The following is a 1,153,433-nucleotide window of genomic DNA, read 5'->3' as shown; positions in this document are numbered from 1 at the left end:
GATGTCATCGCCGCTCACCATCTTGGTGGAGTCCTCAAAGTTTTGGAGGATGGTACATATGTCTGACATCCATGTCCACTCCTGAGGTCTTATGTGTGGAGTCTGAACTGAATACCGACGGCCTTGTTGATGCTGGTAGTCAACAACTGCCCTCTTCTGCTCACAATTCCTTCCCAACATCTGCAGTGTAGAGTTCCAATGCGTGGGGACATCACACAGCAGTCTGTGAGCCGGTAGCTGCAAACGCTGCTGAAGCACTGCAAGGGCGGCGGAAGCTGTAGCTGACTTTCTAAAATGGGCACACTGGTGGCGTACTTTAACAAGCAGATCTGGCAGCTCCGGGTAGGGTTTGAGAAACCGCTGAACCACGAGGTTAAGCACATGGGCCAGGCATGGTACGTGTGTGAGCTCGCCTCGCCTCAGAGCCGCCACCAGGTTCCGGCCATTGTCACACATGACCATGCCTGGCTGAAGATTCAGCGGTGTGAGCCACAGATCTGCCTGCTCTTTCAGAGCTGTCCACAACTCTTCAGCATTGTGGGTCTTTTCACCCAAGCATATTAGCTTCAGCACAGCCTGTTGCAGCTTGGCCGAGGCAGTGCTGCAGTGCTTCCAGCTTGTGACTGATGTGGTCATTTCGGAGATGGAGGCTGAAGAGGAGGAGGAGGCTAAGGAGGATGAGGTGCAGAAGCTGTAGACCGTGGGGGCAACGCTGATTGACCTAGGGCCCGCAATCCTTGGCGTCGGTAGGAAGTGTTCCGTCCCAAGGTCCGACTGGGTCCTGGCTTCCACTATGTTAACCCAGTGTGCCACCAGCGAGATGTACCGTCCCTGCCCACAAGCACTTGTGGATGATATGCATCTCCTGCTTTAACAGACACAAGAGAGGACAAATCTTGCCAAGTAGCTGAGTATGTCTTCTGAATAGCCAAAACTGCACGGTAGAAAGGCATGGGTTGTTTCTCTGGGTCTGGCAATTGGTTGCAGAGTGTCATGTCTTGAGTCGGTGTGAATTTTACATACATGATAGGTTCTGGTTTGCCAAGAGCAGGTGGTGGTATGATAGGCTTAAGGGTTAAATTAGATGGTGGTCTAGGTAGGCTTGGCAGCAACTTTTCTTCATCCACATCATTTTTAATTGGTACTGGTGTGATGGGAGTCACATGTGTTTGACAAGCATCTTTCATTGCCCTTGCAGTGTCAGTCTGTTTACTGACTAGACATATCTCGGTTAGATGGCAAGAAGGCTTAGAGGCCTCTTCTATCACTGTCTGTACTAGCTCCCTTGCACATGCTCTGACTGGGTATCCAAAGATACCGGAGCTAATTAAAGGAAGTGCTATAGTCTTAATGCCAGCAGTCTTGTTTGCAATGTCTAATGCTGCGTGTACAGTCTGGCACAAGAGCCGTGCACTATTATCTGGATAGGAAGGGTCATAGATGGGCCCCACTGCATGAATAATAGTGTTACAGGGTAAATCGCCTGATTCGGTAACTGTGACCATTGCTGGCTGGAAAGGACCATGTCGTCATACAATATTATCACTTTCCCTTTGAATACTGTCTCCCCCTGCCATGACAATATCTCTAGCCAGGCCACCCCTGTGCTGCAGGTGGCTATTGGTAGCATTCACTATAGCATCCACCCGCTGAGTGACCATGTTCCCTACACCCACAGAGATTAGTACCCCAGCCCCTGTCTGACACTGGGCAATCATTTTCTCAAAAATAGGATCCCAGTCCTCTGGGGGGCCCGACACAAAGCTGCCATTATCCACATGTTGATATGATGGGGCAACAGATGGAGCCCCTTCACCTGAATGAGGGACAGGTGATGTAAGAGCTGGGAACATTGGTGTCGGAGGTGGGGAAGATGCTGAGGTAGATTGCTGAGGTGGGGTGTAATATTGTCCTTGCATAGTCACAACCGGATATATAGAAACTGGTGGAGAAACTAATTGGGCATTAGGCTTTGGAATATTTGTCGTCTCATTGTTATCAGGCCTTCCGGGTGGAGTAAGATGGCCGCCACAGAAAGTACCTGTGGGTGGGACTTCCTTTGAGTCATGCATTCCAAAGGTGGGAGGGCACCTGGGTGGTGTGTCTGTCCAAGAGCAGTCAAGAGAAGGTGCTGTGGCTACAAAGTCAGTGGGGAGGGGGGATGGTCTATGAACTCCACAATGTAAACCATTGTCCCCAGAGTCTAAAGTTTGCACATCACTCCTAGAACATGTCCACCCCCTGAGGCCATTATAAGGTGGTGGCTCAACAGTTTTCAAAGCAACATTAAAAACATGGTTCTTAACATACATGTAATATACATCATCATTATCATCTGTTCTCTCTTCCTCTTCCCATCCCTCTTTTGCTATGTCATTTGCCATAGCCACAGATAATAAACCTGTTTCCTCTAGTTTACCCTTTTTTTTTTTTTTTTTTCTTTAAAGCTATTTTCCACAGCCCCCGCTGAAGTCTTCCCCTCCTATTCATTCCTACAATGTCCATTAACTGTTTAACCCTAGCAACATACTTAACCCCTTCCCTGTCAGCTACCAGTGTTTGAGCCGTATAGCTGTTATTCGACACCAACTTTCTTTGTGAACAGTCTCAAGAATTTATGCATGGCTGACGAACGTTGACACAATACAAACAGAAAGACGGACCAGACAAAGTGAATTCTTGTGTCAGTATGACTCAATGAAACAGAATAATCTCCTTATTAATAACCGCAGATACTAGCTGGCCAGCCTAGCTTCTGTTTCCTACCCTCGTGCGTTCTATCTTCCAAGAACAGGATTCTTTTTTAGGGAGCGATACAGAACTGCAAAACTTTCTTTTTTTTTTTTAAACCTTCCTCACATCATCCCCCCTACGTTCTCTCAAGAACAGGAGGTATATGGAAATGCAATGTGGGATTCCATCCAGGAGAATACTCCGTTCACAAGTCACACACGACAGCTCATCCACTAAATCAGTCTCAAACACAAACAAATTAGAATAAGCAAAGGTTACAGTGGATTGGAATGTGAGTGGGTTTCGATAACACCAGCAGGGTCACCCCTATCCCCACTTAAGGATTACCACAACAGACCGACTCGTGCCCTCTGCTAATCTATGAACGACTGGAAACACAAGCAAGTCTGTAATTACAGTGTAATTAACTAGAGTTACCGTGTAAGGGGGGTGATCAGGCCCATCCAGTCATCCACGATCCACAGCTGGACACCTTCATTCGGTCTGCCCTGGTGTGGTGCCCGTGTGGTGCCCCATGTTGGGCGTCAATTGTGGAAGTGAGGTTCAAAGGACCCCAACCCTTTGCTTATCCCTTGCCAAATTAAATTATTCAAGTGTATACGTGAAGCTTTGATATCGGACAGACAGAGTCAGATACTGAACTTCTCTTGAAGAGAAATGGCGCAGGAAAGATGTGTTTATTATTCCAGCATAACATATATATGTTCAGTATGGAGGAAAGTCCCAATAGGGTGTTGCCCTGAGGCAATTGAGCAATCACAGTGGTCTCTGGCCCATGGTATAGATAAGTCTCATTATCTTGTCCTATGGGGTTAAATGTTTCCTCCCCAGATATTCTCCTCATTCCTCAGGATATTCTCTTGGGAGGTGTCATGTTGAATCCTTTGTCTCGTCTCCTTCTTGTAAACAATTTGAAAGTCCACCTCTATAACCAGCTCCAACTAATCCTTTCAGGATATTTATATAGTGACACACGAGTACAGATATCTGATATATATATATCAAGGTTTTCATAATATATATTAAAGTGAGGGTATATATGACTAAATGATATCCAATATAACAGATATATGCAAAACAAGATTCATAACATATAACAGAATATAAGTATAGATATTTAGTATACATCAGAGTTTCATATAATGTTTTTTAGTAGATTTTAGAATCTTATCTTTAACACACTTATCCACGTCTCCGTGGTTAGGTGGACTTTACCGGTAACTGCATTGTTGAGAGCACGGCTAATGTTTTGGGACACGTGCTTGTGTAATGCGGGGACGGCACACCGGGAGAAATAGTGGTGGCTGGGGACCGAGTACCGAGGGTCGGCCGCCGCCATCAGGATGCGGAATGCTTCCGCCTCCACGAGCCTAAAAGGCAACATTTCGAGCACAAGCAGTCGTGAAATGTGAGAATTTAGCAGTGTGGCCTGTGGGGCGTTGGCTGCATTTTCGCGCTTGCATTCCAAGGACTGGGGTATGGACAACTGAACGCTGCGCTGGGACAAGGACATGGACTTGCTTCCTGATGCTGCTACTTGAGAGTGTGCAACGACAGGTGCAGGGCAGGAGGCATCTTCACATGCACTATGGACAGGGGATTGGCTTGCATGCACAACAGCGGAAGAAGCAATGGTGCCACCCGCAGACACTGTTCCTGGACCCTGGGGTTCGGCCCACAAAGTCGGGTGCTTTGCTGCCATGTGCCTGATCATGCTGGTGGCGGTCAGGCTGGTCGTTTTGTCACAACTGCTGATGCTGGCCTGGCAGGTGGTGCAAATGGCCTTTTTGGGGTTATCGGCAGAGTTTTTAAAAAACAACCAGACTCGGGAAGACCTAACAGTTGTACTGGCAACTTCCTTCGTGTTGGTGTTACGGGGAACGGTTGCCTGCCTTCTGTCTGCGGCCACCACACTGCTTCTTCCTGCCTGTTGGGGTGCTCTGCCTCCCTCCCCCTGTGTGCTGCTGTGCTCTCTCTGAATGTCCTCCTGCCAGGTTGGGTCAGTTACTATATCATCCACCACCTCGTCTTCCACTTCCGCACCCTGGTCCTCCTCCTGACTTTCTGGCAATTGTGTCTCATCATCGTCCATCTCTTGTGACACTTTCCCACCGTCGCCTTGGTGTGACCGTGGCTGCTCAAATACTGTATTTGGGCATCGCTACACGCGATCTCCTCTTGCCCCGCTTCAAATGGACAGGGCGAGAGGCCCGAATCTATAAATGGAAAAGTGAACAGCTCTTCAGAGTGTCCAAGTGTGGGATCAGTTGTCTCTGGGTACTCAGCATGGTGGGAGGAAGGAGGATCAGGGTGAGGAATATGCTGTCCAGACTCACGGCTACTGAGACTTGACCGTGTGGAAGACAGGGTGGTGGTGGTGGTGGCTAAGTGACTGGAAGCATTATCCGCTATCCAACCAACAACCTTTTGACACTGCTCTGGGTTCAATAGTGGTGTGCTGCGGTCCCCTAGTAATTGGGACAGGAAGGTCAGGCGAGAAGATGTGGGTGTTTGTTGTGGCACAATTTTGGCTTGCCCACGGCCTTGTCCTCGGCCTCTGCATGCACCATTACCATCACGTCCAGTTCCCCGTCCCTTGCCACGTGCCTTGCCCATTTTAAATGGAGGACAGTATCTTCCATGCTCACTACAAATGACTGAGTTTGGACTGAACTTATATGTGATCCGTGTGATGGAGAAAACAAAGTTTTAAATACCTGGCCTGTAGGTAAGTAGTTTGAACAGCAAACTGCTGTGAATTGCTTCACTGACACACTAAAGGAAATTTTTAATGGAGGCCAGAAATGGCAGTATTTTCTGACAACGTATATGTGATCCGTTTGACGGAGAAAACACAGTTTTTAATAGCCGAATTTCTAGAGCTCTAATATGGAAAGGACCTGGCTGTATTCTGCTGTGCCAACAAGCAAAAAAAAACCCGTGTTCTCTGGATTGCTTTTTAAGCAAATAATGAGGATTAAGATCCAAAGAAAAGTATTCCTGGCCCCTGAGACCTGGGCCTTTGTATAGAAATATCTAACAGCATCAGAAGGCAGAAATGGAATGGAGACTCTTGTGCTATATGTACTGCAGTCTGCTATAGACACCGTCTGCCTATACACCCTGCCTGCCTGATATCTCTGCAGATGAATTAGTCCTCAGAAGGACTGTTTGTTAAGATGGATATGTGTAATGTACGGTTTTTCTCCCTACACTACCTAATACACAATCAAATCTCTCCCTATCGCAGCAGCAGCTCTCCCTACACTGCCTGATTCCGAAGGGACTGTGACGAACATGGCGGCGCCAGGTCTGATATAGACCTGATGACACTGTGCGACCAGCCAATCACTGTAATGCCCACAACCAACATGGCTACTGCATTACAGTGCATGGCAGGCAATCCCTGCATGTTCATTGGCTCTCTAAAGAGCGCCAAACATGCAGGGAGGGGACCCGAGTTCCCCCCCGAGCAACCCGAAAATACTCGGCGAGCACTGAGCATCTCGAGCAGTGAGATGCTCGGGCGAGCACCGAGCAGTAGCGAGCATGCTCGCTCATCACTATTTACTACCTTATTTGGCCATGTGGTGTGTGACACATCATCAGACACATGCATACATTGCTGAAAAGACATGGGAACAGCATGGGGAAGACCCCTGGAAGCATCTCTGACTTCCAGGTCACTGTATAACAATGTGGTCATCAGACTTGATCCTATATTACTGCGGTAATAATACAGACATTTTTGTCAACGTGACAAATATTAAACTCCATTTAAAATGGGCAAGATGTGTGGCAAGGGACGGGGAAGTGGATGTTATGGTGATTGTGCACGCAGAGGCCGAGGCCGTGGGCAAGATGAAACTGTGCCTGCTGAGGGAGCACAACAAACACCCTCATCATGTCGAACTACCTTCCTGTCCCAATTTCTAGGGGGCCGCGGAACACCCCTATTGAAGCCAGAGCTGTGAGAAAAGGTTTTTGGTTGGATAGCAGATAATGCTTCCAGTCACTTTGCCACCACCACCCTGTCTTCCACATTTTTGTTCAAGATTATTGTAATTGTTTTTGCAATGTATACCCCTTTTTCACATCTAAAGCGCCATGGAATAAATGGCGAAAAAGTAACAATAATAATGTGGTCCAGTCTCATTAGCCGTGAGTCTGGACCACATTATTATTGTTACTTTTTCGCCATTTATTCCATGGCGCTTTAGATGTGAAAAAGGGGTATACATTGCAAAAACAATTACAATAATCTTGAACAAAAATGTGACAGTGACTGGTACAGGAGAGGAGAGGACCCTGCCAGCGAGGGCTCATAGTTTACAAGGGATGGATGAGGATACAGTAGGTGAGGACAAAGCTGATCGTGCAACGGTGTGGTGGAGCGAGGGTTCCGGCAGGTTGTACGCTTGTCGGAAGAGGTGGGTGTTCAGCTTCCTTTTAAAAGTTTCAACAGTAGGTGAGAGTCAGAAATGGTGGGGTAGAGAGTTCCAGAGTTGGGGGGATGCACGGGAGAAATCTTGTATGCTATTGTGGGAAGAGGAGATAAGAGGGTAGAGAAGGTGATCTTGTGAGGATCGGAGGTTGCGTGCAGGTAAGTACTGGGAGACTAGGTCACAGATGTATGGAGGAGACAGGTTGTGAATGGCTTTGCATGCCAAGGTTAGGGTTTTGAACTGGAGACAGTGAAGGGATTGACAGAGAGGAGAGGCCAGGGAATAGCGGGGGGATAGGTGGATTAGTCTGGCAACAGAGTTTAGGATATATTGGAGAAATGCGAGAGTGTGCACTAGTGTTTTTGTAGATTCGTGGTTGAGGAATGTGCGGATCCAGGAGATTTTTTTACTTAAGTCGGCATCTTCCTCACCCTCTTTCCTCCCACCATTCCGAGTGCCCTGAGACAACTGATCCCATACTTGGACTCTACGAAGAGCTGTTTTGTTCATATTTCCATTTATAGATTCTGGCCTCTCGCTCGGTCCGCACGGAAGTGGAAAGAGCTTGGATATGTGGTTTGAAGGAGAGATTAGAGTCCAGGGTTACCCCAAGAGCTGTTCACTTTTCCATTGATAGATTCGGGCCCCTCGGACGGCCAGTTTCAAGCAGGGCAACAGAAGATCGCATGTAGCGATTTGAGCAGCATTGGTCACCCGAAGGTGACTGTGGGAAACTGCAATTACTATTGAAAAGATGGTTGATGATGAGACACAATGGACAGAAAGTCAGGAGGAGGACCAGGGTGCGGAAGTGGAAGACGAAGCGGTGGACAATGAAGTCACTGATCCGACCTGGCAAGGGGACATGCAGAGCGAGGACAGCAGCATACAGGGGGAGGGAGGCGTAGCACCATAATAGGCAGGAACAAGCAGTGTGGTGGCCACAGACACAAGGCGGGCAACTGCTCCGCGGAACACCAACATGACGGAAGTTGCCAGTTCAACTGTTAGGTCTTTCCAAGTCTGGTTCTTTTTTAAAGACTGTTTAGATAACCCCAAAAAGGCCATTTGCAACATCTGCCAGGCCACCATCAGCAAGAGCACCAAAACTACCAGCCTGACCACCACCAGCATGCTCAGGCGCATGACAGCAAAGGACCTGACTAGCTGGGCCGAATGCCAAGGTCCAGAAACAGTGTCTGTGGGTGACACCACTGCCTCTTCCGCTGTTGTGCGTGCACTCCAATCCTTTTCCATGGTGCATGTGAAGATGCCTCCCACCCTGTACCTGTCATTGCAGACTTGCAACCATCACCGTCCACGTCTTGTCCCTTTGCAGCGTTCAGTTGTCCCTACCCCAGTCCCTGGAATGCAAGCGCAAGTATATAGCCAGTCGCTCACCCACCCACCCACAGGCTGCAATACTATACTGCCAAATTTTTGACAGCTGCTTGTGACTCGCCCCCTGAGCCGTGGGGCACTCGGATCCGGGCAATTAGGGAAACGGTGGGAGTAGTAGTGGCAACCCGGTTCCGTGGCTCAGGGTGGTCAGGCCAGTTTTAGTCCGTTATGTGCTGATGTTTATGTCCGACTACGCCACCCGTGGATTGCGGTTATTAGGAACCGCCGCTGCATGCAGACCGCTGGGGCTGATGAGGTGTGCAGCTAGGGTAGTGTGACTCCCCACGGGAAGAGTGCGGCCCCAGGGCAGTATAGTGGATGGTGGGAGTGATGGTAGTGAGAGTCCCAGTGCTGATAGTGCTGGAGGAGCAAGGAGCACACAGACAACAGGTTGCAGTCCAGGGTCTTTACTAAAACAGGTAAACTGACCCACAAACAGTCCCAGCTAGGAGGGGACCTGGATGTCTGAGAGCAACGGGGAAATTGGCCCTGGTCAGGGTGAGGGTGTAGGCCTACCGTGCTTTCTGCGCTCCTTCTGGCTATCTCCTCGTTATAGGGTAACTGCCCACGTTTCCGAGCTTTCCGTGTATTCTCGCCTGTATGGCCTGCGACGTGGGTTCCTTTCTGCTCCCAGCCTTGTACGGCTTTACTGGTCCCTTCGGTTGTGGCAGGGCCTCCAGGCTTCTTAGGCCAAGGAATATACAGTCCCCTGCGGACTGGTTATCTGCTGGAGGATGTAGAATCCTCCCAGCCTCAGACACCAAAGTCTGGTAAATTAAGTCCTTTATCTGCCAGGACAGGCTCTCTTCGCCTCTTGTCTCTGGCTTGTGGCTCTCGTCCTGCCACACTTCCTCTTAGGTGCAATACAACTGTCTGTCCCTGCTCTGCTCTGGGACACGTCTCATTGCTGAGACAGGCCATCAAGTTCTCCCTAACCCTGCCCCCAGCACCAGCTTTTCTGGGGCAGCCTGCTCCCCCTACTGGCCTGAGACAGGAGGCATTGCATGCTAATGTTCCCCTGACTAGAGAACCTCCCCCTTGCTCTCAGACACAGCTTTATTTACACTTGTGGCATCCAGGCCAGGGTGACACATTCCCCCCTAGTGAAATTTAGTACTCCGGGACTAAACAATAAACAAAGACAATATTCATAACAATAAAACATTAATAGACAGACGACGCACAAATTGAGTTCTTAAGGTCACAGTGTGGTCTGTGACCGGGTGTCCATATCACCAGCACAACGGGGAGCCTTAACCAGGTGGGAGTCTGTCCTACCCCAAGTCCTTCACAGTCTTAGTTCATTCCTGGGTTAGGCTCCGAACGCAGTCCATACAAGGTCCCGGTTATAAAAAGTCCATAACCTTTGAGTCCTTACGGTAGCTGCAAGAAACTGAAACACAGAATTACCAAACAAGCATGTAACTTGGCAAACAATTCAACATTTGGCAACAGGGTCATTTACAATTTTAGCGCGCTCTATATTCTCCAGCGAGCGGGTATCTGCCCCTTTGTGCTCCTGGTTGACCTACGTAGCCCACTGTCTGGTGGTGGACCAACCTGGCTTTCCCCACTAGCGTTAGGGGTACAGCTACCAGCTGGGTGTACAGGTAGGGCAGGCAGCTATCTGCGAGTCCTTTGGCTTACCGCAGGCATGGCAGGCTCACTGTCAGCAGAGGGTTGACTCTCCTGGGCTGCTGGTACAGGCTCTTCTGCCCTGGAACTGCTTGCTCCTCTTCACCTTCCGGCTCTGGTGTTGGTTGTTGCTGTGCCGGTTGCAGGAAATGCAGGACGGGTACCACTATGGCATCATTTATGCGAGTCCAGGACTGAGGGAACTCTCCGAGAACGGTGCTGATCATTTCTTCCTTGTCCTCTGCGGGTTCAAGGTCACTCTGATCCTCTTCTGCACTACGGAGTTGCTCGGGGCACCTTTTGAGGTGGTCTCTGGAGACGACACTAGTGGTTTCTCCTCCGTCCTTGGTGATTACGCACACCTTTGGGTTGTCGTGGTCAGACTGCAGTACGGTGTAGGGTTCCCTTTCCCACTGGTCGTCCAACTTATGTAGCTTTCTTTTTCGCTTTAGGACTTGCTCACCAGGTTCTAGGGGACCAGCAGGGGCGTGTTGATTGAAGAGTTTTTCTTGCCTCTCTCTCACCTGGGCCAGGCTCTTCTCCACACTCTCCTGTACCTTCTTGTACTGCAGTTGCCTTTCCGTATCCCAGTCCGCATCCGGGGAGGTGTCCTCAGGTATTAGGACTCCCATCTCCAGGTCTATGGGCAGCTTACCTGGTCTAGCTCGCATCAGGTAAGCCGGGGTGCAGTTTGTAGCATTCACCGGGATATTGTTGTATAGGTCTATTAGGTCCGGCAGTTTTTCTGGCCACAGGCTGCGTTCCTCCAGGGGCAACGTCTTCAGGAGATCAATGACCATATTGTTCATCTTCTCACACATCCCGTTGGTTTGTGGATGGTAAGGCGTTGTCCGAATCTTCTTACAGCCATAGAGGTTGCAGAACTCCTGGAAGATTTCAGCCTCGAACGCTGGACCCTGGTCTGTCAGGACCTGTTCCGGATACCCGTGTGGACGGCAGAAATATTGCTGGAGGGCTCTGGCCGCTGTTTGGGCTGTCAAGTCCTTTACCGGGACCACCACTAGAAAATGGGAATAGTGGTCCACGATTGTCAGGGCATAGATGTATCCAGACCGGCTTGGAGCCAATTTGACGTGGTCCAGAGCTACCAGCTCAAGAGGCTGCGTGGTGACGATGGGCCTCAAGGGTGTCTTCTGGCTGGTGCGGTCCTTCCTCCTCAGGTGACAAGAGCCACAATCTCTGCACCACTTTTCTACAGCTCCTCTCATGCCGACCCAAAAGAACCTTCCTCTTAGCAGGAACTCCAATTTCTTCCATCCGAAGTGTCCCGCTCTGTCATGGTAAGCCCCCAGGACCATGGCTGCATCCCGTCTTGGGACCACGACTTGCCAGGTCAGCTCGTGCGTCCGGTGGTTAACAATCCTTCTGCACAACTTGCCTTCGTAGAGGAACAGCTTGCTCTTCTCCTTCCATAGCTGCTTGGCTTCCTCTGGGGCATCTGGATCTAAGCGGGCGTCTTCCCGGGTCAGCAGATCTTTCACCAGGCGGACTGCAGGGTCACTATCTTGGGTCTCGGCCCAGCTGTGGTGAGGTAGGGGATTGATTATCACAGTGGTTAGATCCTCCTCCTTCACGCGGTGAGACGCGGGGAGTTCTACCTCCTCCAGCTCTTCTGGGTCTTCGTCACCTTCAGGTAAGTGAGGCATCCTTGATAGGGCGTCCGCGTTGGCATTGGTTTTGCCTGCCCGGTACTTGATCACGAAGTCATAGTTTGAGAGACGGGCCATCCACCGCTGTTCTAGGGCACCCAGTCTTGCATTGTCCAGGTGTGTCAACGGGTTGTTGTCCGTGTACACGGTGAACTTCGCGGAGGCCAGGTAATGCTTGAAGCGTTCCGTCACGGCCCATACCACCGCCAAGAATTCTAGCTTGAAGGAGCTGTAATTCTCCGGGTTCCTCTCGGTGGGCCTCAGCTTCCGGCTGGCGTACGCGATCACCCTTTCTCTGCCCTGTTGGTTTTGGGACAGTACGGCTCCCAGTCCCACATTACTGGCATCTGTGTGGAGAATGAAAGGCTGGCCATAATCAGGGTAGGCCAAGATCTCGTCCCCTGTGAGGGCCATCTTTAGCTGGCGGAAGGACTCCTCTTCCAGTTTATCCCACTTGAAGGGCGGCTTTTGGCTCCTGGACTTAGACTGTCCGATCAGGAGGTCCTGCATAGGAGCTGCCATCTTGGTGAACCCGGGGATGAACCTTCGGTAGTAGCCTACCAACCCGAGAAACTGTCTCACCTCTTTGATGTTCGAGGGTCTTGGCCAGCTCTTGATTGCCGTGACCTTGTCAGGGTCGGGGGCCACTCCTTCCCCGCTTACCACGTGCCCTAGGTACTGGACCTTTGGTTTCAACAGGTGACACTTCAATGGTTTCACCTTCAGGCCGTAGCCTGCCAGGGCTTCGAACACCTCGGCCAGGTGCTTTAGGTGGTCCTCGTAGGTCTTCGAATAGACGATCACGTCGTCCAGGTAAAGGAGAACCGTCTCGAAGTTTCGGTGCCCTAGACAGCATTCCATCAACCGCTGGAAGGTCCCTGGTGCGTTGCAGAGCCCGAAAGGCATACAGTTGAACTCACTCAGTCCCATCGGGGTGGTGAAGGCGGTCTTCTCCTTGTCAGCCTCTGCCACAGGAACCTGCCAGTACCCGCTAGTAAGGTCCAAAGTAGAAAAGAAGTTAGCTGATTTTAGTGCGGCTAAAGACTCCTCTATTCTAGGCAACGGGTATGCGTCTTTGTGGGTGATACGGTTGATTTGTCTATAGTCTACACACATTCTCATGGTGCCGTCTTTCTTTTTGACCAGAACCAAGGGGGCTGCCCAGGGGCTACAGCTGTCTCTAATGACCCCAGCTTCTTTCATCTCTCTTAGCATGCCCTTTGCGTTCTGATAATGTGCAGGGGGTACAGGTCTGTGCCTCTCTTTTATTGGTGGGTGGCTCCCTGTGGGGATGTGGTGTTCTATCCCTTTTACTCTGCCGAAGTCTAGCAGGTGCTTACTAAAGACTCTCTCGTACTCCTGTACCACCCGGTAGACTCCTTGTTTTTGGTGCAGGGGAGTGGAGTCAGCACCCACATTGAGTTTCTGGCACCAGTCCTCCTTTTGTTTCTGGGAGCCATTACCCTCCGCCTGAGGAGATGGAGGCAAGGGTTCCACGGCCCTGATAGCTTTGTGTTCGACAACAAACAGTTTGGCGAGTGTAGCGTACCTGGGTAAGTGTACCTCCCTCTCCCCAATGTTGAGGATGCGGACAGGCACCCTCCCATGACGGACATCAACCACCCCCCGGGCTGTCAAAATGGTGGGCCTGCTGTCTGAGTACACGGGTTCTACCATGGCTTGGTAGTCTCTACCTCTCAACCCGATTGCAGTCCGACACCAGATCATCATTTCACTTTTGGGAGGCATGGAAATGGGGAATGGGTCACTCAGTCTTACGCTACCGATCTCACCACCAGACAGTTCTACCTGCTGCCGTCTCATCAGGGCTTTTATCTCCTTGTTGAGGACTCTCTGTTGGCTGGAACTAGCATTCACCGCCACCTGTTGTAAGATTACAATTACCTCTGAAAGACAATTTTCAATTACGTTAGTACCCACAGTTATTTTAGGGTGACTTTCACGACGGTCAATGTCCACAATAATTACTCCCTGTGCCGGCAGTTCAACTTTACCAATTTTAATGGTCATCTCCTTGAACCCCATCTGCGGCACGGGTAAGCCATTACTAGCGATGATGCTCAAGTTACTGTCTGGATACCGTGTGATATCAGCATCAGTCCAATACTGCTTAAAAAGTACATAAGGGATAGTGGTTACTTGCGACCCAGTATCCAGCAAGGCGCTCATGGGGATACCGTCCAGCACCACGGGTAAAACCGGGCGCCCCCCAACGTACTTATCACGCCAATTATAAGGGCCTGGTGATCTTATGCCTGGGGGTTGGCCCTCTGCCCCAGGTTGGACCCGTTTAAATTACAGTACCTGGAAATGTGTCCGGGCTGGTTGCATCGACGGCAAATGGGCTGTCCATCCTCTGCGTAGCGGTCTGTGGGCCTCCCTCGGAACGACGGGATCCTCCTCTGTCGACGCCACGGGACATCCTCCGGACTTGAAGCCAGCTCGATGGGTCTTGACGGGTCCACTTGCAACGCCTGGACGGTCCTGGTCAACGCCGCGACACTCCTGGTCAGCTCCTGGACTTGGTGGTGCAGGTCTTTCGACGGGGCTTGGTTCAGGGCCTGTGCATCAGCCTCCACGGAGTCCATAGAGGAGGGCGCCGCCTCCTGGTGGTAGGTGAGAGCAGGGCACCGGGGGTTTATAGCGCCACTAGTTGCAGATTCACGGAGCACCCTTATGGCCCTGTCCTTAAATTGGGCAAAGGTCAGGTCGGGGTTCTGAAAGAACATGAGGCGCAGTTGGGCCCTGTGGGCGCTAGACAGCAGACCTTCTATGAATTGTTCTGTTAGCAGCTTATCCGTTTCCTGCACACTGCCAGGGTCAGTTTGTTGAATAGCCCTCAAGGCTTCCTGTAGATTTAGGGCATAGTCTCTGATGCTGTCCTGTGCCCGCTGCTTACATCCATAGAACCTCATTTTAATCTCAGCGGAGGTACGTGTGTCAAAGGTACCCCGCAGCCGGGCCAGAATACCCTTCACAGTCCTTTTCTCCTCAGTGGGCCATGATTTTACCTCCCTTTGGGCTGCGCCAGTTAACTGCCCTGTCAATATGCTGACCTTCTGTTCCTCTGTCAGGGGGTAAACGTGGAACAAACTGTATAGCCTTTCCTTGAAGTCAGTTAGGGCATGGGGCTCCCCTGAGTATTTGGGCAGCCAGGCCGCTCCAGGGATGTAGGGCAGGGAAAAGGGCATCAGCGCTGCTGCAGCTGCTTTGGTGGTAGTGGGGGCCTCTGTGTCCGACATCTTCCTCCCCCCTAGTCCAGCGTGGCCTACCTTCCAACGATCCTCTTCTGTAGGCCGCGGCTCCGCTGCTGCTGCTATGGACGAGGACCTGGCGTCGCGTCCTGATGACGTCAGCGTCGCTCTCTCTCCCTTCCAGGACCTTGCGCAGCGTCGGTGCGTGGGGCGGAGCTTCGGATCTCGCGCGGTTTTGACGTCCACGCCCCTCTTCTTCCCGCGCGGCGTCCTGGAGATGGCGTCCGATGGCGGGAAACAGCTGCAGATGGCGGGAAGACGGCAGAAGACGGCGGGAAAAGGTCCAAGATGGCGTCTGATGGCGGGAATCGGCTCCGGATGGCGGGAAACGACTCCGGACGGTGGGAAACTTCGCCACAGGTAAATTACAAAAGTCTTTTTCAGGCACGCAGTACCCGGTGGTTGCGGGCACGAAATCCTGCCGACTACGCCAAAGCTGACTCGCCCCCTGAGCCGTGGGGCACTCGGATCCGGGCAATTAGGGAAACGGTGGGAGTAGTAGTGGCAACCCGGTTCCGTGGCTCAGGGTGGTCAGGCCAGTGGTAGTCCGTTATGTGCTGATGTTTATGTCCGACTACGCCACCCGTGGATTGCGGTTATTAGGAACCGCCGCTGCATGCAGACCGCTGGGGCTGATGAGGTGTGCAGCTAGGGTAGTGTGACTCCCCACGGGAAGAGTGCGGCCCCAGGGCAGTATAGTGGATGGTGGGAGTGATGGTAGTGAGAGTCCCAGTGCTGATAGTGCTGGAGGAGCAAGGAGCACACAGACAACAGGTTGCAGTCCAGGGTCTTTACTAAAACAGGTAAACTGACCCACAAACAGTCCCAGCTAGGAGGGGACCTGGATGTCTGAGAGCAACGGGGAAATTGGCCCTGGTCAGGGTGAGGGTGTAGGCCTACCGTGCTTTCTGCGCTCCTTCTGGCTATCTCCTCGTTATAGGGTAACTGCCCACGTTTCCGAGCTTTCCGTGTATTCTCGCCTGTATGGCCTGCGACGTGGGTTCCTTTCTGCTCCCAGCCTTGTACGGCTTTACTGGTCCCTTCGGTTGTGGCAGGGCCTCCAGGCTTCTTAGGCCAAGGAATATACAGTCCCCTGCGGACTGGTTATCTGCTGGAGGATGTAGAATCCTCCCAGCCTCAGACACCAAAGTTTGGTAAATTAAGTCCTTTATCTGCCAGGACAGGCTCTCTTCGCCTCTTGTCTCTGGCTTGTGGCTCTCGTCCTGCCACACTTCCTCTTAGGTGCAATACAACTGTCTGTCCCTGCTCTGCTCTGGGACACGTCTCATTGCTGAGACAGGCCATCAAGTTCTCCCTAACCCTGCCCCCAGCACCAGCTTTTATAGGGGCAGCCTGCTCCCCCTACTGGCCTGAGACAGGAGGCATTGCATGCTAATGTTCCCCTGACTAGAGAACCTCCCCCTTGCTCTCAGACACAGCTTTATTTACACTTGTGGCATCCAGGCCAGGGTGACACACTTGCACTTGAAATATGGCCTTTTAGGCTCGTGAAGGTGGAAGCTTTCCAGCCGGGTATCCATACACGTCCCCAGCCACCATTATTTCTCCTGGTGTTGTCCCCGCCTTCCACCAGCACGGGTCCCAGAACTTTACCCGTGCCCTCCTCAGCGCACTTAGTGTGAAGGACCGCCTAACCACAAACACATGGACAAGTGAATGTGGCCAGGGATGGTACATCTCACTGACACATTTCACTGGGTTAATATTCTGGAAGCCGGGACCCAGTGGGACCTTGGGACGGAATGCGTACTCCCGACGCAGAGGATTGCAAGCCCTGGGTCAACCAGGGTTGCCCCCACATTCTACAGCTCCTGCACCACCTCCTCCTCTTCAGCCTCCATCTCCATCACTTGATTCATTTTTTTCAGGAGATATTCCAGATTATGTACTAAAACTTTGTGGGTGCCAATAACAATAAGCAGGACTGTATGCTTAGTTGACAAACCACACACCATTGCAGAGTTGTTGAAAGCTGTGTCAGAGAACCTGGTGGCGGCTCTGAAGCTAGGCAAGCTCACACGCGAGCCATTCCTGGCCCATGTGCTCAACTTAGTGGTTCAGCTGTTTCTCAAAACCTACCCAGGTCTGCCACAGCGACTTGTGAAAGTACGCTGCATGTGTGCCCATTTCAGAAAGTCAGCTACAGCTTTCACCGCTCTGGCAGGGCTTCAGCAGCTTTCAGATCACCGACTAGTGTGCGATGTGACCACGGATTGGAAATCAAAGTTGCAGATGTTTGGAATGATTTTGAGCAGCAGAGAGCAGTTGAGTACCAGCTTCAATACGCCCGTCGGCATTCAGGTCAGCCTCCGCACATAAGAGCTGATGAGTGGGCATGAATGTCTGACATCTGTGCCGTCCTCCAAAACTTTGAGGACTCCACCAAGATGGTGAGCGGCGATGACGCCATAATTAGCATCATCATCCCGCTTCTCTGTGTACTGGAACAATCGCTGCTCACAATTAAAGAGGAGGCATTGCAGGTGGAGCAAGGAGCTATACAGGGTTATGCTACTCAGCCCAGCCTCATCTCATCCCGACGCGGATTGGGTGATAATGAGGAGGAGGAAGAGAACATGGACAAAAGTCCTCTTGATGAGAACCGGGAAGTCTTGGCTGTTGGCAGTCTGGCACACAAGCCGACTTGGGCATTACAGAAAACTGGCACGGCACGAGAGAAGTCTTGTAGACAGAGGTGTGAGGTTCTGATTAAGGAGAATGTCAGTCTTAGATCAGTTGCAGAACGGAGGGCATGGGAGGGGTGATACACAGAAATGAGGGAAGAGATATAGGCCGGTGCAGAACTGTGGAGAGCTTGGTGGGTGAAAGAGATGAGTTTGTATTGTATTCTGTAGTGATTGTTTAACCTAACCAGTGCAATGACTCGCAAAGGGTAGAGGCTTCGGTGAAGCGGCTTAATAATAATAATTAGGGTTGAACGAGTATGTTCTGTCCGAGTATGCTCGGGCCGAGCTCCAAGTATTTACAGCTGCTCAGTGATATGGTTGAATCGCTCCCGGGTGCATGATTTGCAACTGTTTGACAGCTTTATTACTTGTGAGGAATGTGTAAGAAATAGACATTACTTCCATGTAATAAAACTGTCAAAACAGTCGCAAATCATGCACACGGGAGCGATTCAACCATATCACCGAGCAGCTATAAATACACGGAGCTCGGCCCGAGCATACTCGCCGAAAGGGTTAATAGAACATACTCGCTCAACACTAATAATCTTTTTATTTATATAGCGCCAACATATTCCACAGCGCTTTACAATTCAGACAATTTATAGACATTATGGGCACTGTCCCCATTGGGGCTCACAATCTACATACCCTATCAGTATGTCTTTGGAGTGTGGGAGAAAACCAGAGAACCCAGAGGAAACCCATGCAAACACAGGGAGAACATACAAGCTACTTGCAGATGTTGTCCTTGGTGGGATTTGAACCCAGAACCCCAGCGCTGCAAGGCTGCAGTGCTAACCACTGAGCCACCGTGCTGCCCTTTATAGAAATACGACTCTGGCTGCTACATTCAGAAAGGATTGGAGAAGAGAGTTTGTTTAGAGGGAAATTGATTAGAAGATAGCTGCAGTAATTAATCAGAGACACAGTAAGAGTTTTTACAGTATCAAAGGTGCGAAAAGGTTGAATTCTGGATATGTTTTTAAGGTGCAGGTGACATGTGTGGGAGTTATGGTGGCACCACCTAAAAGAAATTGCAAAGTCAGGTATAGGTAGGATAGTAAAAGTCAGATATAGGTAGGTTAGTAAAAGTCAGGTAAAGGAAAGGTAGGTTAGATGGCTACGTGCGGCCTCCTGTTGTGTATAGATGGCTACGTGCGGCCTCCTGCTGTGTATAGATGGCTACGTGCAGCCTCCTGCTGTGTATAGATGGCGCCGTGCGGCCTCCTGCTGTGTATAGATGGCGCCGTGTGGCCTCCTGCTGTGTATAGATGGCGCCGTGAGGCCCCCTGCTGTGTATAGATGGCTATGTGTGGCCCCCTGCTGTGTATAGATGGCTATGTGCGGCCTCCTGCTGTGTATAGATGGCATCGTGCGGCCTCCTGCTGTGTATAGATGGCGCCATGCAGCCTCCTGCTGTGTATATGGCTACGTCCGGCCTCCTGCTGTGTATAGATGGCTACGTGCGGCCTCCTGCTGTATATAGATCGCTACGTGCGGCCTCCTGCTGTGTATAGATGGCTACGTGCAGCCTCCTGCTGTGTATAGATGGCTACGTGCAGCCTCCTGCTGTGTATAGATGGCGCCGTGCAGCCCCCTGCTGTGTATAGATGGCTACGTGCGGCCTCCTGCTGTGTATAGATGGCTACGTGCAGCCTCCTGCTGTGTATAGATGGCGCCGTGCAGCCCCCTGCTGTGTATAGATGGCTACGTGCGGCCTCCTGCTGTGTATAGATGGCTACGTGCAGCCTCCTGTTGTGTATAGATGGCGCCGTGCAGCCCCCTGCTGTGTATAGATGGCTACGTGCGGCCTCCCGCTGTGTATAGATGGCTACGTGCTTCCTCCCGCTGTGTATAGATGGCTACGTGCTTCCTCCCGCTGTGTATAGATGGCTATGTGCGGCCCCCTGCTGTGTATAGATGGCTACGTGCTGCCTCCTGCTGTGTATAGATGGCTACGTCCGGCCTCTTGCTGTGTATAGATGGCTACGTGCGGCCTCCTGCTGTATATAGATGGCTACGTGCGGCCCCCTGCTGTGTATAGATGGCTACGTGCAGCCTCCTGCTGTGTATAGATGGCTACGTGCGGCCTCCTGCTGTGTATAGATGGCTATGTGCGGCCTCCTGCTGTGTATAGATGGCTACGTGCAGCCTCCTGCTGTGTATAGATGGCGCCGTGCAGCCCCCTGCTGTGTATAGATGGCTACGTGCGGCCTCCTGCTGTGTATAGATGACTACGTGCAGCCTCCTGTTGTGTATAGATGGCGCCGTGCAGCCCCCTGCTGTGTATAGATGGCTACGTGCGGCCTCCTGCTGAGTATAGATGGCTACGTGCGGCCTCCTGCTGAGTATAGATGGCTACGTGTGCTCAATATTAAGTCATCCAATGTTAGGCTGTGTGCCCACGATGCAGAAATGCTCCAGATTTTTTTTGAGCGTTTCTGCAGCTCCCTGGCAGAAAAAAAACGCATGCGGATTGTACATGCGGATTGTACATGCGGATTGTACGTGCGTTTTTCCTGCCAGGGACAAGCGGATGTGATGCGTTCTTCACATGCATTTTCGCATGCGGGTTGTCAAGCGTTTTCCAAGCGATTTTAGCATCACTTGGAAAAGTACTTGACAACTTGGTCACACTATATAAATACATGCAACCGGCAAGGATTTATATAGTGTGACCGAAAGAATGGTAAAAAATAAATATACTTACCTTCTGATGGCCTGCCGACGTCAGCGGTCGCGTGACCCGTCACATGACTAAATGACGTCACCACAGGTCCTTTAGTCTACCGCGAGCTGCCGGCGAGGCAGGACGCATCGGATAAAGACACTTGGAGCCATCAGAAGGTAAGTATAATATTTATTTTTTATTTTATTCTTTTTTTTACAGGTTCCATGGTACTCGGGTCCGGAGGAGAGTCTTCTGTTCTCCAAACCCGGGTACCATCCGCACATTGAAACGCATGGAATCCGCATGTACAGATGCAGTGATGCGGATACCATGCGTTCCAATGCAAGTCAATGGCGGCGAAAACACAGCTCTTCCGCAAAATAATTGGTAGTGCTGCGGATTTTTCCACAATGATACCAAGCGGAAACGCTTAAAAAACCCATAGTGGGCACACAGCCTAAAAAAAAATATTATAAATTATTATTATAATTAATATATTAATATTGTGCCAAATTAATTTCACGTGAACTATCACATGATCTATCACAGGTGATCATGTGACATGTGATACATCAGGTGTGCGTGTGTGTGTGTGTGTGTGTGTGGGGGGGGGCGCGCCTTCTAAACTGCCCGGGGCCCTTGCTACTCTTAATCCACCCCTGCACCCTCCACACTACTTATATGCACATGTAGCTCTTTCACGGACTGTTCCTCCATTACTGAGAAATCAGCTTTTAAATTGGTATGCAAATGAGGCTGAAGAGCTATGGTAGATCTGAAGCCTCTGAATGGTATAAGTATATACAGTACAGATAAATCCAGAGTCTTATCGGTGACATGTTCTTGCTGATCATAGTCATTCACTTTCCCTTCTCTCCTCTATTTAGCCCAGATCACCGTGATAACTTCTTCCATCCACGATGTGTCTCTGCAGAACTTAATGCACAGACGTCTTTGGATTATTATTTAACCGGCACTTTTCCCACTTTTTCCCACCTCTACACAAACTGCATAATGCTATAACCATCTCTAGTGCCCTGGAGAGTAATAATGCCCTCTCTGTTGCCCCACACAGTAATAGTACACCCCTCTTTGCCTTTATACAGTAATTGTGTCCAGCTCTCTGCCTCCATATACTAAAAGTCTCACGTCTGAGCTTCCACATGGTAAAAATGCCCCCATTGTGCTACTATATAGAAATATTAATCTTTCTAGGCACATTAAGGAATAGTTCCCACTCTGTGCCTCTATATAGTAATAATGCACCCCTCTGTGCCTCCATATAGTAATAATGCCCCCTCTCCCCTCTGTGCCTCCATGTAGTAATAGTGCCCCCTCCGTGTCTCCATATAGTAATAGTGCCCCTTCTATTCCTCCATATAGTGATAGTGCCCCTTCTATTCCTCCATATAGTGATAGTGCCTCTTCTGTGCCTATATGCAGTATGTCCATATACCAGGCATAGTGCTCCTCTGTAATTCTATATATTACTAGTGCCTCCATACAATTGTAATCCCCCCTTTACATCCTCCCATCCAGTGCCCTGGCAATAAAATAAAAATAAATGAAAACTCCCTTCTCCCACAACGAGTGGTGCTGTCCTTGTGCCGCAGTCTGTAGCTGCAGGCGGTGCGATGGAGTGATGTCATTGCGCTGGAGAAGCCTATAATTCAGGCATGTGCTGCGAGGACTGGCAGATGGTGGTGCAGGGGGCTGTATATAATGTATGGACAGACAGGTGGGAGGTATACAGACATGTAATATGTGCACCGCTCATTTAGACATAGACAACAGAATCAATTACATTTTATAATATATATTTGGGATAAGAAATTTTTACCCCAAGGAGGCGGAGGCTCGTAAAGTGCCTGCCGCACCCAGAGCACTTAAAGGGAAGTTGTCATGTCAGATAACGCTATCAACCTGTTTGGTTTTGAACCTGCAGGTCGTATTACAGGTAAGAGTGCTATCTATGAAAAACACTGTTAGCTTTCCTATGCAGAAAATTCACGAGCTTTTATCAGAGCGCTGACTGCTGTTATGTTCTGCAGCTTAGAACTAAAGAATAGGAGGGAAAAGCTGTCCCTGCACTGAGACTCAGCTAAACTCTACGCTGGGGTGGGTGCTCTATTCCTTGTGAATAGCCCCACCGAAACTCCTGCACTGAACTCAAACAAAGACCTGAAGGAAGGGGAAAAGGGGTCCCTAACAGATCTAAGGACTAGGAGAAAAAACAGGAGACCTCCTAATAGAAAAGTTAGTTGCAGAAACGAAGATTAAAGGGAACAAAACTGGTGGAACAAGAAGTCCCAGCATATCAATTGTCCAAAGCACAGAGAACTTAGCAAGGAAACTTAGCCAGAGCACAAGCGTAACAACACTGATGTCTAGCGGGGAATGGGAGACAGGTGCTGAGTAATAAAGAGTGAAGAGATCACGTGACCAAGACACCCAGCACCAGAGGAAAAGACTAGAAGCCAGCAAACCACAACAAGATGGCCGATAGTAAAACAATATAGATTCTAACACCTGCCTTTTTTATATTTTATACAGTGGACCTCACTACGGTTTCGAGGGGATCGCACCCAATATTCCACGGTGCGGCTATTATTTGTTTTCACATATTTTTCTCTATCTATCCAGATCATCCTAATTTCTAGTTTTCATCTTTATGTATCTCATTTTCTATGTTATCTATCTATGTCAGATCAATGTATTTATTATGGTTAATAAAAGGCTGTAAAAGTAAGTATAAGTAATGAAAAACAAATGGAGGGTCAATTTCTAACTAAATCACATGACTGTGTATAAAAAAAAGCATGTTAGAGAGGCAGAGCCTCCCAGAAGCAAAGATGGTCAGAGGTCACCGATCTGTGAACAACTGCGTCTAATAATTGTAGAATAATTTCAGGAAATTTTTCCTCAATGTGAAATTACAAAGACTTTGAATATCTTCCATCTACAGGCCATAAAATCATCAAAAAATTCTGGAAAAATCCATGTGCACAAAGAATGGGGCTGATGGTCAATATTGAATGCTCATGATGTACGGACCCTGAGAAGGCTCTGCATGATATCAAGACATGATTCAGTCATCCAAGTCACTGCATGGGCTCAAAAAAATTTCCAGAAATCATTGTCTGTGATCACAGTTCACCATGCGTTCCACAAATGTAAATGACAGCTCTATCATGCAAAGAAAAAGCAGAATATCAGCACAATCCAGAAACGCTGTAGTCTTCTCTGCACTCATTTATAATGGACTCAGGCGAAATAGAAAACTGTTCTGTGGTCAGAAAAATCAAAATGTGAAATTCGTTATGGAAACCACAGACGCTGTGCCCTCAGAGTGAGAGGGACCATTCAGCTTGTTATGGAGGAGACGGACCATCCAGCTTGTTATCAAGGAGAGGGACCATCCAGCTTGTTACGGAGGAGAGTAAACATCCAGCTTGTTATGGAGTTAAAGGATCATCCAGCTTGTTATGGAGAAGAGGGACCATCCAGCTTGTTATCATGGAGAGGGACTATCCAGCTTGTTATGGAGGAGAGGGACCATCCAGCTTGTTATGGAGGAGAGGGCATTTGCAGCTTGTTATGGAGGAGAGGGACCATCCAGCTTTTTATCAAGGGGAGGGACCTTTATCAAGGAGAGGGACCATCCAGCTTGTTACGGAGGAGAGTAAACATCCAGCTTGTTATGGAGTTAAAAGATCATCCAGCTTGTTATGGAGAAGAGGGACCATCCAGCTTGTTATCATGGAGAGGGACCATCCAGCTTGTTATGGAGGAGAGGGACCATCCAGCTTGTTATGGAGGAGAGGGCATTTGCAGCTTGTTATGGAGGAGAGGGACCATCCAGCTTTTTATCAAGGGGAGGGACCTTTATCAAGGAGAGGGACCATCCAGCTTGTTACGGAGGAGAGTAAACATCCAGCTTGTTATGGAGTTAAAGGATCATCCAGCTTGTTATGGAGAAGAGGGACCAGCCAGCTTGTTATCATGGAGAGGGACCATCCAGCTTGTTATGGAGGAGAGGGACCATCCAGCTTGTTATGGAGGAGAGGGCATTTGCAGCTTGCTATGGAGGAGAGGGACCATCCAGCTTTTTATCAACGGGAGGGACCTTTATCAAGGAGAGGGACCATCCAGCTTGTTATCGAGGAGAAAAAACATCCATCTTGTTATTGAAGAGAGGAACCATCCAGCTTGTTATGGAGGACATGAACCATCCAGCTTGCTGTGGACAAGAGAGACCATAAAGCTTGTTATGGAGGAGAGAGACCATAAAGATTGTTATGGAGTAGAGGAACCATCGAGCTTGATATGGAGGAGAGGAAACATCCAGCTTGATATGGAGGAGAGGAACCATCCAGCTTGATATGGAGGAGAGGAACCATACACCTTATCATGTAGGAGAGGGTCAATCCACCTTGTTATGGAGGAGAGGGACCATCCAGCTTGTTATTGGCACACAGTTCTTTATCTCTGATAGTATCTGGCTGCATTAATGCCTATTATAGGGACAGCACTCACATGAAATGCACCATCAATGCTGAGCCTTACGTGTAGAGATGTTATAACAACATCTGCTCCATCCAGACAACGTCTATTTCAGGGAAGACCTTGTATATGTTGACAGGACAATGGTAAACCACATCCTGCATCCATCACACACCACGGCTCTGCAGAAAAAGAGTCCTGGTGATGAACCGGCCACCTGCAGTCCAGACCTTTCACCAATAGAAAATATTGTGAGCATCATGAAACAAAAAATCCGACAAAGGAGGAGCAGTGAGAATCCGACATCAGACAAGAATGGGTCAACGTCCTTCCCTCAGAACTCCAGCGATTATGTACTCCCTTCCCCCAATGGGGGAAATCCCAAAGCAATTAGGACAACAGTAGAGAAAAACAGGAGCTAAATACCCCATAAGTAATAGCAACAACAAATATAATGCGCATAAAATATGTATTAACTTTATTAAACACTTAAAAAAAATAATAGAGTATCATGAAAAGTATACATGGTTGCTGGTGAAAAACACAAAAAAGTGTAACCACACTGGCAAAGTTCAGATGTCAATACAACAGAAGCAACTGAATAAATATATAACACATGAAACCACATGAGTGTATCAGTCATGTATGGTGACAATCACTGATACCAAAAAAATCCCATCTCAAATGAGTGGTAATAAGATGTTAGGCATAATAGATCCCAGGTGGGAAAAAGGCTCTGTCACAAGGCAAATGCCAGACAGTCCTCATGCTATGATAGCAGTAGTGTGTATAATGCCATACGAATAGCGTCACATGTAGGAGTATGTGCTGTCATGTGTCAAAAGGACACACATTCAGCTGAAATGTATTGCAGCGCACAGACCCTTCGGGTCCATGCACGGCGATACATGCTGCCAGCCAATCAGAGGCCAGACGCTGACGTCATGCGCTCCCGTCACTTGTACTCTGAAGTCAGCTGCCGGCTTCAGAAGAGGATGCCGCTCGGAGGGGGAGCGCAGGGCAGGGGAGTATTTATTTTTTTCTTTCTAAACCAGTGAGTACATGGTGACCATACTTCTACACAGGTGACTATGGGGAGTGCATTATACTATATGGAGGATATGGGCTTTGTATTATACTAAGATGGAGGACTATGGGCTGTGCATTATATTATATGAAGGATATGGGCTGTGATTTATACGAATACGGAGGACTATGGGGGTGCATCATATTATATGGAGGTGCAGTATACTATATGGAGGACAATGGGGAGTGCATTATACAATATGGAGGACTATGGGAGTGCATTATACTATATGGAGGACTATAGAGAGTGCATTATACTATATGGAGGACTATGGAGAGTGCACTATACTATATGGAGGACTATGGGGAGTGCATTATATAATATGGAGGACTATGGGGAGTGCATTATACTATACGGAGGACTAAGGGGAGTGTATTATACTATATGGAGGACTATGGAGTCCATTATTCTATATGAAGGACTATGGGGAAGAGCATTATACTATATGGAGGACTATGGGGTGCATTATACTACATGGAGGACTATAGAGAGTCCATTATACTATATGGAGGACTATGGAGAGTACATTATACTATATGGAGGACTATGAGGAGTGCATTATACTATATGGAGGACTATGGGCTGTGCATTATACTATATGGAGGACTATGGGGAGTGCATTATTCTATATGGAGGACTATGGGGAAGTGCATTATACTATAAGGAGGACTGTGGGCTGTTCATTATACTATATGGAGGACTATGGGCTGTGCATTATACTATATGGAGGACTATGGGGAGTGCATTTTTCTACATGGAGGTCTATGGGGAAGTGCATTTTACTATATGGAGGACTATGGGGAGTGCATTATTCTTTATGGAGGACTATGGGGAAGTGCATTATACTATATGGAGGTCTATGGGGAGTACATTATTCTATATGGAGGACTATGGGGAAGTGCTTTATACTATATGGAGGACTATGGGGATTGCATTATACTATATGGAGGACTACGGGGAGTGTATTATACTATATGGAGGACTATGGGGTGCATTATTCTATATGGAGGACTATGGGGAAGTGCTCTATACTATATGCAGGACTATGGGCTGTGCATTATACTATATGGAGGACTATGGAGAGTGCATTATACTATATGGAGGACTATGGGGAGTGCATTATTCTATATGGAGGACCATGGGGAAGTGCATTATACTATATGGAGGACTATAGAGAGTGCATTATACTATATAGAGGACTATGGGGTGCATTATTCTATCTGGAGGACTATGGGGAAGTGCATTATACCATATGGAGGACTATGGGGTGCATTATTCTATCAGGAGGACTATGGGGAAGTGCATTATACCATATGGAGGACTATGGGATGCATTATACTATACGGAGGACTATGGGATGCATTATACCATATGCAGGACTATGGATGCATTATACTATATGGAGGACTATGGGGGTGCATTATACCATACGGAGGACTAGGGGGAGAGCATCATACTATATGGAGGACTATGGGGAGTGCATTATTCTATATGAAGGACTATAGGGAGTGCAATATAATATATGGAGGACTATGGAGAGTGCATTATACTACATGGAGGACTATGGTGAGTGCATTATACTATATGGAGGACTATGGGGTGCATTATTCTATATGGAGAACTATGGGGAAGTGCATTATACTATATGAAGGACTATGGGCTGTGTAGTATACTATATGGAGGACTATGGAGACTGTATTATACTATATGGAGGACTATGGGGAGTGCATTATTCTATATGGAGGACTGTGGGAAGTGTATTATGCTATGTGGAGGACTATGGAGAGTGCACTATACTATATGGAGGACTATGGGGAGTGCATTATACTATATGGAGAACTATGGGCAGTGCATTATACCATATGGAGGACTATGGGATGCATTATACTATATGAAGGAGTATGGGGGTGCATTATACAATATAGAGGACTGTGGGGAGTGCATTATACTATATGGAGGACTATGGAGAGTGCATTATACTATATGGAGGACTTTGGAGAATGCATTATACTATATAGAGGATTATGGAGAGTGCATAATACTATATGGAGGACTATGGGGAGGGCATTATACTATAAGGAGGACTATGGGGTGCATTATTCTATATGGAGAACTATGGGTTGTGCATTATACTATATGGAGGACTATGAGTTGTGCATTATACTATATGGAGGACTATGGAGAGTGCATTGTACTATATTTGGGACTAAGGGGAGTGCATTATTCTATATGGAGGACTATGGGGTGCGTTATACTATGTAGTGGACTATGGAGAGTGCATTATACTATAAGGAGGACTATGGGGAGTGCATCATACTATATGGAGTACTATGGGGAGTGCATTATACCATATGAAGGACTATGAGATGTATTATACTATATGGAGGACTATGGGGTGCATTATTCTATATGGAGGACTATGGGGAAGTGCATTATACTATATGTAGGACTATGGGCTGTGCATTATACTATATGGAGGATTATGGAGAGTGTATTATACTATATGGAGGACTATGGGGAAGTGCATTATACTATATGGAGGACTATGGGGAGCGCATTATACTATATAGAGGACTATGGGGAGTGTATTATACTATATGGAGGACTATGGGCTGTGCATTTAACTTTATGGAGGACTATGGAGAGTGCATTATATTATATGGAAGACTATGGGGAGTTCATTATTCTTTATGGAGGACTATGGCGAAGTGCATTATACTATATGTAGGACTATGGAGAGTGCATTATACTATATGGAGGACTATGGGGAGTGCATTATACTATATGGAGGACTATGGGAAGTTCATTATACCATAAGGAGGACTATGGGATGCATTAAACCATATGGAGAACTATCGGATGCATTATACTATATGGAGGACTATGGGGGTCCATTATACAATATGGATGGCTATGGGGAGTGCATTATACTACATGGAGGACTATGGGAAGTGCATTATTCTATATGGAGGACTATGGGGAGTGCAATATACTATATGGAGGACTATGGGGTGCATTATACTAAATGAAGGACTATGGGCTGTGTATTATACTATATGGAGGACTATGGGAAGTGTATTATACTATATGGAGGACTACGGAGAGTGCACTATACTATATGAAGGACTATGGGGAGTGCATTATACTATATGAAGAACTATGGGGAGTGCATTATACCATAAGGAGGACTATGGGATGAATTATACCATATGAAGGACTATGGGGCTGCATTATACAATATAGAGGACTATGGGATGCATTATACTAAATGAGGACTATGGGGGTGCATTTTACAATATGGAGGACTGTGGGGAGTGCATTATACTATATGGAGGACTATGGGGAGTGCATTATTCTATATGGAGGACTATAGGGAGTGCATTATACTATATGGATGACTATGGGGAGTGATTTATACTATATGGAGGACTATGGGGAGTGCATTATACTATATGGAGGACTATGGGGAGTATATTATACTATATGGAGGACTATGGGGTGCATTATTCTATATGGAGGACTATGGGTTGTGCATTATACTATATGGAGGACTATGGAGAGTGCATTATACTATATTTTGGACTATGGGGAGTGCATTATTCTATATGAATGACTATGGGAAAGTGAATTATACTATATGGAGGACTATGGAGAGTGCATTATACGATATGGAGGACAATGGAGAGTGCATTATACTATATGGAGGACTATAGGGGTGCATTATACAATATGGAGGACTATGAAGAGTGCATTATACTATGTGGAGGACTATGGGGAGTGCATTATTCTATATGGAGGACTATGGAGAGTGCATTATACTACATGAAGGACTTTGGGGAGTGCATTATACCATATTGAGGACTATTGGATGCATTATACTACAAGGAGGACTATGGGGGTGCATTATTCAAAATGTTGGACTATGGGGAGTGCATTATACTATATGGAGGACTATGAGTTGTGCATTATACTATATGGAGGACTATGGAGAGTGCATTGTACTATATTTGGGACTATGGGGAGTGCATTATTCTATATGGAGGACTATGGGGTGCGTTATACTATGTAGTGGACTATGGAGAGTGCATTATACTATATGGAGGACTATGGGGAGTGCATCATACTATATGGAGTACTATGGGGAGTGCATTATACCATATGAAGGACTATGAGATGTATTATACTATATGGAGGACTATGGGGTGCATTATTCTATATGGAGGACTATGGGGAAGTGCATTATACTATATGTAGGACTATGGGCTGTGCATTATACTATATGGAGGATTATGGAGAGTGTATTATACTATATGGAGGACTATGGGGAAGTGCATTATACTATATGGAGGACTATGGGGAGCGCATTATACTATATAGAGGACTATGGGGAGTGTATTATACTATATGGAGGACTATGGGCTGTGCGTTTAACTTTATGGAGGACTATGGAGAGTGCATTATATTATATGGAAGACTATGGGGAGTTCATTATTCTTTATGGAGGACTATGGCGAAGTGCATTATACTATATGTAGGACTATGGAGAGTGCATTATACTATATGGAGGACTATGGGGAGTGCATTATACTATATGGAGGACTATGGGAAGTTCATTATACCATAAGGAGGACTATGGGATGCATTAAACCATATGGAGAACTATGGGATGCATTATACTATATGGAGGACTATGGGGGTCCATTATACAATATGGATGGCTATGGGGAGTGCATTATACTACATGGAGGACTATGGGAAGTGCATTATTCTATATGGAGGACTATGGGGAGTGCAATATACTATATGGAGGACTATGGGGTGCATTATACTAAATGAAGGACTATGGGCTGTGTATTATACTATATGGAGGACTATGGGAAGTGTATTATACTATATGGAGGACTACGGAGAGTGCACTATACTATATGAAGGACTATGGGGAGTGCATTATACTATATGAAGAACTATGGGGAGTGCATTATACCATAAGGAGGACTATGGGATGAATTATACCATATGAAGGACTATGGGGCTGCATTATACAATATAGAGGACTATGGGATGCATTATACTAAATGAGGACTATGGGGGTGCATTTTACAATATGGAGGACTGTGGGGAGTGCATTATACTATATGGAGGACGATGGGGAGTGCATTATTCTATATGGAGGACTATAGGGAGTGCATTATACTATATGGATGACTATGGGGAGTGATTTATACTATATGGAGGACTATGGGGAGTGCATTATACTATATGGAGGACTATGGGGAGTATATTATACTATATGGAGGACTATGGGGTGCATTATTCTATATGGAGGACTATGGGTTGTGCATTATACTATATGGAGGACTATGGAGAGTGCATTATACTATATTTTGGACTATGGGGAGTGCATTATTCTATATGAATGACTATGGGAAAGTGCATTATACTATATGGAGGACTATGGAGAGTGCATTATACGATATGGAGGACAATGGAGAGTGCATTATACTATATGGAGGACTATAGGGGTGCATTATACTATGTGGAGGACTATGAAGAGTGCATTATACTATGTGGAGGACTATGGGGAGTGCATTATTCTATATGGAGGACTATGGAGAGTGCATTATACTATATGGAGGACTATAGGGGTGCATTATACAATATGGAGGACTATGAAGAGTGCATTATACTATGTGGAGGACTATGGGGAGTGCATTATTCTATATGGAGGACTATGGAGAGTGCATTATACTACATGAAGGACTTTGGGGAGTGCATTATACCATATTGAGGACTATTGGATGCATTATACTACAAGGAGGACTATGGGGGTGCATTATTCAAAATGTTGGACTATGGGGAGTGCATTATACTATATGGAGGACTATGGGGAGTGCATTATTCTATATGGAGAACTATCGGGAGTGCATTATACTGTATGGAGTATAATGTGGAGTGCAGTATACTGTATGGAGGATTATGGGGAGTGCATTATACTGTATGGTGGACTATGAGGCACATTATACTATACGGAAGACTATGGGGAGTGAATTGTACTCTAAGATGGACTATGGGGCACATTATGCTATATGGAGGACTATGGGGAGTGCATTATACTGTAAGGAGGACTATGGGATGCATTATATTATATGGAGGACCATTGGGAGTGTATTATACTATATGAAGGACTATGCGGACTGCAGTATACTATATGGAAGACTATGGGGAGTGTATTTTACTATACAGAGGACTATGGTATGCATTATACCATATGGAGGACTATGGGATGCATTCTACTATATGGATGACTAAGGAATGCATTATATTATATGGAGGACTATGGGGAGTGGATTATGCTACATGGAGGACTATGGGATGCATTATACTATATGGAAAACTATGGGGATTGCATTATGCTATATGGAGGACTATGGGATGCATTATACTATATGGAAGACTATGGAATGGATAATATTATATGGAGGACTATGGGGAGTTCATTATACTGTATGGAGGACTATTGAGAGTGCATTATACTATATGAAGGACTGTGGGATGCATTATACAACATGGAGGACTATGGGATGCATTAAACTATATGGAGGACTATGGGGAGTGCATTATACTATATGGAGGAGTATGGGGAGAACATATACTATATGGAGGACTATGGTATTCATTATACTATATGGAGGACTATAGGGAGTGCATTATACTATATGGAGGACTATGGGATGCATTATGTTTTATGGAGGACTATGGGGAGTGCATTATTCTATATGGAGGAGTATGGGGAGAGCATATACTATATGGAGGACTATGGGATTTATTATACTATATGGAGGACTATAGGGAGTGCCTTATACTATATGGAGGACTATGGGATGCATTATGTTTTATGGAGGACTATGGAGAGTGCATTATACTACATGAAGGACTTTGGGGAGTGCATTATACCATATTGAGGACTATTGGATGCATTATACTACAAGGAGGACTATGGGGGTGCATTATTCAAAATGTTGGACTATGGGGAGTGCATTATACTATATGGAGGACTATGAGTTGTGCATTATACTATATGGAGGACTATGGAGAGTGCATTGTACTATATTTGGGACTATGGGGAGTGCATTATTCTATATGGAGGACTATGGGGTGCGTTATACTATGTAGTGGACTATGGAGAGTGCATTATACTATATGGAGGACTATGGGGAGTGCATCATACTATATGGAGTACTATGGGGAGTGCATTATACCATATGAAGGACTATGAGATGTATTATACTATATGGAGGACTATGGGGTGCATTATTCTATATGGAGGACTATGGGGAAGTGCATTATACTATATGTAGGACTATGGGCTGTGCATTATACTATATGGAGGATTATGGAGAGTGTATTATACTATATGGAGGACTATGGGGAAGTGCATTATACTATATGGAGGACTATGGGGAGCGCATTATACTATATAGAGGACTATGGGGAGTGTATTATACTATATGGAGGACTATGGGCTGTGCGTTTAACTTTATGGAGGACTATGGAGAGTGCATTATATTATATGGAAGACTATGGGGAGTTCATTATTCTTTATGGAGGACTATGGCGAAGTGCATTATACTATATGTAGGACTATGGAGAGTGCATTATACTATATGGAGGACTATGGGGAGTGCATTATACTATATGGAGGACTATGGGAAGTTCATTATACCATAAGGAGGACTATGGGATGCATTAAACCATATGGAGAACTATGGGATGCATTATACTATATGGAGGACTATGGGGGTCCATTATACAATATGGATGGCTATGGGGAGTGCATTATACTACATGGAGGACTATGGGAAGTGCATTATTCTATATGGAGGACTATGGGGAGTGCAATATACTATATGGAGGACTATGGGGTGCATTATACTAAATGAAGGACTATGGGCTGTGTATTATACTATATGGAGGACTATGGGAAGTGTATTATACTATATGGAGGACTACGGAGAGTGCACTATACTATATGAAGGACTATGGGGAGTGCATTATACTATATGAAGAACTATGGGGAGTGCATTATACCATAAGGAGGACTATGGGATGAATTATACCATATGAAGGACTATGGGGCTGCATTATACAATATAGAGGACTATGGGATGCATTATACTAAATGAGGACTATGGGGGTGCATTTTACAATATGGAGGACTGTGGGGAGTGCATTATACTATATGGAGGACGATGGGGAGTGCATTATTCTATATGGAGGACTATAGGGAGTGCATTATACTATATGGATGACTATGGGGAGTGATTTATACTATATGGAGGACTATGGGGAGTGCATTATACTATATGGAGGACTATGGGGAGTATATTATACTATATGGAGGACTATGGGGTGCATTATTCTATATGGAGGACTATGGGTTGTGCATTATACTATATGGAGGACTATGGAGAGTGCATTATACTATATTTTGGACTATGGGGAGTGCATTATTCTATATGAATGACTATGGGAAAGTGCATTATACTATATGGAGGACTATGGAGAGTGCATTATACGATATGGAGGACAATGGAGAGTGCATTATACTATATGGAGGACTATAGGGGTGCATTATACTATGTGGAGGACTATGAAGAGTGCATTATACTATGTGGAGGACTATGGGGAGTGCATTATTCTATATGGAGGACTATGGAGAGTGCATTATACTATATGGAGGACTATAGGGGTGCATTATACAATATGGAGGACTATGAAGAGTGCATTATACTATGTGGAGGACTATGGGGAGTGCATTATTCTATATGGAGGACTATGGAGAGTGCATTATACTACATGAAGGACTTTGGGGAGTGCATTATACCATATTGAGGACTATTGGATGCATTATACTACAAGGAGGACTATGGGGGTGCATTATTCAAAATGTTGGACTATGGGGAGTGCATTATACTATATGGAGGACTATGGGGAGTGCATTATTCTATATGGAGAACTATCGGGAGTGCATTATACTGTATGGAGTATAATGTGGAGTGCAGTATACTGTATGGAGGATTATGGGGAGTGCATTATACTGTATGGTGGACTATGAGGCACATTATACTATACGGAAGACTATGGGGAGTGAATTGTACTCTAAGATGGACTATGGGGCACATTATGCTATATGGAGGACTATGGGGAGTGCATTATACTGTAAGGAGGACTATGGGATGCATTATATTATATGGAGGACCATTGGGAGTGTATTATACTATATGAAGGACTATGCGGACTGCAGTATACTATATGGAAGACTATGGGGAGTGTATTTTACTATACAGAGGACTATGGTATGCATTATACCATATGGAGGACTATGGGATGCATTCTACTATATGGATGACTAAGGAATGCATTATATTATATGGAGGACTATGGGGAGTGGATTATGCTACATGGAGGACTATGGGATGCATTATACTATATGGAAAACTATGGGGATTGCATTATGCTATATGGAGGACTATGGGATGCATTATACTATATGGAAGACTATGGAATGGATAATATTATATGGAGGACTATGGGGAGTTCATTATACTGTATGGAGGACTATTGAGAGTGCATTATACTATATGAAGGACTGTGGGATGCATTATACAACATGGAGGACTATGGGATGCATTAAACTATATGGAGGACTATGGGGAGTGCATTATACTATATGGAGGAGTATGGGGAGAACATATACTATATGGAGGACTATGGTATTCATTATACTATATGGAGGACTATAGGGAGTGCATTATACTATATGGAGGACTATGGGATGCATTATGTTTTATGGAGGACTATGGGGAGTGCATTATTCTATATGGAGGAGTATGGGGAGAGCATATACTATATGGAGGACTATGGGATTTATTATACTATATGGAGGACTATAGGGAGTGCCTTATACTATATGGAGGACTATGGGATGCATTATGTTTTATGGAGGACTATGGGGAGTGCATTATACTATATGGAGGAGTATGGAGAGAGCATATACTATATGGAGGACTATGGGATTCATTATACTATATGGAGGACTATAGGGAGTGCATTATACTATATGGAGGACTATGGGATGCATTATGTTTTATGGAGGACTATGGGGAGTGCATTATTCTATATGGAGGAATATGGGGGTGCATAATACTATATGGAGGAATATGGCGAGTTTATTATACCATATTGTGGACTATGGGGAGTGCATTATACAATATAGTGGACTATGGGGAGTGCATTATACTATATGGAGGACTATGGGGAGTGAATTATACTATATGGAGGACTATGGGGGTCCATTATACTGTATGGAGGACTATGGCGAGAGCATTATACTATATGGAGGACTATGGAGAGTGCATTATACTATATGGAGGACTACGTGGAGTACATTATACTATATGGAGGACTATGGGGAGTGCATTGTACTGTATGGAGGAGTATTGGGAGTGCATTATATTATATGAACGGCTATTGGGCACATTATACTATATGGAGTACTGTGGTGAGTGCATCATACTGTATGGAGGACTATGGGGAGTGCATTATACCATATGGAGCACTATGGGGAGTGCATTGTACTATATAGAGGACTATGGGGAGTGTATTACACTATATGGAGGACTATGGGGTGCATTGTACTATATAGAGGACTATGGGATGCATTATACTATATGGAGGACTATGGGGAGTGCATTATACTGTATGGAGGACTATGAGGAGTGCATTATGCTATATGAAGGACTATGGGATGCGTTATACTATATGAAGGACTATGGGATGCATTATACTATATGGACGACTATGGGGAGTGCATTATACTATATGGAGGACTATGGGATGCATTAAACTATATAGAGGATTATGGGGAGTACATTATACTATATGGAGGACTATGGGATGCATTATGTTATATGGAGGACTATGGGGAGTGCATTATACTATATGGAGGACTATGGGATGCATTATATTATATGGAGGATCATGGGAAGTTCATTATATTATATGGAGGACTATGGGGAGTGCATTATACTATATGGAGGACTATGGGATGCATTATATTATATTGAGGACTATGGGGAGTGCGTTATACTTTATGTAGGACTATGGGATGCATTATTTTATATGGAGGACCATGGTAAGTTCATTATACTGTATGAAGGACTATGGGGAGTGCATTATACTATATGTAGGACTACGGGATGCATTATTTATATGAAGGACTATGAGGAGTGCATTTTACTATATGGAGGACTATGTGGTACATTATACTATATGGAGGACTATGGGGAGTGCATTATGCTATATAGAGGACTATGGGGAGTGAATTATACTGTATGGAGGACAATGTGGTGCATTATACTATATGGAGGACTATGAGGAGTGCATTATACTGTTTGGAGGACTATGTCATGTATTATACTATATGAAGGTCTATGTGGTGCATTATACTATATGGAGGACTATGGGGAGTGTATTATACTATATGGAGGACTATGGGGAGTGCAGTATGCTATATGGAAGACTATGGGGAGTGCATTATACTATATGGAGGACTATGGGGAGTGCATTATACTATATAGAGGACTGTGGGGAGTCTATTAAACTATACGGAGGACTATGGGATGCATTATACCATATGAAGGAATATGTGATGCATTCTATTATATGGAGGATTATGGGGAGTGCATTATACTGTATGGAGGAATATGTGGTGCATTATACTATATGGAGTACTATGGGGAGTGCATTATACTATATGGAGGACTATGGGGAGTGCATTATACCATATGGAGGACTATGGGATGCATTATGTTATATGGAGCACTATGAGGAGTGCATTTCACTATATGGAGGACTATGGGGGTGCATTACACTATATGGAGGACTATGGCGAGAGCATTATACTATATGGAGGACTATGGAGAGTGCATTATACTATATGGAGGACTATGGGGAATGCATTATACTATATGGAGGACTATGGGGAATGCATTATTCTGTATGGAGGACTATGGGGAGTACATTATATTATATGGAGGGCTATGGGGCACATTTTACTATATGGAGGACAAGGGGGAGTGCATTATACTGTATGGAGGACTATGGGGAGTGCATTATACTATATAGAGGACTATATGATGCATTATATTATATGAAGGACTATGGGGAGTGCATTATACAATATAAAACACTATGGGGAGTGCATTATACTATATGGAGGACTATGGGGAGTGTATTATACTATATGGAGGACTATGGGATGCATTGTACTATATAGAGGACTATGGGATGCATTATACTATATGGAGGATTATTGGGAGTGCATTATACTGTATGGAGGACTATGAGGAGTGCATTATACTATATGAAGGACTATGGGATGCATTGTACTATATGGAGGACTATGGGGATTGAATTATACTATATGGAGGACTATGAGGAGTGCATTATACTATAAGGAGGACTATATGAAGTGCACTATACTATATGGAGGACTACGGTATGTATTATACTGTATAGAGGACTATGGGGATTACATTATACTATATGGAGGACTATGGGATGCATTATGCTATATGGAGGACTATGGGGAGTGCATTATTCTATATGGAGGACTATGGGATGCATTATATTATATGGAGGACCATGGGGAGTTCATTATAATATATGGAGGACCATGGGGAGTGCATTATACTGTATGGAGGACTATGGGAAGCATAATATTATATGGAGGACTATGGGGAGTGCATTATACTATATGGAGGACTATGGGATGCATTATATTATATGGAGGACCATGGGGAGTTCATTATACTTTATGGAGGACTATGGGGAGTGCATTAAACTATATGTAGCAGTATGGGGAGTGTATTATACTATTTGGAGGACTATGGGATGCATTATTTTATATGAAGGACTATGAGGAGTGCAATATGCTATATGGATGAGTATGTGGTCCATTATACTATAATGAGGACTATGGGGAGTGCATTATGCTATATGGATGACTCTGGGGAGTGGATTATACTGTATGGAGGACTATGTGGTGCATTATACTATATGGAGGACTATGTGGTGCATTGTACTATATGAAGGACTATGGTGAGTTCATTATAGTATATGGAGGACTATGGGGAGTGCATTATACTATATGGAGGACTATGGGGAGTTCATTATACTGTATGGAGGACTATGTGGTGTATTATACTATATGGAGGACTATGTAGTGCATTATACTATATGGAGGACTATGGGGAGTGTATTATACTATATGAAAGACTATGGGGAATGCAGTATTGTATATGGAAGACTAAGTGGAGTGCATTATACTATATTGAGGACTATGGGGAGTGTATTATACTATATAGAGGACTGTGGGGAGTCAATTATACTATACGGAGGACTATGGGATGCATTATACTATGTGGAGGAATATGGGATGCATACTATTATATTAAGGACTATGGGGAGTGCATTATACTATATGGATAACTATTGGGAGTGCATTATACTGTATGGAGGACTATGTGGTGCATTATACTATAAGGAGTACTATGGGGAGTGCAATATACTATATGGAGGACTATGGGGAGTGCATTATACTGTATGGAGGACTATGTGGTGCATTATACTATAAGGAGGACTATGGGGAGTGCATTATACTATATGAAGGACTATAGGGAGTGCATTATACTATATGGAGGACTATGGGGAGTGGATTATACTGTATGGAGGACTTTGTGGTGCATTATACTATATGGAGGACTATGTGGTGCATTATACTATATGGAGGACTATGGGGAGTGTATTATACTATATGGAGGACTATGGGGAGCGCAGTATGCTATATGGAAGACTATGGGGAGAATATTATACTATATAGAGGACTGTGGGGAATCCATTATACTATATGGAGGACTACGGCATGCATTATATTATATGGAGGACTATGTGGAATGCATTATGCTATATGGAGGACTATGGGATGCATTATACTATATGGAGAACTATGGGGAGCATATTATACTATATGGAGGACTATGGGATGCATTATACTATATGGAGGAATGTGGGACGCATTCTATTTTATGGAGGACTATGGGAAGTGCATTATACTGTATGGAGTACTATGTGGTGCATTATCCTATATGGAAGACTATGGGGACAATATTATACTATATAGAGGACTGTGGGGAATCCATTATACTATATGGAGGACTACGGCATGCATTATATTATATGGAGGACTATGGGGAATGCATTATGCTATATGGAGGACTATGGGATGCATTATACTATATGGAGGACTATGGGGAGTGTATTATACTATATGGAGGATTATGGGATGCATTATACTATATAGAGGACTGTGGGGAGTCCATTATACTATATGGAGGACTATGGGATGCATTATATTATATGGAGGACTATGGGGGGGTGCATTATGCTATATGGAGAACTATGGGATGCATTATACTATATGGAGGACTATGGGGAGTGTATTATACTATATGGAGGAGTATGGGATGCATTATACCATATGGAGGACTATGGGGAGTGCATTATACTTTATGGAGGACTATGGGGAGTCCATTATACTATATGGAGGACTATGGGATGCATTATTATATGGAGGACTATGGGGAGTGCATTGTAATACACTGCTCAAAAAAATAAAGCAAACACTCAAATAACCCATCCTAGATCTGAAAGAATGAAATATTCTCATTGAATATTTTGTTCTGTACAAAGTTGAATGTGCTGACAACAAAATCACACAAAAATCATCAATGGAAATCAAATTTATTAAGCAATGGAGGCCTGGATTTGGAGTCACCCCCAAAATTAAAGTGGAAAAACACACTACAGGCTGATCCAACTTTGATGTAATGTCCTTAAAACAAGACAAAATGAGGCTCAGTATTGTGTGTGGCCTCCACGTGCCTGCATGACCTCCCTACAATGCCTGGGCATGCTCCTGATGAGGTTGCGGATGGTCTCCTGTGGGATCTCCTGCCAGACCTGGACTAAAGCATCCGCCAACTCCTGGACAGTCTGTGGTGCAACATGACGTTGGTGGATGGAGCGAGACATGATGTCCCAGATGTGCTCAATCAGATTCAGGTCTGGGGAACGGGCGGGACAGTCCATAACCTCAATGCCTTCATCTTGCAGGAACTGCTGACACACTCCAGCCACATGAGGTCTGGCATTGTCCTGCATTAGGAGGAACCCAGGGCCAACCACACCAGCATATGGTCTCACAAGGGGTCTGAGGATCTCATCTTGGTACCTAATGGCAGTCAGGCTACCTCTGGCGAGCACATGGAGGGCTGTGCGGCCCTCCAAAGAAATGCCACCCCACACCATTACTGACCCACTGCCAAACCGGTCATGCTGAAGGATGTTGCAGGCAGCAGATCGCTCTCCACGGCGTCTCCAGACTCTGTCACGTCTGTCACACGTGCTCAGTGTGAACCTGCTTTCATCTGTGAAGAGCACAGGGCGCCAGTGGCGACTTTGCCAATCCTGGTGTTCTAAGGCAAATGCCAAGCGTCCTGCACGGTGTTGGGCTGTGAGCACAACCCTCATCTGTGGACATCCGGCCCTCATTCCAACCTCATGGAGTCGGTTTCTAACCGTTTGTGCAGACACATGCAGATTTGTGGCCTGTTGGAGGTCATTTTGCAGGGCTCTGGCAGTGCTCCTCCTGTTCCTCCTAGCACAAAGGCGGAGGTAGCGGTCCTGCTGCTGGGTTGTTGCCCTCCTACGGCCCCCTCCATGTCTCCTGGTGTACTGGCCTGTCTCCTGGTAGCGCCTCCAGCCTCTGGACACTACGCTGACAGACACAGCAAGCCTTCTTGCCACAGCTCGCATTGATGTGCCATCCTGGATGAGCTGCACTACCTGAGCAACTTCTGTGGGTTGTAGAGTCCGTCTCTTGCTACCACGAATGTGAAAGCACAACCAACATTCAAAAGTGACCAAAACATCAGCCAGAAAGCATTGGTACTGAGATGTGGTCTGTGGTCCCCACCTGCAGAACCACTCCTTTATTGAGGGTGTCTTGATAATTGCCAATAATTTCCATCTATTGTCTATTCCATTTGCACAACAAAATATGAAATTAATTGTCAATCAGTGTTGCTTCCTAAGTGGACAGTTTGATTTCACAGAAGTTTGATTTACGTGGAGTTATATTCTGTTGTTTAAGTGTTCCCTTTATTTTTTGAGCAGTGTATATGGAGGACTATGGGGAGTGCATTATACTATATGGAGGACTATGGGATGCATTATATTATATGGAGGACTATGTGGAGTGCATTATACTATATGGAGGACTATGGGGAGTGTATTATACTATATAGAGGATTGTGGGGAGTCCATTATACTATATGGAGGACTATGGGATGCATTATACCATATGGAGGACTATGGGATGCATTATATTATATGGAGGACTATGGTTTGCATTATAGTATAGAGAGGACTATGGGGAGTGTATTATACTATGTGGAGGACTATGGAACGCATTATACTATATGGAGGACTATGGGGAAAGCTTTATACTATATGGAGGACTGTGTGGTGCATTATACTATATGGAGGACTATGGGGAGTGCATTATACTGTATGGAGGACTATGTTGTGCATTATATTAAATGGAGGACTATGGGGAGTGCATTATACTATATGGAGGACTATGGTGTTGTGGTGTTGCTATCAGAGTGTCAAGAGTGGGAGAAGAGGGTTGCATTGACAATCCAACACAATGGGCAGCAATTTGAACACATTTTATAAGTGGTCATAAAGTTACATTAAAACCAAGCACACCATTGTTTTTCTTATCAAATTCTCAATAAGTTTGATGTGTCACATGACCCTCTTTCCTTTGAAAAAAATAAAGTTGGATCCAAAATGGCCGACTTCAAAATAGCCGCCATGGTCACCACCCATCTGGAAAAGTTTTCCCCTCACATATACTAATGTGCCACAAACAGCAAGTTGATATTACCAACCATTCCCATTTAATTTAGGTGTATCCATGTAAATGGCCCACCCTGTATATAATCAGAATGGGGGGGTCCAAATCTTGCTCCGGGACCCATCAGCCTCGTTACGCCACTGGTTATATATTATACTAGCTATTGAACCCCTTCTACGCCCGGGTGGTGAGCATTTTTATTGGTATATTTCTGGCGCCATTTTTTTTTAAGACACTGTCTGCAAATTCGCATATACATTGTCTTCAATAAAATAGCGCCGGATAAGCGCCATTTTACTGAAGTAATGTACTACAATGTCAACACAGCAGTGCACACGTGCCAGCCAAAGGGATAATGGTGATGGGTGGTGCATGCGCACTGCTATGTTGACGTTGTAGTACATTACTTCAATAAAATGGCGCTGGAGTCAGCGTTTGCGCTTATCCGGCGCTATTTTATTGAAGACACTGTATATGCGAATTTGCAGACAGTGTCTTAAAAAAATGGTGCCGGATAGCATGGTATACGCATACACTGAGTCCGGGTCATTCTATTGAAGTATTGTACTACAAAATTAAAGGGAACCTGTCACCAGAAATAACACCGTTAACCTGCACATATGTGATTAATCTGCAGGTTAATAGCGTTATTATGTTGCCCGACGCCTGCACGTAGTCGAATGCAGCAGGGAGAAAATAAACCTTCCTGGTATATGATCCCCCAATCCTGGTCCACTTCTTGGTATATGCTCCACCCCATCCTTGTATATGTTCCCCCAATCCTTGTATATGCTCCCCCATACTGGTATAAGCTCCCCCCATACTGGTATATGCTCCCTCCATCCTGGTATATGCTCCCTCCATCCTGGTATATGCTCCCCCATCCTGGTATATGCTCTCCCCATCCTGGTATATGCTCCCCCATCCTAGTATATACCCCCCCATCCTGGTATATGCTCCCCCCATCCTGGTATATGCTCCCCCCATCCTGTTATATGCTCCCTCCATCCTGGTATATGCTCCCCCATCCTGGTATAACTTCCCCATCCTGGTATATGCTCCCCCCATCCTGGTATATGCTCCCTCCATCCTGGTATATGCTCCCTCCATCCTCGTATATGCTTCCCCTATCCTGGTATATGCTCCCCCAATCCTGGTATATGCTCCCCCAGTCCTCGCATATGCTCCCTCCATCCTGTTATATGCCCCCCATCCTGGTATGTGCTACACCCATCCTGGTATATGCTGCCTCAATCCTCGTATATATGCCACTCCACCCTGATATATGTCCCCCCATCCTGGTATATGCTTCCCTACCCTGGTATATGCTCCCCCAATTCTTGTATATGCTTCCTCCATCCTGGTATATGCTCCCCCATCCTGGTATATGCTTCCCTATCCTGGTATATGCCCCCCATCCTGTTATATGCTCCCTCCATCCTGGTATATGCCCCCATCCTGGTATATGCTCCCCCCATCCTGGTATATGCTCCCCCCATCCTGGTATATCCCCCCATCCTGGTATATGCTCCTCCCCATCCTGGTATATGCTCCCCCCATCCTGGTATATGCTCCCGCTATCCTGGCATGTGCTCCCCCCATCCTGGTATATGCTCCCCCATCCTGGTATATGCTCCCCCCCATCCTGGTATATGCCCCACATCCTGGTATATCCCCACATTCTGGTATATGCTCCCCGTTATATGCTCCCCCATCCTGGTATATGCTCCCCCATCCTGGTATATGCTCCCCCCATCCTGGTATATGCCCCCCATCCTGGTATATGCTCCCCCTCATCCTGGTATATGCTCCCCCCATCCTGGTATATGCTCCCCCCATCCTGGTATATGCCCCCTCCATCCTGGTATATGTCCCCCATCCTGGTATGTGCTCCCCCCATCCTGGTATATACCCCCCATCCTGGTATATGCTCCCCCCATCCTGGTATATGCTCCCCCTATCCTGTTATATGCTCCCACCATCCTGGTATATGCTCCCCCATCCTGGTATATACTTCCCCATCCTGGTATATGCTCCCCCCATACTGGTATATGCTCCCCCCATCCTGGTATATGCTCCCTCCATCCTGGTATATGCTCCCTCCATCCTCGTATATGGTTCCCCTATCCTGGTATATGCTCCCTCCATTCTGGTATATGCCCCCCCATTCTGGTATACACTCCATCCATCCTGGTATATGCTGCCTTAATCCTCGTATATGCCTCCCCACCCTGGTATATGCTCCCCATCCTGGTATATGCTTCCCTACCCTGGTATATGCTCCCCCAATTCTTGTATATGCTCCCTCCATCCTGGTATATGCCCCCCATCTTGTTATATGCTCCCTCCATCCTGGTATAATCTCCCCCCATCCTGGTATATGCTCCCCCATCCTGGTATATGCTCCCCCCATCCTGGTATATGCTACCCCTATCCTGGTATATCCCCCATCCTGGTATATGCTCCTCCCCATCCTGATATATGCTCCCCCCATACTGGTATATGTTCCCCCATCCTGGTATATGCTCCCCCCCATCCTGGTATATGCTCCCTCCATCCTCGTATATGGTTCCCCTATCCTGGTATATGCTCCCTATATTCTGGTATATGCCCCCCCATTCTGGTATACACTCCACCCATCCTGGTATATGCTGCCTCAATCCTCGTATATGCCTCCCCACCCTGGTATATGCCCCCCATCCTGGTATATGCTTCCCTACCCTGGTATATGCTCCCCAAATTCTTGTATATGCTCCCTCCATCCTGGTATATGCCCCCCATCTTGTTATATGCTCCCTCCATCCTGGTATATTCTCCCCCCATCCTGGTATATGCTCCCCCATCCTGGTATATGCTCCCCCCATCCTGGTATATGCTCCCCCTATCCTGGTATATCCCCTCATCCTGGTATATGCTCCTCCCCATCCTGGTATATGCTCCCCCCATACTGGTATATGTTCCCCCATCCTGGTATATGCTCCCCCCCATCCTGGTATATGATCCCCCAATCCTGGTCCCCTTCTTGGTATATGCTCCCCCCCATCCTTGTATATGTTCCCCCAATCCTCGTATATGCTCCCCCCATACTGGTATAAGCTCCCCCCATACTGGTATATGCTCCCTCCATCCTGGTATATGCTCCCTCCATCCTGGTATATGCTCCCCCATCTTGGTATATGCTCTCCCCATCCTGGTATATGCTCCCCCATCCTGGTATATACCCCCCCATCCTGGTATATGCTCCCCCCATCCTGGTATATGCTCCCCCCATCCTGTTATATGCTCCCTCCATCCTGGTATATGCTCCCCCATCCTGGTATATACTTCCCCATTCTGGTATATACTCCCCCCATCCTGGTATATACCCCCCCATCCTGGTATATGCTCCCCCCATCCTGGTATATGCTCCCCCCATCCTGTTATATGCTCCCTCCATCCTGGTATATGCTCCCCCATCCTGGTACATACTTCCCCATTCTGGTATATGCTCCCCCCATCCTGGTATATGCTCCCTCCATCCTGGTATATGCTCCCTCCATCCTCATATATGCTTCCCCTATCCTGGTATATGCTCCCCCAATCCTGGTATATGCTCCCCCCATCCTGGTATATGCTCCCCCCATCCTGGTATATGCCCCCTCCATCCTGGTATATGTCCCCCATCCTGGTATGTGCTCCCCCCATCCTGGTATATACCCCCCATCCTGGTACATGCTCCCCCCATCCTGGTATATGCTCCCCCTATCCTGTTATATGCTCCCACCATCCTGGTATATGCTCCCCCATCCTGGTATATACTTCCCCATCCTGGTATATGCTCCCCCCATACTGGTATATGCTCCCCCCATCCTGGTATATGCTCCCTCCATCCTGGTATATGCTCCCTCCATCCTCGTATATGGTTCCCCTATCCTGGTATATGCTCCCTCCATTCTGGTATATGCCCCCCCATTCTGGTATACACTCCATCCATCCTGGTATATGCTGCCTTAATCCTCGTATATGCCTCCCCACCCTGGTATATGTCTCCCATCCTGGTATATGCTTCCCTACCCTGGTATATGCTCCCCCAATTCTTGTATATGCTCCCTCCATCCTGGTATATGCCCCCCATCTTGTTATATGCTCCCTCCATCCTGGTATATTCTCCCCCCATCCTGGTATATGCTCCCCCATCCTGGTATATGCTCCCCCCATCCTGGTATATGCTCCCCCTATCCTGGTATATCCCCCCATCCTGGTATATGCTCCTCCCCATCCTGGTATATGCTCCCCCCATACTGGTATATGTTCCCCCATCCTGGTATATGCTCCCCCCCATCCTGGTATATGCTCCCTCCATCCTCGTATATGGTTCCCCTATCCTGGTATATGCTCCCTCCATTCTGGTATATGCCCCCCCATTCTGGTATACACTCCACCCATCCTGGTATATGCTGCCTCAATCCTCGTATATGCCTCCCCACCCTGGTATATGCCCCCCATCCTGGTATATGCTTCCCTACCCTGGTATATGCTCCCCCAATTCTTGTATATGCTCCCTCCATCCTGGTATATGCCCCCCATCTTGTTATATGCTCCCTCCATCCTGGTATATTCTCCCCCCATCCTGGTATATGCTCCCCCATCCTGGTATATGCTCCCCCCATCCTGGTATATGCTCCCCCTATCCTGGTATATCCCCTCATCCTGGTATATGCTCCTCCCCATCCTGGTATATGCTCCCCCCATACTGGTATATGTTCCCCCATCCTGGTATATGCTCCCCCCCATCCTGGTATATGATCCCCCAATCCTGGTCCCCTTCTTGGTATATGCACCCCCCCATCCTTGTATATGTTCCCCCAATCCTCGTATATGCTCCCCCCATACTGGTATAAGCTCCCCCCATACTGGTATATGCTCCCTCCATCCTGGTATATGCTCCCTCCATCCTGATATATGCTCCCCCATCTTGGTATATGCTCTCCCCATCCTGGTATATGCTCCCCCATCCTGGTATATACCCCCCCATCCTGGTATATGCTCCCCCCATCCTGGTATATGCTCCCCCCATCCTGTTATATGCTCCCTCCATCCTGGTATATGCTCCCCCATCCTGGTATATACTTCCCCATTCTGGTATATGCTCCCCCCATCCTAGTACATACCCCCCCATCCTGGTATATGCTCCCCCCATCCTGGTATATGCTCCCCCCATCCTGTTATATGCTCCCTCCATCCTGGTATATGCTCCCCCATCCTGGTATATACTTCCCCATTCTGGTATATGCTCCCCCCATCCTGGTATATACCCCACCATCCTGGTATATGATCCCCCCATCCTGGTATATGCTCCCCCCATCCTGTTATATGCTCCCTCCATCCTGGTATATGCTCCCCCATCCTGGTATATACTTCCCCTATCCTGGTATATGCTCCCCAATCCTGGTATATGCTCCCCCAATCCTCGTATATGCTCCCTCCATCCTGTTATATGCCCCCCCATCCTGGTATATGCTCCACCCATCCTGGTATATGCTGCCTCAATCCTCGTATATGCCCCCCCACCCTGGTATATGTCCCCCCATCCTGGTATATGCTTCCCTACCCTGGTATATGCTCACCCAATTCTTGTATATGCTCCCTCCATCCTGGTATATGCCCCCCCATCCTGGTATATGCTTCCCTATCCTGGTATATGCCCCCCCATCCTGTTATATGCTCCCTCCATCCTGGTATGTGTCCCCATCCTGGTATATGCTCCCACATCCTGGTATATGCTCCCCCCATCCTGGTATATGCTCCTCCCCATCCTGGTATATGCTCCCCCCATCCTGGTATATGCCCCCCATTCTGGTATATGCCCCCCATCCTGGTATGTGCTCCCCCCATCCTGGTATATGCTCCCTCCATCCTGGTATATGCTCCCTCCATCCTCGTATATGCTTCCCCTATCCTGGTATATGCTCCCCCAATCCTGGTATATGCTCACCCAATGCTAGTATATGCTCCCTCCATCCTGGTATATGCCCCCCCATTCTGGTATATGCTCCCCCCTATCCTGTTATATGCTCCCTCCATCCTGGTATATGCTCCCCCATCCTGGTATATACTTCCCCATCCTGGTATATGCTCCCCCCATCCTGGTATATGCTCCCCCCATCCTGGTATATGCTCCCTCCATCCTGATATATGCTCCCTCCATCCTCGTATATGCTTACCCTATACTGGTATATGCCCCCCATCCTGGTATATGCCCCCCATCCTGGTATATCCCCACATTCTGGTATATGCTCCCCCGTTACATGCTCCCCCATCCTGGTATATGCTCCCCCATCCTGGTATATGCTCCCCCATCCTGGTATATGCCCCCCATCCTGGTATATGTCCCCCATCCTGGTATGTGCTCCCCCCATCCTGGTATATACCCCACATCCTGGTATATGCTCCCCCCATCCTGGTATATGCTCCCCCTATCCTGTTATATGCTCCCACCATCCTGGTATATGCTCCCCCATCCTGGTATATACTTCCCCATCCTGGTATATGCTTCCCCCATCCTGGTATATGCTCCCCTCATCCTGGTATATGCTCCATCCATCCTGGTATATGCTCCCTCCATCCTCGTATATGCTCCCCTATCCTGGTATATGCCCCCTCCATTCTGGTATATGCCCCCCCATTCTGGTATACACTCCACCCATCCTGGTATATGCTGCCTCAATCCTCGTATATGCCTCCCCACCCTGGTATATGCCCCCCATCCTGGTATATGCTTCCCTACCCTGGTATATGCTACCCCAATTCTTGTATATGCTCCCTCCATCCTGGTATATACCCCCATCTTGTTATATGCTCCCTCCATCCTGGTATATTCTCCCCCCATCCTGGTATATGCTCCCCCATCCTGGTATATGCTCCCCCCATCCTGGTATATGCTCCCCCTATCCTGGTATATCCCCCCATCCTGGTATATGCTCCTCCCCATCCTGGTATATGCTCCCCCCATACTGGTATATGTTCCCCCATCCTGGTATATGCTCCCCCCCATCCTGGTATATGATCCCCCAATCCTGGTCCCCTTCTTGGTATATGCTCCCCCTCATCCTTGTATATGTTCCCCCAATCCTCGTATATGCTCCCCCCATACTGGTATAAGCTCCCCCCATACTGGTATATGCTCCCCCATCTTGCTATATGCTCTCCCCATCCTGGTATATGCTCCCCCATCCTGGTATATACCCCCCCATCCTGGTATATGCTCCCCCCATCCTGGTATATGCTCCCCCCATCCTGTTATATGCGCCCTCCATCCTGGTATATGCTCCCCCATCCTGGTATATACTTCCCCATTCTGGTATATGCTCCCCCCATCCTGTTATATGCTCCCTCCATCCTGGTATATGCTCCCTCCATCCTCATATATGCTTCCCCTATCCTGGTATATGCTCCCCCAATCCTGGTATATGCTCCCCCAATCCTCGTATATGCTCCCTCCATCCTGTTATATGCCCCCCCATCCTGGTATATGCTCAACCCATCCTGGTATATGCTGCCTCAATCCTCGTATATGCCCCCCCACCCTGGTATATGTCCCCCCATCCTGGTATATGCTTCCCTACCCTGGTATATGCTCACCCAATTCTTGTATATGCTCCCTCCATCCTGGTATATGCCCCCTATCCTGGTATATGCTTCCCTATCCTGGTATATGCCACCCCATCCTGTTATATGCTCCTTCCATCCTGGTATGTGCCCCCATCCTGGTATATGCTCCCCCATCCTGGTATATGCTCCCCCCATCCTGGTATATGCTCCTCCCTATCCTGGTATATGCTCCCCCCATCCTGGTATATGCTCCCGCTATCCTGGCATATGCTCCCCCCATCCTGGTATATGCTCCCCCATCCTGATATATGCTCCCCCCAATCCTGGTATATGCCCCCCATCCTGGTATATCCGCCCATTCTGGTATATGCTCCCCCATCCTGGTATATGCTCCCCCATCCTGGTATATGCTCCCCCCATCCTGGTATATGCCCACCATCCTGGTATATGCTCCCCCTCATCCTGGTATATGCTCCCCCCATCCTGGTATATGCTCTCCCCATCCTGGTATATGCCTCCCATCCTGATATATGCCCCTCATCCTGGTATGTGCTCCCCCCATCCTGGTATATACCCCCCATCCTGGTATATGCTCCCCCCATCCTGGTATATGCTCCCCCTATCCTGTTATATGCTCCCTCCATCCTGGTATATGCTCCCCCATCCTGGTATATACTTCCCCATCTTGGTATATGCTCCCCCCATCCTGGTATATGCTCCCCCCATCCTGGTATATGCTCCCTCCATACTGGTATATGCTCCCCCTATCCTGGTATATGCTCCCCCAATCCTGGTATATGCTCCTCCAATCCTCGTATATGCTCCCTCCATCCTGGTATATGCCCCCCCATCCTGGTATATGCTCCACCCATCCTGGTATATGCTGCCTCAATCCTCGTATATGCCCCTCCACCCTGGTATATGCCCCCCATCCTGGTATTTGCTTCCCTACCCTGGTATATGCTCCCCCAATTCTTGTATATGCTCCCTCCATCCTGGTATATGCCCCCCATCCTGTTATATACTCCCTCCATCCTGGTATATGCTCCCCCCATCCTGGTATATGCTCCCCCATCCTGGTATATGCTCCCCCCATCCTGGTATATGCTCCCCCTATCCTGGTATATCCCCCCATCCTGGTATATGCTCCTCCCCATCCTGGTATATGCTCCCCCATACTGGTATATGCTCCCCCATCCTGGTATATGCTCCCCCCATCCTGGTATATGCCCCCCATCCTGGTATATTCCCCCCATCCTGGTATATCCCCCCATCCTGGTATATGTTCCCCCCATCCTGGTATATGCTCCCCCATCCTGGTATATGCTCCCCCCATTCTCGTACATGCCCCTCCATCCTGGTATATGCTCCCCCTCATCCTGGTATATGCTCCCCCTACCCTGGTATATGCTCCCCCCTTCCTGGTATATGCCCCCCATCCTGGTATATGCCCCCATCCAGGTATGTGCTCCCCCCATCCTGGTATATGCTCCCCCCATCCTTATATATGTCACCCCCATCCTGGTATATTCTCCCCCCATCCTGGTATATGCTCCCCCCTATCCTGGTATATGTCACTCCCCGATCCTGGTATATGCTCCCCCCATCCTGGTATGTCGCCCCCTGATCCTTGTATATGCTCCCTCCCATCCTGGTATATGTCACCTCCGATCCTGGTATATCGTCCCCCCCATCCTGGTATATACTTCCCCTCATCCTGGTATATGCTCCACCCCATCCTAGTATATGTCAACCCCCAATCCTGGTATATGCTCCCCCCATCCTGGTATATGTCACCCCCCGATCGTGGTATGTGCTCCCCCCATCCTGGTATATGTCACCCCCGATCCTGGTATATGCTACCCCCATACTGATATATGCTCCCCCTCATTAGGTATATGCTCCCCCATCCTGGTATATGCTCCCCCTCATTCTGGTATATGCTCCCCCCATTCTGGTATATGCTCCCCCCAATCCTGGTATATGCTCCTCCCCATCCTGGTATATGCTCCCCGTCATCCTGGTATATGCTCTCCCCCATCCTGGTATATGCTCCCCTCCATCCTGGTATCTGTCACCGCCGAACCTGGTATATGCTCCCCCCCATCCTGGTATATGTCACCCCCCAATCCTGGTATATGCTCCCCGTCATCCTGGTATATGCTCCCCCTCATTCTGGTATATATGCTCCCCCCCATCCTGGTATATGTCACCCCCCGATCCTGGTATATGCTCCCCCTCATCCTGGCATATGCCGCCCCCCATCCTGGTATATGTCACCCCCGATCTTGGTATATGTCACCCCCTCATCCTGGTATATGCTCCCCCCATCCTGGTATATGTCACCCCCGATCCTGGTATATGCTCCCCCCCATCCTGGCATATGTCACCCCCCAATACTGGTATATGCTCCCCCTCATCCTGGTATATGCCCCCCCCCATCCTGGTATATGTCACCCCCGATCCTGGTATATGTCACCGCCTCATCCTGGTATGTGCTCCCCCTCCATCCTGGTATATGTCACCCCGGATCCTGGTATATGCTCCCCCTCATCCTGGTATATGCCCCCCCCATCCTGGTATATGTCACCCCCGATCCTGGTATATGTCACCCCCTCATCCTGGTATGTGCTCCCCCTCCATCCTGGTATATGTCACCCCGGATCCTGGTATGTGCTCCCCCTCATCCTGGTATATGTCACCCCCAATCCTGGTATATGCTCCCCCTCATCCTGGTATATGTCACCCCCAATCCTGGTATATGCTCCCCCTCATCCTGGTATATGCTCCCCCCATCCTGGTATATGCCGCCCCCCATCCTGGTATATGTCACCCCCGATCCTGGTATATGTCCCCCCCCCCCCCCGATCCTGCCTGTCCTGCTCATCCATCCACAAACACTCCTACTCACCCTTCCCCCGCAGCACATCGTCTGTGTTAAATATGTAAATAAAATGGCGCTGGAGTCAGTGTGTGCACATGCTGCGCTATTTGGCGCCATTTTGTTGAAGACACTGCGAATTTGTCTTCAACAAAATGGTGCTGGATATCGCGCTATGCGCTGGCTCCGGCACAGACTCCTCCTTAAGCCTCGCCGGAGACGTGGTCAGCGCCTATGCACATGGTGATCTCCGGCGACGCACTCTTCCTCCAGCCTCGTCCTCCCGGCGCAGACTATAGAGGCTTAGGACAGAAGGACACATCCCTGGATATATATATCTCATCTCTCCCAATTACATGGAGTCTATTAGGATCCCTGATCTATTATGTGTCGCCATCTGCACAGATCCAATGTCACACAAAAGGAAGCGACATTTTTAGCGAGTAAACAGCGCATTCCGTCCTGTGCTGATCTACAGCGCCATCTAGAGGCTGATCAGCGGCGCATCAGCTCAGCCTACTCGTTTTCATCTTCGCACCAGATGACGCGTTACCGGGATAAAATATGATTGGGTCCCAGTGAAAATACAAGACTGGGAGCCGGCTGCTCTGCTCCAATCGTCGCGCTTTGGAAGATACCAACTCTTTGTAGCCCTCAGGGGGAGCTGAGGAGAATAAATTGTTAGTGTTTGTAAAAGTGCAGATATTTAATGAACTGATAGGTAAAATAAAGATGCGGCTGCGATCAGTGACGGGACAGAGTAAGAGCGGCCGCTGCAGTTCCCCCCCCCGTGCTCAGATCAGTGGTAGACGCGACTCCATCTCCGCCTTCGGAAGCCGGAAGTTGCAGGCAGTGTTGTGAGAGAGGAGCAGAGAGACAGGTGGGTGATTGGTGCTGTGTGCGCTGCCCCCTGCTGGTCGCATCACCGCAGTGCAGGTTGTTATGGGCTGATCAGGGGCCCCTATGCCGCTCTCCATGGTGCGACCCCCACTGCTGTGTCTTGGGGTCTGTTACACCTGATATATAGGAGCTGAGTACAGGCGGCTGCTGGGGCCCCTGATACCATTACTATGTGACCCTTACACCTGATATATAAGGGCTGAGTACAGGCGGCTGCTGGGGCCACTGATACCATTACTATGTGGCCCTTACATCTGATATATAAGAGCTGAGTACAGGCGGCTGCTGGGGCCCCTGATACCATTACTATGTGGCCCTTACACCTGATATATAGGAGCTGAGTACAGGCGGCTGCTGGGGCCCCTGATACCATTACTATGTGGCCCTTACACCTGATATATAGGAGCTGAGTACAGGCGGCTGCTGGGGCCCCTGATACCATTACTATGTGGCCCTTACACCTGATATATAGGAGCTGAGTAAAGGTGGCTGCTGGGGCCCCTGATACCATTACTATGTGGCCCTTACACCTGATATATAGGAGCTGAGTACAGGCGGCTGCTGGGGCCCCTGATACCATTACTATGTGGCCCTTACACCTGATATATAGGAGCTGAGTACAGGCTGCTGCTGGGGCCCCTGATACCATTACTATGTGGCCCTTACACCTGATATATAGGAGCTGAGTACAGGCAGCTGCTGGGGCCCCTGATACCATTACTATGTGGCCCTTACACCTGATATATAGGAGCTGAGTACAGGCGGCTGCTGGGGCCCCTGATACCATTACTATGTGGCCCTTACACCTGATATATAGGAGCTGAGTAAAGGCGGCTGCTGGGGCCACTGATACCATTACTATGTGGCCCTTACACCTGATATATAGGAGCTGAGTACAGGCGGCTGCTGGGGCCCCTGATACCATTACTATGTGGCCCTTACACCTGATATATAGGAGCTGAGTACAGGCTGCTGCTGGGGCCCCTGATACCATTACTATGTGGCCCTTACACCTGATATATAGGAGCTGAGTACAGGCGGCTGCTGGGGCCCCTGATACCATTACTATGTGGCCCTTACACCTGATATATAGGAGCTGAGTACAGGCGGCTGCTGGGGCCCCTGATACCATTACTATGTGGCCCTTACACCTGATATATAGGAGCTGAGTACAGGCTGCTGCTGGGGCCCCTGATACCATTACTATGTGGCCCTTACACCTGATATATAGGAGCTGAGTACAGGCTGCTGCTGGGGCCCCTGATACCATTACTATGTGGCCCTTACACCTGATATATAGGAGCTGAGTACAGGCGGCTGCTGGGGCCCCTGATACCATTACTATGTGGCCCTTACACCTGATATATAGGAGCTGAGTACAGGCGGCTGCTGGGGCCCCTGATACCATTACTATGTGGCCCTTACACCTGATATATAGGAGCTGAGTAAAGGCGGCTGCTGGGGCCACTGATACCATTACTATGTGGCCCTTACACCTGATATATAGGGGCTGAGTACAGGCGGCTGCTGGGGCCCCTGATACCATTACTATGTGGCCCTTACACCTGATATATAGGAGCTGAGTACAGGCGGCTGCTGGGGCCCCTGATACCATTACTATGTGGCCCTTACACCTGATATATAGGAGCTGAGTAAAGGCGGCTACTGGGGCCCCTGATACCATTACTATGTGGCCCTTACACCTGATATATAGGGGCTGAGTACAGGCGGCTGCTGGGGCCCCTGATACCATTACTATGTGGCCCTTACACCTGATATATAAGGGCTGAGTACAGGCGGCTGCTGGGGCCCCTGATACCATTACTATGTGGCCCTTACACCTGATATTTAGGAGCTGAGTACAGGCGGCTGCCGGGGCCCCTGATACCATTACTATGTGGCCCTTACACCTGATATATAGGAGCTGGGTACAGGCGGCTGCTGGGGCCCCTGATACCATTACTATGTGGCCCTTACACCTGATATATAGGGGCTGAGTACAGGCGGCTGCTGGGGCCCCTGATACCATTACTATGTGGCCCTTACACCTGATATATAAGAGCTGAGTACAGGCGGCTGCTGGGGCCCCTGATACCATTACTATGTGGCCCTTACACCTGATATATAGGAGCTGAGTACAGGCGGCTGCTGGGGCCCCTGATACCATTACTATGTGGCCCTTACACCTGATATATAGGAGCTGAGTACAGGCGGCTGCTGGGGCCCCTGATACCATTACTATGTGGCCCTTACACCTGATATATAGGAGCTGAGTACAGGCGGCTGCTGGGGCCCCTGATACCATTACTATGTGGCCCTTACATCTGATATATAGGAGCTGAGTACAGGCGGCTGCTGGGGCCCCTGATACCATTACTATGTGGCCCTTACACCTGATATATAGGAGCTGAGGACAGGTGGCTGCCGGGGCCCCTGATACCATTACTATGTGGCCCTTACACCTGATATATAGGGGCTGAGTACAGGCGGCTGCTGGGGCCCCTGATACCATTACTATGTGGCCCTTACCCCTGATATATAAGGGCTGAGTACAGGCGGCTGCTGGGGCCCCTGATACCATTACTATGTGGCCCTTTCACCTGATATATAGGAGCTGAGTACAGGCGGCTGCTGGGGCCCCTAATACCATTACTATGTGGCCCTTACACCTGATATATAAGGGCTGAGTACAGGTGGCTGCTGGGGCCCCTGATACCATTACTATGTGGCCCTTACACCTGATATATAAGGGCTGAGTACAGGCGGCTGCTGGGGCCCCTGATACCATTACTATGTGGCCCTTACACCTGATATATAGGATCTGAGTACAGGCTGCTGCTGGGGCCCCTGATACCATTACTATGTGGCCCTTACACCTGATATATAGGAGCTGAGTACAAGCGGCTGCTGGGGCCCCTGATACCATTACTATGTGGCCCTTACACCTGATATATAGGAGCTGAGTACAGGCGGCTGCTGGGACCCCTGATACCATTACTATGTGGCCCTTACACCTGATATATAGGAGCTGAGTACAGGCGGCTGCCGGGGCCCCTGATACCATTACTATGTGGCCCTTACACCAGATATATAGGCGCTGAGTACAGGCAGCTGCTGGGGCCCCTGATACCATTACTATGTGGCCCTTGCATCTGATATATAAGGGCTGAGTACAGGCAGCTGCTGGGGCCCCTGATACCATTACTATGTGGCCCTTACACCTGATATATAGGAGCTGAGTACAGGTGGCTGCTGGGGCCCCTGATACCATTACTATGTGGCCCTTACACCTGATATATAGGAGCTGAGTACAGGCGGCTGCTGGGGCCCCTGATACCATTACTATGTGGCCCTTACACCTGATATATAGGAGCTGAGTACAGGCGGCTGCTGGGGCCCCTGATACCATTACTATGTGGCCCTTACATCTGATATATAGGAGCTGAATACAGGCGGCTGCTGGGGCCCCTGATACCATTACTATGTGGCCCTTACACCTGATATATAGGAGCTGAGTACAGGCAGCTGCTGGGGCCCCTGATACCTTTACTATGTGGCCCTTACACCAGATATATAGGAGCTGAGTACAGGCGGCTGCTGGGGCCCCTGATACCATTACTATGTGGCCCTTACACCTGATATATAGGAGCTGAGTACAGGCGGCTGCTGGGGCCCCTGATACCATTACTATGTGGCCCTTACACCTGATATATAGGAGCTGAATACAGGCGGCTGCTGCGGCCCTTGATACCATTACTATGTGGCCCTTACACCTGATATATAGGAGCTGAGTACAGGCGGCTGCTGGGGCCCCTGATACCATTACTATGTGGCCCTTACACCTGATATATAGGAGCTGAGTACAGGCAGCTGCTGGGGCCCCTGATACCATTACTATGTGGCCCTTGCATCTGATATATAAGGGCTGAGTACAGGCGGCTGCCGGGGCCCCTGATACCATTACTATGTGGCCCTTACACCTGATATATAGGAGCTGAGTACAGGTGGCTGCTGGGGCCCCTGATACCATTACTATGTGGCCCTTACACCTGATATATAGGAGCTGAGTACAGGCGGCTGCTGGGGCCCCTGATACCATTACTATGTGGCCCTTACACCTGATATATAGGAGCTGAGTACAGGCGGCTGCTGGGGCCCCTGATACCATTACTATGTGGCCCTTACATCTGATATATAGGAGCTGAATACAGGCGGCTGCTGGGGCCCCTGATACCATTACTATGTGGCCCTTACACCTGATATATAGGAGCTGAGTACAGGCAGCTGCTGGGGCCCCTGATACCTTTACTATGTGGCCCTTACACCAGATATATAGGAGCTGAGTACAGGCGGCTGCTGGGGCCCCTGATACCATTACTATGTGGCCCTTACACCTGATATATAGGAGCTGAGTACAGGCGGCTGCTGGGGCCCCTGATACCATTACTATGTGGCCCTTACACCTGATATATAGGAGCTGAATACAGGCGGCTGCTGCGGCCCTTGATACCATTACTATGTGGCCCTTACACCTGATATATAGGAGCTGAGTACAGGCGGCTGCTGGGGCCCCTGATACCATTACTATGTGGCCCTTACACCTGATATATAGGAGCTGAGTACAGGCAGCTGCTGGGGCCCCTGATACCATTACTATGTGGCCCTTACACCTGATATATAAGTGCTGAGTACAGGCAGATGCTGGGGCCCCTGATATCATTACTATGTGGCCTTTACACCTGATATATAGGAGCTGAGTAGAGGCGGCTGCTGGGGCCCCTGATACCATTACTATGTGGCCCTTACACCTGATATATAGGAGCTGAGTACAGGCGGCTGCTGGGGCCCCTGATACCATTACTATGTGGCCCTTACACCTGATATATAAGCTCTGCTGGGACTCTGTATCCCGCCTGCATTGCATAATGGGGCCCCTGAATACTCTGCACATAAGGGCCCATAGCTCTAATTATGTTGTTTGCAATAGTCGCCCTCCTGCCACCCTGTAATATCGGGTCCCTGCCTGGTGTGGCCCCTATGACTTAATGTCCCCCTGTAAGTGCAGTACACCAGTTATCAGTCTACACGGCCAGGGTCCGGGACCCCTGTTGTTTTTGTTCTGGCTTTGTAATATATGCTCATTATCAGGGCGCCCTCTTCTCAGACATCCATCTAATCATCCGTCTGTCTCATCCATATTTGCCATATGGAGGTTTCCAGAAATAGGGCAGAACCTACTGGACTTCTGTGAAAGTTGACGAATCTGTTGAGCGCGGCTGAAGCCTCCTGGGAGCCGAGGTAAAATCAGTGGCCGTGGTAAAATTGTGGAGCGGTGGGGTCTGAAAAAGGAATCATGACTATAAGGACAACGTTTGCACAAAGTGATTTCTTTAGAGCCCAACAGCCACTGTGTAAACCTGACAAAAATGCCCCCATCTATCCATCCATTCATCACTCTCATACTCTGTCTATGCAGGTATGTATCTCATCATTCTTCCTTACGGAGTTTCACATGGACCAGTCGGGGCTTTGGTGCGAACTCCCTCACAAAACTGGATTCGGTAGTGTGTGCTGACGAGGCCATAGGCTTAGTAGACTGCGCCTCCAGTAGGCGTACACACCTGATGCACGACAGAGGGCACATTCACTCTGTCTGGACCATTATAGTCTATGGCCACGTCAGATCATATGCCCGAATCCCGTTCAGGTGTAGGCTGCAGCAGGTGGCTGCTGCCTTCTGTGCCCCGCTCCTCCGCCACTGCCGTTCCCCCCAACACCCAGAGCCACAGTGTATATATATATATATATGTACACTACTCAAAAAAATAAAGGGAACACTTAACAGAACATAACTCCAAGTAAATCAAACTTCTGTGACATCAAACTGTCCACTTAGGAAGCAACACTGATTGACAATCAATTTCACACGCTGATGTGCAAATGGAATAGACAATAGATGGAAATTATTGGCAATTATCAAGACACCCTCAATAAAGGAGTGGTTCTGCAGGTGGGGACCACAGACCACATCTCAGTACCAATGCTTTCTGACTGATGTTTTGGTCACTTTTGAATGTTGGTTGTGCTTTCACACTCGTGGTAGTTTGAGATGGACTCTACAACCCACAGAAGTTGCTCAGGTAGTGCAGCTCATCCAGGATGGCACATCAATGCGAGCTGTAGAAAGAAGGTTTGCTGTGTCTGTCAGCGTAGTGTCCAGAGGCTGGAGGCGCTACCAGGAGACAGGCCAGTACACCAGGAGACGTGGAGGAAGCCGTAGGAGGGCAACAACCCAGCAGCAGGACCGCTACCTCCGCCTTTGTGCAAGGAGGAACAGGAGGAGCACTGCCAGAGCCCTGCAAAATGACCTCCAGCTGACCACAAATGTGGATGTGTCTGCACAAACGCTTAGAAACCCACTCCATAACGGTGGTATGAGGGCCCGACGTCCACAGATGGGGGTTGTGCTCACAGCCCAACACCTTGCAGGACTCTTGGCATTTGCCTTAGAACACCAGGATTGGCAAAGTGGCAACTGGCGCCCTGTGCTCTTCACAGATGAAATCAAGTTCACACTGAGCACATGTGACAGACGTGACAGAGTCTGGAGACGCCGTGGAGAGCGATCTGCTGCCTGCAACATCCTTCAGCATGACCGGTTTGGCAGTGGGTCAGTAATGGTGTGGGGTGGCATTTGTTTGGAGGGCCGCACAGCCCTCCATGTGCTCGCCAGAGGTAGCCTGACTGCCATTAGGTACCGAGATGAGATCCTCAGACCCCTTGTGAGACCATGTGCTGGTGCGGTTGGCCCTGGGTTCCTCCTAATGCAGGACAATGCCAGACCTCATGTGGCTGGAGTGTCAGCAGTTCCTGCAAGATGAAGGCATTGAGGTTATGGACTGGCCCACCCGTTCCCCAGACCTGAATCCGATTGAGCACATCTGGGACATCATGTCTCGCTCCATCCACCAACGTCACGTTGCACCACAGACTGTCCAGGAGTTGGCGGATGCTTTAGTCCAGGTCTGGCAGGAGATCCCACAGGAGACCATCCGCAACCTCATCAGGAGCATGCCCAGGCGTTGTAGGGAGGTCATACAGGCACGTGGAGGCCACACACAATACTCAGCCTCATCAGGAGCATGCCCAGGCGTTGTAGGGAGGTCATACAGGCACGTGGAGGCCACACACAATACTCAGCCTCATCAGGAGCATGCCCAGGCGTTGTAGGGAGGTCATACAGGCACGTGGAGGCCACACACAATACTGAGACTCATTTTGACTTGTTTTAAGGACATTACATCAAAGTTGGATCAGCCTGTAGTGTGTTTTTCCACTTTAATTTTGGGGGTGACTCCAAATCCAGGCCTCCATTGGTTAATAAATGTGATTTCCATTGATGATTTTTGTGTGATTTTGTTGTCAGCACATTCAACTTTGTACAGAACAAAGTATTCAATGAGAATATTTCATTCATTCAGATCTAGGATGGGTTATTTCAGTGTTCCTTTATTTTTTTGAGCAGTGTATATATAAATATACCAGGATGGGGGATATTAACAGAATTGGGAGACATTACCCCTATAACAGTGTAAGCAGCAGACCCCCTCCCCCTTAACAGGGCATAATGACCACATTTTTTGCTTCAATTTTTTTTCTATTTTCCTCCTCTAAAACCTAGGTACGTCTTATGGTCCGGTGCTTCTTATAGTCCGAAAAATACGGTATATGCATTCAGTATATATATACTATGGTAGATGGGCCCATTCAGTTGCACACAGAAGTAGCCACCGGAGCGCCGTCTCCTTAAGTCTCTCACTGGTTTATTTGAAGATGCTGCATAAGCCAGTGAGGAGTTAGCAAAAATAAATACGTGCTTTCTGACCTAAGGAAAAACAAAACATAACATACAGCCGTGTTGCTGTGGGGATCTGCCCGCTCAGGAGAACAACCATCCACTAGTTCAGCTTTTCCTTCTCAGGACACAAAGCGCTGGAGTTCCTCTCTCCAGCCCTACTGAACACTGAATGCCTTAGAAGGACTATATACATCCTAGTCCCCACCCTGGGGTGGAGATATGGTGAATGACCTCCCAAATGGTGAACAACCTCCCAACCCGCTCTATGGTCGTTCACAAAAACCCAGCCCTTAAAATGGCCGATTAATCCCTCTCAACACATAGTGTGCTGGTGGAAAACTTATGGGCTTCAAATCACTGAAGCTAACAGCCTCAGTGAAACATACCTCCCCTCCAGCACTTTGCCAGTGACTTTGTCACCATGTATATATAATCAGCATACTGTATATATATTATAAGCATACTGTATATATCCTTTTAAAAGCAGAAGTGTCAATAAATTATTTTTATCAGTTAACAAAATGCAGAGTAAAGTTTGATGGATGAACCAAGATCTCAGTAATAATAATTGTAATTTTTTTTTAATTAATAATAGGATAGAAGGGAGGGACAAAACCAGGAACAGAATCAGTAGGCAAACTCATAGTCAGGAGGACAGCCGGGGTCAGATACCAGGTGATCAGTAACCGCCACGTCTGCGAGCAGTATGAATACCGCGGAGCCTGGTGACAGAGGTGATACTGAGATTGTCCGGGCAGAGATGTAACAGTCAGAAGGCCACCGGTAGATGGTGAAGGTCCTTCTGTACAGCTCCAGCAGTGATGGTGGATCTGCTGGACTTCAGGGCGCTGGATGCGGAGGTTTACCGTCTTTTAGATGTCTCTAGGGGAACGGTGACAACACGCAAATACGCGAGCAGCCCTGGATAATCCACGCCGGCAGGATGATAAGATCCGGCGGAAGATGGAACCTATGAGAAGAGAAGGAAATATAATGTAAGTGATGGGACTCCATATGACATGATACTACTGTGCGGTCACTGTGGCCGGACGGAAGAGGAATCTCATCACACAGAGGTCAGGGATCATCGTCAGCCATCATACATGTGACAATCCCATCTCCGACAGATGACATCTGCTCCACATGAATTATTCTCACTGACGACATCACACAACATGGAGATGACTCTCACACTTACCTCGTCTCTTTTTCCCCTTTTTCCCATTTTCTGATTTTTCGTCATCAGCTGGAAATTCTGATCAAAAAGAAGAAAAAACAACAACTCACTAAAGACATATTGTTATGGGATCTGCTTCGTATCTCTCCTGTGTATAGTATATAGATTGTTCTAGTCCTGTCCCCTATAGTCCTGACAATCTGGTATTACACAATAGGGCAGAATAAGTCCTATATACCGGACATGACCTCATATGAGGGGCATTAGATGTGTCACTAATATGGAGCAGTGAGCGCCCTGTGTGCCGCCATGTGGTGCATCCCTAATGAGCGATATTCTACTATAGGAGACGATGTCTCATTATGATGGCGGAGGTTACTGAATGCAACAATGTATCACAGAATCCATGATAATACTGTACAAAGTTGCAGAAATGGAGACACTGTATGGGCCCATGGGCAAAGTAATTGGGTTCCTTGAAACATGGATAACATAGGAGACCCGTTAAAGAAAAACCATGTGGAAATATTTCACCCTTGATGACAACATTCACATTGTTTGTGCTATAGACATGTACATACCTGACAATGGGGACGAGGACGGCAAGCTGGTTATAGCATCGTCTCTAGCAGATTCAGGAGAAGATCCTTTCTGCCTGTTAGGAAGAAGAAAAATGTGTAAATCACAAGTAAATTCAGTATAAAAGGGATTGTCTCACTAGAAGAACCCCGACTATAAGGCCTAATAGGACATATGAAAGTCATAGTGGGGAAGTCTCCTGCTCAAAACGACCTTCTATGGAAACAACTAGCAACAATGGCCGGCATGTAATACTACATATCTCCTGCAGTGTGGGCAAAACTAACAATGCCTGACCGGCAGCAATTATGGGTTGTTATCTCCAGCGGATTCTGAAGCCAATAGCCAATGACCGCTGATCATGGGGCGGTGGATGCTGCATTCAATATTATGGTATTTATGTCCTATATTTGGTGTTGTGCACATATATTAGCCTGGAGCTCCCAATAATGACCCCATAATCTACTCACATTTCTGAGATGTTTCTGCTGGATGCCGGGGTACACTCTGGAGGAAACTTGATAGCGGTGGTACAGAGCTAAAAAATGACAAAAATAAGATATGAAATTCAATTTTTTACGTTTAGGGTATGTGCACACGATGCAGAAATGCTCAGGATTTTTTCCTGAGCGTTAAAGCATCTCTCTGGCAGGAAAAAATTCATGCGGATTGTACATGCGGTTTCCTGCCAGGGACATGCGGAAATGAAGCGGTCTTCACTTTCATTTCCGCATGCGGGTTGACAAGCACTTCCCAAGCGATTTTAGCATCACTTGGAAAGTGCTTGTCAACTTCACACTATATAAATCCATGCAGCCGGCATGGATTTATATAGTGTGTGATGTCAAAAAATAAAAAATAAATATATACTTTACCCTCTGATGGCCCCCGGTGTCCTGCTTCATCGGTCCCGGCTGCCGGCAGTGAAGACTGTAGGACCTTCCGACGTCAGCGTCACGTGACCCGTCACATGACTCTGACGTCAGCGAAGGTCCTTCATTCAACCGCGAAGTGCGCGGGAAGCCGGCAGGACGCAGCGCGGGCCGTCAGAAGGTGAGAATATATATATTTTTTATTTTATTCTTTTTTTTTTAATGGTACCTGGGTCTGGATGAGAGTCCTCTCATCCACACCCGGGTACCATCCGCACATTAGACCGCATGAAAAGCGCATCAACATATACAGTGATGCGGATTCCATGCGGTCTAATGCAAGTCAATGGCGGCAAAAGAGCAGCGTTTCCGCAAAATTAATTGACATGCTGCGGATTTTTGACCGCAGCGTTTACGCTGCGGAAAAATCCGCATCATGGGCACAGCACATGCGGATTTCCATTGGGGAACATTGCTGCCCTTCTACCATGCGTTTTTCATGCGTTTCCGCGACGTTTACGCAACTGCAAAAACGCCGCGGAAACGCATGAAAAACGCATCGTGTGAACTCAGCCTTAGAGGTCTTTTTATGTATTCTGGATTTATTGATCACTTACTTTAGAAAGCCTTTTAGAGGATGTTGTAAAATTTTGGAAGAAAAGGCTCTCATTATCCTCACTTGTGTCCTCCTCCTCTGAGACAATAGGCTTGTTTGTATCAGCGTGATCTACAAGACATAGGTAATGAAGTGTTATTGGCGGTTGTCAGTATAACACAGTCACCATTTATCACTACTATTAATGGGAACCGATTGTCACATATTATTGAAGACGAGACAAACAGCCGCTTAGTCTAGATGACGTCTTCTACTTACTGATAAATAAGCTGGTGTCCTCATCTGAAACAAGCCGAGGAATGTACTCCGGCTTCTGACTTAGAAGGTTTTCAAATTCTAAGTCACTCAGGAATGGATAACTCTTGATCTCAAATGCTCCTCCTGGAAAAAGAAAAACAAAAGTGATGCGGACATTGTTAGAGGCTGCTCCATATCTGAACAGTATTTCTTAATCTTAAGTAATGACAAAACCGAAGGAAACAAACTGAAAGTTATATTATGGAGAACTAGAAATAGGCAAGCAGATAGAGAAGTGCTGATCCTCATGGACAGGAGCGAAGAGTCCTCGTTGTAAAAAGTGAATATTAATACTAATAAAGTATATCAGTTACCTGTCCCAAGTCTTTGTGCAGGATTTGTTCTGAGCAGGTCATTAATAAGGTCCTGAGCATCGGGGGGAGGAGCGCGATCCCAATCCCAAATTATGTCTCCTGTTATATAGAAAATTACAGAAAATAAAACCTCTGTTTTGGACTGTAAGATAAAGTAGAGGAAATAACTAAATTCATGTAATCAGTCAAAGCAATGATCGGATTATTCTACTTACCAGTGACAATATTTTTATAGAGCTCAGATAGGGAATCCCCATGAAATGGTACATATCCCACCAGAAACTCATGCAGGATGATTCCCATTGACCACCAGTCGGCAGGTCTTCCATAGCCTTTCTTCAGAATGATTTCTGGGGCCATGTAAAGCGGGGTGCCACAGTCCTGGAAACCAACAGAAGGTAAAAATGAGAATTGATGAAATTATTATTATGACAAGTTCTCGACATAAAAACTCAATGACAGAAGATAAAATATCAGTTGAAAAGTTCTCTAGAAATGAAGAACGTAGAGAAGAGACAATAGTGTGATGAGATTTGTAAAGAACCATCTAAGTTCCTGTAAGTGATGCCAACCTCATGGTCCTGGAACTCTCTGGCGATGTCCTCCAATGATACCTTGTGGGTGTTGGTTTCTGGTATCATGACACCAACTTTTGAAATCCCAAAATCGGCGACTTTAATGTGTCCAGCCGGTGTAATCAGGAGGCTGTGAAAGAGAAGATGGTTTTAGGCTCACGGGCTGTGTGGTAATAAATGATAACTTTCCCCCCTTTATTAAACTATAGGGGGCACTTACTTCTCTGGCTTCAGGTCTCTATGCAACACACCATAGCTGTGCAGGTATTCCACAGCAAGTATCGCTTCTGCAAAGTACAGGCGGGCCAAGGGGACAGATAAAGGACCCCTGGTGCTTAGGAGGGTCCCACAGTCTCCACCTATAGAAGAAAGGAAATATGAGCGGTGAGGGGTTTATACAGCAGATCACCACGATGGATCATGAGAAGTGAGCGGAGACATTGGGGCAGGAGAGAATATATACAGATATAATGTATAGAGCACAGAATATTAGTCTGAGGTCATGGTGAGATGTCGTCCATGTCACTAATAAAGTGATGTCTCATCTCGTCTACAGCTGGCGATACTGACGTGCTCAGTGCGGACATACAGGGAGATCACACACATCAATGACTTTCCATAATATCTATAGTAAATGCTCTGCGGGGATGTAACCGTCCACGGGGACAAGTCCTAATGATATGAGCGCTGATAAGATGTCAGCAGACATGGGCTGAATATAATACATGTACATGTCCTACCTCCTACATACTCCATGACCATACACAGGTGAGATCTAGTAGGGAAGGAGCAGAGCATGGAGGTCACAAAGGGACAGTCAGCGAATGTCAGGATGTCCCTCTCCAGATAGGCCCCTTCCACATGTTTTGGAGTATCCAGGTCCCGCTTGGCAATTTTCTTTATAGCGAAGATATTCTGTGAGTCTTTATGGTGAACTAAGTGGACGGACCTGGAGAGAAGAAGAAACCATGGTTTATAGTGAATCCTTATTAACAGTCCTTCTATAGAAGTCATTATATGATCTTCTGTACTAATGTTTAATACCAGAAGTCCGACCATTACTAGAAATCCACATCTAGAAATACATTAAATAATACTACATAGATCATCTATGGGAGGGTCTACACAATGCCACGTCTGCCGGACCCTCACTCAGGTCACATTATCACCTGTGGGAGGTCTGCACAATGCCACATCTTCCACACCCTCACCCAGGCCACATTGTCACCTATGGAAGGTGTGCACAATGCTAGGTCTGCCAGACCCTCACCCAGGTCACATTATCACCTATGGGAAGTCTGCACAATGCCACGTCTGCCGGACCCTCACCCAGGTCACGTTATCACCTTTCACCTCAGATCATGTCCCTATGATAACACTGAATGGCAAAGCACAGAGGATGAAGCATTATCATAGGGAACCATGAGAAATGTGGCTTATGCTAACTGAAATCTCACCCAAAAGATCCGCTGCTGATCAGCTTAGATGTTTCGTAGTCGCTCATACGCGGCTTTCTCGCCGGGATCAATGATTCCATCAAGTCCTAGAAAAGAAGAAGAAGAAGAAATGATATTAAGATCTAGAAGCTGCTGGAGAAAATCTCCAGATGCAGAAACGTCTCCTCCTATATTATGTCCCAGCTGATGTCACTGATCCGATAGGTGAGCAGAAACCTGCTGACGGATTCCCTATAATATAAACGCTATTATCTAATGCAATAGTGTCATCTCCTCTAATAATAGAGGCGCCCCCTGGTTATATGGGGGATAATACTGGACGGGTCATTCACACCCCGTGATCTGGTGATACACAGACATCTACCTCTATAATACTTACACCGGCAGGTTCTTGGATCTCCGGGATCTCTAAGATTACACTGTCAGGATCCAACAGCTCAGTTGTTTCTAAAATAGCGATAAAATGATGAGGAAATAAAATGTATTAGAGGATATTAATCCTACAGACATAATACAGCAATATAATGGAGAAATGACTATTCTGTATGGAGGACTATGTGGGGCCATTATTCTTTATGGAGGACTATGTGGGGCCATTATATTGTATGGAGGACTATGTGGGGCCATTATTCTGTATGGAGGACTATGTTAGGCCTATTATTCTGTATGGTGGAATATGTGGGGCCCATTTTTCTGTATGGAGGACTATATGGGGCCCATTATTCTGTATGGAGGACTATGTGGGGCCCATTATACTGTATGGAGGACTATGTGGGGCCTATGATTCTCTATGGAGGACTTTGTGGGGCCCATAATACTTTATGGAGGACTATGTGGGCCCATAATACTGTATGGAGGACTATGTGGGGCCTATTATTCTCTATGAAGGACTATGTGGGGCCCTTTATACTCTACGGTGGACTATGTGGGGCCCATAATACTGTATGGAGGACTATGTGGGGCCCATTAATCTCTATGGAGGACTATGTGGGGCCCATTATTCTGTATGGAGGACTATGTGGGGCCCATTATTCTGTATGGAGGATTATGTGGGGTCAATTATCCTGTATGGAGGACTATGTGGGGCCATTATACTGTGTGGAGGACTGTGTGGGGCCATTATTCTGTATGGAGCACTATGTGGGGCCATTATTCCATAAGGAGGACTATGTGGGGCCATTATTCCTTATGGAGGACTATGTGGGGCCATTATATTGTATGGAGGACTATGTGGGGCCATTATTCTGTATGGAGGACTATGTGGGGTCCATTATTCTGTATGGAGGACTATGTGGGGCCCATTATTTCGTATGGAGGACTATGTGGTGCCCATTATACTGTATGGAGTACTATGTGGTGCCCATTATACTGTGTGCCGGACTATGTGGGGCCAATTATTCTGTATGGAGGGCTATCTGGGGCACGTTATTCTGTATGGATGACTTTGTGGGACCCATTATTCTGTATGGAGGACTATCTGGTGCCCATTATTCTGTGTGGAGGACTTTGTGGGGCCCATTATTCTGTTTGGAGGACTTTGTGGGGCCCATTATTCTGTGTGGAGGACTATGTGGGGCATTATTCTGTATGGAGGACTATGTGGGGCCCATTATTCTGCATGGAGCACTATGTGGGGCCCATTATTCTGCATAGCGGACTATGTGGGACCCATTATTCATTATGGAGGACTTTCTGGGACCCATTACTCGTTATGGAGGACTTTGTGGGACCCATTATACTGCATTCTGGTTGGCTCGTGACTTTTTCCAAGTTTTTCATTTTGGCTCTCTGTATGTTTGATTACAGAGTGGAAAGAGTAACTATGACATTATCCCCTGTTCTCTTTAATATCTGGATATTTCCGGTAGAAGGTTGTGTGATCGGCTCACCTGTAGTCAGATCGCTGCTCGGTCCCGGCTGACTCGTATTAGGGTCAGGGGTCTCTGGGGTCACATTTTGCTCGTCTTCGGTGTCGCCTTCTGGTGTCTCCTGATTGATAGAATATATAGAATTACCACGAGGAACCTTCCACTAAATCACCAAATCCACAAATCAGGAAGGACTAAACCCGCATTTACAGACGCACCAACTGTAACTATACAGATCAGCCGCCATCATGAGGACTTTTATCAGATAAAATGGATTAAGATAAGGTAACATTGCAAAAACATTAATATGGATAATAGAGGGAGACAGAGGCGGAAATACAGACTTCCCACCACTGAGCTGTGACTACATCAGCAGAATACAGACTGCCATCAGCAGAGACAGGCGGCCATATTACCTCCTGTGCTTGCCAGGGGCTGACAGGGAGGCCGATAAGATCTAACACCAGATCTTCTGATATCTGGCTGGTGATCTGGAGAAGATCAGAAAACAAGGACGTGTGATAGAGAAGATGATGGATCCTTACCGGGCGTTCCGATGAGCGGGCCGGACCTTCCAGTACACACAGGACTTTTTCGGCCAGTTCTTTAACAAAAGACAAATCTCTATATTGAGATCTTTTTTCAGCCTATAAAGAAGAAAAGAAACACAAATGAATAATCTCGAGATGAGAAAGATCACAATGAAGGCCGCCATTGTATCTGACATCTGCTCCTCTCTGCAGATACATTGACTACATATCTGGGGTCTTGTCCTGTTTTATATTGGAAGAAAGAAGAAGCTTCTATCCCACCGTTATTATCCATTATTGTGGAGAAGATTTGTGCGGAGCGTCCACCATTTACCTGCTGTGGAATGTCCTAATGTTCCATAGCGAGAAACTGCAAGTGCTCAGTCACTATGGAGCCAACAACGGCAGCCATGACCCTGTGTAGATTGTACACAGTGACTGTGAGCTCTGATGTCATAATGGCCGACCATCACTAGTGATGTCATCATGGAATCTTGTGATGGAATCTTATAGCGGCGGCTCTGCACAAATACATGCTGCCAAGCAATATTTAAAGTGTGTGGGGGCTCATGCTGTATATAGGGGGCTATGTGACGGCTCAGCTATTTATAGCGGGCTATGTGAGGGCTCATACTGTATATAGAGGGCTATGTGAGAGCTTGGCTGTATATAGAGGGCTATGTGAGGGCTCATACTCTAAATAGGATTCTGTGTGTGAGCTCATACTGTACATTGGTGCTATGTATGGGCTCTTCCTGTATAAAGGGTGCTGTGTGTGGGCTCTTACTGTATATAGGGTATGTGTGTGGGCTCTTTCTGTATGTAGGGGGATGCCAGCACACTTAATTCTGCTCAATATTAAGTGATACAGTTAATAATATAAAATATAATTCATATGTTAATATTGAGCAGAATTAATTTCAGCCTATTGATTCGGCCTACACAACAGTCACATTTCTCATTTGGCCCCTCAGTAATATTACTTTCCCACCCCTGCTCTATTATGTATAGCTCTCTGTTATGTGTAGTGCACCCGAGCACCTGCATGTTAATCGCGTGACTTATCACATGATCTATCAAAGGCAATCTTGTGCCATGTCATGTGATACATCGGGTGCTGGGGGCCCACGGCTCCTAAACTGCCCAGGGCCCTGGCTACTCTTAATCAGCCCCTGCTTCTATCCCACCATTATTATCCATTATTGAGAAGTGTTATGCGGAGCTTCCGCCACTTACCTGCTGTAGTAATGTCCTGATGTTCTGAGGTAAATCCGTCAGATACTCTGAGGTGAGATGACCTCGGTGGTATTTGGTAAGGCAGTCCCTTACAAGCTCCACCACCAGCCGGTGAGTGAAGCTGAGGACGCCATCGGGTGGTAGAAGCACAATCTCAGGGCGATTGGTGGTAAGAATCTCCCATAGAGCTTCTACTTGAAGATTGTCCAAAAGTAATTCAGCCATAGAAACTGCAAGTGCGATCAGTCACTATATATAATAGCGAGAAACTGCAAGTGCGCTCAGTCACTATGGGATAGCGAGAAACTGCAAGTGCGATCAGTCACTATAGAATAGCGAGAAACTGCAAGTGCGCTCAGTCACTATGAAGCCAACAAAGGCAGCCGTGAACCTGTGTACATTGTATATATAGTGACTGTGAGCTGTGATGTCATAATGCCCGACCATGACCTGTGATGTCATCATGGAATCTTGTGATGGAATCTTCAAGGAGTGGCTCTACACACATACATGCTGCCTAGCAATATGCTTTTTTGGCCGTCCTCTTTTATTTCCAAATACAACACAACCAGGATAAGGGAATGTTCACACGTTGCGTTTTTGCAGCATTTTTTTCCACAACAAAAACCAGGTTGTACTCAGGAAAAACACTGCATACAATCCACACTTATTTGCTGTGTTTTTGCAGTGTTTATACTTGTGGGTTTTTTTTTTCATTCATTTGAATGGGTGAAAAATGTTGCAAAACCCCTGAAAGAATTAACATCCTGCAAATTTAAAATAAAAAAAGGAAAAAAACGCAGCATGTGAATGAGACTTTAGAAATCTCATTCTCTAAGCTGGTACTGTAAAACGCAGTGTTTTAGCAGCAGAAAAATAACCCTGAAAAAACTGCCACTTGTGAACATTCCTCAAAGATATAATAGTCATATTATGGGAAATATTGTGTATATTTATTCCTCGCGTGTCTTTTTTTTACCAAATAACATTTACCTCATTGGTTGGAGAGTTTACTATTAACAACTGTGACAAATATTGAAGAATTAATGATAAGTGACCCAAGTGATCAATCATTTACGTCATTAATGGTGATGGGCGAGCACTAAAATGCTCGGGTGCTCGATGCTCGGGTCGAGCACATTGGAATACTCGGCTGCTCGACCCGAGCAATGAGCCCAATGTAAGTCTATGGGAAACTCGAGCATTTTTCAGGCAGCTCCCCCCGGCGGTCTGCAGAGGGCCTAAAAATTGCCCAAATCGATGGGAACAGTGCTCAAATGACATGGGAACAGCATGGGGAAGACCCCTGGAAGCATTTCTGACTCCCAGGTCACTGCTGTCAACAATGTTGTCAGAAGTATTTACGCCACTTTTACGGACTCACAATAAAATATACAAAAACGAAACCAAAATGGATTTTCCTGGGAAGTATGTTAAGGAACATCCTTCCAAGAGTTATAACTTGTATATAAGGGAAAATAAATAACCAAAAACAAAAATACTCCTCCACACCTTGGGCTATGTTCACACGTAGCGTTTTTGATGCGTTTTTGCACTTTTGCATTGCTTTCAACCAACACAAATGCATTCACCAGGAAATGTCATTTTAACATTTTACAACCTTATCTGGCCATGTGGTGTGTGACACATCATCAGACACATGCATACAGTGCTGAAAAGACATGGGAACAGCATGGAAGCATCTCTGACTCCCAGGTCACTGCCTAAAAGTGTGCCCATCATAAGAGATGCTTGGCGCATGCGAAGATGCCTCCCGCCATGGACCTGTCGTTACAGATTTGCAACAATCACCATCCACGTCCTTGTCCCTCCTCAGCGTTCAGTTCCTTGGAATGCAAGTGCAAGTATGCAGGCAGCCACCAACCTACCCTGCAATACTATACTGACAAATTTTTGACAGCTACTTGCACTTGAAATGTAGCCTTTTAGGCTCGTGGAGGCGGAAGCTTTTCATAACCTCATGTCGGCGGCGGCCGGGTGTCCATACTCTTTCCCCAGCCACCACTATATTTCCCGGTATCGCCTCTGCCTTCCACAAGCACGGGTCCCACAACATTACCCGTGCCCTCCCCAGTGCACTTACTGAGAAGGACCGCCTAACCACAAACACATGGACAGGTGAACGTGGCCAGGGACGGTACATAGCCAGTCCACAACTTTTTTTTGCTGACAGTTGTATTTAGTTCGGTGAAAGGACTGGCATAGAGGGAAACCGTATCTACCCTGGGTGTCATTTCTCCCAGGAAGTCCTGTAATTCAGCTTGTTGCAGAAGCAATGGCAGTCCGTCCAACATCAACTCGCACTTGTCGGTGGTGCTTTGACACACACACATCTTTCTTTTCGCATTTTATTTCTTGAATACAGAGTTGGACAATGGCCTGATCTGTAATGCTTTTTGAGAAATAACATGCATAAGCATGGCCGATCCACATTAAAAAAGCAGCCACAGAGTGTCCGGAAACCTTCCCCCACGATTTTATTAGCCAGGGCAGCTTTTCGGCAGGGTTGGACGGGCCCACCAGAGAACCGGAGACTACTCCGGCGGGCCCTGGCTTCTCCTTCTGGAGAGTTCATAGTGCCGAGGTGAGGCCATGATGATGATAGAGGCCACCATCTGCTTAGTTTTCTGTTACTTGGAATGCAAGTGCAAGTATGTAGCCATCCACCCACCCACAGGCCGCAACACTAAACTGCCAGATTTCTGGGCAGCTGCTTGCACTTGAAATATGGCTTTTTAAGCTCGTGGAGGCGGAAGCTGTCCACAATCTTATGGCGGCGGCGACTGGGTATCTATACTCGGTCCCCAGCCGCCATTATTTTTTCCGGTATTGTCTCCTCCTTCCACAAGCATGGGTCCCACAACATTACCCGTGCCCTCCCCAGTGGAAGGACTGCCTAACCACAAACACGTGGACAGGTGAATATGGCCAGAGACGGTACGGAGCCAGTCCACAACTTTTTTTGCTGAGAGTTGTATTTAGCTCGGTGAAAAGACTGGCATAGAGGGGAACATCATACTGTGTGTCGGGGAATGTACTGTGGGGGCATCATACTGTGTGGGGGAATGTACTGTGGGGACATCATACTGTGTGTGTGGGGGAATGTACTGTGGGGACACCATACTGTGTGTTGGGGGGAAATGTACTGTGGGGACATCATACTGTGTGGGGGGAATGTACTGTGGGGGCATCATACTGTGTGTGAAGGAATGTACTGTGGGGGCATCATACTGTGTGTGGGGGAATTATACAGTGTGTTGGAGGAATGTACTGTGGGGGCATCATACTGTGTATGTGTGGGAATGTACTGTGGGGCCATCATACTGTGTGTGGGGAGGAATGTACTGTGGGGAATCATACTGTCTGTGGGGGGAATGTACTGTGGGGACATCATACTGTGTGTGGGGGAATGTACTGTGGGGACATCATATTGTGTGTGGGGGGAATGTACTGTGGGGGTATCATACTGTGTGTGGGGGAATGTACTGTGGGGACATCATACTGTGTGTGGGGGAAATGTACTGTGGGAGCATCATACTGTGTGTGGGGGGGAATGTACTGTGGGGACATCATACTTTGGGGGGGATGTACTGTTTGGACATCATACTGAGTGTGGGGGAATTTACTGTGGGGGCATCATACTGTGTGTGAGAATTTACTGTGGGGACATCATGCTGTGTAGGGGCATTATATTGTGTGTGAGGGGGAATATACTGTGGGGGCATCATAATGTGTGTGTGGGAATGTACTGTGGGGGCATCATACTGTGTGTGGGGCGGAATGTACTGTGGGGGCATCATACTGTGTGTGTGGGGGGAATGTACTGTGGGGGCATCATACTGTGTGTGTGTGGGGGGAATGTACTGTGGGGACATCATACTGTGTGTGGAGGAATCTATTGTGGGGGCATCATACTGTGTGTGTGAGGGAATGTACTGTGGGGGCATCATACTGTGTGTGGGAAGGAATGTACTGTGGGGCCATCATACTGTGTGTGGGGGGGGGGGAAGTACTGTGAGGACATCATACTGTGTGTGGGGGGGAATGTACCTTGGGGACATCATACTGTGTGTGGGGGGAATGTACTGTGGGGGCATCATACTGTGTGTGGGGGGGAATGTGCTGTGGGAACATCATACTGTGTGTGGTGGAATGTACTGTGGGGACATCATACTGTGTGTGTGAAGAGCTGTTTATCATCGTACAATGATTGAATAATGGGAGCAGATGATTTATAAAAAGCACTGAATTATATGGTGTGGATTTGCTGCTACTGTGTCACCCCAGGCCTGGATGCCACAAACTTGTAAGGCTGTGTCTGAGAGCAGGAGGGAGGTTCTCTGGTCATGGACCATTAGCATGCAGCACCTCCTGTCCCAGGCCAGTAGGGGGAGCAGGCTGCCCCTATAAAAGCTGGTACTGAGGGCAGGGTTAGGGAGACCAGGACCCACTTCTGAAGCATCCAGAAGGGTTCCCAGAAGAGAGGGACAGGTCAGCGGCAGCTGAGGAGTCCAGGAGGCTAAGGAGGAACAGCAAGCCAGGGACAGAGGCGACGAGAGCCGGTCCTGGCTGAGAGAGAACAACATACCGGACACTGGGATCCGAGGCTGTCAGAATTGCAAGTCCTGCAGCAGATCATCTACTTGCGAGGGATTTTAGGTCCCTTGGCCTAAGAAGCCTGGAAGCTCCGCCACACAGAGGGACCAGTACAGCACAGACAAGCTATAGGTACCTAGGGCCCGAGTCGCAAGCCATACAGGCGTAGTACACGGCCAGCTCAGGGACGTGGGCTATCATACCACTAAAGGGGGAGATAGTCAGCAAGGGCAGAGAGAGAACGGTAGGCCTACCCACTCACCCTGACCAGTGGAGCTCGCCCGAATGCCCTCAGACACCCAGGTCCATTCCTCCCTGTACTCCTGGTGGGTCTGTGATAAGATCTGCAGTAAAAGACCCTGGACTGCATTATTGGACTCTGTGTGATTACTGCTGCGCCTGCACCATCACCCCCAGCATCCTATTACACTGCCCTGAGGCTACACTCCTCCCATGGGGAGTTGTACTATTCCCTGCTGCACCCCCAACACCAGCCTCAGCGGTCTGCCCCGCAGCGGCGGTCCTCCCTGACCGCAATCCACAGGTGGCGTAGTCGGACTTTCAAAACCTACAAATACACTGCCACAGCATTTGGTCTGACCACCCTGAGCCACGGGACCGGGTCGCCACTACTACTCCCAGCATTGCCCTGTTGTCTGGTTCCGAGAGCCCCACGGCCCAGGGGGCGAGTCACTACAAGTAAGGATAGACGATACAATAAGCTCTATCGTAACATGTAGCAGCGAGTCAGCGGAATGTATCAATTCTAATATTGAGCAGAATTGATTTCAGCCTGTTGATTTTTCCCTCCAGAACAGTGGAGGGCTCCTCGGGAAAATAAATTGGCCATCCCTGGTATAACGTAATACTAAAATCTCACATTTTATGAGAGAAAACTGTATTTTATAACGATGCTTCCGTACATAAATCGAGAGAACTTCTTTTCATCAGACGACCCCTTTATCACCTATCCAAGGTGATCGGTGGTGTCCAACAGCTTAGAGCGGCACTGATGGGCAGAATGCGGCACTTTTATCACTTTTGGAATTGGGCAGCGTTGCACATGCTCAGTCTGACCTCCATTCTTGCCCTTTGGGGCTGCAGAGCGCTCTGCTTTTTCCAACAGCTCCATTGAGAATGAATGGATCAGTGGTCGGGCATCCAACCAGACGCTCCATTTTGTAACAGGGATAGAAATAGATGAGAAGATGCACTTAAATGTTTGGCCGCAGCAAGAGTGCATCGAGTGCCTGTGCTTGGTTTGAACAGTCATTCTGTGCTGACAGAGTCCCTTTAAGGCCTCAAACCTATTAGATAATTGTCAGCCCTACATTGTTTCTGGGCAGACAGTTACACAAGATTATGTCCCATTTCATGAAGATTGGCCTTTTACACGCCTGTTTTAGTGAAGGATTAGCTGGAAAAACCTGCGGCGCTGTTAAGCCTCTCCCCAAGAAGCTCCGCAAGGCTTCAAAATTTTGCCGGTGCTGGTCAAGACTGGTGGACACATGGGAAAAGTCAAATTTTGGCAAAGTTGAACAATCTGCATTGTGTGTAATATTTTATGATACAATAAATGATTAGAAAAATGCAAGTTTTATTAATGAGAAAAAAACTGAACTTTGCAGAATTTGTTGGCGACATAGAAATATGTAAAAAATATAAAAGTGTAAAAAATTTTTTACAATTTTTGATGCTCACATTAAAAACTTGAGCAATTCCCCCAAAAATCATTAGAGCCATGAAATCAATACATATACAGATGAAACCAGAAGTTTCCATCCACTATATAAAGAGACACATCTGCATGTTTTTATCAATATCTGACATGAAATCAGAATAAACCTTTCCCGTTTTAGGTCAATTAGGATTACCATCATTTTTGATATTTTCCAAATGCCAGAATAATGAGAGAGAGAATGTTTTAAGGCATTTTTATTACTTACTGCAAAGTCTTAACATTATTCTAATCACTAATCAGTGTGTATATTTGTTCACTACACAATAGAATCCCATAATTTCTGCCTATTCACATCTTAGTATTATGTATGATCAGGTTAGAGTGTATGGCTGCTGAGCCCTAGCATTTATGGGCGCCTCCCCCTGACCTTGGCTGTTTCTGGCTCTTAGACCCTGCTGGCACGCACTGCCGTCATGTCCGTGACTGCACTGCCGGCCTGCGGGTCAAATGCCAGAAGCCGCAGAGTCACATGTATTGTGGCGGGCACAGAATGTCTCACGCCGTATACCAGCCAGAACACATACCGGAAAGTCAGGTGACACACTTTTTCTCTCCGGCTCGGTTCATGATTGGATTAGGCTCCCTATATAACATCTGGCGTTCCCCTCCCTGGCACGACCCCTGAGGAAGTGTTGATGAAACGCGCGTCGGGGTGGAGGGACGCGTGATTACCCTGCCTAGAAGCTGCCATTCTAACTAGGTATTTCTTTCTCATGATGTGTTGAGCTGTTTTGTCTATTTGTGGACAGTGCCACTATTACACTATAGTTATTCTATGGGACCGTACCCAGCCTCTTTTATGTACCCAGTCTCCCCTGATAGATATACTAACATTATTAACCGCTATATGCATTAGTTTCTTTGAGGCTGGAAACAATACGTTATCTTTATCTAAGCACTTTGCACTTTTTTGCTGGACAGTCGACTCTATATCATCATATGCACTGCCGCTTTACATTTTATAGGCGTATCTCAAACTCATCAGTGATAGTCTAGTGACCGTTATAATAGCATATGCATTTCTTTCTTTCTATTTTTGCCACATGAGCGGTTATTCAGATTGAAATCTTTTGTAGTGCATTTGTATAGTCACATTATTTCAGTAATGGGGTAATATATGGTTATTACTCTTGCTGCGCAGATATAGGGTACAGCATTTGTTTGTCCCTCACATTTGAGGCCCCTGGTATTTTAATTATTGTTATTTTATGTTCTAATAAAATTATATTGTTAATATTATTTGAAGTGTTCATGTTTTTGTTTATCCTACCAGGGTCCTGGTTATAGCAGAATCAATTTTTGATATATATAAAGTCAAAAGTTTACATACATTTCATTAGTATTTGGTACCATCACCCTTAAACTGAATGACTTGGGTCAAACTTTTGGGATATCCTTCCACAAACTTCTCACAATAGTTGGTCGGAATTTGGACCCATTCCTCCTGGCAAAACTGGGGTAACAGATCCAGGTTTGTAGGTCGCCTTGCTCGCAGCAAGAGTGCCCATAAATTTTCAATAGGATTGCAATCAGAGCTTTGTGATAGCCACGCCGAAACATTGACTTTGTTATTCTTAAGCCACTTTGTTCCCATTTTGTCAATATGCTTCGGGTCATTGTCCATTTGGAATACCCATTTCCGCCCAAGCTTTAACTTCCTGGCTGATGTCTTGAGATGTTGCTTCAGTATTGCCACATAATCTTCTTTTCTCATGGTGTCATCTATTTTGTGAAGTGAACCAGTCCCTCCTGCAGCAAATCAACCCCAGATCATGATGCTGCCACCCCCATGTTTCACAGTTGGGATGGTGTTCTTAGGCTTCCAAGCTTCTCCCTTTTTCCTCCAAACGTAGCGATGGTCATTATGCCAAAAAAGTTCAATTTTAGTTTCATCAGACCACAGACATGTCTCCAAAAATTAAGGTCTTTGTTCCTGTGTGCATTTGCAAACATTAATTTGGCTTTTTTATGTTTCTTTTGGAGTAATGGCTTCTTCCTGGCAGAGTGGCCTTTCAGCCCATGTTGATACAGTACTCGTTTCACTGTGGTTATTGACACAATCTTACCAGCTTCCGCCATCATCTTCACAAGGTCTCTTGCTTTTGTCCTTGGGTTGATATGCACGTGTCGGACCAAAGCACGTTCATCTCTGGGACACAGAACCCGTCTCCTTCCTGAGCGATAAGATGGCAGTACATTCCCATCTTGTTTGTACTTGCGTATAATTGTTTGTACAGATGACCGAGGCACCGTCAGGTATCTTGAAATTGTATCTAAGGATGAGCCAGACTTGTGCAAGTCCACAATTCTCTTCCTGATATCTTCGCTAATTTCTTTAGATTTTCCCATGATACTACAGAAAAAAAAACTATTAGAAGCTTCCAAACACATTACATCATCATATGGGCAGTCCAGAATTGTTTAAAGGCATAGTAATCTTAGTGTGTGTAAACTTTTGACTTTGCAGTAAGTAATAAAAATGACTTAAACATTCTCTCTCTCTCATTATTCTGGCATTTGGCAAATTTTAAAAATGATGGTAATCCTAATTGACCTAAAACGGGAAAGGTTTATTCTGATTTCATGTCAGATATTGAGAAAAACATGCAGATGTGTCTTTTTATATAGTGTATGGAAACTTCTGGTTTCAACTGTATGTGTGTGTATGTATGTATATATGTATATATTACACATACAGTTATGGCCGAAAGTGTTCACTCCCTTGAAATTGTTTCAGAAAATGAAGTATTTCTCCCAATTATTGCTGTTACACATGTTTTGCTATACACACTTTATTTTCTTTGTGTGTATTGCAACAACACAAAAAAGCAGAAAAAAAGGCAAATTGGACATAATTTCACACACAGCCCCAAAAATGGTCTGAACAAAATTGTTGGCACCCTCAACTTTAATATTTGGTTGCTCACCCTTTGGAATAAAATAACTGCAATCAATCGCTTCCTATAACCATCAACAAGCTTCTTACACCTCTCAGCTGGAATTTTGACCACTCTTCTTTTGTAAACTGCTCCATGTCTCTCATAGTTGCTGCTACTTCATACCTCTCCAGCGCTATGTTTCCATCCATTTCTGTGGGCTTCTTGAAGTATGTTTGGGGTCATTCTCCTGGAAGAACCATGACCTAGGACGCAAACCCAGCTTTCTGACACTGGGCACTACATTGCGACCCAAAATCCGTTGGTAATATTTTTCAACAATTTTGGTTCTCAAGTACTCAGACAGTTCTCTTCTCTTTCTGTACTCCATGCTTAGTGTGGCACACACAGACACAATGCAAAGATTGAGTCAACTTCTCCACTTTTTATCTGGTTTCAGGTGTGATTTTCATATTGCCCACACCTGTTACTTGCCACAGGTTAGTTTGAATGAGCATCACATGCTTGAAAGAAAGTTGTTCACCCACAATTTTGGAAAGGTGCTATCAATTTTGTCCGGCCCATTTTTGGGGTTTTGTATGAAATGATGTCCAATTTGCCTTTTTTCCTTTTGTTTGTTTTTTTCTTTTGTTCCAATACACACAAAGAATATTAAACATGTGTATAACAAAACATGTGTAATTGCAATAATTTTCTGGGAGAAATACTTCATTTTCTGGAACAATTTTAAGATTGCCAACACTTTCGGCCGTGGCCATATATAGTAGCTGAGTACAGGTGGCTGCTGGGGCCCCTGATACCATTACTATGTGGCCCTTACACCTGATATACAGTGGTGGCCAAAAGTATTGGCACCCCTGCAATTCTGTCAGATAATACTCAGTTTCTTCCTGAAAATGATTGCAATCACAAATTCTTTGGTATTATTATCTTCATTTAATTTTCTTGCAAAGAAAAAACACAAAAGAGAATGAAACAAAAATCAAATCAATGATCATTTCACACAAAACTCCAAAAATGGGCCAGACAAAAGTATTAGCACCTTCAGCCTAATACTTGGCTGCACAACCTTTAGCCAAAATAACTGCGAACAACCGCTTCCGGTAACCATCAATGAGTTTCTTACAATGCTCTGCTGGAATTGTAGACCATTCTTCTTTGGCAAGCTGCTCCAGGTCCCTGATATTTGAAGGGTGCCTTCTCCAAACTGCCATTTTGAGATCTCTGCACAGATGTTCCATGGGATTCAGGTCTGGACTCATTGCTGGCCACCTTAGAAGTCTCCAGTGCTTTCTCTCAAACCATTTTATAGTGCTTTTGGAAGTGTGTTTTGGGTCATTGTCCTGCTGGAAGACCCATGACCTATGAGGGAGACCCAGCTTTCTCACACTGGGCCCTACATTATGCTGCAAACTTTGTTGGTAGTCTTCAGACTTCATAATGCCATGCATACGGTCAAGCAGTCCAGTGCCAGAGGCAGCAAAGCAACCCCAAAACATCAGGGAACTTCCGCCATGTTTGACTGTAGGGACCATGTTCTTTTCTTTGAATGCCTCTTTTTTTTCCTGTGCACTCTATGTTGATGCTTTTTCCCAAAAACCTCTACTTTTGTCTCATCTGACCAGAGAACATTCTTCCAAAACGTTTTAGGCTTTCTCAGGTAAGTTTTGGCAAACTCCAGCCTGGCTTTTTTATGTCTCGGGGTAAGAAGTGGGGTCTTCCTGGGTATCCTACCATACAGTCCCTTTTCATTCAGACGCCGACGGATAGTACGGGTTGACACTGTTGTACCCTCGGACTGCAGGGCAGCTTGAACTTGTTTGGATGTTAGTCGAGGTTCTTTATCCACCATCCGCACAATCTTGCGTTGAAATCTCTTGTCAATTTTTCTTTTCCGTCCACATCTAGATAGGTTAGCCACAGTGCCATGGGCTTTAAACTTCTTGATGACACTGCGCACGGAAGACACAGGAACATTCAGGTCTTTGGGGATGGACTTGTAGCCTTGAGATTGCTCATGCTTCCTCACAATTTGGTTTCTCAAGTCCTCAGACAGCTCTTTTGTCTTCTTTCTTTTCTCCATGCTCAATGTGGTACACACAAGGACACAGGACAGAGGCTGAGTCAACTTTACTCTGTTAGAACCCTCCTGTTAGTTTTTGCTATCTTGTGTTTTGCGGTCACGTGACTAGCTGCCTATATATTCCAGCTCCGCCCTTCTGGCTTTGCTGGACTTCAGTGTTTTTTGCCTGTCTCTCTAGCCAGGTGCTTCGGTGCCTATCTCTGTCTAGTTTGCTTGGTCCTCTGGACCTCTAGTACTTTTTGTTCAGTTTGTATTTTTGCTCTGCAACAACTTCTGTTAGGAGGTGTCCATTTTTTGTCCCAGTCCTTAGTTCTTTTAGGGACCCCTCCCTTTATTCTATAGGTCTCTGTTCAGACTAGCCGAGGACGAAGGCGGGTCTGTTCACAAGGAACAGGCTGCCCGCTACATCGTAGGGATTCAGCTTAGTCTTACTGTAGGGACAGCTTTTCCCTTTCTTTCCTTAGTTTATGTTGCAGATCATAACATAATCCATGTTAACTGGCTGCAAGTGTGATTTAGTTATTGCCAATTGTATCCAATTTGGCTTTAGGACAATTCTTTTTGTGTTTTTTCATTGAAGACAAATTAAATGAAGATAATAAGACCAAAGAATTTGTGATTGCAATCATTTTCAGGAAGAAACTGAGTATTATCTGACAGAATTGCAGGGGTGCCAATACTTTTGGCCACCACTGTATAGGAGCTGAGTACAGGCAGCTGCCGGGGCCCCTGATACCATTACTATGTGGCCCTTACACCTGATATATAGGAGCTGAGTACAGGCGACTGCTGGGGCCCCTGATACCATTACTATGTGGCCCTTACACCTGATATATAGGAGCTGAGTACAGGCGGCTGCTGGGCCCTTGATACCATTACTATGTGGCCCTTACCCCTGATATATAGGAGCTGAGTACAGGCGGCTGCTGGGGCCCCTGATACCATTACTATGTGGCCCTTACCCCTGATATATAGGGGCTGAGTACAGGCGGCTGCTGGGGCCCCTGATACCATTACTATGTGGCCCTTACACCTGATATATAAGGGCTGAGTACAGGCGGCTGCTGGGCCCTTGATACCATTACTATGTGGCCCTTACACCTGATATATAGGAGCTGAGTACAGGCGGCTGCTGGGGCCCCTGATACCATTACTATGTGGCCCTTACCCCTGATATATAAGGGCTGAGTACAGGCGGCTGCTGGGGCCCCTGACACCATTACTATGTGGCCCTTACACCTGATATAAAAGGGCTGAGTACAGGCGGCTGCTGGGGGCCCTGATACCAGTACTATGTGGCCCTTACACCTGATATATAAGGGCTGAGTACAGGCGGCTGCTGGGGCCCCTGATACCATTGCTATGTGGCCCTTACACCTGATATATAAGGGCTGAGTACAGGCGGCTGCTGGGGCCCCTGATACCATTGCTATGTGGCCCTTACACCTGATATATAAGGGCTGAGTACAGGCGGCTGCTGGGGCCCCTGATACCATTACTGTGTGGCCCTTACACCTGATATATAAGGGCTGAGTACAGGCGGCTGCTGGGGCCCCTGATACCATTACTATGTGGCCCTTACACCTGATATATAGGAGCTGAGTACAGGCGGCTGCTGGGGCCCCTGATACCATTACTATGTGGCCCTTACACCTGATATATAGGAGCTGAGTACAGGCGGCTGCCGGGGCCCCTGATACCATTACACTGGTGCCTTGTTATTAGGTCAATTCCATTATAAAACATTGTATCCGTCATTGTTGAGCTCTGCTGGGACTGTGTATCCCGCCTGCATTGCATAATGGGGCCCCTGAATACTCTGCACATAAGGGCCCATAGCTCTAATTATGTTGTTTGCAATAGTCGCCCTCCTGCCACCCTGTAATATCGGGTCCCTGCCTGGTGTGGCCCCTATGACTTAATGTCCCCCTGTAAGTGCAGTACACCAGTTATCAGTCTACACGGCCAGGGTCCGGGACCCCTGTTGTTTTTGTTCTGGCTTTGTAATATATGTTCATTATCAGGGCGCCCTCTTCTCAGACATCCATCTAATCATCCGTCTGTCTCATCCATATTTGCCATATGGAGGTTTCCAGAAATAGGGCAGAACCTACTGGACTTCTGTGAAAGTTGACGAATCTGTTGAGCGCGGCTGAAGCCTCCTGGGAGCCGAGGTAAAATCAGTGGCCGTGGTAAAATTGTGGAGCGGTGGGGTCTGAAAAAGGAATCATGGCTATAAGGACAACGTTTGCACAAAGTGATTTCTTTCCTGCCCAACAGCCACTGTGTAAACCTGACAAAAATGCCCCCATCTATCCATCCATTCATCACTCTCATACTCTGTCTATGCAGGTATGTATCTCATCATTCTTCCTTACGGAGTTTCACATGGACCAGTCGGGGCTTTGGTCCGAACTCCCCCACAAAACTGGATTCGGTAGTGTGACGAGGCCATAGGCTTAGTAGACTGCGCCTCCAGTAGGCGTACACACCTGATGCACGACAGAGGGCACATTCACTCTGTCTGGACCATTATAGTCTATGGCCACGTCAGATCATATGCCCGAATCCCGTTCAGGTAAAGGCTGCAGCAGGTGGCTGCTGCCTTCTGTGCCCCTCTCCTCCGCCACTGCCATTCCCCCCAACACCCAGAGCCACAGTGTATGTATATATATATATATATATATATATATATATATATATATATATATATATACAGTACTCAAAAAAATAAACGGAACACTTAAACAACAGAATATAACTCCAAGTAAATCAAACTTCTGTGAAATCAAACTGTCCACTTAGGAAGCAACACTGATTGACAATCAATTTCACATGCTGCTGTGCAAATGGAATAGACAATAGATGGAAATTATTGGCAATTATCAAAACACTCTCAATAAAGGAGTGGTTCTGCAGGTTGGGACCACAGACCACATCTCAGTACCAATGCTTTCTGGCTGATGTTTTGGTCACTTTTGAATGTTAGTTGTGCTCTCACACTAGTGGTAGCTTGAGATGGACTCTACAACCCACAGAAGTTGCTCAAGTAGTGCAGCTCTTCCAGGATGGCACATCAATGCGTGCTGTGGAAAGAAGGTTTGCTGTGTCTGTCAGCGTAGTGTCCAGAGGCTGGAGGCGCTACCAAGAGACAGGCCAGTACACCAGGAGACGTGGAGGGAGCCGTAGGAGGGCAACAACCCAGCAGCAGGACCACTACCTCCGCCTTTGTGCAAGGAGGAACAGGAGGAGCACTGCCAGAGCCCTAAAAAATGACCTCCAGCTGACCAATGCGTGCTGTGGAAAGAAGGTTTGCTGTGTCTGTCAGCGTAGTGTCCAGAGGCTGGAGGCGCTACCAAGAGACAGGCCAGTACACCAGGAGACGTGGAGGGAGCCGTAGGAGTTCAACAACCCAGCAGCAGGACCACTACCTCCGCCTTTGTGCAAGGAGGAACAGGAGGAGCACTGCCAGAGCCCTAGAAAATGACCTCCAGCTGACCACAAATGTGGATGTGTCTGCACAAACGGTTAGAAACCCACTCCATAACGGTGGTATGAGGGCCCGACGTCCACAGATGGGGGTTGTGCTCACAGCCCAACACCGTGCAGGACGCTTTGCATTTGCCACAGAACACCAGGATTGGCAAAGTCGCCACTGGCACCCTGTGCTCTTCACAGATGAAAGCCGGTTCACACTGAGCACATGTGACAGACGTGACAGAGTCTGGAGACGCCGTGGAGAGCGATCTGCTGCCTGCAACATCCTTCAGCATGACCGGTTTGGCAGTGGGTCAGTAATGGTGTGGGGTGGCATTTCTTTGGAGGGCCGCACAGCCCTCCACGTGCTCGCCAGAGGTAGCCTGACTGCCATTAGGTACCGAGATGAGATCCTCAGACCCCTTGTGAGACCATGTGCTGGTGCGGTTGGCCCTGGGTTCCTCCTAATGCAGGACAATGCCAGACCTCATGTGGCTGGAGTGTGTCAGCAGTTCCTGCAAGATGAAGGCATTGAGGTTATGGACTGGCCCGCCCGTTCCCCAGACCTGAATCCGATTGAGCACATCTGGGATATCATGTCTCGCTCCATCCACCAACGTCACGTTGCACCACAGACTGTCCAGGAGTTGGCGGATGCTTTAGTCCAGGTCTGGGAGGAGATCCCACAGGAGACCATCCGCAACCTCAGGACATTACATCAAAGTTGAATGAGCCTGTAGTGTGTTTTTCCACTTTAATTTTGGGGGTGACTCCAAATCCAGGCCTCCATTGGTTAATAAATGTGATTTCCATTGATGATTTTTGTGTGATTTTGTTTTCAGCACATTCAGCTTTGTACAGAACACAGTATTCAATGAGAATATTTCATTCATTCAGATCTAGGATGTGTTATTTCAGTGTTCCCTTTATTTTTTTGAGCAGTGTATATATAAATATACCAGGATGGGGGATATTAACAGAATTGGGGGACATTACCCCTATAACAGTGTAAGCAGCAGACCCCCTCCCCCTTAACAGGGCATAATGACCACATTTTTTGCTTACATTTTTTTTCTATTTTCCTCCTCTAAAACCTAGGTACGTCTTATGGTCCGGTGCGTCTTATAGTCCGAAAAATACGGTATATGCATTCAGTATATATATACTACTAGCTATTGAACCCGTTCTACGCCCGGGTGGCGAGCATTTTTATTGGTATATGGTCTCCCATGCTGGTATGTGCTGCCCCCCTCCTTGTATTTGTGCTGCCCCCATCCTGTCCCCACCATACAATCCTGGTATGCGTGGTACCCCTCACCCCCAATCCTGGTATGCGTGGCACCCCTCACCCCCAATCCTGGTATGCGTGGCACCCCTCACCCCCAATCCTGGTATATGTGGCACCCCTCATCCCTATCCTGGTATGTGTGGCACCCCTCATCCCTATCCTGGTATGTATGGTACCCCTCATCCCTATCCTGGTATGTATGGTACCCCTCATCACTATCCTGGTGTGTATGGTATCCCTCATCCTGGTATGCATGGTACCCCATCCCTCATCCCGGTATGCATGGCACTCCATCCCTCATCCCCAATCCCGGTATGCGTGGCACCCCTCATCCCCAATCCCGGAATGTGTGGCACCCCTCATCCCCAATCCCGGCATGCGTGGCACCCCTCATCCCCAATCCCGGCATGCGTGGCACCCCTCATCCCCAATCCCGGCATGCGTGGCACCCCTCATCCCCAATCCTGGCATGCGTGGCATCCCTCATCCCCAATCCCGGCATGCGTGGCACCCCTCATCCTCAATCCTTGTATGTGTGGCACCCCTCATCCCCAATCCCGGTATGCGTGGCACCCCTCATCCCCAATCCCGGTATGCATGGTCCCCTCACCCCCCAATCCTGGTATGCGTGTTACCCCTCACCACCCAATCCTGGTATGCGTGGCACCCCTCACCCCCGCAATCCTGGTATGCGTGGCACCCCTCACCCCCCAAATCCGGGTATGCGTGGTACCCCTCACCGCCCAATCCTGGTATGTGTGGCACTCCTCACCCCCCAATCCTGGTATGTGTGGCACCCCTCACCGCCCAATGCTGGTATGCATGGTACCCCTCACCCCCAATCGTGGTATGTGTGTTATCCCTCACCCCCCAATCCTGGTATGCGTGGTACCCCTCACCCCACAATCCTGGTATGTGTGGTACCCCTCACCCCCAATCTTGGTATGTGTGTTACCCCTCACCCCCAATCTTGGTATGTGTGTTACCCCTCACCCCCAATCCTGGTATGTGTGGTACCCCTCACCCCCAATCCTGGTATGTGTGGTACCCCTCACCCCCCAATCCTGGTATGTGTGGTACCCCTCACCCCCCAGTCCTGATATATGCATGGTACCCCTCACCCCCCAGTCCTGATATATGCATGGTCCCCTCACCCCACAATCCTGTTATGTGTGGCCCCCTCATCCCTTTCACACTGTACACACATACACAAAAAAAAAAACAGTTATACTCACCTTTCTTCTCTGTACTCCAGCGCTGCTGCGTCCTCTTCTGCCAGAGGCCGGGGGAGGAGTGCGGCGCTGGAGCACCGCACTGTCCGGCGCCATTTTGCTGAAGACACACTGTAAATGTGTCTTCAGTAAAATGACGCCGGATAGCGCAATGCGCATGCGTCAATCTGATGCCTTCACTCCGCCCCCGGTCTCCAGCAAAGAGAGGCGCCGCAGCAACGCTCCTCCCGGTCAGGTAAATATGTAAGTATGGCGCCGGAGATCGCGGTATGCGTTCAGTGTCTACGCATCCCGCGATCTCCGGCGCCATACACCTCCTCTTACCTGTAATGGCTGGATGCCTGCTTCTCTCTGGAGCCAGGCTGCGCATCACGCATGCGCAGTTTATCGAATCTTCAGACAAAGACACGCATGCCGCCTTATATATACTATGGTAGATCGGCCCACTCAGTTGCACACAGAAGTAGCCACCGGAGCGCCGTCTCCTTAAGTCTCTCACTGGTTTATTTGTAGATGCTGCATAAGCCAGTGAGGAGTTAGCAAAAATAAATACGTGCTTTCTGACCTAAGGAAAAACAAAACATAACATACAGCCGTGTTGCTGTGGGGATCTGCCCGCTCAGGAGAACAACCATCCACTAGTTCAGCTTTTCCTTCTTAGGACACAAAGCGCTGGAGTTCCTCTCTACAGCCCTACTGAACACTGAATGCCTTAGAAGGACGACTATATACATCCTAGTCCCCACCCTGGGGTGGAGATATGGTGAATGACCTCCCAACCCGTTCTATGGTCGTTCACAAAAACCCAGCCCTTAAAATGGCCGATTAATCCCTCTCAACACATAGTATGCTGGTGTAAAACTTATGGGCTTCAAATCACTGAAGCTAATAGCCTCAGTGAAACATACCTCCCCTCCAGCACTTTGCCAGTGACTTTGTCACCATGTATATATAATCAGCATACTGTATATATATTATAAGCATACTCTATATATCCTTTTAAAAGCAGAAGTGTCAATAAATTATTTTTATCAGTTAACAAAATGCAGAGTAAAGTTTGATGGATGAACCAAGATCTCAGTAATAATAATTGTATTTTTTTTTTATTAATATTAGGATAGAAGGGAGGGACAAAACCAGGAACAGAATCAGTAGGCAAACTCATAGTCAGGAGGACAGCCGGGGTCAGATACCAGGTGATCAGTAACCGCCACGTCTGCGAGCAGTATGAATACCGCGGAGCCTGGTGACAGAGGTGATACTGAGATTGTCCCGGCAGAGATGTAACAGTCAGAAGGCCACCGGTAGATGGTGAAGGTCCTTCTGTACAGCTCCAGCAGTGATGGTGGATCTGCTGGACTTCAGGGCGCTGGATGCGGAGGTTTACCGTCTTTTAGATGTCTCTAGGGGAACGGTGACAACACGCAAATACGCGAGCGGCCCTGGATAATCCACGCCGGCAGGATGATAAGATCCGGCGGAAGATGGAACCTATGAGAAGAGAAGGAAATATAATGGAAGTGATGGGACTCCATATGACATGATACTACTGTGCGGTCACTGTGGCCGGACGCAGAGGAATCTCATCACACAGAGGTCAGGGATCATCGTCAGCCATCATACATGTGACAATCCCATCACCGACAGATGACATCTGCTCCACATGAATTATTCTCACTGACGACATCACACAACATGGAGATGACTCTCACACTTACCTCGTCTCTTTTTCCCCTTTTTCCCATTTTCTGATTTTTCGTTGTCAGCTGGAAATTCTGATCAGAAAGAAGAAAAAACAACAACTCACTAAAGACATATTGTTATGGGGTCTGCATTGTATCGCTCCTGTATATAGTACATAGATTGTTCTAGTCCTGTCCCCTATAGTCCTGACAATCTGGTATTACACAATAGGGCAGAATAAGTCCTATATACCGGACATGACCTCATATGAGGGGCATTAGATGTGTCACTAATATGGAGCAGTGAACGCCCTGTGTGCCGCCATATGGTGCATCCCTAATGAGCGATATTCTACTATAGGAGACGATATCTCATTATGATGGCGGAGGTTACTGGATGCAACAATGTATCACAGAATCCATGATAATACTGTACAAAATTACAGAAATGGAGACACAGTATGGGCCCATGGGCAAAGTAATTGGGTTCCTTGAAACATGGATAACATAGGAGACCCATTAAAGAAAAACTATGTGGAAATATTTCACCCTTGATGACAACATTCACATTGTTTGTGCTATAGACATGTACATACCTGACAATGGGGACGAGGACAGCAAGCTGGTTATAGCATCGTCTCTAGCAGATTCAGGAAAAGATCCTTTCTGCCTGTTAGGAAGAAGAAAAACGTGTAAATCACAAGTAAATTCAGTATAAATGGGATTGTCTCACTAGAAGAACCCCAACTATAAGGCTTAATAGGACATATGAAAGTCATAGTGGGGAAGTCTCCTGCTCAAAACTACCTTCTATGGAAACAACTAGCAACAATGGCCGGCATGTAATACTACATATCTCCTGCAGTGTGGGCAAAACTAACAATGCCTGACCGGCAGCAATTATGGGTTGTTATCTCCAGCGGATTCTGAAGCCAATAGCCAATGACCGCTGATCATGGGGCGGTGGATGCTGCATTCAATATTATGGTATTTATGTCCTATATTTGGTATTGTGCACATATATTAGCCTGGAGCTCCCAATAATGACCCCATAATCTACTCACATTTCTGAGATGTTTCTGCTGGATGCCGGGGTACACTCTGGAGGAAACTTGATAGCGGTGGTACAGAGCTAAAAAAGGACAAAAATAAGATATGAAATTCAATTTTTTACTTTTAGAGGTCTTTTTATGTATTCTGGATTTATTGATCACTTACTTTAGAAAGCCTTTTAGAGGATGTTGTAAAATTTTGGAAGAAAAGGCTCTCATTATCCTCACTTGTGTCCTTCTCCTCTGAGACAATAGGCTTGTTTGTATCAGCATGATCTACAAGACATAGGTAATGAAGTGTTATTAGCGGTTGTCAGTATAACACAGTCACCATTTATCACTACTATTAATGGGAACCGATTGTCACATATTATTGAAGACGAGACAAACAGCCGCTTAGTCTAGATGACGTCTTCTACTTACTGATAAATAAGCTGGTGTCCTCATCTGAAACAAGCCGAGGAATGTACTCCGGCTTCTGACTTAGAAGGTTTTCAAATTCTAAGTCACTCAGGAATGGATAACTCTTGATCTCAAATGCTCCTCCTGGAAAAAGAAAAACAAAAGTGATGCGGACATTGTTAGAGGCTGCTCCATATCTGAACAGTATATCTTAATCTTAAGTAATGACAAAACCGAAGGAAACAAACTGAAAGTTATATTATGGAGAACTAGAAATAGGCAAGCAGATAGAGAAGTACTGATCCTCATGGACAGGAGCGAAGAGTCCTCGTTGTAAAAAGTGAATATTAATACTAATAAAGTATATCAGTTACCTGTCCCAAGTCTTTGTGCAGGATTTGTTCTGAGCAGGTCATTAATAAGGTCCTGAGCATCGGGGGGAGGAGCGCGATCCCAATCCCAAATTATGTCTCCTGTTATATAGAAAATTACAGAAAATAAAACCTCTGTTTTGGACTGTAAGATAAAGTAGAGGAAATAACTAAATTCATGTAACCAGTCAAAGCAATGATCGGATTATTCTACTTACCAGTGACAATATTTTTATAGAGCTCAGATAGGGAATCCCCATGAAATGGTACATATCCCACCAGAAACTCATGCAGGATGATTCCCATTGACCACCAGTCGGCAGGTCTTCCATAGCCTTTCTTCAGAATGATTTCTGGGGCCATGTAAAGCGGGGTGCCACAGTCCTGGAAACCAACAGAAGGTAGAAATGAGAATCGATGAAATTATTATTATGACAAGTTCTCGACATAAAAACTCAATGACAGAAGATAAAATATCAGTTGAAAAGTTCTCTAGAAATGAAGAACGTAGAGAAGAGACAATAGTGTGATGAGATTTGTAAAGAACCATCTAAGTTCCTGTAAGTGATGCCAACCTCATGGTCCTGGAACTCTCTGGCGATGTCCTCCAATGATTCCTTGTGGGTGTTGGTTTCTGGTATCATGACACCAACTTTTGAAATCCCAAAATCGGCGACTTTAATGTGTCCAGCCGGTGTAATCAGGAGGCTGTGAAAGAGAAGATGGTTTTAGGCTCACGGGCTGTCTGGTAATAAATGATAACTTTCCCCCCTTTATTAAACTATAGGGGGCACTTACTTCTCTGGCTTCAGGTCTCTATGCAACACACCATAGCTGTGCAGGTATTCCACAGCAAGTATCGCTTCAGCAAAGTACAGGCGGGCCAAGGGGACAGATAAAGGACCCCTGGTGCTTAGGAGGGTCCCACAGTCTCCACCTATAGAAGAAAGGAAATATGAGCGGTGAGGGGTTTATACAGCAGATCACCACGATGGATCATGAGATGTGAGCGGAGACATTGGGGCAGGAGAGAATATATACAGATATAATGTATAGAGCACAGAATATTAGTCTGAGGTCATGGTGAGATGTCGTCCATGTCACTAATAAAGTGATGTCTCATCTCGTCTACAGCTGGCGATACTGACGTGCTCAGTGCGGACATACAGGGAGATCACACACATCAATGACTTTCCATAATATCTATAGTAAATGCTCTGCGGGGATGTAACCGTCCACGGGGACAAGTCCTAATGATATGAGCGCTGATAAGATGTCAGCAGACATGGGCTGAATATAATACATGTACATGTCCTACCTCCTACATACTCCATGACCATACACAGGTGAGATCTAGTAGGGAAGGAGCAGAGCATGGAGGTCACAAAGGGACAGTCAGCGAATGTCAGGATGTCCCTCTCCAGATAGGCCCCTTCCACATGTTTTGGAGTATCCAGGTCCCGCTTGGCAATTTTCTTCATAGCGAAGATCTTCTGTGAGTCTTTATGGTGAACTAAGTGGACGGACCTGGAGAGAAGAAGAAACCATGGTTTATAGTGAATCCTTATTAACAGTCCGTCTATAGAAGTCATTATATGATCTTCTGTTCTAATGTTTAATACCAGAAGTCCGACCATTACTAGAAATCCACATCTAGAAATACATGAGATAATACTACATAGACCATCTATGGGAGGGTCTGCACAATGCCACGTCTGCCAGACCCTCACCCAGGTCACATTATCACCTATGGGAAGTCTGCACAATGCCACGTCTGCCGGACCCTCACCCAGGTCACGTTATCACCTTTCACCTCAGATCATGTCCCTATGATAAGACTGAATGGCAAAGCACAGAGGATGAAGCATTATCATAGGGAACCCTGAGAAATGTGGCTTATGCTAACTGAAATCTCACCCAAAAGATCCGCTGCTGATCAGCTTAGATGTTTCGTAGTCGCTCATACGCGGCTTTCTCGCCGGGATCAATGATTCCATCAAGTCCTAGAAAAGAAGAAGAAGAAGAAATGATATTAAGATCTAGAAGCTGCTGGAGAAAATCTCCAGATGCAGAAACGTCTCCTCCTATATTATGTCCCAGCTGATGTCACTGATCCGATAGGTGAGCAGAAACCTGCTGACGGATTCCCTATAATATAAACGCTATTATCTAATGCAATAGTGTCATCTCCTCTAATAATAGAGGCGCCCCCTGGTTATATGGGGGATAATACTGGACGGGTCATTTACACCCCGTGATCTGGTGATACACAGACATCTCCCTCTATAATACTTACACCGGCAGGTTCTTGGATCTCCGGGATCTCTAAGATTACACTGTCAGGATCCAACAGCTCAGTTGTTTCTAAAATAGCGATAAAATGATGAGGAAATAAAATGTATTAGAGGATATTAATCCTACAGACATAATACAGCAATATAATGGAGAAATGACTATTCTGTATGGAGGACTATGTGGGGCCATTATTCTTTATGGAGGACTATGTGGGGCCATTATATTGTATGGAGGACTATGTGGGGCCATTATTCTGTATGGAGGACTATGTTAGGCCTATTATTCTGTATGGTGGAATATGTGGGGCCCATTATTCTGTATGGAGGACTATATGGGGCCCATTATTCTGTATGGAGGACTATGTGGGGCCCATTATACTGTATGGAGGACTATGTGGGGCCTATGATTCTCTATGGAGGACTTTGTGGGGCCCATAATACTTTATGGAGGACTATGTGGGCCCATAATACTGTATGGAGGACTATGTGGGGCCTATTATTCTCTATGAAGGACTATGTGGGGCCCTTTATACTCTACGGTGGACTATGTGGGGCCCATAATACTGTATGGAGGACTATGTGGGGCCCATTAATCTCTATGGAGGACTATGTGGGGCCCATTATTCTGTATGGAGGACTATGTGGGGCCCATTATTCTGTATGGAGGATTATGTGGGGTCAATTATCCTGTATGGAGGACTATGTGGGGCCATTATACTGTGTGGAGGACTGTGTGGGGCCATTATTCTGTATGGAGCACTATGTGGGGCCATTATTCCATAAGGAGGACTATGTGGGGCCATTATTCCTTATGGAGGACTATGTGGGGCCATTATATTGTATGGAGGACTATGTGGGGCCATTAATCTGTATGGAGGACTATGTGGGGCCTATTATTCTGTATGGTGGAATATGTGGGGTCCATTATTCTGTATGGAGGACTATGTGGGGCCCATTATTTCGTATGGAGGACTATGTGGTGCCCATTATACTGTATGAAGTACTATGTGGTGCCCATTATACTGTGTGCCGGACTATGTGGGGCCCATTATTCTGTATGGAGGGCTATCTGGGGCACGTTATTCTGTATGGATGACTTTGTGGGACCCATTATTCTGTATGGAGGACTATCTGGTGCCCATTATTCTGTGTGGAGGACTTTGTGGGGCCCATTATTCTGTTTGGAGGACTTGTGTGGCCCATTATTCTGTGTGGAGGACTATGTGGGGCATTATTCTGTATGGAGGACTATGTGGGGCCCATTATTCTGCATGGAGCACTATGTGGGGCCCATTATTCTGCATAGAGGACTATGTGGGACCCATTATTCATTATGGAGGACTTTGTGGGACCCATTATTCGTTATGGAGGACTTTGTGGGACCCATTATACTGCATTCTGGTTGGCTCGTGACTTTTTCCAAGTTTTTCATTTTGGCTCTCTGTATGTTTGATTACAGAGTGGAAAGAGTAACTATGACATTATCCCCTGTTCTCTATAATATCCGGATATCTCCTGTAGAAGGTTGTGTGATCGGCTCACCTGTAGTCAGATCGCTGCTCGGCCCCGGCTGACTCGTATTAGGGTCAGGGGTCTCTGGGGTCACATTTTGCTCGTCTTCGGTGTCGCCTTCTGGTGTCTCCTGATTGATAGAATATATAGAATTAACACGAGGAACCTTCCACTAAATCACCAAATCCACAAATCAGGAAGGACTAAACCCGCATTTACAGACGCACCAACTGTAACTATACAGATCAGGCGCCATCATGAGGACTTTTATCAGATAAAATGGATTAAGATGAGGTAACATTGCAAAAACATTAATATGGATAATAGAGGGAGACAGAGGCGGAAATACAGACTTCCCACCACTGAGCTGTGACTACATCAGCAGAATACAGACTGCCATCAGCAGAGACAGGCGGCCATATTACCTCCTGTGCTTGCCAGGAGCTGACAGGGAGGCCGATAAGATCTAACACCAGATCTTCTGATATCTGGCTGGTGATCTGGAGAAGATCAGAAAACAAGGACGTGTGATAGAGAAGATGATGGATCCTTACCGGGCGTTCCGATGAGCGGGCCGGACCTTCCAGTACACACAGGACTTTTTCGGCCAGTTCTTTAACAAAAGACAAATCTCCATATTGAGATCTTTTTTCAGCCTATAAAGAAGAAAAGAAACACAAATGAAAAATCTCGAGATGAGAAAGATCACAATGAAGGCCGCCATTGTATCTGACGTCTGCTCCTCTCTGCAGATACATTGACTACATATCTGGGGTCTTGTCCTGTTTTATATTGGAAGAAAGAAGAAGCTTCTATCCCACCATTATTATCCATTATTGTGGAGAAGATTTGTGCGGAGCGTCCACCATTTACCTGCTGTAGTAATGTACTAATGTTCCATAGCGAGAAACTGCAAGTGCTCAGTCACTATGGAGCCAACAACGGCAGCCATGACCCTGTGTAGATTGTACACAGTGACTGTGAGCTCTGATGTCATAATGGCCGACCATCACTAGTGATGTCATCATGGAATCTTGTGATGGAATCTTATAGCGGCGGCTCTGCACAAATACATGCTGCCAAGCAATATTTAAAGTGTGTGGGGGCTCATGCTGTATATAGGGGGCTATGTGAGGGCTCAGCTATTTATAGCGGGCTATGTGAGGGCTCATACTGTATATAGAGGGCTATGTGAGAGCTTGGCTGTATATAGTGAGCTATGTGAGGGCTCATACTCTAAATAGGATTCTGTGTGTGAGCTCATACTGTACATTGGTGCTATGTATGGGCTCTTACTGTATAAAGGATGCTGTGTGTGGGCTCTTACTGTATATAGGGTATGAGTGTGGGCTCTTTCTGTATGTAGGGGGATGCCAGCACACTTAATTCTGCTCAATATTAAGTGATACAGTTAATAATATAAAATATAATTCATATGTTAATATTGAGCAGAATTAATTTCAGCCTATTGATTCAGCCTACACAACAGTCACATTTCTCATGTGGCCCCTCAGTAATATTACTTTCCCACCCCTGCTCTATTATGTATAGCGCTCTGTTATGTGTAGTGCACCCGAGCACCTGCATGTTAATCGCGTGACTTATCACATGATCTATCAAAGGCAATTTTGTGACATGTCATGTGATACATCGGGTGCTGGGAGCCCACGGCTCCTAAACTGCCCAGGGCCCTGGCTACTCTTAATCAGCCCCTGCTTCTATCCCACCATTATTATCCATTATTGAGAAGTTTTATGCGGATCTTCCGCCACTTACCTGCTGTAGTAATGTCCTGATGTTCTGAGGTAAATCCGTCAGATACTCTGAGGTGAGATGACCTCGGTGGTATTTGGTCAGGCAGTCCCTTACAAGCTCCACCACCAGCCGGTGAGTGAAGCTGAGGACGCCATCGGGTGGTAGAAGCACAATCTCAGGGCGATTGGTGGTAAGAATCTCCCATAGAGCTTCTACTTGAAGATTGTCCAAAAGTAATTCAGCCATAGAAGCTGCAAGTGCGATCAGTCACTATATATAATAGCGAGAAACTGCAAGTGCGCTCAGTCACTATGGGATAGCGAGAAACTGCAAGTGCGATCAGTCACTATAGAATAGCGAGAAACTGCAAGTGCGCTCAGTCACTATGAAGCCAACAAAGGCAGCCGTGAACCTGTGTACATTGTATATATAGTGACTGTGAGCTGTGATGTCATAATGCCCGACCATGACCTGTGATGTCATCATGGAATCTTGTGATGGAATCTTCAAGGAATGGCTCTACACACATACTTGCTGCCTAGCAATATGCTTTTTTGGCCGTCCTCTTTTATTTCCAAATACAACACAACCAGGATAAGGGAATGTTCACACGTTGCGTTTTTGCAGCATTTTTTTCCACACCAAAAACCAGGTTGTACTCAGGAAAAACACTGCATACAATCCACACTTATTTGCTGTGTTTTTGCAGTGTTTATACTTGTGGGTTTTTTTTTTTCATTCATTTGAATGGGTGAAAAATGTTGCAAAACCCCTGAAAGAATTAACATCCTGCAAATTTAAAATAAAAAAAGGAAAAAAACGCAGCATGTGAATGAGACTTTAGAAATCTCATTCACTAAGCTGGTACTGTAAAACGCAGTGTTTTAGCAGCAGAAAAATAACCCTGAAAAAAATGCCACTTGTGAACATTCCTCAAAGATATAATAGTCATATTATGGGAAATATTGTGTATATTTATTCCTCGCGTGTCTTTTTTTACCAAATAACATTTACCTCATTGGTTGGAGAGTTTACTATTAACAACTGTGACAAATATTGAAGAATTAATGATGTGACCCAAGTGATCAATCATTTACGTCATTAATGGTGATGGGCGAGCACTAAAATGCTCGGGTGCTCGATGCTCGGGTCGAGCACATTGGAATACTCGGCTGCTCGACCCGAGCAATGAGCCCAATGTAAGTCTATGGGAAACTCGAGCATTTTTCAGGCGGCTCCCCCCGGCGGTCTGCAGAGGGCCTAAAAATTGCCCAAATCGATGGGAACAGTGCTCAAATGACATGGGAACAGCATGGGGAAGACCCCTGGAAGCATTTCTGACTCCCAGGTCACTGCTGTCAACAACGTTGTCAGAAATATTTATGCCACTTTTACGGACTCACAATAAAACATACAAAAACGAAACCAAAATGGATTTTCCTGGGAAGTATGTTAAGGAACATCCTTTCCAGGGTTCTGACTTGTATATAAGGGAAAATAAATAACCAAAAACAAAGATACTCCTCCACACCTTGGGCTATGTTCACACGTAGCGTTTTTGATGCGTTTTTGCACTTTTGCATTGCTTTCAACCAACACAAATGCATTCACCAGGAAATGTCATTTTAACATTTTACAACCTTATCTGGCCATGTGTTGTGTGACACGTCATCAGACACATGCATACAGTGCTGAAAAGACATGGGAACAGCATGGAAGCATCTCTGACTCCCAGGTCACTGCCTAAAAGTGTGCCCATCATAAGAGATGCTTGGCGCATGCGAAGATGCCTCCCGCCATGGACCTGTCGTTACAGACTTGCAACAATCACCGTCCACGTCCTTGTCCCTCCTCAGCGTTCAGTTCCTTGGAATGCAAGTGCAAGTATGCAGGCAGCCACCCACCTACCCACCGGCTGCAATACTATACTGACAAATTTTTGACAGCTACTTGCACTTGAAATGTAGCCTTTTAGGCTCGTGGAGGCAGAAGCTTTTCATAACCTCATGTCGGCGGCGGCCGGGTGTCCATACTCTTTCCCCAGCCACCACTATATTTCCCGGTATCGCCTCTGCCTTCCACAAGCACGGGTCCCACAACATTACCCGTGCCCTCCCCAGTGCACTTACTGAGAAGGACCGCCTAACCACAAACATGTGGACAGGTGAACGTGGCCAGGGACGGTACATAGCCAGTCCACAACTTTTTTTTTGCTGACAGTTGTATTTAGCTCGGTGAAAGGACTGGCATAGAGGGAAACCGTATCTAACCTGGGTGTCATTTCTCCCAGGAAGTCCTGTAATTCAGCTTGTTGCAGAAGCAATGGCAGTCCGTCCAACATCAACTCGCACTTGTCGGTGGTGCTTTGACACACACACATGTTTCTTTTCGCATTTTATTTCTTGAATACAGAGTTGGACAATGGCCTGATCTGTAATGCTTTTTGAGAAATAACATGCATAAGCATGGCCGATCCACATTAAAAAAGCAGCCACAGAGTGTCCGGAAACCTTCCCCCACAATTTTATTAGCCAGGGCAGCTTTTCGGCAGGGTTGGACGGGCCCACCAGAGAACCGGAGACTACTCCGGCGGGCCCTGGCTTCTCCTTCTGGAGAGTTCATAGTGCCGAGGTGAGGCCATGATGATGATAGAGGCCACCATCTGCTTAGTTTTCTGTTACTTGAAATGCAAGTGCAAGTATGCAGCCATCCACCCACCCACAGGCCGCAACACTAAACTGCCAGATTTCTGGGCAGCTGCTTGCACTTGAAATATGGCTTTTTAAGCTCGTGGAGGCGGAAGCTGTCCACAATCTTATGGCGGCGGCGACTGGGTATCTATACTCGGTCCCCAGCCGCCATTATTTTTTCCGGTATTGTCTCCTCCTTCCACAAGCATGGGTCCCACAACATTACCCGTGCCCTCCCCAGTGGAAGGACTGCCTAACCACAAACACGTGGACAGGTGAATGTGGCCAGAGACGGTACGGAGCCAGTCCACAACTTTTTTTGCTGAGAGTTGTATTTAGCTCGGTGAAAAGACTGGCGTAGAGGGGAACATCATACTGTGTGTGGGGGAATGTACTGTGGGGGCATCATACTGTGTGGGGGGAATGTACTGTGGGGACATCATACTGTGTGTGTGGGGGAATGTACTGTGGGGACACCATACTGTGTGTGGGGGGGAAATGTACTGTGGGGACATCATACTGTGTGGGGGGAATGTACTGTGGGGGCATCATACTGTGTGTTGGAGAAATGTACTGTGGGGGCATCATACTGTGTATGTGTGGGAATTTACTGTGGGGACATCATACTGTGTGTGGGGGAAATGTACTGTGGGAACATCATACTGTGTGTGGGGGGGAATGTACTGTGGGGACATCATACTTTGTGTGGGGGGGATGTACTGTGGGGGCATCATACTGTGTGTTGGAGAAATGTACTGTGGGGGCATCATACTGTGTATGTGTGGGAATTTACTGTGGGGGCATCAAACTGTGTGTGGGGAGGAATGTACTGTGGGGAATCATACTGTCTGTGGGGGGAATGTACTGTGGGGACATCATACTGTGTGTGGGGGAATGTACTGTGGGGACATCATATTGTGTGTGGGGGGAATGTACTGTGGGGGTATCATACTGTGTGTGGGGGAATGTACTGTGGGGACATCATACTGTGTGTGGGGGAAATGTACTGTGGGAGCATCATACTGTGTGTGGGGGGGAATGTACTGTGGGGACATCATACTTTGTGTGGGGGGGATGTACTGTGGGGGCATCATACTGTGTGTGGGGGAATTTACTGTGGGGGCATCATACTGTGTGTGAGAATTTACTGTGGGGACATCATGCTGTGTAGGGGCATTATATTGTGTGTGAGGGGGAATATACTGTGGGGGCATCATACTGTGTGTGTGGGAATGTACTGTGGGGGCATCATACTGTGTGTGGGGAGGAATGTACTGTGGGGGCATCATACTGTATGTGTGGGGGGAATGTACTGTGGGGACATCATACTGTGTGTGGAGAAATCTATTGTGGGGACATCATACTTTATGGGGAGGAATGTACTGTGGGGGCATCATACTGTGTGTGGGGAGGAATGTACTGTGGGGCCATCATACTGTGTGTGGGGGGGTGTACTGTGAGGACATCATACTGTGTGTGGGGGGGAATGTACTGTGGGGACATCATACTGTGTGTGGTGGAATGTACTGTGGGGACATCATACTTTGTCGGGGGAATGTACTGTGGGGGCATCATAATGTGTGTGTGAATAGCTGTTTATCATCGTACAATGATTGAATAACGGGAGCAGATGATTTATAAAAAGCACTGAATTATATGGTGTGGATTTGCTGCTACTGTGTCACCCCAGGCCTGGATGCCACAAACTTGTAAGGCTGTGTCTGAGAGCAGGAGGGAGGTTCTCTGGTCATGGACCATTAGCATGCAGCACCTCCTGTCCCAGGCCAGTAGGGGGAGCAGGCTGCCCCTATAAAAGCTGGTACTGAGGGCAGGGTTAGGGAAACCAGGACCCACTTCTGAAGCATCCAGAAGGGTTCCCAGAAGAGAGGGACAGGTCAGCGGCAGCTGAGGAGTCAAGGAGGCTAAGGAGGAACAGCAAGCCAGGGACAGAGGCGACGAGAGCTGGTCCTGGCTGAGAGAGAACAACATACCGGACACTGGGATCCGAGGCTGTCAGAATTGCAAGTCCTGCAGCAGATCATCTACTTGCGAGGGATTTTAGGTCCCTTGGCCTAAGAAGCCTGGAAGCTCCGCCACACAGAGGGACCGGTACAGCACAGAGAAGCTACAGGTACCTAAGGCCCGAGTCGCAATTCATAAAGGCGTAGTACACGGCCAGCTCAGGGACGTGGGCTATCATACCACTAAAGGGGGAGATAGTCAGCAAGGGCAGAGAGAGAACGGTAGGCCTACCCACTCACCCTGACCAGTGGAGCTCGCCCGAATGCCCTCAGACACCCAGGTCCATTCCTCCCTGTACTCCTGGTGGGTCTGTGCCCCGAGCAACTACAGAGTCCAAATGAAGATCAAGATGACCTTGAATCCGCAGAGGACAAGGAAGAGATGATCAGCACAGTTCTCGGAGAGTTCCCCCGGACCTGGACTCAGATAAATGGCGCAATACTGGTACCCGTCCTACACTTCCTTCAGCCTACCCAGCAGGAGCCTACCGGAGAGCAAGAAGAGCAAGTGACTCGCCCCCTGGGCCGTGGGGCACTCGGATCCGAGCAGTGGGGGAACGATGGGAGTAGTAGTGGCAACCCGGTTCCGTGGCTCAGGGTGGTCAGGCCAGTGGTAGTCCGTTATGTGCTGATGTTTATGTCTGACTATGCCACCCGTGGATTGCGGTTATTAGGAACCGCCGCTGCATGCAGACCGCTGGGGCTGATGAGGTGTGCAGCTAGGGTAGTGTGACTCCCCACGGGAAGAGTGCGGCCCCAGGGCAGTATAATGGATGTTGGGAGTGATGGTGGTGAGAGTCCCAGTACCGGTAGTGCTGGAGGCGCGAAGGAGCACACAGACAATAGGTTGCAGTCCAGGGTCTTTACTGAAACAGGTAAACTGACCCATAAACAGTCCCAGCTAGGAGGGGACCTGGATGTCTGAGAGCAACGGGGAAATTGGCCCTGGTCAGGGTGAGGGTGTAGGCCTACCGTGCTTTCTGCGCTCCTTCTGGCTATCTCCTCGTTATAGGGTAACAGCCCACGTTTCCGAGTTTTCCGTGTATTCTCGCCTGTATGGCCAGTGACGTGGGTTCCTTTCTGCTCCCAGCCTTGTACGGCTTTACTGGTCCCTTCGGTTGTGACAGGGCCTCCAGGCTTCTTAGGCCAAGGAATATACAGTCCCTTGCGGACTGGTTCTTTGCTGGAGGATGTGGAATCCTCCCAGCCTCAGACACCAAAGTCTGGTAAAGTCAGTCTCTTATCTGCCAAGACAGGCTTGCTTCGCCTCTTGTCTCTGGCTTGTGGCTCTCCTCCTGCCACACTTCCTCTTAGGTGCAGTGCAACTGTCTGTCCCTGTTCTGCTCTGGGACAAGTCTCAATGCTGAGACAGGCCATCCAGTTCTCCCTAACCCTGCCCCCAGCACCAGCTTTTATAGGGGCAGCCTGCTCCCCCTACTGGCCTTAGACAGGAGGCATTGCATGCTAATGTTCCCCTGACTAGAGAACCTCCCCCTTGCTCTCAGACACAGCTTTAATTACACTTGTGGCATCCATGCTAGGGTGACACATTCCCCCCTAGTGAAATTTAGTACTCCGGGACTAAACAATATACAAAGACAATATGCATACCATAAAACATTAGTATACAAGTGACGCACAGATTGAGTTCTTAAGGTCATAGTGTGGTCTGTGACCAGGTGTCCATATCACCAACACAACGGGGAGCCTTAACCAGGTGGGGGTCTGTCCTACCCCAAGTCCTTTACAGTCTTAGTTCATTCCTTGGTTAGGCTCCGAACGCAGTCCATACAAGGTCCTGGTTATAAAAAGTCCATAACCTGTGAGTCCTTAACCCACTGTCTGGTGGTGGACCAACCTGGCTTTCCCCACTAGCGTTAGGGTTACAGCTACCAGCTGGGTGTACAGGTAGGGCAGGCAGCTGTCTGCGGGTTCTTTGGCTTACCGCAGGCATGGCAGGCTCACTGTCAGCAGAGGGTTGACTCTCCTGGGCTGCTGGTACAGGCTCTTCTGCCTCTGGAACCGCTTGCTCCTCTTCACTTTCCGGCTCTGGTGTTGGTTGTTGCTGTGCCGGTTGCAGGAAATGCAGGACAGGTACCACTATGGCATCATTTATGCGAGTCCAGGACTGAGGGAACTCTCCGAGAACGGTGCTGATCATTTCTTCCTTGTCCTCTGCGGGTTCAAGGTCACTCTGATCCTCTTCTGCACTACGGAGTTGCTCGGGGCATCTTTTGAGGTGGTCTCTGGAGACAACACTAGTGGTTTCTCCTCCGTCCTTGGTGATTACGCACACCTTTGGGTTGTCGTGGTCAGACTGCAGTACGGTGTAGGGTTCCCTTTCCCACTGGTCGTCCAACTTATGTAGCCTTCTTTTTCGCTTTAGGACTTGCTCACCAGGTTCTAGGGGACCAGCAGGGGCGTGTTGATTGAAGAGTTTTTCTTGCCTCTCTCTCACCTGGGCCAGGCTCTTCTCCACACTCTCCTGTACCTTCTTGTACTGCAGTTGCCTTTCCGTATCCCAGTCCGCATCCGGGGAGGTGTCCTCAGGTATTAGGACTCCCATCTCCAGGTCTACGGGCAGCTTACCTGGTCTAGCTCGCATCAGGTAAGCCGGGGTGCAGTTTGTAGCATTCACCGGGATATTGTTGTATAGGTCTATTAGGTCCGGCAGTTTTTCTGGCCACAGGCTGCGTTCCTCCAGGGGCAACGTCTTCAGGAGATCAATGACTATATTGTTCATCTTCTCACACATCCCGTTGGTTTGTGGATGGTAAGGCGTTGTCCGAATCTTCTTACAGCCATAGAGGTTGCAGAACTCCTGGAAGATTTCAGCCTCGAACGCTGGACCCTGGTCTGTCAGGACCTGTTCCGGATACCCGTGTGGATGGCAGAAATATTGCTGGAAGGCTCTGGCCGCTGTTTGGGCTGTCAAGTCCTTTACCGGGACCACCACGAGAAAACGTGAATAGTGGTCCACGATTGTCAGGGCGTAGATGTACCCTGACCGGCTTGGAGCCAACTTGACGTGATCTAGAGCTACCAGCTCAAGAGGCTGCGTGGTGACGATGGGCCTCAAGGGTGTCTTCTGGCTGGTGCGGTCCTTCCTCCTTAGGTGACAAGGGCCACAGTCTCTGCACCACTTTTCTACAGCTCCTCTCATGCCGACCCAAAAGAACCTTCCTCTTAGCTGGAACTCCAGTTTCTTCCAACCGAAGTGTCCCGCTCTGTCATGGTAAGCTCCCAGGACCATAGCTGCATCCCGCCTTGGAACCACGACTTGCCAGGTCAGCTCATGCGTCCGGTGGTTGACAATCCTTCTGCACAACTTGCCTTCGTAGAGGAACAGCTTGCTCTTCTCTTTCCATAGCTGCTTGGCTTCCTCTGGGGCATCTGGATCTAGGCGGGCGTCTTCCCGGGTCAGCAGATCTTTCACCAGGCGGACTGCAGGGTCACTATCTTGGGTCTCGGCCCAGCTGTGGTGAGGTAGGGGATTGATCATCACGGTTGTTAGATCCTCCTCTTTCACGCGGTGGGAGTATTGAGCGACTCCATACCGGTGAAACGCGGGGAGTTCTACCTCCTCCAGCTCTTCTGGGTCTTCATCACCTTCAGGTAAGTGAGGCATCCTCGACAGGGCGTCTGTGTTGGCATTGGTTTTGCCGGCCCGGTACTTCATCACGAAGTCATAGTTGGAGAGACGGGCCATCCACCGCTGTTCTAGGGCACCCAGTCTTGCATTGTCCAGGTGTGTCAACGGGTTGTTGTCCGTGTACACGGTGAACTTTGCGGAGGCCAGGTAATGATTGAAGCATTCCGTCACGGCCCACACCACCGCCAAGAATTCTAGCTTGAAGGAGCTGTAATTCTCCGGGTTCCTCTCGGTGGGTCTCAGCTTCCGGCTGGCGTACGCGATCACCCTTTCTCTGCCCTGTTGGTTTTGGGACAGTACGGCTCCCAGTCCCACATTACTGGCGTCTGTGTGGAGGATAAAAGGCTGGCCATAATCAGGGTAGGCCAGGATCTCATTCCCCGTGAGGGCCATCTTCAACTGGCGGAAGGACTCCTCTTCCAGTTTATCCCACTTGAAGGGTGGCTTTTGACTCCTGGACTTAGACTGTCCGATCAGGAGGTCCTGCATAGGAGCTGCCATCTTGGTGAACCCGGGGATGAATCTTCGTTAGTAGCCTACCAACCCGAGAAACTGTCTCACCTCTTTGATGTTCGAGGGGCTTGGCCAGCTCTTGATTGCCGTGACCTTGTCAGGGTCGGGGGCCACTCCTTCCGCGCTTACCACGTGCCCTAGGTACTGGACCTTTGGTTTCAGCAGGTGACACTTCGATGGTTTCACCTTCAGGCCATAGCCTGCCAGGGCTTCGAACACCTCGGCCAGGTGCTTGAGATGGTCCTCGTAGGTCTTCGAATAGACGATCACGTCGTCCAGGTAAAGGAGGACCGTCTCGAAGTTTCGGTGCCCTAGACAGCATTCCATCAGCCGCTGGAAGGTCCCTGGTGCGTTGCAGAGCCCGAAAGGCATGCAGTTGAATTCGCTCAGTCCCATCGGGGTGGTGAAGGCGGTCTTCTCCTTGTCAGCCTCTGCCACAGGAACCTGCCAGTACCCGCTAGTAAGGTCCAAAGTAGAAAACAAGTTAGCTGATTTTAGTGCGGCTAAAGACTCTTCTATTCTAGGCAGCGGATATGCGTCTTTGTGGGTGATACGGTTGATTTGTCTATAGTCGACGCACATTCTCATGGTGCCGTCTTTCTTTTTCACCAGAACCAAGGGGGCTGCCCAGGGGCTACAGTTGTCTCTAATGACCCCAGCTTCTTTCATCTCTCTTAGCATGCCCTTTGCGTTCTGATAATGTGCAGGGGGTACAGGTCGGTGTCTTTCTTTTATTGGTGGGAGGCTCTCTGTGGGGATGTGGTGTTCTATCCCTTTTACTCTGCCGAAGTCTAGCGGGTGCTTACTAAAGACTCTCTCGTACTCCTGTACCACCCGGTAGACTCCTTGTTTTTGGTGCAGGGGAGTGGAGTCAGCACCCACGTGGAGTTTCTGGCACCAGTCCTCCTTTTGTTTCTGGGAGCCATTACCCTCCGCCTGTGGAGATGGAAGCAAGGGTTCCACGGCCCTGATAGCTTTGTGTTCGACAACAAACAGTTTGGCGAGTGTAGCGTATCTGGGTAAGTGTACTTCCCTCTCCCCAATGTTGAGGATGCGGACGGGCACCCTCCCATGACGGACATCAACCACCCCACGGGCTGTCAAAATGGTGGGCCTGCTGTCTGAGTACACGGGTTCTACCATGGCTTGGTAGTCTCTACCTCTCAACCCGATTGCAGTCCGACACCAGATCATCATTTCACTTTTGGGAGGCATGGAAATGGGGAATGGGTCACTCAGTCTTACGCTACCGATCTCACCACCAGACAGTTCTACCTGCTGCCGTCTCATCAGCGCTTTTATCTCCTTGTTGAGGACTCTCTGTTGGCTGGAACTAGCATTCACCGCCACCTGTTGTAGAATTACAATTACCTCTGAAAGACAATTTTCAATTACATTAGTACCCACAGTTATTTTAGGGTGACTTTCACGACGGTCAATGTCCACAATAATTACTCCCTGTGCCGGCTGTTCAACTTTACCAATTTTAATGGTCATCTCCTTGAACCCCATCTGCGGCACGGGTAAGCCATTACTGGCGATGATGCTCAAGTTACTGTCTGGATACCGTGTGATATCTGTCACTCTGTCTCTGTATACTGGAGGTAGGGAGCCTAAGCTGACCCTAAGCTGGGGCCCTGACTAATCCCTCAACCTGGAGGTACTGTTAAAGGTACAGAGGTCCAGGCCGCCAGCGTAACCCCTACCTCATGAGGATCCCTGCACCTAAGTAATCTAGTCCTGAGAAGGACCCCGATCACAACAAAAGAGGACAAGTAATAATATGCCCACACACAGTACTTAGACGAACGAGACAGTACAAGGGAAAAACCAAAACCACCTTGCATACAAAAACTACACAACTACAACAGAGGGAACTCCAACGGGAAAGGAGATAAATGATAAAGCGAGGAAGGGAAAAAACACTCCAAATACACTTATCTCAGAAACTCCAAATACAACGATCCGCTCTGTAAGTCTGTGTGAAATGCTTTCACCGACACTTCCCAAACAGACCAGCAGGCATATGAAGGAGTCTCATTACAGCAACATTGATTGCAGCTGGACGAGGCTGGACCTCGTCTAGCACAGAGAGAGAGAGAATTAACTCCCTCACTGCCGAAAACACCAAGCACCAAAAAGTCAGCTGCGAGAAGTCAGGCTGTGTAATCGTGACGATTTTCGTGGCGACACACCCGTGACAGTACCCCCCCTTCTACGAGGGGCCTCCGGACCCTCAGGGCCAGGTTTATCTGGGTGAGTCGTGTGGAAGGCCCGAACTAATCGGTCTGCGTTAATATCCGACGCAGGAACCCACATCCTCTCCTCAGGACCATACCCTTTCCAATGAACCAGGTACTGAAGGGACCGGCGATTAAAACGTGAATCGATGACCCTTGATACCTGGAACTCCAAGTTACCATTGACCACCACTGGAGGGGGAGGTAAAGGTGACGGTACCACCGGCGCCACATACCTCTTAAGCAACGATCTGTGGAACACGTTGTGAATTTTAAACGTAGGGGGGAGGTCAAGACGGAATGCCACCGGATTAATAATAGAACTGATTCTGTACGGCCCGATGAACCTGGGACCCAGTTTCCAGGAGGGAACCTTAAGTTTAATATTCCTGGTAGACAACCATACCCGATCGTTCACACTTAGGTCCGGACCAGACACTCTCCTCCTATCAGCCATACGTTTGTATCGGTTCCCCATAGTATTCAGATTCTTCAGCACCCCTCTCCATACTGAAGCGAGTGATGAGGAAAATCGTTCCTCCTCAGGAACCCCCGAAGAGCCCCCCCTACTGAAAGTACAAAACTGGGGGTGAAAACCATATGCCCCAAAAAACGGGGACTTACCAGTGGACTCGCTCCGCCTATTATTAAGAGCAAACTCTGCCAGAGGTAAGAAAGAAGCCCAGTCCTCCTGGTTCTCTGACACAAAACACCGGAGATATGTCTCCAAGCTCTGGTTCATACGTTCCGTCTGACCATTGGTCTGAGGGTGAAAAGCCGATGAAAATGACAAATGCATCCCCCGCCGTGCACAAAACGCCTTCCAGAACTTGGACACAAACTGAGACCCCCGATCAGACACCACATCGGAGGGTACCCCGTGAAGCCTCACAATCTCCCCAATGAACACCTGCGCAAGAGTTTTAGCATTAGGGAGAGCCGGAAGAGCGATAAAATGTGCCATCTTGCTGAACCTGTCCACTACAACGAGTATGACCGTTTTACCCGAAGACGGAGGGAGGTCCGTAATAAAGTCCATAGACAGATGAGTCCAAGGACGCTCCGGGATCTTCAAAGGTAAGAGGGCCCCAGACGGACGGGTATGTGAGGTCTTAGAGCGCGCACAAACCCCACAGGACGCGACAAAAGTTACCACCTCCTTATGTAAGTTAGGCCACCAAAACCGACGCGAGAGGAGATCCACAGTTGCTTTACTCCCCGGGTGTCCTGCCAAAACTGAGTTATGGTGTGCCTCGATCACCTTTTGTCGCAACTGATCTGGAACAAACAGTCTCCCTGGAGGTCCAACAGGGGCGTCCCCCTGAGCCTCCAATACCTCCTCCTCCAGCTCAGAGCATACTGCCGAAACCACCACCCCCTCCTGAAGGATAGGAATCGGGTCGTCCGTATTCCCGGCCCCAGGGAAACTACGAGATAAGGCATCCGCCTTTACATTTTTTGACCCAGGACGATATGTAACGACAAAATTAAACCTGGTAAAAAACAATGACCACCTAGCTTGTCTGGGATTCAGACGTTTCGCGGACTCCAGATATAGCAGGTTCTTGTGATCGGTGATGACGGTGACCGGATGGACTGCCCCCTCCAAAAAATGGCGCCACTCCTCAAAGGCTAACTTAATGGCCAAGAGTTCCCTATTGCCGACATCGTAATTCCTCTCAGCGGACGACAATTTTTTAGAGAAAAAGGCGCACGGATGCCACTTACCAGGGGACGAACCTTGTGACAATACTGCTCCCACCCCTACCTCGGAAGCGTCTACCTCTACAATGAATGGCTGTGACGCATCAGGTTGAATGAGTATGGGTGCCGAGGCAAAACATTTTTTCAAGGAGGAGAATGCTTGACAAGCCTTGTCAGACCACCTAGAAAAATCCGTCCCCTTTTTAGTCATGTCTGTGAGAGGCTTAACCATGGACGAGAAATTACGAATGAACTTCCGGTAATAATTAGCAAACCCCAGGAAACGTTGTAGTGCCTTAAGATTCTCTGGCTGATCCCACTCAAGAACTGCCCGCACTTTCCCAGGGTCCATACGAAAACCGGACGCTGAAACCAGGAAGCCTAAAAACTGGAGTTCCTGTACGGCGAACACACACTTTTCCCATTTGGCATACAGTTTATTATCCCGCAAGATCTGTAACACCTGCCTAACGTGCTCCTGATGAGACACCAGATCCGGCGAGTAAATTAAGATATCATCCAGATATATGACAACAAACTGTCCCACCAGGCGGCGAAAAATGTCATTAACAAAGTGTTGGAACACCGCCGGGGCATTAGTCAGACCGAATGGCATGACAAGGTTCTCATAATGCCCCTCCGGAGTGTTAAACGCCGTCTTCCACTCATCCCCCTCCTTCATCCTAATCAGATTGTACGCCCCCCTGAGATCCAACTTAGAGAACCATTTGGCGCCCACGATCTGATTAAAGAGATCGGGAATAAGTGGGAGTGGATACGGATCTCGGACCGTAATCCGATTAAGTTCACGGAAATCCAGGCAAGGGCGTAGGCCTCCATCTTTCTTCTTAACAAAGAAGAACCCTGCAGCCACCGGTGAAGATGAAGGTCTAATATGCCCCTTAGCCAGACTTTCTGAAATATAATCCTTCATGGCCTGCCTCTCAGGACCAGAAAGGTTATACAACCTAGCTTTAGGTAACTTGGCCTCAGGGAGCAGTTTTACAGAACAGTCATACTCGCGATGAGGAGGTAGTTCCTGACACCCTTTCTCCGAGAATACATCCTCAAAGTCCGCCAGAAATGGAGGTAAGACCCAAGGAGTAACCGCACCGATGACCGTGTTCATGCAGTTTATATTACAGAATTTACTCCATTGGCTTATCTCTCTGGTTTGCCAATTAATAACCGGGTTATGCTTAGTTAACCAAGGAAGGCCCAACACTATAGGAGCGGGAAGACCCTCCAACACGTAGCAAGACAACAGTTCTTTATGTATCGCCCCCACTTGAAGTTTTACGTCATGCACAGCTTGCAAAAAACTTCCCTGACCGAGAGGCCTGGCATCGATCGAGAATATGGGGATGGGTTTAGCCAACTCACTCAATCGCATACCTTGAACCCGGGCAAACCGAGCATCAACCAGATTAGCCCCGGCCCCACTATCCAGAAGAACAGATATCCTCTCAGTTCTCGTACCCACCACCACCTCCGCCGGTACGAGAAACTGAGACGAACCTAGGGACGAAATACCTATTCCCAGATTGCCGTCCACCACACAACCTGGGATCAACAGTTTTCCGACGACTCTTCACTCTGCAAGGGACGGGATGGACACCCCCCAATAAAATGTCCCTTTCTCGCGCAGAAGAAACACCTTCCTGTCTTATGGCACACCACCGGTCCCCTCCCCCGAAAAGATGTCCCTCCTAATTGCATAGGCTCCTCTGGACTGACCAGGGGAACCACCATATGAGGGGACCTTGTAGGAGGTGGAGTCATCACAGGGGGTCGAGTTATCCCGCACCTCTCCCGAAGCCGTCTGTCAACGCGAATAGCCAGGGCCATAGCGGCTTCCAGTGACGCGGGAGAGTCATACTGTGCCAACACATCCTGTAATTTGTCGGATAAACCTTGACAAAACTGGCTCCTAAGAGCCGGGTCATTCCACTGGGTGTCCGTGGCCCACCTACGGAACTCCGAACAGAATTCCTCCGCCGGACGATCTCCCTGCTGGATCCTACGTAACTTAGACTCAGCAAGGGAGATCCGATCTGGGTCATCATATACGAGTCCCAGAGCAGCGAAAAACCTATCCACTGACTGCAGAGCCGGGGAGCCCGGGGGAAGAGAGAACGCCCAAGATTGTGGGTCCCCTTGTAGGAGCGAGATGACAATTCCCACCCTTTGTTCTTCACTCCCCGATGACCGAGGCCGCAGCCGAAAGTACAATTTGCATGCCTCCCGGAAAACAAAAAACTTGTCCCGCCCCCCAGTGAACCTGTCAGGGAGAGCTACTTTAGGTTCTGGTCCGGCTTGCTCCAGAGGATGCAAAACCTTGGACCTAACGTCCGCCAGCTCCATGGACAAACTCTGCAACTGCCGAGCTAGACCGGCTACTGGATCCATGGTAGCTGGAGAAAAACTAAGTGGGTCGGTGAAAATGTCACGCTGTCTCTGTATACTGGAGGTAGGGAACCTAAGCTGACCCTAAGCTGGGGCCCTGACTAATCCCTCAACCTTGTCTCACCACCAGACAGTTCGACCTGCTGCCGTCTCATCAGCGCTTTTATCTCCTTGTTGAGGACTCTCTGTTGGCTGGAACTAGCATTCACCGCCACCTGTTGTAGAATTACAATTACCTCTGAAAGACAATTTTCAATTACATTAGTACCCACAGTTATTTTAGGGTGACTTTCACGACGGTCAATGTCCACAATAATTACTCCCTGTGCCGGCTGTTCAACTTTACCAATTTTAATGGTCATCTCCTTGAACCCCATCTGCGGCACGGGTAAGCCATTACTGGCGATGATGCTCAAGTTACTGTCTGGATACCGTGTGATATCTGTCACGCTGTCTCTGTATACTGGAGGTAGGGAGCCTAAGCTGACCCTAAGCTGGGGCCCTGACTAATCCCTCAACCTGGAGGTACTGTTAAAGGTACAGAGGTCCAGGCCGCCAGCGTAACCCCTACCTCCTGAGGATCCCTGCACCTAAGTAATCTAGTCCTGAGAAGGACCCCGATCACAACAAAAGAGGACAAGTAATAATATGCCCACACACAGTACTTAGACGAACGAGACAGTACAAGGGAAAAACCAAAACCACCTTGCATACAAAAACTACACAACTACAACAGAGGGAACTCCAACGGGAAAGGAGATAAATGATAAAGCGAGGAAGGGAAAAAACACTCCAAATACACTTATCTCAGAAACTCCAAATACAACGATCCGCTCTGTAAGTCTGTGTGAAATGCTTTCACCGACACTTCCCAAACAGACCAGCAGGCATATGAAGGAGTCTCATTACAGCAACATTGATTGCAGCTGGGCGAGGCTGGACCTCGTCTAGCACAGAGAGAGAGAGAATTAACTCCCTCACTGCCGAAAACACCAAGCACCAAAAAGTCAGCTGCGAGAAGTCAGGCTGTGTAATCGTGACGATCTTCGTGGCGACACACCCGTGACAATATCAGCATCAGTCCAATACTGCTTAAAAAGTACATAAGGGATAGTGGTTACTTGCGACCCAGTATCCAGCAAGGCGCTCATGGGGATACCGTCCAGCACCACGGGTAAAACCGGGCGCCCCCCAACGTACTTATCACGCCAATTATAAGGGCCTGGTGATCTTATGCCTGGGGGTTGGCCCTCTGCCCCAGGTTGGACCCGTTTAAATTACAGTACCTGGAAGTGTGTCCAGGCTGGTTGCATCGACGGCAAATGGGCTGTCCATCCTCTGCGTAGCGGTCTGTGGGCCTCCCTCGGAACGACGGGATCCTCCTCTGTCGACGCCACGGGACATCCTCCGGACTTGAAGCCAGCTCGATGGGTCTTGACGGGTCCACTTGTAACGCCTGGACGGTCCTGGTCAACGCCGCGACGCTCCTGGTCAGCTCCTGGACTTGGTGGTGCAGGTCTTTCGACGGGGCTTGGTTCAGGGCCTGTGCATCAGCCCCCACGGGGTCCATAGAGGAGGGCGCCGCCTCCTGGTGGTAGGTGAGAGCAGGGCGCCAGGGGTTTATAGCGCCACTGGTTGCAGATTCACGGAGCACCCTTATGGCCCTGTCCTTAAATTGGGCAAAGGTCAGGTCGGGGTTCTGAAAGAACATGAGGCGCAGTTGGGCCCTGTGGGCGCTAGACAGCAGACCTTCTATGAATTGTTCTGTTAGCAGCTTATCCGTTTCCTGCACACTGCCAGGGTCAGTTTGTTGAATAGCCCTCAGGGCTTCCTGCAGATTTAGGGCATAGTCTCTGATGCTGTCCTGTGCCCGCTGCTTACATCCATAGAACCTCATTTTAATCTCAGCAGAGGTACGTGTGTCAAAGGTACCCCACAGCCGGGCCAGAATACCCTTCACAGTCCTTTTCTCCTCAGTGGGCCATGATTTTACCTCCCTTTGGGCTGCGCCAGTTAACTGCCCTGTCAGTATGCTGACCTTCTGTTCCTCTGTCAGGGGGTAAACGTGGAACAAACTGTATAGCCTTTCCTTGAAGTCAGTTAGGGCATGGGGCTCCCCTGAGTACTTGGGCAGCCAGGCCGCTCCAGGGATGTAGGGCAGGGAAAATGGCATCACCGCTGCTGCAGCTGCGTTGGTGGTAGTGGGCGCCTCCGTGTCCGACATCTTCCTCCCCCCTAGTTAAGCGTGGCCTACCTTCCGACGATCCTCTTCTGTAGGCCGCGGCTCCGCTGCTGCTGCTATGGACGAGGACCTGGCGTCGCGTCCTGATGACGTCAGCGTCACTCTCTCTCCCTTCCAGGACCTTGTGCAGCGTCGGTGCGGTGGGCGGAGCTTCGGATCTCGCGCGGTTTTGACGTCCACGCCCCTCTTCTTCCCGCGCGGCGTCCTGAAGATGGCGTCCGATGGCGGGAAACAGCTGCGGATGGCGGGAAGACGGCAGAAGACGGCGGGAAACGGTCCAAGATGGCGTCTGATGGCGGGAATCGGCTCCGGATGGCGGGAAACGACTCCGGACGGCGGGAAACTTCGCCACAGGTAAGTTACAAAAGTCTTTTTCAGGCACGCAGTACCCGGTGGTTGTGGACACGAAATCCTGCCGACTACGCCAAAGCTGACTCGCCCCCTGGGCCGTGGGGCACTCGGATCCGGGCAGTGGGGGACCGATGGGAGTAGTAGTGGCAACCAGGTTCCGTGGCTCAGGGTGGTCAGGCCAGTGGTAGTCCATTATGTGCTGATATTTATGTCTGACTACGCCACCCGTGGATTGCGGTTATTAGGAACCGCCGCTGCATGCAGACCGCTGGGGCTGATGAGGTGTGCAGCTAGGGTAGTGTGACTCCCCACGGGAAGAGTGCGGCCCCAGGGCAGTATAATGGATGTTGGGAGTGATGGTGGTGAGAGTCCCAGTACCGGTAGTGCTGGAGGCGCGAAGGAGCACACAGACAATAGGTTGCAGTCCAGGGTCTTTACTGAAACAGGTAAACTGACCCATAAACAGTCCCAGCTAGGAGGTGACCTGGATGTCTGAGAGCAACGGGGAAATTGGCCCTGGTCAGGGTGAGGGTGTAGGCCTACCGTGCTTTCTGCGCTCCTTCTGGCTATCTCCTCGTTATAGGGTAACAGCCCACGTTTCCGAGCTTTCCGTGTATTCTCGCCTGTATGGCCTGCGACGTGGGTTCCTTTCTGCTCCCAGCCTTGTACGGCTTTACTGGTCCCTTCGGTTGTGGCAGGGCCTGCAGGCTTCTTAGGCCAAGTAATATACAGTCCATTGCGGACTGGTTCTTTGCTGGAGGATGTGGAATCCTCCCAGCCTCAGACATCAAAGTCTGGTAAAGTCAGTCTCTTATCTGCCAAGACAGGCTTGCTTCGCCTCTTGTCTCTGGCTTGTGGCTCTCCTCCTGCCACACTTCCTCTTAGGTGCAGTGCAACTGTCTGTCCCTGTTCTGCTCTGGGACAAGTCTCAATGCTGAGACAGGCCATCCAGTTCTCCCTAACCCTGCCCCCAGCACCAGCTTTTATAGGGGCAGCCTGCTCCCCCTACTGGCCTGAGACAGGAGGCATTGCATGCTAATGTTCCCCTGACTAGAGAACTTCCCCCTTGCTCTCAGACACAGCTTTAATTACACTTGTGGCATCCAGGCCAGGGTGACACACAAGCAGCCCCAGAGGCAGAAGAACCCATGCCAGCAGCCCAGGAGAGTCATCCCTCTGCTGACAGTGAGCCTGCCATGCCTGCGGTAAGCCAAAGAACCTGCGGACAGCTGCCTGCCCTACCTATGAACCTAGCTAGTAGCTGTACCCTCAATGGTAGTGGGGAAAGCCAGGTTGGTCCACCACCAGACAGTGGGTTAAGGAGATCAACCAGCAGCACTAGGGGACAAACACCAGCTCGCTGGAGGATATAAGTGCGAGATCTAAACGTACCATGTATATATTTAATATGTTTTTTACCTGTAACTAATAGTGTTTTCTCCAGTTTTTCTACATATATGGACTGACAGGTTATGAACTTTGGATAACCGAACTACCTTGTAAATAGTTGCACTTGGTGCCTCTTGCGAAGACGGCCACGGAAGAAAAACCTGTCTGGCGTGGCCCCGAGTGGTCCAAAGTAGTTTGCTTCGCCTTCAAGCCACGCCCAGGGCCAACGCTTGGGGTTTGCTTTGGACATGTCCCCGCACCGGTTAAGACTTCGCCTTACTGGGTGAAACGGACACCCGGTCACAGACCACGCTGTGACCTAAAGAACTCAATATGTGGTGTTGTTTGTTGTTTTCTTCTCTGTTGTGTTTATGTTATAATTTATACCCGGTATTCGTGTTTCTTGTTAGTCCCGGAGTACTAAACTTTACTAGGGGGGAATGTGTCACCCCAGGCCTGGATGCCACAAACTTGTAAGGCTGTGTCTGAGAGCAGGAGGGAGGTTCTCTGGTCATGGACCATTAGCCTGCAGCACCTCCTGTCCCAGGCCAGTAGGGGGGGCAGGCTGCCCCTATAAAAGCTGGTACTGAGGGCAGGGTTAGGGAGACCAGGACCCACTTCTGAAGCATCCAGAAGGGTTCCCAGAAGAGAGGGACAGGTCAACGGCAGCTGAGGAGTCCAGGAGGCTAAGGAGGAACAGCAAGCCAGGGACAGAGGCGACGAGAGTCGGTCCTGGCTGAGAGAGAACTACATACCGGACACTGGGATCCGAGGCTGTCAGGATTGCAAGTCCTGCAGCAGATCATCTACCTGCGAGGGATTTTAGGTCCCTTGGCCAAAGAAGCCTGGAAGCTCCGCCACACAGAGGGACCGGTACAGCACAGAGAAGCTATAGGTACCTAAGGCCCGAGTCGCAAGCCATACAGGCGTAGTACACGGCCAACTCAGGGACGTGGGCTATCATACCACTAAAGGGGGAGATAGTCAGCAAGGGCAGAGAGAGAACGGTAGGCCTACCCACTCACCCTGACCAGTGGAGCTCGCCCGAATGCCCTCAGACACCCAGGTCCATTCCTCCCTGTACTCCTGGTGGGTCTGTGATAAGATCTGCAGTAAAAGACCCTGGACTGCATTATTGGACTCTGTGTGATTACTGCTGCGCCTGCACCATCACCCCCAGCATCCTATTACACTGCTCTGAGGCTACACTCCTCCCGTGGGGAGTTGTACTATTCCCTGCTGCACCCCCAACACCAGCCTCAGCGGTCTGCCCCGCAGCGGCGGTCCTCCCTGACCGCAATCCACAGGTGGCGTAGTCGGACTTTCAAAACCTACAAATACACTGCCACAGCATTTGGTCTGACCACCCTGAGCCACGGGACCGGGTCGCCACTACTACTCCCAGCATTGCCCTGTTGTCTGGTTCCGAGAGCCCCACGGCCCAGGGGGCGAGTCACTACAAGTAAGGATAGACGATACAATAAGCTCTATCGTAATATGTAGCAGCGAGTCAGCGGAATGTATCAATTCTAATATTGAGCAGAATTGATTTCAGCCTGTTGATTTTTCCCTCCAGAACAGTGGAGGGCTCCTCGGGAAAATAAATTGGCCATCCCTGGTATAACGTAATACTAAAATCTCACATTTTATGAGAGAAAACTGTATTTTATAACGATGCTTCCGTGCATCAATCGAGAGAACTTCTTTTCATCAGACGACCCCTTTATCACCTATCCAAGGTGATCGGTGGTGTCCAACAGCTTAGAGCGGCACTGATGGGCAGAATGCGGCACTTTTATCACTTTTGGAATTGGGCAGCGGTGCACATGCTCAGTCTGACCTCCATTCTTGCCCTTTGGGGCTGCAGAGCGCTCTGCTTTTTCCAACAGCTCCATTGAGAATGAATGGATCAGTGGTCGGGCATCCAACCAGACGCTCCATTTTGTAACAGGGATAGAAATAGATGAGAAGATGCACTTAAATGTTTGGCCGCAGCAAGAGTGCATCGAGTGCCTGTGCTTGGTTTGAACAGTCATTCTGTGCTGACAGAGTCCCTTTAAGGCCTCAAACCTATTAAATAATTGTCAGCCCTACATTGTTTCTGGGCAGACAGTTACACAAGATTATGTCCCATTTCATGAAGATTGGCCTTTTACACGCCTGTTTTAGTGAAGGATTAGCTGGAAAAACCTGCGGCGCTGTTAAGCTTCTCCCCAAGAAGCTCCGCAAGGCTTCAAAATTTTGCCGGTGCTGGTCAAGACTGGTGGACACATGGGAAAAGTCAAATTTTGGCAAAGTTGAACAATCTGCATTGTGTGTAATATTTTATGATACAATAAATGATTAGAAAAATGCAAGTTTTATTAATGAGAAAAAAACTGAACTTTGCAGAATTTGTTGGCGACATAGAAATATGTAAAAAATATAAAAGTGTAAAAATTTTTTTACAATTTTTGATGCTTACATTAAAAACTTGAGCAATTCCCCAAAAAATCATTAGAGCCATGAAATCAATACATATACAGATGAAACCAGAAGTTTCCATCCACTATATAAAGAGACACATCTGCATGTTTTTATCAATATCTGACATGAAATCAGAATAAACCTTTCCCGTTTTAGGTCAATTAGGATTACCATCATTTTTAATATTTGCCAAATGCCAGAATAATGAGAGAGAGAATGTTTTAAGGCATTTTTATTACTTACTGCAAAGTCTTAACATTATTCTAATCACTAATCAGTGTGTATATTTGTTCACTACACAATAGAATCCCATAATTTCTGCCTATTCACACCTTAGTATTATGTATGATCAGGTTAGAGTGTATGGCTGCTGAGCGCTAGCATTTATGGGCGCCTCCCCCTGACCTTGGCTGTTTCTGGCTCTTAGACCCTGCTGGCACGCACTGCCGTCATGTCCGTGACTGCACTGCCGGCTTGCGGGTCAAATGCCAGAAGCCGCAGAGTCACATGTGGGGCGGGCACAGAATGTCTCTCGCCGTATACCAGCCAGAACACATACCGGAAAGTCAGGTGACACACTTTTTCTCTCCAGCACGGTTCATGATTGGATTAGGCTGCCTATATAACATCTGGCGTCCCCCTCCCTGGCACGACCCCTGAGGAAGTGTTGATGAAACGCGCGTCGGGGTGGAGCGACGCGTGCTTACCCTGCCTAGAAGCTGCCATTCTAACCAGGTATTTCTTTCTCATGATGTGTTGAGCTGTTTTGTCTATTTGTGGACAGTGCCACTATTACACTATAGTTATTCTATGGGACCGTACCCAGCCTCTTTTATGTACCCAGTCTCCCCTGATAGATATACTAACATTATTAACCGCTATATGCATTAGTTTCTTTGAGGCTGGAAACAATACGTTATATTTATCTAAGCACTTTTGCACTTTTTTTCTGGACAGTCGACTCTATATCATCATATGCACTGCCGCTTTACATTTTATAGGCGTATCTCAAACTCATCAGTGATAGTCTAGTGACCATTATAATAGCATATGCATTTCTTTCTTTCTATTTTTGCCACATGAGCGGTTATTCAGATTGAAATGTTTTGTAGTGCATTTGTATAGTCACATTATTTCAGTAATGGGGTAATATATGGTTATTACTCTTGCTGCGCAGATATAGGGTACAGCATTTGTTTGTCCCTCACATTTGAGGCCCCTGGTATTTTAATTATTGTTATTTTATGTTCTAATAAAATTATATTGTTAATATTATTTGAAGTGTTCATGTTTTTGTTTATCCTACCAGGGTCCTGGTTATAGCAGAATCAATTTTTGATATATATAAAGTCAAAAGTTTACATACATTTCATTAGTATTTGGTACCATCACCCTTAAACTGAATGACTTGATTCAAACTTTTGGGATATCCTTCCACAAGCTTCTCACAATAGTTGGTCGGAATTTGGACCCATTCCTCCTGGCAAAACTGGTGTAACAGATCCAGGTTTGTAGGTCGCCTTGCTCACAGCAAGAGTGCCCATAAATTTTCAATATGATTGCAATCAGAGCTTTGTGATGGCCACGCCAAAACATTGACTTTGTTATTCTTAAGCCACTTTGTTCCCATTTTGTCAGTATGCTTCGGGTCATTGTCCATTTGGAAGACCCATTTCCGCCCAAGCTTTAACTTCCTGGCTGACGTCTTGAGATGTTGCTTCAGTATTGCCACATAATCTTCTTTTCTCATGGTGTCATCTATTTTGTGAAGTGAACCAGTTCCTCCTGCAGCAAATCAACCCCAGATCATGATGCTGCCACCCCCATGTTTCACAGTTGGGATGGTGTTCTTAGGCTTCCAAGCTTCTCCCTTTTTCCTCCAAACGTAGCGATGGTCATTATGCCAAAAAAGTTCAATTTTAGTTTCATCAGACCACAGTCATGTCTCCAAAAATTAAGGTCTTTGTTCCTGTGTGCATTTGCAAACATTAATTTGGCTTTTTTATGTTTCTTTTGGAGTAATGGCTTCTTCCTGGCAGAGTGGCCTTTCAGACCATGTTGATACAGTACTCCTTTCACTGTGGTTATTGACACAATCTTACCAGCTTCCGCCATCATCTTCACAAGGTCTCTTGCTTTTGTCCTTGGGTTGATATGCACATGTTGGACCAAAGCACGTTCATCTCTGGGAAACAGAACCCGTCTCCTTCCTGAGCGATAAGATGGCAGTACATTCCCATCTTGTTTGTACTTGTGTATAATTGTTTGTACAGATGAACGAGGCACCGTCAGGTATCTTGAAATTGTATCTAAGGATGAGCCAGACAATTCTCTTCCTGATATCTTCGCTGATTTCTTTAGACTTTCCCATGATACTACAGAAATAAGCAGTGTGTTTCAGGTGTGCATTAAAATACATCTACACGTGTGTCTCTAATTAACTCAGATGTTGCCAAAAAAACTATTAGAAGCTTCCAAACACATTACATCATCATATGGGCAGTCCAGAATTGTTTAAAGGCATAGTAATCTTAGTGTGTGTAGACTTTTGACTTTGCAGTAAGTAATAAAAATGACTTAAACATTCTCTCTCATTATTCTGCCATTTGGCAAATCTTAAAAATTATGGTAATCCTAATTGACCTAAAACGGGAAATGTTTATTCTGATTTCATGTCAGATATTGAGAAAAACGTGCAGATGTGTCTTTTTATATAGTGTATGTAAACTTCTGGTTTCAACTGTGTGTGTGAGTGTGTATGTATATATGTATATATTACACATACAGTTATGGCCGAAAGTGTTCACTCCCTTGAAATTGTTTCAGAAAATTAAGTATTTCTCCCAATTATTGCAGTTACACATGTTTTGCTATACACACTTTATTTTCTTTGAGTGTATTGCAACAACACAAAAAAGCAGAAAAAAAGGCAAATTGGACATAATTTCACACACAGCCCCAAAAATGGTCTGGACAAAATTGTTGGCACCCTCTGTAGCGTCGGCGTCCCTGCCTCCTGCTAGGCAGGGACGCTGTTCCCCTCACCTCTCCGCTCCGTGCCCGGCGTCCTCCTCCCACTCTGCTGGCAGCGCGCGCTGCTTCCCGGCCACTGCGCTTAGGGCGCGCGCACTCCCCCCTCTCTTAAAGGGGCCGCGCGCGCCGTCCTAAGGAGTCCCCGGCCAATGGCCGGAGGACCTCACCATATATAAGGCACCTCCTCCAAAATGGAGGTGCCCGAGCATTGTTGTTGCAAAGCCTTCACTCTGCTTCAGCCCTCAGGTCCCGTTACCAGTTACCTGCCAGTCACCTGCCATATTCCTGCTTGATACCTGCCTGATATCCGCTTACCTGCTTGCAAGCCTGCGGTCCGACGGTCTGCCTTCCGACACCTGTCAGTCTGTCTATGGACCAGCCTGCCCGCTCACCTGGGAGCGCTCACCTGCTACCTGCCTGCTAGTCTACCTGGAGGCTCTGCCGTCACTTGCCGTGACCACCTGCCAGTCCAGAGACTCTTGCCCGCTCACCTGGGAGCGCTCACCTGCTACCTGCCTGCTAGCCTACCTGGAGGCTCTGCCGTCACTTGCCGTGACCACCTGCCAGTCCAGAGACTCTTGCCCGCTCACCTGGGAGCGCTCACCTGCTACCTGCCTGCTAGCCTAACTGGAGGCTCTGCCGTCACTTGCCGTGACCACCTGCCAGTCCAGAGACTCTTGCCCGCTCACCTGGGAGCGCTCACCTGCTACCTGCCTGCTAGCCTACCTGGAGGCTCTGCCGTCACTTGCCGTGACCACCTGCCTGTCCAGAGACTCTTGCCCGCTCACCTGGGAGCGCTCACCTGCTACCTGCCTGCTAGCCTACCTGGAGGCTCTGCCGTCACTTGCTGTGACCACCTGCCCGTCCAGAGACTCTTGCACGCTCACCTGGGAGCGTCCACCTGCTACCTGTCTGCTAGTCTACCCAGAGACTGTCCCTGTGACTACCTGCCCTTCTACCCAGAGACTGTCCCTGTCACTTGCCGTGACTACCTGCCCTTCTACCCAGAGACTGTCCCTGTCACTTGCCGTGACTACCTGCCCGTCTTCCCTGGGAGCCACCCGCTTCCTTACAAGGACCGCCCCCTTATATAGTTGCTCAGAGGTTCCGCCTCCCAGACCCGTTACAGTTTGCTCGGGCCATGGAACCCGGTGGCACCCAAGCTCCCTCGCTCTCGGACCTATGTCATGAACTGTCCCGTCAGATATCCCAACAGGAGTCCATCCTGAGTCATCTACGTAATGTCAACTCTCGCCTGGACACTCTGACTGCTCCATCAGCAACCACCACTAGTGTCATGACTCTCAGCCCGGCAGCGCCGCTGCCCATCAATACCATGGCATCCTGCCCCGGACCCCGGCTTTCTGCACCTCCACGCTTCGGAGGCGACCCCGCTCAAGCTCGGGGCTTCATAAACCAGTGCACCCTGCACTTTGAACTCCTGTCCCACCAGTTTATCTCCGACCGGGCCAAAGTAGCCTTCATCATGTCCCATCTCACGGGGGAGGCACTGGCTTGGCTAAATCCTCTATGAGAGAGAGGAGACCCCCTGGTGTCCAACCTGCCAGCCTTTCTCACGGCTTTCCGGAAAGTCTTCGACGAACCCAGACGGAAGACCTCATCCACATCATCTCTGCTATGCCTCCATCAAGGAAATCTCACCGTGGGCCAATATGCCATACGGTTCCGTACCCTTGCTTCGGAGCTGGCCTGGGATAACGACGCCCTGGTGTCTGTCTTTTGGGAGGGTCTGTCCGGCCGTATTAAAGATGAACTCGCCGGTCGGGACATACCTACCACTCTCGACGACTTAATAACTCTTGCCACCCGGATTGACATCCGGTTCCAGGAACGCGCCAAAGAGGTCACCCGTGAGAGGAGGTTTCCACGTCTAGCCTCTACCTTTCAGAAACCTGTCACTTCTCCCGCTACTCCCCAGGCGCACTCACCCGAGCCTATGCAGGTCGACCAGACCAAGATGGTCAAAACTCGTCAAGAGTTACGCCGTGCCGAGGGGAGCTGCTTCTACTGTGGCAGTGAGAAGCACCGGATCCGTTCCTGCCCGGAGAGGTCGGGAAACGCCTGTGTCTAGGATCGCTCAGAGAGGTCGTCCTAGACAAGAGTAAACCCTCTCCATCTCTGTTGCTGTCGGTCTCTATCATCTGCGGGGAGAACCGTTATTTTGAACTAGCCCAACTTGACTCTGGAGCTGCCAGAAATCTCATTTCTCAGTTTCTGGTAGAGAAATACTGCATTCCCACCAAACCTCTAGCTGTACCCTTATCTGTCGCTGCCGTGAATGGGGGCCTCTTACCACATCCCATCCAACTCATCACCGAATCCATAACCCTGCAGGTGGGAATGCTGCACTCTGAGAGCATCTTCTTTCATGTTCTACCTGGACTCTCTCACGCCCTCTTACTAGGCCTACCTTGGCTTCAGAGACATGCACCCGTGCTTGATTGGCAGACCGGAGAAGTCCTTCGCTGGGGACAGGACTGCCATAAGACTTGTTTAGTTCCCGTCCATCCTGTCCGTCCTTCTCCTACTCCAGCCAATCTACCTGGTCTTCCGGCTCCTTATTGGTCGTATGCGGACGTCTTTAATAAAAAGGAGGCAGAGACATTACCCCCTCATAGACCATACGACTGCCCAATCGACCTGATGCCCGGCGCTACTCCTCCCCGTGGGCGCATTTACCCTTTGTCCGCTGCTGATACCCGATCCATGTCAGAATATATTAAGGAGAATCTGGCCCGGGGATTCATCCGGAAATCTACTTTCCAGGCAGGAGCAGGTTTCTTCTTCGTCAAAAAGAAGGACGGCTCACGCTCACTCCGTCCCTGTATAGACTATAGAGGCCTTAACCAGATCACGGTGAAGAATAAATACCCCCTTCCGCTCATTCCGGAATTATTTGATCGTCTGAGGGGGTCTAGAATCTTCACCAAGCTGGACCTCTGTGGGCGTATAACCTGGTCCGTATCCGTCAGGGGAATGAATGGAAGACGGCATTCAACACCCGGGACAGCCACTATGAATACCTGGTAATGCCCTTCGGTCTCTGTAACGCTCCCGCCGTCTTTCAAGAGTTGGTCAATGACATCTTCCGGGACCTTCTCTACTCCTGCGTAGTGGTGTACCTGGACGACATCTTGCTCTTCTCTCCGGATCTCCCCACACACCGGAGGGATGTTCGTCAGGTTCTGCTCAGGCTCAGGCAGAACCACCTCTACGCTAAATATGAGAAGTGCCTCTTTGAGCAGACCTCGCTTCCGTTTTTGGGCTTCATAATTTCTCAGACCGGCCTACGAATGGATCCTGAGAAACTGTCTGCCATCGAGAAGTGGCCTCGACCAGAGGGGTTGAAGGCTATTCAGCGGTTCCTGGGCTTCGCCAACTACTACCGCCTCTTCATACCGCACTTCTCTTCCCGGACTGCCCCAATCTCTGCGCTCACCCGTAAGGGCACTAATCCCAGAGAATGGCCGCCCGAAGCTGAGGAAGCCTTTCTTTCCTTAAAACAGGCTTTCTCTTCCGCCCCGGTGCTGCATCGCCCGGACGGCAACAAACAATTCTTCCTGGAAGTTGACGCCTCCTCCTCTGGAGCCGGAGCGGTACTTACCCAAAAATCGTCTTCCGGGAGAATGGTAACTTGCGGCTTCTTCTCCAAACTCTTCTCCTCTTCCGAGCGCAACTATTCTATAGGAGACCGAGAGTTATTGGCCATCAAGCTGGCATTGGAGGAGTGGCGTTACCTGCTCGATGGGGGCTCTTCACCCGGTAATAATTTACACGGACCACAAGAACTTGACTTACCTCCAGAGTGCCCAGAGACTTAACCCGCGCCAAGCCCGGTGGTCCTTGTTTTTTGCTCGCTTTGATTTTGTTCTTCATTTTCGCCCGGCTGACAAAAACATCAAAGCTGACGCCTTGTCCCGATCCTTCCTGGTGTCTGATCTTGAGGAGGAACCTAAACACATCATCGATCCCGCCAGAGTAATGCAGGTGGCCCCCGTGAGTCTAAATCGTCTCCCTCCCGGAAAGACGTTCGTAATGGTACCTGATCGGGAGAGGATCCTACACTGGGGTCACTCGTCTAAGCTTGCTGGCCATGCCGGTCAGAAAAAGACCCTCCAGCTTATTACCCGGCACTACTGGTGGCCTACCCTGCACAAGGAATTAATAGACTTTGTTTCTGCCTGTGTGTCCTGCGCCCGCAACAAGGTTCCGAGACACCTGCCAGCCGGTCGCCTCCTTCCTCTTCCAGTACCTGCTGCCCCCTGGCAGCATATAGCTATGGACTTCATAACAGATCTCCCTGTCTCTGCCGGTTGTACGGTCATTTGGGTGGTCGCTGACCGCTTTTCCAAAATGGCTCATTTCATTCCCCTGCCAGGCCTCCCGTCTGCACCCGAGCTGGCTAAAGACTTTATCCGCCACATCTTCCGTCTCCATGGCCTGCCCCTCCACATCGTGTCGGATCGTGGGGTTCAGTTCACCTCACGCTTCTGGAGAGCCACATGTAAGCTGCTAGACGTCACCCTGGACTTCTCCTCCGCATACCACCCACAGTCCAATGGTCAAGTGGAGCGGATCAATCAGATCCTGACCAGTTACCTCCGGCACTTCGTTAATGCCCACCATTCAGACTGGGTGGATCTCCTGCCATGGGCCGAATTCTCTTACAATAATCACGAGAGCGAATCTTCCTCCAAATCCCCGTTTTTTGTAGTCTTCGGTCAGCATCCTCGGATCCCTTTTCCCGTCTCCACCTCGGTGGACAATCCGGCTGCGGAATCTCTCGTTAGCAAATTTTCCTCCATTTGGGAGAGTACCCGATCCGCACTCCTTCAGTCGTCCGAGCGGATGAAAAAACACGCTGACAAAAAACGCCTGGATCCTCCACAATTCCGTCCTGGAGATAAAGTCTGGCTCTCGTCCAAGTATGTCCGGCTCAAGATTCCTTCCTACAAGTTAGGGCCTCGGTTCATCGGCCCACTAGAAGTTATCAAACAAATCAACCCAGTGGCCTATGAATTGAAACTCCCGGCCAACTTGCGGATCCCTAACTCCTTCCATGTATCTCTCCTCAAACCCGTGGTACTTGACTCTTTTTCCAAGTCTACAGGTACGCCTCCTGCTCCGGTTTCCGCTGAAAACGAGTTTGAGGTAGAGAACATTCTGGCCACCAAAAGGGTAAGAGGAAAAACCTTTTTTCTGGTAGATTGGAAGGGGTTTTGTCCTGAGGAGAGAACGTGGGAGCCCCAGGAGAACATCCATGCCCCACTCATCCTTGATAAATTTCTGTCTGGCCTAAAAAAGGGGGGGCCTAAAGGGGGGGGTACTGTAGCGTCGGCTTCCCTGCCTCCTGCTAGGCAGGGACGCTGTTCCCCTCACCTCTCCGCTCCGTGCCCGGCGTCCTCCTCCCGCTCTGCTGGCAGCGCGCACTGCTTCCCGGCCACTGTGCTTAGGGCGCGCGCGCGCTCGCTCCCCCTCTCTTGAAGGGGCCGCGCGCGCCGTCCTAAGGAGTCCCCGGCCAATGGCCGGAGGACCTCACCATATATAAGGCACCTCCTACAAAATGGAGGTGCCCGAGCATTGTTGCTGCAAAGCCTTCACTCTGCTTCAGCCCTCAGGTCCCGTTACCAGTTACCTGCCAGTCACCTGCCAGATTCCTGCTTGATACCTGCCTGATATCCGCTTACCTGCTTGCAAGCCTGCGGTCCGACGGTCTGCCTTCCGACACCTGTCAGTCTGTCTATGGACCAGCCTGCCCACTCACCTGGGAGCGCTCACCTGCTACCTGCCTGCTAGTCTACCTGGAGGCTCTGCCGTCACTTGCCGTGACCACCTGCCAGTCCAGAGACTCTTGCCCGCTCACCTGGGAGCGCTCACCTGCTACCTGCCTGCTAGCCTACCTGGAGGCTCTGCCGTCACTTGCCGTGACCACCTGCCAGTCCAGAGACTCTTGCCCGCTCACCTGGGAGCGCTCACCTGCTACCTGCCTGCTAGCCTACCTGGAGGCTCTGCCGTCACTTGCCGTGACCACCTGCCAGTCCAGAGACTCTTGCCCGCTCACCTGGGAGCGCTCACCTGCTACCTGCCTGCTAGCCTACCTGGAGGCTCTGCCGTCACTTGCCGTGACCACCTGAGAGTCCAGAGACTCTTGCCCGCTCACCTGGGAGCGCTCATCTGCTACCTGCCTGCTAGCCTACCTGGAGGCTCTGCCGTCACTTGCCGTGACCAACTGCCAGTCCAGAGACTCTTGCCCGCTCACCTGGGAGCGCTCACCTGCTACCTGCCTGCTAGCCTACCTGGAGGCTCTGCCGTCGCTTGCTGTGACCACCTGCCCGTCCAGAGACTCTTGCCCGCTCACCTGGGAGCGTCCACCTGCTACCTGTCTGCTAGTCTACCCAGAGACTGTCCCTGTGACTACCTGCCCTTCTACCCAGAGACTGTCCCTGTCACTTGCCGTGACTACCTGCCCTTCTACCCAGAGACTGTCCCTGTCACTTGCCGTGACTACCTGCCCGTCTTCCCTGGGAGCCACCCGCTTCCTTACAAGGACCGCCCCCTTGTATAGCTGCTCAGAGGTTCCGCCTCCCAGACCCGTTACACGCTCAAATTTAATATTTGGTTGCTCACCCTTTGGAATAAAATAACTGCAATCAATCGCTTCCTATAACCATCAACAAGCTTCTTACACCTCTCAGCTGGAATTTTGACCACTCTTCTTTTGTAAACTGCTCCATGTCTCTCATAGTTGCTGCTACTTCATACCTCTCCAGCGCTATGTTTCCATCCATTTCTGCGGGCTTCTTGAAGTATGTTTGGGGTCATTCTCCGGGAAGAACCATGACCTAGGACGCAAACCCTGCTTTCTGACACTGGGCACTACATTGCGACCCAAAATCCTTTGGTAATCTTCAGATTTCATGATGCCTTGCACACAGTCAAGGCACCCAGTGCAAGAGGCAGCAAAACAACCACAAAACATCTTTGAACTTCCACCATATTTGACTGTAGGTAGTGTGTTCTTTTCTTTGTAGGCATTATTCCATTTTCAGTAAACAGTAGAATGATGTGCTTTACCAAAAAGCTCTTTCTTGGTCTCATCTGTCCAAAAGATGCGTTCCCAGAAGGATTTTGGCTTGCATACATTTTGGCACACTTTAGTGTAGCTTTTTATGTCTCTGTGTCAGCAGTGGGTTCTCTTGGGTCTCCTGCCATAGCGCTTATTTGCACTAACACTGATGCACCCTGAGCTTGCAGGACAACTTTGAATTTCTTTGGAACTTGATTGGCACTGCTTATCCATCATCCGGACTATCCTGCATTGCAACTTTTCATCAATTTTTCTCTTCCATCCACGTCCAGGGAGATTAGCTACAGTGCCATGACTTGTAAACTTCTTAATTATGTTGCGCACCGTGGACAAAGGGACATCAAGATCTCTGGAGATGGAATTGTAACTTTGAGATTGTTGATATTTTTCAACAATTTTGGTTCTCAAATACTCAGACAGTTCTCTTCTCTGTTCTCTGTTCTCTGTTCTCCATGCTTAGTGTGGCACACACAGACACAATGCAAAGATTGAGTCAACTTCTCCACTTTTTTTCTGGTTTCAGGTGTGATTTTCATATTGCCCACACCTGTTACTTGCCACAGGTTAGTTTGAATGAGCATCACATGCTTGAAACAAAGTTGTTCACCCACAATTTTGGAAAGGTGCTATCAATTTTGTCCGGCCCATTTTTGGGGTTTTGTATGAAATGATGTCCAATTTGCCTTTTTTCCTTTTGTTTGTTTTTTTCTTTTGTTCCAATGCACACAAAGAATATTAAACATGTGTATAACAAAACATGTGTAATTGCAATAATTTTCTGGGAGAAATACTTCATTTTCTGGAACAATTTCAAGATTGCCAACACTTTCGGCCGTGGCTGAATATAGGAGCTGCGTACAGGCGGCACCTGGGGCCCCTGATACCATTACTATGTGGCCCTTACACCTCATATATAGTAGCTGAGAACAGGCGGCTGCTGGGGCCCCTGATACCATTCCTATGTGGCCTTTACACCTGATATACAGTGGTGGCCAAAAGTATTGGCACCCCTGCAATTCTGTCAGATAATACTCAGTTTCTTCCTGAAAATGATTGCAATCACAAATTCTTTGGTATTATTATCTTCATTTAATTTTCTTGCAAAGAAAAAACACAAAAGAGAATGAAGCAAAAATCAAATCATTGATCATTTCACACAAAACTCCAAAAATGGGCCAGACAAAAGTATTGGCACCCTCAGCCTAATACTTGGTTGCAGAACCTTTAGCCAAAATAACTGCGAACAACCGCTTCCGGTAACCATCAATGAGTTTCTTACAATGCTCTGCTGGAATTGTAGACCATTCTTCTTTAGCAAACTGCTCCAGGTCGCTGATATTTGACGGGTGCCTTCTCCAAACTGCCATTTTGAGATCCCCTATGACTTAATGTCTCCCAGTAAGTGCAGTACACCAGTTATCAGTCTGCACGGCCAGGGTCCGGGACCCCTGTTGTTTTTGTACTGACTTTGTAATATATGCTCATTATCAGGGCGCCCTCTTCTCAGTCATCCATCTAATCATCCGTCTGTCTCATCCATATTTGCCATATGGAGGTTTCCAGAAATAGGGCAGAACCTACTGGACTTCTGTGAAAGTTGAAGAATCTGTTGAGCGCGGCTGAAGCCTCCTGGGAGCCGAGGTAAAATCAGTGGCCGTGGTAAAATTGTGGAGCGGTGGGGTCTGAAAAAGGATTCATGACTATAAGGACAACGTTTGCACAAAGTGATTTCTTTCCAGCCCAACAGCCACTGTGTAAACCTGACAAAAATGCCCCCATCTATCCATCCATTCATCACTCTCATACTCTGTCTATGCAGGTATGTATCTCATCATTCTTCCTTACGGAGTTTCACATTGACCAGTCAGGGCTTAGGTCCGAACTCCCCCACAAAACTGGATTCGGTAGTGTGCACTGACGAGGCCATAGGCTTAGTAGACTGCGCCTCCAGTAGGCGTACACACCTGATGCACGACAGAGGGCACATTCACTCTGTCTGGACCATTATAGTCTATGGCCACGTCAGATCATATGCCCGAATCCCGTTCAGGTAAAGGCTGCAGCCACCGCAGCCATGCTGCCTTCAGTGTCCCGCTCCTCCGCCACTGCCGTTCCCCCCACCACTCAGAGCCACAGTATATATATATATATATACACACTACTCAAAAAAAATAAGAGGAACACTTAAACAACAGAATAATAACTCCAATTAAATCAAACTTCTGTGAAATCAAACTGTCCACTTAGGAAGCAACACTGATTGACAATCAATTTCACATGCTGTTGTGCAAATGGAATAGACAATAGATGGAAATTATTGGCAATTATCAAAACACTCTCAATAAAGGAGTGGTTCTGCAGGTGGGGACCACAGACCACATCTCAGTACCAATGCTTTCTGGCTGATGTTTTGGTCACTTTTGAATGTTGTTTGTGCTTTCACACTCGTGGTAGCTTGAGATGGACTCTACAACCCACAGAAGTTGCTCAGGTAGTGCAGCTCATCCAGGATGGCACATCAATGTGAGCTGTGGCAAGAAGATTTGCTGTGTCTGTCAGCGTAGTGTCCAGAGACTGGAGGCGCTACCAGGAATCAGGCCAGTACACCAGGAGACGTGGAGGGGGCCGTAGGAGGGCAACAACCCAGCAGCAGGACCGCTACCTCCGTCTTTGTGCAGAGCCCTGCAAAATGACCTCCAGCAGACCACAAATGTGCATGTGTCTGCACAAACAGTTAGAAACCGACTCCATGAGGGTGGTATGAAGGCCCGACGTCCACAGATGGGGGTTGTGCTCACAGACCAACACCGTGCAGGACTCTTGACATTTGCCACAGAACACCAGGATTGGCAAAATCGCCACTGGCGCCCTGTGCTCTTCACAGATGAAAGCAGGTTCACACTGAGCACATGTGACAGACGCGACAGAGTCTGGAGACGCCATGGAGAATGATCTGCTGCCTGCAACATCCTTCAGCATGACCGGTTTGGCAGTGGGTCAGTAATGGTGTGGGGTGGCATGTCTTTGGAGGGCCGTGCAGCCCTCCATGTGCTCGCCAGAGGTAGCCTGACTGCCATTAGGTACCGAGATGAGAACCTCAGACCCCTTGTGAGACCATATACTGGTGCGGTTGGCCCTGGGTTCCTCCTAATGCAGGACAATGCCAGACCTCATGTGGCTGGAGTGTGTCAGCAGTTCCTGCAAGATGAGGGCATTGAAGTTATGGATTGGCCCACCCGTTCCCCAGACCTGAATCCGATTGAGCACATCTGGGACATCATGTCTCGCTCCATCCACCAACGTCACGTTGCACCACAGACTGTCCAGGAGTTGGCGGATGCTTTAGTCCAGGTCTGGCAGGAGATCCCACAGGAGACCATCCGCAACCTCATCAGGAGCATGCCCAGGCGTTGTAGGGAGGTCATACAGGCACGTGGAGGCCACGCACAATACTGAGCCTCATTTTGACTTGTTTTAAGGACATTATATCAAAGTTGGATCAGCCTGTAGTGTGTTTTTCCACTTTAATTTTGGGGGTGACTCCAAATCCAGGCCTCCATTGGTTAATAAATTTGATTTCCATTGATGATTTTTGTGTGATTTTGTTGTCAGCACATTCAACTTTGTACAGAACAAAGTATTCAATGAGAATATTTCATTCATTCAGATCTAGGATGGGTTATTTGAGTGTTCCCTTTATTTTTTGAGCAGTGTATATATAAATATACCAGGATAGGGGATATTAACAGAATTGGGGGACATTACCTCTATAACAGTGTCAGCAGCAGACTCCCTCCCCCTTAACAGGGCATAATGACCACATTTTTTGCTTCAATTTTTTTTCTATTTTCCTCCTCTAAAACCTAGGTACGTCTTATGGTCCGGTGCGTCTTATAGTCCGAAAAATAAGGTATATGCATTCAGTATATATATACTATGGTAGATCAGCCCACTCAGTTGCACACAGAAGTAGCCACCGGAGCGCCGTCTCCTTAAGTCTCTCACTGGTTTATTTGAAGATGCTGCATAAGCCAGTGAGGAGTTAGCAAAAATAAATACGTGCTTTCTGTCCTAAGGAAAAACAAAACATAACATACAGCCGTGTTGCTGTGGGGATCTGCCCGCTCAGGAGAACAACCATCCACTGGTTCAGCTTTTCCTTCTCAGGACACAAAGCGCTGGAGTTCCTCTCTACAGCCCTACTGAACACTGAATGCCTTAGAAGGCCGACTATATACATCCTAGTCCCCACCCTGGGGTGGAGATATGCTGAATGACCTCCCAACCCGCTCTATGGTCATTCACAAAAACCCAGCCCTTAAAATGGCCGATTAATCCCTCTCAACACATAGTGTGCAGGTGTAAAACTTATGGGCTTCAAATCACTGAAGCTAATAGTCTCAGTGAAACATACCTCCCCTCCAGCACTTTGCCAGTGACTTTGTCACCATGTATATATAATCAGCATACTGTATATATATTATAAGCATACTCTATATATCCTTTTAAAAGCAGAAGTGGTAATAAATTACTTTTATCAGTTAACAAAATGCAGAGTAAAGTTTGATGGATGAAAAAAAATGTCAGTAATAATAATTGTAATTTTTTTTATTAATAATAGGATAGAAGGGAGGGACAAAACCAGGAACAGAATCAGTAGGCAAACTCATAGTCAGGAGGACAGCCGGGGTCAGATACCAGGTGATCAGTAACCGCCACGTCTGCGAGCAGTATGAATACCGCGGAGCCTGGTGACAGAGGTGATACTGAGATTGTCCAGGCAGAGATGTAACAGTCAGAAGGCCACCGGTAGATGGTGAAGGTCCTTCTGTACAGCTCCAGCAGTGATGGTGGATCTGCTGGACTTCAGGGCGCAGGATGCGGAGGTTTACCGTCTTTTAGATGTCTCTAGGGGAACGGTGACAACACGCAAATACGCGAGCAGCCCTGGATAATCCACGCCGGCAGGATGATAAGATCCGGCGGAAGATGGAACCTATGAGAAGAGAAGGAAATATAATGTAAGTGATGGGACTCCATATGACATGATACTACTGTGCGGTCACTGTGGCCGGACGGCAGAGGAATCTCATCACACAGAGGTCAGGGATCATCGTCAGCCATCATACATGTGACAATCCCATCTCCGACAGATGACATCTGCTCCACATGAATTATTCTCACTGACGACATCACACAACATGGAGATGACTCTCACACTTACCTCGTCTCTTTTTCCCCTTTTTCCCATTTTCTGATTTTTCGTTGGCAGCTGGAAATTCTGATCAGAAAGAAGAAAAAACAACAACTCACTAAAGACATATTGTTATGGGATCTGCTTCGTATCTCTCCTGTATATAGTATATAGATTGTTCTAGTCCTGTCCCCTATAGTCCTGACAATCTGGTATTACACAATAGGGCAGAATAAGTCCTATATACCGGACATGACCTCATATGAGGGGCATTAGATGTGTCACTAATATGGAGCAGTGAGCGCCCTGTGTGCCGCCATGTGGTGCATCCCTAATGAGCGATATTCTACTATAGGAGACGATGTCTCATTATGATGACAGAGGTTACTAGATGCAACAATGTATCACAGAATCCATGATAATACTGTACAAAATTACAGAAATGGAGACACAGTATGGGCCCATGGGCAAAGTAATTGGGTTCCTTGAAACATAGATAACATAGGAGACCCATTAAAGAAAAACCATGTGGAAATATTTCACCCTTGATGACAACATTCACATTGTTTGTGCTATAGACATGTACATACCTGACAATGGGGACGAGGACGGCAAGCTGCTTATAGCATCGTCTCTAGCAGATTCAGGAAAAGATCCTTTCTGCCTGTTAGGAAGAAGAAAAACGTGTAAATCACAAGTAAATTCAGTATAAATGGGATTGTCTCACTAGAAGAACCCCGACTATAAGGCCTAATAGGACATATGAAAGTCATAGTGGGGAAGTCTCCTGCTCAAAACTACCTTCTATGGAAACAACTAGCAACAATGGCCGGCATGTAATACTACATATCTCCTGCAGTGTGGGCAAAACTAACAATGCCTGACCGGCAGCAATTATGGGCTGTTATCTCCAGCGGATTCTGAAGCCAATAGCCAATGACCGCTGATCATGGGGCGGTGGATGCTACATTCAATATTATGGTATTTATGTCCTATATTTGGTGTTGTGCTCATATATTAGCCTGGAGCTCCCAATAATGACCCCATAATCTACTCACATTTCTGAGATGTTTCTGCTGGATGCCGGGGTACACTCTGGAGGAAACTTGATAGGGGTGGTACAGAGCTAAATAAAGGACAAAAATAAGATTTGAAATTCAATTTTTTACTTTTAGAGGTCTTTTTATGTATTCTGGATTTATTGATCACTTACTTTAGAAAGCCTTTTAGAGGATGTTGTAAAATTTTGGAAGAAAAGGCTCTCATTATCCTCACTTGTGTCCTCCTCCTCTGAGACAATAGGCTTGTCTGTATCAACGTGATCTACAAGACATAGGTAATGAAGTGTTAATAGCGGTTGTCAGTATAACACAGTCACCATTTATCACTACTATTAATGGGAACCGATTGTCACATATTATGGAAGACGAGACAAACAGCCGCTTAGTCTAGATGACGTCTTCTACTTACTGATAAATAAGCTGGTGTCCTCATCTGACACAAGCCGAGGAATGTACTCCGGCTTCTGACTTAGAAGGTTTTCAAATTCTAAGTCACTCAGGAACGGATAACTCTTGATCTCAAATGCTCCTCCTGGAAAAAGAAAAACAAAAGTGATGCGGACATTGTTAGAGGCTGCTCCATATCTGAACAGTATATCTTAATCTTAAGTAATGACAAAACCGAAGGAAACAAACTGAAAGTTATATTATGGAGAACTAGAAATAGGCAAGCAGATAGAGAAGTGCTGATCCTCATGGACAGGAGCGATGGGTCCTCGTTGTAAAAAGTGAATATTAATACTAATACAGTATATCAGTTACCTGTCCCAAGTCTTTGTGCAGGATTTGTTCTGAGCAGGTCATTAATAAGCTCCTGAGCATCGGGGGGAGGAGCGCGATCCCAATCCAAAATGATGTCTCCTGTTATATAGAAAATTACAGAAAATGAAACCTCTGTTTTGGACTGTACGATAAAGTAGAGGAAATAACTAAATTCATGTAACCAGTCAAAGCAATGATCGGATTATTTTACTTACCAGTGACAATATTTTTATAGAGCTCAGATAGGGAATCCCCATGAAATGGTACATATCCCACCAGAAACTCATGCAGGATGATCCCCATTGACCACCAATCAGCAGGTCTTCCATAGCCTTTCTTCAGAATGATTTCTGGGGCCATGTAAAGCGGGGTGCCACAGTCCTGGAAACCAACAGAAGGTAAAAATGAGAATCGATGAAATTATTATTATGACAAGTTCTCGACATAAAATCGCAATGACAGAAGATAAAATATCAGTGGAAAAGTTCTCTAGAAATGAAGAACGTAGAGAAGAGACAATAGTGTGATGAGATTTGTAAAGAACAAGCTAAGATCCTGTAAGTGATGCCGACCTCATGGTCCTGGAACTCTCTGGCGATGTCCTCCAATGATTCCTTGTGGGTGTTGGTTTCTGGTATCATGACACCAACTTTTGAAATCCCAAAATCGGCGACTTTAATGTGTCCAGCCGGTGTAATCAGGAGGCTGTGAAAGAGAAGATGGTTTTAGTCTCACAGTCTGTGTGGTAATAAATGATAACTTTCCCCCCCTTTATTATACTACAGGGGGCACTTACTTCTCTGGCTTCAGGTCTCTATGCAACACACCATAGCTGTGCAGGTATTCCACAGCAAGTATCGCTTCTGCAAAGTACAGGCGGGCCAAGGGGACAGATAAAGGACCCCTGGTGCTTAGGAGGGTCCCACAGTCTCCACCTATAGAAGAAAGGAAATATGAGCGGTGAGGGGTTTATAAAGCAGATCACCACGATGGATCATGGGAAGTGAGCTGAGACATTGGGGCAGGAGAGAATATATACAGATATAATGTATAGAGCACAGAATATTAGTCTGAGGTCATGGTGAGATGTCGTCCATGTCACTAATAAAGTGATGTCTCATCTCGTCTACAGCTGGCGATACTGACGTGCTCAGTGCGGACATACAGGGAGATCACACACATCAATGACTTTCCATAATATCTATAGTAAATGCTCTGCGGGGATGTAACCGTCCACGGGGACAAGTCCTAATGATATGAGCGGTGATAAGATGTCAGCAGACATGGGCTGAATATAATACATGTACATGTCCTACCTCCTACATACTCCATGACCATACACAGGTGAGATCTAGTAGGGAAGGAGCAGAGCATGGAGGTCACAAAGGGACAGTCAGCGAATGTCAGGATGTCCCTCTCCAGATAGGCCCCTTCCACATGTTTTGGAGTATCCAGGTCCCGCTTGGCAATTTTCTTCATAGCGAAGATATTCTGTGAGTCTTTATGGTGAACTAAGTGGACAGACCTGGAGAGAAGAAGAAACCATGGTTTATAGTGAATCCTTATTAACAGTCCGTCTATAGAAGTCATTATATGATCTTCTGTTCTAATGTTTAATACCAGAAGTCCGACCATTACTAGAAATCCACATCTAGAAATACATGAAATAATACTACATAGATCATCTATGGGAGGGTCTGCACAATGCCACATCTTCCACACCCTCACCCAGGCCACATTGTCACCTATGGAAGGTGTGCACAATGCTAGGTCTGCCAGACCCTCACCCAGGTCACATTATCACCTATGGAAAGTCTGCACAATACCACGTATGCCGGACCCTCACCCAGGTCACGTTATCACCTTTCACCTCAGATCATGTCCCTATGATAACACTGAATGGCAAAGCACAGAGGATGAAGCATTATCATAGGGAACCCTGAGAAATGTGGCTTATGCTAACTGAAATCTCACCCAAAAGATCCGCTGCTGATCAGCTTAGATGTTTCGTAGTCGCTCATACGCGGCTTTCTCGCCGGGATCAATGATTCCATCAAGTCCTAGAAAAGAAGAAGAAGAAGAAATGATATTAAGATCTAGAAGCTGCTGGAGAAAATCTCCAGATGCAGAAACGTCTCCCCCTATATTATGTCCCAGCTGATGTCACTGATCCGATAGGTGAGCAGAAACCTGCTGACGGATTCCCTATAATATAAACGCTATTATCTAATGCAATAGTGTCATCTCCTCTAATAATAGAGGCGTCCCCTGGTTATATGGGGGATAATACTGGACGGGTCATTTACACCCCGTGATCTGGTGATACACAGACATCTACCTCTATAATACTTACACCGGCAGGTTCTTTCATCTCCGGGATCTCTAAGATTACACTGTCAGGATCCAACAGCTCAGTTGTTTCTAAAATAGTGATAAAATGATGAAGAAATAAAATGTATTAGAGGATATTAATCCTACAGACATAATACAGCAATATAATGGAGAAATGACTATTCTGTATGGAGGACGATGTGGGGCCATTATTCTTTATGGAGGACTATGTGGGGCCATTATTCTGTATGGAGGACTATGTTGGGCCTATTATTCTGTATGGTGGAATATGTGGGGCCCATTATTCTGTATGGAGGACTATGTGGGGCCCATTATACTGTATGGAGGACTATGTGGGGCCTGTGATTCTCTATGGAGGACTTTGTGGGGCCCATAATACTTTATGGAGGACTATGTGGGCCCATAATACTGTATGGAGGACTATGTGGTCCCTATTATTCTCTATGAAGGACTATGTGGGGCCCTTTATACTCTACGGTGGACTATGTGGGGCCCATAATACTGTATGGAGGACTATGTGGGGCCCATTAATCTCTATGGAGGACTATGTGTGGCCCATTATTCTGTATGGAGGACTATGTGGGGCCCATTATTCTGTATGGAGGATTATGTGGGGTCAATTATCCTGTATGGAGGACTATGTGGGGCCATTATACTGTGTGGAGGACTGTGTGGGGCCATTATTCTGTATGGAGCACTATGTGGGGCCATTATTCCATAAGGAGGACTATGTGGGGCCATTATTCTTTATGGAGGACAATGTGGGGCCATTATATTGTATGGAGGACTATGTGGGGCCATTATTCTGTATGGAGGACTATGTGGGACCTATTATTCTGTATGGTGGAATATGTGGGGTCCATTATTCTGTATGGAGGACTATGTGGGGCCCATTATTTCGTATGGAGGACTATGTGGTGCCCATTATACTGTATGGAGTAGTATGTGGTGCCCATTATACTGTGTGCCGGACTATGTGGGGCCCATTATTCTGCATGGAGGGCTATCTGGGGCACATTATTCTGTATGGATGACTTTGTGGGACCCATTATTCTGTATGGAGGACTATCTGGGGCCCATTATTCTGCATGGAGGACTTTGTGGGGCCGATTATTCTGTTTGGAGGACTTTGTGGGGCCCATTATTCTGTATGGAGGACTATGTGGTGCATTATTCTGTATGGAGGACTATGTGGGGCCCATTATTCTGTATGGAGGACTATGTGGGGCCCATTATTCTGCATGGAGCACTATGTGGGGCCCATTATTCTGCATGGAGCACTATGTGGGGCCCATTATTCTGCATGGAGGGCTATCTGGGGCACATTATTCTGTATGGATGACTTTGTGGGACCCATTATTCTGTATGGAGGACTATCTGGGGCCCATTATTCTGTATGGAGGACTTTGTGGGGCCGATTATTCTGTTTGGAGGACTTTGTGGGGCCCATTATTCTGTATGGAGGACTATGTGGGGCATTATTCTGTATGGAGGACTATGTGGGGCCCATTATTCTGTATGGAGGACTATGTGGGGCCCATTATTCTGCATGGAGGACTATGTGAGACCCATTATTCATTATGGAGGACTTTGTGGGACCCATTATACTGCATTCTGGTTGGCTCGTGACTTTTTCCAAGCTTTTCATTTTGGCTCTCTGTATGTTTGATTGCAGAGTGGAAAGAGTAACTATGACATTATCCCTTGTTCTCTATAATATCCGGATATTTCCGGTAGAAGGTTGTGTGATCGGCTCACCTGTAGTCAGATCGCTGCTCGGCCCCGGCTGACTCGTATTAGGGTCAGGGGTCTCTGGGGTCACATTTTGCTCGTCTTCGGTGTCGCCTTCTGGTGTCTCCTGATTGATAGAATATATAGAATTACCACGAGGAACCTTCCACTAAATCACCAAATCCACAAATCAGGAAGGACTAAACCCGCATTTAGAGACGCACCAACTGTAACTATACAGATCAGCCGCCATCATGAGGACTTTTATCAGATAAAATGGATTAAGATGAGGTAACATTGCAAAAACATTAATATGGATAATAGAGGGAGACAGAGGCGGAAATACAGACTTCCCACCACTGAGCTGTGACTACATCAGCAGAATACAGACTGCCATCAGCAGAGACAGGCGGCCATATTACCTCTTGTGCTTGCCAGGGGCTGACAGGGAGGCCGATAAGATCTAACACCAGATCTTCTGATATCTGGCTGGTGATCTGGAGAAGATCAGAAAACAAGGACGTGTGATAGAGAAGATGATGGATCCTTACCGGGCGTTCCGATGAGCGGGCCGGACCTTCCAGTACACACAGGACTTTTTCGGCCAGTTCTTTAACAAAAGACAAATCTCTATATTGAGATCTTTTTTCAGCCTATAAAGAAGAAAAGAAACACAAATGAATAATCTCGAGATGAGAAAGATCACAATGAAGGCGGCCATTGTATCTGACGTCTGCTCCTCTCTGCAGATACATTGACTACATATCTGGGGTCTTGTCCTGTTTTATATTGGGGGAAAGAAGAAGCTTCTATCCCACCGTTATTATCCATTATTGTGGAGAAGATTTGTGCGGAGCGTCCACCATTTACCTGCTGTGGAATGTCCTAATGTTCCATAGCGAGAAACTGCAAGTGCTCAGTCACTATGGAGCCAACAACGGCAGCCATGACCCTGTGTAGATTGTACACAGTGACTGTGAGCTCTGATGTCTTAATGGCCGACCATCACTAGTGATGTCATCATGGAATCTTGTGATGGAATCTTATAGCGGCGGCTCTGCACAAATACATGCTGCCAAGCAATATTTAAAGTGTGTGGGGGCTCATGCTGTATATAGGGGGCTATGTGAGGGCTCATGCTGTATATAGAGGGCTATGTGAGAGCTTGGCTGTATATAGTGAGCTATGTGAGGGCTCATGCTGTATATAGGGGGCTATGTGAGGGCTCAGCTATTTATAGCGGGCTATGTGAGGGCTCATACTGTATATAGAGGGCTATGTGAGAGCTAGGCTGTATATAGAGGGCTATGTGAGGGCTCATACTCTAAATAGGATTCTGTGTGTGAGCTCATACTGTACATTGGTGCTATGTATGGGCTCTTACTGTATAAAGGGTGCTGTGTGTGGGCTCTTACTGTATATAGGGTATGTGTGTGGGCTCTTTCTGTATGTAGGGGGATGCCAGCACACTTAATTCTGCTCAATATTAAGTGATACAGTTAATAATATAAACTATAATTAATATGTTAATATTGAGCAGAATTCATTTCAGCCTATTGCTTCAGCCTACACAACAGTCACATTTCTCATGTGGCCCCTCAGTAATATTACTTTCCCACCCCTGCTCTATTATGTATAGCGCTCTGTTATGTGTAGTGCACCCGAGCACCTGCATGTTAATCGCGTGACTTATCACATGATCTATCAAAGGGAATTATGTGCCATGTCATGTGATACATCGGGTGCTGGGGGCCCACGGCTCCTAAACTGCCCAGGGCCCTGGCTACTCTTAATACGTTCCTGCTTCTATCCCACCATTATTATCCATTATTGAGAAGTGTTATGCGGAGCTTCCGCCACTTACCTGCTGTAGTAATGTCCTGATGTTCTGAGGTAAATCCGTCAGATACTCTGAGGTGAGATGACCTCGGTGGTATTTGGTCAGGCAGTCTCTTACAAGCTCCATCACCAGCCGGTGAGTGAAGCTGAGGACGCCATCGGGTGGTTGAAGCACAATCTCAGGGCGATTGGTGGTAAGAATCTCCCATAGATCTTCTACTTGAAGATTGTCCAAAAGTAATTCAGCCATAGAAGCTGCAAGTGCGATCAGTCACTATATATAATAGCGAGAAACTGCAAGTGCGCTCAGTCACTATGGGATAGCGAGAAACTGCAAGTGCGATCAGTCACTATAGAATAGCGAGAAACTGCAAGTGCGCTCAGTCACTATGAAGCCAACAAAGGCAGCCGTGACCCTGTGTACATTGTATATATAGTGACTGTGAGCTGTGATGTCATAATGCCCGACCATGACCTGTGATGTCATCATGGAATCTTGTGATGGAATCTTCAAGGAGTGGCTCTACACACATACATGCTGCCGAGCAATATGCTTTTTTGGCCGTCCTCTTTTATTTCCAAATACAACACAACCAGGATAAGGGAATGTTCACACGTTGCGTTTTTGCAGCATTTTTTTCCACACCAAAAACCAGGTTGTACTCAGGAAAAACACTGCATACAATCCACACTTATTTGCTGTGTTTTTGCAGTGTTTATACTTGTGGGTTTTTTTTTCATTCATTTGAATGGGTGAAAAATGTTGCAAAACCCCTGAAAGAATTAACATCCTGCAAATTTAAAATAAAAAAAGGAAAAAAACGCAGCATGTGAATGAGACTTTAGAAATCTCATTCACTAAGCTGGTACTGTAAAACGCAGTGTTTTAGCAGCAGAAAAATAACCCTGAAAAAAATGCCACTTGTGAACATTCCTCAAAGATATAATAGTCATATTATGGGAAATATTGTGTATATTTATTCCTCGCGTGTCTTTTTTTACCCAATAACATTTACCTCATTGGTTGCAGAGTTTACTATTAACAACTGTGACAAATATTGAAGAATTAATGATGTGACCCAAGTGATCAATCATTTACGTCATTAATGGTGATGGGCGAGCACTAAAATGCTCGGGTGCTCGATGCTCGGGTCGAGCACATTGGAATACTCGGCTGCTCGACCCGAGCAATGAGCCCAATGTAAGTCTATGGGAAACTCGAGCATTTTTCAGGCGGCTCCCCCCGGCGGTCTGCAGAGGGCCTAAAAATTGCCCAAATCGATGGGAACAGTGCTCAAATGACATGGGAACAGCATGGGGAAGACCCCTGGAAGCATTTCTGACTCCCAGGTCACTGCTGTCAACAACGTTGTCAGAAGTATTTATGCCACTTTTACGGACTCACAATAAAACATACAAAAACGAAACCAAAATGGATTTTCCTGGGAAGTATGTTAAGGAACATCCTTTCCAGGGTTATAACTTGTATATAAGGGAAAATAAATAACCAAAAACAAAAATACTCCTCCACACCTTGGGCTATGTTCACACGTAGCGTTTTTGATGCGTTTTTGCACTTTTGCATTGCTTTCAACCAACACAAATGCATTCACCAGGAAATGTCATTTTAACATTTTACAATCTTATCTGGCCATGTGTTGTGTGACACGTCATCAGACACATGCATACAGTGCTGAAAAGACATGGGAACAGCATGGAAGCATCTCTGACTCCCAGGTCACTGCCTAAAAGTGTGCCCATCATAAGAGATGCTTGGCGCATGCGAAGATGCCTCCCGCCATGGACCTGTCGTTACAGACTTGCAACAATCACCATCCACGTCCTTGTCCCTCCTCAGCGTTCAGTTCCTTGGAATGCAAGTGCAAGTATGCAGGCAGCCACGGCTGCAATACTATACTGACAAATTTTTGACAGCTTCTTGCACTTGAAATGTAGCCTTTTAGGCTCGTGGAGGCGGAAGCTTTTCATAACCTCATGTCGGCGGCGGCCGGGTGTCCATACTCTTTCCCCAGCCACCACTATATTTCCCGGTATCGCCTCTGCCTTCCACAAGCACGGGTCCCACAACATTACCCGTGCCCTCCCCAGTGCACTTACTGAGAAGGACCGCCTAACCACAAACACATGGACAGGTGAACGTGGCCAGGGACGGTCCATAGCCAGTCCACAACTTTTTTTTGCTGACAGTTGTATTTAGCTCGGTGAAAGGACTGGCATAGAGGGAAACCGTATCTACCCTGGGTGTCATTTCTCCCAGGAAGTCCTGTAATTCAGCTTGTTGCAGAAGCAATGGCAGTCCGTCCAACATCAACTCGCACTTGTCGGTGGTGCTTTGACACACACACATCTTTCTTTTCGCATTTTATTTCTTGAATACAGAGTTGGACAATGGCCTGATCTGTAATGCTTTTTGAGAAATAACATGCATAAGCATGGCCGATCCACATTAAAAAAGCAGCCACAGAATGTCCGGAAACCTTCCCCCACAATTTTATTAGCCAGGGCAGCTTTTCGGCAGGGTTGGACGGGCCCACCAGAGAACCGGAGACTACTCCGGCGGGCCCTGGCTTCTCCTTCTGGAGAGTTCATAGTGCCGAGGTGAGGCCATGATGATGATAGAGGCCACCATCTGCTTAGTTTTCTGTTACTTGGAATGCAAGTGCAAGTATGCAGCCATCCACCCACCCACAGGCCGCAACACTAAACTGCCAGATTTCTGGGCAGCTGCTTGCACTTGAAATATGGCTTTTTAAGCTCGTGGAGGCGGAAGCTGTCCACAATCTTATGGCGGCGGCGACTGGGTATCTATACTCGGTCCCCAGCCGCCATTATTTTTTCCGGTATTGTCTCCTCCTTCCACAAGCATGGGTAGCACAACATTACCCGTGCCCTCCCCAGTGGAAGGACTGCCTAACCACAAACACGTGGACAGGTGAATATGGCCAGAGACGGTACGGAGCCAGTCCACAACTTTTTTTGCTGAGAGTTGTATTTAGCTCGGTGAAAAGACTGGCATAGAGGGGAACATCATACTGTGTGTGGGGGAATGTACTGTGGGGGCATCATACTGTGTGGGGGGAATGTACTGTGGGGACATCATACTGTGTGTGTGGGGGAATGTACTGTGGGGACTCCATACTGTGTGTTGGGGGGAAATGTACTGTGGGGACATCATACTGTGTGGGGGGAATGTACTGTGGGGGCATCATACTGTGTGTGAAGGAATGTACTGTGGGGGCATCATACTGTGTGTGGGGGAATTATACAGTGTGTTGGAGGAATGTACTGTGGGGGCATCATACTGTGTATGTGTGGGAATGTACTGTGGGGGCATCATACTGTGTGTGGGGAGGAATGTACTGTGGGGAATCATACTGTCTGTGGGGGGAATGTACTGCGGGGACATCATACTGTGTGTGGGTGAATGTACTGTGGGGACATCATATTGTGTGTGGGGGGAATGTACTGTGGGGGTATCATACTGTGTGTGGGGGAATGTACTGTGGGGACATCATACTGTGTGTGGGGGAAATGTACTGTGGGAGCATCATACTGTGTGTGTGGGGGAATGTACTGTGGGGACATCATACTTTGTGTGGGGGGGATGTACTGTTTGGACATCATACTGAGTGTGGGGGAATTTACTGTGGGGGCATCATACTGTGTGTGAGAATTTACTGTGGGGGCATCATACTGTGTGTGAGAATTTACTGTGGGGACATCATGCTGTGTAGGGGCATTATATTGTGTGTGAGGGGGAATATACTGTGGGGGCATCATACTGTGTGTGTGGGAATGTACTGTGGGGGCATCATACTGTGTGTGGGGAGGAATGTACTGTGGGGGCATCATACTGTGTGTGTGGGGGGAATGTACTGTGAGGGCATCATACTGTGTGTGTGTGGGGGGAATGTACTGTGGGGGCATCATACTGTGTGTGGGGAGGAATGTACTGTGGGGCCATCATACTGTGTGTGGGGGGATGTACTGTGAGGACATCATACTGTGTGTGGAGGAATGTACTGTGGGGGCATCATACTGTGTGTGTGAGGGAATGTACTGTGGGGGCATCATACTGTGTGTGGGGAAGAATGTACTGTGGGGCCATCATACTGTGTGTGGGGGGATGTACTGTGAGGACATCATACTGTGTGTGGAGGAATGTACTGTGGGGGCATCATACTGTGTGTGTGAGGGATTGTACTGTGGGGGCATCATACTGTGTGTGGGGAGGAATGTACTGTGGGGCCATCATACTGTGTGTGGGGGGGGGAGTACTGTGAGGACATCATACTGTGTGTGGGGGGAATGTACTGTGGGGACATCATACTGTGTGTGGGGGGAATGTACTGTGGGGGCATCATACTGTGTGTGGGGGGGAATGTGCTGTGGGGACATCATACTGTGTGTGTGGTGGAATGTACTGTGGGGACATCATACTTTGTCGGGGGAATGTACTGTGGGGGCATCATAATGTGTGTGTGAAGAGCTGTTTATCATCGTACAATGATTGAATAACGGGAGCAGATGATTTATAAAAAGCACTGAATTATATGGTGTGGATTTGCTGCTACTGTGTCACCCCAGGCCTGGATGCCACAAACTTGTAAGGCTGTGTCTGAGAGCAGGAGGGAGGTACTCTGGTCATGGACCATTAGCATGCAGCACCTCCTGTCCCAGGCCAGTAGGGGGAGCAGGCTGCCCCTATAAAAGCTGGTACTGAGGGCAGGGTTAGGGAGACCAGGACCCACTTCTGAAGCATCCAGAAGGGTTCCCAGAAGAGAGGGACAGGTCAGCGGCAGCTGAGGAGTCCAGGAGGCTAAGGAGGAACAGCAAGCCAGGGACAGAGGCGACGAGAGCTGGTCCTGGCTGAGAGAGAACAACATACCGGACACTGGGATCCGAGGCTGTCAGAATTGCAAGTCCTGCAGCAGATCATCTACTTGCGAGGGATTTTAGGTCCCTTGGCCTAAGAAGCCTGGAAGCTCCGCCACACAGAGGGACCGGTACAGCACAGACAAGCTATAGGTACCTAGGGCCCGAGTCGCAAGCCATACAGGCGTAGTACACGGCCAACTCAGGGACGTGGGCTATCATACCACTAAAGGGGGAGATAGTCAGCAAGGGCAGAGAGAGAACGGTAGGCCTACCCACTCACCCTGACCAGTGGAGCTCGCCCGAATGCCCTCAGACACCCAGGTCCATTCCTCCCTGTACTCCTGGTGGGTCTGTGATAAGATCTGCAGTAAAAGACCCTGGACTGCATTATTGGACTCTGTGTGATTACTGCTGCACCTGCACCATCACCCCCAGCATCCTATTACACTGCCCTGAGGCTACACTCCTCCCATGGGGAGTTGTACTATTCCCTGCTGCACCCCCAACACCAGCCTCAGCGGTCTGCCCCGCAGCGGCGGTCCTCCCTGACCGCAATCCACAGGTGGCGTAGTCGGACTTTCAAAACCTACAAATACACTGCCACAGCATTTGGTCTGACCACCCTGAGCCACGGGACCGGGTCGCCACTACTACTCCCAGCATTGCCCTGTTGTCCGGTTCCGAGAGCCCCACGGCCCAGGGGGCGAGTCACTACAAGTAAGGATAGACGATACAATAAGCTCTATCGTAACATGTAGCAGCGAGTCAGCGGAATGTATCAATTCTAATATTGAGCAGAATTGATTTCAGCCTGTTGATTTTTCCCTCCAGAACAGTGGAGGGCTCCTCGGGAAAATAAATTGGCCATCCCTGGTATAACGTAATACTAAAATCTCACAATTTATGAGAGAAAACTGTATTTTATAACGATGCTTCCGTACATAAATCAAGAGAACTTCTTTTCATCAGACGACCCCTTTATCACCTATCCAAGGTGATCGGTGGTGTCCAACAGCTTAGAGCGGCACTGATGGGCAGAATGCGGCACTTTTATCACTTTTGGAATTGGGCAGCGGTGCACATGCTCAGTCTGACCTCCATTCTTGCCCTTTGGGGCTGCAGAGCGCTCTGCTTTTTCCAACAGCTCCATTGAGAATGAATGGATCAGTGGTCGGGCATCCAACCAGACGCTCCATTTTGTAACAGGGATAGAAATAGATGAGAAGATGCACTTAACTGTTTGGCCGCAGCAAGAGTGCATCGATTGCCTGTGCTTGGTTTGAACAGTCATTCTGTGCTGACAGAGTCCCTTTAAGGCCTCAAACCTATTAGATAATTGTCAGCCCTACATTGTTTCTGGGCAGACAGTTACACAAGATTATGTCCCATTTCATGAAGATTGGCCTTTTACACGCCTGTTTTAGTGAAGGATTAGCTGGAAAAACCTGCGGCGCTGTTAAGCCTCTCCCCAAGAAGCTCCGCAAGGCTTCAAAATTTTGCCGGTACTGGTCAAGACTGGTGGACACATGGGAAAAGTCAAATTTTGGCAAAGTTGAACAATCTGCATTGTGTGTAATATTTTATGATACAATAAATGATTAGAAAAATGCAAGTTTTATTAATGAGAAAAAAACTGAACTTTGCAGAATTTGTTGGCGACATAGAAATATGTAAAAAATATAAAAGTGTAAAAAATTTTTTACAATTTTTGATGCTTACATTAAAAACTTGAGCAATTCCCCCAAAAATCATTAGAGCCATGAAATCAATACATATACAGATGAAACCAGAAGTTTCCATCCACTATATAAAGAGACACATCTGCATGTTTTTATCAATATCTGACATGAAATCAGAATAAACCTTTCCCGTTTTAGGTCAATTAGGATTACCATCATTTTTGATATTTTCCAAATGCCAGAATAATGAGAGAGAGAATGTTTTAAGGCATTTTTATTACTTACTGCAAAGTCTTAACATTATTCTAATCCCCAATCAGTCTGCATATTTGTTCACTACACAATAGAATCCCATAATTTCTGCCTATTCACATCTTAGTATTATGTATGATCAGGTTAGAGTGTATGGCTGCTGAGCGCTAGCATTTATGGGCGCCTCCCCCTGACCTTGGCTGTTTCTGGCTCTTAGACCCTGCTGGCACGCACTGCCGTCATGTCCGTGACTGCACTGCCGGCTTGCGGGTCAAATGCCAGAAGCCGCAGAGTCACATGTATTGGGGCGGGCACAGAATGTCTCACGCCGTATACCAGCCAGAACACATACCGGAAAGTCAGGTGACACACTTTTTCTCTCCGGCTCGGTTCATGATTGGATTAGGCTCCCTATATAACATCTGGCGTTCCCCTCCCTGGCACGACCCCTGAGGAAGTGTTGATGAAACGCGCGTCGGGGTGGAGGGACGCGTGATTACCCTGCCTAGAAGCTGCCATTCTAACCAGGTATTTCTTTCTCATGATGTGTTGAGCTGTTTTGTCTATTTGTGGACAGTGCCACTATTACACTATAGTTATTCTATGGGACCGTACCCAGCCTCTTTTATGTACCCAGTCTCCCCTGATAGATATACTAACATTATTAACTGCTATATGCATTAGTTTCTTTGAGGCTGGAAACAATACGTTATATTTATCTAAGCACTTTGCACTTTTTTTCTGGACAGTCGACTCTATATCATCATATGCACTGCCGCTTTACATTTTATAGGCGTATCTCAAACTCATCAGTGATAGTCTAGTGACCGTTATAATAGCATTTGCATTTCTTTCTTTCTATTTTTGCCACATGAGCTGTTATTCAGGTTGAAATGTTTTGCAATGCATTTGTATAGTCACATTATTTCAGTAATGGGGTAATATATGGTTATTACTCTTGCTGCGCAGATATAGAATCATAGAATCATAGAATGGTAGAGTTGGAAGGGACCTCCTGGGTCATCTGGTTCAACCCCCTGCTCAAAGCAGGATTCACTAGATCATCTCAGACAGATGTCTGTCCAGCCTCTGTTTGAAGACGTCCATTGAAGGGGAACTCACCACCTCTCGTGGCAGCCTGTTCCACTCATTAATCACCCTAACTGTCAAAAAGTTTTTTCTAATATCTAATCTGTGTCTCCTCCCATTTAGTTTCATCCCATTGCTTCTAGTCTTTCCTTGTGCAAATGAGAATAAAGATGATCCTTCTACAATGTGACAGCCTTGACATATTTGTAGACAGCTATTAAGTCTCCTCTCAGTCTTCTTTTTTGCAAGCTAAACATTCCCAAATCCTGCAACCGTTCCTCATAGGACATGGTTTGCAGACCAGTCACCATTCTGGTCGCTCTTCTCTGAACTTGCTCCAGTTTGTCTATGTCTTTTTTAAAATGTGGTGCCCAAAACTGTACACAGTATTCCAGATGAGGTCTGACCAAAGAGGAGTAAAGACCGATAATGACTTCACGTGATCTAGACTGTATGCTTCTGTTAATACATCCCAGAATTGTATTTGCCTTTTTTGCTGCTGCATCACACTGTTGACTCATGTTCAGTCTATGATCTATTAGTATACCTAAGTCTTTTTCACATGTACTGTTGCTTAGCTCTATTCCTCCCATTCTGTATATGCTTTTTTCATTTTTATTGCCCAGATGTAGTACTTTGCATTTTTCCCTGTTAAAAAACATTCTGTTGGTTGCTGCCCACTGCTCCAGTTTATTTAAGTCTTTTTGAATCCTCTCTCTCTCTTCTCTAGTATTAGCTATCCCTCCTAGCTTTGTGTCATCAGCAAATTTAATCAGTTTACCCTCAATTCCTTCAGGAATAGGGTACAGCATTTGTTTGTCCCTCACATTTGAGGCTCCTGGTATTTTAATTATTGTTATTTTATGTTCTAATAAAATTATATTGTTAATATTATTTGAAGTGTTCATGTTTTTGTTTATCCTACCAGGGTTCTGGTTATAGCAGAATCAATTTTTGATATATATAAAGTCAAAAGTTTACATACATTTCATTAGTATTTGGTACCATCACCCTTAAACTGAATGACTTGGGTCAAACTTTTGGGATATCCTTCCACAAGCTTCTCACAATAGTTGGTCGGAATTTGGACCCATTCCTCCTGGCAAAACTGGTGTAACAGATCCAGGTTTGTAGGTCGCCTTGCTCGCAGCAAGAGTGCCCATAAATTTTCAATAGGATTGCAATCAGAGCTTTGTGATGGCCACGCCAAAACATTGACTTTGTTATTCTTAAGCCACTTTGTTCCCATTTTGTCAATATGTGACACCCCAGGGGTCTGGTTGCCACAGTGATAGAGATATTACGTCTGAGAGCAGGTGGGAGGTCTCTTGGTCAGGAATCCTATGCATGCCACACCTCCTGCCCAGTCCTGGGAGGGGAAGGACTTCCCCTATATAAACCTGGGGCTGAGGCAGGGTTGGGGAGTTCAGAGGGAGAGTTCAGCCAGGAGGGCTGACAGGGAGCTGTGGCTCCGGCTGGGCCCAGCTCCTGGGCCATGCCAGAAGTAGAGACAGAGAAGAGAAGCAGCTATGGGAAGAAACAACAGGAGCTCTGTGGGAGCAGTGTTACAAGGAGTCAGGGGCTGGCAGCTGCAGAGCTCGCCCTGACTGAGAAGATTTCTTACCGGACCTGGAGTCCGAGGCTGTGGGGACTAACTCCTACCCAGCAGCAGAATCCGTCAGGCAGGGGATTTCAGGTCCTCTGGCCAAGAAACCCGAAGGCACGGTCACACGCATGGGACCAGCACCGCCGTCGTGGAGCGGAAGCTACTAGAAGGCCCCGAGTCACCGGCCATACGGGTGAGCACCACACGGTACACTCAGGGACGTGGGCTACTTATACCCGCCTCTAGCAAGGTAGCCAGAAGAGTACAGTTAGTTTGGGAGGCCTACAACTCCGCCTGGTCAGGGGAGATCCCATCTGCTCAAGGACTGACCAGGCCCCAATCGCTAGCCAGTACTCCGGGAGGGTCTATCTTTGTCTCCAGTAAAGACCCTGAACTACACCGTACCGTCTCCGAGTGGTTCCTGCTACCCCCATCATCCACGTCGGCTGCCCTGAGGCCATACCCCTCCCGTTGGGGGTTATACTATCACGCTGCACAATCCTACCACCGGCCTCAGCGGTCTGCCCTGCAGCAGCAGCTCCTTAGCTGTACTCAACGGGTGGCGTAGTCGTCCAACATCTACCGCTGATACAGCGCCACTTAGTCTGACTCCCTGGGCACGGACCGGGTCACCGCCACGAGACTACAACCCTCAACAGATCCGGCTCCGGGTAAGCTCCCGCGTGCGCAACGCTGCGCGACACCGGCCCAGGGGTGCGTCAACTTTTGGCGTAGTCGGCAGGATCTCGTGCCCGCAACCACCGGGTACTGCGTGCCTGAAAAAGACTGTTCAAACTTACCAGTGGTGAAGATTCCCGCCATCCGGCGCCATCTTCTGTCTTCTTCCCGCCATCCGCGAAGTTTTCCCGCCATCCGGCGCCATCTTCTGCCTTCTTCCCGCCATCCGTGGAGTTTTCCCGCCGTTGGACGCCATCTTGAAGACGCCGCGCGGGAAGAAGAGGGGCGTGGACTCCGAAAGCGCGCGAGAACTGAAGCCCCGCCTCACGTCCGGACGTTGCGTAAGGTCCTGGAAGGAGCCCAGCAGACGCCGACGTCACAGGAGCGCGACGGAAGGTCCTCAACCCTGACGATCCACTGCGGAGCCGCGGCCTACGGAAGAGGATCATCGCAAGGTAGGCCACGGTCCACTAGGGGGGAGAAGGATGTCGGATACGGAGGAGAGCTTCACCGCTTCAACCCCCGCCAGCGCCACCACTGTTGCGGTCATGCCTTTCACCATGCCCTATATCCCGGGGGCAGCCTGGCTACCCCAGTACTCAGGGGAGTCACATACCCTGCATGACTTTAGAGAAAAGCTGGATAGCCTCTTCCAGGTGTATCCCCTCACAGAGGAGCAAAACGTGAGCATCCTGGTGGCCCAATTAACTGGGGCAGCCCAAAGGGAGGTAAAGTCCTGGCCACCTGGGAGGAGGACTGTCGCAGAGATACTAACCCAGCTAACCGAGGAGGAGCTGCAGTACTACCAATACGAGGAAAGCCAAGAGGACCCGGACGGGTCTGAGGACTACCCTCAGGAGGGAGCACAAAGAGGACATAGCTACTGAAGGGAAGTAGCGTGAATAAAGAGCTGTAAATAGTTACCCGTAAGGGTACAAGGACTGCTGCTAATTAAAATATGGTCCCCGTTGGGATTAGTGAATTGTTCCCCATGTGCCCCTATCTTAAACCAGGCTGAGGACTGTGAGCAGCCATTCCTTATCCCCACTGGCCGAGGACTGAGAGCGGCCATATCCTGTAAATAATTATGTGTTTCTAGTAATTTATGGGAGTCTTTGGTGGATTTACCGGGAATCCTTTGTACATGGTTGGAGCGTAACCCAGGAATGGACTAAAGACTGTTAAGGACTCGGGGCAGGACAGACCCCTACCTGGTTACGTCTCCCTGTTTTGGTGAAATGGACACCTTGCTTTTCTTCAAAAACTGCACCCGGTTGCGGACACGCCGTGACCATCTTTATGTGTTTTTCTTATTGTATTATTATTGTTTATACCTTGTTATGTTTTTCTAAAAATATGTTTAGTCCCGGAGTACTAAATTTCACTAGGGGGGAATGTGACACCCCAGGGGTCTGGTTGCCACAGTGATAGAGATATTACGTCTGAGAGCAGGTGGGAGGTCTCTTGGTCAGGAATCCTATGCATGCCACACCTCCTGCCCAGTCCTGGGAGGGGAAGGACTTCCCCTATATAAACCTGGGGCTGAGGCAGGGTTGGGGAGTTCAGAGGGAGAGTTCAGCCAGGAGGGCTGACAGGGAGCTGTGGCTCCGGCTGGGCCCAGCTCCTGGGCCATGCCAGAAGAAGAGACAGAGAAGAGAAGCAGCTATGGGAAGAAACAACAGGAGCTCTGTGGGAGCAGTGTTACAAGGAGTCAGGGGCTGGCAGCTGCAGAGCTCGCCCTGACTGAGAAGATTTCTTACCGGACCCGGAGTCCGAGGCTGTGGGGACTAACTCCTACCCAGCAGCAGAATCCGTCAGGCAGGGGATTTCAGGTCCTCTGGCCAAGAAACCCGAAGGCACGGTCACACGCATGGGACCAGCACCGCCGTCGTGGAGCGGAAGCTACTAGAAGGCCCCGAGTCACCGGCCATACGGGTGAGCACCACACGGTACACTCAGGGACGTGGGCTACTTATACCCGCCTCTAGCAAGGTAGCCAGAAGAGTACAGTTAGTTTGGGAGGCCTACAACTCCGCCTGGTCAGGGGAGATCCCATCTGCTCAAGGACTGACCAGGCCCCAATCGCTAGCCAGTACTCCGGGAGGGTCTATCTTTGTCTCCAGTAAAGACCCTGAACTACACCGTACCGTCTCCGAGTGGTTCCTGCTACCCCCATCATCCACGTCGGCTGCCCTGAGGCCATACCCCTCCCGTTGGGGGTTATACTATCACGCTGCACAATCCTACCACCGGCCTCAGCGGTCTGCCCTGCAGCAGCAGCTCCTTAGCTGTACTCAACGGGTGGCATAGTCGTCCAACATCTACCGCTGATACAGCGCCACTTAGACTGACTCCCTGGGCACGGACCGGGTCACCGCCACGAGACTACAACCCTCAACAGATCCGGCTCCGGGTAAGCTCCCGCGTGCGCAACGCTGCGCGACACCGGCCCAGGGGTGCGTCAAATATGCTTCGGGTCATTGTCCATTTGGAATACCCATTTCCGCCCAAGCTTTAACTTCCTGGCTGATGTCTTGAGATGTTGCTTCAGTATTGCCACATAATCTTCTTTTCTCATGGTGTCATCTATTTAGTGAAGTGAACCAGTCCCTCCTGCAGCAAATCAACCCCAGATCATGATGCTGCCACCCCCATGTTTCACAGTTGGGATGGTGTTCTTTGGCTTCCAAGCTTCTCCCTTTTTCCTCCAAACGTAGCGATGGTCATTATGCCAAAAAAGTTCAATTTTAGTTTCATCAGACCACAGACATGTCTCCAAAAATTAAGGTCTTTGTTCCTGTGTGCATTTGCAAACATTAATTTGGCTTTTTTATGTTTCTTTTGGAGTAATGGCTTCTTCCTGGCAGAGTGGCCTTTCAGCCCATGTTAATACAGTACTCGTTTCACTGTGGTTATTGACACAATCTTACCAGCTTCCGCCATCATCTTCACAAGGTCTCTTGCTTTTGTCCTTGGGTTGATATGCACATGTCGGACCAAAGCACGTTCATCTCTGGGACACAGAACCCGTCTCCTTCCTGAGCGATAAGATGGCAGTACATTCCCATCTTGTTTGTACTTGCGTATAATTGTTTGTACAGATGAACGAGGCACCGTCAGGTATCTTGAAATTGTATCTAAGGATGAGTCAGACTTGTGCAAGTCCACAATTCTCTTCCTGATATCTTCGCTGATTTCTTTAGACTTTCCCATGATACTACAGAAATAAGCAGTGTGTTTCAGGTGTGCATTAAAATACATCTACACGTGTGTCTCTAATTAACTCAGATGTTGCCAAAAAAACTATTAGAAGCTTCCAAACACATTACATCATCATATGGGCAGTCCAGAATTGTTTAAAGGCATAGTAATCTTAGTGTGTGTAAACTTTTGACTTTGCAGTAAGTAATAAAAATGACTTAAACATTCTCTCTCTCTCTCATTATTCTGGCATTTGGCAAATTTTAAAAATTATGGTAATCCTAATTGACCTAAAACGGGAAAGGTTTATTCTGATTTCATGTCAGATATTGAGAAAAACATGCAGATGTGTCTTTTTATATAGTGTATGTAAACTTCTGGTTTCAACTGTGTGTGTGTGTGTATGTATATATGTATATATTACACATACAGTTATGGCCGAAAGTGTTCACTCCCTTGAAATTGTTTCAGAAAATGAAGTATTTCTCCCAATTATTGCAGTTACATCTGTTTTGCTATACACACTTTATTTTCTTTGTGTGTATTGCAACAACACAAAAAAAGCAGAAAAAAAGGCAAATTGGACATAATTTCACACACAGCCCCAAAAATGGTCTGAAGAAAATTGTTGGCACCCTCAACTTTAATATTTGGTTGCTCACCCTTTGGAATAAAATAACTGCAATCAATCGCTTCCTATAACCATCAACAAGCTTCTTACACCTCTCAGCTGGAATTTTGACCACTCTTCTTTTGTAAACTGCTCCATGTCTCTCATAGTTGCTGCTACTTCATACCTCTCCAGCGCTATGTTTCCATCCATTTCTGCGGGCTTCTTGAAGTATGTTTTGGGTCATTCTCCTGGAAGAACCATGACCTAGGACGCAAACCCAGCTTTCTGACACTGGGCACTACATTGCGACCCAAAATCCGTTGGTAATCTTCAGATTTCATGATGCCTTGCACACAGTCAAGGCACCCAGTGCATGAGGCAGCAAAACAACCACAAAACGTCTTTGAACTTACACCATATTTGACTGTAGGTAGTGTGTTCTTTTCTTTGTAGGCATTATTCCATTTTCCGTAAACAGTAGAATGATGTGCTTTACCAAAAAGCTCTGTCTTGGTCTCATCTGTCGAAAAGATGCGTTCCCAGAAGGATTTTGGCTTGCATACATTTTGGCACACTTCAGTGTAGCTTTTTATGTCTCTGTGTCAGCAGTGGGGTTCTCTTGGGTCTCCTGCCTTAGCGCTTATTTGCGCTAACACTGATGCACCCTGAGCTTGCAGGACAACTTTGAATTTCTTTGGAACTTGATTGGCACTGCTTATCCATCATCCGGACTATCCTGCGTTGCAACCTTTCATCAATTTTTCTCTTCCATCCACGTCCAGGGAGATTAGCTACAGTGCCATGACTTGTAAGCTTCTTAATTATGTTTCGCACCGTGGACAAAGGGACATCAAGATCTCTGGAGATGGAATTGTAACTTTGAGATTGTTGATATTTTTCAACAATTTTGGTTCTCAAGTACTCAGACAGTTCTCTTCTCTTTCTGTTCTCCATACTTAGTGTGGCACACACAGACACAATGCAAAGATTGAGTCAACTTCTCCACTTTTTATCTGGTTTCAGGTGTGATTTTCATATTGCTCACACCTGTTACTTGCCACAGGTTAGTTTGAATGAGCATCACATGCTTGAAACAAAGTTGTTCACCCACAATTTTGGAAAGGTGCTATCAATTTTGTCCTGCCCATTTTTGGGGTTTTGTATGAAATGATGTCCAATTTGCCTTTTTTCCTTTTGTTTGTTTTTTTCTTTTGTTCCAATACACACAAAGAATATTAAACATGTGTATAACAAAACATGTGTAATTGCAATAATTTTCTGGGAGAAATACTTCACTTTCTGGAACAATTTCAAGATTGCCAACACTTTCGGCCGTGGCCATATATAGTAGCTGAGTACAGGCGGCTGCTGGGGCCCCTGATACCATTACTATGTGGCCCTTACACCTGATATACAGTGGTGGCCAAAAGTATTGGCACCCCTGCAATTCTGTCAGATAATACTCAGTTTCTTCCTGAAAATGATTGCAATCACAAATTCTTTGGTATTATTATCTTCATTTTATTTTCTTGCAAAGAAAATACACAAAAGAGAATGAAACAAAAATCAAATCAATGATCATTTCACACAAAACTCCAAAAATGGGCCAGACAAAAGTATTGGCACCCTCAGTCTAATACTTGGTTGCACAACCTTTAGCCAAAATAACTGCGAACAACCGCTTCCGGTAACCATCAATGAGTTTCTTACAATGCTCTGCTGGAATTGTAGACCATTCTTCTTTGGCAAACTGCTCCAGGTCCCTGATATTTGAAGGGTGCCTTCTCCAAACTGCCATTTTGAGATCTCTCCACAGGTGTTCTATGGGATTCAGGTCTGGACTCATTGCTGGCCACCTTAGAAGTCTCCAGTGCTTTCTCTAAAACCATTTTATAGTGCTTTTGGAAGTGTGTTTTGGGTCATTGTCCTGCTGGAAGACCCATGACCTCTGAGGGAGACCCAGGTTTCTCACACTGGGCCCTACATTATGCTGCAAACTTTGTTGGTAGTCTTCAGACTTCATAATGCCATGCACACGGTCAATCAGTCCAGTGCCAGAGGCAGCAAAGCAACCCCAAAACATCAGGGAACCTCCGCCATGTTTGACTGTAGGGACCGTGTTCTTTTCTTTGAATGCCTCTTTTTTTTCCCTGTACACTCTATGTTGATGCTTTTTCCCAAAAAGCTCTACTTTTGTCTCATGTGACCAAAGAACATTCTTCCAAAACGTTTTAGGCTTTCTCAGGTAAGTTTTGGCAAACTCCAGCCTGGCTTTTTTATGTCTCGGGGTAAGAAGTGGGGTCTTCCTGGGTATCCTACCATACAGTCCCTTTTCATTCAGACGCCGACGGATAGTACGGGTTGACACTGTTGTACCCTCGGACTGCAGGGCAGCTTGAACTTGTTTGGATGTTAGTCGAGGTTCTTTATCCACCATCCGCACAATCTTGCGTTGAAATCTCTTGTCAATTTTTCTTTTCCGTCCACATCTAGATAGGTTAGCCACAGTGCCATGGGCTTTACACTTCTTGATGACACTGCGCACGGAAGACACAGGAACATTCAGGTCTTTGGAGATGGACTTGTAGCCTTGAGATTGCTCATGCTTCCTCACAATTTGGTTTCTCAAGTCCTCAGACAGTTCTTTTGTCTTCTTTCTTTTCTCCATGCTCAATGTGGTACACACAAGGACACAGGACAGAGGCTGAGTCAACTTTAATCTGTTAGAACCCTCCTGTTAGTTTTTGCTATCTTGTGTTTTGCGGTCACGTGACTAGCTGCCTATATATTCCAGCTCCGCCCTTCTGGCTTTGCTGGACTTCAGTGTTTTTTGCATGTCTCTCTAGCCAGGTGCTTCGGTGCCTATCTCTGTCTAGTTTGCTTGGTCCTCTGGACCTCTAGTACTTTTTGTTCAGTTTGTATTTTTGCTCTGCAACAACTTCTGTTAGGAGGATTCCATTTTTTGTCCCAGTCCTTAGCTCTTTTAGGGACCCCTCCCTTTATTCTATAGGTCTCTGTTCAGACTAGCCGAGGACGAAGGCGGGTCTGTTCACAAGGAACAGGCTGCCCGCTACATCGTAGGGATTCAGCTTAGTCTTACTGTAGGGACAGCTTTTCCCTTTCTTTCCTTAGTTTATGTTGCAGATCATAACATAATCCATGTTAACTGGCTGCAAGTGTGATTTAGTTATTGCCAATTGTATCCAATTTGGCTTTAGGACAATTCTTTTTGTGTTTTTTCATTGAAGACAAATTAAATGAAGATAATAAGACCAAAGAATTTGTGATTGCAATCATTTTCAGGAAGAAACTGAGTATTATCTGACAGAATTGCAGGGGTGCCAATACTTTTGGCCACCACTGTATAGGAGCTGAGTACAGGCGGCTGCTGGGGCCCCTGATACCATTACTATGTGGCCCTTACACCTGATATATAGGAGCTGAGTACAGGCGGCTGCCGGGGCCCCTGATACCATTACTATGTGGCCATTACACCTGATATATAGGAGCTGAGTACAGGCGGCTGCTGGGGCCCCTGATACCATTACTATGTGGCCCTTACACCTGATATATAAGGGCTGAGTACAGGCGGCTGCTGGGGCCCCTGATACCATTACTATGTGGCCCTTACATCTGATATATAGGAGCTGAGTACAGGCGGCTGCCGGGGCCCCTGATACCATTACTATGTGGCCCTTACACCTGATATATAGGAGCTGAGTACAGGCGGCTGCTGGGGCCCCTGATACCATTACTATGTGGCCCTTACACCTGATATATAAGGGCTGAGTACAGGCGGCTGCTGGGGCCCCTTATACCATTACTATGTGGCCCTTACACCTGATATATAGGAGCTGAGTACAGGCGGCTGCTGGGGCCCCTGATACCATTACTATGTGGCCCTTACACCTGATATATAGGAGCTGAGTACAGGCGGCTGCTGGGGCCCCTGATACCATTACTATGTGGCCCTTACACCTGATATATAGGAGCTGAGTACAGGCGGCTGCTGGGGCCCCTGATACCATTACTATGTGGCCCTTACACCTGATATATAGGAGCTGAGTACAGGCGGCTGCTGGGGCCCCTGATACCATTACTATGTGGCCCTTACACCTGATATATAGGAGCTGAGTACAGGCGGCTGCTGGGGCCCCTGATACCATTACTATGTGGCCCTTACACCTGATATATAAGCTCTGCTGGGACTCTGTATCCCGCCTGCATTGCATAATGGGGCCCTTGAATACGCTGCACATAAGGGCCCATAGCTCTAATTATGTTGTTTGCAATAGTCGCCCTCCTGCCACCCTGTAATATCGGGTCCCTGCCTGGTGTGCCCCCTATGACTTAATGTCCCCCTGTACGACAGAGGGCACATTCACTCTGTCTGGACCATTATAGTCTATGGCCACGTCAGATCATATGCCCGAATCCCGTTCAGGTAAAGGCTGCAGCCACCGCAGCCATGCTGCCTTCAGTGCCCCGCTCCTCCGCCACTGCCATTCCCCCCACCACCCAGAGCCACAGTATATATATATATATATATATATATATATATATATATATATATATACACTACTCAAAAAATAAAGGGAACCCTTAAACAACAGAATATAACTCCAAGTAAATCAAACTTCTGTGAAATCAAACTGTCCACTTAGGAAGCAACACTGATTGACGATCAATTTCACATGCTGTTGTGCAAATGGAATAGACAATAGATGGAAATTATTGGCAATTATCAAAACACTCTCAATAAAGGAGTGGTTCTGCAGGTGGGGACCACAGACAACATCTCAGTACCAATGCTTTCTGGCTGATGTTTTGGTCACTTTTGAATGTTGGTTGTGCTTTCACACTCGTGGTAGCTTGAGATGGACTCTACAACCCACAGAAGTTGCTCAGGTAGTGCAGCTCTTCCAGGATGGCACATCAATGCGAGCTGTGGAAAGAAGGTTTGCTGTGTCTGTCAGCGTAGTGTCCAGAGGCTGGAGGCACTACCAGGAGACAGGCCAGTACACCAGGAGACGTGGAGGGAGCCGTAAGAGGGCAACAACCCAGCAGCAGGACCGCTACCTCCGCCTTTGTGCAAGGAGGAACAGGAGGATCACTGCCAAAGCCCTGCAAAATGACCTCCAGCTGACCACAAATGTGGATGTGTCTGCAAAAACGGTTAGAAACCAACTCCATAAGGGTGGTATGAGGGCCCGACGTCCACAGATGGGGGTTGTACTCACAGCCCAACACCGTGCAGGACGCTTGGCATTTGCCACAGAACACCAGGATTGGCAAAGTGGCAACTGGCGCCCTGTGCTCTTCACAGATGAAAGCAGGTTCACACTGAGCACATGTGACAGACGTGGCAGAGTCTGGAGACACCGTGGAGAACGATCTGCTGCCTGCAACATCCTTCAGCATGACCGGTTTGGCAGTAGGTGAGTAATGGTGTGGGGTGGCATTTCTTTGGAGGGCCGCACAGCCCTCCATGTGCTCGCCAGAGGTAGCCTGACTGCCATTAAGTACTGAGATGAGATCCTCAGACCCCTTGTGAGACCATATGCTGGTGCGGTTGGCCCTGGGTTCCTCCTAATGCAGGACAATGCCAGACCTCATGTGGCTGGAGTGTGTCAGCAGTTCCTGCAAGATGAAGCCATTGAAGTTATGGACTGGCCCGCCCGTTCCCCAGACCTGAATCCGATTGAGCACATCTGGGACATCATGTCTTGCTCCCTGGGACCCGTTCAAGATCCGGAAGGGAGCGAAACGGCCATCGTCCTCTCTCTCACTCCCCCGCACACCCTTAGGGGTCTCCATCCTATGCCGCCAGACAACATGTACTGTTAGTACTAATAAAGGACATCTTCGGAACTTTTGTTGAGTGCTACCTTTATTTTTGCTTCTGCATTACTAGACTGTTTACTTGGACATGCACCACCATGTATCCGGGAGTTTCATTTCATTGAATGAGAGGTGTATTTAAAGCAGAGGTGGTGCCGGATTTCTTCTCTTTTATTGCTCATTTGACATGTCTTGCTCCATGCACCAATGTCACGTTGCACCACAGACTGTCCAGGAGTTGGCGGATGCTTTAGTCCAGGTCTGGCAGGAGATCCCACAGGAGACCATCTGCAACCTCATCAGGAGCATGCCCAGGCGTTGTAGGGAGGTCATGCAGGCACGTGGAGGCCACACACAATACTGAGCCTCATCAGGAGCATGCCCAGGCGTTGTAGGGAGGTCATACAAGCACGTGGAGGCCACACACAATACTCAGCCTCATCAGGAGCATGCCCAGGCGTTGTAGGGAGGTCATACAGGCACGTGGAGGCCACACACAATACTCAGCCTCATCAGGAGCATGCCCAGGCATTGTAGGGAGGTCATACAGGCACGTGGAGGCCACACACAATACTCAGCCTCATCAGGAGCATGCCCAGGCGTTGTAGGGTTGTCATACAGGCACGTGGAGGCCACACACAATACTCAGCATCATCAGGAGCATGCCCAGGCGTTGTAGGGAGGTCATACAGGCACGTGGAGGCCACACACAATACTCAGCCTCATCAGGAGCATGCCCAGGCGTTGTAGGGAGGTCATACAGGCACGTGGAGGCCACACACAATACTGAGACTCATTTTGACTTTTTTTAAGGATATTACATCAAAGTTGGATCAGCCTGTAGTGTGTTTTTCCACTTTAATTTTGGGGGTGACTCCAAATCCAGGCCTCCATTGGTTAATAAATTTGATTTCCATTGATGATTTTTGTGTGATTTTGTTGTCAGAACAAAGTATTCAATGAGAATATTTCATTCATTCAGATCTAGGATGTGTTATTTGATTGTTCCCTTTATTTTTTTGAGCAGTGTGTATATAAATATACCAGGATGGGGGATATTAACAGAATTGGGGGACATTACCCCTATAACAGTGTAAGCAGCAGACCCCCTCCCCCTTAACAGGGCATAATGACCACATTTTTTGCTTACATTTTTTTTCTATTTACCTACTCTAAAACCTAGGTACGTCTTATGGTCCGGTGCGTCTTATAGTCCGAAATATTCGGTATATGCATTCAATATATATATACTACTAGCTATTGAACCCGTTCTACGCCCGGGTGGACAGCATTTTTATTGGTATATGGTCTCCCATGCTGGTATGTGCTGCCCCCCTCCTTGTATTTGTGCTGTCCCCATCCTGTCCCCACCATCCAATCCTGGTATGCGTGGTACACCTCACCCCCAATCCTGGTATGCGTGGCACCCCTCACCCCCAATCCTGGTATGCGTGGCACCCCTCACGCCCTATCCTGGTATGCGTGGCACCCCTCATCCCCAATCCTGGTATACGTGGCACCCCTCATCCCTATCCTGGTATGCGTGGCACCCCTCATCCCTATCCTGGTATGTATGGTACCCCTCATCACTATCCTGGTGTGTATGGTATCCCTCATCCTGGTATGCATGGTACGCCATCCCTCATCCCGGTATGCATGGCACTCCATCCCTCATCCCCAATCCCGGTATGCGTGGCACCCCTCATCCTCAATCCCGGCATGCGTGGCACCCCTCATCCCCAATCCCGGCATGTGTGGCACCCCTCATCCCCAATCCCGGCATGCGTGGCACCCCTCATCCCCAATCCCGGCATGAGTTGCACCCCTCATCCCAATCCTTGTATGTGTGGCACCCCTCATCCCCAATCCCGGTATGCGTGGCACCCCTCATCCCCAATCCCGGTATACATGGCACCCCTCATCCCCAATCCCGGTATGTGTGGCACCCCTCATCCCCAATCCCGGTATGCGTGGCACCCCTCATCCCTAATCCCGGTATGCGTGGCACCCCTCACCACCAATCCCGGTATGCATGGCACCCCTCACCCCCCAATCCCGGTATGCGTGGCACCCCTCATCCCCAATCCCGGTATGCGTGGCACCCCTCATCCCCCAATACCAATATGCGTGGCAACCCTCATCCCCAATCCCAGTATGCGTGGCACCCCTCATCCCCAATCCCGGTATGCATGGCACCCCTCATCCCCAATCCCGGTATGCGTGGCACCCCTCACCCTCAATCCTGGTATGCATGGTCCCCTCACCCCCCAATCCTGGTATGCGTGTTACCCCTCACCCCCCAATTCTGTTATGCGTGTTACCCCTCACCCCCCAATCCTGGTATGCGTGGCACCCCTCACTCCCCAATCCTGGTATGCGTGGCACCCCTAACCCCCCAAATCCTGGTATGCGTGGTACCCCTCACCGCCCAATCCTGGTATGTGTGGCACTCCTCACCCCCCAATCCTGGTATGTGTGGCACCCCTCACCGCCCAATGTTGGTATGCGTGGTACCCCTCACCCCCAATCGTGGTATGTGTGTTACCCCTGACCCCCCAAATCCTAGTATGCGTGGTACACCTCACCCCACAATCCTGGTATGTGTGGTACCCCTCACCCCCAATCTTGGTATGCGTGGTACCCCTCACCCCCAATCCTGGTATGTGTGGTACCCCTCACCTCCCAATCCTGGTATATGTGGTACCCCTCACCCCCCAATCCTGATATATGCATGGTCCCCTCAACCCACAATCCTGTTATGTGTGGCCCCCTCATCCCTTTCACACTGTACACACATACAAAAAAAAAAACAGTTATACTCACCTTTCTTCTCTGTACTCCAGCACTGCTGCGTCCTCTTCTGCCGGAGGCCGAGGGAGAAGTGCGGCGCTGGAGCACCGCGCTGTCCGGCGCCATTTTTCTGAAGACACACTGTAAATGTGTCTTCAGTAAAATGGCGCCGGATAGCGCAATGCGCATGCGTCGATCTGACGCCTTCACTCCACCCCCGGTCTCCAGCGAAGAGAGGCGCTGCGACAACGCTCCTCCCGGTCAGGTAAGTATGTAAGTATGGCGCCGGAGATCGCGGTATGCGTTCAGTGTCTACGCATCCCGCGATCTCCGGCGCCATACACCTCCTCTTACCTGTAACGGCTGGATGCCTGCTTCTCTCTGGAGCCAGGCTGCGCATCACACATGCGCAGTCTATCGAAGCTTCAGACAGAGACACGCATGCCGCCTTATATATACTATGGTAGATCGGCCCACTCAGTTGCACACAGAAGTAGCCACCGGAGCACTGTCTCCTTAAGTCTCTCACTGGTTTATTTGAAGATGCTGCATAAGCCAGTGAAGAGTTAGCAAAAATAAATACGTGCTTTCTGACCTAAGGAAAAACAAAACATAACATACAGCCGTGTTGCTGTGGGGATCTGCCCGCTCAGGAGAACAACCATCCACTAGTTCAGCTTTTCCTTCTCAGGACACAAAGCGCTGGAGTTCCTCTCTACAGCCCTACTGAACACTGAATGCCTTAGAAGGCCGTCTATATATATCCTAGTCCTCACCCAGGGGTGGAGATATGATGAATGACCTCCCAACCCGTTCTATGGTCGTTCACAAAAACCCAGCCCTTAAAATGGCCGATTAATCCCTCTCAACACATAGTATGCTGGTGTAAAACTTATGGGTTTCAAATCACTGAAGCTAGTAGCCTCAGTGAAACATACCTCCCCTCCAGCACTTTGCCAGTGACTTTGTCACCATGTATATATAATCAGCATACTGTATATATATTATAAGCATACTGTATATATCCTTTTAAAAGCAGAAGTGTTAATAAATTATTTTTATCAGTTAACAAAATGCAGAGTAAAGTTTGATGGATGAACCAAGATCTCAGTAATAATAATTGTATTTTTTTTTTATTAATAATAGGATAGAAGGGAGGGACAAAACCAGGAACAGAATCAGTAGGCAAACTTATAATCAGGAAAACAGCCGGGGTCAGATACCAGGTGATCAGTAACCGCCACGTCTGCGAGCAGTATGAATACCGCGGAGCCTGGTGACAGAGGTGATACTGAGATTGTCCCGGCAGAGATGTAACAGTCAGAAGGCCACCGGTAGATGGTGAAGGTCCTTCTGTACAGCTCCAGCAGTGATGGTGGATCTGCTGGACTTCAGGGAGCTGGATGCGGAGGTTTACCGTCTTTTAGATGTCTCTAGGGGAACGGTGACAACACGCAAATACGCGAGCAGCCCTGGATAATCCACGCCGGCAGGATGATAGGATCCGGCGGAAGATGGAACCTATGAGAAGAGAAGGAAATATAATGTAAGTGATGGGACTCCATATGACATGATACTACTGTGCGGTCACTGTGGCCGGACGGCAGAGGAATCTCATCACACAGAGGTCAGGGATCATCGTCAGCCATCATACATGTGACAATCCCATCTCCGACAGATGACATCTGCTCCACATGAATTATTCTCACTGACGACATCACACAACATGGAGATGACTCTCACACTTACCTCGTCTCTTTTTCCCCTTTTTCCCATTTTCTGATTTTTCGTCATCAGCTTGAAATTCTGATCAGAAAAAAGAAAAAACAACAACTCACTAAAGACATATTGTTATGGGGTCTGCATTGTATCGCTCCTGTATATAGTATATAGATTGTTCTAGTCCTTTCCCCTATAGTCCTGATAATCTGGTATTACACAATAGGGCAGAATAAGTCCTATATACCGGACATGACCTAATATGAGGGGCATTAGATGTGTCACTAATATGGAGCAGTGAGCGCCCTGTGTGCCGCCATGTGGTGCATACCTAATGAGCGATATTCTACTATAGGAGACGATGTCTCATTATGATGACAGAGGTTACTGGATGCAACAATGTATCACAGAATCCATGATAATACTGTACAAAGTTACAGAAATGGAGACACAGTATGGGCCCATGGGCAAAGTAATTGGGATCCATGGAACATAGATAACATAGGAGACCTATTACAGAAAAACCATGTGGAAATATTTCACCGTTGATGATAACATTCACATTGTTTGTGCTATAGACATGTACATACCTGACAATGGGGACGAGGACGGCAAGCTGGTTATAGCATCGTCTCTAGCAGATTCAGGAGAAGATCCTTTCTGCCTGTTAGGAAGAAGAAAAACGTGTCAATCACAAGTAAATTCAGTATAAAAGGGATTGTCTCACTAGAAGAACCCCAACTATAAGGCCTAATAGGACATATGAAAGTCATAGTGGGGAAGTCTCCTGCTCAAAACTACCTTCTATGGAGCAGAGCGGAAAACAACTACCAATAATGGCCGGCATGTAATACTACATCTGTCCCACAATGTGGGCAATACTAACAATGCCTGACCGGCAGCAATTATGGGCTGTTATCTCCAGCGGATTCTGAAGCCAAAAGCGCAATGACCGCTGATCATGTGGCGGTGGATGCTGCATTCGATATGATGGTATTTATGTCCTATATTTGGTGTTGTGCACATATATTAGTCTGGAGCTCCCAGTAATGACTCCACAATCTACTTACATTTCTGAGATGTTTCTGCTGGATGCTGGGGTACACTCTGGAGGGGACTTGATAACGGTGGTACAGAGCTAAATAAGGACAAAAATAAGATATGAAATTCTATTTTTTACTTTTAGAGGTCTTTTTATGTATTCTGGATTTATTGATCACTTACTTTAGAAAGCCTTTTAGAGGATGTTGTAAAATTTTGGAAGAAAAGGCTCTCATTATCCTCACTTGTGTCCTCCTCCTCTGAGACAATAGGCTTGTCTGAATCAGCGTGATCTACAATACATAGGTAATGAAGTGTTATTAGTGGTTGTCAGTATAACACAGTCACCATTTATCACTACTATTAATGGGAACCGATTGTCACATATTATGGAAGATGAGACAAACAGCCGCTTAGTCTAGATGATGTCTTCTACTTACTGATAAATAAGCTGGTGTCCATATCTGACACCAGCCGAGGAATGTACTCTGGCTTCTGACTTAGAAGGTTTTCAAATTCTAAGTCACTCAGGAATGGATAACTCTTGATCTCAAATGCTCCTCCTGGAAAAAGAAAAACAAAAGTGATGCGGACATTGCTAGAGGCTGCTCCATATCTGAACAGTATATCTTAAGTAATGACAAAACCGAAGGAAACAAACTAAAAGTTATATTATGGAGAACTAGAAATAGGCAAGCAGATAGAGGAGTGCTGATCCTCATGGACAGGAGCGATGAGTCCTCGTTGTAAAAAGTGAATATTAATACTAATACAGTATATCAGTTACCTGTCCCAAGTCTTTGTGCAGGATTTGTTCTGAGCAGGTCATTAATGAGGTCCTGAGCATCGGGGGGAGGAGAGCGATCCCAATCCCAAATTATGTCTCCTGTTATATAGAAAATTACAGAAAATAAAACCTCTGTTTTGGACTGTAAGATAAAGTAGAGGAAATAAGTAAATTCATGTAACCAGTCAAAGCAATGATCGGATTATTCTACTTACCAGTGACAATATTTTTATAGAGCTCAGATAGGGAATCCCCATGAAATGGTACATATCCCACCAGAAACTCATGCAGGATGATCCCCATTGACCACCAGTCCGCAGGTCTTCCATAGCCTTTCTTCAGGATGATTTCTGGGGCCATGTAGAGCGGGGTGCCACAGTCCTGGAAACCAACAGAAGATAAAGATAAGAATCGATGAAATGATTATTATGACAAGTTCTCTACATAAAAAGCCAATGACAGAAGATAAAATATCAGTGGAAAAGTTCTCTAGAAATGAAGAACGTAGAGAAGAGACAATAGTGTGATGAGATTTGTAAAGAACCATCTAAGTTCCTGTAAGTGATGCCAACCTCATGGTCCTGGAACTCTCTGGCGATGTCCTCCAATGATTCCCTGTGGGTGTTGGTTTCTGGTATCATGACACCAACTTTTGAAATCCCAAAATCGGCGACTTTAATGTGTCCAGCCGGTGTAATCAGGAGGCTGTGAAAGAGAAGATGGTTTTAGTCTCACAGGCTGTGTGGTAATAAATAACTTCCCCCCTTTATTATACTACAGGGGGCACTTACTTCTCTGGTTTCAGGTCTCTATGCAACACACCATAGCTGTGCAGGTATTCCACAGCAAGTATCGCTTCTGCAAAATACAGACGGGCCAAGGGGACAGATAAAGGACCCCTGGTGCTTAGGAGGGTCCCACAGTCTCCACCTATAGAAGAAAGGAAATATGAGCGGTGAGGGGTTTATACAGCAGATCACCACGATGGATCATGAGAAGTGAGCGGAGACATTGGGGCAGGAGAGAATATATACAGATATAATGTATAGAGCACAGAATATTAGTCTGAGGTCATGGTGAGATGTCGTCCATGTCACTAATAGAGTGATGTCTCATCTCGTCTACAGCTGGCGATACTGACGTGCTCAGTGCGGACATACAGGGAGATCACACACATCAATGACTTTCCATAATATCTATAGTAAATGCTGTGCGGGGATGTAACCGTCCACGGGGACAAGTCCTAATGATATGAGCGGTGATAAGATGTCAGCAGACATGGGCTGAATATAATACATGTACATGTCCTACCTCCTACATACTCCATGACCATACACAGGTGAGATCTAGTAGGGAAGGAGCAGAGCATGGAGGTCACAAAGGGACAGTCAGCGAATGTCAGGATGTCCCTCTCCAGATAGGCCCCTTCCACATGTTTTGGAGTATCCAGGTCCCGCTTGGAAATTTTCTTCATAGCGAAGATCTTCTGTGAGTCTTTATGGTGAACTAAGTGGACGGACCTGGAGAGAAGAAGAAACCATGGTTTATAGTGAATCCTTATTAACAGTCCGTCTATAGAAGTCATTATATGATCTTCTGTTCTAATGTTTAATACCAGAAGTCCGACCATTACTAGAAATCCACATCTAGAAATACATTAAATAATACTACATAGACCATCTATGGGAGGGTCTGCACAATGCCACGTCTGCCAGACCCTCACCCAGGTCACATTATCATCTATGGGAAGTCTGCACAATGCCACGTCTGCCAGACCCTCACCCAGGTCACATTATTACCTGTGGGAAGTCTGCACAATGCCACGTCTGCCGGACACTCACTCAGGTCACATTATCACCTGTGGGAGGTCTGCACAATGCCAAGTCTGCCAGACCCTCACCCAGGTCACATTATCACCTGTGGGAGGTCTGCAAAATGCCACATCTTCCACACCCTCACCCAGGTCACATTGTCACCTATGGATGTCTGCACAATGCTACGCCTGCCATACCCTCACCTAGGTCACATTATCACCTATGGGAAGTCTGCACAATGCCACGTCTGCCGGACCCTCACCCAGGTCACATTATCACCTTTCACCTCAGATCATATCCCTATGATAACACTGAATGGCAGAGCACAGAGGCTGAAGCATTGTCATAGGGAACCCTGAGAAATGTGGCTTATGCCAACTGAAATCTCACCCAAAAGATCCGCTGCTGATCAGCTTAGATGTTTCGTAGTCGCTCATACGCGGCTTTCTCGCCGGGATCAATGATTCCATCAAGTCCTAGAAAAGAAGAAGAAGAAGAAATGATATTAAGATCTAGAAGCTGCTGGAGAAAATCTCCAGATGCAGAAACGTCTCCTCCTATATTATGTCCCAGCTGATGTCACTGATCCGATAGGTGAGCAGAAACCTGCTGACGGATTCCCTATAATATAAACGCTATTATCTAATGCAATAGTGTCATCTCCTCTAATAATAGAGGCGTCCCCTGGTTATATGGGGGATAATACTGGACGGGTCATTTACACCCCGTGATCTGGTGATACACAGACATCTACCTCTATAATACTTACACCGGCAGGTTCTTGGATCTCCGGGATCTCTAAGATTACACTGTCAGGATCCAACAGCTCAGTTGTTTCTAAAATAGTGATAAAATGATGAAGAAATAAAATGTATTAGAGGATATTAATCCTACAGACATAATACAGCAATATAATGGAGAAATGACTATTCTGTATGGAGGACTATGTGGGGCCATTATACTGTATGGAGGACTATGTGGTGCCCATTATTCTGTATGGAGGGCTATGTGGGGCCATTATACTGTATGGAGGACTATGTGGTGCCCATTATTCTGTATGGAGGGCTATGTGGGGCCCCTTATTCTGTATGGAGGACTATGTGGGGACCATTATTCTGTATGGAGGACTATGTGGGGCCATTATTTTGTATGGCGGACTATGTGGGGCCCATTATACTGTATGGAGGACTATGTGGGGCCCATTATTCTGTATGGAGGGCTATGTGGTGCCCATTATTCTGTATGGAGGGCTATGTGGGGCCCATTATACTGTATGGAGGACTATGTGGGGCCAATTATACTGTATAGAGGACTATGTGGGGCCCATTATTCTGAATGGAGGGCTATGTGGTGCCCATTATACTGTATGGAGGGCTATGTGGGGCCCATTATTCTGTATGGAGGACTATGTGGGGCCCATTATACTGTATGGAGGACTATGTGGGGCCCATTATTCTGTATGGAGGACTATGTGGGGCCATTATTCTGTATGGAGGACTATGTGGGGCCCATTATACTGTATGGAGGACTATGTGGGGCCCATTATTCTGTATGGAGGGCTATGTAGTGCCCATTATTCTGTATGGAGGGCTATGTGGGGCCCATTATACTGTATGGAGGACTATGTGGGGCCAATTATACTGTATAGAGGACTATGTGGGGCCCATTATTCTGAATGGAGGGCTATGTGGTGTTCATTATACTGTATGGAGGGCTATGTGGGGCCCATTATTCTGTATGGAGGACTATGTGGGGCCCATTATACTGTATGGAGGACTATGTGGGGCCCGTTATACTGTATAGAGGACTATGTGGGGCCCATTATTCTGAATGGAGGGCTATGTGGTGCCCATTATACTGTATGGAGGGCTATGTGGGGCCCATTATTCTGTATGGAGCACTATGTTGAGCCCATTATTCTGTATGGAGGGCTATGTGGTGCCCATAGTACTGTATGGAGGGCTATGTGGGGCCCATTATTCTGTATGAAGGACTATGTGGGGCCCATTATACTGTATTGAGGACTATGTGGGACCCATTATAATGCAAGGAGGACGGACTATGTGGTCCCATTATACTGTATGGAGGACTATGTGGGGCCCATTATACTGTATGGAAGACTATGTGGGGCCATTATACTGTATAGAAGACTATGTGGTCCCATTATACTGTATGGAGGACTATGTGGGGCCATTATACTGTATGGAGCACTATGTGGAGCCCATTATTCTGTATGGAGGACTATGTGGTGCCCATTATACTGTATAGAGGACTATGTGGGGCCCATTATTCTGTATGGAGGACTATGTGGGGCCCATTATTCCGTATGGAGGACTATGTGGGCCCATTATTCTTTATGGAGGACTATGTGGGGCCATTATTCTGCATGGAGGACTATGTGTTACCCATTATACTGTATGGAGGACTATGTGAGGCCTATTATTCTCTATGGAGGACTATGTGGGGCCCATAATACTTTATGGAGGACTATGTCGGCCCATAATATTGTATGGAGGACTATGTGGGGCCTATTATTCTCTATGAAGGACTATGTGGGGCCCTTTATACTGTATGGTGGACTATGTGGGGCCCATAATACTGTATGGAGGACTATGTGGAGCCCATTATTCTCTATGGAGGACTATGTGGGGCCCATTATACTGTATGGAGGACTATCTGGGGCCTATTATTCTCTATGGAGGACTATGTGGGGCCCTTTATACTCTACGGTGGACGATGTGGGGCCCATAATACTGTATGGAGGACTATGGGGGGCCCATTATTCTCTATGGAGGACTATGTGGGGCTCATTATTCTGTATGGAGGACTATGTGGGGCCCATTATTCTGTATGGAGGATTATGTGGGGTCAATTATCCTGTATGGAAGACTATGTGGGGCCATTATATTGTGTGGAGGACTGTGTGGGGCCATTATTCTGTATGCAGCACTATGTGGGGCCATTATTCCGTAAGGAGGACTGTGTGGGGCCATTATTCTTTATGGAGTACTATGTGGGGCCATTATTCTTTATGGAGTACTATGTGGGGCCATTATATTGTATGGAGGACTATGTGGGGCCATCATTCTGTATGGAGGACTATGTGAGGCCTATTATTCTGTACGGTGGAATATGTGGGGTCCATTATTCTGTATGGAGGACTATGTGGGGCCCATTATTCCATATGGAGGACTATGTGGTGCCCATTATACTGTATGGAGTACTATGTGGTGCCCATTATACTGTGTGCCGGACTATGTGGGGCCCATTATTCTGCATGGAGGGCTATCTGTGGCACATTATTCTATATGGATGACTTTGTGGGACCCATTATTCTGTATGGAGGACTATCTGGGGCCCATTATTCTGCATGGAGGACTTTGTGGGGCCAATTATTCTGTTTGGAGGACTTTGTGGGGCCCATTATTCTGTATGGAGGACTATGTGGGGCATTATTCTGCATGGAGGACTATGTGGGGCCCATTATTCTGTATGGAGGACTATGTGGGGCCCATTATTCTGCATGGAGCACTATGTGGGGCCAATTATTCTGCATGGATCACTATGTGGGGCCTATTATTCTGCATGGAGGGCTATCTTGGGCGCATTATTCTGTATGGATGACTTTGTGGGACCCATTATTCTGTATGGAGGACTATCTGGGGCCCATTATTCTGTATGGAGGACTTTGTGGGGCCGATTATTCTGTTTGGAGGACTTTGTGGGGCCCATTATTCTGTATGGAGGACTATGTGGGGCATTATTCTGCATGGAGGACTATGTGGGGCCCATTATTCTGTATGGAGGACTATGTGGGGCCCATTATTCTGCATGGAGCACTATGTGGGGCCCATTATTCTGCATGGAGGACTATGTGGGACCCATTATTCATTATGGAGGACTTTGTGGTACCCAGTATACTGATTGGCTCGTGACTTTTTCCAAGTTTTTCATTTTGGCTCTCTGTATGTTTGATTAGAGAGTGGAAAGAGTAAATGTGAAATGATCCCCTGTTCTCTATAATATCCGGATTTTTCCTGTAGAAGGTTGTGTGATCGGCTCACCTGTAGTCAGATCGCTGCTCGGTCCCGGCTGACTCGTATTAGGGTCAGGGGTTTCTGGGGTCACATTTTGCTCATCTTCGGTGTCGCCTTCTGGTGTCTCCTGATTGACAGAATATATAGAATTAACACGATGAACCTTCCACTAAATCACCAAATCCACAAATCAGGAAGGACTGAACCTGCATTTACAGACACACCAACTGTAACTATACAGATCAAACGCCATCATGAGGACTTTTCTCAGATAAAATGGATTAAGATGAGGTAACATTGCAAAAACATTAATATGGATAATAGAGGGAGACAGAGGCGGAAATACAGACTTCCCACCACTGAGCTGTGACTACATCAGCAGAATACAGACTGCCATCAGCAGAGACAGGCGGCCATATTACCTCCTGTGCTTGCCAGGAGCTGACAGGGAGGCCGATAAGATCTAACACCAGATCTTCTGATATCTGGCTGGTGATCTGGAGAAGATCAGAAAACAAGGACGTGTGATAGAGAAGATGATGGATCCTTACCGGGCGTTCCGATGAGCGGGCCGGACCTTCCAGTACACACAGGACTTTTTCGGCCAGTTCTTTAACAAAAGACAAATCTCTATATTGAGATCTTTTTTCAGCCTAAAAAGAAGAAAAGAAACACAAATGAAAAATCTCGAGATGAGAAAGATCACAATGAAGGCGGCCATTGTATCTGACGTCTGCTCCTCTCTGCAGATACATTGACTACATATCTGGGGTCTTGTCCTGTCTTATATTGGAAGAAAGAAGAAGCTTCTATCCCACCGTTATTATTCATTATTGTGGAGAAGATTTGTGCGGAGCGTCCACCATTTACCTGCTGTAGTAATGTCCTGATGTTCCATAGCGAGAAACTGCAAGTGCTCAGTCACTATGGAGCCAACAACGGCAGCCATGACCCTGTGTAGATTGTACACAGTGACTGTGAGCTCTGATGTCATAATGGCCGACCATCACTAGTGATGTCATCATGGAATCTTGTGATGGAATCTTATAGCGGCTGCTCTGCACAAATACATGCTGCCAAGCAATATTTAAAGTGTGTGGGGGCTCATGCTGTATATAGGGGGCTATGTGAGGGCTCAGCTATTTATAGCGGGCTATGTGAGGGCTCATACTGTATATAGAGGGCTATGTGAGAGCTAGGCTGTATATAGTGAGCTATGTGAGGGCTCATACTCTAAATAGGATTCTGTGTGTGAGCTCATACTGTACATTGGTGCTATGTATGGGCTCTTACTGTATAAAGGGTGCTGTGTGTGGGCTCTTACTGTATATAGGGTATGTGTGTGGGCTCTTACTGTATGTAGGGGGATGCCAGCACACTTAATTCTGCTCAATAATAAGTGATACAGTTAATAATATAAAATATAATTAATATGTTAATATTGAGCAGAATTAATTTCAGCCTATTGATTCGGCCTACACAACAGTCACATTTCTCATGTGGCCCCTCAGTAATATTACTTTCCCACCCCTGCTCTATTATGTATAGCGCTCTGTTATGTGTAGTGCACCCGAGCACCTGCATGTTAATTGAATGACTTATCACATGATCTATCAAAGGGAATTATGTGCCATGTCATGTGATACATCGGGTGCTGGGGGCCCACGGCTCCTAAACTGCCCAGGGCCCTGGCTACTCTTAATCAGCCCCTGCTTCTATCCCACCATTATTATCCATTATTGAGAAGTTTTATGCGGAACGTCCACCACTTACCTGCTGTAGTAATGTCCTGATGTTCTGAGGTAAATCCGTCAGATACTCTGAGGTGAGATGACCTCGGTGGTATTTGGTCAGGCAGTCCCTTACAAGCTCCACCACCAGCCGGTGAGTGAAGCTGAGGACGCCATCGGGTGGTTGAAGCACAATCTCAGGGCGATTGGTGGTAAGAATCTCCCATAGAGCTTCTACTTGAAGATTGTCCAAAAGTAATTCAGCCATAGAAGCTGCAAGTGCGATCAGTCACTATATATAATAGCGAGAAACTGCAAGTGCGCTCAGTCACTATGGAATAGCGAGAAACTGCAAGTGCGATCAGTCACTATAGAATAGCGAGAAACTGCAAGTGCGCTCAGTCACTATGAAGCCAGCAAAGGCAGCCGCGACCCTGTGTACATTGTATATATAGTGACTGTGAGCTGTGATGTCATAATGCCCGACCATGACCTGTGATGTCATCATGGAATCTTGTGATGGAATCTTCAAGGAGTGGCTCTACACACATACTTGCTGCCTAGCAATATGCTTTTTTGGCCGTACTGTTTTATTTCCAAATACAACACAACCAGGATAAGGGAATGTTCACACGTTGCGTTTTTGCAGCACTTTTTTCCACACCAAAAACCAGGTTGTACTCAGGAAAAACACTGCATACAATCCACACTTATTTGCTGTGTTTTTGCAGTGTTTATACTTGTGTTGTTTTTTTTTCATTCATTTGAATGGGTGAAAAATGCTGCAAAACCCCTGAAAGAATTAACATCCTGCAAATTTAAAATAAAAAAAGGAAAAAAACGCAGCATGTGAATGAGACTTTAGAAATCTCATTCACTAAGCTGGTACTGTAAAACGCAATGTTTTAGCAGCAGAAAAATAACCCTGAAAAAAATGCCACTTGTGAACATTCCCCAAAGATATAATAGTCATATTATGGGAAATATTGTGTATATTTATTCCTCGCGTGTCTTTTTTTTACCAAATAACATTTACCTCATTGGTTGGAGAGTTTACTATTAACAACTGTGACAAATATTGAAGAATTAATGATAAGTGACCCAAGTGATCAATCATTTACGTCATTAATGGTGATGAGCGAGCACTAAAATGCTCGGGTGCTCGTTGCTCGGGTCGAGCACATTGGAATACTCGGGTGCTCGACCCGAGTAACGAGCCCATTGTAAGTCTATGGGAAGCTCGAGCATTTTTCAGGCGGCTCTCCCCGGCGGTCTACAGAGGGCCTAAAAATTGCCCAAATCGATGGGAATAATGCTCAAACGACATGGTAACAGCATGGGGAAGACCCCTGGAAGCATCTATGACTCCCAGATCACTGCTGTCAACAACGTGGTCAGAGGTATTACGCCACTTTTACAGACTCACAATAAAACTTACAAAAACGAAACCAAAATGGATTTTCCTGGGAAATATGTTAAGGAACATCCTTTCCAGGGTAATGACTTGTATATAAGGCAAAATAAATAACCAAAAACAAAAATTCTCCTCCACACCTTGGGCTATGTTCACTCGTAGCGTTTTTGATGCGTTTTTACACTTTTGCATTGCTTTTAACCAACACAAATGCATTCACCTGGGAATGTCATTTTAACATTTTACAACATTATCTGGCCATGTGTTGTGTGACACATCATCAGACACATGCATACAGTGCTGAAAAGACGTGGGAACAGCATGGGGAAGACCTCTGGAAGCATCTCTGACTCCCAGGTCACTGCCTAAAAGTGTGCCCATCATAAGAGATGCTTGGCACATGCGAAGATGCCTCCTGCCATGCACCTGTCGTTGCAGACTTGCAACAATCACCGTCCACGTCCTTGTCCCACTGCAGCGTTCACTTGTCCCTTCTCCATTCCTTGGAATGCAAGCGCAAGTATGCAGGTAGCCACCCACCTACCCACCCACAGGCTGCAATACTATACTGCCAAATTTTTGACAGCTGTTTGCACTTGAAATGTAGCCTTTTAGGCTCGTGGAGGCGGAAGTTTTTCATAACCTCATGCCGGCGGCGGCTGGGTGTCCATACTCGGTCCCCAGCCGCCAATATATTTCCCAGTATCGCCTCTGCCTTCCACAAGCACGGGTCCCACAACATTACCCGTGCCCCCCCAGTGCACTTACTGGGAACGACCGCCTAACCAAACACATGTGGACAGGTGAATGTGGCCAGGGACGGTACGGAGCCAGTCCGCAACTTTTTTTTGCTGACAGTTGTATTTAGCTCGGTGAAAGGACTGGCATAGAGGGAAACCGTATCTACCCTGGGTGTCATTTCTCCCAGGAAGTCCTGTAATTGAGCTTGTTGCAGAAGCAATGGCAGCCCGTCCAACATCAACTCGCACTTGTCGGTGGTGCTTTGACACACACACATCTTTCTTTGCGCATTTAATTTCTTGAATACAGAGTTGGACAATGGCCTGATCTGTAATGCATTTTGAGAAATAACATGCATAAGCATGGCCGATCAACATTAAAAAAGCAGCCACAGAGTGTCCGGAAACCTTCCCCCACACTTTTATTAGCCAGGGCTGCTTTTCGGCAGGGTTGGACGGGCCCACCAGAGAGGGAAACCGTATCTACCCCGGCTGTCAGTTCTCCGTCACCAGGTTCCGCCCATTGTCACACACGACCATGCCTGGCTGTATGTTCAGCGGTGAGAGCCACAGATCAGGCTGCTGTGTTACAGCTTTCAACAACTCTGCAGCGCTGGGCGGTTTGTCACCTAAGCATTAAGCATGTTATCTTCAGCACAGCCTGTTGCCGCTTGGCCAAGGCAGTGCTGCAGTTCTGTCAGCTTGTGACTGATGTGGTCATTTCGGAGATGGAGGAGGAGGTGCATGAGCTGAACAATGTGATTACATTGAGGTTAAATTGCTTTTTATACTAAAGAAATATCCTATTGTTTTGTTTACGTTATTTTTTAAGACAAATGCGTTCACCGGGAAATGTCATTTTAACATTTTACAACCTTATCTGGCAATGTGGTGTGTGACACATCATCAGACACATCCTGTTTTATTTATGATGGAGGGACTCTGAAAGTCATAAAGCCTATTTTTATAGGGACATCAGATGGTCCTTACTATTCTTAAAAGGCCAGCAGTCTGCCCTAGCTATTGTTAGAGAGCCATCAGCCGGCTATGCTTTGTTGTTCCCATTATTAACAAGTGGGTCTCCTATACTGTTATTGCGTATCCAGGGCTGCTTTTCGGCAGGGTTGGACGGGCCCACCAGAGAACCGGAGACTCCTCCGGCGGGCCCTGGCTTCTCCTTCAGGAGAGTTCATAGTGCCGAGGTGAGGCCATGATGATGATAGAGGCCACCATCTTCTTAGTTTTCTGTTACTTGGAATGTAAGTGCAAGTATGCAGCCAGCCACCCACCCACCCACAGGTCGCAACACTAAACTGCCAGATTTGTGGGCAGCTGCTTGCACTTGAAATATGGGTTTTTAAGCTCATGGAGGCGGAAGCTGTCCACAATCTTATGGCGGTGGCGACTGGGTATCCATACTCGGTCCCCAGCCGCCATTATTTTTCCCGGTATCGTCTCCGCCTTCCACAAGCATGGGTCCCACAACATTACCCATGCCCTCCCCAGTGGAAGGACCGCCTAACCACAAACACGTGGACAGGTGAATGTGGCCAGGGACGGTATGGAGCCAGTCCACAACTTTTTTTGCTGAGAGTTGTATTTAGCTCAGTGAAAAGACTGGCATAGAGGGAAACCGTATCTACCCTGCATGTCATTTCTCCCAGGAAGTCCTCTAAAGCTGCTTGCACTTGAAATGTGGCCTGAATATTACTGCTGGTACTTTTCTGTGGGAATTTGCTTGCCTCCTACCAGCCTGGAATATTTCCAGTAAACTATGGTACGACGCCATGGTATTAGCACTGCTCCAGTACCAGTAGCGAAGCCTTCCCCAATTTCCTTCTCAGGAATTTTATTTGGTAGACTGAGTGGCTGCCCAAATACATTTTCTCACAAAGGAGCTGAAGATAGCGTGGCAGTAGGTGCAAGTTTCTCCAGCCTGTTAGATATTAGAGGGTGAATGGCAGCATTGGATCAGTGGTTAGCACTGAAGACTTGTAGCGCTGGGATCCTGGGTTTAAATCCCAGCAAGGTCAACATCTGCAAGGACTTTGTATGTTCTCCCCGTGTTTGCGTGTGTTTCCTCCTCAGTAAAAAAGCAGCCATAGAGTGTCCGGGAACCTTCCCACACACTTTTCTTAGGACTGCTTTTCGGCAGGGTTGGATGGTCCCAGCAGAGAATCCTCTGGTGTGCCTTGGCTTCTACCTCAGGAGAGTTCATGATAGCGCTAACTTTGCAGCTGCTATGGGGCTCTTGAGCAGGTGAGAAAGGTCAGAATCAAATCCTCTGGTGGGCGCAATGTTTTTCAATCTGAAACAGCTTATCAGTGGGAGTTGTATTTCACCACAGCCATATTCTTTAGCTCGGTGAAAGGACTGGCATAGAGTGAAACCGTATCTACCCCGGCTGTCAGTTCTCCGTCACCAGATTCCACCCATTGTCACACGCGACCATGCCTGGCTGTATGTTCAGCGGTGAGAGCCACAGATCAGGCTGCTGTGTTACAGCTTTCAACAACTCTGCAGAGCTGGGCGGTTTATCACCTAAGCATTAAGCATGTTATCTTCAGCACAGCCTGTTGCCGTTTGGCCAAGGCAGTGCTGCAGTGCTGTCAGCTTGTGACTGATGTGGTCATTTCGGAGATGGAGGAGGAGGTGCAGGAGCTGAACAATGTGATTACATTAAGGTTAAATTGGTGACGCTGCTTTTTATACTAAAGAAATATCCTATTGTTTTGTTTACGTTATTTTTTAAGACAAATGCATTCACTGGGAAATGTCATTTTAACATTTTACAACCTTATCTGGCAATGTGGTGTGTGACACATCATCAGACACATCCTGTTTTATTTATGATGGAGGGACTCTGAAAGTCATAAAGCCTATTTTTATAGGGACATCAGATGGCCCTCACTATTCTTAAAAGGTCAGCAGTCTGCCCTAGCTATTGTTAGACAGCCATCAGCCGGTTATGCTTTGTTGTTCCCATTATTAACAAGTGGGTCTCCTATACTGTTTTTGCGTATCCAGTGACTGCAAGGGCTGCCAAAAATTTGGACACAACCCAATACCCCTTTGAAGAGACATAGAGGAGGGTCTCAGTAAAAAAAATGTTCCCATTATAAAGGTGCAGGTCTCCTATAGTGGTAATGCCCATGCTGTGACTGCAAGGGCTGACCAATTTTAGGAAAAAGCCCACTAAGAATTTAAAGACACACAGAGCAGGGCCACAGTAACAAGGTACGACATGTTCCCATTAGAAAGGAGAGGGTCTGCTATACAGTTATAGGGTATGCAGTGAGTCCAACGGCTGAAAAATTTTAAGAAATACCCTACAAAGAATTTAAAGACACACAGAGCAGGGCCACAGTAACAAGGTACGAAATGTTCCCATTAGAAAGGAGAGGGTCTGCTATAAAGTTGTAGGGTATGCAGTGAGTCCAACGGCTGACCAATTTTAGGAAAAACCCCACTAAGAATTTAAAGACACACAGAGCAGGGCCACAGTAACAAGGTACGACATGATCCCATTAGAAAGGAGAGGGTTTGCTATACCGTTATAGGGTATGCAGTGAGTCCAACGGCTGACCAGTTTTAGGAAAAACCCCACTAAAAATTTAAAGACACACGGAGCAGGGCCACAGTAACAAGGTACGACATGTTCCCATTAGAAAGGAGAGGGTCTGCTATACAGTTATAAGGTATGCAGTGAGTCCAACGGCTGACCAATTTTAGGAAAAACCCCACTAAGAATTTAAAGACACACAGAGCAGGGCCACAGTAATGACAATTTCCCATTAGAAAGGAGAGAGTCTCCCATAGTGTTGGCCTATGCAGTGAATGCAAGAGCTGCCAAAAATTTGGAGGCACTTCAATGCCCCTTGGAAGAGACGTGGAGGAGGGCCTCATAAAAAATGTTCCCATTAGAAAGCAGCGGGCCTCCTATACTTGTAATGCCCATGCACTAAGTGTATGGGCTGACAAACATTTACCCCTGGGGGGTATACATGAACATACTGTATAAAAAAAATTTTTTACGGGCATCATAAACACCCTTTAAAAAAATTATGTGGGTGTTGCATCACGGACCACGTTCACCCTGGTGATATGGTGGTGGAGGATGAAGAGAAGGAGGAGGACAAGAGCAAATAGCCAAAATCAGTAAGTGTATACCCATGTGTGGGTGTAAAAAGGTGCATGGCAATACATCTCCCAAGAAAAGACACTGGATTGGAGTTTATGTTACGCTGCTATCATTTGGTGGTGATGAGAAGTCTGGCCCAATCCACCCCTTGTTCATTTTTATAAGAGTCAGCCTGTCAGCATTTTCAGTTGACAGGCAGATGCGCTTATCAGTTATAATTCCACCAGCGGCACTAAAAACCCGCTCTGATAAAACGCTGGCGACAGGGCAGGCCAGGCCAGGACCTCCAAGTCATAGAGAGCCAGTTCATTCCACGTATCCAGCTTGGATACCCAATAATTATAAGGCACAGAGGAATCACGGAGGACGTTGGTACGGTCGGCAAGGTACTCCCTCAGCATCTTCCCAAACTTTGCACTCCTTGTGATAGTACCCCGCGCTTCAGGGCCTGTGCGATGGGAGGGTCTGAGAAAACTCTCCCAGAACTTTGACAGTGTTCCGCTGCCTCTGCTGGATTGAAGTTGTGTCTCTCTCGCCTGTGCTCCTTGGTTGTCCAACAAAGTGTGCCCTCTGCCCCCAGCGTTTTCAGATGGGAATTTTCTTAATAGTTCCGCAACAAGGGCCTTCTGGTACTGCCCCATTTTTGTACACCTGTCTGCCTCAGGAATAACAGATATAAAGTTCTCCTTGTAGCGTGGGTCTAGAAGTGTCACCAACCAGTAATGACTGTCACCCAAAATTTTGAGAACGCGAGGGTCATGGGAAAGGCAGCGTAACATAAACTCAGCCATGCGTGCCAGACTACTAACAGGCAAGACTTCAGTGTCCTCACCAAGAGGATGACTGACCATGCTCTCCTCCTCCTCCTCTCTGTCCTCTGGCCATCCACGCTGAACAGACGGTATGACAGCTGTGCAGGTAGTACCATCTATAGTGCATGAAACTAGCTCCTGTCCTTCCTACTCCTCTTCCTCATTGTCACCCAATCTACGTTGGGATGAGATGAGGCTGGGCTGTGTGTAATCACCCTGTATGGTTCCTTGCTCCATCTCATCATGCTCTGCCTGCAATGCATCCTCTTTGATTGTGAGCAGAGAGCGTTTCAGAAGACAGAGAAGTGGGATGGTGACGCTAATTGTGATGTCACCGCCGCTCACCATCTTGGTGGAGTCCTCAAAGTTTTGGAGGATGGTACATATGTCTGACATCCATGTCCACTCCTGAGGTCTTATGTGTGGAGTCTGAACTGAATACTGACGGCCTTGTTGATGCTGGTAGTCAACAACTGCCCTCTTCTGCTCACAATTCCTTCCCAACATCTGCAGTGTAGAGTTCCAACGCGTGGGGACATCACACAGCAGTCTGTGAGCCGGTAGCTGCAAACGCTGCTGAAGCACTGCAAGGGCGGCGGAAGCTGTAGCTGACTTTCTAAAATGGGCACACTGGTGGCGTACTTTAACAAGCAGATCTGGCAGCTCCGGGTAGGATTTGAGAAACCGCTGAACCACGAGGTTAAGCACATGGGCCAGGCATGGTACGTGTGTGAGCTCGCCTCGCCTCAGAGCCGCCACCAGGTTCCGGCCATTGTCACACATGACCATGCCTGGCTGAAGATTCAGCGGTGTGAGCCACAGATCTGCCTGCTCTTTCAGAGCTGTCCACAACTCTTCAGCATTGTGGGTCTTTTCACCCAAGCATATTAGCTTCAGCACAGCCTGTTGCAGCTTGGCCGAGGCAGTGCTGCAGTGCTTCCAGCTTGTGACTGATGTGGTCATTTCGGAGATGGAGGCTGAAGAGGAGGAGGAGGCTAAGGAGGATGAGGTGCAGAAGCTGTAGACCGTGGGGGCAACGCTGATTGACCTAGGGCCCGCAATCCTTGGCGTCGGTAGGACGTGTTCCGTCCCAAGGTCCGACTGGGTCCTGGCTTCCACTATGTTAACCCAGTGTGCCACCAGCGAGATGTACCGTCCCTGCCCACAAGCACTTGTGGATGATATGCATCTCCTGCTTTAACAGACACAAGAGAGGACAAATCTTGCCAAGTAGCTGAGTATGTCTTCTGAATAGCCAAAACTGCACGGTAGAAAGGCATGGGTTGTTTCTCTGGGTCTGGCAATTGGTTGCAGAGTGTCATGGCTTGAGTCGGTGTGAATTTTACATACATGATAGGTTCTGGTTTGCCAAGAGCAGGTGGTGGTATGATAGGCTTAAGGGTTAAATTAGATGGTGGTCTAGGTAGGCTTGGCAGCAACTTTTCTTCATCCACATCATTTTTAATTGGTACTGGTGTGATGGGAGTCACATGTGTTTGACAAGCATCTTTCATTGCCCTTGCAGTGTCAGTCTGTTTACTGACTAGACATATCTCGGTTAGATGGCAAGAAGGCTTAGAGGCCTCTTCTATCACTGTCTGTACTAGCTCCCTTGCACATGCTCTGACTGGGTATCCAAAGATACCGGAGCTAATTAAAGGAAGTGCTATAGTCTTAATGCCAGCAGTCTTGTTTGCAATGTCTAATGCTGCGTGTACAGTCTGGCACAAGAGCCGTGCACTATTATCTGGATAGGAAGGGTCATAGATGGGCCCCACTGCATGAATAATAGTGTTACAGGGTAAATCGCCTGATTCGGTAACTGTGACCATTGCTGGCTGGAAAGGACCATGTCGTCATACAATATTATCACTTTCCCTTTGAATACTGTCTCCCCCTGCCATGACAATATTTCTAGCCAGGCCACCCCTGTGCTGCAGGTGGCTATTGGTAGCATTCACTATAGCATCCACCCGCTGAGTGACCATGTTCCCTACACCCACAGAGATTAGTACCCCAGCCCCTGTCTGACACTGGGCAATCATTTTCTCAAAAATAGGATCCCAGTCCTCTGGGGGGCCCGACACAAAGCTGCCATTATCCACATGTTGATATGATGGGGCAACAGATGGAGCCCCTTCACCTGAATGAGAGACAGGTGATGTAAGAGCTGGGAACATTGGTGTCGGAGGTGGGGAAGATGCTGAGGTAGATTGCTGAGGTGGGGTGTAATATTGTCCTTGCATAGTCACAACCGGATATATAGAAACTGGTGGAGAAACTAATTGGGCATTAGGCTTTGGAATATCTGTCGTCTCATTGTTATCAGGCCTTCCGGGTGGAGTAAGATGGCCGCCACAGAAAGTACCTGTGGGTGGGACTTCCTTTGAGTCATGCATTCCAAAGGTGGGAGGGCACCTGGGTGGTGTGTCTGTCCAAGAGCAGTCAAGAGAAGGCGCTGTGGCTACAAAGTCAGTGGGGAGGGGGGATGGTCTATGAACTCCACAATGTAAACCATTGTCCCCAGAGTCTAAAGTTTGCACATCACTCCTAGAACATGTCCACCCCCTGAGGCCATTATAAGGTGGTGGCTCAACAGTTTTCAAAGCAACATTAAAAACATGATTCTTAACATACATGTAATATACATCATCATTATCATCTGTTCTCTCTTCCTCTTCCCATCCCTCTTTTGCTATGTCATTTGCCATAGCCACAGATAATAAACCTGTTTCCTCTAGTTTACCCTTTTTTTTTTTTTTTTCTTTAAAGCTATTTTCCACAGCCCCCGCTGAAGTCTTCCCCTCCTATTCATTCCTACAATGTCCATTAACTGTTTAACCCTAGCAACATACTTAAACCCCTTCCCTGTCAGCTACCAGTGTTTGAGCCGTATAGCTGTTATTCGACACCAACTTTCTTTGTGAACAGTCTCAAGAATTTATGCATGGCTGACGAACGTTGACACAATACAAACAGAAAGACGGACCAGACAAAGTGAATTCTTGTGTCAGTATGACTCAATGAAACAGAATAATCTCCTTATTAATAACCGCAGATACTAGCTGGCCAGCCTAGCTTCTGTTTCCTACCCTCGTGCGTTCTATCTTCCAAGAACAGGATGTTTTTTTAGGGAGCGATACAGAACTGCAAAACTTTCTTTTTTTTTTTTAAACCTTCCTCACATCATCCCCCCTACGTTCTCTCAAGAACAGGAGGTATATGGAAATGCAATGTGGGATTCCATCCAGGAGAATACTCCGTTCACAAGTCACACACGACAGCTCATCCACTAAGTCAGTCTCAAACACAAACAAATTAGAATAAGCAAAGGTTACAGTGGATTGGAATGTGAGTGGGTTTCGATAACACCAGCAGGGTCACCCCTATCCCCACTTAAGGATTACCACAACAGACCGACTCGTGCCCTCTGCTAATCTATGAACGACTGGAAACACAAGCAAGTCTGTAATTACAGTGTAATTAACTAGAGTTACCGTGTAAGGGGGGTGATCAGGCCCATCCAGTCATCCACGATCCACAGCTGGACACCTTCATTCGGTCTGCCCTGGTGTGGTGCCCGTGTGGTGCCCCATGTTGGGCGCCAATTGTGGAAGTGAGGTTCAAAGGACCCCAACCCTTTGCTTATCCCTTGCCAAATTAAATTATTCAAGTGTATACGTGAAGCTTTGATATCGGACAGACAGAGTCAGATACTGAACTTCTCTTGAAGAGAAATGGCGCAGGAAAGATGTGTTTATTATTCCAGCATAACATATATATGTTCAGTATGGAGGAAAGTCCCAATAGGGTGTTGCCCTGAGGCAATTGAGCAATCACAGTGGTCTCTGGCCCATGGTATAGATAAGTCTCATTATCTTGTCCTATGGGGTTAAATGTTTCCTCCCCAGATATTCTCCTCATTCCTCAGGATATTCTCTTGGGAGGTGTCATGTTGAATCCTTTGTCTCGTCTCCTTCTTGTAAACAATTTGAAAGTCCACCTCTATAACCAGCTCCAACTAATCCTTTCAGGATATTTATATAGTGACACACGAGTACAGATATCTGATATATATATATATCAAGGTTTTCATAATATATATTAAAGTGAGGGTATATATGACTAAATGATATCCAATATAACAGATATATGCAAAACAAGATTCATAACATATAACAGAATATAAGTATAGATATTTAGTATACATCAGAGTTTCATATAATGTTTTCTAGTAGATTTTAGAATCTTATCTTTAACACACTTATCCACGTCTCCGTGGTTAGGTGGACTTTACCGGTAACTGCATTGTTGAGAGCACGGCTAATGTTTTGGGACACGTGCTTGTGTAATGCGGGGACGGCACACCGGGAGAAATAGTGGTGGCTGGGGACCGAGTACCGAGGGTCGGCCGCCGCCATCAGGATGCGGAATGCTTCCGCCTCCACGAGCCTAAAAGGCAACATTTCGAGCACAAGCAGTCGTGAAATGTGAGAATTTAGCAGTGTGGCCTGTGGGGCGTTGGCTGCATTTTCGCGCTTGCATTCCAAGGACTGGGGTATGGACAACTGAACGCTGCGCTGGGACAAGGACATGGACTTGCTTCCTGATGCTGCTACTTGAGAGTGTGCAACGACAGGTGCAGGGCAGGAGGCATCTTCACATGCACTATGGACAGGGGATTGGCTTGCATGCACAACAGCGGAAGAAGCAATGGTGCCACCCGCAGACACTGTTCCTGGACCCTGGGGTTCGGCCCACAAAGTCAGGTGCTTTGCTGCCATGTGCCTGATCATGCTGGTGGCGGTCAGGCTGGTCGTTTTGCCACAACTGCTGATGCTGGCCTGGCAGGTGGTGCAAATGGCCTTTTTGGGGTTATCGGCAGAGTCTTTAAAAAACAACCAGACTCGGGAAGACCTAACAGTTGTACTGGCAACTTCCTTCGTGTTGGTGTTACGGGGAACGGTTGCCTGCCTTCTGTCTGCGGCCACCACACTGCTTCTTCCTGCCTGTTGGGGTGCTCTGCCTCCCTCCCCCTGTGTGCTGCTGTGCTCTCTCTGAATGTCCTCCTGCCAGGTTGGGTCAGTTACTATATCATCCACCACCTCGTCTTCCACTTCCGCACCCTGGTCCTCCTCCTGACTTTCTGGCAATTGTGTCTCATCATCATCCATCTCTTGTGACACTTTCCCACCGTCGCCTTGGTGTGACCGTGGCTGCTCAAATACTGTATTTGGGCATCGCTACACGCGATCTCCTCTTGCCCCGCTTCAAATGAACAGGGCGAGAGGCCCGAATCTATAAATGGAAAAGTGAACAGCTCTTCAGAGTGTCCAAGTGTGGGATCAGTTGTCTCTGGGTACTCAGCATGGTGGGAGGAAGGAGGATCAGGGTGAGGAATATGCTGTCCAGACTCACGGCTACTGAGACTTGACCGTGTGGAAGACAGGGTGGTGGTGGTGGTGGCTAAGTGACTGGAAGCATTATCCGCTATCCAACCAACAACCTTTTGACACTGCTCTGGGTTCAATAGTGGTGTGCTGCGGTCCCCTAGTAATTGGGACAGGAAGGTCAGGCGAGAAGATGTGGGTGTTTGTTGTGGCACAATTTTGGCTTGCCCACGGCCTTGTCCTCGGCCTCTGCATGCACCATTACCATCACGTCCAGTTCCCCGTCCCTTGCCACGTGCCTTGCCCATTTTAAATGGAGGACAGTATCTTCCATGCTCACTACAAATGACTGAGTTTGGACTGAACTTATATGTGATCCGTGTGATGGAGAAAACAAAGTTTTAAATACCTGGCCTGTAGGTAAGTAGTTTGAACAGCAAACTGCTGTGAATTGCTTCACTGACACACTAAAGGAAATTTTTAATGGAGGCCAGAAATGGCAGTATTTTCTGACAACGTATATGTGATCCGTTTGACGGAGAAAACACAGTTTTTAATAGCCGAATTTCTAGAGCTCTAATATGGAAAGGACCTGGCTGTATTCTGCCGTGCCAACAAGCAAAAAAAACCCCGTGTTCTCTGGATTGCTTTTTAAGCAAATAATGAGGATTAAGATCCAAAGAAAAGTATTCCTGGCCCCTGAGACCTGGGCCTTTGTATAGAAATATCTAACAGCATCAGAAGGCAGAAATGGAATGGAGACTCTTGTGCTATATGTACTGCAGTCTGCTATATACACCGTCTGCCTATACACCCTGCCTGCCTGATATCTCTGCAGATGAATTAGTCCTCAGAAGGACTGTTTGTTAAGATGGATATGTGTAATGTACGGTTTTTCTCCCTACACTACCTAATACACAATCAAATCTCTCCCTATCGCAGCAGCAGCTCTCCCTACACTGCCTGATTCCGAAGGGACTGTGACGAACATGGCGGCGCCAGGTCTGATATAGACCTGATGACACTGTGCGACCAGCCAATCACTGTAATGCCCACAACCAACATGGCTACTGCATTACAGTGCATGGCAGGCAATCCCTGCATGTTCATTGGCTCTCTAAAGAGCGCCAAACATGCAGGGAGGGGACCCGAGTTCCCCCCCGAGCAACCCGAAAATACTCGGCGAGCACTGAGCATCTCGAGCAGTGAGATGCTCGGGCGAGCACCGAGCAGTAGCGAGCATGCTCGCTCATCACTATTTACTACCTTATTTGGCCATGTGGTGTGTGACACATCATCAGACACATGCATACATTGCTGAAAAGACATGGGAACAGCATGGGGAAGACCCCTGGAAGCATCTCTGACTTCCAGGTCACTGCCTAACACTGTGGTCATCAGACTTGATCCTATATTACTGCGGTAATAATACAGACATTTTTGTCAACGTGACAAATATTAAACTGTGTGGCAAGGGACGGGGAAGTGGATGTTATGGTGATTGTGCACGCAGAGGCCGAGGCCGTGGGCAAGATGAAACTGTGCCTGCTGAGGGAGCACAACAAACACCCTCATCATGTCGAACTACCTTCCTGTCCCAATTTCTAGGGGGCCGCGGAACACCACTATTGAAGCCAGAGCTGTGAGAAAAGGTTTTTGGTTGGATAGCAGATAATGCTTCCAGTCACTTTGCCACCACCACCCTGTCTTCCACATTTTTGTTCAAGATTATTGTAATTGTTTTTGCAATGTATACCCCTTTTTCACATCTAAAGCGCCATGGAATAAATGGCGAAAAAGTAACAATAATAATGTGGTCCAGTCTCATTAGCCGTGAGTCTGGACCACATTATTATTGTTACTTTTTCGCCATTTATTCCATGGCGCTTTAGATGTGAAAAAGGGGTATACATTGCAAAAACAATTACAATAATCTTGAACAAAAATGTGACAGTGACTGGTACAGGAGAGGAGAGGACCCTGCCAGCGAGGGCTCATAGTTTACAAGGGATGGATGAGGATACAGTAGGTGAGGACAAAGCTGATCGTGCAACGGTGTGGTGGAGCGAGGGTTCCTGCAGGTTGTACGCTTGTCGGAAGAGGTGGGTGTTCAGCTTCCTTTTAAAAGTTTCAACAGTAGGTGAGAGTCAGAAATGGTGGGGTAGAGAGTTCCAGAGTTGGGGGGATGCACGGGAGAAATCTTGTATGCTATTGTGGGAAGAGGAGATAAGAGGGTAGAGAAGGTGATCTTGTGAGGATCGGAGGTTGCGTGCAGGTAAGTACTGGGAGACTAGGTCACAGATGTATGGAGGAGACAGGTTGTGAATGGCTTTGCATGCCAAGGTTAGGGTTTTGAACTGGAGACAGTGAAGGGATTGACAGAGAGGAGAGGCCAGGGAATAGCGGGGGGATAGGTGGATTAGTCTGGCAACAGAGTTTAGGATATATTGGAGAAATGCGAGAGTGTTAGAAGGGAGGCCACAGAGCAGGAGGTTGCAGTCATCGAGACGGGAGATGATGAGGGCGTGCACTAGTGTTTTTGTAGATTCGTGGTTGAGGAATGTGCGGATCCAGGAGATTTTTTTTACTTAAGTCGGCATCTTCCTCACCCTCTTTCCTCCCACCATTCCGAGTGCCCTGAGACAACTGATCCCATACTTGGACTCTCCGAAGAGCTGTTTTGTTCATATTTCCATTTATAGATTCTGGCCTCTCGCTCGGTCCGCACGGAAGTGGAAAGAGCTTGGATATGTGGTTTGAAGGAGAGATTAGAGTCCAGGGTTACCCCAAGAGCTGTTCACTTTTCCATTGATAGATTCGGGCCCCTCGGACGGCCAGTTTCAAGCAGGGCAACAGAAGATCGCATGTAGCGATTTGAGCAGCATTGGTCACCCGAAGGTGACTGTGGGAAACTGCAATTACTGTTGAAAAGATGGTTGATGATTAGTGTTGAGCATTCCGATACTGAAATATCGGGTATCGGCCGATATTCACTGTATCGGAATTCCGATACTTAATTCCGATACTTTTATAATATCGAATACCGGAATCGGAAGTTCCCATAATGCCTGCGCTCTGCAGTGTCTGTGAAGGATGACAAGCTGGATGGCAGCGCTCAGCTGCGATCCAGCTTGTCATCAGAATGCCATCCCAGCGTGGGAGAATTCTCCTGATTGTTTAAAAGCCGGCGGGAGGTAAAAAGCCGCCGGCTTTTAAACAATCACACAGCCCCATACTGCTTCCCCGCAGCCTCCCACCCCGATCCTCCGCTCCCCTCGCCACCTCCAATCCCAATCGTAAATTAGGACCGGGCGGGGAGCGCAGCACCAAGGAGCGAAGGACCCGGGCGGGGAAGCCGGCAGTGAAAAGACTTCACCGCCGGCTTTCCCGTTCTGTGCTGCGCTTTCCCGCCAGTTATTTCAAATGAACAGCTGAGGTATCAGGTAATGCCGATCAGCTGTTCATTTGAAGTAGCCGCGGTGCCCTCAGAGGGTTCATGTGAGTTCATGCTTGACTGCATGAACTCACATGAACTTTCCCACGGCCGCACAGGTCAGCCTCACCTCCCAGACCCGTCATGATTAGTGTGTGCGGGGTGTGTGTGTGCGGGGTGTGTGTGTGTGCGGGGTGTGTGTGCGGGGTGTGTGTGTGCGGGGTGTGTGTGTGTGCGGGGTGTGTGTGCGGGGTGTCTGTGCGTGCAGGCAGACATAGGCCGATGTGACACTACTACTCCCGTGGACATGACCTCGGCTCATCTGGATGCCGTCACAGCCAGACACTGAGGAGTGGAAGTATGCCTGCGCTTCTCAGTGTCTGCGGGATGACAGGCTGGATGGCAGCGTTCTGCTGCGGTCCAGCCTGTCATCTCGATGTAGCAGAGCTGGAGCCGTCGTGGGAGCCATGGAAAGGTAAGGATGAGGTTGCTTTATTATTTTTCTTTTATTGCAGGAGATCGTTGGCTTCAGCTGGAATGGGCGTGATGGTAAGTATGGTTTAATTTAGAACAATAAAGAATTGTGTGTTTATTTCAATTAAAGGACTTTTTTCTGGGTGTTTGTGTTTTTTTTAAATACTTTACTAGAAATTCATGGTGGTCATGTCTAATATTGGCGTGACCCCATGAATTTCGGGCTTAGGGCCAGCTGATAATGCCAAGCTGGCCTTAACCCCTTTATTACCCAGTGAGCCACCGCACCAGGGCCCTGGATGAGTTGGGTACAGCGCCAGAAGATGGCGCTTCTATGAACGCGCCATTTTCCGGGGCGGCTGCGGACTGCAATTTGCAGCGGGTGGGGCCCAGAAAGCTTGGGCCTCCCTGCGCTGCAGATTCCAGCCCCCAGCTGCCTAGTTGTACCTGGCTGGACACAAAAATAGGGCGAAGCTCCACGTTTTTTTTTTTTTAATTCATGAAATTCATGGAATAATTAAGAAAAAAAGGGCTTCCCTATATTGTTGTGTCCGGCCAGGTACAAATAGGCAGCTGGTGGTTGGGGGCAGCCCGTTCCTGCCTGCTGTACCTGACTGGACACAAATATAGGGCGAAGCCCCACATCAATTTTTTTTAATTATTTCATGAATTTCCTGAAATGATTTAAAAAAAATTGACGTGGGGCTTCGCCCTATATTTGTGTCCAGCCAGGTACAGCAGGCAGGAACGGGCTGCCCCCAACCACCAGCTGCCTATTTGTACCTGGTTGGACACAACAATATAGGGAAGCCCTTTTTTTCTTAATTATTTCATGAATTTCATGAAATAATTAAAAAAAAAAAATACGTGAAGCTTCTCCCTATTTTTGTGTCCAGCCAGGTACAACTAGGCAGCTGGGGGATGGAATCTGCAGCGCAGGGAGGCCCAAGCTTTCTGCCCCCCCCGCTGAAAATTGCAGTCCGCAGCCACCCCGGAAAATGGCGCGTTCATAGAAGCTGGATGCTGTACCTGGCTGGCATACAAAAATATGGCGAAGCCCACGTCAAAAGTTTTGGGAAAAATTAATTAAAAAATAAATAATAATTTAGGGACTGCATCTTTATTAACTCCTCAAATGTCATTTAGTGTTAAAATAAAGGATTTATTTTAAAAAAAATTGACGTGGGGCTTCGCCCTATATTTGTGTCCAGCCAGGTACAGCAGGCAGGAACAGGCTGCCCCCAACCACCAGCTGCCTATTTGTACCTGGTTGGACACAACAATATAGGGAAGCCCTTTTTTTCTTAATTATTCCATGAATTTCATGAAATAATTAAAAAAAAAAATGCTTGGGGCTTCGCCCTATTTTTGTGCCCAGCCAGATACAACTATGCAGCTGGGGGCTGGAATCCGCAGCGCAGGGAGACCCAAGCTTTCTGGGCCACCCCCGCTGCAAATTGCAGTCCGCAGCCGCCCCAGAAAATGGCGCGTTCATTGAAGCGCCATCTTCTGGCGCTGTACCCAACTCATCCAGGGCCCTGGTGCGGTGGCTCACTGGGTAATAAAGGGGTTAAGGCCAGCTTGGTATTATCAGCTGGCCCTAAGCCCAAAATTCATGGGGTCACGCCAATATTAGACATGACCACCATGAATTTCTAGTAAAGTATTTAAAAAAACACAACACCCAGAAAAAAGTCCTTTAATTGAAATAAACACACAATTCTTTATTGTTCTAAATTAAACCATACTTACCATCACGCCCATTCCAGCTGAAGCCAACGATCTCCTGCAATAAAAGTAAAATAATAAAGCAACATCATCCTTACCTTTCCATGGCTCCCACGACAGCTTCAGCTCTGCTACATCGAGATGACAGGCTGGACCGCAGCAGAACGCTGCCATCCATCCTGTCATCCCGCAGACACTGAGAAGCGCAGGCATGCTTGTGCTCCTCAATGTCTGGCTGTGACGGCATAAAGATGAGCCGAGGTCATGTCCAATGAACTCAGCTCACCTCATGTACGTCACTGACAGCGTGGGAAAATTCTCCTGCACTCAGCACTTCAGCGTGAGAATTTTCCCACACTGTCAGTGACGTGCATGAGGTGAGCTGAGTTCATTGGACATGACCTCACCTCATGTATGTCACTGACAGCGTGGGAGAATTCTCACGCTGAAGCGCTGAGTGCAGGAGAACTTTCCCACGCTGTCAGTGACGTGCATGAGGTGAGCTGAGTTCATTGGACATGAACTCGGCTCATCTGGATGACGTCACAGAGAGACACTGAGGAGCGCAAGCATGCCTGCGCTTCTCAGTGTCTGCGGGATGACAGGCTGGATGGCAGCTTTCTGCTGCGGTCCAGCCTGTCATCTCGATGTAGCAGAGCTGGAGCTGTCCTGGGAACCATCGAAAGGTAAGGATGAGGTTGCTTTATTATTTTTCTTTTATTGCAGGAGATCGTTGGCTTCAGCTGGAATGGGCGTGATGGTAAGTATGGTTTAATTTAGAACAATAAAGAATTGTGTCTTTATTTCAATTAAAGGACTTTACTCTGGGTGTTTGTGTTTTCTTTTAACTTTGACTATGGGGTTAGTAATGGGGGTGTCTTATAGACGCCTCTCCATTACTAACCTGGGCTTGATGTCAGCTGGCATTATAAGCTGACATCAACCCCAACCCTATTACCCCCTGCCACCGCACCAGGGCAGCGTGGAAGAGCGAGGCTAAGTGCCAGAATTGGCGCATCCTATGGATGCGCCATTTCTGGGGCGGCTGACGGCTGGTGTTTCTAGCCTGGGAGGGGGCCAATATTCATGGCACCCTTCCTGGGCTATTAATATCAGCCCCCAGCTGTCTGCCTAGCCTGTGCTAGCTATTAAATTAGGGGGGACCCCACGTTATTTTTTTGGGGGGGTTCCCCCATTTTAATAGCTAGTAAAGGCTAGGTATTCAGCTGGGGGCTGATATTAGTAGCCTGGGAAGCTCCGTGGGTATTACCCCCTTCCCAGGCTTCAAACATTTGCCCCAGCTGTCTGCTTAACCTCCGCTAGAGCCTAAAATTAAGGGGAACCCCACGCCAATTTTTTTTTAAATAAATCCTTTATTTTAACACTAAATGACAAGTACAGTAATCAACACTGTCACTGTACTTCATATATATGTGACTGACATGTTTCTATCTATCTAATCTATGTGTGATTCTCTATTCTTTCTGTTCTAAATTGTCGGGTACAGATGCTGAATTGCCGGCCGGCTTTCTTAAAGAGACGGTGCATGAAAACACTATTATTTTTTTAAATAAATCCTTTACACTAAATGACAAGTACAGTAAGCAACACTGTCACTGTACTTCATATATATGTGACTGACATGTTTCTATCTATCTAATCTATGTGTGATTCTCTATTCTGTCTGTTATAAATTGTCGGGTACCGCTGCTGAATTGCCGGCCGGCTTTTTTAAAGAGACGGTGCACGAAAACACTAATATTTTTTTTAATAAATCCTTTACACTAAATGACAAGTACAGTAAGCAACACTGTCACTGTACTTCATATATATGTGACTGACATGTTTCTATCTATCTAATCTATGTGTGATGCTCTATTCTTTCTGTTGTAAATTGTCGGGTACCGGTGTATGCCGCTGATGAATTGCCGGCTTTTCATGTCATTCTACATTATTCTTAGTTGTTTTACTTCATGTAGAATTAACCTACAAGGAAAGAAAGGGTTTATTTTCATTCCGATATTTGTGTCCCATTGACTTGCATTGGTTTCCGGTATCGGAATCGGCGATATCCGATACTTTTTGGGTATCGGCCCGATCCAATCCGATACGATATTTCCTGATATCGGAAGGTATCGCTCAACACTATTGATGATAAGACACAATGGACAGAAAGTCAGGAGGAGGACCAGGGTGCGGAAGTGGAAGACGAAGCAGTGGACAATGAAGTCACTGATCCGACCTGGCAAGGGGACATGCAGAGCGAGGACAGCAGCATACAGGGGGAGGGAGGCGTAGCACCACAATAGGCAGGAACAAGCAGTGTGGTGGCCACAGACACAAGGCGGGCAACTGCTCCGCGGAACACCAACATGACGGAAGTTGCCAGTTCAACTGTTAGGTCTTTCCAAGTCTGGTTCTTTTTTAAAGACTGTTTAGATAACCCCAAAAAGGCCATTTGCAACATCTGCCAGGCCACCAAGAGCACCAAAACTACCAGCCTGACCACCACCAGCATGCTCAGGCGCATGACAGCAAAGAACCTGACTAGCTGGGCCGAATGCCAAGGTCCAGAAACAGTGTCTGTGGGTGACACCACTGCCTCTTCCGCTGTTGTGCGTGCACTCCAATCCTTTTCCATGGTGCATGTGAAGATGCCTCCCACCCTGTACCTGTCATTGCAGACTTGCAACCATCACCGTCCACGTCTTGTCCCTTTGCAGCGTTCAGTTGTCCCTACCCCAGTCCCTGGAATGCAAGCGCAAGTATATAGCCAGTCGCTCACCCACCCACCCACAGGCTGCAATACTATACTGCCAAATTTTTGACAGCTGCTTGTGACTCGCCCCCTGAGCCGTGGGGCACTCGGATCCGGGCAATTAGGGAAACGGTGGGAGTAGTAGTGGCAACCCGGTTCCGTGGCTCAGGGTGGTCAGGCCAGTGGTAGTCCGTTATGTGCTGATGTTTATGTCCGACTACGCCACCCGTGGATTGCGGTTATTAGGAACCGCCGCTGCATGCAGACCGCTGGGGCTGATGAGGTGTGCAGCTAGGGTAGTGTGACTCCCCACGGGAAGAGTGCGGCCCCAGGGCAGTATAGTGGATGGTGGGAGTGATGGTAGTGAGAGTCCCAGTGCTGATAGTGCTGGAGGAGCAAGGAGCACACAGACAACAGGTTGCAGTCCAGGGTCTTTACTAAAACAGGTAAACTGACCCACAAACAGTCCCAGCTAGGAGGGGACCTGGATGTCTGAGAGCAACGGGGAAATTGGCCCTGGTCAGGGTGAGGGTGTAGGCCTACCGTGCTTTCTGCGCTCCTTCTGGCTATCTCCTCGTTATAGGGTAACTGCCCACGTTTCCGAGCTTTCGGTGTATTCTCGCCTGTATGGCCTGCGACGTGGGTTCCTTTCTGCTCCCAGCCTTGTACGGCTTTACTGGTCCCTTCGGTTGTGGCAGGGCCTCCAGGCTTCTTAGGCCAAGGAATATACAGTCCCCTGCGGACTGGTTATCTGCTGGAGGATGTAGAATCCTCCCAGCCTCAGACACCAAAGTCTGGTAAATTAAGTCCTTTATCTGCCAAGACAGGCTCTCTTCGCCTCTTGTCTCTGGCTTGTGGCTCTCGTCCTGCCACACTTCCTCTTAGGTGCAATACAACTGTCTGTCCCTGCTCTGCTCTGGGACACGTCTCATTGCTGAGACAGGCCATCAATTTCTCCCTAACCCTGCCCCCAGCACCAGCTTTTCTGGGGCAGCCTGCTCCCCCTACTGGCCTGAGACAGGAGGCATTGCATGCTAATGTTCCCCTGACTAGAGAACCTCCCCCTTGCTCTCAGACACAGCTTTATTTACACTTGTGGCATCCAGGCCAGGGTGACACATTCCCCCCTAGTGAAATTTAGTACTCCGGGACTAAACAATAAACAAAGACAATATTCATAACAATAAAACATTAATAGACAGACGACGCACAAATTGAGTTCTTAAGGTCACAGTGTGGTCTGTGACCGGGTGTCCATATCACCAGCACAACGGGGAGCCATAACCAGGTGGGAGTCTGTCCTACCCCAAGTCCTTCACAGTCTTAGTTCATTCCTGGGCTAGGCTCCAAACGCAGTCCATACAAGGTCCCGGTTATAAAAAGTCCATAACCTTTGAGTCCTTACGGTAGCTGCAAGAAACTGAAACACAGAATTACCAAACAAGCATGTAACTTGGCAAACAATTCAACATTTGGCAACAGGGTCATTTACAATTTTAGCGCGCTCTATATTCTCCAGCGAGCGGGTATCTGCCCCTTTGTGCTCCTGGTTGACCTACGTAGCCCACTGTCTGGTGGTGGACCAACCTGGCTTTCCCCACTAGCGTTAGGGGTACAGCTACCAGCTGGGTGTACAGGTAGGGCAGGCAGCTATCTGCGAGTCCTTTGGCTTACCGCAGGCATGGCAGGCTCACTGTCAGCAGAGGGTTGACTCTCCTGGGCTGCTGGTACAGGCTCTTCTGCCCTGGAACTGCTTGCTCCTCTTCACCTTCCGGCTCTGGTAATGGTTGTTGCTGTGCCGGTTGCAGGAAATGCAGGACGGGTACCACTATGGCATCATTTATGCGAGTCCAGGACTGAGGGAACTCTCCGAGAACGGTGCTGATCATTTCTTCCTTGTCCTCTGCGGGTTCAAGGTCACTCTGATCCTCTTCTGCACTACGGAGTTGCTCGGGGCACCTTTTGAGGTGGTCTCTGGAGACGACACTAGTGGTTTCTCCTCCGTCCTTGGTGATTACGCACACCTTTGGGTTGTCGTGGTCAGACTGCAGTACGGTGTAGGGTTCCCTTTCCCACTGGTCGTCCAACTTATGTAGCCTTCTTTTTCGCTTTAGGACTTGCTCACTAGGTTCTAGGGGACCAGCAGGGGCGTGTTGATTGAAGAGTTTTTCTTGCCTCTCTCTCACCTGGGCCAGGCTCTTCTCCACACTCTCCTGTACCTTCTTGTACTGCAGTTGCCTTTCCGTATCCCAGTCCGCATCCGGGGAGGTGTCCTCAGGTATTAGGACTCCCATCTCCAGGTCTACGGGCAGCTTACCTGGTCTAGCTCGCATCAGGTAAGCCGGGGTGCAGTTTGTAGCATTCACCGGGATATTGTTGTATAGGTCTATTAGGTCCGGCAGTTTTTCTGGCCACAGGCTGCGTTCCTCCAGGGGCAACGTCTTCAGGAGATCAATGACCATATTGTTCATCTTCTCACACATCCCGTTGGTTTGTGGATGGTAAGGCGTTGTCCGAATCTTCTTACAGCCATAGAGGTTGCAGAACTCCTGGAAGATTTCAGCCTCGAACGCTGGACCCTGGTCTGTCAGGACCTGTTCCGGATACCCGTGTGGACGGCAGAAATATTGCTGGAAGGCTCTGGCCGGTGTTTGGGCTGTCAAGTCTTTTACCGGGACCACCACTAGAAAACGGGAATAGTGGTCCACGATTGTCAGGGCATAGATGTATCCAGACCGGCTTGGAGCCAATTTGACGTGGTCCAGAGCTACCAGCTCAAGAGGCTGCGTGGTGACGATGGGCCTCAAGGGTGTCTTCTGGCTGGTGCGGTCCTTCCTCCTCAGGTGACAAGGGCCACAATCTCTGCACCACTTTTCTACAGCTCCTCTCATGCCGACCCAAAAGAACCTTCCTCTTAGCAGGAACTCCAATTTCTTCCATCCGAAGTGTCCCGCTCTGTCATGGTAAGCCCCCAGGACCATGGCTGCATCCCGTCTTGGGACCACGACTTGCCAGGTCAGCTCGTGCGTCCGGTGGTTAACAATCCTTCTGCACAACTTGCCTTCGTAGAGGAACAGCTTGCTCTTCTCCTTCCATAGCTGCTTGGCTTCCTCTGGGGCATCTGGATCTAAGCGGGCGTCTTCCCGGGTCAGCAGATCTTTCACCAGGCGGACTGCAGGGTCACTATCTTGGGTCTCGGCCCAGCTGTGGTGAGGTAGGGGATTGATTATCACAGTGGTTAGATCCTCCTCCTTCACGCGGTGAGAGTATTGAGCGGCTCCATACCGGTGAAACGCGGGGAGTTCTACCTCCTCCAGCTCTTCTGGGTCTTCGTCACCTTCAGGTAAGTGAGGCATCCTTGATAGGGCGTCCGCGTTGGCATTGGTTTTGCCTGCCCGGTACTTGATCACGAAGTCATAGTTTGAGAGACGGGCCATCCACCGCTGTTCTAGGGCACCCAGTCTTGCATTGTCCAGGTGTGTCAACGGGTTGTTGTCCGTGTACACGGTGAACTTCGCGGAGGCCAGGTAATGCTTGAAGCGTTCCGTCACGGCCCATACCACCGCCAAGAATTCTAGCTTGAAGGAGCTGTAATTCTCCGGGTTCCTCTCGGTGGGCCTCAGCTTCCGGCTGGCGTACGCGATCACCCTTTCTCTGCCCTGTTGGTTTTGGGACAGTACAGCTCCCAGTCCCACATTACTGGCATCTGTGTGGAGAATGAAAGGCTGGCCATAATCAGGGTAGGCCAAGATCTCGTCCCCTGTGAGGGCCATCTTTAGCTGGCGGAAGGACTCCTCTTCCGGTTTATCCCACTTGAAGGGCGGCTTTTGGCTCCTGGACTTAGACTGTCCGATCAGGAGGTCCTGCATAGGAGCTGCCATCTTGGTGAACCCGGGGATGAACCTTCGGTAGTAGCCTACCAACCCGAGAAACTGTCTCACCTCTTTGATGTTCGAGGGTCTTGGCCAGCTCTTGATTGCCGTGACCTTGTCAGGGTCGGGGGCCACTCCTTCCGCGCTTACCACATGCCCTAGGTACTGGACCTTTGGTTTCAACAGGTGACACTTCAATGGTTTCACCTTCAGGCCGTAGCCTGCCAGGGCTTCGAACACCTCGGCCAGGTGCTTTAGGTGGTCCTCGTAGGTCTTCGAATAGACGATCACGTCGTCCAGGTAAAGGAGAACCGTCTCGAAGTTTCGGTGCCCTAGACAGCATTCCATCAACCGCTGGAAGGTCCCTGGTGCGTTGCAGAGCCCGAAAGGCATACAGTTGAACTCACTCAGTCCCATCGGGGTGGTGAAGGCGGTCTTCTCCTTGTCAGCCTCTGCCACAGGAACCTGCCAGTACCCGCTAGTAAGGTCCAAAGTAGAAAAGAAGTTAGCTGATTTTAGTGCGGCTAAAGACTCCTCTATTCTAGGCAACGGGTATGCGTCTTTGTGGGTGATTCGGTTGATTTGTCTATAGTCTACACACATTCTCATGGTGCCGTCTTTCTTTTTGACCAGAACCAAGGGGGCTGCCCAGGGGCTACAGCTGTCTCTAATGACCCCAGCTTCTTTCATCTCTCTTAGCATGCCCTTTGCGTTCTGATAATGTGCAGGGGGTACAGGTCTGTGCCTCTCTTTTATTGGTGGGTGGCTCCCTGTGGGGATGTGGTGTTCTATCCCTTTTACTCTGCCGAAGTCTAGCGGGTGCTTACTAAAGACTCTCTCGTGCTCCTGTACCACCCGGTAGACTCCTTGTTTTTGGTGCAGGGGAGTGGAGTCAGCACCCACATTGAGTTTCTGGCACCAGTCCTCCTTTTGTTTCTGGGAGCCATTACCCTCCGCCTGAGGAGATGGAGGCAAGGGTTCCACGGCCCTGATAGCTTTGTGTTCGACAACAAACAGTTTGGCGAGTGTAGTGTACCTGGGTAAGTGAACCTCCCTCTCCCCAATGTTGAGGATGCGGACGGGCACCCTCCCATGACGGACATCAACCACCCCCCGGGCTGTCAAAATGGTGGGCCTGCTGTCTGAGTACACGGGTTCTACCATGGCTTGGTAGTCTCTACCTCTCAACCCGATTGCAGTCCGACACCAGATCATCATTTCACTTTTGGGAGGCATGGAAATGGGGAATGGGTCACTCAGTCTTACGCTACCGATCTCACCACCAGACAGTTCTACCTGCTGCCGTCTCATCAGGGCTTTTATCTCCTTGTTGAGGACTCTCTGTTGGCTGGAACTAGCATTCACCGCCACCTGTTGTAAGATTACAATTACCTCTGAAAGACAATTTTCAATTACGTTAGTACCCACAGTTATTTTAGGGTGACTTTCACGACGGTCAATGTCCACAATAATTACTCCCTGTGCCGGCAGTTCAACTTTACCAATTTTAATGGTCATCTCCTTGAACCCCATCTGCGGCACGGGTAAGCCATTACTAGCGATGATGCTCAAGTTACTGTCTGGATACCGTGTGATATCAGCATCAGTCCAATACTGCTTAAAAAGTACATAAGGGATAGTGGTTACTTGCGACCCAGTATCCAGCAAGGCGCTCATGGGGATACCGTCCAGCACCACGGGTAAAACCGGGCGCCCCCCAACGTACTTATCACGCCAATTATAAGGGCCTGGTGATCTTATGCCTGGGGGTTGGCCCTCTGCCCCAGGTTGGACCCGTTTAAATTACAGTACCTGGAAATGTGTCCGGGCTGGTTGCATCGACGGCAAATGGGCTGTCCATCCTCTGCGTAGCGGTCTGTGGGCCTCCCTCGGAACGACGGGATCCTCCTCTGTCGACGCCACGGGACATCCTCCGGACTTGAAGCCAGCTCGATGGGTCTTGACGGGTCCACTTGCAACGCCTGGACGGTCCTGGTCAACGCCGCGACACTCCTGGTCAGCTCCTGGACTTGGTGGTGCAGGTCTTTCGACGGGGCTTGGTTCAGGGCCTGTGCATCAGCCTCCACGGAGTCCATAGAGGAGGGCGCCGCCTCCTGGTGGTAGGTGAGAGCAGGGCACCGGGGGTTTATAGCGCCACTAGTTGCAGATTCACGGAGCACCCTTATGGCCCTGTCCTTAAATTGGGCAAAGGTCAGGTCGGGGTTCTGAAAGAACATGAGGCGCAGTTGGGCCCTGTGGGTGCTAGACAGCAGACCTTCTATGAATTGTTCTGTTAGCAGCTTATCCGTTTCCTGCACACTGCCAGGGTCAGTTTGTTGAATAGCCCTCAAGGCTTCCTGCAGATTTAGGGCATAGTCTCTGATGCTGTCCTGTGCCCGCTGCTTACATCCATAGAACCTCATTTTAATCTCAGCGGAGGTACGTGTGTCAAAGGTACCCCGCAGCCGGGCCAGAATACCCTTCACAGTCCTTTTCTCCTCAGTGGGCCATGATTTTACCTCCCTTTGGGCTGCGCCAGTTAACTGCCCTGTCAATATGCTGACCTTCTGTTCCTCTGTCAGGGGGTAAACGTGGAACAAACTGTATAGCCTTTCCTTGAAGTCAGTTAGGGCATGGGGCTCCCCTGAGTATTTGGGCAGCCAGGCCGCTCCAGGGATGTAGGGCAGGGAAAAGGGCATCAGCGCTGCTGCAGCTGCTTTGGTGGTAGTGGGGGCCTCTGTGTCCGACATCTTCCTCCCCCCTAGTCAAGCGTGGCCTACCTTCCGACGATCCTCTTCTGTAGGCCGCGGCTCCGCTGCTGCTGCTATGGACGAGGACCTGGCGTCGCATCCTGGTGACGTCAGCGTCGCTCTCTCTCCCTTCCAGGACCTTGCGCAGCGTCGGTGCGTGGGGCGGAGCTTCGGATCTCGCGCGGTTTTGACGTCCACGCCCCTCTTCTTCCCGCGCGGCGTCCTGGAGATGGCGTCCGATGGCGGGAAACAGCTGCAGATGGCGGGAAGACGGCAGAAGACGGCGGGAAAAGGTCCAAGATGGCGTCTGATGGCGGGAATCGGCTCCGGATGGCGGGAAACGACTCCGGACGGTGGGAAACTTCGCCACAGGTAAATTACAAAAGTCTTTTTCAGGCACGCAGTACCCGGTGGTTGCGGGCACGAAATCCTGCCGACTACGCCAAAGCTGACTCGCCCCCTGAGCCGTGGGGCACTCGGATCCGGGCAATTAGGGAAACGGTGGGAGTAGTAGTGGCAACCCGGTTCCGTGGCTCAGGGTGGTCAGGCCAGTGGTAGTCCGTTATGTGCTGATGTTTATGTCCGACTACGCCACCCGTGGATTGCGGTTATTAGGAACCGCCGCTGCATGCAGACCGCTGGGGCTGATGAGGTGTGCAGCTAGGGTAGTGTGACTCCCCACGGGAAGAGTGCGGCCCCAGGGCAGTATAGTGGATGGTGGGAGTGATGGTAGTGAGAGTCCCAGTGCTGATAGTGCTGGAGGAGCAAGGAGCACACAGACAACAGGTTGCAGTCCAGGGTCTTTACTAAAACAGGTAAACTGACCCACAAACAGTCCCAGCTAGGAGGGGACCTGGATGTCTGAGAGCAACGGGGAAATTGGCCCTGGTCAGGGTGAGGGTGTAGGCCTACCGTGCTTTCTGCGCTCCTTCTGGCTATCTCCTCGTTATAGGGTAACTGCCCACGTTTCCGAGCTTTCGGTGTATTCTCGCCTGTATGGTCTGCGACGTGGGTTCCTTTCTGCTCCCAGCCTTGTACGGCTTTACTGGTCCCTTCGGTTGTGGCAGGGCCTCCAGGCTTCTTAGGCCAAGGAATATACAGTCCCCTGCGGACTGGTTATCTGCTGGAGGATGTAGAATCCTCCCAGCCTCAGACACCAAAGTTTGGTAAATTAAGTCCTTTATCTGCCAGGACAGGCTCTCTTCGCCTCTTGTCTCTGGCTTGTGGCTCTCGTCCTGCCACACTTCCTCTTAGGTGCAATACAACTGTCTGTCCCTGCTCTGCTCTGGGACACGTCTCATTGCTGAGACAGGCCATCAAGTTCTCCCTAACCCTGCCCCCAGCACCAGCTTTTATAGGGGCAGCCTGCTCCCCCTACTGGCCTGAGACAGGAGGCATTGCATGCTAATGTTCCCCTGACTAGAGAACCTCCCCCTTGCTCTCAGACACAGCTTTATTTACACTTGTGGCATCCAGGCCAGGGTGACACACTTGCACTTGAAATATGGCCTTTTAGGCTCGTGGAGGTGGAAGCTTTCCAGCCGGGTATCCATACACGTCCCCAGCCACCATTATTTCTCCTGGTGTTGTCCCCGCCTTCCACCAGCACGGGTCCCAGAACTTTACCCGTGCCCTCCTCAGCGCACTTAGTGTGAAGGACCGCCTAACCACAAACACATGGACAAGTGAATGTGGCCAGGGATGGTACATCTCACTGACACATTTCACTGGGTTAATATTCTGGAAGCCGGGACCCAGTGGGACCTTGGGACGGAATGCGTACTCCCGACGCAGAGGATTGCAAGCCCTGGGTCAACCAGGGTTGCCCCCACATTCTACAGCTCCTGCACCACCTCCTCCTCTTCAGCCTCCATCTCCATCACTTGATTCATTTCTTTCAGGAGATATTCCAGATTATGTACTAAAACTTTGTGGGTGCCAATAACAATAAGCAGGACTGTATGCTTAGTTGACAAACCACACACCATTGCAGAGTTGTTGAAAGCTGTGTCAGAGAACCTGGTGGCGGCTCTGAAGCTAGGCAAGCTCACACGCGAGCCATTCCTGGCCCATGTGCTCAACTTAGTGGTTCAGCTGTTTCTCAAAACCTACCCAGGTCTGCCACAGCGACTTGTGAAAGTACGCTGCATGTGTGCCCATTTCAGAAAGTCAGCTACAGCTTTCACCGCTCTGGCAGGGCTTCAGCAGCTTTCAGATCACCGACTAGTGTGCGATGTGACCACGGATTGGAAATCAAAGTTGCAGATGTTTGGAATGATTTTGAGCAGCAGAGAGCAGTTGAGTACCAGCTTCAATACGCCCGTCGGCATTCAGGTCAGCCTCCGCACATAAGAGCTGATGAGTGGGCATGAATGTCTGACATCTGTGCCGTCCTCCAAAACTTTCAGGACTCCACCAAGATGGTGAGCGGCGATGACGCCATAATTAGCATCATCATCCCGCTTCTCTGTGTACTGGAACAATCGCTGCTCACAATTAAAGAGGAGGCATTGCAGGTGGAGCAAGGAGCTATACAGGGTTATGCTACTCAGCCCAGCCTCATCTCATCCCGACGCGGATTGGGTGATAATGAGGAGGAGGAAGAGAACATGGACAAAAGTCCTCTTGATGAGAACAGGGAAGTCTTGGCTGTTGGCAGTCTGGCACACAAGCCGACTTGGGCATTACAGAAAACTGGCACGGCACGAGAGAAGTCTTGTAGACAGAGGTGTGAGGTTCTGATTAAGGAGAATGTCAGTCTTAGATCAGTTGCAGAACGGAGGGCATGGGAGGGGTGATACACAGAAATGAGGGAAGAGATATAGGCCGGTGCAGAACTGTGGAGAGCTTGGTGGGTGAAAGAGATGAGTTTGTATTGTATTCTGTAGTGATTGTTTAACCTAACCAGTGCAATGACTCGCAAAGGGTAGAGGCTTCGGTGAAGCGGCTTAATAATAATAATTAGGGTTGAGCGAGTATGTTCTGTCCGAGTATGCTCGGGCCGAGCTCCAAGTATTTACAGCTGCTCAGTGATATGGTTGAATCGCTCCCGGGTGCATGATTTGCAACTGTTTGACAGCTTTATTACTTGTGAGGAATGTGTAAGAAATAGACATTACTTCCATGTAATAAAACTGTCAAAACAGTCGCAAATCATGCACACGGGAGCAATTCAACCATATCACCGAGCAGCTATAAATACACGGAGCTCGGCCCGAGCATACTCGCCGAAAGGGTTAATAGAACATACTCGCTCAACACTAATAATAATCTTTTTATTTATATAGCGCCAACATATTCCACAGCGCTTTACAATTCAGACAATTTATAGACATTATGGGCACTGTCCCCATTGGGGCTCACAATCTACATACCCTATCAGTATGTCTTTGGAGTGTGGGAGAAAACCAGAGAACCCAGAGGAAACCCATGCAAACACAGGGAGAACATACAAACTACTTGCAGATGTTGTCCTTGGTGGGATTTGAACCCAGAACCCCAGCGCTGCAAGGCTGCAGTGCTAACCACTGAGCCACCGTGCTGCCCTTTATAGAAATACGACTCTGGCTGCTACATTCAGAAAGGATTGGAGAAGAGAGTTTGTTTAGAGGGAAATTGATTAGAAGATAGCTGCAGTAATTAATCAGAGACACAGTAAGAGTTTTTACAGTATCAAAGGTGCGAAAAGGTTGAATTCTGGATATGTTTTTAAGGTGCAGGTGACATGTGTGGGAGTTATGGTGGCACCACCTAAAAGAAATTGCAAAGTCAGGTATAGGTAGGATAGTAAAAGTCAGATATAGGTAGGTTAGTAAAAGTCAGGTAAAGGAAAGGTAGGTTAGATGGCTACGTGCGGCCTCCTGCTGTGTATAGATGGCTACGTGCGGCCTCCTGCTGTGTATAGATGGCTACGTGCAGCCTCCTGCTGTGTATAGATGGCGCCGTGCGGCCTCCTGCTGTGTATAGATGGCGCCGTGTGGCCTCCTGCTGTGTATAGATGGCGCCGTGAGGCCTCCTGCTGTGTATAGATGGCTATGTGTGGCCCCCTGCTGTGTATAGATGGCTATGTGCGGCCTCCTGCTGTGTATAGATGGCATCGTGCGGCCTCCTGCTGTGTATAGATGGCGCCATGCAGCCTCCTGCTGTGTATATGGCTACGTCCGGCCTCCTGCTGTGTATAGATGGCTACGTGCGGCCTCCTGCTGTATATAGATGGCTACGTGCGGCCTCCTGCTGTGTATAGATGGCTACGTGCAGCCTCCTGCTGTGTATAGATGGCTACGTGCGGCCTCCTGCTGTGTATAGATGGCTACGTGCAGCCTCCTGCTGTGTATAGATGGCGCCGTGCAGCCCCCTGCTGTGTATAGATGGCTACGTGCGGCCTCCTGCTGTGTATAGATGGCTACGTGCAGCCTCCTGCTGTGTATAGATGGCGCCGTGCAGCCCCTGCTGTGTATAGATGGCGCCGTGCGGCCTCCTGCTGTGTATAGGTGGCGCCGTGTGGCCTCCTGCTGTGTATAGATGGCTATGTGCGGCCTCCTGCTGTGTATAGATGGCATCGTGCGGCCTCCTGCTGTGTATAGATGGCGCCATGCAGCCTCCTGCTGTGTATATGGCTACGTCCGGCCTCCTGCTGTGTATAGATGGCTACGTGCGGCCTCCTGCTGTATATAGATGGCTACGTGCGGCCTCCTGCTGTGTATAGATGGCTACGTGCAGCCTCCTGCTGTGTATAGATGGCTACGTGCGGCCTCCTGCTGTGTATAGATGGCTACGTGCAGCCTCCTGCTGTGTATAGATGGCGCCGTGCAGCCCCCTGCTGTGTATAGATGGCTACGTGCGGCCTCCTGCTGTGTATAGATGGCTACGTGCAGCCTCCTGCTGTGTATAGATGGCGCCGTGCAGCCCCTGCTGTGTATAGATGGCTACGTGCGGCCTTCTGCTGTGTATAGATGGCTACGTGCAGCCTCCTGTTGTGTATAGATGGCGCCGTGCAGCCCCCTGCTGTGTATAGATGGCTACGTGCGGCCTCCCGCTGTGTATAGATGGCTACGTGCTTCCTCCCGCTGTGTATAGATGGCTACGTGCTTCCTCCCGCTGTGTATAGATGGCTATGTGCGGCCCCCTGCTGTGTATAGATGGCTACGTGCGGCCTCCTGCTGTGTATAGATGACTACGTGCTGCCTCCTGCTGTGTATAGATGGCTACGTCCGGCCTCCTGCTGTGTATAGATGGCTACGTGCGGCCTCCTGCTGTATATAGATGGCTACGTGCGGCCTCCTGCTGTGTATAGATGGCTACGTGCAGCCTCCTGCTGTGTATAGATGGCTACGTGCGGCCTCCTGCTGTGTATAGATGGCTACGTGCAGCCTCCTGCTGTGCATAGATGGCTACGTGCGGCCTCCTGCTGTGTATAGATGGCTACGTGCAGCCTCCTGCTGTGTATAGATGGCGCCGTGCAGCCCCCTGCTGTGTATAGATGGCTACGTGCGGCCTCCTGCTGTGTATAGATGACTACGTGCAGCCTCCTGTTGTGTATAGATGGCTCCGTGCAGCCCCCTGCTGTGTATAGATGGCTACGTGCGGCCTCCTGCTGAGTATAGATGGCTACGTGCGGCCTCCTGCTGAGTATAGATGGCTACGTGTGCTCAATATTAAGTCATCCAATGTTAGGCTGTGTGCCCACGATGCAGAAATGCTCCAGATTTTTTTTGAGCGTTTCTGCATCTCCCTGGCAGAAAAAACGCATGTGGATTGTACATGCGGATTGTACATGCGGATTGTACGTGCGTTTTTCCTGCCAGGGACAAGCGGATGTGATGCGTTCTTCACATGCATTTTCGCATGCGGGTTGTCAAGCGTTTTCCAAGCGATTTTAGCATCACTTGGAAAAGTACTTGACAACTTGGTCACACTATATAAATACATGCAACCGGCAAGGATTTATATAGTGTGACCGAAAGAATGGTAAAAAATAAATATACTTACCTTCTGATGGCCTGCCGACGTCAGCGGTCGCGTGACCCGTCACATGACTAAATGACGTCACCACAGGTCCTTTAGTCTACCGCGAGCTGCCGGCGAGGCAGGACGCATCGGATAAAGACACCGGGGGCCATCAGAAGGTAAGTATAATATTTATTTTTTATTTTATTCTTTTTTTTACAGGTTCCATGGTACTCGGGTCCGGAGGAGAGTCTTCTGTTCTCCAAACCCGGGTACCATCCGCACATTGAAACGCATGGAATCCGCATGTACAGATGCAGTGATGCGGATACCATGCGTTCCAATGCAAGTCAATGGCGGCGAAAACGCAGCTCTTCCGCAAAATAATTGGTAGTGCTGCGGATTTTTCCACAATGATACCAAGCGGAAACGCTTAAAAAACCCATAGTGGGCACACAGCCTAAAAAAAAATATTATAAATTATTATTATAATTAATATATTAATATTGTGCCAAATTAATTTCACGTGAACTATCACATGATCTATCACAGGTGATCATGTGACATGTGATACATCAGGTGTGCGTGTGTGTGTGTGTGTGTGTGTGGGGGGGGGGCGCGCCTTCTAAACTGCCCGGGGCCCTTGCTACTCTTAATCCACCCCTGCACCCTCCACACTACTTATATGCACATGTAGCTCTTTCACGGACTGTTCCTCCATTACTGAGAAATCAGCTTTTAAATTGGTATGCAAATGAGGCTGAAGAGCTATGGTAGATCTGAAGCCTCTGAATGGTATAAGTATATACAGTACAGATAAATCCAGAGTCTTATCGGTGACATGTTCTTGCTGATCATAGTCATTCACTTTCCCTTCTCTCCTCTATTTAGCCCAGATCACCGTGATAACTTCTTCCATCCACGATGTGTCTCTGCAGAACTTAATGCACAGACGTCTTTGGATTATTATTTAACCGGCACTTTTCCCACTTTTTCCCACCTCTACACAAACTGCATAATGCTATAACCATCTCTAGTGCCCTGGAGAGTAATAATGCCCTCTCTGTTGCCCCACACAGTAATAGTACACCCCTCTTTGCCTTTATACAGTAATTGTGTCCAGCTCTCTGCCTCCATATACTAAAAGTCTCACGTCTGAGCTTCCACATGGTAAAAATGCCCCCATTGTGCTACTATATAGAAATATTAGGCACATTAAGGAATAGTTCCCACTCTGTGCCTCTATATAGTAATAATGCACCCCTCTGTGCCTCCATATAGTAATAATGCCCCCTCTCCCCTCTGTGCCTCCATGTAGTAATAGTGCCTCCTCTGTGTCTCCATATGGTAATAATGCCCCCCTATGTGTCCCCATATAGTAATAGTGCCCCCTCCGTGCCTCCATATAGTAATAGTGCCTCCTCTGTGTCTCCATATAGTAATAGTGCCTCCTCTGTGTCTCCATATAGTAATAGTGCCTCCTCTGTGTTTCCATATAGTAATAGTGCCCCCTCCGTGTCTCCATATAGAAATAATGCCCCCTCTGTGCCTCCATATAGTAATAGTGCCCCCTCTGTGTCTCCATATAGTAATAGTGCCCCCTCCGTGTCTCCATATAGAAATAATGCCCCCTCTGTGCCTCCATATAGTAATAATGCCCCCTCCGTGCCTCCATATAGTAATAGTGCCTCCTCTGTGTCTCCATATAGTAATGATACCCCCTCTGTGTCCCCATATAGTAATAGTGCCCCCTCCATGCTTCCATATAGAAATAGTGCCTCCTCTGTGTCTCCATATAGTAATAGTGCCTCCTCTGTGTTTCCATATAGTAATAGTGCCTCCTCTGTGTCTCCATATAGTAATAGTGCCCCCTCCGTGTCTCCATATAGAAATAATGCCCCCTCTGTGCCTCCATATAGTAATAGTGCCCAATCTGTGTCTCCATATAGTAACAGTGCCACCTCCGTGTCTCCATATAGAAATAATGCCCCCTCTGTGCTTCCATATAGTAATAATGCCCCCTCCGTGCCTCCATATAGTAATAGTGCCTCCTCTGTGTCTCCATATAGTAATAATGCCCCCTCTGTGTCCTCGTATAGTAATAGTGCCCCCTCCGTGCCTCCATATAGCAATAATGCCCCCTCTGTGTCTCCATATAGTAATAGTGCCTTCTCTGTGTCTCCATATAGTAATAGTGCCCCCTCCATGTCTCCATATAGAAATAATGCCCCCTCTATGCCTCCATAAAGTAATAGTGCCCCCCTCTGTGTCTCCATATAGTGATAGTGCCACTTCTATTCCTCCATATAGTAATAGTGCCCCCCTCTGTTTTTCCATATAGTGATAGTGCCCCCTCTGTGCTTCCATATAGTGATAGTGCCCCTTCTATTCCTCCATATAGTGATAGTGCCTCTTCTGTGCCTATATGCAGTATGTCCATATACCAGGCATAGTGCTCCTCTGTAATTCTATATATTACTAGTGCCTCCATACAATTGTAATCCCCCCTTTACATCCTCCCATCCAGTGCCCTGGCAATAAAATAAAAATAAATGAAAACTCCCTTCTCCCACAACGAGTGGTGCTGTCCTTGTGCCGCAGTCTGTAGCTGCAGGCGGTGCGATGGAGTGATGTCATTGCGCTGGAGAAGCCTATAATTCAGGCATGTGCTGCGAGGACTGGCAGATGGTGGTGCAGGGGGCTGTATATAATGTATGGACAGACAGGTGGGAGGTATACAGACATGTAATATGTGCACCGCTCATTTAGACATAGACAACAGAATCAATTACATTTTATAATATATATTTGGGATAAGAAATTTTTACCCCAAGGAGGCGGAGGCTCGTAAAGTGCCTGCCGCACCCAGAGCACTTAAAGGGAAGTTGTCATGTCAGATAACGCTATCAACCTGTTTGGTTTTGAACCTGCAGGTCGTATTACAGGTAAGAGTGCTATCTATGAAAAACACTGTTAGCTTTCCTATGCAGAAAATTCACGAGCTTTTATCAGAGCGCTGACTGCTGTTATGTTCTGCAGCTTAGAACTAAAGAATAGGAGGGAAAAGCTGTCCCTGCACTGAGACTCAGCTAAACTCTACGCTGGGGTGGGTGCTCTATTCCTTGTGAATAGCCCCACCGAAACTCCTGCACTGAACTCAAACAAAGACCTGAAGGAAGGGGAAAAGGGGTCCCTAACAGATCTAAGGACTAGGAGAAAAAACAGGAGACCTCCTAATAGAAAAGTTAGTTGCAGAAACGAAGATTAAAGGGAACAAAACTGGTGCAACAAGAAGTCCCAGCATATCAATTGTCCAAAGCACAGAGAACTTAGCAAGGAAACTTAGCCAGAGCACAAGCGTAACAACACTGATGTCTAGCGGGGAATGGGAGACAGGTGCTGAGTAATAAAGAGTGAAGAGATCACGTGACCAAGACACCCAGCACCAGAGGAAAAGACTAGAAGCCAGCAAACCACAACAAGATGGCCGATAGTAAAACAATATAGATTCTAACACCTGCCTTTTTTATATTTTATACAGTGGACCTCACTACGGTTTCGAGGGGATCGCACCCAATATTCCACGGTGCGGCTATTATTTGTTTTCACATATTTTTCTCTATCTATCCAGATCATCCTAATTTCTAGTTTTCATCTTTATGTATCTCATTTTCTATGTTATCTATCTATGTCAGATCAATGTATTTATTATGGTTAATAAAAGGCTGTAAAAGTAAGTATAAGTAATGAAAAACAAATGGAGGGTCAATTTCTAACTAAATCACATGACTGTGTATAAAAAAAAGCATGTTAGAGAGGCAGAGCCTCCCAGAAGCAAAGATGGTCAGAGGTCACCGATCTGTGAACAACTGCGTCTAATAATTGTAGAATAATTTCAGGAAATTTTTCCTCAATGTGAAATTACAAAGACTTTGAATATCTTCCATCTACAGGCCATAAAATCATCAAAAAATTCTGGAAAAATCCATGTGCACAAAGAATGGGGCTGATGGTCAATATTGAATGCTCATGATGTACGGACCCTGAGAAGGCTCTGCATGATATCAAGACATGATTCAGTCATCCAAGTCACTGCATGGGCTCAAAAAAATTTCCAGAAATCATTGTCTGTGATCACAGTTCACCATGCGTTCCACAAATGTAAATGACAGCTCTATCATGCAAAGAAAAAGCAGAATATCAGCACAATCCAGAAACGCTGTAGTCTTCTCTGCACTCATTTATAATGGACTCAGGCGAAATAGAAAACTGTTCTGTGGTCAGAAAAATCAAAATGTGAAATTCGTTATGGAAACCACAGACGCTGTGCCCTCAGAGTGAGAGGGACCATTCAGCTTGTTATGGAGGAGACGGACCATCCAGCTTGTTATCAAGGAGAGGGACCATCCAGCTTGTTACGGAGGAGAGTAAACATCCAGCTTGTTATGGAGTTAAAGGATCATCCAGCTTGTTATGGAGAAGAGGGACCATCCAGCTTGTTATCATGGAGAGGGACTATCCAGCTTGTTATGGAGGAGAGGGACCATCCAGCTTGTTATGGAGGAGAGGGCATTTGCAGCTTGTTATGGAGGAGAGGGACCATCCAGCTTTTCATCAAGGAGAGGGACCTTTATCAAGGAGAGGGACCATCCAGCTTGTTACGGAGGAGAGTAAACATCCAGCTTGTTATGGAGTTAAAAGATCATCCAGCTTGTTATGGAGAAGAGGGACCATCCAGCTTGTTATCATGGAGAGGGACCATCCAGCTTGTTATGGAGGAGAGGGACCATCCAGCTTGTTATGGAGGAGAGGGCATTTGCAGCTTGTTATGGAGGAGAGGGACCATCCAGCTTTTTATCAAGGGGAGGGACCTTTATCAAGGAGAGGGACCATCCAGCTTGTTACGGAGGAGAGTAAACATCCAGCTTGTTATGGAGTTAAAGGATCATCCAGCTTGTTATGGAGAAGAGGGACCAGCCAGCTTGTTATCATGGAGAGGGACTATCCAGCTTGTTATGGAGGAGAGGGACCATCCAGCTTGTTATGGAGGAGAGGGCATTTGCAGCTTGCTATGGAGGAGAGGGACCATCCAGCTTTTTATCAACGGGAGGGACCTTTATCAAGGAGAGGGACCATCCAGCTTGTTATCGAGGAGAAAAAACATCCATCTTGTTATTGAAGAGAGGAACCATCCAGCTTGTTATGGAGGACATGAACCATCCAGCTTGCTGTGGACGAGAGAGACCATAAAGCTTGTTATGGAGGAGAGAGACCATAAAGATTGTTATGGAGTAGAGGAACCATCGAGCTTGATATGGAGGAGAGGAAACATCCAGCTTGATATGGAGGAGAGGAACCATCCAGCTTGATATGGAGGAGAGGAACCATACACCTTATCATGTAGGAGAGGGTCAATCCACCTTGTTATGGAGGAGAGGGACCATCCAGCTTGTTATTGGCACACAGTTCTTTATCTCTGATAGTATCTGGCTGCATTAATGCCTATTATAGGGACAGCACTCACATGAAATGCACCATCAATGCTGAGCCTTACGTGTAGAGATGTTATAACAACATCTGCTCCATCCAGACAACGTCTATTTCAGGGAAGACCTTGTATATGTTGACAGGACAATGGTAAACCACATCCTGCATACATCACACACCACGGCTCTGCAGAAAAAGAGTCCTGGTGATGAACCGGCCACCTGCAGTCCAGACCTTTCACCAATAGAAAATATTGTGAGCATCATGAAACAAAAAATCCGACAAAGGAGGAGCAGTGAGAAGCCGACATCAGACAAGAATGGGTCAACGTTCTTCCCTCAGAACTCCAGCGATTATGTCCTCCCTTCCCCCAATGGGGGAAATCCCAAAGCAATTAGGACAACAGTAGAGAAAAACAGGAGCTAAATACCCCATAAGTAATAGCAACAACAAATATAATGCGCATAAAATATGTATTAACTTTATTAAACACTTAAAAAAAATAATAGAGTATCATGAAAAGTATACATGGTTGCTGGTGAAAAACACAAAAAAGTGTAACCACACTGGCAAAGTTCAGATGTCAATACAACAGAAGCAACTGAATAAATATATAACACATGAAACCACATGAGTGTATCAGTCATGTATGGTGACAATCACTGATACAAAAAAAATCCCATCTCAAATGAGTGGTAATAAGATGTTAGGCATAATAGATCCCAGGTGGGAAAAAGGCTCTGTCACAAGGCAAATGCCAGACAGTCCTCATGCTATGATAGCAGTAGTGTGTATAATGCCATACGAATAGCGTCACATGTAGGAGTATGTGCTGTCATGTGTCAAAAGGACACACATTCAGCTGAAGTGTATTGCAGCGCACAGACCCTTCGGGTCCATGCACGGCGATACATGCTGCCAGCCAATCAGAGGCCAGACGCTGACGTCATGCGCTCCCGTCACTTGTACTCTGAAGTCAGCTGCCGGCTTCAGAAGAGGATGCCGCTCGGAGGGGGAGCGCAGGGCAGGGGAGTATTTATTTTTTTCTTTCTAAACCAGTGAGTACATGGTGACCATACTTCTACACAGGTGACTATGGGGAGTGCATTATACTATATGGAGGATATGGGCTTTGTATTATACTAAGATGGAGGACTATGGGCTGTGCATTATATTATATGAAGGATATGGGCTGTGATTTATACGAATACGGAGGACTATGGGGGTGCATCATATTATATGGAGGTGCAGTATACTATATGGAGGACAATGGGGAGTGCATTATACAATATGGAGGACTATGGGAGTGCATTATACTATATGGAGGACTATAGAGAGTGCATTATACTATATGGAGGACTATGGAGAGTGCACTATACTATATGGAGGACTATGGGGAGTGCATTATATAATATGGAGGACTATGGGGAGTGCATTATACTATACGGAGGACTAAGGGGAGTGTATTATACTATATGGAGGACTATGGAGTCCATTATTTTATATGAAGGACTATGGGGAAGAGCATTATACTATATGGAGGACTATGGGGTGCATTATACTACATGGAGGACTATAGAGAGTCCATTATACTATATGGAGGACTATGGAGAGTACATTATACTATATGGAGGACTATGAGGAGTGCATTATACTATATGGAGGACTATGGGCTGTGCATTATACTATATGGAGGACTATGGGGAGTGCATTATTCTATATGGAGGACTATGGGGAAGTGCATTATACTATAAGGAGGACTGTGGGCTGTTCATTATACTATATGGAGGACTATGGGCTGTGCATTATACTATATGGAGGACTATGGGGAGTGCATTTTTCTACATGGAGGTCTATGGGGAAGTGCATTTTACTATATGGAGGACTATGGGGAGTGCATTATTCTTTATGGAGGACTATGGGGAAGTGCATTATACTATATGGAGGTCTATGGGGAGTACATTATTCTATATGGAGGACTATGGGGAAGTGCTTTATACTATATGGAGGACTATGGGGATTGCATTATACTATATGGAGGACTATGGGGAGTGTATTATACTATATGGAGGACTATGGGGTGCATTATTCTATATGGAGGACTATGGGGAAGTGCTCTATACTATATGCAGGACTATGGGCTGTGCATTATACTATATGGAGGACTATGGAGAGTGCATTATACTATATGGAGGACTATGGGGAGTGCATTATTCTATATGGAGGACCATGGGGAAGTGCATTATACTATATGGAGGACTATAGGGAGTGCATTATACTATATAGAGGACTATGGGGTGCATTATTCTATCTGGAGGACTATGGGGAAGTGCATTATACCATATGGAGGACTATGGGGTGCATTATTCTATCAGGAGGACTATGGGGAAGTGCATTATACCATATGGAGGACTATGGGATGCATTATACTATACGGAGGACTATGGGATGCATTATACCATATGCAGGACTATGGATGCATTATACTATATGGAGGACTATGGGGGTGCATTATACCATACGGAGGACTAGGGGGAGAGCATCATACTATATGGAGGACTATGGGGAGTGCATTATTCTATATGAAGGACTATAGGGAGTGCAATATAATATATGGAGGACTATGGAGAGTGCATTATACTACATGGAGGACTATGGTGAGTGCATTATACTATATGGAGGACTATGGGGTGCATTATTCTATATGGAGAACTATGGGGAAGTGCATTATACTATATGAAGGACTATGGGCTGTGTAGTATACTATATGGAGGACTATGGAGACTGTATTATACTATATGGAGGACTATGGGGAGTGCATTATTCTATATGGAGGACTGTGGGAAGTGTATTATGCTATGTGGAGGACTATGGAGAGTGCACTATACTATATGGAGGACTATGGGGAGTGCATTATACTATATGGAGAACTATGGGCAGTGCATTATACCATATGGAGGACTATGGGATGCATTATACTATATGAAGGAGTATGGGGGTGCATTATACAATATAGAGGACTGTGGGGAGTGCATTATACTATATGGAGGACTATGGAGAGTGCATTATACTATATGGAGGACTTTGGAGAATGCATTATACTATATAGAGGATTATGGAGAGTGCATAATACTATATGGAGGACTATGGGGAGGGCATTATACTATAAGGAGGACTATGGGGTGCATTATTCTATATGGAGAACTATGGGTTGTGCATTATACTATATGGAGGACTATGAGTTGTGCATTATACTATATGGAGGACTATGGAGAGTGCATTGTACTATATTTGGGACTATGGGGAGTGCATTATTCTATATGGAGGACTATGGGGTGCGTTATACTATGTAGTGGACTATGGAGAGTGCATTATACTATATGGAGGACTATGGGGAGTGCATCATACTATATGGAGTACTATGGGGAGTGCATTATACCATATGAAGGACTATGAGATGTATTATACTATATGGAGGACTATGGGGTGCATTATTCTATATGGAGGACTATGGGGAAGTGCATTATACTATATGTAGGACTATGGGCTGTGCATTATACTATATGGAGGACTATGGAGAGTGTATTATACTATATGGAGGACTATGGGGAAGTGCATTATACTATATGGAGGACTATGGGGAGCGCATTATACTATATAGAGGACTATGGGGAGTGTATTATACTATATGGAGGACTATGGGCTGTGCATTTAACTTTATGGAGGACTATGGAGAGTGCATTATATTATATGGAAGACTATGGGGAGTTCATTATTCTTTATGGAGGACTATGGCGAAGTGCATTATACTATATGTAGGACTATGGAGAGTGCATTATACTATATGGAGGACTATGGGGAGTGCATTATACTATATGGAGGACTATGGGAAGTTCATTATACCATAAGGAGGACTATGGGATGCATTAAACCATATGGAGAACTATGGGATGCATTATACTATATGGAGGACTATGGGGGTCCATTATACAATATGGATGGCTATGGGGAGTGCATTATACTACATGGAGGACTATGGGAAGTGCATTATTCTATATGGAGGACTATGGGGAGTGCAATATACTATATGGAGGACTATGGGGTGCATTATACTAAATGAAGGACTATGGGCTGTGTATTATACTATATGGAGGACTATGGGAAGTGTATTATACTATATGGAGGACTACGGAGAGTGCACTATACTATATGAAGGACTATGGGGAGTGCATTATACTATATGAAGAACTATGGGGAGTGCATTATACCATAAGGAGGACTATGGGATGAATTATACCATATGAAGGACTATGGGGCTGCATTATACAATATAGAGGACTATGGGATGCATTATACTAAATGAGGACTATGGGGGTGCATTTTACAATACGGAGGACTGTGGGGAGTGCATTATACTATATGGAGGACTATGGGGAGTGCATTATTCTATATGGAGGACTATAGGGAGTGCATTATACTATATGGATGACTATGGGGAGTGATTTATACTATATGGAGGACTATGGGGAGTGCATTATACTATATGGAGGACTATGGGGAGTATATTATACTATATGGAGGACTATGGGGAGTATATTATACTATATGGAGGACTATGGGGTGCATTATTCTATATGGAGGACTATGGGTTGTGCATTATACTATATGGAGGACTATGGAGAGTGCATTATACTATATTTTGGACTATGGGGAGTGCATTATTCTATATGAATGACTATGGGAAAGTGCATTATACTATATGGAGGACTATGGAGAGTGCAATATACGATATGGAGGACAATGGAGACGCATTATACTATATGGAGGACTATAGGGGTGCATTATACAATATGGAGGACTATGAAGAGTGCATTATACTATGTGGAGGACTATGGGGAGTGCATTATTCTATATGGAGGACTATGGAGAGTGCATTATACTACATGAAGGACTTTGGGGAGTGCATTATACCATATTGAGGACTATTGGATGCATTATACTACAAGGAGGACTATGGGGGTGCATTATTCAAAATGTTGGACTATGGGGAGTGCATTATACTATATGGAGGACTATGGGGAGTGCATTATTCTATATGGAGAACTATCGGGAGTGCATTATACTGTATGGAGTATAATGTGGAGTGCAGTATACTGTATGGAGGATTATGGGGAGTGCATTATACTGTATGGTGGACTATGAGGCACATTATACTATACGGAAGACTATGGGGAGTGAATTGTACTCTAAGATGGACTATGGGGCACATTATGCTATATGGAGGACTATGGGGAGTGCATTATACTATAAGGAGGACTATGGGATGCATTATATTATATGGAGGACCATTGGGAGTGTATTATACTATATGAAGGACTATGCGGACTGCAGTATACTATATGGAAGACTATGGGGAGTGTATTTTACTATACAGAGGACTATGGTATGCATTATACCATATGGAGGACTATGGGATGCATTCTACTATATGGATGACTAAGGAATGCATTATATTATATGGAGGACTATGGGGAGTGCATTATGCTACATGGAGGACTATGGGATGCATTATACTATATGGAAAACTATGGGGATTGCATTATGCTATATGGAGGACTATGGGATGCATTATACTATATGGAAGACTATGGAATGGATAATATTATATGGAGGACTATGGGGAGTTCATTATACTGTATGGAGGACTATTGAGAGTGCATTATACTATATGAAGGACTGTGGGATGCATTATACAACATGGAGGACTATGGGATGCATTAACACTAGGACTACTGGACTCGTGACCCCGCCTAGAACTACTGAAAGGAGTCATTTTGACTCCTTGCTTGTTTTCGTTTATTTTTAGAGTTTCATTTGTGGTTATTTATTAATAATTATATTTTTTGTAATGTATTATTATTGTGAGATCCAACAGTAATGCTTTTGATTGTTTTTTTTCTGCTTTTCTTATTTTTCTACAGAAAATAACAATAATTATAATAGACGTTTTTCAAACATTTTTTTTTATTCAAGTGCACACATATAAACAACAACTGAAGAACAAAAAGTAGAGAAAATGTAGGTGGAGGAGCATAAAAATGAAAATATGGCGCAGAATTCACCTTCTAAACATTTGGTGTTTCGCATTTTAGGCATTGCCTTTGATTTATGGCAGTACATTGCCCACACAAAGACTTACCACAAGTCTTACAATTTTCGACAGATCTATTTTTCTTGCACTTTTCTTTGATCTGGCAAAATTTTGTTTGAACCATCACTTCTGAGCATGTAGAAACTTGGGACGTGGAACCCTTTTCCCTATCTGTGACATAAGGACCACTCAACTCTCTCACAAGCGTTTGCAAAAATGCCTTGCGTGACATTTTTTGGTGGGTAATCTCCTTGAATATTATCCATGCATTTATACCCGCAAAGTCTAAGGCATTTTCAAATGCATGAACAGGCCATCTCCTTGTGCATGTTCGTGTGGTATATTTTCGTGCCATCTGATCCACTACATCTACTCCATATTTTGTTTCATTGTAAAACTTTACCGTTTCTGGAGTTTTTTTAGCGGAATCAGACGCAACAACAACATCTGGATGGACGGAACTCAAAATGACAACATTTTTGTTGGGCTTTCCTTGATATACTGTAAGTGTAAAATTGTCTTCATTTCTAAACACTTTAGTGTTGTACAATTCCTCTTTCATGGATTTTATTTCTTTAGGCACTTCTCGCCTTATCTTGTTCAGTGTTCCCACGATGGTTGTTCCTTTGCTTTTTAGCTGTTTAGCTAATTTTACTGAAGTAAAATAATTATCGGTTGTAACATTGCGACCTTTTTTCAAAAACGGGTCCAATAACTTCATTACCACATGGTCAGCTAAACGGTCCTCAGCACGGCGTGTGTCATCTTTGCCTAGATAAGGGAAGCCATTTGCCAGATATTTGCTCCTCTTATCAACAGCTAGCCAATATTTGTGGCCATATTTATCTGGTTTGGAAGGCATGTACTGCGTGAATGGACACCTAGTTTTGCTTGGGAAAAGTTGCTCATCCACCGTTATGTATGGGCCAGGTTTGTAACACGCAATACAATTTTCAATAAACCTGTCCCACACAGTAGAAAATAGAGCAAATGTGTCCGTTTGCAGTCTCTCCGATCGAGTAGATTTCTCATCAAATCTGAGAAACCTCATAATTTCAACAAAGCGGTCCCTAGACATTGTCGCTTTGCAAAACGGTATTCCCCAGTCATTACACCAAATACTGCTAATTGAGTGACGGTTCGTGCCAGATATTCCACGAGCATAGAATATCGCAATGAATGCATCTAGCTCCTCATCAGATAGAGTTTGTTCAGCATTACACAGTAATACAAGCAGGTAAAACACAAGGAAAATGTGAAAAGTTGACATGTAAATTGAACTACATCTATATGAACATCAGGGTAAATAAGACAGAGTGAAAAAATTATGCACAAAACTTTATAGCAACATTTAGTGACAAAAGGACCTCAAAATATAGTAGGGAGTCAAAATGACTCCCTTCAGTAGTTCTTGGTAAATTTTGAAAAAAACGCGCAAATTTTTCACCAAAATTATTTATTCTCACAAAATCTTTTTTCACATCATATTTGAGGAAAAGTCACCGAGTTTCAAGCCGGAATTCTGAAAAATGTAGTCACAGAAGAGAAATAAAAAACGAAAGGAGTCAAAATGACTCCATCAGTAGTTCTAGTGTTAAACTATATGGAGGACTATGGGGAGGGCATTATACTATATGGAGGAGTATGGGGAGAACATATACTATATGGAGGACTATGGTATTCATTATACTATATGGAGGACTATAGGGAGTGCATTATACTATATGGAGGACTATGGGATGCATTATGTTTTATGGAGGACTATGGGGAGTGCATTATTCTATATGGAGGAGTATGGGAAGAGCATATACTATATGGAGGACTATGGGATTTATTATACTATATGGAGGACTATAGGGAGTGCCTTATACTATATGGAGGACTATGGGATGCATTATGTTTTATGGAGGACTATGGGGAGTGCATTATACTATATGGAGGAGTATGGAGAGAGCATATACTATATGGAGGACTATGGGATTCATTATACTATATGGAGGACTATAGGGAGTGCATTATACTATATGGAGGACTATGGGATGCATTATGTTTTATGGAGGACTATGGGGAGTGCATTATTCTATATGGAGGAATATGGGGGTGCATAATACTATATGGAGGAATATGGGGAGTTTATTATACCATATTGTGGACTATGGGGAGTGCATTATACTATATAGTGGACTATGGGGAGTGCATTATACTATATGGAGGACTATGGGGAGTGAATTATACTATATGGAGGACTATGGGGGTCCATTATACTATATGGAGGACTATGGCGAGAGCATTATACTATATGGAGGACTATGGAGAGTGCATTATACTATATGGAGGACTACGGGGAGTACATTATACTATATGGAGGACTATGGGGAGTACATTGTACTGTATGGAGGAGTATTGGGAGTGCATTATATTATATGAACGGCTATTGGGCACATTATACTATATGGAGTACTGTGGTGAGTGCATCATACTGTATGGAGGACTATGGGGAGTGCATTATACCATATGGAGCACTATGGGGAGTGCATTGTACTATATAGAGGACTATGGGGAGTGTATTACACTATATGGAGGACTATGGGGTGCATTGTACTATATAGAGGACTATGGGATGCATTATACTATATGGAGGACTATGGGGAGTGCATTATACTGTATGGAGGACTATGAGGAGTGCATTATGCTATATGAAGGACTATGGGATGCGTTATACTATATGAAGGACTATGGGATGCATTATACTATATGGACGACTATGGGGAGTGCATTATACTATATGGAGGACTATGGGATGCATTAAACTATATAGAGGATTATGGGGAGTACATTATACTATATGGAGGACTATGGGATGCATTATGTTATATGGAGGACTATGGGGAGTGCATTATACTATATGGAGGACTATGGGATGCATTATATTATATGGAGGATCATGGGAAGTTCATTATACTGTATGAAGGACTATGGGGAGTGCATTATACTATATGTAGGACTACGGGATGCATTATTTTATATGAAGGACTATGAGGAGTGCATTTTACTATATGGAGGACTATGTGGTACATTATACTATATGGAGGACTATGGGGAGTGCATTATGCTATATAGAGGACTATGGGGAGTGAATTATACTGTATGGAGGACAATGTGGTGCATTATACTATATGGAGGACTATGAGGAGTGCATTATACTGTTTGGAGGACTATGTCATGTATTATACTATATGAAGGTCTATGTGGTGCATTATACTATATGAAGGACTATGGGGAGTGTATTATACTATATGGAGGACTATGGGGAGTGCAGTATGCTATATGGAAGACTATAGGGAGTGCATTATACTATATGGAGGACTATGGGGAGTGCATTATACTATATAGAGGACTGTGGGGAGTCTATTAAACTATACGGAGGACTATGGGATGCATTATACCATATGAAGGAATATGTGATGCATTCTATTATATGGAGGATTATGGGGAGTGCATTATACTGTATGGAGGAATATGTGGTGCATTATACTATATGGAGTACTATGGGGAGTGCATTATACTATATGGAGGACTATGGGGAGTGCATTATACCATATGGAGGACCATGGGATGCATTATGTTATATGGAGCACTATGAGGAGTGCATTTTACTATATGGAGGACTATGGGGGTGCATTACACTATATGGAGGACTATGGCGAGAGCATTATACTATATGGAGGACTATGGAGAGTGCATTATACTATATGGAGGACTATGGGGAATGCATTATACTATATGGAGGACTATGGGGAATGCATTATTCTGTATGGAGGACTATGGGGAGTACATTATGTTATATGGAGGGCTATGGGGCACATTATACTATATGGAGGACAAGGGGGAGTGCATTATACTGTATGGAGGACTATGGGGAGTGCATTATACTATATAGAGGACTATATGATGCATTATATTATATGAAGGACTATGGGGAGTGCATTATACAATATAAAACACTATGGGGAGTGCATTATACTATATGGAGGACTATGGGGAGTGTATTATACTATATGGAGGACTATGGGATGCATTGTACTATATAGAGGACTATGGGATGCATTATACTATATGGAGGATTATTGGGAGTGCATTATACTGTATGGAGGACTATGAGGAGTGCATTATACTATATGAAGGACTATGGGATGCATTGTACTATATGGAGGACTATGGGGATTGAATTATACTGTATGGAGGACTATGAGGAGTGCATTATACTATAAGGAGGACTATATGAAGTGCACTATACTATATGGAGGACTACGGTATGTATTATACTGTATAGAGGACTATGGGGATTACATTATACTATATGGAGGACTATGGGATGCATTATGCTATATGGAGGACTATGGGGAGTGCATTATTCTATATGGAGGACTATGGGATGCATTATATTATATGGAGGACCATGGGGAGTTCATTATAATATATGGAGGACCATGGGGAGTGCATTATACTGTATGGAGGACTATGGGAAGCATAATATTATATGGAGGACTATGGGGAGTGCATTATACTATATGGAGGACTATGGGATGCATTATATTATATGGAGGACCATGGGGAGTTCATTATACTTTATGGAGGACTATGGGGAGTGCATTAAACTATATGTAGCAGTATGGGGAGTGTATTATACTATTTGGAGGACTATGGGATGCATTATTTTATATGAAGGACTATGAGGAGTGCAATATGCTATATGGATGAGTATGTGGTCCATTATACCATAATGAGGACTATGGGGAGTGCATTATGCTATATGGATGACTCTGGGGAGTGGATTATACTGTATGGAGGACTATGTGGTGCATTATACTATATGGAGGACTATGTGGTGCATTGTACTATATGAAGGACTATGGTGAGTTCATTATAGTATATGGAGGACTATGGGGAGTGCATTATACTATATGGAGGACTATGGGGAGTTCATTATACTGTATGGAGGACTATGTGGTGTATTATACTATATGGAGGACTATGTAGTGCATTATACTATATGGAGGACTATGGGGAGTGTATTATACTATATGAAAGACTATGGGGAATGCAGTATTGTATATGGAAGACTAAGGGGAGTGCATTATACTATATTGAGGACTATGGGGAGTGTATTATACTATATAGAGGACTGTGGGGAGTCAATTATACTATACGGAGGACTATGGGATGCATTATACTATGTGGAGGAATATGGGATGCATACTATTATATTAAGGACTATGGGGAGTGCATTATACTATATGGATAACTATGGGGAGTGCATTATACTGTATGGAGGACTATGTGGTGCATTATACTATAAGGAGTACTATGGGGAGTGCAATATACTATATGGAGGACTATGGGGAGTGCATTATACTGTATGGAGGACTATATGGTGCATTATACTATAAGGAGGACTATGGGGAGTGCATTATACTATATGAATGACTATAGGGAGTGCATTATACTATATGGAGGACTATGGGGAGTGGATTATACTGTATGGAGGACTTTGTGGTGCATTATACTATATGGAGGACTATGTGGTGCATTATACTATATGGAGGACTATGGGGAGTGTATTATACTATATGGAGGACTATGGGGAGCGCAGTATGCTATATGGAAGACTATGGGGAGAATATTATACTATATAGAGGACTGTGGGGAATCCATTATACTATATGGAGGACTACGGCATGCATTATATTATATGGAGGACTATGTGGAATGCATTATGCTATATGGAGGACTATGGGATGCATTATACTATATGGAGAACTATGGGGAGCATATTATACTATATGGAGGACTATGGGATGCATTATACTATATGGAGGAATGTGGGACGCATTCTATTTTATGGAGGACTATGGGAAGTGCATTATACTGTATGGAGTACTATGTGGTGCATTATCCTATATGGAAGACTATGGGGAGAATATTATACTATATAGAGGACTGTGGGGAATCCATTATACTATATGGAGGACTACGGCATGCATTATATTATATGGAGGACTATGGGGAATGCATTATGCTATATGGAGGACTATGGGATGCATTATACTATATGGAGGACTATGGGGAGTGTATTATACTATATGGAGGATTATGGGATGCATTATACTATATAGAGGACTGTGGGGAGTCCATTATACTATATGGAGGACTATGGGATGCATTATGTTATATGGAGGACTATGGGGGGGTGCATTATGCTATATGGAGAACTTTGGGATGCATTATACTATATGGAGGACTATGGGGAGTGTATTATACTATATGGAGGAGTATGGGATGCATTATACCATATGGAGGACTATGGGGAGTGCATTATACTTTATGGAGGACTATGGGGAGTCCATTATACTATATGGAGGACTATGGGATGCATTATTATATGGAGGACTATGGGGAGTGCATTGTAATACACTGCTCCAAAAAATAAAGCAAACACTCAAATAACCCATCCTAGATCTGAAAGAATGAAATATTCTCATTGAATATTTTGTTCTGTACAAAGTTGAATGTGCTGACAACAAAATCACACAAAAATCATCAATGGAAATCAAATTTATTAAGCAATGGAGGCCTGGATTTGGAGTCACCACCAAAATTAAAGTGGAAAAACACACTACAGGCTGATCCAACTTTGATGTAATGTCCTTAAAACAAGACAAAATGATGCTCAGTATTGTGTGTGGCCTCCACGTGCCTGCATGACCTCCCTACAATGCCTGGGCACGCTCCTGATGAGGTTGCGGATGGTCTCCTGTGGGATCTCCTCCCAGACCTGGACTAAAGCATCCGCCAACTCCTGGACAGTCTGTGGTGCAACATGATGTTGGTGGATGGAGCGAGACATGATGTCCCAGATGTGCTCAATCAGATTCAGGTCTGGGGAACGGGCGGGACAGTCCATAACCTCAATGCCTTCATCTTGCAGGAACTGCTGACACACTCCAGCCACATGAGGTCTGGCATTGTCCTGCATTAGGAGGAACCCAGGGCCAACCACACCAGCATATGGTCTCACAAGGGGTCTGAGGATCTCATCTTGGTACCGAATGGCAGTCAGGCTACCTCTGGCGAGCACATGGAGGGCTGTGCGGCCCTCCAAAGAAATGCCACCCCACACCATTACTGACCCACTGCCAAACCGGTCATGCTGAAGGATGTTGCAGGCAGCAGATCGCTCTCCACGGCGTCTCCAGACTCTGTCACGTCTGTCACACGTGCTCAGTGTGAACCTGCTTTCATCTGTGAAGAGCACAGGGCGCCAGTGGCGACTTTGCCAATCCTGGTGTTCTAAGGCAAATGCCAAGCGTCCTGCACGGTGTTGGGCTGTGAGCACAACCCTCATCTGTGGACATCCGGCCCTCATTCCAACCTCATGGAGTCGGTTTCTAACCGTTTGTGCAGACACATGCAGATTTGTGGCCTGTTGGAGGTCATTTTGCAGGGCTCTGGCAGTGCTCCTCCTGTTCCTCCTAGCACAAAGGCGGAGGTAGCGGTCCTGCTGCTGGGTTGTTGCCCTCCTACGGCCCCCTCCATGTCTCCTGGTGTACTGGCCTGTCTCCTGGTAGCGCCTCCAGCCTCTGGACACTACGCTGACAGACACAGCAAGCCTTTTTGCCACAGCTCGCATTGATGTGCCATCCTGGATGAGCTGCACTACCTGAGCAACTTCTGTGGGTTGTAGAGTCCGTCTCTTGCTACCACGAATGTGAAAGCACAACCAACATTCAAAAGTGACCAAAACATCAGCCAGAAAGCATTGGTACTGAGATGTGGTCTGTGGTCCCCACCTGCAGAACCACTCCTTTATTGAGGGTGTCTTGATAATTGCCAATAATTTCCATCTATTGTCTATTCCATTTGCACAACAAAATATGAAATTAATTGTCAATCAGTGTTGCTTCCTAAGTGGACAGTTTGATTTCACAGAAGTTTGATTTACGTGGAGTTATATTCTGTTGTTTAAGTGTTCCCTTTATTTTTTGAGCAGTGTATATGGAGGACTATGGGGAGTGCATTATACTATATGGAGGACTATGGGATGCATTATATTATATGGAGGACTATGTGGAGTGCATTATACTATATGGAGGACTATGGGGAGTGTATTATACTATATAGAGGATTGTGGGGAGTCCATTATACTATATGGAGGACTATGGGATGCATTATACCATATGGAGGACTATGGGATGCATTATATTATATGGAGGACTATGGTTTGCATTATAGTATAGAGAGGACTATGGGGAGTGTATTATACTATGTGGAGGACTATGGAACGCATTATACTATATGGAGGACTATGGGGAAAGCTTTATACTATATGGAGGACTGTGTGGTGCATTATACTATATGGAGGACTATGGGGAGTGCATTATACTGTATGGAGGACTATGTTGTGCATTATATTAAATGGAGGACTATGGGGAGTGCATTATACTATATGGAGGACTATGGTGTTGTGGTGTTGCTATCAGAGTGTCAAGAGTGGGAGAAGAGGGTTGCATTGACAATCCAACACAATGGGCAGCAATTTGAACACATTTTATAAGTGGTCATAAAGTTACATTAAAACCAAGCACACCATTGTTTTTCTTATCAAATTCTCAATAAGTTTGATGTGTCACATGACCCTCTTTCCTTTGAAAAAAATAAAGTTGGATCCAAAATGGCCAACTTCAAAATAGCCGCCATGGTCACCACCCATCTGGAAAAGTTTTCCCCTCACATATACTAATGTGCCACAAACAGGAAGTTGATATTACCAACCATTCCCATTTAATTTAGGTGTATCCATGTAAATGGCCCACCCTGTATATAATCAGAATGGAGGGGTCCAAATCTTGCTCCGGGACCCATCAGCCTCGTTACGCCACTGGTTATATATTATACTAGCTATTGAACCCCTTCTACGCCCGGGTGGTGAGCATTTTTATTGGTATATTTCTGGCGCCATTTTTTTTTAAGACACTGTCTGCAAATTCGCATATACATTGTCTTCAATAAAATAGCGCCGGATAAGCGCCATTTTACTGAAGTAATGTACTACAACGTCAACACAGCAGTGCACACGTGCCAGCCAAAGGGATAATGGTGATGGGTGGTGCATGCGCACTGCTATGTTGACGTTGTAGTACATTACTTCAATAAAATGGCGCTGGAGTCAGCGTTTGCGCTTATCCGGCGCTATTTTATTGAAGACACTGTATATGCGAATTTGCAGACAGTGTCTTAAAAAAATGGTGCCGGATAGCATGGTATACGCATACACTGAGTCCGGGTCATTCTATTGAAGTATTGTACTACAAAATTAAAGGGAACCTGTCACCAGAAATAACACCGTTAACCTGCACATATGTGATTAATCTGCAGGTTAATAGCGTTATTATGTTGCCCGACGCCTGCACGTAGTCGAATGCAGCAGGGAGAAAATAAACCTTCCTGGTATATGATCCCCCAATCCTGGTCCCCTTCTTGGTATATCCTCCACCCCATCCTTGTATATGTTCCCCCAATCCTTGAATATGCTCCCCCCATACTGGTATAAGCTCCCCCCATACTGGTATATGCTCCCTCCATCCTGGTATATGCTCCCTCCATCCTGGTATATGTTCCCCCATCTTGGTATATGCTCTCCCCATCCTGGTATATGCTCCCCCATCCTAGTATATACCCCCCCCATCCTGGTATATGCTCCCCCCATCCTGGTATATGCTCCCTCCATCGTGGTATATGCTCCCTCCATCCTCGTATATGCTTCCCCTATCCTGGTATATGCTCCCCCAATCCTGGTATATGCTCCCCCAGTCCTCGCATATGCTCCCTCCATCCTGTTATATGCCCCCCATCCTGGTATGTGCTACACCCATCCTGGTATATGCTGCCTCAATCCTCGTATATATGCCCCCCCACCCTGGTATATGTCCCCCCATCCTGGTATATGCTTCCCTACCCTGGTATATGCTCCCCCAATTGTTGTATATGCTCCCTCCATCCTGGTATATGTTCCCCCATCCTGGTATATGCTTCCCTATCCTGGTATATGCCCCCCCATCCTGTTATATGCTCCCTCCATCCTGGTATATGCCCCCATCCTGGTATATGCTCCCCCCATCCTGGTATATGCTCCCCCCATCCTGGTATATCCCCCCATCCTGGTATATGCTCCTCCCCATCCTGGTATATGCTCCCCCCATCCTGGTATATGCTACCGCTATCCTGGCATGTGCTCCCCCATCCTGGTATATGCTCCCCCCCATCCTGGTATATGCCCCACATCCTGGTATATCCCCACATTCTGGTATATGCTCCCCGTTATATGCTCCCCCATCCTGGTATATGCTCCCCCCATCCTGGTATATGCCCACCATCCTGGTATATGCTCCCCCTCATCCTGGTATATGCTCCCCCCATCCTGGTATATGCTCCCCACATCCTGGTATATGCCCCCTCCATCCTGGTATATGTCCCCCATCCTGGTATGTGCTCCCCCCATCCTGGTATATACCCCCCATCCTGGTATATGCTCCCCGCATCCTGGTATATGCTCCCCCTATCCTGTTATATGCTCCCACCATCCTGGTATATGCTCCCCCATCCTGGTATATACTTCCCCATCCTGGTATATGCTCCCCCCATCCTGGTATATGCTCCCCCCATCCTGGTATATGCTCCCTCCATCCTCGTATATGTTTCCCCTATCCTGGTATATGCTCCCTCCATTCTGGTATATGCCCCCCCATTCTGGTATACACTCCACCCATCCTGGTATATGTTGCCTCAATCCTCGTATATGCATCCCCACCCTGGTATATGCCCCCCATCCTGGTATATGCTTCCCTACCCTGGTATATGCTCCCCCAATTCTTGTATATGCTCCCTCCATCCTGGTATATGCCCCCCATCTTGTTATATGCTCCCTCCATCCTGGTATATTCTCCCCCCATCCTGGTATATGCTCCCCCATCCTGGTATATGCTCCCCCCATCCTGGTATATGCTCCCCCTATCCTGGTATATCCCCCCATCCTGGTATATGCTCCTCCCCATCCTGGTATATGCTCCCCCCATACTGGTATATGTTCCCCCATCCTGGTATATGCTCCCCCCCATCCTGGTATATGATCCCCCAATCCTGGTCCCCTTCTTGGTATATGCTCCCCCCGATCCTTGTATATGTTCCCCCAATCCTCGTATATGCTCCCCCCATACTGGTATAAGCTCCCCCCAAACTGGTATATGCTCCCTCCATCCTGGTATATGCTCCCTCCATCCTGGTATATGCTCCCCCATCTTGGTATATGCTCTCCCCATCCTGGTATATGCTCACCCATCCTGGTATATAGCCCCCCATCCTGGTATATGCTCCCCCCATCCTGTTATATGCTCCCTCCATCCTGGTATATGCTCCCCCATCCTGGTATATACTTCCCCATTCTGGTATATGCTCCCCCCATCCTGGTATATACCCCCCCATCCTGGTATATGCTCCCCCCATCCTGGTATATGCTCCCCCCATTGTGTTATATGCTCCCTCCATCCTGGTATATGCTCCCCCATCCTGGTATATACTTCCCCATTCTGGTATATGCTCCCCCCATCCTGGTATATGCTCCCTCCATCCTGGTATATGCTCCCTCCATCCTCATATATGCTAACCCTATCCTGGTATATGCTCCCCCAATCCTGGTATATGCTCCCCCAATCCTCGTATATGCTCCCTCCATCCTGTTATATGCCCCCCCATCCTGGTATATGCTCCACCCATCCTGGTATATGCTGCCTCAATCCTCGTATATGCCCCCCCACCCTGGTATATGTCCCCCCATCCTGGTATATGCTTCCCTACCCTGGTATATGCTCACCCAATTCTTGTATATGCTCCCTCCATCCTGGTATATGCCCCCCCAACCTGGTATATGCTTCCCTATCCTGGTATATGCCCCCCCATCCTGTTATATGCTCCCTCCATCCTGGTATGTGTCCCCATCCTGGTATATGCTCCCCCATCCTGGTATATGCTCCCCCCATCCTGGTATATGCTCCTCCCCATCCTGGTATATGCTCCCCCCATCCTAGTATATGCCCCCCATTCTGGTATATGCCCCCCATCCTGGTATGTGCTCCCCCCATCCTGGTATATGCTCCCCCTATCCTGTTATATGCTCTCTCCATCCTGGTATATGCTCCCCCATCCTGGTATATACTTCCCCATCCTGGTATATGCTCCCCCCATCCTGGTATATGCTCCCTCCATCCTGGTATATGCTCCCTCCATCCTGGTATATGCTCCCTCCATCCTCGTATATACTTCCCCTATCCTGGTATATGCTCCCCCAATCCTGGTATATGCTCACCCAATGCTAGTATATGCTCCCTCCATCCTGGTATATGCCCCCCCATTCTGGTATATGCTCCCCCCTATCCTGTTATATGCTCCCTCCATCCTGGTATATGCTCCCCCATCCTGGTATATACTTCCCCATCCTGGTATATGCTCCCCCTATCCTGGTATATGCTCCCTCCATCCTGGTATATGCTCCCTCCATCCTGGTATATGCTCCCCCATCTTGGTATATGCTCTCCCCATACTGGTATATGCTCCCCCATCCTGGTATATACCCCCCCATCCTGGTATATGCTCCCCCCATCCTAGTATATGCTCCCCCCATCCTGTTATATGCTCCCTCCATCCTGGTATATGCTCCCCCATCCTGGTATATACTTCCCCATTCTGGTATATGCTCCCCCCATTATGGTATATTCCCCCCCATCCTGGTATATGCTCCCCCCATCCTGGTATATGCTCCCCCCATCCTGTTATATGCTCCCTCCATCCTGGTATATGCTCCCCCATCCTGGTATATACTTCCCCATTCTGGTATATGCTCCCCCCATCCTGGTATATGCTCCCTCCAAACTCATATATGCTTCCCCTATCCTGGTATATGCTCCCCCAATCCTGGTATATGCTCCCCATATCCTCGTATATGCTCCCTCCATCCTTTTATATGCCCCCCCATCCTGGTATATGCTCCACCCATCCTGATATATGCTGCCTCAATCCTCGTATATGCCCCCCCACCCTGGTATATGTCCCCCATCCTGGTATATGCTTCCCTACCCTGGTATATGCTCACCCAATTCTTGTATATGCTCCCTCCATCCTGGTATATGCCCCCCCATCCTGGTATATGCTTCCCTATCCTGGTATATGCCCCCCCATCCTGTTATATGCTCCCTCCATCCTGGTATGTGTCCCCATCCTGGTATATGCTCCCCCATCCTGGTATATGCTCCCCCCATCCTGGTATATGCTCCTCCCCATCCTGGTATATGCTCCCTCCATCCTGGTATATGCCCCCCATCCTGGTATGTGCTCCCCCCATCCTGGTATATGCTCCCCCTATCCTGTTATATGCTCTCTCCATCCTGGTATATACTTCCCCATCCTGGTATATGCTCCCCCCATCCTGGTATATGCTCCCTCCATCCTGGTATATGCTCCCTCCATCCTGGTATATGCTCCCTCCATCTTCGTATATGCTTCCCCTATCCTGGTATATGCTCCCCCAATCCTGGTATATGCTCACCCAATGCTAGTATATGCTCCCTCCATCCTGGTATATGCCCCCCCATTCTGGTATATGCTCCCCCTATCCTGTTATATGCTCCCTCCATCCTGGTATATGCTCCCCCATCCTGGTATATACTTCCCCATCCTGGTATATGCTCCCCCCATCCTGGTATATGCTCCCCCCATCCTGGTATATGCTCCCTCCATCCTGATATATGCTACCTCCATCCTCGTATATGCTTACCCTATACTGGTATATGCCCCCCATCCTGGTATATGCCCCCCATCCTGGTATATCCCCACATTCTGGTATATGCTCCCCCGTTATATGCTCCCCCATCCTGGTATATGCTCCCCCATCCTGGTATATGCTCCCCCCATCCTGGTATATGCCCCCCATCCTGGTATATGCTCCCCCTCATCCTGGTATATGCTCCCCCCATCCTGGTATATGCTCCCCCCATCCTGGTATATGCCCCCCATCCTGGTATATGTCCCCCATCCTGGTATGTGCTCCCCCCATCCTGGTATATACCCCCCATCCTGGTATATGCTCCCCCCATCCTGGTATATGCTCCCCCTATCCTGTTATATGCTCCCACCATCCTGGTATATGCTCCCCCATCCTGGTATATACTTCCCCATCCTGGTATATGCTCCCCCCATCCTTTTATATGCTCCCCCCATCCTGGTATATGCTCCCTCCATCCTGGTATATGCTCCCTCCATCCTCGTATATGCTCCCCTATCCTGGTATATGCTCCCTCCATTCTGGTATATGCCCCCCCATTCTGGTATACACTCCACCCATCCTGGTATATGCTGCCTCAATCCTCGTATATGCCTCCCCACCCTGGTATATGCCCCCCATCCTGGTATATGCTTCCCTACCCTGGTATATGCTCCCCCAATTCTTGTATATGCTCCCTCCATCCTGGTATATGCCCCCCATCTTGTTATATGCTCCCTCCATCCTGGTATATTCTCCCCCCATCCTGGTATATGCTCCCCCATCCTGGTATATGCTCCCCCCATCCTGGTATATGCTCCCCCTATCCTGGTATATCCCCCCATCCTGGTATATGCTCCTCCCCATCCTGGTATATGCTCCCCCCATACTGGTATATGTTCCCCCATCCTGGTATATGCTCCCCCCCATCCTGGTATATGATCCCCCAATCCTGGTCCCCTTCTTGGTATATGCTCCCCCCCATCCTTGTATATGTTCCCCCAATCCTCGTATATGCTCCCCCCATACTGGTATAAGCTCCTCCCATACTGGTATATGCTCCCTCCATCCTGGTATATGCTCCCTCCATCCTGGTATATGCTCCCCCATCTTGGTATATGCTCTCCCCATCCTGGTATATGCTCCCCCATCCTGGTATATACCCCCCCATCCTGGTATATGCTCCCCCCATCCTGTTATATGCTCCCTCCATCCTGGTATATGCTCCCCCATCCTGGTATATACTTCCCCATTCTGGTATATTCTCCCCCCATCCTGGTATATACCCCCCCATCCTGGTATATGCTCCCCCCATCCTGGTATATGCTCCCCCCATCCTGTTATATGCTCCCTCCATCCTGGTATATGCTCCCCCATCCTGGTATATACTTCCCCATTCTGGTATATGCTCCCCCCATCCTGGTATATGCTCCCTCCATCCTGGTATATGCTCCCTCCATCCTCATATATGCTACCCCTATCCTGGTATATGCTCCCCCAATCCTGGTATATGCTCCCCCAATCCTCGTATATGCTCCCTCCATCCTGTTATATGCCCCCCCATCCTGGTATATGCTCCACCCATCCTGGTATATGCTGCCTCAATCCTCGTATATGCCCCCCCACCCTGGTATATGTCCCCCCATCCTGGTATATGCTTCCCTACCCTGGTATATGCTCACCCAATTCTTGTATATGCTCCCTCCATCCTGGTATATGCCCCCCCAACCTGGTATATGCTTCCCTATCCTGGTATATGCCCCCCCATCCTGTTATATGCTCCCTCCATCCTGGTATGTGTCCCCATCCTGGTATATGCTCCCCCATCCTGGTATATGCTCCCCCCATCCTGGTATATGCTCCTCCCCATCCTGGTATATGCTCCCCCCATCCTGGTATATGCCCCCCATTCTGGTATATGCCCCCCATCCTGGTATGTGCTCCCCCCATCCTGGTATATGCTCCCCCTATCCTGTTATATGCTCTCTCCATCCTGGTATATGCTCCCCCACCCTGGTATATACTTCCCCATCCTGGTATATGCTCCCCCCATCCTGGTATATGCTCCCTCCATCCTGGTATATGCTCCCTCCATCCTCGTATATGCTTCCCCTATCCTGGTTTATGCTCCCCCAATCCTGGTATATGCTCACCCAATGCTAGTATATGTTCCCTCCATCCTGGTATATGCCCCCCCATTCTGGTATATGCTCCCCCCATCCTGTTATATGCTCCCTCCATCCTGGTATATGCTTCCCCATCCTGGTATATACTTCCCCATCCTGGTATATGCTCCCCCCATCCTGGTATATGCTCCCCCCATCCTGGTATATGCTCCCTCCATCCTGGTATATGCTCCCTCCATCCTGGTATATGCTCCCCCATCTTGGTATATGCTCTCCCCATCCTGGTATATGCTCCCCCATCCTGGTATATACCCCCCATCCTGGTATATGCTCCCCCCATCCTAGTATATGCTCCCCCCATCCTGTTATATGCTCCCTCCATCCTGGTATATGCTCCCCCATTCTGGTATATACTTCCCCATTCTGGTATATGCTCCCCCCATCCTGGTATATACCCCCCCATCCTGGTATATGCTCCCCCATCCTGGTATATGCTCCCCCCATCCTGTTATATGCTCCCTCCATCCTGGTATATGCTCCCCCATCCTGGTATATACTTCCCCATTCTGGTATATGCTCCCCCCATCCTGGTATATGCTCCCTCCATCCTGGTATATGCTCCCTCCATCCTCATATATGCTTCCCCTATCCTGGTATATGCTCGCCCAATCCTGGTATATGCTCCCCCAATCCTCGTATATGCTCCCTCCATCCTTTTATATGCCCCCCCATCCTGGTATATGCTCCACCCATCCTGGTATATGCTGCCTCAATCCTCGTATATGCCCCCCCACCCTGGTATATGTCCCCCATCCTTGTATATGCTTCCCTACCCTGGTATATGCTCACCCAATTCTTGTATATGCTCCCTCCATCCTGGTATATGCCCCCCCATCCTGGTATATGCTTCCCTATCCTGGTATATGCCCCCCCATCCTGTTATATGCTCCCTCCATCCTGGTATGTGTCCCCATCCTGGTATATGCTCCCCCATCCTGGTATATGCTCCCCCCATCCTGGTATATGCTCCTCCCCATCCTGGTATATGCTCCCTCCATCCTGGTATATGCCCCCCATCCTGGTATGTGCTCCCCCCATTCTGGTATATGCTCCCCCTATCCTGTTATATGCTCTCTCCATCCTGGTATATACTTCCCCATCCTGGTATATGCTCCCCCCATCCTGGTATATGCTCCCCCATCCTGGTATATGCTCCCCCCATCCTGGTATATGCTCCTCCCCATCCTGGTATATGCTCCCCTCATCCTGGTATATGCTCCCGCTATCCTGGCATATGCTCCCCCCATCCTGATATATGCTCCCCCATCCTGGTATATGCTCCCCCCCATCCTGGTATATGCCCCCCATCCTGGTATATCCCCCCATTCTGGTATATGCTGCCCCGGTATATGCTCCCCCATCCTGGTATATGCTCCCCCATCCTGGTATATGCTCCCCCCATCCTGGTATATGCCCACCATCCTGGTATATGCTCCCCCTCATCCTGGTATATGCTCCCCCCATCCTGGTATATGCTCTCCCCATCCTGGTATATGCCCCCCATCCTGATATATGCCCCTCATCCTGGTATGTGCTCCCCCCATCCTGGTATATACCCCCTATCCTGTTATATGCTCCCTCCATCCTGGTATATGCTCCCCCATCATGGTATATACTTCCCCATCCTGGTATATGCTCCCCCCATCCTGGTATATGCTCCCTCCATCCTGGTATATGCTCCCCCTATCCTGGTATATGCTCCCCCAATCCTGGTATATGCTCCTCCAATCCTCGTATATGCTCCCTCCATCCTGGTATATGCCCCCCCATCCTGGTATATGTTCCACCCATCCTGGTATATGCTGCCTCAATCCTCGTATATGCCCCTCCACCCTGGTATATGCCCCCCATCCTGGTATTTGCTTCCCTACCCTGGTATATGCTCCCCCAATTCTTGTATATGCTCCCTCCATCCTGGTATATGCCCCCCATCCTGTTATATACTGCCTCCATCCTGGTATATGCTCCCCCCATCCTGGTATATGCTCCCCCATCCTGGTATATGCTCCCCCTATCCTGGTATATGCTCCCCCTATCCTGGTATATCCCCCCATCCTGGTATATGCTCCTCCCCATCCTGGTATATGCTCCCCCCATACTGGTATATGCTCCCCCATCCTGGTATATGCTCCCCCCATCCTGGTATATGCCCCCCATCCTGGTATATGCCCCCCATCCTGGTATATCCCCCATCCTGGTATATGCTCCCCTCATCCTGGTATATGCTCCCCCATCCTGGTATATGCTCCCCCCATCCTGGTACATGCCCCTCCATCCTGGTATATGCTCCCCCTCATCCTGCTATATGCTCCCCCTAGCCTGGTATATGCTCCCCCCATCCTGGTATATGCCCCCCATCCTGGTATATGCCCACATCCAGGTATGTGCTCCCCCCATCCTGGTATATTCTCCCCCCATCCTGGTATATGCTCCCCCCTATCCTGGTATATGTCACTCCCCGATCCTGGTATATGCTCCCCCCATCCTGGTATGTCACCCCCTGATCCTTGTATATGCTCCCTCCCATCCTGGTATATGTCACCCCCGATCCTGGTATATCATCCCCCCCATCCTGGTATATACTTCCCCTCATCCTGGTATATGCTCCACCCCATCCTAGTATATGTCAACCCCCAATCCTGGTATATGCTCCCCCCATCCTGGTATATGTCACCCCCCGATCGTGGTATGTGCTCCCCCCATCCTGGTATATGTCACCCCCGATCCTGGTATATGCTACCCCCATACTGATATATGCTCCCCCTCATTAGGTATATGCTCCCCCATCCTGGTATATGCTCCCCCTCATTCTGGTTTATGCTCCCCCCATTCTGGTATATGCTCCCCCCATCCTGGTATATGCCCCCCCATCCTGGTATATGCTCCCCTTCATCCTGGTATATGCTTCCTCCATCCTTGTATATGCTCCCCCCCATCATGGAGAACAAGGAAGCACAAAAGAACTTCATGAAAACATGAAAATACAAAATCTTTATTGAAAAAAATCAAGAATAGAAAAAATGGAAAACACTCAGAGGCATAAAATTAAAAACAATGGAGGAGCATGGAGACGAGGAACAGGTTAAATGTACTGCCCTATGTAAATCAATTGCCTGAAGGCAAAATATGGCACTGCAAAAACAGGTCATAAAGAGGTAGCTCAAGTGTCTATCCAATTGAAAGGTCGCACAGTGAGAGACTTCTGTTCAATGCAGGTTCTAATATAGAAGCATTTTCCCAAAGTGGATGCAAGTATGACACTCAGTACATTAATAGAAATAAGTGTCATGAAAGACAATATAGTCAAAGTGACAACCAATCCAATATATAATATGAAAAGGTTCCATACTTACAGCCGCTGTGGTTGCGTCGCCGCACCTCGCTCCTGCTCTACCCCAGCATCCTGGTATATGCTCCCCCCATCCTGATATATGCTCCCCCTCATCCTGGTATATGCTCTCACCCATCCTGGTATATGCTCCCCGTCATCCTGGTATATGCTCTCCCCCATCCTGGTATATGCTCCCCTCCATCCTGGTATATGTCACCGCCGAACCTGGCATATGCTCCCCCCCATCCTGGTATATGTCACCCCCCAATCCTGGTATATGCTCCCCGTCATCCTGGTATATGCTCTCCCCCATCCTGGTATATGCTCCCCTCCATCCTGGTATATGTCACCCCCCAATCCTGGTATATGCTCCCCGTCATCCTGGTATATGCTCCCCCTCATTCTGGTATATGCTCCCCTCCATCCTGGTATATGTCACCCCCCAATCCTGGTATATGCTTCCCCTCATCCTGGTATATGCCGCCCCCCATCCTGGTATATGTCACCCCCGATCCTGGTATATGTCACCCCCCCCGATCCTGCCTGTCCTGCTCATCCATCCACAAACACTCCTACTCACCCTTCCCCCGCAGCACATCGTCTGTGTTAAATATGTAAATAAAATGGCGCTGGAGTCAGTGTGTGCACATACTGCGCTATTTGGCGCCATTTTGTTGAAGACACTGCGAATTTGTCTTCAACAAAATGGTGCTGGATATCGCGCTATGCGCTGGCTCCGGCACAGACTCCTCCTTAAGCCTCGCCGGAGACGTGGTCAGCGCCTATGCACATGGTGATCTCCGGCGACGCACTCTTCCTCCAGCCTCGTCCTCCCGGCGCAGACTATAGAGGCTTAGGACAGAAGGACACATCCCTGGATATATATATCTCATCTCTCCCAATTACATGGAGTCTATTAGGATCCCTGATCTATTATGTGTCGCCATCTGCACAGATCCAATGTCACACAAAAGGAAGCGACATTTTTAGCGAGTAAACAGCGCATTCCGTCCTGTGCTGATCTACAGCGCCATCTAGAGGCTGATCAGCGGCGCATCAGCTCAGCCTACTCGTTTTCATCTTCGCACCAGATGACGCGTTACCGGGATAAAATATGATTGGGTCCCAGTGAAAATACAAGACTGGGAGCCGGCTGCTCTGCTCCAATCGTCGCGCTTTGGAAGATACCAACTCTTTGTAGCCCTCAGGGGGAGCTGAGGAGAATAAATTGTTATTGTTTGTAAAAGTGCAGATATTTAATGAACTGATAGGTAAAATAAAGATGCGGCTGCGATCAGTGACGGGACAGAGTAAGAGCGGCCGCTGCAGTCCCCCCCCCCCAGTGCTCAGATCAGTGGTAGGCGCGACTCCTCCTCCGCATTCGGAAGCCGGAAGTTGCAGGCAGTGTTGTAAGAGAGGAGCAGAGAGACAGGTGGGTGATTGGTGCTGTGTGCGCTGCCCCCTGCTGGTCGCATCGCCGCAGTGCAGGTTGTTATGGGCTGATCAGGGGCCCCTATGCCGCTCTCCATGGTGCGACCCCCACTGCTGTGTCTTGGGGTCTGTTACACCTGATATATAGGAGCTGAGTACAGGCGGCTGCTGGGGCCCCTGATACCATTACTATGTGGCCCTTACACCTGATATATAGGAGCTGAGTACAGGCGGCTGCTGGGGCCCCTGATACCATTACTATGTGGCCCTTACACCTGATATATAGGAGCTGAGTACAGGCTGCTGCTGGGGCCCCTGATACCATTACTATGTGGCCCTTACACCTGATATATAAGGGCTGAGTACAGGCGGCTGCTGGGGCCCCTGATACCATTACTATGTGGCCCTTACACCTGATATATAGGAGCTGAGTACAGGCGGCTGCTGTGGCCCCTGATACCATTACTATGTGGCCCTTACACCTGATATATAGGAGCTGAGTACAGGCGGCTGCCGGGGCCCCTGATACCATTACTATGTGGCCCTTACACCTGATATATAGGAGCTGAGTACAGGCGGCTGCTGGGGCCCCTGATACCATTACTATGTGGCCCTTACACCTGATATATAAGGGCTGAGTACAGGTGGCTGCTGGGGCCCCTGATACCATTACTATTTGGCCCTTACACCTGATATATAAGGGCTGAGTACAGGCGGCTGCTGGGGCCCCTGATACCATTACTATGTGGCCCTTACACCTGATATATAGGAGCTGAGTACAGGCGGCTGCCGGGGCCCCTGATACCATTACTATGTGGCCCTTGCATCTGATATATAAGGGCTGAGTACAGGCAGCTGCTGGGGCCCCTGATACCATTACTATGTGGCCCTTACACCTGATATATAGGAGCTGAGTACAGGAAGCTGCTGGGGCCCCTGATACCATTACTATGTGGCCCTTACATCTGATATATAGGAGCTGAGTACAGGCGGCTGCTGTGGCCCCTGATACCATTACTATGTGGCCCTTACACCTGATATATAGGAGCTGAGTACAGGCAGCTGCTGGGGCCCCTGATACCATTACTATGTGGCCCTTACACCAGATATATAGGAGCTGAGTACAGGTGGTTGCTGGGGCCCCTGATACCATTACTATGTGGCCCTTACACCTGATATATAGGAGCTGAGTACAGGCGGCTGCTGGGGCCCCTGATACCATTACTATGTGGCCCTTACACCTGATATATAGGAGCTGAGTACAGGCGGCTGCTGGGGCCCCTGATACCATTACTATGTGGCCCTTATATCTGATATATAGGAGCTGAATACAGGCGGCTGCTGGGGCCCCTGATACCATTACTATGTGGCCCTTACACCTGATATATAGGAGCTGAGTACAGGCAGCTGCTGGGGCCCCTGATACCTGTACTATGTGGCCCTTACACCAGATATATAGGAGCTGAGTACAGGCGGCTGCTGGGGCCCCTGATACCATTACTATGTGGCCCTTACACCTGATATAAAGGAGCTGAGTACAGGCGGCTGCTGGGGCCCCTGATACCATTACTATGTGGCCCTTACACCAGATATATAGGCGCTGAGTACAGGCGGCTGCTGGGGCCCCTGATACCATTAATATGTGGCCCTTACACCTGATATATAAGAGCTGAGTACAGGCGGCTGCTGGGGCCCCTGATACCATTACTATGTGGCCCTTACACCTGATATATAGGAGCTGAGTACAGGCGGCTGCTGGGGCCCCTGATACCATTACTATGTGGCCCTTACACCTGATATATAGGAGCTGAGTACAGGCGGCTGCTGGGGCCCCTGATACCATTACTATGTGGCCCTTACACCTGATATATAGGAGCTGAGTACAGGCAGCTGCTGGGGCCCCTGATACCATTACTATGTGGCCCTTACACCTGATATATAAGGGCTGAGTACAGGCAGATGCTGGGGCCCCTGATATCATTACTATGTGGCCTTTACACCTGATATACAGGAGCTGAGTACAGGCGGCTGCTGGGGCCCCTGATACCATTACTATGTGGCCCTTACACCTGATATATAGGAGCTGAGTACAGGCGGCTGCTGGGGCCCCTGATACCATTACTATGTGGCCCTTACACCTGATATATAAGCTCTGCTGGGACTCTGTATCCCGCCTGCATTGCATAATGGGGCCCCTGAATACTCTGCACATAAGGGCCCATAGCTCTAATTATGTTGTTTGCAATAGTCGCCCTCCTGCCACCCTGTAATATCGGGTCCCTGCCTGGTGTGGCCCCTATGACTTAATGTCTCCCAGTAAGTGCAGCACACCAGTTATCAGTCTGCACGGCCAGGGTCCGGGACCCCTGTTGTTTTTGTACTGGCTTTGTAATATATGCTCATTATCAGGGCGCCCTCTTCTCAGACATCCATCTAATCATCCGTCTGTCTCATCCATATTTGCCATATGGAGGTTTCCAGAAATAGGGCAGAACCTACTGGACTTCTGTGAAAGTTGACGAATCTGTTGAGCGCGGCTGAAGCCTCCTGGGAGCCGAGGTAAAATCAGTGGCCGTGGTAAAATTGTGGAGCGGTGGGGTCTGAAAAAGGAATCATGACTATAAGGACAACGTTTGCACAAAGTGATTTCTTTCGAGCCCAACAGCCACTGTGTAAACCTGACAAAAATGCCCCCATCTATCCATCCATTCATCACTCTCATACTCTGTCTATGCAGGTATGTATCTCATCATTCTTCCTTACGGAGTTTCACATTGACCAGTCGGGGCTTTGGTGCGAACTCCCTCACAAAACTGGATTCGGTAGTGTGTGCTGACGAGGCCATAGGCTTAGTAGACTGCGCCTCCAGTAGGCGTACACACCTGATGCACGACAGAGGGCACATTCACTCTGTCTGGACCATTATAGTCTATGGCCACGTCAGATCATATGCCCGAATCCCATTCAGGTGTAGGCTGCAGCAGGTGGCTGCTGCCTTCTGTGCCCCGCTCCTCCGCCACTGCCGTTCCCCCCAACACCCAGAACCACAGTATATATATATATATATATATATATGTACACTACTCAAAAAAATAAAGGGAACACTTAAACTACAGAATATAACTCCAAGTAAATCAAACTTCCGTGACATCAAACTGTCCACTTAGGAAGCAACACTGATTGACAATCAATTTCACATGCTGTTGTGCAAATGGAATAGACAATAGATGGAAATTATTGGCAATTATCAAGACACCCTCAATAAAGGAGTGATTCTGCAGGTGGGGACCACAGACCACATCTCAGTACCAATGCTTTCTGACTGATGTTTTGGTCACTTTTGAATGTTGGTTGTGCTTTCACACTCGTGGTAGTTTGAGATGGACTCTACAACCCACAGAAGTTGCTCAGGTAGTGCAGCTCATCCAGGATGGCACATCAATGCGAGCTGTAGAAAGAAGGTTTGCTGTGTCTGTCAGCGTAGTGTCCAGAGGCTGGAGGCGCTACCAGGAGACAGGCCAGTACACCAGGAGACGTGGAGGGGGCCGTAGGAGGGCAACAGCCCAGCAGCAGGACAGCTACCTCCGCCTTTGTGCAAGGAGGAACAGGAGGAGCACTGCCAGAGCCCTGCAAAATGACCTCCAACTGACCACAAATGTGGATGTGTCTGCACAAACGCTTAGAAACCCACTCCATAACGGTGGTATGAGAGCCCGACGTCCACAGATGGGGGTTGTGCTCACAGCCCAACACCGTGCAGGACTCTTGGCATTTGCCACAGAACACCAGGATTGGCAAAGTGGCAACTGGCGCCCTGTGCTCTTCACAGATGAAATCAAGTTCACACTGAGCACATGTGACAGACGTGACAGAGTCTGGAGACGCCGTGGAGAGCGATCTGCTGCCTGCAACATCCTTCAGCATGACCGGTTTGGCAGTGGGTCAGTAATGGTGTGGGGTGGCATTTGTTTGGAGGGCCGCACAACCCTCCATGTGCTCGCCAGAGGTAGCCTGACTGCCATTAGGTACCGAGATGAGATCCTCAGACCCCTTGTGAGACCATGTGCTGGTGCGGTTGGCCCTGGGTTCCTCCTAATGCAGCACAATGCCAGACCTCATGTGGCTGGAGTGTGTCAGCAGTTCCTGCAAGATGAAGGCATTGAGGTTATGGACTGGCCCACCCGTTCCCCAGACCTGAATCCGATTGAGCACATCTGGGACATCATGTCTCGCTCCATCCACCAACGTCACGTTGCACCACAGACTGTCCAGGAGTTGGCGGATGCTTTAGTCCAGGTCTGGCAGGAGATCCCACAGGAGACCATCCGCAACCTCATCAGGAGTATGCCCAGGCGTTGTAGGGAGGTCATACAGGCACGTGGAGGCCACACACAATACTCAGCCTCATCAGGAGCATGCCCAGGCGTTGTAGGGAGGTTATACAGGCACGTGGAGGCCACACACAATACTCAGCCTCATCAGGAGCATGCCCAGGCGTTGTAGGGAGGTCATACAGGCACGTGGAGGCCACACACAATACTGAGACTCATTTTGACTTGTTTTAAGGACATTACATCAAAGTTGGATCAGCCTGTAGTGTGTTTTTCCACTTTAATTTTGTGGGTGACTCCAAATCCAGGCCTCCATTGGTTAATAAATGTGATTTCCATTGATGATTTTTGTGTGATTTTGTTGTCAGCACATTCAACTTTGTACAGAACAAAGTATTAAATGAGAATATTTCATTCATTCAGATCTAGGATGGGTTATTTCAGTGTTCCCTTTATTTTTTTGAGCAGTGTATATATAAATATACCAGGATGGGGGATATTAACAGAATTGGGGGACATTACCCCTATAACAGTGTAAGCAGCAGACCCCCTCCCCCTTAACAGGGCATAATGACCACATTTTTTGCTTCAATTTTTTTTCTATTTTCCTCCTCTAAAACCTAGGTACGTCTTATGGTCCGGTGCTTCTTATAGTCCGAAAAATACGGTATATGCATTCAGTATATATATACTATGGTAGATGGGCCCACTCAGTTGCACACAGAAGTAGCCACCGGAGCGCCGTCTCCTTAAGTCTCTCACTGGTTTATTTGAAGATGCTGCATAAGCCAGTGAGGAGTTAGCAAAAATAAATACGTGCTTTCTGACCTAAGGAAAAACAAAACATAACATACAGCCGTGTTGCTGTGGGGATCTGCCCGCTCAGGAGAACAACCATCCACTAGTTCAGCGCTTCCTTCTCAGGACACAAAGCGCTGGAGTTCCTCTCTCCAGCCCTACTGAACACTGAATGCCTTAGAAGGACTATATACATCCTAGTCCCCACCCTGGGGTGGAGATATGGTGAAAGACCTCCCAAATGGTGAACAACCTCCCAACCCGTTCTATGGTCGTTCACAAAAACCCAGCCCTTAAAATGGCCGATTAATCCCTCTCAACACATAGTGTGCTGGTGGAAAACTTATGGGCTTCAAATCACTGAAGCTAACAGCCTCAGTGAAACATACCTCCCCTCCAGCACTTTGCCAGTGACTTTGTCACCATGTATATATAATCAGCATACTGTATATATATTATAAGCATACTGTATATATCCTTTTAAAAGCAGAAGTGTCAATAAATTATTTTTATCAGTTAACAAAATGCAGAGTAAAGTTTGATGGATGAACCAAGATCTCAGTAATAATAATTGTAATTTTTTTTTAATTAATAATAGGATAGAAGGGAGGGACAAAACCAGGAACAGAATCAGTAGGCAAACTCATAGGAGGACAGCCGGGGTCAGATACCAGGTGATCAGTAACCGCCACGTCTGCGAGCAGTATGAATACCGCGGAGCCTGGTGACAGAGGTGATACTGAGATTGTCCGGGCAGAGATGTAACAGTCAGAAGGCCACCGGTAGATGGTGAAGGTCCTTCTGTACAGCTCCAGCAGTGATGGTGGATCTGCTGGACTTCAGGGCGCTGGATGCGGAGGTTTCCCGTCTTTTAGATGTCTCTAGGGGAACGGTGACAACACGCAAATACGCGAGCAGCCCTGGATAATCCACGCCGGCAGGATGATAAGATCCGGCGGAAGATGGAACCTATGAGAAGAGAAGGAAATATAATGTAAGTGATGGGACTCCATATGACATGATACTACTGTGCGGTCACGCAGAGGAATCTCATCACACAGAGGTCAGGGATCATCGTCAGCCATCATACATGTGACAATCCCATCTCCGACAGATGACATCTGCTCCACATGAATTATTCTCACTGACGACATCACACAACATGGAGATGACTCTCACACTTACCTCGTCTCTTTTTCCCCTTTTTCCCATTTTCTGATTTTTCGTCATCAGCTGGAAATTCTGATCAGAAAGAAGAAAAAACAACAACTCACTAAAGACATATTGTTATGGGGTCTGCATTGTATCGCTCCTGTATATAGTACATAGATTGTTCTAGTCCTGTCCCCTATAGTCCTGACAATCTGGTATTACACAATAGGGCAGAATAAGTCCTATATACCGGACATGACCTCATGTGAGGGGCATTAGATGTGTCACTAATATGGAGCAGTGAGCGCCCTGTGTGCCGCCATGTGGTGCATCCCTAATGAGCGATATTCTACTATAGGAGACGATATCTCATTATGATGACGGAGGTTACTGGATGCAACAATGTATCACAGAATCCATGATAATACTGTACAAAGTTGCAGAAATGGAGACACTGTATGGTCCCATGGGCAAAGTAATTGGGTTCCTTGAAACATGGATAACATAGGAGACCCGTTAAAGAAAAACCATGTGGAAATATTTCACCCTTGATGACAACATTCACATTGTTTGTGCTATAGACATGTACATACCTGACAATGGGGACGAGGACGGCAAGCTGCTTATAGCATCGTCTCTAGCAGATTCAGGAGAAGATCCTTTCTGCCTGTTAGGAAGAAGAAAAATGTGTAAATCACAAGTAAATTCAGTATAAAAGGGATTGTCTCACTAGAAGAACCCCGACTATAAGGCCTAATAGGACATATGAAAGTCATAGTGGGGAAGTCTCCTGCTCAAAACGACCTTCTATGGAAACAACTAGCAACAATGGCCGGCATGTAATACTACATATCTCCTGCAGTGTGGGCAAAACTAACAATGCCTGACCGGCAGCAATTATGGGTTGTTATCTCCAGCGGATTCTGAAGCCAATAGCCAATGACCGCTGATCATGGGGCGGTGGATGCTGCATTCAATATTATGGTATTTATGTCCTATATTTGGTGTTGTGCACATATATTAGCCTGGAGCTCCCAATAATGACCCCATAATCTACTCACATTTCTGAGATGTTTCTGCTGGATGCCGGGGTACACTCTGGAGGAAACTTGATAGCGGTGGTACAGAGCTAAAAAATGACAAAAATAAGATATGAAATTCAATTTTTTACGTTTAGGGTATGTGCACACGATGCAGAAATGCTCAGGATTTTTTCCTGAGCGTTTCTGCATCTCTCTGGCAGGAAAAAACGCATGCGGATTGTACATGCGGTTTCCTGCCAGGGACATGCGGAAATGAAGCGGTCTTCACTTTCATTTCCGCATGTGGGTTGACAAGCGCTTCCCAAGCGATTTTAGCATCACTTGGAAAGTGCTTGTCAACTTCACACTATATAAATCCATGCAGCCGGCATGGATTTATATAGTGTGTGATGTCAAAAAATAAATATATACTTTACCCTCTGATGGCCCCCGGTGTCCTGCTTCATCGGTCCCGGCTGCCGGCAGTGAAGACTGTAGGACCTTCCGACGTCAGCGTCACGTGACCCGTCACATGACTCTGACGTCAGCGAAGGTCCTTCATTCAACCGCGAAGTGCGCGGGAAGCCGGCAGGACGCAGCGCGGGCCGTCAGAAGGTGAGAATATATATATATATATATATTTTTTTTTAATGGTACCTGGGTCTGGATGAGAGCCCTCTCATCCACACCCGGGTACCATCCGCACATTAGACCGCATGAAAAGCGCATCAACATATACAGTGATGCGGATTCCATGCGGTCTAATGCAAGTCAATGGCGGCAAAAGAGCAGCGTTTCCGCAAAATTAATTGACATGCTGCGGATTTTTGACCGCAGCGTTTACGCTGCGGAAAAATCCGCATCATGGGCACAGCACATGCGGATTTCCATTGGGGAACATTGCTGCCCTTCTACCATGCGTTTTTCATGCGTTTCCGCGGCGTTTACGCAACTGCAAAAACGCCGCGGAAACGCATGAAAAACGCATCGTGTGAACTCAGCCTTAGAGGTCTTTTTATGTATTCTGGATTTATTGATCACTTACTTTAGAAAGCCTTTTAGAGGATGTTGTAAAATTTTGGAAGAAAAGGCTCTCATTATCCTCACTTGTGTCCTCCTCCTCTGAGACAATAGGCTTGTTTGTATCAGCGTGATCTACAAGACATAGGTAATGAAGTGTTATTAGCGGTTGTCAGTATAACACAGTCACCATTTATCTACTAACTACTATTAATGGGAACCGATTGTCACATATTATTGAAGACGAGACAAACAGCCGCTTAGTCTAGATGACATCTTCTACTTACTGATAAATAAGCTGGTGTCCTCATCTGAAACAAGCCGAGGAATGTACTCCGGCTTCTGACTTAGAAGGTTTTCAAATTCTAAGTCACTCAGGAATGGATAACTCTTGATCTCAAATGCTCCTCCTGGAAAAAGAAAAACAAAAGTGATGCGGACATTGTTAGAGGCTGCTCCATATCTGAACAGTATATCTTAATCTTAAGTAATGACAAAACCGAAGGAAACAAACTGAAAGTTATATTATGGAGAACTAGAAATAGGCAAGCAGATAGAGAAGTGCTGATCCTCATGGACAGGAGCGAAGAGTCCTCGTTGTAAAAAGTGAATATTAATACTAATAAAGTATATCAGTTACCTGTCCCAAGTCTTTGTGCAGGATTTGTTCTGAGCAGGTCATTAATAAGGTCCTGAGCATCGGGGGGAGGAGCGCGATCCCAATCCCAAATTATGTCTCCTGTTATATAGAAAATTACAGAAAATAAAACCTCTGTTTTGGACTGTAAGATAAAGTAGAGGAAATAACTAAATTCATGTAACCAGTCAAAGCAATGATCGGATTATTCTACTTACCAGTGACAATATTTTTATAGAGCTCAGATAGGGAATCCCCATGAAATGGTACATATCCCACCAGAAACTCATGCAGGATGATTCCCATTGACCACCAGTCGGCAGGTCTTCCATAGCCTTTCTTCAGAATGATTTCTGGGGCCATGTAAAGCGGGGTGCCACAGTCCTGGAAACCGACAGAAGGTAGAAATGAGAATCAATTAAATAATTATTATGGCAAGTTCTCGACATAAAAAGCCAATGACAGAAGATAAAATATCAGTTGAAAAGTTCTCTAGAAATGAAGAACGTAGAGAAGAGACAATAGTGTGATGAGATTTGTAAAGAACCATCTAAGTTCCTGTAAGTGATGCCGACCTCATGGTCCTGGAACTCTCTGGCGATGTCCTCCAATGATTCCTTGTGGGTGTTGGTTTCTGGTATCATGACACCAACTTTTGAAATCCCAAAATCGGCGACTTTAATGTGTCCAGCCGGTGTAATCAGGAGGCTGTGAAAGAGAAGATGGTTTTAGGCTCACGGGCTGTGTGGTAATAAATGATAACTTTCCCCCCTTTATTATACTATAGGGGGCACTTACTTCTCTGGCTTCAGGTCTCTATGCAACACACCATAGCTGTGCAGGTATTCTACAGCAAGTATCGCTTCTGCAAAGTACAGGCGGGCCAAGGGGACAGATAAAGGACCCCTGGTGCTTAGGAGGGTCCCACAGTCTCCACCTATAGAAGAAAGGAAATATGAACGGTGAGGGGTTTATACAGCAGATCACCATGATGGATCATGAGAAGTGAGCGGAGACATTGGGGCAGGAGAGAATATATACAGATATAATGTATAGAGCACAGAATATTAGTCTGAGGTCATGGTGAGATGTCGTCCATGTCACTAATAAAGTGATGTCTCATCTCGTCTACAGCTGGCGATACTGACGTGCTCAGTGTGGACATACAGGGAGATCACACACATCAATGACTTTCCATAATATCTATAGTAAATGCTCTGCGGGGATGTAACCGTCCACGGGGACAAGTCCTAATGATATGAGCGCTGATAAGATGTCAGCAGACATGGGCTGAATATAATACATGTACATGTCCTACCTCCTACATACTCCATGACCATACACAGGTGAGATCTAGTAGGGAAGGAGCAGAGCATGGAGGTCACAAAGGGACAGTCAGCGAATGTCAGGATGTCCCTCTCCAGATAGGCCGCTTCCACATGTTTTGGAGTATCCAGGTCCCGCTTGGCAATTTTCTTCATAGCGAAGATCTTCTGTGAGTCTTTATGGTGAACTAAGTGGACAGACCTGGAGAGAAGAAGAAACCATGGTTTATAGTGAATCCTTATTAACAGTCCGTCTATAGAAGTCATTATATGGTCTTCTGTTCTAATGTTTAATACCAGAAGTCCGACCATTACTAGAAATCCACATCTAGAAATACATGAAATAATACTACATAGATCATCTATGGGAGGGTCTACACAATGCCACGTCTGCCAGACCCTCACTCAGGTCACATTATCACCTATGAGAAGTCTGCACAATGCCACGTCTGCCAGACCCTCACCCAGGTCACATTATCACCTATGGGAAGTCTACACAATGCCACGTCTGCCAGACCCTCACCGAGGTCACATTATCACCTATGGGAAGTCTGCACAATGCCACGTCTGCCAGACCCTCACCCAGGTCACATTATCACCTATGGGAAGTCTGCACAATGCCACGTCTGCCAGACCCTCACCCAGGTCACATTATCATCTGTGGGAAGTCTGCACAATGCCACGTCTGCCGGACCCTCACCCAGGTCACATTATCACCTGTGGGAGGTCTGCACAATGCCACATCTTCCACACCCTCACCCAGACCACATTGTCACCTATGGAAGGTGTGCACAATGCTAGGTCTGCCAGACCCTCACCCAGGTCACATTATCACCTATGGGAAGTCTGGACAATGCCACGTCTGCCGGACCCTCACCCAGGTCACGTTATCACCTTTCACCTCAGATCATGTCCCTATGATAACACTGAATGGCAAAGCACAGAGGATGAAGCATTATCATAGGGAACCCTGAGAAATGTGGCTTATGCCAACTGAAATCTCACCCAAAAGATCCGCTGCTGATCAGCTTAGATGTTTCGTAGTCGCTCATACGCGGCTTTCTCGCCGGGATCAATGATTCCATCAAGTCCTAGAAAAGAAGAAGAAGAAGAAATGATATTAAGATCTAGAAGCTGCTGGAGAAAATCTCCAGATGCAGAAACGTCTCCCCCTATATTATGTCCCAGCTGATGTCACTGATCCGATAGGTGAGCAGAAACCTGCTGACGGATTCCCTATAATATAAACGCTATTATCTAATGCAATAGTTTCATCTCCTCTAATAATAGAGGCGCCCCCTGGTTATATGGGGGATAATACTGGACGGGTCATTCACACCCCATGATCTGGTGATACACAGACATCTCCCTCTATAATACTTACACCGGCAGGTTCTTGGATCTCCGGGATCTCTAAGATTACACTGTCAGGATCCAACAGCTCAGTTGTTTCTAAAATAGTGATAAAATTATGAAGAAATAAAATGTATTAGAGGATATTAATCCTACACAAATAATACAGCAATATAATGGAGAAATGACTATTCTGTATGGAGGACGATGTGGGGCCATTATTCTTTATGGAGGACTATGTGGGGCCATTATATTGTATGGAGGACTATGTGGGGCCATTATTCTGTATGGAGGACTATGTGGGGCCATTATATTGTATGGAGGACTATGTGGGGCCATTATTCTGTATGGAGGACTATGTGGGGCCTATTATTCTGTATGGTGGAATATGTGGGGCCCATTATTCTGTATGGAGGACTATATGGGGCCCATTATTCTGTATGGAGGACTATGTGGGGCCCATTATACTGTATGGAGGACTATGTTGGGCCTATTATTCTCTATGGAGGACTTTGTGGGACCCATAATACTTTATGGAGGACTATGTGGGCCCATAATACTGTATGGAGGACTATGTGGGGCCTATTATTCTCTATGAAGGACTATGTGGGGCCCTTTATACTCTACGGTGGACTATGTGGGGCCCATAATACTGTATGGAGGACTATGTGGGGCCCATTAATCTCTATGGAGGACTATGTGGGGCCCATTATTCTGTATGGAGGACTATGTGGGGCCCATTATTCTGTATGGAGGATTATGTGGGGTCAATTATCCTGTATGGAGGACTATGTGGGGCCATTATAGTGTGTGGAGGACTGTGTGGGGCCATTATTCTGTATGGAGCACTATGTGGGGCCATTATTTCATAAGGAGGACTATGTGGGGCCATTATTCTTTATGGAGGACTATGTGGGGCCTTTATATTGTATGGAGGACTATGTGGGGCCATTATTCTGTATGGAGGACTATGTGGGGCCTATTATTCTGTATAGTGGAATATGTGGGGTCCATTATTCTGTATGGAGGACTATATGGGGCCCATTATTCCGTATGGAGGACTATGTGGTGCCCATTATACTGTATGGAGTACTATGTGGTGCCCATTATACTGTGTGCCGGACTATGTGGGGCCCATTATTCTGTATGGAGGGCTATCTGGGGCATGTTATACTGTATGGATGACTTTGTGGGACCCATTATTCTGTATGGAGGACTATCTGGTGCCCATTATTCTGTGTGGAGGACTTTGTGGGGCCCATTATTCTGTTTGGAGGACTTTCTGGGGCCCATTATTCTGTATGGAGGACTATGTGGGGCATTATTCTGTATGGAGGACTATGTGGGGCATTATTCTGTATGGAGGACTATGTGGGGCCCAATATTCTGCATGGAGCACTATGTGGGGCCCATTATTCTGCATGGAGGACTATGTGGGACCCATTATTCATTATGGAGGACTTTGTGGGACCCATTATTCGTTATGGAGGACTTTGTGGGACCCATTATACTGCATTCTGGTTGGCTCGTGACTTTTTCCAAGTTTTTCATTTTGGCTCTCTGTATGTTTGATTAGAGAGTGGAAAGAGTAACTATGACATTATCCCCTGTTCTCTTTAATATTCGGATATCTCCTGTAGAAGGTTGTGTGATCGGCTCACCTGTAGTCAGATCGCTGCTCGGCCCCGGCTGACTCGTACTAGGGTCAGGGGTTTCTGGGGTCACATTTTGCTCGTCTTCGGTGTCGCCTTCTGGTGTCTCCTGATTGATAGAATATATAGAATTACCACGAGGAACCTTCCACTAAATCACCAAATCCACAAATCAGGAAGGACTAAACCCGCATTTACAGACGCACCAACTGTAACTATACAGATCAGCCGCCATCATGAGGACTTTTATCAGATAAAATGGATTAAGATGAGGTAGCATTGCAAAAACATTAATATGGATAATAGAGGGAGACAGAGGCGGAAATACAGACTTCCCACCACTGAGCTGTGACTACATCAGCAGAATACAGACTGCCATCAGCAGAGACAGGCGGCCATATTACCTCCTGTGCTTGCCAGGGGCTGACAGGGAGGCCGATAAGATCTAACACCAGATCTTCTGATATCTGGCTGGTGATCTGGAGAAGATCAGAAAACAAGGACGTGTGATAGAGAAGATGATGGATCCTTACCGGGCGTTCCGATGAGCGGGCCGGACCTTCCAGTACACACAGGACTTTTTCGGCCAGTTCTTTAACAAAAGACAAATCTCTATATTGAGATCTTTTTTCAGCCTATAAAGAAGAAAAGAAACACAAATGAAAAATCTCGAGATGAGAAAGATCACAATGGAGGCGGCCATTGTATCTGACATCTGCTCCTCTCTGCAGATACATTGACTACATATCTGGGGTCTTGTCCTGTTTTATATTGGAAGAAAGAAGAAGCTTCTATCCCACCGTTATTATCCATTATTGTGGAGAAGATTTGTGCGGAGCGTCCACCATTTACCTGCTGTAGTAATGTCCTGATGTTCCATAGCGAGAAACTGCAAGTGCTCAGTCACTATGGAGCCAACAACGGCAGCCATGACCCTGTGTAGATTGTACACAGTGACTGTGAGCTCTGATGTCATAATGGCCGACCATCACTAGTGATGTCATCATGGAATCTTGTGATGGAATCTTATAGCGGCTGCTCTGCACAAATACATGCTGCCAAGCAATATTTAAAGTGTGTGGGGGCTCATGCTGTATATAGTGAGCTATGTGAGGGCTCATGCTGTATATAGAGGGCTATGTGAGAGCTTGGCTGTATATAGTGAGCTATGTGAGGGCTCATACTGTATATAGAGGGCTATGTGAGAGCTTGGCTGTATATAGAGGGCTATGTGAGGGCTCATACTCTAAATAGGATTCTGTGTGTGAGCTCATACTGTACATTGGTGCTATGTATGCGCTCTTACTGTATAAAGGGTGCTGTGTGTGGGCTCTTACTGTATATAGGGTATGTGTGTGGGCTCTTTCTGTATGTAGGGGGATGCCAGCACACTTAATTCTGCTCAATAATAAGTGATACAGTTAATAATATAAAATATAATTCATATGTTAATATTGAGCAGAATTAATTTCAGCCTATTGATTCGGCCTACACAACAGTCACATCTCTCATGTGGCCCCTCAGTAATATTACTTTCCCACCCCTGCTCTATTATGTATAGTGCTCTGTTATGTGTAGTGCACCCGAGCACCTGCATGTTAATCGAATGACTTATCACATGATCTATCAAAGGCAATCTTGTGCCATGTCATGTGATACATCGGGTGCTGGGAGCTCACGGCTCCTAAACTGCCCAGGGCCCTGGCTACTCTTAATACGTTCCTGCTTCTATCCCACCATTATTATCCATTATTGAGAAGTTTTATGCGGAGCTTCCGCCACTTACCTGCTGTAGTAATGTCCTGATGTTCTGAGGTAAATCCGTCAGATACTCTGAGGTGAGATGACCTCGGTGGTATTTGGTCAGGCAGTCTCTTACAAGCTCCACCACCAGCCGGTGAGTGAAGCTGAGGACGCCATCGGGTGGTAGAAGCACAATTTCAGGGCGATTGGTGGTAAGAATCTCCCATAGAGCTTCTACTTGAAGATTGTCCAAAAGTAATTCAGCCATAGAAACTGCAAGTGCGATCAGTCACTATATATAATAGCGAGAAACTGCAAGTGCGCTCAGTCACTATGGGATAGCGAGAAACTGCAAGTGCGATCAGTCACTATAGAATAGCGAGAAACTGCAAGTGCGCTCAGTCACTATGAAGCCAACAAAGGCAGCCGTGAACCTGTGTACATTGTATATATAGTGACTGTGAGCTGTGATGTCATAATGCCCGACCATGACCTGTGATGTCATCATGGAATCTTGTGATGGAATCTTCAAGGAGTGGCTCTACACACATACATGCTGCCTAGCAATATGCTTTTTTGGCCGTCCTCTTTTATTTCCAAATACAACACAACCAGGATAAGGGAATGTTCACACGTTGCGTTTTTGCAGCATTTTTTTCCACACCAAAAACCAGGTTGTACTCCGGAAAAACACTGCATACAATCCACACTTATTTGCTGTGTTTTTGCAGTGTTTATACTTGTGGGTTGTTTTTTTTCATTCATTTGAATGGGTGAAAAATGTTGCAAAACCCCTGAAAGAATTAACATCCTGCAAATTTAAAATAAAAAAAGGAAAAATACACAGCATGTGAATGAGACTTTAGAAATCTCATTCTCTAAGCTGGTACTGTAAAACGCAGTGTTTTAGCAGCAGAAAAATAACCCTGAAAAAAAATGCCACTTGTGAACATTCCTCAAAGATATAATAGTCATATTATGGGAAATATTGTGTATATTTATTCCGCGCGTGTCTTTTTTTACCAAATAACATTTACCTCATTGGTTGGAGAGTTTACTATTAACAACTGTGACAAATATTGAAGAATTAATGATAAGTGCCCCAAGTGATCAATCATTTACGTCATTAATGGTGATGGGCGAGCACTAAAATGCTCGGGTGCTCGATGCTCGGGTCGAGCACATTGGAATACTCGGCTGCTCGACCCGAGCAATGAGCCCAATGTAAGTCTATGGGAAACTCGAGCATTTTTCAGGCGGCTCCCCCCGGCGGTCTGCAGAGGGCCTAAAAATTGCCCAAATCGATGGGAACAGTGCTCAAATGACATGGGAACAGCATGGGGAAGACCCCTGGAAGCATTTCTGACTCCCAGGTCACTGCTGTCAACAATGTTGTCAGAAGTATTTACGCCACTTTTACGGACTCACAATAAAATATACAAAAACGAAACCAAAATGGATTTTCCTGGGAAGTATGTTAAGGAACATCCTTTCCAGAGTTATAACTTGTATATAAGGGAAAATAAATAACCAAAAACAAAAATACTCCTCTACACCTTGGGCTATGTTCACACGTAGCGTTTTTGATGCGTTTTTGCACTTTTGCATTGCTTTCAACCAACACAAATGCATTCACCAGGTAATGTCATTTTAACATTTTACAACCTTATCTGGCCATGTGGTGTGTGACACATCATCAGACACATGCATACAGTGCTGAAAAGACATGGGAACAGCATGGAAGCATCTCTGACTCCCAGGTCACTGCCTAAAAGTGTGCCCATCATTAGAGATGCTTGGCGCATGCGAAGATGCCTCCCGCCATGGACCTGTCGTTACAGACTTGCAACAATCACCATCCACGTCCTTGTCCCTCCTCAGCGTTCAGTTCCTTGGAATGCAAGTGCAAGTATGCAGGCAGCCACCCACCTACCCACCGGCTGCAATACTATACTGACAAATTTTTGACAGCTACTTGCACTTGAAATGTAGCCTTTTAGGCTCGTGGAGGCGGAAGCTTTTCATAACCTCATGTCGGCGGCGGCCGGGTGTCCATACTCTTTCCCCAGCCACCACTATATTTCCCGGTATCGCCTCTGCCTTCCACAAGCACGGGTCCCACAACATTACCCGTGCTCTCCCCAGTGCACTTACTGGGAAGGACCGCCTAACCACAAACATGTGGACAGGTGAACATGGCCAGGGACGGTACATAGCCAGTCCACAACTTTTTTTTGCTGACAGTTGTATTTAGTTCGGTGAAAGGACTGGCATAGAGGGAAACCGTATCTACCCTGGGTGTCATTTCTCCCAGGAAGTCCTGTAATTCAGCTTGTTGCAGAAGCATTGGCAGTCCGTCCAACATCAACTCGCACTTGTCGGTGGTGCTTTAACACACACACATCTTTCTTTTCGCATTTTATTTCTTGAATACAGAGTTGGACAATGGCCTGATCTGTAATGCTTTTTGAGAAATAACATGCATAAGCATGGCCGATCCACATTAAAAAAGCAGCCACAGAGTGTCCGGAAACCTTCCCCCACAATTTTATTAGCCAGGGCAGCTTTTCGGCAGGGTTGGACGGGCCCACCAGAGAACCGGAGACTACTCCGACGGGCCCTGGCTTCTCCTTCTGGAGAGTTCATAGTGCCGAGGTGAGGCCATGATGATGATAGAGGCCACCATCTGCTTAGTTTTCTGTTACTTGGAATGCAAGTGCAAGTATGCAGCCATCCACCCACCCACAGGCCGCAACACTAAACTGCCAGATTTCTGGGCAGCTGCTTGCACTTGAAATATGGCTTTTTAAGCTCGTGGAGGCGGAAGCTGTCCACAATCTTATGGCGGCGGCGACTGGGTATCTATACTCGGTCCCCAGCCGCCATTATTTTTTCCGGTATTGTCTCCTCCTTCCACAAGCATGGGTCCCACAACATTACCCGTGCCCTCCCCAGTGGAAGGACTGCCTAACCACAAACACGTGGACAGGTGAATATGGCCAGAGACGGTACGGAGCCAGTCCACAACTTTTTTTGCTGAGAGTTGTATTTAGCTCAGTGAAAAGACTCGCATAGAGGGGAACATCATACTGTGTGTGGGGGAATGTACTGTGGGAGCATCATACTGTGTGGGGGGAATGTACTGTGGGGACATCATACTGTGTGTGTGGGGGAATGTACTCTGGGGACACCATACTGTGTGTTGGGGGGAAATGTACTGTGGGGACATCATACTGTGTGGGGGGAATGTACTGTGGGGGCATCATATTGTGTGTGAAGGAATGTACTGTGGGGGCATCATACTGTGTGTGGGGGAATTATACAGTATGTTGGAGGAATGTACTGTGGGGGCATCATACTGTGTATGTGTGGGAATGTACTGTGGGGGCATCATACTGTGTGTGGGGAGGAATGTACTGTGGGGAATCATACTGTCTGTGGGGGGAATGTACTGTGTGGACATCATACTGTGTGTGGGGGAATGTACTGTGGGGACATCATATTGTGTGTGGGGGGAATGTACTGTGGGGGTATCATACTGTGTGTGGGGGAATGTACTGTGGGGACATCATACTGTGTGTGGGGGAAATGTACTGTGGGAGCATCATACTGTGTGTGGGGGGAATGTACTGTGGGGACATCATACTTTGTGTGGGGGGGATGTACTGTTTGGACATCATACTGAGTGTGGGGGAATTTACTGTGGGGGCATCATACTGTGTGTGAGAATTTACTGTGGGGACCTCATGCTGTGTAGGGTCATTATATTGTGTGTGAGGGGGAATATACTGTGGGGGCATCATACTGTGTGTGTGGGAATGTACTGTGGGGGCATCATACTGTGTGTGGGGAGAAATGTACTGTGGGGGCATCATACTGTGTGTGTGGGGGGAATGTACTGTGGGAGCATCATACTGTGTGTGTGTGGGGGGAATGTACTGTGGGGACATCATACTGTGTGTGTGAGGGAATGTACTGTGGGGGCATCATACTGTGTGTGGGGAGGAATGTACTGTGGGGCCATCATACTGTGTGTGGGGGGATGTACTGTGAGGACATCATACTGTGTGTGGAGGAATGTACTGTGGGGGCATCATACTGTGTGTGTGAGGGAATGTACTGTGGGGGCATCATACTGTGTGTGGGGAGGAATGTACTGTGGGGCCATCATACTGTGTGTGTGGGGGGGGGGAGTACTGTGGGGCCATCATACTGTGTGTGTGGGGGGGGAAGTACTGTGAGGACATCATACTGTGTGTGGGGGGGAATGTACTGTGGGGACATCATACTGTGTGTGGGGGGGAATGTACTGTGGGGGCATCATACTGTGTGTGGGGGGGAATGTGCTGTGGGGACATCATACTGTGTGTGGTGAAATGTACTGTGGGGACATCATACTTTGTCGGGGGAATGTACTGTGGGGGCATCATAATGTGTGTGTGAAGAGCTGTTTATCATCGTACAATGATTGAATAACGGGAGCAGATGATTTATAAAAAGCACTGAATTATATGGTGTGGATTTGCTGCTACTGTGTCACCCCAGGCCTGGATGCCACAAACTTGTAAGGCTGTGTCTGAGAGCAGGAGGGAGGTTCTCTGGTCATGGACCATTAGCATGCAGCACCTCCTGTCCCAGGCCAGTAGGGGGAGCAGGCTGCCCCTATAAAAGCTGGTACTGAGGGCAGGGTTAGGGAGACCAGGACCCACTTCTGAAGCATCCAGAAGGGTTCCCAGGAGAGAGGGACAGGTCAGCGGCAGCTGAGGAGTCCAGGAGGCTAAGGAGGAACAGCAAGCCAGGGACAGAGGCGACGAGAGCTGGTCCTGGCTGAGAGAGAACAACATACCGGACACTGGGATCCGAGGCTGTCAGAATTGCAAGTCCTGCAGCAGATCATCTACTTGCGAGGGATTTTAGGTCCCTTGGCCTAAGAAGCCTGGAAGGTCCGCCACACAGAGGGACCAGTACAGCACAGACAAGCTATAGGTACCTAGGGCCCGAGTCGCAAGCCATACAGGCGTAGTACACGGCCAGCTCAGGGACGTGGGCTATCATACCACTAAAGGGGGAGATAGTCAGCAAGGGCAGAGAGAGAACGGTAGGCCTACCCACTCACCCTGACCAGTGGAGCTCGCCCGAATGCCCTCAGACACCCAGGTCCATTCCTCCCTGTACTCCTGGTGGGTCTGTGATAAGATCTGCAGTAAAAGACCCTGGACTGCATTATTGGACTCTGTGTGATTACTGCTGCGCCTGCACCATCACCCCCATCATCCTATTACACTGCCCTGAGGCTACACTCCTCCCATGGGGAGTTGTACTATTCCCTGCTGCACCCCCAACACCAGCCTCAGCGGTCTACCCCGCAGCGGCGGTCCTCCCTGACCGCAATCCACAGGTGGCGTAGTCGGACTTTCAAAACCTACAAATACACTGCCACAGCATTTGGTCTGACCACCCTGAGCCACGGGACCGGGTCGCCACTACTACTCCCAGCATTGCCCTGTTGTCTGGTTCCGAGAGCCCCACGGCCCAGGGGGCGAGTCACTACAAGTAAGGATAGACGATACAATAAGCTCTATCGTAATATGTAGCAGCGAGTCAGCGGAATGTATCAATTCTAATATTGAGCAGAATTGATTTCAGCCTGTTGATTTTTCCCTCCAGAACAGTGGAGGGCTCCTCGGGAAAATAAATTGGCCATCCCTGGTATAACGTAATACAAAAATCTCACATTTTATGAGAGAAAACTGTATTTTATAACGATGCTTCCGTACATAAATCGAGAGAACTTCTTTTCATCAGACGACCCCTTTATCACCTATCCAAGGTGATCGGTGGTGTCCAACAGCTTAGAGCGGCACTGATGGGCAGAATGTGGCACTTTTATCACTTTTGGAATTGGGCAGCGGTGCACATGCTCAGTCTGACCTCCATTCTTGCCCTTTGGGGCTGCAGAGCGCTCTGCTTTTTCCAACAGCTCCATTGAGAATGAATGGATCAGTGGTCGGGCATCCAACCAGACGCTCCATTTTGTAACAGGGATAGAAATAGATGAGAAGATGCACTTAACTGTTTGGCCGCAGCAAGAGTGCATCGAGTGCCTGTGCTTGGTTTGAACAGTCATTCTGTGCTGACAGAGTCCCTTTAAGGCCTCAAACCTATTAGATAATTGTCAGCCCTACATTGTTTCTGGGCAGACAGTTACACAAGATTATGTCCCATTTCATGAAGATTATCCTTTTACACGCCTGTTTTAGTGAAGGATTAGCTGGAAAAACCTGCGGCGCTGTTAAGCTTCTCCCCAAGAAGCTCCGCAAGGCTTCAAAATTTTGCCGGTACTGGTCAAGACTGGTGGACACATGGGAAAAGTCAAATTTTGGCAAAATTGAACAATCTGCATTGTGTGTAATATTTTATGATACAATAAATGATTAGAAAAATGCAAGTTTTATTAATGAGAAAAAAACTGAACTTTGCAGAATTTGTTGGCGACATAGAAATATGTAAAAAATATAAAAGTGTAAAAATTTTTTTACAATTTTTGATGCTTACATTAAAAACTTGAGCAATTCCCCCAAAAATCATTAGAGCCATGAAATCAATACATATACAGATGAAACCAGAAGTTTCCATCCACTATATAAAGAGACACATCTGCATGTTTTTATCAATATCTGACATGAAATCAGAATAAACCTTTCCCGTTTTAGGTCAATTAGGATTACCATCATTTTTGATATTTTCCAAATGCCAGAATAATGAGAGAGAGAGAATGTTTTAAGGCATTTTTATTACTTACTGCAAAGTCTTAACATTATTCTAATCACTAATCAGTGTGTATATTTGTTCACGACACAATAGAATCCCATAATTTCTGCCTATTCACATCTTAGTATTATGTATGATCAGGTTAGAGTGTATGGCTGCTGAGCGCTAGCATTTATGGGCGCCTCCCCCTGACCTTGGCTGTTTCTGGCTCTTAGACCCTTCTGGTACGCACTGCCGTCATGTCCGTGACTGCACTGCCGGCTTGCGGGTCAAATGCCAGAAGCCGCAGAGTCACATGTATTGGGGCGGGCACAGAATGTCTCACGCCGTATACCAGCCAGAACACATACCGGAAAGTCAGGTGACACACTTTTTCTCTCCGGCTCGGTTCATGATTGGATTAGGCTCCCTATATAACATCTGGCGTTCCCCTCCCTGGCACGACCCCTGAGGAAGTGTTGATGAAACGCGCATCGGGGTGGAGGGACGGGTGCTTACCCTGCCTAGAAGCTGCCATTCTAACCAGGTATTTCTTTCTCATGATGTGTTGAGCTGTTTTGTCTATTTGTGGACAGTGCCACTATTACACTATAGTTATTCTATGGGACCGTACCCAGCCTCTTTTATGTACCCAGTCTCCCCTGATAGATATACTAACATTATTAACCGCTATATGCATTAGTTTCTTTGAGGCTGGAAACAATACGTTATCTTTATCTAAGCACTTTGCACTTTTTTGCTGGACAGTCGACTCTATATCATCATATGCACTGCCGCTTTACATTTTATAGGCGTATCTCAAACTCATCAGTGATAGTCTAGTGACCGTTATAATAGCATATGCATTTCTTTCTTTCTATTTTTGCCACATGAGCGGTTATTCAGATTGAAATCTTTTGTAGTGCATTTGTATAGTCACATTATTTCAGTAATGGGGTAATATATGGTTATTACTCTTGCTGCGCAGATATAGGGTACAGCATTTGTTTGTCCCTCACATTTGAGGCCCCTGGTATTTTAATTATTGTTATTTTATGTTCTAATAAAATTATATTGTTAATATTATTTGAAGTGTTCATGTTTTTGTTTATCCTACCAGGGTTCTGGTTATAGCAGAATCAATTTTTGATATATATAAAGTCAAAAGTTTACATACATTTCATTAGTATTTGGTACCATCACCCTTAAACTGAATGACTTGGGTCAAACTTTTGGGATATCCTTCCACAAACTTCTCACAATAGTTGGTCGGAATTTGGACCCATTCCTCCTGGCAAAACTGGGGTAACAGATCCAGGTTTGTAGGTCGCCTTGCTCGCAGCAAGAGTGCCCATAAATTTTCAATAGGATTGCAATCAGAGCTTTGTGATAGCCACGCCGAAACATTGACTTTGTTATTCTTAAGCCACTTTGTTCCCATTTTGTCAATATGCTTCGGGTCATTGTCCATTTGGAATACCCATTTCCGCCCAAGCTTTAACTTCCTGGCTGATGTCTTGAGATGTTGCTTCAGTATTGCCACATAATCTTCTTTTCTCATGGTGTCATCTATTTTGTGAAGTGAACCAGTCCCTCCTGCAGCAAATCAACCCCAGATCATGATGCTGCCACCCCCATGTTTCACAGTTGGGATGGTGTTCTTAGGCTTCCAAGCTTCTCCCTTTTTCCTCCAAACGTAGCGATGGTCATTATGCCAAAAAAGTTCAATTTTAGTTTCATCAGACCACAGACATGTCTCCAAAAATTAAGGTCTTTGTTCCTGTGTGCATTTGCAAACATTAATTTGGATTTTTTATGTTTCTTTTGGAGTAATGGCTTCTTCCTGGCAGAGTGGCCTTTCAGCCCATGTTGATACAGTACTCGTTTCACTGTGGTTATTGACACAATCTTACCAGCTTCCGCCATCATCTTCACAAGGTCTCTTGCTTTTGTCCTTGGGTTGATATGCATGTGTCGGACCAAAGCACGTTCATCTCTGGGACACAGAACCCGTCTCCTTCCTGAGCGATAAGATGGCAGTACATTCCCATCTTGTTTGTACTTGCGTATAATTGTTTGTACAGATGACCGAGGCACCGTCAGGTATCTTGAAATTGTATCTAAGGATGAGCCAGACTTGTCCAAGTCCACAATTCTCTTCCTGATATCTTCGCTAATTTCTTTAGACTTTCCCATGATACTACAGAAAAAAAAACTATTAGAAGCTTCCAAACACATTACATCATCATATGGGCAGTCCAGAATTGTTTAAAGGCATAGTAATCTTAGTGTGTGTAAACTTTTGACTTTGCAGTAAGTAATAAAAATGACTTAAACATTCTCTCTCTCTCTCATTATTCTGGCATTTGGCAAATTTTAAAAATTATGGTAATCCTAATTGACCTAAAACGGGAAAGGTTTATTCTGATTTCATGTCAGATATTGAGAAAAACATGCAGATGTGTCTTTTTATATAGTGTATGGAAACTTCTGGTTTCAACTGTATGTGTGTGTATGTATGTATATATGTATATATTACACATACAGTTATGGCCGAAAGTGTTCACTCCCTTGAAATTGTTTCAGAAAATGAAGTATTTCTCCCAATTATTGCTGTTACACATGTTTTGCTATACACACTTTATTTTCTTTGTGTGTATTGCAACAACACAAAAAAGCAGAAAAAAAGGCAAATTGGACATAATTTCACACACAGCCCCAAAAATGGTCTGAACAAAATTGTTGGCACCCTCAACTTTAATATTTGGTTGCTCACCCTTTGGAATAAAATAACTGCAATCAATCGCTTCCTATAACCATCAACAAGCTTCTTACACCTCTCAGCTGGAATTTTGACCACTCTTCTTTTGTAAACTGCTCCATGTCTCTCATAGTTGCTGCTACTTCATACCTCTCCAGCGCTATGTTTCCATCCATTTCTGCGGGCTTCTTGAAGTATGTTTGGGGTCATTCTCCTGGAAGAACCATGACCTAGGACGCAAACCCAGCTTTCTGACACTGGGCACTACATTGCGACCCAAAATCCGTTGGTAATATTTTTCAACAATTTTGGTTCTCAAGTACTCAGACAGTTCTCTTCTCTTTCTGTACTCCATGCTTAGTGTGGCACACACAGACACAATGCAAAGATTGAGTCAACTTCTCCACTTTTTATCTGGTTTCAGGTGTGATTTTCATATTGCCCACACCTGTTACTTGCCACAGGTTAGTTTGAATGAGCATCACATGCTTGAAACAAAGTTGTTCACCCACAATTTTGGAAAGGTGCTATCAATTTTGTCCGGCCCATTTTTGGGGTTTTGTATGAAATGATGTCCAATTTGCCTTTTTTCCTTTTGTTTGTTTTTTTCTTTTGTTCCAATACACACAAAGAATATTAAACATGTGTATAACAAAACATGTGTAATTGCAATAATTTTCTGGGAGAAATACTTCATTTTCTGGAACAATTTTAAGATTGCCAACACTTTCGGCCGTGGCCATATATAGTAGCTGAGTACAGGTGGCTGCTGGGGCCCCTGATACCATTACTATGTGGCCCTTACACCTGATATACAGTGGTGGCCAAAAGTATTGGCACCCCTGCAATTCTGTCAGATAATACTCAGTTTCTTCCTGAAAATGATTGCAATCACAAATTCTTTGGTATTATTATCTTCATTTAATTTTCTTGCAAAGAAAAAACACAAAAGAGAATGAAACAAAATTCAAATCAATGATCATTTCACACAAAACTCCAAAAATGGGCCAGACAAAAGTATTGGCACCTTCAGCCTAATACTTGGCTGCACAACCTTTAGCCAAAATAACTGCGAACAACCGCTTCCGGTAACCATCAATGAGTTTCTTACAATGCTCTGCTGGAATTGTAGACCATTCTTCTTTGGCAAACTGCTCCAGGTCCCTGATATTTGAAGGGTGCCTTCTCCAAACTGCCATTTTGAGATCTCTGCACAGATGTTCCATGGGATTCAGGTCTGGACTCATTGCTGGCCACCTTAGAAGTCTCCAGTGCTTTCTCTCAAACCATTTTATAGTGCTTTTGGAAGTGTGTTTTGGGTCATTGTCCTGCTGGAAGACCCATGACCTATGAGGGAGACCCAGATTTCTCACACTGGGCCCTACATTATGCTGCAAACTTTGTTGGTAGTCTTCAGACTTCATAATGCCATGCATACGGTCAAGCAGTCCAGTGCCAGAGGCAGCAAAGCAACCCCAAAACATCAGGGAACTTCCGCCATGTTTGACTGTAGGGACCATGTTCTTTTCTTTGAATGCCTCTTTTTTTTCCTGTACACTCTATGTTGATGCTTTTTCCCAAAAACCTCTACTTTTGTCTCATCTGACCAGAGAACATTCTTCCAAAAGGTTTTAGGCTTTCTCAGGTAAGTTTTGGCAAACTCCAGCCTGGCTTTTTTATGTCTCGGGGTAAGAAGTGGGGTCTTCCTGGGTATCCTACCATACAGTCCCTTTTCATTCAGACGCCGACGGATAGTACGGGTTGACACTGTTGTACCCTCGGACTGCAGGGCAGCTTGAACTTCTTTGGATGTTAGTCGAGGTTCTTTATCCACCATCCGCACAATCTTGCGTTGAAATCTCTTGTCAATTTTTCTTTTCCGTCCACATCTAGATAGGTTAGCCACAGTGCCATGAGCTTTAAACTTCTTGATGACACTGCGCACGGAAGACACAGGAACATTCAGGTCTTTGGGGATGGACTTGTAGCCTTGAGATTGCTCATGCTTCCTCACAATTTGGTTTCTCAAGTCCTCAGACAGCTCTTTTGTCTTCTTTCTTTTCTCCATGCTCAATGTGGTACACACAAGGACACAGGACAGAGGCTGAGTCAACTTTACTCTGTTAGAACCCTCCTGTTAGTTTTTGCTATCTTGTGTTTTGCGGTCACGTGACTAGCTGCCTATATATTCCAGCTCCGCCCTTCTGGCTTTGCTGGACTTCAGCGTTTTTTGCCTGTCTCTCTAGCCAGGTGCTTCGGTGCCTATCTCTGTCTAGTTTGCTTGGTCCTCTGGACCTCTAGTACTTTTTGTTCAGTTTGTATTTTTGCTCTGCAACAACTTCTGTTAGGAGGTGTCCATTTTTTGTCCCAGTCCTTAGTTCTTTTAGGGACCCCTCCCTTTATTCTATAGGTCTCTGTTCAGACTAGCCGAGGACGAAGGCGGGTCTGTTCACAAGGAACAGGCTGCCCGCTACATCGTAGGGATTCAGCTTAGTCTTACTGTAGGGACAGCTTTTCCCTTTCTTTCCTTAGTTTATGTTGCAGATCATAACATAATCCATGTTAACTTGTTGCAAGTGTGATTTAGTTATTGCCAATTGTATCCAATTTGGCTTTAGGACAATTCTTTTTGTGTTTTTTCATTGAAGACAAATTAAATGAAGATAATAAGACCAAAGAATTTGTGATTGCAATCATTTTCAGGAAGAAACTGAGTATTATCTGACAGAATTGCAGGGGTGCCAATACTTTTGGCCACCACTGTATAGGAGCTGAGTACAAGCAGCTGCCGGGGCCCCTGATACCATTACTATGTGGCCCTTACACCTGATATATAGGAGCTGAGTACAGGCGGCTGCTGGGGCCCCTGATACCATTACTATGTGGCCCTTACACCTGATATATAGGAGCTGAGTACAGGCGGCTGCTGGGCCCTTGATACCATTACTATGTGGCCCTTACCCCTGATATATAGGAGCTGAGTACAGGCGGCTGCTGGGGCCCCTGATACCATTACTATGTGGCCCTTACCCCTGATATATAGGGGCTGAGTACAGGCGGCTGCTGGGGCCCCTGATACCATTACTATGTGGCCCTTACACCTGATATATAAGGGCTGAGTACAGGCGGCTGCTGGGCCCTTGATACCATTACTATGTGGCCCTTACACCTGATATATAGGAGCTGAGTACAGGCGGCTGCTGGGTCCCCTGATACCATTACTATGTGGCCCTTACCCCTGATATATAAGGGCTGAGTACAGGCGGCTGCTGGGGCCCCTGACACCATTACTATGTGGCCCTTACACCTGATATAAAAGGGCTGAGTACAGGCGGCTGCTGGGGGCCCTGATACCAGTACTATGTGGCCCTTACACCTGATATATAAGGGCTGAGTACAGGCGGCTGCTGGGGCCCCTGATACCATTGCTATGTGGCCCTTACACCTGATATATAAGGGCTGAGTACAGGCGGCTGCTGGGGCCCCTGATACCATTGCTATGTGGCCCTTACACCTGATATATAAGGGCTGAGTTCAGGCGGCTGCTGGGGCCCCTGATACCATTACTGTGTGGCCCTTACACCTGATATATAAGGGCTGAGTACAGGCGGCTGCTGGGGCCCCTGATACCATTACTATGTGGCCCTTACACCTGATATATAGGAGCTGAGTACAGGCGGCTGCTGGGGCCCCTGATACCATTACTATGTGGCCCTTACACCTGATATATAGGAGCTGAGTACAGGCGGCTGCCGGGGCCCCTGATACCATTACACTGGTGCCTTGTTATTAGGTCAATTCCATTATAAAACATTGTATCCGTCATTGTTGAGCTCTGCTGGGACTCTGTATCCCGCCTGCATTGCATAATGGGGCCCCTGAATACTCTGCACATAAGGGCCCATAGCTCTAATTATGTTGTTTGCAATAGTCGCCCTCCTGCCACCCTGTAATATCGGGTCCCTGCCTGGTGTGGCCCCTATGACTTAATGTCCCCCTGTAAGTGCAGTACACCAGTTATCAGTCTATACGGCCAGGGTCCGGGACCCCTGTTGTTTTTGTACTGGCTTTGTAATATATGCTCATTATCAGGGCGCCCTCTTCTCAGACATCCATCTAATCATCCGTCTGTCTCATCCATATTTGCCATATGGAGGTTTCCAGAAATAGGGCAGAACCTACTGGACTTCTGTGAAAGTTGACGAATCTGTTGAGCGCGGCTGAAGCCTCCTGGGAGCCGAGGTAAAATCAGTGGCCGTGGTAAAATTGTGGAGCGGTGGGGTCTGAAAAAGGAATCATGGCTATAAGGACAACGTTTGCACAAAGTTATTTCTTTCCTGCCCAACAGCCACTGTGTAAACCTGACAAAAATGCCCCCATCTATCCATCCATTCATCACTCTCATACTCTGTCTATGCAGGTATGTATCTCATCATTCTTCCTTACGGAGTTTCACATGGACCAGTCGGGGCTTTGGTCCGAACTCCCCCACAAAACTGGATTCGGTAGTGTGCACTGACGAGGCCATAGGCTTAGTAGACTGCGCCTCCAGTAGGCGTACACACCTGATGCACGACAGAGGGCACATTCACTCTGTCTGGACCATTATAGTCTATGGCCACGTCAGATCATATGCCCGAATCCCGTTCAGGTAAAGGCTGCAGCAGGTGGCTGCTGCCTTCTGTGCCCCTCTCCTCCGCCACTGCCATTCCCCCCAACACCCAGAGCCACAGTGTATGTGTATATATATATATATATATATATACACTACTCAAAAAAATAAAGGGAACACTTAAACAACAGAATATAACTCCAAGTAAATCAAACTTCTGTGAAATCAAACTGTCCACTTAGGAAGCAACACTGATTGACAATCAATTTCACATGCTGCTGTGCAAATGGAATAGACAATAGATGGAAATTATTGGCAATTATCAAAACACTCTCAATAAAGGAGTGGTTCTGCAGGTTGGGACCACAGACCACATCTCAGTACCAATGCTTTCTGGCTGATGTTTTGGTCACTTTTGAATGTTGGTTGTGCTCTCACACTAGTGGTAGCTTGAGATGGACTCTACAACCCACAGAAGTTGCTCAAGTAGTGCAGCTCTTCCAGGATGGCACATCAATGCGTGCTGTGGAAAGAAGGTTTGCTGTGTCTGTCAGCGTAGTGTCCAGAAGCTGGAGGCGCTACCAGGAGACAGGCCAGTGCACCAGGAGACGTGGAGGGGGCCGTAGGAGGGCAACAACCCAGCAGCAGGACCACTACCTCCGCCTTTGTGCAAGGAGGAACAGGAGGAGCACTGCCAGAGCCCTAAAAAATGACCTCCAGCTGACCACAAATGTGGATGTGTCTGCACAAACGGTTAGAAACCCACTCCATAACGGTGGTATGAGGGCCCGACGTCCACAGATGGGGGTTGTGCTCACAGCCCAACACCGTGCAGGACGCTTTGCATTTGCCACAGAACACCAGGATTGGCAAAGTCGCCACTGGCACCCTGTGCTCTTCACAGATGAAAGCCGGTTCACACTGAGCACATGTGACAGACGTGACAGAGTCTGGAGACGCCGTGGAGAGCGATCTGCTGCCTGCAACATCCTTCAGCATGAACGGTTTGGCAGTGGGTCAGTAATGGTGTGGGGTGGCATTTCTTTGGAGGGCCGCACAGCCCTCCACGTGCTCGCCAGAGGTAGCCTGACTGCCATTAGGTACCGAGATGAGATCCTCAGACCCCTTGTGAGACCATGTGCTGGTGCGGTTGGCCCTGGGTTCCTCCTAATGCAGGACAATGCCAGACCTCATGTGGCTGGAGTGTGTCAGCAGTTCCTGCAAGATGAAGGCATTGAGGTTATGGACTGGCCCGCCCGTTCCCCAGACCTGAATCCGATTGAGCACATCTGGGATATCATGTCTCGCTCCATCCACCAACGTCACGTTGCACCACAGACTGTCCAGGAGTTGGCGGATGCTTTAGTCCAGGTCTGGGAGGAGATCCCACAGGAGACCATCCGCAACCTCATCAGGAGCATGCCCAGGCATTGTAGGGAGGTCATACAGGCACGTGGAGGCCACACACAATACTGAGACTCATTTTGACTTGTTTTAAGGACATTACATCAAAGTTGAATGAGCCTGTAGTGTGTTTTTCCACTTTAATTTTGGGGGTGACTCCAAATCCAGGCCTCCATTGGTTAATAAATGTGATTTCCATTGATGATTTTTGTGTGATTTTGTTTTCAGCACATTCAGCTTTGTACAGAACACAGTATTCAATGAGAATATTTCATTCATTCAGATCTAGGATGTGTTATTTCAGTGTTCCCTTTATTTTTTTGAGCAGTGTATATATAAATATACCAGGATGGGGGATATTAACAGAATTGGGGGACATTACCCCTATAACAGTGTAAGCAGCAGACCCCCTCCCCCTTAACAGGGCATAATGACCACATTTTTTGCTTACATTTTTTTTCTATTTTCCTCCTCTAAAACCTAGGTACGTCTTATGGTCCAGTGCATCTTATAGTCCGAAAAATACGGTATATGCATTCAGCATATATATACTACTAGCTATTGAACCCGTTCTATGCCCGGGTGGCGAGCATTTTTATTGGTATATGGTCTCCCATGCTGGTATGTGCTGCCCCCCTCCTTGTATTTGTGCTGCCCCCATCCTGTCCCCACCATCCAATCCTGGTATGCGTGGTACCCCTCACCCCCAATCCTGGTATGCGTGGCACCCCTCACCCCCAATCCTGGTATGCGTGGCACCCCTCACCCCCAATCCTGGTATACGTGGCACCCCTCATCCCTATCCTGGTATGTGTGGCACCCCTCATCCCTATCCTGGTATGTATGGTACCCCTCATCCGTATCCTGGTATGTATGGTACCCCTCATCACTATCCTGGTGTGTATGGTATCCCTCATCCTGGTATGCATGGTACCCCATCCCTCATCCCGGTATGCATGGCACTCCATCCCTCATCCCCAATCCCGGTATGCGTGGCACCCCTCATCCCCAATCCCGGAATGTGTGGCACCCCTCATCCCCAATCCCGGCATGCGTGGCACCCCTCATCCCCAATCCCGGCATGCGTGGCACCCCTCATCCCCAATCCTGGCATGCGTGGCATCCCTCATCCCCAATCCCGGCATGCGTGGCACCCCTCATCCTCAATCCTTGTATGTGTGGCACCCCTCATCCCCAATCCCGGTATGCGTGGCACCCCTCATCCCCAATCCCGGTATGCATGGTCCCCTCACCCCCCAATCCTGGTATGCGTGTTACCCCTCACCACCCAATCCTGGTATGCGTGGCACCCCTCACCCCCGCAATCCTTGTCTGCGTGGCACCCCTCACCCCCCAAATCCTGGTATGCGTGGTACCCCTCACCGCCCAATCCTGGTATGTGTGGCACTCCTCACCCCCCAATCCTGGTATGTGTGGCACCCCTCACCGCCCAATGCTGGTATGCATGGTACCCCTCACCCCCAATCGTGGTATGTGTGTTATCCCTCACCCCCCAATCCTGGTATGTGTGGTACCCCTCACCCCACAATCCTGGTATGTGTGGTACCCCTCACCCCCAATCTTGGTATGTGTTTTACCCCTCACCCCCAATCTTGGTATGTGTGTTACCCCTCACCCCCAATCCTGGTATGTGTGGTACCCCTCACCCCCAATCCTGGTATGTGTGGTACCCCTCACCCCCCAATCCTGGTATGTGTGGTACCCCTCACCCCCCAGTCCTGATATATGCATGGTACCCCTCACCCCCCAGTCCTGATATATGCATGGTCCCCTCACCCCACAATCCTGTTATGTGTGGCCCCCTCATCCCTTTCACACTGTACACACATACACAAAAAAAAAAACAGTTATACTCACCTTTCTTCTCTGTACTCCAGCGCTGCTGCGTCCTCTTCTGCCAGAGGCCGGGGGAGGAGTGCGGCGCTGGAGCACCGCACTGTCCGGCGCCATTTTGCTGAAGACACACTGTAAATGTGTCTTCAGTAAAATGACGCCGGATAGCGCAATGCGCATGCGTCGATCTGACGCCTTCACTCCGCCCCCGGTCTCCAGCGAAGAGAGGCGCCGCAGCAACGCTCCTCCCGGTCAGGTAAGTATGTAAGTATGGCGCCGGAGATCGCGGTATGCGTTCAGTGTCTACGCATCCCGCGATCTCCGGCGCCATACACCTCCTCTTACCTGTAACGGCTGGATGCCTGCTTCTCTCTGGAGCCAGGCTGCGCATCACGCATGCGCAGTTTATCGAATCTTCAGACAAAGACACGCATGCCGCCTTATATATACTATGGTAGATCGGCCCACTCAGTTGCACACAGAAGTAGCCACCGGAGCGCCGTCTCCTTAAGTCTCTCACTGGTTTATTTGTAGATGCTGCATAAGCCAGTGAGGAGTTAGCAAAAATAAATACGTGCTTTCTGACCTAAGGAAAAACAAAACATAACATACAGCCGTGTTGCTGTGGGGATCTGCCCGCTCAGGAGAACAACCATCCACTAGTTCAGCTTTTCCTTCTCAGGACACAAAGCGCTGGAGTTCCTCTCTACAGCCCTACTGAACACTGAATGCCTTAGAAGGCCGACTATATACATCCTAGTCCCCACCCTGGGGTGGAGATATGGTGAATGACCTCCCAACCCGTTCTATGTTCGTTCACAAAAACCCAGCCCTTAAAATGGCCGATTAATCCCTCTCAACACATAGTATGCTGGTGTAAAACTTATGGGCTTCAAATCACTGAAGCTAATAGCCTCAGTGAAACATACCTCCCCTCCAGCACTTTGCCAGTGACTTTGTCACCATGTATATATAATCAGCATACTGTATATATATTATAAGCATACTCTATATATCCTTTTAAAAGCAGAAGTGTCAATAAATTATTTTTATCAGTTAACAAAATGCAGAGTAAAGTTTGATGGATGAACCAAGATCTCAGTAATAATAATTGTATTTTTTTTTTTATTAATATTAGGATAGAAGGGAGGGACAAAACCAGGAACAGAATCAGTAGGCAAACTCATAGTCAGGAGGACAGCCGGGGTCAGATACCAGGTGATCAGTAACCGCCACGTCTGCGAGCAGTATGAATACCGCGGAGCCTGGTGACAGAGGTGATACTGAGATTGTCCGGGCAGAGATGTAACAGTCAGAAGGCCACCGGTAGATGGTGAAGGTCCTTCTGTACAGCTCCAGCAGTGATGGTGGATCTGCTGGACTTCAGGGCGCTGGATGCGGAGGTTTACCGTCTTTTAGATGTCTCTAGGGGAACGGTGACAACACGCAAATACGCGAGCAGCCCTGGATAATCCACGCCGGCAGGATGATAAGATCCGGCGGAAGATGGAACCTATGAGAAGAGAAGGAAATATAATGTAAGTGATGGGACTCCATATGACATGATACTACTGTGCGGTCACTGTGGCCGGACGCAGAGGAATCTCATCACACAGAGGTCAGGGATCATCGTCAGCCATCATACATGTGACAATCCCATCTCCGACAGATGACATCTGCTCCACATGAATTATTCTCACTGGCGACATCACACAACATGGAGATGACTCTCACACTTACCTCGTCTCTTTTTCCCCTTTTTCCCATTTTCTGATTTTTCGTTGTCAGCTGGAAATTCTGATCAGAAAGAAGAAAAAACAACAACTCACTAAAGACATATTATTATGGGGTCTGCATTGTATCGCTCCTGTATATAGTACATAGATTGTTCTAGTCCTGTCCCCTATAGTCCTGACAATCTGGTATTACACAATAGGGCAGAATAAGTCCTATATACCGGACATGACCTCATATGAGGGGCATTAGATGTGTCACTAATATGGAGCAGTGAGCGCCCTGTGTGCCGCCATATGGTGCATCCCTAATGAGCGATATTCTACTATAGGAGACGATATCTCATTATGATGGCGGAGGTTACTGGATGCAACAATGTATCACAGAATCCATGATAATACTGTACAAAATTACAGAAATGGAGACACAGTATGGGCCCATGGGCAAAGTAATTGGGTTCCTTGAAACATGGATAACATAGGAGACCCATTAAAGAAAAACTATGTGGAAATATTTCACCCTTGATGACAACATTCACATTGTTTGTGCTATAGACATGTACATACCTGACAATGGGGACGAGGACGGCAAGCTGGTTATAGCATCGTCTCTAGCAGATTCAGGAAAAGATCCTTTCTGCCTGTTAGGAAGAAGAAAAACGTGTAAATCACAAGTAAATTCAGTATAAATGGGATTGTCTCACTAGAAGAACCCCAACTATAAGGCTTAATAGGACATATGAAAGTCATAGTGCGGAAGTCTCCTGCTCAAAACTACCTTCTATGGAAACAACTAGCAACAATGGCCGGCATGTAATACTACATATCTCCTGCAGTGTGGGCAAAACTAACAATGCCTGACCGGCAGCAATTATGGGTTGTTATCTCCAGCGGATTCTGAAGCCAATAGCCAATGACCGCTGATCATGGGGCGGTGGATGCTGCATTCAATATTATGGTATTTATGTCCTATATTTGGTATTGTGCACATATATTAGCCTGGAGCTCCCAATAATGACCCCATAATCTACTCACATTTCTGAGATGTTTCTGCTGGATGCCGGGGTACACTCTGGAGGAAACTTGATAGCGGTGGTACAGAGCTAAAAAAGGACAAAAATAAGATATGAAATTCAATTTTTTACTTTTAGAGGTCTTTTTATGTATTCTGGATTTATTGATCACTTACTTTAGAAAGCCTTTTAGAGGATGTTGTAAAATTTTGGAAGAAAAGGCTCTCATTATCCTCACTTGTGTCCTCCTCCTCTGAGACAATAGGCTTGTTTGTATCAGCGTGATCTACAAGACATAGGTAATGAAGTGTTATTAGCGGTTGTCAGTATAACACAGTCACCATTTATCACTACTATTAATGGGAACCGATTGTCACATATTATTGAAGACGAGACAAACAGCCGCTTAGTCTAGATGACGTCTTCTACTTACTGATAAATAAGCTGGTGTCCTCATCTGAAACAAGCCGAGGAATGTACTCCGGCTTCTGACTTAGAAGGTTTTCAAATTCTAAGTCACTCAGGAATGGATAACTCTTGATCTCAAATGCTCCTCCTGGAAAAAGAAAAACAAAAGTGATGCGGACATTGTTAGAGGCTGCTCCATATCTGAACAGTATATCTTAATCTTAAGTAATGACAAAACCGAAGGAAACAAACTGAAAGTTATATTATGGAGAACTAGAAATAGGCAAGCAGATAGAGAAGTGCTGATCCTCATGGACAGGAGCGAAGAGTCCTCGTTGTAAAAAGTGAATATTAATACTAATAAAGTATATCAGTTACCTGTCCCAAGTCTTTGTGCAGGATTTGTTCTGAGCAGGTCATTAATAAGGTCCTGAGCATCGGGGGGAGGAGCGCGATCCCAATCCCAAATTATGTCTCCTGTTATATAGAAAATTACAGAAAATAAAACCTCTGTTTTGGACTGTAAGATAAAGTAGAGGAAATAACTAAATTCGTGTAACCAGTCAAAGCAATGATCGGATTATTCTACTTACCAGTGACAATATTTTTATAGAGCTCAGATAGGGAATCCCCATGAAATGGTACATATCCCACCAGAAACTCATGCAGGATGATTCCCATTGACCACCAGTCGGCAGGTCTTCCATAGCCTTTCTTCAGAATGATTTCTGGGGCCATGTAAAGCGGGGTGCCACAGTCCTGGAAACCAACAGAAGGTAGAAATGAGAATCGATGAAATTATTATTATGACAAGTTCTCGACATAAAAACTCAATGACAGAAGATAAAATATCAGTTGAAAAGTTCTCTAGAAATGAAGAACGTAGAGAAGAGACAATAGTGTGATGAGATTTGTAAAGAACCATCTAAGTTCCTGTAAGTGATGCCAACCTCATGGTCCTGGAACTCTCTGGCGATGTCCTCCAATGATTCCTTGTGGGTGTTGGTTTCTGGTATCATGACACCAACTTTTGAAATCCCAAAATCGGCGACTTTAATGTGTCCAGCCGGTGTAATCAGGAGGCTGTGAAAGAGAAGATGGTTTTAGGCTCACGGGCTGTGTGGTAATAAATGATAACTTTCCCCCCTTTATTAAACTATAGGGGGCACTTACTTCTCTGGCTTCAGGTCTCTATGCAACACACCATAGCTGTGCAGGTATTCCACAGCAAGTATCGCTTCTGCAAAGTACAGGCGGGCCAAGGGGACAGATAAAGGACCCCTGGTGCTTAGGAGGGTCCCACAGTCTCCACCTATAGAAGAAAGGAAATATGAGCGGTGAGGGGTTTATACAGCAGATCACCATGATGGATCATGAGAAGTGAGCGGAGACATTGGGGCAGGAGAGAATATATACAGATATAATGTATAGAGCACAGAATATTAGTCTGAGGTCATGGTGAGATGTCGTCCATGTCACTAATAAAGTGATGTCTCATCTCGTCTACAGCTGGCGATACTGACGTGCTCAGTGCGGACATACAGGGAGATCACACACATCAATGACTTTCCATAATATCTATAGTAAATGCTCTGCGGGGATGTAACCGTCCACGGGGACAAGTCCTAATGATATGAGCGGTGATAAGATGTCAGCAGACATGGGCTGAATATAATACTTGTACATCTCCTACCTCCTACATACTCCATGACCATACACAGGTGAGATCTAGTAGGGAAGGAGCAGAGCATGGAGGTCACAAAGGGACAGTCAGCGAATGTCAGGATGTCCCTCTCCAGATAGGCCCCTTCCACATGTTTTGGAGTATCCAGGTCCCGCTTGGCAATTTTCTTCATAGCGAAGATCTTCTGTGAGTCTTTATGGTGAACTAAGTGGACGGACCTGGAGAGAAGAAGAAACCATGGTTTATAGTGAATCCTTATTAACAGTCCGTCTATAGAAGTCATTATATGATCTTCTGTACTAATGTTTAATACCAGAAGTCCGACCATTACTAGAAATCCACATCTAGAAATACATGAAATAATACTACATAGATCATCTATGGGAGGGTCTACACAATGCCACGTCTGCCGGACCCTCACTCAGGTCACATTATCACCTGTGGGAGGTCTGCACAATGCCACATCTTCCACACCCTCACCCAGGTCACATTGTCACCTATGGAAGGTGTGCACAATGCTAGGTCTGCCAGACCCTCACCCAGGTCACATTATCACCTATGGGAAGTCTGCACAATGCCACGTCTGCCGGACCCTCACCCAGGTCACGTTATCACCTTTCACCTCAGATCATGTCCCTATGATAACACTGAATGGCAAAGCACAGAGGATGAAGCATTATCATAGGGAACCCTGAGAAATGTGGCTTATGCTAACTGAAATCTCACCCAAAAGATCCGCTGCTGATCAGCTTAGATGTTTCGTAGTCGCTCATACGCGGCTTTCTCGCCGGGATCAATGATTCCATCAAGTCCTAGAAAAGAAGAAGAAGAAATGATATTAAGATCTAGAAGCTGCTGGAGAAAATCTCCAGATGCAGAAACGTCTCCTCCTATATTATGTCCCAGCTGATGTCACTGATCCGATAGGTGAGCAGAAACCTGCTGACGGATTCCCTATAATATAAACGCTATTATCTAATGCAATAGTGTCATCTCCTCTAATAATAGAGGCGCCCCCTGGTTATATGGGGGATAATACTGGACGGGTCATTCACACCCCGTGATCTGGTGATACACAGACATCTACCTCTATAATACTTACACCGGCAGGTTCTTGGATCTCCGGGATCTCTAAGATTACACTGTCAGGATCCAACAGCTCAGTTGTTTCTAAAATAGCGATAAAATGATGAGGAAATAAAATGTATTAGAGGATATTAATCCTACAGACATAATACAGCAATATAATGGAGAAATGACTATTCTGTATGGAGGACTATGTGGGGCCATTATTCTTTATGGAGGACTATGTGGGGCCATTATATTGTATGGAGGACTATGTGGGGCCATTATTCTGTATGGAGGACTATGTTAGTCCTATTATTCTGTATGGTGGAATATGTGGGGCCCATTATTCTGTATGGAGGACTATATGGGGCCCATTATTCTGTATGGAGGACTATGTGGGGCCCATTATACTGTATGGAGGACTATGTGGGGCCTATGATTCTCTATGGAGGACTTTGTGGGGCCCATAATACTTTATGGAGGACTATGTGGGCCCATAATACTGTATGGAGGACTATGTGGGGCCTATTATTCTCTATGAAGGACTATGTGGGGCCCTTTATACTCTACGGTGGACTATGTGGGGCCCATAATACTGTATGGAGGACTATGTGGGGCCCATTAATCTCTATGGAGGACTATGTGGGGCCCATTATTCTGTATGGAGGACTATGTGGGGCCCATTATTCTGTATGGAGGATTATGTGGGGTCAATTATCCTGTATGGAGGACTATGTGGGGCCATTATACTGTGTGGAGGACTGTGTGGGGCCATTATTCTGTATGGAGCACTATGTGGGGCCATTATTCCATAAGGAGGACTATGTGGGGCCATTATTCCTTATGGAGGACTATGTGGGGCCATTATATTGTATGGAGGACTATGTGGGGCCATTATTCTGTATGGAGGACTATGTGGGGCCTATTATTCTGTATGGTGGAATATGTGGGGTCCATTATTCTGTATGGAGGACTATGTGGGGCCCATTATTTCGTATGGAGGACTATGTGGTGCCCATTATACTGTATGGAGTACTATGTGGTGCCCATTATACTGTGTGCCGGACTATGTGGGGCCCATTATTCTGTATGGAGAGCTATCTGGGGCACGTTATTCTGTATGGATGACTTTGTGGGACCCATTATTCTGTATGGAGGACTATCTGGTGCCCATTATTCTGTGTGGAGGACTTTGTGGGGCCCATTATTCTGTTTGGAGGACTTTGTGGGGCCCATTGTTCTGTGTGGAGGACTATGTGGGGCATTATTCTGTATGGAGGACTATGTGGGGCCCATTATTCTGCATGGAGCACTATGTGGGGCCCATTATTCTGCATAGAGGACTATGTGGGACCCATTATTCATTATGGAGGACTTTGTGGGACCCATTATTCGTTATGGAGGACTTTGTGGGACCCATTATACTGCATTCTGGTTGGCTCGTGACTTTTTCCAAGTTTTTCATTTTGGCTCTCTGTATGTTTGATTACAGAGTGGAAAGAGTAACTATGACATTATCCCCTGTTCTCTTTAATATCTGGATATTTCCGGTAGAAGGTTGTGTGATCGGCTCACCTGTAGTCAGATCGCTGCTCGGCCCCGGCTGACTCGTATTAGGGTCAGGGGTTTCTGGGGTCACATTTTGCTCGTCTTCGGTGTCGCCTTCTGGTGTCTCCTGATTGATAGAATATATAGAATTACCACGAGGAACCTTCCACTAAATCACCAAATCCACAAATCAGGAAGGACTAAACCCGCATTTACAGACACACCAACTGTAACTATACAGATCAGCCGCCATCATGAGGACTTTTATCAGATAAAATGGATTAAGATGAGGTAACATTGCAAAAACATTAATATGGATAATAGAGGGAGACAGAGGCGGAAATACAGACTTCCCACCACTGAGCTGTGACTACATCTGCAGAATACAGACTGCCATCAGCAGAGACAGGCGGCCATATTACCTCCTGTGCTTGCCAGGAGCTGACAGGGAGGCCGATAAGATCTAACACCAGATCTTCTGATATCTGGCTGGTGATCTGGAGAAGATCAGAAAACAAGGACGTGTGATAGAGAAGATGATGGATCCTTACCGGGCGTTCCGATGAGCGGGCCGGACCTTCCAGTACACACAGGACTTTTTCGGCCAGTTCTTTAACAAAAGACAAATCTCTATATTGAGATCTTTTTTCAGCCTATAAAGAAGAAAAGAAACACAAATGAATAATCTCGAGATGAGAAAGATCACAATGAAGGCCGCCATTGTATCTGACGTCTGCTCCTCTCTGCAGATACATTGACTACATATCTGGGGTCTTGTCCTGTTTTATATTGGAAGAAAGAAGAAGCTTCTATCCCACCGTTATTATCCATTATTGTGGAGAAGATTTGTGCGGAGCGTCCACCATTTACCTGCTGTGGAATGTCCTAATGTTCCATAGCGAGAAACTGCAAGTGCTCAGTCACTATGGAGCCAACAACGGCAGCCATGACCCTGTGTAGATTGTACACAGTGACTGTGAGCTCTGATGTCATAATGGCCGACCATCACTAGTGATGTCATCATGGAATCTTGTGATGGAATCTTATAGAGGCTGCTCTGCACAAATACATGCTGCCAAGCAATATTTAAAGTGTGTGGGGGCTCATGCTGTATATAGGGGGCTATGTGAGGGCTCAGCTATTTATAGCGGGCTATGTGAGGGCTCATGCTGTATATAGAGGGCTATGTGAGAGCTTGGCTGTATATAGTGAGCTATGTGAGGGCTCATACTCTAAATAGGATTCTGTGTGTGAGCTCATACTGTACATTGGTGCTATGTATGGGCTCTTACTGTATAAAGGGTGCTGTGTGTGGGCTCTTACTGTATATAGGGTATGTGTGTGGGCTCTTTCTGTATGTAGAGGGATGCCAGCACACTTAATTCTGCTCAATATTAAGTGATACAGTTAATAATATAAAATATAATTCATATGTTAATATTGAGCAGAATTAATTTCAGCCTATTGATTCAGCCTACACAACAGTCACATTTCTCATGTGGCCCCTCAGTAATATTACTTTCCCACCCCTGCTCTATTATGTATAGCGATCTGTTATGTGTAGTGCACCCGAGCACCTGCATGTTAATCGCGTGACTTATCACATGATCTATCAAAGGCAATTTTGTGACATGTCATGTGATACATCGGGTGCTGGGAGCCCACGGCTCCTAAACTGCCCAGGGCCCTGGCTACTCTTAATCAGCCCCTGCTTCTATCCCACCATTATTATCCATTATTGAGAAGTGTTATGCGGAGCTTCCGCCACTTACCTGCTGTAGTAATGTCCTGATGTTCTGAGGTAAATCCGTCAGATACTCTGAGGTGAGATGACCTCGGTGGTATTTGGTCAGGCAGTCCCTTACAAGCTCCACCACCAGCCGGTGAGTGAAGCTGAGGACGCCATCGGGTGGTAGAAGCACAATCTCAGGGCGATTGGTGGTAAGAATCTCCCATAGAGCTTCTACTTGAAGATTGTCCAAAAGTAATTCAGCCATAGAAGCTGCAAGTGCGATCAGTCACTATATATAATAGCGAGAAACTGCAAGTGCGCTCAGTCACTATGGGATAGCGAGAAACTGCAAGTGCGATCAGTCACTATAGAATAGCGAGAAACTGCAAGTGCGCTCAGTCACTATGAAGCCAACAAAGGCAGCCGTGAACCTGTGTACATTGTATATATAGTGACTGTGAGCTGTGATGTCATAATGCCCGACCATGACCTGTGATGTCATCATGGAATCTTGTGATGGAATCTTCAAGGAATGGCTCTACACACATACTTGCTGCCTAGCAATATGCTTTTTTGGCCGTCCTCTTTTATTTCCAAATACAACACAACCAGGATAAGGGAATGTTCACACGTTGCATTTTTGCAGCATTTTTTTCCACACCAAAAACCAGGTTGTACTCAGGAAAAACACTGCATACAATCCACACTTATTTGCTGTGTTTTTGCAGTGTTTATACTTGTGGGTTTTTTTTTTTCATTCATTTGAATGGGTGAAAAATGTTGCAAAACCCCTGAAAGAATTAACATCCTGCAAATTTAAAATAAAAAAAGGAAAAAAACGCAGCATGTGAATGAGACTTTAGAAATCTCATTCACTAAGCTGGTACTGTAAAACGCAGTGTTTTAGCAGCAGAAAAATAACCCTGAAAAAAATGCCACTTGTGAACATTCCTCAAAGATATAATAGTCATATTATGGGAAATATTGTGTATATTTATTCCTCGCGTGTCTTTTTTTACCAAATAACATTTACCTCATTGGTTGGAGAGTTTACTATTAACAACTGTGACAAATATTGAAGAATTAATGATAAGTGACCCAAGTGATCAATCATTTACGTCATTAATGGTGATGGGCGAGCACTAAAATGCTCGGGTGCTCGATGCTCGGGTCGAGCACATTGGAATACTCGGCTGCTCGACCCGAGCAATGAGCCCAATGTAAGTCTATGGGAAACTCGAGCATTTTTCAGGCGGCTCCCCCCGGCGGTCTGCAGAGGGCCTAAAAATTGCCCAAATCGATGGGAACAGTGCTCAAATGACATGGGAACAGCATGGGGAAGACCCCTGGAAGCATTTCTGACTCCCAGGTCACTGCTGTCAACAACGTTGTCAGAAATATTTATGCCACTTTTACGGACTCACAATAAAACATACAAAAACGAAACCAAAATGGATTTTCCTGGGAAGTATGTTAAGGAACATCCTTTCCAGGGTTATGACTTGTATATAAGGGAAAATAAATAACCAAAAACAAAGATACTCCTCCACACCTTGGGCTATGTTCACACGTAGCGTTTTTGATGCGTTTTTGCACTTTTGCATTGCTTTCAACCAACACAAATGCATTCACCAGGAAATGTCATTTTAACATTTTACAACCTTATCTGGCCATGTGTTGTGTGACACGTCATCAGACACATGCATACAGTGCTGAAAAGACATGGGAACAGCATGGAAGCATCTCTGACTCCCAGGTCACTGCCTAAAAGTGTGCCCATCATAAGAGATGCTTGGCGCATGCGAAGATGCCTCCCGCCATGGACCTGTCGTTACAGACTTGCAACAATCACCATCCACGTCCTTGTCCCTTCTCAGCGTTCAGTTCCTTGGAATGCAAGTGCAAGTATGCAGGCAGCCACCAACCTACCCACCGGCTGCAATACTATACTGACATGTAGCCTTTTAGGCTCGTGGAGGCAGAAGCTTTTCATAACCTCATGTCGGCGGCGGCCGGGTGTCCATACTCTTTCCCCAGCCACCACTATATTTCCCGGTATCGCCTCTGCCTTCCACAAGCACGGGTCCCACAACATTACCCGTGCCCTCCCCAGTGCACTTACTGAGAAGGACCGCCTAACCACAAACATGTGGACAGGTGAACGTGGCCAGGGACAGTACATAGCCAGTCCACAACTTTTTTTTTGCTGACAGTTGTATTTAGCTCGGTGAAAGGACTGGCATAGAGGGAAACCGTATCTAACCTGGGTGTCATTTCTCCCAGGAAGTCCTGTAATTCAGCTTGTTGCAGAATCAATGGCAGTCCGTCCAACATCAACTCGCACTTGTCGGTGGTGCTTTGACACACACACATCTTTCTTTTCGCATTTTATTTCTTGAATACAGAGTTGGACAATGGCCTGATCTGTAATGCTTTTTGAGAAATAACATGCATAAGCATGGCCGATCCACATTAAAAAAGCAGCCACAGAGTGTCCGGAAACCTTCCCCCACAATTTTATTAGCCAGGGCAGCTTTTCGGCAGGGTTGGACGGGCCCACCAGAGAACCGGAGACTACTCCGGCGGGCCCTGGCTTCTCCTTCTGGAGAGTTCATAGTGCCGAGGTGAGGCCATGATGATGATAGAGGCCACCATCTGCTTAGTTTTCTGTTACTTGAAATGCAAGTGCAAGTATGCAGCCATCCACCCACCCACAGGCCGCAACACTAAACTGCCAGATTTCTGGGCAGCTGCTTGCACTTGAAATATGGCTTTTTAAGCTAGTGGAGGCGGAAGCTGTCCACAATCTTATGGCGGCGGCGACTGGGTATCTATACTCGGTCCCCAGCCGCCATTATTTTTTCCGGTATTGTCTCCGTCTTCCACAAGCATGGGTCCCACAACATTACCCGTGCCCTCCCCAGTGGAAGGACTGCCTAACCACAAACACGTGGACAGGTGAATGTGGCCAGAGACGGTACGGAGCCAGTCCACAACTTTTTTTGCTGAGAGTTGTATTTAGCTCGGTGAAAAGACTGGCGTAGAGGGGAACATCATACTGTGTGTGGGGGAATGTACTGTGGGGGCATCATACTGTGTGGGGGGAATGTACTGTGGGGACATCATACTGTGTGTGTGGGGGAATGTACTGTGGGGACACCATACTGTGTGTGGGGGGGAAATGTACTGTGGGGACATCATACTGTGTGGGGGGAATGTACTGTGGGGGCATCATACTGTGTGTTGGAGAAATGTACTGTGGGGGCATCATACTGTGTATGTGTGGGAATTTACTGTGGGGACATCATACTGTGTGTGGGGGAAATGTACTGTGGGAGCATCATACTGTGTGTGGGGGGGAATGTACTGTGGGGACATCATACTTTGTGTGGGGGGGATGTACTGTGGGGGCATCATACTGTGTGTTGGAGAAATGTACTGTGGGGGCATCATACTGTGTATGTGTGGGAATTTACTGTGGGGGCATCAAACTGTGTGTGGGGAGGAATGTACTGTGGGGAATCATACTGTCTGTGGGGGGAATGTACTGTGGGGACATCATACTGTGTGTGGGGGAATGTACTGTGGGGACATCATATTGTGTGTGGGGGGAATGTACTGTGGGGGTATCATACTGTGTGTGGGGGAATGTACTGTGGGGACATCATACTGTGTGTGGGTGAAATGTACTGTGGGAGCATCATACTGTGTGTGGGGGGGAATGTACTGTGGGGACATCATACTTTGTGTGGGGGGGATGTACTGTGGGGGCATCATACTGTGTGTGGGGGAATTTACTGTGGGGGCATCATACTGTGTGTGAGAATTTACTGTGGGGACATCATGCTGTGTAGGGGCATTATATTGTGTGTGAGGGGGAATATACTGTGGGGGCATCATACTGTGTGTGTGGGAATGTACTGTGGGGGCATCATACTGTGTGTGGGGAGGAATGTACTGTGGGGGCATCATACTGTATGTGTGGGGGGAATGTACTGTGGGGACATCATACTGTGTGTGGAGAAATCTATTGTGGGGACATCATACTTTATGGGGAGGAATGTACTGTGGGGGCATCATACTGTGTGTGGGGAGGAATGTACTGTGGGGCCATCATACTGTGTGTGGGGGGTGTACTGTGAGGACATCATACTGTGTGTGGGGGGGAATGTACTGTGGGGACATCATACTTTGTCGGGGGAATGTACTGTGGGGGCATCATAATGTGTGTGTGAATAGCTGTTTATCATCGTACAATGATTGAGTAACGGGAGCAGATGATTTATAAAAAGCACTGAATTATATGGTGTGGATTTGCTGCTACTGTGTCACCCCAGGCCTGGATGCCACAAACTTGTAAGGCTGTGTCTGAGAGCAGGAGGGAGGTTCTCTGGTCATGGACCATTAGCATGCAGCACCTCCTGTCCCAGGCCAGTAGGGGGAGCAGGCTGCCCCTATAAAAGCTGGTACTGAGGGCAGGGTTAGGGAAACCAGGACCCACTTCTGAAGCATCCAGAAGGGTTCCCAGAAGAGAGGGACAGGTCAGCGGCAGCTGAGGAGTCCAGGAGGCTAAGGAGGAACAGCAAGCCAGGGACAGAGGCGACGAGAGCTGGTCCTGGCTGAGAGAGAACAACATACCGGACACTGGGATCCGAGGCTGTCAGAATTGCAAGTCCTGCAGCAGATCATCTACTTGCGAGGGATTTTAGGTCCCTTGGCCTAAGAAGCCTGGAAGCTCCGCCACACAGAGGGACCGGTACAGCACAGAGAAGCTACAGGTACCTAAGGCCCGAGTCGCAAGTCATAAAGGCGTAGTACACGGCCAGCTCAGGGACGTGGGCTATCATACCACTAAAGGGGGAGATAGTCAGCAAGGGCAGAGAGAGAACGGTAGGCCTACCCACTCACCCTGACCAGTGGAGCTCGCCCGAATGCCCTCAGACACCCAGGTCCATTCCTCCCTGTACTCCTGGTGGGTCTGTGCCCCGAGCAACTACAGAGTCCAAATGAAGATCAAGATGACCTTGAATCCGCAGAGGACAAGGAAGAGATGATCAGCACAGTTCTCGGAGAGTTCCCCCGGACCTGGACTCAGATAAATGGCGCAATACTGGTACCCGTCCTACACTTCCTTCAGCCTACCCAGCAGGAGCCTACCGGAGAGCAAGAAGAGCAAGTGACTCGCCCCCTGGGCCGTGGGACACTCGGATCCGGGCAGTGGGGGAACGATGGGAGTAGTAGTGGCAACCCGGTTCCGTGGCTCAGGGTGGTCAGGCCAGTGGTAGTCCGTTATGTGCTGATGTTTATGTCTGACTATGCCACCCGTGGATTGCGGTTATTAGGAACCGCCGCTGCATGCAGACCGCTGGGGCTGATGAGGTGTGCAGCTAGGGTAGTGTGACTCCCCACGGGAAGAGTGCGGCCCCAGGGCAGTATAATGGATGTTGGGAGTGATGGTGGTGAGAGTCCCAGTACCGGTAGTGCTGGAGGCGCGAAGGAGCACACAGACAATAGGTTGCAGTCCAGGGTCTTTACTGAAACAGGTAAACTGACCCATAAACAGTCCCAGCTAGGAGGGGACCTGGATGTCTGAGAGCAACGGGGAAATTGGCCCTGGTCAGGGTGAGGGTGTAGGCCTACCGTGCTTTCTGCGCTCCTTCTGGCTATCTCCTCGTTATAGGGTAACAGCCCACGTTTCCGAGCTTTCCGTGTATTCTCGCCTGTATGGCCTGCGACGTGGGTTCCTTTCTGCTCCCAGCCTTGTACGGCTTTACTGGTCCCTTCGGTTGTGGCAGGGCCTCCAGGCTTCTTAGGCCAAGGAATATACAGTCCCTTGCGGACAGGTTCTTTGCTGGAGGATGTGGAATCCTCCCAGCCTCAGACACCAAAGTCTGGTAAAGTCAGTCTTTTATCTGCCAAGACAGGCTTGCTTCGCCTCTTGTCTCTGGCTTGTGGCTCTCCTCCTGCCACACTTCCTCTTAGGTGCAGTGCAACTGTCTGTCCCTGTTCTGCTCTGGGACAAGTCTCAATGCTGAGACAGGCCATCCAGTTCTCCCTAACCCTGCCCCCAGCACCAGCTTTTATAGGGGCAGCCTGCTCCCCCTACTGGCCTTAGACAGGAGGCATTGCATGCTAATGTTCCCCTGACTAGAGAACCTCCCCCTTGCTCTCAGACACAGCTTTAATTACACTTGTGGCATCCATGCTAGGGTGACACATTCCCCCCTAGTGAAATTTAGTACTCCGGGACTAAACAATATACAAAGACAATATGCATACCATAAAACATTAGTATACAAGTGACGCACAGATTGAGTTCTTAAGGTCACAGTGTGGTCTGTGACCAGGTGTCCATATCACCAACACAACGGGGAGCCTTAACCAGGTGGGGGTCTGTCCTACCCCAAGTCCTTTACAGTCTTAGTTCATTCCTTGGTTAGGCTCCGAACGCAGTCCATACAAGGTCCTGGTTATAAAAAGTCCATAACCTGTGAGTCCTTAACCCACTGTCTGGTGGTGGACCAACCTGGCTTTCCCCACTAGCGTTAGGGTTACAGCTACCAGCTGGGTGTACAGGTAGGGCAGGCAGCTGTCTGCGGGTTCTTTGGCTTACCGCAGGCATGGCAGGCTCACTGTCAGCAGAGGGTTGACTCTCCTGGGCTGCTGGTACAGGCTCTTCTGCCTCTGGAACCGCTTGCTCCTCTTCACTTTCCGGCTCTGGTGTTGGTTGTTGCTGTGCCGGTTGCAGGAAATGCAGGACAGGTACCACTATGGCATCATTTATGCGAGTCCAGGACTGAGGGAACTCTCCGAGAACGGTGCTGATCATTTCTTCCTTGTCCTCTGCGGGTTCAAGGTCACTCTGATCCTCTTCTGCACTACGGAGTTGCTCGGGGCATCTTTTGAGGTGGTCTCTGGAGACAACACTAGTGGTTTCTCCTCCGTCCTTGGTGATTACGCACACCTTTGGGTTGTCAGACTGCAGTACGGTGTAGGGTTCCCTTTCCCACTGGTCGTCCAACTTATGTAGCCTTCTTTTTCACTTTAGGACTTGCTCACCAGGTTCTAGGGGACCAGCAGGGGCGTGTTGATTGAAGAGTTTTTCTTGCCTCTCTCTCACCTGGGCCAGGCTCTTCTCCACACTCTCCTGTACCTTCTTGTACTGCAGTTGCCTTTCCGTATCCCAGTCCGCATCCGGGGAGGTGTCCTCAGGTATTAGGACTCCCATCTCCAGGTCTACGGGCAGCTTACCTGGTCTAGCTCGCATCAGGTAAGCCGGGGTGCAGTTTGTAGCATTCACCGGGATATTGTTGTATAGGTCTATTAGGTCCGGCAGTTTTTCTGGCCACAGGCTGCGTTCCTCCAGGGGCAACGTCTTCAGGAGATCAATGACTATATTGTTCATCTTCTCACACATCCCGTTGGTTTGTGGATGGTAAGGCGTTGTCCGAATCTTCTTACAGCCATAGAGGTTGCAGAACTCCTGGAAGATTTCAGCCTCGAACGCTGGACCCTGGTCTGTCAGGACCTGTTCCGGATACCCGTGTGGATGGCAGAAATATTGCTGGAAGGCTCTGGCCGCTGTTTGGGCTGTCAAGTCCTTTACCGGGACCACCACGAGAAAACGTGAATAGTGGTCCACGATTGTCAGGGCGTAGATGTACCCTGACCGGCTTGGAGCCAACTTGACGTGGTCTAGAGCTACCAGCTCAAGAGGCTGCGTGGTGACGATGGGCCTCAAGGGTGTCTTCTGGCTGGTGCGGTCCTTCCTCCTTAGGTGACAAGGGCCACAGTCTCTGCACCACTTTCTACAGCTCCTCTCATGCCGACCCAAAAGAACCTTCCTCTTAGCTGGAACTCCAGTTTCTTCCAACCGAAGTGTCCCGCTCTGTCATGGTAAGCTCCCAGGACCATAGCTGCATCCCGCCTTGGAACCACGACTTGCCAGGTCAGCTCATGCATCCGGTGGTTGACAATCCTTCTGCACAACTTGCCTTCGTAGAGGAACAGCTTGCTCTTCTCTTTCCATAGCTGCTTGGCTTCCTCTGGGGCATCTGGATCTAGGCGGGCGTCTTCCCGGGTCAGCAGATCTTTCACCAGGCGGACTGCAGGGTCACTATCTTGGGTCTCGGCCCAGCTGTGGTGAGGTAGGGGATTGATCATCACGGTTGTTAGATCCTCCTCTTTCACGCGGTGGGAGTATTGAGCGACTCCATACCGGTGAAACGCGGGGAGTTCTACCTCCTCCAGCTCTTCTGGGTCTTCGTCACCTTCAGGTAAGTGAGGCATCCTCGACAGGGCGTCTGCGTTGGCATTGGTTTTGCCGGCCCGGTACTTCATCACGAAGTCATAGTTGGAGAGACGGGCCATCCACCGCTGTTCTAGGGCACCCAGTCTTGCATTGTCCAGGTGTGTCAACGGGTTGTTGTCCGTGTACACGGTGAACTTTGCGGAGGCCAGGTAATGCTTGAAGCATTCCGTCACGGCCCACACCACCGCCAAGAATTCTAGCTTGAAGGAGCTGTAATTCTCCGGGTTCCTCTCGGTGGGTCTCAGCTTCCGGCTGGCGTACGCGATCACCCTTTCTCTGCCCTGTTGGTTTTGGGACAGTACGGCTCCCAGTCCCACATTACTGGCGTCTGTGTGGAGGATAAAAGGCTGGCCATAATCAGGGTAGGCCAGGATCTCATTCCCCGTGAGGGCCATCTTCAACTGGCGGAAGGACTCCTCTTCCAGTTTATCCCACTTGAAGGGTGGCTTTTGACTCCTGGACTTAGACTGTCCGATCAGGAGGTCCTGCATAGGAGCTGCCATCTTGGTGAACCCGGGGATGAATCTTCGTTAGTAGCCTACCAACCCGAGAAACTGTCTCACCTCTTTGATGTACGAGGGGCTTGGCCAGCTCTTGATTGCCGTGACCTTGTCAGGGTCGGGGGCCACTCCTTCCGCGCTTACCACGTGCCCTAGGTACTGGACCTTTGGTTTCAGCAGGTGACACTTCGATGGTTTCACCTTCAGGCCATAGCCTGCCAGGGCTTCGAACACCTCGGCCAGGTGCTTGAGATGGTCCTCGTAGGTCTTCGAATAGACGATCACGTCGTCCAGGTAAAGGAGGACCGTCTCGAAGTTTCGGTGCCCTAGACAGCATTCCATCAGCCGCTGGAAGGTCCCTGGTGCGTTGCAGAGCCCGAAAGGCATGCAGTTGAATTCGCTCAGTCCCATCGGGGTGGTGAAGGCGGTCTTCTCCTTGTCAGCCTCTGCCACAGGAACCTGCCAGTACCCGCTAGTAAGGTCCAAAGTAGAAAACAAGTTAGCTGATTTTAGTGCGGCTAAAGACTCTTCTATTCTAGGCAGCGGATATGCGTCTTTGTGGGTGATACGGTTGATTTGTCTATAGTCGACGCACATTCTCATGGTGCCGTCTTTCTTTTTCACCAGAACCAAGGGGGCTGCCCAGGGGCTACAGTTGTCTCTAATGACCCCAGCTTCTTTCATCTCTCTTAGCATGCCCTTTGCGTTCTGATAATGTGCAGGGGGTACAGGTCGGTGTCTTTCTTTTATTGGTGGGAGGCTCTCTGTGGGGATGTGGTGTTCTATCCCTTTTACTCTGCCGAAGTCTAGCGGGTGCTTACTAAAGACTCTCTCGTACTCCTGTACCACCCGGTAGACTCCTTGTTTTTGGTGCAGGGGAGTGGAGTCAGCACCCACGTGGAGTTTCTGGCACCAGTCCTCCTTTTGTTTCTGGGAGCCATTACCCTCCGCCTGTGGAGATGGAAGCAAGGGTTCCACGGCCCTGATAGCTTTGTGTTCGACAACAAACAGTTTGGCGAGTGTAGCGTATCTGGGTAAGTGTACTTCCCTCTCCCCAATGTTGAGGATGCGGACGGGCACCCTCCCATGACGGACATCAACCACCCCACGGGCTGTCAAAATGGTGGGCCTGCTGTCTGAGTACACGGGTTCTACCATGGCTTGGTAGTCTCTACCTCTCAACCCGATTGCAGTCCGACACCAGATCATCATTTCACTTTTGGGAGGCATGGAAATGGGGAATGGGTCACTCAGTCTTACGCTACCGATCTCACCACCAGACAGTTCTACCTGCTGCCGTCTCATCAGCGCTTTTATCTCCTTGTTGAGGACTCTCTGTTGGCTGGAACTAGCATTCACCGCCACCTGTTGTAGAATTACAATTACCTCTGAAAGACAATTTTCAATTACATTAGTACCCACAGTTATTTTAGGGTGACTTTCACGACGGTCAATGTCCACAATAATTACTCCCTGTGCCGGCTGTTCAACTTTACCAATTTTAATGGTCATCTCCTTGAACCCCATCTGCGGCACGGGTAAGCCATTACTGGCGATGATGCTCAAGTTACTGTCTGGATACCGTGTGATATCTGTCACTTTGTCTCTGTATACTGGAGGTAGGGAGCCTAAGCTGACCCTAAGCTGGGGCCCTGACTAATCCCTCAACCTGGAGGTACTGTTAAAGGTACAGAGGTCCAGGCCGCCAGCGTAACCCCTACCTCCTGAGGATCCCTGCACCTAAGTAATCTAGTCCTGAGAAGGACCCCGATCACAACAAAAGAGGACAAGTAATAATATGCCCACACACAGTACTTAGACGAACGAGACAGTACAAGGGAAAAACCAAAACCACCTTGCATACAAAAACTACACAACTACAACAGAGGGAACTCCAACGGGAAAGGAGATAAATGATAAAGCGAGGAAGGGAAAAAACACTCCAAATACACTTATCTCAGAAACTCCAAATACAACGATCCGCTCTGTAAGTCTGTGTGAAATGCTTTCACCGACACTTCCCAAACAGACCAGCAGGCATATGAAGGAGTCTCATTACAGCAACATTGATTGCAGCTGGGCGAGGCTGGACCTCGTCTAGCACAGAGAGAGAGAGAATTAACTCCCTCACTGCCGAAAACACCAAGCACCAAAAAGTCAGCTGCGAGAAGTCAGGCTGTGTAATCGTGACGATTTTCGTGGCGACACACCCGTGACAGTACCCCCCCTTCTACGAGGGGCCTCCGGACCCTCAGGGCCAGGTTTATCCGGGTGAGTCGTGTGGAAGGCCCGAACTAATCGGTCTGCGTTAATATCCGACGCAGGAACCCACATCCTCTCCTCAGGACCATACCCTTTCCAATGAACCAGGTACTGAAGGGACCGGCGATTAAAACGTGAATCGATGACCCTTGATACCTGGAACTCCAAGTTACCATTGACCACCACTGGAGGGGGAGGTAAAGGTGACGGTACCACCGGCGCCACATACCTCTTAAGCAACGATCTGTGGAACACGTTGTGAATTTTAAACGTAGGGGGGAGGTCAAGACGGAATGCCACCGGATTAATAATAGAACTGATTCTGTACGGCCCGATGAACCTGGGACCCAGTTTCCAGGAGGGAACCTTAAGTTTAATATTCCTGGTAGACAACCATACCCGATCGTTCACACTTAGGTCCGGACCAGACACTCTCCTCCTATCAGCCATACGTTTGTATCGGTTCCCCATAGTATTCAGATTCTTCAGCACCCCTCTCCATACTGAAGCGAGTGATGAGGAAAATCGTTCCTCCTCAGGAACCCCCGAAGAGCCCCCCCTACTGAAAGTACAAAACTGGGGGTGAAAACCATATGCCCCAAAAAACGGGGACTTACCAGTGGACTCGCTCCGCCTATTATTAAGAGCAAACTCTGCCAGAGGTAAGAAAGAAGCCCAGTCCTCCTGGTTCTCTGACACAAAACACCGGAGATATGTCTCCAAGCTCTGGTTCATACGTTCCGTCTGACCATTGGTCTGAGGGTGAAAAGCCGATGAAAATGACAAATGCATCCCCCGCCGTGCACAAAACGCCTTCCAGAACTTGGACACAAACTGAGACCCCCGATCAGACACCACATCGGAGGGTACCCCGTGAAGCCTCACAATCTCCCCAATGAACACCTGCGCAAGAGTTTTAGCATTAGGGAGAGCCGGAAGAGCGATAAAATGTGCCATCTTGCTGAACCTGTCCACTACAACGAGTATGACCGTTTTACCCGAAGACGGAGGGAGGTCCGTAATAAAGTCCATAGACAGATGAGTCCAAGGACGCTCCGGGATCTTCAAAGGTAAGAGGGCCCCAGACGGACGGGTATGTGAGGTCTTAGAGCGCGCACAAACCCCACAGGACGCGACAAAAGTTACCACCTCCTTATGTAAGTTAGGCCACCAAAACCGACGCGAGAGGAGATCCACAGTTGCTTTACTCCCCGGGTGTCCTGCCAAAACTGAGTTATGGTGTGCCTCGATCACCTTTTGTCGCAACTGATCTGGAACAAACAGTCTCCCTGGAGGTCCAACAGGGGCGTCCCCCTGAGCCTCCAATACCTCCTCCTCCAGCTCAGAGCATACTGCCGAAACCACCACCCCCTCCTGAAGGATAGGAATCGGGTCGTCCGTATTCCCGGCCCCAGGGAAACTACGAGATAAGGCATCCGCCTTTACATTTTTTGACCCAGGACGATATGTAACGACAAAATTAAACCTGGTAAAAAACAATGACCACCTAGCTTGTCTGGGATTCAGACGTTTCGCGGACTCCAGATATAGCAGGTTCTTGTGATCGGTGATGACGGTGACCGGATGGACTGCCCCCTCCAAAAAATGGCGCCACTCCTCAAAGGCTAACTTAATGGCCAAGAGTTCCCTATTGCCGACATCGTAATTCCTCTCAGCGGACGACAATTTTTTAGAGAAAAAGGCGCACGGATGCCACTTACCAGGGGACGAACCTTGTGACAATACTGCTCCCACCCCTACCTCAGAAGCGTCTACCTCTACAATGAATGGCTGTGACGCATCAGGTTGAATGAGTATGGGTGCCGAGGCAAAACATTTTTTCAAGGAGGAGAATGCTTGACAAGCCTTGTCAGACCACCTAGAAAAATCCGTCCCCTTTTTAGTCATGTCTGTGAGAGGCTTAACCATGGACGAGAAATTACGAATGAACTTCCGGTAATAATTAGCAAACCCCAGGAAACGTTGTAGTGCCTTAAGATTCTCTGGCCGATCCCACTCAAGAACTGCCCGCACTTTCCCAGGGTCCATACGAAAACCGGACGCTGAAACCAGGAAGCCTAAAAACTGGAGTTCCTGTACGGCGAACACACACTTTTCCCATTTGGCATACAGTTTATTATCCCGCAAGATCTGTAACACCTGCCTAACGTGCTCCTGATGAGACACCAGATCCGGCGAGTAAATTAAGATATCATCCAGATATATGACAACAAACTGTCCCACCAGGCGGCGAAAAATGTCATTAACAAAGTGTTGGAACACCGCCGGGGCATTAGTCAGACCGAATGGCATGACAAGGTTCTCATAATGCCCCTCCGGAGTGTTAAACGCCGTCTTCCACTCATCCCCCTCCTTCATCCTAATCAGATTGTACGCCCCCCTGAGATCCAACTTAGAGAACCATTTGGCGCCCACGATCTGATTAAAGAGATCGGGAATAAGTGGGAGTGGATACGGATCTCGGACCGTAATCCGATTAAGTTCACGGAAATCCAGGCAAGGGCGTAGGCCTCCATCTTTCTTCTTAACAAAGAAGAACCCCGCAGCCACCGGTGAAGATGAAGGTCTAATATGCCCCTTAGCCAGACTTTCTGAAATATAATCCTTCATGGCCTGCCTCTCAGGACCAGAAAGGTTATACAACCTAGCTTTAGGTAACTTGGCCTCAGGGAGCAGTTTTACAGAACAGTCATACTCGCGATGAGGAGGTAGTTCCTGACACCCTTTCTCCGAGAATACATCCTCAAAGTCCGCCAGAAATGGAGGTAAGACCCAAGGAGTAACCGCACCGATGACCGTGTTCATGCAGTTTATATTACAGAATTTACTCCATTGGCTTATCTCTCTGGTTTGCCAATTAATAACCGGGTTATGCTTAGTTAACCAAGGAAGGCCCAACACTATAGGAGCGGGAAGACCCTCCAACACGTAGCAAGACAACAGTTCTTTATGTATCGCCCCCACTTGAAGTTTTACGTCATGCACAGCTTGCAAAAAACTTCCCTGACCGAGAGGCCTGGCATCGATCGAGAATATGGGGATGGGTTTAGCCAACTCACTCAATCGCATACCTTGAACCCGGGCAAACCGAGCATCAACCAGATTAGCCCCGGCCCCACTATCCAGAAGAACAGATATCCTCTCAGTTCTCGTACCCACCACCACCTCCGCCGGTACGAGAAACTGAGACGAACCTAGGGACGAAATACCTATTCCCAGATTGCCGTCCACCACACAACCTGGGATCAACAGTTTTCCGACGACTCTTCACTCTGCAAGGGACGGGATGGACACCCCCCAATAAAATGTCCCTTTCTCCCGCAGAAGAAACACCTTCCTGTCTTATGGCACACCACCGGTCCCCTCCCCCGAAAAGATGTCCCTCCTAATTGCATAGGCTCCTCTGGACTGACCAGGGGAACCACCATATGAGGGGACCTTGTAGGAGGTGGAGTCATCACAGGGGGTCGAGTTATCCCGCACCTCTCCCGAAGCCGTCTGTCAACGCGAATAGCCAGGGCCATAGCGGCTTCCAGTGACGCGGGAGAGTCATACTGTGCCAACACATCCTGTAATTTGTCGGATAAACCTTGACAAAACTGGCTCCTAAGAGCCGGGTCATTCCACTGGGTGTCCGTGGCCCACCTACGGAACTCCGAACAGAATTCCTCCGCCGGACGATCTCCCTGCTGGATCCTACGTAACTTAGACTCAGCAAGGGAGATCCGATCTGGGTCATCATATACGAGTCCCAGAGCAGCGAAAAACCTATCCACTGACTGGAGAGCCGGGGAGCCCGGGGGAAGAGAGAACGCCCAAGATTGTGGGTCCCCTTGTAGGAGCGAGATGACAATTCCCACCCTTTGTTCTTCACTCCCCGATGACCGAGGCCGCAGCCGAAAGTACAATTTGCATGCCTCCCGGAAAACAAAAAACTTGTCCCGCCCCCCAGTGAACCTGTCAGGGAGAGCTACTTTAGGTTCTGGTCCGGCTTGCTCCAGAGGATGCAAAACCTTGGACCTAACGTCCGCCAGCTCCATGGACAAACTCTGCAACTGCCGAGCTAGACCGGCTACTGGATCCATGGTAGCTGGAGAAAAACTAAGTGGGTCGGTGAAAATGTCACGCTGTCTCTGTATACTGGAGGTAGGGAGCCTAAGCTGACCCTAAGCTGGGGCCCTGACTAATCCCTCAACCTTGTCTCACCACCAGACAGTTCGACCTGCTGCCGTCTCATCAGCGCTTTTATCTCCTTGTTGAGGACTCTCTGTTGGCTGGAACTAGCATTCACCGCCACCTGTTGTAGAATTACAATTACCTCTGAAAGACAATTTTCAATTACATTAGTACCCACAGTTATTTTAGGGTGACTTTCACGACGGTCAATGTCCACAATAATTACTCCCTGTGCCGGCTGTTCAACTTTACCAATTTTAATGGTCATCTCCTTGAACCCCATCTGCGGCACGGGTAAGCCATTACTGGCGATGATGCTCAAGTTACTGTCTGGATACCGTGTGATATCTGTCACGCTGTCTCTGTATACTGGAGGTAGGGAGCCTAAGCTGACCCTAAGCTGGGGCCCTGACTAATCCCTCAACCTGGAGGTACTGTTAAAGGTACAGAGGTCCAGGCCGCCAGCGTAACCCCTACCTCCTGAGGATCCCTGCACCTAAGTAATCTAGTCCTGAGAAGGACCCCGATCACAACAAAAGAGGACAAGTAATAATATGCCCACACACAGTACTTAGACGAACGAGACAGTACAAGGGAAAAACCAAAACCACCTTGCATACAAAAACTACACAACTACAACAGAGGGAACTCCAACGGGAAAGGAGATAAATGATAAAGCGAGGAAGGGAAAAAACACTCCAAATACACTTATCTCAGAAACTCCAAATACAACGATCCGCTCTGTAAGTCTGTGTGAAATGCTTTCACCGACACTTCCCAAACAGACCAGCAGGCATATGAAGGAGTCTCATTACAGCAACATTGATTGCAGCTGGGCGAGGCTGGACCTCGTCTAGCACAGAGAGAGAGAGAATTAACTCCCTCACTGCCGAAAACACCAAGCACCAAAAAGTCAGCTGCGAGAAGTCAGGCTGTGTAATCGTGACGATCTTCGTGGCGACACACCCGTGACAATATCAGCATCAGTCCAATACTGCTTAAAAAGTACATAAGGGATAGTGGTTACTTGCGACCCAGTATCCAGCAAGGCGCTCATGGGGATACCGTCCAGCACCACGGGTAAAACCGGGCGCCCCCCAACGTACTTATCACGCCAATTATAAGGGCCTGGTGATCTTATGCCTGGGGGTTGGCCCTCTGCCCCAGGTTGGACCCGTTTAAATTACAGTACCTGGAAGTGTGTCCAGGCTGGTTGCATCGACGGCAAATGGGCTGTCCATCCTCTGCGTAGCGGTCTGTGGGCCTCCCTCGGAACGACGGGATCCTCCTCTGTCGACGCCACGGGACATCCTCCGGACTTGAAGCCAGCTCGATGGGTCTTGACGGGTCCACTTGTAACGCCTGGACGGTCCTGGTCAACGCCGCGACGCTCCTGGTCAGCTCCTGGACTTGGTGGTGCAGGTCTTTCGACGGGGCTTGGTTCAGGGCCTGTGCATCAGCCCCCACGGGGTCCATAGAGGAGGGCGCCGCCTCCTGGTGGTAGGTGAGAGCAGGGCGCCAGGGGTTTATAGCGCCACTGGTTGCAGATTCACGGAGCACCCTTATGGCCCTGTCCTTAAATTGGGCAAAGGTCAGGTCGGGGTTCTGAAAGAACATGAGGCGCAGTTGGGCCCTGTGGGCGCTAGACAGCAGACCTTCTATGAATTGTTCTGTTAGCAGCTTATCCGTTTCCTGCACACTGCCAGGGTCAGTTTGTTGAATAGCCCTCAGGGCTTCCTGCAGATTTAGGGCATAGTCTCTGATGCTGTCCTGTGCCCGCTGCTTACATCCATAGAACCTCATTTTAATCTCAGCAGAGGTACGTGTGTCAAAGGTACCCCACAGCCGGGCCAGAATACCCTTCACAGTCCTTTTCTCCTCAGTGGGCCATGATTTTACCTCCCTTTGGGCTGCGCCAGTTAACTGCCCTGTCAGTATGCTGACCTTCTGTTCCTCTGTCAGGGGGTAAACGTGGAACAAACTGTATAGCCTTTCCTTGAAGTCAGTTAGGGCATGGGGCTCCCCTGAGTACTTGGGCAGCCAGGCCGCTCCAGGGATGTAGGGCAGGGAAAATGGCATCACCGCTGCTGCAGCTGCGTTGGTGGTAGTGGGCGCCTCCGTGTCCGACATCTTCCTCCCCCCTAGTTAAGCGTGGCCTACCTTCCGACGATCCTCTTCTGTAGGCCGCGGCTCCGCTGCTGCTGCTATGGACGAGGACCTGGCGTCGCGTCCTGATGACGTCAGCGTCACTCTCTCTCCCTTCCAGGACCTTGTGCAGCGTCGGTGCGGTGGGCGGAGCTTCGGATCTCGCGCGGTTTTGACGTCCACGCCCCTCTTCTTCCCGCGCGGCGTCCTGAAGATGGCGTCCGATGGCGGGAAACAGCTGCGGATGGCGGGAAGACGGCAGAAGACGGCGGGAAACGGTCCAAGATGGCGTCTGATGGCGGGAATCGGCTCCGGATGGCGGGAAACGACTCCGGACGGCGGGAAACTTCGCCACAGGTAAGTTACAAAAGTCTTTTTCAGGCACGCAGTACCCGGTGGTTGTGGACACGAAATCCTGCTGACTACGCCAAAGCTGACTCGCCCCCTGGGCCGTGGGGCACTCGGATCCGGGCAGTGGGGGACCGATGGGAGTAGTAGTGGCAACCAGGTTCCGTGGCTCAGGGTGGTCAGGCCAGTGGTAGTCCATTATGTGCTGATATTTATGTCCGACTACGCCACCCGTGGATTGCGGTTATTAGGAACCGCTGCTGCATGCAGACCGCTGGGGCTGATGAGGTGTGCAGCTAGGGTAGTGTGACTCCCTACGGGAAGAGTGCGGCCCCAGGGCAGTATAATGGATGTTGGGAGTGATGGTGGTGAGAGTCCCAGTACCGGTAGTGCTGGAGGCGCGAAGGAGCACACAGACAATAGGTTGCAGTCCAGGGTCTTTACTGAAACAGGTAAACTGACCCATAAACAGTCCCAGCTAGGAGGGGACCTGGATGTCTGAGAGCAACGGGGAAATTGGCCCTGGTCAGGGTGAGGGTGTAGGCCTACCGTGCTTTCTGCGCTCCTTCTGGCTATCTCCTCGTTATAGGGTAACAGCCCACGTTTCCGAGCTTTCTGTGTATTCTCGCCTGTATGGCCTGCGACGTCGGTTCCTTTCTGCTCCCAGCCTTGTACGGCTTTACTGGTCCCTTCGGTTGTGGCAGGGCCTCCAGGCTTCTTAGGCCAAGTAATATACAGTCCATTGCGGACTGGTTCTTTGCTGGAGGATGTGGAATCCTCCCAGCCTCAGACACCAAAGTCTGGTAAAGTCAGTCTCTTATCTGCCAAGACAGGCTTGCTTCGCCTCTTGTCTCTGGCTTGTGGCTCTCCTCCTGCCACACTTCCTCTTAGGTGCAGTGCAACTGTCTGTCCCTGTTCTGCTCTGGGACAAGTCTCAATGCTGAGACAGGCCATCCAGTTCTCCCTAACCCTGCCCCCAGCACCAGCTTTTATAGGGGCAGCCTGCTCCCCCTATTGGCCTGAGACAGGAGGCATTGCATGCTAATGTTCCCCTGACTAGAGAACTTCCCCCTTGCTCTCAGACACAGCTTTAATTACACTTGTGGCATCCAGGCCAGGGTGACACACAAGCAGCCCCAGAGGCAGAAGAACCCATGCCAGCAGCCCAGGAGAGTCATCCCTCTGCTGACAGTGAGCCTGCCATGCCTGCGGTAAGCCAAAGAACCTGCGGACAGCTGCCTGCCCTACCTATGAACCTAGCTAGTAGCTGTACCCTCAATGGTAGTGGGGAAAGCCAGGTTGGTCCACCACCAGACAGTGGGTTAAGGAGATCAACCAGCAGCACTAGGGGACAAACACCAGCTCGCTGGAGGATATAAGTGCGAGATCTAAACGTACCATGTATATATTTAATATGTTTTTTACCTGTAACTAATAGTGTTTTCTCCAGTTTTTCTACATATATGGACTGACAGGTTATGAACTTTGGATAACCGAACTACCTTGTAAATAGTTGCACTTGGTGCCTCTTGCGAATACGGCCACGGAAGAAAAACCTGTCTGGCGTGGCCCCGAGTGGTCCAAAGTAGTTTGCTTCGCCTTGCAGCCACGCCCAGGGCCAACGCTTGGGGTTTGCTTTGGACATGTCCCCGCACCGGTTAAGACTTCGCCTTACTGGGTGAAACGGACACCCGGTCACAGACCACGCTGTGACCTAAAGAACTCAATATGTGGTGTTGTTTGTTGTTTTCTTCTCTGTTGTGTTTATGTTATAATTTATACCCGGTATTCGTGTTTCTTGTTAGTCCCGGAGTACTAAACTTTACTAGGGGGGAATGTGTCACCCCAGGCCTGGATGCCACAAACTTGTAAGGCTGTGTCTGAGAGCAGGAGGGAGGTTCTCTGGTCATGGACCATTAGCCTGCAGCACCTCCTGTCCCAGGCCAGTAGGGGGGGCAGGCTGCCCCTATAAAAGCTGGTACTGAGGGCAGGGTTAGGGAGACCAGGACCCACTTCTGAAGCATCCAGAAGGGTTCCCAGAAGAGAGGGACAGGTCAACGGCAGCTGAGGAGTCCATGAGGCTAAGGAGGAACAGCAAGCCAGGGACAGAGGCGACGAGAGTCGGTCCTGGCTGAGAGAGAACTACATACCGGACACTGGGATCCGAGGCTGTCAGGATTGCAAGTCCTGCAGCAGATCATCTACCTGCGAGGGATTTTAGGTCCCTTGGCCAAAGAAGCCTGGAAGCTCCGCCACACAGAGGGACCGGTACAGCACAGAGAAGCTATAGGTACCTAAGGCCCGAGTCGCAAGCCATACAGGCGTAGTACACGGCCAACTCAGGGACGTGGGCTATCATACCACTAAAGGGGGAGATAGTCAGCAAGGGCAGAGAGAGAACGGTAGGCCTACCCACTCACCCTGACCAGTGGAGCTCGCCCGAATGCCCTCAGACACCCAGGTCCATTCCTCCCTGTACTCCTGGTGGGTCTGTGATAAGATCTGCAGTAAAAGACCCTGGACTGCATTATTGGACTCTGTGTGATTACTGCTGCGCCTGCACCATCACCCCCAGCATCCTATTACACTGCTCTGAGGCTACACTCCTCCCGAGGGGAGTTGTACTATTCCCTGCTGCACCCCCAACACCAGCCTCAGCGGTCTGCCCCGCAGCGGCGGTCCTCCCTGACCGCAATCCACAGGTGGCGTAGTCGGACTTTCAAAACCTACAAATACACTGCCACAGCATTTGGTCTGACCACCCTGAGCCACGGGACCGGGTCGCCACTACTACTCCCAGCATTGCCCTGTTGTCTGGTTCCGAGAGCCCCACGGCCCAGGGGGCGAGTCACTACAAGTATGGATAGACGATACAATAAGCTCTATCGTAATATGTAGCAGCGAGTCAGCGGAATGTATTAATTCTAATATTGAGCAGAATTGATTTCAGCCTGTTGATTTTTCCCTCCAGAACAGTGGAGGGCTCCTCGGGAAAATAAATTGGCCATCCCTGGTATAACGTAATACTAAAATCTCACATTTTATGAGAGAAAACTGTATTTTATAACGATGCTTCCGTACATAAATCGAGAGAACTTCTTTTCATCAGACGACCCCTTTATCACCTATCCAAGGTGATCGGTGGTGTCCAACAGCTTAGAGCGGCACTGATGGGCAGAATGTGGCACTTTTATCACTTTTGGAATTGGGCAGCGGTGCACATGCTCAGTCTGACCTCCATTCTTGCCCTTTGGGGCTGCAGAGCGCTCTGCTTTTTCCAACAGCTCCATTGAGAATGAATGGATCAGTGGTCGGGCATCCAACCAGACGCTCCATTTTGTAACAGGGATAGAAATAGATGAGAAGATGCACTTAAATGTTTGGCCGCAGCAAGAGTGCATCGAGTGCCTGTGCTTGGTTTGAACAGTCATTCTGTGCTGACAGAGTCCCTTTAAGGCCTCAAACCTATTAGATAATTGTCAGCCCTACATTGTTTCTGGGCAGACAGTTACACAAGATTATGTCCCATTTCATGAAGATTGGCCTTTTACACGCCTGTTTTAGTGAAGGATTAGCTGGAAAAACCTGCGGCGCTGTTAAGCCTCTCCCCAAGAAGCTCCGCAAGGCTTCAAAATTTTGCCGGTGCTGGTCAAGACTGGTGGACACATGGGAAAATTTTGGCAAAGTTGAACAATCTGCATTGTGTGTAATATTTTATGATACAATAAATGATTAGAAAAATGCAAGTTTTATTAATGAGAAAAAAACTGAACTTTGCAGAATTTGTTGGCAACATAGAAATATGTAAAAAATATAAAAGTGTAAAAATTTTTTTACAATTTTTGATGCTTACATTAAAAACTTGAGCAATTCCCCAAAAAATCATTAGAGCCATGAAATCAATACATATACAGATGAAACCAGAAGTTTCCATCCACTATATAAAGAGACACATCTGCATGTTTTTCTCAATATCTGACATGAAATCAGAATAAATCTTTCCCGTTTTAGGTCAATTAGGATTACCATCATTTTTGATATTTTCCAAATGCCAGAATAATGAGAGAGAGAGAATGTTTTAAGGCATTTTTATTACTTACTGCAAAGTCTTAACATTATTCTAATCACTAATCAGTGTGTATATTTGTTCACTACACAATAGAATCCCATAATTTCTGCCTATTCACATCTTAGTATTATGTATGATCAGGTTACAGTGTATGGCTGCTGAGCCCTAGCATTTATGGGCGCCTCCCCCTGACCTTGGCTGTTTCTGGCTCTTAGACCCTGCTGGCACGCACTGCCGTCATGTCCGTGACTGCACTGCCGGCTTGCGGGTCAAATGCCAGAAGCCGCAGAGTCACATGTGGGGCGGGCACAGAATGTCTCACGCCGTATACCAGCCAGAACACATACCGGAAAGTCAGGTGACACACTTTTTCTCTCCAGCACGGTTCATGATTGGATTAGGCTCCCTATATAACATCTGGCGTCCCCCTCCCTGGCACGACCCCTGAGGAAGTGTTGATGAAACGCGCGTCGGGGTGGAGCGACGCGTGCTTACCCTGCCTAGAAGCTGCCATTCTAACCAGGTATTTCTTTCTCATGATGTGTTGAGCTGTTTTGTCTATTTGTGGACAGTGCCACTATTACACTATAGTTATTCTATGGGACCGTACCCAGCTGCTTTTATGTACCCAGTCTCCCCTGATAGATATACTAACATTATTAACTGCTATATGCATTAGTTTCTTTGAGGCTGGGAACAATACGTTATATTTATCTAAGCACTTTTGCACTTTTTTTCTGGACAGTCGACTCTATATCATCATATGCACTGCCGCTTTACATTTTATAGGCGTATCTCAAACTCATCAGTGATAGTCTAGTGACCATTATAATAGCATATGCATTTCTTTCTTTCTATTTTTGCCACATGAGCGGTTATTCAGATTGAAATCTTTTGTAGTGCATTTGTATAGTCACATTATTTCAGTAATGGGGTAATATATGGTTATTACTCTTGCTGCGCAGATATAGGGTACAGCATTTGTTTGTCCCTCACATTTGAGGCCCCTGGTATTTTAATTATTGTTATTTTATGTTCTAATAAAATTATATTGTTAATATTATTTGAAGTGTTCATGTTTTTGTTTATCCTACCAGGGTTCTGGTTATAGCAGAATCAATTTTTGATATATATAAAGTCAAAAGTTTACATACATTTCATTAGTATTTGGTACCATCACCCTTAAACTGAATGACTTGGGTCAAACTTTTGGGATATCCTTCCACAAGCTTCTCACAATAGTTGGTCGGAATTTGGACCCATTCCTCCTGGCAAAACTGGTGTAACAGATCCAGGTTTGTAGGTCGCCTTGCTCACAGCAAGAGTGCCCATAAATTTTCAATATGATTGCAATCAGAGCTTTGTGATGGCCACGCCAAAACATTGACTTTGTTATTCTTAAGCCACTTTGTTCCCATTTTGTCAGTATGCTTCGGGTCATTGTCCATTTGGAAGACCCATTTCCGCCCAAGCTTTAACTTCCTGGCTGACGTCTTGAGATGTTGCTTCAGTATTGCCACATAATCTTCTTTTCTCATGGTGTCATCAATTTTGTGAAGTGAACCAGTTCCTCCTGCAGCAAATCAACCCCAGATCATGATGCTGCCACCCCCATGTTTCACAGTTGGGATGGTGTTCTTAGGCTTCCAAGCTTCTCCCTTTTTCCTCCAAACGTAGCGATGGTCATTATGCCAAAAAAGTTCAATTTTAGTTTCATCAGACCACAGTCATGTCTCCAAAAATTAAGGTCTTTGTTCCTGTGTGCATTTGCAAACATTAATTTGGCTTTTTTATGTTTCTTTTGGAGTAATGGCTTCTTCCTGGCAGAGTGGCCTTTCAGACCATGTTGATATAGTACTCCTTTCACTGTGGTTATTGACACAATCTTACCAGCTTCCGCCATCATCTTCACAAGGTCTCTTGCTTTTGTCCTTGGGTTGATATGCACATGTTGGACCAAAGCACGTTCATCTCTGGGAAACAGAACCCGTCTCCTTCCTGAGCGATAAGATGGCAGTACATTCCCATCTTGTTTGTACTTGTGTATAATTGTTTGTACAGATGACCGAGGCACCGTCAGGTATCTTGAAATTGTATCTAAGGATGAGCCAGACAATTCTCTTCCTGATATCTTCGCTGATTTCTTTAGACTTTCCCATGATACTACAGAAATAAGCAGTGTGTTTCAGGTGTGCATTAAAATACATCTACACGTGTGTCTCTAATTAACTCAGATGTTGCCAAAAAAACTATTAGAAGCTTCCAAACACATTACATCATCATATGGGCAGTCCAGAATTGTTTAAAGGCATAGTAATCTTAGTGTGTGTAGACTTTTGACTTTGCAGTAAGTAATAAAAATGACTTAAACATTCTCTCTCTCATTATTCTGCCATTTGGCAAATCTTAAAAATTATGGTAATCCTAATTGACCTAAAACGGGAAAGGTTTATTCTGATTTCATGTCAGATATTGAGAAAAACGTGCAGATGTGTCTTTTTATATAGTGTATGTAAACTTCTGGTTTCAACTGTGTGTGTGAGTGTGTATGTATATATGTATATATTACACATACAGTTATGGCCGAAAGTGTTCACTCCCTTGAAATTGTTTCAGAAAATGAAGTATTTCTCCCAATTATTGCAGTTACACATGTTTTGCTATACACACTTTATTTTCTTTGTGTGTATTGCAACAACACAAAAAAGCAGAAAAAAAGGCAAATTGGACATAATTTCACACACAGCCCCAAAAATGGTCTGGACAAAATTGTTGGCACCCTCTGTAGCGTCGGCGTCCCTGCCTCCTGCTAGGCAGGGACGCTGTTCCCCTCACCTCTCAGCTCCGTGCCCGGCGTCCTCCTCCCACTCTGCTGGCAGCGCGCGCTGCTTCCCGGCCACTGCGCTTAGGGCGCGCGCACTCCCACTCTCTTAAAGGGGCCGCGCGCGCCGTCCTAAGGAGTCCCCGGCCAATGGCCGGAGGACCTCACCATATATAAGGCACCTCCTCCAAAATGGAGGTGCCCGAGCATTGTTGTTGCAAAGCCTTCACTCTGCTTCAGCCCTCAGGTCCCGTTACCAGTTACCTGCCAGTCACCTGCCATATTCCTGCTTGATACCTGCCTGATATCCGCTTACCTGCTTGCAAGCCTGCGGTCCGACGGTCTGCCTTCCGACACCTGTCAGTCTGTCTATGGACCAGCCTGCCCGCTCACCTGGGAGCGCTCACCTGCTACCTGCCTGCTAGTCTACCTGGAGGCTCTGCCGTCACTTGCCGTGACCACCTGCCAGTCCAGAGACTCTTGCCCGCTCACCTGGGAGCGCTCACCTGCTACCTGCCTGCTAGCCTACCTGAAGGCTCTGCCGTCACTTGCCGTGACCACCTGCCAGTCCAGAGACTCTTGCCCGCTCACCTGGGAGCGCTCACCTGCTACCTGCCTGCTAGCCTACCTGGAGGCTCTGCCGTCACTTGCCGTGACCACCTGCCAGTCCAGAGACTCTTGCCCGCTCACCTGGGAGCGCTCACCTGCTACCTGCCTGCTAGCCTACCTGGAGGCTCTGCCGTCACTTGCCGTGACCACCTGCCTGTCCAGAGACTCTTGCCCGCTCACCTGGGAGCGCTCACCTGCTACCTGCCTGCTAGCCTACCTGGAGGCTCTGCCGTCACTTGCTGTGACCACCTGCCCGTCCAGAGACTCTTGCCCGCTCACCTGGGAGCGTCCACCTGCTACCTGTCTGCTAGTCTACCCAGAGACTGTCCCTGTGACTACCTGCCCTTCTACCCAGAGACTGTCCCTGTCACTTGCCGTGACTACCTGCCCTTCTACCCAGAGACTGTCCCTGTCACTTGCCGTGACTACCTGCCCGTCTTCCCTGGGAGCCACCCGCTTCCTTACAAGGACCGCCCCCTTGTATAGTTGCTCAGAGGTTCCGCCTCCCAGACCCGTTACAGTTTGCTCGGGCCATGGAACCCGGTGGCACCCAAGCTCCCTCGCTCTCGGACCTATGTCATGAACTGTCCCATCAGATATCCCAACAGGAGTCCATCCTGAGTCATCTACGTAATGTCAACTCTCGCCTGGACACTCTGACTGCTCCATCAGCAACCACCACTAGTGTCATGACTCTCAGCCCGGCAGCGCCGCTGCCCATCAATACCATGGCATCCTGCCCCGGACCCCGGCTTTCTGCACCTCCACGCTTCGGAGGCGACCCCGCTCAAGCTCGGGGCTTCATAAACCAGTGCACCCTGCACTTTGAACTCCTGTCCCACCAGTTTATCTCCGACCGGGCCAAAGTAGCCTTCATCATGTCCCATCTCACGGGGTAGGCACTGGCTTGGCTAAATCCTCTATGAGAGAGAGGAGACCCCCTGGTGTCCAACCTGCCAGCCTTTCTCACGGCTTTCCGGAAAGTCTTCGACGAACCCAGACGGAAGACCTCATCCACATCATCTCTGCTATGCCTCCATCAAGGAAATCTCACCGTGGGCCAATATGCCATACGGTTCCGTACCCTTGCTTCGGAGCTGGCCTGGGATAACGACGCCCTGGTGTCTGTCTTTTGGGAGGGTCTGTCCGGCCGTATTAAAGATGAACTTGCCGGTCGGGACATACCTACCACTCTCGACGACTTAATAACTCTTGCCACCCGGATTGACATCCGGTTCCAGGAACGCGCCAAAGAGGTCACCCGTGAGAGGAGGTTTCCACGTCTAGCCTCTACCTTTCAGAAACCTGTCACTTCTCCCGCTACTCCCCAGGCGCACTCACCCGAGCCTATGCAGGTCGACCAGACCAAGATGGTCAAAACTCGTCAAGAGTTACGCCGTGCCGAGGGGAGCTGCTTCTACTGTGGCAGTGAGAAGCACCGGATCCGTTCCTGCCCGGAGAGGTCGGGAAACGCCTGTGTCTAGGATCGCTCAGAGAGGTCGTCCTAGACAAGAGTAAACCCTCTCCATCTCTGTTGCTGTCGGTCTCTATCATCTGCGGGGAGAACCGTTATTTTGAACTAGCCCAACTTGACTCTGGATCTGCCAGAAATCTCATTTCTCAGTCTCTGGTAGAGAAATACCGCATTCCCACCAAACCTCTAGCTGTACCCTTATCTGTCGCTGCCGTGAATGGGGGCCTCTTACCACATCCCATCCAACTCATCACCGAATCCATAACCCTGCAGGTGGGAATGCTGCACTCTGAGAGCATCTTCATTCATGTTCTACCTGGACTCTCTCACGCCCTCTTACTAGGCCTACCTTGGCTTCAGAGACATGCACCCGTGCTTGATTGGCAGACCGGAGAAGTCCTTCGCTGGGGACAGGACTGCCATAAGACTTGTTTAGTTCCCGTCCATCCTGTCCGTCCTTCTCCTACTCCAGCCAATCTACCTGGTCTTCCGGCTCCTTATTGGTCGTATGCGGACGTCTTTAATAAAAAGGAGGCAGAGACATTACCCCCTCATAGACCATACGACTGCCCAATCGACCTGATGCCCGGCGCTACTCCTCCCCGTGGGCGCATTTACCCTTTGTCCGCTGCTGATACCCGATCCATGTCAGAATATATTAAGGAGAATCTGGCCCGGGGATTCATCCGGAAATCTACTTTCCAGGCAGGAGCAGGTTTCTTCTTCGTCAAAAAGAAGGACGGCTCACGCTCACTCCGTCCCTGTATAGACTATAGAGGCCTTAACCAGATCACGGTGAAGAATAAATACCCCCTTCCGCTCATTCCGGAATTATTTGATCGTCTGAGGGGGTCTAGAATCTTCACCAAGCTGGACCTCTGTGGGGCGTATAACCTGGTCCGTATCCGTCAGGGGGATGAATGGAAGACGGCATTCAACACCCGGGACAGCCACTATGAATACCTGGTAATGCCCTTCGGTCTCTGTAACGCTCCCGCCGTCTTTCAAGAGTTGGTCAATGACATCTTCCGGGACCTTCTCTACTCCTGCGTAGTGGTGTACCTGGACGACATCTTGCTCTTCTCTCCGGATCTCCCCACACACCGGAGGGATGTTCGTCAGGTTCTGCTCAGGCTCAGGCAGAACCACCTCTACGCTAAATATGAGAAGTGCCTCTTTGAGCAGACCTCGCTTCCGTTTTTGGGCTTCATAATTTCTCAGACCGGCCTACGAATGGATCCTGAGAAACTGTCTGCCATCGAGAAGTGGCCTCGACCAGAGGGGTTGAAGGCTATTCAGCGGTTCCTGGGCTTCGCCAACTACTACCGCCTCTTCATACCGCACTTCTCTTCCCGGACTGCCCCAATCTCTGCGCTCACCCGTAAGGGCACTAATCCCAGAGAATGGCCGCCCGAAGCTGAGGAAGCCTTTCTTTCCTTAAAACAGGCTTTCTCTTCCGCCCCGGTGCTGCATCGCCCGGACGGCAACAAACAATTCTTCCTGGAAGTTGACGCCTCCTCCTCTGGAGCCGGAGCGGTACTTACCCAAAAATCGTCTTCCGGGAGAATGGTAACTTGCGGCTTCTTCTCCAAACTCTTCTCCTCTTCCGAGCGCAACTATTCTATAGGAGACCGAGAGTTATTGGCCATCAAGCTGGCATTGGAGGAGTGGCGTTACCTGCTCGATGGGGGCTCTTCACCCGGTAATAATTTACACGGACCACAAGAACTTGACTTACCTCCAGAGTGCCCAGAGACTTAACCCGCGCCAAGCCCGGTGGTCCTTGTTTTTTGCTCGCTTTGATTTTGTTCTTCATTTTCGCCCGGCTGACAAAAACATCAAAGCTGACGCCTTGTCCCGATCCTTCCTGGTGTCTGATCTTGAGGAGGAACCTAAACACATCATCGATCCCGCCAGAGTAATGCAGGTGGCCCCCGTGAGTCTAAATCGTCTCCCTCCCGGAAAGACGTTCGTAATGGTACCTGATCGGGAGAGGATCCTACACTGGGGTCACTCGTCTAAGCTTGCTGGCCATGCCGGTCAGAAAAAGACCCTCCAGCTTATCACCCGGCACTACTGGTGGCCTACCCTGCACAAGGAATTAATAGACTTTGTTTCTGCCTGTGTGTCCTGCGCCCGCAACAAGGTTCCGAGACACCTGCCAGCCGGTCGCCTCCTTCCTCTTCCAGTACCTGCTGCCCCCTGGCAGCATATAGCTATGGACTTCATAACAGATCTCCCTGTCTCTGCCGGTTGTACGGTCATTTGGGTGGTCGCTGACCGCTTTTCCAAAATGGCTCATTTCATTCCCCTGCCAGGCCTCCCGTCTGCACCCGAGCTGGCTAAAGACTTTATCCGCCACATCTTCCGTCTCCATGGCCTGCCCCTCCACATCGTGTCGGATCGTGGGGTTCAGTTCACCTCACGCTTCTGGAGAGCCACATGTAAGCTGCTAGACGTCACCCTGGACTTCTCCTCCGCATACCACCCACAGTCCAATGGTCAAGTGGAGCGGATCAATCAGATCCTGACCAGTTACCTCCGGCACTTCGTTAATGCCCACCATTCAGACTGGGTGGATCTCCTGCCATGGGCCGAATTCTCTTACAATAATCACGAGAGCGAATCTTCCTCCAAATCCCCGTTTTTTGTAGTCTTCGGTCAGCATCCTCGGATCCCTTTTCCCGTCTCCACCTCGGTGGACAATCCGGCTGCGGAATCTCTCGTTAGCAAATTTTCCTCCATTTGGGAGAGTACCCGATCCGCACTCCTTCAGTCGTCCGAGCGGATGAAAAAACACGCTGACAAAAAACGCCTGGATCCTCCACAATTCCGTCCTGGAGATAAAGTCTGGCTCTCGTCCAAGTATGTCCGGCTCAAGATTCCTTCCTACAAGTTAGGGCCTCGGTTCATCGGCCCACTAGAAGTTATCAAACAAATCAACCCAGTGGCCTATGAATTGAAACTCCCGGCCAACTTGCGGATCCCTAACTCCTTCCATGTATCTCTCCTCAAACCCGTGGTACTTGACTCTTTTTCCAAGTCTACAGGTACGCCTCCTGCTCCGGTTTCCGCTGAAAACGAGTTTGAGGTAGAGAACATTCTGGCCACCAAAAGGGTAAGAGGAAAAACCTTTTTTCTGGTAGATTGGAAGGGGTTTGGTCCTGAGGAGAGAACGTGGGAGCCCCAGGAGAACATCCATGCCCCACTCATCCTTGATAAATTTCTGTCTGGCCTAAAAAAGGGGGGGCCTAAAGGGGGGGGGTACTGTAGCGTCGGCTTCCCTGCCTCCTGCTAGGCAGGGACGCTGTTCCCCTCACCTCTCCGCTCCGTGCCCGGCGTCCTCCTCCCGCTCTGCTGGCAGCGCGCACTGCTTCCCGGCCACTGTGCTTAGGGCCGGAGGACCTCACCATATATAAGGCACCTCCTACAAAATGGAGGTGCCCGAGCATTGTTGCTGCAAAGCCTTCACTCTGCTTCAGCCCTCAGGTCCCGTTACCAGTTACCTGCCAGTCACCTGCCAGATTCCTGCTTGATACCTGCCTGATATCCGCTTACCTGCTTGCAAGCCTGCGGTCCGACGGTCTGCCTTCCGACACCTGTCAGTCTGTCTATGGACCAGCCTGCCCACTCACCTGGGAGCGCTCACCTGCTACCTGCCTGCTAGTCTACCTGGAGGCTCTGCCGTCACTTGCCGTGACCACCTGCCAGTCCAGAGACTCTTGCCCGCTCACCTGGGAGCGCTCATCTGCTACCTGCCTGCTAGCCTACCTGGAGGCTCTGCCGTCACTTGCCGTGACCACCTGCCAGTCCAGAGACTCTTGCCCGCTCACCTGGGAGCGCTCACCTGCTACCTGCCTGCTAGCCTACCTGGAGGCTCTGCCGTCACTTGCCGTGACCACCTGCCAGTCCAGAGACTCTTGCCCGCTCACCTGGGAGCGCTCACCTGCTACCTGCCTGCTAGCCTACCTGGAGGCTCTGCCGTCACTTGCCGTGACCACCTGAGAGTCCAGAGACTCTTGCCCGCTCACCTGGGAGCGCTCATCTGCTACCTGCCTGCTAGCCTACCTGGAGGCTCTGCCGTCACTTGCCGTGACCAACTGCCAGTCCAGAGACTCTTGCCCGCTCACCTGGGAGCGCTCACCTGCTACCTGCCTGCTAGCCTACCTGGAGGCTCTGCCGTCGCTTGCTGTGACCACCTGCCCGTCCAGAGACTCTTGCCCGCTCACCTGGGAGCGTCCACCTGCTACCTGTCTGCTAGTCTACCCAGAGACTGTCCCTGTGACTACCTGCCCTTCTACCCAGAGACTGTCCCTGTCACTTGCCGTGACTACCTGCCCTTCTACCCAGAGACTGTCCCTGTCACTTGCCGTGACTACCTGCCCGTCTTCCCTGGGAGCCACCCGCTTCCTTACAAGGACCGCCCCCTTGTATAGCTGCTCAGAGGTTCCGCCTCCCAGACCCGTTACACGCTCAAATTTAATATTTGGTTGCTCACCCTTTGGAATAAAATAACTGCAATCAATCGCTTCCTATAACCATCAACAAGCTTCTTACACCTCTCAGCTGGAATTTTGACCACTCTTCTTTTGTAAACTGCTCCATGTCTCTCATAGTTGCTGCTACTTCATACCTCTCCAGCGCTATGTTTCCATCCATTTCTGCGGGCTTCTTGAAGTATGTTTGGGGTCATTCTCCGGGAAGAACCATGACCTAGGACGCAAACCCTGCTTTCTGACACTGGGCACTACATTGCGACCCAAAATCCTTTGGTAATCTTCAGATTTCATGATGCCTTGCACACAGTCAAGGCACCCAGTGCAAGAGGCAGCAAAACAACCACAAAACATCTTTGAACTTCCACCATATTTGACTGTAGGTAGTGTGTTCTTTTCTTTGTAGGCATTATTCCATTTTCAGTAAACAGTAGAATGATGTGCTTTACCAAAAAGCTCTGTCTTGGTCTCATCTGTCCAAAAGATGCGTTCCCAGAAGGATTTTGGCTTGCATACATTTTGGCACACTTTAGTGTAGCTTTTTATGTCTCTGTGTCAGCAGTGGGTTCTCTTGGGTCTCCTGCCATAGCGCTTATTTGCACTAACACTGATGCACCCTGAGCTTGCAGGACAACTTTGAATTTCTTTGGAACTTGATTGGCACTGCTTATCCATCATCCGGACTATCCTGCATTGCAACCTTTCATCAATTTTTCTCTTCCATCCACGTCCAGGGAGATTAGCTACAGTGCCATGACTTGTAAACTTCTTAATTATGTTGCGCACCGTGGACAAAGGGACATCAAGATCTCTGGAGATGGAATTGTAACTTTGAGATTGTTGATATTTTTCAACAATTTTGGTTCTCAAATACTCAGACAGTTCTCTTCTCTGTTCTCTGTTCTCTGTTCTCCATGCTTAGTGTGGCACACACAGACACAATGCAAAGATTGAGTCAACTTCTCCACTTTTTTTCTGGTTTCAGGTGTGATTTTCATATTGCCCACACCTGTTACTTGCCACAGGTTAGTTTGAATGAGCATCACATGCTTGAAACAAAGTTGTTCACCCACAATTTTGGAAAGGTGCTATCAATTTTGTCCGGCCCATTTTTGGGGTTTTGTATGAAATGATGTCCAATTTGCCTTTTTTCCTTTTGTTTGTTTTTTTCTTTTGTTCCAATGCACACAAAGAATATTAAACATGTGTATAACAAAACATGTGTAATTGCAATAATTTTCTGGGAGAAATACTTCATTTTCTGGAACAATTTCAAGATTGCCAACACTTTCGGCCGTGGCTGAATATAGGAGCTGCGTACAGGCGGCACCTGGGGCCCCTGATACCATTACTATGTGGCCCTTACACCTCATATATAGTAGCTGAGAACAGGCGGCTGCTGGGGCCCCTGATACCATTCCTATGTGGCCTTTACACCTGATATACAGTGGTGGCCAAAAGTATTGGCACCCCTGCAATTCTGTCAGATAATACTCAGTTTCTTCCTGAAAATGATTGCAATCACAAATTCTTTGGTATTATTATCTTCATTTAATTTTCTTGCAAAGAAAAAACACAAAAGAGAATGAAGCAAAAATCAAATCATTGATCATTTCACACAAAACTCCAAAAATGGGCCAGACAAAAGTATTGGCACCCTCAGCCTAATACTTGGTTGCAGAACCTTTAGCCAAAATAACTGCGAACAACCGCTTCCGGTAACCATCAATGAGTTTCTTACAATGCTCTGCTGGAATTGTAGACCATTCTTCTTTAGCAAACTGCTCCAGGTCGCTGATATTTGACGGGTGCCTTCTCCAAACTGCCATTTTGAGATCTCTCCACAGGTGTTCTATGGGATTCAGGTCTGGACTCATTGCTGGCCACCTTAGAAGTCTCCAGTGCTTTCTCTCAAACCATTTTATAGTGCTTTTGGAAGTGTGTTTTGGGTCATTGTCCTGCTGGAAGACCCATGACCTCTGAGGGAGACCCAGCTTTCTCACACTGGGCCCTACATTATGCTGCAAAATTTGTTGGTAGTCTTCAGACTTCATAATGCCATGCACACGGTCAAGCAGTTCAGTGCCAGAGGCAGAAAAGCAACCCCAAAACATCAGGGAACCTCCGCCATGTTTGACTGTAGGGACCGTGTTCTTTTCTTTGAATGCCTCTTTTTTTTCCCTGTACACTCTATGTTGATGCTTTTTCCCAAAAAGCTCTACTTTTGTCTCATCTGACCAGAGAACATTCTTCCAAAACATTTTAGGCTTTCTCAGGTAAGTTTTGGCAAACACCAACCTGCCTTTTTTATGTCTCTGGGTAAGAAGTGGGGTCTTCCTGGGTATCCTACCATACAGTCCCTTTTCATTCAGACGCCGACGGATAGTACGGGTTGACACTGTTGTACCCTCGGATTGCAGGGCAGCTTCAACTTGTTTGGATGTTAGTCGAGGTTCTTTATCCACCATCCACACAATCTTGCGTTGAAATCTCTTGTCAATTTTTCTTTTCCGTCCACATCTAGGGAGGTTAGCCACAGTGCCATGGGCTTTACACTTCTTGATGACACTGCGCACGGAAGACATAGCAACATTCAGGTCTTTGGAGGTGGACTTGTAGCCTTGAGATTGCTCATGCTTCCTCACAATTTGGTTTCTCAAGTCCTCAGACAGTTCTTTGGTCTTCTTTCTTTTCTCCATGCTCAATGTGGTACACACAAGGACACAGGACAGAGGCTGAGTCAACTTTAATCTGTTAGAACCCTCCTGTCAGTTTTTGCTATCTTGTGTTTTGCGGTCACATGACTAGCTGCCTATATATTCCAGCTCCGCCCTTCTGGCTTTGCTGGACTTCAGTGTTTTTTGCCTGTCTCTCTAGCCAGGTGCTTCGGTGCCTATCTCTGTCTAGTTTGCTTGGTCCTCTGGACCTCTAGTACTTTTTGTTCAGTTTGTATTTTTGCTCTGCAACAACTTCTGTTAGGAGGTGTCCATTTTTTGTCCCAGTCCTTAGTTCTTTTAGGGACCCCTCCCTTTATTCTATAGGTCTCTGTTCAGACTAGCCGAGGACGAAGGCGGGTCTGTTCACAAGGAACAGGCTGCCCGCTACATCGTAGGGATTCAGCTTAGTCTTACTGTAGGGACAGCATTTCCCTTTCTTTCCTTAGTTTATGTTGCAGATCATAACATAATCCATGTTAAATGGCTGCAAGTGTGATTTAGTTATTGCTAATTGTATCCAATTTGGCTTTAGGACAATTCTTTTTGTGTTTTTTCATTGAAGACAAATTAAATGAAGATAATAAGACCAAAGAATTTGTGATTGCAATCATTTTCAGGAAGAAACTGAGTATTATCTGACAGAATTGCAGGGGTGCCAATACTTTTGGCCACCACTGTATAGGAGCTGAGTACAGGCAGCTGCCGGGGCCCCTGATACCATTACTATGTGGCCCTTACACCTGATATATAGGAGCTGAGTACAGGCGGCTGCTGGGGCCCCTGATACCATTACTATGTGGCCCTTACACCTGATATATAGGAGCTGAGTACAGGCGGCTGCTGGGCCCTTGATACCATTACTATGTGGCCCTTACCCCTGATATATAGGGGCTGAGTACAGGCGGCTGCTGGGGCCCCTGATACCATTACTATGTGGCCCTTACACCTGATATATAGGGGCTGAGTACAGGCGGCTGCTGGGGCCCCTGATACCATTACTATGTGGCCCTTACACCTGATATATAGGAGCTGAGTACAGGCGGCTGCTGGGGCCCCTGATACCTTTACTATGTGGCCCTTACACCTGATATATAGGAGCTGAGTACAGGCGGCTGCTGGGGCCCCTGATTCCATTACTATGTGGCCCTTATGACGCGCCCCTGGGCCTACTTGGTGTAGCGTTGCGCACGCGGGGACTACCCGGAGCCGGGCCTGTTGGGGGTAGTAGTCTCGTGGCGGTGACCCGGTCCGTGCCCAGGGAGTCAAACTGTGTGGCAGAGTTTAGCAGTAGATGGTACGGTGTTCGACTACGCCACCCGTTGAATGCGGCTATGAGGCCGCCGCTGCAGGGCAGACCGCTGAGGCCGGTGGTACGATTGTGCAGCGTAGATGGTATAACCCCCAACGGGAGGGGTATGGCCTCAGGGCAGCCGACGTGGATGATGGGGGTAGCAGGAACCACTCAGAGACGATGCGGTGTAGTTCAGGGTCTTTACTGGTGATAAAGATAGACCCTCCCGGAGTACTGGCTAGCGATCGGGGCCTGGTCAGTCTTTGAGCAGATGGGATTTCCCCTGGCCAGGCGGAGTTGTAGGCCTCCCCAACTAATTGTACTCTTCTGGCTACCTTGCTAGAGGCGGGTAAAAGTAGCCCACATCCCTGAGTGTACCGTGTGGTGCTCACCCGTATGGCCGGTGACTCGGGGCCTTCTAGTGGCTTCCGCTCCACGACGGCGGTGCTGGTCCCACGCGTGTGACCGTGCCTTCGGGTTTCTTGGCCAGAGGACCTGAAATCCCCTGCCGGTCGGTTTCTGCTGCTGCGTAAGGATTAGTCCCCACAGCCTCGGACTCCGGGTCCGGTGGTAACTCTTCAATCATGGCGAGCTCTTCAGCTGCCAGCCCCTGATTCCTTGTAGCACTGCTCCCACTGAGCTCCTGATCTTTCTTTCCTATAGCTGCTCCTCTTCTTAACTAACTAACCCTGCCTCAGCCCCAGTTTTATATAGGGGAAGTTCTTCCCCTCCCAGGACTGGGCAGGAGGTGTGGCATGCACAGGATTCCTGACCAAGAGACCTCCCACCTGCTCTCAGACATAATATTGCTATTACTGTGGAAATCAGACCCCTGGGGTGCCACACTTACACCTGATATATAAGGGCTGAGTACAGGCGGCTGCTGGGCCCTTGATACTGACGCGCCCCCTGGGCCAGTGTTGTTGGGGATACCCGGAGCCGGATCAGATGGGGGTTGTAGTCTCCGAGTGGCTGTGACCCGGTCCGTGCCCAGGGTGTCAAGCTCAGTGTGTGGCAGTCCTTATGATGTTACTAAAGTTCTTTATGTCGACTACGCCACCCGTTGAATTGCGGTCACTACGGCCGCCGCTGCAGCAGGGTCCGCTGAGGCTGATGGTGTTTGTGCAGCCCAGGTAGAATAACCCCCAACGGGAGGGGTATAGCCTCAGGGGGTCAGGTGCAGAGGATGGTGGTTGTGGAGGTGCAGTGAGGATGGAAATGAGAGTCAGAGTCGGGCTGTGCAGTTCAGGGTTTGTTTACTTACTGCTGTTCTTGAACCGGTCACTCCGGCCTTGAGTGACCACCCGAGCCGTGCTGCGTCCACCAGGTCCTGGACTCGGCCAACCTCCAAGTAGTTCTGGAGCGTGGTTCTGAGCTCCCTTTCTGTCCTGTCCTCGTCTCTGGCCTTCCCCACCAGGGATCCACCTATGTCCGGCTCCCTCGGGCCTCTTGGTGGTAAACCCTTGTCTCTGGGTTCCCTGACCCTATGCGTGGTCTGCCTTCCGGGTGGATATAGTGGGTGGCCGTGGCAGATTCTGCCCACGGCCTCCGGTTCCTGGCTAAGGTGTGCTGTAGCCTCTGCCAGCTTGGGATCCGGTACCCTGTTGCCAACTCTTCACCCTTTGATTTAGTTTGGGCTCTCAGAGTTCCTTCTTTCTCCCCCTCTGGGTCTTTCTTTCTCCTCTCTCACTCTTGGCCTTGGGGCTGCTCTGCTCCTCTGCTTTCCTCCACTGCTCTGCAAAAGACTGACAGACTGACCAGCCTTCTGCAAAAGACTCCTCTGCAAAGACCCTGATCTAAGATGGTGCCCACCTTATATACTCCCTCTATGTGTGAGCTCAGGTGACCAGCACCCAATGAGCTCCTAGCTCTACCCAGACTGCTCCCCCTATCTGCCCCTACACTACTGGGATGTTCCACCCCCACTCCAGCCAGGAACGGACACTGTCGTACCTGCACATAAACTGGTGGGAGTACCGTCGGTCTGTTCCTCGGAAATGGGATGTGTGTAGTGCATGCAGCTAACCGAGCTCAGTTCCACACTCCATCCTTACCCGGGAGTGGAATATCACACCTCTGGCTGAGGTGCAATACCCCTGTAGCAGCCGAATCCTCAGGGTGCTACAATACCATTACTATGTGGCCCTTACACCTGATATATAGGAGCTGAGTACAGGCGGCTGCTGGGGCCCCTGATACCATTACTATGTGGCCCTTACCCCTGATATATAAGGGCTGAGTACAGGCGGCTGCTGGGGCCCCTGACACCATTACTATGTGGCCCTTACACCTGATATAAAAGGGCTGAGCACAGGCGGCTGCTGGGGGCCCTGATACCAGTACTATGTGGCCCTTACACCTGATATATAAGGGCTGAGTACAGGCGGCTGCTGGGGCACCTGATACCATTGCTATGTGGCCCTTACACCTGATATATAAGGGCTGAGTACAGGCGGCTGCTGGGGCCCCTGATACCATTGCTATGTGGCCCTTACACCTGATATATAAGGGCTGAGTACAGGCGGCTGCTGGGGCCCCTGATACCATTGCTATGTGGCCCTTACACCTGATATATAAGGGCTGAGTACAGGCGGCTGCTGGGGCCCCTGATACCATTACTGTGTGGCCCTTACACCTGATATATAAGGGCTGAGTACAGGCGGCTGCTGGGGCCCCTGATACCATTACTATGTGGCCCTTACACCTGATATATAGGAGCTGAGTACAGGCGGCTGCTGGGGCCCCTGATACCATTACTATGTGGCCCTTACACCTGATATATAGGAGCTGAGTACAGGCGGCTGCCGAGGCCCCTGATACCATTACACTGGTGCCTTGTTATTAGGTCAATTCCATTATAAAACATTGTATCCGTCATTGTTGAGCTCTGCTGGGACTCTGTATCCCGCCTGCATTGCATAATGGGGCCCCTGAATACTCTGCACATAAGGGCCCATAGCTCTAATTATGTTGTTTGCAATAGTCGCCCTCCTGCCACCCTGTAATATCGGGTCCCTGCCTGGTGTGCCCCCTATGACTTAATGTCCCCCTGTAAGTGCAGTACACCAGTTATCAGTCTGCACGGCCAGGGTCCGGGACCCCTGTTGTTTTTGTTCTGGCTTTGTAATATATGCTCATTATCAGGGCGCCCTCTTCTCAGACATCCATCTAATCATCCGTCTGTCTCATCCATATTTGCCATATGGAGGTTTCCAGAAATAGGGCAGAACCTACTGGACTTCTGTGAAAGTTGACGAATCTGTTGAGCGCGGCTGAAGCCTCCTGGGAGCCGAGGTGTAAATCAGTGGCCGTGGTAAAATTGTGGAGCGGTGGGGTCTGAAAAAGGAATCATGGCTATAAGGACAACGTTTGCACAAAGTGATTTCTTTCCTGCCCAACAGCCACTGTGTAAACCTGACAAAAATGCCCCCATCTATCCATCCATTCATCACTCTCATACTCTGTCTATGCAGGTATGTATCTCATCATTCTTCCTTACGGAGTTTCACATGGACCAGTCGGGGCTTTGGTCCGAACTCCCCCACAAAACTGGATTCGGTAGTGTGCACTGACGAGGTCATAGGCTTAGTAGACTGCGCCTCCAGTAGGCGTACACACCTGATGCACGACAGAGGGCACATTCACTCTGTCTGGACCATTATAGTCTATGGCCACGTCAGATCATATGCCCGAATCCCGTTCAGGTAAAGGCTGCAGCAGGTGGCTGCTGCCTTCTGTGCCCCTCTCCTCCGCCACTGCCGTTCCCCCCAACACCCAGAGCCACAGTGTATGTATGTATATATATATATATATATATATACACTACTCAAAAAAATAAAGGGAACACTTAAACAACAGAATATAACTCCAAGTAAATCAAACTTCTGTGAAATCAAACTGTCCACTTAGGAAGCAACACTGATTGACGATCAATTTCACATGCTGCTGTGCAAATGGAATAGACAATAGATGGAAATTATTGGCAATTATCAAAACACTCTCAATAAAGGAGTGGTTCTGCACAGACCACATCTCAGTACCAATGCTTTCTGGCTGATGTTTTGGTCACTTTTGAATGTTGGTTGTGCTTTCACACTAGTGGTAGCTTGAGATGGACTCTACAACCCACAGAAGTTGCTCAGGTAGTGCAGCTCATCCAGGATGGCACATCAATGCGAGCTGTGGAAAGAAGGTTTGCTGTGTCTGTCAGCGTAGTGTCCAGAGGCTGGAGGCGCTACCAGGAGACAGGCCAGTACACCAGGAGACGTGGAGGGGGCCGTAGGAGGGCAACAACCCAGCAGCAGGACCGCTACCTCCGCCTTTGTGCAAGGAGGAACAGGAGGAGCACTGCCAGAGCCCTGAAAAATGACCTCCAGCTGACCACAAATGTGGATGTGTCTGCACAAACGGTTAGAAACCCACTCCATAACGGTGGTATGAGGGCCCGACGTCCACAGATGGGGGTTGTGCTCACAGCCCAACACCGTGCAGGACGCTTTGCATTTGCCACAGAACACCAGGATTGGCAAAGTCGCCACTGGCGCCCTGTGCTCTTCACAGATGAAAGCCGGTTCACACTGAGCACATGTGACAGACGTGACAGAGTCTGGAGACGCCGTGGAGAGCGATCTGCTGCCTGCAACATCCTTCAGCATGACCGGTTTGGCAGTGGGTCAGTAATGGTGTGGGGTGGCATTTCTTTGGAGGGCCGCACAGCCCTCCACGTGCTCGCCAGAGGTAGCCTGACTGCCATTAGGTACCGAGATGAGATCCTCAGACCCCTTGTGAGACCATGTGCTGGTGCGGTTGGCCCTGGGTTCCTCCTAATGCAGGACAATGCCAGACCTCATGTGGCTGGAGTGTGTCAGCAGTTCCTGCAAGATGAAGGCATTGAGGTTATGGACTGGCCCGCCCGTACCCCAGACCTGAATCCGATTGAGCACATCTGGGATATCATGTCTCGCTCCATCCACCAACGTCACGTTGCACCACAGACTGTCCAGGAGTTGGCGGATGCTTTAGTCCAGGTCTGGGAGGAGATCCCACAGGAGACCATCCGCAACCTCATCAGGAGCATGCCCAGGCATTGTAGGGAGGTCATACAGGCACGTGGAGACCACACACAATACTGAGACTCATTTTGACTTGTTTTAAGGACATTACATCAAAGTTGAATGAGCCTGTAGTGTGTTTTTCCACTTTAATTTTGGGGGTGACTCCAAATCCAGGCCTCCATTGGTTAATAAATGTGATTTCCATTGATGATTTTTGTGTGATTTTGTTTTCAGCACATTCAGCTTTGTACAGAACACAGTATTCAATGAGAATATTTCATTCATTCAGATCTAGGATGTGTTATTTCAGTGTTCCCTTTATTTTTTTGAGCAGTGTATATATAAATATACCAGGATGGGGGATATTAACAGAATTGGGGGACATTACCCCTATAACAGTGTAAGCAGCAGACCCCCTCCCCCTTAACAGGGCATAATGACCACATTTTTTGCTTACATTTTTTTTCTATTTTCCTCCTCTAAAACCTAGGTACGTCTTATGGTCCGGTGCGTCTTATAGTCCGAAAAATACGGTATATGCATTCAGCATATATATACTACTAGCTATTGAACCCGTTCTACGCCCGGGTGGCGAGCATTTTTATTGGTATATGGTCTCCCATGCTGGTATGTGCTGCCCCCCTCCTTGTATTTGTGCTGCCCCCATCCTGTCCCCACCATCCAATCCTGGTATGCGTGGTACCCCTCACCCCCAATCCTGGTATGCGTGGCACCCCTCACCCCCAATCCTGGTATGCGTGGCACCCCTCACCCCCAATCCTGGTATACGTGGCACCCCTCATCACTATCCTGGTATGTGTGGCACCCCTCATCCCTATCCTGGTATGTATGGTACCCCTCATCCCTATCCTGGTATGTATGGTACCCCTCATCACTATCCTGGTGTGTATGGTATCCCTCATCCTGGTATGCATGGTACCCCATCCCTCATCCCGGTATGCATGGCACTCCATCCCTCATCCCCAATCCCGGTATGCGTGGCACCCCTCATCCCCAATCCCGGAATGTGTGGCACCCCTCATCCCCAATCCCGGCATGCGTGGCACCCCTCATCCCCAATCCCGGCATGCGTGGCACCCCTCATCCCCAATCCTGGCATGCGTGGCATCCCTCATCCCCAATCCCGGCATGCGTGGCACCCCTCATCCTCAATCCTTGTATGTGTGGCACCCCTCATCCCCAATCCCGGTATGCGTGGCACCCCTCATCCCCAATCCCGGTATGCATGGTCCCCTCACCCCCCAATCCTGGTATGCGTGTTACCCCTCACCACCCAATCCTGGTATGCGTGGCACCCCTCACCCCCGCAATCCTGGTATGCGTGGCACCCCTCACCCCCCAAATCCTGGTATGCGTGATACCCCTCACCGCCCAATCCTGGTATGTGTGGCACTCCTCACCCCCCAATCCTGGTATGTGTGGCACCCCTCACCGCCCAATGCTGGTATGCATGGTACCCCTCACCCCCAATCGTGGTATGTGTGTTATCCCTCACCCCCCAATCCTGGTATGCGTGGTACCCCTCACCCCACAATCCTGGTATGTGTGGTACCCCTCACCCCCAATTTTGGTATGTGTGTTACCCCTCACCCCCAATCTTGGTATGTGTGTTACCCCTCACCCCCAATCCTGGTATGTGTGGTACGCCTCACCCCCAATCCTGGTATGTGTGGTACCCCTCACCCCCCAATCCTGGTATGTGTGGTACCCCTCACCCCCCAGTCCTGATATATGCATGGTACCCCTCACCCCCCAGTCCTGATATATGCATGGTCCCCTCACCCCACAATCCTGTTATGTGTGGCCCCCTCATCCCTTTCACACTGTACACACATACACAAAAAAAAAACAGTTATACTCACCTTTCTTCTCTGTACTCCAGCGCTGCTGCGTCCTCTTCTGCCAGAGGCCGGGGGAGGAGTGCGGCGCTGGAGCACCGCACTGTCCGGCGCCATTTTGCTGAAGACACACTGTAAATGTGTCTTCAGTAAAATGACGCCGGATAGCGCAATGCGCATGCGTCGATCTGACGCCTTCACTCCGCCCCCGGTCTCCAGCGAAGAGAGGCGCCGCAGCAACGCTCCTCCCGGTCAGGTAAGTATGTAAGTATGGCGCCGGAGATCGCGGTATGCGTTCAGTGTCTACGCATCCCGCGATCTCCGGCGCCATACACCTCCTCTTACCTGTAACGGCTGGATGCCTGCTTCTCTCTGGAGCCAGGCTGCGCATCACGCATGCGCAGTTTATCGAATCTTCAGACAAAGACACGCATGCCGCCTTATATATACTATGGTAGATCGGCCCACTCAGTTGCACACAGAAGTAGCCACCGGAGCGCCGTCTCCTTAAGTCTCTCACTGGTTTATTTGTAGATGCTGCATAAGCCAGTGAGGAGATAGCAAAAATAAATACGTGCTTTCTGACCTAAGGAAAAACAAAACATAACATACAGCCGTGTTGCTGTGGGGATCTGCCCGCTCAGGAGAACAACCATCCACTAGTTTAGCTTCTCCTTCTCAGGACACAAAGCACTGGAGTTCCTCTCTACAGCCCTACTGAACACTCAATGCCTTAGAAGGCCGACTATATACATCCTAGTCCCCACCCTGGGGTGGAGATATAGTGAATGACCTCCCAACCCGTTCTATGGTCGTTCACAAAAACCCAGCCCTTAAAATGGCCGATTAATCCCTCTCAACACATAGTGTGCTGGTGTAAAACTTATGGGCTTCAAATCACTGAAGCTAATAGCCTCAGTGAAACATACCTCCCCTCCAGCACTTTGCCAGTGACTTTGTCACCATGTATATATAATCAGCATACTGTATATATATTATAAGCATACTCTATATATCCTTTTAAAAGCAGAAGTGTCAATAAATTATTTTTATCAGTTAACAAAATGCAGAGTAAAGTTTGATGGATGAACCAAGATCACAGTAATAATAATTGTATTTTTTTTTTATTAATATTAGGATAGAAGGGAGGGACAAAACCAGGAACAGAATCAGTAGGCAAATTCATAGTCAGGAGGACAGCCGGGGTCAGATACCAGGTGATCAGTAACCGCCACGTCTGCGAGCAGTATGAATACCGCGGAGCCTGGTGACAGAGGTGATACTGAGATTGTCCCGTCAGAGATGTAACAGTCAGAAGGCCACCGGTAGATGGTGAAGGTCCTTCTGTACAGCTCCAGCAGTGATGGTGGATCTGCTGGACTTCAGGGCGCTGGATGCGGAGGCTTACCGTCTTTTAGATGTCTCTAGGGGAACGGTGACAACACGCAAATACGCGAGCAGCCCTGGATAATCCACGCCGGCAGGATGATAAGATCCGGCAGAAGATGGAACCTATGAGAAGAGAAGGAAATATAATGTAAGTGATGGGACTCCATATGACATGATACTACTGTGCGGTCACTGTGGCCGGACGGCAGAGGAATCTCATCACACAGAGGTCAGGGATCATCGTCAGCCATCATACATGTGACAATCCCATCTCCGACAGATGACATCTGCTCCACATGAATTATTCTCACTGACGACATCACACAACATGGAGATGACTCTCACACTTACCTCGTCTCTTTTTCCCCTTTTTCCCATTTTCTGATTTTTCGTTGTCAGCTGGAAATTCTGATCAGAAAGAAGAAAAAACAACAACTCACTAAAGACATATTGTTATGGGGTCTGCATTGTATCGCTCCTGTATATAGTACATAGATTGTTCTAGTCCTGTCCCCTATAGTCCTGACAATCTGGTATTACACAATAGGGCAGAATAAGTCCTATATACCGGACATGACCTCATATGAGGGGCATTAGATGTGTCACTAATATGGAGCAGTGAACGCCCTGTGTGCCGCCATATGGTGCATCCCTAATGAGCGATATTCTACTATAGGAGACGATATCTCATTATGATGGCGGAGGTTACTGGATGCAACAATGTATCACAGAATCCATGATAATACTGTACAAAATTACAGAAATGGAGACACAGTATGGGCCATGGGCAAAGTAATTGGGTTCCTTGAAACATGGATAACATAGGAGACCCATTAAAGAAAAACCATGTGGAAATATTTCACCCTTGATGACAACATTCACATTGTTTGTGCTATAGACATGTACATACCTGACAATGGGGACGAGGACGGCAAGCTGGTTATAGCATCGTCTCTAGCAGATTCAGGAGAAGATCCTTTCTGCCTGTTAGGAAGAAGAAAAACGTGTAAATCACAAGTAAATTCAGTATAAATGGGATTGTCTCACTAGAAGAACCCCAACTATAAGGCTTAATAGGACATATGAAAGTCATAGTGGGGAAGTCTCCTGCTCAAAACTACCTTCTATGGAAACAACTAGCAACAATGGCCGGCATGTAATACTACATATCTCCTGCAGTGTGGGCAAAACTAACAATGCCTGACCGGCAGCAATTATGGGTTGTTATCTCCAGCGGATTCTGAAGCCAATAGCCAATGACCGCTAATCATGGGGCGGTGGATGCTGCATTCAATATTATGGTATTTATGTCCTATATTTGGTATTGTGCACATATATTAGCTTGGAGCTCCCAATAATGACCCCATAATCTACTCACATTTCTGAGATGTTTCTGCTGGATGCCGGGGTACACTCTGGAGGAAACTTGATAGCGGTGGTACAGAGCTAAAAAAGGACAAAAATAAGATATGAAATTCAATTTTTTACTTTTACAGGTCTTTTTATGTATTCTGGATTTATTGATCACTTACTTTAGAAAGCCTTTTAGAGGATGTTGCAAAATTTTGGAAGAAAAGGCTCTCATTATCCTCACTTGTGTCCTCCTCCTCTGAGACAATAGGCTTGTTTGTATCAGCGTGATCTACAAGACATAGGTAATGAAGTGTTATTAGCGGTTGTCAGTATAACACAGTCACCATTTATCACTACTATTAATGGGAACCGATTGTCACATATTATTGAAGACGAGACAAACAGCCGCTTAGTCTAGATGACGTCTTCTACTTACTGATAAATAAGCTGGTGTCCTCATCTGAAACAAGCCGAGGAATGTACTCCGGCTTCTGACTTAGAAGGTTTTCAAATTCTAAGTCACTCAAGAATGGATAACTCTTGATCTCAAATGCTCCTCCTGGAAAAAGAAAAACAAAAGTGATGCGGACATTGTTAGAGGCTGCTCCATATCTGAACAGTATATCTTAATCTTAAGTAATGACAAAACCGAAGGAAACAAACTGAAAGTTATATTATGGAGAACTAGAAATAGGCAAGCAGATAGAGAAGTGCTGATCCTCATGGACAGGAGCGAAGAGTCCTCGTTGTAAAAAGTGAATATTAATACTAATAAAGTATATCAGTTACCTGTCCCAAGTCTTTGTGCAGGATTTGTTCTGAGCAGGTCATTAATAAGGTCCTGAGCATCGGGGGGAGGAGCGCGATCCCAATCCCAAATTATGTCTCCTGTTATATAGAAAATTACAGAAAATAAAACCTCTGTTTTGGACTGTAAGATAAAGTAGAGGAAATAACTAAATTCATGTAGCCAGTCAAAGCAATGATCGGATTATTCTACTTACCAGTGACAATATTTTTATAGAGCTCAGATAGGGAATCCCCATGAAATGGTACATATCCCACCAGAAACTCATGCAGGATGATTCCCATTGACCACCAGTCGGCAGGTCTTCCATAGCCTTTCTTCAGAATGATTTCTGGGGCCATGTAAAGCGGGGTGCCACAGTCCTGGAAACCAACAGAAGGTAGAAATGAGAATCGATGAAATTATTATTATGACAAGTTCTCGACATAAAAACTCAATGACAGAAGATAAAATATCAGTTGAAAAGTTCTCTAGAAATGAAGAACGTAGAGAAGAGACAATAGTGTGATGAGATTTGTAAAGAACCATCTAAGTTCCTGTAAGTGATGCCAACCTCATGGTCCTGGAACTCTCTGGCGATGTCCTCCAATGATTCCTTGTGGGTGTTGGTTTCTGGTATCATGACACCAACTTTTGAAATCCCAAAATCGGCGACTTTAATGTGTCCAGCCGGTGTAATCAGGAGGCTGTGAAAGAGAAGATGGTTTTAGGCTCACGGGCTGTGTGGTAATAAATGATAACTTTCCCCCCTTTATTAAACTATAGGGGGCACTTACTTCTCTGGCTTCAGGTCTCTATGCAACACACCATAGCTGTGCAGGTATTCCACAGCAAGTATCGCTTCTGCAAAGTACAGGCGGGCCAAGGGGACAGATAAAGGACCCCTGGTGCTTAGGAGGGTCCCACAGTCTCCACCTATAGAAGAAAGGAAATATGAGCGGTGAGGGGTTTATACAGCAGATCACCACGATGGATCATGAGAAGTGAGCGGAGACATTGGGGCAGGAGAGAATATATACAGATATAATGTATAGAGCACAGAATATTAGTCTGAGGTCATGGTGAGATGTCGTCCATGTCACTAATAAAGTGATGTCTCATCTCGTCTACAGCTGGCGATACTGACGTGCTCAGTGCGGACATACAGGGAGATCACACACATCAATGACTTTCCATAATATCTATAGTAAATGCTGTGCGGGGATGTAACCGTCCACGGGGACAAGTCCTAATGATATGAGCGCTGATAAGATGTCAGCAGACATGGGCTGAATATAATACATGTACATGTTCTACCTCCTACATACTCCATGACCATACACAGGTGAGATCTAGTAGGGAAGGAGCAGAGCATGGAGGCCACAAAGGGACAGTCAGCGAATGTCAGGATGTCCCTCTCCAGATAGGCCCCTTCCACATGTTTTGGAGTATCCAGGTCCCGCTTGGCAATTTTCTTCATAGCGAAGATCTTCTGTGAGTCTTTATGGTGAACTAAGTGGACGGACCTGGAGAGAAGAAGAAACCATGGTTTATAGTGAATCCTTATTAACAGTCCTTCTATAGAAGTCATTATATGATCTTCTGTACTAATGTTTAATACCAGAAGTCCGACCATTACTAGAAATCCACATCTAGAAATACATTAAATAATACTACATAGATCATCTATGGGAGGGTCTACACAATACCACGTCTGCCGGACCCTCACTCAGGTCACATTATCACCTGTGGGAAATCTGCACAATGCCACGTCTGCCGGACCCTCACTCAGGTCACATTATCACCTGTGGGAGGTCTGCACAATGCCACATCTTCCACACCCTCACCCAGGTCACATTGTCACCTATGGATGTCTGCACAATGCTACGTCTGCCATACCCTCACCCAGGTCACATTATCACCTATGGGAAGTCTGCACAATTGCACGTCTGCGAGACCCTCACCCAGGTCACATTATTACCTGTGGGAAGTCTGCACAATGCCACGTCTGCCGGACCCTCACTCAGGTCACATTATCACCTGTGGGAGGTCTGCACAATGCCACATCTTCCACACCCTCACCCAGGTCACATTGTCACCTATGGATGTCTGCACAATGCTACGTCTGCCATACCCTCACCCAGGTCACATTATCACCTATGGGAAGTCTGCACAATGCCACGTCTGCCGAACCCTCACCCAGGTCACATTATCACCTTTCACCTCAGATCATGTTCCTATAATAACACTGAATGGCAAAGCACAGAGGATGAAGCATTATCATAGGGAACCCTGAGAAATGTGGCTTATGCCAACTGAAATCTCACCCAAAAGATCCGCTGCTGATCAGCTTAGATGTTTCGTAGTCGCTCATACGCGGCTTTCTCGCCGGGATCAATGATTCCATCAAGTCCTAGAAAAGAAGAAGAAGAAGAAATGATATTAAGATCTAGAAGCTGCTGGAGAAAATCTCCAGATGCAGAAACGTCTCCCCCTATATTATGTCCCAGCTGATGTCACTGATCCGATAGGTGAGCAGAAACCTGCTGACGGATTCCCTATAATATAAACGCTATTATCTAATGCAATAGTGTCATCTCCTCTAATAATAGAGGCGCCCCCTGGTTATATGGGGGATAATACTGGACGGGTCATTCACACCCCGTGATCTGGTGATACACAGACATCTACCTCTATAATACTTACACCGGCAGGTTCTTGGATCTCCGGGATCTCTAAGATTACACTGTCAGGATCCAACAGCTCAGTTGTTTCTAAAATAGTGATAAAATGATGAAGAAATAAAATGTATTAGAGGATATTAATCCTACACACATAATACAGCAATATAATGGAGAAATGACTATTCTGTATGGAGGACTATGTGGGGCCCATTATTCTGTATGTAGGACTATGTGGGGCCCATTATTCTGTATGGAGGACTATGTGGGGCCTATTATTCTCTATGGAGGACTTTGTGGGGCCCATAATACTTTATGGAGGACTATGTGGGCCCATAATACTGTATGGAAGACTATGTGGGGTCTATTATTCTCTATGAAGGACTATGTGGGGCTATTTATACTCTACGGTGGACTATGTGGGGCCCATTATTCTCTATGGAGGACTATGTGGGGCCCATTATTCTGTATGGAGGACTATGTGGGGCCCATTATTCTGTATGGAGGATTATGTGGGGTCAATTATCCTGTATGGAGGACTATGTGGGGCCATTATACTGTGTGGAGGACTGTGTGGGGTCATTATTCTGTATGGAGCACTATATGGGGCCATTATTCCGTAAGGAGGACTATGTGGGGCCATTATTCTTTATGGAGGACTATGTGGGGCCATTATATTGTATGGAGGACTATGTTGGGCCATTATTCTGTATGGAGGACTCTGTGGGGCCCATTATACTGTACGGTGGAATATGTGGGGTCCATTATTCTGTATGGAGGACTATGTGGGGCCCATTATTCCGTATGGAGGACTATGTGGGGCCCATTATACTGTAAGGAGTACTTTGTGGTGCCCATTACACTGTGTGCCGGACTATGTGGGGCCCATTATTCTGTATGAAGGGCTATCTGGGGCACATTATTCTGTATGGATGACTTTGTGGGACCCATTATTCTTTATGGAGGACTATCTGGGGCCCATTATTCTGTATGGAGGACTTTGTGGGGCCCATTATTCTGTTTGGAGGACTTTGTGGGGCCCATTATTCTGTATGGAGGACTATGTGGGGCATTATTCTGTATGGAGGACTATGTGGGGCCCATTATTCTGTATGGAGGACTATGTGGGCCCATTATTCTGTATGGAGGACTATGTGGGGCCCATTATTCTGTATGGAGGACTATGTGGGGCCCATTATTCTGCATGGAGCACTATGTGGGGCCCATTATTCTGCATGGAGGAATATGTGGGGCCATTATACTGTATGGAGGACTATGTGGGACCCATTATTCATTATGGAGGACCTTGTGGGACCCAGTATACTGGTTGGCTCGTGACTTTTTCCAAGTTTTTCATTTTGGCTCTCTGTATGTTTGAGTGGAAAGAGTAAATGTGAATTGATCCCCTGTTCTCTTTAATATCCGGATATTTCCTGTAGAAGGTTGTGTGATCGGCTCACCTGTAGTCAGATCGCTGCTCGGCCCCGGCTGACTCGTATTAGGGTCAGGGGTTTCTGGGGTCACATTTTGCTCGTCTTCGGTGTCGCCTTCTGGTGTCTCCTGATTGATAGAATATATAGAATTAACACGAGGAACCTTCCACTAAATCACCAAATCCACAAATCAGGAAGGACTGAACCTGCTTTTACAGATACAACAACTGTAACTATACAGATCAGACGCCATCATGAGGACTTTTCTCAGATAAAATGGATTAAGATGAGGTAACATTGCAAAAACATTAATATGGATAATAGAGGGAGACAGAGGCGGAAATACAGACTTCCCACCACTGAGCTGTGACTACATCAGCAGAATACAGACTGCCATCAGCAGAGACAGGCGGCCATATTACCTCCTGTGCTTGCCAGGAGCTGACAGGGAGGCCGATAAGATCTAACACCAGATCTTCTGATATCTGACTGGTGATCTGGAGAAGATCAGAAAACAAGGACGTGTGATAGAGAAGATGATGGATCCTTACCGGGCGTTCCGATGAGCGGGCCGGACCTTCCAGTACACACAGGACTTTTTCGGCCAGTTCTTTAACAAAAGACAAATCTCTATATTGAGATCTTTTTTCAGCCTATAAAGAAGAAAAGAAACACAAATGAATAATCTCGAGATGAGAAAGATCACAATGGAGGCGGCCATTGTATCTGACATCTGCTCCTCTCTGCAGATACATTGACTACATATCTGGGGTCTTGTCCTGTTTTATATTGGAAGAAAGAAGAAGCTTCTATCCCACCGTTATTATCCATTATTGTGGAGAAGATTTGTGCGGAGCGTCCACCATTTACCTGCTGTGGAATGTCCTGATGTTCCATAGCGAGAAACTGCAAGTGCTCAGTCACTATGGAGCCAACAACGGCAGCCATGACCCTGTGTAGATTGTACACAGTGACTGTGAGCTCTGATGTCATAATGGCCGACCATCACTAGTGATGTCATCATGGAATCTTGTGATGGAATCTTATAGCGGCGGCTCTGCACAAATACATGCTGCCAAGCAATATTTAAAGTGTGTGGGGGCTCATGCTGTATATAGGGGGCTATGTGAGGGCTCAGCTATTTATAGCGGGCTATGTGAGGGCTCATACTGTATATAGAGGGCTTTGTGAGGGCTCAGCTATTTATAGCGGGCTATGTGAGGGCTCATGCTGTATATAGGGGGCTATGTGAGGGCTCAGCTATTTATAGCGGGCTATGTGAGGGCTCATACTGTATATAGAGGGCTATGTGAGAGCTTGGCTGTATATAGTGAGCTATGTGAGGGCTCATACTCTAAATAGGATTCTGTTTGTGAGCTCATACTGTACATTGGGGCTATGTATAGGCTCTTACTGTATATAGGGGGACTGTGTGTGGGCTTTTACTGTATATAGGGGCTGTGCGTGGGCTCTAACTGTATGTAGAGGGCTATGTGCGGGCTCATACAGTATATAAAAGGCTGTGCTTGGGCTTATACAATATTTAAGGGGATGTCAATTCACTTAATTCTGCTCAATATTAAGTGAAACAGTTAATAATATAAAATATAATTCATATGTTAATATTGAGCAGAATTAATTTCAGCCTATTGGTTCAGCCTACACAACAGTCACATTTCTCATGTGGCCCCTCAGTAATATTACTTTCCCACCCCTGCTCTATTATGCATAGTGCTCTGTTATGTGTAGTGCACCCGAGCACCTGCATGTTAATCGCGTGACTTATCACATGATCTATCAAAGGCAATCTTGTGACATGTCATGTGATACATCGGGTGCTGGGAGCCCACGGCTCCTAAACTGCCCAGGGCCCTGGCTACTCTTAATCAGCCCCTGCTTCTATCCCACCATTATTAACCATTATTGAGAAGTTTTATGCGGAGCGTCCGCCACTTACCTGCTGTAGTAATGTCCTGATGTTCTGAGGTAAATCCGTCAGATACTCTGAGGTGAGATGACCTCGGTGGTATTTGGTCAGGCAGTCTCTTACAAGCTCCATCACCAGCCGGTGAGTGAAGCTGAGGACGCCATCGGGTGGTAGAAGCACAATCTCAGGGCGATTGGTGGTAAGAATCTCCCATAGAGCTTCTACTTGAAGATTGTCCAAAAGTAATTCAGCCATAGAAACTGCAAGTGCGATCAGTCACTATATATAATAGCGAGAAACTGCAAGTGCGCTCAGTCACTATGGGATAGCGAGAAACTGCAAGTGCGATCAGTCACTATAGAATAGCGAGAAACTGCAAGTGCTCTCAGTCACTATGAAGCCAACAAAGGCAGCCGTGACCCTGTGTACATTGTATATATAGTGACTGTGAGCCGTGATGTCATAATGGCCAACCATGACCTGTGATGTCATCATGGAATCTTGTGATGGAATCTTCAAGGGGTGGCTCTGCATAAATACATGCTGACTAACAATATGCTGTTTTGGCCGTCCTCTTTTATTTACAATTACAACACAACCAGGATAAGGGAATGTTCACACGTTTCATTTTTGCAGCATTTTTTTCTGCATCAAAAACCAGGTTGTACACAAGAAAAACACTGCTTATAATCCACACTTATTTGCTGTCTTTTTGCAGTGTTCATACTTGTGGGTTTTTGTTTATTCATTTGAATGGGTGAAAAATGCTGCAAAACCCCTGAAAGAATTAACATACTGCAAATTTTTAAGAAAACGCAAGAAAAAAATCGCAGCATGTGAATGAGACTTTAAAAATGTCATTCACCAAGCCGGTACTGTAAAAATCATGTGAAAAAACGCTACTTGTGAACAGTCCCCAAAGATATTACTCAGTGATATTATGGGAAATATTGTGTATATTTATTCCTCACGTGTCTTTTTTTTTACCATAGAACATTTAATTTACCTCATTGGTTGCAGAGATTACGACTAACAAATGTGACAAATATTGAAGAATTAATGATAAGTGACCCAAGTGATCAATCATTTACGTCATTAATGGTGATGGGCGAGCACTAAAATGCTCGGGTGCTCGATGCTCGGGTCGAGCACATTGGAATACTCGGCTGCTCGACCCGAGCAATGAGCCCAATGTAAGTCTATGGGAAACTCGAGCATTTTTCAGGCGGCTCCCCCCGGCGGTCTGCAGAGGGCCTAAAAATTGCCCAAATCGATGGGAACAGTGCTCAAATGACATGGGAACAGCATGGGGAAGACCCCTGGAAGCATTTCTGACTCCCAGGTCACTGCTGTCAACAACGTTGTCAAAAGTATTTACGCCACTTTTACGGACTCACAATAAAACATACAAAAACGAAACCAAAATGGATTTTCCTGGGAAGTATGTTAAGGAACATCCTTTCCAGGGTTATGACTTGTATATAAGGGAAAATAAATAACCAAAAACAAAGATACTCCTCCACACCTTGGGCTATGTTCACACGTAGCGTTTTTGATGCGTTTTTGCACTTTTGCATTGCTTTCAACCAACACAAATGCATTCACCAGGAAATGTCATTTTAACATTTTACAACCTTATCTGGCCATGTGGTGTGTGACACATCATCAGACACATGCATACAGTGCTGAAAAGACATGGGAACAGCATGGAAGCATCTCTGACTCCCAGGTCACTGCCTAAAAGTGTGCCCATCATAAGAGATGCTTGGCGCATGCGAAGATGCCTCCCGCCATGGACCTGTCGTTACAGACTTGCAACAATCACCGTCCACGTCCTTGTCCCTCCTCAGCGTTCAGTTCCTTGGAATGCAAGTGCAAGTATGCAGGCAGCCACCCACCTACCCACCGGCTGCAATACTATACTGACAAATTTTTGACAGCTACTTGCACTTGAAATGTAGCCTTTTAGGCTCGTGGAGGCGGAAGCTTTTCATAACCTCATGTCGGCGGCGGCCGGGTGTCCATACTCTTTCCCCAGCCACCACTATATTTCCCGGTATCGCCTCTGCCTTCCACAAGCACAGGTCCCACAACATTACCCGTGCCCTCCCCAGTGCACTTACTGAGAAGGAACGCCTAACCACAAACACATGGACAGGTGAACGTGGCCAGGGACGGTACATAGCCAGTCCACAACTTTTTTTTGCTGACAGTTGTATTTAGCTCGGTGAAAGGACTGGCATAGAGGGAAACCGTATCTACCCTGGGTGTCATTTCTCCCAGGAAGTCCTGTAATTCAGCTTGTTGCAGAAGCAATGGCAGTCCGTCCAACATCAACTCGCACTTGTCGGTGGTGCTTTGACACACACACATCTTTCTTTTCGCATTTTATTTCTTGAATACAGAGTTGGACAATGGCCTGATCTGTAATGCTTTTTGAGAAATAACATGCATAAGCATGGCCGATCCACATTAAAAAAGCAGCCACAGAGTGTCCGGAAACCTTCCCCCACAATTTTATTAGCCAGGGCAGCTTTTCGGCAGGGTTGGACGGGCCCACCAGAGAACCGGAGACTACTCCGGCGGGCCCTGGCTTCTCCTTCTGGAGAGTTCATAGTGCCGAGGTGAGGCCATGATGATGATAGAGGCCACCATCTGCTTAGTTTTCTGTTACTTGGAATGCAAGTGCAAGTATGCAGCCATCCACCCACCCACAGGCCGCAACACTAAACTGCCAGATTTCTGGGCAGCTGCTTGCACTTGAAATATGGCTTTTTAAGCTCGTGGAGGCGGAAGCTGTCCACAATCTTATGGCGGCGGCGACTGGGTATCTATACTCGGTCCCCAGCCGCCATTATTTTTTCCGGTATTGTCTCCTCCTTCCACAAGCATGGGTCCCACAACATTACCCGTGCCCTCCCCAGTGGAAGGACTGCCTAACCCCAAACACGTGGACAGGTGAATATGGCCAGAGACGGTACGGAGCCAGTCCACAACTTTTTTTGCTGAGAGTTGTATTTAGCTCGGTGAAAAGACTGGCATAGAGGGGAACATCATACTGTGTGTGGGGGAATGTACTGTGGGGGCATCATACTGTGTGGGGGGAATGTACTGTGGGGACATCATACTGTGTGTGTGGGGGAATGTACTGTGGGGACTCCATACTGTGTGTTGGGGGGAAATGTACTGTGGGGACATCATACTGTGTGGGGGGAATGTACTGTGGGGGCATCATACTGTGTGTGAAGGAATGTACTGTGGGGGCATCATACTGTGTGTGGGGGAATTATACAGTGTGTTGGAGGAATGTACTGTGGGGGCATCATACTGTGTATGTGTGGGAATGTACTGTGGGGGCATCATACTGTGTGTGGGGAGGAATGTACTGTGGGGAATCATACTGTCTGTGGGGGGAATGTACTGTGGGGACATCATACTGTGTGTGGGTGAATGTACTGTGGGGACATCATATTGTGTGTGGGGGGAATGTACTGTGGGGGTATCATACTGTGTGTGGGGGAATGTACTGTGGGGACATCATACTGTGTGTGGGGGAAATGTACTGTGGGAGCATCATACTGTGTGTGTGGGGGAATGTACTGTGGGGACATCATACTTTGTGTGGGGGGGATGTACTGTTTGGACATCATACTGAGTGTGGGGGAATTTACTGTGGGGGCATCATACTGTGTGTGAGAATTTACTGTGGGGACATCATGCTGTGTAGGGGCATTATATTGTGTGTGAGGGGGAATATACTGTGGGGGCATCATACTGTGTGTGTGGGAATGTACTGTGGGGGCATCATACTGTGTGTGGGGAGGAATGTACTGTGGGGGCATCATACTGTGTGTGTGGGGGGAATGTACTGTGAGGGCATCATACTGTGTGTGTGTGGGGGGAATGTACTGTGGGGGCATCATACTGTGTGTGGAGGAATCTATTGTGGGGACATCATACTTTATGGGGAGGAATGTACTGTGGGGACATCATACTGTGTGTGTGAGGGAATGTACTGTGGGGGCATCATACTGTGTGTGGGGAGGAATGTACTGTGGGGCCATCATACTGTGTGTGGGGGGATGTACTGTGAGGACATCATACTGTGTGTGGAGGAATGTACTGTGGGGGCATCATACTGTGTGTGTGAGGGAATGTACTGTGGGGGCATCATACTGTGTGTGGGGAAGAATGTACTGTGGGGCCATCATACTGTGTGTGGGGGGATGTACTGTGAGGACATCATACTGTGTGTGGAGGAATGTACTGTGGGGGCATCATACTGTGTGTGTGAGGGAATGTACTGTGGGGGCATCATACTGTGTGTGGGGAGGAATGTACTGTGGGGCCATCATACTGTGTGTGGGGGGGGAAGTACTGTGAGGACATCATACTGTGTGTGGGGGGAATGTACTGTGGGGACATCATACTGTGTGTGGGGGGAATGTACTGTGGGGGCATCATACTGTGTGTGGCGGGGAATGTGCTGTGGGGACATCATACTGTGTGTGGTGGAATGTACTGTGGGGACATCATACTTTGTCGGGGGAATGTACTGTGGGGGCATCATAATGTGTGTGTGAAGAGCTGTTTATCATCGTACAATGATTGAATAACGGGAGCAGATGATTTATAAAAAGCACTGAATTATATGGTGTGGATTTGCTGCTACTGTGTCACCCCAGGCCTGGATGCCACAAACTTGTAAGGCTGTGTCTGAGAGTCGGAGGGAGGTTCACTGGTCATGGACCATTAGCATGCAGCACCTCCTGTCCCAGGCCAGTAGGGGGAGCAGGCTGCCCCTATAAAAGCTGGTACTGAGGGCAGGGTTAGGGAGACCAGGACCCACTTCTGAAGCATCCAGAAGGGATCCCAGAAGAGAGGGACAGGTCAACGGCAGCTGAGGAGTCCAGGAGGCTAAGGAGGAACAGCAAGCCAGGGACAGAGGCGACGAGAGCTGGTCCTGGCTGAGAGAGAACAACATACCGGACACTGGGATCCGAGGCTGTCAGAATTGCAAGTCCTGCAGCAGATCATCTACTTGCGAGGGATTTTAGGTCCCTTGGCCTAAGAAGCCTGGAAGGTCCGCCACACAGAGGGACCAGTACAGCACAGACAAGCTATAGGTACCTAGGGCCCGAGTCGCAAGCCATACAGGCGTAGTACACGGCCAGCTCAGGGACGTGGGCTATCATACCACTAAAGGGGGAGATAGTCAGCAAGGGCAGAGAGAGAACGGTAGGCCTACCCACTCACCCTGACCAGTGGAGCTCGCCCGAATGCCCTCAGACACCCAGGTCCATTCCTCCCTGTACTCCTGGTGGGTCTGTGATAAGATCTGCAGTAAAAGACCCTGGACTGCATTATTGGACTCTGTGTGATTACTGCTGCGCCTGCACCATCACCCCCAGCATCCTATTACACTGCCCTGAGGCTACACTCCTCCCGTGGGGAGTTGTACTATTCCCTGCTGCACCCCCAACACCAGCCTCAGCGGTCTGCCCCGCAGCGGCGGTCCTTCCTGACCGCAATCCACAGGTGGCGTAGTCGGACTTTCAAAACCTACAAATACACTGCCACAGCATTTGGTCTGACCACCCTGAGCCACGGGACCGGGTCGCCACTACTACTCCCAGCATTGCCCTGTTGTCTGGTTCCGAGAGCCCCACGGCCCAGGGGGCGAGTCACTACAAGTAAGGATAGACGATACAATAAGCTCTATCGTAACATGTAGCAGCGAGTCAGCGGAATGTATCAATTCTAATATTGAGCAGAATTGATTTCAGCCTGTTGATTTTTCCCTCCAGAACAGTGGAGGGCTCCTCGGGAAAATAAATTGGCCATCCCTGGTATAACGTAATACTAAAATCTCACAATTTATGAGAGAAAACTGTATTTTATAACGATGCTTCCGTGCATCAATCGAGAGAACTTCTTTTCATCAGACGACCCCTTTATCACCTATCCAAGGTGATCGGTGGTGTCCAACAGCTTAGAGCGGCACTGATGGGCAGAATGCGCCACTTTTATCACTTTTGGAATTGGGCAGCGGTGCACATGCTCAGTCTGACCTCCATTCTTGCCCTTTGGGGCTGCAGAGCGCTCTGCTTTTTCCAACAGCTCCATTGAGAATGAATGGATCAGTGGTCGGGCATCCAACCAGACGCTCCATTTTGTAACAGGGATAGAAATAGATGAGAAGATGCACTTAAATGTTTGGCCGCAGCAAGAGTGCATCGAGTGCCTGTGCTTGGTTTGAACAGTCATTCTGTGCTGACAGAGTCCCTTTAAGGCCTCAAACCTATTAGATAATTGTCAGCCCTACATTGTTTCTGGGCAGACAGTTACACAAGATTATGTCCCATTTCATGAAGATTGGCCTTTTACACGCCTGTTTTAGTGAAGGATTAGCTGGAAAAACCTGCAGCGCTGTTAAGCCTCTCCCCAAGAAGCTCCGCAAGGCTTCAAAATTTTGCCGGTGCTGGTCAAGACTGGTGGACACATGGGAAAAGTCAAATTTTGGCAAAATTGAACAATCTGCATTGTGTGTAATATTTTATGATACAATAAATGATTAGAAAAATGCAAGTTTTATTAATGAGAAAAAAACTGAACTTTGCAGAATTTGTTGGCGACATAGAAATATGTAAAAAATATAAAAGTGTAAAAAATTTTTTAAAATTTTTAATGCTTACATTAAAAACTTGAGCAATTCCCCCAAAAATCATTAGAGCCATGAAATCAATACATATACAGATGAAACCAGAAGTTTCCATCCACTATATAAAGAGACACATCTGCATGTTTTTATCAATATCTGACATGAAATCAGAATAAATCTTTCCCGTTTTAGGATAATTAGGATTACCATCATTTTTGATATTTTCCAAATGCCAGAATAATGAGAGAGAGAATGTTTTAAGGCATTTTTATTACTTACTGCAAAGTCTTAACATTATTCTAATCCCCAATCAGTCTGCATATTTGTTCACTACACAATAGAATCCCATAATTTCTGCCTATTCACATCTTAGTATTATGTATGATCAGGTTAGAGTGTATGGCTGCTGAGCGCTAGCATTTATGGGCGCCTCCCCCTGACCTTGGCTGTTTCTGGCTCTTAGACCCTGCTGGCACGCACTGCCGTCATGTCCGTGACTGCACTGCCGGCTTGCGGGTCAAATGCCAGAAGCCGCAGAGTCACATGTATTGTGGCGGGCACAGAATGTCTCACGCCGTATACCAGCCAGAACACATACCGGAAAGTCAGGTGACACACTTTTTCTCTCCGGCTCGGTTCATGATTGGATTAGGCTCCCTATATAACATCTGGCGTTCCCCTCCCTGGCACGACCCCTGAGGAAGTGTTGATGAAACGCGCGTCGGGGTGGAGGGACGCGTGATTACCCTGCCTAGAAGCTGCCATTCTAACCAGGTATTTCTTTCTCATGATGTGTTGAGCTGTTTTGTCTATTTGTGGACAGTGCCACTATTACACTATAGTTATTCTATGGGACCGTACCCAGCCTCTTTTATGTACCCAGTCTCCCCTGATAGATATACTAACATTATTAACCGCTATATGCATTAGTTTCTTTGAGGCTGGAAACAATACGTTATCTTTATCTAAGCACTTTGCACTTTTTTGCTGGACAGTCGACTCTATATCATCATATGCACTGCCGCTTTACATTTTATAGGCGTATCTCAAACTCATCAGTGATAGTCTAGTGACCGTTATAATAGCATATGCATTTCTTTCTTTCTATTTTTGCCACATGAGCGGTTATTCAGATTGAAATCTTTTGTAGTGCATTTGTATAGTCACATTATTTCAGTAATGGGGTAATATATGGTTATTACTCTTGCTGCGCAGATATAGGGTACAGCATTTGTTTGTCCCTCACATTTGAGGCCCCTGCTATTTTAATTATTGTTATTTTATGTTCTAATAAAATTATATTGTTAATATTATTTGAAGTGTTCATGTTTTTGTTTATCCTACCAGGGTTCTGGTTATAGCAGAATCAATTTTTGATATATATAAAGTCAAAAGTTTACATACATTTCATTAGTATTTGGTACCATCACCCTTAAACTGAATGACTTGGGTCAAACTTTTGGGATATCCTTCCACAAACTTCTCACAATAGTTGGTCGGAATTTGGACCCATTCCTCCTGGCAAAACTGGGGTAACAGATCCAGGTTTGTAGTGCCCATAAATTTTCAATAGGATTGCCATCAGAGCTTTGTGATAGCCACACAGAAACATTGACTTTGTTATTCTTAAGCCACTTTGTTCCCATTTTGTCAATATGCTTCGGGTCATTGTCCATTTGGAATACCCATTTCCGCCCAAGCTTTAACTTCCTGGCTGATGTCTTGAGATGTTGCTTCAGTATTGCCACATAATCTTCTTTTCTCATGGTGTCATCTATTTTGTGAAGTGAACCAGTCCCTCCTGCAGCAAATCAACCCCAGATCATGATGCTGCCACCCCCATGTTTCACAGTTGGGATGGTGTTCTTAGGCTTCCAAGCTTCTCCCTTTTTCCTCCAAACGTAGCGATGGTCATTATGCCAAAAAAGTTCAATTTTAGTTTCATCAGACCACAGACATGTCTCCAAAAATTAAGGTCTTTGTTCCTGTGTGCATTTGCAAACATTAATTTGGCTTTTTTATGTTTCTTTTGGAGTAATGGCTTCTTCCTGGCAGAGTGGCCTTTCAGCCCATGTTGATACAGTACTCGTTTCACTGTGGTTATTGACACAATCTTACCAGCTTCCGCCATCATCTTCACAAGGTCTCTTGCTTTTGTCCTTGGGTTGATATGCACGTGTCGGACCAAAGCACGTTCATCTCTGGGACACAGAACCCGTCTCCTTCCTGAGCGATAAGATGGCAGTACATTCCCATCTTGTTTATACTTGCGTATAATTGTTTGTACAGATGAACGAGGCACCGTCAGGTATCTTGAAATTGTATCTAAGGATGAGCCAGACTTGTGCAAGTCCACAATTCTCTTCCTGATATCTTCGCTAATTTCTTTAGACTTTCCCATGATACTACAGAAAAAAAAACTATTAGAAGCTTCCAAACACATTACATCATCATATGGGCAGTCCAGAATTGTTTAAAGGCATAGTAATCTTAGTGTGTGTAAACTTTTGACTTTGCAGTAAGTAATAAAAATGACTTAAACATTCTCTCTCTCTCATTATTCTGGCATTTGGCAAATTTTAAAAATTATGGTAATCCTAATTGACCTAAAACGGGAAAGGTTTATTCTGATTTCATGTCAGATATTGAGAAAAACATGCAGATGTGTCTTTTTATATAGTGTATGGAAACTTCTGGTTTCAACTGTATGTGTGTGTGTGTATGTATATATGTATATATTACACATACAGTTATGGCCGAAAGTGTTCACTCCCTTGAAATTGTTTCAGAAAATGAAGTATTTCTCCCAATTATTGCTGTTACACATGTTTTGCTATACACACTTTATTTTCTTTGTGTGTATTGCAACAACACAAAAAAGCAGAAAAAAAGGCAAATTGGACATAATTTCACACACAGCCCCAAAAATGGTCTGAACAAAATTGTTGGCACCCTCAACTTTAATATTTGGTTGCTCACCCTTTGGAATAAAATAACTGCAATCAATCGCTTCCTATAACCATCAACAAGCTTCTTACACCTCTCAGCTGGAATTTTGACCACTCTTCTTTTGTAAACTGCTCCATGTCTCTCATAGTTGCTGCTACTTCATACCTCTCCAGCGCTATGTTTCCATCCATTTCTGCGGGCTTCTTGAAGTATGTTTGGGGTCATTCTCCTGGAAGAACCATGACCTAGGACGCAAACCCAGCTTTCTGACACTGGGCACTACATTGCGACCCAAAATCCGTTGGTAATATTTTTCAACAATTTTGGTTCTCAAGTACTCAGACAGTTCTCTTCTCTTTCTGTACTCCATGCTTAGTGTGGCACACACAGACACAATGCAAAGATTGAGTCAACTTCTCCACTTTTTATCTGGTTTCAGGTGTGATTTTCATATTGCCCACACCTGTTACTTGCCACAGGTTAGTTTGAATGAGCATCACATGCTTGAAACAAAGTTGTTCACCCACAATTTTGGAAAGGTGCTATCAATTTTGTCCGGCCCATTTTTGGGGTTTTGTATGAAATGATGTCCAATTTGCCTTTTTTCCTTTTGTTTGTTTTTTTCTTTTGTTCCAATACACACAAAGAATATTAAATATGTGTATAACAAAACATGTGTAATTGCAATAATTTTCTGGGAGAAATACTTCATTTTCTGGAACAATTTTAAGATTGCCAACACTTTCGGCCGTGGCCATATATAGTAGCTGAGTACAGGTGGCTGCTGGGGCCCCTGATACCATTACTATGTGGCCCTTACACCTGATATACAGTGGTGGCCAAAAGTATTGGCACCCCTGCAATTCTGTCAGATAATACTCAGTTTCTTCCTGAAAATGATTGCAATCACAAATTCTTTGGTATTATTATCTTCATTTAATTTTCTTGCAAAGAAAAAACACAAAAGAGAATGAAACAAAAATCAAATCAATGATCATTTCACACAAAACTCCAAAAATGGGCCAGACAAAAGTATTGGCACCTTCAGCCTAATACTTGGCTGCACAACCTTTAGCCAAAATAACTGCGAACAACCGCTTCCGGTAACCATCAATGAGTTTCTTACAATGCTCTGCTGGAATTGTAGACCATTCTTCTTTGGCAAACTGCTCCAGGTCCCTGATATTTGAAGGGTGCCTTCTCCAAACTGCAATTTTGAGGTCTCTGCACAGATGTTCCATGGGATTCAGGTCTGGACTCATTGCTGGCCACCTTAGAAGTCTCCAGTGCTTTCTCTCAAACCATTTTATAGTGCTTTTGGAAGTGTGTTTTGGGTCATTGTCCTGCTGGAAGACCCATGACCTATGAGGGAGACCCAGCTTTCTCACACTGGGCCCTACATTATGCTGCAAACTTTGTTGGTAGTCTTCAGACTTCATAATGCCATGCATACGGTCAAGCAGTCCAGTGCCAGAGGCAGCAAAGCAACCCCAAAACATCAGGGAACTTCCGCCATGTTTGACTGTAGGGACCATGTTCTTTTCTTTGAATGCCTCTTTTTTTTCCTGTACACTCTATGTTGATGCTTTTTCCCAAAAACCTCTACTTTTGTCTCATCTGACCAGAGAACATTCTTCCAAAACGTTTTAGGCTTTCTCAGGTAAGTTTTGGCAAACTCCAGCCTGGCTTTTTTATGTCTCGGGGTAAGAAGTGGGGTCTTCCTGGGTATCCTACCATACAGTCCCTTTTCATTCAGACGCCGACGGATAGTACGGGTTGACACTGTTGTACCCTCGGACTGCAGGGCAGCTTGAACTTGTTTGGATGTTAGTCGAGGTTCTTTATCCACCATCCGCACAATCTTGCGTTGAAATCTCTTGTCAATTTTTCTTTTCCGTCCACATCTAGATAGGTTAGCCACAGTGCCATGGGCTTTAAACTTCTTGATGACACTGCGCACGGAAGACACAGGAACATTCAGGTCTTTGGGGATGGACTTGTAGCCTTGAGATTGCTCATGCTTCCTCACAATTTGGTTTCTCAAGTCCTCAGACAGCTCTTTTGTCTTCTTTCTTTTCTCCATGCTCAATGTGGTACACACAAGGACACAGGACAGAGGCTGAGTCAACTTTACTCTGTTAGAACCCTCCTGTTAGTTTTTGCTATCTTGTGTTTTGCGGTCACGTGACTAGCTGCCTATATATTCCAGCTCCGCCCTTCTGGCTTTGCTGGACTTCAGTGTTTTTTGCCTGTCTCTCTAGCCAGGTGCTTCGGTGCCTATCTCTGTCTAGTTTGCTTGGTCCTCTGGACCTCTAGTACTTTTTGTTCAGTTTGTATTTTTGCTCTGCAACAACTTCTGTTAGGAGGTGTCCATTTTTTGTCCCAGTCCTTAGTTCTTTTAGGGACCCCTCCCTTTATTCTATAGGTCTCTGTTCAGACTAGCCGAGGACGAAGGCGGGTCTGTTCACAAGGAACAGGCTGCCCGCTACATCGTAGGGATTCAGCTTAGTCTTACTGTAGGGACAGCTTTTCCCTTTCTTTCCTTAGTTTATGTTGCAGATCATAACATAATCCATGTTAACTGGCTGCAAGTGTGATTTAGTTATTGCCAATTGTATCCAATTTGGCTTTAGGACAATTCTTTTTGTGTTTTTTCATTGAAGACAAATTAAATGAAGATAATAAGACCAAAGAATTTGTGATTGCAATCATTTTCAGGAAGAAACTGAGTATTATCTGACAGAATTGCAGGGGTGCCAATACTTTTGGCCACCACTGTATAGGAGCTGAGTACAGGCAGCTGCCGGGGCCCCTGATACCATTACTATGTGGCCCTTACACCTGATATATAGGAGCTGAGTACAGGCGGCTGCTGGGGCCCCTGATACCATTACTATGTGGCCCTTACACCTGATATATAGGAGCTGAGTACAGGCGGCTGCTGGGCCCTTGATACCATTACTATGTGGCCCTTACCCCTGATATATAGGAGCTGAGTACAGACGGCTGCTGGGGCCCCTGATACCATTACTATGTGGCCCTTACCCCTGATATATAGGGGCTGAGTACAGGCGGCTGCTGGGGCCCCTGATTCCATTACTATGTGGCCCTTATGACGCGCCCCTGGGCCTACTTGGTGTAGCGTTGCGCACGCGGGGACTACCCGGAGCCGGGCCTGTTGGGGGTAGTAGTCTCGTGGCGGTGACCCGGTCCGTGCCCAGGGAGTCAAACTGTGTGGCAGAGTTTAGCAGTAGATGGTACGGTGTTCGACTACGCCACCCGTTGAATGCGGCTATGAGGCCGCCGCTGCAGGGCAGACCGCTGAGGCCGGTGGTACGATTGTGCAGCGTAGATGGTATAACCCCCAACGGGAGGGGTATGGCCTCAGGGCAGCCGACGTGGATGATGGGGGTAGCAGGAACCACTCAGAGACGATGCGGTGTAGTTCAGGGTCTTTACTGGTGATAAAGATAGACCCTCCCGGAGTACTGGCTAGCGATCGGGGCCTGGTCAGTCTTTGAGCAGATGGGATTTCCCCTGGCCAGGCGGAGTTGTAGGCCTCCCCAACTAATTGTACTCTTCTGGCTACCTTGCTAGAGGCGGGTAAAAGTAGCCCACGTCCCTGAGTGTACCGTGTGGTGCTCACCCGTATGGCCGGTGACTCGGGGCCTTCTAGTGGCTTCCGCTCCACGACGGCGGTGCTGGTCCCACGCGTGTGACCGTGCCTTCGGGTTTCTTGGCCAGAGGACCTGAAATCCCCTGCCGGTCGGTTTCTGCTGCTGGGTAAGGATTAGTCCCCACAGCCTCGGACTCCGGGTCCGGTGGTAACTCTTCAATCATGGCGAGCTCTTCAGCTGCCAGCCCCTGATTCCTTGTAGCACTGCTCCCACTGAGCTCCTGATCTTTCTTTCCTATAGCTGCTCCTCTTCTTAACTAACTAACCCTGCCTCAGCCCCAGTTTTATATAGGGGAAGTTCTTCCCCTCCCAGGACTGGGCAGGAGGTGTGGCATGCACAGGATTCCTGACCAAGAGACCTCCCACCTGCTCTCAGACATAATATTGCTATTACTGTGGAAATCAGACCCCTGGGGTGCCACACTTACACCTGATATATAAGGGCTGAGTACAGGCGGCTGCTGGGCCCTTGATACTGACGCGCCCCCTGGGCCAGTGTTGTTGGGGATACCCGGAGCCGGATCAGATGGGGGTTGTAGTCTCCGAGTGGCTGTGACCCGGTCCGTGCCCAGGGTGTCAAGCTCAGTGTGTGGCAGTCCTTATGATGTTACTAAAGTTCTTTATGTCGACTACGCCACCCGTTGAATTGCGGTCACTACGGCCGCCGCTGCAGCAGGGTCCGCTGAGGCTGATGGTGTTTGTGCAGCCCAGGTAGAATAACCCCCAACGGGAGGGGTATAGCCTCAGGGGGTCAGGTGCAGAGGATGGTGGTTGTGGAGGTGCAGTGAGGATGGAAATGAGAGTCAGAGTCGGGCTGTGCAGTTCAGGGTTTGTTTACTTACTGCTGTTCTTGAACCGGTCACTCCGGCCTTGAGTGACCACCCGAGCCGTGCTGCGTCCACCAGGTCCTGGACTCGGCCAACCCCCAAGTAGTTCTGGAGCGTGGTTCTGAGCTCCCTTTCTGTCCTGTCCTCGTCTCTGGCCTTCCCCACCAGGGATCCACCTATGTCCGGCTCCCTCGGGCCTCTTGGTGGTAAACCCTTGTCTCTGGGTTCCCTGACCCTATGCGTGGTCTGCCTTCCGGGTGGATATAGTGGGTGGCCGTGGCAGATTCTGCCCACGGCCTCCGGTTCCTGGCTAAGGTGTGCTGTAGCCTCTGCCAGCTTGGGATCCGGTACCCTGTTGCCAACTCTTCACCCTTTGATTTAGTTTGGGCTCTCAGAGTTCCTTCTTTCTCCCCCTCTGGGTCTTTCTTTCTCCTCTCTCACTCTTGGCCTTGGGGCTGCTCTGCTCCTCTGCTTTCCTCCACTGCTCTGCAAAAGACTGACAGACTGACCAGCCTTCTGCAAAAGACTCCTCTGCAAAGACCCTGATCTAAGATGGTGCCCACCTTATATACTCCCTCTATGTGTGAGCTCAGGTGACCAGCACCCAATGAGCTCCTAGCTCTACCCAGACTGCTCCCCCTATCTGCCCCTACACTACTGGGATGTTCCACCCCCCTCCCACTCCAGCCAGGAACAGACACTGTCGTACCTGCACATAAACTGGTGGGAGTACCGTCGGTCTGTTCCTCGGAAATGGGATGTGTGTAGTGCATGCAGCTAACCGAGCTCAGTTCCACACTCCATCCTTACCCGGGAGTGGAATATCACACCTCTGGCTGAGGTGCAATACCCCTGTAGCAGCCGAATCCTCAGGGTGCTACATTCCCCCCTGGTAAATCACAGCACGTCCTCGGGCTGTAAGATACAAACATCCACAAACATACATTTTTTTTTTCATAACATAAACATATAAAACATATAAACATTATCAGCAGCATAAACTTTTCATATAAACATTCTTGTTTCTGGTTCCTCTGGTCACGGTGCAACTTGTGACCGGGTAAAGTGCGACAGTCTCTTGTAGTAAAAACAACAGTTTCCTATAAAACCAGTAGGGGGCGCTTTAGGAAGCGCAACTATATACAAGGGAAATATGGCCGCTCTCAGTCCTCGACCAGGTATTAGGGAGGATTGACCGCTCTCAGTCCTCGGTCAGTGGGAATAGGGACACACGGGGTTAACAGTTCAATTTGCTGGTCCCAACGGGGACTATATTTTAACTAGAACAGTTCTTGTACCCCGACGGGCAACTTTATACAGTCTCTTCACTACCGTACTCAACGACGGCGTCCTCCTGCTCTTTCTTTGTGGACAGTTTCAGTTTCAGACCCGTCCGGGTCCTCTTGCTCCTCCTCACACCGCAGCTCCTCCTCCGTCAGGCGATGCACATGGAGGGCGTAGGGTCCTTTGGCACACTTGTGCCGGGTGAAGGTGACCTCGTCCCCTAAATACAGGTCACGACCTCTGTGTCCCTCCGGTAGGTGGGACTCAACGTCTCTCCTGGTCACGAAGACGTCGCCTGGGGTGCGGTGATCCCTGATGAAACCCCACCCATGCTGCAGATTGAACTTTATCACAGTCCCGATGGTACGGGGACCATGCGCTGCACGGGGTTTTCTCCTGGTCCGGCTCTTCTGCTCCGCGCTCCTTATTTGGGCTTGTTGTTCCCGGACCCGCCTCTCTCTCCGCTCCCTCTCAAAGACCTCGAGCTGCTGGCGGCAGCACTCTGCACGCTCCGCTGCGGCTGCCCGAGTCTCCTGAGTGAACCCCATGAGGTCTTCTCCGGTGGGATCCCACTCAAACTGGGTCTCTTCTAGCGGGGGCGTGATCCTCTTTATGGGCTTTGGAGCCGGGATCAGGGGTTCGCACATGGCCCTTGCTTTTTGCAGCTCCAGCTGGATGTATTCCTGGGGCCATACGAAGGGCTGCCCATCCGGGCACGTATGCTGGGCGAACAGGTCCTCACCCAGGTGCGGCACTCTAGAGGTTGAGGGCGCGTTGATGGTAGCTGCGCCCGGGTCGACCAGGCCTTGCGACCAGGCTTGGGGCACCTTAAAGGCAAAGGGCACCGTAAGAACGGCGGCGCCCGTGGTTACTCGGCCCTGCGACCAGGCCGGGGGCTCCGCGGAGGTAGGGGGCGCTGTTGGTATTGCGGCGCCCGGGGGTACTAGGCCTTGCGACCAGGCCGGTGGTATTTCCTGCTTGGCCACGCTCGAGGTCGAGGCGTGTGACGTCACAGGGGTCGCGGCTTCCGTTTGAGGCCTAGTCGGCGGCGGTGACGATGCAGCGACGGGCACGGCAGGGGGAATTTCGGGCTCTGAGACGGGGAGCTGGGGCAGGCACGCGGTTTCCCAGCTCGGGGTAGTGACGTCCCCTTTACCTGCCTCCATTCGTTCGGCTCCCTTCTCGGCGCCGTCTCCGGCCTTCAGTCCTCCTGCGCCATCCTCAGAGGCGGTCTGTCTCCTCGTCTCGGGTGGCGTGCTCCGCTGACGAGTCTCGGTCTGCTGGGCCATCTCTCGGCTCCACTCCGCCAACGTCTCTCGTTGCACCCGGGCCAACCTCTGTGCGAGGCCCTCCAGCGCAGTCTGTGCACACTCCCGATCTCGGGGGAGCTGTGTTAGGATCTCCAGCAGGCCTTCTGGAGTGGCGACCTGCAACAGGCTCCTGACCACTGGGTCGGTGCTGCCTGGAGTGGCGGCCCGCATCAGGCTCCTGACCACTGGGTCGGTGCTGCCTGGCTCTCCCTCCATCTCCGGGTAGGCTCTCTCTGGACTCTCTTCCAGACGTCTTGTCTCCGGGTGCGCTCTCTCCAGACTTCTCCAGGCGACACCCATCTTTGCTCTCTTCTTCTGTCTCCGCCCACATCGAGGGTGGTCCCGGGGCAACTTGGTGATTGTCAGTTCCAGGGGCAGTTCTCTTACGCTGATGGACACTTCCAGCATCACAGTCTCTGTTGGTGGGCGCGGTTTCCGCTTTTGGCGCCATTCTTCGACCTGGCCCACGATGGGAGGTGGCCTTTTGCCACCCTCTGGCACGCCCATAATGGCGTCCGCTCTTCCAAGGCGGGAAATCTTCGGAAATGGCGGGAATCGTCTCCCAGTGGCGGGAAACTCCATGGATGGCGGGAAAAAGCTGCAAATGGCGGACAACCGGCGGGAAACGACCTGTGATGGGGCCCGATGGCGGGGACCCTCCGGAACCGGCGGGAGACTTCTTTTTAAGGTAACGATGTACTTTTCTTCAGGCACGCAGTACCCGGTTGTTGCGGGCACGTTATCCTGCCGACTACGCCAAAGTTGACGCGCCCCCTGGGCCAGTGTTGTTGGGGATACCCGGAGCCGGATCAGATGGGGGTTGTAGTCTCCGAGTGGCTGTGACCCGGTCCGTGCCCAGGGTGTCAAGCTCAGTGTGTGGCAGTCCTTATGATGTTACTAAAGTTCTTTATGTCGACTACGCCACCCGTTGAATTGCGGTCACTACGGCCGCCGCTGCAGCAGGGTCCGCTGAGGCTGATGGTGTTTGTGCAGCCCAGGTAGAATAACCCCCAACGGGAGGGGTATAGCCTCAGGGGGTCAGGTGCAGAGGATGGTGATTGTGGAGGTGCAGTGAGGATGGAAATGAGAGTCAGAGTCGGGCTGTGCAGTTCAGGGTTTGTTTACTTACTGCTGTTCTTGAACCGGTCACTCCGGCCTTGAGTGACCACCCGAGCCGTGCTGCGTCCACCAGGTCCTGGACTCGGCCAACCCCCAAGTAGTTCTGGAGCGTGGTTCTGAGCTCCCTTTCTGTCCTGTCCTCGTCTCTGGCCTTCCCCACCAGGGATCCACCTATGTCCGGCTCCCTCGGGCCTCTTGGTGGTAAACCCTTGTCTCTGGGTTCCCTGACCCTATGCGTGGTCTGCCTTCCGGGTGGATATAGTGGGTGGCCGTGGCAGATTCTGCCCACGGCCTCCGGTTCCTGGCTAAGGTGTGCTGTAGCCTCTGCCAGCTTGGGATCCGGTACCCTGTTGCCAACTCTTCACCCTTTGATTTAGTTTGGGCTCTCAGAGTTCCTTCTTTCTCCCCCTCTGGGTCTTTCTTTCTCCTCTCTCACTCTTGGCCTTGGGGCTGCTCTGCTCCTCTGCTTTCCTCCACTGCTCTGCAAAAGACTGACAGACTGACCAGCCTTCTGCAAAAGACTCCTCTGCAAAGACCCTGATCTAAGATGGTGCCCACCTTATATACTCCCTCTATGTGTGAGCTCAGGTGACCAGCACCCAATGAGCTCCTAGCTCTACCCAGACTGCTCCCCCTATCTGCCCCTACACTACTGGGATGTTCCACCCCCCTCCCACTCCAGCCAGGAACGGACACTGTCGTACCTGCACATAAACTGGTGGGAGTACCGTCGGTCTGTTCCTCGGAAATGGGATGTGTGTAGTGCATGCAGCTAACCGAGCTCAGTTCCACACTCCATCCTTACCCGGGAGTGGAATATCACACCTCTGGCTGAGGTGCAATACCCCTGTAGCAGCCGAATCCTCAGGGTGCTACAATACCATTACTATGTGGCCCTTACACCTGATATATAGGAGCTGAGTACAGGCGGCTGCTGGGGCCCCTGATACCATTACTATGTGGCCCTTACCCCTGATATATAAGGGCTGAATACAGGCGGCTGCTGGGGCCCCTGACACCATTACTATGTGGCCCTTACACCTGATATAAAAGGGCTGAGCACAGGCGGCTGCTGGGGGCCCTGATACCAGTACTATGTGGCCCTTACACCTGATATATAAGGGCTGAGTACAGGCGGCTGCTGGGGCCCCTGATACCATTGCTATGTGGCCCTTACACCTGATATATAAGGGCTGAGTACAGGCGGCTGCTGGGGCCCCTGATACCATTGCTATGTGGCCCTTACACCTGATATATAAGGGCTGAGTACAGGCGGCTGCTGGGGCCCCTGATACCATTGCTATGTGGCCCTTACACCTGATATATAAGGGCTGAGTACAGGCGGCTGCTGGGGCCCCTGATACCATTACTGTGTGGCCCTTACACCTGATATATAAGGGCTGAGTACAGGCGGCTGCTGGGGCCCCTGATACCATTACTATGTGGCCCTTACACTTGATATATAGGAGCTGAGTACAGGCGGCTGCTGGGGCCCCTGATACCATTACTATGTGGCCCTTACACCTGATATATAGGAGCTGAGTACAGGCGGCTGCCGGGGCCCCTGATACCATTACACTGGTGCCTTGTTATTAGGTCAATTCCATTATAAAACATTGTATCCGTCATTGTTGAGCTCTGCTGGGACTCTGTATCCCGCCTGCATTGCATAATGGGGCCCCTGAATACTCTGCACATAAGGGCCCATAGCTCTAATTATGTTGTTTGCAATAGTCGCCCTCCTGCCACCCTGTAATATCGGGTCCCTGCCTGGTGTGGCCCCTATGACTTAATGTCCCCCTGTAAGTGCAGTACACCAGTTATCAGTCTACACGGCCAGGGTCCGGGACCCCTGTTGTTTTTGTACTGACTTTGTAATATATGCTCATTATCAGGGCGCCCTCTTCTCAGTCATCCATCTAATCATCCGTCTGTCTCATCCATATTTGCCATATGGAGGTTTCCAGAAATAGGGCAGAACCTACTGGACTTCTGTGAAAGTTGACGAATCTGTTGAGCGCGGCTGAAGCCTCCTGGGAGCCGAGGTAAAATCAGTGGCCGTGGTAAAATTGTGGAGCGGTGGGGTCTGAAAAAGGAATCATGGCTATAAGGACAACGTTTGCACAAAGTGATTTCTTTCCTGCCCAACAGCCACTGTGTAAACCTGACAAAAATGCCCCCATCTATCCATCCATTCATCACTCTCATACTCTGTCTATGCAGGTATGTATCTCATCATTCTTCCTTACGGAGTTTCACATGGACCAGTCGGGGCTTTGGTCCGAACTCCCCCACAAAACTGGATTCTGTAGTGTGCACTGACGAGGTCATAGGCTTAGTAGACTGCGCCTCCAGTAGGCGTACACACCTGATGCACGACAGAGGGCACATTCACTCTGTCTGGACCATTATAGTCTATGGCCACGTCAGATCATATGCCCGAATCCCGTTCAGGTAAAGGCTGCAGCAGGTGGCTGCTGCCTTCTGTGCCCCTCTCCTCCGCCACTGCCGTTCCCCCCAACACCCAGAGCCACAGTGTATGTATATATATATATATATATATATATATATACACTACTCAAAAAAATAAAGGGAACACTTAAACAACAGAATATAACTCCAAGTAAATCAAACTTCTGTGAAATCAAACTGTCCACTTAGGAAGCAACACTGATTGACGATCAATTTCACATGCTGCTGTGCAAATGGAATAGACAATAGATGGAAATTATTGGCAATTATCAAAACACTCTCAATAAAGGAGTGGTTCTGCAGGTTGGGACCACAGACCACATCTCAGTACCAATGCTTTCTGGCTGATGTTTTGGTCACTTTTGAATGTTGGTTGTGCTTTCACACTAGTGGTAGCTTGAGATGGACTCTACAACCCACAGAAGTTGCTCAGGTAGTGCAGCTCATCCAGGATGGCACATCAATGCGAGCTGTGGAAAGAAGGTTTGCTGTGTCTGTCAGCGTAGTGTCCAGAGGCTGGAGGCGCTACCAGGAGACAGGCCAGTACACCAGGAGACGTGGAGGGGGCCGTAGGAGGGCAACAACCCAGCAGCAGGACCGCTACCTCCGCCTTTGTGCAAGGAGGAACAGGAGGAGCACTGCCAGAGCCCTGAAAAATGACCTCCAGCTGACCACAAATGTGGATGTGTCTGCACAAACGGTTAGAAACCCACTCCATAACGGTGGTATGAGGGCCCGACGTCCACAGATGGGGGTTGTGCTCACAGCCCAACACCGTGCAGGACGCTTTGCATTTGCCACAGAACACCAGGATTGGCAAAGTCGCCACTGGCGCCCTGTGCTCTTCACAGATGAAAGCCGGTTCACACTGAGCACATGTGACAGACGTGACAGAGTCTGGAGACGCCGTGGAGAGCGATCTGCTGCCTGCAACATCCTTCAGCATGACCGGTTTGGCAGTGGGTCAGTAATGGTGTGGGGTGGCATTTCTTTGGAGGGCCGCACAGCCCTCCACGTGCTCGCCAGAGGTAGCCTGACTGCCATTAGGTACCGAGATGAGATCCTCAGACCCCTTGTGAGACCATGTGCTGGTGCGGTTGGCCCTGGGTTCCTCCTAATGCAGGACAATGCCAGACCTCATGTGGCTGGAGTGTGTCAGCAGTTCCTGCAAGATGAAGGCATTGAGGTTATGGACTGGCCCTCCCGTACCCCAGACCTGAATCCGATTGAGCACATCTGGGATATCATGTCTCGCTCCATCCACCAACGTCACGTTGCACCACAGACTGTCCAGGAGTTGGCGGATGCTTTAGTCCAGGTCTGGGAGGAGATCCCACAGGAGACCATCCGCAACCTCATCAGGAGCATGCCCAGGCATTGTAGGGAGGTCATACAGGCACGTGGAGGCCACACACAATACTGAGACTCATTTTGACTTGTTTTAAGGACATTACATCAAAGTTGAATGAGCCTGTAGTGTGTTTTTCCACTTTAATTTTGGGGGTGACTCCAAATCCAGGCCTCCATTGGTTAATAAATGTGATTTCCATTGATGATTTTTGCGTGATTTTGTTTTCAGCACATTCAGCTTTGTACAGAACACAGTATTCAATGAGAATATTTCATTCATTCAGATCTAGGATGTGTTATTTCAGTGTTCCCTTTATTTTTTTGAGCAGTGTATATATAAATATACCAGGATGGGGGATATTAACAGAATTGGGGGACATTACCCCTATAACAGTGTAAGCAGCAGACCCCCTCCCCCTTAACAGGGCATAATGACCACATTTTTTGCTTACATTTTTTTTCTATTTTCCTCCTCTAAAACCTAGGTACGTCTTATGGTCCGGTGCGTCTTATAGTCCGAAAAATACGGTATATGCATTCAGCATATATATACTACTAGCTATTGAACCCGTTCTACGCCCGGGTGGCGAGCATTTTTATTGTTATATGGTCTCCCATGCTGGTATGTGCTGCCCCCCTCCTTGTATTTGTGCTGCCCCCATCCTGTCCCCACCATCCAATCCTGGTATGCGTGGTACCCCTCACCCCCAATCCTGGTATGCGTGGCACCCCTCACCCCCAATCCTGGTATGCGTGGCACCCCTCACCCCCAATCCTGGTATACGTGGCACCCCTCATCACTATCCTGGTATGTGTGGCACCCCTCATCCCTATCCTGGTATGTATGGTACCCCTCATCCCTATCCTGGTATGTATGGTACCCCTCATCACTATCCTGGTGTGTATGGTATCCCTCATCCTGGTATGCATGGTACCCCATCCCTCATCCCGGTATGCATGGCACTCCATCCCTCATCCCCAATCCCGGTATGCGTGGCACCCCTCATCCCCAATCCCGGAATGTGTGGCACCCCTCATCCCCAATCCCGGCATGCGTGGCACCCCTCATCCCCAATCCCGGCATGCGTGGCACCCCTCATCCCCAATCCTGGCATGCGTGGCATCCCTCATCCCCAATCCCGGCATGCGTGGCACCCCTCATCCTCAATCCTTGTATGTGTGGCACCCCTCATCCCCAATCCCGGTATGCGTGGCACCCCTCATCCCCAATCCCGGTATGCATGGTCCCCTCACCCCCCAATCCTGGTATGCGTGTTACCCCTCACCACCCAATCCTGGTATGCGTGGCACCCCTCACCCCCGCAATCCTGGTATGCGTGGCACCCCTCACCCCCCAAATCCTGGTATGCGTGATACCCCTCACCGCCCAATCCTGGTATGTGTGGCACTCCTCACCCCCCAATCCTGGTATGTGTGGCACCCCTCACCGCCCAATGCTGGTATGCATGGTACCCCTCACCCCCAATCGTGGTATGTGTGTTATCCCTCACCCCCCAATCCTGGTATGCGTGGTACCCCTCACCCCACAATCCTGGTATGTGTGGTACCCCTCACCCCCAATTTTGGTATGTGTGTTACCCCTCACCCCCAATCTTGGTATGTGTGTTACCCCTCACCCCCAATCCTGGTATGTGTGGTACGCCTCACCCCCAATCCTGGTATGTGTGGTACCCCTCACCCCCCAATCCTGGTATGTGTGGTACCCCTCACCCCCCAGTCCTGATATATGCATGGTACCCCTCACCCCCCAGTCCTGATATATGCATGGTCCCCTCACCCCACAATCCTGTTATGTGTGGCCCCCTCATCCCTTTCACACTGTACACACATACACAAAAAAAAAAACAGTTATACTCACCTTTCTTCTCTGTACTCCAGCACTGCTGCGTCCTCTTCTGCCAGAGGCCGGGGGAGGAGTGCGGCGCTGGAGCACCGCACTGTCCGGCGCCATTTTGCTGAAGACACACTGTAAATGTGTCTTCAGTAAAATGACGCCGGATAGCGCAATGCGCATGCGTCGATCTGACGCCTTCACTCCGCCCCCGGTCTCCAGCGAAGAGAGGCGCCGCAGCAACGCTCCTCCCGGTCAGGTAAGTATGTAAGTATGGCGCCGGAGATCGCGGTATGCGTTCAGTGTCTACGCATCCCGCGATCTCCGGCGCCATACACCTCCTCTTACCTGTAACGGCTGGATGCCTGCTTCTCTCTGGAGCCAGGCTGCGCATCACGCATGCGCAGTTTATCGAATCTTCAGACAAAGACACGCATGCCGCCTTATATATACTATGGTAGATTGGCCGACTCAGTTGCACACAGAAGTAGCCACCGGAGCGCCGTCTCCTTAAGTCTCTCACTGGTTTATTTGTAGATGCTGCATAAGCCAGTGAGGAGTTAGCAAAAATAAATACGTGCTTTCTGACCTAAGGAAAAACAAAACATAACATACAGCCGTGTTGCTGTGGGGATCTGCCCGCTCAGGAGAACAACCATCCACTAGTTCAGCTTTTCCTTCTCAGGACACAAAGCGCTGGAGTTCCTCTCTACAGCCCTACTGAACACTCAATGCCTTAGAAGGCCGACTATATACATCCTAGTCCCCACCCTGGGGTGGAGATATGGTGAATGACCTCCCAACCCGTTCTATGGTCGTTCACAAAAACCCAGCCCTTAAAATGGCCGATTAATCCCTCTCAACACATAGTGTGCTGGTGTAAAACTTATGGGCTTCAAATCACTGAAACTAATAGCCTCAGTGAAACATACCTCCCCTCCAGCACTTTGCCAGTGACTTTGTCACCATGTATATATAATCAGCATACTGTATATATATTATAAGCATACTCTATATATCCTTTTAAAAGCAGAAGTGTCAATAAATTATTTTTATCAGTTAACAAAATGCAGAGTAAAGTTTGATGGATGAACCAAGATCACAGTAATAATAATTGTATTTTTTTTTTATTAATATTAGGATAGAAGGGAGGGACAAAACCAGGAACAGAATCAGTAGGCAAACTCATAGTCAGGAGGACAGCCGGGGTCAGATACCAGGTGATCAGTAACCGCCACGTCTGCGAGCAGTATGAATACCGCGGAGCCTGGTGACAGAGGTGATACTGAGATTGTCCGGGCAAAGATGTAACAGTCAGAAGGCCACCGGTAGATGGTGAAGGTCCTTCTGTACAGCTCCAGCAGTGATGGTGGATCTGCTGGACTTCAGGGCGCTGGATGCGGAGGCTTACCGTCTTTTAGATGTCTCTAGGGGAACGGTGACAACACGCAAATACGCGAGCAGCCCTGGATAATCCACGCCGGCAGGATGATAAGATCCGGCGGAAGATGGAACCTATGAGAAGAGAAGGAAATATAGTGTAAGTGATGGGACTCCATATGACATGATACTACTGTGCGGTCACTGTGGCCGGACGGCAGAGGAATCTCATCACACAGAGGTCAGGGATCATCGTCAGCCATCATACATGTGACAATCCCATCTCCGACAGATGACATCTGCTCCACATGAATTATTCTCACTGACGACATCACACAACATGGAGATGACTCTCACACTTACCTCGTCTCTTTTTCCCCTTTTTCCCATTTTCTGATTTTTCGTTGTCAGCTGGAAATTCTGATCAGAAAGAAGAAAAAACAACAACTCACTAAAGACATATTGTTATGGGGTCTGCATTGTATCGCTCCTGTATATAGTACATAGATTGTTCTAGTCCTGTCCCCTATAGTCCTGACAATCTGGTATTACACAATAGGGCAGAATAAGTCCTATATACCGGACATGACCTCATATGAGGGGCATTAGATGTGTCACTAATATGGAGCAGTGAACGCCCTGTGTGCCGCCATATGGTGCATCCCTAATGAGCGATATTCTACTATAGGAGACGATATCTCATTATGATGGCGGAGGTTACTGGATGCAACAATGTATCACAGAATCCATGATAATACTGTACAAAATTACAGAAATGGAGACACAGTATGGGCCATGGGCAAAGTAATTGGGTTCCTTGAAACATGGATAACATAGGAGACCCATTAAAGAAAAACCATGTGGAAATATTTCACCCTTGATGACAACATTCACATTGTTTGTGCTATAGACATGTACATACCTGACAATGGGGACGAGGACGGCAAGCTGGTTATAGCATCGTCTCTAGCAGATTCAGGAAAAGATCCTTTCTGCCTGTTAGGAAGAAGAAAAACGTGTAAATCACAAGTAAATTCAGTATAAATGGGATTGTCTCACTAGAAGAACCCCAACTATAAGGCTTAATAGGACATATGAAAGTCATAGTACGGAAGTCTCCTGCTCAAAACTACCTTCTATGGAAACAACTAGCAACAATGGCCGGCATGTAATACTACATATCTCCTGCAGTGTGGGCAAAGCTAACAATGCCTGACCGGCAGCAATTATGGGTTGTTATCTCCAGCGGATTCTGAAGCCAATAGCCAATGACCGCTGATCATGGGGCGGTGGATGCTGCATTCAATATTATGGTATTTATGTCCTATATTTGGTATTGTGCACATATATTAGCTTGGAGCTCCCAATAATGACCCCATAATCTACTCACATTTCTGAGATGTTTCTGCTGGATGCCGGGGTACACTCTGGAGGAAACTTGATAGCGGTGGTACAGAGCTAAAAAAGGACAAAAATAAGATATGAAATTCAATTTTTTACTTTTAGAGGTCTTTTTATGTATTCTGGATTTATTGATCACTTACTTTAGAAAGCCTTTTAGAGGATGTTGCAAAATTTTGGAAGAAAAGGCTCTCATTATCCTCACTTGTGTCCTCCTCCTCTGAGACAATAGGCTTGTTTGTATCAGCGTGATCTACAAGACATAGGTAATGAAGTGTTATTAGCGGTTGTCAGTATAACACAGTCACCATTTATCACTACTATTAATGGGAACCGATTGTCACATATTATTGAAGACGAGACAAACAGCCGCTTAGTCTAGATGACGTCTTCTACTTACTGATAAATAAGCTGGTGTCCTCATCTGAAACAAGCCGAGGAATGTACTCCGGCTTCTGACTTAGAAGGTTTTCAAATTCTAAGTCACTCAAGAATGGATAACTCTTGATCTCAAATGCTCCTCCTGGAAAAAGAAAAACAAAAGTGATGCGGACATTGTTAGAGGCTGCTCCATATCTGAACAGTATATCTTAATCTTAAGTAATGACAAAACCGAAGGAAACAAACTGAAAGTTATATTATGGAGAACTAGAAATAGGCAAGCAGATAGAGAAGTGCTGATCCTCATGGACAGGAGCGAAGAGTCCTCGTTGTAAAAAGTGAATATTAATACTAATAAAGTATATCAGTTACCTGTCCCAAGTCTTTGTGCAGGATTTGTTCTGAGCAGGTCATTAATAAGGTCCTGAGCATCGGGGGGAGGAGCGCGATCCCAATCCCAAATTATGTCTCCTGTTATATAGAAAATTACAGAAAATAAAACCTCTGTTTTGGACTGTAAGATAAAGTAGAGGAAATAACTAAATTCATGTAGCCAGTCAAAGCAATGATCGGATTATTCTACTTACCAGTGACAATATTTTTATAGAGCTCAGATAGGGAATCCCCATGAAATGGTACATATCCCACCAGAAACTCATGCAGGATGATTCCCATTGACCACCAGTCGGCAGGTCTTCCATAGCCTTTCTTCAGAATGATTTCTGGGGCCATGTAAAGCGGGGTGCCACAGTCCTGGAAACCAACAGAAGGTAGAAATGAGAATCGATGAAATTATTATTATGACAAGTTCTCGACATAAAAACTCAATGACAGAAGATAAAATATCAGTTGAAAAGTTCTCTAGAAATGAAGAACGTAGAGAAGAGACAATAGTGTGATGAGATTTGTAAAGAACCATCTAAGTTCCTGTAAGTGATGCCAACCTCATGGTCCTGGAACTCTCTGGCGATGTCCTCCAATGATTCCTTGTGGGTGTTGGTTTCTGGTATCATGACACCAACTTTTGAAATCCCAAAATCGGCGACTTTAATGTGTCCAGCCGGTGTAATCAGGAGGCTGTGAAAGAGAAGATGGTTTTAGGCTCACGGGCTGTGTGGTAATAAATGATAACTTTCCCCCCTTTATTAAACTATAGGGGGCACTTACTTCTCTGGCTTCAGGTCTCTATGCAACACACCATAGCTGTGCAGGTATTCCACAGCAAGTATCGCTTCTGCAAAGTACAGGCGGGCCAAGGGGACAGATAAAGGACCCCTGGTGCTTAGGAGGGTCCCACAGTCTCCACCTATAGAAGAAAGGAAATATGAGCGGTGAGGGGTTTATACAGCAGATCACCACGATGGATCATGAGAAGTGAGCGGAGACATTGGGGCAGGAGAGAATATATACAGATATAATGTATAGAGCACAGAATATTAGTCTGAGGTCATGGTGAGATGTCGTCCATGTCACTAATAAAGTGATGTCTCATCTCGTCTACAGCTGGCGATACTGACGTGCTCAGTGCGGACATACAGGGAGATCACACACATCAATGACTTTCCATAATATCTATAGTAAATGCTGTGCGGGGATGTAACCGTCCACGGGGACAAGTCCTAATGATATGAGCGCTGATAAGATGTCAGCAGACATGGGCTGAATATAATACATGTACATGTTCTACCTCCTACATACTCCATGACCATACACAGGTGAGATCTAGTAGGGAAGGAGCAGAGCATGGAGGCCACAAAGGGACAGTCAGCGAATGTCAGGATGTCCCTCTCCAGATAGGCCCCTTCCACATGTTTTGGAGTATCCAGGTCCCGCTTGGCAATTTTCTTCATAGCGAAGATCTTCTGTGAGTCTTTATGGTGAACTAAGTGGACGGACCTGGAGAGAAGAAGAAACCATGGTTTATAGTGAATCCTTATTAACAGTCCTTCTATAGAAGTCATTATATGATCTTCTGTACTAATGTTTAATACCAGAAGTCCGACCATTACTAGAAATCCACATCTAGAAATACATTAAATAATACTACATAGATCATCTATGGGAGGGTCTACACAATACCACGTCTGCCGGACCCTCACTCAGGTCACATTATCACCTGTGGGAAATCTGCACAATGCCACGTCTGCCGGACCCTCACTCAGGTCACATTATCACCTGTGGGAGGTCTGCACAATGCCACATCTTCCACACCCTCACCCAGGTCACATTGTCACCTATGGATGTCTGCACAATGCTACGTCTGCCATACCCTCACCCAGGTCACATTATCACCTATGGGAAGTCTGCACAATTGCACGTCTGCCAGACACTCACCCAGGTCACATTATTACCTGTGGGAAGTCTGCACAATGCCACGTCTGCCGGACCCTCACTCAGGTCACATTATCACCTGTGGGAGGTCTGCACAATGCCACATCTTCCACACCCTCACCCAGGTCACATTGTCACCTATGGATGTCTGCACAATGCTACGTCTGCCATACCCTCACCCAGGTCACATTATCACCTATGGGAAGTCTGCACAATGCCACGTCTGCCGAACCCTCACCCAGGTCACATTATCACCTTTCACCTCAGATCATGTTCCTATAATAACACTGAATGGCAGAGCGCAGAGGATGAAGCATTATCATAGGGAACCCTGAGAAATGTGGCTTATGCCAACTGAAATCTCACCCAAAAGATCCGCTGCTGATCAGCTTAGATGTTTCGTAGTCGCTCATACGCGGCTTTCTCGCCGGGATCAATGATTCCATCAAGTCCTAGAAAAGAAGAAGAAGAAGAAATGATATTAAGATCTAGAAGCTGCTGGAGAAAATCTCCAGATGCAGAAACGTCTCCCCCTATATTATGTCCCATCTGATGTCACTGATCCGATAGGTGAGCAGAAACCTGCTGACGGATTCCCTATAATATAAACGCTATTATCTAATGCAATAGTGTCATCTCCTCTAATAATAGAGGCGCCCCCTGGTTATATGGGGGATAATACTGGACGGGTCATTCACACCCCGTGATCTGGTGATACACAGACATCTACCTCTATAATACTTACACCGGCAGGTTCTTGGATCTCCGGGATCTCTAAGATTACACTGTCAGGATCCAACAGCTCAGTTGTTTCTAAAATAGTGATAAAATGATGAAGAAATAAAATGTATTAGAGGATATTAATCCTACAGACATAATACAGCAATATAATGGAGAAATGACTATTCTGTATGGAGGACTATGTGGGGCCCATTATTCTGTATGTAGGACTATGTGGGGCCCATTATTCTGTATGGAGGACTATGTGGGGCCTATTATTCTCTATGGAGGACTTTGTGGGGCCCATAATACTTTATGGAGGACTATGTGGGCCCATAATACTGTATGGAAGACTATGTGGGGTCTATTATTCTCTATGAAGGACTATGTGGGGCCCTTTATACTCTACGGTGGACTATGTGGGGCCCATTATTCTCTATGGAGGACTATGTGGGGCCCATTATTCTGTATGGAGGACTATGTGGGGCCCATTATTCTGTATGGAGGATTATGTGGGGTCAATTATCCTGTATGGAGGACTATGTGGGGCCATTATACTGTGTGGAGGACTGTGTGGGGTCATTATTCTGTATGGAGCACTATATGGGGCCATTATTCCGTAAGGAGGACTATGTGGGGCCATTATTCTTTATGGAGGACTATGTGGGGCCATTATATTGTATGAAAGACTATGTTGGGCCATTATTCTGTATGGAGGACTCTGTGGGGCCCATTATACTGTACGGTGGAATATGTGGGGTCCATTATTCTGTATGGAGGACTATGTGGGGCCCATTATTCCGTATGGAGGACTATGTGGGGCCCATTATACTGTAAGGAGTACTTTGTGGTGCCCATTATACTGTGTGCCGGACTATGTGGGGCCCATTATTCTGTATGAAGGGCTATCTGGGGCACATTATTCTGTATGGATGACTTTGTGGGACCCATTATTCTTTATGGAGGACTATCTGGGGCCCATTATTCTGTATGGAGGACTTTGTGGGGCCCATTATTCTGTTTGGAGGACTTTGTGGGGCCCATTATTCTGTATGGAGGACTATGTGGGGCATTATTCTGTATGGAGGACTATGTGGGGCCCATTATTCTGTATGGAGGACTATGTGGGCCCATTATTCTGTATGGAGGACTATGTGGGGCATTATTCTGTATGGAGGACTATGTGGGGCCCATTATTCTGCATGGAGCACTATGTGGGGCCCATTATTCTGCATGGAGGAATATGTGGGGCCATTATACTGTATGGAGGACTATGTGGGACCCATTATTCATTATGGAGGACTTTGTGGGACCCAGTATACTGGTTGGCTCGTGACTTTTTCCAAGTTTTTCATTTTGGCTCTCTGTATGTTTGAGTGGAAAGAGTAAATGTGAATTGATCCCCTGTTCTCTTTAATATCCGGATATTTCCTGTAGAAGGTTGTGTGATCGGCTCACCTGTAGTCAGATCGCTGCTCGGCCCCGGCTGACTCGTATTAGGGTCAGGGGTTTCTGGGGTCACATTTTGCTCGTCTTCGGTGTCGCCTTCTGGTGTCTCCTGATTGATAGAATATATAGAATTAACACGAGGAACCTTCCACTAAATCACCAAATCCACAAATCAGGAAGGACTGAACCTGCTTTTACAGATACACCAACTGTAACTATACAGATCAGACGCCATCATGAGGACTTTTCTCAGATAAAATGGATTAAGATGAGGTAACATTGCAAAAACATTAATATGGATAATAGAGGGAGACAGAGGCGGAAATACAGACTTCCCACCACTGAGCTGTGACTACATCAGCAGAATACAGACTGCCATCAGCAGAGACAGGCGGCCATATTACCTCCTGTGCTTGCCAGGGGCTGACAGGGAGGCCGATAAGATCTAACACCAGATCTTCTGATATCTGACTGGTGATCTGGAGAAGATCAGAAAACAAGGACGTGTGATATTAAAGATGATGGATCCTTACCGGGCGTTCCGATGAGCGGGCCGGACCTTCCAGTACACACAGGACTTTTTCGGCCAGTTCTTTAACAAAAGACAAATCTCTATATTGAGATCTTTTTTCAGCCTAAAAAGAAGAAAAGGAACACAAATGAATAATCTCGAGATGAGAAAGATCACAATGAAGGCGGCCATTGTATCTGACGTCTGCTCCTCTCTGCAGATACATTGACTACATATCTGGGGTCTTGTCCTGTTTTATATTGGAAGAAAGAAGAAGCTTCTATCCCACCGTTATTATCCATTATTGTGGAGAAGATTTGTGCGGAGCGTCCACCATTTACCTGCTGTGGAATGTCCTAATGTTCCATAGCGAGAAACTGCAAGTGCTCAGTCACTATGGAGCCAACAACGGCAGCCATGACCCTGTGTAGATTGTACACAGTGACTGTGAGCTCTGATGTCATAATGGCCGACCATCACTAGTGATGTCATCATGGAATCTTGTGATGGAATCTTATAGCGGCGGCTCTGCACAAATACATGCTGCCAAGCAATATTTAAAGTGTGTGGGGGCTCATGCTGTATATAGGGGGCTATGTGAGGGCTCAGCTATTTATAGCGGGCTATGTGAGGGCTCATACTGTATATAGAGGGCTTTGTGAGGGCTCAGCTATTTATAGCGGGCTATGTGAGGGCTCATACTGCATATAGAGGGCTATGTGAGGGCTCAGCTATTTATAGCGGGCTATGTGAGGGCTCATACTGTATATAGAGGGCTATGTGAGAACTAGGCTGTATATAGTGAGCTATGTGAGGGCTCATACTCTAAATAGGATTCTGTTTGTGAGCTCATACTGTACATTGGGGCTATGTATAGGCTCTTACTGTATATAGGGGGACTGTGTGTGGGCTTTTACTGTATATAGGGGCTGTGCGTGGGCTCTAACTGTATGTAGAGGGCTATGTGCGGGCTCATACAGTATATAAAAGGCTGTGCTTGGGCTTATACAATATTTAAGGGGATGTCAATTCACTTAATTCTGCTCAATATTAAGTGAAACAGTTAATAATATAAAATATAATTCATATGTTAATATTGAGCAGAATTAATTTCAGCCTATTGATTCGGCCTACACAACAGTCACATTTCTCATGTGGCCCCTCAGTAATAATACTTTCCCACCCCTGCTCTATTATGTATAGCGCTCTGTTATGTGTAGTGCACCCGAGCACCTGCATGTTAATCGCGTGACTTATCACATGATCTATCAAAGGCAATCTTGTGACATGTCATGTGATACATCGGGTGCTGGGAGCCCACGGCTCCTAAACTGCCCAGGGCCCTGGCTACTCTTAATACGTTCCTGCTTCTATCCCACCATTATTAACCATTATTGAGAAGTTTTATGCGGAGCGTCCGCCACTTACCTGCTGTAGTAATGTCCTGATGTTCTGAGGTAAATCCGTCAGATACTCTGAGGTGAGATGACCTCGGTGGTATTTGGTCAGGCAGTCTCTTACGAGCTCCATCACCAGCCGGTGAGTGAAGCTGAGGACGCCATCGGGTGGTAGAAGCACAATCTCAGGGCGATTGGTGGTAAGAATCTCCCATAGAGCTTCTACTTGAAGATTGTCCAAAAGTAATTCAGCCATAGAAACTGCAAGTGCGATCAGTCACTATATATAATAGCGAGAAACTGCAAGTGCGCTCAGTCACTATGGGATAGCGAGAAACTGCAAGTGCGATCAGTCACTATAGAATAGCGAGAAACTGCAAGTGCTCTCAGTCACTATGAAGCCAACAAAGGCAGCCGTGACCCTGTGTACATTGTATATATAGTGACTGTGAGCCGTGATGTCATAATGGCCAACCATGACCTGTGATGTCATCATGGAATCTTGTGATGGAATCTTCAAGGGGTGGCTCTGCATAAATACATGCTGACTAACAATATGCTGTTTTGGCCGTCCTCTTTTATTTACAATTACAACACAACCAGGATAAGGGAATGTTCACACGTTTCATTTTTGCAGCATTTTTTTCTGCATCAAAAACCAGGTTGTACACAAGAAAAACACTGCTTATAATCCACACTTATTTGCTGTCTTTTTGCAGTGTTCATACTTGTGGGTTTTTGTTTATTCATTTAAATGGGTGAAAAATGCTGCAAAACCCCTGAAAGAATTAACATACTGCAAATTTTTAAGAAAACGCAAGAAAAAAATCGCAGCATGTGAATGAGACTTTAAAAATGTCATTCACCAAGCCGTTACTGTAAAAATCATGTGAAAAAACGCTACTTGTGAACAGTCCCCAAAGATATTACTCAGTGATATTATGGGAAATATTGTGTATATTTATTCCTCACGTGTCTTTTTTTTTACCATAGAACATTTAATTTACCTCATTGGTTGCAGAGATTACGACTAACAAATGTGACAAATATTGAAGAATTAATGATAAGTGACCCAAGTGATCAATCATTTACGTCATTAATGGTGATGGGCGAGCACTAAAATGCTCGGGTGCTCGATGCTCGGGTCGAGCACATTGGAATACTCGGCTGCTCGACCCGAGCAATGAGCCCAATGTAAGTCTATGGGAAACTCGAGCATTTTTCAGGCGGCTCCCCCCGGCGGTCTGCAGAGGGCCTAAAAATTGCCCAAATCGATGGGAACAGTGCTCAAATGACATGGGAACAGCATGGGGAAGACCCCTGGAAGCATTTCTGACTCCCAGGTCACTGCTGTCAACAACGTTGTCAAAAGTATTTACGCCACTTTTACGGACTCACAATAAAACATACAAAAACGAAACCAAAATGGATTTTCCTGGGAAGTATGTTAAGGAACATCCTTTCCAGGGTTATAACTTGTATATAAGGGAAAATAAATAACCAAAAACAAAAATACTCCTCCACACCTTGGGCTATGTTCACACGTAGCGTTTTTGATGCGTTTTTGCACTTTTGCATTGCTTTCAACCAACACAAATGCATTCACCAGGAAATGTCATTTTAACATTTTACAACCTTATCTGGCCATGTGTTGTGTGACACGTCATCAGACACATGCATACAGTGCTGAAAAGACATGGGAACAGCATGGAAGCATCTCTGACTCCCAGGTCACTGCCTAAAAGTGTGCCCATCATAAGAGATGCTTGGCGCATGCGAAGATGCCTCCCGCCATGGACCTGTCGTTACAGACTTGCAACAATCACCATCCACGTCCTTGTCCCTCCTCAGCGTTCAGTTCCTTGAAATGCAAGTGCAAGTATGCAGGCAGCCACCAACCTACCCACCGGCTGCAATACTATACTGACACATTTTTGACAGCTACTTGCACTTGAAATGTAGCCTTTTAGGCTCGTGGAGGCGGAAGCTTTTCATAACCTCATGTCGGCGGCGGCCGGGTGTCCATACTCTTTCCCCAGCCACCACTATATTTCCCGGTATCGCCTCTGCCTTCCACAAGCACGGGTCCCACAACATTACCCGTGCCCTCCCCAGTGCACTTACTGGGAAGGACAGCCTAACCACAAACACGTGGACAGGTGAACGTGGCCAGGGACGGTACATAGCCAGTCCACAACTTTTTTTTGCTGACAGTTGTATTTAGCTCGGTGAAAGGACTGGCATAGAGGGAAAACGTATCTACCCTGGGTGTCATTTCTCCCAGGAAGTCCTGTAATTCAGCTTGTTGCAGAAGCAATGGCAGTCCGTCCAACATCAACTCGCACTTGTCGGTGGTGCTTTAACACACACACATCTTTCTTTTCGCATTTTATTTCTTGAATACAGAGTTGGACAATGGCCTGATCTGTAATGCTTTTTGAGAAATAACATGCATAAGCATGGCCGATCCACATTAAAAAAGCAGTCACAGAATGTCCGGAAACCTTCCCCCACAATTTTATTAGCCAGGGCAGCTTTTCGGCAGGGTTGGACGGGCCCACCAGAGAACCGGAGACTACTCCGGCGGGCCCTGGCTTCTCCTTCTGGAGAGTTCATATTGCCGAGGTGAGGCCATGATGATGATAGAGGCCACCATCTGCTTAGTTTTCTGTTACTTGAAATGCAAGTGCAAGTATGCAGCCATCCACCCACCCACAGGCCGCAACACTAAACTGCCAGATTTCTGGGCAGCTGCTTGCACTTGAAATATGGCTTTTTAAGCTCGTGGAGTCGGAAGCTGTCCACAATCTTATGGCGGCGGCGACTGGGTATCTATACTCGGTCCCAAGCCGCCATTATTTTTTCCGGTATTGTCGCCGCCTTCCACAAGCATGGGTCCCACAACATTACCCGTGCCCTCCCCAGTGGAAGGACTGCCTAACCACAAACACGTGGACAGGTGAATGTGGCCAGAGACGGTACGGAGCCAGTACACAACTTTTTTTGCTGAGAGTTGTATTTAGCTCGGTGAAAAGACTGGCATAGAGGGGAACATCATACTGTGTGTGGGGGAATGTACTGTGGTGGCATCATACTGTGTGGGGGGAATGTACTGTGGGGACATCATACTGTGTGTGTGGGGGAATGTACTGTGGGGACACCATACTGTGTGTGGGGGGGAAATGTACTGTGGGGACATCATACTGTGTGGGGGGAATGTACTGTGGGGGCATCATACTGTGTGTGAAGGAATGTACTGTGGGGGCATCATACTGTGTGTGGGGGAATTATACAGTGTGTTGGGGGAATGTACTGTGGGGGCATCATACTGTGTATGTGTGGGAATGTACTGTGGGGGCATCATACTGTGTGTGGGGAGGAATGTACTGTGGGGAATCATACTGTCTGTGGGGGGAATGTACTGTGGGGACATCATACTGTGTGTGGGGGAATGTACTGTGGGGACATCATATTGTGTGTGGGGGGAATGTACTGTGGGGGTATCATACTGTGTGTGGGGGAATGTACTGTGGGGACATCATACTGTGTGTGGGGGAAATGTACTGTGGGAGCATCATACTGTGTGTGGGGGGGAATGTACTGTGGGGACATCATACTGTGTGTGGAGAATGTCCTGTGGGGACATCATACTTTGTGTGGGGGGATGTACTGTTTGGACATCATACTGAGTGTGGGGGAATTTACTGTGGGTTCATCATACTGTGTGTGAGAATTTACTGTGGGGACATCATGCTGTGTAGGGGCATTATAATGTGTGTGAGGGGGAATATACTGTGGGGGCATCATACTGAGTGTGTGGGGGGAATGTACTGTGGGGACATCATACTGTGTGTGGAGGAATCTATTGTGGGGACATCATACTTTATGGGGAGGAATGTACTGTGGGGGCATCATACTGTGTGTGTGAGGGAATGTACTGTGGGGGCATCATACTGTGTGTGGGGAGGAATGTACTGTGGGGCCATCATACTGTGTGTGGGGGGATGTACTGTGGGGGCATCATACTGTGTGTGTGAGGGAATGTACTGTGGGGGCATCATACTGTGTGTGTGAGGGAATGTACTGTGGGGGCATCATACTGTGTGTGGGGAGGAATGTACTGTGGGGCCATCATACTGTGTGTGGGGGGGGGGATGTACTGTGAGGACATCATACTGTGTGTGGGGGGGAATGTACTGTGGGGACATCATACTGTGTGTGGTGGAATGTACTGTGGAGACATCATACTTTGTCGGGGGAATGTACTGTGGGGGCATCATAATGTGTGTGTGAAGAGCTGTTTATCATCGTACAATGATTGAATAACGGGAGCAGATGATTTATAAAAAGCACTGAATTATATGGTGTGGATTTGCTGCTACTGTGTCACCCCAGGCCTGGATGCCACAAACTTGTAAGGCTGTGTCTGAGAGCAGGAGGGAGGTACTCTGGTCATGGACCATTAGCATGCAGCACCTCCTGTCCCAGGCCAGTAGGGGGAGCAGGCTGCCCCTATAAAAGCTGGTACTGAGGGCAGGGTTAGGGAGACCAGGACCCACTTCTGAAGCATCCAGAAGGGTTCCCAGAAGAGAGGGACAGGTCAGCGGCAGCTGAGGAGTCCAGGAGGCTAAGGAGGAACAGCAAGCCAGGGACAGAGGCGACGAGGGCTGGTCCTGGCTGAGAGAGAACAACATACCGGACACTGGGATCCGAGGCTGTCAGAATTGCAAGTCCTGCAGCAGATCATCTACTTGCGAGGGATTTTAGGTCCCTTGGCCTAAGAAGCCTGGAAGCTCCGCCACACAGAGGGACCGGTACAGCACAGACAAGCTATAGGTACCTAGGGCCCGAGTCGCAAGCCATACAGGCGTAGTACACGGCCAGCTCAGGGACGTGGGCTATCATACCACTAAAGTGGGAGATAGTCAGCAAGGGCAGAGAGAGAACGGTAGGCCTACCCACTCACCCTGACCAGTGGAGCTCGCCCGAATGCCCTCAGACACCCAGGTCCATTCCTCCCTGTACTCCTGGTGGGTCTGTGATAAGATCTGCAGTAAAAGACCCTGGACTGCATTATTGGACTCTGTGTGATTACTGCTGCGCCTGCACCATCACCCCCAGCATCCTATTACACTGCCCTGAGGCTACACTCCTCCCATGGGGAGTTGTACTATTCCCTGCTGCACCCCCAACACCAGCCTCAGCGGTCTGCCCCGCAGCGGCGGTCCTCCCTGACCGCAATCCACAGGTGGCGTAGTCGGACTTTCAAAACCTACAAATACACTGCCACAGCATTTGGTCTGACCACCCTGAGCCACGGGACCGGGTCGCCACTACTACTCCCAGCATTGCCCTGTTGTCCGGTTCCGAGAGCCCCACGGCCCAGGGGGCGAGTCACTACAAGTATGGATAGACGATACAATAAGCTCTATCGTAATATGTAGCAGCGAGTCAGCGGAATGTATCAATTCTAATATTGAGCAGAATTGATTTCAGCCTGTTGATTTTTCCCTCCAGAACAGTGGAGGGCTCCTCGGGAAAATAAATTGGCCATCCCTGGTATAACGTAATACTAAAATCTCACAATTTATGAGAGAAAACTGTATTTTATAACGATGCTTCCGTGCATCAATCGAGAGAACTTCTTTTCATCAGACGACCCCTTTATCACCTATCCAAGGTGATCGGTGGTGTCCAACAGCTTAGAGCGGCACTGATGGGCAGAATGCGGCACTTTTATCACTTTTGGAATTGGGCAGCGGTGCACATGCTCAGTCTGACCTCCATTCTTGCCCTTTGGGGCTGCAGAGCGCTCTGCTTTTTCCAACAGCTCCATTGAGAATGAATGGATCAGTGGTCGGGCATCCAACCAGACGCTCCATTTTGTAACAGGGATAGAAATAGATGAGAAGATGCACTTAACTGTTTGGCCGCAGCAAGAGTGCATCGAGTGCCTGTGCTTGGTTTGAACAGTCATTCTGTGCTGACAGAGTCCCTTTAAGGCCTCAAACCTATTAGATAATTGTCAGCCCTACATTGTTTCTGGGCAGACAGTTACACAAGATTATGTCCCATTTCATGAAGATTGGCCTTTTACACGCCTGTTTTAGTGAAGGATTAGCTGGAAAAACCTGCGGCGCTGTTAAGCCTCTCCCCAAGAAGCTCCGCAAGGCTTCAAAATTTTGCCGGTGCTGGTCAAGACTGGTGGACACATGGGAAAAGTCAAATTTTGGCAAAGTTGAACAATCTGCATTGTGTGTAATATTTTATGATACAATAAATGATTAGAAAAATGCAAGTTTTATTAATGAGAAAAAAACTGAACTTTGCAGAATTTGTTGGCGACATAGAAATATGTAAAAAATATAAAAGTGTAAAAATTTTTTTACAATTTTTGATGCTCACATTAAAAACTTGAGCAATTCCCCCAAAAATCATTAGAGCCATGAAATCAATACATATACAGATGAAACCAGAAGTTTCCATCCACTATATAAAGAGACACATATGCATGTTTTTATCAATATCTGACATGAAATCAGAATAAATCTTTCCCGTTTTAGGATAATTAGGATTACCATCATTTTTGATATTTTCCAAATGCCAGAATAATGAGAGAGAGAATGTTTTAAGGCATTTTTATTACTTACTGCAAAGTCTTAACATTATTCTAATCCCCAATCAGTCTGCATATTTGTTCACTACACAATAGAATCCCATAATTTCTGCCTATTCACATCTTAGTATTATGTATGATCAGGTTAGAGTGTATGGCTGCTGAGCGCTAGCATTTATGGGCGCCTCCCCCTGACCTTGGCTGTTTCTGGCTCTTAGACCCTGCTGGCACGCACTGCCGTCATGTCCGTGACTGCACTGCCGGCTTGCGGGTCAAATGCCAGAAGCCGCAGAGTCACATGTATTGGGGCGGGCACAGAATGTCTCACGCCGTATACCAGCCAGAACACATACCGGAAAGTCAGGTGACACACTTTTTCTCTCCGGCTCGGTTCATGATTGGATTAGGCTCCCTATATAACATCTGGCGTTCCCCTCCCTGGCACGACCCCTGAGGAAGTGTTGATGAAACGCGCGTCGGGGTGGAGGGACGCGTGCTTACCCTGCCTAGAAGCTGCCATTCTAACCAGGTATTTCTTTCTCATGATGTGTTGAGCTGTTTTGTCTATTTGTGGACAGTGCCACTATTACACTATAGTTATTCTATGGGACCGTACCCAGCCTCTTTTATGTACCCAGTCTCCCCTGATAGATATACTAACATTATTAACTGCTATATGCATTAGTTTCTTTGAGGCTGGAAACAATACGTTATATTTATCTAAGCACTTTGCACTTTTTTTCTGGACAGTCGACTCTATATCATCATATGCACTGCCGCTTTACATTTTATAGGCGTATCTCAAACTCATCAGTGATAGTCTAGTGACCGTTATAATAGCATATGCATTTCTTTCTTTCTATTTTTGCCACATGAGCGGTTATTCAGGTTGAAATGTTTTGCAATGCATTTGTATAGTCACATTATTTCAGTAATGGGGTAATATATGGTTATTACTCTTGCTGCGCAGATATAGAATCATAGAATCATAGAATGGTAGAGTTGGAAGGGACCTCCTGGGTCATCTGGTTCAACCCCCTGCTCAAAGCAGGATTCACTAGATCATCTCAGACAGATGTCTGTCCAGCCTCTGTTTGAAGACGTCCATTGAAGGGGAACTCACCACCTCTCGTGGCAGCCTGTTCCACTCATTAATCACCCTAACTGTCAAAAAGGTTTTTCTAATATCTAATCTGTGTCTCCTCCCATTTAGTTTCATCCCATTGCTTCTAGTCTTTCCTTGTGCAAATGAGAATAAAGATGATCCTTCTACAATGTGACAGCCCTTGACATATTTGTAGACAGCTATTAAGTCTCCTCTCAGTCTTCTTTTTTGCAAGCTAAACATTCCCAAATCCTGCAACCGTTCCTCATAGGACATGGTTTGCAGACCAGTCACCATTCTGGTCGCTCTTCTCTGAACTTGCTCCAGTTTGTCTATGTCTTTTTTAAAATGTGGTGCCCAAAACTGTACACAGTATTCCAGATGAGGTCTGACCAAAGAGGAGTAAAGACCGATAATGACTTCACGTGATCTAGACTGTATGCTTCTGTTAATACATCCCAGAATTGTATTTGCCTTTTTTGCTGCTGCATCACACTGTTGACTCATGTTCAGTCTATGATCTATTAGTATACCTAAGTCTTTTTCACATGTACTGTTGCTTAGCTCTATTCCTCCCATTCTGTATATGCTTTTTTCATTTTTATTGCCCAGATGTAGTACTTTGCATTTTTCCCTGTTAAAAACCATTCTGTTGGTTGCTGCCCACTGCTCCAGTTTATTTAAGTCTTTTTGAATCCTCTCTCTCTCTTCTCTAGTATTAGCTATCCCTCCTAGCTTTGTGTCATCAGCAAATTTAATCAGTTTACCCTCAATTCCTTCAGGAATAGGGTACAGCATTTGTTTGTCCCTCACATTTGAGGCTCCTGGTATTTTAATTATTGTTATTTTATGTTCTAATAAAATTATATTGTTAATATTATTTGAAGTGTTCATGTTTTTGTTTATCCTACCAGGGTTCTGGTTATAGCAGAATAAATTTTTGATATATATAAAGTCAAAAGTTTACATACATTTCATTAGTATTTGGTACCATCACCCTTAAACTGAATGACTTGGGTCAAACTTTTGGGATATCCTTCCACAAGCTTCTCACAATAGTTGGTCGGAATTTGGACCCATTCCTCCTGGCAAAACTGGTGTAACAGATCCAGGTTTGTAGGTCGCCTTGCTCGCAGCAAGAGTGCCCATAAATTTTCAATAGGATTGCAATCAGAGCTTTGTGATGGCCACGCCAAAACATTGACTTTGTTATTCTTAAGCCACTTTGTTCCCATTTTGTCAATATGTGACACCCCAGGGGTCTGGTTGCCACAGTGATAGAGATATTACGTCTGAGAGCAGGTGGGAGGTCTCTTGGTCAGGAATCCTATGCATGCCACACCTCCTGCCCAGTCCTGGGAGGGGAAGGACTTCCCCTATATAAACCTGGGGCTGAGGCAGGGTTGGGGAGTTCAGAGGGAGAGTTCAGCCAGGAGGGCTGACAGGGAGCTGTGGCTCCGGCTGGGCCCAGCTCCTGGGCCATGCCAGAAGTAGAGACAGAGAAGAGAAGCAGCTATGGGAAGAAACAACAGGAGCTCTGTGGGAGCAGTGTTACAAGGAGTCAGGGGCTGGCAGCTGCAGAGCTCGCCCTGACTGAGAAGATTTCTTACCGGACCCGGAGTCCGAGGCTGTGGGGACTAACTCCTACCCAGCAGCAGAATCCGTCAGGCAGGGGATTTCAGGTCCTCTGGCCAAGAAACCCGAAGGCACGGTCACACGCATGGGACCAGCACCGCCGTCGTGGAGCGGAAGCTACTAGAAGGCCCCGAGTCACCGGCCATACGGGTGAGCACCACACGGTACACTCAGGGACGTGGGCTACTTATACCCGCCTCTAGCAAGGTAGCCAGAAGAGTACAGTTAGTTTGGGAGGCCTACAACTCCGCCTGGTCAGGGGAGATCCCATCTGCTCAAGGACTGACCAGGCCCCAATCGCTAGCCAGTACTCCGGGAGGGTCTATCTTTGTCTCCAGTAAAGACCCTGAACTACACCGTACCGTCTCCGAGTGGTTCCTGCTACCCCCATCATCCACGTCGGCTGCCCTGAGGCCATACCCCTCCCGTTGGGGGTTATACTATCACGCTGCACAATCCTACCACCGGCCTCAGCGGTCTGCCCTGCAGCAGCAGCTCCTTAGCTGTACTCAACGGGTGGCGTAGTCGTCCAACATCTACCGCTGATACAGCGCCACTTAGTCTGACTCCCTGGGCACGGACCGGGTCACCGCCACGAGACTACAACCCTCAACAGATCCGGCTCCGGGTAAGCTCCCGCGTGCGCAACGCTGCGCGACACCGGCCCAGGGGTGCGTCAACTTTTGGCGTAGTCGGCAGGATCTCGTGCCCGCAACCACCGGGTACTGCGTGCCTGAAAAAGACTGTTCAAACTTACCAGTGGTGAAGATTCCCGCCATCCGGCGCCATCTTCTGTCTTCTTCCCGCCATCCGCGAAGTTTTCCCGCCATCCGGCGCCATCTTCTGCCTTCTTCCCGCCATCCGTGGAGTTTTCCCGCCGTTGGATGCCATCTTGAAGACGCCGCGCGGGAAGAAGAGGGGCGTGGACTCCGAAAGCGCGCGAGAACTGAAGCCCCGCCTCACGTCCGGACGTTGCGTAAGGTCCTGGAAGGAGCCCAGCAGACGCCGACGTCACAGGAGCGCGACGGAAGGTCCTCAACCCTGACGATCCACTGCGGAGCCGCGGCCTACGGAAGAGGATCATCGCAAGGTAGGCCACGGTCCACTAGGGGGGAGAAGGATGTCGGATACGGAGGAGAGCTTCACCGCTTCAACCCCCGCCAGCGCCACCGCTGTTGCGGTCATGCCTTTCACCATGCCCTATATCCCGGGGGCAGCCTGGCTACCCCAGTACTCAGGGGAGTCACATACCCTGCATGACTTTAGAGAAAAGCTGGATAGCCTCTTCCAGGTGTATCCCCTCACAGAGGAGCAAAACGTGAGCATCCTGGTGGCCCAATTAACCGGGGCAGCCCAAAGGGAGGTAAAGTCCTGGCCACCTGGGAGGAGGACTGTCGCAGAGATACTAACCCAGCTAACCGAGGAGGAGCTGCAGTACTACCAATACGAGGAAAGCCAAGAGGACCCGGACGGGTCTGAGGACTACCCTCAGGAGGGAGCACAAAGAGGACATAGCTACTGAAGGGAAGTAGCGTGAATAAAGAGCTGTAAATAGTTACCCGTAAGGGTACAAGGACTGCTGCTAATTAAAATATGGTCCCCGTTGGGATTAGTGAATTGTTCCCCATGTGCCCCTATCTTAAACCAGGCTGAGGACTGTGAGCAGCCATTCCTTATCCCCACTGGCCGAGGACTGAGAGCGGCCATATCCTGTAAATAATTATGTGTTTCTAGTAATTTATGGGAGTCTTTGGTGGATTTACCGGGAATCCTTTGTACATGGTTGGAGCGTAACCCAGGAATGGACTAAAGACTGTTAAGGACTCGGGGCAGGACAGACCCCTACCTGGTTACGTCTCCCTGTTTTGGTGAAATGGACACCTTGCTTTTCTTCAAAAACTGCACCCGGTTGCGAACACGCCGTGACCATCTTTATGTGTTTTTCTTATTGTATTATTATTGTTTATACCTTGTTATGTTTTTCTAAAAATATGTTTAGTCCCGGAGTACTAAATTTCACTAGGGGGGAATGTGACACCCCAGGGGTCTGGTTGCCACAGTGATAGAGATATTACGTCTGAGAGCAGGTGGGAGGTCTCTTGGTCAGGAATCCTATGCATGCCACACCTCCTGCCCAGTCCTGGGAGGGGAAGGACTTCCCCTATATAAACCTGGGGCTGAGGCAGGGTTGGGGAGTTCAGAGGGAGAGTTCAGCCAGGAGGGCTGACAGGGAGCTGTGGCTCCGGCTGGGCCCAGCTCCTGGGCCATGCCAGAAGAAGAGACAGAGAAGAGAAGCAGCTATGGGAAGAAACAACAGGAGCTCTGTGGGAGCAGTGTTACAAGGAGTCAGGGGCTGGCAGCTGCAAAGCTCGCCCTGACTGAGAAGATTTCTTACCGGACCCGGAGTCCGAGGCTGTGGGGACTAACTCCTACCCAGCAGCAGAATCCGTCAGGCAGGGGATTTCAGGTCCTCTGGCCAAGAAACCCGAAGGCACGGTCACACGCATGGGACCAGCACCGCCGTCGTGGAGCGGAAGCTACTAGAAGGCCCCGAGTCACCGGCCATACGGGTGAGCACCACACGGTACACTCAGGGACGTGGGCTACTTATACCCGCCTCTAGCAAGGTAGCCAGAAGAGTACAGTTAGTTTGGGAGGCCTACAACTCCGCCTGGTCAGGGGAGATCCCATCTGCTCAAGGACTGACCAGGCCCCAATCGCTAGCCAGTACTCCGGGAGGGTCTATCTTTGTCTCCAGTAAAGACCCTGAACTACACCGTACCGTCTCCGAGTGGTTCCTGCTACCCCCATCATCCACGTCGGCTGCCCTGAGGCCATACCCCTCCCGTTGGGGGTTATACTATCACGCTGCACAATCCTACCACCGGCCTCAGCGGTCTGCCCTGCAGCAGCAGCTCCTTAGCTGTACTCAACGGGTGGCATAGTCGTCCAACATCTACCGCTGATACAGCGCCACTTAGTCTGACTCCCTGGGCACGGACCGGGTCACCGCCACGAGACTACAACCCTCAACAGATCCGGCTCCGGGTAAGCTCCCGCGTGCGCAACGCTGCGCGACACCGGCCCAGGGGTGCGTCAAATATGCTTCGGGTCATTGTCCATTTGGGATATCCATTTCCGCCCAAGCTTTAACTTCCTGGCTGATGTCTTGAGATGTTACTTCAGTATTGCCACATAATCTTCTTTTCTCATGGTGTCATCTATTTAGTGAAGTGAACCAGTCCCTCCTGCAGCAAATCAACCCCAGATCATGATGCTGCCACCCCCATGTTTCACAGTTGGGATGGTGTTCTTTGGCTTCCAAGCTTCTCCCTTTTTCCTCCAAACGTAGCGATGGTCATTATGCCAAAAAAGTTCAATTTTAGTTTCATCAGACCACAGACATGTCTCCAAAAATTAAGGTCTTTGTTCCTGTGTGCATTTGCAAACATTAATTTGGCTTTTTTATGTTTCTTTTGGAGTAATGGCTTCTTCCTGGCAGAGTGGCCTTTCAGCCCATGTTAATACAGTACTCGTTTCACTGTGGTTATTGACACAATCTTACCAGCTTCCGCCATCATCTTCACAAGGTCTCTTGCTTTTGTCCTTGGGTTGATATGCACATGTCGGACCAAAGCACGTTCATCTCTGGGACACAGAACCCGTCTCCTTCCTGAGCGATAAGATGGCAGTACATTCCCATCTTGTTTGTACTTGCGTATAATTGTTTGTACAGATGAACGAGGCACCGTCAGGTATCTTGAAATTGTATCTAAGGATGAGTCAGACTTGTGCAAGTCCACAATTCTCTTCCTGATATCTTCGCTGATTTCTTTAGACTTTCCCATGATACTACAGAAATAAGCAGTGTGTTTCAGGTGTGCATTAAAATACATCTACACGTGTGTCTCTAATTAACTCAGATGTTGCCAAAAAAACTATTAGAAGCTTCCAAACACATTACATCATCATATGGGCAGTCCAGAATTGTTTAAAGGCATAGTAATCTTAGTGTGTGTAAACTTTTGACTTTGCAGTAAGTAATAAAAATGACTTAAACATTCTCTCTCTCTCTCATTATTCTGGCATTTGGCAAATTTTAAAAATTATGGTAATCCTAATTGACCTAAAACGGGAAAGGTTTATTCTGATTTCATGTCAGATATTGAGAAAAACATGCAGATGTGTCTTTTTATATAGTGTATGTAAACTTCTGGTTTCAACTGTGTGTGTATGTATATATGTTTATATTACACATACAGTTATGGCCGAAAGTGTTCACTCCCTTGAAATTGTTTCAGAAAATGAAGTATTTCTCCCAATTATTGCAGTTACATCTGTTTTGCTATACACACTTTATTTTCTTTGTGTGTATTGCAACAACACAAAAAAAGCAGAAAAAAAGGCAAATTGGACATAATTTCACACACAGCCCCAAAAATGGTCTGAAGAAAATTGTTGGCACCCTCAACTTTAATATTTGGTTGCTCACCCTTTGGAATAAAATAACTGCAATCAATCGCTTCCTATAACCATCAACAAGCTTCTTACACCTCTCAGCTGGAATTTTGACCACTCTTCTTTTGTAAACTGCTCCATGTCTCTCATAGTTGCTGCTACTTCATACCTCTCCAGCGCTATGTTTCCATCCATTTCTGCGGGCTTCTTGAAGTATGTTTTGGGTCATTCTCCTGGAAGAACCATGACCTAGGACGCAAACCCAGCTTTCTGACACTGGGCACTACATTGCGACCCAAAATCCGTTGGTAATCTTCAGATTTCATGATGCCTTGCACACAGTCAAGGCACCCAGTGCATGAGGCAGCAAAACAACCACAAAACGTCTTTGAACTTACACCATATTTGACTGTAGGTAGTGTGTTCTTTTCTTTGTAGGCATTATTCCATTTTCCGTAAACAGTAGAATGATGTGCTTTACCAAAAAGCTCTGTCTTGGTCTCATCTGTCGAAAAGATGCGTTCCCAGAAGGATTTTGGCTTGCATACATTTTGGCACACTTCAGTGTAGCTTTTTATGTCTCTGTGTCAGCAGTGGGGTTCTCTTGGGTCTCCTGCCTTAGCGCTTATTTGCGCTAACACTGATGCACCCTGAGCTTGCAGGACAACTTTGAATTTCTTTGGAACTTGATTGGCACTGCTTATCCATCATCCGGACTATCCTGCGTTGCAACCTTTCATCAATTTTTCTCTTCCATCCACGTCCAGGGAGATTAGCTACAGTGCCATGACTTGTAAGCTTCTTAATTATGTTTCGCACCGTGGACAAAGGGACATCAAGATCTCTGGAGATGGAATTGTAACTTTGAGATTGTTGATATTTTTCAACAATTTTGGTTCTCAAGTACTCAGACAGTTCTCTTCTCTTTCTGTTCTCCATACTTAGTGTGGCACACACAGACACAATGCAAAGATTGAGTCAACTTCTCCACTTTTTATCTGGTTTCAGGTGTGATTTTCATATTGCTCACACCTGTTACTTGCCACAGGTTAGTTTGAATGAGCATCACATGCTTGAAACAAAGTTATTCACCCACAATTTTGGAAAGGTGCTATCAATTTTGTCCTGCCCATTTTTGGGGTTTTGTATGAAATGATGTCCAATTTGCCTTTTTTCCTTTTGTTTGTTTTTTTCTTTTGTTCCAATACACACAAAGAATATTAAACATGTGTATAACAAAACATGTGTAATTGCAATAATTTTCTGGGAGAAATACTTCACTTTCTGGAACAATTTCAAGATTGCCAACACTTTCGGCCGTGGCCATATATAGTAGCTGAGTACAGGCGGCTGCTGGGGCCCCTGATACCATTACTATGTGGCCCTTACACCTGATATACAGTGGTGGCCAAAAGTATTGGCACCCCTGCAATTCTGTCAGATAATACTCAGTTTCTTCCTGAAAATGATTGCAATCACAAATTCTTTGGTATTATTATCTTCATTTTATTTTCTTGCAAAGAAAATACACAAAAGAGAATGAAACAAAAATCAAATCAATGATCATTTCACACAAAACTCCAAAAATGGGCCAGACAAAAGTATTGGCACCCTCAGTCTAATGCTTGGTTGCACAACCTTTAGCCAAAATAACTGCGAACAACCGCTTCCGGTAACCATCAATGAGTTTCTTACAATGCTCTGCTGGAATTGTAGACCATTCTTCTTTGGCAAACTGCTCCAGGTCCCTGATATTTGAAGGGTGCCTTCTCCAAACTGCCATTTTGAGATCTCTCCACAGGTGTTCTATGGGATTCAGGTCTGGACTCATTGCTGGCCACCTTAGAAGTCTCCAGTGCTTTCTCTAAAACCATTTTATAGTGCTTTTGGAAGTGTGTTTTGGGTCATTGTCCTGCTGGAAGACCCATGACCTCTGAGGGAGACCCAGGTTTCTCACACTGGGCCCTACATTATGCTGCAAACTTTGTTGGTAGTCTTCAGACTTCATAATGCCATGCACACGGTCAATCAGTCCAGTGCCAGAGGCAGCAAAGCAACCCCAAAACATCAGGGAACCTCCGCAATGTTTGACTGTAGGGACCGTGTTCTTTTCTTTGAATGCCTCTTTTTTTTCCCTGTACACTCTATGTTGATGCTTTTTCCCAAAAAGCTCTACTTTTGTCTCATCTGACCAAAGAACATTCTTCCAAAACGTTTTAGGCTTTCTCAGGTAAGTTTTGGCAAACTCCAGCCTGGCTTTTTTATGTCTCGGGGTAAGAAGTGGGGTCTTCCTGGGTATCCTACCATACAGTCCCTTTTCATTCAGACGCCGACGGATAGTACGGGTTGACACTGTTGTACCCTCGGACTGCAGGGCAGCTTGAACTTGTTTGGATGTTAGTCGAGGTTCTTTATCCACCATCCGCACAATCTTGCGTTGAAATCTCTTGTCAATTTTTCTTTTCCGTCCACATCTAGATAGGTTAGCCACAGTGCCATGGGCTTTACACTTCTTGATGACACTGCGCACGGAAGACACAGGAACATTCAGGTCTTTGGAGATGGACTTGTAGCCTTGAGATTGCTCATGCTTCCTCACAATTTGGTTTCTCAAGTCCTCAGACAGTTCTTTTGTCTTCTTTCTTTTCTCCATGCTCAATGTGGTACACACAAGGACACAGGACAGAGGCTGAGTCAACTTTAATCTGTTAGAACCCTCCTGTTAGTTTTTGCTATCTTGTGTTTTGCGGTCACGTGACTAGCTGCCTATATATTCCAGCTCCGCCCTTCTGGCTTTGCTGGACTTCAGTGTTTTTTGCCTGTCTCTCTAGCCAGGTGCTTCGGTGCCTATCTCTGTCTAGTTTGCTTGGTCCTCTGGACCTCTAGTACTTTTTGTTCAGTTTGTATTTTTGCTCTGCAACAACTTCTGTTAGGAGGATTCCATTTTTTGTCCCAGTCCTTAGCTCTTTTAGGGACCCCTCCCTTTATTCTATAGGTCTCTGTTCAGACTAGCCGAGGACGAAGGCGGGTCTGTTCACAAGGAACAGGCTGCCCGCTACATCGTAGGGATTCAGCTTAGTCTTACTGTAGGGACAGCTTTTCCCTTTCTTTCCTTAGTTTATGTTGCAGATCATAACATAATCCATGTTAACTGGCTGCAAGTGTGATTTAGTTATTGCCAATTGTATCCAATTTGGCTTTAGGACAATTCTTTTTGTGTTTTTTCATTGAAGACAAATTAAATGAAGATAATAAGACCAAAGAATTTGTGATTGCAATCATTTTCAGGAAGAAACTGAGTATTATCTGACAGAATTGCAGGGGTGCCAATACTTTTGGCCACCACTGTATAGGAGCTGAGTACGGGCGGCTGCTGGGGCCCCTGATACCATTACTATGTGGCCCTTACACCTGATATATAGGAGCTGAGTACAGGCGGCTGCCGGGGCCCCTGATACCATTACTATGTGGCCATTACACCTGATATATAGGAGCTGAGTACAGGCGGCTGCTGGGGCCCCTGATACCATTACTATGTGGCCCTTACACCTGATATATAAGGGCTGAGTACAGGCGGCTGCTGGGGCCCCTGATACCATTACTATGTGGCCCTTACACCTGATATATAGGAGCTGAGTACAGGCGGCTGCCGGGGCCCCTGATACCATTACTATGTGGCCCTTACACCTGATATATAGGAGCTGAGTACAGGCGGCTGCTGGGGCCCCTGATACCATTACTATGTGGCCCTTACACCTGATATATAAGGGCTGAGTACAGGCGGCTGCTGGGGCCCCTTATACCATTACTATGTGGCCCTTACACCTGATATATAGGAGCTGAGTACAGGCGGCTGCTGGGGCCCCTGATACCATTACTATGTGGCCCTTACACCTGATATATAGGAGCTGAGTACAGGCGGCTGCTGGGGCCCCTGATACCATTACTATGTGGCCCTTACACCTGATATATAGGAGCTGAGTACAGGCGGCTGCCGGGGCCCCTGATACCATTACTATGTGGCCCTTACACCTGATATATAGGAGCTGAGTACAGGCGGCTGCTGGGGCCCCTGATACCATTACTATGTGGCCCTTACACCTGATATATAGGAGCTGAGTACAGGCAGCTGCCGGGGCCCCTGATACCATTACTATGTGGCCCTTACACCTGATATATAGGAGCTGAGTACAGGCGGCTGCTGGGGCCCCTGATACCATTACTATGTGGCCCTTACACCTGATATATAGGAGCTGAGTACAGGCGGCTGCCGGGGCCCCTGATACCATTACACTGGTGCCTTGTTATTAGGTCAATTCCATTATAAAACATTGTATCCGTCATTGTTGAGCTCTGCTGGGACTCTGTATCCCGCCTGCATTGCATAATGGGGCCCCTGAATACTCTGCACATAAGGGCCCATAGCTCTAATTATGTTGTTTGCAATAGTCGCCCTCCTGCCACCCTGTAATATCGGGTCCCTGCCTGGTGTGCCCCCTATGACTTAATGTCCCCCTGTACGACAGAGGGCACATTCACTCTGTCTGGACCATTATAGTCTATGGCCACGTCAGATCATATGCCCGAATCCCGTTCAGGTAAAGGCTGCAGCCACCGCAGCCATGCTGCCTTCAGTGCCCCGCTCCTCCGCCACTGCCATTCCCCCCACCACCCAGAGCCACAGTATATATATATATATATATATATATATATATATATATATATATATATATATACACTACTCAAAAAATAAAGGGAACCCTTAAACAACAGAATATAACTCCAAGTAAATCAAACTTCTGTGAAATCAAACTGTCCACTTAGGAAGCAACACTGATTGACGATCAATTTCACATGCTGTTGTGCAAATGGAATAGACAATAGATGGAAATTATTGGCAATTATCAAAACACTCTCAATAAAGGAGTGGTTCTGCAGGTGGGGACCACAGACAACATCTCAGTACCAATGCTTTCTGGCTGATGTTTTGGTCACTTTTGAATGTTGGTTGTGCTTTCACACTCGTGGTAGCTTGAGATGGACTCTACAACCCACAGAAGTTGCTCAGGTAGTGCAGCTCTTCCAGGATGGCACATCAATGCGAGCTGTGGAAAGAAGGTTTGCTGTGTCTGTCAGCGTAGTGTCCAGAGGCTGGAGGCACTACCAGGAGACAGGCCAGTACACCAGGAGACGTGGAGGGAGCCGTAGGAGGGCAACAACCCAGCAGCAGGACCGCTACCTCCGCCTTTGTGCAAGGAGGAACAGGAGGATCACTGCCAAAGCCCTGCAAAATGACCTCCAGCTGACCACAAATGTGGATGTGTCTGCAAAAACGGTTAGAAACCAACTCCATAAGGGTGGTATGAGGGCCCGACGTCCACAGATGGGGGTTGTACTCACAGCCCAACACCGTGCAGGACGCTTGGCATTTGCCACAGAACACCAGGATTGGAAAAGTGGCAACTGGCGCCCTGTGCTCTTCACAGATGAAAGCAGGTTCACACTGAGCACATGTGACAGACGTGACAGAGTCTGGAGACACCGTGGAGAACGATCTGCTGCCTGCAACATCCTTCAGCATGACCGGTTTGGCAGTAGGTGAGTAATGGTGTGGGGTGGCATTTCTTTGGAGGGCCGCACAGCCCTCCATGTGCTCGCCAGAGGTAGCCTGACTGCCACTAAGTACTGAGAGGAGATCCTCAGACCCCTTGTGAGACCATATGCTGGTGCGGTTGGCCCTGGGTTCCTCCTAATGCAGGACAATGCCAGACCTCATGTGGCTGGAGTGTGTCAGCAGTTCCTGCAAGATGAAGGCATTGAAGTTATGGACTGGCCCGCCCGTTCCCCAGACCTGAATCCGATTGAGCACATCTGGGACATCATGTCTTGCTCCCTGGGACCCGTTCAAGATCCGGAAGGGAGCGAAACGGCCATCGTCCTCTCTCTCACTCCCCCGCACACCCTTAGGGGTCTCCATCCTATGCCGCCAGACAACATGTACTGTTAGTACTAATAAAGGACATCTTCGGAACTTTTGTTGAGTGCTACCTTTATTTTTGCTTCTGCATTACTAGACTGTTTACTTGGACATGCACCACCATGTATCCGGGAGTTTCATTTCATTGAATGAGAGGTGTATTTAAAGCAGAGGTGGTGCCGGATTTCTTCTCTTTTATTGCTCATTTGACATGTCTTGCTCCATGCACCAATGTCACGTTGCACCACAGACTGTCCAGGAGTTGGCGGATGCTTTAGTCCAGGTCTGGCAGGAGATCCCACAGGAGACCATCTGCAACCTCATCAGGAGCATGCCCAGGCGTTGTAGGGAGGTCATACAGGCACGTGGAGGCCACACACAATACTGAGCCTCATCAGGAGCATGCCCAGGCGTTGTAGGGAGGTCATACAAGCACGTGGAGGCCACACACAATACTCAGCCTCATCAGGAGCATGCCCAGGCGTTGTAGGGAGGTCATACAGGCACGTGGAGGCCACACACAATACTCAGCCTCATCAGGAGCATGCCCAGGCATTGTAGGGAGGTCATACAGGCACGTGGAGGCCACACACAATACTCAGCCTCATCAGGAGCATGCCCAGGCGTTGTAGGGTTGTCATACAGGCACGTGGAGGCCACACACAATACTCAGCATCATCAGGAGCATGCCCAGGCATTGTAGGGAGGTCATACAGGCACGTGGAGGCCACACACAATACTCAGCCTCATCAGGAGCATGGCCAGGCATTGTAGGGAGGTCATACAGGCACGTGGAGGCCACACACAATACTGAGACTCATTTTGACTTTTTTTAAGGATATTACATCAAAGTTGGATCAGCCTGTAGTGTGTTTTTCCACTTTAATTTTGGGGGTGACTCCAAATCCAGGCCTCCATTGGTTAATAAATGTGATTTCCATTGATGATTTTTGTGTGATTTTGTTGTCAGAACAAAGTATTCAATGAGAATATTTCATTCATTCAGATCTAGGATGTGTTATTTGATTGTTCCCTTTATTTTTTTGAGCAGTGTGTATATAAATATACCAGGATGGGGGATATTAACAGAATTGGGGGACATTACCCCTATAACAGTGTAAGCAGCAGACCCCCTCCCCCTTAACAGGGCATAATGACCACATTTTTTGCTTACATTTTTTTTCTATTTACCTACTCTAAAACCTAGGTACGTCTTATGGTCCGGTGCGTCTTATAGTCCGAAAAATTCGGTATATGCATTCAGTATATATATACTACTAGCTATTGAACCCGTTCTACGCCCGGGTGGACAGCATTTTTATTGGTATATGGTCTCCCATGCTGGTATGTGCTGCCCCCCTCCTTGTATTTGTGCTGTCCCCATCCTGTCCCCACCATCCAATCCTGGTATGCGTGGTACACCTCACCCCCAATCCTGGTATGCTTGACACCCCTCACCCCCAATCCTGGTATGCGTGGCACCCCTCACCCCCAATCCTGGTATGCGTGGCACCCCTCACGCCCTATCCTGGTATGCGTGGCACCCCTCATCCCCAATCCTGGTATACGTGACATCCCTCATCCCTATCCTGGTATGCGTGGCACCCCTCATCCCTATCCTGGTATGTATGGTACCCCTCATCACTATCCTGGTGTGTATGGTATCCCTCATCCTGGTATGCATGGTACGCCATCCCTCATCCCGGTATGCATGGCACTCCATCCCTCATCCCCAATCCCGGTATGCGTGGCACCCCTCATCCTCAATCCCGGCATGCGTGGCACCCCTCATCCCCAATCCCGGCATGCGTGGCACCCCTCATCCCCAATCCCGGCATGCGTGGCACCCCTCATCCCCAATCCCGGCATGAGTGGCACCCCTCATCCCAATCCTTGTATGTGTGGCACCCCTCATCCCCAATCCCGGTATGCGTGGCACCCCTCATCCCCAATCCCGGTATACATGGCACCCCTCATCCCCAATCCCGGTATGTGTGGCACCCCTCATCCCCAATCCCGGTATGCGTGGCACCCCTCATCCCTAATCCCGGTATGCGTGGCACCCCTCACCCCCAATCCCGGTATGCATGGCACCCCTCACCCCCCAATCCCGGTATGCGTGGCACCCCTCATCCCCAATCCCGGTATGCGTGGCACCCCTCATCCCCCAATACCAATATGCGTGGCAACCCTCATCCCCAATCCCAGTATGCGTGGCACCCCTCATCCCCAATCCCGGTATGCATGGCACCCCTCATCCCCAATCCCGGTATGCGTGGCACCCCTCACCCTCAATCCTGGTATGCATGGTCCCCTCACCCCCCAATCCTGGTATGCGTGTTACCCCTCACCCCCCAATCCTGTTATTCGTGTTACCCCTCACCCCCCAATCCTGGTATGCGTGGCACCCCTCACTCCCCAATCCTGGTATGCGTGGCACCCCTTACCCCCCAAATCCTGGTATGCGTGGTACCCCTCACCGCCCAATCCTGGTATGTGTGGCACTCCTCACCCCCCAATCCTGGTATGTGTGGCACCCCTCACCGCCCAATGTTGGTATGCGTGGTACCCCTCACCCCCAATCGTGGTATGTGTGTTACCCCTCACCCCCCAAATCCTAGTATGCGTGGTACACCTCACCCCACAATCCTGGTATGTGTGGTACCCCTCACCCCCAATCTTGGTATGCGTGGTACCCCTCACCCCCAATCCTGGTATGTGTGGTACCCCTCACCTCCCAATCCTGGTATATGTGGTACCCCTCACCCCCCAATCCTGATATATGCATGGTCCCCTCACCCCACAATCCTGTTATGTGTGGCCCCCTCATCCCTTTCACACTGTACACACATACACAAAAAAAACAGTTATACTCACCTTTCTTCTCTGTACTCCAGCACTGCTGCGTCCTCTTCTGCCGGAGGCCGAGGGAGAAGTGCGGCGCTGGAGCACCGCGCTGTCCGGCGCCATTTTTCTGAAGACACACTGTAAATGTGTCTTCAGTAAAATGGCGCCGGATAGCGCAATGCGCATGCGTCGATCTGACGCCTTCACTCCGCCCCCGGTCTCCAGCGAAGAGAGGCGCCGCGACAACGCTCCTCCCGGTCAGGTAAGTATGTAAGTATGGCGCCGGAGATCGCGGTATGCGTTCAGTGTCTACGCATCCCGCGATCTCCGGCGCCATACACCTCCTCTTACCTGTAACGGCTGGATGCCTGCTTCTCTCTGGAGCCAGGCTGCGCATCACACATGCGCAGTCTATCGAAGCTTCAGACAGAGACACGCATGCCGCCTTATATATACTATGGTAGATCGGCCCACTCAGTTGCACACAGAAGTAGCCACCGGAGCACTGTCTCCTTAAGTCTCTCACTGGTTTATTTGAAGATGCTGCATAAGCCAGTGAAGAGTTAGCAAAAATAAATACGTGCTTTCTGACCTAAGGAAAAACAAAACATAACATACAGCCGTGTTGCTGTGGGGATCTGCCCGCTCAGGAGAACAACCATCCACTAGTTCAGCTTTTCCTTCTCAGGACACAAAGCGCTGGAGTTCCTCTCTACAGCCCTACTGAACACTGAATGCCTTAGAAGGCCGTCTATATATATCCTAGTCCTCACCCAGGGGTGGAGATATGATGAATGACCTCCCAACCCGTTCTATGGTCGTTCACAAAAACCCAGCCCTTAAAATGGCCGATTAATCCCTCTCAACACATAGTGTGCTGGTGTAAAACTTATGGGTTTCAAATCACTGAAGCTAATAGCCTCAGTGAAACATACCTCCCCTCCAGCACTTTGCCAGTGACTTTGTCACCATGTATATATAATCAGCATACTGTATATATATTATAAGCATACTGTATATATCCTTTTAAAAGCAGAAGTGTTAATAAATTATTTTTATCAGTTAACAAAATGCAGAGTAAAGTTTGATGGATGAACCAAGATCTCAGTAATAATAATTGTATTTTTTTTTTATTAATAATAGGATAGAAGGGAGGGACAAAACCAGGAACAGAATCAGTAGGCAAACTTATAATCAGGAAAACAGCCGGGGTCAGATACCAGGTGATCAGTAACCGCCACGTCTGCGAGCAGTATGAATACCGCGGAGCCTGGTGACAGAGGTGATACTGAGATTGTCCCGGCAGAGATGTAACAGTCAGAAGGCCACCGGTAGATGGTGAAGGTCCTTCTGTACAGCTCCAGCAGTGATGGTGGATCTGCTGGACTTCAGGGAGCTGGATGCGGAGGTTTACCGTCTTTTAGATGTCTCTAGGGGAACGGTGACAACACGCAAATACGCGAGCAGCCCTGGATAATCCACGCCGGCAGGATGATAGGATCCGGCGGAAGATGGAACCTATGAGAAGAGAAGGAAATATAATGTAAGTGATGGGACTCCATATGACATGATACTACTGTGCGGTCACTGTGGCCGGACGGCAGAGGAATCTCATTACACAGAGGTCAGGGATCATCGTCAGCCATCATACATGTGACAATCCCATCTCCGACAGATGACATCTGCTCCACATGAATTATTCTCACTGACGACATCACACAACATGGAGATGACTCTCACACTTACCTCGTCTCTTTTTCCCCTTTTTCCCATTTTCTGATTTTTCGTCATCAGCTGGAAATTCTGATCAGAAAAAAGAAAAAACAACAACTCACTAAAGACATATTGTTAAGGGGTCTGCATTGTATCGCTCCTGTATATAGTATATAGATTGTTCTAGTCCTTTCCCCTATAGTCCTGATAATCTGGTATTACACAATAGGGCAGAATAAGTCCTATATACCGGACATGACCTAATATGAGGGGCATTAGATGTGTCACTAATATGGAGCAGTGAGCGCCCTGTGTGCCGCCATGTGGTGCATACCTAATGAGCGATATTCTACTATAGGAGACGATGTCTCATTATGATGACAGAGGTTACTGGATGCAACAATGTATCACAGAATCCATGATAATACTGTACAAAGTTACAGAAATGGAGACACAGTATGGGCCCATGGGCAAAGTAATTGGGATCCATGGAACATAGATAACATAGGAGACCTATTACAGAAAAACCATGTGGAAATATTTCACCGTTGATGATAACATTCACATTGTTTGTGCTATAGACATGTACATACCTGACAATGGGGACGAGGACGGCAAGCTGGTTATAGCATCGTCTCTAGCAGATTCAGGAGAAGATCCTTTCTGCCTGTTAGGAAGAAGAAAAACGTGTCAATCACAAGTAAATTCAGTATAAAAGGGATTGTCTCACTAGAAGAACCCCAACTATAAGGCCTAATAGGACATATGAAAGTCATAGTGGGGAAGTCTCCTGCTCAAAACTACCTTCTATGGAGCAGAGCGGAAAACAACTACCAATAATGGCCGGCATGTAATACTACATCTGTCCCACAATGTGGGCAATACTAACAATGCCTGACCGGCAGCAATTATGGGCTGTTATCTCCAGCGGATTCTGAAGCCAAAAGCGCAATGACCGCTGATCATGTGGCGGTGGATGCTGCATTTGATATGATGGTATTTATGTCCTATATTTGGTGTTGTGCACATATATTAGTCTGGAGCTCCCAGTAATGACTCCACAATCTACTTACATTTCTGAGATGTTTCTGCTGGATGCTGGGGTACACTCTGGAGGGGACTTGATAACGGTGGTACAGAGCTAAATAAGGACAAAAATAAGATATGAAATTCTATTTTTTGCTTTTAGAGGTCTTTTTATGTATTCTGGATTTATTGATCACTTACTTTAGAAAGCCTTTTAGAGGATGTTGTAAAATTTTGGAAGAAAAGGCTCTCATTATCCTCACTTGTGTCCTCCTCCTCTGAGACAATAGGCTTGTCTGAATCAGCGTGATCTACAATACATAGGTAATGAAGTGTTATTAGTGGTTGTCAGTATAACACAGTCACCATTTATCACTACTATTAATGGGAACCGATTGTCACATATTATGGAAGATGAGACAAACAGCCGCTTAGTCTAGATGACGTCTTCTACTTACTGATAAATAAGCTGGTGTCCATATCTGACACCAGCCGAGGAATGTACTCTGGCTTCTGACTTAGAAGGTTTTCAAATTCTAAGTCACTCAGGAATGGATAACTCTTGATCTCAAATGCTCCTCCTGGAAAAAGAAAAACAAAAGTGATGCGGACATTGCTAGAGGCTGCTCCATATCTGAACAGTATATCTTAAGTAATGACAAAACCGAAGGAAACAAACTAAAAGTTATATTATGGAGAACTAGAAATAGGCAAGCAGATAGAGGAGTGCTGATCCTCATGGACAGGAGCGATGAGTCCTCGTTGTAAAAAGTGAATATTAATACTAATACAGTATATCAGTTACCTGTCCCAAGTCTTTGTGCAGGATTTGTTCTGAGCAGGTCATTAATGAGGTCCTGAGCATCGGGGGGAGGAGAGCGATCCCAATCCCAAATTATGTCTCCTGTTATATAGAAAATTACAGAAAATAAAACCTCTGTTTTGGACTGTAAGATAAAGTAGAGGAAATAAGTAAATTCATGTAACCAGTCAAAGCAATGATCGGATTATTCTACTTACCAGTGACAATATTTTTATAGAGCTCAGATAGGGAATCCCCATGAAATGGTACATATCCCACCAGAAACTCATGCAGGATGATCCCCATTGACCACCAGTCCGCAGGTCTTCCATAGCCTTTCTTCAGGATGATTTCTGGGGCCATGTAGAGCGGGGTGCCACAGTCCTGGAAACCAACAGAAGATAAAGATAAGAATCGATGAAATGATTATTATGACAAGTTCTCTACATAAAAAGCCAATGACAGAAGATAAAATATCAGTGGAAAAGTTCTCTAGAAATGAAGAACGTAGAGAAGAGACAATAGTGTGATGAGATTTGTAAAGAACCATCTAAGTTCCTGTAAGTGATGCCAACCTCATGGTCCTGGAACTCTCTGGCGATGTCCTCCAATGATTCCCTGTGGGTGTTGGTTTCTGGTATCATGACACCAACTTTTGAAATCCCAAAATCGGCGACTTTAATGTGTCCAGCCGGTGTAATCAGGAGGCTGTGAAAGAGAAGATGGTTTTAGTCTCACAGGCTGTGTGGTAATAAATAACTTCCCCCCTTTATTATACTACAGGGGGCACTTACTTCTCTGGTTTCAGGTCTCTATGCAACACACCATAGCTGTGCAGGTATTCCACAGCAAGTATCGCTTCTGCAAAATACAGACGGGCCAAGGGGACAGATAAAGGACCCCTGGTGCTTAGGAGGGTCCCACAGTCTCCACCTATAGAAGAAAGGAAATATGAGCGGTGAGGGGTTTATACAGCAGATCACCACGATGGATCATGAGAAGTGAGCGGAGACATTGGGGCAGGAGAGAATATATACAGATATAATGTATAGAGCACAGAATATTAGTCTGAGGTCATGGTGAGATGTCGTCCATGTCACTAATAGAGTGATGTCTCATCTCGTCTACAGCTGGCGATACTGACGTGCTCAGTGCGGACATACAGGGAGATCACACACATCAATGACTTTCCATAATATCTATAGTAAATGCTCTGCGGGGATGTAACCGTCCACGGGGACAAGTCCTAATGATATGAGCGGTGATAAGATGTCAGCAGACATGGGCTGAATATAATACATGTACATGTCCTACCTCCTACATACTCCATGACCATACACAGGTGAGATCTAGTAGGGAAGGAGCAGAGCATGGAGGCCACAAAGGGACAGTCAGCGAATGTCAGGATGTCCCTCTCCAGATAGGCCCCTTCCACATGTTTTGGAGTATCCAGGTCCCGCTTGGAAATTTTCTTCATAGCGAAGATCTTCTGTGAGTCTTTATGGTGAACTAAGTGGACGGACCTGGAGAGAAGAAGAAACCATGGTTTATAGTGAATCCTTATTAACAGTCCGTCTATAGAAGTCATTATATGATCTTCTGTTCTAATGTTTAATACCAGAAGTCCGACCATTACTGGAAATCCACATCTAGAAATACATGAAATAATACTACATAGACCATCTATGGGAGGGTCTGCACAATGCCACGTCTGCCAGACCCTCACCCAGGTCACATTATCATCTATGGGAAGTCTGCACAATGCCACGTCTGCCAGACCCTCACCCAGGTCACATTATTACCTGTGGGAAGTCTGCACAATGCCACGTCTGCCGGACACTCACTCAGGTCACATTATCACCTGTGGGAGGTCTGCACAATGCCAAGTCTGCCAGACCCTCACCCAGGTCACATTATCACCTGTGGGAGGTCTGCAAAATGCCACATCTTCCACACCCTCACCCACGTCACATTGTCACCTATGGATGTCTGCACAATGCTACGCCTGCCATACCCTCACCTAGGTCACATTATCACCTATGGGAAGTCTGCACAATGCCACGTCTGCCGGACCCTCACCCAGGTCACATTATCACCTTTCACCTCAGATCATATCCCTATGATAACACTGAATGGCAGAGCACAGAGGCTGAAGCATTGTCATAGGGAACCCTGAGAAATGTGGCTTATGCCAACTGAAATCTCACCCAAAAGATCCGCTGCTGATCAGCTTAGATGTTTCGTAGTCGCTCATACGCGGCTTTCTCGCCGGGATCAATGATTCCATCAAGTCCTAGAAAAGAAGAAGAAGAAGAAATGATATTAAGATCTAGAAGCTGCTGGAGAAAATCTCCAGATGCAGAAACGTCTCCTCCTATATTATGTCCCAGCTGATGTCACTGATCCGATAGGTGAGCAGAAACCTGCTGACGGATTCCCTATAATATAAACGCTATTATCTAATGCAATAGTGTCATCTCCTCTAATAATAGAGGCGTCCCCTGGTTATATGGGGGATAATACTGGACGGGTCATTTACACCCCGTGATCTGGTGATACACAGACATCTACCTCTATAATACTTACACCGGCAGGTTCTTGGATCTCCGGGATCTCTAAGATTACACTGTCAGGATCCAACAGCTCAGTTGTTTCTAAAATAGTGATAAAATGATGAAGAAATAAAATGTATTAGAGGATATTAATCCTACAGACATAATACAGCAATATAATGGAGAAATGACTATTCTGTATGGAGGACTATGTGGGGCCATTATACTGTATGGAGGACTATGTGGTGCCCATTATTCTGTATGGAGGGCTATGTGGGGCCATTATACTGTATGGAGGACTATGTGGTGCCCATTATTCTGTATGGAGGGCTATGTGGGGCCCCTTATTCTGTATGGAGGAATATGTGGGGCCCATTATTCTGTATGGAGGACTATGTGGGGCCATTATTCTGTATGGAGGACTATGTGGGGCCCATTATACTGTATGGAGGACTATGTGGGGCCCATTATTCTGTATGGAGGGCTATGTGGTGCCCATTATTCTGTATGGAGGGCTATGTGGGGCCCATTATACTGTATGGAGGACTATGTGGGGCCAATTATACTGTATAGAGGACTATGTGGGGCCCATTATTCTGAATGGAGGGCTATGTGGTGCCCATTATACTGTATGGAGGGCTATGTGGGGCCCATTATTCTGTATGGAGGACTATGTGGGGCCCATTATACTGTATGGAGGACTATGTGGGGCCCATTATTCTGTATGGAGGACTATGTGGGGCCATTATTCTGTATGGAGGACTATGTGGGGCCCATTATACTGTATGGAGGACTATGTGGGGCCCATTATTCTGTATGGAGGGCTATGTGGTGCCCATTATTCTGTATGGAGGGCTATGTGGGGCCCATTATACTGTATGGAGGACTATGTGGGGCCAATTATACTGTATAGAGGACTATGTGGGGCCCATTATTCTGAATGGAGGGCTATGTGGTGTTCATTATACTGTATGGAGGGCTATGTGGGGCCCATTATTCTGTATGGAGGACTATGTGGGGCCCATTATACTGTATGGAGGACTATGTGGGGCCCGTTATACTGTATAGAGGACTATGTGGGGCCCATTATTCTGAATGGAGGGCTATGTGGTGCCCATTATACTGTATGGAGGGCTATGTGGGGCCCATTATTCTGTATGGAGCACTATGTTGAGCCCATTATTCTGTATGGAGGGCTATGTGGTGCCCATAGTACTGTATGGAGGGCTATGTGGGGCCCATTATTCTGTATGAAGGACTATGTGGGGCCCATTATACTGTATTGAGGACTATGTGGGACCCATTATAATGCAAGAAGGACGGACTATGTGGTCCCATTATACTGTATGGAGGACTATGTGGGGCCCATTATACTGTATGGAAGACTATGTGGGGCCATTATACTGTATAGAAGACTATGTGGTCCCATTATACTGTATGGAGGACTATGTGGGGCCATTATACTGTATGGAGCACTATGTGGAGCCCATTATTCTGTATGGAGGACTATGTGGTGCCCATTATACTGTATAGAGGACTATGTGGGGCCCATTATTCTGTATGGAGGACTATGTGGGGCCCATTATTCCGTATGGAGGACTATGTGGGCCCATTATTCTTTATGGAGGACTATGTGGGGCCATTATTCTGCATGGAGGACTATGTGTTACCCATTATACTGTATGGAGGACTATGTGGGGCCTATTATTCTCTATGGAGGACTATGTGGGGCCCATAATACTTTATGGAGGACTATGTCGGCCCATAATATTGTATGGAGGACTATGTGGGGCCTATTATTCTCTATGAAGGACTATGTGGGGCCCTTTATACTGTATGGTGGACTATGTGGGGCCCATAATACTGTATGGAGGACTATGTGGAGCCCATTATTCTCTATGGAGGACTATGTGGGGCCCATTATTCTGTATGGAGGACTATGTCGGCCCATAATATTGTATGGAGGACTATGTGGGGCCTATTATTCTCTATGAAGGACTATGTGGGGCCCTTTATACTGTATGGTGGACGATGTGGGGCCCATAATACTGTATGGAGGACTATGTGGGGCCCATTATTCTCTATGGAGGACTATGTGGGGCTCATTATTCTGTATGGAGGACTATGTGGGGCCCATTATTCTGTATGGAGGATTATGTGGGGTCAATTATCCTGTATGGAAGACTATGTGGGGCCATTATATTGTGTGGAGGACTGTGTGGGGCCATTATTCTGTATGCAGCACTATGTGGGGCCATTATTCCGTAAGGAGGACTGTGTGGGGCCATTATTCTTTATGGAGTACTATGTGGGGCCATTATTCTTTATGGAGTACTATGTGGGGCCATTATATTGTATGGAGGACTATGTGGGGCCATCATTCTGTATGGAGGACTATGTGAGGCCTATTATTCTGTACGGTGGAATATGTGGGGTCCATTATTCTGTATGGAGGACTATGTGGGGCTCATTATTCCGTATGGAGGACTATGTGGTACCCATTATACTGTATGGAGTACTATGTGGTGCCCATTATACTGTGTGCCGGACTATGTGGGGCCCATTATTCTGCATGGAGGGCTATCTGGGGCACATTATTCTGTATGGATGACTTTGTGGGACCCATTATTCTGTATGGAGGACTATCTGGGGCCCATTATTCTGCATGGAGGACTTTGTGGGGCCGATTATTCTGTTTGGAGGACTTTGTGGGGCCCATTATTCTGTATGGAGGACTATGTGGGGCATTATTCTGCATGGAGTACTATGTGGGGCCCATTATTCTGTATGGAGGACTATGTGGGGCCCATTATTCTGCATGGAGCACTATGTGGGGCCAATTATTCTGCATGGAGCACTATGTGGGGCCCATTATTCTGCATGGAGGGCTATCTGGGGCACATTATTCTGTATGGATGACTTTGTGGGACCCATTATTCTGTATGGAGGACTATCTGGGGCCCATTATTCTGTATGGAGGACTTTGTGGGGCCGATTATTCTGTTTGGAGGACTTTGTGGGGCCCATTATTCTGTATGGAGGACTATGTGGGGCATTATTCTGTATGGAGGACTATGTGGGGCCCATTATTCTGTATGGAGGACTATGTGGGGCCCATTATTCTGCATGGAGCACTATGTGGGGCCCATTATTCTGCATGGAGGACTATGTGGGACCCATTATTCATTATGGAGGACTTTGTGGTACCTAGTATACTGATTGGCTCGTGACTTTTTCCAAGTTTTTCATTTTGGCTCTCTGTATGTTTGATTAGAGAGTGGAAAGAGTAAATGTGAAATGATCCCCTGTTCTCTATAATATCCGGATTTTTCCTGTAGAAGGTTGTGTGATCGGCTCACCTGTAGTCAGATCGCTGCTCGGTCCCGGCTGACTCGTATTAGGGTCAGGGGTTTCTGGGGTCACATTTTGCTCATCTTCGGTGTCGCCTTCTGGTGTCTCCTGATTGATAGAATATATAGAATTAACACGATGAACCTTCCATTAAATCACCAAATCCACAAATCAGGAAGGACTGAACCTGCATTTACAGACACACCAACTGTAACTATACAGATCAGCCGCCATCATGAGGACTTTTCTCAGATAAAATGGATTAAGATGAGGTAACATTGCAAAAACATTAATATGGATAATAGAGGGAGACAGAGGCGGAAATACAGACTTCCCACCACTGAGCTGTGACTACATCAGCAGAATACAGACTGCCATCAGCAGAGACAGGCGGCCATATTACCTCCTGTGCTTGCCAGGAGCTGACAGGGAGGCCGATAAGATCTAACACCAGATCTTCTGATATCTGGCTGGTGATCTGGAGAAGATCAGAAAACAAGGACGTGTGATAGAGAAGATGATGGATCCTTACCGGGCGTTCCGATGAGCGGGCCGGACCTTCCAGTACACACAGGACTTTTTCGGCCAGTTCTTTAACAAAAGACAAATCTCTATATTGAGATCTTTTTTCAGCCTAAAAAGAAGAAAAGAAACACAAATGAAAAATCTCGAGATGAGAAAGATCACAATGAAGGCGGCCATTGTATCTGACATCTGCTCCTCTCTGCAGATATATTGACTACATATCTGGGGTCTTGTCCTGTCTTATATTGGAAGAAAGAAGAAGCTTCTATCCCACCATTATTATCCATTATTGTGGAGAAGATTTGTGCGGAGCGTCCACCATTTACCTGCTGTAGTAATGTCCTGATGTTCCATAGCGAGAAACTGCAAGTGCTCAGTCACTATGGAGCCAACAACGGCAGCCATGACCCTGTGTAGATTGTACACAGTGACTGTGAGCTCTGATGTCATAATGGCCGACCATCACTAGTGATGTCATCATGGAATCTTGTGATGGAATCTTATAGCGGCTGCTCTGCACAAATACATGCTGCCAAGCAATATTTAAAGTGTGTGGGGGCTCATGCTGTATATAGGGGGCTATGTGAGGGCTCAGCTATTTATAGCGGGCTATGTGAGGGCTCATACTGTATATAGAGGGCTATGTGAGAGCTAGGCTGTATATAGTGAGCTATGTGAGGGCTCATACTGTATATAGAGGGCTATGTGAGGGCTCATACTCTAAATAGGATTCTGTGTGTGAGCTCATACTGTACATTGGTGCTATGTATGGGCTCTTACTGTATAAAGGGTGCTGTGTGTGGGCTCTTACTGTATATAGGGTATGTGTGTGGGCTCTTACTGTATGTAGGGGGATGCCAGCACACTTAATTCTGCTCAATAATAAGTGATACAGTTAATAATATAAAATATAATTAATATGTTAATATTGAGCAGAATTAATTTCAGCCTATTGATTCGGCCTACACAACAGTCACATTTCTCATGTGGCCCCTCAGTAATATTACTTTCCCACCCCTGCTCTATTATGTATAGCGCTCTGTTATGTGTAGTGCACCCGAGCACCTGCATGTTAATCGCGTGACTTATCACATGATCTATCAAAGGCAATCTTGTGACATGTCATGTGATACATCGGGTGCTGGGGGCCCACGGCTCCTAAACTGCCCAGGGCCCTGGCTACTCTTATTCAGCCCCTGCTTCTATCCCACCATTATTATCCATTATTGAGAAGTTTTATGCGGAGCGTCCACCACTTACCTGCTGTAGTAATGTCCTGATGTTCTGAGGTAAATCCGTCAGATACTCTGAGGTGAGATGACCTCGGTGGTATTTGGTCAGGCAGTCCCTTACAAGCTCCACCACCAGCCGGTGAGTGAAGCTGAGGACGCCATCGGGTGGTTGAAGCACAATCTCAGGGCGATTGGTGGTAAGAATCTCCCATAGAGCTTCTACTTGAAGATTGTCCAAAAGTAATTCAGCCATAGAAGCTGCAAGTGCGATCAGTCACTATATATAATAGCGAGAAACTGCAAGTGCGCTCAGTCACTATGGAATAGCGAGAAACTGCAAGTGCGATCAGTCACTATAGAATAGCGAGAAACTGCAAGTGCGCTCAGTCACTATGAAGCCAACAAAGGCAGCCGCGACCCTGTGTACATTGTATATATAGTGACTGTGAGCTGTGATGTCATAATGCCCGACCATGACCTGTGATGTCATCATGGAATCTTATGATGGAATCTTCAAGGAGTGGCTCTACAAACATACTTGCTGCCTAGCAATATGCTTTTTTGGCCGTACTGTTTTATTTCCAAATACAACACAACCAGGATAAGGGAATGTTCACACGTTGCGTTTTTGCAGCATTTTCTTCCACACCAAAAACCAGGTTGTACTCAGGAAAAACACTGCATACAATCCACACTTATTTGCTGTGTTTTTGCAGTGTTTATACTTGTGTTGTTTTTTTTTCATTCATTTGAATGGGTGAAAAATGCTGCAAAACCCCTGAAAGAATTAACATCCTGCAAATTTAAAATAAAAAAAGGAAAAAAACGCAGCATGTGAATGAGACTTTAGAAATCTCATTCACTAAGCTGGTACTGTAAAACGCAATGTTTAAGCAGCAGAAAATAACCCTGAAAAAAATGCCACTTGTGAACATTCCCCAAAGATATAATAGTCATATTATGGGAAATATTGTGTATATTTATTCCTCGCGTGTCTTTTTTTTACCAAATAACATTTACCTCATTGGTTGGAGAGTTTACTATTAACAACTGTGACAAATATTGAAGAATTAATGATAAGTGACCCAAGTGATCAATCATTTACGTCATTAATGGTGATGAGCGAGCACTAAAATGCTCGGGTGCTCGTTGCTCGGGTCGAGCACATTGGAATACTCGGGTGCTCGACCCGAGTAACGAGCCCATTGTAAGTCTATGGGAAACTCGAGCATTTTTCAGGCGGCTCTCCCCGGCGGTCTACAGAGGGCCTAAAAATTGCCCAAATCGATGGGAATAATGCTCAAACGACATGGTAACAGCATGGGGAAGACCCCTGGAAGCATCTATGACTCCCAGATCACTGCTGTCAACAACGTGGTCAGAGGTATTACGCCACTTTTACAGACTCACAATAAAACTTACAAAAACGAAACCAAAATGGATTTTCCTGGGAAATATGTTAAGGAACATCCTTTCCAGGGTAATGACTTGTATATAAGGCAAAATAAATAACCAAAAACAAAAATTCTCCTCCACACCTTGGGCTATGTTCACTCGTAGCGTTTTTGATGCGTTTTTACACTTTTGCATTGCTTTTAACCAACACAAATGCATTCACCTGGGAATGTCATTTTAACATTTTACAACATTATCTGGCCATGTGGTGTGTGACACATCATCAGACACATGCATACAGTGCTGAAAAGACGTGGGAACAGCATGGGGAAGACCTCTGGAAGCATCTCTGACTCCCAGGTCACTGCCTAAAAGTGTGCCCATCATAAGAGATGCTTGGCACATGCGAAGATGCCTCCCGCCATGCACCTGTCGTTGCAGACTTGCAACAATCACCGTCCACGTCCTTGTCCCACTGCAGCGTTCACTTGTCCCTTCTCCATTCCTTGGAATGCAAGCGCAAGTATGCAGGTAGCCACCCATCTACCCACCCACAGGCTGCAATACTATACTGCCAAATTTTTGACAGCTGTTTGCACTTGAAATGTAGCCTTTTAGGCTCGTGGAGGCGGAAGTTTTTCATAACCTCATGCCGGCGGCGGCTGGGTGTCCATACTCGGTCCCCAGCCGCCAATATATTTCCCAGTATCGCCTCTGCCTTCCACAAGCACGGGTCCCACAACATTACCCGTGCCCCCCCAGTGCACTTACTGGGAACGACCGCCTAACCAAACACATGTGGACAGGTGAATGTGGCCAGGGACGGTACGGAGCCAGTCCGCAACTTTTTTTTGCTGACAGTTGTATTTAGCTCGGTGAAAGGACTGGCATAGAGGGAAACCGTATCTACCCTGGGTGTCATTTCTCCCAGGAAGTCCTGTAATTGAGCTTGTTGCAGAAGCAATGGCAGCCCGTCCAACATCAACTCGCACTTGTCGGTGGTGCTTTGACACACACACATCTTTCTTTGCGCATTTAATTTCTTGAATACAGAGTTGGACAATGGCCTGATCTGTAATGCATTTTGAGAAATAACATGCATAAGCATGGCCGGTCAACATTAAAAAAGCAGCCACAGAGTGTCCGGAAACCTTCCCCCACACTTTTATTAGCCAGGGCTGCTTTTCGGCAGGGTTGGACGGGCCCACCAGAGAGGGAAACCGTATCTACCCCGGCTGTCAGTTCTCCGTCACCAGGTTCCGCCCATTGTCACACACGACCATGCCTGGCTGTATGTTCAGCGGTGAGAGCCACAGATCAGGCTGCTGTGTTACAGCTTTCAACAACTCTGCAGCGCTGGGCGGTTTGTCACCTAAGCATTAAGCATGTTATCTTCAGCACAGCCTGTTGCCGCTTGGCCAAGGCAGTGCTGCAGTTCTGTCAGCTTGTGACTGATGTGGTCATTTCGGAGATGGAGGAGGAGGTGCATGAGCTGAACAATGTGATTACATTGAGGTTAAATTGCTTTTTATACTAAAGAAATATCCTATTGTTTTGTTTACGTTATTTTTTAAGACAAATGCGTTCACCGGGAAATGTCATTTTAACATTTTACAACCTTATCTGGCAATGTGGTGTGTGACACATCATCAGACACATCCTGTTTTATTTATGATGGAGGGACTCTGAAAGTCATAAAGCCTATTTTTATAGGGACATCAGATGGCCCTTACTATTCTTAAAAGGCCAGCAGTCTGCCCTAGCTATTGTTAGAGAGCCATCAGCCGGCTATGCTTTGTTGTTCCCATTATTAACAAGTGGGTCTCCTATACTGTTATTGCGTATCCAGGGCTGCTTTTCGGCAGGGTTGGACGGGCCCACCAGAGAACCGGAGACTCCTCCGGCGGGCCCTGGCTTCTCCTTCAGGAGAGTTCATAGTGCCGAGGTGAGGCCATGATGATGATAGAGGCCACCATCTTCTTAGTTTTCTGTTACTTGGAATGTAAGTGCAAGTATGCAGCCAGCCACCCACCCACCCACAGGTCGCAACACTAAACTGCCAGATTTGTGGGCAGCTGCTTGCACTTGAAATATGGGTTTTTAAGCTCATGGAGGCGGAAGCTGTCCACAATCTTATGGCGGTGGCGACTGGGTATCCATACTCGGTCCCCAGCCGCCATTATTTTTCCCGGTATCGTCTCCGCCTTCCACAAGCATGGGTCCCACAACATTACCCATGCCCTCCCCAGTGGAAGGACCGCCTAACCACAAACACGTGGACAGGTGAATGTGGCCAGGGACGGTATGGAGCCAGTCCACAACTTTTTTTGCTGAGAGTTGTATTTAGCTCAGTGAAAAGACTGGCATAGAGGGAAACCGTATCTACCCTGCATGTCATTTCTCCCAGGAAGTCCTCTAAAGCTGCTTGCACTTGAAATGTGGCCTGAATATTACTGCTGGTACTTTTCTGTGGGAATTTGCTTGCCTCCTACCAGCCTGGAATATTTCCAGTAAACTATGGTACGACGCCATGGTATTAGCACTGCCCCAGTACCAGTAGCGAAGCCTTCCCCAATTTCCTTCTCAGGAATTTTATTTGGTAGACTGAGTGGCTGCCCAAATACATTTTCTCACAAAGGAGCTGAAGATAGCGTGGCAGTAGGTGCAAGTTTCTCCAGCCTGTTAGATATTAGAGGGTGAATGGCAGCATTGGATCAGTGGTTAGCACTGAAGACTTGTAGCGCTGGGATCCTGGGTTTAAATCCCAGCAAGGTCAACATCTGCAAGGACTTTGTATGTTCTCCCCGTGTTTGCGTGTGTTTCCTCCTCAGTAAAAAAGCAGCCATAGAGTGTCCGGGAACCTTCCCACACACTTTTCTTAGGACTGCTTTTCGGCAGGGTTGGACGGTCCCAGCAGAGAATCCTCTGGTGTGCCTTGGCTTCTACCTCAGGAGAGTTCATGATAGCGCTAACTTTGCAGCTGCTATGGGGCTCTTGAGCAGGTGAGAAAGGTCAGAATCAAATCCTCTGGTTGGCGCAATGTTTTTCAATCTGAAACAGCTTATCAGTGGGAGTTGTATTTCACCACAGCCATATTCTTTAGCTCGGTGAAAGGACTGGCATAGAGGGAAACCGTATCTACCCCGGCTGTCAGTTCTCCGTCACCAGATTCCACCCATTGTCACACACGACCATGCCTGGCTGTATGTTCAGCGGTGAGAGCCACAGATCAGGCTGCTGTGTTACAGCTTTCAACAACTCTGCAGAGCTGGGCGGTTTATCACCTAAGCATTAAGCATGTTATCTTCAGCACAGCCTGTTGCCGTTTGGCCAAGGCAGTGCTGCAGTGCTGTCAGCTTGTGACTGATGTGGTCATTTCGGAGATGGAGGAGGAGGTGCAGGAGCTGAACAATGTGATTACATTGAGGTTAAATTGGTGACGCTGCTTTTTATACTAAAGAAATATCCTATTGTTTTGTTTACGTTATTTTTTAAGACAAATGCATTCACTGGGAAATGTCATTTTAACATTTTACAACCTTATCTGGCAATGTGGTGTGTGACACATCATCAGACACATCCTGTTTTATTTATGATGGAGGGACTCTGAAAGTCATAAAGCCTATTTTTATAGGGACATCAGATGGCCCTCACTATTCTTAAAAGGTCAGCAGTCTGCCCTAGCTATTGTTAGACAGCCATCAGCCGGTTATGCTTTGTTGTTCCCATTATTAACAAGTGGGTCTCCTATACTGTTTTTGCGTATCCAGTGACTGCAAGGGCTGCCAAAAATTTGGACACAACCCAATACCCCTTTGAAGAGACATAGAGGAGGGTCTCAGTAAAAAAAATGTTCCCATTATAAAGGTGCAGGTCTCCTATAGTGGTAATGCCCATGCTGTGACTGCAAGGGCTGACCAATTTTAGGAAAAAGCCCACTAAGAATTTAAAGACACACAGAGCAGGGCCACAGTAACAAGGTACGACATGTTCCCATTAGAAAGGAGAGGGTCTGCTATACAGTTATAGGGTATGCAGTGAGTCCAACGGCTGAAAAATTTTAAGAAATACCCTACAAAGAATTTAAAGACACACAGAGCAGGGCCACAGTAACAAGGTACGAAATGTTCCCATTAGAAAGGAGAGGGTCTGCTATAAAGTTGTAGGGTATGCAGTGAGTCCAACGGCTGACCAATTTTAGGAAAAACCCCACTAAGAATTTAAAGACACACAGAGCAGGGCCACAGTAACAAGGTACGACATGATCCCATTAGAAAGGAGAGGGTTTGCTATACCGTTATAGGGTATGCAGTGAGTCCAACGGCTGACCAGTTTTAGGAAAAACCCCACTAAAAATTTAAAGACACACGGAGCAGGGCCACAGTAACAAGGTACGACATGTTCCCATTAGAAAGGAGAGGGTCTGCTATACAGTTATAAGGTATGCAGTGAGTCCAACGGCTGACCAATTTTAGGAAAAACCCCACTAAGAATTTAAAGACACACAGAGCAGGGCCACAGTAATGACAATTTCCCATTAGAAAGGAGAGAGTCTCCCATAGTGTTGGCCTATGCAGTGAATGCAAGAGCTGCCAAAAATTTGGAGGCACTTCAATGCCCCTTGGAAGAGACGTGGAGGAGGGCCTCATAAAAAATGTTCCCATTAGAAAGCAGCGGGCCTCCTATACTTGTAATGCCCATGCACTAAGTGTATGGGCTGACAAACATTTACCCCTGGGGGGTATACATGAACATACTGTATAAAAAAAAATTTTTACGGGCATCATAAACACCCTTTAAAAAAATTATGTGGGTGTTGCATCACGGACCACGTTCACCCTGGTGATATGGTGGTGGAGGATGAAGAGAAGGAGGAGGACAAGAGCAAATAGCCAAAATCAGTAAGTGTATACCCATGTGTGGGTGTAAAAAGGTGCATGGCAATACATCTCCCAAGAAAAGACACTGGATTGGAGTTTATGTTACGCTGCTATCATTTGGTGGTGATGAGAAGTCTGGCCCAATCCACCCCTTGTTCATTTTTATAAGAGTCAGCCTGTCAGCATTTTCAGTTGACAGGCAGATGCGCTTATCAGTTATAATTCCACCAGCGGCACTAAAAACCCGCTCTGATAAAACGCTGGCGACAGGGCAGGCCAGGCCAGGACCTCCAAGTCATAGAGAGCCAGTTCATTCCACGTATCCAGCTTGGATACCCAATAATTATAAGGCACAGAGGAATCACGGAGGACGTTGGTACGGTCGGCAAGGTACTCCCTCAGCATCTTCCCAAACTTTGCACTCCTTGTGATAGTACCCCGCGCTTCAGGGCCTGTGCGATGGGAGGGTCTGAGAAAACTCTCCCAGAACTTTGACAGTGTTCCGCTGCCTCTGCTGGATTGAAGTTGTGTCTGTCTCGCCTGTGCTCCTTGGTTGTCCAACAAAGTGTGCCCTCTGCCCCCAGCGTTTTCAGATGGGAATTTTCTTAATAGTTCCGCAACAAGGGCCTTCTGGTACTGCCCCATTTTTGTACACCTGTCTGCCTCAGGAATAACAGATATAAAGTTCTCCTTGTAGCGTGGGTCTAGAAGTGTCACCAACCAGTAATGACTGTCACCCAAAATTTTGAGAACGCGAGGGTCATGGGAAAGGCAGCGTAACATAAACTCAGCCATGCGTGCCAGACTACTAACAGGCAAGACTTCAGTGTCCTCACCAAGAGGATGACTGACCATGCTCTCCTCCTCCTCCTCTCTGTCCTCTGGCCATCCACGCTGAACAGACGGTATGACAGCTGTGCAGGTAGTACCATCTATAGTGCATGAAACTAGCTCCTGTCCTTCCTACTCCTCTTCCTCATTGTCACCCAATCTACGTTGGGATGAGATGAGGCTGGGCTGTGTGTAATCACCCTGTATGGTTCCTTGCTCCATCTCATCATGCTCTGCCTGCAATGCATCCTCTTTGATTGTGAGCAGAGAGCGTTTCAGAAGACAGAGAAGTGGGATGGTGACGCTAATTGTGATGTCATCGCCGCTCACCATCTTGGTGGAGTCCTCAAAGTTTTGGAGGATGGTACATATGTCTGACATCCATGTCCACTCCTGAGGTCTTATGTGTGGAGTCTGAACTGAATACCGACGGCCTTGTTGATGCTGGTAGTCAACAACTGCCCTCTTCTGCTCACAATTCCTTCCCAACATCTGCAGTGTAGAGTTCCAACGCGTGGGGACATCACACAGCAGTCTGTGAGCCGGTAGCTGCAAACGCTGCTGAAGCACTGCAAGGGCGGCGGAAGCTGTAGCTGACTTTCTAAAATGGGCACACTGGTGGCGTACTTTAACAAGCAGATCTGGCAGCTCCGGGTAGGATTTGAGAAACCGCTGAACCACGAGGTTAAGCACATGGGCCAGGCATGGTACGTGTGTGAGCTCGCCTCGCCTCAGAGCCGCCACCAGGTTCCGGCCATTGTCACACATGACCATGCCTGGCTGAAGATTCAGCGGTGTGAGCCACAGATCTGCCTGCTCTTTCAGAGCTGTCCACAACTCTTCAGCATTGTGGGTCTTTTCACCCAAGCATATTAGCTTCAGCACAGCCTGTTGCAGCTTGGCCGAGGCAGTGCTGCAGTGCTTCCAGCTTGTGACTGATGTGGTCATTTCGGAGATGGAGGCTGAAGAGGAGGAGGAGGCTAAGGAGGATGAGGTGCAGAAGCTGTAGACCGTGGGGGCAACGCTGATTGACCTAGGGCCCGCAATCCTTGGCGTCGGTAGGACGTGTTCCGTCCCAAGGTCCGACTGGGTCCTGGCTTCCACTATGTTAACCCAGTGTGCCACCAGCGAGATGTACCGTCCCTGCCCACAAGCACTTGTGGATGATATGCATCTCCTGCTTTAACAGACACAAGAGAGGACAAATCTTGCCAAGTAGCTGAGTATGTCTTCTGAATAGCCAAAACTGCATGGTAGAAAGGCATGGGTTGTTTCTCTGGGTCTGGCAATTGGTTGCAGAGTGTCATGGCTTGAGTCGGTGTGAATTTTACATACATGATAGGTTCTGGTTTGCCAAGAGCAGGTGGTGGTATGATAGGCTTAAGGGTTAAATTAGATGGTGGTCTAGGTAGGCTTGGCAGCAACTTTTCTTCATCCACATCATTTTTAATTGGTACTGGTGTGATGGGAGTCACATGTGTTTGACAAGCATCTTTCATTGCCCTTGCAGTGTCAGTTTGTTTACTGACTAGACATATCTCGGTTAGATGGCAAGAAGGCTTAGAGGCCTCTTCTATCACTGTCTGTACTAGCTCCCTTGCACATGCTCTGACTGGGTATCCAAAGATACCGGAGCTAATTAAAGGAAGTGCTATAGTCTTAATGCCAGCAGTCTTGTTTGCAATGTCTAATGCTGCGTGTACAGTCTGGCACAAGAGCCGTGCACTATTATCTGGATAAGAAGGGTCATAGATGGGCCCCACTGCATGAATAATAGTGTTACAGGGTAAATCGCCTGATTCGGTAACTGTGACCATTGCTGGCTGGAAAGGACCATGTCGTCATACAATATTATCACTTTCCCTTTGAATACTGTCTCCCCCTGCCATGACAATATCTCTAGCCAGGCCACCCCTGTGCTGCAGGTGGCTATTGGTAGCATTCACTATAGCATCCACCCGCTGAGTGACCATGTTCCCTACACCCACAGAGATTAGTACCCCAGCCCCTGTCTGACACTGGGCAATCATTTTCTCAAAAATAGGATCCCAGTCCTCTGGTGGGCCCGACACAAAGCTGCCATTATCCACATGTTGATATGATGGGGCAACAGATGGAGCCCCTTCACCTGAATGAGAGACAGGTGATGTAAGAGCTGGGAACATTGGTGTCGGAGGTGGGGAAGATGCTGAGGTAGATTGCTGAGGTGGGGTGTAATATTGTCCTTGCATAGTCACAACCGGATATATAGAAACTGGTGGAGAAACTAATTGGGCATTAGGCTTTGGAATATCTGTCGTCTCATTGTTATCAGGCCTTCCGGGTGGAGTAAGATGGCCGCCACAGAAAGTACCTGTGGGTGGGACTTCCTTTGAGTCATGCATTCCAAAGGTGGGAGGGCACCTGGGTGGTGTGTCTGTCCAAGAGCAGTCAAGAGAAGGCGCTGTGGCTACAAAGTCAGTGGGGAGGGGGGATGGTCTATGAACTCCACAATGTAAACCATTGTCCCCAGAGTCTAAAGTTTGCACATCACTCCTAGAACATGTCCACCCCCTGAGGCCATTATAAGGTGGTGGCTCAACAGTTTTCAAAGCAACATTAAAAACATGGTTCTTAACATACATGTAATATACATCATCATTATCATCTGTTCTCTCTTCCTCTTCCCATCCCTCTTTTGCTATGTCATTTGCCATAGCCACAGATAATAAACCTGTTTCCTCTAGTTTACCCTTTTTTTTTTTTTTTCTTTAAAGCTATTTTCCACAGCCCCCGCTGAAGTCTTCCCCTCCTATTCATTCCTACAATGTCCATTAACTGTTTAACCCTAGCAACATACTTAAACCCCTTCCCTGTCAGCTACCAGTGTTTGAGCCGTATAGCTGTTATTCGACACCAACTTTCTTTGTGAACAGTCTCAAGAATTTATGCATGGCTGACGAACGTTGACACAATACAAACAGAAAGACGGACCAGACAAAGTGAATTCTTGTGTCAGTATGACTCAATGAAACAGAATAATCTCCTTATTAATAACCGCAGATACTAGCTGGCCAGCCTAGCTTCTGTTTCCTACCCTCGTGCGTTCTATCTTCCAAGAACAGGATGTTTTTTTAGGGAGCGATACAGAACTGCAAAACTTTCTTTTTTTTTTTTAAACCTTCCTCACATCATCCCCCCTACGTTCTCTCAAGAACAGGAGGTATATGGAAATGCAATGTGGGATTCCATCCAGGAGAATACTCCGTTCACAAGTCACACACGACAGCTCATCCACTAAGTCAGTCTCAAACACAAACAAATTAGAATAAGCAAAGGTTACAGTGGATTGGAATGTGAGTGGGTTTCGATAACACCAGCAGGGTCACCCCTATCCCCACTTAAGGATTACCACAACAGACCGACTCGTGCCCTCTGCTAATCTATGAACGACTGGAAACACAAGCAAGTCTGTAATTACAGTGTAATTAACTAGAGTTACCGTGTAAGGGGGGTGATCAGGCCCATCCAGTCATCCACGATCCACAGCTGGACACCTTCATTCGGTCTGCCCTGGTGTGGTGCCCGTGTGGTGCCCCATGTTGGGCGCCAATTGTGGAAGTGAGGTTCAAAGGACCCCAACCCTTTGCTTATCCCTTGCCAAATTAAATTATTCAAGTGTATACGTGAAGCTTTGATATCGGACAGACAGAGTCAGATACTGAACTTCTCTTGAAGAGAAATGGCGCAGGAAAGATGTGTTTATTATTCCAGCATAACATATATATGTTCAGTATGGAGGAAAGTCCCAATAGGGTGTTGCCCTGAGGCAATTGAGCAATCACAGTGGTCTCTGGCCCATGGTATAGATAAGTCTCATTATCTTGTCCTATGGGGTTAAATGTTTCCTCCCCAGATATTCTCCTCATTCCTCAGGATATTCTCTTGGGAGGTGTCATGTTGAATCCTTTGTCTCGTCTCCTTCTTGTAAACAATTTGAAAGTCCACCTCTATAACCAGCTCCAACTAATCCTTTCAGGATATTTATATAGTGACACACGAGTACAGATATCTGATATATATATATATCAAGGTTTTCATAATATATATTAAAGTGAGGGTATATATGACTAAATGATATCCAATATAACAGATATATGCAAAACAAGATTCATAACATATAACAGAATATAAGTATAGATATTTAGTATACATCAGAGTTTCATATAATGTTTTTTAGTAGATTTTAGAATCTTATCTTTAACACACTTATCCACGTCTCCGTGGTTAGGTGGACTTTACCGGTAACTGCATTGTTGAGAGCACGGCTAATGTTTTGGGACACGTGCTTGTGTAATGCGGGGACGGCACACCGGGAGAAATAGTGGTGGCTGGGGACCGAGTACCGAGGGTCGGCCGCCGCCATCAGGATGCGGAATGCTTCCGCCTCCACGAGCCTAAAAGGCAACATTTCGAGCACAAGCAGTCGTGAAATGTGAGAATTTAGCAGTGTGGCCTGTGGGGCGTTGGCTGCATTTTCGCGCTTGCATTCCAAGGACTGGGGTATGGACAACTGAACGCTGCGCTGGGACAAGGACATGGACTTGCTTCCTGATGCTGCTACTTGAGAGTGTGCAACGACAGGTGCAGGGCAGGAGGCATCTTCACATGCACTATGGACAGGGGATTGGCTTGCATGCACAACAGCGGAAGAAGCAATGGTGCCACCCGCAGACACTGTTCCTGGACCCTGGGGTTCGGCCCACAAAGTCAGGTGCTTTGCTGCCATGTGCCTGATCATGCTGGTGGCGGTCAGGCTGGTCGTTTTGCCACAACTGCTGATGCTGGCCTGGCAGGTGGTGCAAATGGCCTTTTTGGGGTTATCGGCAGAGTCTTTAAAAAACAACCAGACTCGGGAAGACCTAACAGTTGTACTGGCAACGGTGTTACGGGGAACGGTTGCCTGCCTTCTGTCTGCGGCCACCACACTGCTTCTTCCTGCCTGTTGGGGTGCTCTGCCTCCCTCCCCCTGTGTGCTGCTGTGCTCTCTCTGAATGTCCTCCTGCCACGTTGGGTCAGTTACTATATCATCCACCACCTCGTCTTCCACTTCCGCACCCTGGTCCTCCTCCTGACTTTCTGGCAATTGTGTCTCATCATCGTCCATCTCTTGTGACACTTTCCCACCGTCGCCTTGGTGTGACCGTGGCTGCTCAAATACTGTATTTGGGCATCGCTACACGCGATCTCCTCTTGCCCCGCTTCAAATGAACAGGGCGAGAGGCCCGAATCTATAAATGGAAAAGTGAACAGCTCTTCAGAGTGTCCAAGTGTGGGATCAGTTGTCTCTGGGTACTCAGCATGGTGGGAGGAAGGAGGATCAGGGTGAGGAATATGCTGTCCAGACTCACGGCTACTGAGACTTGACCGTGTGGAAGACAGGGTGGTGGTGGTGGTGGCTAAGTGACTGGAAGCATTATCCGCTATCCAACCAACAACCTTTTGACACTGCTCTGGGTTCAATAGTGGTGTGCTGCGGTCCCCTAGTAATTGGGACAGGAAGGTCAGGCGAGAAGATGTGGGTGTTTGTTGTGGCACAATTTTGGCTTGCCCACGGCCTTGTCCTCGGCCTCTGCATGCACCATTACCATCACGTCCAGTTCCCCGTCCCTTGCCACGTGCCTTGCCCATTTTAAATGGAGGACAGTATCTTCCATGCTCACTACAAATGACTGAGTTTGGACTGAACTTATATGTGATCCGTGTGATGGAGAAAACAAAGTTTTAAATACCTGGCCTGTAGGTAAGTAGTTTGAACAGCAAACTGCTGTGAATTGCTTCACTGACACACTAAAGGAAATTTTTAATGGAGGCCAGAAATGGCAGTATTTTCTGACAACGTATATGTGATCCGTTTGACGGAGAAAACACAGTTTTTAATAGCCGAATTTCTAGAGCTCTAATATGGAAAGGACCTGGCTGTATTCTGCCGTGCCAACAAGCAAAAAAAAACCCGTGTTCTCTGGATTGCTTTTTAAGCAAATAATGAGGATTAAGATCCAAAGAAAAGTATTCCTGGCCCCTGAGACCTGGGCCTTTGTATAGAAATATCTAACAGCATCAGAAGGCAGAAATGGAATGGAGACTCTTGTGCTATATGTACTGCAGTCTGCTATATACACCGTCTGCCTATACACCCTGCCTGCCTGATATCTCTGCAGATGAATTAGTCCTCAGAAGGACTGTTTGTTAAGATGGATATGTGTAATGTACGGTTTTTCTCCCTACACTACCTAATACACAATCAAATCTCTCCCTATCGTAGCAGCAGCTCTCCCTACACTGCCTGATTCCGAAGGGACTGTGACGAACATGGCGGCGCCAGGTCTGATATAGACCTGATGACACTGTGCGACCAGCCAATCACTGTAATGCCCACAACCAACATGGCTACTGCATTACAGTGCATGGCAGGCAATCCCTGCATGTTCATTGGCTCTCTAAAGAGCGCCAAACATGCAGGGAGGGGACCCGAGTTCCCCCCCGAGCAACCCGAAAATACTCGGCGAGCACTGAGCATCTCGAGCAGTGAGATGCTCGGGCGAGCACCGAGCAGTAGCGAGCATGCTCGCTCATCACTATTTACTACCTTATTTGGCCATGTGGTGTGTGACACATCATCAGACACATGCATACATTGCTGAAAAGACATGGGAACAGCATGGGGAAGACCCCTGGAAGCATCTCTGACTTCCAGGTCACTGCCTAACACTGTGGTCATCAGACTTGATCCTATATTACTGCGGTAATAATACAGACATTTTTGTCAACGTGACAAATATTAAACTCAATTTAAAATGGGCAAGATGTGTGGCAAGGGACGGGGAAGTGGATGTTATGGTGATTGTGCACGCAGAGGCCGAGGCCGTGGGCAAGATGAAACTGTGCCTGCTGAGGGAGCACAACAAACACCCTCATCATGTCGAACTACCTTCCTGTCCCAATTTCTAGGGGGCCGCGGAACACCACTATTGAAGCCAGAGCTGTGAGAAAAGGTTTTTGGTTGGATAGCAGATAATGCTTCCAGTCACTTTGCCACCACCACCCTGTCTTCCACATTTTTGTTCAAGATTATTGTAATTGTTTTTGCAATGTATACCCCTTTTTCACATCTAAAGCGCCATGGAATAAATGGCGAAAAAGTAACAATAATAATGTGGTCCAGTCTCATTAGCCGTGAGTCTGGACCACATTATTATTGTTACTTTTTCGCCATTTATTCCATGGCGCTTTAGATGTGAAAAAGGGGTATACATTGCAAAAACAATTACAATAATCTTGAACAAAAATGTGACAGTGACTGGTACAGGAGAGGAGAGGACCCTGCCAGCGAGGGCTCATAGTTTACAAGGGATGGATGAGGATACAGTAGGTGAGGACAAAGCTGATCGTGCAACGGTGTGGTGGAGCGAGGGTTCCTGCAGGTTGTACGCTTGTCGGAAGAGGTGGGTGTTCAGCTTCCTTTTAAAAGTTTCAACAGTAGGTGAGAGTCAGAAATGGTGGGGTAGAGAGTTCCAGAGTTGGGGGGATGCACGGGAGAAATCTTGTATGCTATTGTGGGAAGAGGAGATAAGAGGGTAGAGAAGGTGATCTTGTGAGGATCGGAGGTTGCGTGCAGGTAAGTACTGGGAGACTAGGTCACAGATGTATGGAGGAGACAGGTTGTGAATGGCTTTGCATGCCAAGGTTAGGGTTTTGAACTGGAGACAGTGAAGGGATTGACAGAGAGGAGAGGCCAGGGAATAGCGGGGGGATAGGTGGATTAGTCTGGCAACAGAGTTTAGGATATATTGGAGAAATGCGAGAGTGTTAGAAGGGAGGCCACAGAGCAGGAGGTTGCAGTCATCGAGACGGGAGATGATGAGGGCGTGCACTAGTGTTTTTGTAGATTCGTGGTTGAGGAATGTGCGGATCCAGGAGATTTTTTTACTTAAGTCGGCATCTTCCTCACCCTCTTTCCTCCCACCATTCCGAGTGCCCTGAGACAACTGATCCCATACTTGGACTCTCCGAAGAGCTGTTTTGTTCATATTTCCATTTATAGATTCTGGCCTCTCGCTCGGTCCGCACGGAAGTGGAAAGAGCTTGGATATGTGGTTTGAAGGAGAGATTAGAGTCCAGGGTTACCCCAAGAGCTGTTCACTTTTCCATTGATAGATTCGGGCCCCTCGGACGGCCAGTTTCAAGCAGGGCAACAGAAGATCGCATGTAGCGATTTGAGCAGCATTGGTCACCCGAAGGTGACTGTGGGAAACTGCAATTACTGTTGAAAAGATGGTTGATGATTAGTGTTGAGCATTCCGATACTGAAATATCGGGTATCGGCCGATATTCACTGTATCGGAATTCCGATACTTAATTCCGATACTTTTATAATATCGAATACCGGAATCGGAAGTTCCCATAATGCCTGCGCTCTGCAGTGTCTGTGAAGGATGACAAGCTGGATGGCAGCGCTCAGCTGCGATCCAGCTTGTCATCAGAATGCCATCCCAGCGTGGGAGAATTCTCCTGATTGTTTAAAAGCCGGCGGGCGGTAAAAAGCCGCCGGCTTTTAAACAATCACACAGCCCCATACTGCTTCCCCGCAGCCTCCCACCCCGATCCTCCGCTCCCCTCGCCACCTCCAATCCCAATCGTAAATTAGGACCGGGCGGGGAGCGCAGCACCAAGGAGCGAAGGACCCGGGCGGGGAAGCCGGCAGTGAAAAGACTTCACCGCCGGCTTTCCCGTTCTGTGCTGCGCTTTCCCGCCGGTTATTTCAAATGAACAGCTGAGGTATCAGGTGATGCCGATCAGCTGTTCATTTGAAGTAGCCGCAGTGCCCTCAGAGGGTTCATGTGAGTTCATGCTTGACTGCATGAACTCACATGAACTTTCCCACGGCCGCACAGGTCAGCCTCACCTCCCAGACCCGTCATGATTAGTGTGTGCGGGGTGTGTGTGTGCGGGGTGTGTGTGTGTGCGGGGTGTGTGTGCGGGGTGTGTGTGTGCGGGGTGTGTGTGTGTGCGGGGTGTGTGTGCGGGGTGTCTGTGCATGCAGGCAGACATAGGCCGATGTGACACTACTACTCCCATCGGCCTATGTCTGTCCCCCATCCACTCGTGCCAGCAGGATCAGCTCGATGGGAGCAATAGTTCCCATCAGCCTGATCCTGCTATATAAATTGCCCTACTGTGTCCCCAATAAATGTTAGATACATGTCATTGGTGGCCAGTGGTTACCTAAAAGAAATTAGTTTATACATTACCTGTCCCCGCCGATCGCCACCTAAAATAAAGTAAAAAATAAAAAACTACACCTATACTCACCTAGACACCTAATTCCCCGAAGCCATCGATCTCCTGTAATAAAATATAAAATAATAAACCACAACCTTATCCTTACCCCTCCGTAGCAGTCCACGAGTGTCCCACGAAGATCTCCAGTTCAGAGCAGCCACATAGAATGTGACCGCTCTGAACCGCTGCCGCCGCTAGAATGATGGGGCCGTAAGGGTTCACCAGAGTTAAGGCAGCGCTGCTCCGGTTAGCTGCTTTATGGCACTGCTGTATCGTGAGAAATTCCCACGGTACAGCACTGCCGTAAAGGAGGTCTCCGGAGCTGCGCTGCCTGAATGCACTCCGGTAACCTCAGTCAGTGGCTCCCGCTGCCGGGAGCGGACGTGTTCCCGGCAGCGTGAGCTTACAGCAGCCATGCACAGCTGTCACCATCTCCAGATGTGACAGCTGTGCATGGGAGATCAGCGCAGGAACGTGGACAGGTAACTATTTTTTTTTAGTAAACTAAGAATTAAATAAAATGGTGTTTTATTTCAAATAAATTATTTTTTTCTGGGTGTAGTGTGTTTTTTCTTTTTAACACTTTGTAGGTTAGTAATGGGGGTGTCTTATAGACACCCATCATTACTAACCTGGGCTTCATGGCAGCTGGCGCTGACATGAACCCCACCACTATTACCCCCTGCCACCGCACCAGGGCAGCGTGGAAGAGCGAGGCTAAGTGCCAGAATTGGCGCATCCTATGGATGCGCCATTTCTGGGGCGGCTGACGGCTGGTGTTTCTAGCCTGGGAGGGGGCCAATATTCATGGCACCCTTCCTGAGCTATTAATATCAGCCCCCAGCTGTCTGCCTAGCCTTTGCTAGCTATTAAAATAGGGGGGACCCCACGTCATTTTTTTGGGGGGGGTCCCCCATTTTAATAGCTAGTAAAGGCTAGGTATTCAGCTGGGGGCTGATATTAGTAGCCTGGGAAGCTCCGTGGGTTTTACCCCCTTCCCAGGCTTCAAACATCTGCCCCAGCCGTCTGCTTAACCTCCGCTAGAGACTAAAATTATGGGGGATCCCACGCCATTTTTTTTTAAAATAAATCCTTTATTTTAACACTAAATGACATTTGAGGACTTAATAAAGATGCAGTCCCTAAATTATTATTTATTTTTTAATAAATTTTTCCCAAAACTTTTGACGTGGGCTTCGCCATATTTTTGTATGCCAGCCAGGTACAGCATCCAGCTTCTATGAACGCGCCATTTTCCGGGGCGGCCGCGGACTGCAATTTTCAGCGGGGGGGGGGCAGAAAGCTTGGGCCTCCCTGCGCTGCAGATTCCATCCCCCAGCTGCCTAGTTGTACCTGGCTGGACACAGAAATAGGGAGAAGCCCCACGTTTTTTTTTTTTTAATTATTTCATGAAATTCATGGAATAATTAAGAAAAAAAGGGCTTCCCTATATTGTTGTGTCTGGCCAGGTACAAATAGGCAGCTGGTGGTTGGGGGCAGCCCGTTCCTGCCTGCTGTACCTGGCTGGACACAAATATAGTGTGAAGCCCCACGTCAATTTTTTTTAAATTATTTCAGGAAATTCATGAAATAATTAAAAAAAAATTATGTGGGGCTTCGCCCTATATTTGTGTCCAGTCAGGTACAGCAGGCAGGAACGGGCTGCCCCCAACCACCAGCTGCCTATTTGTACCTAGCCGGACACAACAATATAGGGAAGCCCTTTTTTTCTTAATTATTCCATGAATTTCATGAAATAATTAAAAAAAAAAATGTGTGGCGCTTCGCCCTATTTTTGTGTCCAGCCAGGTACAACTAGGCAGCTGGGGGCTGGAATCTGCAGCGCAGGGAGACCCAAGCTTTCTGGGCCCCACCCGCTGCAAATTGCAGTCCGCAGCCGCCCCGGAAAATGGCGCGTTCATAGAAGCGCCATCTTCTGGCGCTGTACCCAACTCATCCAGGGCCCTGGTGCGGTGGCTCACTGGGTAATAAAGGGGTTAAGGCCAGCTTGGCATTATCAGCTGGCCCTAAGCCCAAAATTCATGGGGTCACGCCAATATTAGACATGACCACCATGAATTTCTAGTAAAGTATTTAAAAAAACACAACACCCAGAAAAAAGTCCTTTAATTGAAATAAAGACACAATTCTTTATTGTTCTAAATTAAACCATACTTACAGTCACGCCCATTCCAGCTGAAGCCAACGATCTCCTGCAATAAAAGTAAAATAATAAAGCAACCTCATCCTTACCTTTCCATGGTTCCCAGGACAGCTTCAGCTCTGCTACATCGAGATGACAGGCTGGACCGCAGCAGAACGCTGCCATCCAGCCTGTCATCCCGCAGACACTGAGAAGCGCAGGCATGCTTGCGCTCCTCAGTGTCTCGCTGTGACGGCATAAAGATGAGCCGAGGTCATGTCCAATGAACTCAGCTCACCTCATGTACGTCACTGACAGCGTGGGAAAATTCTCCTGCACTCAGCGCTTCAGCGTGAGAATTCTCCCACGCTGTCAGTGACGTGCATGAGGTGCGCCGAGTTCATTGGACATGACCTCACCTCATGCACGTCACTGACAGCGTGGGAAAATTCTCACGCTGAAGCGCTGAGTGCAGGAGAACTTTCCCACGCTGTCAGTGACGTGCATGAGGTGAGCTGAGTTCATTGGACATGAACTCGGCTCATCTGGATGACGTCACAGAGAGACACTGAGGAGCGCAAGCATGCCTGCGCTTCTCAGTGTCTGCGGGATGACAGGCTGGATGGCAGCTTTCTGCTGCGGTCCAGCCTGTCATCTCGATGTAGCAGAGCTGGAGCTGTCCTGGGAACCATCGAAAGGTAAGGATGAGGTTGCTTTATTATTTTTCTTTTATTGCAGGAGATCGTTGGCTTCAGCTGGAATGGGCGTGATGGTAAGTATGGTTTAATTTAGAACAATAAAGAATTGTGTCTTTATTTCAATTAAAGGACTTTACTCTGGGTGTTTGTGTTTTCTTTTAACTTTGACTATGGGGTTAGTAATGGGGGTGTCTTATAGACGCCTCTCCATTACTAACCTGGGCTTGATGTCAGCTGACATTATAAGCTGACATCAACCCCAACCCTATTACCCCCTGCCACCGCACCAGGGCAGCGTGGAAGAGCGAGGCTAAGTGCCAGAATTGGCGCATCCTATGGATGCGCCATTTCTGGGGCGGCTGACGGCTGGTGTTTCTAGCCTGGGAGGGGGCCAATATTCATGGCACCCTTCCTGGGCTATTAATATCAGCCCCCAGCTGTCTGCCTAGCCTGTGCTAGCTATTAAATTAGGGGGGACCCCACGTTATTTTTTTGGGGGGGTTCCCCCATTTTAATAGCTAGTAAAGGCTAGGTATTCAGCTGGGGGCTGATATTAGTAGCCTGGGAAGCTCCGTGGGTATTACCCCCTTCCCAGGCTTCAAACATTTGCCCCAGCTGTCTGCTTAACCTCCGCTAGAGCCTAAAATTAAGGGGAACCCCACGCCAATTTTTTTTTAAATAAATCCTTTATTTTAACACTAAATGACAAGTACAGTAATCAACACTGTCACTGTACTTCATATATATGTGACTGACATGTTTCTATCTATCTAATCTATGTGTGATTCTCTATTCTTTCTGTTCTAAATTGTCGGGTACAGATGCTGAATTGCCGGCCGGCTTTCTTAAAGAGACGGTGCATGAAAACACTATTATTTTTTTAAATAAATCCTTTACACTAAATGACAAGTACAGTAAGCAACACTGTCACTGTACTTCATATATATGTGACTGACATGTTTCTATCTATCTAATCTATGTGTGATGCTCTATTCTTTCTGTTATAAATTGTCGGGTACAGATGCTGAATTGCCGGCCGGCTTTCTTAAAGAGACGGTGCATGAAAACACTATTATTTTTTTAAATAAATCCTTTACACTAAATGACAAGTACAGTAAGCAACACTGTCACTGTACTTCATATATATGTGACTGACATGTTTCTATCTATCTAATCTATGTGTGAAGCTCTATTCTTTCTGTTATAAATTGTCGGGTACCGCTGCTGAATTGCCGGCCGGCTTTTTTAAAGAGACGGTGCACGAAAACACTAATATTTTTTTTAATAAATCCTTTACACTAAATGACAAGTACAGTAAGCAACACTGTCACTGTACTTCATATATATGTGACTGACATGTTTCTATCTATCTAATCTATGTGTGATTCTCTATTCTGTCTGTTATAAATTGTCGGGTACCGCTGCTGAATTGCCGGCCGGCTTTTTTAAAGAGACGGTGCACGAAAACACTAATATTTTTTTTAATAAATCCTTTACACTAAATGACAAGTACAGTAAGCAACACTGTCACTGTACTTCATATATATGTGACTGACATGTTTCTATCTATCTAATCTATGTGTGATGCTCTATTCTTTCTGTTGTAAATTGTCGGGTACCGGTGTATGCCGCTGATGAATTGCCGGCTTTTCATGTCATTCTACATTATTCTTAGTTGTTTTACTTCATGTAGAATTAACGTACAAGGAAAGAAAGGGTTTATTTTCATTCCGATATTTGTGTCCCATTGACTTGCATTGGTTTCCGGTATCGGAATCGGCGATATCCGATACTTTTTGGGTATCGGCCCGATCCAATCCGATACGATATTTCCTGATATCGGAAGGTATCGCTCAACACTATTGATGATAAGACACAATGGACAGAAAGTCAGGAGGAGGACCAGGGTGCGGAAGTGGAAGACGAAGCGGTGGACAATGAAGTCACTGATCCGACCTGGCAAGGGGACATGCAGAGCGAGGACAGCAGCATACAGGGGGAGGGAGGCGTAGCACCACAATAGGCAGGAACAAGCAGTGTGGTGGCCACAGACACAAGGCGGGCAACTGCTCCGCGGAACACCAACATGACGGAAGTTGCCAGTTCAACTGTTAGGTCTTTCCAAGTCTGGTTCTTTTTTAAAGACTGTTTAGATAACCCCAAAAAGGCCATTTGCAACATCTGCCAGGCCACCATCAGCAAGAGCACCAAAACTACGAGCCTGACCACCACCAGCATGCTCAGGCGCATGACAGCAAAGAACCTGACTAGCTGGGCCGAATGCCAAGGTCCAGAAACAGTGTCTGTGGGTGACACCACTGCCTCTTCCGCTGTTGTGCGTGCACTCCAATCCTTTTCCATGGTGCATGTGAAGATGCCTCCCACCCTGTACCTGTCATTGCAGACTTGCAACCATCACCGTCCACGTCTTGTCCCTTTGCAGCGTTCAGTTGTCCCTACCCCAGTCCCTGGAATGCAAGCGCAAGTATATAGCCAGTCGCTCACCCACCCACCCACAGGCTGCAATACTATACTGCCAAATTTTTGACAGCTGCTTGTGACTCGCCCCCTGAGCCGTGGGGCACTCGGATCTGGGCAATTAGGGAAACGGTGGGAGTAGTAGTGGCAACCCGGTTCCGTGGCTCAGGGTGGTCAGGCCAGTGGTAGTCCGTTATGTGCTGATGTTTATGTCCGACTACGCCACCCGTGGATTGCGGTTATTAGGAACCGCCGCTGCATGCAGACCGCTGGGGCTGATGAGGTGTGCAGCTAGGGTAGTGTGACTCCCCACGGGAAGAGTGCGGCCCCAGGGCAGTATAGTGGATGGTGGGAGTGATGGTAGTGAGAGTCCCAGTGCTGATAGTGCTGGAGGAGCAAGGAGCACACAGACAACAGGTTGCAGTCCAGGGTCTTTACTAAAACAGGTAAACTGACCCACAAACAGTCCCAGCTAGGAGGGGACCTGGATGTCTGAGAGCAACGGGGAAATTGGCCCTGGTCAGGGTGAGGGTGTAGGCCTACCGTGCTTTCTGCGCTCCTTCTGGCTATCTCCTCGTTATAGGGTAACTGCCCACGTTTCCGAGCTTTCGGTGTATTCTCGCCTGTATGGCCTGCGACGTGGGTTCCTTTCTGCTCCCAGCCTTGTACGGCTTTACTGGTCCCTTCGGTTGTGGCAGGGCCTCCAGGCTTCTTAGGCCAAGGAATATACAGTCCCCTGCGGACTGGTTATCTGCTGGAGGATGTAGAATCCTCCCAGCCTCAGACACCAAAGTCTGGTAAATTAAGTCCTTTATCTGCCAAGACAGGCTCTCTTCGCCTCTTGTCTCTGGCTTGTGGCTCTCGTCCTGCCACACTTCCTCTTAGGTGCAATACAACTGTCTGTCCCTGCTCTGCTCTGGGACACGTCTCATTGCTGAGACAGGCCATCAAGTTCTCCCTAACCCTGCCCCCAGCACCAGCTTTTCTGGGGCAGCCTGCTCCCCCTACTGGCCTGAGACAGGAGGCATTGCATGCTAATGTTCCCCTGACTAGAGAACCTCCCCCTTGCTCTCAGACACAGCTTTATTTACACTTGTGGCATCCAGGCCAGGGTGACACATTCCCCCCTAGTGAAATTTAGTACTCCGGGACTAAACAATAAACAAAGACAATATTCATAACAATAAAACATTAATAGACAGACGACGCACAAATTGAGTTCTTAAGGTCACAGTGTGGTCTGTGACCGGGTGTCCATATCACCAGCACAACGGGGAGCCTTAACCAGGTGGGAGTCTGTCCTACCCCAAGTCCTTCACAGTCTTAGTTCATTCCTGGGTTAGGCTCCAAACGCAGTCCATACAAGGTCCCGGTTATAAAAAGTCCATAACCTTTGAGTCCTTACGGTAGCTGCAAGAAACTGAAACACAGAATTACCAAACAAGCATGTAACTTGGCAAACAATTCAACATTTGGCAACAGGGTCATTTACAATTTTAGCGCGCTCTATATTCTCCAGCGAGCGGGTATCTGCCCCTTTGTGCTCCTGGTTGACCTACGTAGCCCACTGTCTGGTGGTGGACCAACCTGGCTTTCCCCACTAGCGTTAGGGGTACAGCTACCAGCTGGGTGTACAGGTAGGGCAGGCAGCTATCTGCGAGTCCTTTGGCTTACCGCAGGCATGGCAGGCTCACTGTCAGCAGAGGGTTGACTCTCCTGGGCTGCTGGTACAGGCTCTTCTGCCCTGGAACTGCTTGCTCCTCTTCACCTTCCGGCTCTGGTGTTGGTTGTTGCTGTGCCGGTTGCAGGAAATGCAGGACGGGTACCACTATGGCATCATTTATGCGAGTCCAGGACTGAGGGAACTCTCCGAGAACGGTGCTGATCATTTCTTCCTTGTCCTCTGCGGGTTCAAGGTCACTCTGATCCTCTTCTGCACTACGGAGTTGCTCGGGGCACCTTTTGAGGTGGTCTCTGGAGACGACACTAGTGGTTTCTCCTCCGTCCTTGGTGATTACGCACACCTTTGGGTTGTCGTGGTCAGACTGCAGTACGGTGTAGGGTTCCCTTTCCCACTGGTCGTCCAACTTATGTAGCCTTCTTTTTCGCTTTAGGACTTGCTCACCAGGTTCTAGGGGACCAGCAGGGGCGTGTTGATTGAAGAGTTTTTCTTGCCTCTCTCTCACCTGGGCCAGGCTCTTCTCCACACTCTCCTGTACCTTCTTGTACTGCAGTTGCCTTTCCGTATCCCAGTCCGCATCCGGGGAGGTGTCCTCAGGTATTAGGACTCCCATCTCCAGGTCTACGGGCAGCTTACCTGGTCTAGCTCGCATCAGGTAAGCCGGGGTGCAGTTTGTAGCATTCACCGGGATATTGTTGTATAGGTCTATTAGGTCCAGCAGTTTTTCTGGCCACAGGCTGCGTTCCTCCAGGGGCAACGTCTTTAGGAGATCAATGACCATATTGTTCATCTTCTCACACATCCCGTTGGTTTGTGGATGGTAAGGCGTTGTCCGAATCTTCTTACAGCCATAGAGGTTGCAGAACTCCTGGAAGATTTCAGCCTCGAACGCTGGACCCTGGTCTGTCAGGACCTGCTCCGGATACCCGTGTGGACGGCAGAAATATTGCTGGAAGGCTCTGGCCGCTGTTTGGGCTGTCAAGTCTTTTACCGGGACCACCACTAGAAAACGGGAATAGTGGTCCACGATTGTCAGGGCATAGATGTATCCAGACCGGCTTGGAGCCAATTTGACGTGGTCCAGAGCTACCAGCTCAAGAGGCTGCGTGGTGACGATGGGCCTCAAGGGTGTCTTCTGGCTGGTGCGGTCCTTCCTCCTCAGGTGACAAGGGCCACAATCTCTGCACCACTTTTCTACAGCTCCTCTCATGCCGACCCAAAAGAACCTTCCTCTTAGCAGGAACTCCAATTTCTTCCATCCGAAGTGTCCCGCTCTGTCATGGTAAGCCCCCAGGACCATGGCTGCATCCCGTCTTGGGACCACGACTTGCCAGGTCAGCTCGTGCGTCCGGTGGTTAACAATCCTTCTGCACAACTTGCCTTCGTAGAGGAACAGCTTGCTCTTCTCCTTCCATAGCTGCTTGGCTTCCTCTGGGGCATCTGGATCTAAGCGGGCGTCTTCCCGGGTCAGCAGATCTTTCACCAGGCGGACTGCAGGGTCACTATCTTGGGTCTCGGCCCAGCTGTGGTGAGGTAGGGGATTGATTATCACAGTGGTTAGATCCTCCTCCTTCACGCGGTGAGAGTATTGAGCGGCTCCATACCGGTGAAACGCGGGGAGTTCTACCTCCTCCAGCTCTTCTGGGTCTTCGTCACCTTCAGGTAAGTGAGGCATCCTTGATAGGGCGTCCGCGTTGGCATTGGTTTTGCCTGCCCGGTACTTGATCACGAAGTCATAGTTTGAGAGACGGGCCATCCACCGCTGTTCTAGGGCACCCAGTCTTGCATTGTCCAGGTGTGTCAACGGGTTGTTGTCCGTGTACACGGTGAACTTCGCGGAGGCCAGGTAATGCTTGAAGCGTTCCGTCACGGCCCATACCACCGCCAAGAATTCTAGCTTGAAGGAGCTGTAATTCTCCGGGTTCCTCTCAGTGGGCCTCAGCTTCCGGCTGGCGTACGCGATCACCCTTTCTCTGCCCTGTTGGTTTTGGGACAGTACAGCTCCCAGTCCCACATTACTGGCATCTGTGTGGAGAATGAAAGGCTGGCCATAATCAGGGTAGGCCAAGATCTCGTCCCCTGTGAGGGCCATCTTTAGCTGGCGGAAGGACTCCTCTTCCGGTTTATCCCACTTGAAGGGCGGCTTTTGGCTCCTGGACTTAGACTGTCCGATCAGGAGGTCCTGCATAGGAGCTGCCATCTTGGTGAACCCGGGGATGAACCTTCGGTAGTAGCCTACCAACCCGAGAAACTGTCTCACCTCTTTGATGTTCGAGGGTCTTGGCCAGCTCTTGATTGCCGTGACCTTGTCAGGGTCGGGGGCCACTCCTTCCGCGCTTACCACATGCCCTAGGTACTGGACCTTTGGTTTCAACAGGTGACACTTCAATGGTTTCACCTTCAGGCCGTAGCCTGCCAGGGCTTCGAACACCTCGGCCAGGTGCTTTAGGTGGTCCTCGTAGGTCTTCGAATAGACGATCACGTCGTCCAGGTAAAGGAGAACCGTCTCGAAGTTTCGGTGCCCTAGACAGCATTCCATCAACCGCTGGAAGGTCCCTGGTGCGTTGCAGAGCCCGAAAGGCATACAGTTGAACTCACTCAGTCCCATCGGGGTGGTGAAGGCGGTGTTCTCCTTGTCAGCCTCTGCCACAGGAACCTGCCAGTACCCGCTAGTAAGGTCCAAAGTAGAAAAGAAGTTAGCTGATTTTAGTGCGGCTAAAGACTCCTCTATTCTAGGCAACGGGTATGCGTCTTTGTGGGTGATACGGTTGATTTGTCTATAGTCTACACACATTCTCATGGTGCCGTCTTTCTTTTTGACCAGAACCAAGGGGGCTGCCCAGGGGCTACAGCTGTCTCTAATGACCCCAGCTTCTTTCATCTCTCTTAGCATGCCCTTTGCGTTCTGATAATGTGCAGGGGGTACAGGTCTGTGCCTCTCTTTTATTGGTGGGTGGCTCCCTGTGGGGATGTGGTGTTCTATCCCTTTTACTCTGCCGAAGTCTAGCGGGTGCTTACTAAAGACTCTCTCGTGCTCCTGTACCACCCGGTAGACTCCTTGTTTTTGGTGCAGGGGAGTGGAGTCAGCACCCACATTGAGTTTCTGGCACCAGTCCTCCTTTTGTTTCTGGGAGCCATTACCCTCCGCCTGAGGAGATGGAGGCAAGGGTTCCACGGCCCTGATAGCTTTGTGCTCGACAACAAACAGTTTGGCGAGTGTAGCGTACCTGGGTAAGTGTACCTCCCTCTCCCCAATGTTGAGGATGCGGACGGGCACCCTCCCATGACGGACATCAACCACCCCCCGGGCTGTCAAAATGGTGGGCCTGCTGTCTGAGTACACGGGTTCTACCATGGCTTGGTAGTCTCTACCTCTCAACCCGATTGCAGTCCGACACCAGATCATCATTTCACTTTTGGGAGGCATGGAAATGGGGAATGGGTCACTCAGTCTTACGCTACCGATCTCACCACCAGACAGTTCTACCTGCTGCCGTCTCATCAGGGCTTTTATCTCCTTGTTGAGGACTCTCTGTTGGCTGGAACTAGCATTCACCGCCACCTGTTGTAAGATTACAATTACCTCTGAAAGACAATTTTCAATTACGTTAGTACCCACAGTTATTTTAGGGTGACTTTCACGACGGTCAATGTCCACAATAATTACTCCCTGTGCCGGCAGTTCAACTTTACCAATTTTAATGGTCATCTCCTTGAACCCCATCTGCGGCACGGGTAAGCCATTACTAGCGATGATGCTCAAGTTACTGTCTGGATACCGTGTGATATCAGCATCAGTCCAATACTGCTTAAAAAGTACATAAGGGATAGTGGTTACTTGCGACCCAGTATCCAGCAAGGCGCTCATGGGGATACCGTCCAGCACCACGGGTAAAACCGGGCGCCCCCCAACGTACTTATCACGCCAATTATAAGGGCCTGGTGATCTTATGCCTGGGGGTTGGCCCTCTGCCCCAGGTTGGACCCGTTTAAATTACAGTACCTGGAAATGTGTCCGGGCTGGTTGCATCGACGGCAAATGGGCTGTCCATCCTCTGCGTAGCGGTCTGTGGGCCTCCCTCGGAACGACGGGATCCTCCTCTGTCGACGCCACGGGACATCCTCCGGACTTGAAGCCAGCTCGATGGGTCTTGACGGGTCCACTTGCAACGCCTGGACGGTCCTGGTCAACGCCGCGACACTCCTGGTCAGCTCCTGGACTTGGTGGTGCAGGTCTTTCGACGGGGCTTGGTTCAGGGCCTGTGCATCAGCCTCCACGGAGTCCATAGAGGAGGGCGCCGCCTCCTGGTGGTAGGTGAGAGCAGGGCACCGGGGGTTTATAGCGCCACTAGTTGCAGATTCACGGAGCACCCTTATGGCCCTGTCCTTAAATTGGGCAAAGGTCAGGTCGGGGTTCTGAAAGAACATGAGGCGCAGTTGGGCCCTGTGGGCGCTAGACAGCAGACCTTCTATGAATTGTTCTGTTAGCAGCTTATCCATTTCCTGCACACTGCCAGGGTCAGTTTGTTGAATAGCCCTCAAGGCTTCCTGCAGATTTAGGGCATAGTCTCTGATGCTGTCCTGTGCCCGCTGCTTACATCCATAGAACCTCATTTTAATCTCAGCGGAGGTACGTGTGTCAAAGGTACCCCGCAGCCGGGCCAGAATACCCTTCACAGTCCTTTTCTCCTCAGTGGGCCACGATTTTACCTCCCTTTGGGCTGCGCCAGTTAACTGCCCTGTCAATATGCTGACCTTCTGTTCCTCTGTCAGGGGGTAAACGTGGAACAAACTGTATAGCCTTTCCTTGAAGTCAGTTAGGGCATGGGGCTCCCCTGAGTATTTGGGCAGCCAGGCCGCTCCAGGGATGTAGGGCAGGGAAAAGGGCATCAGCGCTGCTGCAGCTGCTTTGGTGGTAGTGGGGGCCTCTGTGTCCGACATCTTCCTCCCCCCTAGTCAAGCGTGGCCTACCTTCCGACGATCCTCTTCTGTAGGCCGCGGCTCCGCTGCTGCTGCTATGGACGAGGACCTGGCGTCGCGTCCTGGTGACGTCAGCGTCGCTCTCTCTCCCTTCCAGGACCTTGCGCAGCGTCGGTGCATGGGGCGGAGCTTCGGATCTCGCGCGGTTTTGACGTCCACGCCCCTCTTCTTCCCGCGCGGCGTCCTGGAGATGGCGTCCGATGGCGGGAAACAGCTGCAGATGGCGGGAAGACAGCAGAAGACGGCGGGAAAAGGTCCAAGATGGCGTCTGATGGCGGGAATCGGCTCCGGATGGCGGGAAACGACTCCGGACGGTGGGAAACTTTGCCACAGGTAAATTACAAAAGTCTTTTTCAGGCACGCAGTACCCGGTGGTTGCGGGCACGAAATCCTGCCGACTACGCCAAAGCTGACTCGCCCCCTGAGCCGTGGGGCACTCGGATCCGGGCAATTAGGGAAACGGTGGGAGTAGTAGTGGCAACCCGGTTCCGTGGCTCAGGGTGGTCAGGCCAGTGGTAGTCCGTTATGTGCTGATGTTTATGTCCGACTACGCCACCCGTGGATTGCGGTTATTAGGAACCGCCGCTGCATGCAGACCGCTGGGGCTGATGAGGTGTGCAGCTAGGGTAGTGTGACTCCCCACGGGAAGAGTGCGGCCCCAGGGCAGTATAGTGGATGGTGGGAGTGATGGTAGTGAGAGTCCCAGTGCTGATAGTGCTGGAGGAGCAAGGAGCACACAGACAACAGGTTGCAGTCCAGGGTCTTTACTAAAACAGGTAAACTGACCCACAAACAGTCCCAGCTAGGAGGGGACCTGGATGTCTGAGAGCAACGGGGAAATTGGCCCTGGTCAGGGTGAGGGTGTAGGCCTACCGTGCTTTCTGCGCTCCTTCTGGCTATCTCCTCGTTATAGGGTAACTGCCCACGTTTCCGAGCTTTCGGTGTATTCTCGCCTGTATGGCCTGCGACGTGGGTTCCTTTCTGCTCCCAGCCTTGTACGGCTTTACTGGTCCCTTCGGTTGTGGCAGGGCCTCCAGGCTTCTTAGGCCAAGGAATATACAGTCCCCTGCGGACTCGTTATCTGCTGGAGGATGTAGAATCCTCCCAGACTCAGACACCAAAGTTTGGTAAATTAAGTCCTTTATCTGCCAGGACAGGCTCTCTTCGCCTCTTGTCTCTGGCTTGTGGCTCTCGTCCTGCCACACTTCCTCTTAGGTGCAATACAACTGTCTGTCCCTGCTCTGCTCTGGGACACGTCTCATTGCTGAGACAGGCCATCAAGTTCTCCCTAACCCTGCCCCCAGCACCAGCTTTTATAGGGGCAGCCTGCTCCCCCTACTGGCCTGAGACAGGAGGCATTGCATGCTAATGTTCCCCTGACTAGAGAACCTCCCCCTTGCTCTCAGACACAGCTTTATTTACACTTGTGGCATCCAGGCCAGGGTGACACACTTGCACTTGAAATATGGCCTTTTAGGCTCCTGGAGGTGGAAGCTTTCCAGCCGGGTATCCATACACGTCCCCAGCCACCATTATTTCTCCTGGTGTTGTCCCCGCCTTCCACCAGCACGGGTCCCAGAACTTTACCCGTGCCCTCCTCAGCGCACTTAGTGTGAAGGACCGCCTAACCACAAACACATGGACAAGTGAATGTGGCCAGGGATGGTACATCTCACTGACACATTTCACTGGGTTAATATTCTGGAAGCCGGGACCCAGTGGGACCTTGGGACGGAATGCGTACTCCCGACGCAGAGGATTGCAAGCCCTGGGTCAACCAGGGTTGCCCCCACATTCTACAGCTCCTGCACCACCTCCTCCTCTTCAGCCTCCATCTCCATCACTTGATTCATTTTTTTCAGGAGATATTCCAGATTATGTACTAAAACTTTGTGGGTGCCAATAACAATAAGCAGGACTGTATGCTTAGTTGACAAACCACACACCATTGCAGAGTTGTTGAAAGCTGTGTCAGAGAACCTGGTGGCGGCTCTGAAGCTAGGCAAGCTCACACGCGAGCCATTCCTGGCCCATGTGCTCAACTTAGTGGTTCAGCTGTTTCTCAAAACCTACCCAGGTCTGCCACAGCGACTTGTGAAAGTACGCTGCATGTGTGCCCATTTCAGAAAGTCAGCTACAGCTTTCACCGCTCTGGCAGGGCTTCAGCAGCTTTCAGATCACCGACTAGTGTGCGATGTGACCACGGATTGGAAATCAAAGTTGCAGATGTTTGGAATGATTTTGAGCAGCAGAGAGCAGTTGAGTACCAGCTTCAATACGCCCGTCGGCATTCAGGTCAGCCTCCGCACATAAGAGCTGATGAGTGGGCATGAATGTCTGACATCTGTGCCGTCCTCCAAAACTTTGAGGACTCCACCAAGATGGTGAGCGGCGATGACGCCATAATTAGCATCATCATCCCGCTTCTCTGTGTACTGGAACAATCGCTGCTCACAATTAAAGAGGAGGCATTGCAGGTGGAGCAAGGAGCTATACAGGGTTATGCTACTCAGCCCAGCCTCATCTCATCCCGACGCGGATTGGGTGATAATGAGGAGGAGGAAGAGAACATGGACAAAAGTCCTCTTGATGAGAACAGGGAAGTCTTGGCTGTTGGCAGTCTGGCACACAAGCCGACTTGGGCATTACAGAAAACTGGCACGGCACGAGAGAAGTCTTGTAGACAGAGGTGTGAGGTTCTGATTAAGGAGAATGTCAGTCTTAGATCAGTTGCAGAACGGAGGGCATGGGAGGGGTGATACACAGAAATGAGGGAAGAGATATAGGCCGGTGCAGAACTGTGGAGAGCTTGGTGGGTGAAAGAGATGAGTTTGTATTGTATTCTGTAGTGATTGTTTAACCTAACCAGTGCAATGACTCGCAAAGGGTAGAGGCTTCGGTGAAGCGGCTTAATAATAATAATTAGGGTTGAGCGAGTATGTTCTGTCCGAGTATGCTCGGGCCGAGCTCCAAGTATTTACAGCTGCTCAGTGATATGGTTGAATCGCTCCCGGGTGCATGATATGCAACTGTTTGACAGCTTTATTACTTGTGAGGAATGTGTAAGAAATAGACATTACTTCCATGTAATAAAACTGTCAAAACAGTCGCAAATCATGCACACGGGAGCGATTCAACCATATCACCGAGCAGCTATAAATACACGGAGCTCGGCCCGAGCATACTCGCCGAAAGGGTTAATAGAACATACTCGCTCAACACTAATAATAATCTTTTTATTTATATAGCGCCAACATATTCCACAGCGCTTTACAATTCAGACAATTTATAGACATTATGGGCACTGTCCCCATTGGGGCTCACAATCTACATACCCTATCAGTATGTCTTTGGAGTGTGGGAGATAACCAGAGAACCCAGAGGAAACCCATGCAAACACAGGGAGAACATACAAACTACTTGCAGATGTTGTCCTTGGTGGGATTTGAACCCAGAACCCCAGCGCTGCAAGGCTGCAGTGCTAACCACTGAGCCACCGTGCTGCCCTTTATAGAAATACGACTCTGGCTGCTACATTCAGAAAGGATTGGAGAAGAGAGTTTGTTTAGAGGGAAATTGATTAGAAGATAGCTGCAGTAATTAATCAGAGACACAGTAAGAGTTTTTACAGTATCAAAGGTGCGAAAAGGTTGAATTCTGGATATGTTTTTAAGGTGCAGGTGACATGTGTGGGAGTTATGGTGGCACCACCTAAAAGAAATTGCAAAGTCAGGTATAGGTAGGATAGTAAAAGTCAGATATAGGTAGGTTAGTAAAAGTCAGGTAAAGGAAAGGTAGGTTAGATGGCTACGTGCGGCCTCCTGCTGTGTATAGATGGCTACGTGCGGCCTCCTGCTGTGTATAGATGGCTACGTGCAGCCTCCTGCTGTGTATAGATGGCGCCGTGCGGCCTCCTGGTGTGCATAGATGGCGCCGTGTGGCCTCCTGCTGTGTATAGATGGCGCCGTGAGGCCTCCTGCTGTGTATAGATGGCTATGTGTGGCCCCCTGCTGTGTATAGATGGCTATGTGCGGCCTCCTGCTGTGTATAGATGGCATCGTGCGGCCTCCTGCTGTGTATAGATGGCGCCATGCAGCCTCCTGCTGTGTATATGGCTACGTCCGGCCTCCTGCTGTGTATAGATGGCTACGTGCGGCCTCCTGCTGTATATAGATGGCTACGTGCGGCCTCCTGCAGTGTATAGATGGCTACGTGCAGCCTCCTGCTGTGTATAGATGGCTACGTGCGGCCTCCTGCTGTGTATAGATGGCTACGTGCAGCCTCCTGCTGTGTATAGATGGCGCCGTGCAGCCCCCTGCTGTGTATAGATGGCTACGTGCGGCCTCCTGCTGTGTATAGATGGCTACGTGCAGCCTCCTGCTGTGTATAGATGGCGCCGTGCAGCCCCTGCTGTGTATAGATGGCTACGTGCGGCCTCCTGCTGTGTATTGATGGCTACGTGCAGCCTCCTGTTGTGTATAGATGGCGCCGTGCAGCCCCCTGCTGTGTATAGATGGCTACGTGCGGCCTCCCGCTGTGTATAGATGGCTACGTGCTTCCTCCCGCTGTGTATAGATGGCTACGTGCTTCCTCCCGCTGTGTATAGATGGCTATGTGCGGCGCCCTGCTGTGTATAGATGGCTACGTGCGGCCTCCTGCTGTGTATAGATGACTACGTGCTGCCTCCTGCTGTGTATAGATGGCTACGTCCGGCCTCCTGCTGTGTATAGATGGCTACGTGCGGCCTCCTGCTGTATATAGATGGCTACGTGCGGCCTCCTGCTGTGTATAGATGGCTACGTGCAGCCTCCTGCTGTGTATAGATGGCTACGTGCGGCCTCCTGCTGTGTATAGATGGCTACGTGCAGCCTCCTGCTGTGTATAGATGGCTACGTGCGGCCTCCTGCTGTGTATAGATGGCTACGTGCAGCCTCCTGCTGTGTATAGATGGCGCCGTGCAGCCCCCTGCTGTGTATAGATGACTACGTGCAGCCTCCTGTTGTGTATAGATGGCTCCGTGCAGCCCCCTGCTGTGTATAGATGGCTCCGTGCAGCCCCCTGCTGTGTATAGATGGCTACGTGCGGCCTCCTGCTGAGTATAGATGGCTACGTGCGGCCTCCTGCTGAGTATAGATGGCTACGTGTGCTCAATATTAAGTCATCCAATGTTAGGCTGTGTGCCCACGATGCAGAAATGCTCCAGATTTTTTTTGAGCGTTTCTGCATCTCCCTGGCAGAAAAAACGCATGCGGATTGTACATGCGGATTGTACATGCGGATTGTACGTGCGTTTTTCCTGCCAGGGACAAGCGGATGTGATGCGTTCTTCACATGCATTTTCGCATGCGGGTTGTCAAGCGTTTTCCAAGCGATTTTAGCATCACTTGGAAAAGTACTTGACAACTTGGTCACACTATATAAATACATGCAACCGGCAAGGATTTATATAGTGTGACCGAAAGAATGGTAAAAAATAAATATACTTACCTTCTGATGGCCTGCCGACGTCAGCGGTCGCGTGACCCGTCACATGACTAAATGACGTCACCACAGGTCCTTTAGTCTACCGCGAGCTGCCGGCGAGGCAGGACGCATCGGATAAAGACACCGGGGGCCATCAGAAGGTAAGTATAATATTTATTTTTTATTTTATTCTTTTTTTTACAGGTTCCATGGTACTCGGGTCCGGAGGAGAGTCTTCTGTTCTCCAAACCCGGGTACCATCCGCACATTGAAACGCATGGAATCCGCATGTACAGATGCAGTGATGCGGATACCATGCGTTCCAATGCAAGTCAATGGCGGCGAAAACGCAGCTCTTCCGCAAAATAATTGGTAGTGCTGCGGATTTTTCCACAATGATACCAAGCGGAAACGCTTAAAAAACCCATAGTGGGCACACAGCCTAAAAAAAAATATTATAAATTATTATTATAATTAATATATTAATATTGTGCCAAATTAATTTCACGTGAACTATCACATGATCTATCACAGGTGATCATGTGACATGTGATACATCAGGTGTGCGTGTGTGTGTGTGTGTGTGTGTGGGGGGGGGGCGCGCCTTCTAAACTGCCCGGGGCCCTTGCTACTCTTAATCCACCCCTGCACCCTCCACACTACTTATATGCACATGTAGCTCTTTCACGGACTGTTCCTCCATTACTGAGAAATCAGCTTTTAAATTGGTATGCAAATGAGGCTGAAGAGCTATGGTAGATCTGAAGCCTCTGAACGGTATAAGTATATACAGTACAGATAAATCCAGAGTCTTATCGGTGACATGTTCTTGCTGATCATAGTCATTCACTTTCCCTTCTCTCCTCTATTTAGCCCAGATCACCGTGATAACTTCTTCCATCCACGATGTGTCTCAGCAGAACTTAATGCACAGACGTCTTTGGATTATTATTTAACCGGCACTTTTCCCACTTTTTCCCACCTCTACACAAACTGCATAATGCTATAACCATCTCTAGTGCCCTGGAGAGTAATAATGCCCTCTCTGTTGCCCCACACAGTAATAGTACACCCCTCTTTGCCTTTATACAGTAATTGTGTCCAGCTCTCTGCCTCCATATACTAAAAGTCTCACGTCTGAGCTTCCACATGGTAAAAATGCCCCCATTGTGCTACTATATAGAAATATTAGGCACATTAAGGAATAGTTCCCACTCTGTGCCTCTATATAGTAATAATGCACCCCTCTGTGCCTCCATATAGTAATAATGCCCCCTCTCCCCTCTGTGCCTCCATGTAGTAATAGTGCCTCCTCTGTGTCTCCATATGGTAATAATGCCCCCCTATGTGTCCCCATATAGTAATAGTGCCCCCTCCGTGCCTCCATATAGTAATAGTGCCTCCTCTGTGTCTCCATATAGTAATAGTGCCTCCTCTGTGTTTCCATATAGTAATAGTGCCCCCTCCGTGTCTCCATATAGAAATAATGCCCCCTCTGTGCCTCCATATAGTAATAGTGCCCCCTCTGTGTCTCCATATAGAAATAATGCCCCCTCTGTGCTTCCATATAGTAATAATGCCCCCTCCGTGCCTCCATATAGTAATAGTGCCTCCTCTGTGTCTCCATATAGTAATAATGCCCCCTCTGTGTCCTCGTATAGTAATAGTGCCCCCTCCGTGCCTCCATATAGCAATAATGCCCCCTCTGTGTCTCCATATAGTAATAGTGCCTTCTCTGTGTCTCCATATAGTAATAGTGCCCCCTCCATGTCTCCATATAGAAATAATGCCCCCTCTATGCCTCCATAAAGTAATAGTGCCCCCCTCTGTGTCTCCATATAGTGATAGTGCCACTTCTATTCCTCCATATAGTAATAGTGCCCCCCTCTGTTTTTCCATATAGTGATAGTGCCCCCTCTGTGCTTCCAAATAGTGATAGTGCCCCTTCTATTCCTCCATATAGTGATAGTGCCTCTTCTGTGCCTATATGCAGTATGTCCATATACCAGGCATAGTGCTCCTCTGTAATTCTATATATTACTAGTGCCTCCATACAATTGTAATCCCCCCTTTACATCCTCCCATCCAGTGCCCTGGCAATAAAATAAAAATAAATGAAAACTCCCTTCTCCCACAACGAGTGGTGCTGTCCTTGTGCCGCAGTCTGTAGCTGCAGGCGGTGCGATGGAGTGATGTCATTGCGCTGGAGAAGCCTATAATTCAGGCATGTGCTGCGAGGACTGGCAGATGGTGGTGCAGGGGGCTGTATATAATGTATGGACAGACAGGTGGGAGGTATACAGACATGTAATATGTGCACCGCTCATTTAGACATAGACAACAGAATCAATTATATTTTATAATATATATTTGGGATAAGAAATTTTTACCCCAAGGAGGCGGAGGCTCGTAAAGTGCCTGCCGCACCCAGAGCACTTAAAGGGAAGTTGTCATGTCAGATAACGCTATCAACCTGTTTGGTTTTGAACCTGCAGGTTGTATTACAGGTAAGAGTGCTATCTATGAAAAACACTGTTAGCTTTCCTATGCAGAAAATTCACGAGCTTTTATCAGAGCGCTGACTGCTGTTATGTTCTGCAGCTTAGAACTAAAGAATAGGAGGGAAAAGCTGTCCCTGCACTGAGACTCAGCTAAACTCTACGCTGGGGTGGGTGCTCTATTCCTTGTGAATAGCCCCACCGAAACTCCTGCACTGAACTCAAACAAAGACCTGAAGGAAGGGGAAAAGGGGTCCCTAACAGATCTAAGGACTAGGAGAAAAAACAGGAGACCTCCTAATAGAAAAGTTAGTTGCAGAAACGAAGATTAAAGGGAACAAAACTGGTGGAACAAGAAGTCCCAGCATATCAATTGTCCAAAGCACAGAGAACTTAGCAAGGAAACTTAGCCAGAGCACAAGCGTAACAACACTGATGTCTAGCGGGGAATGGGAGACAGGTGCTGAGTAATAAAGAGTGAAGAGATCACGTGACCAAGACACCCAGCACCAGAGGAAAAGACTAGAAGCCAGCAAACCACAACAAGATGGCCGATAGTAAAACAATATAGATTCTAACACCTGCCTTTTTTATATTTTATACAGTGGACCTCACTACGGTTTCGAGGGGATCGCACCCAATATTCCACGGTGCGGCTATTATTTGTTTTCACATATTTTTCTCTATCTATCCAGATCATCCTAATTTCTAGTTTTCATCTTTATGTATCTCATTTTCTATGTTATCTATCTATGTCAGATCAATGTATTTATTATGGTTAATAAAAGGCTGTAAAAGTAAGTATAAGTAATGAAAAACAAATGGAGGGTCAATTTCTAACTAAATCACATGACTGTGTATAAAAAAAAGCATGTTAGAGAGGCAGAGCCTCCCAGAAGCAAAGATGGTCAGAGGTCACCGATCTGTGAACAACTGCGTCTAATAATTGTAGAATAATTTCAGGAAATTTTTCCTCAATGTGAAATTACAAAGACTTTGAATATCTTCCATCTACAGGCCATAAAATCATCAAAAAATTCTGGAAAAATCCATGTGCACAAAGAATGGGGCTGATGGTCAATATTGAATGCTCATGATGTACGGACCCTGAGAAGGCTCTGCATGATATCAAGACATGATTCAGTCATCCAAGTCACTGCATGGGCTCAAAAAAATTTCCAGAAATCATTGTCTGTGATCACAGTTCACCATGCGTTCCACAAATGTAAATGACAGCTCTATCATGCAAAGAAAAAGCAGAATATCAGCACAATCCAGAAACGCTGTAGTCTTCTCTGCACTCATTTATAATGGACTCAGGCGAAATAGAAAACTGTTCTGTGGCCAGAAAAATCAAAATGTGAAATTCGTTATGGAAACCACAGACGCTGTGCCCTCAGAGTGAGAGGGACCATTCAGCTTGTTATGGAGGAGACGGACCATCCAGCTCGTTATCAAGGAGAGGGACCATCCAGCTTGTTACGGAGGAGAGTAAACATCCAGCTTGTTATGGAGTTAAAGGATCATCCAGCTTGTTATGGAGAAGAGGGACCATCCAGATTGTTATCATGGAGAGGGACTATCCAGCTTGTTATGGAGGAGAGGGACCATCCAGCTTGTTATGGAGGAGAGGGCATTTGCAGCTTGTTATGGAGGAGAGGGACCATCCAGCTTTTTATCAAGGAGAGGGACCTTTATCAAGGAGAGGGACCATCCAGCTTGTTACGGAGGAGAGTAAACATCCAGCTTGTTATGGAGTTAAAAGATCATCCAGCTTGTTATGGAGAAGAGGGACCATCCAGCTTGTTATCATGGAGAGGGACCATCCAGCTTGTTATGGAGGAGAGGGACCATCCAGCTTGTTATGGAGGAGAGGGCATTTGCAGCTTGTTATGGAGGAGAGGGACCATCCAGCTTTTTATCAAGGGGAGGGACCTTTATCAAGGAGAGGGACCATCCAGCTTGTTACGGAGGAGAGTAAACATCCAGCTTGTTATGGAGTTAAAGGATCATCCAGCTTGTTATGGAGAAGAGGGACCAGCCAGCTTGTTATCATGGAGAGGGACTATCCAGCTTGTTATGGAGGAGAGGGACCATCCAGCTTGTTATGGAGGAGAGGGCATTTGCAGCTTGCTATGGAGGAGAGGGACCATCCAGCTTTTTATCAACGGGAGGGACCTTTATCAAGGAGAGGGACCATCCAGCTTGTTATCGAGGAGAAAAAACATCCATCTTGTTATTGAAGAGAGGAACCATCCAGCTTGTTATGGAGGACATGAACCATCCAGCTTGCTGTGGACGAGAGAGACCATAAAGCTTGTTATGGAGGAGAGAGACCATAAAGATTGTTATGGAGTAGAGGAACCATCGAGCTTGATATGGAGGAGAGGAAACATCCAGCTTGATATGGAGGAGAGGAACCATCCAGCTTGATATGGAGGAGAGGAACCATACACCTTATCATGTAGGAGAGGGTCAATCCACCTTGTTATGGAGGAGAGGGACCATCCAGCTTGTTATTGGCACACAGTTCTTTATCTCTGATAGTATCTGGCTGCATTAATGCCTATTATAGGGACAGCACTCACATGAAATGCACCATCAATGCTGAGCCTTACGTGTAGAGATGTTATAACAACATCTGCTCCATCCAGACAACGTCTATTTCAGGGAAGACCTTGTATATGTTGACAGGACAATGGTAAACCACATCCTGCATACATCACACACCACGGCTCTGCAGAAAAAGAGTCCTGGTGATGAACCGGCCACCTGCAGTCCAGACCTTTCACCAATAGAAAATATTGTGAGCATCATGAAACAAAAAATCCGACAAAGGAGGAGCAGTGAGAATCCGACATCAGACAAGAATGGGTCAACGTTCTTCCCTCAGAACTCCAGCGATTATGTCCTCCCTTCCCCCAATGGGGGAAATCCCAAAGCAATTAGGACAACAGTAGAGAAAAACAGGAGCTAAATACCCCATAAGTAATAGCAACAACAAATATAATGCGCATAAAATATGTATTAACTTTATTAAACACTTAAAAAAAATAATAGAGTATCATGAAAAGTATACATGGTTGCTGGTGAAAAACACAAAAAAGTGTAACCACACTGGCAAAGTTCAGATGTCAATACAACAGAAGCAACTGAATAAATATATAACACATGAAACCACATGAGTGTATCAGTCATGTATGGTGACAATCACTGATACAAAAAAAATCCCATCTCAAATGAGTGGTAATAAGATGTTAGGCATAATAGATCCCAGGTGGGAAAAAGGCTCTGTCACAAGGCAAATGCCAGACAGTCCTCATGCTATGATAGCAGTAGTGTGTATAATGCCATACGAATAGCGTCACATGTAGGAGTATGTGCTGTCATGTGTCAAAAGGACACACATTCAGCTGAAATGTATTGCAGCGCACAGACCCTTCGGGTCCATGCACGGCGATACATGCTGCCAGCCAATCAGAGGCCAGACGCTGACGTCATGCGCTCCCGTCACTTGTACTCTGAAGTCAGCTGCCGGCTTCAGAAGAGGATGGCGCTCGGAGGGGGAGCGCAGGGCAGGGGAGTATTTATTTTTTTCTTTCTAAACCAGTGAGTACATGGTGACCATACTTCTACACAGGTGACTATGGGGAGTGCATTATACTATATGGAGGATATGGGCTTTGTATTATACTAAGATGGAGGACTATGGGCTGTGCATTATATTATATGAAGGATATGGGCTGTGATTTATACGAATACGGAGGACTATGGGGGTGCATCATATTATATGGAGGTGCAGTATACTATATGGAGGACAATGGGGAGTGCATTATACAATATGGAGGACTATGGGAGTGCATTATACTATATGGAGGACTATAGAGAGTGCATTATACTATATGGAGGACTATGGAGAGTGCACTATACTATATGGAGGACTATGGGGAGTGCATTATATAATATGGAGGACTATGGGGAGTGCATTATACTATACGGAGGACTAAGGGGAGTGTATTATACTATATGGAGGACTATGGAGTCCATTATTCTATATGAAGGACTATGGGGAAGAGCATTATACTATATGGAGGACTATGGGGTGCATTATACTACATGGAGGACTATAGAGAGTCCATTATACTATATGGAGGACTATGGAGAGTACATTATACTATATGGAGGACTATGAGGAGTGCATTATACTATATGGAGGACTATGGGCTGTGCATTATACTATATGGAGGACTATGGGGAGTGCATTATTCTATATGGAGGACTATGGGGAAGTGCATTATACTATAAGGAGGACTGTGGGCTGTTCATTATACTATATGGAGGACTATGGGCTGTGCATTATACTATATGGAGGACTATGGGGAGTGCATTTTTCTACATGGAGGTCTATGGGGAAGTGCATTTTACTATATGGAGGACTATGGGGAGTGCATTATTCTTTATGGAGGACTATGGGGAAGTGCATTATACTATATGGAGGTCTATGGGGAGTACATTATTCTATATGGAGGACTATGGGGAAGTGCTTTATACTATATGGAGGACTATGGGGATTGCATTATACTATATGGAGGACTATGGGGAGTGTATTATACTATATGGAGGACTATGGGGTGCATTATTCTATATGGAGGACTATGGGGAAGTGCTCTATACTATATGCAGGACTATGGGCTGTGCATTATACTATATGGAGGACTATGGAGAGTGCATTATACTATATGGAGGACTATGGGGAGTGCATTATTCTATATGGAGGACCATGGGGAAGTGCATTATACTATATGGAGGACTATAGGGAGTGCATTATACTATATAGAGGACTATGGGGTGCATTATTCTATCTGGAGGACTATGGGGAAGTGCATTATACCATATGGAGGACTATGGGGTGCATTATTCTATCAGGAGGACTATGGGGAAGTGCATTATACCATATGGAGGACTATGGGATGCATTATACTATACGGAGGACTATGGGATGCATTATACCATATGCAGGACTATGGATGCATTATACTATATGGAGGACTATGGGGGTGCATTATACCATACGGAGGACTAGGGGGAGAGCATCATACTATATGGAGGACTATGGGGAGTGCATTATTCTATATGAAGGACTATAGGGAGTGCAATATAATATATGGAGGACTATGGAGAGTGCATTATACTACATGGAGGACTATGGTGAGTGCATTATACTATATGGAGGACTATGGGGTGCATTATTCTATATGGAGAACTATGGGGAAGTGCATTATACTATATGAAGGACTATGGGCTGTGTAGTATACTATATGGAGGACTATGGAGACTGTATTATACTATATGGAGGACTATGGGGAGTGCATTATTCTATATGGAGGACTGTGGGAAGTGTATTATGCTATGTGGAGGACTATGGAGAGTGCACTATACTATATGGAGGACTATGGGGAGTGCATTATACTATATGGAGAACTATGGGCAGTGCATTATACCATATGGAGGACTATGGGATGCATTATACTATATGAAGGAGTATGGGGGTGCATTATACAATATAGAGGACTGTGGGGAGTGCATTATACTATATGGAGGACTATGGAGAGTGCATTATACTATATGGAGGACTTTGGAGAATGCATTATACTATATAGAGGATTATGGAGAGTGCATAATACTATATGGAGGACTATGGGGAGGGCATTATACTATAAGGAGGACTATGGGGTGCATTATTCTATATGGAGAACTATGGGTTGTGCATTATACTATATGGAGGACTATGAGTTGTGCATTATACTATATGGAGGACTATGGAGAGTGCATTGTACTATATTTGGGACTATGGGGAGTGCATTATTCTATATGGAGGACTATGGGGTGCGTTATACTATGTAGTGGACTATGGAGAGTGCATTATACTATATGGAGGACTATGGGGAGTGCATTATACCATATGAAGGACTATGAGATGTATTATACTATATGGAGGACTATGGGGTGCATTATTCTATATGGAGGACTATGGGGAAGTGCATTATACTATATGTAGGACTATGGGCTGTGCATTATACTATATGGAGGACTATGGAGAGTGTATTATACTATATGGAGGACTATGGGGAAGTGCATTATACTATATGGAGGACTATGGGGAGCGCATTATACTATATAGAGGACTATGGGGAGTGTATTATACTATATGGAGGACTATGGGCTGTGCATTTAACTTTATGGAGGACTATGGAGAGTGCATTATATTATATGGAAGACTATGGGGAGTTCATTATTCTTTATGGAGGACTATGGCGAAGTGCATTATACTATATGTAGGACTATGGAGAGTGCATTATACTATATGGAGGACTATGGGGAGTGCATTATACTATATGGAGGACTATGGGAAGTTCATTATACCATAAGGAGGACTATGGGATGCATTAAACCATATGGAGAACTATGGGATGCATTATACTATATGGAGGACTATGGGGGTCCATTATACAATATGGATGGCTATGGGGAGTGCATTATACTACATGGAGGACTATGGGAAGTGCATTATTCTATATGGAGGACTATGGGGAGTGCAATATACTATATGGAGGACTATGGGGTGCATTATACTAAATGAAGGACTATGGGCTGTGTATTATACTATATGGAGGACTATGGGAAGTGTATTATACTATATGGAGGACTACGGAGAGTGCACTATACTATATGAAGGACTATGGGGAGTGCATTATACTATATGAAGAACTATGGGGAGTGCATTATACCATAAGGAGGACTATGGGATGAATTATACCATATGAAGGACTATGGGGCTGCATTATACAATATAGAGGACTATGGGATGCATTATACTAAATGAGGACTATGGGGGTGCATTTTACAATATGGAGGACTGTGGGGAGTGCATTATACTATATGGAGGACTATGGGGAGTGCATTATTCTATATGGAGGACTATAGGGAGTGCATTATACTATATGGATGACTATGGGGAGTGATTTATACTATATGGAGGACTATGGGGAGTGCATTATACTATATGGAGGACTATGGGGAGTATATTATACTATATGGAGGACTATGGGGTGCATTATTCTATATGGAGGACTATGGGTTGTGCATTATACTATATGGAGGACTATGGAGAGTGCATTATACTATATTTTGGACTATGGGGAGTGCATTATTCTATATGAATGACTATGGGAAAGTGCATTATACTATATGGAGGACTATGGAGAGTGCATTATACGATATGGAGGACAATGGAGAGTGCATTATACTATATGGAGGACTATAGGGGTGCATTATACAATATGGAGGACTATGAAGAGTGCATTATACTATGTGGAGGACTATGGGGAGTGCATTATTCTATATGGAGGACTATGGAGAGTGCATTATACTACATGAAGGACTTTGGGGAGTGCATTATACCATATTGAGGACTATTGGATGCATTATACTACAAGGAGGACTATGGGGGTGCATTATTCAAAATGTTGGACTATGGGGAGTGCATTATACTATATGGAGGACTATGGGGAGTGCATTATTCTATATGGAGAACTATCGGGAGTGCATTATACTGTATGGAGTATAATGTGGAGTGCAGTATACTGTATGGAGGATTATGGGGAGTGCATTATACTGTATGGTGGACTATGAGGCACATTATACTATACGGAAGACTATGGGGAGTGAATTGTACTCTAAGATGGACTATGGGGCACATTATGCTATATGGAGGACTATGGGGAGTGCATTATACTATAAGGAGGACTATGGGATGCATTATATTATATGGAGGACCATTGGGAGTGTATTATACTATATGAAGGACTATGCGGACTGCAGTATACTATATGGAAGACTATGGGGAGTGTATTTTACTATACAGAGGACTATGGTATGCATTATACCATATGGAGGACTATGGGATGCATTCTACTATATGGATGACTAAGGAATGCATTATATTATATGGAGGACTATGGGGAGTGCATTATGCTACATGGAGGACTATGGGATGCATTATACTATATGGAAAACTATGGGGATTGCATTATGCTATATGGAGGACTATGGGATGCATTATACTATATGGAAGACTATGGAATGGATAATATTATATGGAGGACTATGGGGAGTTCATTATACTGTATGGAGGACTATTGAGAGTACATTATACTATATGAAGGACTGTGGGATGCATTATACAACATGGAGGACTATGGGATGCATATGGAGGACTATGGGGAGTGCATTATACTATATGGAGGAGTATGGGGAGAACATATACTATATGGAGGACTATGGTATTCATTATACTATATGGAGGACTATAGGGAGTGCATTATACTATATGGAGGACTATGGGATGCATTATGTTTTATGGAGGACTATGGGGAGTGCATTATTCTATATGGAGGAGTATGGGGAGAGCATATACTATATGGAGGACTATGGGATTTATTATACTATATGGAGGACTATAGGGAGTGCCTTATACTATATGGAGGACTATGGGATGCATTATGTTTTATGGAGGACTATGGGGAGTGCATTATACTATATGGAGGAGTATGGAGAGAGCATATACTATATGGAGGACTATGGGATTCATTAAACTATATGGAGGACTATAGGGAGTGCATTATACTATATGGAGGACTATGGGATGCATTATGTTTTATGGAGGACTATGGGGAGTGCATTATTCTATATGGAGGAATATGGGGGTGCATAATACTATATGGAGGAATATGGGGAGTTTATTATACCATATTGTGGACTATGGGGAGTGCATTATACTATATAGTGGACTATGGGGAGTGCATTATACTATATGGAGGACTATGGGGAGTGAATTATACTATATGGAGGACTATGGGGGTCCATTATACTATATGGAGGACTATGGCGAGAGCATTATACTATATGGAGGACTATGGAGAGTGCATTATACTATATGGAGGACTACGGGGAGTACATTATACTATATGGAGGACTATGGGGAGTGCATTGTACTGTATGGAGGAGTATTGGGAGTGCATTATATTATATGAACGGCTATTGGGCACATTATACTATATGGAGTACTGTGGTGAGTGCATCATACTGTATGGAGGACTATGGGGAGTGCATTATACCATATGGAGCACTATGGGGAGTGCATTGTACTATATAGAGGACTATGGGGAGTGTATTACACTATATGGAGGACTATGGGGTGCATTGTACTATATAGAGGACTATGGGATGCATTATACTATATGGAGGACTATGGGGAGTGCATTATACTGTATGGAGGACTATGAGGAGTGCATTATGCTATATGAAGGACTATGGGATGCGTTATACTATATGAAGGACTATGGGATGCATTATACTATATGGACGACTATGGGGAGTGCATTATACTATATGGAGGACTATGGGATGCATTAAACTATATAGAGGATTATGGGGAGTACATTATACTATATGGAGGACTATGGGATGCATTATGTTATATGGAGGACTATGGGGAGTGCATTATACTATATGGAAGACTATGGGATGCATTATATTATATGGAGGATCATGGGAAGTTCATTATATTATATGGAGGACTATGGGGAGTGCATTATACTATATGGAGGACTATGGGATGCATTATATTATATTGAGGACTATGGGGAGTGCGTTATACTTTATGTAGGACTATGGGATGCATTATATTATATGGAGGACCATGGGAAGTTCATTATACTGTATGAAGGACTATGGGGAGTGCATTATACTATATGTAGGACTAGGGGATGCATTATTTTATATGAAGGACTATGAGGAGTGCATTTACTATATGGAGGACTATGTGGTACATTATACTATATGGAGGACTATGGGGAGTGCATTATGCTATATAGAGGACTATGGGGAGTGAATTATACTGTATGGAGGACAATGTGGTGCATTATACTATATGGAGGACTATGAGGAGTGCATTATACTGTTTGGAGGACTATGTCATGTATTATACTATATGAAGGTCTATGTGGTGCATTATACTATATGGAGGACTATGGGGAGTGTATTATACTATATGGAGGACTATGGGGAGTGCAGTATGCTATATGGAAGACTATGGGGAGTGCATTATACTATATGGAGGACTATGGGGAGTGCATTATACTATATAGAGGACTGTGGGGAGTCTATTAAACTATACGGAGAACTATGGGATGCATTATACCATATGAAGGAATATGTGATGCATTCTATTATATGGAGGATTATGGGGAGTGCATTATACTGTATGGAGGAATATGTGGTGCATTATACTATATGGAGTACTATGGGGAGTGCATTATACTATATGGAGGACTATGGGGAGTGCATTATACCATATGGAGGACTATGGGATGCATTATGTTATATGGAGCACTATGAGGAGTGCATTTTACTATATGGAGGACTATGGGGGTGCATTACACTATATGGAGGACTATGGCGAGAGCATTATACTATATGGAGGACTATGGAGAGTGCATTATACTATATGGAGGACTATGGGGAATGCATTATACTATATGGAGGACTATGGGGAATGCATTATTCTGTATGGAGGACTATGGGGAGTACATTATATTATATGGAGGGCTATGGGGCACATTATACTATATGGAGGACAAGGGGGAGTGCATTATACTGTATGGAGGACTATGGGGAGTGCATTATACAATATAAAACACTATGGGGAGTGCATTATACTATATGGAGGACTATGGGGAGTGTATTATACTATATGGAGGACTATGGGATGCATTGTACTATATAGAGGACTATGGGATGCATTATACTATATGGAGGATTATTGGGAGTGCATTATACTGTATGGAGGACTATGAGGAGTGCATTATACTATATGAAGGACTATGGGATGCATTGTACTATATGGAGGACTATGGGGATTGAATTATACTGTATGGAGGACTATGAGGAGTGCATTATACTATAAGGAGGACTATATGAAGTGCACTATACTATATGGAGGACTACGGTATGTATTATACTGTATAGAGGACTATGGGGATTACATTATACTATATGGAGGACTATGGGATGCATTATGCTATATGGAGGACTATGGGGAGTGCATTATTCTATATGGAGGACTATGGGATGCATTATATTATATGGAGGACCATGGGGAGTTCATTATAATATATGGAGGACCATGGGGAGTGCATTATACTGTATGGAGGACTATGGGAAGCATAATATTATATGGAGGACTATGGGGAGTGCATTATACTATATGGAGGACTATGGGATGCATTATATTATATGGAGGACCATGGGGAGTTCATTATACTTTATGGAGGACTATGGGGAGTGCATTAAACTATATGTAGCAGTATGGGGAGTGTATTATACTATTTGGAGGACTATGGGATGCATTATTTTATATGAAGGACTATGAGGAGTGCAATATGCTATATGGATGAGTATGTGGTCCATTATACTATAATGAGGACTATGGGGAGTGCATTATGCTATATGGATGACTCTGGGGAGTGGATTATACTGTATGGAGGACTATGTGGTGCATTATACTATATGGAGGACTATGTGGTGCATTGTACTATATGAAGGACTATGGTGAGTTCATTATAGTATATGGAGGACTATGGGGAGTGCATTATACTATATGGAGGACTATGGGGAGTTCATTATACTGTATGGAGGACTATGTGGTGTATTATACTATATGGAGGACTATGTAGTGCATTATACTATATGGAGGACTATGGGGAGTGTATTATACTATATGAAAGACTATGGGGAATGCAGTATTGTATATGGAAGACTAAGGGGAGTGCATTATACTATATTGAGGACTATGGGGAGTGTATTATACTATATAGAGGACTGTGGGGAGTCAATTATACTATACGGAGGACTATGGGATGCATTATACTATGTGGAGGAATATGGGATGCATACTATTATATTAAGGACTATGGGGAGTGCATTATACTATATGGATAACTATGGGGAGTGCATTATACTGTATGGAGGACTATGTGGTGCATTATACTATAAGGAGTACTATGGGGAGTGCAATATACTATATGGAGGACTATGGGGAGTGCATTATGCTGTATGGAGGACTATATGGTGCATTATACTATAAGGAGGACTATGGGGAGTGCATTATACTATATGAAGGACTATAGGGAGTGCATTATACTATATGGAGGACTATGGGGAGTGGATTATACTGTATGGAGGACTTTGTGGTGCATTATACTATATGGAGGACTATGTGGTGCATTATACTATATGGAGGACTATGGGAAGTGCATTATACTGTATGGAGTACTATGTGGTGCATTATCCTATATGGAAGACTATGGGGAGAATATTATACTATATAGAGGACTGTGGGGAATCCATTATACTATATGGAGGACTACGGCATGCATTATATTATATGGAGGACTATGGGGAATGCATTATGCTATATGGAGGACTATGGGATGCATTATACTATATGGAGGACTATGGGGAGTGTATTATACTATATGGAGGATTATGGGATGCATTATACTATATAGAGGACTGTGGGGAGTCCATTATACTATATGGAGGACTATGGGATGCATTATATTATATGGAGGACTATGGGGGGGTGCATTATGCTATATGGAGAACTATGGGATGCATTATACTATATGGAGGACTATGGGGAGTGTATTATACTATATGGAGGAGTATGGGATGCATTATACCATATGGAGGACTATGGGGAGTGCATTATACTTTATGGAGGACTATGGGGAGTCCATTATACTATATGGAGGACTATGGGATGCATTATTATATGGAGGACTATGGGGAGTGCATTGTAATACACTGCTCAAAAAAATAAAGCAAACACTCAAATAACCCATCCTAGATCTGAAAGAATGAAATATTCTCATTGAATATTTTGTTCTGTACAAAGTTGAATGTGCTGACAACAAAATCACACAAAAATCATCAATGGAAATCAAATTTATTAAGCAATGGAGGCCTGGATTTGGAGTCACCCCCAAAATTAAAGTGGAAAAACACACTACAGGCTGATCCAACTTTGATGTAATGTCCTTAAAACAAGACAAAATGAGGCTCAGTATTGTGTGTGGCCTCCACGTGCCTGCATGACCTCCCTACAATGCCTGGGCATGCTCCTGATGAGGTTGCGGATGGTCTCCTGTGGGATCTCCTCCCAGACCTGGACTAAAGCATCCGCCAACTCCTGGACAGTCTGTGGTGCAACATGACGTTGGTGGATGGAGCGAGACATGATGTCCCAGATGTGCTCAATCAGATTCAGGTCTGGGGAACGGGCGGGACAGTCCATAACCTCAATGCCTTCATCTTGCAGGAACTGCTGACACACTCCAGCCACATGAGGTCTGGCATTGTCCTGCATTAGGAGGAACCCAGGGCCAACCACACCAGCATATGGTCTCACAAGGGGTCTGAGGATCTCATCTTGGTACCTAATGGCAGTCAGGCTACCTCTGGCGAGCACATGGAGGGCTGTGCGGCCCTCCAAAGAAATGCCACCCCACACCATTACAGACCCACTGCCAAACCGGTCATGCTGAAGGATGTTGCAGGCAGCAGATCGCTCTCCACGGCGTCTCCAGACTCTGTCACGTCTGTCACACGTGCTCAGTGTGAACCTGCTTTCATCTGTGAAGAGCACAGGGCGCCAGTGGCGACTTTGCCAATCCTGGTGTTCTAAGGCAAATGCCAAGCGTCCTGCACGGTGTTGGGCTGTGAGCACAACCCTCATCTGTGGACATCCGGCCCTCATTCCAACCTCATGGAGTCGGTTTCTAACCGTTTGTGCAGACACATGCAGATTTGTGGCCTGTTGGAGGTCATTTTGCAGGGCTCTGGCAGTGCTCCTCCTGTTCCTCCTAGCACAAAGGCGGAGGTAGCGGTCCTGCTGCTGGGTTGTTGCCCTCCTACGGCCCCCTCCATGTCTCCTGGTGTACTGGCCTGTCTCCTGGTAGCGCCTCCAGCCTCTGGACACTACGCTGACAGACACAGCAAGCCTTCTTGCCACAGCTCGCATTGATGTGCCATCCTGGATGAGCTGCACTACCTGAGCAACTTCTGTGGGTTGTAGAGTCCGTCTCTTGCTACCACGAATGTGAAAGCACAACCAACATTCAAAAGTGACCAAAACATCAGCCAGAAAGCATTGGTACTGAGATGTGGTCTGTGGTCCCCACCTGCAGAACCACTCCTTTATTGAGGGTGTCTTGATAATTGCCAATAATTTCCATCTATTGTCTATTCCATTTGCACAACAAAATATGAAATTAATTGTCAATCAGTGTTGCTTCCTAAGTGGACAGTTTGATTTCACAGAAGTTTGATTTACGTGGAGTTATATTCTGTTGTTTAAGTGTTCCCTTTATTTTTTGAGCAGTGTATATGGAGGACTATGGGGAGTGCATTATACTATATGGAGGACTATGGGATGCATTATATTATATGAAGGACTATGTGGAGTGCATTATACTATATGGAGGACTATGGGGAGTGTATTATACTATATAGAGGATTGTGGGGAGTCCATTATACTATATGGAGGACTATGGGATGCATTATACCATATGGAGGACTATGGGATGCATTATATTATATGGAGGACTATGGTTTGCATTATAGTATAGAGAGGACTATGGGGAGTGTATTATACTATGTGGAGGACTATGGAACGCATTATACTATATGGAGGACTATGGGGAAAGCTTTATACTATATGGAGGACTGTGTGGTGCATTATACTATATGGAGGACTATGGGGAGTGCATTATACTGTATGGAGGACTATGTTGTGCATTATATTAAATGGAGGACTATGGGGAGTGCATTATACTATATGGAGGACTATGGTGTTGTGGTGTTGCTATCAGAGTGTCAAGAGTGGGAGAAGAGGGTTGCATTGACAATCCAACACAATGGGCATCAATTTGAACACATTTTATAAGTGGTTTTTCTTATCAAATTCTCAATAAGTTTGATGTGTCACATGACCCTCTTTCCTTTGAAAAAAATAAAGTTGGATCCAAAATGGCCGACTTCAAAATAGCCGCCATGGTCACCACCCATCTGGAAAAGTTTTCCCCTCACATATACTAATGTGCCACAAACAGGAAGTTGATATTACCAACCATTCCCATTTAATTTAGGTGTATCCATGTAAATGGCCCACCCTGTATATAATCAGAATGGGGGGGTCCAAATCTTGCTCCGGGACCCATCAGCCTCGTTACGCCACTGGTTATATATTATACTAGCTATTGAACCCCTTCTACGCCCGGGTGGTGAGCATTTTTATTGGTATATTTCTGGCGCCATTTTTTTTTAAGACACTGTCTGCAAATTCGCATATACATTGTCTTCAATAAAATAGCGCCAGATAAGCGCCATTTTACTGAAGTAATGTACTACAATGTCAACACAGCAGTGCACACGTGCCAGCCAAAGGGATAATGGTGATGGGTGGTGCATGCGCACTGCTATGTTGACGTTGTAGTACATTACTTCAATAAAATGGCGCTGGAGTCAGCGTTTGCGCTTATCCGGCGCTATTTTATTGAAGACACTGTATATGCGAATTTGCAGACAGTGTCTTAAAAAAATGGTGCCGGATAGCATGGTATACGCATACACTGAGTCCGGGTCATTCTATTGAAGTATTGTACTACAAAATTAAAGGGAACCTGTCACCAGAAGTAACACCGTTAACCTGCACATATGTGATTAATCTGCAGGTTAATAGCGTTATTATGTTGCCCGACGCCTGCACGTAGTCGAATGCAGCAGGGAGAAAATAAACCTTCCTGGTATTTGATCCCCCAATCCTGGTCCACTTCTTGGTATATGCTCCACCCCATCCTTGTATATGTTCCCCCAATCCTTGTATATGCTCCCCCCATACTGGTATAAGCTCCCCCCATACTGGTATATGCTCCCTCCATCCTGGTATATGCTCCCTCCATCCTGGTATATGCTCCCCCATCCTGGTATATGCTCTCCCCATCCTGGTATATGCTCCCCCATCCTAGTATATACCCCCCCATCCTGGTATATGCTCCCCCCATCCTGGTATATGCTCCCCCCATCCTGTTATATGCTCCCTCCATCCTGGTATATGCTCCCCCATCCTGGTATAACTTCCCCATCCTGGTATATGCTCCCCCCATCCTGGTATATGCTCCCTCCATCCTGGTATATGCTCCCTCCATCCTCGTATATGCTTCCCCTATCCTGGTATATGCTCCCCCAATCCTGGTATATGCTCCCCCAGTCCTCGCATATGCTCCCTCCATCCTGTTATATGCCCCCCATCCTGGTATGTGCTACACCCATCCTGGTATATGCTGCCTCAATCCTCGTATATATGCCCCCCCACCCTGATATATGTCCCCCCATCCTGGTATATGCTTCCCTACCCTGGTATATGCTCCCCCAATTCTTGTATATGCTCACTCCATCCTGGTATATGCTCCCCCATCCTGGTATATGCTTCCCTATCCTGGTATATGCCCCCCCATCCTGTTATATGCTCCCTCCATCCTGGTATATGCCCCCATCCTGGTATATGCTCCCCCCATCCTGGTATATGCTCCCCCCATCCTGGTATATCCCCCCATCCTGGTATATGCTCCTCCCCATCCTGGTTTATGCTCCCCCCATCCTGGTATATGCTCCCGCTATCCTGGCATGTGCTCCCCCCATCCTGGTATATGCTCCCCCATCCTGGTATATGCTCCCCCCCATCCTGGTATATGCCCCACATCCTGGTATATCCCCACATTCTGGTATATGCTCCCCGTTATATGCTCCCCCATCCTGGTATATGCTCCCCCATCCTGGTATATGCTCCCCCCATCCTGGTATATGCCCCCCATCCTGGTATATGCTCCCCCTCATCCTGGTATATGCTCCCCCCATCCTGGTATATGCTCCCCCCATCCTGGTATATGCCCCCTCCATCCTGGTATATGTCCCCCATCCTGGTATGTGCTCCCCCCATCCTGGTATATACCCCCCATCCTGGTATATGCTCCCCCCATCCTGGTATATGCTCCCCCTATCCTGTTATATGCTCCCACCATCCTGGTATATGCTCCCCCATCCTGGTATATACTTCCCCATCCTGGTATATGCTCCCCCCATACTGGTATATGCTCCCTCCATCCTCGTATATGGTTCCCCTATCCTGGTATATGCTCCCTCCATTCTGGTATATGCCCCCCCATTCTGGTATACACTCCATCCATCCTGGTATATGCTGCCTTAATCCTCGTATATGCCTCCCCACCCTGGTATATGCTCCCCATCCTGGTATATGCTTCCCTACCCTGGTATATGCTCCCCCAATTCTTGTATATGCTCCCTCCATCCTGGTATATGCCCCCCATCTTGTTATATGCTCCCTCCATCCTGGTATAATCTCCCCCCATCCTGGTATATGCTCCCCCATCCTGGTATATGCTCCCCCCATCCTGGTATATGCTCCCCCTATCCTGGTATATCCCCCATCCTGGTATATGCTCCTCCCCATCCTGATATATGCTCCCCCCATACTGGTATATGTTCCCCCATCCTGGTATATGCTCCCCCCCATCCTGGTATATGCTCCCTCCAGCCTCGTATATGGTTCCCCTATCCTGGTATATGCTCCCTCCATTCTGGTATATGCCCCCCCATTCTGGTATACACTCCACCCATCCTGGTATATGCTGCCTCAATCCTCGTATATGCCTCCCCACCCTGGTATATGCCCCCCATCCTGGTATATGCTTCCCTACCCTGGTATATGCTCCCCCAATTCTTGTATATGCTCCCTCCATCCTGGTATATGCCCCCCATCTTGTTATATGCTCCCTCCATCCTGGTATATTCTCCCCCCATCCTGGTATATGCTCCCCCATCCTGGTATATGCTCCCCCCATCCTGGTATATGCTCCCCCTATCCTGGTATATCCCCTCATCCTGGTATATGCTCCTCCCCATCCTGGTATATGCTCCCCCCATACTGGTATATGTTCCCCCATCCTGGTATATGCTCCCCCCCATCCTGGTATATGATCCCCCAATCCTGGTCCCCTTCTTGGTATATGCTCCCCCCCATCCTTGTATATGTTCCCCCAATCCTCGTATATGCTCCCCCCATACTGGTATAAGCTCCCCCCATACTGGTATATGCTCCCTCCATCCTGGTATATGCTCCCTCCATCCTGGTATATGCTCCCCCATCTTGGTATATGCTCTCCCCATCCTGGTATATGCTCCCCCATCCTGGTATATACCCCCCCATCCAGGTATATGCTCCCCCCATCCTGGTATATGCTCCCCCCATCCTGTTATATGCTCCCTCCATCCTGGTATATGCTCCCCCATCCTGGTATATACTTCCCCATTCTGGTATATGCTCCCCCCATCCTGGTATATACCCCCCCATCCTGGTATATGCTCCCCCCATCCTGGTATATGCTCCCCCCATCCTGTTATATGCTCCCTCCATCCTGGTATATGCTCCCCCATCCTGGTATATACTTCCCCATTCTGGTATATGCTCCCCCCATCCTGGTATATGCTCCCTCCATCCTGGTATATGCTCCCTCCATCCTCATATATGCTTCCCCTATCCTGGTATATGCTCCCCCAATCCTGGTATATGCTCCCCCCATCCTGGTATATGCTCCCCCCATCCTGGTATATGCCCCCTCCATCCTGGTATATGTCCCCCATCCTGGTATGTGCTCCCCCCATCCTGGTATATACCCCCCATCCTGGTATATGCTCCCCCCATCCTGGTATATGCTCCCCCTATCCTGTTATATGCTCCCACCATCCTGGTATATGCTCCCCCATCCTGGTATATACTTCCCCATCCTGGTATATGCTCCCCCCATACTGGTATATGCTCCCCCCATCCTGGTATATGCTCCCTCCATCCTGGTATATGCTCCCTCCATCCTCGTATATGGTTCCCCTATCCTGGTATATGCTCCCTCCATTCTGGTATATGCCCCCCCATTCTGGTATACACTCCATCCATCCTGGTATATGCTGCCTTAATCCTCGTATATGCCTCCCCACCCTGGTATATGTCTCCCATCCTGGTATATGCTTCCCTACCCTGGTATATGCTCCCCCAATTCTTGTATATGCTCCCTCCATCCTGGTATATGCCCCCTATCTTGTTATATGCTCCCTCCATCCTGGTATATTCTCCCCCCATCCTGGTATATGCTTCCCCATCCTGGTATATGCTCCCCCCATCCTGGTATATGCTCCCCCTATCCTGGTATATCCCCCCATCCTGGTATATGCTCCTCCCCATCCTGGTATATGCTCCCCCCATACTGGTATATGTTCCCCCATCCTGGTATATGCTCCCCCCCATCCTGGTATATGCTCCCTCCATCCTCGTATATGGTTCCCCTATCCTGGTATATGCTCCCTCCATTCTGGTATATGCCCCCCCATTCTGGTATACACTCCACCCATCCTGGTATATGCTGCCTCAATCCTCGTATATGCCTCCCCACCCTGGTATATGCCTCCCATCCTGGTATATGCTTCCCTACCCTGGTATATGCTCCCCCAATTCTTGTATATGCTCCCTCCATCCTGGTATATGCCCCCCATCTTGTTATATGCTCCCTCCATCCTGGTATATTCTCCCCCCATCCTGGTATATGCTCCCCCATCCTGGTATATGCTCCCCCCATCCTGGTATATGCTCCCCCTATCCTGGTATATCCCCTCATCCTGGTATATGCTCCTCCCCATCCTGGTATATGCTCCCCCCATACTGGTATATGTTCCCCCATCCTGGTATATGCTCCCCCCCATCCTGGTATATGATCCCCCAATCCTGGTCCCCTTCTTGGTATATGCACCCCCCCATCCTTGTATATGTTCCCCCAATCCTCGTATATGCTCCCCCCATACTGGTATAAGCTCCCCCCATACTGGTATATGCTCCCTCCATCCTGGTATATGCTCCCTCCATCCTGGTATATGCTCCCCCATCTTGGTATATGCTCTCCCCATCCTGGTATATGCTCCCCCATCCTGGTATATACACCCCCATCCTGGTATATGCTCCCCCCATCCTGGTATATGCTCCCCCCATCCTGTTATATGCTCCCTCCATCCTGGTATATGCTCCCCCATCCTGGTATATACTTCCCCATTCTGGTATATGCTCCCCCCATCCTAGTATATACCCCCCCATCCTGGTATATGCTCCCCCCATCCTGGTATATGCTCCCCCCATCCTGTTATATGCTCCCTCCATCCTGGTATATGCTCCCCCATCCTGGTATATACTTCCCCATTCTGGTATATGCTCCCCCCATCCTGGTATATACCCCACCATCCTGGTATATGCTCCCCCCATCCTGGTATATGCTCCCCCCATCCTGTTATATGCTCCCTCCATCCTGGTATATGCTCCCCCATCCTGGTATATACTTCCCCTATCCTGGTATATGCTCCCCAATCCTGGTATATGCTCCCCCAATCCTCGTATATGCTCCCTCCATCCTGTTATATGCCCCCCCATCCTGGTATATGCTCCACCCATCCTGGTATATGCTGCCTCAATCCTCGTATATGCCCCCCCACCCTGGTATATGTCCCCCCATCCTGGTATATGCTTCCCTACCCTGGTATATGCTCACCCAATTCTTGTATATGCTCCCTCCATCCTGGTATATGCCCCCCCATCCTGGTATATGCTTCCCTATCCTGGTATATGCCCCCCCATCCTGTTATATGCTCCCTCCATCCTGGTATGTGTCCCCATCCTGGTATATGCTCCCCCATCCTGGTATATGCTCCCCCCATCCTGGTATATGCTCCTCCCCATCCTGGTATATGCTCCCCCCATCCTGGTATATGCCCCCCATTCTGGTATATGCCCCCCATCCTGGTATGTGCTCCCCCCATCCTGGTATATGCTCCCTCCATCCTGGTATATGCTCCCTCCATCCTCGTATATGCTTCCCCTATCCTGGTATATGCTCCCCCAATCCTGGTATATGCTCACCCAATGCTAGTATATGCTCCCTCCATCCTGGTATATGCCCCCCCATTCTCGTATATGCTCCCCCCTATCCTGTTATATGCTCCCTCCATCCTGGTATATGCTCCCCCATCCTGGTATATACTTCCCCATCCTGGTATATGCTCCCCCCATCCTGGTATATGCTCCCCCCATACTGGTATATGCTCCCTCCATCCTGATATATGCTCCCTCCATCCTCGTATATGCTTACCCTATACTGGTATATGCCCCCCATCCTGGTATATGCCCCCCATCCTGGTATATCCCCACATTCTGGTATATGCTCCCCCGTTATATGCTCCCCCATCCTGGTATATGCTCCCCCATCCTGGTATATGCTCCCCCCATCCTGGTATATGCCCCCCATCCTGGTATATGTTCCCCATCCTGGTATGTGCTCCCCCCATCCTGGTATATACCCCACATCCTGGTATATGCTCCCCCCATCCAGGTATATGCTCCCCCTATCCTGTTATATGCTCCCACCATCCTGGTATATGCTCCCCCATCCTGGTATATACTTCCCCATCCTGGTATATGCTTCCCCCATCCTGGTATATGCTCCCCCCATCCTGGTATATGCTCCATCCATCCTGGTATATGCTCCCTCCATCCTCGTATATGCTCCCCTATCCTGGTATATGCTCCCTCCATTCTGGTATATGCGCCCCCATTCTGGTATACACTCCACCCATCCTGGTATATGCTGCCTCAATCCTCGTATATGCCTCCCCACCCTGGTATATGCCCCCCATCCTGGTATATGCTTCCCTACCCTGGTATATGCTACCCCAATTCTTGTATATGCTCCCTCCATCCTGGTATATGCCCCCCATCTTGTTATATGCTCCCTCCATCCTGGTATATTCTCCCCCCATCCTGGTATATGCTCCCCCATCCTGGTATATGCTCCCCCCATCCTGGTATATGCTCCCCCTATCCTGGTATATCCCCCAATCCTGGTATATGCTCCTCCCCATCCTGGTATATGCTCCCCCCATACTGGTATATGTTCCCCCATCCTGGTATATGCTCCCCCCCATCCTGGTATATGATCCCCCAATCCTGGTCCCCTTCTTGGTATATGCTCCCCCCCATCCTTGTATATGTTCCCCCAATCCTCGTATATGCTCCCCCCATACTGGTATAAGCTCCCCCCATACTGGTATATGCTCCCCCATCTTGGTATATGCTCTCCCCATCCTGGTATATGCTCCCCCATCCTGGTATATACCCCCCATGCTGGTATATGCTCCCCCCATCCTGGTATATGCTCCCCCCATCCTGTTATATGCGCCCTCCATCCTGGTATATGCTCCCCCATCCTGGTATATACTTCCCCATTCTGGTATATGCTCCCCCCATCCTGTTATATGCTCCCTCCATCCTGGTATATGCCCCCTCCATCCTCATATATGCTTCCCCTATCCTGGTATATGCTCCCCCAATCCTGGTATATGCTCCCCCAATCCTCGTATATGCTCCCTCCATCCTGTTATATGCCCCCCCATCCTGGTATATGCTCAACCCATCCTGATATATGCTGCCTCAATCCTCGTATATGCCCCCCCACCCTGGTATATGTCCCCCCATCCTGGTATATGCTTCCCTACCCTGGTATATGCTCACCCAATTCTTGTATATGCTCCCTCCATCCTGGTATATGCCCCCTATCCTGGTATATGCTTCCCTATCCTGGTATATGCCCCCCCATCCTGTTATATGCTCCTTCCATCCTGGTATGTGCCCCCATCCTGGTATATGCTCCCCCATCCTGGTATATGCTCCCCCCATCCTGGTATATGCTCCTCCCCATCCTGGTATATGCTCCCCCCATCCTGGTATATGCTCCCGCTATCCTGGCATATGCTCCCCCCATCCTGGTATATGCTCCCCCATCCTGATATATGCTCCCCCCAATCCTGGTATATGCCCCCCATCCTGGTATATCCGCCCATTCTGGTATATGCTCCCCCATCCTGGTATATGCTCCCCCATCCTGGTATATGCTCCCCCCATCCTGGTATATGCCCACCATCCTGGTATATGCTCCCCCTCATCCTGGTATATGCTCCCCCCATCCTGGTATATGCTCCCTCCATCCTGGTATATGCTCCCTCCATCCTCGTATATGGTTCCCCTATCCTGGTATATGCTCCCTCCATTCTGGTATATGCCCCCCCATTCTGGTATACACTCCATCCATCCTGGTATATGCTGCCTTAATCCTCGTATATGCCTCCCCACCCTGGTATATGTCTCCCATCCTGGTATATGCTTCCCTACCCTGGTATATGCTCCCCCAATTCTTGTATATGCTCCCTCCATCCTGGTATATGCCCCCTATCTTGTTATATGCTCCCTCCATCCTGGTATATTCTCCCCCCATCCTGGTATATGCTTCCCCATCCTGGTATATGCTCCCCCCATCCTGGTATATGCTCCCCCTATCCTGGTATATCCCCCCATCCTGGTATATGCTCCTCCCCATCCTGGTATATGCTCCCCCCATACTGGTATATGTTCCCCCATCCTGGTATATGCTCCCCCCCATCCTGGTATATGCTCCCTCCATCCTCGTATATGGTTCCCCTATCCTGGTATATGCTCCCTCCATTCTGGTATATGCCCCCCCATTCTGGTATACACTCCACCCATCCTGGTATATGCTGCCTCAATCCTCGTATATGCCTCCCCACCCTGGTATATGCCTCCCATCCTGGTATATGCTTCCCTACCCTGGTATATGCTCCCCCAATTCTTGTATATGCTCCCTCCATCCTGGTATATGCCCCCCATCTTGTTATATGCTCCCTCCATCCTGGTATATTCTCCCCCCATCCTGGTATATCCTCCCCCATCCTGGTATATGCTCCCCCCATCCTGGTATATGCTCCCCCTATCCTGGTATATCCCCTCATCCTGGTATATGCTCCTCCCCATCCTGGTATATGCTCCCCCCATACTGGTATATGTTCCCCCATCCTGGTATATGCTCCCCCCCATCCTGGTATATGATCCCCCAATCCTGGTCCCCTTCTTGGTATATGCACCCCCCCATCCTTGTATATGTTCCCCCAATCCTCGTATATGCTCCCCCCATACTGGTATAAGCTCCCCCCATACTGGTATATGCTCCCTCCATCCTGGTATATGCTCCCTCCATCCTGGTATATGCTCCCCCATCTTGGTATATGCTCTCCCCATCCTGGTATATGCTCCCCCATCCTGGTATATACACCCCCATCCTGGTATATGCTCCCCCCATCCTGGTATATGCTCCCCCCATCCTGTTATATGCTCCCTCCATCCTGGTATATGCTCCCCCATCCTGGTATATACTTCCCCATTCTGGTATATGCTCCCCCCATCCTAGTATATACCCCCCCATCCTGGTATATGCTCCCCCCATCCTGGTATATGCTCCCCCCATCCTGTTATATGCTCCCTCCATCCTGGTATATGCTCCCCCATCCTGGTATATACTTCCCCATTCTGGTATATGCTCCCCCCATCCTGGTATATACCCCACCATCCTGGTATATGCTCCCCCCATCCTGGTATATGCTCCCCCCATCCTGTTATATGCTCCCTCCATCCTGGTATATGCTCCCCCATCCTGGTATATACTTCCCCTATCCTGGTATATGCTCCCCAATCCTGGTATATGCTCCCCCAATCCTCGTATATGCTCCCTCCATCCTGTTATATGCCCCCCCATCCTGGTATATGCTCCACCCATCCTGGTATATGCTGCCTCAATCCTCGTATATGCCCCCCCACCCTGGTATATGTCCCCCCATCCTGGTATATGCTTCCCTACCCTGGTATATGCTCACCCAATTCTTGTATATGCTCCCTCCATCCTGGTATATGCCCCCCCATCCTGGTATATGCTTCCCTATCCTGGTATATGCCCCCCCATCCTGTTATATGCTCCCTCCATCCTGGTATGTGTCCCCATCCTGGTATATGCTCCCCCATCCTGGTATATGCTCCCCCCATCCTGGTATATGCTCCTCCCCATCCTGGTATATGCTCCCCCCATCCTGGTATATGCCCCCCATTCTGGTATATGCCCCCCATCCTGGTATGTGCTCCCCCCATCCTGGTATATGCTCCCTCCATCCTGGTATATGCTCCCTCCATCCTCGTATAGGCTTCCCCTATCCTGGTATATGCTCCCCCAATCCTGGTATATGCTCACCCAATGCTAGTATATGCTCCCTCCATCCTGGTATATGCCCCCCCATTCTCGTATATGCTCCCCTCTATCCTGTTATATGCTCCCTCCATCCTGGTATATGCTCCCCCATCCTGGTATATACTTCCCCATCCTGGTATATGCTCCCCCCATCCTGGTATATGCTCCCCCCATACTGGTATATGCTCCCTCCATCCTGATATATGCTCCCTCCATCCTCGTATATGCTTACCCTATACTGGTATATGCCCCCCATCCTGGTATATGCTCCCCATCCTGGTATATCCCCACATTCTGGTATATGCTCCCCCGTTATATGCTCCCCCATCCTGGTATATGCTCCCCCATCCTGGTATATGCTCCCCCCATCCTGGTATATGCCCCCCATCCTGGTATATGTTCCCCATCCTGGTATGTGCTCCCCCCATCCTGGTATATACCCCACATCCTGGTATATGCTCCCCCCATCCTGGTATATGCTCCCCCTATCCTGTTATATGCTCCCACCATCCTGGTATATGCTCCCCCATCCTGGTATATACTTCCCCATCCTGGTATATGCTTCCCCCATCCTGGTATATGCTCCCCCCATCCTGGTATATGCTCCATCCATCCTGGTATATGCTCCCTCCATCCTCGTATATGCTCCCCTATCCTGGTATATGCTCCCTCCATTCTGGTATATGCCCCCCCATTCTGGTATACACTCCACCCATCCTGGTATATGCTGCCTCAATCCTCGTATATGCCTCCCCACCCTGGTATATGCCCCCCATCCTGGTATATGCTTCCCTACCCTGGTATATGCTACCCCAATTCTTGTATATGCTCCCTCCATCCTGGTATATGCCCCCCATCTTGTTATATGCTCCCTCCATCCTGGTATATTCTCCCCCCATCCTGGTATATGCTCCCCCATCCTGGTATATGCTCCCCCCATCCTGTTATATGCTCCACCTATCCTGGTATATCCCCCAATCCTGGTATATGCTCCTCCCCATCCTGGTATATGCTCCCCCCATACTGGTATATGTTCCCCCATCCTGGTATATGCTCCCCCCCATCCTGGTATATGATCCCCCAATCCTGGTCCCCTTCTTGGTATATGCTCCCCCCCATCCTTGTATATGTTCCCCCAATCCTCGTATATGCTCCCCCCATACTGGTATAAGCTCCCCCCATACTGGTATATGCTCCCCCATCTTGGTATATGCTCTCCCCATCCTGGTATATGCTCCCCCATCCTGGTATATACCCCCCCATGCTGGTATATGCTCCCCCCATCCTGGTATATGCTCCCCCCATCCTGTTATATGCGCCCTCCATCCTGGTATATGCTCCCCCATCCTGGTATATACTTCCCCATTCTGGTATATGCTCCCCCCATCCTGTTATATGCTCCCTCCATCCTGGTATATGCCCCCTCCATCCTCATATATGCTTCCCCTATCCTGGTATATGCTCCCCCAATCCTGGTATATGCTCCCCCAATCCTCGTATATGCTCCCTCCATCCTGTTATATGCCCCCCCATCCTGGTATATGCTCAACCCATCCTGATATATGCTGCCTCAATCCTCGTATATGCCCCCCCACCCTGGTATATGTCCCCCCATCCTGGTATATGCTTCCCTACCCTGGTATATGCTCACCCAATTCTTGTATATGCTCCCTCCATCCTGGTATATGCCCCCTATCCTGGTATATGCTTCCCTATCCTGGTATATGCCCCCCCATCCTGTTATATGCTCCTTCCATCCTGGTATGTGCCCCCATCCTGGTATATGCTCCCCCATCCTGGTATATGCTCCCCCCATCCTGGTATATGCTCCTCCCCATCCTGGTATATGCTCCCCCCATCCTGGTATATGCTCCCGCTATCCTGGCATATGCTCCCCCCATCCTGGTATATGCTCCCCCATCCTGATATATGCTCCCCCCAATCCTGGTATATGCCCCCCATCCTGGTATATCCGCCCATTCTGGTATATGCTCCCCCATCCTGGTATATGCTCCCCCATCCTGGTATATGCTCCCCCCATCCTGGTATATGCCCACCATCCTGGTATATGCTCCCCCTCATCCTGGTATATGCTCCCCCCATCCTGGTATATGCTCTCCCCATCCTGGTATATGCCTCCCATCCTGATATATGCCCCTCATCCTGGTATGTGCTCCCCCCATCCTGGTATATACCCCCCATCCTGGTATATGCTCCCCCCATCCTGGTATATGCTCCCCCTATCCTGTTATATGCTCCCTCCATCCTGGTATATGCTCCCCCATCCTGGTATATACTTCCCCATCTTGGTATATGCTCCCCCCATCCTGGTATATGCTCCCCCCATCCTGGTATATGCTCCCTCCATCCTGGTATATGCTCCCCTATCCTGGTATATGCTCCCCCAATCCTGGTATATGCTCCTCCAATCCTCGTATATGCTCCCTCCATCCTGGTATATGCCCCCCCATCCTGGTATATGCTCCACCCATCCTGGTATATGCTGCCTCAATCCTCGTATATGCCCCTCCACCCTGGTATATGCCCCCCATCCTGGTATTTGCTTCCCTACCCTGGTATATGCTCCCCCAATTCTTGTATATGCTCCCTCCATCCTGGTATATGCCCCCCATCCTGTTATATACTCCCTCCATCCTTGTATATGCTCCCCGCATCCTGGTATATGCTCCCCCATCCTGGTATATGCTCCCCCCATCCTGGTATATGCTCCCCCTATCCTGGTATATCCCCCCATCCTGGTATATGCTCCTCCCCATCCTGGTATATGCTCCCCCCATACTGGTATATGCTCCCCCATCCTGGTATATGCTCCCCCCCATCCTGGTATATGCCCCCCATCCTGGTATATGCCCCCCATCCTGGTATATCCCCCCATCCTGGTATATGTTCCCCCCATCCTGGTATATGCTCCCCCATCCTGGTATATGCTCCCCCCATCCTCGTACATGCCCCTCCATCCTGGTATATGCTCCCCCTCATCCTGGTATATGCTCCCCCTACCCTGGTATATGCTCCCCCCTTCCTGGTATATGCCCCCCATCCTGGTATATGCCCCCATCCAGGTATGTGCTCCCCCCATCCTGGTATATGCTCCCCCCATCCTTATATATGTCACCCCCATCCTGGTATATTCTCCCCCCATCCTGGTATATGCTCCCCCCTATCCTGGTATATGTCACTCCCCGATCCTGGTATATGCTCCCCCCATCCTGGTATGTCGCCCCCTGATCCTTGTATATGCTCCCTCCCATCCTGGTATATGTCACCCCCGATCCTGGTATATCGTCCCCCCCATCCTGGTATATACTTCCCCTCATCCTGGTATATGCTCCACCCCATCCTAGTATATGTCAACCCCCAATCCTGGTATATGCTCCCCCCATCCTGGTATATGTCACCCCCCGATCGTGGTATGTGCTCCCCCCATCCTGGTATATGTCACCCCCGATCCTCGTATATGCTACCCCCATACTGATATATGCTCCCCCTCATTAGGTATATGCTCCCCCATCCTGGTATATGCTCCCCCTCATTCTGGTATATGCTCCCCCCATTCTGGTATATGCTCCCCCCATCCTGGTATATGCCCCCCCCATCCTGGTATATGCTCCCCTTCATCCTGGTATATGCTTCCTCCATCCATGTATATGCTCCCCCCATCATGGAGAACAAGGAAGCACAAAAGAACTTCATGAAAACATGAAAATACAAAATCTTTATTGAAAAAAATCAAGAATAGAAAAAATGGAAAACACTCAGAGGCATAAAATTAAAAACAATGGAGGAGCATGGAGACGAGGAACAGGTTAAATGTACTGCCCTATGTAAATCAATTGCCTGAAGGCAAAATATGGCACTGCAAAAACAGGTCATAAAGAGGTAGCTCAAGTGTCTATCCAATTGAAAGGTCGCACAGTGAGAGACTTCTGTTTAATGCAGGTTCTAATATAGAAGCATTTTCCCAAAGTGGATGCAAGTATGACACTCAGTACATTAATAGAAATAAGTGTCATGAAAGACAATATAGTCAAAGTGACAACCAATCCAATATATAATATGAAAAGGTTCCATACTTACAGCCGCTGTGGTTGCGTCGCCGCACCTCGCTCCTGCTCTACCCCAGCATCCTGGTATATGCTCCCCCCCATCCTGATATATGCTCCCCCTCATCCTGGTATATGCTCTCACCCATCCTGGTATATGCTCCCCGTCATCCTGGTATATGCTCTCCCCCATCCTGGTATATGCTCCCCTCCATCCTGGTATATGTCACCGCCGAACCTGGTATATGCTCCCCCCCATCCTGGTATATGTCACCCCCCAATCCTGGTATATGCTCCCCGTCATCCTGGTATATGCTCCCCCTCATTCTGGTATATATGCTCCCCCCCATCCTGGTATATGTCACCCCCCGATCCTGGTATATGCTCCCCCTCATCCTGGCATATGCCGCCCCCCATCCTGGTATATGTCACCCCCGATCTTGGTATATGTCACCCCCTCATCCTGGTATATGCTCCCCCCATCCTGGTATATGTCACCCCCGATCCTGGTATATGCTCCCCCCCATCCTGGTATATGTCACCCCCCAATACTGGTATATGCTCCCCCTCATCCTGGTATATCCCCCCCCCATCCTGGTATATGTCACCCTCGATCCTGGTATATGTCACCCCCTCATCCTGGTATGTGCTCCCCCTCCATCCTGGTATATGTCACCCCGGATCCTGGTATATGCTCCCCCTCATCCTGGTATATGTCACCCCCAATCCTGGTATATGCTCCCCCTCATCCTGGTATATGCTCCCCCCCCCCCCATCCTGGTATATGTCACCCCCCCCGATCCTGCCTGTCCTGCTCATCCATCCACAAACACTCCTACTCACCCTTCCCCCGCAGCACATCGTCTGTGTTAAATATGTAAATAAAATGGCGCTGGAGTCAGTGTGTGCACATACTGCGCTATTTGGCGCCATTTTGTTGAAGACACTGCGAATTTGTCTTCAACAAAATGGTGCTGGATATCGCGCTATGCGCTGGCTCCGGCACAGACTCCTCCTTAAGCCTCGCCGGAGACGTGGTCAGCGCCTATGCACATGGTGATCTCCGGCGACGCACTCTTCCTCCAGCCTCGTCCTCCCGGCGCAGACTATAGAGGCTTAGGACAGAAGGACACATCCCTGGATATATATATCTCATCTCTCCCAATTACATGGAGTCTATTAGGATCCCTGATCTATTATGTGTCGCCATCTGCACAGATCCAATGTCACACAAAAGGAAGCGACATTTTTAGCGAGTAAACAGCGCATTCCGTCCTGTGCTGATCTACAGCGCCATCTAGAGGCTGATCAGCGGCGCATCAGCTCAGCCTACTCGTTTTCATCTTCGCACCAGATGACGCGTTACCGGGATAAAATATGATTGGGTCCCAGTGAAAATACAAGACTGGGAGCCGGCTGCTCTGCTCCAATCGTCGCGCTTTGGAAGATACCAACTCTTTGTAGCCCTCAGGGGGAGCTGAGGAGAATAAATTGTTATTGTTTGTAAAAGTGCAGATATTTAATGAACTGATAGGTAAAATAAAGATGCGGCTGCGATCAGTGACGGGACAGAGTAAGAGCGGCCGCTGCAGTTCCCCCCCAGTGCTCAGATCAGTGGTAGACGCGACTCCTCCTCCGCCTTCGGAAGCCGGAAGTGGCAGGCAGTGTTGTGAGAGAGGAGCAGAGAGACAGGTGGGTGATTGGTGCTGTGTGCGCTGCCCCCTGCTGGTCGCATCACCGCAGTGCAGGTTGTTATGGGCTGATCAGGGGCCCCTATGCCGCTCTCCATGGTGCGACCCCCACTGCTGTGTCTTGGGGTCTGTTACACCTGATATATAGGAGCTGAGTACAGGCTGCTGCTGGGGCCCCTGATACCATTACTATGTGGCCCTTACACCTGATATATAGGAGCTGAGTACAGGCTGCTGCTGGGGCCCCTGATACCATTACTATGTGGCCCTTACACCTGATATATAGGAGCTGAGTACAGGCGGCTGCTGGGGCCCCTGATACCATTACTATGTGACCCTTACACCTGATATATAGGAGCTGAGTACAGGCTGCTGCTGGGGCCCCTGATACCATTACTATGTGGCCCTTACACCTGATATATAGGAGCTGAGTACAGGCGGCCGCTGGGGCCCCTGATACCATTACTATGTGGCCCTTACACCTGATATATAGGAGCTGAGTACAGGCGGCTGCTGGGGCCCCTGATACCATTACTATGTGGCCCTTACACCTGATATATAGGAGCTGAGTACAGGCGGCTGCTGGGGCCCCTGATACCATTACTATGTGGCCCTTACACCTGATATATAGGAGCTGAGTACAGGCGGCCGCTGGGGCCCCTGATACCATTACTATGTGGCCCTTACACCTGATATATAAGGGCTGAGTACAGGCGGCCGCTGGGGCCCCTGATACCATCACTATGTGGCCCTTACACCTGATATATAGGAGCTGAGTACAGGCAGCTGCTGGGGCCCCTGATACCATTACTATGTGGCCCTTACACCTGATATATAAGGGCTGAGTACAGGCGGCTGCTGGGGCCCCTGATACCATTACTATGTGGCCCTTACACCTGATATATAAGAGCTGAGTACAGGCGGCTGCTGGGGCCCCTGATACCATTACTATGTGGCCCTTACACCTGATATATAAGGGCTGAGTACAGGCGGCCGCTGGGGCCCCTGATACCATTACTATGTGGCCCTTACACCTGATATATAAGGGCTGAGTACAGGCGGCTGCTGGGGCCCCTGATACCATTACTATGTGGCCCTTACACCTGATATATAAGAGCTGAGTACAGGCGGCTGCTGGGGCCCCTGATACCATTACTATGTGGCCCTTACACCTGATATATAGGAGCTGAGTACAGGCGGCTGCTGGGGCCCCTGATACCATCACTATGTGGCCCTTACACCTGATATATAGGAGCTGAGTACAGGCGGCTGCTGGGGCCCCTGATACCATTACTATGTGGCCCTTACACCTGATATATAAGAGCTGAGTACAGGCGGCTGCTGGGGCCCCTGATACCATTACTATGTGACCCTTACACCTGATATATAGGAGCTTAGTACAGGCTGCTGCTGGGGCCCCTGATACCATTACTATGTGGCCCTTACACCTGATATATAAGGGCTGAGTACAGGCAGCTGCTGGGGCCCCTGATACCATTACTATGTGGCCCTTACACCTGATATATAGGGGCTGAGTACAGGCGGCTGCTGGGGCCCCTGATACCATTACTATGTGGCCCTTACACCTGATATATAAGGGCTGAGTACAGGCGGCCGCTGGGGCCCCTGATACCATTACTATGTGGCCCTTACACCTGATATATAGGGGCTGAGTACAGGCGGCTGCTGGGGCCCCTGATACCATTACTATGTGGCCCTTACACCTGATATATAAGGGCTGAGTACAGGCGGCCGCTGGGGCCCCTGATACCATTACTATGTGGCCCTTACACCTGATATATAGGAGCTGAGTACAGGCGGCTGCCGGGGCCCCTGATACCATTACTATGTGGCCCTTACACCTGATATATAGGAGCTGAGTACAGGCGGCCGCTGGGGCCCCTGATACCATTACTATGTGGCCCTTACACCTGATATATAAGGGCTGAGTACAGGCGGCCGCTGGGGCCCCTGATACCATTACTATGTGGCCCTTACACCTGATATATAGGGGCTGAGTACAGGCGGCTGCTGGGGCCCCTGATACCATTACTATGTGGCCCTTACACCTGATATATAGGGGCTGAGTACAGGCGGCTGCTGGGGCCCCTGATACCATTACTATGTGGCCCTTACACCTGATATATAAGAGCTGAGTACAGGCAGCTGCTGGGGCCCCTGATACCATTACTATGCGGCCCTTACACCTGATATATAGGAGCTGAGTACAGGCGGCTGCTGGGGCCCCTGATACCATTACTATGTGGCCCTTACACCTGATATATAGGAGCTGAGTACAGGCAGCTGCTGGGGCCCCTGATACCATTACTATGTGGCCCTTACATCTGATATATAGGAGCTGAGTACAGGCGGCTGCTGGGGCCCCTGATACCATTACTATGTGGCCCTTACACCTGATATATAGGAGCTGAGTACAGGCTGCTGCTGGGGCCCCTGATACCATTACTATGTGGCCCTTACACCTGATATATAGGAGCTGAGAACAGGTGGCTGCCGGGGCCCCTGATACCATTACTATGTGGCCCTTACACCTGATATATAGGGGCTGAGTACAGGCGGCTGCTGGGGCCCCTGATACCATTACTATGTGGCCCTTACCCCTGATATATAGGGGCTGAGTACAGGCGGCTGCTGGGGCCCCTGATACCATTACTATGTGGCCCTTACACCTGATATATAGGGGCTGAGTACAGGCGGCTGCTGGGGCCCCTGATACCATTACTATGTGGCCCTTACCCCTGATATATAGGGGCTGAGTACAGGCGGCTGCTGGGGCCCCTGATACCATTACTATGTGGCCCTTACACCTGATATATAGGAGCTGAGTACAGGCGGCTGCTGGGGCCCCTGATACCATTACTATGTGGCCCTTACACCTGATATATAAGGGCTGAGTACAGGTGGCTGCTGGGGCCCCTGATACCATTACTATGTGGCCCTTACACCTGATATATAAGGGCTGAGTACAGGCGGCTGCTGGGGCCCCTGATACCATTACTATGTGGCCCTTACACCTGATATATAGGAGCTGAGGACAGGCTGCTGCTGGGGCCCCTGATACCATTACTATGTGGCCCTTACACCTGATATATAGGAGCTGAGGACAGGTGGCTGCCGGGGCCCCTGATACCATTACTATGTGGCCCTTACACCTGATATATAGGGGCTGAGTACAGGCGGCTGCTGGGGCCCCTGATACCATTACTATGTGGCCCTTACCCCTGATATATAGGGGCTGAGTACAGGCGGCTGCTGGGGCCCCTGATACCATTACTATGTGGCCCTTACACCTGATATATAGGGGCTGAGTACAGGCGGCTGCTGGGGCCCCTGATACCATTACTATGTGGCCCTTACCCCTGATATATAGGGGCTGAGTACAGGCGGCTGCTGGGGCCCCTGATACCATTACTATGTGGCCCTTACACCTGATATATAGGAGCTGAGTACAGGCGGCTGCTGGGGCCCCTGATACCATTACTATGTGGCCCTTACACCTGATATATAAGGGCTGAGTACAGGTGGCTGCTGGGGCCCCTGATACCATTACTATGTGGCCCTTACACCTGATATATAAGGGCTGAGTACAGGCGGCTGCTGGGGCCCCTGATACCATTACTATGTGGCCCTTACACCTGATATATAGGAGCTGAGTACAGGCTGCTGCTGGGGCCCCTGATACCATTACTATGTGGCCCTTACACCTGATATATAGGAGCTGAGTACAAGCGGCTGCTGGGGCCCCTGATACCATTACTATGTGGCCCTTACACCTGATATATAAGGGCTGAGTACAGGCTGCTGCCGGGGCCCCTGATACCATTACTATGTGGCCCTTACACCTGATATATAGGAGCTGAGTACAGGCGGCTGCTGGGACCCCTGATTCCATTACTATGTGGCCCTTACATCTGATATATAGGAGCTGAATACAGGCGGCTGCTGGGGCCCCTGATACCATTACTATGTGGCCCTTACACCTGATATATAGGAGCTGAGTACAGGCGGCTGCCGGGGCCCCTGATACCATTACTATGTGGCCCTTACACCAGATATATAGGCGCTGAGTACAGGCAGCTGCTGGGGCCCCTGATACCATTACTATGTGGCCCTTGCATCTGATATATAAGGGCTGAGTACAGGCAGCTGCCGGGGCCCCTGATACCATTACTATGTGGCCCTTACACCTGATATATAGGAGCTGAGTACAGGTGGCTGCTGGGGCCCCTGATACCATTACTATGTGGCCCTTACACCTGATATATAGGAGCTGAGTACAGGCGGCTGCTGGGGCCCCTGATACCATTACTATGTGGCCCTTACACCTGATATATAGGAGCTGAGTACAGGCGGCTGCTGGGGCCCCTGATACCATTACTATGTGGCCCTTACATCTGATATATAGGAGCTGAATACAGGCGGCTGCTGGGGCCCCTGATACCATTACTATGTGGCCCTTACACCTGATATATAGGAGCTGAGTACAGGCTGCTGCTGGGGCCCCTGATACCATTACTATGTGGCCCTTACACCTGATATATAGGAGCTGAGTACAGGCAGCTGCTGGGGCCCCTGATACCTTTACTATGTGGCCCTTACACCAGATATATAGGAGCTGAGTACAGGCGGCCGCTGGGGCCCCTGATACCATTACTATGTGGCCCTTACACCTGATATATAGGAGCTGAGTACAGGCAGCTGCTGGGGCCCCTGATACCTTTACTATGTGGCCCTTACACCAGATATATAGGAGCTGAGTACAGGCGGCTGCTGGGGCCCCTGATACCATTACTATGTGGCCCTTACACCTGATATATAGGAGCTGAGTACAGGCGGCTGCTGGGGCCCTTGATACCATTACTATGTGGCCCTTACACCAGATATATAGGCGCTGAGTACAGGCGGCTGCTGGGGCCCTTGATACCATTACTATGTGGCCCTTACACCTGATATATAGGAGCTGAGTACAGGCGGCTGCTGGGGCCCCTGATACCATTACTATGTGGCCCTTACACCTGATATATAGGAGCTGAGTACAGGCAGCTGCTGGGGCCCCTGATACCATTACTATGTGGCCCTTACACCTGATATATAAGGGCTGAGTACAGGCAGATGCTGGGGCCCCTGATATCATTACTATGTGGCCTTTACACCTGATATATAGGAGCTGAGTACAGGCGGCTGCTGGGGCCCCTGATACCATTACTATGTGGCCCTTACACCTGATATATAGGAGCTGAGTACAGGCGGCTGCTGGGGCCCCTGATACCATTACTATGTGGCCCTTACACCTGATATATAAGCTGTGCTGGGACTCTGTATCCCGCCTGCATTGCATAATGGGGCCCCTGAATACTCTGCACATAAGGGCCCATAGCTCTAATTATGTTGTTTGCAATAGTCGCCCTCCTGCCACCCTGTAATATCGGGTCCCTGCCTGGTGTGGCCCCTATGACTTAATGTCTCCCTGTAAGTGCAGTACACCAGTTATCAGTCTACACGGCCAGGGTCCGGGACCCCTGTTGTTTTTGTGCTGGCTTTGTAATATATGCTCATTATCAGGGCGCTCTCTTCTCAGACATCCATCTAATCATTTGTCTGTCTCATCCATATTTGCCATATGGAGGTTTCCAGAAATAGGGCAGAACCTACTGGACTTCTGTGAAAGTTGACGAATCTGTTGAGCGCGGCTGAAGCCTCCTGGGAGCCGAGGTAAAATCAGTGGCCGTGGTAAAATTGTGGAGCGGTGGGGTCTGAAAAAGGAATCATGACTATAAGGACAACGTTTGCACAAAGTGATTTCTTTAGAGCCCAACAGCCACTGTGTAAACCTGACAAAAATGCCCCCATCTATCCATCCATTCATCACTCTCATACTCTGTCTATGCAGGTATGTATCTCATCATTCTTCCTTACGGAGTTTCACATGGACCAGTCGGGGCTTTGGTGCGAACTCCCTCACAAAACTGGATTCGGTAGTGTGTGCTGACGAGGCCATAGGCTTAGTAGACTGCGCCTCCAGTAGGCGTACACACCTGATGCACGACAGAGGGCACATTCACTCTGTCTGGACCATTATAGTCTATGGCCACGTCAGATCATATGCCCGAATCCCGTTCAGGTGTAGGCTGCAGCAGGTGGCTGCTGCCTTCTGTGCCCCGCTCCTCCGCCACTGCCGTTCCCCCCAACACCCAGAGCCACAGTGTATATATATATATATGTACACTACTCAAAAAAATAAAGGGAACACTTAAACAACAGAACATAACTCCAAGTAAATCAAACTTCTGTGACATCAAACTGTCCACTTAGGAAGCAACACTGATTGACAATCAATTTCACACGCTGATGTGCAAATGGAATAGACAATAGATGGAAATTATTGGCAATTATCAAGACACCCTCAATAAAGGAGTGGTTCTGCAGGTGGGGACCACAGACCACATCTCAGTACCAATGCTTTCTGACTGATGTTTTGGTCACTTTTGAATGTTGGTTGTGCTTTCACACTCGTGGTAGTTTGAGATGGACTCTACAACCCACAGAAGTTGCTCAGGTAGTGCAGCTCATCCAGGATGGCACATCAATGCGAGCTGTAGAAAGAAGGTTTGCTGTGTCTGTCAGCGTAGTGTCCAGAGGCTGGAGGCGCTACCAGGAGACAGGCCAGTACACCAGGAGACGTGGAGGAAGCCGTAGGAGGGCAACAACCCAGCAGCAGGACCGCTACCTCCGCCTTTGTGCAAGGAGGAACAGGAGGAGCACTGCCAGAGCCCTGCAAAATGACCTCCAGCTGACCACAAATGTGGATGTGTCTGCACAAACGCTTAGAAACCCACTCCATAACGGTGGTATGAGGGCCCGACGTCCACAGATGGGGGTTGTGCTCACAGCCCAACACCTTGCAGGACTCTTGGCATTTGCCTTAGAACACCAGGATTGGCAAAGTGGCAACTGGCGCCCTGTGCTCTTCACAGATGAAATCAAGTTCACACTGAGCACATGTGACAGACGTGACAGAGTCTGGAGACGCCGTGGAGAGCGATCTGCTGCCTGCAACATCCTTCAGCATGACCGGTTTGGCAGTGGGTCAGTAATGGTGTGGGGTGGCATTTGTTTGGAGGGCCGCACAGCCCTCCATGTGCTCGCCAGAGGTAGCCTGACTGCCATTAGGTACCGAGATGAGATCCTAAGACCCCTTGTGAGACCATGTGCTGGTGCGGTTGGCCCTGGGTTCCTCCTAATGCAGGACAATGCCAGACCTCATGTGGCTGGAGTGTCAGCAGTTCCTGCAAGATGAAGGCATTGAGGTTATGGACTGGCCCACCCGTTCCCCAGACCTGAATCCGATTGAGCACATCTGGGACATCATGTCTCGCTCCATCCACCAACGTCACTTTGCACCACAGACTGTCCAGGAGTTGGCGGATGCTTTAGTCCAGGTCTGGCAGGAGATCCCACAGGAGACCATCCGCAACCTCATCAGGAGCATGCCCAGGCGTTGTAGGGAGGTCATACAGGCACGTGGAGGCCACACACAATACTCAGCCTCATCAGGAGCATGCCCAGGCGTTGTAGGGAGGTCATACAGGCACGTGGAGGCCATACACAATACTCAGCCTCATCAGGAGCATGCCCAGGCGTTGTAGGGAGGTCATACAGGCACGTGGAGGCCACACACAATACTCAGCCTCATCAGGAGCATGCCCAGGCGTTGTAGGCAGGTCATACAGGCACGTGGAGGCCACACACAATACTGAGACTCATTTTGACTTGTTTTAAGGACATTACATCAAAGTTGGATCAGCCTGTAGTGTGTTTTTCCACTTTAATTTTGGGGGTGACTCCAAATCCAGGCCTCCATTGGTTAATAAATGTGATTTCCATTGATGATTTTTGTGTGATTTTGTTGTCAGCACATTCAACTTTGTACAGAACAAAGTATTCAATGAGAATATTTCATTCATTCAGATCTAGGATGGGTTATTTCAGTGTTCCCTTTATTTTTTTGAGCAGTGTGTATATAAATATACCAGGATGGGGGATATTAACAGAATTGGGAGACATTACCCCTATAACAGTATCAGCAGCAGACCCCCTCCCCCTTAACAGGGCATAATGACCACATTTTTTGCTTCAATTTTTTTTCTATTTTCCTCCTCTAAAACCTAGGTACGTCTTATGGTCCGGTGCTTCTTATAGTCCGAAAAATACGGTATATGCATTCAGTATATATATACTATGGTAGATGGGCCCATTCAGTTGCACACAGAAGTAGCCACCGGAGCGCCGTCTCCTTAAGTCTCTCACTGGTTTATTTGAAGATGCTGCATAAGCCAGTGAGGAGTTAGCAAAAATAAATACGTGCTTTCTGACCTAAGGAAAAACAAAACATAACATACAGCCGTGTTGCTGTTGGGATCTGCCCGCTCAGGAGAACAACCATCCACTAGTTCAGCTTTTCCTTCTCAGGACACAAAGCGCTGGAGTTCCTCTCTCCAGCCCTACTGAACACTGAATGCCTTAGAAGGACTATATACATCCTAGTCCCCACCCTGGGGTGGAGATATGGTGAATGACCTCCCAAATGGTGAACAACCTCCCAACCCGCTCTATGGTCGTTCACAAAAACCCAGCCCTTAAAATGGCCGATTAATCCCTCTCAACACATAGTGTGCTGGTGGAAAACTTATGGGCTTCAAATCACTGAAGCTAACAGCCTCAGTGAAACATACCTCCCCTCCAGCACTTTGCCAGTGACTTTGTCACCATGTATATATAATCAGCATACTGTATATATACTATAAGCATACTCTATATATCCTTTTAAAAGCAGAAGTGTCAATAAATTATTTTTATCAGTTAACAAAATGCAGAGTAAAGTTTGATGGATGAACCAAGATCTCAGTAATAATAATTGTAATTTTTTTTTAATTAATAATAGGATAGAAGGGAGGGACAAAACCAGGAACAGAATCAGTAGGCAAACTCATAGTCAGGAGGACAGCCGGGGTCAGATACCAGGTGATCAGTAACCGCCACGTCTGCGAGCAGTATGAATACCGCGGAGCCTGGTGACAGAGGTGATACTGAGATTGTCCGGGCAGAGATGTAACAGTCAGAAGGCCACCGGTAGATGGTGAAGGTCCTTCTGTACAGCTCCAGCAGTGATGGTGGATCTGCTGGACTTCAGGGCGCTGGATGCGGAGGTTTACCGTCTTTTAGATGTCTCTAGGGGAACGGTGACAACACGCAAATACGCGAGCAGCCCTGGATAATCCACGCCGGCAGGATGATAAGATCCGGCGGAAGATGGAACCTATGAGAAGAGAAGGAAATATAATGTAAGTGATGGGACTCCATATGACATGATACTACTGTGCGGTCACTGTGGCCGGACGCAGAGGAATCTCATCACACAGAGGTCAGGGATCATCGTCAGCCATCATACATGTGACAATCCCATCTCCGACAGATGACATCTGCTCCACATGAATTATTCTCACTGACGACATCACACAACATGGAGATGATTCTCACACTTACCTCGTCTCTTTTTCCCCTTTTTCCCATTTTCTGATTTTTCGTCATCAGCTGGAAATTCTGATCAGAAAGAAGAAAAAACAACAACTCACTAAAGACATATTGTTATGGGATCTGCTTCGTATCTCTCCTGTGTATAGTATATAGATTGTTCTAGTCCTGTCCCCTATAGTCCTGACAATCTGGTATTACACAATAGGGCAGAATAAGTCCTATATACCGGACATGACCTAATATGAGGGGCATTAGATGTGTCACTAATATGGAGCAGTGAGCGCCCTGTGTGCCGCCATGTGGTGCATCCCTAATGAGCGATATTCTACTATAGGAGACGATGTCTCATTATGATGACGGAGGTTACTGGATGCAACAATGTATCACAGAATCCATGATAATACTGTACAAAGTTGCAGAAATGGAGACACTGTATGGTCCCATGGGCAAAGTAATTGGGTTCCTTGAAAAATGGATAACATAGGAGACCCGTTAAAGAAAAACCATGTGGAAATATTTCACCCTTGATGACAACATTCACATTGTTTGTGCTATAGACATCTACGTACCTGACAATGGGGACGAGGACGGCAAGCTGGTTATAGCATCGTCTCTAGCAGATTCAGGAGAAGATCCTTTCTGCCTGTTAGGAAGAAGAAAAACGTGTAAATCACAAGTAAATTCAGTATAAAAGGGATTGTCTCACTAGAAGAACCCCGACTATAAGGCCTAATAGGACATATGAAAGTCATAGTGGGGAAGTCTCCTGCTCAAAACTACCTTCTATGGAAACAACTAGCAACAATGGCCGGCATGTAATACTACATATCTCCTGCAGTGTGGGCAAAACTAACAATGCCTGACCGGCAGCAATTATGGGTTGTTATCTCCAGCGGATTCTGAAGCCAATAGCCAATGACCGCTGATCATGGGGCGGTGGATGCTGCATTCAATATTATGGTATTTATGTCCTATATTTGGTGTTGTGCACATATATTAGCCTGGAGCTCCCAATAATGACCCCATAATCTACTCACATTTCTGAGATGTTTCTGCTGGATGCCGGGGTACACTCTGGAGGAAACTTGATAGCGGTGGTACAGAGCTAAAAAATGACAAAAATAAGATATGAAATTAAATTTTTTACGTTTAGGGTATGTGCACACGATGCAGAAATGCTCAGGATTTTTTCCTGAGCGTTAAAGCATCTCTCTGGCAGGAAAAAATTCATGCGGATTGTACATGCGGTTTCCTGCCAGGGACATGCGGAAATGAAGCGGTCTTCACTTTCATTTCCGCATGCGGGTTGACAAGCACTTCCCAAGCGATTTTAGCATCACTTGGAAAGTGCTTGTCAACTTCACACTATATAAATCCATGCAGCCGGCATGGATTTATATAGTGTGTGATGTCAAAAAATAAAAAATAAATATATACTTTACCCTCTGATGGCCCCCGGTGTCCTGCTTCATCGGTCCCGGCTGCCGGCAGTGAAGACTGTAGGACCTTCCGACGTCAGCGTCACGTGACCCGTCACATGACTCTGACGTCAGCGAAGGTCCTTCATTCAACCGCGAAGTGCGAGGGAAGCCGGCAGGACGCAGCGCGGGCCGTCAGAAGGTGAGAATATATATATTTTTTATTTTATTCTTTTTTTTTTAATGGTACCTGGGTCTGGATGAGAGTCCTCTCATCCACACCCGGGTACCATCCGCACATTAGACCGCATGAAAAGCGCATCAACATATACAGTGCTGCGGATTCCATGCGGTCTAATGCAAGTCAATGGCGGCAAAAGAGCAGCGTTTCCGCAAAATTAATTGACATGCTGCGGATTTTTGACCGCAGCGTTTACGCTGCGGAAAAATCCGCATCATGGGCACAGCACATGCGGATTTCCATTGGGGAACATTGCTGCCCTTCTACCATGCGTTTTTCATGCGTTTCCGCGACGTTTACGCAACTGCAAAAACGCCGCGGAAACGCATGAAAAACGCATCGTGTGAACTCAGCCTTAGAGGTCTTTTTATGTATTCTGGATTTATTGATCACTTACTTTAGAAAGCCTTTTAGAGGATGTTGTAAAATTTTGGAAGAAAAGGCTCTCATTATCCTCACTTGTGTCCTCCTCCTCTGAGACAATAGGCTTGTTTGTATCAGCGTGATCTACAAGACATAGGTAATGAAGTGTTATTGGCGGTTGTCAGTATAACACAGTCACCATTTATCACAACTATTAATGGGAACCGATTGTCACATATTATTGAAGACGAGACAAACAGCCGCTTAGTCTAGATGACGTCTTCTACTTACTGATAAATAAGCTGGTGTCCTCATCTGAAACAAGCCGAGGAATGTACTCCGGCTTCTGACTTAGAAGGTTTTCAAATTCTAAGTCACTCAGGAATGGATAACTCTTGATCTCAAATGCTCCTCCTGGAAAAAGAAAAACAAAAGTGATGCGGACATTGTTAGAGGCTGCTCCATATCTGAACAGTATTTCTTAATCTTAAGTAATGACAAAACCGAAGGAAACAAACTGAAAGTTATATTATGGAGAACTAGAAATAGGCAAGCAAATAGAGAAGTGCTGATCCTCATGGACAGGAGCGAAGAGTCCTCGTTGTAAAAAGTGAATATTAATACTAATAAAGTATATCAGTTACCTGTCCCAAGTCTTTGTGCAGGATTTGTTCTGAGCAGGTCATTAATAAGGTCCTGAGCATCGGGGGGAGGAGCGCGATCCCAATCCCAAATTATGTCTCCTGTTATATAGAAAATTACAGAAAATAAAACCTCTGTTTTGGACTGTAAGATAAAGTAGAGGAAATAACTAAATTCATGTAATCAGTCAAAGCAATGATCGGATTATTCTACTTACCAGTGACAATATTTTTATAGAGCTCAGATAGGGAATCCCCATGAAATGGTACATATCCCACCAGAAACTCATGCAGGATGATTCCCATTGACCACCAGTCGGCAGGTCTTCCATAGCCTTTCTTCAGAATGATTTCTGGGGCGATGTAAAGCGGGGTGCCACAGTCCTGGAAACCAACAGAAGGTAAAAATGAGAATTGATGAAATTATTATTATGACAAGTTCTCGACATAAAAACTCAATGACAGAAGATAAAATATCAGTTGAAAAGTTCTCTAGAAATGAAGAACATAGAGAAGAGACAATAGTGTGATGAGATTTGTAAAGAACCATCTAAGTTCCTGTAAGTGATGCCAACCTCATGGTCCTGGAACTCTCTGGCGATGTCCTCCAATGATTCCTTGTGGGTGTTGGTTTCTGGTATCATGACACCAACTTTTGAAATCCCAAAATCGGCGACTTTAATGTGTCCAGCCGGTGTAATCAGGAGGCTGTGAAAGAGAAGATGGTTTTAGGCTCACGGGCTGTGTGGTAATAAATGATAACTTTCCCCCCTTTATTAAACTATAGGGGGCACTTACTTCTCTGGCTTCAGGTCTCTATGCAACACACCATAGCTGTGCAGGTATTCCACAGCAAGTATCGCTTCTGCAAAGTACAGGCGGGCCAAGGGGACAGATAAAGGACCCCTGGTGCTTAGGAGGGTCCCACAGTCTCCACCTATAGAAGAAAGGAAATATGAGCGGTGAGGGGTTTATACAGCAGATCACCACGATGGATCATGAGAAGTGAGCGGAGACATTGGGGCAGGAGAGAATATATACAGATATAATGTATAGAGCACAGAATATTAGTCTGAGGTCATGGTGAGATGTCGTCCATGTCACTAATAAAGTGATGTCTCATCTCGTCTACAGCTGGCGATACTGACGTGCTCAGTGCGGACATACAGGGAGATCACACACATCAATGACTTTCCATAATATCTATAGTAAATGCTCTGCGGGGATGTAACCGTCCACGGGGACAAGTCCTAATGATATGAGCGCTGATAAGATGTCAGCAGACATGGGCTGAATATAATACATGTACATGTCCTACCTCCTACATACTCCATGACCATACACAGGTGAGATCTAGTAGGGAAGGAGCAGAGCATGGAGGCCACAAAGGGACAGTCAGCGAATGTCAGGATGTCCCTCTCCAGATAGGCCCCTTCCACATGTTTTGGAGTATCCAGGTCCCGCTTGGCAATTTTCTTCATAGCGAAGATCTTCTGTGAGTCTTTATGGTGAACTAAGTGGACAGACCTGGAGAGAAGAAGAAACCATGGTTTATAGTGAATCCTTATTAACAGTCCGTCTATAGAAGTCATTATATGATCTTCTGTACTAATGTTTAATACCAGAAGTCCGACCATTACTGGAAATCCACATCTAGAAATACATTAAATAATACTACATAGATCATCTATGGGAGGGTCTACACAATGCCACGTCTGCCGGACCCTCACTCAGGTCACATTATCACCTGTGGGAGGTCTGCACAATGCCACATCTTCCACACCCTCACCCAGGCCACATTGTCACCTATGGAAGGTGTGCACAATGCTAGGTCTGCCAGACCCTCACCCAGGTCACATTATCACCTATGGGAAGTCTGCACAATGCCACGTCTGCCGGACCCTCACCCAGGTCACGTTATCACCTTTCACCTCAGATCATGTCCCTATGATAACACTGAATGGCAAAGCACAGAGGATGAAGCATTATCATAGGGAACCCTGAGAAATGTGGCTTATGCTAACTGAAATCTCACCCAAAAGATCCGCTGCTGATCAGCTTAGATGTTTCGTAGTCGCTCATACGCGGCTTTCTCGCCGGGATCAATGATTCCATCAAGTCCTAGAAAAGAAGAAGAAGAAGAAATGATATTAAGATCTAGAAGCTGCTGGAGAAAATCTCCAGATGCAGAAACGTCTCCTCCTATATTATGTCCCAGCTGATGTCACTGATCCGATAGGTGAGCAGAAACCTGCTGACGGATTCCCTATAATATAAACGCTATTATCTAATGCAATAGTGTCATCTCCTCTAATAATAGAGGCGCCCCCTGGTTATATGGGGGATAATACTGGACGGGTCATTCACACCCCGTGATCTGGTGATACACAGACATCTCCCTCTATAATACTTACACCGGCAGGTTCTTGGATCTCCGGGATCTCTAAGATTACACTGTCAGGATCCAACAGCTCAGTTGTTTCTAAAATAGCGATAAAATGATGAGGAAATAAAATGTATTAGAGGATATTAATCCTACAGACATAATACAGCAATATAATGGAGAAATGACTATTCTGTATGGAGGACTATGTGGGGCCATTATTCTTTATGGAGGACTATGTGGGGCCATTATATTGTATGGAGGACTATGTGGGGCCATTATTCTTTATGGAGGACTATGTGGGGCCATTATATTGTATGGAGGACTATGTGGGGCCATTATTCTGTATGGAGGACTATGTTAGGCCTATTATTCTGTATGGTGGAATATGTGGGGCCCATTTTTCTGTATGGAGGACTATATGGGGCCCATTATTCTGTATGGAGGACTATGTGGGGCCCATTATACTGTATGGAGGACTATGTGGGGCCTATGATTCTCTATGGAGGACTTTGTGGGGCCCATAATACTTTATGGAGGACTATGTGGGCCCATAATACTGTATGGAGGACTATGTGGGGCCTATTATTCTCTATGAAGGACTATGTGGGGCCCTTTATACTCTACGGTGGACTATGTGGGGCCCATAATACTGTATGGAGGACTATGTGTTGCCCATTATTCTGTATGGAGGATTATGTGGGGTCAATTATCCTGTATGGAGGACTATGTGGGGCCATTATACTGTGTGGAGGACTGTGTGGGGCCATTATTCTGTATGGAGCACTATGTGGGGCCATTATTCCATAAGGAGGACTATGTGGGGCCATTATTCCTTATGGAGGACTATGTGGGGCCATTATATTGTATGGAGGACTATGTGGGGCCATTATTCTGTATGGAGGACTATGTGGGGCCTATTATTCTGTATGGTGGAATATGTGGGGTCCATTATTCTGTATGGAGGACTATGTGGGGCCCATTATTTCGTATGGAGGACTATGTGGTGCCCATTATACTGTATGGAGTACTATGTGGTGCCCATTATACTGTGTGCCGGACTATGTGGGGCCAATTATTCTGTATGGAGGGCTATCTGGGGCACGTTATTCTGTATGGATGACTTTGTGGGACCCATTATTCTGTATGGAGGACTATCTGGTGCCCATTATTCTGTGTGGAGGACTTTGTGGGGCCCATTATTCTGTTTGGAGGACTTTGTGGGGCCCATTATTCTGTGTGGAGGACTATGTGGGGCATTATTCTGTATGGAGGACTATGTGGGGCCCATTATTCTGCATGGAGCACTATGTGGGGCCCATTATTCTGCATAGAGGACTATGTGGGACCCATTATTCATTATGGAGGACTTTCTGGGACCCATTACTCGTTATGGAGGACTTTGTGGGACCCATTATACTGCATTCTGGTTGGCTCGTGACTTTTTCCAAGTTTTTCATTTTGGCTCTCTGTATGTTTGATTACAGAGTGGAAAGAGTAACTATGACATTATCCCCTGTTCTCTTTAATATCTGGATATTTCCGGTAGAAGGTTGTGTGATCGGCTCACCTGTAGTCAGATCGCTGCTCGGCCCCGGCTGACTCGTACTAGGGTCAGGGGTCTCTGGGGTCACATTTTGCTCGTCTTCGGTGTCGCCTTCTGGTGTCTCCTGATTGATAGAATATATAGAATTACCACGAGGAACCTTCCACTAAATCACCAAATCCACAAATCAGGAAGGACTAAACCCGCATTTACAGACGCACCAACTGTAACTATACAGATCAGCCGCCATCATGAGGACTTTTATCAGATAAAATGGATTAAGATGAGGTAACATTGCAAAAACATTAATATGGATAATAGAGGGAGACAGAGGCGGAAATACAGACTTCCCACCACTGAGCTGTGACTACATCAGCAGAATACAGACTGCCATCAGCAGAGACAGGCGGCCATATTACCTCCTGTGCTTGCCAGGGGCTGACAGGGAGGCCGATAAGATCTAACACCAGATCTTCTGATATCTGGCTGGTGATCTGGAGAAGATCAGAAAACAAGGACGTGTGATAGAGAAGATGATGGATCCTTACCGGGCGTTCCGATGAGCGGGCCGGACCTTCCAGTACACACAGGACTTTTTCGGCCAGTTCTTTAACAAAAGACAAATCTCTATATTGAGATCTTTTTTCAGCCTATAAAGAAGAAAAGAAACACAAATGAAAAATCTCGAGATGAGAAAGATCACAATGAAGGCCGCCATTGTATCTGACGTCTGCTCCTCTCTGCAGATACATTGACTACATATCTGGGGTCTTGTCCTGTTTTATATTGGAAGAAAGAAGAAGCTTCTATCCCACCGTTATTATCCATTATTGTGGAGAAGATTTGTGCGGAGCGTCCACCATTTACCTGCTGTAGTAATGTCCTGATGTTCCATAGCGAGAAACTGCAAGTGCTCAGTCACTATGGAGCCAACAACGGCAGCCATGACCCTGTGTAGATTGTACACAGTGACTGTGAGCTCTGATGTCATAATGGCCGACCATCACTAGTGATGTCATCATGGAATCTTGTGATGGAATCTTATAGCGGCGGCTCTGCACAAATACATGCTGCCAAGCAATATTTAAAGTGTGTGGGGGCTCATGCTGTATATAGGGGGCTATGTGACGGCTCAGCTATTTATAGCGGGCTATGTGAGGGCTCATACTGTATATAGAGGGCTATGTGAGAGCTTGGCTGTATATAGAGGGCTATGTGAGGGCTCATACTGCATATAGAGGGCTATGTGAGAGCTAGGCTGTATATAGTGAGCTATGTGAGGGCTCATACTCTAAATAGGATTCTGTGTGTGAGCTCATACTGTACATTGGTGCTATGTATGGGCTCTTACTGTATAAAGGGTGCTGTGTGTGGGCTCTTACTGTATATAGGGTATGTGTGTGGGCTCTTTCTGTATGTAGGGGGATGCCAGCACACTTAATTCTGCTCAATATTAAGTGATACAGTTAATAATATAAAATATAATTCATATGTTAATATTGAGCAGAATTAATTTCAGCCTATTGATTCGGCCTACACAACAGTCACATTTCTCATTTGGCCCCTCAGTAATATTACTTTCCCACCCCTGCTCTATTATGTATAGCGCTCTGTTATGTGTAGTGCACCCGAGCACCTGCATGTTAATCGCGTGACTTATCACATGATCTATCAAAGGCAATCTTGTGACATGTCATGTGATACATCGGGTGCTGGGAGCCCACGGCTCCTAAACTGCCCAGGGCCCTGGCTACTCTTAATCAGCCCCTGCTTCTATCCCACCATTATTATCCATTATTGAGAAGTGTTATGCGGAGCTTCCGCCACTTACCTGCTGTAGTAATGTCCTGATGTTCTGAGGTAAATCCGTCAGATACTCTGAGGTGAGATGACCTCGGTGGTATTTGGTAAGGCAGTCCCTTACAAGCTCCACCGCCAGCCGGTGAGTGAAGCTGAGGACGCCATCGGGTGGTAGAAGCACAATCTCAGGGCGATTGGTGGTAAGAATCTCCCATAGAGCTTCTACTTGAAGATTGTCCAAAAGTAATTCAGCCATAGAAGCTGCAAGTGCGATCAGTCACTATATATAATAGCGAGAAACTGCAAGTGCGCTCAGTCACTATGGGATAGCGAGAAACTGCAAGTGCGATCAGTCACTATAGAATAGCGAGAAACTGCAAGTGCGCTCAGTCACTATGAAGCCAACAAAGGCAGCCGTGAACCTGTGTACATTGTATATATAGTGACTGTGAGCTGTGATGTCATAATGCCCGACCATGACCTGTGATGTCATCATGGAATCTTGTGATGGAATCTTCAAGGAATGGCTCTACACACATACATGCTGCCTAGCAATATGCTTTTTTGGCCGTCCTCTTTTATTTCCAAATACAACACAACCAGGATAAGGGAATGTTCACACGTTGCGTTTTTGCAGCATTTTTTTCCACACCAAAAACCAGGTTGTACTCAGGAAAAACACTGCATACAATCCACACTTATTTGCTGTGTTTTTGCAGTGTTTATACTTGTGGGTTTTTTTTTTCATTCATTTGAATGGGTGAAAAATGTTGCAAAACCCCTGAAAGAATTAACATCCTGCAAATTTAAAATAAAAAAAGGAAAAAAACGCAGCATGTGAATGAGACTTTAGAAATCTCATTCTCTAAGCTGGTACTGTAAAACGCAGTGTTTTAGCAGCAGAAAAATAACCCTGAAAAAACTGCCACTTGTGAACATTCCTCAAAGATATAATAGTCATATTATGGGAAATATTGTGTATATTTATTCCTCGCGTGTCTTTTTTTTACCAAATAACATTTACCTCATTGGTTGGAGAGTTTACTATTAACAACTGTGACAAATATTGAAGAATTAATGATAAGTGACCCAAGTGATCAATCATTTACGTCATTAATGGTGATGGGCGAGCACTAAAATGCTCGGGTGCTCGATGCTCGGGTCGAGCACATTGGAATACTCGGCTGCTCGACCCGAGCAATGAGCCCAATGTAAGTCTATGGGAAACTCGAGCATTTTTCAGGCGGCTCCCCCCGGCGGTCTGCAGAGGGCCTAAAAATTGCCCAAATCGATGGGAACAGTGCTCAAATGACATGGGAACAGCATGGGGAAGACCCCTGGAAGCATTTCTGACTCCCAGGTCACTGCTGTCAACAATGTTGTCAGAAGTATTTACGCCACTTTTACGGACTCACAATAAAATATACAAAAACGAAACCAAAATGGATTTTCCTGGGAAGTATGTTAAGGAACATCCTTTCCAGAGTTATAACTTGTATATAAGGGAAAATAAATAACCAAAAACAAAAATACTCCTCCACACCTTGGGCTATGTTCACACGTAGCGTTTTTGATGCGTTTTTGCACTTTTGCATTGCTTTCAACCAACACAAATGCATTCACCAGGAAATGTCATTTTAACATTTTACAACCTTATCTGGCCATGTGGTGTGTGACACATCATCAGACACATGCATACAGTGCTGAAAAGACATGGGAACAGCATGGAAGCATCTCTGACTCCCAGGTCACTGCCTAAAAGTGTGCCCATCATAAGAGATGCTTGGCGCATGCGAAGATGCCTCCCGCCATGGACCTGTCGTTACAGATTTGCAACAATCACCATCCACGTCCTTGTCCCTCCTCAGCGTTCAGTTCCTTGGAATGCAAGTGCAAGTATGCAGGCAGCCACCCACCTACCCACCGGCTGCAATACTATACTGACAAATTTTTGACAGCTACTTGCACTTGAAATGTAGCCTTTTAGGCTCGTGGAGGCGGAAGCTTTTCATAACCTCATGTCGGCGGCGGCCGGGTGTCCATACTCTTTCCCCAGCCACCACTATATTTCCCGGTATCGCCTCTGCCTTCCACAAGCACGGGTCCCACAACATTACCCGTGCCCTCCCCAGTGCACTTACTGAGAAGGACCGCCTAACCACAAACACATGGACAGGTGAACGTGGCCAGGGACGGTACATAGCCAGTCCACAACTTTTTTTTGCTGACAGTTGTATTTAGTTCGGTGAAAGGACTGGCATAGAGGGAAACCGTATCTACCCTGGGTGTCATTTCTCCCAGGAAGTCCTGTAATTCAGCTTGTTGCAGAAGCAATGGCAGTCCGTCCAACATCAACTCGCACTTGTCGGTGGTGCTTTGACACACACACATCTTTCTTTTCGCATTTTATTTCTTGAATACAGAGTTGGACAATGGCCTGATCTGTAATGCTTTTTGAGAAATAACATGCATAAGCATGGCCGATCCACATTAAAAAAGCAGCCACAGAGTGTCCGGAAACCTTCCCCCACAATTTTATTAGCCAGGGCAGCTTTTCGGCAGGGTTGGACGGGCCCACCAGAGAACCGGAGACTACTCTGGCGGGCCCTGGCTTCTCCTTCTGGAGAGTTCATAGTGCCGAGGTGAGGCCATGATGATGATAGAGGCCACCATCTGCTTAGTTTTCTGTTACTTGGAATGCAAGTGCAAGTATGTAGCCATCCACCCACCCACAGGCCGCAACACTAAACTGCCAGATTTCTGGGCAGCTGCTTGCACTTGAAATATGGCTTTTTAGGCTCGTGGAGGCGGAAGCTGTCCACAATCTTATGGCGGCGGCGACTGGGTATCTATACTCGGTCCCCAGCCGCCATTATTTTTTCCGGTATTGTCTCCTCCTTCCACAAGCATGGGTCCCACAACATTACCCGTGCCCTCCCCAGTGGAAGGACTGCCTAACCACAAACACGTGGACAGGTGAATATGGCCAGAGACGGTACGGAGCCAGTCCACAACTTTTTTTGCTGAGAGTTGTATTTAGCTCGGTGAAAAGACTGGCATAGAGGGGAACATCATACTGTGTGTCGGGGAATGTACTGTGGGGGCATCATACTGTGTGGGGGAATGTACTGTGGGGACATCATACTGTGTGTGTGGGGGAATGTACTGTGGGGACACCATACTGTGTGTTGGGGGGAAATGTACTGTGGGGACATCATACTGTGTGGGGGGAATGTACTGTGGGGGCATCATACTGTGTGTGAAGGAATGTACTGTGGGGGCATCATACTGTGTGTGGGGGAATTATACAGTGTGTTGGAGGAATGTACTGTGGGGGCATCATACTGTGTATGTGTGGGAATGTACTGTGGGGCCATCATACTGTGTGTGGGGAGGAATGTACTGTGGGGAATCATACTGTCTGTGGGGGGAATGTACTGTGGGGACATCATACTGTGTGTGGGGGAATGTACTGTGGGGACATCATATTGTGTGTGGGGGTATCATACTGTGTGTGGGGGAATGTACTGTGGGGACATCATACTGTGTGTGGGGGAAATGTACTGTGGGAGCATCATACTGTGTGTGGGGGGGAATGTACTGTGGGGACATCATACTTTGGGGGGGATGTACTGTTTGGACATCATACTGAGTGTGGGGGAATTTACTGTGGGGGCATCATACTGTGTGTGAGAATTTACTGTGGGGACATCATGCTGTGTAGGGGCATTATATTGTGTGTGAGGGGGAATATACTGTGGGGGCATCATAATGTGTGTGTGGGAATGTACTGTGGGGGCATCATACTGTGTGTGGGGCGGAATGTACTGTGGGGGCATCATACTGTGTGTGTGGGGGGAATGTACTGTGGGGGCATCATACTGTGTGTGTGTGGGGGGAATGTACTGTGGGGACATCATACTGTGTGTGGAGGAATCTATTGTGGGGACATCATACTTTATGGGGAGGAATGTACTGTGGGGACATCATACTGTGTGTGTGAGGGAATGTACTGTGGGGAATCATACTGTCTGTGGGGGGAATGTACTGTGGGGACATCATACTGTGTGTGGGGGAATGTACTGTGGGGACATCATATTGTGTGTGGGGGGAATGTACTGTGGGGGTATCATACTGTGTGTGGGGGAATGTACTGTGGGGACATCATACTGTGTGTGGGGGAAATGTACTGTGGGAGCATCATACTGTGTGTGGGGGGAATGTACTGTGGGGACATCATACTTTGTGTGGGGGGGATGTACTGTTTGGACATCATACTGAGTGTGGGGGAATTTACTGTGGGGGCATCATACTGTGTGTGAGAATTTACTGTGGGGACCTCATGCTGTGTAGGGGCATTATATTGTGTGTGAGGGGGAATATACTGTGGGGGCATCATACTGTGTGTGTGGGAATGTACTGTGGGGGCATCATACTGTGTGTGGGGAGGAATGTACTGTGGGGGCATCATACTGTGTGTGTGGGGGGAATGTACTGTGGGGGCATCATACTGTGTGTGTGGGGGGAATGTACTGTGGGGGCATCATACTGTGTGTGTGTGGGGGGAATGTACTGTGGGGACATCATACTGTGTGTGTGAGGGAATGTACTGTGGGGGCATCATACTGTGTGTGGGGAGGAATGTACTGTGGGGCCATCATACTGTGTGTAGGGGGATGTACTGTGAGGACATCATACTGTGTGTGGAGGAATGTACTGTGGGGGCATCATACTGTGTGTGTGAGGGAATGTACTGTGGGGGCAGCATACTGTGTGTGGGGAGGAATGTACTGTGGGGCCATCATACTGTGTGTGTGGGGGGGGGAGTACTGTGAGGACATCATACTGTGTGTGGGGGGGAATGTACTGTGGGGACATCATACTGTGTGTGGGGGGGAATGTACTGTGGGGGCATCATACTGTGTGTGGGAGGGAATGTGCTGTGGGGACATCATACTGTGTGTGGTGAAATGTACTGTGGGGACATCATACTTTGTCGGGGGAATGTACTGTGGGGGCATCATAATGTGTGTGTGAAGAGCTGTTTATCATCGTACAATGATTGAATAACGGGAGCAGATGATTTATAAAAAGCACTGAATTATATGGTGTGGATTTGCTGCTACTGTGTCACCCCAGGCCTGGATGCCACAAACTTGTAAGGCTGTGTCTGAGAGCAGGAGGGAGGTTCTCTGGTCATGGACCATTAGCATGCAGCACCTCCTGTCCCAGGCCAGTAGGGGGAGCAGGCTGCCCCTATAAAAGCTGGTACTGAGGGCAGGGTTAGGGAGACCAGGACCCACTTCTGAAGCATCCAGAAGGGTTCCCAGAAGAGAGGGACAGGTCAGCGGCAGCTGAGGAGTCCAGGAGGCTAAGGAGGAACAGCAAGCCAGGGACAGAGGCGACGAGAGCTGGTCCTGGCTGAGAGAGAACAACATACCGGACACTGGGATCCGAGGCTGTCAGAATTGCAAGTCCTGCAGCAGATCATCTACTTGCGAGGGATTTTAGGTCCCTTGGCCTAAGAAGCCTGGAAGGTCCGCCACACAGAGGGACCAGTACAGCACAGACAAGCTATAGGTACCTAAGGCCCGAGTCGCAAGCCATACAGGCGTAGTACACGGCCAGCTCAGGGACGTGGGCTATCATACCACTAAAGGGGGAGATAGTCAGCAAGGGCAGAGAGAGAACGGTAGGCCTACCCACTCACCCTGACCAGTGGAGCTCGCCCGAATGCCCTCAGACACCCAGGTCCATTCCTCCCTGTACTCCTGGTGGGTCTGTGATAAGATCTGCAGTAAAAGACCCTGGACTGCATTATTGGACTCTGTGTGATTACTGCTGCGCCTGCACCATCACCCCCAGCATCCTATTACACTGCCCTGAGGCTACACTCCTCCCATGGGGAGTTGTACTATTCCCTGCTGCACCCCCAACACCAGCCTCAGCGGTCTGCCCCGCAGCGGCGGTCCTCCCTGACCGCAATCCACAGGTGGCGTAGTCGGACTTTCAAAACCTACAAATACACTGCCACAGCATTTGGTCTGACCACCCTGAGCCACGGGACCGGGTCGCCACTACTACTCCCAGCATTGCCCTGTTGTCTGGTTCCGAGAGCCCCACGGCCCAGGGGGCGAGTCACTACAAGTAAGGATAGACGATACAATAAGCTCTATCGTAACATGTAGCAGCGAGTCAGCGGAATGTATCAATTCTAATATTGAGCAGAATTGATTTCAGCCTGTTGATTTTTCCCTCCAGAACAGTGGAGGGCTCCTCGGGAAAATAAATTGGCCATCCCTGGTATAACGTAATACTAAAATCTCACAATTTATGAGAGAAAACTGTATTTTATAACGATGCTTCCGTACATAAATCGAGAGAACTTCTTTTCATCAGACGACCCCTTTATCACCTATCCAAGGTGATCGGTGGTGTCCAACAGCTTAGAGCGGCACTGATGGGCAGAATGCGCCACTTTTATCACTTTTGGAATTGGGCAGCGGTGCACATGCTCAGTCTGACCTCCATTCTTGCCCTTTGGGGCTGCAGAGCGCTCTGCTTTTTCCAACAGCTCCATTGAGAATGAATGGATCAGTGGTCGGGCATCCAACCAGACGCTCAATTTTGTAACAGGGATAGAAATAGATGAGAAGATGCACTTAACTGTTTGGCCGCAGCAAGAGTGCATCGAGTGCCTGTGCTTGGTTTGAACAGTCATTCTGTGCTGACAGAGTCCCTTTAAGGCCTCAAACCTATTAGATAATTGTCAGCCCTACATTGTTTCTGGGCAGACAGTTACACAAGATTATGTCCCATTTCATGAAGATTGGCCTTTTACACGCCTGTTTTAGTGAAGGATTAGCTGGAAAAACCTGCGGCGCTGTTAAGCCTCTCCCCAAGAAGCTCTACAAGGCTTCAAAATTTTGCCGGTACTGGTCAAGACTGGTGGACACATGGGAAAAGTCAAATTTTGGCAAAGTTGAACAATCTGCATTGTGTGTAATATTTTATGATACAATAAATGATTAGAAAAATGCAAGTTTTATTAATGAGAAAAAAACTGAACTTTGCAGAATTTGTTGGCGACATAGAAATATGTAAAAAATATAAAAGTGTAAAAAATTTTTTACAATTTTTGATGCTCACATTAAAAACTTGAGCAATTCCCCCAAAAATCATTAGAGCCATGAAATCAATACATATACAGATGAAACCAGAAGTTTCCATCCACTATATAAAGAGACACATCTGCATGTTTTTATCAATATCTGACATGAAATCAGAATAAACCTTTCCCGTTTTAGGTCAATTAGGATTACCATCATTTTTGATATTTTCCAAATGCCAGAATAATGAGAGAGAGAATGTTTTAAGGCATTTTTATTACTTACTGCAAAGTCTTAACATTATTCTAATCACTAATCAGTGTGTATATTTGTTCACTACACAATAGAATCCCATAATTTCTGCCTATTCACATCTTAGTATTATGTATGATCAGGTTAGAGTGTATGGCTGCTGAGCCCTAGCATTTATGGGCGCCTCCCCCTGACCTTGGCTGTTTCTGGCTCTTAGACCCTGCTGGCACGCACTGCCGTCATGTCCGTGACTGCACTGCCGGCCTGCGGGTCAAATGCCAGAAGCCGCAGAGTCACATGTGGGGCGGGCACAGAATGTCTCGCGCCGTATACCAGCCAGAACACATACCGGAAAGTCAGGTGACACACTTTTTCTCTCCGGCTCGGTTCATGATTGGATTAGGCTCCCTATATAACATCTGGCGTTCCCCTCCCTGGCACGACCCCTGAGGAAGTGTTGATGAAACGCGCGTCGGGGTGGAGGGACGCGTGATTACCCTGCCTAGAAGCTGCCATTCTAACCAGGTATTTCTTTCTCATGATGTGTTGAGCTGTTTTGTCTATTTGTGGACAGTGCCACTATTACACTATAGTTATTCTATGGGACCGTACCCAGCCTCTTTTATGTACCCAGTCTCCCCTGATAGATATACTAACATTATTAACCGCTATATGCATTAGTTTCTTTGAGGCTGGAAACAATACGTTATCTTTATCTAAGCACTTTGCACTTTTTTGCTGGACAGTCGACTCTATATCATCATATGCACTGCCGCTTTACATTTTATAGGCGTATCTCAAACTCATCAGTGATAGTCTAGTGACCGTTATAATAGCATATGTATTTCTTTCTTTCTATTTTTGCCACATGAGCGGTTATTCAGATTGAAATCTTTTGTAGTGCATTTGTATAGTCACATTATTTCAGTAATGGGGTAATATATGGTTATTACTCTTGCTGCGCAGATATAGGGTACAGCATTTGTTTGTCCCTCACATTTGAGGCCCCTGGTATTTTAATTATTGTTATTTTATGTTCTAATAAAATTATATTGTTAATATTATTTGAAGTGTTCATGTTTTTGTTTATCCTACCAGGGTTCTGGTTATAGCAGAATCAATTTTTGATATATATAAAGTCAAAAGTTTACATACATTTCATTAGTATTTGGTACCATCACCCTTAAACTGAATGACTTGGGTCAAACTTTTGGGATATCCTTCCACAAACTTCTCACAATAGTTGGTCGGAATTTGGACCCATTCCTCCTGGCAAAACTGGGGTAACAGATCCAGGTTTGTAGGTCGCCTTGCTCGCAGCAAGTGTGCCCATAAATTTTCAATAGGATTGCAATCAGAGCTTTGTGATAGCCACGCCGAAACATTGACTTTGTTATTCTTAAGCCACTTTGTTCCCATTTTGTCAATATGCTTCGGGTCATTGTCCATTTGGAATACCCATTTCCGCCCAAGCTTTAACTTCCTGGCTGATGTCTTGAGATGTTGCTTCAGTATTGCCACATAATCTTCTTTTCTCATGGTGTCATCTATTTTGTGAAGTGAACCAGTCCCTCCTGCAGCAAATCAACCCCAGATCATGATGCTGCCACCCCCATGTTTCACAGTTGGGATGGTGTTCTTAGGCTTCCAAGCTTCTCCCTTTTTCCTCCAAACGTAGCGATGGTCATTATGCCAAAAAAGTTCAATTTTAGTTTCATCAGACCACAGACATGTCTCCAAAAATTAAGGTCTTTGTTCCTGTGTGCATTTGCAAACATTAATTTGGCTTTTTTATGTTTCTTTTGGAGTAACGGCTTCTTCCTGGCAGAGTGGCCTTTCAGCCCATGTTGATACAGTACTCGTTTCACTGTGGTTATTGACACAATCTTACCAGCTTCCGCCATCATCTTCACAAGGTCTCTTGCTTTTGTCCTTGGGTTGATATGCACGTGTCGGACCAAAGCACGTTCATCTCTGGGACACAGAACCCGTCTCCTTCCTGAGCGATAAGATGGCAGTACATTCCCATCTTGTTTGTACTTGCGTATAATTGTTTGTACAGATGACCGAGGCACCGTCAGGTATCTTGAAATTGTATCTAAGGATGAGCCAGACTTGTGCAAGTCCACAATTCTTTTCCTGATATCTTCGCTAATTTCTTTAGACTTTCCCATGATACTACAGAAAAAAAAACTATTAGAAGCTTCCAAACACATTACATCATCATATGGGCAGTCCAGAATTGTTTAAAGGCATAGTAATCTTAGTGTGTGTAAACTTTTGACTTTGCAGTAAGTAATAAAAATGACTTAAACATTCTCTCTCTCTCATTATTCTGGCATTTGGCAAATTTTAAAAATGATGGTAATCCTAATTGACCTAAAACGAGAAAGGTTTATTCTGATTTCATGTCAGATATTGAGAAAAACATGCAGATGTGTCTTTTTATATAGTGTATGGAAACTTCTGGTTTCAACTGTATGTGTGTGTGTGTATGTATATATGTTTATATTACACATACAGTTATGGCCGAAAGTGTTCACTCCCTTGAAATTGTTTCAGAAAATGAAGTATTTCTCCCAATTATTGCTGTTACACATGTTTTGCTATACACACTTTATTTTCTTTGTGTGTATTGCAACAACACAAAAAAGCAGAAAAAAAAGGCAAATTGGACATAATTTCACACACAGCCCCAAAAATGGTCTGAACAAAATTGTTGGCACCCTCAACTTTAATATTTGGTTGCTCACCCTTTGGAATAAAATAACTGCAATCAATCGCTTCCTATAACCATCAACAAGCTTCTTACACCTCTCAGCTGGAATTTTGACCACTCTTCTTTTGTAAACTGCTCCATGTCTCTCATAGTTGCTGCTACTTCATACCTCTCCAGCGCTATGTTTCCATCCATTTCTGCGGGCTTCTTGAAGTATGTTTGGGGTCATTCTCCTGGAAGAACCATGACCTAGGACGCAAACCCAGCTTTCTGACACTGGGCACTACATTGCGACCCAAAATCCGTTGGTAATATTTTTCAACAATTTTGGTTCTCAAGTACTCAGACAGTTCTCTTCTCTTTCTGTACTCCATGCTTAGTGTGGCACACACAGACACAATGCAAAGATTGAGTCAACTTCTCCACTTTTTATCTGGTTTCAGGTGTGATTTTCATATTGCCCACACCTGTTACTTGCCACAGGTTAGTTTGAATGAGCATCACATGCTTGAAACAAAGTTGTTCACCCACAATTTTGGAAAGGTGCTATCAATTTTGTCCGGCCCATTTTTGGGGTTTTGTATGAAATGATGTCCAATTTGCCTTTTTTCCTTTTGTTTGTTTTTTTCTTTTGTTCCAATACACACAAAGAATATTAAACATGTGTATAACAAAACATGTATAATTGCAATAATTTTCTGGGAGAAATACTTCATTTTCTGGAATAATTTTAAGATTGCCAACACTTTCGGCCGTGGCCATATATAGTAGCTGAGTACAGGTGGCTGCTGGGGCCCCTGATACCATTACTATGTGGCCCTTACACCTGATATACAGTGGTGGCCAAAAGTATTGGCACCCCTGCAATTCTGTCAGATAATACTCAGTTTCTTCCTGAAAATGATTGCAATCACAAATTCTTTGGTATTATTATCTTCATTTAATTTTCTTGCAAAGAAAAAACACAAAAGAGAATGAAACAACAATCAAATCAATGATCATTTCACACAAAACTCCAAAAATGGGCCAGACAAAAGTATTGGCACCTTCAGCCTAATACTTGGCTGCACAACCTTTAGCCAAAATAACTGCGAACAACCGCTTCCGGTAACCATCAATGAGTTTCTTACAATGCTCTGCTGGAATTGTAGACCATTCTTCTTTGGCAAGCTGCTCCAGGTCCCTGATATTTGAAGGGTGCCTTCTCCAAACTGCCATTTTGAGATCTCTGCACAGATGTTCCATGGGATTCAGGTCTGGACTCATTGCTGGCCACCTTAGAAGTCTCCAGTGCTTTCTCTCAAACCATTTTATAGTGCTTTTGGAAGTGTGTTTTGGGTCATTGTCCTGCTGGAAGACCCATGACCTATGAGGGAGACCCAGCTTTCTCACACTGGGCCCTACATTATGCTGCAAACTTTGTTGGTAGTCTTCAGACTTCATAATGCCATGCATACGGTCAAGCAGTCCAGTGCCAGAGGCAGCAAAGCAACCCCAAAACATCAGGGAACTTCCGCCATGTTTGACTGTAGGGACCATGTTCTTTTCTTTGAATGCCTCTTTTTTTTCCTGTGCACTCTATGTTGATGCTTTTTCCCAAAAACCTCTACTTTTGTCTCATCTGACCAGAGAACATTCTTCCAAAACGTTTTAGGCTTTCTCAGGTAAGTTTTGGCAAACTCCAGCCTGGCTTTTTTATGTCTCGGGGTAAGAAGTGGGGTCTTCCTGGGTATCCTACCATACAGTCCCTTTTCATTCAGACGCCGACGGATAGTACGGGTTGACACTGTTGTACCCTCGGACTGCAGGGCAGCTTGAACTTGTTTGGATGTTAGTCGAGGTTCTTTATCCACCATCCGCACAATCTTGCGTTGAAATCTCTTGTCAATTTTTCTTTTCCGTCCACATCTAGATAGGTTAGCCACAGTGCCATGGGCTTTAAACTTCTTGATGACACTGCGCACGGAAGACACAGGAACATTCAGGTCTTTGGGGATGGACTTGTAGCCTTGAGATTGCTCATGCTTCCTCACAATTTGGTTTCTCAAGTCCTCAGACAGCTCTTTTGTCTTCTTTCTTTTCTCCATGCTCAATGTGGTACACACAAGGACACAGGACAGAGGCTGAGTCAACTTTACTCTGTTAGAACCCTCCTGTTAGTTTTTGCTATCTTGTGTTTTGCGGTCACGTGACTAGCTGCCTATATATTCCAGCTCCGCCCTTCTGGCTTTGCTGGACTTCAGTGTTTTTTGCCTGTCTCTCTAGCCAGGTGCTTCGGTGCCTATCTCTGTCTAGTTTGCTTGGTCCTCTGGACCTCTAGTACTTTTTGTTCAGTTTGTATTTTTGCTCTGCAACAACTTCTGTTAGGAGGTGTCCATTTTTTGTCCCAGTCCTTAGTTCTTTTAGGGACCCCTCCCTTTATTCTATAGGTCTCTGTTCAGACTAGCCGAGGATGAAGGCGGGTCTGTTCACAAGGAACAGGCTGCCCGCTACATCGTAGGGATTCAGCTTAGTCTTACTGTAGGGACAGCTTTTCCCTTGCTTTCCTTAGTTTATGTTGCAGATCATAACATAATCCATGTTAACTGGCTGCAAGTGTGATTTAGTTATTGCCAATTGTATCCAATTTGGCTTTAGGACAATTCTTTTTGTGTTTTTTCATTGAAGACAAATTAAATGAAGATAATAAGACCAAAGAATTTGTGATTGCAATCATTTTCAGGAAGAAACTGAGTATTATCTGACAGAATTGCAGGGCTGCCAATACTTTTGGCCACCACTGTATAGGAGCTGAGTACAGGCAGCTGCCGGGGCCCCTGATACCATTACTATGTGGCCCTTACACCTGATATATAGGAGCTGAGTACAGGCGGCTGCTGGGGCCCCTGATACCATTACTATGTGGCCCTTATACACCTGATATATAGGAGCTGAGTACAGGCGGCTGCTGGGGCCCCTGATACCATTACTATGTGGCCCTTACACCTGATATATAGGAGCTGAGTACAGGCGGCTGCTGGGCCCTTGATACCATTACTATGTGGCCCTTACCCCTGATATATAGGAGCTGAGTACAGGCGGCTGCTGGGGGCCCTGATACCAGTACTATGTGGCCCTTACACCTGATATATAAGGGCTGAGTACAGGCGGCTGCTGGGGCCCCTGATACCATTGCTATGTGGCCCTTACACCTGATATAAAAGGGCTGAGTACAGGCGGCTGCTGGGGCCCCTGATACCATTGCTATGTGGCCCTTACACCTGATATATAAGGGCTGAGTACAGGCGGCTGCTGGGGCCCCTGATACCATTGCTATGTGGCCCTTACACCTGATATATAAGGGCTGAGTACAGGCGTCTGCTGGTGCCCCTGATACCATTACTGTGTGGCCCTTACACCTGATATATAAGGGCTGAGTACAGGCGGCTGCTGGGGCCCCTGATACCATTACTATGTGGCCCTTACACCTGATATATAGGAGCTGAGTACAGGCGGCTGCTGGGGCCCCTGATACCATTACTATGTGGCCCTTACACCTGATATATAGGAGCTGAGTACAGGCGGCTGCCGGGGCCCCTGATACCATTACACTGGTGCCTTGTTATTAGGTCAATTCCATTATAAAACATTGTATCCGTCATTGTTGAGCTCTGCTGGGACTGTGTATCCCGCCTGCATTGCATAATGGGGCCCCTGAATACTCTGCACATAAGGGCCCATAGCTCTAATTATGTTGTTTGCAATAGTCGCCCTCCTGCCACCCTGTAATATCGGGTCCCTGCCTGGTGTGGCCCCTATGACTTAATGTCCCCCTGTAAGTGCAGTACACCAGTTATCAGTCTACACGGCCAGGGTCCGGGACCCCTGTTGTTTTTGTTCTGGCTTTGTAATATATGTTCATTATCAGGGCGCCCTCTTCTCAGACATCCATCTAATCATCCGTCTGTCTCATCCATATTTGCCATATGGAGGTTTCCAGAAATAGGGCAGAATCTACTGGACTTCTGTGAAAGTTGACGAATCTGTTGAGCGCGGCTGAAGCCTCCTGGGAGCCGAGGTAAAATCAGTGGCCGTGGTAAAATTGTGGAGCGGTGGGGTCTGAAAAAGGAATCATGGCTATAAGGACAACGTTTGCACAAAGTGATTTCTTTCCTGCCCAACAGCCACTGTGTAAACCTGACAAAAATGCCCCCATCTATCCATCCATTCATCACTCTCATACTCTGTCTATGCAGGTATGTATCTCATCATTCTTCCTTACGGAGTTTCACATGGACCAGTCGGGGCTTTGGTCCGAACTCCCCCACAAAACTGGATTCGGTAGTGTGACGAGGCCATAGGCTTAGTAGACTGCGCCTCCAGTAGGCGTACACACCTGATGCACGACAGAGGGCACATTCACTCTGTCTGGACCATTATAGTCTATGGCCACGTCAGATCATATGCCCGAATCCCGTTCAGGTAAAGGCTGCAGCAGGTGGCTGCTGCCTTCTGTGCCCCTTTCCTCCGCCACTGCCATTCCCCCCAACACTCAGAGCCACAGTGTATGTATGTATGTATATATATATATATATATATATATATATACACTACTCAAAAAAATAAAGGGAACACTTAAACAACAGAATATAACTCCAAGTAAATCAAACTTCTGTGAAATCAAACTGTCCACTTAGGAAGCAACACTGATTGACAATCAATTTCACATGCTGATGTGCAAATGGAATAGACAATAGATGGAAATTATTGGCAATTATCAAAACACTCTCAATAAAGGAGTGGTTCTGCAGGTTGGGACCACAGACCACATCTCAGTACCAATGCTTTCTGGCTGATGTTTTGGTCACTTTTGAATGTTAGTTGTGCTCTCACACTAGTGGTAGCTTGAGATGACTCTACAACCCACAGAAGTTGCTCAAGTAGTGCAGCTCTTCCAGGATGGCACATCAATGCGTGCTGTGGAAAGAAGGTTTGCTGTGTCTGTCAGCGTAGTGTCCAGAGGCTGGAGGCGCTACCAGGAGACAGGCCAGTACACCAGGAGACGTGGAGGGAGCCGTAGGAGGGCAACAACCCAGCAGCAGGACCACTACCTCCGCCTTTGTGCAAGGAGGAACAGGAGGAGCACTGCCAGAGCCCTAAAAAATGACCTCCAGCTGACCACAAATGTGGATGTGTCTGCACAAACGGTTAGAAACCCACTCCATAACGGTGGTATGAGGGCCCGACGTCCACAGATGGGGGTTGTGCTCACAGCCCAACACCGTGCAGGACGCTTTGCATTTGCCACAGAACACCAGGATTGGCAAAGTCGCCACTGGCACCCTGTGCTCTTCACAGATGAAAGCCGGTTCACACTGAGCACATGTGACAGACGTGACAGAGTCTGGAGACGCCGTGGAGAGCGATCTGCTGCCTGCAACATCCTTCAGCATGACCGGTTTGGCAGTGGGTCAGTAATGGTGTGGGGTGGCATTTCTTTGGAGGGCCGCACAGCCCTCCACGTGCTCGCCAGAGGTAGCCTGACTGCCATTAGGTACCGAGATGAGATCCTCAGACCCCTTGTGAGACCATGTGCTGGTGCGGTTGGCCCTGGGTTCCTCCTAATGCAGGACAATGCCAGACCTCATGTGGCTGGAGTGTGTCAGCAGTTCCTGCAAGATGAAGGCATTGAGGTTATGGACTGGCCCGCCCGTTCCCCAGACCTGAATCCGATTGAGCACATCTGGGATATCATGTCTCGCTCCATCCACCAACGTCACGTTCCACCACAGACTGTCCAGGAGTTGGCGGATGCTTTAGTCCAGGTCTGGGAGGAGATCCCACAGGAGACCATCCGCAACCTCAGGACATTACATCAAAGTTGAATGAGCCTGTAGTGTGTTTTTCCACTTTAATTTTGGGGGTGACTCCAAATCCAGGCCTCCATTGGTTAATAAATGTGATTTCCATTGATGATTTTTGTGTGATTTTGTTGTCAGCACATTCAGCTTTGTACAGAACAAAGTATTCAATGAGAATATTTCATTCATTCAGATCTAGGATGTGTTATTTCAGTGTTCCCTTTATTTTTTTGAGCAGTGTATATATAAATATACCAGGATGGGGGATATTAACAGAATTGGGGGACATTACCCCTATAACAGTGTAAGCAGCAGACCCCCTCCCCCTTAACAGGGCATAATGACCACATTTTTTGCTTACATTTTTTTTCTATTTTCCTCCTCTAAAACCTAGGTACGTCTTATGGTCCGGTGCGTCTTATAGTCCGAAAAATACGGTATATGCATTCAGCATATATATACTACTAGCTATTGAACCCGTTCTACGCCCGGGTGGCGAGCATTTTTATTGGTATATGGTCTCCCATGCTGGTATGTGCTGCCCCCCTCCTTGTATTTGTGCTGCCCCCATCCTGTCCCCACCATACAATCCTGGTATGCGTGGTACCCCTCACCCCCAATCCTGGTATGCGTGGCACCCCTCACCCCCAATCCTGGTATGCGTGGCACCCCTCACCCCCAATCCTGGTATACGTGGCACCCCTCATCCCTATCCTGGTATGTGTGGCACCCCTCATCCCTATCCTGGTATGTATGGTACCCCTCATCCCTATCCTGGTATGTATGGTACCCCTCATCACTATCCTGGTGTGTATGGTATCCCTCATCCTGGTATGCATGGTACCCCATCCCTCATCCCGGTATGCATGGCACTCCATCCCTCATCCCCAATCCCGGTATGCGTGGCACCCCTCATCCCCAATCCCGGAATGTGTGGCATCCCTCATCCCCAATCCCGGCATGCGTGGCACCCCTCATCCCCAATCCCGGCATGCGTGGCACCCCTCATCCCCAATCCTGGCATGCGTGGCATCCCTCATCCCCAATCCCGGCATGCGTGGCACCCCTCATCCTCAATCCTTGTATGTGTGGCACCCCTCATCCCCAATCCCGGTATGCGTGGCACCCCTCATCCCCAATCCCGGTATGCATGGTCCCCTCACCCCCCAATCCTGGTATGCGTGTTACCCCTCACCACCCAATCCTGGTATGCGTGGCACCCCTCACCCCCGCAATCCTGGTATGCGTGGCACCCCTCACCCCCCAAATCCGGGTATGCGTGGTACCCCTCACCGCCCAATCCTGGTATGTGTGGCACTCCTCATCCCCCAATCCTGGTATGTGTGGCACCCCTCACCGCCCAATGCTGGTATGCATGGTACCCCTCACCCCCAATCGTGGTATGTGTGTTATCCCTCACCCCCCAATCCTGGTATGCGTGGTACCCCTCACCCCACAATCCTGGTATGTGTGGTACCCCTCACCCCCAATCTTGGTATGTGTGTTACCCCTCACCCCCAATCTTGGTATGTGTGTTACCCCTCACCCCCAATCCTGGTATGTGTGGTACCCCTCACCCCCAATCCTGGTATGTGTGGTACCCCTCACCCCCCAATCCTGGTATGTGTGGTACCCCTCACCCCCCAGTCCTGATATATGCATGGTACCCCTCACCCCCCAGTCCTGATATATGCATGGTCCCCTCACCCCACAATCCTGTTATGTGTGGCCCCCTCATCCCTTTCACACTGTACACACATACACAAAAAAAAAAACAGTTATACTCACCTTTCTTCTCTGTACTCCAGCGCTGCTGCGTCCTCTTCTGCCAGAGGCCGGGGGAGGAGTGCGGCGCTGGAGCACCGCACTGTCCGGCGCCATTTTGCTGAAGACACACTGTAAATGTGTCTTCAGTAAAATGACGCCGGATAGCGCAATGCGCATGCGTCAATCTGACGCCTTCACTCCGCCCCCGGTCTCCAGCAAAGAGAGGCGCCGCAGCAACGCTCCTCCCGGTCAGGTAAATATGTAAGTATGGCGCCGGAGATCGCGGTATGCGTTCAGTGTCTACGCATCCCGCGATCTCCGGCGCCATACACCTCCTCTTACCTGTAACGGCTGGATGCCTGCTTCTCTCTGGAGCCAGGCTGCGCATCACGCATGCGCAGTTTATCGAATCTTCAGACAAAGACACGCATGCCGCCTTATATATACTATGGTAGATCGGCCCACTCAGTTGCACACAGAAGTAGCCACCGGAGCGCCGTCTCCTTAAGTCTCTCACTGGTTTATTTGTAGATGCTGCATAAGCCAGTGAGGAGTTAGCAAAAATAAATACGTGCTTTCTGACCTAAGGAAAAACAAAACATAACATACAGCCGTGTTGCTGTGGGGATCTGCCCGCTCAGGAGAACAACCATCCACTAGTTCAGCTTTTCCTTCTTAGGACACAAAGCGCTGGAGTTCCTCTCTACAGCCCTACTGAACACTGAATGCCTTAGAAGGACGACTATATACATCCTAGTCCCCACCCTGGGGTGGAGATATGGTGAATGACCTCCCAACCCGTTCTATGGTCGTTCACAAAAACCCAGCCCTTAATATGGCCGATTAATCCCTCTCAACACATAGTATGCTGGTGTAAAACTTATGGGCTTCAAATCACTGAAGCTAATAGCCTCAGTGAAACATACCTCCCCTCCAGCACTTTGCCAGTGACTTTGTCACCATGTATATATAATCAGCATACTGTATATATATTATAAGCATACTCTATATATCCTTTTAAAAGCAGAAGTGTCAATAAATTATTTTTATCAGTTAACAAAATGCAGAGTAAAGTTTGATGGATGAACCAAGATCTCAGTAATAATAATTGTATTTTTTTTTTATTAATATTAGGATAGAAGGGAGGGACAAAACCAGGAACAGAATCAGTAGGCAAACTCATAGTCAGGAGGACAGCCGGGGTCAGATACCAGGTGATCAGTAACCGCCACGTCTGCGAGCAGTATGAATACCGCGGAGCCTGGTGACAGAGGTGATACTGAGATTGTCCGGGCAGAGATGTAACAGTCAGAAGGCCACCGGTAGATGGTGAAGGTCCTTCTGTACAGCTCCAGCAGTGATGGTGGATCTGCTGGACTTCAGGGCGCTGGATGCGGAGGTTTACCGTCTTTTAGATGTCTCTAGGGGAACGGTGACAACACGCAAATACGCGAGCAGCCCTGGATAATCCACGCCGGCAGGATGATAAGATCCGGCGGAAGATGGAACCTATGAGAAGAGAAGGAAATATAATGTAAGTGATGGGACTCCATATGACATGATACTACTGTGCGGTCACTGTGGCCGGACAGCAGAGGAATCTCATCACACAGAGGTCAGGGATCATCGTCAGCCATCATACATGTGACAATCCCATCTCCGACAGATGACATCTGCTCCACATGAATTATTCTCACTGACGACATCACACAACATGGAGATGACTCTCACACTTACCTCGTCTCTTTTTCCCCTTTTTCCCATTTTCTGATTTTTCGTTGTCAGCTGGAAATTCTGATCAGAAAGAAGAAAAAACAACAACTCACTAAAGACATATTGTTATGGGGTCTGCATTGTATCGCTCCTGTATATAGTACATAGATTGTTCTAGTCCTGTCCCCTATAGTCCTGACAATCTGGTATTACACAATAGGGCAGAATAAGTCCTATATACCGGACATGACCTCATATGAGGGGCATTAGATGTGTCACTAATATGGAGCAGTGAACGCCCTGTGTGCCGCCATATGGTGCATCCCTAATGAGCGATATTCTACTATAGGAGACGATATCTCATTATGATGGCGGAGGTTACTGGATGCAACAATGTATCACAGAATCCATGATAATACTGTACAAAATTACAGAAATGGAGACACAGTATGGGCCCATGGGCAAAGTAATTGGGTTCCTTGAAACATGGATAACATAGGAGACCCATTAAAGAAAAACTATGTGGAAATATTTCACCCTTGATGACAACATTCACATTGTTTGTGCTATAGACATGTACATACCTGACAATGGGGACGAGGACGGCAAGCTGGTTATAGCATCGTCTCTAGCAGATTCAGGAAAAGATCCTTTCTGCCTGTTAGGAAGAAGAAAAACGTGTAAATCACAAGTAAATTCAGTATAAATGGGATTGTCTCACTAGAAGAACCCCAACTATAAGGCTTAATAGGACATATGAAAGTCATAGTGGGGAAGTCTCCTGCTCAAAACTACCTTCTATGGAAACAACTAGCAACAATGGCCGGCATGTAATACTACATATCTCCTGCAGTGTGGGCAAAACTAACAATGCCTGACCGGCAGCAATTATGGGTTGTTATCTCCAGCGGATTCTGAAGCCAATAGCCAATGACCGCTGATCATGGGGCGGTGGATGCTGCATTCAATATTATGGTATTTATGTCCTATATTTGGTATTGTGCACATATATTAGCCTGGAGCTCCCAATAATGACCCCATAATCTACTCACATATCTGAGATGTTTCTGCTGGATGCCGGGGTACACTCTGGAGGAAACTTGATAGCGGTGGTACAGAGCTAAAAAAGGACAAAAATAAGATATGAAATTCAATTTTTTACTTTTAGAGGTCTTTTTATGTATTCTGGATTTATTGATCACTTACTTTAGAAAGCCTTTTAGAGGATGTTGTAAAATTTTGGAAGAAAAGGCTCTCATTATCCTCACTTGTGTCCTTCTCCTCTGAGACAATAGGCTTGTTTGTATCAGCATGATCTACAAGACATAGGTAATGAAGTGTTATTAGCGGTTGTCAGTATAACACAGTCACCATTTATCACTACTATTAATGGGAACCGATTGTCACATATTATTGAAGACGAGACAAACAGCCGCTTAGTCTAGATGACGTCTTCTACTTACTGATAAATAAGCTGGTGTCCTCATCTGAAACAAGCCGAGGAATGTACTCCGGCTTCTGACTTAGAAGGTTTTCAAATTCTAAGTCACTCAGGAATGGATAACTCTTGATCTCAAATGCTCCTCCTGGAAAAAGAAAAACAAAAGTGATGCGGACATTGTTAGAGGCTGCTCCATATCTGAACAGTATATCTTAATCTTAAGTAATGACAAAACCGAAGGAAACAAACTGAAAGTTATATTATGGAGAACTAGAAATAGGCAAGCAGATAGAGAAGTGCTGATCCTCATGGACAGGAGCGAAGAGTCCTCGTTGTAAAAAGTGAATATTAATACTAATAAAGTATATCAGTTACCTGTCCCAAGTCTTTGTGCAGGATTTGTTCTGAGCAGGTCATTAATAAGGTCCTGAGCATCGGGGGGAGGAGCGCGATCCCAATCCCAAATTATGTCTCCTGTTATATAGAAAATTACAGAAAATAAAACCTCTGTTTTGGACTGTAAGATAAAGTAGAGGAAATAACTAAATTCATGTAACCAGTCAAAGCAATGATCGGATTATTCTACTTACCAGTGACAATATTTTTATAGAGCTCAGATAGGGAATCCCCATGAAATGGTACATATCCCACCAGAAACTCATGCAGGATGATTCCCATTGACCACCAGTCGGCAGGTCTTCCATAGCCTTTCTTCAGAATGATTTCTGGGGCCATGTAAAGCGGGGTGCCACAGTCCTGGAAACCAACAGAAGGTAGAAATGAGAATCGATGAAATTATTATTATGACAAGTTCTCGACATAAAAACTCAATGACAGGAGATAAAATATCAGTTGAAAAGTTCTCTAGAAATGAAGAACGTAGAGAAGAGACAATAGTGTGATGAGATTTGTAAAGAACCATCTAAGTTCCTGTAAGTGATGCCAACCTCATGGTCCTGGAACTCTCTGGCGATGTCCTCCAATGATTCCTTGTGGGTGTTGGTTTCTGGTATCATGACACCAACTTTTGAAATCCCAAAATCGGCGACTTTAATGTGTCCAGCCGGTGTAATCAGGAGGCTGTGAAAGAGAAGATGGTTTTAGGCTCACGGGCTGTGTGGTAATAAATGATAACTTTCCCCCCTTTATTAAACTATAGGGGGCACTTACTTCTCTGGCTTCAGGTCTCTATGCAACACACCATAGCTGTGCAGGTATTCCACAGCAAGTATCGCTTCAGCAAAGTACAGGCGGGCCAAGGGGACAGATAAAGGACCCCTGGTGCTTAGGAGGGTCCCACAGTCTCCACCTATAGAAGAAAGGAAATATGAGCGGTGAGGGGTTTATACAGCAGATCACCACGATGGATCATGAGAAGTGAGCGGAGACATTGGGGCAGGAGAGAATATATACAGATATAATGTATAGAGCACAGAATATTAGTCTGAGGTCATGGTGAGATGTCGTCCATGTCACTAATAAAGTGATGTCTCATCTCGTCTACAGCTGGCGATACTGACGTGCTCAGTGCGGACATACAGGGAGATCACACACATCAATGACTTTCCATAATATCTATAGTAAATGCTCTGCGGGGATGTAACCGTCCACGGGGACAAGTCCTAATGATATGAGCGGTGATAAGATGTCAGCAGACATGGGCTGAATATAATACATGTACATGTCCTACCTCCTACATACTCCATGACCATACACAGGTGAGATCTAGTAGGGAAAGAGCAGAGCATGGAGGTCACAAAGGGACAGTCAGCGAATGTCAGGATGTCCCTCTCCAGATAGGCCCCTTCCACATGTTTTGGAGTATCCAGGTCCCGCTTGGCAATTTTCTTCATAGCGAAGATCTTCTGTGAGTCTTTATGGTGAACTAAGTGGACGGACCTGGAGAGAAGAAGAAACCATGGTTTATAGTGAATCCTTATTAACAGTCCGTCTATAGAAGTCATTATATGATCTTCTGTTCTAATGTTTAATACCAGAAGTCCGACCATTACTAGAAATCCACATCTAGAAATACATTAAATAATACTACATAGATCATCTATGGGAGGGTCTGCACAATGCCACGTCTGCCGGACCCTCACCCAGGTCACATTATCACCTATGGGAAGTCTGCACAATGCCACGTCTGCCGGACCCTCACCCAGGTCACGTTATCACCTTTCACCTCAGATCATGTCCCTATGATAAGACTGAATGGCAAAGCACAGAGGATGAAGCATTATCATAGGGAACCCTGAGAAATGTGGCTTATGCTAACTGAAATCTCACCCAAAAGATCCGCTGCTGATCAGCTTAGATGTTTCGTAGTCGCTCATACGCGGCTTTCTCGCCTGGATCAATGATTCCATCAAGTCCTAGAAAAGAAGAAGAAGAAATGATATTAAGATCTAGAAGCTGCTGGAGAAAATCTCCAGATGCAGAAACGTCTCCCCCTATATTATGTCCCAGCTGATGTCACTGATCCGATAGGTGAGCAGAAACCTGCTGACGGATTCCCTATAATATAAACGCTATTATCTAATGCAATAGTGTCATCTCCTCTAATAATAGAGGCGCCCCCTGGTTATATGGGGGATAATACTGGACGGGTCATTTACACCCCGTGATCTGGTGATACACAGACATCTCCCTCTATAATACTTACACCGGCAGGTTCTTGGATCTCCGGGATCTCTAAGATTACACTGTCAGGATCCAACAGCTCAGTTGTTTCTAAAATAGCGATAAAATGATGAGGAAATAAAATGTATTAGAGGATATTAATCCTACAGACATAATACAGCAATATAATGGAGAAATGACTATTCTGTATGGAGGACTATGTGGGGCCATTATTCTTTATGGAGGACTATGTGGGGCCATTATATTGTATGGAGGACTATGTGGGGCCATTATTCTGTATGGAGGACTATGTTAGGCCTATTATTCTGTATGGTGGAATATGTGGGGCCCATTATACTGTATGGAGGACTATGTGGGGCCTATGATTCTCTATGGAGGACTTTGTGGGGCCCATAATACTTTATGGAGGACTATGTGGGCCCATAATACTGTATGGAGGACTATGTGGGGCCTATTATTCTCTATGAAGGACTATGTGGGGCCCTTTATACTCTACGGTGGACTATGTGGGGCCCATAATACTGTATGGAGGACTATGTGGGGCCCATTAATCTCTATGGAGGACTATGTGGGGCCCATTATTCTGTATGGAGGACTATGTGGGGCCCATTATTCTGTATGGAGGATTATGTGGGGTCAATTATCCTGTATGGAGGACTATGTGGGGCCATTATACTGTGTGGAGGACTGTGTGGGGCCATTATTCTGTATGGAGCACTATGTGGGGCCATTATTCCATAAGGAGGACTATGTGGGGCCATTATTCCTTATGGAGGACTATGTGGGGCCATTATATTGTATGGAGGACTATGTGGGGCCATTATTCTGTATGGAGGACTATGTGGGGCCTATTATTCTGTATGGTGGAATATGTGGGGTCCATTATTCTGTATGGAGGACTATGTGGGGCCCATTATTTAGTATGGAGGACTATGTGGTGCCCATTATACTGTATGGAGTACTATGTGGTGCCCATTATACTGTGTGCCGGACTATGTGGGGCCCATTATTCTGTATGGAGGGCTATCTGGGGCACGTTATTCTGTATGGATGACTTTGTGGGACCCATTATTCTGTATGGAGGACTATCTGGTGCCCATTATTCTGTGTGGAGGACTTTTTGGGGCCCATTATTCTGTTTGGAGGACTTGTGTGGCCCATTATTCTGTGTGGAGGACTATGTGGGGCATTATTCTGTATGGAGGACTATGTGGGGCCCATTATTCTGCATGGAGCACTATGTGGGGCCCATTATTCTGCATAGAGGACTATGTGGGACCCATTATTCATTATGGAGGACTTTGTGGGACCCATTATTCGTTATGGAGGACTTTGTGGGACCCATTATACTGCATTCTGGTTGGCTCGTGACTTTTTCCAAGTTTTTCATTTTGGCTCTCTGTATGTTTGATTACAGAGTGGAAAGAGTAACTATGACATTATCCCCTGTTCTCTATAATATCTGGATATTTCCGGTAGAAGGTTGTGTGATCGGCTCACCTGTAGTCAGATCGCTGCTCGGCCCCGGCTGACTCGTATTAGGGTCAGGGGTCTCTGGGGTCACATTTTGCTCGTCTTCGGTGTCGCCTTCTGGTGTCTCCTGATTGATAGAATATATAGAATTACCACGAGGAACCTTCCACTAAATCACCAAATCCACAAATCAGGAAGGACTAAACCCGCATTTACAGACGCACCAACTGTAACTATACAGATCAGGCGCCATCATGAGGACTTTTATCAGATAAAATGGATTAAGATGAGGTAACATTGCAAAAACATTAATATGGATAATAGAGGGAGACAGAGGCGGAAATACAGACTTCCCACCACTGAGCTGTGACTACATCAGCAGAATACAGACTGCCATCAGCAGAGACAGGCGGCCATATTACCTCCTGTGCTTGCCAGGGGCTGACAGGGAGGCCGATAAGATCTAACACCAGATCTTCTGATATCTGGCTGGTGATCTGGAGAAGATCAGAAAACAAGGACGTGTGATAGAGAAGATGATGGATCCTTACCGGGCGTTCCGATGAGCGGGCCGGACCTTCCAGTACACACAGGACTTTTTCGGCCAGTTCTTTAACAAAAGACAAATCTCCATATTGAGATCTTTTTTCAGCCTATAAAGAAGAAAAGAAACACAAATGAATAATCTCGAGATGAGAAAGATCACAATGAAGGCGGCCATTGTATCTGACATCTGCTCCTCTCTGCAGATACATTGACTACATATCTGGGGTCTTGTCCTGTTTTATATTGGAAGAAAGAAGAAGCTTCTATCCCACCGTTATTATCCATTATTGTGGAGAAGATTTGTGCGGAGCGTCCACCATTTACCTGCTGTGGAATGTCCTAATGTTCCATAGCGAGAAACTGCAAGTGCTCAGTCACTATGGAGCCAACAACGGCAGCCATGACCCTGTGTAGATTGTACACAGTGACTGTGAGCTCTGATGTCATAATGGCCGACCATCACTAGTGATGTCATCATGGAATCTTGTGATGGAATCTTATAGCGGCTGCTCTGCACAAATACATGCTGCCAAGCAATATTTAAAGTGTGTGGGGGCTCATGCTGTATATAGGGGGCTATGTGAGGGCTCAGCTATTTATAGCGGGCTATGTGAGGGCTCATACTGTATATAGAGGGCTATGTGAGAGCTTGGCTGTATATAGTGAGCTATGTGAGGGCTCATACTCTAAATAGGATTCTGTGTGTGAGCTCATACTGTACATTGGTGCTATGTATGGGCTCTTACTGTATAAAGGGTGCTGTGTGTGGGCTCTTACTGTATATAGGGTATGTGTGTGGGCTCTTTCTGTATGTAGGGGGATGCCAGCACACTTAATTCTGCTCAATATTAAGTGATACAGTTAATAATATAAAATATAATTCATATGTTAATATTGAGCAGAATTAATTTCAGCCTATTGATTCAGCCTACACAACAGTCACATCTCTCATGTGGCCCCTCAGTAATATTACTTTCCCACCCCTGCTCTATTATGTATAGCGCTCTGTTATGTGTAGTGCACCCGAGCACCTGCATGTTAATCGCGTGACTTATCACATGATCTATCAAAGGCAATTTTGTGACATGTCATGTGATACATCGGGTGCTGGGAGCCCACGGCTCCTAAACTGCCCAGGGCCCTGGCTACTCTTAATCAGCCCCTGCTTCTATCCCACCATTATTATCCATTATTGAGAAGTTTTATGCGGATCTTCCGCCACTTACCTGCTGTAGTAATGCCCTGATGTTCTGAGGTAAATCCGTCAGATACTCTGAGGTGAGATGACCTCGGTGGTATTTGGTCAGGCAGTCCCTTACAAGCTCCACCACCAGCCGGTGAGTGAAGCTGAGGACGCCATCGGGTGGTAGAAGCACAATCTCAGGGCGATTGGTGGTAAGAATCTCCCATAGAGCTTCTACTTGAAGATTGTCCAAAAGTAATTCAGCCATAGAAGCTGCAAGTGCGATCAGTCACTATATATAATAGCGAGAAACTGCAAGTGCGCTCAGTCACTATGGGATAGCGAGAAACTGCAAGTGCGATCAGTCACTATAGAATAGCGAGAAACTGCAAGTGCGCTCAGTCACTATGAAGCCAACAAAGGCAGCCGTGAACCTGTGTACATTGTATATATAGTGACTGTGAGCTGTGATGTCATAATGCCCGACCATGACCTGTGATGTCATCATGGAATCTTGTGATGGAATCTTCAAGGAATGGCTCTACACACATACATGCTGCCTAGCAATATGCTTTTTTGGCCGTCCTCTTTTATTTCCAAATACAACACAACCAGGATAAGGGAATGTTCACACGTTGCGTTTTTGCAGCATTTTTTTCCACACCAAAAACCAGGTTGTACTCAGGAAAAACACTGCATACAATCCACACTTATTTGCTGTGTTTTTGCAGTGTTTATACTTGTGGGTTTTTTTTTTTCATTCATTTGAATGGGTGAAAAATGTTGCAAAACCCCTGAAAGAATTAACATCCTGCAAATTTAAAATAAAAAAAGGAAAAAAACGCAGCATGTGAATGAGACTTTAGAAATCTCATTCACTAAGCTGGTACTGTAAAACGCAGTGTTTTAGCAGCAGAAAAATAACCCTGAAAAAAATGCCACTTGTGAACATTCCTCAAAGATATAATAGTCATATTATGGGAAATATTGTGTATATTTATTCCTCGCGTGTCTTTTTTTACCAAATAACATTTACCTCATTGGTTGGAGAGTTTACTATTAACAACTGTGACAAATATTGAAGAATTAATGATAAGTGACCCAAGTGATCAATCATTTACGTCATTAATGGTGATGGGCGAGCACTAAAATGCTCGGGTGCTCGATGCTCGGGTCGAGCACATTGGAATACTCGGCTGCTCGACCCGAGCAATGAGCCCAATGTAAGTCTATGGGAAACTCGAGCATTTTTCAGGCGGCTCCCCCCGGCGGTCTGCAGAGGGCCTAAAAATTGCCCAAATCGATGGGAACAGTGCTCAAATGACATGGGAACAGCATGGGGAAGACCCCTGGAAGCATTTCTGACTCCCAGGTCACTGCTGTCAACAACGTTGTCAGAAATATTTATGCCACTTTTACGGACTCACAATAAAACATACAAAAACGAAACCAAAATGGATTTTCCTGGGAAGTGTGTTAAGGAACATCCTTTCCAGGGTTATGACTTGTATATAAGGGAAAATAAATAACCAAAAACAAAGATACTCCTCCACACCTTGGGCTATGTTCACACGTAGCGTTTTTGATGCGTTTTTGCACTTTTGCATTGCTTTCAACCAACACAAATGCATTCACCAGGAAATGTCATTTTAACATTTTACAACCTTATCTGGCCATGTGTTGTGTGACACGTCATCAGACACATGCATACAGTGCTGAAAAGACATGGGAACAGCATGGAAGCATCTCTGACTCCCAGGTCACTGCCTAAAAGTGTGCCCATCATAAGAGATGCTTGGCGCATGCGAAGATGCCTCCCGCCATGGACCTGTCGTTACAGACTTGCAACAATCACCGTCCACGTCCTTGTCCCTCCTCAGCGTTCAGTTCCTTGGAATGCAAGTGCAAGTATGCAGGCAGCCACCCACCTACCCACCGGCTGCAATACTATACTGACAAATTTTTGACAGCTACTTGCACTTGAAATGTAGCCTTTTAGGCTCGTGGAGGCAGAAGCTTTTCATAACCTCATGTCGGCGGCGGCCGGGTGTCCATACTCTTTCCCCAGCCACCACTATATTTCCCGGTATCGCCTCTGCCTTCCACATGCACGGGTCCCACAACATTACCCGTGCCCTCCCCAGTGCACTTACTGAGAAGGACCGCCTAACCACAAACATGTGGACAGGTGAACGTGGCCAGGGACGGTACATAGCCAGTCCACAACTTTTTTTTTGCTGACAGTTGTATTTAGCTCGGTGAAAGGACTGGCATAGAGGGAAACCGTATCTAACCTGGGTGTCATTTCTCCCAGGAAGTCCTGTAATTCAGCTTGTTGCAGAAGCAATGGCAGTCCGTCCAACATCAACTCGCACTTGTCGGTGGTGCTTTGACACACACACATCTTTCTTTTCGCATTTTATTTCTTGAATACAGAGTTGGACAATGGCCTGATCTGTAATGCTTTTTGAGAAATAACATGCATAAGCATGGCCGATCCACATTAAAAAGGCAGCCACAGAGTGTCCGGAAACCTTCCTCCACAATTTTATTAGCCAGGGCAGCTTTTCGGCAGGGTTGGACGGGCCCACCAGAGAACCGGAGACTACTCCGGCGGGCCCTGGCTTCTCCTTCTGGAGAGTTCATAGTGCCGAGGTGAGGCCATGATGATGATAGAGGCCACCATCTGCTTAGTTTTCTGTTACTTGAAATGCAAGTGCAAGTATGCAGCCATTCACCCACCCACAGGCCGCAACACTAAACTGCCAGATTTCTGGGCAGCTGCTTGCACTTGAAATATGGCTTTTTAAGCTCGTGGAGGCGGAAGCTGTCCACAATCTTATGGCGGCGGCGACTGGGTATCTATACTCGGTCCCCAGCCGCCATTATTTTTTCCGGTATTGTCTCCGCCTTCCACAAGCATGGGTCCCACAACATTACCCGTGCCCTCCCCAGTGGAAGGACTGCCTAACCACAAACACGTGGACAGGTGAATGTGGCCAGAGACGGTACGGAGCCAGTCCACAACTTTTTTTGCTGAGAGTTGTATTTAGCTCGGTGAAAAGACTGGCGTAGAGGGGAACATCATACTGTGTGTGGGGGAATGTACTGTGGGGGCATCATACTGTGTGGGGGGAATGTACTGTGGGGACATCATACTGTGTGTGTGGGGGAATGTACTGTGGGGACACCATACTGTGTGTGGGGGGGAAATGTACTGTGGGGACATCATACTGTGTGGGGGGAATGTACTGTGGGGGCATCATACTGTGTGTTGGAGAAATGTACTGTGGGGGCATCATACTGTGTATGTGTGGGAATTTACTGTGGGGACATCATACTGTGTGTGGGGGAAATGTACTGTGGGAGCATCATACTGTGTGTGGGGGGGAATGTACTGTGGGGACATCATACTTTGTGTGGGGGGGATGTACTGTGGGGGCATCATACTGTGTGTTGGAGAAATGTACTGTGGGGGCATCATACTGTGTATGATTGGGAATTTACTGTGGGGGCATCAAACTGTGTGGGGAGGAATGTACTGTGGGGAATCATACTGTCTGTGGGGGGAATGTACTGTGGGGACATCATACTGTGTGTGGGGGAATGTACTGTGGGGACATCATATTGTGTGTGGGGGGAATGTACTGTGGGGGTATCATACTGTGTGTGGGGGAATGTACTGTGGGGACATCATACTGTGTGTGGGGGAAATGTACTGTGGGAGCATCATACTGTGTGTGGGGGGGAATGTACTGTGGGGACATCATACTTTGTGTGGGGGGGATGTACTGTGGGGGCATCATACTGTGTGTGGGGGAATTTACTGTGGGGGCATCATACTGTGTGTGAGAATTTACTGTGGGGACATCATGCTGTGTAGGGGCATTATATTGTGTGTGAGGGGGAATATACTGTGGGGGCATCATACTGTGTGTGTGGGAATGTACTGTGGGGGCATCATACTGTGTGTGGGGAGGAATGTACTGTGGGGGCATCATACTGTATGTGTGGGGGGAATGTACTGTGGGGACATCATACTGTGTGTGGAGAAATCTATTGTGGGGACATCATACTTTATGGGGAGGAATGTACTGTGGGGGCATCATACTGTGTGTGGGGAGGAATGTACTGTGGGGCCATCATACTGTGTGTGGGGGGGTGTACTGTGAGGACATCATACTGTGTGTGGGGGGGAATGTACTGTGGGGACATCATACTGTGTGTGGTGGAATGTACTGTGGGGATGTAGCACCCTGAGGATTCGGCTGCTACAGGGGTATTGCACCTCAACCCTGAGGTGTGATATTCCACTCCCGGGTAAGGATGGAGTGTGGAACTGAGCTCAGAAAGCTGCATGCACTACACACATCCCATTTCCGAGGAACAGACCAACGGTACTCCCACTTAGAAATGTGCAGGTACGACCGAGTCTGTTCCTGGCTGGAGTGGGAGGGGGGTGGTACATCCCAGTAGTGTAGGGGCAGATAGGGGGAGCAGCCTGGGTAAAGATAGGAGCTCATTGGGTGCTGGTCACCTGAGCTCACACATAGAGGGAGTATTTAAGGTGGGCACCATCTAAGATCAGGGTCAGTTTGCCACAGTCGGTCAGTCTGCCACAGTCAGTCAGTCTGTGAGAAGCCAGAGGAGGAGAGCAGAGGAGCAGAGCAGCCCCAGAGCAAGAGTGAGAGAGGAGAAAGGAAGAAAGACCCAGAGGGGGTGAAAGAAAAGGACTCTGAGAACCCAAAGTCCATCACCGGGTGAAGAGTTGGCAACTGGGTACCGGATCCCAAACTGGTGGGGGCTAAAGCATACCTCAGCCAGAGACCGGAGGCCGTGGGCAGGATCTGCCACGGCCACCCACCACATCCACCCTGAAGGCAAACCACGTGTAGGGTCAGGGAACCCAAGGCCAAGGGTCTCCCAACAGAAGGCCCGAGGGAGCTGGACCTAGGTGGATCCCTGGTGGGGACGGCCAGAAGAAAGGACAAGAAGGAGGGCTCAGGGACACGCTCCGGACTTGCTTGGGGGTTGGCTGAATCCAGGACCTGGTGGACGCAGCACGGCTCGGGTGGTCACTCAAGGCCGGAGTGACCGGAATATCTGCAGTAAGTAAACACCCTGAACTGCACAACCCGACTCTGTCTTTAATTATCATCTACGCTGCACCACCACAACCCCCATCCTCTGCACCTGACCCCCTGAGGCCATACCCCTCCCGTTGGGGGTTATACTATCTAAAGCTGCACCAACACCATCAGCCTCAGCGGACCCTGCTGCAGCGGCGGCCGTAGTGACCGCAATCCAACGGGTGGCGTAGTCGACATAAAGAACTTTAGTAACATCAGTAAGGACTGCCACACACTGAGCTTGACACCCTGGGCACGGACCGGGTCACAGCCACTCGGAGACTACAACCCCCATCTGATCCGGCTCCGGGTATTCCCCTAAAGAATATGGCCCAGGGGGCGCGTCAACTTTGGCGTAGTCGGCAGGATCTCGTGCCCGCAACACCCGGGTACTGCGTGCCTGAAGAAAAGAACAAGTTTACCTCAAAAAGAAGTCTCCTGCCGGTTCCGGAGGCTCCCCGCCATCGGACCCCATCACAGGTCGTTTCCCGCCGGTTGTCCGCCATTAACAGCTTTTTCCCGCCATCTGCAGAGTTTCCCGCCACTGGGAGATGATTCCCGCCATTTCCAAAGGTTTCCCGCCTTGGAAGAGCGGACGCCATTATGGGCGTGCCAGAGGATGGCAAGAGGCCGCCTCCCATCGTGGGCCAGGACCGAAAATGGCGCCAAAAGTGGAAACCGCCCCCACCAACAGAGACTGTGATGCTAGAGGTGTCTGTCAGCGTGAAAGAACTGCCCCTGGAGCTGACAATCACCAAGTGGCCCCGGGACCGCCCTCGAAGTGGGAGGACTGAGAAGAAGAGAGCAAAGATGGGTGTCGCCTGGAGCAGTCTGGAGAGAGCGCACCCGGAGACAAGAAGCCTGGAGCAGAGTCCAGAAAGAGCCTACCCGGAGATGGAGGAAGAGCCAGGCAGCACCGACCCAGTGGTCAGGAGCCTGATGCGGGCCGCCACTCCAGGCAGCACCGACCCAGTGGTCAGGAGCCTGTTGTCGGTCGCCACTCCAGAAGACCTGCTGGAGACAACGGAAGGAGAGCAGAGCAGCACCGACCCGTTGGTCAGGAGCCTGCTAGAAGCAACGACCCCACTAGGCTTAGTGGAGGTCCTGGCACAGCTCCCCCGAGATCGGGAGTGTGCACAGACTGCGCTGGAGGGCCTCGCACGGAGGATGGCCCGGGTGCAGCGAGAGACGTTAGCAGAATGGAGCCGTGAGATGGCCCAGCAGACAAGAACTCGTCAGCGGAGCACGCCACCCGAGACGAGGAGAAAGACCGCCTCTGAGGATGGCGCAGGAGGACTGAAGGCCGGAGACGGCGCCGAGAAGGGAGCCGAACGAAAGGAGGCAGGTAAAGGGGACGTCTCTACCCCAAACCGGGAAACCGCGTACCTGCCCCAGCTCCCCGTCGCAGAGCCCGAAGTACCCCCTGCCGTGCCCGTAACCGCAACGTCACCGCCGCCGACTGGGCCTCAAACGGAAGCCGCGACCCCTGTGACGTCACACGCCTCGACCCCGAGCGTGACCAAGCAGGAAGTACCACCAGCCTGGTCGCAAGGCCTAGTACCCCCGGGCGCCGCAATACCAACAGCGCCCCCTACCTCCGCGGAGCCCCCGGCCTGGTCGCAGGGCCAAGTAACACAGGGCGCCGCCGTCCTTACGGTGCCCTTTACTTTCAAAGTGCCCCAAGCCTGGTCGCAAGGCCTGGTCAACCCGGGCGCCGCTACCACCACAGCGCCCATAACACCTAAAGTACCGCACCTGGGTGAGGACCTGTTCGCCCAGCATACGTGCCCGGATGGGCAGCCCTTCGTATGGCCCCAGGAATACATCCAGCTGGAGCTGCAAAAAGCAAGGGCCATGTGCGAACCCCTGATCCCGGCTCCAAAGCCCATGAAGAGGATCTCGCCCCCGCTAGAAGAGACCCAGTTTGAGTGGGATCCCACCGGAGAAGACCTCATGGGGTTCACTCAGGAGACCCGGGCAGCTGCAGCGGAGCGTGCAGAGTGCTGCCGGCAACAGCTCGAGGTCTTTGAGAGGGAGCGGAGAGAGAGGCGGGTCCGGGAACAACAAGCCCAAATAAAGAGCGCGGAGCAGAAGAGCCGGGCCAGGAGGCGTCCCCGTGCAGCTCATGGTCCCCCTTCCACCGGGACTGTGATCAAGTTTAATATGCAGCACGGGTGGGGCTTCATCCGAGATCACCGCACCCCAGGCGACGTCTTCGTGACAAGAAGAGACGTTGAGTCCCACCTACCGGAAGGACACAGAGGTCGTGACCTTTATATAGGGGACGAGGTCACCTTCACCCGGCACAAGTGTGCCAAAGGACCCTACGCCCTCCATGTGCATCGCCTGACGGAGGAGGAGCTGCGGTGTGAGGAGGAGCAAGAGGACCCGGACGGGTCTGAAGCTAAAGTTAATCACAAAGAAAGAGCAGGAGGACGTCGTCGTTGAGTACAGCGGAGTACAAGCTGTATATAGTTGCCCGTCGGGGCACAGTGAACCGTTGCTGCTATTATAGTCCCCGTTGGGACCAGAGAATTGAACTGTTACCCGTATTTCCCTTAACCCCACTGACCGAGGACTGAGAGCGGTCATCCCTTTCCTAAATACCTGGCCGAGGACTGAGAGCGGCCATATCCCCTTGTATATAGTTGCGCTTCCTAAAGCGCCCCCTACCGGTTTTATAGGAAAACCATTTTTCTAGAGAAACTGTTGCACTTTTTCCGGGCACACGTTGCACAGTGTCCGGAGGAGGAGCTAGAAGCAAGAGAAGTCTACGAGAATGTTATTTATGAAAAAAAAGTTTTATTGCTGATATATATGTTTTATATGTTTTTATTATGTTGTTTATGCAAAAATTGTATGTTTTGGTGTTTTTATATCTTACAGCCCGAGGACGTGCTGTGATTTACCAGGGGGGAATGTAGCACCCTGAGGATTCGGCTGCTACAGGGGTATTGCACCTCAACCCTGAGGTGTGATATTCCACTCCCGGGTAAGGATGGAGTGTGGAACTGAGCTCAGAAAGCTGCATGCACTACACACATCCCATTTCCGAGGAACAGACCAACGGTACTCCCACTTAGAAATGTGCAGGTACGACCGAGTCTGTTCCTGGCTGGAGTGGGAGGGGGGTGGTACATCCCAGTAGTGTAGGGGCAGATAGGGGGAGCAGCCTGGGTAAAGATAGGAGCTCATTGGGTGCTGGTCACCTGAGCTCACACATAGAGGGAGTATTTAAGGTGGGCACCATCTAAGATCAGGGTCAGTTTGCCACAGTCGGTCAGTCTGCCACAGTCAGTCAGTCTGTGAGAAGCCAGAGGAGGAGAGCAGAGGAGCAGAGCAGCCCCAGAGCAAGAGTGAGAGAGGAGAAAGGAAGAAAGACCCAGAGGGGGTGAAAGAAAAGGACTCTGAGAACCCAAAGTCCATCACCGGGTGAAGAGTTGGCAACTGGGTACCGGATCCCAAACTGGTGGGGGCTAAAGCATACCTCAGCCAGAGACCGGAGGCCGTGGGCAGGATCTGCCACGGCCACCCACCACATCCACCCTGAAGGCAAACCACGTGTAGGGTCAGGGAACCCAAGGCCAAGGGTCTCCCAACAGAAGGCCCGAGGGAGCTGGACCTAGGTGGATCCCTGGTGGGGACGGCCAGAAGAAAGGACAAGAAGGAGGGCTCAGGGACACGCTCCGGACTTGCTTGGGGGTTGGCTGAATCCAGGACCTGGTGGACGCAGCACGGCTCGGGTGGTCACTCAAGGCCGGAGTGACCGGAATATCTGCAGTAAGTAAACACCCTGAACTGCACAACCCGACTCTGTCTTTAATTATCATCTACGCTGCACCACCACAACCCCCATCCTCTGCACCTGACCCCCTGAGGCCATACCCCTCCCGTTGGGGGTTATACTATCTAAAGCTGCACCAACACCATCAGCCTCAGCGGACCCTGCTGCAGCGGCGGCCGTAGTGACCGCAATCCAACGGGTGGCGTAGTCGACATAAAGAACTTTAGTAACATCAGTAAGGACTGCCACACACTGAGCTTGACACCCTGGGCACGGACCGGGTCACAGCCACTCGGAGACTACAACCCCCATCTGATCCGGCTCCGGGTATTCCCCTAAAGAATATGGCCCAGGGGGCGCGTCAGGGACATCATACTTTGTCGGGGGAATGTACTGTGGGGGCATCATAATGTGTGTGTGAATAGCTGTTTATCATCGTACAATGATTGAATAACGGGAGCAGATGATTTATAAAAAGCATTGAATTATATGGTGTGGATTTGCTGCTCCTGTGTCACCCCAGGCCTGGATGCCACAAACTTGTAAGGCTGTGTCTGAGAGCAGGAGGGAGGTTCTCTGGTCATGGACCATTAGCATGCAGCACCTCCTGTCCCAGGCCAGTAGGGGGAGCAGGCTGCCCCTATAAAAGCTGGTACTGAGGGCAGGGTTAGGGAAACCAGGACCCACTTCTGAAGCATCCAGAAGGGTTCCCAGAAGAGAGGGACAGGTCAGCGGCAGCTGAGGAGTCAAGGAGGCTAAGGAGGAACAGCAAGCCAGGGACAGAGGCGACGAGAGCTGGTCCTGGCTGAGAGAGAACAACATACCGGACACTGGGATCCGAGGCTGTCAGAATTGCAAGTCCTGCAGCAGATCATCTACTTGCGAGGGATTTTAGGTCCCTTGGCCTAAGAAGCCTGGAAGCTCCGCCACACAGAGGGACCGGTACAGCACAGAGAAGCTACAGGTACCTAAGGCCCGAGTCGCAAGTCATAAAGGCGTAGTACACGGCCAGCTCAGGGACGTGGGCTATCATACCACTAAAGGGGGAGATAGTCAGCAAGGGCAGAGAGAGAACGGTAGGCCTACCCACTCACCCTGACCAGTGGAGCTCGCCCGAATGCCCTCAGACACCCAGGTCCATTCCTCCCTGTACTCCTGGTGGGTCTGTGCCCCGAGCAACTACAGAGTCCAAATGAAGATCAAGATGACCTTGAATCCGCAGAGGACAAGGAAGAGATGATCAGCACAGTTCTTGGAGAGTTCCCCCGGACCTGGACTCAGATAAATGGCGCAATACTGGTACCCGTCCTACACTTCCTTCAGCCTACCCAGCAGGAGCCTACCGGAGAGCAAGAAGAGCAAGTGACTCGCCCCCTGGGCCGTGGGGCACTCGGATCCGGGCAGTGGGGGAACGATGGGAGTAGTAGTGGCAACCCGGTTCCGTGGCTCAGGGTGGTCAGGCCAGTGGTAGTCCGTTATGTGCTGATGTTTATGTCTGACTATGCCACCCGTGGATTGCGGTTATTAGGAACCGCCGCTGCATGCAGACCGCTGGGGCTGATGAGGTGTGCAGCTAGGGTAGTGTGACTCCCCACGGGAAGAGTGCGGCCCCAGGGCAGTATAATGGATGTTGGGAGTGATGGTGGTGAGAGTCCCAGTACCGGTAGTGCTGGAGGCGCGAAGGAGCACACAGACAATAGGTTGCAGTCCAGGGTCTTTACTGAAACAGGTAAACTGACCCATAAACAGTCCCAGCTAGGAGGGGACCTGGATGTCTGAGAGCAACGGGGAAATTGGCCCTGGTCAGGGTGAGGGTGTAGGCCTACCGTGCTTTCTGCGCTCCTTCTGGCTATCTCCTCGTTATAGGGTAACAGCCCACGTTTCCGAGCTTTCCGTGTATTCTCGCCTGTATGGCCTGCGACGTGGGTTCCTTTCTGCTCCCAGCCTTGTACGGCTTTACTGGTCCCTTCGGTTGTGGCAGGGCCTCCAGGCTTCTTAGGCCAAGGAATATACAGTCCCTTGCGGACTGGTTCTCTGCTGGAGGATGTGGAATCCTCCCAGCCTCAGACACCAAAGTCTGGTAAAGTCAGTCTCTTATCTGCCAAGACAGGCTTGCTTCGCCTCTTGTCTCTGGCTTGTGGCTCTCCTCCTGCCACACTTCCTCTTAGGTGCAGTGCAACTGTCTGTCCCTGTTCTGCTCTGGGACAAGTCTCAATGCTGAGACAGGCCATCCAGTTCTCCCTAACCCTGCCCCCAGCACCAGCTTTTATAGGGGCAGCCTGCTCCCCCTACTGGCCTTAGACAGGAGGCATTGCATGCTAATGTTCCCCTGACTAGAGAACCTCCCCCTTGCTCTCAGACACAGCTTTAATTACACTTGTGGCATCCATGCTAGGGTGACACATTCCCCCTTAGTGAAATTTAGTACTCCGGGACTAAACAATATACAAAGACAATATGCATACCATAAAACATTAGTACACAAGTGACGCACAGATTGAGTTCTTAAGGTCACAGTGTGGTCTGTGACCAGGTGTCCATATCACCAACACAACGGGGAGCCTTAACCAGGTGGGGGTCTGTCCTACCCCAAGTCCTTTACAGTCTTAGTTCATTCCTTGGTTAGGCTCCGAACGCAGTCCATACAAGGTCCTGGTTATAAAAAGTCCATAACCTGTGAGTCCTTAACCCACTGTCTGGTGGTGGACCAACCTGGCTTTCCCCACTAGCGTTAGGGTTACAGCTACCAGCTGGGTGTACAGGTAGGGCAGGCAGCTGTCTGCGGGTTCTTTGGCTTACCGCAGGCATGGCAGGCTCACTGTCAGCAGAGGGTTGACTCTCCTGGGCTGCTGGTACAGGCTCTTCTGCCTCTGGAACCGCTTGCTCCTCTTCACTTTCCGGCTCTGGTGTTGGTTGTTGCTGTGCCGGTTGCAGGAAATGCAGGACAGGTACCACTATGGCATCATTTATGCGAGTCCAGGACTGAGGGAACTCTCCGAGAACGGTGCTGATCATTTCTTCCTTGTCCTCTGCGGGTTCAAGGTCACTCTGATCCTCTTCTGCACTACGGATTTGCTCGGGGCATCTTTTGAGGTGGTCTCTGGAGACAACACTAGTGGTTTCTCCTCCGTCCTTGGTGATTACGCACACCTTTGGGTTGTCGTGGTCAGACTGCAGTACGGTGTAGGGTTCCCTTTCCCACTGGTCGTCCAACTTATGTAGCCTTCTTTTTCGCTTTAGGACTTGCTCACCAGGTTCTAGGGGACCAGCAGGGGCGTGTTGATTGAAGAGTTTTTCTTGCCTCTCTCTCACCTGGGCCAGGCTCTTCTCCACACTCTCCTGTACCTTCTTGTACTGCAGTTGCCTTTCCGTATCCCAGTCCGCATCCGGGGAGGTGTCCTCAGGTATTAGGACTCCCATCTCCAGGTCTACGGGCAGCTTACCTGGTCTAGCTCGCATCAGGTAAGCCGGGGTGCAGTTTGTAGCATTCACCGGGATATTGTTGTATAGGTCTATTAGGTCCGGCAGTTTTTCTGGCCACAGGCTGCGTTCCTCCAGGGGCAACGTCTTCAGGAGATCAATGACTATATTGTTCATCTTCTCACACATCCCGTTGGTTTGTGGATGGTAAGGCGTTGTCCGAATCTTCTTACAGCCATAGAGGTTGCAGAACTCCTGGAAGATTTCAGCCTCGAACGCTGGACCCTGGTCTGTCAGCACCTGTTCCGGATACCCGTGTGGATGGCAGAAATATTGCTGGAAGGCTCTGGCCGCTGTTTGGGCTGTCAAGTCCTTTACCGGGACCACCACGAGAAAACGTGAATAGTGGTCCACGATTGTCAGGGCGTAGATGTACCCTGACCGGCTTGGAGCCAACTTGACGTGGTCTAGAGCTACCAGCTCAAGAGGCTGCGTGGTGACGATGGGCCTCAAGGGTGTCTTCTGGCTGGTGCGGTCCTTCCTCCTTAGGTGACAAGGGCCACAGTCTCTGCACCACTTTTCTACAGCTCCTCTCATGCCGACCCAAAAGAACCTTCCTCTTAGCTGGAACTCCAGTTTCTTCCAACCGAAGTGTCCCGCTCTGTCATGGTAAGCTCCCAGGACCATAGCTGCATCCCGCCTTGGAACCACGACTTGCCAGGTCAGCTCATGCGTCCGGTGGTTGACAATCCTTCTGCACAACTTGCCTTCGTAGAGGAACAGCTTGCTCTTCTCTTTCCATAGCTGCTTGGCTTCCTCTGGGGCATCTGGATCTAGGCGGGCGTCTTCCCGGGTCAGCAGATCTTTCACCAGGCGGACTGCAGGGTCACTATCTTGGGTCTCGGCCCAGCTGTGGTGAGGTAGGGGATTGATCATCACGGTTGTTAGATCCTCCTCTTTCACGCGGTGGGAGTATTGAGCGACTCCATACCGGTGAAACGCGGGGAGTTCTACCTCCTCCAGCTCTTCTGGGTCTTCGTCACCTTCAGGTAAGTGAGGCATCCTCGACAGGGCGTCTGCGTTGGCATTGGTTTTGCCGGCCCGGTACTTCATCACGAAGTCATAGTTGGAGAGACGGGCCATCCACCGCTGTTCTAGGGCACCCAGTCTTGCATTGTCCAGGTGTGTCAACGGGTTGTTGTCCGTGTACACGGTGAACTTTGCGGAGGCCAGGTAATGCTTGAAGCATTCCGTCACGGCCCACACCACCGCCAAGAATTCTAGCTTGAAGGAGCTGTAATTCTCCGGGTTCCTCTCGGTGGGTCTCAGCTTCCGGCTGGCGTACGCGATCACCCTTTCTCTGCCCTGTTGGTTTTGGGACAGTACGGCTCCCAGTCCCACATTACTGGCGTCTGTGTGGAGGATAAAAGGCTGGCCATAATCAGGGTAGGCCAGGATCTCATTCCCTGTGAGGGCCATCTTCAACTGGCGGAAGGACTCCTCTTCCAGTTTATCCCACTTGAAGGGTGGCTTTTGACTCCTGGACTTAGACTGTCCGATCAGGAGGTCCTGCATAGGAGCTGCCATCTTGGTGAACCCGGGGATGAATCTTCGTTAGTAGCCTACCAACCCGAGAAACTGTCTCACCTCTTTGATGTTCGAGGGGCTTGGCCAGCTCTTGATTGCCGTGACCTTGTCAGGGTCGGGGGCCACTCCTTCCGCGCTTACCACGTGCCCTAGGTACTGGACCTTTGGTTTCAGCAGGTGACACTTCGATGGTTTCACCTTCAGGCCATAGCCTGCCAGGGCTTCGAACACCTCGGCCAGGTGCTTGAGATGGTCCTCGTAGGTCTTCGAATAGACGATCACGTCGTCCAGGTAAAGGAGGACCGTCTCGAAGTTTCGGTGCCCTAGACAGCATTCCATCAGCCGCTGGAAGGTCCCTGGTGCGTTGCAGAGCCCGAAAGGCATGCAGTTGAATTCGCTCAGTCCCATCGGGGTGGTGAAGGCGGTCTTCTCCTTGTCAGCCTCTGCCACAGGAACCTGCCAGTACCCGCTAGTAAGGTCCAAAGTAGAAAACAAGTTAGCTGATTTTAGTGCGGCTAAAGACTCTTCTATTCTAGGCAGCGGATATGCGTCTTTGTGGGTGATACGGTTGATTTGTCTATAGTCGACGCACATTCTCATGGTGCCGTCTTTCTTTTTCACCAGAACCAAGGGGGCTGCCCAGGGGCTACAGTTGTCTCTAATGACCCCAGCTTCTTTCATCTCTCTTAGCATGCCCTTTGCGTTATGATAATGTGCAGGGGGTACAGGTCGGTGTCTTTCTTTTATTGGTGGGAGGCTCTCTGTGGGGATGTGGTGTTCTATCCCTTTTACTCTGCCGAAGTCTAGCGGGTGCTTACTAAAGACTCTCTCGTACTCCTGTACCACCCGGTAGACTCCTTGTTTTTGGTGCAGGGGAGTGGAGTCAGCACCCACGTGGAGTTTCTGGCACCAGTCCTCCTTTTGTTTCTGGGAGCCATTACCCTCCGCCTGTGGAGATGGAAGCAAGGGTTCCACGGCCCTGATAGCTTTGTGTTCGACAACAAACAGTTTGGCGAGTGTAGCGTATCTGGGTAAGTGTACTTCCCTCTCCCCAATGTTGAGGATGCGGACGGGCACCCTCCCATGACGGACATCAACCACCCCACGGGCTGTCAAAATGGTGGGCCTGCTGTCTGAGTACACGGGTTCTACCATGGCTTGGTAGTCTCTACCTCTCAACCCGATTGCAGTCCGACACCAGATCATCATTTCACTTTTGGGAGGCATGGAAATGGGGAATGGGTCACTCAGTCTTACGCTACCGATCTCACCACCAGACAGTTCTACCTGCTGCCGTCTCATCAGCGCTTTTATCTCCTTGTTGAGGACTCTCTGTTGGCTGGAACTAGCATTCACCGCCACCTGTTGTAGAATTACAATTACCTCTGAAAGACAATTTTCAATTACATTAGTACCCACAGTTATTTTAGGGTGACTTTCACGACAGTCAATGTCCACAATAATTACTCCCTGTGCCGGCTGTTCAACTTTACCAATTTTAATGGTCATCTCCTTGAACCCCATCTGCGGCACGGGTAAGCCATTACTGGCGATGATGCTCAAGTTACTGTCTGGATACCGTGTGATATCTGTCACTCTGTCTCTGTATACTGGAGGTAGGGAGCCTAAGCTGACCCTAAGCTGGGGCCCTGACTAATCCCTCAACCTGGAGGTACTGTTAAAGGTACAGAGGTCCAGGCCGCCAGCGTAACCCCTACCTCCTGAGGATCCCTGCACCTAAGTAATCTAGTCCTGAGAAGGACCCCGATCACAACAAAAGAGGACAAGTAATAATATGCCCACACACAGTACTTAGACGAACGAGACAGTACAAGGGAAAAACCAAAACCACCTTGCATACAAAAACTACACAACTACAACAGAGGGAACTCCAACGGGAAAGGAGATAAATGATAAAGCGAGGAAGGGAAAAAACACTCCAAATACACTTATCTCAGAAACTCCAAATACAACGATCCGCTCTGTAAGTCTGTGTGAAATGCTTTCACCGACACTTCCCAAACAGACCAGCAGGCATATGAAGGAGTCTCATTACAGCAACATTGATTGCAGCTGGGCGAGGCTGGACCTCGTCTAGCACAGAGAGAGAGAGAATTAACTCCCTCACTGCCGAAAACACCAAGCACCAAAAAGTCAGCTGCGAGAAGTCAGGCTGTGTAATCGTGACGATCTTCGTGGCGACACACCCGTGACAGTACCCCCCCTTCTACGAGGGGCCTCCGGACCCTCAGGGCCAGGTTTATCCGGGTGAGTCGTGTGGAAGGCCCGAACTAATCGGTCTGCGTTAATATCCGACGCAGGAACCCACATCCTCTCCTCAGGACCATACCCTTTCCAATGAACCAGGTACTGAAGGGACCGGCGATTAAAACATGAATCGATGACCCTTGATACCTGGAACTCCAAGTTACCATTGACCACCACTGGAGGGGGAGGTAAAGGTGACGGTACCACCGGCGCCACATACCTCTTAAGCAACGATCTGTGGAACACGTTGTGAATTTTAAACGTAGGGGGGAGGTCAAGACGGAATGCCACCGGATTAATAATAGAACTGATTCTGTACGGCCCGATGAACCTGGGACCCAGTTTCCAGGAGGGAACCTTAAGTTTAATATTCCTGGTAGACAACCATACCCGATCGTTCACACTTAGGTCCGGACCAGACACTCTCCTCCTATCAGCCATACGTTTGTATCGGTTCCCCATAGTATTCAGATTCTTCAGCACCCCTCTCCATACTGAAGCGAGTGATGAGGAAAATCGTTCCTCCTCAGGAACCCCCGAAGAGCCCCCCCTACTGAAAGTACAAAACTGGGGGTGAAAACCATATGCCCCAAAAAACGGGGACTTACCAGTGGACTCGCTCCGCCTATTATTAAGAGCAAACTCTGCCAGAGGTAAGAAAGAAGCCCAGTCCTCCTGGTTCTCTGACACAAAACACCGGAGATATGTCTCCAAGCTCTGGTTCATACGTTCCGTCTGACCATTGGTCTGAGGGTGAAAAGCCGATGAAAATGACAAATGCATCCCCCGCCGTGCACAAAACGCCTTCCAGAACTTGGACACAAACTGAGACCCCCGATCAGACACCACATCGGAGGGTACCCCGTGAAGCCTCACAATCTCCCCAATGAACACCTGCGCAAGAGTTTTAGCATTAGGGAGAGCCGGAAGAGCGATAAAATGTGCCATCTTGCTGAACCTGTCCACTACAACGAGTATGACCGTTTTACCCGAAGACGGAGGGAGGTCCGTAATAAAGTCCATAGACAGATGAGTCCAAGGACGCTCCGGGATCTTCAAAGGTAAGAGGGCCCCAGACGGACGGGTATGTGAGGTCTTAGAGCGCGCACAAACCCCACAGGACGCGACAAAAGTTACCACCTCCTTATGTAAGTTAGGCCACCAAAACCGACGCGAGAGGAGATCCACAGTTGCTTTACTCCCCGGGTGTCCTGCCAAAACTGAGTTATGGTGTGCCTCGATCACCTTTTGTCGCAACTGATCTGGAACAAACAGTCTCCCTGGAGGTATAACAGGGGCATCCCCCTGAGCCTCCAATACCTCCTCCTCCAGCTCAGAGCATACTGCCGAAACCACCACCCCCTCCTGAAGGATAGGAATCGGGTCGTCCGTATTCCCGGCCCCAGGGAAACTACGAGATAAGGCATCCGCCTTTACATTTTTTGACCCAGGACGATATGTAACGACAAAATTAAACCTGGTAAAAAACAATGACCACCTAGCTTGTCTGGGATTCAGACGTTTCGCGGACTCCAGATATAGCAGGTTCTTGTGATCGGTGATGACGGTGACCGGATGGACTGCCCCCTCCAAAAAATGGCGCCACTCCTCAAAGGCTAACTTAATGGCCAAGAGTTCCCTATTGCCGACATCGTAATTCCTCTCAGCGGACGACAATTTTTTAGAGAAAAAGGCGCACGGATGCCACTTACCAGGGGACGAACCTTGTGACAATACTGCTCCCACCCCTACCTCGGAAGCGTCTACCTCTACAATGAATGGCTGTGACGCATCAGGTTGAATGAGTATGGGTGCCGAGGCAAAACATTTTTTCAAGGAGGAGAATGCTTGACAAGCCTTGTCAGACCACCTAGAAAAATCCGTCCCCTTTTTAGTCATGTCTGTGAGAGGCTTAACCATGGACGAGAAATTACGAATGAACTTCCGGTAATAATTAGCAAACCCCAGGAAACGTTGTAGTGCCTTAAGATTCTCTGGCCGATCCCACTCAAGAACTGCCCGCACTTTCCCAGGGTCCATACGAAAACCGGACGCTGAAACCAGGAAGCCTAAAAACTGGAGTTCCTGTACGGCGAACACACACTTTTCCCATTTGGCATACAGTTTATTATCCCGCAAGATCTGTAACACCTGCCTAACGTGCTCCTGATGAGACACCAGATCCGGCGAGTAAATTAAGATATCATCCAGATATATGACAACAAACTGTCCCACCAGGCGGCGAAAAATGTCATTAACAAAGTGTTGGAACACCGCCGGGGCATTAGTCAGACCGAATGGCATGACAAGGTTCTCATAATGCCCCTCCGGAGTGTTAAACGCCGTCTTCCACTCATCCCCCTCCTTCATCCTAATCAGATTGTACGCCCCCCTGAGATCCAACTTAGAGAACCATTTGGCGCCCACGATCTGATTAAAGAGATCGGGAATAAGTGGGAGTGGATACGGATCTCGGACCGTAATCCGATTAAGTTCACGGAAATCCAGGCAAGGGCGTAGGCCTCCATCTTTCTTCTTAACAAAGAAGAACCCCGCAGCCACCGGTGAAGATGAAGGTCTAATATGCCCCTTAGCCAGACTTTCTGAAATATAATCCTTCATGGCCTGCCTCTCAGGACCAGAAAGGTTATACAACCTAGCTTTAGGTAACTTGGCCTCAGGGAGCAGTTTTACAGAACAGTCATACTCGCGATGAGGAGGTAGTTCCTGACACCCTTTCTCCGAGAATACATCCTCAAAGTCCGCCAGAAATGGAGGTAAGACCCAAGGAGTAACCGCACCGATGACCGTGTTCATGCAGTTTATATTACAGAATTTACTCCATTGGCTTATCTCTCTGGTTTGCCAATTAATAACCGGGTTATGCTTAGTTAACCAAGGAAGGCCCAACACTATAGGAGCGGGAAGACCCTCCAACACGTAGCAAGACAACAGTTCTTTATGTATCGCCCCCACTTGAAGTTTTACGTCATGCACAGCTTGCAAAAAACTTCCCTGACCGAGAGGCCTGGCATCGATCGAGAATATGGGGATGGGTTTAGCCAACTCACTCAATCGCATACCTTGAACCCGGGCAAACCGAGCATCAACCAGATTAGCCCCGGCCCCACTATCCAGAAGAACAGATATCCTCTCAGTTCTCGTACCCACCACCACCTCCGCCGGTACGAGAAACTGAGACGAACCTAGGGACGAAATACCTATTCCCAGATTGCCGTCCACCACACAACCTGGGATCAACAGTTTTCCGACGACTCTTCACTCTGCAAGGGACGGGATGGACACCCCCCAATAAAATGTCCCTTTCTCCCGCAGAAGAAACACCTTCCTGTCTTATGGCACACCACCGGTCCCCTCCCCCGAAAAGATGTCCCTCCTAATTGCATAGGCTCCTCTGGACTGACCAGGGGAACCACCATATGAGGGGACCTTGTAGGAGGTGGAGTCATCACAGGGGGTCGAGTTATCCCGCACCTCTCCCGAAGCCGTCTGTCAACGCGAATAGCCAGGGCCATAGCGGCTTCCAGTGACGCGGGAGAGTCATACTGTGCCAACACATCCTGTAATTTGTCGGATAAACCTTGACAAAACTGGCTCCTAAGAGCCGGGTCATTCCACTGGGTGTCCGTGGCCCACCTACGGAACTCCGAACAGAATTCCTCCGCCGGACGATCTCCCTGCTGGATCCTACGTAACTTAGACTCAGCAAGGGAGATCCGATCTGGGTCATCATATACGAGTCCCAGAGCAGCGAAAAACCTATCCACTGACTGGAGAGCCGGGGAGCCCGGGGGAAGAGAGAACGCCCAAGATTGTGGGTCCCCTTGTAGGAGCGAGATGACAATTCCCACCCTTTGTTCTTCACTCCCCGATGACCGAGGCCGCAGCCGAAAGTACAATTTGCATGCCTCCCGGAAAACAAAAAACTTGTCCCGCCCCCCAGTGAACCTGTCAGGGAGAGCTACTTTAGGTTCTGGTCCGGCTTGCTCCAGAGGATGCAAAACCTTGGACCTAACGTCCGCCAGCTCCATGGACAAACTCTGCAACTGCCGAGCTAGACCGGCTACTGGATCCATGGTAGCTGGAGAAAAACTAAGTGGGTCGGTGAAAATGTTACGCTGTCTCTGTATACTGGAGGTAGGGAGCCTAAGCTGACCCTAAGCTGGGGCCCTGACTAATCCCTCAACCTTGTCTCACCACCAGACAGTTCGACCTGCTGCCGTCTCATCAGCGCTTTTATCTCCTTGTTGAGGACTCTCTGTTGGCTGGAACTAGCATTCACCGCCACCTGTTGTAGAATTACAATTACCTCTGAAAGACAATTTTCAATTACATTAGTACCCACAGTTATTTTAGGGTGACTTTCACGACGGTCAATGTCCACAATAATTACTCCCTGTGCCGGCTGTTCAACTTTACCAATTTTAATGGTCATCTCCTTGAACCCCATCTGCGGCACGGGTAAGACATTACTGGCGATGATGCTAAAGTTACTGTCTGGATACCGTGTGATATCTGTCACGCTGTCTCTGTATACTGGAGGTAGGGAGCCTAAGCTGACCCTAAGCTGGGGCCCTGACTAATCCCTCAACCTGGAGGTACTGTTAAAGGTACAGAGGTCCAGGCCGCCAGCGTAACCCCTACCTCCTGAGGATCCCTGCACCTAAGTAATCTAGTCCTGAGAAGGACCCCGATCACAACAAAAGAGGACAAGTAATAATATGCCCACACACAGTACTTAGACGAACGAGACAGTACAAGGGAAAAACCCAAACCACCTTGCATACAAAAACTACACAACTACAACAGAGGGAACTCCAACGGGAAAGGAGATAAATGATAAAGCGAGGAAGGGAAAAAACACTCCAAATACACTTATCTCAGAAACTCCAAATACAACGATCCGCTCTGTAAGTCTGTGTGAAATGCTTTCACCGACACTTCCCAAACAGACCAGCAGGCATATGAAGGAGTCTCATTACAGCAACATTGATTGCAGCTGGGTGAGGCTGGACCTCGTCTAGCACAGAGAGAGAGAGAATTAACTCCCTCACTGCCGAAAACACCAAGCACCAAAAAGTCAGCTGCGAGAAGTCAGGCTGTGTAATCGTGACGATCTTCGTGGCGACACACCCGTGACAATATCAGCATCAGTCCAATACTGCTTAAAAAGTACATAAGGGATAGTGGTTACTTGCGACCCAGTATCCAGCAAGGCGCTCATGGGGATACCGTCCAGCACCACGGGTAAAACCGGGCGCCCCCCAACGTACTTATCACGCCAATTATAAGGGCCTGGTGATCTTATGCCTGGGGGTTGGCCCTCTGCCCCAGGTTGGACCCGTTTAAATTACAGTACCTGGAAGTGTGTCCAGGCTGGTTGCATCGACGGCAAATGGGCTGTCCATCCTCTGCGTAGCGGTCTGTGGGCCTCCCTCGGAACGACGGGATCCTCCTCTGTCGACGCCACGGGACATCCTCCGGACTTGAAGCCAGCTCAATGGGTCTTGACGGGTCCACTTGTAACGCCTGGACGGTCCTGGTCAACGCCGCGACGCTCCTGGTCAGCTCCTGGACTTGGTGGTGCAGGTCTTTCGACGGGGCTTGGTTCAGGGCCTGTGCATCAGCCCCCACGGGGTCCATAGAGGAGGGCGCCGCCTCCTGGTGGTAGGTGAGAGCAGGGCGCCAGGGGTTTATAGCGCCACTGGTTGCAGATTCACGGAGCACCCTTATGGCCCTGTCCTTAAATTGGGCAAAGGTCAGGTCGGGGTTCTGAAAGAACATGAGGCGCAGTTGGGCCCTGTGGGCGCTAGACAGCAGACCTTCTATGAATTGTTCTGTTAGCAGCTTATCCGTTTCCTGCACACTGCCAGAGTCAGTTTGTTGAATAGCCCTCGGGGCTTCCTGCAGATTTAGGGCATAGTCTCTGATGCTGTCCTGTGCCCGCTGCTTACATCCATAGAACCTCATTTTAATCTCAGCAGAGGTACGTGTGTCAAAGGTACCCCACAGCCGGGCCAGAATACCCTTCACAGTCCTTTTCTCCTCAGTGGGCCATGATTTTACCTCCCTTTGGGCTGCGCCAGTTAACTGCCCTGTCAGTATGCTGACCTTCTGTTCCTCTGTCAGGGGGTAAACGTGGAACAAACTGTATAGCCTTTCCTTGAAGTCAGTTAGGGCATGGGGCTCCCCTGAGTACTTGGGCAGCCAGGCCGCTCCAGGGATGTAGGGCAGGGAAAATGGCATCACCGCTGCTGCAGCTGCGTTGGTGGTAGTGGGCGCCTCCGTGTCCGACATCTTCCTCCCCCCTAGTTAAGCGTGGCCTACCTTCCGACGATCCTCTTCTGTAGGCCGCGGCTCCGCTGCTGCTGCTATGGACGAGGACCTGGCGTCGCGTCCTGATGACGTCAGCGTCACTCTCTCTCCCTTCCAGGACCTTGTGCAGCGTCGGTGCGGTGGGCGGAGCTTCGGATCTCGCGCGGTTTTGACGTCCACGCCCCTCTTCTTCCCGCGCGGCGTCCTGAAGATGGCGTCCGATGGCGGGAAACAGCTGCGGATGGCGGGAAGACGGCAGAAGACGGCGGGAAACGGTCCAAGATGGCGTCTGATGGCGGGAATCGGCTCCGGATGGCGGGAAACGACTCCGGACGGCGGGAAACTTCGCCACAGGTAAGTTACAAAAGTCTTTTTCAGGGACGCAGTACCCGGTGGTTGTGGACACGAAATCCTGCCGACTACGCCAAAGCTGACTCGCCCCCTGGGCCGTGGGGCACTCGGATCCCGGCAGTGGGGGACCGATGGGAGTAGTAGTGGCAACCAGGTTCCGTGGCTCAGGGTGGTCAGGCCAGTGGTAGTCCATTATGTGCTGATATTTATGTCCGACTACGCCACCCGTGGATTGCGGTTATTAGGAACCGCCGCTGCATGCAGACCGCTGGGGCTGATGAGGTGTGCAGCTAGGGTAGTGTGACTCCCCACGGGAAGAGTGCGGCCCCAGGGCAGTATAATGGATGTTGGGAGTGATGGTGGTGAGAGTCCCAGTACCGGTAGTGCTGGAGGCGCGAAGGAGCACACAGACAATAGGTTGCAGTCCAGGGTCTTTACTGAAACAGGTAAACTGACCCATAAACAGTCCCAGCTAGGAGGGGACCTGGATGTCTGAGAGCAACGGGGAAATTGGCCCTGGTCAGGGTGAGGGTGTAGGCCTACCGTGCTTTCTGCGCTCCTTCTGGCTATCTCCTCGTTATAGGGTAACAGCCCACGTTTCCGAGCTTTCTGTGTATTCTCGCCTGTATGGCCTGCGACGTGGGTTCCTTTCTGCTCCCAGCCTTGTACGGCTTTACTGGTCCCTTCGGTTGTGGCAGGGCCTCCAGGCTTCTTAGGCCAAGGAATATACAGTCCATTGCGGACTGGTTCTTTGCTGGAGGATGTGGAATCCTCCCAGCCTCAGGCACCAAAGTCTGGTAAAGTCAGTCTCTTATCTGCCAAGACAGGCTTGCTTCGCCTCTTGTCTCTGGCTTGTGGCTCTCCTCCTGCCACACTTCCTCTTAGGTGCAGTGCAACTGTCTGTCCCTGTTCTGCTCTGGGACAAGTCTCAATGCTGAGACAGGCCATCCAGTTCTCCCTAACCCTGCCCCCAGCACCAGCTTTTATAGGGGCAGCCTGCTCCCCCTACTGGCCTGAGACAGGAGGCATTGCATGCTAATGTTCCCCTGACTAGAGAACTTCCCCCTTGCTCTCAGACACAGCTTTAATTACACTTGTGGTATCCAGGCCAGGGTGACACACAAGCAGCCCCAGAGGCAGAAGAACCCATGCCAGCAGCCCAGGAGAGTCATCCCTCTGCTGACAGTGAGCCTGCCATGCCTGCGGTAAGCCAAAGAACCTGCGGACAGCTGCCTGCCCTACCTATGAACCTAGCTAGTAGCTGTACCCTCAATGGTAGTGGGGAAAGCCAGGTTGGTCCACCACCAGACAGTGGGTTAAGGAGATCAACCAGCAGCACTAGGGGACAAACACCAGCTCGCTGGAGGATATAAGTGCGAGATCTAAACGTACCATGTATATATTTAATATGTTTTTTACCTGTAACTAATAGTGTTTTCTCCAGTTTTTCTACATATATGGACTGACAGGTTATGAACTTTGGATAACCGAACTACCTTGTAAATAGTTGCACTTGGTGCCTCTTGCGAAGACGGCCACGGAAGAAAAACCTGTCTGGCGTGGCCCCGAGTGGTCCAAAGTAGTTTGCTTCGCCTTGCAGCCACGCCCAGGGCCAACGCTTGGGGTTTGCTTTGGACATGTCCCCGCACCGGTTAAGACTTCGCCTTACTGGGTGAAACGGACACCCGGTCACAGACCACGCTGTGACCTAAAGAACTCAATATGTGGTGTTGTTTGTTGTTTTCTTCTCTGTTGTGTTTATGTTATAATTTATACCCGGTATTCGTGTTTCTTGTTAGTCCCGGAGTACTAAACTTTACTAGGGGGGAATGTGTCACCCCAGGCCTGGATGCCACAAACTTGTAAGGCTGTGTCTGAGAGCAGGAGGGAGGTTCTCTGGTCATGGACCATTAGCCTGCAGCACCTCCTGTCCCAGGCCAGTAGGGGGGGCAGGCTGCCCCTATAAAAGCTGGTACTGAGGGCAGGGTTAGGGAGACCAGGACCCACTTCTGAAGCATCCAGAAGGGTTCCCAGAAGAGAGGGACAGGTCAACGGCAGCTGAGGAGTCCAGGAGGCTAAGGAGGAACAGCAAGCCAGGGACAGAGGCGACGAGAGTCGGTCCTGGCTGAGAGAGAACTACATACCGGACACTGGGATCCGAGGCTGTCAGGATTGCAAGTCCTGCAGCAGATCATCTACCTGCGAGGGATTTTAGGTCCCTTGGCCAAAGAAGCCTGGAAGCTCCGCCACACAGAGGGACCGGTACAGCACAGAGAAGCTATAGGTACCTAAGGCCCGAGTCGCAAGCCATACAGGCGTAGTACACGGCCAACTCAGGGACGTGGGCTATCATACCACTAAAGGGGGAGATAGTCAGCAAGGGCAGAGAGAGAACGGTAGGCCTACCCACTCACCCTGACCAGTGGAGCTCGCCCGAATGCCCTCAGACACCCAGGTCCATTCCTCCCTGTACTCCTGGTGGGTCTGTGATAAGATCTGCAGTAAAAGACCCTGGACTGCATTATTGGACTCTGTGTGATTACTGCTGCGCCTGCACCATCACCCCCAGCATCCTATTACACTGCTCTGAGGCTACACTCCTCCCGTGGGGAGTTGTACTATTCCCTGCTGCACCCCCAACACCAGCCTCAGCGGTCTGCCCCGCAGCGGCGGTCCTCCCTGACCGCAATCCACAGGTGGCGTAGTCGGACTTTCAAAACCTACAAATACACTGCCACAGCATTTGGTCTGACCACCCTGAGCCACGGGACCGGGTCGCCACTACTACTCCCAGCATTGCCCTGTTGTCTGGTTCCGAGAGCCCCACGGCCCAGGGGGCGAGTCACTACAAGTATGGATAGACGATACAATAAGCTCTATCGTAATATGTAGCAGCGAGTCAGTGGAATGTATCAATTCTAATATTGAGCAGAATTGATTTCAGCCTGTTGATTTTTCCCTCCAGAACAGTGGAGGGCTCCTCGGGAAAATAAATTGGCCATCCCTGGTATAACGTAATACTAAAATCTCACAATTTATGAGAGAAAACTGTATTTTATAACGATGCTTCCGTACATAAATCGAGAGAACTTCTTTTCATCAGACGACCCCTTTATCACCTATCCAAGGTGATCGGTGGTGTCCAACAGCTTAGAGCGGCACTGATGGGCAGAATGTGGCACTTTTATCACTTTTGGAATTGGGCAGCGGTGCACATGCTCAGTCTGACCTCCATTCTTGCCCTTTGGGGCTGCAGAGCGCTCTGCTTTTTCCAACAGCTCCATTGAGAATGAATGGATCAGTGGTCGGGCATCCAACCAGACGCTCCATTTTGTAACAGGGATAGAAATAGATGAGAAGATGCACTTAAATGTTTGGCCGCAGCAAGAGTGCATCGAGTGCCTGTGCTTGGTTTGAACAGTCATTCTGTGCTGACAGAGTCCCTTTAAGGCCTCAAACCTATTAGATAATTGTCAGCCCTACATTGTTTCTGGGCAGACAGTTACACAAGATTATGTCCCATTTCATGAAGATTGGCCTTTTACACGCCTGTTTTAGTGAAGGATTAGCTGGAAAAACCTGCGGCGCTGTTAAGCTTCTCCCCAAGAAGCTCCGCAAGGCTTCAAAATTTTGCCGGTGCTGGTCAAGACTGGTGGACACATGGGAAAAGTCAAATTTTGGCAAAGTTGAACAATCTGCATTGTGTGTAATATTTTATGATACAATAAATGATTAGAAAAATGCAAGTTTTATTAATGAGAAAAAAACTGAACTTTGCAGAATTTGTTGGCGACATAGAAATATGTAAAAAATATAAAAGTGTAAAAAATTTTTTACAATTTTTGATGCTTACATTAAAAACTTGAGCAATTCCCCCAAAAATCATTAGAGCCATGAAATCAATACATATACAGATGAAACCAGAAGTTTCCATCCACTATATAAAGAGACACATCTGCATGTTTTTATCAATATCTGACATGAAATCAGAATAAACCTTTCCCGTTTTAGGACAATTAGGATTACCATCATTTTTGATATTTTCCAAATGCCAGAATAATGAGAGAGAGAGAATGTTTTAAGGCATTTTTATTACTTACTGCAAAGTCTTAACATTATTCTAATCACTAATCAGTCTGCATATTTGTTCACTACACAATAGAATCCCATAATTTCTGCCTATTCACATCTTAGTATTATGTATGATCAGGTTAGAGTGTATGGCTGCTGAGCGCTAGCATTTATGGGCGCCTCCCCCTGACCTTGGCTGTTTCTGGCTCTTAGACCCTGCTGGCACGCACTGCCGTCATGTCCGTGACTGCACTGCCGGCTTGCGGGTCAAATGCCAGAAGCCGCAGAGTCACATGTGGGGCGGGCACAGAATGTCTCTCGCCGTATACCAGCCAGAACACATACCGGAAAGTCAGGTGACACACTTTTTCTCTCCAGCACGGTTCATGATTGGATTAGGCTCCCTATATAACATCTGGCGTCCCCCTCCCTGGCACGACCCCTGAGGAAGTGTTGATGAAACGCGCGTCGGGGTGGAGCGACGCGTGCTTACCCTGCCTAGAAGCTGCCATTCTAACCAGGTATTTCTTTCTCATGATGTGTTGAGCTGTTTTGTCTATTTGTGGACAGTGCCACTATTACACTATAGTTATTCTATGGGACCGTACCCAGCTGCTTTTATGTACCCAGTCTCCCCTGATAGATATACTAACATTATTAACTGCTATATGCATTAGTTTCTTTGAGGCTGGGAACAATACGTTATCTTTATCTAAGCACTTTTGCACTTTTTTTCTGGACAGTCGACTCTATATCATCATATGCACTGCCGCTTTACATTTTATAGGCGTATCTCAAACTCATCAGTGATAGTCTAGTGACCATTATAATAGCATATGCATTTCTTTCTTTCTATTTTTGCCACATGAGCTGTTATTCAGATTGAAATGTTTTGCAATGCATTTGTATAGTCACATTATTTCAGTAATGGGGTAATATATGGTTATTACTCTTGCTGCGCAGATATAGGGTACAGCATTTGTTTGTCCCTCACATTTGAGGCCCCTGCTATTTTAATTATTGTTATTTTATGTTCTAATAAAATTATATTGTTAATATTATTTGAAGTGTTCATGTTTTTGTTTATCCTACCAGGGTCCTGGTTATAGCAGAATCAATTTTTGATATATATAAAGTCAAAAGTTTACATACATTTCATTAGTATTTGGTACCATCACCCTTAAACTGAATGACTTGGGTCAAACTTTTGGGATATCCTTCCACAAGCTTCTCACAATAGTTGGTCGGAATTTGGACCCATTCCTCCTGGCAAAACTGGTGTAACAGATCCAGGTTTGTAGGTCGCCTTGCTCACAGCAAGAGTGCCCATAAATTTTCAATATGATTGCAATCAGAGCTTTGTGATGGCCACGCCAAAACATTGACTTTGTTATTCTTAAGCCACTTTGTTCCCATTTTGTCAGTATGCTTCGGGTCATTGTCCATTTGGAAGACCCATTTCCGCCCAAGCTTTAACTTCCTGGCTGACGTCTTGAGATGTTGCTTCAGTATTGCCGCATAATCTTCTTTTCTCATGGTGTCATCTATTTTGTGAAGTGAACCAGTTCCTCCTGCAGCAAATCAACCCCAGATCATGATGCTGCCACCCCCATGTTTCACAGTTGGGATGGTGTTCTTAGGCTTCCAAGCTTCTCCCTTTTTCCTCCAAACGTAGCGATGGTCATTATGCCAAAAAAGTTCAATTTTAGTTTCATCAGACCACAGTCATGTCTCCAAAAATTAAGGTCTTTGTTCCTGTGTGCATTTGCAAACATTAATTTGGCTTTTTTATGTTTCTTTTGGAGTAATGGCTTCTTCCTGGCAGAGTGGCCTTTCAGACCATGTTGATACAGTACTCCTTTCACTGTGGTTATTGACACAATCTTACCAGCTTCCGCCATCATCTTCACAAGGTCTCTTGCTTTTGTCCTTGGGTTGATATGCACATGTTGGACCAAAGCACGTTCATCTCTGGGAAACAGAACCCGTCTCCTTCCTGAGCGATAAGATGGCAGTACATTCCCATCTTGTTTGTACTTGTGTATAATTGTTTGTACAGATGAACGAGGCACCGTCAGGTATCTTGAAATTGTATCTAAGGATGAGCCAGACAATTCTCTTCCTGATATCTTCGCTGATTTCTTTAGACTTTCCCATGATACTACAGAAATAAGCAGTGTGTTTCAGGTGTGCATTAAAATACATCTACACGTGTGTCTCTAATTAACTCAGATGTTGCCAAAAAAACTATTAGAAGCTTCCAAACACATTACATCATCATATGGGCAGTCCAGAATTGTTTAAAGGCATAGTAATCTTAGTGTGTGTAGACTTTTGACTTTGCAGTAAGTAATAAAAATGACTTAAACATTCTCTCTCTCTCTCATTATTCTGCCATTTGGCAAATCTTAAAAATTATGGTAATCCTAATTGACCTAAAACGGGAAAGGTTTATTCTGATTTCATGTCAGATATTGAGAAAAACGTGCAGATGTGTCTTTTTATATAGTGTATGTAAACTTCTGGTTTCAACTGTGTGTGTGAGTGTGTATGTATATATGTATATATTACACATACAGTTATGGCCGAAAGTGTTCACTCCCTTGAAATTGTTTCAGAAAATGAAGTATTTCTCCCAATTATTGCAGTTACACATGTTTTGCTATACACACTTTATTTTCTTTGTGTGTATTGCAACAACACAAAAAAGCAGAAAAAAAGGCAAATTGGACATAATTTCACACACAGCCCCAAAAATGGTCTGGACAAAATTGTTGGCACCCTCTGTAGCGTCGGCGTCCCTGCCTCCTGCTAGGCAGGGACGCTGTTCCCCTCACCTCTCCGCTCCGTGCCCGGCGTCCTCCTCCCACTCTGCTGGCAGCGCGCGCTGCTTCCCGGCCACTGCGCTTAGGGCGCGCGCGCGCACTCCCCCCTCTTAAAGGGTCCGCGCGCGCCGTCCTAAGGAGTCCCCGGCCAATGGCCGGAGGACCTCACCATATATAAGGCACCTCCTCCAAAATGGAGGTGCCCGAGCATTGTTGTTGCAAAGCCTTCACTCTGCTTCAGCCCTCAGGTCCCGTTACCAGTTACCTGCCAGTCACCTGCCATATTCCTGCTTGATACCTGCCTGATATCCGCTTACCTGCTTGCAAGCCTGCGGTCCGACGGTCTGCCTTCCGACACCTGTCAGTCTGTCTATGGACCAGCCTGCCCGCTCACCTGGGAGCGCTCACCTGCTACCTGCCTGCTAGTCTACCTGGAGGCTCTGCCGTCACTTGCCGTGACCACCTGCCAGTCCAGAGACTCTTGCCCGCTCACCTGGGAGCGCTCACCTGCTACCTGCCTGCTAGCCTACCTGGAGGCTCTGCCGTCACTTGCCGTGACCACCTGCCAGTCCAGAGACTATTGCCCGCTCACCTGGGAGCGCTCACCTGCTACCTGCCTGCTAGCCTACCTGGAGGCTCTGCCGTCACTTGCCGTGACCACCTGCCAGTCCAGAGACTCTTGCCCGCTCACCTGGGAGCGCTCACCTGCTACCTGCCTGCTAGCCTACCTGGAGGCTCTGCCGTCACTTGCCGTGACCACCTGCCTGTCCAGAGACTCTTGCCCGCTCACCTGGGAGCGCTCACCTGCTACCTGCCTGCTAGCCTACCTGGAGGCTCTGCCGTCACTTGCTGTGACCACCTGCCCGTCCAGAGACTCTTGCCCGCTCACCTGGGAGCGTCCACCTGCTACCTGTCTGCTAGTCTACCCAGAGACTGTCCCTGTGACTACCTGCCCTTCTACCCAGAGACTGTCCCTGTCACTTGCCGTGACTACCTGCCCTTCTACCCAGAGACTGTCCCTGTCACTTGCCGTGACTACCTGCCCGTCTTCCCTGGGAGCCACCCGCTTCCTTACAAGGACCGCCCCCTTGTATAGTTGCTCAGAGCTTCCGCCTCCCAGACCCGTTACAGTTTGCTCGGGCCATGGAACCCGGTGGCACCCAAGCTCCCTCGCTCTCGGACCTATGTCATGAACTGTCCCGTCAGATATCCCAACAGGAGTCCATCCTGAGTCATCTACGTAATGTCAACTCTCGCCTGGACACTCTGACTGCTCCATCAGCAACCACCACTAGTGTCATGACTCTCAGCCCGGCAGCGCCGCTGCCCATCAATACCATGGCATCCTGCCCCGGACCCCGGCTTTCTGCACCTCCACGCTTCGGAGGCGACCCCGCTCAAGCTCGGGGCTTCATAAACCAGTGCACCCTGCACTTTGAACTCCTGTCCCACCAGTTTATCTCCGACCGGGCCAAAGTAGCCTTCATCATGTCCCATCTCACGGGGGAGGCACTGGCTTGGCTAAATCCTCTATGAGAGAGAGGAGACTCCCTGGTGTCCAACCTGCCAGCCTTTCTCACGGCTTTCCGGAAAGTCTTCGACGAACCCAGACGGAAGACCTCATCCACATCATCTCTGCTATGCCTCCATCAAGGAAATCTCACCGTGGGCCAATATGCCATACGGTTCCGTACCCTTGCTTCGGAGCTGGCCTGGGATAACGACGCCCTGGTGTCTGTCTTTTGGGAGGGTCTGTCCGGCCGTATTAAAGATGAACTCGCCGGTCGGGACATACCTACCACTCTCGACGACTTAATAACTCTTGCCACCCGGATTGACATCCGGTTCCAGGAACGCGCCAAAGAGGTCACCCGTGAGAGGAGGTTTCCACGTCTAGCCTCTACCTTTCAGAAACCTGTCACTTCTCCCGCTACTCCCCAGGCGCACTCACCCGAGCCTATGCAGGTCGACCAGACCAAGATGGTCAAAACTCGTCAAGAGTTACGCCGTGCCGAGGGGAGCTGCTTCTACTGTGGCAGTGAGAAGCACCGGATCCGTTCCTGCCCGGAGAGGTCGGGAAACGCCTGTGTCTAGGATCGCTCAGAGAGGTCGTCCAAGACAAGAGTAAACCCTCTCCATCTCTGTTGCTGTCGGTCTCTATCATCTGCGGGGAGAACCGTTATTTTGAACTAGCCCAACTTGACTCTGGAGCTGCCAGAAATCTCATTTCTCAGTCTCTGGTAGAGAAATACCGCATTCCCACCAAACCTCTAGCTGTACCCTTATCTGTCGCTGCCGTGAATGGGGGCCTCTTACCACATCCCATCCAACTCATCACCGAATCCATAACCCTGCAGGTGGGAATGCTGCACTCTGAGAGCATCTTCTTTCATGTTCTACCTGGACTCTCTCACGCCCTCTTACTAGGCCTACCTTGGCTTCAGAGACATGCACCCGTGCTTGATTGGCAGACCGGAGAAGTCCTTCGCTGGGGACAGGACTGCCATAAGACTTGTTTAGTTCCCGTCCATCCTGTCCGTCCTTCTCCTACTCCAGCCAATCTACCTGGTCTTCCGGCTCCTTATTGGTCGTATGCGGACGTCTTTAATAAAAAGGAGGCAGAGACATTACCCCCTCATAGACCATACGACTGCCCAATCGACCTGATGCCCGGCGCTACTCCTCCCCGTGGGCGCATTTACCCTTTGTCCGCTGCTGATACCCGATCCATGTCAGAATATATTAAGGAGAATCTGGCCCGGGGATTCATCCGGAAATCTACTTTCCAGGCAGGAGCAGGTTTCTTCTTCGTCAAAAAGAAGGACGGCTCACGCTCACTCCGTCCCTGTATAGACTATAGAGGCCTTAACCAGATCACGGTGAAGAATAAATACCCCCTTCCACTCATTCCGGAATTATTTGATCGTCTGAGGGGGTCTAGAATCTTCACCAAGCTGGACCTCTGTGGGGCGTGTAACCTGGTCCGTATCCGTCAGGGGGATGAATGGAAGACGGCATTCAACACCCGGGACAGCCACTATGAATACCTGGTAATGCCCTTCGGTCTCTGTAACGCTCCCGCCGTCTTTCAAGAGTTGGTCAATGACATCTTCCGGGACCTTCTCTACTCCTGCGTAGTGGTGTACCTGGACGACATCTTGCTCTTCTCTCCGGATCTCCCCACACACCGGAGGGATGTTCGTCAGGTTCTGCTCAGGCTCAGGCAGAACCACCTCTACGCTAAATATGAGAAGTGCCTCTTTGAGCAGACCTCGCTTCCGTTTTTGGGCTACATAATTTCTCAGACCGGCCTACGAATGGATCCTGAGAAACTGTCTGCCATCGAGAAGTGGCCTCGACCAGAGGGGTTGAAGGCTATTCAGCGGTTCCTGGGCTTCGCCAACTACTACCGCCTCTTCATACCGCACTTCTCTTCCCGGACTGCCCCAATCTCTGCGCTCACCCGTAAGGGCACTAATCCCAGAGAATGGCCGCCCGAAGCTGAGGAAGCCTTTCTTTCCTTAAAACAGGCTTTCTCTTCCGCCCCGGTGCTGCATCGCCCGGACGGCAACAAACAATTCTTCCTGGAAGTTGACGCCTCCTCCTCTGGAGCCGGAGCGGTACTTACCCAAAAATCGTCTTCCGGGAGAATGGTAACTTGCGTCTTCTTCTCCAAACTCTTCTCCTCTTCCGAGCGCAACTATTCTATAGGAGACCGAGAGTTATTGGCCATCAAGCTGGCATTGGAGGAGTGGCGTTACCTGCTCGATGGGGGCTCTTCACCCGGTAATAATTTACACGGACCACAAGAACTTGACTTACCTCCAGAGTACCCAGAGACTTAACCCGCGCCAAGCCCGGTGGTCCTTGTTTTTTGCTCGCTTTGATTTTGTTCTTCATTTTCGCCTGGCTGACAAAAACATCAAAGCTGACGCCTTGTCCCGATCCTTCCTGGTGTCTGATCTTGAGGAGGAACCTAAACACATCATCGATCCCGCCAGAGTAATGCAGGTGGCCCCCGTGAGTCTAAATCGTCTCCCTCCCGGAAAGACGTTCGTAATGGTACCTGATCGGGAGAGGATCCTACACTGGGGTCACTCGTCTAAGCTTGCTGGCCATGCCGGTCAGAAAAAGACCCTCCAGCTTATCACCCGGCACTACTGGTGGCCTACCCTGCACAAGGAATTAATAGACTTTGTTTCTGCCGGTGTGTCCTGCGCCCGCAACAAGGTTCCGAGACACCTGCCAGCCGGTCGCCTCCTTCCTCTTCCAGTACCTGCTGCCCCCTGGCAGCATATAGCTATGGACTTCATAACAGATCTCCCTGTCTCTGCCGGTTGTACGGTCATTTGGGTGGTCGCTGACCGCTTTTCCAAAATGGCTCATTTCATTCCCCTGCCAGGCCTCCCGTCTGCACCCGAGCTGGCTAAAGACTTTATCCGCCACATCTTCCGTCTCCATGGCCTGCCCCTCCACATCGTGTCGGATCGTGGGGTTCAGTTCACCTCACGCTTCTGGAGAGCCACATGTAAGCTGCTAGACGTCACCCTGGACTTCTCCTCCGCATACCACCCACAGTCCAATGGTCAAGTGGAGCGGATCAATCAGATCCTGACCAGTTACCTCCGGCACTTCGTTAATGCCCACCATTCAGACTGGGTGGATCTCCTGCCATGGGCCGAATTCTCTTACAATAATCACGAGAGCGAATCTTCCTCCAAATCCCCGTTTTTTGTAGTCTTCGGTCAGCATCCTCGGATCCCTTTTCCCGTCTCCACCTCGGTGGACAATCCGGCTGCGGAATCTCTCGTTAGCAAATTTTCCTCCATTTGGGAGAGTACCCGATCCGCACTCCTTCAGTCGTCCGAGCGGATGAAAAAACACGCTGACAAAAAACGCCTGGATCCTCCACAATTCCGTCCTGGAGATAAAGTCTGGCTCTCGTCCAAGTATGTCCGGCTCAAGATTCCTTCCTACAAGTTAGGGCCTCGGTTCATCGGCCCACTAGAAGTTATCAAACAAATCAACCCAGTGGCCTATGAATTGAAACTCCCGGCCAACTTGCGGATCCCTAACTACTTCCATGTATCTCTCCTCAAACCCGTGGTACTTGACTCTTTTTCCAAGTCTACAGGTACGCCTCCTGCTCCGGTTTCCGCTGAAAACGAGTTTGAGGTAGAGAACATTCTGGCCACCAAAAGGGTAAGAGGAAAAACTTTTTTTCTGGTAGATTGGAAGGGGTTTGGTCCTGAGGAGAGAACGTGGGAGCCCCAGGAGAACATCCATGCCCCACTCATCCTTGATAAATTTCTGTCTGGCCTAAAAAAGGGGGGGCCTAAAGGGGGGGGTACTGTAGCGTCGGCTTCCCTGCCTCCTGCTAGGCAGGGACGCTGTTCCCCTCACCTCTCCGCTCCGTGCCCGGCGTCCTCCTCCCGCTCTGCTGGCAGCGCGCACTGCTTCCCGGCCACTGTGCTTAGGGCGCGCGCGCGCTCGCTCCCCCTCTCATGAAGGGGCCGCGCGCGCCGTCCTAAGGAGTCCCCGGCCAATGGCCGGAGGACCTCACCATATATAAGGCACCTCCTACAAAATGGAGGTGCCCGAGCATTGTTGCTGCAAAGCCTTCACTCTGCTTCAGCCCTCAGGTCCCGTTACCAGTTACCTGACAGTCACCTGCCAGATTCCTGCTTGATACCTGCCTGATATCCGCTTACCTGCTTGCAAGCCTGCGGTCCGACGGTCTGCCTTCCGACACCTGTCAGTCTGTCTATGGACCAGCCTGCCCACTCACCTGGGAGCGCTCACCTGCTACCTGCCTGCTAGTCTACCTGGAGGCTCTGCCGTCACTTGCCGTGACCACCTGCCAGTCCAGAGACTCTTGCCCGCTCACCTGGGAGCGCTCACCTGCTACCTGCCTGCTAGCCTACCTGGAGGCTCTGCCGTCACTTGCCGTGACCACCTGCCAGTCCAGAGACTCTTGCCCGCTCACCTGGGAGCGCTCACCTGCTACCTGCCTGCTAGCCTACCTGGAGGCTCTGCCGTCACTTGCCGTGACCACCTGCCAGTCCAGAGACTCTTGCCCGCTCACCTGGGAGCGCTCACCTGCTACCTGCCTGCTAGCCTACCTGGAGGCTCTGCCGTCACTTGCCGTGACCACCTGAGAGTCCAGAGACTCTTGCCCGCTCACCTGGGAGCGCTCATCTGCTACCTGCCTGCTAGCCTACCTGGAGGCTCTGCCGTCACTTGCCGTGACCAACTGCCAGTCCAGAGACTCTTGCCCGCTCACCTGGGAGCGCTCACCTGCTACCTGCCTGCTAGCCTACCTGGAGGCTCTGCCGTCGCTTGCTGTGACCACCTGCCCGTCCAGAGACTCTTGCCCGCTCACCTGGGAGCGTCCACCTGCTACCTGTCTGCTAGTCTACCCAGAGACTGTCCCTGTGACTACCTGCCCTTCTACCCAGAGACTGTCCCTGTCACTTGCCGTGACTACCTGCCCTTCTACCCAGAGACTGTCCCTGTCACTTGCCGTGACTACCTGCCCGTCTTCCCTGGGAGCCACCCGCTTCCTTACAAGGACCGCCCCCTTGTATAGCTGCTCAGAGGTTCCGCCTCCCAGACCCGTTACACCCTCAAATTTAATATTTGGTTGCTCACCCTTTGGAATAAAATAACTGCAATCAATCGCTTCCTATAACCATCAACAAGCTTCTTACACCTCTCAGCTGGAATTTTGACCACTCTTCTTTTGTAAACTGCTCCATGTCTCTCATAGTTGCTGCTACTTCATACCTCTCCAGCGCTATGTTTCCATCCATTTCTGCGGGCTTCTTGAAGTATGTTTGGGGTCATTCTCCGGGAAGAACCATGACCTAGGACGCAAACCCTGCTTTCTGACACTGGGCACTACATTGCGACCCAAAATCCTTTGGTAATCTTCAGATTTCATGATGCCTTGCACACAGTCAAGGCACCCAGTGCAAGAGGCAGCAAAACAACCACAAAACATCTTTGTACTTCCACCATATTTGACTGTAGGTAGTGTGTTCTTTTCTTTGTAGGCATTATTCCATTTTCAGTAAACAGTAGAATGATGTGCTTTACCAAAAAGCTCTGTCTTGGTCTCATCTGTCCAAAAGATGCGTTCCCAGAAGGATTTTGGCTTGCATACATTTTGGCACACTTTAGTGTAGCTTTTTATGTCTCTGTGTCAGCAGTGGGTTCTCTTGGGTCTCCTGCCATAGCGCTTATTTGCACTAACACTGATGCACCCTGAGCTTGCAGGACAACTTTGAATTTCTTTGGAACTTGATTGGCACTGCTTATCCATCATCCGGACTATCCTGCATTGCAACCTTTCATCAATTTTTCTCTTCCATCCACGTCCAGGGAGATTAGCTACAGTGCCATGACTTGTAAACTTCTTAATTATGTTGCGCACCGTGGACAAAGGGACATCAAGATCTCTGGAGATGGAATTGTAACTTTGAGATTGTTGATATTTTTCAACAATTTTGGTTCTCAAATACTCAGACAGTTCTCTTCTCTGTTCTCTGTTCTCTGTTCTCCATGCTTAGTGTGGCACACACAGACACAATGCAAAGATTGAGTCAACTTCTCCACTTTTTTTCTGGTTTCAGGTGTGATTTTCATATTGCCCACACCTGTTACTTGCCACAGGTTAGTTTGAATGAGCATCACATGCTTGAAACAAAGTTGTTCACCCACAATTTTGGAAAGGTGCTATCAATTTTGTCCGGCCCATTTTTGGGGTTTTGTATGAAATGATGTCCAATTTGCCTTTTTTCCTTTTGTTTGTTTTTTTCTTTTGTTCCAATGCACACAAAGAATATTAAACATGTGTATAACAAAACATGTGTAATTGCAATAATTTTCTGGGAGAAATACTTCATTTTCTGGAACAATTTCAAGATTGCCAACACTTTCGGCCGTGACTGAATATAGGAGCTGCGTACAGGCGGCACCTGGGGCCCCTGATACCATTACTATGTGGCCCTTACACCTCATATATAGTAGCTGAGAACAGGCGGCTGCTGGGGCCCCTGATACCATTCCTATGTGGCCTTTACACCTGATATACAGTGGTGGCCAAAAGTATTGGCACCCCTGCAATTCTGTCAGATAATACTCAGTTTCTTCCTGAAAATGATTGCAATCACAAATTCTTTGGTATTATTATCTTCATTTAATTTTCTTGCAAAGAAAAAACACAAAAGAGAATGAAGCAAAAATCAAATCATTGATCATTTCACACAGAACTCCAAAAATGGGCCAGACAAAAGTATTGGCACCCTCAGCCTAATACTTGGTTGCAGAACCTTTAGCCAAAATAACTGCGAACAACCGCTTCCGGTAACCATCAATGAGTTTCTTACAATGCTCTGCTGGAATTGTAGACCATTCTTCTTTAGCAAACTGCTCCAGGTCGCTGATATTTGACGGGTGCCTTCTCCAAACTGCCATTTTGAGATCTCTCCACAGGTGTTCTATGGGATTCAGGTCTGGACTCATTGCTGGCCACCTTAGAAATCTCCAGTGCTTTCTCTCAAACCATTTTATAGTGCTTTTGGAAATGTGTTTTGGGTCATTGTCCTGCTGGAAGACCCATGACCTCTGAGGGAGACCCAGCTTTCTCACACTGGGCCCTACATTATGCTGCAAAATTTGTTGGTAGTCTTCAGACTTCATAATGCCATGCACACGGTCAAGCAGTCCAGTGCCAGAGGCAGCAAAGCAACCCCAAAACATCAGGGAACCTCCGCCATGTTTGACTGTAGGGACCGTGTTCTTTTCTTTGAATGCCTCTTTTTTTTCCCTGTACACTCTATGTTGATGCTTTTTCCCAAAAAGCTCTACTTTTGTCTCATCTGACCAAAGAACATTCTTCCAAAACATTTTAGGCTTTCTCAGGTAAGTTTTGGCAAACACCAACCTGCCTTTATTATGTCTCTGGGTAAGAAGTGGGGTCTTCCTGGGTATCCTACCATACAGTCCCTTTTCATTCAGACGCCGACGGATAGTACGGGTTGACACTGTTGTACCCTCGGATTGCAGGGCAGCTTCAACTTGTTTGGATGTTAGTCGAGGTTCTTTATCCACCATCCACACAATCTTGCGTTGAAATCTCTTGTCAATTTTTCTTTTCCGTCCACATCTAGGGAGGTTAGCCACAGTGCCATGGGCTTTACACTTCTTGATGACACTGCGCACGGAAGACATAGCAACATTCAGGTCTTTGGAGGTGGACTTGTAGCCTTGAGATTGCTCATGCTTCCTCACAATTTGGTTTCTCAAGTCCTCAGACAGTTCTTTGGTCTTCTTTCTTTTCTCCATGCTCAATGTGGTACACACAAGGACACAGGACAGAGGCTGAGTCAACTTTAATCTGTTAGAACCCTCCTGTCAGTTTTTGCTATCTTGTGTTTTGCGGTCACGTGACTAGCTGCCTATATATTCCAGCTCCGCCCTTCTGGCTTTGCTGGACTTCAGTGTTTTTTGCCTGTCTCTCTAGCCAGGTGCTTCGGTGCCTATCTCTGTCTAGTTTGCTTGGTCCTCTGGACCTCTAGTACTTTTTGTTCAGTTTGTATTTTTGCTCTGCAACAACTTCTGTTAGGAGGTGTCCATTTTTTGTCCCAGTCCTTAGTTCTTTTAGGGACCCCTCCCTTTATTCTATAGGTCTCTGTTCAGACTAGCCGAGGACGAAGGCGGGTCTGTTCACAAGGAACAGGCTGCCCGCTACATCGTAGGGATTCAGCTTAGTCTTACTGTAGGGACAGCATTTCCCTTTCTTTCCTTAGTTTATGTTGCAGATCATAACATAATCCATGTTAACTGGCTGCAAGTGTGATTTAGTTATTGCTAATTGTATCCAATTTGGCTTTAGGACAATTCTTTTTGTGTTTTTTCATTGAAGACAAATTAAATGAAGATAATAAGACCAAAGAATTTGTGATTGCAATCATTTTCAGGAAGAAACTGAGTATTATCTGACAGAATTGCAGGGGTGCCAATACTTTTGGCCACCACTGTATAGGAGCTGAGTACAGGCAGCTGCCGGGGCCCCTGATACCATTACTATGTGGCCCTTACACCTGATATATAGGAGCTGAGTACAGGCGGCTGCTGGGGCCCCTGATACCATTACTATGTGGCCCTTACACCTGATATATAGGAGCTGAGTACAGGCGGCTGCTGGGCCCTTGATACCATTACTATGTGGCCCTTACCCCTGATATATAGGGGCTGAGTACAGGCGGCTGCTGGGGCCCCTGATACCATTACTATGTGGCCCTTACACCTGATATATAGGGGCTGAGTACAGGCGGCTGCTGGGGCCCCTGATACCATTACTATGTGGCCCTTACACCTGATATATAGGAGCTGAGTACAGGCGGCTGCTGGGGCCCCTGATACCATTACTATGTGGCCCTTACACCTGATATATAGGAGCTGAGTACAGGCGGCTGCCGGGGCCCCTGATACCATTACTATGTGGCCCTTACACCTGATATATAGGAGCTGAGTACAGGCGGCTGCCGGGGCCCCTGATACCATTACTATGTGGCCCTTACACCTGATATATAAGGGCTGAGTACCGGCAGCTACTGGGGCCCCTGATACCATTACTATGTGGCCCTTACACCTCATATATAAGAGCTGAGTACAGGTGGCTGCTGGGGCCCCTGACACCATTACTATGTGGCCCTTACACCTGATATATAAGGGCTGAGTACAGGCGGCTGCTGGGGCCCCTGATACCATTACTATGTGGCCCTTACACCTGATATATAGGAGCTGAGGACAGGTGGCTGCCGGGGCCCCTGATACCATTAATATGTGGCCCTTACACCTGAAATATAGGGGCTGAGTACAGGCGGCTGCTGGGGCCCCTGATACCATTACTATGTGGCCCTTACACCTGATATATAGGAGCTGAGTACAGGCGGCTGCTGGGGCCCCTGATATCATTACTATGTGGCCCTTACACCTGATATATAGGAGCTGAGTACAGGCGGCCACTGGGGCCCCTGATACCATTACTATGTGGCCCTTACACCTGATATATAGGAGCTGAGTACAGGCGGCTGCTGGGACCCCTGATACCATTACTATGTGGTCTTTACTCCTGATATATAGGAGATGAGTACAGGTGGCTGCCGGGGCCCCTGATACCATTACTATGTGGCCCTTACACCTGATATATAGGAGCTGAGTACAGGCGGCTGCTGGGGCCCCTGATACCATTGCTATGTGGCCCTTACACCTGATATATAAGAGCTGAGTACAGGTGGCCGCTGGGGCCCCTGATACCATTACTATGTGGACCTTACATCTGATATATAAGGGCTGAGTACAGGCGGCTGCTGGGGCCCCTGATACCATTACTATGTGGCCCTTACACCTGATATATAAGGGCTGAGTACAGGTGGCTGCTGGGGCCCCTGATACTATTACTATGTGGCCCTTACACCCGATATATAGGAGCTGAGTACAGGCGGCTGCTGGGGCCCCTGATACCATTACTATGTGGCCCTTACACCTGATATATAAGGGCTGAGTACAGGTGGCTGCTGGGGCCCCTGATACCATTGCTATGTGGCCCTTACACCTGATATATAGGAGCTGAGTACAGGCGGCTGCTGGGGCCCCTGATACCATTACTATGTGGCCCTTACACCTGATATATAGGAGCTGAGTACAGGCGGCTGCTGGGCCCTTGATAACATTACTATGTGGCCCTTACCCCTGATATATAAGGGCTGAGCACAGGCGGCTGCTGGGGCCCCTGATACCATTACTATGTGGCCCTTACACCTGATATATAGGAGCTGAGTACAGGCGGCTGCTGGGGCCCCTGATACCATTACTATGTGGCCCTTACACCTGATATATAGGAGCTGAGTACAGGCGGCTGCCGGGGCCCCTGATACCATTACACTGGTGCCTTGTTATTAGGTAAATTCCATTATAAAACATTGTATCCGTCATTGTTGAGCTCTGCTGGGACTCTGTATCCCGCCTGCATTGCATAATGGGGCCCCTGAATACTCTGCACATAAGGGCCCATAGCTCTAATTATGTTGTTTGCAATAGTCGCCCTCCTGCCACCCTGTAATATCGGGTCCCTGCCTGGTGTGGCCCCTATGACTTAATGTCTCCCAGTAAGTGCAGTACACCAGTTATCAGTCTACACGGCCAGGGTCCGGGACCCCTGTTGTTTTTGTACTGGCTTTGTAATATATGTTCATTATCAGGGCGCCCTCTTCTCAGACATCCATCTAATCATCCGTCTGTCTCATCCATATTTGCCATATGGAGGTTTCCAGAAATAGGGCAGAACCTACTGGACTTCTGTGAAAGTTGAAGAATCTGTTGAGCGCGGCTGAAGCCTCCTGGGAGCCGAGGTAAAATCAGTGGCCGTGGTAAAATTGTGGAGCGGTGGGGTCTGAAAAAGGATTCATGACTATAAGGACAACGTTTGCACAAAGTGATTTCTTTCCAGCCCAACAGCCACTGTGTAAACCTGACAAAAATGCCCCCATCTATCCATCCATTCATCACTCTCATACTCTGTCTATGCAGGTATGTATCTCATCATTCTTCCTTACGGAGTTTCACATTGACCAGTCAGGGCTTAGGTCCGAACTCCCCCACAAAACTGGATTCGGTAGTGTGCACTGACGAGGCCATAGGCTTAGTAGACTGCGCCTCCAGTAGGCGTACACACCTGATGCACGACAGAGGGCACATTCACTCTGTCTGGACCATTATAGTCTATGGCCACGTCAGATCATATGCCCGAATCCCGTTCTGGTAAAGGATGCAGCCACCTCAGCCATGCTGCCTTCAGTGTCCCGCTCCTCCGCCACTGCCGTTCCCCCCACCACTCAGAGCCACAGTATATATATGACGCGCCCCTGGGCCTGTGTCGCGCTGCGTTGCGCACGCGGGAGCTTACCCGGAGCCGGATCTCTTGAGGGTTGTAGTCTCGTGGCGGTGACCCGGTCCGTGCCCAGGGAGTCAAACTGAGCGGCGATGTAACAGCGGTAGATGCAGGACGACTACGCCACCCGTTGAATGCAGCTATGGAGCTGCCGCTGCAGGACAGTCCGCTGAGGCCGGTGGATGGATGGTGCAGCGTAGATGTTATAACCCCCAACGGGAGGGGTATGGCCTCAGGGCAGCAGATGTGGATGATGGGGGTAGCAGGAACCACTCAGAGACGGTGCGGTGTAATTCAGGGTCTTTACTGGTAACAACGATAGACCCTCCCGGAGTACTTGCTAGTGAACGGGGCCTGGTGAGTCCTTGAGCAGATGGGATCTCCCCTGGCCAGGCGGAGTTGTAGGCCTCCCAAACTGACTGTACTCTTCTGGCTACCTTGCTAGAAGCGGATATAAGTAGCCCACGTCCCTGAGTGTACCGTGTGGTGCTCACCCGTATGGCCGGTGACTCGGGGCCTTCTAATGGCTTCCGCTCCACGATGGCGGTGCTGGTCCCACGCGTGTGACCGTGCCTTCGGGTTTCTGGGCCTGAGGACCTGAAATCCCCTGCCGGTCGGCTTCTGCTGCTGGGTAAGAGTTAGTCCCCACAGCCTCGGACGCCGGGTCCGGTAAGAAAGCTTTTCAGTCAGGGCGAGCTCTGCAGCTGCCAGCCCCTGACTCGTAGTAGTATTGCTTCTGCTGTTTCTTGTCTCTACTCTCCTTGACTGACTAACCCTGCCTCAGCCCAGGGTTTATACAGGGGAAGTTCTTCCCCTCCCAAGACTGTGCAGGAGGTGTGGCATGCACAGGATCCCTGACCAAAGGACCTCCCACCTGCTCTCAGACATAATATCTCTATCACTGTGGCAACCAGACCCCTGGGGTGTCACATTCCCCCCTAGTGAAATTTAGTACTCCGGGACTAAACATATTTTAGAAAAACATAACAAGGTATAAACAATAATAGTACAATAAGAAAAACATATAAAGATGGTCACGGCGTGTCCGCAACCGGGTGCAGTTTTTGAAGAAAGCAAGGTGTCCATTTCACCAAAACATGGAGACGTAACCAGGTAGGGGTCTGTCCTACCCCGAGTCCTTAACAGTCTCTAGTCCATCCTGGGTTACGCTCCAACTATGTACAAGGATTCCCGGTAAATCCACCAAGGATTCCTAAAAATAACTGGAAACACAAAATTATACACAAGCAACAATACACAGATAAACATAAATAAAACAATTTATACACTTCAAATCCTCCAGCGTGCGGGTAACTGGCCTCTAGTGGCCCTAGTGGACCTACGGAGCTGACTGTCTGGCCCTGAACTACAGGGTGTAGGAGCTGTCAAGGGTAAACTGGGCAGCTGTCTACCGGCTCTTTGTCTCACTAGGGGTACGGCAGGCTCACTATAAGCAGAGGGTTGATCCTCCTGTTCTGCTTGTGTGGAGTCTTCTGCCTCCTGGACCGGCTGTTCTTCCAGCTCTACCTGTTGCTCCGTAGGTGCTTGGGATGCTGGTTGGAGGAAGGTGAGTACGGGTACCACAACTGCACCATTGACTTGAGTCCAAGACCGAGGGAAGTCCCCGAGCACAGTACTAACCATATCTTCCCTTTTCTCTACGGGTCGATGGTCTTCTTGTTCCTCTTCAGGGTTCCTCAGTTGTTCGGGACACTTCTTCAGGTGGTCCCGGGATACAATGGCTGTGGTTTCCCCTCCGTCTTTACTGATGGTACAAACCTTCGGGTTCTCGTGGCTTGAGGGCAGTACGGTGTACGGGTCCTTCTCCCACTGGTCGTCCAACTTGTGGAGCCGTCTCTTCCTCTTCAAGACCTGCTCTCCGGGTACCAGGGGAACAGCGGGAGCATACTGGTTGTAAGTTTTCTCTTGTCTTTCCCTAGCCTGACAGAGACTTCGCTCCACGCTCTCCTGTACTCTCCGGTACTGCTGCTGCCTCTCTGTGTCCCAGTCTGTTTCTGGTGAAGTGTCCTCGGGTGTCAGGACTCCCATTTCCAGGTCAACAGGTAACTTACCAGGTCTTGCCCTCATTAGGTAAGCCGGGGTACAATTGGTGGAACCTACCGGGATGTGGTTGTATAGGTCCACCAGATCGGGCAACTTCTCAGGCCACAGACTGCGTTCTTCCAGGGGCAACGTTTTTAGAAGATCCATTACCACCTGGTTCATTTTCTCACAAAGTCCATTAGTTTGCGGATGGTAGGGTGTCGTCCTTATCTTCCGGCAGCCATACAGATTGCAGAATTCCTGGAAGACCTCCGCTTCAAAGGCAGGTCCCTGGTCCGTCAGCACTTGGTCCGGGTACCCGTGTGGACGGCAAAAGTGCTGCTGGAAGGCTCTAGCTGCTGTTTGAGCCGTTAAGTCCTTGACGGGGACGACAACCAGAAACCGGGAGTAATGATCCACGATGGTTAACGCGTAGACGTAGCCACTTCTGCTTGGGGTCAGTTTTACATGATCCAAGGCTACCAGTTCCAACGGTTGCCGGGTGACGATGGACTGCAGGGGAGTCTTCTGGCTGGCACGGTCCTTCCTTCTCAGGTTGCACGGGCCACAGTCTCTGCACCACTTCTCGATGGTTCCCCTCATGCCTACCCAGTGGAACCGCTCGCGCAGCAGGAACTCCAGCTACTTCCACCCGAAGTGTCCAGCTCCGTCGTGGTATGCCTCCATCACCATGGCTGCGTCTCTTCGTGGCACCACTACTTGCCAGAGTAATTCATGCGTCCGGGAGTTAACCATTCTGCGGCACAACTTCCCTTTGTAAAGGAACAGTCGACTCTTCTCTGCCCATAGTTGTTTGGCTTCCTCCGGAGCGTCTGGTTCAAGGCGAGCCTCCGGCCGAGTCAGCATCTCCTTCACCAGTCGGACGGCAGGGTCGCTGTCTTGCGTTTCCGCCCAGTTGTAGTGGGGTAAGGGGTTCAACGTAGCAGCCTGCTTACTCCTTACCCGGTGGGAATACTGGATAGTCCCATGACGGTGGAACGCAGGGAGTTCAACTTCTTCCAGTCCCTCCGGATCTTCTCCTCCGTCCGGCAGGTTGGGCATCCTGGACAGGGCGTCCGCGTTGGTATTGGAGCGTCCTGCCCGGTATTTGATTGTGAACTCGTAGTTGGACAGACGGGCCATCCACCTCTGCTCCAGGGCACCGAGTCTTGCCGTGTCCAGGTGTGTCAACGGGTTGTTATCCGTGTACACGGTGAAACGGGAAGAAGCGAGGTAATGCTTAAAGCGCTCGGTGACTGCCCATACTACGGCCAGGAACTCTAACTTAAATGAGCTGTAATTCTCGGGGTTCCTTTCGGTGGGTCGCAGTTTTCGGCTGGCGTAGGCGATTACTCGTTCCTTCCCCTGCTGGATCTGGGACAGTACGGCTCCTAGCCCGATGTTACTGGCGTCGGTGTAGAGGATAAAGGGCTGGCTATAATCCGGGTACGCCAGGATTTCGTCCCCCGTGAGGGCCATCTTCAGCTGGCGGAAGGACTCTTCTTCCAGCTCCCCCCATTTGAAGGGCGGCTTCTGGTTCTTGGCCTTCCGGGACTGGCCTATCAGGAGGTCCTGCATAGGTGCTGCCTTTTTGGTGAAACCGGGAATAAACCTTCGGTAGTAGCCTACCAACCCGAGGAACTGCCGCACTTCTTTTACGCTGGAGGGGCTTGGCCATTCCTTAATTGCGGTGATCTTATCAGGGTCGGGAGCCACTCCGTCAGCACTCACCACGTGTCCCAGGTACTGCACCTTTGGTTTCAGGAGGTGACACTTGGAGGGTTTCACCTTTAGGCCGTAACTCGCCAGAGCTTCGAACACTTCCGCCAGGTGTTTCAGGTGGTCCTCATACGTCTTGGAATATACGATGACATCGTCCAGGTACAACAGGACCGTCTCGAAGTTTCTGTGGCCCAGACAACACTCCATTAGTCGTTGGAAGGTTCCTGGTGCGTTGCAGAGTCCGAACGGCATGCAGGTGAACTCGCTAAGTCCCATCGGGGTGGTGAATGCGGTCTTCTCCCGGTCCGCCTCTGCTACAGGAACCTGCCAGTACCCGCTAGTGAGATCCAAGGTAGAGAAGAAGTTAGCAGATCTTAAAGCAGCCAATGACTCCTCTATCCTTGGTAAGGGGTACGCATCCTTGTGTGTGATACGGTTGATTTTCCGGTAATCTACACACATCCTCATGGTGTTGTCTTTTTTTCTGACTAAGACTAGTGGAGCTGCCCAGGGGCTACAGCTATCCCTGATCACCCCAGCCTCCTTCATGTCTCTAAGCATCCCCTTGGCATGTTGGTAGTGTGCAGGGGGTACGGGTCGATACCTCTCTTTTATGGGAGGATGGTCTCCCGTGGGGATGTGGTGTTCTACCCCCTTGACTCGCCCGAAGTCTAACGGGTGTTTACTAAACACTCTCTCGTACTCTTGAACCACCCGATAGACTCCCTGTTTCTGATGTGAGGGAGTGGAGTCAGTACCCAAATGTAGTTGCTGACACCAGTCCTCCTTTGTTTTCTTAGAGCCATTACCTTCCTCCGGGTGAGATGGAGGCAAGGGTTCCACAGATTGTATAGCATTTTGGTTAATGGTATATAATTTGGCTAGCGTGGCATACCGGGGCAGGTACACTTCCCTCTTCCCGATATTGATTATGCGAACGGGCACCCTCCCATGGCGTACATTAACCACCCCCCGTGCTGTCAAGATGGTGGGCCTACTGTCTGAGTAAACTGGTTCTACCATTGCCTGGTAATCTCTACCTCTCAGACCAATAGCTGCCCGGCACCAAATCATCATTTCACTTTTTGGGGGCATGGCAATAGGAAAAGGGTCACACATTCTTACGCTACCAATCTCACCGCCGGAGAGTTCCACCTGTTGCCGTCGCATCAGTGCCCGGATCTCTTTCTGGAGCACCCGCTGCTCGCCGGAGCTGGCGTTCTTGGCAACCTGCTGTAAAAGGAAAATCACCTCTGCAAGACAATTTTCAATTACATTAGTTCCTAGAGTTATTTTTGGGTGACTCTCATGTTTGTCAATATCTACAATGATCAGTCCCTGTGCTGCCAGTTCGACTCTACCGATTTTGATGGTCACCTCTTTAAATCCGATCTGTGGCACGGGCTGGCCATTGCTGGCGATGATACTCAAGTCGTCGTCAGGGTAGCGGGTAATATCCGAGTCATTCCAGTACTGCTTAAAGAGCACGTACGGGATGGTGGTGACCTGTGACCCGGTGTCCAGTAGGGCACTCATGGGAATGCCATCCAGTACCACAGGCAAGACTGGACGTCCTCCCACATATCTGTCGCGCCAGTTCGATGGGCCTGGTGATCTTTTTCCTGGGGGTTGGCCCTCTACCCCAGGTTGTGCCCGTTTAAAGAACAGTACCTTGCCATATGTCCAGGTTGATTGCAGCGGCGGCAGATGGGTCGTCCGTCCTCGCTGTATCGGTCACTGGGTCTTCCTCTGGCCGGTGGGGTCCTCCTTGGTCGACGCCACGGGATGTCCTCCGGTCCGGATGCCAGCTGGATCTTCCCTGGGGTGGAAGCCTGTAAAGACTGCACAGTTTGGGTTAGCGCAGCAACGCTCTTAGCTAGCTCTTGGACCTGATGGTGTAGGTCTGGAGCCGGGTCATTGTCCAAAGCCTGCGCATCAGCTCCCACAGGCCCTGCCGACAAGGGCGCCGCCTCCTGGTGGTAAGTGATAGCAGGGCGCTTGTGGGTCACAACGCCACCCGGTGCCGGTTCTCGGAGCACCCGGATGGCTCTGTCCTTGAACTGTGCAAAGCCCAGATGGGGATCCTGTAAGGCCATTGCCCGCAACTGGGTTCGGTGGGTATTACAATACAGTCCCTCTATAAACTGTTCGGTCAACAGCCTGTCCTCGTTTCCCACTCCATCAGGGTCGGTCTGCTTAATGGCCCTCAGGGCCTCTTGTAGGTTTAGTGCATAGTCCCTTATACTCTCATGCGCTCGCTGCTTGCACCCGTAGAATCTAAGCTTAATCTCGGCTGAGGTGCGGGTATCAAAGGTGTCCTTCAGCCGGGTTAGTATCCCTGCGACAGTCTTCCTCCCAGGTGGCCAGGATTTTACTTCCCTTTTGGCTGCCCCGGTTAGTTGGGCCACCAGGATGCTCACTTTTTGCTCTTCTGTGAGGGGGTACACCTGGAAGAGGCTATCCAGCTTTTCTCTAAAGTCATGCAGGGTATGTGACTCCCCTGAGTACTGGGGTAGCCAAGCTGCTCCCGGGATATAGGGCATGGTGAAGGGCATAACTGCAGCAGCGGTAGCGCTGGCGGGGGTTGAGGCAGTGAAGCTCTCCTCCGTATCCGACATCTTCCTCCCCCCTAGTGGACCGTGGCCTACCTTGCGATGATCCTGTTCCGTAGGCCGCAGCTCCGCAGTGGATCGTCGGGGTTGAGGACCTTCCGTCGCGCTCCTGTGACGTCGGCGTCTGCTGGGCTCCTTCCAGGACCTTACGCAACGTCCGGACGTGAGGCGGGGCTTCAGTTCTCGCGCGCTTTCGGAGTCCACGCCCCTCTTCTTCCCGCGCGGCGTCCTCAAGATGGCGTCCAATGGCGGGAAAACTCCACGGATGGCGGGAAGAAGGCCGAAGATGGCGCCGGATGGCGGGAAAAGTTCGCGGACGGCGTGAAGAAGGCAGAAGATGGCGCCGGATGGCGGGAAACCTCCCCACTGGTAAGTTTGAACAGTCTTTGCTTTTCAGGCACGCAGTACCCGGTGGTTGCGGGCACGAAATCCTGCCGACTACGCCAAAGTTGACGCGCCCCTGGGCCTGTGTCGCGCTGCGTTGCGCACGCGGGAGCTTACCCGGAGCCGGATCTCTTGAGGGTTGTAGTCTCGTGGCGGTGACCCGGTCCGTGCCCAGGGAGTCAAACTGAGCGGCGATGTAACAGCGGTAGATGCAGGACGACTACGCCACCCGTTGAATGCAGCTATGGAGCTGCCGCTGCAGGACAGTCCGCTGAGGCCGGTGGATGGATGGTGCAGCGTAGATGGTATAACCCCCAACGGGAGGGGTATGGCCTCAGGGCAGCAGATGTGGATGATGGGGGTAGCAGGAACCACTCAGAGACGGTGCGGTGTAATTCAGGGTCTTTACTGGTAACAACGATAGACCCTCCCGGAGTACTTGCTAGTGAACGGGGCCTGGTCAGTCCTTGAGCAGATGGGATCTCCCCTGGCCAGGCGGAGTTGTAGGCCTCCCAAACTGACTGTACTCTTCTGGCTACCTTGCTAGAAGCGGATATAAGTAGCCCACGTCCCTGAGTGTACCGTGTGGTGCTCACCCGTATGGCCGGTGACTCGGGGCCTTCTAATGGCTTCCGCTCCACGATGGCGGTGCTGGTCCCACGCGTGTGACCGTGCCTTCGGGTTTCTGGGCCTGAGGACCTGAAATCCCCTGCCGGTCGGCTTCTGCTGCTGGGTAAGAGTTAGTCCCCACAGCCTCGGACGCCGGGTCCGGTAAGAAAGCTTTTCAGTCAGGGCGAGCTCTGCAGCTGCCAGCCCCTGACTCGTAGTAGTATTGCTTCTGCTGTTTCTTGTCTCTACTCTCCTTGACTGACTAACCCTGCCTCAGCCCAGGGTTTATACAGGGGAAATTCTTCCCCTCCCAAGACTGTGCAGGAGGTGTGGCATGCACAGGATCCCTGACCAAAGGACCTCCCACCTGCTCTCAGACATAATATCTCTATCACTGTGGCAACCAGACCCCTGGGGTGTCACATCCCCCACCACTCAGAGCCACAGTATATATATATATATATATACACACTACTCAAAAAAAATAAGAGGAACACTTAAACAACAGAATAATAACTCCAATTAAATCAAACTTCTGTGAAATCAAACTGTCCACTTAGGAAGCAACACTGATTGACAATCAATTTCACATGCTGTTGTGCAAATGGAATAGACAATAGATGGAAATTATTGGCAATTATCAAAACACTCTCAATAAAGGAGTGGTTCTGCAGGTGGGGACCACAGACCACATCTCAGTACCAATGCTTTCTGGCTGATGTTTTGGTCACTTTTGAATGTTGTTTGTGCTTTCACACTCGTGGTAGCTTGAGATGGACTCTACAACCCACAGAAGTTGCTCAGGTAGTGCAGCTCATCCAGGATGGCACATCAATGTGAGCTGTGGCAAGAAGATTTGCTGTGTCTGTCAGCGTAGTGTCCAGAGACTGGAGGCGCTACCAGGAATCAGGCCAGTACACCAGGAGACGTGGAGGGGGCCGTAGGAGGGCAACAACCCAGCAGCAGGACCGCTACCTCCGTCTTTGTGCAGAGCCCTGCAAAATGACCTCCAGCAGACCACAAATGTGCATGTGTCTGCACAAACAGTTAGAAACCGACTCCATGAGGGTGGTATGAAGGCCCGACGTCCACAGATGGGGGTTGTGCTCACAGACCAACACCGTGCAGGACTCTTGACATTTGCCACAGAACACCAGGATTGGCAAAATCGCCACTGGCGCCCTGTGCTCTTCACAGATGAAAGCAGGTTCACACTGAGCACATGTGACAGACGCGACAGAGTCTGGAGACGCCATGGAGAATGATATGCTGCCTGCAACATCCTTCAGCATGACCGGTTTGGCAGTGGGTCAGTAATGGTGTGGGGTGGCATGTCTTTGGAGGGCCGTGCAGCCCTCCATGTGCTCGCCAGAGGTAGCCTGACTGCCATTAGGTACCGAGATGAGAACCTCAGACCCCTTGTGAGACCATATACTGGTGCGGTTGGCCCTGGGTTCCTCCTAATGCAGGACAATGCCAGACCTCATGTGGCTGGAGTGTGTCAGCAGTTCCTGCAAGATGAGGGCATTGAAGTTATGGATTGGCCCACCCGTTCCCCAGACCTGAATCCGATTGAGCACATCTGGGACATCATGTCTCGCTCCATCCACCAACGTCACGTTGCACCACAGACTGTCCAGGAGTTGGCGGATGCTTTAGTCCAGGTCTGGGAGAAGATCCCACAATAGACCATCCGCAACCTCATCAGGAGAATGCCCAGGCTTTGTAGGGAGGTCATACAGGCACGTGGAGGCCACGCACAATACTGAGCCTCATTTTGACTTGTTTTAAGGACATTATATCAAAGTTGGATCAGCCTGTAGTGTGTTTTTCCACTTTAATTTTGGGGGTGACTCCAAATCCAGGCCTCCATTGGTTAATAAATTTGATTTCCATTGATGATTTTTGTGTGATTTTGTTGTCAGCACATTCAACTTTGTACAGAACAAAGTATTCAATGAGAATATTTCATTCATTCAGATCTAGGATGGGTTATTTGAGTGTTCCCTTTATTTTTTGAGCAGTGTATATATAAATATACCAGGATAGGGGATATTAACAGAATTGGGGGACATTACCTCTATAACAGTGTCAGCAGCAGACTCCCTCCCCCTTAACAGGGCATAATGACCACATTTTTTGCTTCAATTTTTTTTCTATTTTCCTCCTCTAAAACCTAGGTACGTCTTATGGTCCGGTGCGTCTTATAGTCCGAAAAATAAGGTATATGCATTCAGTATATATATACTATGGTAGATCAGCCCACTCAGTTGCACACAGAAGTAGCCACCGGAGCGCCGTCTCCTTAAGTCTCTCACTGGTTTATTTGAAGATGCTGCATAAGCCAGTGAGGAGTTAGCAAAAATAAATACGTGCTTTCTGTCCTAAGGAAAAACAAAACATAACATACAGCCGTGTTGCTGTGGGGATCTGCCCGCTCAGGAGAACAACCATCCACTGGTTCAGCTTTTCCTTCTCAGGACACAAAGCGCTGGAGTTCCTCTCTACAGCCCTACTGAACACTGAATGCCTTAGAAGGCCGACTATATACATCCTAGTCCCCACCCTGGGGTGGAGATATGGTGAATGACCTCCCAACCCGCTCTATGGTCATTCACAAAAACCCAGCCCTTAAAATGGCCGATTAATCCCTCTCAACACATAGTGTGCAGGTGTAAAACTTATGGGCTTCAAATCACTGAAGCTAATAGCCTCAGTGAAACATACCTCCCCTCCAGCACTTTGCCAGTGACTTTGTCACCATGTATATATAATCAGCATACTGTATATATATTATAAGCATACTCTATATATCCTTTTAAAAGCAGAAGTGGTAATAAATTACTTTTATCAGTTAACAAAATGCAGAGTAAAGTTTGATGGATGAAAAAAAATGTCAGTAATAATAATTGTAATTTTTTTTATTAATAATAGGATAGAAGGGAGGGACAAAACCAGGAACAGAATCAGTAGGCAAACTCATAGTCAGGAGGACAGCCGGGGTCAGATACCAGGTGATCAGTAACCGCCACGTCTGCGAGCAGTATGAATACCGCGGAGCCTGGTGACAGAGGTGATACTGAGATTGTCCGGGCAGAGATGTAACAGTCAGAAGGCCACCGGTAGATGGTGAAGGTCCTTCTGTACAGCTCCAGCAGTGATAGTGGATCTGCTGGACTTCAGGGCGCAGGATGCGGAGGTTTACCGTCTTTTAGATGTCTCTAGGGGAACGGTGACAACACGCAAATACGCGAGCAGCCCTGGATAATCCACGCCGGCAGGATGATAAGATCCGGCGGAAGATGGAACCTATGAGAAGAGAAGGAAATATAATGTAAGTGATGGGACTCCATATGACATGATACTACTGTGCGGTCACTGTGGCCGGACGGCAGAGGAATCTCATCACACAGAGGTCAGGGATCATCGTCAGCCATCATACATGTGACAATCCCATCTCCGACAGATGACATCTGCTCCACATGAATTATTCTCACTGACGACATCACACAACATGGAGATGACTCTCACACTTACCTCGTCTCTTTTTCCCCTTTTTCCCATTTTCTGATTTTTCGTTGGCAGCTGGAAATTCTGATCAGAAAGAAGAAAAAACAACAACTCACTAAAGACATATTGTTATGGGATCTGCTTCGTATCTCTCCTGTATATAGTACATAGATTGTTCTAGTCCTGTCCCCTATAGTCCTGACAATCTGGTATTACACAATAGGGCAGAATAAGTCCTATATACCGGACATGACCTCATATGAGGGGCATTAGATGTGTCACTAATATGGAGCAGTGAACGCCCTGTGTGCCGCCATATGGTGCATCCCTAATGAGCGATATTCTACTATAGGAGACGATGTCTCATTATGATGACAGAGGTTACTAGATGCAACAATGTATCACAGAATCCATGATAATACTGTACAAAATTACAGAAATGGAGACACAGTATGGGCCCATGGGCAAAGTAATTGGGTTCCTTGAAACATAGATAACATAGGAGACACATTAAAGAAAAACCATGTGGAAATATTTCACCCTTGATGACAACATTCACATTGTTTGTGCTATAGACATCTACGTACCTGACAATGGGGACGAGGACGGCAAGCTGGTTATAGCATCGTCTCTAGCAGATTCAGGAAAAGATCCTTTCTGCCTGTTAGGAAGAAGAAAAACGTGTAAATCACAAGTAAATTCAGTATAAATGGGATTGTCTCACTAGAAGAACCCCGACTATAAGGCCTAATAGGACATATGAAAGTCATAGTGGGGAAGTCTCCTGCTCAAAACTACCTTCTATGGAAACAACTAGCAACAATGGCCGGCATGTAATACTACATATCTACTGCAGTGTGGGCAAAACTAACAATGCCTGACCGGCAGCAATTATGGGCTGTTATCTCCAGCGGATTCTGAAGCCAATAGCCAATGACCGCTGATCATGGGGCGGTGGATGCTACATTCAATATTATGGTATTTATGTCCTATATTTGGTGTTGTGCTCATATATTAGCCTGGAGCTCCCAATAATGACCCCATAATCTACTCACATTTCTGAGATGTTTCTGCTGGATGCCGGGGTACACTCTGGAGGAAACTTGATAGGGGTGGTACAGAGCTAAAAAAGGACAAAAATAAGATATGAAATTCAATTTTTTACTTTTAGAGGTCTTTTTATGTATTCTGGATTTATTGATCACTTACTTTAGAAAGCCTTTTAGAGGATGTTGTAAAATTTTGGAAGAAAAGGCTCTCATTATCCTCACTTGTGTCCTCCTCCTCTGAGACAATAGGCTTGTCTGTATCAACGTGATCTACAAGACATAGGTAATGAAGTGTTAATAGCGGTTGTCAGTATAACACAGTCACCATTTATCACTACTATTAATGGGAACCGATTGTCACATATTATGGAAGACGAGACAAACAGCCGCTTAGTCTAGATGACGTCTTCTACTTACTGATAAATAAGCTGGTGTCCTCATCTGACACAAGCCGAGGAATGTACTCCGGCTTCTGACTTAGAAGGTTTTCAAATTCTAAGTCACTCAGGAACGGATAACTCTTGATCTCAAATGCTCCTCCTGGAAAAAGAAAAACAAAAGTGATGCGGACATTGTTAGAGGCTGCTCCATATCTGAACAGTATATCTTAATCTTAAGTAATGACAAAACTGAAGGAAACAAACTGAAAGTTATATTATGGAGAACTAGAAATAGGCAAGCAGATAGAGAAGTGCTGATCCTCATGGACAGGAGCGATGGGTCCTCGTTGTAAAAAGTGAATATTAATACTAATACAGTATATCAGTTACCTGTCCCAAGTCTTTGTGCAGGATTTGTTCTGAGCAGGTCATTAATAAGCTCCTGAGCATCGGGGGGAGGAGCGCGATCCCAATCCAAAATGATGTCTCCTGTTATATAGAAAATTACAGAAAATGAAACCTCTGTTTTGGACTGTACGATAAAGTAGAGGAAATAACTAAATTCATGTAACCAGTCAAAGCAGTGATCGGATTATTTTACTTACCAGTGACAATATTTTTATAGAGCTCAGATAGGGAATCCCCATGAAATGGTACATATCCCACCAGAAACTCATGCAGGATGATCCCCATTGACCACCAATCAGCAGGTCTTCCATAGCCTTTCTTCAGAATGATTTCTGGGGCCATGTAAAGCGGGGTGCCACAGTCCTGGAAACCAACAGAAGGTAAAAATGAGAATCGATGAAATTATTATTATGACAAGTTCTCGACATAAAATCGCAATGACAGAAGATAAAATATCAGTGGAAAAGTTCTCTAGAAATGAAGAACGTAGAGAAGAGACAATAGTGTGATGAGATTTGTAAAGAACAAGCTAAGATCCTGTAAGTGATGCCGACCTCATGGTCCTGGAACTCTCTGGCGATGTCCTCCAATGATTCCTTGTGGGTGTTGGTTTCTGGTATCATGACACCAACTTTTGAAATCCCAAAATCGGCGACTTTAATGTGTCCAGCCGGTGTAATCAGGAGGCTGTGAAAGAGAAGATGGTTTTAGTCTCACAGTCTGTGTGGTAATAAATGATAACTTTCCCCCCCTTTATTATACTACAGGGGGCACTTACTTCTCTGGTTTCAGGTCTCTATGCAACACACCATAGCTGTGCAGGTATTCCACAGCAAGTATCGCTTCTGCAAAATACAGACGGGCCAAGGGGACAGATAAAGGACCCCTGGTGCTTAGGAGGGTCCCACAGTCTCCACCTATAGAAGAAAGGAAATATGAGCGGTGAGGGGTTTATACAGCAGATCACCACGATGGATCATGAGAAGTGAGCGGAGACATTGGGGCAGGAGAGAATATATACAGATATAATGTATAGAGCACAGAATATTAGTCTGAGGTCATGGTGAGATGTCGTCCATGTCACTAATAAAGTGATGTCTCATCTCGTCTACAGCTGGCGATACTGACGTGCTCAGTGCGGACATACAGGGAGATCACACACATCAATGACTTTCCATAATATCTATAGTAAATGCTCTGCGGGGATGTAACCGTCCACGGGGACAAGTCCTAATGATATGAGCGCTGATAAGATGTCAGCAGACATGGGCTGAATATAATACATGTACATGTCCTACCTCCTACATACTCCATGACCATACACAGGTGAGATCTAGTAGGGAAGGAGCAGAGCATGGAGGTCACAAAGGGACAGTCAGCGAATGTCAGGATGTCCCTCTCCAGATAGGCCCCTTCCACATGTTTTGGAGTATCCAGGTCCCGCTTGGCAATTTTCTTCATAGCGAAGATCTTCTGTGAGTCTTTATGGTGAACTAAGTGGACAGACCTGGAGAGAAGAAGAAACCATGGTTTATAGTGAATCCTTATTAACAGTCCGTCTATAGAAGTCATTATATGATCTTCTGTTCTAATGTTTAATACCAGAAGTCCGACCATTACTGGAAATCCACATCTAGAAATACATTAAATAATACTACATAGATCATCTATGGGAGGGTCTACACAATACCACGTCTGCCGGACCCTCACTCAGGTCACATTATCACCTGTGGGAGGTCTGCACAATGCCACATCTTCCACACCCTCACCCAGGTCACATTGTCACCTTTGGATGTCTGCACAATGCTACGTCTGCCATACCCTCACCCAGGTCACATTATCACCTATGGGAAGTCTGCACAATTGCACGTCTGCCAGACCCTCACCCAGGTCACATTATTACCTGTGGGAAGTCTGCACAATGCCACGTCTGCCGGACCCTCACTCAGGTCACATTATCACCTGTGGGAGGTCTGCACAATGCCACATCTTCCACACCCTCACCCAGGTCACATTGTCACCTATGGATGTCTGCACAATGCTACGTCTGCCATACCCTCACCCAGGTCACATTATCACCTATGGGAAGTCTGCACAATGCCACGTCTGCCGAACCCTCACCCAGGTCACATTATCACCTTTCACCTCAGATCATGTTCCTATAATAACACTGAATGGCAGAGCGCAGAGGATGAAGCATTATCATAGGGAACCCTGAGAAATGTGGCTTATGCCAACTGAAATCTCACCCAAAAGATCCGCTGCTGATCAGCTTAGATGCTTCGTAGTCGCTCATACGCGGCTTTCTCGCCGGGATCAATGATTCCATCAAGTCCTAGAAAAGAAGAAGAAGAAGAAATGATATTAAGATCTAGAAGCTGCTGGAGAAAATCTCCAGATGCAGAAACGTCTCCTCCTATATTATGTCCCATCTGATGTCACTGATCCGATAGGTGAGCAGAAACCTGCTGACGGATTCCCTATAATATAAACGCTATTATCTAATGCAATAGTGTCATCTCCTCTAATAATAGAGGCGCCCCCTGGTTATATGGGGGATAATACTGGACGGGTCATTCACACCCCGTGATCTGGTGATACACAGACATCTACCTCTATAATACTTACACCGGCAGGTTCTTGGATCTCCGGGATCTCTAAGATTACACTGTCAGGATCCAACAGCTCAGTTGTTTCTAAAATAGTGATAAAATGATGAAGAAATAAAATGTATTAGAGGATATTAATCCTACACACATAATACAGCAATATAATGGAGAAATGACTATTCTGTATGGAGGACTATGTGGGGCCCATTATTCTGTATGTAGGACTATGTGGGGCCCATTATTCTGTATGGAGGACTATGTGGGGCCTATTATTCTCTATGGAGGACTTTGTGGGGCCCATAATACTTTATGGAGGACTATGTGGGCCCATAATACTGTATGGAAGACTATGTGGGGTCTATTATTCTCTATGAAGGACTATGTGGGGCCCTTTATACTCTACGGTGGACTATGTGGGGCCCATTATTCTCTATGGAGGACTATGTGGGGCCCATTATTCTGTATGGAGGACTATGTGGGGCCCATTATTCTGTATGGAGGATTATGTGGGGTCAATTATCCTGTATGGAGGACTATGTGGGGCCATTATACTGTGTGGAGGACTGTGTGGGGTCATTATTCTGTATGGAGCACTATATGGGGCCATTATTCCGTAAGGAGGACTATGTGGGGCCATTATTCTTTATGGAGGACTATGTGGGGCCATTATATTGTATGGAGGACTATGTTGGGCCATTATTCTGTATGGAGGACTCTGTGGGGCCCATTATACTGTACGGTGGAATATGTGGGGTCCATTATTCTGTATGGAGGACTATGTGGGGCCCATTATTCCGTATGGAGGACTATGTGGGGCCCATTATACTGTAAGGAGTACTTTGTGGTGCCCATTATACTGTGTGCCGGACTATGTGGGGCCCATTATTCTGTATGAAGGGCTATCTGGGGCACATTATTCTGTATGGATGACTTTGTGGGACCCATTATTCTTTATGGAGGACTATCTGGGGCCCATTATTCTGTATGGAGGACTTTGTGGGGCCCATTATTCTGTTTGGAGGACTTTGTGGGGCCCATTATTCTGTATGGAGGACTATGTGGGGCATTATTCTGTATGGAGGACTATGTGGGGCCCATTATTCTGTATGGAGGACTATGTGGGCCCATTATTCTGTATGGAGGACTATGTGGGGCCCATTATTCTGTATGGAGGACTATGTGGGGCCCATTATTCTGCATGGAGCACTATGTGGGGCCCATTATTCTGCATGGAGGAATATGTGGGGCCATTATACTGTATGGAGGACTATGTGGGACCCATTATTCATTATGGAGGACTTTGTGGGACCCAGTATACTGGTTGGCTCGTGACTTTTTCCAAGTTTTTCATTTTGGCTCTCTGTATGTTTGAGTGGAAAGAGTAAATGTGAATTGATCCCCTGTTCTCTTTAATATCCGGATATTTCCTGTAGAAGGTTGTGTGATCGGCTCACCTGTAGTCAGATCGCTGCTCGGCCCCGGCTGACTCGTATTAGGGTCAGGGGTTTCTGGGGTCACATTTTGCTCGTCTTCGGTGTCGCCTTCTGGTGTCTCCTGATTGATAGAATATATAGAATTAACACGAGGAACCTTCCACTAAATCACCAAATCCACAAATCAGGAAGGACTGAACCTGCATTTACAGACACACCAACTGTAACTATACAAATCAGACGCCATCATGAGGACTTTTCTCAGATAAAATGGATTAAGATGAGGTAACATTGCAAAAACATTAATATGGATAATAGAGGGAGACAGAGGCGGAAATACAGACTTCCCACCACTGAGCTGTGACTACATCAGAAGAATACAGACTGCCATCAGCAGAGACAGGCGGCCATATTACCTCCTGTGCTTGCCAGGGGCTGACAGGGAGGCCGATAAGATCTAACACCAGATCTTCTGATATCTGACTGGTGATCTGGAGAAGATCAGAAAACAAGGACGTGTGATAGAGAAGATGATGGATCCTTACCGGGCGTTCCGATGAGCGGGCCGGACCTTCCAGTACACACAGGACTTTTTCGGCCAGTTCTTTAACAAAAGACAAATCTCCATATTGAGATCTTTTTTCAGCCTAAAAAGAAGAAAAGAAACACAAATGAATAATCTCGAGATGAGAAAGATCACAATGGAGGCGGCCATTGTATCTGACATCTGCTCCTCTCTGCAGATACATTGACTACATATCTGGGGTCTTGTCCTGTCTTATATTGGAAGAAAGAAGAAGCTTCTATCCCACCGTTATTATCCATTATTGTGGAGAAGATTTGTGCGGAGCGTCCACCATTTACCTGCTGTGGAATGTCCTAATGTTCCATAGCGAGAAACTGCAAGTGCTCAGTCACTATGGAGCCAACAACGGCAGCCATGACCCTGTGTAGATTGTACACAGTGACTGTGAGCTCTGATGTCATAATGGCCGACCATCACTAGTGATGTCATCATGGAATCTTGTGATGGAATCTTATAGAGGCTGCTCTGCACAAATACATGCTGCCAAGCAATATTTAAAGTGTGTGGGGGCTCATGCTGTATATAGGGGGCTATGTGAGGGCTCAGCTATTTATAGCGGGCTATGTGAGGGCTCATACTGTATATAGAGGGCTATGTGAGGGCTCAGCTATTTATAGCGGGCTATGTGAGGGCTCATACTGCATATAGAGGGCTATGTGAGAACTAGGCTGTATATAGTGAGCTATGTGAGGGCTCATACTCTAAATAGGATTCTGTTTGTGAGCTCATACTGTACATTGGGGCTATGTATAGACTCTTACTGTATATAGGGGGACTGTGTGTGGGCTTTTACTGTATATAGGGGCTGTGCGTGGGCTCTAACTGTATGTAGAGGGCTATGTGCGGGCTCATACAGTATATAAAATGCTGTGCTTGGGCTTATACAATATTTAAGGGGATGTCAATTCACTTAATTCTGCTCAATATTAAGTGAAACAGTTAATATAAAATAATTATAATTAATATGTTAATATTGAGCAGAATTCATTTCAGCCTATTGGTTCAGCCTACACAACAGTCACATTTCTCATGTGGCCCCTCAGTATTATTACTTTCCCACCCCTGCTCTATTATGTATAGTGCTCTGTTATGTGTAGTGCACCCGAGCACCTGCATGTTAATCGCGTGACTTATCACATGATCTATCAAAGGCAATCTTGTGACATGTCATGTGATACATCGGGTGCTGGGAGCCCACGGCTCCTAAACTGCCCAGGGCCCTGGCTACTCTTAATACGTTCCTGCTTCTATCCCACCATTATTAACCATTATTGAGAAGTGTTATGCGGAGCTTCCGCCACTTACCTGCTGTAGTAATGTCCTGATGTTCTGAGGTAAATCCGTCAGATACTCTGAGGTGAGATGACCTCGGTGGTATTTGGTCAGGCAGTCTCTTACGAGCTCCATCACCAGCCGGTGAGTGAAGCTGAGGACGCCATCGGGTGGTAGAAGCACAATCTCAGGGCGATTGGTGGTAAGAATCTCCCATAGAGCTTCTACTTGAAGATTGTCCAAAAGTAATTCAGCCATAGAAACTGCAAGTGCGATCAGTCACTATATATAATAGCGAGAAACTGCAAGTGCGCTCAGTCACTATGGGATAGCGAGAAACTGCAAGTGCGATCAGTCACTATAGAATAGCGAGAAACTGCAAGTGCGCTCAGTCACTATGAAGCCAACAAAGGCAGCCGTGACCCTGTGTACATTGTATATATAGTGACTGTGAGCCGTGATGTCATAATGGCCAACCATGACCTGTGATGTCATCATGGAATCTTGTGATGGAATCTTCAAGGGGTGGCTCTGCATAAATACATGCTGACTAACAATATGCTGTTTTGGCCGTCCTCTTTTATTTACAATTACAACACAACCAGGATAAGGGAATGTTCACACGTTTCATTTTTGCAGCATTTTTTTCTGCATCAAAAACCAGGTTGTACACAAGAAAAACACTGCTTATAATCCACACTTATTTGCTGTCTTTTTGCAGTGTTCATACTTGTGGGTTTTTGTTTATTCATTTGAATGGGTGAAAAATGCTGCAAAACCCCTGAAAGAATTAACATACTGCAAATTTTTAAGAAAACGCAAGAAAAAAATCGCAGCATGTGAATGAGACTTTAAAAATGTCATTCACCAAGCCGGTACTGTAAAAATCATGTGAAAAAACGCTACTTGTGAACAGTCCCCAAAGATATTACTCAGTGATATTATGGGAAATATTGTGTATATTTATTCCTCACGTGTCTTTTTTTTTACCATAGAACATTTAATTTACCTCATTGGTTGCAGAGATTACGACTAACAAATGTGACAAATATTGAAGAATTAATGATAAGTGACCCAAGTGATCAATCATTTACGTCATTAATGGTGATGGGCGAGCACTAAAATGCTCGAGTGCTCGGTGCTCGGGTCGAGCACATTGGAATACTCGGCTGCTCGACCCGAGCAATGAGCCCAATGTAAGTCTATGGGAAACTCGAGCATTTTTCAGGCGGCTCCCCCCGGCGGTCTGCAGAGGGCCTAAAAATTGCCCAAATCGATGGGAACAGTGCTCAAATGACATGGGAACAGCATGGGGAAGACCCCTGGAAGCATTTCTGACTCCCAGGTCACTGCTGTCAACAATGTTGTCAGAAGTATTTACACCACTTTTACGGACTCACAATAAAACATACAAAAACGAAACCAAAATGGATTTTCCTGGGAAGTATGTTAAGGAACATCCTTTCCAGGGTTATGACTTGTATATAAGGGAAAATAAATAACCAAAAACAAAAATACTCCTCCACACCTTGGGCTATGTTCACACGTAGCGTTTTTGATGCGTTTTTGCACTTTTGCATTGCTTTCAACCAACACAAATGCATTCACCAGGAAATGTCATTTTAACATTTTACAACCTTATCTGGCCATGTGGTGTGTGACACATCATCAGACACATGCATACAGTGCTGAAAAGACATGGGAACAGCATGGAAGCATCTCTGACTCCCAGGTCACTGCCTAAAAGTGTGCCCATCATAAGAGATGCTTGGCGCATGCGAAGATGCCTCCCGCCATGGACCTGTCGTTACAGACTTGCAACAATCACCGTCCACGTCCTTGTCCCTCCTCAGCGTTCAGTTCCTTGGAATGCAAGTGCAAGTATGCAGGCAGCCACCCACCTACCCACCGGCTGCAATACTATACTGACAAATTTTTGACAGCTACTTGCACTTGAAATGTAGCCTTTTAGGCTCGTGGTGGCGGAAGCTTTTCATAACCTCATGTCGGCGGCGGCCGGGTGTCCATACTCTTTCCCCAGCCACCACTATATTTCCCGGTATCGCCTCTGCCTTCCACAAGCACGGGTCCCACAACATTACCCGTGCCCTCCCCAGTGCACTTACTGGGAAGGACAGCCTAACCACAAACACGTGGACAGGTGAACGTGGCCAGGGACGGTACATAGCCAGTCCACAACTTTTTTTTGCTGACAGTTGTATTTAGCTCGGTGAAAGGACTGGCATAGAGGGAAACCGTATCTACCCTGGGTGTCATTTCTCCCAGGAAGTCCTGTAATTCAGCTTGTTGCAGAAGCAATGGCAGTCCGTCCAACATCAACTCGCACTTGTCGGTGGTGCTTTGACACACACACATCTTTCTTTTCGCATTTTATTTCTTGAATACAGAGTTGGACAATGGCCTGATCTGTAATGCTTTTTGAGAAATAACATGCATAAGCATGGCCGATCCACATTAAAACAGCAGCCACAGAGTGTCCGGAAACCTTCCCCCACAATTTTATTAGCCAGGGCAGCTTTTCGGCAGGGTTGGACGGGCCCACCAGAGAACCGGAGACTACTCCGGCGGGCCCTGGCTTCTCCTTCTGGAGAGTTCATAGTGCCGAGGTGAGGCCATGATGATGATAGAGGCCACCATCTGCTTAGTTTTCTGTTACTTGAAATGCAAGTGCAAGTATGCAGCCATCCACCCACCCACAGGCCGCAACACTAAACTGCCAGATTTCTGGGCAGCTGCTTGCACTTGAAATATGGCTTTTTAAGCTCGTGGAGTCGGAATCTGTCCACAATCTTATGGCGGCGGCGACTGGGTATCTATACTCGGTCCCCAGCCGCCATTATTTTTTCCGGTATTGTCGCCGCCTTCCACAAGCATGGGTCCCACAACATTACCCGTGCCCTCCCCAGTGGAAGGACTGCCTAACCACAAACACGTGGACAGGTGAATGTGGCCAGAGACGGTACGGAGCCAGTCCACAACTTTTTTTGCTGAGAGTTGTATTTAGCTCGGTGAAAAGACTGGCATAGAGGGGAACATCATACTGTGTGTGGGGGAATGTACTGTGGGGGCATCATACTGTGTGGGGGGAATGTACTGTGGGGACATCATACTGTGTGTGTGGGGGAATGTACTGTGGGGACACCATACTGTGTGTGGGGGGGAAATGTACTGTGGGGACATCATACTGTGTGGGGGGAATGTACTGTGGGGGCATCATACTGTGTGTGAAGGAATGTACTGTGGGGGCATCATACTGTGTGTGGGGGAATTATACAGTGTGTTGGGGGAATGTACTGTGGGGGCATCATACTGTGTATGTGTGGGAATGTACTGTGGGGGCATCATACTGTGTGTGGGGAGGAATGTACTGTGGGGAATCATACTGTCTGTGGGGGGAATGTACTGTGGGGACATCATACTGTGTGTGGGGGAATGTACTGTGGGGACATCATATTGTGTGTGGGGGGAATGTACTGTGGGGGTATCATACTGTGTGTGGGGGAATGTACTGTGGGGACATCATACTGTGTGTGGGGGAAATGTACTGTGGGAGCATCATACTGTGTGTGGGGGGGAATGTACTGTGGGGACATCATACTGTGTGTGGAGAATGTCCTGTGGGGACATCATACTTTGTGTGGGGGGATGTACTGTTTGGACATCATACTGAGTGTGGGGGAATTTACTGTGGGTTCATCATACTGTGTGTGAGAATTTACTGTGGGGACATCATGCTGTGTAGGGGCATTATAATGTGTGTGAGGGGGAATATACTGTGGGGGCATCATACTGAGTGTGTGGGGGGAATGTACTGTGGGGACATCATACTGTGTGTGGAGGAATCTATTGTGGGGACATCATACTTTATGGGGAGGAATGTACTGTGGGGGCATCATACTGTGTGTGTGAGGGAATGTACTGTGGGGGCATCATACTGTGTGTGGGGAGGAATGTACTGTGGGGCCATCATACTGTGTGTGGGGGGATGTACTGTGGGGGCATCATACTGTGTGTGTGAGGGAATGTACTGTGGGGGCATCATACTGTGTGTGTGAGGGAATGTACTGTGGGGGCATCATACTGTGTGTGGGGAGGAATGTACTGTGGGGCCATCATACTGTGTGTGGGGGGGGGGATGTACTGTGAGGACATCATACTGTGTGTGGGGGGGAATGTACTGTGGGGACATCATACTGTGTGTGGTGGAATGTACTGTGGAGACATCATACTTTGTCGGGGGAATGTACTGTGGGGGCATCATAATGTGTGTGTGAAGAGCTGTTTATCATCGTACAATGATTGAATAACGGGAGCAGATGATTTATAAAAAGCACTGAATTATATGGTGTGGATTTGCTGCTACTGTGTCACCCCAGGCCTGGATGCCACAAACTTGTAAAGCTGTGTCTGAGAGCAGGAGGGAGGTACTCTGGTCATGGACCATTAGCATGCAGCACCTCCTGTCCCAGGCCAGTAGGGGGAGCAGGCTGCCCCTATAAAAGCTGGTACTAAGGGCAGGGTTAGGGAGACCAGGACCCACTTCTGAAGCATCCAGAAGGGTTCCCAGAAGAGAGGGACAGGTCAGCGGCAGCTGAGGAGTCCAGGAGGCTAAGGAGGAACAGCAAGCCAGGGACAGAGGCGACGAGAGCTGGTCCTGGCTGAGAGAGAACAACATACCGGACACTGGGATCCGAGGCTGTCAGAATTGCAAGTCCTGCAGCAGATCATCTACTTGCGAGGGATTTTAGGTCCCTTGGCCTAAGAAGCCTGGAAGCTCCGCCACACAGAGGGACCGGTACAGCACAGACAAGCTATAGGTACCTAGGGCCCGAGTCGCAAGCCATACAGGCGTAGTACACGGCCAGCTCAGGGACGTGGGCTATCATACCACTAAAGGGGGAGATAGTCAGCAAGGGCAGAGAGAGAACGGTAGGCCTACCCACTCACCCTGACCAGTGGAGCTCGCCCGAATGCCCTCAGACACCCAGGTCCATTCCTCCCTGTACTCCTGGTGGGTCTGTGATAAGATCTGCAGTAAAAGACCCTGGACTGCATTATTGGACTCTGTGTGATTACTGCTGCGCCTGCACCATCACCCCCAGCATCCTATTACACTGCCCTGAGGCTACACTCCTCCCATGGGGAGTTGTACTATTCCCTGCTGCACCCCCAACACCAGCCTCAGCGGTCTGCCCCGCAGCAGCGGTCCTCCCTGACCGCAATCCACAGGTGGCGTAGTCGGACTTTCAAAACCTACAAATACACTGCCACAGCATTTGGTCTGACCACCTTGAGCCACGGGACCGGGTCGCCACTACTACTCCCAGCATTGCCCTGTTGTCCGGTTCCGATAGCCCCTCGGCCCAGGGGGCGAGTCACTACAAGTAAGGATAGACGATACAATAAGCTCTATCGTAATATGTAGCAGCGAGTCAGCGGAATGTATCAATTCTAATATTGAGCAGAATTGATTTCAGCCTGTTGATTTTTCCCTCCAGAACAGTGGAGGGCTCCTCGGGAAAATAAATTGGCCATCCCTGGTATAACGTAATACTAAAATCTCACAATTTATGAGAGAAAACTGTATTTTATAACGATGCTTCCGTACATAAATCGAGAGAACTTCTTTTCATCAGACGACCCCTTTATCACCTATCCAAGGTGATCGGTGGTGTCCAACAGCTTAGAGCGGCACTGATGGGCAGAATGCGGCACTTTTATCACTTTTGGAATTGGGCAGCGGTGCACATGCTCAGTCTGACCTCCATTCTTGCCCTTTGGGGCTGCAGAGCGCTCTGCTTTTTCCAACAGCTCCATTGAGAATGAATGGATCAGTGGTCGGGCATCCAACCAGACGCTCCATTTTGTAACAGGGATAGAAATAGATGAGAAGATGCACTTAACTGTTTGGCCGCAGCAAGAGTGCATCGAGTGCCTGTGCTTGGTTTGAACAGTCATTCTGTGCTGACAGAGTCCCTTTAAGGCCTCAAACCTATTAGATAATTGTCAGCCCTACATTGTTTCTGGGCAGACAGTTACACAAGATTATGTCCCATTTCATGAAGATTGGCCTTTTACACGCCTGTTTTAGTGAAGGATTAGCTGGAAAAACCTGCGGCGCTGTTAAGCCTCTCCCCAAGAAGCTCCGCAAGGCTTCAAAATTTTGCCGGTGCTGGTCAAGACTGGTGGACACATGGGAAAAGTCAAATTTTGGCAAAGTTGAACAATCTGCATTGTGTGTAATATTTTATGATACAATAAATGATTAGAAAAATGCAAGTTTTATTAATGAGAAAAAAACTGAACTTTGCAGAATTTGTTGGCGACATAGAAATATGTAAAAAATATAAAAGTGTAAAAATTTTTTTACAATTTTTGATGCTTACATTAAAAACTTGAGCAATTCCCCCAAAAATCATTAGAGCCATGAAATCAATACATATACAGATGAAACCAGAAGTTTCCATCCACTATATAAAGAGACACATCTGCATGTTTTTATCAATATCTGACATGAAATCAGAATAAACCTTTCCCGTTTTAGGTCAATTAGGATTACCATCATTTTTGATATTTTCCAAATGCCAGAATAATGAGAGAGAGAGAATGTTTTAAGGTATTTTTATTACTTACTGCAAAGTCTTAACATTATTCTAATCACTAATCAGTGTGTATATTTGTTCACTACACAATAGAATCCCATAATTTCTGCCTATTCACATCTTAGTATTATGTATGATCAGGTTAGAGTGTATGGCTGCTGAGCGCTAGCATTTATGGGCGCCTCCCCCTGACCTTGGCTGTTTCTGGCTCTTAGACCCTGCTGGCACGCACTGCCGTCATGTCCGTGACTGCACTGCCGGCTTGCGGGTCAAATGCCAGAAGCCGCACAGTCACATGTATTGGGGCGGGCACAGAATGTCTCACGCCGTATACCAGCCAGAACACATACCGGAAAGTCAGGTGACACACTTTTTCTCTCCGGCTCGGTTCATGATTGGATTAGGCTCCCTATATAACATCTGGCGTTCCCCTCCCTGGCACGACCCCTGAGGAAGTGTTGATGAAACGCGCGTCGGGGTGGAGGGACGCGTGCTTACCCTGCCTAGAAGCTGCCATTCTAACCAGGTATTTCTTTCTCATGATGTGTTGAGCTGTTTTGTCTATTTGTGGACAGTGCCACTATTACACTATAGTTATTCTATGGGGCCGTACCCAGCCTCTTTTATGTACCCAGTCTCCCCTGATAGATATACTAACATTATTAACTGCTATATGCATTAATTTCTTTGAGGCTGGAAACAATACGTTATATTTATCTAAGCACTTTGCACTTTTTTTCTGGACAGTCGACTCTATATCATCATATGCACTGCCGCTTTACATTTTATAGGCGTATCTCAAACTCATCAGTGATAGTCTAGTGACCGTTATAATAGCATATGTATTTCTTTCTTTCTATTTTTGCCACATGAGCGGTTATTCAGGTTGAAATGTTTTGCAATGCATTTGTATAGTCACATTATTTCAGTAATGGGGTAATATATGGTTATTACTCTTGCTGCGCAGATATAGAATCATAGAATCATAGAATGGTAGAGTTGGAAGGGACCTCCTGGGTCATCTGGTTCAACCCCCTGCTCAAAGCAGGATTCACTAGATCATCTCAGACAGATGTCTGTCCAGCCTCTGTTTGAAGACGTCCATTGAAGGGGAACTCACCACCTCTCGTGGCAGCCTGTTCCACTCATTAATCACCCTAACTGTCAAAAAGTTTTTTCTAATATCTAATCTGTGTCTCCTCCCATTTAGTTTCATCCCATTGCTTCTAGTCTTTCCTTGTGCAAATGAGAATAAAGATGATCCTTCTACAATGTGACAGCCCTTGACATATTTGTAGACAGCTATTAAGTCTCCTCTCAGTCTTCTTTTTTGCAAGCTAAACATTCCCAAATCCTGCAACCGTTCCTCATAGGACATGGTTTGCAGACCAGTCACCATTCTGGTCGCTCTTCTCTGAACTTGCTCCAGTTTGTCTATGTCTTTTTTAAAATGTGGTGCCCAAAACTGTACACAGTATTCCAGATGATGTCTGACCAAAGAGGAGTAAAGACCGATAATGACTTCACGTGATCTAGACTGTATGCTTCTGTTAATACATCCCAGAATTGTATTTGCCTTTTTTGCTGCTGCATCACACTGTTGACTCATGTTCAGTCTATGATCTATTAGTATACCTAAGTCTTTTTCACATGTACTGTTGCTTAGCTCTATTCCTCCCATTCTGTATATGCTTTTTTCATTTTTATTGCCCAGATGTAGTACTTTGCATTTTTCCCTGTTAAAAACCATTCTGTTGGTTGCTGCCCACTGCTCCAGTTTATTTAAGTCTTTTTGAATCCTCTCTCTCTCTTCTCTAGTATTAGCTATCCCTCCTAGCTTTGTGTCATCAGCAAATTTAATCAGTTTACCCTCAATTCCTTCAGGAATAGGGTACAGCATTTGTTTGTCCCTCACATTTGAGGCTCCTGGTATTTTAATTATTGTTATTTTATGTTCTAATAAAATTATATTGTTAATATTATTTGAAGTGTTCATGTTTTTGTTTATCCTACCAGGGTTCTGGTTATAGCAGAATCAATTTTTGATATATATAAAGTCAAAAGTTTACATACATTTCATTAGTATTTGGTACCATCACCCTTAAACTGAATGACTTGGGTCAAACTTTTGGGATATCCTTCCACAAGCTTCTCACAATAGTTGGTCGGAATTTGGACCCATTCCTCCTGGCAAAACTGGTGTAACAGATCCAGGTTTGTAGGTCGCCTTGCTCGCAGCAAGAGTGCCCATAAATTTTCAATAGGATTGCAATCAGAGCTTTGTGATGGCCACGCCAAAACATTGACTTTGTTATTCTTAAGCCACTTTGTTCCCATTTTGTCAATATGTGACACCCCAGGAGTCTGGTTGCCACAGTGATAGAGATATTACGTCTGAGAGCAGGTGGGAGGTCTCTTGGTCAGGAATCCTATGCATGCCACACCTCCTGCCCAGTCCTGGGAGGGGAAGGACTTCCCCTATATAAACCTGGGGCTGAGGCAGGGTTGGGGAGTTCAGAGGGAGAGTTCAGCCAGGAGGGCTGACAGGGAGCTGTGGCTCCGGCTGGGCCCAGCTCCTGGGCCATGCCAGAAGTAGATACAGAGAAGAGAAGCAGCTATGGGAAGAAACAACAGGAGCTCTGTGGGAGCAGTGTTACAAGGAGTCAGGGGCTGGCAGCTGCAGAGCTCGCCCTGACTGAGAAGATTTCTTACCGGACCCGGAGTCCGAGGCTGTGGGGACTAACTCCTACCCAGCAGCAGAATCCGTCAGGCAGGGGATTTCAGGTCCTCTGGCCAAGAAACCCGAAGGCACGGTCACACGCATGGGACCAGCACCGCCGTCGTGGAGCGGAAGCTACTAGAAGGCCCCGAGTCACCGGCCATACGGGTGAGCACCAGACGGTACACTCAGGGACGTGGGCTACTTATACCCGCCTCTAGCAAGGTAGCCAGAAGAGTACAGTTAGTTTGGGAGGCCTACAACTCCGCCTGGTCGGGGGAGATCCCATCTGCTCAAGGACTGACCAGGCCCCAATCGCTAGCCAGTACTCCGGGAGGGTCTATCTTTGTCTCCAGTAAAGACCCTGAACTACACCGTACCGTCTCCGAGTGGTTCCTGCTACCCCCATCATCCACGTCGGCTGCCCTGAGGCCATACCCCTCCCGTTGGGGGTTATACTATCACGCTGCACAATCCTACCACCGGCCTCAGCGGTCTGCCCTGCAGCAGCAGCTCCTTAGCTGTACTCAACGGGTGGCGTAGTCGTCCAACATCTACCGCTGATACAGCGCCACTTAGTCTGACTCCCTGGGCACGGACCGGGTCACCGCCACGAGACTACAACCCTCAACAGATCCGGCTCCGGGTAAGCTCCCGCGTGCGCAACGCTGCGCGACACCGGCCCAGGGGTGCGTCAACTTTTGGCGTAGTCGGCAGGATCTCGTGCCCGCAACCACCGGGTACTGCGTGCCTGAAAAAGACTGTTCAAACTTACCAGTGGTGAAGATTCCCGCCATCCGGCGCCATCTTCTGTCTTCTTCCCGCCATCCGCGAAGTTTTCCCGCCATCCGGCGCCATCTTCTGCCTTCTTCCCGCCATCCGTGGAGTTTTCCCGCCGTTGGACGCCATCTTGAAGACGCCGCGCGGGAAGAAGAGGGGCGTGGACTCCGAAAGCGCGCGAGAACTGAAGCCCCGCCTCACGTCCGGACGTTGCGTAAGGTCCTGGAAGGAGCCCAGCAGACGCCGACGTCACAGGAGCGCGACGGAAGGTCCTCAACCCTGACGATCCACTGCGGAGCCGCGGCCTACGGAAGAGGATCATCGCAAGGTAGGCCACGGTCCACTAGGGGGGAGAAGGATGTCGGATACGGAGGAGAGCTTCACCGCTTCAACCCCCGCCAGCGCCACCGCTGTTGCGGTCATGCCTTTCACCATGCCCTATATCCCGGGGGCAGCCTGGCTACCCCAGTACTCAGGGGAGTCACATACCCTGCATGACTTTAGAGAAAAGCTGGATAGCCTCTTCCAGGTGTATCCCCTCACAGAGGAGCAAAACGTGAGCATCCTGGTGGCCCAATTAACCGGGGCAGCCCAAAGGGAGGTAAAGTCCTGGCCACCTGGGAGGAGGACTGTCGCAGAGATACTAACCCAGCTAACCGAGGAGGAGCTGCAGTACTACCAATACGAGGAAAGCCAAGAGGACCCGGACGGGTCTGAGGACTACCCTCAGGAGGGAGCACAAAGAGGACATAGCTACTGAAGGGAAGTAGCGTGAATAAAGAGCTGTAAATAGTTACCCGTAAGGGTACAAGGACTGCTGCTAATTAAAATATGGTCCCCGTTGGGATTAGTGAATTGTTCCCCATGTGCCCCTGTGATGAAAGCCGGCCGGTGGGTGCAGCTCTCTGGCGCCCCCTTTCTCTAGGTGCAGTACCTTGACTGACCTGAGAGGTAAGGGGGCGCCAGAGAGCTGCACCCACCGGCCGGCTTTCATCACATTGGTGGCAGCGGTGGGATTGCAGAATAATAGTGTTGTGGGACCCCTACTCCCAGGCACTAAAGACTGCCAGTGGTAACTTCCACTGCTGGAGTCTTAAGGTCAGCCCAACGTTAGACGGTCAGGCTAAAAGTATAACAAGGTGTGTGCAAACTCAGGGTTGCAGCGGTGTCGGTTACCAAGATGGCAGACGGCACCAGGAGCAAGACCCTGCAAGAGGCTAATGCTACGGTCCGTGTGGCAGGAGGGGAGGACATTGTTACTCATGGCGAGGAGGAGTCCAGCCCGGGCACCTCAGGGAGCCAGTCCCCAGTATACGGTCCCGCAGTGGGCTGCCCACCACCTACCCAGCCCAGCCTGTCCAGATCACAAGCCCTTTTACAAGCGGCTATGGCAAGTCTCCAGTCTCATGGCGATGCCGTCTACAAAACCCTCCTGGCAGCATCAGAGAAGGCAGCGGAGGAGGAGCGTGCAGAGCGGGCTGCGGAGCGGGCTGCGGAGCGGGCTGCGGAGCGTGAAGCTGCAGAGCGCCGGGAGGCTGCGGAGCGTGAAGCTGCAGAGCGCCGGGAGGTTGCGGAGCGTGCAGAGCGAGCTGCGGAGCGCCAGCACCAACTGGACCTGGCCCAGCGGGGGCTTCCGCTAGAGCAACCAACCCATCAGGAGACCAAGTCGTCCAAAGTCCGAGCTGAGGACTTCCCTCTACTGGAGAAGGATGGGGACCTGGACTCCTTTCTGGTGGCATTTGAACGGACCTGTCTTCAGCACCATCTGGCCCGGGATCAGTGGGCCAGATACCTGACCCCCCGTTTGAGGGGTAAGTCCCTGGATGCCTTGGGGGACTTACCTGCCGGGGAGGTACAGAACTACGACTGCATCAAGCGGGCCCTGATCCGGCAGTACAACCTCACTCCCGAGTCGTACCGCCAGAAGTTCCGGAGCCTGCTGCGTGGCCCCAAGGACACCTGGACCGATCATATGCGGGCGCTGTTGAGAGCCGCAGAGCACTGGACCTCGGGTCTAGCGCTTACTACCCGCCAGGAGGTCCAGGAACTGTTCGTCACGGAGCAGTTCTTGTGGAACTGCCCAGAGGACCTCCGACAGTTCCTCCGTGACCGAAAACCAACAGGGGCTTCTGCTACAGCCGCCCTGGCAGACGAGTATGCCAATAACAGGGCGCCTGAGCTGAAGAAGTCTGCCAGCAGCACCTGGAGAGGGGGTAAGCCCAGTCATGCCCCTGTTTCCCCGGCCCCTAGAACACAAGGGGTGTATCCCCCTGTTGCCCTCTCCAGGCAAGGACCAGACGTAAGACGTTGTCATCTATGCAACAAACCAGGACACTTTAGGGCTGAGTGTCCCCAGCGCCAAAAGACCCCATCCCAGTCCCAGAGAGCGCCCAATGTTTTGTGTGTGGGAGGGGGTGGTGGTAGGTCCCTGGACAACATCCAACCCGTCACCATAGGCCGTTCTGCGGTCATGGGACTGCGGGACACGGGCGCTGAACGAACACTGGTACGGCCTGAGGTGGTGTCCCCCCAGGACTTGGTACCAGGAAAGACTCTTTCCGTCTCCGGGGTTGGAGGCGTGGAGCCGGCACTTCCCGTTGCCATGGTGTATTTGGACTGGGGTGCCGGAAGGGGGATGCGGGAGGTGGGAGTAACGCCAAATATTCCCGCAAATGTTTTATTAGGGACCAACTTGGGGCGTCTAGTATCGCAGTATGTACCCTCTGAACCCCCAAGTTCGGCCCCCCAAGAGTGTATTGATTTGTCTGCTGCTAATGCCAACCATGTTGTATGTAGTGTGTGTCCTGCTGAGGAGGAGGGAGTGAAACCTGAGGGTAACACCTGCACAGACACAACACAAACAGGGTTAGTGAAAGCAGGTGGGGAGTGTGGGGATGCCCGCAGAGGTGCTCAGCCGGCGTGCCGTGACCTCTTGTCCTCCGGTGAGGGAGGGGGCGGGCAGGATTCTGTAGAGGGAAGCTCAGGGATGGAGAGGGGGGCAGCTACCGGCAGTGTAGGGCTCCCAGGGGTATCCAGGCTGCTGAGTATAGGCCCACTGCAGGGGGAGGAACAGGCCATGGGGGGTGGGGGTGTCCCAAGAGAGGAGCCGCCAGGTAAGACCCCAGGGCAGGAGTTCCCCACATCCGAGATGTCCAAAGGCCTAGGAAGCCTGCCTGATCGGGCGGCTTGGTCAGAAACAGAGGGGAAGCAGGCACTACCCACGGTCACAGCGGTCATAGCCGCTGTCACCAGGAGTGGGAGCGCCGGAGCCCAAGGAGCCTTGCAGAGGTCCGACGGCTTCCCCACTTCTGACCAAGTGTCTGCCGGGTCAGACAGCGGCCAGGTGACATGCCCGGAGGGGCTGACGGAGGATGTGGCAGTTTCGTCGATTCTGGCCACATCAAGTCAGGAATTTCAGGCTGCGTTGGAAGCAGACGACAGCCTGAAAGCTCTCAAGGAACAGGCGGCACAGCCTCCCATGGAGTCAGACTGCGAGCGTGTGGTCTGGGACCAGGGACGGCTGTACCGGGTAACGGTCCAGCAGGGTTCACCGGAGGCGTGGCCCAGGGACCGACAGTTAGTGGTACCCTATCCGTTCAGGGCGGAATTGTTGCGGATCGCACACGAGATTCCGATGGCCGGACACCTAGGGATCGCTAAAACCAAGGCCAGGATAGCTCAGCATTTCTACTGGCCTGGGATGGGAGCCGCGGTGGGTGCCTACTGCCGTTCGTGTGACACCTGTCAGAGGGTGGGGAAGGCGGGGCCGCGCCCCAAAGCCCCACTGGTAACTCTGCCAATCATCGAAGAGCCTTTCTCGAGGGTCGCTGTGGATCTTATTGGACCTCTGTCCACTCCCAGCCACTCCGGGAAATGCTTCATACTCACGGTAGTGGACTATGCCACCCGGTACCCGGAAGCGGTAGCTTTGTCGTCCATTCGGGCCGACAAGGTGGCTACCGCCTTACTGGAGATCTTCTCCAGAGTGGGTTTCCCCCAAGAAATGCTCACCGACCGAGGGACCCAGTTCATGTCGCGGCTGATGGAGTCCCTCTGTAAGCAAATGCAGGTGCAACATCTGGTGGCCAGCCCGTATCACCCACAGACTAATGGCCTGTGTGAGCGGTTCAATGGCACCTTAAAGCAGATGCTTAAGATGTTGGTCGACTCCCACGGGAGAGACTGGGAGCGTTACCTCCCACACCTCCTATTTGCTTACCGGGAGGTTCCGCAGGCCTCAACGGGGTTCTCCCCCTTTGAGCTCCTGTACGGGCGACGGGTACGGGGCCCCCTGGCTCTGGTGAAGGAAGCATGGGAAGGGGATTTGGCCACCCCCGAGGTGTCGGTCATCGAGTATGTCGTGCGCCACCGGGACAGGATGATGGCCTTGGCAAAGCTGGTGCAGGACAATATGGCCCAGGCCCAGGCCGACCAGAAGCGGTGGTACGACCAGAATGCTTGTGAGAGGACCTACCAGGTGGGTCAAAAGGTGTGGGTACTGGTCCCCGTACCACAGAACAAGCTTCAGGCAGCCTGGGAAGGTCCCTACTTCGTGCACCAGAAACTCAACGCCGGCACCTATCTGGTCACCCTGGATCACGCCCGTGGAAGGAGGAAGGCCTTCCACGTGAACATGATGAAGGCTCATCATGAGCGGGAAGCGACTGCCCACCCAGTGTGCAACCTTCCCGAGGAAGGAGAGGTAGAAACCCTCCTGGATCTGCTCACCCAAGCCAAGGCGGGTGGGTCCATCGCGGATGTGGGGGTTGGCCACCAGCTCACGGAGGACCAACGGTCCCAGCTGGGGACCACCCTGCACCCCTTCCGGGGGCTGTTCAGCAGCCTGCCCGGAAGGACTGAGATGGCTGTCCACGACGTGGACACTGGCGATCACCCGCCGATCCGGCGTTCAGCATATCGGGTCTCTTTCGAGGTGCAGGGAAACATGCGCCAAGAGATAGACGAGATGCTGAAGCTGGGGGTGATCCAGGCATCCAGCAGCGCGTGGGCCTCGCCTGTAGTCCTCGTACCAAAGAAGGACCGAACTACACGGTTCTGCGTGGACTACCGGGGGCTCAACGCTGTAACGGCCACCGATGCGTTCCCCATACCACGCATCGATGACCTGCTCGATCGGATGGCCGGGGCTAAGTACCTGACCATCATGGATCTGAGCCGGGGGTACTGGCAGATTCCTCTGACCCCCGCGGCAAGGGAACGCTCTGCCTTTATCACCCCTTTTGGACTGTACGAGTCCACAGTGATGCCATTCGGCATGAAGAATGCCCCTGCCACTTTTCAGCGGATGGTCAATACGCTGCTTGAGGGACTTGAAGGGTACGCGGCTGCGTACTTGGACGATATTGCAGTCTTCAGTCCCACTTGGGAGGATCACCTAGAGCACCTGCGGCAGGTGCTCGGTCGGATCCACCGGGCAGGCTTGACCATCAAGCCGGAAAAGTGCCAGCTGGGCATGAGTGAGGTCCTCTACCTGGGTCACCGGGTAGGCGGGGGGGTTCTGAAGCCAGAACCGGGGAAAGTGGATGCCATCGCATCCTGGCCCACTCCTAGGACCAAAAAGCAGGTGATGTCCTTCTTGGGGACCGCCGGGTACTATAGGAGGTTCGTCCCACACTATAGCACCCTGGCCAAGCCCCTGACGGACCTCACCAAGAAGAAGCTGCCCGTCGCAGTCGACTGGACAGTCGCCTGCGAGACAGCTTTCGGGGCACTCAAGGCCGCCCTAAGTAGCTCCCCTGTACTGCAAGCTGCCGACTTCGACCGGCCGTTTGTGGTACAGACCGACGCCAGTGACTTTGGCCTCGGTGCTGTGCTAAGTCAGGTCAACACGACAGGCCAGGAACATCCTGTCTTGTACCTGAGCAGGAAGCTACTGCCCCGGGAGGTGGCTTACTCCACGGTGGAAAAAGAATGCCTGGCAATTGTATGGGCCCTGCAGCGTCTGCAGCCCTACTTGTACGGGAGCCATTTCACCGTGGAGACGGACCACAACCCCCTCAGCTGGTTACACACGGTCTCTGGGTCGAATGGCAGGTTGCTACGCTGGAGCCTCGCTCTCCAGCAGTACCACTTCTCCATTCGCCACAGAAGAGGCCGTGACCACGGTAACGCTGACGGGTTATCCCGGCAAGGGGAGGGTGCAGAAGGACGCACGGGGGAACACAGGAATGTGCTACCCCCTCGCGCCCTCGTATAGGGGGAGGTGTGATGAACCTGTAGCCGCCATCTTGGTAATGATAAATCATATCCAGGGATGGCCACACTTCAGCAGCCCCCACCCTTGGGACCTTCTGTTAAAACGTCAACTAGATAGTTTCCCCCCATCCAGGCTCCTGTAAGATAAGAAGCCTACTTAACACTTGAATGCTAGGAGCTTCAAAGACTTCGAGAGGAAACACAGCCAGCAGGGGGGGGTGCTTCGTCTATCTGTACCTGACCATTTGTCCCATAGGACTAGTTTCTTTGTCTGTCACAAGCATGGAGGCATAAGATATAGAAACATGAATAGTACACGCATGTTGCGTGGGATGGGCCAATAAAAAAATATCACGGCGTCCCGGAGCCATTGCGCACACAAGCCTCCGCGGTAGACGTTTGTACGTGCTCTGGAAGCCAAGATATAGCGCGGAGCCATTCCTGAGGACCGTATGGTATCATAATTGATATCAAAAGGTCGGTTACGGCGGCCCGAATCCATGGGAACCCCTGGGGGTATCATGAGACCATCCCAGAAGAAGTTATTGGGTTCCATAGAATTTGGGCTTCTGATCGAAGTTAGACCTGAGGGTGGAGACTGAGCCAGCTGACCTCACCAGCAGTGGGCGGGACGGGGCAGGTAAGATAGCAGGACAGACAAGAGACAAGTCAGTCGTGACCCAAGAGTGGTGTGCTGAACATCTGAGCACCAGCTGAGGCCACCAAGGGGAGGAGCAGTTTGACCATGCGGTGGTAGGCCTCAGCCTGTAACAAAGAACCGTGCCTGCGATCGCAGAATCCTCTCCCTGCGTCACAAGAGAATCAAGAAACCGGTAACTGATATGCTGTGGTGATTCTGTGTGTTGTATTCCATTGTTGTATAGTTTAGCCTGACCTTATACCTGTGTATATTTAGTTGTATATCGTGTATCTAGTGTATTATTATAATCAATTACCTCAAGTAATTGTGGGCCTGCCTTTTATTCTGCATAACGAACGCACGTCCGTGTGAGCTCGGCTCAAGCCAAAAACGCTACCCAGGGTTGGTTCCTGACCCGATATAGGCCCATTCACGGACTGGGCGTATATCTAAAATAGGGACTGGTGGCAGCATACCAACTGGGGATTGGGGAAGGCTGGTAGTGACGGTCGGAGGTTCAGATATATATATTCCTGGCGCGGCCAAGGAAGATATATATACCGCCCTCACTACAGAGGGCCCCGATACCCAGTAGGTTACAGGACAGTCTCTCTGGCGACCGCTTATCCTAGGTGCAGTTCCTTGACTGACCTGAGGCTAAGAGGGCGCTAGCGAGTTGTGCTGTGTAGTGACGTTGAAGGGATAACACACTACCGTGTTCCCTGCGCTGGTTGCAGCTACCTGGCACTACTTTCTCTAGGTGCAGTACCTTGACTGACCTGAGAGGTAAGGGGGCGCCAGAGAGCTGCACCCACCGGCCGGCTTTCATCACAGCCCCTATCTTAAACCAGGCTGAGGACTGTGAGCAGCCATTCCTTATCCCCACTGGCCGAGGACTGAGAGCGGCCATATCCTGTAAATAATTATGTGTTTCTAGTAATTTATGGGAGTCTTTGGTGGATTTACCGGGAATCCTTTGTACATGGTTGGAGCGTAACCCAGGAATGGACTAAAGACTGTTAAGGACTCGGGGCAGGACAGACCCCTACCTGGTTACGTCTCCCTGTTTTGGTGAAATGGACACCTTGCTTTTCTTCAAAAACTGCACCCGGTTGCGGACACGCCGTGACCATCTTTATGTGTTTTTCTTATTGTATTATTATTGTTTATACCTTGTTATGTTTTTCTAAAAATATGTTTAGTCCCGGAGTACTAAATTTCACTAGGGGGGAATGTGACACCCCAGGGGTCTGGTTGCCACAGTGATAGAGATATTACGTCTGAGAGCAGGTGGGAGGTCTCTTGGTCAGGAATCCTATGCATGCCACACCTCCTGCCCAGTCCTGGGAGGGGAAGGACTTCCCCTATATAAACCTGGGGCTGAGGCAGGGTTGGGGAGTTCAGAGGGAGAGTTCAGCCAGGAGGGCTGACAGGGAGCTGTGGCTCCGGCTGGGCCCAGCTCCTGGGCAATGCCAGAAGAAGAGACAGAGAAGAGAAGCAGCTATGGGAAGAAACAACAGGAGCTCTGTGGGAGCAGTGTTACAAGGAGTCAGGGGCTGGCAGCTGCAGAGCTCGCCCTGACTGAGAAGATTTCTTACCGGACCCGGAGTCCGAGGCTGTGGGGACTAACTCCTACCCAGCAGCAGAATCCGTCAGGCAGGGGATTTCAGGTCCTCTGGCCAAGAAACCCGAAGGCACGGTCACACGCATGGGACCAGCACCGCCGTCGTGGAGCGGAAGCTACTAGAAGGCCCCGAGTCACCGGCCATACGGGTGAGCACCACACGGTACACTCAGGGACGTGGGCTACTTATACCCGCCTCTAGCAAGGTAGCCAGAAGAGTACAGTTAGTTTGGGAGGCCTACAACTCCGCCTGGTCAGGGGAGATCCCATCTGCTCAAGGACTGACCAGGCCCCAATCGCTAGCCAGTACTCCGGGAGGGTCTATCTTTGTCTCCAGTAAAGACCCTGAACTACACCGTACCGTCTCCGAGTGGTTCCTGCTACCCCCATCATCCACGTCGGCTGCCCTGAGGCCATACCCCTCCCGTTGGGGGTTATACTATCACGCTGCACAATCCTACCACCGGCCTCAGCGGTCTGCCCTGCAGCAGCAGCTCCTTAGCTGTACTCAACGGGTGGCATAGTCGTCCAACATCTACCGCTGATACAGCGCCACTTAGTCTGACTCCCTGGGCACAGACCGGGTCACCGCCACGAGACTACAACCCTCAACAGATCCGGGTAAGCTCTCGCGTGCGCAACGCTGCGCGACACCGGCCCAGGGGTGCGTCAAATATGCTTCGGGTCATTGTCCATTTGGAATACCCATTTCCGCCCAAGCTTTAACTTCCTGGCTGATGTCTTGAGATGTTGCTTCAGTATTGCCACATAATCTTCTTTTCTCATGGTGTCATCTATTTAGTGAAGTGAACCAGTCCCTCCTGCAGCAAATCAACCCCAGATCATGATGCTGCCACCCCCATGTTTCACAGTTGGGATGGTGTTCTTTGGCTTCCAAGCTTCTCCCTTTTTCCTCCAAACGTAGCGATGGTCATTATGCCAAAAAAGTTCAATTTTAGTTTCATCAGACCACAGACATGTCTCCAAAAATTAAGGTCTTTGTTCCTGTGTGCATTTGCAAACATTAATTTGGCTTTTTTATGTTTCTTTTGGAGTAATGGCTTCTTCCTGGCAGAGTGGCCTTTCAGCCCATGTTAATACAGTACTCGTTTCACTGTGGTTATTGACACAATCTTACCAGCTTCCGCCATCATCTTCACAAGGTCTCTTGCTTTTGTCCTTGGGTTGATATGCACATGTCGGACCAAAGCACGTTCATCTCTGGGACACAGAACCCGTCTCCTTCCTGAGCGATAAGATGGCAGTACATTCCCATCTTGTTTGTACTTGCGTATAATTGTTTGTACAGATGAACGAGGCACCGTCAGGTATCTTGAAATTGTATCTAAGGATGAGTCAGACTTGTGCAAGTCCACAATTCTCTTCCTGATATCTTCGCTGATTTCTTTAGACTTTCCCATGATACTACAGAAATAAGCAGTGTGTTTCAGGTGTGCATTAAAATACATCTACACGTGTGTCTCTAATTAACTCAGATGTTGCCAAAAAAACTATTAGAAGCTTCCAAACACATTACATCATCATATGGGCAGTCCAGAATTGTTTAAAGGCATAGTAATCTTAGTGTGTGTAAACTTTTGACTTTGCAGTAAGTAATAAAAATGACTTAAACAATCTCTCTCTCTCTCATTATTCTGGCATTTGGCAAATTTTAAAAATTATGGTAATCCTAATTGACCTAAAACGGGAAAGGTTTATTCTGATTTCATGTCAGATATTGAGAAAAACATGCAGATGTGTCTTTTTATATAGTGTATGTAAACTTCTGGTTTCAACTGTGTGTGTGTGTGTGTATGTATATATGTATATATTACACATACAGTTATGGCCGAAAGTGTTCACTCCCTTGAAATTGTTTCAGAAAATGAAGTATTTCTCCCAATTATTGCAGTTACATCTGTTTTGCTATACACACTTTATTTTCTTTGTGTGTATTGCAACAACACAAAAAAGCAGAAAAAAAGGCAAATTGGACATAATTTCACACACAGCCCCAAAAATGGTCTGAAGAAAATTGTTGGCACCCTCAACTTTAATATTTGGTTGCTCACCCTTTGGAATAAAATAACTGCAATCAATCGCTTCCTATAACCATGAACAAGCTTCTTACACCTCTCAGCTGGAATTTTGACCACTCTTCTTTTGTAAACTGCTCCATGTCTCTCATAGTTGCTGCTACTTCATACCTCTCCAGCGCTATGTTTCCATCCATTTCTGCGGGCTTCTTGAAGTATGTTTTGGGTCATTCTCCTGGAAGAACCATGACCTAGGACGCAAACCCAGCTTTCTGACACTGGGCACTACATTGCGACCCAAAATCCGTTGGTAATCTTCAGATTTCATGATGCCTTGCACACAGTCAAGGCACCCAGTGCATGAGGCAGCAAAACAACCACAAAACGTCTTTGAACTTACACCATATTTGACTGTAGGTAGTGTGTTCTTTTCTTTGTAGGCATTATTCCATTTTCCGTAAACAGTAGAATGATGTGCTTTACCAAAAAGCTCTGTCTTGGTCTCATCTGTCGAAAAGATGCGTTCCCAGAAGGATTTTGGCTTGCATACATTTTGGCACACTTCAGTGTAGCTTTTTATGTCTCTGTGTCAGCAGTGGGGTTCTCTTGGGTCTCCTGCCTTAGCGCTTATTTGCGCTAACACTGATGCACCCTGAGCTTGCAGGACAACTTTGAATTTCTTTGGAACTTGATTGGCACTGCTTATCCATCATCCGGACTATCCTGCGTTGCAACCTTTCATCAATTTTTCTCTTCCATCCACGTCCAGGGAGATTAGCTACAGTGCCATGACTTGTAAGCTTCTTAATTATGTTTCGCACCGTGGACAAAGGGACATCAAGATCTCTGGAGATGGAATTGTAACTTTGAGATTGTTGATATTTTTCAACAATTTTGGTTCTCAAGTACTCAGACAGTTCTCTTCTCTTTCTGTTCTCCATACTTAGTGTGGCACACACAGACACAATGCAAAGATTGAGTCAACTTCTCCACTTTTTATCTGGTTTCAGGTGTGATTTTCATATTGCTCACACCTGTTACTTGCCACAGGTTAGTTTGAATGAGCATCACATGCTTGAAACAAAGTTGTTCACCCACAATTTTGGAAAGGTGCTATCAATTTTGTCCTGCCCATTTTTGGGGTTTTGTATGAAATGATGTCCAATTTGCCTTTTTTCCTTTTGTTTGTTTTTTTCTTTTGTTCCAATACACACAAAGAATATTAAACATGTGTATAACAAAACATGTGTAATTGCAATAATTTTCTGGGAGAAATACTTCACTTTCTGGAACAATTTCAAGATTGCCAACACTTTCGGCCGTGGCCATATATAGTAGCTGAGTACAGGCGGCTGCTGGGGCCCCTGATACCATTACTATGTGGCCCTTACACCTGATATACAGTGGTGGCCAAAAGTATTGGCACCCCTGCAATTCTGTCAGATAATACTCAGTTTCTTCCTGAAAATGATTGCAATCACAAATTCTTTGGTATTATTATCTTCATTTTATTTTCTTGCAAAGAAAATACACAAAAGAGAATGAAACAAAAATCAAATCAATGATCATTTCACACAAAACTCCAAAAATGGGCCAGACAAAAGTATTGGCACCCTCAGTCTAATACTTGGTTGCACAACCTTTAGCCAAAATAACTGCGAACAACCGCTTCCGGTAACCATCAATGAGTTTCTTACAATGCTCTGCTGGAATTGTAGACCATTCTTCTTTGGCAAACTGCTCCAGGTCCCTGATATTTGAAGGGTGCCTTCTCCAAACTGCCATTTTGAGATCTCTCCACAGGTGTTCTATGGGATTCAGGTCTGGACTCATTGCTGGCCACCTTAGAAGTCTCCAGTGCTTTCTCTAAAACCATTTTATAGTGCTTTTGGAAGTGTGTTTTGGGTCATTGTCCTGCTGGAAGACCCATGACCTCTGAGGGAGACCCAGGTTTCTCACACTGGGCCCTACATTATGCTGCAAACTTTGTTGGTAGTCTTCAGACTTCATAATGCCATGCACACGGTCAATCAGTCCAGTGCCAGAGGCAGCAAAGCAACCCCAAAACATCAGGGAACCTCCGCCATGTTTGACTGTAGGGACCGTGTTCTTTTCTTTGAATGTCTCTTTTTTTTCCCTGTACACTCTATGTTGATGCTTTTTCCCAAAAAGCTCTACTTTTGTCTCATCTGACCAAAGAACATTCTTCCAAAACGTTTTAGGCTTTCTCAGGTAAGTTTTGGCAAACTCCAGCCTGGCTTTTTTATGTCTCGGGGTAAGAAGTGGGGTCTTCCTGGGTATCCTACCATACAGTCCCTTTTCATTCAGACGCCGACGGATAGTACGGGTTGACACTGTTGTACCCTCGGACTGCAGGGCAGCTTGAACTTGTTTGGATGTTAGTCGAGGTTCTTTATCCACCATCCGCACAATCTTGCGTTGAAATCTCTTGTCAATTTTTCTTTTCCGTCCACATCTAGATAGGTTAGCCACAGTGCCATGGGCTTTACACTTCTTGATGACACTGCGCACGGAAGACACAGGAACATTCAGGTCTTTGAAGATGGACTTGTAGCCTTGAGATTGCTCATGCTTCCTCACAATTTGGTTTCTCAAGTCCTCAGACAGTTCTTTTGTCTTCTTTCTTTTCTCCATGCTCAATGTGGTACACACAAGGACACAGGACAGAGGCTGAGTCAACTTTAATCTGTTAGAACCCTCCTGTTAGTTTTTGCTATCTTGTGTTTTGCGGTCACGTGACTAGCTGCCTATATATTCCAGCTCCGCCCTTCTGGCTTTGCTGGACTTCAGTGTTTTTTGCCTGTCTCTCTAGCCAGGTGCTTCGGTGCCTATCTCTGTCTAGTTTGCTTGGTCCTCTGGACCTCTAGTACTTTTTGTTCAGTTTGTATTTTTGCTCTGCAACAACTTCTGTTAGGAGGATTCCATTTTTTGTCCCAGTCCTTAGTTCTTTTAGGGACCCCTCCCTTTATTCTATAGGTCTCTGTTCAGACTAGCCGAGGACGAAGGCGGGTCTGTTCACAAGGAACAGGCTGCCCGCTACATCGTAGGGATTCAGCTTAGTCTTACTGTAGGGACAGCTTTTCCCTTTCTTTCCTTAGTTTATGTTGCAGATCATAACATAATCCATGTTAACTGGCTGCAAGTGTGATTTAGTTATTGCCAATTGTATCCAATTTGGCTTTAGGACAATTCTTTTTGTGTTTTTTCATTGAAGACAAATTAAATGAAGATAATAAGACCAAAGAATTTGTGATTGCAATCATTTTCAGGAAGAAACTGAGTATTATCTGACAGAATTGCAGGGGTGCCAATACTTTTGGCCACCACTGTATAGGAGCTGAGTACAGGCGGCTGCTGGGGCCCCTGATACCATTACTATGTGGCCCTTACACCTGATATATAGGAGCTGAGTACAGGCGGCTGCCGGGGCCCCTGATACCATTACTATGTGGCCCTTACACCTGATATATAGGAGCTGAGTACAGGCGGCTGCTGGGGCCCCTGATACCATTACTATGTGGCCCTTACACCTGATATATAGGAGCTGAGTACAGGCGGCTGCTGGGGCCCCTGATACCATTACTATGTGGCCCTTACACCTGATATATAAGGGCTGAGTACAGGCGGCTGCTGGGGCCCCTGATACCATTACTATGTGGCCCTTACACCTGATGTATAGGAGCTGAGTACAGGCGGCTGCCGGGGCCCCTGATACCATTACTATGTGGCCCTTACACCTGATATATAGGAGCTGAGTACAGGCGGCTGCTGGGGCCCCTGATACCATTACTATGTGGCCCTTACACCTGATATATAGGAGCTGAGTACAGGCGGCTGCTGGGGCCCCTGATACCATTACTATGTGGCCCTTACACCTGATATATAAGGGCTGAGTACAGGCGGCTGCTGGGGCCCCTGATACCATTACTATGTGGCCCTTACACCTGATATATAGGAGCTGAGTACAGGCGGCTGCCGGGGCCCCTGATACCATTACTATGTGGCCCTTACACCTGATATATAGGAGCTGAGTACAGGCGGCTGCTGGGGCCCCTGATACCATTACTATGTGGCCCTTACACCTGATATATAAGGGCTGAGTACAGGCGGCTGCTGGTGCCCCTTATACCATTACTATGTGGCCCTTACACCTGATATATAGGAGCTGAGTACAGGCGGCTGCTGGGGCCCCTGATACCATTACTATGTGGCCCTTACACCTGATATATAGGAGCTGAGTACAGGCGGCTGCCGGGGCCCCTGATACCATTACTATGTGGCCCTTACACCTGATATATAGGAGCTGAGTACAGGCGGCTGCTGGGGCCCCTGATACCATTACTATGTGGCCCTTACACCTGATATATAGGAGCTGAGTACAGGCGGCTGCCGGGGCCCCTGATACCATTACTATGTGGCCCTTACACCTGATATATAGAAGCTGAGTACAGGCGGCTGCTGGGGCCCCTGATACCATTACTATGTGGCCCTTACACCTGATATATAGGAGCTGAGTACAGGCGGCTGCTGGGGCCCCTGATACCATTACTATGTGGCCCTTACCCCTGATATATAAGAGCTGAGTACAGGCGGCTGCTGGGGCCCCTGATACCATTACTATGTGGCCCTTACACCTGATATATAGGAGCTGAGTACAGGCGGCTGCTGGGGCCCCTGATACCATTACTATGTGGCCCTTACACCTGATATATAGGAGCTGAGTACAGGCGGCTGCCGGGGCCCCTGATACCATTACTATGTGGCCCTTACACCTGATATATAGGAGCTGAGTACAGGCGGCTGCTGGGGCCCCTGATACCATTACTATGTGGCCCTTACACCTAATATATAGGAGCTGAGTACAGGCGGCTGCCGGGGCCCCTGATACCATTACTATGTGGCCCTTACACCTGATATAGGAGCTGAGTACAGGCGGCTGCCGGGGCCCCTGATACCATTACACTGGTGCCTTGTTATTAGGTCAATTCCATTATAAAACATTGTATCCGTCATTGTTGAGCTCTGCTGGGACTCTGTATCCCGCCTGCATTGCATAATGGGGCCCCTGAATACTCTGCACATAAGGGCCCATAGCTCTAATTATGTTGTTTGCAATAGTCGCCCTCCTGCCACCCTGTAATATCGGGTCCCTGCCTGGTGTGCCCCCTATGACTTAATGTCCCCCTGTACGACAGAGGGCACATTCACTCTGTCTGGACCATTATAGTCTATGGCCACGTCAGATCATATGCCCGAATCCCGTTCAGGTAAAGGCTGCAGCCACCGCAGCCATGCTGCCTTCAGTGCCCCGCTCCTCCGCCACTGCCATTCCCCCCACCACCCAGAGCCACAGTATATATATATATATATATATATATATATATATATATATACACTACTCAAAAAATAAAGGGAACCCTTAAACAACAGAATATAACTCCAAGTAAATCAAACTTCTGTGAAATCAAACTGTCCACTTAGGAAGCAACACTGATTGACGATCAATTTCACATGCTGTTGTGCAAATGGAATAGACAATAGATGGAAATTATTGGCAATTATCAAAACACTCTCAATAAAGGAGTGGTTCTGCAGGTGGGGACCACAGACAACATCTCAGTACCAATGCTTTCTGGCTGATGTTTTGGTCACTTTTGAATGTTGGTTGTGCTTTCACACTCGTGGTAGCTTGAGATGGACTCTACAACCCACAGAAGTTGCTCAGGTAGTGCAGCTCTTCCAGGATGGCACATCAATGCGAGCTGTGGAAAGAAGGTTTGCTGTGTCTGTCAGCGTAGTGTCCAGAGGCTGGAGGCGCTACCAGAAGACAGGCCAGTACACCAGGAGACGTGGAGGGAGCCGTAGGAGGGCAACAACCCAGCAGCAGGACCGCTACCTCCGCCTTTGTGCAAGGAGGAACAGGAGGATCACTGCCAAAGCCCTGCAAAATGACCTCCAGCTGACCACAAATGTGGATGTGTCTGCAAAAACGGTTAGAAACCAACTCCATAAGGGAGGTATGAGGGCCCGACGTCCACAGATGGGGGTTGTACTCACAGCCCAACACCGTGCAGGACGCTTGGCATTTGCCACAGAACACCAGGATTGGCAAAGTGGCAACTGGCGCCCTGTGCTCTTCACAGATGAAAGCAGGTTCACACTGAGCACATGTGACAGACGTGACAGAGTCTGGAGGCACCGTGGAGAACGATCTGCTGCCTGCAACATCCTTCAGCATGACCGGTTTGGCAGTAGGTGAGTAATGGTGTGGGGTGGCATTTCTTTGGAGGGCCGCACAGCCCTCCATGTGCTCGCCAGAGGTAGCCTGACTGCCATTAAGTACTGAGATGAGATCCTCAGACCCCTTGTGAGACCATATGCTGGTGCGGTTGGCCCTGGGTTCCTCCTAATGCAGGACAATGCCAGACCTCATGTGGCTGGAGTGTGTCAGCAGTTCCTGCAAGATGAAGGCATTGAAGTTATGGACTGGCCCGCCCGTTCCCCAGACCTGAATCCGATTGAGCACATCTGGGACATCATGTCTTGCTCCCTGGGACCCGTTCAAGATCCGGAAGGGAGCGAAACGGCCATCGTCCTCTCTCTCACTCCCCCGCACACCCTTAGGGGTCTCCATCCTATGCCGCCAGACAACATGTACTGTTAGTACTAATAAAGGACATCTTCGGAACTTTTGTTGAGTGCTACCTTTATTTTTGCTTCTGCATTACTAGACTGTTTACTTCGACATGCACCACCATGTATCCGGGAGTTTCATTTCATTGAATGAGAGGTGTATTTAAAGCAGAGGTGGTGCCGGATTTCTTCTCTTTTATTGCTCATTTGACATGTCTTGCTCCATGCACCAATGTCACGTTGCACCACAGACTGTCCAGGAGTTGGCGGATGCTTTAGTCCAGGTCTGGCAGGAGATCCCACAGGAGACCATCTGCAACCTCATCAGGAGCATGCCCAGGCGTTGTAGGGAGGTCATACAGGCACGTGGAGGCCACACACAATACTGAGCCTCATCAGGAGCATGCCCAGGCGTTGTAGGGAGGTCATACAAGCACGTGGAGGCCACACACAATACTCAGCCTCATCAGGAGCATGCCCAGGCGTTGTAGGGAGGTCATACAGGCACGTGGAGGCCACACACAATACTCAGCCTCATCAGGAGCATGCCCAGGCGTTGTAGGGAGGTCATACAGGCACGTGGAGGCCACACACAATACTCAGCCTCATCAGGAGCATGCCCAGGCGTTGTAGGGAGGTCATACAGGCACGTGGAGGCCACACACAATACTCAGCATCATCAGGAGCATGCCCAGGCGTTGTAGGGAGGTCATACAGGCACGTGGAGGCCACACACAATACTCAGCCTCATCAGGAGCATGCCCAGACGTTGTAGGGAGGTCATACAGGCACGTGGAGGCCACACACAATACTCAGCCTCATCAGGAGCATGCCCAGGCGTTGTAGGGAGGTCATACAGGCACGTGGAGGCCACACACAATACTGAGACTCATTTTGACTTTTTTTAAGGATATTACATCAAAGTTGGATCAGCCTGTAGTGTGTTTTTCCACTTTAATTTTGGGGGTGACTCCAAATCCAGGCCTCCATTGGTTAATAAATTTGATTTCCATTGATGATTTTTGTGTGATTTTGTTGTCAGAACAAAGTATTCAATGAGAATATTTCATTCATTCAGATCTAGGATGTGTTATTTGATTGTTCCCTTTATTTTTTTGAGCAGTGTGTATATAAATATACCAGGATGGGGGATATTAACAGAATTGGGGGACATTACCCCTATAACAGTGTAAGCAGCAGACCCCCTCCCCCTTAACAGGGCATAATGACCACATTTTTTGCTTACATTTTTTTTCTATTTACCTACTCTAAAACCTAGGTACGTCTTATGGTCCGGTGCGTCTTATAGTCCGAAAAATTCGGTATATGCATTCAGTATATATATACTACTAGCTATTGAACCCGTTCTACGCCCGGGTGGACAGCATTTTTATTGGTATATGGTCTCCCATGCTGGTATGTGCTGCCCCCCTCCTTGTATTTGTGCTGTCCCCATCCTGTCCCCACCATCCAATCCTGGTATGCGTGGTACACCTCACCCCCAATCCTGGTATGCTTGACACCCCTCACCCCCAATCCTGGTATGCGTGGCACCCCTCACCCCCAATCCTGGTATGTGTGGCACCCCTCACGCCCTATCCTGGTATGCGTGGCACCCCTCATCCCCAATCCTGGTATACGTGGCACCCCTCATCCCTATCCTGGTATGCGTGGCACCCCTCATCCCTATCCTGGTATGTATGGTACCCCTCATCACTATCCTGGTGTGTATGGTATCCCTCATCCTGGTATGCATGGTACGCCATCCCTCATCCCGGTATGCATGGCACTCCATCCCTCATCCCCAATCCCGGTATGCGTGGCACCCCTCATCCTCAATCCCGGCATGTGTGGCACCCCTCATCCCCAATCCCTGCATGCGTGGCACCCCTCATCCCCAATCCCGGCATGCGTGGCACCCCTCATCCCCAATCCCGGCATGAGTGGCACCCCTCATCCCAATCCTTGTATGTGTGGCACCCCTCATCCCCAATCCCGGTATGCGTGGCACCCCTCATCCCCAATCCCGGTATGCATGGCACCCCTCATCCCCAATCCCGGTATGTGTGGCACCCCTCATCCCCAATCCCGGTATGCGTGGCACCCCTCATCCCCAATCCCGGTATGCGTGGCACCCCTCACCCCCAATCCCGGTATGCATGGCACCCCTCACCCCCCAATCCCGGTATCCGTGGCACCCCTCATCCCCAATCCCGGTATGCGTGGCACCCCTCATCCCCCAATACCAATATGCGTGGCAACCCTCATCCCCAATCCCAGTATGCGTGGCACCCCTCATCCCCAATCCCGGTATGCATGGCACCCCTCATCCCCAATCCCGGTATGCGTGGCACCCCTCACCCTCAATCCTGGTATGCATGGTCCCCTCACCCCCCAATCCTGGTATGCGTGTTACCCCTCACCCCCCAATCCTGTTATGCGTGTTACCCCTCACCCCCCAATCCTGGTATGCGTGGCACCCCTCACTCCCCAATCCTGGTATGCGTGGCACCCCTAACCCCCCAAATCCTGGTATGCGTGGTACCCCTCACCGCCCAATCCTGGTATGTGTGGCACTCCTCACCCCCCAATCCTGGTATGTGTGGCACCCCTCACCGCCCAATGTTGGTATGCGTGGTACCCCTCACCCCCAATCGTGGTATGTGTGTTACCCCTCACCCCCCAAATCCTAGTATGCGTGGTACACCTCACCCCACAATCCTGGTATGTGTGGTACCCCTCACCCCCAATCTTGGTATGCGTGGTACCCCTCACCCCCAATCCTGGTATGTGTGGTACCCCTCACCTCCCAATCCTGGTATATGTGGTACCCCTCACCCCCCAATCCTGATATATGCATGGTCCCCTCACCCCACAATCCTGTTATGTGTGGCCCCCTCATCCCTTTCACACTGTACACACATACACAAAAAAAAACAGTTATACTCACCTTTCTTCTCTGTACTCCAGCACTGCTGCGTCCTCTTCTGCCGGAGGCCGAGGGAGAAGTGCGGCGCTGGAGCACCGCGCTGTCCGGCGCCATTTTTCTGAAGACACACTGTAAATGTGTCTTCAGTAAAATGGCGCCGGATAGCGCAATGCGCATGCGTCGATCTGACGCCTTCACTCCGCCCCCGGTCTCCAGCGAAGAGAGGCGCCGCGACAACGCTCCTCCCGGTCAGGTAAGTATGTAAGTATGGCGCCGGAGATCGCGGTATGCGTTCGGTGTCTACGCATCCCGCGATCTCCGGCGCCATACACCTCCTCTTACCTGTAACGGCTGGATGCCTGCTTCTCTCTGGAGCCAGGCTGCGCATCACACATGCGCAGTCTATCGAAGCTTCAGACAGAGACACGCATGCCGCCTTATATATACTATGGTAGATCGGCCCACTCAGTTGCACACAGAAGTAGCCACCGGAGCACTGTCTCCTTAAGTCTCTCACTGGTTTATTTGAAGATGCTGCATAAGCCAGTGAAGAGTTAGCAAAAATAAATACGTGCTTTCTGACCTAAGGAAAAACAAAACATAACATACAGCCGTGTTACTGTGGGGATCTGCCCGCTCAGGAGAACAACCATCCACTAGTTCAGCTTTTCCTTCTCAGGACACAAAGCGCTGGAGTTCCTCTCTACAGCCCTACTGAACACTGAATGCCTTAGAAGGCCGTCTATATATATCCTAGTCCTCACCCAGGGGTGGAGATATGATGAATGACCTCCCAACCCGTTCTATGGTCGTTCACAAAAACCCAGCCCTTAAAATGGCCGATTAATCCCTCTCAACACATAGTGTGCTGGTGTAAAACTTATGGGTTTCAAATCACTGAAGCTAATAGCCTCAGTGAAACATACCTCCCCTCCAGCACTTTGCCAGTGACTTTGTCACCATGTATATATAATCAGCATACTGTATATATATTATAAGCATACTGTATATATCCTTTTAAAAGCAGAAGTGTTAATAAATTATTTTTATCAGTTAACAAAATGCAGAGTAAAGTTTGATGGATGAACCAAGATCTCAGTAATAATAATTGTATTTTTTTATTAATAATAGGATAGAAGGGAGGGACAAAACCAGGAACAGAATCAGTAGGCAAACTTATAATCAGGAAAACAGCCGGGGTCAGATACCAGGTGATCAGTAACCGCCACGTCTGCGAGCAGTATGAATACCGCGGAGCCTGGTGACAGAGGTGATACTGAGATTGTCCCGGCAGAGATGTAACAGTCAGAAGGCCACCGGTAGATGGTGAAGGTCCTTCTGTACAGCTCCAGCAGTGATGGTGGATCTGCTGGACTTCAGGGCGCTGGATGCGGAGGTTTACCGTCTTTTAGATGTCTCTAGGGGAACGGTGACAACACGCAAATACGCGAGCAGCCCTGGATAATCCACGCCGGCAGGATGATAGGATCCGGCGGAAGATGGAACCTATGAGAAGAGAAGGAAATATAATGTAAGTGATGGGACTCCATATGACATGATACTACTGTGCGGTCACTGTGGCCGGACGGCAGAGGAATCTCATCACACAGAGGTCAGGGATCATCGTCAGCCATCATACATGTGACAATCCCATCTCCGACAGATGACATCTGCTCCACATGAATTATTCTCACTGACGACATCACACAACATGGAGATGACTCTCACACTTACCTCGTCTCTTTTTCCCCTTTTTCCCATTTTCTGATTTTTCGTCATCAGCTTGAAATTCTGATCAGAAAAAAGAAAAAACAACAACTCACTAAAGACATATTGTTATGGGGTCTGCATTGTATCGCTCCTGTATATAGTATATAGATTGTTCTAGTCCTTTCCCCTATAGTCCTGATAATCTGGTATTACACAATAGGGCAGAATAAGTCCTATATACCGGACATGACCTCATATGAGGGGCATTAGATGTGTCACTAATATGGAGCAGTGAGCGCCCTGTGTGCCGCCATGTGGTGCATCCCTAATGAGCGATATTCTACTATAGGAGACGATGTCTCATTATGATGACGGAGGTTACTGGATGCAACAATGTATCACAGAATCCATGATAATACTGTACAAAGTTACAGAAATGGAGACACAGTATGGGCCCATGGGCAAAGTAATTGGGATCCATGGAACATAGATAACATAGGAGACCTATTACAGAAAAACCATGTGGAAATATTTCACCGTTGATGATAACATTCACATTGTTTGTGCTATAGACATGTACATACCTGACAATGGGGACGAGGACGGCAAGCTGGTTATAGCATCGTCTCTAGCAGATTCAGGAGAAGATCCTTTCTGCCTGTTAGGAAGAAGAAAAACGTGTCAATCACAAGTAAATTCAGTATAAAAGGGATTGTCTCACTAGAAGAACCCCGACTATAAGGCCTAATAGGACATATGAAAGTCATAGTGGGGAAGGTCTCCTGCTCAAAACGACCTTCTATGGAGCAGAGCGGAAAACAACTACCAATAATGGCCAGCATGTAATACTACATCTGTCCCACAATGTGGGCAATACTACCAATGCCTGACCGGCAGCAATTATGGGCTGTTATCTCCAGCGGATTCTGAAGCCAAAAGCGCAATGACCGCTGATCATGTGGCGGTGGATGCTGCATTCGATATGATGGTATTTATGTCCTATATTTGGTGTTGTGCACATATATTAGTCTGGAGCTCCCAGTAATGACTCCACAATCTACTCACATTTCTGAGATGTTTCTGCTGGATGCCGGGGTACACTCTGGAGGGGACTTGATAACGGTGGTACAGAGCTAAATAAGGACAAAAATAAGATATGAAATTCTATTTTTTACTTTTAGAGGTCTTTTTATGTATTCTGGATTTATTGATCACTTACTTTAGAAAGCCTTTTAGAGGATGTTGTAAAATTTTGGAAGAAAAGGCTCTCATTATCCTCACTTGTGTCCTCCTCCTCTGAGACAATAGGCTTGTCTGTATCAGCGTGATCTACAATACATAGGTAATGAAGTGTTATTAGTGGTTGTCAGTATAACACAGTCACCATTTATCACTACTATTAATGGGAACCGATTGTCACATATTATGGAAGATGAGACAAACAGCCGCTTAGTCTAGATGATGTCTTCTACTTACTGATAAATAAGCTGGTGTCCATATCTGACACAAGCCGAGGAATGTACTCTGGCTTCTGACTTAGAAGGTTTTCAAATTCTAAGTCACTCAGGAATGGATAACTCTTGATCTCAAATGCTCCTCCTGGAAAAAGAAAAACAAAAGTGATGCGGACATTGCTAGAGGCTGCTCCATATCTGAACAGTATATCTTAAGTAATGACAAAACCGAAGGAAACAAACTAAAAGTTATATTATGGAGAACTAGAAATAGGCAAGCAGATAGAGGAGTGCTGATCCTCATGGACAGGAGCGATGAGTCCTCGTTGTAAAAAGTGAATATTAATACTAATACAGTATATCAGTTACCTGTCCCAAGTCTTTGTGCAGGATTTGTTCTGAGCAGGTCATTAATGAGGTCCTGAGCATCGGGGGGAGGAGAGCGATCCCAATCCCAAATTATGTCTCCTGTTATATAGAAAATTACAGAAAATAAAACCTCTGTTTTGGCCTGTAAGATAAAGTAGAGGAAATAACTAAATTCATGTAACCAGTCAAAGCAATGATCGGATTATTCTACTTACCAGTGACAATATTTTTATAGAGCTCAGATAGGGAATCCCCATGAAATGGTACATATCCCACCAGAAACTCATGCAGGATGATCCCCATTGACCACCAGTCCGCAGGTCTTCCATAGCCTTTCTTCAGGATGATTTCTGGGGCCATGTAGAGCGGGGTGCCACAGTCCTGGAAACCAACAGAAGATAAAGATAAGAATCGATGAAATGATTATTATGACAAGTTCTCTACATAAAAAGCCAATGACAGAAGATAAAATATCAGTGGAAAAGTTCTCTAGAAATGAAGAACGTAGAGAAGAGACAATAGTGTGATGAGATTTGTAAAGAACCATCTAAGTTCCTGTAAGTGATGCCAACCTCATGGTCCTGGAACTCTCTGGCGATGTCCTCCAATGATTCCTTGTGGGTGTTGGTTTCTGGTATCATGACACCAACTTTTGAAATCCCAAAATCGGCGACTTTAATGTGTCCAGCCGGTGTAATCAGGAGGCTGTGAAAGAGAAGATGGTTTTAGTCTCACAGGCTGTGTGGTAATAAATAACTTTCCCCCTTTATTATACTACAGGGGGCACTTACTTCTCTGGTTTCAGGTCTCTATGCAACACACCATAGCTGTGCAGGTATTCCACAGCAAGTATCGCTTCTGCAAAATACAGGCGGGCCAAGGGGACAGATAAAGGACCCTTGGTGCTTAGGAGGGTCCCACAGTCTCCACCTATAGAAGAAAGGAAATATGAGCGGTGAGGGGTTTATACAGCAGATCACCACGATGGATCATGAGAAGTGAGCGGAGACATTGGGGCAGGAGAGAATATATACAGATATAATGTATAGAGCACAGAATATTAGTCTGAGGTCATGGTGAGATGTCGTCCATGTCACTAATAGAGTGATGTCTCATCTCGTCTACAGCTGGCGATACTGACGTGCTCAGTGCGGACATACAGGGAGATCACACACATCAATGACTTTCCATAATATCTATAGTAAATGCTCTGCGGGGATGTAACCGTCCACAGGGACAAGTCCTAATGATATGAGCGGTGATAAGATGTCAGCAGACATGGGCTGAATATAATACATGTACATGTCCTACCTCCTACATACTCCATGACCATACACAGGTGAGATCTAGTAGGGAAGGAGCAGAGCATGGAGGCCACAAAGGGACAGTCAGCGAATGTCAGGATGTCCCTCTCCAGATAGGCCCCTTCCACATGTTTTGGAGTATCCAGGTCCCGCTTGGAAATTTTCTTCATAGCGAAGATCTTCTGTGAGTCTTTATGGTGAACTAAGTGGACGGACCTGGAGAGAAGAAGAAACCATGGTTTATAGTGAATCCTTATTAACAGTCCTTCTATAGAAGTCATTATATGATCTTCTGTTCTAATGTTTAATACCAGAAGTCCGACCATTACTAGAAATCCACATCTAGAAATACATGAGATAATACTACATAGACCATCTATGGGAGGGTCTGCACAATACCACGTCTGCCAGACCCTCACCCAGGTCAAATTATCATCTATGGGAAGTCTGCACAATGCCACGTCTGCCAGACCCTCACCCAGGTCACATTATTACCTGTGGGAAGTCTGCACAATGCCACGTCTGCCGGACACTCACTCAGGTCACATTATCACCTGTGGGAGGTCTGCACAATGCCAAGTCTGCCAGACCCTCACCCAGGTCACATTATCACCTGTGGGAGGTCTGCAAAATGCCACATCTTCCACACCCTCACCCAGGTCACATTGTCACCTATGGATGTCTGCACAATGCTACGCCTGCCATACCCTCACCTAGGTCACATTATCACCTATGGGAAGTCTGCACAATGCCACGTCTGCCGGACCCTCACCCAGGTCACATTATCACCTTTCACCTCAGATCATGTCCCTATGATAACACTGAATGGCAGAGCACAGAGGCTGAAGCATTGTCATAGGGAACCCTGAGAAATGTGGCTTATGCCAACTGAAATCTCACCCAAAAGATCCGCTGCTGATCAGCTTAGATGTTTCGTAGTCGCTCATACGCGGCTTTCTCGCCGGGATCAATGATTCCATCAAGTCCTTGAAAAGAAGAAGAAGAAGAAATGATATTAAGATCTAGAACAGACCTGGGCAAACTGCGGCCCGCGGGCCACATCCGGCCCTTTGACCGCTTCTGTGTGGCCCGCTGACACAGTCAGCCAGACGCAGGAGAAAGCCTGAGCTATTATCTTACTCAGACTCAGCATTCTGATTGTAGCTCCGCCCCCCTGTGGATGCCATCTTCTCATTGGTGGATGTGGGGATGCTCAGTTCCTTGCTTGCAGAGCAGAGCTACTGTAATGTCTTCAGGTCAGGAGTGTTCAAGAAGAGGGAAACTTGGACTACTACACCCATCTGCTGCACATAGTGGGCAAGTGACATCTAAGTTGAGCCCCATGGTGTAAAATAACAGCTAGGAGTTGACATTGTGTCTACTGTGCTGATCAGTTCACAGCACAGCACTGCCTCCTTTCTCAGACCGCAGTTTACACTCAGTGAGAGCAGCTAATTATCTGCAGCTTACTGAGTCTTCCCCTGGCAGCTCAGACTGATCGGAGAGAACATTTGTATTCCTAGTGAATGACTCCAACAGTGAAGTGCCCCTCCTCACCTGGGATATTCTATGTGCTCCCCAAACTGCACCCCACATACTCTGCTGCCTCTCCACCTTTGAGTGAGGGTTAACCCTTACCTCACCCTTTACACTGAGCTTTTGAGTTATTGCGCTGTGTTCTATGTCCTGTGCAGGTGAGGTAAGTGTTAAGCTCCTCACAATGCTCCCTGCTGTGATCTGTGACTTATCACAGCCATAGACTTTAATAAAGATCCCCCCCACCTGCCTGTTACCTCCTGCCCCACATGTGATGTGGATCTATGCATGTGGAACAGGGGTGGGCAAACAACTTTTTTTTTCCACATGCTCCCAATTTATGTATTGATTGATCAATTGCCAATGCTTGCTATGATAAACTTTATTGTAGCAAGTATTATCAGGGTGTGTTCACACAACTGTATTTTCGGTCCTAGTGCTTTTCGTGAAAAAAATAAAATAAACCTGACTTCACACGGACAGGACTAGTAGCAATGCTTTGCAATTGAGCTATTCAGATTACAGTTTAAGTCCATGGCCCCACTATCAGTATTTGGCAGAATTTTTTTCTCAGGAGTGGGAGCCAAAACCAGGTGAGGAACAATCAGAGAATAATAGAAGATATAATAGAAACAAGTCACCAGTTCTGCATTTATCACCCACTCCTGAGAACAAATACTGACTGAATACTGATAGTGGGGCCGTGGCCTAACACAGACCAAATATCCGTGTGAAAAAGATCACAGCACACACCAGTTTCTTCTGTGTATCGGATAACACTCACTTATTGAAGTCAGAGTTTGCAAAAAAAAAATTGAATCACATATTAATCATCTGTATGGCATCTGATTTTTACAGATACATTTCGATTACAATCATACGAAACTGTATTTGTTTTTGTACATTTTATTCACTTCTGATATATAAAAATGGATCACAATACAGATGATAAAAATAGTCTGCCTTTCTGGATGACAATCATGACATCGCTCGTGTAAACGTAATCATATAATCACCTTCTTTTTATAAAGCGATAAAATTAATATTGAGCAGAATTAAAGGGGCGGCCTAAAACAGAAGGTAAATTTCATACTAAATGTCTATTTAATTCAATCCAATCACTTATCTAGTACAGTTCAATTAAAAATTCCCTACCATTTCCTCTCTACTCTAACTTCTTGTTTGTTTTTTCTCATCCAATGATGTTTTGTTGAGAATTCCAGTGCATTTTGGGATACTCACATGGGACGTCATCAAGGGGAAAAGGATGCAATCACTGACGCTGCTTTCCTCACATTTAAACGAAGCACCATCAGTGACCTCTGTTTCGGAGTCTGGGTTAGTCCCTGCTTGCTGCGTGGTGTCCTTACAATTTCCACTGACAGCGCACTCTCTTGCTGGCTCATCACTTCTCTTTAGAGCCAGCAAGGGAGTGCACTGTCACTGTTCATTCAAAGGAATATAGTGCCGGGAGCTCATACTGTCCATAGGTCATAATTTATAACCGATGCATTATCAGTAGAGCAGGGACTAGCCCAACCTCTGAAACAGACATAATTGATGCCACTTCATTTCATGGAGGGGGCAGAAGCTGCGGAAGTGACCACAGCTTCTACCACCTTATGACGTCCTGTGTGAGTATTCCAAACAAAATGCCATTGGAGGTTAAAAAAAAAAGACTGGAAGTCAGACTGGAGAGGGTATATTAGGGAATTTTCAATTGAAGTATATAAAAAAAGGAGATTAGAAAATTACATTATTTAGATAAATGTTTAGTATGAAATTCACCTTTGGTTTCAGACCACCCCTTTAAGTTCATCCGACTGGTTCGGCCCTCAAAAGCAGTGCCAGTTTCTCATGTGGCCCCTTGGGAAAATTAATTGCCCACCCCTGATCTAGAAGCTGCTGGAGAAAATCTCCAGATGCAGAAACGTCTCCTCCTATATTATGTCCCATCTGATGTCACTGATCCGATAGGTGAGCAGAAACCTGCTGACGGATTCCCTATAATATAAACGCTATTATCTAATGCAATAGTGTCATCTCCTCTAATAATAGAGGCGTCCCCTGGTTATATGGGGGATAATACTGGACGGGTCATTTACACCCCGTGATCTGGTGATACACAGACATCTCCCTCTATAATACTTACACCGGCAGGTTCTTGGATCTCCGGGATCTCTAAGATTACACTGTCAGGATCCAACAGCTCAGTTGTTTCTAAAATAGTGATAAAATGATGAAGAAATAAAATGTATTAGAGGATATTAATCCTACAGACATAATACAACAATATAATGGAGAAATGACTATTCTGTATGGAGGACTATGTGGGGCCCATTATTCTGTATGGAGGACTATGTGGGGCCCATTATTCTGTATGGAGGGCTATGTGGGGCCCCTTATTCTGTATGGAGGACTATGTGGGGCCCATTATTCTGTATGGAGGACTATGTGGGGCCATTATTCTGTATGGAGGACTATGTGGGGCCCATTATATTGTATGGAGGACTATGTGGGGCCCATTATTCTGTATGGAGGGCTATGTGGTGCCCATTATTCTGTATGGAGGGCTATGTGGGGCCCATTATACTGTATGGAGGACTATGTGGGGCCAATTATACTGTATAGAGGACTATGTGGGGCCCATTATTCTGAATGGAGGGCTATGTGGTGCCCATTATACTGTATGGAGGGCTATGTGGGGCCCATTATTCTGTATGGAGGACTATGTGGGGCCCATTATACTGTATGGAGGACTATGTGGGGCCCGTTATACTGTATAGAGGACTATGTGGGGCCCATTATTCTGAATGGAGGGCTATGTGGTGCCCATTATACTGTATGGAGGGCTATGTGGGGCCCATTATTCTGTATGGAGCACTATGTTGAGCCCATTATTCTGTATGGAGGGCTATGTGGTGCCCATAGTACTGTATGGAGGGCTATGTGGGGCCCATTATTCTGTATGAAGGACTATGTGGGGCCCATTATACTGTATTGAGGACTATGTGGGGCCCATTATAATGCATGGAGGACGGACTATGTGGTCCCATTATACTGTATGGAGGACTATGTGGGACCCATTATACTGTATGGAAGACTATGTGGGGCCATTATACTGTATAGAAGACTATGTGGTCCCATTATACTGTATGGAGGACTATGTGGGGCCATTATACTGTATGGAGCACTATGTGGAGCCCATTATTCTGTATGGAGGACTATGTGGTGCCCATTATACTGTATAGAGGACTATGTGGGGCCCATTATTCTGTATGGAGGACTATGTGGGGCCCATTATTCCGTATGGAGGACTATGTGGGCCCATTATTCTTTATGGAGGACTATGTGGGGCCATTATTCTGTATGGAGGACTATGTGTTGCCCATTATACTGTATGGAGGACTATGTGGGGCCTATTATTCTCTATGGAGGACTATGTGGGGCCCATAATACTTTATGGAGGACTATGTCGGCCCATAATATTGTATGGAGGACTATGTGGGGCCTATTATTCTCTATGAAGGACTATGTGGGGCCCTTTATACTGTGTGGTGGACTATGTGGGGCCCATAATACTGTATGGAGGACTATGTGGGGCCCATTATTCTCTATGGAGGACTATGTGGGGCCCATTATTCTGTATGGAGCACTATGTGGGGCCCATTATACTGTATGGAGGACTATCTGGGGCCTATTATTCTCTATGGAGGACTATGTGGGGCCCTTTATACTCTACGGTGGACGATGTGGGGCCCATAATACTGTATGGAGGACTATGTGGGGCCCATTATTCTCTATGGAGGACTATGTGGGGCTCATTATTCTGTATGGAGGACTATGTGGGGCCCATTATTCTGTATGGAGGATTATGTGGGGTCAATTATCCTGTATGGAAGACTATGTGGGGCCATTATACTGTGTGGAGGACTGTGTGGGGCCATTATTCTGTATGGAGCACTATGTGGGGCCATTATTCCGTAAGGAGGACTGTGTGGGGCCATTATTCTTTATGGAGTACTATGTGGGGCCATTATTCTTTATGGAGTACTATGTGGGGCCATTATATTGTATGGAGGACTATGTGGGGCCATCATTCTGTATGGAGGACTATGTGAGGCCTATTATTCTGTACGGTGTAATATGTGGGGTCCATTATTCTGTATGGAGGACTATGTGGGGCCCATTATTCCGTATGGAGGACTATGTGGTGCCGATTATACTGTATGGAGTACTATGTGGTGCCCATTATACTGTGTGCCGGACTATGTGGGGCCCATTATTCTGCATGGAGGGCTATCTGGGACACATTATTCTGTATGGATGACTTTGTGGGACCCATTATTCTGTATGGAGGACTATCTGGGGCCCATTATTCTGCATGGAGGACTTTGTGGGGCCGATTATTCTGTTTGGAGGACTTTGTGGGTCCCATTATTCTGTATGGAGGACTATGTGGGGCATTATTCTGCATGGAGGACTATGTGGGGACCATTATTCTGTATGGAGGACTATGTGGGGCCCATTATTCTGCATGGAGCACTATGTGGGGCCAATTATTCTGCATGGAGCACTATGTGGGGCCCATTATTCTGCATGGAGGGCTATCTGGGGCACATTATTCTGTATGGATGACTTTGTGGGACCCATTATTCTGTATGGAGGACTATCTGGGGCCCATTATTCTGTATGGAGGACTTTGTGGGGCCGATTATTCTGTTTGGAGGACTTTGTGGGGCCCATTATTCTGTATGGAGGACTATGTGGGGCATTATTCTGTATGGAGGACTATGTGGGGCCCATTATTCTGTATGGAGGACTATGTGGGGCCCATTATTCTGCATGGAGCACTATGTGGGGCCCATTATTCTGCATGGAGGACTATGTGGGACCCATTATTCATTATGGAGGACTTTGTGGTACCCAGTATACTGATTGGCTCGTGACTTTTTCCAAGTTTTTCATTTTGGCTCTCTGTATGTTTGATTAGAGAGTGGAAAGAGTAAATGTGAAATGATCCCATGTTCTCTATAATATCCGGATTTTTCCTGTAGAAGGTTGTGTGATCGGCTCACCTGTAGTCAGATCGCTGCTCGGTCCCGGCTGACTCTTATTAGGGTCAGGGGTTTCTGGGGTCACATTTTGCTCATCTTCGGTGTCGCCTTCTGGTGTCTCCTGATTGATAGAATATATAGAATTAGCACGAGGAACCTTCCACTAAATCACCAAATCCACAAATCAGGAAGGACTGAACCTGCATTTACAGACACACCAACTGTAACTATACAGATCAGACGCCATCATGAGGACTTTTCTCAGATAAAATGGATTAAGATGAGGTAACATTGCAAAAACATTAATATGGATAATAGAGGGAGACAGAGGCGGAAATACAGACTTCCCACCACTGAGCTGTGACTACATCAGCAGAATACAGACTGCCATCAGCAGAGACAGGCGGCCATATTACCTCCTGTGCTTGCCAGGGGCTGACAGGGAGGCCGATAAGATCTAACACCAGATCTTCTGATATCTGACTGGTGATCTGGAGAAGATCAGAAAACAAGGACGTGTGATAGAGAAGATGATGGATCCTTACCGGGCGTTCCGATGAGCGGGCCGGACCTTCCAGTACACACAGGACTTTTTCGGCCAGTTCTTTAACAAAAGACAAATCTCTATATTGAGATCTTTTTTCAGCCTAAAAAGAAGAAAAGAAACACAAATGAAAAATCTCGAGATGAGAAAGATCACAATGAAGGCGGCCATTGTATCTGACGTCTGCTCCTCTCTGCAGATACATTGACTACATATCTGGGGTCTTGTCCTGTTTTATATTGGAAGAAAGAAGAAGCTTCTATCCCACCGTTATTATCCATTATTGTGGAGAAGATTTGTGCGGAGCGTCCACCATTTACCTGCTGTGGAATGTCCTAATGTTCCATAGCGAGAAACTGCAAGTGCTCAGTCACTATGGAGCCAACAACGGCAGCCATGACCCTGTGTAGATTGTACACAGTGACTGTGAGCTCTGATGTCATAATGGCCGACCATCACTAGTGATGTCATCATAGAATCTTGTGATGGAATCTTATAGCGGCTGCTCTGCACAAATACATGCTGCCAAGCAATATTTAAAGTGTGTGGGGGCTCATGCTGTATATAGGGGGCTATGTGACGGCTCAGCTATTTATAGCGGGCTATGTGAGGGCTCATACTGTATATAGAGGGCTATGTGAGAGCTTGGCTGTATATAGAGGGCTATGTGAGGGCTCATACTCTAAATAGGATTCTGTGTGTGAGCTCATACTGTACATTGGTGCTATGTATGGGCTCTTACTGTATAAAGGGTGCTGTGTGTGGGCTCTTACTGTATATAGGGTATGTGTGTGGGCTCTTACTGTATGTAGGGGGATGCCAGCACACTTAATTCTGCTCAATAATAAGTGATACAGTTAATAATATAAAATATAATTAATATGTTAATATTGAGCAGAATTAATTTCAGCCTATTGGTTCGGCCTCCACAACAGTCACATTTCTCATGTGGCCCCTCAGTAATATTACTTTCCCACCCCTGCTCTATTATGTATAGCGCTCTGTTATGTGTAGTGCACCCGAGCACCTGCATGTTAATCGAATGACTTATCACATGATCTATCAAAGGCAATCTTGTGCCATGTCATGCGATACATCGGATGCTGTGGCCCCACACCTCCTAAACTGCCCAGGGCCCTGGCTACTCTTAATCAGCCCCTGCTTCTATCCCACCATTATTATCCATTATTGAGAAGTTTTATGCGGAGCGTCCGCCACTTACCTGCTGTAGTAATGTCCTGATGTTCTGAGGTAAATCCGTCAGATACTCTGAGGTGAGATGACCTCGGTGGTATTTGGTCAGGCAGTCTCTTACGAGCTCCATCACCAGCCGGTGAGTGAAGCTGAGGACGCCATCGGGTGGTAGAAGCACAATCTCAGGGCGATTGGTGGTAAGAATCTCCCATAGAGCTTCTACTTGAAGATTGTCCAAAAGTAATTCAGCCATAGAAGCTGCAAGTGCGATCAGTCACTATATATAATAGCGAGAAACTGCAAGTGCGCTCAGTCACTATGGGATAGCGAGAAACTGCAAGTGCGATCAGTCACTATAGAATAGCGAGAAACTGCAAGTGCGCTCAGTCACTATGAAGCCAACAAAGGCAGCCGCGACCCTGTGTACATTGTATATATAGTGACTGTGAGCTGTGATGTCATAATGCCCGACCATGACCTGTGATGTCATCATGGAATCTTGTGATGGAATCTTCAAGGAGTGGCTCTACACACATACTTGCTGCCTAGCAATATGCTTTTTTGGCTGTACTGTTTTATTTCCAAATACAACACAACCAGGATAAGGGAATGTTCACACGTTGCGTTTTTGCAGCATTTTTTTCCACACCAAAAACCAGGTTGTACTCAGGAAAAACACTGCATACAATCCACACTTATTTGCTGTGTTTTTGCAGTGTTTATACTTGTGTTGTTTTTTTTTCATTCATTTGAATGGGTGAAAAATGCTGCAAAACCCCTGAAAGAATTAACATCCTGCAAATTTAAAATAAAAAAAGGAAAAAAACGCAGCATATGAATGAGACTTTAGAAATCTCATTCACTAAGCTGGTACTGTAAAACGCAATGTTTTAGCAGCAGAAAAATAACCCTGAAAAAAATGCCACTTGTGAACATTCCCCAAAGATATAATAGTCATATTATGGGAAATATTGTGTATATTTATTCCTCGCGTGTCTTTTTTTTACCAAATAACATTTACCTCATTGGTTGGAGACTTTACTATTAACAACTGTGACAAATATTGAAGAATTAATGATAAGTGACCCAAGTGATCAATCATTTACGTCATTAATGGTGATGAGCGAGCACTAAAATGCTCGGGTGCTCGTTGCTCGGGTCGAGCACATTGGAATACTCGGGTGCTCGACCCGAGTAACGAGCCCATTGTAAGTCTATAGGAAACTCGAGCATTTTTCAGGCGGCTCCCCGCGGCGGTCTACAGAGGGCCTAAAAATTGCCCAAATCGATGGGAATAATGCTCAAATGACATGGTAACAGCATGGGGAAGACCCCTGGAAGCATCTATGACTCCCAGATCACTGCTGTCAACAACGTGGTCAGAGGTATTACGCCACTTTTACAGACTCACAATAAAACTTACAAAAACGAAACCAAAATGGATTTTCCTGGGAAATATGTTAAGGAACATCCTTTCCAGGGTAATGACTTGTATATAAGGCAAAATAAATAACCAAAAACAAAAATGCTCCTCCACACCTTGGGCTATGTTCACTCGTAGCGTTTTTGATGCGTTTTTACACTTTTGCATTGCTTTTAACCAACACAAATGCATTCACCTGGGAATGTCATTTTAACATTTTACAACATTATCTGGCCATGTGGTGTGTGACACATCATCAGACACATGCATACAGTGCTGAAAAGACGTGGGAACAGCATGGGGAAGACCTCTGGAAGCATCTCTGACTCCCAGGTCACTGCCTAAAAGTGTGCCCATCATAAAAGATGCTTGGCGCATGCGAAGATGCCTCCCGCCATGCACCTGTCGTTGCAGACTTGCAACAATCACCGTCCACGTCCTTGTCCCACTGCAGCGTTCACTTGTCCCTTCTCCATTCCTTGGAATGCAAGCGCAAGTATGCAGGTAGCCACCCACCTACCCACCCACAGGCTGCAATACTATACTGCCAAATTTTTGACAGCTGCTTGCACTTGAAATGTAGCCTTTTAGGCTCGTGGAGGCGGAAGTTTTTCATAACCTCATGCCGGCGGCGGCTGGGTGTCCATACTCGGTCCCCAGCCGCCAATATATTTCCCAGTATCGCCTCTGCCTTCCACAAGCACGGGTCCCACAACATTACCCGTGCCCCCCCAGTGCACTTACTGGGAACGACCGCCTAACCAAACACATGTGGACAGGTGAATGTGGCCAGGGACGGTACGGAGCCAGTCCGCAACTTTTTTTTGCTGACAGTTGTATTTAGCTCGGTGAAAGGACTGGCATAGAGGGAAACCGTATCTACCCTGGGTGTCATTTCTCCCAGGAAGTCCTGTAATTGAGCTTGTTGCAGAAGCAATGGCAGCCCGTCCAACATCAACTCGCACTTGTCGGTGGTGCTTTGACACACACACATCTTTCTTTGCGCATTTAATTTCTTGAATACAGAGTTGGACAATGGCCTGATCTGTAATGCATTTTGAGAAATAACATGCATAAGCATGGCCGATCAACATTAAAAAAGCAGCCACAGAGTGTCCGGAAACCTTCCCCCACACTTTTATTAGCCAGGGCTGCTTTTCGGCAGGGTTGGACGGGCCCACCAGAGAGGGAAACCGTATCTACCCCGGCTGTCAGTTCTCCGTCACCAGGTTCCGCCCATTGTCACACACGACCATGCCTGGCTGTATGTTCAGCGGTGAGAGCCACAGATCAGGCTGCTGTGTTACAGCTTTCAACAACGCTGCAGCGCTGGGCGGTTTGTCACCTAAGCATTAAGCATGTTATCTTCAGCACAGCCTGTTGCCGCTTGGCCAAGGCAGTGCTGCAGTTCTGTCAGCTTGTGACTGATGTGGTCATTACTGCTGGTACTTTTCTGTGGGAATTTGCTTGCCTCCTACCAGCCTGGTATATTTCCAGTAAACTATGGTACGACGCCATGGTATTAGCACTGCCCCAGTACCAGTAGCGAAGCCTTCCCCAATTTCCTTCTCAGGAATTTTATTTGGTAGACTGAGTGGCTGCCCAAATACATTTTCTCACAAAGGAGCTGAAGATAGCGTGGCAGTAGGTGCAAGTTTCTCCAGCCTGTTAGATATTAGAGGGTGAATGGCAGCATTGGATCAGTGGTTAGCACTGAAGACTTGTAGCGCTGGGATCCTGGGTTCAAATCCCAGCAAAGTCAACATCTGCAAGGACTTTGTATGTTCTCCCCGTGTTTGCGTGTGTTTCCTCCTCAGTAAAAAAGCAGCCATAGAGTGTCCGGGAACCTTCCCATACACTTTTCTTAGGACTGCTTTTCGGCAGGGTTGGACGGTCCCAGCAGAGAATCCTCTGGTGTGCCTTGGCTTCTACCTCAGGAGAGTTCATGATAGCGCTAACTTTGCAGCTGCTATGGGGCTCTTGAGCAGGTGAGAAAGGTCAGAATCAAATCCTCTGGTGGGCGCAATGTTTTTCAATCTGAAACAGCTTATCAGTGGGAGTTGTATTTCACCACAGCCATATTCTTTAGCTCGGTGAAAGGACTGGCATAGAGGGAAACCGTATCTACCCCGGCTGTCAGTTCTCCGTCACCAGATTCCACCCATTGTCACACACGACCATGCCTGGCTGTATGTTCAGCGGTGAGAGCCACAGATCAGGCTGCTGTGTTACAGCTTTCAACAACTCTGCAGAGCTGGGCGGTTTGTCACCTAAGCATTAAGCATGTTATCTTCAGCACAGCCTGTTGCCGTTTGGCCAAGGCAGTGCTGCAGTGCTGTCAGCTTGTGACTGATGTGGTCATTTCGGAGATGGAGGAGGAGGTGCAGGAGCTGAACAATGTGATTACATTGAGGTTAAATTGGTGACGCTGCTTTTTATACTAAAGAAATATCCTATTGTTTTGTTTACGTTATTTTTTAAGACAAATGCATTCACTGGGAAATGTCATTTTAACATTTTACAACCTTATCTGGCAATGTGGTGTGTGACACATCATCAGACACATCCTGTTTTATTTATGATGGAGGGACTCTGAAAGTCATAAAGCCTATTTTTATAGGGACATCAGATGGCCCTCACTATTCTTAAAAGGTCAGCAGTCTGCCCTAGCTATTGTTAGACAGCCATCAGCCGGTTATGCTTTGTTGTTCCCATTATTAACAAGTGGGTCTCCTATACTGTTATTGCGTATCCAGTGACTGCAAGGGCTGCCAAAAATTTGGACACAACCCAATACCCCTTTGAAGAGACATAGAGGAGGGTCTCAGTAAAAGAAATGTTCCCATTATAAAGGTGCAGGTCTCCTATAGTGGTAATGCCCATGCTGTGACTGCAAGGGCTGACCAATTTTAGGAAAAAGCCCACTAAGAATTTAAAGACACACAGAGCAGGGCCACAGTAACAAGGTACGACATGTTCCCATTAGAAAGGAGAGGGTCTGCTATACAGTTATAGGGTATGCAGTGAGTCCAACGGCTGAAAAATTTTAAGAAATACCCCACAAAGAATTTAAAGACACACAGAGCAGGGCCACAGTAACAAGGTACGAAATGTTCCCATTAGAAAGGAGAGGGTCTGCTATAAAGTTGTAGGGTATGCAGTGAGTCCAACGGCTGACCAATTTTAGGAAAAACCCCACTAAGAATTTAAAGACACACAGAGCAGGGCCACAGTAACAAGGTACGACATGATCCCATTAGAAAGGAGAGGGTTTGCTATACAGTTATAGGGTATGCAGTGAGTCCAACGGCTGACCAGTTTTAGGAAAAACCCCACTAAAAATTTAAAGACACACGGAGCAGGGCCACAGTAACAAGGTACGACATGTTCCCATTAGAAAGGAGAGGGTCTGCTATACAGTTATAAGGTATGCAGTGAGTCCAACGGCTGACCAATTTTAGGAAAAACCCCACTAAGAATTTAAAGACACACAGAGCAGGGCCACAATAATGACAATTTCCCATTAGAAAGGAGAGAGTCTCCCATAGTGTTGGCCTATGCAGTGAATGCAAGAGCTGCCAAAAATTTGGAGGCACTTCAATGCCCCTTGGAAGAGACGTGGAGGAGGGCCTCATAAAAAATGTTCCCATTAGAAAGCAGCGGGCCTCCTATACTTGTAATGCCCATGCACTAAGTGTATGGGCTGACAAACATTTACCCCTGGGGGGTATACATGAACATACTGTATAAAAAAAATTTTTTACGGGCATCATAAACACCCTTTAAAAAAATTATGTGGGTGTTGCATCACGGACCACGGTCACCCTGGTGATATGGTGGTGGAGGATGAAGAGAAGGAGGAGGACAAGAGCAAATAGCCAAAATCAGTAAGTGTATACCCATGTGTGGGTGTAAAAAGGTGCATGGGAATACATCTCCCAAGAAAAGACACTGGATTGGAGTTTATGTTACGCTGCTATCATTTGGTGGTGATGAGAAGTCTGGCCCAATCCACCCCTTGTTCATTTTTATAAGAGTCAGCCTGTCAGCATTTTCAGTTGACAGGCAGATGCGCTTATCAGTTATAATTCCACCAGCGGCACTAAAAACCCGCTCTGATAAAATGCTGGCGACAGGGCAGGCCAGGCCAGGACCTCCAAGTCATAGAGAGCCAGTTCATTCCACGTATCCAGCTTGGATGCCCAATAATTATAAGGCACAGAGGAATCACGGAGGACGTTGGTACGGTCGGCAAGGTACTCCCTCAGCATCTTCCCAAACTTTGCACTCCTTGTGATAGTACCCCGCGCTTCAGGGCCTGTGCGATGGGAGGGTCTGAGAAAACTCTCCCAGAACTTTGACAGTGTTCCGCTGCCTCTGCTGGATTGAAGTTGTGTCTCTCTCGCCTGTACTCCTTGGTTGTCCAACAAAGTGTGCCCTCTGCCCCCAGCGTTTTCAGATGGGAATTTTCTTAATAGTTCCGCAACAAGGGCCTTCTGGTACTGCCCCATTTTTGTACACCTGTCTGCCTCAGGAATAACAGATATAAAGTTCTCCTTGTAGCGTGGGTCTAGAAGTGTCACCAACCAGTAATGACTGTCACCCAAAATTTTGAGAACGCGAGGGTCATGGGAAAGGCAGCGTAACATAAACTCAGCCATGCGTGCCAGACTACTAACAGGCAAGACTTCAGTGTCCTCACCAAGAGGATGACTGACCATGCTCTCCTCCTCCTCCTCTCTGTCCTCTGGCCATCCACGCTGAACAGACGGTATGACAGCTGTGCAGGTAGTACCATCTATAGTGCATGAAACTAGCTCCTGTCCTTCCTACTCCTCTTCCTCATTGTCACCCAATCTACGTTGGGATGAGATGAGGCTGGGCTGTGTGTAATCACCCTGTATGGTTCCTTGCTCCATCTCATCATGCTCTGCCTGCAATGCATCCTCTTTGATTGTGAGCAGAGAGCGTTTCAGAAGACAGAGAAGTGGGATGGTGACGCTAATTGTGATGTCATCGTCGCTCACCATCTTGGTGGAGTCCTCAAAGTTTTGGAGGATGGTACATATGTCTGACATCCATGTCCACTCCTGAGGTCTTATGTGTGGAGTCTGAACTGAATACCGACGGCCTTGTTGATGCTGGTAGTCAACAACTGCCCTCTTCTGCTCACAATTCCTTCCCAACATCTGCAGTGTAGAGTTCCAACGCGTGGGGACATCACACAGCAGTCTGTGAGCCGGTAGCTGCAAACGTTGCTGAAGCACTGCAAGGGCGGCGGAAGCTGTAGCTGACTTTCTAAAATGGGCACACTGGTGGCGTACTTTAACAAGCAGATCTGGCAGCTCCGGGTAGGATTTGAGAAACCGCTGAACCACGAGGTTAAGCACATGGGCCAGGCATGGTACGTGTGTGAGCTCGCCTCGCCTCAGAGCCGCCACCAGGTTCCGGCCATTGTCACACATGACCATGCCTGGCTGAAGATTCAGCGGTGTGAGCCACAGATCTGCCTGCTCTTTCAGAGCTGTCCACAACTCTTCAGCATTGTGGGTCTTTTCACCCAAGCATATTAGCTTCAGCACAGCCTGTTGCAGCTTGGCCGAGGCAGTGCTGCAGTGCTTCCAGCTTGTGACTGATGTGGTCATTTCGGAGATGGAGGCTGAAGAGGAGGAGGAGGCTAAGGAGGATGAGGTGCAGAAGCTGTAGACCGTGGGGGCAACGCTGATTGACCTAGGGCCCGCAATCCTTGGCGTCGGTAGGACGTGTTCCGTCCCAAGGTCCGACTGGGTCCTGGCTTCCACTATGTTAACCCAGTGTGCCACCAGCGAGATGTACCGTCCCTGCCCACAAGCACTTGTGGATGATATGCATCTCCTGCTTTAACAGACACAAGAGAGGACAAATCTTGCCAAGTAGCTGAGTATGTCTTCTGAATAGCCAAAACTGCACGGTAGAAAGGCATGGGTTGTTTCTCTGGGTCTGGCAATTGGTTGCAGAGTGTCATGGCTTGAGTCGGTGTGAATTTTACATACATGATAGGTTCTGGTTTGCCAAGAGCAGGTGGTGGTATGATAGGCTTAAGGGTTAAATTAGATGGTGGTCTAGGTAGGCTTGGCAGCAACTTTTCTTCATCCACATCATTTTTAATTGGTACTGGTGTGATGGGAGTCACATGTGTTTGACAAGCATCTTTCATTGCCCTTGCAGTGTCAGTCTGTTTACTGACTAGACATATCTCGGTTAGATGGCAAGAAGGCTTAGAGGCCTCTTCTATCACTGTCTGTACTAGCTCCCTTGCACATGCTCTGACTGGGTATCCAAAGATACCGGAGCTAATTAAAGGAAGTGCTATAGTCTTAATGCCAGCAGTCTTGTTTGCAATGTCTAATGCTGCGTGTACAGTCTGGCACAAGAGCCGTGCACTATTATCTGGATAGGAAGGGTCATAGATGGGCCCCACTGCATGAATAATAGTGTTACAGGGTAAATCGCCTGATTCGGTAACTGTGACCATTGCTGGCTGGAAAGGACCATGTCGTCATACAATATTATCACTTTCCCTTTGAATACTGTCTCCCCCTGCCATGACAATATCTCTAGCCAGGCCACCCCTGTGCTGCAGGTGGCATTCACTATAGCATCCACCCGCTGAGTGACCATGTTCCCTACACCCACAGAGATTAGTACCCCAGCCCCTGTCTGACACTGGGCAATCATTTTCTCAAAAATAGGATCCCAGTCCTCTGGGGGGCCCGACACAAAGCTGCCATTATCCACATGTTGATATGATGGGGCAACAGATGGAGCCCCTTCACCTGAATGAGGGACAGGTGATGTAAGAGCTGGGAACATTGGTGTCGGAGGTGGGGAAGATGCTGAGGTAGATTGCTGAGGTGGGGTGTAATATTGTCCTTGCATAGTCACAACCGGATATATAGAAACTGGTGGAGAAACTAATTGGGCATTAGGCTTTGGAATATCTGTCGTCTCATTGTTATCAGGCCTTCCGGGTGGAGTAAGATGGCCGCCACAGAAAGTACCTGTGGGTGGGACTTCCTTTGAGTCATGCATTCCAAAGGTGGGAGGGCACCTGGGTGGTGTGTCTGTCCAAGAGCAGTCAAGAGAAGGCGCTGTGGCTACAAAGTCCCTGGGGAGGGGGGATGGTCTATGAACTCCACAATGTAAACCATTGTCACCAGAGTCTAAAGTTTGCACATCACTCCTAGAACATGTCCACCCCCTGAGGCCATTATAAGGTGGTGGCTCAACAGTTTTCAAAGCAACATTAAAAACATGGTTCTTAACATACATGTAATATACATCATCATTATCATCTGTTCTCTCTTCCTCTTCCCATCCCTCTTTTGCTATGTCATTTGCCATAGCCACAGATAATAAACCTGTTTCCTCTAGTTTACCCTTTTTTTTTTTTTTTTTTCTTTAAAGCTATTTTCCACAGCCCCCGCTGAAGTCTTCCCCTCCTATTCATTCCTACAATGTCCATTAACTGTTTAACCCTAGCAACATACTTAACCCCTTCCCTGTCAGCTACCAGTGTTTGAGCCGTATAGCTGTTATTCGACACCAACTTTCTTTGTGAACAGTCTCAAGAATTTATGCATGGCTGACGAACGTTGACACAATACAAACAGAAAGACGGACCAGACAAAGTGAATTCTTGTGTCAGTATGACTCAATGAAACAGAATAATCTCCTTATTAATAACCGCAGATACTAGCTGGCCAGCCTAGCTTCTGTTTCCTACCCTTGTGCGTTCTATCTTCCAAGAACAGGATGTTTTTTTAGGGAGCGATACAGAACTGCAAAACTTTCTTTTTTTTTTTTAAACCTTCCTCACATCATCCCCCCTACGTTCTCTCAAGAACAGGAGGTATATGGAAATGCAATGTGGGATTCCATCCAGGAGAATACTCCGTTCACAAGTCACACACGACAGCTCATCCACTAAGTCAGTCTCAAACACAAACAAATTAGAATAAGCAAAGGTTACAGTGGATTGGAATGTGAGTGGGTTTCGATAACACCAGCAGGGTCACCCCTATCCCCACTTAAGGATTACCACAACAGACCGACTCGTGCCCTCTGCTAATCTATGAACGACTGGAAACACAAGCAAGTCTGTAATTACAGTGTAATTAACTAGAGTTACCGTGTAAGGGGGGTGATCAGGCCCATCCAGTCATCCACGATCCACAGCTGGACACCTTCATTCGGTCTGCCCTGGTGTGGTGCCCGTGTGGTGCCCCAGTTGGGCGCCAATTGTGGAAGTGAGGTTCAAAGGACCCCAACCCTTTGCTTATCCCTTGCCAAATTAAATTATTCAAGTGTATACGTGAAGCTTTGATATCGGACAGACAGAGTCAGATACTGAACTTCTCTTGAAGAGAAATGGCGCAGGAAAGATGTGTTTATTATTCCAGCATAACATATATATGTTCAGTATGGAGGAAAGTCCCAATAGGGTGTTGCCCTGAGGCAATTGAGCAATCACAGTGGTCTCTGGCCCATGGTATAGATAAGTCTCATTATCTTGTCCTATGGGGTTAAATGTTTCCTCCCCAGATATTCTCCTCATTCCTCAGGATATTCTCTTGGGAGGTGTCATGTTGAATCCTTTGTCTCGTCTCCTTCTTGTAAACAATTTGAAAGTCCACCTCTATAACCAGCTCCAACTAATCCTTTCAGGATATTTATATAGTGACACACGAGTACAGATATCTGATATATATATATATCAAGGTTTTCATAATATATATTAAAGTGAGGGTATATATGACTAAATGATATCCAATATAACAGATATATGCAAAACAAGATTCATAACATATAACAGAATATAAGTATAGATATTTAGTATACATCAGAGTTTCATATAATGTTTTTTAGTAGATTTTAGAATCTTATCTTTAACACACTTATCCACGTCTCCGTGGTTAGGTGGACTTTACCGGTAACTGCATTGTTGAGAGCACGGCTAATGTTTTGGGACACGTGCTTGTGTAATGCGGGGACGGCACACCGGGAGAAATAGTGGTGGCTGGGGACCGAGTACCGAGGGTCGGCTGCCGCCATCAGGATGCGGAATGCTTCCGCCTCCACGAGCCTAAAAGGCAACATTTCGAGCACAAGCAGTCGTGAAATGTGAGAATTTAGCAGTGTGGCCTGTGGGGCGTTGGCTGCATTTTCGCGCTTGCATTCCAAGGACTGGGGTATGGACAACTGAACGCTGCGCTGGGACAAGGACATGGACTTGCTTCCTGATGCTGCTACTTGAGAGTGTGCAACGACAGGTGCAGGGCAGGAGGCATCTTCACATGCACTATGGACAGGGGATTGGCTTGCATGCACAACAGCGGAAGAAGCAATGGTGCCACCCGCAGACACTGTTCCTGGACCCTGGGGTTCGGCCCACAAAGTCGGGTGCTTTGCTGCCATGTGCCTGATCATGCTGGTGGCGGTCAGGCTGGTCGTTTTGCCACAACTGCTGATGCTGGCCTGGCAGGTGGTGCAAATGGCCTTTTTGGGGTTATCGGCAGAGTCTTTAAAAAACAACCAGACTCGGGAAGACCTAACAGTTGTACTGGCAACTTCCTTCGTGTTGGTGTTACGGGGAACGGTAGCCTGCCTTCTGTCTGCGGCCACCACACTGCTTCTTCCTGCCTGTTGGGGTGCTCTGCCTCCCTCCCCCTGTGTGCTGCTGTGCTCTCTCTGAATGTCCTCCTGCCAGGTTGGGTCAGTTACTATATCATCCACCACCTCGTCTTCCACTTCCGCACCCTGGTCCTCCTCCTGACTTTCTGGCAATTGTGTCTCATCATCGTCCATCTCTTGTGACACTTTCCCACCGTCGCCTTGGTGTGACCGTGGCTGCTCAAATACTGTATTTGGGCATCGCTACACGCGATCTCCTCTTGCCCCGCTTCAAATGGACAGGGCGAGAGGCCCGAATCTATAAATGGAAAAGTGAACAGCTCTTCAGAGTGTCCAAGTGTGGGATCAGTTGTCTCTGGGTACTCAGCATGGTGGGAGGAAGGAGGATCAGGGTGAGGAATATGCTGTCCAGACTCACGGCTACTGAGACTTGACCGTGTGGAAGACAGGGTGGTGGTGGTGGTGGCTAAGTGACTGGAAGCATTATCCGCTATCCAACCAACAACCTTTTGACACTGCTCTGGGTTCAATAGTGGTGTGCTGCGGTCCCCTAGTAATTGGGACAGGAAGGTCAGGCGAGAAGATGTGGGTGTTTGTTGTGGCACAATTTTGGCTTGCCCACGGCCTTGTCCTCGGCCTCTGCATGCACCATTACCATCACGTCCAGTTCCCCGTCCCTTGCCACGTGCCTTGCCCATTTTAAATGGAGGACAGTATCTTCCATGCTCACTACAAATGACTGAGTTTGGACTGAACTTATATGTGATCCGTGTGATGGAGAAAACAAAGTTTTAAATACCTGGCCTGTAGGTAAGTAGTTTGAACAGCAAACTGCTGTGAATTGCTTCACTGACACACTAAAGGAAATTTTTAATGGAGGCCAGAAATGGCAGTATTTTCTGACAACGTATATGTGATCCGTTTGACGGAGAAAACACAGTTTTTAATAGCCGAATTTCTAGAGCTCTAATATGGAAAGGACCTGGCTGTATTCTGCCGTGCCAACAAGCAAAAAAAAACCCGTGTTCTCTGGATTGCTTTTTAAGCAAATAATGAGGATTAAGATCCAAAGAAAAGTATTCCTGGCCCCTGAGACCTGGGCCTTTGTATAGAAATATCTAACAGCATCAGAAGGCAGAAATGGAATGGAGACTCTTGTGCTATATGTACTGCAGTCTGCTATATACACCGTCTGCCTATACACCCTGCCTGCCTGATATCTCTGCAGATGAATTAGTCCTCAGAAGGACTGTTTGTTAAGACGGATATGTGTAATGTACGGTTTTTCTCCCTACACTACCTAATACACAATCAAATCTCTCCCTATCGCAGCAGCAGCTCTCCCTACACTGCCTGATTCCGAAGGGACTGTGACGAACATGGCGGCGCCAGGTCTGATATAGACCTGATGACACTGTGCGACCAGCCAATCACTGTAATGCCCACAACCAACATGGCTACTGCATTACAGTGCATGGCAGGCAATCCCTGCATGTTCATTGACTCTCTAAAGAGCGCCAAACATGCAGGGAGGGGACCCGAGTTCCCCCCCGAGCAACCCGAAAATACTCGGCGAGCACTGAGCATCTCGAGCAGTGAGATGCTCGGGCGAGCACCGAGCAGTAGCGAGCATGCTCGCTCATCACTATTTACTACCTTATTTGGCCATGTGGTGTGTGACACATCATCAGACACATGCATACATTGCTGAAAAGACATGGGAACAGCATGGGGAAGACCCCTGGAAGCATCTCTGACTTCCAGGTCACTGCCTAACACTGTGGTCATCAGACTTGATCCTATATTACTGCGGTAATAATACAGACATTTTTGTCAACGTGACAAATATTAAACTCCATTTAAAATGGGCAAGATGTGTGGCAAGGGACGGGGAAGTGGATGTTATGGTGATTGTGCACGCAGAGGCCGAGGCCGTGGGCAAGATGAAACTGTGCCTGCTGAGGGAGCACAACAAACACCCTCATCATGTCGAACTACCTTCCTGTCCCAATTTCTAGGGGGCCGCGGAACACCACTATTGAAGCCAGAGCTGTGAGAAAAGGTTTTTGGTTGGATAGCAGATAATGCTTCCAGTCACTTTGCCACCACCACCCTGTCTTCCACATTTTTGTTCAAGATTATTGTAATTGTTTTTGCAATGTATACCCCTTTTTCACATCTAAAGCGCCATGGAATAAATGGCGAAAAAGTAACAATAATAATGTGGTCCAGTCTCATTAGCCGTGAGTCTGGACCACATTATTATTGTTACTTTTTCGCCATTTATTCCATGGCGCTTTAGATGTGAAAAAGGGGTATACATTGCAAAAACAATTACAATAATCTTGAACAAAAATGTGACAGTGACTGGTACAGGAGAGGAGAGGACCCTGCCAGCGAGGGCTCATAGTTTACAAGGGATGGATGAGGATACAGTAGGTGAGGACACAGCTGATCGTGCAACGGTGTGGTGGAGCGAGGGTTCCTGCAGGTTGTACGCTTGTCGGAAGAGGTGGGTGTTCAGCTTCCTTTTAAAAGTTTCAACAGTAGGTGAGAGTCAGAAATGGTGGGGTAGAGAGTTCCAGAGTTGGGGGGATGCACGGGAGAAATCTTGTATGCTATTGTGGGAAGAGGAGATAAGAGGGTAGAGAAGGTGATCTTGTGAGGATCGGAGGTTGCGTGCAGGTAAGTACTGGGAGACTAGGTCACAGATGTATGGAGGAGAAAGGTTGTGAATGGCTTTGCATGCCAAGGTTAGGGTTTTGAACTGGAGACAGTGAAGGGATTGACAGAGAGGAGAGGCCAGGGAATAGCGGGGGGATAGGTGGATTAGTCTGGCAACAGAGTTTAGGATATATTGGAGAAATGCGAGAGTGTTAGAAGGGAGGCCACAGAGCAGGAGGTTGCAGTCATCGAGACGGGAGATGATGAGGGCGTGCACTAGTGTTTTTGTAGATTCGTGGTTGAGGAATGTGCGGATCCAGGAGATTTTTTTACTTAAGTCGGCATCTTCCTCACCCTCTTTCCTCCCACCATTCCGAGTGCCCTGAGACAACTGATCCCATACTTGGACTCTCCGAAGAGCTGTTTTGTTCATATTTCCATTTATAGATTCTGGCCTCTCGCTCGGTCCGCACGGAAGTGGAAAGAGCTTGGATATGTGGTTTGAAGGAGAGATTAGAGTCCAGGGTTACCCCAAGAGCTGTTCACTTTTCCATTGATAGATTCGGGCCCCTCGGACGGCCAGTTTCAAGCAGGGCAACAGAAGATCGCATGTAGCGATTTGAGCAGCATTGGTCACCCGAAGGTGACTGTGGGAAACTGCAATTACTGTTGAAAAGATGGTTGATGATGAGACACAATGGACAGAAAGTCAGGAGGAGGACCAGGGTGCGGAAGTGGAAGACGAAGCGGTGGACAATGAAGTCACTGATCCGACCTGGCAAGGGGACATGCAGAGCGAGGACAGCAGCATACAGGGGGAGGGAGGCGTAGCACCACAATAGGCAGGAACAAGCAGTGTGGTGGCCACAGACACAAGGCGGGCAACTGCTCCGCGGAACACCAACATGACGGAAGTTGCCAGTTCAACTGTTAGGTCTTTCCAAGTCTGGTTCTTTTTTAAAGACTGTTTAGATAACCCCAAAAAGGCCATTTGCAACATCTGCCAGGCCACCATCAGCAAGAGCACCAAAACTACCAGCCTGACCACCACCAGCATGCTCAGGCGCATGACAGCAAAGGACCTGACTAGCTGGGCCGAATGCCAAGGTCCAGAAACAGTGTCTGTGGGTGACACCACTGCCTCTTCCGCTGTTGTGCGTGCACTCCAATCCTTTTCCATGGTGCATGTGAAGATGCCTCCCACCCTGTACCTGTCATTGCAGACTTGCAACCATCACCGTCTACGTCTTGTCCCTTTGCAGCGTTCAGTTGTCCCTACCCCAGTCCCTGGAATGCAAGCGCAAGTATATAGCCAGTCGCTCACCCACCCACCCACAGGCTGCAATACTATACTGCCAAATTTTTGACAGCTGCTTGTGACTCGCCCCCTGAGCCGTGGGGCACTCGGATCCGGGCAATTAGGGAAACGGTGGGAGTAGTAGTGGCAACCCGGTTCCGTGGCTCCGGGTGGTCAGGCCAGTGGTAGTCCGTTATGTGCTGATGTTTATGTCCGACTACGCCACCCGTGGATTGCGGTTATTAGGAACCGCCGCTGCATGCAGACCGCTGGGGCTGATGAGGTGTGCAGCTAGGGTAGTGTGACTCCCCACGGGAAGAGTGCGGCCCCAGGGCAGTATAGTGGATGGTGGGAGTGATGGTAGTGAGAGTCCCAGTGCTGATAGTGCTGGAGGAGCAAGGAGCACACAGACAACAGGTTGCAGTCCAGGGTCTTTACTAAAACAGGTAAACTGACCCACAAACAGTCCCAGCTAGGAGGGGACCTGGATGTCTGAGAGCAACGGGGAAATTGGCCCTGGTCAGGGTGAGGGTGTAGGCCTACCGTGCTTTCTGCGCTCCTTCTGGCTATCTCCTCGTTATAGGGTAACTGCCCACGTTTCCGAGCTTTCCGTGTATTCTCGCCTGTATGGCCTGCGACGTGGGTTCCTTTCTGCTCCCAGCCTTGTACGGCTTTACTGGTCCCTTCGGTTGTGGCAGGGCCTCCAGGCTTCTTAGGCCAAGGAATATACAGTCCCCTGCGGACTGGTTATCTGCTGGAGGATGTAGAATCCTCCCAGCCTCAGACACCAAAGTCTGGTAAATTAAGTCCTTTATCTGCCAGGACAGGCTCTCTTCGCCTCTTGTCTCTGGCTTGTGGCTCTCGTCCTGCCACACTTCCTCTTAGGTGCAATACAACTGTCTGTCCCTGCTCTGCTCTGGGACACGTCTCATTGCTGAGACAGGCCATCAAGTTCTCCCTAACCCTGCCCCCAGCACCAGCTTTTCTGGGGCAGCCTGCTCCCCCTACTGGCCTGAGACAGGAGGCATTGCATGCTAATGTTCCCCTGACTAGAGAACCTCCCCCTTGCTCTCAGACACAGCTTTATTTACACTTGTGGCATCCAGGCCAGGGTGACACATTCCCCCCTAGTGAAATTTAGTACTCCGGGACTAAACAATAAACAAAGACAATATTCATAACAATAAAATATTAATAGACAGACGACGCACAAATTGAGTTCTTAAGGTCACAGTGTGGTCTGTGACCGGGTGTCCATATCACCAGCACAACGGGGAGCCTTAACCAGGTGGGAGTCTGTCCTACCCCAAGTCCTTCACAGTCTTAGTTCATTCCTGGGTTAGGCTCCGAACGCAGTCCATACAAGGTCCCGGTTATAAAAAGTCCATAACCTTTGAGTCCTTACGGTAGCTGCAAGAAACTGAAACACAGAATTACCAAACAAGCATGTAACTTGGCAAACAATTCAACATTTGGCAACAGGGTCATTTACAATTTTAGCGCGCTCTATATTCTCCAGCGAGCGGGTATCTGCCCCTTTGTGCTCCTGGTTGACCTACGTAGCCCACTGTCTGGTGGTGGACCAACCTGGCTTTCCCCACTAGCGTTAGGGGTACAGCTACCAGCTGGGTGTACAGGTAGGGCAGGCAGCTATCTGCGAGTCCTTTGGCTTACCGCAGGCATGGCAGGCTCACTGTCAGCAGAGGGTTGACTCTCCTGGGCTGCTGGTACAGGCTCTTCTGCCCTGGAACTGCTTGCTCCTCTTCACCTTCCGGCTCTGGTGTTGGTTGTTGCTGTGCCGGTTGCAGGAAATGCAGGACGGGTACCACTATGGCATCATTTATGCGAGTCCAGGACTGAGGGAACTCTCCGAGAACGGTGCTGATCATTTCTTCCTTGTCCTCTGCGGGTTCAAGGTCACTCTGATCCTCTTCTGCACTACAGAGTTGCTCGGGGCACCTTTTGAGGTGGTCTCTGGAGACGACACTAGTGGTTTCTCCTCCGTCCTTGGTGATTACGCACACCTTTGGGTTGTCGTGGTCAGACTGCAGTACGGTGTAGGGTTCCCTTTCCCACTGGTCGTCCAACTTATGTAGCCTTCTTTTTCGCTTTAGGACTTGCTCACCAGGTTCTAGGGGACCAGCAGGGGCGTGTTGATTGAAGAGTTTTTCTTGCCTCTCTCTCACCTGGGCCAGGCTCTTCTCCACACTCTCCTGTACCTTCTTGTACTGCAGTTGCCTTTCCGTATCCCAGTCCGCATCCGGGGAGGTGTCCTCAGGTATTAGGACTCCCATCTCCAGGTCTACGGGCAGCTTACCTGGTCTAGCTCGCATCAGGTAAGCCGGGGTGCAGTTTGTAGCATTCACCGGGATATTGTTGTATAGGTCTATTAGGTCCGGCAGTTTTTCTGGCCACAGGCTGCGTTCCTCCAGGGGCAACGTCTTCAGGAGATCAATGACCATATTGTTCATCTTCTCACACATCCCGTTGGTTTGTGGATGGTAAGGCGTTGTCCGAATCTTCTTACAGCCATAGAGGTTGCAGAACTCCTGGAAGATTTCAGCCTCGAACGCTGGACCCTGGTCTGTCAGGACCTGTTCCGGATACCCGTGTGGATGGCAGAAATATTGCTGGAAGGCTCTGGCCGCTGTTTGGGCTGTCAAGTCCTTTACCGGGACCACCACTAGAAAACGGGAATAGTGGTCCACGATTGTCAGGGCATAGATGTATCCAGACCGGCTTGGAGCCAATTTGACGTGGTCCAGAGCTACCAGCTCAAGAGGCTGCGTGGTGACGATGGGCCTCAAGGGTGTCTTCTGGCTGGTGCGGTCCTTCCTCCTCAGGTGACAAGGGCCACAATCTCTGCACCACTTTTCTACAGCTCCTCTCATGCCGACCCAAAAGAACCTTCCTCTTAGCAGGAACTCCAATTTCTTCCATCCGAAGTGTCCCGCTCTGTCATGGTAAGCCCCCAGGACCATGGCTGCATCCCGTCTTGGGACCACGACTTGCCAGGGCAGCTCGTGCGTCCGGTGGTTAACAATCCTTCTGCACAACTTGCCTTCGTAGAGGAACAGCTTGCTCTTCTCCTTCCATAGCTGCTTGGCTTCCTCTGGGGCATCTGGATCTAAGCGGGCGTCTTCCCAGGTCAGCAGATCTTTCACCAGGCGGACTGCAGGGTCACTATCTTGGGTCTCGGCCCAGCTGTGGTGAGGTAGGGGATTGATTATCACAGTGGTTAGATCCTCCTCCTTCACGCGGTGAGAGTATTGAGCGGCTCCATACCGGTGAAACACGGGGAGTTCTACCTCCTCCAGCTCTTCTGGGTCTTCGTCACCTTCAGGTAAGTGAGGCATCCTTGATAGGGCGTCCGCGTTGGCATTGGTTTTGCCTGCCCGGTACTTGATCACGAAGTCATAGTTTGAGAGACGGGCCATCCACCGCTGTTCTAGGGCACCCAGTCTTGCATTGTCCAGGTGTGTCAACGGGTTGTTGTCCGTGTACACGGTGAACTTCGCGGAGGCCAGGTAATGCTTGAAGCGTTCCGTCACGGCCCATACCACCGCCAAGAATTCTAGCTTGAAGGAGCTGTAATTCTCCGGGTTCCTCTCGGTGGGCCTCAGCTTCCGGCTGGCGTACGCGATCACCCTTTCTCTGCCCTGTTGGTTTTGGGACAGTACGGCTCCCAGTCCCACATTACTGGCATCTGTGTGGAGAATGAAAGGCTGGCCATAATCAGGGTAGGCCAAGATCTCGTCCCCTGTGAGGGCCATCTTTAGCTGGCGGAAGGACTCCTCTTCCGGTTTATCCCACTTGAAGGGCGGCTTTTGGCTCCTGGACTTAGACTGTCCGATCAGGAGGTCCTGCATAGGAGCTGCCATCTTGGTGAACCCGGGGATGAACCTTCGGTAGTAGCCTACCAACCCGAGAAACTGTCTCACCTCTTTGATGTTCGAGGGTCTTGGCCAGCTCTTGATTGCCGTGACCTTGTCAGGGTCGGGGGCCACTCCTTCCGCGCTTACCACGTGCCCTAGGTACTGGACCTTTGGTTTCAACAGGTGACACTTCAATGGTTTCACCTTCAGGCCGTAGCCTGCCAGGGTTTCGAACACCTCGGCCAGGTGCTTTAGGTGGTCCTCGTAGGTCTTCGAATAGACGATCACGTCGTCCAGGTAAAGGAGAACCGTCTCGAAGTTTAGGTGCCCTAGACAGCATTCCATCAACCGCTGGAAGGTCCCTGGTGCGTTGCAGAGCCCGAAAGGCATACAGTTGAACTCACTCAGTCCCATCGGGGTGGTGAAGGCGGTCTTCTCCTTGTCAGCCTCTGCCACAGGAACCTGCCAGTACCCGCTAGTAAGGTCCAAAGTAGAAAAGAAGTTAGCTGATTTTAGTGCGGCTAAAGACTCCTCTATTCTAGGCAACGGGTATGCGTCTTTGTGGGTGATACGGTTGATTTGTCTATAGTCTACACACATTCTCATGGTGCCGTCTTTCTTTTTGACCAGAACCAAGGGGGCTGCCCAGGGGCTACAGCTGTCTCTAATGACCCCAGCTTCTTTCATCTCTCTTAGCATGCCCTTTGCGTTCTGATAATGTGCAGGGGGTACAGGTCTGTGCCTCTCTTTTATTGGTGGGTGGCTCCCTGTGGGGATGTGGTGTTCTATCCCTTTTACTCTGCCGAAGTCTAGCGGGTGCTTACTAAAGACTCTCTCGTACTCCTGTACCACCCGGTAGACTCCTTGTTTTTGGTGCAGGGGAGTGGAGTCAGCACCCACATTGAGTTTCTGGCACCAGTCCTCCTTTTGTTTCTGGGAGCCATTACCCTCCGCCTGAGGAGATGGAGGCAAGGGTTCCACGGCCCTGATAGCTTTGTGTTCGACAACAAACAGTTTGGCGAGTGTAGCGTACCTGGGTAAGTGTACCTCCCTCTCCCCAATGTTGAGGATGCGGACGGGCACCCTCCCATGACGGACATCAACCACCCCCCGGGCTGTCAAAATGGTGGGCCTGCTGTCTGAGTACACGGGTTCTACCATGGCTTGGTAGTCTCTACCTCTCAACCCGATTGCAGTCCGACACCAGATCATCATTTCACTTTTGGGAGGCATGGAAATGGGGAATGGGTCACTCAGTCTTACGCTACCGATCTCACCACCAGACAGTTCTACCTGCTGCCGTCTCATCAGGGCTTTTATCTCCTTGTTGAGGACTCTCTGTTGGCTGGAACTAGCATTCACCGCCACCTGTTGTAAGATTACAATTACCTCTGAAAGACAATTTTCAATTACGTTAGTACCCACAGTTATTTTAGGGTGACTTTCACGACGGTCAATGTCCACAATAATTACTCCCTGTGCCGGCAGTTCAACTTTACCAATTTTAATGGTCATCTCCTTGAACCCCATCTGCGGCACGGGTAAGCCATTAATAGCGATGATGCTCAAGTTACTGTATGGATACCGTGTGATATCAGCATCAGTCCAATACTGCTTAAAAAGTACATAAGGGATAGTGGTTACTTGCGACCCAGTATCCAGCAAGGCGCTCATGGGGATACCGTCCAGCACCACGGGTAAAACCGGGCGCCCCCCAACGTACTTATCACGCCAATTATAAGGGCCTGGTGATCTTATGCCTGGGGGTTGGCCCTCTGCCCCAGGTTGGACCCGTTTAAATTACAGTACCTGGAAATGTGTCTGGGCTGGTTGCATCGACGGCAAATGGGCTGTCCATCCTCTGCGTAGCGGTCTGTGGGCCTCCCTCGGAACGACGGGATCCTCCTCTGTCGACGCCACGGGACATCCTCCGGACTTGAAGCCAGCTCGATGGGTCTTGACGGGTCCACTTGCAACGCCTGGACGGTCCTGGTCAATGCCGCGACACTCCTGGTCAGCTCCTGGACTTGGTGGTGCAGGTCTTTCGACGGGGCTTGGTTCAGGGCCTGTGCATCAGCCTCCACGGAGTCCATAGAGGAGGGCGCCGCCTCCTGGTGGTAGGTGAGAGCAGGGCACCGGGGGTTTATAGCGCCACTAGTTGCAGATTCACGGAGCACCCTTATGGCCCTGTCCTTAAATTGGGCAAAGGTCAGGTCGGGGTTCTGAAAGAACATGAGGCGCAGTTGGGCCCTGTGGGCGCTAGACAGCAGACCTTCTATGAATTGTTCTGTTAGCAGCTTATCCGTTTCCTGCACACTGCCAGGGTCAGTTTGTTGAATAGCCCTCAAGGCTTCCTGCAGATTTAGGGCATAGTCTCTGATGCTGTCCTGTGCCCGCTGCTTACATCCATAGAACCTCATTTTAATCTCAGCGGAGGTACGTGTGTCAAAGGTACCCCGCAGCCGGGCCAGAATACCCTTCACAGTCCTTTTCTCCTCAGTGGGCCATGATTTTACCTCCCTTTGGGCTGCGCCAGTTAACTGCCCTGTCAATATGCTGACCTTCTGTTCCTCTGTCAGGGGGTAAACGTGGAACAAACTGTATAGCCTTTCCTTGAAGTCAGTTAGGGCATGGGGCTCCCCTGAGTATTTGGGCAGCCAGGCCGCTCCAGGGATGTAGGGCAGGGAAAAGGGCATCAGCGCTGCTGCAGCTGCTTTGGTGGTAGTGGGGGCCTCTGTGTCCGACATCTTCCTCCCCCCTAGTCAAGCGTGGCCTACCTTCCGACGATCCTCTTCTGTAGGCCGCGGCTCCGCTGCTGCTGCTATGGACGAGGACCTGGCGTCGCGTCCTGATGACGTCAGCGTCGCTCTCTCTCCCTTCCAGGACCTTGCGCAGCGTCGGTGCGTGGGGCGGAGCTTCGGATCTCGCGCGGTTTTGACGTCCACGCCCCTCTTCTTCTCGCGCGGCGTCCTGGAGATGGCGTCCGATGGCGGGAAACAGCTGCAGATGGCGGGAAGACGGCAGAAGACGGCAGGAAAAGGTCCAAGATGGCGTCTGATGGCGGGAATCGGCTCCGGATGGCGGGAAACGACTCCGGACGGTGGGAAACTTCGCCACAGGGAAATTACAAAAGTCTTTTTCAGGCACGCAGTACCCGGTGGTTGCGGGCACGAAATCCTGCCGACTACGCCAAAGCTGACTCGCCCCCTGAGCCGTGGGGCACTCGGATCCGGGCAATTAGGGAAACGGTGGGAGTAGTAGTGGCAACCCGGTTCCGTGGCTCAGGGTGGTCAGGCCAGTGGTAGTCCGTTATGTGCTGATGTTTATGTCCGACTACGCCACCCGTGGATTGCGGTTATTAGGAACCGCCGCTGCATGCAGACCGCTGGGGCTGATGAGGTGTGCAGCTAGGGTAGTGTGACTCCCCACGGGAAGAGTGCGGCCCCAGGGCAGTATAGTGGATGGTGGGAGTGATGGTAGTGAGAGTCCCAGTGCTGATAGTGCTGGAGGAGCAAGGAGCACACAGACAACAGGTTGCAGTCCAGGGTCTTTACTAAAACAGGTAAACTGACCCACAAACAGTCCCAGCTAGGAGGGGACCTGGATGTCTGAGAGCAACGGGGAAATTAGCCCTGGTCAGGGTGAGGGTGTAGGCCTACCGTGCTTTCTGCGCTCCTTCTGGCTATCTCCTCGTTATAGGGTAACTGCCCACGTTTCCAAGCTTTCCGTGTATTCTCGCCTGTATGGCCTGCGACGTGGGTTCCTTTCTGCTCCCAGCCTTGTACGGCTTTACTGGTCCCTTCGGTTGTGGCAGGGCCTCCAGGCTTCTTAGGCCAAGGAATATACAGTCCCCTGCGGACTGGTTATCTGCTGGAGGATGTAGAATCCTCCCAGCCTCAGACACCAAAGTTTGGTAAATTAAGTCCTTTATCTGCCAGGACAGGCTCTCTTCGCCTCTTGTCTCTGGCTTGTGGCTCTCGTCCTGCCACACTTCCTCTTAGGTGCAATACAACTGTCTGTCCCTGCTCTGCTCTGGGACACGTCTCATTGCTGAGACAGGCCATCAAGTTCTCCCTAACCCTGCCCCCAGCACCAGCTTTTATAGGGGCAGCCTGCTCCCCCTACTGGCCTGAGACAGGAGGCATTGCATGCTAATGTTCCCCTGACTAGAGAACCTCCCCCTTGCTCTCAGACACAGCTTTATTTACACTTGTGGCATCCAGGCCAGGGTGACACACTTGCACTTGAAATATGGCCTTTTAGACTCGTGGAGGTGGAAGCTTTCCAGCCGGGTATCCATACACGTCCCCAGCCACCATTATTTCTCCTGGTGTTGTCCCCGCCTTCCACCAGCACGGGTCCCAGAACTTTACCCGTGCCCTCCTCAGCGCACTTAGTGTGAAGGACCGCCTAACCACAAACACATGGACAAGTGAATGTGGCCAGGGATGGTACATCTCACTGACACATTTCACTGGGTTAATATTCTGGAAGCCGGGACCCAATGGGACCTTGGGACGGAATGCGTACTCCCGACGCAGAGGATTGCAAGCCCTGGGTCAACCAGGGTTGCCCCCACATTCTACAGCTCCTGCACCACCTCCTCCTCTTCAGCCTCCATCTCCATCACTTGATTCATTTTTTTCAGGAGATATTCCAGATTATGTACTAAAACTTTGTGGGTGCCAATAACAATAAGCAGGACTGTATGCTTAGTTGACAAACCACACACCATTGCAGAGTTGTTGAAAGCTGTGTCAGAGAACCTGGTGGCGGCTCTGAAGCTAGGCAAGCTCACACGCGAGCCATTCCTGGCCCATGTGCTCAACTTAGTGGTTCAGCTGTTTCTCAAAACCTACCCAGGTCTGCCACAGCGACTTGTGAAAGTACGCTGCATGTGTGCCCATTTCAGAAAGTCAGCTACAGCTTTCACCGCTCTGGCAGGGCTTCAGCAGCTTTCAGATCACCGACTAGTGTGCGATGTGACCACGGATTGGAAATCAAAGTTGCAGATGTTTGGAATGATTTTGAGCAGCAGAGAGCAGTTGAGTACCAGCTTCAATACGCCCGTCGGCATTCAGGTCAGCCTCCGCACATAAGAGCTGATGAGTGGGCATGAATGTCTGACATCTGTGCCGTCCTCCAAAACTTTGAGGACTCCACCAAGATGGTGAGCGGCGATGGCGCCATAATTAGCATCATCATCCCGCTTCTCTGTGTACTGGAACAATCGCTGCTCACAATTAAAGAGGAGGCATTGCAGGTGGAGCAAGGAGCTATACAGGGTTATGCTACTCAGCCCAGCCTCATCTCATCCCGACGCGGATTGGGTGATAATGAGGAGGAGGAAGAGAACATGGACAAAAGTCCTCTTGATGAGAACAGGGAAGTCTTGGCTGTTGGCAGTCTGGCACACAAGCCGACTTGGGCATTACAGAAAACTGGCACGGCACGAGAGAAGTCTTGTAGACAGAGGTGTGAGGTTCTGATTAAGGAGAATGTCAGTCTTAGATCAGTTGCAGAACGGAGGGCATGGGAGGGGTGATACACAGAAATGAGGGAAGAGATATAGGCCGGTGCAGAACTGTGGAGAGCTTGGTGGGTGAAAGAGATGAGTTTGTATTGTATTCTGTAGTGATTGTTTAACCTAACCAGTGCAATGACTCGCAAAGGGTAGAGGCTTCGGTGAAGCGGCTTAATAATAATAATTAGGGTTGAGCGAGTATGTTCTGTCCGAGTATGCTCGGGCCGAGCTCCAAGTATTTACAGCTGCTCAGTGATATGGTTGAATCGCTCCCGGGTGCATGATTTGCAACTGTTTGACAGCTTTATTACTTGTGAGGAATGTGTAAGAAATAGACATTACTTCCATGTAATAAAACTGTCAAAACAGTCGCAAATCATGCACACGGGAGCGATTCAACCATATCACCGAGCAGCTATAAATACACGGAGCTCGGCCCGAGCATACTCGCCGAAAGGGTTAATAGAACATACTTGCTCAACACTAATAATCTTTTTATTTATATAGCGCCAACATATTCCACAGCGCTTTACAATTCAGACAATTTATAGACATTATGGGCACTGTCCCCATTGGGGCTCACAATCTACATACCCTATCAGTATGTCTTTGGAGTGTGGGAGAAAACCAGAGAACCCAGAGGAAACCCATGCAAACACAGGGAGAACATACAAACTACTTGCAGATGTTGTCCTTGGTGTGATTTGAACCCAGAACCCCAGCGCTGCAAGGCTGCAGTGCTAACCACTGAGCCACCGTGCTGCCCTTTATAGAAATACGACTCTGGCTGCTACATTCAGAAAGGATTGGAGAAGAGATTTTGTTTAGAGGGAAATTGATTAGAAGATAGCTGCAGTAATTAATCAGAGACACAGTAAGAGTTTTTACAGTATCAAAGGTGCGAAAAGGTTGAATTCTGGATAAGTTTTTAAGGTGCAGGTGACATGTGTGGGAGTTATGGTGGCACCACCTAAAAGAAATTGCAAAGTCAGGTATAGGTAGGATAGTAAAAGTCAGATATAGGTAGGTTAGTAAAAGTCAGGTAAAGGAAAGGTAGGTTAGATGGCTACGTGCGGCCTCCTGCTGTGTATAGATGGCTACGTGCGGCCTCCTGCTGTGTATAGATGGCTACGTGCAGTCTCCTGCTGTGTATAGATGGCGCCGTGCGGCCTCCTGCTGTGTATAGATGGCGCCGTGTGGCCTCCTGCTGTGTATAGATGGCGCCGTGAGGCCTCCTGCTGTGTATAGATGGCTATGTGTGGCCCCCTGCTGTGTATAGATGGCTATGTGCGGCCTCCTGCTGTGTATAGATGGCATCGTGCGGCCTCCTGCTGTGTATAGATGGCGCCATGCGGCCTCCTGCTGTGTATATGGCTACGTCCGGCCTCCTGCTGTGTATAGATGGCTACGTGCGGCCTCCTGCTGTATATAGATGGCTACGTGCGGCCTCCTGCTGTGTATAGATGGCTACGTGCAGCCTCCTGCTGTGTATAGATGGCTACGTGCGGCCTCCTGCTGTGTATAGATGGCTACGTGCAGCCTCCTGCTGTGTATAGATTGCGCCGTGCAGCCCCCTGCTGTGTATAGATGGCTACGTGCGGCCTCCCGCTGTGTATAGATGGCTGCGTGCTTCCTCCCGCTGTGTATAGATGGCTACGTGCTTCCTCCCGCTGTGTATAGATGGCTATGTGCGGCCCCCTGCTGTGTATAGATGGCTACGTGCGGCCTCCTGCTGTGTATAGATGACTACGTGCTGCCTCCTGCTGTGTTTAGATGGCTACATCCGGCCTCCTGCTGTGTATAGATGGCTACGTGCGGCCTCCTGCTGTATATAGATGGCTACGTGCGGCCTCCTGCTGTGTATAGATGGCTATGTGCAGCCTCCTGCTGTGTATAGATGGCTACGTGCGGCCTCCTGCTGTGTATAGATGGCTACGTGCAGCCTCCTGCTGTGTATAGATGGCGCCGTGCAGCCCCCTTCTGTGTATAGATGGCTACGTGCGGCCTCCTGCTGTGTATAGATGACTACATGCAGCCTCCTGTTGTGTATAGATGGCGCCGTGCAGCCCCCTGCTGTGTATAGATGGCTACGTGCGGCCTCCTGCTGAGTATAGATGGCTACGTGCGGCCTCCTGCTGAGTATAGATGGCTACGTGTGCTCAATATTAAGTCATCCAATGTTAGGCTGTGTGCCCACGATGCAGAAATGCTCCAGATTTTTTTTGAGCGTTTCTGCATCTCCCTGGCAGAAAAAACGCATGCGGATTGTACATGCGGATTGTACATGCGGATTGTACGTGCGTTTTTCCTGCCAGGGACAAGCGGATGTGATGCGTTCTTCACATGCATTTTCGCATGCGGGTTGTAAAGCGTTTTCCAAGCGATTTTAGCATCACTTGGAAAAGTACTTGACAACTTGGTCACACTATATAAATACATGCAACCGGCAAGGATTTATATAGTGTGACCGAAAGAATGGTAAAAAATAAATATACTTACCTTCTGATGGCCTGCCGACGTCAGCGGTCGCGTGACCCGTCACATGACTAAATGACGTCACCACAGGTCCTTTAGTCTACCGCGAGCTGCCGGCGAGCCAGGACGCATCGGATAAAGACACTTGGGGCCATCAGAAGGTAAGTATAATATTTATTTTTTATTTTATTCTTTTTTTTACAGGTTCCATGGTACTCGGGTCCGGAGGAGAGTCTTCTGTTCTCCAAACCCGGGTACCATCCGCACATTGAAACGCATGGAATCCGCATGTACAGATGCAGTGATGCGGATACCATGCGTTCCAATGCAAGTCAATGGCGGCGAAAACGCAGCTCTTCCGCAAAATAATTGGTAGTGCTGCGGATTTTTCCACAATGATACCAAGCGGAAACGCTTAAAAAACCCATAGTGGGCACACAGCCTAAAAAAAAATATTATAAATTATTATTATAATTAATATATTAATATTGTGCCAAATTAATTTCACGTGAACTATCACATGATCTATCACAGGTGATCATGTGACATGTGATACATCAGGTGTGCGTGTGTGTGTGTGTGTGTGGGGGGGGGGGGGCGCGCCTTCTAAACTGCCCGGGGCCCTTGCTACTCTTAATCCACCCCTGCACCCTCCACACTACTTATATGCACATGTAGCTCTTTCACGGACTGTTCCTCCATTACTGAGAAATCAGCTTTTAAATTGGTATGCAAATGAGGCTGAAGAGCTATGGTAGATCTGAAGCCTCTGAACGGTATAAGTATATACAGTACAGATAAATCCAGAGTCTTATCGGTGACATGTTCTTGCTGATCATAGTCATTCACTTTCCCTTCTCTCCTCTATTTAGCCCAGATCACCGTGATAACTTCTTCCATCCACGATGTGTCTCTGCAGAACTTAATGCACAGACGTCTTTGGATTATTATTTAACCGGCACTTTTCCCACTTTTTCCCACCTCTACACAAACTGCATAATGCTATAACCATCTCTAGTGCCCTGGAGAGTAATAATGCCCTCTCTGTTGCCCCACACAGTAATAGTACACCCCTCTTTGCCTTTATACAGTAATTGTGTCCAGCTCTCTGCCTCCATATACTAAAAGTCTCACGTCTGAGCTTCCACATGGTAAAAATGCCCCCATTGTGCTACTATATAGAAATATTAATCTTTCTAGGCACATTAAGGAATAGTTCCCACTCTGTGCCTCTATATAGTAATAATGCACCCCTCTGTGCCTCCATATAGTAATAATGCCCCCTCTCCCCTCTGTGCCTCCATGTAGTAATAGTGCCTCCTCTGTGTCTCCATATGGTAATAATGCCCCCCTATGTGTCCCCATATAGTAATAGTGCCCCCTCCGTGCCTCCATATAGTAATAGTGCCTCCACTGTGTCTCCATATAGTAATAGTGCCTCCTCTGTGTTTCCATATAGTAATAGTGCCCCCTCCGTGTCTCCATATAGAAATAATGCCCCCTCTGTGCCTCCATATAGTAATAGTGCCCCCTCTGTGTCTCCATATAGTAATAGTGCCCCCTCCGTGTCTCCATATAGAAATAATGCCCCCTCTGTGCCTCCATATAGTAATAATGCCCCCTCCGTGCCTCCATATAGTAATAGTGCCTCCTCTGTGTCTCCATATAGTAATGATACCCCCTCTGTGTCCCCATATAGTAATAGTGCCCCCTCCATGCTTCCATATAGAAATAGTGCCTCCTCTGTGTCTCCATATAGTAATAGTGCCTCCTCTGTGTTTCCATATAGTAATAGTGCCTCCTCTGTGTCTCCATATAGTAATAGTGCCCCCTCCGTGTCTCCATATAGAAATAATGCCCCCTCTGTGCCTCCATATAGTAATAGTGCCCAATCTGTGTCTCCATATAGTAACAGTGCCCCCTCCGTGTCTCCATATAGAAATAATGCCCCCTCTGTGCTTCCATATAGTAATAATGCCCCCTCCGTGCCTCCATATAGTAATAGTGCCTCCTCTGTGTCTCCATATAGTAATAATGCCCCCTCTGTGTCCTCGTATAGTAATAGTGCCCCCTCCGTGCCTCCATATAGCAATAATGCCCCCTCTGTGTCTCCATATAGTAATAGTGCCTTCTCTGTGTCTCCATATAGTAATAGTGCCCCCTCCATGTCTCCATATAGAAATAATGCCCCCTCTATGCCTCCATAAAGTAATAGTGCCCCCTCTGTGTCTCCATATAGTGATAGTGCCACTTCTATTCCTCCATATAGTAATAGTGCCCCCCTCTGTTTTTCCATATAGTGATAGTGCCCCCTCTGTGCTTCCATATAGTGATAGTGCCCCTTCTATTCCTCCATATAGTGATAGTGCCTCTTCTGTGCCTATATGCAGTATGTCCATATACCAGGCATAGTGCTCCTCTGTAATTCTATATATTACTAGTGCCTCCATACAATTGTAATCCCCCCTTTACATCCTCCCATCCAGTGCCCTGGCAATAAAATAAAAATAAATGAAAACTCCCTTCTCCCACAACGAGTGGTGCTGTCCTTGTGCCGCAGTCTGTAGCTGCAGGCGGTGCGATGGAGTGATGTCATTGCGCTGGAGAAGCCTATAATTCAGGCATGTGCTGCGAGGACTGGCAGATGGTGGTGCAGGGGGCTGTATATAATGTATGGACAGACAGGTGGGAGGTATACAGACATGTAATATGTGCACCGCTCATTTAGACATAGACAACAAAATCAATTACATTTTATAATATATATTTGGGATAAGAAATTTTTACCCCAAGGAGGCGGAGGCTCGTAAAGTGCCTGCCGCACCCAGAGCACTTAAAGGGAAGTTGTCATGTCAGATAACGCTATCAACCTGTTTGGTTTTGAACCTGCAGGTCGTATTACAGGTAAGAGTGCTATCTATGAAAAACACTGTTAGCTTTCCTATGCAGAAAATTCACGAGCTTTTATCAGAGCGCTGACTGCTGTTATGTTCTGCAGCTTAGAACTAAAGAATAGGAGGGAAAAGCTGTCCCTGCACTGAGACTCAGCTAAACTCTACGCTGGGGTGGGTGCTCTATTCCTTGTGAATAGCCCCACCGAAACTCCTGCACTGAACTCAAACAAAGACCTGAAGGAAGGGGAAAAGGGGTCCCTAACAGATCTAAGGACTAGGAGAAAAAACAGGAGACCTCCTAATAGAAAAGTTAGTTGCAGAAACGAAGATTAAAGGGAACAAAACTGGTGGAACAAGAAGTCCCAGCATATCAATTGTCCAAAGCACAGAGAACTTAGCAAGGAAACTTAGCCAGAGCACAAGCGTAACAACACTGATGTCTAGCGGGGAATGGGAGACAGGTGCTGAGTAATAAAGAGTGAAGAGATCACGTGACCAAGACACCCAGCACCAGAGGAAAAGACTAGAAGCCAGCAAACCACAACAAGATGGCCGATAGTAAAACAATATAGATTCTAACACCTGCCTTTTTTATATTTTATACAGTGGACCTCACTACGGTTTCGAGGGGATCGCACCCAATATTCCACGGTGCGGCTATTATTTGTTTTCACATATTTTTCTCTATCTATCCAGATCATCCTAATTTCTAGTTTTCATCTTTATGTATCTCATTTTCTATGTTATCTATCTATGTCAGATCAATATATTTATTATGGTTAATAAAAGGCTGTAAAAGTAAGTATAAGTAATGAAAAACAAATGGAGGGTCAATTTCTAACTAAATCACATGACTGTGTATAAAAAAAAGCATGTTAGAGAGGCAGAGCCTCCCAGAAGCAAAGATGGTCAGAGGTCACCGATCTGTGAACAACTGCGTCTAATAATTGTAGAATAATTTCAGGAAATTTTTCCTCAATGTGAAATTACAAAGACTTTGAATATCTTCCATCTACAGGCCATAAAATCATCAAAAAATTCTGGAAAAATCCATGTGCACAAAGAATGGGGCTGATGGTCAATATTGAATGCTCATGATGTACGGACCCTGAGAAGGCTCTGCATGATATCAAGACATGATTCAGTCATCCAACTCACTGCATGGGCTCAAAAAAATTTCCAGAAATCATTGTCTGTGATCACAGTTCACCATGCGTTCCACAAATGTAAATGACAGCTCTATCATGCAAAGAAAAAGCAGAATATCAGCACAATCCAGAAATGCTGTAGTCTTCTCTGCACTCATTTATAATGGACTCAGGCGAAATAGAAAACTGTTCTGTGGTCAGAAAAATCAAAATGTGAAATTCGTTATGGAAACCACAGACGCTGTGCCCTCAGAGTGAGAGGGACCATTCAGCTTGTTATGGAGGAGACGGACCATCCAGCTTGTTATCAAGGAGAGGGACGATCCAGCTTGTTACGGAGGAGAGTAAACATCCAGCTTGTTATGGAGTTAAAGGATCATCCAGCTTGTTATGGAGAAGAAGGACCATCCAGCTTGTTATCATGGAGAGGGACTATCCAGCTTGTTATGGAGGAGAGGGACCATCCAGCTTGTTATGGAGGAGAGGGCATTTGCAGCTTGTTATGGAGGAGAGGGACCATCCAGCTTTTTATCAAGGGGAGGGACCTTTATCAAGGAGAGGGACCATCCAGCTTGTTACGGAGGAGAGTAAACATCCAGCTTGTTATGGAGTTAAAAGATCATCCAGCTTGTTATGGAGAAGAGGGACCATCCAGCTTGTTATCATGGAGAGGGACCATCCAGCTTGTTATGGAGGAGAGGGACCATCCAGCTTGTTATGGAGGAGAGGGCATTTGCAGCTTGTTATGGAGGAGAGGGACCATCCAGCTTTTTATCAAGGGGAGGGACCTTTATCAAGGAGAGGGACCATCCAGCTTGTTACGGAGGAGAGTAAACATCCAGCTTGTTATGGAGTTAAAGGATCATCCAGCTTGTTATGGAGAAGAGGGACCAGCCAGCTTGTTATCATGGAGAGGGACCATCCAGCTTGTTATGGAGGAGAGGGACCATCCAGCTTGTTATGGAGGAGAGGGCATTTGCAGCTTGCTATGGAGGAGAGGGACCATCCAGCTTTTTATCAACGGGAGGGACCTTTATCAAGGAGAGGGACCATCCAGCTTGTTATCGAGGAGAAAACACATCCATCTTGTTATTGAAGAGAGGAACCATCCAGCTTGTTATGGAGGACATGAACCATCCAGCTTGCTGTGGACGAGAGAGACCATAAAGCTTGTTATGGAGGAGAGAGACCATAAAGATTGTTATGGAGTAGAGGAACCATCGAGCTTGATATGGAGGAGAGGAAACATCCAGCTTGATATGGAGGAGAGGAACCATCCAGCTTGATATGGAGGAGAGGAACCATACACCTTATCATGTAGGAGAGGGTCAATCCACCTTGTTATGGAGGAGAGGGACCATCCAGCTTGTTATTGGCACACAGTTCTTTATCTCTGATAGTATCTGGCTGCATTAATGCCTATTATAGGGACAGCACTCACATGAAATGCACCATCAATGCTGAGCCTTACGTGTAGAGATGTTATAACAACATCTGCTCCATCCAGACAACGTCTATTTCAGGGAAGACCTTGTATATGTTGACAGGACAATGGTAAACCACATCCTGCATCCATCACACACTACGGCTCTGCAGAAAAAGAGTCCTGGTGATGAACCGGCCACCTGCAGTCCAGACCTTTCACCAATAGAAAATATTGTGAGCATCATGAAACAAAAAATCCGACAAAGGAGGAGCAGTGAGAATCCGACATCAGACAAGAATGGGTCAACGTTCTTCCCCCAGAACTCCAGCGATTATGTCCTCCCTTCCCCAATTAGGACAACAGTAGAGAAAAACAGGAGTTAAATACCCCATAAGTAATAGCAACAACAAATATAATGCGCATAAAATATGTATTAACTTTATTAAACACTTAAAAAAAATAATAGAGTATCATGAAAAGTATACATGGTTGCTGGTGAAAAACACAAAAAAGTGTAACCACACTGGCAAAGTTCAGATGTCAATACAACAGAAGCAACTGAATAAATATATAACACATGAAACCACATGAGTGTATCAGTCATGTATGGTGACAATCACTGATACAAAAAAAATCCCATCTCAAATGAGTGGTAATAAGATGTTAGGCATAATAGATCCCAGGTGGGAAAAAGGCTCTGTCACAAGGCAAATGCCAGACAGTCCTCATGCTATGATAGCAGTAGTGTGTATAATGCCATACGAATAGCGTCACATGTAGGAGTATGTGCTGTCATGTGTCAAAAGGACACACATTCAGCTGAAGTGTATTGCAGCGCACAGACCCTTCGGGTCCATGCACGGCGATACATGCTGCCAGCCAATCAGAGGCCAGACGCTGACGTCATGCGCTCCCGTCACTTGTACTCTGAAGTCAGCTGCCGGCTTCAGAAGAGGATGCCGCTCGGAGGGGGAGCGCAGGGCAGGGGAGTATTTATTTTTTTCTTTCTAAACCAGTGAGTACATGGTGACCATACTTCTACACAGGTGACTATGGGGAGTGCATTATACTATATGGAGGATATGGGCTTTGTATTATACTAAGATGGAGGACTATGGGCTGTGCATTATATTATATGAAGGATATGGGCTGTGATTTATACGAATACGGAGGACTATGGGGGTGCATCATATTATATGGAGGTGCAGTATACTATATGGAGGACAATGGGGAGTGCATTATACAATATGGAGGACTATGGGAGTGCATTATACTATATGGAGGACTATAGAGAGTGCATTATACTATATGGAGGACTATGGAGAGTGCACTATACTATATGGAGGACTATGGGGAGTGCATTATACAATATGGAGGACTATGGAGAGTGCATTATACTATACGGAGGACTAAGGGGAGTGTATTATACTATATGGAGGACTATGGAGTCCATTATTCTATATGAAGGACTATGGGGAAGAGCATTATACTATATGGAGGACTATGGGGTGCATTATACTACATGGAGGACTATAGAGAGTCCATTATACTATATGGAGGACTATGGAGAGTACATTATACTATATGGAGGACTATGAGGAGTGCATTATACTATATGGAGGACTATGGGCTGTGCATTATACTATATGGAGGACTATGGGGAGTGCATTATTCTATATGGAGGACTATGGGGAAGTGCATTATACTATAAGGAGGACTGTGGGCTGTTCATTATACTATATGGAGGACTATGGGCTGTGCATCATACTATATGGAGGATTATGGGGAGTGCATTTTTCTACATGGAGGTCTATGGGGAAGTGCATTTTACTATATGGAGGACTATGGGGAGTGCATTATTCTTTATGGAGGACTATGGGGAAGTGCATTATACTATATGGAGGTCTATGGGGAGTACATTATTCTATATGGAGGACTATGGGGAAGTGCTTTATACTATATGGAGGACTATGGGGATTGCATTATACTATATGGAGGACTATGGGGAGTGTATTATACTATATGGAGGACTATGGGGTGCATTATTCTATATGGAGGACTATGGGGAATTGTGCTATACTATATGCAGGACTATGGGCTGTGCATTATACTATATGGAGGACTATGGAGAGTGCATTATACTATATGGAGGACTATGGGGAGTGCATTATTCTATATGGAGGACCATGGGGAAGTGCATTATACTATATGGAGGACTATAGGGAGTGCATTATACTATATAGAGGACTATGGGGTGCATTATTCTATCTGGAGGACTATGGGGAAGTGCATTATACCATATGGAGGACTATGGGGTGCATTATTCTATCAGGAGGACTATGGGGAAGTGCATTATACCATATGGAGGACTATGGGATGCATTATACTATACGGAGGACTATGGGATGCATTATACCATATGGAGGACTATGGATGCATTATACTATATGGAGGACTATGGGGGTGCATTATACCATACGGAGGACTAGGGGGAGTGCATCATACTATATGGAGGACTATGGGGAGTGCATTATTCTAAATGAAGGACTATAGGGAGTGCAATATAATATATGGAGGACTATGGAGAGTGCATTATACTACATGGAGGACTATGGTGAGTGCATTATACTATATGGAGGACTATGGGGTGCATTATTCTATATGGTGAACTATGGGGAAGTGCATTATACTATATGAAGGACTATGGGCTGTGTAGTATACTATATGGAGGACTATGGAGACTGTATTATACTATATGGAGGACTATGGGGAGTGCATTATTCTATATGGAGGACTGTGGGAAGTGTATTATGCTATATGGAGGACTATGGAGAGTGCACTATACTATATGGAGGACTATGGGGAGTGCATTATACTATATGGAGAATTATGGGCAGTGCATTATACCATATGGAGGACTTTGGGATGCATTATACTATATGAAGGAGTATGGGGGTGCATTATACAATATAGAGGACTGTGGGGAGTGCATTATACTATATGGAGGACTATGGAGAGTGCATTATACTATATGGAGGACTTTGGAGAATGCATTATACTATATAGAGGATTATGGAGAGTGCATAATACTATATGGAGGACTATGGGGAGGGCATTATACTATAAGGTGGACTATGGGGTGCATTATTCTATATGGAGAACTATGGGTTGTGCATTATACTATATGGAGGACTATGAGTTGTACATTATACTATATGGAGGACTATGGAGAGTGCATTGTACTATATTTGGGACTATGGCGAGTGCATTATTCTATATGGAGGACTATGGGGTGCGTTATACTATGTAGTGGACTATGGAGAGTGCATTATACTATATGGAGGACTATGGGGAGTGCATCATACTATATGGAGTACTATGGGGAGTGCATTATACCATATGAAGGACTATGAGATGTATTATACTATATGGAGGACTATGGGGTGCATTATTCTATATGGAGGACTATGGGGAAGTGCATTATACTATATGTAGGACTATGGAGAGTGTATTATACTATATGGAGGACTATGGGGAAGTGCATTATACTATATGGAGGACTATGGGGAGCGCATTATACTATATAGAGGACTATGGGGAGTGTATTATGCTATATGGAGGACTATGGGCTGTGCATTTAACTTTATGGAGGACTATGGAGAGTGCATTATATTATATGGAAGTCTATGGGGAGTTCATTATTCTTTATGGAGGACTATGGCGAAGTGCATTATACTATATGGAGGACTATGGAGAGTGCATTATACTATATGGAGGACTATGGGGAGTGCATTATACTATATGGAGGACTATGGGAAGTTCATTATAACATATGGAGGACTATGGGATGCATTAAACCATATGGAGGACTATGGGATGCATTATACTATATGGAGGACTATGGGGGTGCATTATACAATATGGATGACTATGGGGAGTGCATTATACTACATGGAGGACTATGGGAAATGCATTATTCTATATGGAGGACTATGGGGAGTGCAATATACTATATGGAGGACTATGGGGTGCATTATACTAAATGAAGGACTATGGGCTGTGTATTATACTATATGGAGGACTATGGGAAGTGTATTATACTATATGGAGGACTACGGAGAGTGCACTATACTATATGGAGGACTATGGGGAGTGCATTATACTATATGAAGAACTATGGGGAGTGCATTATACCATAAGGAGGACTATGGGATGAATTATACCATATAAAGGACTATGGGGCTGCATTATACAATATAGAGGACTATGGGATGCATTATACTAAATGAGGACTATGGGGGTGCATTTTACAATATGGAGGACTATGGGGAGTGCATTATACTATATGGAGGACTATGGGGAGTGCATTATTCTATATGGAGGACTATAGGGAGTGCATTATACTATATGGATGAATATGGGGAGTGATTTATACTATATGGAGGACTATGGGGAGTGCATTATACTATATGGAGGACTATGGGGAGTATATTATACTATATGGAGGACTATGGGGTGCATTATTCTATATGGAGGACTATGGGTTGTGCATTATACTATATGGAGGACTATGGAGAGTGCATTATACTATTTTTTGGACTATGGGGAGTGCATTATTCTATATGAATGACTATGGGAAAGTGCATTATACTATATGGAGGACTATGGAGGTGCATTATACGATATGGAGGACAATGGAGAGTGCATTATACTATATGGAGGACTATAGGGGTGCATTATACAATATGGAGGACTATGAAGAGTGCATTATACTATGTGGAGGACTATGGGGAGTGCATTATTCTATATGGAGGACTATGGAGAGTGCATTATACTACATGAAGGACTTTGGGGAGTGCATTATACCATATTGAGGACTATTGGATGCATTATACTACAAGGAGAACTATGGGGGTGCATTATTCAAAATGTTGGACTATGGGGAGTGCATTATACTATATGGAGGACTATGGGGAGTGCATTATTCTATATGGAGAACTATCGGGAGTGCATTATACTGTATGGAGTATAATGCGGAGTGCAGTATACTGTATGGAGGATTATGGGGAGTGCATTATACTGTATGGTGGACTATGAGGCACATTATACTATACGGAGGACTATGGGGAGTGAATTGTACTCTAAGATGGACTATGGGGCACATTATGCTATATGGAGGACTATGGGGAGTGCATTATACTATAAGGAGGACTATGGGATGCATTATATTATATGGAGGACCATTGGGAGTGTATTATACTATATGAAGGACTATGCGGACTGCAGTATACTATATGGAAGACTATGGGGAGTGCATTTTACTATACAGAGGACTATGGTATGCATTATACCACATGGAGGACTATGGGATGCATTCTACTATATGGATGACTAAGGAATGCATTATATTATATGGAGGACTTTGGGGAGTGCATTATGCTACATGGAGGACTATGGGATGCATTATACTATATGGAAAACTATGGGGATTGCATTATGCTATATGGAGGACTATGGGATGCATTATACTATATGGAAGACTATGGAATGGATAATATTATATGGAGGACTATGGGGAGTTCATTATACTGTATGGAGGACTATTGAGAGTGCATTATACTATATGAAGGACTGTGAGATGCATTATACAACATGGAGGACTATGGGATGCATTAAACTATATGGAGGACTATGGGGAGTGCATTATACTATATGGAGGAGTATGGGGAGAACATATACTATATGGAGGACTATGGTATTCATTATACTATATGGAGGACTATAGGGAGTGCATTATACTATATGGAGGACTATGGGATGCATTATGTTTTATGGAGGACTATGGGGAGTGCATTATTCTATATGGAGGAGTATGGGGAGAGCATATACTATATGGAGGACTATGGGATTTATTATACTATATGGAGGACTATAGGGAGTGCCTTATACTATATGGAGGACTATGGGATGAATTATGTTTTATGGAGGACTATGGGGAGTGCATTATACTATATGGAGGAGTATGGAGAGAGCATATACTATATGGAGGACTATAGGATTCATTATACTATATGGAGGACTATAGGGAGTGCATTATACTATATGGAGGACTATGGGATGCATTATGTTTTATGGAGGACTATGGGGAGTGCATTATTCTATATGGAGGAATATGGGGGTGCATTATACTATATGGAGGAATATGGGGAGTTTATTATACCATATTGTGGACTATGGGGAGTGCATTATACTATATGGTGGACTATGGGGAGTGCATTATACTATATAGAGGACTATGGGGAGTGAATTATACTATATGGAGGACTATGGGGGTCCATTATACTATATGGAGGACTATGGCGAGAGCATTATACTATATGGAGGACTATGGAGAGTGCATTATACTATATGGAGGACTACGGGGAGTACATTATACTATATGGAGGACTATGGTGAGTGCATTGTACTGTATGGAGGAGTATTGGGAGTGCATTATATTATATGAACGGCTATTGGGCACATTATACTATATGGAGTACTGTGGTGAGTGCATCATACTGTATGGAGGACTATGGGGAGTGCATTATACCATATGGAGCACTATGGGGAGTGCATTGTACTATATAGAGGACTATGGGGAGTGTATTACACTATATGGAGGACTATGGGGTGCATTGTACTGTATAGAGGACTATGGGATGCATTATACTATATGGAGGACTATGGGGAGTGCATTATACTGTATGGAGGACTATGAGGAGTGCATTATGCTATATGAAGGACTATGGGATGCGTTATACTATATGAAGGACTATGGGATGCATTATACTATATGGACGACTATGGGGAGTGCATTATACTATATGGAGGACTATGGGATGCATTAAACTATATAGAGGATTATGGGGAGTACATTATACTATATGGAGGACTATGGGATGCATTATGTTATATGGAGGACTATGGGGAGTGCATTATACTATATGGAGGACTATGGGATGCATTATATTATATGGAGGATCATGGGAAGTTCATTATAATATATGGAGGACTATGGGGAGTGCATTATACTATATGGAGGACTATGGGATGCATTATATTATATTGAGGACTATGGGGAGTGCATTATACTTTATGTAGGACTATGGGATGCATTATATTATATGGAGGACCATGGGAAGTTCATTATACTGTATGAAGGACTATGGGGAGTGCATTATACTATATGTAGGACTACGGGATGCATTATTTTATGTGAAGGACTATGAGGAGTGCATTATACTATATGGAGGACTATGTGGTACATTATACTATATGAAGGACTATGGGGAGTGCATTATGCTATATAGAGGACTATGGAGAGTGAATTATACTGTATGGAGGACAATGTGGTGCATTATACTATATGGAGGACTATGAGGAGTGCATTATACTGTTTGGAGGACTATGTCATGTATTATACTATATGAAGGTCTATGTGGTGCATTATACTATATGGAGGACTATGGGGAGTGTATTATACTATATGGAGGACTATTGGGAGTGCAGTATGCTATATGGAAGACTATGGGGAGTGCATTATACTATATGGAGGACTATGGGGAGTGCATTATACTATATAGAGGACTGTGGGGAGTCTATTAAACTATACGGAGGACTATGGGATGCATTATACCATATGAAGGAATATGTGATGCATTCTATTATATGGAGGATTATGGGGAGTGCATTATACTGTATGGAGGAATATGTGGTGCATTATACTATATGGAGTACTATGGGGAGTGCATTATACTATATGGAGGACTATGGGGAGTGCATTATACCATATGGAGGACTATGGGATGCATTATGTTATATGGAGCACTATGAGGAGTGCATTTTACTATATGGAGGACTATGGGGGTGCATTACACTATATGGAGGACTATGACGAGAGCATTATACTATATGGAGGACTATGGAGAGTGCATTATACTATATGGAGGACTATGGGGAGTACATTATACTACATGGAGGACTAAGGGGAATGCATTATTCTGTATGGAGGACTATGGGGAGTACATTATATTATATGGAGGGCTATGGGGCACATTATACTATATGGAGGACAAGGGAGAGTGCATTATACTGCATGGAGGACTATGGGGAGTGCATTATACTATATAGAGGACTATATGATGCATTATATTATATGAAGGACTATGGGGAGTGCATTATACAATATGAAACACTATGGGGAGTGCATTATACTATATGGAGGACTATGGGGAGTGTATTATACTATATGGAGGACTATGGGATGCATTGTACTATATAGAGGACTATGGGATGCATTATACTATATGGAGGATTATTGGGAGTGCATTATACTGTATGGAGGACTATGAGGAGTGCATTATACTATATGAAGGACTATGGGATGCATTGTACTATATGGAGGACTATGGGGATTGAATTATACTGTATGGAGGACTATGAGGAGTGCATTATACTATATGGAGGACTATATGAAGTGCACTATACTATATGGAGGACTTCGGTATGTATTATACTGTATAGAGGACTATGGGGAGTACATTATACTATATGGAGGACTATGGGATGCATTATGTTATATGGAGGACTATGGGGAGTGCATCATACTATATGGAGGACTATGGGATGCATTATGTTATATGGAGCACTATGGGGAGTGCATTTTACTATATGGAGGACTATGGGGGTGCATTATACTATATGGAGGACTATGGCGAGAGCATTATACTATATGGAGGACTATGGAGAGTGCATTATACTATATGCAGGACTATGGGGAGTGCATTATACTATATGGAGGACTATGGGGAATGCATTATTCTGTATGGAGGACTATGGGGAGTACATTATATTATATGGAGGGCTATGTGGCACATTATACTATATGGAGGACAATGAGGAGTGCATTATACTGTATGGAGGACTATGGGGAGTCCATTATACTATATAGAGGACTATATGATGCATTATATTATATGAAAGACTATGGGGAGTGCATTATACAATATGAAACACTATGGGGAGTGCATTATACTATATGGAGGACTATGGGGAGTGTATTATACTATATGGAGGACTATGGAATGCATTGTACTATATAGAGGACTATGGGATGCATTATACTATATGGAGGATTATTGGGAGTGCATTATACTGTATGGAGGACTATGAGGAGTGCATTATACTATATGAAGGACTATGGGATGCATTATACTATATGGAGGACTATGGAGAGTGCATTATACTGTATGGAGCACTATGAGGAGTGCATTATACTATATGGAGGACTATATGAAGTGCACTATACTATATGGAGGACTACGGGATGTATTATACTGTATAGAGGACTATGGGGAGTACATTATACTATATGGAGGACTATGGGATGCATTATGATATATGGAGGACTATGGGGAGTGCATTATTCTATATGGAGGACTATGGGATGCATTATATTATATGGAGGACCATGGGGAGTTCATTATAATATATGGAGGACCATGGGGAGTGTATTATACTGTATGGAGGACTATGGGAAGCATAATATTATATGGAGGACTATGGGGAGTGCATTATACTATATGGAGGACTATGGGATGCATTATATTATATGGAGGACCATGGGGAGTTCATTATACTTTATGGAGGACTATGGGGAGTGCATTAAACTATATGTAGCAGTATGGGGAGTGTATTATACTATTTGGAGGACTATGGGATGCATTATTTTATATGAAGGACTATGAGGAGTGCAATATGCTATATGGATGAGTATGTGGTCCATTATACTATAATGAGGACTATGGGGAGTGCATTATGCTATATGGATGACTCTGGGGAGTGGATTATACTGTATGGAGGACTATGTGGTGCATTATACTATATGGAGGACTATGTGGTGCATTGTGTAACGGGTCTGGGAGGCGGAACCTCTGGGCTACTATACAAGGGAGCGGTCCTTGTAAGGGAGCGGGTGGCGACCAGGCAGGCAGTCACAGCAGGTGACCGGGACAGTCTCCGGGTGTACGGGCAGGAGGTCACGGCAACTGATCAGGGCAGTCTCTGGAAGAACGGGCTGGAGGTCACGGCAAGTGACCGGGGCAGTCTCTGGAAGAACGGGCTGGAGGTCACGGCAAGTGACCGGGGCAGTCTCTAGGTAAAGGGTAGGTACGACCTGTGATGGCTGAACCTCCAGGTAGGCTAGCAAGGCAGATGGAGGATGTGTGCTCCCAGGTGAGCAAGCGAGAGTCTCTGGAATAGCAGGTGGTCACAGCACGTGACGGCGGAGCCTCCAGGTAGGCAAGCAGGCAGGTAGCGGAGAAGCGCTCCCAGGTGAGCGGGCAAGAGTCTCTGGAATAGCTGGTGGTCCCAGCACGTGACAGCGGAACCCCCGGGCAGGCAAGCAGGCAGGTAGTGGAGAAGCGCTCCCAGGTGAGCGGGCAAGAGTCTGGAATAGCTGGTGGTCACAGCACGTGACAGCGGAGCCTCCGGGCAGGCAAGCAGGCAGGTAGCGGAGAAGCGCTCCCAGGTGAGCGGGCAAGCTGGTCCATAGACAGACTGACCGGAGTTGTAAGGCAGACCGTCGGACCTCAGGCAAGCAGGCAGGTAGCTGATGTGCGCTCCCAGGTGAGCGGGCAAGTTGGTCCTTAGACAGACTGACCGGAGTTGTAAGGCAGACCGTCGGACCTCAGGCAGGCAGGCGGGTAACAGGAAATCAGGCAGGATTAGGACAGCAAGCTGGCAGGAATCTGGCAGGTAACTGGCAGGTAACTGGCAACGGGACCTGAGGGCTGAAGCAGAGTAGAACGGTGCAACAACATTGCTCGGGCACCTCCATTTTGGAGGAGGTGCCTTATATATGGTAAAGTCCTCCGGCCATTGGCCGGGGACTCCTTAGGACAGCGCGCGCGGCCCCTTTAAGAGGGAGGGAGGGCGCGCGCGCGCACCCTAAGCACAGTGGCCGGGAAGGAGCGCGCGCTGCCAGCAGAGCGGGAGAGGGACGCCGGGCACGGAGCAGAGCGGTGAGGGGAACAGCGTCCCTGCCTAGCAGAGGGCAGGGACGCCGGCACTACAGTACCCCCCCCCTTTAGGCCCCCCCTTTTTTAGGCCAGATAGAAATTTAGCTAGGATGAGAGGGGCATGGATGTTCTCCCGGGGCTCCCACGTTCTCTCCTCAGGACCAAACCCCTTCCAATCTACCAGAAAAAAGGTCTTTCCTCTTACCCTTTTGGTGGCAAGAATGTTCTCTACCTCAAACTCGTCCTCAGCAGAAACCGGAGCAGGAGGCGTACCTGTAGACTTGGAAAAAGAGTTAAGCACCACGGGTTTGAGGAGAGATACATGGAAGGAGTTAGGGATCCGTAAGTTGGCCGGGAGTTTCAATTTATAGGCCACCGGGTTGATCTGACTGATGACCTCCAGAGGACCGATGAACCGAGGCCCTAACTTGTAAGAAGGTATCTTGAGTCGAACATATTTAGATGAGAGCCAGACTTTATCTCCTGGACGAAATTGTGGAGGATCCAGGCGTTTTTTGTCAGCGTGTCTTTTCATACGCTCGGATGACAGAAGGAGTGCGGACCGGGTACTCTCCCATATGGAGGAAAATTTGCTAACGAGAGATTCCGCAGCCGGGTTGTCCACAGAGGTGGAGACAGGAAAAGGAATCCGAGGATGCTGACCAAAGACTACAAAAAACGGGGATTTGGAGGAGGATTCGCTCTCGTGATTATTATAAGAGAACTCGGCCCATGGTAGGAGATCCACCCAGTCAGAATGGTGGGCATTAACGAAGTGCCGGAGGTAACTGGTCAGGTTCTGATTGATCCGCTCCACTTGACCATTGGACTGTGGGTGGTAAGCGGAAGAGAAGTCCAGGGTGACGTCTAGTAGTTTACAAGTGGCTCTCCAGAAACGTGAGGTGAACTGTACCCCACGATCCGACACGATGTGGAGGGGCAGGCCATGAAGACGGAAGATGTGGCGGATAAAGTCTTTAGCCAGCTCGGGTGCAGACGGAAGGCCTGGCAGGGGAATAAAGTGAGCCATCTTGGAAAAGCGGTCAGCGACCACCCAAATGACCGTACAACCGGCAGAGACGGGGAGATCAGTTATAAAGTCCATTGCTATATGCTGCCAGGGGGCAGCAGGTACAGGAAGCGGAAGGAGGCGTCCGGCTGGCAGATGTCTCGGGACTTTGTTGCGGGCGCAGGACACACAGGCAGAAACAAAGTCTATTATGTCCTTGTGCAGGGTAGGCCACCAATAGTGCCGGGCAATAAGCTGGAGGGTCTTTTTCTGACCGGTGTGGCCAGCTAGTTTAGACGAATGGCCCCAGTGTAGGATCTTCTCCCGATCAGGTACTGAAACAAACGTCTTACCGGGAGGGAGACGATTTAGACTCACGGGAGCCACCTGCATTACTCTGGCGGGATCGATGATATGTTTAGGTTCTTCCTCGAGATCGGACACCAGAAAGGATCGGGACAAGGCGTCTGCTTTGACGTTTTTGTCAGCCGGGCGAAAATGAAGAACAAAATCAAAGCGAGCAAAAAACAAGGACCACCGGGCTTGGCGCGGGTTAAGTCTCTGGGCATGCTGGAGGTAAGCCAAGTTCTTGTGGTCAGTGTAAATTATTACCGGATGAAGAGCCCCCTCGAGTAGGTAACGCCACTCCTCCAACGCCAGCTTGATGGCCAATAACTCTCGGTCTCCTATGGAATAGTTGCGCTCAGAAGAGGAGAAGAGTTTGGAGAAGAAGCCACAAGTTACCATTCTCCCGGAAGATGATTTTTGAGTAAGTACCGCTCCGGCTCCAGAGGAGGAGGCGTCAACTTCCAGGAAGAACTGCTTGTTGCCGTCCGGGCGATGCAGCACCGGGGCGGAAGAGAAGGCCTGTTTTAGGGAAAGAAAGGCCTCCTCTGCTTCGGGCGGCCACTCTTTGGGATTAGTACCCTTACGGGTGAGCGCGGAAATTGGGGCAGTCCGGGAAGAGAAGTGCGGGATGAAGAGGCGGTAATAGTTGGCGAAGCCCAGGAACCGTTGAATAGCCTTCAACCCCTCTGGTCGGGGCCATTTCTCGATGGCAGACAGTTTCTCAGGATCCATTTGTAGGCCGGTCTGAGAGATAATGTAGCCCAGAAACCGAAGCGAGGTCTGCTCAAAGAGGCACTTCTCATATTTAGCGTAGAGATGGTTCTGCCTGAGCCTGAGCAGGACCTGACGAACATCCCTCCGGTGAGTCTGGAGATCCGGAGAGAAGACCAAGATGTCGTCCAGGTACACCACTACGCAGGAGTAGAGAAGGTCCCGGAAGATGTCATTGACCAACTCTTGAAAGATGGCAGGAGCGTTACAGAGGCCAAAGGGCATTACCAGATATTCATAGTGGCCGTCCCGGGTGTTGAATGCCGTCTTCCATTCATCCCCCTGACGGATACGAACCAGGTTGTACGCCCCACGGAGGTCCAGTTTGGTGAAGATTCTAGCCCCCCTCAGACGATCAAATAACTCCGGAATGAGCGGAAGGGGGTACTTATTCTTCACCGTGATCTGGTTAAGGCCTCTATAGTCTATACAGGGACGGAGAGAGCCGTCCTTCTTTTTGACGAAAAAGAAGCCTGCTCCCGCCGGGGAGGTAGATTTCCGGATGAATCCCCTGGCCAGATTCTCCTCAATATATTCGGACATCGACCGGGTCTCAGCAGCGGATAATGGATAAATACGCCCACGGGGAGGAGAAGTACCAGGTAACAGGTCGATAGGGCAGTCGTATGGTCTATGAGGGGGTAGTGTCTCTGCCTCCTTTTTATTAAAGACATCAGCATAAGACCAATAAGGAATCGGAAGTCCAGGTAGATTAGCTGGGGTAGGAGAAGGACGGACGGGATGAACGGGAACCAGACAGGTCTTATGACAGCCCTGTCCCCAGCGAAGGACTTCTCCGGTCTGCCAGTCAAGAACGGGTGCATGTTTCTGGAGCCAAGGTAGGCCTAGCAAGAGGGCGTGAGAGAGTCCAGGCAGAACATGGAAGGAGATACTTTCAGAATGCAGCATTCCCACCTGCAGAGTAATGGATTCGGTGATGAGTTGGATGGGGCGTGGTAAGAGCCCCCCATCCACGGCAGCAACAGACAAGGGTACAGCCAGAGGTTTGGTGGGGATGCGGTATTTCTCTACCAGGGACTGTGAAATAAGATTCCCGGCTGCTCCAGAGTCCAGTTGGGCTAGTTCGAAATAAAGGTTCTCCCCGTAGACGATTGAAACTGACAACAGCAGGGATGGAGAGGATTTATTCTTGTCTAGGTGGACCTCTCTGAGCGAACCTAGACACAGGCGTTTCCCGACCTCTCCGGGCAGGCACGGATCCGGTGCTCCTTACTGCCACAGTAGAAGCAGGTCCCCTCGGCACGGCGTAAGTCCTGACGGGTCTTGACCATCTTGGTCTGGTCGACCTGCATAGGCTCAGGAGGGTGTACCTGGTTAGAGACAGAAGGAGTGACGGGTTTCTGAAAAGTAGGAGCTAGACGTGGTAACCTCCTCTCACGGGTGACCTCTCTGGCACGCTCCTGGAACCGTAGGTCAATCCGGGTGGCAAGAGTTATTAAGTCATCGAGAGTGGTAGGAATGTCCCGACCGGCAAGTTCATCTTTAATACGGCCGGACAGACCCTCCCAGAAGACGGAAACCAGAGCGTCGTTATCCCAGGCCAGCTCCTAGGCAAGGGTACGGAACCGTATGGCATATTGGCCCACGGTGAGACTTTCCTGACGGAGGCGTAGCAACGATGATGCGGATGAGGTCTTCCGTCCGGGTTCGTCGAAGACTTTCCGGAAGGCCGTGAGAAAAGCAGGCAAGTTGGACACCAGGGGGTCTCCTCTCTCCCATAGAGGATTTAGCCAGGCCAGGGCCTCCCCGGTGAGATGGGACATGATGAATGCAATTTTGGCTCGGTCGGAGTTAAACTGGTGGGACAATAGTTCAAAGTGCAGGGTGCACTGATTTATGAAGCCCCGAGCCTGGGCTGAGTCGCCTCCGAAGCGAGGAGGTGCAGAAAGCCGAGGTCCGGGGTAGGATATCATGGTATTAGTGGACAGCGGAGCTGCCGGATTGCGAGACATGGCACTGGCGGAGGTTGTTGGTGGAACAGTCAGAGTGTCAAGGCGAGTATTGACATTCCGCAGGTGACCCAGGATGGACTCCTGTTGGGACCTTTGACGGGACAGTTCATGACACAGGTCCGAGAGCGAGGGAGCTTGGGTGCCACCGGGTTCCATGGCCCGAGCAAACTGTAACGGGTCTGGGAGGCGGAACCTCTGGGCTACTATACAAGGGAGCGGTCCTTGTAAGGGAGCGGGTGGCGACCAGGCAGGCAGTCACAGCAGGTGACCGGGACAGTCTCTGGGTGTACGGGCAGGAGGTCACGGCAAGTGATCAGGGCAGTCTCTGGAAGAACGGGCTGGAGGTCACGGCAAGTGACCGGGGCAGTCTCTGGAAGAGCGGGCTGGAGGTCACGGCAAGTGACCGGGGCAGTCTCTAGGTAAAGGGTAGGTACGACCTGTGATGGCTGAACCTCCAGGTAGGCTAGCAAGGCAGATGGAGGATGTGTGCTCCCAGGTGAGCAAGCGAGAGTCTCTGGAATAGCAGGTGGTCACAGCACGTGACGGCGGAGCCTCCAGGTAGGCAAGCAGGCAGGTAGCGGAGAAGCGCTCCCAGGTGAGCGGGCAAGAGTCTCTGGAATAGCTGGTGGTCCCAGCACGTGACAGCGGAACCCCCGGGCAGGCAAGCAGGCAGGTAGTGGAGAAGCGCTCCCAGGTGAGCGGGCAAGAGTCTGGAATAGCTGGTGGTCACAGCACGTGACAGCGGAGCCTCCGGGCAGGCAAGCAGGCAGGTAGCGGAGAAGCGCTCCCAGGTGAGCGGGCAAGCTGGTCCATAGACAGACTGACCGGAGTTGTAAGGCAGACCGTCGGACCTCAGGCAAGCAGGCAGGTAGCTGATGTGCGCTCCCAGGTGAGCGGGCAAGTTGGTCCTTAGACAGACTGACCGCAGTTGTAAGGCAGACCGTCGGACCTCAGGCAGGCAGGCGGGTAACAGGAAATCAGGCAGGATTAGGACAGCAAGCTGGCAGGAATCTGGCAGGTAACTGGCAGGTAACTGGCAACGGGACCTGAGGGCTGAAGCAGAGTAGAACGGTGCAACAACATTGCTCGGGCACCTCCATTTTGAAGGAGGTGCCTTATATATGGTAAAGTCCTCCGGCCATTGGCCGGGGACTCCTTAGGACGGCACGCGCGGCCCCTTTAAGAGGGAGGGAGGGCGCGCGCGCGCGCCCTAAGCACAGTGGCCGGGAAGGAGCGCGCGCTGCCAGCAGAGCGGGAGAGGGACGCCGGGCACGGAGCAGAGCGGTGAGGGGAACAGCGTCCCTGCCTAGCAGAGGGCAGGGACGCCGGCACTACACATTGTACTATATGAAGGACTATGGTGAGTTCATTATAGTATATGGAGGACTATGGGGAGTGCATTATACTATATGGAGGACTATGGGGAGTTCATTATACTGTATGGAGGACTATGTGGTGTATTATACTATATGGAGGCCTATGTAGTGCATTATACTATATGGAGGACTATGGGGAGTGTATTATACTATATGAAAGACTATGGGGAATGCAGTATTGTATATGGAAGACTAACGGGAGTGCATTATACTATATTGAGGACTATGGGGAGTGTATTATACTATATAGAGGACTGTGGGGAGTCAATTATACTATACGGAGGACTATGGGATGCATTATACTATGTGGAGGAATATGGGATGCATACTATTATATTAAGGACTATGGGGAGTGCATTATACTATATGGATAACTATGGGGAGTGCATTATACTGTATGGAGGACTATGTGGTGCATTATACTATAAGGAGTACTATGGGGAGTGCAATATACTATATGGAGGACTATGGGGAGTGCATTATACTGTATGGAGGACTATGTGGTGCATTATACTATAAGGAGGACTATGGGGAGTGCATTATACTATATGAAGGACTATAGGGAGTGCATTATACTATATGGAGGACTATGGGGAGTGGATTACACTGTATGGAGGACTTTGTGGTGCATTATACTATATGGAGGACTATGTGGTGCATTATACTATATGGAGAACTATGGGGAGTGTATTATACTATATGGAGGACTATGGGGAGCGCAGTATGCTATATGGAAGACTATGGGGAGAATATTATACTATATAGAGGACTGTGGGGAATCCATTATACTATATGGAGGACTACGGCATGCATTATATTATATGGAGGACTATGTGGAATGCATTATGCTATATGGAGGACTATGGGATGCATTATACTATATGGAGAACTATGGGGAGCATATTATACTATATGGAGGACTATGGGATGCATTATACTATATGGAGGAATATGGGACGCATTCTATTTTATGGAGGACTATGGGAAGTGCATTATACTGTATGGAGTACTATGTGGTGCATTATCCTATATGGAAGACTATGGGGAGAATATTATACTATATAGAGGACTGTGGGGAATCCATTATACTATATGGAGGACTACGGCATGCATTATATTATATGGAGGACTATGGGGAATGCATTATGCTATATGGAGGACTGTGGGATGCATTATACTATATGGAGGACTATGGGGAGTGTATTATACTATATGGAGGATTATGGGATGCATTATACTATATAGAGTACTGTGGGGAGTCCATTATACTATATGGAGGACTATGGGATGCATTATATTATATGGAGGACTATGGGGGGGTGCATTATGCTATATGGAGAACTATGGGATGCATTATACTATATGGAGGACTATGGGGAGTGTATTATACTATATGGAGGAGTATGGGATGCATTATATCATATGGAGGACTATGGGGAGTGCATTATACTTTATGGAAGACTATGGGGAGTCCATTATACTATATGGAGGACTATGGGATGCATTATTATATGGAGGACTATGGGGAGTGCATTGTAATACACTGCTCAAAAAGATAAAGCAAACACTCAAATAACCCATCCTAGATCTGAAAGAATGAAATATTCTCATTGAATATTTTGTTCTGTACAAAGTTGAATGTGCTGACAACAAAATCACACAAAAATCATCAATGGAAATCAAATTTATTAAGCAATGGAGGCCTGGATTTGGAGTCACCCCCAAAATTAAAGTGGAAAAACACACTACAGGCTTAAATGTCCTTAAATGTCCTTAAAACAAGACAAAATGAGGCTCAGTATTGTGTGTGGCCTCCACGTGCCTGCATGACCTCCCTACAATGCCTGGGCATGCTCCTGATGAGGTTGCGGATGGTCTCCTGTGGGATCTCCTCCCAGACCTGGACTAAAGCATCCGCCAACTCCTGGACAGTCTGTGGTGCAACATGACGTTGGTGGATGGAGCGAGACATGATGTCCCAGATGTGCTCAATCAGATTCAGGTCTGGGGAACGGGCGGTACAGTCCATAACCTCAATGCCTTCATCTTGCAGGAACTGCTGACACACTCCAGCCACATGAGGTCTGGCATTGTCCTGCATTAGGAGGAACCCAGGGCCAACCACACCAGCATATGGTCTTACAAGGGGTCTGAGGATCTCATCTTGGTACCTAATGGCAGTCAGGCTACCTCTGGCGAGCACATGGAGGGCTGTGCGGCCCTCCAAAGAAATGCCACCCCACACCATTACTGACCCACTGCCAAACCGGTCATGCTGAAGGATGTTGCAGGCAGCAGATCGCTCTCCACGGCGTCTCCAGACTCTGTCACGTCTGTCACACGTGCTCAGTGTGAACCTGCTTTCATCTGTGAAGAGCACAGGGCGCAAGTGGCGACTTTGCCAATCCTGGTGTTCTAAGGCAAATGCCAAGCGTCCTGCACGGTGTTGGGCTGTGAGCACAACCCTCATCTGTGGACATCGGGCCCTCATTCCAACCTCATGGAGTCGGTTTCTAACCATTTGTGCAGACACATGCAGATTTGTGGCCTGTTGGAGGTCATTTTGCAGGGCTCTGGCAGTGCTCCTCCTGTTCCTCCTAGCACAAAGGCGGAGGTAGCGGTCCTGCTGCTGGGTTGTTGCCCTCCTACGGCCCCCTCCATGTCTCCTGGTGTACTGGCCTGTCTCCTGGTAGCGCCTCCAGCCTCTGGACACTACGCTGACAGACACAGCAAGCCTTCTTGCCACAGCTCGCATTGATGTGCCATCCTGGATGAGCTGCACTACCTGAGCAACTTCTGTGGGTTGTAGAGTCCGTCTCGTGCTACCACGAATGTGAAAGCACAACCAACATTCAAAAGTGACCAAAACATCAGCCAGAAAGCATTGGTACTGAGATGTGGTCTGTGGTCCCCACCTGCAGAACCACTCCTTTATTGAGGGTGTCTTGATAATTGCCAATAATTTCCATCTATTGTCTATTCCATTTGCACAACAAAATATGAAATTAATTGTCAATCAGTGTTGCTTCCTAAGTGGACAGTTTGATTTCACAGAAGTTTGATTTACGTGGAGTTATATTCTGTTGTTTAAGTGTTCCCTTTATTTTTTGAGCAGTGTATATGGAGGACTATGGGGAGTGCATTATACTATATGGAGGACTATGGGATGCATTATATTATATGGAGGACTATGTGGAGTGCATTATACTATATGGAGGACTATGGGGAGTGTATTATACTATATAGAGGATTGTGGGGAGTCCATTATACTATATGGAGGACTATGGGATGCATTATACCATATGGAGGACTATGGGATGCATTATATTATATGGAGGACTATGGTTTGCATTATAGTATAGAGAGGACTATGGGGAGTGTATTATACTATGTGGAGGACTATGGAACGCATTATACTATATGGAGGACTATGGGGAAAGCTTTATACTATATGGAGGACTGTGTGGTGCATTATACTATATGGAGGACTATGGGGAGTGCATTATACTGTATGGAGGACTATGTTGTGCATTATATTAAATGGAGGACTATGGGGAGTGCATTATACTATATGGAGGACTATGGTGTTGTGGTGTTGCTATCAGAGTGTCAAGAGTGGGAGAAGAGGGTTGCATTGACAATCCAACACAATGGGCAGCAATTTGAACACATTTTATAAGTGGTCATAAAGTTACATTAAAACCAAGCACACCATTGTTTTTCTTATCAAATTCTCAATAAGTTTGATGTGTCACATGACCCTCTTTCCTTTGAAAAAAATAAAGTTGGATCCAAAATGGCCGACTTCAAAATAGCCGCCATGGTCACCACCCATCTGGAAAAGTTTTCCCCTCACATATACTAATGTGCCACAAACAGGAAGTTGATATTACCAACCATTCCCATTTAATTTAGGTGTATCCATGTAAATGGCCCACCCTGTATATAATCAGAATGGGGGGGTCCAAATCTTGCTCCGGGACCCATCAGCCTCGTTACGCCACTGGTTATATATTATACTAGCTATTGAACCCCTTCTACGCCCGGGTGGTGAGCATTTTTATTGGTATATTTCTGGCGCCATTTTTTTTTAAGACACTGTCTGCAAATTCGCATATACATTGTCTTCAATAAAATAGCGCCGGATAAGCGCCATTTTACTGAAGTAATGTACTACAACGTCAACACAGCAGTGCACACGTGCCAGCCAAAGGGATAATGGTGATGGGTGGTGCATGCGCACTGCTATGTTGACGTTGTAGTACATTACTTCAATAAAATGGCGCTGGAGTCAGCGTTTGCGCTTATCCGGCGCTATTTTATTGAAGACACTGTATATGCGAATTTGCAGACAGTGTCTTAAAAAAATGGTGCCGGATAGCATGGTATAGGCATACACTGAGTCCGGGTCATTCTATTGAAGTATTGTACTACAAAATTAAAGGGAACCTGTCACCAGAAATAACACCGTTAACCTGCACATATATGATTAATCTGCAGGTTAATAGCGTTATTATGTTGCCCGACGCCTGCACGTAGTCGAATGCAGCAGGGAGAAAATAAACCTTCCTGGTATATGATCCCCCAATCCTGGTCCCCTTCTTGGTATATGCTCCACCCCATCCTTGTATATGTTCCCCCAATCCTTGAATATGCTCCCCCCATACTGGTATAAGCTCCCCCCATACTGGTATATGCTCCCTCCATCCTGGTATATGCTCCCTCCATCCTGGTATATGTTCCCCCATCTTGGTATATGCTCTCCCCATCCTGGTATATGCTCCCCCATCCTAGTATATACCCCCCCATCCTGGTATATGCTCCCCCCATCCTGGTATATGCTCCCTCCATCCTGGTATATGCTCCCTCCATCCTCGTATATGCTTCCCCTATCCTGGTATATGCTCCCCCAATCCTGGTATATGCTCCCCCAGTCCGCGCATATGCTCCCTCCATCCTGTTATATGCCCCCCCATCCTGGTATGTGCTACACCCATCCTGGTATATGCTGCCTCAATCCTCGTATATATGCCCCCCCACCCTGGTATATGTCCCCCCATCCTGGTATATGCTTCCCTACCCTGGTATATGCTCCCCCAATTCTTGTATATGCTCCCTCCATCCTGGTATATGTTCCCCCATCCTGGTATATGCTTCCCTATCCTGGTATATGCCCCCCCATCCTGTTATATGCTCCCTCCATCCTGGTATATGCCCCCATCCTGGTATATGCTCCCCCCATCCTGGTATATGCTCCCCCCATCCTGGTATATCCCCCCATCCTGGTATATGCTCCTCCCCATCCTGGTATATGCTCCCCCCATCCTGGTATATGCTACCGCTATCCTGGCATGTGCTCCCCCCATCCTGGTATATGCTCCCCCCCATCCTGGTATATGCCCCACATCCTGGTATATCCCCACATTCTGGTATATGCTCCCCGTTATATGCTCCCCCATCCTGGTATATGCTCCCCCCATCCTGGTATATGCCCACCATCCTGGTATATGCTCCCCCTCATCCTGGTATATGCTCCCCCCATCCTGGTATATGCTCCCCACATCCTGGTATATGCCCCCTCCATCCTGGTATATGTCCCCCATCCTGGTATGTGCTCCCCCCATCCTGGTATATACCCCCCATCCTGGTATATGCTCCCCGCATCCTGGTATATGCTCCCCCTATCCTGTTATATGCTCCCACCATCCTGGTATATGCTCCCCCATCCTGGTATATACTTCACCATCCTGGTATATGCTCCCCCCATCCTGGTATATGCTCCCCCCATCCTGGTATATGCTCCCTCCATCCTCGTATATGTTTCCCCTATCCTGGTATATGCTCCCTCCATTCTGGTATATGCCCCCCCATTCTGGTATACACTCCACCCATCCTGGTATATGTTGCCTCAATCCTCGTATATGCCTCCCCACCCTGGTATATGCCCCCCATCCTGGTATATGCTTCCCTACCCTGGTATATGCTCCCCCAATTCTTGTATATGCTCCCTCCATCCTGGTATATGCCCCCCATCTTGTTATATGCTCCCTCCATCCTGGTATATTCTCCCCCCATCCTGGTATATGCTCCCCCATCCTGGTATATGCTCCCCCCATCCTGGTATATGCTCCCCCTATCCTGATATATCCCCCCATCCTGGTATATGCTCCTCCCCATCCTGGTATATGCTCCCCCCATACTGGTATATGTTCCCCCATCCTGGTATATGCTCCCCCCCATCCTGGTATATGATCCCCCAATCCTGGTCCCCTTCTTGGTATATGCTCCCCCCCACCCTTGTATATGTTCCCCCAATCCTCGTATATGCTCCCCCCATACTGGTATAAGCTCCCCCCATACTGGTATATGCTCCCTCCATCCTGGTATATGCTCCCTCCATCCTGGTATATGCTCCCCCATCTTGGTATATGCTCTCCCCATCCTGGTATATGCTCACCCATCCTGGTATATAGCCCCCCATTCTGGTATATGCTCCCCCCATCCTGTTATATGCTCCCTCCATCCTGGTATATGCTCCCCCATCCTGGTATATACTTCCCCATTCTGGTATATGCTCCCCCCATCCTGGTATATACCCCCCCATCCTGGTATATGCTCCCCCCATCCTGGTATATGCTCCCCCCATCCTGTTATATGCTCCCTCCATCCTGGTATATGCTCCCCCATCCTGGTATATACTTCCCCATTCTGGTATATGCTCCCCCCATCCTGGTATATGCTCCCTCCATCCTGGTATATGCTCCCTCCATCCTCATATATGCTACCCCTATCCTGGTATATGCTCCCCCAATCCTGGTATATGCTCCCCCAATCCTCGTATATGCTCCCTCCATCCTGTTATATGCCCCCCCATCCTGGTATATGCTCCACCCATCCTGTATATGCTGCCTCAATCCTCGTATATGCCCCCCCACCCTGGTATATGTCCCCCCATCCTGGTATATGCTTCCCTACCCTGGTATATGCTCACCCAATTCTTGTATATGCTCCCTCCATCCTGGTATATGCCCCCCCAACCTGGGATATGCTTCCCTATCCTGGTATATGCCCCCCCATCCTGTTATATGCTCCCTCCATCCTGGTATGTGTCCCCATCCTGGTATATGCTCCCCCATCCTGGTATATGCTCCCCCCATCCTGGTATATGCGCCTCCCCATCCTGGTATATGCTCCCCCCATCCTGGTATATGCCCCCCATTCTGGTATATGCCCCCCATCCTGGTATGTGCTCCCCCCATCCTGGTATATGCTCCCCCTATCCTGTTATATGCTCTCTCAATCCTGGTATATGCTCCCCCATTCTGGTATATACTTCCCCATCCTGGTATATGCTCCCCCCATCCTGGTATATGCTCCCTCCATCCTGGTATATGCTCCCTCCATCCTGGTATATGCTCCCTCCATCCTCGTATATGCTTCCCCTATCCTGGTATATGCTCCCCCAATCCTGGTATATGCTCACCCAATGCTAGTATATGCTCCCTCCATCCTGGTATATGCCCCCCCATTCTGGTATATGCTCCCCCCTATCCTGTTATATGCTCCCTCCATCCTGGTATATGCTCCCCCATCCTGGTATATACTTCCCCATCCTGGTATATGCTCCCCCTATCCTGGTATATGCTCCCTCCATCCTGGTATATGCTCCCTCCATCCTGGTATATGCTCCCCCATCTTGGTATATGCTCTCCCCATCCTGGTATATGCTCCCCCATCCTGTATATACCCCCCCATCCTGGTATATGCTCCCCCCATCCTAGTATATGCTCCCCCCATCCTGTTATATGCTCCCTCCATCCTGGTATATGCTCCCCCATCCTGGTATATACTTCCCCATTCTGGTATATGCTCCCCCCATCCTGGTATATACCCCCCCATCCTGGTATATGCTCCCCCCATCCTGGTATATGCTCCCCCCATCCTGTTATATGCTCCCTCCATCCTGGTATATGCTCCCCCATCCTGGTATATACTTCCCCATTCTGGTATATGCTCCCCCCATCCTGGTATATGCTCCCTCCATCCTCATATATGCTTCCCCTATCCTGGTATATGCTCCCCCAATCCTGGTATATGCTCCCCCAATCCTCGTATATGCTCCCTCCATCCTTTTATATGCCCCCCCATCCTGGTATATGCTCCACCCATCCTGGTATATGCTGCCTCAATCCTCGTATATGCCCCCCCACCCTGGTATATGTCCCCCATCCTGGTATATGCTTCCCTACCCTGGTATATGCTCACCCAATTCTTGTATATGCTCCCTCCATCCTGGTATATGCCCCCCATCCTGGTATATGCTTCCCTATCCTGGTATATGCCCCCCCATCCTGTTATATGCTCCCTCCATCCTGGTATGTGTCCCCATCCTGGTATATGCTCCCCCATCCTGGTATATGCTCCCCCCATCCTGGTATATGCTCCTCCCCATCCTGGTATATGCTCCCTCCATCCTGGTATATGCCCCCCATCCTGGTATGTGCTCCCCCCATCCTGGTATATGCTCCCCCTATCCTGTTATATGCTCTCTCCATCCTGGTATATACTTCCCCATCCTGGTATATGCTCCCCCCATCCTGGTATATGCTCCTTCCATCCTGTATATGCTCCCTCCATCCTGGTATATGCTCCCTCCATCCTCGTATATGCTTCCCCTATCCTGGTATATGCTCCCCCAATCCTGGTATATGCTCACCCAATGCTAGTATATGCTCCCTCCATCCTGGTATATGCCCCCCCATTCTGGTATATGCTCCCCCCTATCCTGTTATATGCTCCCTCCATCCTGGTATATACTTCCCCATCCTGGTATATGCTCCCCCCATCCTGGTATATGCTCCCCCCATCCTGGTATATGCTCCCTCCATCCTGATATATGCTACCTCCATCCTCGTATATGCTTACCCTATACTGGTATATGCCCCCCATCCTGGTATATGCCCCCCATCCTGGTATATCCCCACATTCTGGTATATGCTCCCCCGTTATATGCTCCCCCATCCTGGTATATGCTCCCCCATCCTGGTATATGCTCCCCCCATCCTGGTATATGCCCCCCATCCTGGTATATGCTCCCCCTCATCCTGGTATATGCTCCCCCCATCCTGGTATATGCTCCCCCCATCCTGGTATATGCCCCCCATCCTGGTATATGTCCCCCATCCTGGTATGTGCTCCCCCCATCCTGGTATATACCCCCCATCCTGGTATATGCTCCCCCCATCCTGGTATATGCTCCCCCTATCCTGTTATATGCTCCCACCATCCTGGTATATGCTCCCCATCCTGGTATATACTTCCCCATCCTGGTATATGCTCCCCCCATCCTTTTATATGCTCCCCCATCCTGGTATATGCTCCCTCCATCCTGGTATATGCTCCCTCCATCCTCGTATATGCTCCCCTATCCTGGTATATGCTCCCTCCATTCTGGTATATGCCCCCCCATTCTGGTATACACTCCACCCATCCTGGTATATGCTGCCTCAATCCTCGTATATGCCTCCCCACCCTGGTATATGCCCCCCATCCTGGTATATGCTTCCCTACCCTGGTATATGCTCCCCCAATTCTTGTATATGCTCCCTCCATCCTGGTATATGCCCCCCATCTTGTTATATGCTCCCTCCATCCTGGTATATTCTCCCCCCATCCTGGTATATGCTCCCCCATCCTGGTATATGCTCCCCCCATCCTGGTATATGCTCCCCCTATCCTGGTATATCCCCCCATCCTGGTATATGCTCCTCCCCATCCTGGTATATGCTCCCCCCATACTGGTATATGTTCCCCCATCCTGGTATATGCTCCCCCCCATCCTGGTATATGATCCCCCAATCCTGGTCCCCTTCTTGGTATATGCTCCCCCCCATCCTTGTATATGTTCCCCCAATCCTCGTATTTGCTCCCCCCATACTGGTATAAGCTCCACCCATACTGGTATATGCTCCCTCCATCCTGGTATATGCTCCCTCCATCCTGGTATATGCTCCCCCATCTTGGTATATGTTCTCCCCATCCTGGTATATGCTCCCCCATCCTGGTATATACCCCCCCATCCTGGTATATGCTCCCCCCATCCTGTTATATGCTCCCTCCATCCTGGTATATGCTCCCCCATCCTGGTATATACTTCCCCATTCTGGTATATGCTCCCCCCATCCTGGTATATACCACCCCATCCTGGTATATGCTCCCCCCATCCTGGTATATGCTCCCCCCATCCTGTTATATGCTCCCTCCATCCTGGTATATGCTCCCCCATCCTGGTATATACTTCCCCATTCTGGTATATGCTCCCCCCATCCTGGTATATGCTCCCTCTATCCTGGTATATGCTCCCTCCATCCTCATATATGCTACCCCTATCCTGGTATATGCTCCTCCAATCCTGGTATATGCTCCCCCAATCCTCGTATATGCTCCCTCCATCCTGTTATATGCCCCCCCATCCTGGTATATGCTCCACCCATCCTGGTATATGCTGCCTCAATCCTCGTATATGCCCCCCCACCCTGGTATATGTCCCCCCATCCTGGTATATGCTTCCCTACCCTGGTATATGCTCACCCAATTCTTGTATATGCTCCCTCCATCCTGGTATATGCCCCCCCAACCTGGTATATGCTTCCCTATCCTGGTATATGCCCCCCCATCCTGTTATATGCTCCCTCCATCCTGGTATGTGTCCCCATCCTGGTATATGCTCCCCCATCCTGGTATATGCTCCCCCCATCCTGGTATATGCTCCTCCCCATCCTGGTATATGCTCCCCCCATCCTGGTATATGCCCCCCATTCTGGTATATGCCCCCCATCCTGGTATGTGCTCCCCCATCCTGGTATATGCTCCCCCTATCCTGTTATATGCTCTCTCCATCCTGGTATATGCTCCCACATCCTGGTATATACTTCCCCATCCTGGTATATGCTCCCCCCATCCTGGTATATGCTCCCTCCATCCTGGTATATGCTCCCTCCATCCTTGTATATGCTTCCCCTATCCTGGTATATGCTCCCCCAATCGTGGTATATGCTCACCCAATGCTAGTATATGCTCCCTCCATCCTGATATATGCCCCCCTCATTCTGGTATATGCTCCCCCCTATCCTGTTATATGCTCCCTCCATCCTGGTATATGCTTCCCCATCCTGGTATATACTTCCCCATCCTGGTATATGCTCCCCCCATCCTGGTATATGCTCCCTCCATCCTGGTATATGCTCCCTCCATCCTGGTATATGCTCCCTCCATCCTGGTATATGCTCCCCCATCTTGGTATATGCTCTCCCCATCCTGGTATATGCTCCCCCATCCTGGTATATACCCCCCCATCCTGGTATATGCTCCCCCCATCCTAGTATATGCTCCCCCCATCCTGTTATATGCTCCCTCCATCCTGGTATATGCTCCCTCCATCCTGGTATATGCTCCCCCATCTTGGTATATGCTCTCCCCATCCTGGTATATGCTCCCCCATCCTGGTATATACCCCCCCATCCTGGTATATGCTCCCCCCATCCTAGTATATGCTCCCCCCATCCTGTTATATGCTCCCTCCATCCTGGTATATGCTCCCCCATCCTGGTATATACTTCCCCATTCTGGTATATGCTCCCCCCATCCTGGTATATACCCCCCATCCTGGTATATGCTCCCCCCATCCTGGTATATGCTCCCCCCATCCTGTTATATGCTCCCTCCATCCTGGTATATGCTCCCCCATCCTGGTATATACTTCCCCATTCTGGTGTATGCTCCCCCCATCCTGGTATATGCTCCCTCCATCCTCATATATGCTTCCCCTATCCTGGTATATGCTCCCCCAATCCTGGTATATGCTCCCCCAATCCTCGTATATGCTCCCTCCATCCTTTTATATGCCCCCCCATCCTGGTATATGCTGCCTCAATCCTCGTATATGCCCCCCCACCCTGGTATATGTCCCCCATCCTGGTATATGCTTCCCTACCCTGGTATATGCTCACCCAATTCTTGTATATGCTCCCTCCATCCTGGTATATGCCCCCCCATCCTGGTATATGCTTCCCTATCCTGGTATATGCCCCCCCATCCTGTTATATGCTCCCTCCATCCTGGTATGTGTCCCCATCCTGGTATATGCTCCCCCATCCTGGTATATGCTCCCCCCATCCTGGTATATGCTCCTCCCCATCCTGGTATATGCTCCCTCCATCCTGGTATATGCCCCCCATCCTGGTATGTGCTCCCCCCATCCTGGTATATGCTCCCCCTATCCTGTTATATGCTCTCTCCATCCTGGTATATACTTCCCCATCCTGGTATATGCTCCCCCCATCCTGGTATATGCTCCCTCCATCCTGTATATGCTCCCTCCATCCTGGTATATGCTCCCTCCATCCTCGTATATGCTTCCCCTATCCTGGTATATGCTCCCCCAATCCTGGTATATGCTCACCCAATGCTAGTATATGCTCCCTCCATCCTGGTATATGCCCCCCCATTCTGGTATATGCTCCCCCCTATCCTGTTATATGCTCCCTCCATCCTGGTATATGCTCCCCCATCCTGGTATATACTTCCCCATCCTGGTATATGCTCCCCCCATCCTGGTATATGCTCCCCCCATCCTGGTATATGCTCCCTCCATCCTGATATATGCTACCTCCATCCTCGTATATGCTTACCCTATACTGGTATATGCCCCCCATCCTGGTATATGCCCCCCATCCTGGTATATCCCCACATTCTGGTATATGCTCCCCCGTTATATGCTCCCCCATCCTGGTATATGCTCCCCCATCCTGGTATATGCTCCCCCCATCCTGGTATATGCCCCCCATCCTGGTATATGCTCCCCCTCATCCTGGTATATGCTCCCCCCATCCTGGTATATGCTCCCCCCATCCTGGTATATGCCCCCCATCCTGGTATATGTCCCCCATCCTGGTATGTGCTCCCCCCATCCTGGTATATACCCCCCATCCTGGTATATGCTCCCCCCATCCTGGTATATGCTCCCCCTATCCTGTTATATGCTCCCACCATCCTGGTATATGCTCCCCCATCCTGGCATATACTTCCCCATCCTGGTATATGCTCCCCCCATCCTTTTATATGCTCCCCCCATCCTGGTATATGCTCCCTCCATCCTGGTATATGCTCCCTCCATCCTCGTATATGCTCCCCTATCCTGGTATATGCTCCCTCCATTCTGGTATATGCCCCCCCATTCTGGTATACACTCCACCCATCCTGGTATATGCTGCCTCAATCCTCGTATATGCCTCCCCACCCTGGTATATGCCCCCCATCCTGGTATATGCTTCCCTACCCTGGTATATGCTCCCCCAATTCTTGTATATGCTCCCTCCATCCTGGTATATGCCCCCCATCTTGTTATATGCTCCCTCCATCCTTTTATATTCTCCCCCCATCCTGGTATATGCTCCCCCATCCTGGTATATGCTCCCCCCATCCTGGTATATGCTCCCCCTATCCTGGTATATCCCCCCATCCTGGTATATGCTCCTCCCCATCCTGGTATATGCTCCCCCCATACTGGTATATGTTCCCCCATCCTGGTATATGCTCCCCCCCATCCTGGTATATGATCCCCCAATCCTGGTCCCCTTCTTGGTATATGCTCCCCCCCATCCTTGTATATGTTCCCCCAATCCTCGTATATGCTCCCCCCATACTGGTATAAGCTCCCCCCATACTGGTATATGCTCCCTCCATCCTGGTATATGCTCCCTCCATCCTGGTATATGCTCCCCCATCTTGGTATATGCTCTCCCCATCCTGGTATATGCTCCCCCATCCTGGTATATACCCCCCCATCCTGGTATATGCTCCCCCCATCCTGTTATATGCTCCCTCCATCCTGGTATATGCTCCCCCATCCTGGTATATACTTCCCCATTCTGGTATATGCTCCCCCCATCCTGGTATATACCCCCCCATCCTGGTATATGCTCCCCCCATCCTGGTATATGCTCCCCCCATCCTGTTATATGCTCCCTCCATCCTGGTATATGCTCCCCCATCCTGGTATATACTTCCCCATTCTGGCATATGCTCCCCCCATCCTGGTATATGCTCCCTCCATCCTGGTATATACTCCCTCCATCCTCATATATGCTACACCTATCCTGGTATATGCTCCCCCAATCCTGGTATATGCTCCCCCAATCCTCGTATATGCTCCCTCCATCCTGTTATATGCCCCCCCATCCTGGTATATGCTCCACCCATCCTGGTATATGCTGCCTCAATCCTCGTATATGCCCCCCCACCCTGGTATATGTCCCCCCATCCTGGAATATGCTTCCCTACCCTGGTATATGCTCACCCAATTCTTGTATATGCTCCCTCCATCCTGGTATATGCCCCCCCAACCTGGTATATGCTTCCCTATCCTGGTATATGCCCCCCCATCCTGTTATATGCTCCCTCCATCCTGGTATGTGTCCCCATCCTGGTATATGCTCCCCCATCCTGGTATATGCTCCCCCCATCCTGGTATATGTTCCTCCCCATCCTGGTATATGCTCCCCCCATCCTGGTATATGCCCCCCATTCTGGTATATGCCCCCCATCCTGGTATGTGCTCCCCCCATCCTGGTATATGCTCCCCCTATCCTGTTATATGCTCTCTCCATCCTGGTATATGCTCCCCCATCCTGGTATATACTTCCCCATCCTGGTATATGCTCCCCCCATCCTGGTATATGCTCCCTCCATCCTGGTATATGCTCCCTCCATCCTGGTATATGCTCCCTCCATCCTCGTATATGCTTCCCCTATCCTGGTATATGCTCCCCCAATCCTGGTATATGCTCACCCAATGCTAGTATATGCTCCCTCCATCCTGGTATATGCCCCCCTCATTCTGGTATATGCTCCCCCCTATCCTGTTATATGCTCCCTCCATCCTGGTATATGCTTCCCCATCCTGGTATATACTTCCCCATCCTGGTATATGCTCCCCCCATGCTGGTATATGCTCCCCCCATCCTGGTATATGCTCCCTCCATCCTGGTATATGCTCCCTCCATCCTGGTATATGCTCCCCCATCTTGGTATATGCTCTCCCCATCCTGGTATATGCTCCCCCATCCTGGTATATACCCCCCATCCTGGTATATGCTCCCCCCATCCTAGTATATGCTCCCCCCATCCTGTTATATGCTCCCTCCATCCTGGTATATGCTCCCCCATCCTGGTATATACTTCCCCATTCTGGTATATGCTCCCCCCATCCTGGTATATACCCCCCCATCCTGGTATATGCTCCCCCCATCCTGGTATATGCTCCCCCCATCTTGTTACATGCTCCCTCCATCCTGGTATATGCTCCCCCATCCTGGTATATACTTCCCCATTCTGGTATATGCTCCCCCCATCCTGGTATATGCTCCCTCCATCCTGGTATATGCTCCCTCCATCCTCATATATGCTTCCCCTATCCTGGTATATGCTCGCCCAATCCTGGTATATGCTCCCCCAATCCTCGTATATGCTCCCTCCATCCTTTTATATGCCCCCCCATCCTGGTATATGCTCCACCCATCCTGGTATATGCTGCCTCAATCCTCGTATATGCCCCCCCACCCTGGTATATGTCCCCCATCCTGGTATATGCTTCCCTACCCTGGTATATGCTCACCCAATTCTTGTATATGCTCCCTCCATCCTGGTATATGCCCCCCCATCCTGGTATATGCTTCCCTATCCTGGTATATGCCCCCCCATCCTGTTATATGCTCCCTCCATCCTGGTATGTGTCCCCATCCTGGTATATGCTCCCCCATCCTGGTATATGCTCCCCCATCCTGGTATATGCTCCTCCCCATCCTGGTATATGCTCCCTCCATCCTGGTATATGCCCCCCATCCTGGTATGTGCTCCCCCCATCCTGGTTTATGCTCCCCTTATCCTGTTATATGCTCTCTCCATCCTGGTATATACTTCCCCATCCTGGTATATGCTCCCCCCATCCTGGTATATGCTCCCTCCATCCTGTATATGCTCCCTCCATCCTGGTATATGCTCCCTCCATCCTCGTATATGCCTCCCCTATCCTGGTATATGCTCCCCCAATCCTGGTATATGCTCACCCAATGCTAGTATATGCTCCCTCCATCCTGGTATATGCCCCCCCATTCTGGTATATGCTCCCCCCTATCCTGTTATATGCTCCCTCCATCCTGGTATATGCTCCCCCATCCTGGTATATACTTCCCCATCCTGGTATATGCTCCCTCCATCCTGTTATATGCTCCCTCCATCCTGGTATATGCTCCCTCCATCCTGATATATGCTCCCTCCATCCTCGTATATGCTTACCCTATACTGGTATATGCCCCGCATCCTGGTATATGCCCCCCATCCTGGTATATCCCCACATTCTGGTATATGCTCCCCCATTATATGCTCCCCCATCCTGGTATATGCTCCCCCATCCTGGTATATGCTCCCCCCATCCTGGTATATGCCCCCCATCCTGGTATATGCTCCCCCTCATCCTGGTATATGCTCCCCCCATCCTTGTATATGCTCCCCCCATCCTGGTATATGCGCCCCATCCTGGTATATGTCCCCCATCCTGGTATGTGCTCCCCCCATCCTGGTATATACCCCCCATCCTGGTATATGCTCCCCCCATCCTGGTATATGCTCCCCCTATCCTGTTATATGCTCCCACCATCCTGGTATATGCTCCCCCATCCTGGTATATACTTCCCCATCCTGGTATATGCTCCCCCCATCCTTTTATATGCTCCCCCCATCCTGGTATATGCTCCCTCCATCCTGGTATATGCTCCCTCCATCCTCGTATATGCTCCCCTATCCTGGTATATGCTCCCTCCATTCTGGTATATGCCCCCCCATTCTGGTATACACTCCACCCATCCTGGTATATGCTGCCTCAATCCTCGTATATGCCTCCCCACCCTGGTATATGCCCCCCATCCTGGTATATGCTTCCCTACCCTGGTATATGCTACCCCAATTCTTGTATATGCTCCCTCCATCCTGGTATATGCCCCCCATCTTGTTATATGCTCCCTCCATCCTGGTATATTCTCCCCCCATCCTGGTATATGCTCCCCCATCCTGGTATATGCTCCCCCCATCCTGGTATATGCTCCCCCTATCCTGGTATATCCCCCCATCCTGGTATATGCTCCTCCCCATCCTGGTATATGCTCCCCCCATACTGGTATATGTTCCCCCATCCTGGTATATGCTCCCCCCATCCTGGTATATGATCCCCCAATCCTGGTCCCCTTCTTGGTATATGCTCCCCCCCATCCTTGTATATGTTCCCCCAATCCTCTTATATGCTCCCCCCATACTGGTATAAGCTCCCCCCATACTGGTATATGCTCCCTCCATCCTGGTATATGCTCCCTCCATCCTGGTATATGCTCCCCCATTTTGGTATATTCTCTCCCCATCCTGGTATATGCTCCCCCATCCTGGTATATACCCCCCCATCCTGGTATATGCTCCCCCCATCCTAGTATATGCTCCCCCCATCCTGTTATATGCTCCCTCCATCCTGGTATATGCTCCCCCATCCTGGTATATACTTCCCCATTCTGGTATATGCTCCCCCCATCCTGGTATATACCCCCCCATCCTGGTATATGCTCCCCCCATCCTGGTATATGCTCCCCCCATCTTGTTACATGCTCCCTCCATCCTGGTATATGCTCCCCCATCCTGGTATATACTTCCCCATTCTGGTATATGCTCCCCCCATCCTGGTATATGCTCCCTCCATCCTGGTATATGCTCCCCCCATCCTGGTATATACCCCCCATCCTGGTATATGCTCCCCCCATCCTGGTATATGCTCCCCCCATCCTGTTATATGCTCCCTCCATCCTGGTATATGCTCCCCCATCCTGGTATATACTTCCCCATTCTGGTGTATGCTCCCCCCATCCTGGTATATGCTCCCTCCATCCTCATATATGCTTCCCCTATCCTGGTATATGCTCCCCCAATCCTGGTATATGCTCCCCCAATCCTCGTATATGCTCCCTCCATCCTTTTATATGCCCCCCCATCCTGGTATATGCTGCCTCAATCCTCGTATATGCCCCCCCACCCTGGTATATGTCCCCCATCCTGGTATATGCTTCCCTACCCTGGTATATGCTCACCCAATTCTTGTATATGCTCCCTCCATCCTGGTATATGCCCCCCCATCCTGGTATATGCTTCCCTATCCTGGTATATGCCCCCCCATCCTGTTATATGCTCCCTCCATCCTGGTATGTGTCCCCATCCTGGTATATGCTCCCCCATCCTGGTATATGCTCCCCCCATCCTGGTATATGCTCCTCCCCATCCTGGTATATGCTCCCTCCATCCTGGTATATGCCCCCCATCCTGGTATGTGCTCCCCCCATCCTGGTATATGCTCCCCCTATCCTGTTATATGCTCTCTCCATCCTGGTATATACTTCCCCATCCTGGTATATGCTCCCCCCATCCTGGTATATGCTCCCTCCATCCTGTATATGCTCCCTCCATCCTGGTATATGCTCCCTCCATCCTCGTATATGCTTCCCCTATCCTGGTATATGCTCCCCCAATCCTGGTATATGCTCACCCAATGCTAGTATATGCTCCCTCCATCCTGGTATATGCCCCCCCATTCTGGTATATGCTCCCCCCTATCCTGTTATATGCTCCCTCCATCCTGGTATATGCTCCCCCATCCTGGTATATACTTCCCCATCCTGGTATATGCTCCCCCCATCCTGGTATATGCTCCCCCCATCCTGGTATATGCTCCCTCCATCCTGATATATGCTACCTCCATCCTCGTATATGCTTACCCTATACTGGTATATGCCCCCCATCCTGGTATATGCCCCCCATCCTGGTATATCCCCACATTCTGGTATATGCTCCCCCGTTATATGCTCCCCCATCCTGGTATATGCTCCCCCATCCTGGTATATGCTCCCCCCATCCTGGTATATGCCCCCCATCCTGGTATATGCTCCCCCTCATCCTGGTATATGCTCCCCCCATCCTGGTATATGCTCCCCCCATCCTGGTATATGCCCCCCATCCTGGTATATGTCCCCCATCCTGGTATGTGCTCCCCCCATCCTGGTATATACCCCCCATCCTGGTATATGCTCCCCCCATCCTGGTATATGCTCCCCCTATCCTGTTATATGCTCCCACCATCCTGGTATATGCTCCCCCATCCTGGCATATACTTCCCCATCCTGGTATATGCTCCCCCCATCCTTTTATATGCTCCCCCCATCCTGGTATATGCTCCCTCCATCCTGGTATATGCTCCCTCCATCCTCGTATATGCTCCCCTATCCTGGTATATGCTCCCTCCATTCTGGTATATGCCCCCCCATTCTGGTATACACTCCACCCATCCTGGTATATGCTGCCTCAATCCTCGTATATGCCTCCCCACCCTGGTATATGCCCCCCATCCTGGTATATGCTTCCCTACCCTGGTATATGCTCCCCCAATTCTTGTATATGCTCCCTCCATCCTGGTATATGCCCCCCATCTTGTTATATGCTCCCTCCATCCTGGTATATTCTCCCCCCATCCTGGTATATGCTCCCCCATCCTGGTATATGCTCCCCCCATCCTGGTATATGCTCCCCCTATCCTGGTATATCCCCCCATCCTGGTATATGCTCCTCCCCATCCTGGTATATGCTCCCCCCATACTGGTATATGTTCCCCCATCCTGGTATATGCTCCCCCCCATCCTGGTATATGATCCCCCAATCCTGGTCCCCTTCTTGGTATATGCTCCCCCCCATCCTTGTATATGTTCCCCCAATCCTCGTATATGCTCCCCCCATACTGGTATAAGCTCCCCCCATACTGGTATATGCTCCCTCCATCCTGGTATATGCTCCCTCCATCCTGGTATATGCTCCCCCATCTTGGTATATGCTCTCCCCATCCTGGTATATGCTCCCCCATCCTGGTATATACCCCCCCATCCTGGTATATGCTCCCCCCATCCTGTTATATGCTCCCTCCATCCTGGTATATGCTCCCCCATCCTGGTATATACTTCCCCATTCTGGTATATGCTCCCCCCATCCTGGTATATACCCCCCCATCCTGGTATATGCTCCCCCCATCCTGGTATATGCTCCCCCCATCCTGTTATATGCTCCCTCCATCCTGGTATATGCTCCCCCATCCTGGTATATACTTCCCCATTCTGGCATATGCTCCCCCCATCCTGGTATATGCTCCCTCCATCCTGGTATATACTCCCTCCATCCTCATATATGCTACACCTATCCTGGTATATGCTCCCCCAATCCTGGTATATGCTCCCCCAATCCTCGTATATGCTCCCTCCATCCTGTTATATGCCCCCCCATCCTGGTATATGCTCCACCCATCCTGGTATATGCTGCCTCAATCCTCGTATATGCCCCCCCACCCTGGTATATGTCCCCCCATCCTGGAATATGCTTCCCTACCCTGGTATATGCTCACCCAATTCTTGTATATGCTCCCTCCATCCTGGTATATGCCCCCCCAACCTGGTATATGCTTCCCTATCCTGGTATATGCCCCCCCATCCTGTTATATGCTCCCTCCATCCTGGTATGTGTCCCCATCCTGGTATATGCTCCCCCATCCTGGTATATGCTCCCCCCATCCTGGTATATGTTCCTCCCCATCCTGGTATATGCTCCCCCCATCCTGGTATATGCCCCCCATTCTGGTATATGCCCCCCATCCTGGTATGTGCTCCCCCCATCCTGGTATATGCTCCCCCTATCCTGTTATATGCTCTCTCCATCCTGGTATATGCTCCCCCATCCTGGTATATACTTCCCCATCCTGGTATATGCTCCCCCCATCCTGGTATATGCTCCCTCCATCCTGGTATATGCTCCCTCCATCCTGGTATATGCTCCCTCCATCCTCGTATATGCTTCCCCTATCCTGGTATATGCTCCCCCAATCCTGGTATATGCTCACCCAATGCTAGTATATGCTCCCTCCATCCTGGTATATGCCCCCCTCATTCTGGTATATGCTCCCCCCTATCCTGTTATATGCTCCCTCCATCCTGGTATATGCTTCCCCATCCTGGTATATACTTCCCCATCCTGGTATATGCTCCCCCCATGCTGGTATATGCTCCCCCCATCCTGGTATATGCTCCCTCCATCCTGGTATATGCTCCCTCCATCCTGGTATATGCTCCCCCATCTTGGTATATGCTCTCCCCATCCTGGTATATGCTCCCCCATCCTGGTATATACCCCCCCATCCTGGTATATGCTCCCCCCATCCTAGTATATGCTCCCCCCATCCTGTTATATGCTCCCTCCATCCTGGTATATGCTCCCCCATCCTGGTATATACTTCCCCATTCTGGTATATGCTCCCCCCATCCTGGTATATACCCCCCCATCCTGGTATATGCTCCCCCCATCCTGGTATATGCTCCCCCCATCTTGTTACATGCTCCCTCCATCCTGGTATATGCTCCCCCATCCTGGTATATACTTCCCCATTCTGGTATATGCTCCCCCCATCCTGGTATATGCTCCCTCCATCCTGGTATATGCTCCCTCCATCCTCATATATGCTTCCCCTATCCTGGTATATGCTCGCCCAATCCTGGTATATGCTCCCCCAATCCTCGTATATGCTCCCTCCATCCTTTTATATGCCCCCCCATCCTGGTATATGCTCCACCCATCCTGGTATATGCTGCCTCAATCCTCGTATATGCCCCCCCACCCTGGTATATGTCCCCCATCCTGGTATATGCTTCCCTACCCTGGTATATGCTCACCCAATTCTTGTATATGCTCCCTCCATCCTGGTATATGCCCCCCCATCCTGGTATATGCTTCCCTATCCTGGTATATGCCCCCCCATCCTGTTATATGCTCCCTCCATCCTGGTATGTGTCCCCATCCTGGTATATGCTCCCCCATCCTGGTATATGCTCCCCCATCCTGGTATATGCTCCTCCCCATCCTGGTATATGCTCCCTCCATCCTGGTATATGCCCCCCATCCTGGTATGTGCTCCCCCCATCCTGGTTTATGCTCCCCTTATCCTGTTATATGCTCTCTCCATCCTGGTATATACTTCCCCATCCTGGTATATGCTCCCCCCATCCTGGTATATGCTCCCTCCATCCTGTATATGCTCCCTCCATCCTGGTATATGCTCCCTCCATCCTCGTATATGCCTCCCCTATCCTGGTATATGCTCCCCCAATCCTGGTATATGCTCACCCAATGCTAGTATATGCTCCCTCCATCCTGGTATATGCCCCCCCATTCTGGTATATGCTCCCCCCTATCCTGTTATATGCTCCCTCCATCCTGGTATATGCTCCCCCATCCTGGTATATACTTCCCCATCCTGGTATATGCTCCCTCCATCCTGTTATATGCTCCCTCCATCCTGGTATATGCTCCCCCATCCTGGTATATGCTCCCCCCATCCTGGTATATGCTCCCTCCATCCTGATATATGCTCCCTCCATCCTCGTATATGCTTACCCTATACTGGTATATGCCCCGCATCCTGGTATATGCCCCCCATCCTGGTATATCCCCACATTCTGGTATATGCTCCCCCATTATATGCTCCCCCATCCTGGTATATGCTCCCCCATCCTGGTATATGCTCCCCCCATCCTGGTATATGCCCCCCATCCTGGTATATGCTCCCCCTCATCCTGGTATATGCTCCCCCCATCCTGGTATATGCTCCCCCCATCCTGGTATATGCGCCCCATCCTGGTATATGTCCCCCATCCTGGTATGTGCTCCCCCCATCCTGGTATATACCCCCCATCCTGGTATATGCTCCCCCCATCCTGGTATATGCTCCCCCTATCCTGTTATATGCTCCCACCATCCTGGTATATGCTCCCCCATCCTGGTATATACTTCCCCATCCTGGTATATGCTCCCCCCATCCTTTTATATGCTCCCCCCATCCTGGTATATGCTCCCTCCATCCTGGTATATGCTCCCTCCATCCTCGTATATGCTCCCCTATCCTGGTATATGCTCCCTCCATTCTGGTATATGCCCCCCCATTCTGGTATACACTCCACCCATCCTGGTATATGCTGCCTCAATCCTCGTATATGCCTCCCCACCCTGGTATATGCCCCCCATCCTGGTATATGCTTCCCTACCCTGGTATATGCTACCCCAATTCTTGTATATGCTCCCTCCATCCTGGTATATGCCCCCCATCTTGTTATATGCTCCCTCCATCCTGGTATATTCTCCCCCCATCCTGGTATATGCTCCCCCATCCTGGTATATGCTCCCCCCATCCTGGTATATGCTCCCCCTATCCTGGTATATCCCCCCATCCTGGTATATGCTCCTCCCCATCCTGGTATATGCTCCCCCCATACTGGTATATGTTCCCCCATCCTGGTATATGCTCCCCCCATCCTGGTATATGATCCCCCAATCCTGGTCCCCTTCTTGGTATATGCTCCCCCCCATCCTTGTATATGTTCCCCCAATCCTCTTATATGCTCCCCCCATACTGGTATAAGCTCCCCCCATACTGGTATATGCTCCCTCCATCCTGGTATATGCTCCCTCCATCCTGGTATATGCTCCCCCATTTTGGTATATTCTCTCCCCATCCTGGTATATGCTCCCCCATCCTGGTATATACCCCCCATCCTGGTATATGCTCCCCCCATCCTGGTATATGCTCCCCCCATCCTGTTGTATGCTCCCTCCATCCTGGTATATGCTCCCCCATCCTGGTATATACTTCCCCATTCTGGTATATGCTCCCCCCATCCTGGTATATGCTCCCTCCATCCCGGTATATGCTCCCTCCATCCTCATATATGCTTCCCCTATCCTGGTATATGCTCCCCCAATCCTGGTATATGCTCCCCAATCCTCGTATATGCTCCCTCCATCCTGTTATATGCCCCCACATCCTGGTATATGCTCAACCCATCCTGGTATATGCTGCCTCAATCCTCGTATATGCCCCCCCACCCTGGTATATGTCCCCCCATCCTGGTATATGCTTCTCTACCCTGGTATATGCTCACCCAATTCTTGTATATGCTCCCTCCATCCTGGTATATGCCCCCCCATCCTGGTATATGCTTCCCTATCCTGGTATATGCCCCCCCATCCTGTTATATGCTCCTTCCATCCTGGTATGTGCCCCCATCCTGGTATATGCTCCCCCATCCTGGTATATGCTCCCCCCATCCTGGTATATGCTCCTCCCCATCCTGGTATATGCTCCCCTCATCCTGGTATATGCTCCCGCTATCCTGGCATATGCTCCCCCCATCCTGATATATGCTCCCCCCCATCCTGGTATATGCTCCCCCCCATCCTGGTATATGCCCCCCATCCTGGTATATCCCCCCATTCTGGTATATGCTCCCCTGGTATATGCTCCCCCATCCTGGTATATGCTCCCCCATCCTGGTATATGCTCCCCCCATCCTGGTATATGCCCACCATCCTGGTATATGCTCCCCCTCATCCTGGTATATGCTCCCCCCATCCTGGTATATGCTCTCCCCATTCTGGTATATGCCCCCCATCCTGATATATGCCCCTCATCCTGGTATGTGCTCCCCCCATCCTGGTATATACCCCCTATCCTGTTATATGCTCCCTCCATCCTGGTATATGCTCCCCCATCATGGTATATACTTCCCCATCCTGGTATATGCTCCCCCCATCCTGGTATATGCTCCCCCCATCCTGGTATATGCTCCCTCCATCCTGGTATATGCTCCCCCTATCCTGGTATATGCTCCCCCAATCCTGGTATATGCTCCTCCAATCCTCGTATATGCTCCCTCCATCCTGGTATATGCCCCCCCATCCTAGTATATGTTCCACCCATCCTGGTATATGCTGCCTCAATCCTCGTATATGCCCCTCCACCCTGGTATATGCCCCCCATCCTGGTATTTGCTTCCCTACCCTGGTATATGCTCCCCCAATTCTTGTATATGCTCCCTCCTTCCTGGTATATGCCCCCCATCCTATTATATACTGCCTCCATCCTGGTATATGCTCCCCCCATCCTGGTATATACTCCCCCATCCTGGTATATGCTCCCCCTATCCTGGTATATGCTCCCCCTATCCTGGTATATCCCCCCATCCTGGTATATGCTCCTCCCCATCCTGGTATATGCTCCCCCATACTGGTATATGCTCCCCCATCCTGGTATATGCTCCCCCCATCCTGGTATATGCCCCCCATCCTGGTATATGCCCCCCATCCTGGTATATTCCCCATCCTGGTATATGCTCCCCTCATCCTGGTATATGCTCCCCCATCCTGGTATATGCTCCCCCCATCCTGGTACATGCCCCTCCATCCTGGTATATGCTCCCCCTCATCCTGCTATATGCTCCCCCTAGCCTGGTATATGCTCCCCCCATCCTGGTATATGCCCCCCATCCTGGTATATGCCCACATCCAGGTATGTGCTCCCCCCATCCTGGTATATTCTCCCCCCATCCTGGTATATGCTCCACCCTATCCTGGTATATGTCACTCCCCGATCCTGGTATATGCTCCCCCCATCCTGGTATGTCACCCCCTGATCCTTGTATATGCTCCCTCCCATCCTGGTATATGTCACCCCCGATCCTGGTATATCGTCCCCCCCATCCTGGTATATACTTCCCCTCATCCTGGTATATGCTCCACCCCATCCTAGTATATGTCAACCCCCAATCCTGGTATATGCTCCCCCCATCCTGGTATATGTCACCCCCCGATCGTGGTATGTGCTCCCCCCATCCTGGTATATGTCACCCCCGATCCTGGTATATGCTACCCCCATACTGATATATGCTCCCCCTCATTAGGTATATGCTCCCCCATCCTGGTATATGCTCCCCCTCATTCTGGTATATGCTCCCCCCATTCTGGTATATGCTCCCCCCATCCTGGTATATGCCCCCCCATCCTGGTATATGCTCCCCTTCATCCTGGTATATGCTTCCTCCATCCTTGTATATGCTCCCCCCCATCATGGAGAACAAGGAAGCACAAAAGAACTTCATGAAAACATGAAAATACAAAATCTTTATTGAAAAAAATCAAGAATAGAAAAAATGGAAAACACTCAGAGGCATAAAATTAAAAACAATGGAGGAGCATGGAGACGAGGAACAGGTTAAATGTACTGCCCTATGTAAATCAATTGCCTGAAGGCAAAATATGGCACTGCAAAAACAGGTCATAAAGAGGTAGCTCAAGTGTCTATCCAATTGAAAGGTCGCACAGTGAGAGACTTCTGTTTAATGCAGGTTCTAATATAGAAGCATTTTCCCAAAGTGGATGCAAGTATGACACTCAGTACATTAATAGAAATAAGTGTCATGAAAGACAATATAGTCAAAGTGACAACCAATCCAATATATAATATGAAAAGGTTCCATACTTACAGCCGCTGTGGTTGCGTCGCCGCACCTCGCTCCTGCTCTACCCCAGCATCCTGGTATATGCTCCCCCCCATCCTGGTATATGCTCCCCCTCATCCTGGTATATGCTCTCACCCATCCTGGTATATGCTCCCCCTCATCCTGGTATATGCTCTCCCCCATCCTGGTATATGCTCCCCTCCATCCTGGTATATGTCACCGCCGAACCTGGTATATGCTCCCCCCCATCCTGGTATATGTCACCCCCCAATCCTGGTATATGCTCCCCGTCATCCTGGTATATGCTCCCCCTCATTCTGGTATATGCTCCCCCACATGCTCCCCCCCATCCTGGTATATGCCCCCCATCCTGGTATATCCCCCATCCTGGTATATGCTCCCCTCATCCTGGTATATGCTCCCCCATCCTGGTATATGCTCCCCCCATCCTGGTACATGCCCCTCCATCCTGGTATATGCTCCCCCTCATCCTGGTATATGCTCCCCCTAGCCTGGTATATGCTCCCCCCATCCTGGTATATGCCCCTCATCCTGGTATAATGCCCCCATCCAGGTATGTGCTCCCCCCATCCTGGTATATGCTCCCCCCATCCTTATATATGTCACCCCCATCCTGGTATATTCTCCCCCCATCCTGGTGTATGCTCCCCCCTATCCTGGTATATGTCACTCCCCGATCCTGGTATATGCTCCCCCCATCCTGGTATGTCGCCCCCTGATCCTTGTATATGCTCCCTCCCATCCTGGTATATGTCACCCCCGATCCTGGTATATCGTCCCCCCCATCCTGGTATATACTTCCCCTCATCCTGGTATATGCTCCACCCCATCCTAGTATATGTCAACCCCCAATCCTGGTATATGCTCCCCCCATCCTGGTATATGTCACCCCCCGATCGTATGTGCTCCCCCCATCCTGGTATATGTCACCCCCGATCCTGGTATATGCTACCCCCATACTGATATATGCTCCCCCTCATTAGGTATATGCTCCCCCATCCTGGTATATGCTCCCCCTCATTCTGGTATATGCTCCCCCCATTCTGGTATATGCTCCCCCCATCCTGGTATATGCCCCCCCCATCCTGGTATATGCTCCCCTTCATCCTGGTATATGCTTCCTTCATCCTTGTATATGCTCCCCCCCATCATGGAGAACAAGGAAGCACAAAAGAACTTCATGAAAACATGAAAATACAAAATCTTTATTGAAAAAAATCAAGAATAGAAAAAATGGAAAACACTCAGAGGCATAAAATTAAAAACAATGGAGGAGCATGGAGACGAGGAACAGGTTAAATGTACTGCCCTATGTAAATCAATTGCCTGAAGGCAAAATATGGCACTGCAAAAACAGGTCATAAAGAGGTAGCTCAAGTGTCTATCCAATTGAAAGGTCGCACAGTGAGAGACTTCTGTTTAATGCAGGTTCTAATATAGAAGCATTTTCCCAAAGTGGATGCAAGTATGACACTCAGTACATTAATAGAAATAAGTGTCATGAAAGACAATATAGTCAAAGTGACAACCAATCCAATATATAATATGAAAAGGTTCCATACTTACAGCCGCTGTGGTTGCGTCGCCGCACCTCGCTCCTGCTCTACCCCAGCATCCTGGTATATGCTCCCCCCCATCCTGGTATATGCTCCCCCTCATCCTGGTATATGCTCTCACCCATCCTGGTATATGCTCCCCCTCATCCTGGTATATGCTCTCCCCCATCCTGGTATATGCTCCCCTCCATCCTGGTATATGTCACCGCCGAACCTGGTATATGCTCCCCCCCATCCTGGTATATGTCACCCCCCAATCCTGGTATATGCTCCCCGTCATCCTGGTATATGCTCCCCCTCATTCTGGTATATGCTCCCCCCCATCCTGGTATATGCCCCCCATCCTGGTATATCCCCCATCCTGGTATATGCTCCCCTCATCCTGGTATATGCTCCCCCATCCTGGTATATGCTCCCCCCATCCTGGTACATGCCCCTCCATCCTGGTATATGCTCCCCCTCATCCTGGTATATGCTCCCCCTAGCCTGGTATATGCTCCCCCCATCCTGGTATATGCCCCCCATCCTGGTATATGCCCCCATCCAGGTATGTGCTCCCCCCATCCTGGTATATGCTCCCCCCATCCTTATATATGTCACCCCCATCCTGGTATATTCTCCCCCCATCCTGGTGTATGCTCCCCCCTATCCTGGTATATGTCACTCCCCGATCCTGGTATATGCTCCCCCCATCCTGGTATGTCGCCCCCTGATCCTTGTATATGCTCCCTCCCATCCTGGTATATGTCACCCCCGATCCTGGTATATCGTCCCCCCCATCCTGGTATATACTTCCCCTCATGCTGGTATATGCTCCACCCCATCCTAGTATATGTCAACCCCCAATCCTGGTATATGCTCCCCCCATCCTGGTATATGTCACCCCCCGATCGTGGTATGTGCTCCCCCCATCCTGGTATATGTCACCCCCGATCCTGGTATATGCTACCCCCATACTGATATATGCTCCCCCTCATTAGGTATATGCTCCCCCATCCTGGTATATGCTCCCCCTCATTCTGGTATATGCTCCCCCCATTCTGGTATATGCTCCCCCCATCCTGGTATATGCCCCCCCCATCCTGGTATATGCTCCCCTTCATCCTGGTATATGCTTCCTCCATCCTTGTATATGCTCCCCCCCATCATGGAGAACAAGGAAGCACAAAAGAACTTCATGAAAACATGAAAATACAAAATCTTTATTGAAAAAAATCAAGAATAGAAAAAATGGAAAACACTCAGAGGCATAAAATTAAAAACAATGGAGGAGCATGGAGACGAGGAACAGGTTAAATGTACTGCCCTATGTAAATCAATTGCCTGAAGGCAAAATATGGCACTGCAAAAACAGGTCATAAAGAGGTAGCTCAAGTGTCTATCCAATTGAAAGGTCGCACAGTGAGAGACTTCTGTTTAATGCAGGTTCTAATATAGAAGCATTTTCCCAAAGTGGATGCAAGTATGACACTCAGTACATTAATAGAAATAAGTGTCATGAAAGACAATATAGTCAAAGTGACAACCAATCCAATATATAATATGAAAAGGTTCCATACTTACAGCCGCTGTGGTTGCGTCGCCGCACCTCGCTCCTGCTCTACCCCAGCATCCTGGTATATGCTTCCCCCCATCCTGGTATATGCTCCCCCTCATCCTGGTATATGCTCTCACCCATCCTGGTATATGCTCCCCCTCATCCTGGTATATGCTCTCCCCCATCCTGGTATATGCTCCCCTCCATCCTGGTATATGTCACCGCCGAACCTGGTATATGCTCCCCCCCATCCTGGTATATGTCACCCCCCAATCCTGGTATATGCTCCCCGTCATCCTGGTATATGCTCCCCCTCATCCTGGTATATGCTCCCCCCCATCCTGGTATATGCTCCCCCTCATCCTGGTATATGCTCTCCCCCATCCTGGTATATGCTCCCCTCCATCCTGGTATATGTCACCGCCGAACCTGGTATATGCTCCCCCCCATCCTGGTATATGTCACCCCCCAATCCTGGTATATGCTCCCCGTCATCCTGGTATATGCTCTCCCCCATCCTGGTATATGCTCCCCTCCATCCTGGTATATGTCACCCCCCAATCCTGGTATATGCTCCCCGTCATCCTGGTATATGCTCCCCCTCATTCTGGTATAGCTCGCCCCCATCCTGGTATATGTCACCCCCCAATCCTGGTATATGCTCCCCGTCATCCTGGTATATGCTCTCCCCCATCCTGGTATATGCTCCCCTCCATCCTGGTATATGTCACCCCCCAATCCTGGTATATGCTCCCCGTCATCCTGGTATATGCTCCCCCTCATTCTGGTATAGCTCGCCCCCATCCTGGTATATGTCACCCCCGATCCTGGTATATGTCACCCCCCCCCCGATCCTGCCTGTCCTGCTCATCCATCCACAAACACTCCTACTCACCCTTCCCCCGCAGCACATCGTCTGTGTTAAATATGTAAATAAAATGGCGCTGGAGTCAGTGTGTGCACATACTGCGCTATTTGGCGCCATTTTGTTGAAGACACTGCGAATTTGTCTTCAACAAAATGGTGCTGGATATCGCGCTATGCGCTGGCTCCGGCACAGACTCCTCCTTAAGCCTCGCCGGAGACGTGGTCAGCGCCTATGCACATGGTGATCTCCGGCGACGCACTCTTCCTCCAGCCTCGTCCTCCCGGCGCAGACTATAGAGGCTTAGGACAGAAGGACACATCCCTGGATATATATATCTCATCTCTCCCAATTACATGGAGTCTATTAGGATCCCTGATCTATTATGTGTCGCCATCTGCACAGATCCAATGTCACACAAAAGGAAGCGACATTTTTAGCGAGTAAACAGCGCATTCCGTCCTGTGCTGATCTACAGCGCCATCTAGAGGCTGATCAGCGGCGCATCAGCTCAGCCTACTCGTTTTCATCTTCGCACCAGATGACGCGTTACCGGGATAAAATATGATTGGGTCCCAGTGAAAATACAAGACTGGGAGCCGGCTGCTCTGCTCCAATCGTCGCGCTTTGGAAGATACCAACTCTTTGTAGCCCTCAGGGGGAGCTGAGGAGAATAAATTGTTATTGTTTGTAAAAGTGCAGATATTTAATGAACTGATAGGTAAAATAAAGATGCGGCTGCGATCAGTGACGGGACAGAGTAAGAGCGGCCGCTGCAGTCCCCCCCCCCAAGTGCTCAGATCAGTGGTAGGCGCGACTCCTCCTCCGCCTTCGGAAGCCGGAAGTGGCAGGCAGTGTTGTGAGAGAGGAGCAGAGAGACAGGTGGGTGATTGGTGCTGTGTGCGCTGCCCCCTGCTGGTCGCATCACCGCAGTGCAGGTTGTTATGGGCTGATCAGGGGCCCCTATGCTGCTCTCCATGGTGCGACCCCCACTGCTGTGTCTTGGGGTCTGTTACACCTGATATATAGGAGCTGAGTACAGGCTGCTGCTGGGGCCCCTGATACCATTACTATGTGGCCCTTACACCTGATATATAGGAGCTGAGTACAGGCGGCTGCTGGGGCCCCTGATACCATTACTATGTGGCCCTTACACCTGATATATAGGAGCTGAGTACAGGCTGCTGCTGGGGCCCCTGATACCATTACTATGTGGCCCTTACACCTGATATATAGGAGCTGAGTACAGGCGGCTGCTGGGGCCCCTGATACCATTACTATGTGGCCCTTACACCTGATATATAGGAGCTGAGTACAGGCGGCTGCTGGGGCCCCTGATACCATTACTATGTGGCCCTTACACCTGATATATAGGAGCTGAGTACAGGCTGCTGCTGGGGCCCCTGATACCATTACTATGTGGCCCTTACACCTGATATATAGGAGCTGAGTACAGGCGGCTGCTGGGGCCCCTGATACCATTACTATGTGGCCCTTACATCTGATATATAAGGGCTGAGTACAGGCTGCTGCTGGGGCCCCTGATACCATTACTATGTGGCCCTTACACCTGATATATAGGAGCTGAGTACAGGCGGCTGCTGGGGCCCCTGATACCATTACTATGTGGCCCTTACACCTGATATATAGGAGCTGAGTACAGGCGGCTGCCGGGGCCCCTGATACCATTACTATGTGGCCCTTACACCTGATATATAAGGGCTGAGTACAGGCTGCTGCTGGGGCCCCTGATACCATTACTATGTGGCCCTTGCATCTGATATATAAGGGCTGAGTACAGGCAGCTGCTGGGGCCCCTGATAACATTACTATGTGGCCCTTACACCTGATATATAGGAGCTGAGTACAGGCAGCTGCTGGGGCCCCTGATACCATTACTATGTGGCCCTTACATCTGATATATAGGAGCTGAGTACAGGCGGCTGCTGGGGCCCCTGATACCATTACTATGTGGCCCTTACACCTGATATATAGGAGCTGAGTACACGCAGCTGCTGGGGCCCCTGATACCATTACTATGTGGCCCTTACACCAGATATATAGGAGCTGAGTACAGGTGGCTGCTGGGGCCCCTGATACCATTACTATGTGGCCCTTACACCTGATATATAGGAGCTGAGTACAGGCATCTGCTGGGGCCCCTGATACCATTACTATGTGGCCCTTACACCTGATATATAAGCTCTGCTGGGACTCTGTATCCCGCCTGCATTGCATAATGGGGCCCCTGAATACTCTGCACATAAGGGCCCATAGCTCTAATTATGTTGTTTGCAATAGTCGCCCTCCTGCCACCCTGTAATATCGGGTCCCTGCCTGGTGTGGCCCCTATGACTTAATGTCCCCCTGTAAGTGCAGTACACCAGTTATCAGTCTGCACGGCCAGGGTCCGGGACCCCTGTTGTTTTTGTACTGGCTTTGTAATATATGCTCATTATCAGGGCGCCCTCTTCTCAGACATCCATCTAATCATCCGTCTGTCTCATCCATATTTGCCATATGGAGGTTTCCAGAAATAGGGCAGAACCTACTGGACTTCTGTGAAAGTTGACGAATCTGTTGAGCGCGGCTGAAGCCTCCTGGGAGCCGAGGTAAAATCAGTGGCCGTGGTAAAATTGTGGAGCGGTGGGGTCTGAAAAAGGAATCATGGCTATAAGGACAACGTTTGCACAAAGTGATTTCTTTCGAGCCCAACAGCCACTGTGTAAACCTGACAAAAATGCCCCCATCTATCCATCCATTCATCACTCTCATACTCTGTCTATGCAGGTATGTATCTCATCATTCTTCCTTACGGAGTTTCACATTGACCAGTCGGGGCTTTGGTGCGAACTCCCTCACAAAACTGGATTCGGTAGTGTGCACTGACGAGGCCATAGGCTTAGTAGACTGCGCCTCCAGTAGGCGTACACACCTGATGCACGACAGAGGGCACATTCACTCTGTCTGGACCATTATAGTCTATGGCCACGTCAGATCATATGCCCGAATCCCGTTCAGGTGTAGGCTGCAGCAGGTGGCAGCTGCCTTCTGTGCCCCGCTCCTCCGCCACTGCCGTTCCCCCCAACACCCAGAGCCACAGTATATATATATATATATATATATATATATATATATATATATATATATATATATATATATATATATATATATATATATATATATATATATATATATGTACACTACTCAAAAAAATAAAGGGAACACTTAAACAACAGAATATAACTCCAAGTAAATCAAACTTCTGTGACATCAAACTGTCCACTTAGGAAGCAACACTGATTGACAATCAATTTCACATGCTGTTGTGCAAATGGAATAGACAATAGATGGAAATTATTGGCAATTATCAAGACACCCTCAATAAAGGAGTGGTTCTGCAGGTGGGGACCACAGACCACATCTCAGTACCAATGCTTTCTGACTGATGTTTTGGTCACTTTTGAATGTTGGTTGTGCTTTCACACTCGTGGTAGTTTGAGATGGACTCTACAACCCACAGAAGTTGCTCAGGTAGTGCAGCTCATCCAGGATGGCACATCAATGCGAGCTGTAGAAAGAAGGTTTGCTGTGTCTGTCAGCGTAGTGTCCAGAGGCTGGAGGCGCTACCAGGAGACAGGCCAGTACACCAGGAGACGTGGAGGGAGCCGTAGGAGGGCAACAACCCAGCAGCAGGACCGCTACCTCCGCCTTTGTGCAAGGAGGAACAGGAGGAGCACTGCCAGAGCCCTGCAAAATGACCTCCAGCTGACCACAAATGTGGATGTGTCTGCACAAACGCTTAGAAACCCACTCCATAACGGTGGTATGAGAGCCCGACGTCCACAGATGGGGGTTGTGCTCACAGCCCAACACCGTGCAGGACTCTTGGCATTTGCCACAGAACACCAGGATTGGCAAAGTGGCAACTGGCGCCCTGTGCTCTTCACAGATGAAATCAAGTTCACACTGAGCACATGTGACAGACGTGACAGAGTCTGGAGACGCCGTGGAGAGCGATCTGCTGCCTGCAACATCCTTCAGCATGACCGGTTTGACAGTGGGTCAGTAATGGTGTGGGGTGGCATTTGTTTGGAGGGCCGCACAACCCTCCATGTGCTCGCCAGAGGTAGCCTGACTGCCATTAGGTACCGAGATGAGATCCTCAGACCCCTTGTGAGACCATGTGCTGGTGCAGTTGGCCCTGGGTTCCTCCTAATGCAGCACAATGCCAGACCTCATGTGGCTGGAGTGTGTCAGCAGTGCCTGCAAGATGAAGGCATTGAGGTTATGGACTGGCCCAACCCGTTCCCCAGACCTGAATCCGATTGAGCACATCTGGGACATCATGTCTCGCTCCATCCACCAACGTCACGTTGCACCACAGACTGTCCAGGAGTTGGCGGATGCTTTAGTCCAGGTCTGGCAGGAGATCCCACAGGAGACCATCCGCAACCTCATCAGGAGCATGCCCAGGCATTGTAGGGAGGTCATACAGGCACGTGGAGGCCACACACAATACTCAGCCTCATCAGGAGCATGCCCAGACGTTGTAGGGAGGTCATACAGGCACGTGGAGGCCACACACAATACTGAGACTCATTTTGACTTGTTTTAAGGACATTACATCAAAGTTGGATCAGCCTGTAGTGTGTTTTTCCACTTTAATTTTGGGGGTGACTCCAAATCCAGGCCTCCATTGGTTAATAAATGTGATTTCCATTGATGATTTTTGTGTGATTTTGTTGTCAGCACATTCAACTTTGTACAGAACAAAGTATTAAATGAGAATATTTCATTCATTCAGATCTAGGATGGGTTATTTCAGTGTTCCTTTATTTTTTTGAGCAGTGTATATATAAATATACCAGGATGGGGGATATTAACAGAATTGGGAGACATTACCCCTATAACAGTGTAAGCAGCAGACTCCCTCCCCCTTAACAGGGCATAATGACCACATTTTTTGCTTCAATTTTTTTTCTATTTTCCTCCTCTAAAACCTAGGTACGTCTTATGGTCCGGTGCTTCTTATAGTCCGAAAAATACGGTATATGCATTCAGTATATATATACTATGGTAGATGGGCCCACTCAGTTGCACACAGAAGTAGCCACCGGAGCGCCGTCTCCTTAAGTCTCTCACTGGTTTATTTGAAGATGCTGCATAAGCCAGTGAGGAGTTAGCAAAAATAAATACGTGCTTTCTGACCTAAGGAAAAACAAAACATAACATACAGCCGTGTTGCTGTGGGGATCTGCCCGCTCAGGAGAACAACCATCCACTAGTTCAGCTTTTCCTTCTCAGGACACAAAGCGCTGGAGTTCCTCTCTACAGCCCTACTGAACACTGAATGCCTTAGAAGGACTATATACATCCTAGTCCCCACCCTGGGGTGGAGATATGGTGAAAGACCTCCCAAATGGTGAACAACCTCCCAACCCGTTCTATGGTCGTTCACAAAAACCCAGCCCTTAAAATGGCCGATTAATCCCTCTCAACACATAGTGTGCTGGTGGAAAACTTATGGGCTTCAAATCACTGAAGCTAACAGCCTCAGTGAAACATACCTCCCCTCCAGCACTTTGCCAGTGACTTTGTCACCATGTATATATAATCAGCATACTGTATATATATTATAAGCATACTCTATATATCCTTTTAAAAGCAGAAGTGTCAATAAATTATTTTTATCAGTTAACAAAATGCAGAGTAAAGTTTGATGGATGAACCAAGATCTCAGTAATAATAATTGTAATTTTTTTTTAATTAATAATAGGATAGAAGGGAGGGACAAAACCAGGAACAGAATCAGTAGGCAAACTCATAGTCAGGAGGACAGCCGGGGTCAGATACCAGGTGATCAGTAACCGCCACGTCTGCGAGCAGTATGAATACCGCGGAGCCTGGTGACAGAGGTGATACTGAGATTGTCCGGGCAGAGATGTAACAGTCAGAAGGCCACCGGTAGATGGTGAAGGTCCTTCTGTACAGCTCCAGCAGTGATGGTGGATCTGCTGGACTTCAGGGAGCTGGATGCGGAGGTTTACCGTCTTTTAGATGTCTCTAGGGGAACGGTGACAACACGCAAATACGCGAGCAGCCCTGGATAATCCACGCCGGCAGGATGATAGGATCCGGCGGAAGATGGAACCTATGAGAAGAGAAGGAAATATAATGTAAGTGATGGGACTCCATATGACATGATACTACTGTGCGGTCACTGTGGCCGGACGGCAGAGGAATCTCATCACACAGAGGTCAGGGATCGTCAGCCATCATACATGTGACAATCCCATCTCCGACAGATGACATCTGCTCCACATGAATTATTCTCACTGACGACATCACACAACATGGAGATGACTCTCACACTTACCTCGTCTCTTTTTCCCCTTTTTCCCATTTTCTGATTTTTCGTCATCAGCTGGAAATTCTGATCAGAAAGAAGAAAAAACAACAACTCACTAAAGACATATTGTTATGGGATCTGCTTTGTATCGCTCCTGTATATAGTATATAGATTGTTCTAGTCCTTTCCCCTATAGTCCTGACAATCTGGTATTACACAATAGGGCAGAATAAGTCCTATATACCGGACATGACCTCATATGAGGGGCATTAGATGTGTCACTAATATGGAGCAGTGAGCGCCCTGTGTGCCGCCATGTGGTGCATCCCTAATGAGCGATATTCTACTATAGGAGACGATGTCTCATTATGATGGCGGAGGTTACTGGATGCAACAATGTATCACAGAATCCATGATAATATTGTACAAAGTTGCAGAAATGGAGACACTGTATGGTCCCATGGGCAAAGTAATTGGGTTCCTTGAAACATGGATAACATAGGAGACCCGTTAAAGAAAAACCATGTGGAAATATTTCACCCTTGATGACAACATTCACATTGTTTGTGCTATAGACATGTACATACCTGACAATGGGGACGAGGACGGCAAGCTGCTTATAGCATCGTCTCTAGCAGATTCAGGAGAAGATCCTTTCTGCCTGTTAGGAAGAAGAAAAACGTGTAAATCACAAGTAAATTCAGTATAAAAGGGATTGTCTCACTAGAAGAACCCCGACTATAAGGCCTAATAGGACATATGAAAGTCATAGTGGGGAAGTCTCCTGCTCAAAACGACCTTCTATGGAAACAACTAGCAACAATGGCCGGCATGTAATACTACATATCTCCTGCAGTGTGGGCAAAACTAACAATGCCTGACCGGCAGCAATTATGGGTTGTTATCTCCAGCGGATTCTGAAGCCAATAGCCAATGACCGCTGATCATGGGGCGGTGGATGCTGCATTCAATATTATGGTATTTATGTCCTATATTTGGTATTGTGCACATATATTAGCCTGGAGCTCCCAATAATGACCCCATAATCTACTCACATTTCTGAGATGTTTCTGCTGGATGCCGGGGTACACTCTGGAGGAAACTTGATAGCGGTGGTACAGAGCTAAAAAATGACAAAAATAAGATATGAAATTCAATTTTTTACGTTTAGGGTATGTGCACACGATGCAGAAATGCTCAGGATTTTTTCCTGAGCGTTTCTGCATCTCTCTGGCAGGAAAAAACGCATGCGGATTGTACATGCGGTTTCCTGCCAGGGACATGCGGAAATGAAGCGGTCTTCACTTTCATTTCCGCATGTGGATTGACAAGCGCTTCCCAAGCGATTTTAGCATCACTTGGAAAGTGCTTGTCAACTTCACACTATATAAATCCATGCAGCCGGCATGGATTTATATAGTGTGTGATGTCAAAAAATAAAAAATAAATATATACTTTACCCTCTGATGGCCCCCGGTGTCCTGCTTCATCGGTCCCGGCTGCCGGCAGTGAAGACTGTAGGACCTTCCGACGTCAGCGTCACGTGACCCGTCACATGACTCTGACGTCAGCGAAGGTCCTTCATTCAACCGCGAAGTGCGCGGGAAGCCGGCAGGACACAGCGCGGGCCGTCAGAAGGTGAGAATATATATATTTTTTATTTTATTCTTTTTTTTTTAATGGTACCTGGGTCTGGATGAGAGTCCTCTCATCCACACCCGGGTACCATCCGCACATTAGACCGCATGAAAAGCGCATCAACATATACAGTGATGCGGATTCCATGCGGTCTAATGCAAGTCAATGGCGGCAAAAGAGCAGCGTTTCCGCAAAATTAATTGACATGCTGCGGATTTTTGACCGCAGCGTTTACGCTGCGGAAAAATCCGCATCATGGGCACAGCACATGCGGATTTCCATTGGGGAACATTGCTGCCCTTCTACCATGCGTTTTTCATGCGTTTCCGCGGCGTTTACGCAACTGCAAAAACGCCGCGGAAACGCATGAAAAACGCATCGTGTGAACTCAGCCTTAGAGGTCTTTTTATGTATTCTGGATTTATTGATCACTTACTTTAGAAAGCCTTTTAGAGGATGTTGTAAAATTTTGGAAGAAAAGGCTCTCATTATCCTCACTTGTGTCCTCCTCCTCCGAGACAATAGGCTTGTTTGTATCAGCGTGATCTACAAGACATAGGTAATGAAGTGTTATTAGCGGTTGTCAGTATAACACAGTCACCATTTATCACTACTATTAATGGGAACCGATTGTCACATATTATTGAAGACGAGACAAACAGCCGCTTAGTCTAGATGACGTCTTCTACTTACTGATAAATAAGCTGGTGTCCTCATCTGAAACAAGCCGAGGAATGTACTCTGGCTTCTGACTTAGAAGGTTTTCAAATTCTAAGTCACTCAGGAATGGATAACTCTTGATCTCAAATGCTCCTCCTGGAAAAAGAAAAACAAAAGTGATGCGGACATTGTTAGAGGCTGCTCCATATCTGAACAGTATATCTTAATCTTAAGTAATGACAAAACCGAAGGAAACAAACTGAAAGTTATATTATGGAGAACTAGAAATAGGCAAGCAGATAGAGAAGTGCTGATCCTCATGGACAGGAGCGAAGAGTCCTCGTTGTAAAAAGTGAATATTAATACTAATAAAGTATATCAGTTACCTGTCCCAAGTCTTTGTGCAGGATTTGTTCTGAGCAGGTCATTAATAAGGTCCTAAGCATCGGGGGGAGGAGCGCGATCCCAATCCCAAATTATGTCTCCTGTTATATAGAAAATTACAGAAAATAAAACCTCTGTTTTGGACTGTAAGATAAAGTAGAGGAAATAACTAAATTCATGTTATCAGTCAAAGCAATAATCGGATTATTCTACTTACCAGTGACAATATTTTTATAGAGCTCAGATAGGGAATCCCCATGAAATGGTACATATCCCTCCAGAAACTCATGCAGGATGATTCCCATTGACCACCAGTCCGCAGGTCTTCCATAGCCTTTCTTCAGAATGATTTCTGGGGCCATGTAAAGCGGGGTGCCACAGTCCTGGAAACCGACAGAAGGTAGAAATGAGAATCAATTAAATAATTATTATGGCAAGTTCTCGACATAAAAAGCCAATGACAGAAGATAAAATATCAGTTGAAAAGTTCTCTAGAAATGAAGAACGTAGAGAAGAGACAATAGTGTGATGAGATTTGTAAAGAACCATCTAAGTTCCTGTAAGTGATGCCGACCTCATGGTCCTGGAACTCTCTGGCGATGTCCTCCAATGATTCCTTGTGGGTGTTGGTTTCTGGTATCATGACACCAACTTTTGAAATCCCAAAATCGGCGACTTTAATGTGTCCAGCCGGTGTAATCAGGAGGCTGTGAAAGAGAAGATGGTTTTAGGCTCACGGGCTGTGTTGTAATAAATGATAACTTTCCCCCCTTTATTATACTATAGGGGGCAATTACTTCTCTGGCTTCAGGTCTCTATGCAACACACCATAGCTGTGCAGGTATTCTACAGCAAGTATCGCTTCTGCAAAGTACAGGCGGGCCAAGGGGACAGATAAAGGACCCCTGGTGCTTAGGAGGGTCCCACAGTCTCCACCTATAGAAGAAAGGAAATATGAACGGTGAGGGGTTTATACAGCAGATCACCATGATGGATCATGAGAAGTGAGCGGAGACATTGGGGCAGGAGAGAATATATACAGATATAATGTATAGAGCACAGAATATTAGTCTGAGGTCATGGTGAGATGTCGTCCATGTCACTAATAAAGTGATGTCTCATCTCGTCTACAGCTGGCGATACTGACGTGCTCAGTGCGGACATACAGGGAGATCACACACATCAATGACTTTCCATAATATCTATAGTAAATGCTCTGCGGGGATGTAACCGTCCACGGGGACAAGTCCTAATGATATGAGCGCTGATAAGATGTCAGCAGACATGGGCTGAATATAATACATGTACATGTCCTACCTCCTACATACTCCATGACCATACACAGGTGAGATCTAGTAGGGAAGGAGCAGAGCATGGAGGTCACAAAGGGACAGTCAGCGAATGTCAGGATGTCCCTCTCCAGATAGGCCGCTTCCACATGTTTTGGAGTATCCAGGTCCCGCTTGGCAATTTTCTTCATAGCGAAGATCTTCTGTGAGTCTTTATGGTGAACTAAGTGGACGGACCTGGAGAGAAGAAGAAACCATGGTTTATAGTGAATCCTTATTAACAGTCCGTCTATAGAAGTCATTATATGGTCTTCTGTTCTAATGTTTAATACCAGAAGTCCGACCATTACTAGAAATCCACATCTAGAAATACATGAAATAATACTACATAGATCATCTATGGGAGGGTCTACACAATGCCACGTCTGCCAGACCCTCACTCAGGTCACATTATCACCTATGAGAAGTCTGCACAATGCCACGTCTGCCAGACCCTCACCCAGGTCACATTATCACCTATGGGAAGTCTGCACAATGCCACGTCTGCCAGACCCTCACCGAGGTCACATTATCACCTATGGGAAGTCTGCACAATGCCACGTCTGCCAGACCCTCACCCAGGTCACATTATCACCTATGGGAAGTCTGCACAATGCCACGTCTGCCAGACCCTCACCCAGGTCACATTATCATCTATGGGAAGTCTGCACAATGCACGTCTGCCGGATCCTCACCCAGGTCACATTATCACCTGTGGGAGGTCTGCACAATGCCACATCTTCCACACCCTCACCCAGACCACATTGTCACCTATGGAAGGTGTGCACAATGCTAGGTCTGCCAGACCCTCACCCAGGTCACATCACCAATGGGAAGTCTGCACAATGCCACGTCTGCCGGACCCTCACCCAGGTCACGTTATCACCTTTCACCTCAGATCATGTCCCTATGATAACACTGAATGGCAAAGCACAGAGGATGAAGCATTATCATAGGGAACCCTGAGAAATGTGGCTTATGCTAACTGAAATCTCACCCAAAAGATCCGCTGCTGATCAGCTTAGATGTTTCGTAGTCGCTCATACGCGGCTTTCTCGCCGGGATCAATGATTCCATCAAGTTCTTGAAAAGAAGAAGAAGAAGAAATGATATTAAGATCTAGAAGCTGCTGGAGAAAATCTCCAGATGCAGAAACGTCTATATTATGTCCCAGCTGATGTCACTGATCCGATAGGTGAGCAGAAACCTGCTGACGGATTCCCTATAATATAAACGCTATTATCTAATGCAATAGTGTCATCTCCTCTAATAATAGAGGCGCCCCCTGGTTATATGGGGGATAATACTGGACGGGTCATTCACACCCCGTGATCTGGTGATACACAGACATCTCCCTCTATAATACTTACACCGGCAGGTTCTTGGATCTCCGGGATCTCTAAGATTACACTGTCAGGATCCAACAGCTCAGTTGTTTCTAAAATAGTGATAAAATGATGAAGAAATAAAATGTATTAGAGGATATTAATCCTACACAAATAATACAGCAATATAATGGAGAAATGACTATTCTGTATGGAGGACTATGTTAGGCCTATTATTCTGTATGGTGGAATATGTGGGGCCCATTATTCTGTATGGAGGACTATATGGGGCCCATTATTCTGTATGGAGGACTATGTGAGGCCCATTATACTGTATGGAGGACTATGTTGGGCCTATTATTCTCTATGGAGGACTTTGTGGGACCCATAATACTTTGTGGAGGACTATGTGGGCCCATAATACTGTATGGAGGACTATGTGGGGCCTATTATTCTCTATGAAGGACTATGTGGGGCCCTTTATACTCTACGGTGGACTATGTGGGTCCCATAATACTGTATGGAGGACTATGTGGGGCCCATTAATCTCTATGGAGGACTATGTGGGGCCCATTATTCTGTATGGAGGACTATGTGGGGCCCATTATTCTGTATGGAGGATTATGTGGGGTCAATTATCCTGTATGGAGGACTATGTGGGGCCATTATACTGTGTGGAGGACTGTGTGGGGCCATTATTCTGCATGGAGCACTATGTGGGGCCATTATTTCATAAGGAGGACTATGTGGGGCCATTATTCTTTATGGAGGACTATGTGGGGCCTTTATATTGTATGGAGGACTATGTGGGGCCATTATTCTGTATGGAGGACTATGTGGGGCCTATTATTCTGTATAGTGGAATATGTGGGGTCCATTATTCTGTATGGAGGACTATATGGGGCCCATTATTCCGTATGGAGGACTATGTGGTGCCCATTATACTGTATGGAGTACTATGTGGTGCCCATTATACTGTGTGCCGGACTATGTGGGGCCCATTATTCTGTATGGAGGGCTATCTGGGGCACGTTATACTGTATGGATGACTTTGTGGGACCCATTATTCTGTATGGAGGACTATCTGGTGCCCATTATTCTGTGTGGAGGACTTTGTGGGGCCCATTATTCTGTTTGGAGGACTTTGTGGGGCCCATTATTCTGTATGGAGGACTATGTGGGGCATTATTCTGTATGGAGGACTATGTGGGGCATTATTCTGTATGGAGGACTATGTGGGGCCCAATATTCTGCATGGAGCACTATGTGGGGCCCATTATTCTGCATGGAGGACTATGTGGGACCCATTATTCATTATGGAGGACTTTGTGGGACCCATTATTCGTTATGGAGGACTTTGTGGGACCCATTATACTGCATTCTGGTTGGCTCGTGACTTTTTCCAAGTTTTTCATTTTGGCTCTCTGTATGTTTGATTAGAGAGTGGAAAGAGTAGCTATGACATTATCCCCTGTTCTCTTTAATATCTGGATATTTCCGGTAGAAGGTTGTGTGATCGGCTCACCTGTAGTCAGATCGCTGCTCGGCCCCGGCTGACTCGTATTAGGGTCAGGGGTTTCTGGGGTCACATTTTGCTCGTCTTCGGTGTCGCCTTCTGGTGTCTCCTGATTGATAGAATATATAGAATTACCACGAGGAACCTTCCACTAAATCACCAAATCCACAAATCAGGAAGGACTAAACCCGCATTTACAGACGCACCAACTGTAACTATACAGACCAGCCGCCATCATGAGGACTTTTATCAGATAAAATGGATTAAGATGAGGTAACATTGCAAAAACATTAATATGGATAATAGAGGGAGACAGAGGCGGAAATACAGACTTCCCACCACTGAGCTGTGACTACATCAGCAGAATACAGACTGCCATCAGCAGAGACAGGCGGCCATATTACCTCCTGTGCTTGCCAGGGGCTGACAGGGAGGCCGATAAGATCTAACACCAGATCTTCTGATATCTGGCTGGTGATCTGGAGAAGATCAGAAAACAAGGACGTGTGATAGAGAAGATGATGGATCCTTACCGGGCGTTCCGATGAGCGGGCCGGACCTTCCAGTACACACAGGACTTTTTCGGCCAGTTCTTTAACAAAAGACAAATCTCCATATTGAGATCTTTTTTCAGCCTATAAAGAAGAAAAGAAACACAAATGAAAAATCTCGAGATGAGAAAGATCACAATGGAGGCCGCCATTGTATCTGACGTCTGCTCCTCTCTGCAGATACAATGACTACATATCTGGGGTCTTGTCCTGTTTTATATTGGAAGAAAGAAGAAGCTTCTATCCCACCATTATTATCCATTATTGTGGAGAAGACTTGTGCGGAGCGTCCACCATTTACCTGCTGTAGTAATGTCCTGATGTTCCATAGCGAGAAACTGCAAGTGCTCAGTCACTATGGAGCCAACAACGGCAGCCATGACCCTGTGTAGATTGTACACAGTGACTGTGAGCTCTGATGTCATAATGGCCGACCATCACTAGTGATGTCATCATGGAATCTTGTGATGGAATCTTATAGCGGCTGCTCTGCACAAATACATGCTGCCAAGCAATATTTAAAGTGTGTGGGGGCTCATGCTGTATATAGGGGGCTATGTGAGGGCTCAGCTATTTATAGCGGGCTATGTGAGGGCTCATACTGTATATAGAGGGCTATGTGAGAGCTTGGCTGTATATAGTGAGCTATGTGAGGGCTCATACTCTAAATAGGATTCTGTGTGTGAGCTCATACTGTACATTGGTGCTATGTATGGGCTCTTACTGTATAAAGGGAGCTGTGTGTGGGCTCTTACTGTATATAGGGTATGTGTGTGGGCTCTTTCTGTATGTAGGGGGATGCCAGCACACTTAATTCTGCTCAATAATAAGTGATACAGTTAATAATATAAAATATAATTAATATGTTAATATTGAGCAGAATTAATTTCAGCCTATTGATTCGGCCTACACAACAGTCACATTTCTCATGTGGCCCCTCAGTAATATTACTTTCCCACCCCTGCTCTATTATGTATAGCGCTCTGTTATGTGTAGTGCACCCGAGCACCTGCATGTTAATCGAATGACTTATCACATGATCTATCAAAGGCAATCTTGTGACATGTCATGCGATACATCGGGTGCTGGGAGCTCACGGCTCCTAAACTGCCCAGGGCCCTGGCTACTCTTAATACGTTCCTTCTTCTATCCCACCATTATTATCCATTATTGAGAAGTGTTATGCGGAGCTTCCGCCACTTACCTGCTGTAGTAATGTCCTGATGTTCTGAGGTAAATCCGTCAGATACTCTGAGGTGAGATGACCTCGGTGGTATTTGGTCAGGCAGTCCCTTACAAGCTCCACCACCAGCCGGTGAGTGAAGCTGAGGACGCCATCGGGTGGTAGAAGCACAATCTCAGGGCGATTGGTGGTAAGAATCTCCCATAGAGCTTCTACTTGAAGATTGTCCAAAAGTAATTCAGCCATAGAAACTGCAAGTGCGATCAGTCACTATATATAATAGCGAGAACCTGCAAGTGCGCTCAGTCACTATGGGATAGCGAGAAACTGCAAGTGCGATCAGTCACTATAGAATAGCGAGAAACTGCAAGTGCGCTCAGTCACTATGAAGCCAACAAAGGCAGCCGCGACCCTGTGTACATTGTATATATAGTGACTGTGAGCTGTGATGTCATAATGCCCGACCATGACCTGTGATGTCATCATGGAATCTTGTGATGGAATCTTCAAGGAATGGCTCTACACACATACATGCTGCCTAGCAATATGCTTTTTTGGCCGTCCTCTTTTATTTCCAAATACAACACAACCAGGATAAGGGAATGTTCACACGTTGCGTTTTTGCAGCATTTTTTTCCACACCAAAATCCAGGTTGTACTCCGGAAAGACACTGCATACAATCCACACTTATTTGCTGTGTTTTTGCAGTGTTTATACTTGTGGGTTGTTTTTTTTCATTCATTTGAATGGGTGAAAAATGTTGCAAAACCCCTGAAAGAATTAACATCCTGCAAATTTAAAATAAAAAAAGGAAAAAAACGCAGCATGTGAATGAGACTTTAGAAATCTCATTCACTAAGCTGGTACTGTAAAACGCAGTGTTTTAGCAGCAGAAAAATAACCCTGAAAAAAATGCCACTTGTGAACATTCCTCAAAGATATAATAGTCATATTATGGGAAATATTGTGTATATTTATTCCGCGCGTGTCTTTTTTTACCAAATAACATTTACCTCATTGGTTGGAGAGTTTACTATTAACAACTGTGACAAATAATGAAGAATTAATGATAAGTGCCCCAAGTGATCAATCATTTACGTCATTAATGGTGATGGGCGAGCACTAAAATGCTCGGGTGCTCGATGCTCGGGTCGAGCACATTGGAATACTTGGCTGCTCGACCCGAGCAATGAGCCCAATGTAAGTCTATGGGAAACTCGAGCATTTTTCAGGCGGCTCCCCCCGGCGGTCTGCAGAGGGCCTAAAAATTGCCCAAATCGATGGGAATAGTGCTCAAATGACATGGGAACAGCATGGGGAAGACCCCTGGAAGCATTTCTAACTCCCAGGTCACTGCTGTCAACAATGTTGTCAGAAGTATTTACGCCACTTTTACGGACTCACAATAAAATATACAAAAACGAAACCAAAATGGATTTTCCTGGGAAGTATGTTAAGGAACATCCTTTCCAGAGTTATAACTTGTATATAAGGGAAAATAAATAACCAAAAACAAAAATACTCCTCCACACCTTGGGCTATGTTCACACGTAGCGTTTTTGATGCGTTTTTGCACTTTTGCATTGCTTTCAACCAACACAAATGCATTCACCAGGAAATGTCATTTTAACATTTTACAACCTTATCTGGCCATGTGGTGTGTGACACATCATCAGACACATGCATACAGTGCTGAAAAGACATGGGAACAGCATGGAAGCATCTCTGACTCCCAGGTCACTGCCTAAAAGTGTGCCCATCATAAGAGATGCTTGGCGCATGCGAAGATGCCTCCCGCCATGGACCTGTCGTTACAGACTTGCAACAATCACCATCCACGTCCTTGTCCCTCCTCAGCGTTCAGTTCCTTGGAATGCAAGTGCAAGTATGCAGGCAGCCACCAACCTACCCACCGGCTGCAATACTATACTGACAAATTTTTGACAGCTACTTGCACTTGAAATGTAGCCTTTTAGGCTCGTGGAGGCGGAAGCTTTTCATAACCTCATGTCGGCGGCGACCGGGTGTCCACACTCTTTCCCCAGCCACCACTATATTTCCCGGTATCGCCTCTGCCTTCCACAAGCACGGGTCCCACAACATTACCCGTGCCCTCCCCAGTGCACTTACTGGGAAGGACCGCCTAACCACAAACTTGTGGACAGGTGAACGTGGCCAGGGACGGTACATAGCCAGTCCACAACTTTTTTTTGCTGACAGTTGTATTTAGTTCGGTGAAAGGACTGGCATAGAGGGAAACCGTATCTACCCTGGGTGTCATTTCTCCCAGGAAGTCCTGTAATTCAGCTTGTTGCAGAAGCAATGGCAGTCCGTCCAACATCAACTCGCACTTGTCGGTGGTGCTTTAACACACACACGTCTTTCTTTTCGCATTTTATTTCTTGAATACAGAGTTGGACAATGGCCTGATCTGTAATGCTTTTTGAGAAATAACATGCATAAGCATGGCCGATCCACATTAAAAAAGCAGCCACAGAGTGTCCGGAAACCTTCCCCCACAATTTTATTAGCCAGGGCAGCTTTTCGGCAGGGTTGGACGGGCCCACCAGAGAACCGGAGACTACTCCGGCGGGCCCTGGCTTCTCCTTCTGGAGAGTTCATAGTGCCGAGGTGAGGCCATGATGATGATAGAGGCCACCATCTGCTTAGTTTTCTGTTACTTGGAATGCAAGTGCAAGTATGCAGCCATCCACCCACCCACAGGCCGCAACACTAAACTGCCAGATTTCTGGGCAGCTGCTTGCACTTGAAATATGGCTTTTTAAGCTCGTGGAGGCGGAAGCTGTCCACAATCTTATGGCGGCGGCGACTGGGTATCTATACTCGGTCCCCAGCCACCATTATTTTTTCCGGTATTGTCTCCTTCCACAAGCATGGGTCCCACAACATTACCCGTGCCCTCCCCAGTGGAAGGACTGCCTAACCACAAACACGTGGACAGGTGAATATGGCCAGAGACGGTACGGAGCCAGTCCACAACTTTTTTTTGCTGAGAGTTGTATTTAGCTCAGTGAAAAGACTGGCATAGAGGGGAACATCATACTGTGTGTGGGGGAATGTACTGTGGGGGCATCATACTGTGTGGGGGGAATGTACTGTGGGGACATCATACTGTGTGTGTGGGGGAATGTACTCTGGGGACACCATACTGTGTGTTGGGTGGAAATGTACTGTGGGGACATCATACTGTGTGGGGGGAATGTACTGTGGGGGCATCATACTGTGTGTGAAGGAATGTACTGTGGGGGCATCATACTGTGTGTGGGGGAATTATACAGTATGTTGGAGGAATGTACTGTGGGGGCATCATACTGTGTATGTGTGGGAATGTACTGTGGGGGCATCATACTGTGTGTGGGGAGGAATGTACTGTGGGGAATCATACTGTCTGTGGGGGGAATGTACTGTGTGGACATCATACTGTGTGTGGGGGAATGTACTGTGGGGACATCATATTGTGTGTGGGGGGAATGTACTGTGGGGGTATCATACTGTGTGTGGGGGAATGTACTGTGGGGACATCATACTGTGTGTGGGGGAAATGTACTGTGGGAGCATCATACTGTGTGTGGGGGGGAATGTACTGTGGGGACATCATACTTTGTGTGGGGGGGATGTACTGTTTGGACATCATACTGAGTGTGGGGGAATTTACTGTGGGGGCATCATACTGTGTGTGAGAATTTACTGTGGGGACCTCATGCTGTGTAGGGGCATTATATTGTGTGTGAGGGGGAATATACTGTGGGGGCATCATACTGTGTGTGTGGGAATGTACTGTGGGGGCATCATACTGTGTGTGGGGAGGAATGTACTGTGGGGGCATCATACTGTGTGTGTGGGGGAAATGTACTGTGGGGGCATCATACTGTGTGTGTGTGGGGGGAATGTACTGTGGGGACATCATACTGTGTGTGTGAGGGAATGTACTGTGGGGGCATCATACTGTGTGTGGGGGGGAATGTACTGTGGGGGCATCATACTGTGTGTGGGGAGGAATGTACTGTGGGGCCATCATACTGTGTGTGGAGGAATGTACTGTGGGGGCATCATACTGTGTGTGTGAGGGAATGTACTGTGGGGGCATCATACTGTGTGTGGGGAGGAATGTACTGTGGGGCCATCATACTGTGTGTGGGGGGGGGAAGTACTGTGAGGACATCATACTGTGTGTGGGGGGGAATGTACTGTGGGGACATCATACTGTGTGTGGGGGGGAATGTACTGTGGGGGCATCATACTGTGTGTGGGGGGGAATGTGCTGTGGGGACATCATACTGTGTGTGGTGAAATGTACTGTGGGGACATCATACTTTGTCGGGGGAATGTACTGTGGGGGCATCATAATGTGTGTGTGAAGAGCTGTTTATCATCGTACAATGATTGAATAACGGGAGCAGATGATTTATAAAAAGCACTGAATTATATGGTGTGGATTTGCTGCTACTGTGTCACCCCAGGCCTGGATGCCACAAACTTGTAAGGCTGTGTCTTAGAGCAGGAGGGAGGTTCTCTGGTCATGGACCATTAGCATGCAGCACCTCCTGTCCCAGGCCAGTAGGGGGAGCAGGCTGCCCCTATAAAAGCTGGTACTGAGGGCAGGGTTAGGGAGACCAGGACCCACTTCTGAAGCATCCAGAAGGGTTCCCAGAAGAGAGGGACAGGTCAGCGGCAGCTGAGGAGTCCAGGAGGCTAAGGAGGAACAGCAAGCCAGGGACAGAGGCGACGAGAGCTGGTCCTGGCTGAGAGAGAACAACATACCGGACACTGGGATCCGAGGCTGTCAGAATTGCAAGTCCTGCAGCAGATCATCTACTTGCGAGGGATTTTAGGTCCCTTGGCCTAAGAAGCCTGGAAGGTCCGCCACACAGAGGGACCAGTACAGCACAGACAAGCTATAGGTACCTAGGGCCCGAGTCGCAAGCCATACAGGCGTAGTACACGGCCAGCTCAGGGACGTGGGCTATCATACCACTAAAGGGGGAGATAGTCAGCAAGGGCAGAGAGAGAACGGTAGGCCTACCCACTCACCCTGACCAGTGGAGCTCGCCCGAATGCCCTCAGACACCCAGGTCCATTCCTCCCTGTACTCCTGGTGGGTCTGTGATAAGATCTGCAGTAAAAGACCCTGGACTGCATTATTGGACTCTGTGTGATTACTGCTGCGCCTGCACCATCACCCCCAGCATCCTATTACATTGCTCTGAGGCTACACTCCTCCCGTGGGGAGTTGTACTATACCCTGCTGCACCCCCAACACCAGCCTCAGCGGTCTGCCCCGCAGCGGCGGTCCTCCCTGACCGCAATCCACAGGTGGCGTAGTCGGACTTTCAAAACCTACAAATACACTGCCACAGCATTTGGTCTGACCACCCTGAGCCACGGGACCGGGTCGCCACTACTACTCCCAGCATTGCCCTGTTGTCTGGTTCCGAGAGCCCCACGGCCCAGGGGGCGAGTCACTACAAGTAAGGATAGACGATACAATAAGCTCTATCGTAATATGTAGCAGCGAGTCAGCGGAATGTATCAATTCTAATATTGAGCAGAATTGATTTCAGCCTGTTGATTTTTCCCTCCAGAACAGTGGAGGGCTCCTCGGGAAAATAAATTGGCCATCCCTGGTATAACGTAATACTAAAATCTCACATTTTATGAGAGAAAACTGTATTTTATAACGATGCTTCCGTGCATAAATCGAGAGAACTTCTTTTCATCAGACGACCCCTTTATCACCTATCCAAGGTGATCGGTGGTGTCCAACAGCTTAGAGCGGCACTGATGGGCAGAATGCGGCACTTTTATCACTTTTGGAATTGGGCAGCGGTGCACATGCTCAGTCTGACCTCCATTCTTGCCCTTTGGGGCTGCAGAGCGCTCTGCTTTTTCCAACAGCTCCATTGAGAATGAATGGATCAGTGGTCGGGCATCCAACCAGACGCTCCATTTTGTAACAGGGATAGAAATAGATGAGAAGATGCACTTAACTGTTTGGCCGCAGCAAGAGTGCATCGAGTGCCTGTGCTTGGTTTGAACAGTCATTCTGTGCTGACAGAGTCCCTTTAAGGCCTCAAACCTATTAGATAATTGTCAGCCCTACATTGTTTCTGGGCAGACAGTTACACAAGATTATGTCCCATTTCATGAAGATTGGCCTTTTACACGCCTGTTTTAGTGAAGGATTAGCTGGAAAAACCTGCGGCGCTGTTAAGCCGCTCCGCAAGGCTTCAAAATTTTGCCGGTGCTGGTCAAGACTGGTTGACACATGGGAAAAGTCAAATTTTGGCAAAGTTGAACAATCTGCATTGTGTGTAATATTTTATGATACAATAAATGATTAGAAAAATGCAAGTTTTATTAATGAGAAAAAAACTGAACTTTGCAGAATTTGTTGGCGACATAGAAATATGTAAAAAATATAAAAGTGTAAAATTTTTTTTACAATTTTTGATGCTTACATTAAAAACTTGAGCAATTCCCCCAAAAATCATTAGAGCCATGAAATCAATACATATACAGATGAAACCAGAAGTTTCCATCCACTATATAAAGAGACACATCTGCATGTTTTTATCAATATCTGACATGAAATCAGAATAAATCTTTCCCGTTTTAGGACAATTAGGATTACCATCATTTTTGATATTTTCCAAATGCCAGAATAATGAGAGAGAGAGAATGTTTTAAGGCATTTTTATTACTTACTGCAAAGTCTTAACATTATTCTAATCACTAATCAGTGTGTATATTTGTTCACTACACAATAGAATCCCATAATTTCTGCCTATTCACATCTTAGTATTATGTATGATCAGGTTAGAGTGTATGGCTGCTGAGCGCTAGCATTTATGGGCGCCTCCCCCTGACCTTGGCTGTTTCTGGCTCTTAGACCCTGCTGGCACGCACTGCCGTCATGTCCGTGACTGCACTGCCGGCTTGCGGGTCAAATGCCAGAAGCCGCAGAGTCACATGTATTGTGGCGGGCACAGAATGTCTCACACCGTATACCAGCCAGAACACATACCGGAAAGTCAGGTGACACACTTTTTCTCTCCGGCTCGGTTCATGATTGGATTAGGCTCCCTATATAACATCTGGCGTTCCCCTCCCTGGCACGACCCCTGAGGAAGTGTTGATGAAACGCGCGTCGGGGTGGAGGGACGCGTGATTACCCTGCCTAGAAGCTGCCATTCTAACCAGGTATTTCTTTCTCATGATGTGTTGAGCTGTTTTGTCTATTTGTGGACAGTGCCACTATTACACTATAGTTATTCTATGGGACCGTACCCAGCCTCTTTTATGTACCCAGTCTCCCCTGATAGATATACTAACATTATTAACCGCTATATGCATTAGTTTCTTTGAGGCTGGAAACAATACGTTATCTTTATCTAAGCACTTTGCACTTTTTTGCTGGACAGTCGACTCTATATCATCATATGCACTGCCGCTTTACATTTTATAGGCGTATCTCAAACTCATCAGTGATAGTCTAGTGACCGTTATAATAGCATATGCATTTCTTTCTTTCTATTTTTGCCACATGAGCGGTTATTCAGATTGAAATCTTTTGTAGTGCATTTGTATAGTCACATTATTTCAGTAATGGGGTAATATATGGTTATTACTCTTGCTGCGCAGATATAGGGTACAGCATTTGTTTGTCCCTCACATTTGAGGCCCCTGGTATTTTAATTATTGTTATTTTATGTTCTAATAAAATTATATTGTTAATATTATTTGAAGTGTTCATGTTTTTGTTTATCCTACCAGGGTTCTGGTTATAGCAGAATCAATTTTTGATATATATAAAGTCAAAAGTTTACATACATTTCATTAGTATTTGGTACCATCACCCTTAAACTGAATGACTTGGGTCAAACTTTTGGGATATCCTTCCACAAACTTCTCACAATAGTTGGTCGGAATTTGGACCCATTCCTCCTGGCAAAACTGGGGTAACAGATCCAGGTTTGTAGGTCGCCTTGCTCGCAGCAAGAGTGCCCATAAATTTTCAATAGGATTGCAATCAGAGCTTTGTGATAGCCACGCCGAAACATTGACTTTGTTATTCTTAAGCCACTTTGTTCCCATTTTGTCAATATGCTTCGGGTCATTGTCCATTTGGAATACCCATTTCCGCCCAAGCTTTAACTTCCTGGCTGATGTCTTGAGATGTTGCTTCAGTATTGCCACATAATCTTTTTTTCTCATGGTGTCATCTATTTTGTGAAGTGAACCAGTCCCTCCTGCAGCAAATCAACCCCAGATCATGATGCTGCCACCCCCATGTTTCACAGTTGGGATGGTGTTCTTAGGCTTCCAAGCTTCTCCCTTTTTCCTCCAAACGTAGCGATGGTCATTATGCCAAAAAAGTTCAATTTTAGTTTCATCAGACCACAGACATGTCTCCAAAAATTAAGGTCTTTGTTCCTGTGTGCATTTACAAACATTTATTTGGCTTTTTTATGTTTCTTTTGGAGTAATGGCTTCTTCCTGGCAGAGTGGCCTTTCAGCCCATGTTGATACAGTACTCGTTTCACTGTGGTTATTGACACAATCTTACCTGCTTCCGCCATCATCTTCACAAGGTCTCTTGCTTTTGTCCTTGGGTTGATATGCACGTGTCGGACCAAAGCACGTTCATCTCTGGGACACAGAACCCGTCTCCTTCCTGAGCGATAAGATGGCAGTACATTCCCATCTTGTTTGTACTTGCGTATAATTGTTTGTACAGATGACCGAGGCACCGTCAGGTATCTTGAAATTGTATCTAAGGATGAGCCAGACTTGTGCAAGTCCACAATTCTCTTCCTGATATCTTCGCTAATTTCTTTAGACTTTCCCATGATACTACAGAAAAAAAAACTATTAGAAGCTTCCAAACACATTACATCATCATATGGGCAGTCCAGAATTGTTTAAAGGCATAGTAATCTTAGTGTGTGTAAACTTTTGACTTTGCAGTAAGTAATAAAAATGACTTAAACATTCTCTCTCTCTCATTATTCTGGCATTTGGCAAATTTTAAAAATTATGGTAATCCTAATTGACCTAAAACGGGAAAGGTTTATTCTGATTTCATGTCAGATATTGAGAAAAACATGCAGATGTGTCTTTTTATATAGTGTATGGAAACTTCTGGTTTCAACTGTATGTGTGTGTATGTATGTATATATGTATATATTACACATACAGTTATGGCCGAAAGTGTTCACTCCCTTGAAATTGTTTCAGAAAATGAAGTATTTCTCCCAATTATTGCTGTTACACATGTTTTGCTATACACACTTTATTTTCTTTGTGTGTATTGCAACAACACAAAAAAGCAGAAAAAAAGGCAAATTGGACATAATTTCACACACAGCCCCAAAAATGGTCTGAACAAAATTGTTGGCACCCTCAACTTTAATATTTGGTTGCTCACCCTTTGGAATAAAATAACTGCAATCAATCGCTTCCTATAACCATCAACAAGCTTCTTACACCTCTCAGCTGGAATTTTGACCACTCTTCTTTTGTAAACTGCTCCATGTCTCTCATAGTTGCTGCTACTTCATACCTCTCCAGCGCTATGTTTCCATCCATTTCTGCGGGCTTCTTGAAGTATGTTTGGGGTCATTCTCCTGGAAGAACCATGACCTAGGACGCAAACCCAGCTTTCTGACACTGGGCACTACATTGCGACCCAAAATCCGTTGGTAATATTTTTCAACAATTTTGGTTCTCAAGTACTCAGACAGTTCTCTTCTCTTTCTGTACTCCATGCTTAGTGTGGCACACACAGACACAATGCAAAGATTGAGTCAACTTCTCCACTTTTTATCTGGTTTCAGGTGTGATTTTCATATTGCCCACACCTGTTACTTGCCACAGGTTAGTTTGAATGAGCATCACATGCTTGAAACAAAGTTGTTCACCCACAATTTTGGAAAGGTGCTATCAATTTTGTCCGGCCCATTTTTGGGATTTTGTATGAAATGATGTCCAATTTGCCTTTTTTCCTTTTGTTTGTTTTTTTCTTTTGTTCCAATACACACAAAGAATATTAAACATGTGTATAACAAAACATGTGTAATTGCAATAATTTTCTGGGAGAAATACTTCATTTTCTGGAACAATTTTAAGATTGCCAACACTTTCGGCCGTGGCCATATATAGTAGCTGAGTACAGGTGGCTGCTGGGGCCCCTGATACCATTACTATGTGGCCCTTACACCTGATATACAGTGGTGGCCAAAAGTATTGGCACCCCTGCAATTCTGTCAGATAATACTCAGTTTCTTCCTGAAAATGATTGCAATCACAAATTCTTTGGTATTATTATCTTCATTTAATTTTCTTGCAAAGAAAAAACACAAGAGAATGAAACAAAAATCAAATCAATGATCATTTCACACAAAACTCCAAAAATGGGCCAGACAAAAGTATTGGCACCTTCAGCCTAATACTTGGCTGCACAACCTTTAGCCAAAATAACTGCGAACAACCGCTTCCGGTAACCATCAATGAGTTTCTTACAATGCTCTGCTGGAATTGTAGACCATTCTTCTTTGGCAAACTGCTCCAGGTCCCTGATATTTGAAGGGTGCCTTCTCCAAACTGCCATTTTGAGATCTCTGCACAGATGTTCCATGGGATTCAGGTCTGGACTCATTGCTGGCCACCTTAGAAGTCTCCAGTGCTTTCTCTCAAACCATTTTATAGTGCTTTTGGAAGTGTGTTTTGGGTCATTGTCCTGCTGGAAGACCCATGACCTATGAGGGAGACCCAGCTTTCTCACACTGGGCCCTACATTATGCTGCAAACTTTGTTGGTAGTCTTCAGACTTCATAATGCCATGCATACGGTCAAGCAGTCCAGTGCCAGAGGCAGCAAAGCAACCCCAAAACATCAGGGAACTTCCGCCATGTTTGACTGTAGGGACCATGTTCTTTTCTTTGAATGCCTCTTTTTTTTCCTGTACACTCTATGTTGATGCTTTTTCCCAAAAACCTCTACTTTTGTCTCATCTGACCAGAGAACATTCTTCCAAAACGTTTTAGGCTTTCTCAGGTAAGTTTTGGCAAACTCCAGCCTGGCTTTTTTATGTCTCGGGGTAAGAAGTGGGGTCTTCCTGGGTATCCTACCATACAGTCCCTTTTCATTCAGACGCCGACGGATAGTACGGGTTGACACTGTTGTACCCTCGGACTGCAGGGCAGCTTGAACTTGTTTGGATGTTAGTCGAGGTTCTTTATCCACCATCCGCACAATCTTGCGTTGAAATCTCTTGTCAATTTTTCTTTTCCGTCCACATCTAGATAGGTTAGCCACAGTGCCATGGGCTTTAAACTTCTTGATGACACTGCGCACGGAAGACACAGGAACATTCAGGTCTTTGGGGATGGACTTGTAGCCTTGAGATTGCTCATGCTTCCTCACAATTTGGTTTCTCAAGTCCTCAGACAGCTCTTTTGTCTTCTTTCTTTTCTCCATGCTCAATGTGGTACACACAAGGACACAGGACAGAGGCTGAGTCAACTTTACTCTGTTAGAACCCTCCTGTTAGTTTTTGCTATCTTGTGTTTTGCGGTCACGTGACTAGCTGCCTATATATTCCAGCTCCGCCCTTCTGGCTTTGCTGGACTTCAGTGTTTTTTGCCTGTCTCTCTAGCCAGGTGCTTCGGTGCCTATCTCTGTCTAGTTTGCTTGGTCCTCTGGACCTCTAGTACTTTTTGTTCAGTTTGTATTTTTGCTCTGCAACAACTTCTGTTAGGAGGTGTCCATTTTTTGTCCCAGTCCTTAGTTCTTTTAGGGACCCCTCCCTTTATTCTATAGGTCTCTGTTCAGACTAGCCGAGGACGAAGGCGGGTCTGTTCACAAGGAACAGGCTGCCCGCTACATCGTAGGGATTCAGCTTAGTCTTACTGTAGGGACAGCTTTTCCCTTTCTTTCCTTAGTTTATGTTGCAGATCATAACATAATCCATGTTAACTGGCTGCAAGTGTGATTTAGTTATTGCCAATTGTATCCAATTTGGCTTTAGGACAATTCTTTTTGTGTTTTTTCAGTGAAGACAAATTAAATGAAGATAATAAGACCAAAGAATTTGTGATTGCAATCATTTTCAGGAAGAAACTGAGTATTATCTGACAGAATTGCAGGGGTGCCAATACTTTTGGCCACCACTGTATAGGAGCTGAGTACAGGCAGCTGCCGGGGCCCCTGATACCATTACTATGTGGCCCTTACACCTGATATATAGGAGCTGAGTACAGGCGGCTGCTGGGGCCCCTGATACCATTACTATGTGGCCCTTACACCTGATATATAGGAGCTGAGTACAGGCGGCTGCTGGGCCCTTGATACCATTACTATGTGGCCCTTACCCCTGATATATAGGAGCTGAGTACAGACGGCTGCTGGGGCCCCTGATACCATTACTATGTGGCCCTTACCCCTGATATATAGGGGCTGAGTACAGGCGGCTGCTGGGGCCCCTGATTCCATTACTATGTGGCCCTTATGACGCGCCCCTGGGCCTACTTGGTGTAGCGTTGCGCACGCGGGGACTACCCGGAGCCGGGCCTGTTGGGGGTAGTAGTCTCGTGGCGGTGACCCGGTCCGTGCCCAGGCAGTCAAACTGTGTGGCAGAGTTTAGCAGTAGATGGTACGGTGTTCGACTACGCCACCCGTTGAATGCGGCTATGAGGCCGCCACTGCAGGGCAGACCGCTGAGGCCGGTGGTACGATTGTGCAGCGTAGATGGTATAACCCCCAACGGGAGGGGTATGGCCTCAGGGCAGCCGACGTGGATGATGGGGGTAGCAGGAACCACTCAGAGATGATGCGGTGTAGTTCAGGGTCTTTACTGGTGATAAAGATAGACCCTCCCGGAGTACTGGCTAGCGATCGGGGCCTGGTCAGTCTTTGAGCAGATGGGATTTCCCCTGGCCAGGTGGAGTTGTAGGCCTCCCCAACTAATTGTACTCTTCTGGCTACCTTGCTAGAGGCGGGTAAAAGTAGCCCACGTCCCTGAGTGTACCGTGTGGTGCTCACCCGTATGGCCGGTGACTCGGGGCCTTCTAGTGGCTTCCGCTCCACGACGGCGGTGCTGGTCCCACGCGTGTGACCGTGCCTTCGGGTTTCTTGGCCAGAGGACCTGAAATCCCCTGCCGGTCGGTTTCTGCTGCTGGGTAAGGATTAGTCCCAACAGCCTCGGACTCCGGGTCCGGTGGTAACTCTTCAATCAGGGCGAGCTCTTCAGCTGCCAGCCCCTGATTCCTTGTAGCACTGCTCCCACTGAGCTCCTGATCTTTCTTTCCTATAGCTGCTCCTCTTCTTAACTAACTAACCCTGCCTCAGCCCCAGTTTTATATAGGGGAAGTTCTTCCCCTCCCAGGACTGGGCAGGAGGTGTGGCATGCACAGGATTCCTGACCAAGAGACCTCCCACCTGCTCTCAGACATAATATTGCTATTACTGTGGAAACCAGACCCCTGGGGTGCCACACTTACACCTGATATATAAGGGCTGAGTACAGGCGGCTGCTGGGCCCTTGATACCATTACTATGTGGCCCTTACACCTGATATATAGGAGCTGAGTACAGGCGGCTGCTGGGGCCCCTGATACCATTACTATGTGGCCCTTACCCCTGATATATAAGGGCTGAGTACAGGCGGCTGCTGGGGCCCCTGACACCATTACTATGTGGCCCTTACACCTGATATAAAAGGGCTGAGCACAGGCGGCTGCTGGGGGCCCTGATACCAGTACTATGTGGCCCTTACACCTGATATATAAGGGCTGAGTACAGGCGGCTGCTGGGGCCCCTGATACCATTGCTATGTGGCCCTTACACCTGATATATAAGGGCTGAGTACAGGCGGCTGCTGGGGCCCCTGATACCATTGCTATGTGGCCCTTACACCTGATATATAAGGGCTGAGTACAGGCGGCTGCTGGGGCCCCTGATACCATTGCTATGTGGCCCTTACACCTGATATATAAGGGCTGAGTACAGGCGGCTGCTGGGGCCCCTGATACCATTACTGTGTGGCCCTTACACCTGATATATAAGGGCTGAGTACAGGCGGCTGCTGGGGCCCCTGATACCATTACTATGTGGCCCTTACACCTGATATATAGGAGCTGAGTACAGGCGGCTGCTGGGGCCCCTGATACCATTACTATGTGGCCCTTACACCTGATATATAGGAGCTGAGTACAGGCGGCTGCCGGGGCCCCTGATACCATTACACTGGTGCCTTGTTATTAGGTCAATTCCATTATAAAACATTGTATCCGTCATTGTTGAGCTCTGCTGGGACTCTGTATCCCGCCTGCATTGCATAATGGGGCCCCTGAATACTCTGCACATAAGGGCCCATAGCTCTAATTATGTTGTTTGCAATAGTCGCCGTCCTGCCACCCTGTAATATCGGGTCCCTGCCTGGTGTGGCCCCTATCACTTAATGTCCCCCTGTAAGTGCAGTACACCAGTTATCAGTCTACACGGCCAGGGTCCAGGACCCCTGTTGTTTTTGTACTGGCTTTGTAATATATGCTCATTATCAGGGCGCCCTCTTCTCAGACATCCATCTAATCATCCGTCTGTCTCATCCATATTTGCCATATGGAGGTTTCCAGAAATAGGGCAGAATCTACTGGACTTCTGTGAAAGTTGACGAATCTGTTGAGCGCGGCTGAAGCCTCCTGGGAGCCGAGGTAAAATCAGTGGCCGTGGTAAAATTGTGGAGCGGTGGGGTCTGAAAAAGGATTCATGACTATAAGGACAACGTTTGCACAAAGTGATTTCTTTCCTGCCCAACAGCCACTGTGTAAACCTGACAAAAATGCCCCCATCTATCCATCCATTCATCACTCTCATACTCTGTCTATGCAGGTATGTATCTCATCTTTCTTCCTTACGGAGTTTCACATTGACCAGTCGGGGCTTTGGTCCGAACTCCCCCACAAAACTGGATTCGGTAGTGTGCACTGACGAGGCCATAGGCTTAGTAGACTGCGCCTCCAGTAGGCGTACACACCTGATGCACGACAGAGGGCACATTCACTCTGTCTGGACCATTATAGTCTATGGCCACGTCAGATCATATGCCCGAATCCCGTTCAGGTAAAGGCTGCAGCAGGTGGCTGCTGCCTTCTGTGCCCCTCTCCTCCGCCACTGCCGTTCCCCCCAACACCCAGAGCCACAGTGTATGTATGTATATATATATATATATATACATATATATATATATATATATACACTACTCAAAAAAATAAAGGGAACACTTAAACAACAGAATATAACTCCAAGTAAATCAAACTTCTGTGAAATCAAACTGTCCACTTAGGAAGCAACACTGATTGACGATCAATTTCACATGCTGCTGTGCAAATGGAATAGACAATAGATGGAAATTATTGGCAATTATCAAAACACTCTCAATAAAGGAGTGGTTCTGCAGGTTGGGACCACAGACCACATCTCAGTACCAATGCTTTCTGGCTGATGTTTTGGTCACTTTTGAATGTTGGTTGTGCTTTCACACTAGTGGTAGCTTGAGATGGACTCTACAACCCACAGAAGTTGCTCAAGTAGTGCAGCTCTTCCAGGATGGCACATCAATGCGAGCTGTGGAAAGAAGGTTTGCTGTGTCTGTCAGCGTAGTGTCCAGAGGCTGGAGGCGCTACCAGGAGACAGGCCAGTACACCAGGAGATGTGGAGGGGGCCGTAGGAGGGCAACAACCCAGCAGCAGGACCGCTACCTCCGCCTTTGTGCAAGGAGGAACAGGAGGAGCACTGCCAGAGCCCTGAAAAATGACCTCCAGCTGACCACAAATGTGGATGTGTCTGCACAAACGGTTAGAAACCCACTCCATAACGGTGGTATGAGGGCCCGACGTCCACAGATGGGGGTTGTGCTCACAGCCCAACACCGTGCAGGACGCTTTGCATTTGCCACAGAACACCAGGATTGGCAAAGTCGCCACTGGCGCCCTGTGCTCTTCACAGATGAAAGCCGGTTCACACTGAGCACATGTGACAGACGTGACAGAGTCTGGAGACGCCGTGGAGAGCGATCTGCTGCCTGCAACATCCTTCAGCATGACCGGTTTGGCAGTGGGTCAGTAATGGTGTGGGGTGGCATTTCTTTGGAGGGCCGCACAGCCCTCCACGTGCTCGCCAGAGGTAGCCTGACTGCCATTAGGTACCGAGATGAGATCCTCAGACCCCTTGTGAGACCATGTGCTGGTGCGGTTGGCCCTGGGTTCCTCCTAATGCAGGACAATGCCAGACCTCATGTGGCTGGAGTGTGTCAGCAGTTCCTGCAAGATGAAGGCATTGAGGTTATGGACTGGCCCGCCCGTACCCCAGACCTGAATCCGATTGAGCACATCTGGGATATCATGTCTCGCTCCATCCACCAACGTCACGTTGCACCACAGACTGTCCAGGAGTTGGCGGATGCTTTAGTCCAGGTCTGGAAGGAGATCCCACAGGAGACCATCCGCAACCTCATCAGGAGCATGCCCAGGCATTGTAGGGAGGTCATACAGGCACGTGGAGGCCACACACAATACTGAGACTCATTTTGACTTGTTTTAAGGACATTACATCAAAGTTGAATGAGCCTGTAGTGTGTTTTTCCACTTTAATTTTGGGGGTGACTCCAAATCCAGGCCTCCATTGGTTAATAAATGTGATTTCCATTGATGATTTTTGTGTGATTTTGTTTTCAGCACATTCAGCTTTGTACAGAACACAGTATTCAATGAGAATATTTCATTCATTCAGATCTAGGATGTGTTATTTCAGTGTTCCCTTTATTTTTTTGAGCAGTGTATATATAAATATACCAGGATGGGGGATATTAACAGAATTGGGGGACATTACCCCTATAACAGTGTAAGCAGCAGACCCCCTCCCCCTTAACAGGGCATAATGACCACATTTTTTGCTTATATTTTTTTTCTATTTTCCTCCTCTAAAACCTAGGTACGTCTTATGGTCCGGTGCGTCTTATAGTCCGAAAAATACGGTATATGCCTTCAGCATATATATACTACTAGCTATTGAACCCGTTCTACGCCCGGGTGGCGAGCATTTTTATTGGTATATGGTCTCCCATGCTGGTATGTGCTGCCCCCCTCCTTGTATTTGTGCTGCCCCCATCCTGTCCCCACCATCCAATCCTGGTATGCGTGGTACCCCTCACCCCCAATCCTGGTATGCGTGGCACCCCTCACCCCCAATCCTGGTATGCGTGGCACCCCTCACCCCCAATCCTGGTATACGTGGCACCCCTCATCACTATCCTGGTATGTGTGGCACCCCTCATCCCTATCCTGGTATGTATGGTACCCCTCATCCCTATCCTGGTATGTATGGTACCCCTCATCACTATCCTGGTGTGTATGGTATCCCTCATCCTGGTATGCATGGTACCCCATCTCTCATCCCGGTATGCATGGCACTCCATCCCTCATCCCCAATCCCGGTATGCGTGGCACCCCTCATCCCCAATCCCGGAATGTGTGGCACCCCTCATCCCCAATCCCGGCATGCGTGGCACCCCTCATCCCCAATCCCGGCATGCGTGGCACCCCTCATCCCCAATCCTGGCATGCGTGGCATCCCTCATCCCCAATCCCGGCATGCGTGGCACCCCTCATCCTCAATCCTTGTTTGTGTGGCACCCCTCATCCCCAATCCCGGTATGCGTGGCACCCCTCATCCCCAATCCCGGTATGCATGGTCCCCTCACCCCCCAATCCTGGTATGCGTGTTACCCCTCACCACCCAATCCTGGTATGCGTGGCACCCCTCACCCCCGCAATCCTGGTATGCGTGGCACCCCTCACCCCCCAAATCCTGGTATGCGTGGTACCCCTCACCGCCCAATCCTGGTATGTGTGGCACTCCTCACCCCCCAATCCTGGTATGTGTGGCACCCCTCACCGCCCAATGCTGGTATGCATGGTACCCCTCACCCCCAATCGTGGTATGTGTGTTATCCCTCACCCCCCAATCCTGGTATGCGTGGTACCCCTCACCCCACAATCCTGGTATGTGTGGTACCCCTCACCCCCAATCTTGGTATGTGTGTTACCCCTCACCCCCAATCTTGGTATGTGTGTTACCCCTCACCCCCAATCCTGGTATGTGTGGTACGCCTCACCCCCAATCCTGGTATGTGTGGTACCCCTCACCCCCCAATCCTGGTATGTGTGGTACCCCTCACCCCCCAGTCCTGATATATGCATGGTACCCCTCACCCCCCAGTCCTGATATATGCATGGTCCCCTCACCCCACAATCCTGTTATGTGTGGCCCCCTCATCCCTTTCACACTGTACACACATACACAAAAAAAAAAACAGTTATACTCACCTTTCTTCTCTGTACTCCAGAGCTGCTGCGTCCTCTTCTGCCAGAGGCCGGGGGAGGAGTGCGGCGCTGGAGCACCGCACTGTCCGGCGCCATTTTGCTGAAGACACACTGTAAATGTGTCTTCAGTAAAATGACGCCGGATAGCGCAATGCGCATGCGTCGATCTGACGCCTTCACTCCGCCCCCGGTCTCCAGCGAAGAGAGGCGCCGCAGCAACGCTCCTCCCGGTCAGGTAAGTATGTAAGTATGGCGCCGGAGATCGCGGTATGCGTTCAGTGTCTACGCATCCCGCGATCTCCGGCGCCATACACCTCCTCTTACCTGTAACGGCTGGATGCCTGCTTCTCTCTGGAGCCAGGCTGCGCATCACGCATAAGCAGTTTATCGAATCTTCAGACAAAGACACGCATGCCGCCTTATATATACTATGGTAGATCGGCCCACTCAGTTGCACACAGAAGTAGCCACCGGAGCGCCGTCTCCTTAAGTCTCTCACTGGTTTATTTGTAGATGCTGCATAAGCCAGTGAGGAGTTAGCAAAAATAAATACGTGCTTTCTGACCTAAGGAAAAACAAAACATAACATACAGCCGTGTTGCTGTGGGGATCTGCCCGCTCAGGAGAACAACCATCCACTAGTTCAGCTTTTCCTTCTCAGGACACAAAGCGCTGGAGTTCCTCTCTACAGCCCTACTGAACACTGAATGCCTTAGAAGGCCGACTATATACATCCTAGTCCCCACCCTGGGGTGGAGATATGGTGAATGACCTCCCAACCCGTTCTATGGTCGTTCACAAAAACCCAGCCCTTAAAATGGCCGATTAATCCCTCTCAACACATAGTATGCTGGTGTAAAACTTATGGGCTTCAAATCACTGAAGCTAATAGCCTCAGTGAAACATACCTCCCCTCCAGCACTTTGCCAGTGACTTTGTCACCATGTATATATAATCACCATACTGTATATATATTATAAGCATACTCTATATATCCTTTTAAAAGCAGAAGTGTCAATAAATTATTTTTATCAGTTAACAAAATGCAGAGTAAAGTTTGATGGATGAACCAAGATCTCAGTAATAATAATTGTATTTTTTTTTTATTAATATTAGGATAGAAGGGAGGGACAAAACCAGGAACAGAATCAGTAGGCAAACTCATAGTCAGGAGGACAGCCGGGGTCAGATACCAGGTGATCAGTAACCGCCACGTCTGCGAGCAGTATGAATACCGTGGAGCCTGGTGACAGAGGTGATACTGAGATTGTCCGGGCAGAGATGTAACAGTCAGAAGGCCACCGGTAGATGGTGAAGGTCCTTCTGTACAGCTCCAGCAGTGATGGTGGATCTGCTGGACTTCAGGGCGCTGGATGCGGAGGTTTACCGTCTTTTAGATGTCTCTAGGGGAACGGTGACAACACGCAAATACGCGAGCAGCCCTGGATAATCCACGCCGGCAGGATGATAAGATCCGGCGGAAGATGGAACCTATGAGAAGAGAAGGAAATATAATGTAAGTGATGGGACTCCATATGACATGATACTACTGTGCGGTCACTGTGGCCGGACGCAGAGGAATCTCATCACACAGAGGTCAGGGATCATCGTCAGCCATCATACATGTGACAATCCCATCTCCGACAGATGACATCTGCTCCACATGAATTATTCTCACTGACGACATCACACAACATGGAGATGACTCTCACACTTACCTCGTCTCTTTTTCCCCTTTTTCCCATTTTCTGATTTTTCGTTGTCAGCTGGAAATTCTGATCAGAAAGAAGAAAAAACAACAACTCACTAAAGACATATTGTTATGGGGTCTGCATTGTATCGCTCCTGTATATAGTACATAGATTGTTCTAGTCCTGTCCCCTATAGTCCTGACAATCTGGTATTACACAATAGGGCAGAATAAGTCCTATATACCGGACATGACCTCATATGAGGGGCATTAGATGTGTCACTAATATGGAGCAGTGAACGCCCTGTGTGCCGCCATATGGTGCATCCCTAATGAGCGATATTCTACTATAGGAGACGATATCTCATTATGATGGCGGAGGTTACTGGATGCAACAATGTATCACAATCCATGATAATACTGTACAAAATTACAGAAATGGAGACACAGTATGGGCCCATGGGCAAAGTAATTGGGTTCCTTGAAACATGGATAACATAGGAGACCCATTAAAGAAAAACCATGTGGAAATATTTCACCCTTGATGACAACATTCACATTGTTTGTGCTATAGACATGTACATACCTGACAATGGGGACGAGGACGGCAAGCTGGTTATAGCATCGTCTCTAGCAGATTCAGGAAAAGATCCTTTCTGCCTGTTAGGAAGAAGAAAAACGTGTAAATCACAAGTAAATTCAGTATAAATGGGATTGTCTCACTAGAAGAACCCCAACTATAAGGCTTAATAGGACATATGAAAGTCATAGTGGGGAAGTCTCCTGCTCAAAACTACCTTCTATGGAAACAACTAGCAACAATGGCCGGCATGTAATACTACATATCTCCTGCAGTGTGGGCAAAACTAACAATGCCTGACCGGCAGCAATTATGGGTTGTTATCTCCAGCGGATTCTGAAGCCAATAGCCAATGACCGCTGATCATGGGGCGGTGGATGCTGCATTCAATATTATGGTATTTATGTCCTATATTTGGTATTGTGCACATATATTAGCCTGGAGCTCCCAATAATGACCCCATAATCTACTCACATTTCTGAGATGTTTCTGCTGGATGCCGGGGTACACTCTGGAGGAAACTTGATAGCGGTGGTACAGAGCTAAAAAAGGACAAAAATAAGATATGAAATTCAATTTTTTACTTTTAGAGGTCTTTTTATGTATTCTGGATTTATTGATCACTTACTTTAGAAAGCCTTTTAGAGGATGTTGTAAAATTTTGGAAGAAAAGGCTCTCATTATCCTCACTTGTGTCCTCCTCCTCTGAGACAATAGGCTTGTTTGTATCAGCGTGATCTACAAGACATAGGTAATGAAGTGTTATTAGCGGTTGTCAGTATAACACAGTCACCATTTATCACTACTATTAATGGGAACCGATTGTCACATATTATTGAAGACGAGACAAACAGCCGCTTAGTCTAGATGACGTCTTCTACTTACTGATAAATAAGCTGGTGTCCTCATCTGAAACAAGCCGAGGAATGTACTCCGGCTTCTGACTTAGAAGGTTTTCAAATTCTAAGTCACTCAGGAATGGATAACTCTTGATCTCAAATGCTCCTCCTGGAAAAAGAAAAACAAAAGTGATGCGGACATTGTTAGAGGCTGCTCCATATCTGAACAGTATATCTTAATCTTAAGTAATGACAAAACCGAAGGAAACAAACTGAAAGTTATATTATGGAGAAGTAGAAATAGGCAAGCAGATAGAGAAGTGCTGATCCTCATGGACAGGAGCGAAGAGTCCTCGTTGTAAAAAGTGAATATTAATACTAATAAAGTATATCAGTTACCTGTCCCAAGTCTTTGTGCAGGATTTGTTCTGAGCAGGTCATTAATAAGGTCCTGAGCATCGGGGGGAGGAGAGCGATCCCAATCCCAAATTATGTCTCCTGTTATATAGAAAATTACAGAAAATAAAACCTCTGTTTTGGACTGTAAGATAAAGTAGAGGAAATAACTAAATTCATGTAACCAGTCAAAGCAATGATCGGATTATTCTACTTACCAGTGACAATATTTTTATAGAGCTCAGATAGGGAATCCCCATGAAATGGTACATATCCCACCAGAAACTCATGCAGGATGATTCCCATTGACCACCAGTCGGCAGGTCTTCCATAGCCTTTCTTCAGAATGATTTCTGGGGCCATGTAAAGCGGGGTGCCACAGTCCTGGAAACCAACAGAAGGTAGAAATGAGAATCGATGAAATTAATATTATGACAAGTTCTCGACATAAAAACTCAATGACAGAAGATAAAATATCAGTTGAAAAGTTCTCTAGAAATGAAGAACGTAGAGAAGAGACAATAGTGTGATGAGATTTGTAAAGAACCATCTAAGTTCCTGTAAGTGATGCCAACCTCATGGTCCTGGAACTCTCTGGCGATGTCCTCCAATGATTCCTTGTGGGTGTTGGTTTCTGGTATCATGACACCAACTTTTGAAATCCCAAAATCGGCGACTTTAATGTGTCCAGCCGGTGTAATCAGGAGGCTGTGAAAGAGAAGATGGTTTTAGGCTCACGGGCTGTGTGGTAATAAATGATAACTTTCCCCCCTTTATTAAACTATAGGGGGCACTTACTTCTCTGGCTTCAGGTCTCTATGCAACACACCATAGCTGTGCAGGTATTCCACAGCAAGTATCGCTTCTGCAAAGTACAGGCGGGCCAAGGGGACAGATAAAGGACCCCTGGTGCTTAGGAGGGTCCCACAGTCTCCACCTATAGAAGAAAGGAAATATGAGCGGTGAGGGGTTTATACAGCAGATCACCACGATGGATCATGAGAAGTGAGCGGAGACATTGGGCCAGGAGAGAATATATACAGATATAATGTATAGAGCACAGAATATTAGTCTGAGGTCATGGTGAGATGTCGTCCCTGTCACTAATAAAGTGATGTCTCATCTCGTCTACAGCTGGCGATACTGACGTGCTCAGTGCGGACATACAGGGAGATCACACACATCAATGACTTTCCATAATATCTATAGTAAATGCTCTGCGGGGATGTAACCGTCCACGGGGACAAGTCCTAATGATATGAGCGCTGATAAGATGTCAGCAGACATGGGCTGAATATAATACATGTACATGTCCTACCTCCTACATACTCCATGACCATACACAGGTGAGATCTAGTAGGGAAGGAGCAGAGCATGGAGGCCACAAAGGGACAGTCAGCGAATGTCAGGATGTCCCTCTCCAGATAGGCCCCTTCCACATGTTTTGGAGTATCCAGGTCCCGCTTGGCAATTTTCTTCATAGCGAAGATATTCTGTGAGTCTTTATGGTGAACTAAGTGGACAGACCTGGAGAGAAGAAGAAACCATGGTTTATAGTGAATCCTTATTAACAGTCCTTCTATAGAAGTCATTATATGGTCTTCTGTACTAATGTTTAATACCAGAAGTCCGACCATTACTAGAAATCCACATCTAGAAATACATGAAATAATACTACATAGACCATCTATGGAAAGTCTACACAATGCCACGTCTGCCAGACCCTCACCCAGGTCACATTATCACCTATGGGAGGTCTGCACAATGCCACGTCTGCCGGACCCTCACCCTGGTCACATTATCACCTGTGGGAGGTCTGCACAATGCCACATCTTCCACACCCTCACCCAGGCCACATTGTCACCTATGGAAGGTGTGCACAATGCTAGGTCTGCCAGACCCTCACCCAGGTCACATTATCACCTATGGGAAGTCTGCACAATGCCACGTCTGCCGGACCCTCACCCAGGTCACGTTATCACCTTTCACCTCAGATCATGTCCCTATGATAACACTGAATGGCAAAGCACAGAGGATGAAGAATTATCATAGGGAACCCTGAGAAATGTGGCTTATGCTAACTGAAATCTCACCCAAAAGATCCGCTGCTGATCAGCTTAGATGTTTCGTAGTCGCTCATACGCGGCTTTCTCGCCGGGATCAATGATTCCATCAAGTCCTAGAAAAGAAGAAGAAGAAGAAATGATATTAAGATCTAGAAGCTGCTGGAGAAAATCTCCAGATGCAGAAACGTCTCCTCCTATATTATGTCCCAGCTGATGTCACTGATCCGATAAGTGAGCAGAAACCTGCTGACGGATTCCCTATAATATAAACGCTATTATCTAATGCAATAGTGTCATCTCCTCTAATAATAGAGGTGCCCCCTGGTTATATGGGGGATAATACTGGACGGGTCATTTACTCCCCGTGATCTGGTGATACACAGACATCTACCTCTATAATACTTACACCGGCAGGTTCTTGGATCTCCGGGATCTCTAAGATTACACTGTCAGGATCCAACAGCTCAGTTGTTTCTAAAATAGCGATAAAATGATGAGGAAATAAAATGTATTAGAGGATATTAATCCTACAGACATAATACAGCAATATAATGGAGAAATGACTATTCTGTATGGAGGACTATGTGGGGCCATTATTCTTTATGGAGGACTATGTGGGGCCATTATATTGTATGGAGGACTATGTGGGGCCATTATTCTGTATGGAGGACTATGTTAGGCCTATTATTCTGTATGGTGGAATATGTGGGGCCCATTATTCTGTATGGAGGATTATATGGGGCCCATTATTCTGTATGGAGGACTATGTGGGGCCCATTATACTGTATGGAGGACTATGTGGAGCCTATGATTCTCTATGGAGGACTTTGTGGGGCCCATAATACTTTATGGAGGACTATGTGGGCCCATAATACTGTATGGAGGACTATGTGGGGCCTATTATTCTCTATGAAGGACTATGTGGGGCCCTTTATACTCTACAGTGGACTATGTGGGGCCCATAATACTGTATGGAGGACTATGTGGGGCCCATTAATCTCTATGGAGGACTATGTGGGGCCCATTATTCTGTATGGAGGACTATGTGAGGCCCATTATTCTGTATGGAGGATTATGTGGGGTCAATTATCCTGTATGGAGGACTATGTGGGGCCATTATACTGTGTGGAGGACTGTGTGGGGCCATTATTCTGTATGGAGCACTATGTGGGGCCATTATTCCTTATGGAGGACTATGTGGGGCCATTATATTGTATGGAGGACTATGTGGGGCCATTATTCTGTATGGAGGACTATGTGGGGCCTATTATTCTGTATGGTGGAATATGTGGGGTCCATTATTCTGTATGGAGGACTATGTGGGGCCCATTATTTTGTATGGAGGACTATGTGGTGCCCATTTTACTGTATGGAGTACTATGTGGTGCCCATTATACTGTGTGCCGGACTATGTGGGGCCCATTATTCTGTATGGAGGGCTATCTGGGGCACGTTATTCTGTATGGATGACTTTGTGGGACCCATTATTCTGTATGGAGGACTATCTGGTGCCCATTATTCTGTGTGTAGGACTTTGTGGGGCCCATTATTCTGTTTGGAGGACTTTGTGGGGCCCATTATTCTGTGTGGAGGACTATGTGGGGCATTATTCTGTATGGAGGACTATGTGGGGCCCATTATTCTGCATGGAGCACTATGTTGGGCCCATTATTCTGCATAGAGGACTATGTGGGACCCATTATTCATTATGGAGGACTTTGTGGGACCCATTATTCGTTATGGAGGACTTTGTGGGACCCATTATACTGCATTCTGGTTGGCTCGTGACTTTTTCCAAGTTTTTCATTTTGGTTCTCTGTATGTTTGATTACAGAGTGGAAAGAGTAACTATGACATTATCCCCTGTTCTCTTTAATATCTGGATATTTCCGGTAGAAGGTTGTGTGATCGGCTCACCTGTAGTCAGATCGCTGCTCGGCTCCGGCTGACTCGTATTAGGGTCAGGGGTCTCTGGGGTCACATTTTGCTCGTCTTCGGTGTCGCCTTCTGGTGTCTCCTGATTGATAGAATATATAGAATTACCACGAGGAACCTTACACTAAATCACCAAATCCACAAATCAGGAAGGACTAAACCCGCATTTACAGACACACCAACTGTAACTATACAGATCAGCCGCCATCATGAGGACTTTTATCAGATAAAATGGATTAAGATGAGGTAACATTGCAAAAACATTAATATGGATAATAGAGGGAGACAGAGGCGGAAATACAGACTTCCCACCACTGAGCTGTGACTACATCAGCAGAATACAGACTGCCATCAGCAGAGACAGGCGGCCATATTACCTCCTGTGCTTGCCAGGAGCTGACAGGGAGGCCGATAAGATCTAACACCAGATCTTCTGATATCTGACTGGTGATCTGGAGAAGATCAGAAAACAAGGACGTGTGATAGAGAAGATGATGGATCCTTACCGGGCGTTCCGATGAGCGGGCCGGACCTTCCAGTACACACAGGACTTTTTCGGCCAGTTCTTTAACAAAAGACAAATCTCCATATTGAGATCTTTTTTCAGCCTATAAAGAAGAAAAGAAACACAAATGAATAATCTCGAGATGAGAAAGATCACAATGAAGGCCGCCATTGTATCTGACGTCTGCTCCTCTCTGCAGATACATTGACTACATATCTGGGGTCTTGTCCTGTTTTATATTGGAAGAAAGAAGAAGCTTCTATCCCACCGTTATTATCCATTATTGTGGAGAAGATTTGTGCGGAGCGTCCACCATTTACCTGCTGTGGAATGTCCTAATGTTCCATAGCGAGAAACTGCAAGTGCTCAGTCACTATGGAGCCAACAACGGCAGCCATGACCCTGTGTAGATTGTACACAGTGACTGTGAGCTCTGATGTCATAATGGCCGACCATCACTAGTGATGTCATCATGGAATCTTGTGATGGAATCTTATAGCGGCGGCTCTGCACAAATACATGCTGCCAAGCAATATTTAAAGTGTGTGGGGGCTCATTCTGTATATAGGGGGCTATGTGACGGCTCAGCTATTTATAGCGGGCTATGTGAGGGCTCATACTGTATATAGAGGGCTATGTGAGAGCTAGGCTGTATATAGTGAGCTATGTGAGGGCTCATACTCTAAATAGGATTCTGTGTGTGAGCTCATACTGTACATTGGTGCTATGTATGGGCTCTTACTGTATAAAGGGTGCTGTGTGTGGGCTCTTACTGTATATAGGGTATGTGTGTGGGCTCTTTCTGTATGTAGGGGGATGCCAGCACACTTAATTCTGTTCAATATTAAGTGATACAGTTAATAATATAAAATATAATTCATATGTTAATATTGAGCAGAATTAATTTCAGCCTATTGATTCGGCCTACACAACAGTCACATTTCTCATGTGGCCCCTCAGTAATATTACTTTCCCACCCCTGCTCTATTATGTATAGCGCTCTGTTATGTGTAGTGCACCCGAGCACCTGCATGTTAATCGCGTGACTTATCACATGATCTATCAAAGGGAATTATGTGCCATGTCATGTGATACATCGGGTGCTGTGGCCCCACACCTCCTAAACTGCCCAGGGCCCTGGCTACTCTTAATCAGCCCCTGCTTCTATCCCACCATTATTATCCATTATTGAGAAGTTTTATGCGGAGCTTCCGCCACTTACCTGCTGTAGTAATGTCCTGATGTTCTGAGGTAAATCCGTCAGATACTCTGAGGTGAGATGACCTCGGTGGTATTTGGTCAGGCAGTCCCTTACAAGCTCCACCACCAGCCGGTGAGTGAAGCTGAGGACGCCATCGGGTGGTAGAAGCACAATCTCAGGGCGATTGGTGGTAAGAATCTCCCATAGAGCTTCTACTTGAAGATTGTCCAAAAGTAATTCAGCCATAGAAGCTGCAAGTGCGATCAGTCACTATATATAATAGCGAGAAACTGCAAGTGCGCTCAGTCACTATGGGATAGCGAGAAACTGCAAGTGCGATCAGTCACTATAGAATAGCGAGAAACTGCAAGTGCGCTCAGTCACTATGAAGCCAACAAAGGCAGCCGTGAACCTGTGTACATTGTATATATAGTGACTGTGAGCTGTGATGTCATAATGCCCGACCATGACCTGTGATGTCATCATGGAATCTTGTGATGGAATCTTCAAGGAATGGCTCTACACACATACATGCTGCCTAGCAATATGCTTTTTTGGCCGTCCTCTTTTATTTCCAAATACAACACAACCAGGATAAGGGAATGTTCACACGTTGCGTTTTTGCAGCATTTTTTTCCACACCAAAAACCAGGTTGTACTCAGGAAAAACACTGCATACAATCCACACTTATTTGCTGTGTTTTTGCAGTGTTTATACTTGTGGGTTGCTTTTTTTCATTCATTTGAATGGGTGAAAAATGCTGCAAAACCCCTGAAAGAATTAACATCCTGCAAATTTAAAATAAAAAAAGGAAAAAAACGCAGCATGTGAATGAGACTTTAGAAATCTCATTCACTAAGCTGGTACTGTAAAACGCAGTGTTTTAGCAGCAGAAAAATAACCCTGAAAAAAATGCCACTTGTGAATATTCCTCAAAGATATAATAGTCATATTATGGGAAATATTGTGTATATTTATTCCTCGCGTGTCTTTTTTTACCAAATAACATTTACCTCATTGGTTGGAGAGTTTACTATTAACAACTGTGACAAATATTGAAGAATTAATGATAAGTGACCCAAGTGATCAATCATTTACGTCATTAATGGTGATGGGCGAGCACTAAAATGCTCGGGTGCTCGATGCTCGGGTCAAGCACATTGGAATACTCGGCTGCTCGACCTGAGCAATGAGCCCAATGTAAGTCTATGGGAAACTCAAGCATTTTTCAGGCGGCTCCCCCCGGCGGTCTGCAGAGGGCCTAAAAATTGCCCAAATCGATGGGAACAGTGCTCAAATGACATGGGAACAGCATGGAGAAGACCCCTGGAAGCATTTCTGACTCCCAGGTCACTGCTGTCAACAACGTTGTCAGAAATATTTACGCCACTTTTACGGACTCACAATAAAACATACAAAAACGAAACCAAAATGGATTTTCCTGGGAAGTATGTTAAGGAACATCCTTTCCAGGGTTATGACTTGTATATAAGGGAAAATAATAACCAAAAACAAAAATACTCCTCCACACCTTGGGCTATGTTCACACGTAGCGTTTTTGATGCGTTTTTGCACTTTTGCATTGCTTTCAACCAATACAAATGCATTCACCAGGAAATGTCATTTTAACATTTTACAACCTTATCTGGCCATGTGTTGTGTGACACGTCATCAGACACATGCATACAGTGCTGAAAAGACATGGGAACAGCATGGAAGCATCTCTGACTCCCAGGTCACTGCCTAAAAGTGTGCCCATCATAAGAGATGCTTGGCGCATGCGAAGATGCCTCCCGCCATGGACCTGTCGTTACAGACTTGCAACAATCACCGTCCACGTCCTTGTCCCTCCTCAGCGTTCAGTTCCTTGGAATGCAAATGCAAGTATGCAGGCAGCCACCCACCTACCCACCGGCTGCAATACTATACTGACAAATTTTTGACAGCTACTTGCACTTGAAATGTAGCCTTTTAGGCTCGTGGAGGCAGAAGCTTTTCATAACCTCATGTCGGCGGCGGCCGGGTGTCCATACTCTTTCCCCAGCCACCACTATATTTCCCGGTATCGCCTCTGCCTTCCACAAGCACGGGTCCCACAACATTACCCGTGCCCTCCCCAGTGCACTTACTGGGAAGGACCGCCTAACCACAAACATGTGGACAGGTGAACGTGGCCAGGGACGGTACATAGCCAGTCCACAACTTTTTTTTTGCTGACAGTTGTATTTAGCTCGGTGAAAGGACTGGCATAGAGGGAAACCGTATCTAACCTGGGTGTCATTTCTCCCAGGAAGTCCTGTAATTCAGCTTGTTGCAGAAGCAATGGCAGTCCGTCCAACATCAACTCGCACTTGTCGGTGGTGCTTTGACACACACACATCTTTCTTTTCGCATTTTATTTCTTGAATACAGAGTTGGACAATGGCCTGATCTGTAATGCTTTTTGAGAAATAACATGCATAAGCATGGCCGATCCACATTAAAAAAGCAGCCACAGAGTGTCCGGAAACCTTCCCCCACAATTTTATTAGCCAGGGCAGCTTTTCGGCAGGGTTGGACGGGCCCACCAGAGAACCGGAGACTACTCCGGCGGGCCCTGGCTTCTCCTTCTGGAGAGTTCATAGTGCCGAGGTGAGGCCATGATGATGATAGAGGCCACCATCTGCTTAGTTTTCTGTTACTTGAAATGCAAGTGCAAGTATGCAGCCATCCACCCACCCACAGGCCGCAACACTAAACTGCCAGATTTCTGGGCAGCTGCTTGCACTTGAAATATGGCTTTTTAAGCTCGTGGAGGCGGAAGCTGTCCACAATCTTATGGCGGCGGCGACTGGGTATCTATACTCGGTCCCCAGCCGCCATTATTTTTTCCGGTATTGTCTCCGCCTTCCACAAGCATGGGTCCCACAACATTACCCGTGCCCTCCCCAGTGGAAGGACTGCCTAACCACAAACACGTGGACAGGTGAATGTGGCCAGAGACGGTACGGAGCCAGTCCACAACTTTTTTTGCTGAGAGTTGTATTTAGCTCGGTGAAAAGACTGGCGTAGAGGGGAACATCATACTGTGTGTGGGGGAATGTACTGTGGGGGCATCATACTGTGTGGGGGGAATGTACTGTGGGGACATCATACTGTGTGTGTGGGGGAATGTACTGTGGGGACACCATACTGTGTGTGGGGGGGAAATGTACTGTGGGGACATCATACTGTGTGGGGGGAATGTACTGTGGGGGCATCATACTGTGTGTTGGAGAAATGTACTGTGGGGGCATCATACTGTGTATGTGTGGGAATTTACTGTGGGGGCATCAAACTGTGTGTGGGGAGGAATGTACTGTGGGGAATCATACTGTCTGTGGGGGGAATGTACTGTGGGGACATCATACTGTGTGTGGGGGAATGTACTGTGGGGACATCATATTGTGTGTGGGGGGAATGTACTGTGGGGGTATCATACTGTGTGTGGGGGAATGTACTGTGGGGACATCATACTGTGTGTGGGGGAAATGTACTGTGGGAGCATCATACTGTGTGTGGGGGGGAATGTACTGTGGGGACATCATACTTTATGTGGGGGGGATGTACTGTGGGGGCATCATACTGTGTGTTGGAGAAATGTACTGTGGGGGCATCATACTGTGTATGTGTGGGAATTTACTGTGGGGGCATCAAACTGTGTGTGGGGAGGAATGTACTGTGGAGCATCATACTGTGTGTGGGGGGAATGTACTGTGGGGACATCATACTGTGTGTGGGGGAATGTACTGTGGGGACATCATATTGTGTGTGGGGGGAATGTACTGTGGGGGTATCATACTGTGTGTGGGGGAATGTACTGTGGGGACATCATACTGTGTGTGGGGGAAATGTACTGTGGGAGTGTAGCACCCTGAGGACTCGGCTGCTACAGGGGTATTGCACCTCAAACCAGAGGTGTGGTATTCCACTCCCGGGTAAGGATGGAGTGTGGGACTGAGCTCAGATAGCTGCATGCACTACACTCATCCCATTTCCGGGGGACAGAACTACGGTACTCCCACCAGTTAGATGTGCAGGTACGACAGCGTCTGTCCCTGGCTGGAGTGGGAGGGGGGGAGGAACATCCCAGTAGTGTAGGGGCAGATAGGGGAGGGGCTCTGGGCATAGAGGTAGGAGCCCATTGGGTGCTAGTCACCTGGGCTCACACATAGAGGGAGTATATATGGTGGGCACCATCTAGAGATAGGGTCAGTCTGTCAGGAGAGTTCTGAGGAGGAGTTCAGCCAGGAGGGCTGACAGGGAGCTGTGGCTCCGGCTGGGCCCAGCTCCAGGGCCAGGCCTGAAGCAGAGAGGAAGAGGAAGAAAGGCCCAGAGGCATAAGACCAAGAGGGAACCCTGAGATCCCACGAGTGAGCTAAAAAGGGTGAAGGGTTGGCAGAAGAGGGCACCGGATCCCAAACTGACGGAGGCAAAACATCCTTAATCAGGAACCGGAGGTCGTGGTCAAGTTTTGCCACAACCCTCACCACATTCACCAGGAAGGTACACCACGAGTAGGGTCAGGAAAGCCTTAAAAGGTTTTACCATATAGAGGCCCAAGGGAACCGGACAAAGGTGGATCCCTGGTGGGGATGGCCGGAGAGAGAGAAAGAGAGGGGAGCTCAGGACCACGTTCCGGAATTGCCTGGGGGTTAGCCGAGTCCCGCACCTGGTGGACGCAGCACGGCTCGGGTGGTCACTCCCGGCCGAAGTGACTGAAGCAACACCAGTGAGTAAAAACCCTGAAACTGCATCCCACGTCTCTGTGCCTCCTTACCGCACCATCACTACCACCGTCATCTACACTATCTGCCCTGAGGCCGTACCCCTCCCGTTGGGGGTTATACCATCTACGCTGCACAATTATAACACCGGCCTCAGCGGACTGTCTTGCAGCAGCGGCCCTAAAGCTGCATTCAACGGGTGGCGTAGTCGTCCAACATCTACTGCACTACTCAGCCACACAGTTTGACTCCCTGGGCATGGACCGGGTCACCTCCACGAGACTACAACCCTCAACAGATCCGGCTCCGGGTAAGCTCCCGTGCGCGCGATGCCGCGCGACGAAGGCCCAGGGGCGCGTCAGGAGCATCATACTGTGTGTGGGGGGGAATGTACTGTGGGGACATCATACTTTGTGTGGGGGGGATGTACTGTTTGGACATCATACTGAGTGTGGGGGAATTTACTGTGGGGGCATCATACTGTGTGTGAGAATTTACTGTGGGGACATCATGCTGTGTAGGGGCATTATATTGTGTGTGAGGGGGAATATACTGTGGGGGCATCATACTGTGTGTGTGGGAATGTTCTGTGGGGGCATCATACTGTGTGGGGAGGAATGTACTGTGGGGGCATCATACTGTATGTGTGGGGGGAATGTACTGTGGGGACATCATACTGTGTGTGGAGAAATCTATTGTGGGGACATCATACTTTATGGGGAGGAATGTACTGTGGGGGCATCATACTGTGTGTGGGGAGGAATGTACTGTGGGGCCATCATACTGTGTGTGGGGGGGTGTACTGTGAGGACATCATACTGTGTGTGGGGGGGAATGTACTGTGGGGACATCATACTGTGTGTGGTGGAATGTACTGTGGGGACATCATACTTTGTCGGGGGAATGTACTGTGGGGGCATCATAATGTGTGTGTGAAGAGCTATTTATCATCGTACAATGATTGAATAACGGGAGCAGATGATTTATAAAAAGCACTGAATTATATGGTGTGGATTTGCTGCTACTGTGTCACCCCAGGCCTGGATGCCACAAACTTGTAAGGCTGTGTCTGAGAGCAGGAGGGAGGTTCTCTGGTCATGGACCATTAGCATGCAGCACCTCCTGTCCCAGGTCAGTAGGGGGAGCAGGCTGCCCCTATAAAAGCTGGTACTGAGGGCAGGGTTAGGGAGACCAGGACCCACTTCTGAAGCATCCAGAAGGGTTCCCAGAAGAGAGGGACAGGTCAGTGGCAGCTGAGGAGTCAAGGAGGCTAAGGAGGAACAGCAAGCCAGGGACAGAGGCGACGAGAGCTGGTCCTGGCTGAGAGAGAACAACATACCAGACACTGGGATCCGAGGCTGTCAGAATTGCAAGTCCTGCAGCAGATCATCTACTTGCGAGGGATTTTAGGTCCCTTGGCCTAAGAAGCCTGGAAGCTCCGCCCCACAGAGGGACCGGTACAGCACAGAGAAGCTACAGGTACCTAAGGCCCGAGTCGCAAGTCATACAGGCGTAGTACACGGCCAGCTCAGGGACGTGGGCTATCATACCACTAAAGGGGGAGATAGTCAGCAAGGGCAGAGAGAGAACGGTAGGCCTACCCACTCACCCTGACCAGTGGAGCTCGCCCGAATGCCCTCAGACACCCAGGTCCATTCCTCCCTGTACTCCTGGTGGGTCTGTGCCCCGAGCAACTACAGAGTCCAAATGAAGATCAAGATGACCTTGAATCCGCAGAGGACAAGGAAGAGATGATCAGCACAGTTCTCGGAGAGTTCCCCCGGACCTGGACTCAGATAAATGGCGCAATACTGGTACCCGTCCTACACTTCCTTCAGCCTACCCAGCAGGAGCCTACCGGAGAGCAAGAAGAGCAAGTGACTCGCCCCCTGGGCCGTGGGGCACTCGGATCCGGGCAGTGGGGGAACGATGGGAGTAGTAGTGGCAACCCGGTTCCGTGGCTCAGGGTGGTCAGGCCAGTGGTAGTCCGTTATGTGCTGATGTTTATGTCCGACTATGCCACCCGTGGATTGCGGTTATTAGGAACCGCCGCTGCATGCAGACCGCTGGGGCTGATGAGGTGTGCAGCTAGGGTAGTGTGACTCCCCACGGGAAGAGTGCGGCCCCAGGGCAGTATAATGGATGTTGGGAGTGATGGTGGTGAGAGTCCCAGTACCGGTAGTGCTGGAGGCGCGAAGGAGCACACAGACAATAGGTTGCAGTCCAGGGTCTTTACTGAAACAGGTAAACTGACCCATAAACAGTCCCAGCTAGGAGGGGACCTGGATGTCTGAGAGCAACGGGGAAATTGGCCCTGGTCAGGGTGAGGGTGTAGGCCTACCGTGCTTTCTGCGCTCCTTCTGGCTATCTCCTCGTTATAGGGTAACAGCCCACGTTTCCGAGCTTTCGGTGTATTCTCGCCTGTATGGCCTGCGACGTGGGTTCCTTTCTGCTCCCAGCCTTGTACGGCTTTACTGGTCCCTTCGGTTGTGGCAGGGCCTCCAGGCTTCTTAGGCCAAGGAATATACAGTCCCTTGCGGACTGGTTCTCTGCTGGAGGATGTGGAATCCTCCCAGCCTCAGACACCAAAGTCTGGTAAAGTCAGTCTCTTATCTGCCAAGACAGGCTTGCTTCGCCTCTTGTCTCTGGCTTGTGGCTCTCCTCCTGCCACACTTCCTCTTAGGTGCAGTGCAACTGTCTGTCCCTGTTCTGCTCTGGGACAAGTCTCAATGCTGAGACAGGCCATCCAGTTCTCCCTAACCCTGCCCCCAGCACCAGCTTTTATAGGGGCAGCCTGCTCCCCCTACTGGCCTTAGACAGGAGGCATTGCATGCTAATGTTCCCCTGACTAGAGAACCTCCCCCTTGCTCTCAGACACAGCTTTAATTACACTTGTGGCATCCATGCTAGGGTGACACATTCCCCCCTAGTGAAATTTAGTACTCCGGGACTAAACAATATACAAAGACAATATGCATACCATAAAACATTAGTATACAAGTGACGCACAGATTGAGTTCTTAAGGTCACAGTGTGGTCTGTGACCAGGTGTCCATATCACCAACACAACGGGGAGCCTTAACCAGGTGGGGGTCTGTCCTACCCCAAGTCCTTTACAGTCTTAGTTCATTCCTTGGTTAGGCTCCGAACGCAGTCCATACAAGGTCCTGGTTATAAAAAGTCCATAACCTGTGAGTCCTTACGGTAACTGCAAGAAACTGAAACACAGAATTACCAAACAAGCATGTAACTTGGCAAACATTTCAACATTTGGCAACAGGGTCATTTACAATTTTAGCGCGCTCTATATTCTCCAGCGAGCGGATATCTGTCCCTTTGTGCTCCTGGTTGACCTCCTTAACCCACTGTCTGGTGGTGGACCAACCTGGCTTTCCCCACTAGCGTTAGGGTTACAGCTACCAGCTGGGTGTACAGGTAGGGCAGGCAGCTGTCTGCGGGTTCTTTGGCTTACCGCAGGCATGGCAGGCTCACTGTCAGCAGAGGGTTGACTCTCCTGGGCTGCTGGCACAGGCTCTTCTGCCTCTGGAACCGCTTGCTCCTCTTCACCTTCCGGCTCTGGTGTTGGTTGTTGCTGTGCCGGTTGCAGGAAATGCAGGACAGGTACCACTATGGCATCATTTATGCGAGTCCAGGACTGAGGGAACTCTCCGAGAACGGTGCTGATCATTTCTTCCTTGTCCTCTGCGGGTTCAAGGTCACTCTGATCCTCTTCTGCACTACGGAGTTGCTCGGGGCATCTTTTGAGGTGGTCTCTGGAGACGACACTAGTGGTTTCTCCTCCGTCCTTGGTGATTACGCACACCTTTGGGTTGTCGTGGTCAGACTGCAGTACGGTGTAGGGTTCCCTTTCCCACTGGTCGTCCAACTTATGTAGCCTTCTTTTTCGCTTTAGGACTTGCTCACCAGGTTCTAGGGGACCAGCAGGGGCGTGTTGATTGAAGAGTTTTTCTTGCCTCTCTCTCACCTGGGCCAGGCTCTTCTCCACACTCTCCTGTACCTTCTTGTACTGCAGTTGCCTTTCCGTATCCCAGTCCGCATCCGGGGAGGTGTCCTCAGGTATTAGGACTCCCATCTCCAGGTCTACGGGCAGCTTACCTGGTCTAGCTCGCATCAGGTAAGCCGGGGTGCAGTTTGTAGCATTCACCGGGATATTGTTGTATAGGTCTATTAGGTCCGGCAGTTTTTCTGGCCACAGGCTGCGTTCCTCCAGGGGCAACGTCTTCAGGAGATCAATGACTATATTGTTCATCTTCTCACACATCCCGTTGGTTTGTGGATGGTAAGGCGTTGTCCGAATCTTCTTACAGCCATAGAGGTTGCAGAACTCCTGGAAGATTTCAGCCTCGAACGCTGGACCCTGGTCTGTCAGGACCTGTTCCGGATACCCGTGTGGATGGCAGAAATATTGCTGGAAGGCTCTGGCCGCTGTTTGGGCTGTCAAGTCCTTTACCGGGACCACCACGAAAAAACGGGAATAGTGGTCCACGATTGTCAGGGCGTAGATGTACCCTGACCGGCTTGGAGCCAACTTGACGTGGTCTAGAGCTACCAGCTCAAGAGGCTGCGTGGTGACGATGGGCCTCAAGGGTGTCTTCTGGCTGGTGCGGTCCTTCCTCCTTAGGTGACAAGGGCCACAGTCTCTGCACCACTTTTCTACAGCTCCTCTCATGCCGACCCAAAAGAACCTTCCTCTTAGCTGGAACTCCAGTTTCTTCCAACCGAAGTGTCCTGCTCTGTCATGGTAAGCTCCCAGGACCATAGCTGCATCCCGCCTTGGAACCACGACTTGCCAGGTCAGCTCATGCGTCCGGTGGTTGACAATCCTTCTGCACAACTTGCCTTCGTAGAGGAACAGCTTGCTCTTCTCTTTCCATAGCTGCTTGGCTTCCTCTGGGGCATCTGGATCTAGGCGGGCGTCTTCCCGGGTCAGCAGATCTTTCACCAGGCGGACTGCAGGGTCACTATCTTGGGTCTCGGCCCAGCTGTGGTGAGGTAGGGGATTGATCATCACGGTTGTTAGATCCTCCTCTTTCACGCGGTGGGAGTATTGAGCGACTCCATACCGGTGAAACGCAGGGAGTTCTACCTCCTCCAGCTCTTCTGGGTCTTCGTCACCTTCAGGTAAGTGAGGCATCCTCGACAGGGCGTCTGCGTTGGCATTGGTTTTGCCGGCCCGGTACTTGATCACGAAGTCATAGTTGGAGAGACGGGCCATCCACCGCTGTTCTAGGGCACCCAGTCTTGCATTGTCCAGGTGTGTCAACGGGTTGTTGTCCGTGTACACGGTGAACTTTGCGGAGGCCAGGTAATGCTTGAAGCGTTCCGTCACGGCCCATACCACCGCCAAGAATTCTAGCTTGAAGGAGCTGTAATTCTCCGGGTTCCTCTCGGTGGGTCTCAGCTTCCGGCTGGCGTACGCGATCACCCTTTCTCTGCCCTGTTGGTTTTGGGACAGTACGGCTCCCAGTCCCACATTACTGGCGTCTGTGTGGAGGATAAAAGGCTGGCCATAATCAGGGTAGGCCAGGATCTCATTCCCCGTGAGGGCCATCTTCAACTGGCGGAAGGACTCCTCTTCCGGTTTATCCCACTTGAAGGGTGGCTTTTGACTCCTGGACTTAGACTGTCCGATCAGGAGGTCCTGCATAGGAGCTGCCATCTTGGTGAACCCGGGGATGAATCTTCGTTAGTAGCCTACCAACCCGAGAAACTGTCTCACCTCTTTGATGTTCGAGGGGCTTGGCCAGCTCTTGATTGCCGTGACCTTGTCAGGGTCGGGGGCCACTCCTTCCGCGCTTACCACGTGCCCTAGGTACTGGACCTTTGGTTTCAGCAGGTGACACTTCGATGGTTTCACCTTCAGGCCATAGCCTGCCAGGGCTTCGAACACCTCGGCCAGGTGCTTGAGATGGTCCTCGTAGGTCTTCGAATAGACGATCACGTCGTCCAGGTAAAGGAGGACCGTCTCGAAGTTTCGGTGCCCTAGACAGCATTCCATCAGCCGCTGGAAGGTCCCTGGTGCGTTGCAGAGCCCGAAAGGCATGCAGTTGAATTCGCTCAGTCCCATCGGGGTGGTGAAGGCGGTCTTCTCCTTGTCAGCCTCTGCCACAGGAACCTGCCAGTACCCGCTAGTAAGGTCCAAAGTAGAAAACAAGTTAGCTGATTTTAGTGCGGCTAAAGACTCTTCTATTCTAGGCAGCGGATATGCGTCTTTGTGGGTGATACGGTTGATTTGTCTATAGTCGACGCACATTCTCATGGTGCCGTCTTTCTTTTTCACCAGAACCAAGGGGGCTGCCCAGGGGCTACAGTTGTCTCTAATGACCCCAGCTTCTTTCATCTCTCTTAGCATGCCCTTTGCGTTCTGATAATGTGCAGGGGGTACAGGTCGGTGTCTTTCTTTTATTGGTGGGAGGCTCTCTGTGGGGATGTGGTGTTCTATCCCTTTTACTCTGCCGAAGTCTAGCGGGTGCTTACTAAAGACTCTCTCGTACTCCTGTACCACCCGGTAGACTCCTTGTTTTTGGTGCAGGGGAGTGGAGTCAGCACCCACGTGGAGTTTCTGGCACCAGTCCTCCTTTTGTTTCTGGGAGCCATTACCCTCCGCCTGTGGAGATGGAAGCAAGGGTTCCACGGCCCTGATAGCTTTGTGTTCGACAACAAACAGTTTGGCGAGTGTAGCGTATCTGGGTAAGTGTACTTCCCTCTCCCCAATGTTGAGGATGCGGACGGGCACCCTCCCATGACGGACATCAACCACCCCCCGGGCTGTCAAAATGGTGGGCCTGCTGTCTGAGTACACGGGTTCTACCATGGCTTGGTAGTCTCTACCTCTCAACCCGATTGCAGTCCGACACCAGATCATCATTTCACTTTTGGGAGGCATGGAAATGGGGAATGGGTCACTCAGTCTTACGCTACCGATCTCACCACCAGACAGTTCTACCTGCTGCCGTCTCATCAGCGCTTTTATCTCCTTGTTGAGGACTCTCTGTTGGCTGGAACTAGCATTCACCGCCACCTGTTGTAGAATTACAATTACCTCTGAAAGACAATTTTCAATTACATTAGTACCCACAGTTATTTTAGGGTGACTTTCACGACGGTCAATGTCCACAATAATTACTCCCTGTGCCGGCTGTTCAACTTTACCAATTATAATGGTCATCTCCTTGAACCCCATCTGCGGCACGGGTAAGCCATTACTGGCGATGATGCTCAAGTTACTGTTTGGATACCGTGTGATATCAGCATCAGTCCAATACTGCTTAAAAAGTACATAAGGGATAGTGGTTACTTGCGACCCAGTATCCAGCAAGGCGCTCATGGGGATACCGTCCAGCACCACGGGTAAAACCGGGCGCCCCCCAACGTACTTATCACGCCAATTATAAGGGCTTGGTGATCTTATGCCTGGGGGTTGGCCCTCTGCCCCAGGTTGGACCCGTTTAAATTACAGTACCTGGAAGTGTGTCCAGGCTGGTTGCATCGACGGCAAATGGGCTGTCCATCCTCTGCGTAGCGGTCTGTGGGCCTCCCTCGGAACGACGGGATCCTCCTCTGTCGACGCCACGGGACATCCTCCGGACTTGAAGCCAGCTCGATGGGTCTTGACGGGTCCACTTGTAACGCCTGGACGGTCCTGGTCAACGCCGCGACGCTCCTGGTCAGCTCCTGGACTTGGTGGTGCAGGTCTTTCGACGGGGCTTGGTTCAGGGCCTGTTCATCAGCCCCCATGGGGTCCATAGAGGAGGGCGCCGCCTCCTGGTGGTAGGTGAGAGCAGGGCGCCAGGGGTTTATAGCGCCACTGGTTGCAGATTCACGGAGCACCCTTATGGCCCTGTCCTTAAATTGGGCAAAGGTCAGGTCGGGGTTCTGAAAGAACATGAGGCGCAGTTGGGCCCTGTGGGCGCTAGACAGCAGACCTTCTATGAATTGTTCTGTTAACAGCTTATCCGTTTCCTGCACACTGCCAGGGTCAGTTTGTTGAATAGCCCTCAGGGCTTCCTGCAGATTTAGGGCATAGTCTCTGATGCTGTCCTGTGCCCGCTGCTTACATCCATAGAACCTCATTTTAATCTCAGCAGAGGTACGTGTGTCAAAGGTACCCTACAGCCGGGCCAGAATACCCTTCACAGTCCTTTTCTCCTCAGTGGGCCATGATTTTACCTCCCTTTGGGCTGCGCCAGTTAACTGCCCTGTCAGTATGCTGACCTTCTGTTCCTCTGTCAGGGGGTAAACGTGGAACAAACTGTATAGCCTTTCCTTGAAGTCAGTTAGGGCATGGGGCTCCCCTGAGTACTTGGGCAGCCAGGCCGCTCCAGGGATGTAGGGCAGGGAAAATGGCATCACCGCTGCTGCAGCTGCGTTGGTGGTAGTGGGCGCCTCCGTGTCCGACATCTTCCTCCCCACTAGTTAAGCGTGGCCTACCTTCCGACGATCCTCTTCTGTAGGCCGCGGCTCCGCTGCTGCTGCTATGGACGAGGACCTGGCGTCGCGTCCTGATGACGTCAGCGTCACTCTCTCTCCCTTCCAGGACCTTGTGCAGCGTCGGTGCGGTGGGCGGAGCTTCGGATCTCGCACGGTTTTGACGTCCACGCCCCTCTTCTTCCCGCGCGGCGTCCTGAAGATGGCGTCCGATGGCGGGAAACAGCTGCGGATGGCGGGAAGACGGCAGAAGACAGCGGGAAACGGTGGTCCAAGATGGCGTCTGATGGCGGGAATCGGCTCCGGATGGCGGGAAACGACTCCGGACGGCGGGAAACTTCGCCACAGGTAAGTTACAAAAGTCTTTTTCAGGCACGCAGTACCCGGTGGTTGTGGGCACGAAATCCTGCCGACTACGCCAAAGCTGACTCGCCCCCTGGGCCGTGGGGCACTCGGATCCGGGCAGTGGGGGAACGATGGGAGTAGTAGTGGCAACCCGGTTCCGTGGCTCAGGGTGGTCAGGCCAGTGGTAGTCCGTTATGTGCTGATATTTATGTCCGACTACGCCACCCGTGGATTGCGGTTATTAGGAACCGCCACTGCATGCAGACCGCTGGGGCTGATAAGGTGTGCAGCTAGGGTAGTGTGACTCCCCACGGGAAGAGTGCGGCCCCAGGGCAGTATAATGGATGTTGGGAGTGATGGTGGTGAGATTCCCAGTACCGGTAGTGCTGGAGGCACGAAGGAGTACACAGACAATAGGTTGCAGTCCAGGGTCTTTACTGAAACAGGTAAACTGACCCATAAAGAGTCCCAGCTAGGAGGGGACCTGGATGTCTGAGAGCAACGGGGAAATTGGCCCTGGTCAGGGTGAGGGTGTAGGCCTACCGTGCTTTCTGCGCTCCTTCTGGCTATCTCCTCGTTATAGGGTAACAGCCCACGTTTCCGAGCTTTCTGTGTATTCTCGCCTGTATGGCCTGCGACGTGGGTTCCTTTCTGCTCCCAGCCTTGTACGGCTTTACTGGTCCCTTCGGTTGTGGCAGGGCCTCCAGGCTTCTTAGGCCAAGGAATATACAGTCCATTGCGGACTGGTTCTCTGCTGGAGGATGTGGAATCCTCCCAGCCTCAGACACCAAAGTCTGGTAAAGTCAGTCTCTTATCTGCCAAGACGGGCTTGCTTCGCCTCTTGTCTCTGGCTTGTGGCTCTCCTCCTGCCACACTTCCTCTTAGGTGCAGTGCAACTGTCTGTCCCTGTTCTGCTCTGGGACAAGTCTCAATGCTGAGACAGGCCATCCAGTTCTCCCTAACCCTGCCCCCAGCACCAGCTTTTATAGGGGCAGCCTGCTCCCCCTACTGGCCTGAGACAGGAGGCATTGCATGCTAATGTTCCCCTGACTAGAGAACTTCCCCCTTGCTCTCAGACACAGCTTTAATTACACTTGTGGCATCCAGGCCAGGGTGACACACAAGCAGCCCCAGAGGCAGAAGAACCCATGCCAGCAGCCCAGGAGAATCATCCCTCTGCTGACAGTGAGCCTGCCATGCCTGCGGTAAGCCAAAGAACCTGCGGACAGCTGCCTGCCCTACCTATGAACCTAGCTAGTAGCTGTACCCTCAATGGTAGTGGGGAAAGCCAGGTTGGTCCACCACCAGACAGTGGGTTAAGGAGATCAACCAGCAGCACTAGGGGACAAACACCAGCTCGCTGGAGGATATAAGTGCGAGATCTAAACGTACCATGTATATAGTTAATATGTTTGTTACCTGTAACTAATAGTGTTTTCTCCAGTTTTTCTAGATATATGGACTGACAGGTTATGAACTTTGGATAACCGAACTACCTTGTAAATAGTTGCACTTGGTGCCTCTTGAGAAGACGGCCACGGAAGAAAAACCTGTCTGGCGTGGCCCCGAGTGGTCCAAAGTAGTTTGCTTCGCCTTGCAGCCACTCCCAGGGCCAACGCTTGGGGTTTGCTTTGGACATGTCCCCGCACCGGTTAAGACTTCGCCTTACTGGGTGAAACGGACACCCGGTCACAGACCACGCTGTGACCTAAAGAACTCAATATGTGGTGTTGTTTGTTGTTTTCTTCTCTGTTGTGTTTATGTTATAATTTATACCCGGTATTCGTGCTTCTTGTTAGTCCCGGAGTACTAAACTTTACTAGGGGGGAATGTGTCACCCCAGGCCTGGATGCCACAAACTTGTAAGGCTGTGTCTGAGAGCAGGAGGGAGGTTCTCTGGTCATGGACCATTAGCCTGCAGCACCTCCTGTCCCAGGCCAGTAGGGGGGGCAGGCTGCCCCTATAAAAGCTGGTACTGAGGGCAGGGTTAGGGAGACCAGGACCCACTTCTGAAGCATCCAGAAGGGTTCCCAGAAGAGAGGGACAGGTCAACGGCAGCTGAGGAGTCCATGAGGCTAAGGAGGAACAGCAAGCCAGGGACAGAGGCGACGAGAGTCGGTCCTGGCTGAGAGAGAACTACATACCGGACACTGGGATCCGAGGCTGTCAGGATTGCAAGTCCTGCAGCAGATCATCTACTTGCGAGGGATTTTAGGTCCCTTGGCCAAAGAAGCCTGGAAGCTCCGCCACACAGAGGGACCGGTACAGCACAGAGAAGCTATAGGTACCTAAGGCCCGAGTCGCAAGCCATACAGGCGTAGTACACGGCCAACTCAGGGACGTGGGCTATCATACCACTAAAGGGGGAGATAGTCAGCAAGGGCAGAGAGAGAACGGTAGGCCTACCCACTCACCCTGACCAGTGGAGCTCGCCCGAATGCCCTCAGACACCCAGGTCCATTCCTCCCTGTACTCCTGGTGGGTCTGTGATAAGATCTGCAGTAAAAGACCCTGGACTGCATTATTGGACTCTGTGTGATTACTGCTGCGCCTGCAACATCACCCCCAGCATCCTATTACACTGCCCTGAGGCTACACTCCTCCCATGGGGAGTTGTACTATTCCCTGCTGCACCCCCAACACCAGCCTCAGCGGTCTGCCCCGCAGCGGCGGTCCTCCCTGACCGCAATCCACAGGTGGCGTAGTCGGACTTTCAAAACCTACAAATACACTGCCACAGCATTTGGTCTGACCACCCTGACCCACGGGACCGGGTCGCCACTACTACTCCCAGCATTGCCCTGTTGTCCGGTTCCGAGAGCCCCACGGCCCAGGGGGCGAGTCACTACAAGTATGGATAGACGATACAATAAGCTCTATCGTAACATGTAGCAGCGAGTCAGCGGAATGTATCAATTCTAATATTGAGCAGAATTGATTTCAGCCTGTTGATTTTTCCCTCCAGAACAGTGGAGGGCTCCTCGGGAAAATAAATTGGCCATCCCTGGTATAACGTAATACTAAAATCTCACATTTTATGAGAGAAAACTGTATTTTATAACGATGCTTCTGTACATAAATCGAGAGAACTTCTTTTCATCAGACGACCCCTTTATCACCTATCCAAGGTGATCGGTGGTGTCCAACAGCTTAGAGCGGCACTGATGGGCAGAATGCGGCACTTTTATCACTTTTGGAATTGGGCAGCGGTGCACATGCTCAGTCTGACCTCCATTCTTGCCCTTTGGGGCTGCAGAGCGCTCTGCTTTTTCCAACAGCTCCATTGAGAATGAATGGATCAGTGGTCGGGCATCCAACCAGACGCTCCATTTTGTAACAGGGATAGAAATAGATGAGAAGATGCACTTAACTGTTTGGCCGCAGCAAGAGTGCATCGAGTGCCTGTGCTTGGTTTGAACAGTCATTCTGTGCTGACAGAGTCCCTTTAAGGCCTCAAACCTATTAGATAATTGTCAGCCCTACATTGTTTCTGGGCAGACAGTTACACAAGATTATGTCCCATTTCATGAAGATTGGCCTTTTACACGCCTGTTTTAGTGAAGGATTAGCTGGAAAAACCTGCGGCGCTGTTAAGCCTCTCCCCAAGAAGCTCCGCAAGGCTTCAAAATTTTGCCGGTGCTGGTCAAGACTGGTGGACACATGGGAAAAGTCAAATTTTGGCAAAGTTGAACAATCTGCATTGTGTGTAATATAATAAATGATTAGAAAAATGCAAGTTTTATTAATGAGAAAAAAACTGAACTTTGCAGAATTTGTTGGCGACATAGAAATATGTAAAAAATATAAAAGTGTAAAAAATTTTTTACAATTTTTGATGCTTACATTAAAAACTTGAGCAATTCCCCCAAAAATCATTAGAGCCATGAAATCAATACATATACAGATGAAACCAGAAGTTTCCATCCACTATATAAAGAGACACATCTGCATGTTTTTATCAATATCTGACATGAAATCAGAATAAATCTTTCCCGTTTTAGGTCAATTAGGATTACCATCATTTTTGATATTTTCCAAATGCCAGAATAATGAGAGAGAGAGAATGTTTTAAGGCATTTTTATTACTTACTGCAAAGTCTTAACATTATTCTAATCACTAATCAGTGTGTATATTTGTTCACGACACAATAGAATCCCATAATTTCTGCCTATTCACATCTTAGTATTATGTATGATCAGGTTAGAGTGTATGGCTGCTGAGCCCTAGCATTTATGGGCGCCTCCCCCTGACCTTGGCTGTTTCTGGCTCTTAGACCCTGCTGGCACGCACTGCCGTCATGTCCGTGACTGCACTGCCGGCTTGCGGGTCAAATGCCAGAAGCCGCAGAGTCACATGTATTGTGGCGGGCACAGAATGTCTCACGCCGTATACCAGCCAGAACAGATACCGGAAAGTCAGGTGACACACTTTTTCTCATCGGCTCGGTTCATGATTGGATTAGGCTCCCTATATAACATCTGGCGTTCCCCTCCCTGGCACGACCCCTGAGGAAGTGTTGATGAAACGCGCGTCGGGGTGGAGGGACGCGTGATTACCCTGCCTAGAAGCTGCCATTCTAACCAGGTATTTCTTTCTCATGATGTGTTGAGCTGTTTTGTCTATTTGTGGACAGTGCCACTATTACACTATAGTTATTCTATGGGACCGTACCCAGCCTCTTTTATGTACCCAGTCTCCCCTGATAGATATACTAACATTATTAACCGCTATATGCATTAGTTTCTTTGAGGCTGGAAACAATACGTTATCTTTATCTAAGCACTTTGCACTTTTTTGCTGGACAGTCGACTCTATATCATCATATGCACTGCCGCTTTACATTTTATAGGCGTATCTCAAACTCATCAGTGATAGTCTAGTGACCGTTATAATAGCATATGCATTTCTTTCTTTCTATTTTTGCCACATGAGCGGTTATTCAGATTGAAATCTTTTGTAGTGCATTTGTATAGTCACATTATTTCAGTAATGGGGTAATATATGGTTATTACTCTTGCTGCGCAGATATAGGGTACAGCATTTGTTTGTCCCTCACATTTGAGGCCCCTGGTATTTTAATTATTGTTATTTTATGTTCTAATAAAATTATATTGTTAATATTATTTGAAGTGTTCATGTTTTTGTTTATCCTACCAGGGTTCTGGTTATAGCAGAATCAATTTTTGATATATATAAAGTCAAAAGTTTACATACATTTCATTAGTATTTGGTACCATCACCCTTAAACTGAATGACTTGGGTCAAACTTTTGGGATATCCTTCCACAAACTTCTCACAATAGTTGGTCGGAATTTGGACCCATTCCTCCTGGCAAAACTGGGGTAACAGATCCAGGTTTGTAGGTCGCCTTGCTCGCAGCAAGAGTGCCCATAAATTTTCAATAGGATTGCAATCAGAGCTTTGTGATGGCCACGCCGAAACATTGACTTTGTTATTCTTAAGCCACTTTGTTCCCATTTTGTCAATATGCTTCGGGTCATTGTCCATTTGGAATACCCATTTCCGCCCAAGCTTTAACTTCCTGGCTGATGTCTTGAGATGTTGCTTCAGTATTGCCACATAATCTTCTTTTCTCATGGTGTCATCTATTTTGTGAAGTGAACCAGTCCCTCCTGCAGCAAATCAACCCCAGATCATGATGCTGCCACCCCCATGTTTCACAGTTGGGATGGTGTTCTTAGGCTTCCAAGCTTCTCTCTTTTTCCTCCAAACGTAGCGATGGTCATTATGCCAAAAAAGTTCAATTTTAGTTTCATCAGACCACAGACATGTCTCCAAAAATTAAGGTCTTTGTTCCTGTGTGCATTTGCAAACATTAATTTGGCTTTTTTATGTTTCTTTTGGAGTAATGGCTTCTTCCTGGCAGAGTGGCCTTTCAGCCCATGTTGATACAGTACTCGTTTCACTGTGGTTATTGACACAATCTTACCTGCTTCCGCCATCATCTTCACAAGGTCTCTTGCTTTTGTCCTTGGGTTGATATGCACGTGTCGGACCCAAGCACGTTCATATCTGGGACACAGAACCCGTCTCCTTCCTGAGCGATAAGATGGCAGTACATTCCCATCTTGTTTGTACTTGCGTATAATTGTTTGTACAGATGACCGAGGCACCGTCAGGTATCTTGAAATTGTATCTAAGGATGAGCCAGACTTGTGCAAGTCCACAATTCTCTTCCTGATATCTTCGCTAATTTCTTTAGACTTTCCCATGATACTACAGAAAAAAAAACTATTAGAAGCTTCCAAACACATTACATCATCATATGGGCAGTCCAGAATTGTTTAAAGGCATAGTAATCTTAGTGTGTGTAAACTTTTGACTTTGCAGTAAGTAATAAAAATGACTTAAACATTCTCTCTCTCTCATTATTCTGGCATTTGGCAAATTTTAAAAATTATGGTAATCCTAATTGACCTAAAACGGGAAAGGTTTATTCTGATTTCATGTCAGATATTGAGAAAAACATGCAGATGTGTCTTTTTATATAGTGTATGGAAACTTCTGGTTTCAACTGTATGTGTGTGTATGTATGTATATATGTTTATATTACACATACAGTTATGGCCGAAAGTGTTCACTCCCTTGAAATTGTTTCAGAAAATGAAGTATTTCTCCCAATTATTGCTGTTACACATGTTTTGCTATACACACTTTATTTTCTTTGTGTGTATTGCAACAACACAAAAAAGCAGAAAAAAAGGCAAATTGGACATAATTTCACACACAGCCCCAAAAATGGTCTGAACAAAATTGTTGGCACCCTCAACTTTAATATTTGGTTGCTCACCCTTTGGAATAAAATAACTGCAATCAATCGCTTCCTATAACCATCAACAAGCTTCTTACACCTCTCAGCTGGAATTTTGACCACTCTTCTTTTGTAAACTGCTCCATGTCTCTCATAGTTGCTGCTACTTCATACCTCTCCAGCGCTATGTTTCCATCCATTTCTGCGGGCTTCTTGAAGTATGTTTGGGGTCATTCTCCTGGAAGAACCATGACCTAGGACGCAAACCCAGCTTTCTGACACTGGGCACTACATTGCGACCCAAAATCCGTTGGTAATATTTTTCAACAATTTTGGTTCTCAAGTACTCAGACAGTTCTCTTCTCTTTCTGTACTCCATGCTTAGTGTGGCACACACAGACACAATGCAAAGATTGAGTCAACTTCTCCACTTTTTATCTGGTTTCAGGTGTGATTTTCATATTGCCCACACCTGTTACTTGCCACAGGTTAGTTTGAATGAGCATCACATGCTTGAAACAAAGTTGTTCACCCACAATTTTGGAAAGGTGCTATCAATTTTGTCCGGCCCATTTTTGGGGTTTTGTATGAAATGATGTCCAATTTGCCTTTTTTCCTTTTGTTTGTTTTTTTCTTTTGTTCCAATACACACAAAGAATATTAAACATGTGTATAACAAAACGTGTGTAATTGCAATAATTTTCTGGGAGAAATACTTCATTTTCTGGAACAATTTTAAGATTGCCAACACTTTCGGCCGTGGCCATATATAGTAGCTGAGTACAGGTGGCTGCTGGGGCCCCTGATACCATTCCTATGTGGCCTTTACACCTGATATACAGTGGTGGCCAAAAGTATTGGCACCCCTGCAATTCTGTCAGATAATACTCAGTTTCTTCCTGAAAATGATTGCAATCACAAATTCTTTGGTATTATTATCTTCATTTAATTTTCTTGCAAAGAAAAAACACAAAAGAGAATGAAACAAAAATCAAATCAATGATCATTTCACACAAAACTCCAAAAATGGGCCAGACAAAAGTATTGGCACCTTCAGCCTAATACTTGGCTGCACAACCTTTAGCCAAAATAACTGCGAACAACCGCTTCCGGTAACCATCAATGAGTTTCTTACAATGCTCTGCTGGAATTGTAGACCATTCTTCTTTGGCAAACTGCTCCAGGTCCCTGATATTTGAAGGGTGCCTTCTCCAAACTGCCATTTTGAGATCTCTGCACAGATGTTCCATGGGATTCAGGTCTGGACTCATTGCTGGCCACCTTAGAAGTCTCCAGTGCTTTCTCTCAAACCATTTTATAGTGCTTTTGGAAGTGTGTTTTGGGTCATTGTCCTGCTGGAAGACCCATGACCTATGAGGGAGACCCAGCTTTCTCACACTGGGCCCTACATTATGCTGCAAACTTTGTTGGTAGTCTTCAGACTTCATAATGCCATGCATACGGTCAAGCAGTCCAGTGCCAGAGGCAGCAAAGCAACCCCAAAACATCAGGGAACTTCCGCCATGTTTGACTGTAGGGACCATGTTCTTTTCTTTGAATGCCTCTTTTTTTTCCTGTACACTCTATGTTGATGCTTTTTCCCAAAAACCTCTACTTTTGTCTCATCTGACCAGAGAACATTCTTCCAAAACGTTTTAGGCTTTCTCAGGTAAGTTTTGGCAAACTCCAGCCTGGCTTTTTTATGTCTCGGGGTAAGAAGTGGGGTCTTCCTGGGTATCCTACCATACAGTCCCTTTTCATTCAGACGCCGACGGATAGTACGGGTTGACACTGTTGTACCCTCGGACTGCAGGGCAGCTTGAACTTGTTTGGATGTTAGTCGAGGTTCTTTATCCACCATCCGCACAATCTTGCGTTGAAATCTCTTGTCAATTTTTCTTTTCCGTCCACATCTAGATAGGTTAGCCACAGTGCCATGGGCTTTAAACTTCTTGATGACACTGCGCACGGAAGACACAGGAACATTCAGGTCTTTGGGGATGGACTTGTAGCCTTGAGATTGCTCATGCTTCCTCACAATTTGGTTTCTCAAGTCCTCAGACAGCTCTTTTGTCTTCTTTCTTTTCTCCATGCTCAATGTGGTACACACAAGGACACAGGACAGAGGCTGAGTCAACTTTACTCTGTTAGAACCCTCCTGTTAGTTTTTGCTATGTTGTGTTTTGCGGTCACGTGACTAGCTGCCTATATATTCCAGCTCCGCCCTTCTGGCTTTGCTGGACTTCATTGTTTTTTGCCTGTCTCTCTAGCCAGGTGCTTCGGTGCCTATCTCTTTCTAGTTTGCTTGGTCCTCTGGACCTCTAGTACTTTTTGTTCAGTTTGTATTTTTGCTCTGCAACAACTTCTGTTAGGAGGTGTCCATTTTTTGTCCCAGTCCTTAGTTCTTTTAGGGACCCCTCCCTTTATTCTATAGGTCTCTGTTCAGACTAGCCGAGGACGAAGGCGGGTCTGTTCACAAGGAACAGGCTGCCCGCAACATCGTAGGGATTCAGCTTAGTCTTACTGTAGGGACAGCTTTTCCCTTTCTTTCCTTAGTTTATGTTGCAGATCATAACATAATCCATGTTAACTGGCTGCAAGTGTGATTTAGTTATTGCCAATTGTATCCAATTTGGCTTTAGGACAATTCTTTTTGTGTTTTTTCATTGAAGACAAATTAAATGAAGAAAATAAGACCAAAGAATTTGTGATTGCAATCATTTTCAGGAAGAAACTGAGTATTATCTGACAGAATTGCAGGGGTGCCAATACTTTTGGCCACCACTGTATAGGAGCTGAGTACAGGCAGCTGCCGGGGCCCCTGATACCATTACTATGTGGCCCTTACACCTGATATATAGGAGCTGAGTACAGGCGGCTGCTGGGGCCCCTGATACCATTACTATGTGGCCCTTACACCTGATATATAGGAGCTGAGTACAAGCGGCTGCCGGGGCCCCTGATACCATTACTATGTGGCCCTTTCACCTGATATATAGGAGCTGAGTACAGGCGGCTGCTGGGGCCCCTGATACCATTACTATGTGGCCCTTTCACCTGATATATAGGAGCTGAGTACAGGCGGCTGCTGGGGCCCCTGATACCATTACTATGTGGCCCTTTCACCTGATATATAGGAGCTGAGTACAGGCGGCTGCTGGGGCCCCTGATACCATTACTATGTGGCCCTTACACCTGATATATAGGAGCTGAGTACAGGCGGCTGCTGGGGCCCCTGATACCATTACTATGTGGCCCTTACACCTGATATATAGGAGCTGAGTACAGGCGGCTGCTGGGCCCTTGATACCATTACTATGTGGCCCTTACCCCTGATATATAGGAGCTGAGTACAGGCGGCTGCTGGGGCCCCTGATACCATTACTATGTGGCCCTTACCCCTGATATATAGGGGCTGAGTACAGGCGGCTGCTGGGGCCCCTGATACCATTACTATGTGGCCCTTACACCTGATATATAGGAGCTGAGTACAGGTGGCTGCTGGGGCCCCTGATACCATTACTATGTGGCCCTTACACCTGATATATAGGAGCTGAGTACAGGCGGCTGCTGGGGCCCCTGATACCATTACTATGTGGCCCTTACACCTGATATATAGGAGCTGAGTACAGGCGGCTGCTGGGCCCTTGATACCATTACTATGTGGCCCTTACCCCTGATATATAGGAGCTGAGTACAGGCGACTGCTGGGGACCCTGATACCATTACTATGTGGCCCTTACCCCTGATATATAGGGGCTGAGTACAGGCGGCTGCTGGGGCCCCTGATACCATTACTATGTGGCCCTTACACCTGATATATAGGAGCTGAGTACAGGCGGCTGCCGGGGCCCCTGATACCATTACTATGTGGCCCTTACACCTGATATATAGGAGCTGAGTACAGGCGGCTGCTGGGGCCCCTGATACCATTACTATGTGGCCCTTACCCCTGATATATAGGGGCTGAGTACAGGCGGCTGCCGGGGCCCCTGATACCATTACTATGTGGCCCTTACCCCTGATATATAGGGGCTGAGTACAGGCGGCTGCTGGGGCCCCTGATACCATTACTATGTGGCCCTTACACCTGATATATAAGGGCTGAGTACAGGCGGCTGCTGGGCCCTTGATACCATTACTATGTGGCCCTTACACCTGATATATAGGAGCTGAGTACAGGCGGCTGCTGGGCCCTTGATACCATTACTATGTGGCCCTTACACCTGATATATAGGAGCTGAGTACAGGCGGCTGCCGGGGCCCCTGATACCATTACACTGGTGCCTTGTTATTAGGTCAATTCCATTATAAAACATTGTATCCGTCATTGTTGAGCTCTGCTGGGACTCTGTATCCCGCCTGCATTGCATAATGGGGCCCCTGAATACTCTGCACATAAGGGCCCATAGCTCTAATTATGTTGTTTGCAATAGTCGCCCTCCTGCCACCCTGTAATATCGGGTCCCTGCCTGGTGTGCCCCCTATGACTTAATGTCCCCCTGTACGACAGAGGGCACATTCACTCTGTCTGGACCATTATAGTCTATGGCCACGTCAGATCATATGCCCGAATCCCGTTCAGGTAAAGGCTGCAGCCACCGCAGCCATGCTGCCTTCAGTGCCCCACTCCTCCGCCACTGCCGTTCCCCCCACCACCCAGAGCCACAGTATATATATATATATATATATATATATATATATATATATATACACACTACTCAAAAAATAAAGGGAACCCTTAAACAACAGAATATAACTCCAAGTAAATCAAACTTCTGTGAAATCAAACTGTCCACTTAGGAAGCAACACTGATTGACAATCAATTTCACATGCTGTTGTGCAAATGGAATAGACAATAGATGGAAATTATTGGCAATTATCAAAACACTCTCAATAAAGGAGTGGTTCTGCAGGTGGGGACCACAGACCACATCACAGTACCAATGCTTTCTGACTGATGTTTTGGTCACTTTTGAATGTTGGTTGTGCTTTCACACTCGTGGTAGCTTGAGATGGACTCTACAACCCACAGAAGTTGCTCAGGTAGTGCAGCTCTTCCAGGATGGCACATCAATGCGAGCTGTGGAAAGAAGGTTTGCTGTGTCTGTCAGCGTAGTGTCCAGAGGCTGGAGGCGCTACCAGAAGACAGGCCAGTACACCAGGAGACGTGGAGGGAGCCGTAGGAGGGCAACAACCCAGCAGCAGGACCGCTACCTCCGCCTTTGTGCAAGGAGGAACAGGAGGATCACTGCCAAAGCCCTGCAAAATGACCTCCAGCTGACCACAAATGTGGATGTGTCTGCAAAAACGGTTAGAAACCAACTCCATAAGGGTGGTATGAGGGCCCGACGTCCACAGATGGGGGTTGTACTCACAGCCCAACACCGTGCAGGACGCTTGGCATTTGCCACAGAACACCAGGATTGGCAAAGTGGCAACTGGCGCCCTGTGCTCTTCACAGATGAAAGCAGGTTCACACTGAGCACATGTGACAGACGTGACAGAGTCTGGAGACACCGTGGAGAACGATCTGCTGCCTGCAACATCCTTCAGCATGACCGGTTTGGCAGTGGGTGAGTAATGGTGTGGGGTGGCATTTCTTTGGAGGGCCGCACAGCCCTCCATGTGCTCGTCAGAGGTAGCCTGACTGCCATTAAGTACTGAGATGAGATCCTCAGACCCCTTGTGAGACCATATGCTGGTGCGGTTGGCCCTGGGTTCCTCCTAATGCAGGACAATGCCAGACCTCATGTGGCTGGAGTGTGTCAGCAGTTCCTGCAAGATGAAGGCATTGAAGTTATGGACTGGCCCGCCCGTTCCCCAGACCTGAATCCGATTGAGCACATCTGGGACATCATGTCTTGCTCCCTGGGACCCGTTCAAGCTCCGGAAGGGAGCGAAACGGCCATCGTCCTCTCTCTCACTCCCCCGCAAACCCTTAGGGGTCTCCATCCTATGCCGCCAGACAACATGTACTGTTAGTACTAATAAAGGACATCTTCGGAACTTTTGTTGAGTGCTACCTTTATTTTTGCTTCTGCATTACTAGACTGTTTACTTGGACATGCACCACCATGTATCCGGGAGTTTCATTTCATTGAATGAGAGGTGTATTTAAAGCAGAGGTGGTGCCGGATTTCTTCTCTTTTATTGCTCATTTGACATGTCTTGCTCCATGCACCAATGTCACGTTGCACCACAGACTGTCCAGGAGTTGGCGGATGCTTTAGTCCAGGTCTGGCAGGAGATCCCACAGGAGACCATCCGCAACCTCATCAGGAGCATGCCCAGGCGTTGTAGGGAGGTCATACAGGCACGTGGAGGCCACACACAATACTCAGCCTCATCAGGAGCATGCCCAGGCGTTGTAGGGAGGTCATACAAGCACGTGGAGGCCACACACAATACTCAGCCTCATCAGGAGCATGCCCAGGCGTTGTAGGGAGGTCATACAGGCACGTGGAGGCCACACACAATACTCAGCCTCATCAGGAGCATGCCCAGGCGTTGTAGGGAGGTCATACAGGCACGTGGAGGCCACACACAATACTCAGCCTCATCAGGAGCATGCCCAGGCGTTGTAGGGAGGTCATACAGGCACGTGGAGGCCACACACAATACTCAGCATCATCAGGAGCATGCCCAGGCGTTGTAGGGAGGTCATACAGGCACGTGGAGGCCACACACAATACTCAGCCTCATCAGGAGCATGCCCAGGCGTTGTAGGGAGGTCATACAGGCACGTGGAGGCCACACACAATGCTGAGCCTCATCAGGAGCATGCCCAGGCGTTGTAGGGAGGTCATACAGGCACGTGGAGGCCACACACAATACTCAGCCTCATCAGGAGCATGCCCAGGCATTGTAGGGAGGTCATGCAGGCACGTGGAGGCCACACAAAATACTGAGACTCATTTTGACTTTTTTTAAGGATATTACATCAAAGTTGGATCAGCCTGTAGTGTGTTTTTCCACTTTAATTTTGGGGGTGACTCCAAATCCAGGCCTCCATTGGTTAATAAATTTGATTTCCATTGATGATTTTTGTGTGATTTTGTTGTCAGAACAAAGTATTCAATGAGAATATTTCATTCATTCAGATCTAGGATGTGTTATTTGATTGTTCCCTTTATTTTTTTGAGCAGTGTATATATAAATATACCAGGATGGGGGATATTAACAGAATTGGGGGACATTACCCCTATAACAGTGTAAGCAGCAGACCCCCTCCCCCTTAACAGGGCATAATGACCACATTTTTTGCTTACATTTTTTTTCTATTTACCTACTCTAAAACCTAGGTACGTCTTATGGTCCGGTGCGTCTTATAGTCCGAAAAATTCAGTATATGCATTCAGTATATATATACTACTAGCTATTGAACCCGTTCTACGCCCGGGTGGACAGCATTTTTATTGGTATATGGTCTCCCATGCTGGTATGTGCTGCCCCCCTCCTTGTATTTGTGCTGTCCCCATCCTGTCCCCACCATCCAATCCTGGTATGCGTGGTACACCTCACCCCCAATCCTGGTATGCTTGACACCCCTCACCCCCAATCCTGGTATGCGTGGCACCCCTCACCCCCAATCCTGGTATGCGTGGCACCCCTTACGCCCTATCCTAGTATGCGTGGCACCCCTCATCCCCAATCCTGGTATACGTGGCACCCCTCATCCCTATCCTGGTATGCGTGGCACCCCTCATCCCTATCCTGGTATGTATGGTACCCCTCATCACTATCCTGGTGTGTATGGTATCCCTCATCCTGGTATGCATGGTACGCCATCCCTCATCCCGGTATGCATGGCACTCCATCCCTCATCCCCAATCCCGGTATGCGTGGCACCCCTCATCCCCAATCCCGGCATGCGTGGCACCCCTCATCCCCAATCCCGGCATGCGTGGCACCCCTCATCCCCAATCCCGGCATGCGTGGCACCCCTCATCCCCAATCCCGGCATGAGTGGCACCCCTCATCCCAATCCTTGTATGTGTGGCACCCCTCATCCCCAATCCCGGTATGCGTGACACCCCTCATCCCCAATCCCGGTATGCATGGCACCCCTCATCCCCAATCCCGGTATGTGTGGCACCCCTCATCCCCAATCCCGGTATGCGTGGCACCCCTCATCCCCAATCCCGGTATGCGTGTCATCCCTCACCCCCAATCCCGGTATGCATGGCACCCCTCACCCCCCAATCCCGGTATGCGTGGCACCCCTCATCCCCAATCCCGGTATGCGTGGCACCCCTCATCCCCCAATACCAATATGCGTGGCAACCCTCATCCCCAATCCCAGTATGCGTGGCACCCCTCATCCCCAATCCCGGTATGCATGGCACCCCTCATCCCCAATCCCGGTATGCGTGGCACCCCTCACCCTCAATCCTGGTATGCATGGTCCCCTCACCCCCCAATCCTGGTATGCGTGTTACCCCTCACCCCCCAATCCTGTTATGCGTGTTACCCCTCACCCCCCAATCCTGGTATGCGTGGCACCCCTCACTCCCCAATCCTGGTATGCGTGGCACCCCTAACCCCCCAAATCCTGGTATGCGTGGTACCCCTCACCGCCCAATCCTGGTATGTGTGGCACTCCTCACCCCCCAATCCTGGTATGTGTGGCACCCCTCACCGCCCAATGTTGGTATGCGTGGTACCCCTCACCCCCAATCGTGGTATGTGTGTTACCCCTCACCCCCCAAATCCTAGTATGCGTGGTACACCTCACCCCACAATCCTGGTATGTGTGGTACCCCTCACCCCCAATCTTGGTATGCGTGGTACCCCTCACCCCCAATCCTGGTATGTGTGGTACCCCTCACCTCCCAATCCTGGTATATGTGGTACCCCTCACCCCCCAATCCTGATATATGCATGGTCCCCTCACCCCACAATCCTGTTATGTGTGGCCCCCTCATCCCTTTCACACTGTACACACATACACAAAAAAAAACAGTTATACTCACCTTTCTTCTCTCTACTCCAGCACTGCTGCGTCCTCTTCTGCCGGAGGCCGAGGGAGAAGTGCGGCGCTGGAGCACCGCGCTGTCCGGCGCCATTTTTCTGAAGACACACTGTAAATGTGTCTTCAGTAAAATGGCGCCGGATAGCGCAATGCGCATGCGTCGATCTGACGCCTTCACTCCGCCCCCGGTCTCCAGCGAAGAGAGGCGCCGCGACAACGCTCCTCCCGGTCAGGTAAGTATGTAAGTATGGCGCCGGAGATCGCGGTATGCGTTCAGTGTCTACGCATCCCGCGATCTCCGGCGCCATACACCTCCTCTTACCTGTAACGGCTGGATGCCTGCTTCTCTCTGGAGCCAGGCTGCGCATCACACATGCGCAGTCTATCGAAGCTTCAGACAGAGACACGCATGCCGCCTTATATATACGATGGTAGATCGGCCCACTCAGTTGCACACAGAAGTAGCCACCGGAGCACTGTCTCCTTAAGTCTCTCACTGGTTTATTTGAAGATGCTGCATAAGCCAGTGAAGAGTTAGCAAAAATAAATACGTGCTTTCTGACCTAAGGAAAAACAAAACATAACATACAGCCGTGTTGCTGTGGGGATCTGCCTGCTCAGGAGAACAACCATCCACTAGTTCAGCTTTTCCTTCTCAGGACACAAAGCGCTGGAGTTCCTCTCTACAGCCCTACTGAACACTGAATGCCTTAGAAGGCCGTCTATATATATCCTAGTCCTCACCCAGGGGTGGAGATATGATGAATGACCTCCCAACCCGTTCTATGGTCATTCACAAAAACCCAGCCCTTAAAATGGCCGATTAATCCCTCTCAACACATAGTGTGCTGGTGTAAAACTTATGGGTTTCAAATCACTGAAGCTAATAGCCTCAGTGAAACATACCTCCCCTCCAGCACTTTGCCAGTGACTTTGTCACCATGTATATATAATCAGCATACTGTATATATACTATAAGCATACTGTATATATCCTTTTAAAAGCAGAAGTGTTAATAAATTATTTTTATCAGTTAACAAAATGCAGAGTAAAGTTTGATGGATGAACCAAGATCTCAGTAATAATAATTGTATTTTTTTTTTATTAATAATAGAATAGAAGGGAGGGACAAAACCAGGAACAGAATCAGTAGGCAAACTTATAATCAGGAAAACAGCCGGGGTCAGATACCAGATGATCAGTAACCGCCACGTCTGCGAGCAGTATGAATACCGCGGAGCCTGGTGACAGAGGTGATACTGAGATTGTCCCGGCAGAGATGTAACAGTCAGAAGGCCACCGGTAGATGGTGAAGGTCCTTCTGTACAGCTCCAGCAGTGATGGTGGATCTGCTGGACTTCAGGGCGCTGGATGCGGAGGTTTACCGTCTTTTAGATGTCTCTAGGGGAACGGTGACAACACGCAAATACGCGAGCAGCCCTGGATAATCCACGCCGGCAGGATGATAGGATCCGGCGGAAGATGGAACCTATGAGAAGAGAAGGAAATATAATGTAAGTGATGGGACTCCATATGACATGATACTACTGTGCGGTCACTGTGGCCGGACGGCAGAGGAATCTCATCACACAGAGGTCAGGGATCATCGTCAGCCATCATACATGTGACAATCCCATCTCCGACAGATGACATCTGCTCCACATGAATTATTCTCACTGACGACATCACACAACATGGAGATGACTCTCACACTTACCTCGTCTCTTTTTCCCCTTTTTCCCATTTTCTTTTTTTTCGTCATCAGCTGGAAATTCTGATCAAAAAGAAGAAAAAACAACAACTCACTCAAGACATATTGTTATGGGATCTGCTTTGTATCGCTCCTGTATATAGTATATAGATTGTTCTAGTCCTGTCCCCTATAGTCCTGACAATCTGGTATTACACAATAGGGCAGAATAAGTCCTATATACCGGACATGACCTCATATGAGGGGCATTAGATGTGTCACTAATATGGAGCAGTGAGCGCCCTGTGTGCCGCCATGTGGTGCATACCTAATGAGCGATATTCTACTATAGGAGACGATGTCTCATTATGATGACAGAGGTTACTGGATGCAACAATGTATCACAGAATCCATGATAATACTGTACAAAGTTACAGAAATGGAGACACTGTATGGGCCCATGGGCAAAGTAATTGGGATCCATGGAACATAGATAACATAGGAGACCTATTACAGAAAAACCATGTGGAAATATTTCACCGTTGATGATAACATTCACATTGTTTGTGCTATAGACATGTACATACCTGACAATGGGGACGAGTACGGCAAGCTGGTTATAGCATCGTCTCTAGCAGATTCAGGAGAAGATCCTTTCTGCCTGTTAGGAAGAAGAAAAACGTGTCAATCACAAGTAAATTCAGTATAAATGGGATTGTCTCACTAGAAGAACCCTGACTATAAGGCCTAATAGGACATATGAAAGTCATAGTGGGGAAGTCTCCTGCTCAAAACGACCTTCTATGGAGCAGAGCGGAAAACAACTACCAATAATGGCCAGCAGGTAATACTACATCTGTCCCACAATGTGGGCAATACTAACAATGCCTGACCGGCAGCAATTATGGGCTGTTATCTCCAGCGGATTCTGAAGCCAAAAGCGCAATGACCGCTGATCATGTGGCGGTGGATGCTGCATTCGATATGATGGTATTTATGTCCTATATTTGGTGTTGTGCACATATATTAGTCTGGAGCTCCCAGTAATGACTCCACAATCTACTCACATTTCTGAGATGTTTCTGCTGGATGCCGGGGTACACTCTGGAGGGGACTTGATAACGGTGGTACAGAGCTAAATAAGGACAAAAATAAGATATGAAATTCTATTTTTTACTTTTAGAGGTCTTTTTATGTATTCTGGATTTATTGATCACTTACTTTAGAAAGCCTTTTAGAGGATGTTGTAAAATTTTGGAAGAAAAGGCTCTCATTATCCTCACTTGTGTCCTCCTCCTCTGAGACAATAGGCTTGTCTGTATCAGCGTGATCTACAATACATAGGTAATGAAGTGTTATTAGTGGTTGTCAGTATAACACAGTCACCATTTATCGCTACTATTAATGGGAACCGATTGTCACATATTATGGAAGATGAGACAAACAGCCGCTTAGTCTAGATGATGTCTTCTACTTACTGATAAATAAGCTGGTGTCCATATCTGACACAAGCCGAGGAATGTACTCTGGCTTCTGACTTAGAAGGTTTTCAAATTCTAAGTCACTCAGGAATGGATAACTCTTGATCTCAAATGCTCCTCCTGGAAAAAGAAAAACAAAAGTGATGCGGACATTGCTAGAGGCTGCTCCATATCTGAACAGTATATCTTAAGTAATGACAAAACCGAAGGAAACAAACTAAAAGTTATATTATGGAGAACTAGAAATAGGCAAGCAGATAGAGGAGTGCTGATCCTCATGGACAGGAGCGATGAGTCCTCGTTGTAAAAAGTGAATATTAATACTAATACAGTATATCAGTTACCTGTCCCAAGTCTTTGTGCAGGATTTGTTCTGAGCAGGTCATTAATAAGGTCCTGAGCATCGGGGGGAGGAGAGCGATCCCAATCCCAAATTATGTCTCCTGTTATATAGAAAATTACAGAAAATAAAACCTCTGTTTTGGACTGTAAGATAAAGTAGAGGAAATAACTAAATTCATGTAACCAGTCAAAGCAATGATCGGATTATTCTACTTACCAGTGACAATATTTTTATAGAGCTCAGATAGGGAATCCCCATGAAATGGTACATATCCCACCAGAATCTCATGCAGGATGATCCCCATTGACCACCAGTCCGCAGGTCTTCCATAGCCTTTCTTCAGGATGATTTCTGGGGCCATGTAGAGCGGGGTGCCACAGTCCTGGAAACCAACAGAAGATAAAGATAAGAATCAATGAAATTATTATTATGACAAGTTCTCTACATAAAAAGCCAATGACAGAAGATAAAATATCAGTGGAAAAGTTCTCTAGAAATGAAGAACGTAGAGAAGAGACAATAGTGTGATGAGATTTGTAAAGAACCATCTAAGTTCCTGTAAGTGATGCCAACCTCATGGTCCTGGAACTCTCTGGCGATGTCCTCCAATGATTCCCTGTGGGTGTTGGTTTCTGGTATCATGACACCAACTTTTGAAATCCCAAAATCGGCGACTTTAATGTGTCCAGCCGGTGTAATCAGGAGGCTGTGAAAGAGAAGATGGTTTTAGTCTCACAGGCTGTGTGGTAATAAATAACTTCCCCCCTTTATTATACTACAGGGGGCACTTACTTCTCTGGTTTCAGGTCTCTATGCAACACACCATAGCTGTGCAGGTATTCCACAGCAAGTATCGCTTCTGCAAAGTACAGGCGGGCCAAGGGGACAGATAAAGGACCCTTGGTGCTTAGGAGGGTCCCACAGTCTCCACCTATAGAAGAAAGGAAATATGAGCGGTGAGGGGTTTATACAGCAGATCACCACGATGGATCATGAGAAGTGAGCGGAGACATTGGGGCAGGAGAGAATATATACAGATATAATGTATAGAGCACAGAATATTAGTCTGAGGTCATGGTGAGATGTCGTCCATGTCACTAATAAAGTGATGTCTCATCTCGTCTACAGCTGGCGATACTGACGTGCTCAGTGCGGACATACAGGGAGATCACACACATCAATGACTTTCCATAATATCTATAGTAAATGCTCTGCGGGGATGTAACCGTCCACGGGGACAAGGCCTAATGATATGAGCGGTGATAAGATGTCAGCAGACATGGGCTGAATATAATACATGTACATGTCCTACCTCCTACATACTCCATGACCATACACAGGTGAGATCTAGTAGGGAAGGAGCAGAGCATGGAGGCCACAAAGGGACAGTCAGCGAATGTCAGGATGTCCCTCTCCAGATAGGCCCCTTCCACATGTTTTGGAGTATCCAGGTCCCGCTTGGAAATTTTCTTCATAGCGAAGATCTTCTGTGAGTCTTTATGGTGAACTAAGTGGACGGACCTGGAGAGAAGAAGAAACCATGGTTTATAGTGAATCCTTATTAACAGTCCTTCTATAGAAGTCATTATATGATCTTCTGTTCTAATGTTTAATACCAGAAGTCCGACCATTACTGGAAATCCACATCTAGAAATACATGAAATAATACTACATAGACCATCTATGGGAGGGTCTGCACAATGCCACGTCTGCCAGACCCTCACCCAGGTCACATTATCATCTATGGGAAGTCTGCACAATGCCACGTCTGCCAGACCCTCACCCAGGTCACATTATTACCTGTGGGAAGTCTGCACAATGCCACGTCTGCCGGACACCCACTTAGGTCACATTATCACCTGTGGGAGGTCTGCACAATGCCAAGTCTGCCAGACCCTCACCCAGGTCACATTATCACCTGTGGGAGGTCTGCAAAATGCCACATCTTCCACACCCTCACCCAGGTCACATTGTCACCTATGGATGTCTGCACAATGCTACGCCTGCCATACCCTCACCTAGGTCACATTATCACCTATGGGAAGTCTGCACAATGCCACGTCTGCCGTACCCTCACCCAGGTCACATTATCACCTTTCACCTCAGATCATGTCCCTATGATAACACTGAATGGCAGAGCACAGAGGCTGAAGCATTGTCATAGGGAACCCTGAGAAATGTGGCTTATGCCAACTGAAATCTCACCCAAAAGATCCGCTGCTGATCAGCTTAGATGTTTCGTAGTCGCTCATACGCGGCTTTCTCGCCTGGATCAATGATTCCATCAAGTCCTAGAAAAGAAGAAGAAGAAGAAATGATATTAAGATCTAGAAGCTGCTGGAGAAAATCTCCAGATGCAGAAACGTCTCCTCCTATATTATGTCCCAGCTGATGTCACTGATCCGATAGGTGAGCAGAAACCTGCTGACGGATTCCCTATAATATAAACGCTATTATCTAATGCAATAGTGTCATCTCCTCTAATAATAGAGGCGCCCCCTGGTTATATGGGGGATAATACTGGACGGGTCATTTACACCCCGTGATCTGGTGATACACAGACATCTCCCTCTATAATACTTACACCGGCAGGTTCTTGGATCTCCGGGATCTCTAAGATTACACTGTCAGGATCCAACAGCTCAGTTGTTTCTAAAATAGTGATAAAATGATGAAGAAATAAAATGTATTAGAGGATATTAATCCTACAGACATAATACAGCAATATAATGGAGAAATGACTATTCTGTATGGAGGACTATGTGGGGCCCATTATTCTGTATGGAGGGCTATGTGGGGCCCCTTATTCTGTATGGAGGACTATGTGGGGCCCATTATTCTGTATGGAGGACTATGTGGGGCCATTATTCTGTATGGAGGACTATGTGGGGCCCATTATACTGTATGGAGGACTATGTGGGGCCCATTATTCTGTATGGAGGGCTATGTGGTGCCCATTATTCTGTATGGAGGGCTATGTGGGGCCCATTATACTGTATGGAGGACTATGTGGGGCCAATTATACTGTATAGAGGACTATGTGGGGCCCATTATTCTGAATGGAGGGCTATGTGGTGCCCATTATACTGTATGGAGGGCTATGTGGGGCCCATTATTCTGTATGGAGGACTATGTGGGGCCCATTATACTGTATGGAGGACTATGTGGGGCCCATTATTCTGTATGGAGGACTATGTGGGGCCATTATTCTGTATGGAGGACTATGTGGGGCCCATTATACTGTATGGAGGACTATGTGGGGCCCATTATTCTGTATGGAGGGCTATGTGGTGCCCATTATTCTGTATGGAGGGCTATGTGGGGCCCATTATACTGTATGGAAGACTATGTGGGGCCAATTATACTGTATAGAGGACTATGTGGGGCCCATTATTCTGAATGGAGGGCTATGTGGTGCCCATTATACTGTATGGAGGGCTATGTGGGGCCCATTATTCTGTATGGAGGACTATGTGGGGCCCATTATACTGTATGGAGGACTATGTGGGGCCCGTTATACTGTATAGAGGACTATGTGGGGCCCATTATTCTGAATGGAGGGCTATGTGGTGCCCATTATACTGTATGGAGGGCTATGTGGGGCCCATTATTCTGTATGGAGCACTATGTTGAGCCCATTATTCTGTATGGAGGGCTATGTGGTGCCCATAGTACTGTATGGAGGGCTATGTGGGGCCCATTATTCTGTATGAAGGACTATGTGGGGCCCATTATACTGTATTGAGGACTATGTGGGGCCCATTATAATGCATGGAGGACGGACTATGTGGTCCCATTATACTGTATGGAGGACTATGTGGGGCCCATTATACTGTATGGAAGACTATGTGGGGCCATTATACTGTATAGAAGACTATGTGGTCCCATTATACTGTATGGAGGACTATGTGGGGCCATTATACTGTATGGAGCACTATGTGGAGCCCATTATTCTGTATGGAGGACTATGTGGTGCCCATTATACTGTATAGAGGACTATGTGGGGCCCATTATTCTGTATGGAGGACTATGTGGGGCCCATTATTCCGTATGGAGGACTATGTGGGCCCATTATTCTTTATGGAGGACTATGTGGGGCCATTATTCTGTATGGAGGACTATGTGTTGCCCATTATACTGTATGGAGGACTATGTGGGGCCTATTATTCTATATGGAGGACTATGTGGGGCCCATAATACTTTATGGAGGACTATGTCGGCCCATAATATTGTATGGAGGACTATGTGGGGCCTATTATTCTCTATGAAGGACTATGTGGGGCCCTTTATACTGTATGGTGGACTATGTGCGGCCCATAATACTGTATGGAGGACTATGTGGAGCCCATTATTCTCTATGGAGGACTATGTGGGGCCCATTATTCTGTATGGAGCACTATGTGGGGCCCATTATACTGTATGGAGGACTATCTGGGGCCTATTATTCTCTATGGAGGACTATGTGGGGCCCTTTATACTCTACGGTGGACGATGTGGGGCCCATAATACTGTATGGAGGACTATGTGGGGCCCATTATTCTCTACGGAGGACTATGTGGGGCTCATTATTCTGTATGGAGGACTATGTGGGGCCCATTATTCTGTATGGAGGATTATGTGGGGTCAATTATCCTGTATGGAAGACTATGTGGGGCCATTATATTGTGTGGAGGACTGTGTGGGGCCATTATTCTGTATGCAGCACTATGTGGGGCCATTATTCCGTAAGGAGGACTGTGTGGGGCCATTATTCTTTATGGAGTACTATGTGGGGCCATTATTCTTTATGGAGTACTATGTGGGGCCATTATATTGTATGGAGGACTATGTGGGGCCATCATTCTGTATGGAGGACTATGTGAGGCCTATTATTCTGTACGGTGGAATATGTGGGGTCCATTATTCTGTATGGAGGACTATGTGGGGCCCATTATTCCGTATGGAGGACTATGTGGTGCCCATTATACTGTATGGAGTACTATGTGGTGCCCATTATACTGTGTGCCGGACTATGTGGGGCCCATTATTCTGCATGGAGGGCTATCTGGGGCACATTGTTCTGTATGGATGACTTTGTGGGACCCATTATTCTGTATGGAGGACTATCTGGGGCCCATTATTCTGCATGGAGGACTTTGTGGGGCCGATTATTCTGTTTGGAGGACTTTGTGGGGCCCATTATTCTGTATGGAGGACTATGTGGGGCATTATTCTGCATGGAGGACTATGTGGGGCCCATTATTCTGTATGGAGGACTATGTGGGGCCCATTATTCTGCATGGAGCACTATGTGGGGCCAATTATTCTGCATGGAGCACTATGTGGGGCCCATTATTCTGCATGGAGGGCTATCTGGGGCACATTATTCTGTATGGATGACTTTGTGGGACCCATTATTCTGTATGGAGGACTATCTGGGGCCCATTATTCTGTATGGAGGACTTTGTGGGGCCGATTATTCTGTTTGGAGGACTTTGTGGGGCCCATTATTCTGTATGGAGGACTATGTGGGGCATTATTCTGTATGGAGGACTATGTGGGGCCCATTATTCTGTATGGAGGACTATGTGGGGCCCATTATTCTGCATGGAGCACTATGTGGGGCCCATTATTCTGCATGGAGGACTATGTGGGACCCATTATTCATTATGGAGGACTTTGTGGTACCCAGTATACTGATTGGCTCGTGACTTTTTCCAAGTTTTTCATTTTGGCTCTCTTTATGTTTGATTAGAGAGTGGAAAGAGTAAATGTGAAATGATCCCCTGTTCTCTATAATATCCGGATTTTTCCTGTAGAAGGTTGTGTGATCGGCTCACCTGTAGTCAGATCGCTGCTCGGTCCCGGCTGACTCGTATTAGGGTCAGGGGTTTCTGGGGTCACATTTTGCTCATCTTCGGTGTCGCCTTCTGGTGTCTCCTGATTGATAGAATATATAGAATTAACACGATGAACCTTCCACTAAATCACCAAATCCACAAATCAGGAAGGACTGAACCTGCATTTACAGACGCACCAACTGTAACTATACAGATCAGACGCCATCATGAGGACTTTTCTCAGATAAAATGGATTAAGATGAGGTAACATTGCAAAAACATTAATATGGATAATAGAGGGAGACAGAGGCGGAAATACAGACTTCCCACCACTGAGCTGTGACTACATCAGCAGAATACAGACTGCCATCAGCAGAGACAGGCGGCCATATTACCTCCTGTGCTTGCCAGGAGCTGACAGGGAGGCTGATAAGATCTAACACCAGATCTTCTGATATCTGGCTGGTGATCTGGAGAAGATCAGAAAACAAGGACGTGTGATATTAAAGATGATGGATCCTTACCGGGCGTTCCGATGAGCGGGCCGGACCTTCCAGTACACACAGGATTTTTTCGGCCAGTTCTTTAACAAAAGACAAATCTCTATATTGAGATCTTTTTTCAGCCTAAAAAGAAGAAAAGAAACACAAATGAAAAATCTCGAGATGAGAAAGATCACAATGGAGGCGGCCATTGTATCTGACGTCTGCTCCTCTCTGCAGATACATTGACTACATATCTGGGGTCTTGTCCTGTTTTATATTGGAAGAAAGAAGAAGCTTCTATCCCACCATTATTATCCATTATTGTGGAGAAGATTTGTGCGGAGCGTCCACCATTTACCTGCTGTGGAATGTCCTAATGTTCCATAGCGAGAAACTGCAAGTGCTCAGTCACTATGGAGCCAACAACGGCAGCCATGACCCTGTGTAGATTGTACACAGTGACTGTGAGCTCTGATGTCATAATGGCCGACCATCACTAGTGATGTCATCATGGAATCTTGTGATGGAATCTTATAGCGGCTGCTCTGCACAAATACATGCTGCCAAGCAATATTTAAAGTGTGTGGGGGCTCATGCTGTATATAGGGGGCTATGTGAGGGCTCAGCTATTTATAGCGGGCTATGTGAGGGCTCATACTGTATATAGAGGGCTATGTGAGAGCTTGGCTGTATATAGAGGGCTATGTGAGGGCTCATACTCTAAATAGGATTCTGTGTGTGAGCTCATACTGTACATTGGTGCTATGTATGGGCTCTTACTGTATAAAGGGTGCTGTGTGTGGGCTCTTACTGTATATAGGGTATGTGTGTGGGCTCTTACTGTATGTAGGGGGATGCCAGCACACTTAATTCTGCTCAATAATAAGTGATACAGTTAATAATATAAAATATAATTAATATGTTAATATTGAGCAGAATTAATTTCAGCCTATTGATTCGGCCTACACAACAGTCACATCTCTCATGTGGCCCCTCAGTAATATTACTTTCCCACCCCTGCTCTATTATGTATAGTGCTCTGTTATGTGTAGTGCACCCGAGCACCTGCATGTTAATCGAATGACTTATCATATGATCTATCAAAGGCAATCTTGTGCCATGTCATGTGATACATCGGGTGCTGGGGGCCCACGGCTCCTAAACTGCCCAGGGCCCTGGCTACTCTTAATCAGCCCCTGCTTCTATCCCACCATTATTATCCATTATTGAGAAGTTTTATGCGGAGCGTCCGCCACTTACCTGCTGTAGTAATGTCCTGATGTTCTGAGGTAAATCCGTCAGATACTCTGAGGTGAGATGACCTCGGTGGTATTTGGTCAGGCAGTCCCTTACAAGCTCCACCACCAGCCGGTGAGTGAAGCTGAGGACGCCATCGGGTGGTTGAAGCACAATCTCAGGGCGATTGGTGGTAAGAATCTCCCATAGAGCTTCTACTTGAAGATTGTCCAAAAGTAATTCAGCCATAGAAGCTGCAAGTGCGATCAGTCACTATATATAATAGCGAGAAACTGCAAGTGCGCTCAGTCACTATGGGATAGCGAGAAACTGCAAGTGCGATCAGTCACTATAGAATAGCGAGAAACTGCAAGTGCGCTCAGTCACTATGAAGCCAACAAAGGCAGCCGCGACCCTGTGTACATTGTATATATAGTGACTGTGAGCTGTGATGTCATAATGCCCGACCATGACCTGTGATGTCATCATGGAATCTTGTGATGGAATCTTCAAGGAGTGGCTCTACACACATACTTGCTGCCTAGCAATATGCTTTTTTGGCCGTACTGTTTTATTTCCAAATACAACACAACCAGGATAAGGGAATGTTCACACGTTGCGTTTTTGCAGCATTTTTTTCCACACCAAAAACCAGGTTGTACTCAGGAAAAACACTGCATACAATCCACACTTATTTGCTGTGTTTTTGCAGTGTTTATACTTGTGTTGTTTTTTTTTCATTCATTTGAATGGGTGAAAAATGCTGCAAAACCCCTGAAAGAATTAACATCCTGCAAATTTAAAATAAAAAAAGGAAAAAAACGCAGCATGTGAATGAGACTTTAGAAATCTCATTCACTAAGCTGGTACTGTAAAACGCAATGTTTTAGCAGCAGAAAAATAACCCTGAAAAAACTGCCACTTGTGAACATTCCTCAAAGATATAATAGTCATATTATGGGAAATATTGTGTATATTTATTCCTCGCGTGTCTTTTTTTTACCAAATAACATTTACCTCATTGGTTGGAGAGTTTACTATTAACAACTGTGACAAATATTGAAGAATTAATGATAAGTGCCCCAAGTGATCAATCATTTACGTCATTAATGGTGATGGGCGAGCACTAAAATGCTCGGGTGCTCGATGCTCGGGTCGAGCACATTGGAATACTCGGGTGCTCGACCCGAGTAACGAGCCCATTGTAAGTCTATGGGAAACTCGAGCATTTTTCAGGCGGCTCCCCCCGGCGGTCTACAGAGGGCCTAAAAATTGCCCAAATCGATGGGAATAATGCTCAAATGACATGGTAACAGCATGGGGAAGACCCCTGGAAGCATCTATGACTCCCAGATCACTGCTGTCAACAACGTGGTCAGAGGTATTACGCCACTTTTACAGACTCACAATAAAACTTACAAAAACGAAACCAAAATGGATTTTCCTGGGAAATATGTTAAGGAACATCCTTTCCAGGGTAATGACTTGTATATAAGGCAAAATAAATAACCAAAAACAAAAATGCTCCTCCACACCTTGGGCTATGTTCACTCGTAGCGTTTTTGATGCGTTTTTACACTTTTGCATTGCTTTTAACCAACACAAATGCATTCACCTGGGAATGTCATTTTAACATTTTACAACATTATCTGGCCATGTGGTGTGTGACACATCATCAGACACATGCATACAGTGCTGAAAAGACGTGGGAACAGCATGGGGAAGACCTCTGGAAGCATCTCTGACTCCCAGGTCACTGCCTAAAAGTGTGCCCATCATAAGAGATGCTTGGCGCATGCGAAGATGCCTCCCGCCATGCACCTGTCGTTGCAGACTTGCAATAATCACCGTCCACGTCCTTGTCCCACTGCAGCGTTCACTTGTCCCTTCTCCATTCCTTGGAATGCAAGCGCAAGTATGCAGGTAGCCACCCACCTACCCACCCACAGGCTGCAATACTATACTGCCAAATTTTTGACAGCTGCTTGCACTTGAAATGTAGCCTTTTAGGCTCGTGGAGGCGGAAGTTTTTCATAACCTCATGCCGGCAGCGGCTGGGTGTCCATACTCGGTCCCCAGCCGCCAATATATTTCCCAGTATCGCCTCTGCCTTCCACAAGCACGGGTCCCACAACATTACCCGTGCCCCCCCAGTGCACTTACTGGGAACGACCGCCTAACCAAACACATGTGGACAGGTGAATGTGGCCAGGGACGGTACGGAGCCAGTCCGCAACTTTTTTTTGCTGACAGTTGTATTTAGCTCGGTGAAAGGACTGGCATAGAGGGAAACCGTATCTACCCTGGGTGTCATTTCTCCCAGGAAGTCCTGTAATTGAGCTTGTTGCAGAAGCAATGGCAGTCCGTCCAACATCAACTCGCACTTGTCGGTGGTGCTTTGACACACACACATCTTTCTTTGCGCATTTAATTTCTTGAATACAGAGTTGGACAATGGCCTGATCTGTAATGCATTTTGAGAAATAACATGCATAAGCATGGCCGATCAACATTAAAAAAGCAGCCACAGAGTGTCCAGAAACCTTCCCCCACACTTTTATTAGCCAGGGCTGCTTTTCGGCAGGGTTGGACGGGCCCACCAGAGAGGGAAACCGTATCTACCCCGGCTGTCAGTTCTCCGTCACCAGGTTCCGCCCATTGTCACACACGACCATGCCTGGCTGTATGTTCAGCGGTGAGAGCCACAGATCAGGCTGCTGTGTTACAGCTTTCAACAACTCTGCAGCGCTGGGCGGTTTGTCACCTAAGCATTAAGCATGTTATCTTCAGCACAGCCTGTTGCCGCTTGGCCAAGGCAGTGCTGCAGTTCTGTCAGCTTGTGACTGATGTAGTCATTTCGGAGATGGAGGAGGAGGTGCATGAGCTGAACAATGTGATTACATTGAGGTTAAATTGCTTTTTATACTAAAGAAATATCCTATTGTTTTGTTTACGTTATTTTTTAAGACAAATGCGTTCACCGGGAAATGTCATTTTAACATTTTACAACCTTATCTGGCAATGTGGTGTGTGACACATCATCAGACACATCCTGTTTTATTTATGATGGAGGGACTCTGAAAGTCATAAAGCCTATTTTTATAGGGACATCAGATGGCCCTTACTATTCTTAAAAGGCCAGCAGTCTGCCCTAGCTATTGTTAGAGAGCCATCAGCCGGCTATGCTTTGTTGTTCCCATTATTAACAAGTGGGTCTCCTATACTGTTATTGCGTATCCAGGGCTGCTTTTCGGCAGGGTTGGACGGGCCCACCAGAGAACCGGAGACTCCTCCGGCGGGCCCTGGCTTCTCCTTCAGGAGAGTTCATAGTGCCGAGGTGAGGCCATGATGATGATAGAGGCCACCATCTGCTTAGTTTTCTGTTACTTGGAATGTAAGTGCAAGTATGCAGCCAGCCACCCACCCACCCACAGGTCGCAACACTAAACTGCCAGATTTGTGGGCAGCTGCTTGCACTTGAAATATGGGTTTTTAAGCTCATGGAGGCGGAAGCTGTCCACAATCTTATGGCGGTGGCGACTGGGTATCCATACTCGGTCCCCAGCCGCCATTATTTTTCCCGGTATCGTCTCCGCCTTCCACAAGCATGGGTCCCACAACATTACCCATGCCCTCCCCAGTGGAAGGACCGCCTAACCACAAACACGTGGACAGGTGAATGTGGCCAGGGACGGTATGGAGCCAGTCCACAACTTTTTTTGCTGAGAGTTGTATTTAGCTCAGTGAAAAGACTGGCATAGAGGGAAACCGTATCTACCCTGCTTGTCATTTCTCCCAGGAAGTCCTCTAAAGCTGCTTGCACTTGAAATGTGGCCTGAATATTACTGCTGGTACTTTTCTGTGGGAATTTGCTTTCCTCCTACCAGCCTGGAATATTTCCAGTAAACTATGGTACGACGCCATGGTATTAGCACTGCCCCAGTACCAGTAGCGAAGCCTTCCCCAATTTCCTTCTCAGGAATTTTATTTGGTAGACTGAGTGGCTGCCCAAATACATTTTCTCACAAAGGAGCTGAAGATAGCGTGGCAGTAGGTGCAAGTTTCTCCAGCCTGTTAGATATTAGAGGGTGAATGGCAGCATTGGATCAGTGGTTAGCACTGAAGACTTGTAGCGCTGGGATCCTGGGTTCAAATCCCAGCAAGGTCAACATCTGCAAGGACTTTGTATGTTCTCCCCGTGTTTGCGTGTGTTTCCTCCTCAGTAAAAAAGCAGCCATAGAGTGTCCGGGAACCTTCCCACACACTTTTCTTAGGACTGCTTTTCGGCAGGGTTGGACGGTCCCAGCAGAGAATCCTCTGGTGTGCCTTGGCTTCTACCTCAGGAGAGTTCATGATAGCGCTAACTTTGCAGCTGCTATGGGGCTCTTGAGCAGGTGAGAAAGGTCAGAATCAAATCCTCTGGTGGGCGCAATGTTTTTCAATCTGAAACAGCTTATCAGTGGGAGTTGTATTTCACCACAGCCATATTCTTTAGCTCGGTGAAAGGACTGGCATAGAGGGAAACCGTATCTACCCCGGCTGTCAGTTCTCCGTCACCAGATTCCACCCATTGTCACACACGACCATGCCTGGCTGTATGTTCAGCGGTGAGAGCCACAGATCAGGCTGCTGTGTTACAGCTTTCAACAACTCTGCAGAGCTGGGCGGTTTGTCACCTAAGCGTTAAGCATGTTATCTTCAGCACAGCCTGTTGCCGTTTGGCCAAGGCAGTGCTGCAGTACTGTCAGCTTGTGACTGATGTGGTCATTTCGGAGATGGAGGAGGAGGTGCAGGAGCTGAACAATGTGATTACATTGAGGTTAAATTGGTGACGCTGCTTTTTATACTAAAGAAATATCCTATTGTTTTGTTTACGTTATTTTTTAAGACAAATGCATTCACTGGGAAATGTCATTTTAACATTTTACAACCTTATCTGGCAATGTGGTGTGTGACACATCATCAGACACATCCTGTTTTATTTATGATGGAGGGACTCTGAAAGTCATAAAGCCTATTTTTATAGGGACATCAGATGGCCCTCACTATTCTTAAAAGGTCAGCAGTCTGCCCTAGCTATTGTTAGACAGCCATCAGCCGGTTATGCTTTGTTGTTCCCATTATTAACAAGTGGGTCTCCTATACTGTTTTTGCGTATCCAGTGACTGCAAGGGCTGCCAAAAATTTGGACACAACCCAATACCCCTTTGAAGAGACATAGAGGAGGGTCTCAGTAAAAAAAATGTTCCCATTATAAAGGTGCAAGTCTCCTATAGTGGTAATGCCCATGCTGTGACTGCAAGGGCTGACCAATTTTAGGAAAAAGCCCACTAAGAATTTAAAGACACACAGAGCAGGGCCACAGTAACAAGGTACGACATGTTCCCATTAGAAAGGAGAGGGTCTGCTATACAGTTATAGGGTATGCAGTGAGTCCAACGGCTGAAAAATTTTAAGAAATACCCTACAAAGAATTTAAAGACACACAGAGCAGGGCCACAGTAACAAGGTACGAAATGTTCCCATTAGAAAGGAGAGGGTCTGCTATAAAGTTGTAGGGTATGCAGTGAGTCCAACGGCTGACCAATTTTAGGAAAAACCCCACTAAGAATTTAAAGACACACAGAGCAGGGCCACAGTAACAAGGTACGACATGATCCCATTAGAAAGGAGAGGGTTTGCTATACAGTTATAGGGTATGCAGTGAGTCCAACGGCTGACCAGTTTTAGGAAAAACCCCACTAAAAATTTAAAGACACACGGAGCAGGGCCACAGTAACAAGGTACGACATGTTCCCATTAGAAAGGAGAGGGTCTGCTATACAGTTATAAGGTATGCAGTGAGTCCAACGGCTGACCAATTTTAGGAAAAACCCCACTAAGAATTTAAAGACACACAGAGCAGGGCCACAGTAATGACAATTTCCCATTAGAAAGGAGAGAGTCTCCCATAGTGTTGGCCTATGCAGTGAATGCAAGAGCTGCCAAAAATTTGGAGGCACTTCAATGCCCCTTGGAAGAGACGTGGAGGAGGGCCTCATAAAAAATGTTCCCATTAGAAAGCAGCGGGCCTCCTATACTTGTAATGCCCATGCACTAAGTGTATGGGCTGACAAACATTTACCCCTGGGGGGTATACATGAACATACTGTATAAAAAAAATTTTTTACGGGCATCATAAACACCCTTTAAAAAAATTATGTGGGTGTTGCATCACGGACCACGGTCACCCTGGTGATATGGTGGTGGAGGATGAAGAGAAGGAGGAGGACAAGAGCAAATAGCCAAAATCAGTAAGTGTATACCCATGTGTGGGTGTAAAAAGGTGCATGGGAATACATCTCCCAAGAAAAGACACTGGATTGGAGTTTATGTTACGCTGCTATCATTTGGTGGTGATGAGAAGTCTGGCCCAATCCACCCCTTGTTCATTTTTATAAGAGTCAGCCTGTCAGCATTTTCAGTTGACAGGCAGATGCGCTTATCAGTTATAATTCCACCAGCGGCACTAAAAACCCGCTCTGATAAAACGCTGGCGACAGGGCAGGCCAGGCCAGGACCTCCAAGTCATAGAGAGCCAGTTCATTCCACGTATCCAGCTTGGATACCCAATAATTATAAGGCACAGAGGAATCACGGAGGACGTTGGTACGGTCGGCAAGGTACTCCCTCAGCATCTTCCCAAACTTTGCACTCCTTGTGATAGTACCCCGCGCTTCAGGGCCTGTGCGATGGGAGGGTCTGAGAAAACTCTCCCAGAACTTTGACAGTGTTCCGCTGCCTCTGCTGGATTGAAGTTGTGTCTCTCTCGCCTGTACTCCTTGGTTGTCCAACAAAGTGTGCCCTCTGCCCCCAGCGTTTTCAGATGGGAATTTTCTTAATAGTTCCGCAACAAGGGCCTTCTGGTACTGCCCCATTTTTGTACACCTGTCTGCCTCAGGAATAACAGATATAAAGTTCTCCTTGTAGCGTGGGTCTAGAAGTGTCACCAACCAGTAATGACTGTCACCCAAAATTTTGAGAACGCGAGGGTCATGGGAAAGGCAGTGTAACATAAACTCAGCCATGCGTGCCAGACTACTAACAGGCAAGACTTCAGTGTCCTCACCAAGAGGATGACTGACCATGCTCTCCTCCTCCTCCTCTCTGTCCTCTGGCCATCCACGCTGAACAGACGGTATGACAGCTGTGCAGGTAGTACCATCTATAGTGCATGAAACTAGCTCCTGTCCTTCCTACTCCTCTTCCTCATTGTCACCCAATCTACGTTGGGATGAGATGAGGCTGGGCTGTGTGTAATCACCCTGTATGGTTCCTTGCTCCATCTCATCATGCTCTGCCTGCAATGCATCCTCTTTGATTGTGAGCAGAGAGCGTTTCAGAAGACAGAGAAGTGGGATGGTGACGCTAATTGTGATGTCATCGCCGCTCACCATCTTGGTGGAGTCCTCAAAGTTTTGGAGGATGGTACATATGTCTGACATCCATGTCCACTCCTGAGGTCTTATGTGTGGAGTCTGAACTGAATACCGACGGCCTTGTTGATGCTGGTAGTCAACAACTGCCCTCTTCTGCTCACAATTCCTTCCCAACATCTGCAGTGTAGAGTTCCAACGCGTGGGGACATCACACAGCAGTCTGTGAGCCGGTAGCTGCAAACGCTGCTGAAGCACTGCAAGGGCGGCGGAAGCTGTAGCTGACTTTCTAAAATGGGCACACTGGTGGCGTACTTTAACAAGCAGATCTGGCAGCTCCGGGTAGGATTTGAGAAACCGCTGAACCACGAGGTTAAGCACATGGGCCAGGCATGGTACGTGTGTGAGCTCGCCTCGCCTCAGAGCCGCCACCAGGTTCCGGCCATTGTCACACATGACCATGCCTGGCTGAAGATTCAGCGGTGTGAGCCACAGATCTGCCTGCTCTTTCAGAGCTGTCCACAACTCTTCAGCATTGTGGGTCTTTTCACCCAAGCATATTAGCTTCAGCACAGCCTGTTGCAGCTTGGCCGAGGCAGTGCTGCAGTGCTTCCAGCTTGTGACTGATGTGGTTATTTCGGAGATGGAGGCTGAAGAGGAGGAGGAGGCTAAGGAGGATGATGTGCAGAAGCTGTAGACCGTGGGGGCAACGCTGATTGACCTAGGGCCCGCAATCCTTGGCGTCGGTAGGAAGTGTTCCGTCCCAAGGTCCGACTGGGTCCTGGCTTCCACTATGTTAACCCAGTGTGCCACCAGCGAGATGTACCGTCCCTGCCCACAAGCACTTGTGGATGATATGCATCTCCTGCTTTAACAGACACAAGAGAGGACAAATCTTGCCAAGTAGCTGAGTATGTCTTCTGAATAGCCAAAACTGCACGGTAGAAAGGCATGGGTTGTTTCTCTGGGTCTGGCAATTGGTTGCAGAGTGTCATGTCTTGAGTCGGTGTGAATTTTACATACATGATAGGTTCTGGTTTGCCAAGAGCAGGTGGTGGTATGATAGGCTTAAGGGTTAAATTAGATGGTGGTCTAGGTAGGCTTGGCAGCAACTTTTCTTCATCCACATCATTTTTAATTGGTACTGGTGTGATGGGAGTCACATGTGTTTGACAAGCATCTTTCATTGCCCTTGCAGTGTCAGTCTGTTTACTGACTAGACATATCTCGGTTAGATGGCAAGAAGGCTTAGAGGCCTCTTCTATCACTGTCTGTACTAGCTCCCTTGCACATGCTCTGACTGGGTATCCAAAGATACCGGAGCTAATTAAAGGAAGTGCTATAGTCTTAATGCCAGCAGTCTTGTTTGCAATGTCTAATGCTGCGTGTACAGTCTGGCACAAGAGCCGTGCACTATTATCTGGATAGGAAGGGTCATAGATGGGCCCCACTGCATGAATAATAGTGTTACAGGGTAAATCGCCTGATTCGGTAACTGTGACCATTGCTGGCTGGAAAGGACCATGTCGTCATACAATATTATCACTTTCCTTTTGAATACTGTCTCCCCCTGCCATGACAATATCTCTAGCCAGGCCACCCCTGTGCTGCAGGTGGCTATTGGTAGCATTCACTATAGCATCCACCCGCTGAGTGACCATGTTCCCTACACCCACAGAGATTAGTACCCCAGCCCCTGTCTGACACTGGGCAATCATTTTCTCAAAAATAGGATCCCAGTCCTCTGGGGGGCCCGACACAAAGCTGCCATTATCCACATGTTGATATGATGGGGCAACAGATGGAGCCCCTTCACCTGAATGAGGGACAGGTGATGTAAGAGCTGGGAACATTGGTGTCGGAGGTGGGGAAGATGCTGAGGTAGATTGCTGAGGTGGGGTGTAATATTGTCCTTGCATAGTCACAACCGGATATATAGAAACTGGTGGAGAAACTAATTGGGCATTAGGCTTTGGAATATCTGTCGTCTCATTGTTATCAGGCCTTCCGGGTGGAGTAAGATGGCCGCCACAGAAAGTACCTGTGGGTGGGACTTCCTTTGAGTCATGCATTCCAAAGGTGGGAGGGCACCTGGGTGGTGTGTCTGTCCAAGAGCAGTCAAGAGAAGGCGCTGTGGCTACAAAGTCAGTGGGGAGGGGGGATGGTCTATGAACTCCACAATGTAAACCATTGTCCCCAGAGTCTAAAGTTTGCACATCACTCCTAGAACATGTCCACCCCCTGAGGCCATTATAAGGTGGTGGCTCAACAGTTTTCAAAGCAACATTAAAAACATGGTTCTTAACATACATGTAATATACATCATCATTATCATCTGTTCTCTCTTCCTCTTCCCATCCCTCTTTTGCTATGTCATTTGCCATAGCCACAGATAATAAACCTGTTTCCTCTAGTTTACCCTTTTTTTTTTTTTTTTTCTTTAAAGCTATTTTCCACAGCCCCCGCTGAAGTCTTCCCCTCCTATTCATTCCTACAATGTCCATTAACTGTTTAACCCTAGCAACATACTTAACCCCTTCCCTGTCAGCTACCAGTGTTTGAGCCGTATAGCTGTTATTCAACACCAACTTTCTTTGTGAACAGTCTCAAGAATTTATGCATGGCTGACGAACGTTGACACAATACAAACAGAAAGACGGACCAGACAAAGTGAATTCTTGTGTCAGTATGACTCAATGAAACAGAATAATCTCCTTATTAATAACCGCAGATACTAGCTGGCCAGCCTAGCTTCTGTTTCCTACCCTCGTGCGTTCTATCTTCCAAGAACAGGATTCTTTTTTAGGGAGCGATACAGAACTGCAAAACTTTCTTTTTTTTTTTAAACCTTCCTCACATCATCCCCCCTACGTTCTCTCAAGAACAGGAGGTATATGGAAATGCAATGTGGGATTCCATCCAGGAGAATACTCCGTTCACAAGTCACACACGACAGCTCATCCACTAAATCAGTCTCAAACACAAACAAATTAGAATAAGCAAAGGTTACAGTGGATTGGAATGTGAGTGGGTTTCGATAACACCAGCAGGGTCACCCCTATCCCCACTTAAGGATTACCACAACAGACCGACTCGTGCCCTCTGCTAATCTATGAACGACTGGAAACACAAGCAAGTCTGTAATTACAGTGTAATTAACTAGAGTTACCGTGTAAGGGGGGTGATCAGGCCCATCCAGTCATCCACGATCCACAGCTGGACACCTTCATTCGGTCTGCCCTGGTGTGGTGCCCGTGTGGTGCCCCATGTTGGGCGTCAATTGTGGAAGTGAGGTTCAAAGGACCCCAACCCTTTGCTTATCCCTTGCCAAATTAAATTATTCAAGTGTATACGTGAAGCTTTGATATCGGACAGAGTCAGATACTGAACTTCTCTTGAAGAGAAATGGCGCAGGAAAGATGTGTTTATTATTCCAGCATAACATATATATGTTCAGTATGGAGGAAAGTCCCAATAGGGTGTTGCCCTGAGGCAATTGAGCAATCACAGTGGTCTCTGGCCCATGGTATAGATAAGTCTCATTATCTTGTCCTATGGGGTTAAATGTTTCCTCCCCAGATATTCTCCTCATTCCTCAGGATATTCTCTTGGGAGGTGTCATGTTGAATCCTTTGTCTCGTCTCCTTCTTGTAAACAATTTGAAAGTCCACCTCTATAACCAGCTCCAACTAATCCTTTCAGGATATTTATATAGTGACACACGAGTACAGATATCTGATATATATATATCAAGGTTTTCATAATATATATTAAAGTGAGGGTATATATGACTAAATGATATCCAACATAACAGATATATGCAAAACAAGATTCATAACATATAACAGAATATAAGTATAGATATTTAGTATACATCAGAGTTTCATATAATGTTTTTTAGTAGATTTTAGAATCTTATCTTTAACACACTTATCCACGTCTCCGTGGTTAGGTGGACTTTACCGGTAACTGCATTGTTGAGAGCACGGCTAATGTTTTGGGACACGTGCTTGTGTAATGCGGGGACGGCACACCGGGAGAAATAGTGGTGGCTGGGGACCGAGTACCGAGGGTCGGCCGCCGCCATCAGGATGCGGAATGCTTCCGCCTCCACGAGCCTAAAAGGCAACATTTCGAGCACAAGCATTCATGAAATGTGAGAATTTAGCAGTGTGGCCTGTGGGGCGTTGGCTGCATTTTCGCGCTTGCATTCCAAGGACTGGGGTATGGACAACTGAACGCTGCGCTGGGACAAGGACATGGACTTGCTTCCTGATACTGCTACTTGAGAGTGTGCAACGACAGGTGCAGGGCAGGAGGCATCTTCACATGCACTATGGACAGGGGATTGGCTTGCATGCACAACAGCGGAAGAAGCAATGGTGCCACCCGCAGACACTGTTCCTGGACCCTGGGGTTCGGCCCACAAAGTCGGGTGCTTTGCTGCCATGTGCCTGATCATGCTGGTGGCGGTCAGGCTGGTCGTTTTGCCACAACTGCTGATGCTGGCCTGGCAGGTGGTGCAAATGGCCTTTTTGGGGTTATCGGCAGAGTTTTTAAAAAACAACCAGACTCGGGAAGACCTAACAGTTGTACTGGCAACTTCCTTCGTGTTGGTGTTACGGGGAACGGTTGCCTGCCTTCTGTCTGCGGCCACCACACTGCTTCTTCCTGCCTGTTGGGGTGCTCTGCCTCCCTCCCCCTGTGTGCTGCTGTGCTCTCTCTGAATGTCCTCCTGCCAGGTTGGGTCAGTTACTATATCATCCACCACCTCGTCTTCCACTTCCGCACCCTGGTCCTCCTCCTGACTTTCTGGCAATTGTGTCTCATCATCGTCCATCTCTTGTGACACTTTCCCACCGTCGCCTTGGTGTGACTGTGGCTGCTCAAATACTGTATTTGGGCATCGCTACACGCGATCTCCTCTTGCCCCGCTTCAAATGGACAGGGCGAGAGGCCCGAATCTATAAATGGAAAAGTGAACAGCTCTTCAGAGTGTCCAAGTGTGGGATCAGTTGTCTCTGGGTACTCAGCATGGTGGGAGGAAGGAGGATCAGGGTGAGGAATATGCTGTCCAGACTCACGGCTACTGAGACTTGACCGTGTGGAAGACAGGGTGGTGGTGGTGGTGGCTAAGTGACTGGAAGCATTATCCGCTATCCAACCAACAACCTTTTGACACTGCTCTGGGTTCAATAGTGGTGTGCTGCGGTCCCCTAGTAATTGGGACAGGAAGGTCAGGCGAGAAGATGTGGGTGTTTGTTGTGGCACAATTTTGGCTTGCCCACGGCCTTGTCCTCGGCCTCTGCATGCACCATTACCATCACGTCCAGTTCCCCGTCCCTTGCCACGTGCCTTGCCCATTTTAAATGGAGGACAGTATCTTCCATGCTCACTACAAATGACTGAGTTTGGACTGAACTTATATGTGATCCGTGTGATGGAGAAAACAAAGTTTTAAATACCTGGCCTGTAGGTAAGTAGTTTGAACAGCAAACTGCTGTGAATTGCTTCACTGACACACTAAAGGAAATTTTTAATGGAGGCCAGAAATGGCAGTATTTTCTGACAACGTATATGTGATCCGTTTGACGGAGAAAACACAGTTTTTAATAGCCGAATTTCTAGAGCTCTAATATGGAAAGGACCTGGCTGTATTCTGCCGTGCCAACAAGCAAAAAAAAACCCGTGTTCTCTGGATTGCTTTTTAAGCAAATAATGAGGATTAAGATCCAAAGAAAAGTATTCCTGGCCCCTGAGACCTGGGCCTTTGTATAGAAATATCTAACAGCATCAGAAGGCAGAAATGGAATGGAGACTCTTGTGCTATATGTACTGCAGTCTGCTATAGACACCGTCTGCCTATACACCCTGCCTGCCTGATATCTCTGCAGATGAATTAGTCCTCAGAAGGACTGTTTGTTAAGATGGATATGTGTAATGTACGGTTTTTCTCCCTACACTACCTAATACACAATCAAATCTCTCCCTATCGCAGCAGCAGCTCTCCCTACACTGCCTGATTCCGAAGGGACTGTGACGAACATGGCGGCGCCAGGTCTGATATAGACCTGATGACACTGTGCGACCAGCCAATCACTGTAATGCCCACAACCAACATGGCTACTGCATTACAGTGCATGGCAGGCAATCCCTGCATGTTCATTGGCTCTCTAAAGAGCGCCAAACATGCAGGGAGGGGACCCGAGTTCCCCCCCGAGCAACCCGAAAATACTCGGCGAGCACTGAGCATCTCGAGCAGTGAGATGCTCGGGCGAGCACCGAGCAGTAGCGAGCATGCTCGCTCATCACTATTTACTACCTTATTTGGCCATGTGGTGTGTGACACATCATCAGACACATGCATACATTGCTGAAAAGACATGGGAACAGCATGGGGAAGACCCCTGGAAGCATCTCTGACTTCCAGGTCACTGCATAACACTGTGGTCATCAGACTTGATCCTATATTACTGCGGTAATAATACAGACATTTTTGTCAACGTGACAAATATTAAACTCCATTTAAAATGGGCAAGATGTGTGGCAAGGGACGGGGAAGTGGATGTTATGGTGATTGTGCACGCAGAGGCCGAGGCCGTGGGCAAGATGAAACTGTGCCTGCTGAGGGAGCACAACAAACACCCTCATCATGTCGAACTACCTTCCTGTCCCAATTTCTAGGGGGCCGCGGAACACCCCTATTGAAGCCAGAGCTGTGAGAAAAGGTTTTTGGTTGGATAGCAGATAATGCTTCCAGTCACTTTGCCACCACCACCCTGTCTTCCACATTTTTGTTCAAGATTATTGTAATTGTTTTTGCAATGTATACCCCTTTTTCACATCTAAAGCGCCATGGAATAAATGGCGAAAAAGTAACAATAATAATGTGGTACAGTCTCATTAGCCGTGAGTCTGGACCACATTATTATTGTTACTTTTTCGCCATTTATTCCATGGCGCTTTAGATGTGAAAAAGGGGTATACATTGCAAAAACAATTACAATAATCTTGAACAAAAATGTGACAGTGACTGGTACAGGAGAGGAGAGGACCCTGCCAGCGAGGGCTCATAGTTTACAAGGGATGGATGAGGATACAGTAGGTGAGGACAAAGCTGATCGTGCAACGGTGTGGTGGAGCGAGGGTTCCTGCAGGTTGTACGCTTGTCGGAAGAGGTGGGTGTTCAGCTTCCTTTTAAAAGTTTCAACAGTAGGTGAGAGTCAGAAATGGTGGGGTAGAGAGTTCCAGAGTTGGGGGGATGCACGGGAGAAATCTTGTATGCTATTGTGGGAAGAGGAGATAAGAGGGTAGAGAAGGTGATCTTGTGAGGATCGGAGGTTGCGTGCAGGTAAGTACTGGGAGACTAGGTCACAGATGTATGGAGGAGACAGGTTGTGAATGGCTTTGCATGCCAAGGTTAGGGTTTTGAACTGGAGACAGTGAAGGGATTGACAGAGAGGAGAGGCCAGGGAATAGCGGGGGGATAGGTGGATTAGTCTGGCAACAGAGTTTAGGATATATTGGAGAAATGCGAGAGTGTGCACTAGTGTTTTTGTAGATTCGTGGTTGAGGAATGTGCGGATCCAGGAGATTTTTTTACTTAAGTCGGCATCTTCCTCACCCTCTTTCCTCCCACCATTCCGAGTACCCTGAGACAACTGATCCCATACTTGGACTCTCCGAAGAGCTGTTTTGTTCATATTTCCATTTATAGATTCTGGCCTCTCGCTCGGTCCGCACGGAAGTGGAAAGAGCTTGGATATGTGGTTTGAAGGAGAGATTAGAGTCCAGGGTTACCCCAAGAGCTGTTCACTTTTCCATTGATAGATTCGGGCCCCTCGGACGGCCAGTTTCAAGCAGGGCAACAGAAGATCGCATGTAGCGATTTGAGCAGCATTGGTCACCCGAAGGTGACTGTGGGAAACTGCAATTACTGTTGAAAAGATGGTTGATGATGAGACACAATGGACAGAAAGTCAGGAGGAGGACCAGGGTGTGGAAGTGGAAGACGAAGCGGTGGACAATGAAGTCACTGATCCGACCTGGCAAGGGGACATGCAGAGCGAGGACAGCAGCATACAGGGGGAGGGAGGCGTAGCACCATAATAGGCAGGAACAAGCAGTGTGGTGGCCACAGACACAAGGCGGGCAACTGCTCCGCGGAACACCAACATGACGGAAGTTGCCAGTTCAACTGTTAGGTCTTTCCAAGTCTGGTTCTTTTTTAAAGACTGTTTAGATAACCCCATAAAGGCCATTTGCAACATCTGCCAGGCCACCATCAGCAAGAGCACCAAAACTACCAGCCTGACCACCACCAGCATGCTCAGGCGCATGACAGCAAAGGACCTGACTAGCTGGGCCGAATGCCAAGGTCCAGAAACAGTGTCTGTGGGTGACACCACTGCCTCTTCCGCTGTTGTGCGTGCACTCCAATCCTTTTCCATGGTGCATGTGAAGATGCCTCCCACCCTGTACCTGTCATTGCAGACTTGCAACCATCACCGTCCACGTCTTGTCCCTTTGCAGCGTTCAGTTGTCCCTACCCCAGTCCCTGGAATGCAAGCGCAAGTATATAGCCAGTCGCTCACCCACCCACCCACAGGCTGCAATACTATACTGCCAAATTTTTGACAGCTGCTTATGACTCGCCCCCTGAGCCGTGGGGCACTCGGATCCGGGCAATTAGGGAAACGGTGGGAGTAGTAGTGGCAACCCGGTTCCGTGGCTCAGGGTGGTCAGGCCAGTGGTAGTCCGTTATGTGCTGATGTTTATGTCCGACTACGCCACCCGTGGATTGCGGTTATTAGGAACCGCCGCTGCATGCAGACCGCTGGGGCTGATGAGGTGTGCAGCTAGGATAGTGTGACTCCCCACGGGAAGAGTGCGGCCCCAGGGCAGTATAGTGGATGGTGGGAGTGATGGTAGTGAGAGTCCCAGTGCTGATAGTGCTGGAGGAGCAAGGAGCACACAGACAACAGGTTGCAGTCCAGGGTCTTTACTAAAACAGGTAAACTGACCCACAAACAGTCCCAGCTAGGAGGGGACCTGGATGTCTGAGAGCAACGGGGAAATTGGCCCTGGTCAGGGTGAGGGTGTAGGCCTACCGTGCTTTCTGCGCTCCTTCTGGCTATCTCCTCGTTATAGGGTAACTGCCCACGTTTCCGAGCTTTCCGTGTATTCTCGCCTGTATGGCCTGCGACGTGGGTTCCTTTCTGCTCCCAGCCTTGTACGGCTTTACTGGTCCCTTCGGTTGTGGCAGGGCCTCCAGGCTTCTTAGGCCAAGGAATATACAGTCCCCTGCGGACTGGTTATCTGCTGGAGGATGTAGAATCCTCCCAGCCTCAGACACCAAAGTCTGGTAAATTAAGTCCTTTATCTGCCAGGACAGGCTCTCTTCGCCTCTTGTCTCTGGCTTGTGGCTCTCGTCCTGCCACACTTCCTCTTAGGTGCAATACAACTGTCTGTCCCTGCTCTGCTCTGGGACACGTCTCATTGCTGAGACAGGCCATCAAGTTCTCCCTAACCCTGCCCCCAGCACCAGCTTTTCTGGGGCAGCCTGCTCCCCCTACTGGCCTGAGACAGGAGGCATTGCATGCTAATGTTCCCCTGACTAGAGAACCTCCCCCTTGCTCTCAGACACAGCTTTATTTACACTTGTGGCATCCAGGCCAGGGTGACACATTCCCCCCTAGTGAAATTTAGTACTCCGGGACTAAACAATAAACAAAGACAATATTCATAACAATAAAACATTAATAGACAGACGACGCACAAATTGAGTTCTTAAGGTCACAGTGTGGTCTGTGACCGGGTGTCCATATCACCAGCACAACGGGGAGCCTTAACCAGGTGGGAGTCTGTCCTACCCCAAGTCCTTCACAGTCTTAGTTCATTCCTGGGTTAGGCTCCGAACGCAGTCCATACAAGGTCCCGGTTATAAAAAGTCCATAACCTTTGAGTCCTTACGGTAGCTGCAAGAAACTGAAACACAGAATTACCAAACAAGCATGTAACTTGGCAAACAATTCAACATTTGGCAACAGGGTCATTTACAATTTTAGCGCGCTCTATATTCTCCAGCGAGCGGGTATCTGCCCCTTTGTGCTCCTGGTTGACCTACGTAGCCCACTGTCTGGTGGTGGACCAACCTGGCTTTCCCCACTAGCGTTAGGGGTACAGCTACCAGCTGGGTGTACAGGTAGGGCAGGCAGCTATCTGCGAGTCCTTTGGCTTACCGCAGGCATGGCAGGCTCACTGTCAGCAGAGGGTTGACTCTCCTGGGCTGCTGGTACAGGCTCTTCTGCCCTGGAACTGCTTGCTCCTCTTCACCTTCCGGCTCTGGTGTTGGTTGTTGCTGTGCCGGTTGCAGGAAATGCAGGACGGGTACCACTATGTCATCATTTATGCGAGTCCAGGACTGAGGGAACTCTCCGAGAACGGTGCTGATCATTTCTTCCTTGTCCTCTGCGGGTTCAAGGTCACTCTGATCCTCTTCTGCACTACGGAGTTGCTCGGGGCACCTTTTGAGGTGGTCTCTGGAGACGACACTAGTGGTTTCTCCTCCGTCCTTGGTGATTACGCACACCTTTGGGTTGTCGTGGTCAGACTGCAGTACGGTGTAGGGTTCCCTTTCCCACTGGTCGTCCAACTTATGTAGCCTTCTTTTTCGCTTTAGGACTTGCTCACCAGGTTCTAGGGGACCAGCAGGGGCGTGTTGATTGAAGAGTTTTTCTTGCCTCTCTCTCACCTGGGCCAGGCTCTTCTCCACACTCTCCTGTACCTTCTTGTACTGCAGTTGCCTTTCCGTATCCCAGTCCGCATCCGGGGAGGTGTCCTCAGGTATTAGGACTCCCATCTCCAGGTCTATGGGCAGCTTACCTGGTCTAGCTCGCATCAGGTAAGCCGGGGTGCAGTTTGTAGCATTCACCGGGATATTGTTGTATAGGTCTATTAGGTCCGGCAGTTTTTCTGGCCACAGGCTGCGTTCCTCCAGGGGCAACGTCTTCAGGAGATCAATGACCATATTGTTCATCTTCTCACACATCCCGTTGGTTTGTGGATGGTAAGGCGTTGTCCGAATCTTCTTACAGCCATAGAGGTTGCAGAACTCCTGGAAGATTTCAGCCTCGAACGCTGGACCCTGGTCTGTCAGGACCTGTTCCGGATACCCGTGTGGACGGCAGAAATATTGCTGGAGGGCTCTGGCCGCTGTTTGGGCTGTCAAGTCCTTTACCGGGACCACCACTAGAAAACGGGAATAGTGGTCCACGATTGTCAGGGCATAGATGTATCCAGACCGGCTTGGAGCCAATTTGACGTGGTCCAGAGCTACCAGCTCAAGAGGCTGCGTGGTGACGATGGGCCTCAAGGGTGTCTTCTGGCTGGTGAGGTCCTTTCTCCTCAGGTGACAAGAGCCACAATCTCTGCACCACTTTTCTACAGCTCCTCTCATGCCGACCCAAAAGAACCTTCCTCTTAGCAGGAACTCCAATTTCTTCCATCCGAAGTGTCCCGCTCTGTCATGGTAAGCCCCCAGGACCATGGCTGCATCCCGTCTTGGGACCACGACTTGCCAGGTCAGCTCGTGCGTCCGGTGGTTAACAATCCTTCTGCACAACTTGCCTTCGTAGAGGAACAGCTTGCTCTTCTCCTTCCATAGCTGCTTGGCTTCCTCTGGGGCATCTGGATCTAAGCGGGCGTCTTCCCGGGTCAGCAGATCTTTCACCAGGCGGACTGCAGGGTCACTATCTTGGGTCTCGGCCCAGCTGTGGTGAGGTAGGGGATTGATTATCACAGTGGTTAGATCCTCCTCCTTCACGCGGTGAGACGCGGGGAGTTCTACCTCCTCCAGCTCTTCTGGGTCTTCGTCACCTTCAGGTAAGTGAGGCATCCTTGATAGGGCGTCCGCGTTGGCATTGGTTTTGCCTGCCCGGTACTTGATCACGAAGTCATAGTTTGAGAGACGGGCCATCCACCGCTGTTCTAGGGCACCCAGTCTTGCATTGTCCAGGTGTGTCAACGGGTTGTTGTCCGTGTACACGGTGAACTTCGCGGAGGCCAGGTAATGCTTGAAGCGTTCCGTCACGGCCCATACCACCGCCAAGAATTCTAGCTTGAAGGAGCTGTAATTCTCCGGGTTCCTCTCGGTGGGCCTCAGCTTCCGGCTGGCGTACGCGATCACCCTTTCTCTGCCCTGTTGGTTTTGGGACAGTACGGCTCCCAGTCCCACATTACTGGCATCTGTGTGGAGAATGAAAGGCTGGCCATAATCAGGGTAGGCCAAGATCTCGTCCCCTGTGAGGGCCATCTTTAGCTGGCGGAAGGACTCCTCTTCCAGTTTATCCCACTTGAAGGGCGGCTTTTGGCTCCTGGACTTAGACTGTCCGATCAGGAGGTCCTGCATAGGAGCTGCCATCTTGGTGAACCCGGGGATGAACCTTCGGTAGTAGCCTACCAACCCGAGAAACTGTCTCACCTCTTTGATGTTCGAGGGTCTTGGCCAGCTCTTGATTGCCGTGACCTTGTCAGGGTCGGGGGCCACTCCTTCCCCGCTTACCACGTGCCCTAGGTACTGGACCTTTGGTTTCAACAGGTGACACTTCAATGGTTTCACCTTCAGGCCGTAGCCTGCCAGGGCTTCGAACACCTCGGCCAGGTGCTTTAGGTGGTCCTCGTAGGTCTTCGAATAGACGATCACGTCGTCCAGGTAAAGGAGAACCGTCTCGAAGTTTCGGTGCCCTAGACAGCATTCCATCAACCGCTGGAAGGTCCCTGGTGCGTTGCAGAGCCCGAAAGGCATACAGTTGAACTCACTCAGTCCCATCGGGGTGGTGAAGGCGGTCTTCTCCTTGTCAGCCTCTGCCACAGGAACCTGCCAGTACCCGCTAGTAAGGTCCAAAGTAGAAAAGAAGTTAGCTGATTTTAGTGCGGCTAAAGACTCCTCTATTCTAGGCAACGGGTATGCGTCTTTGTGGGTGATACGGTTGATTTGTCTATAGTCTACACACATTTTCATGGTGCCGTTTTTCTTTTTGACCAGAACCAAGGGGGCTGCCCAGGGGCTACAGCTGTCTCTAATGACCCCAGCTTCTTTCATCTCTCTTAGCATGCCCTTTGCGTTCTGATAATGTGCAGGGGGTACAGGTCTGTGCCTCTCTTTTATTGGTGGGTGGCTCCCTGTGGGGATGTGGTGTTCTATCCCTTTTACTTTGCCGAAGTCTAGCAGGTGCTTACTAAAGACTCTCTCGTACTCCTGTACCACCCGGTAGACTCCTTGTTTTTGGTGCAGGGGAGTGGAGTCAGCACCCACATTGAGTTTCTGGCACCAGTCCTCCTTTTGTTTCTGGGAGCCATTACCCTCCGCCTGAGGAGATGGAGGCAAGGGTTCCACGGCCCTGATAGCTTTGTGTTCGACAACAAGCAGTTTGGCGAGTGTAGCGTACCTGGGTAAGTGTACCTCCCTCTCCCCAATGTTGAGGATGCGGACAGGCACCCTCCCATGACGGACATCAACCACCCCCCGGGCTGTCAAAATGGTGGGCCTGCTGTCTGAGTACACGGGTTCTACCATGGCTTGGTAGTCTCTACCTCTCAACCCGATTGCAGTCCGACACCAGATCATCATTTCACTTTTGGGAGGCATGGAAATGGGGAATGGGTCACTCAGTCTTACGCTACCGATCTCACCACCAGACAGTTCTACCTGCTGCCGTCTCATCAGGGCTTTTATCTCCTTGTTGAGGACTCTCTGTTGGCTGGAACTAGCATTCACCGCCACCTGTTGTAAGATTACAATTACCTCTGAAAGACAATTTTCAATTACGTTAGTACCCACAGTTATTTTAGGGTGACTTTCACGACGGTCAATGTCCACAATAATTACTCCCTGTGCCGGCAGTTCAACTTTACCAATTTTAATGGTCATCTCCTTGAACCCCATCTGCGGCACGGGTAAGCCATTACTAGCGATGATGCTCAAGTTACTGTCTGGATACCGTGTGATATCAGCATCAGTCCAATACTGCTTAAAAAGTACATAAGGGATAGTGGTTACTTGCGACCCAGTATCCAGCAAGGCGCTCATGGGGATACCGTCCAGCACCACGGGTAAAACCGGGCGCCCCCCAACGTACTTATCACGCCAATTATAAGGGCCTGGTGATCTTATGCCGGGGGGTTGGCCCTCTGCCCCAGGTTGGACCCGTTTAAATTACAGTACCTGGAAATGTGTCCGGGCTGGTTGCATCGACGGCAAATGGGCTGTCCATCCTCTGCGTAGCGGTCTGTGGGCCTCCCTCGGAACGACGGGATCCTCCTCTGTCGACGCCACGGGACATCCTCCGGACTTGAAGCCAGCTCGATGGGTCTTGACGGGTCCACTTGCAACGCCTGGACGGTCCTGGTCAACGCCGCGACACTCCTGGTCAGCTCCTGGACTTGGTGGTGCAGGTCTTTCGACGGGGCTTGGTTCAGGGCCTGTGCATCAGCCTCCACGGAGTCCATAGAGGAGGGCGCCGCCTCCTGGTGGTAGGTGAGAGCAGGGCACCGGGGGTTTATAGCGCCACTAGTTGCAGATTCACGGAGCACCCTTATGGCCCTGTCCTTAAATTGGGCAAAGGTCAGGTCGGGGTTCTGAAAGAACATGAGGCGCAGTTGGGCCCTGTGGGCGCTAGACAGCAGACCTTCTATGAATTGTTCTGTTAGCAGCTTATCCGTTTCCTGCACACTGCCAGGGTCAGTTTGTTGAATAGCCCTCAAGGCTTCCTGTAGATTTAGGGCATAGTCTCTGATGCTGTCCTGTGCCCGCTGCTTACATCCATAGAACCTCATTTTAATCTCAGCGGAGGTACGTGTGTCAAAGGTACCCCGCAGCCGGGCCAGAATACCCTTCACAGTCCTTTTCTCCTCAGTGGGCCATGATTTTACCTCCCTTTGGGCTGCGCCAGTTAACTGCCCTGTCAATATGCTGACCTTCTGTTCCTCTGTCAGGGGGTAAACGTGGAACAAACTGTATAGCCTTTCCTTGAAGTCAGTTAGGGCATGGGGCTCCCCTGAGTATTTGGGCAGCCAGGCCGCTCCAGGGATGTAGGGCAGGGAAAAGGGCATCAGCGCTGCTGCAGCTGCTTTGGTGGTAGTGGGGGCCTCTGTGTCCGACATCTTCCTCCCCCCTAGTCCAGCGTGGCCTACCTTCCGACGATCCTCTTCTGTAGGCCGCGGCTCCGCTGCTGCTGCTATGGACGAGGACCTGGCGTCGCGTCCTGATGACGTCAGCGTCGCTCTCTCTCCCTTCCAGGACCTTGCGCAGCGTCGGTGCGTGGGGCGGAGCTTCGGATCTCGCGCGGTTTTGACGTCCACGCCCCTCTTCTTCCCGCGCGGCGTCCTGGAGATGGCGTCCGATGGCGGGAAACAGCTGCAGATGGCGGGAAGACGGCGGGAAAAGGTCCAAGATGGCGTCTGATGGCGGGAATCGGCTCCGGATGGCGGGAAACGACTCCGGACGGTGGGAAACTTCGCCACAGGTAAATTACAAAAGTCTTTTTCAGGCACGCAGTACCCGGTGGTTGCGGGCACGAAATCCTGCCGACTACGCCAAAGCTGACTCGCCCCCTGAGCCGTGGGGCACTCGGATCCGGGCAATTAGGGAAACGGTGGGAGTAGTAGTGGCAACCCGGTTCCGTGGCTCAGGGTGGTCAGGCCAGTGGTAGTCCGTTATGTGCTGATGTTTATGTCCGACTACGCCACCCGTGGATTGCGGTTATTAGGAACCGCCGCTGCATGCAGACCGCTGGGGCTGATGAGGTGTGCAGCTAGGGTAGTGTGACTCCCCACGGGAAGAGTGCGGCCCCAGGGCAGTATAGTGGATGGTGGGAGTGATGGTAGTGAGAGTCCCAGTGCTGATAGTGCTGGAGGAGCAAGGAGCACACAGACAACAGGTTGCAGTCCAGGGTCTTTACTAAAACAGGTAAACTGACCCACAAACAGTCCCAGCTAGGAGGGGACCTGGATGTCTGAGAGCAACGGGGAAATTGGCCCTGGTCAGGGTGAGGGTGTAGGCCTACCGTGCTTTCTGCGCTCCTTCTGGCTATCTCCTCGTTATAGGGTAACTGCCCACGTTTCCGAGCTTTCCGTGTATTCTCGCCTGTATGGCCTGCGACGTGGGTTCCTTTCTGCTCCCAGCCTTGTACGGCTTTACTGGTCCCTTCGGTTGTGGCAGGGCCTCCAGGCTTCTTAGGCCAAGAAATATACAGTCCCCTGCGGACTGGTTATCTGCTGGAGGATGTAGAATCCTCCCAGCCTCAGACACCAAAGTTTGGTAAATTAAGTCCTTTATCTGCCAGGACAGGCTCTCTTCGCCTCTTGTCTCTGGCTTGTGGCTCTCGTCCTGCCACACTTCCTCTTAGGTGCAATACAACTGTCTGTCCCTGCTCTGCTCTGGGACACGTCTCATTGCTGAGACAGGCCATCAAGTTCTCCCTAACCCTGCCCCCAGCACCAGCTTTTATAGGGGCAGCCTGCTCCCCCTACTGGCCTGAGACAGGAGGCATTGCATGCTAATGTTCCCCTGACTAGAGAACCTCCCCCTTGCTCTCAGACACAGCTTTATTTACACTTGTGGCATCCAGGCCAGGGTGACACACTTGCACTTGAAATATGGCCTTTTAGGCTCGTGGAGGTGGAAGCTTTCCAGCCGGGTATCCATACACGTCCCCAGCCTCCATTATTTCTCCTGGTGTTGTCCCCGCCTTCCACCAGCACGGGTCCCAGAACTTTACCCGTGCCCTCCTCAGCGCACTTAGTGTGAAGGACCGCCTAACCACAAACACATGGACAAGTGAATGTGGCCAGGGATGGTACATCTCACTGACACATTTCACTGGGTTAATATTCTGGAAGCCGGGACCCAGTGGGACCTTGGGACGGAATGCGTACTCCCGACGCAGAGGATTGCAAGCCCTGGGTCAACCAGGGTTGCCCCCACATTCTACAGCTCCTGCACCACCTCCTCCTCTTCAGCCTCCATCTCCATCACTTGATTCATTTTTTTCAGGAGATATTCCAGATTATGTACTAAAACTTTGTGGGTGCCAATAACAATAAGCAGGACTGTATGCTTAGTTGACAAACCACACACCATTGCAGAGTTGTTGAAAGCTGTGTCAGAGAACCTGGTGGCGGCTCTGAAGCTAGGCAAGCTCACACGCGAGCCATTCCTGGCCCATGTGCTCAACTTAGTGGTTCAGCTGTTTCTCAAAACCTACCCAGGTCTGCCACAGCGACTTGTGAAAGTACGCTGCATGTGTGCCCATTTCAGAAAGTCAGCTACAGCTTTCACCGCTCTGGCAGGGCTTCAGCAGCTTTCAGATCACCGACTAGTGTGCGATGTGACCACGGATTGGAAATCAAAGTTGCAGATGTTTGGAATGATTTTGAGCAGCAGAGAGCAGTTGAGTACCAGCTTCAATACGCCCGTCGGCATTCAGGTCAGCCTCCGCACATAAGAGCTGATGAGTGGGCATGAATGTCTGACATCTGTGCCGTCCTCCAAAACTTTGAGGACTCCACCAAGATGGTGAGCGGCGATGGCGCCATAATTAGCATCATCATCCCGCTTCTCTGTGTACTGGAACAATCGCTGCTCACAATTAAAGAGGAGGCATTGCAGGTGGAGCAAGGAGCTATACAGGGTTATGCTACTCAGCCCAGCCTCATCTCATCCCGACGCGGATTGGGTGATAATGAGGAGGAGGAAGAGAACATGGACAAAAGTCCTCTTGATGAGAACAGGGAAGTCTTGGCTGTTGGCAGTCTGGCACACAAGCCGACTTGGGCATTACAGAAAACTGGCACGGCACGAGAGAAGTCTTGTAGACAGAGGTGTGAGGTTCTGATTAAGGAGAATGTCAGTCTTAGATCAGTTGCAGAACGGAGGGCATGGGAGGGGTGATACACAGAAATGAGGGAAGAGATATAGGCCGGTGCAGAACTGTGGAGAGCTTGGTGGGTGAAAGAGATGAGTTTGTATTGTATTCTGTAGTGATTGTTTAACCTAACCAGTGCAATGACTCGCAAAGGGTAGAGGCTTCGGTGAAGCGGCTTAATAATAATAATTAGGGTTGAGCGAGTATGTTCTGTCCGAGTATGCTCGGGCCGAGCTCCAAGTATTTACAGCTGCTCAGTGATATGGTTGAATCGCTCCCGGGTGCATGATTTGCAACTGTTTGACAGCTTTATTACTTGTGAGGAATGTGTAAGAAATAGACATTACTTCCATGTAATAAAACTGTCAAAACAGTCGCAAATCATGCACACGGGAGCGATTCAACCATATCACCGAGCAGCTATAAATACACGGAGCTCGGCCCGAGCATACTCGCCGAAAGGGTTAATAGAACATACTTGCTCAACACTAATAATCTTTTTATTTATATAGCGCCAACATATTCCACAGCGCTTTACAATTCAGACAATTTATAGACATTATGGGCACTGTCCCCATTGGGGCTCACAATCTACATACCCTATCAGTATGTCTTTGGAGTGTGGGAGAAAACCAGAGAACCCAGAGGAAACCCATGCAAACACAGGGAGAACATACAAACTACTTGCAGATGTTGTCCTTGGTGGGATTTGAACCCAGAACCCCAGCGCTGCAAGGCTGCAGTGCTAACCACTGAGCCACCGTGCTGCCCTTTATAGAAATACGACTCTGGCTGCTACATTCAGAAAGGATTGGAGAAGAGAGTTTGTTTAGAGGGAAATTGATTAGAAGATAGCTGCAGTAATTAATCAGAGACACAGTAAGAGTTTTTACAGTATCAAAGGTGCGAAAAGGTTGAATTCTGGATATGTTTTTAAGGTGCAGGTGACATGTGTGGGAGTTATGGTGGCACCACCTAAAAGAAATTGCAAAGTCAGGTATAGGTAGGATAGTAAAAGTCAGATATAGGTAGGTTAGTAAAAGTCAGGTAAAGGAAAGGTAGGTTAGATGGCTACGTGCGGCCTCCTGTTGTGTATAGATGGCTACGTGCGGCCTCCTGCTGTGTATAGATGGCTACGTGCAGCCTCCTGCTGTGTATAGATGGCGCCGTGCGGCCTCCTGCTGTGTATAGATGGCGCCGTGTGGCCTCCTGCTGTGTATAGATGGCGCCGTGAGGCCCCCTGCTGTGTATAGATGGCTATGTGTGGCCCCCTGCTGTGTATAGATGGCTATGTGCGGCCTCCTGCTGTGTATAGATGGCATCGTGCGGCCTCCTGCTGTGTATAGATGGCGCCATGCAGCCTCCTGCTGTGTATATGGCTACGTCCGGCCTCCTGCTGTGTATAGATGGCTACGTGCGGCCTCCTGCTGTATATAGATCGCTACGTGCGGCCTCCTGCTGTGTATAGATGGCTACGTGCAGCCTCCTGCTGTGTATAGATGGCTACGTGCAGCCTCCTGCTGTGTATAGATGGCGCCGTGCAGCCCCCTGCTGTGCATAGATGGCTACGTGCGGCCTCCTGCTGTGTATAGATGGCTACGTGCAGCCTCCTGCTGTGTATAGATGTCGCCGTGCAGCCCCCTGCTGTGTATAGATGGCTACGTGCGGCCTCCTGCTGTGTATAGATGGCTACGTGCAGCCTCCTGTTGTGTATAGATGGCGCCGTGCAGCCCCCTGCTGTGTATAGATGGCTACGTGCGGCCTCCCGCTGTGTATAGATGGCTACGTGCTTCCTCCCGCTGTGTATAGATGGCTACGTGCTTCCTCCCGCTGTGTATAGATGGCTATGTGCGGCCCCCTGCTGTGTATAGATGGCTACGTGCTGCCTCCTGCTGTGTATAGATGGCTACGTCCGGCCTCCTGCTGTGTATAGATGGCTACGTGCGGCCTCCTGCTGTATATAGATGGCTACGTGCGGCCTCCTGCTGTGTATAGATGGCTACGTGCAGCCTCCTGCTGTGTATAGATGGCTACGTGCGGCCTCCTGCTGTGTATAGATGGCTACGTGCGGCCTCCTGCTGTGTATAGATGGCTACGTGCAGCCTCCTGCTGTGTATAGATGGCGCCGTGCAGCCCCCTGCTGTGTATAGATGGCTACGTGCGGCCTCCTGCTGTGTATAGATGACTACGTGCAGCCTCCTGTTGTGTATAGATGGCGCCGTGCAGCCCCCTGCTGTGTATAGATGGCTACGTGCGGCCTCCTGCTGAGTATAGATGGCTACGTGCGGCCTCCTGCTGAGTATAGATGGCTACGTGTGCTCAATATTAAGTCATCCAATGTTAGGCTGTGTGCCCACGATGCAGAAATGCTCCAGATTTTTTTTGAGCGTTTCTGCATCTCCCTGGCAGAAAAAAAACGCATGCGGATTGTACATGCGGATTGTACATGCGGATTGTACGTGCGTTTTTCCTGCCAGGGACAAGCGGATGTGATGCGTTCTTCACATGCATTTTCGCATGCGGGTTGTCAAGCGTTTTCCAAGTGATTTTAGCATCACTTGGAAAAGTACTTGACAACTTGGTCACACTATATAAATACATGCAACCGGCAAGGATTTATATAGTGTGACCGAAAGAATGGTAAAAAATAAATATACTTACCTTCTGATGGCCTGCCGACGTCAGCGGTTGCGTGACCCGTCACATGACTAAATGACGTCACCACAGGTCCTTTAGTCTACCGCGAGCTGCCGGCGAGCCAGGACGCATCGGATAAAGACACCGGGGGCCATCAGAAGGTAAGTATAATATTTATTTTTTATTTTATTCTTTTTTTTACAGGTTCCATGGTACTCGGGTCCGGAGGAGAGTCTTCTGTTCTCCAAACCCGGGTACCATCCGCACATTGAAACGCATGGAATCCGCATGTACAGATGCAGTGATGCGGATACCATGCGTTCCAATGCAAGTCAATGGCGGCGAAAACGCAGCTCTTCCGCAAAATAATTGGTAGTGCTGCGGATTTTTCCACAATGATACCAAGCGGAAACGCTTAAAAAACCCATAGTGGGCACACAGCCTAAAAAAAAATATTATAAATTATTATTATAATTAATATATTAATATTGTGCCAAATTAATTTCACGTGAACTATCACATGATCTATCACAGGTGATCATGTGACATGTGATACATCAGGTGTGCGTGTGTGTGTGTGTGTGTGTGTGGGGGGGGGCGCGCCTTCTAAACTGCCCGGAGCCCTTGCTACTCTTAATCCACCCCTGCACCCTCCACACTACTTATATGCACATGTAGCTCTTTCACGGACTGTTCCTCCATTACTGAGAAATCAGCTTTTAAATTGGTATGCAAATGAGGCTGAAGAGCTATGGTAGATCTGAAGCCTCTGAATGGTATAAGTATATACAGTACAGATAAATCCAGAGTCTTATCGGTGACATGTTCTTGCTGATCATAGTCATTCACTTTCCCTTCTCTCCTCTATTTAGCCCAGATCACCGTGATAACTTCTTCCATCCACGATGTGTCTCTGCAGAACTTAATGCACAGACGTCTTTGGATTATTATTTAACCGGCACTTTTCCCACTTTTTCCCACCTCTACACAAACTGCATAATGCTATAACCATCTCTAGTGCCCTGGAGAGTAATAATGCCCTCTCTGTTGCCCCACACAGTAATAGTACACCCCTCTTTGCCTTTATACAGTAATTGTGTCCAGCTCTCTGCCTCCATATACTAAAAGTCTCACGTCTGAGCTTCCACATGGTAAAAATGCCCCCATTGTGCTACTATATAGAAATAGTAATCTTTCTAGGCACATTAAGGAATAGTTCCCACTCTGTGCCTCTATATAGTAATAATGCACCCCTCTGTGCCTCCATATAGTAATAATGCCCCCTCTCCCCTCTGTGCCTCCATGTAGTAATAGTGCCTCCTCTGTGTCTCCATATGGTAATAATGCCCCCCTATGTGTCCCCATATAGTAATAGTGCCCCCTCCGTGCCTCCATATAGTAATAGTGCCTCCTCTGTGTCTCCATATAGTAATAGTGCCTCCTCTGTGTTTCCATATAGTAATAGTGCCCCCTCCGTGTCTCCATATAGAAATAATGCCCCCTCTGTGCCTCCATATAGTAATAGTGCCCCCTCTGTGTCTCCATATAGTAATAGTGCCCCCTCCGTGTCTCCATATAGAAATAATGCCCCCTCTGTGCCTCCATATAGTAATAATGCCCCCTCCGTGCCTCCATATAGTAATAGTGCCTCCTCTGTGTCTCCATATAGTAATGATACCCCCTCTGTGTTCCCATATAGTAATAGTGCCCCCTCCATGCTTCCATATAGAAATAGTGCCTCCTCTGTGTCTCCATATAGTAATAGTGCCTCCTCTGTGTTTCCATATAGTAATAGTGCCTCCTCTGTGTCTCCATATAGTAATAGTGCCCCCTCCGTGTCTCCATATAGAAATAATGCCCCCTCTGTGCCTCCATATAGTAATAGTGCCCAATCTGTGTCTCCATATAGTAACAGTGCCCCCTCCGTGTCTCCATATAGAAATAATGCCCCCTCTGTGCTTCCATATAGTAATAATGCCCCCTCCGTGTCTCCATATAGTAATAGTGCCTCCTCTGTGTCTCCATATAGTAATAATGCCCCCTCTGTGTCCTCGTATAGTAATAGTGCCCCCTCCGTGCCTCCATATAGCAATAATGCCCCCTCTGTGTCTCCATATAGTAATAGTGCCTTCTCTGTGTCTCCATATAGTAATAGTGCCCCCTCCATGTCTCCATATAGAAATAATGCCCCCTCTATGCCTCCATAAAGTAATAGTGCCCCCCTCTGTGTCTCCATATAGTGATAGTGCCACTTCTATTCCTCCATATAGTAATAGTGCCCCCCTCTGTTTTTCCATATAGTGATAGTGCCCCCTCTGTGCTTCCATATAGTGATAGTGCCCCTTCTATTCCTCCATATAGTGATAGTGCCTCTTCTGTGCCTATATGCAGTATGTCCATATACCAGGCATAGTGCTCCTCTGTAATTCTATATATTACTAGTGCCTCCATACAATTGTAATCCCCCCTTTACATCCTCCCATCCAGTGCCCTGGCAATAAAATAAAAATAAATGAAAACTCCCTTCTCCCACAACGAGTGGTGCTGTCCTTGTGCCGCAGTCTGTAGCTGCAGGCGGTGCGATGGAGTGATGTCATTGCGCTGGAGAAGCCTATAATTCAGGCATGTGCTGCGAGGACTGGCAGATGGTGGTGCAGGGGGCTGTATATAATGTATGGACAGACAGGTGGGAGGTATACAGACATGTAATATGTGCACCGCTCATTTAGACATAGACAACAGAATCAATTACATTTTATAATATATATTTGGGATAAGAAATTTTTACCCCAAGGAGGCGGAGGCTCGTAAAGTGCCTGCCGCACCCAGAGCACTTAAAGGGAAGTTGTCATGTCAGATAACGCTATCAACCTGTTTGGTTTTGAACCTGCAGGTCGTATTACAGGTAAGAGTGCTATCTATGAAAAACACTGTTAGCTTTCCTATGCAGAAAATTCACGAGCTTTTATCAGAGCGCTGACTGCTGTTATGTTCTGCAGCTTAGAACTAAAGAATAGGAGGGAAAAGCTGTCCCTGCACTGAGACTCAGCTAAACTCTACGCTGGGGTGGGTGCTCTATTCCTTGTGAATAGCCCCACCGAAACTCCTGCACTGAACTCAAACAAAGACCTGAAGGAAGGGGAAAAGGGGTCCCTAACAGATCTAAGGACTAGGAGAAAAAACAGGAGACCGCCTAATAGAAAAGTTAGTTGCAGAAACGAAGATTAAAGGGAACAAAACTGGTGGAACAAGAAGTCCCAGCATATCAATTGTCCAAAGCACAGAGAACTTAGCAAGGAAACTTAGCCAGAGCACAAGCGTAACAACACTGATGTCTAGCGGGGAATGGGAGACAGGTGCTGAGTAATAAAGAGTGAAGAGATCACGTGACCAAGACACCCAGCACCAGAGGAAAAGACTAGAAGCCAGCAAACCACAACAAGATGGCCGATAGTAAAACAATATAGATTCTAACACCTGCCTTTTTTATATTTTATACAGTGGACCTCACTACGGTTTCGAGGGGATCGCACCCAATATTCCACGGTGCGGCTATTATTTGTTTTCACATATTTTTCTCTATCTATCCAGATCATCCTAATTTCTAGTTTTCATCTTTATGTATCTCATTTTCTATGTTATCTATCTATGTCAGATCAATGTATTTATTATGGTTAATAAAAGGCTGTAAAAGTAAGTATAAGTAATGAAAAACAAATGGAGGGTCAATTTCTAACTAAATCACATGACTGTGTATAAAAAAAAGCATGTTAGAGAGGCAGAGCCTCCCAGAAGCAAAGATGGTCAGAGGTCACCGATCTGTGAACAACTGCGTCTAATAATTGTAGAATCATTTCAGGAAATTTTTCCTCAATGTGAAATTACAAAGACTTTGAATATCTTCCATCTACAGGCCATAAAATCATCAAAAAATTCTGGAAAAATCCATGTGCACAAAGAATGGGGCTGATGGTCAATATTGAATGCTCATGATGTACGGACCCTGAGAAGGCTCTGCATGATATCAAGACATGATTCAGTCATCCAAGTCACTGCATGGGCTCAAAAAAATTTCCAGAAATCATTGTCTGTGATCACAGTTCACCATGCGTTCCACAAATGTAAATGACAGCTCTATCATGCAAAGAAAAAGCAGAATATCAGCACAATCCAGAAACGCTGTAGTCTTCTCTGCACTCATTTATAATGGACTCAGGCGAAATAGAAAACTGTTCTGTGGTCAGAAAAATCAAAATGTGAAATTCGTTATGGAAACCACAGACGCTGTGCCCTCAGAGTGAGAGGGACCATTCAGCTTGTTATGGAGGAGACGGACCATCCAGCTTGTTATCAAGGAGAGGGACCATCCAGCTTGTTACGGAGGAGAGTAAACATCCAGCTTGTTATGGAGTTAAAGGATCATCCAGCTTGTTATGGAGAAGAGGGACCATCCAGCTTGTTATCATGGAGAGGGACTATCCAGCTTGTTATGGAGGAGAGGGACCATCCAGCTTGTTATGGAGGAGAGGGCATTTGCAGCTTGTTATGGAGGAGAGGGACCATCCAGCTTTTTATCAAGGGGAGGGACCTTTATCAAGGAGAGGGACCATCCAGCTTGTTACGGAGGAGAGTAAACATCCAGCTTGTTATGGAGTTAAAAGATCATCCAGCTTGTTATGGAGAAGAGGGACCATCCAGCTTGTTATCATGGAGAGGGACCATCCAGCTTGTTATGGAGGAGAGGGACCATCCAGCTTGTTATGGAGGAGAGGGCATTTGCAGCTTGTTATGGAGGAGAGGGACCATCCAGCTTTTTATCAAGGGGAGGGACCTTTATCAAGGAGAGGGACCATCCAGCTTGTTACGGAGGAGAGTAAACATCCAGCTTGTTATGGAGTTAAAGGATCATCCAGCTTGTTATGGAGAAGAGGGACCAGCCAGCTTGTTATCATGGAGAGGGACCATCCAGCTTGTTATGGAGGAGAGGGACCATCCAGCTTGTTATGGAGGAGAGGGCATTTGCAGCTTGCTATGGAGGAGAGGGACCATCCAGCTTTTTATCAACGGGAGGGACCTTTATCAAGGAGAGGGACCATCCAGCTTGTTATCGAGGAGAAAAAACATCCATCTTGTTATTGAAGAGAGGAACCATCCAGCTTGTTATGGAGGACATGAACCATCCAGCTTGCTGTGGACGAGAGAGACCATAAAGCTTGTTATGGAGGAGAGAGACCATAAAGATTGTTATGGAGTAGAGGAACCATCGAGCTTGATATGGAGGAGAGGAAACATCCAGCTTGATATGGAGGAGAGGAACCATCCAGCTTGATATGGAGGAGAGGAACCATACACCTTATCATGTAGGAGAGGGTCAATCCACCTTGTTATGGAGGAGAGGGACCATCCAGCTTGTTATTGGCACACAGTTCTTTATCTCTGATAGTATCTGGCTGCATTAATGCCTATTATAGGGACAGCACTCACATGAAATGCACCATCAATGCTGAGCCTTACGTGTAGAGATGTTATAACAACATCTGCTCCATCCAGACAACGTCTATTTCAGGGAAGACCTTGTATATGTTGACAGGACAATGGTAAACCACATCCTGCATCCATCACACACCACGGCTCTGCAGAAAAAGAGTCCTGGTGATGAACCGGCCACCTGCAGTCCAGACCTTTCACCAATAGAAAATATTGTGAGCATCATGAAACAAAAAATCCGACAAAGGAGGAGCAGTGAGAATCCGACATCAGACAAGAATGGGTCAACGTCCTTCCCTCAGAACTCCAGCGATTATGTCCTCCCTTCCCCCAATGGGGGAAATCCCAAAGCAATTAGGACAACAGTAGAGAAAAACAGGAGCTAAATACCCCATAAGTAATAGCAACAACAAATATAATGCGCATAAAATATGTATTAACTTTATTAAACACTTAAAAAAAATAATAGAGTATCATGAAAAGTATACATGGTTGCTGGTGAAAAACACAAAAAAGTGTAACCACACTGGCAAAGTTCAGATGTCAATACAACAGAAGCAACTGAATAAATATATAACACATGAAACCACATGAGTGTATCAGTCATGTATGGTGACAATCACTGATACAAAAAAAATCCCATCTCAAATGAGTGGTAATAAGATGTTAGGCATAATAGATCCCAGGTGGGAAAAAGGCTCTGTCACAAGGCAAATGCCAGACAGTCCTCATGCTATGATAGCAGTAGTGTGTATAATGCCATACGAATAGCGTCACATGTAGGAGTATGTGCTGTCATGTGTCAAAAGGACACACATTCAGCTGAAGTGTATTGCAGCGCACAGACCCTTCGGGTCCATGCACGGCGATACATGCTGCCAGCCAATCAGAGGCCAGACGCTGACGTCATGCGCTCCCGTCACTTGTACTCTGAAGTCAGCTGCCGGCTTCAGAAGAGGATGCCGCTCGGAGGGGGAGCGCAGGGCAGGGGAGTATTTATTTTTTTCTTTCTAAACCAGTGAGTACATGGTGACCATACTTCTACACAGGTGACTATGGGGAGTGCATTATACTATATGGAGGATATGGGCTTTGTATTATACTAAGATGGAGGACTATGGGCTGTGCATTATATTATATGAAGGATATGGGCTGTGATTTATACGAATACGGAGGACTATGGGGGTGCATCATATTATATGGAGGTGCAGTATACTATATGGAGGACAATGGGGAGTGCATTATACAATATGGAGGACTATGGGAGTGCATTATACTATATGGAGGACTATAGAGAGTGCATTATACTATATGGAGGACTATGGAGAGTGCACTATACTATATGGAGGACTATGGGGAGTGCATTATATAATATGGAGGACTATGGGGAGTGCATTATACTATACGGAGGACTAAGGGGAGTGTATTATACTATATGGAGGACTATGGAGTCCATTATTCTATATGAAGGACTATGGGGAAGAGCATTATACTATATGGAGGACTATGGGGTGCATTATACTACATGGAGGACTATAGAGAGTCCATTATACTATATGGAGGACTATGGAGAGTACATTATACTATATGGAGGACTATGAGGAGTGCATTATACTATATGGAGGACTATGGGCTGTGCATTATACTATATGGAGGACTATGGGGAGTGCATTATTCTATATGGAGGACTATGGGGAAGTGCATTATACTATAAGGAGGACTGTGGGCTGTTCATTATACTATATGGAGGACTATGGGCTGTGCATTATACTATATGGAGGACTATGGGGAGTGCATTTTTCTACATGGAGGTCTATGGGGAAGTGCATTTTACTATATGGAGGACTATGGGGAGTGCATTATTCTTTATGGAGGACTATGGGGAAGTGCATTATACTATATGGAGGTCTATGGGGAGTACATTATTCTATATGGAGGACTATGGGGAAGTGCTTTATACTATATGGAGGACTATGGGGATTGCATTATACTATATGGAGGACTATGGGGAGTGTATTATACTATATGGAGGACTATGGGGTGCATTATTCTATATGGAGGACTATGGGGAAGTGCTCTATACTATATGCAGGACTATGGGCTGTGCATTATACTATATGGAGGACTATGGAGAGTGCATTATACTATATGGAGGACTATGGGGAGTGCATTATTCTATATGGAGGACCATGGGGAAGTGCATTATACTATATGGAGGACTATAGGGAGTGCATTATACTATATAGAGGACTATGGGGTGCATTATTCTATCTGGAGGACTATGGGGAAGTGCATTATACCATATGGAGGACTATGGGGTGCATTATTCTATCAGGAGGACTATGGGGAAGTGCATTATACCATATGGAGGACTATGGGATGCATTATACTATACGGAGGACTATGGGATGCATTATACCATATGCAAGACTATGGATGCATTAAACTATATGGAGGACTATGGGGGTGCATTATACCATACGGAGGACTAGGGGGAGAGCATCATACTATATGGAGGACTATGGGGAGTGCATTATTCTATATGAAGGACTATAGGGAGTGCAATATAATATATGGAGGACTATGGAGAGTGCATTATACTACATGGAGGACTATGGTGAGTGCATTATACTATATGGAGGACTATGGGGTGCATTATTCTATATGGAGAACTATGGGGAAGTGCATTATACTATATGAAGGACTATGGGCTGTGTAGTATACTATATGGAGGACTATGGAGACTGTATTATACTATATGGAGGACTATGGGGAGTGCATTATTCTATATGGAGGACTGTGGGAAGTGTATTATGCCATGTGGAGGACTATGGAGAGTGCACTATACTATATGGAGGACTATGGGGAGTGCATTATACTATATGGAGAACTATGGGCAGTGCATTATACCATATGGAGGACTATGGGATGCATTATACTATATGAAGGAGTATGGGGGTGCATTATACAATATATAGGACTGTGGGGAGTGCATTATACTATATGGAGGACTATGGAGAGTGCATTATACTATATGGAGGACTTTGGAGAATGCATTATACTATATAGAGGATTATGGAGAGTGCATAATACTATATGGAGGACTATGGGGAGGGCATTATACTATAAGGAGGACTATGGGGTGCATTATTCTATATGGAGAACTATGGGTTGTGCATTATACTATATGGAGGACTATGAGTTGTGCATTATACTATATGGAGGACTATGGAGAGTGCATTGTACTATATTTGGGACTATGGGGAGTGCATTATTCTATATGGAGGACTATGGGGTGCGTTATACTATGTAGTGGACTATGGAGAGTGCATTATACTATATGGAGGACTATGGGGAGTGCATCATACTATATGGAGTACTATGGGGAGTGCATTATACCATATGAAGGACTATGAGATGTATTATACTATATGGAGGACTATGGGGTGCATTATTCTATATGGAGGACTATGGGGAAGTGCATTATACTATATGTAGGACTATGGGCTGTGCATTATACTATATGGAGGATTATGGAGAGTATATTATACTATATGGAGGACTATGGGGAAGTGCATTATACTATATGGAGGACTATGGGGAGCGCATTATACTATATAGAGGACTATGGGGAGTGTATTATACTATATGGAGGACTATGGGCTGTGCATTTAACTTTATGGAGGACTATGGAGAGTGCATTATATTATATGGAAGACTATGGGGAGTTCATTATTCTTTATGGAGGACTATGGCGAAGTGCATTATACTATATGTAGGACTATGGAGAGTGCATTATACTATATGGAGGACTATGGGGAGTGCATTATACTATATGGAGGACTATGGGAAGTTCATTATACCATAAGGAGGACTATGGGATGCATTAAACCATATGGAGAACTATGGGATGCATTATACTATATGGAGGACTATGGGGGTCCATTATACAATATGGATGGCTATGGGGAGTGCATTATACTACATGGAGGACTATGGGAAGTGCATTATTCTATATGGAGGACTATGGGGAGTGCAATATACTATATGGAGGACTATGGGGTGCATTATACTAAATGAAGGACTATGGGCTGTGTATTATACTATATGGAGGACTATGGGAAGTGTATTATACTATATGGAGGACTACGGAGAGTGCACTATACTATATGAAGGACTATGGGGAGTGCATTATACTATATGAAGAACTATGGGGAGTGCATTATACCATAAGGAGGACTATGGGATGAATTATACCATATGAAGGACTATGGGGCTGCATTATACAATATAGAGGACTATGGGATGCATTATACTAAATGAGGACTATGGGGGTGCATTTTACAATATGGAGGACTGTGGGGAGTGCATTATACTATATGGAGGACTATGGGGAGTGCATTATTCTATATGGAGGACTATAGGGAGTGCATTATACTATATGGATGACTATGGGGAGTGATTTATACTATATGGAGGACTATGGGGAGTGCATTATACTATATGGAGGACTATGGGGAGTATATTATACTATATGGAGGACTATGGGGTGCATTATTCTATATGGAGGACTATGGGTTGTGCATTATACTATATGGAGGACTATGGAGAGTGCATTATACTATATTTTGGACTATGGGGAGTGCATTATTCTATATGAATGACTATGGGAAAGTGCATTATACTATATGGAGGACTATGGAGAGTGCATTATACGATATGGAGGACAATGGAGAGTGCATTATACTATATGGAGGACTATAGGGGTGCATTATACAATATGGAGGACTATGAAGAGTGCATTATACTATGTGGAGGACTATGGGGAGTGCATTATTCTATATGGAGGACTATGGAGAGTGCATTATACTACATGAAGGACTTTGGGGAGTGCATTATACCATATTGAGGACTATTGGATGCATTATACTACAAGGAGGACTATGGGGGTGCATTATTCAAAAAGTTGGACTATGGGGAGTGCATTATACTATATGGAGGACTATGGGGAGTGCATTATTCTATATGGAGAACTATCGGGAGTGCATTATACTGTATGGAGTATAATGTGGAGTGCAGTATACTGTATGGAGGATTATGGGGAGTGCATTATACTGTATGGTGGACTATGAGGCACATTATACTATACGGAAGACTATGGGGAGTGAATTGTACTCTAAGATGGACTATGGGGCACATTATGCTATATGGAGGACTATGGGGAGTGCATTATACTATAAGGAGGACTATGGGATGCATTATATTATATGGAGGACCATTGGGAGTGTATTATACTATATGAAGGACTATGCGGACTGCAGTATACTATATGGAAGACTATGGGGAGTGTATTTTACTATACAGAGGACTATGGTATGCATTATACCATATGGAGGACTATGGGATGCATTCTACTATATGGATGACTAAGGAATGCATTATATTATATGGAGGACTATGGGGAGTGCATTATGCTACATGGAGGACTATGGGATGCATTATACTATATGGAAAACTATGGGGATTGCATTATGCTATATGGAGGACTATGGGATGCATTATACTATATGGAAGACTATGGAATGGATAATATTATATGGAGGACTATGGGGAGTTCATTATACTGTATGGAGGACTATTGAGAGTGCATTATACTATATGAAGGACTGTGGGATGCATTATACAACATGGAGGACTATGGGATGCATTAAACTATATAGAGGACTATGGGGAGTGCATTATACTATATGGAGGAGTATGGGGAGAACATATACTATATGGAGGACTATGGTATTCATTATACTATATGGAGGACTATAGGGAGTGCATTATACTATATGGAGGACTATGGGATGCATTATGTTTTATGGAGGACTATGGGGAGTGCATTATTCTATATGGAGGAGTATGGGGAGAGCATATACTATATGGAGGACTATGGGATTTATTATACTATATGGAGGACTATAGGGAGTGCCTTATACTATATGGAGGACTATGGGATGCATTATGTTTTATGGAGGACTATGGGGAGTGCATTATACTATATGGAGGAGTATGGAGAGAGCATATACTATATGGAGGACTATGGGATTCATTATACTATATGGAGGACTATAGGGAGTGCATTATACTATATGGAGGACTATGGGATGCATTATGTTTTATGGAGGACTATGGGGAGTGCATTATTCTATATGGAGGAATATGGGGGTGCATAATACTATATGGAGGAATATGGGGAGTTTATTATACCATATTGTGGACTATGGGGAGTGCATTATACTATATAGTGGACTATGGGGAGTGCACTATACTATATGGAGGACTATGGGGAGTGAATTATACTATATGGAAGACTATGGGGGTCCATTATACTATATGGAGGACTATGGCGAGAGCATTATACTATATGGAGGACTATGGAGAGTGCATTATACTATATGGAGGACTACGGGGAGTACATTATACTATATGGAGGACTATGGGGAGTCCATTGTACTGTATGGAGGAGTATTGGGAGTGCATTATATTATATGAACGGCTATTGGGCACATTATACTATATGGAGTACTGTGGTGAGTGCATCATACTGTATGGAGGACTATGGGGAGTGCATTATACCATATGGAGCACTATGGGGAGTGCATTGTACTATATAGAGGACTATGGGGAGTGTATTACACTATATGGAGGACTATGGGGTGCATTGTACTATATAGAGGACTATGGGATGCATTATACTATATGGAGGACTATGGGGAGTGCATTATACTGTATGGAGGACTATGAGGAGTGCATTATGCTATATGAAGGACTATGGGATGCGTTATACTATATGAAGGACTATGGGATGCATTATACTATATGGACGACTATGGGGAGTGCATTATACTATATGGAGGACTATGGGATGCATTAAACTATATAGAGGATTATGGGGAGTACATTATACTATATGGAGGACTATGGGATGCATTATGTTATATGGAGGACTATGGGGAGTGCATTATACTATATGGAGGACTATGGGATGCATTATATTATATGGAGGATCATGGGAAGTTCATTATATTATATGGAGGACTATGGGGAGTGCATTATACTATATGGAGGACTATGGGATGCATTATATTATATTGAGGACTATGGGGAGTGCGTTATACTTTATGTAGGACTATGGGATGCATTATATCATATGGAGGACCATGGTAAGTTCATTATACTGTATGAAGGACTATGGGGAGTGCATTATACTATATATAGGACTACTGGATGCATTATTTATATGAAGGACTATGAGGAGTGCATTTTACTATATGGAGGACAATGTGGTGCATTATACTATATGGAGGACTATGAGGAGTGCATTATACTGTTTGGAGGACTATGTCATGTATTATACTATATGAAGGTCTATGTGGTGCATTATACTATATGGAGGACTATGGGGAGTGTATTATACTATATGGAGGACTATGGGGAGTGCAGTATGCTATATGGAAGACTATGGGGAGTGCATTATACTATATGGAGGACTATGTGGAGTGCATTATACTATATAGAGGACTGTGGGGAGTCTATTAAACTATACGGAGGACTATGGGATGCATTATACCATATGAAGGAATATGTGATGCATTCTATTATATGGAGGATTATGGGGAGTGCATTATACTGTATGGAGGAATATGTGGTGCATTATACTATATGGAGTACTATGGGGAGTGCATTATACTATATGGAGGACTATGGGGAGTGCATTATACCATATGGAGGACTATGGGATGCATTATGTTATATGGAGCACTATGAGGAGTGCATTTTACTATATGGAGGACTATGGGGGTGCATTACACTATATGGAGGACTATGGCGAGAGCATTATACTATATGGAGGACTATGGAGAGTGCATTATACTATATGGAGGACTATGGGGAATGCATTATACTATATGGAGGACTATGGGGAATGCATTATTCTGTATGGAGGACTATGGGGAGTACATTATATTATATGGGGGGCTATGGGGCACATTATACTATATGGAGGACAAGGGGGAGTGCATTATACTGTATGGAGGACTATGGGGAGTGCATTATACTATATAGAGGACTATATGATGCATTATATTATATGAAGGACTATGGGGAGTGCATTATACAATATAAAACACTATGGGGAGTACATTATGCTATATGGAGGACTATGGGGAGTGTATTATACTATATGGAGGACTATGGGATGCATTGTACTATATAGAGGACTATGGGATGCATTATACTATATGGAGGATTATTGGGAGTGCATTATACTGTATGGAGGACTATGAGGAGTGCATTATACTATATGAAGGACTATGGGATGCATTGTACTATATGGAGGACTATGGGGATTGAATTATACTGTATGGAGGACTATGAGGAGTGCATTATACTATAAGGAGGACTATATGAAGTGCACTATACTATATGGAGGACTACGGTATGTATTATACTGTATAGAGGACTATGGGGATTACATTATACTATATGGAGGACTATGGGATGCATTATGCTATATGGAGGACTATGGGGAGTGCATTATTCTATATGGAGGACTATGGGATGCATTATATTATATGGAGGACCATGGGGAGTTCATTATAATATATGGAGGACCATGGGGAGTGCATTATACTGTATGGAGGACTATGGGAAGCATAATATTATATGGAGGACTATGGGGAGTGCATTATACTATATGGAGGACTATGGGATGCATTATATTATATGGAGGACCATGGGGAGTTCATTATACTTTATGGAGGACTATGGGGAGTGCATTAAACTATATGTAGCAGTATGGGGAGTGTATTATACTATTTGGAGGACTATGGGATGCATTATTTTATATGAAGGACTATGAGGAGTGCAATATGCTATATGGATGAGTATGTGGTCCATTATACTATAATGAGGACTATGGGGAGTGCATTATGCTATATGGATGACTCTGGGGAGTGGATTATACTGTATGGAGGACTATGTGGTGCATTATACTATATGGAGGACTATGTGGTGCATTGTACTATATGAAGGACTATGGTGAGTTCATTATAGTATATGGAGGACTATGGGGAGTGCATTATACTATATGGAGGACTATGGGGAGTTCATTATACTGTATGGAGGACTATGTGGTGTATTATACTATATGGAGGACTATGTAGTGCATTATACTATATGGAGGACTATGGGGAGTGTATTATACTATATGAAAGACTATGGGGAATGCAGTATTGTATATGGAAGACTAAGTGGAGTGCATTATACTATATTGAGGACTATGGGGAGTGTATTATACTATATAGAGGACTGTGGGGAGTCAATTATACTATACGGAGGACTATGGGATGCATTATACTATGTGGAGGAATATGGGATGCATACTATTATATTAAGGACTATGGGGAGTGCATTATACTATATGGATAACTATGGGGAGTGCATTATACTGTATGAAGGACTATGTGGTGCATTATACTATAAGGAGTACTATGGGGAGTGCAATATACTATATGGAGGACTATGGGGAGTGCATTATACTGTATGGAGGACTATGTGGTGCATTATACTATAAGGAGGACTATGGGGAGTGCATTATACTATATGAAGGACTATAGGGAGTGCATTATACTATATGGAGGACTATGGGGAGTGGATTATACTGTATGGAGGACTTTGTGGTGCATTATACTATATGGAGGACTATGTGGTGCATTATACTATATGGAGGACTATGGGGAGTGTATTATACTATATGGAGGACTATGGGGAGCGCAGTATGCTATATGGAAGACTATGGGGAGAATATTATACTATATAGAGGACTGTGGGGAATCCATTATACTATATGGAGGACTACGGCATGCATTATATTATATGGAGGACTATGTGGAATGCATTATGCTATATGGAGGACTATGGGATGCATTATACTATATGGAGAACTATGGGGAGCATATTATACTATATGGAGGACTATGGGATGCATTATACTATATGGAGGAATGTGGGACGCATTCTATTTTATGGAGGACTATGGGAAGTGCATTATACTGTATGGAGTACTATGTGGTGCATTATCCTATATGGAAGACTATGGGGACATTATTATACTATATAGAGGACTGTGGGGAATCCATTATACTATATGGAGGACTACGGCATGCATTATATTATATGGAGGACTATGGGGAATGCATTATGCTATATGGAGGACTATGGGATGCATTATACTATATGGAGGACTATGGGGAGTGTATTATACTATATGGAGGATTATGGGATGCATTATACTATATAGAGGACTGTGGGGAGTCCATTATACTATATGGAGGACTATGGGATGCATTATATTATATGGAGGACTATGGGGGGGTGCATTATGCTATATGGAGAACTATGTGATGCATTATACTATATGGAGGACTATGGGGAGTGTATTATACTATATGGAGGAGTATGGGATGCATTATACCATATGGAGGACTATGGGGAGTGCATTATACTTTATGGAGGACTATGGGGAGTCCATTATACTATATGGAGGACTATGGGATGCATTATTATATGGAGGACTATGGGGAGTGCATTGTAATACACTGCTCAAAAAAATAAAGCAAACACTCAAATAACCCATCCTAGATCTGAAAGAATGAAATATTCTCATTGAATATTTTGTTCTGTACAAAGTTGAATGTGCTGACAACAAAATCACACAAAAATCATCAATGGAAATCAAATTTATTAAGCAATGGAGGCCTGGATTTGGAGTCACCCCCAAAATTAAAGTGGAAAAACACACTACAGGCTGATCCAACTTTGATGTAATGTCCTTAAAACAAGACAAAATGAGGCTCAGTATTGTGTGTGGCCTCCACGTGCCTGCATGACCTCCCTACAATGCCTGGGCATGCTCCTGATGAGGTTGCGGATGGTCTCCTGTGGGATCTCCTCCCAGACCTGGACTAAAGCATCCGCCAACTCCTGGACAGTCTGTGGTGCAACAAGACGTTGGTGGATGGAGCGAGACATGATGTCCCAGATGTGCTCAATCAGATTCAGGTCTGGGGAACGGGCGGGACAGTCCATAACCTCAATGCCTTCATCTTGCAGGAACTGCTGACACACTCCAGCCACATGAGGTCTGGCATTGTCCTGCATTAGGAGGAACCCAGGGCCAACCACACCAGCATATGGTCTCACAAGGGGTCTGAGGATCTCATCTTGGTACCTAATGGCAGTCAGGCTACCTCTGGCGAGCACATGGAGGGCTGTGCGGCCCTCCAAAGAAATGCCACCCCACACCATTACTGACCCACTGCCAAACCGGTCATGCTGAAGGATGTTGCAGGCAGCAGATCGCTCTCCACGGCGTCTCCAGACTCTGTCACGTCTGTCACACGTGCTCAGTGTGAACCTGCTTTCATCTGTGAAGAGCACAGGGCGCCAGTGGCGACTTTGCCAATCCTGGTGTTCTAAGGCAAATGCCAAGCGTCCTGCACGGTGTTGGGCTGTGAGCACAACCCTCATCTGTGGACATCCGGCCCTCATTCCAACCTCATGGAGTCGGTTTCTAACCGTTTGTGCAGACACATGCAGATTTGTGGCCTGTTGGAGGTCATTTTGCAGGGCTCTGGCAGTGCTCCTCCTGTTCCTCCTAGCACAAAGGCGGAGGTAGCGGTCCTGCTGCTGGGTTGTTGCCCTCCTACGGCCCCCTCCATGTCTCCTGGTGTACTGGCCTGTCTCCTGGTAGCGCCTCCAGCCTCTGGACACTACGCTGACAGACACAGCAAGCCTTCTTGCCACAGCTCGCATTGATGTGCCATCCTGGATGAGCTGCACTACCTGAGCAACTTCTGTGGGTTGTAGAGTCCGTCTCTTGCTACCACGAATGTGAAAGCACAACCAACATTCAAAAGTGACCAAAACATCAGCCAGAAAGCATTGGTACTGAGCTGTGGTCTGTGGTCCCCACCTGCAGAACCACTCCTTTATTGAGGGTGTCTTGATAATTGCCAATAATTTCCATCTATTGTCTATTCCATTTGCACAACAAAATATGAAATTAATTGTCAATCAGTGTTGCTTCCTAAGTGGACAGTTTGATTTCACAGAAGTTTGATTTACGTGGAGTTATATTCTGTTGTTTAAGTGTTCCCTTTATTTTTTGAGCAGTGTATATGGAGGACTATGGGGAGTGCATTATACTATATGGAGGACTATGGGATGCATTATATTATATGGAGGACTATGTGGAGTGCATTATACTATATGGAGGACTATGGGGAGTGTATTATACTATATAGAGGATTGTGGGGAGTCCATTATACTATATGGAGGACTATGGGATGCATTATACCATATGGAGGACTATGGGATGCATTATATTATATGGAGGACTATGGTTTGCATTATAGTATAGAGAGGACTATGGGGAGTGTATTATACTATGTGGAGGACTATGGAACGCATTATACTATATGGAGGACTATGGGGAAAGCTTTATACTATATGGAGGACTGTGTGGTGCATTATACTATATGGAGGACTATGGGGAGTGCATTATACTGTATGGAGGACTATGTTGTGCATTATATTAAATGGAGGACTATGGGGAGTGCATTATACTATATGGAGGACTATGGTGTTGTGGTGTTGCTATCAGAGTGTCAAGAGTGGGAGAAGAGGGTTGCATTGACAATCCAACACAATGGGCAGCAATTTGAACACATTTTATAAGTGGTCATAAAGTTACATTAAAACCAAGCACACCATTGTTTTTCTTATCAAATTCTCAATAAGTTTGATGTGTCACATGACCCTCTTTCCTTTGAAAAAAATAAAGTTGGATCCAAAATGGCCGACTTCAAAATAGCCGCCATGGTCACCACCCATCTGGAAAAGTTTTCCCCTCACATATACTAATGTGCCACAAACAGGAAGTTGATATTACCAACCATTCCCATTTAATTTAGGTGTATCCATGTAAATGGCCCACCCTGTATATAATCAGAATGGGGGGGTCCAAATCTTGCTCCGGGACCCATCAGCCTCGTTACGCCACTGGTTATATATTATACTAGCTATTGAACCCCTTCTACGCCCGGGTGGTGAGCATTTTTATTGGTATATTTCTGGCGCCATTTTTTTTTAAGACACTGTCTGCAAATTCGCATATACATTGTCTTCAATAAAATAGCGCCGGATAAGCGCCATTTTACTGAAGTAATGTACTACAATGTCAACACAGCAGTGCACACGTGCCAGCCAAAGGGATAATGGTGATGGGTGGTGCATGCGCACTGCTATGTTGACGTTGTAGTACATTACTTCAATAAAATGGCGCTGGAGTCAGCGTTTGCGCTTATCCGGCGCTATTTTATTGAAGACACTGTATATGCGAATTTGCAGACAGTGTCTTAAAAAAATGGTGCCGGATAGCATGGTATACGCATACACTGAGTCCGGGTCATTCTATTGAAGTATTGTACTACAAAATTAAAGGGAACCTGTCACCAGAAGTAACACCGTTAACCTGCACATATGTGATTAATCTGCAGGTTAATAGCGTTATTATGTTGCCCGACGCCTGCACGTAGTCGAATGCAGCAGGGAGAAAATAAACCTTCCTGGTATATGATCCCCCAATCCTGGTCCACTTCTTGGTATATGCTCCACCCCATCCTTGTATATGTTCCCCCAATCCTTGTATATGCTCCCCCCATACTGGTATAAGCTCCCCCCATACTGGTATATGCTCCCTCCATCCTGGTATATGCTCCCTCCATCCTGGTATATGCTCCCCCATCCTGGTATATGCTCTCCCCATCCTGGTATATGCTCCCCCATCCTAGTATATACCCCCCATCCTGGTATATGCTCCCCCCATCCTGGTATATGCTCCCCCCATCCTGTTATATGCTCCCTCCATCCTGGTATATGTTCCCCCATCCTGGTATAACTTCCCCATCCTGGTATATGCTCCCCCCATCCTGGTATATGCTCCCTCCATCCTGGTATATGCTCCCTCCATCCTCGTATATGCTTCCCCTATCCTGGTATATGCTCCCCCAATCCTGGTATATGCTCCCCCAGTCCTCGCATATGCTCCCTCCATCCTGTTATATGCCCCCCATCCTGGTATGTGCTACACCCATCCTGGTATATGCTGCCTCAATCCTCGTATATATGCCCCCCCACCCTGATATATGTCCCCCCATCCTGGTATATGCTTCCCTACCCTGGTATATGCTCCCCCAATTCTTGTATATGCTCCCTCCATCCTGGTATATGCTCCCCCATCCTGGTATATGCTTCCCTATCCTGGTATATGCCCCCCCATCCTGTTATATGCTCCCTCCATCCTGGTATATGCCCCCATCCTGGTATATGCTCCCCCGATCCTGGTATATGCTCCCCCCATCCTGGTATATCCCCCCATCCTGGTATATGCTCCTCCCCATCCTGGTATATGCTCCCCCCATCCTGGTATATGCTCCCGCTATCCTGGCATGTGCTCCCCCCATCCTGGTATATGCTCCCCCATCCTGGTATATGCTCCCCCCCATCCTGGTATATGCCCCACATCCTGGTATATCCCCACATTCTGGTATATGCTCCCCGTTATATGCTCCCCCATCCTGGTATATGCTCCCCCATCCTGGTATATGCTCCCCCCATCCTGGTATATGCCCCCCATCCTGGTATATGCTCCCCCTCATCCTGGTATATGCTCCCCCCATCCTGGTATATGCTCCCCCCATCCTGGTATATGCCCCCTCCATCCTGGTATATGTCCCCCATCCTGGTATGTGCTCCCCCCATCCTGGTATATACCCCCCATCCTGGTATATGCTCCCCCCATCCTGGTATATGCTCCCCCTATCCTGTTATATGCTCCCACCATCCTGGTATATGCTCCCCCATCCTGGTATATACTTCCCCATCCTGGTATATGCTCCCCCCATACTGGTATATGCTCCCCCCATCCTGGTATATGCTCCCTCCATCCTGGTATATGCTCCCTCCATCCTCGTATATGGTTCCCCTATCCTGGTATATGCTCCCTCCATTCTGGTATATGCCCCCCCATTCTGGTATACACTCCATCCATCCTGGTATATGCTGCCCTAATCCTCGTATATGCCTCCCCACCCTGGTATATGCTCCCCATCCTGGTATATGCTTCCCTACCCTGGTATATGCTCCCCCAATTCTTGTATATGCTCCCTCCATCCTGGTATATGCCCCCCATCTTGTTATATGCTCCCTCCATCCTGGTATAATCTCCCCCCATCCTGGTATATGCTCCCCCATCCTGGTATATGCTCCCCCCATCCTGGTATATGCTCCCCCTATCCTGGTATATCCCCCATCCTGGTATATGCTCCTCCCCATCCTGATATATGCTCCCCCCATAATGGTATATGTTCCCCCATCCTGGTATATGCTCCCCCCCATCCTGGTATATGCTCCCTCCATCCTCGTATATGGTTCCCCTATCCTGGTATATGCTCCCTCCATTCTGGTATATGCCCCCCCATTCTGGTATACACTCCACCCATCCTGGTATATGCTGCCTCAATCCTCGTATATGCCTCCCCACCCTGGTATATGCCCCCCATCCTGGTATATGCTTCCCTACCATGGTATATGCTCCCCCAATTCTTGTATATGCTCCCTCCATCCTGGTATATGCCCCCCATCTTGTTATATGCTCCCTCCATCCTGGTATATTCTCCCCCCATCCTGGTATATGCTCCCCCATCCTGGTATATGCTCCCCCCATCCTGGTATATGCTCCCCCTATCCTGGTATATCCCCTCATCCTGGTATATGCTCCTCCCCATCCTGGTATATGCTCCCCCCATACTGGTATATGTTCCCCCATCCTGGTATATGCTCCCCCCCATCCTGGTATATGATCCCCCAATCCTGGTCCCCTTCTTGGTATATGCTCCCCCCCATCCTTGTATATGTTCCCCCAATCCTCGTATATGCTCCCCCCATACTGGTATAAGCTCCCCCCATACTGGTATATGCTCCCTCCATCCTGGTATATGCTCCCTCCATCCTGGTATATGCTCCCCCATCTTGGTATATGCTCTCCCCATCCTGGTATATGCTCCCCCATCCTGGTATATACCCCCCCATCCTGGTATATGCTCCCCCCATCCTGGTATATGCTCCCCCCATCCTGTTATATGCTCCCTCCATCCTGGTATATGCTCCCCCATCCTGGTATATACTTCCCCATTCTGGTATATGCTCCCCCATCCTGGTATATACCCCCCCATCCTGGTATATGCTCCCCCCATCCTGGTATATGCTCCCCCCATCCTGTTATATGCTCCCTCCATCCTGGTATATGCTCCCCCATCCTGGTATATACTTCCCCATTCTGGTATATGCTCCCCCCATCCTGGTATATGCTCCCTCCATCCTGGTATATGCTCCCTCCATCCTCATATATGCTTCCCCTATCCTGGTATATGCTCCCCCAATCCTGGTATATGCTCCCCCCATCCTGGTATATGCTCCCCCCATCCTGGTATATGCCCCCTCCATCCTGGTATATGTCCCCCATCCTGGTATGTGCTCCCCCATCCTGGTATATACCCCCCATCCTGGTATATGCTCCCCCCATCCTGGTATATGCTCCCCCTATCCTGTTATATGCTCCCACCATCCTGGTATATGCTCCCCCATCCTGGTATATACTTCCCCATCCTGGTATATGCTCCCCCCATACTGGTATATGCTCCCCCCATCCTGGTATGTGCTCCCTCCATCCTGGTATATGCTCCCTCCATCCTCGTATATGGTTCCCCTATCCTGGTATATGCTCCCTCCATTCTGGTATATGCCCCCCCATTCTGGTATACACTCCATCCATCCTGGTATATGCTGCCTTAATCCTCGTATATGCCTCCCCACCCTGGTATATGTCTCCCATTCTGGTATATGCTTCCCTACCCTGGTATATGCTCCCCCAATTCTTGTATATGCTCCCTCCATCCTGGTATATGCCCCCCATCTTGTTATATGCTCCCTCCATCCTGGTATATTCTCCCCCCATCCTGGTATATGCTCCCCCATCCTGGTATATGCTCCCCCCATCCTGGTATATGCTCCCCCTATCCTGGTATATCCCCCCATCCTGGTATATGCTCCTCCCCATCCTGGTATATGCTCCCCCCATACTGGTATATGTTCCCCCATCCTGGTATATGCTCCCCCCCATCCTGGTATATGCTCCCTCCATCCTCGTATATGGTTCCCCTATCCTGGTATATGCTCCCTCCATTCTGGTATATGCCCACCCATTCTGGTATACACTCCACCCATCCTGGTATATGCTGCCTCAATCCTCGTATATGCCTCCCCACCCTGGTATATGCCCCCCATCCTGGTATATGCTTCCCTACCCTGGTATATGCTCCCCCAATTCTTGTATATGCTCCCTCCATCCTAGTATATGCCCCCCATCTTGTTATATGCTCCCTCCATCCTGGTATATTCTCCCCCCATCCTGGTATATGCTCCCCCATCCTGGTATATGCTCACCCCATCCTGGTATATGCTCCCCCTATCCTGGTATATCCCCTCATCCTGGTATATGCTCCTCCCCATCCTGGTATATGCTCCCCCCATACTGGTATATGTTCCCCCATCCTGGTATATGCTCCCCCCCATTCTGGTATATGATCCCCCAATCCTGGTCCCCTTCTTGGTATATGCACCCCCCCATCCTTGTATATTTTCCCCCAATCCTCGTATATGCTCCCCCCATACTGGTATAAGCTCCCCCCATACTGGTATATGCTCCCTCCATCCTGGTATATGCTCCCTCCATCCTGGTATATGCTCCCCCATCTTGGTATATGCTCTCCCCATCCTGGTATATGCTCCCCCATCCTGGTATATACCCCCCGATCCTGGTATATGCTCCCCACATCCTGGTATATGCTCCCCCCATCCTGTTATATGCTCCCTCCATCCTGGTATATGCTCCCCCATCCTGGTATATACTTCCCCATTCTGGTATATGCTCCCCCCATCCTAGTATATACCCCCCCATCCTGGTATATGCTCCCCCCATCCTGGTATATGCTCCCCCCATCCTGTTATATGCTCCCTCCATCCTGGTATATGCTCCCCCATCCTGGTATATACTTCCCCATTCTGGTATATGCTCCCCCCATCCTGGTATATACCCCACCATCCTGGTATATGCTCCCCCAATCCTGGTATATGCTCCCCCCATCCTGTTATATGCTCCCTCCATCCTGGTATATGCTCCCCCATCCTGGTATATACTTCCCCTATCCTGGTATATGCTCCCCAATCCTGGTATATGCTCCCCCAATCCTCGTATATGCTCCCTCCATCCTGTTATATGCCCCCCCATCCTGGTATATGCTCCACCCATCCTGGTATATGCTGCCTCAATCCTCGTATATGCCCCCCCACCCTGGTATATGTCCCCCCATCCTGGTATATGCTTCCCTACCCTGGTATATGCTCACCCAATTCTTGTATATGCTCCCTCCATCCTGGTATATGCCCCCCCATCCTGGTATATGCTTCCCTATCCTGGTATATGCCCCCCCATCCTGTTATATGCTCCCTCCATCCTGGTATGTGTCCCCATCCTGGTATATACTCCCCCATCCTGGTATATGCTCCCCCCATCCTGGTATATGCTCCTCCCCATCCTGGTATATGCTCCCCCCATCCTGGTATATGCCCCCCATTCTGGTATATGCCCCCCATCCTGGTATGTGCTCCCCCCATCCTGGTATATGCTCCCTCCATCCTGGTATATGCTCCCTCCATCCTCGTATATGCTTCCCCTATCCTGGTATATGCTCCCCCAATCCTGGTATATGCTCACCCAATGCTAGTATATGCTCCCTCCATCCTGGTATATGCCCCCCATTCTGGTATATGCTCCCCCCTATCCTGTTATATGCTCCCTCCATCCTGGTATATGCTCCCCCATCCTGGTATATACTTCCCCATCCTGGTATATGCTCCCCCCATCCTGGTATATGCTCCCCCCATCCTGGTATATGCTCCCTCCATCCTGATATATGCTCCCTCCATCCTCGTATATGCTTACCCTATACTGGTATATGCCCCCCATCCTGGTATATGCCCCCCATCCTGGTATATCCCCACATTCTGGTATATGCTCCCCCGTTATATGCTCCCCCATCCTGGTATATGCTCCCCCATCCTGGTATATGCTCCCCCCATCCTGGTATATGCCCCCCATCCTGGTATATGTCCCCCATCCTGGTATGTGCTCCCCCCATCCTGGTATATACCCCACATCCTGGTATATGCTCCCCCCATCCTGGTATATGCTCCCACTATCCTGTTATATGCTCCCACCATCCTGGTATATGCTCCCCCATCCTGGTATATACTTCCCCATCCTGGTATATGCTTCCCCCATCCTGGTATATGCTCCCCCCATCCTGGTATATGCTCCATCCATCCTGGTATATGCTCCCTCCATCCTCGTATATGCTCCCCTATCCTGGTATATGCTCCCTCCATTCTGGTATATGCCCCCCCATTCTGGTATACACTCCACCCATCCTGGTATATGCTGCCTCAATCCTCGTATATGCCTCCCCACCCTGGTATATGCCCCCCATCCTGGTATATGCTTCCCTACCCTGGTATATGCTACCCCAATTCTTGTATATGCTCCCTCCATCCTGGTATATGCCCCCATCTTGTTATATGCTCCCTCCATCCTGGTATATTCTCCCCCCATCCTGGTATATGCTCCCCCATCCTGGTATATGCTCCCCCCATCCTGGTATATGCTCCCCCTATCCTGGTATATCCCCCCATCCTGGTATATGCTCCTTCCCATCCTGGTATATGCTCCCCCCATACTGGTATATGTTCCCCCATCCTGGTATATGCCCCCTCCATCCTGGTATATGTCCCCCATCCTGGTATGTGCTCCCCCATCCTGGTATATACCCCCCATCCTGGTATATGCTCCCCCCATCCTGGTATATGCTCCCCCTATCCTGTTATATGCTCCCACCATCCTGGTATATGCTCCCCCATCCTGGTATATACTTCCCCATCCTGGTATATGCTCCCCCCATACTGGTATATGCTCCCCCCATCCTGGTATGTGCTCCCTCCATCCTGGTATATGCTCCCTCCATCCTCGTATATGGTTCCCCTATCCTGGTATATGCTCCCTCCATTCTGGTATATGCCCCCCCATTCTGGTATACACTCCATCCATCCTGGTATATGCTGCCTTAATCCTCGTATATGCCTCCCCACCCTGGTATATGTCTCCCATTCTGGTATATGCTTCCCTACCCTGGTATATGCTCCCCCAATTCTTGTATATGCTCCCTCCATCCTGGTATATGCCCCCCATCTTGTTATATGCTCCCTCCATCCTGGTATATTCTCCCCCCATCCTGGTATATGCTCCCCCATCCTGGTATATGCTCCCCCCATCCTGGTATATGCTCCCCCTATCCTGGTATATCCCCCCATCCTGGTATATGCTCCTCCCCATCCTGGTATATGCTCCCCCCATACTGGTATATGTTCCCCCATCCTGGTATATGCTCCCCCCCATCCTGGTATATGCTCCCTCCATCCTCGTATATGGTTCCCCTATCCTGGTATATGCTCCCTCCATTCTGGTATATGCCCACCCATTCTGGTATACACTCCACCCATCCTGGTATATGCTGCCTCAATCCTCGTATATGCCTCCCCACCCTGGTATATGCCCCCCATCCTGGTATATGCTTCCCTACCCTGGTATATGCTCCCCCAATTCTTGTATATGCTCCCTCCATCCTAGTATATGCCCCCCATCTTGTTATATGCTCCCTCCATCCTGGTATATTCTCCCCCCATCCTGGTATATGCTCCCCCATCCTGGTATATGCTCACCCCATCCTGGTATATGCTCCCCCTATCCTGGTATATCCCCTCATCCTGGTATATGCTCCTCCCCATCCTGGTATATGCTCCCCCCATACTGGTATATGTTCCCCCATCCTGGTATATGCTCCCCCCCATTCTGGTATATGATCCCCCAATCCTGGTCCCCTTCTTGGTATATGCACCCCCCCATCCTTGTATATTTTCCCCCAATCCTCGTATATGCTCCCCCCATACTGGTATAAGCTCCCCCCATACTGGTATATGCTCCCTCCATCCTGGTATATGCTCCCTCCATCCTGGTATATGCTCCCCCATCTTGGTATATGCTCTCCCCATCCTGGTATATGCTCCCCCATCCTGGTATATACCCCCCGATCCTGGTATATGCTCCCCACATCCTGGTATATGCTCCCCCCATCCTGTTATATGCTCCCTCCATCCTGGTATATGCTCCCCCATCCTGGTATATACTTCCCCATTCTGGTATATGCTCCCCCCATCCTAGTATATACCCCCCCATCCTGGTATATGCTCCCCCCATCCTGGTATATGCTCCCCCCATCCTGTTATATGCTCCCTCCATCCTGGTATATGCTCCCCCATCCTGGTATATACTTCCCCATTCTGGTATATGCTCCCCCCATCCTGGTATATACCCCACCATCCTGGTATATGCTCCCCCAATCCTGGTATATGCTCCCCCCATCCTGTTATATGCTCCCTCCATCCTGGTATATGCTCCCCCATCCTGGTATATACTTCCCCTATCCTGGTATATGCTCCCCAATCCTGGTATATGCTCCCCCAATCCTCGTATATGCTCCCTCCATCCTGTTATATGCCCCCCCATCCTGGTATATGCTCCACCCATCCTGGTATATGCTGCCTCAATCCTCGTATATGCCCCCCCACCCTGGTATATGTCCCCCCATCCTGGTATATGCTTCCCTACCCTGGTATATGCTCACCCAATTCTTGTATATGCTCCCTCCATCCTGGTATATGCCCCCCCATCCTGGTATATGCTTCCCTATCCTGGTATATGCCCCCCCATCCTGTTATATGCTCCCTCCATCCTGGTATGTGTCCCCATCCTGGTATATACTCCCCCATCCTGGTATATGCTCCCCCCATCCTGGTATATGCTCCTCCCCATCCTGGTATATGCTCCCCCCATCCTGGTATATGCCCCCCATTCTGGTATATGCCCCCCATCCTGGTATGTGCTCCCCCCATCCTGGTATATGCTCCCTCCATCCTGGTATATGCTCCCTCCATCCTCGTATATGCTTCCCCTATCCTGGTATATGCTCCCCCAATCCTGGTATATGCTCACCCAATGCTAGTATATGCTCCCTCCATCCTGGTATATGCCCCCCATTCTGGTATATGCTCCCCCCTATCCTGTTATATGCTCCCTCCATCCTGGTATATGCTCCCCCATCCTGGTATATACTTCCCCATCCTGGTATATGCTCCCCCCATCCTGGTATATGCTCCCCCCATCCTGGTATATGCTCCCTCCATCCTGATATATGCTCCCTCCATCCTCGTATATGCTTACCCTATACTGGTATATGCCCCCCATCCTGGTATATGCCCCCCATCCTGGTATATCCCCACATTCTGGTATATGCTCCCCCGTTATATGCTCCCCCATCCTGGTATATGCTCCCCCATCCTGGTATATGCTCCCCCCATCCTGGTATATGCCCCCCATCCTGGTATATGTCCCCCATCCTGGTATGTGCTCCCCCCATCCTGGTATATACCCCACATCCTGGTATATGCTCCCCCCATCCTGGTATATGCTCCCACTATCCTGTTATATGCTCCCACCATCCTGGTATATGCTCCCCCATCCTGGTATATACTTCCCCATCCTGGTATATGCTTCCCCCATCCTGGTATATGCTCCCCCCATCCTGGTATATGCTCCATCCATCCTGGTATATGCTCCCTCCATCCTCGTATATGCTCCCCTATCCTGGTATATGCTCCCTCCATTCTGGTATATGCCCCCCCATTCTGGTATACACTCCACCCATCCTGGTATATGCTGCCTCAATCCTCGTATATGCCTCCCCACCCTGGTATATGCCCCCCATCCTGGTATATGCTTCCCTACCCTGGTATATGCTACCCCAATTCTTGTATATGCTCCCTCCATCCTGGTATATGCCCCCATCTTGTTATATGCTCCCTCCATCCTGGTATATTCTCCCCCCATCCTGGTATATGCTCCCCCATCCTGGTATATGCTCCCCCCATCCTGGTATATGCTCCCCCTATCCTGGTATATCCCCCCATCCTGGTATATGCTCCTTCCCATCCTGGTATATGCTCCCCCCATACTGGTATATGTTCCCCCATCCTGGTATATGCTCCCCCCCATCCTGGTATATGATCCCCCAATCCTGGTCCCCTTCTTGGTATATGCTCCCCCCCATCCTTGTATATGTTCCCCCAATCCTCGTATATGCTCCCCCCATACTGGTATAAGCTCCCCCCATACTGGTATATGCTCCCCCATCTTGGTATATGCTCTCCCCATCCTGGTATATGCTCCCCCATCCTGGTATATACCCCCCCATCCTGGTATATGCTCCCCCCATCCTGGTATATGCTCCCCCCATCCTGTTATATGCGCCCTCCATCCTCCTGGTATATGCTCCCCCATCCTGGTATATACTTCCCCATTCTGGTATATGCTCCCCCCATCCTGTTATATGCTCCCTCCATCCTGGTATATGCTCCCTCCATCCTCATATATGCTTCCCCTATCCTGGTATATGCTCCCCCAATCCTGGTATATGCTCCCCCAATCCTCGTATATGCTCCCTCCATCCTGTTATATGCCCCCCCATCCTGGTATATGCTCAACCCATCCTGATATATGCTGCCTCAATCCTCGTATATGCCCCCCACCCTGGTATATGTCCCCCCATCCTGGTATATGCTTCCCTACCCTGGTATATGCTCACCCAATTCTTGTATATGCTCCCTCCATCCTGGTATATGCCCCCTATCCTGGTATATGCTTCCCTATCCTGGTATATGCCCCCCCATCCTGTTATATGCTCCTTCCATCCTGGTATGTGCCCCCATCCTGGTATATGCTCCCCCATCCTGGTATATGCTCCCCCCATCCTGGTATATGCTCCTCCCCATCCTGGTATATGCTCCCCCCATCCTGGTATATGCTCCCGCTATCCTGGCATATGCTCCCCCCATCCTGGTATATGCTCCCCCATCCTGATATATGCTCCCCCCAATCCTGGTATATGCCCCCCATCCTGGTATATCCGCCCATTCTGGTATATGCTCCCCCATCCTGGTATATGCTCCCCCATCCTGGTATTTGCTCCCCCCATCCTGGTATATGCCCACCATCCTGGTATATGCTCCCCCTCATCCTGGTATATGCTCCCCCCATCCTGGTATATGCTCTCCCCATCCTGGTATATGCCTCCCATCCTGATATATGCCCCTTATCCTGGTATGTGCTCCCCCCATCCTGGTATATACCCCCCATCCTGGTATATGCTCCCCCCATCCTGGTATATGCTCCCCCTATCCTGTTATATGCTCCCTCCATCCTGGTATATGCTCCCCCATCCTGGTATATACTTCCCCATCTTGGTATATGCTCCCCCCATCCTGGTATATGCTCCCCCCATCCTGGTATATGCTCCCTCCATCCTGGTATATGCTCCCCCTATCCTGGTATATGCTCCCCCAATCCTGGTATATGCTCCTCCAATCCTCGTATATGCTCCCTCCATCCTGGTATATGCCCCCCCATCCTGGTATATGCTCCACCCATCCTGGTATATGCTGCCTCAATCCTCGTATATGCCCCTCCACCCTGGTATATGCCCCCCATCCTGGTATTTGCTTCCCTACCCTGGTATATGCTCCCCCAATTCTTGTATATGCTCCCTCCATCCTGGTATATGCCCCCCATCCTGTTATATACTCCCTCCATCCTGGTATATGCTCCCCCCATCCTGGTATATGCTCCCCCATCCTGGTATATGCTCCCCCCATCCTGGTATATGCTCCCCCTATCCTGGTATATCCCCCCATCCTGGTATATGCTCCTCCCCATCCTGGTATATGCTCCCCCCATACTGGTATATGCTCCCCCCCATCCTGGTATATGCCCCCCATCCTGGTATATGCCCCCCATCCTGGTATATCCCCCCATCCTGGTATATGTTCCCCCCATCCTGGTATATGCTCCCCCATCCTCGTACATGCCCCTCCATCCTGGTATATGCTCCCCCTCATCCTGGTATATGCTCCCCCCTTCCTGGTATATGCCCCCCATCCTGGTATATGCCCCCATCCAGGTATGTGCTCCCCCCATCCTTATATATGTCACCCCCATCCTGGTATATTCTCCCCCCATCCTGATATATGCTCCCCCCTATCCTGGTATATGTCACTCCCCGATCCTGGTATATGCTCCCCCCATCCTGGTATGTCGCCCCCTGATCCTTGTATATGCTCCCTCCCATCCTGGTATATGTCACCCCCGATCCTGGTATATCGTCCCCCCCATCCTGGTATATACTTCCCCTCATCCTGGTATATGCTCCACCCCATCCTAGTATATGTTAACCCCCAATCCTGGTATATGCTCCCCCCATCCTGGTATATGTCACCCCCCGATCGTGGTATGTGCTCCCCCCATCCTGGTATATGTCACCCCCGATCCTGGTATATGCTACCCCCATACTGATATATGCTCCCCCTCATTAGGTATATGCTCCCCCATCCTGGTATATGCTCCCCCTCATTCTGGTATATGCTCCCCCCATTCTGGTATATGCTCCCCCCATCCTGGTATATGCCCCCCCCATCCTGGTATATGCTCCCCTTCATCCTGGTATATGCTTCCTCCATCCATGTATATGCTCCCCCCATCATGGAGAACAAGGAAGCACAAAAGAACTTCATGAAAACATGAAAATACAAAATCTTTATTGAAAAAAATCAAGAATAGAAAAAATGGAAAACACTCAGAGGCATAAAATTAAAAACAATGGAGGAGCATGGAGACGAGGAACAGGTTAAATGTACTGCCCTATGTAAATCAATTGCCTGAAGGCAAAATATGGCACTGCAAAAACAGGTCATAAAGAGGTAGCTCAAGTGTCTATCCAATTGAAAGGTCGCACAGTGAGAGACTTCTGTTTAATGCAGGTTCTAATATAGAAGCATTTTCCCAAAGTGGATGCAAGTATGACACTCAGTACATTAATAGAAATAAGTGTCATGAAAGACAATATAGTCAAAGTGACAACCAATCCAATATATAATATGAAAAGGTTCCATACTTACAGCCGCTGTGGTTGCGTCGCCGCACCTCGCTCCTGCTCTACCCCAGCATCCTGGTATATGCTCCCCCCATCCTGGTATATGCTCCCCCTCATCCTGGTATATGCTCCCCCCCATCCTGATATATGCTCTCCCCCATCCTGGTATATGCTCCCCTCCATCCTGGTATATGTCACCGCCGAACCTGGTATATGCTCCCCCCCATCCTGGTATATGTCACCCCCCAATCCTGGTATATGCTCCCCGTCATCCTGGTATATGCTCCCCCTCATTCTGGTATATATGCTCCCCCCGATCCTGGTATATGCTCCCCCTCATCCTGGCATATGCCGCCCCCCATCCTGGTATATGTCACCCCCGATCTTGGTATATGTCACCCCCTCATCCTGGTATATGCTCCCCCCATCCTGGTATATGTCACCCCCGATCCTGGTATATGCTCCCCCCCATCCTGGTATATGTCACCCCCCAATACTGGTATATGCTCCCCCTCATCCTGGTATATGCCCCCCCCCATCCTGGTATATGTCACCCCCGATCCCGGTATATGTCACCCCCTCATCCTGGTATGTGCTCCCCCTCCATCCTGGTATATGTCACCCCGGATCCTGGTATATGCTCCCCCTCATCCTGGTATATGTCACCCCCAATCCTGGTATATGCTCCCCCTCATCCTGGTATATGTCACCCCCAATCCTGGTATATGCTCCCCCTCATCCTGGTATATGCTCCCCCCCCCCATCCTGGTATATGTCACCCCCGATCCTGGTATATGTCCCCCCCCCCCCATCCTGCCTGTCCTGCTCATCCATCCACAAACACTCCTACTCACCCTTCCCCTGCAGCACATCGTCTGTGTTAAATATGTAAATAAAATGGCGCTGGAGTCAGTGTGTGCACATACTGCGCTATTTGGCGCCATTTTGTTGAAGACACTGCGAATTTGTCTTCAACAAAATGGTGCTGGATATCGCGCTATGCGCTGGCTCCGGCACAGACTCCTCCTTAAGCCTCGCCGGAGACGTGGTCAGCGCCTATGCACATGGTGATCTCCGGCGACGCACTCTTCCTCCAGCCTCGTCCTCCCGGCGCAGACTATAGAGGCTTAGGACAGAAGGACACATCCCTGGATATATATATATCTCATCTCTCCCAATTACATGGAGTCTATTAGGATCCCTGATCTATTATGTGTCGCCATCTGCACAGATCCAATGTCACACAAAAGGAAGCGACATTTTTAGCGAGTAAACAGCGCATTCCGTCCTGTGCTGATCTACAGCGCCATCTAGAGGCTGATCAGCGGCGCATCAGCTCAGCCTACTCGTTTTCATCTTCGCACCAGATGACGCGTTACCGGGATAAAATATGATTGGGTCCCAGTGAAAATACAAGACTGGGAGCCGGCTGCTCTGCTCCAATCGTCGCGCTTTGGAAGATACCAACTCTTTGTAGCCCTCAGGGGGAGCTGAGGAGAATAAATTGTTATTGTTTGTAAAAGTGCAGATATTTAATGAACTGATAGGTAAAATAAAGATGCGGCTGCGATCAGTGACGGGACAGAGTAAGAGCGGCCGCTGCAGTTCCCCCCCCGTGCTCAGATCAGTGGTAGGCGCGACTCCTCCTCCGCCTTCGGAAGCCGGAAGTGGCAGGCAGTGTTGTGAGAGAGGAGCAGAGAGACAGGTGGGTGATTGGTGCTGTGTGCGCTGCCCCCTGCTGGTCGCATCGCCGCAGTGCAGGTTGTTATGGGCTGATCAGGGGCCCCTATGCCGCTCTCCATGGTGCGACCCCCACTGCTGTGTCTTGGGGTCTGTTACACCTGATATATAGGAGCTGAGTACAGGCGGCTGCTGGGGCCCCTGATACCATTACTATGTGGCCCTTACACCTGATATATAGGAGCTGAGTACAGGCGGCTGCTGGGGCCCCTGATACCATTACTATGTGGCCCTTACACCTGATATATAGGAGCTGAGTACAGGCAGCTGCTGGGGCCCCTGATACCATTACTATGTGGCCCTTACACCTGATATATAGGAGCTGAGTACAGGCGGCTGCTGGGGCCCCTGATACCATTACTATGTGGCCCTTACACCTGATATATAGGAGCTGAGTACAGGCTGCTGCTGGGGCCCCTGATACCATTACTATGTGGCCCTTACACCTGATATATAGGAGCTGAATACAGGCGGCTGCTGGGGCCCCTGATACCATTACTATGTGGCCCTTACACCTGATATATAGGAGCTGAGTACAGGCTGCTGCTGGGGCCCCTGATACCATTACTATGTGGCCCTTACACCTGATATATAGGAGATGAGTACAGGTGGCTGCTGGGGCCCCTGATACCATTACTATGTGGCCCTTACACCTGATATATAGGAGCTGAGTACAGGCTGCTGGGGCCCCTGATACCATTACTATGTGGCCCTTACACCAGATATATAGGAGCTGAGTACAGGCTGCTGCTGGGGCCCCTGATACCATTACTATGTGGCCCTTACACCTGATATATAGGAGCTGAGTACAGGCTGCTGCTGGGGCCCCTGATACCATTACTATGTGGCCCTTACACCTGATATATAGGAGCTGAATACAGGCGGCTGCTGGGGCCCCTGATACCATTACTATGTGGCCCTTACACCTGATATATAGGAGCTGAGTACAGGCTGCTGCTGGGGCCCCTGATACCATTACTATGTGGCCCTTACACCTGAAATATAGGAGCTGAGTACAGGTGGCTGCTGGGGCCCCTGATACCATTACTATGTGGCCCTTACACCTGATATATAGGAGCTGAATACAGGTGGCTGCTGGGGCCCCTGATACCATTACTATGTGGCCCTTACACCTGATATATAGGAGCTGAGTACAGGCTGCTGCTGGGGCCCCTGATACCATTACTATGTGGCCCTTACACCTGATATATAGGAGCTGAGTAAAGGCGGCTGCTGGGGCCCCTGATACCATTACTATGTGGCCCTTACACCTGATATATAGGGGCTGAGTACAGGCGGCTGCTGGGGCCCCTGATACCATTACTATGTGACCCTTACACCTGATATATAGGAGCTGAGTACAGGCTGCTGCTGGGGCCCCTGATACCATTACTATGTGGCCCTTACACCTGATATATAGGAGCTGAGTAAAGGCGGCTGCTGGGGCCCCTGATACCATTACTATGTGGCCCTTACACCTGATATATAGGGGCTGAGTACAGGCGGCTGCTGGGGCCCCTGATACCATTACTATGTGGCCCTTACACCTGATATATAAGGGCTGAGTACAGGCGGCTGCTGGGGCCCCTGATACCATTACTATGTGGCCCTTACACCTGATATATAGGAGCTGAGTACAGGCGGCCGCTGGGGCCCCTGATACCATTACTATGTGGCCCTTACACCTGATATATAAGGGCTGAGTACAGGCGGCCGCTGGGGCCCCTGATACCATTACTATGTGGCCCTTACACCTGATATATAGGGGCTGAGTACAGGCGGCTGCTGGGGCCCCTGATACCATTACTATGTGGCCCTTACACCTGATATATAGGGGCTGAGTACAGGCGGCTGCTGGGGCCCCTGATACCATTACTATGTGGCCCTTACACCTGATATATAAGAGCTGAGTACAGGCAGCTGCTGGGGCCCCTGATACCATTACTATGTGGCCCTTACACCTGATATATAGGAGCTGAGTACAGGCGGCTGCTGGGGCCCCTGATACCATTACTATGTGGCCCTTACACCTGATATATAGGAGCTGAGTACAGGCAGCTGCTGGGGCCCCTGATACCATTACTATGTGGCCCTTACATCTGATATATAGGAGCTGAGTACAGGCGGCTGCTGGGCCCCTGATACCATTACTATGTGGCCCTTACACCTGATATATAGGAGCTGAGGACAGGTGGCTGCCGGGGCCCCTGATACCATTACTATGTGGCCCTTACACCTGATATATAGGGGCTGAGTACAGGCGGCTGCTGGGGCCCCTGATACCATTACTATGTGGCCCTTACCCCTGATATATAGGGGCTGAGTACAGGCGGCTGCTGGGGCCCCTGATACCATTACTATGTGGCCCTTACACCTGATATATAGGAGCTGAGTACAGGCGGCTGCTGGGGCCCCTAATACCATTACTATGTGGCCCTTACACCTGATATATAAGGGCTGAGTACAGGTGGCTGCTGGGGCCCCTGATACCATTACTATGTGGCCCTTACACCTGATATATAAGGGCTGAGTACAGGCGGCTGCTGGGGCCCATGATACCATTACTATGTGGCCCTTACACCTGATATATAGGAGCTGAGTACAGGCTGCTGCTGGGGCCCCTGATACCATTACTATGTGGCCCTTAAACCTGATATATAGGAGCTGAGTACAAGCGGCTGCTGGGGCCCCTGATACCATTACTATGTGGCCCTTACACCTGATATATAAGGGCTGAGTACAGGCTGCTGCCGGGGCCCCTGATACCATTACTATGTGGCCCTTACACCTGATATATAGGAGCTGAGTACAGGCGGCTGCCGGGGCCCCTGATACCATTACTATGTGGCCCTTACACCAGATATATAGGCGCTGAGTACAGGCAGCTGCTGGGGCCCCTGATACCATTACTATGTGGCCCTTAAACCTGATATATAGGAGCTGAGTACAAGCGGCTGCTGGGGCCCCTGATACCATTACTATGTGGCCCTTGCATCTGATATATAAGGGCTGAGTACAGGCAGCTGCTGGGGCCCCTGATACCATTACTATGTGGCCCTTACACCAGATATATAGGCGCTGAGTAGAGGCAGCTGCTGGGGCCCCTGATACCATTACTATGTGGCCCTTGCATCTGATATATAAGGGCTGAGTACAGGCAGCTGCTGGGGCCCCTGATACCATTACTATGTGGCCCTTACACCTGATATATAGGAGCTGAGTACAGGTGGCTGCTGGGGCCCCTGATACCATTACTATGTGGCCCTTACACCTGATATATAGGAGCTGAGTACAGGCGGCTGCTGGGGCCCCTGATACCATTACTATGTGGCCCTTACACCTGATATATAGGAGCTGAGTACAGGCGGCTGCTGGGGCCCCTGATACCATTACTATGTGGCCCTTACATCTGATATATAGGAGCTGAATACAGGCGGCTGCTGGGGCCCCTGATACCATTACTATGTGGCCCTTACACCTGATATATAGGAGCTGAGTACAGGCAGCTGCTGGGGCCCCTGATACCTTTACTATGTGGCCCTTACACCAGATATATAGGAGCTGAGTACAGGCGGCTGCTGGGGCCCCTGATACCATTACTATGTGGCCCTTACACCTGATATATAGGAGCTGAATACAGGCGGCTGCTGGGGCCCTTGATACCATTACTATGTGGCCCTTACACCTGATATATAGGAGCTGAGTACAGGCGGCTGCTGGGGCCCCTGATACCATTACTATGTGGCCCTTACACCTGATATATAGGAGCTGAGTACAGGCAGCTGCTGGGGCCCCTGATACCATTACTATGTGGCCCTTACACCTGATATATAAGGGCTGAGTACAGGCAGATGCTGGGGCCCCTGATATCATTACTATGTGGCCTTTACACCTGATATATAGGAGCTGAGTACAGGCGGCTGCTGGGGCCCCTGATACCATTACTATGTGGCCCTTACACCTGATATATAGGAGCTGAGTACAGGCGGCTGCTGGGGCCCCTGATACCATTACTATGTGGCCCTTACACCTGATATATAAGCTCTGCTGGGACTCTGTATCCCGCCTGCATTGCATAATGGGGCCCCTGAATACTCTGCACATAAGGGCCCATAGCTCTAATTATGTTGTTTGCAATAGTCGCCCTCCTGCCACCCTGTAATATCGGGTCCCTGCCTGGTGTGGCCCCTATGACTTAATGTCCCCCTGTAAGTGCAGCACACCAGTTATCAGTCTACACGGCCAGGGTCCGGGACCCCTGTTGTTTTTGTGCAGGCTTTGTAATATATGCTCATTATCAGGGCGCCCTCTTCTCAGACATCCATCTAATCATCCGTCTGTCTCATCCATATTTGCCATATGGAGGTTTCCAGAAATAGGGCAGAACCTACTGGACTTCTGTGAAAGTTGACGAATCTGTTGAGCGCGGCTGAAGCCTCCTGGGAGCCGAGGTAAAATCAGTGGCCGTGGTAAAATTGTGGAGCGGTGGGGTCTGAAAAAGGAATCATGGCTATAAGGACAACGTTTGCACAAAGTGATTTCTTTCCTGCCCAACAGCCACTGTGTAAACCTGACAAAAATGCCCCCATCTATCCATCCATTCATCACTCTCATACTCTGTCTATGCAGGTATGTATCTCATCATTCTTCCTTACGGAGTTTCACATTGACCAGTCGGAGCTTTGGTCCGAACTCCCCCACAAAACTGGATTCGGTAGTGTGACGAGGCCATAGGCTTAGTAGACTGCGCCTCCAGTAGGCGTACACACCTGATGCACGACAGAGGGCACATTCACTCTGTCTGGACCATTATAGTCTATGGCCACGTCAGATCATATGCCCGAATCCCGTTCAGGTAAAGGCTGCAGCAGGTGGCTGCTGCCTTCTGTGCCCCTCTCCTCCGCCACTGCCATTCCCCCCAACACCCAGAGCCACAGTGTATGTGTATATATATATATATATATATATATATATATATATATATATATATATATACACTACTCAAAAAAATAAAGGGAACACTTAAACAACAGAATATAACTCCAAGTAAATCAAACTTCTGTGAAATCAAACTGTCCACTTAGGAAGCAACACTGATTGACAATCAATTTCACATGCTGATGTGCAAATGGAATAGACAATAGATGGAAATTATTGGCAATTATCAAAACACTCTCAATAAAGGAGTGGTTCTGCAGGTTGGGACCACAGACCACATCTCAGTACCAATGCTTTCTGGCTGATGTTTTGGTCACTTTTGAATGTTAGTTGTGCTCTCACACTAGTGGTAGCTTGAGATGGACTCTACAACCCACAGAAGTTGCTCAAGTAGTGCAGCTCTTCCAGGATGGCACATCAATGCGTGCTGTGGAAAGAAGGTTTGCTGTGTCTGTCAGCGTAGTGTCCAGAGGCTGGAGGCGCTACCAGGAGACAGGCCAGTACACCAGGAGACGTGGAGGGAGCCGTAGGAGGGCAACAACCCAGCAGCAGGACCACTACCTCCGCCTTTGTGCAAGGAGGAACAGGAGGAGCACTGCCAGAGCCCTAAAAAATGACCTCCAGCTGACCACAAATGTGGATGTGTCTGCACAAACGGTTAGAAACCCACTCCATAACGGTGGTATGAGGGCCCGACGTCCACAGATGGGGGTTGTGCTCACAGCCCAACACCGTGCAGGACGCTTTGCATTTGCCACAGAACACCAGGATTGGCAAAGTCGCCACTGGCACCCTGTGCTCTTCACAGATGAAAGCCGGTTCACACTGAGCACATGTGACAGACGTTACAGAGTCTGGAGACGCCGTGGAGAGCGATCTGCTGCCTGCAACATCCTTCAGCATGACCGGTTTGGCAGTGGGCCAGTAATGGTGTGGGGTGGCATTTCTTTGGAGGGCCGCACAGCCCTCCATGTGCTCGCCAGAGGTAGCCTGACTGCCATTAGGTACCGAGATGAGATCCTCAGACCCCTTGTGAGACCATGTGCTGGTGCGGTTGGCCCTGGGTTCCTCCTAATGCAGGACAATGCCAGACCTACCATGTGGCTGGAGTGTGTCAGCAGTTCCTGCAAGATGAAGACATTGAGGTTATGAACTGGCCCGCCCGTTCCCCAGATCTGAATCCGATTGAGCACATCTGGGATATCATGTCTCGCTCCATCCACCAACGTCACGTTGCACCACAGACTGTCCAGGAGTTGGCGGATGCTTTAGTCCAGGTCTGGGAGGAGATCCCACAGGAGACCATCCGCAACCTCAGGACATTACATCAAAGTTGAATGAGCCTGTAGTGTGTTTTTCCACTTTAATTTTGGGGGTGACTCCAAATCCAGGCCTCCATTGGTTAATAAATGTGATTTCCATTGATGATTTTTGTGTGATTTTGTTTTCAGCACATTCAGCTTTGTACAGAACACAGTATTCAATGAGAATATTTCATTCATTCAGATCTAGGATGTGTTATTTCAGTGTTCCCTTTATTTTTTTGAGCAGTGTATATATAAATATACCAGGATGGGGGATATTAACAGAATTGGGGGACATTACCCCTATAACAGTGTAAGCAGCAGACCCCCTCCCCCTTAACAGGGCATAATGACCACATTTTTTGCTTACATTTTTTTTCTATTTTCCTCCTCTAAAACCTAGGTACGTCTTATGGTCCGGTGCGTCTTATAGTCCGAAAAATACGGTATATGCATTCAGTATATATATACTACTAGCTATTGAACCCGTTCTACGCCCGGGTGGCGAGCATTTTTATTGGTATATGGTCTCCCATGCTGGTATGTGCTGCCCCCCTCCTTGTATTTGTGCTGCCCCCATCCTGTCCCCACCATACAATCCTGGTATGCGTGGTACCCCTCACCCCCAATCCTGGTATGCGTGGCACCCCTCACCCCCAATCCTGGTATACGTGGCACCCCTCATCCCTATCCTGGTATGTGTGGCACCCCTCATCCCTATCCTGGTATGTATGGTACCCCTCATCCCTATCCTGGTATGTATGGTACCCCTCATCACTATCCTGGTGTGTATGGTATCCCTCATCCTGGTATGCATGGTACCCCATCCCTCATCCCAGTATGCATGGCACTCCATCCCTCATCCCCAATCCCGGTATGCGTGGCACCCCTCATCCCCAATCCCGGAATGTGTGGCACCCCTCATCCCCAATCCCGGCATGCGTGGCACCCCTCATCCCCAATCCCGGCATGCGTGGCACCCCTCATCCCCAATCCTGGCATGCGTGGCATCCCTCATCCCCAATCCCGGCATGCGTGGCACCCCTCATCCTCAATCCTTGTATGTGTGGCACCCCTCATCCCCAATCCCGGTATGCGTGGCACCCCTCATCCCCAATCCCGGTATGCATGGTCCCCTCACCCCCCAATCCTGGTATGCGTGTTACCCCTCACCACCCAATCCTGGTATGCGTGGCACCCCTCACCCCCGCAATCCTGGTATGCGTGGCACCCCTCACCCCCCAAATCCAGGTATGCGTGGTACCCCTCACCGCCCAATCCTGGTATGTGTGGCACTCCTCACCCCCCAATCCTGGTATGTGTGGCACCCCTCACCGCCCAATGCTGGTATGCATGGTACCCCTCACCCCCAATCGTGGTATGTGTGTTATCCCTCACCCCCCAATCCTGGTATGCGTGGTACCCCTCAGTTAACAAAATGCAGAGTAAAGTTTGATGGATGAACCAAGATCTCAGTAATAATAATTGTAATAATAATTGTATTTTTTTTTTTATTAATATTAGGATAGAAGGGAGGGACAAAACCAGGAACAGAATCAGTAGGCAAACTCATAGTCAGGAGGACAGCCGGGGTCAGATACCAGGTGATCAGTAACCGCCACGTCTGCGAGCAGTATGAATACCGCGGAGCCTGGTGACAGAGGTGATACTGAGATTGTCCGGGCAAAGATGTAACAGTCAGAAGGCCACCGGTAGATGGTGAAGGTCCTTCTGTACAGCTCCAGCAGTGATGGTGGATCTGCTGGACTTCAGGGCGCTGGATGCGGAGGTTTACCGTCTTTTAGATGTCTCTAGGGGAACGGTGACAACACGCAAATACGCGAGCAGCCCTGGATAATCCACGCCGGCAGGATGATGAGATCCGGCGGAAGATGGAACCTATGAGAAGAGAAGGAAATATAATGTAAGTGATGGGACTCCATATGAGATGATACTACTGTGCGGTCACTGTGGCCGGACGCAGAGGAATCTCATCACACAGAGGTCAGGGATCATCGTCAGCCATCATACATGTGACAATCCCATCACCGACAGATGACATCTGCTCCACATGAATTATTCTCACTGACGACATCACACAACATGGAGATGACTCTCACACTTACCTCGTCTCTTTTTCCCCTTTTTCCCATTTTCTGATTTTTCGTTGTCAGCTGGAAATTCTGATCAGAAAGAAGAAAAAACAACAACTCACTAAAGACATATTGTTATGGGGTCTGCATTGTATCGCTCCTGTATATAGTACATAGATTGTTCTAGTCCTGTCCCCTATAGTCCTGACAATCTGGTATTACACAATAGGGCAGAATAAGTCCTATATACCGGACATGACCTCATATGAGGGGCATTAGATGTGTCACTAATATGGAGCAGTGAACGCCCTGTGTGCCGCCATATGGTGCATCCCTAATGAGCGATATTCTACTATAGGAGACGATATCTCATTATGATGGCGGAGGTTACTGGATGCAACAATGTATCACAGAATCCATGATAATACTGTACAAAATTACAGAAATGGAGACACAGTATGGGCCCATGGGCAAAGTAATTGGGTTCCTTGAAACATGGATAACATAGGAGACCCATTAAAGAAAAACTATGTGGAAATATTTCACCCTTGATGACAACATTCACATTGTTTGTGCTATAGACATGTACATACCTGACAATGGGGACGAGGACGGCAAGCTGGTTATAGCATCGTCTCTAGCAGATTCAGGAAAAGATCCTTTCTGCCTGTTAGGAAGAAGAAAAACGTGTAAATCACAAGTAAATTCAGTATAAATGGGATTGTCTCACTAGAAGAACCCCAACTATAAGGCTTAATAGGACATATGAAAGTCATAGTGGGGAAGTCTCCTGCTCAAAACTACCTTCTATGGAAACAACTAGCAACAATGGCCGGCATGTAATACTACATATCTCCTGCAGTGTGGGCAAAACTAACAATGCCTGACCGGCAGCAATTATGGGTTGTTATCTCCAGCGGATTCTGAAGCCAATAGCCAATGACCGCTGATCATGGGGCGGTGGATGCTGCATTCAATATTATGGTATTTATGTCCTATATTTGGTATTGTGCACATATATTAGCCTGGAGCTCCCAATAATGACCCCATAATCTACTCACATTTCTGAGATGTTTCTGCTGGATGCCGGGGTACACTCTGGAGGAAACTTGATAGCGGTGGTACAGAGCTAAAAAAGGACAAAAATAAGATATGAAATTCAATTTTTTACTTTTAGAGGTCTTTTTATGTATTCTGGATTTATTGATCACTTACTTTAGAAAGCCTTTTAGAGGATGTTGTAAAATTTTGGAAGAAAAGGCTCTCATTATCCTCACTTGTGTCCTTCTCCTCTGAGACAATAGGCTTGTTTGTATCAGCATGATCTACAAGACATAGGTAATGAAGTGTTATTAGCGGTTGTCAGTATAACATAGTCACCATTTATCACTACTATTAATGGGAACCGATTGTCACATATTATTGAAGACGAGACAAACAGCCGCTTAGTCTAGATGACGTCTTCTACTTACTGATAAATAAGCTGGTGTCCTCATCTGAAACAAGCCGAGGAATGTACTCCGGCTTCTGACTTAGAAGGTTTTCAAATTCTAAGTCACTCAGGAATGGATAACTCTTGATCTCAAATGCTCCTCCTGGAAAAAGAAAAACAAAAGTGATGCGGACATTGTTAGAGGCTGCTCCATATCTGAACAGTATATCTTAATCTTAAGTAATGACAAAACCGAAGGAAACAAACTGAAAGTTATATTATGGAGAACTAGAAATAGGCAAGCAGATAGAGAAGTGCTGATCCTCATGGACAGGAGCGAAGAGTCCTCGTTGTAAAAAGTGAATATTAATACTAATAAAGTATATCAGTTACCTGTCCCAAGTCTTTGTGCAGGATTTGTTCTGAGCAGGTCATTAATAAGGTCCTGAGCATCGGGGGGAGGAGCGCGATCCCAATCCCAAATTATGTCTCCTGTTATATAGAAAATTACAGAAAATAAAACCTCTGTTTTGGACTGTAAGATAAAGTAGAGGAAATAACTAAATTCATGTAACCAGTCAAAGCAATGATCGGATTATTCTACTTACCAGTGACAATATTTTTATAGAGCTCAGATAGGGAATCCCCATGAAATGGTACATATCCCACCAGAAACTCATGCAGGATGATTCCCATTGACCACCAGTCGGCAGGTCTTCCATAGCCTTTCTTCAGAATGATTTCTGGGGCCATGTAAAGCGGGGTGCCACAGTCCTGGAAACCAACAGAAGGTAGAAATGAGAATCGATGAAATTATTATTATGACAAGTTCTCGACATAAAAACTCAATGACAGAAGATAAAATATCAGTTGAAAAGTTCTCTAGAAATGAAGAACGTAGAGAAGAGACAATAGTGTGATGAGATTTGTAAAGAACCATCTAAGTTCCTGTAAGTGATGCCAACCTCATGGTCCTGGAACTCTCTGGCGATGTCCTCCAATGATTCCTTGTGGGTGTTGGTTTCTGGTATCATGACACCAACTTTTGAAATCCCAAAATCGGCGACTTTAATGTGTCCAGCCGGTGTAATCAGGAGGCTGTGAAAGAGAAGATGGTTTTAGGCTCACGGGCTGTCTGGTAATAAATGATAACTTTCCCCCCTTTATTAAACTATAGGGGGCACTTACTTCTCTGGCTTCAGGTCTCTATGCAACACACCATAGCTGTGCAGGTATTCCACAGCAAGTATCGCTTCAGCAAAGTACAGGCGGGCCAAGGGGACAGATAAAGGACCCCTGGTGCTTAGGAGGGTCCCACAGTCTCCACCTATAGAAGAAAGGAAATATGAGCGGTGAGGGGTTTATACAGCAGATCACCACGATGGATCATGAGAAGTGAGCGGAGACATTGGGGCAGGAGAGAATATATACAGATATAATGTATAGAGCACAGAATATTAGTCTGAGGTCATGGTGAGATGTCGTCCATGTCACTAATAAAGTGATGTCTCATCTCGTCTACAGCTGGCGATACTGACGTGCTCAGTGCGGACATACAGGGAGATCACACACATCAATGACTTTCCATAATATCTATAGTAAATGCTGTGCGGGGATGTAACCGTCCACGGGGACAAGTCCTAATGATATGAGCGCTGATAAGATGTCAGCAGACATGGGCTGAATATAATACATGTACATGTCCTACCTCCTACATACTCCATGACCATACACAGGTGAGATCTAGTAGGGAAGGAGCAGAGCATGGAGGTCACAAAGGGACAGTCAGCGAATGTCAGGATGTCCCTCTCCAGATAGGCCCCTTCCACATGTTTTGGAGTATCCAGGTCCCGCTTGGCAATTTTCTTCATAGCGAAGATCTTCTGTGAGTCTTTATGGTGAACTAAGTGGACGGACCTGGAGAGAAGAAGAAACCATGGTTTATAGTGAATCCTTATTAACAGTCCGTCTATAGAAGTCATTATATGATCTTCTGTTCTAATGTTTAATACCAGAAGTCCGACCATTACTAGAAATCCACATCTAGAAATACATTAAATAATACTACATAGATCATCTATGGGAGGGTCTGCACAATGCCACGTCTGCCGGACCCTCACCCAGGTCACGTTATCACCTTTCACCTCAGATCATGTCCCTATGATAACACTGAATGGCAAAGCACAGAGGATGAAGCATTATCATAGGGAACCCTGAGAAATGTGGCTTATGCTAACTGAAATCTCACCCAAAAGATCCGCTGCTGATCAGCTTAGATGTTTCGTAGTCGCTCATACGCGGCTTTCTCGCCTGGATCAATGATTCCATCAAGTCCTAGAAAAGAAGAAGAAGAAGAAATGATATTAAGATCTAGAAGCTGCTGGAGAAAATCTCCAGATGCAGAAACGTCTCCTCCTATATTATGTCCCAGCTGATGTCACTGATCCGATAGGTGAGCAGAAAAATGCTGACGGATTCCCTATAATATAAACGCTATTATCTAATGCAATAGTGTCATCTCCTCTAATAATAGAGGCGCCCCCTGGTTATATGGGGGATAATACTGGACGGGTCATTTACACCCCGTGATCTGGTGATACACAGACATCTCCCTCTATAATACTTACACCGGCAGGTTCTTGGATCTCCGGGATCTCTAAGATTACACTGTCAGGATCCAACAGCTCAGTTGTTTCTAAAATAGCGATAAAATGATGAGGAAATAAAATGTATTAGAGGATATTAATCCTACAGACATAATACAGCAATATAATGGAGAAATGACTATTCTGTATGGAGGACTATGTGGGGCCATTATTCTTTATGGAGGACTATGTGGGGCCATTATATTGTATGGAGGACTATGTGGGGCCATTATTCTGTATGGAGGACTATGTTAGGCCTATTATTCTGTATGGTGGAATATCTGGGGCCCATTATTCTGTATGGAGGACTATATGGGGCCCATTATTCTGTATGGAGGACTATGTGGTGCCCATTATACTGTATGGAGTACTATGTGGTGCCCATTATACTGTGTGCCGGACTATGTGGGGCCCATTATTCTGTATGGAGGGCTATCTGGGGCACGTTATTCTGTATGGATGACTTTGTGGGACCCATTATTCTGTATGGAGGACTATCTGGTGCCCATTATTCTGTGTGGAGGACTTTGTGGGGCCCATTATTCTGTTTGGAGGACTTGTGTGGCCCATTATTCTGTGTGGAGGACTATGTGGGGCATTATTCTGTATGGAGGACTATGTGGGGCCCATTATTCTGCATGGAGCACTATGTGGGGCCCATTATTCTGCATAGAGGACTATGTGGGACCCATTATTCATTATGGAGGACTTTGTGGGACCCATTATTCGTTATGGAGGACTTTTTGGGACCCATTATACTGCATTCTGGTTGGCTCGTGACTTTTTCCAAGTTTTTCATTTTGGCTCTCTGTATGTTTGATTACAGAGTGGAAAGAGTAACTATGACATTATCCCCTGTTCTCTATAATATCCGGATTTCTCCTGTAGAAGGTTGTGTGATCGGCTCACCTGTAGTCAGATCGCTGCTCGGCCCCGGCTGACTCGTATTAGGGTCAGGGGTTTCTGGGGTCACATTTTGCTCATCTTCGGTGTCGCCTTCTGGTGTCTCCTGATTGATAGAATATATAGAATTACCACGAGGAACCTTCCACTAAATCACCAAATCCACAAATCAGGAAGGACTAAACCCGCATTTACAGATGCACCAACTGTAACTATACAGATCAGGCGCCATCATGAGGACTTTTATCAGATAAAATGGATTAAGATGAGGTAACATTGCAAAAACATTAATATGGATAATAGAGGGAGACAGAGGCGGAAATACAGACTTCCCACCACTGAGCTGTGACTACATCAGCAGAATACAGACTGCCATCAGCAGAGACAGGCGGCCATATTACCTCCTGTGCTTGCCAGGGGCTGACAGGGAGGCCGATAAGATCTAACACCAGATCTTCTGATATCTGGCTGGTGATCTGGAGAAGATCAGAAAACAAGGACGTGTGGTAGAGAAGATGATGGATCCTTACCGGGCGTTCCGATGAGCGGGCCGGACCTTCCAGTACACACAGGACTTTTTCGGCCAGTTCTTTAACAAAAGACAAATCTCCATATTGAGATCTTTTTTCTGCCTATAAAGAAGAAAAGAAACACAAATGAATAATCTCGAGATGAGAAAGATCACAATGAAGGCCGCCATTGTATCTGACGTCTGCTCCTCTCTGCAGATACATTGACTACATATCTGGGGTCTTGTCCTGTTTTATATTGGAAGAAAGAAGAAGCTTCTATCCCACCGTTATTATCCATTATTGTGGAGAAGATTTGTGCGGAGCGTCCACCATTTACCTGCTGTGGAATGTCCTAATGTTCCATAGCGAGAAACTGCAAGTGCTCAGTCACTATGGAGCCAACAACGGCAGCCATGACCCTGTGTAGATTGTACACAGTGACTGTGAGCTCTGATGTCATAATGGCCGACCATCACTAGTGATGTCATCATGGAATCTTGTGATGGAATCTTATAGCGGCGGCTCTGCACAAATACATGCTGCCAAGCAATATTTAAAGTGTGTGGGGGCTCATGCTGTATATAGGGGGCTATGTGAGGGCTCAGCTATTTATAGCGGGCTATGTGAGGGCTCATACTGTATATAGAGGGCTATGTGAGAGCTTGGCTGTATATAGAGGGCTATGTGAGGGCTCATACTCTAAATAGGATTCTGTGTGTGAGCTCATACTGTACATTGGTGCTATGTATGGGCTCTTACTGTATAAAGGGTGCTGTGTGTGGGCTCTTACTGTATATAGGGTATGTGTGTGGGCTCTTTCTGTATGTAGGGGGATGCCAGCACACTTAATTCTGCTCAATATTAAGTGATACAGTTAATAATATAAAATATAATTCATATGTTAATATTGAGCAGAATTAATTTCAGCCTATTGATTCAGCCTACACAACAGTCACATTTCTCATGTGGCCCCTCAGTAATATTACTTTCCCACCCCTGCTCTATTATGTATAGCGCTCTGTTATGTGTAGTGCACCCGAGCACCTGCATGTTAATCGCGTGACTTATCACATGATCTATCAAAGGCAATTTTGTGACATGTCATGTGATACATCGGGTGCTGGGAGCCCACGGCTCCTAAACTGCCCAGGGCCCTGGCTACTCTTAATCAGCCCCTGCTTCTATCCCACCATTATTATCCATTATTGAGAAGTTTTATGCGGATCTTCCGCCACTTACCTGCTGTAGTAATGTCCTGATGTTCTGAGGTAAATCCGTCAGATACTCTGAGGTGAGATGACCTCGGTGGTATTTGGTCAGGCAGTCCCTTACAAGCTCCACCACCAGCCGGTGAGTGAAGCTGAGGACGCCATCGGGTGGTAGAAGCACAATCTCAGGGCGATTGGTGGTAAGAATCTCCCATAGAGCTTCTACTTGAAGATTGTCCAAAAGTAATTCAGCCATAGAAGCTGCAAGTGCGATCAGTCACTATATATAATAGCGAGAAACTGCAAGTGCGCTCAGTCACTATGGGATAGCGAGAAACTGCAAGTGCGATCAGTCACTATAGAATAGCGAGAAACTGCAAGTGCGCTCAGTCACTATGAAGCCAACAAAGGCAGCCGTGACCCTGTGTACATTGTATATATAGTGACTGTGAGCTGTGATGTCATAATGCCCGACCATGACCTGTGATGTCATCATGGAATCTTGTGATGGAATCTTCAAGGAATGGCTCTACACACATACTTGCTGCCTAGCAATATGCTTTTTTGGCCGTCCTCTTTTATTTCCAAATACAACACAACCAGGATAAGGGAATGTTCACACGTTGCGTTTTTGCAGCATTTTTTTCCACACCAAAAACCAGGTTGTACTCAGGAAAAACACTGCATACAATCCACACTTATTTGCTGTGTTTTTGCAGTGTTTATACTTGTGTTGTTTTTTTTTCATTCATTTGAATGGGTGAAAAATGTTGCAAAACCCCTGAAAGAATTAACATCCTGCAAATTTAAAATAAAAAAAGGAAAAAAACGCAGCATGTGAATGAGACTTTAGAAATCTCATTCACTAAGCTGGTACTGTAAAACGCAGTGTTTTAGCAGCAGAAAAATAACCCTGAAAAAAATGCCACTTGTGAACATTCCTCAAAGATATAATAGTCATATTATGGGAAATATTGTGTATATTTATTCCTCGCGTGTCTTTTTTTACCAAATAACATTTACCTCATTGGTTGGATAGTTTACTATTAACAACTGTGACAAATATTGAAGAATTAATGATAAGTGACCCAAGTGATCAATCATTTACGTCATTAATGGTGATGGGCGAGCACTAAAATGCTCGGGTGCTCGATGCTCGGGTCGAGCACATTGGAATACTCGGCTGCTCGACCCGAGCAATGAGCCCAATGTAAGTCTATGGGAAACTCGAGCATTTTTCAGGCGGCTCCCCCCGGCGGTCTGCAGAGGGCCTAAAAATTGCCCAAATCGATGGGAACAGTGCTCAAATGACATGGGAACAGCATGGGGAAGACCCCTGGAAGCATTTCTGACTCCCAGGTCACTGCTGTCAACAACGTTGTCAGAAATATTTATGCCACTTTTACGGACTCACAATAAAACATACAAAAACGAAACCAAAATGGATTTTCCTGGGAAGTATGTTAAGGAACATCCTTTCCAGGGTTATGACTTGTATATAAGGGAAAATAAATAACCAAAAACAAAGATACTCCTCCACACCTTGGGCTATGTTCACACGTAGCGTTTTTGATGCGTTTTTGCACTTTTGCATTGCTTTCAACCAACACAAATGCATTCACCAGGAAATGTCATTTTAACATTTTACAACCTTATCTGGCCATGTGTTGTGTGACACGTCATCAGACACATGCATACAGTGCTGAAAAGACATGGGAACAGCATGGAAGCATCTCTGACTCCCAGGTCACTGCCTAAAAGTGTGCCCATCATAAGAGATGCTTGGTGCATGCGAAGATGCCTCCCGCCATGGACCTGTCGTTACAGACTTGCAACAATCACCGTCCACGTCCTTGTCCCTCCTCAGCGTTCAGTTCCTTGGAATGCAAGTGCAAGTATGCAGGCAGCCACCCACCTACCCACCGGCTGCAATACTATACTGACAAATTTTTGACAGCTACTTGCACTTGAAATGTAGCCTTTTAGGCTCGTGGAGGCAGAAGCTTTTCATAACCTCATGTCGGCGGCGGCCGGGTGTCCATACTCTTTCCCCAGCCACCACTATATTTCCCGGTATCGCCTCTGCCTTCCACAAGCACGGGTCCCACAACATTACCCGTGCCCTCCCCAGTGCACTTACTGAGAAGGACCGCCTAACCACAAACATGTGGACAGGTGAACGTGGCCAGGGACGGTACATAGCCAGTCCACAACTTTTTTTTTGCTGACAGTTGTATTTAGCTCGGTGAAAGGACTGGCATAGAGGGAAACCGTATCTAACCTGGGTGTCATTTCTCCCAGGAAGTCCTGTAATTCAGCTTGTTGCAGAAGCAATGGCAGTCCGTCCAACATCAACTCGCACTTGTCGGTGGTGCTTTGACACACACACATCTTTCTTTTCGCATTTTATTTCTTGAATACAGAGTTGGACAATGGCCTGATCTGTAATGCTTTTTGAGAAATAACATGCATAAGCATGGCCGATCCACATTAAAAAAGCAGCCACAGAGTGTCCGGAAACCTTCCCCCACAATTTTATTAGCCAGGGCAGCTTTTCGGCAGGGTTGGACGGGCCCACCAGAGAACCGGAGACTACTCCGGCGGGCCCTGGCTTCTCCTTCTGGAGAGTTCATAGTGCCGAGGTGAGGCCATGATGATGATAGAGGCCACCATCTGCTTAGTTTTCTGTTACTTGAAATGCAAGTGCAAGTATGCAGCCATCCACCCACCCACAGGCCGCAACACTAAACTGCCAGATTTCTGGGCAGCTGCTTGCACTTGAAATATGGCTTTTTAAGCTCGTGGAGGCGGAAGCTGTCCACAATCTTATGGCGGCGGCGACTGGGTATCTATACTCGGTCCCCAGCCGCCATTATTTTTTCCGGTATTGTCTCCGCCTTCCACAAGCATGGGTCCCACAACATTACCCGTGCCCTCCCCAGTGGAAGGACTGCCTAACCACAAACACGTGGACAGGTGAATGTGGCCAGAGACGGTACGGAGCCAGTCCACAACTTTTTTTGCTGAGAGTTGTATTTAGCTCGGTGAAAAGACTGGCGTAGAGGGGAACATCATACTGTGTGTGGGGGAATGTACTGTGGGGGCATCATACTGTGTGGGGGGAATGTACTGTGGGGACATCATACTGTGTGTGTGGGGGAATGTACTGTGGGGACACCATACTGTGTGTGGGGGGGAAATGTACTGTGGGGACATCATACTGTGTGGGGGGAATGTACTGTGGGGGCATCATACTGTGTGTTGGAGAAATGTACTGTGGGGGCATCATACTGTGTATGTGTGGGAATTTACTGTGGGGACATCATACTGTGTGTGGGGGAAATGTACTGTGGGAGCATCATACTGTGTGTGGGGGCGAATGTACTGTGGGGACATCATACTTTGTGTGGGGGGGATGTACTGTGGGGGCATCATACTGTGTGTTGGAGAAATGTACTGTGGGGGCATCATACTGTGTATGTGTGGGAATTTACTGTGGGGGCATCAAACTGTGTGTGGGGAGGAATGTACTGTGGGGAATCATACTGTCTGTGGGGGGAATGTACTGTGGGGACATCATACTGTGTGTGGGGGAATGTACTGTGGGGACATCATATTGTGTGTGGGGGGAATGTACTGTGGGGGTATCATACTGTGTGTGGGGGAATGTACTGTGGGGACATCATACTGTGTGTGGGGGAAATGTACTGTGGGAGCATCATACTGTGTGTGGGGGGGAATGTACTGTGGGGACATCATACTTTGTGTGGGGGGGATGTACTGTGGGGGCATCATACTGTGTGTGGGGGAATTTACTGTGGGGGCATCATACTGTGTGTGAGAATTTACTGTGGGGACATCATGCTGTGTAGGGGCATTATATTGTGTGTGAGGGGGAATATACTGTGGGGGCATCATACTGTGTGTGTGGGAATGTACTGTGGGGGCATCATACTGTGTGTGGGGAGGAATGTACTGTGGGGGCATCATACTGTATGTGTGGGGGGAATGTACTGTGGGGACATCATACTGTGTGTGGAGAAATCTATTGTGGGGACATCATACTTTATGGGGAGGAATGTACTGTGGGGGCATCATACTGTGTGTGGGGAGGAATGTACTGTGGGGCCATCATACTGTGTGTGGGGGGGTGTACTGTGAGGACATCATACTGTGTGTGGGGGGGAATGTACTGTGGGGACATCATACTGTGTGTGGTGGAATGTACTGTGGGGACATCATACTTTGTCGGGGGAATGTACTGTGGGGGCATCATAATGTGTGTGTGAATAGCTGTTTATCATCGTACAATGATTGAATAACGGGAGCAGATGATTTATAAAAAGCACTGAATTATATGGTGTGGATTTGCTGCTACTGTGTCACCCCAGGCCTGGATGCCACAAACTTGTAAGGCTGTGTCTGAGAGCAGGAGGGAGGTTCTCTGGTCATGGACCATTAGCATGCAGCACCTCCTGTCCCAGGCCAGTAGGGGGAGCAGGCTGCCCCTATAAAAGCTGGTACTGAGGGCAGGGTTAGGGAAACCAGGACCCACTTCTGAAGCATCCAGAAGGGTTCCCAGAAGAGAGGGACAGGTCAGCGGCAGCTGAGGAGTCAAGGAGGCTAAGGAGGAACAGCAAGCCAGGGACAGAGGCGACGAGAGCTGGTCCTGGCTGAGAGAGAACAACATACCGGACACTGGGATCCGAGGCTGTCAGAATTGCAAGTCCTGCAGCAGATCATCTACTTGCGAGGGATTTTAGGTCCCTTGGCCTAAGAAGCCTGGAAGCTCCGCCACACAGAGGGACCGGTACAGCACAGAGAAGCTACAGGTACCTAAGGCCCGAGTCGCAAGTCATAAAGGCGTAGTACACGGCCAGCTCAGGGACGTGGGCTATCATACCACTAAAGGGGGAGATAGTCAGCAAGGGCAGAGAGAGAACGGTAGGCCTACCCACTCACCCTGACCAGTGGAGCTCGCCCGAATGCCCTCAGACACCCAGGTTCATTCCTCCCTGTACTCCTGGTGGGTCTGTGCCCCGAGCAACTACAGAGTCCAAATGAAGATCAAGATGACCTTGAATCCGCAGAGGACAAGGAAGAGATGATCAGCACAGTTCTCGGAGAGTTCCCCCGGACCTGGACTCAGATAAATGGCGCAATACTGGTACCCGTCCTACACTTCCTTCAGCCTACCCAGCAGGAGCCTACCGGAGAGCAAGAAGAGCAAGTGACTCGCCCCCTGGGCCGTGGGGCACTCGGATCCGGGCAGTGGGGGAACGATGGGAGTAGTAGTGGCAACCCGGTTCCGTGGCTCAGGGTGGTCAGGCCAGTGGTAGTCCGTTATGTGCTGATGTTTATGTCTGACTATGCCACCCGTGGATTGCGGTTATTAGGAACCGCCGCTGCATGCAGACCGCTGGGGCTGATGAGGTGTGCAGCTAGGGTAGTGTGACTCCCCACGGGAAGAGTGCGGCCCCAGGGCAGTATAATGGATGTTGGGAGTGATGGTGGTGAGAGTCCCAGTACCGGTAGTGCTGGAGGCGCGAAGGAGCACACAGACAATAGGTTGCAGTCCAGGGTCTTTACTGAAACAGGTAAACTGACCCATAAACAGTCCCAGCTAGGAGGGGACCTGGATGTCTGAGAGCAACGGGGAAATTGGCCCTGGTCAGGGTGAGGGTGTAGGCCTACCGTGCTTTCTGCGCTCCTTCTGGCTATCTCCTCGTTATAGGGTAACAGCCCACGTTTCCGAGCTTTCCGTGTATTCTCGCCTGTATGGCCTGCGACGTGGGTTCCTTTCTGCTCCCAGCCTTGTACGGCTTTACTGGTCCCTTCGGTTGTGGCAGGGCCTCCAGGCTTCTTAGGCCAAGGAATATACAGTCCCTTGCGGACTGGTTCTTTGCTGGAGGATGTGGAATCCTCCCAGCCTCAGACACCAAAGTCTGGTAAAGTCAGTCTCTTATCTGCCAAGACAGGCTTGCTTCGCCTCTTGTCTCTGGCTTGTGGCTCTCCTCCTGCCACACTTCCTCTTAGGTGCAGTGCAACTGTCTGTCCCTGTTCTGCTCTGGGACAAGTCTCAATGCTGAGACAGGCCATCCAGTTCTCCCTAACCCTGCCCCCAGCACCAGCTTTTATAGGGGCAGCCTGCTCCCCCTACTGGCCTTAGACAGGAGGCATTGCATGCTAATGTTCCCCTGACTAGAGAACCTCCCCCTTGCTCTCAGACACAGCTTTAATTACACTTGTGGCATCCATGCTAGGGTGACACATTCCCCCCTAGTGAAATTTAGTACTCCGGGACTAAACAATATACAAAGACAATATGCATACCATAAAACATTAGTATACAAGTGACGCACAGATTGAGTTCTTAAGGTCACAGTGTGGTCTGTGACCAGGTGTCCATATCACCAACACAACGGGGAGCCTTAACCAGGTGGGGGTCTGTCCTACCCCAAGTCCTTTACAGTCTTAGTTCATTCCTTGGTTAGGCTCCGAACGCAGTCCATACAAGGTCCTGGTTATAAAAAGTCCATAACCTGTGAGTCCTTAACCCACTGTCTGGTGGTGGACCAACCTGGCTTTCCCCACTAGCGTTAGGGTTACAGCTACCAGCTGGGTGTACAGGTAGGGCAGGCAGCTGTCTGCGGGTTCTTTGGCTTACCGCAGGCATGGCAGGCTCACTGTCAGCAGAGGGTTGACTCTCCTGGGCTGCTGGTACAGGCTCTTCTGCCTCTGGAACCGCTTGCTCCTCTTCACTTTCCGGCTCTGGTGTTGGTTGTTGCTGTGCCGGTTGCAGGAAATGCAGGACAGGTACCACTATGGCATCATTTATGCGAGTCCAGGACTGAGGGAACTCTCCGAGAACGGTGCTGATCATTTCTTCCTTGTCCTCTGCGGGTTCAAGGTCACTCTGATCCTCTTCTGCACTACGGAGTTGCTCGGGGCATCTTTTGAGGTGGTCTCTGGAGACAACACTAGTGGTTTCTCCTCCGTCCTTGGTGATTACGCACACCTTTGGGTTGTCGTGGTCAGACTGCAGTACGGTGTAGGGTTCCCTTTCCCACTGGTCGTCCAACTTATGTAGCCTTCTTTTTCGCTTTAGGACTTGCTCACCAGGTTCTAGGGGACCAGCAGGGGCGTGTTGATTGAAGAGTTTTTCTTGCCTCTCTCTCACCTGGGCCAGGCTCTTCTCCACACTCTCCTGTACCTTCTTGTACTGCAGTTGCCTTTCCGTATCCCAGTCCGCATCCGGGGAGGTGTCCTCAGGTATTAGGACTCCCATCTCCATGTCTACGGGCAGCTTACCTGGTCTAGCTCGCATCAGGTAAGCCGGGGTGCAGTTTGTAGCATTCACCGGGATATTGTTGTATAGGTCTATTAGGTCCGGCAGTTTTTCTGGCCACAGGCTGCGTTCCTCCAGGGGCAACGTCTTCAGGAGATCAATGACTATATTGTTCATCTTCTCACACATCCCGTTGGTTTGTGGATGGTAAGGCGTTGTCCGAATCTTCTTACAGCCATAGAGGTTGCAGAACTCCTGGAAGATTTCAGCCTCGAACGCTGGACCCTGGTCTGTCAGGACCTGTTCCGGATACCCGTGTGGATGGCAGAAATATTGCTGGAAGGCTCTGGCCGCTGTTTGGGCTGTCAAGTCCTTTACCGGGACCACCACGAGAAAACGTGAATAGTGGTCCACGATTGTCAGGGCGTAGATGTACCCTGACCGGCTTGGAGCCAACTTGACGTGGTCTAGAGCTACCAGCTCAAGAGGCTGCGTGGTGACGATGGGCCTCAAGGGTGTCTTCTGGCTGGTGCGGTCCTTCCTCCTTAGGTGACAAGGGCCACAGTCTCTGCACCACTTTTCTACAGCTCCTCTCATGCCGACCCAAAAGAACCTTCCTCTTAGCTGGAACTCCAGTTTCTTCCAACCGAAGTGTCCCGCTCTGTCATGGTAAGCTCCCAGGACCATAGCTGCATCCCGCCTTGGAACCACGACTTGCCAGGTCAGCTCATGCGTCCGGTGGTTGACAATCCTTCTGCACAACTTGCCTTCGTAGAGGAACAGCTTGCTCTTCTCTTTCCATAGCTGCTTGGCTTCCTCTGGGGCATCTGGATCTAGGCGGGCGTCTTCCCGGGTCAGCAGATCTTTCACCAGGCGGACTGCAGGGTCACTATCTTGGGTCTCGGCCCAGCTGTGGTGAGGTAGGGGATTGATCATCACGGTTGTTAGATCCTCCTCTTTCACGCGGTGGGAGTATTGAGCGACTCCATACCGGTGAAACGCGGGGAGTTCTACCTCCTCCAGCTCTTCTGGGTCTTCGTCACCTTCAGGTAAGTGAGGCATCCTCGACAGGGCGTCTGCGTTGGCATTGGTTTTGCCGGCCCGGTACTTCATCACGAAGTCATAGTTGGAGAGACGGGCCATCCACCGCTGTTCTAGGGCACCCAGTCTTGCATTGTCCAGGTGTGTCAACGGGTTGTTGTCCGTGTACACGGTGAACTTTGCGGAGGCCAGGTAATGCTTGAAGCATTCCGTCACGGCCCACACCACCGCCAAGAATTCTAGCTTGAAGGAGCTGTAATTCTCCGGGTTCCTCTCGGTGGGTCTCAGCTTCCGGCTGGCGTACGCGATCACCCTTTCTCTGCCCTGTTGGTTTTGGGACAGTACGGCTCCCAGTCCCACATTACTGGCGTCTGTGTGGAGGATAAAAGGCTGGCCATAATCAGGGTAGGCCAGGATCTCATTCCCCGTGAGGGCCATCTTCAACTGGCGGAAGGACTCCTCTTCCAGTTTATCCCACTTGAAGGGTGGCTTTTGACTCCTGGACTTAGACTGTCCGATCAGGAGGTCCTGCATAGGAGCTGCCATCTTGGTGAACCCGGGGATGAATCTTCGTTAGTAGCCTACCAACCCGAGAAACTGTCTCACCTCTTTGATGTTCGAGGGGCTTGGCCAGCTCTTGATTGCCGTGACCTTGTCAGGGTCGGGGGCCATTCCTTCCGCGCTTACCACGTGCCCTAGGTACTGGACCTTTGGTTTCAGCAGGTGACACTTCGATGGTTTCACCTTCAGGCCATAGCCTGCCAGGGCTTCGAACACCTCGGCCAGGTGCTTGAGATGGTCCTCGTAGGTCTTCGAATAGACGATCACGTCGTCCAGGTAAAGGAGGACCGTCTCGAAGTTTCGGTGCCCTAGACAGCATTCCATCAGCCGCTGGAAGGTCCCTGGTGCGTTGCAGAGCCCGAAAGGCATGCAGTTGAATTCGCTCAGTCCCATCGGGGTGGTGAAGGCGGTCTTCTCCTTGTCAGCCTCTGCCACAGGAACCTGCCAGTACCCGCTAGTAAGGTCCAAAGTAGAAAACAAGTTAGCTGATTTTAGTGCGGCTAAAGACTCTTCTATTCTAGGCAGCGGATATGCGTCTTTGTGGGTGATACGGTTGATTTGTCTATAGTCGACGCACATTCTCATGGTGCCGTCTTTCTTTTTCACCAGAACCAAGGGGGCTGCCCAGGGGCTACAGTTGTCTCTAATGACCCCAGCTTCTTTCATCTCTCTTAGCATGCCCTTTGCGTTATGATAATGTGCAGGGGGTACAGGTCGGTGTCTTTCTTTTATTGGTGGGAGGCTCTCTGTGGGGATGTGGTGTTCTATCCCTTTTACTCTGCCGAAGTCTAGCGGGTGCTTACTAAAGACTCTCTCGTACTCCTGTACCACCCGGTAGACTCCTTGTTTTTGGTGCAGGGGAGTGGAGTCAACACCCACGTGGAGTTTCTGGCACCAGTCCTCCTTTTGTTTCTGGGAGCCATTACCCTCCGCCTGTGGAGATGGAAGCAAGGGTTCCACGGCCCTGATAGCTTTGTGTTCGACAACAAACAGTTTGGCGAGTGTAGCGTATCTGGGTAAGTGTACTTCCCTCTCCCCAATGTTGAGGATGCGGACGGGCACCCTCCCATGACGGACATCAACCACCCCACGGGCTGTCAAAATGGTGGGCCTGCTGTCTGAGTACACGGGTTCTACCATGGCTTGGTAGTCTCTACCTCTCAACCCGATTGCAGTCCGACACCAGATCATCATTTCACTTTTGGGAGGCATGGAAATGGGGAATGGGTCACTCAGTCTTACGCTACCGATCTCACCACCAGACAGTTCTACCTGCTGCCGTCTCATCAGCGCTTTTATCTCCTTGTTGAGGACTCTCTGTTGGCTGGAACTAGCATTCACCGCCACCTGTTGTAGAATTACAATTACCTCTGAAAGACAATTTTCAATTACATTAGTACCCACAGTTATTTTAGGGTGACTTTCACGACGGTCAATGTCCACAATAATTACTCCCTGTGCCGGCTGTTCAACTTTACCAATTTTAATGGTCATCTCCTTGAACCCCATCTGCGGCACGGGTAAGCCATTACTGGCGATGATGCTCAAGTTACTGTCTGGATACCGTGTGATATCTGTCACTCTGTCTCTGTATACTGGAGGTAGGGAGCCTAAGCTGACCCTAAGCTGGGGCCCTGACTAATCCCTCAACCTGGAGGTACTGTTAAAGGTACAGAGGTCCAGGCCGCCAGCGTAACCCCTACCTCCTGAGGATCCCTGCACCTAAGTAATCTAGTCCTGAGAAGGACCCCGATCACAACAAAAGAGGACAAGTAATAATATGCCCACACACAGTACTTAGACGAACGAGACAGTACAAGGGAAAAACCAAAACCACCTTGCATACAAAAACTACACAACTACAACAGAGGGAACTCCAACGGGAAAGGAGATAAATGATAAAGCGAGGAAGGGAAAAAACACTCCAAATACACTTATCTCAGAAACTCCAAATACAACGATCCGCTCTGTAAGTCTGTGTGAAATGCTTTCACCGACACTTCCCAAACAGACCAGCAGGCATATGAAGGAGTCTCATTACAGCAACATTGATTGCAGCTGGGCGAGGCTGGACCTCGTCTAGCACAGAGAGAGAGAGAATTAACTCCCTCACTGCCGAAAACACCAAGCACCAAAAAGTCAGCTGCGAGAAGTCAGGCTGTGTAATCGTGACGATTTTCGTGGTGACACACCCGTGACAGTACCCCCCCTTCTACGAGGGGCCTCCGGACCCTCAGGGCCAGGTTTATCCGGGTGAGTCGTGTGGAAGGCCCGAACTAATCGGTCTGCGTTAATATCCGACGCAGGAACCCACATCCTCTCCTCAGGACCATACCCTTTCCAATGAACCAGGTACTGAAGGGACCGGCGATTAAAACGTGAATCGATGACCCTTGATACCTGGAACTCCAAGTTACCATTGACCACCACTGGAGGGGGAGGTAAAGGTGACGGTACCACCGGCGCCACATACCTCTTAAGCAACGATCTGTGGAACACGTTGTGAATTTTAAACGTAGGGGGGAGGTCAAGACGGAATGCCACCGGATTAATAATAGAACTGATTCTGTACGGCCCGATGAACCTGGGACCCAGTTTCCAGGAGGGAACCTTAAGTTTAATATTCCTGGTAGACAACCATACCCGATCGTTCACACTTAGGTCCGGACCAGACACTCTCCTCCTATCAGCCATACGTTTGTATCGGTTCCCCATAGTATTCAGATTCTTCAGCACCCCTCTCCATACTGAAGCGAGTGATGAGGAAAATCGTTCCTCCTCAGGAACCCCCGAAGAGCCCCCCCTACTGAAAGTACAAAACTGGGGGTGAAAACCATATGCCCCAAAAAACGGGGACTTACCAGTGGACTCGCTCCGCCTATTATTAAGAGCAAACTCTGCCAGAGGTAAGAAAGAAGCCCAGTCCTCCTGGTTCTCTGACACAAAACACCGGAGATATGTCTCCAAGCTCTGGTTCATACGTTCCGTCTGACCATTGGTCTGAGGGTGAAAAGCCGATGAAAATGACAAATGCATCCCCCGCCGTGCACAAAACGCCTTCCAGAACTTGGACACAAACTGAGACCCCCGATCAGACACCACATCGGAGGGTACCCCGTGAAGCCTCACAATCTCCCCAATGAACACCTGCGCAAGAGTTTTAGCATTAGGGAGAGCCGGAAGAGCGATAAAATGTGCCATCTTGCTGAACCTGTCCACTACAACGAGTATGACCGTTTTACCCGAAGACGGAGGGAGGTCCGTAATAAAGTCCATAGACAGATGAGTCCAAGGACGCTCCGGGATCTTCAAAGGTAAGAGGGCCCCAGACAGACGGGTATGTGAGGTCTTAGAGCGCGCACAAACCCCACAGGACGCGACAAAAGTTACCACCTCCTTATGTAAGTTAGGCCACCAAAACCGACGCGAGAGGAGATCCACAGTTGCTTTACTCCCCGGGTGTCCTGCCAAAACTGAGTTATGGTGTGCCTCGATCACCTTTTGTCGCAACTGATCTGGAACAAACAGTCTCCCTGGAGGTCCAACAGGGGCGTCTCCCTGAGCCTCCAATACCTCCTCCTCCAGCTCAGAGCATACTGCCGAAACCACCACCCCCTCCTGAAGGATAGGAATCGGGTCGTCCGTATTCCCGGCCCCAGGGAAACTACGAGATAAGGCATCCGCCTTTACATTTTTTGACCCAGGACGATATGTAACGACAAAATTAAACCTGGTAAAAAACAATGACCACCTAGCTTGTCTGGGATTCAGACGTTTCGCGGACTCCAGATATAGCAGGTTCTTGTGATCGGTGATGACGGTGACCGGATGGACTGCCCCCTCCAAAAAATGGCGCCACTCCTCAAAGGCTAACTTAATGGCCAAGAGTTCCCTATTGCCGACATCGTAATTCCTCTCAGCGGACGACAATTTTTTAGAGAAAAAGGCGCACGGATGCCACTTACCAGGGGACGAACCTTGTGACAATACTGCTCCCACCCCTACCTCGGAAGCGTCTACCTCTACAATGAATGGCTGTGACGCATCAGGTTGAATGAGTATGGGTGCCGAGGCAAAACATTTTTTCAAGGAGGAGAATGCTTGACAAGCCTTGTCAGACCACCTAGAAAAATCCGTCCCCTTTTTAGTCATGTCTGTGAGAGGCTTAACCATGGACGAGAAATTACGAATGAACTTCCGGTAATAATTAGCAAACCCCAGGAAACGTTGTAGTGCCTTAAGATTCTCTGGCCGATCCCACTCAAGAACTGCCCGCACTTTCCCAGGGTCCATACGAAAACCGGACGCTGAAACCAGGAAGCCTAAAAACTGGAGTTCCTGTACGGCGAACACACACTTTTCCCATTTGGCATACAGTTTATTATCCCGCAAGATCTGTAACACCTGCCTAACGTGCTCCTGATGAGACACCAGATCCGGCGAGTAAATTAAGATATCATCCAGATATATGACAGCAAACTGTCCCACCAGGCGGCGAAAAATGTCATTAACAAAGTGTTGGAACACCGCCGGGGCATTAGTCAGACCGAATGGCATGACAAGGTTCTCATAATGCCCCTCCGGAGTGTTAAACGCCGTCTTCCACTCATCCCCCTCCTTCATCCTAATCAGATTGTACGCCCCCCTGAGATCCAACTTAGAGAACCATTTGGCGCCCACGATCTGATTAAAGAGATCGGGAATAAGTGGGAGTGGATACAGATCTCGGACCGTAATCCGATTAAGTTCACGGAAATCCAGGCAAGGGCGTAGGCCTCCATCTTTCTTCTTAACAAAGAAGAACCCCGCAGCCACCGGTGAAGATGAAGGTCTAATATGCCCCTTAGCCAGACTTTCTGAAATATAATCCTTCATGGCCTGCCTCTCAGGACCAGAAAGGTTATACAACCTAGCTTTAGGTAACTTGGCCTCAGGGAGCAGTTTTACAGAACAGTCATACTCGCGATGAGGAGGTAGTTCCTGACACCCTTTCTCCGAGAATACATCCTCAAAGTCCGCCAGAAATGGAGGTAAGACCCAAGGAGTAACCGCACCGATGACCGTGTTCATGCAGTTTATATTACAGAATTTACTCCATTGGCTTATCTCTCTGGTTTGCCAATTAATAACCGGGTTATGCTTAGTTAACCAAGGAAGGCCCAACACTATAGGAGCGGGAAGACCCTCCAACACGTAGCAAGACAACAGTTCTTTATGTATCGCCCCCACTTGAAGTTTTACGTCATGCACAGCTTGCAAAAAACTTCCCTGACCGAGAGGCCTGGCATCGATCGAGAATATGGGGATGGGTTTAGCCAACTCACTCAATCGCATACCTTGAACCCGGGCAAACCGAGCATCAACCAGATTAGCCCCGGCCCCACTATCCAGAAGAACAGATATCCTCTCAGTTCTCGTACCCACCACCACCTCCGCCGGTACGAGAAACTGAGACGAACCTAGGGACGAAATACCTATTCCCAGATTGCCGTCCACCACACAACCTGGGATCAACAGTTTTCCGACGACTCTTCACTCTGCAAGGGACGGGATGGACACCCCCCAATAAAATGTCCCTTTCTCCCGCAGAAGAAACACCTTCCTGTCTTATGGCACACCACCGGTCCCCTCCCCCGAAAAGATGTCCCTCCTAATTGCATAGGCTCCTCTGGACTGACCAGGGGAACCACCATATGAGGGGACCTTGTAGGAGGTGGAGTCATCACAGGGGGTCGAGTTATCCCGCACCTCTCCCGAAGCCGTCTGTCAACGCGAATAGCCAGGGCCATAGCGGCTTCCAGTGACGCGGGAGAGTCATACTGTGCCAACACATCCTGTAATTTGTCGGATAAACCTTGACAAAACTGGCTCCTAAGAGCCGGGTCATTCCACTGGGTGTCCGTGGCCCACCTACGGAACTCCGAACAGAATTCCTCCGCCGGACGATCTCCCTGCTGGATCCTACGTAACTTAGACTCAGCAAGGGAGATCCGATCTGGGTCATCATATACGAGTCCCAGAGCAGCGAAAAACCTATCCACTGACTGGAGAGCCGGGGAGCCCGGGGGAAGAGAGAACGCCCAAGATTGTGGGTCCCCTTGTAGGAGCGAGATGACAATTCCCACCCTTTGTTCTTCACTCCCCGATGACCGAGGCCGCAGCCGAAAGTACAATTTGCATGCCTCCCGGAAAACAAAAAACTTGTCCCGCCCCCCAGTGAACCTGTCAGGGAGAGCTACTTTAGGTTCTGGTCCGGCTTGCTCCAGAGGATGCAAAACCTTGGACCTAACGTCCGCCAGCTCCATGGACAAACTCTGCAACTGCCGAGCTAGACCGGCTACTGGATCCATGGTAGCTGGAGAAAAACTAAGTGGGTCGGTGAAAATGTCACGCTGTCTCTGTATACTGGAGGTAGGGAGCCTAAGCTGACCCTAAGCTGGGGCCCTGACTAATCCCTCAACCTTGTCTCACCACCAGACAGTTCGACCTGCTGCCGTCTCATCAGCGCTTTTATCTCCTTGTTGAGGACTCTCTGTTGGCTGGAACTAGCATTCACCGCCACCTGTTGTAGAATTACAATTACCTCTGAAAGACAATTTTCAATTACATTAGTACCCACAGTTATTTTAGGGTGACTTTCACGACGGTCAATGTCCACAATAATTACTCCCTGTGCCGGCTGTTCAACTTTACCAATTTTAATGGTCATCTCCTTGAACCCCATCTGCGGCACGGGTAAGCCATTACTGGCGATGATGCTCAAGTTACTGTCTGGATACCGTGTGATATCTGTCACGCTGTCTCTGTATACTGGAGGTAGGGAGCCTAAGCTGACCCTAAGCTGGGGCCCTGACTAATCCCTCAACCTGGAGGTACTGTTAAAGGTACAGAGGTCCAGGCCGCCAGCGTAACCCCTACCTCCTGAGGATCCCTGCACCTAAGTAATCTAGTCCTGAGAAGGACCCCGATCACAACAAAAGAGGACAAGTAATAATATGCCCACACACAGTACTTAGACGAACGAGACAGTACAAGGGAAAAACCAAAACCACCTTGCATACAAAAACTACACAACTACAACAGAGGGAACTCCAACGGGAAAGGAGATAAATGATAAAGCGAGGAAGGGAAAAAACACTCCAAATACACTTATCTCAGAAACTCCAAATACAACGATCCGCTCTGTAAGTCTGTGTGAAATGCTTTCACCGACACTTCCCAAACAGACCAGCAGGCATATGAAGGAGTCTCATTACAGCAACATTGATTGCAGCTGGGCGAGGCTGGACCTCGTCTAGCACAGAGAGAGAGAGAATTAACTCCCTCACTGCCGAAAACACCAAGCACCAAAAAGTCAGCTGCGAGAAGTCAGGCTGTGTAATCGTGACGATCTTCGTGGCGACACACCCGTGACAATATCAGCATCAGTCCAATACTGCTTAAAAAGTACATAAGGGATAGTGGTTACTTGCGACCCAGTATCCAGCAAGGCGCTCATGGGGATACCGTCCAGCACCACGGGTAAAACCGGGCGCCCCCCAACGTACTTATCACGCCAATTATAAGGGCCTGGTGATCTTATGCCTGGGGGTTGGCCCTCTGCCCCAGGTTGGACCCGTTTAAATTACAGTACCTGGAAGTGTGTCCAGGCTGGTTGCATCGACGGCAAATGGGCTGTCCATCCTCTGCGTAGCGGTCTGTGGGCCTCCCTCGGAACGACGGGATCCTCCTCTGTCGACGCCACGGGACATCCTCCGGACTTGAAGCCAGCTCGATGGGTCTTGACGGGTCCACTTGTAACGCCTGGACGGTCCTGGTCAACGCCGCGACGCTCCTGGTCAGCTCCTGGACTTGGTGGTGCAGGTCTTTCGACGGGGCTTGGTTCAGGGCCTGTGCATCAGCCCCCACGGGGTCCATAGAGGAGGGCGCCGCCTCCTGGTGGTAGGTGAGAGCAGGGCGCCAGGGGTTTATAGCGCCACTGGTTGCAGATTCACGGAGCACCCTTATGGCCCTGTCCTTAAATTGGGCAAAGGTCAGGTCGGGGTTCTGAAAGAACATGAGGCGCAGTTGGGCCCTGTGGGCGCTAGACAGCAGACCTTCTATGAATTGTTCTGTTAGCAGCTTATCCGTTTCCTGCACACTGCCAGGGTCAGTTTGTTGAATAGCCCTCAGGGCTTCCTGCAGATTTAGGGCATAGTCTCTGATGCTGTCCTGTGCCCGCTGCTTACATCCATAGAACCTCATTTTAATCTCAGCAGAGGTACGTGTGTCAAAGGTACCCCACAGCCGGGCCAGAATACCCTTCACAGTCCTTTTCTCCTCAGTGGGCCATGATTTTACCTCCCTTTGGGCTGCGCCAGTTAAAGTATGCTGACCTTCTGTTCCTCTGTCAGGGGGTAAACGTGGAACAAACTGTATAGCCTGTCCTTGAAGTCAGTTAAGGCATGGGGCTCCCCTGAGTACTTGGGCAGCCAGGCCGCTCCAGGGATGTAGGGCAGGGAAAATGGCATCACCGCTGCTGCAGCTGCGTTGGTGGTAGTGGGCGCCTCCGTGTCCGACATCTTCCTCCCCCCTAGTTAAGCGTGGCCTACCTTCCGACGATCCTCTTCTGTAGGCCGCGGCTCCGCTGCTGCTGCTATGGACGAGGACCTGGCGTCGCGTCCTGATGACGTCAGCGTCACTCTCTCTCCCTTCCAGGACCTTGTGCAGCGTCGGTGCGGTGGGCGGAGCTTTGGATCTCGCGCGGTTTTGACGTCCACGCCCCTCTTCTTCCCGCGCGGCGTCCTGAAGATGGCGTCCGATGGCGGGAAACAGCTGCGGATGGCGGGAAAACGGCAGAAGACGGCGGGAAACGGTCCAAGATGGCGTCTGATGGCGGGAATCGGCTCCGGATGGCGGGAAACGACTCCGGACGGCGGGAAACTTCGCCACAGGTAAGTTACAAAAGTCTTTTTCAGGCACGCAGTACCCGGTGGTTGTGGACACGAAATCCTGCCGACTACGCCAAAGCTGACTCGCCCCCTGGGCCGTGGGGCACTCGGATCCGGGCAGTGGGGGACCGATGGGAGTAGTAGTGGCAACCAGGTTCCGTGGCTCAGGGTGGTCAGGCCAGTGGTAGTCCATTATGTGCTGATATTTATGTCCGACTACGCCACCCATGGATTGCGGTTATTAGGAACCGCCGCTGCATGCAGACCGCTGGGGCTGATGAGGTGTGCAGCTAGGGTAGTGTGACTCCCCACGGGAAGAGTGCGGCCCCAGGGCAGTATAATGGATGTTGGGAGTGATGGTGGTGAGAGTCCCAGTACCGGTAGTGCTGGAGGCGCGAAGGAGCACACAGACAATAGGTTGCAGTCCAGGGTCTTTACTGAAACAGGTAAACTGACCCATAAACAGTCCCAGCTAGGAGGGGACCTGGATGTCTGAGAGCAACGGGGAAATTGGCCCTGGTCAGGGTGAGGGTGTAGGCCTACCGTGCTTTCTGCGCTCCTTCTGGCTATCTCCTCGTTATAGGGTAACAGCCCACGTTTCCGAGCTTTCTGTGTATTCTCGCCTGTATGGCCTGCGACGTGGGTTCCTTTCTGCTCCCAGCCTTGTACGGCTTTACTGGTCCCTTCGGTTGTGGCAGGGCCTCCAGGCTTCTTAGGCCAAGTAATATACAGTCCATTGCGGACTGGTTCTTTGCTGGAGGATGTGGAATCCTCCCAGCCTCAGACACCAAAGTCTGGTAAAGTCAGTCTCTTATCTGCCAAGACAGGCTTGCTTCGCCTCTTGTCTCTGGCTTGTGGCTCTCCTCCTGCCACACTTCCTCTTAGGTGCAGTGCAACTGTCTGTCCCTGTTCTGCTCTGGGACAAGTCTCAATGCTGAGACAGGCCATCCAGTTCTCCCTAACCCTGCCCCCAGCACCAGCTTTTATAGGGGCAGCCTGCTCCCCCTACTGGCCTGAGACAGGAGGCATTGCATGCTAATGTTCCCCTGACTAGAGAACTTCCCCCTTGCTCTCAGACACAGCTTTAATTACACTTGTGGCATCCAGGCCAGGGTGACACACAAGCAGCCCCAGAGGCAGAAGAACCCATGCCAGCAGCCCAGGAGAGTCATCCCTCTGCTGACAGTGAGCCTGCCATGCCTGCGGTAAGCCAAAGAACCTGCGGACAGCTGCCTGCCCTACCTATGAACCTAGCTAGTAGCTGTACCCTCAATGGTAGTGGGGAAAGCCAGGTTGGTCCACCACCAGACAGTGGGTTAAGGAGATCAACCAGCAGCACTAGGGGACAAACACCAGCTCGCTGGAGGATATAAGTGCGAGATCTAAACGTACCATGTATATATTTAATATGTTTTTTACCTGTAACTAATAGTGTTTTCTCCAGTTTTTCTACATATATGGACTGACAGGTTATGAACTTTGGATAACCGAACTACCTTGTAAATAGTTGCACTTGGTGCCTCTTGCGAAGACGGCCACGGAAGAAAAACCTGTCTGGCGTGGCCCCGAGTGGTCCAAAGTAGTTTGCTTCGCCTTGCAGCCACGCCCAGGGCCAACGCTTGGGGTTTGCTTTGGACATGTCCCCGCACCGGTTAAGACTTCGCCTTACTGGGTGAAACGGACACCCGGTCACAGACCACGCTGTGACCTAAAGAATTCAATATGTGGTGTTGTTTGTTGTTTTCTTCTCTGTTGTGTTTATGTTATAATTTATACCCGGTATTCGTGTTTCTTGTTAGTCCCGGAGTACTAAACTTTACTAGGGGGGAATGTGTCACCCCAGGCCTGGATGCCACAAACTTGTAAGGCTGTGTCTGAGAGCAGGAGGGAGGTTCTCTGGTCATGGACCATTAGCCTGCAGCACCTCCTGTCCCAGGCCAGTAGGGGGGGCAGGCTGCCCCTATAAAAGCTGGTACTGAGGGCAGGGTTAGGGAGACCAGGACCCACTTCTGAAGCATCCAGAAGGGTTCCCAGAAGAGAGGGACAGGTCAACGGCAGCTGAGGAGTCCATGAGGCTAAGGAGGAACAGCAAGCCAGGGACAGAGGCGACGAGAGTCGGTCCTGGCTGAGAGAGAACTACATACCGGACACTGGGATCCGAGGCTGTCAGGATTGCAAGTCCTGCAGCAGATCATCTACCTGCGAGGGATTTTAGGTCCCTTGGCCAAAGAAGCCTGGAAGCTCCGCCACACAGAGGGACCGGTACAGCACAGAGAAGCTATAGGTACCTAAGGCCCGAGTCGCAAGCCATACAGGCGTAGTACACGGCCAACTCAGGGACGTGGGCTATCATACCACTAAAGGGGGAGATAGTCAGCAAGGGCAGAGAGAGAACGGTAGGCCTACCCACTCACCCTGACCAGTGGAGCTCGCCCGAATGCCCTCAGACACCCAGGTCCATTCCTCCCTGTACTCCTGGTGGGTCTGTGATAAGATCTGCAGTAAAAGACCCTGGACTGCATTATTGGACTCTGTGTGATTACTGCTGCGCCTGCACCATCACCCCCAGCATCCTATTACACTGCTCTGAGGCTACACTCCTCCCGTGGGGAGTTGTACTATTCCCTGCTGCACCCCCAACACCAGCCTCAGCGGTCTGCCCTGCAGCGGCGGTCCTCCCTGACCGCAATCCACAGGTGGCGTAGTCGGACTTTCAAAACCTACAAATACACTGCCACAGCATTTGGTCTGACCACCCTGAGCCACGGGACCGGGTCGCCACTACTACTCCCAGCATTGCCCTGTTGTCTGGTTCCGAGAGCCCCACGGCCCAGGGGGCGAGTCACTACAAGTATGGATAGACGATACAATAAGCTCTATCGTAATATGTAGCAGCGAGTCAGCGGAATGTATCAATTCTAATATTGAGCAGAATTGATTTCAGCCTGTTGATTTTTCCCTCCAGAACAGTGGAGGGCTCCTCGGGAAAATAAATTGGCCATCCCTGGTATAACGTAATACTAAAATCTCACATTTTATGAGAGAAAACTGTATTTTATAACGATGCTTCCGTACATAAATCGAGAGAACTTCTTTTCATCAGACGACCCCTTTATCACCTATCCAAGGTGATCGGTGGTGTCCAACAGCTTAGAGCGGCATTGATGGGCAGAATGTGACACTTTTATCACTTTTGGAATTGGGCAGCGGTGCACATGCTCAGTCTGACCTCCATTCTTGCCCTTTGGGGCTGCAGAGCGCTCTGCTTTTTCCAACAGCTCCATTGAGAATGAATGGATCAGTGGTCGGGCATCCAACCAGACGCTCCATTTTGTAACAGGGATAGAAATAGATGAGAAGATGCACTTAAATGTTTGGCCGCAGCAAGAGTGCATCGAGTGCCTGTGCTTGGTTTGAACAGTCATTCTGTGCTGACAGAGTCCCTTTAAGGCCTCAAACCTATTAGATAATTGTCAGCCCTACATTGTTTCTGGGCAGACAGTTACACAAGATTATGTCCCATTTCATGAAGATTGGCCTTTTACACGCCTGTTTTAGTGAAGGATTAGCTGGAAAAACCTGCGGCGCTGTTAAGCTTCTCCCCAAGAAGCTCCGCAAGGCTTCAAAATTTTGCCGGTGCTGGTCAAGACTGGTGGACACATGGGAAAAGTCAAATTTTGGCAAAGTTGAACAATCTGCATTGTGTGTAATATTTTATGATACAATAATGATTAGAAAAATGCAAGTTTTATTAATGAGAAAAAAACTGAACTTTGCAGAATTTGTTGGCAACATAGAAATATGTAAAAAATATAAAAGTGTAAAAAATTTTTTACAATTTTTGATGCTTACATTAAAAACTTGAGCAATTCCCCAAAAAATCATTAGAGCCATGAAATCAATACATATACAGATGAAACCAGAAGTTTCCATCCACTATATAAAGAGACACATCTGCATGTTTTTATCAATATCTGACATGAAATCAGAATAAACCTTTCCCGTTTTAGTTCAATTAGGATTACCATCATTTTTAATATTTGCCAAATGCCAGAATAATGAGAGAGAGAATGTTTTAAGGCATTTTTATTACTTACTGCAAAGTCTTAACATTATTCTAATCACTAATCAGTGTGTATATTTGTTCACTACACAATAGAATCCCATAATTTCTGCCTATTCACATCTTAGTATTATGTATGATCAGGTTAGAGTGTATGGCTGCTGAGCGCTAGCATTTATGGGCGCCTCCCCCTGACCTTGGCTGTTTCTGGCTCTTAGACCCTGCTGGCACGCACTGCCGTCATGTCCGTGACTGCACTGCCGGCTTGCGGGTCAAATGCCAGAAGCCGCAGAGTCACATGTGGGGCGGGCACAGAATGTCTCTCGCCGTATACCAGCCAGAACACATACCGGAAAGTCAGGTGACACACTTTTTCTCTCCAGCACGGTTCATGATTGGATTAGGCTCCCTATATAACATCTGGCGTCCCCCTCCCTGGCACGACCCCTGAGGAAGTGTTGATGAAACGCGCGTCGGGGTGGAGCGACGCGTGCTTACCCTGCCTAGAAGCTGCCATTCTAACCAGGTATTTCTTTCTCATGATGTGTTGAGCTGTTTTGTCTATTTGTGGACAGTGCCACTATTACACTATAGTTATTCTATGGGACCGTACCCAGCTGCTTTTATGTACCCAGTCTCCCCTGATAGATATACTAACATTATTAACTGCTATATGCATTAGTTTCTTTGAGGCTGGGAACAATACGTTATATTTATCTAAGCACTTTTGCACTTTTTTTCTGGACAGTCGACTCTATATCATCATATGCACTGCCGCTTTACATTTTATAGGCGTATCTCAAACTCATCAGTGATAGTCTAGTGACCATTATAATAGCATATGCATTTCTTTCTTTCTATTTTTGCCACATGAGCGGTTATTCAGATTGAAATCTTTTGTAGTGCATTTGTATAGTCACATTATTTCAGTAATGGGGTAATATATGGTTATTACTCTTGCTGCGCAGATATAGGGTACAGCATTTGTTTGTCCCTCACATTTGAGGCCCCTGGTATTTTAATTATTGTTATTTTATGTTCTAATAAAATTATATTGTTAATATTATTTGAAGTGTTCATGTTTTTGTTTATCCTACCAGGGTCCTGGTTATAGCAGAATCAATTTTTGATATATATAAAGTCAAAAGTTTACATACATTTCATTAGTATTTGGTACCATCACCCTTAAACTGAATGACTTGGGTCAAACTTTTGGGATATCCTTCCACAAGCTTCTCACAATAGTTGGTCGGAATTTGGACCCATTCCTCCTGGCAAAACTGGTGTAACAGATCCAGGTTTGTAGGTCGCCTTGCTCACAGCAAGAGTGCCCATAAATTTTCAATATGATTGCAATCAGAGCTTTGTGATGGCCACGCCAAAACATTGACTTTGTTATTCTTAAGCCACTTTGTTCCCATTTTGTCAGTATGCTTCGGGTCATTGTCCATTTGGAAGACCCATTTCCGCCCAAGCTTTAACTTCCTGGCTGACGTCTTGAGATGTTGCTTCAGTATTGCCACATAATCTTCTTTTCTCATGGTGTCATCTATTTTGTGAAGTGAACCAGTTCCTCCTGCAGCAAATCAACCCCAGATCATGATGCTGCCACCCCCATGTTTCACAGTTGGGATGGTGTTCTTAGGCTTCCAAGCTTCTCCCTTTTTCCTCCAAACGTAGCGATGGTCATTATGCCAAAAAAGTTCAATTTTAGTTTCATCAGACCACAGTCATGTCTCCAAAAATTAAGGTCTTTGTTCCTGTGTGCATTTGCAAACATTAATTTGGCTTTTTTATGTTTCTTTTGGAGTAATGGCTTCTTCCTGGCAGAGTGGCCTTTCAGACCATGTTGATACAGTACTCCTTTCACTGTGGTTATTGACACAATCTTACCAGCTTCCGCCATCATCTTCACAAGGTCTCTTGCTTTTGTCCTTGGGTTGATATGCACATGTTGGACCAAAGCACGTTCATCTCTGGGAAACAGAACCCGTCTCCTTCCTGAGCGATAAGATGGCAGTACATTCCCATCTTGTTTGTACTTGTGTATAATTGTTTGTACAGATGAACGAGGCACCGTCAGGTATCTTGAAATTGTATCTAAGGATGAGCCAGACAATTCTCTTCCTGATATCTTCGCTGATTTCTTTAGACTTTCCCATGATACTACAGAAATAAGCAGTGTGTTTCAGGTGTGCATTAAAATACATCTACACGTGTGTCTCTAATTAACTCAGATGTTGCCAAAAAAACTATTAGAAGCTTCCAAACACATTACATCATCATATGGGCAGTCCAGAATTGTTTAAAGGCATAGTAATCTTAGTGTGTGTAGACTTTTGACTTTGCAGTAAGTAATAAAAATGACTTAAACATTCTCTCTCTCTCTCATTATTCTGCCATTTGGCAAATCTTAAAAATTATGGTAATCCTAATTGACCTAAAACGGGAAAGGTTTATTCTGATTTCATGTCAGATATTGAGAAAAACGTGCAGATGTGTCTTTTTATATAGTGTATGTAAACTTCTGGTTTCAACTGTGTGTGTGAGTGTGTATGTATATATGTATATATTACACATACAGTTATGGCCGAAAGTGTTCACTCCCTTGAAATTGTTTCAGAAAATGAAGTATTTCTCCCAATTATTGCAGTTACACATGTTTTGCTATACACACTTTATTTTCTTTGTGTGTATTGCAACAACACAAAAAAGCAGAAAAAAAGGCAAATTGGACATAATTTCACACACAGCCCCAAAAATGGTCTGGACAAAATTGTTGGCACCCTCTGTAGCGTCGGCGTCCCTGCCTCCTGCTAGGCAGGGACGCTGTTCCCCTCACCTCTCCGCTCCGTGCCCGGCGTCCTCCTCCCACTCTGCTGGCAGCGCGCGCTGCTTTCCGGCCACTGCGCTTAGGGCGCGCGCGCGCACTCCCCCTCTCTTAAAGGGGCCGCGCGCGCCGTCCTAAGGAGTCCCCGGCCAATGGCCGGAGGACCTCACCATATATAAGGCACCTCCTCCAAAATGGAGGTGCCCGAGCATTGTTGTTGCAAAGCCTTCACTCTGCTTCAGCCCTCAGGTCCCGTTACCAGTTACCTGCCAGTCACCTGCCATATTCCTGCTTGATACCTGCCTGATATCCGCTTACCTGCTTGCAAGCCTGCGGTCCGACGGTCTGCCTTCCGACACCTGTCAGTCTGTCTATGGACCAGCCTGCCTGCTCACCTGGGAGCGCTCACCTGCTACCTGCCTGCTAGTCTACCTGGAGGCTCTGCCGTCACTTGCCGTGACCACCTGCCAGTCCAGAGACTCTTGCCCGCTCACCTGGGAGCGCTCACCTGCTACCTGCCTGCTAGCCTACCTGGAGGCTCTGCCGTCACTTGCCGTGACCACCTGCCAGTCCAGAGACTCTTGCCCGCTCACCTGGGAGCGCTCACCTGCTACCTGCCTGCTAGCCTACCTGGAGGCTCTGCCGTCACTTGCCGTGACCACCTGCCAGTCCAGAGACTCTTGCCCGCTCACCTGGGAGCGCTCACCTGCTACCTGCCTGCTAGCCTACCTGGAGGCTCTGCCGTCACTTGCCGTGACCACCTGCCTGTCCAGAGACTCTTGCCCGCTCACCTGGGAGCGCTCACCTGCTACCTGCCTGCTAGCCTACCTGGAGGCTCTGCCGTCACTTGCTGTGACCACCTGCCCGTCCAGAGACTCTTGCCCGCTCACCTGGGAGCGTCCACCTGCTACCTGTCTGCTAGTCTACCCAGAGACTGTCCCTGTCACTACCTGCCCTTCTACCCAGAGACTGTCCCTGTCACTTGCCGTGACTACCTGCCCTTCTACCCAGAGACTGTCCCTGTCACTTGCCGTGACTACCTGCCCGTCTTCCCTGGGAGCCACCCGCTTCCTTACAAGGACCGCCCCCTTGTATAGTTGCTCAGAGGTTCCGCCTCCCAGACCCGTTACAGTTTGCTCGGGCCATGGAACCCGGTGGCACCCAAGCTCCCTCGCTCTCGGACCTATGTCATGAACTGTCCCGTCAGATATCCCAACAGGAGTCCATCCTGAGTCATCTACGTAATGTCAACTCTCGCCTGGACACTCTGACTGCTCCATCAGCAACCACCACTAGTGTCATGACTCTCAGCCCGGCAGCGCCGCTGCCCATCAATACCATGGCATCCTGCCCCGGACCCCGGCTTTCTGCACCTCCACGCTTCGGAGGCGACCCCGCTCAAGCTCGGGGCTTCATAAACCAGTGCACCCTGCACTTTGAACTCCTGTCCCACCAGTTTATCTCCGACCGGGCCAAAGTAGCCTTCATCATGTCCCATCTCACGGGGGAGGCACTGGCTTGGCTAAATCCTCTATGAGAGAGAGGAGACCCCCTGGTGTCCAACCTGCCAGCCTTTCTCACGGCTTTCCGGAAAGTCTTCGACGAACCCAGACGGAAGACCTCATCCACATCATCTCTGCTATGCCTCCATCAAGGAAATCTCACCGTGGGCCAATATGCCATACGGTTCCGTACCCTTGCTTCGGAGCTGGCCTGGGATAACGACGCCCTGGTGTCTGTCTTTTGGGAGGGTCTGTCCGGCCGTATTAAAGATGAACTCGCCGGTCGGGACATACCTACCACTCTCGACGACTTAATAACTCTTGCCACCCGGATTGACATCCGGTTCCAGGAACGCGCCAAAGAGGTCACCCGTGAGAGGAGGTTTCCACGTCTAGCCTCTACCTTTCAGAAACCTGTCACTTCTCCCGCTACTCCCCAGGCGCACTCACCCGAGCCTATGCAGGTCGACCAGACCAAGATGGTCAAAACTCGTCAAGAGTTACGCCGTGCCGAGGGGAGCTGCTTCTACTGTGGCAGTGAGAAGCACCGGATCCGTTCCTGCCCGGAGAGGTCGGGAAACGCCTGTGTCTAGGATCGCTCAGAGAGGTCGTCCTAGACAAGAGTAAACCCTCTCCATCTCTGTTGCTGTCGGTCTCTATCATCTGCGGGGAGAACCGTTATTTTGAACTAGCCCAACTTGACTCTGGAGCTGCCAGAAATCTCATTTCTCAGTCTCTGGTAGAGAAATACCGCATTCCCACCAAACCTCTAGCTGTACCCTTATCTGTCGCTGCCGTGAATGGGGGCCTCTTACCACATCCCATCCAACTCATCACCGAATCCATAACCCTGCAGGTGGGAATGCTGCACTCTGAGAGCATCTTCTTTCATGTTCTACCTGGACTCTCTCACGCCCTCTTACTAGGCCTACCTTGGCTTCAGAGACATGCACCCGTGCTTGATTGGCAGACCGGAGAAGTTCTTCGCTGGGGACAGGACTGCCATAAGACTTGTTTAGTTCCCGTCCATCCTGTCCGTCCTTGTCCTACTCCAGCCAATCTACCTGGTCTTCCGGCTCCTTATTGGTCGTATGCGGACGTCTTTAATAAAAAGGAGGCAGAGACATTACCCCCTCATAGACCATACGACTGCCCAATCGACCTGATGCCCGGCGCTACTCCTCCCCGTGGGCGCATTTACCCTTTGTCCGCTGCTGATACCCGATCCATGTCAGAATATATTAAGGAGAATCTGGCCCGGGGATTCATCCGGAAATCTACTTTCCAGGCAGGAGCAGGTTTCTTCTTCGTCAAAAAGAAGGACGGCTCACGCTCACTCCGTCCCTGTATAGACTATAGAGGCCTTAACCAGATCACGGTGAAGAATAAATACCCCCTTCCGCTCATTCCGGAATTATTTGATCGTCTGAGGGGGTCTAGAATCTTCACCAAGCTGGACCTCTGTGGGGCGTATAACCTGGTCCGTATCCGTCAGGGGGATGAATGGAAGACGGCATTCAACACCCGGGACAGCCACTATGAATACCTGGTAATGCCCTTCGGTCTCTGTAACGCTCCCGCCGTCTTTCAAGAGTTGGTCAATGACATCTTCCGGGACCTTCTCTACTCCTGCGTAGTGGTGTACCTGGACGACATCTTGCTCTTCTCTCCGGATCTCCCCACACACCGGAGGGATGTTCGTCAGGTTCTGCTCAGGCTCAGGCAGAACCACCTCTACGCTAAATATGAGAAGTGCCTCTTTGAGCAGACCTCGCTTCCGTTTTTGGGCTTCATAATTTCTCAGACCGGCCTACGAATGGATCCTGAGAAACTGTCTGCCATCGAGAAGTGGCCTCGACCAGAGGGGTTGAAGGCTATTCAGCGGTTCCTGGGCTTCGCCAACTACTACCGCCTCTTCATACCGCACTTCTCTTCCCGGACTGCCCCAATCTCTGCGCTCACCCGTAAGGGCACTAATCCCAGAGAATGGCCGCCCGAAGCTGAGGAAGCCTTTCTTTCCTTAAAACAGGCTTTCTCTTCCGCCCCGGTGCTGCATCGCCCGGACGGCAACAAACAATTCTTCCTGGAAGTTGACGCCTCCTCCTCTGGAGCCGGAGCGGTACTTACCCAAAAATCGTCTTCCGGGAGAATGGTAACTTGCGGCTTCTTCTCCAAACTCTTCTCCTCTTCCGAGCGCAACTATTCTATAGGAGACCGAGAGTTATTGGCCATCAAGCTGGCATTGGAGGAGTGGCGTTACCTGCTCGATGGGGGCTCTTCACCCGGTAATAATTTACACGGACCACAAGAACTTGACTTACCTCCAGAGTGCCCAGAGACTTAACCCGCGCCAAGCCCGGTGGTCCTTGTTTTTTGCTCGCTTTGATTTTGTTCTTCATTTTCGCCCGGCTGACAAAAACATCAAAGCTGACGCCTTGTCCCGATCCTTCCTGGTGTCTGATCTTGAGGAGGAACCTAAACACATCATCGATCCCGCCAGAGTAATGCAGGTGGCCCCCGTGAGTCTAAATCGTCTCCCTCCCGGAAAGACGTTCGTAATGGTACCTGATCGGGAGAGGATCCTACACTGGGGTCACTCGTCTAAGCTTGCTGGCCATGCCGGTCAGAAAAAGACCCTCCAGCTTATCACCCGGCACTACTGGTGGCCTACCCTGCACAAGGAATTAATAGACTTTGTTTCTGCCTGTGTGTCCTGCGCCCGCAACAAGGTTCCGAGACACCTGCCAGCCGGTCGCCTCCTTCCTCTTCCAGTACCTGCTGCCCCCTGGCAGCATATAGCTATGGACTTCATAACAGATCTCCCTGTCTCTGCCGGTTGTACGGTCATTTGGGTGGTCGCTGACCGCTTTTCCAAAATGGCTCATTTCATTCCCCTGCCAGGCCTCCCGTCTGCACCCGAGCTGGCTAAAGACTTTATCCGCCACATCTTCCGTCTCCATGGCCTGCCCCTCCACATCGTGTCGGATCGTGGGGTTCAGTTCACCTCACGCTTCTGGAGAGCCACATGTAAGCTGCTAGACGTCACCCTGGACTTCTCCTCCGCATACCACCCACAGTCCAATGGTCAAGTGGAGCGGATCAATCAGATCCTGACCAGTTACCTCCGGCACTTCGTTAATGCCCACCATTCAGACTGGGTGGATCTCCTGCCATGGGCCGAATTCTCTTACAATAATCACGAGAGCGAATCTTCCTCCAAATCCCCGTTTTTTGTAGTCTTCGCTCAGCATCCTCGGATCCCTTTTCCCGTCTCCACCTCGGTGGACAATCCGGCTGCGGAATCTCTCGTTAGCAAATTTTCCTCCATTTGGGAGAGTACCCGATCCGCACTCCTTCAGTCGTCCGAGCGGATGAAAAAACACGCTGACAAAAAACGCCTGGATCCTCCACAATTCCGTCCTGGAGATAAAGTCTGGCTCTCGTCCAAGTATGTTCGGCTCAAGATTCCTTCCTACAAGTTAGGGCCTCGGTTCATCGGCCCACTAGAAGTTATCAAACAAATCAACCCAGTGGCCTATGAATTGAAACTCCCGGCCAACTTGCGGATCCCTAACTCCTTCCATGTATCTCTCCTCAAACCCGTGGTACTTGACTCTTTTTCCAAGTCTACAGGTACGCCTCCTGCTCGGTTTCCGCTGAAAACGAGTTTGAGGTAGAGAACATTCTGGCCACCAAAAGGGTAAGAGGAAAAACCTTTTTTCTGGTAGATTGGAAGGGGTTTGGTCCTGAGGAGAGAACGTGGGAGCCCCAGGAGAACATCCATGCCCCACTCATCCTTGATAAATTTCTGTCTGGCCTAAAAAAGGGGGGGCCTAAAGGGGGGGGTACTGTAGCGTCGGCTTCCCTGCCTCCTGCTAGGCAGGGACGCTGTTCCCCTCACCTCTCCGCTCCGTGCCCGGCGTCCTCCTCCCGCTCTGCTGGCAGCGCGCACTGCTTCCCGGCCACTGTGCTTAGGGCGCGCGCGCGCTCGCTCCCCCTCTCTTGAAGGGGCCGCGCGCGCCGTCCTAAGGAGTCCCCGGCCAATGGCCGGAGGACCTCACCATATATAAGGCACCTCCTACAAAATGGAGGTGCCCGAGCATTGTTGCTGCAAAGCCTTCACTCTGCTTCAGCCCTCAGGTCCCGTTACCAGTTACCTGCCAGTCACCTGCCAGATTCCTGCTTGATACCTGCCTGATATCCGCTTACCTGCTTGCAAGCCTGCGGTCCGACGGTCTGCCTTCCGACACCTGTCAGTCTGTCTATGGACCAGCCTGCCCACTCACCTGGGAGCGCTCACCTGCTACCTGCCTGCTAGTCTACCTGGAGGCTCTGCCGTCACTTGCCGTGACCACCTGCCAGTCCAGAGACTCTTGCCCGCTCACCTGGGAGCGCTCACCTGCTACCTGCCTGCTAGCCTACCTGGAGGCTCTGCCGTCACTTGCCGTGACCACCTGCCAGTCCAGAGACTCTTGCCCGCTCACCTGGGAGCGCTCACCTGCTACCTGCCTGCTAGCCTACCTGGAGGCTCTGCCGTCACTTGCCGTGACCACCTGCCAGTCCAGAGACTCTTGCCCGCTCACCTGGGAGCGCTCACCTGCTACCTGCCTGCTAGCCTACCTGGAGGCTCTGCCGTCACTTGCCGTGACCACCTGAGAGTCCAGAGACTCTTGCCCGCTCACCTGGGAGCGCTCATCTGCTACCTGCCTGCTAGCCTACCTGGAGGCTCTGCCGTCACTTGCCGTGACCAACTGCCAGTCCAGAGACTCTTGCCCGCTCACCTGGGAGCGCTCACCTGCTACCTGCCTGCTAGCCTACCTGGAGGCTCTGCCGTCGCTTGCTGTGACCACCTGCCCGTCCAGAGACTCTTGCCCGCTCACCTGGGAGCGTCCACCTGCTACCTGTCTGCTAGTCTACCCAGAGACTGTCCCTGTGACTACCTGCCCTTCTACCCAGAGACTGTCCCTGTCACTTGCCGTGACTACCTGCCCGTCTTCCCTGGGAGCCACCCGCTTCCTTACAAGGACCGCCCCCTTGTATAGCTGCTCAGAGGTTCCGCCTCCCAGACCCGTTACACGCTCAAATTTAATATTTGGTTGCTCACCCTTTGGAATAAAATAACTGCAATCAATCGCTTCCTATAACCATCAACAAGCTTCTTACACCTCTCAGCTGGAATTTTGACCACTCTTCTTTTGTAAACTGCTCCATGTCTCTCATAGTTGCTGCTACTTCATACCTCTCCAGCGCTATGTTTCCATCCATTTCTGCGGGCTTCTTGAAGTATGTTTGGGGTCATTCTCCGGGAAGAACCATGACCTAGGACGCAAACCCTGCTTTCTGACACTGGGCACTACATTGCGACCCAAAATCCTTTGGTAATCTTCAGATTTCATGATGCCTTGCACACAGTCAAGGCACCCAGTGCAAGAGGCAGCAAAACAACCACAAAACATCTTTGAACTTCCACCATATTTGACTGTAGGTAGTGTGTTCTTTTCTTTGTAGGCATTATTCCATTTTCAGTAAACAGTAGAATGATGTGCTTTACCAAAAAGCTCTGTCTTGGTCTCATCTGTCCAAAAGATGCGTTCCCAGAAGGATTTTGGCTTGCATACATTTTGGCACACTTTAGTGTAGCTTTTTATGTCTCTGTGTCAGCAGTGGGTTCTCTTGGGTCTCCTGCCATAGCGCTTATTTGCACTAACACTGATGCACCCTGAGCTTGCAGGACAACTTTGAATTTCTTTGGAACTTGATTGGCACTGCTTATCCATCATCCGGACTATCCTGCATTGCAACCTTTCATCAATTTTTCTCTTCCATCCACGTCCAGGGAGATTAGCTACAGTGCCATGACTTGTAAACTTCTTAATTATGTTGCGCACCGTGGACAAAGGGACATCAAGATCTCTGGAGATGGAATTGTAACTTTGAGATTGTTGATATTTTTCAACAATTTTGGTTCTCAAATACTCAGACAGTTCTCTTCTCTGTTCTCTGTTCTCTGTTCTCCATGCTTAGTGTGGCACACACAGACACAATGCAAAGATTGAGTCAACTTCTCCACTTTTTTTCTGGTTTCAGGTGTGATTTTCATATTGCCCACACCTGTTACTTGCCACAGGTTAGTTTGAATGAGCATCACATGCTTGAAACAAAGTTGTTCACCCACAATTTTGGAAAGGTGCTATCAATTTTGTCCGGCCCATTTTTGGGGTTTTGTATGAAATGATGTCCAATTTGCCTTTTTTCCTTTTGTTTGTTTTTTTCTTTTGTTCCAATACACACAAAGAATATTAAACATGTGTATAACAAAACATGTGTAATTGCAATAATTTTCTGGGAGAAATACTTCATTTTCTGGAACAATTTCAAGATTGCCAACACTTTCGGCCGTGGCTGAATATAGGAGCTGCGTACAGGCGGCACCTGGGGCCCCTGATACCATTACTATGTGGCCCTTACACCTCATATATAGTAGCTGAGAACAGGCGGCTGCTGGGGCCCCTGATACCATTCCTATGTGGCCTTTACACCTGATATACAGTGGTGGCCAAAAGTATTGGCACCCCTGCAATTCTGTCAGATAATACTCAGTTTCTTCCTGAAAATGATTGCAATCACAAATTCTTTGGTATTATTATCTTCATTTAATTTTCTTGCAAAGAAAAAACACAAAAGAGAATGAAGCAAAAATCAAATCATTGATCATTTCACACAAAACTCCAAAAATGGGCCAGACAAAAGTATTGGCACCCTCAGCCTAATACTTGGTTGCAGAACCTTTAGCCAAAATAACTGCGAACAACCGCTTCCGGTAACCATCAATGAGTTTCTTACAATGCTCTGCTGGAATTGTAGACCATTCTTCTTTAGCAAACTGCTCCAGGTCGCTGATATTTGACGGGTGCCTTCTCCAAACTGCCATTTTGAGATCTCTCCACAGGTGTTCTATGGGATTCAGGTCTGGACTCATTGCTGGCCACCTTAGAAGTCTCCAGTGCTTTCTCTCAAACCATTTTATAGTGCTTTTGGAAGTGTGTTTTGGGTCATTGTCCTGCTGGAAGACCCATGACCTCTGAGGGAGACCCAGCTTTCTCACACTGGGCCCTACATTATGCTGCAAAATTTGTTGGTAGTCTTCAGACTTCATAATGCCATGCACACGGTCAAGCAGTCCAGTGCCAGAGGCAGCAAAGCAACCCCAAAACATCAGGGAACCTCCGCCATGTTTGACTGTAGGGACCGTGTTCTTTTCTTTGAATGCCTCTTTTTTTTCCCTGTACACTCTATGTTGATGCTTTTTCCCAAAAAGCTCTACTTTTGTCTCATCTGACCAGAGAACATTCTTCCAAAACATTTTAGGCTTTCTCAGGTAAGTTTTGGCAAACACCAACCTGCCTTTTTTATGTCTCTGGGTAAGAAGTGGGGTCTTCCTGGGTATCCTACCATACAGTCCCTTTTCATTCAGACGCCGACGGATAGTACGGGTTGACACTGTTGTACCCTCGGATTGCAGGGCAGCTTCAACTTGTTTGGATGTTAGTCGAGGTTCTTTATCCACCATCCACACAATCTTGCGTTGAAATCTCTTGTCAATTTTTCTTTTCCGTCCACATCTAGGGAGGTTAGCCACAGTGCCATGGGCTTTACACTTCTTGATGACACTGCGCACGGAAGACATAGCAACATTCAGGTCTTTGGAGGTGGACTTGTAGCCTTGAGATTGCTCATGCTTCCTCACAATTTGGTTTCTCAAGTCCTCAGACAGTTCTTTGGTCTTCTTTCTTTTCTCCATGCTCAATGTGGTACACACAAGGACACAGGACAGAGGCTGAGTCAACTTTAATCTGTTAGAACCCTCCTGTCAGTTTTTGCTATCTTGTGTTTTGCGGTCACGTGACTAGCTGCCTATATATTCCAGCTCCGCCCTTCTGGCTTTGCTGGACTTCAGTGTTTTTTGCCTGTCTCTCTAGCCAGGTGCTTCGGTGCCTATCTCTGTCTAGTTTGCTTGGTCCTCTGGACCTCTAGTACTTTTTGTTCAGTTTGTATTTTTGCTCTGCAACAACTTCTGTTAGGAGGTGTCCATTTTTTGTCCCAGTCCTTAGTTCTTTTAGGGACCCCTCCCTTTATTCTATAGGTCTCTGTTCAGACTAGCCGAGGACGAAGGCGGGTCTGTTCACAAGGAACAGGCTGCCCGCTACATCGTAGGGATTCAGCTTAGTCTTACTGTAGGGACAGCATTTCCCTTTCTTTCCTTAGTTTATGTTGCAGATCATAACATAATCCATGTTAAATGGCTGCAAGTGTGATTTAGTTATTGCTAATTGTATCCAATTTGGCTTTAGGACAATTCTTTTTGTGTTTTTTCATTGAAGACAAATTAAATGAAGATAATAAGACCAAAGAATTTGTGATTGCAATCATTTTCAGGAAGAAACTGAGTATTATCTGACAGAATTGCAGGGGTGCCAATACTTTTGGCCACCACTGTATAGGAGCTGAGTACAGGCAGCTGCCGGGGCCCCTGATACCATTACTATGTGGCCCTTACACCTGATATATAGGAGCTGAGTACAGGCGGCTGCTGGGGCCCCTGATACCATTACTATGTGGCCCTTACACCTGATATATAGGAGCTGAGTACAGGCGGCTGCTGGGCCCTTGATACCATTACTATGTGGCCCTTACCCCTGATATATAGGGGCTGAGTACAGGCGGCTGCTGGGGCCCCTGATACCATTACTATGTGACCCTTACACCTGATATATAGGGGCTGAGTACAGGCGGCTGCTGGGGCCCCTGATACCATTACTATGTGGCCCTTACACCTGATATATAGGAGCTGAGTACAGGCGGCTGCTGGGGCCCCTGATACCATTACTATGTGGCCCTTACACCTGATATATAGGAGCTGAGTACAGGCGGCTGCCGGGGCCCCTGATACCATTACTATGTGGCCCTTACACCTGATATATAGGAGCTGAGTACAGGCGGCTGCCGGGGCCCCTGATACCATTACTATGTGGCCCTTACACCTGATATATAAGGGCTGAGTACAGGCAGCTACTGGGGCCCCTGATACCATTACTATGTGGCCCTTACACCTCATATATAAGAGCTGAGTACAGGTGGCTGCTGGGGCCCCTGACACCATTACTATGTGGCCCTTACACCTGATATATAAGGGCTGAGTACAGGCGGCTGCTGGGGCCCCTGATACCATTACTATGTGTCCCTTACACCTGATATATAGGAGCTGAGGACAGGTGGCTGCCGGGGCCCCTGATACCATTAATATGTGGCCCTTACACCTGAAATATAGGGGCTGAGTACAGGCAGCTGCTGGGGCCCCTGATACCATTACTATGTGGCCCTTACACCTGATATATAGGAGCTGAGTACAGGCGGCTGCTGGGGCCCCTGATATCATTACTATGTGGCCCTTACACCTGATATATAGGAGCTGAGTACAGGCGGCCACTGGGGCCCCTGATACCATTACTATGTGGTCTTTACTCCTGATATATAGGAGATGAGTACAGGTGGCTGCCGGGGCCCCTGATACCATTACTATGTGGCCCTTACACCTGATATATAGGAGCTGAGTACAGGCGGCTGCTGGGGCCCCTGATACCATTACTATGTGGCCCTTACACCTGATATATAAGAGCTGAGTACAGGTGGCCGCTGGGGCCCCTGATACCATTACTATGTGGCCCTTACATCTGATATATAAGGGCTGAGTACAGGCGGCTGCTGGGGCCCCTGATACCATTACTATGTGGCCCTTACACCTGATATATAAGGGCTGAGTACAGGTGGCTGCTGGGGCCCCTGATACTATTACTATGTGGCCCTTACACCCGATATATAGGAGCTGAGTACAGGCGGCTGCTGGGGCCCCTGATACCATTACTATGTGGCCCTTACACCTGATATATAAGGGCTGAGTACAGGTGGCTGCTGGGGCCCCTGATACCATTGCTATGTGGCCCTTACACCTGATATATAGGAGCTGAGTACAGGCGGCTGCTGGGGCCCCTGATACCATTACTATGTGGCCCTTACACCTGATATATAGGAGCTGAGTACAGGCGGCTGCTGGGCCCTTGATACCATTACTATGTGGCCCTTACCCCTGATATATAAGGGCTGAGCACAGGCGGCTGCTGGGGCCCCTGATACCATTACTATGTGGCCCTTACACCTGATATATAGGAGCTGAGTACAGGCGGCTGCTGGGGCCCCTGATACCATTACTATGTGGCCCTTACACCTGATATATAGGAGCTGAGTACAGGCGGCTGCCGGGGCCCCTGATACCATTACACTGGTGCCTTGTTATTAGGTAAATTCCATTATAAAACATTGTATCCGTCATTGTTGAGCTCTGCTGGGACTCTGTATCCCGCCTGCATTGCATAATGGGGCCCCTGAATACTCTGCACATAAGGGCCCATAGCTCTAATTATGTTGTTTGCAATAGTCGCCCTCCTGCCACCCTGTAATATCGGGTCCCTGCCTGGTGTGGCCCCTATGACTTAATGTCCCCCTGTAAGTGCAGCACACCAGTTATCAGTCTGCACGGCCAGGGTCCGGGACCCCTGTTGTTTTTGTACTGACTTTGTAATATATGCTCATTATCAGGGCGCCCTCTTCTCAGTCATCCATCTAATCATCCGTCTGTCTCATCCATATTTGCCATATGGAGGTTTCCAGAAATAGGGCAGAACCTACTGGACTTCTGTGAAAGTTGAAGAATCTGTTGAGCGCGGTTGAAGCCTCCTGGGAGCCGAGGTAAAATCAGTGGCCGTGGTAAAATTGTGGAGCGGTGGGGTCTGAAAAAGGATTCATGACTATAAGGACAACGTTTGCACAAAGTGATTTCTTTCCAGCCCAACAGCCACTGTGTAAACCTGACAAAAATGCCCCCATCTATCCATCCATTCATCACTCTCATACTCTGTCTATGCAGGTATGTATCTCATCATTCTTCCTTACGGAGTTTCACATTGACCAGTCAGGGCTTAGGTCCGAACTCCCCCACAAAACTGGATTCGGTAGTGTGCACTGACGAGGCCATAGGCTTAGTAGACTGCGCCTCCAGTAGGCGTACACACCTGATGCACGACAGAGGGCACATTCACTCTGTCTGGACCATTATAGTCTATGGCCACGTCAGATCATATGCCCGAATCCCGTTCAGGTAAAGGCTGCAGCCACCGCAGCCATGCTGCCTTCAGTGTCCCGCTCCTCCGCCACTGCCGTTCCCCCCACCACTCAGAGCCACAGTATATATATATATATATATATATATATACACACACTACTCAAAAAAAATAAGAGGAACACTTAAACAACAGAATAATAACTCCAATTAAATCAAACTTCTGTGAAATCAAACTGTCCACTTAGGAAGCAACACTGATTGACAATCAATTTCACATGCTGTTGTGCAAATGGATTAGACAATAGATGGAAATTATTGGCAATTATCAAAACACTCTCAATAAAGAAGTGGTTCTGCAGGTGGGGACCACAGACCACATCTCAGTACCAATGCTTTCTGGCTGATGTTTTGGTCACTTTTGAATGTTGTTTGTGCTTTCACACTCGTGGTAGCTTGAGATGGACTCTACAACCCACAGAAGTTGCTCAGGTAGTGCAGCTCATCCAGGATGGCACATCAATGTGAGCTGTGGCAAGAAGATTTGCTGTGTCTGTCAGCGTAGTGTCCAGAGACTGGAGGCGCTACCAGGAATCAGGCCAGTACACCAGGAGACGTGGAGGGGGCCGTAGGAGGGCAACAACCCAGCAGCAGGACCGCTACCTCCGTCTTTGTGCAGAGCCCTGCAAAATGACCTCCAGCAGACCACAAATGTGCATGTGTCTGCACAAACAGTTAGAAACCGACTCCATGAGGGTGGTATGAAGGCCCGACGTCCACAGATGGGGGTTGTGCTCACAGACCAACACCGTGCAGGACTCTTGACATTTGCCACAGAACACCAGGATTGGCAAAATCGCCACTGGCGCCCTGTGCTCTTCACAGATGAAAGCAGGTTCACACTGAGCACATGTGACAGACGCGACAGAGTCTGGAGACGCCATGGAGAATGATCTGCTGCCTGCAACATCCTTCAGCATGACCGGTTTGGCAGTGGGTCAGTAATGGTGTGGGGTGGCATGTCTTTGGAGGGCCGTGCAGCCCTCCATGTGCTCGCCAGAGGTAGCCTGACTGCCATTAGGTACCGAGATGAGAACCTCAGACCCCTTGTGAGACCATATACTGGTGCGGTTGGCCCTGGGTTCCTACTAATGCAGGACAATGCCAGACCTCATGTGGCTGGAGTGTGTCAGCAGATCCTGCAAGATGAGGGCATTGAAGTTATGGATTGGCCCACCCGTTCCCCAGACCTGAATCCGATTGAGCACATCTGGGACATCATGTCTCGCTTCATCCACCAACGTCACGTTGCACCACAGACTGTCCAGGAGTTGGCGGATGCTTTAGTCCAGGTCTGGGAGAAGATCCCACAATAGACCATCCGCAACCTCATCAGGAGAATGCCCAGGCTTTGTAGGGAGGTCATACAGGCACGTGGAGGCCACGCACAATACTGAGCCTCATTTTGACTTGTTTTAAGGACATTATATCAAAGTTGGATCAGCCTGTAGTGTGTTTTTCCACTTTAATTTTGGGGGTGACTCCAAATCCAGGCCTCCATTGGTTAATAAATTTGATTTCCATTGATGATTTTTGTGTGATTTTGTTGTCAGCACATTCAGCTTTGTACAGAACACAGTATTCAATGAGAATATTTCATTCATTCAGATCTAGGATGGGTTATTTGAGTGTTCCCTTTATTTTTTGAGCAGTGTATATATAAATATACCAGGATAGGGGATATTAACAGAATTGGGGGACATTACCTCTATAACAGTGTCAGCAGCAGACTCCCTCCCCCTTAACAGGGCATAATGACCACATTTTTTGCTTCAATTTTTTTTCTATTTTCCTCCTCTAAAACCTAGGTACGTCTTATGGTCCGGTGCGTCTTATAGTCCGAAAAATAAGGTATATGCATTCAGTATATATATACTATGGTAGATCAGCCCACTCAGTTGCACACAGAAGTAGCCACCGGAGCGCCGTCTCCTTAAGTCTCTCACTGGTTTATTTGAAGATGCTGCATAAGCCAGTGAGGAGTTAGCAAAAATAAATACGTGCTTTCTGTCCTAAGGAAAAACAAAACATAACATACAGCCGTGTTGCTGTGGGGATCTGCCCGCTCAGGAGAACAACCATCCACTGGTTCAGCTTTTCCTTCTCAGGACACAAAGCGCTGGAGTTCCTCTCTACAGCCCTACTGAACACTGAATGCCTTAGAAGGCCGACTATATACATCCTAGTCCCCACCCTGGGGTGGAGATATGGTGAATGACCTCCCAACCCGCTCTATGGTCATTCACAAAAACCCAGCCCTTAAAATGGCCGATTAATCCCTCTCAACACATAGTGTGCAGGTGTAAAACTTATGGGCTTCAAATCACTGAAGCTAATAGCCTCAGTGAAACATACCTCCCCTCCAGCACTTTGCCAGTGACTTTGTCACCATGTATATATAATCAGCATACTGTATATATATTATAAGCATACTCTATATATCCTTTTAAAAGCAGAAGTGGTAATAAATTACTTTTATCAGTTAACAAAATGCAGAGTAAAGTTTGATGGATGAAAAAAAATGTCAGTAATAATAATTGTAATTTTTTTTATTAATAATAGGATAGAAGGGAGGGACAAAACCAGGAACAGAATCAGTAGGCAAACTCATAGTCAGGAGGACAGCCGGGGTCAGATACCAGGTGATCAGTAACCGCCACGTCTGCGAGCAGTATGAATACCGCGGAGCCTGGTGACAGAGGTGATACTGAGATTGTCCGGGCAGAGATGTAACAGTCAGAAGGCCACCGGTAGATGGTGAAGGTCCTTCTGTACAGCTCCAGCAGTGATGGTGGATCTGCTGGACTTCAGGGCGCAGGATGCGGAGGTTTACCGTCTTTTAGATGTCTCTAGGGGAATGGTGACAACAAGCAAATACGCGAGCAGCCCTGGATAATCCACGCCGGCAGGATGATAAGATCCGGCGGAAGATGGAACCTATGAGAAGAGAAGGAAATATAATGTAAGTGATGGGACTCCATATGACATGATACTACTGTGCGGTCACTGTGGCCGGACGGCAGAGGAATCTCATCACACAGAGGTCAGGGATCATCGTCAGCCATCATACATGTGACAATCCCATCTCCGACAGATGACATCTGCTCCACATGAATTATTCTCACTGACGACATCACACAACATGGAGATGACTCTCACACTTACCTCGTCTCTTTTTCCCCTTTTTCCCATTTTCTGATTTTTCGTTGGCAGCTGGAAATTCTGATCAGAAAGAAGAAAAAACAACAACTCACTAAAGACATATTGTTATGGGATCTGCTTCGTATCTCTCCTGTATATAGTATATAGATTGTTCTAGTCCTGTCCCCTATAGTCCTGACAATCTGGTATTACACAATAGGGCAGAATAAGTCCTATATACCGGACATGACCTCATATGAGGGGCATTAGATGTGTCACTAATATGGAGCAGTGAGCGCCCTGTGTGCCGCCATGTGGTGCATCCCTAATGAGCGATATTCTACTATAGGAGACGATGTCTCATTATGATGACAGAGGTTACTAGATGCAACAATGTATCACAGAATCCATGATAATACTGTACAAAATTACAGAAATGGAGACACAGTATGGGCCCATGGGCAAAGTAATTGGGTTCCTTGAAACATAGATAACATAGGAGACCCATTAAAGAAAAACCATGTGGAAATATTTCACCCTTGATGACAACATTCACATTGTTTGTGCTATAGACATGTACATACCTGACAATGGGGACGAGGACGGCAAGCTGCTTATAGCATCGTCTCTAGCAGATTCAGGAAAAGATCCTTTCTGCCTGTTAGGAAGAAGAAAAACGTGTAAATCACAAGTAAATTCAGTATAAATGGGATTGTCTCACTAGAAGAACCCCGACTATAAGGCCTAATAGGACATATGAAAGTCATAGTGGGGAAGTCTCCTGCTCAAAACTACCTTCTATGGAAACAACTAGCAACAATGGCCGGCATGTAATACTACATATCTACTGCAGTGTGGGCAAAACTAACAATGCCTGACCGGCAGCAATTATGGGCTGTTATCTCCAGCGGATTCTGAAGCCAATAGCCAATGACCGCTGATCATGGGGCGGTGGATGCTACATTCAATATTATGGTATTTATGTCCTATATTTGGTGTTGTGCTCATATATTAGCCTGGAGCTCCCAATAATGACCCCATAATCTACTCACATTTCTGAGATGTTTCTGCTGGATGCCGGGGTACACTCTGGAGGAAACTTGATAGGGGTGGTACAGAGCTAAATAAAGGACAAAAATAAGATATGAAATTCAATTTTTTACTTTTAGAGGTCTTTTTATGTATTCTGGATTTATTGATCACTTACTTTAGAAAGCCTTTTAGAGGATGTTGTAAAATTTTGGAAGAAAAGGCTCTCATTATCCTCACTTGTGTCCTCCTCCTCTGAGACAATAGGCTTGTCTGTATCAACGTGATCTACAAGACATAGGTAATGAAGTGTTAATAGCGGTTGTCAGTATAACACAGTCACCATTTATCACTACTATTAATGGGAACCGATTGTCACATATTATGGAAGACGAGACAAACAGCCGCTTAGTCTAGATGACGTCTTCTACTTACTGATAAATAAGCTGGTGTCCTCATCTGACACAAGCCGAGGAATGTACTCCGGCTTCTGACTTAGAAGGTTTTCAAATTCTAAGTCACTCAGGAACGGATAACTCTTGATCTCAAATGCTCCTCCTGGAAAAAGAAAAACAAAAGTGATGCGGACATTGTTAGAGGTTGCTCCATATCTGAACAGTATATCTTAATCTTAAGTAATGACAAAACCGAAGGAAACAAACTGAAAGTTATATTATGGAGAACTAGAAATAGGCAAGCAGATAGAGAAGTGCTGATCCTCATGGACAGGAGCGATGGGTCCTCGTTGTAAAAAGTGAATATTAATACTAATACAGTATATCAGTTACCTGTCCCAAGTCTTTGTGCAGGATTTGTTCTGAGCAGGTCATTAATAAGCTCCTGAGCATCGGGGGGAGGAGCGCGATCCCAATCCAAAATGATGTCTCCTGTTATATAGAAAATTACAGAAAATGAAACCTCTGTTTTGGACTGTAAGATAAAGTAGAGGAAATAACTAAATTCATGTAACCAGTCAAAGCAATGATCGGATTATTTTACTTACCAGTGACAATATTTTTATAGAGCTCAGATAGGGAATCCCCATGAAATGGTACATATCCCACCAGAAACTCATGCAGGATGATCCCCATTGACCACCAATCAGCAGGTCTTCCATAGCCTTTCTTCAGAATGATTTCTGGGGCCATGTAAAGCGGGGTGCCACAGTCCTGGAAACCAACAGAAGGTAAAAATGAGAATCGATGAAATTATTATTATGACAAGTTCTCGACATAAAATCGCAATGACAGAAGATAAAATATCAGTGGAAAAGTTCTCTAGAAATGAAGAACGTAGAGAAGAGACAATAGTGTGATGAGATTTGTAAAGAACAAGCTAAGATCCTGTAAGTGATGCCGACCTCATGGTCCTGGAACTCTCTGGCGATGTCCTCCAATGATTCCTTGTGGGTGTTGGTTTCTGGTATCATGACACCAACTTTTGAAATCCCAAAATCGGCGACTTTAATGTGTCCAGCCGGTGTAATCAGGAGGCTGTGAAAGAGAAGATGGTTTTAGTCTCACAGTCTGTGTGGTAATAAATGATAACTTTCCCCCCCTTTATTATACTACAGGGGGCACTTACTTCTCTGGCTTCAGGTCTCTATGCAACACACCATAGCTGTGCAGGTATTCCACAGCAAGTATCGCTTCTGCAAAGTACAGGCGGGCCAAGGGGACAGATAAAGGACCCCTGGTGCTTAGGAGGGTCCCACAGTCTCCACCTATAGAAGAAAGGAAATATGAGCGGTGAGGGGTTTATAAAGCAGATCACCACGATGGATCATGGGAAGTGAGCGGAGACATTGGGGCAGGAGAGAATATATACAGATATAATGTATAGAGCACAGAATATTAGTCTGAGGTCATGGTGAGATGTCGTCCATGTCACTAATAAAGTGATGTCTCATCTCGTCTACAGCTGGCGATACTGACGTGCTCAGTGCGGACATACAGGGAGATCACACACATCAATGACTTTCCATAATATCTATAGTAAATGCTCTGCGGGGATGTAACCGTCCACGGGGACAAGTCCTAATGATATGAGCGGTGATAAGATGTCAGCAGACATGGGCTGAATATAATACATGTACATGTCCTACCTCCTACATACTCCATGACCATACACAGGTGAGATCTAGTAGGGAAGGAGCAGAGCATGGAGGTCACAAAGGGACAGTCAGCGAATGTCAGGATGTCCCTCTCCAGATAGGCCCCTTCCACATGTTTTGGAGTATCCAGGTCCCGCTTGGCAATTTTCTTCATAGCGAAGATCTTCTGTGAGTCTTTATGGTGAACTAAGTGGACGGACCTGGAGAGAAGAAGAAACCATGGTTTATAGTGAATCCTTATTAACAGTCCTTCTATAGAAGTCATTATATGATCTTCTGTTCTAATGTTTAATACCAGAAGTCCGACCATTACTAGAAATCCACATCTAGAAATACATGAAATAATACTACATAGACCATCTATGGAAAGTCTGCACAATACCACGTCTGCCAGACCCTCACCCAGGTCACATTATCACCTATGGAAAGTCTGCACAATACCACGTATGCCGGACCCTCACCCAGGTCACGTTATCACCTTTCACCTCAGATCATGTCCCTATGATAACACTGAATGGCAAAGCACAGAGGATGAAGCATTATCATAGGGAACCCTGAGAAATGTGGCTTATGCTAACTGAAATCTCACCCAAAAGATCCGCTGCTGATCAGCTTAGATGTTTCGTAGTCGCTCATACGCGGCTTTCTCGCCGGGATCAATGATTCCATCAAGTCCTAGAAAAGAAGAAGAAGAAGAAATGATATTAAGATCTAGAAGCTGCTGGAGAAAATCTCCAGATGCAGAAACGTCTCCCCCTATATTATGTCCCAGCTGATGTCACTGATCCGATAGGTGAGCAGAAACCTGCTGACGGATTCCCTATAATATAAACGCTATTATCTAATGCAATAGTGTCATCTCCTCTAATAATAGAGGCGCCCCCTGGTTATATGGGGGATAATACTGGACGGGTCATTTACACCCCGTGATCTGGTGATACACAGACATCTACCTCTATAATACTTACACCGGCAGGTTCTTGGATCTCCGGGATCTCTAAGATTACACTGTCAGGATCCAACAGCTCAGTTGTTTCTAAAATAGTGATAAAATGATGAAGAAATAAAATGTATTAGAGGATATTAATCCTACAGACATAATACAGCAATATAATGGAGAAATGACTATTCTGTATGGAGGACGATGTGGGGCCATTATTCTTTATGGAGGACTATGTGGGGCCATTATTCTGTATGGAGGACTATGTTGGGCCTATTATTCTGTATGGTGGAATATGTGGGGCCCATTATTCTGTATGGAGGACTATGTGGGGCCCATTATACTGTATGGAGGACTATGTGGGGCCTGTGATTCTCTATGGAGGACTTTGTGGGGCCCATAATACTTTATGGAGGACTATGTGGGCCCATAATACTGTATGGAGGACTATGTGGTGCCTATTATTCTCTATGAAGGACTATGTGGGGCCCTTTATACTCTACGGTGGACTATGTGGGGCCCATAATACTGTATGGAGGACTATGTGGGGCCCATTAATCTCTATGGAGGACTATGTGGGTCCCATTATTCTGTATGGAGGACTATGTGGGGCCCATTATTCTGTATGGAGGATTATGTGGGGTCAATTATCCTGTATGGAGGACTATGTGGGGCCATTATACTGTGTGGAGGACTGTGTGGGGCCATTATTCTGTATGGAGCACTATGTGGGGCCATTATTCCATAAGGAGGACTATGTGGGGCCATTATTCTTTATGGAGGACAATGTGGGGCCATTATATTGTATGGAGGACTATGTGGGGCCATTATTCTGTATGGAGGACTATGTGGGGCCTATTATTCTGTATGGTGGAATATGTGGGGTCCATTATTCTGTATGGAGGACTATGTGGGGCCCATTATTTCGTATGGAGGACTATGTGGTGCCCATTATACTGTATGGAGTACTATGTGGTGCCCATTATACTGTGTGCCGGACTATGTGGGGCCCATTATTCTGCATGGAGGGCTATCTGGGGCACATTATTCTGTATGGATGACTTTGTGGGACCCATTATTCTGTATGGAGGACTATCTGGGGCCCATTATTCTGCATGGAGGACTTTTTGGGGCCGATTATTCTGTTTGGAGGACTTTGTGGGGCCCATTATTCTGTATGGAGGACTATGTGGTGCATTATTCTGTATGGAGGACTATGTGGGGCCCATTATTCTGTATGGAGGACTATGTGGGGCCCATTATTCTGCATGGAGCACTATGTGGGGCCCATTATTCTGCATGGAGCACTATGTGGGGCCCATTATTCTGCATGGAGGGCTATCTGGGGCACATTATTCTGTATGGATGACTTTGTGGGACCCATTATTCTGTATGGAGGACTATCTGGGGCCCATTATTCTGTATGGAGGACTTTGTGGGGCCGATTATTCTGTTTGGAGGACTTTGTGGGGCCCATTATTCTGTATGGAGGACTATGTGGGGCATTATTCTGTATGGAGGACTATGTGGGGCCCATTATTCTGTATGGAGGACTATGTGGGGCCCATTATTCTGCATGGAGGACTATGTGAGACCCATTATTCATTATGGAGGACTTTGTGGGACCCATTATACTGCATTCTGGTTGGCTCGTGACTTTTTCCAAGCTTTTCATTTTGGCTCTCTGTATGTTTGATTGCAGAGTGGAAAGAGTAACTATGACATTATCCCCTGTTCTCTATAATATCCGGATATTTCCGGTAGAAGGTTGTGTGATCGGCTCACCTGTAGTCAGATCGCTGCTCGGCCCCGGCTGACTCGTATTAGGGTCAGGGGTCTCTGGGGTCACATTTTGCTCGTCTTCGGTGTCGCCTTCTGGTGTCTCCTGATTGATAGAATATATAGAATTACCACGAGGAACCTTCCACTAAATCACCAAATCCACAAATCAGGAAGGACTAAACCCGCATTTACAGACGCACCAACTGTAACTATACAGATCAGCCGCCATCATGAGGACTTTTATCAGATAAAATGGATTAAGATGAGGTAACATTGCAAAAACATTAATATGGATAATAGAGGGAGACAGAGGCGGAAATACAGACTTCCCACCACTGAGCTGTGACTACATCAGCAGAATACAGACTGCCATCAGCAGAGACAGGCGGCCATATTACCTCCTGTGCTTGCCAGGGGCTGACAGGGAGGCCGATAAGATCTAACACCAGATCTTCTGATATCTGGCTGGTGATCTGGAGAAGATCAGAAAACAAGGACGTGTGATAGAGAAGATGATGGATCCTTACCGGGCGTTCCGATGAACGGGCCGGACCTTCCAGTACACACAGGACTTTTTCGGCCAGTTCTTTAACAAAAGACAAATCTCCATATTGAGATCTTTTTTCAGCCTATAAAGAAGAAAAGAAACACAAATGAAAATTCTGAGATGAGAAAGATCACAATGAAGGCGGCCATTGTATCTGACGTCTGCTCCTCTCTGCAGATACATTGACTACATATCTGGGGTCTTGTCCTGTTTTATATTGGAAGAAAGAAGAAGCTTCTATCCCACCGTTATTATCCATTATTGTGGAGAAGATTTGTGCGGAGCGTCCTCCATTTACCTGCTGTGGAATGTCCTAATGTTCCATAGCGAGAAACTGCAAGTGCTCAGTCACTATGGAGCCAACAACGGCAGCCATGACCCTGTGTAGATTGTACACAGTGACTGTGAGCTCTGATGTCATAATGGCCGACCATCACTAGTGATGTCATCATGGAATCTTGTGATGGAATCTTATAGCGGCTGCTCTGCACAAATACATGCTGCCAAGCAATATTTAAAGTGTGTGGGGGCTCATGCTGTATATAGGGGGCTATGTGAGGGCTCATGCTGTATATAGAGGGCTATGTGAGAGCTTGGCTGTATATAGTGAGCTATGTGAGGGCTCATGCTGTATATAGGGGGCTATGTGAGGGCTCAGCTATTTATAGCGGGCTATGTGAGGGCTCATACTGTATATAGAGGGCTATGTGAGAGCTAGGCTGTATATAGTGAGCTATGTGAGGGCTCATACTCTAAATAGGATTCTGTGTGTGAGCTCATACTGTACATTGGTGCTATGTATGGGCTCTTACTGTATAAAGGGTGCTGTGTGTGGGCTCTTACTGTATATAGGGTATGTGTGTGGGCTCTTTCTGTATGTAGGGGGATGCCAGCACACTTAATTCTGCTCAATATTAAGTGATACAGTTAATAATATAAAATATAATTAATATGTTAATATTGAGCAGAATTCATTTCAGCCTATTGCTTCAGCCTACACAACAGTCACATTTCTCATGTGGCCCCTCAGTAATATTACTTTCCCACCCCTGCTCTATTATGTATAGCGCTCTGTTATGTGTAGTGCACCCGAGCACCTGCATGTTAATCGCGTGACTTATCACATGATCTATCAAAGGGAATTATGTGCCATGTCATGTGATACATCGGGTGCTGGGGGCCCACGGCTCCTAAACTGCCCAGGGCCCTGGCTACTCTTAATACGTTCCTGCTTCTATCCCACCATTATTATCCATTATTGAGAAGTGTTATGCGGAGCTTCCGCCACTTACCTGCTGTAGTAATGTCCTGATGTTCTGAGGTAAATCCGTCAGATACTCTGAGGTGAGATGACCTCGGTGGTATTTGGTCAGGCAGTCTCTTACAAGCTCCATCACCAGCCGGTGAGTGAAGCTGAGGACGCCATCGGGTGGTTGAAGCACAATCTCAGGGCGATTGGTGGTAAGAATCTCCCATAGATCTTCTACTTGAAGATTGTCCAAAAGTAATTCAGCCATAGAAGCTGCAAGTGCGATCAGTCACTATATATAATAGCGAGAAACTGCAAGTGCGCTCAGTCACTATGGGATAGCGAGAAACTGCAAGTGCGATCAGTCACTATAGAATAGCGAGAAACTGCAAGTGCGCTCAGTCACTATGAAGCCAACAAAGGCAGCCGTGACCCTGTGTACATTGTATATATAGTGACTGTGAGCTGTGATGTCATAATACCCGACCATGACCTGTGATGTCATCATGGAATCTTGTGATGGAATCTTCAAGGAGTGGCTCTACACACATACATGCTGCCGAGCAATATGCTTTTTTGGCCGTCCTCTTTTATTTCCAAATACAACACAACCAGGATAAGGGAATGTTCACACGTTGCGTTTTTGCAGCATTTTTTTCCACACCAAAAACCAGGTTGTACTCAGGAAAAACACTGCATACAATCCACACTTATTTGCTGTGTTTTTGCAGTGTTTATACTTGTGGGTTTTTTTTTTCATTCATTTGAATGGGTGAAAAATGTTGCAAAACCCCTGAAAGAATTAACATCCTGCAAATTTAAAATAAAAAAAGGAAAAACACGCAGCATGTGAATGAGACTTTAGAAATCTCATTCACTAAGCTGGTACTGTAAAACGCAGTGTTTTAGCAGCAGAAAAATAACCCTGAAAAAACTGCCACTTGTGAACATTACTCAAAGATATAATAGTCATATTATGGGAAATATTGTGTATATTTATTCCTCGCGTGTCTTTTTTTACCCAATAACATTTACCTCATTGGTTGCAGAGTTTACTATTAACAACTGTGACAAATATTGAAGAATTAATGATGTGACCCAAGTGATCAATCATTTACGTCATTAATGGTGATGGGCGAGCACTAAAATGCTCGGGTGCTCGATGCTCGGGTCGAGCACATTGGAATACTCGGCTGCTCGACCCGAGCAATGAGCCCAATGTAAGTCTATGGGAAACTCAAGCATTTTTCAGGCGGCTCCCCCCGGCGGTCTGCAGAGGGCCTAAAAATTGCCCAAATCGATGGGAACAGTGCTCAAATGACATGGGAACAGCATGGGGAAGACCCCTGGAAGCATTTCTGACTCCCAGGTCACTGCTGTCAACAACGTTGTCAGAAGTATTTACGCCACTTTTACGGACTCACAATAAAACATACAAAAACGAAACCAAAATGGATTTTCCTGGGAAATATGTTAAGGAACATCCTTTCCAGGGTTATAACTTGTATATAAGGGAAAATAAATAACCAAAAACAAAAATACTCCTCCACACCTTGGGCTATGTTCACACGTAGCGTTTTTGATGCGTTTTTGCACTTTTGCATTGCTTTCAACCAACACAAATGCATTCACCAGGAAATGTCATTTTAACATTTTACAACCTTATCTGGCCATGTGTTGTGTGACACGTCATCAGACACATGCATACAGTGCTGAAAAGACATGGGAACAGCATGGAAGCATCTCTGACTCCCAGGTCACTGCCTAAAAGTGTGCCCATCATAAGAGATGCTTGGCGCATGCGAAGATGCCTCCCGCCATGGACCTGTCGTTACAGACTTGCAACAATCACCATCCACGTCCTTGTCCCTCCTCAGCGTTCAGTTCCTTGGAATGCAAGTGCAAGTATGCAGGCAGCCACCCACCTACCCACCGGCTGCAATACTATACTGACAAATTTTTGACAGCTTCTTGCACTTGAAATGTAGCCTTTTAGGCTCGTGGAGGCGGAAGCTTTTCATAACCTCATGTCGGCGGCGGCCGGGTGTCCATACTCTTTCCCCAGCCACCACTATATTTCCCGGTATCGCCTCTGCCTTCCACAAGCACGGGTCCCACAACATTACCCGTGCCCTCCCCAGTGCACTTACTGAGAAGGACCGCCTAACCACAAACACATGGACAGGTGAACGTGGCCAGGGACGGTACATAGCCAGTCCACAACTTTTTTTTGCTGACAGTTGTATTTAGCTCGGTGAAAGGACTGGCATAGAGGGAAACCGTATCTACCCTGGGTGTGATTTCTCCCAGGAAGTCCTGTAATTCAGCTTGTTGCAGAAGCAATGGCAGTCCGTCCAACATCAACTCGCACTTGTCGGTGGTGCTTTGACACACACACATCTTTCTTTTCGCATTTTATTTCTTGAATACAGAGTTGGACAATGGCCTGATCTGTAATGCTTTTTGAGAAATAACATGCATAAGCATGGCCGATCCACATTAAAAAAGCAGCCACAGAGTGTCCGGAAACCTTCCCCCACAATTTTATTAGCCAGGGCAGCTTTTCGGCAGGGTTGGACGGGCCCACCAGAGAACCGGAGACTACTCCGGCGGGCCCTGGCTTCTCCTTCTGGAGAGTTCATAGTGCCGAGGTGAGGCCATGATGATGATAGAGGCCACCATCTGCTTAGTTTTCTGTTACTTGGAATGCAAGTGCAAGTATGCAGCCATCCACCCACCCACAGGCCGCAACACTAAACTGCCAGATTTCTGGGCAGCTGCTTGCACTTGAAATATGGCTTTTTAAGCTCGTGGAGGCGGAAGCTGTCCACAATCTTATGGCGGCGGCGACTGGGTATCTATACTCGGTCCCCAGCCGCCATTAATTTTTCCGGTATTGTCTCCTCCTTCCACAAGCATGGGTCCCACAACATTACCCGTGCCCTCCCCAGTGGAAGGACTGCCTAACCCCAAACACGTGGACAGGTGAATATGGCCAGAGACGGTACGGAGCCAGTCCACAACTTTTTTTGCTGAGAGTTGTATTTAGCTCGGTGAAAAGACTGGCATAGAGGGGAACATCATACTGTGTGTGGGGGAATGTACTGTGGGGGCATCATACTGTGTGGGGGGAATGTACTGTGGGGACATCATACTGTGTGTGTGGGGGAATGTACTGTGGGGACTCCATACTGTGTGTTGGGGGGAAATGTACTGTGGGGACATCATACTGTGTGGGGGGAATGTACTGTGGGGGCATCATACTGTGTGTGAAGGAATGTACTGTGGGGGCATCATACTGTGTGTGGGGGAATTATACAGTGTGTTGGAGGAATGTACTGTGGGGGCATCATACTGTGTATGTGTGGGAATGTACTGTGGGGGCATCATACTGTGTGTGGGGAGGAATGTACTGTGGGGAATCATACTGTCTGTGGGGGGAATGTACTGTGGGGACATCATACTGTGTGTGGGTGAATGTACTGTGGGGACATCATATTGTGTGTGGGGGGAATGTACTGTGGGGGTATCATACTGTGTGTGGGGGAATGTACTGTGGGGACATCATACTGTGTGTGGGGGAAATGTACTGTGGGAGCATCATACTGTGTGTGTGGGGGAATGTACTGTGGGGACATCATACTTTGTGTGGGGGGGATGTACTGTTTGGACATCATACTGAGTGTGGGGGAATTTACTGTGGGGGCATCATACTGTGTGTGAGAATTTACTGTGGGGACATCATGCTGTGTAGGGGCATTATATTGTGTGTGAGGGGGAATATACTGTGGGGGCATCATACTGTGTGTGTGGGAATGTACTGTGGGGGCATCATACTGTGTGTGGGGAGGAATGTACTGTGGGGGCATCATACTGTGTGTGTGGGGGGAATGTACTGTGAGGGCATCATACTGTGTGTGTGTGGGGGGAATGTACTGTGGGGGCATCATACTGTGTGTGGAGGAATCTATTGTGGGGACATCATACTTTATGGGGAGGAATGTACTGTGGGGACATCATACTGTGTGTGTGAGGGAATGTACTGTGGGGGCATCATACTGTGTGTGGGGAGGAATGTACTGTGGGGCCATCATACTGTGTGTGGGGGGATGTACTGTGAGGACATCATACTGTGTGTGGAGGAATGTACTGTGGGGGCATCATACTGTGTGTGGGGGGAATGTACTGTGGGGGCATCATACTGTGTGTGGGGAAGAATGTACTGTGGGACCATCATACTGTGTGTGGGGGGATGTACTGTGAGGACATCATACTGTGTGTGGAGGAATGTACTGTGGGGGCATCATACTGTGTGTGTGAGGGAATGTACTGTGGGGGCACCATACTGTGTGTGGGGAGGAATGTACTGTGGGGCCATCATACTGTGTGTGGGGGGGGGGGAAGTACTGTGAGGACATCATACTGTGTGTGGGGGGAATGTACTGTGGGGACATCATACTGTGTGTGGGGGGAATGTACTGTGGGGGCATCATACTGTGTGTGGCGGGGAATGTGCTGTGGGGACATCATACTGTGTGTGGTGGAATGTACTGTGGGGACATCATACTTTGTCGGGGGAATGTACTGTGGGGGCATCATAATGTGTGTGTGAAGAGCTGTTTATCATCGTACAATGATTGAATAACGGGAGCAGATGATTTATAAAAAGCACTGAATTATATGGTGTGGATTTGCTGCTACTGTGTCACCCCAGGCCTGGATGCCACAAACTTGTAAGGCTGTGTCTGAGAGTCGGAGGGAGGTTCACTGGTCATGGACCATTAGCATGCAGCACCTCCTGTCCCAGGCCAGTAGGGGGAGCAGGCTGCCCCTATAAAAGCTGGTACTGAGGGCAGGGTTAGGGAGACCAGGACCCACTTCTGAAGCATCCAGAAGGGTTCCCAGAAGAGAGGGACAGGTCAACGGCAGCTGAGGAGTCCAGGAGGCTAAGGAGGAACAGCAAGCCAGGGACAGAGGCGACGAGAGCTGGTCCTGGCTGAGAGAGAACAACATACCAGACACTGGGATCCGAGGCTGTCAGAATTGCAAGTCCTGCAGCAGATCATCTACTTGCGAGGGATTTTAGGTCCCTTGGCCTAAGAAGCCTGGAAGGTCCGCCACACAGAGGGACCAGTACAGCACAGACAAGCTATAGGTACCTAGGGCCCGAGTCGCAAGCCATACAGGCGTAGTACACGGCCAGCTCAGGGACGTGGGCTATCATACCACTAAAGGGGGAGATAGTCAGCAAGGGCAGAGAGAGAACGGTAGGCCTACCCACTCACCCTGACCAGTGGAGCTCGCCCGAATGCCCTCAGACACCCAGGTCCATTCCTCCCTGTACTCCTGGTGGGTCTGTGATAAGATCTGCAGTAAAAGACCCTGGACTGCATTATTGGACTCTGTGTGATTACTGCTGCGCCTGCACCATCACCCCCAGCATCCTATTACACTGCCCTGAGGCTACACTCCTCCCGTGGGGAGTTGTACTATTCCCTGCTGCACCCCCAACACCAGCCTCAGCGGTCTGCCCCGCAGCGGCGGTCCTCCCTGACAGCAATCCACAGGTGGCGTAGTCGGACTTTCAAAACCTACAAATACACTGCCACAGCATTTGGTCTGACCACCCTGAGCCACGGGACCGGGTCGCCACTACTACTCCCAGCATTGCCCTGTTGTCTGGTTCCAAGAGCCCCACGGCCCAGGGGGCGAGTCACTACAAGTAAGGATAGACGATACAATAAGCTCTATCGTAACATGTAGCAGCGAGTCAGCGGAATGTATCAATTCTAATATTGAGCAGAATTGATTTCAGCCTGTTGATTTTTCCCTCCAGAACAGTGGAGGGCTCCTCGGGAAAATAAATTGGCCATCCCTGGTATAACGTAATACTAAAATCTCACATTTTATGAGAGAAAACTGTATTTTATAACGATGCTTCCGTACATAAATCAAGAGAACTTCTTTTCATCAGACGACCCCTTTATCACCTATCCAAGGTGATCGGTGGTGTCCAACAGCTTAGAGCGGCACTGATGGGCAGAATGTGGCACTTTTATCACTTTTGGAATTGGGCAGCGGTGCACATGCTCAGTCTGACCTCCATTCTTGCCCTTTGGGGCTGCAGAGCGCTCTGCTTTTTCCAACAGCTCCATTGAGAATGAATGGATCAGTGGTCGGGCATCCAACCAGACGCTCCATTTTGTAACAGGGATAGAAATAGATGAGAAGATGCACTTAACTGTTTGGCTGCAGCAAGAGTGCATCGAGTGCCTGTGCTTGGTTTGAACAGTCATTCTGTGCTGACAGAGTCCCTTTAAGGCCTCAAACCTATTAGATAATTGTCAGCCCTACATTGTTTCTGGGCAGACAGTTACACAAGATTATGTCCCATTTCATGAAGATTGGCCTTTTACACGCCTGTTTTAGTGAAGGATTAGCTGGAAAAACCTGCGGCGCTGTTAAGCCTCTCCCCAAGAAGCTCCGCAAGGCTTCAAAATTTTGCCGGTGCTGGTCAAGACTGGTGGACACATGGGAAAAGTCAAATTTTGGCAAAATTGAACAATCTGCATTGTGTGTAATATTTTATGATACAATAAATGATTAGAAAAATGCAAGTTTTATTAATGAGAAAAAAACTGAACTTTGCAGAATTTGTTGGCGACATAGAAATATGTAAAAAATATAAAAGTGTAAAAAATTTTTTAAAATTTTTAATGCTTACATTAAAAACTTGAGCAATTCCCCCAAAAATCATTAGAGCCATGAAATCAATACATATACAGATGAAACCAGAAGTTTCCATCCACTATATAAAGAGACACATCTGCATGTTTTTATCAATATCTGACATGAAATCAGAATAAATCTTTCCCGTTTTAGGTCAATTAGGATTACCATCATTTTTGATATTTTCCAAATGCCAGAATAATGAGAGAGAGAATGTTTTAAGGCATTTTTATTACTTACTGCAAAGTCTTAACATTATTCTAATCACTAATCAGTGTGTATATTTGTTCACTACACAATAGAATCCCATAATTTCTGCCTATTCACATCTTAGTATTATGTATGATCAGGTTAGAGTGTATGGCTGCTGAGCGCTAGCATTTATGGGCGCCTCCCCCTGACCTTGGCTGTTTCTGGCTCTTAGACCCTGCTGGCACGCACTGCCGTCATGTCCGTGACTGCACTGCCGGCTTGCGGGTCAAATGCCAGAAGCCGCAGAGTCACATGTATTGGGGCGGGCACAGAATGTCTCACGCCGTATACCAGCCAGAACACATACCGGAAAGTCAGGTGACACACTTTTTCTCTCCGGCTCGGTTCATGATTGGATTAGGCTCCCTATATAACATCTGGCGTTCCCCTCCCTGGCACGACCCCTGAGGAAGTGTTGATGAAACGCGCGTCGGGGTGGAGGGACGCGTGATTACCCTGCCTAGAAGCTGCCATTCTAACCAGGTATTTCTTTCTCATGATGTGTTGAGCTGTTTTGTCTATTTGTGGACAGTGCCACTATTACACTATAGTTATTCTATGGGACCGTACCCAGCCTCTTTTATGTACCCAGTCTCCCCTGATAGATATACTAACATTATTAACCGCTATATGCATTAGTTTCTTTGAGGCTGGAAACAATACGTTATCTTTATCTAAGCACTTTGCACCTTTTTGCTGGACAGTCGACTCTATATCATCATATGCACTGCCGCTTTACATTTTATAGGCGTATCTCAAACTCATCAGTGATAGTCTAGTGACCGTTATAATAGCATATGCATTTCTTTCTTTCTATTTTTGCCACATGAGCGGTTATTCAGATTGAAATCTTTTGTAGTGCATTTGTATAGTCACATTATTTCAGTAATGGGGTAATATATGGTTATTACTCTTGCTGCGCAGATATAGGGTACAGCATTTGTTTGTCCCTCACATTTGAGGCCCCTGCTATTTTAATTATTGTTATTTTATGTTCTAATAAAATTATATTGTTAATATTATTTGAAGTGTTCATGTTTTTGTTTATCCTACCAGGGTTCTGGTTATAGCAGAATCAATTTTTGATATATATAAAGTCAAAAGTTTACATACATTTCATTAGTATTTGGTACCATCACCCTTAAACTGAATGACTTGGGTCAAACTTTTGGGATATCCTTCCACAAACTTCTCACAATAGTTGGTCGGAATTTGGACCCATTCCTCCTGGCAAAACTGGGGTAACAGATCCAGGTTTGTAGTGCCCATAAATTTTCAATAGGATTGCAATCAGAGCTTTGTGATAGCCACGCCGAAACATTGACTTTGTTATTCTTAAGCCACTTTGTTCCCATTTTGTCAATATGCTTCGGGTCATTGTCCATTTGGAATACCCATTTCCGCCCAAGCTTTAACTTCCTGGCTGATGTCTTGAGATGTTGCTTCAGTATTGCCACATAATCTTCTTTTCTCATGGTGTCATCTATTTTGTGAAGTGAACCAGTCCCTCCTACAGCAAATCAACCCCAGATCATGATGCTGCCACCCCCATGTTTCACAGTTGAGATGGTGTTCTTAGGCTTCCAAGCTTCTCCCTTTTTCCTCCAAACGTAGCGATGGTCATTATGCCAAAAAAGTTCAATTTTAGTTTCATCAGACCACAGACATGTCTCCAAAAATTAAGGTCTTTGTTCCTGTGTGCATTTGCAAACATTAATTTGGCTTTTTTATGTTTCTTTTGGAGTAATGGCTTCTTCCTGGCAGAGTGGCCTTTCAGCCCATGTTGATACAGTACTCGTTTCACTGTGGTTATTGACACAATCTTACCATCTTCCGCCATCATCTTCACAAGGTCTCTTGCTTTTGTCCTTGGGTTGATATGCACGTGTCGGACCAAAGCACGTTCATCTCTGGGACACAGAACCCGTCTCCTTCCTGAGCGATAAGATGGCAGTACATTCCCATCTTGTTTATACTTGCGTATAATTGTTTGTACAGATGAACGAGGCACCGTCAGGTATCTTGAAATTGTATCTAAGGATGAGCCAGACTTGTGCAAGTCCACAATTCTCTTCCTGATATCTTCGCTAATTTCTTTAGACTTTCCCATGATACTACAGAAAAAAAAACTATTAGAAGCTTCCAAACACATTACATCATCATATGGGCAGTCCAGAATTGTTTAAAGGCATAGTAATCTTAGTGTGTGTAAACTTTTGACTTTGCAGTAAGTAATAAAAATGACTTAAACATTCTCTCTCTCTCATTATTCTGGCATTTGGCAAATTTTAAAAATTATGGTAATCCTAATTGACCTAAAACGGGAAAGGTTTATTCTGATTTCATGTCAGATATTGAGAAAAACATGCAGATGTGTCTTTTTATATAGTGTATGGAAACTTCTGGTTTCATCTGTATATGTGTGTATGTATGTATATATGTATATATTACACATACAGTTATGGCCGAAAGTGTTCACTCCCTTGAAATTGTTTCAGAAAATGAAGTATTTCTCCCAATTATTGCTGTTACACATGTTTTGCTATACACACTTTATTTTCTTTGTGTGTATTGCAACAACACAAAAAAGCAGAAAAAAAGGCAAATTGGACATAATTTCACACACAGCCCCAAAAATGGTCTGAACAAAACTGTTGGCACCCTCAACTTTAATATTTGGTTGCTCACCCTTTGGAATAAAATAACTGCAATCAATCGCTTCCTATAACCATCAACAAGCTTCTTACACCTCTCAGCTGGAATTTTGACCACTCTTCTTTTGTAAACTGCTCCATGTCTCTCATAGTTGCTGCTACTTCATACCTCTCCAGCGCTATGTTTCCATCCATTTCTGCGGGCTTCTTGAAGTATGTTTGGGGTCATTCTCCTGGAAGAACCATGACCTAGGACGCAAACCCAGCTTTCTGACACTGGGCACTACATTGCGACCCAAAATCCGTTGGTAATATTTTTCAACAATTTTGGTTCTCAAGTACTCAGACAGTTCTCTTCTCTTTCTGTACTCCATGCTTAGTGTGGCACACACAGACACAATGCAAAGATTGAGTCAACTTCTCCACTTTTTATCTGGTTTCAGGTGTGATTTTCATATTGCCCACACCTGTTACTTGCCACAGGTTAGTTTGAATGAGCATCACATGCTTGAAACAAAGTTGTTCACCCACAATTTTGGAAAGGTGCTATCAATTTTGTCCGGCCCATTTTTGGGGTTTTGTATGAAATGATGTCCAATTTGCCTTTTTTCCTTTTGTTTGTTTTTTTCTTTTGTTCCAATACACACAAAGAATATTAAATATGTGTATAACAAAACATGTGTAATTGCAATAATTTTCTGGGAGAAATACTTCATTTTCTGGAACAATTTTAAGATTGCCAACACTTTCGGCCGTGGCCATATATAGTAGCTGAGTACAGGTGGCTGCTGGGGCCCCTGATACCATTACTATGTGGCCCTTACACCTGATATACAGTGGTGGCCAAAAGTATTGGCACCCCTGCAATTCTGTCAGATAATACTCAGTTTCTTCCTGAAAATGATTGCAATCACAAATTCTTTGGTATTATTATCTTCATTTAATTTTCTTGCAAAGAAAAAACACAAAAGAGAATGAAACAAAAATCAAATCAATGATCATTTCACACAAAACTCCAAAAATGGGCCAGACAAAAGTATTGGCACCTTCAGCCTAATACTTGGCTGCACAACCTTTAGCCAAAATAACTGCGAACAACCGCTTCCGGTAACCATCAATGAGTTTCTTACAATGCTCTGCTGGAATTGTAGACCATTCTTCTTTGGCAAACTGCTCCAGGTCCCTGATATTTGAAGGGTGCCTTCTCCAAACTGCAATTTTGAGATCTCTGCACAGATGTTCCATGGGATTCAGGTCTGGACTCATTGCTGGCCACCTTAGAAGTCTCCAGTGCTTTCTCTCAAACCATTTTATAGTGCTTTTGGAAGTGTGTTTTGGGTCATTGTCCTGCTGGAAGACCCATGACCTATGAGGGAGACCCAGCTTTCTCACACTGGGCCCTACATTATGCTGCAAACTTTGTTGGTAGTCTTCAGACTTCATAATGCCATGAATACGGTCAAGCAGTCCAGTGCCAGAGGCAGCAAAGCAACCCCAAAACATCAGGGAACTTCCGCCATGTTTGACTGTAGGGACCATGTTCTTTTCTTTGAATGCCTCTTTTTTTTCCTGTACACTCTATGTTGATGCTTTTTCCCAAAAACCTCTACTTTTGTCTCATCTGACCAGAGAACATTCTTCCAAAACGTTTTAGGCTTTCTCAGGTAAGTTTTGGCAAACTCCAGCCTGGCTTTTTTATGTCTCGGGGTAAGAAGTGGGGTCTTCCTGGGTATCCTACCATACAGTCCCTTTTCATTCAGACGCCGACGGATAGTACGGGTTGACACTGTTGTACCCTCGGACTGCAGGGCAGCTTGAACTTGTTTGGATGTTAGTCGAGGTTCTTTATCCACCATCCGCACAATCTTGCGTTGAAATCTCTTGTCAATTTTTCTTTTCCGTCCACATCTAGATAGGTTAGCCACAGTGCCATGGGCTTTAAACTTCTTGATGACACTGCGCACGGAAGACACAGGAACATTCAGGTCTTTGGGGATGGACTTGTAGCCTTGAGATTGCTCATGCTTCCTCACAATTTGGTTTCTCAAGTCCTCAGACAGCTCTTTTGTCTTCTTTCTTTTCTCCATGCTCAATGTGGTACACACAAGGACACAGGACAGAGGCTGAGTCAACTTTACTCTGTTAGAACCCTCCTGTTAGTTTTTGCTATCTTGTGTTTTGCGGTCACGTGACTAGCTGCCTATATATTCCAGCTCCGCCCTTCTGGCTTTGCTGGACTTCAGTGTTTTTTGCCTGTCTCTCTAGCCAGGTGCTTCGGTGCCTATCTCTGTCTAGTTTGCTTGGTCCTCTGGACCTCTAGTACTTTTTGTTCAGTTTGTATTTTTGCTCTGCAACAACTTCTGTTAGGAGGTGTCCATTTTTTGTCCCAGTCCTTAGTTCTTTTAGGGACCCCTCCCTTTATTCTATAGGTCTCTGTTCAGACTAGCCGAGGACGAAGGCGGGTCTGTTCACAAGGAACAGGCTGCCCGCTACATCGTAGGGATTCAGCTTAGTCTTACTGTAGGGACAGCTTTTCCCTTTCTTTCCTTAGTTTATGTTGCAGATCATAACATAATCCATGTTAACTGGCTGCAAGTGTGATTTAGTTATTGCCAATTGTATCCAATTTGGCTTTAGGACAATTCTTTTTGTGTTTTTTCATTGAAGACAAATTAAATGAAGATAATAAGACCAAAGAATTTGTGATTGCAATCATTTTCAGGAAGAAACTGAGTATTATCTGACAGAATTGCAGGGGTGCCAATACTTTTGGCCACCACTGTATAGGAGCTGAGTACAGGCAGCTGCCGGGGCCCCTGATACCATTACTATGTGGCCCTTACACCTGATATATAGGAGCTGAGTACAGGCGGCTGCTGGGGCCCCTGATACCATTACTATGTGGCCCTTACACCTGATATATAGGAGCTGAGTACAGGCGGCTGCTGGGCCCTTGATACCATTACTATGTGGCCCTTACCCCTGATATATAGGAGCTGAGTACAGACGGCTGCTGGGGCCCCTGATACCATTACTATGTGGCCCTTACCCCTGATATATAGGGGCTGAGTACAGGCGGCTGCTGGGGCCCCTGATTCCATTACTATGTGGCCCTTATGACGCGCCCCTGGGCCTACTTGGTGTAGCGTTGCGCACGCGGGGACTACCCGGAGCCGGGCCTGTTGGGGGTAGTAGTCTCGTGGCGGTGACCCGGTCCGTGCCCAGGGAGTCAAACTGTGTGGCAGAGTTTAGCAGTAGATGGTACGGTGTTCGACTACGCCACCCGTTGAATGCGGCTATGAGGCCGCCGCTGCAGGGCAGACCGCTGAGGCCGGTGGTACGATTGTGCAGCGTAGATGGTATAACCCCCAACGGGAGGGGTATGGCCTCAGGGCAGCCGACGTGGATGATGGGGGTAGCAGGAACCACTCAGAGACGATGCGGTGTAGTTCAGGGTCTTTACTGGTGATAAAGATAGACCCTCCCGGAGTACTGGCTAGCGATCGGGGCCTGGTCAGTCTTTGAGCAGATGGGATTTCCCCTGGCCAGGCGGAGTTGTAGGCCTCCCCAACTAATTGTACTTTTCTGGCTACCTTGCTAGAGGCGGGTAAAAGTAGCCCACGTCCCTGAGTGTACCGTGTGGTGCTCACCCGTATGGCCGGTGACTCGGGGCCTTCTAGTGGCTTCCGCTCCACGACGGCGGTGCTGGTCCCACGCGTGTGACCGTGCCTTCGGGTTTCTTGGCCAGAGGACCTGAAATCCCCTGCCGGTCGGTTTCTGCTGCTGGGTAAGGATTAGTCCCCACAGCCTCGGACTCCGGGTCCGGTGGTAACTCTTCAATCATGGCGAGCTCTTCAGCTGCCAGCCCCTGATTCCTTGTAGCACTGCTCCCACTGAGCTCCTGATCTTTCTTTCCTATAGCTGCTCCTCTTCTTAACTAACTAACCCTGCCTCAGCCCCAGTTTTATATAGGGGAAGTTCTTCCCCTCCCAGGACTGGGCAGGAGGTGTGGCATGCACAGGATTCCTGACCAAGAGACCTCCCACCTGCTCTCAGACATAATATTGCTATTACTGTGGAAATCAGACCCCTGGGGTGCCACACTTACACCTGATATATAAGGGCTGAGTACAGGCGGCTGCTGGGCCCTTGATACTGACGCGCCCCCTGGGCCAGTGTTGTTGGGGATACCCGGAGCCGGATCAGATGGGGGTTGTAGTCTCCGAGTGGCTGTGACCCGGTCCGTGCCCAGGGTGTCAAGCTCAGTGTGTGGCAGTCCTTATGATGTTACTAAAGTTCTTTATGTCGACTACGCCACCCGTTGAATTGCGGTCACTACGGCCGCCGCTGCAGCAGGGTCCGCTGAGGCTGATGGTGTTTGTGCAGCCCAGGTAGAATAACCCCCAACGGGAGGGGTATAGCCTCAGGGGGTCAGGTGCAGAGGATGGTGGTTGTGGAGGTGCAGTGAGGATGGAAATGAGAGTCAGAGTCGGGCTGTGCAGTTCAGGGTTTGTTTACTTACTGCTGTTCTTGAACCGGTCACTCCGGCCTTGAGTGACCACCCGAGCCGTGCTGCGTCCACCAGGTCCTGGACTCGGCCAACCCCCAAGTAGTTCTGGAGCGTGGTTCTGAGCTCCCTTTCTGTCCTGTCCTCGTCTCTGGCCTTCCCCACCAGGGATCCACCTATGTCCGGCTCCCTCGGGCCTCTTGGTGGTAAACCCTTGTCTCTGGGTTCCCTGACCCTATGCGTGGTCTGCCTTCCGGGTGGATATAGTGGGTGGCCGTGGCAGATTATGCCCACGGCCTCCGGTTCCTGGCTAAGGTGTGCTGTAGCCTCTGCCAGCTTGGGATCCGGTACCCTGTTGCCAACTCTTCACCCTTTGATTTAGTTTGGGCTCTCAGAGTTCCTTCTTTCTCCCCCTCTGGGTCTTTCTTTCTCCTCTCTCACTCTTGGCCTTGGGGCTGCTCTGCTCCTCTGCTTTCCTCCACTGCTCTGCAAAAGACTGACAGACTGACCAGCCTTCTGCAAAAGACTCCTCTGCAAAGACCCTGATCTAAGATGGTGCCCACCTTATATACTCCCTCTATGTGTGAGCTCAGGTGACCAGCACCCAATGAGCTCCTAGCTCTACCCAGACTGCTCCCCCTATCTGCCCCTACACTACTGGGATGTTCCACCCCCCTCCCACTCCAGCCAGGAACAGACACTGTCGTACCTGCACATAAACTGGTGGGAGTACCGTCGGTCTGTTCCTCGGAAATGGGATGTGTGTAGTGCATGCAGCTAACCGAGCTCAGTTCCACACTCCATCCTTACCCGGGAGTGGAATATCACACCTCTGGCTGAGGTGCAATACCCCTGTAGCAGCCGAATCCTCAGGGTGCTACATTCCCCCCTGGTAAATCACAGCACGTCCTCGGGCTGTAAGATACAAACATCCACAAACATACATTTTTTTTTTCATAACATAAACATATAAAACATATAAACATTATCAGCAGCATAAACTTTTCATATAAACATTCTTGTTTCTGGTTCCTCTGGTCACGGTGCAACTTGTGACCGGGTAAAGTGCGACAGTCTCTTGTAGTAAAAACAACAGTTTCCTATAAAACCAGTAGGGGGCGCTTTAGGAAGCGCAACTATATACAAGGGAAATATGGCCGCTCTCAGTCCTCGACCAGGTATTAGGGAGGATTGACCGCTCTCAGTCCTCGGTCAGTGGGAATAGGGACACACGGGGTTAACAGTTCAATTTGCTGGTCCCAACGGGGACTATATTTTAACTAGAACAGTTCTTGTACCCCGACGGGCAACTTTATACAGTCTCTTCACTACCGTACTCAACGACGGCGTCCTCCTGCTCTTTCTTTGTGGACAGTTTCAGTTTCAGACCCGTCCGGGTCCTCTTGCTCCTCCTCACACCGCAGCTCCTCCTCCGTCAGGCGATGCACATGGAGGGCGTAGGGTCCTTTGGCACACTTGTGCCGGGTGAAGGTGACCTCGTCCCCTAAATACAGGTCACGACCTCTGTGTCCCTCCGGTAGGTGGGACTCAACGTCTCTCCTGGTCACGAAGACGTCGCCTGGGGTGCGGTGATCCCTGATGAAACCCCACCCATGCTGCAGATTGAACTTTATCACAGTCCCGATGGTACGGGGACCATGCGCTGCACGGGGGTTTCTCCTGGTCCGGCTCTTCTGCTCCGCGCTCCTTATTTGGGCTTGTTGTTCCCGGACCCGCCTCTCTCTCCGCTCCCTCTCAAAGAGCTCGAGCTGCTGGCGGCAGCACTCTGCACGCTCCGCTGCGGCTGCCCGAGTCTCCTGAGTGAACCCCATGAGGTCTTCTCCGGTGGGATCCCACTCAAACTGGGTCTCTTCTAGCGGGGGCGTGATCCTCTTTATGGGCTTTGGAGCCGGGATCAGGGGTTCGCACATGGCCCTTGCTTTTTGCAGCTCCAGCTGGATGTATTCCTGGGGCCATACGAAGGGCTGCCCATCCGGGCACGTATGCTGGGCGAACAGGTCCTCACCCAGGTGCGGCACTCTAGAGGTTGAGGGCGCGTTGATGGTAGCTGCGCCCGGGTCGACCAGGCCTTGCGACCAGGCTTGGGGCACCTTAAAGGCAAAGGGCACCGTAAGAACGGCGGCGCCCGTGGTTACTCGGCCCTGCGACCAGGCCGGGGGCTCCGCGGAGGTAGGGGGCGCTGTTGGTATTGCGGCGCCCGGGGGTACTAGGCCTTGCGACCAGGCCGGTGGTATTTCCTGCTTGGCCACGCTCGAGGTCGAGGCGTGTGACGTCACAGGGGTCGCGGCTTCCGTTTGAGGCCTAGTCGGCGGCGGTGACGATGCAGCGACGGGCACGGCAGGGGGAATTTCGGGCTCTGCGACGGGGAGCTGGGGCAGGCACGCGGTTTCCCAGCTCGGGGTAGTGACGTCCCCTTTACCTGCCTCCATTCGTTCGGCTCCCTTCTCGGCGCCGTCTCCGGCCTTCAGTCCTCCTGCGCCATCCTCAGAGGCGGTCTGTCTCCTCGTCTCGGGTGGCGTGCTCCGCTGACGAGTCTCGGTCTGCTGGGCCATCTCTCGGCTCCACTCCGCCAACGTCTCTCGTTGCACCCGGGCCAACCTCTGTGCGAGGCCCTCCAGCGCAGTCTGTGCACACTCCCGGTCTCGGGGGAGCTGTGTTAGGATCTCCAGCAGGCCTTCTGGAGTGGCGACCTGCAACAGGCTCCTGACCACTGGGTCGGTGCTGCCTGGAGTGGCGGCCCGCATCAGGCTCCTGACCACTGGGTCGGTGCTGCCTGGCTCTCCCTCCATCTCCGGGTAGGCTCTCTCTGGACTCTCTTCCAGACGTCTTGTCTCCGGGTGCGCTCTCTCCAGACTTCTCCAGGCGACACCCATCTTTGCTCTCTTCTTCTGTCTCCGCCCACATCGAGGGTGGTCCCGGGGCAACTTGGTGATTGTCAGTTCCAGGGGCAGTTCTCTTACGCTGATGGACACTTCCAGCATCACAGTCTCTGTTGGTGGGCGCGGTTTCCGCTTTTGGCGCCATTCTTCGACCTGGCCCACGATGGGAGGTGGCCTTTTGCCACCCTCTGGCACGCCCATAATGGCGTCCGCTCTTCCAAGGCGGGAAATCTTCGGAAATGGCGGGAATCGTCTCCCAGTGGCGGGAAACTCCATGGATGGCGGGAAAAAGCTGCAAATGGCGGACAACCGGCGGGAAACGACCTGTGATGGGGCCCGATGGCGGGGACCCTCCGGAACCGGCGGGAGACTTCTTTTTAAGGTAACGATGTACTTTTCTTCAGGCACGCAGTACCCGGTTGTTGCGGGCACGTTATCCTGCCGACTACGCCAAAGTTGACGCGCCCCCTGGGCCAGTGTTGTTGGGGATACCCGGAGCCGGATCAGATGGGGGTTGTAGTCTCCGAGTGGCTGTGACCCGGTCCGTGCCCAGGGTGTCAAGCTCAGTGTGTGGCAGTCCTTATGATGTTACTAAAGTTCTTTATGTCGACTACGCCACCCGTTGAATTGCGGTCACTACGGCCGCTGCTGCAGCAGGGTCCGCTGAGGCTGATGGTGTTTGTGCAGCCCAGGTAGAATAACCCCCAACGGGAGGGGTATAGCCTCAGGGGGTCAGGTGCAGAGGATGGTGGTTGTGGAGGTGCAGTGAGGATGGAAATGAGAGTCAGAGTCGGGCTGTGCAGTTCAGGGTTTGTTTACTTACTGCTGTTCTTGAACCGGTCACTCCGGCCTTGAGTGACCACCCGAGCCGTGCTGCGTCCACCAGGTCCTGGACTCGGCCAACCCCCAAGTAGTTCTGGAGCGTGGTTCTGAGCTCCCTTTCTGTCCTGTCCTCGTCTCTGGCCTTCCCCACCAGGGATCCACCTATGTCCGGCTCCCTCGGGCCTCTTGGTGGTAAACCCTTGTCTCTGGGTTCCCTGACCCTATGCGTGGTCTGCCTTCCGGGTGGATATAGTGGGTGGCCGTGGCAGATTATGCCCACGGCCTCCGGTTCCTGGCTAAGGTGTGCTGTAGCCTCTGCCAGCTTGGGATCCGGTACCCTGTTGCCAACTCTTCACCCTTTGATTTAGTTTGGGCTCTCAGAGTTCCTTCTTTCTCCCCCTCTGGGTCTTTCTTTCTCCTCTCTCACTCTTGGCCTTGGGGCTGCTCTGCTCCTCTGCTTTCCTCCACTGCTCTGCAAAAGACTGACAGACTGACCAGCCTTCTGCAAAAGACTCCTCTGCAAAGACCCTGATCTAAGATGGTGCCCACCTTATATACTCCCTCTATGTGTGAGCTCAGGTGACCAGCACCCAATGAGCTCCTAGCTCTACCCAGACTGCTCCCCCTATCTGCCCCTACACTACTGGGATGTTCCACCCCCCTCCCACTCCAGCCAGGAACGGACACTGTCGTACCTGCACATAAACTGGTGGGAGTACCGTCGGTCTGTTCCTCGGAAATGGGATGTGTGTAGTGCATGCAGCTAACCGAGCTCAGTTCCACACTCCATCCTTACCCGGGAGTGGAATATCACACCTCTGGCTGAGGTGCAATACCCCTGTAGCAGCCGAATCCTCAGGGTGCTACAATACCATTACTATGTGGCCCTTACACCTGATATATAGGAGCTGAGTACAGGCGGCTGCTGGGGCCCCTGATACCATTACTATGTGGCCCTTACCCCTGATATATAAGGGCTGAGTACAGGCGGCTGCTGGGGCCCCTGACACCATTACTATGTGGCCCTTACACCTGATATAAAAGGGCTGAGCACAGGCGGCTGCTGGGGGCCCTGATACCAGTACTATGTGGCCCTTACACCTGATATATAAGGGCTGAGTACAGGCGGCTGCTGGGGCACCTGATACCATTGCTATGTGGCCCTTACACCTGATATATAAGGGCTGAGTACAGGCGGCTGCTGGGGCCCCTGATACCATTGCTATGTGGCCCTTACACCTGATATATAAGGGCTGAGTACAGGCGGCTGCTGGGGCCCCTGATACCATTGCTATGTGGCCCTTACACCTGATATATAAGGGCTGAGTACAGGCGGCTGCTGGGGCCCCTGATACCATTACTGTGTGGCCCTTACACCTGATATATAAGGGCTGAGTACAGGCGGCTGCTGGGGCCCCTGATACCATTACTATGTGGCCCTTACACCTGATATATAGGAGCTGAGTACAGGCGGCTGCTGGGGCCCCTGATACCATTACTATGTGGCCCTTACACCTGATATATAGGAGCTGAGTACAGGCGGCTGCCGGGGCCCCTGATACCATTACACTGGTACCTTGTTATTAGGTCAATTCCATTATAAAACATTGTATCCGTCATTGTTGAGCTCTGCTGGGACTCTGTATCCCGCCTGCATTGCATAATGGGGCCCCTGAATACTCTGCACATAAGGGCCCATAGCTCTAATTATGTTGTTTGCAATAGTCGCCCTCCTGCCACCCTGTAATATCGGGTCCCTGCCTGGTGTGGCCCCTATGACTTAATGTCCCCCTGTAAGTGCAGTACACCAGTTATCAGTCTACACGGCCAGGGTCCGGGACCCCTGTTGTTTTTGTACTGACTTTGTAATATATGCTCATTATCAGGGCGCCCTCTTCTCAGTCATCCATCTAATCATCCGTCTGTCTCATCCATATTTGCCATATGGAGGTTTCCAGAAATAGGGCAGAACCTACTGGACTTCTGTGAAAGTTGACGAATCTGTTGAGCGCGGCTGAAGCCTCCTGGGAGCCGAGGTAAAATCAGTGGCCGTGGTAAAATTGTGGAGCGGTGGGGTCTGAAAAAGGAATCATGGCTATAAGGACAACGTTTGCACAAAGTGATTTCTTTCCTGCCCAACAGCCACTGTGTAAACCTGACAAAAATGCCCCCATCTATCCATCCATTCATCACTCTCATACTCTGTCTATGCAGGTATGTATCTCATCATTCTTCCTTACGGAGTTTCACATGGACCAGTCGGGGCTTTGGTCCGAACTCCCCCACAAAACTGGATTCGGTAGTGTGCACTGACGAGGTCATAGGCTTAGTAGACTGCGCCTCCAGTAGGCGTACACACCTGATGCACGACAGAGGGCACATTCACTCTGTCTGGACCATTATAGTCTATGGCCACGTCAGATCATATGCCCGAATCCCGTTCAGGTAAAGGCTGCAGCAGGTGGCTGCTGCCTTCTGTGCCCCTCTCCTCCGCCACTGCCGTTCCCCCCAACACCCAGAGCCACAGTGTATGTATATATATATATATATATATATATATATACACTACTCAAAAAAATAAAGGGAACACTTAAACAACAGAATATAACTCCAAGTAAATCAAACTTCTGTGAAATCAAACTGTCCACTTAGGAAGCAACACTGATTGACGATCAATTTCACATGCTGCTGTGCAAATGGAATAGACAATAGATGGAAATTATTGGCAATTATCAAAACACTCTCAATAAAGGAGTGGTTCTGCAGGTTGGGACCACAGACCACATCTCAGTACCAATGCTTTCTGGCTGATGTTTTGGTCACTTTTGAATGTTGGTTGTGCTTTCACACTAGTGGTAGCTTGAGATGGACTCTACAACCCACAGAAGTTGCTCAGGTAGTGCAGCTCATCCAGGATGGCACATCAATGCGAGCTGTGGAAAGAAGGTTTGCTGTGTCTGTCAGCGTAGTGTCCAGAGGCTGGAGGCGCTACCAGGAGACAGGCCAGTACACCAGGAGACGTGGAGGGGGCCGTAGGAGGGCAACAACCCAGCAGCAGGACCGCTACCTCCGCCTTTGTGCAAGAAGGAACAGGAGGAGCACTGCCAGAGCCCTGAAAAATGACCTCCAGCTGACCACAAATGTGGATGTGTCTGCACAAACGGTTAGAAACCCACTCCATAACGGTGGTATGAGGGCCCGACGTCCACAGATGGGGGTTGTGCTCACAGCCCAACACCGTGCAGGACGCTTTGCATTTGCCACAGAACACCAGGATTGGCAAAGTCGCCACTGGCGCCCTGTGCTCTTCACAGATGAAAGCCGGTTCACACTGAGCACATGTGACAGACGTGACAGAGTCTGGAGACGCCGTGGAGAGCGATCTGCTGCCTGCAACATCCTTCAGCATGACCGGTTTGGCAGTGGGTCAGTAATGGTGTGGGGTGGCATTTCTTTGGAGGGCCGCACAGCCCTCCACGTGCTCGCCAGAGGTAGCCTGACTGCCATTAGGTACCGAGATGAGATCCTCAGACCCCTTGTGAGACCATGTGCTGGTGCGGTTGGCCCTGGGTTCCTCCTAATGCAGGACAATGCCAGACCTCATGTGGCTGGAGTGTGTCAGCAGTTCCTGCAAGATGAAGGCATTGAGGTTATGGACTGGCCCGCCCGTACCCCAGACCTGAATCCGATTGAGCACATCTGGGATATCATGTCTCGCTCCATCCACCAACGTCACGTTGCACCACAGACTGTCCAGGAGTTGGCGGATGCTTTAGTCCAGGTCTGGGAGGAGATCCCACAGGAGACCATCCGCAACCTCATCAGGAGCATGCCCAGGCATTGTAGGGAGGTCATACAGGCACGTGGAGGCCACACACAATACTGAGACTCATTTTGACTTGTTTTAAGGACATTACATCAAAGTTGAATGAGCCTGTAGTGTGTTTTTCCACTTTAATTTTGGGGGTGACTCCAAATCCAGGCCTCCATTGGTTAATAAATGTGATTTCCATTGATGATTTTTGCGTGATTTTGTTTTCAGCACATTCAGCTTTGTACAGAACACAGTATTCAATGAGAATATTTCATTCATTCAGATCTAGGATGTGTTATTTCAGTGTTCCCTTTATTTTTTTGAGCAGTGTATATATAAATATACCAGGATGGGGGATATTAACAGAATTGGGGGACATTACCCCTATAACAGTGTAAGCAGCAGACCCCCCCCCCCTTAACAGGGCATAATGACCACATTTTTTGCTTCAATTTTTTTTCTATTTTCCTCCTCTAAAACCTAGGTACGTCTTATGGTCCGGTGCGTCTTATAGTCCGAAAAATACGGTATATGCATTCAGCATATATATACTACTAGCTATTGAACCCGTTCTACGCCCGGGTGGCGAGCATTTTTATTGTTATATGGTCTCCCATGCTGGTATGTGCTGCCCCCCTCCTTGTATTTGTGCTGCCCCCATCCTGTCCCCACCATCCAATCCTGGTATGCGTGGCACCCCTCACCCCCAATCCTGGTATGCGTGGCACCCCTCACCCCCAATCCTGGTATACGTGGCACCCCTCATCACTATCCTGGTATGTGTGGCACCCCTCATCCCTATCCTGGTATGTATGGTACCCCTCATCCCTATCCTGGTATGTATGGTACCCCTCATCACTATCCTGGTGTGTATGGTATCCCTCATCCTGGTATGCATGGTACCCCATCCCTCATCCCGGTATGCATGGCACTCCATCCCTCATCCCCAATCCCGGTATGCGTGGCACCCCTCATCCCCAATCCCGGAATGTGTGGCACCCCTCATCCCCAATCCCGGCATGCGTGGCACCCCTCATCCCCAATCCCGGCATGCGTGGCACCCCTCATCCCCAATCCTGGCATGCGTGGCATCCCTCATCCCCAATCCCGGCATGCGTGGCACCCCTCATCCTCAATCCTTGTATGTGTGGCACCCCTCATCCCCAATCCCGGTATGCGTGGCACCCCTCATCCCCAATCCCGGTATGCATGGTCCCCTCACCCCCCAATCCTGGTATGCGTGTTACCCCTCACCACCTAATCCTGGTATGCGTGGCACCCCTCACCCCCGCAATCCTGGTATGCGTGGCACCCCTCACCCCCCAAATCCTGGTATGCGTGATACCCCTCACCGCCCAATCCTGGTATGTGTGGCACTCCTCACCCCCCAATCCTGGTATGTGTGGCACCCCTCACCGCCCAATGCTGGTATGCATGGTACCCCTCACCCCCAATCGTGGTATGTGTGTTATCCCTCACCCCCCAATCCTGGTATGCGTGGTACCCCTCACCCCACAATCCTGGTATGTGTGGTACCCCTCACCCCCAATCTTGGTATGTGTGTTACCCCTCACCCCCAATCTTGGTATGTGTGTTACCCCTCACCCCCAATCCTGGTATGTGTGGTACGCCTCACCCCCAATCCTGGTATGTGTGGTACCCCTCACCCCCCAATCCTGGTATGTGTGGTACCCCTCACCCCCCAGTCCTGATATATGCATGGTACCCCTCACCCCCCAGTCCTGATATATGCATGGTCCCCTCACCCCACAATCCTGTTATGTGTGGCCCCCTCATCCCTTTCACACTGTACACACATACACAAAAAAAAAAACAGTTATACTCACCTTTCTTCTCTGTACTCCAGCACTGCTGCGTCCTCTTCTGCCAGAGGCCGGGGGAGGAGTGCGGCGCTGGAGCACCGCACTGTCCGGCGCCATTTTGCTGAAGACACACTGTAAATGTGTCTTCAGTAAAATGACGCCGGATAGCGCAATGCGCATGCGTCGATCTGACGCCTTCACTCCGCCCCCGGTCTCCAGCGAAGAGAGGCGCCGCAGCAACGCTCCTCCCGGTCAGGTAAGTATGTAAGTATGGCGCCGGAGATCGCGGTATGCGTTCAGTGTCTACGCATCCCGCGATCTCCGGCGCCATACACCTCCTCTTACCTGTAACGGCTGGATGCCTGCTTCTCTCTGGAGCCAGGCTGCGCATCACGCATGCGCAGTTTATCGAATGTTCAGACAAAGACACGCATGCCGCCTTATATATACTATGGTAGATCGGCCGACTCAGTTGCACACAGAAGTAGCCACCGGAGCGCTGTCTCCTTAAGTCTCTCACTGGTTTATTTGTAGATGCTGCATAAGCCAGTGAGGAGTTAGCAAAAATAAATACGTGCTTTCTGACCTAAGGAAAAACAAAACATAACATACAGCCGTGTTGCTGTGGGGATCTGCCCGCTCAGGAGAACAACCATCCACTAGTTCAGCTTTTCCTTCTCAGGACACAAAGCGCTGGAGTTCCTCTCTACAGCCCTACTGAACACTCAATGCCTTAGAAGGCCGACTATATACATCCTAGTCCCCACCCTGGGGTGGAGATATGGTGAATGACCTCCCAACCCGTTCTATGGTCGTTCACAAAAACCCAGCCCTTAAAATGGCCGATTAATCCCTCTCAACACATAGTGTGCTGGTGTAAAACTTATGGGCTTCAAATCACTGAAGCTAATAGCCTCAGTGAAACATACCTCCCCTCCAGCACTTTGCCAGTGACTTTGTCACCATGTATATATAATCAGCATACTGTATATATATTATAAGCATACTCTATATATCCTTTTAAAAGCAGAAGTGTCAATAAATTATTTTTATCAGTTAACAAAATGCAGAGTAAAGTTTGATGGATGAACCAAGATCACAGTAATAATAATTGTATTTTTTTTTTATTAATATTAGGATAGAAGGGAGGGACAAAACCAGGAACAGAATCAGTAGGCAAACTCATAGTCAGGAGGACAGCCGGGGTCAGATACCAGGTGATCAGTAACCGCCACGTCTGCGAGCAGTATGAATACCGCGGAGCCTGGTGACAGAGGTGATACTGAGATTGTCCGGGCAAAGATGTAACAGTCAGAAGGCCACCGGTAGATGGTGAAGGTCCTTCTGTACAGCTCCAGCAGTGATGGTGGATCTGCTGGACTTCAGGGCGCTGGATGCGGAGGCTTACCGTCTTTTAGATGTCTCTAGGGGAACGGTGACAACACGCAAATACGCGAGCAGCCCTGGATAATCCACGCCGGCAGGATGATAAGATCCGGCGGAAGATGGAACCTATGAGAAGAGAAGGAAATATAGTGTAAGTGATGGGACTCCATATGACATGATACTACTGTGCGGTCACTGTGGCCGGACGGCAGAGGAATCTCATCACACAGAGGTCAGGGATCATCGTCAGCCATCATACATGTGACAATCCCATCTCCGACAGATGACATCTGCTCCACATGAATTATTCTCACTGACGACATCACACAACATGGAGATGACTCTCACACTTACCTCGTCTCTTTTTCCCCTTTTTCCCATTTTCTGATTTTTCGTTGTCAGCTGGAAATTCTGATCAGAAAGAAGAAAAAACAACAACTCACTAAAGACATATTGTTATGGGGTCTGCATTGTATCGCTCCTGTATATAGTACATAGATTGTTCTAGTCCTGTCCCCTATAGTCCTGACAATCTGGTATTACACAATAGGGCAGAATAAGTCCTATATACCGGACATGACCTCATATGAGGGGCATTAGATGTGTCACTAATATGGAGCAGTGAACGCCCTGTGTGCCGCCATATGGTGCATCCCTAATGAGCGATATTCTACTATAGGAGACGATATCTCATTATGATGGCGGAGGTTACTGGATGCAACAATGTATCACAGAATCCATGATAATACTGTACAAAATTACAGAAATGGAGACACAGTATGGGCCATGGGCAAAGTAATTGGGTTCCTTGAAACATGGATAACATAGGAGACCCATTAAAGAAAAACCATGTGGAAATATTTCACCCTTGATGACAACATTCACATTGTTTGTGCTATAGACATGTACATACCTGACAATGGGGACGAGGACGGCAAGCTGGTTATAGCATCGTCTCTAGCAGATTCAGGAAAAGATCCTTTCTGCCTGTTAGGAAGAAGAAAAACGTGTAAATCACAAGTAAATTCAGTATAAATGGGATTGTCTCACTAGAAGAACCCCAACTATAAGGCTTAATAGGACATATGAAAGTCATAGTACGGAAGTCTCCTGCTCAAAACTACCTTCTATGGAAACAACTAGCAACAATGGCCGGCATGTAATACTACATATCTCCTGCAGTGTGGGCAAAATTAACAATGCCTGACCGGCAGCAATTATGGGTTGTTATCTCCAGCGGATTCTGAAGCCAATAGCCAATGACCGCTGATCATGGGGCGGTGGATGCTGCATTCAATATTATGGTATTTATGTCCTATATTTGGTATTGTGCACATATATTAGCTTGGAGCTCCCAATAATGACCCCATAATCTACTCACATTTCTGAGATGTTTCTGCTGGATGCCGGGGTACACTCTGGAGGAAACTTGATAGCGGTGGTACAGAGCTAAAAAAGGACAAAAATAAGATATGAAATTCAATTTTTTACTTTTAGAGGTCTTTTTATGTATTCTGGATTTATTGATCACTTACTTTAGAAAGCCTTTTAGAGGATGTTGCAAAATTTTGGAAGAAAAGGCTCTCATTATCCTCACTTGTGTCCTCCTCCTCTGAGACAATAGGCTTGTTTGTATCAGCGTGATCTACAAGACATAGGTAATGAAGTGTTATTAGCGGTTGTCAGTATAACACAGTCACCATTTATCACTACTATTAATGGGAACCGATTGTCACATATTATTGAAGACGAGACAAACAGCCACTTAGTCTAGATGACGTCTTCTACTTACTGATAAATAAGCTGGTGTCCACATCTGAAACAAGCCGAGGAATGTACTCCGGCTTCTGACTTAGAAGGTTTTCAAATTCTAAGTCACTCAAGAATGGATAACTCTTGATCTCAAATGCTCCTCCTGGAAAAAGAAAAACAAAAGTGATGCGGACATTGTTAGAGGCTGCTCCATATCTGAACAGTATATCTTAATCTTAAGTAATGACAAAACCGAAGGAAACAAACTGAAAGTTATATTATGGAGAACTAGAAATAGGCAAGCAGATAGAGAAGTGCTGATCCTCATGGACAGGAGCGAAGAGTCCTCGTTGTAAAAAGTGAATATTAATACTAATAAAGTATATCAGTTACCTGTCCCAAGTCTTTGTGCAGGATTTGTTCTGAGCAGGTCATTAATAAGGTCCTGAGCATCGGGGGGAGGAGCGCGATCCCAATCCCAAATTATGTCTCCTGTTATATAGAAAATTACAGAAAATAAAACCTCTGTTTTGGACTGTAAGATAAAGTAGAGGAAATAACTAAATTCATGTAGCCAGTCAAAGCAATGATCGGATTATTCTACTTACCAGTGACAATATTTTTATAGAGCTCAGATAGGGAATCCCCATGAAATGGTACATATCCCACCAGAAACTCATGCAGGATGATTCCCATTGACCACCAGTCGGCAGGTCTTCCATAGCCTTTCTTCAGAATGATTTCTGGGGCCATGTAAAGCGGGGTGCCACAGTCCTGGAAACCAACAGAAGGTAGAAATGAGAATCGATGAAATTATTATTATGACAAGTTCTCGACATAAAAACTCAATGACAGAAGATAAAATATCAGTTGAAAAGTTCTCTAGAAATGAAGAACGTAGAGAAGAGACAATAGTGTGATGAGATTTGTAAAGAACCATCTAAGTTCCTGTAAGTGATGCCAACCTCATGGTCCTGGAACTCTCTGGCGATGTCCTCCAATGATTCCTTGTGGGTGTTGGTTTCTGGTATCATGACACCAACTTTTGAAATCCCAAAATCGGCGACTTTAATGTGTCCAGCCGGTGTAATCAGGAGGCTGTGAAAGAGAAGATGGTTTTAGGCTCACGGGCTGTGTGGTAATAAATGATAACTTTCCCCCCTTTATTAAACTATAGGGGGCACTTACTTCTCTGGCTTCAGGTCTCTATGCAACACACCATAGCTGTGCAGGTATTCCACAGCAAGTATCGCTTCTGCAAAGTACAGGCGGGCCAAGGGGACAGATAAAGGACCCCTGGTGCTTAGGAGGGTCCCACAGTCTCCACCTATAGAAGAAAGGAAATATGAGCGGTGAGGGGTTTATACAGCAGATCACCACGATGGATCATGAGAAGTGAGCGGAGACATTGGGGCAGGAGAGAATATATACAGATATAATGTATAGAGCACAGAATATTAGTCTGAGGTCATGGTGAGATGTCGTCCATGTCACTAATAAAGTGATGTCTCATCTCGTCTACAGCTGGCGATACTGACGTGCTCAGTGCGGACATACAGGGAGATCACACACATCAATGACTTTCCATAATATCTATAGTAAATGCTCTGCGGGGATGTAACCGTCCACGGGGACAAGTCCTAATGATATGAGCGCTGATAAGATGTCAGCAGACATGGGCTGAATATAATACATGTACATGTCCTACCTCCTACATACTCCATGACCATACACAGGTGAGATCTAGTAGGGAAGGAGCAGAGCATGGAGGCCACAAAGGGACAGTCAGCGAATGTCAGGATGTCCCTCTCCAGATAGGCCCCTTCCACATGTTTTGGAGTATCCAGGTCCCGCTTGGCAATTTTCTTCATAGCGAAGATCTTCTGTGAGTCTTTATGGTGAACTAAGTGGACGGACCTGGAGAGAAGAAGAAACCATGGTTTATAGTGAATCCTTATTAACAGTCCTTCTATAGAAGTCATTATATGATCTTCTGTACTAATGTTTAATACCAGAAGTCCGACCATTACTGGAAATCCACATCTAGAAATACATTAAATAATACTACATAGATCATCTATGGGAGGGTCTACACAATACCACGTCTGCCGGACCCTCACTCAGGTCACATTATCACCTGTGGGAAATCTGCACAATGCCACGTCTGCCGGACCCTCACTCAGGTCACATTATCACCTGTGGGAGGTCTGCACAATGCCACATCTTCCACACCCTCACCCAGGTCACATTGTCACCTATGGATGTCTGCACAATGCTACGTCTGCCATACCCTCACCCAGGTCACATTATCACCTATGGGAAGTCTGCACAATTGCACGTCTGCCAGACCCTCACCCAGGTCACATTATTACCTGTGGGAAGTCTGCACAATGCCACGTCTGCCGGACCCTCACTCAGGTCACATTATCACCTGTGGGAGGTCTGCACAATGCCACATCTTCCACACCCTCACCCAGGTCACATTGTCACCTATGGATGTCTGCACAATGCTACGTCTGCCATACCCTCACCCAGGTCACATTATCACCTATGGGAAGTCTGCACAATGCCACGTCTGCCGAACCCTCACCCAGGTCACATTATCACCTTTCACCTCAGATCATGTTCCTATAATAACACTGAATGGCAGAGCGCAGAGGATGAAGCATTATCATAGGGAACCCTGAGAAATGTGGCTTATGCCAACTGAAATCTCACCCAAAAGATCCGCTGCTGATCAGCTTAGATGTTTCGTAGTCGCTCATACGCGGCTTTCTCGCCGGGATCAATGATTCCATCAAGTCCTAGAAAAGAAGAAGAAGAAGAAATGATATTAAGATCTAGAAGCTGCTGGAGAAAATCTCCAGATGCAGAAACGTCTCCCCCTATATTATGTCCCATCTGATGTCACTGATCCGATAGGTGAGCAGAAACCTGCTGACGGATTCCCTATAATATAAACGCTATTATCTAATGCAATAGTGTCATCTCCTCTAATAATAGAGGCGCCCCCTGGTTATATGGGGGATAATACTGGACGGGTCATTCACACCCCGTGATCTGGTGATACACAGACATCTACCTCTATAATACTTACACCGGCAGGTTCTTGGATCTCCGGGATCTCTAAGATTACACTGTCAGGATCCAACAGCTCAGTTGTTTCTAAAATAGTGATAAAATGATGAAGAAATAAAATGTATTAGAGGATATTAATCCTACACACATAATACAGCAATATAATGGAGAAATGACTATTCTGTATGGAGGACTATGTGGGGCCCATTATTCTGTATGTAGGACTATGTGGGGCCCATTATTCTGTATGGAGGACTATGTGGGGCCTATTATTCTCTATGGAGGACTTTGTGGGGCCCATAATACTTTATGGAGGACTATGTGGGCCCATAATACTGTATGGAAGACTATGTGGGGTCTATTATTCTCTATGAAGGACTATGTGGGGCCCTTTATACTCTACGGTGGACTATGTGGGGCCCATTATTCTCTATGGAGGACTATGTGGGGCCCATTATTCTGTATGGAGGACTATGTGGGGCCCATTATTCTGTATGGAGGATTATGTGGGGTCAATTATCCTGTATGGAGGACTATGTGGGGCCATTATACTGTGTGGAGGACTGTGTGGGGTCATTATTCTGTATGGAGCACTATAAGGGGCCATTATTCCGTAAGGAGGACTATGTGGGGCCATTATTCTTTATGGAGGACTATGTGGGGCCATTATATTGTATGGAGGACTATGTTGGGCCATTATTCTGTATGGAGGACTCTGTGGGGCCCATTATACTGTACGGTGGAATATGTGGGGTCCATTATTCTGTATGGAGGACTATGTGGGGCCCATTATTCCGTATGGAGGACTATGTGGGGCCCATTATACTGTAAGGAGTACTTTGTGGTGCCCATTATACTGTGTGCCGGACTATGTGGGGCCCATTATTCTGTATGAAGGGCTATCTGGGGCACATTATTCTGTATGGATGACTTTGTGGGACCCATTATTCTTTATGGAGGACTATCTGGGGCCCATTATTCTGTATGGAGGACTTTGTGGGGCCCATTATTCTGTTTGGAGGACTTTGTGGGGCCCATTATTCTGTATGGAGGACTATGTGGGGCATTATTCTGTATGGAGGACTATGTGGGGCCCATTATTCTGTATGGAGGACTATGTGGGCCCATTATTCTGTATGGAGGACTATGTGGGGCCCATTATTCTGTATGGAGGACTATGTGGGGCCCATTATTCTGCATGGAGCACTATGTGGGGCCCATTATTCTGCATGGAGGAATATGTGGGGCCATTATACTGTATGGAGGACTATGTGGGACCCATTATTCATTATGGAGGACTTTGTGGGACCCAGTATACTGGTTGGCTCGTGACTTTTTCCAAGTTTTTCATTTTGACTCTCTGTATGTTTGAGTGGAAAGAGTAAATGTGAATTGATCCCCTGTTCTCTTTAATATCCGGATATTTCCTGTAGAAGGTTGTGTGATCGGCTCACCTGTAGTCAGATCGCTGCTCGGCCCCGGCTGACTCGTATTAGGGTCAGGGGTTTCTGGGGTCACATTTTGCTCGTCTTCGGTGTCGCCTTCTGGTGTCTCCTGATTGATAGAATATATAGAATTAACACGAGGAACCTTCCACTAAATCACCAAATCCACAAATCAGGAAGGACTGAACCTGCTTTTACAGATACACCAACTGTAACTATACAGATCAGACGCCATCATGAGGACTTTTCTCAGATAAAATGGATTAAGATGAGGTAACATTGCAAAAACATTAATATGGATAATAGAGGGAGACAGAGGCGGAAATACAGACTTCCCACCACTGAGCTGTGACTACATCAGCAGAATACAGACTGCCATCAGCAGAGACAGGCGGCCATATTACCTCCTGTGCTTGCCAGGGGCTGACAGGGAGGCCGATAAGATCTAACACCAGATCTTCTGATATCTGACTGGTGATCTGGAGAAGATCAGAAAACAAGGACGTGTGATATTAAAGATGATGGATCCTTACCGGGCGTTCCGATGAGCGGGCCGGACCTTCCAGTACACACAGGACTTTTTCGGCCAGTTCTTTAACAAAAGACAAATCTCTATATTGAGATCTTTTTTCAGCCTAAAAAGAAGAAAAGAAACACAAATGAATAATCTCGAGATGAGAAAGATCACAATGAAGGCGGCCATTGTATCTGACGTCTGCTCCTCTCTGCAGATACATTGACTACATATCTGGGGTCTTGTCCTGTTTTATATTGGAAGAAAGAAGAAGCTTCTATCCCACCGTTATTATCCATTATTGTGGAGAAGATTTGTGCGGAGCGTCCACCATTTACCTGCTGTGGAATGTCCTAATGTTCCATAGCGAGAAACTGCAAGTGCTCAGTCACTATGGAGCCAACAACGGCAGCCATGACCCTGTGTAGATTGTACACAGTGACTGTGAGCTCTGATGTCATAATGGCCGACCATCACTAGTGATGTCATCATGGAATCTTGTGATGGAATCTTATAGCGGCTGCTCTGCACAAATACATGCTGCCAAGCAATATTTAAAGTGTGTGGGGGCTCATGCTGTATATAGGGGGCTATGTGAGGGCTCAGCTATTTATAGCGGGCTATGTGGGGGCTCATACTGTATATAGAGGGCTATGTGAGGGCTCAGCTATTTATAGCGGGCTATGTGAGGGCTCATACTGTATATAGAGGGCTTTGTGAGGGCTCAGCTATTTATAGCGGGCTATGTGAGGGCTCACACTGCATATAGAGGGCTATGTGAGAACTAGGCTGTATATAGTGAGCTATGTGAGGGCTCATACTCTAAATAGGATTCTGTTTGTGAGCTCATACTGTACATTGGGGCTATGTATAGGCTCTTACTGTATATAGGGGGACTGTGTGTGGGCTTTTACTGTATATAGGGGCTGTGCGTGGGCTCTAACTGTATGTAGAGGGCTATGTGCGGGCTCATACAGTATATAAAAGGCTGTGCTTGGGCTTATACAATATTTAAGGGGATGTCAATTCACTTAATTCTGCTCAATATTAAGTGAAACAGTTAATAATATAAAATATAATTCATATGTTAATATTGAGCAGAATTAATTTCAGCCTATTGATTCGGCCTACACAACAGTCACATTTCTCATGTGGCCCCTCAGTAATATTACTTTCCCACCCCTGCTCTATTATGTATAGCGCTCTGTTATGTGTAGTGCACCCGAGCACCTGCATGTTAATCGCGTGACTTATCACATGATCTATCAAAGGCAATCTTGTGACATGTCATGTGATACATCGGGTGCTGGGAGCCCACGGCTCCTAAACTGCCCAGGGCCCTGGCTACTCTTAATACGTTCCTGCTTCTATCCCACCATTATTAACCATTATTGAGAAGTTTTATGCGGAGCGTCCGCCACTTACCTGCTGTAGTAATGTCCTGATGTTCTGAGGTAAATCCGTCAGATACTCTGAGGTGAGATGACCTCGGTGGTATTTGGTCAGGCAGTCTCTTACGAGCTCCATCACCAGCCGGTGAGTGAAGCTGAGGACGCCATCGGGTGGTAGAAGCACAATCTCAGGGCGATTGGTGGTAAGAATCTCCCATAGAGCTTCTACTTGAAGATTGTCCAAAAGTAATTCAGCCATAGAAACTGCAAGTGCGATCAGTCACTATATATAATAGCGAGAAACTGCAAGTGCGCTCAGTCACTATGGGATAGCGAGAAACTGCAAGTGCGATCAGTCACTATAGAATAGCGAGAAACTGCAAGTGCTCTCAGTCACTATGAAGCCAACAAAGGCAGCCGTGAACCTGTGTACATTGTATATATAGTGACTGTGAGCCGTGATGTCATAATGGCCAACCATGACCTGTGATGTCATCATGGAATCTTGTGATGGAATCTTCAAGGGGTGGCTCTGCATAAATACATGCTGACTAACAATATGCTGTTTTGGCCGTCCTCTTTTATTTACAATTACAACACAACCAGGATAAGGGAATGTTCACACGTTTCATTTTTGCAGCATTTTTTTCTGCATCAAAAACCAGGTTGTACACAAGAAAAACACTGCTTATAATCCACACTTATTTGCTGTCTTTTTGCAGTGTTTATACTTGTGGGTTTTTGTTTATTCATTTAAATGGGTGAAAAATGCTGCAAAACCCCTGAAAGAATTAACATACTGCAAATTTAAAATAAAAAAAGGAAAAAAACGCAGCATGTGAATGAGACTTTAAAAATGTCATTCACCAAGCCGGTACTGTAAAAATCATGTGAAAAAACGCTACTTGTGAACAGTCCCCAAAGATATTACTCAGTGATATTATGGGAAATATTGTGTATATTTATTCCTCACGTGTCTTTTTTTTTACCATAGAACATTTAATTTACCTCATTGGTTGCAGAGATTACGACTAACAAATGTGACAAATATTGAAGAATTAATGATAAGTGACCCAAGTGATCAATCATTTACGTCATTAATGGTGATGGGCGAGCACTAAAATGCTCGGGTGCTCGATGCTCGGGTCGAGCACATTGGAATACTCGGCTGCTCGACCCGAGCAATGAGCCCAATGTAAGTCTATGGGAAACTCGAGCATTTTTCAGGCGGCTCCCCCCGGCGGTCTGCAGAGGGCCTAAAAATTGCCCAAATCGATGGGAACAGTGCTCAAATGACATGGGAACAGCATGGGGAAGACCCCTGGAAGCATTTCTGACTCCCAGGTCACTGCTGTCAACAACGTTGTCAAAAGTATTTACGCCACTTTTACGGACTCACAATAAAACATACAAAAACGAAACCAAAATGGATTTTCCTGGGAAGTATGTTAAGGAACATCCTTTCCAGGGTAATGACTTGTATATAAGGGAAAATAAATAACCAAAAACAAAAATACTCCTCCACACCTTGGGCTATGTTCACACGTAGCGTTTTTGATGCGTTTTTGCACTTTTGCATTGCTTTCAACCAACACAAATGCATTCACCAGGAAATGTCATTTTAACATTTTACAACCTTATCTGGCCATGTGTTGTGTGACACGTCATCAGACACATGCATACAGTGCTGAAAAGACATGGGAACAGCATGGAAGCATCTCTGACTCCCAGGTCACTGCCTAAAAGTGTGCCCATCATAAGAGATGCTTGGCGCATGCGAAGATGCCTCCCGCCATGGACCTGTCGTTACAGACTTGCAACAATCACCATCCACGTCCTTGTCCCTCCTCAGCGTTCAGTTCCTTGGAATGCAAGTGCAAGTATGCAGGCAGCCACCCACCTACCCACCGGCTGCAATACTATACTGACAAATTTTTGACAGCTACTTGCACTTGAAATGTAGCCTTTTAGGCTCGTGGAGGCGGAAGCTTTTCATAACCTCATGTCGACGGCGGCCGGGTGTCCATACTCTTTCCCCAGCCACCACTATATTTCCCGGTATCGCCTCTGCCTTCCACAAGCACGGGTCCCACAACATTACCCGTGCCCTCCCCAGTGCACTTACTGGGAAGGAACGCCTAACCACAAACATGTGGACAGGTGAACGTGGCCAGGGACGGTACATAGCCAGTCCACAACTTTTTTTTGCTGACAGTTGTATTTAGCTCGGTGAAAGGACTGGCATAGAGGGAAACCGTATCTACCCTGGGTGTCATTTCTCCCAGGAAGTCCTGTAATTCAGCTTGTTGCAGAAGCAATGGCAGTCCGTCCAACATCAACTCGCACTTGTCGGTGGTGCTTTGACACACGCACATCTTTCTTTTCGCATTTTATTTCTTGAATACAGAGTTGGACAATGGCCTGATCTGTAATGCTTTTTGAGAAATAACATGCATAAGCATGGCCGATCCACATTAAAAAAGCAGTCACAGAATGTCCGGAAACCTTCCCCCACAATTTTATTAGCCAGGGCAGCTTTTCGGCAGGGTTGGACGGGCCCACCAGAGAACCGGAGACTACTCCGGCGGGCCCTGGCTTCTCCTTCTGGAGAGTTCATAGTGCCGAGGTGAGGCCATGATGATGATAGAGGCCACCATCTGCTTAGTTTTCTGTTACTTGAAATGCAAGTGCAAGTATGCAGCCATCCACCCACCCACAGGCCGCAACACTAAACTGCCAGATTTCTGGGCAGCTGCTTGCACTTGAAATATGGCTTTTTAAGCTCGTGGAGTCGGAAGCTGTCCACAATCTTATGGCGGCGGCGACTGGGTATCTATACTCGGTCCCCAGCCGCCATTATTTTTTCCGGTATTGTCGCCGCCTTCCACAAGCATGGGTCCCACAACATTACCCGTGCCCTCCCCAGTGGAAGGACTGCCTAACCACAAACACGTGGACAGGTGAATGTGGCCAGAGACAGTACGGAGCCAGTCCACAACTTTTTTTGCTGAGAGTTGTATTTAGCTCGGTGAAAAGACTGGCATAGAGGGGAACATCATACTGTGTGTGGGGGAATGTACTGTGGTGGCATCATACTGTGTGGGGGGAATGTACTGTGGGGACATCATACTGTGTGTGTGGGGGAATGTACTGTGGGGACACCATACTGTGTGTGGGGGGGAAATGTACTGTGGGGACATCATACTGTGTGGGGGGAATGTACTGTGGGGGCATCATACTGTGTGTGAAGGAATGTACTGTGGGGGCATCATACTGTGTGTGGGGGAATTATACAGTGTGTTGGGGGAATGTACTGTGGGGGCATCATACTGTGTATGTGTGGGAATGTACTGTGGGGGCATTATACTGTGTGTGGGGAGGAATGTACTGTGGGGAATCATACTGTCTGTGGGGGGAATGTACTGTGGGGACATCATACTGTGTGTGGGGGAATGTACTGTGGGGACATCATATTGTGTGTGGGGGGAATGTACTGTGGGGGTATCATACTGTGTGTGGGGGAATGTACTGTGGGGACATCATACTGTGTGTGGGGGAAATGTACTGTGGGAGCATCATACTGTGTGTGGGGGGGAATGTACTGTGGGGACATCATACTGTGTGTGGAGAATGTCCTGTGGGGACATCATACTTTGTGTGGGGGGATGTACTGTTTGGACATCATACTGAGTGTGGGGGAATTTACTGTGGGTTCATCATACTGTGTGTGAGAATTTACTGTGGGGACATCATGCTGTGTAGGGGCATTATAATGTGTGTGAGGGGGAATATACTGTGGGGGCATCATACTGAGTGTGTGGGGGGAATGTACTGTGGGGACATCATACTGTGTGTGGAGGAATCTATTGTGGGGACATCATACTTTATGGGGAGGAGTGTACTGTGGGGGCATCATACTGTGTGTGTGAGGGAATGTACTGTGGGGGCATCATACTGTGTGTGGGGAGGAATGTACTGTGGGGCCATCATACTGTGTGTGGGGGGATGTACTGTGGGGGCATCATACTGTGTGTGTGAGGGAATGTACTGTGGGGGCATCATACTGTGTGTGTGAGGGAATGTACTGTGGGGGCATCATACTGTGTGTGGGGAGGAATGTACTGTGGGGCCATCATACTGTGTGTGGGGGGGGATGTACTGTGAGGACATCATACTGTGTGTGGGGGGGAATGTACTGTGGGGACATCATACTGTGTGTGGTGGAATGTACTGTGGAGACATCATACTTTGTCGGGGGAATGTACTGTGGGGGCATCATAATGTGTGTGTGAAGAGCTGTTTATCATCGTACAATGATTGAATAACGGGAGCAGATGATTTATAAAAAGCACTGAATTATATGGTGTGGATTTGCTGCTACTGTGTCACCCCAGGCCTGGATGCCACAAACTTGTAAGGCTGTGTCTGAGAGCAGGAGGGAGGTTCTCTGGTCATGGACCATTAGCATGCAGCACCTCCTGTCCCAGGCCAGTAGGGGGAGCAGGCTGCCCCTATAAAAGCTGGTACTGAGGGCAGGGTTAGGGAGACCAGGACCCACTTCTGAAGCATCCAGAAGGGTTCCCAGAAGAGAGGGACAGGTCAGCGGCAGCTGAGGAGTCCAGGAGGCTAAGGAGGAACAGCAAGCCAGGGACAGAGGCGACGAGAGCTGGTCCTGGCTGAGAGAGAACAACATACCGGACACTGGGATCCGAGGCTGTCAGAATTGCAAGTCCTGCAGCAGATCATCTACTTGCGAGGGATTTTAGGTCCCTTGGCCTAAGAAGCCTGGAAGCTCCGCCACACAGAGGGACCGGTACAGCACAGACAAGCTATAGGTACCTAGGGCCCGAGTCGCAAGCCATACAGGCGTAGTACACGGCCAGCTCAGGGACGTGGGCTATCATACCACTAAAGGGGGAGATAGTCAGCAAGGGCAGAGAGAGAACGGTAGGCCTACCCACTCACCCTGACCAGTGGAGCTCGCCCGAATGCCCTCAGACACCCAGGTCCATTCCTCCCTGTACTCCTGGTGGGTCTGTGATAAGATCTGCAGTAAAAGACCCTGGACTGCATTATTGGACTCTGTGTGATTACTGCTGCGCCTGCACCATCACCCCCAGCATCCTATTACACTGCCCTGAGGCTACACTCCTCCCATGGGGAGTTGTACTATTCCCTGCTGCACCCCCAACACCAGCCTCAGCGGTCTGCCCCGCAGCGGCGGTCCTCCCTGACCGCAATCCACAGGTGGCGTAGTCGGACTTTCAAAACCTACAAATACACTGCCACAGCATTTGGTCTGACCACCCTGAGCCACGGGACCGGGTCGCCACTACTACTCCCAGCATTGCCCTGTTGTCCGGTTCCGAGAGCCCCACGGCCCAGGGGGCGAGTCACTACAAGTATGGATAGACGATACAATAAGCTCTATCGTAATATGTAGCAGCGAGTCAGCGAAATGTATCAATTCTAATATTGAGCAGAATTGATTTCAGCCTGTTGATTTTTCCCTCCAGAACAGTGGAGGGCTCCTCGGGAAAATAAATTGGCCATCCCTGGTATAACGTAATACTAAAATCTCACATTTTATGAGAGAAAACTGTATTTTATAACGATGCTTCCGTGCATCAATCGAGAGAACTTCTTTTCATCAGACGACCCCTTTATCACCTATCCAAGGTGATCGGTGGTGTCCAACAGCTTAGAGCGGCACTGATGGGCAGAATGCGGCACTTTTATCACTTTTGGAATTGGGCAGCGGTGCACATGCTCAGTCTGACCTCCATTCTTGCCCTTTGGGGCTGCAGAGCGCTCTGCTTTTTCCAACAGCTCCATTGAGAATGAATGGATCAGTGGTCGGGCATCCAACCAGACGCTCCATTTTGTAACAGGGATAGAAATAGATGAGAAGATGCACTTAACTGTTTGGCCGCAGCAAGAGTGCATCGAGTGCCTGTGCTTGGTTTGAACAGTCATTCTGTGCTGACAGAGTCCCTTTAAGGCCTCAAACCTATTAGATAATTGTCAGCCCTACATTGTTTCTGGGCAGACAGTTACACAAGATTATGTCCCATTTCATGAAGATTGGCCTTTTACACGCCTGTTTTAGTGAAGGATTAGCTGGAAAAACCTGCGGCGCTGTTAAGCCTCTCCCCAAGAAGCTCCGCAAGGCTTCAAAATTTTGCCGGTGCTGGTCAAGACTGGTGGACACATGGGAAAAGTCAAATTTTGGCAAAGTTGAACAATCTGCATTGTGTGTAATATTTTATGATACAATAAATGATTAGAAAAATGCAAGTTTTATTAATGAGAAAAAAACTGAACTTTGCAGAATTTGTTGGCGACATAGAAATATGTAAAAAATATAAAAGTGTAAAAATTTTTTTACAATTTTTGATGCTTACATTAAAAACTTGAGCAATTCCCCCAAAAATCATTAGAGCCATGAAATCAATACATATACAGATGAAACCAGAAGTTTCCATCCACTATATAAAGAGACACATCTGCATGTTTTTATCAATATCTGACATGAAATCAGAATAAATCTTTCCCGTTTTAGGTCAATTAGGATTACCATCATTTTTGATATTTTCCAAATGCCAGAATAATGAGAGAGAGAGAATGTTTTAAGGCATTTTTATTACTTACTGCAAAGTCTTAACATTATTCTAATCCCCAATCAGTCTGCATATTTGTTCACTACACAATAGAATCCCATAATTTCTGCCTATTCACATCTTAGTATTATGTATGATCAGGTTAGAGTGTATGGCTGCTGAGCGCTAGCATTTATGGGCGCCTCCCCCTGACCTTGGCTGTTTCTGGCTCTTAGACCCTGCTGGCACGCACTGCCGTCATGTCCGTGACTGCACTGCCGGCTTGCGGGTCAAATGCCAGAAGCCGCAGAGTCACATGTATTGGGGCGGGCACAGAATGTCTCACGCCGTATACCAGCCAGAACACATACCGGAAAGTCAGGTGACACACTTTTTCTCTCCGGCTCGGTTCATGATTGGATTAGGCTCCCTATATAACATCTGGCGTTCCCCTCCCTGGCACGACCCCTGAGGAAGTGTTGATGAAACGCGCGTCGGGGTGGAGGGACGCGTGCTTACCCTGCCTAGAAGCTGCCATTCTAACCAGGTATTTCTTTCTCATGATGTGTTGAGCTGTTTTGTCTATTTGTGGACAGTGCCACTATTACACTATAGTTATTCTATGGGACCGTACCCAGCCTCTTTTATGTACCCAGTCTCCCCTGATAGATATACTAACATTATTAACTGCTATATGCATTAGTTTCTTTGAGGCTGGAAACAATACGTTATATTTATCTAAGCACTTTGCACTTTTTTTCTGGACAGTCGACTCTATATCATCATATGCACTGCCGCTTTACATTTTATAGGCGTATCTCAAACTCATCAGTGATAGTCTAGTGACCGTTATAATAGCATATGCATTTCTTTCTTTCTATTTTTGCCACATGAGCGGTTATTCAGGTTGAAATGTTTTGCAATGCATTTGTATAGTCACATTATTTCAGTAATGGGGTAATATATGGTTATTACTCTTGCTGCGCAGATATAGAATCATAGAATCATAGAATGGTAGAGTTGGAAGGGACCTCCTGGGTCATCAACCCCCTGCTCAAAGCAGGATTCACTAGATCATCTCAGACAGATGTCTGTCCAGCCTCTGTTTGAAGACGTCCATTGAAGGGGAACTCACCACCTCTCGTGGCAGCCTGTTCCACTCATTAATCACCCTAACTGTCAAAAAGGTTTTTCTAATATCTAATCTGTGTCTCCTCCCATTTAGTTTCATCCCATTGCTTCTAGTCTTTCCTTGTGCAAATGAGAATAAAGATGATCCTTCTACAATGTGACAGCCCTTGACATATTTGTAGACAGCTATTAAGTCTCCTCTCAGTCTTCTTTTTTGCAAGCTAAACATTCCCAAATCCTGCAACCGTTCCTCATAGGACATGGTTTGCAGACCAGTCACCATTCTGGTCGCTCTTCTCTGAACTTGCTCCAGTTTGTCTATGTCTTTTTTAAAATGTGGTGCCCAAAACTGTACACAGTATTCCAGATGAGGTCTGACCAAAGAGGAGTAAAGACCGATAATGACTTCACGTGATCTAGACTGTATGCTTCTGTTAATACATCCCAGAAATTGTATTTGCCTTTTTTGCTGCTGCATCACACTGTTGACTCATGTTCAGTCTATGATCTATTAGTATACCTAAGTCTTTTTCACATGTACTGTTGCTTAGCTCTATTCCTCCCATTCTGTATATGCTTTTTTCATTTTTATTGCCCAGATGTAGTACTTTGCATTTTTCCCTGTTAAAAACCATTCTGTTGGTTGCTGCCCACTGCTCCAGTTTATTTAAGTCTTTTTGAATCCTCTCTCTCTCTTCTCTAGTATTAGCTATCCCTCCTAGCTTTGTGTCATCAGCAAATTTAATCAGTTTACCCTCAATTCCTTCAGGAATAGGGTACAGCATTTGTTTGTCCCTCACATTTGAGGCTCCTGGTATTTTAATTATTGTTATTTTATGTTCTAATAAAATTATATTGTTAATATTATTTGAAGTGTTCATGTTTTTGTTTATCCTACCAGGGTTCTGGTTATAGCAGAATACATTTTTGATATATATAAAGTCAAAAGTTTACATACATTTCATTAGTATTTGGTACCATCACCCTTAAACTGAATGACTTGGGTCAAACTTTTGGGATATCCTTCCACAAGCTTCTCACAATAGTTGGTCGGAATTTGGACCCATTCCTCCTGGCAAAACTGGTGTAACAGATCCAGGTTTGTAGGTCGCCTTGCTCGCAGCAAGAGTGCCCATAAATTTTCAATAGGATTGCAATCAGAGCTTTGTGATGGCCACGCCAAAACATTGACTTTGTTATTCTTAAGCCACTTTGTTCCCATTTTGTCAATATGTGACACCCCAGGGGTCTGGTTGCCACAGTGATAGAGATATTACGTCTGAGAGCAGGTGGGAGGTCTCTTGGTCAGGAATCCTATGCATGCCACACCTCCTGCCCAGTCCTGGGAGGGGAAGGACTTCCCCTGTATAAACCTGGGGCTGAGGCAGGGTTGGGGAGTTCAGAGGGAGAGTTCAGCCAGGAGGGCTGACAGGGAGCTGTGGCTCCGGCTGGGCCCAGCTCCTGGGCAATGCCAGAAGTAGAGACAGAGAAGAGAAGCAGCTATGGGAAGAAACAACAGGAGCTCTGTGGGAGCAGTGTTACAAGGAGTCAGGGGCTGGCAGCTGCAGAGCTCGCCCTGACTGAGAAGATTTCTTACCGGACCCGGAGTCCGAGGCTGTGGGGACTAACTCCTACCCAGCAGCAGAATCCGTCAGGCAGGGGATTTCAGGTCCTCTGGCCAAGAAACCCGAAGGCACGGTCACACGCATGGGACCAGCACCGCCGTCGTGGAGCGGAAGCTACTAGAAGGCCCCGAGTCACCGGCCATACGGGTGAGCACCACACGTTACACTCAGGGACGTGGGCTACTTATACCCGCCTCTAGCAAGGTAGCCAGAAGAGTACAGTTAGTTTGGGAGGCCTACAACTCCGCCTGGTCAGGGGAGATCCCATCTGCTCAAGGACTGACCAGGCCCCAATCGCTAGCCAGTACTCCGGGAGGGTCTATCTTTGTCTCCAGTAAAGACCCTGAACTACACCGTACCGTCTCCGAGTGGTTCCTGCTACCCCCATCATCCACGTCGGCTGCCCTGAGGCCATACCCCTCCCGTTGGGGGTTATACTATCACGCTGCACAATCCTACCACCGGCCTCAGCGGTCTGCCCTGCAGCAGCAGCTCCTTAGCTGTACTCAACGGGTGGCGTAGTCGTCCAACATCTACCGCTGATACAGCGCCACTTAGTCTGACTCCCTGGGCACGGACCGGGTCACCGCCACGAGACTACAACCCTCAACAGATCCGGCTCCGGGTAAGCTCCCGCGTGCGCAACGCTGCGCGACACCGGCCCAGGGGTGCGTCAACTTTTGGCGTAGTCGGCAGGATCTCGTGCCCGCAACCACCGGGTACTGCGTGCCTGAAAAAGACTGTTCAAACTTACCAGTGGTGAAGATTCCCGCCATCCGGCGCCATCTTCTGTCTTCTTCCCGCCATCCGCGAAGTTTTCCCGCCATCCGGCGCCATCTTCTGCCTTCTTCCCGCCATCCGTGGAGTTTTCCCGCCGTTGGATGCCATCTTGAAGACGCCGCGCGGGAAGAAGAGGGGCGTGGACTCCGAAAGCGCGCGAGAACTGAAGCCCCGCCTCACGTCCGGACGTTGCGTAAGGTCCTGGAAGGAGCCCAGCAGACGCCGACGTCACAGGAGCGCGACGGAAGGTCCTCAACCCTGACGATCCACTGCGGAGCCGCGGCCTACGGAAGAGGATCATCGCAAGGTAGGCCACGGTCCACTAGGGGGGAGAAGGATGTCGGATACGGAGGAGAGCTTCACCGCTTCAACCCCCGCCAGCGCCACCGCTGTTGCGGTCATGCCTTTCACCATGCCCTATATCCCGGGGGCAGCCTGGCTACCCCAGTACTCAGGGGAGTCACATACCCTGCATGACTTTAGAGAAAAGCTGGATAGCCTCTTCCAGGTGTATCCCCTCACAGAGGAGCAAAACGTGAGCATCCTGGTGGCCCAATTAACCGGGGCAGCCCAAAGGGAGGTAAAGTCCTGGCCACCTGGGAGGAGGACTGTCGCAGAGATACTAACCCAGCTAACCGAGGAGGAGCTGCAGTACTACCAATACGAGGAAAGCCAAGAGGACCCGGACGGGTCTGAGGACTACCCTCAGGAGGGAGCACAAAGAGGACATAGCTACTGAAGGGAAGTAGCGTGAATAAAGAGCTGTAAATAGTTACCCGTAAGGGTACAAGGACTGCTGCTAATTAAAATATGGTCCCCGTTGGGATTAGTGAATTGTTCCCCATGTGCCCCTATCTTAAACCAGGCTGAGGACTGTGAGCAGCCATTCCTTATCCCCACTGGCCGAGGACTGAGAGCGGCCATATCCTGTAAATAATTATGTGTTTCTAGTAATTTATGGGAGTCTTTGGTGGATTTACCGGGAATCCTTTGTACATGGTTGGAGCGTAACCCAGGAATGGACTAAAGACTGTTAAGGACTCGGGGCAGGACAGACCCCTACCTGGTTACGTCTCCCTGTTTTGGTGAAATGGACACCTTGCTTTTCTTCAAAAACTGCACCCGGTTGCGGACACGCCGTGACCATCTTTATGTGTTTTTCTTATTGTATTATTATTGTTTATACCTTGTTATGTTTTTCTAAAAATATGTTTAGTCCCGGAGTACTAAATTTCACTAGGGGGGAATGTGACACCCCAGGGGTCTGGTTGCCACAGTGATAGAGATATTACGTCTGAGAGCAGGTGGGAGGTCTCTTGGTCAGGAATCCTATGCATGCCACACCTCCTGCCCAGTCCTGGGAGGGGAAGGACTTCCCCTATATAAACCTGGGGCTGAGGCAGGGTTGGGGAGTTCAGAGGGAGAGTTCAGCCAGGAGGGCTGACAGGGAGCTGTGGCTCCGGCTGGGCCCAGCTCCTGGGCCATGCCAGAAGAAGAGACAGAGAAGAGAAGCAGCTATGGGAAGAAACAACAGGAGCTCTGTGGGAGCAGTGTTACAAGGAGTCAGGGGCTGGCAGCTGCAGAGCTCGCCCTGACTGAGAAGATTTCTTACCGGACCCGGAGTCCGAGGCTGTGGGGACTAACTCCTACCCAGCAGCAGAATCCGTCAGGCAGGGGATTTCAGGTCCTCTGGCCAAGAAACCCGAAGGCACGGTCACACGCATGGGACCAGCACCGCCGTCGTGGAGCGGAAGCTACTAGAAGGCCCCGAGTCACCGGCCATACGGGTGAGCACCACACGGTACACTCAGGGACGTGGGCTACTTATACCCGCCTCTAGCAAGGTAGCCAGAAGAGTACAGTTAGTTTGGGAGGCCTACAACTCCGCCTGGTCAGGGGAGATCCCATCTGCTCAAGGACTGACCAGGCCCCAATCGCTAGCCAGTACTCCGGGAGGGTCTATCTTTGTCTCCAGTAAAGACCCTGAACTACACCGTACCGTCTCCGAGTGGTTCCTGCTACCCCCATCATCCACGTCGGCTGCCCTGAGGCCATACCCCTCCCGTTGGGGGTTATACTATCACGCTGCACAATCCTACCACCGGCCTCAGCGGTCTGCCCTGCAGCAGCAGCTCCTTAGCTGTACTCAACGGGTGGCATAGTCGTCCAACATCTACCGCTGATACAGCGCCACTTAGTCTGACTCCCTGGGCACGGACCGGGTCACCGCCACGAGACTACAACCCTCAACAGATCCGGCTCCGGGTAAGCTCCCGCGTGCGCAACGCTGCGCGACACCGGCCCAGGGGTGCGTCAAATATGCTTCGGGTCATTGTCCATTTGGGATACCCATTTCCGCCCAAGCTTTAACTTCCTGGCTGATGTCTTGAGATGTTGCTTCAGTATTGCCACATAATCTTCTTTTCTCATGGTGTCATCTATTTAGTGAAGTGAACCAGTCCCTCCTGCAGCAAATCAACCCCAGATCATGATGCTGCCACCCCCATGTTTCACAGTTGGGATGGTGTTCTTTGGCTTCCAAGCTTCTCCCTTTTTCCTCCAAACGTAGCGATGGTCATTATGCCAAAAAAGTTCAATTTTAGTTTCATCAGACCACAGACATGTCTCCAAAAATTAAGGTCTTTGTTCCTGTGTGCATTTGCAAACATTAATTTGGCTTTTTTATGTTTCTTTTGGAGTAATGGCTTCTTCCTGGCAGAGTGGCCTTTCAGCCCATGTTAATACAGTACTCGTTTCACTGTGGTTATTGACACAATCTTACCAGCTTCCGCCATCATCTTCACAAGGTCTCTTGCTTTTGTCCTTGGGTTGATATGCACATGTCGGACCAAAGCACGTTCATCTCTGGGACACAGAACCCGTCTCCTTCCTGAGCGATAAGATGGCAGTACATTCCCATCTTGTTTGTACTTGCGTATAATTGTTTGTACAGATGAACGAGGCACCGTCAGGTATCTTGAAATTGTATCTAAGGATGAGTCAGACTTGTGCAAGTCCACAATTCTCTTCCTGATATCTTCGCTGATTTCTTTAGACTTTCCCATGATACTACAGAAATAAGCAGTGTGTTTCAGGTGTGCATTAAAATACATCTACACGTGTGTCTCTAATTAACTCAGATGTTGCCAAAAAAACTATTAGAAGCTTCCAAACACATTACATCATCATATGGGCAGTCCAGAATTGTTTAAAGGCATAGTAATCTTAGTGTGTGTAAACTTTTGACTTTGCAGTAAGTAATAAAAATGACTTAAACATTCTCTCTCTCTCTCATTATTCTGGCATTTGGCAAATTTTAAAAATTCTGGTAATCCTAATTGACCTAAAACGGGAAAGGTTTATTCTGATTTCATGTCAGATATTGAGAAAAACATGCAGATGTGTCTTTTTATATAGTGTATGTAAACTTCTGGTTTCAACTGTGTGTGTGTGTGTATGTATATATGTATATATTACACATACAGTTATGGCCGAAAGTGTTCACTCCCTTGAAATTGTTTCAGAAAATGAAGTATTTCTCCCAATTATTGCAGTTACATCTGTTTTGCTATACACACTTTATTTTCTTTGTGTGTATTGCAACAACACAAAAAAAGCAGAAAAAAAGGCAAATTGGACATAATTTCACACACAGCCCCAAAAATGGTCTGAAGAAAATTGTTGGCACCCTCAACTTTAATATTTGGTTGCTCACCCTTTGGAATAAAATAACTGCAATCAATCGCTTCCTATAACCATCAACAAGCTTCTTACACCTCTCAGCTGGAATTTTGACCACTCTTCTTTTGTAAACTGCTCCATGTCTCTCATAGTTGCTGCTACTTCATACCTCTCCAGCGCTATGTTTCCATCCATTTCTGCGGGCTTCTTGAAGTATGTTTTGGGTCATTCTCCTGGAAGAACCATGACCTAGGACGCAAACCCAGCTTTCTGACACTGGGCACTACATTGCGACCCAAAATCCGTTGGTAATCTTCAGATTTCATGATGCCTTGCACACAGTCAAGGCACCCAGTGCATGAGGCAGCAAAACAACCACAAAACGTCTTTGAACTTACACCATATTTGACTGTAGGTAGTGTGTTCTTTTCTTTGTAGGCATTATTCCATTTTCCGTAAACAGTAGAATGATGTGCTTTACCAAAAAGCTCTGTCTTGGTCTCATCTGTCGAAAAGATGCGTTCCCAGAAGGATTTTGGCTTGCATACATTTTGGCACACTTCAGTGTAGCTTTTTATGTCTCTGTGTCAGCAGTGGGGTTCTCTTGGGTCTCCTGCCTTAGCGCTTATTTGCGCTAACACTGATGCACCCTGAGCTTGCAGGACAACTTTGAATTTCTTTGGAACTTGATTGGCACTGCTTATCCATCATCCGGACTATCCTGCGTTGCAACCTTTCATCAATTTTTCTCTTCCATCCACGTCCAGGGAGATTAGCTACAGTGCCATGACTTGTAAGCTTCTTAATTATGTTTCGCACCGTGGACAAAGGGACATCAAGATCTCTGGAGATGGAATTGTAACTTTGAGATTGTTGATATTTTTCAACAATTTTGGTTCTCAAGTGCTCAGACAGTTCTCTTCTCTTTCTGTTCTCCATACTTAGTGTGGCACACACAGACACAATGCAAAGATTGAGTCAACTTCTCCACTTTTTATCTGGTTTCAGGTGTGATTTTCATATTGCTCACACCTGTTACTTGCCACAGGTTAGTTTGAATGAGCATCACATGCTTGAAACAAAGTTGTTCACCCACAATTTTGGAAAGGTGCTATCAATTTTGTCCTGCCCATTTTTGGGGTTTTGTATGAAATGATGTCCAATTTGCCTTTTTTCCTTTTGTTTGTTTTTTTCTTTTGTTCCAATACACACAAAGAATATTAAACATGTGTATAACAAAACATGTGTAATTGCAATAATTTTCTGGGAGAAATACTTCACTTTCTGGAACAATTTCAAGATTGCCAACACTTTCGGCCGTGGCCATATATAGTAGCTGAGTACAGGCGGCTGCTGGGGCCCCTGATACCATTACTATGTGGCCCTTACACCTGATATACAGTGGTGGCCAAAAGTATTGGCACCCCTGCAATTCTGTCAGATAATACTCAGTTTCTTCCTGAAAATGATTGCAATCACAAATTCTTTGGTATTATTATCTTCATTTTATTTTCTTGCAAAGAAAATACACAAAAGAGAATGAAACAAAAATCAAATCAATGATCATTTCACACAAAACTCCAAAAATGGGCCAGACAAAAGTATTGGCACCCTCAGTCTAATACTTGGTTGCACAACCTTTAGCCAAAATAACTGCGAACAACCGCTTCCGGTAACCATCAATGAGTTTCTTACAATGCTCTGCTGGAATTGTAGACCATTCTTCTTTGGCAAACTGCTCCAGGTCCCTGATATTTGAAGGGTGCCTTCTCCAAACTGCCATTTTGAGATCTCTCCACAGGTGTTCTATGGGATTCAGGTCTGGACTCATTGCTGGCCACCTTAGAAGTCTCCAGTGCTTTCTCTAAAACCATTTTATAGTGCTTTTGGAAGTGTGTTTTGGGTCATTGTCCTGCTGGAAGACCCATGACCTCTGAGGGAGACCCAGGTTTCTCACACTGGGCCCTACATTATGCTGCAAACTTTGTTGGTAGTCTTCAGACTTCATAATGCCATGCACACGGTCAATCAGTCCAGTGCCAGAGGCAGCAAAGCAACCCCAAAACATCAGGGAACCTCCGCCATGTTTGACTGTAGGGACCGTGTTCTTTTCTTTGAATGCCTCTTTTTTTTCCCTGTACACTCTATGTTGATGCTTTTTCCCAAAAAGCTCTACTTTTGTCTCATCTGACCAAAGAACATTCTTCCAAAACGTTTTAGGCTTTCTCAGGTAAGTTTTGGCAAACTCCAGCCTGGCTTTTTTATGTCTCGGGGTAAGAAGTGGGGTCTTCCTGGGTATCCTACCATACAGTCCCTTTTCATTCAGACGCCGACGGATAGTACGGGTTGACACTGTTGTACCCTCGGACTGCAGGGCAGCTTGAACTTGTTTGGATGTTAGTCGAGGTTCTTTATCCACCATCCGCACAATCTTGCGTTGAAATCTCTTGTCAATTTTTCTTTTCCGTCCACATCTAGATAGGTTAGCCACAGTGCCATGGGCTTTACACTTCTTGATGACACTGCGCACGGAAGACACAGGAACATTCAGGTCTTTGGAGATGGACTTGTAGCCTTGAGATTGCTCATGCTTCCTCACAATTTGGTTTCTCAAGTCCTCAGACAGTTCTTTTGTCTTCTTTCTTTTCTCCATGCTCAATGTGGTACACACAAGGACACAGGACAGAGGCTGAGTCAACTTTAATCTGTTAGAACCCTCCTGTTAGTTTTTGCTATCTTGTGTTTTGCGGTCACGTGACTAGCTGCCTATATATTCCAGCTCCGCCCTTCTGGCTTTGCTGGACTTCAGTGTTTTTTGCCTGTCTCTCTAGCCAGGTGCTTCGGTGCCTATCTCTGTCTAGTTTGCTTGGTCCTCTGGACCTCTAGTACTTTTTGTTCAGTTTGTATTTTTGCTCTGCAACAACTTCTGTTAGGAGGATTCCATTTTTTGTCCCAGTCCTTAGCTCTTTTAGGGACCCCTCCCTTTATTCTATAGGTCTCTGTTCAGACTAGCCGAGGACGAAGGCGGGTCTGTTCACAAGGAACAGGCTGCCCGCTACATCGTAGGGATTCAGCTTAGTCTTACTGTAGGGACAGCTTTTCCCTTTCTTTCCTTAGTTTATGTTGCAGATCATAACATAATCCATGTTAACTGGCTGCAAGTGTGATTTAGTTATTGCCAATTGTATCCAATTTGGCTTTAGGGCAATTCTTTTTGTGTTTTTTCATTGAAGACAAATTAAATGAAGATAATAAGACCAAAGAATTTGTGATTGCAATCATTTTCAGGAAGAAACTGAGTATTATCTGACAGAATTGCAGGGGTGCCAATACTTTTGGCCACCACTGTATAGGAGCTGAGTACAGGCGGCTGCTGGGGCCCCTGATACCATTACTATGTGGCCCTTACACCTGATATATAGGAGCTGAGTACAGGCGGCTGCCGGGGCCCCTGATACCATTACTATGTGGCCATTACACCTGATATATAGGAGCTGAGTACAGGCGGCTGCTGGGGCCCCTGATACCATTACTATGTGGCCCTTACACCTGATATATAAGGGCTGAGTACAGGCGGCTGCTGGGGCCCCTGATACCATTACTATGTGGCCCTTACACCTGATATATAGGAGCTGAGTACAGGCGGCTGCCGGGGCCCCTGATACCATTACTATGTGGCCCTTACACCTGATATATAGGAGCTGAGTACAGGCGGCTGCTGGGGCCCCTGATACCATTACTATGTGGCCCTTACACCTGATATATAAGGGCTGAGTACAGGCGGCTGCTGGGGCCCCTTATACCATTACTATGTGGCCCTTACACCTGATATATAGGAGCTGAGTACAGGCGGCTGCTGGGGCCCCTGATACCATTACTATGTGGCCCTTACACCTGATATATAGGAGCTGAGTACAGGCGGCTGCTGGGGCCCCTGATACCATTACTATGTGGCCCTTACACCTGATATATAGGAGCTGAGTACAGGCGGCTGCCGGGGCCCCTGATACCATTACTATGTGGCCCTTACACCTGATATATAGGAGCTGAGTACAGGCGGCTGCTGGGGCCCCTGATACCATTACTATGTGGCCCTTACACCTGATATATAGGAGCTGAGTACAGGCGGCTGCCGGGGCCCCTGATACCATTACACTGGTGCCTTGTTATTAGGTCAATTCCATTATAAAACATTGTATCCGTCATTGTTGAGCTCTGCTGGGACTCTGTATCCCGCCTGCATTGCATAATGGGGCCCCTGAATACTCTGCACATAAGGGCCCATAGCTCTAATTATGTTGTTTGCAATAGTCGCCCTCCTGCCACCCTGTAATATCGGGTCCCTGCCTGGTGTGCCCCCTATGACTTAATGTCCCCCTGTACGACAGAGGGCACATTCACTCTGTCTGGACCATTATAGTCTATGGCCACGTCAGATCATATGCCCGAATCCCGTTCAGGTAAAGGCTGCAGCCACCGCAGCCATGCTGCCTTCAGTGCCCCGCTCCTCCGCCACTGCCATTCCCCCCACCACCCAGAGCCACAGTATATATATATATATATATATATACACTACTCAAAAAATAAAGGGAACCCTTAAACAACAGAATATAACTCCAAGTAAATCAAACTTCTGTGAAATCAAACTGTCCACTTAGGAAGCAACACTGATTGACGATCAATTTCACATGCTGTTGTGCAAATGGAATAGGCAATAGATGGAAATTATTGGCAATTATCAAAACACTCTCAATAAAGGAGTGGTTCTGCAGGTGGGGACCACAGACAACATCTCAGTACCAATGCTTTCTGGCTGATGTTTTGGTCACTTTTGAATGTTGGTTGTGCTTTCACACTCGTGGTAGCTTGAGATGGACTCTACAACCCACAGAAGTTGCTCAGGTAGTGCAGCTCTTCCAGGATGGCACATCAATGCGAGCTGTGGAAAGAAGGTTTGCTGTGTCTGTCAGCGTAGTGTCCAGAGGCTGGAGGCACTACCAGGAGACAGGCCAGTACACCAGGAGACGTGGAGGGAGCCGTAGGAGGGCAACAACCCAGCAGCAGGACCGCTACCTCCGCCTTTGTGCAAGGAGGAACAGGAGGATCACTGCCAAAGCCCTGCAAAATGACCTCCAGCTGACCACAAATGTGGATGTGTCTGCAAAAACGGTTAGAAACCAACTCCATAAGGGTGGTATGAGGGCCCGACGTCCACAGATGGGGGTTGTACTCACAGCCCAACACCGTGCAGGACGCTTGGCATTTGCCACAGAACACCAGGATTGGCAAAGTGGCAACTGGCGCCCTGTGCTCTTCACAGATGAAAGCAGGTTCACACTGAGCACATGTGACAGACGTGACAGAGTCTGGAGACACCGTGGAGAACGATCTGCTGCCTGCAACATCCTTCAGCATGACCGGTTTGGCAGTAGGTGAGTAATGGTGTGGGGTGGCATTTCTTTGGAGGGCCGCACAGCCCTCCATGTGCTCGCCAGAGGTAGCCTGACTGCCACTAAGTACTGAGAGGAGATCCTCAGACCCCTTGTGAGACCATATGCTGGTGCGGTTGGCCCTGGGTTCCTCCTAATGCAGGACAATGCCAGACCTCATGTGGCTGGAGTGTGTCAGCAGTTCCTGCAAGATGAAGGCATTGAAGTTATGGACTGGCCCGCCCGTTCCCCAGACCTGAATCCGATTGAGCACATCTGGGACATCATGTCTTGCTCCCTGGGACCCGTTCAAGATCCGGAAGGGAGCGAAACGGCCATCGTCCTCTCTCTCACTCCCCCGCACACCCTTAGGGGTCTCCATCCTATGCCGCCAGACAACATGTACTGTTAGTACTAATAAAGGACATCTTCGGAACTTTTGTTGAGTGCTACCTTTATTTTTGCTTCTGCATTACTAGACTGTTTACTTGGACATGCACCACCATGTATCCGGGAGTTTCATTTCATTGAATGAGAGGTGTATTTAAAGCAGAGGTGGTGCCGGATTTCTTCTCTTTTATTGCTCATTTGACATGTCTTGCTCCATGCACCAATGTCACGTTGCACCACAGACTGTCCAGGAGTTGGCGGATGCTTTAGTCCAGGTCTGGCAGGAGATCCCACAGGAGACCATCTGCAACCTCATCAGGAGCATGCCCAGGCGTTGTAGGGAGGTCATACAGGCACGTGGAGGCCACACACAATACTGAGCCTCATCAGGAGCATGCCCAGGCGTTGTAGGGAGGTCATACAAGCACGTGGAGGCCACACACAATACTCAGCCTCATCAGGAGCATGCCCAGGCGTTGTAGGGAGGTCATACAGGCACGTGGAGGCCACACACAATACTCAGCCTCATCAGGAGTATGCCCAGGCATTGTAGGGAGGTCATACAGGCACGTGGAGGCCACACACAATACTCAGCCTCATCAGGAGCATGCCCAGGCGTTGTAGGGTTGTCATACAGGCACGTGGAGGCCACACACAATACTCAGCATCATCAGGAGCATGCCCAGGCGTTGTAGGGAGGTCATACAGGCACGTGGAGGCCACACACAATACTCAGCCTCATCAGGAGCATGCCCAGGCGTTGTAGGGAGGTCATACAGGCACGTGGAGGCCACACACAATACTGAGACTCATTTTGACTTTTTTTAAGGATATTACATCAAAGTTGGATCAGCCTGTAGTGTGTTTTTCCACTTTAATTTTGGGGGTGACTCCAAATCCAGGCCTCCATTGGTTAATAAATGTGATTTCTATTGATGATTTTTGTGTGATTTTGTTGTCAGCACATTCAACTTTCTACAGAGCAAAGTATTCAATGAGAATATTTCATTCATTCAGATCTAGGATGTGTTATTTGATTGTTCCCTTTATTTTTTTGAGCAGTGTGTATATAAATATACCAGGATGGGGGATATTAACAGAATTGGGGGACATTACCCCTATAACAGTGTAAGCAGCAGACCCCCTCCCCCTTAACAGGGCATAATGACCACATTTTTTGCTTACATTTTTTTTCTATTTACCTACTCTAAAACCTAGGTACGTCTTATGGTCCGGTGCGTCTTATAGTCCGAAAAATTCGGTATATGCATTCAGTATATATATACTACTAGCTATTGAACCCGTTCTACGCCCGGGTGGACAGCATTTTTATTGGTATATGGTCTCCCATGCTGGTATGTGCTGCCCCCCTCCTTGTATTTGTGCTGTCCCCATCCTGTCCCCACCATCCAATCCTGGTATGCGTGGTACACCTCACCCCCAATCCTGGTATGCTTGACACCCCTCACCCCCAATCCTGGTATGCGTGGCACCCCTCACCCCCAATCCTGGTATGCGTGGCACCCCTCACGCCCTATCCTGGTATGCGTGGCACCCCTCATCCCCAATCCTGGTATACGTGGCACCCCTCATCCCTATCCTGGTATGCGTGGCACCCCTCATCCCTATCCTGGTATGTATGGTACCCCTCATCACTATCCTGGTGTGTATGGTATCCCTCATCCTGGTATGCATGGTACGCCATCCCTCATCCCGGTATGCATGGCACTCCATCCCTCATCCCCAATCCCGGTATGCGTGGCACCCCTCATCCTCAATCCCGGCATGCGTGGCACCCCTCATCCCCAATCCCGGCATGCGTGGCACCCCTCATCCCCAATCCCGGCATGCGTGGCACCCCTCATCCCCAATCCCGGCATGAGTGGCACCCCTCATCCCAATCCTTGTATGTGTGGCACCCCTCATCCCCAATCCCGGTATGCGTGGCACCCCTCATCCCCAATCCCGGTATACATGGCACCCCTCATCCCCAATCCCGGTATGTGTGGCACCCCTCATCCCCAATCCCGGTATGCGTGGCACCCCTCATCCCTAATCCCGGTATGCGTGGCACCCCTCACCCCCAATCCCGGTATGCATGGCACCCCTCACCCCCCAATCCCGGTATGCGTGGCACCCCTCATCCCCAATCCCGGTATGCGTGGCACCCCTCATCCCCCAATACCAATATGCGTGGCAACCCTCATCCCCAATCCCAGTATGCGTGGCACCCCTCATCCCCAATCCCGGTATGCATGGCACCCCTCATCCCCAATCCCGGTATGCGTGGCACCCCTCACCCTCAATCCTGGTATGCATGGTCCCCTCACCCCCCAATCCTGGTATGCGTGTTACCCCTCACCCCCCAATCCTGTTATGCGTGTTACCCCTCACCCCCCAATCCTGGTATGCGTGGCACCCCTCACTCCCCAATCCTGGTATGCGTGGCACCCCTAACCCCCCAAATCCTGGTATGCGTGGTACCCCTCACCGCCCAATCCTGGTATGTGTGGCACTCCTCACCCCCCAATCCTGGTATGTGTGGCACCCCTCACCGCCCAATGTTGGTATGCGTGGTACCCCTCACCCCCAATCGTGGTATGTGTGTTACCCCTCACCCCCCAAATCCTAGTATGCGTGGTACACCTCACCCCACAATCCTGGTATGTGTGGTACCCCTCACCCCCAATCTTGGTATGCGTGGTACCCCTCACCCCCAATCCTGGTATGTGTGGTACCCCTCACCTCCCAATCCTGGTATATGTGGTACCCCTCACCCCCCAATCCTGATATATGCATGGTCCCCTCACCCCACAATCCTGTTATGTGTGGCCCCCTCATCCCTTTCACACTGTACACACATACACAAAAAAAAACAGTTATACTCACCTTTCTTCTCTGTACTCCAGCACTGCTGCGTCCTCTTCTGCCGGAGGCCGAGGGAGAAGTGCGGCGCTGGAGCACCGCGCTGTCCGGCGCCATTTTTCTGAAGACACACTGTAAATGTGTCTTCAGTAAAATGGCGCCGGATAGCGCAATGCGCATGCGTCGATCTGACGCCTTCACTCCGCCCCCGGTCTCCAGCGAAGAGAGGCGCCGCGACAACGCTCCTCCCGGTCAGGTAAGTATGTAAGTATGGCGCCGGAGATCGCGGTATGCGTTCAGTGTCTACGCATCCCGCGATCTCCGGCGCCATACACCTCCTCTTACCTGTAACGGCTGGATGCCTGCTTCTCTCTGGAGCCAGGCTGCGCATCACACATGCGCAGTCTATCGAAGCTTCAGACAGAGACACGCATGCCGCCTTATATATACTATGGTAGATCGGCCCACTCAGTTGCACACAGAAGTAGCCACCGGAGCACTGTCTCCTTAAGTCTCTCACTGGTTTATTTGAAGATGCTGCATAAGCCAGTGAAGAGTTAGCAAAAATAAATACGTGCTTTCTGACCTAAGGAAAAACAAAACATAACATACAGCCGTGTTGCTGTGGGGATCTGCCCGCTCAGGAGAACAACCATCCACTAGTTCAGCTTTTCCTTCTCAGGACACAAAGCGCTGGAGTTCCTCTCTACAGCCCTACTGAACACTGAATGCCTTAGAAGGCCGTCTATATATATCCTAGTCCTCACCCAGGGGTGGAGATATGATGAATGACCTCCCAACCCGTTCTATGGTCGTTCACAAAAACCCAGCCCTTAAAATGGCCGATTAATCCCTCTCAACACATAGTGTGCTGGTGTAAAACTTATGGGTTTCAAATCACTGAAGCTAATAGCCTCAGTGAAACATACCTCCCCTCCAGCACTTTGCCAGTGACTTTGTCACCATGTATATATAATCAGCATACTGTATATATATTATAAGCATACTGTATATATCCTTTTAAAAGCAGAAGTGTTAATAAATTATTTTTATCAGTTAACAAAATGCAGAGTAAAGTTTGATGGATGAACCAAGATCTCAGTAATAATAATTGTATTTTTTTTTTATTAATAATAGGATAGAAGGGAGGGACAAAACCAGGAACAGAATCAGTAGGCAAACTTATAATCAGGAAAACAGCCGGGGTCAGATACCAGGTGATCAGTAACCGCCACGTCTGCGAGCAGTATGAATACCGCGGAGCCTGGTGACAGAGGTGATACTGAGATTGTCCCGGCAGAGATGTAACAGTCAGAAGGCCACCGGTAGATGGTGAAGGTCCTTCTGTACAGCTCCAGCAGTGATGGTGGATCTGCTGGACTTCAGGGAGCTGGATGCGGAGGTTTACCGTCTTTTAGATGTCTCTAGGGGAACGGTGACAACACGCAAATACGCGAGCAGCCCTGGATAATCCACGCCGGCAGGATGATAGGATCCGGCGGAAGATGGAACCTATGAGAAGAGAAGGAAATATAATGTAAGTGATGGGACTCCATATGACATGATACTACTGTGCGGTCACTGTGGCCGGACGGCAGAGGAATCTCATCACACAGAGGTCAGGGATCATCGTCAGCCATCATACATGTGACAATCCCATCTCCGACAGATGACATCTGCTCCACATGAATTATTCTCACTGACGACATCACACAACATGGAGATGACTCTCACACTTACCTCGTCTCTTTTTCCCCTTTTTCCCATTTTCTGATTTTTCGTCATCAGCTTGAAATTCTGATCAGAAAAAAGAAAAAACAACAACTCACTAAAGACATATTGTTATGGGGTCTGCATTGTATCGCTCCTGTATATAGTATATAGATTGTTCTAGTCCTTTCCCCTATAGTCCTGATAATCTGGTATTACACAATAGGGCAGAATAAGTCCTATATACCGGACATGACCTAATATGAGGGGCATTAGATGTGTCACTAATATGGAGCAGTGAGCGCCCTGTGTGCCGCCATGTGGTGCATCCCTAATGAGCGATATTCTACTATAGGAGACGATGTCTCATTATGATGACAGAGGTTACTGGATGCAACAATGTATCACAGAATCCATGATAATACTGTACAAAGTTACAGAAATGGAGACACAGTATGGGCCCATGGGCAAAGTAATTGGGATCCATGGAACATAGATAACATAGGAGACCTATTACAGAAAAACCATGTGGAAATATTTCACCGTTGATGATAACATTCACATTGTTTGTGCTATAGACATGTACATACCTGACAATGGGGACGAGGACGGCAAGCTGGTTATAGCATCGTCTCTAGCAGATTCAGGAGAAGATCCTTTCTGCCTGTTAGGAAGAAGAAAAACGTGTCAATCACAAGTAAATTCAGTATAAAAGGGATTGTCTCACTAGAAGAACCCCAACTATAAGGCCTAATAGGACATATGAAAGTCATAGTGGGGAAGTCTCCTGCTCAAAACTACCTTCTATGGAGCAGAGCGGAAAACAACTACCAATAATGGCCGGCATGTAATACTACATCTGTCCCACAATGTGGGCAATACTAACAATGCCTGACCGGCAGCAATTATGGGCTGTTATCTCCAGCGGATTCTGAAGCCAATAGCCAATGACCGCTGATCATGTGGCGGTGGATGCTGCATTCAATATGATGGTATTTATGTCCTATATTTGGTGTTGTGCACATATATTAGTCTGGAGCTCCCAGTAATGACTCCACAATCTACTTACATTTCTGAGATGTTTCTGCTGGATGCTGGGGTACACTCTGGAGGGGACTTGATAACGGTGGTACAGAGCTAAATAAGGACAAAAATAAGATATGAAATTCTATTTTTTGCTTTTAGAGGTCTTTTTATGTATTCTGGATTTATTGATCACTTACTTTAGAAAGCCTTTTAGAGGATGTTGTAAAATTTTGGAAGAAAAGGCTCTCATTATCCTCACTTGTGTCCTCCTCCTCTGAGACAATAGGCTTGTCTGAATCAGCGTGATCTACAATACATAGGTAATGAAGTGTTATTAGTGGTTGTCAGTATAACACAGTCACCATTTATCACTACTATTAATGGGAACCGATTGTCACATATTATGGAAGATGAGACAAACAGCCGCTTAGTCTAGATGATGTCTTCTACTTACTGATAAATAAGCTGGTGTCCATATCTGACACCAGCCGAGGAATGTACTCTGGCTTCTGACTTAGAAGGTTTTCAAATTCTAAGTCACTCAGGAATGGATAACTCTTGATCTCAAATGCTCCTCCTGGAAAAAGAAAAACAAAAGTGATGCGGACATTGCTAGAGGCTGCTCCATATCTGAACAGTATATCTTAAGTAATGACAAAACCGAAGGAAACAAACTAAAAGTTATATTATGGAGAACTAGAAATAGGCAAGCAGATAGAGGAGTGCTGATCCTCATGGACAGGAGCGATGAGTCCTCGTTGTAAAAAGTGAATATTAATACTAATACAGTATATCAGTTACCTGTCCCAAGTCTTTGTGCAGGATTTGTTCTGAGCAGGTCATTAATGAGGTCCTGAGCATCGGGGGGAGGAGAGCGATCCCAATCCCAAATTATGTCTCCTGTTATATAGAAAATTACAGAAAATAAAACCTCTGTTTTGGACTGTAAGATAAAGTAGAGGAAATAACTAAATTCATGTAACCAGTCAAAGCAATGATCGGATTATTCTACTTACCAGTGACAATATTTTTATAGAGCTCAGATAGGGAATCCCCATGAAATGGTACATATCCCACCAGAAACTCATGCAGGATGATCCCCATTGACCACCAGTCCGCAGGTCTTCCATAGCCTTTCTTCAGGATGATTTCTGGGGCCATGTAGAGCGGGGTGCCACAGTCCTGGAAACCAACAGAAGATAAAGATAAGAATCGATGAAATGATTATTATGACAAGTTCTCTACATAAAAAGCCAATGACAGAAGATAAAATATCAGTGGAAAAGTTCTCTAGAAATGAAGAACGTAGAGAAGAGACAATAGTGTGATGAGATTTGTAAAGAACCATCTAAGTTCCTGTAAGTGATGCCAACCTCATGGTCCTGGAACTCTCTGGCGATGTCCTCCAATGATTCCCTGTGGGTGTTGGTTTCTGGTATCATGACACCAACTTTTGAAATCCCAAAATCGGCGACTTTAATGTGTCCAGCCGGTGTAATCAGGAGGCTGTGAAAGAGAAGATGGTTTTAGTCTCACAGGCTGTGTGGTAATAAATAACTTCCCCCCTTTATTATACTACAGGGGGCACTTACTTCTCTGGTTTCAGGTCTCTATGCAACACACCATAGCTGTGCAGGTATTCCACAGCAAGTATCGCTTCTGCAAAATACAGACGGGCCAAGGGGACAGATAAAGGACCCCTGGTGCTTAGGAGGGTCCCACAGTCTCCACCTATAGAAGAAAGGAAATATGAGCGGTGAGGGGTTTATACAGCAGATCACCACGATGGATCATGAGAAGTGAGCGGAGACATTGGGGCAGGAGAGAATATATACAGATATAATGTATAGAGCACAGAATATTAGTCTGAGGTCATGGTGAGATGTCGTCCATGTCACTAATAGAGTGATGTCTCATCTCGTCTACAGCTGGCGATACTGACGTGCTCAGTGCGGACATACAGGGAGATCACACACATCAATGACTTTCCATAATATCTATAGTAAATGCTCTGCGGGGATGTAACCGTCCACGGGGACAAGTCCTAATGATATGAGCGGTGATAAGATGTCAGCAGACATGGGCTGAATATAATACATGTACATGTCCTACCTCCTACATACTCCATGACCATACACAGGTGAGATCTAGTAGGGAAGGAGCAGAGCATGGAGGCCACAAAGGGACAGTCAGCGAATGTCAGGATGTCCCTCTCCAGATAGGCCCCTTCCACATGTTTTGGAGTATCCAGGTCCCGCTTGGAAATTTTCTTCATAGCGAAGATCTTCTGTGAGTCTTTATGGTGAACTAAGTGGACGGACCTGGAGAGAAGAAGAAACCATGGTTTATAGTGAATCCTTATTAACAGTCCGTCTATAGAAGTCATTATATGATCTTCTGTTCTAATGTTTAATACCAGAAGTCCGACCATTACTGGAAATCCACATCTAGAAATACATGAAATAATACTACATAGACCATCTATGGGAGGGTCTGCACAATGCCACGTCTGCCAGACCCTCACCCAGGTCACATTATCATCTATGGGAAGTCTGCACAATGCCACGTCTGCCAGACCCTCACCCAGGTCACATTATTACCTGTGGGAAGTCTGCACAATGCCACGTCTGCCGGACACTCACTCAGGTCACATTATCACCTGTGGGAGGTCTGCACAATGCCAAGTCTGCCAGACCCTCACCCAGGTCACATTATCACCTGTGGGAGGTCTGCAAAATGCCACATCTTCCACACCCTCACCCAGGTCACATTGTCACCTATGGATGTCTGCACAATGCTACGCCTGCCATACCCTCACCTAGGTCACATTATCACCTATGGGAAGTCTGCACAATGCCACGTCTGCCGGACCCTCACCCAGGTCACATTATCACCTTTCACCTCAGATCATATCCCTATGATAACACTGAATGGCAGAGCACAGAGGCTGAAGCATTGTCATAGGGAACCCTGAGAAATGTGGCTTATGCCAACTGAAATCTCACCCAAAAGATCCGCTGCTGATCAGCTTAGATGTTTCGTAGTCGCTCATACGCGGCTTTCTCGCCGGGATCAATGATTCCATCAAGTCCTAGAAAAGAAGAAGAAGAAGAAATGATATTAAGATCTAGAAGCTGCTGGAGAAAATCTCCAGATGCAGAAACGTCTCCTCCTATATTATGTCCCAGCTGATGTCACTGATCCGATAGGTGAGCAGAAACCTGCTGACGGATTCCCTATAATATAAACGCTATTATCTAATGCAATAGTGTCATCTCCTCTAATAATAGAGGCGTCCCCTGGTTATATGGGGGATAATACTGGACGGGTCATTTACACCCCGTGATCTGGTGATACACAGACATCTACCTCTATAATACTTACACCGGCAGGTTCTTGGATCTCCGGGATCTCTAAGATTACACTGTCAGGATCCAACAGCTCAGTTGTTTCTAAAATAGTGATAAAATGATGAAGAAATAAAATGTATTAGAGGATATTAATCCTACAGACATAATACAGCAATATAATGGAGAAATGACTATTCTGTATGGAGGACTATGTGGGGCCATTATACTGTATGGAGGACTATGTGGTGCCCATTATTCTGTATGGAGGGCTATGTGGGGCCATTATACTGTATGGAGGACTATGTGGTGCCCATTATTCTGTATGGAGGGCTATGTGGGGCCCCTTATTCTGTATGGAGGACTATGTGGGGCCCATTATTCTGTATGGAGGACTATGTGGGGCCATTATTCTGTATGGAGGACTATGTGGGGCCCATTATACTGTATGGAGGACTATGTGGGGCCCATTATTCTGTATGGAGGGCTATGTGGTGCCCATTATTCTGTATGGAGGGCTATGTGGGGCCCATTATACTGTATGGAGGACTATGTGGGGCCAATTATACTGTATAGAGGACTATGTGGGGCCCATTATTCTGAATGGAGGGCTATGTGGTGCCCATTATACTGTATGGAGGGCTATGTGGGGCCCATTATTCTGTATGGAGGACTATGTGGGGCCCATTATACTGTATGGAGGACTATGTGGGGCCCATTATTCTGTATGGAGGACTATGTGGGGCCATTATTCTGTATGGAGGACTATGTGGGGCCCATTATACTGTATGGAGGACTATGTGGGGCCCATTATTCTGTATGGAGGGCTATGTGGTGCCCATTATTCTGTATGGAGGGCTATGTGGGGCCCATTATACTGTATGGAGGACTATGTGGGGCCAATTATACTGTATAGAGGACTATGTGGGGCCCATTATTCTGAATGGAGGGCTATGTGGTGTTCATTATACTGTATGGAGGGCTATGTGGGGCCCATTATTCTGTATGGAGGACTATGTGGGGCCCATTATACTGTATGGAGGACTATGTGGGGCCCGTTATACTGTATAGAGGACTATGTGGGGCCCATTATTCTGAATGGAGGGCTATGTGGTGCCCATTATACTGTATGGAGGGCTATGTGGGGCCCATTATTCTGTATGGAGCACTATGTTGAGCCCATTATTCTGTATGGAGGGCTATGTGGTGCCCATAGTACTGTATGGAGGGCTATGTGGGGCCCATTATTCTGTATGAAGGACTATGTGGGGCCCATTATACTGTATTGAGGACTATGTGGGACCCATTATAATGCAAGGAGGACGGACTATGTGGTCCCATTATACTGTATGGAGGACTATGTGGGGCCCATTATACTGTATGGAAGACTATGTGGGGCCATTATACTGTATAGAAGACTATGTGGTCCCATTATACTGTATGGAGGACTATGTGGGGCCATTATACTGTATGGAGCACTATGTGGAGCCCATTATTCTGTATGGAGGACTATGTGGTGCCCATTATACTGTATAGAGGACTATGTGGGGCCCATTATTCTGTATGGAGGACTATGTGGGGCCCATTATTCCGTATGGAGGACTATGTGGGCCCATTATTCTTTATGGAGGACTATGTGGGGCCATTATTCTGCATGGAGGACTATGTGTTACCCATTATACTGTATGGAGGACTATGTGGGGCCTATTATTCTCTATGGAGGACTATGTGGGGCCCATAATACTTTATGGAGGACTATGTCGGCCCATAATATTGTATGGAGGACTATGTGGGGCCTATTATTCTCTATGAAGGACTATGTGGGGCCCTTTATACTGTATGGTGGACTATGTGGGGCCCATAATACTGTATGGAGGACTATGTGGAGCCCATTATTCTCTATGGAGGACTATGTGGGGCCCATTATTCTGTATGGAGCACTATGTGGGGCCCATTATACTGTATGGAGGACTATCTGGGGCCTATTATTCTCTATGGAGGACTATGTGGGGCCCTTTATACTCTACGGTGGACGATGTGGGGCCCATAATACTGTATGGAGGACTATGTGGGGCCCATTATTCTCTATGGAGGACTATGTGGGGCTCATTATTCTGTATGGAGGACTATGTGGGGCCCATTATTCTGTATGGAGGATTATGTGGGGTCAATTATCCTGTATGGAAGACTATGTGGGGCCATTATATTGTGTGGAGGACTGTGTGGGGCCATTATTCTGTATGCAGCACTATGTGGGGCCATTATTCCGTAAGGAGGACTATGTGGGGCCATTATTCTTTATGGAGTACTATGTGGGGCCATTATTCTTTATGGAGTACTATGTGGGGCCATTATATTGTATGGAGGCCTATGTGGGGCCATCATTCTGTATGGAGGACTATGTGAGGCCTATTATTCTGTACGGTGGAATATGTGGGGTCCATTATTCTGTATGGAGGACTATGTGGGGCCCATTATTCCGTATGGAGGACTATGTGGTGCCCATTATACTGTATGGAGTACTATGTGGTGCCCATTATACTGTGTGCCGGACTATGTGGGGCCCATTATTCTGCATGGAGGGCTATCTGGGGCACATTATTCTGTATGGATGACTTTGTGGGACCCATTATTCTGTATGGAGGACTATCTGGGGCCCATTATTCTGCATGGAGGACTTTGTGGGGCCGATTATTCTGTTTGGAGGACTTTGTGGGGCCCATTATTCTGTATGGAGGACTATGTGGGGCATTATTCTGCATGGAGTACTATGTGGGGCCCATTATTCTGTATGGAGGACTATGTGGGGCCCATTATTCTGCATGGAGCACTATGTGGGGCCAATTATTCTGCATGGAGCACTATGTGGGGCCCATTATTCTGCATGGAGGGCTATCTGGGGCACATTATTCTGTATGGATGACTTTGTGGGACCCATTATTCTGTATGGAGGACTATCTGGGGCCCATTATTCTGTATGGAGGACTTTGTGGGGCCGATTATTCTGTTTGGAGGACTTTGTGGGGCCCATTATTCTGTATGGAGGACTATGTGGGGCATTATTCTGTATGGAGGACTATGTGGGGCCCATTATTCTTTATGGAGGACTATGTGGGGCCCATTATTCTGCATGGAGCACTATGTGGGGCCCATTATTCTGCATGGAGGACTATGTGGGACCCATTATTCATTATGGAGGACTTTGTGGTACCCAGTATACTGATTGGCTCGTGACTTTTTCCAAGTTTTTCATTTTGGCTCTCTGTATGTTTGATTAGAGAGTGGAAAGAGTAAATGTGAAATGATCCCCTGTTCTCTATAATATCCGGATTTTTCCTGTAGAAGGTTGTGTGATCGGCTCACCTGTAGTCAGATCGCTGCTCGGTCCCGGCTGACTCGTATTAGGGTCAGGGGTTTCTGGGATCACATTTTGCTCATCTTCGGTGTCGCCTTCTGGTGTCTCCTGATTGATAGAATATATAGAATTAACACGATGAACCTTCCACTAAATCACCAAATCCACAAATCAGGAAGGACTGAACCTGCTTTTACAGATACACCAACTGTAACTATACAGATCAGCCGCCATCATGAGGACTTTTCTCAGATAAAATGGATTAAGATGAGGTAACATTGCAAAAACATTAATATGGATAATAGAGGGAGACAGAGGCGGAAATACAGACTTCCCACCACTGAGCTGTGACTACATCAGCAGAATACAGACTGCCATCAGCAGAGACAGGCGGCCATATTACCTCCTGTGCTTGCCAGGAGCTGACAGGGAGGCCGATAAGATCTAACACCAGATCTTCTGATATCTGGCTGGTGATCTGGAGAAGATCAGAAAACAAGGACGTGTGATAGAGAAGATGATGGATCCTTACCGGGCGTTCCGATGAGCGGGCCGGACCTTCCAGTACACACAGGACTTTTTCGGCCAGTTCTTTAACAAAAGACAAATCTCTATATTGAGATCTTTTTTCAGCCTAAAAAGAAGAAAAGAAACACAAATGAAAAATCTCGAGATGAGAAAGATCACAATGAAGGCGGCCATTGTATCTGACATCTGCTCCTCTCTGCAGATACATTGACTACATATCTGGGGTCTTGTCCTGTCTTATATTGGAAGAAAGAAGAAGCTTCTATCCCACCATTATTATCCATTATTGTGGAGAAGATTTGTGCGGAGCGTCCACCATTTACCTGCTGTGGAATGTCCTAATGTTCCATAGCGAGAAACTGCAAGTGCTCAGTCACTATGGAGCCAACAACGGCAGCCATGACCCTGTGTAGATTGTACACAGTGACTGTGAGCTCTGATGTCATAATGGCCGACCATCACTAGTGATGTCATCATGGAATCTTGTGATGGAATCTTATAGCGGCTGCTCTGCACAAATACATGCTGCCAAGCAATATTTAAAGTGTGTGGGGGCTCATGCTGTATATAGGGGGCTATGTGAGGGCTCAGCTATTTATAGCGGGCTATGTGAGGGCTCATACTGTATATAGAGGGCTATGTGAGAGCTAGGCTGTATATAGTGAGCTATGTGAGGGCTCATACTGTATATAGAGGGCTATGTGAGGGCTCATACTCTAATTAGGATTCTGTGTGTGAGCTCATACTGTACATTGGTGCTATGTATGGGCTCTTACTGTATAAAGGGTGCTGTGTGTGGGCTCTTACTGTATATAGGGTATGTGTGTGGGCTCTTACTGTATGTAGGGGGATGCCAGCACACTTAATTCTGCTCAATAATAAGTGATACAGTTAATAATATAAAATATAATTCATATGTTAATATTGAGCAGAATTAATTTCAGCCTATTGATTCGGCCTACACAACAGTCACATTTCTCATGTGGCCCCTCAGTAATATTACTTTCCCACCCCTGCTCTATTATGTATAGTGCTCTGTTATGTGTAGTGCACCCGAGCACCTGCATGTTAATCGAATGACTTATCACATGATCTATCAAAGGGAATTATGTGCCATGTCATGTGATACATCGGGTGCTGGGGGCCCACGGCTCCTAAACTGCCCAGGGCCCTGGCTACTCTTATTCAGCCCCTGCTTCTATCCCACCATTATTATCCATTATTGAGAAGTTTTATGCGGAGCGTCCACCACTTACCTGCTGTAGTAATGTCCTGATGTTCTGAGGTAAATCCGTCAGATACTCTGAGGTGAGATGACCTCGGTGGTATTTGGTCAGGCAGTCCCTTACAAGCTCCACCACCAGCCGGTGAGTGAAGCTGAGGACGCCATCGGGTGGTTGAAGCACAATCTCAGGGCGATTGGTGGTAAGAATCTCCCATAGAGCTTCTACTTGAAGATTGTCCAAAAGTAATTCAGCCATAGAAGCTGCAAGTGCGATCAGTCACTATATATAATAGCGAGAAACTGCAAGTGCGCTCAGTCACTATGGAATAGCGAGAAACTGCAAGTGCGATCAGTCACTATAGAATAGCGAGAAACTGCAAGTGCGCTCAGTCACTATGAAGCCAACAAAGGCAGCCGCGACCCTGTGTACATTGTATATATAGTGACTGTGAGCTGTGATGTCATAATGCCCGACCATGACCTGTGATGTCATCATGGAATCTTGTGATGGAATCTTCAAGGAGTGGCTCTACAAACATACTTGCTGCCTAGCAATATGCTTTTTTGGCCGTACTGTTTTATTTCCAAATACAACACAACCAGGATAAGGGAATGTTCACACGTTGCGTTTTTGCAGCATTTTCTTCCACACCAAAAACCAGGTTCTACTCAGGAAAAACACTGCATACAATCCACACTTATTTGCTGTGTTTTTGCAGTGTTTATACTTGTGTTGTTTTTTTTTCATTCATTTGAATGGGTGAAAAATGCTGCAAAACCCCTGAAAGAATTAACATCCTGCAAATTTAAAATAAAAAAAGGAAAAAAACGCAGCATGTGAATGAGACTTTAGAAATCTCATTCACTAAGCTGGTACTGTAAAACGCAATGTTTTAGCAGCAGAAAAATAACCCTGAAAAAAATGCCACTTGTGAACATTCCCCAAAGATATAATAGTCATATTATGGGAAATATTGTGTATATTTATTCCTCGCGTGTCTTTTTTTTACCAAATAACATTTACCTCATTGGTTGGAGAGTTTACTATTAACAACTGTGACAAATATTGAAGAATTAATGATAAGTGACCCAAGTGATCAATCATTTACGTCATTAATGGTGATGAGCGAGCACTAAAATGCTCGGGTGCTCGTTGCTCGGGTCGAGCACATTGGAATACTCGGGTGCTCGACCCGAGTAACGAGCCCATTGTAAGTCTATGGGAAACTCGAGCATTTTTCAGGCGGCTCTCCCCGGCGGTCTACAGAGGGCCTAAAAATTGCCCAAATCGATGGGAATAATGCTCAAACGACATGGTAACAGCATGGGGAAGACCCCTGGAAGCATCTATGACTCCCAGATCACTGCTGTCAACAACGTGGTCAGAGGTATTACGCCACTTTTACAGACTCACAATAAAACTTACAAAAACGAAACCAAAATGGATTTTCCTGGGAAATATGTTAAGGAACATCCTTTCCAGGGTAATGACTTGTATATAAGGCAAAATAAATAACCAAAAACAAAAATACTCCTCCACACCTTGGGCTATGTTCACTCGTAGCGTTTTTGATGCGTTTTTACACTTTTGCATTGCTTTTAACCAACACAAATGCATTCACCTGGGAATGTCATTTTAACATTTTACAACATTATCTGGCCATGTGGTGTGTGACACATCATCAGACACATGCATACAGTGCTGAAAAGACGTGGGAACAGCATGGGGAAGACCTCTGGAAGCATCTCTGACTCCCAGGTCACTGCCTAAAAGTGTGCCCATCATAAGAGATGCTTGGCACATGCGAAGATGCCTCCCGCCATGCACCTGTCGTTGCAGACTTGCAACAATCACCGTCCACGTCCTTGTCCCACTGCAGCGTTCACTTGTCCCTTCTCCATTCCTTGGAATGCAAGCGCAAGTATGCAGGTAGCCACCCATCTACCCACCCACAGGCTGCAATACTATACTGCCAAATTTTTGACAGCTGTTTGCACTTGAAATGTAGCCTTTTAGGCTCGTGGAGGCGGAAGTTTTTCATAACCTCATGCCGGCGGCGGCTGGGTGTCCATACTCGGTCCCCAGCCGCCAATATATTTCCCAGTATCGCCTCTGCCTTCCACAAGCACGGGTCCCACAACATTACCCGTGCCCCCCCAGTGCACTTACTGGGAACGACCGCCTAACCAAACACATGTGGACAGGTGAATGTGGCCAGGGACGGTACGGAGCCAGTCCGCAACTTTTTTTTGCTGACAGTTGTATTTAGCTCGGTGAAAGGACTGGCATAGAGGGAAACCGTATCTACCCTGGGTGTCATTTCTCCCAGGAAGTCCTGTAATTGAGCTTGTTGCAGAAGCAATGGCAGCCCGTCCAACATCAACTCGCACTTGTCGGTGGTGCTTTGACACACACACATCTTTCTTTGCGCATTTAATTTCTTGAATACAGAGTTGGACAATGGCCTGATCTGTAATGCATTTTGAGAAATAACATGCATAAGCATGGCCGATCAACATTAAAAAAGCAGCCACAGAGTGTCCGGAAACCTTCCCCCACACTTTTATTAGCCAGGGCTGCTTTTCGGCAGGGTTGGACGGGCCCACCAGAGAGGGAAACCGTATCTACCCCGGCTGTCAGTTCTCTGTCACCAGGTTCCGCCCATTGTCACACACGACCATGCCTGGCTGTATGTTCAGCGGTGAGAGCCACAGATCAGGCTGCTGTGTTACAGCTTTCAACAACTCTGCAGCGCTGGGCGGTTTGTCACCTAAGCATTAAGCATGTTATCTTCAGCACAGCCTGTTGCCGCTTGGCCAAGGCAGTGCTGCAGTTCTGTCAGCTTGTGACTGATGTGGTCATTTCGGAGATGGAGGAGGAGGTGCATGAGCTGAACAATGTGATTACATTGAGGTTAAATTGCTTTTTATACTAAAGAAATATCCTATTGTTTTGTTTACGTTATTTTTTAAGACAAATGCGTTCACCGGGAAATGTCATTTTAACATTTTACAACCTTATCTGGCAATGTGGTGTGTGACACATCATCAGACACATCCTGTTTTATTTATGATGGAGGGACTCTGAAAGTCATAAAGCCTATTTTTATAGGGACATCAGATGGCCCTTACTATTCTTAAAAGGCCAGCAGTCTGCCCTAGCTATTGTTAGAGAGCCATCAGCCGGCTATGCTTTGTTGTTCCCATTATTAACAAGTGGGTCTCCTATACTGTTATTGCGTATCCAGGGCTGCTTTTCGGCAGGGTTGGATGGGCCCACCAGAGAACCGGAGACTCCTCCGGTGGGCCCTGGCTTCTCCTTCAGGAGAGTTCATAGTGCCGAGGTGAGGCCATGATGATGATAGAGGCCACCATCTTCTTAGTTTTCTGTTACTTGGAATGTAAGTGCAAGTATGCAGCCAGCCACCCACCCACCCACAGGTCGCAACACTAAACTGCCAGATTTGTGGGCAGCTGCTTGCACTTGAAATATGGGTTTTTAAGCTCATGGAGGCGGAAGCTGTCCACAATCTTATGGCGGTGGCGACTGGGTATCTATACTCGGTCCCCAGCCGCCATTATTTTTCCCGGTATCGTCTCCGCCTTCCACAAGCATGGGTCCCACAACATTACCCATGCCCTCCCCAGTGGAAGGACCGCCTAACCACAAACACGTGGACAGGTGAATGTGGCCAGGGACGGTATGGAGCCAGTCCACAACTTTTTTTGCTGAGAGTTGTATTTAGCTCAGTGAAAAGACTGGCATAGAGGGAAACCGTATCTACCCTGCATGTCATTTCTCCCAGGAAGTCCTCTAAAGCTGCTTGCACTTGAAATGTGGCCTGAATATTACTGCTGGTACTTTTCTGTGGGAATTTGCTTGCCTCCTACCAGCCTGGAATATTTCCAGTAAACTATGGTACGACGCCATGGTATTAGCACTGCCCCAGTACCAGTAGCGAAGCCTTCCCCAATTTCCTTCTCAGGAATTTTATTTGGTAGACTGAGTGGCTGCCCAAATACATTTTCTCACAAAGGAGCTGAAGATAGCGTGGCAGTAGGTGCAAGTTTCTTCAGCCTGTTAGATATTAGAGGGTGAATGGCAGCATTGGATCAGTGGTTAGCACTGAAGACTTGTAGCGCTGGGATCCTGGGTTTAAATTCCAGCAAGGTCAACATCTGCAAGGACTTTGTATGTTCTCCCCGTGTTTGCGTGTGTTTCCTCCTCAGTAAAAAAGCAGCCATAGAGTGTCCGGGAACCTTCCCACACACTTTTCTTAGGACTGCTTTTCGGCAGGGTTGGACGGTCCCAGCAGAGAATCCTCTGGTGTGCCTTGGCTTCTACCTCAGGAGAGTTCATGATAGCGCTAACTTTGCAGCTGCTATGGGGCTCTTGAGCAGGTGAGAAAGGTCAGAATCAAATCCTCTGGTGGGCGCAATGTTTTTCAATCTGAAACAGCTTATCAGTGGGAGTTGTATTTCACCACAGCCATATTCTTTAGCTCGGTGAAAGGACTGGCATAGAGGGAAACCGTATCTACCCCGGCTGTCAGTTCTCCGTCACCAGATTCCACCCATTGTCACACACGACCATGCCTGGCTGTATGTTCAGCGGTGAGAGCCACAGATCAGGCTGCTGTGTTACAGCTTTCAACAACTCTGCAGAGCTGGGCGGTTTATCACCTAAGCATTAAGCATGTTATCTTCAGCACAGCCTGTTGCCGTTTGGCCAAGGCAGTGCTGCAGTGCTGTCAGCTTGTGACTGATGTGGTCATTTCGGAGATGGAGGAGGTGGTGCAGGAGCTGAACAATGTGATTACATTGAGGTTAAATTGGTGACGCTGCTTTTTATACTAAAGAAATATCCTATTGTTTTGTTTACGTTATTTTTTAAGACAAATGCATTCACTGGGAAATGTCATTTTAACATTTTACAACCTTATCTGGCAATGTGGTGTGTGACACATCATCAGACACATCCTGTTTTATTTATGATGGAGGGACTCTGAAAGTCATAAAGCCTATTTTTATAGGGACATCAGATGGCCCTCACTATTCTTAAAAGGTCAGCAGTCTGCCCTAGCTATTGTTAGACAGCCATCAGCCGGTTATGCTTTGTTGTTCCCATTATTAACAAGTGGGTCTCCTATACTGTTTTTGCGTATCCAGTGACTGCAAGGGCTGCCAAAAATTTGGACACAACCCAATACCCCTTTGAAGAGACATAGAGGAGGGTCTCAGTAAAAAAAATGTTCCCATTATAAAGGTGCAGGTCTCCTATAGTGGTAATGCCCATGCTGTGACTGCAAGGGCTGACCAATTTTAGGAAAAAGCCCACTAAGAATTTAAAGACACACAGAGCAGGGCCACAGTAACAAGGTACGACATGTTCCCATTAGAAAGGAGAGGGTCTGCTATACAGTTATAGAGTATGCAGTGAGTCCAACGGCTGAAAAATTTTAAGAAATACCCTACAAAGAATTTAAAGACACACAGAGCAGGGCCACAGTAACAAGGTACGAAATGTTCCCATTAGAAAGGAGAGGGTCTGCTATAAAGTTGTAGGGTATGCAGTGAGTCCAACGGCTGACCAATTTTAGGAAAAACCCCACTAAGAATTTAAAGACACACAGAGCAGGGCCACAGTAACAAGGTACGACATGATCCCATTAGAAAGGAGAGGGTTTGCTATACCGTTATAGGGTATGCAGTGAGTCCAACGGCTGACCAGTTTTAGGAAAAACCCCACTAAAAATTTAAAGACACACGGAGCAGGGCCACAGTAACAAGGTACGACATGTTCCCATTAGAAAGGAGAGGGTCTGCTATACAGTTATAAGGTATGCAGTGAGTCCAACGGCTGACCAATTTTAGGAAAAACCCCACTAAGAATTTAAAGACACACAGAGCAGGGCCACAGTAATGACAATTTCCCATTAGAAAGGAGAGAGTCTCCCATAGTGTTGGCCTATGCAGTGAATGCAAGAGCTGCCAAAAATTTGGAGGCACTTCAATGCCCCTTGGAAGAGACGTGGAGGAGGGCCTCATAAAAAATGTTCCCATTAGAAAGCAGCGGGCCTCCTATACTTGTAATGCCCATGCACTAAGTGTATGGGCTGACAAACATTTACCCCTGGGGGGTATACATGAACATACTGTATAAAAAAAAATTTTTACGGGCATCATAAACACCCTTTAAAAAAATTATGTGGGTGTTGCATCACGGACCACGGTCACCCTGGTGATATGGTGGTGGAGGATGAAGAGAAGGAGGAGGACAAGAGCAAATAGCCAAAATCAGTAAGTGTATACCCATGTGTGGGTGTAAAAAGGTGCATGGGAATACATCTCCCAAGAAAAGACACTGGATTGGAGTTTATGTTACGCTGCTATCATTTGGTGGTGATGAGAAGTCTGGCCCAATCCACCCCTTGTTCATTTTTATAAGAGTCAGCCTGTCAGCATTTTCAGTTGACAGGCAGATGCGCTTATCAGTTATAATTCCACCAGCGGCACTAAAAACCCGCTCTGATAAAATGCTGGCGACAGGGCAGGCCAGGCCAGGACCTCCAAGTCATAGAGAGCCAGTTCATTCCACGTATCCAGCTTGGATGCCCAATAATTATAAGGCACAGAGGAATCACGGAGGACGTTGGTACGGTCGGCAAGGTACTCCCTCAGCATCTTCCCAAACTTTGCACTCCTTGTGATAGTACCCCGCGCTTCAGGGCCTGTGCGATGGGAGGGTCTGAGAAAACTCTCCCAGAACTTTGACAGTGTTCCGCTGCCTCTGCTGGATTGAAGTTGTGTCTCTCTCGCCTGTACTCCTTGGTTGTCCAACAAAGTGTGCCCTCTGCCCCCAGCGTTTTCAGATGGGAATTTTCTTAATAGTTCCGCAACAAGGGCCTTCTGGTACTGCCCCATTTTTGTACACCTGTCTGCCTCAGGAATAACAGATATAAAGTTCTCCTTGTAGCGTGGGTCTAGAAGTGTCACCAACCAGTAATGACTGTCACCCAAAATTTTGAGAACGCGAGGGTCATGGGAAAGGCAGCGTAACATAAACTCCGCCATGCGTGCCAGACTACTAACAGGCAAGACTTCAGTGTCCTCACCAAGAGGATGACTGACCATGCTCTCCTCCTCCTCCTCTCTGTCCTCTGGCCATCCACGTTGAACAGACGGTATGACAGCTGTGCAGGTAGTACCATCTATAGTGCATGAAACTAGCTCCTGTCCTTCCTACTCCTCTTCCTCATTGTCACCCAATCTACGTTGGGATGAGATGAGGCTGGGCTGTGTGTAATCACCCTGTATGGTTTCTTGATCCATCTCATCATGCTCTGCCTGCAATGCATCCTCTTTGATTGTGAGCAGAGAGCGTTTCAGAAGACAGAGAAGTGGGATGGTGACGCTAATTGTGATGTCATCGTCGCTCACCATCTTGGTGGAGTCCTCAAAGTTTTGGAGGATGGTACATATGTCTGACATCCATGTCCACTCCTGAGGTCTTATGTGTGGAGTCTGAACTGAATACCGACGGCCTTGTTGATGCTGGTAGTCAACAACTGCCCTCTTCTGCTCACAATTCCTTCCCAACATCTGCAGTGTAGAGTTCCAACGCGTGGGGACATCACACAGCAGTCTGTGAGCCGGTAGCTGCAAACGTTGCTGAAGCACTGCAAGGGCGGCGGAAGCTGTAGCTGACTTTCTAAAATGGGCACACTGGTGGCGTACTTTAACAAGCAGATCTGGCAGCTCCGGGTAGGATTTGAGAAACCGCTGAACCACGAGGTTAAGCACATGGGCCAGGCATGGTACGTGTGTGAGCTCGCCTCGCCTCAGAGCCGCCACCAGGTTCCGGCCATTGTCACACATGACCATGCCTGGCTGAAGATTCAGCGGTGTGAGCCACAGATCTGCCTGCTCTTTCAGAGCTGTCCACAACTCTTCAGCATTGTGGGTCTTTTCACCCAAGCATATTAGCTTCAGCACAGCCTGTTGCAGCTTGGCCGAGGCAGTGCTGCAGTGCTTCCAGCTTGTGACTGATGTGGTCATTTCGGAGATGGAGGCTGAAGAGGAGGAGGAGGCTAAGGAGGATGAGGTGCAGAAGCTGTAGACCGTGGGGGCAATGCTGATTGACCTAGGGCCCGCAATCCTTGGCGTCGGTAGGACGTGTTCCGTCCCAAGGTCCGACTGGGTCCTGGCTTCCACTATGTTAACCCAGTGTGCCACCAGCGAGATGTACCGTCCCTGCCCACAAGCACTTGTGGATGATATGCATCTCCTGCTTTAACAGACACAAGAGAGGACAAATCTTGCCAAGTAGCTGAGTATGTCTTCTGAATAGCCAAAACTGCACGGTAGAAAGGCATGGGTTGTTTCTCTGGGTCTGGCAATTGGTTGCAGAGTGTCATGGCTTGAGTCGGTGTGAATTTTACATACATGATAGGTTCTGGTTTGCCAAGAGCAGGTGGTGGTATGATAGGCTTAAGGGTTAAATTAGATGGTGGTCTAGGTAGGCTTGGCAGCAACTTTTCTTCATCCACATCATTTTTAATTGGTACTGGTGTGATGGGAGTCACATGTGTTTGACAAGCATCTTTCATTGCCCTTGCAGTGTCAGTCTGTTTACTGACTAGACATATCTCGGTTAGATGGCAAGAAGGCTTAGAGGCCTCTTCTATCACTGTCTGTACTAGCTCCCTTGCACATGCTCTGACTGGGTATCCAAAGATACCGGAGCTAATTAAAGGAAGTGCTATAGTCTTAATGCCAGCAGTCTTGTTTGCAATGTCTAATGCTGCGTGTACAGTCTGGCACAAGAGTCGTGCACTATTATCTGGATAGGAAGGGTCATAGATGGGCCCCACTGCATGAATAATAGTGTTACAGGGTAAATCGCCTGATTCGGTAACTGTGACCATTGCTGGCTGGAAAGGACCATGTCGTCATACAATATTATCACTTTCCCTTTGAATACTGTCTCCCCCTGCCATGACAATATCTCTAGCCAGGCCACCCCTGTGCTGCAGGTGGCTATTGGTAGCATTCACTATAGCATCCACCCGCTGAGTGACCATGTTCCCTACACCCACAGAGATTAGTACCCCAGCCCCTGTCTGACACTGGGCAATCATTTTCTCAAAAATAGGATCCCAGTCCTCTGGGGGGCCCGACACAAAGCTGCCATTATCCACATGTTGATATGATGGGGCAACAGATGGAGCCCCTTCACCTGAATGAGGGACAGGTGATGTAAGAGCTGGGAACATTGGTGTCGGAGGTGGGGAAGATGCTGAGGTAGATTGCTGAGGTGGGGTGTAATATTGTCCTTGCATAGTCACAACCGGATATATAGAAACTGGTGGAGAAACTAATTGGGCATTAGGCTTTGGAATATCTGTCGTCTCATTGTTATCAGGCCTTCCGGGTGGAGTAAGATGGCCGCCACAGAAAGTACCTGTGGGTGGGACTTCCTTTGAGTCATGCATTCCAAAGGTGGGAGGGCACCTGGGTGGTGTGTCTGTCCAAGAGCAGTCAAGAGAAGGCGCTGTGGCTACAAAGTCAGTGGGGAGGGGGGATGGTCTATGAACTCCACAATGTAAACCATTGTCCCCAGAGTCTAAAGTTTGCACATCACTCCTAGAACATGTCCACCCCCTGAGGCCATTATAAGGTGGTGGCTCAACAGTTTTCAAAGCAACATTAAAAACATGGTTCTTAACATACATGTAATATACATCATCATTATCATCTGTTCTCTCTTCCTTTTCCCATCCCTCTTTTGCTATGTCATTTGCCATAGCCACAGATAATAAACCTGTTTCCTCTAGTTTACCCTTTTTTTTTTTTTTTTTTCTTTAAAGCTATTTTCCACAGCCCCCGCTGAAGTCTTCCCCTCCTATTCATTCCTACAATGTCCATTAACTGTTTAACCCTAGCAACATACTTAACCCCTTCCCTGTCAGCTACCAGTGTTTGAGCCGTATAGTTGTTATTCGACACCAACTTTCTTTGTGAACAGTCTCAAGAATTTATGCATGGCTGACGAACGTTGACACAATACAAACAGAAAGACGGACCAGACAAAGTGAATTCTTGTGTCAGTATGACTCAATGAAACAGAATAATCTCCTTATTAATAACCGCAGATACTAGCTGGCCAGCCTAGCTTCTGTTTCCTACCCTCGTGCGTTCTATCTTCCAAGAACAGGATGTTTTTTTAGGGAGCGATACAGAACTGCAAAACTTTTTTTTTTTTAAACCTTCCTCACATCATCCCCCCTACGTTCTCTCAAGAACAGGAGGTATATGGAAATGCAATGTGGGATTCCATCCAGGAGAATACTCCGTTCACAAGTCACACACGACAGCTCATCCACTAAGTCAGTCTCAAACACAAACAAATTAGAATAAGCAAAGGTTACAGTGGATTGGAATGTGAGTGGGTTTCGATAACACCAGCAGGGTCACCCCTATCCCCACTTAAGGATTACCACAACAGACCGACTCGTGCCCTCTGCTAATCTATGAACGACTGGAAACACAAGCAAGTCTGTAATTACAGTGTAATTAACTAGAGTTACCGTGTAAGGGGGGTGATCAGGCCCATCCAGTCATCCACGATCCACAGCTGGACACCTTCATTCGGTCTGCCCTGGTGTGGTGCCCGTGTGGTGCCCCAGTTGGGCGCCAATTGTGGAAGTGAGGTTCAAAGGACCCCAACCCTTTGCTTATCCCTTGCCAAATTAAATTATTCAAGTGTATACGTGAAGCTTTGATATCGGACAGACAGAGTCAGATACTGAACTTCTCTTGAAGAGAAATGGCGCAGGAAAGATGTGTTTATTATTCCAGCATAACATATATATGTTCAGTATGGAGGAAAGTCCCAATAGGGTGTTGCCCTGAGGCAATTGAGCAATCACAGTGGTCTCTGGCCCATGGTATAGATAAGTCTCATTATCTTGTCCTATGGGGTTAAATGTTTCCTCCCCAGATATTCTCCTCATTCCTCAGGATATTCTCTTGGGAGGTGTCATGTTGAATCCTTTGTCTCGTCTCCTTCTTGTAAACAATTTGAAAGTCCACCTCTATAACCAGCTCCAACTAATCCTTTCAGGATATTTATATAGTGACACACGAGTACAGATATCTGATATATATATATCAAGGTTTTCATAATATATATTAAAGTGAGGGTATATATGACTAAATGATATCCAATATAACAGATATATGCAAAACAAGATTCATAACATATAACAGAATATAAGTATAGATATTTAGTATACATCAGAGTTTCATATAATGTTTTTTAGTAGATTTTAGAATCTTATCTTTAACACACTTATCCACGTCTCCGTGGTTAGGTGGACTTTACCGGTAACTGCATTGTTGAGAGCACGGCTAATGTTTTGGGACACGTGCTTGTGTAATGCGGGGACGGCACACCGGGAGAAATAGTGGTGGCTGGGGACCGAGTACCGAGGGTCGGCCGCCGCCATCAGGATGCGGAATGCTTCCGCCTCCACGAGCCTAAAAGGCAACATTTCGAGCACAAGCAGTCGTGAAATGTGAGAATTTAGCAGTGTGGCCTGTGGGGCGTTGGCTGCATTTTCGCGCTTGCATTCCAAGGACTGGGGTATGGACAACTGAACGCTGCGCTGGGACAAGGACATGGACTTGCTTCCTGATGCTGCTACTTGAGAGTGTGCAACGACAGGTGCAGGGCAGGAGGCATCTTCACATGCACTATGGACAGGGGATTGGCTTGCATGCACAACAGCGGAAGAAGCAATGGTGCCACCCGCAGACACTGTTCCTGGACCCTGGGGTTCGGCCCACAAAGTCGGGTGCTTTGCTGCCATGTGCCTGATCATGCTGGTGGCGGTCAGGCTGGTCGTTTTGCCACAACTGCTGATGCTGGCCTGGCAGGTGGTGCAAATGGCCTTTTTGGGGTTATCGGCAGAGTCTTTAAAAAACAACCAGACTCGGGAAGACCTAACAGTTGTACTGTCAACTTCCTTCGTGTTGGTGTTACGGGGAACGGTAGCCTGCCTTCTGTCTGCGGCCACCACACTGCTTTTTCCTGCCTGTTGGGGTGCTCTGCTTCCCTCCCCCTGTGTGCTGCTGTGCTCTCTCTGAATGTCCTCCTGCCAGGTTGGGTCAGTTACTATATCATCCACCACCTCGTCTTCCACTTCCGCACCCTGGTCCTCCTCCTGACTTTCTGGCAATTGTGTCTCATCATCGTCCATCTCTTGTGACACTTTCCCACCGTCGCCTTGGTGTGACCGTGGCTGCTCAAATACTGTATTTGGGCATCGCTACACGCGATCTCCTCTTGCCCCGCTTCAAATGGACAGGGCGAGAGGCCCGAATCTATAAATGGAAAAGTGAACAGCTCTTCAGAGTGTCCAAGTGTGGGATCAGTTGTCTCTGGGTACTCAGCATGGTGGGAGGAAGGAGGATCAGGGTGAGGAATATGCTGTCCAGACTCACGGCTACTGAGACTTGACCGTGTGGAAGACAGGGTGGTGGTGGTGGTGGCTAAGTGACTGGAAGCATTATCCGCTATCCAACCATTTTCACATATTTTTCTCTATCTATCCAGATCATCCTAATTTCTAGTTTTCATCTTTATGTATCTCATTTTCTATGTTATCTATCTATGTCAGATCAATATATTTATTATGGTTAATAAAAGGCTGTAAAAGTAAGTATAAGTAATGAAAAACAAATGGAGGGTCAATTTCTAACTAAATCACATGACTGTGTATAAAAAAAAGCATGTTAGAGAGGCAGAGCCTCCCAGAAGCAAAGATGGTCAGAGGTCACCGATCTGTGAACAACTGCGTCTAATAATTGTAGAATAATTTCAGGAAATTTTTCCTCAATGTGAAATTACAAAGACTTTGAATATCTTCCATCTACAGGCCATAAAATCATCAAAAAATTCTGGAAAAATCCATGTGCACAAAGAATGGGGCTGATGGTCAATATTGAATGCTCATGATGTACGGACCCTGAGAAGGCTCTGCATGATATCAAGACATGATTCAGTCATCCAAGTCACTGCATGGGCTCAAAAAAATTTCCAGAAATCATTGTCTGTGATCACAGTTCACCATGCGTTCCACAAATGTAAATGACAGCTCTATCATGCAAAGAAAAAGCAGAATATCAGCACAATCCAGAAACGCTGTAGTCTTCTCTGCACTCATTTATAATGGACTCAGGCGAAATAGAAAACTGTTCTGTGGTCAGAAAAATCAAAATGTGAAATTCGTTATGGAAACCACAGACGCTGTGCCCTCAGAGTGAGAGGGACCATTCAGCTTGTTATGGAGGAGACGGACCATCCAGCTTGTTATCAAGGAGAGGGACGATCCAGCTTGTTACGGAGGAGAGTAAACATCCAGCTTGTTATGGAGTTAAAGGATCATCCAGCTTGTTATGGAGAAGAAGGACCATCCAGCTTGTTATCATGGAGAGGGACTATCCAGCTTGTTATGGAGGAGAGGGACCATCCAGCTTGTTATGGAGGAGAGGGCATTTGCAGCTTGTTATGGAGGAGAGGGACCATCCAGCTTTTTATCAAGGGGAGGGACCTTTATCAAGGAGAGGGACCATCCAGCTTGTTACGGAGGAGAGTAAACATCCAGCTTGTTATGGAGTTAAAGGATCATCCAGCTTGTTATGGAGAAGAAGGACCATCCAGCTTGTTATCATGGAGAGGGACTATCCAGCTTGTTATGGAGGAGAGGGACCATCCAGCTTGTTATGGAGGAGAGGGCATTTGCAGCTTGTTATGGAGGAGAGGGACCATCCAGCTTTTTATCAAGGAGAGGGACCTTTATCAAGGAGAGGGACCATCCAGCTTGTTACGGAGGAGAGTAAACATCCAGCTTGTTATGGAGTTAAAGGATCATCCAGCTTGTTATGGAGAAGAGGGACCATCCAGCTTGTTATCATGGAGAGGGACTATCCAGCTTGCTATGGAGGAGAGGGACCATCCAGCTTGTTATGGAGGAGAGGGCATTTGCAGCTTGTTATGGAGGAGAGGGACCATCCAGCTTTTTATCAAGGGGAGGGACCTTTATCAAGGAGAGGGACCATCCAGCTTGTTACGGAGGAGAGTAAACATCCAGCTTGTTATGGAGTTAAAAGATAATCCAGCTTGTTATGGAGAAGAGGGACCATCCAGCTTGTTATCATGGAGAGGGACCATCCAGCTTGTTATGGAGGAGAGGGACCATCCAGCTTGTTATGGAGGAGAGGGCATTTGCAGCTTGTTATGGAGGAGAGGGACCATCCAGCTTTTTATCAAGGGGAGGGACCTTTATCAAGGAGAGGGACCATCCAGCTTGTTACGGAGGAGAGTAAACATCCAGCTTGTTATGGAGTTAAAGGATCATCCAGCTTGTTATGGAGAAGAGGGACCAGCCAGCTTGTTATCATGGAGAGGGACCATCCAGCTTGTTATGGAGGAGAGGGACCATCCAGCTTTTTATCAACGGGAGGGACCTTTATCAAGGAGAGGGACCATCCAGCTTGTTATCGAGGAGAAAAAACATCCATCTTGTTATTGAAGAGAGGAACCATCCAGCTTGTTATGGAGGACATGAACCATCCAGCTTGCTGTGGACGAGAGAGACCATAAAGCTTGTTATGGAGGAGAGAGACCATAAAGATTGTTATGGAGTAGAGGAACCATCGAGCTTGATATGGAGGAGAGGAAACATCCAGCTTGATATGGAGGAGAGGAACCATCCAGCTTGATATGGAGGAGAGGAACCATACACCTTATCATGTAGGAGAGGGTCAATCCACCTTGTTATGGAGGAGAGGGACCATCCAGCTTGTTATTGGCACACAGTTCTTTATCTCTGATAGTATCTGGCTGCATTAATGCCTATTATAGGGACAGCACTCACATGAAATGCACCATCAATGCTGAGCCTTACGTGTAGAGATGTTATAACAACATCTGCTCCATCCAGACAACGTCTATTTCAGGGAAGACCTTGTATATGTTGACAGGACAATGGTAAACCACATCCTGCATCCATCACACACCACGGCTCTGCAGAAAAAGAGTCCTGGTGATGAACCGGCCACCTGCAGTCCAGACCTTTCACCAATAGAAAATATTGTGAGCATCATGAAACAAAAAATCCGACAAAGGAGGAGCAGTGAGAATCCGACATCAGACAAGAATGGGTCAACGTTCTTCCCCCAGAACTCCAGCGATTATATCCTCCCTTCCCCAATTAGGACAACAGTAGAGAAAAACAGGAGCTAAATACCCCATAAGTAATAGCAACAACAAATATAATGCGCATAAAATATGTATTAACTTTATTAAACACTTAAAAAAAATAATAGAGTATCATGAAAAGTATACATGGTTGCTGGTGAAAACACAAAAAAGTGTAACCACACTGGCAAAGTTCAGATGTCAATACAACAGAAGCAACTGAATAAATATATAACACATGAAACCACATGAGTGTATCAGTCATGTATGGTGACAATCACTGATACAAAAAAAATCCCATCTCAAATGAGTGGTAATAAGATGTTAGGCATAATAGATCCCAGGTGGGAAAAAGGCTCTGTCACAAGGCAAATGCCAGACAGTCCTCATGCTATGATAGCAGTAGTGTGTATAATGCCATACGAATAGCGTCACATGTAGGAGTATGTGCTGTCATGTATCAAAAGGACACACATTCAGCTGAAGTGTATTGCAGCGCACAGACCCTTCGGGTCCATGCACGGCGATACATGCTGCCAGCCAATCAGAGGCCAGACGCTGACGTCATGCGCTCCCGTCACTTGTACTCTGAAGTCAGCTGCCGGCTTCAGAAGAGGATGCCGCTCGGAGGGGGAGCGCAGGGCAGGGGAGTATTTATTTTTTTCTTTCTAAACCAGTGAGTACATGGTGACCATACTTCTACACAGGTGACTATGGGGAGTGCATTATACTATATGGAGGATATGGGCTTTGTATTATACTAAGATGGAGGACTATGGGCTGTGCATTATATTATATGAAGGATATGGGCTGTGATTTATACGAATACGGAGGACTATGGGGGTGCATCATATTATATGGAGGTGCAGTATACTATATGGAGGACAATGGGGAGTGCATTATACAATATGGAGGACTATGGGAGTGCATTATACTATATGGAGGACTATAGAGAGTGCATTATACTATATGGAGGACTATGGAGAGTGCACTATACAATATGGAGGACTATGGGGAGTGCATTATACAATATGGAGGACTATGGGGAGTGCATTATACTATACGGAGGACTAAGGGGAGTGTATTATACTATATGGAGGACTATGGAGTCCATTATTCTATATGAAGGACTATGGGGAAGAGCATTATACTATATGGAGGACTATGGGGTGCATTATACTACATGGAGGACTATAGAGAGTCCATTATACTATATGGAGGACTATGGAGAGTACATTATACTATATGGGGGACTATGAGGAGTGCATTATACTATATGAAGGACTATGGGCTGTGCATTATACTATATGGAGGACTATGGGGAGTGCATTATTCTATATGGAGGACTATGGGGAAGTGCATTATACTATAAGGAGGACTGTGGGCTGTTCATTATACTATATGGAGGACTATGGGCTGTGCATTATACTATATGGAGGATTATGGGGAGTGCATTTTTCTACATGGAGGTCTATGGGGAAGTGCATTTTACTATATGGAGGACTATGGGGAGTGCATTATTCTTTAAGGAGGACTATGGGGAAGTGCTTTATACTATATGGAGGACTATGGGGATTGCATTATACTATATGGAGGACTATGGGGAGTGTATTATACTATATGGAGGACTATGGGGTGCATTATTCTATATGGAGGACTATGGGGAAGTGTGCTATACTATATGCAGGACTATGGGCTGTGCATTATACTATATGGAGGACTATGGAGAGTGCATTATACTATATGGAGGACTATGGGGAGTGCATTATTCTATATATAGGACCATGGGGAAGTGCATTATACTATATGGAGGACTATAGGGAGTGCATTATACTATATAGAGGACTATGGGGTGCATTATTCTATCTGGAGGACTATGGGGAAGTGCATTATACCATATGGAGGAATATGGGGTGCATTATTCTATCAGGAGGACTATGGGGAAGTGCATTATACCATATGGAGGACTATGGGATGCATTATACTATACGGAGGACTATGGGATGCATTATACCATATGGAGGACTATGGATGCATTATACTATATGGAGGACTATGGGGGTGCATTATACCATACGGAGGACTAGGGGGAGTGCATCATACTATATGGAGGACTATGGGGAGTGCATTATTCTAAATGAAGGACTATAGGGAGTGCAATATAATATATGGAGGACTATGGAGAGTGCATTATACTACATGGAGGACTATGGTGAGTGCATTATACTATATGGAGGACTATGGGGTGCATTATTCTATATGGAGAACTATGGGGAAGTGCATTATACTATATGAAGGACTATGGGCTGTGTAGTATACTATATGGAGGACTATGGAGACTGTATTATACTATATGGAGGACTATGGGGAGTGCATTATTCTATATGGAGGACTGTGGGAAGTGTATTATGCTATATGGAGGACTATGGAGAGTGCACTATACTATATGGAGGACTATGGGGAGTGCATTATACTATATGGAGAACTATGGGCAGTGCATTATACCATATGGAGGACTATGGGATGCATTATACTATATGAAGGAGTATGGGGGTGCATTATACAATATAGAGGACTGTGGGGAGTGCATTATACTATATGGAGGACTATGGAGAGTGCATTATACTATATGGAGGACTTTGGAGAATGCATTATACTATATAGAGGATTATGGAGAGTGCATAATACTATATGGAGGACTATGGGGAGGGCATTATACTATAAGGTGGACTATGGGGTGCATTATTCTATATGGAGAACTATGGGTTGTGCATTATACTATATGGAGGACTATGAGTTGTACATTATACTATATGGAGGACTATGGAGAGTGCATTGTACTATATTTGGGACTATGGGGAGTGCATTATTCTATATGGAGGACTATGGGGTGCGTTATACTATGTAGTGGACTATGGAGAGTGCATTATACTATATGGAGGACTATGGGGAGTGCATCATACTATATGGAGTACTATGGGGAGTGCATTATACCATATGAAGGACTATGAGATGTATTATACTATATGGAGGACTATGGGGTGCATTATTCTATATGGAGGACTATGGGGAAGTGCATTATACTATATGTAGGACTATGGGCTGTGCATTATACTATATGGAGGACTATGGAGAGTGTATTATACTATATGGAGGACTATGGGGAAGTGCATTATACTATATGGAGGACTATGGGGAGCGCATTATACTATATAGAGGACTATGGGGAGTGTATTATGCTATATGGAGGACTATGGGCTGTGCATTTAACTTTATGGAGGACTATGGAGAGTGCATTATATTATATGGAAGTCTATGGGGAGTTCATTATTCTTTATGGAGGACTATGGCGAAGTGCATTATACTATATGGAGGACTATGGAGAGTGCATTATACTATATGGAGGACTATGGGGAGTGCATTATACTATATGGAGGACTATGGGAAGTTCATTATAACATATGGAGGACTATGGGATGCATTAAACCATATGGAGGACTATGGGATGCATCATACTATATGGAGGACTATGGGGGTGCATTATACAATATGGATGACTATGGGGAGTGCATTATACTACATGGAGGACTATGGGAAATGCATTATTCTATATGGAGGACTATGGGGAGTGCAATATACTATATGGAGGACTATGGGGTGCATTATACTAAATGAAGGACTATGGGCTGTGTATTATACTATATGGAGGACTATGGGAAGTGTATTATACTATATGGAGGACTACGGAGAGTGCACTATACTATATGGAGGACTATGGGGAGTGCATTATACTATATGAAGAACTATGGGGAGTGCATTATACCATAAGGAGGACTATGGGATGAATTATACCATATGAAGGACTATGGGGCTGCATTATACAATATAGAGGACTATGGGATGCATTATACTAAATGAGGACTATGGGGGTGCATTTTACAATATGGAGGACTATGGGGAGTGCATTATACTATATGGAGGACTATGGGGAGTGCATTATTCTATATGGAGGACTATAGGGAGTGCATTATACTATATGGATGAATATGGGGAGTGATTTATACTATATGGAGGACTATGGGGAGTGCATTATACTATATGGAGGACTATGGGGAGTATATTATACTATATGGAGGACTATGGGGTGCATTATTCTATATGGAGGACTATGGGTTGTGCATTATACTATATGGAGGACTATGGAGAGTGCATTATACTATTTTTTGGACTATGGGCAGTGCATTATTCTATATGAATGACTATGGGAAAGTGCATTATACTATATGGAGGACTATGGAGAGTGCATTATACGATATGGAGGACAATGGAGAGTGCATTATACTATATGGAGGACTATAGGGGTGCATTATACAATATGGAGGACTATGAAGAGTGCATTATACTATGTGGAGGACTATGGGGAGTGCATTATTCTATATGGAGGACTATGGAGAGTGCATTATACTACATGAAGGACTTTGGGGAGTGCATTATACCATATTGAGGACTATTGGATGCATTATACTACAAGGAGAACTATGGGGGTGCATTATTCAAAATGTTGGACTATGGGGAGTGCATTATACTATATGGAGGACTATGGGGAGTGCATTATTCTATATGGAGAACTATCGGGAGTGCATTATACTGTATGGAGTATAATGCGGAGTGCAGTATACTGTATGGAGGATTATGGGGAGTGCATTATACTGTATGGTGGACTATGAGGCACATTATACTATACGGAGGACTATGGGGAGTGAATTGTACTCTAAGATGGACTATGGGGCACATTATGCTATATGGAGGACTATGGGGAGTGCATTATACTATAAGGAGGACTATGGGATGCATTATATTATATGGAGGACCATTGGGAGTGTATTATACTATATGAAGGACTATGCGGACTGCAGTATACTATATGGAAGACTATGGGGAGTGCATTTTACTATACAGAGGACTATGGTATGCATTATACCATATGGAGGACTATGGGATGCATTCTACTATATGGATGACTAAGGAATGCATTATATTATATGGAGGACTATGGGGAGTGCATTATGCTACATGGAGGACTATGGGATGCATTATACTATATGGAAAACTATGGGGATTGCATTATGCTATATGGAGGACTATGGGATGCATTATACTATATGGTAGACTATGGAATGGATAATATTATATGGAGGACTATGGGGAGTTCATTATACTGTATGGAGGACTATTGAGAGTGCATTATACTATATGAAGGACTGTGGGATGCATTATACAACATGGAGGACTATGGGATGCATTAAACTATATGGAGGACTATGGGGAGTGCATTATACTATATGGAGGAGTATGGGGAGAACATATACTATATGGAGGACTATGGTATTCATTATACTATATGGAGGACTATAGGGAGTGCATTATACTATATGGAGGACTATGGGATGCATTATGTTTTATGGAGGACTATGGGGAGTGCATTATTCTATATGGAGGAGTATGGGGAGAGCATATACTATATGGAGGACTATGGGATTTATTATACTATATGGAGGACTATAGGGAGTGCCTTATACTATATGGAGGACTATGGGATGCATTATGTTTTATGGAGGACTATGGGGAGTGCATTATACTATATGGAGGAGTATGGAGAGCGCATATACTATATGGAGGACTATAGGATTCATTATACTATATGGAGGACTATAGGGAGTGCATTATACTATATGGAGGACTATGGGATGCATTATGTTTTATGGAGGACTATGGGGAGTGCATTATTCTATATGGAGGAATATGGGGGTGCATTATACTATATGGAGGAATATGGGGAGTTTATTATACCATATTGTGGACTATGGGGAGTGCATTATACTATATGGTGGACTATGGGGAGTGCATTATACTATATAGAGGACTATGGGGAGTGAATTATACTATATGGAGGACTATGGGGGTCCATTATACTATATGGAGGACTATGACGAGAGCATTATACTATATGGAGGACTATGGAGAGTGCATTATACTATATGGAGGACTACGGGGAGTACATTATACTATATGGAGGACTATGGGGAGTGCATTGTACTGTATGGAGGAGTATTGGGAGTGCATTATATTATATGAACGGCTATTGGGCACATTATACTATATGGAGTACTGTGGTGAGTGCATCATACTGTATGGAGGACTATGGGGAGTGCATTATACCATATGGAGCACTATGGGGAGTGCATTGTACTATATAGAGGACTATGGGGAGTGTATTACACTATATGGAGGACTATGGGGTGCATTGTACTGTATAGAGGACTATGGGATGCATTATACTATATGGAGGACTATGGGGAGTGCATTATACTGTATGGAGGACTATGAGGAGTGCATTATGCTATATGAAGGACTATGGGATGCGTTATACTATATGAAGGACTATGGGATGCATTATACTATATGGACGACTATGGGGAGTGCATTATACTATATGGAGGACTATGGGATGCATTAAACTATATAGAGGATTATGGGGAGTACATTATACTATATGGAGGACTATGGGATGCATTATGTTATATGGAGGACTATGGGGAGTGCATTATACTATATGGAGGACTATGGGATGCATTATATTATATGGAGGATCATGGGAAGTTCATTATAATATATGGAGGACTATGGGGAGTGCATTATACTATATGGAGGACTATGGGATGCATTATATTATATTGAGGACTATGGGGAGTGCATTATACTTTATGTAGGACTATGGGATGCATTATATTATATGGAGGACCATGGGAAGTTCATTATACTGTATGAAGGACTATGGGGAGTGCATTATACTATATGTAGGACTACGGGATGCATTATTTTATATGAAGGACTATGAGGAGTGCATTATACTATATGGAGGACTATGTGGTACATTATACTATATGGAGGACTATGGGGAGTGCATTATGCTATATAGAGGACTATGGAGAGTGAATTATACTGTATGGAGGACAATGTGGTGCATTATACTATATGGAGGACTATGAGGAGTGCATTATACTGTTTGGAGGACTATGTCATGTATTATACTATATGAAGGTCTATGTGGTGCATTATACTATATGGAGGACTATGGGGAGTGTATTATACTATATGGAGGACTATGGGGAGTGCAGTATGCTATATGGAAGACTATGGGGAGTGCATTATACTATATGGAGGACTATGGGGAGTGCATTATACTATATAGAGGACTGTGGGGAGTCTATTAAACTATACGGAGGACTATGGGATGCATTATACCATATGAAGGAATATGTGATGCATTCTATTACATGGAGGATTATGGGGAGTGCATTATACTGTATGGAGGAATATGTGGTGCATTATACTATATGGAGTACTATGGGGAGTGCATTATACTATATGGAGGACTATGGGGAGTGCATTATACCATATGGAGGACTATGGGATGCATTATGTTATATGGAGCACTATGAGGAGTGCATTTTACTATATGGAGGACTATGGGGGTGCATTACACTATATGGAGGACTATGACGAGAGCATTATACTATATGGAGGACTATGGAGAGTGCATTATACTATATGGAGGACTATGGGGAGTACATTATACTACATGGAGGACTAAGGGGAATGCATTATTCTGTATGGAGGACTATGGGGAGTACATTATATTATATGGAGGGCTATGGGGCACATTATACTATATGGAGGACAAGGGAGAGTGCATTATACTGCATGGAGGACTATGGGGAGTGCATTATACTATATAGAGGACTATATGATGCATTATTTTATATGAAGGACTATGGGGAGTGCATTATACAATATGAAACACTATGGGGAGTGCATTATACTATATGGAGGACTATGGGGAGTGTATTATACTATATGGAGGACTATGGGATGCATTGTACTATATAGAGGACTATGGGATGCATTATACTATATGGAGGATTATTGGGAGTGCATTATACTGTATGGAGGACTATGAGGAGTGCATTATACTATATGAAGGACTATGGGATGCATTGTACTATATGGAGGACTATGGGGATTGAATTATACTGTATGGAGGACTATGAGGAGTGCATTATACTATATGGAGGACTATATGAAGTGCACTATACTATATGGAGGACTACGGTATGTATTATACTGTATAGAGGACTATGGGGAGTACATTATACTATATGGAGGACTATGGGATGCATTATGTTATATGGAGGACTATGGGGAGTGCATCATACTATATGGAGGACTATGGGATGCATTATGTTATATGGAGCACTATGGGGAGTGCATTTTACTATATGGAGGACTATGGGGGTGCATTATACTATATGGAGGACTATGGCGAGAGCATTATACTATATGGAGGACTATGGAGAGTGCATTATACTATATGCAGGACTATGGGGAGTGCATTATACTATATGGAGGACTATGGGGAATGCATTATTCTGTATGGAGGACTATGGGGAGTACATTATATTATATGGAGGGCTATGTGGCACATTATACTATATGGAGGACAATGAGGAGTGCATTATACTGTATGGAGGACTATGGGGAGTCCATTATACTATATAGAGGACTATATGATGCATTATATTATATGAAAGACTATGGGGAGTGCATTATACAATATGAAACACTATGGGGAGTGCATTATACTATATGGAGGACTATGGGGAGTGTATTATACTATATGGAGGACTATGGAATGCATTGTACTATATAGAGGACTATGGGATGCATTATACTATATGGAGGATTATTGGGAGTGCATTATACTGTATGGAGGACTATGAGGAGTGCATTATACTATATGAAGGACTATGGGATGCATTATACTATATGGAGGACTATGGAGAGTGCATTATACTGTATGGAGCACTATGAGGAGTGCATTATACTATATGGAGGACTATATGAAGTGCACTATACTATATGGAGGACTACGGGATGTATTATACTGTATAGAGGACTATGGGGAGTACATTATACTATATGGAGGACTATGGGATGCATTATGATATATGGAGGACTATGGGGAGTGCATTATTCTATATGGAGGACTATGGGATGCATTATATTATATGGAGGACCATGGGGAGTTCATTATAATATATGGAGGACCATGGGGAGTGCATTATACTGTATGGAGGACTATGGGAAGCATAATATTATATGGAGGACTATGGGGAGTGCATTATACTATATGGAGGACTATGGGATGCATTATATTATATGGAGGACCATGGGGAGTTCATTATACTTTATGGAGGACTATGGGGAGTGCATTAAACTATATGTAGCAGTATGGGGAGTGTATTATACTATTTGGAGGACTATGGGATGCATTATTTTATATGAAGGACTATGAGGAGTGCAATATGCTATATGGATGAGTATGTGTTCCATTATACTATAATGAGGACTATGGGGAGTGCATTATGCTATATGGATGACTCTGGGGAGTGGATTATACTGTATGGAGGACTATGTGGTGCATTATACTATATGGAGGACTATGTGGTGCATTGTGTAACGGGTCTGGGAGGCGGAACCTCTGGGCTACTATACAAGGGAGCGGTCCTTGTAAGGGAGCGGGTGGCGACCAGGCAGGCAGTCACAGCAGGTGACCGGGACAGTCTCTGGGTGTACGGGCAGGAGGTCACGGCAAGTGATCAGGGCAGTCTCTGGAAGAACGGGCTGGAGGTCACGGCAAGTGACCGGGGCAGTCTCTGGAAGAACGGGCTGGAGGTCACGGCAAGTGACCGGGGCAGTCTCTAGGTAAAGGGTAGGTACGACCTGTGATGGCTGAACCTCCAGGTAGGCTAGCAAGGCAGATGGAGGATGTGTGCTCCCAGGTGAGCAAGCGAGAGTCTCTGGAATAGCAGGTGGTCACAGCACGTGACGGCGGAGCCTCCAGGTAGGCAAGCAGGCAGGTAGCGGAGAAGCTCTCCCAGGTGAGCGGGCAAGAGTCTCTGGAATAGCTGGTGGTCCCAGCACGTGACAGCGGAACCCCCGGGCAGGCAAGCAGGCAGGTAGTGGAGAAGCGCTCCCAGGTGAGCGGGCAAGAGTCTGGAATAGCTGGTGGTCACAGCACGTGACAGCGGAGCCTCCGGGCAGGCAAGCAGGCAGGTAGCGGAGAAGCGCTCCCAGGTGAGCGGGCAAGCTGGTCCATAGACAGACTGACCGGAGTTGTAAGGCAGACCGTCGGACCTCAGGCAAGCAGGCAGGTAGCTGATGTGCGCTCCCAGGTGAGCGGGCAAGTTGGTCCTTAGACAGACTGACCGGAGTTGTAAGGCAGACCGTCGGACCTCAGGCAGGCAGGCGGGTAACAGGAAATCAGGCAGGATTAGGACAGCAAGCTGGCAGGAATCTGGCAGGTAACTGGCAGGTAACTGGCAACGGGACCTGAGGGCTGAAGCAGAGTAGAACGGTGCAACAACATTGCTCGGGCACCTCCATTTTGGAGGAGGTGCCTTATATATGGTAAAGTCCTCCGGCCATTGGCCGGGGACTCCTTAGGACGGCGCGCGCGGCCCCTTTAAGAGGGAGGGCGCGCGCGCGCGCCCTAAGCACAGTGGCCGGGAAGGAGCGCGCGCTGCCAGCAGAGCGGGAGAGGGACGCCGGGCACGGAGCAGAGCGGTGAGGGGAACAGCGTCCCTGCCTAGCAGAGGGCAGGGACGCCGGCACTACACATTGTACTATATGAAGGACTATGGTGAGTTCATTATAGTATATGGAGGACTATGGGGAGTGCATTATACTATATGGAGGACTATGGGGAGTTCATTATACTGTATGGAGGACTATGTGGTGTATTATACTATATGGAGGACTATGTAGTGCATTATACTATATGGAGGACTATGGGGAGTGTATTATACTATATGAAAGACTATGGGGAATGCAGTATTGTATATGGAAGACTAAGGGGAGTGCATTATACTATATTGAGGACTATGGGGAGTGTATTATACTATATAGAGGACTGTGGGGAGTCAATTATACTATACGGAGGACTGTGGGATGCATTATACTATGTGGAGGAATATGGGATGCATACTATTATATTAAGGACTATGGGGAGTGCATTATACTATATGATAACTATGGGGAGTGCATTATACTGTATGGAGGACTATGTGGTGCATTATACTATAAGGAGTACTATGGGGAGTGCAATATACTATATGGAGGACTATGGGGAGTGCATTATACTGTATGGAGGACTATGTGGTGCATTATACTATAAGGAGGACTATGGGGAGTGCATTATACTATATGAAGGACTATAGGGAGTGCATTATACTATATGGAGGACTATGGGGAGTGGATTATACTGTATGGAGGACTTTGTGGTGCATTATACTATATGGAGGACTATGTGGTGCATTATACTATATGGAGAACTATGGGGAGTGTATTATACTATATGGAGGACTATGGGGAGCGCAGTATGCTATATGGAAGACTATGGTGAGAATATTATACTATATAGAGGACTGTGGGGAATCCATTATACTATATGGAGGACTACGGCATGCATTATATTATATGGAGGACTATGTGGAATGCATTATGCTATATGGAGGACTATGGGATGCATTATACTATATGGAGAACTATGGGGAGCATATTATACTATATGGAGGACTATGGGATGCATTATACTATATGGAGGAATATGGGACGCATTCTATTTTATGGAGGACTATGGGAAGTGCATTATACTGTATGGAGTACTATGTGGTGCATTATCCTATATGGAAGACTATGGGGAGAATATTATACTATATAGAGGACTGTGGGGAATCCATTATACTATATGGAGGACTACGGCATGCATTATATTATATGGAGGACTATGGGGAATGCATTATGCTATATGGAGGACTATGGGATGCATTATACTATATGGAGGACTATGGGGAGTGTATTATACTATATGGAGGATTATGGGATGCATTATACTATATAGAGTACTGTGGGGAGTCCATTATACTATATGGAGGACTATGGGATGCATTATATTATATGGAGGACTATGGGGGGGTGCATTATGCTATATGGAGAACTATGGGATGCATTATACTATATGGAGGACTATGGGGAGTGTATTATACTATATGGAGGAGTATGGGATGCATTATATCATATGGAGGACTATGGGGAGTGCATTATACTTTATGGAAGACTATGGGGAGTCCATTATACTATATGGAGGACTATGGGATGCATTATTATATGGAGGACTATGGGGAGTGCATTGTAATACACTGCTCAAAAAAATAAAGCAAACACTCAAATAACCCATCCTAGATCTGAAAGAATGAAATATTCTCATTGAATATTTTGTTCTGTACAAAGTTGAATGTGCTGACAACAAAATCACACAAAAATCATCAATGGAAATCAAATTTATTAAGCAATGGAGGCCTGGATTTGGAGTCACCCCCAAAATTAAAGTGGAAAAACACACTACAGGCTTAAATGTCCTTAAATGTCCTTAAAACAAGACAAAATGAGGCTCAGTATTGTGTGTGGCCTCCACGTGCCTGCATGACCTCCCTACAATGCCTGGGCATGCTCCTGATGAGGTTGCGGATGGTCTCCTGTGGGATCTCCTCCCAGACCTGGACTAAAGCATCCGCCAACTCCTGGACAGTCTGTGGTGCAACATGACGTTGGTGGATGGAGCGAGACATGATGTCCCAGATGTGCTCAATCAGATTCAGGTCTGGGGAACGGGCGGTACAGTCCATAACCTCAATGCCTTCATCTTGCAGGAACTGCTGACACACTCCAGCCACATGAGGTCTGGCATTGTCCTGCATTAGGAGGAACCCAGGGCCAACCACACCAGCATATGGTCTTACAAGGGGTCTGAGGATCTCATCTTGGTACCTAATGGCAGTCAGGCTACCTCTGGCGAGCACATGGAGGGCTGTGCGGCCCTCCAAAGAAATGCCACCCCACACCATTACTGACCCACTGCCAAACCGGTCATGCTGAAGGATGTTGCAGGCAGCAGATCGCTCTCCACGGCGTCTCCAGACTCTGTCACGTCTGTCACACGTGCTCAGTGTGAACCTGCTTTCATCTGTGAAGAGCACAGGGCGCAAGTGGCGACTTTGCCAATCCTGGTGTTCTAAGGCAAATGCCAAGCGTCCTGCACGGTGTTGGGCTGTGAGCACAACCCTCATCTGTGGACATCGTGCCCTCATTCCAACCTCATGGAGTCGGTTTCTAACCATTTGTGCAGACACATGCAGATTTGTGGCCTGTTGGAGGTCATTTTGCAGGGCTCTGGCAGTGCTCCTCCTGTTCCTCCTAGCACAAAGGCGGAGGTAGCGGTCCTGCTGCTGGGTTGTTGCCCTCCTACGGCCCCCTCCATGTCTCCTGGTGTACTGGCCTGTCTCCTGGTAGCGCCTCCAGCCTCTGGACACTACGCTGACAGACACAGCAAGCCTTCTTGCCACAGCTCGCATTGATGTGCCATCCTGGATGAGCTGCACTACCTGAGCAACTTCTGTGGGTTGTAGAGTCCGTCTCGTGCTACCACGAATGTGAAAGCACAACCAACATTCAAAAGTGACCAAAACATCAGCCAGAAAGCATTGGTACTGAGATGTGGTCTGTGGTCCCCACCTGCAGAACCACTCCTTTATTGAGGGTGTCTTGATAATTGCCAATAATTTCCATCTATTGTCTATTCCATTTGCACAACAAAATATGAAATTAATTGTCAATCAGTGTTGCTTCCTAAGTGGACAGTTTGATTTCACAGAAGTTTGATTTACGTGGAGTTATATTCTGTTGTTTAAGTGTTCCCTTTATTTTTTGAGCAGTGTATATGGAGGACTATGGGGAGTGCATTATACTATATGGAGGACTATGGGATGCATTATATTATATGGAGGACTATGTGGAGTGCATTATACCATATGGAGGACTATGGGGAGTGTATTATACTATATAGAGGATTGTGGGGAGTCCATTATACTATATGGAGGACTATGGGATGCATTATACCATATGGAGGACTATGGGATGCATTATATTATATGGAGGACTATGGTTTGCATTATAGTATAGAGAGGACTATGGGGAGTGTATTATACTATGTGGAGGACTATGGAATGCATTATACTATATGGAGGACTATGGGGAAAGCTTTATACTATATGGAGGACTGTGTGGTGCATTATACTATATGGAGGACTATGGGGAGTGCATTATACTGTATGGAGGACTATGTTGTGCATTATATTAAATGGAGGACTATGGGGAGTGCATTATACTATATGGAGGACTATGGTGTTGTGGTGTTGCTATCAGAGTGTCAAGAGTGGGAGAAGAGGGTTGCATTGACAATCCAACACAATGGGCAGCAATTTGAACACATTTTATAAGTGGTCATAAAGTTACATTAAAACCAAGCACACCATTGTTTTTCTTATCAAATTCTCAATAAGTTTGATGTGTCACATGACCCTCTTTCCTTTGAAAAAAATAAAGTTGGATCCAAAATGGCCGACTTCAAAATAGCCGCCATGGTCACCACCCATCTGGAAAAGTTTTCCCCTCACATATACTAATGTGCCACAAACAGGAAGTTGATATTACCAACCATTCCCATTTAATTTAGGTGTATCCATGTAAATGGCCCACCCTGTATATAATCAGAATGGGGGGGTCCAAATCTTGCTCCGGGACCCATCAGCCTCGTTACGCCACTGGTTATATATTATACTAGCTATTGAACCCCTTCTACGCCCGGGTAGTGAGCATTTTTATTGGTATATTTCTGGCGCCATTTTTTTTTAAGACACTGTCTGCAAATTCGCATATACATTGTCTTCAATAAAATAGCGCCGGATAAGCGCCATTTTACTGAAGTAATGTACTACAACGTCAACACAGCAGTGCACACGTGCCAGCCAAAGGGATAATGGTGATGGGTGGTGCATGCGCACTGCTATGTTGACGTTGTAGTACATTACTTCAATAAAATGGCGCTGGAGTCAGCGTTTGCGCTTATCCGGCGCTATTTTATTGAAGACACTGTATATGCGAATTTGCAGACAGTGTCTTAAAAAAATGGTGCCGGATAGCATGGTATACGCATACACTGAGTCCGGGTCATTCTATTGAAGTATTGTACTACAAAATTAAAGGGAACCTGTCACCAGAAATAACACCGTTAACCTGCACATATGTGATTAATCTGCAGGTTAATAGCGTTATTATGTTGCCCGACGCCTGCACGTAGTCGAATGCAGCAGGGAGAAAATAAACCTTCCTGGTATATGATCCCCCAATCCTGGTCCCCTTCTTGGTATATGCTCCACCCCATCCTTGTATATGTTCCCCCAATCCTTGAATATGCTCCCCCCATACTGGTATAAGCTCCCCCCATACTGGTATATGCTCCCTCCATCCTGGTATATGCTCCCTCCATCCTGGTATATGTTCCCCCATCTTGGTATATGCTCTCCCCATCCTGGTATATGCTCCCCCATCCTAGTATATACCCCCCCATCCTGGTATATGCTCCCCCCATCCTGGTATATGCTCCCTCCATCCTGGTATATGCTCCCTCCATCCTCGTATATGCTTCCCCTATCCTGGTATATGCTCCCCCAATCCTGGTATATGCTCCCCCAGTCCTCGCATATGCTCCCTCCATCCTGTTATATGCCCCCCCATCCTGGTATGTGCTGCACCCATCCTGGTATATGCTGCCTCAATCCTCGTATATATGCCCCCCCACCCTGGTATATGTCCCCCCATCCTGGTATATGCTTCCCTACCCTGGTATATGCTCCCCCAATTCTTGTATATGCTCCCTCCATCCTGGTATATGTTCCCCCATCCTGGTATATGCTTCCCTATCCTGGTATATGCCCCCCCATCCTGTTATATGCTCCCTCCATCCTGGTATATGCCCCAATCCTGGTATATGCTCCCCCCATCCTGGTATATGCTCCCCCCATCCTGGTATAACCCCCCATCCTGGTATATGCTCCTCCCCATCCTGGTATATGCTCCCCCCATCCTGGTATATGCTACCGCTATCCTGGCATGTGCTCCCCCCATCCTGGTATATGCTCCCCCCCATCCTGGTATATGCCCCACATCCTGGTATATCCCCACATTCTGGTATATGCTCCCCGTTATATGCTCCCCCATCCTGGTATATGCTCCCCCCATCCTGGTATATGCCCACCATCCTGGTATATGCTCCCCCTCATCCTGGTATATGCTCCCCCCATCCTGGTATATGCTCCCCACATCCTGGTATATGCCCCCTCCATCCTGGTATATGTCCCCCATCCTGGTATGTGCTCCCCCCATCCTGGTATATACCCCCCATCCTGGTATATGCTCCCCGCATCCTGGTATATGCTCCCCCTATCCTGTTATATGCTCCCACCATCCTGGTATATGCTCCCCCATCCTGGTATATACTTCCCCATCCTGGTATATGCTCCCCCCATCCTGGTATATGCTCCCCCCATCCTGGTATATGCTCCCTCCATCCTCGTATATGTTTCCCCTATCCTGGTATATGCTCCCTCCATTCTGGTATATGCCCCCCCATTCTGGTATACACTCCACCCATCCTGGTATATGTTGCCTCAATCCTCGTATATGCCTCCCCACCCTGGTATATGCCCCCCATCCTGTTATATGCTTCCCTACCCTGGTATATGCTCCCCCAATTCTTGTATATGCTCCCTCCATCCTGGTATATGCCCCCCATCTTGTTATATGCTCCCTCCATCCTGGTATATTCTCCCCCCATCCTGGTATATGCTCCCCCGTCCTGGTATATGCTCCCCCCATCCTGGTATATGCTCCCCCTATCCTGGTATATCCCCCCATCCTGGTATATGCTCCTCCCCATCCTGGTATATGCTCCCCCCATACTGGTATATGTTCCCCCATCCTGGTATATGCTCCCCCCCATCCTGGTATATGATCCCCCAATCCTGGTCCCCTTCTTGGTATATGCTCCCCCCCATCCTTGTATATGTTCCCCCAATCCTCGTATATGCTCCCCCCATACTGGTATAAGCTCCCCCCATACTGGTATATGCTCCCTCCATCCTGGTATATGCTCCCTCCATCCTGGTATATGCTCCCCCATCTTGGTATATGCTCTCCCCATCCTGGTATATGCTCACCCATCCTGGTATATAGCCCCCCATCCTGGTATATGCTCCCCCCATCCTGTTATATGCTCCCTCCATCCTGGTATATGCTCCCCCATCCTGGTATATACTTCCCCATTCTGGTATATGCTCCCCCCATCCTGGTATATACCCCCCCATCCTGGTATATGCTCCCCCCATCCTGGTATATGCTCCCCCCATCCTGTTATATGCTCCCTCCATCCTGGTATATGCTCCCCCATCCTGGTATATACTTCCCCATTCTGGTATATGCTCCCCCCATCCTGGTATATGCTCCCTCCATCCTGGTATATGCTCCCTCCATCCTCATATATGCTACCCCTATCCTGGTATATGCTCCCCCAATCCTGGTATATGCTCCCCCAATCCTCGTATATGCTCCCTCCATCCTGTTATATGCCCCCCTATCCTGGTATATGCTCCACCCATCCTGGTATATGCTGCCTCAATCCTCGTATATGCCCCCCCACCCTGGTATATGTCCCCCCATCCTGGTATCTGCTTCCCTACCCTGGTATATGCTCACCCAATTCTTGTATATGCTCCCTCCATCCTGGTATATGCCCCCCCAACCTGGTATATGCTTCCCTATCCTGGTATATGCCCCCCCATCCTGTTATATGCTCCCTCCATCCTGGTATGTGTCCCCATCCTGGTATATGCTCCCCCATCCTGGTATATGCTCCCCCCATCCTGGTATATGCTCCTCCCCATCCTGGTATATGCTCCCCCCATCCTGGTATATGCCCCCCATTCTGGTATATGCCCCCCATCTTGGTATGTGCTCCCCCCATCCTGGTATATGCTCCCCCTATCCTGTTATATGCTCTCTCCATCCTGGTATATGCTCCCCCATCCTGGTATATACTTCCCCATCCTGGTATATGCTCCCCCCATCCTGGTATATGCTCCCTCCATCCTGGTATATGCTCCCTTCATCCTGGTATATGCTCCCTCCATCCTCGTATATGCTTCCCCTATCCTGGTATATGCTCCCCCAATCCTGGTATATGCTCACCCAATGCTAGTATATGCTCCCTCCATCCTGGTATTTGCCCCCCCATTCTGGTATATGCTCCCCCCTATCCTGTTATATGCTCCCTCCATCCTGGTATATGCTCCCCCATCCTGGTATATACTTCCCCATCCTGGTATATGCTCCCCCTATCCTGGTATATGCTCCCTCCATCCTGGTATATGCTCCCTCCATCCTGGTATATGTCCCCCATCCTGGTATGTGCTCCCCCCAGCCTGGTATATACCCCCCATCCTGGTATATGCTCCCTGCATCCTGGTATATGCTCCCCCTATCCTGTTATATGCTCCCACCATCCTGGTATATGCTCCCCCATCCTGGTATATACTTCCCCATCCTGTTATATGCTCCCCCCATCCTGGTATATGCTCCCCCCATCCTGGTATATGCTCCCTCCATCCTCGTATATGTTTCCCCTATCCTGGTATATGCTCCCTCCATTCTGGTATATGCCCCCCCATTCTGGTATACACTCCACCCATCCTGGTATATGTTGCCTCAATCCTCGTATATGCCTCCCCACCCTGGTATATGCCCCCCATCCTGGTATATGCTTCCCTACCCTGGTATATGCTCCCCCAATTCTTGTATATGCTCCCTCCATCCTGGTATATGCCCCCCATCTTGTTATATGCTCCCTCCATCCTGGTATATTCTCCCCCCATCCTGGTATATGCTCCCCCATCCTGGTATATGCTCCCCCCATCCTGGTATATGCTCCCCCTATCCTGGTATATCCCCCCATCCTGGTATATGCTCCTCCCCATCCTGGTATATGCTCCCCCCATACTGGTATATGTTCCCCCATCCAGGTATATGCTCCCCCCCATCCTGGTATATGATCCCCCAATCCTGGTCCCCTTCTTGGTATATGCTCCCCCCCATCCTTGTATATGTTCCCCCAATCCTCGTATATGCTCCCCCCATACTGGTATAAGCTCCCCCCATACTGGTATATGCTCCCTCCATCCTAGTATGTGCTCCCTCCATCCTGGTATATGCTCCCCCATCTTGCTATATGCTCTCCCCATCCTGGTATATGCTCACCCATCCTGGTATATAGCCCCCCATCCTGGTATATGCTCCCCCCATCCTGTTATATGCTCCCTCCATCCTGGTATATGCTCCCCCATCCTGGTATATACTTCCCCATTCTGGTATATGCTCCCCCCATCCTGGTATATACCCCCCCATCCTGGTATATGCTCCCCCCATCCTGGTATATGCTCCCCCCATCCTGTTATATGCTCCCTCCATCCTGGTATATGCTCCCCCATCCTGGTATATACTTCCCCATTCTGGTATATGCTCCCCCCATCCTGGTATATGCTCCCTCCATCCTGGTATATGCTCCCTCCATCCTCATATATGCTACCCCTATCCTGGTATATGCTCCCCCAATCCTGGTATATGCTCCCCCAATCCTCGTATATGCTCCCTCCATCCTGTTATATGCCCCCCCATCCTGGTATATGCTCCACCCATCCTGGTATATGCTGCCTCAATCCTCGTATATGCCCCCCCACCCTGGTATATGTCCCCCCATCCTGGTATATGCTTCCCTACCCTGGTATATGCTCACCCAATTCTTGTATATGCTCCCTCCATCCTGGTATATGCCCCCCCAACCTGGTATATGCTTCCCTATCCTGGTATATGCCCCCCCATCCTGTTATATGCTCCCTCCATCCTGGTATGTGTCCCCATCCTGGTATATGTTCCCCCATCCTGGTATATGCTCCCCCCATCCTTGTATATGCTCCTCCCCATCCTGGTATATGCTCCCCCCATCCTGGTATATGCCCCCCATTCTGGTATATGCCCCCCATCCTGGTATGTGCTCCCCCCATCCTGGTATATGCTTCCCCTATCCTGTTATATGCTCTCTCCATCCTGGTATATGCTCCCCCATCCTGGTATATACTTCCCCATCCTGGTATATGCTCCCCCCATCCTGGTATATGCTCCCTCCATCCTGGTATATGCTCCCTCCATCCTGGTATATGCTCCCTCCATCCTCGTATATGCTTCCCCTATCCTGGTATATGCTCCCCCAATCCTGGTATATGCTCACCCAATGCTAGTATATGCTCCCTCCATCCTGGTATATGCTTCCCCATTCTGGTATATGCTCCCCCCTATCCTGTTATATGCTCCCTCCATCCTGGTATATGCTCCCCCATCCTGGTATATACTTCCCCATCCTGGTATATGCTCCCCCTATCCTGGTATATGCTCCCTCCATCCTGGTATATGCTCCCTCCATCCTGGTATATGCTCCCCCATCTTGGTATATGCTCTCCCCATCCTGGTATATGCTCCCCCATCCTGGTATATACCCCCCCATCCTGGTATATGCTCCCCCCATCCTAGTATATGCTCCCCCCATCCTGTTATATGCTCCCTCCATCCTGGTATATGCTCCCCCATCCTGGTATATACTTCCCCATTCTGGTATATGCTCCCCCCATCCTGGTATATACCACCCCATCCTGGTATATGCTCCCCCCATCCTGGTATATGCTCCCCCCATCCTGTTATATGCTCCCTCCATCCTGGTATATGCTCCCCCATCCTGGTATATACTTCCCCATTCTGGTATATGCTCCCCCCATCCTGGTATATGCTCCCTCCATCCTCATATATGCTTCCCCTATCCTGGTATATGCTCCACCCATCCTGGTATATGCTGCCTCAATCCTCGTATATGCCCCCCCACCCTGGTATATGTCCCCCATCCTGGTATATGCTTCCCTACCCTGGTATATGCTCACCCAATTCTTGTATATGCTCCCTCCATCCTGGTATATGCCCCCCCATCCTGGTATATGCTTCCCTATCCTGGTATATGCCCCCCCATCCTGTTATATGCTCCCTCCATCCTGGTATGTGTCCCCATCCTGGTATATGCTCCCCCATCCTGGTATATGCTCCCCCCATCCTGGTATATGCTCCTCCCCATCCTGGTATATGCTCCCTCCATCCTGGTATATGCCCCCCATCCTGGTATGTGCTCCCCCCATCCTGGTATATGCTCCCCCTATCCTGTTATATGCTCTCTCCATCCTGGTATATACTTCCCCATCCTGGTATATGCTCCCCCATCCTGGTATATGCTCCCTCCATCCTGTATATGCTCCCTCCATCCTGGTATATGCTCCCTCCATCCTCGTATATGCTTCCCCTATCCTGGTATATGCTCCCCCAATCCTGGTATATGCTCACCCAATGCTAGTATATGCTCCCTCCATCCTGGTATATGCCCCCCCATTCTGGTATATGCTCCCCCCTATCCTGTTATATGCTCCCTCCATCCTGGTATATGCTCCCCCATCCTGGTATATACTTCCCCATCCTGGTATATGCTCCCCCCATCCTGGTATATGCTCCCCCCATCCTGGTATATGCTCCCTCCATCCTGATATATGCTACCTCCATCCTCGTATATGCTTACCCTATACTGGTATATGCCCCCCATCCTGGTATATGCCCCCCATCCTGGTATATCCCCACATTCTGGTATATGCTCCCCCGTTATATGCTCCCCCATCCTGGTATATGCTCCCCCATCCTGGTATATGCTCCCCCCATCCTGTTATATGCCCCCCATCCTGGTATATGCTCCCCCTCATCCTGGTATATGCTCCTCCCATCCTGGTATATGCTCCCCCCATCCTGGTATATGCCCCCCATCCTGGTATATGTCCCCCATCCTGGTATGTGCTCCCCCCATCCTGGTATATACCCCCCATCCTGGTATATGCTCCCCCCATCCTGGTATATGCTCCCCCTATCCTGTTATATGCTCCCACCATCCTGGTATATGCTACCCCATCCTGGTATATACTTCCCCATCCTGGTATATGCTCCCCCCATCCTTTTATATGCTCCCCCCATCCTGGTATATGCTCCCTCCATCCTGGTATATGCTCCCTCCATCCTCGTATATGCTCCCCTATCCTGGTATATGCTCCCTCTATTCTGGTATATGCCCCCCCATTCTGGTATACACTCCACCCATCCTGGTATATGCTGCCTCAATCCTCGTATATGCCTCCCCACCCTGGTATATGCCCCCCATCCTGGTATATGCTTCCCTACCCTGGTATATGCTCCCCCAATTCATGTATATGCTCCCTCCATCCTGGTATATGCCCCCCATCTTGTTATATGCTCCCTCCATCCTGGTATATTCTCCCCCCATCCTGGTATATGCTCCCCCATCCTGGTATATGCTCCCCCCATCCTGGTATATGCTCCCCCTATCCTGGTATATCCCCCCATCCTGGTATATGCTCCTCCCCATCCTGGTATATGCTCCCCCCATACTGGTATATGTTCCCCCATCCTGGTATATGCTCCCCCCCATCCTGGTATATGATCCCCCAATCCTGGTCCCCTTCTTGGTATAAGCTCCCCCCCATCCTTGTATATGTTCCCCCAATCCTCGTATATGCTCCCCCCATACTGGTATAAGCTCCCCCCATACTGGTATATGCTCCCTCCATCCTGGTATATGCTCCCTCCATCCTGGTATATGCTCCCCCATCTTGGTATATGCTCTCGCCATCCTGGTATATGCTCCCCCATCCTGGTATATACCCCCCCATCCTGGTATATGCTCCCCCCATCCTGTTATATGCTCCCTCCATCCTGGTATATGCTCCCCCATCCTGGTATATACTTCCCCATTCTGGTATATGCTCCCCCCATCCTGGTATATACCCCCCCATCCTGGTATATGCTCCCCCCATCCTGGTATATGCTCCCCCCATCCTGTTATATGCTCCCTCCATCCTGGTATATGCTCCCCCATCCTGGTATATACTTCCCCATTCTGGTATATGCTCCCCCCATCCTGGTATATGCTCCCTCCATCCTGGTATATGCTCCCTCCATCCTCATATATGCTACCCCTATCCTGGTATATGCTCCCCCAATCCTGGTATATGCTCCCCCAATCCTCGTATATGCTCCCTCCATCCTGTTATATGCCCCCCCATCCTGGTATATGCTCCACCCATCCTGGTATATGCTGCCTCAATCCTCGTATATGCCCCCCCACCCTGGTATATGTCCCCCCATCCTGGTATATGCTTCCCTACCCTGGTATATGCTCACCCAATTCTTGTATATGCTCCCTCCATCCTGGTATATGCCCCCCCAACCTGGTATATGCTTCCCTATCCTGGTATATGCCCCCCCATCCTGTTATATGCTCCCTCCATCCTGGTATGTGTCCCCATCCTGGTATATGCTCCCCCATCCTGGTATATGCTCCCCCCATCCTGGTATATGCTCCTCCCCATCCTGGTATATGCTCCCCTTATCCTGGTATATGCCCCCCATTCTGGTATATGCCCCCCATCCTGGTATGTGCTCCCCCCATCCTGGTATATGCTCCCCCTATCCTGTTATATGCTCTCTCCATCCTGGTATATGCTCCCCCATCCTGGTATATACTTCCCCATCCTGGTATATGCTCCCCCCATCCTGGTATATGCTCCCTCCATCCTGGTATATGCTCCCTCCATCCTGGTATATGCTCCCTGCATCCTCGTATATGCTTCCCCTATCCTGGTATATGCTCCCCCAATACTGGTATATGCTCACCCAATTCTAGTATATGCTCCCTCCATCCTGGTATATGCCCCCCTCATTCTGGTATATGCTCCCCCCTATCCTGTTATATGCTCCCTCCATCCTGGTATATGCTTCCCCATCCTGGTATATACTTCCCCATCCTGGTATATGCTCCCCCCATCCTGGTATATGCTCCCCCCATCCTGGTATATGCTCCCTCCATCCTGGTATATGCTCCCTCCATCCTGGTATATGCTCCCCCATCTTGGTATATGCTCTCCCCATCCTGGTATATGCTCCCCCATCCTGGTATATACCCCCCCATCCTGGTATATGCTCCCCCCATCCTAGTATATGCTCCCCCCATCCTGTTATATGCTCCCTCCATCCTGGTATATGCTCCCTCCATCCTGGTATATGCTCCCCCATCTTGGTATATGCTCTCCCCATCCTGGTATATGCTCCCCCATCCTGGTATATACCCCCCCATCCTGGTATATGCTCCCCCCATCCTAGTATATGCTCCCCCCATCCTGTTATATGCTCCCTCCATCCTGGTATATGCTCCCCCATCCTGGTATATACTTCCCCATTCTGGTATATGCTCCCCCCATCCTGGTATATACCCCCCCATCCTGGTATATGCTCCCCCCATCCTGGTATATGCTCCCCCCATTCTGTTATATGCTCCCTCCATCCTGGTATATGCTCCCCCATCCTGGTATATACTTCCCCATTCTGGTATATGCTCCCCCCATCCTGGTATATGCTCCCTCCATCCTCATATATGCTTCCCCTATCCTGGTATATGCTCCCCCAATCCTGGTATATGCTCCCCCAATCCTCGTATATGCTCCCTCCATCCTTTTATATGCCCCCCCATCCTGGTATATGCTCCACCCATCCTGGTATATGCTGCCTCAATCCTCGTATATGCCCCCCCACCCTGGTATATGTCCCCCATCCTGGTATATGCTTCCCTACCCTGGTATATGCTCACCCAATTCTTGTATATGCTCCCTCCATCCTGGTATATGCCCCCCCATCCTGGTATATGCTTCCCTATCCTGGTATATGCCCCCCCATCCTGTTATATGCTCCCTCCATCCTGGTATGTGTCCCCATCCTGGTATATGCTCCCCCATCCTGGTATATGCTCCCCCCATCCTGGTATATGCTCCTCCCCATCCTGGTATATGCTCCCTCCATCCTGGTATATGCCCCCCATCCTGGTATGTGCTCCCCCCATCCTGGTATATGCTCCCCCTATCCTGTTATATGCTCTCTCCATCCTGGTATATACTTCCCCATCCTGGTATATGCTCCCCCCATCCTGGTATATGCTCCCTCCATCCTGTATATGCTCCCTCCATCCTGGTATATGCTCCCTCCATCCTCGTATATGCTTCCCCTATCCTGGTATATGCTCCCCCAATCCTGGTATATGCTCACCCAATGCTAGTATATGCTCCCTCCATCCTGGTATATGCCCCCCCATTCTGGTATATGCTCCCCCCTATCCTGTTATATGCTCCCTCCATCCTGGTATATGCTCCCCCATCCTGGTATATACTTCCCCATCCTGGTATATGCTCCCCCCATCCTGGTATATGCTCCCCCCATACTGGTATATGCTCCCTCCATCCTGATATATGCTACCTCCATCCTCGTATATGCTTACCCTATACTGGTATATGCCCCCCATCCTGGTATATGCCCCCCATCCTGGTATATCCCCACATTCTGGTATATGCTCCCCCGTTATATGCTCCACCATCCTGGTATATGCTCCCCCATCCTGGTATATGCTCCCCCCATCCTGGTATATGCCCCCCATCCTGGTATATGCTCCCCCTCATCCTGGTATATGCTCCCCCCATCCTGGTATATGCTCCCCCCATCCTGGTATATGCCCCCCATCCTGGTATATGTCCCCCATCCTGGTATGTGCTCCCCCCATCCTGATATATACCCCCCATCCTGGTATATGCTCCCCCCATCCTGGTATATGCTCCCCCTATCCTGTTATATGCTCCCACCATCCTGGTATATGTTCCCCCATCCTGGTATATACTTCCCCATCCTGGTATATGCTCCCCCCATCCTTTTATATGCTCCCCCCATCCTGGTATATGCTCCCTCCATCCTGGTATATGCTCCCTCCATCCTCGTATATGCTCCCCTATCCTGGTATATGCTCCCTCCATTCTGGTATATGCCCCCCCATTCTGGTATACACTCCACCCATCCTGGTATATGCTGCCTCAATCCTCGTATATGCCTCCCCACCCTGGTATATGCCCCCCATCCTGGTATATGCTTCCGTACCCTTGTATATGCTCCCCCAATTCTTGTATATGCTCCCTCCATCCTGGTATATGCCCCCCATCTTGTTATATGCTCCCTCCATCCTGGTATATTCTCCCCCCATCCTGGTATATGCTCCCCCATCCTGGTATATGCTCCCCCCATCCTGGTATATGCTCCCCCTATCCTGGTATATCCCCCCATCCTGGTATATGCTCCTCCCCATCCTGGTATATGCTCCCCCCATACTGGTATATGTTCCCCCATCCTGGTATATGCTCCCCCCCATCCTGGTATATGATCCCCCAATCCTGGTCCCCTTCTTGGTATATGCTCCCCCCATCCTTGTATATGTTCCCCCAATCCTCGTATATGCTCCCCCCATACTGGTATAAGCTCCCCCCATACTGGTATATGCTCCCTCCATCCTGGTATATGCTCCCTCCATCCTGGTATATGCTCCCCCATCTTGGTATATGCTCTCCCCATCCTGGTATATGCTCCCCCATCCTGGTATATACCCACCCAATCCTGGTATATGCTCCCCCCATCCTGTTATATGCTCCCTCCATCCTGGTATATGCTCCCCCATCCTGGTATATACTTCCCCATTCTGGTATATGATCCCCCCATCCTGGTATATACCCCCCATCCTGGTATATGCTCCCCCCATCCTGGTATATGCTCCCCCCATCCTGTTATATGCTCCCTCCATCCTGGTATATGCTCCCCCATCCTGGTATATACTTCCCCATTCTGGTATATGCTCCCCCCATCCTGGTATATGCTCCCTCCATCCTGGTATATGCTCCCTCCATCCTCATATATGCTACCCCTATCCTGGTATATGCTCCCCCAATCCTGGTATATGCTCCCCCAATCCTCGTATATGCTCCCTCCATCCTGTTATATGCCCCCCCATCCTGGTATATGCTCCACCCATCCTGGTATATGCTGCCTCAATCCTCGTATATGCCCCCCCACCCTGGTATATGTCCCCCCATCCTGGTATATGCTTCCCTACCCTGGTATATGCTCACCCAATTCTTGTATATGCTCCCTCCATCCTGGTATATGCCCCCCCAACCTGGTATATGCTTCCCTATCCTGGTATATGCCCCCCCATCCTGTTATATGCTCCCTCCATCCTGGTATGTGTACCCATCCTGGTATATGCTCCCCCATCCTGGTATATGCTCCCCCCATCCTGGTATATGCTCCTCCCCATCCTGGTATATGCTCCCCCCATCCTGGTATATGCCCCCCATTCTGGTATATGCCCCCCATCCTGGTATGTGCTCCCCCCATCCTGGTATATGCTCCCCCTATCCTGTTATATGCTCTCTCCATCCTGGTATATGCTCCCCCATCCTGGTATATACTTCCCCATCCTGGTATATGCTCCCCCCATCCTGGTATATGCTCCCTCCATCCTGGTATATGCTCCCTCCATCCTGGTATATGCTCCCTCCATCCTCGTATATGCTTCCCCTATCCTGGTATATGCTCCCCCAATCCTGGTATATGCTCACCCAAAGCTAGTATATGCTCCCTCCATCCTGGTATATGCCCCCCTCATTCTGGTATATGCTCCCCCCTATCCTGTTATATGCTCCCTCCATCCTGGTATATGCTTCCCCATCCTGGTATATACTTCCCCATCCTGGTATATGCTCCCCCCATCCTGGTATATGCTCCCCCATCCTGGTATATGCTCCCTCCATCCTGGTATATGCTCCCTCCATCCTGGTATATGCTCCCCCATCTTGGTATATGCTCTCCCCATCCTGGTATATGCTCCCCCATCCTGGTATATACCCCCCCATCCTGGTATATGCTCCCCCCATCCTAGTATATGCTCCCCCCATCCTGTTATATGCTCCCTCCATCCTGGTATATGCTCCCCCATCCTGGTATATACTTCCCCATTCTGGTATATGCTCCCCCCATCCTGGTATATACCCCCCATCCTGGTATATGCTCCCCCCATCCTGGTATATGCTCCCCCCATCCTGTTATATGCTCCCTCCATCCTGGTATATGCTCCCCCATCCTGGTATATACTTCCCCATTCTGGTATATGCTCCCCCCATCCTGGTATATGCTCCCTCCATCCTGGTATATGCTCCCTCCATCCTCATATATGCTTCCCCTATCCTGGTATATGCTCGCCCAATCCTGGTATATGCTCCCCCAATCCTCGTATATGCTCCCTCCATCCTTTTATATGCCCCCCCATCCTGGTATATGCTCCACCCATCCTGGTATATGCTGCCTCAATCCTCGTATATGCCCCCCCACCCTGGTATATGTCCCCCATCCTGGTATATGCTTCCCTACCCTGGTATATGCTCACCCAATTCTTGTATATGCTCCCTCCATCCTGGTATATGCCCCCCCATCCTGGTATATGCTTCCCTATCCTGGTATATGCCCCCCCATCCTGTTATATGCTCCCTCCATCCTGGTATGTGTCCCCATCCTGGTATATGCTCCCCCATCCTGGTATATGTTCCCCCCATCCTGGTATATGCTCCTCCCCATCCTGGTATATGCTCCCTCCATCCTGGTATATGCCCCCCATCCTGGTATGTGCTCCCTCCATCCTGGTATATGCTCCCCCTATCCTGTTATATGCTCTCTCCATCCTGGTATATACTTCCCCATCCTGGTATATGCTCCCCCCATCCTGGTATATGCTCCCTCCATCCTGTATATGCTCCCTCCATCCTGGTATATGCTCCCTCCATCCTCGTATATGCTTCCCCTATCCTGGTATATGCTCCCCCAATCCTGGTATATGCTCACCCAATGCTAGTATATGCTCCCTCCATCCTGGTATATGCCCGCCCATTCTGGTATATGCTCCCCCCTATCCTGTTATATGCTCCCTCCTTCCTGGTATATGCTCCCCCATCCTGGTATATACTTCCCCATCCTGGTATATGCTCCCCCCATCCTGGTATATGCTCCCCCCATCCTGGTATATGCTCCCTCCATCCTGATATATGCTCCCTCCATCCTCGTATATGCTTACCCTATACTGGTATATGCCCCGCATCCTGGTATATGCCCCCCATCCTGGTATATCCCCACATTCTGGTATATGCTCCCCCATTATATGCTCCCCCATCCTGGTATATGCTCCCCCATCCTGGTATATGCTCCCCCCATCCTGGTATATGCTCCCCCCATCCTGGTATATGCCCCCCATCCTGGTATATGCTCCCCCTCATCCTGGTATATGCTCCCCCCATCCTGGTATATGCTCCCCCCATCCTGGTATATGCCCCCCATCCTGGTATATGTCCCCCATCCTGGTATGTGCTCCCCCCATCCTGGTATATACCCCCCATCCTGGTATATGCTCCCCCCATCCTGGTATATGCTCCCCCTATCCTGTTATATGCTCCCACTATCCTGGTATATGCTCCCCCATCCTGGTATATACTTCCCCATCCTGGTATATGCTCCCCCCATCCTTTTATATGCTCCCCCCATCCTGGTATATGCTCCCTCCATCCTGGTATATGCTCCCTCCATCCTCGTATATGCTCCCCTATCCTGGTATATGCTCCCTCCATTCTGGTATATGCCCCCCCATTCTGGTATACACTCCACCCATCCTGGTATATGCTGCTTCAATCCTCGTATATGCCTCCCCACCCTGGTATATGCCCCCCATCCTGGTATATGCTTCCCTACCCTGGTATATGCTACCCCAATTCTTGTATATGCTCCCTCCATCCTGGTATATGCCCCCCATCTTGTTATATGCTCCCTCCATCCTGGTATATTCTCCCCCCATCCTGGTATATGCTCCCCCATCCTGGTATATGCTCCCCCCATCCTGGTATATGCTCCCCCTATCCTGGTATATCCCCCCATCCTGGTATATGCTCCTCCCCATCCTGGTATATGCTCCCCCCATACTGGTATATGTTCCCCCATCCTGGTATATGCTCCCCCCCATCCTGGTATATGATCCCCCAATCCTGGTCCCCTTCTTGGTATATGCTCCCCCCCATCCTTGTATATGTTCCCCCAATCCTCGTATATGCTCCCCCCATACTGGTATAAGCTCCCCCCATACTGGTATATGCTCCCTCCATCCTGGTATATGCTCCCTCCATCCTGGTATATGCTCCCCCATCTTGGTATATGCTCTCCCCATCCTGTTATATGCTCCCCCATCCTGGTATATACCCCCCATCCTGGTATATGCTCCCCCCATCCTGGTATATGCTCCCCCCATCCTGTTGTATGCTCCCTCCATCCTGGTATATGCTCCCCCATCCTGGTATATACTTCCCCATTCTGGTATATGCTCCCCCCATCCTGGTATATGCTCCCTCCATCCTGGTATATGCTCCCTCCATTCTCATATATGCTTCCCCTATCCTGGTATATGCTCCCCCAATCCTGGTATATGCTCCCCCAATCCTCGTATATGCTCCCTCCATCCTGTTATATGCCCCCACATCCTGGTATATGCTCAACCCATCCTGGTATATGCTGCCTCAATCCTCGTATATGCCCCCCCACCCTGGTATATGTCCCCCCATCCTGGTATATGCTTCTCTACCCTGGTATATGCTCACCCAATTCTTGTATATGCTCCCTCCATCCTGGTATATGCCCCCCCATCCTGGTATATGCTTCCCTATCCTGGTATATGCCCCCCCATCCTGTTATATGCTCCTTCCATCCTGGTATGTGCCCCCATCCTGGTATATGCTCCCCCATCCTGGTATATGCTCCCCCCATCCTGGTATATGCTCCTCCCCATCCTGGTATATGCTCCCCTCATCCTGGTATATGCTCCCGCTATCCTGGCATATGCTCCCCCCATCCTGATATATGCTCCCCCATCCTGGTATATGCTCCCCCCCATCCTGGTATATGCCCCCCATCCTGGTATATCCCCCCATTCTGGTATATGCTCCCCCGGTATATGCTCCCCCATCCTGGTATATGCTCCCCCATCCTGGTATATGCTCCCCCCATCCTGGTATATGCCCACCATCCTGGTATATGCTCCCCCTCATCCTGGTATATGCTCCCCCCATCCTGGTATATGCTCTCCCCTTCCTGGTATATGCCCCCCATCCTGATATATGCCCCTCATCCTGGTATGTGCTCCCCCCATCCTGGTATATACCCCCTATCCTGTTATATGCTCCCTCCATCCTGGTATAAGCTCCCCCATCATGGTATATACTTCCCCATCCTGGTATATGCTCCCCCCATCCTGGTATATGCTCCCCCCATCCTGGTATATGCTCCCTCCATCCTGGTATATGCTCCCCCTATCCTGGTATATGCTCCCCCAATCCTGGTATATGCTACTCCAATCCTCGTATATGCTCCCTCCATCCTGGTATATGCCCCCCCATCCTGGTATATGTTCCACCCATCCTGGTATATGCTGCCTCAATCCTCGTATATGCCCCTCCACCCTGATATATGCCCCCCATCCTGGTATTTGCTTCCCTACCCTGGTATATGCTCCCCCAATTCTTGTATATGCTCCCTCCATCCTGGTATATGCCCCCCATCCTGTTATATACTGCCTCCATCCTGGTATATGCTACCCCCATCCTGGTATATGCTCCCCCATCCTGGTATATGCTCCCCCTATCCTGGTATATGCTCCCCCTATCCTGGTATATCCCCCCATCCTGGTATATGCTCCTCCCCATCCTGGTATATGCTCCCCCCATACTGGTATATGCTCCCCCATCCTGGTATATGCTCCCCCCATCCTGGTATATGCCCCCCATCCTGGTATATGCCCCCCATCCTGGTATATGCCCCCCATCCTGGTATATGCTCCCCTCATCCTGGTATATGCTCCCCCATCCTGGTATATGCTCCCCCCATCCTGGTACATGCCCCTCCATCCTGGTATATGCTCCCCCTCATCCTGCTATATGCTCCCCCTAGCCTGGTATATGCTCCCCCCATCCTGGTATATGCCCCCCATCCTGGTATATGCCCACATCCAGGTATGTGCTCCCCCCATCCTGGTATATTCTCCCCCCATCCTGGTATATGCTCCCCCCTATCCTGGTATATGTCACTCCCCGATCCTGGTATATGCTCCCCCCATCCTGGTATGTCACCCCCTGATCCTTGTATATGCTCCCTCCCATCCTGGTATATGTCACCCCCGATCCTGGTATATCGTCCCCCCCATCCTGGTATATACTTCCCCTCATCCTGGTATATGCTCCACCCCATCCTAGTATATGTCAACCCCCAATCCTGGTATATGCTCCCCCCATCCTGGTATATGTCACCCCCCGATCGTGGTATGTGCTCCCCCCATCCTGGTATATGTCACCCCCGATCCTGGTATATCGTCCCCCCCATCCTGGTATATACTTCCCCTCATCCTGGTATATGCTCCACCCCATCCTAGTATATGTCAACCCCCAATCCTGGTATATGCTCCCCCCATCCTGGTATATGTCACCCCCCGATCGTGGTATGTGCTCCCCCCATCCTGGTATATGTCACCCCCGATCCTGGTATATGCTACCCCCATACTGATATATGCTCCCCCTCATTAGGTATATGCTCCCCCATCCTGGTATATGCTCCCCCTCATTCTGGTATATGCTCCCCCCATTCTGGTATATGCTCCCCCCATCCTGGTATATGCCCCCCCCATCCTGGTATATGCTCCCCTTCATCCTGGTATATGCTTCCTCCATCCTTGTATATGCTCCCCCCCATCATGGAGAACAAGGAAGCACAAAAGAACTTCATGAAAACATGAAAATACAAAATCTTTATTGAAAAAAATCAAGAATAGAAAAAATGGAAAACACTCAGAGGCATAAAATTAAAAACAATGGAGGAGCATGGAGACGAGGAACAGGTTAAATGTACTGCCCTATGTAAATCAATTGCCTGAAGGCAAAATATGGCACTGCAAAAAGAGGTCATAAAGAGGTAGCTCAAGTGTCTATCCAATTGAAAGGTCGCACAGTGAGAGACTTCTGTTTAATGCAGGTTCTAATATAGAAGCATTTTCCCAAAGTGGATGCAAGTATGACACTCAGTACATTAATAGAAATAAGTGTCATGAAAGACAATATAGTCAAAGTGACAACCAATCCAATATATAATATGAAAAGGTTCCATACTTACAGCCGCTGTGGTTGCGTCGCCGCACCTCGCTCCTGCTCTACCCCAGCATCCTGGTATATGCTCCCCCCCATCCTGGTATATGCTCTCACCCATCCTGGTATATGCTCCCCGTCATCCTGGTATATGCTCTCCTCCATCCTGGTATATGTCACCGCCGAACCTGGTATATGCTCCCCCCCATCCTGGTATATGTCACCCCCCAATCCTGGTATATGCTCCCCGTCATCCTGGTATATGCTCTCCTCCATCCTGGTATATGTCACCCCCCGATCCTGGTATATGCTCCCCCTCATCCTGGCATATGCCGCCCCCCATCCTGGTATATGTCACCCCCGATCCTGGTATATGTCACTCCCCCCCGATCCTGCCTGTCCTGCTCATCCATCCACAAACACTCCTACTCACCCTTCCCCCGCAGCACATCGTCTGTGTTAAATATGTAAATAAAATGGCGCTGGAGTCAGTGTGTGCACATACTGCGCTATTTGGCGCCATTTTGTTGAAGACACTGCGAATTTGTCTTCAACAAAATGGTGCTGGATATCGCGCTATGCGCTGGCTCCGGCACAGACTCCTCCTTAAGCCTCGCCGGAGACGTGGTCAGCGCCTATGCACATGGTGATCTCCGGCGACGCACTCTTCCTCCAGCCTCGTCCTCCCGGCGCAGACTATAGAGGCTTAGGACAGAAGGACACATCCCTGGATATATATATCTCATCTCTCCCAATTACATGGAGTCTATTAGGATCCCTGATCTATTATGTGTCGCCATCTGCACAGATCCAATGTCACACAAAAGGAAGCGACATTTTTAGCGAGTAAACAGCGCATTCCGTCCTGTGCTGATCTACAGCGCCATCTAGAGGCTGATCAGCGGCGCATCAGCTCAGCCTACTCGTTTTCATCTTCGCACCAGATGACGCGTTACCGGGATAAAATATGATTGGGTCCCAGTGAAAATACAAGACTGGGAGCCGGCTGCTCTGCTCCAATCGTCGCGCTTTGGAAGATACCAACTCTTTGTAGCCCTCAGGGGGAGCTGAGGAGAATAAATTGTTATTGTTTGTAAAAGTGCAGATATTTAATGAACTGATAGGTAAAATAAAGATGCGGCTGCGATCAGTGACGGGACAGAGTAAGAGCGGCCGCTGCAGTTCCCCCCCCGTGCTCAGATCAGTGGTAGGCGCGACTCCTCCTCCGCCTTCGGAAGCCGGAAGTGGCAGGCAGTGTTGTGAGAGAGGAGCAGAGAGACAGGTGGGTGATTGGTGCTGTGTGCGCTGCCCCCTGCTGGTCGCATCGCCGCAGTGCAGGTTGTTATGGGCTGATCAGGGGCCCCTATGCCGCTCTCCATGGTGCGACCCCCACTGCTGTGTCTTGGGGTCTGTTACACCTGATATATAGGAGCTGAGTACAGGCGGCTGCTGGGGCCCCTGATACCATTACTATGTGGCCCTTACACCTGATATATAGGAGCTGAGTACAGGCGGCTGCTGGGGCCCCTGATACCATTACTATGTGGCCCTTACACCTGATATATAGGAGCTGAGTACAGGCGGCCGCTGGGGCCCCTGATACCATTACTATGTGGCCCTTACACCAGATATATAGGAGCTGAGTACAGGCGGCTGCTGGGGCCCCTGATACCATTACTATGTGGCCCTTACACCAGATATATAGGAGCTGAGTACAGGCGGCTGCTGGGGCCCCTGATACCATTACTATGTGGCCCTTACACCTGATATATAGGAGCTGAGTACAGGCGGCTGCTGGGGCCCCTGATACCATTACTATGTGGCCCTTACACCTGATATATAGGAGCTGAGTACAGGCGGCTGCTGGGGCCCCTGATACCATTACTATGTGGCCCTTACACCTGATATATAGGAGCTGAGTACAGGCTGCTGGGGCCCCTGATACCATTACTATGTGGCCCTTACACCTGATATATAAGGGCTGAGTACAGGCGGCTGCTGGGGCCCCTGATACCATTACTATGTGGCCCTTACACCTCATATATAGGAGCTGAGTACAGGCGGCTGCTGGGGCCCCTGATACCATTACTATGTGGCCCTTACACCTGATATATAGGAGCTGAGTACAGGCTGCTGCTGGGGCCCCTAAAACCATTACTATGTGGCCCTTACACCTGATATATAGGAGCTGAGTACAGGCGGCTGCTGGGGCCCCTGATACCATTACTATGTGGCCCTTACACCTGATATATAGGAGCTGAGTACAGGCGGCTGCTGGGGCCCCTGATACCATTACTATGTGGCCCTTACACCTGATATATAGGAGCTGAGTACAGGCAGCTGCTGGGGCCCCTGATACCATTACTATGTGGCCCTTACACCTCATATATAGGAGCTGAGTACAGGCGGCTGCTGGGGCCCCTGATACCATTACTATGTGGCCCTTACACCTGATATATAGGAGCTGAGTACAGGCTGCTGCTGGGGCCCCTAAAACCATTACTATGTGGCCCTTACACCTGATATATAGGAGCTGAGTACAGGCGGCTGCTGGGGCCCCTGATACCATTACTATGTGGCCCTTACACCTGATATATAGGAGCTGAGTACAGGCGGCTGCTGGGGCCCCTGATACCATTACTATGTGGCCCTTACACCTGATATATAGGAGCTGAGTACAGGCTGCTGCTGGGGCCCCTGATACCATTACTATGTGGCCCTTACACCTGATATATAGGAGCGGAGTACAGGCGGCTGCTGGGGCCCCTGATACCATTACTATGTGGCCCTTACACCTGATATATAAGGGCTGAGTACAGGTGGCTGCTGGGGCCCCTGATACCATTACTATGTGGCCCTTACACCTGATATATAAGGGCTGAGTACAGGCGGCTGCTGGGGCCCCTGATACCATTACTATGTGGCCCTTACACCTGATATATAGGAGCTGAGTACAGGCGGCTGCTGTGGCCCCTGATACCATTACTATGTGGCCCTTACACCTGATATATAGGAGCTGAGTACAGGCAGCTGCTGGGGCCCCTGATACCATTACTATGTGGCCCTTACACCTGATATATAGGAGCTGAGTACAGGCGGCTGCTGGGGCCCCTGATACCATTACTATGTGGCCCTTACACCTGATATATAGGAGCTGAGTACAGGCTGCTGCTGGGGCCCCTGATACCATTACTATGTGGCCCTTACACCTGATATATAAGGGCTGAGTACAGGTGGCTGCTGGGGCCCCTGATACCATTACTATGTGGCCCTTACACCTGATATATAAGGGCTGAGTACAGGCGGCTGCTGGGGCCCCTGATACCATTACTATGTGGCCCTTACACCTGATATATAGGAGCTGAGTACAGGCGGCTGCTGTGGCCCCTGATACCATTACTATGTGGCCCTTACACCTGATATATAGGAGCTGAGTACAGGCTGCTGCTGGGGCCCCTGATACCATTACTATGTGGCCCTTACACCTGATATATAGGAGCTGAGTACAGGCGGCTGCTGGGGCCCCTGATACCATTACTATGTGGCCCTTACACCTGATATATAAGGGCTGAGTACAGGTGGCTGCTGGGGCCCCTGATACCATTACTATGTGGCCCTTACACCTGATATATAGGAGCTGAGTACAGGCGGCTGCTGGGGCCCCTGATACCATTACTATGTGGCCCTTACACCTGATATATAGGAGCTGAGTACAGGCGGCTGCTGGGGCCCCTGATACCATTACTATGTGGCCCTTACACCTGATATATAGGAGCTGAGTACAGGCGGCTGCTGGGGCCCCTGATACCATTACTATGTGGCCCTTACACCTGATATATAGGAGCTGAGTACAGGCGGCTGCTGGGGCCCCTGATACCATTACTATGTGGCCCTTACACCAGATATATAGGAGCTGAGTACAGGCAGCTGCTGGGGCCCCTGATACCATTACTATGTGGCCCTTACACCAGATATATAGGAGCTGAGTACAGGCAGCTGCTGGGGCCCCTGATACCATTACTATGTGGCCCTTACACCTGATATATAGGAGCTGAGTACAGGCAGCTGCTGGGGCCCCTGATACCATTACTATGTGGCCCTTACACCAGATATATAGGAGCTGAGTACAGGTGGTTGCTGGGGCCCCTGATACCATTACTATGTGGCCCTTACACCTGATATATAGGAGCTGAGTACAGGCGGCTGCTGGGGCCCCTGATACCATTACTATGTGGCCCTTACACCTGATATATAGGAGCTGAGTACAGGCGTCTGCTGGGGCCCCTGATACCATTACTATGTAGCCCTTATATCTGATATATAGGAGCTGAATACAGGCGGCTGCTGGGGCCCCTGATACCATTACTATGTGGCCCTTACACCTGATATATAGGAGCTGAGTACAGGCAGCTGCTGGGGCCCCTGATACCTTTACTATGTGGCCCTTACACCAGATATATAGGAGCTGAGTACAGGCGGCTGCTGGGGCCCCTGATACCATTACTATGTGGCCCTTACACCTGATATAAAGGAGCTGAGTACAGGCGGCTGCTGGGGCCCCTGATACCATTACTATGTGGCCCTTACACCAGATATATAGGCGCTGAGTACAGGCGGCTGCTGGGGCCCCTGATACCATTACTATGTGGCCCTTACACCTGATATATAGGAGCTGAGTACAGGCGGCTGCTGGGGCCCCTGATACCATTACTATGTGGCCCTTACACCTGATATATAGGAGCTGAGTACAGGCAGCTGCTGGGGCCCCTGATACCATTACTATGTGGCCCTTACACCTGATATATAAGGGCTGAGTACAGGCAGATGCTGGGGCCCCTGATATCATTACTATGTGGCCTTTACACCTGATATATAGGAGCTGAGTACAGGCGGCTGCTAGGGCCCCTGATACCATTACTATGTGGCCCTTACACCTGATATATAGGAGCTGAGTACAGGCAGCTGCTGGGGCCCCTGATACCATTACTATGTGGCCCTTACACCTGATATATAAGGGCTGAGTACAGGCGGCTGCTGGGGCCCCTGATACCATTACTATGTGGCCCTTACACCTGATATATAGGAGCTGAGTACAGGCAGCTGCTGGGGCCCCTGATACCATTACTATGTGGCCCTTACACCTGATATATAAGGGCTGAGTACAGGCGGCTGCTGGGGCCCCTGATACCATTACTATGTGGCCCTTACACCTGATATATAGGAGCTGAGTACAGGCGGCTGCTGGGGCCCCTGATACCATTACTATGTGGCCCTTACACCTGATATATAGGAGCTGAGTACAGGCGGCTGCTGGGGCCCCTGATACCATTACTATGTAGCCCTTATATCTGATATATAGGAGCTGAATACAGGCGGCTGCTGGGGCCCCTGATACCATTACTATGTGGCCCTTATACCTGATATATAGGAGCTGAGTACAGGCAGCTGCTGGGGCCCCTGATACCTTTACTATGTGGCCCTTACACCAGATATATAGGAGCTGAGTACAGGCGGCTGCTGGGGCCCCTGATACCATTACTATGTGGCCCTTACACCTGATATAAAGGAGCTGAGTACAGGCGGCTGCTGGGGCCCCTGATACCATTACTATGTGGCCCTTACACCAGATATATAGGCGCTGAGTACAGGCGGCTGCTGGGGCCCCTGATACCATTACTATGTGGCCCTTACACCTGATATATAGGAGCTGAGTACAGGCGGCTGCTGGGGCCCCTGATACCATTACTATGTGGCCCTTACACCTGATATATAGGAGCTGAGTACAGGCAGCTGCTGGGGCCCCTGATACCATTACTATGTGGCCCTTACACCTGATATATAAGGGCTGAGTACAGGCAGATGCTGGGGCCCCTGATACCATTACTATGTGGCCCTTACACCTGATATATAAGCTCTGCTGGGACTCTGTATCCCGCCTGCATTGCATAATGGGGCCCCTGAATACTCTGCGCATAAGGGCCCATAGCTCTAATTATGTTGTTTGCAATAGTCGCCCTCCTGCCACCCTGTAATATCGGGTCCCTGCCTGGTGTGGCCCCTATGACTTAATGTCTCCCAGTAAGTGCAGCACACCAGTTATCAGTCTACACGGCCAGGGTCCGGGACCCCTGTTGTTTTTGTACTGGCTTTGTAATATATGCTCATTATCAGGGCGCCCTCTTCTCAGACATCCATCTAATCATCCGTCTGTCTCATCCATATTTGCCATATGGAGGTTTCCAGAAATAGGGCAGAACCTACTGGACTTCTGTGAAAGTTGACGAATCTGTTGAGCGCGGCTGAAGCCTCCTGGGAGCCGAGGTAAAATCAGTGGCCGTGGTAAAATTGTGGAGCGGTGGGGTCTGAAAAAGGAATCATGACTATAAGGACAACGTTTGCACAAAGTGATTTCTTTCCTGCCCAACAGCCACTGTGTAAACCTGACAAAAATGCCCCCATCTATCCATCCATTCATCACTCTCATACTCTGTCTATGCAGGTATGTATCTCATCATTCTTCCTTACGGAGTTTCACATTGACCAGTCGGGGCTTTGGTGCGAACTCCCTCACAAAACTGGATTCGGTAGTGTGTGCTGACGAGGCCATAGGCTTAGTAGACTGCGCCTCCAGTAGGCGTACACACCTGATGCACGACAGAGGGCACATTCACTCTGTCTGGACCATTATAGTCTATGGCCACGTCAGATCATATGCCCGAATCCCGTTCAGGTGTAGGCTGCAGCAGGTGGCAGCTGCCTTCAGTGCTCCGCTCCTCCGCCACTGCCGTTCCCCCCAACACCCAGAGCCACAGTATATATATATATATATATGTACACTACTCAAAAAAATAAAGGGAACACTTAAACTACAGAATATAACTCCAAGTAAATCAAACTTCCGTGACATCAAACTGTCCACTTAGGAAGCAACACTGATTGACAATCAATTTCACATGCTGTTGTGCAAATGGAATAGACAATAGATGGAAATTATTGGCAATTATCAAGACACCCTCAATAAAGGAGTGATTCTGCAGGTGGGGACCACAGACCACATCTCAGTACCAATGCTTTCTGACTGATGTTTTGGTCACTTTTGAATGTTGGTTGTGCTTTCACACTCGTGGTAGTTTGAGATGGACTCTACAACCCACAGAAGTTGCTCAGGTAGTGCAGCTCATCCAGGATGGCACATCAATGCGAGCTGTAGAAAGAAGGTTTGCTGTGTCTGTCAGCGTAGTGTCCAGAGGCTGGAGGCGCTACCAGGAGACAGGCCAGTACACCAGGAGACGTGGAGGGGGCCGTAGGAGGGCAACAGCCCAGCAGCAGGACAGCTACCTCCGCCTTTGTGCAAGGAGGAACAGGAGGAGCACTGCCAGAGCCCTGCAAAATGACCTCCAACTGACCACAAATGTGGATGTGTCTGCACAAACGCTTAGAAACCCACTCCATAACGGTGGTATGAGAGCCCGACGTCCACAGATGGGGGTTGTGCTCACAGCCCAACACCGTGCAGGACTCTTGGCATTTGCCACAGAACACCAGGATTGGCAAAGTGGCAACTGGCGCCCTGTGCTCTTCACAGATGAAATCAAGTTCACACTGAGCACATGTGACAGAGTCTGGAGACGCCGTGGAGAGCGATCTGCTGCCTGCAACATCCTTCAGCATGACCGGTTTGGCAGTGGGTCAGTAATGGTGTGGGGTGGCATTTGTTTGGAGGGCCGCACAACCCTCCATGTGCTCGCCAGAGGTAGCCTGACTGCCATTAGGTACCGAGATGAGATCCTCAGACCCCTTGTGAGACCATGTGCTGGTGCGGTTGGCCCTGGGTTCCTCCTAATGCAGCACAATGCCAGACCTCATGTGGCTGGAGTGTGTCAGCAGTTCCTGCAAGATGAAGGCATTGAGGTTATGGACTGGCCCACCCGTTCCCCAGACCTGAATCCGATTGAGCACATCTGGGACATCATGTCTCGCTCCATCCACCAACGTCACGTTGCACCACAGACTGTCCAGGAGTTGGCGGATGCTTTAGTCCAGGTCTGGCAGGAGATCCCACAGGAGACCATCCGCAACCTCATCAGGAGCATGCCCAGGCATTGTAGGGAGGTCATACAGGCACGTGGAGGCCACACACAATACTCAGCCTCATCAGGAGCATGCCCAGGCGTTGTAGGGAGGTTATACAGGCACGTGGAGGCCACACACAATACTCAGCCTCATCAGGAGCATGCCCAGGCGTTGTAGGGAGGTCATACAGGCACGTGGAGGCCACACACAATTCTCAGCCTCATCAGGAGCATGCCCAGGCATTGTAGGGAGGTTATACAGGCACGTGGAGGCCACACACAATTCTCAGCCTCATCAGGAGCATGCCCAGGCGTTGTAGGGAGGTCATACAGGCACGTGGAGGCCACACACAATACTCAGCCTCATCAGGAGCATGCCCAGGCGTTGTAGGGAGGTTATACAGGCACGTGGAGGCCACACACAATACTCAGCCTCATCAGGAGCATGCCCAGGCGTTGTAGGGAGGTCATACAGGCACGTGGAGGCCACACACAATACTGAGACTCATTTTGACTTGTTTTAAGGACATTACATCAAAGTTGGATCAGCCTGTAGTGTGTTTTTCCACTTTAATTTTGGGGGTGACTCCAAATCCAGGCCTCCATTGGTTAATAAATGTGATTTCCATTGATGATTTTTGTGTGATTTTGTTGTCAGCACATTCAACTTTGTACAGAACAAAGTATTAAATGAGAATATTTCATTCATTCAGATCTAGGATGGGTTATTTCAGTGTTCTCTTTATTTTTTTGAGCAGTGTATATATAAATATACCAGGATGGGGGATATTAACAGAATTGGGGGACATTACCCCTATAACAGTGTAAGCAGCAGACTCCCTTCCCCTTAACAGGGCATAATGACCACATTTTTTGCTTCAATTTTTTTTCTATTTTCCTCCTCTAAAACCTAGGTACGTCTTATGGTCCGGTGCTTCTTATAGTCCGAAAAATACGGTATATGCATTCAGTATATATATACTATGGTAGATGGGCCCACTCAGTTGCACACAGAAGTAGCCACCGGAGCGCCGTCTCCTTAAGTCTCTCACTGGTTTATTTGAAGATGCTGCATAAGCCAGTGAGGAGTTAGCAAAAATAAATACGTGCTTTCTGACCTAAGGAAAAACAAAACATAACATACAGCCGTGTTGCTGTGGGGATCTGCCCGCTCAGGAGAACAACCATCCACTAGTTCAGCTTTTCCTTCTCAGGACACAAAGCGCTGGAGTTCCTCTCTACAGCCCTACTGAACACTGAATGCCTTAGAAGGACTATATACATCCTAGTCCCCACCCTGGGGTGGAGATATGGTGAAAGACCTCCCAAATGGTGAACAACCTCCCAACCCGTTCTATGGTCGTTCACAAAAACCCAGCCCTTAAAATGGCCGATTAATCCCTCTCAACACATAGTGTGCTGGTGGAAAACTTATGGGCTTCAAATCACTGAAGCTAACAGCCTCAGTGAAACATACCTCCCCTCCAGCACTTTGCCAGTGACTTTGTCACCATGTATATATAATCAGCATACTGTATATATATTATAAGCATACTCTATATATCCTTTTAAAAGCAGAAGTGTCAATAAATTATTTTTATCAGTTAACAAAATGCAGAGTAAAGTTTGATGGATGAACCAAGATCTCAGTAATAATAATTGTAATTTTTTTTTAATTAATAATAGGATAGAAGGGAGGGACAAAACCAGGAACAGAATCAGTAGGCAAACTCATAGTCAGGAGGACAGCCGGGGTCAGATACCAGGTGATCAGTAACCGCCACGTCTGCGAGCAGTATGAATACCGCGGAGCCTGGTGACAGAGGTGATACTGAGATTGTCCGGGCAGAGATGTAACAGTCAGAAGGCCACCGGTAGATGGTGAAGGTCCTTCTGTACAGCTCCAGCAGTGATGGTGGATCTGCTGGACTTCAGGGCGCTGGATGCGGAGGTTTCCCGTCTTTTAGATGTCTCTAGGGGAACGGTGACAACACGCAAATACGCGAGCAGCCCTGGATAATCCACGCCGGCAGGATGATAAGATCCGGCGGAAGATGGAACCTATGAGAAGAGAAGGAAATATAATGTAAGTGATGGGACTCCATATGACATGATACTACTGTGCGGTCACTGTGGCCGGACGCAGAGGAATCTCATCACACAGAGGTCAGGGATCATCGTCAGCCATCATACATGTGACAATCCCATCACCGACAGATGACATCTGCTCCACATGAATTATTCTCACTGACGACATCACACAACATGGAGATGACTCTCACACTTACCTCGTCTCTTTTTCCCCTTTTTCCCATTTTCTGATTTTTCGTCATCAGCTGGAAATTCTGATCAGAAAGAAGAAAAAACAACAACTCACTAAAGACATATTGTTATGGGATCTGCTTCGTATCTCTCCTGTGTATAGTATATAGATTGTTCTAGTCCTGTCCCCTATAGTCCTGACAATCTGGTATTACACAATAGGGCAGAATAAGTCCTATATACCGGACATGACCTAATATGAGGGGCATTAGATGTGTCACTAATATGGAGCAGTGAGCGCCCTGTGTGCCGCCATGTGGTGCATCCCTAATGAGCGATATTCTACTATAGGAGACGATGTCTCATTATGATGACGGAGGTTACTGGATGCAACAATGTATCACAGAATCCATGATAATACTGTACAAAGTTGCAGAAATGGAGACACAGTATGGGCCCATGGGCAAAGTAATTGGGTTCCTTGAAACATGGATAACATAGGAGACCCATTAAAGAAAAACCATGTGGAAATATTTCACCCTTGATGACAACATTCACATTGCTTGTGCTATAGACATGTACATACCTGACAATGGGGACGAGGACGGCAAGCTGGTTATAGCATCGTCTCTAGCAGATTCAGGAGAAGATCCTTTCTGCCTGTTAGGAAGAAGAAAAATGTGTAAATCACAAGTAAATTCAGTATAAAAGGGATTGTCTCACTAGAAGAACCCCGACTATAAGGCCTAATAGGACATATGAAAGTCATAGTGGGGAAGTCTCCTGCTCAAAACGACCTTCTATGGAAACAACTAGCAAGAATGGCCGGCATGTAATACTACATATCTCCTGCAGTGTGGGCAAAACTAACAATGCCTGACCGGCAGCAATTATGGGTTGTTATCTCCAGCGGATTCTGAAGCCAATAGCCAATGACCGCTGATCATGGGGCGGTGGATGCTGCATTCAATATTATGGTATTTATGTCCTATATTTGGTGTTGTGCACATATATTAGCCTGGAGCTCCCAATAATGACCCCATAATCTACTCACATTTCTGAGATGTTTCTGCTGGATGCCGGGGTACACTCTGGAGGAAACTTGATAGCGGTGGTACAGAGCTAAAATATGACAAAAATAAGATATGAAATTCAATTTTTTACGTTTAGGGTATGTGCACACGATGCAGAAATGCTCAGGATTTTTTCCTGAGCGTTTCTGCATCTCTCTGGCAGGAAAAAACGCATGCGGATTGTACATGCGGTTTCCTGCCAGGGACATGCGGAAATGAAGCGGTCTTCACTTTCATTTCCGCATGTGGGTTGACAAGCGCTTCCCAAGCGATTTTAGCATCACTTGGAAAGTGCTTGTCAACTTCACACTATATAAATCCATGCAGCCGGCATGGATTTATATAGTGTGTGATGTCAAAAAATAAAAAATAAATATATACTTTACCCTCTGATGGCCCCCGGTGTCCTGCTTCATCGGTCCCGGCTGCCGGCAGTGAAGACTGTAGGACCTTCCGACGTCAGCGTCACGTGACCCGTCACATGACTCTGACGTCAGCGAAGGTCCTTCATTCAACCGCGAAGTGCGCGGGAAGCCGGCAGGACGCAGCGCGGTCCGTCAGAAGGTGAGAATATATATATTTTTTATTTTTTTTTTAATGGTACCTGGGTCTGGATGAGAGTCCTCTCATCCACACCCGGGTACCATCCGCACATTAGACCGCATGAAAAGCGCATCAACATATACAGTGATGCGGATTCCATGCGGTCTAATGCAAGTCAATGGCGGCAAAAGAGCAGCGTTTCCGCAAAATTAATTGACATGCTGCGGATTTTTGACCGCAGCGTTTACGCTGCGGAAAAATCCGCATCATGGGCACAGCACATGCGGATTTCCATTGGGGAACATTGCTGCCCTTCTACCATGCGTTTTTCATGCGTTTCCGCGGCGTTTACGCAACTGCAAAAACGCCGCGGAAACGCATGAAAAACGCATCGTGTGAACTCAGCCTTAGAGGTCTTTTTATGTATTCTGGATTTATTGATCACTTACTTTAGAAAGCCTTTTAGAGGATGTTGTAAAATTTTGGAAGAAAAGGCTCTCATTATCCTCACTTGTGTCCTCCTCCTCTGAGACAATAGGCTTGTTTGTATCAGCGTGATCTACAAGACATAGGTAATGAAGTGTTATTAGCGGTTGTCAGTATAACACAGTCACCATTTATCTACTAACTACTATTAATGGGAACCGATTGTCACATATTATTGAAGACGAGACAAACAGCCGCTTAGTCTAGATGACGTCTTCTACTTACTGATAAATAAGCTGGTGTCCTCATCTGAAACAAGCCGAGGAATGTACTCCGGCTTCTGACTTAGAAGATTTTCAAATTCTAAGTCACTCAGGAATGGATAACTCTTGATCTCAAATGCTCCTCCTGGAAAAAGAAAAACAAAAGTGATGCGGACATTGTTAGAGGCTGCTCCATATCTGAACAGTATATCTTAATCTTAAGTAATGACAAAACCGAAGGAAACAAACTGAAAGTTATATTATGGAGAACTAGAAATAGGCAAGCAGATAGAGAAGTGCTGATCCTCATGGACAGGAGCGAAGAGTCCTCATTGTAAAAAGTGAATATTAATACTAATAAAGTATATCAGTTACCTGTCCCAAGTCTTTGTGCAGGATTTGTTCTGAGCAGGTTATTAATAAGGTCCTGAGCATCGGGGGGAGGAGCGCGATCCCAATCCCAAATTATGTCTCCTGTTATATAGAAAATTACAGAAAATAAAACCTCTGTTTTGGACTGTAAGATAAAGTAGAGGAAATAACTAAATTCATGTAACCAGTCAAAGCAATGATCGGATTATTCTACTTACCAGTGACAATATTTTTATAGAGCTCAGATAGGGAATCCCCATGAAATGGTACATATCCCACCAGAAACTCATGCAGGATGATTCCCATTGACCACCAGTCGGCAGGTCTTCCATAGCCTTTCTTCAGAATGATTTCTGGGGCCATGTAAAGCGGGGTGCCACAGTCCTGGAAACCGACAGAAGGTAGAAATGAGAATCAATTAAATAATTATTATGGCAAGTTCTCGACATAAAAAGCCAATGACAGAAGATAAAATATCAGTTGAAAAGTTCTCTAGAAATGAAGAACGTAGAGAAGAGACAATAGTGTGATGAGATTTGTAAAGAACCATCTAAGTTCCTGTAAGTGATGCCGACCTCATGGTCCTGGAACTCTCTGGCGATGTCCTCCAATGATTCCTTGTGGGTGTTGGTTTCTGGTATCATGACACCAACTTTTGAAATCCCAAAATCGGCAACTTTAATGTGTCCAGCCGGTGTAATCAGGAGGCTGTGAAAGAGAAGATGGTTTTAGGCTCACGGGCTGTGTGGTAATAATTGATAACTTTCCCCCCTTTATTATACTATAGGGGGCACTTACTTCTCTGGCTTCAGGTCTCTATGCAACACACCATAGCTGTGCAGGTATTCTACAGCAAGTATCGCTTCTGCAAAGTACAGGCGGGCCAAGGGGACAGATAAAGGACCCCTGGTGCTTAGGAGGGTCCCACAGTCTCCACCTATAGAAGAAAGGAAATATGAACGGTGAGGGGTTTATACAGCAGATCACCATGATGGATCATGAGAAGTGAGCGGAGACATTGGGGCAGGAGAGAATATATACAGATATAATGTATAGAGCACAGAATATTAGTCTGAGGTCATGGTGAGATGTCGTCCATGTCACTAATAAAGTGATGTCTCATCTCGTCTACAGCTGGCGATACTGACGTGCTCAGTGCGGACATACAGGGAGATCACACACATCAATGACTTTCCATAATATCTATAGTAAATGCTGTGCGGGGATGTAACCGTCCACGGGGACAAGTCCTAATGATATGAGCGGTGATAAGATGTCAGCAGACATGGGCTGAATATAATACATGTACATGTCCTACCTCCTACATACTCCATGACCATACACAGGTGAGATCTAGTAGGGAAGGAGCAGAGCATGGAGGTCACAAAGGGACAGTCAGCGAATGTCAGGATGTCCCTCTCCAGATAGGCCCCTTCCACATGTTTTGGAGTATCCAGGTCCCGCTTGGCAATTTTCTTCATAGCGAAGATCTTCTGTGAGTCTTTATGGTGAACTAAGTGGACAGACCTGGAGAGAAGAAGAAACCATGGTTTATAGTGAATCCTTATTAACAGTCCGTCTATAGAAGTCATTATATGATCTTCTGTTCTAATGTTTAATACCAGAAGTCCGACCATTACTAGAAATCCACATCTAGAAATACATGAAATAATACTACATAGATCATCTATGGGAGGGTCTACACAATGCCACGTCTGCCAGACCCTCACTCAGGTCACATTATCACCTATGAGAAGTCTGCACAATGCCACGTCTGCCAGACCCTCACCCAGGTCACATTATCACCTATGGGAAGTCTACACAATGCCACGTCTGCCAGACCCTCACCGAGGTCACATTATCACCTATGGGAAGTCTGCACAATGCCACGTCTGCCAGACCCTCACCCAGGTCACATTATCACCTATGGGAAGTCTGCACAATGCCACGTCTGCCAGACCCTCACCCAGGTCACATTATCATCTATGGGAAGTCTGCACAATGCCACGTCTGCCGGACCCTCACCCAGGTCACATTATCACCTGTGGGAGGTCTGCACAATGCCACATCTTCCACACCCTCACCCAGACCACATTGTCACCTATGGAAGGTGTGCACAATGCTAGGTCTGCCAGACCCTCACCCAGGTCACATTATCACCTATGGGAAGTCTGGACAATGCCACGTCTGCCGGACCCTCACCCAGGTCACGTTATCACCTTTCACCTCAGATCATGTCCCTATGATAACACTGAATGGCAAAGCACAGAGGATGAAGCATTATCATAGGGAACCCTGAGAAATGTGGCTTATGCTAACTGAAATCTCACCCAAAAGATCCGCTGCTGATCAGCTTAGATGTTTCGTAGTCGCTCATACGCGGCTTTCTCGCCGGGATCAATGATTCCATCAAGTCCTTGAAAAGAAGAAGAAGAAGAAATGATATTAAGATCTAGAAGCTGCTGGAGAAAATCTCCAGATGCAGAAACGTCTCCCCCTATATTATGTCCCAGCTGATGTCACTGATCCGATAGGTGAGCAGAAACCTGCTGACGGATTCCCTATAATATAAACGCTATTATCTAATGCAATAGTTTCATCTCCTCTAATAATAGAGGCGCCCCCTGGTTATATGGGGGATAATACTGGACGGGTCATTTACACCCCGTGATCTGGTGATACACAGACATCTACCTCTATAATACTTACACCGGCAGGTTCTTGGATCTCCGGGATCTCTAAGATTACACTGTCAGGATCCAACAGCTCAGTTGTTTCTAAAATAGTGATAAAATTATGAAGAAATAAAATGTATTAGAGGATATTAATCCTACAGACATAATACAACAATATAATGGAGAAATGACTATTCTGTATGGAGGACGATGTGGGTCCATTATTCTTTATGGAGGACTATGTGGGGCCATTATATTGTATGGAGGACTATGTGGGGCCATTATTCTGTATGGAGGACTATGTGGGGCCATTATATTGTATGGAGGACTATGTGGGGCCATTATTCTGTATGGAGGACTATGTGGGGCCTATTATTCTGTATGGTGGAATATGTGGGGCCCATTATTCTGTATGGAGGACTATATGGGGCCCATTATTCTGTATGGAGGACTATGTGGGGCCCATTATACTGTATGGAGGACTATGTTGGGCCTATTATTCTCTATGGAGGACTTTGTGGGACCCATAATACTTTATGGAGGACTATGTGGGCCCATAATACTGTATGGAGGACTATGTGGGGCCTATTATTCTCTATGAAGGACTATGTGGGGCCCTTTATACTCTACGGTGGACTATGTGGGGCCCATAATACTGTATGGAGGACTATGTGGGGCCCATTAATCTCTATGGAGGACTATGTGGGGCCCATTATTCTGTATGGAGGACTATGTGGGGCCCATTATTCTGTATGGAGGATTATGTGGGGTCAATTATCCTGTATGGAGGACTATGTGGGGCCATTATACTGTGTGGAGGACTGTGTGGGGCCATTATTCTGTATGGAGCACTATGTGGGGCCATTATTCCATAAGGAGGACTATGTGGGGCCATTATTCCTTATGGAGGACTATGTGGGGCCTATTATTCTGTATGGTGGAATATGTGGGGTCCATTATTCTGTATGGAGGACTATGTGGGGCCCATTATTTCGTATGGAGGACTATGTGGTGCCCATTATACTGTATGGAGTACTATGTGGTGCCCATTATACTGTGTGCCGGACTATGTGGGGCCCATTATTCTGTATGGAGGGCTATCTGGTGCCCATTATTCTGTGTGGAGGACTTTGTGGGGCCCATTATTCTGTTTGGAGGACTTTGTGGGGCCCATTATTCTGTGTGGAGGACTATGTGGGGCATTATTCTGTATGGAGGACTATGTGGGGCCCATTATTCTGCATGGAGCACTATGTGGGGCCCATTATTCATTATGGAGTACTTTGTGGGACCCATTATTCGTTATGGAGGACTTTGTGGGACCCATTATACTGCATTCTGGTTGGCTCGTGACTTTTTCCAAGTTTTTCATTTTGGCTCTCTGTATGTTTGATTACAGAGTGGAAAGAGTAACTATGACATTATCCCCTGTTCTCTATAATATCCGGATATTTCCGGTAGAAGGTTGTGTGATCGGCTCACCTGTAGTCAGATCGCTGCTCGGTCCCGGCTGACTCGTATTAGGGTCAGGGGTCTCTGGGGTCACATTTTGCTCGTCTTCGGTGTCGCCTTCTGGTGTCTCCTGATTGATAGAATATATAGAATTACCACGAGGAACCTTCCACTAAATCACCAAATCCACAAATCAGGAAGGACTAAACCCGCATTTACAGACGCACCAACTGTAACTATACAGATCAGCCGCCATCATGAGGACTTTTATCAGATAAAATGGATTAAGATGAGGTAACATTGCAAAAACATTAATATGGATAATAGAGGGAGACAGAGGCGGAAATACAGACTTCCCACCACTGAGCTGTGACTACATCTGCAGAATACAGACTGCCATCAGCAGAGACAGGCGGCCATATTACCTCCTGTGCTTGCCAGGAGCTGACAGGGAGGCCGATAAGATCTAACACCAGATCTTCTGATATCTGGCTGGTGATCTGGAGAAGATCAGAAAACAAGGACGTGTGATAGAGAAGATGATGGATCCTTACCGGGCGTTCCGATGAGCGGGCCGGACCTTCCAGTACACACAGGACTTTTTCGGCCAGTTCTTTAACAAAAGACAAATCTCTATATTGAGATCTTTTTTCAGCCTATAAAGAAGAAAAGAAACACAAATGAATAATCTCGAGATGAGAAAGATCACAATGAAGGCGGCCATTGTATCTGACGTCTGCTCCTCTCTGCAGATACATTGACTACATATCTGGGGTCTTGTCCTGTTTTATATTGGAAGAAAGAAGAAGCTTCTATCCCACCGTTATTATCCATTATTGTGGAGAAGATTTGTGCGGAGCGTCCACCATTTACCTGCTGTGGAATGTCCTAATGTTCCATAGCGAGAAACTGCAAGTGCTCAGTCACTATGGAGCCAACAACGGCAGCCATGACCCTGTGTAGATTGTACACAGTGACTGTGAGCTCTGATGTCATAATGGCCGACCATCACTAGTGATGTCATCATGGAATCTTGTGATGGAATCTTATAGCGGCGGCTCTGCACAAATACATGCTGCCAAGCAATATTTAAAGTGTGTGGGGGCTCATGCTGTATATAGGGGGCTATGTGAGGGCTCAGCTATTTATAGCGGGCTATGTGAGGGCTCATACTGTATATAGAGGGCTATGTGAGAGCTTGGCTGTATATAGAGGGCTATGTGAGGGCTCATACTCTAAATAGGATTCTGTGTGTGAGCTCATACTGTACATTGGTGCTATGTATGCGCTCTTACTGTATAAAGGGTGCTGTGTGTGGGTTCTTACTGTATATAGGGTATGTGTGTGGGCTCTTTCTGTATGTAGGGGGATGCCAGCACACTTAATTCTGCTCAATATTAAGTGATACAGTTAATAATATAAAATATAATTCATATGTTAATATTGAGCAGAATTCATTTCAGCCTATTGATTCGGCCTACACAACAGTCACATTTCTCATGTGGCCCCTCAGTAATATTACTTTCCCACCCCTGCTCTATTATGTATAGTGCTCTGTTATGTGTAGTGCACCCGAGCACCTGCATGTTAATCGCGTGACTTATCACATGATCTATCAAAGGCAATCTTGTGACATGTCATGTGATACATCGGGTGCTGGGAGCCCACGGCTCCTAAACTGCCCAGGGCCCTGGCTACTCTTAATCAGCCCCTGCTTCTATCCCACCATTATTATCCATTATTGAGAAGTTTTATGCGGAGCTTCCGCCACTTACCTGCTGTAGTAATGTCCTGATGTTCTGAGGTAAATCCGTCAGATACTCTGAGGTGAGATGACCTCGGTGGTATTTGGTCAGGCAGTCCCTTACAAGCTCCACCACCAGCCGGTGAGTGAAGCTGAGGACGCCATCGGGTGGTAGAAGCACAATCTCAGGGCGATTGGTGGTAAGAATCTCCCATAGAGCTTCTACTTGAAGATTGTCCAAAAGTAATTCAGCCATAGAAGCTGCAAGTGCGATCAGTCACTATATATAATAGCGAGAAACTGCAAGTGCGCTCAGTCACTATGGGATAGCGAGAAACTGCAAGTGCGATCAGTCACTATAGAATAGCGAGAAACTGCAAGTGCGCTCAGTCACTATGAAGCCAACAAAGGCAGCCGCGACCCTGTGTACATTGTATATATAGTGACTGTGAGCTGTGATGTCATAATGCCCGACCATGACCTGTGATGTCATCATGGAATCTTGTGATGGAATCTTCAAGGAGTGGCTCTACACACATACTTGCTGCCTAGCAATATGCTTTTTTGGCCGTCCTCTTTTATTTCCAAATACAACACAACCAGGATAAGGGAATGTTCACACGTTGCGTTTTTGCAGCATTTTTTTCCACACCAAAAACCAGGTTGTACTCAGGAAAAACACTGCATACAATCCACACTTATTTGCTGTGTTTTTGCAGTGTTTATACTTGTGTTGTTTTTTTTTCATTCATTTGAATGGGTGAAAAATGTTGCAAAACCCCTGAAAGAATTAACATCCTGCAAATTTAAAATAAAAAAAGGAAAAAAACGCAGCATGTGAATGAGACTTTAGAAATCTCATTCACTAAGCTGGTACTGTAAAACGCAGTGTTTTAGCAGCAGAAAAATAACCCTGAAAAAAATGCCACTTGTGAACATTCCTCAAAGATATAATAGTCATATTATGGGAAATATTGTGTATATTTATTCCTCGCGTGTCTTTTTTTACCAAATAACATTTACCTCATTGGTTGGAGAGTTTACTATTAACAACTGTGACAAATATTGAAGAATTAATGATAAGTGACCCAAGTGATCAATCATTTACGTCATTAATGGTGATGGGCGAGCACTAAAATGCTCGGGTGCTCGATGCTCGGGTCGAGCACATTGGAATACTTGGCTGCTCGACCCGAGCAATGAGCCCAATGTAAGTCTATGGGAAACTCGAGCATTTTTCAGGCGGCTCCCCCCGGCGGTCTGCAGAGGGCCTAAAAATTGCCCAAATCGATGGGAACAGTGCTCAAATGACATGGGAACAGCATGGGGAAGACCCCTGGAAGCATTTCTGACTCCCAGGTCACTGCTGTCAACAATGTTGTCAGAAGTATTTACGCCACTTTTACGGACTCACAATAAAATATACAAAAACGAAACCAAAATGGATTTTCCTGGGAAGTATGTTAAGGAACATCCTTTCCAGAGTTATAACTTGTATATAAGGGAAAATAAATAACCAAAAACAAAAATACTCCTCCACACCTTGGGCTATGTTCACACGTAGCGTTTTTGATGCGTTTTTGCACTTTTGCATTGCTTTCAACCAACACAAATGCATTCACCAGGAAATGTCATTTTAACATTTTACAACCTTATCTGGCCATGTGGTGTGTGACACATCATCAGACACATGCATACAGTGCTGAAAAGACATGGGAACAGCATGGAAGCATCTCTGACTCCCAGGTCACTGCCTAAAAGTGTGCCCATCATAAGAGATGCTTGGCGCATGCAAAAATGCCTCCCGCCATGGACCTGTCGTTACAGACTTGCAACAATCACCATCCACGTCCTTGTCCCTCCTCAGCGTTCAGTTCCTTGGAATGCAAGTGCAAGTATGCAGGCAGCCACCAACCTACCCACCGGCTGCAATACTATACTGACAAATTTTTGACAGCTTCTTGCACTTGAAATGTAGCCTTTTAGGCTCGTGGAAGCTTTTCATAACCTCATGTCGGCGGCGGCCGGGTGTCCATACTCTTTCCCCAGCCACCACTATATTTCCCGGTATCGCCTCTGCCTTCCACAAACACGGGTCCCACAACATTACCCGTGCCCTCCCCAGTGCACTTACTGGGAAGGACAGCCTAACCACAAACATGTGGACAGGTGAACGTGGCCAGGGACGGTACATAGCCAGTCCACAACTTTTTTTTGCTGACAGTTGTATTTAGTTCGGTGAAAGGACTGGCATAGAGGGAAACCGTATCTACCCTGGGTGTCATTTCTCCCAGGAAGTCCTGTAATTCAGCTTGTTGCAGAAACAATGGCAGTCCGTCCAACATCAACTCGCACTTGTCGGTGGTGCTTTGACACACACACATCTTTCTTTTCGCATTTTATTTCTTGAATACAGAGTTGGACAATGGCCTGATCTGTAATGCTTTTTGAGAAATAACATGCATAAGCATGGCCGATCCACATTAAAAAAGCAGCCACAGAGTGTCCGGAAACCTTCCCCCACAATTTTATTAGCCAGGGCAGCTTTTCGGCAGGGTTGGACGGGCCCACCAGAGAACCGGAGACTACTCCGGCGGGCCCTGGCTTCTCCTTCTGGAGAGTTCATAGTGCCGAGGTGAGGCCATGATGATGATAGAGGCCACCATCTGCTTAGTTTTCTGTTACTTGGAATGCAAGTGCAAGTATGCAGCCATCCACCCACCCACGGGCCGCAACACTAAACTGCCAGATTTCTGGGCAGCTGCTTGCACTTGAAATATGGCTTTTTAAGCTCGTGGAGGCGGAAGCTGTCCACAACCTTATGGCGGCGGCGACTGGGTATCTATACTCGGTCCCCAGCCGCCATTATTTTTTCCGGTATTGTCTCCTCCTTCCACAAGCATGGGTCCCACAACATTACCCGTGCCCTCCCCAGTGGAAGGACTGCCTAACCACAAACACGTGGACAGGTGAATATGGCCAGAGACGGTACGGAGCCAGTCCACAACTTTTTTTGCTGAGAGTTGTATTTAGCTCGGTGAAAAGACTGGCATAGAGGGGAACATCATACTGTGTGTGGGGGAATGTACTGTGGGGGCATCATACTGTGTGGGGGGAATGTACTGTGGGGACATCATACTGTGTGTGTGGGGGAATGTACTGTGGGGACATCATACTGTGTGTGTGGGGGAATGTACTGTGGGGACACCATACTGTGTGTTGGGGGGAAATGTACTGTGGGGAAACATACTGTCTGTGGGGGGAATCTACTGTGGGGACATCATACTGTGTGTGGGGGAATGTACTGTGGGGACATCATACTGTGTGTGGGGGAATTATACAGTGTGTTGGAGGAATGTACTGTGGGGGCATCATACTGTGTATGTGTGGGAATGTACTGTGGGGGCATCATACTGTATGTGGGGAGGAATGTACTGTGGGGAAACATACTGTCTGTGGGGGGAATCTACTGTGGGGACATCATACTGTGTGTGGGGGAATGTACTGTGGGGACATCATATTGTGTGTGGGGGGAATGTACTGTGGGGGTATCATACTGTGTGTGGGGGAATGTACTGTGGGGACATCATACTGTGTGTGGGGGAAATGTACTGTGGGAGCATCACACTGTGTGTGGGGGGGAATGTACTGTGGGGACATCATACTTTGTGTGGGGGGGATGTACTGTTTGGACATCATACTGAGTGTGGGGGAATTTACTGTGGGGGCATCATACTGTGTGTGAGAATTTACTGTGGGGACATCATGCTGTGTAGGGGCATTATATTGTGTGTGAGGGGGAATATACTGTGGGGGCATCATACTGTGTGTGTGGGAATGTACTGTGGGGGCATCATACTGTGTGTGGGGAGGAATGTACTGTGGGGGCATCATACTGTGTGTGTGGGGGGAATGTACTGTGGGGGCATCATACTGTGTGTGTGTGGGGGGAATGTACTGTGGGGACATCATACTGTGTGTGGAGGAATCTATTGTGGGGACATCATACTTTATGGGGAGGAATGTACTGTGGGGACATCATACTGTGTGTGTGAGGGAATGTACTGTGGGGGCATCATACTGTGTGTGGGGAGGAATGTACTGTGGGGCCATCATACTGTGTGTGGGGGGATGTACTGTGAAGACATCATACTGTGTGTGGAGGAATGTACTGTGGGGGCATCATACTGTGTGTGTGAGGGAATGTACTGTGGGGACATCATACTGTGTGTGGGGAGGAATGTACTGTGGGGCCATCATACTGTGTGTGGGGGGGGGGAAGTACTGTGAGGACATCATACTGTGTGTGGGGGGGAATGTACTGTGGGGACATCATACTGTGTGTGGGGGGGAATGTACTGTGGGGGCATCATACTGTGTGTGGGGGGGAATGTGCTGTGGGGACATCATACTGTGTGTGGTGGAATGTACTGTGGGGACATCATACTTTGTCGGGGGAATGTACTGTGGGGGCATCATAATGTGTGTGTGAAGAGCTGTTTATCATCGTACAATGATTGAATAACGGGAGCAGATGATTTATAAAAAGCACTGAATTATATGGTGTGGATTTGCTGCTACTGTGTCACCCCAGGCCTGGATGCCACAAACTTGTAAGGCTGTGTCTGAGAGCAGGAGGAAGGTTCTCTGGTCATGGACCATTAGCATGCAGCACCTCCTGTCCCAGGCCAGTAGGGGGAGCAGGCTGCCCCTATAAAAGCTGGTACTGAGGGCAGGGTTAGGGAGACCAGGACCCACTTCTGAAGCATCCAGAAGGGTTCCCAGAAGAGAGGGACAGGTCAGCGGCAGCTGAGGAGTCCAGGAGGCTAAGGAGGAACAGCAAGCCAGGGACAGAGTCGACGAGAGCTGGTCCTGGCTGAGAGAGAACAACATACCGGACACTGGGATCCGAGGCTGTCAGAATTGCAAGTCCTGCAGCAGATCATCTACTTGCGAGGGATTTTAGGTCCCTTGGCCTAAGAAGCCTGGAAGCTCCGCCACACAGAGGGACCAGTACAGCACAGACAAGCTATAGGTACCTAGGGCCCGAGTCGCAAGCCATACAGGCGTAGTACACGGCCAGCTCAGGGACGTGGGCTATCATACCACTAAAGGGGGAGATAGTCAGCAAGGGCAGAGAGAGAACGGTAGGCCTACCCACTCACCCTGACCAGTGGAGCTCGCCCGAATGCCCTCAGACACCCAGGTCCATTCCTCCCTGTACTCCTGGTGGGTCTGTGATAAGATCTGCAGTAAAAGACCCTGGACTGCATTATTGGACTCTGTGTGATTACTGCTGCGCCTGCACCATCACCCCCAGCATCCTATTACATTGCTCTGAGGCTACACTCCTCCCGTGGGGAGTTGTACTATTCCCTGCTGCACCCCCAACACCAGCCTCAGCGGTCTGCCCCGCAGCAGCGGTCCTCCCTGACCGCAATCCACAGGTGGCGTAGTCGGACTTTCAAAACCTACAAATACACTGCCACAGCATTTGGTCTGACCACCTTGAGCCACGGGACTGGGTCGCCACTACTACTCCCAGCATTGCCCTGTTGTCTGGTTCCGAGAGCCCCACGGCCCAGGGGGCGAGTCACTACAAGTAAGGATAGACGATACAATAAGCTCTATCGTAACATGTAGCAGCGAGTCAGCGGAATGTATCAATTCTAATATTGAGCAGAATTGATTTCAGCCTGTTGATTTTTCCCTCCAGAACAGTGGAGGGCTCCTCGGGAAAATAAATTGGCCATCCCTGGTATAACGTAATACTAAAATCTCACATTTTATGAGAGAAAACTGTATTTTATAACGATGCTTCCGTACATAATTCGAGAGAACTTCTTTTCATCAGACGACCCCTTTATCACCTATCCAAGGTGATCGGTGGTGTCCAACAGCTTAGAGCGGCACTGATGGGCAGAATGCGGCACTTTTATCACTTTTGGAATTGGGCAGCGGTGCACATGCTCAGTCTGACCTCCATTCTTGCCCTTTGGGGCTGCAGAGCGCTCTGCTTTTTCCAACAGCTCCATTGAGAATGAATGGATCAGTGGTCGGGCATCCAACCAGACGCTCCATTTTGTAACAGGGATAGAAATAGATGAGAAGATGCACTTAAATGTTTGGCCGCAGCAAGAGTGCATCGAGTGCCTGTGCTTGGTTTGAACAGTCATTCTGTGCTGACAGAGTCCCTTTAAGGCCTCAAACCTATTAGATAATTGTCAGCCCTACATTGTTTCTGGGCAGACAGTTACACAAGATTATGTCCCATTTCATGAAGATTGGCCTTTTACACGCCTGTTTTAGTGAAGGATTAGCTGGAAAAACCTGCGGCGCTGTTAAGCTTCTCCCCAAGAAGCTCCGCAAGGCTTCAAAATTTTGCCGGTGCTGGTCAAGACTGGTGGACACATGGGAAAAGTCAAATTTTGGCAAAGTTGAACAATCTGCATTGTGTGTAATATTTTATGATACAATAAATGATTAGAAAAATGCAAGTTTTATTAATGAGAAAAAAACTGAACTTTGCAGAATTTGTTGGCGACATAGAAATATGTAAAAAATATAAAAGTGTAAAAAATTTTTTACAATTTTTGATGCTTACATTAAAAACTTGAGCAATTCCCCCAAAAATCATTAGAGCCATGAAATCAATACATATACAGATGAAACCAGAAGTTTCCATCTACTATATAAAGAGACACATCTGCATGTTTTTATCAATATCTGACGTGAAATCAGAATAAATCTTTCCCGTTTTAGGTCAATTAGGATTACCATCATTTTTGATATTTTCCAAATGCCAGAATAATGAGAGAGAGAGAATGTTTTAAGGCATTTTTATTACTTACTGCAAAGTCTTAACATTATTCTAATCACTAATCAGTGTGTATATTTGTTCACGACACAATAGAATCCCATAATTTCTGCCTATTCACATCTTAGTATTATGTATGATCAGGTTAGAGTGTATGGCTGCTGAGCGCTAGCATTTATGGGCGCCTCCCCCTGACCTTGGCTGTTTCTGGCTCTTAGACCCTGCTGGCACGCACTGCCGTCATGTCCGTGACTGCACTGCCGGCTTGCGGGTCAAATGCCAGAAGCCGCAGAGTCACATGTATTGTGGCGGGCACAGAATGTCTCACGCCGTATACCAGCCAGAACACATACCGGAAAGTCAGGTGACACAATTTTTTCTCTCCGGCTCGGTTCATGATTGGATTAGGCTTCCTATATAACATCTGGCGTTCCCCTCCCTGGCACGACCCCTGAGGAAGTGTTGATGAAACGCGCGTCGGGGTGGAGGGACGCGTGATTACCCTGCCTAGAAGCTGCCATTCTAACCAGGTATTTCTTTCTCATGATGTGTTGAGCTGTTTTGTCTATTTGTGGACAGTGCCACTATTACACTATAGTTATTCTATGGGACCGTACCCAGCCTCTTTTATGTACCCAGTCTCCCCTGATAGATATACTAACATTATTAACCGCTATATGCATTAGTTTCTTTGAGGCTGGAAACAATACGTTATCTTTATCTAAGCACTTTGCACTTTTTTGCTGGACAGTCGACTCTATATCATCATATGCACTGCCGCTTTACATTTTATAGGCTTATCTCAAACTCATCAGTGATAGTCTAGTGACCGTTATAATAGCATATGCATTTCTTTCTTTCTATTTTTGCCACATGAGCGGTTATTCAGATTGAAATCTTTTGTAGTGCATTTGTATAGTCACATTATTTCAGTAATGGGGTAATATATGGTTATTACTCTTGCTGCGCAGATATAGGGTACAGCATTTGTTTGTCCCTCACATTTGAGGCCCCTGGTATTTTAATTATTGTTATTTTATGTTCTAATAAAATTATATTGTTAATATTATTTGAAGTGTTCATGTTTTTGTTTATCCTACCAGGGTCCTGGTTATAGCAGAATCAATTTTTGATATATATAAAGTCAAAAGTTTACATACATTTCATTAGTATTTGGTACCATCACCCTTAAACTGAATGACTTGGGTCAAACTTTTGGGATATCCTTCCACAAACTTCTCACAATAGTTGGTCGGAATTTGGACCCATTCCTCCTGACAAAACTGGGGTAACAGATCCAGGTTTGTAGGTCGCCTTGCTCGCAGCAAGAGTGCCCATAAATTTTCAATAGGATTGCAATCAGAGCTTTGTGATAGCCACGCCGAAACATTGACTTTGTTATTCTTAAGCCACTTTGTTCCCATTTTGTCAATATGCTTCGGGTCATTGTCCATTTGGAATACCCATTTCCGCCCAAGCTTTAACTTCCTGGCTGATGTCTTGAGATGTTGCTTCAGTATTGCCACATAATCTTCTTTTCTCATGGTGTCATCTATTTTGTGAAGTGAACCAGTCCCTCCTGCAGCAAATCAACCCCAGATCATGATGCTGCCACCCCCATGTTTCACAGTTGGGATGGTGTTCTTAGGCTTCCAAGCTTCTCCCTTTTTCCTCCAAACGTAGCGATGGTCATTATGCCAAAAAAGTTCAATTTTAGTTTCATCAGACCACAGACATGTCTCCAAAAATTAAGGTCTTTGTTCCTGTGTGCATTTGCAAACATTAATTTGGCTTTTTTATGTTTCTTTTGGAGTAATGGCTTCTTCCTGGCAGAGTGGCCTTTCAGCCCATGTTGATACAGTACTCGTTTCACTGTGGTTATTGACACAATCTTACCAGCTTCCGCCATCATCTTCACAAGGTCTCTTGCTTTTGTCCTTGGGTTGATATGCACGTGTCGGACCAAAGCACGTTCATCTCTGGGACACAGAACCCGTCTCCTTCCTGAGCGATAAGATGGCAGTACATTCCCATCTTGTTTGTACTTGCGTATAATTGTTTGTACAGATGACCGAGGCACCGTCAGGTATCTTGAAATTGTATCTAAGGATGAGCCAGACTTGTGCAAGTCCACAATTCTCTTCCTGATATCTTCGCTAATTTCTTTAGACTTTCCCATGATACTACAGAAAAAAAAACTATTAGAAGCTTCCAAACACATTACATCATCATATGGGCAGTCCAGAATTGTTTAAAGGCATAGTAATCTTAGTGTGTGTAAACTTTTGACTTTGCAGTAAGTAATAAAAATGACTTAAACATTCTCTCTCTCTCATTATTCTGGCATTTGGCAAATTTTCAAAATTATGGTAATCCTAATTGACCTAAAACGGGAAAGGTTTATTCTGATTTCATGTCAGATATTGAGAAATACATGCAGATGTGTCTTTTTATATAGTGTATGGAAACTTCTGGTTTCAACTGTATGTGTGTGTATGTATGTATATATGTATATATTACACATACAGTTATGGCCGAAAGTGTTCACTCCCTTGAAATTGTTTCAGAAAATGAAGTATTTCTCCCAATTATTGCAGTTACATCTGTTTTGCTATACACACTTTATTTTCTTTGTGTGTATTGCAACAACACAAAAAAAGCAGAAAAAAAGGCAAATTGGACATAATTTCACACACAGCCCCAAAAATGGTCTGAACAAAATTGTTGGCACCCTCAACTTTAATATTTGGTTGCTCACCCTTTGGAATAAAATAACTGCAATCAATCGCTTCCTATAACCATCAACAAGCTTCTTACACCTCTCAGCTGGAATTTTGACCACTCTTCTTTTGTAAACTGCTCCATGTCTCTCATAGTTGCTGCTACTTCATACCTCTCCAGCGCTATGTTTCCATCCATTTCTGCGGGCTTCTTGAAGTATGTTTGGGGTCATTCTCCTGGAAGAACCATGACCTAGGACGCAAACCCAGCTTTCTGACACTGGGCACTACATTGCGACCCAAAATCCGTTGGTAATATTTTTCAACAATTTTGGTTCTCAAGTACTCAGACAGTTCTCTTCTCTTTCTGTACTCCATGCTTAGTGTGGCACACACAGACACAATGCAAAGATTGAGTCAACTTTTCCACTTTTTATCTGGTTTCAGGTGTGATTTTCATATTGCCCACACCTGTTACTTGCCACAGGTTAGTTTGAATGAGCATCACATGCTTGAAACAAAGTTGTTCACCCACAATTTTGGAAAGGTGCTATCAATTTTGTCCGGCCCATTTTTGGGGTTTTGTATGAAATGATGTCCAATTTGCCTTTTTTCCTTTTGTTTGTTTTTTCTTTTGTTCCAATACACACAAAGAATATTAAACATGTGTATAACAAAACATGTGTAATTGCAATAATTTTCTGGGAGAAATACTTCATTTTCTGGAACAATTTTAAGATTGCCAACACTTTCGGCCGTGGCCATATATAGTAGCTGAGTACAGGTGGCTGCTGGGGCCCCTGATACCATTACTATGTGGCCCTTACACCTGATATACAGTGGTGGCCAAAAGTATTGGCACCCCTGCAATTCTGTCAGATAATACTCAGTTTCTTCCTGAAAATGATTGCAATCACAAATTCTTTGGTATTATTATCTTCATTTAATTTTCTTGCAAAGAAAAAACACAAAAGAGAATGAAACAAAAATCAAATCAATGATCATTTCACACAAAACTCCAAAAATGGGCCAGACAAAAGTATTGGCACCTTCAGCCTAATACTTGGCTGCACAACCTTTAGCCAAAATAACTGCGAACAACCGCTTCCGGTAACCATCAATGAGTTTCTTACAATGCTCTGCTGGAATTGTAGACCATTCTTCTTTGGCAAACTGCTCCAGGTCCCTGATATTTGAAGGGTGCCTTATCCAAACTGCCATTTTGAGATCTCTGCACAGATGTTCCATGGGATTCAGGTCTGGACTCATTGCTGGCCACCTTAGAAGTCTCCAGTGCTTTCTCTCAAACCATTTTATAGTGCTTTTAGAAGTGTGTTTTGGGTCATTGTCCTGCTGGAAGACCCATGACCTCTGAGGGAGACCCAGCTTTCTCACACTGGGCCCTACATTATGCTGCAAAATTTGTTGGTAGTCTTCAGACTTCATAATGCCATGCACACGGTCAAGCAGTCCAGTGCCAGAGGCAGCAAAGCAACCCCAAAACATCAGGGAACCTCCGCCATGTTTGACTGTAGGGACCGTGTTCTTTTCTTTGAATGCCTCTTTTTTTTCCCTGTACACTCTATGTTGATGCTTTTTCCCAAAAAGCTCTACTTTTGTCTCATCTGACCAGAGAACATTCTTCCAAAACATTTTAGGCTTTCTCAGGTAAGTTTTGGCAAACACCAACCTGCCTTTTTTATGTCTCTGGGTAAGAAGTGGGGTCTTCCTGGGTATCCTACCATACAGTCCCTTTTCATTCAGACGCCGACGGATAGTACGGGTTGACACTGTTGTACCCTCGGATTGCAGGGCAGCTTCAACTTGTTTGGATGTTAGTCGAGGTTCTTTATCCACCATCCACACAATCTTGCGTTGAAATCTCTTGTCAATTTTTCTTTTCCGTCCACATCTAGGGAGGTTAGCCACAGTGCCATGGGCTTTACACTTCTTGATGACACTGCGCACGGAAGACATAGCAACATTCAGGTCTTTGGAGGTGGACTTGTAGCCTTGAGATTGCTCATGCTTCCTCACAATTTGGTTTCTCAAGTCCTCAGACAGTTCTTTGGTCTTCTTTCTTTTCTCCATGCTCAATGTGGTACACACAAGGACACAGGACAGAGGCTGAGTCAACTTTAATCTGTTAGAACCCTCCTGTCAGTTTTTGCTATCTTGTGTTTTGCGGTCACGTGACTAGCTGCCTATATATTCCAGCTCCGCCCTTCTGGCTTTGCTGGACTTCAGTGTTTTTTGCCTGTCTCTCTAGCCAGGTGCTTCGGTGCCTATCTCTGTCTAGTTTGCTTGGTCCTCTGGACCTCTAGTACTTTTTGTTCAGTTTGTATTTTTGCTCTGCAACAACTTCTGTTAGGAGGTGTCCATTTTTTGTCCCAGTCCTTAGTTCTTTTAGGGACCCCTCCCTTTATTCTATAGGTTTCTGTTCAGACTAGCCGAGGACGAAGGCGGGTCTGTTCACAAGGAACAGGCTGCCCGCTACATCGTAGGGATTCAGCTTAGTCTTACTGTAGGGACAGCATTTCCCTTTCTTTCCTTAGTTTATGTTGCAGATCATAACATAATCCATGTTAAATGGCTGCAAGTGTGATTTAGTTATTGCTAATTGTATCCAATTTGGCTTTAGGACAATTCTTTTTGTGTTTTTTCATTGAAGACAAATTAAATGAAGATAATGAGACCAAAGAATTAGTGATTGCAATCATTTTCAGGAAGAAACTGAGTATTATCTGACAGAATTGCAGGGGTGCCAATACTTTTGGCCACCACTGTATAGGAGCTGAGTACAGGCAGCTGCCGGGGCCCCTGATACCATTACTATGTGGCCCTTACACCTGATATATAGGAGCTGAGTACAGGCGGCTGCTGGGGCCCCTGATACCATTACTATGTGGCCCTTACACCTGATATATAGGAGCTGAGTACAGGCGGCTGCTGGGCCCTTGATACCATTACTATGTGGCCCTTACCCCTGATATATAGGGGCTGAGTACAGGCGGCTGCTGGGGCCCCTGATACCATTACTATGTGGCCCTTACACCTGATATATAGGGGCTGAGTACAGGCGGCTGCTGGGGCCCCTGATACCATTACTATGTGGCCCTTACACCTGATATATAGGAGCTGAGTACAGGCGGCTGCTGGGGCCCCTGATACCATTACTATGTGGCCCTTACACCTGATATATAGGAGCTGAGTACAGGCGGCTGCCGGGGCCCCTGATACCATTACTATGTGGCCCTTACACCTGATATATAGGAGCTGAGTACAGGCGGCTGCCGGGGCCCCTGATACCATTACTATGTGGCCCTTACACCTGATATATAAGGGCTGAGTACAGGCAGCTACTGGGGCCCCTGATACCATTACTATGTGGCCCTTACACCTCATATATAAGAGCTGAGTACAGGTGGCTGCTGGGGCCCCTGACACCATTACTATGTGGCCCTTACACCTCATATATAAGGGCTGAGTACAGGCGGCTGCTGGGGCCCCTGATACCATTACTATGTGGCCCTTACACCTGATATATAGGAGCTGAGGACAGGTGGCTGCCGGGGCCCCTGATACCATTAATATGTGGCCCTTACACCTGAAATATAGGGGCTGAGTACAGGCGGCTGCTGGGGTCCCTGATACCATTACTATGTGGCCCTTACACCTGATATATAGGAGCTGAGTACAGGCGGCTGCTGGGGCCCCTGATATCATTACTATGTGGCCCTTACACCTGATATATAGGAGCTGAGTACAGGCATCCACTGGGGCCCCTGATACCATTACTATGTGGTCTTTACTCCTGATATATAGGAGATGAGTACAGGTGGCTGCCGGGGCCCCTGATACCATTACTATGTGGCCCTTACACCTGATATATAGGAGCTGAGTACAGGCGGCTGCTGGGGCCCCTGATACCATTACTATGTGGCCCTTACACCTGATATATAAGAGCTGAGTACAGGTGGCCGCTGGGGCCCCTGATACCATTACTATGTGGACCTTACATCTGATATATAAGGGCTGAGTACAGGCGGCTGCTGGGGCCCCTGATACCATTACTATGTGGCCCTTACACCTGATATATAAGGGCTGAGTACAATGGCTGCTGGGGCCCCTGATACTATTACTATGTGGCCCTTACACCCGATATATAGGAGCTGAGTACAGGCGGCTGCTGGGGCCCCTGATACCATTACTATGTGGCCCTTACACCTGATATATAAGGGCTGAGTACAGGTGGCTGCTGGGGCCCCTGATACCATTGCTATGTGGCCCTTACACCTGATATATAGGAGCTGAGTACAGGCGGCTGCTGGGGCCCCTGATACCATTACTATGTGGCCCTTACACCTGATATATAGGAGCTGAGTACAGGCGGCTGCTGGGCCCTTGATACCATTACTATGTGGCCCTTACCCCTGATATATAAGGGCTGAGCACAGGCGGCTGCTGGGGCCCCTGATACCATTACTATGTGGCCCTTACACCTGATATATAGGAGCTGAGTACAGGCGGCTGCTGGGCCCTTGATACCATTACTATGTGACCCTTACCCCTGATATATAGGAGCTGAGTACAGACGGCTGCTGGGGCCCCTGATACCATTACTATGTGGCCCTTACCCCTGATATATAGGGGCTGAGTACAGGCGGCTGCTGGGGCCCCTGATTCCATTACTATGTGGCCCTTATGACGCGCCCCTGGGCCTACTTGGTGTAGCGTTGCGCACGCGGGGACTACCCGGAGCCGGGCCTGTTGGGGGTAGTAGTCTCGTGGCGGTGACCCGGTCCGTGCCCAGGGAGTCAAACTGTGTGGCAGAGTTTAGCAGTAGATGGTACGGTGTTCGACTACGCCACCCGTTGAATGCGGCTATGAGGCCGCCGCTGCAGGGCAGACCGCTGAGGCCGGTGGTACGATTGTGCAGCGTAGATGGTATAACCCCCAACGGGAGGGGTATGGCCTCAGGGCAGCCGACGTGGATGATGGGGGTAGCAGGAACCACTCAGAGATGATGCGGTGTAGTTCAGGGTCTTTACTGGTGATAAAGATAGACCCTCCCGGAGTACTGGCTAGCGATCGGGGCCTGGTCAGTCTTTGAGCAGATGGGATTTCCCCTGGCCAGGCGGAGTTGTAGGCCTCCCCAACTAATTGTACTCTTCTGGCTACCTTGCTAGAGGCGGGTAAAAGTAGCCCACGTCCCTGAGTGTACCGTGTGGTGCTCACCCGTATGGCCGGTGACTCGGGGCCTTCTAGTGGCTTCCGCTCCACGACGGCGGTGCTGGTCCCACGCGTGTGACCGTGCCTTCGGGTTTCTTGGCCAGAGGACCTGAAATCCCCTGCCGGTCGGTTTCTGCTGCTGGGTAAGGATTAGTCCCCACAGCCTCGGACTCCGGGTCCGGTGGTAACTCTTCAATCATGGCGAGCTCTTCAGCTGCCAGCCCCTGATTCCTTGTAGCACTGCTCCCACTGAGCTCCTGATCTTTCTTTCCTATAGCTGCTCCTCTTCTTAACTAACTAACCCTGCCTCAGCCCCAGTTTTATATAGGGGAAGTTCTTCCCCTCCCAGGACTGGGCAGGAGGTGTGGCATGCACAGGATTCCTGACCAAGAGACCTCCCACCTGCTCTCAGACATAATATTGCTATTACTGTGGAAATCAGACCCCTGGGGTGCCACACTTACACCTGATATATAAGGGCTGAGTACAGGCGGCTGCTGGGCCCTTGATACTGACGCGCCCCCTGGGCCAGTGTTGTTGGGGATACCCGGAGCCGGATCAGATGGGGGTTGTAGTCTCCGAGTGGCTGTGACCCGGTCCGTGCCCAGGGTGTCAAGCTCAGTGTGTGGCAGTCCTTATGATGTTACTAAAGTTCTTTATGTCGACTACGCCACCCGTTGAATTGCGGTCACTACGGCCGCCGCTGCAGCAGGGTCCGCTGAGGCTGATGGTGTTTGTGCAGCCCAGGTAGAATAACCCCCAACGGGAGGGGTATAGCCTCAGGGGGTCAGGTGCAGAGGATGGTGGTTGTGGAGGTGCAGTGAGGATGGAAATGAGAGTCAGAGTCGGGCTTTGCAGTTCAGGGTTTGTTTACTTACTGCTGTTCTTGAACCGGTCACTCCGGCCTTGAGTGACCACCCGAGCCGTGCTGCGTCCACCAGGTCCTGGACTCGGCCAACCCCCAAGTAGTTCTGGAGCGTGGTTCTGAGCTCCCTTTCTGTCCTGTCCTCGTCTCTGGCCTTCCCCACCAGGGATCCACCTATGTCCGGCTCCCTCGGGCCTCTTGGTGGTAAACCCTTGTCTCTGGGTTCCCTGACCCTATGCGTGGTCTGCCTTCCGGGTGGATATAGTGGGTGGCCGTGGCAGATTCTGCCCACGGCCTCCGGTTCCTGGCTAAGGTGTGCTGTAGCCTCTGCCAGCTTGGGATCCGGTACCCTGTTGCCAACTCTTCACCCTTTGATTTAGTTTGGGCTCTCAGAGTTCCTTCTTTCTCCCCCTCTGGGTCTTTCTTTCTCCTCTCTCACTCTTGGCCTTGGGGCTGCTCTGCTCCTCTGCTTTCCTCCACTGCTCTGCAAAAGACTGACAGACTGACCAGCCTTCTGCAAAAGACTCCTCTGCAAAGACCCTGATCTAAGATGGTGCCCACCTTATATACTCCCTCTATGTGTGAGCTCAGGTGACCAGCACCCAATGAGCTCCTAGCTCTACCCAGACTGCTCCCCCTATCTGCCCCTACACTACTGGGATGTTCCACCCCCCTCCCACTCCAGCCAGGAACAGACACTGTCGTACCTGCACATAAACTGGTGGGAGTACCGTCGGTCTGTTCCTCGGAAATGGGATGTGTGTAGTGCATGCAGCTAACCGAGCTCAGTTCCACACTCCATCCTTACCCGGGAGTGGAATATCACACCTCTGGCTGAGGTGCAATACCCCTGTAGCAGCCGAATCCTCAGGGTGCTACATTCCCCCCTGGTAAATCACAGCACGTCCTCGGGCTGTAAGATACAAACATCCACAAACATACATTTTTTTTTTCATAACATAAACATATAAAACATATAAACATTATCAGCAGCATAAACTTTTCATATAAACATTCTTGTTTCTGGTTCCTCTGGTCACGGTGCAACTTGTGACCGGGTAAAGTGCGACAGTCTCTTGTAGTAAAAACAACAGTTTCCTATAAAACCAGTAGGGGGCGCTTTAGGAAGCGCAACTATATACAAGGGAAATATGGCCGCTCTCAGTCCTCGGCCAGGTATTAGGGAGGATTGACCGCTCTCAGTCCTCGGTCAGTGGGAATAGGGACACACGGGGTTAACAGTTCAATTTGCTGGTCCCAACGGGGACTATATTTTAACTAGAACAGTTCTTGTACCCCGACGGGCAACTTTATACAGTCTCTTCACTACCGTACTCAACGACGGCGTCCTCCTGCTCTTTCTTTGTGGACAGTTTCAGTTTCAGACCCGTCCGGGTCCTCTTGCTCCTCCTCACACCACAGCTCCTCCTCCGTCAGGCGATGCACATGGAGGGCGTAGGGTCCTTTGGCACACTTGTGCCGGGTGAAGGTGACCTCGTCCCCTAAATACAGGTCACGACCTCTGTGTCCCTCCGGTAGGTGGGACTCAACGTCTCTCCTGGTCACGAAGACGTCGCCTGGGGTGCGGTGATCCCTGATGAAACCCCACCCATGCTGCAGATTGAACTTTATCACAGTCCCGATGGTACGGGGACCATGCGCTGCACGGGGGTTTCTCCTGGTCCGGCTCTTCTGCTCCGCGCTCCTTATTTGGGCTTGTTGTTCCCGGACCCGCCTCTCTCTCCGCTCCCTCTCAAAGACCTCGAGCTGCTGGCGGCAGCACTCTGCACGCTCCGCTGCGGCTGCCCGAGTCTCCTGAGTGAACCCCATGAGGTCTTCTCCGGTGGGATCCCACTCAAACTGGGTCTCTTCTAGCGGGGGCGTGATCCTCTTTATGGGCTTTGGAGCCGGGATCAGGGGTTCGCACATGGCCCTTGCTTTTTGCAGCTCCAGCTGGATGTATTCCTGGGGCCATACGAAGGGCTGCCCATCCGGGCACGTATGCTGGGCGAACAGGTCCTCACCCAGGTGCGGCACTCTAGAGGTTGAGGGCGCGTTGATGGTAGCTGCGCCCGGGTCGACCAGGCCTTGCGACCAGGCTTGGGGCACCTTAAAGGCAAAGGGCACCGTAAGAACGGCGGCGCCCGTGGTTACTCGGCCCTGCGACCAGGCCGGGGGCTCCGCGGAGGTAGGGGGCGCTGTTGGTATTGCGGCGCCCGGGGGTACTAGGCCTTGCGACCAGGCCGGTGGTATTTCCTGCTTGGCCACGCTCGAGGTCGAGGCGTGTGACGTCACAGGGGTCGCGGCTTCCGTTTGAGGCCTAGTCGGCGGCGGTGACGATGCAGCGACGGGCACGGCAGGGGGAATTTCGGGCTCTGCGACGGGGAGCTGGGGCAGGCACGCGGTTTCCCAGCTCGGGGTAGTGACGTCCCCTTTACCTGCCTCCATTCGTTCGGCTCCCTTCTCGGCGCCGTCTCCGGCCTTCAGTCCTCCTGCGCCATCCTCAGAGGCGGTCTGTCTCCTCGTCTCGGGTGGCGTGCTCCGCTGACGAGTCTCGGTCTGCTGGGCCATCTCTCGGCTCCACTCCGCCAACGTCTCTCGTTGCACCCGGGCCAACCTCTGTGCGAGGCCCTCCAGCGCAGTCTGTGCACACTCCCGGTCTCGGGGGAGCTGTGTTAGGATCTCCAGCAGGCCTTCTGGAGTGGCGACCTGCAACAGGCTCCTGACCACTGGGTCGGTGCTGCCTGGAGTGGCGGCCCGCATCAGGCTCCTGACCACTGGGTCGGTGCTGCCTGGCTCTCCCTCCATCTCCGGGTAGGCTCTCTCTGGACTCTCTTCCAGACGTCTTGTCTCCGGGTGCGCTCTCTCCAGACTTCTCCAGGCGACACCCATCTTTGCTCTCTTCTTCTGTCTCCGCCCACATCGAGGGTGGTCCCGGGGCAACTTGGTGATTGTCAGTTCCAGGGGCAGTTCTCTTACGCTGATGGACACTTCCAGCATCACAGTCTCTGTTGGTGGGCGCGGTTTCCGCTTTTGGCGCCATTCTTCGACCTGGCCCACGATGGGAGGTGGCCTTTTGCCACCCTCTGGCACGCCCATAATGGCGTCCGCTCTTCCAAGGCGGGAAATCTTCGGAAATGGCGGGAATCGTCTCCCAGTGGCGGGAAACTCCATGGATGGCGGGAAAAAGCTGCAAATGGCGGACAACCGGCGGGAAACGACCTGTGATGGGGCCCGATGGCGGGGACCCTCCGGAACCGGCGGGAGACTTCTTTTTAAGGTAACGATGTACTTTTCTTCAGGCACGCAGTACCCGGTTGTTGCGGGCACGTTATCCTGCCGACTACGCCAAAGTTGACGCGCCCCCTGGGCCAGTGTTGTTGGGGATACCCGGAGCCGGATCAGATGGGGGTTGTAGTCTCCGAGTGGCTGTGACCCGGTCCGTGCCCAGGGTGTCAAGCTCAGTGTGTGGCAGTCCTTATGATGTTACTAAAGTTCTTTATGTCGACTACGCCACCCATTGAATTGCGGTCACTACGGCCGCCGCTGCAGCAGGGTCCGCTGAGGCTGATGGTGTTTGTGCAGCCCAGGTAGAATAACCCCCAACGGGAGGGGCATAGCCTCAGGGGGTCAGGTGCAGAGGATGGTGGTTGTGGAGGTGCAGTCAGGATGGAAATGAGAGTCAGAGTCGGGCTGTGCAGTTCAGGGTTTGTTTACTTACTGCTGTTCTTGAACCGGTCACTCCGGCCTTGAGTGACCACCCGAGCCGTGCTGCGTCCACCAGGTCCTGGACTCGGCCAACCCCCAAGTAGTTCTGGAGCGTGGTTCTGAGCTCCCTTTCTGTCCTGTCCTCGTCTCTGGCCTTCCCCACCAGGGATCCACCTATGTCCGGCTCCCTCGGGCCTCTTGGTGGTAAACCCTTGTCTCTGGGTTCCCTGACCCTATGCGTGGTCTGCCTTCCGGGTGGATATAGTGGGTGGCCGTGGCAGATTCTGCCCACGGCCTCCGGTTCCTGGCTAAGGTGTGCTGTAGCCTCTGCCAGCTTGGGATCCGGTACCCTGTTGCCAACTCTTCACCCTTTGATTTAGTTTGGGCTCTCAGAGTTCCTTCTTTCTCCCCCTCTGGGTCTTTCTTTCTCCTCTCTCACTCTTGGCCTTGGGGCTGCTCTGCTCCTCTGCTTTCCTCCACTGCTCTGCAAAAGACTGACAGACTGACCAGCCTTCTGCAAAAGACTCCTCTGCAAAGACCCTGATCTAAGATGGTGCCCACCTTATATACTCCCTCTATGTGTGAGCTCAGGTGACCAGCACCCAATGAGCTCCTAGCTCTACCCAGACTGCTCCCCCTATCTGCCCCTACACTACTGGGATGTTCCACCCCCCTCCCACTCCAGCCAGGAACAGACACTGTCGTACCTGCACATAAACTGGTGGGAGTACCGTCGGTCTGTTCCTCGGAAATGGGATGTGTGTAGTGCATGCAGCTAACCGAGCTCAGTTCCACACTCCATCCTTACCCGGGAGTGGAATATCACACCTCTGGCTGAGGTGCAATACCCCTGTAGCAGCCGAATCCTCAGGGTGCTACAATACCATTACTATGTGGCCCTTACACCTGATATATAGGAGCTGAGTACAGGCGGCTGCTGGGGCCCCTGATACCATTACTATGTGGCCCTTACCCCTGATATATAAGGGCTGAGTACAGGCGGCTGCTGGGGCCCCTGACACCATTACTATGTGGCCCTTACACCTGATATAAAAGGGCTGAGCACAGGCGGCTGCTGGGGGCCCTGATACCAGTACTATGTGGCCCTTACACCTGATATATAAGGGCTGAGTACAGGCGGCTGCTGGGGCACCTGATACCATTGCTATGTGGCCCTTACACCTGATATATAAGGGCTGAGTACAGGCGGCTGCTGGGGCCCCTGATACCATTGCTATGTGGCCCTTACACCTGATATATAAGGGCTGAATACAGGCGGCTGCTGGGGCCCCTGATACCATTGCTATGTGGCCCTTACACCTGATATATAAGGGCTGAGTACAGGCGGCTGCTGGGGCCCCTGATACCATTACTGTGTGGCCCTTACACCTGATATATAAGGGCTGAGTACAGGCGGCTGCTGGGGCCCCTGATACCATTACTATGTGGCCCTTACACCTGATATATAGGAGCTGAGTACAGGCGGCTGCTGGGGCCCCTGATACCATTACTATGTGGCCCTTACACCTGATATATAGGAGCTGAGTACAGGCGGCTGCCGGGGCCCCTGATACCATTACACTGGTGCCTTGTTATTAGGTCAATTCCATTATAAAACATTGTATCCGTCATTGTTGAGCTCTGCTGGGACTCTGTATCCCGCCTGCATTGCATAATGGGGCCCCTGAATACTCTGCACATAAGGGCCCATAGCTCTAATTATGTTGTTTGCAATAGTCGCCCTCCTGCCACCCTGTAATATCGGGTCCCTGCCTGGTGTGGCCCCTATGACTTAATGTCCCCCTGTAAGTGCAGTACACCAGTTATCAGTCTGCACGGCCAGGGTCCGGGACCCCTGTTGTTTTTGTACTGACTTTGTAATATATGCTCATTATCAGGGCGCCCTCTTCTCAGTCATCCATCTAATCATCCGTCTGTCTCATCCATATTTGCCATATGGAGGTTTCCAGAAATAGGGCAGAACCTACTGGACTTCTGTGAAAGTTGACGAATCTGTTGAGCGCGGCTGAAGCCTCCTGGGAGCCGAGGTAAAATCAGTGGCCGTGGTAAAATTGTGGAGCGGTGGGGTCTGAGAAAGGAATCATGGCTATAAGGACAACGTTTGCACAAAGTGATTTCTTTCCTGCCCAACAGCCACTGTGTAAACCTGACAAAAATGCCCCCATCTATCCATCCATTCATCACTCTCATACTCTGTCTATGCAGGTATGTATCTCATCATTCTTCCTTACGGAGTTTCACATGGACCAGTCGGGGCTTTGGTCCGAACTCCCCCACAAAACTGGATTCGGTAGTGTGCACTGACGAGGTCATAGGCTTAGTAGACTGCGCCTCCAGTAGGCGTACACACCTGATGCACGACAGAGGGCACATTCACTCTGTCTGGACCATTATAGTCTATGGCCACGTCAGATCATATGCCCGAATCCCGTTCAGGTAAAGGCTGCAGCAGGTGGCTGCTGCCTTCTGTGCCCCTCTCCTCCGCCACTGCCGTTCCCCCCAACACCCAGAGCCACAGTGTATGTATATATATATATATATATATACACTACTCAAAAAAATAAAGGGAACACTTAAACAACAGAATATAACTCCAAGTAAATCAAACTTCTGTGAAATCAAACTGTCCACTTAGGAAGCAACACTGATTGACGATCAATTTCACATGCTGCTGTGCAAATGGAATAGACAATAGATGGAAATTATTGGCAATTATCAAAACACTCTCAATAAAGGAGTGGTTCTGCAGGTTGGGACCACAGACCACATCTCAGTACCAATGCTTTCTGGCTGATGTTTTGGTCACTTTTGAATGTTGGTTGTGCTTTCACACTAGTGGTAGCTTGAGATGGACTCTACAACCCACAGAAGTTGCTCAGGTAGTGCAGCTCATCCAGGATGGCACATCAATGCGAGCTGTGGAAAGAAGGTTTGCTGTGTCTGTCAGCGTAGTGTCCAGAGGCTGGAGGCGCTACCAGGAGACAGGCCAGTACACCAGGAGACGTGGAGGGGGCCGTAGGAGGGCAACAACCCAGCAGCAGGACCGCTACCTCCGCCTTTGTGCAAGGAGGAACAGGAGGAGCACTGCCAGAGCCCTGAAAAATGACCTCCAGCTGACCACAAATGTGGATGTGTCTGCACAAACGGTTAGAAACCCACTCCATAACGGTGGTATGAGGGCCCGACGTCCACAGATGGGGGTTGTGCTCACAGCCCAACACCGTGCAGGACGCTTTGCATTTGCCACAGAACACCAGGATTGGCAAAGTCGCCACTGGCGCCCTGTGCTCTTCACAGATGAAAGCCGGTTCACACTGAGCACATGTGACAGACGTGACAGAGTCTGGAGACGCCGTGGAGAGCGATCTGCTGCCTGCAACATCCTTCAGCATGACCGGTTTGGCAGTGGGTCAGTAATGGTGTGGGGTGGCATTTCTTTGGAGGGCCGCACAGCCCTCCACGTGCTCGCCAGAGGTAGCCTGACTGCCATTAGGTACCGAGATGAGATCCTCAGACCCCTTGTGAGACCATGTGCTGGTGCGGTTGGCCCTGGGTTCCTCCTAATGCAGGACAATGCCAGACCTCATGTGGCTGGAGTGTGTCAGCAGTTCCTGCAAGATGAAGGCATTGAGGTTATGGACTGGCCCGCCCGTACCCCAGACCTGAATCCGATTGAGCACATCTGGGATATCATGTCTCGCTCCATCCACCAACGTCACGTTGCACCACAGACTGTCCAGGAGTTGGCGGATGCTTTAGTCCAGGTCTGGGAGGAGATCCCACAGGAGACCATCCGCAACCTCATCAGGAGCATGCCCAGGCATTGTAGGGAGGTCATACAGGCACGTGGAGGCCACACACAATACTGAGACTCATTTTGACTTGTTTTAAGGACATTACATCAAAGTTGAATGAGCCTGTAGTGTGTTTTTCCACTTTAATTTTGGGGGTGACTCCAAATCCAGGCCTCCATTGGTTAATAAATGTGATTTCCATTGATGATTTTTGTGTGATTTTGTTTTCAGCACATTCAGCTTTGTACAGAACACAGTATTCAATGAGAATATTTCATTCATTCAGATCTAGGATGTGTTATTTCAGTGTTCCCTTTATTTTTTTGAGCAGTGTATATATAAATATACCAGGATGGGGGATATTAACAGAATTGGGGGACATTACCCCTATAACAGTGTAAGCAGCAGACCCCCTCCCCCTTAACAGGGCATAATGACCACATTTTTTGCTTACATTTTTTTTCTATTTTCCTCCTCTAAAACCTAGGTACGTCTTATGGTCCGGTGCGTCTTATAGTCCGAAAAATACGGTATATGCATTCAGCATATATATACTACTAGCTATTGAACCCGTTCTACGCCCGGGTGGCGAGCATTTTTATTGGTATATGGTCTCCCATGCTGGTATGTGCTGCCCCCCTCCTTGTATTTGTGCTGCCCCCATCCTGTCCCCACCATCCAATCCTGGTATGCGTGGTACCCCTCACCCCCAATCCTGGTATGCGTGGCACCCCTCACCCCCAATCCTGGTATGCGTGGCACCCCTCACCCCCAATCCTGGTATACGTGGCACCCCTCATCACTATCCTGGTATGTGTGGCACCCCTCATCCCTATCCTGGTATGTATGGTACCCCTCATCCCTATCCTGGTATGTATGGTACCCCTCATCACTATCCTGGTGTGTATGGTATCCCTCATCCTGGTATGCATGGTACCCCATCCCTCATCCCGGTATGCATGGCACTCCATCCCTCATCCCCAATCCCGGTATGCGTGGCACCCCTCATCCCCAATCCCGGAATGTGTGGCACCCCTCATCCCCAATCCCGGCATGCGTGGCACCCCTCATCCCCAATCCCGGCATGCGTGGCACCCCTCATCCCCAATCCTGGCATGCGTGGCATCCCTCATCCCCAATCCCGGCATGCGTGGCACCCCTCATCCTCAATCCTTGTATGTGTGGCACCCCTCATCCCCAATCCCGGTATGCGTGGCACCCCTCATCCCCAATCCCGGTATGCATGGTCCCCTCACCCCCCAATCCTGGTATGCGTGTTACCCCTCACCACCCAATCCTGGTATGCGTGGCACCCCTCACCCCCGCAATCCTGGTATGCGTGGCACCCCTCACCCCCCAAAATCCTGGTATGCGTGATACCCCTCACCGCCCAATCCTGGTATGTGTGGCACTCCTCACCCCCCAATCCTGGTATGTGTGGCACCCCTCACCGCCCAATGCTGGTATGCATGGTACCCCTCACCCCCAATCGTGGTATGTGTGTTATCCCTCACCCCCCAATCCTGGTATGCGTGGTACCCCTCACCCCACAATCCTGGTATGTGTGGTACCCCTCACCCCCAATCTTGGTATGTGTGTTACCCCTCACCCCCAATCTTGGTATGTGTGTTACCCCTCACCCCCAATCCTGGTATGTGTGGTACGCCTCACCCCCAATCCTGGTATGTGTGGTACCCCTCACCCCCCAATCCTGGTATGTGTGGTACCCCTCACCCCCCAGTCCTGATATATGCATGGTACCCCTCACCCCCCAGTCCTGATATATGCATGGTCCCCTCACCCCACAATCCTGTTATGTGTGGCCCCCTCATCCCTTTCACACTGTACACACATACACAAAAAAAAAAACAGTTATACTCACCTTTCTTCTCTGTACTCCAGCGCTGCTGCGTCCTCTTCTGCCAGAGGCCGGGGGAGGAGTGCGGCGCTGGAGCACCGCACTGTCCGGCGCCATTTTGCTGAAGACACACTGTAAATGTGTCTTCAGTAAAATGACGCCGGATAGCGCAATGCGCATGCGTCGATCTGACGCCTTCACTCCGCCCCTGGTCTCCAGCGAAGAGAGGCGCCGCAGCAACGCTCCTCCCGGTCAGGTAAGTATGTAAGTATGGCGCCGGAGATCGCGGTATGCGTTCAGTGTCTACGCATCCCGCGATCTCCGGCGCCATACACCTCCTCTTACCTGTAACGGCTGGATGCCTGCTTCTCTCTGGAGCCAGGCTGCGCATCACGCATGCGCAGTTTATCGAATCTTCAGACAAAGACACGCATGCCGCCTTATATATACTATGGTAGATCGGCCCACTCAGTTGCACACAGAAGTAGCCACCGGAGCGCCGTCTCCTTAAGTCTCTCACTGGTTTATTTGTAGATGCTGCATAAGCCAGTGAGGAGTTAGCAAAAATAAATACGTGCTTTCTGACCTAAGGAAAAACAAAACATAACATACAGCCGTGTTGCTGTGGGGATCTGCCCGCTCAGGAGAACAACCATCCACTAGTTCAGCTTTTCCTTCTCAGGACACAAAGCGCTGGAGTTCCTCTCTACAGCCCTACTGAACACTCATTGCCTTAGAAGGCCGACTATATACATCCTAGTCCCCACCCTGGGGTGGAGATATGGTGAATGACCTCCCAACCCGTTCTATGGTCGTTCACAAAAACCCAGCCCTTAAAATGGCCGATTAATCCCTCTCAACACATAGTGTGCTGGTGTAAAACTTATGGGCTTCAAATCACTGAAGCTAATAGCCTCAGTGAAACATACCTCCCCTCCAGCACTTTGCCAGTGACTTTGTCACCATGTATATATAATCAGCATACTGTATATATATTATAAGCATACTCTATATATCCTTTTAAAAGCAGAAGTGTCAATAAATTATTTTTATCAGTTAACAAAATGCAGAGTAAAGTTTGATGGATGAACCAAGATCTCAGTAATAATAATTGTATTTTTTTTTTATTAATATTAGGATAGAAGGGAGGGACAAAACCAGGAACAGAATCAGTAGGCAATCTCATAGTCAGGAGGACAGCCAGGGTCAGATACCAGGTGATCAGTAACCGCCACGTCTGCGAGCAGTATGAATACCGCGGAGCCTGGTGACAGAGGTGATACTGAGATTGTCCGGGCAAAGATGTAACAGTCAGAAGGCCACCGGTAGATGGTGAAGGTCCTTCTGTACAGCTCCAGCAGTGATGGTGGATCTGCTGGACTTCAGGGCGCTGGATGCGGAGGCTTACCGTCTTTTAGATGTCTCTAGGGGAACGGTGACAACACGCAAATACGCGAGCAGCCCTGGATAATCCACGCCGGCAGGATGATAAGATCCGGCGGAAGATGGAACCTATGAGAAGAGAAGGAAATATAATGTAAGTGATGGGACTCCATATGACATGATACTACTGTGCGGTCACTGTGGCCGGACGGCAGAGGAATCTCATCACACAGAGGTCAGGGATCATCGTCAGCCATCATACATGTGACAATCCCATCTCCGACAATTGACATCTGCTCCACATGAATTATTCTCACTGACGACATCACACAACATGGAGATGACTCTCACACTTACCTCGTCTCTTTTTCCCCTTTTTCCCATTTTCTGATTTTTCGTTGTCAGCTGGAAATTCTGATCAGAAAGAAGAAAAAACAACAACTCACTAAAGACATATTGTTATGGGGTCTGCATTGTATCGCTCCTGTATATAGTACATAGATTGTTCTAGTCCTGTCCCCTATAGTCCTGACAATCTGGTATTACACAATAGGGCAGAATAAGTCCTATATACCGGACATGACCTCATATGAGGGGCATTAGATGTGTCACTAATATGGAGCAGTGAACGCCCTGTGTGCCGCCATATGGTGCATCCCTAATGAGCGATATTCTACTATAGGAGACGATATCTCATTATGATGGCGGAGGTTACTGGATGCAACAATGTATCACAGAATCCATGATAATACTGTACAAAATTACAGAAATGGAGACACAGTATGGGCCATGGGCAAAGTAATTGGGTTCCTTGAAACATGGATAACATAGGAGACCCATTAAAGAAAAACCATGTGGAAATATTTCACCCTTGATGACAACATTCACATTGTTTGTGCTATAGACATGTACATACCTGACAATTGGGACGAGGACGGCAAGCTGGTTATAGCATCGTCTCTAGCAGATTCAGGAAAAGATCCTTTCTGCCTGTTAGGAAGAAGAAAAACGTGTAAATCACAAGTAAATTCAGTATAAATGGGATTGTCTCACTAGAAGAACCCCGACTATAAGGCCTAATAGGACATATGAAAGTCATAGTGGGGAAGTCTCCTGCTCAAAACTACCTTCTATGGAAACAACTAGCAACAATGGCCGGCATGTAATACTACATATCTCCTGCAGTGTGGGCAAAACTAACAATGCCTGACCGGCAGCAATTATGGGTTGTTATCTCCAGCGGATTCTGAAGCCAATAGCCAATGACCGCTGATCATGGGGCGGTGGATGCTGCATTCAATATTATGGTATTTATGTCCTATATTTGGTATTGTGCACATATATTAGCTTGGAGCTCCCAATAATGACCCCATAATCTCACATTTCTGAGATGTTTCTGCTGGATGCCGGGGTACACTCTGGAGGAAACTTGATAGCGGTGGTACAGAGCTAAAAAAGGACAAAAATAAGATATGAAATTCAATTTTTTACTTTTAGAGGTCTTTTTATGTATTCTGGATTTATTGATCACTTACTTTAGAAAGCCTTTTAGAGGATGTTGCAAAATTTTGGAAGAAAAGGCTCTCATTATCCTCACTTGTGTCCTCCTCCTCTGAGACAATAGGCTTGTTTGTATCAGCGTGATCTACAAGACATAGGTAATGAAGTGTTATTAGCGGTTGTCAGTATAACACAGTCACCATTTATCACTACTATTAATGGGAACCGATTGTCACATATTATTGAAGACGAGACAAACAGCCGCTTAGTCTAGATGACGTCTTCTACTTACTGATAAATAAGCTGGTGTCCTCATCTGAAACAAGCCGAGGAATGTACTCCGGCTTCTGACTTAGAAGGTTTTCAAATTCTAAGTCACTCAGGAATGGATAACTCTTGATCTCAAATGCTCCTCCTGGAAAAAGAAAAACAAAAGTGATGCGGACATTGTTAGAGGCTGCTCCATATCTGAACAGTATATCTTAATCTTAAGTAATGACAAAACCGAAGGAAACAAACTGAAAGTTATATTATGGAGAACTAGAAATAGGCAAGCAGATAGAGAAGTGCTGATCCTCATGGACAGGAGCGAAGAGTCCTCGTTGTAAAAAGTGAATATTAATACTAATAAAGTATATCAGTTACCTGTCCCAAGTCTTTGTGCAGGATTTGTTCTGAGCAGGTCATTAATAAGGTCCTGAGCATCGGGGGGAGGAGCGCGATCCCAATCCCAAATTATGTCTCCTGTTATATAGAAAATTACAGAAAATAAAACCTCTGTTTTGGACTGTAAGATAAAGTAGAGGAAATAACTAAATTCATGTAGCCAGTCAAAGCAATGATCGGATTATTCTACTTACCAGTGACAATATTTTTATAGAGCTCAGATAGGGAATCCCCATGAAATGGTACATATCCCACCAGAAACTCATGCAGGATGATTCCCATTGACCACCAGTCGGCAGGTCTTCCATAGCCTTTCTTCAGAATGATTTCTGGGGCCATGTAAAGCGGGGTGCCACAGTCCTGGAAACCAACAGAAGGTAGAAATGAGAATCGATGAAATTATTATTATGACAAGTTCTCGACATAAAAACTCAATGACAGAAGATAAAATATCAGTTGAAAAGTTCTCTAGAAATGAAGAACGTAGAGAAGAGACAATAGTGTGATGAGATTTGTAAAGAACCATCTAAGTTCCTGTAAGTGATGCCAACCTCATGGTCCTGGAACTCTCTGGCGATGTCCTCCAATGATTCCTTGTGGGTGTTGGTTTCTGGTATCATGACACCAACTTTTGAAATCCCAAAATCGGCGACTTTAATGTGTCCAGCCGGTGTAATCAGGAGGCTGTGAAAGAGAAGATGGTTTTAGGCTCACGGGCTGTGTGGTAATAAATGATAACTTTCCCCCCCTTTATTATACTACAGGGGGCACTTACTTCTCTGGCTTCAGGTCTCTATGCAACACACCATAGCTGTGCAGGTATTCCACAGCAAGTATCGCTTCTGCAAAGTACAGGTGGGCCAAGGGGACAGATAAAGGACCCCTGGTGCTTAGGAGGGTCCCACAGTCTCCACCTATAGAAGAAAGGAAATATGAGCGGTGAGGGGTTTATACAGCAGATCACCACGATGGATCATGAGAAGTGAGCGGAGACATTGGGGCAGGAGAGAATATATACAGATATAATGTATAGAGCACAGAATATTAGTCTGAGGTCATGGTGAGATGTCGTCCATGTCACTAATAAAGTGATGTCTCATCTCGTCTACAGCTGGCGATACTGACGTGCTCAGTGCGGACATACAGGGAGATCACACACATCAATGACTTTCCATAATATCTATAGTAAATGCTGTGCGGGGATGTAACCGTCCACGGGGACAAGTCCTAATGATATGAGCGCTGATAAGATGTCAGCAGACATGGGCTGAATATAATACATGTACATCTCCTACCTCCTACATACTCCATGACCATACACAGGTGAGATCTAGTAGGGAAGGAGCAGAGCATGGAGGCCACAAAGGGACAGTCAACGAATGTCAGGATGTCCCTCTCCAGATAGGCCCCTTCCACATGTTTTGGAGTATCCAGGTCCCGCTTGGCAATTTTCTTCATAGCGAAGATCTTCTGTGAGTCTTTATTGTGAACTAAGTGGACGGACCTGGAGAGAAGAAGAAACCATGGTTTATAGTGAATCCTTATTAACAGTCCTTCTATAGAAGTCATTATATGATCTTCTGTACTAATGTTTAATACCAGAAGTCCGACCATTACTGGAAATCCACATCTAGAAATACATTAAATAATACTACATAGATCATCTATGGGAGGGTCTACACAATACCACGTCTGCCGGACCCTCACTCAGGTCACATTATCACCTGTGGGAAATCTGCACAATGCCACATCTTCCACACCCTCACCCAGGTCACATTGTCACCTATGGATGTCTGCACAATGCTACGTCTGCCATACCCTCACCCAGGTCACATTATCACCTATGGGAAGTCTGCACAATTGCACGTCTGCCAGACCCTCACCCAGGTCACATTATTACCTGTGGGAAGTCTGCACAATGCCACGTCTGCCGGACCCTCACTCAGGTCACATTATCACCTGTGGGAGGTCTGCACAATGCCACATCTTCCACACCCTCACCCAGGTCACATTGTCACCTATGGATGTCTGCACAATGCTACGTCTGCCATACCCTCACCCAGGTCACATTATCACCTATGGGAAGTCTGCACAATGCCACGTCTGCCGAACCCTCACCCAGGTCACATTATCACCTTTCACCTCAGATCATGTTCCTATAATAACACTGAATGGCAGAGCGCAGAGGATGAAGCATTATCATAGGGAACCCTGAGAAATGTGGCTTATGCCAACTGAAATCTCACCCAAAAGATCCGCTGCTGATCAGCTTAGATGTTTCGTAGTCGCTCATACGCGGCTTTCTCGCCGGGATCAATGATTCCATCAAGTCCTAGAAAAGAAGAAGAAGAAGAAATGATATTAAGATCTAGAAGCTGCTGGAGAAAATCTCCAGATGCAGAAACGTCTCCCCCTATATTATGTCCCATCTGATGTCACTGATCCGATAGGTGAGCAGAAACCTGCTGACGGATTCCCTATAATATAAACGCTATTATCTAATGCAATAGTGTCATCTCCTCTAATAATAGAGGCGCCCCCTGGTTATATGGGGGATAATACTGGACGGGTCATTTACACCCCGTGATCTGGTGATACACAGACATCTACCTCTATAATACTTACACCGGCAGGTTCTTCGATCTCCGGGATCTCTAAGATTACACTGTCAGGATCCAACAGCTCAGTTGTTTCTAAAATAGCGATAAAATGATGAAGAAATAAAATGTATTAGAGGATATTAATCCTACACACATAATACAGCAATATAATGGAGAAATGACTATTCTGTATGGAGGACTATGTGGGGCCCATTATTCTGTATGTAGGACTATGTGGGGCCCATTATTCTGTATGGAGGACTATGTGGGGCCTATTATTCTCTATGGAGGACTTTGTGGGGCCCATAATACTTTATGGAGGACTATGTGGGCCCATAATACTGTATGGAAGACTATGTGGGGTCTATTATTCTCTATGAAGGACTATGTGGGGCCCTTTATACTCTACGGTGGACTATGTGGGGCCCATTATTCTCTATGGAGGACTATGTGGGGCCCATTATTCTGTATGGAGGACTATGTGGGGCCCATTATTCTGTATGGAGGATTATGTGGGGTCAATTATCCTGTATGGAGGACTATGTGGGGCCATTATACTGTGTGGAGGACTGTGTGGGGTCATTATTCTGTATGGAGCACTATATGGGGCCATTATTCCGTAAGGAGGACTATGTGGGGCCATTATTCTTTATGGAGGACTATGTGGGGCCATTATATTGTATGGAGGACTATGTTGGGCCATTATTCTGTATGGAGGACTCTGTGGGGCCCATTATACTGTACGGTGGAATATGTGGGGTCCATTATTCTGTATGGAGGACTATGTGGGGCCCATTATTCCGTATGGAGGACTATGTGGGGCCCATTATACTGTAAGGAGTACTTTGTGGTGCCCATTATACTGTGTGCCGGACTATGTGGGGCCCATTATTCTGTATGAAGGGCTATCTGGGGCACATTATTCTGTATGGATGACTTTGTGGGACCCATTATTCTTTATGGAGGACTATCTGGGGCCCATTATTCTGTATGGAGGACTTTGTGGGGCCCATTATTCTGTTTGGAGGACTTTGTGGGGCCCATTATTCTGTATGGAGGACTATGTGGGGCATTATTCTGTATGGAGGACTATGTGGGGCCCATTATTCTGTATGGAGGACTATGTGGGCCCATTATTCTGTATGGAGGACTATGTGGGGCCCATTATTCTGTATGGAGGACTATGTGGGGCCCATTATTCTGCATGGAGCACTATGTGGGGCCCATTATTCTGCATGGAGGAATATGTGGGGCCATTATACTGTATGGAGGACTATGTGGGACCCATTATTCATTATGGAGGACTTTGTGGGACCCAGTATACTGGTTGGCTCGTGACTTTTTCCAAGTTTTTCATTTTGGCTCTCTGTATGTTTGAGTGGAAAGAGTAAATGTGAATTGATCCCCTGTTCTCTTTAATATCCGGATATTTCCTGTAGAAGGTTGTGTGATCGGCTCACCTGTAGTCAGATCGCTGCTCGGCCCCGGCTGACTCGTATTAGGGTCAGGGGTTTCTGGGGTCACATTTTGCTCGTCTTCGGTGTCGCCTTCTGGTGTCTCCTGATTGATAGAATATATAGAATTAACACGAGGAACCTTCCACTAAATCACCAAATCCACAAATCAGGAAGGACTGAACCTGCTTTTACAGATACACCAACTGTAACTATACAGATCAGGCGCCATCATGAGGACTTTTCTCAGATAAAATGGATTAAGATGAGGTAACATTGCAAAAACATTAATATGGATAATAGAGGGAGACAGAGGCGGAAATACAGACTTCCCACCACTGAGCTGTGACTACATCAGCAGAATACAGACTGCCATCAGCAGAGACAGGCGGCCATATTACCTCCTGTGCTTGCCAGGGGCTGACAGGGAGGCCGATAAGATCTAACACCAGATCTTCTGATATCTGGCTGGTGATCTGGAGAAGATCAGAAAACAAGGACGTGTGATATTAAAGATGATGGATCCTTACCGGGCGTTCCGATGAGCGGGCCGGACCTTCCAGTACACACAGGACTTTTTCGGCCAGTTCTTTAACAAAAGACAAATCTCTATATTGAGATCTTTTTTCAGCCTAAAAAGAAGAAAAGGAACACAAATGAAAAATCTCGAGATGAGAAAGATCACAATGAAGGCGGCCATTGTATCTGACATCTGCTCCTCTCTGCAGATACATTGACTACATATCTGGGGTCTTGTCCTGTCTTATATTGGAAGAAAGAAGAAGCTTCTATCCCACCGTTATTATCCATTATTGTGGAGAAGATTTGTGCGGAGCGTCCACCATTTACCTGCTGTGGAATGTCCTAATGTTCCATAGCGAGAAACTGCAAGTGCTCAGTCACTATGGAGCCAACAACGGCAGCCATGACCCTGTGTAGATTGTACACAGTGACTGTGAGCTCTGATGTCATAATGGCCGACCATCACTAGTGATGTCATCATGGAATCTTGTGATGGAATCTTATAGAGGCTGCTCTGCACAAATACATGCTGCCAAGCAATATTTAAAGTGTGTGGGGGCTCATGCTGTATATAGGGGGCTATGTGAGGGCTCAGCTATTTATAGCGGGCTATGTGGGGGCTCATACTGTATATAGAGGGCTATGTGAGGGCTCAGCTATTTATAGCGGGCTATGTGAGGGCTCATACTGTATATAGAGGGCTTTGTGAGGGCTCAGCTATTTATAGCGGGCTATGTGAGGGCTCATACTGCATATAGAGGGCTATGTGAGAACTAGGCTGTATATAGTGAGCTATGTGAGGGCTCATACTCTAAATAGGATTCTGTTTGTGAGCTCATACTGTACATTGGGGCTATGTATAGGCTCTTACTGTATATAGGGGGACTGTGTGTGGGCTTTTACTGTATATAGGGGCTGTGCGTGGGCTCTAACTGTATGTAGAGGGCTATGTGCGGGCTCATACAGTATATAAAAGGCTGTGCTTGGGCTTATACAATATTTAAGGGGATGTCAATTCACTTAATTCTGCTCAATATTAAGTGAAACAGTTAATAATATAAAATATAATTCATATGTTAATATTGAGCAGAATTCATTTCAGCCTATTGGTTCAGCCTACACAACAGTCACATTTCTCATGTGGCCCCTCAGTAATATTACTTTCCCACCCCTGCTCTATTATGTATAGTGCTCTGTTATGTGTAGTGCACCCGAGCACCTGCATGTTAATCGCGTGACTTATCACATGATCTATCAAAGGCAATCTTGTGACATGTCATGTGATACATCGGGTGCTGGGAGCCCACGGCTCCTAAACTGCCCAGGGCCCTGGCTACTCTTAATACGTTCCTGCTTCTATCCCACCATTATTAACCATTATTGAGAAGTTTTATGCGGAGCGTCCGCCACTTACCTGCTGTAGTAATGTCCTGATGTTCTGAGGTAAATCCGTCAGATACTCTGAGGTGAGATGACCTCGGTGGTATTTGGTCAGGCAGTCTCTTACGAGCTCCATCACCAGCCGGTGAGTGAAGCTGAGGACGCCATCGGGTGGTAGAAGCACAATCTCAGGGCGATTGGTGGTAAGAATCTCCCATAGAGCTTCTACTTGAAGATTGTCCAAAAGTAATTCAGCCATAGAAACTGCAAGTGCGATCAGTCACTATATATAATAGCGAGAAACTGCAAGTGCGCTCAGTCACTATGGGATAGCGAGAAACTGCAAGTGCGATCAGTCACTATAGAATAGCGAGAAACTGCAAGTGCTCTCAGTCACTATGAAGCCAACAAAGGCAGCCGTGACCCTGTGTACATTGTATATATAGTGACTGTGAGCCGTGATGCCATAATGGCCAACCATGACCTGTGATGTCATCATGGAATCTTGTGATGGAATCTTCAAGGAGTGGCTCTACACACATACATGCTGACTAACAATATGCTGTTTTGGCCGTCCTCTTTTATTTACAATTACAACACAACCAGGATAAGGGAATGTTCACACGTTGCGTTTTTGCAGCATTTTTTTCTGCATCAAAAACCAGGTTGTACACAAGAAAAACACTGCTTATAATCCACACTTATTTGCTGTCTTTTTGCAGTGTTCATACTTGTGGGTTTTTGTTTATTCATTTGAATGGGTGAAAAATGCTGCAAAACCCCTGAAAGAATTAACATACTGCAAATTTTTAAGAAAACGCAAGAAAAAAATCGCAGCATGTGAATGAGACTTTAAAAATGTCATTCACCAAGCCGGTACTGTAAAAATCATGTGAAAAAACGCTACTTGTGAACAGTCCCCAAAGATATTACTCAGTGATATTATGGGAAATATTGTGTATATTTATTCCTCACGTGTCTTTTTTTTTACCATAGAACATTTAGTTTACCTCATTGGTTGCAGAGATTACGACTAACAAATGTGACAAATATTGAAGAATTAATGATGTGACCCAAGTGATCAATCATTTACGTCATTAATGGTGATGGGCGAGCACTAAAATGCTCGGGTGCTCGATGCTCGGGTCGAGCACATTGGAGTACTCGGCTGCTCGACCCGAGCAATGAGCCCAATGTAAGTCTATGGGAAACTCGAGCATTTTTCAGGCGGCTCCCCCCGGCGGTCTGCAGAGGGCCTAAAAATTGCCCAAATCGATGGGAACAGTGCTCAAATGACATGGGAACAGCATGGGGAAGACCCCTGGAAGCATTTCTGACTCCCAGGTCACTGCTGTCAACAACGTTGTCAAAAGTATTTACGCCACTTTTACGGACTCACAATAAAACATACAAAAACGAAACCAAAATGGATTTTCCTGGGAAGTATGTTAAGGAACATCCTTTCCAGGGTTATGACTTGTATATAAGGGAAAATAAATAACCAAAAACAAAAATACTCCTCCACACCTTGGGCTATGTTCACACGTAGCGTTTTTGATGCGTTTTTGAACTTTTGCATTGCTTTCAACCAACACAAATGCATTCACCAGGAAATGTCATTTTAACATTTTACAACCTTATCTGGCCATGTGTTGTGTGACACGTCATCAGACACATGCATACAGTGCTGAAAAGACATGGGAACAGCATGGAAGCATCTCTGACTCCCAGGTCACTGCCTAAAAGTGTGCCCATCATAAGAGATGCTTGGCGCATGCGAAGATGCCTCCCGCCATGGACCTGTTGTTACAGACTTGCAACAATCACCGTCCACGTCCTTGTCCCTCCTCAGCGTTCAGTTCCTTGGAATGCAAGTGCAAGTATGCAGGCAGCCACCCACCTACCCACCGGCTGCAATACTATACTGACAAATTTTTGACAGCTTCTTGCACTTGAAATGTAGCCTTTTAGGCTCGTGGAGGCGGAAGCTTTTCATAACCTCATGTCGGCGGCGGCCGGGTGTCCATACTCTTTCCCCAGCCACCACTATATTTCCCGGTATCGCCTCTGCCTTCCACAAGCACGGGTCCCACAACATTACCCGTGCCCTCCCCAGTGCACTTACTGGGAAGGACAGCCTAACCACAAACACGTGGACAGGTGAACGTGGCCAGGGACGGTACATAGCCAGTCCACAACTTTTTTTTGCTGACAGTTGTATTTAGCTCGGTGAAAGGACTGGCATAGAGGGAAACCGTATCTACCCTGGGTGTCATTTCTCCCAGGAAGTCCTGTAATTCAGCTTGTTGCAGAAGCAATGGCAGTCCGTCCAACATCAACTTGCACTTGTCGGTGGTGCTTTGACACACACACATCTTTCTTTTCGCATTTTATTTCTTGAATACAGAGTTGGACAATGGCCTGATCTGTAATGCTTTTTGAGAAATAACATGCATAAGCATGGCCGATCCACATTAAAAAAGCAGTCACAGAATGTCCGGAAACCTTCCCCCACAATTTTATTAGCCAGGGCAGCTTTTCAGCAGGGTTGGACGGGCCCACCAGAGAACCGGAGACTACTCCGGCGGGCCCTGGCTTCTCCTTCTGGAGAGTTCATAGTGCCGAGGTGAGGCCATGATGATGATAGAGGCCACCATCTGCTTAGTTTTCTGTTACTTGAAATGCAAGTGCAAGTATGCAGCCATCCACCCACCCACAGGCCGCAACACTAAACTGCCAGATTTCTGGGCAGCTGCTTGCACTTGAAATATGGCTTTTTAAGCTCGTGGAGTCGGAAGCTGTCCACAATCTTATGGCGGCGGCGACTGGGTATCTATACACGGTCCCCAGCCGCCATTATTTTTCCGGTATTGTCGCCGCCTTCCACAAGCATGGGTCCCACAACATTACCCGTGCCCTCCCCAGTGGAAGGACTGCCTAACCACAAACACGTGGACAGGTGAATGTGGCCAGAGACGGTACGGAGCCAGTCCACAACTTTTTTTGCTGAGAGTTGTATTTAGCTCGGTGAAAAGACTGGCATAGAGGGGAACATCATACTGTGTGTGGGGGAATGTACTGTGGGGGCATCATACTGTGTGGGGGGAATGTACTGTGGGGACATCATACTGTGTGTGTGGGGGAATGTACTGTGGGGACACCATACTGTGTGTGGGGGGGAAATGTACTGTGGGGACATCATACTGTGTGGGGGGAATGTACTGTGGGGGCATCATACTGTGTGTGAAGGAATGTACTGTGGGGGCATCATACTGTGTGTGGGGGAATTATACAGTGTGTTGGGGGAATGTACTGTGGGGGCATCATACTGTGTATGTGTGGGAATGTACTGTGGGGGCATCATACTGTGTGTGGGGAGGAATGTACTGTGGGGAATCATACTGTCTGTGGGGGGAATGTACTGTGGGGACATCATACTGTGTGTGGGGGAATGTACTGTGGGGACATCATATTGTGTGTGGGGGGAATGTACTGTGGGGGTATCATACTGTGTGTGGGGGAATGTACTGTGGGGACATCATACTGTGTGTGGGGGAAATGTACTGTGGGAGCATCATACTGTGTGTGGGGGGAATGTACTGTGGGGACATCATACTGTGTGTGGAGAATGTCCTGTGGGGACATCATACTTTGTGTGGGGGGGGGATGTACTGTTTGGACATCATACTGAGTGTGGGGGAATTTACTGTGGGTTCATCATACTGTGTGTGAGAATTTACTGTGGGGACATCATGCTGTGTAGGGGCATTATAATGTGTGTGAGGGGGAATATACTGTGGGGGCATCATACTGAGTGTGTGGGGGGAATGTACTGTGGGGACATCATACTGTGTGTGGAGGAATCTATTGTGGGGACATCATACTTTATGGGGAGGAATGTACTGTGGGGGCATCATACTGTGTGTGTGAGGGAATGTACTGTGGGGGCATCATACTGTGTGTGGGGAGGAATGTACTGTGGGGCCATCATACTGTGTGTGGGGGGATGTACTGTGGGGGCATCATACTGTGTGTGTGAGGGAATGTACTGTGGGGGCATCATACTGTGTGTGTGAGGGAATGTACTGTGGGGGCATCATACTGTGTGTGGGGAGGAATGTACTGTGGGGCCATCATACTGTGTGTGGGGGGGGGATGTACTGTGAGGACATCATACTGTGTGTGGGGGGGAATGTACTGTGGGGACATCATACTGTGTGTGGTGGAATGTACTGTGGAGACATCATACTTTGTCGGGGGAATGTACTGTGGGGGCATCATAATGTGTGTGTGAAGAGCTGTTTATCATCGTACAATGATTGAATAACGGGAGCAGATGATTTATAAAAAGCACTGAATTATATGGTGTGGATTTGCTGCTACTGTGTCACCCCAGGCCTGGATGCCACAAACTTGTAAGGCTGTGTCTGAGAGCAGGAGGGAGGTACTCTGGTCATGGACCATTAGCATGCAGCACCTCCTGTCCCAGGCCAGTAGGGGGAGCAGGCTGCCCCTATAAAAGCTGGTACTGAGGGCAGGGTTAGGGAGACCAGGACCCACTTCTGAAGCATCCAGAAGGGTTCCCAGAAGAGAGGGACAGGTCAGCGGCAGCTGAGGAGTCCAGGAGGCTAAGGAGGAACAGCAAGCCAGGGACAGAGGCGACGAGAGCTGGTCCTGGCTGAGAGAGAACAACATACCGGACACTGGGATCCGAGGCTGTCAGAATTGCAAGTCCTGCAGCAGATCATCTACTTGCGAGGGATTTTAGGTCCCTTGGCCTAAGAAGCCTGGAAGCTCCGCCACACAGAGGGACCGGTACAGCACAGACAAGCTATAGGTACCTAGGGCCCGAGTCGCAAGCCATACAGGCGTAGTACACGGCCAGCTCAGGGACGTGGGCTATCATACCACTAAAGGGGGAGATAGTCAGCAAGGGCAGAGAGAGAACGGTAGGCCTACCCACTCACCCTGACCAGTGGAGCTCGCCCGAATGCCCTCAGACACCCAGGTCCATTCCTCCCTGTACTCCTGGTGGGTCTGTGATAAGATCTGCAGTAAAAGACCCTGGACTGCATTATTGGACTCTGTGTGATTACTGCTGCGCCTGCACCATCACCCCCAGCATCCTATTACACTGCTCTGAGGCTACACTCCTCCCATGGGGAGTTGTACTATTCCCTGCTGCACCCCCAACACCAGCCTCAGCGGTCTGCCCCGCAGCGGCGGTCCTCCCTGACCGCAATCCACAGGTGGCGTAGTCGGACTTTCAAAACCTACAAATACACTGCCACAGCATTTGGTCTGACCACCCTGAGCCACGGGACCGGGTCGCCACTACTACTCCCAGCATTGCCCTGTTGTCCGGTTCCGAGAGCCCCACGGCCCAGGGGGCGAGTCACTACAAGTAAGGATAGACGATACAATAAGCTCTATCGTAACATGTAGCAGCGAGTCAGCGGAATGTATCAATTCTAATATTGAGCAGAATTGATTTCAGCCTGTTGATTTTTCCCTCCAGAACAGTGGAGGGCTCCTCGGGAAAATAAATTGGCCATCCCTGGTATAACGTAATACTAAAATCTCACATTTTATGAGAGAAAACTGTATTTTATAACGATGCTTCCGTACATAAATCGAGAGAACTTCTTTTCATCAGACGACCCCTTTATCACCTATCCAAGGTGATCGGTGGTGTCCAACAGCTTAGAGCGGCACTGATGGGCAGAATGCGGCACTTTTATCACTTTTGGAATTGGGCAGCGGTGCACATGCTCAGTCTGACCTCCATTCTTGCCCTTTGGGGCTGCAGAGCGCTCTGCTTTTTCCAACAGCTCCATTGAGAATGAATGGATCAGTGGTCGGGCATCCAACCAGACGCTCCATTTTGTAACAGGGATAGAAATAGATGAGAAGATGCACTTAAATGTTTGGCCGCAGCAAGAGTGCATCGAGTGCCTGTGCTTGGTTTGAACAGTCATTCTGTGCTGACAGAGTCCCTTTAAGGCCTCAAACCTATTAGATAATTGTCAGCCCTACATTGTTTCTGGGCAGACAGTTACACAAGATTATGTCCCATTTCATGAAGATTGGCCTTTTACACGCCTGTTTTAGTGAAGGATTAGCTGGAAAAACCTGCGGCGCTGTTAAGCCTCTCCCCAAGAAGCTCCGCAAGGCTTCAAAATTTTGCCGGTGCTGGTCAAGACTGGTGGACACATGGGAAAAGTCAAATTTTGGCAAAGTTGAACAATCTGCATTGTGTGTAATATTTTATGATACAATAAATGATTAGAAAAATGCAAGTTTTATTAATGAGAAAAAAACTGAACTTTGCAGAATTTGTTGGCGACATAGAAATATGTAAAAAATATAAAAGTGTAAAAATTTTTTTACAATTTTTGATGCTTACATTAAAAACTTGAGCAATTCCTCCAAAAATCATTAGAGCCATGAAATCAATACATATACAGATGAAACCAGAAGTTTCCATCCACTATATAAAGAGACACATCTGCATGTTTTTATCAATATCTGACATGAAATCAGAATAAATCTTTCCCGTTTTAGGTCAATTAGGATTACCATCATTTTTGATATTTTCCAAATGCCAGAATAATGAGAGAGAGAGAATGTTTTAAGGCATTTTTATTACTTACTGCAAAGTCTTAACATTATTCTAATCCCCAATCAGTCTGCATATTTGTTCACTACACAATACAATCCCATAATTTCTGCCTATTCACATCTTAGTATTATGTATGATCAGGTTAGAGTGTATGGCTGCTGAGCGCTAGCATTTATGGGCGCCTCCCCCTGACCTTGGCTGTTTCTGGCTCTTAGACCCTGCTGGCACGCACTGCCGTCATGTCCGTGACTGCACTGCCGGCTTGCGGGTCAAATGCCAGAAGCCGCAGAGTCACATGTATTGGGGCGGGCACAGAATGTCTCACGCCGTATACCAGCCAGAACACATACCGGAAAGTCAGGTGACACACTTTTTCTCTCCGGCTCGGTTCATGATTGGATTAGGCTCCCTATATAACATCTGGCGTTCCCCTCCCTGGCACGACCCCTGAGGAAGTGTTGATGAAACGCGCGTCAGGGTGGAGGGACGCGTGCTTACCCTGCCTAGAAGCTGCCATTCTAACCAGGTATTTCTTTCTCATGATGTGTTGAGCTGTTTTGTCTATTTGTGGACAGTGCCACTATTACACTATAGTTATTCTATGGGACCGTACCCAGCCTCTTTTATGTACCCAGTCTCCCCTGATAGATATACTAACATTATTAACTGCTATATGCATTAGTTTCTTTGAGGCTGGAAACAATACGTTATATTTATCTAAGCACTTTGCACTTTTTTTCTGGACAGTCGACTCTATATCATCATATGCACTGCCGCTTTACATTTTATAGGCGTATCTCAAACTCATCAGTGATAGTCTAGTGACCGTTATAATAGCATTTGCATTTCTTTCTTTCTATTTTTGCCACATGAGCGGTTATTCAGGTTGAAATGTTTTGCAATGCATTTGTATAGTCGCATTATTTCAGTAATGGGGTAATATATGGTTATTACTCTTGCTGCGCAGATATAGAATCATAGAATCATAGAATGGTAGAGTTGGAAGGGACCTCCTGGGTCATCTGGTTCAACCCCCTGCTCAAAGCAGGATTCACTAGATCATCTCAGACAGATGTCTGTCCAGCCTCTGTTTGAAGACGTCCATTGAAGGGGAACTCACCACCTCTCGTGGCAGCCTGTTCCACTCATTAATCACCCTAACTGTCAAAAAGTTTTTTCTAATATCTAATCTGTGTCTCCTCCCATTTAGTTTCATCCCATTGCTTCTAGTCTTTCCTTGTGCAAATGAGAATAAAGATGATCCTTCTACAATGTGACAGCCCTTGACATATTTGTAGACAGCTATTAAGTCTCCTCTCAGTCTTCTTTTTTGCAAGCTAAACATTCCCAAATCCTGCAACCGTTCCTCATAGGACATGGTTTGCAGACCAGTCACCATTCTGGTCGCTCTTCTCTGAACTTGCTCCAGTTTGTCTATGTCTTTTTTAAAATGTGGTGCCCAAAACTGTACACAGTATTCCAGATGAGGTCTGACCAAAGAGGAGTAAAGACCGATAATGACTTCACGTGATCTAGACTGTATGCTTCTGTTAATACATCCCAGAATTGTATTTGCCTTTTTTGCTGCTGCATCACACTGTTGACTCATGTTCAGTCTATGATCTATTAGTATACCTAAGTCTTTTTCACATGTACTGTTGCTTAGCTCTATTCCTCCCATTCTGTATATGCTTTTTTCATTTTTATTGCCCAGATGTAGTACTTTGCATTTTTCCCTGTTAAAAACCATTCTGTTGGTTGCTGCCCACTGCTCCAGTTTATTTAAGTCTTTTTGAATCCTCTCTCTCTCTTCTCTAGTATTAGCTATCCCTCCTAGCTTTGTGTCATCAGCAAATTTAATCAGTTTACCCTCAATTCCTTCAGGAATAGGGTACAGCATTTGTTTGTCCCTCACATTTGAGGCTCCTGGTATTTTAATTATTGTTATTTTATGTTCTAATAAAATTATATTGTTAATATTATTTGAAGTGTTCATGTTTTTGTTTATCCTACCAGGGTTCTGGTTATAGCAGAATCAATTTTTGATATATATAAAGTCAAAAGTTTACATACATTTCATTAGTATTTGGTACCATCACCCTTAAACTGAATGACTTGGGTCAAACTTTTGGGATATCCTTCCACAAGCTTCTCACAATAGTTGGTCGGAATTTGGACCCATTCCTCCTGGCAAAACTGGTGTAACAGATCCAGGTTTGTAGGTCGCCTTGCTCGCAGCAAGAGTGCCCATAAATTTTCAATAGGATTGCAATCAGAGCTTTGTGATGGCCACGCCAAAACATTGACTTTGTTATTCTTAAGCCACTTTGTTCCCATTTTGTCAATATGTGACACCCCAGGGGTCTGGTTGCCACAGTGATAGAGATATTACGTCTGAGAGCAGGTGGGAGGTCTCTTGGTCAGGAATCCTATGCATGCCACACCTCCTGCCCAGTCCTGGGAGGGGAAGGACTTCCCCTATATAAACCTGGGGCTGAGGCAGGGTTGGGGAGTTCAGAGGGAGAGTTCAGCCAGGAGGGCTGACAGGGAGCTGTGGCTCCGGCTGGGCCCAGCTCCTGGGCCATGCCAGAAGTAGAGACAGAGAAGAGAAGCAGCTATGGGAAGAAACAACAGGAGCTCTGTGGGAGCAGTGTTACAAGGAGTCAGGGGCTGGCAGCTGCAGAGCTCGCCCTGACTGAGAAGATTTCTTACCGGACCCGGAGTCCGAGGCTGTGGGGACTAACTCCTACCCAGCAGCAGAATCCGTCAGGCAGGGGATTTCAGGTCCTCTGGCCAAGAAACCCGAAGGCACGGTCACACGCATGGGACCAGCACCGCCGTCGTGGAGCGGAAGCTACTAGAAGGCCCCGAGTCACCGGCCATACGGGTGAGCACCACACGGTACACTCAGGGACGTGGGCTACTTATACCCGCCTCTAGCAAGGTAGCCAGAAGAGTACAGTTAGTTTGGGAGGCCTACAACTCCGCCTGGTCAGGGGAGATCCCATCTGCTCAAGGACTGACCAGGCCCCAATCGCTAGCCAGTACTCCGGGAGGGTCTATCTTTGTCTCCAGTAAAGACCCTGAACTACACCGTACCGTCTCCGAGTGGTTCCTGCTACCCCCATCATCCACGTCGGCTGCCCTGAGGACATACCCCTCCCGTTGGGGGTTATACTATCACGCTGCACAATCCTACCACCGGCCTCAGCGGTCTGCCCTGCAGCAGCAGCTCCTTAGCTGTACTCAACGGGTGGCGTAGTCGTCCAACATCTACCGCTGATACAGCGCCACTTAGTCTGACTCCCTGGGCACGGACCGGGTCACCGCCACGAGACTACAACCCTCAACAGATCCGGCTCCGGGTAAGCTCCCGCGTGCGCAACGCTGCGCGACACCGGCCCAGGGGTGCGTCAACTTTTGGCGTAGTCGGCAGGATCTCGTGCCCGCAACCACCGGGTACTGCGTGCCTGAAAAAGACTGTTCAAACTTACCAGTGGTGAAGATTCCCGCCATCCGGCGCCATCTTCTGTCTTCTTCCCGCCATCCGCGAAGTTTTCCCGCCATCCGGCGCCATCTTCTGCCTTCTTCCCGCCATCCGTGGAGTTTTCCCGCCGTTGGACGCCATCTTGAAGACGCCGCGCGGGAAGAAGAGGGGCGTGGACTCCGAAAGCGCACGAGAACTGAAGCCCCGCCTCACGTCCGGACGTTGCGTAAGGTCCTGGAAGGAGCCCAGCAGACGCCGACGTCACAGGAGCGTGACGGAAGGTCCTCAACCCTGACGATCCACTGCGGAGCCGCGGCCTATGGAAGAGGATCATCGCAAGGTAGGCCACGGTCCACTAGGGGGTAGAAGGATGTCGGATACGGAGGAGAGCTTCACCGCTTCAACCCCCGCCAGCGCCACCGCTGTTGCGGTCATGCCTTTCACCATGCCCTATATCCCGGGGGCAGCCTGGCTACCCCAGTACTCAGGGGAGTCACATACCCTGCATGACTTTAGAGAAAAGCTGGATAGCCTCTTCCAGGTGTATCCCCTCACAGAGGAGCAAAACGTGAGCATCCTGGTGGCCCAATTAACCGGGGCAGCCCAAAGGGAGGTAAAGTCCTGGCCACCTGGGAGGAGGACTGTCGCAGAGATACTAACCCAGCTAACCGAGGAGGAGCTGCAGTACTACCAATACGAGGAAAGCCAAGAGGACCCGGACGGGTCTGAGGACTACCCTCAGGAGGGAGCACAAAGAGGACATAGCTACTGAAGGGAAGTAGCGTGAATAAAGAGCTGTAAATAGTTACCCGTAAGGGTACAAGGACTGCTGCTAATTAAAATATGGTCCCCGTTGGGATTAGTGAATTGTTCCCCATGTGCCCCTATCTTAAACCAGGCTGAGGACTGTGAGCAGCCATTCCTTATCCCCACTGGCCGAGGACTGAGAGCGGCCATATCCTGTAAATAATTATGTGTTTCTAGTAATTTATGGGAGTCTTTGGTGGATTTACCGGGAATCCTTTGTACATGGTTGGAGCGTAACCCAGGAATGGACTAAAGACTGTTAAGGACTCGGGGCAGGACAGACCCCTACCTGGTTACGTCTCCCTGTTTTGGTGAAATGGACACCTTGCTTTTCTTCAAAAACTGCACCCGGTTGCGGACTCGCCGTGACCATCTTTATGTGTTTTTCTTATTGTATTATTATTGTTTATACCTTGTTATGTTTTTCTAAAAATATGTTTAGTCCCGGAGTACTAAATTTCACTAGGGGGGAATGTGACACCCCAGGGGTCTGGTTGCCACAGTGATAGAGATATTACGTCTGAGAGCAGGTGGGAGGTCTCTTGGTCAGGAATCCTATGCATGCCACACCTCCTGCCCAGTCCTGGGAGGGGAAGGACTTCCCCTATATAAACCTGGGGCTGAGGCAGGGTTGGGGAGTTCAGAGGGAGAGTTCAGCCAGGAGGGCTGACAGGGAGCTGTGGCTCCGGCTGGGCCCAGCTCCTGGGCCATGCCAGAAGAAGAGACAGAGAAGAGAAGCAGCTATGGGAAGAAACAACAGGAGCTCTGTGGGAGCAGTGTTACAAGGAGTCAGGGGCTGGCAGCTGCAGAGCTCGCCCTGACTGAGAAGATTTCTTACCGGACCCGGAGTCCGAGGCTGTGGGGACTAACTCCTACCCAGCAGCAGAATCCGTCAGGCAGGGGATTTCAGGTCCTCTGGCCAAGAAACCCGAAGGCACGGTCACACGCATGGGACCAGCACCGCCGTCGTGGAGCGGAAGCTACTAGAAGGCCCCGAGTCACCGGCCATACGGGTGAGCACCACACGGTACACTCAGGGACGTGGGCTACTTATACCCGCCTCTAGCAAGGTAGCCAGAAGAGTACAGTTAGTTTGGGAGGCCTACAACTCCGCCTGGTCAGGGGAGATCCCATCTGCTCAAGGACTGACCAGGCCCCAATCGCTAGCCAGTACTCCGGGAGGGTCTATCTTTGTCTCCAGTAAAGACCCTGAACTACACCGTACCGTCTCCGAGTGGTTCCTGCTACCCCCATCATCCACGTCGGCTGCCCTGAGGCCATACCCCTCCCGTTGGGGGTTATACTATCACGCTGCACAATCCTACCACCGGCCTCAGCGGTCTGCCCTGCAGCAGCAGCTCCTTAGCTGTACTCAACGGGTGGCATAGTCGTCCAACATCTACCGCTGATACAGCGCCACTTAGTCTGACTCCCTGGGCACGGACCGGGTCACCGCCACGAGACTACAACCCTCAACAGATCCGGCTCCGGGTAAGCTCCCGCGTGCGCAACGCTGCGCGACACCGGCCCAGGGGTGCGTCAAATATGCTTCGGGTCATTGTCCATTTGGAATACCCATTTCTGCCCAAGCTTTAACTTCCTGGCTGATGTCTTGAGATGTTGCTTCAGTATTGCCACATAATCTTCTTTTCTCATGGTGTCATCTATTTAGTGAAGTGAACCAGTCCCTCCTGCAGCAAATCAACCCCAGATCATGATGCTGCCACCCCCATGTTTCACAGTTGGGATGGTGTTCTTTGGCTTCCAAGCTTCTCCCTTTTTCCTCCAAACGTAGCGATGGTCATTATGCCAAAAAAGTTCAATTTTAGTTTCATCAGACCACAGACATCTCTCCAAAAATTAAGGTCTTTGTTCCTGTGTGCATTTGCAAACATTAATTTGGCTTTTTTATGTTTCTTTTGGAGTAATGGCTTCTTCCTGGCAGAGTGGCCTTTCAGCCCATGTTAATACAGTACTCGTTTCACTGTGGTTATTGACACAATCTTACCAGCTTCCGCCATCATCTTCACAAGGTCTCTTGCTTTTGTCCTTGGGTTGATATGCACATGTCGGACCAAAGCACGTTCATCTCTGGGACACAGAACCCGTCTCCTTCCTGAGCGATAAGATGGCAGTACATTCCCATCTTGTTTGTACTTGCGTATAATTGTTTGTACAGATGAACGAGGCACCGTCAGGTATCTTGAAATTGTATCTAAGGATGAGTCAGACTTGTGCAAGTCCACAATTCTCTTCCTGATATCTTCGCTGATTTCTTTAGACTTTCCCATGATACTACAGAAATAAGCAGTGTGTTTCAGGTGTGCATTAAAATACATCTACACGTGTGTCTCTAATTAACTCAGATGTTGCCAAAAAAACTATTAGAAGCTTCCAAACACATTACATCATCATATGGGCAGTCCAGAATTGTTTAAAGGCATAGTAATCTTAGTGTGTGTAAACTTTTGACTTTGCAGTAAGTAATAAAAATGACTTAAACATTCTCTCTCTCGCTCATTATTCTGGCATTTGGCAAATTTTAAAAATTATGGTAATCCTAATTGACCTAAAACGGGAAAGGTTTATTCTGATTTCATGTCAGATATTGAGAAAAACATGCAGATGTGTCTTTTTATATAGTGTATGTAAACTTCTGGTTTCAACTGTGTGTGTGTGTGTATGTATATATGTATATATTACACATACAGTTATGGCCGAAAGTGTTCACTCCCTTGAAATTGTTTCAGAAAATGAAGTATTTCTCCCAATTATTGCAGTTACATCTGTTTTGCTATACACACTTTATTTTCTTTGTGTGTATTGCAACAACACAAAAAAAGCAGAAAAAAAGGCAAATTGGACATAATTTCACACACAGCCCCAAAAATGGTCTGAAGAAAATTGTTGGCACCCTCAACTTTAATATTTGGTTGCTCACCCTTTGGAATAAAATAACTGCAATCAATCGCTTCCTATAACCATCAACAAGCTTCTTACACCTCTCAGCTGGAATTTTGACCACTCTTCTTTTGTAAACTGCTCCATGTCTCTCATAGTTGCTGCTACTTCATACCTCTCCAGCGCTATGTTTCCATCCATTTCTGCAGGCTTCTTGAAGTATGTTTTGGGTCATTCTCCTGGAAGAACCATGACCTAGGACGCAAACCCAGCTTTCTGACACTGGGCACTACATTGCGACCCAAAATCCGTTGGTAATCTTCAGATTTCATGATGCCTTGCACACAGTCAAGGCACCCAGTGCATGAGGCAGCAAAACAACCACAAAACGTCTTTGAACTTACACCATATTTGACTGTAGGTAGTGTGTTCTTTTCTTTGTAGGCATTATTCCATTTTCCGTAAACAGTAGAATGATGTGCTTTACCAAAAAGCTCTGTCTTGGTCTCATCTGTCGAAAAGATGCGTTCCCAGAAGGATTTTGGCTTGCATACATTTTGGCACACTTCAGTGTAGCTTTTTATGTCTCTGTGTCAGCAGTGGGGTTCTCTTGGGTCTCCTGCCTTAGCGCTTATTTGCGCTAACACTGATGCACCCTGAGCTTGCAGGACAACTTTGAATTTCTTTGGAACTTGATTGGCACTGCTTATCCATCATCCGGACTATCCTGCGTTGCAACCTTTCATCAATTTTTCTCTTCCATCCACGTCCAGGGAGATTAGCTACAGTGCCATGACTTGTAAGCTTCTTAATTATGTTTCGCACCGTGGACAAAGGGACATCAAGATCTCTGGAGATGGAATTGTAACTTTGAGATTGTTGATATTTTTCAACAATTTTGGTTCTCAAGTACTCAGACAGTTCTCTTCTCTTTCTGTTCTCCATACTTAGTGTGGCACACACAGACACAATGCAAAGATTGAGTCAACTTCTCCACTTTTTATCTGGTTTCAGGTGTGATTTTCATATTGCTCACACCTGTTACTTGCCACAGGTTAGTTTGAATGAGCATCACATGCTTGAAACAAAGTTGTTCACCCACAATTTTGGAAAGGTGCTATCAATTTTGTCCTGCCCATTTTTGGGGTTTTGTATGAAATGATGTCCAATTTGCCTTTTTTCCTTTTGTTTGTTTTTTTCTTTTGTTCCAATACACACAAAGAATATTAAACATGTGTATAACAAAACATGTGTAATTGCAATAATTTTCTGGGAGAAATACTTCACTTTCTGGAACAATTTCAAGATTGCCAACACTTTCGGCCGTGGCCATATATAGTAGCTGAGTACAGGCGGCTGCTGGGGCCCCTGATACCATTACTATGTGGCCCTTACACCTGATATACAGTGGTGGCCAAAAGTATTGGCACCCCTGCAATTCTGTCAGATAATACTCAGTTTCTTCCTGAAAATGATTGCAATCACAAATTCTTTGGTATTATTATCTTCATTTTATTTTCTTGCAAAGAAAATACACAAAAGAGAATGAAACAAAAATCAAATCAATGATCATTTCACACAAAACTCCAAAAATGGGCCAGACAAAAGTATTGGCACCCTCAGTCTAATACTTGGTTGCACAACCTTTAGCCAAAATAACTGCGAACAACCGCTTCCGGTAACCATCAATGAGTTTCTTACAATGCTCTGCTGGAATTGTAGACCATTCTTCTTTGGCAAACTGCTCCAGGTCCCTGATATTTGAAGGGTGCCTTCTCCAAACTGCCATTTTGAGATCTCTCCACAGGTGTTCTATGGGATTCAGGTCTGGACTCATTGCTGGCCACCTTAGAAGTCTCCAGTGCTTTCTCTAAAACCATTTTATAGTGCTTTTGGAAGTGTGTTTTGGGTCATTGTCCTGCTGGAAGACCCATGACCTCTGAGGGAGACCCAGGTTTCTCACACTGGGCCCTACATTATGCTGCAAACTTTGTTGGTAGTCTTCAGACTTCATAATGCCATGCACACGGTCAATCAGTCCAGTGCCAGAGGCAGCAAAGCAACCCCAAAACATCAGGGAACCTCCGCCATGTTTGACTGTAGGGACCGTGTTCTTTTCTTTGAATGCCTCTTTTTTTTCCCTGTACACTCTATATTGATGCTTTTTCCCAAAAAGCTCTACTTTTGTCTCATCTGACCAAAGAACATTCTTCCAAAACGTTTTAGGCTTTCTCAGGTAAGTTTTGGCAAACTCCAGCCTGGCTTTTTTATGTCTCGGGGTAAGAAGTGGGGTCTTCCTGGGTATCCTACCATACAGTCCCTTTTCATTCAGACGCCGACGGATAGTACGGGTTGACACTGTTGTACCCTCGGACTGCAGGGCAGCTTGAACTTGTTTGGATGTTAGTCGAGGTTCTTTATCCACCATCCGCACAATCTTGCGTTGAAATCTCTTGTCAATTTTTCTTTTCCGTCCACATCTAGATAGGTTAGCCACAGTGCCATGGGCTTTACACTTCTTGATGACACTGCGCACGGAAGACACAGGAACATTCAGGTCTTTGGAGATGGACTTGTAGCCTTGAGATTGCTCATGCTTCCTCACAATTTGGTTTCTCAAGTCCTCAGACAGTTCTTTTGTCTTCTTTCTTTTCTCCATGCTCAATGTGGTACACACAAGGACACAGGACAGAGGCTGAGTCAACTTTAATCTGTTAGAACCCTCCTGTTAGTTTTTGCTATCTTGTGTTTTGCGGTCACGTGACTAGCTGCCTATATATTCCAGCTCCGCCCTTCTGGCTTTGCTGGACTTCAGTGTTTTTTGCCTGTCTCTCTAGCCAGGTGCTTCGGTGCCTATCTCTGTCTAGTTTGCTTGGTCCTCTGGACCTCTAGTACTTTTTGTTCAGTTTGTATTTTTGCTCTGCAACAACTTCTGTTAGGAGGATTCCATTTTTTGTCCCAATCCTTAGCTCTTTTAGGGACCCCTCCCTTTATTCTATAGGTCTCTGTTCAGACTAGCCGAGGACGAAGGCGGGTCTGTTCACAAGGAACAGGCTGCCCGCTACATCGTAGGGATTCAGCTTAGTCTTACTGTAGGGACAGCTTTTCCCTTTCTTTCCTTAGTTTATGTTGCAGATCATAACATAATCCATGTTAACTGGCTGCAAGTGTGATTTAGTTATTGCCAATTGTATCCAATTTGGCTTTAGGACAATTCTTTTTGTGTTTTTTCATTGAAGACAAATTAAATGAAGATAATAAGACCAAAGAATTTGTGATTGCAATCATTTTCAGGAAGAAACTGAGTATTATCTGACAGAATTGCAGGGGTGCCAATACTTTTGGCCACCACTGTATAGGAGCTGAGTACAGGCGGCTGCTGGGGCCCCTGATACCATTACTATGTGGCCCTTACACCTGATATATAGGAGCTGAGTACAGGCGGCTGCCGGGGCCCCTGATACCATTACTATGTGGCCATTACACCTGATATATAGGAGCTGAGTACAGGCGGCTGCTGGGGCCCCTGATACCATTACTATGTGGCCCTTACACCTGATATATAAGGGCTGAGTACAGGCGGCTGCTGGGGCCCCTGATACCATTACTATGTGGCCCTTACACCTGATATATAGGAGCTGAGTACAGGCGGCTGCCGGGGCCCCTGATACCATTACTATGTGGCCCTTACACCTGATATATAGGAGCTGAGTACAGGCGGCTGCTGGGGCCCCTGATACCATTACTATGTGGCCCTTACACCTGATATATAAGGGCTGAGTACAGGCGGCTGCTGGGGCCCCTTATACCATTACTATGTGGCCCTTACACCTGATATATAGGAGCTGAGTACAGGCGGCTGCTGGGGCCCCTGATACCATTACTATGTGGCCCTTACACCTGATATATAGGAGCTGAGTACAGGCGGCTGCTGGGGCCCCTGATACCATTACTATGTGGCCCTTACACCTGATATATAGGAGCTGAGTACAGGCGGCTGCCGGGGCCCCTGATACCATTACTATGTGGCCCTTACACCTGATATATAGGAGCTGAGTACAGGCGGCTGCTGGGGCCCCTGATACCATTACTATGTGGCCCTTACACCTGATATATAGGAGCTGAGTACAGGCGGCTGCCGGGGCCCCTGATACCATTACACTGGTGCCTTGTTATTAGGTCAATTCCATTATAAAACATTGTATCCGTCATTGTTGAGCTCTGCTGGGACTCTGTATCCCGCCTGCATTGCATAATGGGGCCCCTGAATACTCTGCACATAAGGGCCCATAGCTCTAATTATGTTGTTTGCAATAGTCGCCCTCCTGCCACCCTGTAATATCGGGTCCCTGCCTGGTGTGCCCCCTATGACTTAATGTCCCCCTGTACGACAGAGGGCACATTCACTCTGTCTGGACCATTATAGTCTATGGCCACGTCAGATCATATGCCCGAATCCCGTTCAGGTAAAGGCTGCAGCCACCGCAGCCATGCTGCCTTCAGTGCCCCGCTCCTCCGCCACTGCCATTCCCCCCACCACCCAGAGCCACAGTATATATATATATATATATATATATATATATATATATATATATATATATATATATACACTACTCAAAAAATAAAGGGAACCCTTAAACAACAGAATATAACTCCAAGTAAATCAAACTTCTGTGAAATCAAACTGTCCACTTAGGAAGCAACACTGATTGACGATCAATTTCACATGCTGTTGTGCAAATGGAATAGACAATAGATGGAAATTATTGGCAATTATCAAAACACTCTCAATAAAGGAGTGGTTCTGCAGGTGGGGACCACAGACAACATCTCAGTACCAATGCTTTCTGGCTGATGTTTTGGTCACTTTTGAATGTTGGTTGTGCTTTCACACTCGTGGTAGCTTGAGATGGACTCTACAATCCACAGAAGTTGCTCAGGTAGTGCAGCTCTTCCAGGATGGCACATCAATGCGAGCTGTGGAAAGAAGGTTTGCTGTGTCTGTCAGCGTAGTGTCCAGAGGCTGGAGGCACTACCAGGAGACAGGCCAGTACACCAGGAGACGTGGAGGGAGCCGTAGGAGGGCAACAACCCAGCAGCAGGACCGCTACCTCCGCCTTTGTGCAAGGAGGAACAGGAGGATCACTGCCAAAGCCCTGCAAAATGACCTCCAGCTGACCACAAATGTGGATGTGTCTGCAAAAACGGTTAGAAACCAACTCCATAAGGGTGGTATGAGGGCCCGACGTCCACAGATGGGGGTTGTACTCACAGCCCAACACCGTGCAGGACGCTTGGCATTTGCCACAGAACACCAGGATTGGCAAAGTGGCAACTGGCGCCCTGTGCTCTTCACAGATGAAAGCAGGTTCACACTGAGCACATGTGACAGACGTGACAGAGTCTGGAGACACCGTGGAGAACGATCTGCTGCCTGCAACATCCTTCAGCATGACCGGTTTGGCAGTAGGTGAGTAATGGTGTGGGGTGGCATTTCTTTGGAGGGCCGCACAGCCCTCCATGTGCTCGCCAGAGGTAGCCTGACTGCCATTAAGTACTGAGATGAGATCCTCAGACCCCTTGTGAGACCATATGCTGGTGCGGTTGGCCCTGGGTTCCTCCTAATGCAGGACAATGCCAGACCTCATGTGGCTGGAGTGTGTCAGCAGTTCCTGCAAGATGAAGGCATTGAAGTTATGGACTGGCCCGCCCGTTCCCCAGACCTGAATCCGATTGAGCACATCTGGGACATCATGTCTTGCTCCCTGGGACCCGTTCAAGATCCGGAAGGGAGCGAAACGGCCATCGTCCTCTCTCTCACTCCCCCGCACACCCTTAGGGGTCTCCATCCTATGCCGCCAGACAACATGTACTGTTAGTACTAATAAAGGACATCTTCGGAACTTTTGTTGAGTGCTACCTTTATTTTTGCTTCTGCATTACTAGACTGTTTACTTGGACATGCACCACCATGTATCCGGGAGTTTCATTTCATTGAATGAGAGGTGTATTTAAAGCAGAGGTGGTGCCGGATTTCTTCTCTTTTATTGCTCATTTGACATGTCTTGCTCCATGCACCAATGTCACGTTGCACCACAGACTGTCCAGGAGTTGGCGGATGCTTTAGTCCAGGTCTGGCAGGAGATCCCACAGGAGACCATCTGCAACCTCATCAGGAGCATGCCCAGGCGTTGTAGGGAGGTCATACAGGCACGTGGAGGCCACACACAATACTGAGCCTCATCAGGAGCATGCCCAGGCGTTGTAGGGAGGTCATACAAGCACGTGGAGGCCACACACAATACTCAGCCTCATCAGGAGCATGCCCAGGCGTTGTAGGGAGGTCATACAGGCACCTGGAGGCCACACACAATACTCAGCCTCATCAGGAGCATGCCCAGGCGTTGTAGGGAGGTCATACAGGCACGTGGAGGCCACACACAATACTCAGCCTCATCAGGAGCATGCCCAGGCGTTGTAGGGTTGTCATACAGGCACGTGGAGGCCACACACAATACTCAGCATCATCAGGAGCATGCCCAGGCGTTGTAGGGAGGTCATACAGGCACGTGGAGGCCACACACAATACTCAGCCTCATCAGGAGCATGCCCAGGCGTTGTAGGGAGGTCATACAGGCACGTGGAGGCCACACACAATACTGAGACTCATTTTGACTTTTTTTAAGGATATTACATCAAAGTTGGATCAGCCTGTAGTGTGTTTTTCCACTTTAATTTTGGGGGTGACTCCAAATCCAGGCCTCCATTGGTTAATAAATTTGATTTCCATTGATGATTTTTGTGTGATTTTGTTGTCAGAACAAAGTATTCAATGAGAATATTTCATTCATTCAGATCTAGGATGTGTTATTTGATTGTTCCCTTTATTTTTTTGAGCAGTGTGTATATAAATATACCAGGATGGGGGATATTAACAGAATTGGGGGACATTACCCCTATAACAGTGTAAGCAGCAGACCCCCTCCCCCTTAACAGGGCATAATGACCACATTTTTTGCTTACATTTTTTTTCTATTTACCTACTCTAAAACCTAGGTACGTCTTATGGTCCGGTGCGTCTTATTGTCCGAAAAATTCGGTATATGCATTCAGTATATATATACTACTAGCTATTGAACCCGTTCTACGCCCGGGTGGACAGCATTTTTATTGGTATATGGTCTCCCATGCTGGTATGTGCTGCCCCCCTCCTTGTATTTGTGCTGCCCCCATCCTGTCCCCACCATACAATCCTGGTATGCGTGGTACCCCTCACCCCCAATCCTGGTATGCGTGGCACCCCTCACCCCCAATCCTGGTATGCGTGGCACCCCTCACCCCCAATCCTGGTATGCGTGACACCCCTCACCCCCAATCCTGGTATGCGTGGCACCCCTCACGCCCTATCCTGGTATGCGTGGCACCCCTCATCCCCAATCCTGGTATACGTGGCACCCCTCATCCCTATCCTGGTATGCGTGGCACCCCTCATCCCTATCCTGGTATGTATGGTACCCCTCATCACTATCCTGGTGTGTATGGTATCCCTCATCCTGGTATGCATGGTACGCCATCCCTCATCCCGGTATGCATGGCACTCCATCCCTCATCCCCAATCCCGGTATGCGTGGCACCCCTCATCCTCAATCCCGGCATGCGTGGCACCCCTCATCCCCAATCCCGGCATGCGTGGCACCCCTCATCCCCAATCCCGGCATGCGTGGCACCCCTCATCCCCAATCCCGGCATGAGTGGCACCCCTCATCCCAATCCTTGTATGTGTGGCACCCCTCATCCCCAATCCCGGTATGCGTGGCACCCCTCATCCCCAATCCCGGTATACATGGCACCCCTCATCCCCAATCCCGGTATGTGTGGCACCCCTCATCCCCAATCCCGGTATGCGTGGCACCCCTCATCCCTAATCCCGGTATGCGTGGCACCCCTCACCCCCAATCCCGGTATGCATGGCACCCCTCACCCCCCAATCCCGGTATGCGTGGCACCCCTCATCCCCAATCCCGGTATGCGTGGCACCCCTCATCCCCCAATACCAATATGCGTGGCAACCCTCATCCCCAATCCCAGTATGCGTGGCACCCCTCATCCCCAATCCCGGTATGCATGGCACCCCTCATCCCCAATCCCGGTATGCGTGGCACCCCTCACCCTCAATCCTGGTATGCATGGTCCCCTCACCCCTCAATCCTGGTATGCGTGTTACCCCTCACCCCCCAATCCTGTTATGCGTGTTACCCCTCACCCCCCAATCCTGGTATGCGTGGCACCCCTCACTCCCCAATCCTGGTATGCGTGGCACCCCTAACCCCCCAAATCCTGGTATGCGTGGTACCCCTCACCGCCCAATCCTGGTATGTGTGGCACTCCTCACCCCCCAATCCTGGTATGTGTGGCACCCCTCACCGCCCAATGTTGGTATGCGTGGTACCCCTCACCCCCAATCGTGGTATGTGTGTTACCCCTCACCCCCCAAATCCTAGTATGCGTGGTACACCTCACCCCACAATCCTGGTATGTGTGGTACCCCTCACCCCCAATCTTGGTATGCGTGGTACCCCTCACCCCCAATCCTGGTATGTGTGGTACCCCTCACCTCCCAATCCTGGTATATGTGGTACCCCTCACCCCCCAATCCTGATATATGCATGGTCCCCTCACCCCACAATCCTGTTATGTGTGGCCCCCTCATCCCTTTCACACTGTACACACATACACAAAAAAAAACAGTTATACTCACCTTTCTTCTCTGTACTCCAGCACTGCTGCGTCCTCTTCTGCCGGAGGCCGAGGGAGAAGTGCGGCGCTGGAGCACCGCGCTGTCCGGCGCCATTTTTCTGAAGACACACTGTAAATGTGTCTTCAGTAAAATGGCGCCGGATAGCGCAATGCGCATGCGTCGATCTGACGCCTTCACTCCGCCCCCGGTCTCCAGCGAAGAGAGGCGCCGCGACAACGCTCCTCCCGGTCAGGTAAGTATGTAAGTATGGCGCCGGAGATCGCGGTATGCGTTCAGTGTCTACGCATCCCGCGATCTCCGGCGCCATACACCTCCTCTTACCTGTAACGGCTGGATGCCTGCTTCTCTCTGGAGCCAGGCTGCGCATCACACATGTGCAGTCTATCGAAGCTTCAGACAGAGACACGCATGCCGCCTTATATATACTATGGTAGATCGGCCCACTCAGTTGCACACAGAAGTAGCCACCGGAGCACTGTCTCCTTAAGTCTCTCACTGGTTTATTTGAAGATGCTGCATAAGCCAGTGAAGAGTTAGCAAAAATAAATACGTGCTTTCTGACCTAAGGAAAAACAAAACATAACATACAGCCGTGTTGCTGTGGGGATCTGCCCGCTCAGGAGAACAACCATCCACTAGTTCAGCTTTTCCTTCTCAGGACACAAAGCGCTGGAGTTCCTCTCTACAGCCCTACTGAACACTGAATGCCTTAGAAGGCCGTCTATATATATCCTAGTCCTCACCCAGGGGTGGAGATATGATGAATGACCTCCCAACCCGTTCTATGGTCGTTCACAAAAACCCAGCCCTTAAAATGGCCGATTAATCCCTCTCAACACATAGTGTGCTGGTGTAAAACTTATGGGTTTCAAATCACTGAAGCTAATAGCCTCAGTGAAACATACCTCCCCTCCAGCACTTTGCCAGTGACTTTGTCACCATGTATATATAATCAGCATACTGTATATATATTATAAGCATACTGTATATATCCTTTTAAAAGCAGAAGTGTTAATAAATTATTTTTATCAGTTAACAAAATGCAGAGTAAAGTTTGATGGATGAACCAAGATCTCAGTAATAATAATTGTATTTTTTTTTTATTAATAATAGGATAGAAGGGAGGGACAAAACCAGGAACAGAATCAGTAGGCAAACTTATAATCAGGAAAACAGCCGGGGTCAGATACCAGGTGATCAGTAACCGCCACGTCTGCGAGCAGTATGAATACCGCGGAGCCTGGTGACAGAGGTGATACTGAGATTGTCCCGTCAGAGATGTAACAGTCAGAAGGCCACCGGTAGATGGTGAAGGTCCTTCTGTACAGCTCCAGCAGTGATGGTGGATCTGCTGGACTTCAGGGAGCTGGATGCGGAGGTTTACCGTCTTTTAGATGTCTCTAGGGGAACGGTGACAACACGCAAATACGCGAGCAGCCCTGGATAATCCACGCCGGCAGGATGATAGGATCCGGCGGAAGATGGAACCTATGAGAAGAGAAGGAAATATAATGTAAGTGATGGGACTCCATATGACATGATACTACTGTGCGGTCACTGTGGCCGGACGGCAGAGGAATCTCATCACACAGAGGTCAGGGATCATCGTCAGCCATCATACATGTGACAATCCCATCTCCGACAGATGACATCTGCTCCACATGAATTATTCTCACTGACGACATCACACAACATGGAGATGACTCTCACACTTACCTCGTCTCTTTTTCCCCTTTTTCCCATTTTCTGATTTTTCGTCATCAGCTGGAAATTCTGATCAGAAAAAAGAAAAAACAACAACTCACTAAAGACATATTGTTATGGGGTCTGCATTGTATCGCTCCTGTATATAGTATATAGATTGTTCTAGTCCTTTCCCCTATAGTCCTGATAATCTGGTATTACACAATAGGGCAGAATAAGTCCTATATACCGGACATGACCTAATATGAGGGGCATTAGATGTGTCACTAATATGGAGCAGTGAGCGCCCTGTGTGCCGCCATGTGGTGCATACCTAATGAGCGATATTCTACTATAGGAGACGATGTCTCATTATGATGACAGAGGTTACTGGATGCAACAATGTATCACAGAATCCATGATAATACTGTACAAAGTTACAGAAATGGAGACACAGTATGGGCCCATGGGCAAAGTAATTGGGATCCATGGAACATAGATAACATAGGAGACCTATTACAGAAAAACCATGTGGAAATATTTCACCGTTGATGATAACATTCACATTGTTTGTGCTATAGACATGTACATACCTGACAATGAGGACGAGGACGGCAAGCTGGTTATAGCATCGTCTCTAGCAGATTCAGGAGAAGATCCTTTCTGCCTGTTAGGAAGAAGAAAAACGTGTCAATCACAAGTAAATTCAGTATAAAAGGGATTGTCTCACTAGAAGAACCCCAACTATAAGGCCTAATAGGACATATGAAAGTCATAGTGGGGAAGTCTCCTGCTCAAAACTACCTTCTATGGAGCAGAGCGGAAAACAACTACCAATAATGGCCGGCATGTAATACTACATCTGTCCCACAATGTGGGCAATACTAACAATGCCTGACCGGCAGCAATTATGGGCTGTTATCTCCAGCGGATTCTGAAGCCAAAAGCGCAATGACCGCTGATCATGTGGCGGTGGATGCTGCATTCGATATGATGGTATTTATGTCCTATATTTGGTGTTGTGCACATATATTAGTCTGGAGCTCCCAGTAATGACTCCACAATCTACTTACATTTCTGAGATGTTTCTGCTGGATGCTGGGGTACACTCTGGAGGGGACTTGATAACGGTGGTACAGAGCTAAATAAGGACAAAAATAAGATATGAAATTCTATTTTTTACTTTTAGAGGTCTTTTTATGTATTCTGGATTTATTGATCACTTACTTTAGAAAGCCTTTTAGAGGATGTTGTAAAATTTTGGAAGAAAAGGCTCTCATTATCCTCACTTGTGTCCTCCTCCTCTGAGACAATAGGCTTGTCTGAATCAGCGTGATCTACAATACATAGGTAATGAAGTGTTATTAGTGGTTGTCAGTATAACACAGTCACCATTTATCACTACTATTAATGGGAACCGATTGTCACATATTATGGAAGATGAGACAAACAGCCGCTTAGTCTAGATGATGTCTTCTACTTACTGATAAATAAGCTGGTGTCCATATCTGACACCAGCCGAGGAATGTACTCTGGCTTCTGACTTAGAAGGTTTTCAAATTCTAAGTCACTCAGGAATGGATAACTCTTGATCTCAAATGCTCCTCCTGGAAAAAGAAAAACAAAAGTGATGCGGACATTGCTAGAGGTTGCTCCATATCTGAACAGTATATCTTAATCTTAAGTAATGACAAAACCGAAGGAAACAAACTGAAAGTTATATTATGGAGAAGTAGAAATAGGCAAGCAGATAGAGAAGTGCTGATCCTCATGGACAGGAGCGAAGAGTCCTCGTTGTAAAAAGTGAATATTAATACTAATAAAGTATATCAGTTACCTGTCCCAAGTCTTTGTGCAGGATTTGTTCTGAGCAGGTCATTAATAAGGTCCTGAGCATCGGGGGGAGGAGCGCGATCCCAATCCCAAATTATGTCTCCTGTTATATAGAAAATTACAGAAAATAAAACCTCTGTTTTGGACTGTAAGATAAAGTAGAGGAAATAACTAAATTCATGTAACCAGTCAAAGCAATGATCGGATTATTCTACTTACCAGTGACAATATTTTTATAGAGCTCAGATAGGGAATCCCCATGAAATGGTACATATCCCACCAGAAACTCATGCAGGATGATCCCCATTGACCACCAGTCCGCAGGTCTTCCATAGCCTTTCTTCAGGATGATTTCTGGGGCCATGTAGAGCGGGGTGCCACAGTCCTGGAAACCAACAGAAGATAAAGATAAGAATCGATGAAATGATTATTATGACAAGTTCTCTACATAAAAAGCCAATGACAGAAGATAAAATATCAGTGGAAAAGTTCTCTAGAAATGAAGAACGTAGAGAAGAGACAATAGTGTGATGAGATTTGTAAAGAACCATCTAAGTTCCTGTAAGTGATGCCAACCTCATGGTCCTGGAACTCTCTGGCGATGTCCTCCAATGATTCCCTGTGGGTGTTGGTTTCTGGTATCATGACACCAACTTTTGAAATCCCAAAATCGGCGACTTTAATGTGTCCAGCCGGTGTAATCAGGAGGCTGTGAAAGAGAAGATGGTTTTAGTCTCACAGGCTGTGTGGTAATAAATAACTTCCCCCCTTTATTATACTACAGGGGGCACTTACTTCTCTGGTTTCAGGTCTCTATGCAACACACCATAGCTGTGCAGGTATTCCACAGCAAGTATCGCTTCTGCAAAATACAGACGGGCCAAGGGGACAGATAAAGGACCCCTGGTGCTTAGGAGGGTCCCACAGTCTCCACCTATAGAAGAAAGGAAATATGAGCGGTGAGGGGTTTATACAGCATATCACCACGATGGATCATGAGAAGTGAGCGGAGACATTGGGGCAGGAGAGAATATATACAGATATAATGTATAGAGCACAGAATATTAGTCTGAGGTCATGGTGAGATGTCGTCCATGTCACTAATAGAGTGATGTCTCATCTCGTCTACAGCTGGCGATACTGACGTGCTCAGTGCGGACATACAGGGAGATCACACACATCAATGACTTTCCATAATATCTATAGTAAATGCTCTGCGGGGATGTAACCGTCCACGGGGACAAGTCCTAATGATATGAGCGGTGATAAGATGTCAGCAGACATGGGCTGAATATAATACATGTACATGTCCTACCTCCTACATACTCCATGACCATACACAGGTGAGATCTAGTAGGGAAGGAGCAGAGCATGGAGGCCACAAAGGGACAGTCAGCGAATGTCAGGATGTCCCTCTCCAGATAGGCCCCTTCCACATGTTTTGGAGTATCCAGGTCCCGCTTGGAAATTTTCTTCATAGCGAAGATCTTCTGTGAGTCTTTATGGTGAACTAAGTGGACGGACCTGGAGAGAAGAAGAAACCATGGTTTATAGTGAATCCTTATTAACAGTCCGTCTATAGAAGTCATTATATGATCTTCTGTTCTAATGTTTAATACCAGAAGTCCGACCATTACTGGAAATCCACATCTAGAAATACATGAAATAATACTACATAGACCATCTATGGGAGGGTCTGCACAATGCCACGTCTGCCAGACCCTCACCCAGGTCACATTATCATCTATGGGAAGTCTGCACAATGCCACGTCTGCCAGACCCTCACCCAGGTCACATTATTACCTGTGGGAAGTCTGCACAATGCCACGTCTGCCGGACACTCACTCAGGTCACATTATCACCTGTGGGAGGTCTGCACAATGCCAAGTCTGCCAGACCCTCACCCAGGTCACATTATCACCTGTGGGAGGTCTGCAAAATGCCACATCTTCCACACCCTCACCCAGGTCACATTGTCACCTATGGATGTCTGCACAATGCTACGCCTGCCATACCCTCACCTAGGTCACATTATCACCTATGGGAAGTCTGCACAATGCCACGTCTGCCGGACCCTCACCCAGGTCACATTATCACCTTTCACCTCAGATCATATCCCTATGATAACACTGAATGGCAGAGCACAGAGGCTGAAGCATTGTCATAGGGAACCCTGAGAAATGTGGCTTATGCCAACTGAAATCTCACCCAAAAGATCCGCTGCTGATCAGCTTAGATGTTTCGTAGTCGCTCATACGCGGCTTTCTCGCCGGGATCAATGATTCCATCAAGTCCTAGAAAAGAAGAAGAAGAAGAAATGATATTAAGATCTAGAAGCTGCTGGAGAAAATCTCCAGATGCAGAAACGTCTCCTCCTATATTATGTCCCAGCTGATGTCACTGATCCGATAGGTGAGCAGAAACCTGCTGACGGATTCCCTATAATATAAACGCTATTATCTAAAGCAATAGTGTCATCTCCTCTAATAATAGAGGCGCCCCCTGGTTATATGGGGGATAATACTGGACGGGTCATTTACACCCCGTGATCTGGTGATACACAGACATCTACCTCTATAATACTTACACCGGCAGGTTCTTGGATCTCCGGGATCTCTAAGATTACACTGTCAGGATCCAACAGCTCAGTTGTTTCTAAAATAGTGATAAAATGATGAAGAAATAAAATGCATTAGAGGATATTAATCCTACAGACATAATACAGCAATATAATGGAGAAATGACTATTCTGTATGGAGGACTATGTGGGGCCATTATACTGTATGGAGGACTATGTGGTGCCCATTATTCTGTATGGAGGGCTATGTGGGGCCATTATACTGTATGGAGGACTATGTGGTGCCCATTATTCTGTATGGAGGGCTATGTGGGGCCCCTTATTCTGTATGGAGGACTATGTGGGGCCCATTATTCTGTATGGAGGACTATGTGGGGCCATTATTCTGTATGGAGGACTATGTGGGGCCCATTATACTGTATGGAGGACTATGTGGGGCCCATTATTCTGTATGGAGGGCTATGTGGTGCCCATTATTCTGTATGGAGGGCTATGTGGGGCCCATTATACTGTATGGAGGACTATGTGGGGCCAATTATACTGTATAGAGGACTATGTGGGGCCCATTATTCTGAATGGAGGGCTATGTGGTGCCCATTATACTGTATGGAGGGCTATGTGGGGCCCATTATTCTGTATGGAGGACTATGTGGGGCCCATTATACTGTATGGAGGACTATGTGGGGCCCATTATTCTGTATGGAGGACTATGTGGGGCCATTATTCTGTATGGAGGACTATGTGGGGCCCATTATACTGTATGGAGGACTATGTGGGGCCCATTATTCTGTATGGAGGGCTATGTGGTGCCCATTATTCTGTATGGAGGGCTATGTGGGGCCCATTATACTGTATGGAGGACTATGTGGGGCCAATTATACTGTATAGAGGACTATGTGGGGCCCATTATTCTGAATGGAGGGCTATGTGGTGTTCATTATACTGTATGGAGGGCTATGTGGGGCCCATTATTCTGTATGGAGGACTATGTGGGGCCCATTATACTGTATGGAGGACTATGTGGGGCCCGTTATACTGTATAGAGGACTATGTGGGGCCCATTATTCTGAATGGAGGGCTATGTGGTGCCCATTATACTGTATGGAGGGCTATGTTGGGCCCATTATTCTGTATGGAGCACTATGTTGAGCCCATTATTCTGTATGGAGGGCTATGTGGTGCCCATAGTACTGTATGGAGGGCTATGTGGGGCCCATTATTCTGTATGAAGGACTATGTGGGGCCCATTATACTGTATTGAGGACTATGTGGGACCCATTATAATGCAAGGAGGACGGACTATGTGGTCCCATTATACTGTATGGAGGACTATGTGGGGCCCATTATACTGTATGGAAGACTATGTGGGGCCATTATACTGTATAGAAGACTATGTGGTCCCATTATACTGTATGGAGGACTATGTGGGGCCATTATACTGTATGGAGCACTATGTGGAGCCCATTATTCTGTATGGAGGACTATGTGGTGCCCATTATACTGTATAGAGGACTATGTGGGGCCCATTATTCTGTATGGAGGACTATGTGGGGCCCATTATTCCGTATGGAGGACTATGTGGGCCCATTATTCTTTATGGAGGACTATGTGGGGCCATTATTCTGCATGGAGGACTATGTGTTACCCATTATACTGTATGGAGGACTATGTGGGGCCTATTATTCTCTATGGAGGACTATGTGGGGCCCATAATACTTTATGGAGGACTATGTCGGCCCATAATATTGTATGGAGGACTATGTGGGGCCTATTATTCTCTATGAAGGACTATGTGGGGCCCTTTATACTGTATGGTGGACTATGTGGGGCCCATAATACTGTATGGAGGACTATGTGGAGCCCATTATTCTCTATGGAGGACTATGTGGGGCCCATTATTCTGTATGGAGCACTATGTGGGGCCTATTATACTGTATGGAGGACTATCTGGGGCCTATTATTCTCTATGGAGGACTATGTGGGGCCCTTTATACTCTACGGTGGACGATGTGGGGCCCATAATACTGTATGGAGGACTATGTGGGGCCCATTATTCTCTATGGAGGACTATGTGGGGCTCATTATTCTGTATGGAGGACTATGTGGGGCCCATTATTCTGTATGGAGGATTATGTGGGGTCAATTATCCTGTATGGAAGACTATGTGGGGCCATTATATTGTGTGGAGGACTGTGTGGGGCCATTATTCTGTATGGAGGACTATGTGGGGCCCATTATACTGTATGGAGGACTATGTGGGGCCCATTATTCTGTATGGAGGACTATGTGGGGCCCATTATTCTGTATGGAGGACTATGTGGGGCCCATTATACTGTATGGAGGACTATGTGGGGCCCATTATTCTGTATGGAGGACTATGTGGGGCCATTATTCTGTATGGAGGACTATGTGGGGCCCATTATACTGTATGGAGGACTATGTGGGGCCCATTATTCTGTATGGAGGGCTATGTGGTGCCCATTATTCTGTATGGAGGGCTATGTGGGGCCCATTATACTGTATGGAGGACTATGTGGGGCCAATTATACTGTATAGAGGACTATGTGGGGCCCATTATTCTGAATGGAGGGCTATGTGGTGTTCATTATACTGTATGGAGGGCTATGTGGGGCCCATTATTCTGTATGGAGGACTATGTGGGGCCCATTATACTGTATGGAGGACTATGTGGGGCCCGTTATACTGTATAGAGGACTATGTGGGGCCCATTATTCTGAATGGAGGGCTATGTGGTGCCCATTATACTGTATGGAGGGCTATGTTGGGCCCATTATTCTGTATGGAGCACTATGTTGAGCCCATTATTCTGTATGGAGGGCTATGTGGTGCCCATAGTACTGTATGGAGGGCTATGTGGGGCCCATTATTCTGTATGAAGGACTATGTGGGGCCCATTATACTGTATTGAGGACTATGTGGGACCCATTATAATGCAAGGAGGACGGACTATGTGGTCCCATTATACTGTATGGAGGACTATGTGGGGCCCATTATACTGTATGGAAGACTATGTGGGGCCATTATACTGTATAGAAGACTATGTGGTCCCATTATACTGTATGGAGGACTATGTGGGGCCATTATACTGTATGGAGCACTATGTGGAGCCCATTATTCTGTATGGAGGACTATGTGGTGCCCATTATACTGTATAGAGGACTATGTGGGGCCCATTATTCTGTATGGAGGACTATGTGGGGCCCATTATTCCGTATGGAGGACTATGTGGGCCCATTATTCTTTATGGAGGACTATGTGGGGCCATTATTCTGCATGGAGGACTATGTGTTACCCATTATACTGTATGGAGGACTATGTGGGGCCTATTATTCTCTATGGAGGACTATGTGGGGCCCATAATACTTTATGGAGGACTATGTCGGCCCATAATATTGTATGGAGGACTATGTGGGGCCTATTATTCTCTATGAAGGACTATGTGGGGCCCTTTATACTGTATGGTGGACTATGTGGGGCCCATAATACTGTATGGAGGACTATGTGGAGCCCATTATTCTCTATGGAGGACTATGTGGGGCCCATTATTCTGTATGGAGCACTATGTGGGGCCTATTATACTGTATGGAGGACTATCTGGGGCCTATTATTCTCTATGGAGGACTATGTGGGGCCCTTTATACTCTACGGTGGACGATGTGGGGCCCATAATACTGTATGGAGGACTATGTGGGGCCCATTATTCTCTATGGAGGACTATGTGGGGCTCATTATTCTGTATGGAGGACTATGTGGGGCCCATTATTCTGTATGGAGGATTATGTGGGGTCAATTATCCTGTATGGAAGACTATGTGGGGCCATTATATTGTGTGGAGGACTGTGTGGGGCCATTATTCTGTATGCAGCACTATGTGGGGCCATTATTCCGTAAGGGAGGACTGTGTGGGGCCATTACTCTTTATGGAGTACTATGTGGGGCCATTATTCTTTATGGAGTACTATGTGGGGCCATTATATTGTATGGAGGACTATGTGGGGCCATCATTCTGTATGGAGGACTATGTGAGGCCTATTATTCTGTACGGTGGAATATGTGGGGTCCATTATTCTGTATGGAGGACTATGTGGGGCCCATTATTCCGTATGGAGGACTATGTGGTGCCCATTATACTGTATGGAATACTATGTGGTGCCCATTATACTGTGTGCCGGACTATGTGGGGCCCATTATTCTGCATGGAGGGCTATCTGGGGCACATTATTCTGTATGGATGACTTTGTGAGACCCATTATTCTGTATGGAGGACTATCTGGGGCCCATTATTCTGCATGGAGGACTTTGTGGGGCCGATTATTCTGTTTGGAGGACTTTGTGGGGCCCATTATTCTGTATGGAGGACTATGTGGGGCATTATTCTGCATGGAGGACTATGTGGGGCCCATTATTCTGTATGGAGGACTATGTGGGGCCCATTATTCTGCATGGAGCACTATGTGGGGCCAATTATTCTGCATGGAGCACTATGTGGGGCCCATTATTCTGCATGGAGGGCTATCTGGGGCACATTATTCTGTATGGATGACTTTGTGGGACCCATTATTCTGTATGGAGGACTATCTGGGGCCCATTATTCTGTATGGAGGACTTTGTGGGGCCGATTATTCTGTTTGGAGGACTTTGTGGGGCCCATTATTCTGTATGGAGGACTATGTGGGGCATTATTCTGTATGGAGGACTATGTGGGGCCCATTATTCTGTATGGAGGACTATGTGGGGCCCATTATTCTGCATGGAGCACTATGTGGGGCCCATTATTCTGCATGGAGGACTATGTGGGACCCATTATTCATTATGGAGGACTTTGTGGTACCCAGTATACTGATTGGCTCGTGACTTTTTCCAAGTTTTTCATTTTGGCTCTCTGTATGTTTGATTAGAGAGTGGAAAGAGTAAATGTGAAATGATCCCCTGTTCTCTATAATATCCGGATTTTTCCTGTAGAAGGTTGTGTGATCGGCTCACCTGTAGTCAGATCGCTGCTCGGTCCCGGCTGACTCGTATTAGGGTCAGGGGTTTCTGGGGTCACATTTTGCTCATCTTCGGTGTCGCCTTCTGGTGTCTCCTGATTGATAGAATATATAGAATTAACACGATGAACCTTCCACTAAATCACCAAATCCACAAATCAGGAAGGACTGAACCTGCATTTACAGACACACCAACAGTAACTATACAGATCAAACGCCATCATGAGGACTTTTCTCAGATAAAATGGATTAAGATGAGGTAACATTGCAAAAACATTAATATGGATAATAGAGGGAGACAGAGGCGGAAATACAGACTTCCCACCACTGAGCTGTGACTACATCAGCAGAATACAGACTGCCATCAGCAGAGACAGGCGGCCATATTACCTCCTGTGCTTGCCAGGAGCTGACAGGGAGGCCGATAAGATCTAACACCAGATCTTCTGATATCTGGCTGGTGATCTGGAGAAGATCAGAAAACAAGGACGTGTGATAGAGAAGATGATGGATCCTTACCGGGCGTTCCGATGAGCGGGCCGGACCTTCCAGTACACACAGGACTTTTTCGGCCAGTTCTTTAACAAAAGACAAATCTCTATATTGAGATCTTTTTTCAGCCTAAAAAGAAGAAAAGAAACACAAATGAAAAATCTCGAGATGAGAAAGATCACAATGAAGGCCGCCATTGTATCTGACATCTGCTCATCTCTGCAGATACATTGACTACATATCTGGGGTCTTGTCCTGTTTTATATTGGAAGAAAGAAGAAGCTTCTATCCCACCGTTATTATCCATTATTGTGGAGAAGATTTGTGCGGAGCGTCCACCATTTACCTGCTGTGGAATGTCCTAATGTTCCATAGCGAGAAACTGCAAGTGCTCAGTCACTATGGAGCCAACAACGGCAGCCATGACCCTGTGTAGATTGTACACAGTGACTGTGAGCTCTGATGTCATAATGGCCGACCATCACTAGTGATGTCATCATGGAATCTTGTGATGGAATCTTATAGCGGCTGCTCTGCACAAATACATGCTGCCAAGCAATATTTAAAGTGTGTGGGGGCTCATGCTGTATATAGGGGGCTATGTGAGGGCTCAGCTATTTATAGCGGGCTATGTGAGGGCTCATACTGTATATAGAGGGCTATGTGAGAGCTAGGCTGTATATAGTGAGCTATGTGAGGGCTCATACTCTAAATAGGATTCTGTGTGTGAGCTCATACTGTACATTGGTGCTATGTATGGGCTCTTACTGTATAAAGGGTGCTGTGTGTGGGCTCTTACTGTATATAGGGTATGTGTGTGGGCTCTTACTGTATGTAGGGGGATGCCAGCACACTTAATTCTGCTCAATAATAAGTGATACAGTTAATAATATAAAATATAATTAATATGTTAATATTGAGCAGAATTAATTTCAGCCTATTGATTCGGCCTACACAACAGTCACATTTCTCATGTGGCCCCTCAGTAATATTACTTTCCCACCCCTGCTCTATTATGTATAGCGCTCTGTTATGTGTAGTGCACTTGAGCACCTGCATGTTAATCGAATGACTTATCACATGATCTATCAAAGGGAATTATGTGCCATGTCATGTGATACATCGGGTGCTGGGGGCCCACGGCTCCTAAACTGCCCAGGGCCCTGGCTACTCTTAATCAGCCCCTGCTTCTATCCCACCATTATTATCCATTATTGAGAAGTTTTATGCGGAGCGTCCGCCACTTACCTGCTGTAGTAATGTCCTGATGTTCTGAGGTAAATCCGTCAGATACTCTGAGGTGAGATGACCTCGGTGGTATTTGGTCAGGCAGTCCCTTACAAGCTCCACCACCAGCCGGTGAGTGAAGCTGAGGACGCCATCGGGTGGTAGAAGCACAATCTCAGGGCGATTGGTGGTAAGAATCTCCCATAGAGCTTCTACTTGAAGATTGTCCAAAAGTAATTCAGCCATAGAAGCTGCAAGTGCGATCAGTCACTATATATAATAGCGAGAAACTGCAAGTGCGCTCAGTCACTATGGAATAGCGAGAAACTGCAAGTGCGATCAGTCACTATAGAATAGCGAGAAACTGCAAGTGCGCTCAGTCACTATGAAGCCAACAAAGGCAGCCGCGACCCTGTGTACATTGTATATATAGTGACTGTGAGCTGTGATGTCATAATGCCCGACCATGACCTGTGATGTCATCATGGAATCTTGTGATGGAATCTTCAAGGAGTGGCTCTACACACATACTTGCTGCCTAGCAATATGCTTTTTTGGCCGTACTGTTTTATTTCCAAATACAACACAACCAGGATAAGGGAATTTTCACACGTTGCGTTTTTGCAGCATTTTTTTCCACACCAAAAACCAGGTTGTACTCAGGAAAAACACTGCATACAATCCACACTTATTTGCTGTGTTTTTGCAGTGTTTATACTTGTGTTGTTTTTTTTTCATTCATTTGAATGGGTGAAAAATGCTGCAAAACCCCTGAAAGAATTAACATCCTGCAAATTTAAAATAAAAAAAGGAAAAAAACGTAGCATGTGAATGAGACTTTAGAAATCTCATTCACTAAGCTGGTACTGTAAAGCGCAATGTTTTAGCAGCAGAAAAATAACCCTGAAAAAAATGCCACTTGTGAACATTCCCCAAAGATATAATAGTCATATTATGGGAAATATTGTGTATATTTATTCCTCGCGTGTCTTTTTTTTACCAAATAACATTTACCTCATTGGTTGGAGAGTTTACTATTAACAACTGTGACAAATATTGAAGAATTAATGATAAGTGACCCAAGTGATCAATCATTTACGTCATTAATGGTGATGAGCGAGCACTAAAATGCTCGGGTGCTCGTTGCTCGGGTCGAGCACATTGGAATACTCGGCTGCTCGACCCGAGTAACGAGCCCATTGTAAGTCTATGGGAAACTCGAGCATTTTTCAGGCGGCTCTCCCCGGCGGTCTACAGAGGGCCTAAAAATTGCCCAAATCGATGGGAATAATGCTCAAACGACATGGTAACAGCATGGGGAAGACCCCTGGAAGCATCTATGACTCCCAGATCACTGCTGTCAACAACGTGGTCAGAGGTATTACGCCACTTTTACAGACTCACAATAAAACTTACAAAAACGAAACCAAAATGGATTTTCCTGGGAAATATGTTAAGGAACATCCTTTCCAGGGTAATGACTTGTATATAAGGCAAAATAAATAACCAAAAACAAAAATTCTCCTCCACACCTTGGGCTATGTTCACTCGTAGCGATTTTGATGCGTTTTTACACTTTTGCATTGCTTTTAACCAACACAAATGCATTCACCTGGGAATGTCATTTTAACATTTTACAACATTATCTGGCCATGTGGTGTGTGACACATCATCAGACACATGCATACAGTGCTGAAAAGACGTGGGAACAGCATGGGGAAGACCTCTGGAAGCATCTCTGACTCCCAGGTCACTGCCTAAAAGTGTGCCCATCATAAGAGATGCTTGGCACATGCGAAGATGCCTCCCGCCATGCACCTGTCGTTGCAGACTTGCAACAATCACCGTCCACGTCCTTGTCCCACTGCAGCGTTCACTTGTCCCTTCTCCATTCCTTGGAATGCAAGCGCAAGTATGCAGGTAGCCACCCACCTACCCACCCACAGGCTGCAATACTATACTGCCAAATTTTTGACAGCTGCTTGCACTTGAAATGTAGCCTTTTAGGCTCGTGGAGGCGGAAGTTTTTCATAACCTCATGCCGGCGGCGGCTGGGTGTCCATACTCGGTCCCCAGCCGCCAATATATTTCCCAGTATCGCCTCTGCCTTCCACAAGCACGGGTCCCACAACATTACCCGTGCCCCCCCAGTGCACTTACTGGGAACGACCGCCTAACCAAACACATGTGGACAGGTGAATGTGGCCAGGGACGGTACGGAGCCAGTCCGCAACTTTTTTTTGCTGACAGTTGTATTTAGCTCGGTGAAAGGACTGGCATAGAGGGAAACCGTATCTACCCTGGGTGTCATTTCTCCCAGGAAGTCCTGTAATTGAGCTTGTTGCAGAAGCAATGGCAGCCCGTCCAACATCAACTCGCACTTGTCGGTGGTGCTTTGACACACACACATCTTTCTTTGCGCATTTAATTTCTTGAATACAGAGTTGGACAATGGCCTGATCTGTAATGCATTTTGAGAAATAACATGCATAAGCATGGCCGATCAACATTAAAAAAGCAGCCACAGAGTGTCCGGAAACCTTCCCCCACACTTTTATTAGCCAGGGCTGCTTTTCGGCAGGGTTGGACGGGCCCACCAGAGAGGGAAACCGTATCTACCCCGGCTGTCAGTTCTCCGTCACCAGGTTCCGCCCATTGTCACACACGACCATGCCTGGCTGTATGTTCAGCGGTGAGAGCCACAGATCAGGCTGCTGTGTTACAGCTTTCAACAACTCTGCAGCGCTGGGCGGTTTGTCACCTAAGCATTAAGCATGTTATCTTCAGCACAGCCTGTTGCCGCTTGGCCAAGGCAGTGCTGCAGTTCTGTCAGCTTGTGACTGATGTGGTCATTTCGGAGATGGAGGAGGAGGTGCATGAGCTGAACAATGTGATTACATTGAGGTTAAATTGCTTTTTATACTAAAGAAATATCCTATTGTTTTGTTTACGTTATTTTTTAAGACAAATGCGTTCACCGGGAAATGTCATTTTAACATTTTACAACCTTATCTGGCAATGTGGTGTGTGACACATCATCAGACACATCCTGTTTTATTTATGATGGAGGGACTCTGAAAGTAATAAAGCCTATTTTTATAGGGACATCAGATGGCCCTTACTATTCTTAAAAGGCCAGCAGTCTGCCCTAGCTATTGTTAGAGAGCCATCAGCCGGCTATGCTTTGTTGTTCCCATTATTAACAAGTGGGTCTCCTATACTGTTATTGCGTATCCAGGGCTGCTTTTCGGCAGGGTTGGACGGGCCCACCAGAGAACCGGAGACTCCTCCGGCGGGCCCTGGCTTCTCCTTCAGGAGAGTTCATAGTGCCGAGGTGAGGCCATGATGATGATAGAGGCCACCATCTTCTTAGTTTTCTGTTACTTGGAATGTAAGTGCAAGTATGCAGCCAGCCACCCACCCACCCACAGGTCGCAACACTAAACTGCCAGATTTGTGGGCAGCTGCTTGTGTAGCACCCTGAGGATTCGGCTGCTACAGGGGTATTGCACCTCAACCCAGAGGTGTGATATTCCACTCCCGGGTAAGGATGGAGTGTGGAACTGAGCTCGGTAGGCTGCATGCACTACATACATCCCATTTCCGAGGAACAGGCCGACGGTACTCCCACTTAGAAATGTGCAGGTACGACCGAGTCTGTTCCTGGCTGGAGTGGGAGGGGGGTGGTACATCCCAAGTAGTGTAGGGGCAGATAGGGGGAGCAGCCTGGGTAAAGATAGGAGCTCATTGGGTGCTGGTCACCTGAGCTCACACATAGAGGGTGTATATAAGGTGGGCACCATCAGAGAACAGGGTCAGTCTTTGCAGGCAGGTCAGTCAGTCTGTCAGAGTAAGAAGCAGAGGAGCAGAGCAGCCCCAGAGAGAGAGAGAGGAGAAAGCAAGAGAGACCCAGAGGGGGAAACAGAAGAGAGGACTCTGAGACCCCAAATCCAATCCACGGGTGAAGAGTCGGCATCAGGGTACCGGAACCCAAGCTGGTGGGGGCAAAAACACACCCCAGCCAGAGACCGGAGGCCGTGGGCAGCGTCTGCCACGGCCACCCACCACATCCACCCCGAAGGCATACCACGTGGAGGGTCAGGGAACCCAAGGCCAAGGGTCTCCCAACAGAAGGCCCGAGGGAGCTGGACCTGGGTGGATCACTAGTGGGGACGGCCAGAGAAAGGACAGAAGGAGAGCTCAGGGTCACGCTCCGGACTCGCTTGGGGGTTGGCTGGATCCAGGACCTGGTGGATGCAGCACGGCTCGGGAGGTCACTTGAAGCTGGAGTGACCGGAACATCAGCAGTGAGTAAATACCCTAAACTGCACAACCCGACTCGGTCTTCATTTTACATCTACGCTGCACCACTACAACCCCCATCCTCTGCACCTGACCCCCTGAGGCTATACCCCACCCGTTGGGGGTTATACCATCAAAAGCTGCACCAACACCATCAGCCTCAGCGGACCCTGCTGCAGCGGCGGCCATAGTGACCGCAATACAACGGGTGGCGTAGTCGACATTAAGAACTTAATAACATCTGTAGGACTGCCACATACAACTGAGTTTGACACCCTGGGCACGGACCGGGTCACAGCCACTCGGAAGACTACAACTCCCATCTGATCCGGCTCCGGATATTCCCCCTAAAGAATATGGCCCAGGGGGCGCGTCAACTTTGGCGTAGTCGGCAGGATAGCGTGCCCGCAACAACCGGGTACTGCGTGCCTGAAGAAAAGAATGAGTTTACCTCAAAAAGAAGTCTCCTGCCGGTTCCGGAGGGTCCCCGCCATCGGACCCCATCACCAGTCGATTCCCGCCGGTTGTCCGCCATTAACAGCTTTTTCCCGCCATCTGCAGAGTTTCCCGCCACTGGGAGACGATTCCCGCCATTTCCAAAGATTTCCCGCCTTGCCAGAGCGGACGCCATTATGGGCGTGCCAGAGGGTGGCAAGAGGCCACCTCCCATCGTGGGCCAGGACCGAAAATGGCGCCAAAAGTGGAAACCGCCCCCACCAACAGAGACTGTGATGCTAGAGGTGTCTGTCAGCGTGAAAGAACTGCCCCTGGAGCTGACAATCACCAAGAGGCCCCGGGACCGCCCTCGAAGTGGGAGGAGACGAAAGGAGAGAACAAAGATGGGTGCCGCCTGGAGCAGTCTAGAGCGAGCGCACCCGGAGGCAAGAAGCCTGGAGAAGAGTATCGGAGGAGCTTACCCGGAGATGGCGAGAAAGCAGAGCAGCACCGGCCCGCTGGCCAGGAGCCTGCTGGAGACGACTGTAAGAGAGCAGAGCAGCACCGACCCGTTGGTCAGGAGCCTGCTGGAAACAACGACCCCACTAGGCCTAGTGGAGGTCCTAGCACAGCTCCCCCGAGACCGGGAGTGTGCACAGACCGCTCTGGAGGGCCTCGCAAGGAGGATGGCCCGGGTGCAGCGAGAGACGTTGGCGGAGTGGAGCCGTGAGATGGCCCAGCAGACCGAGACCTGTCAGCGGAGCACGCCACCCGAGACGAGGAGACAGACCGCCTCTGAGGATGGCGCGGGAGGACTGAAGGCCGGAGACGGCGCCGAGAAGGGAGCCGAACGAGTGGAGGCAGGTAAAGGGGACGTCTATACCCCAGACCGGGAAACCGCGTACCTGCCCCAGCTCCCCGTCGCAGAGCCCGAAGTCTATCCTGCCGTGCCCGTCGCTGCAACGTCACCGCCGCAGACTAGGCCTCAAACGGGAGCCGCGACCCCTGTGACGTCACACGCCTCGACCCCGAGCGTGACCAAGCAGGAAGTACCACCAGCCTGGTCGCAAGGCCTAGTACCCCCGGGCGCCGCAATACCAACAGCGCCCCCTACCTCCGCGGAGCCCCCGGCCTGGTCGCAGGGCCAAGTAGCCCAGGGCGCCGCCGTCCTGGATGAACCCCTGATCCCGGCTCCAAAGCCCGTAAAGAGGATCTCGCCCCCGCTAGCGGAAGCACAGTTTGAGTGGGACCCCACCGGAGAAGATCTTATGGGGTTCACTCAAGAGACTCGGGCAGCTGCAGCGGAGCGTGCTGAGTGCTGCCGCCAACAGCTCGAGGACTTCGAGAGGGAGCGGAGAGAGAGGCGGGTCCGGGAACAGCTAGCTCAAGTAAAGAGCGCGGAGCAGAAGAGCCGGGCCAGGAGAGACCCCCGTGCAGCGCATAGTCCCCGCACCACCGGGACTGTGATAAAGTTTAACCTGCAGCATGGGTGGGGCTTCATCCGAGACCACCACACTCTAGGCGACGTCTTCGTAACCAGGAGAGACGTTGAGTCCCACCTACCGGAGGGACACAGAGGTCGTGACCTTTACATCGGGGACGAGGTCACCTTCACCCGGCACAAGTGTGCCAAAGGTCCCTACGCCCTCCATGTGCATCGCCTGACGGAGGAAGAGCTGCGGTGTGAGGAGGAAGAGCAAGAGGACCCGGACGGGTCTGAAGCCAAAGGTAACCATAAAGCAAGAGCAGGAGGACGCCGTCGCTAAGGACAGCGAAGCAGAAGCTGTATATAGTTGCCCGTCGGGGCACCGTAAACTGAAACCGTGAACTTGAACTGAAACTGAAACTGAAACTGAAACTGTTGCTGTTGCTAATATAGTCCCCGTTGGGACCAGCATGTGTGAACTGTTACCCGTAATTCCCTTAATCCCACTGACCGAGGACTGAGAGCGGTCATTCCTCCCTAATACCTGGCCGAGGACTGAGAGCGGCCATATCCTTGTATATAGTTGCGCGTCCTAAAGCGCCCCCTACCGGTTTTATAGGAAAACCAGTTTTCTAGAGAGACTGTCGCACTTTACCCGGTCACACGTTGCACAGTGACCGGGGGAGGAGCCAGAGGCGACGAGAATGTTTTATATTGATATATATATATATAATGTTTTATATGTTTTATATGTTTATGCAAAAATTTGTATGTTTTGGTGTTATGTCTTACAGCCCGAGGACGTGCTGTGATTTACCAGGGGGGAATGTAGCACCCTGAGGATTCGGCTGCTACAGGGGTATTGCACCTCAACCCAGAGGTGTGATATTCCACTCCCGGGTAAGGATGGAGTGTGGAACTGAGCTCGGTAGGCTGCATGCACTACATACATCCCATTTCCGAGGAACAGGCCGACGGTACTCCCACTTAGAAATGTGCAGGTACGACCGAGTCTGTTCCTGGCTGGATTGGGAGGGGGGTGGTACATCCCAAGTAGTGTAGGGGCAGATAGGGGGAGCAGCCTGGGTAAAGATAGGAGCTCATTGGGTGCTGGTCACCTGAGCTCACACATAGAGGGTGTATATAAGGTGGGCACCATCAGAGAACAGGGTCAGTCTTTGCAGGCAGGTCAGTCAGTCTGTCAGAGTAAGAAGCAGAGGAGCAGAGCAGCCCCAGAGAGAGAGAGAGGAGAAAGCAAGAGAGACCCAGAGGGGGAAACAGAAGAGAGGACTCTGAGACCCCAATTCCAATCCACGGGTGAAGAGTCGGCATCAGGGTACCGGAACCCAAGCTGGTGGGGGCAAAAACACACCCCAGCCAGAGACCGGAGGCCGTGGGCAGCGTCTGCCACGGCCACCCACCACATCCACCCCGAAGGCATACCACGTGGAGGGTCAGGGAACCCAAGGCCAAGGGTCTCCCAACAGAAGGCCCGAGGGAGCTGGACCTGGGTGGATCACTAGTGGGGACGGCCAGAGAAAGGACAGAAGGAGAGCTCAGGGTCACGCTCCGGACTCGCTTGGGGGTTGGCTGGATCCAGGACCTGGTGGATGCAGCACGGCTCGGGAGGTCACTTGAAGCTGGAGTGACCGGAACATCAGCAGTGAGTAAATACCCTAAACTGCACAACCCGACTCGGTCTTCATTTTACATCTACGCTGCACCACTACAACCCCCATCCTCTGCACCTGACCCCCTGAGGCTATACCCCACCCGTTGGGGGGTTATACCATCAAAAGCTGCACCAACACCATCAGCCTCAGCGGACCCTGCTGCAGCGGCGGCCATAGTGACCGCAATACAACGGGTGGCGTAGTCGACATTAAGAACTTAATAACATCTGTAGGACTGCCACATACAACTGAGTTTGACACCCTGGGCACGGACCGGGTCACAGCCACTCGGAAGACTACAACTCCCATCTGATCCGGCTCCGGATATTCCCCCTAAAGAATATGGCCCAGGGGGCGCGTCACTTGCACTTGAAATATGGGTTTTTAAGCTCATGGAGGCGGAAGCTGTCCACAATCTTATGGCGGTGGCGACTGGGTATCCATACTCGGTCCCCAGCCGCCATTATTTTTCCCGGTATCGTCTCCGCCTTCCACAAGCATGGGTCCCACAACATTACCCATGCCCTCCCCAGTGGAAGGACCGCCTAACCACAAACACGTGGACAGGTGAATGTGGCCAGGGACGGTATGGAGCCAGTCCACAACTTTTTTTGCTGAGAGTTGTATTTAGCTCAGTGAAAAGACTGGCATAGAGGGAAACCGTATCTACCCTGCATGTCATTTCTCCCAGGAAGTCCTCTAAAGCTGCTTGCACTTGAAATGTGGCCTGAATATTACTGCTGGTACTTTTCTGTGGGAATTTGCTTGCCTCCTACCAGCCTGGAATATTTCCAGTAAACTATGGTACGACGCCATGGTATTAGCACTGCCCCAGTACCAGTAGCGAAGCCTTCCCCAATTTCCTTCTCAGGAATTTTATTTGGTAGACTGAGTGGCTGCCCAAATACATTTTCTCACAAAGGAGCTGAAGATAGCGTGGCAGTAGGTGCAAGTTTCTCCAGCCTGTTAGATATTAGAGGGTGAATGGCAGCATTGGATCAGTGGTTAGCACTGAAGACTTGTAGCGCTGGGATCCTGGGTTTAAATCCCAGCAAGGTCAACATCTGCAAGGACTTTGTATGTTCTCCCCGTGTTTGCGTGTGTTTCCTCCTCAGTAAAAAGCAGCCATAGAGTGTCCGGGAACCTTCCCACACACTTTTCTTAGGACTGCTTTTCGGCAGGGTTGGACGGTCCCAGCAGAGAATCCTCTGGTGTGCCTTGGCTTCTACCTCAGGAGAGTTCATGATAGCGCTAACTTTGCAGCTGCTATGGGGCTCTTGAGCAGGTGAGAAAGGTCAGAATCAAATCCTCTGGTGGGCGCAATGTTTTTCAATCTGAAACAGCTTATCAGTGGGAGTTGTATTTCACCACAGCCATATTCTTTAGCTCGGTGAAAGGACTGGCATAGAGGGAAACCGTATCTACCCCGGCTGTCAGTTCTCCGTCACCAGATTCCACCCATTGTCACACACGACCATGCCTGGCTGTATGTTCAGCGGTGAGAGCCACAGATCAGGCTGCTGTGTTACAGCTTTCAACAACTCTGCAGAGCTGGGCGGTTTATCACCTAAGCATTAAGCATGTTATCTTCAGCACAGCCTGTTGCCGTTTGGCCAAGGCAGTGCTGCAGTGCTGTCAGCTTGTGGCTGATGTGGTCATTTCGGAGATGGAGGAGGAGGTGCAGGAGCTGAACAATGTGATTACATTGAGGTTAAATTGGTGACGCTGCTTTTTATACTAAAGAAATATCCTATTGTTTTGTTTACGTTATTTTTTAAGACAAATGCATTCACTGGGAAATGTCATTTTAACATTTTACAACCTTATCTGGCAATGTGGTGTGTGACACATCATCAGACACATCCTGTTTTATTTATGATGGAGGGACTCTGAAAGTCATAAAGCCTATTTTTATAGGGACATCAGATGGCCCTCACTATTCTTAAAAGGTCAGCAGTCTGCCCTAGCTATTGTTAGACAGCCATCAGCCGGTTATGCTTTGTTGTTCCCATTATTAACAAGTGGGTCTCCTATACTGTTTTTGCGTATCCAGTGACTGCAAGGGCTGCCAAAAATTTGGACACAACCCAATACCCCTTTGAAGAGACATAGAGGAGGGTCTCAGTAAAAAAAATGTTCCCATTATAAAGGTGCAGGTCTCCTATAGTGGTAATGCCCATGCTGTGACTGCAAGGGCTGACCAATTTTAGGAAAAAGCCCACTAAGAATTTAAAGACACACAGAACAGGGCCACAGTAACAAGGTACGACATGTTCCCATTAGAAAGGAGAGGGTCTGCTATACAGTTATAGGGTATGCAGTGAGTCCAACGGCTGAAAAATTTTAAGAAATACCCTACAAAGAATTTAAAGACACACAGAGCAGGGCCACAGTAACAAGGTACGAAATGTTCCCATTAGAAAGGAGAGGGTCTGCTATAAAGTTGTAGGGTATGCAGTGAGTCCAACGGCTGACCAATTTTAGGAAAAACCCCACTAAGAATTTAAAGACACACAGAGCAGGGCCACAGTAACAAGGTACGACATGATCCCATTAGAAAGGAGAGGGTTTGCTATACCGTTATAGGGTATGCAGTGAGTCCAACGGCTGACCAGTTTTAGGAAAAACCCCACTAAAAATTTAAAGACACACGGAGCAGGGCCACAGTAACAAGGTACGACATGTTCCCATTAGAAAGGAGAGGGTCTGCTATACAGTTATAAGGTATGCAGTGAGTCCAACGGCTGACCAATTTTAGGAAAAACCCCACTAAGAATTTAAAGACACACAGAGCAGGGCCACAGTAATGACAATTTCCCATTAGAAAGGAGAGAGTCTCCCATAGTGTTGGCCTATGCAGTGAATGCAAGAGCTGCCAAAAATTTGGAGGCACTTCAATGCCCCTTGGAAGAGACGTGGAGGAGGGCCTCATAAAAAATGTTCCCATTAGAAAGCAGCGGGCCTCCTATACTTGTAATGCCCATGCACTAAGTGTATGGGCTGACAAACATTTACCCCTGGGGGGTATACATGAACATACTGTATAAAAAAATTTTTTTACGGGCATCATAAACACCCTTTAAAAAAATTATGTGGGTGTTGCATCACGGACCACGTTCACCCTGGTGATATGGTGGTGGAGGATGAAGAGAAGGAGGAGGACAAGAGCAAATAGCCAAAATCAGTAAGTGTATACCCATGTGTGGGTGTAAAAAGGTGCATGGCAATACATCTCCCAAGAAAAGACACTGGATTGGAGTTTATGTTACGCTGCTATCATTTGGTGGTGATGAGAAGTCTGGCCCAATCCACCCCTTGTTCATTTTTATAAGAGTCAGCCTGTCAGCATTTTCAGTTGACAGGCAGATGCGCTTATCAGTTATAATTCCACCAGCGGCACTAAAAACCCGCTCTGATAAAACGCTGGCGACAGGGCAGGCCAGGCCAGGACCTTCAAGTCATAGAGAGCCAGTTCATTCCACGTATCCAGCTTGGATACCCAATAATTATAAGGCACAGAGGAATCACGGAGGACGTTGGTACGGTCGGCAAGGTACTCCCTCAGCATCTTCCCAAACTTTGCACTCCTTGTGATAGTACCCCGCGCTTCAGGGCCTGTGCGATGGGAGGGTCTGAGAAAACTCTCCCAGAACTTTGACAGTGTTCCGCTGCCTCTGCTGGATTGAAGTTGTGTCTCTCTCGCCTGTGCTCCTTGGTTGTCCAACAAAGTGTGCCCTCTGCCCCCAGCGTTTTCAGATGGGAATTTTCTTAATAGTTCCGCAACAAGGGCCTTCTGGTACTGCCCCATTTTTGTACACCTGTCAGCCTCAGGAATAACAGATATAAAGTTCTCCTTGTAGCGTGGGTCTAGAAGTGTCACCAACCAGTAATGACTGTCACCCAAAATTTTGAGAACGCGAGGGTCATGGGAAAGGCAGCGTAACATAAACTCAGCCATGCGTGCCAGACTACTAACAGGCAAGACTTCAGTGTCCTCACCAAGAGGATGACTGACCATGCTCTCCTCCTCCTCCTCTCTGTCCTCTGGCCATCCACGCTGAACAGACGGTATGACAGCTGTGCAGGTAGTACCATCTATAGTGCATGAAACTAGCTCCTGTCCTTCCTACTCCTCTTCCTCATTGTCACCCAATCTACGTTGGGATGAGATGAGGCTGGGCTGTGTGTAATCACCCTGTATGGTTCCTTGCTCCATCTCATCATGCTCTGCCTGCAATGCATCCTCTTTGATTGTGAGCAGAGAGCGTTTCAGAAGACAGAGAAGTGGGATGGTGACGCTAATTGTGATGTCATCGCCGCTCACCATCTTGGTGGAGTCCTCAAAGTTTTGGAGGATGGTACATATGTCTGACATCCATGTCCACTCCTGAGGTCTTATGTGTGGAGTCTGAACTGAATACCGACGGCCTTGTTGATGCTGGTAGTCAACAACTGCCCTCTTCTGCTCACAATTCCTTCCCAACATCTGCAGTGTAGAGTTCCAACGCGTGGGGACATCACACAGCAGTCTGTGAGCCGGTAGCTGCAAACGCTGCTGAAGCACTGCAAGGGCGGCGGAAGCTGTAGCTGACTTTCTAAAATGGGCACACTGGTGGCGTACTTTAACAAGCAGATCTGGCAGCTCCGGGTAGGATTTGAGAAACCGCTGAACCACGAGGTTAAGCACATGGGCCAGGCATGGTACGTGTGTGAGCTCGCCTCGCCTCAGAGCCGCCACCAGGTTCCGGCCATTGTCACACATGACCATGCCTGGCTGAAGATTCAGCGGTGTGAGCCACAGATCTGCCTGCTCTTTCAGAGCTGTCCACAACTCTTCAGCATTGTGGGTCTTTTCACCCAAGCATATTAGCTTCAGCACAGCCTGTTGCAGCTTGGCCGAGGCAGTGCTGCAGTGCTTCCAGCTTGTGACTGATGTGGTCATTTCGGAGATGGAGGCTGAAGAGGAGGAGGAGGCTAAGGAGGATGAGGTGCAGAAGCTGTAGACCGTGGGGGCAATGCTGATTGACCTAGGGCCCGCAATCCTTGGCGTCGGTAGGACGTGTTCCGTCCCAAGGTCCGACTGGGTCCTGGCTTCCACTATGTTAACCCAGTGTGCCACCAGCGAGATGTACCGTCCCTGCCCACAAGCACTTGTGGATGATATGCATCTCGTGCTTTAACAGACACAAGAGAGGACAAATCTTGCCAAGTAGCTGAGTATGTCTTCTGAATAGCCAAAACTGCACGGTAGAAAGGCATGGGTTGTTTCTCTGGGTCTGGCAATTGGTTGCAGAGTGTCATGGCTTGAGTCGGTGTGAATTTTACATACATGATAGGTTCTGGTTTGCCAAGAGCAGGTGGTGGTATGATAGGCTTAAGGGTTAAATTAGATGGTGGTCTAGGTAGGCTTGGCAGCAACTTTTCTTCATCCACATCATTTTTAATTGGTACTGGTGTGATGGGAGTCACATGTGTTTGACAAGCATCTTTCATTGCCCTTGCAGTGTCAGTCTGTTTACTGACTAGACATATCTCGGTTAGATGGCAAGAAGGCTTAGAGGCCTCTTCTATCACTGTCTGTACTAGCTCCCTTGCACATGCTCTGACTGGGTATCCAAAGATACCGGAGCTAATTAAAGGAAGTGCTATAGTCTTAATGCCAGCAGTCTTGTTTGCAATGTCTAATGCTGCGTGTACAGTCTGGCACAAGAGCCGTGCACTATTATCTGGATAGGAAGGGTCATAGATGGGCCCCACTGCATGAATAATAGTGTTACAGGGTAAATCGCCTGATTCGGTAACTGTGACCATTGCTGGCTGGAAAGGACCATGTCATCATACAATATTATCACTTTCCCTTTGAATACTGTCTCCCCCTGCCATGACAATATCTCTAGCCAGGCCACCCCTGTGCTGCAGGTGGCTATTGGTAGCATTCACTATAGCATCCACCCGCTGAGTGACCATGTTCCCTACACCCACAGAGATTAGTACCCCAGCCCCTGTCTGACACTGGGCAATCATTTTCTCAAAAATAGGATCCCAGTCCTCTGGGGGGCCCGACACAAAGCTGCCATTATCCACATGTTGATATGATGGGGCAACAGATGGAGCCCCTTCACCTGAATGAGAGACAGGTGATGTAAGAGCTGGGAACATTGGTGTCGGAGGTGGGGAAGATGCTGAGGTAGATTGCTGAGGTGGGGTGTAATATTGTCCTTGCATAGTCACAACCGGATATATAGAAACTGGTGGAGAAACTAATTGGGCATTAGGCTTTGGAATATCTGTCGTCTCATTGTTATCAGGCCTTCCGGGTGGAGTAAGATGGCCGCCACAGAAAGTACCTGTGGGTGGGACTTCCTTTGAGTCATGCATTCCAAAGGTGGGAGGGCACCTGGGTGGTGTGTCTGTCCAAGAGCAGTCAAGAGAAGGCGCTGTGGCTACAAAGTCAGTGGGGAGGGGGGATGGTCTATGAACTCCACAATGTAAACCATTGTCCCCAGAGTCTAAAGTTTGCACATCACTCCTAGAACATGTCCACCCCCTGAGGCCATTATAAGGTGGTGGCTCAACAGTTTTCAAAGCAACATTAAAAACATGGTTCTTAACATACATGTAATATACATCATCATTATCATCTGTTCTCTCTTCCTCTTCCCATCCCTCTTTTGCTATGTCATTTGCCATAGCCACAGATAATAAACCTGTTTCCTCTAGTTTACCCTTTTTTTTTTTTTTTCTTTAAAGCTATTTTCCACAGCCCCCGCTGAAGTCTTCCCCTCCTATTCATTCCTACAATGTCCATTAACTGTTTAACCCTAGCAACATACTTAAACCCCTTCCCTGTCAGCTACCAGTGTTTGAGCCGTATAGCTGTTATTCGACACCAACTTTCTTTGTGAACAGTGTCAAGAATTTATGCATGGCTGACGAACGTTGACACAATACAAACAGAAAGACGGACCAGACAAAGTGAATTCTTGTGTCAGTATGACTCAATGAAACAGAATAATCTCCTTATTAATAACCGCAGATACTAGCTGGCCAGCCTAGCTTCTGTTTCCTACCCTCGTGCGTTCTATCTTCCAAGAACAGGATGTTTTTTTAGGGAGCGATACAGAACTGCAAAACTTTCTTTTTTTTTTTTAAACCTTCCTCACATCATCCCCCCTACGTTCTCTCAAGAACAGGAGGTATATGGAAATGCAATGTGGGATTCCATCCAGGAGAATACTCCGTTCACAAGTCACACACGACAGCTCATCCACTAAGTCAGTCTCAAACACAAACAAATTAGAATAAGCAAAGGTTACAGTGGATTGGAATGTGAGTGGGTTTCGATAACACCAGCAGGGTCACCCCTATCCCCACTTAAGGATTACCACAACAGACCAACTCGTGCCCTCTGCTAATCTATGAACGACTGGAAACACAAGCAAGTCTGTAATTACAGTGTAATTAACTAGAGTTACCGTGTAAGGGGGGTGATCAGGCCCATCCAGTCATCCACGATCCACAGCTGGACACCTTCATTCGGTCTGCCCTGGTGTGGTGCCCATGTGGTGCCCCATGTTGGGCGCCAATTGTGGAAGTGAGGTTCAAAGGACCCCAACCCTTTGCTTATCCCTTGCCAAATTAAATTATTCAAGTGTATACGTGAAGCTTTGATATCGGACAGACAGAGTCAGATACTGAACTTCTCTTGAAGAGAAATGGCGCAGGAAAGATGTGTTTATTATTCCAGCATAACATATATATGTTCAGTATGGAGGAAAGTCCCAATAGGGTGTTGCCCTGAGGCAATTGAGCAATCACAGTGGTCTCTGGCCCATGGTATAGATAAGTCTCATTATCTTGTCCTATGGGGTTAAATGTTTCCTCCCCAGATATTCTCCTCATTCCTCAGGATATTCTCTTGGGAGGTGTCATGTTGAATCCTTTGTCTCGTCTCCTTCTTGTAAACAATTTGAAAGTCCACCTCTATAACCAGCTCCAACTAATCCTTTCAGGATATTTATATAGTGACACACGAGTACAGATATCTGATATATATATATATCAAGGTTTTCATAATATATATTAAAGTGAGGGTATATATGACTAAATGATATCCAATATAACAGATATATGCAAAACAAGATTCATAACATATAACAGAATATAAGTATAGATATTTAGTATACATCAGAGTTTCATATAATGTTTTTTAGTAGATTTTAGAATCTTATCTTTAACACACTTATCCACGTCTCCGTGGTTAGGTGGACTTTACCGGTAACTGCATTGTTGAGAGCACGGCTAATGTTTTGGGACACGTGCTTGTGTAATGCGGGGACGGCACACCGGGAGAAATAGTGGTGGCTGGGGACCGAGTACCGAGGGTCGGCCGCCGCCATCAGGATGCGGAATGCTTCCGCCTCCACGAGCCTAAAAGGCAACATTTCGAGCACAAGCAGTCGTGAAATGTGAGAATTTAGCAGTGTGGCCTGTGGGGCGTTGGCTGCATTTTCGCGCTTGCATTCCAAGGACTGGGGTATGGACAACTGAACGCTGCGCTGGGACAAGGACATGGACTTGCTTCCTGATGCTGCTACTTGAGAGTGTGCAACGACAGGTGCAGGGCAGGAGGCATCTTCACATGCACTATGGACAGGGGATTGGCTTGCATGCACAACAGCGGAAGAAGCAATGGTGCCACCCGCAGACACTGTTCCTGGACCCTGGGGTTCGGCCCACAAAGTCAGGTGCTTTGCTGCCATGTGCCTGATCATGCTGGTGGCGGTCAGGCTGGTCGTTTTGCCACAACTGCTGATGCTGGCCTGGCAGGTGGTGCAAATGGCCTTTTTGGGGTTATCGGCAGAGTCTTTAAAAAACAACCAGACTCGGGAAGACCTAACAGTTGTACTGGCAACTTCCTTCGTGTTGGTGTTACGGGGAACGGTTGCCTGCCTTCTGTCTGCGGCCACCACACTGCTTCTTCCTGCCTGTTGGGGTGCTCTGCCTCCCTCCCCCTGTGTGCTGCTGTGCTCTCTCTGAATGTCCTCCTGCCAGGTTGGGTCAGTTACTATATCATCCACCACCTCGTCTTCCACTTCCGCACCCTGGTCCTCCTCCTGACTTTCTGGCAATTGTGTCTCATCATCGTCCATCTCTTGTGACACTTTCCCACCGTCGCCTTGGTGTGACCGTGGCTGCTCAAATACTGTATTTGGGCATCGCTACACGCGATCTCCTCTTGCCCCGCTTCAAATGGACAGGGCGAGAGGCCCGAATCTATAAATGGAAAAGTGAACAGCTCTTCAGAGTGTCCAAGTGTGGGATCAGTTGTCTCTGGGTACTCAGCATGGTGGGAGGAAGGAGGATCAGGGTGAGGAATATGCTGTCCAGACTCACGGCTACTGAGACTTGACCGTGTGGAAGACAGGGTGGTGGTGGTGGTGGCTAAGTGACTGGAAGCATTATCCGCTATCCAACCAACAACCTTTTGACACTGCTCTGGGTTCAATAGTGGTGTGCTGCGGTCCCCTAGTAATTGGGACAGGAAGGTCAGGCGAGAAGATGTGGGTGTTTGTTGTGGCACAATTTTGGCTTGCCCACGGCCTTGTCCTCGGCCTCTGCATGCACCATTACCATCACGTCCAGTTCCCCGTCCCTTGCCACGTGCCTTGCCCATTTTAAATGGAGGACAGTATCTTCCATGCTCACTACAAATGACTGAGTTTGGACTGAACTTATATGTGATCCGTGTGATGGAGAAAACAAAGTTTTAAATACCTGGCCTGTAGGTAAGTAGTTTGAACAGCAAACTGCTGTGAATTGCTTCACTGACACACTAAAGGAAATTTTTAATGGAGGCCAGAAATGGCAGTATTTTCTGACAACGTATATGTGATCCGTTTGACGGAGAAAACACAGTTTTTATTAGCCGAATTTCTAGAGCTCTAATATGGAAAGGACCTGGCTGTATTCTGCCGTGCCAACAAGCAAAAAAAAACCCGTGTTCTCTGGATTGCTTTTTAAGCAAATAATGAGGATTAAGATCCAAAGAAAAGTATTCCTGGCCCCTGAGACCTGGGCCTTTGTATAGAAATATCTAACAGCATCAGAAGGCAGAAATGGAATGGAGACTCTTGTGCTATATGTACTGCAGTCTGCTATATACACCGTCTGCCTATACACCCTGCCTGCCTGATATCTCTGCAGATGAATTAGTCCTCAGAAGGACTGTTTGTTAAGATGGATATGTGTAATGTACGGTTTTTCTCCCTACACTACCTAATACACAATCAAATCTCTCCCTATCGCAGCAGCAGCTCTCCCTACACTGCCTGATTCCGAAGGGACTGTGACGAACATGGCGGCGCCAGGTCTGATATAGACCTGATGACACTGTGCGACCAGCCAATCACTGTAATGCCCACAACCAACATGGCTACTGCATTACAGTGCATGGCAGGCAATCCCTGCATGTTCATTGGCTCTCTAAAGAGCGCCAAACATGCAGGGAGGGGACCCGAGTTCCCCCCCGAGCAACCCGAAAATACTCGGCGAGCACTGAGCATCTCGAGCAGTGAGATGCTCGGGCGAGCACCGAGCAGTAGCGAGCATGCTCGCTCATCACTATTTACTACCTTATTTGGCCATGTGGTGTGTGACACATCATCAGACACATGCATACATTGCTGAAAAGACATGGGAACAGCATGGGGAAGACCCCTGGAAGCATCTCTGACTTCCAGGTCACTGCCTAACACTGTGGTCATCAGACTTGATCCTATATTACTGCGGTAATAATACAGACATTTTTGTCAACGTGACAAATATTAAGCTCAATTTAAAATGGGCAAGATGTGTGGCAAGGGACGGGGAAGTGGATGTTATGGTGATTGTGCACGCAGAGGCCGAGGCCGTGGGCAAGATGAAACTGTGCCTGCTGAGGGAGCACAACAAACACCCTCATCATGTCGAACTACCTTCCTGTCCCAATTTCTAGGGGGCCGCGGAACACCACTATTGAAGCCAGAGCTGTGAGAAAAGGTTTTTGGTTGGATAGCAGATAATGCTTCCAGTCACTTTGCCACCACCACCCTGTCTTCCACATTTTTGTTCAAGATTATTGTAATTGTTTTTGCAATGTATACCCCTTTTTCACATCTAAAGCGCCATGGAATAAATGGCGAAAAAGTAACAATAATAATGTGGTCCAGTCTCATTAGCCGTGAGTCTGGACCACATTATTATTGTTACTTTTTCGCCATTTATTCCATGGCGCTTTAGATGTGAAAAAGGGGTATACATTGCAAAAACAATTACAATAATCTTGAACAAAAATGTGACAGTGACTGGTACAGGAGAGGAGAGGACCCTGCCAGCGAGGGCTCATAGTTTACAAGGGATGGATGAGGATACAGTAGGTGAGGACAAAGCTGATCGTGCAACGGTGTGGTGGAGCGAGGGTTCCTGCAGGTTGTACGCTTGTCGGAAGAGGTGGGTGTTCAGCTTCCTTTTAAAAGTTTCAACAGTAGGTGAGAGTCAGAAATGGTGGGGTAGAGAGTTCCAGAGTTGGGGGGATGCACGGGAGAAATCTTGTATGCTATTGTGGGAAGAGGAGATAAGAGGGTAGAGAAGGTGATCTTGTGAGGATCGGAGGTTGCGTGCAGGTAAGTACTGGGAGACTAGGTCACAGATGTATGGAGGAGACAGGTTGTGAATGGCTTTGCATGCCAAGGTTAGGGTTTTGAACTGGAGACAGTGAAGGGATTGACAGAGAGGAGAGGCCAGGGAATAGCGGGGGGATAGGTGGATTAGTCTGGCAACAGAGTTTAGGATATATTGGAGAAATGCGAGAGTGTTAGAAGGGAGGCCACAGAGCAGGAGGTTGCAGTCATCGAGACGGGAGATGATGAGGGCGTGCACTAGTGTTTTTGTAGATTCGTGGTTGAGGAATGTGCGGATCCAGGAGATTTTTTTACTTAAGTCGGCATCTTCCTCACCCTCTTTCCTCCCACCATTCCGAGTGCCCTGAGACAACTGATCCCATACTTGGACTCTCCGAAGAGCTGTTTTGTTCATATTTCCATTTATAGATTCTGGCCTCTCGCTCGGTCCGCACGGAAGTGGAAAGAGCTTGGATATGTGGTTTGAAGGAGAGATTAGAGTCCAGGGTTACCCCAAGAGCTGTTCACTTTTCCATTGATAGATTCGGGCCCCTCGGACGGCCAGTTTCAAGCAGGGCAACAGAAGATCGCATGTAGCGATTTGAGCAGCATTGGTCACCCGAAGGTGACTGTGGGAAACTGCAATTACTGTTGAAAAGATGGTTGATGATTAGTGTTGAGCATTCCGATACTGAAATATCGGGTATCGGCCGATATTCACTGTATCGGAATTCCGATACTTAATTCCGATACTTTTATAATATCGAATACCGGAATCGGAAGTTCCCATAATGCCTGCGCTCTGCAGTGTCTGTGAAGGATGACAAGCTGGATGGCAGCGCTCAGCTGCGATCCAGCTTGTCATCAGAATGCCATCCCAGCGTGGGAGAATTCTCCTGATTGTTTAAAAGCCGGCGGGCGGTAAAAAGCCGCCGGCTTTTAAACAATCACACAGCCCCATACTGCTTCCCCGCAGCCTCCCACCCCGATCCTCCGCTCCCCTCGCCACCTCCAATCCCAATCGTAAATTAGGACCGGGCGGGGAGCGCAGCACCAAGGAGCGAAGGACCCGGGCGGGGAAGCCGGCAGTGAAAAGACTTCACCGCCGGCTTTCCCGTTCTGTGCTGCGCTTTCCTGCCGGTTATTTCAAATGAACAGCTGAGGTATCAGGTGATGCCGATCAGCTGTTCATTTGAAGTAGCCGCGGTGCCCTCAGAGGGTTCATGTGAGTTCATGCTTGACTGCATGAACTCACATGAACTTTCCCACGGCCGCACAGGTCAGCCTCACCTCCCAGACCCGTCATGATTAGTGTGTGCGGGGTGTGTGTGTGCGGGGTGTGTGTGTGTGCGGGGTGTGTGTGTGCGGGGTGTGTGTGTGTGCGGGGTGTGTGTGCGGGGTGTCTGTGCGTGCAGGCAGACATAGGCCGATGTGACACTACTACTCCCATCGGCCTATGTCTGTCCCCCGTCCACTCGTGCCAGCAGGATCAGCTCGATGGGAGCAGTAGTTCCCATCAGCCTGATCCTGCTATATAAATTGCCCTACTGTGTCCCCAATAAATGTTAGATACATGTCATTGGTGGCCAGTGGTTACCTAAAAGAAATTAGTTTATACATTACCTGTCCCCGCCGATCGCCACCTAAAATAAAGTAAAAAATAAAAAACTACACCTATACTCACCTAGACACCTAATTCCCCGAAGCCATCGATCTCCTGTAATAAAATATAAAATAATAAACCACAACCTTATCCTTACCCCTCCGTAGCAGTCCACGAGTGTCCCACGAAGATCTCCAGTTCAGAGCAGCCACATAGAATGTGACCGCTCTGAACCGCTGCCGCCGCTAGAATGACGGGGCCGTAAGGGTTCACCAGAGTTAAGGCAGCGCTGCTCCGGTTAGCTGCTTTACGGCACTGCTGTATCGTGAGAAATTCCCACGGTACAGCACTGCCGTAAAGGAGGTCTCCGGAGCTGCGCTGCCTGAATGCACTCCGGTGACCTCAGTCAGTGGCTCCCGCTGCCGGGAGCGGACGTGTTCCCGGCAGCGTGAGCTTACAGCAGCCATGCACAGCTGTCACCATCTCCAGATGTGACAGCTGTGCATGGGAGATCAGCGCAGGAACGTGGACAGGTAACTATTTTTTTTAGTAAACTAAGAATTAAATAAAATGGTGTTTTATTTCAAATAAATTATTTTTTTCTGGGTGTAGTGTGTTTTTTCTTTTTAACACTTTGTAGGTTAGTAATGGGGGTGTCTTATAGACACCCATCATTACTAACCTGGGCTTCATGGCAGCTGGCGCTGACATGAACCCCACCACTATTACCCCCTGCCACCGCACCAGGGCAGCGTGGAAGAGCGAGGCTAAGTGCCAGAATTGGCGCATCCTATGGATGCGCCATTTCTGGGGCGGCTGACGGCTGGTGTTTCTAGCCTGGGAGGGGGCCAATATTCATGGCACCCTTCCTAAGCTATTAATATCAGCCCCCAGCTGTCTGCCTAGCCTTTGCTAGCTATTAAAATAGGGGGGACCCCACGTCATTTTTTTGGGGGGGTCCCCCATTTTAATAGCTAGTAAAGGCTAGGTATTCAGCTGGGGGCTGATATTAGTAGCCTGGGAAGCTCCGTGGGTTTTACCCCCTTCCCAGGCTTCAAACATCTGCCCCAGCCGTCTGCTTAACCTCCGCTAGAGACTAAAATTATTATTTTTCTTTTATTGCAGGAGATCGTTGGCTTCAGCTGGAATGGGCGTGATGGTAAGTATGGTTTAATTTAGAACAATAAAGAATTGTGTGTTTATTTCAATTAAAGGACTTTTTTCTGGGTGTTTGTGTTTTTTTTAAATACTTTACTAGAAATTCATGGTGGTCATGTCTAATATTGGCGTGACCCCATGAATTTCGGGCTTAGGGCCAGCTGATAATGCCAAGCTGGCCTTAACCCCTTTATTACCCAGTGAGCCACCGCACCAGGGCCCTGGATGAGTTGGGTACAGCGCCAGAAGATGGCGCTTCTATGAACGCGCCATTTTCCGGGGCGGCTGCGGACTGCAATTTGCAGCGGGTGGGGCCCAGAAAGCTTGGGCCTCCCTGCGCTGCAGATTCCAGCCCCCAGCTGCCTAGTTGTACCTGGCTGGACACAAAAATAGGGCGAAGCTCCACGTTTTTTTTTTTTTAATTCATGAAATTCATGGAATAATTAAGAAAAAAAGGGCTTCCCTATATTGTTGTGTCCGGCCAGGTACAAATAGGCAGCTGGTGGTTGGGGGCAGCCCGTTCCTGCCTGCTGTACCTGACTGGACACAAATATAGGGCGAAGCCCCACATCAATTTTTTTTAATTATTTCATGAATTTCCTGAAATGATTAAAAAAAAAAAATACGTGAAGCTTCTCCCTATTTTTGTGTCCAGCCAGGTACAACTAGGCAGCTGGGGGATGGAATCTGCAGCGCAGGGAGGCCCAAGCTTTCTGCCCCCCCCCCCCTCCCGCTGAAAATTGCAGTCCGCAGCCACCCCGGAAAATGGCGCGTTCATAGAAGCTGGATGCTGTACCTGGCTGGCATACAAAAATATGGCGAAGCCCACGTCAAAAGTTTTGGGAAAAATTAATTAAAAAATAAATAATAATTTAGGGACTGCATCTTTATTAACTCCTCAAATGTCATTTAGTGTTAAAATAAAGGATTTATTTAAAAAAAAATTGACGTGGGGCTTCGCCCTATATTTGTGTCCAGCCAGGTACAGCAGGCAGGAACAGGCTGCCCCCAACCACCAGCTGCCTATTTGTACCTGGCCGGACACAACAATATAGGGAAGCCCTTTTTTAAAAAAATTATTTCATGAAATAATTAAAAAAAAATTGACGTGGGGCTTCGCACTATATTTGTGTCCAGCCAGGTACAGCAGGCAGGAATGGGCTGCCCCCAACCACCAGCTGCCTATTTGTACCTGGTTGGACACAACAATATAGGGAAGCCCTTTTTTTCTTAATTATTCCATGAATTTCATGAAATAATTAAAAAAAAAATGCTTGGGGCTTCGCCCTATTTTTGTGCCCAGCCAGATACAACTATGCAGCTGGGGGCTGGAATCCGCAGCGCAGGGAGACCCAAGCTTTCTGGGCCACCCCCGCTGCAAATTGCAGTCCGCAGCCGCCCCAGAAAATGGCGCGTTCATTGAAGCGCCATCTTCTGGCGCTGTACCCAACTCATCCAGGGCCCTGGTGCGGTGGCTCACTGGGTAATAAAGGGGTTAAGGCCAGCTTGGTATTATCAGCTGGCCCTAAGCCCAAAATTCATGGGGTCACGCCAATATTAGACATGACCACCATGAATTTCTAGTAAAGTATTTAAAAAAACACAACACCCAGAAAAACGTCCTTTAATTGAAATAAACACACAATTCTTTATTGTTCTAAATTAAACCATACTTACCATCACGCCCATTCCAGCTGAAGCCAACGATCTCCTGCAATAAAAGTAAAATAATAAAGCAACATCATCCTTACCTTTCCATGGCTCCCACGACAGCTTCAGCTCTGCTACATCGAGATGACAGGCTGGACCGCAGCAGAACGCTGCCATCCATCCTGTCATCCCGCAGACACTGAGAAGCGCAGGTGACGCGCCCCTGGGCCTGTGTCGCGCTGCGTTGCGCACGCGGGAGCTTACCCGGAGCCGGATCTCTTGAGGGTTGTAGTCTCGTGGCGGTGACCCGGTCCGTGCCCAGGGAGTCAAACTGAGCGGCGATGTAACAGCGGTAGATGTAGGACGACTACGCCACCCGTTGAATGCAGCTATGGAGCTGCCGCTGCAGGACAGTCCGCTGAGGCCGGTGGATGGATGGTGCAGCGTAGATGGTATAACCCCCAACGGGAGGGGTATGGCCTCAGGGCAGCAGATGTGGATGATGGGGGTAGCAGGAACCACTCAGAGACGGTGCGGTGTAATTCAGGGTCTTTACTGGTAACAACGATAGACCCTCCCGGAGTACTTGCTAGTGAACGGGGCCTGGTCAGTCCTTGAGCAGATGGGATCTCCCCTGGCCAGGCGGAGTTGTAGGCCTCCCAAACTGACTGTACTCTTCTGGCTACCTTGCTAGAAGCGGATATAAGTAGCCCACGTCCCTGAGTGTACCGTGTGGTGCTCACCCGTATGGCCGGTGACTCGGGGCCTTCTAATGGCTTCCGCTCCACGATGGCGGTGCTGGTCCCACGCGTGTGACCGTGCCTTCGGGTTTCTGGGCCTGAGGACCTGAAATCCCCTGCCGGTCGGCTTCTGCTGCTGGGTAAGAGTTAGTCCCCACAGCCTCGGACGCCGGGTCCGGTAAGAAAGCTTCTCAGTCAGGGCGAGCTCTGCAGCTGCCAGCCCCTGACTCGTAGTAGTATTGCTTCTGCTGTTTCTTGTCTCTACTCTCCTTGACTCACTAACCCTGCCTCAGCCCAGGGTTTATACAGGGGAAGTTCTTCCCCTCCCAAGACTGGGCAGGAGGTGTGGCATGCACAGGATCCCTGACCAAAGGACCTCCCACCTGCTCTCAGACATAACATTACATTACTGTGGAAAACCAGACCCCTGGGGTGCCACATTCCCCCCTAGTGAAATTTAGTACTCCGGGACTAAACATTTTTTAGGAAAAACATAACAAGATATAACAACAATAATAGTACAATAAGAAGAAACACATAAAGGTGGTCACGGCATGTCCGTAACCGGGTGTAGTCTTTGAAGAAAGCAAGGTGTCCATTTCACCAAAACAGGGAGACGTAACCAGGTAGGGGTCTGTCCTACCCCGAGTCCTTAACAGTCTCTAGTCCATCCTGGGTTACGCTCCAACTATGTACAAGGATTCCCGGTAAATCCACCAAGGATTCCTAAAAATAACTGGAAACACAAAATTATACACAAGCAACAATACACAGATAAACATAAATAAAACAATTTATACACTTCAAATCCTCCAGCGTGCGGGTAACTGGCCTCTAGTGGCCCTAGTGGACCTACGGAGCTGACTGTCTGGCCCTGAACTACAGGGTGTAGGAGCTGTCAAGGGTAAACTGGGCAGCTGTCTACCAGCTCTTTGTCTCACTAGGGGTACGGCAGGCTCACTATAAGCAGAGGGTTGATCCTCCTGTTCTGCTTGTGTGGAGTCTTCTGCCTCCTGGACCGGCTGTTCTTCCAGCTCTACCTGTTGCTCCGTAGGTGCTTGGGATGCTGGTTGGAGGAAGGTGAGTACGGGTACCACAACTGCACCATTGACTTGAGTCCAAGACCGAGGGAAGTCCCCGAGCACAGTACTAACCATATCTTCCCTTTCCTCTATGGGTCGATGGTCTTCTTGTTCCTCTTCAGGGTTCCTCAGTTGTTCGGGACACTTCTTCAGGTGGTCCCGGGATACAATGGCTGTGGTTTCCCCTCCGTCTTTACTGATGGTACAAACCTTCGGGTTCTCGTGGCTTGAGGGCAGTACGGTGTACGGGCCCTTCTCCCACTGGTCATCCAACTTGTGGAGCCGTCTCTTCCTCTTCAAGACCTGCTCTCCGGGTACCAGGGGAACAGCGGGAGCATACTGGTTGTAAGTTTTCTCTTGTCTTTCCCTAGCCTGACAGAGACTTCGCTCCACGCTCTCCTGTACTCTCCGGTACTGCTGCTGCCTCTCTGTGTCCCAGTCTGTTTCTGGTGAAGTGTCCTCGGGTGTCAGGACTCCCATTTCCAGGTCAACAGGTAACTTACCAGGTCTTGCCCTCATTAGGTAAGCCGGGGTACAGTTGGTGGAACCTACCGGGATGTGGTTGTATAGGTCCACCAGATCGGGCAACTTCTCAGGCCACAGACTGCGTTCTTCCAGGGGCAACGTTTTTAGAAGATCCATTACCACCTGGTTCATTTTCTCACAAAGTCCATTAGTTTGCGGATGGTAGGGTGTCGTCCTTATCTTCCGGCAGCCATACAGATTGCAGAATTCCTGGAAGACCTCCGCTTCAAAGGCAGGTCCCTGGTCCGTCAGCACTTGGTCCGGGTACCCGTGTGGACGGCAAAAGTGCTGCTGGAAGGCTCTAGCTGCTGTTTGAGCCGTTAAGTCCTTGACGGGAACGACAACCAGAAACCGGGAGTAATGATCCACGATGGTTAACGCGTAGACGTAGCCACTTCTGCTTGGGGTCAGTTTTACATGATCCAAGGCTACCAGTTCCAACGGTTGCCGGGTGACGATGGACTGCAGGGGAGTCTTCTGGCTGGCACGGTCCTTCCTTCTCAGGTTGCACGGGCCACAGTCTCTGCACCACTTCTCGATGGTTCCCCTCATGCCTACATAGTGGAACCGCTCGCGCAGCAGGAACTCCAGCTTCTTCCACCCGAAGTGTCCAGCTCCGTCGTGGTATGCCTCCATCACCATGGCTGCGTCTCTTCGTGGCACCACTACTTGCCAGAGTAATTCATGCGTCCGGGAGTTAACCATTCTGCGGCACAACTTCCCTTTGTAAAGGAACAGTCGACTCTTCTCTGCCCATAGTTGTTTGGCTTCCTCCGGAGCGTCTGGTTCAAGGCGAGCCTCCGGCCGAGTCAGCATCTCCTTCACCAGTCGGACGGCAGGGTCGCTGTCTTGCGTTTCCGCCCAGTTGTAGTGGGGTAAGAGGTTCAACGTAGCAGCCTGCTTACTCCTTACCCGGTGGGAATACTGGATAGTCCCATGACGGTGGAATGCAGGGAGTTCAACTTCTTCCAGTCCCTCCGGATCTTCTCCTCCGTCCGGCAGGTTGGGCATCCTGGACAGGGCGTCCGCGTTGGTATTGGAGCGTCCTGCCCGGTATTTGATTGTGAACTCGTAGTTGGACAGACGGGCCATCCACCTCTGCTCCAGGGCACCGAGTCTTGCCGTGTCCAGGTGTGTCAACGGGTTGTTATCCGTGTACACGGTGAACCGGGAAGAAGCGAGGTAATGCTTAAAGCGCTCGGTGACTGCCCATACTACGGCCAGGAACTCTAGCTTAAATGAGCTGTAATTCTCGGGGTTCCTTTCGGTGGGTCGCAGTTTTCGGCTGGCGTAGGCGATTACTCGTTCCTTCCCCTGCTGGATCTGGGACAGTACGGCTCCTAGCCCGATGTTACTGGCGTCGGTGTAGAGGATAAAGGGCTGGCTATAATCCGGGTACGCCAGGATTTCGTCCCCCGTGAGGGCCATCTTCAGCTGGCGGAAGGACTCTTCTTCCAGCTCCTCCCATTTGAAGGGCGGCTTCTGGTTCTTGGCCTTCCGGGACTGGCCTATCAGGAGGTCCTGCATAGGTGCTGCCTTTTTGGTGAAACCGGGAATAAACCTTCGGTAGTAGCCTACCAACCCGAGGAACTGCCGCACTTCTTTTACGCTGGAGGGGCTTGGCCATTCCTTAATTGCAGTGATCTTATCAGGGTCGGGAGCCACTCCGTCAGCGCTCACCACGTGTCCCAGGTACTGCACCTTTGGTTTCAGGAGGTGACACTTGGAGGGTTTCACCTTTAGGCCGTAACTCGCCAGAGCTTCGAACACTTCCGCCAGGTGTTTCAGGTGGTCCTCATACGTCTTGGAATATACGATGACATCGTCCAGGTACAACAGGACCGTCTCGAAGTTTCTGTGGCCCAGACAACACTCCATTAGTCGTTGGAAGGTTCCCGGTGCGTTGCAGAGTCCGAACGGCATGCAGGTGAACTCGCTAAGTCCCATCGGGGTGGTGAATGCGGTCTTCTCCCGGTCCGCCTCTGCTACAGGAACCTGCCAGTACCTGCTAGTGAGATCCAAGGTAGAGAAGAAGTTAGCAGATCTTAAAGCAGCCAATGACTCCTCTACTCCTCTATCCTTGGTAAGGGGTACGCATCCTTGTGTGTGATACGATTGATTTTCCGGTAATCTACACACATCCTCATGGTGTTGTCTTTCTTTCGGACTAAGACTAGTGGAGCTGCCCAGGGGCTACAGCTATCCCTAATCACCCCAGCCTCCTTCATGTCTCTAAGCATCCCCTTGGCGTGTTGGTAGTGGGCAGGGGGTACGGGTCGATACCTCTCTTTTATAGGAGGATGGTCTCCCGTGGGGATGTGGTGTTCTACCCCCTTGACTCGCCCAAAGTCTAACGGGTGTTTACTGAACACTCTCTCGTACTCCTGAACCACCCGATAGACTCCTTGTTTCTGGTGTGCGGGAGTGGAGTCAGTACCCAGATGTAGTTGCTGACACCAGTCCTCCATGTTTTTCTTAGAGCCGTTACCTTCCTCCGGGTGAGATGGAGGCAAGGGTTCCACAGATTGTATAGAATTTTGGTTAATGGTATATAATTTGGCTAGCGTGGCATACCGGGGCAGGTACACTTCCCTCTCCCCGATATTTATTATGCGAACGGGCACCCTCCCATGGCGTACATCAACCACCCACCGTGCTGTCAAAATGGTGGGCCTACTGTCCGAGTAAACTGGTTCTACCATTGCCTGGTAATCTCTACCTCTCAGACCAATAGCTGCCCGGCACCAAATCATCATTTCACTTCTTGGGGGCATGGCAATAGGAAAAGGGTCACACATTCTTACGCTACCAATCTCACCGCCGGAGAGTTCCACCTGTTGCCGTCGCATCAGTGCCCGGATCTCTTTCTGGAGCACCCGCTGCTCGCCGGAGCTGGCGTTCTTGGCAACCTGCTGTAAAAGGAAAATCACCTCTGCAAGACAATTTTCAATTACATTAGTTCCTAGAGTTATTTTTGGGTGACTCTCATGTTTGTCAATATCTACAATGATCAGTCCCTGTGCTGCCAGTTCGACTCTACCGATTTTGATGGTCACCTCTTTAAATCCGATCTGTGGCACGGGCTGGCCATTGTTGGCGATGATACTCAAGTCGTCGTCAGGGTAGCGGGTAATATCCGAGTCATTCCAGTACTGCTTAAAGAGCACGTACGGGATGGTGGTGACCTGTGACCCGGTGTCCAGTAGGGCACTCATGGGAATGCCATCCAGTACCACAGGCAAGACTGGACGTCCTCCCACATATTTGTCGCGCCAGTTCGATGGGCCTGGTGATCTTTTTCCTGGGGGTTGGCCCTCTACCCCAGGTTGTGCCCGTTTAAAGAACAGTACCTTGCCATGTGTCCAGGTTGATTGCAGCGGCGGCAGATGGGTCGTCCGTCCTCGCTGTATCGGTCACTGGGTCTTCCTCTGGCCGGTGGGGTCCTCCTTGGTCGACGCCACGGGATGTCCTCCGGTCCGGATGCCAGCTGGATCTTCCCTGGGGTGGAAGCCTGTAAAGACTGCACAGTTCGGGTTAGCGCAGCAACGCTCTTAGCTAGCTCTTGGACCTGATGGTGTAGGTCTGGAGCCGGGTCATTGTCCAAAGCCTGCGCATCAGCTCCCACAGGCCCTGCCGACAAGGGCGCCGCCTCCTGGTGGTAAGTGATAGCAGGGCGCTTGTGGGTCACAACGCCACCCGGTGCCGGTTCTTGGAGCACCCGGATGGCTCTGTCCTTGAACTGTGCAAAGCCCAGATGGGGATCCTGTAAGGCCATTGCCCGCAACTGGGTTCGGTGGGTATTACAATACAGTCCCTCTATAAACTGTTCGGTCAACAGCCTGTCCTCGTTTCCCATTCCATCAGGGTCGGTCTGCTTAATGGCCCTCAGGGCCTCTTGTAGGTTTAGTGCATAGTCCCTTATACTCTCATGCGCTCGCTGCTTGCACCCATAGAATCTAAGCTTAATCTCGGCTGAGGTGCGGGTATCAAAGGTGTCCTTCAGCCGGGTTAGTATCCCTGCGACAGTCTTCCTCCCAGGTGGCCAGGATTTTACTTCCCTTTTGGCTGCCCCGGTTAGTTGGGCCACCAGGATGCTCACTTTTTGCTCTTCTGTGAGGGGGTACACCTGGAAGAGGCTATCCAGCTTTTCTCTAAAGTCATGCAGGGTATGTGACTCCCCTGAGTACTGGGGTAGCCAAGCTGCTCCCGGGATATAGGGCATGGTGAAGGGCATAACTGCAGCAGCGGTAGCGCTGGCGGGGGTTGAGGCAGTGAAGCTCTCCTCCGTATCCGACATCTTCCTCCCCCCTAGTGGACCGTGGCCTACCTTGCGATGATCTGGTTCCGTAGGCCGCGGCTCCGCAGTGGATCGTCAGGGTTGAGGACCTTCCGTCGCGCTCCTGTGACGTCGGCGTCTGCTGGGCTCCTTCCAGGACCTTACGCAACGTCCGGACGTGAGGCGGGGCTTCAGCTCTCGCGCGCTTTCGGAGTCCACGCCCCTCTTCTTCCCGCGCGGCGTCTCCAAGATGGCGCCGGATGGCGGGAAAACTCCTCGGATGGCGGGAAGAAGGCAGAAGATGGCGCCGGATGGCGGGAAAACTCCTCGGATGGCGGGAAGAAGGCAGAAGATGGCGCCGGATGGCGGGAAAACTCCACGGATGGCGGGAATCTTCACAGATGGCGGGAATCTTCACCACAGGTAAGTTTGAAAAGTCTCTTTTTCAGGCACGCAGTACCCGGTGGTTGCGGGCACGAAATCCTGCCGACTACGCCAAAGTTGACGCGCCCCTGGGCCTGTGTCGCGCTGCGTTGCGCACGCGGGAGCTTACCCGGAGCCGGATCTCTTGAGGGTTGTAGTCTCGTGGCGGTGACCCGGTCCGTGCCCAGGGAGTCAAACTGAGCGGCGATGTAACAGCGGTAGATGTAGGACGACTACGCCACCCGTTGAATGCAGCTATGGAGCTGCCGCTGCAGGACAGTCCGCTGAGGCCGGTGGATGGATGGTGCAGCGTAGATGGTATAACCCCCAACGGGAGGGGTATGGCCTCAGGGCAGCAGATGTGGATGATGGGGGTAGCAGGAACCACTCAGAGACGGTGCGGTGTAATTCAGGGTCTTTACTGGTAACAACGATAGACCCTCCCGGAGTACTGGCTAGTGAACGGGGCCTGGTCAGTCCTTGAGCAGATGGGATCTCCCCTGGCCAGGCGGAGTTGTAGGCCTCCCAAACTGACTGTACTCTTCTGGCTACCTTGCTAGAAGCGGATATAAGTAGCCCACGTCCCTGAGTGTACCGTGTGGTGCTCACCCGTATGGCCGGTGACTCGGGGCCTTCTAATGGCTTCCGCTCCACGATGGCGGTGCTGGTCCCACGCGTGTGACCGTGCCTTCGGGTTTCTGGGCCTGAGGACCTGAAATCCCCTGCCGGTCGGCTTCTGCTGCTGGGTAAGAGTTAGTCCCCACAGCCTCGGACGCTGGGTCCGGTAAGAAAGCTTCTCAGTCAGGGCGAGCTCTGCAGCTGCCAGCCCCTGACTCGTAGTAGTATTGCTTCTGCTGTTTCTTGTCTCTACTCTCCTTGACTCACTAACCCTGCCTCAGCCCAGGGTTTATACAGGGGAAGTTCTTCCCCTCCCAAGACTGGGCAGGAGGTGTGGCATGCACAGGATCCCTGACCAAAGGACCTCCCACCTGCTCTCAGACATAACATTACATTACTGTGGAAAACCAGACCCCTGGGGTGCCACACAGGCATGCTTGTGCTCCTCAATGTCTGGCTGTGACGGCATAAAGATGAGCCGAGGTCATGTCCAATGAACTCAGCTCACCTCATGTACGTCACTGACAGCGTGGGAAAATTCTCCTGCACTCAGCACTTCAGCGTGAGAATTTTCCCACACTGTCAGTGACGTGCATGAGGTGAGCTGAGTTCATTGGACATGACCTCACCTCATGTATGTCACTGACAGCGTGGGAGAATTCTCACGCTGAAGCGCTGAGTGCAGGAGAACTTTCCCACGCTGTCAGTGACGTGCATGAGGTGAGCTGAGTTCATTGGACATGAACTCGGCTCATCTGGATGACGTCACAGAGAGACACTGAGGAGCGCAAGCATGCCTGCGCTTCTCAGTGTCTGCGGGATGACAGGCTGGATGGCAGCTTTCTGCTGCGGTCCAGCCTGTCATCTCGATGTAGCAGAGCTGGAGCTGTCCTGGGAACCATCGAAAGGTAAGGATGAGGTTGCTTTATTATTTTTCTTTTATTGCAGGAGTTGGCTTCAGCTGGAATGGGCGTGATGGTAAGTATGGTTTAATTTAGAACAATAAAGAATTGTGTCTTTATTTCAATTAAAGGACTTTACTCTGGGTGTTTGTGTTTTCTTTTAACTTTGACTATGGGGTTAGTAATGGGGGTGTCTTATAGACGCCTCTCCATTACTAACCTGGGCTTGATGTCAGCTGGCATTATAAGCTGACATCAACCCCAACCCTATTACCCCCTGCCACCGCACCAGGGCAGCGTGGAAGAGCGAGGCTAAGTGCCAGAATTGGCGCATCCTATGGATGCGCCATTTCTGGGGCGGCTGACGGCTGGTGTTTCTAGCCTGGGAGGGGGCCAATATTCATGGCACCCTTCCTGGGCTATTAATATCAGCCCCCAGCTGTCTGCCTAGCCTGTGCTAGCTATTAAATTAGGGGGGACCCCACGTTATTTTTTTGGGGGGGTTCCCCCATTTTAATAGCTAGTAAAGGCTAGGTATTCAGCTGGGGGCTGATATTAGTAGCCTGGGAAGCTCCGTGGGTATTACCCCCTTCCCAGGCTTCAAACATTTGCCCCAGCTGTCTGCTTAACCTCCGCTAGAGCCTAAAATTAAGGGGAACCCCACGCCAATTTTTTTTTAAATAAATCCTTTATTTTAACACTAAATGACAAGTACAGTAATCAACACTGTCACTGTACTTCATATATATGTGACTGACATGTTTCTATCTATCTAATCTATGTGTGATTCTCTATTCTTTCTGTTCTAAATTGTCGGGTACAGATGCTGAATTGCCGGCCGGCTTTCTTAAAGAGACGGTGCATGAAAACACTATTATTTTTTTAAATAAATCCTTTACACTAAATGACAAGTACAGTAAGCAACACTGTCACTGTACTTCATATATATGTGACTGACATGTTTCTATCTATCTAATCTATGTGTGAAGCTCTATTCTTTCTGTTATAAATTGTCGGGTACCGCTGCTGAATTGCCGGCCGGCTTTTTTAAAGAGACGGTGCACGAAAACACTAATATTTTTTTTAATAAATCCTTTACACTAAATGACAAGTACAGTAAGCAACACTGTCACTGTACTTCATATATATGTGACTGACATGTTTCTATCTATCTAATCTATGTGTGATTCTCTATTCTGTCTGTTATAAATTGTCGGGTACCGCTGCTGAATTGCCGGCCGGCTTTTTTAAAGAGACGGTGCACGAAAACACTAATATTTTTTTTAATAAATCCTTTACACTAAATGACAAGTACAGTAAGCAACACTGTCACTGTACTTCATATATATGTGACTGACATGTTTCTATCTATCTAATCTATGTGTGATGCTCTATTCTTTCTGTTGTAAATTGTCGGGTACCGGTGTATGCCGCTGATGAATTGCCGGCTTTTCATGTCATTCTACATTATTCTTAGTTGTTTTACTTCATGTAGAATTAACCTACAAGGAAAGAAAGGGTTTATTTTCATTCCGATATTTGTGTCCCATTGACTTGCATTGGTTTCCGGTATCGGAATCGGCGATATCCGATACTTTTTGGGTATCGGCCCGATCCAATCCGATACGATATTTCCTGATATCGGAAGGTATCGCTCAACACTATTGATGATAAGACACAATGGACAGAAAGTCAGGAGGAGGACCAGGGTGCGGAAGTGGAAGACGAAGCGGTGGACAATGAAGTCACTGATCCGACCTGGCAAGGGGACATGCAGAGCGAGGACAGCAGCATACAGGGGGAGGGAGGCGTAGCACCACAATAGGCAGGAACAAGCAGTGTGGTGGCCACAGACACAAGGCGGGCAACTGCTCCGCGGAACACCAACATGACGGAAGTTGCCAGTTCAACTGTTAGGTCTTTCCAAGTCTGGTTCTTTTTTAAAGACTGTTTAGATAACCCCAAAAAGGCCATTTGCAACATCTGCCAGGCCACCATCAGCAAGAGCACCAAAACTACCAGCCTGACCACCACCAGCATGCTCAGGCGCATGACAGCAAAGAACCTGACTAGCTGGGCCGAATGCCAAGGTCCAGAAACAGTGTCTGTGGGTGACACCACTGCCTCTTCCGCTGTTGTGCGTGCACTCCAATCCTTTTCCATGGTGCATGTGAAGATGCCTCCCACCCTGTACCTGTCATTGCAGACTTGCAACCATCACCGTCCACGTCTTGTCTCTTTGCAGCGTTCAGTTGTCCCTACCCCAGTCCCTGGAATGCAAGCGCAACTATATAGCCAGTCGCTCACCCACCCACCCACAGGCTGCAATACTATACTGCCAAATTTTTGACAGCTGCTTGTGACTCGCCCCCTGAGCCGTGGGGCACTCGGATCCGGGCAATTAGGGAAACGGTGGGAGTAGTAGTGGCAACCCGGTTCCGTGGCTCAGGGTGGTCAGGCCAGTGGTAGTCCGTTATGTGCTGATGTTTATGTCCGACTACGCCACCCGTGGATTGCGGTTATTAGGAACCGCCGCTGCATGCAGACCGCTGGGGCTGATGAGGTGTGCAGCTAGGGTAGTGTGACTCCCCACGGGAAGAGTGCGGCCCCAGGGCAGTATAGTGGATGGTGGGAGTGATGGTAGTGAGAGTCCCAGTGCTGATAGTGCTGGAGGAGCAAGGAGCACACAGACAACAGGTTGCAGTCCAGGGTCTTTACTAAAACAGGTAAACTGACCCACAAACAGTCCCAGCTAGGAGGGGACCTGGATGTCTGAGAGCAACGGGGAAATTGGCCCTGGTCAGGGTGAGGGTGTAGGCCTACCGTGCTTTCTGCGCTCCTTCTGGCTATCTCCTCGTTATAGGGTAACTGCCCACGTTTCCGAGCTTTCGGTGTATTCTCGCCTGTATGGCCTGCGACGTGGGTTCCTTTCTGCTCCCAGCCTTGTACGGCTTTACTGGTCCCTTCGGTTGTGGCAGGGCCTCCAGGCTTCTTAGGCCAAGGAATATACAGTCCCCTGCGGACTGGTTATCTGCTGGAGGATGTAGAATCCTCCCAGCCTCAGACACCAAAGTCTGGTAAATTAAGTCCTTTATCTGCCAAGACAGGCTCTCTTCGCCTCTTGTCTCTGGCTTGTGGCTCTCGTCCTGCCACACTTCCTCTTAGGTGCAATACAACTGTCTGTCCCTGCTCTGCTCTGGGACACGTCTCATTGCTGAGACAGGCCATCAAGTTCTCCCTAACCCTGCCCCCAGCACCAGCTTTTCTGGGGCAGCCTGCTCCCCCTACTGGCCTGAGACAGGAGGCATTGCATGCTAATGTTCCCCTGACTAGAGAACCTCCCCCTTGCTCTCAGACACAGCTTTATTTACACTTGTGGCATCCAGGCCAGGGTGACACATTCCCCCCTAGTGAAATTTAGTACTCCGGGACTAAACAATAAACAAAGACAATATTCATAACAATAAAACATTAATAGACAGACGACGCACAAATTGAGTTCTTAAGGTCACAGTGTGGTCTGTGACCGGGTGTCCATATCACCAGCACAACGGGGAGCCTTAACCAGGTGGGAGTCTGTCCTACCCCAAGTCCTTCACAGTCTTAGTTCATTCCTGGGTTAGGCTCCAAACGCAGTCCATACAAGGTCCCGGTTATAAAAAGTCCATAACCTTTGAGTCCTTACGGTAGCTGCAAGAAACTGAAACACAGAATTACCAAACAAGCATGTAACTTGGCAAACAATTCAACATTTGGCAACAGGGTCATTTACAATTTTAGCGCGCTCTATATTCTCCAGCGAGCGGGTATCTGCCCCTTTGTGCTCCTGGTTGACCTACGTAGCCCACTGTCTGGTGGTGGACCAACCTGGCTTTCCCCACTAGCGTTAGGGGTACAGCTACCAGCTGGGTGTACAGGTAGGGCAGGCAGCTATCTGCGAGTCCTTTGGCTTACCGCAGGCATGGCAGGCTCACTGTCAGCAGAGGGTTGACTCTCCTGGGCTGCTGGTACAGGCTCTTCTGCCCTGGAACTGCTTGCTCCTCTTCACCTTCCGGCTCTGGTGTTGGTTGTTGCTGTGCCGGTTGCAGGAAATGCAGGACGGGTACCACTATGGCATCATTTATGCGAGTCCAGGACTGAGGGAACTCTCCGAGAACGGTGCTGATCATTTCTTCCTTGTCCTCTGCGGGTTCAAGGTCACTCTGATCCTCTTCTGCACTACGGAGTTGCTCGGGGCACCTTTTGAGGTGGTCTCTGGAGACGACACTAGTGGTTTCTCCTCCGTCCTTGGTGATTACGCACACCTTTGGGTTGTCGTGGTCAGACTGCAGTACGGTGTAGGGTTCCCTTTCCCACTGGTCGTCCAACTTATGTAGCCTTATTTTTCGCTTTAGGACTTGCTCACCAGGTTCTAGGGGACCAGCAGGGGCGTGTTGATTGAAGAGTTTTTCTTGCCTCTCTCTCACCTGGGCCAGGCTCTTCTCCACACTCTCCTGTACCTTCTTGTACTGCAGTTGCCTTTTCGTATCCCATTCCGCATACGGGAAGGTGTCCTCAGGTATTAGGACTCCCATCTCCAGGTCTACGGGCAGCTTACCTGGTCTAGCTCGCATCAGGTAAGCCGGGGTGCAGTTTGTAGCATTCACCGGGATATTGTTGTATAGGTCTATTAGGTCTGGCAGTTTTTCTGGCCACAGGCTGCGTTCCTCCAGGGGCAACGTCTTCAGGAGATCAATGACCATATTGTTCATCTTCTCACACATCCCGTTGGTTTGTGGATGGTAAGGCGTTGTCCGAATCTTCTTACAGCCATAGAGGTTGCAGAACTCCTGGAAGATTTCAGCCTCGAACGCTGGACCCTGGTCTGTCAGGACCTGTTCCGGATACCCGTGTGGACGGCAGAAATATTGCTGGAAGGCTCTGGCCGCTGTTTGGGCTGTCAAGTCTTTTACCGGGACCACCACTAGAAAACGGGAATAGTGGTCCACGATTGTCAGGGCATAGATGTATCCAGACCGGCTTGGAGCCAATTTGACGTGGTCCAGAGCTACCAGCTCAAGAGGCTGCGTGGTGACGATGGGCCTCAAGGGTGTCTTCTGGCTGTTGCGGTCCTTCCTCCTCAGGTGACAAGGGCCACAATCTCTGCACCACTTTTCTACAGCTCCTCTCATGCCGACCCAAAAGAACCTTCCTCTTAGCAGGAACTCCAATTTCTTCCATCCGAAGTGTCCCGCTCTGTCATGGTAAGCCCCCAGGACCATGGCTGCATCCCGTCTTGGGACCACGACTTGCCAGGTCAGCTCGTGCGTCCGGTGGTTAACAATCCTTCTGCACAACTTGCCTTCGTAGAGGAACAGCTTGCTCTTCTCCTTCCATAGCTGCTTGGCTTCCTCTGGGGCATCTGGATCTAAGCGGGCGTCTTCCCGGGTCAGCAGATCTTTCACCAGGCGGACTGCAGGGTCACTATCTTGGGTCTCGGCCCAGCTGTGGTGAGGTAGGGGATTGATTATCACAGTGGTTAGATCCTCCTCCTTCACGCGGTGAGAGTATTGAGCGGCTCCATACCGGTGAAACGCGGGGAGTTCTACCTCCTCCAGCTCTTCTGGGTCTTCGTCACCTTCAGGTAAGTGAGGCATCCTTGATAGGGCGTCCGCGTTGGCATTGGTTTTGCCTGCCCGGTACTTGATCACGAAGTCATAGTTTGAGAGACGGGCCATCCACCGCTGTTCTAGGGCACCCAGTCTTGCATTGTCCAGGTGTGTCAACGGGTTGTTGTCCGTGTACACGGTGAACTTCGCGGAGGCCAGGTAATGCTTGAAGCGTTCCGTCACGGCCCATACCACCGCCAAGAATTCTAGCTTGAAGGAGCTGTAATTCTCCGGGTTCCTCTCGGTGGGCCTCAGCTTCCGGCTGGCGTACGCGATCACCCTTTCTCTGCCCTGTTGGTTTTGGGACAGTACAGCTCCCAGTCCCACATTACTGGCATCTGTGTGGAGAATGAAAGGCTGGCCATAATCAGGGTAGGCCAAGATCTTGTCCCCTGTGAGGGCCATCTTTAGCTGGCGGAAGGACTCCTCTTCCGGTTTATCCCACTTGAAGGGCGGCTTTTGGCTCCTGGACTTAGACTGTCCGATCAGGAGGTCCTGCATAGGAGCTGCCATCTTGGTGAACCCGGGGATGAACCTTCGGTAGTAGCCTACCAACCCGAGAAACTGTCTCACCTCTTTGATGTTCGAGGGTCTTGGCCAGCTCTTGATTGCCGTGACCTTGTCAGGGTCGGGGGCCACTCCTTCCACGCTTACCACATGCCCTAGGTACTGGACCTTTGGTTTCAACAGGTGACACTTCAATGGTTTCACCTTCAGGCCGTAGCCTGCCAGGGCTTCGAACACCTCGGCCAGGTGCTTTAGGTGGTCCTCGTAGGTCTTCGAATAGACGATCACGTCGTCCAGGTAAAGGAGAACCGTCTCGAAGTTTCGGTGCCCTAGACAGCATTCCATCAACCGCTGGAAGGTCCCTGGTGCGTTGCAGAGCCCGAAAGGCATACAGTTGAACTCACTCAGTCCCATCGGGGTGGTGAAGGCGGTCTTCTCCTTGTCAGCCTCTGCCACAGGAACCTGCCAGTACCCGCTAGTAAGGTCCAAAGTAGAAAAGAAGTTAGCTGATTTTAGTGCGGCTAAAGACTCCTCTATTCTAGGCAACGGGTATGCGTCTTTGTGGGTGATACGGTTGATTTGTCTATAGTCTACACACATTCTCATGGTGCCGTCTTTCTTTTTGACCAGAACCAAGGGGGCTGCCCAGGGGCTACAGCTGTCTCTAATGACCCCAGCTTCTTTCATCTCTCTTAGCATGCCCTTTGCGTTCTGATAATGTGCAGGGGGTACAGGTCTGTGCCTCTCTTTTATTGGTGGGTGGCTCCCTGTGGGGATGTGGTGTTCTATCCCTTTTACTCTGCCGAAGTCTAGCGGGTGCTTACTAAAGACTCTCTCGTGCTCCTGTACCACCCGGTAGACTCCTTGTTTTTGGTGCAGGGGAGTGGAGTCAGCACCCACATTGAGTTTCTGGCACCAGTCCTCCTTTTGTTTCTGGGAGCCATTACCCTCCGCCTGAGGAGATGGAGGCAAGGGTTCCACGGCCCTGATAGCTTTGTGTTCGACAACAAACAGTTTGGCGAGTGTAGCGTACCTGGGTAAGTGTACCTCCCTCTCCCCAATGTTGAGGATGCGGACGGGCACCCTCCCATGACGGACATCAACCACCCCCCGGGCTGTCAAAATGGTGGGCCTGCTGTCTGAGTACACGGGTTCTACCATGGCTTGGTAGTCTCTACCTCTCAACCCGATTGCAGTCCGACACCAGATCATCATTTCACTTTTGGGAGGCATGGAAATGGGGAATGGGTCACTCAGTCTTACGCTACCGATCTCACCACCAGACAGTTCTACCTGCTGCCGTCTCATCAGGGCTTTTATCTCCTTGTTGAGGACTCTCTGTTGGCTGGAACTAGCATTCACCGCCACCTGTTGTAAGATTACAATTACCTCTGAAAGACAATTTTCAATTACGTTAGTACCCACAGTTATTTTAGGGTGACTTTCACGACGGTCAATGTCCACAATAATTACTCCCTGTGCCGGCAGTTCAACTTTACCAATTTTAATGGTCATCTCCTTGAACCCCATCTGCGGCACGGGTAAGCCATTACTAGCGATGATGCTCAAGTTACTGTCTGGATACCGTGTGATATCAGCATCAGTCCAATACTGCTTAAAAAGTACATAAGGGATAGTGGTTACTTGCGACCCAGTATCCAGCAAGGCGCTCATGGGGATACCGTCCAGCACCACGGGTAAAACCGGGCGCCCCCCAACGTACTTATCACGCCAATTATAAGGGCCTGGTGATCTTATGCCTGGGGGTTGGCCCTCTGCCCCAGGTTGGACCCGTTTAAATTACAGTACCTGGAAATGTGTCCGGGCTGGTTGCATCGATGGCAAATGGGCTGTCCATCCTCTGCGTAGCGGTCTGTGGGCCTCCCTCGGAACGACGGGATCCTCCTCTGTCGACGCCACGGGACATCCTCCGGACTTGAAGCCAGCTCGATGGGTCTTGACGGGTCCACTTGCAACGCCTGGACGGTCCTGGTCAACGCCGCGACACTCCTGGTCAGCTCCTGGACTTGGTGGTGCAGGTCTTTCGACGGGGCTTGGTTCAGGGCCTGTGCATCAGCCTCCACGGAGTCCATAGAGGAGGGCGCCGCCTCCTGGTGGTAGGTGAGAGCAGGGCACCGGGGGTTTATAGCGCCACTAGTTGCAGATTCACGGAGCACCCTTATGGCCCTGTCCTTAAATTGGGCAAAGGTCAGGTCGGGGTTCTGAAAGAACATGAGGCGCAGTTGGGCCCTGTGGGCGCTAGACAGCAGACCTTCTATGAATTGTTCTGTTAGCAGCTTATCCGTTTCCTGCACACTGCCAGGGTCAGTTTGTTGAATAGCCCTCAAGGCTTCCTGCAGATTTAGGGCATAGTCTCTGATGCTGTCCTGTGCCCGCTGCTTACATCCATAGAACCTCATTTTAATCTCAGCGGAGGTACGTGTGTCAAAGGTACCCCGCAGCCGGGCCAGAATACCCTTCACAGTCCTTTTCTCCTCAGTGGGCCATGATTTTACCTCCCTTTGGGCTGCGCCAGTTAACTGCCCTGTCAATATGCTGACCTTCTGTTCCTCTGTCAGGGGGTAAACGTGGAACAAACTGTATAGCCTTTCCTTGAAGTCAGTTAGGGCATGGGGCTCCCCTGAGTATTTGGGCAGCCAGGCCGCTCCAGGGATGTAGGGCAGGGAAAAGGGCATCAGCGCTGCTGCAGCTGCTTTGGTGGTAGTGGGGGCCTCTGTGTCCGACATCTTCCTCCCCCCTAGTCAAGCGTGGCCTACCTTCCGACGATCCTCTTCTGTAGGCCGCGGCTCCGCTGCTGCTGCTATGGACGAGGACCTGGCGTCGCGTCCTGGTGACGTCAGCGTCGCTCTCTCTCCCTTCCAGGACCTTGCGCAGCGTCGGTGCGTGGGGCGGAGCTTCGGATCTCGCGCGGTTTTGACGTCCACGCCCCTCTTCTTCCCGCGCGGCGTCCTGGAGATGGCGTCCGATGGCGGGAAACAGCTGCAGATGGCGGGAAGACGGCAGAAGACGGCGGGAAAAGGTCCAAGATGGCGTCTGATGGCGGGAATCGGCTCCGGATGGCGGGAAACGACTCCGGACGGTGGGAAACTTCGCCACAGGTAAATTACAAAAGTCTTTTTCAGGCACGCAGTACCCGGTGGTTGCGGGCACGAAATCCTGCCGACTACGCCAAAGCTGACTCGCCCCCTGAGCCGTGGGGCACTTGGATCCGGGCAATTAGGGAAACGGTGGGAGTAGTAGTGGCAACCCGGTTCCGTGGCTCAGGGTGGTCAGGCCAGTGGTAGTCCGTTATGTGCTGATGTTTATGTCCGACTACGCCACCCGTGGATTGCGGTTATTAGGAACCGCCGCTGCATGCAGACCGCTGGGGCTGATGAGGTGTGCAGCTAGGGTAGTGTGACTCCCCACGGGAAGAGTGCGGCCCCAGGGCAGTATAGTGGATGGTGGGAGTGATGGTAGTGAGAGTCCCAGTGCTGATAGTGCTGGAGGAGCAAGGAGCACACAGACAACAGGTTGCAGTCCAGGGTCTTTACTAAAACAGGTAAACTGACCCACAAACAGTCCCAGCTAGGAGGGGACCTGGATGTCTGAGAGCAACGGGGAAATTGGCCCTGGTCAGGGTGAGGGTGTAGGCCTACCGTGCTTTCTGCGCTCCTTCTGGCTATCTCCTCGTTATAGGGTAACTGCCCACGTTTCCGAGCTTT

Source organism: Phyllobates terribilis, unplaced genomic scaffold (assembly GCF_046119375.1).
Source record: "Phyllobates terribilis strain yellow unplaced genomic scaffold, ASM4611937v1 Scaffold_19__1_contigs__length_20705806, whole genome shotgun sequence".
Classification (NCBI taxonomy): Eukaryota; Metazoa; Chordata; class Amphibia; order Anura; family Dendrobatidae; genus Phyllobates; species Phyllobates terribilis.
This window is presented reverse-complemented; position numbering follows the sequence as displayed.